Genomic DNA, 1,144,524 nt, shown 5'->3' with positions numbered 1-1,144,524 from the left:
TTTGTTTTTTTTTCTCTCTCTTTTGAGGAATCTAGCATTTCAGCCTCATACTTTGCTCTGTTCATTTTCCATCTTTTCTCTCTAACGTTTTGGACTGTAAATCTGAAGTTCCGTGCAGCCCTCCCTGCTGAAGCTGTGTTCGTCCCAGAGCTCACAGTGATGCAGAGACAGTCTGGGAAGCACACCTATCTGCATATTTTTATGAGAAACAGTCGCCTTTTGTGACTTCTTTATCCTGTATTCTCTCAGCAAAGTGATGCGATATCAATGCACTGATTTTGAACCCAGGGCAGAAAAAAAAGCCTATAGGGACTTTTTTTTATTCACTCCCACACAACTCTGAATAAAACACAGAGCAAAATAATATAGTGAAAAGAAGATAATTTTGCAAGATTCACAGCTTTTAAAATGAAATTTAGAGGTGCAAAATATCAGGTGCCAGGCGCTCTTTTAGTCATCTGTCATTTTTATTAGAAGAAGTAGTTATCATGAAGAAGTAGTATTCATTAACAAAACATGCTTGCATACCAGTGTCATTTAATAATTTAAACACATTATAAAAGCGCAATAACAGTTGTTTTAGGTCAAATCTGTGGAGAGGCAAACCCGTCAGAATTTAAGGCATAACAGAAGAATTAAAGTTTTAACAGTACTTTATGTATTTATTTATTTTTGCAATAAAATGCCTAAATAAATGCAAGATAGATTTGTTAAATGCCGTACTGTGGAACATTTCAGGCAAGAAAAAATATACTTATGGAGACAAGCAGACGGCATAACCTCTCCCAGAAAAAGTTAGACATTATTCAACTTATAATACATAAAAAAAACATATATTTTTTGTATTTTTAATAATGATAAGATGAACAATATGTAAGTTGTATCAGCTGAGCAAACAAAACCTAGTTACAATATGGTGTCAATAGTTTAAATATTGAGTGTGCTGTAACAGTGAGGACTTCCTACAGTCGTAAAGTGTTTCTCTCTCTGGATCTTAATCTAAAGTCTAATGACCCAGGCTGGAGGCTCCACATGGACCCGAGCTACTTACCACTGATGAATGAATATAGCTAACATTGCAGCTCTTATGTAATCACTGTGTCACATAGTAATGGCAAATAGCATCTATTACTGCAATTACGTTGACCCAATCCGAGCAAGTGCGTAGCCTTTTTGTTCCGTATTTGAAGATTTAAATTATTTCTGTTGAGGCCTTAACAAATTAATTACATGTCCATAGAGACGAGTCTACAGTACTGGGTCGGTCACCTTCTCCACTGTGAAGTTCTTCGTTTTATGAATATTAATTGTTGTAGTAGGAGATGTATCACTAGTTTTATGAGGGAGGAGGACTTTGTCTGCAGCAACAGTTACCAGTTTCATTAGTATTGTATAGTATTTGTATTAACAGTATATTTATTGTAGTATATTGCAAAATAATTTTTTCACTTATATCAATAATTGTAGTACTTTGTGAGATAAGAGAGCCTTTTTCATTGAGTACTGACAATAAAATTTGTTAAAACACTGGGCAAGTAAATTATCCTACAAAAACTATGTTAAATAAGTAGCTATAGTAGTATTATGTTCTTTGCACTGAATATATTTTTTTCTTTTACACAAGTAATGATAATGTATTTCTTTATTGGTCTTATTGTTACAAAATGAATACTTTTACTTTGATTGCTGGACTAGACCATCCCCAGTATATCACCAGAGTTTTGCACCTGAGAACAGGACATAGAGGAGAACCAGAGAAGGGACACATTTAAAACACTCCAATCAATCAGTGATTTGACTTTGGGCCAAATCCATGGTGATAATTAGCCAATCAGAGCGTCCAGTGGTGGGGAGAGGGGAGGGGGGGGAGTGTGGCAGGTGCCTGGGGGCCCTCTGGGGACCTGCACTGGCTCTTCCCTTCATTAACTCCTGTCGTCCTCTCCCCTTGTCCGCCTGATCCGAGCCACTCGCCGGGGCTGCTGGGTAATTCAGTGGCAGTCTCCGAGGTGACCCCACGCCGCAGGGCTGAGGGAGGCGAGGATACGCACTCAGGTTTAACCTCTGCAGCTCGCCGCCTGTTCTTCTGTTTTCCCTTTTGATTGCCGGACTTATGCTGTGTCCTGAAGTGGTCCACATCAATGTGCCTCACACATTTCCTGTTTCAACTTTGCTTAGAGATTTAGAGATATAGAAGTTTGGTCTAAATGTAAACTATGTACCTATAGATAGATAGATAGATAGATAGATAGATAGATAGGTAGGTAGGTAGGTAGGTAGGTAGATAGGTAGATAGATAGATAGTCCATCCTCTTGTATTCAGCTATGTTAAGTACATATAGCATGTCGGACAAGCAACTTCCAGAGTGTGTCCGTGGAGCAGGACAGGAACAACAGCCTGTCCCCAAAGGTGAGGTGCTCTCCTGCTTGGTGATGGGACTGTGCAGGGGGTGCTTAGGGTTATCCATGATGGACAGGAGCTTGTTTAGGACTCTCTTCTCAGCTACAGATGTGAGTGAGTCAAGCTTTGCATAAGAAGTATGCTAGACTAAAAGGTCATAATCAGTCTATTAAATGTGGACTATAACACTTTTTTTAGTTGATGGAAGCTTATCTCCATGGGGACGTTATTGGTTTGTCTAAAATATTTCACAGTATGACATGTATATTGCATTTATTCAGTTACATGCGTTGTACAATGTATCAAAAATATGCATTCTTACTGTGAGAAAAGTAGCTTCTCCACAGTTCTGACCTGTAACTTGGCCTGGTGGTGTCACATGCTTTTCTCCATGGATATAGATAACTTAGATATAGACACATGCATTAGTTTCTCAACCATATGGACAGAATTAGATCTAAATTAAAAGTGAACTACCTCAAGAATTGCTATAAACTGACTGTCCAAAGTGTTACCCGCACCACAGTTTGAGAACCACTGCTCCACTTACCACAACCTCCTAATTTGCCTTTATTATGAGGTCAAATGTTTCTATATTTCTGCCTTTATCTCAGTGTCCTCTCTGTCCATCTGTGTCTCCAAGTGCAAAAATCCAATTTCCTCTGATCTCACTGTTTGCAGCGCTTTATGGGCCTTTATTGCCGTTCTTAGCTGATTGCTCATATTTATTTACTACGAATGCCGTTATGAGGCGCTGCTGTGAATGCACTGGGCATATAAATGCAATACTCATCGTGTGTTAGCTCATTAGGATGTGGCGCACAGCTGAAGTTTGTTCTCGCTTTTGTCTTCATAACTGCAATTTGCCCTCGGATTTCCAACTAAGATTAAGACTGTCAGAAAATGGCTTTGTTCCAGGTAAAAACATGTCATGTGCCATGAAATACAAGATGTTTAATATGTCGGGGAAACATTGCAAATCCAGTTTCACAACATCTTCTTTTATTAAAAGATGAGCACAGATCTTTGTCTTACAGAAAGCCCTGCATGCATAATAATGACGGATTGGATATTATGGTTTAGCACACATCCATTAAAGCCCAGTTACAATGAGATTATTGCCTGTGACAAATGAAGAGGTTATATTCCAACTATGAAACAGCTCATAAATTTTGATGGGCGACATATACGACTGGTTAAGGTGCAAGAGGCGTAGAAATGCTACTTCTCTGCTTCTGTCTTTTGTCATTTGCATCGTCTTAAAGCGTCACGCCAGAGTCGTTTTGAATATGATGTTAATTTGAAGGTTTGAAGTTAGAGGACTGAGTGTGACTAACTGTATCTTGAAATGTTCTGTGCCTCCTACAGGCTCACTATACAGACAGGAGAAACACCAGCACATATTATGATATTGTGGAAAAGACTCTTCTGTTGTGGTGTAAATGTTGGTGTAAAATGAGATTGGCATCTCGAGTAATATTACAGTTCAGATCTGTGGAGAGTCTCCCTATTCACACAGGGATTTAATGCATCTTTGAGCTACAGAAAGACCAGTAATGAATAAATGTTAGATGGAAATGTGTAATGTCATACAATGGAACATTCCAGGGAAAGCAATAACATGGAGTCAAGCATGTAGCGGACCGTCCACTAGAAAAGTTGCACAGTAGACTTTTAAATGTGCATTTCCTTGAAATGCTATGTAAAACAATAGGCTACTGCTTATGCATTTGTAATATTTATCACCTCCGATGGTCGTCTTTGGGGAATTTAAATATCTATCAATACAAGCACAGGTTGCTGACTGGAAAATACAGGGAGTCCATGAGCCTCACAAACACACATCTCTGTGACAGGTGCTGCATGCTCCACTGAGCAGCTGTGTCCTGACAGACTATGGCAGGTCTGAGCAAAGCACCCAGTGTCACCTCTAATCTCCCAAATACACACACACACACATGCCCACACACACACACGTGCACACACACACACATGCATGCCCACACACACACACACGTGCACACACACATGTGCGTACGCACCAGGGGCATCCCACAATCATTAGCTAACACACCCTCGTAGCAGCAGGCAATGCACAACAATCATAAGGCAAGTATTTGACTGAAGTATCTGAAGCAATATTATAGCAGTTGTAGTATGTTGTTCTTTTCTTTTAATTATATTGTCTAGCAGTGCTTGAAGCTTTGCAGGACTTTAAATTGCAGCATGTTGTTGTAGTAATAGTAGTAGTGATGTTGTAATATTCTGTGATTTCATCAGTTAATTTATATTTTTCCCAGCTGTTTAAAGGTGCACTATGTAACTTTTTTGGGGCAGGGTCTGTCATCTGCTTGTGTCCATGGAAATGGCAGTGCTTTGCATTAAGTATGGCATTAAACATCTGTCCTAATGGAGAAAAACAAGTGACACCACAATGGCACATTACAGGGTAGATCTATGGAGAGCAGTCTTGTTCACATTAAGAATGCATGTTCATCAAGGTATTTTTGAGCAATAAAAACACAATATAACTAAGAAAATGCAAGAAAGATAAGATTAATGGCACCTGGGCAAAGCAATATCCATGGAGACAAGCAGGTGGCAGACCCACCTACAAAATAATTACAAAGTACACATATTTTTATATATTATATTTTTACTTGAATTCAGATTTTCATTTCTTTGTGCCTGTGGAGAGGGGCCTCACCATGATCTAACTCGTCCTTAAACCCATCTACTCCCACTCCCCCAGGAGCGCCTTTCTTTGTGTAGTCCCACTGCACCTTGTCCCATCTCGCCTACCCCGAGTTAAGATCCCGCAGGCGAGCTTTAATGACTTCCTCTATCCCTCCTCTCCACTGCGTTTGAGGTGTAGCGTGGCCATCTAAAGAAGCATTGATGGGCTAAAGCCTGGAGATTAGAATATCACAAATCCAGATTAGTGCTGCTGTTCTGTGTATGTGTCCTGACAGGGGGTGGTAGTGACAAAAAATGGCCCCCCACCCCCGGGAAACTGAAGACTGGAATTTCAAATAGGATCAGATATGGCGGGAGGCGTCTTTATCAGGGATGTACAGGTAGAGCCACACGCTGTGATGAAATGATTGTTCAAATATTGGTCTGAGAGTAATGGGAGGGAAATGGACTGCAACAGTAAACAAACCACTACACCAAAAACAGTGCAAATAAAAGCAGATGCCCTGTTCATTATCACATATCAACAGGCTGTACATGTATGTGGAAAGATGTAGTCAAGTCACAAATAGAACAGGCTTTACTGTGGCAGATTTAGATGATTTAGATGATTCAGCTTTTCAACTCAAATGTACTGAGCCTGACAATTGTGTATGCAGCGATCTAACTGCGTCGAGTGTATATAAGAACATATCTAAACATAATGGGACACAATATTATCCAATACAAGGGAACTCTAAATAGCTAGAGTTTAATTATTGTATATAACTGATCTTATCTACTCCATAAACAATACATTTGTGCACATGTGTTGGATATGCCACATGTGTAATTGCACAGTGATTTGCATGCTGTCTTTTTTTTTTTGGTTTAGGTTTGGTTTAGTTTTGCACACAAACTGGACAATGCCCTGAAACATGCCTGTGGCACTGGGCTGGAGGTGGGAGATATATCAAAAAGTGGATATACAGTGGTTGTTATGGAGATGTGCAATACTGAGTGAGTCTAAAATAAAGACAGTTGCAAATAGAACTGATAAAGAAAAAAAATAAATTTTTGAGATTTTCAACTAAAGAACAGGTAAAGAATTATATTTCTTAGTTTCTGGTGTTAAGTTTAATGTTTGTTTACTTTTTGTAAGAAAAAAATCTTGGGATTAGCCCAAGATTTTGCCAGCATTACTCGCCTCTATGCAAAAACTAAAATAATGCCAACTTGGGTTTTCTAGCTCAGACGAACAAAGAGGTTTGTTATGTCTTATCATGCATATTCTTCTTTCTTTCACACGATTCATGAACAATTTACTGTAAAGGTTATCAATACTACCTGTAGTGGCCAAACCTTGCCCTGTGCAAGGTCCGCTATGGCTGCAGCATTTGTGGTGTCTCGGACGCGTGTCTTCCATAAAAACAGAGTTCAAATACTGTGTTCTTCAATATTTATTGGACGTACCTTATAGCCGTCCAAAAATACACAGATTCGGTACTCGATAGTTCACGCCGATGACGACGACGGTCAAAAGACTGTATACCTTCACAGTGCAACACCTGTGTGCACATTTTCCTCCCCTTATATAGGGCAGCAAATTACGTAGCAAATTATAAATAGCGCCACACAGTGGCGGGAGGTAGACAGGTGCAATATGGCTCCAACACTACCTTTTGTATCATTCTTTTTTTTTTTTTACTGTTTTGAATCAATTAATTGTAAGCATCTATATACCCATATATTCATATATTCTTTACATAGAATTCATAAATCATAGGGGACAGTTGGTGCCAAGTTTTCATCAATCTGAAAAACAAGCATTAATTCACGTTCTGACCATTACATATTGTTGTTTTGTCCTCAGGCAAGACACTAGCCTTGGTGGGAGTGGCCACTGGAGCAGATTTGCTTCTGTCTGTTTTCCCCTGGGCAATAGTGTCTTAGTGTCTTGCCCAAGGACTCAATGACAGTATGCACTGGTCTAAGATAGGATACAACCACCAACCTTTGAGGACAAATGCTGCTGAAATAATTCCAAAAATGCCTTGCACAATGATACTACATTTGAAAGCAAACCCATCAGCCTCCTGCCACAATATAGTAGAAATGCAGGAAATAGTTCTGTCACGATATTTACTTGAGTCGGTCAATATATGATAGTTGGAAGAATATTTTTGGGGGTCAGTTTTATTTATTTATTTTTTTTGTACTACTGGAGAGTTCATGTTTTTTTTGGCAAGATTTCAGCCATAAAATGTTGAAATAATACCTTTTTTGACTCATTACAGATACAAAATCAGTACTAGTGTTTCATTCTCTTATTTATTTATTGCAGCTCATGATTTTTTTTAACAGTATTGTAGATTTAGGATAGATTTTGTGGTTTAAATCTGCTCTTGGATTATTGTGTCAGTGGCACAAATTAGTTTCAATATTACCGTCACATATATGTTTTCTTCAGCAGTATATCACACTTCAAAATATTTTATCATGACAGCAGGAAACACTGTTGAGTTTTATGAATGGCTCCACACCCCACATTGTAATAACTGTCTTTCATTCTTTTATTGACCTCATCATCTTGTCCCGGTGTAGTTCTTCCATTTAACTCTCACATGTCATGGCCTCCCCTTGAGTAAAAAAATCTCACTTGTTGCATTGGTTTTGTCCCATGTCCAGGAGCAGCTGAGCCCACACATCGTCTCTGTACGACGTGTGTGATACTGGACCTGACCGCCGCTGCCCTGCCTTTGCCACAGGCCTGAGCAGCTCTTTACCCCCATGGATTTTTCATTTGCGGATCTTGCAGAATCAATGTTCTGTTTTTGCCTTCCCAGACAGGAACTATGGATCAGCATTTTCTCCCAGCGCTCCTTATCTTTTCATGTGTGTATGCTTTTAAATCCTTTAACCTTTCTCTGCTATATTTGCCCTTAGCCAACCACATCCCTTCACCGCAGCTTCTCCGTTTCCATTTGTGCTCTTTGAAGATACTCTTTTTCTAATAAGGCATTTACTCAATTCATTCATTCATGCAAAGTTAGCCGCAGTTGTCCCGGCAACTACAGGATGGGTTCACACTTGGTTTGGTCTGATTTGATCTTGTGTTACTCTGGATATATAGACTTGGTTTGGTCCTGTTCCAGTCCAGGTTTAGTTTCGAGTTTAATCACAGTTTAGATTAATGTTGTCACTTTTCGAAAATGTCAAACTTGATTTTGATACTAAAGAATAATAATAGGTGAAAGGTAATAATGGGTAATAGTAAAACACTCTTTATTTACACTGTAGAATGTCTTTTTCATTCACAATAAATCATAGTACTTTCTTTTATTTTACAATTTTACCATGTCATCAAAATCATTCTAAAGCTATTCAGGAAAGGTTCTGTCTTTCCTGAATCTTTCTGTCCTGTAAATGTGACTTTTTTTGTATTAAAACTGCTCAAAGCAGTATCTAGCTTTAGTCACGATTAGAATCTGATTTTCAGTACTGTTGACTCTAGTTTAGACTCAATCCTGAAGTGATGTGTATACAAGTGTATACATTCATACATTAATTTCCTATTGGAGCTATGGATGTTTTTGAATAGCGAACCTGCAGTATCGAATCACTTTCTTAACATACTGTACTATGAAAATGTCACAAATTAGCTTCATGTACGGTTGCATGCTATCTGAAGTAATGTCTAGAATTACAAGAAAACAGTGGCAGGATACAGTTTGCACAAAATTGCCTCGCTCTAAAGTAAATGTATGTTTTGCTTTCTGTACCACAATCTACATAACACAACTTTCATATCTTTCCATGCATGCTATTTGTAGGCAGCACCGAAGCATTATTCATTTTCTAATCAGTGATCCAACAGTGTGTTTGAGCACCCCTGTGTTTATTTATACAGACACATTTCTGTCTCTGGAGCGGAGGTCTGGAAGCAGCGAGGGGAATAGCTGTAGATTCACTTAGAGCCTGAGAAAGTAGGCCAACTCCATTGTTTGAACCATCCTTAAAAGCGCAGCAAGGGGCAGTTCCAGTGGCTGCCTCTCCACCTGTGCTCAGTCAGATGGAGCAGCATTTTTTCTATCAATAACTGTGGCGCTTGGTGACTCTAAGGTGGAGTCAAATCAATGTTAGTGGTTACAACAGTGCAATACATGAACGACATAATGTAACGGCATGCAGTACCAGCTCTTGGATCTTTATCTTTTAATATACTATAGTGTTTTTAAAACTCCTTATTATATATAATGGATTCTTGTGAGCTTTAAGGCATGTTATCTCCTCAAAAACATACTCAAAGTTGTTTTTTGTTTCATTCACTATTGAGTAAGCTCTGTTCTGTCTTTTCCAATTTGGTAGTTTTGAAGTGAACAGTTACCTTTTACCTTTAGTTCACTAGAGATTAGGGCTGAGTATCATTAAGAAGTTGCCAATACGATACATATCTCGATACAGTGCTCTTTCGATTTGTTATGATATATTTCAAACTGATTCAATATAGTTTAATAAAAATAAAGGCTAATTCATGACCGTCATACTAAAAGTCTTTGTTAAACCACTTCTTGTGCAAAGTGAATATGAAACACACCCATTTTAATCATCAAAACAGTGAATATGTCAAATAAACGAGTTTCCTTCCTCTAAACAAGCACCGAAACTGTAGCGCTGTAACAAAATAATTTTGTAAAATGTATCAAAAAATGTAATGTATCATCACATTAAACGATGCGATATATTGATATTTAGATATTTATGTACACCCCTACTAGAGATGGGCAATTCAGGGCTGACATCATCCAAATGATTCTACAGAAGGTGTATGGAGTTTAAAAATAGATCGGAGCACTTCCTGTATTACATGACATCACAAGGTGGAAGAGAGTGTTTTCTGGGAGTGGCCATTGGAGCTGATTGACAAACTTGCTTTTGTCTGTCTACCTCTGGGGAGCTGTTGCAACAATAGTAGTTTAGTGTCTTGGCCAAGGACACAGTGACAGTTGGCACTGGTCTGATCTGAAACTGAGCAAATTTAAAAAAATGTCTTGCACAGTGACAGTACACTCGAGAGCAAGAATCCAATCACTGACCCTCCTCCTTTACAATGCACTAGAAATGCAGGAAACACCATTGAGTATTCATTAATGGCTCCAAGCACAGAGTCATTGTTTTAGAGCATGACACGTCTTGTTACACAAACAAACCATGCGAAAAAGAAAGTGTCCGGGATTGCATTTGTAGTTCAGTTCTGAGGGCATCTTGGCACATAATGTAAATCACTCACTGCTCCAGCTCAGCAGACGTCAGAGACAAATAATGAGGCACAGTTTACAGTTTCAAAGTTGAACGCTGCCCTAAATTGCCCTGCCAATACAAGGTAGTTAGTGCTGCTCATATTGTGGTGCATAAGCAATGGAAATCCTCCCACACAGGCTTAATTACCAGTCTCTAGACAAAGCCGTCTGCAAGGCAAGTAACTATCGAGACCTCTGTATAACAATTAGTTATTAGTGCTGTCTTGTTAAAGGTACACTAACTTCTTTTCTCGTGGAAGGTCTATCACCTGCTTGTTTCTATGGATATATCATTGCTCTGCCTGGAATGTTCCACAGTATGACATTAAACAGCTCTACTTCACATTTATTTAAATATACGTTGTTTTGGTCTGGTCCTTGAAGATAGAAAGGTTTAATACCATACTGTAAAACATTTCAGACAAAGCAATAACATCTCCATGGAGAAAAGCATTTGATGAATCCTCCACCAGAAAAATTAAACAATGCAAATAAAAAGTTCAGTTTTATATTATTAATACATACTGCACCTCCACAGTCGATGCCCAACCAGCAGCACATATCTGTACCATCTCTATCCCTGCATTTTGGGTGAATATGTCATGATGTAATAGCACTGAGCAATCCGGCTACACAGTGACCTTTCAAGCCAGTAGTGAGAAAAATGGTGAGAGATTTGAGAGACTAGACAAGTTTCTTTTTGATAGAGTTGGAGTTTGGACTTGCTGAGGAAGATACTATTGGATGAATTCATTTGACATTCAGTGTACAGGGAATACAGAGGTGTGGCGTCTGGGCAGTGCTTCAGAGCCATAAAAATACAAGGACTTTTACTGTAGGATGAGATAGTCTGTCGCTCCGGCACTCACTTCATTTTTCTGTCTATCTATATATCCACATGACTGATGTTGCAGTGTGTTACTGAAATACAAAGGGCTAGTCCCAAGCCTGATAAATGTAGAAGTTTGTTTTGAGAGGGCACCAATGCACTTGTGCTTATCAGTATGCAAAACACTGCTCGCTTAAGGGAAAATTCTGTTTCCTCAAATATTTCACCCAAAGTTGCACCTAGGCTGTGCTGCTAATCAAATTTTAATTGAGATTTAATCATTTCTAATTGTCAATGAATGCTGAACAAGAGGTCTACAGCCAGTCTTCTGTCAGTAAAAGCACATGGAGCAGAGAGACTGCAGAGAAAGAAATGTGACAATGTTTTTAATAAATTGTTATGAAATGTCTGTATTGTATGTTCAGGAAATTGATGAAAATAAAACAACATAAGATTGAATTGAAAATCACAATTGGTCAACACGTGATACATTTTTATCACACCTAATTCACACAATATCAATTAGATCTAGTGTTCATGGTATCTTTACACCAGTTTTCTAGGGGCTCTGCTTACTCCTCTCTGGTGTCTATGGGGGGAAATTTGGAGTGTTGCTGTATCCACTTTAGTTCTTTCATACATGATACAATAACAGGGGAGCACTTGAATTTTAATGCCACATTTGTGAACATTTGTGGTGAAACAATGACCTGACTCTGAGACAATGTTTTGGTTTTATTTATATTGCGGACACACTTTAGCTGACAAGTTCATATTTTAGTTTTTCCCTGTGGATGGCCCTTTGCACTTCCCTTCACACTCTCTGCCTTCACCAAACGCAGCTTCTGATAATTTGCGCTCCTCCTGTGCCCGCTCCATCACGCTGCTGACGTTGTGTGCTACAGTTAGCTGTAGCGCTACTGTCCAGGCATTACTTCCACCACTCCCTTTCTCTATAGTCAAGGGAAGCGTTAAGGGGCCAGCCACAACAGCCGTGCAAGCTCTAGTTTTAGTTTTGTACCTCTGTCGTATATTAAAACCCACCCACTCCTTGCAAAAGCTGAGGACCCATAAAAAGCACCGCGAGAGAGAGGGGAGAAGGAGGAATCATTACGCGCAATTTATAAGCCATTAAGAACCATATTAAAAAGGCTGCAATCTAATTCAACCCAGCGGTGGGTATGGGGCGTGAGCAAAGTTCATTTAGGGAGTGTGTTCAAGCTTTGTATGAGAAGATGTGATGTTAATAGGGTCCTAAGGGTCACCTCTGTAGCCAAGGGAGGCTGCTTACCTCTGCATTGGCGCCCAAGACTGTAGTAAAGGAGGAGGGCAAAGGGAGGACAAACGGACGGATTGAGACGGTGGGAAAGAAAAAATATGACAAACCCCAAACATTAGAACTGAGTCAGCCCATTACAAATAACTGTGGAGAGCAGACACAGGTGTATACTCAGATCTGAGGTGAGTAATAAGTTTATGGAGCACTATAATTATCTCCTGTTGTGTAAAATGAGCAGAATAATGAATAGCAAGCAAAATCAATCTTATGACTATGCAAAAAATAATAGCTCGGGGCCAGGAACGTACAAGAATGTGTACAGGAATTGATCCGACCACCTTGAGGTCACTGTGTCATTGGCAAGCACGGAACATAAACAATAAATATTCTTTGTTGGTTTATTTCCCCTTTCAACAAGTTCATCAAACAAAATTACTGTTAAACATAATTATGAAAACGTGTAATGAACATCTAATCTACTACATATAAAATGTAAGGTTAAGAAGAACATTTGTCTTCTGCATTTGACCCAAACTTGAGGGGCCCCCAACCAATTGCCCTCAGTTCCATTAATGTCCAAGGCCTCAGAGGAATTAGATTTTCTCTCAATATGACATTAAATGAGAGTAGTTTACTTTTAAATAAGAAACACCATCAAAATAAAATCTGACTGTCATATCTATTTTAACTGTCAAAGCAATCCCCCCTTTCACAAATGGATGAGTCAACGTGACCCTGATTTGAAAATAATCATAGCATAATAACAATAATCATATGTAATGGATGTAAACAAAAATGTAATTGTTCCAGCAAAAAAATAGAATTACTTTCAGCTCTGGTTATCTGTTAGGCGATGTCACTAATAAGACAAGTTTCCAATCTAGCCTAATTCAAGAACAATGGGGAAAAACACACAATAAATATTAAAAAAGTACAAAAAACAAAACAGAGTATTATTGTGAGGACAGCACCCTCAATTTTGCCTAGGGCCCCCAAATTGTTAACTCCGCCACTGGTGCCTGGGGACCCATCTCCAGATCTTTAGCTATTCTTGTCAGTTTATTCTGCCTTTCAACAAGTTCATTAAACAAAATTACTGTTCAAACGTAATTATAAAAATGTGGAATAAACACCTGATCTACCCCATATAAAATGTTGACCCAGCAACCTTGAATGCCACTGGGGCAACCTGTCAAGAGCAGTGGGTGCCATAGAGCAGTGCCCAGGGACCCATCTCCAGATCTATTCTTGGTCAGGACTACCTTCTCTCAGAAATTTTACCTATTTTGCATGTTTGGGGTCTTAGTCATGTTTATTTGACGGTATATATTGTTTAGATTTTTTCTTAATTCAATTCTTTTATAGTCATGAGGCTTTACTTTCAAGGTTGGCATAGCAAATCAGGATCTTCAAGTACCGTTATTTGTTAATTTTGTTGAATCTATACACACACAGTACATTGTTTGGGATAGTTAGCAGTGCGTTGAGGTTGAACCGTTGTTTATAATGTCCATATAGGAACATAAGCATTTCCATATGTATTCTGTATTCTCAGCACACGCCTGCTCCTATGCTCTCATTTCTGTATAAAATATGGCATGTACATATAGGCCTATATTGTCTTTGCAGGGAGAAGGTCACAGGGTCAATAAGTGTGGCGTTTACAGCGTCTGCTCGGAGCCCGGGGCCCTCCCTCCCTGGATCATAACAACACCAACATCAATACTCACCAAATTGAGCTCTCATGCAGAAGACTGAGCAAGTCAATATTCTTAAAAAGGTTACACGTCAAACTATTAAATACTTTATCGACCCAGATGTAATATGTGGTGCTTATATAAAAATCTATGGATATGTTATCCCTGTTCAGTGGAATAGAGAAAAGAAATATCGGCTGTATTTTGACTTCCTATAGTATCGTATGGCAGAGCACGTGTGGGAGAGGGCTTCTAATGCACTTGGCCACACGCCTTGATTTCAGCCAGTTTCCTGTCAAACTCAATGTGAAAATATCCAGGCTATTTACACTAAGGCAATACTACACATATGTACACAGAGAACACACGTATTTGATCAATAACCAAGAGTCATGTTAGCTGGGTAAATATTAGCACCATAGCCATGACTTTTTTATGTGAACTGCTAATACTATAGACAGAGATTTACCAAAGTGTCGGTTACGAAGCACTGAGACGGGGATCACAAGATAATTCCAAGATATTATTGACACATTTATATAATTAATGGTTAAATTTTAAATTTTGCAGTGGGGCCCAAGTCAGCTACATGGTCACTTTAGAAGTCCTGGCAGAAAAGGTTAGAGAATACCCTTGACTGTATTTTTTTTGTATTTCTTTTTTCAATAAAGTAGAAATAAGATGGAATCCACTGTAATCCTTATGCTGTAACTAAACTGGAATAAACAGGGACAGTTGCTTTAAAGTCACAGTATGTAACGTTTTAGCCAAAAAACATCATTTTGGTTATGTTTATTGCACTGGAAAAAGATTGTGCCACAAACCTGGCACTTATTTGGTCTGGAAGAGGGCCTTCTCCTGCTTGTTTCCATTGAAATGTTGTTCCTGCTATAATCTTCCACAGTATGGCATAATACAAATCTAACTCCATGGAGAATGTTCCAAAGTATGATTTTAATGTTCTGTTCAATGGAGTCACGCAGCTGACGTGCCATGTCCAGAAAGCTATATTATATACCTTTAATAATACTAGTATGTTTTTTTTTTTCCATTAAATAACACCATACCTAGTCAATACACCACTTGACTTTATATCTGCTCTGGAGACCAGAGAATGGAAAAATATCTATAGAATTGTATATGTGAAGTGCTTTTTTTTATTGGCGTCTGCTTGACATTCAAAGGCATAAGGCATCTTGAGTAGAATCACAGAGGGCTATACTCCTGCCACATTCTCTATTCTACAAAATGTGAAATTCAAAACAAAAGCAGGTGTCATTGAGGATGGAGATTTAGTTTAGCAGGTGTAAAATGGGAGAGCGGGGAGAGCTGGGGAGAGGAAGATAGATGGATGGAGTGATATTGAGTATCAAGGTGAAAGGCAAAGCATGCGCAAGTACAAAGAATAATGCAAGGCGAGGCGAAAAGTCAAGACTCCGGTGCCACAGAGAGCCCACCACAGTAATGGATGTACCTGAATACGGCATCATAACTCCGCATAAAATATAGCCCCATGATAATGAATGGGAGTCCGGATATACAAAAATGGAAACACAGAAATGGTAACATCAATCAAGCAGAATGAAAAAGGTCTGTTCTATGCCACACGTGAGTCATGAGTGAAAAGAGCAACCGATACACGCAATTTTATCTGGTTTTACATGGAAATATTACAGCACAGGGAGCGTTCCAGATATAAAAAATAGATTTCATTGATAGAAATAGTCATTGAGCATTAGAATGTTGTGGAATGTGGTAGTATTTGTTTTGTCTTGTCCTCTATTGGCATTGAAGGTGTCCTCAGAATCCTAATGATCCATGCACCATTCAGGTCAGAAGCACCAGTTTTGAATCTAAGGGAATTGAGAATGTCAAGCATTAAAGGGCCTATATTACACAAAATGGACTCTTGTGAGCTTTCAGCCGTACTATAATGTTATTGCTTCCTTAAAAACATACTTGGAGTTGTGTTTTGATTCATTCACACGTGTTTGAGTAACCGTGATTTATTAGGTTAAAGCTCAAAATATTCTGTTCCACATCGTGATGTCATGTAGTTTTCAAGTTAACAGATACCTTTTACCTTTAGTTCAGTAATGGTTGACAATTCCAGGGCTGGAATTATCCAAATGATTCTAATGAAGGTGAATGGAGTTTTAACCACAGATGGGCAATTCCAGTATTACCACATGCCATCATAAGGTGGAACAGAGTGTTTTCGAGAGAAGAACTTAACCTAAATATGCACGATGTATGTGTTAAACATGTGTGAATGAAATAAAACAAAACTCCAGACATGATTTTAATGAGGAAACAACATTATAACACATTTCAGAACATAGCGTAATATGGGCCCTTTAAGACTTTCTGCCTGCTGACTTTATGCGGTTAAGTTAGGACGGCAAAGTCAATAGAGCTGTTCACCCACTTGCCAGAAGATTGGTGAATTGATCCCATAGATAGTATTGCATAGTGCTTTAAACACTTGCCTCTAGGGTGTTTTAGGTTTGTGCCTAGGTTGTGTGTTTAGTGGTAGGTGGTGAAACCAGTGGCTGATTCGGCTGCCATGTCACTGTGAGCTTGCCCCAGGGCAGCTGTGTCTTGGTGATATACTGTTCTTATAATAATGGACTCATGGAAAAGCAACTACCAATTTACACCAAATCAGTAACGGAGAATAAACAGCGCCACAGCATACATGTGGGAATTGCTTTTATTATTAACGTGTTGGAAAATCTACAGGAGCAGCACCATACATTAAAGGTCCAATATTACACAAAATTGACCCTTGTGAACTTTAAGCCATGTTAAAAGGTTTTTACTTCCTCAAAAACATACCCAGAGTTGTGCTTTGTTTCATTCACACGTTTGTTTGAATAATTCTGGTTTATTAGTCTATCTACATCCCCAAAGTTTAAAATGCTCTGTTTCACCTTGTGATGTCATGAAGCAGTAGTCTTCATGTTAACAAGTACCTTTTAGCTTTTATTTTAATAGAGATAGGCAATTCCAGAGCTATAATGATAAAAAATCATTCTGGTGAAGCTGGATGGAGTTTAAAAATGCAGCTGAGTATTTCCTGTATCACCACATGACATTACACGGTGGAACAGCGTGTTTCCTGTTTAAGAATTCAGCCTAAATATGCAGGGTTTGTGTGTTAAACATGTGTGAATGAGGCAAAACTCCAGATATGCTTTTGATGAAGAACATTATCATATAGATCAGAAAATAACATAATATGGCCCCTTTAAAAAAAAAAAAAAAAAGTATCTGGGTGCACCAAACACAAATGTTGTATTCTAATTTGTAAATTCTAAATTGAGAAAAGTTCAAGCCCTTGCACTGATCTAGACATTTTCGTAAAGTGCGGCCTTTAAATCCAGTTATAAATGTGCTGTCAATGCACAGACAAAGCAGTTGGGGCCAGCGATCGAAAAGGGCCACAGAAGAGCAGGGCAAAGTGAGAGAAAAGACAGTGACAATGAAGAATGGAGGCAGTTACAGATATCAGCCGACCGATCTGTTATTACACAAACCCGCGGACAAAAGAGCCACAGTTTTTTACACCAAAATAAAGACACTCATCAATTATAATCAGTGGGGTTCCTGGACCTCAGATCTCCTCTGCCAGGGACCACGTATGAGAAGCGTGTTTGTCTCGTCTCTTGTCCATCTATCACGCAGTAGAAGAAGCCTCTCCTCTTGGGGCATCTGGGGTAATCTTGCATGGCCGGAAACGTGGCGATGGCAAGCGGATGTCTATGGTACCCTTTGTTATTTACTGCTCACTTAGCCCTCTTCCGTACCCCGACACACAGCAAATTTATGGGGACAATCGTGGGCCCGCTGCGCTTCACTGGAGCACTCCCTGATGGATGTCCCAGGACTGAGGGGGAATTCTGAGCGGAACAGACACGGGAGCAGGAGACAGAGGATAGAGGTGTCTCATAGTTTTCTTTACTGTAAGTTCAACTGATGAAGCCATTTCAAAACATTAGTTGATACTTGTCATGAACACAAACAGCTCAATAAATGTTTAAATGAGATAAAATAAATCTATAATATAAAGGCTATATGAATGAAATAGTTTTATATAGTTATGAATGTATTTTCCTGTTGGCAATCAAATGATGAAAGAACATGTTGGAAAAAGTGAAGCAAAGTAAAATGATATCAAGCAATATAGATTTACTATAGCTTAGTAGTGACAGTCTGATTCATCAGCTGGTTTCACTCCATGGAAACCATCTGACCTTCCAGCATTAGGATTCATTTGCTTGAGGGTAGGTGGATACTTTTTAAATTTAACCAATTGCTGTTATTTAGTCGTGACATATGTAATGCGCCGCTAACGATGCTAAATGGTATATTAAGCTTTTCCCAAATCCCGTAGGAAGAAGGGCAATAACGTCTTTCCTCTTGATAAAATTCATCAAACATTGTCTTTGTTCCGACTACAAGGAATCGTTGCCAACACAGACTGTATGGCTTTCCGCTGATTGTCTGGTGCCCGGACTCGCACTTCTGGGGTTTTTGCAAACCGTTTAGTGTATTCCGATTCCTAACCTAGTTGCTGGAGAGAAATTAGCAGAGGCACTAGGTGGCACCAGCCTGGCTAAGCAACAGTAGCTTATTTGGTAGAGCATTTGTTTACTCATCTGAAGGTTGGCGGTTTGATTCCAGCTCTCAAAGTTGAATGCTGTGTCCTTGGGCAAGACACTTAACCCACTTTGCACGTACACTGATGAATGTGTGTGAGTGAGTGGGTGAGTGGTTACTTGATGTAAATTGCCTCAAATGCCTTGAAGGTGAAAAAGCGCTGTCTAAAAATATGGCCATTGACCATTTAGTGTTATAAAGATAAAGAACAAATATTAGTTTTGCAGGGCATGATATTGTTATAACTTATATCCAAAAATTAACTCAAGCCTATAATAATGTATAGCCTATAATAATAGTCTAGGATATTTTGTTATTTGAAAGGGCAAGTTATTTTCCCATTTCTTTATCTAATAAAAACAAAACAAAAAATCATTATCAGTGCATTGTTGTCGCACAATTGCATGAATACTTCTCCTGCTTCAGCTTTTAATTATTTAATATAATTTAATTAGCACAGGCTCATTATGCTGCACATGCCTACAGCTATGTTTTATACCAGGACTTTTATGGATGCTGCTACCGGCTCATGCTTCTTGGAAAATGCCAGAGACACACCAAATGTCACGGGAATGTCAGCAACTCCGCAGCACATGTTTGGCACTTTTATTTGTGCGCATTCACCTTTGCGGTGTGTGCTGTTGTTCGCTCCACCTCCTCATCTTCTCTGTGTCTTGTAGGGATGTCAGCAGTCTTCACTTAATCAATATTTGGGATTATACAAGTCACAGTGTAATTGGTAGAAACACAGAAATTGTTTTAATCTGTACTTTGCTTAAGTAGATTTTAAAGTGGATACTTTTTACTTCTATTTTACTACATTTAACAGCAGGTACTTGTACTTTCTACTCCACTACATTTTTGAACAATACTGAAAAGTAGAAGTGTAAGTATTTTTTATTATAATTTGAGCTGAAAAGGCTGAGGTTTTATTTTTAACTAGGGATGCAACAATAACCTAAATATGATATTGTCTCGTCAAAGTTCTCACAATAATATTGTGGACCATCATAATATCGTATTACAAGTCTCTGCTTAAATTAAGAGTTATGGTGCAGTAATAGCTAAAAAAGACAGAGGGAACTACATGATCCTTTGCTCCATTTCAGTGTCGAATACAAGAAGAAATAACAGTTCTAAGCACTTTTAAAGATTTTGGATTAAGTCTTGTCAAGGCATTTTAAGAGGAAAAGTAGCATTATTAACCTCCACAAAATATGGCAATAAATATCTTACGGTAAGATGTATATCGTGAAACTATCGTACAGAGAGATTTGGATATTGTTACATCCCTAATCATGAGCCTCCCCACCATATTGTGAGCTTTCCCACAAAATCGCAATAAATATCGTACCGTGAGGTTAATACTGCAATAATATCGTATCGTGAAACTTGGATGTCCTTACTCCCCTATTTTTAATACATTTATAGTTTGATTGTTTATGTTGAAAAAAAAAAATAAAAATCTGCACAATTCTTTATGAAAATTAATACATTTGAAGCTTTAAAATCTACACAAATACTTTTTATTCTTAATTTTTTGCTTTTATTTAAGTAGAGTTTTTTCATGTGATACATTTACTTAGTATTTCTTTGCTCTGGTATCTGTATTCTGAGTACTTCTTACAGTATTGAAAATATGTCATTTCAATTCCACCTGTCCCCAAATAGTAAACCTGTAAACCTGCTTTTTTAATCTGGCCATTTATGCCACATTTAACTCATTCATTGTTGATTCATTTGTAAAGCTGGTAACATAATATTGGATTGGTGATCTAATAGACAGTGTTAATTGTGAATATGAATTTTACTGTTATTTACTCATGGTGTCAATAATCATGAATAATCGTAAAATTGCAGTGTTTCTTCAGTAAGTATCACTAAAATCTGATATCATGACATCCTTGCAGTCTGTCCTCATTCCGCTGGTGCCATGTGGGGCAGCTGGTGTGAAAGTGTTCGATGATCATAACAATGCATTAGAATAATCACTGGTAGCACGTTCATTTTCATAAAAGAGGCAGAGAAGGATTAATGAGCTTAACCGTACTTATGTTCCATCCATTCTGTGCTGTAAAATCAATAATCCGGTAATAACACTCTTCAGACAGGGCATTGGAGGCACCAGCTTCCTCCCTCTCTCTGAACCAGTTATATGAGCTGAGCTGCTATCTCCTTTGTTCTCTATAAAGTTGCCATTTGGGACGACCACAACCAAACACATATATTTTTAGCTTTTTCTACACAGTCTGGTGTGAAACAACTCCAGGGACCGCTACGGCGCAGAGAAGCAGCCTGAACATGGAGGAGGCTCAGATAGGGAATGCTTACCGGAGCTGGGAATACAACAAGTACAAACAATAAAAAGTACAACATTTTACATAAGGCAATAGATGAAAGGGCAATGATCTCAAGGGTGAGAAATGTTAGAATTTAAAACTATCTCTCTATTAGGGTTGGACTTTCAAATATAGTTAGTAATAAGATTCAATTCAGAGTTCACATTCTAGACTTGTCCAGAAGAATTGATGAAAACTGAGATACAAATTGACAAGCTAAATAAAAAAATGCCATTCATATTTCAAGTTTGTACAGATCTATATAGGACTAACTGTTTTTATGCAGAAAGAGACAGCATATTTGTTGTTTATTGAGGAAATAGTGGTACTTCAAAAATTGCAGCCTTTGCGATTTGCCAATTGTCATCATCATCATCAACATCATTATCATTACATTTATATAGTGCCTTTCAAAATACCCAAAGTGCTTTACAGTTCATTGTTCATTCACTCCACACTTGGTGGTGGTAAGCTACTATTGTAGCCACAGCTGCCCTGGGGCAGACTGTCTGAAAGCGAGGCTGCCAATCTGCGCCATTGGCCCCTCCGACCACCACCATCACTCAGGCACACTACACTTTCATACTAGGAGTGTGGGTGAAGTGCCTTGCCTAATAACACAACAACAGTTTTTGTGACAGGCGCCCCACTGTGGCACCTGATTTTCTCAGTGGTCTCCCATCCAAGGCCCAGCCTCTCTTACATAATTTATTTAATTGTGTCCATTCAAACTGTATTTTTGATTCAATTCGATAACCATTAAGGTAATTTTGCAGCCATTAAACGACTTATGCCAAAACACTTTTCCAACAAGTTCCACAATACATGATTCCATTTCTTTTTTAAATTAGAATTTGAAAATTGTCATATTCTAAGTTAAAAATCAAATCAATTACTGTGTAATTTACATGTGTTCATCAATATAATTGTTTTGTTGCAAAGTTGTTAGTTTGGAATGAACTTTTAGAGTCCTTGTCTTGTCCTCGGTTTGATAGTTAGAAGATTTTGATGGAATTTTTAGGAAGAATGACTGAAATTATTAGTTTTTGGTGTGGGTCCAAAATACACAAGGTGGCTTTGGGAATTCCTTAACAATTTTCGACAGCTCCTTCCCCAGTCCACAGGGAGCCTCCTCAATCAGGGCAAAATGCAATCTAAGTTTGGATTTAATGGAAAATAAACATATCCCTATCCTTTTCGCATCAGCGTTTGATAGAAAATTGCAATGGCGCATACCGCAGAATTGATGTGATAATTTGCATGTAACTAGATCATTCTCGTTTCTGCTCACGCTCGTAGCCCAAATACAACACAAATATTACAACCAGATTCTTATGCACAACATTCCCCCAACTGTGAAGCGATTATTGAATTTTTCCACAAGCTAATGTCCAAACAACTGTGTGATAAAAGGAAATGAGATATTGGAAAATTGAACTGATGGGGTCCAATCTGTGCACAAGATATTTTAATGTTTTTAGATCTGAAATGTCAAAAAAGGCAGACAGGGGTAGCATATTGGGAGATGAAGATAGCTCTGGCAGCAGGGAGGTTACATGGTATTTGTCCTAAAGATTACTATCCCCACACACACACACACACACTCCCTGCGGATAAACACAACCGTGACAGCCTTCTAATAATGTTTCACTTTTATCAGCTGCTACAAATGTGCACTTTGTGTCCATTTGCTTTGCCTGGACCAAGTCACACCAAGACAAACATCAAGTGGTGCAGTAAATTGGAAATTCCCTTTTTGCCGTATCTAAATCCTTGGAATTCTCCAGGTCCCCAAAGTAATTAGAGTCTCAGGCGAGAGGGGCTCACAGGGGTGCTCACAAGTCCCCCCCAACTCAAATAGAGGGAATGCCCCACGAATGGCCATAAGAAAATGATGTGCTCGCCTTTTTCCATCAATTACCCCGGCCTGCAAACTCAAATTTACATCAGGGGCTACTTACTGCAGCAAATATTGTCGTTTGTGCTTGCAGCGTTTGACCAGCTCAACAAAATGTTGTGTATTTTATGTCCATGACTCAAATTCAAACTCAAGCTAAAAAGATTACATTATGGGGGGAATGGGGGGCAAAGCACGCCTTAACCAAGCTGTGCAGTTCTGAGCCAGGACTGGAAATATTCATAGACTTACCCAAGCCTGCTTGTAAGATCAAAGACCTCTTCTAGACCTGAACTAGTTCTTGTACAAGTCTAGACCAGGACTAAATTCTTACTTCTTTTTTTTTTTTTACCATTTTACGGACTAACCTAATATGCACAAGAAAATCCTCCACGTAATTGTCCTGACCGAACCTGGCTTAGATTATGGAGATGGGCCCCTGGGCACTGCACTGTTGTCAGCCTCTGCTGTGTACTGGTTGCCCCAACGTAACTGAAAGATTGGTCAAATGCAGAGGAGAAATTTCCTTATATAGGCACAATAAAGTGTACCTTAATATTAACTTTTATTTGAAAAAATAATTGTAAACCAATTGTTTTAAACCCCTCACTGAAGAAACACTAGTGCAGGTACACATTAGATAAAATCAGAAATGCAAAAGATGATGTCATACCACCAAGATACCTATCCCACAGTTTGATTAGATCTATGTGTTTCTAAGCAACATTGCCAAAGCCGTGATAAGCCTGTATAGGACCCTGCAGGCTGTGGTTATCTTTTGGGCAGGGGGTGGACGTTCTAACAGGAGGGGGCACCTCCTCTCACCTGGCCCCGAGGCGCAGTATCAAACTCCCTGTCAGAGAAAGATTAAGTCAGTCCAAACCAGCGTATCAGGGGTTAATAGCCCTAAAAGTAAGGGTCAGGACTTCCATTATAGACCACTGCCTTATCAAACTTAGAGCAGTCACATGTCAATCACTGGACTTACCTGCGACGCCTTGGTCAAAGTCTTCAATTAGAGTGACACGGGTGTACAAAGGAGGGCGTATCTGTGAAATGCACTTGGTCTGTTTTGACACTCACAGATGTAGTGGTCTACGGGACATGGCAGGGATGGTAAATTGAGAAATGTCTATCAAAGGAATTGTTTGAAAAATAAAAGTAATGTTTGGACCAACAGATGATACAGATTTGTTAGATCATTTGTAGACAATGCTTGGCAATGATTTTTGGTCAGTGGTAAATTAACTCAGACCAAAATGGATCATCAAACCAGCAAAGAATCATTTGAACAATTTGTTACCATTGCAAAATAATTGTGTTTTGTGCCCCAGTGTGCATCGCATTTAAACTGCACCACAAGAACTTTATCTCTTGTAGGGTTTCCATTGTGAGAGGAGGAACAATATTTGTTTAGATTCAGTATTAATTGTATGGAGCAGGTAGAAGAATCACTTCATTAAAATACTCCGAGAACAATGCTATTATCATTAACTGATGTATTAAACCTGAAGAGGCTATTTAGCTTTTTCCAATTTGTCCTATTAGAAGAAAACACCAAGTTTCTGACTAAAGCCTGACAAGACTACAGGGTTTTTCAGTCTTAAGCAATTATTAAACATGAAATGACAAGTGCAGACCGCAGACACGAAGAGAATGAGACTGAGAAGAGACTTTTTAGATTTTAAATCTCCAAGCACAAAGACTGCAGTGGGATATTTCAGCAAAGAGACCGCGCACCACAAAGCTAAAAGCTGTAAGCACACCTCACGTCAGCTGTTTCCTGCCTAGAATAAAACAATGTAGTTTAGAGACTCTAAAGTGTTCAAAAGATGGATATGACAAGACTGCTTAGATTCGCACTGACACCACACACGAGGAACACAGTGGATTAAAAATCTCATACAAAGATCCACAATCAGATCACGTCTCCCTTAAGTCAAGGACAAGAAAATCAGGTCCTAAATCTGGCAAATGATCCTGTAGTGTGTGGCAGGCTTAACATGAGTTTGGTATTCATGAATGGTAGCAAGATTATATTCACTCCTTGGCAGATTTTCCAATGTACTTTTATTCAGTTTGATTTTCATATTTGCAGCTTCACCTGTTTTAGTTTCATACACTCCGGGAGTCTTCTTTTGTCCAATATCTCCATACAAGTGCAACCTCCTCATCTTTCCTATTCAGACTGTTGTTGCGTATATACTCCATTACCTGCTATTGTCACCATCTTTTTAGACTTGCATTATCCCACACAGCCTTTCTCTCTCAAATAGGCTCAATGCAGGTTCAAGTGGACTCTTCAGCTTCCTCCGATCTTTACAGCCACATCTCGTGCTTTCTGCTTTTGTTCCTATTTTCCAATTCTTCCTTCTTGGCCCCATCCCTCTATTCCCATTTTTCCTGTCAATGGACTGATTTCTTTTTATCCAGGAGCACTGCAGATTAACAGATATTGTATCATGGCCAAGACAGGCAAAGCCCCTCTCTGTCCCCGACATCTAATTAATGGTAATCCTTTAATCTGCTGCTTGTAGCGTGGACCCTTTGGTTGCTGTCCCATTTGCAGCAGCAGCAGCAGCAAAGAGAGGCTGATGGAGGGAGAAGAGAGGAGAAAGAACATATAGGTTTTGAACTATCCCACTGCTGTGGACAAAGAAAAGTTCATTACAATGAAATTCAATGTCTTTGTTTCTTTTAACATTACATGCAGGTTTTTAATTGTTTTAATGTTTTAGGGTTTGATTTGATTGACTGCTAAAAAAAAATGTTCAAAAGAAAATAGTCGCTCAAAAGTAAATTCTTGTTATAGGGTAAAGTTTGTGAGCTTTTCATTTCAGGGTCAGTTAATAGTCCAATTAGCTGTTAATTGTTAACCAGATGTTTATTTGTTTGTTTGTTTTTTCTTTTCTTTTTAACACACTAACTTGTTACTGCAAAACATCTAAACCATCATAAACATGCAATTTCTGTGAACCATCTGTCACAAAATACAAAAACATGCTTTTCATTTTCGATTGTCTGCTTGAATAATTTGGATTAAACAAAACAATCAAATCTCAGCATCATCCATGTTCAAATGACATGTGTATTTACATTGTCACCCCGGCACTACACACACAATTTGTAATTAACAGGGGGAGGAAATACAGCCGTCTTAATTAGGTTAATTAATAGATATAAATAATCGCCTTCAGTCTGTCATCATTTGTTAGGCTGTAAAAATGTGGTATTAAAAGCTCATCTTGGTCCTGTCACAAACAATATGGCGTATCGTGCACTGACACCACAGATGGTCCTTGGACGTCTTTAACCAGTTTAGAGTCATTTATTCAGAAGGAAGAAGGCAAGTTCCAAAAAGAGATCATTTCAACAGCCAAGCTTCAAACACAGACTTATGTGCAACCAGACTGCACCCACCAATCTGCTAAAATAAGCTCAAATAAGCTTAAGATCCCTTCTAGATGAGATTTTTACTGTTTTAAACAGACTAAAGATGTCTCAAGTCCGTAGTTCCTTGTTGGTTTATTATGTGTCAGCTTTGATTAATCAATTAGCTTCATAAATGAATGATCATAGGAAGCTTGAACGCCGGCCAAACTCAAGCAAGGTGACTCTTTAGCCTTTCCTCTGAGTCAAAACAAGTCACACTCTTTATCATTAAAGAGACAGGATTACTACAGACATGCTTAAATTATTGAATATATAGTTTCTTTGTGGCAAACACACAATTCAACTCAACATGCAGTGAATAAATGAAGCCAAAGTTTTAATGAATAAACAGTAGTATATTTTATCAATAGTTTTTGTTTTTGACAATGTTTTAACCACTTTTTTTTTCATTAAAGATCCTATATTATGCAAATTATTGTGAGTTTTAACCCATATTAGCATTTTGTGACTTCATCAAAAACATACCTGGAGTTGTGATTTGTTTCATTCAAACATATGTGAGTAAACAGATAGGACATTACAGAGCTGAAATTATTATTATTATAATTATTATAGGTGTATGGAGTTAAAAAAAAACAACTCTGAACCACTTCCTGAATTACCACATGACATCACAATGTGAAGTGTTTTCTATTTGAGAGGAGAACTAAAGTGTAAATATGCAGAATTTGTGTGAATAAAAAAAAAAAAAAAAAAACTTCAGGTATGTCGGTGAGGAAACAACATTATAACAGATCAGAAAATATTGTAATATAGGCCCTTTAATTTACAAATATGCATTCACAAAAATGTTTATGCATGTAGTCTTACAAATACTGCACATGTTTTTTGTAATAAATATTCATAAAACCAATATTTATCAGCATTATTGTTACTTGCTAGAGCGACATTCTCAAAGGCTTTCCTTATTACATTACATTATCACAGACGTCTTCCCGTTAGTACACTCTGGGTGTTGATGCAGACCTTTTTCGACATTGAAAAGCCACAAACTGGTGTGAAATTAGACCCTAGCAACACTGGAGGAGCTTGACCAAGGGCAAACTCATAAAACAGGAGCCATTTCCCTAACAAACGTGCTCACACCTCCAGTTCGGAGAGAGGCGGGGTCAGGTGCTGTGTCGGCATAACCCAGTGCGAGCTGCAGAGACAGCCTGTGATTAATGCCCCAGTCCCGCACTGGGCTGTGGGAGGTGTCTGTGTCTTAATCACTCTCCCTGTGTTTTTCATTAGCTCCTGATGCGCTCTGATGTATGGGCTTACCGCGGGTGTCCCAACCTCGGCTGCCTTCTCCGTCACCCAATATGCTTCCTCTCAGATCGATATCCGAGACCCCACACCATGCATGCCCCCCTCCCTCTCGTCCTCTTCCCCCTTCCTGCGGTGAGAGTCATGTGATTGGCAGGTGGGGCTGTCAGATCAGAGGAGATGTGATGTTTATGGGCACAGCATGGCGTTGAGTTCAGGATTATAGTGAGCCTCTGCAAATAAATACGCATCATCTGGTTGGAATATTGTGTAAAAAATAAAAAATTTGTTGACGGTGAGTGCTTTGAGACGGTCCACTGTTTAATCTGTGGCACAATGTATATGATGATGCTAATATTAAACAAGAAAGAAACAGAAATATTATTGTTATAGTTGCCAATACTAGTACCGAAAGCAAACTTATTTGGATATTAAAGGGATAGTCCAGAATTTTGAACATAGGGCCTCATTTCCTAGTGAGCCATAGTGTTGGAGACATGTGGAGACACTTTTTAAAATATTCCATCCAGTCCTTGTATTTGCAGAGGTCGCTGGTGCTAGGCCATAGTTAGCCTAAAACAGTCTTATCCACTCCACAAAGCATCTGAAGCAAAACAGTTATTACACCAGACTGTTGATGTAAATGTCTGTGTCAATAGAATTAATGTTTGAAATAAAACTAACCTTGCATCGCATGAACCCTCACATGTTGAGGGACTATTTTCTCAGCAGTAGTGGAATTTTACTTTGCCGGTAAGATAGGTGCTAGGTGATATCAGTCCACTGTTGCCAATCTTACGATCAGGAAGTACAACTCACTGCTGCTTCTCAGACATAAATCCGTCAAACACAAGGGTGGTTTTACTTTTAAAATTATTCTATTGACACAAACCTTCACATGGACAGCCTGGCTTTATAATTGTTTTGCTTCGGGTGCTTTGTGGAGTGAATAACGCTGTTTTTAGTGGCAGGATAACTATGACCATTGACATGCTCCAGCCTAGCACCAGTGACCTCTGCAAATGCAAGGACTGGATGGAATATTTAAAAAGTGTCTCCACATGTCTCCAATGCTCTGGCTAAATAGGAAATGAGGCCCTATGTCCAAAATTCTGAACTGTCCCTTAAAACTATTTTGTCACTCCCCTTAAATCTTTCTCTAAATACAGTAATTACATAATATGTCATAGAAAGGACCCATTGTGCGCTATAACGTTTTCTCATCAAAAACATGGAGTTTTTTGTTTCATTCACACATGTTTAACACACAGACCTAGCGTACTTAGGCTAAGCTCTTCTCTCGATCAGAAAACGCTCTGCTCCACCTTGTGATGTCATGTGGTAATACATGAAATGCTCCATTGTGTTTTTAAACTCCATACACCTTCATTAGAATCATTTGCATCATTTTATCCCTGGAATTGCCAATCTCTGCTGAGCTCAAGGTAAAAAGCAGCTGTTACCTTGAAAATTATACTACACGATATCACAAGGTCTAATAGAGCGTTTTGAGCCTTGGAGATGTAGACAGACTAATAAAAAAGGATCACTCAACCATGTGTGAATGGAACAAAACACAACTCTAGGTATGTTTTTGATTAGGTAACATTTTTACATGACTTAAAGCTCATAAGCTTCAATTTTGTGTACTATAGGACTTTTAAATGATTGGACAGCTCAAATCTTACTGTAATACAAATAATACAGAAAATTTCCTCAATCATAAATAGAGCCCGACCGATATGGATTTTGCTGTGGCCGATATGAAAACGATATAATGGGAGTTGGAGCTGCCGATAGCCGATATAATCACCGATATATTTAGTGATGTAAAAATTCACTGTAAATGTTGAATTGTTTAAAAAACTTAGGTTTGGCTCTGGTGGATTTTAAATTGGGTTTATTTAGGCAACATTTATTGTTATTCTGCCTCTTTACATCATATTTACAGACAGTAGGTTGGCTTAATGGCATTTTTGCATCACATTCTAGACACTAGTGATGGGTATTCCAGTTCTTTTTAGAGAACCGGCTCTTTTGGCTCGGCTCACTAAAATCTGCTGGTTCTTTTGGCTCCCAAGCGGCTCTTCAGATTGTTTTGCTGCAAGCAGGTCTAAAGCAGGACTGAATCAGGACTGAACCAGGTCTAAACCAGGACTGAAAAACTGAGACTTATTTATTTTATGCTAAACTACAGCCAAATATGCTAGTTTTTTTTTTTTTTATCCTATGTACATGCAAATTTCTCAAAGTTTCGTTTTCAGCCGCTGCCGCTGTCAAACCACGAGTCTGCACGCGGCGTGAAGAGAAAAAAAGTGAGAAAAAGAGAAAACACGGCTCCCAATAAGGATCAGGTTCCCGTCGTTCGCTTCAAAGAGCCGGCTCTAAGAGTAATTTCGTTCGCGAGACCGACCCATAACTAGTAAAGAAACTAGCGCGGTAATTAATTATATGCGCAAATGTCATAATTCACACGTCTATTCACAGCTCATTTACATATCAATGCAGTAACAAATATACGGCCAATATAGTCACTTTACAATAGGCCAATAGAAAACAGCCTGTATATGTGCGAGAGCTACCGCAGCTAACCCATAACAGATGACCAAAACTAGCTTCAAAGTCGACATATTTCCAACACTCACCGCTCACACAGGCTCCTCCTCACATCACAAGTCTGCACTAATAAATGTCCTTTTAATTCAGACTCAAACCTATTGTCCGTAAAAAGAATATAATCTCAGTGTTTGGATCTGTGTCTGCGAGTGTAAACAATAGCACGTGAGTGACGCGACTCTGTGGTGTGTTCAGGGACAGTACAGACGCACACACAGACAAATTACTCCGCAGATAAATACTGATGTGGAGCCACATATTAGGACATTTATCTGTCTGTAAATTGGATTAAATGAACATAATGTAGAGTCTAAGATTTTTAACGACGTATCACATGCCCACGTGAAATATCGGCCCCTATCAGCAAGCATATCGGCCGATAGCCGATATGCCCCAGGTACCCATATCGGCCGATAATATCGGCCAACCAATATATCGGTCGGGCTCTAATCATAAATATTGAGCTCTAGAAATATTGTTCCATGTATTTTTTTTATTGAACAAAATGTCAATGTAGCAAATATTGTGACAGGCTTATTAGAAAGAGGTTCTCATTTGCTATAAACTCAAAGCCTATCACTGTATTTCCCATTATGTTCCATACAGCTTTGTAATTTATAGGTCTTTATATTATCTCTCAATTACGACTCTCAGATGCCTTCTATAACCAGCTACTCCGCCTCCTGCGATGGACCGTCCTGTGATTGGCAGGTGTCTCTATCAGCTCAGTGGAGATGTCACTCACAGCACAGCCTGACTCCGAATTCATTAACCTACATATGAAGGATAATTCGGGAGCCGGGTGCTGGCCATATGTGCTTTGATTGCTGGAGTCATTCCCACTTTTGGGATTTGGAGCTGAGCGGTGGATACTTTGATAACACATGCAGATGGCCCTTGGTATTTTTTCTTATTGCCAGTTTTACCCCAATTTCATCTGGGGATTGAACTTCAGAAGCAGAGTTGTCATTCTTTATATTGCTAATCCCTGAAAATATGCTCCCACTTATTCTAATGAAGACACACTTCCAATTATATTACATCCTCAACTCCTCTGCTCGTCATGTCATTACATTGTTTCATAATAGAAGTAAAATATAATTGCTAATCTGCTTCCTGTGCATATGCAGTCTGGATAAGAGCTCCTTGGGATGAATCTGGCATACAGTATTTTTATTTCACCTGAGTCGGCTGCTATATCCCTGTACAATATTGTCTTCTCATCTGCTTGATTGTAAACATGACACTTGAGGACAGTAAAAGCCACGTCAGCTAAAAACACACAAGGCCTGTAGAGCTATAATTGTCTAATAGTTATCCTGGAGCCTTTTGCACTTGATGAGTTACAGAAGTGGTTGTCAAATTGTGGTGCGGGTCCCTGTACCAGTTAGTGGACCTCTCTGTGGGAATGGATCTTGTCTATATTCACATTGTCTTACTACCCTTTTCCGCTCTAGGGTCCACCACCTGTGCGACTTCATTGAGCTGCTATTGCTTTATCACCTGGAATGTTTCACAGTATGGCAGTGAACGTATCTATTCATGAGTTTCAAGCTTTAGCTGCTGTCCTCCATGATCATAGCGATTAAGCAAATCTAAATATTATATCTTTTGAATGGGGAAAGGTCATCTATGGTTCCCCACAAAGTCCTTCAAATTAGAAAGGAATTGTTGGCCTCAAACCCATGAATATTGCATTTATTCAGCTTTTACAGACCCTTTAAAAATGTGTAAACAAAAACAGTCTAAATGGAATGGAGGCAGCTGGAGGCAAAAGCGGAGTGGAGCATAATGTGATTTCAATGGGAAAACTGGGATTAACTAAACAAAAAGAAAATATGAAAATGCAAAGGAAATTTGGAAAATGAATCCACTCACACCGATGTGAGTGATGTCTGAGCCCAGTTTAAAAAGATTTACAATTTTGTTTTACGTTATTTGTTCATTTAAAAAGAGATTATGATAAACACTATGCATTTTTAATGCTCAGAAAAGTTGAGCCCACTGCACTTTGCCACTTCATACTGAGATATTTCACATTTCATCATAAATTAAACTTTTTGTGAAGTTCAGATCCAATTTTGAGATTATACAACTGCATTTTTCCATCCTTCTGAACAGACAAGTGAATATACTAACGTTCTGATAAGATTTTAAAGCATCTACTGTATATTGCAAAAAATACTTAAAAACATAAATTTTTACAGTGAGCAGGGTCGTCTCCCAACAATCTGACCTGTAACTGTGCTTAGTGCCACCTGCTTCTCATGGTTATAAATTTAAGTTTAATTCTATACTGTAAAACACGCCACGCAAAGGAATAACATCTCCATGGAGACAAGCATGTTTTTGTTGATCATGAGTGAACTAAATAATTTTCCACTTTAGTACTTTTTGTGCGATTTTATACGATTTGTGAGTTCAGATTTGCCTCTAAAATGTGGATAAATGTAAATAAATGCATTGGCTGGGCACGGTGAGGGTTGTTATCTCCTCTAATAGTGGTGATTGTCACTGATGTGTCTCTGTGTGCTGGCTCCGTACTGTTTACCAACTCATAGTTCACTGTGAGCCTGAGGAGCTGTATGGTAGCTGGTCCAAGCACTCTCACTAAGCAGTTATAGATGTCAGTTATTTGCAGAGTTGCATATACCCTTGAATTACATCTGAGGCAAGATTCAAGTTTATGTATTCATTCATTTATTTAGGTGGTAAAGGTACAAACTGAAGTACAAATTGAAGTACAGTACACATTTACATAACATCTTGTTTGTAGTGCTCTTACTTATTCCCACAGATAGTATAGCCATTAGACAGTAATAGATTCAAACTTTTCTATCTTTGTTACACCCCAATCACTTGTCTAGCTGATGTTACCCGGAGTTACATCTATTCGAACTTTCCTTCCAGACTAACCAAGTTTCTAAATGGTCGATAGCGTGAGCATCATTATTGGTTACACTGCTTTTACTAATTATGTCTATGGTATAGCCTGCTACAAATTTTTTTAGATTTAGATTTATTTGTTTTAAATGACAGTGCATATTAATAATTGAATTGTTCCTTATTCCTTTTTACTACAGTCAGTGCGTATAGTCTTATTGCAATTTTTGAAATCCCTATACTAATTTATTCTCGTAACTTATGCTTATGCTGCTTTGTTCTTTCCAGGCTTGAATAGAAATACTTTTCTTAGTTTCAAATGCAGGTACTGAATATGAATTTTAATTTAGTTTTTGCTTCAGTCCCATATATTGCAATGTTTCAAGTCCTAACGGGAAATCGTGAAATGCTGTATGTTTATTTTTCATTAAATCCAAACTTGTCGAGATTGAAAATACTCCCTGTGGACTGAGGAAGGTGCTGTCTACACAATTTAAAACATGGCTTCCTTGACAACGGGCCCTCCGAAGCATGATAATCGGAGACACGTTTTGGTTATGAGGTCAACCGACAATAATGGCCTGGCAGGTTGGTCAATTAACACTTCTCCCTCTCATGTGTTTGGATCTGTTTATGCTGTATATGTATATAGTGCTCCACGGGGGTGTTAATGTCGTTTTAGCAGGATTTAGATAATGGTCTATAGAGATATGCAAATGGAAGAATTATTAGAAAAAGAGGGATAGTGTGTCTTGCAATTTTGTGTACCCTGATTTATCATTATGAACAAAAAAGGTCCAATTTCAAGGTTATTCTGTAAACTGAGGAAAAATAAAGGGCATTGGGAACATTTTATAGGAAGATTTCCAAGATTCAGTACTCACCAGTGCCTTTGCATAGTCGCAGAACCATGACCAGTGAAACGAAGGACAATGCTTGTAAACTTTTCATCATTCCCATTATTTCCTTTTAACAAGAGGAGATTTGGCTCACATTCAGAATAGCACACACCAGTTAAATACAGTTGAGTGTTGGGGACTGAATGGAGATGTATACCAAAGTCATACAGGACAAAGACGTCAAGGATTCACATAGGAAGTCAGCTATCTGGAAAACAATGAGTACTTTAAAATGTTTTACCTTTTCATTTTAAGGCAGATATATAAAACTTGGTGGAACATTTCTTTTAACTTAGAGCAGCTGTGTGCCAAATTATAGGCTTCTGCTTTGTAGTTACTTGCAAATTATTACTATTTTTGGACTCACTTAATGCAGGTTAGCACTGGCACAAACAGTACACTGGCATGGGACCATTATAATGAATATGTGATGTGGTATTGTTAAAAAGAAACAGAGTACAGAGAAAGACTTTAACCAGAAATGTTGCATGCACTGTAACTGTTAGTCCAGCTGCCCAAATAATAAAAATGTCTAAATGTCAGCTAAGGACAAGGAACATTTTCAATTCTGGACACAATTATAAAGTCCTAATGTGAACTTGCTGAGTTCCAAATGCTGGATTGCTTTAGAAAATTGCCTGATTAAAAGCTATTGCACATCTTGCCTTTTCAGTATTTGTACAGAACAGCTAATACCCCCCTATGTTAAAACATGTTTATTACGAGTTTTTGAAATGCTCTGTATGTTCAGGTTTCTTTTGCTTTATTTGTTCTGATTTCTATTGCAGTTAGAGATTGCTGGTCTCACATTAAGTTACAATTTAGACAAATAATAATAATTGCTTTCTCAAATCAGTGAAGCCTCATATTTGTCCTTTACGGTTGGATAAATTCTATTTTAAAAAGTAAAGTTAATTTGTAGGGATGTAACAATAACTGAAATATCGTGATATCATATCATCAGAGTTTTCACATCCATCACAAAATATTGGAGTACAAGTCTCTTGGCTTAAATTAAGAGTTAAGGTGCAACAATAGCTTGAAAAAAATTCAAAAACAAAAAACAGAGGGAACTACATAGAAAATGATCCTTTGAGACTACAAGAAATAATAACAGTTCTAAGCACTTTTACATCTTAATTCTTTGGATTAAGTCTTGTCAAGGCATTTTAAGAGGAACATATTAACAGTTTTGTTCCTTCAGTTTTTATTCCACAAAATATCACAATAAATATTGTACTGTGAGATGTATATCATGAAAATATCATACCAAGATATTTGGTTATTGTTACATTACTAATCGTGAGCCTCCCCACCAAATCGTGAGCTTTCCCATGATATCGCAATAAATATCGTACCGCGAGGTTCATACTGTGACGATATCGTATCGTGAGACTTGGATGACGTTACACTCCTAATAATTTTCATATTGTAATAATATCACCATTCACCAAAAGCTGAAGTTTTATCCTATCTGCCCTCTTTAGCATAAATGCAGTGGAGATTATCAATAGGCTCTATTCATTGCGTCACAAACCAGGAAGATGTTTTGAAAGATGCAATTACAACTTCCCACGCCCAGTTTTCTCCATCTAAATGTTATGTTCAGCTAATCAACGGTTACAACTATACCTCAGTTTTCATCATTTCGCCACTGACATACAACTCTGAGGGCACTGGGTACATGTGCTTAGAAGAGACGAAGGCGCCAAATTCAAGATGATTCCAAACAGCACCTACATATGCAGTCTTCAAGTTACCGCAGATCACATTTACTTCAATGGGTTTTATCACTGTCAGTTTTAATAGATCCATGTTAGATGAGTCCATTGTCGGTAACTACACTTACAGAAGTTGTAATCGCATCTTTCCAAACGTCTTCCTGGTTTGTGACGCTCCCATACTCTCAGTGTGAACATATTTTTAGACAGATTATGTTCAGTGAAGTCTATTAAGTGTTTGTGCTACCTGGATGGATACATAATAATAATTTTGCATGTCATAATTATTTCACTGCTCAGCTCGTGTTTTGCCTCAGTAGATCTACATTTTTCTTGATACTACAAAGAGATTAAGGCCACTGTCACCTTAATTAAGCCCTAAGAAGTTAGGCTGGTAGGTCAGTCCCCCCAGGTGTAATAATATTTGGTGTTTGTGAGTTTGGAGGTCTCCCTGTGCAGCATTGAGAGACAGAATGAATCCTCTTTACTGATGGTTCAGAGGAGAAAAATCAATACAACATCCCGGGACCTTCCATACCCCCTTTGATAACATGTTTAAACAGATTTTGAAGTACTTTTGTTTCTTTCTTTAATGAAGCCTATGCACTCTTTGTACTACAGGGCTGGATACATTTTACTTACAACAATTTGCATCATAATTATCTCATTTCACTATGTTCACTATGAGCTGATGTGTTGTCCCAGTAGATCTACATATTTCTTGATACTTCAGAGATTAAGGTCACTTTCACCTTAATTAAGCTCTATGAAGGTAGCATTGTTAGTCCCAGTATAATAATATTTTGGTGTTTGTGAGTTTGGAGCTTCCCCTGTGAGGTAGTGAAAGACAGAATGAGCCCTCTTTACTGAAGGCACAGAGGAGACAATCAATACAGCGTCCCGGGACCCCCCAGGCCCCGAGTGTTGACATATTTAGGCAGATTTTAAAATACTGAATACTATTTCTTAATTCAATAAAGCCTATGTACTGTTTGTTCTATTGATAATATAATTTTACTATGAGCTTATTTTTTGTCCCAGTAGATCTACAGATTTCTTGAAATAACAAATGTAGTTTAGCCATTAAGGTCACCATCACATTAATTAAGTTAGCAGTTAGCATGGTGAGTCCCCCCAGTGTAATACTGTTTGGTGTTTGTGAGTTTGGAGGTCCCCCTGTGCACTAGTGACAGACAGAATGAGCCCTCTACTAAAGGTGCAGGGAAGACAATCAATACAGCGTCCTGGGACCACCCAAACCCCCCCTACCCCACCCCTGTCCTGTCCTATAGAGGTGTATCCTGCTTCTGTCTGTGCCGAGGACGAGCCAGGGGACTATGGACACATGCCTGAGGGGCCCCGGCTTTGGCCTCTACTGTCATCTTTATGATACGTGACAAGATAATGAGTCTGTAGCACCCGTGAAAATATCCCCCTTGGGTGCTTTATCCCACTGCATTTCTCCTGCCGAGTATAGCTACTGGATTCTTTCTTAAGATTCACCGTGAACAATGTGACTTTGTCCATTCAAAGGCACCTCTATTTTGATGATGTCCAAAACCAGGAGAAGCTATTTGTGGATCAGCGCTACCTGCATGCGCACACGCACACACAAAGGAAAGAGGAAAAGTGGAAGTAATACCTACAGCATACCGTGACAGTGTAAAAAATACCTCTCTGCAAACAATGTGGCTTCTATTATCTGCAAATAACCAGGATCCCGAAGGTGCTTTCGGATTAAATATAACTGTGAAAATAATGGGCATATTTAAAATTTGATAATGCAACACAATCCTTTTGGGCACCATTTTCTGGACCAGGATGGACGATGGGACCGTTCTAGTCTCACCTCATCCACATTGGTTTTGTGCGCTATGCCAGAGAGTGGAGCCAAAATGTTGATACCCCTCATTAGAAAGGCAGCGTCCAGGAAAGGGTCCAACTACCTTCCACCACATGGACGCTGATGGTGCAGGGCCCACCATGAGATTTGAAGGTCAACAAGAAAACGGCATGTAATGGATAGCTAATCCTAGTGCCTGAAACCTGTCCATTTAGTACACACCCTGTATAATGAGCGAAAGCTGGGCTGCCCAATGTTCACTCTGTGGAAGGACGGAGGATTTAAATGTGTCTGTAGCACTCGCATTGTTAATATCCACATGCACTGATTTTCAGATGTGTACATGGTTTGAGAGCAGCCTTTTTTTTTTTCTTTTTTTTTTTTTTTTTTTGATATGGTAAGTTGAAACTGGGGTGGAGCTAACCAGAATCTTTTGGTGCTTACTTATGGGTTGATGAGAAATAAAAATGCTTAATTATAACGTAATAATTAGCTGTCAGACAGGGGCCTCATTTTGTCAAAAAGTGCCTATATGTGGCACTAAATAACAAAAATGGATGGAGGTGCTTGTTCACCAATGTTATCTGATTGAATGTACAGTTATTTATTCATAAATGATCTACTCTACACAGCTTGGCAACAGTGTGTTTGAAGAAATAAGATTAGAACAATATGGATCTTTTCAAGTGGATTCATCTTTCTCTATTCCCAGGACATTTTTATTCACTAAGCCCTGAAAAGCCAACATTTATCCAGCCCTCAGGACATGCCCTGCAGCTATGAGCCTTCCTCTTTCTACAATGTGGAGTTTGCACAGGTCATATCCGAGCCTCTGTATCCTCTGGCTAAATGTGTTTCCTCACTTACAGTTGTTCCATGGTGCTGGCTTTTCTGTTACGGCTGAATTCTAGCTCTCTGTGTCTGTGCTTTAGTCACTCTAACATGGGCACAGTGGACCCTCTCCCACTGCGGCCTGCTCCTCCTGGGGTTGTGTGAACAGCTCTGAGGTGCAGAGAGGGACCTTCGGATTCATGGACCATAAGGAATACACCGACACAGTGGTACCTCTGCCCGCTGAGAATTCTGACAATTATCAGCTAATATGTTCTCAAGGGATGTGCCGGTGCAGTGGACAGGTCTGCAGGCACAGAAGAGGCATTCACCAAATAATGTCTTCATCACTACCCTGCCTTATTGAGATAAAAAGAGCCTGCCAGGCAAATGTATTACCAAACATCAGATATCCCAAACATTGTTAGACGCACAGTGAGACATTTCATTTCATGTGGCTTAAGAGCTGCTTATCTCATTGTGATTCTGTCCGCGCTCTGGCCCAGCATTGGTCAGGGAGGCCGCTGTTGAAAATGCTGAAGGTAAACGCTCCCTTTTAGAGCCAGCACAAAAACAGCTCTTAGTCATTTTGGAAACTGTTGTAAATTGTAGGACCCTTCAGAGGGCATTGGGAAAGGAAAAGGGCTTCTTGTAATGAGAGCATTAAAGCCACATATGCCGCTCCCTCACACCACGGCACTTAAGACTGGCTTTTATTTCACCCCTTTCCTTCCGCCGCACACTCCAGCCGTCTCTTTTGCTGAATTCCCATTTGCCTATTTTTGGAAAGTCATTGAGAGTCTTTGACAAAGACGGGCTGGAGTGAATGTGAAAGCGTGCCCGTGGCCTTGTCGCCTTGTAGTGGAACAGGCCATCTGACCAACAGCAGTAGGTTGGGCCAAGAGGGGCCATTAGAGGAAACCTATGAGACCTGTGCTGCTACCACTGCCAAGCTGCCACACTCTCCTTCAAGCTCCATGCCACTTGCCCACTCCCCTCTCTCTCTTACCCTGCAGGTGGCTACTCTTCTGCTCCGTGAGGTCCCAATGGAAAACAGTGAAAAAAGGCTCCAGTCAAGTCCAGTGTCCCATGTGGAGGCGTAGGTGGATCTAGGGCTGATGGCAAAATAGGACTCGTGAGCCGTGGTGTCAGAGGAGGTGTAGTCCCGGGAGCGCTCATTTTATATTGTCCAGGTGACCTTGAGCTTGCTGCCATGGAAACATTCCTACCTGGTCTTGGTCAGGTGTCTTGCGATTGCGTGGCCGACATAGCCCCTCACCTTTCTACACGGCGAAAAGGCCCAAAGGCAAAGGGCTGAAAATAATAGCTTGACGATTTTGGGTGCAAGTGGAAGGACAGTTTATAGCGAGAATCTTTTGCGGTGCGCCTGTTCATGCTCCATGGCACCTCTTCAGACAAGTAGCTGCATTTGAAAGCTATTGATGGCCTTGTTCAATCAATGGAACAACAAAGTCCCCCAACCAAAGTCACTCAGAGAGAAGTGCGTGCGAGAAATACAGAGGGGGCTCAGGGTTCACCTGTGTAGTGCTCTTTAAGGGTTCAGTGCATTAAAGCAAGACATAAAAGCTGCAAAACTGTGGTTCTCAAACTGTGGTGCAGCCTCCTGCTGATGCAGAGGAGTCTTACAGATCTAATTTAGTTGAATTTAATTTTTGTTTTGCCTCGACTTATCTGTCTCCATTGAGAGAAGATCTGTTTTTCAAGGTATTTTTTCAGACAAAACAATCATCTGCATCTCCATGGAGACGAGCAGGTGGTGGACAAGTTACAATGCATTTTAAAGGCAATTCCTATTTCGATCAAAAAAACAACAACACTGTGAAACACTGAATAAACAGCACCATTCAAATATTCCTCCACTTTGTAAATTATTCAGTTTTCCTCTGTTGATTGTTATCCAAATTGAATCTGCTCAAAACAATAGTCTTTGTGCAATAAAGGGTTTTATAGGCCATTGCTATTGTCTTAAATAAACACATTTATATTTACATGCAAATGGCCATGAAAATCAGTGAGTGAAAATGCTAACTAGGGGCACTTTAATGTTCCTTTGCCAGCAGCCAACACACAAATGCAAAATCTTAAACTAAACAAGCAAATATTTGTCTTTCCAAACCATTTGATTTGATTGAGTTTTCTATTACAGCTTTAGACAGCCTAGATGAGGGAAGACCATGCACAATGAGCTCCGCCCACATCCCATCTGCCACCCAAAGCACCTACAGCTCAAACAGACGAGGATTTGCTTAAATGTGTTTCATTATGTGCCCATTCATTAGGCAGATAAATGACTCTCTTAGTCAAAACCATGATTTAAGAATGCTTTGCAATTGGCAGGCGTTCAGATTGAAACAGCAGTCAAATGTGGTTGAGCAGTTTGTGGAGGAGTAAGTTTTTCTCACGTCTTTTCTTAAAACACAAGGAATAAGTGCTGTTACAATCAATTAGCAATGCCTCACATTTCTGTTATAAGCAGCTTTCTAAATGGAGACAAAACAGCGTGTGTCATTGTTTAGTGTTTACATAGACCACCACTGCCCCGGCGCTGGCATCTCCTGTTATGAAGTGCCCTCAATTAAAGTGCTTTCCCTGTGCTCTGAGTGCTGCTATTATCACCATGGCTCCCAACAGTATAATTACACCCTCCCTCCCCTCTTCACCCCTACCTCCTCTCTCTCCCCTCCCCCTGTGCCTCTGCCTCACCTACACCTCACCGCACTGGACCTTAGCACTCTCACCTCAGCCAATCGGAGAGCAGCGTGGGTCTTCGTTAGGCTTGGCTTCGTGGTCCTGGCGTCTCTATGGGAGGCATTGATGAAATACCCCAGGGGAGTCCTGGCACAGTGAGACCCCCGCTAAACTCTGAACCGCTGTCAGCTGCACTTTGTCTGAACACGATAAGTTCCTGTTAAAAGGCAGCGCTGTCATGGCACAGCTCGTGCCCCCTGCGAGGCGAAGCGCACACACCTCCCAAAGCACACGTGTGTTTCAGACTGTAGGAAAGGGAGAGCGGTAATGGGGCTTTGTACAGTAACACTGGCCTGTATGTGGTCGGAAAATAGCATTCACTACACAAGAGGAGCATGTGGAAACTCAGAGGGATCCATGACCTAACTAGGCTTTTTAGTCTGTTTTGTAGTGTAAAATAGAAACTATTAAAAGTAGGACTGGTAGTGATGCACCAATGCAGCGTTTTCAGTTCTGATACCGATACTGATATCTGCAGATACCTGATATCTATTGATATCAGCGCTGAGACTGAAAACAACTTCTATTTCCTTCACAAAAGTAAAATAAAACAAAACTGATCCAAAAGTGTTATGAACCTGTTGTTTATCTCTGAAGTAACCACAGAACAACTATGTAACTAGGCAATATCAACCAAAAATTTATATTTATTTATTTTTTGTTTGTTTTTACACTGCATCTTCTAATTTAATGTCTTCAAAAGTACAGTTTAATATTATTGTTTAAACAATGTCAAAATATGTCTACAAACTCACAACATAAAACACTATTATATAATTAAAACAATATTTTTAGCTAAATAGTTGGATTTAGTCACAGCATTGACTCTGAGTGGCAAGGCACTTTGTTATCTTGAGACTAAAACTAATGCCTTATAATGTGTTAAGTAAAACTCAAAAATGAAAAAAAAAAAAAAAAATATATATATATATATATATATATATATATATATATAATATATATATATATATATATATATATATATATATATATATATATATATATATATATATATATATATATATATATATTATTTGCATTGTAAATTTAACAAAGGGAAACTCCAAGAAAGGAAGTTAAAGAAACATTTTTAAAATAATTAAATTTCAGTCAATAATTCTTACCTGAACAGCCTAAATAAACATGAGAAAACAAACACTTTACTACAAAAGTAAGGCTTGAAAAAGTGCAGCGTGTGGTTGGAGTGGGTGGCGGTGAGTGGCATGTCTCTTTATAATGATGTTTATTTGGTTAAATTCCCACACATCATCCTCCCACTACAGTTAAAAATAGTGGCCAAGAGGGTGCAATTTACGTCTACCCAGCCTCAGTGATTTAAAAATATTAAAATGGCAGAGATGTCAAAACGCACAGAGTCAAGTGCACTGAAAAAGGCCACCTTACCTGTATTCATACCAGCAAGTCACTTAAATTATTATTGGCTCAGACATTCAAGTGGAGACTATAACTTTCAAGCTGGCTTAATCAATTGTACGCTGACTACGCTGTGCTTCTTCTGCCATCTTCCAGACAGAAAAAAGCTAAAAAATGTGAATGACTTGGATGATCTACAGCATTCCATAGGCTCTAATGGTGGCTTAATGGGAAAAGGGAGAGCGAATGGGAGTGCCAAGTGACAAGTCTGAGGAAGTATGGAGCCACAAACAAAGCGCACCTGTTCTGCATAGAGAGCACAAATGAAACTTGGCCATCATAAATCATGCACATATAGCAGACAGGTACCTACTCATATTTGGACTCTGGGGGCAGATGCAGGTTGCAGCACTCGCGCAGGGCTGCTGTTGTGCAATAGGCTGCCATCATTCAATAACATGGAGTCATCACATAAAGAGCAAGAAATGGAGTCAAAGACACCAAGGCTAAAAGCTTTAGGTTTTTGGGCCAGTTTACTGCTGTTGAGAGTCTGGTTTTAAATGAGCTGTTCTAGAAACCACGGGTAAGTATGGAAAGATGGTTAAGAAGAAACAAAAGTGGTTTAGTGTTTAGAGTGTTCACTCATAAACCAGATGGTAAAGGGTTTGATCACAGCATTGTTGTTGAGTCCCCTGGAAAGGCACTTTGCCCACCTATGAATGAATGGAGTGAGTGATTGGTGATCATAGAGGTTCTTCACGCTGATTGGCAGCCACACTTTCACCAGTCTATCCCAGAGAAGATGAGGAGTGTATGAAAAGCACGAAATAAAATACAAATACAGCGCATACAGCCTAAGAAAATACCATAGAGGTTTATATCTTATTAATATTATGTAGGGATGTAACAATAAACGAAATATCGTGATATCGTATTGTCAAAAGTCTCACAATAATATTGTGGGCTGTCACAATATATCAAATCACAAGTTTCTTTGCTTAAATGCATGGTTTCATACTAGCAACAGCCGATAAACATAGGGAACTCCATATCCCATGATTCATTTCAGTGCATACAACATAGAGATTTTTTTTTACTTGAATTCTAATTATGATGGAAATAATTCACGCCAAAATCTTGTCATGATATTTTAAAAGCAAAAAAGTGTTCCATCTAGAATTATATTAGCCTCTTCAAAATATTGTAATAAATATCGTACCGTGAGATGCACATTGTGATAATATCATACCATGAGATTTGGATATAATTATATCCCTAGTATTATGATAACTAATGACTGTTGAATGATGATGATGACTGTTTTCAAAGTCTTGACACAAAGGAAAAACCTTGATGCTGATTTTGATACCACCATTTTTTATTCAGGATTTTTATTAGAATATTCTTACAAAATAATAGGCTGGTACTTTTTTAATATCAACCTTAAACTAGTACTGATTTAGATTTTGTTTTCAAATGAGTATCTAGTTTTGATACTAGTTTTAGTATCAATTAGCATCTCGGTATCGTATATATAGTTTTATGTAAGCTAAATGATTTGTAAGAGTTCTGGAGAGGTTTAGTTTTGTTGTGACAGGACATATATTCATAGCTGAACTCACAGCTGAACTTAAAGTAGAAAAGTCACTGAACGATTCTTCTTCTACAAAGGGAGTGAGTCTTCAGACATTGTTGCAGGTTTGTCTGACTACATCCCACACCATGTGATATTAAACCATTCCTCAACAGCGACAGCATCTGCTCTATGAAGGATGAGCCAGCTCCTACTCCTCTTCAAAAAGACCCCAAGAGCACCGTCATGCACAGAGGTGTAAAATTAAAAGACAAATCACTCCTTCCCACTGTTCACCAAACCTATTTTAATCTACTTAGTCTGATGCACTGGAAGACTCTGCTGCAGAAGACTTCATTTTTCTGACTCTTATGCAATGAAGCTGAGCAATGATCAGTGCTAAGGATCCCCAGTGGTAGATATCTCCCACTATTATAAATGTTACGGGCTGACTGCATAATTTGACTTCTCTCAGTTTGTTGGAAGAGAAATATGAGTCATTACAGGATATGGCTTTTGTTCAGGAAGTTTACACCATGTTTTTTTCTTCGCCAACACCTGCGTGGCTCTGAATATGTGGCATTTTGTACTAGACAGACTTTTCAAGCTTCATTTCTGCTGATATAGTTGAAGAGATAAGGTTTCAGAGTGTGATTCTACAGGAGGAAACTGTGCATGGCTTTACAGCAAATTTACTTTTATGTTCTTTCATTTTAATTAGGTCAGCCTGTGTAACATTGTGTTGCGCAATTGAGTTGAACGTACAGAAGGCATTTTTGTATTAAGTTGAAAGTTGATAACTGTCCTTGGTCCAAAATGGACAAACAAAACAGTTTTATCAAGCTGTAATACATTAACACTGGTTATTTTGATATTGTTTTTTGCTTGTACTTCATTCAAAAATGCTTGAACTGGATTGTTGATAGTTAATAGTTTGAAAAGTTTGTTAGTTGAAAAATTATTAACCAAAACCTGGCTACAGATATGTTTTGATAGTGCTCATGAAAAAAATGTAAGGTTAAGGTATACAATATATAATTTGTCTCACTGCATTTGATCCATCCTCCAATACTGAGTACCCTATCAGGAGCAGTGGGTGAATGCAGTGCAACACACAGGGACCCATCTCTAGATCCTTGGCTGGGCTTGGTCAAGACTACCTTTAGTATTTTACCTTTTGTTTTACGTTAATTTAGCATATCAGTATCCGCCACATATGTTAAAGGTCCTATATTACACTAAATTGACATGCTTGAATGTTAGAATGCTGTTACCTCTGCAAAAACATGGACACTGGAGTTGTGTTTTTCTTCATTCACACATGTTTGAGTTAATTAATTCTGCTTTATCAGCCATCTACATCTCCAAAGCTCCAAATGCTCTGTTCCAACTTGTTATGTCATGAAGTGGTATTTAACAATTAACATAGTTCCCATGGTCATGGAAATCCTAGAAAAGTCATGGAAATTGAAAATGTCATTTTCCAGGCCTGGAAAAGTCATAGAATTTTAGTATCTCTTTCACGCAACTACAGCTTTCTGTTAAGTTATCATTAGGCTATTATGATTATTTCTGAACATATGCACCTTTTGTTTAAAAGAGATGACAATAAATGCACTTACAGTATTTTGAATGTTAAAAAAAACTATAATACCAAATCATAAGGTGAATGGAAAGGGTTAACATTCCATATTTATCCCTAAAAGTATGCTAAACTCTACACATGTAGGGTACCGTAAAGTCATGGAAAATTCACTTTGCATCATGAAAATGTCATGGAAAAGTTTTGAAATTTTGTCAGTGACAAAGAGTGGGAACCCTTGGATAAGATAATCCTTTATTGTCTCCCATAGGAGAAATTTGTCTTGGGACAGGGGATCACATGCTTTATCAAAAAAACAGGACAACACAACAACAAAAGCACCGTACATTCACCACAGAACATAAATAAGAGCCCAAATAAGTCACTCTTTACAGGCAAGCCCTTTGCAATCTTGTATTCTATTAGTAATTGCACAGTCCCTAAGCCTATGTGCAGTTTTGATTGCACATTCCCCTGACCTATGTGCCCTGAGTTAATATACCTTTGAACTTTAATTCAGCAGAGATTGGCAATTCCAAGGCAGTATGAAGTTTAAACACACAGTGGAGTGCTATCTGTATTACCACATGACATCAAAGGGTCGAGTGTTTTCTGGTTAAGAGAGGAATTTAAATACTTAAATATACAAGATTTGTGTGTTAAATATGTGTGAATTAAACTAAATATAATCCAGGTATGTTTTTGATGAGAAAACAACATTATAACATAGATCAGAAAATAGCATAATATAGGCTCTTTAAGATAAGAAACCATGGACCAATGTTTTTAAGAGAATACATTTCACCACTCATCAGGTAGCTTCTTCATTTCTGACAGCCAGGGATCTGTCACTGCCTTAAATATCTGTCTGAAGTTTCCAATCAACATAATTCACCAACTTCTCATTTGTATTACTCAATTTAGATCCACTTTAATAACAATGACAGAAAGAGCAGAGCACAGTGCTACTCCAGCTCCTTGGATAGCAGTGAGAATTGGCCCGGACCAGAGCAGCAGTGAGGGGACGTGAGACAGTACATCATTCAGCGCACACAGCTTCATTAAAAGCCCATCCGTCTGCACTGAGTGGCTCTACGGCCAAGTGACAGGCCTCTGATTCACTGCAGCCTCAGCCACAATACAGGCTGTTATCAGGATGAGCCCTACCTTTTAAATATAAGTCTGTCAGCATGGGGAAAAGAGCTTTGTCAGATAGGCCTGTGCAGTTAATCACATTTTAATTGTGTTTTCTGTTATGGCTCCAAAAATAGTGTAAAAATAAGCTAAAGAATGCACTCTTGACTAATGAAAAACATAAGTCACACAATGTTATTTAAATATTAAGTATATTTTCCCTCACAGATGAACTTTTAACTAAACAATAATTTCAAGAATCATATCATGACATTTAACTTATGTGGATATTTGTAGCTGTTCTTATTTGGACCTATATATCAAATGAATTAGATTAAATCAACAGTGGTGGAAGAAGTACTCAGGTTCATTACTTAAGTTAAAGTACAGATACCGGAGCGAAAAAATACTCAAGTAAATGATAAAGTATCATATGAAAAAAATCAGCTTAAGTGAAAGTATTAAAAAGTATTCTGCACATATTTTGAGGTCTTATAAAGTTTGATTTTCAAAAAGATTTCTGCCGAATTGTGTTCAACAGAAACAATTGGCTAGAGTTAGAACAGAATAGAGTTATTGTTTTTTGGGGTTTTTTTTGTTTGTTTTTTTAATATTTGTGTTTGCTCAAACTACAGATGTGATAAAAATAAACCCTCAGTCTTTGCAGCAGGTCTCAGACAATAATAAAAAATAATTTTGCTTTTCAGTCCAGTTCAAAAACGTTGTAGAATAGAAGTACAAATGCTTGCTCTCAAATGTAGTAAAGTAAAAGTAAAAAGAATCAACTTTAAAATGTACTTAAGTAAAGTACAGATACCTAAAATGTATACTTTAGTAGTACTTTTACTTGTTATGTTATGTTCCACCACTTTACTTTCAAATAATCATATCATGACATTTACTTTACATAGCAACTGTTCTGGGCCTATATATCAAATTGATAATACTAAATTAGATGGTTTCTAAATGATGATGAACTGAGAGTAAAAGTAGTTAAAATATAAGTAAAAATATGAAAAAAATTGTTAGGATATGCAGTAACCCTTGACCCCTGGCTGAAATAAAAATTGACTGAATGAAAGAAAGTGAATAAACTGGTAAAACGCCCTTTCAACAATGCGTTAAAGGAAAATACTGTTGTACACAATTTCCTGACCTCTGTCTAACGTGACAAATACATGAGCTTTAAATAACTGTACAGTCAAACAACAACAAGCCAATTAGCTGAGGTGTCACTGAAAATAAAATGTCGTAAGTCATTGTTTCATTCAGTTTGCCGGATGAAACCTTTGTCATATTGCGAGTGTTGTGAGGACAAACCACTAAATGAGTTGTTGGTGAGATAGTGAAATAATTGTTTTTCATTAATATTGAATAGAATGCAGAGGCGCAGGCGACCATGTGTGCAAAATGGGACTGAACACAGTGTGGACGACAGAGAAGAGAAAGATTAGAAAGCCGGCTGTTTATTTGTCTGCTGTTGTTTCTGACTAATGATGATTAGGTACAACTCAATAATTACTAATTCATGGAGACGCCAGAGCAAACAAACTGTAATAACACAGTGCAATGTATCTGCGAATCAACAATTAATGGCACAGCGCACAACCTTCTGCTTATCACTTATTTTAAGTTGCTGGTGAACGCAATACTGCGAATTGTATGGCCTGATGAAAACAGCTTTTATTATAACTACAGGTTAAGAGATGTCTGTGTAGTTTATTTATGCTGGTACTATGTCTGTTTTAGTTTGACAATAAATACACAGTCATAAAAGGTCAACATCTATTTGTTTGTGTGTGTGTGCATGTGGGTGTGTGTGCGTGTTTGCGTGTGTGTGTGTGCGTGCATGTGAGTGTCTGCTTGTGTGTGTGTGTGCTTGTGTGTGTACTTGTGTGTGGTGCATGTGTGCCTGTGGGTTGCATGTGCATGTGCGTGCATGTGGGGGGTGTGCGTGTGTGTGTGCGTGTGTGTGTGTGTGTGTGTGTGTGTGGGTGGGTGCGGGTGTTTGTGAGTGTGCATGTGTGAATTTGAAAGTTTCAAAGTGCGAGTTATGCAGATTAATTTCTACTGGGAGTATGACCACTTTAAGTAATCATAAATTGTATTAAAGGTGCTCTAATTTCTCTTGGAGGGCCTGTCTGCTTGTATCCATGGAAGTGTTATTGCTTTGTTTAGAATGTTCCACAGTGTGGCATTAAAATTATGTGTCTATGGACAAAATATTACAGGTCATAATTTTAGCAAGATGTGAGGCCACTTACAGTTAGTTTTTTTTGTTTGTTTTTTACATCAATACTATACTAATCTATAATTAAATGCAAGATAGCTACATTTAATGCCATGCTGTGAAACATTACAGGCATCAACATTTCCTTAGAGTCAAGAAAAAATATCTAGTGCAGCTTAGTTTGGTTTAGTGAGATGGGATTTGTTCTTGCATAAAACTGAATTCTGAAATTCAAAAACTCATTTTTCTTTGTGGAGATGCATGTATGAGAAAACTACAACAAAAATCATGGATGGCAATGAGCTGTAATTAAAAACACACAATGGTTTTCTTATCACTAACTACAAAAACTACAAACAGCCAGTGCAGCCTGATGAAAAGGAACTTAGTGCTTGTGCCAATATTTATTCCCTTAATTTTCATTTGCACTTGTGTTTTGGGACCAAGTGCTCCATTTTTACTTTTTGGTTATACAGAATCCAGCAGCAGGGACAGATGATAAGTGGGAATGCATTAATCATATACACGTGCTTGCAACGTGCTGCTAGGCTATTGCTTTAGCATGTTTCTTTACACCGACAGATACTAGTGCAACTAAATGAAACAAGGGCACAATCACGCATAGTCAGCAACTGGAAACTCATATACTATCTACCATCTTTTTCTTATTCTCAATTGGTTGGTTTAAGGCCAGAAGTGGGTCAGAGAGACTCGTGGTTGATAATATACTGAATGTTTGTAAGGGTGCACTCACAATAGGCCAACCAAACTGTGGCAAAACTCGCAAAGTTCCCAAAGCACATTACATTTGTTTGTGTAAGTACAAACTTGGAGGTGGAAAAAAGTACAGCACAGTTGTTACTATAAGGACGCAATGGCATAAGAATTAAATCCACTTGAAAAAAATGCTGATGATCAACTCTTATCTAGAATTGTATGGGCAATGACAATGTTTTATATTGCTGGATTTTCAATTACTGCCAGGGAGCACTAGATATTGCAAGGTCAAATGCCCTATTTTAATTAACAAATAAAGAGTGTGTATAATGCAAAAATATTTTTTGACCATGTTTTAATGTTGCTTCCTCATCAAAACGATGCCCAAAGAGGTTTTAAATGTCATCACTACAAGTTTGAGTATTTTTGCAATCTATTTATTTTGGTCTGTAAGATTCTGTGCTCAACATACAAGCCTATGTCACCCATGCTCCCACACAACAATTCTCTATAAATATACAGAAGCATGATACTAAACTGTACATAACAACTGATGTGATGTGCATTAGTTTCATTAGCACAATGCACATTGATCACAGCGAGATAAAGCTCTGAAGGGGGAGTGAAGGGAGGGGAGACTCAGAGGGTCAAAAACAAATGTGAAACATATAAAGCATGTTAATACATGTTTTTTGACGAATATAGAATTTTTAAAACAATGAAAGGTAAAGGTGGTCTAAATATGTACGTGTTAGCAGTAAATGTCCCATAGATAAATTTTTTTAAACAAGCTTTAATAGAATAATTTACCGTTTTGGTGTGCTCTGAACAAACTTCTGCAGGGAAACTAAAGAACACTGGCACAGACATTATTCATCACATGAAATGAAACTTTTCTTATTAAAAAGAAGTGATTTGGTGATGTTTTTTTTTAGCAAATGGTGTGCCGCGCAATCTTTTCAAACAAAAAAGTGTGCCGCAGCTCAAAAAAGGTTGAAAAACACTGGCCTATTGTATCCTGTTTCCCTCACTGTTCTTATTGTGGTCCAATGAGGTTCATTTAGTCTTCCGATATTTTTTGTTATTAGGTTATTTTTTCAGACCAAGAGTTTGTTCTCATACCTGACAGTTTTGACTGCTCACTAGCGGTCTTCCTCAGAGTGGCGCTGTCATCCTGCCTCCACCAGTAGGAAGACAGCGCCAAAACCTGTAACAACCTCTTGGTCTGAAAAAAGAACCTAATAACATAATGTTCTTAATGTGGTTTAATCCAAAAACTGACTGAGGAGCACATATCTGTCACAGGCAGGACTCATAATATTTGAGATATATCATGCTATTTAACTACAGCATCAGCATTGTTGTCTGTTGTCACTGCATTTGACCCATATTTGGGTACCACAAACCTGTCTGAGCAATGGGCGATCGAAGTCCAGCACTTGGGAACCCATCTCCAGGTTGATAGGCGAAACTAAAATAAATCCACCAGCATAATGACAAATATTTGAAAAACACTTTATAATTACTACACCTTAATTATAGCTACTTAATAAAACATGAAGAACAATTTAATTCATAATGAACAAATCATTTATTAATAATACTTCAGGGGTTCAGAGTTAGGGTATTAATTAAGTGCGGTACTTTGCAGTGACATCATGCTGGGGGGGTTCTGCATGTATTGCTGTATAAGTTACCATGGAGACACAAAGCACACACGGACAAACACTTGTCAAAAAAGTGAAAACTCAAGAAAAAAAATTAATTTGAACAACACATTTTCAGGAGCCTGTGATTAATAGGAGTTAATATGAGAATGTTAGCTGTGTGACAGACTTGTTTAACAGCACAAATCACTTCACCTGCTCTCTCCGGTTAGACTGTGTTAAAATAAAGATCAAATTAAAGTCTAACAAAGCTTCAGACAGAGCAGAGCCTACAACTAGCTTCACACCCCGAGGGAATGTTGATCAGCTGCAAAGTATCAATAAGCCTGAATCATTCATAATCAACTATTTGTTCAGTATGAATTAAGTCTTTTTTCATGCTTTATTCAGGCTGTAAATAGAAAAGTGTTATCAAGAAACCTTTATGATGTTAGTGATCCCGTTGTTGTTGAGTAACTAAAGCTATATGTTTTCTTTGGCCATTTTACTTTCTCTATCTGCAGTACATGATGGTGCCCCCTCTGTGATGAAACCAGGACAGTGTATCTGGTCTTGTGTTGTTGTTCCTGACCCCCACCTCTGCGTCGGCCTGAGACTCCACACTGAAGCTGCCTCTAAGCTCTTAATATACGTCCCCAGTGCTCCGAATCCGTCTGCAGGATGACCCCAGCCAACAGCGGGCAGCAAAGACAGGAGTAAAGTCTCTGCTTGGACTGTAAATGACATTTCTTACATCAATCCCCTATAGAGCCTTGTGTATCTCACTCTGCTTCTGAATCCCTGTCTTTATCAAGTCTGTTCTGTAATTATGTCAATTTTTGTGGGATAATATTTATACCTGTAGTTGTAATTAGTATATAATTCTAGTAATAATGACGTAATTATAATTAGGTAAACAAGTCCCAATCGCCCCAATCCAAATGTTTTCTGCACTGTGTCCTCTGACCAGTGTTGGGTAGTAATTGATTACATGTACTGAAAATACATATACTAAATGCTGATTCACTGTATTCCAGTACAGTTAGTCTTTCATTTGGTGGTATTTAGAATACAGTTACTTTTTTTTAAATCAAAGGAATACTTGGCAGTACTTGATCACACAATTTTTACTTTAAATTGCATGGTATTAGTGCAGTGTGCGTGCGTGCAAATGAATGCATAACAAAGAGTGCACAAAAAAATCAAGCTGTTTGAAATTATATGTCATGTTTTTTCACTATAATAGAATGCAACTCAATATAAAAGTATAGCCTAATTTATCAGCTGGTTTCACTTCGTGGAAACCGTTTGACCTCTCAGTTTTTTTTTATTTAACCAATCACTGCTATTTGGTCGTAACGTATGTAATACACTGCTAACGGGGCTAACTGGTATATTAAGCTTTTCCCAAATCCCGTAGGAAGAAGAGCAATAACGTCTTTCCTCCTAATAAAATTCACCAAACATTCTCATTGTTCCGGCTTTAGATCCTCGATCTTGGGAATCGTTACCAACACAGAATGTATGGCTTCATCTACATCCAACTTTGTTTACTGTTGTGCTGTACCACATAAAGGGACCCAGTCATGGCTTTACAACTTTTCACTGATTGGCTGGTGTGTGGTCTACAATTTACAGGGTTCTTGCAAACTACTGTCTAGTGCAGGGGTGGGCAAACTACGGCCCGGGGGCCGTATGCGGCCCTTTAAACCTTTTAATCCAGCCCGCCGAACTGGAATAAATTACAATAATAAATCTTGTTGATGTTTTATTTGTCATGCATTTCCAGCGTTTCCCAGTAGATGGCGCACTATATATACATTGAGTTGCGGCGTATTATGTTGGCCGCAATGCTTTATGGGAAAGTGTTATTCGGACCATGAGTGAAGTAGTTGGTGCTTAAGATATAAGACTGCACTGCTTCCATTTTGAGTTGATAAAAATCAATTAAAGAAACTTAAGGACTCCAAGTTCTGATTATTGGTGTGTGCAACAATTTGGAGACAGGTTTCATTACCCTCACAGGTGTGTATTTGTGGTTGTGGTGTGGGCTTTATTCTTGAGCTGTTATCAGTCGCTTTTGAAACTTGAGAACTCACGATATGTTCACTCATGGTGTTCAGTGGAACAGGTCTCAACAGTTTTGTGTTCTGAATCTTTCAGAAACGTGTAGGGCGCGTCTGAAGTCCTAGATAAATGTGAATAAGAATGTAATGAATCTGAGCTCTTAACACGTTATATCTTGTCTTCTGTCTGGCCCTTCAATCAAACTTTAGGACCCTATGTGGCCCGCGAGCCAGAAAGTTTGCCCACCCCTGGTCTAGTGTATTCCTATTCCTGACCTAGTCGCTGGAGAGAAATGAAATTGAGTGGAGACACTAGGTGGCACCAGCCTGGCTAATAAAAATATTCAAACTATTCCCTGATTGGCCCATGTAACAGAGTAATTTACAAGATACATTTTAATGCAGGTATTCACTAGTTATGTTTGACTGAAATGCTCCTAAAATTGCATTAAAATGTAACTGTTAACTCATTAATTCATACTTTGAGAGGTAGAAATTTTTGGCAGCAGTACTTGTCCTTGTAATTAAGCATGTTATTAGCTAAGTGACTGTACTTTTGCTTGAGTACAAATATCTAGTTCTCTTTGCTGTCATTCTACTTTCTACTTTCTTGTCTTTTTCCCTACACATTCTACAACAACACATCTCTAAAATGTGTTCAAGCTAAAATCACTGTTGACCCATGCTGTCCTTTTTCTTGGGTGCTGTCCGCAGTTCTTTACAATTACACTGAGGCCAGACAAATCGAATGGGCGACTTGTCTCTCCGGCTCTGTGTGGTGCTGACGATCAATGAGCATCACAGTTAATGCCCTGGCCCCTGTTTTCCGACGGCTCCTGGAATGTTTGGACGCATTTGTAGGTGGCAGGTTTTCTCTCCGTCCTGGGATGTCATCAAGTCGATCCTGTCCTGTAGAGAATGATCAGAGAAAATGTCCTTGAAATCAATATGGCTTCTTTTACTGCTCAGGTTCGTGTAGGGATGTACTACAGGTGTTAGGGGATAATGGAATTAAATATGTGGTCCAATCTGTAAGTAAACATTTTTTGTTTTGTTGTTATTTTTGTGGTCCTGCAAAGAAGCCATTGTTCAAGGATAATGAGGTAACCTGCTATCTGAGTTGTGCTACACCTAGGGGGTATTTAAGGTCTTGAGAATTAATAAGATATATGTTATCTGTCATCTGTCATATGCTATGACAGATGATGCAGAAAACAATAACATGCCAAGCTCAGAAAAAAGATCAAATGTGAAAAAAGGATTCAAACCTCCTCAGGACCTTTTTATTTTGAGTCATATGTACTAACAGCAGTGGCACCTCGCTATTTTTCTGCACTAAACTATGACTTTTTGTTGCGAATGTACCCAAGAAGTAATGCCATAATATCAAATTATACTTTTGTGATTATTGTGAAAAGAAGCATTTGACAATTATTAACATCATGATCAACAGTGAAATCTTCGACTCACTATCTCTAACAGATCACCATTCCTCAAGTATGCAATCATAGGTAGCCTAAAAGAAACTTGAAGATTGATTCAAATCAGGACCTTCTTGTTTTGAGACGAGAACACTAACCTCTATGGCACCTCGCCTTCTTTTTGCATTGAGCCTTTGTTGTGAATTTTGTAAAAGTCTGTCTCAAAGAGGTCCCTTTCTCACACCCCTTTTAGTGTAGCGGCTTGTATTCCTGCATACATAGGTGTGCTCTGTGGGACAAAGCAGTACTTCTTTTATTCCATTTTTGTTCTGTACTTCAATGTTGTATTGCCGCTCGTGACCTGTACAAAGCGATCAGAGCCTTTGTCCAAAAAATCAATACGGCTACTTTTCCCCACTGTGCATGATTTGTCCATTAAAGCAAGTTTTACTCAACTCTAATGTTAAAAACACATAGGTCGAATCAATAAATCAAAGCTGGCTCTGGGAGCAAACAGAAGACCCAAGGGCAGTGGATGAATCGGACTCTAGGGCAGGACTTTAGTGGTTTGTGTTGGGGTTATTAGTGAGAACTGTGTAATTATGTAAACACCTTAGTTCCACTGTCCTCTTTTCTACAAATATTAGCAAATCTTATGTTATTAAATGGACTGGAATGGTAGAAACTCCCATAAGGCTTGGCTAGAATACAGTGGCTTGTTTAAATGTCATAAACTCATAAACCAATTGTAGTTCATTGCATTTGCGTATGAGCCTATGCAACCATTTGGTTTAATATATATATATATATATATATATATATATATATATATATATATATATATATATATATATATATATATATATATATATATATATAATATATATAATATATATTTAAACAAACTATAGTGATTTATAGTACAGTAATAAAAGTTTCTTAAAACACTAAAATGCAAAGAAGATATTGATGAAAACTGTATATAGGACCTACTTGTATAGAGTGACTTAAAGGTCCCTGAAGGTGTGTCATTCGTGATCATACATGGTCTCTTATTTATGTTCAAGTGGTAGATGTTTGTTTGGGCTGTTTGTGTTAACATATGTCACCCCCTGTCCCAGAACAAATTTATCCTATGGGAGTCAGTAAAGGATTATCTTATCTTTTAAATAAAATACATTTCCAAAACAAGAAAAACTAATCTAAAACAAATATACAAAATTTGTTCTGCAGTGTGGGTCACCTGCCTAATGCATCTTTACTTTTTTTGTTGTTGTTGACACAATTTTATCACACTGTGCAACTGACAATTTTGGTTTGTCATTCCTATCTGCATTCTTTTTTACCCTTTTTCCACAATAATGTAAAATCACTTTTGTTGCTGGAAATGCAAGCGAACAAGTTTTCAATTTGGTCCCATCTTATTGAATCAGCTCCATTTATCTGGTCTGCTCATGTGTAGGCGAGAAGACAAAAGATGCAACAACTGCCAATGCAGTTTAACATAAAGGATTAAGTTAGTGACCTTTCCAGTGTAACTAGCCTTAATAACAGACTAATAAAGATTCCCCTCTGGAGCGCAAAGAAGCACAATCAATAGCCTGACACATTTAGGTCTTTGGTAAAACACTCAGTGGTTCTGACGTAATACGGCTGTCGGGTTATTTTAAGTGTTCTTTTACTGAGAAAAGTAAAAGTAAAACAAGTTCTGGGAAGAGATGAAGAAATATACAGCATAGCAATGTTCAAAATAAAGTGATACACAGATACTAAGCTCGTCAAAAAATAAATCATAGACAATAATCAATCTATAAATATTTGACCATTACATATCAATACAGAAAAAAAATGTTTTTTGTCATTGTGGTAGTTTAGTTTCAAAATTGAGTTATAGAGAATTGAGAAAAGCATTGTGACTTTAGCCTGTACTGATCAGCAGAAGTGGGGACTTGCAAGTTGTGACTTGGACTCAAGTCAGACTTGAGTCACTATTTTTAGGACTTGAGACTTTGACTTGATAAAATAGACTTAGACTTGGGGCTCAACTTGGACTTTAAGGTCAGTGACTTGGGACTTGACTTGGTCTTGAGGCCCATGACTTGAGAAGACTAGAGAATCAATTTTAAATCTGAATTCTTTCTATTCTGACTGTAATGATTCACTCTAAGATCTTGTCAAGACATTTAAAAGGAAAAAGGAAATATTTGCATTTTTACATCTCTTATATACCCTATAAATACTCATATATTATGTATTTACCCTATAAATACTCATATATTATGATTTTTTGAGTACAATTTAGTTTGAAATGCATATAAATTGACCAAATATAAGCTGTATTTGGTGCTTTTTTAAAAGACTTGAAATGACTTGAAGCTCAAAGCAGACTTGGACTTGACTTGGACTTATGGGCTGGTGACTTGAGACTCAACTTGGGCTTGCCTGTATTTGATTTGGGATTTGACTTGGACTTGAGGTCAAAGACTTGAGACATACTTCAGACTTGTAAAACGATGACTTGGTCCCACCTCTGCTAATCAGTAGTGAATATAAGATATTGATATTGAGATTTTTCCATTTTTAAAAGTAGTATAACCACATGGAGAAATAAAGAAACATATTATTCTGTCTTGAAAAGTATGGTATATTCAAGCATGATTAATATGACAATGATACATAAGGGAAGAGTTCACGGTATAGAACAAGCAAATAAATAATATCATCCTCATCAAGTGTTTTAAGTAGAATTTGCTTTGTGTTATCAAAATCAATGTCAAGTAGCAGACTTTTGTATTGACACAACACTAAATCTTTCATATTTTTACCGCACCATGTTACTGGCTTTTGATTTATTTTGCATTATTTGGACTGCTTATGCCATGTTTTATTATAACATGGTGCCATCCATCAGTAGACAGCTATAAAACTGAAAAATGTGTACGTTTGTATTTTATATTGAATCATATCCTGTCACGGCTACATTTGCAGAGACTGACATTTCCTTTGCCTAATCACTCTGCCTGTCGCTTTTGACGCAATTGGGAGCTTTAACGGTCCTGACATGGAAAACCACACGTCACCAGATGCTTCACTTAATTATTCATCACTACACATGTATCTAGTCAATTCTCCTCACACCGCTATAAAGTACAACATAAATAACATGCCCACCATGCTGTCTCATACCTACAAATATGTGCTGTACGTTGTATTTGAAAACACCAGCAAGGTTCTGTGTTTTCATTTGTTAATTCACGTATTAATTGTATTCGATAGTAGGGTCGTGTGTGGGTGTGTTTATGAGCTGATTTTTATCTCGTGCAGCACTGGATGAAAATGAAATTAAGCTGATTGGATTCCATTGTTATTGTAGTTACAGTGAGATTATAAAAGTGCTGTGTGGTTAATAATTAGCAATTTACTAGACAATAGGCAAATAGTTTTTTCCAATCTTCTTGTCTATGTCAGTTTGGCAACAATTCACTATTTTTGCTCTCTTTGCACCAGCCAAAATCAACCAAAAATTTCAAAACATTTGATATTTGTAACTTTATATAATTAAGTATTTTGTGAGTTTGTAAGTACAATATTAATGGGTTTCAGAAAGATGAAAAGTCAGGGCCATTGCCAGAGCATTTAACAATTCAAAACAGATTATATTATGCTTTAAATAATCAACCATCTTCACAATGGCTAGCCTGATTCATCAGCTGATTTCACTTCGTGGAAACCGTCTGACCTCGCAGCATTAGAATTCGTTCGCTTGACGGTAGCCGGGTACTTCTTATTATTTAACCAAGTGTTGCTATTTGGTTGTGACGTATGTAATGCGCCTCTAATGGGGCTAACTGGTATATTTAAGCTTTTCCCCAATACCTTAGGAAGAAGGGCAATAACGTCTTTCCCCTTGATAAAATTCACCAAACATTCTCTTTGTTCCGGCTTTAAATCCTCAATCTTGGGAATCATTGCCAACACAGAATATATGGCTCTTTGCTAATTGGCTGGTGCCCAGACTCGCACTTCCAGGGTTCTTGCAAACCATATAGTGTATTCCAATTCCTAACCTAGTCACTGGAGAGAAATGAAATTGCGTGGAAGCACTAGGTGGCCCCAGTCTGGCTACAAAATGGCACCCTAGAACAGAAATTCAGTTTTCTGTTAAATTGATATTACTCATAAACTGAACCCAGAACCCAGAACTGAAGAAGCAGCTTGGATGAGCTGCAAAACATATTTGACCAAATAAACTTTGTCCAGTTGACAAATTAAATTTCTCCTTTGCCATGGATTCTACCTGGACAACTGAGGGATTTTTCACATACCCAAAAATACTAATACTTCACCAGATATCTAAAACTTATTTGACACCAGTCTCTTATTTTTGCTACTTATGTTGAATGTATTATTACCATTTATATTTTTGCTCCATTATATTTATTGCAGTGTGGTAGCTACTGTGTCCAAGTAATTTCCCTTGTGGATCAATAAAGTCTAGTTCCCAGATTAAGACATTCAGTTTCTTTTGAAAGGGTACGTAGAGAAACGAATACTAATCAGATCATAGTACTTCATGAGTAAGGCATAGGCAAGTTTTTAGATTTTACCTCTTTTTACCTGTTCACTTGCTGCATAAAGGGTTTTTCATCTGAACAAGCTCCACTTTCACAACAATCAACCTGCCTTTGTCACTTAGAGAACTCAAATCAGGGTCTTTCTTGACAACTCTCCAGATTTGCCTCTACTTTAGCTTTACAATTAATGCTCTGCCATCTGGATTCTTGGAGAAGAATTTTAAAATACAGTAATTAAGATCATCTACACACCAGTTTCCACAATGACAATAGAAATCTTTACAATCTAAAGACATGCAGTAATTACTTGACAATCAGGATCTTCTCGAGTACAGCACAGATGAGAGTTACTGTGTATTTTGCTGGTGCTCTGTCTCTTGTGTGGTCACTATCCCCCCATGCAGCGTTCAGTGTCAGGATCGTAGTCTCACTGGCTACAAGCATCCCGTCCCCGCGGTGGATTTACTGGCATCACCCCCTCCCCTCCCCATGCCGTGCTCTTTAATTACCCTGGCCTATTGATCCTCTATGGGACACACACTCTGGAGCTGGGGCCGGGCCTGTACAAGTTAATGACTGATTATTGTGTGGTGGGCCCCTGGGACGGGACAGGAGCTTGGAGCACACTGCAGCAGCCTCCGCACCTCTCCCTCGACTCAAACACAGCTCGAAATAGCACTTTGTACTCACTGCTCTGCTGAGTCCATTACTTTGAACTGGCGTTTAGTTTGGAGTTTGCAAGAAAGTTTGGTCCATAATGGTATGTAGTTAGGGTTACTATATAAATCAATATAAGAATAAACCTTGTAGTAATTTTCAGGCAATTCAAGAATGAGTCACCTCTTGTCTCTACGTTGCAATACTTTGTCCAAAGTTCTTAGTCTTAGGGTACATTCACATTTGGTTAGGTCCTGTTTTGTACCCAAACTCCTGGTCAAGTCCCAGTTTAGTCCTAGTTTAGCCCATATTCATGTTTTGTATCATGTAAGTATGAATGCAGCCTTATATGCAAAATGTATAGGCTTCTACAGTTCTGCCGTTGATTTCCTGTCCTACCTAAATCTTGCTATTTCCACATGTTTAAATAAGGTACCATATTTGTCTCTCCCCACCTCTTGCTGTTGGTGCTCCTTTGTGTTTTTAAAGTCTTTTCAAATGCACTACACTCATTCTTATAATTTCAGCTCTCAAATGTCCTTCACTACAGAGCTACTAAGTCATTTGTTAGCAGTTTGCATTTTTAGTATAATTAAAATGACTTCACACAGCGCATTAGCAGTTGGAGTCCTCTTGCCCTCTGCTACAGTTTAAAAAAAACGTGATAATGGATAATATAAGACCGGTAACTACCCTACACATTTTACAATAGCGTATGTCTCACGCTGAGACCAAGACCAACGATTTTTAGCTATGATTAAGTTTTTCCTCGCGATCAAGACTCTTGTCACAGACGGACAAAATCGTGCAGTGGATGACATCCTGATCTGTCAGGTGAGACCACACTGCCCCTGGACTCTTGGGGTGTTTTTCAAAGCCTAGGCACCTTGTCTTGGTGTATGGGCGTGGCAAGGCATCTACATTATCCATGTCGTGTTCCAGTGTTCATGTCCTCCACAGGCCTGTGGAGTCCTCTGTTTGGCATTTTAGCTAATGCTATATACATACAGTGTATCCTTCTCTGCCTCTATCAGGCAGATTTACCCATAATGTGTTTGTCTTTTTGAAGAAAAAAAAGAACTACTCTAGTTGACATCTTTGCATTTGAGGGCAGATGCTTGAAACTTGTTGATGAAAATTCTGGGTTTTTTCAACTCTGACACTCTAGACCTGCTCCATGAACGCTTGAAATGTGCCACGGAAACTTTGAACCAGCCTAGACCTGCATTCGGGTGCCTTCATTTGTTTGCACATCATGATAAAAAAATGATATTTTTATGTATTTATTATTTAATTATAATCTACAGAAGGTGAAAGAGAAAGTGCATTTATAGAAGCAACATACTGTTAAAAAACAGTCTAAACTCACAAAGGTAACACACACAGAGCTAATAAAATCATAGTTTCTCCAAATCCAACCTGCAGATCTTAATAACAGGGCCATTAGATGCATTGCACTCTCCAACAAGACTCTGCTCACCCACTACAGGAGCACCTCACCCCTCTGCTCTCACCCCTCTGTCCTTCCATTCTGTCTTCCCCCTCTGTCTTCCCCCTTTGTCCTCCCCCTCTATCGTCACCCCTCTGCCCTCACCCCTCTGGTTGGAGGTACGTGGTGCTCAGGTGCAGGAGGGTCCTTTATGGAAGAAGCCCATTCACGTCAGCTATCACATTTCTTCACAACCTGCTCCGCTGAGTGTACTGTAAAATGAACAAGCACGAGCTCTGTGTTTGTGAAAAAAAAATCTCCCCTGGGGGACAATAAAGTCTAAATGTAACGGTGTTAATAGTAATTGATGTTTTTTTCATAATGTATTGAATTGCACCAGATCAGTTATTTTGTTGTTTGATTCTGTACCTGTGCTGTGAGAGTCTGTTTTGGTGTTGCCTGGCAACGAGCCCTCAGATCTGTGCAACACTCTAAGGTAAGAAGCATTAATTTTGTGATCCTGACAAAAAAGTAATTTTTGCTAATGATTTCTTTGTCAATTTATGGTTTTAATCATGTTCTAATATGTTTTCTTTATATACCAATATTTAATTATGTTAATTGTAATCAAAATCTAATTTGAATCAATCATTTATGAGCTAATTTTAACTGTAATCAACCTTTGAAAACTGTTATTTTGTTTCACCTCTTTTTGGTCTGCTTTCACTTATTTCCCTTTCTTTGTTAGAGTACTGCAGCCTTCAGCTCACAGCACTTACGCCTCATGTACTAAACACCTTTTTTGATCAGTGTTACAGGTACGATAATTTATTGAAATGTAAAATGTAGTACTGTGTTCATTATGTGAACATCATCAGTTACAAATATAGAGTGTTTGTTTACCTCTTAAAGAGCCTGTTGATAAGTGATGAGACAACACTAGTTTGTTTAAAAATGCACTTAGCTCTTTTACTTCAACATCATTTTACTATTTTACTTCAACATGAATACTGCAACATAAAGTTTAGTGCGCATGCATCCAAAAGACAAAAATTTTTCATCATAACATTAGCCAACATAAATAAAGGGACCGTACATGAGAGAAATGACTAAGATGAATGAGAGCTACGCTAAACCTGCATAGTCTGCACTAGTATGACCTGCACATGTATGATCTCTGAAAAGTTTAACATGAACCATCTCCAACACACTAGAAGCACAGAACAGATTCACCATCAGCAGCACATTTCTCTGTCACAGAGAAATGTGCTGCCCTGTACTTCCCCTGAGTTGTGTCCTTTAGTCCAACAGAAGCTGACCGCATCAGGGCTCAAGGAAAGAGTTGCTTACAATTTATGCAAATGAGCTTTGCTTTGTTTTTCAGGAAACCGAGACACTCCATTTGATCATGTACACAGGAGTCATGAGTATCCCGGTTTCTCAGCTCGCATGTAAATGGCATATCCCCAATACTGCCATAACTGGGATATGGCTAATAACCGGGATACTGATGTGCATGTAAACACACTGAATGTATTTCACAGAAATAATGTTAACATGATTTATGACCTGTAATTTAGGAATGAGTTTGGTCACAATATGATTTATAACTGCTCACTGGCATAGTTGAGAAAATGTGAAAAAAAAAAAAGTAATCAGAAGACTTATTCCCTTTTTTCATGTTTTTCTTAGGCATTAAGGGTCTGTTAGGGAAGTAGAGAAAACAAAAATTGTATGTCTTAGTACAGAATTATATTTAGAAATTTAAAACTAAGTAGAAGAAGTAGAATTAGAAGACCCATCTACTGTTGTACTGTACTGTTACATGTGACATTCACTCTTCATCCTCTGCTCCCTTTGACCCTCTCTTTTGCATCCTCTGCTCCATCTGACCTTCTTCTCTACATCCTTTGCTCAGTCTCACTCTCTCCTCTGCTTCATTTCCAGGACTGGACTCAGAATGAAGTATTTTCCGAGAAGTAGACTGCACTTTGTTAGAATCTTGGTTTTTACTGTCTGTTGGATCTTAGTTTTGGTCCCCCTGTTGTTCCTGACACCTCAAGAACTATCTCAGGACCTGAGAGTCCGGGATCTAGACCAGGATCTGGAGCAGGACCGGGTAAGTTCAGACAGGATCTAGACAAATGAATGATTTATTCATTTTGGTTGCAGGTAATAAAACTAATAAGATTTTTATTTTATTATTAAAAACAAAGATTTATCAATGTGAAAGCACTGTTTACTTTTTTTAAATTATTATTAAGCTTTTACTGTCCCAGCTAGAAAAGAAAATAGCTTTCATTAGTCCATTGTGATTTCACGTCATACTTTGGCATATTCAAAAATAAATAAGGCCTAAAGTGCTTGTACAGTGTAGACATGTTTTGACAGATTTTTTGTCAAATCTGAAATATAAATGTGTTAATAAATATTTTAGTGAAATGAGAAGTCTAACCTCTCTCTGATATGATGTAGTGACATCATTTTGGGGGTGTTCCACCTTAATTGCTATGGTAGAATGTTCAGCAGTTACATGGTGACACAATGCACACATTAGCAAAGACTGTCAAAAAGTTTTAAGAAAAAAAAGGTGAGAATGACTCAATAACTCAAATCCTGTTGGCTTATGCTAGTTACCTTGTGACTGCATTTATATATGTGAGAGACTTAACACCACAAATCAGCTGCTGTAGATCCAACTGAGTCTGCTCAGATCATGAAGAAAAAAAAAAAGTTAAAATTTAACAGAGCTTCAAATGGAGCAGAGCCTTCAGTTAGATTCACACCCCCAGGGAATTGACCTTAGCTGCAAAGTATCAATAGTCTATAAACCCGTCGTGTAAAGTGTAAACTGATTGTTTTAATGAATAAAAGATCTCTACTATATGAATATGTTTTAAGGACCCAGAAGAGACACCAGTTAGGATCCAGGATCAGACCAGTGCTGCTGTAATGAACCCTTTGAACCAGAGCAACACCAAGATCTGTGTTTATCCAAACAAACCCACTGATGCGCCTCGTGCCAAACGAGCCAACACACCGTAAGATCCCCTTTAGTTCTGCTTTAGAACTGCTGCTTTAGACCTGCTTTAGACCTGCTGCTTTAGACCTGCTTTAGACCTGCTGCTTTAGACCTGCTGCTTTAGACCTGCTTTAGTTCTGATTTAGTTCTGCTTTACTTAACCAAGAAATAGGCCAGATACTCAATTCCAATTTTGAAGCCATAACTATATATATATATATATATATATATATATATATATATATATATATATATATATATATATATATATATATATATATATATATATATATATATATTATATTTATTTTTTATTTTTTTTTTTTTTTTTTTAAAGCAAAACTTTAAGACAAACATTTTAATACAATATAGACTCAATATAGACCCAACACAAAATATTCATACTTTATGTGGTCTAGTTCTGATGAAGCTCAAGATTATTCTGCTAATAATCTTGACCTTAATGGTACCGAGGAGAGGCCTTCATTATTTTTTATGAACATTCACACTCAATCAAGATTGTATCTTGTTGAATTGAATTGGCGCCACTACTCTAAACACATGAGGCTTTTTGGACTTGGACAGGTCTATGCTCAGTAAAGCTGGAGGTGTTTGAGGTCACTGAAATGAATCTCATTGTAACCTGTTCAAGTCACAGACTCCTCACAGCCTCACACTCTGTCTCTCATTTTGACAGTCATCTGACCATTGGTTTTTAGTTAATATATGTCTCATTTGTCCACAGTAAAGGGGAGTACCCGGTGGACATGTTCTCGCTGGAGCAGAGACGTCAGGGCTGGATTATACTTCACCTTTTTGGGATGATGTACGTGTTTCTTGCATTGGCGATCGTTTGTGATGAGTTCTTTGTTCTGACGTTGGAAATCATCACAGAAAAACTGAGGATAACTGAAGACGCTGCCGGGGCGACCTTTATGGCGGCCGGCGGATCTGCTCCTGAACTTTTCACATCGCTGATTGGAGTGTTCATCTCTCACACCAACGTCGGGATCGGGACAATCGTTGGTTCGGCCGTCTTTAACATCCTGTTTGTCATTGGCATGTGCGCTGTCTTCTCCCGTGGAGTGCTGAGCTTGACCTGGTGGCCACTGTTTCGGGACATGTCCTTTTATGTCCTCTACTTGATTATGTTGATTGTGTTTTTCCTGGACAACTCCATCCAGTGGTGGGAGAGTGTACTGCTTTTGTTGGGATATGCAGCTTATTTGACCTTTATGAAGTTTAACGTTCAAGCTGAAACAGCGGTGAAGGTGTGCTGCAAGAGACGCAAGAACAGAGCTGTAGGGAGCACCAACGAGTCGGACAAGGTCAGAACTGTGCATCATTTTAAAGCAGCTGCCCATAAACATTGAGCTACAGTTTTGCTCCGAGTTCTATAAAATTTGCAGACTGAATTGGCTCAACAACAATGCCCTGGCTTGTTTCTGTCTTTTCCATCCCATTATATCTCTTTGTGGTTTTGCTCAGGTTTGCTAAAAGAGACAAAACTTAGAGCAGGTTATTGTTCTTATGTTTTACCTTTATTTATCCAGGAGAGTGTGGGTCAGTCAGTCAGTCAGATGTGCCCATACTTTTTTCTGGTCAACAGGTGGCCGGATCTCCTGCTTTTGTTTCTGATGTTGAACCCGGGACCATACCTGGGCCAGACCCCGAGATGGACCCACCTGAAACCGAGGTGAGATCTGTGGAGGTTTTGTTCTTATAGATCTTTGGTAAACCTAACTCATAACCACCTTCCAAATAAGGTGAAATTTTTATTTCTCTAAATGAGTCTTGGTAAATGGTAAATGGTCACATTTTTCTATAGCGCTTTTCCACCTTCAAGGTGGAAAAAGCACTTTACAACAAGGAACAACTCACCCATTCACACACACATTCACACACCAGTGTACGCAGACACTGTGGGCAAGGTGGGTTAAATGTCTTGCCCAAGGACACAACGGCAGCATTCATCTGTGGGAGCTGGAATCACACCAGCCAACCTGTGGGTCAGTGGATCTAACCACTCAACCTGTGATGTTTATGTCGATGGTATGGTATAGTTAGAACTAAATGCATTGACTACCAAAGCCCTGTTGTGTTATAGATCTCAGAGAAAGGGGATGATGGAGATGCAGAGAAGGAGAGTCCCCCAGACCCGGCCCAAACAGGCCAAGTACTTGTTCCAGCTGCCCATTCTGCTCCTTCTGTGTGTCACACTGCCCAATGTCAGGAAGCCGGTAAGAGGACCGAAAAAAAAAAAAAAAAAAAAAAAAATTTTAACAAAACAAATTTAACATATTTAGCATTAAAATTATAACAGTGTCTACAAAAATGTATCTAGTTTCCCATAGTTTCATAGAGAAAAAACTTCCTAGTTGAACATGAGCACCCTAACCCTAACCCTATAGATTCATAAATAGACCTGGTTTTGTCAGTACGATCACATTTCTGGTCTTGTTCTGAAGGCCTGGTGGAAGTTCTTTGCTGTGACGTTCATCGGCTCCATCTTGTGGATTGCAACTTTCTCATACTTCATGGTGTGGTGGGCCCATCAGGTGAAACAATGACAAAATGCACATTTTCTCCTACTTAGGCAGCTAAACTAGTTCCAAGTGAATGTCTGCATGTCCACGAGATTTTTATATAATTTATAACAAATTCATTGAGATATCCCACTCACAATTTTGGCCGTACAAGTTTTGATTTACTTTATTTAATGGTTTGCATTCACTGTAGCAATGCTTCGCCAAAAATGTAACTCGACAACACTTTTTTGTGCGATCTAAAGTACCTGGGGAAATGCATGTGTCATGTGGCAATATCGTCTCACGAAATGTTGTCCTATCCCTATTATTTAAATCTAACTCATTCCTAGTTCCCTCCAACCCTTTTGGCAAATCATGTGTAACACAGTGTTCACACAACGCACTTCAAGCATCTGCCCTCAAATTTGAAAGGGTCCAATTAGAGGCTTTTGACGTGATTTTGATGCTGCCATGTGAACTCAGCACAAGAACTCCAAACAGTACATTCCCATGTCCCTGCAGGTGGGGGAGACTGTGGGCATTTCGGATGAGATCATGGGCCTCACCATTCTGGCAGTGGGCACCTCCATTCCGGACCTCATCACCAGCGTTATCGTGGCCCGAAAAGGCCTGGGCGATATGGCCGTGTCTAGCTCTGTGGGCAGCAACATCTTCTACATCACAGTAGGGTACATGTGAGCACTACAAAAATATACATACACAAGTTGGAGCACTACAAACAAACAAACAAAAACTGAACTCTACAGACCTTTTCAGCTGTTGGCGGTGGCAGGTGTTTCTTTATGCTATAAATTAGTGGAAGTCAAATATTGACTTTTAATACTCATTGCCAAATGTAACAACCGTGATTTGTCTGCACTATCTACAAATGTGTCCATGTTTTATTTAGCTGTCCTACTAAAATAACATTTACAATTTCCTCTTTTTTTAGTGACAGCACACCTCACGTTAAAAAGAAATTGCAGTTGTTTAAAGCTAACAAGTTTATAAGCATGGATCCACTACTATAGTTATAACCAATGAGATATAAATAAGGAACTAGAGAGATTGATTGTCACCATAGTTACCTGCTATTAAGAATGTACCGTTGCTGTAGACATGTCATGAGAGCAAAATTCTACTAAAAATTTTTCATTAAAAATGTCCCTTATACTTAATAAGTATAATTGAGCTTTGTTGTATTTGTACTTGCCCATTTTCTACCAAATGAATATGACAAAATCTCTGAAAAATATTTTTCATTTTGGTAATAAATTCATCTTTTATAGTGATAAGTGTGAAGTAAACAGAGTAATTATCAGTGGTTTTGTCCATGTGGTGTGCTGACACCCAAATATGGTGTCATTTTGCATAAAATACAGACCAATGCAGTGAAAGTTACTGTTGAGTTTTAGCCACTAAAACTGTTTCAAATACAAACTATTACTAACAGACTGATATTTAAACAACATCTCTCTCTCTCTTACTCTTTTTCTGCCCGCAGTCTCCCTTTTCCCTGGCTACTCTCCTCCCTGACCCATGGTGGAGAGGCAGTGTTGGTCAGCTCTAATGGTCTGTTCTGTGCCATTGTTATGCTCTTCCTCATGCTGCTCTTCATCATCATGTCCATCGTTGTGTGTCGCTGGAAAATGAACCACACACTGGGCCTCATGATGTTTGTCCTCTACTTCCTCTTCCTCCTGTTCAGCGTTCTACTTGAGAATCACATGATACCGTGTCCCGTGTTCATCTAACATCATGGGATCTGCAATGGAGCACTCATGAGAGCTTTATAGTCATTTTGAATTGGAATGTTTCCCAGGATGGCATTAAATTTGTCTATCTGGCATTTATTCAACTGCAGGTGTTTTATTACCCAAAATCACCTTGCCATTTTTACTATAAATGTGGTCACCTCTCCACAGATCTGACCTTTGAATTCTACCAAATGTACCGCCGCTCCATTTTAGAACTCTTTTTTTCTCACGAACTGCCACTTAGTTGAAAAAAAGCTAAAAAAAACAATGATAAATATTTACCACATACTATCCCACCAAACCAAGAAAAAGAGGTTCTCAAACTAACCCTAACCCTGTCATATGCACTTGTCTCCTCCTCTCAAGAAGGAGGTTGTGGGTTATACTCCTGATCTGTTGATAATCTATAATGATTTTCTTCCATAACAGTTTAACTGTTCTCTCAATAAAAGTTAATGCTTTATTCAGTTTTTGGTTTATGTCCTGTTAGGAACTGTTAGGGTAATAAAACTGTGAATGGAAAATGTTTAAAGGTACATGAAGAAAAATACCTTGAATAGATTTGAGTAGGTTTAACTTTTGGGACAAGAGCACTCCTGTACATGTTCGGTGGGCAGGAGAGCCACCTGCCCTACCTAGCTGCTAAACTTTAGTTTAGCAGGGACTTGAGTCAGTTGTTCAGGTCCCGTTCATGGAGGAGTCCTCCTCACCGAGCGGAGGACTCACTCTGCATCAAGACTCCAAAATATCAGACAGGCTTGATATCACCCACAGCTTTTTGGTGGTTTTCAGTTTGATCTTTGTCCCAGTTTTAGCTAATGGCAGGCAAAATGTTTTAAAATTGCTCACATAATTACATATAATAAAGTTTCTCTTATTGTAGGTTTCTTGTATGGATCAGCATTTAAAATGTATCATTTTAAATTTAGATTGTTAATTGGGTCACAGACACAGGTTATTCATTCATAAGGTGTTAAATGTATTAACCAAAGAACAGTGACCAGATACTATCAAGCTACTGCTTAACCTTTAAGACATGATCAGAGCAGGAATTAATTGGAAGTCAGAATGCATTTTTCATTACATTGTTTCATTCTCCTCCCACACATTATTATAATTTGTGCTCTTTATATTATGAGAATAAGAGCACAAAGTGTCAGGTTATGACAGAAGCTGAACTATAAACAGTGGAGAAACAGTGAGTCCTTCGAGAGTTTAATGTTTTCACAATAATCATCAGCACTGTTCACATCCTGGCACCTCCATCTGTCAGCCTCACAGACAAAACCACACCGATAATTAGACTTTATGCAACCAAACATCTTCGCTCCATATGCCTCTGGTATTAAATATAGGGGCAATTCTCAGCATCTCAAATTGGCTTTAGGGACAGAAGAATATGATGTTCATTTGTTTCAGTTTCCTGTGTCTAGGTGATCTTTTGAGAACTTTTGCCTATTCATAAGATATAATTTTGCTTTGAACTGTTAATTACTATGGTGACGGTGCTAAAGATTTCCATCTCACTGAAAACCATGAATAGATTACAATGACTGAATGCAGGCTATAAGCTCTTGTCTTTTGATTTTCTTTGGGAACCTGTGGGTATATGGGTAACCTAAAGAATTAATAAATGACTTGGTGAATAGAGTTGGCCTTATTTAATGGTAATGATCACTCAGTATATAATATAGGGGGCTAAACCATAGTTATTATGGTAAAATCCTCCAGAATTCTCATTAGTAAAGAATCATGAAATTAATTTGTGGAACATTTTCATTTTTATCTGCACACAAACATCTCCATGGTTCACAAACAGGTGTTTTGTCAGTTTACGGATCAGGTCTGTGTTGAGGCAAACCTGCTTAAAGTAAGGATTTTTTTTTCTACATAAACACAGCACAAAATTAAATAAATAACAGTATTTTAGTCTATTTATTGGTGAACTTGTCCACAACAAGGTTTTAACTGATCAAATATAAAAAGTGAAGATGAAGATTAAAACACAATACTACAATGGATTCAAAACACACAAAATGGTGACATTTTAAACCAAACTAGGACTATCAGAGTAGATCATTACAGCGTGCTCCCTGTGCTCCTTCTCTCATGAGAGGGAGCAGCTCTGTATTTAGCGCCTGGGCTCTAGAGAAGGACCTCTTTGGGGAAATAAGATGATGTCTGTCCACACATGATCTTTACACTGCTGTTCCCTGGCCCTAAACACACATGAAGGGACCGACGCTAAATATTACACAGAAGGATGGGTGGAAGAGTAGATGTCATCTCTTTGCCTGGAATGTTCCCCAGTATGGCATTAAACTTATCTGGCATTTATTCAACTGCAGGTGTTTTATTACTTCAAATCACCTTGCCATTTTTACTATAAATGTGGTCACCTCTCCACAGATCTGACCTGTACTTAACCTGGTAGATTTAGACTTTATGAAACATTCAGAGCAAAGAACCTTCCATCTGACATTTTTTTTATTAGTTAATTTAAGCTGATTTTATGGCCTGCACAATTTGAGCAGAACTAGAGCCACTCTATAGTTAATTGCAATTGCAAATCGTCTCTTAAGGAGTTGAGCTTTTTGTTGAGTGTTCTGCTAAGAAACTGCAAGAACAGCTAGCTGGATGAAAACATTGTGAGCCCTCCCACCGTTTCTGCTGTCAACTGAGGTTGCACTGGAGACAACAGTGCAGTCACACCTAGAATTAGCAGTCCGTAATTTGATGAAGCACAGGTGTTTTTTTCCTCTATCTCAAATTTTAACAATTCTACTTGATATCAGTATCCATAATTTGTCAAATGACCTGACTGACTCAAGAGCCAATCTGCATATCTGGACAAGAAAGGTGATTGAAATTCATTGCTTCTGAATGGTAGTAATTTCAGTCCTGCAATTGTCACAAGCAGCAACGGGCATTTCCCAAACCGACTATTAACCAAAGTGCACATAAATCACTGAGAGAGGACATGCGCCACGCTCATGGCCTTAAAATGGCCGACATGTTTTGCTTCATAAACGTGGTAGGGTTGAATTAGACTGAAGTGAGTGACAGATGACATTGAGGCTGTCAGGAGATGTATTAATTAATATGAGATTTGTTAAATTGCCATGTTATGTGGAATGTTATGCAGAATATACTGTGTCCCAGCTGCAGTTATTAAGGTACAGCATCAAACTTTTAAAAAATGCTATAGTTAATGGTGTATTATGCAACCACTGTATAGGACCCATCCACAATTGTACGTATTTGAGTCGTTTTCATTGCGGATGGTGTGTTTGTCCACACTAGTCCAATGGAAAATAGCTCCAGAGACGGAACGATCTGGTGCTGCCAGCTCCCATGAATTCATCTGAGTATGGATCTGATCTGGCACTGTGTGGATGCCTATGGACCACGTTACTGTGACTTGTGCCTTCTTGATTTGCTGGGTTCATGACATCGGTCATGTGATGCTATTGTGGAAAACAGTTTAAACAAACTATAGACAAACGGGAAACAGCGTAGCAAGAACTACTTACTACTTTCATGCTTGCCGTCTTATAGGCTTGAAATCGGCTGATGCAACTTCAGACATGGTGCTCCATGGTGGTGCGTCCTTGTTTTTACTGCCCAGTCTAGTCATGTGACTAGTGTTTCAGGCGGTTTTGTGTTACTGTGTGGATCAGGAAGGCTTTTATTGCAGACACAGAAATGATGTATCTGGACACAAATTGTTTCCAAAACAGTGATATGGTGATTCGTTTCAGTGTAAGCGTAACCTTTACCATGCTCTCTCTCTGCAGTAATATGGAAACAATAAATATTGATACTATTGATAGTTTGCAGTCACATCACACTGGGGTTGTATTTCTATGGCAGAATGTTCTCAAGAAAACTCAAGAAAAAAGAAAAAGAAAAAATAATAAGTATCTTCTTTCTGGTCAAATTGTGTAAAAAAGAAACAAAACTCAGATTAAAGTCTAATTTGAGTAACAGAGCTTCAAACAGAACAGAGCCTACAGTTAGCATCACATTCCCAGGATATGTTGTTTACATCAGCACCAAACTAAAGTATCAGTTGTCAGTAATGAATGCATTTCCATTAATTACATCTATTTTCTCAGCTGCAAATAGTCACAGCACACAGATATAATTGTTTATCTTCTGCATATATATATACTTCCAATTTCCACTATATTTCACTTCATTGATTTATGGTTTCTGTTCAGTTGTACCAAAATCACAATTCCAGCCTCTTTTAAACATTAAGGCTAATTACGGCTTATTGGGAGATTTTCACATTAATCTCGAATTGCTGCTGGGTCACTACATTCTCTGACGAGGTCCGCTGGCAGATTAACTGAACTACCGCTTATGTTTTATCACTGCGTCGCACACACAGGACAGGGGAATGGTCAGGCCTCCTTAAATCACTGAGTCAATTACCTGCACCATATGGGATAGCAGTGATTTGGATATTAAAGAGGGGCGTAGTAGAGAGCGAAGGGGCTTTATCAAAGGTGTCCCGTGAGCGTATCTTGTGTCCCTTAAGGCAGTACTTATGAACACCTGACTGGCTGCAGCACTGGGGGGAGCGTGCTTCAGTGCGTCTGATAGCTTTTGGCAATGGAAGCGGGATGAGATGTGGAATAGAGAAGGGAGCACCTGGACCAAGAACAACCACCTTTTTATCTCCAGAGACCAACGTAATTAGGTTTTGATTTACATCCAAATGGTATAGTCTTGCAGCACAGTGAAGTCTCTCATATAATGTTCAATTTCAGATGTGCTTTTTTCAATGTAAAAAAAAAAATCTTGGATGACTACCCTGGTGTCATTGGACCGGCTTCATTTGTAGTACATTTATGAGTTCTTTCAACCTTTTATCCTGTTATAAAGGAGTTGGATTCTAGCTATATTTTGGACATGAGCTGGGTACCACCGAAAAGTTCTTCTGAGGTATTGATACTTCGCAGTGGCATCATGCAGGAGATGTTCTGCATATGTATGGCATTATATTTATCTTTTACCATGATTACACAAAGCCAAAAAATGTTTTATAGTTGTTTGAAACCTCAAGAAAAATACAAAATTGATTCAAACAACACATTTTCAGGAGCATGTGATCAGTATGAGCCTTCACAGTCCCGTTTAAGAGTTTGATTTTCAACAAAAAGGTGAAAGTGACTAACTGGAAAACTATTTGAGAGGGACTTTCACAGCAGAAATCAGCTCTCCTGTTGTAGTTCCAGCTAAGTCAACTCATGCTGGTCAAATTAATCTTAAATTAAACTATAATAAAGCCTCAGAGTGCAGTGCCTCCAGTTAGAATCACACCACGAGGGAAAGTTGACAGCATCAGCTGCAAAGTATTAGTTGAATAAAAAGTTAAAGGCGTTTATGTAACTTTTCTGGTGGGGCCTGTGCCACTCTTGTCGCCATGGAGTTGTTTTTGTTTTGCCTGGAATGTTCAACAGTATGGCATTACATTAACCATGTCTATGGAGGCAGTTACAGGTCAGATATCTCAGGGCCTGTTTACACGAGAACGACAAAATATTTTATCAGAAGCGCCTTTTATTTAGACAGTGATGGCATTTTTGGGGCTTTAAAACACAAAAGTCTGAAACCACCCTCCAGAGTGGAAAAATTGAATACGCTCTGCTTTAGCGTTTCCATCTACACTGCCCAAGATGCTAAACTCTGGTCAGATCTGCTCACGCCACGTACGCGTTTACACCACATAAATACAGTACACAGAAACCTGGCATGCACACCCAGTCGAATTCCACACACTTTTGCGTCACCGTGTGCATGCAACTTTCCTCCTGAAAATGTTCATCTAAATGCGGAAAATTAAAATGTCAAGACTCGACGCCACTTTTGCGTCTTCTGTTCAGATTATCATCATATAAACATAGCCTTAATTAAAAGGACCAATAAATCATCTAATGAAGTAAATACAAGATGGATAAGTTTAATATGATACTGTGAAACATTCCAGTCAAAAGAAAAGTTACATAGTGCACTTTTAATGTACTACAGCTTGGGAAATAAATACATTTTAGACCACCCACTCTACAAAAATGCATTAGGCTTTATGTCTCACCAAAGTACAATATATAAAACAATATATGATTTCAAAATTTTGGGTATGCCTCTAATATTGCACCAGTGAATAGGAGACCAATTTTTGTGGTGCCTATAAGAAACAATCTCTCTACCAAAATGTGTCTCCACTATAGGATCGTAGTTGCCGGGATACGCTCAAGACACCTGTGGGAGAAGATAATTATATTGAAAGAATGGGCAATTTGGTCATTTTTACTCCTTTATTGAGTGTGAAGTGAGTTAATTTAGGTTTAATACAACATTTTCCGTAACAAATTGTTTGGCTTTTGCTTATCCAAACTGTTGTTGCCGAAATATGCACAGAAATTATGGCGAAAGACATTGTTATGAGTAAATAAAGTGTTGAGTGTTTTGCCAGCTGTACTCCCTGTTTAGAATCTTTCTTTGTACTTTTACAGACACTTGGAAAATCAAATGACCATAAATTCTGACTTTTTGTTTCACTTATAACACTACTTATTCATTTTTAATAAATGTATTGTACTATTTTCTAAGGGAGTACATATTTAAATAACAGACAGAGTTGGCACATTTCTCTCTTTTATGATAATGGGTGCACCTGCAGGATTAGTCCAGATACAACCTCTAGCTTTAAATAAAATGTTACACAAGAATATCATTTACAGAGGTAGGACAAGAGCTCTACAATTACACTGAAGTTTTATCCTCTGGTGTGGATGATCAAAATCACAGAAGAGACTGCTTTGGATAAAATTAAGTAAAATTGAGAAGAAGTCATGAAGGAGTCAGCTAGACAAATTAATAAATACTAACATCAAGCCCTTAACTAGCAAACAAACAAATGCACAATTTATGAATATTGTTTTTTAAAGTAGAATGTTTTCTTAATATGCCAATAATGAATATGAACTATATGTTTTTATAGACTCAAAATCAAGTGTTTTAGTGCTTAAAATTTATAAATTGTGTTCTTACTGGTTTAGGGGTACTATGAGTTGACTCACCTCTCCACAGATCTGTCATTTAACCCATCATGTGTGCCATCTGCTTGTGTCCATGGTCAAAAATAGGTTTAATGTCAATAGCAAAGCAGTAATATGTGTAGGGACATGCAGGTGACAGACTGTGTACCAAAAAAGTTACATATTGCATCTTTAACAATTGTTTATATTTGAACTGTGACACTGTGACTTTTGCTAAATTAACTTATCTATTGGTTGACTTGTCAGGTTGTTGTTGTAAATGAGCATTGTTTTTTGACCAAGACCGTTTAAAAATTTTTGTTTATTTGAAATAAACTTCATATTAAATATTGGAAATAGAGGACGAAATCCGTTTTTTTGTTTGACACTAAAACGGAATAATGAAATAACAAACAGTTTTCCCATTTTATTGTTTTTTCGTTCTTAATTGAAATTCAAAATAACAAATGGTACATGGATTGGTTTTGAATTGACCTGCCAGTGAAGGTAAGGTCAAATTTTGCTTCTCAAATATTAATCAAGATTCGATAGAGCCAACAGTAGCTAAGTCAGTAGAGTGTTCTTCCACTGATCCAAAGGTTGGAGTTGTGATTCCAGCTCCCAACAGATGAATACTGTCGCTGTGTCCTTGGGCAAGAGACTTAACCCACCTTGCCCCCAGTGTCTGTGTACACTGGTGTATGAATATGTGTAAGGGAGTGTGGTTCCTTGATGTAAAGTGCTTTGAGTGCCTTGAAAAGTAGAAAAGCACATATAAAGGTGACCATTTATACAAGAATTTATTGTCCCATGTATAGAAAGGAATTACATAAGTTCTATTAAATTTATTTTTGAGTTACTTGTGTACATTTCTCTGTCCGCTGTATGTCCCATGGCCACTGGGTCTCTGTGAGGTCCAGACAGGCCGCAGTATAATCCCAGTGATCAAAGGCTCTTAGTGCAATATGAGGCTGTGAAAGGTCAGCTGCAGATGTGCCATTTCAGTTCTGAGCTCCTCTGTCTACAGCCAGTCATTAGACCTCACCAGAGCCCTGTCTCCAAGCACAAAAACATAAGAAATATAGAGCGCACTATTGTGTTTAGAACAATGCCCACTCAGGCTGACCTCTCTATTGTATTACATGCTGTACTACACAGGATTCAAGGAAAGTTATATACCTATTAAGTGTAGGTCAACTGGTGAATGTCTTTTTATTTTGAAGTTTTATAAGATTAATTTTGTTATTTTTATCATTTTGCATAAAGATACATGTGTTTTGTTAAGAAAATTCATTTTGACTTATTTTCACGATAAGCTTTCTTCATACATGCAACTTAAAGTAGTATTCTTCAAAGCATTTTCTTCTAATGTTTTAAAATTATTGAAAAGGAGTATGAAAATTGTCTATTGAATAAATGACTGACACTGAGTAATGAATGTAGCAGTGACACAACCACACCAGTGAGAGAAGAGACACATCTACATATTAAACATGCTCCCTGAACTACAATGTAGTGCAAACTCATTTATTTCATTGAAAAGTTTCCCCCTCATTCCGTGTAAAATTCGGTGATGATGGGCGCAGGGTTGGTGCCCCACTGCCGTCAAGTGTATTCAACAAGTATTGTACCACGTCCCATCAGAGTTTTTCAATTTGTTCAAGTGCAGAGCTGCTGGAAATGTATTTGCTCCCATCTGCAAAAAAAAAAAAAAAAAAGAATCTTATAAATCTCAATGTACTTGCATTTGTGGTATTTTTTGTTCTAAAAGAGTGTGCAGGGGACTGAAGGAAATTATATCACATAAGCAATTAAACTACTTTAGAGAACAAACTTTATTACCACATTAATTATAGTTTCCAATAATGAATGCATTACAATAGGTCATTCTAATTATTACTATAGCTGCCATTAATTTAAACACATCCTACATTTTTGCTAAAAGTTCTTTTGTTGTTATGGCAACAACAGTTTTAGTCGATCTTTCTAAAAAGAGGCAACATTAAAAGTGAAATTGTATGTGGAGATGTCCAAAGCCGGCAGCAATATTCTGAAAGTTCACTCAAGCAAAAAGCTGCATTTGTGGTTTTAGGCTGTCTGACCACTGGCACATAGCAGCATTTATTGTATTGTGGAATTATTTTACTCAGTCCATGTTAGCTGCAATTATCATCACTTCTAGACCGTAATTAAACATTTTCATGTTCAAATCTTGGTTATATGCTTAATTACAATAGACAACTGCATGTATTTTTTATTAAGAATTGGCCAACGCTATACTCTTGTAGTATAAGAAAACTCAGAGGTATAATTGAGATGTTGTAGTTGTAATTGAGAAGTAACATGCAAGCTATCAGTGCCAGTCTGGATAAATATATTGTATGAAGAGTGTGTGGCCAGCACTAGGGATTAGTATTTTATCGGGCAAACTGATAAATATTTTGTAGAAAACTCCCTGCAGGGTTGTAGAACAATGTCAGTCTTGTCATTCTTCGTGACATTGTCTGCGTTAACAAAGAAGATGACGCTTAATAAACACAATATGGACAATGACCCAATACAGCAATCAACTGACAACCTCTTTATTGTAATCCAGTGTCATATTCTGTTCTGAGAATCTGATCTGATGACTGCATTCACCTGACTGCAGTGCTTCTCAAACTGTGGTACAAATGGCAAGATGGCTGCTTCTGTTCTGGTCTTTGGTGCATAATTTAGAGGCAAGTTTAGTCTTGTTTACTTCCTGTTTTAGTTAATCTTTGTTTAGAAATAAATACATCAGTTTACTTCTATTTTCAACCTACCAGTACTTAGACTTCAGTTCAGACCTGGTATGGACCTGGTTTAGATCTTGGTGTCATTCGATCACTCAAATGTGCTTACTATGAACTTAATAACTATTGTAGATTTTGTGACATCCAGGAATCAGCTCAGCTGTTTTAGTATTACTCCTAAATAAATTTAATAATTATAAATTAATAATTATTATTTAATACATTTGAGAATGGCCTTAGTGAGTAATATATGTGAAAGTGAATACTTTTCTCATTCTTCAGGTAAAAAAAATTGAAAACTCTCTTTTGTTAAACATTGCAGGTGTCACTCTCATTGTTTTAACTATTGGGAGCCCTTAGTTATTTTTGATGCCACATCAGCCACCGCATTTCAGTAGAGCTGACATTTTTGGCTAATTTCAGGCATAAACCTTAATTAGAGCAATGATGTATGGGCATATTAGAATCAAAACAAAAACCTCCATGTTTCATTACTATCTCCAATGTGTTCCAGTGTAATTGGCGACAGCTGCAGTTGAATTCCTGTCTCAGTGAAAGAGGTTTTTGAGAAGTGCCTTAAATGAATCGCCTCGCATTAATCAGAACTGCCGTGTTTTGCTTATCCTTAGAATCAGATCTTTTTCAAAACAAAAACTGTTTCCACTTTTTATATCTCAGTCTGTTTGGAACCAAAACATCAACATCAAGTTACATTCATACCGAGCAAAATGAGAGGAAAATGGTGTTTTCTGCAATGTCTGAGACAAAACAAGACATCTCTATTTAGCTATTTCTGAATAAATTGGTAGGTAGCTGTACCAGTAAGATAGAAAATGTTTAAAAATAAAAATCTGAATAGTTGATATTAACCTTAAAGGTACTGTACCTGATGTTTACTGACCTAAAAACAAAATGAGTTCATTTTACACAGTGTAACGGTCCAAAGTTATTCCTTACTTACTGTAGGTGCATTTGAGCACCCTAATTATTCACTGTGATAGTTTGTAAGCACTTCTCACAACTTTCAAAGGTCAGAGTGGGAATGGATACCCGGCACATTAATAACAAAATAGACATACCAAAATATAAAACACACATACAGAAAAACAACAACAAAAGAACATTTTGTTATGTCTATTTTATTATTAATGTGCCGGGTATCCATTCCCTCAAAAATGGCAAATTATAAAATTAAATAAATAAATAAAAAAAGAGTGGAGTTTTGATGTTACTTTAAAGTTAACAGCAACTAATATGCTAACCATGCACTTGCTAATTATCAGACAATGCATTATAATTGCATTCAGACAGTACACACTAGACTAACACCAGACTTGCTTTGACCTCAAGAGCTGCTTATGCTAATATATCTGTCCTGGGGAAAGAGACATTTTGCTCAAATACATGGAAACAATCAAGTACAAGGCTTCTAAGAAATGCATCCTTTATAACACATTGTATTTGCAGTATCACATATTCTAAATAGTCTATTCATTCTTGTTGATTTTACTTGTATTTTTGTTTTTTCATTTAGGAAAAAAAAAATCACCATTGGTGGCTTCGGCTTCATGTTGTATCCCCTACGCTGATTAGCCTTGACAGTCAGAATTTAATTTGTCCTCAGACTAACACGATGTGGGAATAGCCAACAACAACATGCTAATGCGTTGTAATATTTTATGATTATTATTTTTGCTATTGAGTTGAAGCCTGTTTATAGAGGCTCAGGATTTGTTGGATAGTAGAGTGCCAACTGTGATAACTGTCAAATCTAATCTGAGGGACTGTGAGCACAAGCCTCGCATATGCACTTTAACTTTATCACTTTTTGGAAAGTGCTTAACTCCCCAAAGCATGTTATAACCTTTGTCCGTTTAAACCTGATAATCCTCTGGCCACAATTGGATCCTGGTCCACACCAAATTTGTGCGTGGGTCCTTCTTGTCAATGTTATCTTCCATAAAAAAATCCATTAGTCTGCTTGAAAATCACATGCTTCTGAACTATGGAACTCAGTGATTGAATGTGTCAGGTTGACATTTTATCGGCTTACTGCCTTGAATCCAGTGTAAAATATGTGCTAAACAGAAAGTGTTTTTGTAGTCTTGCTAATAGTGTGGTACTCTTGCACAATGCTGTGATTTTTAGATTTAAGTCTGTCTTTAATGAGAATAATCTTGTTTTTGTTTTTTTTTTTTTTTTTAATTACATATTTCTTTTCTAATGCTGTTCTTGAACACTGGAATTTCCCCAGTGGGACAAATAAAGGTCTTCTTATCTTATTTATTTATTTATTTTTTTCTTTTTAGAGGTATTGTATTGTCTCACCTTTCATGTTATGTTCACGTGACTTAAGTCCACCCCGCTCCTCCTGTGTAGCTGCAGACAGTAACATGTGTCCAGATATTCAAAGGTGAGACCGAAGGACGTTTCTCATGGCCATTACAGAGAAGTGCCTGTTGAGTGGTGAATACAAAGGGGGCTGTCAGATGGGTGCAGCAGCGGGACAGCCTCCTCCAAGGTCACAGGCCCCACATTTATCACTGTGTGTGTCAGTGATCCTGCTCTCACATCTGCCCGCTGTCCTGGGACCAATCCTGGGAGCAATCCTGTGATTCAGCTTCACTGGATGTCTCCTGATGCCCCGCCACTCACAGCCATCCCCCACTGATCCATACACACATGCATTCACATTCATATAAGAAGCAATGAGTGCAGAGGTGGGAAGTAAATTTTGGTGACCCTGATCATAATTATTCTTTGTTTAAAATGATAGTTCAGAATTTTGGACATAGGGCCTCATTTCCTAGTTAGCCAGAGTATTGGAGATGTGTGGAGACACTTTTTAAATTATTCTATCCAGTCCTTGTATTTGCAGAGATTGCTGGTGCTAGGCTAGTGCATGTCAATGGTCATAGTTAGCCTGCCACTAAAAACAGTCTTACCCACTCCAAAAAGCACCTGAAGCAGATCTATTATTGCACCAGTCTATCGATGAGAATGTCTGTGTTGATAGAATAATTTTAGAAGTTAAACCAACCTTGCATTTGAAGTATTTATGTCTGAGCAGCAGCAGCAAGTTGTTGGTGCATTGTGGAGTGTTTTTAGTGGCAGGTTAACTATGGCCATTGACATGCACTAGCCTAGCACCAGCAACCTCTGCAAATACAAGGACTGGATGAAATATTTTAAAAAGTGTCTCCACACGTCTCCAAAGCCAAAATATGCTGCTGTAAAAACCAACCAGAGAGATAAAGTAATGCTACAGACATTAAACATATCTATAAGTCATTCAGTGAATTATGGTTGCTTTTGTGGCTTAGAAAATACCTTGAAAAATATCTATTCTAAATGTGAGCGTCATTCCTTATCCACAGATATATTTGGAACTTAGCCTGGTGGCATTCAGAAATAGATTTTAAAGCAGTACTATGCAACAATCCAGACAAAGAAATCTCCATGGTGACAAGCAGTTGGCGAACCCTCCACTAGAAGTTATATACTGCACCATTAAAATCCTGGTAACACTGATAAATTATGATATACACTAATATGTTCATGTGTTCATGTTCAATAACAAATTATGTGGCAATACTGTCATCTCAGATCATCCCGACACTAACAAATATTTTAAAATTAAATGCATATAATTTACATATAAAATACATATAATTTCTTTTTTCTCACAGTTAGTCATTTAGTAATGTATTTGACCAGCTAAAATAAAACATTGTGAACACATAGGTGGAACTTGCAACAGCACACCTCTCTTCTGTAATGCAAGACCCTTTCATTGCTAATTTAATCAATCTGACTTCTATGTTTTTTACTTCTATGTGATTAATTATTAAAATATTAAAAGTAAGATGACATTTTGCTTGAGTAGCTCTGCTTAGATGGATAATGTTGCTTGAAACCCTTCTCATTTCTTGTTAACTGACACCTTAATTCATGCATATTGATTAGAGGGCATTAGTGAAAATCAGTGGAAATGTGCTGAAAGAGGAGATAGAGCAGACTAGGCTGACAATGACGGAAAGACAGTTAAAGACATTTGAATATAAAGTAGCACACTGACTGATTGTCGATGTAAATAAACCAGCAATCAGGATGCATTAGCTGCTATGAAACACCGCTGTGATGGAGCATGCTGGCTAAATTAGCTCCAGCATGCCCAGGTGGATGACTCACTCCCCGCTCTGCCCCTCTGCGCGGCCCCATTGTCCTCTGTAAAAACATTTTGCAGGTGTATTTCTCCAGATCACTTCATTGATTTGGTTCATTTAGTCAAATTACCCTCAAAAAGGCGTGCCCTCTGCTTGAAAGTGAGTGCCGCTACAATGATTAATATTATGATGAGATGTAGTGTGGGTTGGGCAATCGGTATGTCTTCAGCCTACCCAGCAAATGTCCTTCCACCAGAAAAGTTACATTGTGCACCGTTAAAAACACCAAATGTACATAAATTATGAAATATATGTTGTGTTTATGTTGTCTAACCAATAATGTGGCGATAAAGTTATTTATTTATGTTTTTATATTTTTATTTATTTATTTAGACAGAGAAAGATAGATACTTTATTGATCCAGAGGGAAGTTCAAGTTTTGATGCAGCAACATTTACACTGCATGTCGCCTTTGTTTCTCCGTCAAAGGGCTCAGTGCAGTTTAACAGGAGGACTGGACAGGGAGGGTCAGCAGATCTGTATCAGGGCAGTTTGAGGAGAAGAACAAGCTTCAGGACAAAAGTGTCCCTCCTCTGTGTCCTGCAGCAGCGTCCAGGGAAACCAGATGAATGCATCAAGAAAGACTTCATTCTTACTCCACTCTGTTGTTTTGGTTGGTGATGAAATGGTTCATTCCATCAATGTAGATCTTTTGCCACATTTGCTGCCACATATGGTGTAAAAAGCATGTAGCATGTCAATTTTCCATAGCTGCTGTAGTTAATTTCACACAATCTAACAGTCTCTTACTTGTGTCCTTTGAACTGCAAAAAAAAAACTGCTCAGCCAGGCAACCACAAAAGCAGCCATCTACTCCGTTGCTATGTGAACAATTTAGGTTGTCCTAACAGCAATAAGCAACATTAAAAAATGTGTCATCCTACATATATTATTTATTTATTTTTATTTTTTGCATTTTTATAGTTATCTGAGTAATCTTTGACTGGTTAAAAAACTTTATGCTTTTGCACACATGACCTATTTCTGTATTGAAATGCAACACCTTTTCATTGCTAATTCAGTCCGAATATCTAGCATATTATTTATATGTGAATTATTAAAATATAAAACTTAGATAACATTTGCTTGTGTAGCTGTGCTGTATTTATCAAGAGGAGCGATCGCTTCATTGATCTGGTTCATTTAGCTAAATTACCCTGAAAAAGGCATGCCCTCTGCTTGAAAGTGAGTGCTGTTACAATGATTGATATTATGATGAGTTGTAGTTTAGGCGATCAGTATGCCTTCAACCTACCCAACAACAAATGCCCGATTTATTCTTGGCTGGCGCAGTTAGGGAAGCTATAATCCATAATCAGAGTAACAATAGTGCTGTCATGCTTCCAATAAAACTAGAGGTTAGAGCGAGAGTGGTGGTTGCTAAGCACGGGGTAAAAAGCTCAAACTTAAGCTCTTTGATGGATTCTATTGTGGTCAATTCACTTTTTCTTTGCTTGCTGCTACAGCGGTATTTAACTAACAATGGAAGTGGTCAAGACTTGTGAATAGTGCTGTACTTCTAGAAAAACGTCTTTTACTTCCTGTACTACCTGTACTTCTGCTTGATGAAGGCGGAAGTGCTGCTGCCAAAACATGTCAGGTAAATAAGATATTTAGCTTTTTACAAAGTTGTCTTATAAGAAGTAAATATAAACATTCTATAGCAAGAAGGCAAAGTCATCACTCAAATCAAGTCAAGACAAGTCATCGCTATTAATTAATGTATACTTTTTGCTATTGGGTCTTCAGCATTTGCCCCATTTTTCACAACATTGAGGAAAACATTTGACATTGGCAGTTGAAAATGAACTTTTCCCCTGCACCCATATCTGAAAAACAGGACAAGACAGCAATTTCCAAAGTCCTGACCTGATGCTCAAGAAACCATTAGTGAAATTGCACTAATGATCATAAGTGCAGTGCTACATATTCTCACAATATTAATTATATTTACAAAACCAAACCAAGGCACAAACCATTTGGCTCAGCCCATTAAGAGCAGAAGATGTAGATAGTGGTAATGTTCTTCAGCTAATACTGGCCCTAACAGTCTTTCATTGGCCATAGATCAAATGTGTGGATGACAGATGACCCGTCTCCTATTACTCCTACTAAAGCCATTTAAAAGCAAACCAAAAGAGTCTCTTTGAAATAACACATTTTATTGTGAGACAGCAGCAGGTATTTGGAGAATGTAGCTGTTGAAATAAATATCGTTGTATTTGCACAGCCAGAAAGAGATATAGGCGTATGGCCCCATCTGTTCCTTATGTGTTATGACTTCTCAATACCAGCTGCTTCACTGTGCAAATAGTGGGTTTTATATACTTTACTTATACATACTCATACATACATTTGTTTAAAGATACACATTGGTCTCCTTTGAGATCTATCTTTGAAATGTTCATATTAACACATGAATGTTATTTATCTCCAAGTAAAGGGTCAGGCGTGTGGAGAGGCAATACTGCTCACTGTAAGAACACAGCCATCTCTCGCTATAACTCTGTTCATTTTTCGTGACCTTGCTGTTTCATGGATTTTTTTGTGTGTAATTTGCATGCTTTTTTTTGTCTTACAGCATATGAACGTACATTGTGTTCCTCACTTTGTATCCTGATTGGCTAAGGGACTGTAGACCATTGTCAATCAATCAAAGTTACACATGAATACATTTTGCACATTTGAGTAATTAGTTGTTTGAATATACTTGTTTTGCAATAGGATAGTTTCAAAGTTGCTGGCTTTAGAAAACCTGCTTGCTCTCATTATAATATCTCAGTAATCCAATTCAAACTACCTCTGAGCTTTTGTTTTTGCGTACAACAGTCCAGCGCTGTGCTCCAGGTGTGCAGTAATGTGATCAGTGTTTGTGCATGTGTTGGGACAGACAGTGTTTTGCAGCCACACCATTATTCCTGGAAATCGGTGTCCACATTCCCGACATTCAAAGGCACAGCAGCCACCTCTCCGGGTTTCCTGTTGCAATCCGATGTGGCATCTTTAGTTTCCACCGAGAAGCGTTAGGGGTTTGGAGTCGTGATTATGAGCTAACCACCAGCACAGAGAGGAGGTGGGGACCGCAGTAACACAACACCTTCTCAAGTACACAAGGAAAGGGGCTTACTATAGACTACAATGCTCTTCTAGATAGGACAGCATCTTCTCAACCACATAGGGCACAGAGTGTTGACTTGGATATTGAAATTGACAGTTGTTTGATGGCAAAACTCTATGTGCAGGAAAATTAATAACACTGGAGTAAAAAAAAAATATATAGGAGTTATTAGTTTCTTTCATGCCATGCAAAAGCCACAACTCTGACTGTAAACACCCTAATTTACACGACCATGTCAGCCATGGTTTCTTACAATGCAAAATATTGTCTCTCTTGTCAGCTTTTGTATAGGTTTAAGACCTACTTCCTTCGACCATCATGTAACAGTAAGCCTTATACAACAGTTTTGTGCTTAAACCTGAGAATTTACAAATGGCTAGCTAGAGTTGCAGTGTTGAATTGACTTAAAATATGTGCATGTATGAAGGATTTCATCCAACATTAGCCTGATCATCAGTCAGTTTAACTTCATGGAAACCATCTGACCTAGTAGCATTAGGAATCGTTCGCTCGATGGAAGGGGGTGCTTTTTTTATTTAACCAGTCGCTGCTATTTGGTCATGACGTATTTAATGCACTGCTAACGGGACTAACTGATATATTAAGCTTTTCCCAAATACCGTAGGAAGAAGAGCAATGACATCTTTCCCCTTGATAAAATTCACCAAACATTTTCTTTGTTCTGGCTTTAAATCCTCGATCTCGGGAATCGTTGCCAACACAGACTGTATGGCTTCGTCTACATCCATCTCAACCGCTTTGTTGACTGTTGTGCTGTACCACAAAAGGGACCCAGGCAGGCGCTTCAGTTTGACATCATGGCTTCACAGCTCTTCGCTGATTGGCCGGTGCACAGTCTACAACTTCCAGGGTTCTTGCAAACCATCTAGTGTATTTCAATTCCTGACCTAGTCGCTGGAGAGAAATGAAATTGAGTGGAGACACTGGGACGACACTAGGATACTAGGATGCCAGTCTGGCTAATCCAACATTGCCTGGAGGTGTGAAGCTAACTGAAAGCACTACTGTGTTGGAAGCTCTATTACTCAAATTAGACTTTAATCTGATCAGTACAGTGACAGCAGTGATGCGATCGCTGTATCAGATCATTGTGGTGAAGATTTACTGGTCAATCTACGTTCCTACGTCCCTACCCTCACCTATGGTCATGAGCGTTGGGTAATGACCGAAAGGACAAGATCGTGGAAACAAGTGGTCGAACTGAGTTATATAATCTAAGATGTATTTAAACACAATCTGACCAGAAAGATCTGATTAATTTGGAACTATAACAAATGATATGTGCTGTTAAATAAATCTCTCTCAGCAAAAGAAAAATTTTATTCTGTCATCTGGACAAAGGTTTTAGATTGAAGTAATTTCACAGCTCATCCAAGTTGCTTCTTCAGTTCTGGTCAGAAGTTGGTGGACCCTGACTTATATCTGCCTAAAGGGAGGAGCTAAACTACACTTAGCTCCTACACTCTTCTGCTATGCATCCTACCTGGAACACAGACAGTCTGCGTTATATAACACCCCCAGCATGATGTCGCTGCAAAGTATCAATAGCTTCAGGTGTAAATTCAGGTTAGCTCTACTACAGAAGATACTTAAGGCACCCTTCTGTTCTGTTTACAAACACTCTATAGCATCAACTTTGTACTATGACAAACCTCTTTACCGACCAATCACAGCTCGTCACAGACTCTTGGGCTTTTATTATTAATAGAGGAAATCATAGGAGGGTTTTAATTGGAGATGCTCGGGTGGGTGTCTCGGAGGTACGCAGGGTGCTGTCAGGTCCGATCTGCGCACTTCCTCGGCTCGCTGGAAGCCTGCAGGAAGTCGCACTTTCATGTTCACCTCCTGTTGACTGTCAAGGATGTAATTTGAAGTTGTCCCTCTTTTTCTAGCCCTCTCTCTAGCTCCCGTGATTAGCACACCGACTCCCCGAGCAGCCGCGTATACTAATTCAGGAATGGCAAACTGGGAATCACCACTATTAGAGGAGTAAGCGCCGCGATATGCAAATGAAAAGCAGGCAGTCTCACCTCTGTCGATCATGGCAGGGAAATAGAAAAGCCTGCGTGGTCGCTAATAATGTCTCGCCATAGGGAAGGAGAGGAGGGATCCAGGCAGGAATAAGGAGGATATAAATGAAAGGAGTGAGGAATCAAAGGTAGCTGTGATGGGGCTCTGATCAGTGCAGGCTTCGGGAGTTTGTGTTAAATGAGCTAAAGTTAATGATGAGGTGGGCTCTGGCTCCTCAGCTTCAGAGGGACCTTGCTGTTTGATATCACATGTCTGTATGTAGCATTGAGATTCTTCTGGGTATTCATATACATATACATATGTTATATACTAACATTGTACCCTACAGATGTGCTTAAAAGTTATGTTACTTTTCTGAGGGAGCGGACACCACTTGCTTTGCCTGGAATGTTTCACAGTACAACTTATCTTGTGTATTTATTCAATTATTGGTGTTTTTATTGCTCAAGAATACCTAAGAAAACGTGCATTCTGGACTTGTGGGGTCACCTGCTTACCCCAGTGGAGATTAATATGATTAAAGCAATTTTTGCCAGATACTACATAACTGTTGTAGCAACATCATCTGCTCCCTGACTATTTTTTTTTAATATATAATTTGTGCTTATAAAGTATGAAGTTAACATCAATTTAAAATTAAATATTTATTTCAACTCTCTGGTAATTTATTTATTTACTTTAAAGGTTCTGTATCTTTTATGGCTGTTTTGTTTGAACTACACTCTCACATCTTGAAAATCAACATGTACAAAGTGAATGCTGTTGCACGAGTCCAACATGTCAATGATTAATACGATGCTTCTCCACAGGATGTTCCAGAGTCAATACAAATGTGTTGCTCTTTTAAACACAGTTTGAGCTTGTGGAACATTTTCTACAGGAAATCTCATTAAAGAAATGTCCTGCAGGAATCTAACAAGAATCTTTAAAACATTTAGAAAAGCGTATGTGATTAATTTAGCATCAACAACTAACCTGAAAACAGATGAACGAAGAAGTTACTATCTCTGCTCTTGGAAGATGCCATTTTGAATTACAGTAAATCAAAAATACTTTTTACTGTTTTATTTAGTACTGAATGGAAGATAAAAATCCAGCAGTAGCAAACATGGAGAAAGATTAGGCTACCACAAACTATCTGGTCCTAAAAATCAATTTCTTAAATCAAAAAGGCTATACAAATCTAAACTACAGTGTAAGTATACCCAAGAGGCAATAAAATATGTTTTGTTTAGTTTTTTTCCAAAAGTACATTGAGAAACAAATAGACTAGTAATATGTCATACGTCCATATAGGGGACAAGAGACAGTTTTCTCTATTCATTACATTGAATTTGCATGGAAATATCTAAAAGAATAAATCACAAATGTTAAACTTAATAATTTATAGTAACTGCTACTACACTGTATAACTCACTTCATCACAACAATATCTACACTTTAACGATATTTAATTCAGCTGCCCCGTCTGCATTAAATATTAATGTCCTTTAGTATGCTGTGATGTCATTCAAAACCCTGGTCTCTCCACGACTCAGCCTGACACCCCGAGCGCAAAAGACCTTGTGTTTGTCACATATTCGCTCAGTTTGTCTGACAGCTCCCAAACCCTCTTGTGTGTGTGTTATCGACGGATAGAGCATCTGTGTGCATGTTTACCCAACCCCGCCCCTTCCCCCTCACACCCTCGTCACCCTGGGAGACGTCCCAGGCCTCACCTCATTTGCACCCATCAGCTCTGCTCGGGACAGGCCTGACAGGCTCATTTTCCCAACTCTGCATGGAGCACCACCGTGGACATGCCTTTCACCCACCAGTCACAAAAGACCCATACAAGGGTTTTATAATTAGCTATTCCCACTAACGCACATGGGGTGGTGGTGTTTGGTTGGCCAGTTTCATCAAGAGAACCTTAATATGTCAGATCATTGAGAAAATGCGGTGTTGCAACAGCAAAGTACAAGAACCACTGTAGCATATCAAAGGTGCACTGTGTAACTTTTATGGTGGAGAGTCCGCCATCGTCTTGCTTGTCTAGGAAGATATTACTGTTTTTCCTTTGATTATTGCACAATATAGAAATAATCTTAGTAATCACAATGGAGACAAGTTAATGGTCAGATCTGTGATGAAGCAAGCCTGCACATTGAAAGAATTTGCGGTTTTAAGGTATTTTTGAGCCATAAAACACCTGTAATTGACCAAATGCAAGAGAGATATGTTTAATGCTCCAACTGTGGAACATCCCAGGCAAAGAAATAACACCTCCATAGAGACAAGACCTTAGAAGTTTCATAATACATCATTAATGAAAGTAAAACCTATAATAGGCCTTTTTTGAATCCATTATTTTTGACTAAAATATCAATACATAAATACAGTCTGGTCTTAAAACATAGCCTGTATAAACAATGTGCAATGTATGGCACTCATGACAGAGTTTATGCTATAATAATACAAATTAAATTAGTTCAAGTATAATCTAGGACAATATTATTATAATTTTGCAATGCTGTCATCATCCTTTCACATGATAATCTAAATATATTCCAGAGCTATGCTATTTTTTTATTGAACTGGGAGACATCAGAGCAATGATTAAGAATTTGAAGTGAACAGGATGTGTTTGACAGCTTGGAAAAGGAGAGTTTATCTTGTGCCAGTGCTCTGTAGGATGGTTCAGTGGCCCAAAAACTCCCATGAATCTCTGCTGGGGAACTGTTGAAGTTAGTCTGGTATTGGGGTCAGAACAAAACTACACAAAGTTATCAACATCAACATTACTTTTTTGTCTTGTGATATTGTTTATAGTCTTGATTTATTACTACAGGGTGTAACTGTCATCTTTTGGTATATGCACAAGAGATGACAATGTAGATGTGAGGCAAATAAGCAGCTCCTTACACAGTTACAATATAAGAAAGAGGGTTACTAGGATCTGTATTTGACTTACTGTGAAATTTCTAGCTGACTTACTGTCAATTTCTAGTCTAGTGCAGTCCAGTCTGGCTATGCTTCCGTTGTAGGGAGTATTGTACCTCTGATGATCTGACATACTTTTCACTTCTTCATAATTACCATTTCATTTCTCTCCACCACTTCTTTGATAGCCTTTTGATTAAACTTCTTTTATAACTTTCACTCATTATTGCATTTATTGTTTTAATTAACTCTATTCTTATTTTTTTCTTTTTTTTGCCTTGCATTGTGCACTTTCATTATTATCAGCACTTAATTGTGTATTAGAAGTAGCTGCTATAACTACACTTCTCCATTGTGACATCAGTAAAATTCTGTCTTATTCTTATTAAGTCCTAGTTCATGTTTCGTACTGGTCCTGTTAGTAGTTCTAGTTTATTCCTGGTTTTGATCCTTGGGAGCTGTGTTATTATTGGCAATCTCTATAGGCTATACAGTACACTGATGGTAATATGTAGGTAGTGTATGTTAGGGTCGTGGGGGTTTTGTTGAAGTGACACATGCAGGGCGCTGTGGTTGAGAGTTGTTCTGGGTCTCCATCTCACAGCACAGCGGGTGAGAATTGCGCCGGGCCCAGTGGCTGATTGCACTTATGTGAAATAGATGTGTTTTATGTGGCTTGGAGGTGCAAAGACCACAAGTGTCTCTGCCATTATGGACCGCCAGACGTTGATTAGTCCAAAGTTTCACCTTTGACTGTCCCCAAGATCCAGAAGGAGGACAGGTACAGGGTTGGGTATCGGATATGGGGCGGTGTAATGAGGGAGTGAGAATGTGGTTTATCTCCAAAGGACTGTCCTGGTCCAGAGGTGAAAATGAAACAGGGGAAAAGGTCTTTGAGAGGGACACCAGGGTACGGCATCCTCAAAGGGACATAAAGAGTTCACGGCAAAGTCAAAGTTTCTGCAGTGACCACAAATAAACTAGCATGAAGGTGATCCACTGTGTAAGAAGTTCTATTACAAATATATTCATTACATATGCCATTGCCAGAACACAATGTCACCATGTACTGAGTCCGAATGAGAGCCCAAGTTTCACCCTTTCAGTGGCCACCCTCATTATTTCCTTGTCTAGTTATTTAAAGTCTTGAAGTATTATCATTATCATTATTATTTTATTATTAATAACACTGAGACGTTCAGCTGCTTTGCTCCCAACAAACCAAGTCCAAAATTAGGTAAACTTTGTATTTTATTTCACAGCATTTATTTGAGCATTTATGTTATTGTAGGTTGTGTATTGCTTTTGTCCTGTTGCTTTTCTGGCTATTTCTATGAAACCCGAGAAAACAAGAAATTCTTCTTTTTCAACGGATGTCTGAAATTTCCAAATTGACTACTGTAAGGTCACTGGGCTTGACTCTGCAGTCAAACTGTCAAGATCTTTGACTAGAGCTGGAGCTGTAATATGAAGTTGTAATACCCAGTCTGACAACCCAAAAGTGGCTTGGATCACTGGACTAGTTCACTGGAAAGTGTGGGGAGGACTTTCACATACCCAGTAGTACTACAAACATGAGACAGAGAAGGCACATAGTATCCAACTATCCTTTAGGAGTTCAATACAAATATCTGTGCTGGTCTGGTCCGGTGCACTGTTGTTTGTAAAATCAGTAGTATAATTGCATTAGAAAAACACACACATTTATACCCCTGGGGCATGTAAGTAATGATTAAAATGTACAGTCTCATCAGATATACTTTTTAACATCTCCAACCTCTGTCCACCTCTTCAGGACAAACTGCGCTCACACAGCGAACAGAACATCCACGCACTACAGAAGTGCAAATGGAGCGATCAATTAGATTTTAACAAATGACTTTCGCTGTTATTAGCCAGCAGCTGTTAAATCGGTCAACCCTGGCCCTCTCCTCCTCTGAAGGGACAGAGAGGCCGCTCTGTGCTACATCAGAGAAAACTGCTGAGAAAAGTCAGCCATGGCCCGGGGCGGCACTGTGCCAGTGTAGCGTGGCTGTGGACGGAGATGGAGGTGGGTCAGCCAGTCTCTAGGGGGCGCTGTGGAGATGATGCAGGGACTGAGGGCCAGGAGATGGACTCTCTACTCACAGAGGTCCAAACATACCCCAGGCAAAGGCCACCCCAGCCATTTGTTCACTAAGTGCACTATATAAATAAAGAACGACTGTTTTACTGTATGTACAATATACAAACAGAAACAAGAGGCATCCAAAGGCAACTTCTCCAAGGACAGACACACTTTCATCATCATTTATCCTGTTATGCAAAATAGAGCTTTTAGCCATGTTATAATTGTTTTTGCGTCTCATTTACTCACTTGAAGTTGTATTTGTGATGCAGTAATCTTCATTCTCCTATATTCGAGATGTCATTGCTGTGATCTACTCTCATTTTCACCATTACGATACACAACAACTGCTCTGTACTTACTTCGTTACTTATTTATTTTCTTCAATTTTCTTAAGATTCGGCAGAGTCACATAGAACCATTTTGGCACAAATGAAAAATAAAAATCCACTGCCTGCCAGCCCGTGATCTGTAGCTATTTAGAGGAGGGGCCAACACCACGTAGCACTATACAACAAACAAAAGCACGTATATCTTCTTTAAGGAAACTATTCCATAAATCACAACTATAAATCAATCTTAATAAACTATTTGTTCATTATGAATTATGTTTATTTATTCATGCTTATTTAGGGTGTACTTATTATAAAGTGTTACCTTATTAACAAGACAATGACAATCTCGAATCCTTATTAATCCTTATTATTGTGTCCTATATTTTGTCTATTTTGTTGGAGCCTGTAAGTGTATAAATGTATGTATTTTCTGCCAGTTTCAGAATGAAGAAAAATTAGGACCGTTGTAATCATAGTTATTTTAAAAGATTGATATTGTTTTTGAATGGGAAAAAGTACACAAAATGTTGCAGGGGGCTGATACCCACGGTAAAAATCTCTGTTGCCCCCTTCACTTTCTATAATCTGAACACCATCAATAGCCTAAGTGAGTAACGCCAATCTTTATAGAAATAAGCACAACTTGTCCATGTTACTTCTCTAAAAGATGCCATTTTCTAGTGAAGTGCTACTAATGGCTTTGTAGAATGTCTTAAAAGGCCACTTACGGCCAGTAGGCTCATAAACTGCATAGAACACACAGCATCCAGCTCTAACCAGCGCAGCTCCATGTGAGACAATAGAGACAGAGGTAGACAGACACGAGGGACAGGAGGCAGACAGAGGGAGAGAGGCGTGAACACTTTCTGGGATCATGTCTGTGCCGTCTAACTTGCCCGACTGCCACCTCGGCTTCTGCAGGATCTGTTTTTATAATAGCTATCACGATGGAAATTGGTGTGTGGGATGATGCAAGAGGATGTTATTCTCACCTATACCTGAGTCGCACAGAAGCAGTCTTCCAGCAAAACACTCCCTTTTAGAGTTGTACTTTTAAGTTAAATAAGGAAAAAAAAACGACTGTATCTTTTCAACTGCACATCATGGTTCAGTCTTGAGCTGTAATCGTGCAGCACAATGGAGCAGAAAGCCTCTACTTAAAGAAAATACCATATAATAATAGGCTATAGAGGTAGGCCTACTGTGCCATTAAGTTCTGATCAGATGGTTGCCATGTGAACCCTCCGCCAGATGAAGAGGTAAAAATAAATCAGCTTCATAGCGCATATCTTCAATGCAAAATGTGGCTGAACATTTGAATATTGTAGGTGCATTAAAGCAACTGGGTTAGAAGTCACTTAAATAGTCTACTTGAAGAATAAAGTAATTTTATGAAACATGATCTTACTTAAAGAAGACATATTATGCTTTTTTGTTGGTGGTAATGTACGTATCACATATGTACATTATTATTTTACATTTTATTAATTATAAACTGCAATACTGCTCTAAAATGGCTGAATAATAGAAGAAGATACATTGACTTCCTGTTCAAAACTCCATAGTGGCCTTTCACAGCAGCAGATTTTCATTTGAGTGGTTTTGATTTTTTTTAAATAGCTATGTGACATTTTAGATCCCTACATGTATGAGCCAGTTTTTTTTTTTTTTTTGTTTTTTGTTTTTTTAATAATTCTAAGTACAGAGAAGCAGGTAGAGGTTAGCCAGGCTGGCGCCACCTAGTGCTTTCCCTCACTTTCTCTTCTCTCCAGTGACTAGATCAGGAATCGGAATACATTAGACAGTGCGCAAAAACCATGGAAGTGCGAGTTCAGGCACCAGCCAATCAGCGAAGAGCCATACATTCTGTGGTGGCAATGATTCCCGAGATCGAGGATTTAAAACCGGAACAAAGAGAATGTTTGGTGAATTTTATCAAGGGGAAAGACATTATTGCCTTTCTTCCTACAGGATTTGGGAAAAGCTTAATATACCAGTGAGCCCCATTAGTGGCGCATTACATACGTCATGACCAAATAGCAGTGATTGGTTAAAAAAAAAGTACCCGACTACCATTGAGCGAACAAATCCTAACGCAGACAGTTTCTACAAAGTGGTCATACAGTTTCTACAAAGTGAAACCGGCTGATGAATCATGCCAGGTAGAGACAGAGGGTAGGTGGAAACTTTTCTGAGCACTCAAGCCTCCAATGCAAGACAATATTTACCTGGTCCGCCACTTTGACAAAATTTTATAAAAGCAAGTGGGTTTGGAACTGCATCGTGTCTCCCTGATTCGAGAGTGAGTGTGAATGACAGGTGGATTAACTCATTTGAGAGACACATTCTCACTCGGTATAAACAATATGGCATCTTACATTAAGAAAAGGGGGGGGGAAAAACACCATAGAGAACTGAGAATAATGTGGATTTCTGCAGAATAAACAATTAAAGGACAAAACGCTTATTTATCTCAGGTAAAAGATGTTATAAATTTTGTCCTGAAAGTCTGAGATATGTGTGATACAAATTAACAGAGGTAGTTGGACTATCCTAAGTAAGAATGGAGGTTTTTCACACTCTATTGTCTAGATTTGAACAGAATATAGAAGGGACTGGCTCGTTACAGTGTTTACGGCGTTACCCAAATGTGTAATATTCATTCAAAATGCAACTGAGAGTAAACCAATGATGCAGGAATATAGTTATAACATGGTTAAAAGCTCATAAAAGTCAGTCATTATGCTCTCTTCAAGTACATTCATTTTAATTTTCTATTATTAGTGAATGTAATCTTTTAGGCATGTCTCAATAATTATTAGAGGCTGTATAATTAGAATTAAATAGAAGACTGAATAATTATATTTATGACTCATTCACCAACATATTTTCTGAAATATGCTATTTTTAGTTGTATGTTTTCCAACTGTTTTATGGGTAATCTCTCGTGTTACTGTTATTATTAGGTTTTAAGTATAAGTGGAATAAAAGTCATCTTCAATATTATCTTTTATTGCTATATTTTCTGAAAGAATATTTAACCCACACACATTGGAAACACGTTGGATCTTAAGCCAGTTTCTTGGTCTGGAGTAACAACCCATATGACAGAAACAAAAAGCGCCCATGTAGTAAATTAAGAAGTAGTATCAACAACAGTGGTTTCATTGAGTAACATTTATCATTTTTATATTTTCTTGTGAAAAAATAAATGTAATGTAATATTTTTGTGGTTATATTTATTGGCATACATGTGATTTTCCTTCTTCCGCCCGCAGTAATTTGTTCCATATTTCAAACTTGTCACTCTTTAACTTCTCACAGCTCATTTTTTTAATGCAACCTAAAAATTTGGTTGGCTCATCTTGATTTGGCAGTCAACACTGAGATGAGTTTTTCATTGCAAGATTTCAAAACATTCAAATTAATAGCAGACTGGAGCAGATTGTGTCTCGCGCAGTAACAGATAGAGGACAGACGCACAAACAAACAGCTCTCTGACTCACACTGATAAAACACCATGTAATTCAGTTCTACGTGAATCACTATTGCAAATTAATTTTCGCCGCAATTAATCTTGATGCCTCACCTATACGTCGCGTTCCTCTCTTCCGGGAAGCGATAAAATGCAAAATAATTGAATTGATTATTTTTTATATTTTCATAATGACCGCGCAGTAATGGTTTCCACTTTTTAATAGGTTTTTTTCCTCATTATGAATCGCCTGTGCTGTCTATGCCTCCAGGCTCTCTGATATAACAAATAGCCCTTTATTGTGCTTAAGTCCACACTGCTCAAGTATTGCCTCTCGTGGCAAAAGTGGCTTTGTGTCTTTCCCCTACCCCATCCCCCCTAGACTACAGCATTTCTTAATTAAACCTTTATTTATCTACTTGATTGGTATATGAGGAGGACGGGGTTAAGTCGTCTCCTCTCTATCTCATATCAGCCATGTCCCAAAGGGAATAGGGTTTTTATTCAAGCCCGTGAGTGCCACGTTTGCATAGGGGCTTAATAATATAAAGGTGAAACGCCCAGTGTCTTGTGGAGGGATGAGAAATAATGAGGACTGAACAATAGGGAAGTGGGATTAAAATTATATAGGTGAGCGTTAATAGTAATCATACAGTTAACTAAATAAAATAAAAGGTCAGCAGTTGACATGTGTGCTCTACTCATGAAATTAAAGGGCTCATATTATGTTATTTTCTGATCTATGTTATAATGTTGTTCCCTCATCACAAACATACCTGAAGTTTTGTTTCATTCACATGTTTAACACACAAATCTTGCATATTTATTTAGGCTTAGTTCTCTCAAACAGAAGATACTCTGTTCCACCTTGTGATGCCATACATACACCATCACTAGAATCATTTGAATAATTTCAGCCCTGGAATTGCCTCTCTACTGAACTATAGGTAAAAGTAAGTCACTGAAACAAAGCACAAATCTGGCTACTTTTAGCACATACTGTATATTCTGAGTGTAAATAAAGTACACTGATAATGTGGTAAAAAAAAAAAAAAAAACAAGTTTAAGGACTGACTCACTATTTCTTGCAGTCTTTCTTTTTTGCAAGTCTCAAGTAAATCTCAAGTCTTTGACCGATTCAAGTCCTAAGTCAAAGACAGGCAATTCCAAGTTGATTCTCAAGTCACTGACCCTTAAGTCCAAGCCAAGTCCAAGTCATCTGCATTGAGCTTCAAGTCATTTCAAGTCTTTAAATAAAAAAAGTACCAAATATTGCTTAAATTTTTGCTGTTTATATTATTTTTAAACTAAATTGTACTTAAACAGTAATGGTATATGAGTATTTATATAAGACTTGTAGAAATTAATTTTTTTTCCTTTTAAACATCTTGACAAGAGTGTGAATTATTACAGTTAGAATAGAAAGAATTAAGATTGAAAAGAGATTAACAACAGTTAGTTTGCCAAGTAGTCAGTAGTTTGCACTTAAATGGAAGGATCATGTTCTTGTATGTAGTTCCTTCTGTTTTACTGCATTGTACTGTGTATTACTGTAGTACATTTGAGGATACCATCAAACAGTACTTTAGTTACTACCAAAGCACAGCATGTATCAACTGTAAAGAGAAAAGTATTTTCTAAACACATATGTATTTTTAGGAAAAGCATCAAGTCATCTCAAGTCACACATCAAGTCCCAAGTCTTTGTCTATTTTATCAAGTCAAGTCTGAAGTCCTAATAATAGTGACTCAAGTTTGACTTGATTCCGAGTCAACGACTTGCAAGTCCCCACCCCAAGTATGTCTCCACTATTTCTGATGGGCATGAATGACAGGTGAAATTAACCAATCAGGGAAATGCACGGTCCATTTTTATCAACACATGCATAATAAAAAGGCGATAGGAAAAAAAAAATCCTAGATAGTTAGCTGCATCTGTTTTACAAACATTAGCAAATTGTGTGCAGTAGACAAGGGGGACAAAGTGGTCTGTTGTCCTGGCGTTTTAGGGGCCCGTGATTTGACTCTCTTCCTATTAATTTATATTACAGGGGGGCCCATGTGAGGCTTCTTGCCCCGAGCCCCCAAATTTCTGTCAACGGGCCTGTAATAGCAAAAACCAATATATTTTTCCTGACCTGGTTTTAACTTTGTTGTCTGAATTCACCAAAAGTTTGTCTATAAATATGTATCACAGACCTGAGTTCATTGCATTTGTACCGGACACAGCTCTAGGTCATAGCTCACACATGGACTTCACACTAGTCTCCTGAGTGAGATGGACTGAATTTAAAGAGGTAAAAGTGAAGTTAGTTTGGCTGTGGAAACTTTAGCTACAGGCAATGTGACTTTGCATCATGCACACATCAAGCATAACATTATGATCTGACAGTTACCCCCACACCCAACAAACTGCGAGGCACCACTGAAAGCTTTTATCAAAACAAACAAGTTCTGCCTCGATTTGACCTGGTTGCATATTTTTGGATTAAACCTTAAACAAGAAGCACCATGTAACTTTTCTGGAGGATCTGCACCTGCTTTTTCCTCCATGGAGATGTTGCTGCTTTGCCTACAAATATGGCATTTAAATGGTCCATATTACCCTATATTCTGATCTATGTTATAATGTTGTTTCCTCATCATAATCATAACTGGAGTTGTGTTTTGTTGCATTTAGGCTGAGCTCATCTCTCAAACTGAAAACACTTGTCCCACCTTGTGATGTCATGTGGTATTATGGGGAGTGCTCCATTGTGTTTTTAACCTCGATACACCTTTACTAGAATCATTTGGATAATTTCAGACCTGGAATTTCCAATCTGTGCTGAACAAAAGGTAAAATGTATGTTGAAAACTACTGCTTCATGACATCACAAGGTGGAACAGAGAATTTTGAGCTTTGGAGATGCAGACAGACTAATAATAGAGGATTACTCAAACATGCGTCAACACAACACCAGGAATGTTTTTGATGAAGTAAGAACTTCACAAATTAACTTGGCCTTGTGCTGTCACCTGCTTGTTTCCACAGAGATAGATAAAGTTAATGCATTTCCAACAAAGCAATATGCCAGACCCATATTAGAAAAGTTACACAGTGTAACTTTAAGACATTCAGCCTTTATTGAACAGATTTTTCATGTTTTGACCACAGAAACTGCAGTTTTGTGCTTTGGCCCAGTATTCTTATCATAGTGTTTTTACTGAGTTATTTCATATTAAACCATGAGCATATCCTTCAAAGTTTTAACACAGTCGAGTGGGTTGGTGGAGGAATTTTCCAGTCCAATTTTCCCCTGTGCAGCTGTAATTCTCTGATATAATTAGTGGTAAAGATCCATAATAACATTTCCGGATATTGTAGTTGAGGAGAGCCTTGAGTGAGAGAGGGAATCTGATATCTGTGCTTTCTCAGTCATGTTTTCAGACTTCTGGGCAGAACTTGTGGGTTAATTTTTTCCCCTTATATTTATATACTATCGGTCAAATGTTTCGACACGTTCTTCTTCAGTGTTTTTCTTCTTTATACTTATTACGTTCTATATTACTGTATTTTCCAGACTATAAGTCACTCCGGAGTATATGTAAGTAGCACAAGCCAAAAAATGTGTAATGAAGAAGAACAAAACATTTATAAGTTGCACCAGACTATAAGTCACACTTTTAGGGGGATTTTTATTTTTATTTTTTTTTATAAAATCAGAGACCAGGAACCAAAATTTCATCTTGAAAGGAAAGTAACTATGGCAAAAACAACAGAACAGAACAAGTTTACCAAATTCTCCATCTCACTCCAAATCACTAAATCCATTAAATTCTTCATCATTGGTATCACTTCTGAGAAACTCCACAACCTCCTGAGAAAAACAATAAAAGAATGATTCCAGCCTTTCTGAATCCCGACAGGATGGTTTCAGTTGTCTTTATGTTTGTTTAAATTTTACCAGACAATTTGTTTAAATGTACCAGACAGGCTAGTGGCTCTTTCTCTTTGTTCTGCAGCCAACATGCACAGTATAGTGGAGTGACAGTGTGAATCTCGCAGTTGTCAGTGTGAAAATTTTAACATATAAGTCACACTGGAGTATAAGTCGCAGGACCACCCAAACCATGAAAAAAGTGCAACTTATAGTTGGTATATGTATACTGAAGACATCAAATATATGATGCAAGAAAAAGTTAAATAACTGACTAAATATTTATATATACTATATTCAAAACCTCAGAGGAGCCACCCTTTGCTCATAATTCTCGGAATATGCATTTAACTTTATTATAAACTTGCATGAAACAAACCCACACAAGTTTCTTTCTTTTTAGCAAGCTAGTTTCACTGTAACTTGGCACATGAAATGCAATGGTCAGCCAAGGTTCGAACCACTGACCCATCCTGGTAGAGGGGAAAACATTTGTTGCAACATTATTTTCATCACTGCCATTGTTTTCACTCAAGATAAATACTTTTTTTACTGAACCATATTTTGCAGCTTACACCTCAAACTGTTCAACTTCTTGCCCAGTGTACCCTCAACCCCCCTAGAGGCCAGAATGCGCAACTACCTTGCTCCGTGTAAATAAAACAACCATGTAACCTCTACTCATTAAACATTCCTAGACCCCTCCCTCCCTCTCCCCAGACACTTCCCTCTCCCCTCCTGCCCCATGCCGAGAACAGCTTAGGTCATTACAGTCTGCTGTCAAAACCTGTGACCATTTGGCGTCAGAGCAGCCTGGATTAAGCCCTGTGAAAACAAGAACAAGGGAGAGGAGCTGATGTCTGACAGGGCAGAGCAGGGAGCACTGAATACTTTCTTCTTTTCTTTTCCTACATCTTACTCCTGCCACAGTTGACCGAGCGCTGATTCCTGGAGCTAGTTCGCGGCGTGATGCACTAATGTGAAGAGATATGGAGTCACTGGGAAAACAACAGAGAAGCAAAACATTTAAGTTAAAGTCAAGAGCATGCAGTTTTTTGGCAGTGACGTTCCCACCAAAGTGTCTTTTGTATGTTAATCATCTGCCCAAGAAAACCATGCCACAGTAAAATTCTAAATAGTCACGATTTTTACATTGTTGTTTTGTCTTTACCCCCATTTAATGCTTGATGCTAACCCTAACCCTTGTGAATGCTGAGTTCTGATTAAAAAAATTACACTTTTTCCCTCTTCTCTTACTTTTTTCTTTGGTCCTGTGAATCAAAGTGCATCAATAAGGACGGCATTATCCTCTTTGCACAAACAGAAGTATTGGCCTATTGAAAAGGGAAACGAAGCATGCATTCAGTCAGGTTTATTGACGTTTATATCACAGTATGATTACTTTATCCAGTATTAGTATATTTTAGTATATTTTAGCTTATTTAATATAACTTGTGCTTTTAAACAAGTCACTATCAATAGGGTACAGTTTTTCAGTTTGTCACTCACCTTTTTTGTGAACATCAAACATCTACAGAGGGCCATGAACGCTCGCATTGATCACAGGTTCTTGAAAATGTTTAATGTAATTTTTGTAGAGTTTTTCAGACGATCTTAAACTGCATAGTAATAATACTGACCAGGAAGGCGTCTCATGTAAAAATGTTCTAATTTGCAGGCCTCTGGGTGACAACATCTAAACAAAAAACAAACTAGCCTAAAAAAAAAAAGTATTGTGGATTTACAGGGTAGCTTGTAGTATTATTTTCTTGCGGTGCCATATCCTTTGAGCAGTAAACAGTCACTGATCACTGTTAGATCATTTAGTGAGACAATAATGTTTGGTTGTATATTATGTGTGTATTTGTGGACTAAATGCAAGTGAATCTGCTGAATGCCTGTCAGCCCTGCACTAATTGGTGCTCATACTCTTTTCTTAGATTCCAGCCATACTGCCTCTAAAACAATGTTACTGCTGTCTCTTTTTATGAACAGGGTTTTGCCTCTGCTCTGAGGTGTTTTTATGATAGCAGCAGTGTGGAAAGATAAAGCGACCATTGTTTTACTCATATTCACAAATTGTCAGCGCTGACAGCCGAGGTAAATTGCATTGTGAGAGCGGCTCTTGAGAAGTTGAACGTCGGAGGCAGTGTCCTGTCAGAACCGTGTGTAGTTTTCTTTTCCTGACATTATCTGATGGAAAAGAGATGCAGGTTCAGCAGGCGCACAGCCAATATCTGACTTTATCTCTGCCTTTTGCTTCTCTGTTGACACCACTGGGGATTTCAATTTGAGTCCCACATCACCTTGTGTCTTTTTGTCTGGCCGGGTAAAGGAGCAGATTTTGGCACAGTGGTATAATGGTTTGCTCTCTGCTCAGTAAGAAAGACCTGGTTACTGGAGCACCAATTATTGGTGTCTTTCTGCGTTAGCATGTTCTCACTCTGAATAAGTATATATCTTTTTTCTTTTTTTTTTTTTCTGTAAAGGTGTACTGCACAACTTTTCTGTTGGAGGGTCCGCTACCTGCTTACCTTTATAGAAATAGTATTGTTTTGTTCATGGTATATATTAAACCTATCCTTATCACAAGAGAAACAAGCAGGTTATAGCACTACACTACACCACAATTCTGATCTGTGAGGAGTCGTACCTATTCGCTGGAATTATTGTATTTTTGAGTAATAGAAACACCTGTTTAATGCCATACCATGGAACATTTGAGGGAAAGCAATAATATTTTCATGAAGAAAAGTTGTGCAGTGCACCTTTAAACATCTTAAAAGAGCCTTCTTTACTCATTTATATTTCCATTAGTCATGCATGTTACATGAGGATCAAGCAAATCTTAAATTCCCATTTTTATCAAAGTGAATTTTGAGGAGCATCAATATGTTTGCATACAGCAAAAGTACCTAAGGACCTAATTTGATTCAACTTTTATTGATTTTTTACAGGTGTTCCACCTGGACTTTTTAACTTAACAAGTCCAGAAATTGAATTGTGTTGAAGTTTTGCTTTCAGCTTTAAAATGGAAATTGTCAAGGTACAAACAACACACACACAATAGTCTGTGTTTTACTCTGATTGCATTTACTCAGAAACTCAGAAACATGCACAATATCCTACTACTGCAGCTATAATACTCCCTAACAAGTTCCTAGACCCTTACCAGCTTTCCCTAAAGCTGCATAGAAGGATCGGTCATTTCTCAGTAGTAAAGTACCTTAACCTTAATTTCCCATTTCAAAGCCAGATGAACTGAATTCTTACCTTTTACTCATTTATTCATCAGGCCCCAGCATATAGAGGCACAGTGTCTCCATGAAGTCTCCTGTATGAATCAGAAATGAGTGTGAAATCATTTGTGCGTTGGTGTGCAGTCCGAAGCTGTGTTTGCCATCAGCTCATTTGCCAGGCCTCCTCTGTTAATCCTGTTTGTGCATAAACACCTTGTGCGGGTGCCGTGCGTCAGGCTGTCTGCTGTTGGATACTCTGAGGATCAGTGCGTCTGCCCTGCTCCTGCCTGGCTCCGAGCGACCGTCTGACTCATTCATAACTTTATACTAAAGCATTATTAAGGTGCCAGTGCTCATGTTTGAATGCTTTCTATTTGTCAACAAGAACTCAATGTGAGCTAATGCGGTTAACAAAGGCTGTCTTTCATATGACTGACTTTTAGAATACATGATTTCAATGGTTATTCAGGCCAAGTCTAGACCTACTTCCTATTAGCTAAGTGATCATTATTAGACAAACAAAAAACGGTCCAGTTCCCTTAATTTTCCCTTTTCTCCTATAGATCCCGCCTGGATGACTGATGCATTAGGGTACAAGGGGTGTCCAAACTATGGTCAAAATAATCCTAATCCATTGTGATATGTTCTAAGCTTTATTCTATTAAGATAGGGTGGCTCTGTCAGTATTATATAAAATGCACGAGAATGAGTCACTGTATTGACTACTGGCCTGTGATCCTCTTCTTTAAATGTGTGTCAATAGGCGGCCTTCATTGGAAAAAGTTTGGACACCCGTGGATTACACACACAAGAGTCATTGAGGGTAAGGTATACTTTACGGCATACCTTTGCATTTGACCTATCACCTATACTTCAAACTCTCGTGAAACAAGCAGTGGGCGAAAGTTCAAGAGGTTCAGTCTATACTCTCTACAATGAAAGTTTTAGGTTTGTTTGGCCTCTCATTTGTATTTTTGGACATCAACTAGTTTGGACATTGCAGTGTAATCCTTCATTTATCTAGGAGTGATTAAAATGTAGAGAGGGATTCAGAATTAGTCACCTGGACATTGTTTTGCAATCAATATCTCTTGATTGCAAAAACAGTGTCCAAACCAACTACACACTATTTCGACATTCAACTTCTGATGACTCCTGCCACTGGAGCAGTAGCTCTACACTGAGCTCCTGCTTGAGTATTGAGCAAATAACCTTATGACCTCACATGGATAAGATATTTATTTCATGCATCAGCAAAATGTATGGTTGAGCAAAGGTAATGACCGGTAGGTAAGATGAGTGATATTTGGCAATGACTTGGGACTAGATTTTACATATTTTTACCCATTCTTACAAATCAAGATTTTCTCGTAAACAATATAAACATACAAAGGCAACATCCTTCATCAAATCCATGCTCTCTGTAAAATGTGGAAATGTTAAAAGCCCGACTTCCAGTTATCTCCCTCATTCTTGCCAACTTCAACAATTAGTTTTCCAAAAGCGCCCCCTCTAGACCCACTCTGGTAGTGTCACCCTCTGCCCTGCTCCTTGGTCCTGCCCCTGAATGGTAGCCCTGATTATCTCATGGTTTTGCTGGATATTCCTTCATCTCCTCTTTAAAAGGACTGCATTACTTCCAGCTCCGCAAACTTGTCAAAACCAATTTGCTTTCCTATTATTCCCTCAACTGATTTTGCAGTGACCCCTCCTCGAGGCTCTGCCCACCACAAATCCTCGACCCTGGGCTTCATTCAGATTGAACCTCCCAACACGACCTGTGCAACCCCTGTGTCGACCCCCCACCACATGCCCCTCCCCTTTCTCAATAACCTGAACAACCCATCATGTGGACTCTGCCTCTGTCTTCATATCACAGCAATGCAATGGGAATCCAAAGTGTAGCAAGCGAATGGTCAAGTAATTATTTGGATTTTGAGTTATTTTTCATTTGTAAATTACTTTATTATACATTAAGATGATGATCCTGGTTGACATTTGAAGGCCAATTTGGAGCTTCTGAGGCGATCAGGTGATGAGCTCTGTATGCCCCTGATACTCATACTCAAAAAGAATGAGAAGTAGAAATGAAGGGAGGGACATACAAACAAGAAGGCATGCACAACATATGGTCCTTCTCCCAAACTCATAAGATCAGTAGAGTTTGAGTATATTCTTAGATTTATTAAATATAAAACATTCACCATTGCTAAAATCCTCTTGCAAAGGTAGTTCTGATCAAGCCAGCTCAAAACCCCCGAGTTCCTGTATTTGGCACTGCGGAGCTCACTGCTCCTGACAGGCTGCCCCAGCGGCACTGAAAGATGGGTCAAATGCAGAGGATAAATTTCCCACAGGGACAATAAAGTGCAAAATTTCTGACTGTTGTGGCACATAAACCCAAATGGGCTGAAAGGAAAGATAAATTGCTCTAAACTTTAATATTTTGGGGTACACTGCCTCTTTCCCGTTGCAAGATATGTCCAGAGGCTCTGTGGTGGTCTTGCTTTTTTCTTGTTTCTATTTTCATTCCATTAGCATAGTTTAGCTCTAACTGGGATTAAAGAAGGAATTGCTTTTTAATTACATGTGGAGTAAAATAATTAAAAGTTTGTTCACAAGAAAGAAACTTTGAAACAAGTGTGAGTAACCAACAAAACTGTTCAACCAAAGCAAGCTATTCTATCTACAATGAAACACAGCATATATTAAATTAATTATATGAGACTTACTTCAGTGTATTTTCACCATTACTTTGCACGTATAAGGCAAGTTTCTGATCTAAATGAAACCTGTGTAATAGGCCCAGCGAAGCCTCAAACTGCTGTGGTCACAATTTTGGCTAGCACCTCCTCTATAATAATATCCTGTACAGCTCAGCCTCTTCCTCACACACAAGCACACACACACACACACACACACACACGCACGCGCGCGCGCGCACACACATACGCACACTCACATGCACAGACACACATACACACACTCATCCATCGCTCTGCGTCAATTAGCGCCTCGCCAGTGACAACACAGAGGATCTTCATTAGCGGAGAATGCTCAATTATATCAGTTGATATTCCTTTCCAAAACTAATTATCCCAGTTACGGAGCATGGCTGACTGAGCTGCCCCCGGCCCGGCCGCAGAGCCTACTCATGTGAGGGGCTGTGGGCTGCACGCTCTCCTCATACTCTCCAGTTATCCATGCAGACTGCTCTAACAAACACGTATGTTAGAAACCTTAGACATAAACAAAGGTAAAACTTGACAATTTGAGTTTATTGAAAGAAAAACATATGTGTTATTTGCTACTACAACCCATTAACGCCAGAGTACAGGTATTTTAAACAGATCTATTGTAAAAGAAAAAAAAAGTGTGTTTCCATCAACCACTTTTATTACTAAGTGGCTGGTATTGGACCGAGGGGCTGATGGGCAAATAGAATGCTACGTAAAGCCTTTTTAGTGTCTTGAAAGGTGCCATATGCATCCAATACATTATAATTATTCTAGAAATGGTGCTATTTTTCCACCCAGCCCCAATGCCCCTACTACTGTCTCGAAAATTGACAAACTGTTTTATGACTTACTTTATGTTAAAATCAAGTTTGAATAGCTTTAGTATAGTACATTTAAACCATATTTTGCTTGTTTGTATATTACATAAGCATACTTGAAACTTAAGTGTATTACTGCTGCAGGAGAAAGAGGAGGGACTTTAAACAGCCCTGAAACAGGATCTATTGACCCTACCTGATCAGTCCTCCTGTTAAACTGCACTGAGATCTTAGACTTAGACACAAAGGAGACTGAGAAGTGCAGTGTAAATGTTCAATAAAGTAAATCTCTCTTTCTCTTTCTCTCTCTCTCTCTCTCTCTCTCTCTCTCTCTCTCTCTCTCTCTCTCTCTCTCTCTCTCTCTCTCTCTCTCTCTCTCTCTCTTTCACAAGTAGCCTAATTTATATTTGAAATACTTTGATGTAAAAGGATCTTGTAACATTCTTACGTCATACTGTCCCTCTTGGTTTTATTATTATAACAATGAAGAGAAAACATCTAGGAAAATGTATTAATGTCTGAGTAATTCTCCAAAAACCAGATCATGCTTCTTTTGTTCACTCCTTGGGGGATAGTAGAAATAGTCCTCTTGTTCCTTGACTAAAGCTCAAACAAAAATATTGTGCAAATGGAGTCCTCTTCTCCTGAGACATAATCGAGGGGAGGTGAAACTGTAGGGAGCATATGGTGAATGCAAGCTGCTCTACTCTGGCTCAAAGCATGTTTAATGAACATCTACAACACTGAAAACTGCCACATTTGCTCATTAGACACTTTTACAGAAACATATTCTTTGGTAGGACGCTTCTCTTTGAATTAAACTCTGTGTACAGATGTAGAGTCATGTGCAATATTACAGTGTTTGAAAGGGTTTTCCAAAGACTGCAAAGGAGCTGAGTATTCTGTGATCAACACGAGGGACAGGCTACTGGACAAGCAAAGTTGTTTAGGTATTAATACAGTGTGTTTTGACCCCCAAAAAAACCCAAATGCAGAACCCTTACTTGAACATATTGTCTGATGATTAGTTGAATAGGCCGTATTTATTTATAACATGTTTATGAATTGGTCCATTGTTGTTTCTGATTTTCAAAAGTTCAAAAATATACAGACCCCATTGGCAGACTTTTATTTATTTATAGCTGACTTATTTTGATAGCCTGATTCATCAGCCGGTTTCACTTTGTGGAAACTGTCTGACCTCGCAGTGTTAGAATTTGTTTGCTCAATGGTAGGTGAGAACTTTTTTTTAACCATTCGCTGCTATTTGGTCATGACATTTGTAATGAGCCACTAACGGGGCTAACTGGTATATTAAGCTTTTCCAAAATCACGTAGGAAGAAGGGCAATAACATCTTTCCCCTTGATAAAATTCATCAAACATTCTCTTTGTTCCAGCTTTAAATCCTTGATCTCGGGAATTGTTGCCAACTAGAATATATGGCTCTTCACTGATTGGCTGGTGCCTGAACTCGCACTTTCGGGGTTCTTGCACTTGTCTACCTAGTCCTGGAGAGAAGTTAAATTAAGCTGAGGCACTAGGTGGTGCCAGTCTGGCTATATTTTCAACCAAGTTAAAATATTTGAGTCATAGGTGATTGCAATGCAGATTAAAGCTCAGGCCATTTTAACTCTAAACTTTGCTCTTCATGAAACCCAAATTCTTATTTTCTCATTGTCTCCAAGTACAAATATTATTTCATATGCTGGTGGTATATAATAATCACACTACTTTAACCTTGCTTGTGATTGTCTTTATAGAGCAGTGCACATGGTTGAACTTCACAAGTTCTTAAAGGTGCATTGGGTAACTTTTCTGCGGAGGGTCCGTCAAATGCTTTTCTCCATGAAGATGTTATTGCTTTGTCTGGAATGTTTCACAGTGTGGTATTAAACCTTTCTATCTTCATGGAGACCAAACCAGACCAAGTTACAGGTCAGATCTGTGGAGAGGCAACCCACCTTACAGTCAGAATGCCTGTTTTTCTAGGTATCTTTGAGATATAAAACCACCTGCAATTTAATAAATGAAAAGGTAAAGATGTTTAATGTCATACGGTGGAACATTTCAGGCAGAGCATTGACATATCCATAGAAACAAGCACATAACCCTCCACCAGAAAAGTTACACAATGCACCTTTAATGTAAATGTATGCACTTTATGTTTTCTATGAGGAACAAATTTTGTTCTCTACTAAAGGGCTCTTTGTCAATGAATATAGACAGATCGACTATAGGCGGACTGGTCCAATATTTGGTCAGCGAGTGTGGTCAGACAAAGCGTCTACACTGAGCCAATATAAGAGCGAGCCGACAGAACGACTGACTGTCAGGTTCACTTACACTGCTATAAATAACATCGCAATTATATCTGCAGCTCAATGCAAGATTCATGCTGATATCACACTTTACCTTAGCTCCTTTTACTTCTAAAGGCATTTGGAATCCCTCAAGGATCAATAAACTTTGTCTAAATCTAAGTAAAGCCAATGTAAGGATAGTAATTTATGAAACTAAAAATATTTGAAAATTAGAACAGCTAAGTGAGTATAGATCTTTCTATGCTATAATCTAGTTCAGATGTAAATGCATGCAAGAATGCTTATTTTTCAAGGTATGTTTGAGCAATAAAACCACTTATAATTAAATAAGCTACAGAGATGAATATGTTCAATGTCATACTGCTGAACATTCCAGGCAGAGAAATCTCCACGTCATCAGAAAAGTTATGGTGCAGCTTTATCAAAATCTCAGCACCTTTAGGAATGTTTGGACACTTTCTTGCATATGTGTTTTAGCTGTTATTAATTTCTCTACTATTAATAACAGTTTAATTGTTTAAATTGCATCTCACCCATTTAAAGATCAACAAAAGTACTTTGATTTAGAAAAGGCACATATTTGTTGAGTCCCTCCTCACACATTCCACTACAGCAGAGTGCTCTTCCTGTTCTCTGACAGGGCCTCTCTGGCCTCGAGCCGTGGTCCAGCCTCACAGAAGGTGGGCTATTTAGGCACATTTCAAAGTAGCTCAGACAGCCAAACACACTCATTACACATCATTCATCTAAGCCTGCCCCCCTCTCGCCCTCCCATTCCCCCGTCTCTCTCTCTCTTTCTCTCCCTCCCTCTCCCCTACTCCTCTTTCTCTTGTTTCTCTCTCATTATTGCTCTCTCTTTCTCCTCTGCCTCTCTTATATCTCTTGTGCTCCCTCTCTCTCTTCTTCTCTTCCATTCTTTCACCCCTCTCACCTACATTTCTCTCTCACTCACACCTCTCTCCCTCTCACCTCTATCTTTTTCACCTCCCTCTCTCTTTCATTTCCTTTCTCACTTCAGTCTATCTCATCACTCACTCTCTTTCTTTCACCCCTCCATCAATTTCACTCTTTTTCTCCCTTTCCTTTGTCTCTGTCCCATCTCTCACTCTCTTGATCCCTCTCCTCCCCTTCCTCTCTCTCTTCTGTCTCTTTTCCCCTCTCACTCCCCCCTCTCTCTCTATCCTCTTTTCTTTCTCTCTTACCTCTTTCTTTCACCTATCTGTCTATAAAGTCCATTTTGGCACTCTAGCTAAAGCGCTCACATTCAGCTCAGTTCTTGTTATCTTCACCTACGTCATCAGATGTATAATACTCCCTACAATAGAAGGAACTAGACTAGAATGGACAACACTATCATAATGTCTTGAAACTTCTCCTGCTTTAGAACTTCCAGCATCACGCCTGTTCTCTGAAGTCTAAGCTCTAAAAGTTTCAGGATACTACAATTTATTCTATAACTCTATCTCTCTCTCCTCTCTTCCTCCTCCCCCCATACAGCCCTCCTGTCCTGAGTCCGGAGGTAGATCACTTTAATTCTGCTTCATGGCTCTCTTTCAAACTGGACGGAGACCTGTGGACTCCAGAACCAGTGACCGCTGTTTGAACCCAGGTCCACCAGCCAGAACCCGCCACTTGTAAACACAGCCATCATCTCACACGCCCCCATTACCCACAAGCCCCTTTGTTCTGCTCCCACATGAGAATGGCACCAGCGTTTCATGTCAAATACTTTGTGGTGTCTCGCATGTTTTTGATTGTTGTTTTGATCACAATGCAGTACAGAGAAGGCGTGTATGAAATGCTCAAAATGTAAAGTAACTTTGGGTTATTGTAGTTCACATAAAAAACCTCTTAAAACTGCAACAAATAAAAGTGCGTATATGTATAAAGGATAGGCCTAATTATTGCACAATGAGTTTATAAGAGTGTTTCACAACTTTCAGAGACTAGAGCTAAGCTTTGTTGTCACGCCACTGCAAAAAACAAGCATGATAACAGTGTAACAGCTTACTTCCTGGTTCACAGATGATAAAAATGCTCCATAAATACAGTGTTTTCATTTTTAGAGCTGCTTTTGGAATCTATTTGCGCTGTGGCAAAACTGATATTATTTTAGTATATGAAAATATCAAATGCAGCCCCTTTCACTACAAATAAATCAGCATAGTAATGTGACAGAAGATTTGGGGTTTGGGGAGTCATGGTCAAACTTTATAATTAGATTTAGAGAGGTAAAGAATGATAATTGAAAGACAGACCTAGTTCTGTCTTTCGAACACTTGTTTCTTTGTTAGGTATTTTAAGGGGCAATAGTTTCCCTTGAATAGTTTGACCCACCTTCGCACAAACGCTCTCTCTCTCTCAGGAGTGGTACTGGCCTACATGGACAGGTTGGCGAATGTGGTCCACCATTGTTCCTGTGGGTCAGCAGCAGTTCAGATCACTCAACAACAAAAACTATCAGGAAATTTAACTTTTTCTACCTCAGAAAACTGAAAAGATTGTCTGAAAACCCAATGCTGTAATTTCCTATTGACCAGTCTAATCTGTTCTGCTGCAGTCTGTTGTTATTACCAACAGGTCAAGCAATCAATGCAGTGGCAAATGAGAACTGCAAAACATACAAATTAGGATCTCAGGAAGTTCAGCGGACTACACGAGTAATTTGAGGTATAGTCGATCTTTATCTTTATATTTTATAGGACACGGGCTATATTGAAAAATGTCGCCCACACATAAGAACTGAGCAGACAGCATATCTGTGATGTGGGTGTGTACAGTTTTGGGTAAAATATCTAATTGTAATTTCTCTGACAAGCATTGCGGTTGTGATTATGCTTTAATAACAGGATTCTGCTCAGAACTGACAAAAAGACTGAAATATTAACTGTCAAACTAATACAAGAATCACATTTCAAAACATGTTTGCACAGATCTAAACTATGGGGTTTGCAGCTTTATTAAAAATTTTAAAATTTGATCGTTTCTGGTCAATTATTGCAGCATTTGAGATTTGCTAATTGCTTCCATTCAAGCTGCAGTTTTGGTTCGCTTTTGATTAATCCTGCAGCCCTAGTGTGCAAGCTGTTTTATTTGTTTTAGACTTGCAGAATTTCTCAATAAATCTTAGTTTGGCTCTGGGTTACATCTGATTTCTCCCTGTCTTTAAAGTCCTATATTACACAAAATTGACTCTTGTGAGCTTTTAGTCATACTAGAATGTTGTTGCCTCCTCAAAAACGAATCTGGAGTTGTGTTTTGTTTCATTCACACATGTTTGAGTAATCCTTTATGATAAGTCTGTGTATATCTCCAGAACTCAAAATGCTCTGTTCCATCTTGTGATGATGTCTGAAAGTATCCAAGTGATTCTAGCAAAGGTGCATGGAGTTTAAAAACATAGTGGAGCACTTCCTGAGTTACCAAAAGACATCACAAGGTAGAACAATGTGTTTCTGTTTGAGAGAAGAACTCAGCCTAAATATGCAAGGTGCGTGGGTTAAACATGTGTGAATGAAACAAAACACAACTCGACGTATGTTTGTGATGAGGAAACAAAATTATAGCATAGATGAGAAATAGCATAATATGGGCCCTTTAAGTCCTGATTTAGTAAGAAGAGTAAGAGTTGTCCAGTTTTGATCCTTAAACTTTGATTGATTTAAACTTGCTTTAGTCCAGGATTAAACTTGTGTAAGTTTAGATCTTGATTAGTCTTGGGTTAGTCCTGATTTATCTTGTGTATTATTTAATTCTGGTTTAGTCTTGGCGGGTAATAGTTCTGCTGTTGTAAAGAGAAGGTTGAGTCAGTCCTGCTTTAAAATATAAAAGCCAAATATTTTCTAAGGTGGAGGTTGCTATGAAAATTTCAGATCTCTTTGCTCTATGGCCTTATAACTGAATATGTTGGTAATTTAATCTCCTGGATACCACATATTTCTTCAGCCTGTTACTTTGGTGCAGACGCTGTACCTGAAAGGGCAGCCAGCTCGTCCCTGCGATGACTGACACCAGGATTTGTGACGATAATGTCTTCATGTGCCAGAGGATTGGGATTAAACATATTTTGATTTACCCTGAAGTTTCCATGGTGACGACCTTTCAGTTTTAAGTTCTCCGCCGCACACGATGGGCCTAGTGTTATTGTCTGGAGATGCTGTAATTCACCAGAGGATTTAGTCATGATTGTGTGATCAAATCCTTCAGTAAATTATCAACTTTGTTCTATCACATGTCTGAAAATGTCATCTGTACGAAAGGCTCTGGCATTTATATGATGAGTGACTTCATGAGCCACAAAGAATCAGTCTCTAAAATACAGCACTGACGTCAGTTTTGTCACTTTAAGAATATTTTTGTACGAAAATTTAGACTACATATTTTGTATTTGGGTGAAATACAAACTAGATATATAAATCCCATTGTTGAAGTTATAGGGAAGAATTAAAGTGAAGTTAATAGTTTTTGTTAAGATTTTTGCAAAAACATGCACATTTGTTTTCCCAATTTGGCCTTTTTTCATAACTTCAAACTACTGCCATATCTGTTACTGAGCAAAACACCTCTAATGTACAGAAAAATTATTATATGACAAAATAAAAATGTAAGAAAACACTTTTATTTTATAAAAATGTGTTTCTTAAGTGTAAAACGTTGACTTTTGGATAGAATTCTCTTTGGAGCGATGTCATTTCTACTGCCTGTAATTTTCAACACATTTTTCAACTTTTCTTTACAAGTTCCTTTTTGATTTGTGTAAAACTATCATTTATATTTTCAGTAGTTATAATTCCACCAAATTAAGTCAAAATGAGAGAATCATAACAATCTGTAATATGCCCTTTAAAAAAGACATATTGTGCTTTTTCCAAGTATTTAATAATAAACTAACCTACAACATGGATCATTATTTTACATTTTGTTAATTGTAAACTGCAATATTGATCTAAAATGGCTTAGTAACAGAAACTAGCCCATTGATATCCAGTTGGAAAGTACAGAACAGCATTTCACTGTAGCAAGTGGCAGACTTCCATTTTCATGTTTTTATTGTTGAAAATGTCATGACATTTTTGAACCCTACGTGTATGACCTGGAGTCTGAATGTTTTGAATAAACACAAGAAAGTACAGAACAGTGGGTGGAGACAGGGGGAAGGTGAAAACAGATCATGAAAGCCTCAAATGCAGGACAAGATAGGATTACTCAAACATGCACAGAAAAATGAAGTGTGCAAATGTGGTTGGTTTTGTTCTAATATGGAGTTAAGTTTTGTTCATTTTGTTCTTTGTTGCTACTGGTATTTCAGACACAAAATATCACCTGATGTCCAAAGTTTAACAATCTCTAGAACTTTTCATATAATTATCCATATTGACATTTGTACCTTCCGTTCTCTTCAACCACCACTGACCGTAACACTGTTGAACATTTTAAATTGAATCATGAGCCCAAAAGACAAACTCTGAACACCCATGCACCTACACCTCCGCAGCTCCACGACCTCTGCGCCCTCACTTTGCCGACCAAGCGCTCTCCTACGCTCTAATTAAAGTGGAAAAATCTCAGCTTAAATAAAGCTTATGGGTACTGACTTGGGGCCTGTCTTTCAGCTGTTTGTCCGGCCTCGGGACTCACGGTTTGGGGTCAGTGTCTATCCCTCCGCAGGGCAGTCTGTTCACACTCTCACACCTGCCTGTCAAAAGAGCAAGCAGAACAGGAAGAAAGAGACATCAAAACATGCATAAGAGGTCACATAGGGATGGGACCGTAAAGATAAGTGTGGCAGATTGTCATTAAAAAGAAAAAGAGATTGCTTGTCTGTGGTAAATTTTCTATAACTGTGATAAATGCCGACAAAGATAGACACCAGACTGTGCAGAAAAAAACGCTTTGTATCCATGATGTTGTCTTCTAGATCATTGTTGTTTCACTTATGACAAAGTAACATAAACATAAAATTCGTCATTATAAGACATAATATAAGACATAACGAGATTTCATTCAAATGTGCATTTTCTTTTTTGATTTTTGGCATGTATACTTTGAATGACAATAACACTGTAACTATAATTATATGCATTATAAGCTGTCAGAAATACACATACAGAATTATTTTGGCTGTATTATCCCATGTCTAAGGCTACGTTCAGGACTTGACGCTAAGTAAATATTTTACCCTAACCTTTATCATCCTTTTCTTTTGCCTTTCACAGTAAAAAGCTAACATTTCATCTTTGTCACACTTTTTTCCCCCAATACCAATTAAAGGTGCACTATGTAACATTTCTGATAGAAGGTCCACCATCTGCTAGTGCCATGGACATGTTGTTGCCATGCCTGTACTGTTCCAAAGTCTGGTACTAAATGGATCTATCTTGCAGTTATTAAAATACATTGAAAAACATGCACTGTGAGTGGGTTGGGTCTCCTGGTCAAATATGGGCAAAAAAAAATGCGATTCAACCCGAAATGTGAACGTAGAAACAGACATTTTAAATAAAGTACAAACAAACCCCTCTAGGCCATAATAAAATGTACAATTATTATCCCAATTGACTCCAGCCGTTCTCAGTGGCACCCAAGAGGCACACTTCAATACAACTGCAACATTGTTATATGCTGGTTCACTTTGGGTACATGAAAGATGTGGCTAGACTGCCTCACAGTGGTCACCAGTGGTACTGCAGACAGACAAAAGTGAAGATGTAGAGATAAGATTTGCACCTCATTAATTAAGGCTAATCCATTGTGAGATACACTGAGAGTACACTGTGAACTAGATGGTATAGGCCGACATAGAGGTAGGTGCAGCATGGTTTTGGGTTAAATTCTCATGGATTCTGGTGTCTTAGTTTTTGTCTGCCACCAGAAGTCCTTTAATCCGTGATTCAAAGGGATTCAAAGGCAAAGTTGCATATACATAGCTTGAGAGAATAGCCTATGAATTTGATATTAAACATTGAAATTGGGAGTTTAACATGCTTATACAAAGGCTTAAAGGTGCACTATGTAATTTTTCATCCCCAGGGTTAACTCCAATGAGATGCTAAATAAATGGGTTAAGTTACATCAGAGAAAGCTCTGGAAAATGACTACATGTAAATCACTGCAGTTTGAAGGCAGAAGGGAGAGCCAGGAGAAGGTGAGTTTAAAATTGATGTGCCTGCAAAGTTACAAATATCCAACCTCACTTCTCCATTCCTTGGGTCATAGAGTAATAAGCTGCTATATATTCCAGAGACATGAGGAGTTGTATGGGAGCTGTGCTGTAGGTAAGTGGGACAGTTGATGGGGACATGTTTAAAAGGAGCAGGTCCCTGTGCCTCTCGTCCTCTGGCTCTGAGCTGCAGCCACCAGACTGAATTATACATGTGCCTGTCATGTGCTGTTGGAGCAGGGGGTAAACTTCTTTCATTTACATAAAGTAACAAGGATCAAGGAGAAATTGTAATATCTATAGTGAGAAAAGTTTGTAGGCCTTTAATTTTTGACTGATGTACCTTTTAGAGGTCACACAGTATAATAAAGTTAAGTGAAGTAAATAAAAAGTAAATAGCTATCATTTTTTGTCCATTATGTAAGTGATACCCTGTCTGCCCCCTTTGTTTATATGATTTTATTTTATTTATTTATTAATTTTTTTTGGACTGAGTTGCCCAAATGAAATACAATAAAGTAAACAGGTTCACTCTTCATTCTTACTTTGACTTGACTTATAACTTACACATTTCATGCGAAGTATATGGAGACTTTAGAGCTATTGTGGTTCAGTTTGTCCTCTGCATTTAACCACCCTTAAATTATACCTCACAAAAGCACGTGACCTGTTGTTTATGTCAACATATTGGAGGTCAAAATATCTATCTATCTATCTAAGATCTGAACCAAGGTGTAGTATTTGTATGTGATAAAATAAGAAGGATGTGCTGTGTGTTTTTCACTTTCGGCACAGAATCCTCCCCCGGTCCTCACTTTCGCCAGCATAGAATCTCCTCCTCAATTTCCACACCGCGCAGGACAGCTACGTTTCTGATTTCGACCCCCATTCTACTTACCCTGGCTGTTATCAGGAACAGATATGATGGCTTGGAGATCAACAAAGATCTCACGCTACAAAATCTTTATAACCCTCTAACCCCTTGTAACATTTCAGTTCTTGGTTGGTGTAGGACAACATAGAATGAATTAAGTAGTTATAAATATCTGGATATTGGACGTTAGAATTAGGGATCTATTCCACAACCCAGGAGGATGATTTTAGCATTATATCTTTCTAATGATGGCTGATCTAACAAGCTGGCAATTTCGGACAGTTTTATGTTGTTTGCGCTCTTTAAAGTAACCATGATTGTATTATAGTAACTGAATAACACCTTCCGGATCAATCCCAACCTTGACCTCTAGTGTGGCTGTCAAAACATTAAATCACGTGACTGCCACATCACACGCCAATCCTTAATAAAACCTGTTAATTGTTAATCATGGACTCAGAGTTGCTTGGGTCCATAAAGATGTATTTTTTTATGGCTCAAAAAATACTTGTATACTAGCATGCACTCTTGAATGGGCTGATCTTCTTCCTTATATGATCTCTGACTCAGTGTGGTGGTGTTACCTGGTGTATGTTTAATGCCATATTGTGGAACATTTCGAATAACATCTTCAAGCAGGTGGCATACTCTCAGAAAAGCTTTTAAAGTAGAATGGACATGTGTATATGTTTTAATTACTTTTGCCATTATAAAATGATCACAATCTCCACAGTTGAGGACCACCAATTCAAAGTGTAATCTGAGTGCCCAGCTGTACACACTGTCTACTTCTCTATTGGTTTATGTGCCACTAATTACCCTGCACTGCTCCAGTCTATTGACTAAATCACGAGATACTAAAGTAATTTCAATCAATGTGTTTCTATAGACGTGTTACAGTAATTGTCTCGGTTCAAGTTACGCCATTAAAAACTATTGATTATAATAGAGATAGATATAAGCAGGCAATATTAGATGCAAAACATTACAAAAGGCTTTTATTTATGGTTTCATATTCCCTCCTGTTACAGACCGTTCACTGTAATTAAATAGATTACCATATCTAATCACAACAAACCCTTATGTAAGAAAGAGTCAGCTTTCAAAACTCCAGTAAATCATACACAATTCAGAAATATTCATAGTCTTTATGTTTATATAGAGTAGACTGTGGACCTCTACCAAGGCATTGTTAAAGCATTTTATTATTAGCTGTGTAGTGGGCAAATGAACAATAAATTAACTGAGAGGTTAAAACATAACCCTCTTGATGTTTGCACTTACCCGACTGTAACATGATTACCTGATCTGTTTAATCCACCCATAGACAGGCAAAGAACTTAAGGTTTGAAAGACACCTGTGTTTTCCTCTTTCTTATTTTCTCTCTGTCACTCTTGCTTCCTCTCTCTCACAGCATGGCATTTAGTGAGTGACACAAGCAGGGCTAATGAAATATTCTCTCTTTCTCTCTCTCACTCTCTCTTTTTCTCTCATTCTTGCATTCTTTCTCTCTCTCTCCCAGCATGTAGTTTTGTGAGTGACATGAGTCGGGCTAATGAATGATGGAACAACTCAGCAGCTGCGTTAGAGTCAGATTTAGCCCTGGTTACATCTGCTGCTGCACCACACAGACTCTACATAGACTCTACACAGACTCGCTCCTACGGCAGAAAAAGAGCCCCTAACACAAGAACCAAAACTAACCTGAACGTCAGCAGAGATGGAGATGAGCTTTTATCAAGTGAATGTTTGTTCACCCGGGCGAGGCGTGTTTGTTAAAGGCTTCGGTTCATCATCCAAACATGTTGCACCTGAAACTTCCCCCATCTGTGAGTTATGAGAACTCCAAACATATCCATACACAGTACCATCAATTTGACTCACTTTGACTATCAAAGTGAGCAGATTTGTAATCTTGGATTAGTATCTTGCATTTATTCAATTACAAGTGTTAATATTATTCAAAACACCTTGAAAAACATGCATTCCTTCTTACTTCAGGACAAATGATTTGACAATGGGTTAAAGAAAAAATACTTTTCCCACTGGTAAATTTACTGTCTATCTTAAGTATCTTGATGATCATCATCATCATCATGAAACTGGTGAAATATTATGAGACATCAGGATTAAAATTTAAATCATTTCTGAAATCAAGCCTTTTAAAGCAAGGCTTCAAGCTGGTGTAGATATGCACGAATGGTTTAATAATGACCTCACGATTTGTGTGAAATTTAATAAGAAAAAACAGATTGATGGTATTGATATTGTGAAGTGAAACTGTTAATGAGTTTTGCATTTTTATGCCATTAAAAGCAGCAAATATAAGCCCAAATAAAACTGGGAAATGAACATTTCAGACTCTGTAGGGAGCAGTTGTCAAACAGTCTTTCAAACATTCGTAGGCAGATCATTTGGCATTGTGACGATTGATGATCAGACATAGTCCTGAGTCCTACTTGAGGAGGCAGAGGAGCAGCAGAGGTAGCAGCAGCAGGTGCTGTTGGAGTCGAGGAGGTCGTGAGGAGAGGTTGGTCAGGTTGCAATCGTTACTATAGCAGCAGTGAACTTTGACCCCAGGCGCCCGGTAGCCCTGACTGTTGGCCTGACTGCAGAAGGACTTGTATGAGCAGGACTTCATCACTCCACCTGAAAAGCAATAAATAAGAGAACGGGTCACACTGGGCTCCACTATAATGATACAACTACCTTTGTACTTGTATGAAAGTTTCATGTAAGGATGCCTTTGATACTGAATAAAGATATACAGTTACCGTATTGCCAAAAACATATTTATTTGAAAACAGTCGTACCAAATGACATTCCAGAGTAGTTCCAGAGGAAGTCAGTTTAAATTTGCACTCCAAAGGAAGTTCCCACATAATGTTCAAAAGAGAAAATCTATTTTAAACCAAATGACTAATCTCAGTTGATTCTCAGACAGTGGTACTGGTACCATTGGAGGTACAAGAGGCCCTTTGCACTTTTTGTATTTATTTGTTTCATTTAGAGACAAATCAATATATGTTTTTGCCTACTATTTTAGCCACACTTGAGTCCTGTTTTAGACCTGGTTGAGCGTGGTATTAGTGCTGGTTTAGATTTGGTGAAACACAGAAACCATATATTGGTATTTCTTAAATGTGCACTTTCAAGTGGAGGGTCTGCTGAATGCTTGTCTCCATGAAGACATAATTGCTTTGTCTGGGAATTTCCACAATGTGGCATTAAACTTATCTATCTCTATGGCAGCAGATGAAGTCACTAGGCCAACTTATTAAGATGTCAAGATGTTTTTCCAAAGTATTTTAAGTAAAAAAAACACCTGTAATTGAATAAATGCAAGATAGATTAGTTTAATGCCACACTGTGGAACATCTCGGACCCCCCACCATCAGAAAAGTTATGTAGTGCACCTTGGTACTTGAAATGAAACGTTTAGAAACTTCTACAAACATTTACTAGATTATTGTTTGTGTGTCTGAACCTTGAAAGACAAGCAGCCTGCAGTCTTCCACTCTCTTTTGCAGAGTTAGATGTAAACCAGGGACCCAGAAAATCATCAGTTTAGATGAGAGAATCTCTGTACCTCACCAGAGTGTATTATGGTCCTGTTTTGCAGTTACATAAAAGTGGCAGCATTGGTGATATTTTGCAGTAATCTGGAGCAGAGGAGTTGCCTGGGCACCATGGACACATGGTGGCCTAATTAAAGGATATTGACTGAGTAGGAGTTCACAAAGCATTCTCTTAAAAGCACAGCAGGGCCCCCTGTTGGTTGGAAAGTGTCCCTAGACGTCAGCCAGGCACCCATTTAACACAACTATATTTACAAGGTCCTCATATGAACTAAAGTGTAGGCAGTGAGAAGAATAAAGTAGTTAAAGCTACTAGACTGTGGAGGCTGGACTCACTGTCATGGCCAAGCACCACAGCACAAGCGTCGGAGAAACTAGGACAGGGTTTGGAGCCTTGCCGGTTACAGTCCTCATTATTGGAGCCCATGCAGGTATAACACTGGAGAGCTTCACCTGAAACAGAGGGAAGACAGGTCAGCTCTGGTACAATACAAAAGACAAGTCATAAAGCTTACAGCATTTTTAAGGTGACTTTTAGTACACTTATTAAGGTCCGGGGAGCAGTTAGAGGCAGAGGTGGTTGGAGTATGCAAAATATTACTTCAAAATGATATTATTCAAGTAGAAATCCTAAGAAGTGGTCCAAGAAGTTACTCAAGTAAGTCAATACTCAACACCCAAATACTAATTAATAGTAGAAACTATATTGAAATTTTAGCATCATGACAACAGTAGTGCACACTGGACATGTCAGTCAGTTCAAGGGTTAACCAACAGCATACTGGGTAGAGTAGCCAAAATGTTACTTCAAAATAATATTACTCAAGTGGAAATGCTCAGTAGCGGTCCAAGAAATTACTCAAGTAAAAAAATAAGAAAATGTAAGTCATGTCTGAATGAGGATTGCAAGAAACACAAATGTTCAAATTATTTAATATTATGGGCATAAATGGTCACATTTTAATAGAGCACTTTTCCACCTTCAAGGCACTCAAAGTGCTTTACATTCCATTCAAACAGGGTATGCAGACACTAGGGGCAAGGTGGGTTAAGTGTCCAGCAGCAGCAGCATTCATCTGTGGGAGCTGGAATCACACCAGCCAAACTGTGGGTCAATGGATCTTCCCGCTCTACTAATGATGTTTATATCAAGAGCGGGTTTCAAAAAACCATTCATCAGATCAGTGGACAAATGTTCTTACCATCTGAGCTACTGTCGCCCCGCTTTCACCACTTGTGTCAGAAAAATACCAACTGAGCACTGGTTAGGGAGCATATGCTGGTGCAATGGTAAATAACTTTGGATTTAAAATGTTACACAATCTATGAATCTGACGCTCATTACTCTTCCAAATGACAGTGGAGAAGTGACTGCAGACAATCAGTTGTTCACTTTTGACCAGAAAGCCAATGGACAATCTTTTTAAGCCATTTTAGAACAATGTAAAATAATAATAAATTTTTGTTATAATTTAACTAATGATTCTGAAAAGCATAATATGTCTTCTTTAAATTGTCAACCACAATGCAAACCAAGTCAACCTTTCCATATGATCTCACTTAATGATGCTGGCAACAAGCTTTCAAATGACCACGTGCCTACAGTGTGATAATGGCTCCAAAATGGAGAATGACTCACCTATACTTCAAACAAAGGCTAAAACAAGAAAAACATTGGTATAACTTTCCGCCCAGCGCTCCAGTCTGTCTCTCTTAAATGTCTCACTAAAGCTCTCCAGAGGGAACAAGAGCGATTTTTTTTTTTTTTTTTTGGAGAAGTTGCTGACCTTTGAAATACCACTTCCTTTTGAAAACTCTCATCCGTCTCCTAAAATCTAAAGTGGTTCCTCTGAAACATCCTTTAATGCTGTTTCCTAAGAGGATCAAACCAAGCCGGACTTATAGCAATCACTAAAAGCCTTCAAAGCCAGTGCCACACTACAGTATCTCTTGTCTTGGGTTTCAAAATGCCATTTCGGAAATGTGTTCTCAGGTTTTTTAGGTAGTGATGAAAGAAGAGGGATGGTGGATATGAAAGGATAGCCAAATCAAAACATTTACTGAAGAATGCACAGGTACCTTGGTGGTGGGATTAAACAACATTTGGCATGAAGAGTGGAAATCCAAAATGATGAGTCTTTAGTTGTCAGAGATGACAATGACGCTCAACAGTGATTGCCCACCCCGCCGTTCTGGAACTAAATTTTCCATTCATTTTCTGAAAATTTATAAACCGTGAAGTTATTAAAACATTTCACAGAATCTTGCACGGCCTTTTTGGACTTAAAACAACTGGGTAATGGATATTAGTTACCACGTACCTGCTTAGCCTCTGCAATATCTTTGAACTCTTAATATTAGAATTTTTAAAACAGGCTATGGGAAAAATTAATGGAAACTTGACTTGTGGAACCTGCAGGCTGTCACTACTGAACTCCATATTCAAATGATATGTTAACCCACCAGAAATGTGCCTGTAAATGTTTTGGTTAAGGTTCAATTATTGCTATAATGTTACTTTCTACCTTATTTTTAAAGGTTACACAGCAGTTGTTTTATTTCTTTGTTTAATCTTATTGACTATTCTAAACCTGCATCTTCAAAACAACAATTGCAATATTATTAATCTTTTGACATGCCTCTCACCTGTAGTTAGCATTTGAAAGTGGATTGCAAGACTGGAAACAAAACTATTACATTTACATATACAGTATTATATATATAGATATTCAAATTTTGAAACAATCTACTCTTTGGACCATGAATAAAGACAGAAGGAGCTTGCACTCTCTTACACTTGAAATGCTGTAGACTAAGGGGGAAAGACATTTGACTCTATGGTGTCAGAGAATTTAAGTAATTTATCTTTCACACACATCTCAGTTTAACATTGATTCACAAAAGCTATATTTACAGCATTTCCCTTGGCATACCATTATCTAAATTGTGGCATAGTGCTGTGAAACTGGTGTCTACTGGCCTTCATAGTCTCACCACACTCCTCACCACACTCCTCTTTTGTAAGAGTCGAACGTGGCTTGAACACTCAAAGATCATACTATGTTCACTTTTGAAATCATACCATGTTGACTTGATTTTGTATTATTGATGGTAAATAAACTTCTCCTGCTTAAGACATCCAGTTGGTCTCCAGCCTTTTACTTCCACCCGTTCTTGGACAAGCTAAAAACTTCTTCAACATAGGGGCCAATGGTGATTATAAAGCAGCAAACAACATTCTCATCTAGTGTTAAAGGATGATCTTGACAATCAAATATGACAAGCAGAGAAGTCAACAGTGGGGACAAAGGAGTCTATTTTCCAAGGCTCCAGGGTCTTAGGAGCCCAGAATTAGACCTTTTTCCTATTAACTTATATTAGAGGGGGCCCATGTGAGGTTTCTTGCCCTGGGGCCTCAAATTTCTGTTGATGACAAGTCTTCAAGATCAACAAAACTACTGAGCAATTAAACACTATACAAAAGATTTAGTTTACATGCAATATTTCTCCTTTGTTTGTATTGTTTGGTTGTTTAAGTCTGTGAAAAGCCACAGGTAAGCGATTCCCTGCAGCTATAATAGGCCATAGGCAGTGTGAGGATTTTTTGAAAAGTCTATTACCAAATACTAATTCATACTAGATACCATTTTGATTTTTTAGTATCATGACATAAGTGCACACTGGACATGACAGTTACTTCCAGCAGCATACTGGAAATTCATCACTGTGGATAATATAGATAAAGTAAAACTCTTAGGTTATTTTTAACATCTATACCTACATTCAGAGCCTTGCATCTTTGTGTTATGGCTATACTTTTCTGTTGCTTCTTGCACACTGTACTTGCTCTGTTGACAAGGCAAAATAAATGCCCCCACTGGTGCTGCCTGACCCCATTCTATCCCCACTGCAGCAGCCGCTCCACACACGCTCCAGGTATTAGTACTCAGCCCTATTAAAAGATTAGCTGCTGCTGGGATGGCATGCTAACCATAGGCTACAGGATAACAAACATGAAAACAACAGAAAATAACCCAGTAAATGAGCAGCTATTTAGTCATCTCATCTGAAATCCAGTGCACTATCTAAGCAACAACTGTACAAGACCAGAATCAGTTAAAGCTCTCCAAAGATCTCCAAGGCATTTCTTCTTATGTTGTGCACTTTGTAGCTTTTCCAGTGAAGAGTCTACCACCTGCCTGGAATGTTTCACAGTATGGCAAATTAAACATCCGTGAATGTAGCTTTTGGTAGCTACCTTGACGGTAGCTTTGCATAATATTTAGTGTGACCAGACGTCCCTATTTACCCAGGACAGTGTCACTTTTGAGCCGTGTCTCTTGTCCCAGTAGATTTATCCAAAACCATTGATTTGTCCCAATTTTATACAAGAAATGTCCCTTGTGTCCCTATTTTTGACCAATCTGATACCTGCCAACAGTACAGAGAGCCACACATTGTAATTTATTTAAGTAAAATACTGAAAAGGATACTTAAAAATGACCAAAACACAAAGAAAATGTGACTATACTGGCTCACATGTTAGTCATGATTAGTCAGTTTTCCTTAATTGTGCACTTGTTTTACAATTTTATTATTACCAACCACCCCAAACCAGGGCTGTCCCAGTTTTTGATTTTGATAATCTGATCATCCTAGTAATAATGTAATGTGTGTGATAGATAAGTTAAATACTGTGCAAAGGAACTTCCCATGGTATACAATAACATTTCCCTGAAGATAAGTTACGTATTGAATCTTTAGTGATGAAAGATATACTATAGCTCTGGGCAGGAAATTCTAGCTCAGGGGTAAATGCTATTTTATTTGAGTCACAATGTACTTGCTTGTTTAGACGATGCTATAAAGTTAATTTCCATACATCAGTAAAGCACCTTCAGTTTTGATTTGTTGTAGACTGTAAACAATCCACCAAGAGTCCACCAACACAACAAACTTCAGGTGATAACTGAAATAGTTTAGAAAGGTTAACGTCTCCATTAAAACATAAAAGTCAACAATCATAGCCTTACTGTGTGTTGCTAGCAGGATTGTAGACAGCAGCAGTAGTGGACAGTACAGGGCTCCTCTCATATCGCTGGTGGTCATCTGGTCACACAATGAGAGGTCAGCCGTTTGCTCCCAAAGCCTCATGGGACATAATCTTTGAGCCATCAGATGAGCTAATATCCCTCCCAGCAGGATCAGCGCTTCCTCCAGACGCCAGCTCTGTCTGCTTGTGTCTCTGATTAGGTCAACACACACACACAGGACTACAGGGGCGCTCATGAACTTGTAACCTAAAGCAACAGGCAATGAAGGTAAAGATGTGGCTGTGTGGCTCCTGGTGTGGTTTTGTGAGAGTGATAGTGGAAGTTAAAATTGTGATTCAGATAATGTAATATAAAGTTATCGGTCAATTATTATTCATTTTTAAAGTTTGAAAAAGTAGTTATCTGAAATAAGCTTTGAAGTGATCCAATTTGCCTGCAACTTACATTTAGTCCTTTTTTGTGACTTTACCACAACACTGTTTACCACAACATTTATTACTACATGTATAATGTTTAAACTGTTGTGTTGTAGTAAGGGTGAGTTTGTCATTGTATAATTCAAGATTTAGGGGAGCACTATGCATTTGTTTTCAGTGGGACTGTTGGGCCACCTATTTATCTGCACAGAGAGATTATTGTTTTGTATAGATTGTATATTTTACTGCATTTATCCCTTTGCAAGTGTTTTTGTTGCTATAAAACACACTGAAAAACACTATGTGCACTATTTGCTATTTTTTGCCCTTTCAGTTACATTTGAAGTTAAAAATCAGATGACCTCCTTGTCTCTATGGAGACAGATATGGTTAATGTCCAGTGTTGGGAGTAACGCATTATAAAAGTAATGTATTACAGTAATGCGTTGATTTTTGCTGTAACGCAGTAATGTAAGGCATTACAGGGGGAAAAAATTTAATATTTTACTCGGTACAAATGTGAGTAACGCGCGTTACAATGCTTTTTTAACCTGGATTGAAGTGGTGGGTTTTTCTTCATAGAAATTCGCTAAAATCACCATGAAATCAGCAGCAGTGAAATGCCAGAGACGCGGCCGGATAGACCTTCAGTTAACCGCGGGCGAAAGGACCAACCCGCTGTTTAGACCTGGTTTAGACCTGAGTCACTTCTGGTTTAGACCTGGTTTACAGTCGTCCCTCGCTCTAACGCGGTTCACTTTTCGCGGTCTCGCTGTTTCGCTGTTTGTTTGTTTTTTGTTTGTTTGTTTGTTTTTTGTTTTGTTTTGTGCAATTTTGCTTGCCTTTTATTTTTAGTGTATGAACACGTATTGCGTTCCTCCCGCTGCGTCCTGATCGGCTAAGGGACTCCTGTCTACTGTACAGTACAGTACAGAATGTGTTCAGCTGCCAAATTTAAATAAATGTTCAATCTCTAGCAGTGTGCTTCTGAAGTGCTGTATGTCTGCAAGTTTTCTCTCCGACAAAATCCACAACGTCGACGAAACGTTCTGCACTGACAAAGTCTCCTGCGCTCACACCCAAAAGACAGAGGACGATGCAAACCATTGCACAAAAAGTTGGACTTCTGGACACGTTGAAGGAAGGTAGAAGTTACGCGCTGTAGCAGAATCTTGCACCGGGTCTTGTACCCGCAAATAGTTGCTGAAATCAGGACCGTGAGCCCGCGCAGCAGGGTGTCCATAAAGCGCGATCGGGCGACAGCCGCTCTTACCTCCATGAGGTGCGGAGCAGAGCCGCTCCTTTCTCCTGCGGTCACCTTCGAGCCCGTCCTCACAGTGAGTCCTGTTTTAGTCCTAGTTCAGTTCTGGTTTAGTCCTCCTCTTCAGTCCTGGAATCAGTCTGAGGTTAGTCCTGTTATAGTCCTGGTTTAGTCCTGGTTCAGCTCTGGTTTAGTCCTGGTTTAGACCTTGTTTAGTCCTGGTTCAGTCCATATACGGCTCAAAAAGTTCAGCTTTTTCGCAGTTATTTAGGTGAGAGTAACTTAAAGTAATGCAATAGTAATATAATGCCTTACATTTTAAATGCAGTAATATTGTAATGTAACGAATTACTTTGAAATGACAGTAATAAGTAATAAATAACACATTACAGTTTTAAAGTAACTTGCCCAACAGTGTTAATGTCAGACCCTCTACCAAAAAGTTACACACTAGCAAAAACAAACCTTAAGTTGTGTTTTTTTAATAACACGTTTGAGTAATCCTTGTCTACCTCCCAAAAGCTCAAAATGCTCCGCTCTACCTTATGGTGTCATGAGGTTGAGGTTATAGTTTTGAAGTTAACAGTCATCTTTTACTCTTTTTTCAGTAGCAATTGACAATTCCAGGGCTCCAGGTATGTTTTTGATGAGGAAACAACAACAACATTATAACATAGATCAGAAAATATAGCTTTATATCGGCCCTTTAATCAATTAGCGAATAAGTCAGTAGTCACATACTGCAGGATTGTTTAGTGAAGTGTATGAAGCTGAATATAAATGTTTTGTTGTTGTTCTTGTGTAAAAATCATTATCTTCAAATGCCTTCTGTACGAAATATTGAGTAAAACCTGAAATATTAGAGTCGTAAATATAAAAGGTCAGCCCACTGTTGTATTGCCGTCTTTTATTGCACGTTTGAAGCCAATGCTGTACAGTAGCTGTGCAGAGAATCAGTGTGACACGAAGACCAACGCAGTACGAAGACATCCATCCAAATTAAATTACTCCTGGTCACAACTGAATACACTCACAAGTTTATATATATTGTCATATCAAAATAAATCCCCCAAAAATAAAGTTACACAATATCATAGCTATGACAAATATCTACAAGGTTACATGAAGGAAGCAGGTCAAATGACTATCAAAATGCATTTTTTATACTTTCCGGAAGTATTTTTTACAAACATTAATATTACTATCCTTACATGCAGGAAGCTACAGATATATTTTAGTGGTGTATCAACAAGGTAGGGCTCTGTATCTCTTCTATCTTTGTCTTGTAAGAGGAGACAACAACAAGAACGGGTAAAACAGTCTTCTCCGTCAGTGGCTGTCATGGCAACATCATTAGATATAATTTAACTCAGTCATTCACGTCAACAATGTATTCTCAACAACATTCGCTCCCAAGTGATATGGTACATTTCTAAAACTTTAAAACCAGACCCCAAAACAGTACAATATACACTCACATCTATATACAGAGTGGTACAGAGGAAGCCAGTCCAGTGGATTTCTGTACATGTATGAACATAGACCCCAAAATAAAGCTTTAGTCTGTTTTAAAAGTGGGGTATTTTTGATCCAGTTTATTCCAGGGTTCCTCTTTGCAGGGTGTCATGGAGAGGCTAACTCTTCCCCATTTTGGCAATCAGCTCGTCACAAATCTTCGTCAATTCTTCGATCTCTTTGTTCTGTAACACATCGATGAAAATGTTAGGACATACTGTACATAAAATATAATGGGGACAATTTTAATCAGTGACATTTAATCACACACTTTATCTGGCAGAGGAATGGCTGTGGACCTCTCCAAGACCATATCTACATATAATTGACTGATTAAAAATGATTAGATCTCGATTTGATTAAATAATTGCACTGGCCTACATACAGGGGTTTCATTTGGTCTATACATTTAATTTAAGTCGTAGGTAAACAGAGCAGCACTGGATTGCTAGAAATGTAATGTGTTGTTGTATTTTATGTAAACCCAATTAAAACAAACTGGATACTCTCAAACAGTCAGGTAACTGCTAAGTAATTGAGTAATTGAGATACTTGTTACAAAGAAATTCAGTTTCAAACTCTACATCATAACTTGGAGAAAGCACATATTTGGCTCGCCAATCTGTTGTGACAGGTTTACGTCTAATTCCTTGCACTTTTTTATTTTTATCCATATGAAGCTCTGACGGCTTGACAGCTTGGTAGAGGTTTACACAAACTTCAGAAGTTAAACAAACCAAAATTAGATCATAGCCTGAATCCTGGCCTCGGGGAAAGATAAATATCTGGAAAAACAGAGATGGAGATGCAATATATGCACTAACCAAGCATACACTGAATATATTTTATTTCAGAATATTATGAATATACTTATGTTGTGTGGGTGCTTGAATTTCTCACACATTTGATCAGTTATCACCTCTTGTGCATAATAGTTCCTGTAGCTTAGATTGTATCTTTTATTCAATTTAGTATTTTAATTCTCAAACTCAAAGTATGTCTGAACAGTATGTCTGAACTCAAAGTATGTCTGAACAGTTCTTGTACTTTATTGTTGAGCTTAAAAGACTGCATTTCCTCACAGACGGAAAAAAAAAACAGTTCTCTTATCTCTCATGTAAAACTTTTAAATGTCACAGGCTAGTTAAATTAAAATAGGTCTTCTTATCGAGGGCTTCATTCATGCAACTTTGGCAAAGACACAATAAAACAAAGAGACAGTTTAATTTCATTCACATTATATTAAAGGGCCTGTATTACGCTATTTTCTGTTCTGTTATGATGTTGTTTCCTCATCACAAACCTGATGCTGTGTTTTGTTTCATTAACACACAAATCCTGCATATTAAGGCTGAGTTCTTCTCTCAAACTCAAAACAATCTGTTGTCATGTCATGGGAAATAGAGGAGGGGCTCCACTCCATACACCATCACTTGAATCATTTGGATGATTTCAGCCCTGTTAACTTGAGAACTACCTCTTCATGACATCACAGGGTGGAACAGAGCATTTGGAGCTTTGAAGATGTAGACAGACTAATAATAAAGGGTTACTCAAACTGTGTGAATGCAACAAAACACAACTCCAGGTCAGTTTTTGAAGAGGTACCAACATTATAACATGGCTAAAAGTTCACAAGAGTCCATTCGTGTAATATAGGACATTTAATTGTAATTTCCTGACCTTCTGTTCTAGTGTCCTCTCCAGTGAGTCCACCTTCATCTGCTCCTTGCGCAGACTGGCCTGGTATGCCGCTTGCTCCTGTTTGGACTTGGCTCGCACTTGTGCTATCTCTGCATTGGCCCTGGACACAACACAAATGCAAAGTCACCTCTTCATACCCTCCACAACACTTATGTAAACAGGCTTACATTTGCAAAGCTTGTGTACAAGTAGCTTACATTATAAAAACCTTACATTAAATAGCGCCAGTGTGTTAGACTAATCTATAGAAACAGTTAATTACATTGGCCTTCTTCCAAACTTACTTCATTGTGAGAAATGCAGTATTTTGTTGCATGCTTCCTTTGGGGAAAATCTGAATGAACTTGATATAATGAGGGCATGTATTGACTTACTTGTCTAGTTTCTCCTCCGCATGGATCTTTAGGGCCTGATAGCGCTGCTCCTCTTTCCGCACCCTAGATAAATACTCTTGCGCGCATTTCTTCAAAACCTCTTCATTCTATGAGCACAATGACATTCATAGGTTAATTACTGGGCATGGAGCTAATGGAAGAAATATACAATGCCTGTAAATGTTGGGTTATATTTGGCTAATTAATTTCTATGTGTCTCTATGAGTCACCTTGCGGAAACCTTCTAGTACGTCCTTCATTTTCTCATAGCGCCTGAAAAGATCGGCTAAAGATTTTTCCACTGAGTTGAGATCGGCGAGAGCTTGGTCTTTCTCCAAAATGAGCTGCTGTATCGTGTGGTGGGACAGGGACTTCTCTTTTTGGTCATCCTCTAAAAGAAACATAAATGCAGAAGGTTAATTTAGTTAGTGTTGTTATTTATTTTATGGGTACAGTGTTAATGCAGAAGTAAACTGTAATGGACTCTGTAGAGGGAAAAATGACCTCCATTGACAACAAAACAGTTATATCCACTTAAACCAAATGTACCAGATGTGAGGGTTAGTGGAAGACTTACACTGTACAACATTGATGACTTTATCAATGAAGCATGCAAAATAAATCACTAAACAATGGGAAAATTCATCATACTGTTAGAGGCAAACAATTTTATTATAGATTATAGATTATGACCATGAATATTTTGTTGTGTTGGGTGTCGACTTAAAAGATTAGAGGGTCATATTCTGGAAGAGGAACAACTTAATAATTTTAGATGACTTTTTTTTTTGTTTGCTTGTTTTGTTTGTTTGTTTTAAGATTTTGCTGATTTGCAAAGTAAGAATTTTAAGTACAAGACGAAATCCACAATCTAGATGTACAAAATATTGCTTCTTAATAAAAATCTGACCTTTTGACCTACAACGAATGAAGAAATGTCTCTTTTGGATACTCTTTCTGATGCAAACCTTTTTGTTTATCTAGCTTTGGAAGACAGTATGTATGTTTGCCTTGTACTGATGATCAACTTATATGGTTTATTCTCTTTAATATTGGCCTGACATAAAAGACACCTGAAAACCAATAGATGAAGTCCTTTTTACCATGGAAAATATAATTAGTGAACAGTATACTATCAATACAACACATGAGCAGGCAGCGTTCACAGGTGAGATGCAAGTAAGGCTTGTGGCGCTCAGATGGAGGTGACACAGACAGGTGAAGGGCGACTGCTTACTCACCTGGCATGCCTGTGTGACAGTAAAGGGGGGGCAAAGATGGCGGCAGAACACAAAAGAAGGGAGTGTGTTAAAAGTCAAGCTGTGAGGGCAAGACACGTGACCAAAAGCTCAGCTCAACAAGATCCTTTAGTGACGGAGCAGAAATTAGGCAAATTGAATCTTGGGAAATGTCCACAGGAGTTGTAAAAAATAAAAAAGTTATTATAAGCAGCAGCAGGGGTAATGCAGAGCGCATGAGCCTGCAGTGGTTTTTAATGAGTCCCAGAGAATAGGTGCCACGGTGAGCAAAAAGGTGCGGCATCTCTTCTCTCTGAAGGCATCGCAATTCAGGTCAAGTCAGAGCAAAAAGCATCGCAAACAGAAAACCCAGAGACACAGAGCGTGTCGCAGGAGAAATAAACAGTTTTTATAACATCTCGCCCGAGTCAGAGCCGTGATGGATTAAGGCGTATGAGAACATATTCCTCTTTTTGTCGTGTGCAAATTAATTGGTGCCGCAACAAGAAGTGGCAAGTGTTTGGGGGGCAAATGGCTTAAAATAAAATCTATGTTGTGCTCTAAAAAACAAATTTAAGTGACTCACCGATCATCTGTGCAATTGTTTTCTCATACTCAGCAACAATTCGCCTACAATATAGAACAGACAATAAACAAACAGACAATAAACAGACAATGTTTTTTTTTTTTAATAAATGATGAAAAAAACCTAAAACAAATTAGAACCACCTAGTTTTAAATGTTCTTACAGTAGTTACTACATCATGCTTATGTGTATGTTATCGTGTTGTCGTCTAAAAGTTTATCCTTCTGTTCCAGAGGTAACATACTGAAATAAATAAACTTTTACTTTTTGCGATCTGTATCTGTGTTGACCTTGACTGTTTTTTCCAATATTTATAAAAAAATAATATGACATAAATTCACATTTCATTCAAATCTTTTTGGGGTCATTTTTTATTATAACAGATTTAATCTTCACTAATCATGCTGTACAATTGTTTTCCCTATTGTTGGTTTTAGTCCATTCCGTCAGTTCTACGCCAGCAGGGGCCAGTAGGGAGCAGTGTTTCATTCTAATCAGGTTAGCGGCGGTAAGAGGATTGATTAGCCATGCCTCTCCTGTTAGCCTCTTAGCCTCTCCTTATCCTCACTCGAATCAGTCAAATGAACTAAGTCCTGTTTTATCCACACTAACTGGGCTGGGGCCAACTGAACACCCACCCTCTACCTGCAGAGTATGACACTTACTTTAAATTAATTTAATTACTTTAAGGAACAGCCTGTTTCACCTAATGTCTTTATACTGCATTATCCTTAACCCATCTCTTATATACTGTAGATTAATTAGTTTCTTTATATTTTATACTTATTATTATTATTATTATATTACTTCCGTCTTTGTTTGCTTTTCAGTCAAAGTCGAATTTCTGAGCTTTGGAAATACTGCAAAATTGCCTGAAAACCTATATTAAAAAGATTGGATCTTAATATGAAAAGGTTATTGCTTGATTAATATAGATACGCCTCCAAAGTTTGCACATTGCATATTGTTGGTGCAACTAATACTACTACTGCTACTACTACCACAGTAACCACAGTAACCACAGTAACCACAGTAACCACAGTACCACAGTAAAGTAATGACAAAATCTGAACATTACCTCATCTCAACCACTTCCACTCTGCTCTCTTCATATTTCTTTTGCCACTCCAGGACCTCCTTCTCTTTTGTTATAATCTACAAAATGGGAAAATTGTTTGTAGAGAAGCCAGAGAAAAAGAGCATTTTCAGATCCAGGATAAAAATAAAAGACCCCACCTCTTCTCGTGCAATCCCCAGCGAGTGGTCCATGTCACTGGGGAGATGGGGGCTCTCTCCCTCCATGTAGTTACTGGTGTTCCGGGCATACAGGGAATTCTTGGATACTGCACTGTCATTTGGAGCGGTTTCTTTTCGCTGCTCCCCGGAACCAAATGAAAGAACAGAAAGAAATGGAAACATTGCTAGTTATATAGACAGCAATTACAAGCAAGACTTCCCAAGCTCTCCAGGTACCAACATACACCCATCCTGCATGAGATAGCATTAAACAATATGAGATAAATAAGCCATGTGTAAATTAGCCAGGGCAGTGATGCTCCAGAAGACTTGGCCAACTTGGCATATGATTGGATGGTACAGTCACCATAACCACAGTATGAGTTCTGTGATTGGCTGATGCGGCCTCCAGCTGAGCGGTCATGGTAACCTCCTTGTTTCCCAAAAGCTTGAATGAGATTAGGTTCCAAGCAAAGGGGAATACAATGTTTTGATACAGATAAAACTGCATCATATTATGGGTTAGAGCAAGGACTGAGCCATGAAGGAAGTAGAAATTAGTTTTGTGTTAATGTATCTGGCAATGAATAAGTCTTACCTGCTTGACTAGAGATGTAAACCAATTCTGCCCCAAATACAAAATCATATATGAGAATAAGATTCCTAAATTTGCACAATGTAACTTTTCTAGTTGAGGGTTTGTCCAATGACATGGTATTGCTTTCCCTGGAATGTTCCACACTATGGCATTACATTTATCTCTCTTGCATAGTGTGGAAAATTTTAAGCAAAGTATTACCATCTTCATCCACATCTCTAAAATATGGGACCCTCCACCAGAAAAGTTACATAGTGCACCTTTAACATGACTTTATCAAGAGCCTCTTTCCTATACCTGATATTAAAAAGCAATGTAGATTTAATACTATTTTCTCAACTGAAGCAAAGATTTTGTGGTGCCTTGCAGAGCAGGATTACAAAAGGATTTAATGAAATGGGAGACGCTCACTGGAGACAATGTAAAATACAGAGCAAGAAAAGACTTGGGTCTGAATTGAGCAATTATTCTGGTGTAGCAGGAAAGGTTAGGTTAGAATAATGTCACGGACAAGTGAATGTAATTGACTTTCAACACTCCAATTTACAGAGGTTTGAACAAAAACTCTATTTTCTTTCCTTCATTATTTTAAAGGTCCCCAGAGACAATCCCACCAAATTACTTTAAATGTCTTTACTCTAGGCACAATGTACAAGAAAATGGTTTGGGACTTAAAGTTGCACTGTGAAACTTTTCCTGGAGGGTCCACCACTTGCTTGTCTAGACCCCATGGAAATGTTCTTGTTTTGCCTGAAATATTTCACATTATGACATTTAAATTGCCTATCTCCACAGACACAAGCGGATGATCCTCCAGGCCAAGTTACAGGTCAAATGTGTGGAGACATGAGCCCACTCATGGTAAAAATGCATATTTGAATAGATGAAATTCCTGCAATTGAATAAATGAAAGATAATATGGAACATTCCAGGTAAAGCAGGTGGCAGACCCCCCACCAGAAAAGAAATCGACACATTGCACCTTTACACTTACCATTACAGATTAAGACAGTTTGCTACAGTATACATATCTAAACTACTGCTATTACTTAAGTACAGGGGTGACTACAAAAATAATGGACAGTACGAAAGGTAAAGGTTACTACTGACTGATTCTGTTATGTACAATCTACAATAAACAATGCAGTTTGTCAGTTGTCAAAGGCAATTATTTTTGTAATAAATGTTACATTACACTATTTTTAAAATTATTCTATATACACATTTTCAGGCATTAAATATGACAACTTTTCCATTAATATTATTATAAGTGGTCATATTATTATGCCTGATTGAAGTGGATTAAACACTGGGAGTTCAGTAGTTGGGTTAGGTCGGGTCGCAGGGTTAAATTTATCTTACTTTTATAAGAGGCGACCCATTGATATTCCATCGACGAGTGCTGGGTTTCTTGGGGCAGGACTGTGAAATATTTGAGAAATAGATTCAGAAATGAACTACATGTCTGCAAGGAGCTATTGGACCTGAACCAACTTTGGGTGTTCACTCCACTGCAACTCATCATCACCTATGCACCAAGTAACCGATCTGTGTCCAGTGCATTTACTGTAACCACAAAGTATACAAATAAACAACGACAAACTCTAGGTATGTTGTCTTGATAAAGGAACCAATCCCAAAATAAGAACGTTGTTACAGTCTGGTAGTAAAGTAAGGTAACACTTTATAATAATAACTACACCTAATTAGCCTTGATAATGCATTGTAAAATACTTGATTCATAATGAACAAACAGTTTATTACAAATGTTTCAGGCTTATTAACCACTTAATTAATACAAAAACTCCTAACTCCTTTAATTAAATAGTTACTATTTGCTCATTATGGATTAAAGGTCCAAAAAATGATTCTGGTGAGCTTTAAGCCATGTTACCTCAATGTTACCTCATCAAAAACATACATGGAGTCATGTTTTGTTTCATTTACACATGTTTGACAAATCCTTTATTATTAGTCTTTCATAATTATAAGTCTTTCCACATCTCCAAAGCTCAAAATGCTCTGTTCCACATTATGATGTCATGAAGCAGTAGTTTTCAAGATAACAGCTCCTTTTACCTTTAGTTCAGCAGACTGGCAATTCCAGGGCTGAAATGATCCAAATCATCCTAGGGAATGTGTATGGAGTTTAAAAACACAGTGGAGTGTATTACCACGTGACATCACAAGGTGGAAGAGAGTGTTTTCAGTTTGAGAGAAGAATTCACCCTAAATATGCAGGGTTTGTGTGTTAAACATGTTAAACAATGACACAAAACACAACTCCACGTATGTTTTTGATGAGATAACAACTTTATAAAATTTATTTTAAAAGATAATATGGGCCCTTTAAGTATTTCTTCATGCTTTATTAAAACTCATAAGGTTTAGTTATATTAAGTGCAACCAAATAATAAACTATACAAAATAAATCAAGAAATACATGTTTTTAGCAAATGTACAGGGCCTAGCATGATGCTCCCAGATACATTCATGCTCATTTAAGCCTTGGCATGAACAGGCAACATGCATCAAGTACAGTAGCCAATGGACTCGCTCTTCGTGAGAAATTCAGCCTGAAAAAGCTAGTAGGGGTGCGCAGATTAGACACGGTAAGCCAGGTTAGAGACTGAAGTTGAGTTTGTGGATGCAGGGCTGCAGCCACCATGTCCATAAGACCATGGTTTGGGGGTTAAAAGAGGAGGCACATGCACTCACTACCACACCTGCTTTTAGTTCACTCCCTCACTCATTCACTCATTCTCCTAGAGATGTTATAGTAAGGCATGTCCACACAACACACAGCGGGAGCAGGTGCAGGCTGACTCAGCGCAGTACCTGGGGGGATACAGTGGAGAGGGAGGGGCACTGAGAGATGTTTTTGGCTACCTGCAGAGCCTCTATCCTCAGGGCAGCAAGCACCAGCTCCTCCTGGGCCACGCACACAAGGGAGAGGAGGAAGGAGGGGTGAGAGGGGGGAGGGTGCGCGGCCCGAGGATAGATAGAAGAATAAAGGAGAGAGAGATATACAGTAGATACTTCAGACACTTGTAGCTTGCTATCTGTTACACTGTAGTTAAATTCAAGGGAGTAATTTGAAAGAAACACAGTGCTAGCATTGGCACCATTTGCAAAAGACACTCAAAACACTAAAAATAAATACATACATTTACATTATTTGTTTGGGTTTGTTGTTTTGGTATTTTCACACTGAAAGTTGACAAAACCTGTCTGTTTATTATAAAAGTTCATACAAAAAATATCCAGGGCATGGAAAAAGAGTTTTAAGTGTTGAATTTGCCATTTGTCATGACCAGTAGCCAAAAAAAAATGGCCATAAATCACAAGTGAGTTGCGAATTCTAGTTGTTACCTACATTGCCAATTTGCCATTTACATTTCATTTGGGTGTCAATACAGTCATGAAAGGGCACTGTAAAATGCGTAAGGAAGAATGAAGACAAACAGAGGTGAACAATGGTAAAAGGAGAAAAGAAACACACACATCAAAAAGACGCACAAAAGTCCCAACAGAGAAAGGTCCAGAAGTTTTACACTGCGGACATTTTGAGGTCTGAACACACCTGCAGTTTTTGGGCGAATGCTGTGGGGTTGGTCTCTGCCAGGTCAGGCTCCAGGTACTGCAGGGGGTCGCCACACTCGGACAGCTGCTCTAAGAGGGGCATGTCCGGGGCAGGAGCAGGGCCCACAGGCTGCAGGGGGCACCATGGGGAGCAGAGGGCAGGGAGGGGCAGGTCAGCAAAGCAAAGCGAGGACTGACTTCGGGGCTTAGTCATAAACATGATTTTCTGTCTATAGCCTTGGGAACCTATGTCAAACTTGTGTCATAAAGCGGTTGCTATGGGTGAATCATGGGTGCATTAGCCATGATTACTGCAGTGTTGATTTAGTATTATGAATTTAGTCAACTAAACTTCCATTGCATTTTAGTCTTCTAAAACTAGACTAAAACAAAAAAAAATATTTCAGTAAATATTGACAGAAAGTAAAAATCATTTTAGTCAAAAAGGCTAAAAACTAAAACAAAATATGCAATATATTTCTTGTCAAAACAAACAATTACTGTATATAAAAACAAATAAGCAGCTGTTTCACTGCTGTGTCACTATTGCTGAAAATGTATAATAACATATAATAGTATGTGTAAATGGTCAGGTATATTGTTTTAATTTTTAATAGTCACATTTTCCACTTCCACTTATGGCTACTTGTTAGTGAAAGATATCAGAAGATCTTGAAGTTATGAGCCAAATCATTATCAACACAATTTCATCCATGGTTCTCTGACTCCCCCTTGTGACTACATGTATAATGGCATGAAGAAAAATGTTTCAAAAATAAAACACACTTATCTAAATAAAAATGGTCGCACACATATTAATGCCTTCTGAAAGGACAATGTGAGTCTTAATTGGTCAAACTCTCACCTGCTCCTCTCTGTCTGTGCTCTGGTTTCGGGCGAGCTTCTCACTCTCTCTCTTCCGTCCCTTGTCTCCGGCAGAGCCTTCTGGACCAGGTCGTGTGCTGAGGATTGGGGTCTTCATGCCCGCTGTGATCTGCGCCTCCATCTCCTCAAAGCTCCTGCAGAGAATGACGCAAATAACCAACAACACACAATGAGAAAGGAAAGCCATGTCATATAGTGAGTCATGATGAAATATCTAGGAGCATAGTGTGAGCGAGAAGTATTTATAAACATGAGTGACAAGTTTAGCATTGCATGTCAACAACCTAGAACTATGATGCGTACTTTTATCTCATCCTGTTTTAAAATAGAGATAGGAATTGCATCATCATAATGCAGCACATGCCTAGAAAGCATAAACCAATAGTGAAATTTGTTTACTTTCTTGTATTGTTCACATAGTATAAGTTAACTTTGCTGTCTGCTTGTCAGAAACATGTGACATTATCACACTTAGCCTAAATCTATTCATGCCTGCAGCTATTTTTTTTTAAATATTTTTGTCTTTGTTTTGTCAGTTGTTTGGAGGTATCTCTGTGAACCAGAATGCAAAAGAATTCCAATGTGCTTGTGCTTGTATCTTGCAAACTGAATCAAATTGCATTCTATTCTAGCTTTTAAATGGACAAAAGTCCTCAAAATGTCATCTACAATGGAAAGGTAAAAGACTGGAGAAGAGATACTGACTTACCCAGTGCAAGGCGAGTTAGGTTCAGACCCATGGGTGGTGTTGTTTAAGTTGTCAGACACTGAGTCCAACTTGAGGTACAGAGATGGCTTCTTCACCGACAGAGGCTAAAATAGACAAAAGAACATAACAGAATATAGTCATACTAAAAGTCATACCTAAATAAAAAAAATACTTTTGATTGAATCTATGAGTGACACATATATATAACAATAAAGGTGCAAAAGACATGACTACTCACAGGTGAAGAGGTGCCAATCTTCTCCATGTATTCAATCTCATAGTCAGCTCCTGACAGGGTAACATACATGTTTTATTTAAATATAAAAATATAAACAACACAGCTATGTTTGAATTGCCACAAACATGAGACCAGGCTCAAAATGGAGTTGCTTTTCCAGTTTCATCTATGATCCAATAAAACAGACCGCCCACATTTAGAAATGGCCATTGAGGTCAGAGTGCAGTAGGGATATAGGGCAGCAGGCGCATTCTATTGGTGAAACTAAATCAATGGCAGCGCTGTATGATTGGATATACAGCACAGCAGTGTCATGTTTGTAATAGAGTCGGCCAGTTTCAATGGTTTGTGGTTGGCTCTGAAGCCTATGCAGTAATACTTATTGAAAGACTAGAATGCTTCATCCTACTCGCTTCTGACATGGCTTTAGTTTAGTTTAGCTTGGATTTTAGTTAAACATACATGCTCATATGCAGAATAAATTAAATGAAGACAAGCCTGACCTGTGGTCTCTAGGGGCAAATTGCTCTCGTTCACAAAAGCTGTGAGGTCGCTAGGTTGAGGGAAGTCCTGTTGTTCAGAGTTTAAACCAGCCTCCACACTCTGCAGGGCGCTCCACTTGTGCCCGGAGGAGGAGGCCAGCTTCTCCTCGTCTGTGGCGTGGTCGTCCTGGGGGTGGTTTGACACGGGGTCTTCTGGGGAGTCCTGCAGAAAGTGAATAATAGTTAGCAAGAAAAAGTGGGAAAATACAAATGTATGAATTATGAAAAATAGTTAAAAATATAAAACTGTCAAAAATGTAAAATAATAAATAAATAAAACTGTAATCTCAAGATTGGTACCTGAGCAAGTTCTGACAGTGGTGATTTCTTTGGTGACCTCTTGACTCTGAAAGTATTACTGTAGAAAATACAAATAAAGTGAATGTGTTTGTTGTACTAATTGTTTATGATACATACACAACTTTTGTTTGTGTATGTATCATAAAATCATCAATGTAGCAGATAAGGTAGCCATAATTAGTCAATAACATGAACAAAGGTGAATTAACATTAAAATAAATTAAGAAAATATAAGAAATTAGAATTTTTAGTCTCGTTTTGCCCTATTGATTTTACTTTTTGACCCATTTGCTAATCCTAAATGTAGCATAAATAGAAGTATGGATTTTTGTGTAGTATTTAGACCAGCTACCAGAGTGTACAGTTTCTCTATTGTGCAAGGTGAACGTTTGGTGCAACTGGCCACTAGATGTCACTATTACCAATGTGCTTTTCTTTGAGGACTGGTTTGATACTTTGATAGGCAATGACACCCTAAATTGAATGGCAAAACATGTCTGGTTAAAAGATGACAGAAGCTTGTAAAATAAGTATTCATACATTAACAACATCGGTGAGATATGTGAGTTTATAGATGTTAGGCTTATTGACCAAATTGTCCCTGTACTTACAACATACAACATAGAGAGGACACACCATTGGACTTCCTATGACATTGGGAATACATAGACACAGGTGACAGCCAAGACAGACAATGTACATACAATGGGAAAAAACAAACTAGCCCTACAAACTATATCATCTGAAAATCCAAAGATTACATTTTAAAGTGCACATGACAGGTCAGACTGCTCATTTCACTAAAACACAGTTAATATCATTATATTTAAGAATACTGAAATAATTAGGAAATATATTAATCTGTCAAATGCACTTTAATATTTCCACTTACGATTTAATTGGAGTTTTCTTCTTCTTGGCAGGCTTGTTCTGATTTTGGTCTTCCAGTTCTCCAACGTTGTCATTATCATTCTCTACATCATTATCATTTGCAGACAGTTCAAAAGACGCAGAGGCCTTTGGAGGAGAAATGCTGATTTTATTTGACGATTTGAAAGGGTCTATGGAGTCATCAAAGTTATTGGGGTCAAAAGCATGAGAGGGGCGAGATAACTTGGGGGAGTTCCCAATGCCTTTCTTAGAAGTAAACGGGTTGAAATTAGGATCGTCCCACTTGTCTTCAAAGTTATATGAGACTTTGGGCACTGGGATTTCATCATCGTTCCCATTGGTTGGAGCACTGTTGTCAAGCTCCTGCGTCTGTGTGGGAGGAGGCTTTTTCAGTCCTAGCTTGGGTCTCCGAAGAGGCATCTTGGCACCAGGCTTTTTGCCCAGTTTTTTGGGTGGAGGGGTTGCCTGTTGGGCCGCCTCACCACTCTCCTCTGAGTAATCAAACTCCAGCCTTACGCCTTGACGGTTTGGCAAAATCGGCTGCTCCTCTGGGTTAAAAATAGGCTCTTTAGAAGGAGCTGGGTCACTGGGAGGAAGGGGATCTGAAGAAGGGATAGTGGGGCTTTCTGTGCGTATAGGTTCAGTGCTAGAAATATCTTTACGTCCTAGTACAGGAGAATTAGCGATTTTACTACCTCCTGTTTTGAATGGGTTGATATTGTCAATATTGTCTGGGTCCCAACTGTAGGAGGCACTGGGTGGGATGGGTGATTCTTCTTTGGGGTTTGGACTTGTAGAGACTTGGGTCTCCTCTTGACACAGGGGTAAGGCAGAGACCGCTGAATTGTCGTTCGGAGTGGTGTTGGTCTCTTCGGCGAGAGGGGGTGGAGTCACTACACGGTTCTTTCTTGTTCGTCTGAGTGTACCGCCAGGACTTGGGGTCGCGGATCCAGTTTCGCCTTCCTCTTGAGGCTGTAAGGGACTGGATGTTCGAGGTTTTGCTCTTTTTAAAATCTCAGGCGTGCTACTGGATGACGCTGGTTTTGCACTTTCCGGATTTGAGTTCTGTCTTAAAATAGGCTTCTTTTTAAGTGAACCTCCTCTGACTTTTTTAGGTCGATGCAAAGTTCCTGGTGCGCTCCCACTTCCAACAGAGAAAGATTCGGAATGTGGTCGGAACCCTGCTGATCCGAACTGCACGTCGGAATGATCTAGTTCTCCTCCCTGAAGACTGAGGGAGCGGGTCAATGCGGGATTTGAATCTACTGCAAACAGGTCAATGTTATAGGACCCACTGGCTGCAATAGGTCTATCTTCATCAAAAGCAGTGGAGGGGGAGTTGCAGGATCGTTCAAAAGGCAAGTCAGACACAGTGTTATTGATGGAAGAGTCTTGTACTGAAAAACATAACATATAAATGACTTGGTTAGCTTTTTTAAGGAAGCAATTAATAAATACAGCTGCTTAAGGCATGCAAGAAACCAAATCCTAGAAGATCCTAAAAATCCACTCTGATAATTACTGGATCAGTCCACTAGAGGGTGCTCTGAAATCTTTGATACAGTCAGTCAGAACAATGACATTTTACTTGCTTATCATGGGGGCAACCAGTGACCCAGTACTGTGGCATTGAAGTATGGATAAACCTATCAAATATAAAAAAAAAAAAATTGAACCTCTCTTCTTTGTAATTGTTATATTATATTAAGTGTTTTATGTTAATGGTTAGCAGTTAGATATTAGTTGTTATGTTTTAATGCTTCATTGTGAACATAACTTTATATTTTTTGTATACTGTACCAAGTGATTTATAGTCCAATATATTTTAATACCTTGTTCACTGGCCACTGTTTGCTGGTTGGGGATTTCTGGGGTTGCCTTCACTGGAGTGGTCGACTCTGGGGTCTCAAAGGCTCCATCAGAGTCTGAGCTCCTGTAAAAAATGACATAAAAATAAAAATTGATAAGACAATAAAATTCTGATACGCCCTGTGTGGATTGCTCTAGGCTTGTTTTAATAAAGCCACTATGCTATGGACAGCAATAACTGACATCCAGAGGGGGTATTTCAGATGAGCAACTCTGGGTTTAATTGACAATACTGTCCACAAGCCCCAAGGTTATAACTGCACAGATGAGCCCTTAAACCTATAGTAAAACAGCAATAGTAAAGTGGATTACCAAAGTGAACACTCAGCAGTCAAAAAAATAATACCAACATCAATATTTAATAAAGTGACCAGTAAGTACAAAACTAACCAAATGTCTATGTTTTTATTCCATTTAATTAATCACCTGAGAGTGTGACTATCTTCTCAGAAAACAAGATGCACTACAGTTGCAGTTGTAGTAAGTATGAGTCTCTTTTTTGTATTCATTGTTGTATTACAAAATGAAAAAATACAATTCCTGAGGTTCGGACAAGATGCATTTTAAAAGACAATATACTGAGTCCACAAAAACTAGTCAACAAAAAATGTAAACCAAAATCATTGTTTAAGATATGTGCTCTGGAAAATTATTATCGTCAGCTTTGCACTTGGCTCTTGCATATTTGTACTATAAACATTTCATGTCATCACTGTCCAGAGGGACGATAATCTTGTAGCATTTCGATATTGCGAGATCTTGTGGCACTTTGCACCACGCAGAATGAATCACTTGTTATACTAGTTTTAAGCATGACAATAAGAGTAATATATCTATTAAAATAACCTATTTACACTTGCCCCCTCAAGCCCATCATGTGCCACCTGATGGGATGAACACAAAAGGATTCAGCACTTATCCTGGCTTAATAGTATGACCACAGGGGGATTAAATCATTTGTCTTTTTATTTGAATGTATTTTAAGACTAGACACCATCATGGGCAGGTCTTAACACTCCCGAACCTTCATTTCTGTAAATCAATACATCATCCCCGCCACTCCCTCACCTCTGCCAGATCGGCCTGATGGCAGCCTTGACCAGGCTGTCATGGCTTGTACTCCATGAGATCCGGCGGAGTATCCCCAGAGAGGGCTCCGATCCTGGGCTGTCCCCGTCTGGAGTGGTCGCCCCTCCCACCAGCGAATCCCATCCCCATCGGGCCCACTGCAGAGGAGACAGAGCCTGCCACGCACTCACTGCCATGCTGGAACCAGGATGCAGCTCTTCCGCACTACGCTGTGATTGGCCGACGCAAAAGGTAGACGCGCGCTGACTGCCGATGACGATACAATCTCACTGCTGTCTCCAGGTTCCTCTATAAACTATAAACTCTAAATCCTTCAATTCTTTAAGCTCCGTCTTATAATCTGTAAGGCCGTAGGTATCCGTTAATCTTGTTCTCTTCCCAATAAAAATGATTAAAAATAAAATGGCAGAAAGACTGCAGATGTTCAAGCCCATGTATTGGCTGTATTTTGGAGGCTCCTCTCTGCTTCTGTTGCATTCTCCCTTATGGCTTCAGCCTTTTACCTCCCCTCCCTTTCTCCCTCTCTCTCCTTCATCCCTCTCTCTCTCCCTGTCTGATCACACTGCTGTATCCACAAAGAGGAAAACGCAGACGACAGCCCACCAATCACACCAGCTCTCATTAACAAGCACTGGTTGTATTTAGCTAGAATTTATTTATATAAAAAAGATGGAAACAGGAAAACGCAGTCCCACCCTTTTCTCCTTGGGCATAGGCAAAGTGTACAAACTAAAACCCCAAATCTTTACTGATATAGGGGCTTTATAGGGGGTTTATAGGGACTTTATAATCACTGCTCTGAGTAAAAGCATATAACAGCATAATGCAGAGGAGCTGGTAAAGATTCATACCTGCAGAGTCTATTGATCTGAGTCTGAGTCTATGAACACTTTAGCAGCAAGAGATTTTGAGCATTTGATGGTGAGAGTATAAAAGTGGTTGAAATCTCATCTTGTGATCATTATAGCTTCAATGAGAGACCCAAAAAAAAAAGACTAATAATAGGTCCCACTGATATTCATGGTCATTCTTGTATTTATGTCACAATGGGCAGCTGCTATCAGTCTCCTACTATTGCCAGTGTTTGCTTAATTTACCCATGCACCCATGTGGACTTGACAATTTGATGATTGATGATCAGGTATTTGCATAAACTAAATGATTCATTCATCCATATGGTTTTAATTAATCAAGCATAAACATCGATCCAGTTTTGTTTCAGATTTTATGTGAACTGACACGACAATTTCACGCCATTTTTATAATAGCTTAAAAACAAGACTATTTCCACAGTATATAAGATGGCTGTTGTATTTTTTCTTCTCATTTATAGTAAATTGAATTGCACATTTTTTGTCATTTTCAGGTTAGTGCTGGTGTGAGACTGATGACCAAAAGAGAGCCATAATCTCTGGGAGATATACTGAGCCACAACAGAGACCCAGGATCAAACATCCATGTGTATTTTATTTCCTATTATTATTTGGTTCTGTACATTCATTTTTTCATTATGAATCTTTCTTGGTATAATTTTCACACTATTTGTCTGCACACTTAATGCAGGCATATAAAAGACAATTCTGCAACAGTAAAATGTTTTTCTTACCTTCTCACCTCATAAATTGCAAATAAACTCCCCATAGTTTCTCAACAATATAAGCAGATAATGGGTTTGCAAACACTGTGTTGCCATGGAAACATGAGGCTGTTCCCACCATATGTTCAGAAACAAACTGCCACCCACAGCACACGACGTACAGCACGGGAATTTTACTGTAAGGTAAAATAACTATTATATTTACACTCATATAAACACGTATAAATAAATTAATGAGGTTTGTTTTTTTTGTAATAAAATCAATAAAACATACAGTATTCTATGAAAAAAATATTCTATGAGCACAAGAGCAGTTAAAAGGAAACAAAACTAGACCTATAATCAAATGCAGCCATCAGACCAATTAATAAGACTGTTGGCTGGAACATCAAAAAGCCAGTTGTAATAATGTGACTGCAGTCTAAACGCAGAGTCTATTTACAGCCTAGAGGAGCAGATGCAGACAAAACAGAGCAGAGCAGCAGATGACAGTGGTGAGTGGGCGAGTGGTCATGTTCAGGGCACATAGAAACAGCAGAAGGCGCTAATATCAACGTCTCACTGCAGCCTGAGAGACAGAGGCAGAGGCAGTCACGGTCAAACGCTTCACTGACTATAGAAAAGTGTTCAAAAATAGCACTGCATATGTTTACAGAAAGAGGATGGACAACGAAGATGGGCGCTACCAGATTCCAGAGAGTTAAATCGTTTATCTTGCAGAGGCAGATTAGCCACAATGGATTATATGACAAAATCCCACTTTTGTCAATGAAAAGATGTCTTAATATATTCTGAGTTTTTAGCATGAATTTGGCTCTAATGATTGAGCGTGACCTTAGCTGCATCAGTGTGGCTTCAGAAATCAATCATTGCTCAGTGAAGCATTGCAAATATGTTTTTATCATGCGTTCATCATATAATAACTGGGTATAACAATTGGAAAAAACAAGTAAGTAAGAGCAGATTCAGATTTCTTGTCATTCGCTTAGTTGCTACAATGAAGAAAGCATTTTTATCCAATTAATGAAAAAGCACAGCACAAACAAAAAATGTATTGTTTACATCTTGGCTCCTATTAACCGTATGGCCAGCAGAGGGAGCCCTTGTGTTTTGTTTTTCCAAATATGAATGAGTGTAGCTGTCCTCTTTGCCCATTGTATTACTACGAAATACATACTCTGAGAACCATTACAAGCAAAAATAATACAACTAAACCTCATGTATTTTATAGAGTCAAATGTAAGCTATAGGGATCCCATTGTAGCAACACAAAGCCAGTCTGTCTGTAGCCAATGACTTCTTGCCCAGAGGACATAAAGATGATATGGAGAATTAGCTGTACCTGTACTGAGACCTATAAAAAACATGACAAATTCTCACACACAGAACCAGATGTTTTACGCAAGTTATTCCCATCAAAACTGTAAATCGACCCTCCAATACACCTGGTATGTCCATAAACTTGAAACTCCACAGACCAAAACAAAGAAAGGACAATGCATAAAATGGTTAATCCTTTACCTTGTGTGTTCTAATCTGAGGAGCAGATGGTACGTTTTAGGGCAAGAGCCAAGAATGGGGCAGCAGCAGAGTGAAAATGGCAAGGAGGGGGTTAAAAATATGCCCAAAACTAATGATGAGATCAGACAGTCCGGGAAGAGACACTAGACCAAAGCATAACAACCCCCATCAGGGCAGACACCACACAACCTGCCCCTAGAGTATTAGCCACATGGCAACTTCAAATTAAGACAGTATAAGCATAAACAAATTTGTTTTGTGAGCAGCATTTGAATAAATGGGTACAAAAAATAGTATATAACATGATTAATAATTTCATGAAAAGACGGAAGAATCCAGAAGTACATCTAATTAATTCATTCATATTATAGTGAATAATTCTAGAAGAATGCCATTAACACTTCAAAATGATTTAATAGAGCTGATCAATAATGGCAAAAATTATTGATCTCATAATTGAAATCACAATTTACTTCAAACAATTACAATCAAATTTAACCTGTAAAGAAATACACCTATTTTATTAGTAATGTGACACTTTTGTAGAAAGTGGCTTTGTTCCAGGTTTTGAGGAACAGAACAAGCACACATTATAATTTGTACCTGAATAGAGCAATAATTTATCTCGCAGTTATAAATATGATTCATTGCACAACCCTACTTGAATATAAATGTTTCTTTTATCCTAAAAAGCATATTCTTGCATCATAGATATACTGTAGGTATCACATTAAATATATAACCTTAAAGTTAATAGGGAAATTCATTAACAAAAGCCTCATGACCTTATTTAACTATTTAAGTATAAGCAATAAGATTAATTCTACACAAGTACACAAATAGTAACAAGGCTATAAATAGTACCACGCACACTTACTGCTGCTCCACTTGTCCTGTGATTCAACATAAATAAAACAGACCATTTTCTCCTCTCATCGCTCTTCAGGTCCCTCCTCCTCCTCTGCACATCACCCCACCAGCCTATGCACTCATTACCTAAATCTGGTTCTCACTGGAATTACACGGACCACTGTTATGTTTTAGGTACATAGAACTGTACAAAGAAGAAAAACATCCAGTCGTGGCATGAGCATAAACACGTGTTCGGATCTGCACCTCCATATTTACATCACAAAGGGGTAGAACAATGCTCCTCTGTTAGCCGCTGTGTGTCCAATGTGTATGGCTTCACACAAAAAATGCTTCCAAAACATGACAACAAAATTATGTAAGAAAGAGGCTTTGCTTTTTCACTGTTAAGATATCCTGTTTACATACGGTTGCATACATGAACAAAAGGAATTGTAGCATTATTACTAAAATGCAAAAAACATTCAGCAATAATGGTTCACAATAGATCCAAGTTCTTCACCCAAATGTTTTGTAGATAAAAGCAATGCCACGATGACCAAAAAACTGTAAAATATGTGGCTTTATTACTAATGTATGAGTGAATTTAATTACAGGTCCTAAAATTACTCATTACGTGACTGTCCGATGTAATAAATAAACAAAAACATGTGTCAACAAAGCATTAAGACACTCCACAACCTTTCACTTGTTCTTCCCTCAAAATAACAACAAAGCTTCCATTGGCCTTTGTTCATTCTATTTGACTAAGGATATACTGCTGTGTACCATGACACTTGTGTGCAGGTGACTTACATGTGCTCCTGGGACAGACAGCGGGTCTGCCCTTGTTCCATGGATTCGTTGGCTCCCATGGTCCTGTTGGTCAGCCCCCCCGGCCCCCCCTGCCTGCTCCTGATGCCCTACCACACACCACATCCACCTGCTTCACCCAAAAATGTCTATGTTTTTCTTCGTTTTCTTATTTTGGTTGGAAGGTTTACTGCTCTGCACTGCGGAGGATGAGACGCCAAGGAGATGTTGCTTGTATCAGGCATTCAGTCCATTAGATGATTAGGAGCCTTCCAATTTATACCACATCCGTCTGTCCCTCTGTTGGTTCCACGCTGATAGTAATAGTCCTCATGCGTGTTACCAGGTAAACCATTCCAACGATGGAGATATCCTTAAATTTTCAAATAAAAACAAGACAATCATCCGATGCAAATTGGCGTTAAAATCTTGCTTCCGCGCACGAGTGAATTGCTCTCGCTGGTCGTTGATAGAGCCACAGCGTGTTGCTGCTCAGACTCCTCCTCCCCCCTTGTACTCTCTCTCTCCCCCCATACCAGCCCCCTGCCCCTTTAAAAAGACACGCAGCTATTTCTATTACAACAGAGCAGAGCACCCACACAATGGCAGACCCCAAAACCTCTGTTCCAAGCCTCGTCCGTGCTTGCATTAAGATTAACTGTGTTTTAGCTGCATGAAGATGTCTTCCTTTTCAGCCAATGAAAGCTCCCATTTTCAGTACAACCAACCAGAGTGAAGCTTCATGTAAACAATAGGATTTAAGTCAAGGATGCGTGTAGTGTTTTCAACACAGTGACCTTGATAACAAAAGGTAACAAAACAGTTGGTAGTAATAGATATATCTTGACCAAAATGTATAAATTTCAACTTTTATTTTATTTCACTACCTTTTTCACTACCTACTCTTGTTTACCTTTGAAAAAACAAGAGTGGCATTACAAAACCAATGTCTAATATTCTACATACATTCTTATATAGCTACATACATTCTTACATAGGTACGTACTAAAATTGTAGGTAAAATGACTGGACAGATGGCAGACTAGCTGATCTGATTTACTGGCACTCAAGCCAAATTGGATATTGCATTATCATAGATGCTGAGATTTTCCATCATCCGAGGCAAGGAACAGGATCACCTAAAATCCCATTTTCTGACAAAAGGTATAGTAGATATCTGAAATCTGATAGAACACATCTATTGTCCAATTCCTGGGAAAGTGTGAGGAATGAGGACTCACAACAAAAGAAATCCAAGCCTGTGGCACTTCTAACTTCACATCCTGGTTTAGAACAGGTTTCAAGTGTCTTATCTGGGGCTAAACATCAATCTAGAAATACAGTAACATGGGACTACATGTTAGGGCTGCAAGACTAAATTAATAATTTAACAAAAATTAGCCACTGATAGATATAAAAAAAAAATATGAACAACTGATAACAGGTATCACATTACAATTAAATAACAAAGGCTGTAGTTCAGCTTTTTTTTTTTTTTTATTCTCTACAGTACACTATAAATATCCCTGTGTCCATTCTTCCCTGAAGCTTCTACAAATAGCAAACCCAATCACAATTGCAATACTTGTCAGACACACTGTTCAGAACTACTTTATTTGCATGTAGAATAAACATGAACCCTGTTGGACCCATGTAGAAAATGAAGGGGGTAAAAATCAATGTTGTAGAGCCCGAGGGGACAAGTAAAGCACTGCCCACTACCACAGCAATCTGCACAAGCAAAAATATTGATTGTACTAGACCCCATAGCAACAGCTGCTTCAGTATGATACAAGTAGATACAAGAAAATTAGAGTAATATTAATAGATTTTCTTTTTTATTTATTGAATAGAATGATTGTCATGTGTTGTTAAAGTAATTTAATGATCAACAGTGATCAACATTTTCATTCTGCACTCTTCTCTCTTCTCTAAATTAATTTTCTAATGATTATTTTTGTTGTTATTTGCTGTTATTGAGAATGGGGATGAGTGCGGTTGCCCAAGAAAAAAGAGTTGTGGTTAGAAATTACTACTTTGTTACTACATTATTACTTTGCGTATGAATTAATCTGGTCAGGTGAACTTGCATTACATCGATGGCAAAAGTAAACAAAATTGTGCTGATCTGTTGGAGTGTGGACTTGGACTTGAGCTCCACTTTCTCAAATAAAAAATTCAACGCTCTGAAGCAGTAGAAGATGTGTCTGCGGCAGCTATTTCTGAAAGATTCATAGGCACTCAACCTGAATCAGGGTCAGCACAACTCGCACACTCACCACACACAGGGCTACAGGCAGAGGAGAGGAAAAGTGAAAGTAAATATATAAAGTCTATCCTACAGATATATTATGATATTTAAATATAGGTACTTTATAATAGTCTTACACTGCATTAAATTTAAATTGTGATATTGTGATTGACCACCCTTACTGGAATCTAAAAAGTTTATTATAGATGAAAGGGAATGTAGCCTCATCACATCTTTATTTGCCTAATTTGATTTGCTGTAGCTTTGTTCTCTACATATTTATAATAAATCTGCATTAGTCTGACTTGCATCCCTTTTCTAAATGTCTTTTCCCATCAATGCCAGACGAGTTAGTGGTGAAATCAGAGCGCCTCAAAGGGAGATCACTGGATCTGCAGCCTTAGGCGGTCATTGATAATATCTGTATGGCACATGTGTTGTGACCACATGAAAAACCAGGCTTGACACATCTCCAGGCTCTGACATGGTGTTTCACACTGGCACTCTGCTACTGATAGCGATTTAATGAGCTGAGAGATTAAGCTAAATTTCTTCAAAATTTTTTTAATGGGGTTTGTAGGAAAGTTAAGAATTAGGAAGAGGCTGTTGCCAAAAGAAACATCAGAACAGAACAGCATATGAATAAAGCTAATTGGTGTATTGATTTTATATTGTTTTCTTCAATACACATAAAAAATGTTCAAAGGTTAAGTTGAAATAAAATTGAAATAGGTCAATTTTTTAATCTCTTTGGGTTAAAAATATATCTGCATCATATTTAAAATTCAATAGATGCTGCCTTCTGTGTAATCATTTTCTCCTTGTAGTCAGGTAGGTAGACAGTGTTTTGATAAAGCTCCCTCTGCTGGACTAAAGTATCATAACATAGAAAGGGGCTGAGTCACTCTCTTTCCAAATTATGATATCAATCAAATCACATAAAATAAAACAGTCCAGCTGAATGTTTTAAATCAAACAAGTACTGAATCTCTTCCAAATGAAAAAAACAGAGACACAATTTAATGTCAGTGTCAATGCAATCTGGAGGAGTTCTATTACTAAAATCACAAAATGAACCATAAATCTGTTTTAGTCAACCCTAACTCAGCAAGTAAATCCATTGCTTCTTCTAACCACCAGCTAACCACAGCTCTATCACAAACTATAGCACATTTAAACTAATTGAATTTCCATAACCACCAAATTCAGACATGGGCAAATCCTCTTTCCTTTGACTTCATGTGGGGAAGCCCAGGGCAATAATAATATGTCATTTAATTTCATAATATCAAAATTACAGAGGAGGCTGACATGGCACAGGGTAGTAGTGCATTGCAGTGTATGTAACCTCTCTTTGCTCTCTATAAACTAGACAAAAATCAAAAGCAAATATTTCTCAAGTAATTTCACAACATTATGAACATGATTATCTGGCAAACAAACAAACTACCCAACTAATTGTGGGGTAGTATTGCAGTTTACTGTTTTCTAACATTCAGTTGGTTGAATCAACATTTTTTGTTAAGCCTTGTAAGTACGGCATCTGCGGTTGTGATTTTGGGCTACACAAAAAATTAAAAGCATATGAAAAAAACACCAATGTATTACTAACAAAAGTTTGTGGAATAGTCCTTGGTATATTTACCCTACTGCACCAGATGTCAGTTTGAGGCCTTGGTTTGACCTGGTATGGCATTGAGAGGATAAGGACAAGTCATCAAGTAGGCTAAAGGGGCAAGTGTGTTTCTAGGTAAATCTACTGTAAGAACTGTAGTGAGCAAGAGGCTAAAGAGCAAATCATGAAAACACACCACAAAAGATACAGAGAGACAATTAGCATAATGGGTATGATAACAAATACTGAATTCAGGATAGGGTATACTTTAGTTCAAGGGCTAAAAAATACTCAGGTTACTGAATTACAGGGCCCTAAATTGTTCTGGTTGAAGAAAGTTGCATTCCTTTGCCAACGTACCAACCAATGCTTGTTTATTATTATAAACTATAGGAGCATACCTTAAATTATGATGGAGGGGTACAGCCGGTGGATCTGTGTGCTCGGGGATGTGTTCAAGGTCTGAAGGAGGTGGAGGAAATTGGGGCGACGCAGGAGCGGCCTCAGGTGATTGTGTCTTCGGGGGTGTGGGAGGAGGAGTGGGGAAGTCTGACGGAGAGGGAGGAGCAGGTGCAGGAGGGGAGGGAGGTGCAGGGGGGACACCAAAGGAACAAGCACTGGTCTCTGTGTGGGATGACCTGCAAGAAGGACAACACAAAACATCAACTCAACTGTAAGGAAATTAAGGGGTTGGGGTTACACAGCGTACTTCTACAGCAATTTCATGGTCATTCAATTGACCAATCACTGTGGTTGGTGGACATAATTAAAAATATATTTGTAGTACCTGATGTGATGAAATCAATTAATAACATTTTAACCATGTCCTGAACACATTAACCTTTAATCGCACATTAAGCACATTTCTTATCTTTTCATATCAAGTGTTGTCAAATTTTATCTAGACACTGAACACTGTGTTTGCATAATCTAATTTACAGCTCAATAGAGATGCACTTTAGAGGTATGAAACAGATACTGTAAATGATACTCACTTAAACTGGTAAAAAGGAGCTGGTTTGTACTGCTTTGTCTAAACTTAATCTTAAAAGTGACTAAAACAGTAATACCAGCTCCTAAGAGTACAACTATAACTCTATTTGAACTCAGATTTGTAACGTCAAACTTCCTCAGCTCTTTCAGGTAGGTCCATGTCTCTCAGGTTCCCCTCAGTAAGTCATGTGCAGGAGATAAACTACTGTTTGCTGGGCCTGTCTCTGAGATCACTGGACACCTGGTGGAGTGGATTTGGCCTTGATCCAGGTCAGACTTATCTGGAGTGGAGCAGTCTCTAATCTGACAGGCTACGCGACAAACGCCTATGCAGCTGTTCACCACTTGGGGCATTCCTCCTGTTAAATTCTAAAAATAGCTCTATGGAGTTTCTTTCTCTGCATCGTAGGTTTTAACAACAGTCTACCTCTGCTCTCAGTTAACTTTGAACATGTTTCTACAACAAAGACTTCTGTAGGACTGACAGATACGGCAACAAAATTAATCGAGATTATTTCCTCCGTATTTATCAATCATGATTTGGATCTTTTTTATTATCATTATGATACATCCAGAAGTAAAAATAATAAAAAAAATTCATTAATATAACATTAATTTCCTAAAGATTAAAGAGACAAACTTTGAATCAGAGAAGATTTATTCAATTTATTCTATCAAAGTTTTATCTTAGCTGCAAACCACATGCTTTTACAGACAGTGAAGACCCTTCATCTTAAATTCCCCAAAATTATTATTTAAACAATCTGATCACAATTTGGTTAGAATTCAGTTCCTTGCACAGACCTAAACTTTTGTATGTAAAAAAAAAAAGCAACTAACATATTTACTGTTCAGAGAGTTATTAGTTTTTCTTTTTAAGTATTTCTTGATAAATCCATGAGGTGGACACTTATACTCAAGATGCTATATGAAAAATAAAGACCAACAACTGAAATAAAATAAAATAAAATAAGAACAATTATGTTAAATAAAAAATTTCTTTCGCAAATATTTTGTCTCAATTGTACTCTACTCTTTTGTTTTCAAACTTATCACAGAAAGACATATAGCTTCCCTATAACCTCTGAGACCAAACATGACCCATACTAAACATCCTGTCCACTTGGCACTTTGCAAATACCTCATTACTTTAGTGAAACTGAACTCTGTTATCCTCCATTGCTGCCTGCAGTAAAGTAGAACTTAATAGCATTTAATAAGTTTGGGTGCTTTTCTTAAGGGCGTAGCAAGTTTAAAGTTTAAATCCTAGGCACACTCTGGTTCATATCACTCCCTCAAAAACACCTTTAAACCATAAAGAAGTGTATAATTGATACAGCATGTGTGAAGAATTTGTCCACAGTTTGTTCTCTCTATTCCACTACAGCTAACCTATGGCCTACATCAACCATCCTAGACCAGCATCTGTGCACACGTTCGCATATGCAGCCTGGAAATAGAACGAGCCAAGTCACAACAAAGTGTCATAGGGCTTAACATAGAAGCGGACAGATTATCAATATATTGTTAAGATCTTGAATGCTGTTTTGAAGATATGTTAAGTAGGAATATTGAGTATATAGTTTATAATAAAAAATGCTGCAAAAAGAGTTGATTCAAAAAAGAAAAAGAAAATATGCTGTTGTTAACTTCCATATAAGGGTATGAAGTGATATCTCCGCACTTCAGTGGATAATTTCACAGTAATTTCACATTTGTTTACTACATAAACTTTAGTTAATTTATGTTTTATACCCATTCAGAGAGATCAACATTAAATTGTCTGAGTTATTATTATCTGGATGCTCCAAAAATTGTCAATATATCCTACCCGTAGCTTAACACCGTCTCCAAAAATGGCTGTTATAAAAGACACATTGTGGTGAGCCTAAATTTACTGGTTCAACGCAGGCCATGTGAAACTCAGGTTAACAGCTGCTCTCTTCTGTGTTAGGAACATGTGCAAGTTTTCAGAACACCTCTTACATAAATATACTGTTGGCTACAGCACCTGGAGGCTATAGCTTCCTGTAAACACATTGTACAGTAATGACAAAATGCACTATCTTTCATATTTTAAATGAGATCATAACGTCAGTCTTTACACTTCATTTTCCGTGACTGATCGGTAAGTAAACTTAAGTGACGATTTGTATATTGTACTCAAGCCAGTGCGGACACTTGCATAGTAATATATTAAAAACAGCTGTGTATGAGAAGACAGTGCACTACATGTGGAGAGCTAAATGATAAACAGCACTGACTAAATGAAACCAGATGACCTTAAAGTGTTATGGGAATGATTGTAAGTTCACACTGTCCGAAAGCATAAAACCCATTAAATAATATTGTCTACGTAGTGCCAATGCATAAAACATCTAATTCAGGCCTAGTTTATAAATGAATACCAGACGTGGGCTTAGGTACTTGAACAAGCAGAGGTGATTTCCAATGGCAACTTGTCTATTTACAGAAAGAGGCAGTACCTCCCACCTCTGTCTAAAATTATTGAAGTGGAAATATCAAGCAAAATGTGTCATAATAAGATACTTTGCAGCTCATGTCATCAACATTCTCTGGGTTTGCGAACTGGAGGCTCTGCTCTGTCTGAAGATCAGTTTCACAAAATCTGACCAGAAAGAGCTGACTTAGCTAGAACTACAATAGGTGAGATGATTTTGTACTATTAGCTGCTAACAAGTGTCTTACGTATAACATTTTGGTCACAAGCCAGCTATCATTAGCAAACAGTTTTTCAATTAGCCACTCTCAGCTTTTTTGTTGAACATCAAACTCTTAAACGGGACCATTAACCCTCGTATTGACCACAGGATCCCGAAAATGTGTCACCACCATAATTTTTTAACATTCTGCCATAGAGACACATGAACACCCCCAGCATTATGTCACTGCAATCTATCAATAGAAAGCTAAAACTATTACTATATTGTCTCTGATGCCAAGAGAAGTAAATAACAGTTATAACCTGTGCTGTTTTAACTTGTGTTAGAGACAGCTCTTGTCATAATTACTCATCACTCACTGTACAGTAAATCTTTTGCCAACTGACAATGACACTCAGGCAGACACAACATGCTCCAACCTGTAGCATTTTTTGGGATCCATTTTGAAACCTAACTTCTACTTTCCAATCTTGTGTTTTACTTTAAGTACCTCCCCTTTCGCCAGTCTGGTGAGGTCAGCGACAGAGGCAATTAGTTACCTATGACTGTGGGACATCTGTTGTGTCCACCTGGTAGGGCTTGAACCAGAAGTATATAGATGCTAAACAGAACGATAGAAACTTACCTAGCAGTTTTCAGAAAAGCAATCCATTGTCAAACTCAAGAAAGCTTCTTCAAACTCATTTCCTTAGTCTTGTCTTCTGGTCTCTTTAACACCACATGTCCTAAGTGTCCCCCTGAACTGGCTTTTGTTGCTCTGTCTGGCCGGTGGAAATGACTTCAGTGGGGTTGGTTGAGTGCCTGCCCCAAAAATTCCTCCCACTACAAGCTCCACAGCCTCACTTCACAAAGCCGCAACACACTGAGCCTTACTGACAGCTTGGGCCAACCTCCGGGGGTGGGGAAAAAACGCACATGTACAGCAACCACTCACACACACACACAGGCAAATTACAGTGAAGCCAAACTAGCACAGTGCATATTGGTATTTTAGTCTAACTTGAACTGTGTTTTGAGATAGCTACGTCATTGGTCCCCCACAGTAGTGACAGGACAAGTGTTGTGACTGACAGGCAGCAAGTGCTACTGTGGCATGCAGACGGTCCGGAGTATGCAGCACATGTCAGGCCTAAGTGATGAGTGACAAATAAGAGAGATCACAACATTAAAAGATCTAATATTATTCTTATCCATAGATTCTCAAGACAGATCCATGGCAATGGCTTTGATCAGTAAAGTAGAAGACTTAATACTAGGTTAAATCAAAAGTTTTGCTTGATGGTTGTGTGTTGATGCCTAGTTAGAGCTTGGCTATTTTACTCATTTTCATAATTCACAATTTAATTTTGTCTTTTTAAAAACTAATAAAAATGGCTACAAATACATTGCTACGATACAAATACATTCACCATCCACCAAAGTCTGAACTCCAAACCACATGCTTTTATGGACAGAAGACTGGCTGTAGTGTAGACCTCTTGATTAAAAAAGCATAAGCTGATCATTGCCCTTTAGAAATAATTGGATCTCAATCTCAATAAAATATGATTAATTTTACAGACCTATGTCCAGGGAATCAGGATGGTGGATAAATTTGGTACAAAGCCAGTCATCTACTTTGTTTTAATAATGTATTTTGTAAATCATCCTTGAAAAATAAACAAATAAACAATAATGCAACTAGCTGTATAAATGTTGTAAATTATTTACTTCCAAAAGAGGTCTACCTAAACGGTACATGGTTGTTTGAATTATGGAGCAGTTTAACCATGAGGAGTTAACTGCTATTCCATTAGCCAATTCTCATTCATGCATTGGATACTGTAGACACCAACAGTCCACAGACGTGTTTCAAAGCCAAACAAAGCCACCAGACTCCAATATCAAAGGAATAAGGGCTAAAGAGTTCATTTCTATGTTCTCATGTTTTTGGAAATGGGTTCTTGCAACTTATACATTTTAAATAATACTGTATATATATTTTTAGTTCCTTATTTTTGTTTCTTTTTTACCCCTGTGTTAGTTTCATTCTTCAAGGCTCATCTCATCTGTGGCTGTCCCCTGTAATTATCCTGATGATTCCTCCCTTCTGCCTTCTGTTATTTTACTCCACACAACCTACAGCAGCCTCAGAGAGTAAAAAAAAAACATAATATCCAAAATGTTACATTTATGCACCCTACAGATCTTTTTTTTTTAGAATTTACTATAGTTTATCAGTTAATTTCAATGTAAATTTTTCATACATTAGTACAGAATGTTTAAGGTCAAGGAAATTAATATAACACTGTTTATGTTATGTTTATGATGAAAGTGTTGGCAGTCTCATCAATGCACCTACGACTTTAACAACTTTATGAAATTTCACATAATTTTATTACCATTGCACCTATAGAAGTCTCTTTACGGCAGCAACAACTTAAAGCCATAGATATTATTATTGTTCATGCCAAACATTATAATTTTTAAGAGGATTAGAAACAAAACATACAACTCACCCACTGTTCTGCAGCTCAGCGGGACCCTGTGGCTCATTCAGTGGTTGGCTATCCAAATGTTTTTCCAAAGACTCCCCTGGCTTCTGCTCTGTGCGTGTGGTTGGGGCCTGGACTACAGGGTCTGGTCGAGTCTGGTCTTCTTCATTTTTGACATTTGGGACATCAACTTTTGGCAGCTCTTCAGTCGTCACTTGTTCAATAGGCAACTGTGGCTCTCTTGACACTGGCACTTTATGAGTATCCTCTTTCTTGATTGGTCCAACCTCCACTGGGTCGGGAAGGTCAATACTTAGCTTCTTTTTAAGTAATGCAATGTATTCTTTTGGTTTTGATAGATCAGCGATAGCATTACTGGCATCTGATTTCTCTGAAGGTAAAATTTGTGATTCCTCCTGTGTTTGGAGGGTTGGTGTGTCCCCAGTTGGAGTATGGAAGTCTTGCAGAGGAGAATCCAGAGATGGGAGGGGCCTAAAGAGAAGACAATACAGGAGAAGAGAAGAAGAGGGGGTGGTTAGGGATTAGCTGCAAGACTGGAGGACAAATGACAATTGTGCTTGTGTACAGTGAACTTTGAGGCTGTATTGTTTGGCTTTGTGCATTGTGGTAGAGGAGATCAGGGCCGATGGTCACAGCTGATGTCATCCTTTTAGAATAAAGGACTGGTACGTATGAGTGGACCTAACACATTGCAATGCTTGGTAACTATGCAAGCATGTGTTCATCTCATTAAATCCTATAATAGACCGCGGTTTTATGACACACTTTTTAACATTAAACATACAAAAAAGGGAAATTTGTGAAGATACAAATACCCACTGTAGATTACTGAAGCTAAACTTGAAATACACTGGATAAAGATGAACAAAATACAAACCCTCGGGTAAAAGTTAACTAAAGTTGTAATACTAAAATTGTTACAGTAATTTCTTCTTAGTCCTGTAACCTAAAATAGCTATGTGTTGTCACAATACTAACATTTCAAACTCAAATTCGATACAAGTAAATAGACTTGATGCTCAATACCAATACCACGATAATAAAACCACTCTTTATTTAGACAGTTGATGTGACTTTTTTAGTATCAGTACTTGTTCAAATGACTATCTAGTTTCAATTCTAGTTTTAGTATCAATTAGTATCTGATTTTCAATAAGTGATATAACCATCTGTACAACATGAATACTATGAAAAGGAGCTTCTTCAACATATGCAAATCAAAAATAGTAATTCTTATAATGAGTCAACAGTGACCGTGAGTAAAATGAACTTGTTACTGCGGAAAACTAAACACATTTGGAAACTCAAAGCATGTGCCTCTCAGAGTGTGATGTAATTGAACAGCTGATATGTGACAGCATCTTAACAAGCAACTTTGTGTAACCTATTAGAGGAGGGCAAGGGGGGTGTGGTCATATTCTAAGCCTTTATTAAGTCAATGTAAACGCACACATTCATTCAGCCAATGTCTAATGTCCCGCTTTGAGGCATCTCTTTTATACTATTCACTAAGGCACTACCCATACTTCAATCATCTTTTATATTACAACATAAAAAAGTACTAGTCATGCAAAGGAAACTGGTATTTACCTTGTCGTCTCTTGTTCAGACTGTGTAGCCGCCTCTCTTAGAGCCCTGATCCAGCTCATTGTATCCATTTGTAATGCGTCAGATGCTTGTTTATTTTCATTCACTTGGATGCAAGGAGAGGGTTTTTGAGGTGATTTATTTTCAAATTCACTCACCACAACCTCACCACTGTGTTTTGAACATGTTGCGTCATCTTTTGGTTCTTCTGGCATACTTAAAGACATATTGTTATTGACATTTGATGGTATTATGTGACTAGTTATTTGATATGCTGCGTCATTGTCCTGTTCAGTCTTCGATCTTTCACTTATGACTTCTATTGATTCCTTCTGTTTAGAGTCTGTCAGATTTACAACCTCTTTAGCTTCATTGTTAGCGACCTCACTCATCTCTTTCCCATGGTTGCTAGGTGTATCCCCACTCAAAGGCCCCTCTATTATAGCCGCTACTTGGCAACTTTGTATGGCAGCAGTTTTATTGGGCAGCATTGTATCTTCAAATCTACATTCCTCGGTTGTACTATTTTTACTCAAAGACTCATTGGCGCTTTCTGGTTGCGTAACAAAATCAGTGAATATTTTTCCACGAATCTCCTCGGCCTGCTTTGGTTCACTGTCTGTTAGGATGTCACGGCTCTTGGCGTAAACCAGCAATGTATCATGTTCTTGCGATGCAGCCGGGACAGTAGCGCCACTGTTCCCCAAAGGCTCCTGTTGGTTTTGACAAAGAGATGACAAATTATGGTTTCCTTGGCCTTTTCCGCCTAGATCGCATGCAAAGTCGCTGTCTGGTGGTGAACTTGTGTCCATCTTGTCTAGATCTAACCTTTTATTTTCAAATGTCTCCTGTCTTGTGTCCTTTAGATCAGCTTTCATGGGAATTGAATCAAATTCCTCTTTATCAATATATGAATTTGTTGCATTTTGTTCTTGATTGGAAAATTCTTCAGAAGCCTTGTCTATCACTTCTTCCTTGTCTTTGTCAATTTTAGTTTCACCGTTGATTTTTGATAAGCTGTTCATTTCAACATTCTGCTTTTCCTCTTGACCATCTTTGAAAAAGGCAATTTCAAATCCCTCTGAGTTTTGCCCAGATTTAGTCTGCTCCTGTTGCCGAGGCGATAAACATCTGGGAACTGTTGACGCTTCTGATTGGCCTAAATTATCCAAACCTCCATGAATTTCTTCTGCCAAAGGTTCGCTAATGAACTCAGCACTTTGCATGGCCTCCAATGACTCAACATAATGAGACAAAGGCCCACTATTAAAGCCATTGCCACTCCCTTTTGTTCCCTCAATAAGTGAATCTTCTTTACGAGGTAGCTGCTGGTTTCCAATGTTCCCCGGAGGCTCTTTATCTAACTCATTACTCCCATGCAGTGCTGTGTCGACTTTTCCCATTTCCAACTTGCCGCAGTCCATCCCTTCTTTTACATTAACAAGAATAGGTGGATGTTTAATTTCTTCTTCGGGTATAATAAAAGTCATTGTATTTTTTTCTTCCGCCTTAATATTGTCATTAATTTTATCAGATAATTTAGACATAGTCATGTTTTCTTCCTTTATGGGCAATTCAGAAATGGCTGGTTCACTGGAAACTTTGTCCAACGCATTATCAGGTTTATCATTACATATTAAGGCATTCTCAGCATTCTCTATAGTATTGCTATTTGGATCAAAAGATGTATCAGTTTCTCTAGTGCTGTCTTTTGGGTCTATATTGTTTACATTGCCACCACTGTTGTCCAAATCCCGCACTAAAGGCAATATGGTCACTTCCTCTTCTTGGTTAGCATTCATGTCTCCAGAGCATTTAGCATTGTTAGCATTATCTGTGATCTGCTCAGGCGAAGACCCATCAGATTCATTAATTGACTCTAAGTGACTCACAGCTGGACCAATAGGCTGGGATGCATAACTAATGGTGCCTTGTTTACTGGAAGATATTGATGATAGGACAATGACTGCGTCAGAATTAGATAATGAAGTTTGGAGATCATTGCATTTTATAGTTGGCTCAGTCTCATTGCAAAAATTGTCCATGTTTGAAGTTATTTGTTCAGAAACAAGAGATGTTTTTGTTGAAATTTCAATGATATTTGTAGGCCCTGTGTCAGAAAGTACATTTGTGTTGAGATTAGGACCAACGGGCAAATCACAAACAACATTTAAATGTATCGTGTCTTCAGCAATCTCTGAACTTGACAACAATATTTCTTTCTCATTTCCCATTAAACTCTGGTTTTCATGTTGTGTTGTTTCAAATAATTCTTTAGTTTTAAGTGTATCTTTTTCCTTTGATACAGAGTTATTTTCAGCAATTTTTTCAACTACATTTGGTAACACCAGTCGCACTCCTTCACAATTGGCATTTTCCCCAGCTTTTACTGTATTCACAGTTTCTTCACTCTCTTCTTTTTGTTCTAGAAGCAACTCAGTACTGGACACAGGTATTACAATTCACATTCTCAGGGGTAACATTATTTGGTGAAATTATGCCTTTAGCAGCAACTCCTTCAACTTCGTCTACTACTTTTTGAGGTGAGCTCTGATTTTCCTCATTATCCTTAGCAACAGCTTTATCTTCTGGGATTTCTGTTTTAATTGAGTTTAGGAAGCCTTGGAAAACGTAGCTGGCCTCAATAACTGGGTGGTGCAAACTCTCATGCACAGTTATGGGAGGTAGAGAAGCAGATCCCAGTACAGTGTCTCCTGCTGGCATTGTATCCTCTTTAACTGAATCTGCAAAGTGAACTCGATTCTTGTGTACAGTAGTAGGACATGCATTCATATCCACCTCAGGTATTGCACTGGTCACAGAATTACTCTGGCTCTGTGATTCATTACTGCTACTTTCTACTTGGACCTGTTGATTATTATCCAATGGTATTTTTTGTATACAAGTTAAAGGTGGGAAGACTTGATTGTTGTACTCACATCCCAAAACTTCCTCTGAATCCAAATTTTGTCCATGTATATTGCTGCTTTGTCCGGTCAAAACAGGTGAAGTTGTTCCGCCATCCTTCTCGGAACAGGGGAGAGAGAGAGAATCCAAATCGACACAAATGCTTTCAATGATGGTTGCTCTCAGTTCCCTTCGGTGCTGTGACTCGGCAACATCAGTGGGCGGACACTCTCCCCTCTCAGCTGACGGCACCCCACTAGCAGAGCCTTGTGGTCGGACGAATGAACTGTGCTCCACTCTTTGTTTCTCCGCTACTTCCTCTCCTCCTTCTCTCTTCCCCCCTGCTTTCTCTGTCCTGGCAGCAGGAGCAGCGTCGCAGTTATATTGATAACCTGCAACAGTGAGTCGCCCATGGGTGCTATTATCGACATCTGAGCAGAGTGGTTCCTTGTCTCCGTCTCCCTCTTCAGATGGAGAAATCTCGGCATCTGCATTAAAAGCTGGCACCGCTCTCACGCCACTCTCTGCCAAGTTGTGTGGCATTTCCCCACTGTTGATATTCTCATTTGTTTCCTGTCTGGTAGTCCCAACAAATCCCAAATCGTGTCCACCTTCCTTGCCTGCAAAACAGTCTCCTGCGTTTCCAAACGCGCTCTCAGTTTCAATAGCAACACTCACACCACTTTCTCCCTTTCCTAGCACTTCTGGCATCGTGGGTGTTGTCAACGGCAACGCAGTACCCAGTGCTAAAGCTTTTTCAAGGGCACTATCTACGCAACTCGCTCCCACACAACTACTTTGGTTGTTGGAGAGTAGCCTTGCATCAACCTGACCATGTTGTGGTGATTCATTTGTAACTAAATCCGAAGTATTGATAATGGTTTTCAGATCACATGTCAATATAGCATTTCTGTCTTCAGTTTCCTGTATGTTGACGTGATTCGAACCACATGCATTATCTGTAGAGTTGTTTTTATCTGATTGATTGTCCTTCTCTTTATCTTCTTCTATAGATTCAAGTGAACAGTTGGTAAGATGATCTGCTTGGCTATAAGTGGATGGGAAAAGGGGGTTTGAGACTGGAGCGGGGGTATTTCCATTAAGATTCTGCTGCTTGTTCAAATCAGTGTCATTATTGGATTGTTTATCACCAAACTTGCTACCTGTCAGTAACACATTTCCAATTTCATTTTCCAAATTTGATTCACCCTCTCCATTCCTCACAGGCTTTTTCTTCTTTCGTTGCTTCTTCTTATCTTTTTTCTTTCCTTCTTTCTCTTTCTCCTGTTGGTCATTTTGTGAATTAACCTTCACTTTATCCTCTCCATTATGGCCATCCTCATGCACCCTGGCTTCTGCATCATTATCACTTAAATGGCCAAATGTGCACTTTTCATTAGAATCCTTATCTGTCTTTCTGTTCTCACCTTTAAATCCATTAGAACTATCATCTGGACTATAATTTGTAATATCTGCGGACACTCCAATTTCCTCTGCACCCTTCTCAGCACTGCCACTTTCCTCTAGTTTTGCATCTAACTTAATTTCTTTTTCAGGCAGATTATTGTCAGTGTATCTCTCTTTTTGTCTTTTCTGCAGCTCACTTTTAGTATTGGACCTGTCCTCTTCACTTTGTTTAACTTTCTGTACTTTTCCAGTACCCTTGTCCTCATGTGAATCACAATTATCACTTATATTACATGTTTTATTGTCTTCACTTCCAATTTGAGCTGACTTATTGCTCTCAATTACACATTTATTAGCCCTACTGTGTTCTTGATGATCATTTTTAACGTCTGCAGCAGTGATTACTACTACATCTGTGCCACTCTTTACAGTATTACAATCTGGAGGATACTTCTCTGAATTAGGTTGTTGTTGGAAGGTTTTTAGTAATGCTGTTGAGTTTTCTGTATCTAAATATTTTGTTTCTTTAATAGCATCTTTTTTCTTTGACTTCTTTTTTAAACCACTTTTGGCATTTTTACTTTGTGTGTCTGGAATTGCATTATTTGCCTCAGATAATGCAGTTCTATCAAGTAAATTACTAACATCGCTGTCTTTGTTTACAGCCTCATCTGTCTTTGGGATCCCGACTTCATTAAAACTAGACCTATTCTCTTTATGGTCATGTTTATTATCTGCACTCTCCATCACTGCTGCTGTGCAGTTCTCTGTCTTATTATAGCTTAGAGTGCTATTTTCCAGTTCATCTTTATCACACAAAATAACTTGACTAGGGTTCTCTAATAATACATCAGATTTTATTTCCTCATTTGTCTGCACTTGACCTATTGTTTTTCGCTTATTTTTGTCTTTCTTCTTTGCTTTTTTCCCATGTTTGGCTTGTGCCTCACATTGTGCACTGACTTTAACGTCTATATTATTAAGCTTGTCTTCTTGTGCCTGTACTCCACCCTTCACATCAGATAAAGCACCGTTATCATTTGAATGACCTGTTTTGTCTTCCTCTATAACAGCATCATATTTCTCTGTACTTTTTTCTAAACTAGCCATTGCATCTTGATTATTATTTTGACATTTCGCAATTTCCTCTATAATCTTCTCACCTATAACTGCATCATTACTCGCGAAAGCACTATTTTGCTTAGTTACTGAAAATGAATCTTCTTTGAGTTGAGCTATTTCATTCAAAACACCATCCTTTTCTTCAGCTTCTCTTGCTAGCTGTATTGTTGTATCTTCTTTTGGTTCTTTTATTGTCTTGCTGTCTTGTGCAAGCTTTATTGCAGTCTCTTCCCCAGCTGCACTTCCCAGAATGTAGTCTCTGAAGCTAAACACAAGCTTGTCCCGGCTCTCCAACGTCTCACTGTTTCCATGTGTATTCCAGTTACCGTGGGACTTGTTGCTATGTCCTGGCTGGGCGGCCATTGATGACTCATGATCCATCTTTTTAGTTTCTTCTGTCTTTCCCTCTGTTGCAGCTCTCTTTTCCTCTATTGCATTGACTGTTTTGGGCTGGGCTGCACCTAACGAAGCCATTTGCTCTTCACATTCTTGGAAGGCGTCCTGGAGCTCCCTGTCTATCTCAGAGGAGGGTGTGACTGGGAGTATGGGTGGATTTGGGGCATCTGTGAGGAGCTCTGGGTCACTGTGGTCAGGCCTGGGATGAGGGCGACAGAGTTAAGACTTGGCACGGGACAGCTGCTCATTCCACAATGCGACAGACTGCTGCATTTGGCACAAACCCATGCTGATACACAGCACTCCACCAATCACACACACTTGCCACACAACTGCCTCCGGATGCCTCTTCTGAAATAACAATCCTAAGTTTGAAATAATAATAAAATATGGTACTATGTATTTCAGCAATGCACATGCAGTTTTGGTGACAAATGCTTTAAAAATTTAATTTAATTTTAGAGGATGGCTCATTAAAAAATGACTTGGTTATAGTAGATTTGATATTCCCTAACATTTGAAAAGTTCTGTGTAAGCTGCCGGCTTTAAAATAATTATTTTGTATGTCACATTAACCTGTTCTGAAGCTACAGTATATACTGTCATTTTCATTTGTACTATATGTCATTTTCATTCATACTACTAAAACAGTTGTGCTTGCTTATCATGCTGCAGGACAATGCTATCTCTGGGCTTTGTACTATCATTTTAGTACAGAATGTCCATGACACATTTAGTGGCAGAGACATGTAAACAGAACCTCACCATTTTCTTTAAATTGACACTCAATCATTTACACCCTCATTCTATCTCAAAGACTCACTATGAATAACTGAATAATAATAATAATAACTGTCTAAAGCAATCAGATGTAGAAGGTAATTTATAAAAATGCTGTTAAGTTAAGACTGAGCATAGGAACAAGCAACTGTGAGTTTTGTCATTCTCTTATACTTTGCCTGCTTCACATCAACATACATTTGTTAAACTGTAGGGACTGTAATGACTGACTAAACATAGCCAAATCATTTAAACAGTCCTCCAGTCAAGCATAAAACAACTGCCACACCTCAAACCTATTTTAGACACACAGCACTTCACAGTCAAAGCTAAAAGCAATTAATTTCTCTAATGTTTTTCTTCACTTCATGCTCCTCCCTCCCTTTAATCAGCTCTGCGTCAGAGCACACTCCACCACACACAGCATGCCCAGGCACTGTGTACCTCGTATCAACAACCACCATCGGCAGAGTGGCCTCCTTGTGATGATGCAGACCCACCAGCAGGGGGTTCACCTGCTCACATTGCCTCTCGTCTGAACTAGTCTGGTTTCTGAAGGCAAACGTCCAGGACACATTAACACAATATTTACAAATAAGATGACATAAAGTCAGCTATTTCAAACAACAGTTTCACACTGACAACCTAATGCACGTAATGCTTAAAAGTATAAAGGCAATGCATTAACTATAAATTTGTAATGATTCTAATTAAAATCTGAGTCGCCACAATGGGTTAGGCAAACCAGGCAATTTCCTAGGAATGTAAAAGCACAAATTACCAGATTTTTATATTACTTATATATCACTTTTCATGTTGTATATGAGGGGCCCCGGACCACCACTTTCCTAGGGCCCACATGTTATCTAGAGATCGCTGTGTTTAAAAGTACAATCAATGAAACATAAATTACTCTGCATAATAATGATGTATAAAAAAACAAACTGTGCTTGTTTGTGCTTGTTTAGACATTGTAATTAGACCATTTCAACAGAATACTAATTTCCTGCTTATAACAGCAGCAATTATAGAACTAGTCTTTCAACTTTTTTATGTATTTTGGCGTCACTTATACAGTCATATAGTTGCAATGGTGGGTGTGTACAGTGTGTCTGAAGCGGCTCTTTAGGACTTCCTAATGTAGATCTGTTTCAGTCTATAACACCTGTGTGTATGTGTAACCCTCACCCTAAAGATGACTCCCAGATGTTGAGTTCGCTGCTGAAGTCGAGGCTGGGCAGCAGGTCATGAGGAAACTCAAGCTCCTCTCTGTCCTCCAGCAGGTCTCCAGGAGATCCTCTTGTCTCCTCTACTCCACTCAGCACTGGGACATCTGGCAGCACAGACTGGGACAGGGACAGGCTCTGCTGGCTGGAGGACGCCCCTCGAAGCAGGGGCTTGTTGTCTCTCTTGGAAGAATCAGAATGGGCTTCAGTCTGTGGAGCAGGCACAATAGTTTAATGAGGAATGGCAAATTTATAGAATTTTAACTATGATCAGAATCAGTGTACCAGTCAATTACAAAATGTGTAATATGGAAAAATATTTAATTTAAATTTTGGTCTGAATGCTCATCCTGCCCTACAAAACCTGGACCTGAACCACCCATTTTATTCCTGTGGTTTTAAAAAAAAATGACACATAATCTAATCTTCCAGATAAATATTTGACAGTACACACAATATAATCCTTTAAACTAAAAAACATAAAGTCCGCTCTGAGGCCAGGACTCTCAGTGGGACTATCATGGTTAAATAAAGGTCAATAAATAATATGATTTCTTTTATGGCTTAATTATTTATGATTTCTTTCCATATCTCAAAGGCAGCATATGAGCTACACATGTTAGAGCCTAAGCACATGGCAGACCAGTGTGGACTTTGACAAGTGCGAGCATGTCATAAGCAAACAGTGAAACACTAACAGGCTTTGAGGCTTAAAGTAAAACAGAATAAACATAATTCTATAGGCAAGTGTTAAACTGTTCAGCAGTTATTTAGTAACAGGCTAGTCAATGACAGCAGCATGCACTGTCACTCTACCAGCACACATTAAAACATTTTAAGAAACTGCATATCTGTGTTAGCTGAGGTCCAGATAGAAAGATTGATTCACTATAATTAAAACTGTTCTAAAATAATGCAATGTAACCACAGGCAAAATTCATATTCTTCACAGTAAGCCTGAGCAATCCCTTAATCAGCCAGGAGAGTTCATAAGTAATAAAGATTTCTGGGCTGAAGTAATCTTTTCTTTTTTTTTTTTTTTTACAATAGACAAATGCAGTCTGCATGCAAGCACATTTTAGGCTATTTTAGGCACTATCAACTTCATTGCATACCCCTGTCTATGTGTGTGTTTTGACAGTTTTACAGTGGCTGATGAAAGATGCCCTCATTTGAAAATACCATACTAAAGGTCATTGGACACGCTGTAATTGGCCCACCATCATGTGATTGATAGACAGTAGAATGTCCACACTAATGCTATGTGCGGCGAGAAGCTGCTGAGATAAGTTCATTCATTATTTATGCAGCAGACAGTGTGGCAGCACAAAACCTTAACTTCAGTTTAGGTCTAACTTTACTCTGAACAAAAATGATAATAAAAACTGTTGGTCCTGGTATGGTTTGAGTTTGAAAAGTCACACAGTTCACTAATAACTGGTTGTTCAGCTTTGACCTCAATACTAAAGTAACTGAATAGCATTCAAAGTGATTCAAAGAGATGATTCACTTTAGTCACCTGTGCTATGCTCCAGTATGGGCCTTTCGGTGATGTATTGAAAGAAATAGGATCTGTGTCCTGATAAACCCACACCGGTCTTTACAGAAGTGGAATATATAACTTCCAACTTTACTTTACACAACTAGTAGCTCCAGCAGTATTTTAAACTTGATTTACATATGACAAAATAAGTTACAGTATATAACATTATCATCTATCACATAAACCAAATGACCAATATACAAGTTAAACAAGCATTTTATTTACAGGTTGGAAGAGGCAACCCTTAGTTGAATTTTTACATACAATTTTAGTTAAGTTTAATAAAGCAATGGAATTAAGAAAAAATATAGTTTGTTCTACTACACATATTTTTTGCCTTGTTTTGCAGAGAAAAGAAAGTATAAAAGTGTGGCCTTCATAATTTAATCTTAATGGGAAAAACATCTAATAGCCTCATAATCGTAGTGAATTGTTTAATTTATCAGATGAAAAACACCTACACAGGCACAACTTCACATGTATTTGACTCATATGTCTGGGTTTCCTGTTTCCTGCCAATGCTCACCTTGTCATTACAAACAACTAATGTTAAAAATGCCTTGTTACACAATGTCTGAATGCATGTTCCACCTGGTTTGTAGATGTGTCCAGGTTTAAAGGTACCAGGTCCTTGTGTTATGTAATACCAGTTATACCTTTGTGAAGTAGAAAAGCACATCCCACGTCTCAGTCTGTTAGTCATTTACAGAAAATACTCTGATGTTGCTTGGAGACTTATCCATTATAATAAGCACTACAGTCTAATGACAATAAGCATGTAATGTACTTAGACACGTGTAAACACAAGTAACAAACCAGTAATGCATTTACAGAAATACTCAAACACCTAATGCAGCAACACAGTCAGTGCTTGAATAAAAAGTAATAATATAAAGATATGTGAAGAGCATAACATTCAACTACCACTGCTACTATTGCTATCACTACTGTTTCTACCACATAAGTGACACCAGTACATTAATTAACATAAGCGTACAATATGCAGTTTAAGTCAGTGTAATTTTCCACAGCCTAGAAAAAAGGCATTTGTTGTAAAACATACTCCTGTATTGTATGTATGTAGTCAAATTACTCTAGCCACACTACAACTACTACTACCCTAACACTAGCAACTACTGCTGCTATTACAACAAGTAATATTAAAACCAATTAGTGATACAAACTTGCCTATTATTTGCTTACAACTACTCAATAGTAAGCCTGTGTATTTTTACTTTGCCTTGGAAATCATGCTCCTGTGTTTATGTGCTGAAACTGAGAGAATATTCAAATTACTGCTAGTACTACTACTACTACTACAATTACTTTAAAATCCTGTCTCCTCTCTCCATACATTAGTATATCAGCTGCACTTACCCAGTAGAACTCTTGAAGGTGACTCTACAGTGCAGTCCTACACCTCACTGCGGGTCTGTGTGTTTTGAAGAGGGCACACGATGACACCGACCAACATGCTGAAACAACACATGCCGCTGATTCTCCCTCCTCTCTCCAACTGACTCAGCTCACTTCCTTCTCCTTCTTATCTCCAGCTAAAGCCTTCTTCTCCTTCTTCTACTCCTCTGCCAGCCACTCCCCGCTTAAGTTTCCATGAGGTCTTTTTCCTCCTGAAGTGTGCCCAGTAGAGAAACACTACACTAGCACAGGCTGACCCAAACAGAGTGGCTGCAGGGCAGTATCGTGCTCCCTTTCTCCTCCCCCTGTACTCTCAGTCGTCTCTTTCAATGCCCTCCCCGTGCTAACATGTCCCCTCCTCGCCTCCTCTTTCCTTGAGTGCTTCCCTGTTTACATCCTTGTCTCCTCCCCCCTCCAGGCTTTGTCCGGCTGTGCGTTAACTGACAGTGCCTCTGCAGGTGAAAGATGGGAAATAGGCCAAGGGTCTAAAGCTGCACTGACCCCCACAGGGAGGATCAGGTTACGCTCCTTATGGGCTTTTGTTACATCAGGGTCGCACACAAACAACTACCTTCTGCATTACTTATAAAGCCTTTAAGTTTGACTGTACTTTGTTTTACTATTTGACACCATCACTGTCTGCGGCAGTGCACATGAACATGGGCAAGTAAATTACGGCACATGCTTCAAAATAAATTACATTTAAAATCACAAATGTGTTGACGAGAATATTTTTTGTACTGTATTGATAAAAAAACAACAACAAATATAGTATGCAAATAAATATTGCCAAACCAGAATATATAATCTTATGTGTCTTGAAATTATTACAGACAGTGGGGATTCAATGAAAGACATATTTTAGAAGTTACAAAAGTCTGGTAGCGCCTACCTGAACACACATTCACAGATCTCATACACTATTTTAATTTCAAGTTATTGTTTGCACTATTGTTCAAGCATTTTGTTTATTGCTATTGTTTACATTTTCACTAACAACGTGTATTTTATTATATGTGAGATGACCAAACTATGGGAAAAATCAAATCGGCACAAAATAACACTCTTTCAGCCTGTCAGCAAACCATTCATTTAATTTAACCACATAAGAGTTACAAGTGCACAGACAACCGAGGCAATGCCAAAATCCCAGCCATAGTCAAAGCAAACCCAAGCTCACGTTTAGAGACATGACCATGGATGTATAATAAGATCACAAGCCCATAATAGATCTATGGACATAACACAAACACTGTACCTCCTGAGAGTGATTTTCCTGAGGTGGAAACAGAACAACACTTTCTGGAGCGCCCTCTTCTGGCTGGAAAGGAAATGAAAGTCAAAAACCTGCAATGTATTAAATTTAACCCACTATAACTTTGCACTAAAGCAACAATATGAGCTGCAATCTCTAACAAAGCATACCTACATACCCTATGGGCTGTATAGATCATAAGACAATATTTAAGTAAATCCTATTAAGATAATCCAAAATACCTTGAAAAATACAGTCACATGCCAGACCAACTTGAGCGGCTGCGTCAAAAATAATAAAGCTAGCAAGCTAACTAGTTGCTAACAATCTTTGCATCATCTGTGAATGCAAAGTTAGTCAGATCATCATAAAATTATATTTAATGCACATATTTAATCCAGCAAGTTAAAAGCAAGGTAATAAAATGTTAATAGCAACAGCGCATTTAAGTGCGTATTTTGTCTTACATCCAACGCTGTAATTAAAAACTCGTATGTTGTTAGTAAAGCCAGCATGTCATGTGCCATTAGTGGTAGCTAAAACTACTTCAGTAAACCGCATTGTAATTGTTTTATATCTAATACAACCCTGTTATGTCCTTACCAGAGCCTCTGCTGCGCTGTTTTCATTGCCCATGATGACCACGTGACTACACCTGTCCAAAGTCTCACATCAGCAGCTGTCCCTCTGTCTCTGTGTCCCGTGGGTCTGTACCTGAGCATCCATCCATCCAGCCCAAGACAGGTCCGGCTCTGAGTAAGTGAGCAGACTGTACTCAGTGGGATTAAAGTGGTCTGGGGGGAATGGCATTAAAGACCTCTCTACAGGGCCAAAGAAGCCTATAGGACTCCATAGGGTTCGTCTAATAAGCTAAACTCAAACAGAGATGTTTAACAAACTAGTAGGCCTACTAAGTGCTGCAGTACTCAGATCATATTTGACTTTCAAAGTACCACCAGAAATAAACCCAGAAGTCTAAAATAAGACCAAACACTGTGGTTATTCTAAATAATAATTCATCCCAAAGAGAAAAAACACATTGATAGACTTGTATCTAAATAAAAGAAATAAGATACGCAGTATGCAGAAGGCCATGTACCACTAAAGGCACCCTGGGCAGTATACCACATACCACAGCTTGAAAAACAATGATCAAGAGCCTGTGTAGGATGCAAATGTTGACATAGTAGATGCTCCAATTCATATAACATGTAAACAGAAGATGGCATAGCTGGCCTAATTTATAGTGTAAGTGTGTTCAAATGTCCCTTAAATGTTAGGAAGTAGTTACTTAGTGAGGTTGTTGTTGTTGTTGTTGTTGATTACAGTAAAAAGGAATAAAAATGTATTCATATTGCACTAGTTTCATTCAGGCAAAACAAAACTCTTAGACCTTTGTCACCTAAAAAGCTGCAATCTAGAGTATTTTTTTAAAAGAATACCTTAGCTCAAATCATCTTCACATTGTAGACAAGACCTAATTCACTTGCTCTCACTCTTCTGGTCATGCATTGCTCATAGCTCCGCAGGGACTTTCAGTTTAGTCAGAAATCACTGACCTGAATATATCAACTTAGAGTATAAATAGATTTTTTTCTTGTTCATTCTTTTGAGCAATTAACCACAAACACATCCCTAATGACTGCAATGCTTAACATGCATTTCAATATTTATATTTCCTTCCTGATGAGATAAAAGGGGAAATTAGGCCTATCGTCATTTCTTTTATGTGTCTTCCTTTGCTACACTTAGGTCATGCTGTGTCTCATTCTGTCCACTGGCTATTTGTGTGAATGGGGTGTAATTTCATTCCTCCTCAGTCTGGAAGCATGTGCACTTTCACTGGCTGCACTGTTTACATGAGATTTGGCAGCAACAAAGACACTCTAGCCAATCACTGTCTTATCACTTCACTTGGCCTGTCCATCACCTGTTACATAAGCTAATTTTCAAGATTATTCATAGATACATTTAAAGTTTCATAACAAGCTCTTTGTTCTTGATAACACAGACTAATAACATTGTATTTCTGGGTAATATAAGTGCTTGTTTAAGTTTTAATGGAACTATATTATATTGCTCATCAAAAGAGCCATATTTTTACATAGTGAGAAACTATATACAATCATTTATGAGTTTAGGGGTTTTCACTAATGTCAGTATACGAAAACATAATGCATGGTTTGAATTTATGTTGATCAGGCTCAGTCATTTTTATTATAGCATATCATACCCATAACAATTCTTGATTTCAAATGCCAAAATGTAAAAAACTATTACCAATATTAACAATCTACAATGCATGTTTAAATATCTAAACCCAAACATTGTCACTACTCACCACAGATCTTCTCAATCTGTCTGAAACAAATGTTTAATCCAGTGTGTTTTTGTCCAGAAGAAGCCCTGCAGTGTTTTGCTCCCTGTCTTCAGAGTGCCCCTGCCTGTTTCTGAAGCTATTTTGGAAGTGCACAGCGAGTGAGAGGAAAGGACACCAGGCCGAAGGGGTCGCTAGGTGGGCATGGGACAGGAAGAAACATATTTAAGTGGACAGAACAGGAGCTGGGAGAGCCATGGTTTCTTGACGCAGCACTGGGGGGTAACGGTCTGGGAGACTGTCAGCTGAGGGGGAGTCACAGGCAACACTGTAAACAAATGCCAAACTAGATGAGGTGTAAGAACAGTTAAAACCATCAGCTAGAATTGGAAATGTTGACTGTATAAATCCAGTTGGAGCTGTTGGCACTTCAAGTATGTTCAAGGAGTTTCTAGACCCTCAATGTCAGCCAAAACAACAATACTAGTTTCAAAAAGTAGATATCTAGCCTAGGTCTTAAGCTTAGCTCTTCACCCAAAAAGATTTATCAATAATAATAACAGTCTTAATGATTGCTGAATAAAGCATGTGGTATATGGACAGTTCGAAAGCCTTGATAAATGTAGAGGAATGCACCAAAAAGGGAAGCATAAATGCATACAATAAATCAATGAACACTAAGAGGATGTGGCTGAAAGTAAAGAAAACATAGAAACAAAACAGACTGGCACATGCTTAAAAAGAGCTCAATTACCAAGCTAATTATAGCATTTATATTGCCAATTTGGCAACTGGATAAATACAATCTCTGATCCAGTGCAGCCAGTCACCTCATAGAATTTGTGTAACATCATAGACTTTTTATGCACTTTACTATTTACTTTACTAGTTTGTGTAACTCATTTGTGTTGGCTTGGGTCTGACACAAAGATTGATGAATTTCCCATAACCAAACTACAGTCTGTGTACATAGTTATCACTGATTTCCACTGTTCCCTTTCTGATCTGACACAGCATGATTTCTCAGTTTATCCAGGTTTGTAACTAGCACAAAGTGTACCCTCCTTGTAGTTGGATGTGGATACAGAATACACAGTAGCAGCATGACCATACCCTGTTATTCACAATCACCATATAAGCCAAGTTTACTGCACATTTTGTCCATTTTATTCTTGTAGTAATCATTTCTGACTCCTCCTTTGCCATCACAGCTCTTCTCCCACAGAGCCTTGACACCGCCCCTCCTCCAATATGAGAGTGCAGACTGCCTTAACTCAGCATCTCTCAGCATAACACCTTGATTAAAGCATTAAGACCAATAATACCTCTGTTATTTACCTTCCTGTTTGCTATCCCGATGCAGCTGCCCATCTTGTATTCCATGTCCTCCTCTGGGGAAGTGACTCGAGCGCTACACGGCTTGCACAAAACCTTCCTGCAGAACTGCATCCTTGCCGATCGCAGAGCACAGCATCGCCGAGACAGCCAAGATCTATGCAGGAGCAACAGTGAGCGCGTGTGTCCGCCTCTGTCTCCCTTACAGCGCCACTGGCATAGATTTTTAAGCCATTGTTATTTAAAGTCTACACAGCAGCAGCAGCCTAATCAAATGAGCGTGCGATTGTAGCTCAGCTTTTCTCCAGTCTCATGTGCAGTTCAGTCTCCCATCACTGCATGGCTGAGCACACACATGCACCACTTTGGAGGGAAAACCACAGAGAGGGAGAGAGGGAAGCAGAGCAAGCAGCATCAGTAGAGCCTGTTTCTTTAAAAATCTAGAAGCATTTACAGTGCTTCTGTTACATCATGATTAATGACTTGAAAAAGCAAAAAAAATACATTGCAATATTTTCTTGCATGAACTGGATGAAATTCATGTTCAGGAATGTCTGTCCTGTTACTGAAGTGTATCCCACTACATGCAGCCCAAAAGTAGCTGGGAAAGTAAGTTAAATAAATGTGTTAATCTTGGGATCTGTGACCAAGTGTGTCATAGGAAGGGCAGTTGAAAAATTCTGATAATATAGAAATAACCAGAACAGTTATTCAGTCATTGGTTATCTATAAATACTAAACTTCTGATATCACATCACAAGAATTAAGATCTTTCCATTGTTCATTACCATTTGCACTCTAGAAGGGCTGAATAATTAACATTTACAACTCATTAATTACAAATACTTTTGCATTTCATTTTGCTGTTTATTTATTGCAGCTCATGTTTTCTTTATTGCTTATTTATTTTATTGTATTTTAATGTAATAAAAATACAATGTGTGTGGTGTTAGGTGTCAGTGGCTATAAGTAGTTTCAGTATTATCATTTATCAAGTACTAGTATATTTTCTGTAACAATATTTCAGTACAATACAAACAATACTTTTTTATTGTGACAGGCCTATGTGTAAAGATATCAAACCTACACACACAGCAGTGTCTATTTTGCTTTTATTAAAATTTTAAAACCATTAAATAAATCATATGCAGTTTACATACATACCAAATATAAAAGAATGTTTAACCGATATAAAAATGTTGGGGTTTAACAGCTTATAACTGTCCATCACTCAGTCTGCGACGTGTTCAGAGGATGGATCATTGTGTATGTAATGTCGAAGGCTTTTATCAGCTCCTAAAGAAAGCAAAGAGTTGAAAGATCATACGACATTATGTTTGCTTTGCTTATCTAATCATTTGTATCAATCAGTAAAACATTGCATGATGTTTCCAGTAATTCCAATACTTCAAAGTAGAGGTGGGCAATGTATCAAATTATGGACTAAAGCCCGACCGATATATCGGATGGCCGATATTATTGACCGATATGGGCACCTGGAGACATCGGCTATCAACCGATATGCTTGCTGATATGGGCCGATATTTCACGTGGGCATGTTATACCTCGTTATAAAGCTTAGACTCTCTACATTATGTTCATTTAATCCAGTGCTTCTCAATTATTTTCTGTCATGCCCCCCTAGGAAGAATAAAACATCTCGCGCCCCCCCGCGTGACTATAAATAGTATAATTTGTCTATAAAACTGTTATAAGTACACCTCTGCATAACACTGTATCCTTATTAACGTATAAGAGAATAAAAGTACTGAAGTAGCAGTCACAAAGCGGGATGATTGTCGGCAATATTCGGCACGTTTTCGCTGAAAAATCTCAAGCGGCTTATCAGAGTGATTGGGGTGTAATGTATTTAAGTGACGCCTTAATTTATTGGGCTTCATGCTGTCCGCTGCCAACATTTTTAGACACAGTAAGCACACGGGTCTTTCCTCGTCTCCCACCGTAGTCACAGTGAAGCCAAGCGCTACATACACTTCGTCATATTTCCTCGTCTTAGCTTTCGGGAGATTTTCGTTTGTCTCTTTATCTCCGTCTCTCTCCGCCTGTTTTCTCATCTCTGTTAAATATTTTTTCATGGTGTCACTTGAGGATCTGCTACACTTCGTGTCTACACTTCATACTCAAACTCTGTGCTGTGTGCAAAGCGCGCATGCTCAGTGCAAACAAAACTCCTACACCACCGAGCGAATGCTCCCTGCGCACACTCTGCCAATGAGAGCGCCACTGCCCCCCTAATGTAGTGGAAGTGCAATTGCACTTTATTCTAGGACAGTAAAAAAAAATCAAAATAAAAAAGCATGTTCCCCGAGGTCAAACGCGCCCCCCTTGACGGAGCCTCGCGCCCCCCCAGGGGGGCCCGCCCCACTATTTGAGAAGCACTGATTTAATCCAATTTACAGACAGATAAATGTCCTAATATGTGGCTCCACATCAGTATTTATCTGCGGTGTAATTTGTCTGTGTCTGTGTCCGTACTATCCCTGAACACACCCCCATTATTGTTTACACCCGCAGCGGTGCGCAACACTGAGATTATATTCTTTTTACGGACAATCGGTTTGAGTCTGGATTAAAAGGACTTTTATTAGTGCAGACTTGTGATGTGAGGAGGAGCCTGTATGAGCGGTGAGTGTTGGAAATACATCGACTTTGAAGCTAGTTTTCGCTATTTGTTATTAGCGATTAGCTGCTGTAGCTCCCGCACATAAACAGACTGTTTTCTCTTCTATTGGTCTATTGTAAAGTGACTGTATTGGCCGTATATTTGTTACTGGACCAGCATTGATATGTAAATGAGCTGTGAATAGACGTGTGAATTATCCACATTTATGCATATTATTAATTACCGCGGCGCGCACGTTTTTACGGCTAAAGGCTAATAGCGATTGTTTATTTACTAGCTAGGAGTTATGGGTCGGTCGCGATCGAAGTGGCTCTTAGAGCCGGCTCTTTGAAGCGAACAACGGGAGCATGTTTCTTATTGGGAGCCGTGTTTTCTCTTTTTCTCACTTTTTCTCTTCAAGCCGCTTGTAGACCCGTAGTTTGACAGCAGCAGCGGCTGAAAACGAAACTTTCAGAAATCTGCGTGTGCATAGGATAAAAAAGTGCATATTTGGCTGCATAAAATGAATAAACCAAGACTAATCTTGGGCTCGAGTGAGGGAGAGACCGAGTCCCGACACTCAGTCCTGGTTCATTTCCGGTTTAGTCCTGTTTTACACATGGTTTAAACCTGTTTTAGTCCTGGTTCAGTTTTGGTTTAGTTTAGTCCTGCTTGCAACATAACAATCTCAAGAGTCGCTTGGGAGCCGAAAGAGCCAGCTGCTTTAGTGAGCCGAGTCAAAAGAGCCGGTTCTCCAAAAAAAAAAAAAAAAAACTGGAATACCCATCACTAGTAGCTAGAATGTGATGCAAAAATGCCATTAGGCCAATCTACTGTATATAAATATGATGTAAAGAGTCAGAATAACAATAAATGTTGCCTAAATAAACCCAATTTAGAAGCCACTAGAGCAGGGGTGGGGCATACAGCCGTATGCGGCCCTTTAACCTTTTAATCCAGCCCGCCGAACTGGAATAAATTACAATAATAAACATTGTTGATGTTTTATTTGTCGTGCATTTCCAGCGTTTCCCTGTAGATGGCGCACTATACATATATATATATATACATACATACATACATACATTGAGTTGCGGCGTATTATGTTGGCCGCAATGCTTTATGGGAAAGTGTTCTTACAGGAGTTATTCGGACCATGAGTGAAGTAGTTGGTGCTTAAAATATAAGACTGCACTGCTTCCATTTTGGGTTGGTAAAAATCAATCAAGGAAACCTGTGGTCTCTGAGATGTAGTTGTCAATGTGAACAACATATTGAAGTCAGGTTTTTCTGCACTCACAGTTGTGTATCTGTGGTTGAACGGTGTGAGCTCTATTTTTGAACTGTTACCAGCCATATTTGAAAATGGTGAACTCACAATATATTTTCACTCATGGTGTGCAGTGGAACAGGTCTCAACAGTTTTATGTGTTCTGGATCTTTCACAGCAGAGATGGAACGTGTAGCGCGCGTCTGAAGTCCTAGATAAATGTGAATAAGAATGTAATAAATCTGAGCTCTTAACACGTTATGTCCTATCTTCTATCCGGCCCTTCAGTCAAACTTTAGGACCTTATGTGGCCCGCGAGCCAGAAAGTTTCCCCGCCCCTGCACTAGAGCCAAACCTAAGTTTTTTAAACAATTCAAGATTTACAGTGAATTTTTACATCACTAAATATATCGGCTATCGGCAGCTCCAATTCCCAGTATATCGGTTTCATATCGGCCACAACAAAATCCATATCGGTCGGGCTCTATTATGGACAATACTGTGAGGCTTATTTTGCAGATATGCAAATAAAAACTATGACTAAAGTTGCAAAAAAGAGCTGATTAAAAAAATAAAAATGGAATAAGGGTAGACAATAACTTTTGTGAGTCATTTTTAAGCCCCATCACATTTGTCTGTCTTAGTCAAACCTAAGTTATTCAATCTAAAGGCATGTTATATCCCATTTCCAAAATATTATCTGATTATCACAATGCTCCAAGCATATGGTGATATACAGATTTTACCACCAGAGGCCAACAGAGTGCAGTTCCCTTGCGATAATTCAAGCAAAAATGTCCAATGTCCTCTTTTTTTTTTTTCTTTTTTGTTGATGCATGTTCACTATAAAATGTGAATTATAAGATAGATAGAGATAAGAGATAAATTGGAGAGCTTTCGTAGATTATGTACATTGACAATACCAGTTAATAGCCGCTGATGCTGATATCTGGGTGTAGTGATCTCTATAAAAAGTACTTACCTTCCATGTTTTAAGACTAATTGATGTTACACATTGTTTTCGACTTGTTGATGCTCCATCCTCCATTCCGTCTTCTTCTGCAGGAGCTATAATTAAAAAAAAAAAAAAACATTCTCTGTCAAACTAACATTTGTTTTAATTATTGTAAAAAAAAAAATAAAAATACAGTATCAAGTTACCTATACAAGGCAATTTGTCATCATCTAAATACACACGAGCCAAACCATCCTGAGAAACAAATGAGGACATTATACCAGCAAAAGGCCTGATGAAAATTACCTCATGCATAAACAAAATCTTACCCTGATTAAAAAAGATGTGTGGAACATATTTTCTACAGTTCTGGAAAATGAGTTGGGGTCAATGACAAATTCGTAATATGATATTGGAGTTGATGCTGCAAATTAGACATAAGTGATATTAGATTTATTAAATCAATCATAACAATACAGTACATCATCATAAGCACAACTCACGGTCATCTTGGTAATAACTCTTTAGGCATCCCAGGATCCTCTCCACCTCTTTTTCTGTTGCCTCTTGGTGAGATTCTTCCATTTTCTTAAGCTACAAGCACAACATTTAAGACTTAAGAGTTATTTCTATATGTTACACAGTAAAGCATGCCCCAAAAATACAGATGTTACAACCACCACAATACAGGTTATACCGCTGTAATAATACAATATGCATGGACTCCAGTTCAGTGAGAATCTTTAAAAACTAAATTTACCTGAGTTGGCATAATTCTTTTTGCTTCTTTGTTTGGTGCTCTTGTTTGCCTTTCAGTTCGTTGTTTTGGGGGAGGAGGCTCTGCATGAAATGAACCCAACCTAGAAAAAAAATGTTTGCATCCAATTAAAAAGGGGATGAGAGTCATACATTGAATACTAATTATACAGTAGTTACTCAACCACTCACATATAGTGGAAAGTTGGGGCAGTTCTGAAGCAGCACTCTGCTCTACGGGCCACTCTGTCCCACGCATCATCGGGCAGGTATCCCTCGCCTCCGTTCTGCTGATCATCCTCTCTATTCTCTAACCGGTTTAGCCCCATGAAGTTTAACTAACAGATGAAACAGGAAGCCTTAAGCAACATTTGTGCCCATTATTAACTCAACATAAAAAAGCGGTTTCTGTGATAGGCACTCACAAGGCGCTCAGCAAAAGCAGTGGGGTCAAAAGCAGCACCATCTGCGCACAGCTGACTAGCTTTCTCTTTCCCGAGGTCAGTGGCCACAACTAGGAGCTGAGCATCTAGAGCTGCTTCTCTGGCCTGACGTACTATGAGGGGGAGACAATATTGTTTTACATTAAGAAGAAACAGACTGTGCAGATGGTTATACTTGGTTTGGTTTATACATACCATCTTTGAAAAGTTTGTTTGCTTCTTCTAAAACCTCTGTGAGCATGTTGTTGGAAGGATTTAACATATCCTCTCTATTCTCTGAAAGGCAAAGGATCATAATTAGGGCACTTGCGGACAACATCAAAGTATCATCTATGGTGAAGTCTCACTCACGTTGCACGGAGTTGATCAAGTCTCTGTATTTGCTCCGTATTTCTCGTCTGTTGGCTGGGTCGTCATCATCCTGCAGATTTCCAGAGTCCATCCCAGAATTATCATGGTCTCTGTCACGCCTCTGATCTCTCTTGCGGACAGTGGCGGCCTTATGGTGGCTATTGTTGCCATCGTCGTCATCTCCCTTTGACCTTCTCATCTTCAGTCACTAAAAACTTGATTCAAAACGGAAAAAAACAACATTTAGGCTATATTACAACAGGAACGTCCAAAAGGCTATGTGACACTATATAAGAAAGTAAATTTGACTGTATTAATAGCAGCCAGGATTGTGAGTTTAGTATACATTGTTTTGTTTACAATCTCACTGACACATTTCTGGGGTTTTGTGTAAATTTGTTTATGCTAGCAACATAAACTTTAGCAGGAGTAGCAAACCTGGGACTTACCAAACAATCATTAGACTTTGCACAACTTTACACCATTTGTTCAATAATAACCAGCCAGCATGAAGCCATTTCAAAGAAAATAACTAACTTACCACAAGTTGCTACAAGAATGTGGACGTGCCTCCTCGATAGTGACAAAAGGGCGCGTTGGAAACGTCTCGCTCCTCGTCACTCGGTATTTTTTAAACTGCAAGCTATCGTATTCATGTCATACACTGATCATGAACAAAGCATTCAAATTATAATTAATATGCCAATTAAAATTAAATATGCAATTGCTAAGTTTTGGTTTAAGAAACTGAAGTAAAAATCTAAGCGGCGGAGCAACAGCGGAAATACGTCATAGGAATATTCTCAGAGATGTTTCTGCAATGGAGATAATCACTAATCGAAACTACGCCCAGCTATGGTTTAGTATGACAATTTAACTTTAACAATTGTTCTTAAATGCAATAGTTGATCGTTATGGATTAATAAATTGTTGTCGAATTGTAGTATGGGCGTATTTTTCTGTAAACAGGTCATGATTGAGTCCACGACTATTACGGCTAGGGCTCGTTATCTCCTCCCAATAAAATATCTGATCCGCTTTATGACTTGAACGCTAGATGGCGCTGTGGGCAAAGTGAAAGTCATCATTTTAGAGAGACATGTTTCTATGGGAACTGAAAGCGTCCATTGTGAAGGGTGCATGTGCCAGACCTATCATTTACAGCTGCACTTGATGGCTGTTTTTGCTTTGTGTTGGTTGATTTGCAATGCCACAACAACAGCAAGTAGGTGCAGATAATTTGCAGTAACACACACAGTTATCTTAGTAGAATTATAGTTGTTTAATAGCGCCAATCTAACATTACGCGTGCGATTTGGTCACTGGTATCTATTAACAAGTAATATTTTTTGCAGGGTTCCTTGTTGGTGGTTTTTTCAAGCCGTTAAATGGACTGGACACAGAGGCGGGTGGTGATTACGAATAAGACCCAGGTAATCCCTTCCTGACCTCACTATGCTGCGTCAAGACGAACAGCAAAACAAGACTGTAATTTAAATTGATGAGTAATCTAAGCCTGCTTGATTTTTAACAATGGCACAAGTACGATCTACGTCTCCGGTTCTTCATTTGGATTTGAACAACTTTGAATCTGTGGAGGCACAAAGGAGTCGCTTCGTTTTGACAAGTCCACGCTCGTTGGAGTCCTGCGCCCGCCTCGGTATTAAACCTGTTGAACTTTTGATAAAATCTTTGAACCAGTTGAAAACAGAGCGACGAGACGTGCCTTTTGAGGTCGTCAAAGTTATGCACGAGATGTATGAAAAAGAAAGAAAAAAGCTGTTGCGCATGTGCAAGGCGGAGAGGGAGCGATTAATCCAAGGGAGCACAGAAAACAAGAGGCCCAGAGATCAAAAAGCACCAGAATTTGGACCTGGAATCTCAAGGACTTCAACAAGGACTCAAAGCAAAAAAGATGAACCCTATGAACGTCCAGTAACATATGCTGATTTGTGTTTCAAAAGGAAATCTATGAGTAGCAATAAGGAGCCAGATAGAAGCACCCTTTGCAGCATCAGTCTTGGAGATCTCAGACAGTCCCCCGCCTGTGAAAGGAAACTGGAGAGAATTGCCACAGCTATCAATAAAGAAATGAATGTTACAGTGTCTGAGGAGGACCGTAAAATAGCTGCACTGATGTTGGCAAGGCATGAGGAGGAGCAAATCAGACTGGAGCAAAGTTACAATGAGGAACAGGAGAGGAAAGAGGCAAGGCATAAAGAGCAAGCTGAGAAGATGGAGGAGGAGAGAAGGAGACTGAAAAAGCTAAAGATGGGAATGAAGCGCTGGAATGAGGAGCTGGAATTGAGGAGAAGGATTAGGAACAAATTGGAGAAGGAGAAATCAACACAGCTGGAACAAGAGGCGCTTTTACATGAAGATAGATGGAGGCGTTTGAAAGAAGAGGTTGAGGTGCAAAGAAAGGAGAAGCTGATGGCTACTGTGAAGGAAGCAGAGGAACGTAAACGTAATCAGGAGAGGCTATTGAGGGGTAAAGAAGAAGTAGATAGAAAAGTGCTAGAACGGGAAAGGATGGTGTCAGTGGAGAGGGAGCAGAGAGCGAAGATGAACAAGGCGCTACAGGAGATGAAGGAGAGGAGGAGACTGCAAGAGGAAAATAGACAAGAGCTTTTGAGACATGTGTTTACGAAGCAGCGAATAGAGCAGGAAGAAGAAGAGGTGGAGGAGCAGAGAAGAAGAGAGATGGAAAGAAAAATGGAGATCTGTAGTAAGAAACATGCAGAGGTTGTAGATGCACATTTAAGGGAGATTAAAGAAAGAGTCGCACAAGAAGAGGCACAGATTCACAGGGCAAAGCTTAGGGCGTCACTGCAGAAGACAGAACAGTTAATGCACAAAAAAGTATTGTATGAAGTTAGTCAGCGGAGGATGGAGAAAGCAACTCAACACGCCATGGAGTTGAACAAAAGCAGAGCCATCCAGGTAAAGCAGAGGAACAGACTTAGAGAGATGTATCACCAGCAGATGAGAGAGAGGTTGCAGGCCGAGGATGAGGAGGTGAGGAAGCTGAAGGAGAGCTGTGTAGTGATGAAAGAGTGGAAGATAGAGAGGCTGAGGAGGCAGAGAGAGCAGATACAGGAGGAGGCACAAAGACTGGCTCGAGCCTCTTTTCATCTCAGAGACAGAGTGAGACAGCACATTAACAACAACAACTTTGATCAGATGGACAAAGAAGCTCAACTCAACGCTAAGGGCCATGTGAAATTAATTTAGTATTATGTGAAATAAATTTAGTATTAACCACATTTGTTAAGGTGCACTATGTAACTCAAACATGTCCATGGAGACAAGCAGGTTACATACCCAAGTGTGTTGCTGTGTATGTGGTCAACATTTTACACTGTGCAGTCACACTACGAACACTACACACACTACACACTACACACTAACATTTAAATATAATTATTTTTCTGCAAAATTACTGGATGACTTATTTTCCTTGCCTGTCATGTTTTGATTGCTCAAAACATAGATTGTAACAATAGTATTTGTAATATATGTGTTAAGTGAAAACATGGACGCAGGGTTTGCAATTCAAGATGTTGGAAAATTATTATAATAAACTATCATAATAAACTATTATTATAAAACTATTACACTCAATGATTCTTACCTTGTAGTATCTTTCTCATAAATTCATCTTTGTTAATAGTTTGAAATGACATCAGGTGAATACTCGGCCTCAGTTATGGTGCCTTGTGCTCTTTTTGTTTTTTTTGTAACTAGTGATTTGTTGCCTTGTGTTTGAGGAAATAAAGTCTACAGGTTACTTTAATGGTGTGAAAGTGAACAAAATGCTATATACAAACCAGTCCAAACTGGCGCACAGAGATCCTGTTCAATGTTTCCCTCCATGATCCTAAATTCAACAATAACCAATAACATAAACCAATAATTGGATATCAGTGTTTATATGTAACCCATATGCAGTGTGGTTAGGGGCATTGAGTGAATAGAAAAAAAGGATGTGTCAAATGACACGACATCCTTTAGGTCACAAGAGGATAGCATCTAAGGCAATATGCTTGAAATACTGTATGTTTGAACCGTTTGAACTGTTTGAACTGCCCTTCCCAGTTTGTCCTCTCTATGTTCACAATATTACATTAAGCAAAAAGTCTTTGAAATGTCTTTGAAAAAATTTATCTGGACTAGAAGAAATAAAATCTTTTCGTGAACAATGTATATGAAGTATTGCACTACCAAAGTTTGCTATAAGATATATCATTACAACCAGTCTTGATTTGCATAAATAAAAAGTAGTCAGGAAATCTTTTTTTCAAATAACTTTTATTGCTGTATAATTTTATATAATTAAATATTTTTACCAATAAGTTTAAAATTTTAAATAAAACATTTGTCTTCTCTACAGCCTTAAGGCTTCTTGTGCTTCATATATTGCACGGAAAGCTGTAATTTTAAACCATTATTCAAGTATATGGAACAAATCAACCTCGTTCGCCTGCTAATAGGAAGCTGGTAGGTACCTCTGGCCTAGTTTCCTTTGTGTAGTGCAAAACAGGGTGTATCGGGTTATTTGGTGTTTCCCCCATAACTTATCAGGTAGCTTCAGTGTGTCGTCAGCTAGTGACCGCTTGGGGAGCTGTCTTTTGTTACATGCGGTGAGAAATATTTTGGCACCAAATCAAAGCATTTTGTTTCAGTGACACGAGCTGAAACGTTAAACTTTGGATAACAACCTTTTCTTTCGAACACGTGGGTAAAATAACAAAGGGTGGTCCCATTGAAATAAGTCTTTTCGGGGCATTACGTCTTTCTTCTCAGTCGTCATCCAGACCTAAAGCAAGTATAACAGGAAGCCCAAGTCCAAAAATGAGGGTGAGACTTTCGAGGAGTCCCATGTAGTGTTGTTGGTGCAGATGTCCTTCGGGATGGGGTTGGAGAGAGTCTGTTTCGCCCACCCTGCTGCTGATCTCTGGGAGGACATGAACTGTAGCCACATAAAGAAAAGTACCACCTGAGAATAACATCCCAATGCCAGTAGTGCTGTTTTGGTTCACAGAAGAACCGCCAGACTGTGGACATAAGAAAATGAGTCAAATTACCACATGTGAGACAAAATCCTTTGTTTGTTTGTATTTTGCCTCAAGTTCAATGTCTAAAACAGGCATGTCAAGTCCCAAGTCCAATGTTTTGAGTTTCAGGTCCTTTCAAATCTTTATATAAAACTACAAAAAAAAAGCTTATATAGAAGAGGGAGGGACGTTTCTTTTGCTCCAAAAAGTACAGCTTTGTAACAATGACAGAAGAGTGTTTAAAAAGTCCCCAGTCTTAGTCCATTTTATCAAGTCTCACGTCATCAAAATAGTGACTTAAGTCTGATTCGAGTTCAAGTCTCATAGTTGCAACTCCACATCTCTGCAAATTACTGTTATTATATCAACTTGTTCAGTAAATGACAAATACATGTATTTGCGCAAGTGTTCTGACAACAGTGGTGACTGAATAAATGCAAGAAAGCATACTGCAGAAAATTTTATGCAAAAGAATAACATATCCATGAGATGACCAAATGACAATTATGGTTCATTTTCAAGGAATTATTATTCTTTAGGCAGGACCAATAGCATACACTGGTTTTTAATTATATTATTTACTGCATTTACTGACAGTGGCTCAGTTGGTAGAGTTTTTTTCCAGCTCCCACAGACAAATGTTGAAACCCTTAACCCGCTTCGCCCTTAAAGTCTGCGTACTCTGGTGTATGAATGTGTGTGTGAATGCACGAGTGGTTCCTTGATGTAAAGTGCTCTGAGTGCCTTGAAGGTGGAAAAGTGCAACATCATCATCTTACTTCAAAGATAGTACCATGACAGGCCTAGACACTGCTTTACCTGACAAAATATATCAATATAATTTAAACTTACAGCATGCAAAATAAAGTAAGTGGCGATGGCAACAATAGGAGCCGCAGCAGAAAAGGCAAGTAAATGTCCCTGAATGTACTTCTTCTCCAGGCCTGTGTGCATCAGATAAGAGACCAGGCCAAAGGATGCAGGAGCCTAACAAGAAACACATATTAGTATCATGATATTTATTTTAATCTGCAGAAAATATTTTTAGTAAAGGTGACGGAGATGTTATTGTTTTGCCTGTAATGTTCCATAAGACAATAATTTCCATGGAGACAAGCAGGTAATGCCACCGGGTCAAGTTATAGGTAGATCTAAAACACCTGCAATTTAATACATGTGAAATAGATCCAACACTGTACTGGATGCCATAATGTGGAACACTGCATGCAAAACATCTCCATGGAGACAAGCAGAAATTTCACCACAATAATGATAAATGTATAAATTCAAATTACCAACTTCACTGCTATGAAATGTTTTTTGATCTGACAGACATTCACACAGTCAATATGGTAGCTTTTAGTATGCAGTTTAAGTACATTTTATATTTTAAAAAAGCACTGCTTGATTGGCAGTGGTAAATGATCAGGCTCACTGTTCCATGTAATTGTTATCCCGGGTTTTTCGCATGGTTAAAAACAATAGTGGATACGTAAATTGGTACGTCTACATGGCCCCGAGGGAACAGATGGTTGTTATTGCCTATCCCTGGGTGTGAGCCTTAAAATTACCATGGTAGTTTTATTATTTTATAAGAGAATGAAAAGCAAAGCCAAATTAACAATGAGTAATTTGATAAACTAATCTTACCTTGTGTAGAATTACTGCCAAAAATATGATGACTTGTACAGTTACTTTAGCTGTGGCCACTGCTGCACCAAGAGCAAATCCATCCGCTGTAGAAACAACGAAAAACAAACTTAGCAAAAATTCAAATGTACAAGGTGAAACTAAATAAAATGTTTTATATAACCACAATTATTTTCAGAAACATTTAAATAATTCAGCATTTTCTATCCAGATAGATCAAAATTCACACACTAATTCAATACTTTTACGAAGATGTGTGTCATCCCGTTTTCAAATGGGCATAATTGACAGTTGTATCAGCCAATCAGGGACACACATGATCCATCCATATTGGAAAAATAAAATGCTCCTTTGTTTCACATGCATCAGTGAAAAAATTGATTGCATCACTGATATGAATAAATTAAATAAATAAATAAATACATATAAATATACTGTATATGTATAAAAAAAAATAGAGAAATATTTTAGATTTGCCAGGCAAGACCAGTCATGTAGTCATGTTCATCAGGGCAATTAAGCCTAAGGTGGAAACATGTTGGCTTTGGCCATTTAAATAAACGCCTTTAACTATATTTTTCCTCGTGCGATTTTTACTCTTTTTTACTTCTTTGGAGTGCCTGGAGTCCTGTTGTGTTTGAAGATCAATCATGTATTTAACAAAATGATGAGACATACAGACAAATAACAGGGAGTCCAACAGTGATGCACATTAGTGGTTTATAGTAAATGGTCTTTAGAGTTGATGTAATGCAAACACATGTATTTACCTGCAGCGTGTATCGTCAGCCCCAGAGTCGCCGTGAGCCCTGTGCTGTTTGATAAACAGGCTGTTTTGCCTAGAGCCACAGAACAAAACATGTTGGTCTTGGAATTAAAATTTCTGGCTTGATTTGCATTTAATATACTAATCAGAGACTTATTAAAAGCTAAATATCTGGGCATTGACAGATCGGCCATGACCCAGCTTTCATTCACAAATCATGTTTTTTAAACATTTAATTACTTGCATTTTCACCCAAATAAAATAAATGAAAAAAAATTTTTTTTTTTCAGTTTAATTTATTCAGATGAAATAGAATATTATACTGTGCAAAAGACCTGACCTCGTGTGGAAAAATAACTTCCAATCTGATCCACTATGAACATCAAGAGGAAGCCGAAGGTCAGAGCCACACCGATGATGAACTTGGATGAAGAGGCTATTTCTGGGGACGTTGAGTTGTGCTGCGTTTCATTGAGGTCTGAGGATGCTTTAACAGAGGAGGAGTCTGCAAAGAGAAGGGACAGAAAAGGCTTTTGATCACATTCATATAAAAGACATCAGAGAGAACATAAGATACAGCTTTAAAGACAAAATAGGATCACAACAATCAAAGCAGGTGTCTATTGAGGTTCACAGGCATAGCACATTTGATATGGAAATTAGAGAAAAGCCTATTTAAATGTGTAATATACAGTTTCATGCCAAGTAGGTCTACCTTGTTCCATAATATAGTGCGGCTATTCTACTAACTGTGATATATGGCGTTGCTTTAATGGTTGTTGTGCAACTGAATGGTTAGATCTCACGGGAGTTGTTGCCTCATTGGACCAGCAACTTCACAATAACATTCAATTCATGACTTTACTAGTGTATTTAATAAGCGTTACATAATAGTTTGATTGAGAAGATAGTAAAATACTTTCTTAATAATATAATGCATGTGTAATAGGCATCAGAGTATGTTGCACTGTATCAGAGGTGTACTATAATTTTTCAGATGATTGTCTGCATGATGTTATTCGTTTGCCAAGTAGAATTTTTTTATGTTAATTGAATGCCAAACTGTAGAACATAGGCATAACAATATCATTTCCATGGCACATAGAAGACTCTCCACATAATTCACAATTAAATTAACTTGCATATGATTTGATGCAGTAAACAAGCTCAGATCCAAAAAGACATGTTCATACTTTGCTCTTACACACTCACTCCCTTGATTACACATTGAGCTTATTGTGGTTGAGTGAAAATGTGTAAGCTATACTTTACCTTCTCCACTTAGTGCGTCCTCCAGCAGCTCCACTCCCTCAGGGATGGTGATTGCCAGAGCGGTCCCACACAGCAGCCCTGCCCCCAGGATCGAGATAAACTTTAGGCTCCTCTGAGGATCAAAACACATGACACATTCAGCTGATCACAGGAATTCAACCCTAAAGCACCCACAGCACCTCAGGTCACTCCCGGTTTAACCCTGGTGTAATCTGTAGATCTGGATAAAACCAAATTGTTTTGGATCCTTAGTCCTTTTTTTCCAAGTTCACATCAGGACTAAAACTTGGGAACACTCAAACCAGAGGGAACAAACCTTAAAACACACCCTTATTTTAGATGTCATTTTGGCTTCACTTGTTTTTGTAGCAACCAGTGCATACAACTGTACATTATATGACTTATTTTAGCGCGTTTGTATAAATCAGAGTTTGGAGACTTGCAAAACTCCAGACAGCAGCAGCCAGCGCCTATTCAATATAACGGTACTCTGGTTTTGTACGTTGTTGAGTGCCAAAATGTGCTCTTACCTGTGAAAGCGTGAACAACAGTGGGATGAATCCAAGAATAAAACATCCCAAAAACATCGCCACAGAAATCAAAGTTATAGTCAGCCCCCCGTCCATTGCTAAGTGCCTCCTTTTAACCCAGACGACCCAGGCTGCAGCGAGTTACATTGTAGTTGATAGTAGTGGCTGAGTGTTTTGTGAAGTCAGTGGTCCCGTTTGTTTCGTTGGAGAGGAGACATGAAAGTTTTACGCACGTAACACGTCGCACGCTGCTGCAGCTGCTGCGCTCTCCCTCCGTCTCCCCTCCCATGCAGCACCCACTGTCCACACACGGTACTGCACAGCGCATCCATTCAGAAACAATGTGATATGTAAAAGTTAGTCAGCTTAATTTTAAGAAACCTGCGCATTCTTCTTCTTATTTTTTTTTAGCAGGCTATTAGTTATTTTTCTTTTCTCCTAATTCAAGAACAGACTTCAGTCAGTCAGTGTCCAATTTCTTTATGTAGCCTTTATTTTAACCAGTTTAATCTGCTGTTTTGCCACACTCCAATGTAGATTCAGGGTTTTATTTGGCTCAGTCAGTGCCAGTTTTCTTTTATCCTATTAGGCAGGCTTATTCAAGTAGCTAATAAGCCTGCCTAATGATTTTTTAGATAGCTTTTGTCTATAGACCTATACCATGGCTACATCATTTTAGGCCCAATTCTCAGTTGCTCAGTTGTGCTGCGATCTTGCATAACACACCAGACTAGACAAAATAATCAGCCTTGACTGAGAGGTTTAGGTTACTGTGAGTTTCGACTACGCTGGGAGCGGCTGTCTAAAGTTCAGATAGGGCCTGTAGTGTTAAAATAAATAACACACAGAGGTGCCATATGGGGCAGGAAGAGCAGGACAATACAACAGTACAGAACAACTTTTGTCATCCATAGGAGAGGGAATACATGATGAATGGTGGTAGCCTACATGTTGTTCAGGTGCTTTCAACAGTTGGAAAGTGTTTGTAGCATTGGGACTTTGTAACCTTAATAGTAAGTGGTACCCAATCACTCATCAAGAAAAGGACTTAGTAAACATAGGGACATTACAGATTACATAAGATGCTAGGATAGAAGAGTAGAATGTTCTTTTTGTGGTTTAATTTTCTACCCATGGGGGTCAAAATCTGGTCTTCTTACATAATCTCTGACACAAAATCATTCAACAGAAAACAGAAAAAGTAACATTACTTTTGTATCTGTGATAAGAATGACATTTTCATGAACCTTTCAATTTGTTGCAGAATAACAATGCACCAAAAACTAAAATGCCTTGGGACTTGGCACTGGGTATTTTTTGTTTTTTTTGTTTTTAAAGTCCTGATGACAAATCCTGGTCTTCTCCTCAAGCAACAAGAAAAAGAGTTGTAAATGTGGGAAAATAAAACACATTAAATACGGTCTATGGGTGAAACAAAATCATAATTTAAATAATAGGCTGAAACTGATGCTGAATCACCATACAAGAGTGAAGGAATGTAAATGTAAATGCTGTAAAAATCGTTCTGATTGGCCAATGACAGAGCCAGTGACGCCTACAGATGTTTATAGGATTTGGAGAGGAGTATTACACAAATAACTCAATATGGCCAAAAATTTACTTACACACTTATCCTAGGAGGCCGTCGGTAAGAGACTGCTCAATTGAGATAAAAATGAAACTCCCATGAACAAATTAATTGCAGAGTAATAAAGCACTCAATTAGTTAAAGATTAAATACATATTTATTGTGTAAAGAGCTTGGGGAAAGAACAGATCTGTCAAACAGATGGCCCTTTAGAATGCAGACTAGTGTTACTCTTCCTATCAGAATGTAATGTAAAACTAAATTAGACATAAAACACACATACAATACATTCTAACAGTGCACAGCTTAAGACGCAAAGAAAGGCATTTTTACTAAGCATTGCGAATACACTGTAAAAACTGAGAACTTCAGAAATTTGAAGTAAAAGAAAAATACATAATTGAAGTTTCCAAAGGTTATTATGGACAGATCAAACAGACAAAATGAGAAATTGTAACAAACAAAGGTTTTTCAATAGCCACAGATTTAACACTTCAATGTAACCAAAGAGTTAATCTACATTCAGATGTTGTATCCATTTTCTGAGATTAAACAGTTCCCTGGAGCTATGTTATTGTGACATGATGACACATTCAAATATTTCAGGAGGTATAAAACAACCAAGAGGTATAAAAAAGAAATTAAAATCAACTCATCAGGACAGGAAGAGCTGACTCAATGGTGAAAATGAAGGACCATAACACCCAAGATGGAGTACATGGACAAATTATGGACAGTTCACCAATTCACAAAGTCGTTGCTCATCAAAATGTGTCAATCATTTGAGTAGAAGTAGGATTAGTGCACGTTTCCCAGAATAGTTCAAAGCAGCAGTATGATATTAAGTCATTTATCATTTACGGTCAACATCAACTGGTCCACAATGAAAAATAGTAGTGGTACTTTGCCTTAGAAAAGCCATTCTACTATTGGGAATACTCAGTGTTAACTTAGAGGAGGTACAGGCATCCTGAGTTAGTTGAAAATAATCCTACGGGCTAATTTCATAATTTGTTTCAATATTTGATTATAACGGGTTGTATGTTGACAGAATCTTTAACTTAGTTGCACAGATAGATTTTATAACAGTTTTTGTGTGGATACCTTCAACCTAATTTGACAAAGGAAAGCACAATAAAAACAATATAATTATAATTAAAAACATTTAATTGCCCTAAACCCAATCAGTTGATGTAACCACTTTGTTGTGCAACTTTGTCTAAAATTCAGTATGTTTAAAAAGTGCATATCTTTGCTAGATAATCTTAGCTCAGGACAGAGAGCACTGGCTAAATATAGGCAATGATGAATGTTTAGTTTTTTGCTTTTTGCTGATTAAGTGCCTATAAAAACATAAGTCAGAGGGCTGTGTGATAGGCAACACATACTCAGTCCTTAAACTATGAGTGACCCCCTTTTAGTCAAGTGTGCGATTTTTACTTGAAGATGTAAACACACAAACAAATAAAAAAGGGTAAAAAACAGACTTACTCCAGTTTGAAAACAACCACAAGAGAGTTCTCCATGGTGTCCTTGTGAGGAGTGCCCCCTACAGGAGGAGAAGCAGTCCTACAGCAGTCCCAAATTAATGTAGTGTGCCACGGTTTGAAGTATTACTCTTCCACAATTAAGAGTTACACCTAGACAGGTAGCATTTACACATGCCTACAAATAAATAAGTCCTCAAGAGTTATCTTACAGTTCTTTAGCTGTACACGGTCTAGGAGTGTTAGTAGCGAACGTTCATGTTTTAACAAGGCCTTTCTGAAACTGGAAGAACCGTTTTCGGAGTATTTGCCCTGACTAAGCGCTCATCTAGTGTGAAAAACTCCTCTTGATGAAGTTACAATAGCATCTAAGCAGACAGTAGAGGAGACTGGAGTCCTGTTTTGGACCTGAAGGCATGGTGGACTACAGTACCTCAATGAAACCCGAGCTCATGGGACCAGTCAACGTTCAAGTACTAAAGAAATAGATCGCTTCCTCGAACAGTCATGGCAAACATTTCTTCATTTGTGCATTAGTGTCTTTCATATCAGAAAAATGTTGCCTTCTCATGGTATGGGGTGAAACTCCCTGTGAACAAACACGATGAGGGTACAATGAAACCCAATGGAGAACTTGTCCGTTAAGTCCTTAGTATGTGCTTCTGTTAGTGTCCCTCATTGGACGTTGAGATGCTTTGGAGACCCATGGGTTCAAATTAATAAAATCAGTGCATTCCTCAGGTTAAGCTTCTGTCCCCAGCTGTGTCAGTGCCGAACTTCATTGTCAATCAGGCTGTCCTCCCCTGATTGGAAGTCCTCATTCAGGCCATTTTGGTTGATCATCTCCTCGTCCTGCGAGGAGCCCTGGCCATCGTCAGCACTCCCTGAACCACCCTCCTCTGAATTTGGGTCCTGAAGCACCTGTGCGATGTACATCTGCTGCTACAAGTGAACAAGAAAACTGATGTTAGACAACAGAGCAGAGCAATTTACAACTAAAAATTATGCACTTGACTTAGATTTACAATTAATGGTGGGTAAGTAACTTTTTTGGTGGAGGGCAGGCTACCTGCTGAACTCTATGGAGACATTTTTGCTTTTCCAGGAGTGCTCCACTGTATGCCATTAAACATATCTTTTACACATTTATTGCAAGATAGTATTTTTAGTTAAGTTCCTGTGAGCAGGTCTGGCTGGTGTAGCTTGGCTTGGTGGTGTCACCTGCTTGTCTCCATGAAGATAGGCAAGTGTAATGCCATACTATGGAACAAACCAGGCAAAACAATAAAATGTCCGTGTAGACAAAAAGGTGGTGGACCCTCCAACCAAAAAGTTACATAGTGCACCTTATATTAATAGAATATAATGGACTATATAATGAATTTACATATTTAATGAATCAAACGAATCAATATTATTTTTGTTCAACAAAAAGATGTAACCTAAACAATGCTTTGTTAACTGGCAAAACAAAAGCTACATTGTGCTTTGTACTTACTGCTGCCTTGGCAGTTTCTGCATGGTCCATAGAGCGACCATTCTCCATCCCGTCCACGTCCTGGGAGTCAATCTGCAGCAAAAACATATTCATTGAATCATTTAAAATATTTAGGTTATTGAATTAAGATATTATTTAGCTGTTTTAATTTTCACCTTGTAGTTGTGAGCGCTGAGATATTTAAAGTGTCCAAAACAAACGTGGGAGAGGCAGATGATGATTGTGATGATCAAAACTACAAACGTGAACATGGAAGTCCCTGCTGGAAAACCTGTGCGATATTAGAAGATTAGAAGTTGAAACTACATTTCAAAAAAATACTTTGCTATTTGATTTCATTATGCAGATGTAGAATCTCATTTGCAGGCAAGTTCTGGTCCCTGAAATATATTCCTCAGTTTCAAGTCAGTCAACATGACATTACAGTTTAAATTTTTTTTTTTTTAAATATGATGAATGAGCATTTTTAGGAAAATAGTACACGAGTTCATTACCATAATATGATCATATTAACACGTGAATAAAATAATGTCTCTGATATTATGTTATTATGCTGTTTATATGTAAACAGCACTACGAATTAGAGTAATTGAGTAATTTAAAGATATAAGTGACCAGCAGATGGCGCCCACTTTTACCTGATCGAACAGTGGAGAAGAAAAGGAGCCAGAAGAGACAGAGGATGGGAGCAGCCACAACTTGGTTAACAGCCCCAGAGTGGATCTTCTTGTCCAGTTTTGAAGGCAGATAGGCATAGTACATATTGTATCTGTCCGCTAGGTGTTTTAGCAGCATGTACATAAGCCCTGGAACACACAGTGAAAATAATAGCATTAGACTCAGTGATAAGTATCTCAATAAACCAATAGACTCAACATTTAGCCTACTCCACTTACAGTTATCTAATCAGCACACCATCTTAATATGAAACAGTACCCAGTAATAGACTCAGAGGCAGCACTCACCAAAGGGAACAATGATGGGGCAGGTGATGCTATAGGTCATCACTACAGTAAAGACACACATCATCCAAGCATAGGCCGCGCCAAACTGGAACTCATACGCTTGATGCTAGAAAGAGAACAAACAAAAAAGATTTATATTTTAGAATTATGCACTGTGAAGATGAGAAGACAAAGTATTTAATAGTGTTTGCAATAGCAAGTGGTTTTCAAACTTTTCAGCCCAAGAACCAGCAAAGAAAATATTTGGGCTTTTGTGTACCATCAGATCTAAAAATAGGAATACACATTTGCTATACCAGTTCTAAACAAGGACTAACCCAAAGGAGTGGATTAATGCTCCCTCTGTACCACCTGAAGGAGCTCGTGTACCATAGTTTGACTAATATTTCTTTAGCATATAATTTTACTTTAAAAAAATTGGAACTGAAAACAAAAAAAAACACTTCAATTTAATTGTTAAGCAGTCCTTACTTATAAAAAGGTCCTATATAACACTTTAAGCCATGTTATAATGTTGTTACCTCATCAAAAATATACCTGGAGTTGTGCTTTGTTTCATTCACGTGTTTGAGTAATCCTGGTTTATTAGTCTATCTAAATCTCGAAAACTCAAAATGTTCAGTTCCACCTTGTGATGTCATTGCTGAAATTATCCAAATTATCTAGGTGAAGGTGTAAGGAGTTTAAAAACACAGTAGAGCACTTCCTGTATTACTGCATGACATCACAAGGTGGAGATAGAAGAACACAGCTTAAATATACAGGGTTTGTGTGTTAAACATGTGTGAATGACACAAAACACAACTACAGGTCTGTTTTTGATGAGGAAACAACATTATAACAGATTACAAAAGAGTGTAATATGGGCCCTTTAAACAATACATATAATTATAGTTACAATACAAGAAGCAAATACAAATTTGTTAAACCAATGTATTGTCTAGCTTGTTCTATACAGTAGGGCCCACCAAAGTCTGCTCTATTAATGAAACACACATTTTATTCAACGACATGACTGAGCCACTAATTTATGTGTTTTTATACTGAATGGACAGCAACTTTGGAGGGAAATAGACAATAAAAACTGATAAATATAATAAAATATGACAAAAGTAATAGGGAAATTACACCTACCCTCTTGACATTCCTGCGCTCTGCCGCTGATCGAGCCAAACACAAACGGATCATGTACATCAGGAGACCGGGGATTCTCAGCAGGTCCATGGCGTTACCGATGAATGCAGAGGCAATCACATAGTTCACAAAGAAGGCTCCATTATCAGGAAGGAACACACATCTGAAGAAATATGATGAAATTGAAGAAATATGATGAAAATGAAAATTATGGGCACAATACACAAAATGAATACAAAATAATGTGTCTATAATATCCAATAATACTAAATAAATAATGAAACTTACTCAAATCTGACTTTAGCATCTGCCAGAAAACGTTTATCAAAGAGCCAGCGGAAGAAAACGTCCAAGCTGCAAAAAGGGAAAAAGTTTGTAAATGAGAGAACGATAAGAGATAGAAATGAATAGAACAGAGTGACAAACTTGTTTATTAAGTTATATATTGTATTTGTGGTATATAATATCATATATGAGTTCAAAAACATACCTGGATCTTACACATGTTTCACACAATAAGCCTGCATATTTAGACTCAGTTCTTCTCTCAAAGGGCAAACCTCATTCCTTGTGATGTGGTAATACAGAAAGTGTGTGTTTTTAAACTCCATACACATTCATTAGAATAGTTAAATAATTTGGATGATTTCTGCACTGGAACTGTAATTTTTTCCTAAACCTAAAGGTAAAAGGTATCTGTTAACTTGAAAACTACCACTACATGACATCACAAGGTGGGCCAGAACATTTTGAGCTTTGGAGATGTAGACATACTTATAACCAGAATTACTCAAACATGAAACAAAACATCTCTGGGTAAGTCAGATGAAGAAAAGAGGTAGAGAGCTTCAGTACAGGTGCTCTACAAGGGTTCAACTAGTAGTCTTATACAGAAAGTTTCCATTACTGGAAAATGTAAACTTGGGCAAGGTATAAAGCCGAGGCACTCTGACTGAATATATTAAAAGACCTTTATTGCATGAAGGGATGCCAATGCGTTTCGACCAGCAAGATGGTCTTCGTCAGGGCTATATCAACTCTGGATATGTTTTTGAGGTGATAACAGCATTATATAACTAACATGGCTTAAGGCTCACAGAATCCATTTTGTGCAATATAGGACCTAGTAATGTAAATATTTCAAGAAACAACTGAAAAAAGATATAAGAATCTTTCTAATACAAGATAAACAGCATTGTCAATGGAAATTAGTCATGGGTGTTGTTGCCTCTGAACTAGATTATATCAGTTGGTGAGTGTCATACCTGCTGAGTCCAAGAGAGGGCAGTAACAAGACCATGAAGATGAGGAATGTGTAGCACTTGTGCATTGTGGTCCTGTTCTCCCCAGATCTAAAAGTCAAAGGCAACATTTAAAAATAGTTAGACATAAATGTGCTCAAATAACCATTATCAGTCACTGTTTGGTGCAAAGGCCATACCGTGTCCAGTGAGCCTCGAAAAAGGCTGAGTAGTAAACAATAGTAGGAAGCAACGCAGAGAAGGACCACAGAAGGAGGGTGGGGAAGAACTGGGTGATAATTGGATTCTGAAGGATGCAGCACAAACAAAAGAAAAGTTATATCCCAGTGTAACTTTATGTAAACATTAAAAGTGTTTTGTAATGTAAAAAAAATGTATATATTGAAACTTAAAATTATACTATCATTGAGCTTTCACTATAAGTTCTTTGGTCTAATAAACTGAGAGTCTTTGATACGCAATGAGTTGTACACAGGGCTGTAGAACAAAATTATTAGCCGTTATAAAAATGTATTTATTTATAGAAGTACCAAATGTGAGAAGAATCTCCTTAACTTGACTGCGTGACTAAAGTTTGTATATTTGAAGCTTTGCCAGAAATTACACATCAACATTATGCAAATCAAAAATGTGTAATAAATACAAGTTAAATCAATCCATAAGTTGTAATGATGCATTTCCAGTAAAGGACCTAAAAATGATGAATAAATCCTTATCCCTTATAAGGAAACAGAAGCTAATTATTATATCACATGAACAATACACATCCACAATATTTTATGTTGCCAAATATGTATGTGTGATCAATAATTTAAGCTAGTGGCCACTATAAGACTTACATTTAGGTACTCCACTGGTTTGGTGACATTAAACTTGTCCATGGTGGAAATTATAATGGCCGGAGTGGTGAGGAAGAAGAGGAGCAGGAAAAGGACGCAGTTGATGACGAAGCAGCGGCCCCACCAGTAAAACCCTCCTGCAGACAGATGCTCCCTGTGGGACCAAAGCAAAACCATTGTTTAGTTTAGACGCTGAATGCTCTGGACACAGCTGGGCTTTAGGTCAAATGAAATAGTCAAGAGGAAGACTTCAGCAACGACGTTACATTTATACTCCTATAGATTTTTTAAATATGATCTGTGAACTGAATCTTGATTTTAAAACACAAAACACTCTTGATCCAATACTGCTAATATTTCTGATTACAAAACTGTTTAGTCCCTCTAGTCAAGTCTAGAAAGTATAAGCCAGGCCTGCTGCATCAGTGCCAGCTAAAACATCTAATCTTGTCAAGAGATTATTATAGGAGGATTTTATTGTGTACTCAAGAAATCTAATATACTCAAACTTGCTTTTGAATGATATACACATTTGCAAGCATTATATTGGAGAAAATAAATAAAACAAACAAGAAATGTTATATTTACAGTAATTTTTAGTAACAAGTCTATGAGACATTAACATTGTAATAGGTTTAAGTTGTTTTCATAACAAGTACAAACAAACTAAGCCTTGGTCTGAAAAAAATAATCTATTAAAATAAATTATCGGAAGACCTGATTAACCTTGTTTGACTATTGCAATAGACAGTTGTGGCAACAAACCTCAGCAGTAATCAATATGTAGTAGTAAAGGTTGTAGACAAAATCAAAGTGAACTGCAGGTAAAACGCATCGGGAAAGTCTCTCATTTGAGTGACACCATTTCTTGTTTTCTTACCAGTAGACATTTTGAGGGTGTGGAGCATAAGTGACTGTCCAATTGTGAGTGTGAAGCTTGGTGCTCAAGTTTGAACTCTTTGGCTCTCTGCGACAATAACAGCCATGACACTTGCAGGCATTGAAATCCTTTAAGATTCTGCAAAGAAAAATACAAAAGGAAGGTTATGTTTTAACTAGCAGTCAAATGTTTGGACACACCATCTCATTCAATTTATTTTACTACTTTCTACAATTTATATACACACAGATGACATCAGATATTTGAAACAAGATATATATGGAATTGTTTAGTAAAGAAAAAACTGAATTTGAACAAGGGATACATCGTACAAGTCATTAAGCATCATTAAATAGCCTGTACATTAGCTCAATTTTGATACTAAGGAATAGATTCAATCCTCAGTACAAATTCCGATGCCACAAGAATAATAAAAAAAAAACACTTCTACATTTTATAAACATACAGAAGACATTAAATATATAAAACAAGATATATAGAATTATGTAGTAAAAATAAAAAGGTAAATAACTCCACTAAATATTTTTTCCATAATGCAAAGGTGGCTACTTTGATTTTTGATTTGAATATAAATTAGTTTTGTTTTTACTTTTCTTCTTTGCTACACAATAGCAGTAAATTGTGAATAGTATTTTGTAATGTGTTGTGAGTTGAACTTACAGAGCAGTTATGGACTCATTTTGAAAGGTGACAAAAGCCATGCCCAGTGGTTTACTGTTCACTTTCTCTCGCTCCTTTCTGTAATCCTCTTTCAAGTTCGCCTCCAGTTTTGTGTAGTAGCTCACTGCTTCTTCCTGTAGTAATTTGAAAGTATTAGATTAGAATTCGTTATCAGTATCAGACAAAAATAACAAATTGAAAAAGACATCTCAAAAATTAACAACTAGCAGATGTAAAATATGGAATCATGTTTTACCAATTAACATTACTACAGACTGTAATTGTACAAAGAAAAGCCAGTAACCTTTTTAAAAAGAAAAAAATGAATGACTATTAAATTTTGGTTTGTACATCACTGGTCTAAATTATATTATGCTTTGGAAAATACGTAACATATTGTGCACATCACAATGTGGCAAATGCAGAAATTCTATTAAAAACATGGAAGCACAATTTTTCAGCTCCAATCCTGCTTTTTCGTTTGCTATTTTGGTTTGAAACATGTCATTTTTTTTTAAGATGATCATCTTGTACTTTTTGATATGTAGTCATTTACATATGTATAAAACATATCTCAAAACAGAACTAAATAAATCATAAATAAGTAAAAAAAGCAACAGAACAAGGAATACATCATCCAAGTCATCAAGCAATATTTCAGTAATTTCTTTAAACAGTCTACATGTTAGATTTTGATTTACTAAGGAATAGAGTCAATAATCATAGAAGATACCATGATGATAACACTTCAGATAGTAGTCATTTTCAATGTTAAATAATAGCACTTTCTTTTATATTGACATGTGATCGTATATCTGTGTAATCCCTCAATACCTCATCCAGGTATAAAGTATGTGTTCTTATACAGCTTAAGATCATTCTAAAGATGTTTAGGAAAGGTTCATTTCTGTCCTGTGAATGAGTCTTTCATGTGCTCAAATGAGTATGTAGTTTTGTTAACTAATATTAGACTAGTTTCTGAGATACTGTTTTTGTACAGAAATGACCCAGCTTCAAAATAGTCAAAATAGCTAAAGTAAAGGAGTTTATGAAGTAGCAAATTGCAGAAAAACACCCGTACTACAGTAAAATAGTAATCTAATTTTGTGTATAAATGCTGTTACATAATGTTACATAAATCTGACCTGTTCACAGCCCTTGATGATGCAACAGCAGAGGTGTCCACAGGGCTTGGGGTTGATCATGGTATGGACATGCTCCTTACTGTGCAGGTCAATAAAGAACTTCTTATTGCGCTCTGCTTTTTTCCTGTATACAAAACATGAGCCGTGTCAAGCCAAAAGACGACTACTCCATTTGAGCACAAACTCAAGAGGTTAATGAGCAATTTGTACCTTTCAGTGCACAAGTACATGAGCCGGGCCACGTTGTAACAGATGCGTGCTTCTAGTACGACACAGTTTTCATAAGCTTGTCTACGAAAAAATTATAATTAGATATAGGTCACAATATACTGTGCAAAAGTCAGATTTTGTGGACTCAAGGGGTATCATTGGATTTATTTGGTCATGGTGTTAATAATCTGAAAATCATTACATTTTTCCTCACAATAATCATAACACCAAAATTTTATAACATGGCATCTTTCTAGGTAAAATAATATATAATTGATGAATGCTAGAAAATTTCCATTTCTGTGCTATACTAAGGGCAGCTCAGTCCTTGATATCTTGCATCATCAGATGTATAATACTCCCTACAACAGAAGCATAGCCAGACTGCCAGAGAACACGTGTCTTGAGGATTCATGTCTCCTGGTGCTGTGTCGCATACTGATGGTAAATAAACTTCTCCTGTGGTACAACTATAGCGCCATGCCTCTTCTCTTCAACTCCCGGGCTACTACAACTTATTCTAAAACAATGACAATTTGCAGATTTTTTATTTAAGGGGAAAATTTAACAATGGAGAAGAGTCTACTAAAAATAATCAATTAAAAATTACATGAATAAAAAAAGACTCTTGATCTTTCTATTATAATTTAATAACTTGCCCTATTCCTACCATAACAGGGCCTTGTATTTCGAGTCATGTCAAAACAAAATTATTAGACCTCACCAAAAGAGCATCACTAAATATGATTTTAGTTAATACTATTTGTTCAAGTAGGATACTTTTCCTCTCTGGACACATGACCTGCACAACCTCACTCATAGGGCTTGCATTATGGATAATTAAGCATATAGGCCCGCCATTGTCTGCTCGAACATGGGCTGAGACGTCACTTTAACAGGAAGGGGGATGGCTCTCATACATGTTAATGGAGTTAGTGACCGGAGAGCAGACGTTTACATATAACAGTGAAAATCTGAGAAAACTACTATTATGGTTTATATTTTGGTGGATAGAATATATTGTGTTGAATAGATTAGGAAATGTGGAATAAATCAAGACCAAGATTCAGTCATTTCTAATCGTGGATGATATGCTTTTTTAAATGAGAATCTACAACCAATCTTCTGTCAGTAATGCATGTGGTTTAAAACAGAATTTAGACTTTTAATAAAGAAATCTGACCTATATTAAATGGCAATGATCTGTGTCATTTAAAGAAATAAATACTGAAAGAATCTTTAGTTTTGTTTAAGATAAGATAAAATATATTTTGATTCAGTTTATATAATTCATAATTGTAAAACTTACTCAAAATGCTGCTTTATGTCCCACTCTTCTGCATATTTTGATATTCCATTCACAAATAAAGTGCGTTTTACCTGTATACAAACCAGATAAAAATAATTGAATTAAATACATTTCAAAATGGCCAAATGGTGATAAAAGACAGGAAAAAAATTGTACCAAATCATCTTCTTTGTAGTGCATCTTGGAGGTGTGCCGCCTCATGCTGTAAACAGTCAGTAACAGGTAGAGGAAGGCAAAGATAGTGTGTAGCCAAAGTAGTGCATCACTGTGAATAAGAAAAGAGCATAAATATTTGGTAAAGGTCCCTTATATGTGGTGAGAGGTTAAATAGCAACTAAATACACAGAAATAATTAATGGAAGACACTTACTCTGCATCCAAATTTGCAATAGTGGTTCGCCCAAAACTGTAGGCATTATTTTCTGAAAATAAATCAAGCTTATCAGTTAATCCATTACATAGCAGTCACATGTGTATAAATGGAAATCACTATTCAATCATATGGCAGACCCTCCACTAGAAAAGTTACACAGAACACATTTAAATGCATTGGTAGCCTCAGGTCATTCACAATAACATACTGTTGTTTTTCCTTGCTATAGGCCCCTATACTTCCTCATTCAAACTCACCAAGTAAGTTTCCAGAGAAGTTGACTGGCAGAATGATTCCCACCGACAACACTCCAACCACGACCAGCAGCCCGATGATGTGCCGCTGGAAGGACAGGTAGTGCACGGCGTCCTCCCCACACTTGTCCCTGATCTCATCATCCCTGCAGAAAAAATATATACAAGTTAATATAGGTTAAATAACTACTAGTAACTGCAGTACAAAATTTGCAAAAAATATATATACTAAAACTAAAAACTGTTAACTGGTTAAGTTAAATAGTAGTCATTATTTTTACAACATTTTGTTGTATTATTATAATTGTATTTATTTATTTTGGGCCTATAGGCTTCACATGACAGGGTGGTTAGCAGTGTGTAATGGGAAGATTGGGACATTTAGTAAACCAGGAATTGATTTCACAACAATGAGGCCATACAGCAGCATCTAATCCAGTATTCTAGTCATATATTTTGAAATTTCCATAACTACACATTTGCAATATAGCTTGTCTATTGATCAGACCCTTAATTTGGAAAATTATACTTACTTGATTCTGAAAATAGCCGTGAGCCATGAGCAGAAACCCTAAACGCATTGACAAGAATTCATTAAAATAAATATATACTTTAAATAAATATGTATATAATACATTGTCATATTTATTACAAAAACATTCACAATTCTAAAACTATAAAATACTTACTGTGTCTCTCTGGTCAATATCCACTGAGCTAGAGACTGAGGTTAGCCTTTCATATCTTTCATTTGCTTCAGGAGTGACGGTAGAGGCCACGCTGGAAACACAACAAACCTTCAGAGTTACACAAACACCTGGTATCAGCACACACAGGAAGGATGTCTCAGCACACAGGAATCATCATTGGTATGGAAAAGATGACAACAATGCGCACACACATATTCCTACACACGCCCTGAAATCGACTGAGGAGATCCCATGCCATGCAGTTAAGCCTTGAACTATTCATAGTATGCACAAATGTTTATATGAAGTTTTTTTTTTTCAAGCAATGAAAATGTGTTGGCTAGAAATGAAGTCATTAGAAGTTGTTAAGTGTGAAGTGTAGAAATTATATACTAATTACAGGAAATAAAAGTATCATACCCCTCATACCTGTCATAGCATAATTCAGATCAGTTTAGTTAAGAGCAAACAATGTCACAATATAAAGATTAACTGTATGTAAATTATTTGTTTATTTTATTCTGTGTAGTTTGCATTTTAAAACAACAAACAAATGACCATGATCTCAACAGTCAGATTTCATGCAGTTAAAGGAGCCGTAATCTAAACTACATCACCACCAGCTCTACATTGGGTTAGATCAGTTTCAGGAAAGAACTGGAAAAAGGTTAAATGATTGTGGGACATGTTTTCCAGCAGAGCCAAATTTGGTCTTACATGTTAAGAGAGTTGTGACAAAAGATCTAGTCCCAGGTCGAGCCCCAGGTCGAGCCCCAGGTCGAGCCCCAGGTCGAGCCCCAGGTCTAGTCCCAGGTCTAGTCCCAGGTCTAGTCCCAGGTCTAGTCCCAGGTCTAGTCCCAGGTCTAGTCCCAGGTCTAGTCCCAGGTCTAGTCCCAGGTCTAGCAACAATTTTGATGTGGTTTGTGTGCAAGTACGAACACACCTTTGGTAGCAGTCACTCAGGGCAACCATCCATTTGATCTATTCAATTTGGTTACACAACTTGTATGTATAATGATAAGATAAGAGAATCTTTATTTGTCCCATGGTGAAATAAAAGTATTTTACAAGTAAAATATTTCACTTTAGAGGGTGTACAAATTGTGAATGATTATCACTGTCAAACCATACAGATTGAGTCCATTTCACATTATAACATCTCTATAAAACGACTTAGGAAAAATATATAATTTATATTTTTCTAACAAGCATTGAGATTAGATTTGTAATGTATGTTTGAATAATAGGATTCTGTTAAAATTTCACATTTTAAAATGCATCCAGAGGAAGTGACAAAAAGACTGAAACATGAACTGACAAACTAATACAAGAATCACATTTCAGAACATGTTTGTACAGATCTAAACTACAAGGTTTACAGTTACAGGATAAGACATTTTGTGGCTTGTGGAAGAATTTATGGTACTTCAGAAATTGCCGCTAATTGTGTCCATTCAAAACGCAATTTCGATTTTATTGCGATTAATCCTAAAGCCCTGGTGTGCACTTCAAATTTCATTTTTCAGTTTAAATTTCTGCTGACTCACTTGTGATGACTAGTGCAATGGCTCTGCTGGGATACCTGTTGTTTAATACGGACATAAGAGGATGACATCACCATTACTTTAAGACGTCTCTAAAGGAGCAAGGAGAGAGGGCTGTAAACCATCAGCTGACCTCCTCTCCACATTCCTACATTACCCAGGAGTCAGGAGGCCTAGTCTTATCTGTCTAACACATGTACACAGTGTTGTAAGGGCCTATATGCACCATCACTGGTCCCAATAGTTTTACCTCTCCCTGTAAGCATCCTGCCTGCGTAGCCCCTGCAGCACACTCACACAGAAGAAGCTTCATAGAGAGGTCAATACAGAGATTAGCACACATAGATCTGATTAGGAAGGTGAGTGGGACATAGCAGAGGGACAGTGCTATGAAGAAGTATAATGCCTTCTGTGATTACTAACATTTTTTACATTATATATCTTTGTTGTTAGCTTGTATAAGGTAAGCTTGATAAACTAGAGGTGGGAAACAAAAACAATAGCTTTCATTTGGTTAGTGGTAAATCAGATATTTGAGCAATTCTTCAGAAAAGTTGCATAATGTTCAGATCAAATATTTCCCAGATGTGAATAAAATAAATACAAAAGTGAAGAATCAATTGAATTATACCTTTTTCTGACAGATTATAGTTTCTGTTGTTTTTCTTTTGCATATTTTCAAGGCGACTATGTCACTATTTTCCCCACCTACAACCACTTCATGAACTGTCATAAAAACAGATTAATAAAATTAAGAGTGAATTTATTTCCGCCCATGTCAAGAGTAACCACTATCCATCAATGCTATCTCACTTATAGTCCTTAATTAAAAAACAGTGTGTAAGTGGAGGTAGACAGATGAATAATACAATATCTAATAAGGAGGCAAATAATTTTTCACAGCACTGTACAAAGATGACTAGGAAAGAAGAAGTGATTAAATCGGATACAGGAAAGTAGAAACACCTTAAGAATAAGGAAAAAGTTAAAAGAGAAACATGTTGAAACCCACAGCAGCCTGGAGAGAGTGGAATAGAGTTAGGGCTTTGTTAAACTACAAAGAAGGGAAGAAAAGGCGTTGAGATCTTGTTGAAATAAACAAGCAAAAACATACTATTCCCGATCATCCAGGCGACTGTATCGCTGGTCCATTCGTCTGAAGGAGAGAAGCAAAACAAACTCACTCAGCTAAATGAGAGGAAATGAATGTTAATGACTAACTGCTCTTGTGGTTAACAGTTAAGGCATATCTAAGGCATATTTTATCAAAATCTCTACTTCAAATTCTTTACAAAATATGTACGTAATAATACCTCTGACATAAAGAATGTAATGCATGAAATTCACTTTTAACAGTGACATTACAATCAAGCAGGATTATCAGCCCACCAGGCTCTTAGTGTTTTTTATATTATTTGTGATATTTGCCAATTAAATACTAATATGAACCAATTTTTTTCACTCATCTTGTATTTACTGTTACTATACAAACAAAAATTGCATTAAATTATAATTAAATTCATATTTACATTAGAAAAATCAGGCTTGGATAAAAGTTTGGCAGTTTCTGAATCTTGGACATAATTATAAACATACTCTTTAAGTTTTTCCCTTACGCTTGAAATATGCATTTAAAATAAACATAACCTGTCCTGGTTTTCATGACCATGAGATGAACCCTGTATTTTATAACATAGTCATACCACTGAAGACTCACGGTAGACACAATCTAGGCATAAGCAAATCTAATGCCTTAAATGTATAAGTGCCATTTTTTAATTTTTGCTTTTAGTCCCAGCTCACTTGACTTGGATGGTAGAAGTTTAAGGACACATGCAAAGCACATTCACAGTAAAAGTGTCATAAGACCTCTATTTCTAATGTGTTACATAACTATCCCATGCTGTCCCCTCTTTCCTGCATGCTGCTCTTAAACAGCTGCAAAAATAGTGGCTTTGTGGACTATCGCAATGGAGCAGCAGGGGGCAGGGGTGATGGAGGACTCGAGTCAAGTCTCTTCAGGCCTCAGGTTCTCAAACTGTGGAATAGGGATGAATGATTGTACACAGGGTTCTATGGTTCATATCAGAAGTCTTATACAATTGTGGTATACTTTATTATAATGTCTTATATTGATATTGATATTTAACTAAAATGTTGATATTGATATTTAACTAAAATGTTGTTATACCTTTGCAAATTACAAACACCAAAACTTCATTAATGCTAATTCCTAAAGTCTATGTACCCACACCTCTAAGTTCCCAGATTTGCTAGCCTGTAGGGTTATGGTTAAGGGCCAGGGCCTGGGTTAAGGGTTAGGGCCTGGGTTAGAAATTATGGTTAAGGTTAAGTAAGGGTTGGGTTTATGAATTTACTTTAAAAATGATCTTTGTGGGAACATAAGTACACTCCTACTGTATAACATGTTGCTGTAGTAGAGGACAATCAGGTTGCCATGGTCAAGTATTATAAAATTATGACAAAGGTAAAAGTGCATTGGGTCTATTGCGTTAGTTCCTGTCTACCAGACTGTACAGAAACATTGTCAGCAGCTTCATGGTTTCATTTGCAGACGGCAACTGTGAAAAACTGACATCACATGAGGAACGAAGATGTCAAAGAGTGCGTTTGTAAAGATTTCCTTTAACTTGTATATGGTTAAGTGACAATATGTTTTAGACTAAGGAGTGAAATTTAAAAAGGGGGAAAAAGTATCTTAAAGCAACATTATCCAATTTTATGCAGGTGGAACAATAAATCTTTAAATTTGTTATCAATAATCCTTACCAACCTTAACAACCTGTATCAAGAGCAAATAATACAAAGGTAGAAATATGAATGCAACATAAAACTTACAAAAAACCCTTTGATTGTTGTAAACAAGATTGCCCTTGTAAAAGGTCTTTAGACATAATGTCTTTCAGTCAGTATGTTTTATCTATTTTATTGACAGCTATAAAAAAATATATCTTTGTATAATAAAAAAAATAAATAAACATCTAGTAGTGAAGTCGTGACTTTTCTTGAAGCCATTATTTAACAATCAATGAGAACATCTGATATTGGACTGTGCCAGCCAACCAGAAGATATGGATGCCTTCTTTTTTGCTAAGTTTTTTTTTATATCTAAGGCAAAAGGGCAAGTTAAAGGCGTATTCAAGCGCAATTATCTAAATGTGACAACTTGTACATGAGCCTTATTAGGACAGAATAGTTTTATTTACCTGTCGGCGTCTGTAACCAGAGCGAGTCGACCATAATCCCATGCAACTTTCCTCAAGAATGAAAACACAACCAGCAGCCCCTAGAACACACACCACAACAACAGTGAGTTTATTTACAAAACACTGTTCCCATAAGCAAAGGCTGTGTAATCTGCTCAGAGGCTCCAAATAGGGCGTGACATGCTTGAAAACAACAATAGAAAGATAGGTTTAAAAACAGATATAGCCAAGTCATTAGTCTTTGAGAGTAGGGATGTGCAAAAATATTGAAATATCGATATGTTGTATTGTTTAATGTGGCAATATAGTATTGATATTGGCGGCTGCTATATCGATATATTAGAGTGTTTTTTGATATATTTTACTTAATTATTCTGTTACAGCGCTACAGTTTTGTTGCTTGTTTAGAGGAAGAAAACTAGTTTATGCAACACATCTGACATTTTCACTGTTTTGATGAGTAAAATGGGTGTTTTTCATATTAACTTTGCACAAGAAAAGTTTTAACAAAGACTTTTAGTATCACAGCCATGATTTAGCCTTTTTTTTTATACTGTGTCAAATCGTATCGAATCAAAAGCTCACTGTACGAGATGTATCGTATCGTGGCCTATGTATTGATGTATGTATCATGTCGACAACTTCTTCACCAGCCCTATTTGAGAGTAAGGTGGGCACTGATATGCATTTATAACAACAATCTGAACCAGGTGATATACATTTATACACATAAACATTCACATAACTGGTTTCTATAGTAAGTAGAAGAGAAAATTACAACTTAACATCAAATTTAAATAAATGCAATTGGGGCTAGTTTTACTATGTATTTTAATTCTAAAATTCTAAAACATTCTTCATCAACATAATGCACATTTAAGTATGTCTACGATAAATTTGTTCTTCATACCCATAGACTGTGTATATAAATGGACATAGCCAACACATTCGCTGCTGCATTCTAAATAGGAAGTTCGCATGCGGGCTCCTACTGACCCTGGCTCCCATGGACTTACATTGGATTACTGTGGCCCCTCTCTGTAACTCTGTAACTGCTGCTGTGAGCCTCGTCATTTTGGTTTTAAAATGTTCATGTTAACCTGCTCTACATGATCCTTGTGTTTTTTCTGCTATTTTGTCCATTACTAAATTCCTATTCATAACAGAACCTGGCTCCAAATTCGCTCCTATAACCGACAGCATCATGAGATTCATTTGAGTGGAGTTGAATGCTATGGGTGACGTCACGCTCGCTTAGTCCACTTTTTTATACAGTCTATGTTCAGATCCCAAGTAAACAAAATACTTTAACTACAATTGTTTGCAGAGGCAATTGTATAATTCAAATATTTGCAACCTTATTATTTGACACTGAATTGTGGCCACTGAAATTGCAATCACAATTTCCATGCTTAATTTGGTGGAGAAACAGGACTAGAGTGGCCCATCGCAGGTGCTTTCTTAATCTTTATTTTATTTTACCAAAACATTAAGAACAAACTCTTATTCACAATGTTAAACACTCTTAATAGTGAACAAAAAAAACCTTCCCAATTTACTAAATCAACCGTGATGGCATTAGACCTACCAAAAAGCACATGAAGTCCAATGCAAGGACAGTGGGCACTCCTCCAAAGGGCAGCCCCTGGAGCACAGTGCTGCGGATGCGGGCAGAGTAACAGTATTCTTTGGATGTGGTGTTTGGGGCCAGTGTCGGACAGCTCCCCGTGCGCTCGCACCCCTGCACCCCCAACAACGCCATCATGAAGACAAACACTCTGAGCATACCTCACTGCAGCATGCTGGAGATCTGAAAACAAACAAAACACACATCTTAATAAAAACAAAATCATTTATAGATTTTAGTTAGACCGCATGTAACAAGAAATAAGTGCAATAAGTAGTAAGTAAGTAAGTAGTAAAGTCAAACATCAGTGTCGAACAGAGCTAGACAAATAATTACATTTGAATAAAGATTAAGACATGTTTATTCATCAGTGATATGGCTGGAGCTTTTAAAATCAAGCAAGATACATCCAATCATCTGGTAGTAAAAATATATGGTTTGGAGATGAGTTTGGACTTGAAGCTTTGTTTATGTTCATAAAATAAACACATAAAGTCACTATTTCAGTCAAAATGATTAATAACAATATTGTCCAACTCTTAAGTCTAGTATTTTCCATTTTGTCAAATATTATTAACAAAATAATTATTTCATTTTGGATCACTATGAGGCAAAGCACTAAATATTTCCTGTTAAAAAAGGAGTCTATTGTGACTACTTTGTTGGTTGTTATTCTAGTTTGGACAATTTGCCAAACCTTAGACTTAGTCCAACTTTATTGATTCAAAAGGGAAATTATGTGTAAACCACTATCTTTGACCATTTTAAAGGCTTTCACATAAGCCACTGGTTTTGGGTCACTAGTATTTGACACACTGAAAAACATAAACAAATTACCTGACATTGATTAACATGTTTTGACACAAACGCCTGGTCATGAGTCACATGGTTTGGCCCAGATTTATGTCAAACTCAAATCTAGGCTGTTGCCCTATAGTGCACTTTCTGTTCCTGTTGAGTTAAAGTGCAGACACAAACCACTCAGTTCAACTTTTGGAGTTCTTCTAAAAAGAGGTTGGCAAAAACACTGCATAGATAGAAGTTTGTTTGTAAGTGTGACTCCATGTATTCAAGACAGCCACTTAAAGGTGAACAAACTATAGAACTTTTCAGCTTGACTCAGTGAAAGGTTATTGCTTTGCTTGGAATATTCCACTATATTAAAGTCATCTTTCTCAAGTTACAGGTCAAATCTGTGGCGAGGCGAGCCCACTCATAGTAAAAAAATATACATGCAACCCAAATCAGTTTGATGCCATACTGTGAAACAATTAAATTATAATAAAATATAAGACATTTGGTGTGGCAAATCAAAATTATCAGATGAAACTGGGATCAAGATAATTTGTAAAATAATATTTCTGATTACCAGCAAAGTAGTTTCTTCTTTTTGGCAGCTACCTTGCCATACTTTTCTCTATGTATTTCATGCTCACTAATATTACAATTTAGAAAGACTCCAAGGCAGTTCAAAAACACAACTATACATTTACAGTACACTACAGAACATGAGAAATGAGTATTGAGTATAGACCCTGTTCCTAAGTATTGATCGAGTTCTAAGTTTTACTATTGCGACAACACTACTCCCGGTGCTGTATGTGGAGGCAAGCTTGTCTCCTGTCTGGTTGTCCCTGTGGTGGGCGCCTCCTTCAGCCATGGCCTTCGCCCCAGTTCCCCGTCCCGCGCGGAGCTGCTCATCTGCCGAACACTGACTCATTTATCTGGTGCCTGGAATGTGTGACATCACTGTGGAGGGACGCAGCCGCACACGAACAATAAGACGATAGAGTCCGGACCGCTACAGCCTTCAAATAGACCGGTGTGAGCGCGAAAGAGGCACCACATGCACAAATCACTTAAAAATATTGTATCAAATGGGCCTGTCATGGTAACACATTTTGAAGCACAATATATTGCTAGATATATATATTGCAATAAATGATGATATTGAAAAGATTTTATTCTGCACTCTTCTCTTAAATGTAAATTTTATGGTGATTATTTACATTTTCATTTGTTTGTATTGTGATTTTAATGTGCATTTTGAATTACTTTGTGTATGAATTGTGCTATACAAATAAACCTGCCTTGCCTTTCCATTGAATCTACTTTATGCCACTGAAACAAAAACAATAATCCTAATAAAAGATAATCCTTGCAAACCAGTTTTAAATAGTCATTAAAAGGCATGAGCTGCAACAAATAAATACCAGAACGACCAATAATCAGCCATAGAAATCACTTATTCAACCTTTCACAGCTCAAATCTTATTGTATTACAACAAAAATGCCACAAATCTCTCCACTTTTACAACAAAAAGTACATGAGATAAATATTGAACTAAAAATATATATTGTTCCAGCTATTATCTATTGAATGATAAGTTTATAATTAATATCAAGACAGGCTTAGGGTTGAAGAGATTTTGACTGACAAGTTGCCATAGTTATTAGATTTGAAATTATAGTTTTGAAATCATGATTTCCATCTATGCAATACATTGGCCCACTTTGGTTTAGACGCCTTACATAATTATACATAAATTTCATTTTCTTAGAAGGCAGTTGGTGTGATTAGGCCTGACACAATAATGACTATATTGACTTATTGTTCAATATATGATCGCTTTTAGGGCTCAATATTTATCATATTTTTGTTGCTATGTGGAGGTTTCTGCTATTTTTTGTCTAATATGGTACAATTTCAGCTGTAGAGGGATGGAAAAGTGACTTCCAGGACTAACTGCTTGTTCATTCAGTTATTTATTTGTTGTAGTTCATGCTTTTTATCTTTATTGTGATATTTCTCTGTAGCAATACATCATGCTTAATTTTTTTTATCGTGACAGGGATAGGTACGAATACTTCAAAACCGACTGATTTTAAGGAATAGCCAGGAGCTGTATTTACTAGTATTGTCCAACACCTAAAGCATATTTAAGATTTAAGAGTTAAGAGTTATCCTATAGTTGCATCACAAAGCCATTACAAAAAGGTAAATTCCAATGCCTTGACGGGAAGCCAAAGTTTCTGATGTTTACCACCAGTACCCATTACAGCATGACTCAGCAGCACTGTGCCAACAGATGCTTGTTGCCATGTGAGCAGGAGCTGGCCAAAATGTGGAGGAGAAACCAGTTTATATGTGGTAACTTTGAGGTACTAATTAGGCCTGTCACGATAATTAGTATATCGACTTATCGCTCACTACATAAAAGCTGGAACAATATAATTTTGGGCTCTACATTTATCATGTGTACATTGTCTTTCCAATAGTAGGGAGATTTTGGTTATTTTTGTTGCAATACAATAGAAATTTGAGCTTTAGAGAGTTCAATAAATACAGTATAAGTAAGTATGGTAAGAAAATATAAGTATGGCTATTTAATTATTAGTTCATTCTGCTATTAATTTGTTGCAGCTCAGGTTTAATGTTACTGTCTATTTTATAATGGTTTACTGGGATTATCCTGCTTTGAGTCATAAAGTAGTTTCAGTCTTAGCATTTATTGTAATATTTCTCTGTAGCACTGTATTGTGCTTCAAAATTTGTTATCGTAATAATCTTAGTATTAATCACAACATCCTGTAATCTGAAATTATTTTTATTAAGATTTCAGATCTTGTTTTACATGGTCTAGATTTTTTCTGGAAAACACTTTGATCTCAAGCTGTAACCAGTTCTATGTTGATTAATTTCAAAAACAGACTGCACAAAATGTTGAACCTGAGAGCAAACCTAAGATCTAGTAGTGACCAGTAAATGCCATCCTCTATTTGATAAAACTCACATTTGCATTAACATCTGCATATCAACAATATAGTAATTTTGTCCAGTCCATCTCACTCAAACTGCTGACCAATTATAAAAAAGATTGTAATACTGGCACCCAGTTCTTCGTTTTGCTATTTAGCAGCATGGCATATTTCACACGTAATTGTTACACATAAGATTGCAAATCACAGCACACACACCTTACACAAATGGAAAAAGTTATTCATTATGTATTCAAATCCACAGAGACAGCTGAGTAATATGATGCCGACAAGAGTTTTTCCCTTCTTTTAAAAGGTCATAGCTTTTGGCATGAAAACTTCAATATAACATATGATAACAACTGAACCTGCTGTGGGTGATATTTCTCAATTTTGGGGCGCAAATAGCAATCCATGAGAAATGCAGATGTTGCAACTCACAGCAAATTACTGTTTATTTATTTAGCTCTTTTTAGGCATTACAGTTGCTACATGTTCCACCTTACATACACATTCTATAGTTTATTATTGATTTATTAACCATTATATATTTATTAATTTTTTTTATTTTTTTACATGATTTGGTATAGGTTTATATTTGTGTTTCAATCATCAATTGAATTATTCAGTCAGTTAGTCAACATTACACATTTACTCCATGTAAAATTAATATATGAATTGAACATGGGTACTTCATAGATGAGGTCAAAGATACACACAAAAGTAACACAAAAGTAAAACGGTTTATCATGATTTTTGTGGCCGGTTGTCAGGACATGTGACAGTAATTAATTTGCATTCATACTGTGCAGGCTCATAAATCATAATCATAAAACTAAAAGCTAATACAGTACCTCAGATCCTCTTGTATGAATAAGAAAGAGTTCTTACCCTCAAATGCTTCTAATTCAAGAAATGTATTTCTGTGTGACAGTAGTTTCTGTGCACTGCTCATATCACAAATGATAAATTTCCTCAAGATTATCATACAGAGAACGTCATTAAAATACATCTAATGATTACAATTCATTCAGCTCTCATTTCCGTCTGAGGAGGTCATATAAGAGTGTTGTTAAGAAATGTCTAACCCTATTTTAATACAAAAATAAGCAAAAGTTTTATATTCATACTGATTTGCCTAATTTCTCTTATATTAGTACTAGTTTTGTTATTGATAGATACTTTGAAGTGATATCACGTTGGTGGGTGTTCTGCATGTATTTCTATGGTGGAATGTTAGCAGTTACCATGATGACGCAATGAAAAATCAAAATAAAATACAAAATGGATTTAAACAACACATTTTCAGGACCCTGTGATTAATATAAAAGTTCCTGTTCCTGTTTAGGTGTGTGAGTGACTAAAAAACTGTTTACTAATCACACGTTGTGACTGTAATTATGTGTGAGAGACTTATTTTAACAGTACAAATCATCTCATCTGTTATAGTTCCAGCAAAGTCAGTTCTTAATTATCAGATTGTGATCAAATAAAGCTCAGATTAAAGTTTAATAGAGAATCAAACAAAGCAGAGCCTACAGTTAGCATCACAACCCCAGGGAATCTTGATGAGATGAGGTGCAAAGTAAGAACAGACCAATAATAATATTCTGAAGATCCAACTTTGACCATATGTATTATTTCAGTATCTATACTTGCTCAAATTAGTACCTAGTTTTGATAATACATTTATTATCATTATTGTTATTAAATACAGTGTGGAAATTACTGGCCATTAAAGGCAGGAAGTAATACCAAGACTAATGTATTGTTTGTGTGTTGCACTTAATACTGGAAAATGAAGTGTGAAATGAATCCCAGACTAAATTATGGAAAACTAATGATGTAAACAATGTTGATTTTGTTTATTTGTAAAATATTTCATTGCAAAACTCAACTTTAAAACTGAAAATAAAGAGAATACGCACAGTAGCAAAGTGCAATTTGGGCTTCCAGGAGTCATCTATGGCCAGAATACAGTAGTGACATTGACTGATAAGGCAATAGCAAGTATTAGCTAAGGATATATGTATGTATTAGTCTATTAATCATTAACTTGCTGTGAATTCAACAGGTCTCTGGCTTTGATTACGATAGCAGGAGGTGATTATACCTGCTGTTGTGTAATAGACTCCCACACAAAGCGAAAAGAAAAAGAATAAATAAAAAACATGTCCTTTTCTGTACACACATACAGACATAAGGACTTCATGTGCAAAATACTATACAAACATAGAGGTAAAATAAACTGAACTTAAGACTAGGAGTAAACAAGGGAAACAATGAATACAATATAAACTCATTGGTGAGGCTCAACTTCAACTGATTTGGCATCTCAAGAGGAACAAGAATTGACATGTTCCATTAATTAGGCCACTGAATAAAGTTATAAGATTCAATGCGCCACTCATTCTTAGAAATTCAAAAAGCACCAGTCACGTGAAATCAAATTAATAGAAAAAAATCTGAAATTTAAAAAGATACACCCATATTTATAGCCCAAATCCAACTGCAACAAAACTAATACAAAAAAGAAATACTATACTAAAAATCAGGATAAACATGAGATGGTCACTATGTCCACATTTGACCCATTTGACTGTGAGAAACTTGCAGAACATTTTGTTACAGTTCTCAGGTCTTCAAGAAACTGAACAAATTGTGTAAAATTAAATATACTTTACAACTTATTAATAAAGGTACATAATTGGTGTTCAGTTGATTTAGTTTCTTTAGTCTGAATACTTGAGGGCAAACATGCTCAGTACCAAGATAAAATTCTTGTAAACCTAGTAGGATCTGTCCAATTTAAAGGAAATTTTAAGGCAAACCTGTTTTAATTTGTTGTTTGTTGTTTAAAATAGCAAATATCACGAGTTACCCAACATTGCCTCTACATAATATTTGTGTTTTTTTTATTTTGACAAATTATGTATTATATTATTCAATTTCATAATGCGTCATACAAATGGCAGCATCACTGTTGGCTCTGGGTTTTTGGTTTCATTATAAACTTGAATGTCAGGTTATTCAATAAAAACATCAATTTCTTCTTCCTAAAATAGCGTGTGTATAATCAGAAAAAGCAAGGAAACCAAATGTTCCCGGGGCAGTGGGTGAAGGCCATTTAGGACTTAATCTGAGCTTATCGCCTCGATGTGACACATAAATGAATTATGAACATCAAGTCAGACAATACCACATCGTTATTATGCGTCTTTGAGTTATAAATAAGAGACGATAGTTAAAAAACAAAAGATTAAAAAGTTAAAAACAATGAAATTTTCTCTGACGGAGCTCTACAACAATACTTTTGTTGATAGATTGTCATGTGTTTGGGTTCTCATTGTTCTGGGAGCAGTCATGAAGTAAAAAGAAATGCTAAATGTGTCCCGGTACCTTTAGGATTACATAAGGAGATATAAAAAAACATGAAAAATACTAACCTTTGTGTCGTACCAATGGGAGAAACTGTCACAATTTGCTGTTGGAGGCTAGCAGCCAAGCGTTGCGTTATTGTCAGCTAGCCCTGTTAGCCCCTCTGTGTGACGAATAACAAGTGGAAGCTTTAATCCCGACTGGATCCAACCACACCTCGTCTACAGGTCCTGCGAAAAACTAAAGCGAATCAGTGCGACGACGTTTATCCAAAGGTTTCGCGAACTCAAGTGACAAGTGACTCCAGCCTGTACAAGACTATGCCTGTCTGTCAGACTGAAGTGTCGCTAAAGCCAAACCAGTCCGACAGGAGCGCAGCGGCGGAGAGGCCGTAGGGTTTGAGCCTGAACCTGCGCACACAAAGCCCGTATCCCGACTGCGTGACTGGGACAGCCCACATCCAAGCCCACATCCCACTCTGGAGCATTACAGACACATAGACAGCGATGCAGCCTGCTAGGACGAAGACGACAGGCCGACGGATTGTACCAAAACAAAACGTATACAAAATTTAAAAGTATGAAAAGTATCAGAAAACAATCAATAAGATAAATAAAACATATTTGCGTCTGTACGTGTTTTAGCTGAAGATGGCTGTGATTGGCTGGCGGAGCATGTCGCCGAATGATGACGACACAGTATTTGACATTGCTCATGCGGAGCGTTTATAAAGGTAAGATAAAAATCGCTCATAAAATATATACATTTGTTGATTAAGCCTCTGAAGTTTCATTATAGTGAGTTACTACTAGTTTATCTTCATATGCTGTTCTATAATGCTTCATATAAATGTTTATTTGGCTTTATTTGGGGGATTTCTTTGATGCTAGCCTGCTAATGCTAACTAAACAAATTGTAACATGATACAAATAAGATGTTTTAATAAATGTTTTGTCTGTGTGTTCAGGCCATGGCCTTCTTTCATGCATCAAGATCCCTCGTGGGGTTACTGATTGAGACGTCTACAAAGATTCAACAGAGAACATTTCGGTAAGTTCATATCTAAATGTAAAAATGTTGATTACTTGGTTTTAGAGCCAGCTCAGGAAGTACATATAATGGATAACTTTATTGCTCTATTAGGCTTTATCATGCGCTTGACTGACAGGCCGAGGCTCATCTGATGTGTATTTATTGCTTGATCATCACATAGGCATGGAATCATTGACAGTGAGTTTCAGGTGACATTATTCTACAAGGGCAGCTAAAGTTAATGTTGTTAAAATATCAAGTTCTAGGGTCTAGTACACCGTGCACTAAAAAATTATTAGGTTCAACATTTGTTCATTTACCTCTTAGATATTTCAAAGTAAAGCACGATGTAATCATTAGGTAAAACTCTCAAGCCCCCATCTGGGCGCATGACATCATCACATTCACAGATCTTAAAACCACAGATTCATGATGTACCTCATACTTGTCTGTCTTACATAATTTCATTACATTAAGTTATTTTTTTTCCAGAGTATCATCAGCTGCTGCTGCTATTCAGAAAATGACAAGAGTTCGGGTTGTGGATAACAGCTCTTTGGGAAATACTCCTTATCACAAAGCGCCAAGAGTGATTCACGTCTACACAAAGAATGGCATCGGAAAAGTTGGAGATAAAGTTTTACTTGCCATCAAAGGACAGAAAAAGAAGGCTATAATTGTTGGACATAAAATGCCAGGGGATCGCATGACCCCACGATTTGATTCAAACAATGTGGTGTTAATTGAAGACAATGGAAATCCTACTGGAACAAGAATCAGAGTCCCCATTCCTTCACAGCTGCGCAGTATGGAAGGTGACTTCTCTAAAGTATTGGCGATTGCAGGCACATTTGTATGACAGTGATTAAAGCATTTATTAAAACATTATATAGAAGGCTGAATGTTTTATCTTACATTTTCTGTGGGTAGATCATTTACTTGTGTTTTGGGGCATATGTCCTCTTAGAGGCATCTGTGCTTACAATAAATAAAGCCTTTACATATAAACATGTTTCTGTACATATATAGGTCACGTTGATAGTGTCAAACACAATGAACCTTCCAAATGGGGCAAATATTTATTTAAGGCACAACAAACATTCACAACACATACACATAACTGGTACAATTAAAAAGCAGTGTTTTAACTGATGTGAGTCTAAGGCATTGATTGATTGTGTGATCCCTGTTAGTTCCACCTGACTCTAATCAAGTGATGTATTACAGCATTTTTTTGTAGTCTGGCGCAAATCTGCTAAAGCTTAATTATTTAAAAAAATACAATCTAAGTGCAAAATAGAAACTAATGTGTTACAAAAACAACTGTGCAAAACCTTCATATCTATGCTGCCATCTTGAGGTGAAATAATAAAACTACAAATGTAACGCGTGTTAAAATCCTTCCACAGTGAATTATCAAGTCTTAAGGTATTTCACAAGCATCAGTAATAGAAGGAGTCTAAGACGTCACTTTCAGAACCATTGTAGTAACATTCATGTACTTTTTTCCTTTATCTCTTTCACATAAAATAGACAAATGTAATAACATTACAAAGCATATTGTAGCTTTTAGCCATGCTTTTCTTCATGCTGGGACAGTGGCACGGTGCCTGTTTCATATAGTAGATTTGCATAGTTTATGATTTTTCAGATACTACAAGGCAAGCTGAAATAATCTTTTGAAGAAGCGCTTTGGTGTAGCATTTACTAGGCTTGTCACAATAGTTACTATATAATTACCAGTACTTATTGTTCAGTAAATGGTAGATGGTGTTAAAGGTAAAGGTAAACTTTACATTTTGTGTAATTAGTTTTTACTTTTTAAAAATAAGCCTTCTTAAATCTAGTGGTTGTTGCCTTTGCACAGATCTGACCTATAACATGCATACAGTTATGTTTAAGCCATACTATGGAACATTGTAGGCACCCCAATAGTGGTCTTTTCATATATTTCCATTAATCACAGTATTTTCTTTCAATATATCATACACTTTAACGTTTGTTATTGTGACAGGCCTAAGAATTACAGTATGTTGCTACTTAATACTGAGGTGGGATTTGTTTGAAAATCTATATTTCCGTAAGGCTGAGGGTCTTCAGGGCTCCCGGGTTTGACAGTTTGCATGGCACTGTACCTCTTTATACTTCTTTTAAACTGTAGACATTTCTTCTAGCCACACATGGTCATGTACAGCCACTAATAGAGAGAAACAGATGTTAACGGTAGGAACTTATATGTTAGTAATTTAAAAAGAAGCAAAACATACTTCGGTTAGAGTCAGCTCAGCCGTTCCAGATCCTTCTCTGTCGAAAAGCTGGAAAGACCCTGTGAAAAAGTATAAAGTATAAACTGGAATTTCTCATTCAACTATTTAACACAAACATATATACAATAACTCTGTACTTACTAAACATGCACTCAAGTTTGACCAAGCAGCAGATGAAGTTGTCAAAATCAATCATTTCATTCTCTGCATATCGGGCAACTAGGATCTGATTTAGTTTATTATTCAGCTTAAAACCTGAAAAAAAAAAAACAACAAAAAGTTAACATTAATTATTTGATGAATTGTAAGTTTTTATAATTGCAAAGAAGTTCATTTACAGCACCTGCTCCTTCCACAGCCAGGCGCATCTCATATGAACTCATAGCACCAGATTTATCAAGGTCATATTGTCTAAAAATTGTCTATATGTTTAGAGAGACAATTCAAATTAGTACAAACAGATTTTTCTCTTTTTATTTATTCAGATTATAAATTTTTATTCTTACCAGCCATTTACGAATCTTATTCCAGAGGATCTGAAATTCCACCAGCCCCAAACGCGCACTGCCGTCTTTCTGATTGAAGTGGTGTTAAGATGAAAAACTAAATACGTCAATGGTACTTACACAGATCAAAAATATATTCTTATTAGTTTTAACAAGGATACATCCATGAGGTTAACCATGGTTCGACAGGACTCCATACTGAACCCATCTGTCTTCAAGTCTTTGTCTGCAATGATAATAGACCCCATTACTTAAGTGTGACTTGAACCACAGCCAACACATTTTACCAGCAGTGCTGAAGTAATATGTCATTGATAAGAACTATTAAAAGAAATCAACAATAGGCAGAGGAATGTAATGCTATGATGCAAAATCTCCAACTAGTATGTAAGCTTTCCTGGAGACATAATTTGTTTACTAAATCACTTACGTTTACCCATCACTCTGTTGAGAATGGTCCTCAACTCATGAATGGAAATCTCCATATCCTGTACACAGTAGGAAGTTGTTAAAAATAAATTAACATTTAATTTAGTTCTGATACAGAAATCATAGAATAGCCATTTCCAACACATACCTCTCCAGCAAGTTGGGCAAACATTGCTTTGAAGGAATCATCAATGTCATCTTCTGTAATGTCATCCTTAAAAACATTTTTATACTTAAATTAGCACAGCAATCCTATATTGGATCAATTTATAATTACACTAAAAGGGTGCTCACCTCATCCGCCAACTCAGCAACAACCTCATCATCCAATTCCCTGTTGAGCGCAAAAAAAATTACAAAGCTAAAAATGCATAATTAAAAGTTAAGTAGCAGCAGGAAAAAAAAACATACTCTGTTTCTGATTGTTTCTCAGTGAAGACTCGGAGAACAAAATCAGCCTCTTTCCCAGGTTCAAATGTGGAGGGAACCACGAGGTACTCTCCAGGGGGTAACCTCAGCCGGGTGCTTACCTCGCGCAAGTTTATGAATGTCTCAGAACGAGCACAAGATGAGTGGGACAAAAAGAAATTCTTCTTCAAGTGCACGTTCTGACAACCTCTGTACTATAAGTAAGAAATAAAGCGGTTAATTAAGGCAGTGAATAAATACTTGACATTACTTAGTAGCACAGTTTTTAAAAAGGCCGAAACAGATAAAATGCACGATTGGGCTGTGCAGTTAAACCAAAATTAAATTCTAATTACAATTTTTGCTCCAATCAATAAAAAAAAAATTGTTTTACCTCACTCTGCCCCCCAGCGTATAGTGGCTTTAAATTTATGAATTTAAAACATTACTAATACATTATTTTTAAGTATATTCTTTCTGTGTAAACATTTTCAAAGAGATTGTGAAACACCAAGAAGAAGTGTAATTTTGCTTTTTCCCCCACACTCAAGCAGCCCTAATATATAAAGTAAAAATGTAAAATAGTTAATACTTGACATACCTCTTCAGGAATCTGTGGAAAGAGAATAAGTATATAATTAATTAGGTAAAGATTCATACAGTGGCAAAAATAAATGCCAATAGACATTACCTCATAAAGAGCAAATCCGATGGTGTGCATGTCCTGTCCCTGGCGTCTGTATCTGCGGCGATCCTTCTGCATCAGAGCTACCAGGAAACTACAGGCCACTTCATCGTCCTCCGGGTCATCATCTTCCTCCAGGAGCGTGATCTTGTATTGAGGGTTGATCCAAAACGTGTCTGGACAGAACGCAATGGAGTCATTAAGACTCAAGTAGCTGCAAAAACACGTGTTCTTTGGTTTGGCCATGATTTTTATTCTACATTTTGCTCTGGATAAGACATTTTTAATAATGTACTGAATATGTTACTAATATACCTGCATATCAGTGTGCAAATGAGCATTACAATTATATAATTATAATCTATGAACTACTAAAAGAACCTAATTTTCTGCTCAGTCTGAAGCCCAGTGTACTGTATTTGTGAAGATGTTACAGAACTAAATCTACAGGAATACCAAAGTCAGTTTAAGATTTTAACCCATCCCTCAATCCAGCTGGGGCATCTCTTCATGAGCGATGAGAGCACAGTCTCGTGCCCAGGGACCCATCTCCATGATCTTGTTGCTATGTTTGGTCAGGACTACATTTGCTGGAGGATTATACCTATGGTGATGGGGGAAACCTGGAGGAAACCCACCCAGACATGACGAGAATATGCAAACTCCACACAGAAAAGACCAGGCAACTCAGGGATACAACCCAGAACCTTCTTGCTGTGAAGCACGAGTGCTTGCCACTCAGCCATCATTATTTTACCCCATTGTACTTTGCAGCTTTGTTTAGTCTTTCCACCAACACAGAAACAAAATAAGCACTTTCACTAAAATGTTACCATGTTTTGAATGTAAGGTTCACCTCTATAGACTACTCCACCTGAGTCTTGTTGGTACTCACTGGGATGGTTCCTGCAGCCCCCCGCGGTGCTTCCTCTCCTCCATGTCCCGTAAAACTTTATGGTGTTCCAGTGACTCAAGCTGTCCTCGCTCAGAGCATCCGGCGTCAGGTTACAAATCTCCAGACGAGAAAACTGACGGAGGAACTCACTGAAGGCCATCCTGTGAAGGAGCACAATGTGTGAGCTGTTTGCATTTCCTTCAGCACATTGATAGGATTCGGCAATCATCAGTCAGTGGTGATGGTTCAGCTGCTAATCACACACAACTGTCATGCACGTCACACATTTGAGTAAGTTATGTCAAGCTTGCATGTGTTTGGTGGCGTTTAATATACAATATAACAATCAAAACCAAATTCTGACTCTGTGACAATCTGCCAATTCTGAGAGATTGTTGTAACGAGGAAGCTTAAAGACAACATTTCCATGAAAACAAGCCGGAAGAGTCAGGTTTGTCGAGAAGCAAGCATGATCTCAGTAAGGGTGCATGTTTCTTTGCCCAAAATGAAAAAAAAAAAAAAAAAATCAATTTTTGTCTATTTTTTGACTAAAAGTTATGTACTGGGGCTTTAAAAGTCAAATACACTAAAATGACCATTGAGTAGTAGTGTAAGCCTAAAGTGAAGAATGCCATGTGTGATACATGTTATAAATAGACTGAAACATTGGTGTGTGAGTCACAAGCGCACAGCTGCTAATGGCATTCCAATACATAAACACGGCAAAAGCAAGGACCTTACCAAAACTCCCCATCCTCCATTTGACAGTTCAAGTCTTCTCTTTCAGACGCGTCAATTTGATCCCATTCAGAAGAACTACACAAACATACAACCACACATGGTCAAGATAAAATACTCAAACATAGTGATGAATAATAGTATTGAAAGGACTCACTTGTCACTCCAGGCTCCAGTCCACTCCACCTGGCCCCAAGGGTTACGTATCCGGATGAGACGCTCCATTCTGCCTCGGTAATTGACCTAAGATTATATACTATTAGAATACAATATCCAATTTGTAAAATATGTATGTAAAAATATATAAATATAGTAAACTATAGTAGACAGACCTCCTTGAGTCCTGTGACAGAGTAGGCATGGCCCTTCACCAGCTTCTTGAACGTAATAGCCTCCATATCAAAAGCACTGGTGATCTAAACAAAAATGAATATGTAGAAATTAAGAAAGACTGAGATTATGAGAGTGACTCTATACTCTTTTTGAGAATGTACTGAATAAAGCAAGCAATAAAAATAAATTTCTCTTAATTATATTATCAGTTCATTCTAGAGTATGGACCTAAATTTTATAGAGCAAAGATGACACAAAGTCTTATCTTAACAACTTGTCTTAGAACATATGGAGATTTAGATGTGTGTTTGGGGTTCAAACAGAGAATAATGTGAAACTGTTACATAATACTATTAGCATTTTTTTTAAATCACATCCAGATGTTATAAATATGAAGACAGTTCTAGTATTGTTTGTAGTTTGTATTGTAGTATTATTTTTTGCACAAACCAGGTAGTTTGAACACAAGTTTTACTCTTGTTTGAGTATTTTTTTTTATACTTTTGCCTTTGTAATGGTGCTGATGCAAAACTGTGTTATCATATTTTGTACTGATTTGTGATTTGTTTCTTGAGTGCGCGTGTGTGGCATTTACATCAATAGAGCAGCCCAGCAGTGATCCTCGGTCTAGTGCCTTCCTGATGATCCTGTACAAATCTCGCGGAGGTTTTCGGAGTTCGTACATCTCTGAAACTCCTCCAGTGAAATCCTCAAAACCTTCAGTTGTGCTGCCTCCAGACAGGGCCTCATAGGATCCATTTAGCCTTAAAACCACAGAGAAGAGAACAACAGTGTCATACCATCACAGCTGCACCTCAAGCTTTTTAGGAATGCATTGACCATTTCCTGTTGTATCTATGAATAATTTATCATAATGGCGGCTCGTTTTATGACCTACTTAGCATAGGCCTTCTCCAGCAGTGCACTCCAGAATTCGTTGCCCTCAGCAGAGTGGACAAACATGAGTTCTCCATCTTTGACAGGAAGTCGGTCGTCTATCACCACGTCAACCCAATCACCAAACTGCCAGAACTGCAACATACAAAGTCAAGAATCAGCAATCAGCGTCTCTCAAAGTAACTTGTACTATCTTTGTCACAGTTCACACATTCCTGTATATTGTCTTTCAGCTTGTTAGTATAAACTGCCTGACTGATGCAAATAATGCAGAAATACAAAAAAACAAGTAGTATAAACATGACCTTTTGATCATAGCATCAGACTTTTTTTTATAAATTTTACTATGCATTATGACATACAAATATATTTACAAATAACATAATGTGAAATTAGATTCAAACTAGCAGTTCAACACCTACAGACAATTAGATAATCAAGTCATGCTTGTGATAAATATGGCACATGAGATACCTGGAAGTGGAAGATGCCAGCATAGTCATCCTGAAAAGACTGACCGTGTGGAACAACGCGGTGCAGAAGTCTCTCATTCAGAGTGAGAGATCCAATGGCAGCTAAAAGCCAACAGTCACCTGGAAGAGAACAAATCATGTTATAGGCTTTAATAATTATAGGAATTTTTGAAACATGTTCATTAATTTAATTACTTACACTTTAATGCAGGTTGCAAATAAAATACAAGTAAGACATGTAACGAAGTAATCTTCTATTATTTTTGTATATTTTCATATCAATAATATTTATTATTGGGGTAAAAATTAGCAGGTAATTTTGTCTTTCCCTTTTCACCTTTTTACAAATATTATGTATTATTTATCTAGGCGTGAACAAATGTTTTAATATAAAAAAAAAATTAAAAAATACATTTCTTCTAAGGTCTGTGCAGCCACCACTACTTCTAACAATCAATGGTAATAACAGTGTGTCAAAATAACCTGAGAAATCCTGGAAAGTTTCCTCACAATTCACAATTACTAATTTTGTGTGGGGATACAAAAATACTCCAAATTGTATGTAAAGAAAAGTACAGTGTATAGTGTAAGATTAAAATAGGTAAGGCAAGGCAAGTTTATCTGTATAGCACAATTCGTACACAAAGTAATTCAAAGTGCTTTACAGAATAAGAAATACATTAAAATCACAATAAAAACAAATCAAAACATAAATAATCATCATAAAATTAAAAAGAGAGAGGAATGAAAACGTTTCAGTCATATGCACAGCTAAGTAGAACTGTTTTGAGCCTGGACATTGTCAAAGTAGAGGCCTGTCTAACATCTTCAGGGAGACTGAAACAGTAACTTCCTGTGTTTAGTCCTAACTCTGACACCTGTTAATAATTTTGCAGGTGTGTCTGAGCAGAGACAGAATTTAAATGTGATTATTTTCATTTGAACTCACCCAGCGCTCCCTGGCAAATGTCTGTCCTGGTGGCACCTCCCACAATGAACTGAGGATCTGTTGCCAGCTCCTAAAAATACACCAATATTTATCATCTGATTATTACCACAATAAACATAACCACAACCACAATAAACATTTGATGAATCTGATCTTAGAGTGTGTGAGTGCGTTAATTCAATGGTATGACTGATAGATCTGTGTTACTCGTCTGTGTGGCTGTTGGCATGTGCAGTGGTGGGAGGGAGTGGTCGGGGACAGCTGCAGTGTCCTGTCTCAACATGAGTCTTTATGTCTGAACTTGCATGGACAAAATGAGGGAAAGTGATAGGTTTGTTTACATACAAGGTCAACTGGGCAACAACAGATAAACAACTGCTCATATGAATAAACACATTGGAGAATTTGTTAAGTAAAGTAGTAAAGTAAATTAGTTGGAATTACAAGTGGAATTTATTGTATTACATTGTCAATCCAAATTACACAAACTCATTAATATGAAGTCGCAACACTAACAAATATAGAAAATCCAGCAATATATATATATTTTTTTTAAATTTGCAATTGTGTTTTTACAAATATGTAAAATTAAAATGTATTTAGGATTATATAACTTACTGCAATCAGTTTCAATACCACAGAATAAAACCTTTGTCATTGTTATCCATGATTCTTGTTTTCATTGATTTATTATAGTTTATTATAGTTATTATATTTTTAAAAAGTCAGGCATTTCCATTTATCCAGCCTTGAACAAGTACAGTACATTTCTTTGTGACTCTCTGGATCATGGCTGGATTCTAGATTACAACTTTGAAGTTAATATATCAATGTATGTGCACTGAATCCCGTAAGAATTGGCCTGAAGTAATGTTTTCACATATTACATATTTTGGATTGCACATGTATGTTTAATAACTTGACCACATGAGGTCTGCTTGCTTCCTATATTAAAAAAATAAAAACCCATAGCCTCCATCCTCCGTCTCACCGTGGGTCTCATCCACTCCACATCCTTGGTTTTGGCCGAGTACGGGGCCAGCTCCTTAAATCCCAGGGAGGGGGGTTCAGCCGGAAACAGGGGGTCTTCAAACAGGCTCCCAGACTCCAGACACTCCTGCTTTAGCGCCTCGTAGTCCTGGTTAGCGAACTTCACTGCCTGCTCGTGGGACCCCATTCCTTCTGCTCGCAGTCTGTTAGCATATATGCTTGCAGAAATCCCTCCAGTCGTGAACATACTGGTGAAACATATCAATGTAAACCAGAGTGAGTGACTAAGCAACGCCGCTACTGGGTATTAATAGCACAAGGCTAATCAGAGAGTAAGTGTTACAGCACAGCAATTGATTTTAGAGAGGGGATTGTTGTATGTAGTAGTCATAGTAGGGCAGAGCAAGATGGGTGATATGAATGGTCTGTTGTTGTTGCAAGAAAATATTGAAATTAGTTGAGGTAAAACTGCAAATTTATTATCATAGATTTAACAGGTGGGCATATTAAGGCCTTTCTAAAGTTTATTATAAATCTATGCATTATAATTTAGTAACTGTAAGAAAGATAATATAATTCAAAACCATACCAGATGTTTTTACTTTTAGCACCAAATTGTGTAAGTAAGTGGTTCTCAAACTAGTCTTTCAGATTGTAAATATCACACAAGTATTTAGCAAATATGGGATAATAAAATTATTCTGACACAGATATAACAGTCCCTGCCCTGGTTTTACCCCATTTTTGTCCTGAACTTGCTAGGCCTTTGAACAGAAAATGTGATCTTGAGTTTATCTATTCAAGTGATCTGGTTTTGGTAATGACATCAATAAATTTATATGTTAAGTCTTTAGGAATGTCCTGGTTTTGTAAGTTTTTTTTTTTTATGTTAGGAAGCTACATTTTCAAAGGGAGTAGTTTGAGAACCAGTGGCATGTGCAACTTAAACTCAACTAAGCAGCAAAATAAAATATATATTGCGGCAAAGTATTTTTTAATATCTAATCTGCATTGGATTATGCATTGTTACTTGCTGTAGGAACAGAAGTCACCAACGCCCAACAGAGATAAGACAGACACACAGTGGGTGGGGAAAGTAGCTAGGTACAAAGAAAAATGAACCAAGAACAGAATAGCCTTGTGACAACCTAAAACCCCACAAAAAAATAACAAAGGGAGTTAGAAATTGGATACCTTCACAGTATAGGCAGGCTGAGAGGAAAGACAAAACATATACAGTCACACACTAATATTTGAGTATACGCAAGTTGTAGGGTTGACAAAAAAGTCTATATCCAAATACTTTAAGAACTATTAAATCTAGATACTCATTTAATTCACCCATTCAAGAATCGATGCTTCTAAAAAATAACACTGACAAGACAAAATTTGAGCTTTTCTGAACAGTTTTAGTATGATGCTGAGTCTTATCAGAACGTAGCAGACCTTATGATAAGAATAAGATAGAGGAAGTACAATTACTTTGCAAAATTCCATTCCATGACTAAAAAGGAGTGTTATCGTAATGTGTATAGAGATTTTAGAGAATTTCTTAGTATCAAAATTGAGTTGAACTCTTGATACTAAAAAATACATGGGACAAAGTTGTACCTTTAATAAATAGTTTCATATAGAGCTAAAGACCACATGATAATATAAAATAGAATAGTTATTATGTTGTAAAAAATCTTACTATGTTTGTGTTTTCTATATGCTGAGGGAAAAGCATGCTACAGCTGTTCTTCAGGGAGACGGGCCTTAATGGCTTTCTGTGCTACACTATAAGCACTTAGTTTAATTGACCTAGTGATAATGCAAAGAAAATCAGCTTAGAATAGATTTTATCTTTGACAATTGTTAAAAGACGTCACATTTTTTGTTCTGAAAGTTCTGGGAAAACCATGGTGTGGGACGGTTCATTATGTCGCTCCACTCAAAGGGAATGCCAATGAGCCCCTGCACAGTAAACAATGAGAACTCTCAAAGCTCAGGCTCAGTTGGATAGAGCAGCCGTGACAAGCAAAACTATTGGGTTACTTTCACAATGCAGTTCTAAGCAACACTTCATAGATTGTGGTTAAACAATTATGAAGTTTACTACACAGCACAGTGCAAAAAGGGAAAAAAATTGACATGGTAATGCAGTAATGATGCAGAAATTGAGAAGTAGCATGCAATTATAATTGCATACACTCCACATCAAAATTGGTACTAAACTCAGAACTTAATCTGGACCAGGACTAAACAAGAACTGGAAGAGGACCAGACCAAGTCTGGGCTTACATCAGGATTAAACTTGGCTCAATAGTAAATACAGTGCCCATCTCCAGGCTTCAGTCCACATTTCAGTATGAAACAGAATATTTTTTAAACTTTGCTAAATGTGGAAACTGGAAAGAAATAAGATGTTATTCATGGTTTTCTGCTTCCTGTTATATATTACATTTTGATGACTTTTCAGCATTCAAAAGATATGTTATATGTTTTAATGTTAATTGCTATGGCAACAGTCCTAATCATTGAGAAACCCCTGGATAGATTAGGTTTATAACAGCTGGTGGACAATGGAGCAAGTCCACTAATTGTAGGCCTATAGGGCATATCACGTATTCATTTATATACAGTTTTGACTGACATTTTGACAGTTTAAAGTGTGTATGTATTACAGCGCTATTATTTACCCTAGAAACAACCCTCCAGACAGGATTTTGTTTATATGACCACCTGCCCCCCATAGTGAGCGTGAGGCCCCACATGCCTCCACTACAGGAATGTCCCTAGGCTGATACAACCACACAGAGGATGGATTTTGACTAGATACAGACATAGACAATCTTTCCCTCGGGCCAGTGAGCAGAAGAGCAGCTGCTGATCCATGCAAGATCCAGCTGAATTGATGATGTCACCTTTTGGACTTTAACCTAAGACTGCGTTAAACAAGCAAAATGATGGACAGACGCCAATGAATGAAGTGCACACATGAACATGACTACAAGTTGCACATTTGACCTATAAAGAAGCTAAAATGATGTGCGAGGTGATTTGCATAAGAGAGCACCTGTTCAGAGCAGAGAAGTGAAAGGCCTAAACACACATAGTAAAGCCAATAAGAGTTTAAGCTCCAGTTTCGGATTTACGCAAATGTTTTATAAATGAGCCAAAACGGTCAAAAGATATGACATTGCAGGCACCTCTTTCGCTTCTTATTCCAGGAAATTAGCTCGGTGGCCTACCACACTACTACAATAATGCATGGTGCCATTCCGTTATGTTTGAAGCTTTCTTTGTCCAATCTCAGAAGCTGACTAAAAGAATGAAAGATCGGCTTACCACGGCTAGCAGAGAAAGTTTGGATCACCTCCGAGTGGCTAATAAAGTGGTTATAATCGTATAAATCTGTGTAAAATCAGTAGTGGACAGGAGGTGAGTCTAATCTTTCAGCAGTGAATACGGCGCAGAGCACAGGCCCTGCCCATGCGGAGTAGCGGAGAGGAGGGGCTGCACACGCCCACTGCCCCAGGACGCACTGCCACAGAGCACCGCTAGAGGGCGCACAAATGATAATGAACTGTGAAACGAGCAGGCAAGTAAGAAAAAATTGTTATTCATTCGGCCCATTCATGACTAATTCACGACTAATAAGTGAGTCAGTATAGTCACTTTTTCTTTGTCTTTTGGTCATTTTTAAGCATGCTTTCCTGTATTTTATTTAACAAGTGACAATTTATGCCTCTCTTTACTGTTGACAAGTATCAAGTTGGTTAAAAATAGGGACACCAGGGACATTTCTTGTATAAAATTGGGGTCAAGTCCATGGGTTTGGATAAATCCGCTGGGCTCAAAACTAGGACTGTCCTGGGTAAATAGGGACGTCTGTTCACCCTCAAATAATTAGAACGTAAAAAGTTATTAAAAACATAAATAACATTACAGGACACATTATTTTTATGAGACACTAACAAACAACATTTAGCAGCTACGTCTGTCGCGATAACAAATTTTGAACTGCGATATATTGCTGGGCTTATCACGGTAATTAGGCTACGATAGCAACTTATCTTTCAGTATATGATAACTGGAACAGTATATTTTGATATTTAAAATGTATCATGGGTACCTTTTCTTTGCAAAATTGGGAAGATTTTGATTAAATAAGTCACTTCTGTGGCTTATTATTGTTTCATTTGGCGATTTATGTGTTGCAGTTTAGGCCTTTAAATGATTCTGTACATTTACAAATGGCTTTATTGGGATTATAGTGCTTTATTTTAATCGTACTGGTGGCATAAAATAGTTTCAATATTATCATTTATTGCAATATATCTGTATTGCAATGAATTGTGCTTAAAAAATTGTTATTGTGACAGGGTATATATTGCCCTAAATATACATGATAAACGATAAGATTGAAATCAAACCATAAATTTGAATTTTCCATCAAGACATCTTCTAAATGTACAATGAGCTGCGATAAGAATGATTAAAATGCAACAATTAAGGTATGAGTTTGTATCTATAATGAGTTATCGAAGTTCATCATAATAACAGAAAAATAACCAAACATTATTGTTCCATCTGTCATGTATTGAATGATGAGTTGATAGAGGCTAGTTACAGACCTACTGCTGTGTATTAATTCAGTCAGCTCTCCCCCTCCCTCTCATATCACAGTTTGACAGACCAAGGCCATGTTTGTCAAGTCCAAACATAGCACAATAAGGGCATACTGACCATACTGGCCTTTGATAAAACAAACTGCAGTGTAAAGAGGTTGACATGGCTACAGGATACAGGATGTAGTCACCTCATAGAGTAGTTTGTGTGCATAGATGTGTGTTCACATACTCTCCAGACTCCAGACAAAAGTTTAACTAATCTTTGTGAAACATAGTTCAGCTGTTAACAATGCTGCATGTCTGCCATGTTACATTAAGGAAGGCCTTTCACGAGTAATAATAATATTGAAATTAGTTTATGCCACAGACACAATAACCCAAGAGCAGATTTATACCACAAAGACTGTTCCAAATCTATGACATTGTTAAAATATAATGAGCTTTAGTAGCAGAAACACTTTACTACTTAGTCTGCATCTGAAATGAGTCATATAAGTTATTAATGCTACCTTCTACAGCTCAATTGTTGTTCCCATTAAGGTGCACTGCTTGGTTCATGTTCTAATATACAACTTCCAGGTACTGCTGCAAAACATACCCATGTGATTCATATTGTTCTGTATTCAAACCACACATAGGTAATACCGAGGTAGTGTTTAGGTCATTTTTATTTGTCAAATGAATATTACAAAGATGCACACTCATTCATCTCACATTAGGCAACATACGTGGAGCTGTGCATTATAGTGGCCTATAGGCGTGTCCCTATTTGTTTTCAGCTGTGGTCACGGAGATACTATCTAGACAGATTTGCTTAGGGCAACTACTCACCTGTCCAATCAGAGCTCTTCCACCTGTATCACTTCCCTGTTTTTGTCTAGCCCGTACAAATACACTACTGCATTGAAATCTGTATTTAATCTGTATACACTGCCTGGGTGAAGCATGACCTCTCTTGCTGATCGGATAGCCAAGGAGAAGGACAAAGAGGAGGGCACTGGGACAAGCCAGCAAGCAGTGAAATATCTGAACCAAGATTATGAGTTGCTAAAACAAAAATCTCTACAAAAGGGCCGCTTGTTTGAGGATGCCGAGTTTCCAGCGAATGGGAGGTCCTTGGGGTACAATGAGCTGGGACCCTACTCCCCCAAAACCAGAAGTGTGGTGTGGAAGAGGCCAACGGTAAGAAACAAAGAGAGACATAGAATGAAAACTAAACATGATAACATTAAGATATCTTGACATTAGAAACTGTTGTTAGAAACAATAAAAAAAAATAACTAAGCATACCTTTGATCTCTTCTTTCATCTTGTATCTTGTCATGTATTGTGTGTGCATGCAGTGAATCCACAAAATGACAATGCTAAACTTTGGACTTTGGATTTTTTACCGGTGTGAATCTTGTTCCCCCTCCCCCATCAGCTGGCCATTGTTCAGTCTCACCTGTGCTCTCTGGTGTTCTTCTCTCAACTTAAAGCTTCCACAAAGCCATATAGATATCAGCCACTCAAATTACAAATTGTAACTTTAAAATGTGATCTCTTCATTGTATTATATGAACACCAGTACCTCAAAGTTACACTCTTACAATTTTTCTGGGAAGTGAATACACAAGCTTAAATGAATGAATGAATGAATAATACTTGGTGGTTTGGGAATTGTGTTTTTCAGTGAATTACCAAGCCCATTTTATCTCTATTCAAATACATGACAGTACTGTCCTGCTTTTTCTGAGATAATATTTTCTGTTTCTCATTTCCCCGTATTACAAAACAATTTCCCTAAGTTAATATAAATAATACAAATATTAACTGAAGAGTGCCCCAGGGAGTTTAAAAATTGAAAACCAACAAGGAAACATGTTAACAGTGGCTAATAAGTAATGGACAATTCCTAGTTAGTTTAAATTTTGCTGTAATTAATTATAGTAATCACTGGTTGTTCTTTTAGGAGTTGTGCTCTGACCCAAAATTCATTGATGATGGAGCCACAAGGACAGACATTTGTCAAGGAACATTGGGTAAGTTAGAAAAATATGTCTACTGGTACTTTGAATTGGTTAAACTGAGATTGGCATACAGTATACGTATAATATTTATTTAATTTCATACATATAGTAAAACAAAATCAAAGCCTATATTTGCATAAGGCCGTATTACAAAAACCTAGCAGGTTAGATAAAATATAGGTTAAAAAAAATCCAGGTTTTTAATTGAAATAATAACTTACAACTGTTATTATGGATGACAGATAAATTTTTCATTTTCCATCTTTCAAACCACAGAACCATGACATTGTATACGGTATTATAATCATTTAATATTAATAACATGTTATTAACATGTGCTTCTTGGCTAAGCTTGTGGTATTGTGTGCTAATGTTGTACAGGTGACTGTTGGCTGTTGGCAGCCATTGCTTCTCTGACTCTGGACCAGAGAATTTTGGCTCGCGTGGTGCCACCTGGACAGAGTTTTACTGAGGAATATGCTGGGATTTTTCACTTCCAAGTCAGTTTCTATCAGACTTTATATTTTTAACCATATCAAAGACTAAATCAGTTCTGTCATTCTGCTACACTTATACTTTTTTTAAATTTCAGTTTTGGCAATATGGTGAATGGGTGGATGTTGTTATTGACGACCGTTTGCCCACCAAAGACGGGAAGCTGCTCTTTGTCCACTCCGCGGAGGGGTCTGAATTCTGGAGTGCACTGCTGGAGAAGGCCTATGCTAAGTATGATGATCTTTTGTATTTCATCTTACAGTATCCAAATGATTTGGTTGTTTGTTTAAAGAAGGTTACTAGTTTATGACTAGTACTGCAAACACCACTGTTGACAATAATGCAAGAGTATTATATAACACTTTTGCAGAAGTTGCTTTATAATTTTGTGCATTATTCATTCAGTCTTTGTGATGGGGGTCTACTACCTCTGTAACCACTACTTCTGCAATCAGCCATCAATCAATCATGCAAAACATTTCTATACAAAGGCAAGCTAGGTGAAGTGTCTTGCCTAAGGACACAACAACAATCAGGGGAAATTGAACACCAAGCCACTGAGCCATTACTAGCCTAACTTCCAGTTATTTCTTCTAATGCCATTACTACCACCAACGCTCACTTATAACATTGTAATGGAGAAAATATCTTATTTTTAATGCAATAAAGTGTATGCTGTGTGTTTATGCCTTTTCCAGGGTGAATGGCAGCTACGAGGCCCTGTCTGGAGGCAACACCATAGAGGGCTTTGAGGACTTCACTGGAGGAATCGGAGAAATGTATGCATTGAACAAACCTCCGCCACATCTTTTCCAAATCATGCAGAAGGCCCTGAAGCTCGGCTCGCTCATGGGCTGCTCCATAGATGTGAGTTTAAATTTATTTCCATAGTTTGACTTTTGTATTTGTGCATTGGTGGATTATGAAAATCTAGTACTGTTGCCATAACATTAGAAATTAACTATTTAAAACAAAAAATTAAAAATGATATGTTTTGAATACATCATCCAAATATCACATACGAACAGGAAATTGAAACCCATGGGACTGTAAGATTAATCACAATTTGAGTGGTTGAACTTAACTTAATTGTAAAGGCACATAACATAAATTACTAAGATAAATATCTTATTAATTATGTACAGTTTGCAAACCTGTATGTTTACAACTATAGAATTGCACATTTTGTTTTGTTTTATTCAGAATAGTCCAGCCTGTTTGTATTTGCTTTTTCAGATTACCAGTGCATATGAATTAGAGGAGATAACATCTGATAAACTAGTGAAGGGACATGCATATTCTGTCACTGGTGCAGAAGAGGTAACAAAAACACCAGAATCATTTTAAAAGATTTATATTTTCTTAGTTTCCTGTACTTGACATTTAGCATGATTACAGGTAAATTGTAGTGGCAGAAAAGTTCAGCTGGTCCGAGTGAGAAACCCCTGGGGAAAAGTGGAGTGGACTGGGTCCTGGAGTGACGGGTAAAGTCTATGTGTTTATAAGTACAATTAAAATAATTATTGGAAGATGACATCATTATTTACAATGCAAACAAATTCTAATTCAGATCAAGGGAATGGACTTACATCAGTGATGATGAAAAAGCAAAACTGAACCATGTCTCTGAGGATGGGGAATTCTGGTAAAGTAAATTTGTAGTAGAGTGCTTTTGTTCAATAGCTGCCATCTTACAATACTTCTCTGCTTCTCTTCCCACTCATTTTCTACTTATGTATGCGTGTATGTATGTATGCATGTATGCATGTATGTATGTATGTATTATTCTATTATTCTATTGTATTATCATTTTGTTCCAGGATGACCTATTTAGATTTTATCAAGCATTTTACAAAACTGGAGATTTGTAACTTGACTCCAGACCCTTTGGAAAGTGACGGTGAGGGGCGGTGGAAGCACTACCAGTTTGAGGGGATGTGGATAGTGGGGGCGACCGCTGGGGGCTGCCGCAACCACCCAGGTACAGTATGAGCTAACAATAGAACAACAAGGAGGTAAACAGTATCATTGGGCATGGGCACAGATACCAAAAATATAATCCGTCACCCATATTCATTGGTTTCAGAATGATAAAAAATAAGGCGATTATAAATTTAAATAAAATATTTTTTGAATGGGAAAAAGAAGTCGAAATGTTGAAGATAAAAGGAATCTAAATCCCATGCTGAATGGAATAACTGCTTGGACTTGATTTGATGTAATCAGGCAAAATGTTATAAATAAGTATGCAATTTTTACTAATGTGTATAATAACGTATGATACAATAATACCATAATCTTCTCAGTTTTTCATATTTTGAAAGAAATATTTGGTGAAGGTTTTGCATACTTAAAAATGTCAAAGTCTTTATTTGAAGGGACCATGAAAGAAAACACTATATGTTATATCTGATCTAATAATTTAAGACAATTGCATTGCACATGCAGGGCAGCTTGCAATAATATCTTTTAAATGTAGGCTATATGGTGTTCATACATAATGTACTTGCATTGGCCTTTGAAGTTGTTTTTGGTTTCCCATAGCAACGTTCACCTCCAACCCTCAGTTCGTGGTGCGTTTGGATGAGGTAGACGATGACCCTCTGGACGGGCAGGAGAAGGGCTGTACGTTTCTGGTAGGACTGATGCAGAAGGATGTACGAAAACTGCGGGAACTCAAGAAAGACATGGAGCCCATTGGGTTTGCCATTTATGAGGTGCGTACCTATGGAAAAATAAGAAACCACAGCATTTTATTCTAAAGCAACTTTCAGATATGTCTGACAATTCACCTCATTCAGCTCCATGATGAGCTCACAGACATCAAGTAGTGTAGTTATATTTAGCATGGATTCAGATAATCTGCGCTATGCTATATTAAACACCAATTTCTTTGTTTATAAGCAAAGCCATAATTTGATGTATATGTCTGCTCTAATTTTAGTGGGAAATTGTCCACTCCCTGTTTGAATAAAAGTTTTTGATTTGTCTCAAATTTTCCATAGAACAGCATTATGCATCTTGATCACAGATGGAGGCAAAGAGGTGATGCCAGGCCAAGTTACTGGTCAGACCCTGCTCACCTTATAAGAATGCATATATTTCAAAATATTTATAAACACCTATCTGAATAAGTGCACGATAGACAGGTTAAAACTATACAGTAATGTGAAACATTCCTGACAAAGCAATATGGTCGCCATAGAAGCAAGCAGGTAGTAACATTCTCCACCCAAAAATTTAAATGTAATGTAAATAATGCAAGTACACAAACTGCACAGTAATATTGATTTGCCTATGATAAAATATTAGATATTTTTTCATCAGTATTAAGGCTTGTTTATTATCCTGAAATGTTTTGTAATGCTGTTTTATTTGCACCCTGTAGGTCCCAGAGCAGGTGAGTTTCTTTTCATTTGTCACATAATATTTCAGATAGTTAAATCTTCCACTAAAATCTGAGTTTGAATCTTTAGTACAGAGGCTCTGGTAACGTGCATCTGGGTCCGGATGTGCTGCTGCGTCAGAACTCGGTTGCCATGAGCCACACATTCATGAACACTCGTGAGATTTGTGACCGCTTCACGCTGCCCCCGGGAGAATATGCCATCATCCCGTCTACTTTCCGTCCGCACAAGAGGGGCAAGTTTGTGCTGCGAGTGTTCTCAGAGAAGCAGGCCGACACCAGGTATGTTTTTACCTGTGCTACAGTGCCATCTAGTGGGATAACCCCTCAAGTATTCTCTGTACTATGACAAAATGTTTGTTTTCTTTTTCATTTTAGCCCATTGGAAGACAAAGTTGTTGCTGAAATTGATGAGGTGTGAAAGTCTATGTAATAAATAAAAATAATTTGCTTATACCGTAGGTACTGAATACCATCCAAATTTAAAAAGAGTGCCAAATCTCTGAAAACAATTTAACTCTAAAGCTGTGCATAGCCTACATGTTTTGCTCAGGGATATATATACACGTTCATACCTACCTACATACATACACACATACTTTATTCATGTATTTATTTTATTTGTTTATTTTTGTTTTTGTTTTTCAGGACGAGATTTCAGAGAGTGATATTGATCCTCATTTCAAGGAAATCTTCAAGGATATTGCAGGAGATGTAAGTAGAAAAACAAAATTTAAAAGAACAAAATGTAGCCTAACTGTGCCATTATTACAGGACATGGAGGTGTCTGTCTTTGAGCTTATGAAGATTTTGAACAATGTTGTCTCACACCGTATGTAGCCTACAATAACTTAAACCAGCTTATTGTTATTGTAATAGGCTACTGCTAATTAATCCAACATTCACATTTTATTTCAAGGAGCTGACATAAAGACGGATGGTTTCAGTCTTGAGACCTGTCGCACTATTATCAGTCTGCTGGATGTATCCTTATATAAAAAACTGATGCTTAATTATGTGTCAATCAAACAAAAATATACAATTTAGTGTATTAAACTTAGACATTTAACAGAAAGACGAAAGTTCCAAACTGGGGATTCTGGAGTTCCACAAGCTTTGGCTGAAAATCCAAAGATACTTGGTAGGTGTCACAGTTCTACCTTTTGTTCATAAGTTTTTCCCATTTCAGCTCCATTTCCCAGCCTGTTCTGGTTCTTCTTTTGCTTCCTCTTCATTTTTCCTACAGCTGCCACCCATTCTCTAATCGTCCCAGGGTCTATATAAACTCCCTCTGTTCATTCAGTCTCTAGATTGCTGATCAGTCAAAAGAGACACGCAAGTTCTGTATCTGAAACTCTAAATCAGTTGTTTGCAATTTTTGCAATTCTGCATTATTACCTATTTGAAGTACCTTTTTCTGAGTTTATTCCCTGCCTGTTTTTTAATTAGAATCATTTGAATGTGTTCTTTGTGTTGCATTTGAGTCCAAGTTGCCTGCGTGATAGTAGGATAATATTGAGTACTTCTGTGTAAATGATCAATGTACATCTACTAAACCGTTATATTTGTATGTTGGTGATAACAGGAGATCTTCAAAAATCACGATAAAGACAACTCTGGCACCATGAGCTCTCACGAGATGAGAGACGCTGCCACTGAAGCTGGTAACAATCTCTACATAATATTTGTATTCAATATAACTGCAGGACTATTTATATGGGTCTGTTAGGGAACCCATGGTCAAGGATAGGTCCAGCTAGTGCAAGATCAGATAAAAGCAGAACAGACCAGAGATTGTTCAAAACTACTTATTATATTTTAGTAAAAATTGATGGTCAGTTTCTTTAAAAAATTGTTACAGACAAGCACTATTTCAAACTAGCCCATAAAACATATATATATATATATATATATATATATATATATATATATATACAATAGCAAGTATTGAATTAAGTAAATTGCTTAGAAGCCAGCTCAATGAAGAATGCAAATCAATGCCCTGTGATTTACAGTTGTAAGCTCCTACTGTAAGTCCATGCAATGTAAGTGTAAGTCCATGAATGTCCTTGAGCAAATGAGTGCTCAGAGAATGTCTCAGACATGGGGAGATGCTGGAGCCATCATGAGGACAAACCTACATGAGGAGCATTGCTGAGACTGACTGGATGACAGTGATGAGCAGGCATCTTGTGTACTGAGACAGACAGTCTGCAGGGTGTAAGATGCTGGCAGGGGAGGAGCGACATAGATAGTGTACAGAAAAAGAGTACAGAAAGACACAGACCTTGGATGAAGACACTGGTGGTTCATGAATTGTGTCACTGCTAAGCCATTAACGTCACCTTTGTTGTCAAACTGAACCATCCAGTTCTGAACAAAGCAAACATGGGAGGGACCGGGAAATATGACCCCTTTAAATGACTCACAATATAAAAACGCACAAAAACACACAGAAGAAGCATGTTGAATTTAATGTGTTTTTCACAGGTTTCCAGTTGAACAGTGCAGTGCTGCAGGTGATCGTGAGCCGTTACGCAGACGCTCAGTTTGCCATAGACTTTGACAGTTTTGTGGGATGTCTTATAAAACTGGAAATGTTGTTCAGTAAGTGTTGATACATAACCGTCAAAAGTCACCATTTCATTTTTGCACTATTTATTTATTGAACCTCTTGTATATAGTCTTGATATTTATATGTTTAATTAATTTACTTTTTAAAATTCTACTTGTACATTTACATATCTGCATTTTTGTACCTTATTTGACATGTATTTTACTGTTTTTGCATTTTTTTATTGAGTCACACCTTATGTTTTGATGAATGAGCTACTCTGTTCAAGTAGTTTCCCTTGCATCAATAACGTCTAAGTAATGGCTGGCAGTTCAATTCCAGCTCTAGCCAGTGCATGGTGTCGTGTCATTTGGCTAGACACTACACCTGCCTTCCCTTCAGTGTCTATGTATGCTGGTGTACTAATTAGTTTTGATAAACTAAATAAACATAATATAGAATTCAGATATTCAGAGTATCTAACCATAATATGATTTTTTTTTTTTACTTTAGGAGTCTTCAAAGCTTTAGACAACAGCGAGTCTGGAAAGATTGAGCTGGATATACAACAGGTTTGTTCATTAAAAACACTGCACTGGTTACTGCTGTTGTGTCAGTGGGCAAGACTTGTGATGTCACCCACCTCATTTTTATGAATGTGCTAGTGTGTTAATTGTACATTTGGTGCAATCACTATTTTCATGTATTAATTTTGTAGTTGACATGGATGTAACTTTTTAAAATGTCTTTTACAGTGGTTGTGTCTGGCCTTGTTCTAAACCTGTCAATCAAGCTACAAGATCAAGATTTGTATACTAAGAATACACAGACTCATGTTTACAAAATATTAAGTATGATGATGCTGTGCAAAATGCCAAATAAAAACATTGTAAAAGCAATGTTATTCTGTGCACAAATCTTTCCTTGTGAGTTTCCATTGCTGTCTGGTCTGGGTTATTTGAATAGGCTGGCTGCAGGAACAAAACTGGGTGTGGCCTGAGACAGTTGATCCACATACATGTCACTAAACCTGTGTTACCCTATCTCCTGCTGCAGTCAGAATTCTGCACTCAGCCAGAACTATCAGCTCTACCTCCAAGATGTCTGGGATTGTTAAGAAGGTGGTCCGCAATCGCCTGAAGGCGCAAGGGGTCGGGTCAAACAAGAGGGCAGTGAAGTTCTTAAATCAAGACTACGAGGAGCTGAAGAGGAGCTGTCTGGAGAGTGGGAGGCTTTTTGAAGATGAGTTGTTTGACGCTGAACCATCTTCTCTGGGATTTGAGGAACTTGGACCATATTCTGCTAAAACTAGGGGCGTTACCTGGAAGAGACCGACGGTAAGATTACATGTTTATGTGGTAGTTTATGCGGTCAGTTTATGCAAATAAGATCAAGGTTGGATTTCCTCTACAAGCCTTTCTGGTGTTTGTCCTCTTGAAAGTAAAGATTTATGAATTAATCTGCAGTGTGTATTTCGTAATATAAAGTTACATAGTCACAATTTATTAGTTTATTTAGTTTTCAGTGGGACAGTGCACATTAACAAACTTTACAATAATATAAATGTACCCGAATTAGCCAAAATGCTAGTTTTCTTCGGCAGTCAAATGGAAATAGGCTAACTAAAAGTCATTTCGATAAAATACCTTTAAAGTACAACAAAGTTAACATTCAAATTCACAGTTATATATTTACATAATCAAAAAATGTGTATAAACATATATAAACAATAAATTGTAACTCAGTTTTAAGTCCCAGGTTTACAACTTTAAATAATTATGCTTACTTACTTACTTCATATGCTTACTTACTTAATTTCATTGGTTTGTTTCAACACTATTTCAAGTTGTGTGCAAAACGTTTCCGCCCATTTTAAGCATAAAATAGTCAACCTTTGAACTTTATTTTTTTCACAGGAGATCCATCGCAGACCAAAATTCATTGTTGAAGATGCAACCAGGACTGATATTTGCCAAGGAGCTTTGGGTAAGCCTTTCACAGCGTTGATAAAACAGATACAATCTTTTGTAAATGCTTTGTCACTATAGTAGCTTTTTAGGGCTTTTTAAACTATGTCCTACAAAAATAACAGAGAATCCACTTGTCTGTGTACACCCAGTGTGAGTCAGCTGCATACCAGGAGTCCCACGTCTGCACCACCAAAACCAAGTCTTAAGCAACAGAGACATGCTACCAAAACATGCCTCATATATTCCATTCATTTTCTTGTAACATTCTTCAGTGCAAAACAGAAGTAGAAGGCAAATGAAGTTCCAGCAGAGCCTTAAATCTTAACATTTCTGGTGGGCCAGCTGCTTGTCTCCATAGAGATATTATTGCTTTTGCTAAAATGTTCCACTGGGTCATATTACACCTATCAGTCTCTTATTTATTTCATTATTGTGAGTGTTTTTTACATACTATAAGCAGGCTTGCTTCTCGATAGAACTGACCTGTAACTTGGCCTGGTGTCACCACCTGCTTGTGTCCATAAAGAAAGAAAAGCTTCATGTGATGATGTGAAACACTCTAGGCAAAACAAACACATCTCCATGGACACAAGCAGACGGCATACCCTCCACTAGAACGCTTACGCATGGCACTTTTAAGCCACATAAATAATATAGTAGGTTTATTAGTAGCATATATCAGGTTAAGCTTTTGTGGACTGTTCAGGTATTCCTTTCAGATAAATTGTGCCTCTTCCATAGAGTTATATTGGCCCATGTTCTCCAGCTGAGATTTAAGCACAAGCTAATTTATCCTGAATGCAACCTGAGGGAGCCAATGTAAACAAGTGCTCTGATCCATGGGGATATTCTTGTTTAGGTGACTGCTGGCTCCTGGCGGCTATTGCCTCTCTGACTCTGAACAAAGAGGTGCTTCACAGAGTTGTCCCACACAACCAGTGCTTTGATGACGACTATGCTGGCATCTTTCACTTTCAGGTGCAGTCACTCTTCTGAAGCAATGAATTCAATTTAAATCATGATTACAATACAATACAATTACATGGTTTTGTTAATTAACAAAAAAATGTCCAAAGTATATTTGTTCTGAATGAAAAGGAAGCTTGTTCCTGCCCCATAAACCTGGGTAAAGAGGGACTGTGGCTTTTAAACATTAATTATAAATGCTGATATGTATTTTGAAAAGTATGTTTTAAAGTGTCATCCCACTTCTGAAAACTGTCAGAAAATAATGCAAAAAATCTGGTCTATTTACAACTTAGTTTTCTGTTGACTAGATAATAATGTGTGTGTATTTCCAGTTCTGGCAGTTCGGTCAGTGGGTGGAAGTGGTGGTGGATGATCGTTTACCCACAAAGGATGGTGAGCTGCTGTTTGTTCACTCTGAAGAGGGCTCTGAGTTTTGGAGCGCGCTACTGGAGAAGGCCTACGCCAAGTAAGAATTACAAATCAGTCAATCAGTCAATAATAACAACCAATCTCATATGAACAACTGTATCTAACTAACTGACCAAGCATTATCAGAGCCAGAAGAAAATTAAATTGTGGATGTCTTTATGGCTTTTATGAATGTATTTCCCTTAAAATCATAAACCAAAATCTGCAGATCTGCACCATCAGCCCTTCTAACTCACTAACCCAATCACTCACGCACACACCACATGGATACTAGGCAATGTGAGTTAAGTCTCTTTCCTTAGGACAGAACAGTTTGCACTAAAGCCACTGCTACCTCACTAAAAACCTCGTATTCCCAGCAGTCCACCATCCCAGTATTAACCAAGCTTAATTTCTGAGATCAGATGTGATTGTGCATTCTCAAGATATGGCATCTAAATTTAAAATGGGGCAGGTTTTAAAGATTCCTTCACTATTTCAATTAAACATGAGACACATGACTAGCAGTGGGAATGCATTTTTTAACTTCTTTAAAATCCAAAAAACAATTTATTTAAAAAAAAAAAACTAACAAAAAAACTTTTATTAACTAAAAACTAAGAAGAGAATGGTGCAATGTTATATCTGAAACGGCACAATTTGACTTGGTAAATATGTCCATATAACCCTTATGCTGTCTAATTTTCAGGTTGAATGGATGCTACGAGGCCCTCTCTGGAGGCAGCACAACTGAAGGTTTTGAGGACTTCACTGGAGGCATCGCTGAAAATCATGACCTCAACCGGCCCCATCCTCACCTGTTCAAAATAATCCAGAAGGCGCTGGAGAGAGGCTCTCTTCTCGGCTGCTCCATTGATGTGAGTTGTGTGAGATGGGAGTACATTTTCTTTCCTATTATCACATTGTTTTTAATAATAATTTTTTTATATCTTATTTGTCCAGATTACAAGCATGAATGACCAAGAAGCCGTAACATCTCGCAAACTGGTGAAAGGCCATGCATATTCAGTGACAGGAGCAGATGAGGTGAGATAAAGTCTTACAGAAAAAAATATTTCTTAACATATGACACCAAGTGTACATAAAATGTAACCATTTTATCCATGGAGATGTTACTGCTTTCTCTGTAATATTCCACAATATGACATTATCTTATCAATATATACTTATCTAGCTTGGATCTTTTAAGCATTTTAGTTTTCAACACAATTTGCTCATGTTTTTATTTAATTTCATTTATAAAATAAATTAAAAAAAAACTTCAACAGTGTCATAAAATTAAACATACAAGAAATTTATTAAAAAGGAACAGAAAGAATTGTAATCGTCTGTCCCCTTTTCCAGACAATAGTTTAAGAGTGATAGTTACTTTAAAACATTTGAATACATTTCATTTAAATCACAAACATGAATTCATTTTTATTTTGTTGCAGGTGGAGTACAGAGGTGACACTGTGCAGCTTATCCGCGTTAGAAACCCGTGGGGACAAGTCGAGTGGAACGGAGCATGGAGTGACTCGTAAGTGGTGACAACAAAGACTTAAACTGAGATTAATTCAAAGATAACAGTTATAGGGATACATATGAGTCAGTCGGTGCCAAATAATGATTAGAGGCAGTCCCAAAGACATTAAACACTTAAAGTACAACTCGAACCGGCCGGTCAAAGGGCAAACCCTCAGAGTCTACATCACAAATTTTTAATATCTTCAGAATTAAGCATGACTTTTAAAATAGTAAGCTTCCTTGTATTGTATTTGTTTGTATGCCAAGCCCATATAGATGCAATCTTATGTAACATCAGGCTAAACTGGTATGTTCTTTGTATGACTGTGTGTTCTTGTCATACCAGTGCACCACACCCACCGTAAATATTGTATTAAAATTACCAAGTGGAGATTTTAAATTATGGGCATCTCCCTGCTCCTGTTAACTGTCAATTTTTTCAATCTATTTATACATTTTTCTCACTTTGATCATAATTTAACATTGCAACATTTATAATTTATACTTTGCAGATCTTATGAGTGGAGAAGTGTGAGTGATGATGACAGAGAGAGACTGACTAATCGGAAAGAAGATGGAGAATTCTGGTGACACTCAAACTTAAAAATTAACATTGACAAAAATTGAATTAATTAATAAAAATATTTTTTTCTTGTAGGATGTCATTTTCTGACTTTTTGCGCCAGTACTCCCGTGTGGAGATCTGTAACCTCACTCCGGATGCCTTGACCAATGACGAGTACAAGAAGTGGGCGGAGTCTAACTTTGAAGAGACCTGGAGGAGAGGCGTGTCTGCGGGCGGGTGCAGGAACTACCCAGGTGCCAAACTCTTTCAGTTATTTTACAATGCATTTGAATTAGTCATTGAGGTCACTATTCATATGTGCCTTTTCTGCTCATAATCCTTTGATCGTCTCACATACTGTATTGTTGCTGTAAGGTTTTTAGTAGAATAATGTAACTGCACTTTGCTGTGCAATGTGTACCTTAATATTTTGTCTTTTTTTTTTCTTTCCCCCATTTACAAAATGTTCTTATCGAAACATGCACAGGTGTGTACGGTCATAAAGAAATCAGATGTAACTGTTTACATGCATACATTACATACTATTTACATTTCAATAATCTGATAACTCAGATATCAGAAAAATCTGATAATAATCACATTTTTGGTGTGCATGTAAACAGAAATATTATTATTCTTCACAGACACTTTCTGGATGAACCCTCAGTTTGTCATAAAGGTGGACGACGTGGACGATGACCCTACCGATGGTGATGTGTGCACTTTCATCGTGGGCCTGATGCAGAAAAACAAGCGGAAAATGAGGAAAATGGGAGAAGACCTGGAGACCATCGGATTTGCTATCTACGAAGTATAATGAGCTGCATTGAAAATAAAGTTATTGGTTTTATATCAACTTACCTTTTTCTCCTTTGTGTTTATAGCTTCCAAAAGAGGTAATAGAGGTCTACTACCGACAGCTCATGTGAATAGTTAGGAAGGAGAGCTCAAAAACTACAACTGCCAAGACAATGCTGAGTCTACAACGAATACCACAAATATCTGCTGATGCAAATGCTATGAGTTTCACAAGTGCTCAACTACTACAGATAAAAGCATATTTGTTTTGCCTATGTTTTTCAATTACTTTCTGCTAATCCACAAATATTAAGTCTACTTACTTGCACTTATATTGACACTTAAGAATTTCTTTGCTTTAAAACTTTCCTAAATTTTTTACAATGTCTCGTATGTCTTGCTATTCTCTCCTTAAGCTTCTGTGTGATGAGAAAATAGGACAGTTGCCTTAACAATCACAAATTCTGCACTATATATTACATGTTTGGTCTGGTCAAAAGTCTGCAAAATGGCATACATAATGAGTTATATACTGTAACTGACACTATTATTATATTATATTACTATTTGATTCTGTTTGGTTTCTAATGGTATTATGTGTGATGATTTTCAGTTTTCAGGTCAAACACAAGTTCATTTGAAGAAGCAGTTTTTCTTGTATAATGCTTCGGCGGCTCGCTCTGAGACCTTCATAAACCTGAGAGAGCTGTCCAACCGGATCACCTTGCCCCCGGGCGAGTACCTCATTGTGCCCTCGACCTTTGAACCCAACAAGAACGGAGACTTTTATCTACGTGTGTTCTCTGAGAAGCCAGCAGATTTTCAGTATGTTCACAAACCACTGAAAATTATGCCTTTACAGGTCACACTGTAACTTTTCTGGTAGAGGGTACACCACCTGCTTGCCTCTTTTATCTTCAAGTATGGAGATGTACTAGTTTAATGCAGTACTGTGGAACATTCCAGGCAGACTGTAACATCACCATTGAGATGAGCAGGTGGCAGACCATCCACAAGAAAATACCTTTAAAATTGTGTGCATTATAATATACACAATGACCCATAATGTTGGAATACTGTTGTTATAGATTTTTTCTTTTTATTTCCAATTGGTTATGACTTTTAATTTGTTAGATTAGTTAACCAGGAAACCAATTCATGCTTGTGACAGTTAGCTCACTCTCAGATGTAAAAAATTTTATACAACAACAAAATATTTCAACTTTACGGGCAAGATGTATCAGTCATTTACATATCATGTTAATGCTCATGTTAATCACATGAATTATGTTTTTGCTTTCAGAGAGATTGATGATCCCGTGGATTGTAACATTGAGCCAGTAAATCATTTCACTTTTGAACTCTTATTTGAAAGTAAATTTTAAGTTTGTGCAATAACTATATTTTGGTCTGCAGATTGACATTGATGAAGATGATATCTCAAGTCAATTCAAGGGTCTGTTTCAAAGACTCGCTGGACAGGTAAGCAACTCCATGAAAGGACACTTTGTTGTTAGATTAGATATTTACTGTCAGGATACTCAAACTTTTGCCAACAAGGAAAACTGCATATTCAAGATTTTTTAGACAATAGAATGTAATTTTCAACTTTAAAAAATTAATAATAAAAATTTTATCTTCTGGTACTATCAGTAAAAAACTGACCAAGTAGTTTTAGAACCTAGGACCTTCTGGTACTATCAGTACCAGAAGGTCCTAGGTTCTAAAACTACTTGGTCAGTTTTTTTGTTTTTTTTTCTGGGTGTTGATAATTTTGACAATCCTAAATTAAAGCTACCCTCCATAGATAGACTAGCCAACCCACCTCTGTTGCAATTTCGCATATTGAAAATGATGGTATCTACATCTACTTGCTGTCTGATAGTGTGCCAGTTTTGGCTTGACATAAAAAGACCAGACAGCCCAGGTGAGCCAGGCCAGGTGAGCAGAAAGTTGAGCAGGGTTCACAGTTGCCATCTGCTGGTTAAAAAAAATAAATAATAGATGATAGCTTTAAACGAGTCAATTTTTACATAGCCTACTTCTCATGCATCAACATACTTGAACAGATTTAGTACACCACTCACAATTACGCCTATTTTTTGTTTTTCAGGATTTTGAAATCAGTGTTTACGAGCTGCAGAAGATCCTTAACACTGTCATCTCTAAAAAGAAGCAACGTAAGAACTCTAAAAGTCTATTTTATATGTAATATTCATAATGCCACACTTGTTTGTTTTTTTAATTTAATTGACATTTGTTTATATCCAGAGAATAGGATCATATTTGAAGGCTTCTGTCTGTCAACTTGTCACAACATGGTCAACCTGTTGGACGTATCCTTTTTTCACCTTATTCAGGAAGTTGCTTCATTATTCGAGTTGTATTATTTTGTATGGAGCTGCCAATCTTTACAGCAAATGAGTTCAATACAGACTTTAAAGCCATTTTAAAGCCTTCTGTGGAATCTGTGCAGTGTTTTCTTGTTGGTGCACATGAAAAATTAACATTGTATGCAAATAAACCGTCTTTATGTCATATTTAAGCTGCAAAACTTTTCACAAATTCTCCACTGATATGAATGGGATCCCTGTTTAATCAGAAGTGCCACCACAAAAAAAAGCTCAGTTTAGTAGTGTTTAGAGACAAAAGTGGGCAAGGCGGACAAAGGTGGATACATTTTTCTGCTTAATTGTATGTATCTCTATTAATTTAAATAATTATGTGAGGAATCCTTGACTTTTCAAAGAAAGATGGGAGCGGTAAATTGGGAATGGTCGAATTCAAGATCTTGTGGACAAAAATAGAGAAGTACCTGGTGAGTTCATTTCAAAATATTAACACATTAAATCACTGGATTACCTGGATTTGACATGTTTCACAGTATTTTTAACTGTTTTCACGACATTTTTGATTTTATGTTTAGCCAAAAATATTTGTGAATGGAAGAAAACTTTAATCACTGGAAGATAATTTATTTTCTCATAAAATTTTTACTAGGAACATAGGAACATAATTTACTGTACACTGACACAGCAACACCTCATCTACAGTTAACTGACAAATAATTTAGGTTGAAATATACTAAGCATTAATTCTAAATATAAATGTAGCCTACCATGCAACTTTTCAGAGGGGGGGTCTGCTGCCTGCTTCTATATGGAGATGTTATTACTCTGCCTGGAATGTTCCACAGTATGGCATTTAATTTAGCATTTATAAAATTACAAGTATTTTTATTGCTCCAAAATACCTTTAAAAACTTGCATTCTCGGTGTGAGTGGGGGCATCAACTCCATGGAGATACATTAATTTGCCATACTGCTGAACATAACAAGCAAAGAAATAACATCTCTATGAAGACAAAAAAATGGCAGACATTCTAACAGAAAAGTTATAGCGCATCTTTTATTTAATTTTATACTATCAAGAACAATTATTCAGCAGAGCACATATTATGTACATATGAATGACCTCTTTCTTCAGGCTTTGTACAAGGAGCACGACACAGACGACAGTGGATGCATGAGCAGTAGTGAGATGAGGTTGGCCGTGGAGCAAGCAGGTTAGATCCTAAGTTTGTTTGTTTATTTTACTTCAACACATTGGCAAGTAGAGACGTATAACAAGGATTTTTGAAATCAGATCGAGATCTAATTATTTAAACTCATCAGTCATATGCTTGGAAGATTTGGAGGAGTCAGGTTGGCTAATTCTTGTTTTAAATAGAATTCTTTTATGTTGATGAACCTCTATATTAAATGTCATAATATATTTAGAACAAGATAAATATTATATATAATATTGAACTGAAATACAGAATCAATCAACATGAGCAATTTCTGATACATTTCTGACAAACCCATTTTTTTTACATCTGCTTGAATACAAATGAAAAAAGGAAAAAAAAAGCTAAAATAATAATGTCAAACAATACCATTATTCAATCAGTAATAAAAGTAATCCTCAAATGTATGCCACCATTTAGGCCTCCATGGAGATGTTATTGCTTTTGCTGGGATGTTCCACAATATGGCATTACATTATATTTCTTGCATTAGAATAATATGCCTTCTTGTTGTGAGTGGAGTCACCTCAATGACATGTCGAATTCTTGAACATCTCTGGCAAACCAATAACACATGAGACGACCAGGTGTCAGAACCTCCACCAAAAAAGTGACATAGAACATCTTTAACCAGGACTAAACCAGGCCCAAATAAAAACAAGACTATAGTACAAATACTTGAATGGCATAAGAGTATGATTATAATAAATTCTTTGCAGGTTTCCGTCTGAACAATCCTTTGCACCAGGTCATTGTGGCCCGCTACAGTGAACCCAGCCTCACCATCGACTTTGATAACTTCGTCAGCTGTCTTATTCGCTTGGAGTCTCTTTTCAGTAAGATTTCACATTAATTTAACTACATACTGTAAACAAACAGACCCATGTTTCTACAGTTTGATTCACCGTGGAATACAGGATCCACTATTCCAGTATCAAATGCATGTATATTTTTAAGCAAATATCCAAAAGGAAAGATCACAAACATTAAATCTGATCCACTATGTCATTCTACACCCATCCAACAACGCCAAAACTCTGCATTTTGGGAGCTTTATTTGTCCCCTCTTATATGTGCAATAGACTTACTAGTACAAAATGTTATGTTATCTGAAACCCAGCAATATAAACCCAAATTTTCTTCATTGCCACAGAAACCTTCAAGACTCTGGACAAAGACGACTCTGGAACAATCGAATTAAATATGAGAGACGTAAGTCATCCACTCATTTATTTATATTGAGAGTGTAAGATCAAGTGACATTTTGGTCAATATAGAATTAGACAGTCTCAGTAGCATGATTTCTTCGATATCTCGTTTTTGATCATTCAAGAGATACAATATTTTAACTTGCTAATTGCTATGGCAATGACCATAATTTTTCATCACTTTAAAACCCAGGGATATGAGATAAATATTGCACTGTACTATAAAAAATGTATATATATATTATTATTGAATATATTAGTTACAGATAAATTAGACATAGCAAAACAAAGTGTAATCTCTTCTCAAAATGCTTTTAACAAATAACTTGATAGTTTTTTGTTTGTAACATATTTTACAGTTAAACAGCAGTATATTATTACTTTAAATCTTTTATAATGGTAAATGTGTGTGAAAGTTACATTTTAAAATTCTAATTTGTATGGAAAGTCAGTTTAACATATAAAACTTTTCACCTTTAATAACTATGGTCTTTGTATTTGACAGTGGTTGACCCTGACCATCCTTTAGAGGATCCACACCTCAATGTGCCATTTTTACTTCAGATACAAGAAATGGTTTTCCTCAGTTGTTGGCGTGCTTTAACTTAAATGAATGAATGATTCTACGTTGTTGTTGAGAATCCATCCAGGACCAAATGATTCTAGACATAGATTGTAGATTATATATTATAGATTGTTTAACAAAATATTATAGTTAAGGATATTTTGCATTGTTGATGGTGTCTTGTCATGGTGCTGATTCATTAAAATGAAAAGGAAGCTATGGAACTTCTTTGTGGTTTATTTATTTAAATGGATTTATTTTGCATAAATAAATATTTTGCACATTTTGTTCAGTTTTATAGCCCCTAGTCCAAAAAGTAACTCTAAATGTAGAAAAAGTTACACATTGCAACTTTTAATAATTATTTGTGTTGCTCCCTATAAATGTTCTTCCCTATAAATGTTCTTTTCTATAAGCCAATGCAACATAATAAGACAAACTTTGGTGTGTCACAAAAGTTTAATTTAATGTCATATCATATTACAGACTGTATCAAGTGGTGGTTAATGTAGTTTTAAAATAATACAGCCTGTAGTTAACAGGGATGCACCAATATGATATTGGTATCTGATATCTGTGCCTATATAGAATATTTTGACGGTTCGGATATCGGTTCTGAGATATCTGTACGAACTGGTATAGATGATTTACCATTTTTAAGCAGTTCTGTAATTACTTTATATGATAAATAAATTACAAAACATTTCGATAATTGTTTCCCATACACATAATAATAATTTCAGTCTCTGCCCTGGTATCGGCTAATATTGGGTATCAGCAGGTACTTAAAGCCATAGTATCGACATTGATATCTGAACATAAAAAGCTGTATTGATGCAATTAATCTGCATAGCCTAAATAGTCCATGAGCCTAATTGGTAGCATCCAGTTTAGTTCCTTCTTTTAACCACCAGAGTGTGCGATTTCACCCTGTGCTGTCAAAACCTGATGTGATGTGGCCAAACCGTGCAGTTTTCAGCAGTTCAGCCTCCACTTCCTGCCCAGTGTCTCATGGCTTGTTTCCTCTTGCTCCTATAAAAGGTTTGCCTGCTTCTATAGCTCCCATATGTCACACAGGGCCAATCTATGATGGACCACCCACACAGGCCTACTTTCTGCTCAACTAAACTTTATTTATCTTAATTGTCATAGCAGCAATTCAGTGCTATACAATCAAGTCAGCATAAAAATGAAGACATTTGGATGTATAACAAAGTTTTCAGTGTTAAGTTAAAGGAACATGCTATGGTCATGTGTTGAAGTGCTGTGTTGGCATTCAAACCCCAGTGAGCCTAGTTAGTCCGGATATAGGGAGGAGCTTTGACTGCCTGAAGCCACACTCTAAACAAGCTGTGTCAAGACTGCAGAGCTCCTGCTTACGTCACAGTGAGAGACACATGTGTTGAGGATAATACCCATATAAAGCAGTTTGATTACCTGTCATGGCAGCATCACCTTGTATAGTAAATTCATTAAACCCACAATAATATAACGTGGAATGGTTCAATTAGGTTTACTTATGTTTTAATAAACAATATTACACTACTTTGCTGCTATAGTTATAGCAAAACAATTTACTAATACAGAAGCTGAAGATGTATTTTCATTTCATGGATGTGCCATATATTCATGGTTCTCAGGGTGAGGAAAAATGAGGACTGTTGCCATAGCAGTTAACAAGTCAAAACAACACAAGTCTTTTGAATGGTCACATGGAGCACATATAAACAGGAAGCTATAAAACCCATGAATATCTTTATTGGTGTCATGTTGTTGTTTGAGTTATTATCATTATTACTCAACTCAGTAGTGGGGAGTAACTTGTAGTCACAGCTTCTCTGAGACAGATTAACATAAATGTGATTGTCACTTCGTATTGAAACAGCCCCTCCAAACAACATCCATCACAGACAGAAATTCATACAGTCAAAGTGGATGAAGATGAGGAAAGAAAATATATACATCTTCTGGAAAAATATTTTTGAATGAAATGTTGAATAGGTCTACATTTTTACTGTGCTCTCTCTATATATATATATATATTTGTTGTTTTTTTTAAGCATATTCAAAGATAAAAAAACATGCTTCTGGCCATATATGAATAATGTATTGTTTCCCTTTTCCTTGTTTTAATTCTAAAGGGGATGTTACGTAATGATGGACATGCTAAGACACGGTAAGGTACTAGATGTGTTGGTGTATACAGGCATGGACTTAAGAGCTGAAACAATGTAAAAATTCAATTCGTTAATCAATATAGTCTGTTGTGTTTCTGACAACTGTAGCTTATATGATTGAAACTGACAGAAAAACATAGACAGAGTATGCAAATGAGCAGGGCCCCACCAGCAACAGGGGAACCCCAGTGGTGAACTCATTGCTATGAGCTATAAAAAAAATGATCACTTTAAAGCGGCAATAAGTAGGGCATCGTCACATTTTTATTTTACTCTAGTTTAAACAGTGTTGTGTAGTTTCGTGAATGTTTGTGAAATAGATTGTTACATGGATGAGAATGAGAAAAGTCATAAGCATTCTAGCAATCTTACAGCCCTCAAGAAGCTAGAAATACATGGGTCTGTATATCCACTACACATAAATCACTAGCAGCCAAAACACATGTAACATTTTATTTGCATTTAGAAGGAAGGATAGATTAAATTGTCTATAGAGATCCCTATATGGACTTGCACCCTTGATCAAATATTAAGGTAATATGGGTGGGCTATGTTTTGTAGTTTTGGAACTTTTAGCACTGGAAACACCCTGGAAGAAAAGTCAGGGCAAGGCCATTAACCAGAAATCAGTGTATTTGAAGTGTAGGCTGCTGTATTATATCCATATAGGTATAGTTCCGGGTAAGATCATTTCCCGTTTTTGGCACGAGTGATACCAAGCTTATTTCTCTTGTTTCCCTTAATTACAACAGATAGAAGAGTTTAATAACCATTTCATACCTGTGTTCATGGGTCTACACCTATTGCCATATAAGGAACATGTGAGGAGTATCGACAGGGACAGGTTTAGTGTCCATATATGGATGGAATTTTCTGTTCCCGCCCATGTCTGCAGCTCACCTGAAAGCTACGCAAAATAGACAATATTGTCATTCTCTGTCTGGTTTTGATGAGATGCGACGTGCAAATGCCACTCTTAGCGTATGTGTGAATGAACATCTGGATTTGGATCATGGCATTCAAATCAGCGTGAGAGTTTACATGCAAATGCTGAGGTTGGAGCTGAAACTGTCGCACCTCACCTGGCTGGGACGATGGAGGAGGAGGCAGGCGGTGAGAGCTGGGAGAGCGTTGACTGGGTGTGGAGGTGTGCGCTTTTGTGGACCCTCCCTCCTCACTGAGTCAACCTGCAGCACTTCCCTATAACTACTTCCACTGCGTCTCAGGTCTTGACACCGGTCGGTCTCCTCAGCGCTCACTCTTCTTACACAACTCTCCAAAGATGGTAAGTGGCTTGTTTTGTGGCTCCAAAAGTACTCACGTTGTCTTTACGCACACCTGTTTGATCAGACTTCGCGTTATATCCTCATGTTTAGTGGAGAAAATTGATGGCGCCAATGGAAAAAGGTGCTTGGGTGACGGGCAGTGCGCGCCGAGTTTCACGTTTCTGTCAGCTATTCATTTTGCGCCAGGTGATCGCATTTAGGGACGTGGTATTAGCGCAGGCTCGTTGCTGGTTTGAGGTGTGGTTTGTATCCAAAATGGAGGGAGCTTTGTTCGCCTTCTTACAGCAAACTTGATAGAATCCCTCGGGGCGGTCTTTCTTGTACGAACTTGTTCTACAATGACTGGAATGTGATAGCCAAGACCTTGGGATTCACAAACTTGGGCTTAAGTGTTTAAATGGTTGGAAGCTAGGTGTGATCATTTAGATTAGGAAAAAAAAAAAAAGACCAGAACAAAAATTCTGTCACTTCTGTCATTATAGTTTTGATATACTTTCTGTTTCAAGCATGTTTACAGCTTTTTACCAGCACCTATGAAAACTCATGAATGCCATTGATTTTATTTTGGTTATTTGGTTATTTTTATCATATGGACTTGTTGTTGTTTGACTCTGACAACATTTGAGTACTTCTGCTGCACTAGTGGGAAACATTTTAATTAATTTCCCTTTTATGTGATTTGCCTACAATAACATCTGTACTTTGGAGATAACAAGGCCAAGATATCCTTCTGAGAAAGATTAGTTATTTCTTCATGTACATTTTAATGATCTTTTCTTTTTCTGTTGTTTCCTTATCTTGTAGTGGAAAAGTCCTTAGAAATGGAATTTGTAGTCTAGTCTATTTAATTTGATTTAGAAATTTTGAATAATTAAAAAGCCTGTATTTGAAATGATATTTAACCAATATTGAAGATATACGCTCTGATATTTTGTGTTTTAGATGAATAAGGACTTCTAGTGCGTGAGAAGCTCAAATTAGGATTGTCAAATTGTTGGTGGGTGGATGCCTGCTACTAGGTCTGTGTAGGTTACTAGAAGTGTGTTATTGGGCAAGATACTTCACTCTACGGCCTGTGAGAATGTGTTAAGAGTTATTGGTGAGCTTCAAAGAGGTTCATTTTGGTCTTCTAATATTATTTCCAAATAAAGGTTGTTTTTAACCAGTGTGTTTCTTCCCTCTGAAGAATGATGCAGAAGGCCAAAACAAAACAACCTTTGGGGAAAAGTTATTGGTGGGGTTAGTGGGGCAGTTGATGTAGAATTGTTGCCAAATCTCTGGGAATCTGCCCCAGGGCACTTTCGGTACAGAAGTGGCCCGTCATCTCCGGGCTGTGACAAAAATAGAAATGGTTCCACCCAACATAAAGTAGTTCCAACAGAAAATTTCTGAAGCTAAATATTGTACTTCAAATATGTTCTTGTGACTGACTTGTTAGCTTAAATGATGCTGAGTTGCCCTTTTATGATTTGAACAGGCATCTGGAGTTAAAGTGGCAGATGGTGTAAAGGATGTCCTCACCACAATGAAATTAAACAGGAATGCAGATGATGCAAGTGATCGCATCAGAGTGGTCGAGCTCGGCCTGAATGATGCGAAGACTGAGATCGAAGTCAAACAAGTCGTCATGGAGAAGGATTTTCAGAGACTGGGCAATGTGTTTAAGTACATTCAGAGTCTAATGGGAGAGAAGGAGTGCAAATACATCATATATGACTGCCATTATGAAACCCCTCAGACCAAAAAGGAAGATCTGATCTTTATTATGTGGTAAGTTTTTGTCATTTTAATGTCAACATTACTATGCTACTGGACCTATGTTTTTATGTAACTTGTATGTGTGAATGTTTTCAGGATTTGCGACTGTGCCTCCCCCAAACACAGAATGGTATACTCAAGCTCCAAGAGTGCTCTAAAAACGATTTTAGGTGAGTTGTTTGTTTGGGTTTGAGAAACCTCTTATTTCCTAAAAAATAAGAATAATGTAACCATGTAATGTTGTCTTCTGCAGACGTCAAGTACCAGTTTGAGATGCATGGGAGAGACGAGATTACCTGCTCATCATTTTGCAGTAAAATAAAGGACAAGATAGTGAGGTTGGAGGGCGAGGATGTAGATGCATTGTAAAAGAACAGATGTTGAGGAGCAGATCTTCCAGGACATTTAAGGGTTTTTGAAGAGGAGACTTGTCTCAAGATTAAAAAAAAAATATATGTCAAATGTTGTAATTTTACATGATGTTAATTATTTCTACATGTATTATGAGCATACATGGGACGCCATTTGTCTTTACTTGGGAGTTGTATTCATTCTTTCTGTAGTGCAACTAAAACTTCTCAATATTGCTGGACTTTTATGTGTCATCTGGAAGACCAGATACAGCTTTCAATAAAAAACTATAAAATACATTTACTCATGTTGTGCAGTTATGTCACTTTTCAAAACCAATGCTGAACTTTTAAATACCAAAAAACAAACTGACTTTAAAAAAAAAAAGTCGGAGAAATGATCAGAAGTTTCAGTAAAAAATTTTTTTAAGATGTTTAAATATCCAACTTTCCTGCTCAAATCTTCTAGACTTTGACAAACTATTGATCCGTAAGGGGAATTACTTTAAGACGGGAGCTCACACATCACAATATATATAATAACAAAGTGTTTATAAATTCAAAATAAATGGCAAGAGACTGATGTTAAATGAGTCATAATTATACATATGTACAAATAAAAACAAAATAAATATAGTAATACAAAATATAAATCTGCTATACACAAGAGATGGGTATGGAGTACCACACATCCACACACTAATTTCATTTTTCTCATGTTTGTTTTGTTAAATATCAGATTTTGTTTTGTCCTTTCAGTTATAAAGTAGATGGCACGTTCCAACAGATACTCTTTAAGTTACTCTTAAGTATTTTCCCCAAATACGTTTTTTTAAACTTTTACTTGTGTAATTACTTGGACCACTACTTTGTACCTCCACTTGAGTAATATTATTTTGAAGTAACGTTATTCTTACTTGAGTAAAATGTTTGGCTACTCTACCCACCTCAGCCAGGTTTTTGATTTATTGTGTTCATTTATCGGTGATGAGAATTCAACAGTCACAACTCCGCCCCTTTGGTGTCCAGGTTTGTTGATGTGTTTTTTTTTTGTTTTCGTTTTTGTTTTTTATCCAATGTGATATGTTTTAGAAAGTAATTTAAATGTATTCTTAGTTTTATTGCATGTTTAAATTTTATGCTCATAGTCTGTATACTGTATACGTATAAATGTATATCTACATTTTCTATAGCGATCACTCCAATTCCTTCGTATGCAATGCATTGTTTTTAAGAATATGGCACTAAAGGACACTGGCATTTTACAATAAAGAGCAAACATTCATTACAAGTACAAATACAAAATAGACTCTACTATCCAACAGTTCACATAGATCAGAAAATATACCTTGGGTTGTGTTTTGTTACCTTCATAGGTTAAACAAAACCCTGCATACTTGGGACGTGTAGTTCTCTCAATCAGAAAGCGTGAATGATGTCATGTGGTAATACAGGAAATGCTCCACTGTGTTTTTAAACTGCATATATGCACCTTCACTGTAATCATTTGGATAATTTCAGCCCTGCAAATGCCAATCTCTAAGGTAAAAGATAGCTGTTAACATGAAAACTGCTGCTCCATGATATCACAAGGTTGAACATGAGCATGAGGATTCTGAGCTTTATAGATTTAGACTAATAACAAAGAGTTACTTAAATAAAACAGAAAATAGGACATTTAACATTTAGTGGGTGTTGTAATTGTTTTTATCAGATAGATGATTGGACTATATGCCTAGTTTTGGGATGCCAGACATTACAGTAAAAACAATGGTTAAGTTTAAGAGACTGTATTAAAGTTTTAAAATCGTTATTAGTGCATGACCTACAAGTACCTTTTAAAGAGAAAGGGGAAAAAGACACACAACACAAATGAAGCTACACTTTATTTTATTAATTCATATAAATGTCAACATTTCTTTAGTGGCCAGGTACAAGCCACAAATATGACACTTACAGAGCCATAAAAAGTTCCCAGTAATTAACATAAAAAAGACATAGAAATTAATTGCACAGGTTGATGTACGTTTAACGCACACTCATTTTCCCTTTTAACACTGAACTATAGGAGAGAAGTTTATAATAAAAAAGCTGGGAATAGATAACTTCTGGCTATTCTGACATGGCCAGAAATGGAATGCAATTCTCAGTTTAGATAAAGTATTTTCATCTCCACTTTCATTCTGAAATGTTTCATTATTGTCGCCACATACATGATTCCTACAACAAACACATTTAACAGAAGCACAGGAAAAGCTTTGGAATGCATAAACTATTAATAATAAGGCATATTTGGCAATTTTGTGTAGTGTCTTTGATGGCCCTCTTCTCAGACCGATGTTCCTTCTTTGAGCTCAACGTCGTCTCCCTTTAAAAATAAGTGAAGAATTAGTGCATTAATCTAACAAAGCAGTGACTCTCAAACTGTCCTACCAGGCTTTACTAATAACACATTACCGATTCAATTACAATTATAGGACAGGTTGTGAAAACTTTCTCAATGACACAATTAAAATATACTTTTGTTTGGACTCAGTTGTAATTCCATAGACCCATGTGTTTTGATTCCATTTTATTCTGATATGAATTATTATTTCTTATTTTATTGCTTGAAAAAACCTAAGGATGCAGACAGACTTCTTGGTAACACCACTTCAAATGCACTAGGACTAAATCAGAGCTGAACCAGGAAAAATGTGAAAGTGCCCTAAAAGTACTACACCAGGGTTTGAGAATATTTGATTTTAGCTGAATGTGTATTGTCTCACATTGGTATCCACATGTCCCTGTAGAGTCTTCACAGTTTCTCTCTCTTTGCTGAGCTGCTCCTGAGTGGCCTTAAGAAGCTGTTGAAGTTTGGTGGCTGCTTGTCCCAGATCTTTAGACAGCTTTTTCTCCTTTTCCAAGCGCTCCTGTCACCAAACATGCCATAATGTTACAAACTCTACAGGCTTTAGGAGTGCTGCAATACAAATAAATGGGGAAGTTACCATGGTAGAAAACAATGTTTATATAAGTGGTTTCTGCACATACTCTGTGATGTTATACAATTATGATAAATATTGTGTTGCTCAATCAATTTAGAAACCTACTAAACCAGTATTTTAGTTATTCTTTTAACAAACCGGCACTTAAAAACAACCTAACCAATTTTAGGTAGTCCTCGAATCATGAGGGGGCACACAAAGGGAGGTAACGAGGCACACTTCAAAACTGCAGGTAAACTGAATGTGGCACAAATAGAATACAAAACACTGCAGTGACAAGGGATTTGTGAACACCTTAATCAAAAAGACTAGTAATCACTTAACAGTTAATCCAACCTTGAGTTCATTAACATTGTCCTCTTGAGCGGTTTCAGTGGAGTCCTTCAGAACTTCGAGCTCAGCCTGGAGATCTGCAATTGTTTTCTGTGCCTGGAAGGAAATGAATGCAAAGCTGGTTATTGCAGAAATTTACATTATCATGCACGGTTTTCGAGTGCACATTTTGAACAGCATTAATATTTGAGAGAAGACTGAAATAAGAAGTGATAAACTAATGCAAGAAGAAGATATTTGTTTGTTTTTTTAGAGGACATTATGTCATCTAAATAATCGCAGGAATTTGATCTCAAACTGCCTGTCATTTCAATTTTTATTTGATTATGATTGTGCAGCACTCAAATGCATCGTTAGTGCATGCAGAACTAACTGCCCTTATTGTACTACTAGTTGTACTATTAGTTGTTAGTTTTGACATCTGCTTTGCCCAGTGTTAGGAAGTAACTAAATACATGCACTGAAAATATGTTTCCCAGTACAGTTACTTTGTCATTTAGTGGTATTCAGAATACTTACTTTTCAATACATCAATACATGACAGTACTTCATCAAGTAATTTTATTTTGTCATGGTAAGAAAAAAAGAAAGTGCACTCTTCTCTAATTTGGGGAAAAAAAAAACAGCTGTTTGTAATTATAGGTTGTGTGTTTTTCTCTAATATAATGCATTTCAGTGCAGAAGAATTCAGAATATAGTACTCTGATTGGCCCATATAATGTAATAAAAATACATTTTAATTAAGGTATTCAGTATTCTGTAACTAAATACACATGCAAGTATTCTTCCTACCACTGTCTTTCACATTAACATACCTGCTCAAACTCCTCTGATAGTTGCTGTCTTTGGGCTGACTCCTCCTGCAGCTTGTCACTGGTCTGGCTCAAGTCCTGCCGCACCTGTTGAGTAGTAAACAAAAGGCCATCAGGGCAGACCAATCTTTACTATGGAGTCTCAGTGCAAACACTGAAAGCTGCAGAACGTCACACAGGAGTCATCAAACCAGTATGCCAGGTTTAGCTCCTAAGATTGTGTTAAAAGGAAAAGGTAAATGAGAAGTGTACATGCCAGGAAATGTGAACAAGTATATAGAGCAGTGGTTAGAGGAGCTACTGTGAGAGCCAACAGTAATAAGCACATAAAGTCATAGCAATATGTCGCAAGAATACTGGACAGACATATATATATAAAAAAAAGCTTTATAGTAGACTGTATACTAGTACTTATACTAAAGTGTTAACATTTGTTGACTACCCAAATTATATTTTACTATCATCTTGGTATTGGAATCGGTATTGAGCATTCTTGGAATAAAGTGAACTAGTCTTATAGAAGTATTAGGTTTGGAGTATAACAAGTACGATTTATTTGATTGAAAAGTGTGCTCCAGATGCTTTACTGTTCAGCGAGTCACAGCATGTTTCCCTCATGTGAGTACATGCACCTACTTTATGCATTTAATTAAGAGCTGAAAAAGTTACATCTAATGTACAATATGACAATATGCAACATGGTACATGATCTGAAAAAGTAAGAGTGGAGCTTAAATATATTTTGAAGATACTTTTATTTCCTAGTTGTCATCTTATGAAAAGATTATAAGTTTCCTTATTTACTTTATGATAAGACAAACATTTTCATAGTGTATCATCAATATATGTTACAGCCTATGTTAGTTTCCAATATTCTTATATGTTAGTTAGTGATAACTGTATTTAAAACATGTGTTATAAATAAACCTTGACCTAGTTGTCATCTAGGTGTCACCTAATTTGTACAAACATTATTACATTGTAAAATATAGTGTGTAATGGTTCATAATTTAGTTAATGATAAGCCAAAATGTGTGTAAAATCCTTCAGTCATCCAGGTAGAATCCATGGCAAAGGAGAAATTAAATTTGTCAACTGGACAAAGGTTTATTTTGGTCGAACACGTTTCACAGCTCTAGCAAGCTTCTATATATTTGAATGCTACTGTTGTGTTACAGATGTCTGTCCAGTATTCTTGAACATTGTATGGGTGCCTGTGATCGCTGCACCCTGACCTGACAGTGTTGAACCTCAGAGGGGCCATTTTGCTCCTGTTGGCCTGAGACTGTAGCCTCGCCCAGCTGCTGTCGCATCTGAAAGAGGAAGTCAATGCCTATTACACAACTTTGATTCTTGAATCTTACCTGGCAGGTTGTATGGGTAAGAGGGATTTCCACACATTCCAGGACATGTCATCTCACTTTAAAGGCTGTGACAAAGCAAAGTGCACAATGGAGAAACTAATGAGAAACGTCACCTGCATCAGCTCCTCCTTGTGAACCTGGACCTCCTTTTGGGCGTCTTCTAACTGGCTCTGACACTCCGACAGCTGCAGTTTCACCTAAAAAATGAATAACCATTAAATGTTTTGTTTTATTAGAGATATATGTGTAATGAAGTTTATACCAGAACATTTAAATATGGGTATAGACCAACCAAGTAATTGTTGCATTGCTGAAGAAGCTTAAAAAAGTAATTCAGTTTATTTTATTTTCCAGCTTCCTTCAAGCAGTGGTTTTATTGCCACATGTGGAATGCTACTAATTTGCTGTAATTGTTAAATGGATCTAATTATCTGTTCTTGTCATGTCATGTCATCTTCTTCATGTGACTAAAATTATACAGAGATACAGAGACTAAAATTGATAAAAAGTATAAAAATAATTTCTAACCATTTAAGTACATATTAGACCACTTGGTTCACTAAAAATAGACATGGGCTGTGGTTGTCACTACAGTATAGATCAGTGTTTCCCAAACTTTTTTTCTGGGGACCCAAATTTAAAAAGTCACAAACCTTTGCGACCCAAGTCAATAGAAATTATTCGTAAATCACAAAATAAAGGTGGATTTGATAATTAATGATTAATGAGGATATTTTACTGTTGACTGAGTGATTGTGTCTCCCTGAACAATTAGTATTACTAAAGTTTTAAACAATGAAAAACTGTAATTGAACAAGTAATAAAAGGATCCATAAGTTGCCTATTTGTACATTAAATGTAGCCAATTTCTTTTTCTTTTCAGCATTCAATTGAACCAGCAATACTGGAACAAAATAGTCAATAAAATTATTACAAAAAGATTAGAAATTATACAAAACAAGTCTTAACATTACAACATTCCTAATGATAGGTGGGCCTGTCTGCGTTTTTGTAGTTCGTTCCAGTCTGAGGTGCAGGAGGAGAGCACAGTAGCAGATCAGATGCAGCATTCAGTCACATCTGTGCTCACAAAAATGAAGACAGAGTCTGTATATTGCAGACCTACATACAGATCGTGTCAAGGCAACCGAAAAAAAATCTCTTGTGACCCAGTCTTTGGGAAACAATGATACAGGCACTTCCCTAAATAATTGTTACCTAGCAACCATGCTGTAAACAAGGTCCAAAGCTTGCCTTCACACAATAATTATTATTTGACAAATAGAAATACAATACAACTTAAAATTTTGTGAAATTAATGTTTTAAGTAGAACTAAACACTAAATTAACTTTTTTCACCCATAAACTGTTTATATGGTGTTTTAAGGGCATTATTTTTCCCCTACAATTTTTGCTTTTTGGTCAAAAATGCCTAAACCCAAGTGTGTTTTGGATTACAAACACCTGCCTATAGGGGTGGAGTTTAAAGTGTGGAGACCTGTTAGACCAATCACACTGTTCCTCCTATGTCCAGAGCCCTCCCCTCCTCCCCCTTTACTCTCTTCTTTAGTCCTCCAGGGGCAAACTGTAAACTGGAATCCCAACATCTTTATCACGAATATGTTTTAGAAAAAAATGTGCATTTTTACACTTGATGGATATAAAACTATGATTTACATTTACAGCATGTAATGAGTGGAAAAAAAACTGCGATAATGAAAAATAAGTACCTGTTCCAGCTCCTCAGAAGACTCCTGGTTGTCGCCTTGTCTCTCCAGCTGTGCTTCCAGTAGTGCAATCTGCTCCTTCATCTAAACAGGGGTTTGAACAGTTAGCTTCAGGCTATTCATTCTTTACAAATACTTATAATCCTGCATTATATTTGTACCTGTGAAATACTTTGGTTTTCTGCCTCAAGAATCTGGACCTTCTCTAATGCCTAAAAAATAAGCAAAATGCCATGTTACAACAACAAAAAATTATAATAGAGTTTTTAACTGGTTTCCTTTTTAAATTCAACTTTATGTGAGACAGGAATAGAATAATGTATAATTGTAAAGACAACGCTTGATTAATTGTACAGAGCCAGTACGCCCTCAAACCAATTGGTCACTGGTTCAAATAATTCATGATATTTTGTGGCTAGTTGCAACAGAAAGGACATCTAACTATTTTTGTTTTGATATAGCCTCTCAATCTTCCATGATTTTAGGTATTAGTTTGTATTTTAATATGGTTTTACATAGAAATTTAAGTTCACAGAAATACCAACCACTTTCAGCTGTTCCTCTGAATCTGCCATTTTGGATTTCCACACTGTCTCTTCCTCCTCTACACTTTTCTGTAGATGTTTCAGCATTCCTTCCTAAGAAAGACAAAACATGAAAACTATAAAATTGCCCTTCATTTAAATTGGATCATGTATTGTATTTTTTTAAAATAATGATAATGTTAAAGTGACGTACTGTTTCAGCCAAGACTGTTCTATACTGTTCACATTCAGTTTGTAGCGAAGAGTGGCTCTCCTCTGCCTCCTTCAGTTTTTCCAGTAACTCCTAAAATGAAATAATAATTGTTAGTATACCTTGAGTGAAAAAAAATGCAGAAAATGCAATAAATGGCATGACTGAAAATATAATCTTTTTTTGTTTTCAATAAAAAAATGGTAATGAGACAAATACACCACCATAGTTTAAAGACCAATTGGCACCTCGATGGAGAGCTGCACATCATGCTAGCGAGCCACAGATTTCTTTCCAATTGTACCAAAATGACTATGCGACCCTGATGAATCCACTCTGTATTACCGATTTCAAAATAAAATTGGTGAACAAAGTAAGTACAGAGGAGTGGATGTATACCGGTATAAGCAATTCAACATCTTGAAAATAAGCGATTAAAGATTTCTCAAACAAGCATGAATCATTACAAATACAACTTTAGATGAGTAAATGGTGAAGGGAAACAACTATAACATGGTTAAAAGCTGTGAAAAGCTGATTTTGCGAGCTTGATTTTTACTTTAAGCAAGAGAGGTACAGCCCGGGAATTACAATTTTCCAGCCTTTACAAGGCATCACAATTATAAAACGTTGTCAACACAACACAATATATGTTTTGGTTAACTTATCCCAATTACTACAATGAAGAGAACTGCAGCTTTAACTTTACCCCTACTCAGAAAATGATTACACTTACTGGCACTTCTGTATTTAACTGTGGCTCTTGGCTTGGCTGGCTGAGGACTTCCTGGGCTTTTTGTGTGAAGACCTGAAGCCAGTTGTCCTGTTGAATCATAATTACAATAAAGGCCACAGTAATATTACGTGATTAATTTGAAAATAGCAACAATTCATCCCATTCATGTTTTTGTTACCTGCTCTGGCTCTAGAGGTATTTGTGGGAAGAGCGTCTGTAGTGTTTCTTTGGTTTCAGTTTGAAATGCTGTAAACTGAGACGTTGTGCTCTGTAAAAATATAATACAATGTAAGTAAAGCAATAGTGGAGTAACCATTAGGCAATATCTAAATGAACCATTTTTACTTCGTCGGATGAGGATCTTTCTTCAACTTCTTTAAGTTTCTCTTGTAGTGTTGTAATGATGGATTCTTTCTCAGCCAGACTAAAACAAAATTTCGAAAAATTATTTGAAAAAAATCTATTTACATTAACATCATTGATGGTCCAGGATCTACATGTTTGATTTTTTGTGTAAATTCAGATAAACACTAAAGTATAATTTTAGATTTGATTTATTTATTTAGCAATTCACTGTTTCAGATTAACAACATGTTTTCCTTATTCACACCAGATTTTTTAAGACCAGTGCGGTAGAATTTGAAGAAATCTACAATTATTTACCTGCTCTGTAGTGTTTCCAGCTCAGCTGAGGTATCTGGTTGCTAAAAGACAAGATAATCTTGTTATTATTACTTTTTTATTGTAATCAGTACAAAAGTTTATACAGCTGTACTTACTTGAGTATTCTGTAGTTGTTCTTTGAGTGTTGTAACTTCATCCTGTAGAGATGCAACCAATGTGGTATCCTCACTGAAAAGGGCAGAATAAATATATATATTTAAAACAAAGAAAGTACATACCTTTTCAGAAGCCATGCACATTATTAAATTGCAATACATACCTTTTAGTTTTCTGTAGTTCAGCAATAGTGTTTTCCTGGTCAAAAAATAAATAAAATGCATCATTAGAAATCTCAGAAGTAATATTTGAGTGCAATTTAGGTCTATACTTACAGCTGTTTCCTGCTTTGACTTTAAGCTCTGTAGCTCTTCTTGAAGCTCATTCAACTGAGTGTCTTTTTCTTGAAGACTATGCAAAGAAAAATGTTGGAAAAATGTTAGAATGATTTTGTGTAAAAATATCACAGACCATAGAGAAACTGAAATGGTTACCTTTGCTTCAACTGCTCCAGATCTTCAGAAATGACCTAAAGAATGAGAATATTGTTAAAATAGTTAACTAATCACATATAAAATAATTAAATTAAGTGCATTATCAATATAGGAAAGTTATAAAATATTTCAGGTAATGTTTTAGTTTCCAAAATAAAACCCGGTTACCTGAACACTCTGCTCCTCCCCCTTGTTCTGAGCCGCCTCCAGCAGCGAGGTGATGCTGGACACCTGCTGCTCCAACTGCTCCTTCTCAGACTGAGCCTCTTTGAGCTGAGCACTCAGAGCCTCCACCTGACCAGAGCGATCTCTGTTATCAGCCTCCAGCTCACCAATACGGGCTTGTAATTCTGCAGAGACAATTTCAATTATTTATAAAATTTTGCAAATCATATAAACATGTACCCACAGGTTATAGAAAAGTATGCTAATGTATTTCTGTAGTCCCTGTGAAGTTACATTCATAACCTTGACACTGGGGGATTGGGGAAAGGCCCTCACAAATCCTTCAAATCAGGAAGAAATAATTTTCCAGAAACCATGAACAAGTTTGTAGTGTTTGAAATACTTGTTTTTAGTATAGAAAAACACATACTTCTTCAACACAAAAACCTGGTCTAAAAAGTATTTAGCCATTTGTATTTCAATATTGGATTTAATACTTCACAAGAAGAAATAGGCGTCTTTCTTAATTTACTGAATGTCTTCACTCTCCCATTATCTACAGAAGAACTGACCTGATACTGCACTGTTGTCCTGCTGAGCCTGCTCCAGTGTGGTCTGCAGGCTGCTGTTTTTGCTCTGTGTGTTCCTCAGTTCCTCAGACACCTCCTCCAGCCGCTTCTGTAAGGCCAGCTCACTCTCTGCATGAGACGCCTGAGGAGATAAATCATTCAGTGTGGTCAAACACCAGGGGGCAGCACTGATTTTTAGGTTTACGGATATGCATCAAAAATCTGATCATTATCTGATCTTCTGAAGACAACGTTATTGAAATGTCATGTAAACTGTTACAACTGATGCGTGTAACCAGATCTTTTAATATAATAAAAAAAATATGTCAAAGATGGAAAGAAAACACATTGTACTTTGTCATTCAAATACAACAGTTACTCAGAAAAATTGACACCAGGCATTTTTGGTCATCAGATTACTTTGGGGCATGTAGACACACAACAAAATTCATATCTAATTATTGGGTTATCTAATTAGTGTAGTCATCTGATTTTTTTTTCTGACCATGTAAATGTAAACAGAGATCATAGCATTCAGTATGTGACAGACAGAGGGCAGTGTCAGCTTACTGTATTTATTTGCATGGCATTTTAACAATGGCGAAGATATAAATGAGTGCAACTACTAGTTACATTCAGGCTGGATGGAGGGATTTAATTTGTCGTTTTACACCCTGAGATGAGTTTGAGTCTGGGCCGTGACAGAGACAAAATTAGTTTTGTCACTGTTTAAGTAGCAGTGTTGTAATGATGTGTTGATAAAATTATGTGATTGGGAACTTTAGCTGGTCAGTGCTTCAGTTTATTTAGTAATCTGATATTTAATCAAAAAACATTTATTTTGTCTTCTTTTGCACATTCAGTTCTTGGGTTCTACAGTACAGTAAATACATCTCCTACTGTATTATCCAGGAAGTCCTCTGATATTTGGTCAGCAATAAGTTTTTAAAGAGTTTTGTCCTTTATGAGTGTGGCCCTGCGGTGAGGGTTGGGCTTGGGGGTAGAGAAGGGGAGAGGAGTTGGAGCTTGCCCACATTCCTGCTGCTCCAGCTGGGACGCATTTCCCCTCAGCCCCCTTATTGAACAGCCACATTCCAGACACTGGGCTCTGTCATTACAAGACAATTAAGCTCACTATAAAATCAGAAGACCAGTAAAGGTGAGAAACAACCAGAAATCTAGGTCATGGGGCAACCACACTGACCAGAGATGTGAGATCACTGGATCCATTTGTATTACTGTAATCTATTATTATTATTACCATTTACATTTTTTACTTTATATTTTATACTTTGTTATTATAATATATTGTGGTGTGTGAGCTACTGTGTCTATATAATTATCCCTGCGGATCAATAAAGTTTGTCTAAATCCAAGTCTAATCTGAAGTACATAGTTGGTTAAGAGTAACATGATTTAGTGGTTTAATTTCATCATACATTTCACTACTAGATTAACATCATTTTGAAGCCACACTATCCTTAGTTGAGCAACCTCTAGCCTCTGAACTAACAGTACGTCTAATTTGCACTAAATGTCACACCATCATAGTTGCACTTTTCATTTTTATCAACTGTATTTTAAGTTTTGTATGTTAATGCTTTTTTTGTACATGTTCATTGTTGCAAGGTCGACCTTGAGTGCCAAGAAAAGCACCAAATAAATAAAATGTAGTAATAACGATGCTTTAAAAAACTTGCTATCTGACATTTTCTCAAATTTACTGACATACATAAAACTTGAATTGTATCTTAATTTGGATGATTATGTCTAGTTTTAATAATATTTGGAGGCAACAATAAATATTACACAATATATACTGAGCTTTGGGCACTCTATCCTCCTCTGTCATTAAGGTGTTGAACGAACCTGTATCACTGACAGTTGCTTCTCAGCTGCAGAGACCTTGGCTTCAAGGCTCTTCCTGATGTGTTCATCGGCCTGCAGACTCTCTGCCTTCTCTCCCAACTCTTTGGTAAGTTTGGCACATTCCTGACGCAGTTTGGCCAGCTCCGCATTTTGCCTAAGGATAAGATCAGACATAGACTTTTAGAAACAAGCATTTAAAGAGCAAAAACTACGTCTACAAATCATATGACAAGGACCTTGATGTGGGAATAGACTACACAAGATATCCTTGCATTTCAAGATAACAACTATGTGCATTTTTCAAACTACTAATTTGCCTTGATTCATTTTTTTGGTTTGCATCAAATTGTATTTAAATTATAAACTATCAAACCAAAAAGAAATATAGTCACAATTGTCAGAAGATAATTTTTTCATCTTCATATCTACGTGGACAAGAGATAGAAGCAAAATGGTAAGTCTGGTCAGGTGGTTTACAGTCAAAGATTATAAAACCTACTTGCTCTCAGCCTGACTTGTGGCCTGGTTGAGGGCATCACGGAGAATAGTGTTTTCTTGCTGCAGTCGGGCCAGTTGGGCGTTGGGACCTTTTTCGAGTTGATCCTGCAAACTCAGAATCTAAAAAATGCAAATATCATCATGAGCTATTTATCCATTTATATCAACATTAACACATAACACATTTTATTTTTTGCATATAATGTAGTTGCATTGTCAAAATACTAAAATGTGTATGTTTGATATTAAGGACAATACTCACTACAGATTTCTATACCATAATGACAATACAATCAAACATGCTTTTTTTTTTTTTTACACAAACTGATTTTTTTTTTAACATTACAGTGTGGTCTTACTCTATAGTTCTGATATAAACTACAACAAAACTATTCAGCCCTATTAATGTGCTTTTATGGATCAAACGAGTATCAAGTTTATGTATTTTAGTATCCACTAGTGTCTGGGTAGTATAGATGGTTTGACAACTCAAATACAGTGACACTGATATAAAGATATTTTATGCAAATTTGAGGTGAAAACTAACTTTGGCATTGAGCCTCTGGGTTTGGGCGAGGTGGTCCTGGTAGCTGGCCTGCATGCGAGCCTGCAGAGCGATCATCTCTTGTTCTCGTTTACTGAGTTGAGAGCTCAGTCGCGTCTCCACAGCGGCCACTTTGGACTTCTCCGATGACAGTTCCTGGTGAAGACAGCATAAACGGCCAAATACTTACTGTCACATCATATAATCATTACATGATCATTACCCTGTTATTTGCTCCTGTTGAAATGATTATAGAGTATAGAGTGTATAATGTGTATTCTATTTTAGATATGTCTTAATGATTATAGAAATGAAAGAAAAAACAGGTTTGAATGGTAGAAGTTGCATTTAACAGTATTGAAATGTGATGTCCTTTAGTGCCACCTAGAGGGTAAATGGTAAAACGTATACTTAGAGAATCTATCAACACAAGGATAATTACTTGCTTAGAGTAGCTTGGTTGCACAATAAGAAAATATTAAAAATAAACAACAGTAGAAAAAAATATATAAAATTGGTAAAAGGAAAAAAATATACAACATTTTCTTTTTAAATGTAAATTAATATAAAATGTAATAAATAAAAAAATAATAAGAATAAATTATAGTAGTTAGTGCAATGTAGTGATTTTGTTTTAGCCTCCTTTAAAAATAAATCTTACAGTAGATTTAAGTCTAACCTTGGTGAGTTCCCGAAGTCGGTTTTTTGCTGCAGAGGCATCTTCTTGTTCAGCAGCCAGCTGTTTCTCCCTCTCCTCCAACTGCTTTTTCAGCATTGCCACTGGGTCTCCTTTTTGAGTGGCCTGCAATGCACACACACAAAAACAAATGATCAAATTAAATAAATAGAAATAACATAAACATTTGCATTTAATGTATTGGAATGTATTTATGCCAGTATTTCTCCTGACCGTATGCCATGTGTCCTGGATGATGCCTGCCTTCTCAGACAGGATCTCAATAAGCCGATGGGCCTCTCCCTCACTGAAAACCATGCTGCTGATTGTGGACACTAGACTCTTGTAGGGCAGGTACAGGGGAGCATCAGTTGAATCCACAGCTGCTGCTATACACAAAAAAGAACAAACCACTTTGTTACCATGTCAGGAGGACAATTAACAGCCTTATATAGCATGTGCTGTGAAAATAATAAAAACACAAAATTCTGACAGATTATAAAATAACAAATCCTACTTAAGTTTGTTCTCCTACTTTTGGACCAAGCATTTCTTACAGATGTGCATGTCTTTTTCTAGCATACACTATTTGAATAACTTAAGAACCACTATTTTATGCACAATCCATTTTCCCAGTTTAACATGCTCCCTGATTATCAACAAATATTAGAACTACGGTGAGTATAAGACAATACAGGGGCGCAGCGCTGTGGCACCAGGCAGAGACAGGCCTTGCCCACAGGACCACCACACCACCCTTCCTCTTTATTGTGGGGGCACTAAGAGCTTTTGTCACTGAACACAACAGGGCAGCTCTGTTTGTACAAGCTGCTCTGCTCCCTGCACTCTCAGACATGTGCCAGACATTGCCCACTCTGCCACTTCACACATACACTCAGAGGGGAGAGGGGTCTCAGTTAATGTGTGAAAATATGTGGGTACCATTATTCAGTCTTTTAGAGAGTAGGTTTGGCGGTCAACTGATCTGTTGATTTATTCATTTAGTATTGGAATTCAATCATTTGTGTGCAATAAAAATCTGATTTGTGCAAGATTCTACCATTTCTTACTGTAAACTATAAAAGTTACACCTAGTATGGCTACATACAATTTCTACTATGCCAGAATTCTTATTTCTGTAATAACATTAAATAGGCTGGGCAATGTGACAACTGTTCGCAATAAAAATGTGATTACATGCACACCCTATTATGACTACAACTTGGTGAAAATAGTATTGCTCTTATTACTTTTACTTACCGGGCTCAGACTTCTTCTTGGAGGCCTTCTTTTTTGGTTCCTGTTGTTTGGCATTGGGAGCTGCAGCTTGCTGAGAGCCCACTGGCGGTACAGCCATGACGGGAACGTCTTTAGTGACCGCCTCTAGGACTGGGGCAAGTTTACTCTGGGCTGGGGCAGTTTTAGCAGGGGGTGGGGCAGTTTTGGCCTGAGCAGGAGTAGATTTGGTGGTTGCAGTGGCAGGTTTGGTGGCCTGAGGTGGTGTAGCTTTAACTGGGGCAGGAGCAGAAGACTTGACAATGGCAGCCTGGGCAGGTTTAGCTACCTCGGGGGCAGGTGTGGCCTTGATGGGGGCAGATTTGGATGGAGCAGGAGCGGAAACTGGGGCAGGGCCGGAGGTGGGTTTGACAGGGGCAGAGGGTTGAGATGCAGGTTCGACTTTAGCCACCTTCTTCTTCTTCTTGTCTTTGGGAGAGGGTACAGGTGATGGTTCGTCCAGGGCAGGTGTGGCAGGTGCCACATCGACAGGTGCAGGTTGGGGCTGAACTGGTTTAAGAACAACAGCAGGCTCCGGCTCTTCGACAGCAGCAGCAGCAGACTAAGGATGGGATATAACTTTTAGTGTGATAAAAAGGTTAGATTAAAATAGCGGTATATTTTGTCTAATCCTCATAACAGAAAAAGCTACTTATGCGTGATGTTGATGTTTTCACTTATAACAAATAAATTTTTATAATAGTTATTCAAACATGGAACTAAACTTATATTAAAAATAATTATTCTAAATATCCACATTTATAACCAATGAACAAATCAATTTTAATACGCATCTATTTAGATTCTGATTCTGTTAACAAAATTTTAATAACATCTCATGCCTACCGCAGACTCAGAATCAGCCTCAGACTCCTCCTGACTCTTTTCCGGCTCGGGGATTTTTCCATTGGGTTTCTCTTCCTTCTTTTTCCCGCGGCTCTTCTTCTCTGAGGTTTTGTCCTTTTTCTTTTTCTCGGAGCGAGTGGACTGGATTTTGCCCAGCTCTCTGCGCTGTTTGGCCAGGGCTTCTTCATACGAGGTCTCCTTCATTGAGAAAGTGGACACAAGAGCGATCCCCACAGCAGAGATCACCATGAATCCACCAAACACCATGATGCCGAGGGTCTGAGGGTCGTAGATATCCATGGTTGTCCTATAAAATCACAATGCATATAAGTGGTTAATAATTTCAAAAATATATTCATGTTTATCAGCTCTGTGTTATACAGGACATTTTGAGGACTTTTCCCCATTCAAAACGTTTAATCTTGTTTTAAATTGTAAACCACTATAGCAACAGTGATAAGATAAGATAAGATTTATGCTCCTCTAATTGTAGAATATGCATTTGGTTACTTAGCCATTACTCAGCTATGGAAAACAAATCAGAACTGTGATTATCACAATTGATCATTTGAAGATAATCTGTACAGTCAAAAGTAACCGGGTAGAATATTTATATGAATAAGTACTTATTATTATCATTTATAAATGTGTTGTGATATTGTGTTTTAAAGCCACTGTAGATTTTGAGTGCCTATAATTTAATTAATATTTATTTTCCCTATTGTAACTTTTGAGTAATTAATTTAAATACGAATAGCAATCACATTTAATTGCACATCCCTAGTGACATAATTAAATGTGTTTTCTCAATTGGTGACCTGAGTAAAAGAAAGCCTCCGTTATTAAATAAACATGAACTGTAACTGCACAAAGTCGCTTGTAATCAAATGCTCTCATCGCTTTTACATGTGAAAACCTCAGGGTGTCACTGTTACCCCTAAACCCTCTATTTTCTCTATAGGCAGCTACGCAATCTTATCAGCAAACTGTGAGCAAATACCAGATGGTCAAAGCCTGTGTATCATATAGAATTGTACCTTATGTAAAAGATATGTTCTGTTCACATTAACCTCTGCCCTCTCTGACTATGGAAAGTGTGTTAAAGTTATGGGCAACTGGGACGTCTCAAATGAAAGCATGTACCAATTCAATAAAACAAGTCAAAATTAAAAAAAATTTACATCATTTTACCTATTGAGGCTGTCCTAATTATGCTGACACTTGTTAGTATAAAGTTAGTTTCTTAAAACTATAGCAAGACAGGCATTTAGCAGGAAAGGTTAGGTTTGATTGAAATGCCACATGTAATTTTAAGATAATTTTACCTATTGACAAACTATGTTGAAATTTGTTTATGTTAGTGTCCTGAACAGTAAGTACTATCCGCAAAATAATATTGTGGCTTGAGGGCTTTTATAGACTTATATCACACCCGAGAATGTTTAGCCGCCCTCTGGGATAGGAAAATTGGCAGAGGCCAGAGGGGAAGTTAAATACCCCTCTTTCATTCATCCTGCAGATTTTTTTTTTTTTACTATAGAGAAGACATCATGTACTGAATTAACACAACAGCATGCACAAACTTCAAGGCTAAAAGGCTGTAACAAAAAGAGTTGTAGTTTACGAAAGACAAATAAGATGGAAAATGCTGAGCTAATCCACGGCTGGGTCCAGAGTCCCTGCTCACTTCAGTTCAGGGAACAGTTTGCACTTTAAAGTCACATGGCAGCATTTCAACATTAAATACCACTTTAAGCTATAGAATCACAATATTTGCAGATACAGTTAACTTATATAACTTTTTGACAAATATATGTAAATATTATATGAAAAGATACCATATATTGGATGTTAGACTAGGAAAATGAATATATATTTGAACCAAAGTTATTGAACTGAACATCAAAGAAGTGGCTGCAGAGAGTGAGGGCACATCTGGACTTCAGAAAGACGCTGTGGTATTTCATGCAAATCTATGATCTACTGATCCCGTTATAGTTCACACAAAGGCTAAAAATGCCTTTCTTTTGTGCTTAATGTCGTTTTAAATTGTCTTAATGAATAAGATTATTTTTATAATTTCCAGAAAGGTTTTAGTTTGAGTCAACATTATGAATCAATGAACTTTGCTAGCATCCTGGATGATTTAGTGTGTCCACGTCTGACGTTACATAATATATTCCACGTCGTAATAAGGAAATGAACAATACCACAAATACATGGTATTTAGTGAAATTATTTCAGATTTCTCTCTTAAAAAGTAGTTAGCTTTAAAGTTAGCATCACTGGCTATGCTATCATCCCTTGCCTCTATAATAAAATTCCACTATTTCTCCACTCACCTCGTAGATGTGGCTAAGTCGGCTTCTTCACAAATAAGAAGGAGATGCAATGTCTCCCTTTGCAAGCCACCGATCTGCCCGGATATCTGGCTAACTTGCCTTTTTCAGAGGTCCCCTGCACTCCGCTGGAGAATCCGTGGTCCACTGTGAAGTCGTGGCACTTCGAGCTGGCTAGACGTGTTGGCCCCGTGCCCCAGATAGCGACCATTAATCCAAGAGGCCTCCGATTGGCTGAGAGGCGCTCGGACCGGAAATAAGCATGCTGGGAGTTGTAGTTTTTAAGATAAGGCATGCGTGGTCAAAGGATTTTCGCTCAAACAAAGATAACTTGTCTGAGAGGAAAAGAAAAGGTACACGTTGTTGCATATAAGATAATTTAATAATTAAATGTAAGGTTTTACATTAGGTATATTTTAAAGAGATTCATTTGATCAAAGTTCATTCCTTAAAAGATTTTTCTAAAGATTCCTATTAATGACCATTTAAGAATTTTTGCTAAACTTTTATAGCCTGCCCATTAGTCAATTTTGTCGGCAGCCCTGTGTTTTGTTAAGTACACAACAATTTGTAGCCTAGTTTGTCTTTACATTGTCAAGTATGTTTACATAGACACAAGACAGGGCAGCAAATGAGATGATGATGGATTACTTCAGTTACAAATAGATCTATGGCACATTTGCCATCCTAATATTTACCAGTTGTTTTAAAATGAGTATCACAGATTGACTTAAGATTTTAAGTATACAATTGTAGCAGTGTGGACTGGAACCTATCCAACAGCTATGTGCTAATGATGGGGTATTCCAATTAGCAGCTGATAGCCGAACTGTTTTAGGCTACAATTCAAAAATACCATGAATCAATCATTCAATAAATGTAACTTTATTTATCCCTTCATCGGTGTGATGTCCACTTGGAGTCTGTCAATTACTCAACCAGAACCAGAACCTGAAGGGCCTTTTTAGTTTGGGCAGTTACAATGATGAATGGGATAACTCTACAAAGGTCTCAGTGCGGCCCTATCTAACAGACTTTCCAATATTGCACCATACTTTTGGCATTGCTCCGCACCAACATACAGTATTTACTTTCAACCTGAATTATTTTTCTATATAGCGCTTCTATGCGTTAGAAAGCCCATTAAGACATCTAAACATGTAGCAGTCATTTGTCTTTACAGTATTCCCTTTGTGTGATGGGGCTCACCTCATTGTCACATATGTCAGTCAATTAAAACCTGATCTGACATGTGTTTGTTCCATGGGACTATCCGGGCAGGGCAGGGCACGCTAACCTAGAAAAAGTTGAGTTACAGCGTGCAGTTCACAAAACCTCCTGGTCATCTGAGCCCTCCTGTGTTGTGACAGTTAAAGGGCTATTGTCAGCTCGAAGTGAGACTGTATCCTGCACTTTACCAAGGGGGTTTACAGGGCATTCTCTAAATTTAGATTTCACACATTTTTAATCCAATGAAAATAAATGAGACTCTTACCGTTTTTCTAATTTGAGCTTTTGTGAGTTTAAACTGGCAAATATAATGATGTGAGCTGAATTTGCAAGATGAATATTGAATTTGGCTACCCAACATCTTTTTGTTGCAAACTTTAATGATTTTTTATTTCATTTGTAGTTTGTAATTAAATATTTGAAGAAGCTCCTTGAGAGAAATAATAGCTATAATGAATTTTAGCAAGATTTGCCTTAATAAGATAAGATATAAAATTTGAAGATTAAGGTTATTAATTACATTTATACTCTAATCATTTGTAATAAATAAACATAAAAATAACGATTCCTCTATCACAGTCTAAGCAGAATGGGAAACACTGTGCTTGTTAACATGTCAGCAATTCTCAAGGCTGGTGTAAAGTGGGCCCATGGTTTCTGAAGTACAGCAAGGTGAAATTTGAAGAGTTTTACAAGAGTCCATTGAATCAGTAGGCAAATTCCTAGGCTCAGCAGCGCAGTACAAGAGGCTGCCATGTTCTTCACAGCTCACCTCCTCTAACTTCCACCTATGTGGCAAAGGAGATTTTTGTTTTGTTCAGATATGGGGTTGCAGATAATTCTAGGGGTATGCAGTTAATCAGATTTTAATCGAGACTGAGATTCAGTCATCTGTTATGGTCAATAAGTTTGGGTCTTTTTAACTGAGGTCCATAACCAGTTTTCTGTCAGTAAAAGTGTGTTTTAGAGCAAAGTTCAGAGGAGGGGGGAGGAAATTTGTGTAATTTTCTGTCTGTCTTGATTGTGTTAAAAATATATACTGTATATACAAATATTTTCTTCTTATTATTATTTTAATGAGCCATAGAAAAAGTGAATTGAACATTATGTCAACAAAGAACAAAATTGTGTATAATTTTATTTTTTTTTTCATATCACCAAGTCCTAATTTAAAGTTAATTAAGTGCAAAAAGAAAGAAAAGTGCATTTTGGAGGAAGCACATAAATATATCCAATATTGGTGAATTTATGAAAGAACGCAAAATGGCATTCAGTGAGTTGGAAGTACTGTAGTGGTAACAGTCAGTCTTCTGCTAATTTTTCCTGAATCCGTGTATAAAAGTGCATTCTGGCTGTGATTCCCTAGAGTATCCTGGCATTTCCTCTGAGCCTACCTAATGTATTAGAATGCCTCGTTTCATGATCCGTGGTGGCCAATGGATTTAACACAACCACACAACCACACACACAGAGCTGCCTACGAGCTACCTGCTGTTATGCTGCCCTCTAGTGACCTCATCACCATTTAGTTAGTATGTCTCTGTTGAAATGAAAAGAAAACAATAAAATAGTAGTCGTAAAAATGATCACAAAATAAACAGCACATTGAATATTTTACTTATGGATGATAAATTTCATACCTTTACTTGAGTATTTATTTCACACTCATCTTGTTTTTATATTTCATGCAAAAGTTTACAGAAATTGTACAACTGATACAATAGGTCTTGGGAAAGTAGGATTTATTTATTCTCATTACAAATCTATAAAATACTTGTGTTCTCCAATAAAGACTATGGGAAGGTTTGCACATGAACTGGAATTCATAAGAAAAACATTCACTTCTTTAAAAAACTATAATGCATTTTGACTCCACATATTCGCATTGCAATATATTTTTCACCTTCTAGTGCATCAGTTTAAATTTAAACTTGAGTAATCTACTTTACATTATGTGATACAAGCAGACTGCAATTTGAAAAAAAAGAGAAGAAGAAAAACAAGACAGTTCTCGTAACATGTACTGCAGAGGTGAGAAAATAAAACAAGTAGAAGCCTATGAAGAAATTATAGACCAAAATACAGTTTCAATAAGAGATTTTAAAAAGTCTCTTCATAATTAATGAGACGGTGTAATCCATCAGTCGTCCAGGAGTGGTTCAATGTGGTTCTACACTTCTTAATCAATGCTTGTGGTTAGGGGGTTATATGTGGTTATATGCTGCTTAGGTATTTAATTTGTGGTTAGGTATTAATCTGTCAAAAGGCACTGATGTTATCATTTTATTGGCAAATATGAATTGAACTAGGCATATTATGTGGAAATGTGTTTAAAAAGTTGAATGTAAATCACGTAAACAATCTTACTTTCATGCATTTTTGATGGAAGTTAAACTATGGTTGGCAGTATAATATTATTAATCAAATTCAATGAATCAAATGTGACAATACAATCAAATGTGACAATATAAAACAAGGGAAAATTGTCAGAAATACATTGCCAGTCATAATTCGTAAAGAAATTGTACAACCAAAACTATTGGATAAAGCGTGGAGCATAGGAGAGTGTAAACATACAGGTATTCTGCTTACGTACAAGACACTGGCTCGGTCTTGGGCAGGTTCATAAAGTGACATAAGGCCCATGGGTCAAAAAAGGAGGGGTTTTATGTCCATAAAAAGCTCTACATGTGTCCACTGAACAGGAGGTGAAGGCAGAGTTATGTGGGTACATCACTTACTGTTGATGAGGTCGATACAGCCTTGCAATAGAGTGGCATTGTTCTGCACAGATGAGAAATCACAGTTAGACATAGGGCAATTAACTTCAGCTTAGACTAAATGTATTGACCCACAAGGGAAATTATTTGGACACAGTAGGTCACACATCACAATATATTTTAATAACAAAGAGCAAAAATATAAATGGTAACAATAAATTCAAAATAAGTAGCAAAAATAGTAAGAGACAGGTGTCAAATAAGGCATAATTATATAAATGTATATATACAAGTATATATAAAAAAGGAATATAGTAATAGAAATGTATCTCAGCTATATACAAGAGGTTGTAATGAGAAACAGTGTAAAGATTAAATAAGGATTGACAGGACATAGGGTTATCTATGACATAAGGGTGAGTTGTTGTACAGTTGTATGGCGTATGAGTATGACTATGGACCTGTATCTCTCACTGTTTGAGCGGAGCTCTGAACTGAATTATGATTGCAATGTAATGATTTCAAATTAACAATGATCAGCTTGGGGCTTTTGAATCAACAGTTCTACAGAGCAGGGAAGAATTCAGTTAGAATAAGAATTCAGTATTTTAAGAAGAAATTGTACTGTCTCTAATAATAAAAGTTATTGTATGTGTCAAAAAGAAACTAATAAATCAATATGAGTAAAATAAATATTTGTAATACTTTTTTTTGCCAAATTACCTCGCCCTAGTTGGATATATCCCTTTTCCCAGGCAGACAATGTGTTTACCTTGACATATTTTGGCTGCAGGTTGCTAGCCTTCCTCAGACTTTTGACATTGTAACTGAATGCGGCAAGAAGCAATCAGCCGAAACACGTCAAGGCAACTACAGCTCCCTAACACAATATCTGCCTAATAGAAAAAGTGATATGTCTACTTAATATGACTGAAGACAAGATGGACAAGTTGGAGAGTTTTTCAGCAAATGCATACATCAACATGTCTACCATGACTAGTTAGATGCAAAGGATAGTCTACATAAAACAAATCAAGTTGTTTATTGAAATTAGAATATTGAGTATATAATCTAATGTAAAAAACAAAAGAAAAAGCTGAAAAAGATAATCTAATGTTAAGTATTAAGTGATATTTTAAGCATTCTCTGTTTACTATTCTCTTAGAGTCTTTTAATATTAGGCAACAAGGACGCAGGCACATTTCTGATTGATGGATTTCAAAAATATAATCTGGTTATTATAACTGGGAGGACCTTAAAAAAGAATTATGCTATGTATTTTGGGTAAAATCATGCACCCATATTCAACGTGGTTTGGAAGAAAAGAAACGGTCTGGTTTCAATTCAGTCTAGGCATGAATTGTGTTTTTTTTTTTTTTTTTTTTTTCATTTGGTCCAGTAGTAGTCTAGTTGTTTAGGACAGGTCAGGCTTAAAATATGCAATCCTTATAGCTTTCTTCTCTTCTGTAACTACTTGTTGTTACTATGTTGAGTGATTGACCCAAAATCTAATTTAACCATCAGTGATAATGTAGGTAAATTTTAATAAGCTAAAAGATGGACTTGGGAACGTGTTTGAGTTTTAAAATTGTAATAAAATGTGAAAAGCTAAAGCAGCATGTCTTTCACTACTGAATAAACTTATACTAGCTGTTCACCAGCAACCTATTTATACATTGTCTTGCTGTCAGGCAGATAAGAGACAGTTTTACACTCACCTTGGCATGTTTTATCTCAAGTTCAGCCATCTCTATGAGGTTTTTCCGAAAGGCCACCACACGCCTGCCCTTGAAATTTGTGAGTTCTAGAGAAAACAAATACATTTTAAAAACTGTGATGTTCATTAATTTGTTCTAATATTACATAAAAAGGCATTAACCTCTTTTTCCAGACTCTGAAAGCTTGTCAAACTTCTGCAGACACTGCTGCTGGTGCTCCTCAGCCTGGGGAATGTCCTTGCCTTTCAGCCTGGCTTTGTCCAAAGCCTTGTTAGAGTTTTCATAATCAGCCAAAGCCCTGGCTCGTCTATACAACAGATCCTGTTAACAAGGTTCAGAGTTACAGCAGTTCAAGAGATTTAATTAAAAGTTAAAACGAAATATTTAGTTAAGACTGTAACCATTGTTTTTGTTATATTTAAATTGTCCATTTAAAAATAAAGCTACTCCCTGTGCTATGAAGCACGACCACTGGATTTCATGGGCGACTGAGGTAGACATTGATTAATTAATGTTACAATCTCACAGACCCACAAGGGCTGAAGTTTTCACCCTTGCATAAAAGGTTTTCACCCTTTTCTGCAATCACTAGCACACATTTGTAAATGTCTTTATGCTCAGGATGCTTATATTCATGTTTCATTCTTTTCATCCTCACCTTGGCTGCTTGAATATCTCTCATGTAATATCTAAGCAGCTCTGTCAGTTTCAGTTCCTGGTCTGAGGCAACTCGTCCCTCCACTTTCTACAAAATACAAAGAACTCAAATTCAGCACATAAACCAAAGCTAGATGTAATTCCTACAGAGATAGATATATTATATAAAGATTGGACTTACTCGTAGTTTTTCAAACAGGTCAGACAATTTCTCTAAGTGCCTGAATAACACATAAAAACAGTAATTTAGTGTTTATGTACAATACTCTATAATTCCACCATACACAAACAATCAAACTTACTTTTTATTTGCTGTACTGTCATCCGCGGAAATGCTGTTTAGAGTTGCAGAGATGCGAATGTAGTCATCAGCAATATCTGTTGAAACAAATAAAATAATTAAAAACACATTATTTGAGACATACTAGTCTTGATAATTATAAGATATAAGCACTACTTTGGTGTGATCGGGTCATTTTTTCAGCTTTGGCAGTGGAGTCTTTAATCTTGCTATAGTAGTCGAGCAGGAATGTCTTCTCCTGCTCAAAAAAGTCATCAACTTCCTGAAAGAAACATACATGCACAAGTTACCAATAGTTACTGAAGAACGCAATACAGCAATAAAAGCTATGATAACAAACCTTTATTCCTGAGATTAGGACCTCATCTGCCGATTTCACCATGTTTTTGAAGAATCCTCCAAACATTTCCTTTGCATTCTTTCTCCTCACACTAAGCTATAGACAAAAGAGGAAATAAAAAATTACACCTATTAGTATAATAAAATGAAACAAAGAGGCTGTTCACACATAAATATCAAGTCTTAAAGTCATGCAATGGATTGATATTAGCAAACACACATAACTATTGACCTAGGCCACAAATGCTGATCACAGCAGGACAGAGGGCATGTGTCACAACTCTCCAGTAAACTCCATTTCCTCTGTTTTCCAGATCACAACCAGGGAAGTGAAGTCAGCATTAATGTGGGACTTACATCCTGGTCGTACTCTAAGAAAATCTGGAAGTTTCTGTCCTTGCTTAAAACTGGATGCGAGGAGAGTCTCTGTAGGAAGACTTCATGCACTTGCACAGTTTTCTTGAACACAGCCAAGTATTCCCTGAAAGAGAAATAAAACAATATTGAGGAACTAGTTGTACGTAAAATTATATGTCTGCATATAACTGTTGTACTTACGCTTCCAGTTCCTGTTTCATTTTAGTGTACTCCTCTTTTGTCATAGTCGCCTCACCTTCTCCAAGTTTATGCATCTTTTCACGAGGGCCCTCAAAGTCAGGTTTAGGTGGTGCAGGTGGAATCTTTTAGAAAGATGGGTGCACATTTTAAAAGAGCATGTGGCTTGTATGTTTACATTTATACAGTATTTAGATCGAATCAACTTACAATGAGACCAGCATATTCCTCTGTCTCAACCAAAGTGTCATGTAGCCAGATAAAGTCTTCATGCTGCCTGGGAACTGAGAACTCTGGCTTCTGGAAAGTGCTCAGTGTCGTCTAAAAGAAAAATATATTTTACATTTTGGATACCAAGTAAAGAAACTACAGTTGTTTTACATAAAATAGATATCTTACCTTTGTATGGACAGTAAACTTGACTTTGTCCCTTTCACATAGCGCATCAGGAATGTCAATGAGAAGTGAAGTATCATTGTTCAAGTCCACTGAAACTGAGCGGATCTAAGAGAGAAAAACAACATCATCAGAAAATCTAACTGTAAATGTATTGCATTAAAAATAAAACTGATAATAACAATTTAAGATGAACACCTCCCTAGTAATTTTCAGTCTTAAGTTAATAAGATAGTTGTTACACCACAGTGACTGCTATTACAAGTTAGCTTACTGTCCTCCAGCCTTTAATATAGGACACTAGACAAATGGCATATCATTTTAAGTCAGCTGACCCAAACAATTTGAGAAGCAATGTCCAGGCGTGAATGTCTAGCAACAGTAAAAGCAACAGCGTGACTCATTATAGCTTTATACGGTGCCCACCAATCTACAAGTTACTTTGAATTATTAAGGCCTAACTTTCAGTCTCATAAATTTATCTCACGTTCAATTATAGTATTTTATTTCTCACATTCCGCTATGGGTTTTGGTCGCGTGATTATCTATAGGCGATAGTAAGTTAGCTAAACAGCAACAGTGTTGGCTAACCGGGGGCTACAAGTATTGATTTTGGTGCAGTTTGCATGGTAAAAAACAAACAAAACTTACTTTTTCCTTATTGCTTTCGTCTAAAGTGGATGTCATGCTGGTGCTACACAAAATCGGGTGTGTAACAAAAGCAAGGGAACAGCAAAAATTGGCAAACAAAATCCAGGAAGCTCTCTGCTGTTGGAGAGATGCCTGACGAGGAGCTGTCAACTATTTTTTCTACACTCATTTTGGTGACGATCACGGAAGATAAAGTCCCGCCCCAGGCCTAACGTGATTGGACAGTGATAAGTCCAGAAGTCCAGCAATTCGTCTGAACCCAGATCAATCATATTCCATCTTGAACTACTTATTTCAAGATTAAACGCTTTGGTATATTAAACAAAATTACTAAGAAATGTACTAAATATATTGTTATAGTTAAAAAACTGTTCATGGCATTGAATGAAATGTAAACACACGTAACGAACATATATATATACAGAGTTATATATTTTGTCTGTACGGAAACATTTAAATGACGGACAATATTATCTGGGAATTGTAGTTTTTAATATCGTAAATCCCATTATCACATTTCCGCAAAGGACTACAAGTCCCACTGAACAATAACGTGTGCAACAAAACGAGCGCGTCGTTTGGAAACTGTTGTGCTTTTAAACGTTTTTCTTTAGGACATGTCCAGGCAAGTGCTGAAAACGAAACTACCTCAAAATAAGTTAATATAGCTCACACTGAGCTGTTATTTCACACGATTACGGTTTAACACACGGATAGTAGACTCTTTGTTGTTGTTTTGTTTTCCGGGTTGTTTTGTAAAGTTGACGAGAATGTTCGCTGTCAGAAATGCCACTGTTCTGGGCATTATTGCACAAATGCCTTGTTATTGTGCCTCCCACATCGTAGTGACGCACTTGTCTTTTTATCACGGGTTACCAGCTCCAAAGAGACACAGCCCGTACAGCACAGTGGATACAGGGCGCTACTCTTCTCTAGTAAAGTCTGCCATGTCCAGAGTCAGCGCACAGACCCCTCTTACCATCCAAGAGGAGGATGACCACATTTATGGACCTGTTATTAAGACTCCCCCGCCTACCACACCCACGAGAGGAGAGGTGAGGACCCCCAAAGTGCTCCATCCTTTTTTAGATCCCCAAGAGATGACAACAGAGGAGGCGGCAGAGACAGGACCACCAGCTCAGATCCACCTGAACAGGGGACAGGGCAGGAGTGCTGTCCCAAGTGTAACTCGCATCCTTCAGCAGACTATGTCCACAGAGCAGATATTTTACCTGGAGAGATGGAAGAGGAAGATGGTACAAGAGCTGGGAGAGGAGGGCTTCAAGGAGTACAGCCAGAGTAAGTATCTTGAGGCCATACCCATAGGATCTCTCAGATTGGCTATTTATTTGCTTTACTATAATTACTGTAGATTATAGATAATAATTACAGCAAAATACAATCATAAAAATGAAATGTAACAATGTTACAAAGACCGTTTAGAACTAGTTAAATCAAACATTTGGATTTTAAAATGTATACATAATAGTATCTTTTCAGCCTGCTTCAAATCTTGATTCAAGTCTGGACTGGTAAGCACATTATTATCAGTAGAAAACATGTGACTAATCAACAGGACATTTTTTTAAATAATCAAATCTAGTATTAAAATGCTGCATCATTAGTCTAATTTAGTCTGGTCATGCTAAAATGTTTCATAATACTGTAATGACTCATGTATTTTGATGTCACAATATCATAATCAGAAACTTTGGTTTGTTTTTTTTCCCCAGATATTTTTAGACAGGGAAAGACATTTCATTCAGCTTTGGAGGAGGCTTTAACATCTGGTGTGAAGTGGACTAACCGGGACCCCTCTGAGATGTCCCAGTACCCCCCAGAGGTCCGCGGGTACATGCAGAGTGTGTCACATGTCCTGGAAGATGTCCGCGAAGTGCGTGCCATAGAGAGCACCGTTCAACACAACGCACTGAACTATCTCGGCATTGTGGACTGTGTTGCTCGCTACAGGTAATTTACATTCAGTAAATTAAGCAAATTTAAATAAACAAATGAGGATAAACAAAGAAAGGTTTACTTTAGCTTTAATGTACACTTAAATGAAAATTTATTTTAGTGTATTACATTATTTTGTTGCAACTAACTATTTGCAGCAAGTTATTATAATTTCAAATAAAAATTAGGCAATAATGCAGTTACTAGTAAATGCATTATTATTTCATTCATGCCTGATCCTCTCTTGCATAATTTTAGTTATGTCTACAGTTAACTACTTTTATCCTACAGGGGCGTCTTATGCGTAATTGATTGGAAGACTTCAGAAAAACCTAAACCATTTCTTAGCAACACATATGACAACCCAATCCAAGTAGCAGCCTACGCAGGAGCTCTGAACACTGATGCCAACTACAAATATCAGGTGCTTTATTTATCCAGATTTATTTTCATGTTTCCATGTAGATATTATTGCTCTGCATGGAATATTACAATATGGCATTAAGCTATTGTATTTATTATTTATTTATTCAATTAGTTTTGATTGCTTTAAGATTGCTTAAGCTTCTTACCTATGCTTCATACTTGGCCTGTTTGTCTTCATGGAGATAGTTAATGCCATACTATAGTTTTTTCTGTGCAAAGCAGTAACTTCAAGGTGGAGACAAGCAGGTGATGACAAGAAAAGTTACATAGTGCACCTTTAACAGCAAATGTGCCGCATTTATTCATTACAATAGGACACTACTAAATATCTCTTTTATTATACAGGTTGAGAATGGACTTATAGTTGTTGCCTATAAAGATGGCTCACCTGCCCACGCCCATCAGCTGAACTCTGACCTGATGTTAGACTTCTGGAAAACCTGGCTGCTCCGTCTCGAGGATTTTTTTGAAAAGAGGTACAAAAAGTGTTTTAAGAAATTTTTTTTGTAAATATGTTCTAGTTGTATGATTGTTGATTTTTATTAAATTACATTATTACAAATTAATTTCATGTTACACTTCTCAACACTGCACTAATGTTAATTATCACTAACATCTTGACTTCTTATTTCAGGTCTGCCCAAACTTCAAATAACTTTCCAGAAAAGCTATGATGACGAGCTTGATTTGATCTTCTTGAGAATGCTACCAAGTGCTACCATTATGTAGCACTTGGTGTGAAGTCAAACCAACATTCTCTGTATGTAGGGTCGTCTTCAGTAAATCCTAACCCTTTGAAAAGCTGACAGGAGACTGTGTTGTCCTCTTCAATGAAGCAGTACACCGGGTATCCCTCAGTAAAGAATCTTCTGGCCAGTGCACTGATCACCATTTTGGCATAGCCTTTTCCTCTATGTTCAGGAACGGTGTACAACATCCCCATAGAGCCGCATGCATATGTTAAAACCCAGGACACAGGCCTTCCTTCTGCATCCAAAATGCAACAGGATGGGAAGTTAAACACCATGTTTTTAATCATCCCCCAAGCGTCTTTTCTTCCAAACTTCCACGTCTTAATGACAATTTCAATGTGGGATTCATTCAAAGAACCTATAGAGATTCCAGCACTTGAGAAAAAGGAGAGTGTTTTTAGTTGAATTATGAAAGTAATAAATGAGAAAAGGTAACAGTAAGTTTTACCAGTTGATATCAGGAAGACTGGACACATCTTCTAGGATTAATCTCTGACACACAGCCAGATGTCTGCATACAGTGTGTTTTTCTAATGCCACTGTTGCAAATATTGCCCTGTTGACAAGATGAGTACCTATCAATTAGAAAAACAATAATCTGATTATTCAGTTTACCTGTTACCCAAATTAAGACATAACCTTTAACATTTAATATTGAATCCTGAAATGAATAAGAAAATAAAAATGTATTTCTAATAAAAACTTTTTTTTTTTTTTTTTGATGAATAGTAAAATACGAAAAATTATCTTACCAATTTACACTTGTTGTTCACATATTGCTGAATTTATCACTTTAATATGTTAACTAATATGTTAACTAATAGCCAGACTTGTTACTTACCAACACAGAAGGCCTTTGACCAATCAAACACTTTAGAATTCCGTATTATTTCTTCCAATGTTGCTTCATTGTTTGCAAAAACGTCTATGTCTTTAAACAAGTCCTCTTCCTGGATACAAATAAAAAATAAGTTCAATAAGTCGTGACCATAACCTTACATTGTCTCTGTAATAGCCTACAAGTGCAAACCTTTTCACAAATTGGTTTACAAACAACAACACTAAAGTCAGGCCATTGGTCCACAAAAAACTTTACTGGATCAGACTGACTGGTCCTGAGCTTCTGCTGCAAATATCCGTACACCTTTATTTAAAAAAAAAAAAAAAGTGGTGTTTTAATGTGAAATATAAAGAACAGAACTGTCTTTTTTTGTAAAGACACATACCTTTATAGAGTGGGGTAAATATTGTTTCAGTTTAACTTTTGCACTCTCAAGTTGCTCTGTTGTCAGTTCCATTGTAATCTACGATTTCATGTGAATAAATACATATAAAAAATGACTGACTAAAATGAAATCATGCCACGCAAAGACTTGAAACTAGTGTGTGGAGCTGACCGCTGGCGCTTCTCTATATGTGTAAAGGTTGGCGCCTCCCACACGCACTCAGCACAGCCCATGGATCTATGACCACACGACTGTCCATGATCCATGTGCACAGTGCCAGCCTCATGCGCCTGCGCCTGCCCTGTGGTCACCAGGCAGAGAAGCTCGTCTGCGGTATTGTATCGCAGTTTCGACACGTAACTGTAACCATTTAACATGGAATTTTATTGGAAATAACTATTTGTAGAGGCTATTATAAGACAATAAGTTAGATTAGTAATGTAGGCCTATATAACAGGCTATATGAAACAACATATTTTTTATGGTTGCATTCTTTATTATTAGTATTATGCTAAAACGTTTTTCTTTTTGTGTATGCTCTCTGATAAAAATAAAGTTTAAATGGTGAAACTTCTTTCCTAATTTGAAGTTGATTTCTTATGCAGTTATTAAAGGGATTTACTAAAAAAAAAAAAAAAAAGTTGAACATTAGCAAAATACAGCTTCATACACATCACGTCTTAGATTAACGGTATAGCATATTTTACACCTGATTTTCATGATTTTCTGATAAAGGTGAAATTGAATAGCATTTGTATTAAAACTTTTACTGTTGTAAATGTTACACATTGTTTTGGATTTTGGACATCAATATGAATAAAACAATGACTGATCATTTACACTATAAACACATTTTTAAGCTTTATTTGCATTTATCTCATTTAACCTTTATTAAACGAAGTAATTCTCATTTGCAAACATTTTAATTGAGCTATTCAGTGTGACTCACTCTTTAGAGCACATATTAAATCTTATGTCTGGCAGCAGATAATACAGTGATGTGTTTCAGCTATAGTAGCCTGCACATGTAACAGATATTGCAAGTTAAAGGCAGATCAACTATATAATGTGTGAAACCTGCAAGGCTATATACAATTTTACATTATTTTATTAAATTTATTCCTGCCTTTGCCTGTCAGGAGTTAACCTCAAGCCATACCGCTCTGTAAGAGGGGTCTTCAATGAAGCCCAGGCTCTTGAACAGTTTATATGAGACAGTATTGTCCTCCTCTATGAAGCTGAAGAGAGGATAGCCTTCAGAGTAGAGTCTCTTTGCTAACGCACTCACTAATACTTTAGCATAACCTTTCCCTCTATGTTCAGGGACAGTGTACAGTATCCCCACAGCACAGTAGTCATAGACTAGTATCCACGACACTGGCTGGCCCTGTTCATCCTTAATGCAAAATGAAGGGAAGTTGGAAATCAGTTTGTTAATTTTTCTGTAGCCTTGCTCATTTCCGCCAAACTTCCAAGTGTTGTTCACCAAATCAATATTAGAAACGTCAAGCGATGTGGTCCTTGATTCAAGCTCTCTGTGAAAGAAAAAAAAAAAAAAACATTAGGATAATTAATATTGTTGTACTATTTCAACACACTATCTCTATCTTTAGTTATTAAGACAAAATACAAAATTATAGATTCATTATGTAATATTTCAGCCTAAGAATAGACACTAGACTAATTTTCTTATGTGCTCATAAAAAGGCAAACCCTGATTACAGTAAGGGTCCATGTTTTTAAGGGTTTTTGTTTTTTGAGCAGTAAAAACACTAGCCAAGACTCTTGGCTAAAATGTTGGCGAAAATGTGACATTGTAGAGCTTTAATGGTGATTGTGACAGTGATATCAGTAACTATAATGATAAAGGAGAGCTGTCCTACCCATCAACAGTTGGTGAGTTCAAATGGCTAATGTCAGGCAAATACAACATCTTAACTGTTATATAGGTCTTCAGGTTTACACCTTTCATGGCAGAAACTTCCTTGATAATGGGTACATTGGAAGCATCCAGGCCTAAGAAAGGAAGAACAGCATAGGCTGACTTTAGTGATATCATCAATTTAAAACAAGTCATGCTTCAGTCACATAAATTGTTATTCCTGTTAGATGCTATTTTGATCATTTTGGATTATTATTATAATATTTTGTTTCTAAGTAGCGTGAGAGTGATTTCATCAACATGAAACCTAGGATTTAATATACCTAGGTAAAATCTCATTGGCTTTAATACTGGGTAAACTTGTTGTACCACTTTGGTTATATCAGTTGGATGAGGTAAGTTTTTAAGTTGACATTAGAAGACTTTTTCAATCATCTTTCCATCTGTGAGAACATATAACATATAACAATTTATCATATAGTACGGTGGTGTATTGCTCTCACTCCCCAAAAAATATTTTGGCTTAGTATCACGTAATTACGTGAAAAGTTTCACGTTATAACGTGATATTTTTCACGTTATAACGTGAAATTATCACGTTATTTCATGATATGAAATTATCACGTTATTTCATGATGTGGTATTTTCACGTTATAACGTGAAATTATCACGTTATAACGTGATATGAAATGATCACGTTATTACATGATATGAAATTATCACGTTATTTCATGATATGAAATTATCACGTTATTTCGTGATGTGGTATTTTCACATTATAACGTGAAATTATCACGTTAATACGTGATATGAAATTATCACGTTATTTCGTGATATAAGGACCCTGATAGCATTAGGATCCGCAGCAGATTCGCTTTCGGTCCCCCAAATACTTCCCACAGTCAGTCCGCTTTGCGGATCGGCTGTACTATCAATGAGCGGATCCACGGCTAAACAGGTTCAGATTCGCTTTGCGGACGCGTCATTGACTCATCAGCTGTTAGCTGGACCTGAGTGGAAAGGAGGAGCACTCACCTGTTGTCCGCGGATTTAACTGTAAGTAATAGTTTAAAAGTTAAAAGTTAATTGTATTAGTCATCATTAATGTACACAACGTTAACGTTACATTGTGATGTCTGTACGTCTGTGATTGTGTGTTTTATCAGTTTTGATGAGTGCAGTAGCAGTAAAGTTAGCGACAGTAGCAGCTCGTGATGAGCGAGGTTGGGTGTCGAGACAACTCCATCTCTTGAGGTAAATCTCAATCTAAATACTATTTTTATATATCGCTACTTATATTCATATATGTTTTTACGATCACGGAATTATAACTCTGCTCTGTGATCATTAGTTGTTGCTAACGGGCTCGGTTCTGGCTGGACACCCTCTTGAAGCTTCCCCTCGGCTGTGGAGCCACTGTGACACCGGTGTCTGAACTGGTTGTGTTTTTAACCACAGATTATTATTATTTGTGCAGTGCGTTGACTCTTAAGACTAAAGTGCAATCATGTCGGTGCGTTAATACAATAATGTAAGGCATAACTTTTAACAACAGATAACATTAGCTAACCAACCAAAACTTATATTCTTTTCCCCAGATGACCGCTCTTCTGCTGAGTGTCCCCAAAAGGAGCCCCTGTACATTGATCAGAAGTAAAAGTTAAGTTTTAAGAATAAGATATTTGGCTACTCTCATCTGTCCATGCTTTTACTCATATGGCTTATATTTGTATTTTTGCTTTTTTTACACTTTGCTTAATATGAACTATTTTAGTAAAGACTGCAAATTGTAATTTTCATTTTTAGAACAATGCATTGGTTAACTCAAAGGGCATACAGTCCTATACCGTTAATAATAATTACTCATGTTCTAAGATTTGTAATAAATGAATAAAATAAACATCGTTTACATTGTAAAAAAATCTGCTGCTTCTTTTGTTAAATAATGAGATTTAATGTTAGGATATCACTGATCCAACTTTGAGTTGTTGAGGTTCATGTTTTTAAATGTAAGCATCTACATCCTAGTTGTGATACTTGCTGTAAAAGGCCCCTCACCCAAACCTCCCCGTATTCCACCTCCTCGGCCCTCACCTGGTCCCTCACCTGGTCACTTACCCAAACTCTCCCCTGCTCGCCCTCCCCCGCCTTTCCCCAGAGCTGTTATCACCAAGAGCTAGGACGCACAGGGCCTCTGCTGTCCCAGGACATACAGTCATGATAAAGGTAATATCAGGCTGGGGCCCTGCGATGGAGCTATAGCTCCAGTTACAACACGTAGACAGATTAAAAGAGGGACAGTTAGACTGTCTAATCAGAGAAATTTAGTTCATGTTCCCTGTAAGAAGATAACATCCAGTCCTACTGAAACTAATCAGAAACTTGCTGTGCTCAATGTCAGATCTTTATGTAACAAATCATTTCTAATTCATGATTAGGCTAGGGCCTATTGCTTCTCAGCGGAGCGAATGGGAAGGGACTTTCCGAATCTTTTCCACGGTCGCCCCCGGCACAGCAGTATCCCAGTAACCCACGCCAAGGCCTGGCTCATATTTACTACTGCTAAAATGAATGGAAGTCAATGGAAGGCATGGGTGACCTCGACGAATGGCGAATGACAAGCGCCTCAGTGCCCGTCACTCACCAATGACACGGTGACGTGGGAAGTCAGAGCTTTCAAAAAACGTATAATATGTTCTAATGTTTTCGGATATATTGTTTTGCTAATTATTATTATTATTTTATTTTATTATTCTTCTGCTCTTTGAGCTCTAATTTGACCCCCTAAACACGTTCAAAAACTCACCAAACTTTGCCCAAAATTCAGAAGTGGCGAAAAATTCGATAAATATAGGTTTCGTACATGGCATAAAAAAAATGGCGACACAGCGCCACCTCGAAAAGTCAAAATACATTGCGCCTATGGGAGACGTCCCGACCTCAACTTTGTCGAGAGCCACGAAATTCGGTACACCCATTCGTCATGTCAAGACAAACAAAAAATGTTTTAAGGCCACGCCCCCCTGACAAACCAGAAGGCGGCCATCTTGGATTGAAGTTTGAGTCCGCATTTCGCTGACGTTGCGTTTGAACGAACTCCTCTGAAGGCGCTTCACCCACAGGGCTGAAAATCACCGTACATCATCTAGACAAGTGGAACATCTAAAGTTAGCTGATTTTTTTGATAACTGTCACGGTTTACGTGCGGCGAAGCCGCAAAATTTGTCAAAATTTTGTAATTTCAAGTGACATTATTTGCTCCTGTTCGCACAGACTTAGTCCGATCGTGCTGAAATTTGAATCACTAATGTGTCATCTCAGTCTGAATATAATACACTATAAAACATATGAAAAGTGAACACTATAGCGCCCCCTACCATAGACATGAAATGTCAACATTGTCGGATCTGCACCAAATTTGGCAATTAAATTCTATATATGATTACGAGTAAAAAAGTATATTATGGCCATGATAAAATTTTCACTGTTGCCAGCAGGGGCTCAAAGACTCAAAATTTTGGCTCTATGGGAGACGTCCCGGTCAACTTTGTCGTAGAGCCATGAAATTCGGTACACACATTCATCATGTGAAGACAAACAAAAAATGTTATTATGGCCACGCCCCTGACAAACCAGAAGGCGGCCATCTTGGATTAAAATTTCAGTCCGCGTTTTCGCTGACGTTGCATTTGAACGAACTCCTCTGAAGGCGCTTCACCCACAGGGCTGAAAATCACCGTACATCATCTAGAGAAGTGGAACATCTAAAGTTAGCTGATTTTTTTGATAACTGTCATGGTTTACGCGCGGCGAAGCCACAAATTTCGATCAAAATTTTGCCTAATGTCAAGGTGACATTATTTGCTCCTGTTCGCACAGACTTAGTCCGATTGTGCTGAAATTTGAATCACTAATGTGTGATCTCAGTCTGAATATAATACACTATAAAACATATGAAAAAACACTATAGCGCCCCCTACCGTAGACATGAAACGTCAACATTGTCGGATTTGTACCAAATTTGGGAATTCAATTCTATTAATGACTAGAAGAAAAACATATATTACTGACATGGGAATTTTTCAAGGTTGGCCAGCAGGGGGCGCAAAGAACATCTAAAGGCGTACTATATCATGTTGCTGTTTGCAGGTACAGAGTTTGTGGACACGGCGTTTAGGGTATGGTGTTGGCGGGGCGCGCCATTTGTGGGCGCAGTGTTTGCGGGTGCGGTGGGCGAGGGCCGTTCGACGCCGCTTGCAATTTTATTTTTCTTTTAATCTTGACTTTATGTTTTAACTGAAACATGGCTTGACAAAACACAGTCATGCAGTGCTAGTGGAATCAACCCCTCCAACTCAAATTTGAATCTGAAACACGAGCAAATAAAAAGGGTGGAGGAGTGTGTGCATTTTTAGAGATCATTTGGTTACACACAGGTTGTCATTTGGGGTGTTTTCATCATTTGAGTATGTTTCCTTCAAATGGAGCTAAAACAATCACCGTCCATACTCTACATAGTCATATACAAACCTCCTCAGCACTGTCAAAGTTTTATTGATGATTTTACTGAGATGCTTTCAGTGTTTGCACAGACTGATGGTTTAGTCATTACAGTGATTTTAATGTACATGTGGATAATGTGTGTGACAAAAATGCCAAAGAGCTTAGTGTGTCCTTGAAACTTTTGGTCTGACTCAGCATGTCAGTGAGCCCACTCACAACAGAGGGCACACTCTGGACCTGCTCATTACAAAGGGTGTAAATATTTCAAATGTCAATGTGGTTGATGTTGCTCTGTCTGATCATTTCTGTGTCTTCTTTGACCTGTCTGTTATTCCCAAACCACCGGCTGCTCCTACAGTTGTTCGAAGGAGACACATAAATGATAACACAGGTGCACTGTTCATGGAAATGATACATTTTGAAATTGCCTCATGTTCTAATGTTGATGATGTGTTGAACTCTGTGACTTTGAGTGTTTTGAATGTTCTGGATGCCATCGCTCCGATAAAGGTTAAAGTGGTTAAAGATAGGCAAAAAGCTCCGTGGAGGAATGATGACTCAGTCAGGGCACAGAAAAGGGAGTGCCGGAAGGCTGAGCGGAAATGGCGCAAGTCAAACCTCCAGGTTCATTATGAGATTTACAGAGGAACAATGCATATGTACAACTACACTTTGAGTAAAACAAGAGAAGTATTTTTCGGACATTATTGGTAATTGCAGTAACAACTCTCGTGTCCTGTTTGCAACAGTGAACAGATTAACAAACCCTCCAGCTCCACTGCCACAAGAACTAATTTCCACATCTAAATGTAATGAGTTTGCAGTTTTCTTTAATGACAAAGTTCAGGGCATCAAAAATGCCATCAATTCCACAACACAAATAACAAGCATGCAGCCACAGAGACACTTAGAGCTGAATCACTTTGCACCTGTAACTGACAAAACTGTTTTAGAGATCGTTACCAGTCTGAGTTCATCTACTTGCTGCCTGGACATGTTACCCACTAGATTTCTAAAGTCCGTCCTCAACAGTTTACTTTCACCACTCACTCACATAGTTAACATGTCACTTCAATCTGGAACATTCCCAAATGCGTTGAAAACTGCGGTCATTAAGCCTCTCCTAAAGAAGAGCAGTCTTGATGCCACAGTACTGAACAATTTCCGAACCCATCTCAAATCTGCCGTTTTTTGGCAAAGTCCTTGAAAAAGCTGTTTACCAACAGCTTACGAACTTTCTCCAAATGAACAACTCCTTTGATGTTTTCCAGTCAGGTTTTAGAGCCCACCACAGCACTGAGACTGCTCTTATCAAGGTGACAAATGACATCCGCCTGAACACTGATGCAGGCAAAGTCTCAGTCTTGATCCTGTTAGATCTGAGTGCTGCTTTTGACACTGTCGATCATGGGATCCTCTTACAGAGACTAGAGGACTGGGTGGGCATCTCTGGTACTGTACTAAACTGGTTCAAGTCCTATCTAGAAGACAGGAAGTATTTTGTTGAAATTGGAAACTGTGTCTCAGATGACATGGCCCTGACCTGTGGGGTGCCTCAGGGGTCAATCCTGGGCCCCCTGTTGTTCAATCTCTACATGCTGCCATTAGGCCAGTTAATAAGCAGCAATAACGTGTCGTACCACAATTATGCAGATGACACTCAGATCTACGTCTCTCTGGCAGCAGGAGACTATGGACCAGTGGAGTCACTTGGTCACTGCATCCAACAGATCAGTGTGTGGATGCAAAACAACTTTCTCCAGCTAAACTCTGACAAGACTGAAGTCATAGTGTTTGGTCCACAGAAACAAAGGGACAGTGTCAGCAGTCACCTCCAGTCTCTCTCTCTAAAACCTTCAAATCAGGCAAGAAATCTAGGGGTAATAATGGACTCAGACTTGAACTTTAACAGTCACATAAAATCAATAACATCTGCAGCCTTTTACCATCTAAAAAACATAGCAAAAATCAAAGGTTTACTGTCTAAATCAGACTTGGAGAAACTTATCCATGCATTTGTCTCCAGTAGGTTAGACTACTGTAATGGTCTGCTCACTGGTCTCTCCAAACGAGCTGTGAGACAGCTGCAGAACATCCAGAACGCTGCAGCTCGGGTCCTTACTCGAACTAGGAAGTACGAGCACATAAGTCCTGTGCTCAGGTCTCTGCACTGGCTTCCTGTGCCTCAGAGAATAGACTTTAAAGCAGCTCTGCTTGTGTACAAGTCTCTCCATGGCCGAGCACCAAAGTACATCTGTGACATGTTAGTGTCATATGAACCATCTCGCACTCTGAGGACCTCAGGGACCGGCCTCCTGCTGGTGCCCAGAGTCAGAACTAAACAAGGGGAGTCAGCGTTTCAGGTTCATGCAGCTAAAACCTGGAACAGTCTTCCTGAACATGTGAGACAGACTCTTCTGTGACGCTGTTTAAATCCAGACTCAAAACATTTCTGTTTAACTGTGCATATAACTGAAAGGTTTTCATTCCGCACTCTTCTCTCTTTTTTAATTTTAATCTTCATGATTATTTATGTTTTGATTTGTTTTTATTATGATTTTAATGTATTTCTTATTCTGTAAAGCACTTTGAATTACTTTGTGTACGAATTGTGCTATACAAATAAACTTGCCTTGCCTTGCCTTGCCTTTTATGTACAGTTTCAATGCAAATGTTGCTGTGCGTATTTAGGTCAGTAGGAAGTGGATCAGAATTAAATCTGAAGCACATTTAGGCTCCTAACGACATAATAAACAGATCAGCGGCAGAACCGCAGCAGATCCGGGCCAGATAACCCGGTTCTGAACGCGGATCCAAAACGGGTCCTGGGCGGGTCCGCGAGATACGCAGCGGATCAGCCGCGCCTCCGCCGCGGATCCGGAAAAATAAGACAGTCACGCTTCCCTTCGGTCAACTCCAACGTGAGCATGGCCCAGGCTGAAAGTGTGGATTCTCCACTCGAGATTTCTTTGGGCTCGTGGTGTACCAGAACACACCAGAACACTATCTCCTTCCCATGGAGCAAGATCTTGTAAGAGTATTTTACTGTTTGTCCTCAAGATAGCAGAATGTTCAGTAAGCAACTGCTGAACGAGTGCTGTGGGCAAAGAGCTGCTAAAATTGCTATTCTGTTATAGCTCCATAGTTAATGACAAAAGCATTCGTTTGACACATGTCGGTGTTTCAAGTTCTTCATGAATAAAGACCATAAAACACCACGGCCGTCCTCATCCCAAGTTATCATCATAAACTCATAAAACAGCACATGTAGCCTATAACTTTGTACACAACTCGCTGCACATCAGCCCAGAAGCTCTGATTTCGGGTAACAGCAGCAGCCAACAGCAGTAAAGACATCGCTGAGCGGTTCCGTGCCGTCCTCTGCGCGCTGGTTCCGTGCGGGGAAAGCGAGAATGCGCAGTGAACTATAGGTCCGTGCGGGTTGCTCCGGTGTAGCGTTGCGGCTGGTTCTGAGGTGGAGTAAAGCATCCGGACAGAAGCGCGAATCCGGTCTGGTTCGTTACTGTTCTGAGCCTCCTCCGTGCACTTGGTTCTTCTCGAGAAAAGCGCTTCTCAGGCCGAGGCACCTAACCACTCCCCGCTCCAGATCATCTGAGCCCGGCCTGAACCGGAGGAGCACAGGGACCTCTGAGCGCTGTCCCCCTGCCCAGGCCGGGCTCAGATGAGTTGAAGCGGGGCTTAGCTTAGCTAACTACACCACATTTTCTGAATAACCTTCTCTTACACTGTCTATGTCTGAGTGCATACAGTCAACAATGTTTTATAGTCATTATTCATACATAACTGGAAACACCGAAATGTGTCAAATGAATGCTTTTGTCTTTAACTAATTCTTAGGAGCTATAACAGAATTGCAAACAGACTAGGCTACTTTTAGCAGCTCTACCCACAGCGAACAGCTCGCTACAGCTCTAATATTCAGCAGTTGCTTACAGAGCATTCTGCTACCGTACGCTAACACAACTTGGGGACGAAACAGTAAAATACACTTACACGATCTTGCTTCATGCGAAGGAGACAACACGAGCCCGAAGTAATCTCAAGAGTGGAGAATCCACATTTTCAGCGTGGGCCATGCTCAGGCTGGAGTTGACTGGACCCAGGGAAGCGTGGTTTGGCTGTGGCTGATCTTATGATGAAATCACGCAAAACCATAATTGACGTTTTCACGTAATAACGTGAATATATCATGAAATAACGTGATAAATGCTTATCACGAAATAACGTGATAATTTCATATCATGTAATAACGTGATCATTTCATATCACGTTATAACGTGATAATTTCACGTTATAACGTGAAAATACCACATCATGAAATAATGTGATAATTTCATATCATGAAATAACGTGATAATTTCACGTTATAACGTGAAAAATATCACGTTATAACGTGAAACTTTTCACGTAATTACGTGATACTGAGCCGAAATATTTTTTGGGGAGTGATAGCAATACACCACCGTAATACACCACCGTAATATAGAATTAACATTCTAGCAAACATTTTACCTGCAAATAAGAAGTTAAGACTCCAGTCAACAGTGTTCTCCTGTATCAGCGTAGTCCTCAAGATCTGCACATCCATGCTGAAGACTGTCACTTTTAACTTGTAATCCATGACATGCTTATTCTGTAAAGTTTAACTTATCAAATGATGGTGGTGGTTTTATTATGATCTGCTGTCTGTGAACTCACCGTGAGGTCAGGTCTGCAAATGATTACTTTAAAATCTGGCCAGGCATCGACAACTACCTCCAGTGGTGTTGGTTTGCCCCTGTTAATGCTGTATAGGTATCCATACACCTATGAAAGACAGTAAGTTTTTGCTTATTTTGACAATGAATTTGAGTATTTTTTAAAAGATAATGATGAATTCACAACTTTGTATTTATGGAAATTAGAATTAAAATGAATTAATTTTGACTGTTTTAAATGTTTAATGATTAATTGAATTGTGGTTATTTTAAGGGGACACTGTTATTGAAAAAATGTTGTTGTTAGAGGTGGTTTAATATAAACAGTTTCTTTAATGTTTTCTATCCAGTGCTTGTTTTAAATAAAAAAGAAAAAATGTCTGCAATAATAAAACGTTCTCCCATGGCAGTTTAATTGATTGTGCCTAAAACCATTTAACCATTTTCCCAACAAGTACTAAACACAAACAGTAGTATGGAGTGTTTTTGTTTTTTAACATGTGGTGAAGGAACATCATTTTTTGAAAATGTCTCCAAACTGCAGTAAACAGAAGAATCATACTGCAGTTTTCAGTTTATGGTCCGATGGGTTAATTCATTTTGTAATAAAATGTCTAATCGTTGTTATGCTAATGATTGGCAAGTTAAAAAGGCATTTCATAACTTCAGTCTCTCGCGCTCTTGACTACAGCCAGAGGATCCTGATTCCTGATGACTGTTTTGCACAAAATGCAAATCTTGATTACTTTACCTTATAACTCTTTGGGAGATGTTTCTTGAGGACTTGCTCAGCCACTTGGAGTTCAGACCTTTTGAGAGTCTTCATGACTGACATTTGATCTAAATGTAGGAGTGGTCAGAGTTTTATACAACCTGCTGTCGTCAGCAGTTAAGTTTAACCTATTAATGCCCAGAGATGAAATTATGAGATTTATGTGCCATTTGTAATACTTTAGTATTACCAAAAAGCATCAATTAGCCTACTGTTTATTTATTTATTTACTATGCCAATGTTAATATACTGTAAGTGTTGATGATAGAGTAAAAAAACTTTATATTTTTATACTAGTCTGTAAGATAGTGTACACACATGTATATTTAATGACATTTTAACATTAAAGTATTAGGTTTTATTTTCAGCAATACACATTTTATAATCCTTTAAAATACAGTGCAGTTATCCTGCAAGATGACAGATGGCATGTTAAACAGTATATTTTCAGAGATAGTGTAGCTGTATAGATAGATGTGGACATTTCAAATCACTACTACTTTACTCTTCTCTCCTGCAAAATGTCAGTCAAATAAAATCAGATCTGGGATGTACAGACTCAACTAAATGCTAGGCCTTCAACATTAATATCACATATTGACAAATTTGTGTGTGTGTGCTTTTTTTTTAAATCAGACTTTATTTCAATACCAGCAAGCAGACACAATTCTCCTTATTAAAAATTAAGTGATTTTAATTAATAAAAACATTATGCTTTCCGGTTAATAAAAATTTTGCCTGTATAATCATGTAATACAATACAGATTTGAGACTGGGTTGTTACATAAAAAAATGTATATTATTGCTCATTGTTAATTTGCTCTACCATGATTTAGCAATTTTACTGGCAGGTAATGCTGTATTTCTAAGGGCAGGTTTCATCAAGCACCCGAATGTCCCTCAGCCAGGGCCGGCTCCAGACTGTGAAAGTGCAGAGGTAGGGCTACAAGAGAAAAGAAGATGAGAATAAAAAAAAAACATACAACCAACACATAGAATAATGTATTAGTGAGCATTTATCATTAATATAAATACCTCTCCTGTGGTGGCACACACTTCATTGGCTCTGTTCTTCCTGCAGTTGGTCCTGGCCAGTTTGACAGTAATAACATACTTCAAACCAGACACCAGCTTTAACAAAAGAGCAAAGTAAATGTTAAGAAGTAATAGTAGTATATAGTACTTTGTTTTTCTGAAAATACTTTTTAATGGTATTTGAATCTTGTTTAGTTTCCCTTGTAATAATCATGTGCTATTGTATCATTGGTGTCATTAGTCTGTTGGCCTGACTAACCAACTTCTCCCAAATGAATCAGCTGAGAGGACTGAACAAGTAAACTGTGTTCGAGGCGCATTTGTAGGATTTAACAATGGCGTCCCAGATTAAGCCTGCCTCATAGCTACGCAGTTAGTAAAACTAGTCTACTGGTTCCGTTTTAATTATTAATGCTAATTTCTGGGCGTATTTTTACAGGGACTTGTTCCATTTCCTCTTTCAATTCAATCAAGGAGTACGGTTTTGAAAAATACTACTCTTCTGAAAGGGTTAAAACAGCATTAAATCTCAGAAGGTCACTGAATAGGAATTAAGAACATCATAGCACACGTGAAAGCTGCTGACCTGAGACTGAGCCTTGACCACTTCGACCACATCGTTTCTGAACACGTCGTTTTTGGCGATGTTGTGCTTGTTCACTGCCACCTCCAGGGCATTTCTCATTCCAGCGTCTTCAAAATCCACATCTCTAAATCCTCCGGTCATAACAGACCACGCACCGGCTATAAGCAGGGCAAAAAACACGACCAATACTGACTTCATTGTGTCTTTTCTGCAGCTGCTGTCCTCAAACCACAGACCTGAACAGACACAAAACGAAGCGGACCTAGATGTGCTACAAAAACAATCTGTGCGGGGTGACGTCACAGCGCGCACAGACGTAAGTTACGTAACTTTAATTTCCGTTTCTTCCAATCGAAATAAATCTCTTTTTTTTTCAGTCCATTCACCACTTATCCTGTAAAAAAGACATTTCAATAACCTATACAAAGACATAATACATAGGTAGATGTCCTCCCCCAAATCAGTCGCTGATTCCTCTTTCTTTTAGTTTCCTTTATTAGGTTTAGATTACGGTCATTTATTTTATTTTGTGTTTCCGTTCTGTTTTTCCCCACTATGTTATGAATGATCGAGAATGTCTGCTTTATTTGTTTATATTGCATATATGTATCATTAAAAAAAAAAAAAAAAGTACAGTAACAATTAACAAGAGCGCAACTGAGAGACGCGAATTCGATCCTTCAAGGAAACTCAAACATATTGCACCCTTTGCCATAGTGAAGTAGAAATCCCTCCCCCTCTCTTTTATTATTGTAAATACTCAGAGGAACTCTGGACTAATCTAGAAACACTTATTCTGCAAAAAAAAAAAAAAAAAAAAAAAAAAAAACATCCATCAGAATTCATTTAGACAGCTTGAGCATAAACCACTTCCACCATAAACAATATAAAATTTTATATTTAGTAAACCTGTGCATTGTGTTGGGAAATTTTTATATCCAGAAATCCAAATTCTCCAATCCATACCCCTATTTGTTCTTCAAACACTAAACAGTATTCATTAGACTTGGACATAGACAAACTTTATTGATCCACAAGGGAAATTATTTGGACACAGTACCTCTCACATCACAATATAATAATAACAAAGAATAAAAAATATAAATAGTAATAATAAATTCTGAATAAGTTGCAAAAAGATAGCAAGAGACAGGTGCCAAATAAGGCATAATTATATAAATGTATATGTACAAGTCAAAAATAAAAATATAAGTAATAAAAGAAAATCACAGCATTATACAAAAAGTCACAGGAAGACAGTGCAGCAATGATGTGATTAAGGACATAGGGTTATCCATTAAATAAGGGTGAGTTTTTGTACAGTTGTTGGGAATATTGTCTGTTACAGTCTCTCACAATACATCTACTGAAACACTCAATATTATAGAAGAATTAGGATTTTATTTTTAACCACTTCCTCAGTTTCTTGTATTGATACCTCAATAGTGTGTGTGTATACAGTCCAGTATTGCACTTCTACCACGCTAGTGTTGGAATGTTCTAAAAGTACTTTCATTAGTACTTGTGACAGTGACAATTAATCCTTGAAGCTTTAAAAAAACAAAACAAAAAAAAAACAAAATTCAAACCTTTCCCATCTGTCCTGTCCTCTTCTTTTTTCCCCACTTTCTTCTATTTCTTATATAACAATAACTGTATGATTGACATGTACTCACTCTGTACACCTAGGTTGCACTATGGTTTTGTACTACTGTCAGCTGTAAAAGTTTTATAAAAAATAAATAAATAAATAAAATCTATCTGCAAAGCCAAGATAATAACCCATCTTAGCCATGAGCAAAAATAAAATAGAATACATTGTTAGCCTCTACATCTTATTGACAGCAAGGTATGAGCCCATTCAAATTAGGCTACTTGAAATAATAAGATATATTGAAAATGAAGCAAAAACATGCTACATTACAGTTCAGATCTGTGGAGAGTCATCCCTATTGATTGAAGAAATGCATGTATCTTTGAGCAGAAACACCTGTCATGAATAAATGCTGGATTGATATATTTAATATTATGGAGAAAAGCAGGTGGCAGACCCTCCACCAGGGAAGTTACAGTTTGCCTTTAAGTTAAAACAAGAAAATTACTTGTTAAAATGTAATAATTACAGGCTATAATGTCTTCATTTTCACATTTTAACAATATCAGTCTTAATGTGCTTAAGTAAGTTTTACGTTTTAATGTGATACATTTCTTGTTTGAACATATTTATCTCATATCCAACATACTGAAATTATGAAAAGGCCTGAAAATGTGTAATCCATGTTCAATAATACATTTCTGTAATTCTTAAAACATTTTTTGCACATAAACTCTTGTCACAAGGAGGAAAGTTGTGCTGCAACATTGATGCATTAACACTTACACAGCTTTGAATCATCTGTATTGTAATATCTGATTCAGGGCAATAGCAGGAATTATTAGTAATGTCAGTAAAATGTGATAAGAGATAATAATAGGCTTGGTCTAAGATAATTTAAGCACAGACACCGGACTTCAAATACATTTATTGTGGCTTTGCTGTAGAATAATACTTTTATCCACATGTCGGTCTTAATGCAAATAATTGTGTTACTGCATTAAACACTTTTGCCATTTCCTGCACAAGTAAAAACTTTCAAAACTAACAAAAGGAGTTTAATTCTCGCACTTTTCAGTTACAATATTAGAATTCAACCATGGTTGGCTCCACACCTGAAATTCGCACTTGCAGATCTGCAAAAGTAACAAGCACAATTAATACAACAAAAATATACAAAGTTATGGATACACTAAAAGGCAGTTCATTGTTTCAGTGTATTGTTGTGTATTTGTAAAAATAGGAAGTGTGGTTATTTCACAATTTACTTAGTAATATGAGTTGGCTCTTTTTCTATCACTGCTGCAATTTCCACAAATACCTTGGCATTTTCAGGAGGGATGGTGCACGGCTCATTCACAGAATCTGTTGTGCAGTTTGTTGTTGCCATGAGTACAGTGAAATAATATAATGATCCAGAAACCACCTGTTGGGGAAAAAAATACATGAAACCATAAAACCCATGTAATTTTATCATATGAAATGTATGTATAGAATTGTGGGCTACAATTGAGAAATATAGACCCGCCTGTCATGCAGATCTCCAAAGGCCTAATAGGCTAATAATTAAATACAACATTTCAGCCAGTTTGAGGTCAAATTGGGAAAGGCTATGTACCAATGTATGTATCAATATTGGATCATTGTGAAATAAAGCCAATATTTATTTAGACTTTTTCCTGCATCAACCAGCTCTAAGAATCGCCTGTTATGTCTAAATTAAGTTTATACTTGAAAAATGATTGACTATAGATCCATAATGGTGAATGTTTTAAATTAAGTAGATACGACCTGACTCCGGGCGTTTAACACCTCTGACACCACCTCCAAATGTGTGTGGTTGTTGTTGGAGTTGTGATGACGAACAGCGTGAGCCAAAGCATTTAAAGCGCCTTCATTTTCATTCAGATTCTCGATATCAGATATTCCTCCAGGCATAACCGCACTTGCACATGCTATAAAAAGCACACTGCAACAAATAGCCACGAAAGTTTTCTCCATGTTGAACTCCTGTCGTCTACCTTTTAGCTTGTTTGATCATGACTGCTCGCGACGTCAGTTTTTATAGTGGGAGTTGCGTACCTTACAACCAATCCACGCTCTTTGTTGGTTGTTTCTTCCCGTGGCGCTCTCCTCCTCCTCGGCCACTCGTTCCAGTCCAAGGGGCGAGTCCACACCACTGTAATAACTTCCTCATACAAGGAAAATAGGTAAAACCTGTTATTAGTCATTTCATATACGTCTTTCTGCCATGCTAGTGTAAGAAGACGGCGTTTGTCCCTGCGTTTGGATCTTTATTAATAATTAATTTGTACGCCACTGAAGCAACAACACGATGCAGCGACTACTCGATTTGAAGTAAGTGCTGCATTCACTGTATTGAAGCTAAAAACTGTAAAATAAAGTTTAATCTATTGCTTACGGTGCATGTACCATTACCTTACCTTGACCCAACCCAAACTCTTCAGGAACACTTTCTTCGATTTGGATGTGAACCAACAGAGACTAATCGGCTCAGCACTGGCGGCAGGAGGGATAAGCCTTCTTGCTTACTATTTTGTGTTTAAGAAAAAAGAGAGAAAAACTATTCCTCTTGGTGAAGGATGGTGGGGAGAAGGGGTGAAACGACTTTCAGAAGATACAAAAGTCCATAGCTTCAAAGTGGAGACGTCAGATCAAGAAATCCAGGTAAATGATCAACCAATGTATGCCAAAGTTAATGGTGCACAAAGACAACTAATTGTGCCACTTGTTTATTATAGGATTTGTACGAGCGTATTGATAGGACACGATTCTCAGATCCATTGGAGGACAGCGCCTTCCACTATGGCTTCAACACAAACTATCTGAAGAAAGTAGTTTCCTATTGGAGACATCAGTTTGACTGGAAGAAACAAGTGGATATGCTCAACAAGTATCCACACTACAAAACCAAAATTGAAGGTAGTATTTAAACAACTATAGGTTTATAACACTTTCTTTCGCAATAAGACTAAAATAGGTTTAGGCATGCTGATACCAATTTTTGAGGAATCCAGAGTAGCCAGTGACTGAGAGGCTCAGTTAAGACCAATGTAGAGATTTATGGTGAAAAGTGAGAGAAAAGACAGTTACACAGTGTCATTTATCTACTTTCACTTGAAACTACTTTTCCCACACCCCCACTAGTGGAATTGTTTTTTTTTCCTCACAGAAACTGGACACAACTCTAATCCAAGTCTTTGTTTGTAGGTCTGGATGTGCACTTTATCCATGTGCAGCCAAAGAACAAGGCTCATCAGAAAGTTTTGCCCCTGATGCTTGTTCATGGGTGGCCAGGATGCTTCTACGAGTTCTACAAAATTATTCCACTTCTCACGGAAGACCAGGGAGATGTTGTATTTGAGTTGATAATCCCGTCTATTCCCGGATATGGTTACTCTGAAGCACCACACAAAAAAGGTTTGTGCTTAGAAATATTTGTTTCATTTTAACGTTTTGTCCTTCCTGCAAAAAAAAATACAATCACTGGTTTATTTTGCTAAAAAAAAAAAAGAAATGCAAGTGTAAATTAGGATGACAAAAAACTATGGTTCACCAGAAAATATGAACAGTTAAAACAATCTTGTGACTTTAGTCCCAATTGTGTGTATGAGACTTGGAACTAACACAGCTAGTTTCTACACAGGGTTTAACAGTCTTGCAGCTGCCCGTATTTTCCTGACCTTGATGGAGCGCCTTGGCTTTTCCCAGTTCTATCTGCAGGGAGGAGACTGGGGCTCCCTTATCACCACCAACATGGCACAGATGAAGCCCGAGTAAGTCAAGAGAAGAAGCACAAAGTTACAAGTAGTCTTACTTTCTGTTGGAGTTTGCAAAACTGATTACTGTTGCATTTTTAGCTAAAGAGTGAAACAATAACGTCATTGTGCACCATTTATCTAAAAAGCTGACACTTGAAGTTTCTGGAATGTGCAACTAGGTTACACAGGTTATACACATGTTCTGTGTCCTATGTGTAATATCTTATTTTTGTTTTTAGGTGTGTAAAAGGACTCCATTTGAACATGTTTATAACACGGTTACAAAAAGGTTTCAAGGGGCTCCTTACCCTGGTCATTGGCCCATATCTGCCCTTCCTGGTCGGACTCACCAAAGAAGATGTCAAACGGCTGTTCCCATTCTTTGAGAAAAATGTGTGGACGATTTTGAGAGAAACAGGCTACATGCACATCCAAGGAACCAAACCAGACACTGCAGGTGGGAGAATGTACTACACTACACTACTACACTAATCTTTGATACCTGTTCAATTTTGTGTAATGTTTATTCTTATACTGACACCCAGGCTGTGGAGTGAACAACTCCCCTGTCGGCTTGGCTGCGTATATACTGGAAAAGTTCTCTACTTGGACTGACGACAGCTACAGAGACCATGAGGACGGTGGTTTAGAGAGGTACTAATCTAAGAAGTAAAATCTAATAACATATATTAGATTAGAAACACTCCCAGAGGTTCAGAAATACAGGCATATGGAAGAGGAAGGACATTTTTTGGTCTTACAGGAAATACACCCTGGATGAACTATTGACAGTGATCATGATCTACTGGACTACTAGCTCCATAGTCTCCTCTATGCGTTTCTACAAAGAGAATTTGACCATGAACCCTGATGAGAGAATTGACGGCTTGTGAGTTTTAGTCAATAATTGTCCTATTTTTTTACAATATGAAATGTGTGTGAAAATTCTTTTTTGTGTTTTTTGTTTTAGAACAAATGTATTTGTCCCAGCTGGACTGGCAGCATTCCCCAAAGAGCTGATGCACTGCCCCGAGTCATGGGCAAAAACCAAGTACAAAAAGATTTATTCCTACACATTTATGCCTCGAGGTGGTCACTTTGCTGCTTTTGAAGAGCCCCAACTATTGGCTGATGACATTTTCAGTTTTATCAAAAAAGTGGAGCAGTAGTAAGCATGCTAACATGACTGATGGGATTTGTAATGATTATTCAACTTCATATTATTTTTAGAGTTTCAGATAGACATTCATAGAAGAAATCACCACTTTATTGCTCACAAAATATGAATTTGTTAATGCATTATTTCAGTTAAATATTTATATAACAATTAGCACTCACCAGCACAAGCTTCCTTATTTGACAGCATTTCATACAGGTTCTATATTGTGTTATTTTGTTTAAATAAAAACTCCTTTGAATTACAATCTGTACTTGAGGTTTGTTGTTTTGTGTTACATTTTCAACCACAAAAAAATTAAGGTACAATTTCTTAAGCCTTGCCATTACTGAAGCCCTTGATAGTCATTGGTGCCTGAAACCAGATATAATCATCCCAGTCCAATTCATCCCTTTGTAGATCCTTGGAGGAGCACAGGTCAGTGGCCAGAGCCATGACTTTGCTCTTGACCCGAGTTGGGACTTTAAACTGTAGTTTGGGGCGAAACCAGCCCACCCCACAGTCTCTGTGAGCTAGCACAAACACAGTGGTGGGCATTAAACGAACCGGCTTGGTGTCAGACAAAAGATCAGCCACAAAGAGGTTACGGAAGAGCTGCCTTAAACAAGACGAAACACGCAAGCTTTTGTCTCCAGATGCCAGGATCAAACCCTCCATGTTGATCTCGTACATCTCTTTTGGAAGGACTAAGGTGCCACCCATCAGCAGCAGCACCCGAGGGACTCTGCTCAGAGAAAACAGCACCTCCAACTGCTGCAGCACCTCCTCCAGCTCCTGCAGGGTCTGCTGGCATTTCCTCCAGTCTATGTCTGCCCCCTGTACTGGTCTCTTCCTCACTGTGTCTTTGTCCTGGAGAAATATAATACAATAAAAATATAAAACTGAGAAAACAAGATATATTGCTATTCTGCAGCCTTGTGGTTGGTTTTATGGTCCTATATCCTAGAACACAGGTGTCAAACATACGGCCCGGGGGCCAGATCCGGCCCTCCAAGACCTTTAATCTGTCCCTCAGCCGATTTTCTACTAAAATATTTTAATTCTATTTTTTATTAAAATCTTGTTCATTTTCTGTGGTGTTTATCACAGCAGCATCTCCAGTGTCTCTGTACGTGGCCCCTCCCACCAGAGCAGCACAAATGAAGACTTATCTCTTACCAAACGCTCTTAAAGGACGATAGTTTTGACTGTTGACCATGACACCCTCATCAGAAAAATGTCCAAAATGAGAAAAGTGGAGCCGAGTGCAGGATTTTCCAAGAAAAAATTACTTATTCCTATTTCTACAAGTTAATGTTAAACAAGTTAATGTTAAAACATTGTGTTGAAATTGTATTTTTCTTAAAGTTTCAGGTTGTTCATAATATTATAATATTTTGTAAAAGAAAGAGTTCATCAATTAAAAAAGATTTCTGTCATAGATTTGTGTTTCTCTGCACAAATATTTGAATTTATTGTTATTTTTGGGGTTTATATGACATGAGTTTTCTGATCCGGCCCCTTTGGGATCAAAGTCGGTTGGATACGGCCCCCGGATCAAAATGAGTTTGACACCCCTGTTCTAGAACCTCAACAAAAATATTTACAGGCACATTTTATCACATTCATAGTGAATTGTGAAAATATTGACTGAATATAATTGTTATTGAGCAAAAATCTCTCTCTCTCTCTCTCTATATATATATATATGCCATTAATTTCTGTCACCCACCCCTATGTGTGACCTGTTAAATGTCTGTTGTCCTTATTTGAGAGTTTACCTGCATTGTCGCCTGCTGTTTCTTTTGTGAGTATACGAGTTGGTCATAGGTCATTGGAAGCTGCTGCCTTTGGTAGAGCACACACTTGAGTATCTCACTAACAAATCGGCAGCACCCGTCCTGAGTGACTGTTCCAGGAAATACCACACTGACCCGACCCTCCTCCTGTGCTCTCTTTAGGATCTCTGCACTGCTCTCCTGTTCTGTAGAGCCTAAGCTGGAGTCTTCATTATTCTGATCCAGTTTGTGCTGTTTGTCCTTGTTGTTATCTGTAATAATAAAGAACACAGTAGTTTTTATAGTTAAAAAGTGCTACTGATCAAGAGTCAAGTGTAAAAACTCAAAATTGTTCAGTTTGGAGCTAGGGATTTAGAAAAAATATGGCATGATACTAAAATAACAAGTTAAGAGAACAAATGGCTTTGGTTTTATTATATTATTGTAGGATGACCAGATTTTCAAAATAGAAACAAAAACTGAGACAAGCCTGATTTGTGGTGGTTGGTAATAATAAAATTGTGAATCGAGTGTGTAATTAAGGAAAATTGTTATGCACTCAACCTATTCACGACTAAGATGTGTCAGTATAGTCTCATTTTCTTTATGTTTTGGTCATTTTTAAGTATCTTTTCTATATTTTTTCTAAACAAATGACAATGTATGCCTCTCTTTACTGTTGGCAGGTATCAAAATAGGAACACCAGGGACATTTCTTAAATAAAACTGGGACAAATCAATGGTTTTGAATAAATCTGTTGGGATAGGAGGACACAGGGCTCAAAACTAGGACTGTCCCGGGGAAACAGGGACAATTGGTCACCCTATATTTATGAAGAGTTGGTTACTCACCCATAAAGATGCTTTCTTGTGGCTGGGAGTAGTTTTCTTTGTTTTCTGCGCAATGAACGTCCAGTTCTGTAGCGTTAGCAGGACAACTGGGGCGTGTTTCAGACAATTCCTCTGTAGATTCATTATCGTTTTTAAGTTTAGTACAAGATTTCGTGGACTTTTCCGATATCTCCCCGTTGATTTCCGCGGAGAGTTTGTCTGAGCCCGTCTCATCATTGGAAACAGTTTGTACATCGGTGACTTTTAGAGATAAAGACGGACTTTTATTGGTGTCGCTTTCGGACATAAAGGATTGTCGCTTTTGTGTCCCTTTACCTTCGTTATCATCGTCGGGTGAAACGTCTTTATTTCCATGTTTTATTTGTAGTTTTAAAATACTCGTATTTTCTTCCATAGTTTTGAATGTCGGCGCCGGAAGTTTCTCGCGCTGCATCATGGGAAGCAGCAATGACGACACGATGCGTTCATGGGCCAAAAATAAAAGTCGACATTGAGAAATATTTTGAATGATTTTAATTTAGAGGTTTGAAATTCACTCTTCTGTTTTTATGTATTTATATTATTATTATTTTGAACTGTATACTTTTATTAGGTGCCGTATCTGAAAATCTGCAAAAAATAAAAATAAAAATAAATAAAAACATTGAGAAACGGGGGGGAAAACACCTATTTCTGAAACTGTGCTAATGTGTCAAAATTAAAGTTGAGCATTTATAAGCATTTCGCATTATTTTATTGACTTTTTGTTTTTTGATGTTGCGTTCACGTAGCCTAAGAGATGGGGCAATTCTTTACAGGTGTGATGATTGGGTGGGTTTGTTTGGAGGAATCAGGGTCAGTGCAGGTGGTAGCGCGGCAGAAGAAAGTGTATAAAAGATATAAAAGTTGTTTCTGGTTGTTTCTTTCTTTTTTTTCTTTTTGTAAAATATGACTTCAGTGCGTGTGGCAGTGCGAGTCCGCCCCCTGGATGAAAGGTATGAGTTGATCTTTTTCTGAAATCCTTCAAATAAATGAATTAAATCGCGAGGTATTAAATAAATATTTTGTATAAACAGAGAAAAGAATGTGTCTTCAAAGGTTGTTGTTGAATTGAAAGCAAACAATATAACAATTTACAAGGTAAGGCCTAAAACTACATTTGTATATTGACATGTGAATACATAGCCTAGCCAACAGCATATATAGTAATAAAATATTTTCCTTGAAGCCAATATGCCTCTCTAATCGTGGAGAAAAACCGAAAGCATTTTCTTTTGACTTCTCCTTTGATTCCACTGACCCAAACAGCTCATCATTTGCATCACAAGAAAAGGTAGTAAAGAGGACACTATCTTGCTAGTTTATAAATGTAATGATCAGATGATTCCTACAATACTGTTTATCTGCGTTGCTGATTATAGATTTATAAGAATTTGGGGACTGGTGTCATCAAAGCAGCATTTGAGGGCTTCAACACTTGTATATTTGCCTATGGACAAACTGGGTCCGGAAAGTCTTATACCATGATGGGCCAAAAGGTAAGCCTTCAGGATTTTCACACACACAAAAAAAAGTTCAGTAAATCAAAATATTCTCTATACTACATACCAAGGAGATGGTAAACTTTTTCATAGATCTGCTTGCCATGTAATATAATGCTAAAATACTTACTTAGTCTTTGAGCAAATGAGGACTAACCCCCCTGAATGAAATGAGACCACAAGTGTTACCTGTAGGCTAGAAACCCATAATATAATCTGTGCATTAAACTGTGCAGCTCATCAGATATCCCGCTTCACAATCTTATGTTGACTCAAACTAAAAGTGATGAGGACAGCAGCTAGTAGCTTTTCTTTCCCCCTCATTCAGCAGGGGAAATCTCATCCCACCAATAATGTTTCTTGTTTTCTGCCCGGAGATTTATACAAGGTTAACGGCAGAGCTGTTGTCAACAACCCCCATAATTATAAAGGAGTTCTAGTACTTACTATCTATTAGTTTGTAATTAAGACAAGGGGGCACAATGCTGCGCAAAGTGGAATTGCTTTTATGCTTGGCTGACTCCATATCTGATGAGCTGCGTTAATGTTGTTCAGCAGCTTTGTGTTGCGCAATGGTCACATGTCCCCAAATTAGACTGCAATGTACCTAATAAGAATAAATGGGGTATGTATCAAAAAGTACACCATGCACCTGGAGAGCATTTTATAATGGGTTAAATTATATGTCTTCAGGGAGACAAAGGTTTGATTCCACGGATTTGTGAAGGCCTGTTCCAGCAAATTGCAGAGAAAAGCAAGAGTGCAGTGTCATTTCATACTGAGGTCAGGTAAGATAGACTTCAGGTAAGGCTTAATCCTCTCCACTTGTTGTTGAGATTTATTGAGCTGAAGTATTTGTTATAAGTTGTCTATGGTCATAATACATGAAAATACTGTGGCATTTCAACATAATTAATTGCACAGAACTGAGAAAAAATGCATGGTTCCTTATACATGCTTGTTACTTGTACATTTTCAAGTATATTATTATTATTATTATTATTACTAATATATTTTGTTCTACATAGTGAATGAATTTATTTCAAACATGCAATCTATAAAACACAACTCCTGCCACAAATAATGACATCACCAGAGCAGTCACAAATCAAAAGTAAAAGATATTATACAAAGGCTTACATTTTCAAAAAGGAGTGGGAAGAACTATAGTATAGTGACTCAAAAAACGCATATTGTGCACTATTCTCCATGGACTTACTTGTACTCACATGGATCAGATACTTTAGCATAGTTATACGCCATACAAATCCATTATCTATGTTTGTGGTTACAGTCAGGACATATGCCTCGGAGTTGACCCTTTTGTATAGCTCTTCGTTGTGCCAAATAATCTCTGGCAGCTGGATACAGTTGGTGCCTTTCCCATTACTGTCATGCTTTCATAAATCTTAATTTGCTCCCTGCCTTGCATTGTTTTCGATTCAGAGTACTGTTTTTGTCTTTTCACGCTCTCACCACGGTATTGATCGACATTTTCTGCCAAAAGCTGCTTTGCATATGTTTGTTTTATTCATTGCCAAGGCACACAGAACAACGCAACCACAATAATTTAGCTCTAAAAACAGTGTCATCTCTTTTCATAGAGAATTGGATGTAACTCAAGTTTGTTCCCCAGTCTAGTGCATTGTCATTCTCATGAACTGTCAACTGGTTCACTAGTTAATGCCTGGATTTTTAGTATCTTTTCATAATATAGATGGAATCTCATTTGCATTTTTCTCTCTGGGCTCAAGCTTTTTGGAGATCTACAACGAACGTGTGCAGGATCTTCTCCAAAAGAGTTTAGTACCCACAGATAAGGCCTGTCTGAAAGTTAGAGAGCACCCAAAGGAAGGACCCTATGTGCAGAGTAAGAAAACCTATTAAACTGTTTTTTGCTATTAGGCATGAATCAGTGAATCATCCGTTTCTTAAATCAGCCGTCGTCTGCATCCTGTTCTCACATTAATTTCATTTCCTCTTTCACTGCAAAATGGTACTTGCATCCTAATGGGCATCTTTAGCATGCATGTATCCATTGTCCCTCCTTTCAGACTTAATGATATTAATCAAATCTTTACATCCCCATCGGCAAAACTGTGTGACTCGTTTTTTAATACTACTTTTGTTTTTTTAAGATTTGACCAGATATTTGGTGCAAAGTTACAGTGATGTAGAAGAACTGATATTATTGGGAAATTCAAACCGGACAACGGCCTACACAGATATGAATGATTCCAGCAGTCGTTCTCATGCCATTTTCACCGTTAGATTTACCCGGGTAAGTGCAATGTCATTGATGAGGCACTACTCATACTTTGGGTGGGCTTTGTAAATAAACAAAGATGCTTTTTTTTCTTTTCTTCTCCCAGTAGCAATAGCATTTTTTTAAGCAATTAAGCATTCCTGTAAATGTCTTGATTAAGGGTCAAGTGTTCTACAAAGGTTCATATACTTTAAAATTACTTTTCACAAATATATTTATGTTTGGAAGATGACACACAAATTGTATTTTTTAATTAGCTGTTTTTGTGCATTATCTAATGTTTTGTCCTTCCAATTCCCTTAACTTTTACATATTACTTATATACTATGTATACTTGAGTACTAGTTTACTAAATATTCTTAATTGGATAATTTATTTTACTATACCTTTGTACTTCAACTGGAGTTATATATTTTGTAATTGTACTCTTACTTGTTAAATCTAATCCATTTGTCATAAATCATAGTTCTAAAGAACAATAACTAACAATTAAACAGTTGTCAGCACCATGTATTCTGCTGCAGGCCTGGTTTGAGGACACTCTGCCCTGTGAGACGATGAGTAAGATCCACCTGGTCGATCTGGCAGGAAGTGAGAGAGCTGATGCCGCTCGTGCCACAGGGGCTCGCTTAAAAGAAGGAGCCAACATCAACAAATCCCTCGTCACTCTGGGCTGTGTGATCTCAACCCTTGGTAAACAAAGGATGCACTGAAGCCACATTAATTATTGAGTTAGTAAATGCAACACTTCGCAAGACTGCCTGTTGTATTCGTGTCAAAATGATGTTAATAATTCAGAATATTGTAGTTGTTAGAGTAGAGTTTTTGTAGTTTGCACACATTTTGTTCAAATATGAAGTGACAGTGGCGTGACCAGCAAAGTGGTGTGTCTTAATGGCCATTGCAAATGTAAATTAATAAAGACAACTTATTTGAGTTATTTTAAAGTAAAATGGGAGACAAATAGTGATCTTATGGAGTGTATGAATAAATGAGCTAATATAAGAACACCTAATACAAGGGTACAAGTGTGAGACTGGAGGACGTAGAGAGGATTTTTATTATTATTCAAGCATTTGTTTTAAACAACTGTTGACATGTACATAAGGACAAAATATGAAGTGCTGTATTTTATGACTATGAAATATGAGTGATAAGAGGACAGAGACAAGACTCATTCCTATAATTTGTGGAGATCTAGTTATTTTATATTTATATCAAAGAGCTGTTGTTGACATGAATAGTTTGAAAGATACTGAAATCAATCACAAGGGCCTAATATAATGACCTAATATGAGGCACTGTATTACTAAGACTATGAAATATGAGAACAAGGATGTAGAGGAGACTCATTTTACGATCCTCCCCATTTTGGTTTTGTACTTTTCTCTTTTAACATCAAGGTCCTCAAAACTAATTATATTTTGCTTGTTTTCAAAGTCCTGTTTCAAAATATAGTGACAACAAAGAGGAAGAAGCAGATCTTCATTCCCTACAGAGACTCTCTGCTAACATGGCTTCTTAAAGACAGCCTGGGCGGGAACTCCAAGACAACTATGATAGCAAGTATGCTTAAAACTGCTGACACATGCATTACCCAAAGTGTATTAAGACTTTATAATCTTATCTCTTCTCACAGTTGTTTTTAATGGGAAAGACAAAGTTAATCACTTAATCCTCCTATTTCCATACTACTTGACCTGTCTACTCCACATTTCTTTGACCTTTTTAGCCATTTCCCCTGCTGAAGTGAACTACGCAGAGACCTTGAGCACACTGCACTATGCCAACCGCGCTAAAAACATCGTCAATTCGCCAAAAGTGAATGAAGATAACAGCGTAAAGGTGATCCGAGGGCTTCAGGCAGAGATAGAAAGACTCAGGAAGCTACTTGAAGAAGCCAATCAGGTGCAGTGCGCTATAATTCTCGTTAAACTAGAGCCTAGAACATGAAATCTACCAAGCATTCAAATGTGTTTATCTCATAGATTCCCAAAGGAAAGCAGACTTCCTGTGTTGAAGTTGAAGAAAAGTTGCATAAAAATGAGGCAAAGGTGAGTCATCTGTTGCTAATGGACAAACTAAAAGAGATTTTTTTTGTTTTTGTTAAAACAATACTTTCCCATCTCATCTTCCCCTTAGGTGGCAGCTTTGACTAGAGAGTGGGCCAGCAAGTGGAATGAATCACAGAGTATTTTGAAGGTATTATTTTGCAGCTTTTGTTTGAAAATAAATCTTTAGCAGTTATCATTTTGTTTTGACGTCTACCATTGTTTAAGAAACTTTGGCACAAACATTTTAAAAATAGTACATATTCTATTTTTTTGATGAATGCCGTGCAGCCTGTTATTTTGGTAAATACAGAAATTACTGTCTTATCATTGACCACATGATAGCATTATGATGATGGTTAGTTTGTCAGAAAATAAATTGACTTTTCCCCACAATATTTCAGCAATATTTTGATGTTTCAGTTGATATTAGAGCATCAAACTATTGTTCAAGAATTTTCCAGTAAGATAGTCACCATGTTATAGTGTCCACCATTGTCAGTTGAAGGTTCTTTCTGGCCAGGACACGCTTTCGTAACCACTTAATTTTAATAGACAAGATAACTTACTTGTGGCTCAATTTGGAACAACCCCTTTTCTGAAGCAATTCCTGTTCATTGTAGTATGTAAATTTTGCCACATGGTGTCACTGCAGGCCTTTCATACTATACAGTCTAGTCCACAGTTAGTCACACTGGCATAGAATTTACAGAGTAGTTTTATTTTAGTGATGTTTTAAGACGTAGTTGTGGTAAATGGTGTTGAAATGTGCTACTGTGTTTGGGCTAGCAGAAAACTGAACAGACATGGCTCCTTTAACCCAATATGTTTTTCCTAATGCCGGGTTAGGCTAGCAGCAGCCGTGTAAAACCTCGATTGGCCAAAATAAATCTCACGGTTGCCAACTCGGAGCACACTGAATGCGTTTCCACTGTTGAATTTGTGCCCAACTTCCCAAATAACAGCAAATGTCATCTGTTAGAGAGTCATCTTTTCCTGCCAAGTCTCAAGCATTATGCATTGGATTGCAAGATGAGCCAGACCAGAAAATTATTAGGTAGTATCTTTTTGCAGTACATCATATGTCAATAAATCTAGCCACAATTTAGCTGTTAATTCTTCAAGTAGACATAATTATGAAGGATCTTTTATTGATTTGATAATTTAATTTTCATCAGATGTGCTCGCGGACTTGTAACATTAACATGACACATAGATGTTAGCTTTGGTTATGCATGTGGGGTAATTAACATTCAATTTTGCAAGTTATAAATGGCATTTCGTGGCTTGCCAGCATTTATTCCTCACACCGTATTGGACTCATTAGCAGATGTCAGAGCTCCTAATTAGAAGGTTGTGATTATTGACATATGGCACTTTAATTTCTCACTGTCCGGCATACTAATTGAAATTGCGGTGTTGTAAATTTGTTGCCGAGCATTGATGGCTTTATATTTTGAATCCAGTGTCAGTCCTGTCTCTCCCTTTCATTTCTCACTTAGGGTGGTGTGCATCAGAGTGGATACACCTGTTATTAGGCAGATCTGATGTGACAGCCAGACACTAGACCACTGCGATGTCCAGCAGGCGCTCGCATACATGGTGTTTGATGGATCACGTTATGCATTTGACATTTATCTTCACTATTTTTGAAAGTGCTATTTCTATGAGACACTTTACTGGTTTTAGTGAATCTGAGCATCCAAACTATGGTAAGGTTAGCCTACTACTTGTGACCATGCTGCAGCTTGTCTCCATGGGGGTGACATTGCTCTGTTTAAAATTTATACAGTAAGGCTTTAAAGAAATCTATCTTAAATGTATTAAATTACTGGTGTTTGTTTATTTTTTTATTTGTTTATATCATTCATAAAGTATAAAAAGACATCAACATACTTGAAATGAATGAAAAGGAGCAGAAAGTAGTCATCTTATGTTATCTGCTCCCTTTTCAAGACAATGCATCAACAATTTAAAACATTTCAAATCAGTACATTTCAGTTCAGGGCAGGCACAATTATTAATCAATTACAAAAATAAATCTTCACTATTATACATAACAACTTTAATTTTATTTTTCATACATACACATTGCATTGGATTTTACGTGTTTTTTAAATGCCGTCATTGTACTTGATTCTTTTATATCTTTGCCACGACTATTCCATAATTTAACTCCATTCACAGTAATGCTTCACTCCATAACCTTGGTTCTGAATCTGGGTTTTTTAAACATGTAGGTTCCTTTTTAAATTGTTGTGGCTTGTTCGCACCTCAAACACTTATATTTACAGGTAATGCAAAAACACACTACAAAAAGTTAGAATGATATGATTGTGTCCATGGACGTACGTGCGCATAATGCCATACTGTGGAAGATTCCATTCAAAGCATTAACCTCTCCATGGCAACAAGTATATGGCAGATCCTCATATAAAAGTTAAACAGTGCACCTGATGCATTCTGGTTAGTTTTGGTTGTGTTTTAGATTACTTGTAGTCCTAGTTTAGTGGTTCAGAATGTGAAATGAGTCATTGTAAATTTAGTTTTGCTGTGGTTTTATACTTACAGATTTTTGCTATTCTTTCCAGCTTCCTTAATTGATATCAAGTGTGTGCGATGTCACATAAGGGTCAGATTCATGTAAAATATTTAAATCTTTGCATCCATTTGAGGTCTCTTTGAAAGCCTAATATTTTATAATGTGCCTAAAATGCATTGAGCTAAACCTTCCTCTCTTTACTTAAAATGCTGGTCATACACCCATAAACATCATCATGTAATTGTAATTCTAATGAAATGCGTTGTGGCATGAATAAGTTAAAACCATACTCCCAATGTAAATATGATAATACCACATAGTAAATTAATATTCAAGAGGCTTATTTCAGTATTTAATTGCAATGCTATGGATGCAAGATTGATGATTTTTCTTATTTTTGTGTGGTGGCTATAAAGATACAAGTTGACCAGCCATAATAAGTAAAATAATGATTTCAGTATTCCAAGCAGATTTTGGATGCTAAGTTATTCATTGTCAGCTTCCCAGATTGGTTACGGGGCATGTGGGGGAGAGAATGTAATTAATATGAGATGGATTCCAGTGCGCCCCCTAACCAGACAGCGCTGGCCGATTGAGAACAAAAAGGTAGGAAGATGAAATGTTTTTGTATCCGCAGCACAGCCCATCCAGGAGGTGCCTTCTTTAATGATAAAATGAACAAACCTGTGCGACTTTGATCCTTAATTCTTGTATTTTTCCCAAAACGCTACAATCAGCAAAAAGACAAAAGCTTGCCAAAGACTCTAAGCCTTGCTCTGTTGAAAGTAATTTTCTTCACACTGTTAGAAGTTATGCATCATGGATCGGCACTTCACAACTTTTACTAATTCTCATGTCTTTGTTCCATTTTATTCTGCTGTAAATATCAAGGCTAAGTTATAGTTGTAAGTGGCATCTGAGCAGAAAAGGGCATGCTTTTAATGATTACTAGTCATTAATTCTGATAATAAACATGCAAACCCCTGTTACTACAAAATATTGGGGATAGCAGAAGATATATGACTGTTCGTTGGACCAACCAACTATTTGAGAAGTTGCATGTGGATATAGTTGGATGCCTTAAAGGTGCAGAATTTAACTTTTCTGGTGGTGTTTACACCATCCTGTCTGTTCTTGCTTTGCGTAGAATGTTTTCATATTGGATAATTTTAAGGCCAGACTGTGGAACATTTAGTGCAAAGTAAGGTGGTGGACTCTTTACCAGAAGTGTATGTGAAAAATGCCCAATGTCCATAATATATATTTTTGCTTGTAGTCCCCAATTTGGTACAATGTAATCCCCAAATTTGGTACAAATCTGATAATGTCGACATTTCATGTCTATGGTAGGGGGCGCTATAAAATACGATTTCCTAACAAGTCAAATAAGAAGAAACCGGCAAAGAACAGTAGACACGAAATGTCATCATTATTGGATTTGTACCAGATTTGGGAATTACATTTTATGCATGATTACAAACAGAAAATATATTATGGACATTGGGCGTTTTTCACCATTGGCCAGCAGAGGTGCAAAGATCCCCCACCCCCAATTTTTTATTTATTTATTTTTTTGTTTAAATCTTACAAACACTTAGTTCGATCATGCTGAAATTTGAATCACTAATTTTGAATCACTTTAATTCACTTTTCTTTTTTTTTTTTTAATTTCCAGTCAAAATAACTCAAGATTAATGTATTGAATAGAATTTAGCAATGATTTAAAAATACAAATGCTTAAAGTCAGGTGTCCAACTTGTTATTCTGTTCACAAATTACCATTTAAATTCCCATTTAAACGTAGATGATTGCTTTTAATGGACGCTTAAATGCTGCAAAATACCAGATGCTTGTTGAGGGCACAGTTAATTGCTGCGTGCTTCAAATTTAAAAGCTGACTTTCTGTCCTAAAATGTTCAGACGTTGGAGGTTGCTGTTCGGGACAAGTTTGTCTTCGGTTTGTGCAGAAATAGCAGGATCTCATCTGTTCCTGATGTCTAAGGAAAGTGACATAGTGCATTAATCTGCCAAGTGCCTGTCTGGCTCTAATGAAGTCTGTGAAGGATCCCTTTTAATTAAGTGCAACGCTGGGGTCGATGGCTCTCCCTCCTCATTAGAAAATAAGGATTTCTTCCATTTCACATCTGCCAATGAGTGAGCGACTCAGGCCGTAGTCGTATGCTTAAATCTATACAAAAGGGAGAAGGGAGGAGGGTCAAAAACTGCCTCCTAGTTTATGCACAGAGCAGTGTCTGAATACCTAATGTGAGAGATTTTCTGCTCTGTCTCTTTGGGAGGTGCTTATGATAATCCGAGCATTAGGCCAGCAGCTTAGCAGAAAAGTACCATGGATAGGGCCACTCAAATTTAGGCTACGTCTGGGTCATGGGGCACAGCTTTTGCCCTGTTGGAGCAATGGCTGATGTCTTCATTGGTGGTCTTGATAATGAGAAGTTAGTGAGTTGTTTAGTTAAGAGTGTTCAGAATATTAACTGCAATATGTTGATTTTTTTTTTTTTTTTTTTTTTCTTGGTACCTTTTTGCAAATAGAGATCACATCCCATGGACACAAGGGTCACCCCGCTCACAGGAAGAATGAAAGTATTTTTTAGAAAAACACCTGTAGTAAATTAAGATAGAAGTGTAATGTTATACTGTGGAATATTTCACGTGAAGCAATAACGCTATGGCCATCACCAATTTTTGGTTCCAACCCTTATCCTATAGTATTTGTGATGGTTATTGATTAGAATCTACTTTTTACCCAAACCACATCAATAAGTTAAGCCCACAGCTTTTCCATATTTCCCAACTGTCCTATGACTAGTGTTGGTGCAGGAGACTTGTAAAATACTGACATTTTCCAGGTCAGGGTGTAAACTTTGTTGGAGAAGACAAGTTTATGAATGAGCCAACAATCTGATTATTAACTGTTTAGAAAATGTTGTATTGTTTTGACTATAGCTGCATATGAATTTGTAAAATTAATGAAGGATAATAATTGGACTAAACTTGATTAAAGTGTTAAAACAAACTTTGCTTGACCTTTGAAAACAAACGCCTTTGAAATCCATTGTAAAAGACAAACCTCTCATTTTGTGTAAACCTGAATGTTTATGAGCCATTCTAATATCCTTATACAGTGTTGATAGTCTTGTATCAATAAAGCCAGTGGAGCGTGGTAACGGAGCACCTGTGTGGGCGCGGGCTTGGTTTCACTCTCTGCTTTCGATGTACAGTTTGCCCCATAATCTGAATGATTTATGGGCCCTGTTTGCCGTTAGCCACTCTGCTGTTTCCTGGCGACACATGGTTGGATCGCTGCTATTCTCTCTGGCCTTCGGGCGAGGAAGAGCAAGTCATAAAGAATTCAGTTTTCTGCTGGTTGCTATTAAATGTCCATCAGCATTTTTGTTTTATATTGTGTGCCATTTTATCTATGGTATATATTAGTCATCTGATGTACTTGGTTGTTTCACAGGAGGAGACTGTGGTTCTGAGGAAGAGGAGGAGTGGTGTGGTCTTGGACTGTCAGTTACCGCACCTGATCGGCATCGATGATCTGCTGGGCTCTGGCATCATCCTCTACTATCTAAAAGTATGTACAACTGTAATTGTTTAACCTCCTGTGTTATTTTATGCACTTAGAATCATCTTAATCAATCTTTGTCATCACAACAAAACTTAAAAGTGGTATCTCGTTAGTGCTTTGCAAATAACAGAGTTTTTAAATTAACTTATTAGACCACATGATCCAACCATGTTTTATGTCTCAAAACTGTCTGTATTAGTTCCCATTTAAGTATTAAGTTGTAATTAATATTATTATTAATTCATACGTAATAATTTGTAATGATAATATATACAAATATACAATTTTTTTGCATAGACCAAGTGATGTTTCAGACCTGTATGATGAAGGGCTGACATGTTTTTGTAGTCCTGCTATAAAAGCTTTTGGATGTGTACATCTTTTCTTTGAACTAACCATCTTTTCTCTTCTGTTGATGGTTAATTTCTTTGTTCTTCTTTGGAAAACGTCTGAGATGGAGCAGTTGATGTTTTTATGTTGTGACCCCAACAGCACAAGAATGTCGGTTTTGAACATACTCTGTTAAGAGGTCCATTGACCTAAACAACTTGGTCAAACTCCATATAGTCTCCATATAATCTATAATCTATTAAAGTTGTATATTTTTGTTGGAACTCCCACATTACCTCTTGGGGGCAAAACCTCAACACATGCTTTTGCTAATGGCATCATGCAGAAATAAATTGTTTCTGTACATTGTATAACAACCAATTAATCTAGAAAATGCAGCACTTACTTGTGACCTTTGTCCAGGGTTCATGAACTCTTTTTTTTTTTTTTTTTTTTTTTTTTTTTTTAACAGAAGGGTCAAACCACAATTGGGAGCAATGAAGCATTATGTGGTCAGGATATTGGTAAGTTGGGGCGGCTTTAACAAATTGTGCAGGTTTAGCTTTTATTTCCCCAGGCTATTGTAAAACCTCTTTGTGCTTATTGTACAGTGCTGCAAGGGCCGGGGATTCTCGGAGAACACTGTGAGCTGCTAAACCAAGATGGCGCTGTTACGTTCTCTCCTCACGATGGTGCATTATGTTTGGTCAATGGATCGGTTGTTACTGCTCCCTGCCAGCTGACTCAGGGTAAGTACTTTGTGGAGGTACAATAACAAAACTACTTTGTGACTGCACTCAAGTCATTAAATAGCTTATGTTAATTTTGTTTTTGTATTGAAACTATCAAAGTGTACCGTTTGGGTAAATCCACCTTTTTGATCCAGGCAAGCACAAGTTTCTATATATATATATATATATATATATATATATATATATATATATATTTTTTTTTTTTAAGAATTATCATATACATTTAATAATCATTGTACAACTGCTAAACTACACAATTCTTAAGTGTGTTCTGGTCTGGGTTATACATTATTACCATTGCCAGAGAAGACAACTGCCTTGGCAGAGGTCCAAACAGTGTTTTTTTTATGTCCTAGGTTGCTTTGTTTTAGATTCTTTGTTACCGCCTTAACCCTCTTTCTTAGACTTTTGAAACGCACTGTTATTCTGGAAATGAAATGCCTACTCCTCTATAAGTTCTATAATAGAGTCCTTTTCCTAAGCTCACAATCGTTTAGCCGCTGGTGGTACGCCGTGGCACTTTTCCCTTTTGAAGAAATAGCATGAGATCACTGCATTACATCTACAAATGAAGTCCACTTTATTCCCCTGGTTTCCCCGCAGCAGCTGGAGTGGACTATGCACACTCCACAGGGCAGATGCCATTTCTCTTACTAAACATTTTGAAGGGCACCAGGGTCCGAACAAAGCCTCAGACAAAGCCCCGGGCCCTCCATTTTAATTGGCAGATGGAGTTGATATGACGACAGGTTTGAAGTGGGCCAGAGCTTTAACCTTTTAAAGGACATGGGCGAGCCGAGCTAAAACTCCCCTGAGTCTGGAGTCTGCCTGTCACCATCCAAAACTGCTTTCATCTATTTCAAGTTTAGCTTTTTTTGTGCAGCTTATTGAGATAATTCTTTTTAATAATATATTGCTGAGTTTTAGATGAGATCACGCCATTTCATCCAAGGGTTTCAAATTGATGGAAAAATTAGGACTGTTGCCATAGAGATTAACAATTTAAAGCAAAATATATCTTTTTGAATGAGAAAAAGTCCTGTTGCACATAACTGGAAGCTGAAACCCATGAATGTCATTAATATTTCATGAAAAATTGGGAGAGCTAAAATTGAGTTTTAGAGTCTAGTCACTAGTTGAAATGATCAAATTGAGCATTTTCCTTTTCAATATGAGAAAACCATGTAATCAATAGAGTAAACTCTTGCCCTCCCATTTGGGTTTATGAAATCATCACAATTTACCTCATAAAAACTACACAGTATTTAGTGACTGAATGTTATATAGTACTTACAGTATACATCTTTGTGCCTTATTCTCCACCATAACAAATTACAACTAAAATAATAGAAAATAGAGTGATACGATGCTAGTGACAAACCATTGATTAAAAAAAAAATGCACCATTTACTAAGCTGCTAAAACAAAAAATCTTAATTTAAATTTTCCATTTGTATGTGTATATGTATATATATATTTTTTTAACTTACTTGTCGTCTTTTATCTTTCAACATATAAAAACAGATTTGCTCCAGGCTGCAGCACGGTGCACAACCACACTATAGTTTCTTTTACCATTTCAATTTATCCAATATCTCCGTCAGAAATTGCTGCATCTGAGGCTATTTTCTTGAACAAATGATAGTAATTTCCAGTTCTACAGCTGCTTGGATCCATCACACGCTGCCCTCTCAGCTCCTTTGTCACTCGTCAGAAGTCATTAGTAGTAGCTAGATTAGTATTTGGTGCACAGAGGAGACGAGGACCAGACCGGGAGAGTTGGGAGTAAAAAAAAAAAAATCTAGATGGATACAGCAGTACGAGACATGATCCGATATATAACATCTAATATAACTTCAATATGAGAGGTTCACAAGTTTGCCCTAAATCCTCCCAGTCTAGGTCACTGCCAATCGCTCTGGGAATTGTGTTCTTTGTACCGTTTCACAGAATAAAACCAACCTTTTCTGCAATTTGTCAAGTTTGGTGCAAGGCAATCCCAACTGTCTGTCTGTATGTATGACAGCCGCTTGTATTGTTAAAATGGGCAAAACTGTTATGTGTGACATCTTAATGCTATTACTATTTGGTCCCAAAGTTTGAGGTACATTTTTACTATTCATAATACTTACTCATTACTCATATTCACTTAGATAGTAGATGTTATAAAGTAAAACAATACAGAATCAAATATAAGTCTATCAAGTATAAAATGACTGCAGTACTACTGATACTACTACTGTTGTTGTTGTTATTATACCTATGCTCAAACTTCTGTCAGTAATAGTTGTAGTTTTGTTTTTAATCACTATAACAATGGTTCATACTATTTTAAGGTTTAAAAACATTGGCTTTACTAACAAAACAGCAATTAAGGTGAAGCCCCTCTACCAGAAAAGTTACCTAGTGCACTTTGAAGTAGATTCATATAATTATGGGATAAGGATACGGAGGTTGAGATTCATTTTTAATATTTATGTTCTATATGTAAGAATTTACCATCTCAATATGTCTTCTCTCTAGGAACCATTATACAAATTGGGAAAGACGCCATGTTTCGGTTTAACCACCCGACCGAGGCTGCCATCCTCAGAGCGAAACGGCAGGTAAGGCCACTATAACAATACAGTGTTAAATGAATACAACGTCTGTTTCTTGTTTAGTAATAGTCGACATCCTACTCTTTGTTTCCATAACGACAGCTCCTCATTCGCTCACACTTCACTGCACATTAGTCTGATCCACACAGGCCCAGCTCTGGTTTTAAACACAAACACCTGCTAACCTGCCATGTCGGCCTCTGCCAGTTTTCTGTTTAGTGTGAATCTTTCTCTGTTATAATTGGTTGATTCAGTCAGTCGCGTACTTTGTGCAAAATTCAATGGTATATTGTTTCCCGTAAAATGAATTCCAGGTGCACTGCAGTAGCTGCAGTTTTTGTCCATTTGTTAAACCTTCTCTTGGCATAGTATTTTCACACTGGGTTTCAGTTGGGACTCGAGACTTTGTTGATGTTTCAGAATAATTTTTAAAAGTTTGGTGGTTATAAAAATGTGGTTATAGGTGCACTATGTACCTTTTTGGAGGGAAGTCTGCCACGTGGCTGTCTCCATGGAGGTTTTATTTTATCTTTGCCTGGAATGTTCCACAATAATACTTTTGACACATTGGTTTTGAATCCATTCACTGAATTGTTATTGCTCAAAAAATCTGAAAAATATGAATTCTCATCCTCCATAAAGCGCTCCATATATCTGATACCATAGTCCCTTACCGACCTTATTTAAGTGCCATAAGATGCTAAAAGACAAACTTGCAAAACATCAATAAGGTATGCTGTGTACTACAACAACATGAAGCTCAAAATCTCTTTAACTTTGGTAGTGGACTTGGGTAAGTTTAATGTGGTACAGTGGGACATTCCAGGCAAAACTATAGTTTTTCCATGGAAACTAGTGGCGGACCCTCCACCTAAGAAGTTATAGTGTACCTTAAATCGTTATTTCATACACAAAATTCTAATTTGTGGTGCACCTCAGAGAAGTATTCTGAACCCTTAAAATATATGTTACTATGATGGATAATATTGCTGTAGAATTAATAACATTATTTGCATGACAAATGTATGTATGTTTAGTCCAGGTGGTTGCGGTAACATGGCACCTGTGTCTGTGTACAAAGCTCAGGTTGAACAAATATTGTACCACGGATGTCTGCATGTGCTCAAGATGAATATTGAGTGTTTAAGTTTATATAAAGTAATGACATTTAGACTTAAACTTTTGTGCACGATTTATTCATTTGTAACTCGACTATAGATTGTAATTGCTTACATCGCATTGACAGTGTAATTTTATAAAACTACTATAATTATCTAAATTATCCTCATTCTAAAAGTTTAAAATGGGCTATTATTGATCACTAAAATGACAGAACAAGAATAGGCCAAGCTCTTGAACATAAAAAGTACATAATCATTGAATTGCTTGGTATCAGATCACATGACAACATTCTATAGGCCAATAATATTTAATGCAGATGTACAGATGGGGGGCAGCTAAAATTAATATACTTAAAATGCAGGTTTTTGTTGTGATGTAGTGAGTTCCTGGGTCTTGTCACTAACAGAAATGATCAAGTTACACAATTGTAAGTTTATTTTTGGTAAATTTTATAGCAATTTCCGAAAGATCTGGCCATATAACATCATCCCTTTCTAGAATTTGAATACCACTAACCCTCATGTAGTGAACATTTCTTTAAAGTCTGTATATTTGATGTGCGTATTTCTCCATTTCTAACCCTTGGCCCTGTCTCCTTGTGTTACAGAGCGGACTGCTGTCGGCCGTCAGCCTGTCTCTCACGGACACGTCCAAGTCTGCAGAGAGCCTGTCCAAGGTGATGCTGCAGAGACCAGGGTAAGACTTGGAATGGATTTCTCTCTCTGCCTTTTGCCCCAGGTTTTTACTGGTCAAGGACTGGTCTCTAGTAACTGTGGAGAAATTTATGGCAGACTACTCTCTGCTTGAAAAAATATCATTTTCACCCCTCATGTTTATCAGTTAAAACTTGTAATATTTTTTCAGTTATCAAAAGTATTGTACCCACTTTTTACTGGCCTAAAACGTAAACAACAGAAATGGTTCATTTTAAACTGTTTGCAGTTATTCCTGTTTTTATGCATTCCGAACATCAAATCGCGATGAGTTTAGAAGCGCTTTTCTTCTTGATTAAAAAGCCTCAAGCTTATTAGTGACTATTAGAAATGAGTGAGTCTTGAATAAAATTTTGTTGTTGCACAGCTTTACTCTACTTTTCCCAATTTGTTTTTAAAAGTAATTTTAAAGATATCCTACAGAACACATCCAGTAGATTGTACACTATTTTATTTTATATAATTCTGAAATAGTGGGAAACTTGCGATAAGCAAGCTAACTTGTTTTCGATAATATGAGTCAATCACCTGCTCAAAAGCCTTACAGATCCATCTTATTTAGTTATAATAGATGCTATCAAAACCATTTTCAATTTAACTTCAGAAACTGCCTTTTGGATTTCATAAAACGTTGAGTGAGGAAATCGGTGAACCAAACCTGATACAAATTGCAGAATTTAGACTATAAAGCACTTAATCAAATCTTTTCAGTACAGTCATCTCAAACTTGAGAATCAATTGTTGGGTGCAATTGTGACATGATTGTTGTAGTTGTTTAAATAATTGCTATTTGGAGTCATTCAAAATGTCTTAAATTTGATAGTATCTGTTTGTCTACTCTTAAGAAGTTATTCCAGTTTGCTGCAATTGTCTGTGAAGTCTGCAGAGCTCAATGTTAATGTGACATTTTATCTCCTGTGCCAGATTTTAAGAGCAGCTATCGATTTGTCAGTTTCTCCTCTCATTGGACAAGTCCCAAAATTCAATCTGCGCTGTTGTTATTTACCACAGCCTCAAGTGGTGACCAATTTCAGACCCAGAGCCTTTTAGATCTGATAATGTTGTTTTACAGCATCTGTTTGGTGTACAATTTTCTCTCTGCTGCTGTGTTCATTGTGTTCAGGGGATTTGAGACCTCTTTCCCTGATGCCCCGACATGGCATAGTGTGGATACAAAAGTAAATTTATCTGCACAATGTATAGGCTCAGTGCAAGGATGTTATCTCTAACTACACTACACTATCTTTATCCTGTTTGCTAAGGCTGCTATTTGGAGCGGCAACAGACTTGATTTGTTTTTGGGTTTTTTTGTACATGTATTGATCTTTTCTTCTTAATACTAACAACTAAATATCACTCATAGTAAATCAATGTTCTGTTTTGATATTTGATCATTATATTCTGTACAAAATGTATGGGGAAAGCTAATACTATCATATACCTGTTTTGTTAGTGAGTGTTAACCACTGAATTTTGTTCACTGTGCACAATTCTGCCCCTTAAACCCAAACTCTGATGTATTTGAGCCACTTTTCCCAAAACAGCTCCTGGACCCCCTCGGCCCCCCTGCAGCGCTGACAGTCCCCTCAGCATGGACCCTCTCTGGGCCCTCTGACCACAGCAGCCTGTTATGAGCGCTCTCTTCAGGGAGCTCCTCACTAACTCAGCCCTCAGCTCAGTGCAGCCACTGAACCTGCAGGAGCTCTGGGTGTTTTCATACACTTACCCACTGGCAGAGCTAGAGCCAAAACAAATCATGAATTATTCAAGCAAATCTCAATGTCACCACAACCTCACGCGTTTTAGAAAGTACTCAGGGCAATTAAGTAATGTATTTTTTATGAATCTCACACTGACCTTTGAACCTTCATGAACAAACAAGTTTTAGATTTAGTTTTGTTTGCAGCTCACAACCCTAAGTCATGACTTTTAAAAGGGCCATAATTGGCGACAGTAATTGCAAACTTAAATTTAGATTCAGCCCATTGAGTTTTGTTTTTATTTTGCCATGTTTTCCTGCTGACATGTCCAGGGCGATGGAGTTTATGTGCAGCCTCAGCCCGCAGGGGGCGCAGTGGCAGCAGGACGATCCAGAAGTGAGCAAAAGCAGCAAGGATATTAAAGGATTTGAGAGTGGAAGCAGCAGGGACCCTCTTTATCCGAAAGCAGAGGCATCACAGGGGGCGCAGACTGAAGAGCCGGGCACTGGGTGAGTTTGAGAGAGTCCAGCGCTCCTCGGGATTTTATAATGAATTTGTTGTGTACTTACCGTTTGCACAGCAAGAGCTCCATAAACCAAAATGTACAAATCTCCAGATATTTTCTAAATCATGCACAGGTGGATAGAGTAACCCAAAAAACTCAAAAGTTAAAAAATATTCACACTTTTCAAATATTAATGCTCCAGTGTGAAACTTTTTTTTTTTTTTTTTTTTTAAAGCATGTTTTTCATTATGGATGTGTTTATTTCATTGACCATATAAACAAACAAAATGTATACAGACAAAATTCCTTACTGTGAGCAGGCTTGCTTATTTGGCCTAGAAGAGGTTATGAACCTTACACCAGAAAATGTACTAAGTGCACCTTTAGTGGTTTAGTGCACGAAACCAGATTTACATTTAATTGGTAAACAATATACAAATTAAGTGCGTTTAAATGATAAAAAACCTGCAAACATCACAACATAAAGTTTCAAACTAATACTACGGAAACAACAAGAAGCTTTAATCACCACAATATGGTGTTAAGTAACATTTTATTTGCCAAACAACAATTCATTACTCTCTGGTCAGCATCTTTTACACGGTGAATCCCATATCAGGTTATTCTTTCAGACAGGTGAACAGACACAAATACTGTACAGAACATCCTTTTTTCATCCTAAAAATCCTTTAATCGCTGCCTGGACCGGCGCAGTGTCCCTCCCTTGTTGATGCTGTGAAAGGCTGACTGCCCCCGGTCCGTCTCTCAACCTGCTGCAGCACAAAGCCTCGTCTAAGCTGCTGTTTACAGTCAGAAATCGTACAACGCTTTCTGTTCCCTCGTCAAGAGTGCTCAGTATTGTATGCAAATCCTCAAATCAACATTCACAGATTCTATTTAATTTCACAGCTAGCTGAGTGACTCTAATCTCATCCAACCGTTTGGGCTTCTCAAATCTAATGGTGGTTTTTGCTAAAGTTTGGGCAGCAGTTAAGTCTTTTGAAGATTGCTTGTAATAAAATATGCTTTGGTAAATCTTTGTGAAAATTCCGAGTGAAGCAAGTAGTACCTGTTGGCTGTTATAGTAGGTAATTTTGACAACCAATTGTAACGTTACGCACGCTTCCTGTCATAACCTTAGAGGAAGCTTTGTGACATGTCACTTAAAATGTATTATCTTTTTGAGGGGCAAAAGTCACCTTGTTTGTTGCAACCAAACAAAACATCCATAGAGATGCCAAAACGATAAAAACATAAAAACAAAGGTTCTGTAGAACAACCACATTAACTGCTGTATCAACGCAGGCAAATACTTTTATCACTCTGTACAGTGTTGTAATAGTTTTGAATCAACCTTAACTCAGGTAGTTGGCATCTTTTTATAATTTTAACTTTGAATTCAGTGATTTTCAGTGATGTTCAGCATTAACTTTATTGCTTTGGTAGCAATTGGATTTTTCTTGTTGTTATACCAAATCAGTAAATAGCTGCACTTTGTTTGATGTGTTTGCAGATCTGTGAATGTGTCTTTGGATTCAAGCTGCTCAATAGAGAGACCTGTTACTAGTGTACGTATGCACATTCTTTACAAACACTGTAGCTGGAGAAATGGCAAGTTAGTTATTATTCAAAGATGTCACCGTGAACAGCAGGCCCAGTCCCTCATGTCTTTACAGAAAATGGCAAATGTCAATACATTTCCCTATTCCAGCCAAGGCCAATACAGACTTTTATGAGCCATGAAATGCTCTTTCCCCAGGCTTATTATGTTTGTTTATTATGCACATACTTAAACCCAGTTATACTCTCCTGCAGGGGTTTCACTTAGGATGATGGACACATTGCTATGAGACAATTCTACAGTGTTTAAAAATATGGCTTTTGCATAATTTTAGCCATGTTTTAGTCATGGTTTAGTCTAATTTTAGTCTAATTTTGATGCACACTTTGGACCTTGAACTTTGTCCATATTCTTTGTTATAATAAATGATAAAGTAAAGGATATATAGTTATAATCTGTGACACCTGAGGGTCATTATGTTATATGTTATACGTTATACATTTTAAATCTCTCACTTAATAAAAGAAACAAGTTCACTGACCTCCATGTTGCTGTGATACTGGCCCTGTGAAAAAAGTACTTTACACATAGGCTTACTTTTGTGCTTCAGTTGGAATGACTTTTGCTTCTAAATTTCATACAATCATTGTGACCTGAGGCATAATCCTGACACCCCTATTGACACATTGTTTATTTAGATCCAATTTCAACACATAAATGTATACAAAAAACAAAGCTGTTATATTTACAGAACTTTTCTTTTTTCTCTCTCACAAAATGCTAACTAGGCCACACCTGTAAAAAGTGCTGTCCCTCATTCAGTGGATGGAGAGGCACATCAGGGCGATGTACGCACCCGGGACCGCCCTGAGCAGGAGTGGGACCGGTGTCATAAATCAGGGCCAGAGCTCACGTCGGAGGGTCTGTGGAGGGGAGCTTGCTGCGGGGGAGAGGTGCGGTCAGGGGATGCCAGCCTGCAGCAGACGAGTGTCCCAGGCCGAGGTGATGGATGTGGCACCGGGCCAGTAGGGAGCGCTAACGAGATCCAAGAAGTCACGGCTCACTGCATCGAGGGGAGACGAGACTCAGGTGGGAACTCATTATCCGGCGTATCCCACCTGCCGAACGCTGAAGGAGGCAAGTCCGCGCCCGTCCTGCAACAAGCCAGCACGCTCAGTTCTCATTCTGAATTCGACAAAACACCTCTCAGCAGTCAGGCTGTTAGCTGTCCTACCAATGAAGTCACCACACGGGAGCAGTCTTTCTATAGAGAGATGGATGGAGATGAGGGGCAAGAGGGGGTCCTAGAAGTGAGCGCAAAACCTTACCCAGGAATAGGTTTGGGATCCTTGGTCAACACCATGTCCTGGATTGTACAAGGTGCAAGTCGCCGTATTTTGAATTCCTCCATTGTGTTACAGCATGTACTAGAGCAAAGGCTGTATCCTGCCAGTGTAGGTTGGTCCAGTCATGTAGTCTCCATGATAAAGAATAGCAAAGTAATTTCAGTGGTTAAAGATGGCTACATTACATCTCTATTCAGTGATATTCAGATATTTTCATTGGTAAAAGATCTGCCCCTTGTTCAACACATTCAGTTTGAGATGACGCAGCACCTTCAGGCGATGAGCCCAATAAAAATTCAAGAATGCACCAAGAATTGTGCTAATCTGATTTTTACTGTCCCAGAAAAGCACAGTGCGGATACAAGCGATGACTGTAAAAACACTTTGAGTAGTAATTTGCCACAGGATCATGACCAAGCTGATGAAGTGAAGTTAAAAGCGATTATGCAACCCAGCTGTAAGCTAGACAAGGACCAAACACAGGATATTCCAACAGTATTGTGGCGTAAAGGTGCCAGTATCTTCTTTCAATCATTAATCACTTTCCCTGACTCACTCACAAAGTTACAATTGTCTCACTCAGACCTGGGAGCTGCGCTACAGTCCATCATTCCTTGTTCACTGTTCACACCACAAAAGATTGTTGCTCTTTTCTGGTTGGAAGCATCTAAAAGAAGTGAATCAAAGGCAGTCCCAGCTCTGCTGATATTGATGGAGGCTGGCGTGTACACGGTCACTGATCACTGTGGAGCTCTAGAGGTGTTTTATCAGCTGCCTTTGGCTCAGCTTAAAAAGGTGCACGTCGGCTTTGCAGGCCACAGTCTGAACCTCCTGGGCCCCACAGAGGACCATGTCCTGGGACTGTACACCTACAGCCAGTCCCTCACCAGAGAGCTGTGTGGAGCAGTGCTCCAGCTCCTTTGTCCATCAGACACGAGCGTGTTTGAGCATCCTCTGCTGCGCGGGGACCTCATGGATATGTCCTTAAAGTGGCAGGCTCTTGTACCTGACCTGCTGCTGGACACAGGTTTGAGGGTGCTCTGTCGTTTTCAAAGGAGCCTGGCTGATCTGATGTACCTGCTTCACTCCAACACCAGCCCAGAGCAAAGGATTCTGGGAGAGGTGCGTCTGCACCTCTACTTCTGTGTGGGGATATGTTTTCCTTCCAAACGGAGTCTGGTAGGACAGCTCTTTGTCACAGACACACACGTTGGGCTTGTCCAAGAGGACATTGTCTTCCCTCCTGTCCACTCGGTCTCCCCTGAGCCGTCCCGACTGCACTTTCACAGTCTAACTGTGCGCCGCCTTGGTGATGTGCGCGGGGTAGTGGTGCGTGAGGAGGACTCGCGCGGAGCTGTCACTGTGGATGTAATCTTAGCAAATGTGAAGGCCAGAGGTCACCCTGAGCGTGGGACAGGCTGTGCACATCCATCGTCACACGCACAAGTGTGGAAATTAACTTTGAGCTGCTCCGCCGAGGCTGCCCGCCTGATTAATCACTTGTCAAACGTTTGATCAAGGGCTGAACAGCAGTAATGAAGAGCCCACTGTGAAAACTCTGAGCGCAAAGCATGGCAAAAGTGCACTTGAACCAGGCCACGACAGAAATGCGAATTGTTCTGAACTTTCTGCATCTATTATGCATCCATTAGAAAAGTTTATTCACTTAAATGTTTAAATATTTAGTAAAAAATGTGTTTTCAGGAGAGTGAGGTTTAAATAATTTGAAATGTTTAATGCGGTGTTGTATTTTAAGAGTTTTACAAAAAAATCTATTTTTATCCCTGTAATTAAATAAAAACTTGACCTGTAATGTGTGTTGTCATATCCTGCTAGAATATATACAATATTTAGAATTTTTAGCTACTAATTACACAAGTGTCGTTAAGTTATTTTGTATTGGAGTACTTAAGACTACTAAAGTAAAATATACCTGCAAGTCAAGTAAAAATCAGTAAAATGGGTAAGAATATCAAAATCGATATGAATAAAACAATGTTAACAAAACTTCAGCAAATTCTGTCTGTCTTGTTGTATGAAGCTGCAAGTTCAAGTTCACTAGCTGAGCTCATACTTTGCAGTTGAGGCCTGTCTGTTCCAGTCACTGTTTTGAGAAGAGGGCTTTACTTTTGAGTGTTGATGTAATCTGATTCACTTCTCCAAAGTGAGAGGCGAAGGCTGTCTGCTGCTCTTGAGTGACCCGACTCCACATAGAAAATTACAGGGGCAATGGAGTGCAATCAGCCCTCTTGTTTGCCCCGGCTGAGGCATGGAGATTTGGTCTGGAATGAAGAAACACCTCAGAGCTCACAGAGTAGAGCTTAAAGCCAAGACGAACTCTCAAAGGTGTGATGGGGCTGATTTTTCTCCTCTAAACTCAAAATATTGAATAGGAGTTCAATAATGTTATTTTAGTTAGTAGACAACACAATAAGCAGACTTTTATTGACAACTCTCAGTGCAGTGAATATGGATTTGATTTATACGCTTTAATTTCATCAAAAGAATTATAAAAAGGGCGATTATATGATATGCTATGTACAGTGTTGGGGAGTAACGGATTACATGTACCGGAGTTACGTAATCAGAGTACAAATTGAGTAACTGTATTCAGTTAGTGTTACTGTTCCCTTCCCCCCCCCCCGGTAATTACACTCATTGCCGGACACTAAACCAGGTCTAAAACTAGGTCTAAAACAGGATTTAACAGGACTAAACCATGCTGCATGGACTGTGTCTCCTCCTCTTCTATCAATAATATTTTTAATATTGTTAAGGTAAGACTGGCCTTTTTTATTGTCTTTTAGCAGACAAAACTTCTTATGTGAAGATTTCCTAGTCTTTGTTTCTTTACAGCAAATCAAGTAATCCAAAGTATTCAGATTACATTACTCTATGTAATTTAATGGATCAAGTTACAAACTACATTTTTGGGTATGTAATCTGTAATCTGTAGGGGAATATGTTTTAAAAGTAACCTTCCCAACACTGGCTATGTATGTATGCATGTATACTTGGCCCTGTACCATCACCTGCTTATTTCTGTGGAGATGAGTTTAATTCTATATTGTTGAACATTTCAGTCTGCTACCCTTAAATCCGACCATTTCACCACAAACTATTATACAAGAATGTGTCTGTATGAAAAAATGGTCATGAGTGTTCAGTGTGTGAGATAGACATAGCCTCTTATTGACTACAGCTGCCTTAATAGCGAGGTGCTCTTTCAGACACACATCCTCACATCCTCCTCAGGCAGTCTCCCCATCTCTAATCTTTATGATTTCCCAGTGGGTTTCCCAGGCCTAATGCTCACCGACACTGACGGCACATAACAGGATAATTTGTTTACCTCCTCCTTTCCAGGCATTCGAACGTGACTTGCTCTGTCCTCCAGCTGCTTATCTGTTGATGGGCTAAACCTTTTATATGTTGTTTCTCTGACACATGTGACCAATGGATATTAGAGGCTACATGAATGCAAGTAAGTTTAGTCTTAATCAAATCAGGTTTGTGCAAAAATATTCATAAAAAGTATCACAAAATTCTACTCATCGCCAGTATTCTAAGGTCAGCAACAAGGTTTTTAGCATAATAGCTTTTTGTGATGCAGAGGTAAATCTTTCACAGACAGAAGCTTCCCAATTTAACCTGGGATTAATACATGCAGAGCCCTTGAAAAGAGGCCAGCGGACCAGCAGACCACATAAATAATGTTGAGTTTGGCCTATATGTGAACCAACTCAAGTGAGTTGAGTCTTTTGTAAAACAAGAGAATGAACAAAAAGGAGACTAAATGCTCCAAAAGATGCGATCTGGGAATTACTAACCTGGATCCAACGAAAGTGTTACAAATTCTATTAACAGATATACCGATGTAGCATTTACACTTTTTTTTAAAATATTGCTAATGTTAAATTTTTACACAGTTGACTTTTGACAAAAATTAACTTAATCTGAAAATAGATGCGCATCACTCCATATCTACAGCTTGTTTGTTTGTCCATGGGAGTGGATCCCCAGTTTTGCCTTTTTTTTTTTTTTTTTTTTTCCTATAGAATCCATTTGCTTGTTTCCTGTCAGTGTTGATTAATCTGTTCATCACTGATCAGTGAGTATCACAGTATGATTTTCTATCTTTCTGTTGGTTAAATCAAGTTTGTGAAGTCCTGTGAAGTTGCTGTTGTGAGATAGAAAATAAATTATAATTTTAAACTAAACTAAATAAATAAACTAAATTTAAATCAGGCACGGACTGAGAATAACCAATGGGTGTAAGCATGGGACAGGAGTTAGAACAGTGACAGCTTTCAGTTATTTGTGCACACAATGAGAAGTATGTGAAAAAAAAAATCTTTAGAAACGGCATTTATTCCCCCCCTTACTATTTTGTTCAGGGATGGCAGATGGCTATTTAAACTTGGACTAGGCATGGGGACACAAGTAGATCTGGACTTTGTGATTGAAAATTGTCTGTCTCTAAGTAAAGAAGTCAACAAGTCCAAATGCATGATTTTCAATGGTGCTTTTAAGTCTCACCAACCCAGCACCTGCATAATCTCAGTCATACATTATGTTTTGCTGAAGAGAGTACCTACAGAGAACCCAAGGACATAATACGACATGCAGTCTCCACTCGTAGAGGCCGTGTCTGAGTAAAACAAGTATATAAAAATTTTAAGGTTTTGACGATGGGATAAAAAGGTTTGGTGTGCAAAGGATTTAGTACAGTGACAGCCAACATCAAAATTTATTCTGGTAGTGTTTGGCACAGTTATTGAACATGTCAAATTTTAACCAACTGTAAAATAATCCAACTCTTTCAAGCAATACAAAGAAGCAGCTTGGAGCAACTTGGAGCAGCAGTGAGAGCACCTCATCTTGCCAAAGTGGTTGTTGACACATCACTGGTTTAAGTATTACCTTTTTAGTCAGACCCAGTGTGAAAGTGCTTTTGAGTGCTGACATATTTGTTCTATTGTGTGATTTTTATTCAGGATTATGGTGTTAAACTAAACCTAGTAAATGGTACTCGTTTTAGGGCATGCAGTGGCTCTGTGGTTCAAGCGGTCACCCACCAATTTGGTTGTACCTTCTCTGAATGTGGAGTGTGTGACGGGTGGGCAGGTGACGCAGGTTGGCTTGCTTTCGTCAGTTTAATCATAGATAATCATCTGAGGCTACTGCCATCACCAAGCCTAGGTATTGACTGAATGGTACAATGTAGTGCTTCTATATTGAAAAAAACAAAACATGTTCATTAAACTTATTGGAATACTTTTTCATTTTTATACTCTCTGAGAAGTGAGTACACTTCCTGTACTTATGAATCCAGAAACTGCATTTTATATCGAGGGCATTTCAGTTTTCACTGAGTCCAGGTCTTTGTAACTGTCTACCTCAGTGCCTCCCACTGTTTTTCTCATTTGTTTCAGTCCAAAACATGGCGTCTTAATTACCACCATCACTTCCTAATGAAGCTCATGTTTTTTGGCTCGGACACTTTTCTGTGGCCTGGAGGAATGTGCAGGGGACAGTATCTCGGAGGAGGACTGGCCCTGAATGTCACCAGTGTCTCGTTTATGACCGTCTGTCCCCTGAAGAGACACAGACGCAGAAGGACAACTCTGTCTCACACTGTCGTCCTTAAATTGGTCTCCGCTCCTCCTGTTTCCCCACGCCCGCTGCACTGTCTCTGCACCTCACATGAGCTTAATTAGCATTTGCAGAAACTGAGACATTTACCACCACGGACTGTGACAGAAAGAGAAGAGTTTTGGGGCTATAACCCTGAGGGCCTGAGAGGCAGCGCAGCACCATCTGTTGATATGACTGTACTCGATACATAAGAGACCCAAGTTTGTCTGCCAATGCTGTCCACTGACGATAGTGCGGTGTGTGTGCATGCTCAAGTCTGGAGAGATTATCCACAAACTTATGCAAAGAGAAAAATATATTTCACAGCTCAGGTTTTTGGATGTAGCTAACATTTTATCTGTTATTTTGCTGATAGCCTTCACACCTCTTAAAAAGTCTGTTATGAAATAGTTGACGAAGCCTGGAGTGAATCCAACCTGAATTATATAAAACTACACATGTATTGTTATAGTTTATTTATTGCCAGATTTTTCCCACAGCTCAATTATGAGGTCAGATTTATTTAGCTGCAGAAAAACAGAATAGGCAATTGTTTTTGTCTCTTTGTCTGTGTTTGTTTTTTTCTTTCTTCTTCTTTTTTTTTGGTGTCTTTTCTGAGTCTATTCCCCACACATTTGCTATCTTATTTTTGGTAAGTCTTTCTGTAAACCCACATTGGAGGTGGAGATAAGATGAAATGGGGTGATGGGCTGGGACCAGAGCAACAGAGAAGGCTGCATCTTGGATGAAATTATACAAAAGGTTCACAGAGTTATAAAAGGTTAATGCAAAAAACAAACATTTCTTTTTGTTCAAAGATTTCTTGGCTTGATGGTTAATGCATTTGGAGTACTCAAGTTCCATTTAAGATACAACAAACGTCTCTGAATGACAATTTAAAGTGTGTCTGTTTACCCACACCTCAACAAAAATGAGTCTAAACCCCAAACTAAATCTGGACTTGACCAGGACTTAACATTTGTACCAGGACAAAACTGGGCTCATACCGGGTATCACACATCATCTTTTACCTTAATAAATTCCCAGTCTTGGTGTAGAACTATTATTTCCTATATATTTCGAGTGAAGCTTTGAAAAATATTATTACAATTCTTAATTATACATTGAACAATATTAAGTTGCTGTACCCATTGACAGCCTTTGCATCACAGAGAGCTAATGTTAACCAAACAACAAGGGTATAAGTGGCTCTATTGTTAATTAAAATGTATTATTATCCGACACTGCCCTAGTTCAGGAGGATTTATTCAGCCTCTTTGAGCCTTGTAGTAGCTTATTTAGACAAATAAAAAGCCTTATAATTACTGCAGAGACAAATAAAGCACTTCATTAGACGTCCAAGCAAACAGAGGTAATACATCACTACGGCTGTACTGGAGTTTGTCATGTAGTTTGAATAAATGCTCCGGTCTGGACTGTTGGCTCACACTTCAGCGTGGTCTGCATTGCTTAACAGGTGCATTTGCCGGATATTGTTTTTCCAGTTAGTCACAATAGTAAATAAGGAATGCATAAAGCAATTGATTAGAGTTCGTTGTTTTCATCTGGTCTTATTCCATCACTGATCCGGTTAATGTGACCCACTTCACTTTGTAAATTAATTTACATTTTATTACATCAATGGTATAAGCTATCTGTGGTTTTCAGAAGTGAGGACTGTAGCAATAGTAACAATTTAAAACTAATTATTTTATTACTAAAAAGTCCTGAAAATGTCACACATAATGTCATGCTGAAAACAAATTAATTTAAATCAAATCTTCAAATGTTTTAACTTTAAAAACAGCACTTTACACATCCCTCCTGCCATTCCACTGATTGGATACGCCACCTGTCAATCATCTGACAACTTAAATAAACTTTTAATGTCAGTCAACACCAGATTTCTTTGTATAATGAGTCCGTCTGGCCACGCAAACCTTCCATCAGAAGTTGCTTTCAAAAGTTGCAGTGCTATCAAAGCCAAGAGTCAGATGTGCACATATTTATCTATGACATCCAAGTTTCAAGCTTGGGTTTTTCATCAGTGTTGAGATCACAATGGCAGAAGGATTGGTCCACACTGCTGATGTTAGCATTGTTAGCTACGGTAGTCCTCCACAACTCCTATTTCTAGAGTTCCTGCAGTTCCACAGTTGTGCCATTAATCAGCCTCTGTGTGGAAACTGTTACTGCAGCTTTGCTCTGTTATAAATTACAGGAGAAATAAAGAATTAGTAGCAAACTAGTTTACAGTCGGATTGCATCTGTTTATGGTTTGTTGGGATCATAATTACTGTGCCACAAGTTGTTACGCTCTTTATTTTGTCCCTGTTTTAGTTCCCCAAGAGAAAAATCAATGATTATAATGAGTTAATTAAAGTGAATTGAATTTCCCCTGTATTTCAAAGGACTTTTTTCATCTTTTTTCCTACAGGTGGGACCGTTTTGCATGGAAAGTTCTGCAGTATGGCATTAAATTTTATATTGTGCATTTATTCAATTACAGGTATGTTTATTGCAGAAAGAATACCTCAAAAAACATGCATTCCTATCAGAAAAAGACTCACATATTCACACACATCTGACCTGCACTTAGCCTGGTGGTGTCACCCGCTTGTCTCCTTGGGCTAAGTTGCCTAGAATGAGTTAGAGTAGTAAATGGTCACATTTTTATATAGCGCTTTTCCACCTTCAAGGCACTCAAAGCGCTTAGAGTGAACAATGAAATCATCATGGAGACAGAAATGTTACATAGTGTTCCTTCAAAGGTCCTATATTACTCAAAATTGACTCTTGTGAGCTTTTATCCATATTAGAATATTGTTACTTCATTAAAAATTCATTCACATGTTTGAGTAATTCTTTATTTTTAGTCTGTCTGCATCCTCAAAGCACAAAATGCTCCTTTCTACCATCGTCATTTAGTGGTAGTTTTCACGTTAACAGCTGTATTTTACCTTTAGTTCAGTAGAGATTGGCAATTCCAGGGATGAAATTATCCAAACAATTCTAGAGTAGGTGTATGAAGTTTCAAAATACAATAGAGCACTTCCTGTATTACCATATGACATCATAAGGTAGAACAGAGTGTTTTCAGTTTGAGAGAAAAAGTCACCTAAAAATCCAGAGTAAATATGCATTTTAAACGTAAATGTGAATGAAACAAAACCCAAATCATTATAATAAAAAAACAAGGTAATACGGGCCATTTAAAGAAATAGGACATTCTGATGGTGTTCTGAATATATGATGCAAACAATATGCTAAATAATTGCTACACTGCTGAATACAAGTGAGCTGCATATAGGCACAGCACAGAATTGGGGACACTGGCTTTTGTCTTGCATTATAGAGTAAAATGTCGTAATTTGCTTATCAGATATAAACTTGAGAATTTTTTTTGTACACTTTAGAGATGTCTGACATTAATGGGTCCTACTGATTCTGTATGTTGTTTTTTTTTTTTAAATATATAATCAGGGGGCAGTGCTATGGTGTTGACCGAATAGAGACAAACAGCATGACCAATACATGTTGTCTTCAAGCTACTGTATATCCATGTGAATATCATTTTAGGGGATTGATTTTTTAACATTTTACTGCATTGTTAGAATATTTTGGCTGATCTGTAGGCTATATTTTTCATAAGCATAAGTCCAGACACCTGACTCCTATAGTTCCCCTCTCTTGACAGCTTTTGAACAACTTCACAAACTTCTTAATCTCATAATACCTCTTGTTGAAGTTGCATGCTCCACTTTCCCTCTCATCTCACCTGTCCTGCTTACACCCAAAGAATAGCCTGTTCCCTTATTAGCGCCTCCATCTTTCGCCCTCTTCAGGACCCCGAGGCCTTTCTCTGTAATTGATGCTGTTGTTGCTTCACTATTTTGATATGTCCTGGCTTTCTGGAGGGAACAGGGTGCATCTTGGCCCTCTCAGCAGGAGGCAAATGACTTTCTCCGAATCTCTCTAACACCCCTGAGTGCTACGCTACTGCTGCTGTAGAGGCAAAACAATTTGTCCAACATGAATGGGCTCCCACGAGACTGACTTTAAGTGTTAAATGACCCAGCTGAACCCAATACTAATCCGCGCCTGGGTACCTAGCACTTACACCCTCTGTGCTGCCATTTGAAGGCTGTTTATGCAAATTCAAGGTGATCTGATTTTTCTTACGCCTTACTTTGCCATCTCTCACTGGAGCCCCGGGGGACCCCAAACCCACGCCTGCTCACAAAATGCCTTTCGGTGGATATAAATATAATGCAACTTTGGCGTTTCACCCGTAATTAAACGTCTTGTGGCATGGTTTACATTTCAAATAGAAATGTCAAACTGTTTACTGCAAGCTGCGGGATGTGGACTAAACCATCAAATACAATGAACACCTTATTTTGAATTTATACAGCACAATATGCAAAGTGTATTGGTTCTGAGAAATTAAACTTGAGACCCGAGGCTATAAGAAAACAAAGAAAAACACGTAGAATGAAATCGAGCTTGAACTATGACTGCGTTTTTGCTTAATACCTGTAGGGGGCAGCAGTAAGTCACACTCAATCCTATGACAGCTCTTTCTTGCTTCTCTTCTCATAAACTAAAATGTGGTGTGCCCTCCAGACATCTGCTTGGTTGTAAAGGGAATGAATAAATAAAAAAACATAGCCCTATGAATGACGCTTCAAGAATTTATGTTGCATGCAAAACATATTCTGTTTTGATATTATAATCCTTATTGGTACATTTATTGTTTGGTGTCAGCATTTACGTTGTAAGTGCATCTGTTTTTCCCTGTTATGTCTTTGTAAAATCAAAATGGAAAAATAGGACTCCTCAGAGAATACGTGGACAGAGGGTGGAGAGGAGGAGTTCTGAAGGGAAAGCGTGACAAGCAGACAGTGTACAATGGTAGGATCATTAATTAACACTGGTGTGAAGTGAATCGATTCAGGCTCTGAGCACGACACGCACTAACACCCCAGTCTAACAGCCTCCAGGGGGGGGTAGCAGGGGGGTCCACGCACCCCTCTGTCAGCTCACCTCTGTTTTAATCACTTGTAATTGTTTCCAGTGGCACGCTGCATGCAGTAAATATTCACCCCCTGGTTCTCCTCATCAGCCTCTTTTGTGGTTTCACAGCTGTCCCAGAAACTTCAAATCTCACTTTAGATAAAAGCAAATTAAACTTTTCATCACATTTTCACTGAATCTAGACGAAGCCTGATTTTGACACATATTATTGTCTATGCCAAAAAAAAAACAAAATATATTTTATTGCATATAGTACTTAGTAGCTGTACATACTATCAAACACTCTAAGATATTAGGAGATGTTATTGCTTTGCCTAAAATATAAAATTCTACATCTTTCATTTTCTAGTGCAAATTATAGGTGTTTTTATTGCACCATAAGATGGATTCTCTCTATTTATTCACAAACTCACAAGAATCCATCTTGAAATATTCCCGCTGTAAGGTTCAAATTCACCCAGTAGCAAGTGGACCAATCACAGAGCAGCTTTGAGGTTTGTGTCAAAGCCAAAGGCGAAAGCGCTCAAGTGAGTCAAAACACACACACGACTGACATACTTCAGCCTATTTTAGTAGATATACAATGAAAAACATGTAGAGGGAAGCACTTTTTGCATTTGTGGACAAGGAAGATGTCAGACATTTTCTCTCAACTGGATGTAACAAAAGTTTTCTTTTTTGGCTTGTTCCACTGTTCTGACACTTTGACCAATCAGATTCAAATATTAGTCATGATGTTCCACATTTTCCTGATCACTTTCAGCGTGAGAGCTGTTCCAGATTTATACATGTATGCAACTCACACATATTAATTTGGTGAGAACCTGATTAGTTTTTATTGACAAAAAAAAAAAAAAAAAAAAGTAAAATGACCGGGGTTGCTACTCATAGATCTGACCTGTAACTTGGCCTCATGGCATCACCTGTTTGTTGGCATGGACTAGGATACTTGTAATATGGTTTAATGTTAATAATGATGTTTAATACTGTGGAAAACTCCAGGTGAAGCAATAATATCTCCACGGAGACAAGAGGGCGGCATACCCTCCACTGGAAAAGCTACATAGTGCACCTTTAAGTGTAATAATGCTTTTATGGTCAAATATAGAATGCTGTTCAGAGGGGACCCAGATTTCTAATAGAAAGACATGCATGAAACACAACAATAGTAAATAAATAGGTTAGCTACATTAATAAATAGATGATAAACACAGGAGCAGCAGTTCATCCCATAATATTAATTTCAACAAATTCAATATCCACATACAACAGAGTTGTTTTAAACCTGTTGTTCATACCCTTTATTTATTATGCTTTTGTGCATTCTCTGAGCCCATGTTATCCACCCGTGCTCATGTCAAAGCAGTGACAGCTGGCTCGCTCACAGAAAGAGGCTATAGTTACTGAAGTGTGACCCCCTCCCGTTAACTCTAGCCCTTCTACTTAGCCTGGGCTCCTCTCTCCGCACACCCGCGCCGCATATGGGTCTGGTCAGCCATGCAAACCTGCCCGGGCCAATTAGAAGGCACCACCAGCTGGGCCTCCCCTTCAATCCCTCCTCCGCGTCACGGTCCAGAGTTCCACAATCAAAGCCCCTCAGCCTCACAGCCGTAATCATGCCAGGCTAATGGGCACGCTCCCTGGCGCGTGGACCAAGGCAGCCATTTGTGACGTGGGCTCTCAATGTCGTCCATGCAGCTAAACAGGCATTCGAAGACAGGCGTCTGGCACAAAGTTAGCTCAGACCACAAGCTTTGTTTTGAAAGAGGATTTAGCTGATGATTCAGTTTTCTGTTTAGGTTGGGTGCATAGATATGTTTATTTGATGTAACCTTAAAGGTGCAGTGTGTACCTTTCTGGTGGAGGGTACCTCACCAGCTCCTCAGCAGCTCATCCCACTAAAGATATTATTGCTGCGCCCTGGCTCTTCTGATCTGTGACCTGTAACTTGGCATTGCCTGCTTACCTCCAAAGGGAAAGATCCATTAAATGTCATTCTATATATAATATAACTACAGCTCCATGGAGACATGAAAGTTATGGAACCCCCTCCAGAAAAGTTACACAGTGCGCTTTTGATGTTTTCACTCTGCATTGAGAACAACAGTAGCCAGACATGTTCTCTTGTCAAACTGTTGGCAGATTCCAGCATTATACACTGTCATGGTGTCCATGGGCATGGCACGTCATCATTCACCTTGATTGTGAGAGTCATCATAGACAAGATTGGATGCCATGTTTTTTTGTCAGAGTTTACAGTCAAAGAGAAAATATAAACATGATGCGGTTTTCCTTTCATTGCTTCCATAAAAGCCAAACATTTGAGTTTGTAATGCCTAAATGAAACACTGTCTGCACAAATCCTTAATTTTTCCCATTTCTATTAGTATATTGTTTTTTAATTAGCACGTGGGTTGCAACACTGTGAAATTATTATTTTGTGATGTGATTTTGTGGGAATACTAATTGTTGCGTTTAATTTCCACAAACTGATTAGGTTTCTGGGTGGGCTGCTTCCCAGGAGAATATAACATTTAGTCAGTCAAATCTAATGTTTCAATTTGAATGTGTGACATATTTACCCTCATAAGAACAGCAGCCCCCGAGACGTGAAAAACACCATGTTGTGAATTTGATTAATTGCTCTGCTACCACCAGTGCTGCAGTCACTTAGCGTTTATGTTAAATGCCACGCTTGCCATTGTAAATAATTAAGAGAAGTTTTTAGTCAGAACCGACAGCTTACTCACAACATGCATTTGTATAAAGTTCATTTGCATTTTAAGTGTCGCACACATTCACAGCCAAAGTAACCTGAATAAATTATTGGGTCTATATAATGTTCCTAAATGTGTATCACTCATTGCATTGTATTGTACATTATATATCATTATATATTTTGAGTTGCATCACATTTAAAATAAGTCAACACAATTATGTAACTTATGAAAACAATTATAACACAGATTATATAATATCCATGTGATTCTGAAATCTGAAAAATTAGGATTGCTGCCATAATGATTAATCCTTTAAAATAAAACTGTGCACTTTTTGAATGGGAAAAAGTCATATTACATACAGGAAACTGAAAAAAATTTGTTAGAATTATTGTGTAAAGAATAGATGAATGTGAACCAGTGTTTTGGTTCAGATTCACTCCCAATTTATAACTTTTATCATCCATATAAGAGATTTGTTCTGGTTATGTCCTCTGTATATTTAGTTTATCTGTCCCACACTGAGAAGAGTTATCTATATTCAAACTCGAAAACATTATGGTGAGAGATAAAAATAATATCCACACCAATATTTCATCGCATTTTTCAGATCTGTCATTTTTTATTCTACTTTGTGAACAGTTCCCCAAACGGTCCACTTCTCCTCAGCTGTTTTTTCGTCTGTCTCCCCTCTTTCCCCTCTCGGAGCTCATTTATCCCAGATGTAGCCCCAGATTGCACTGGGACTGACCGGGTGTCATTCTGAGCGCTGACAGGGCCCTATTTTGTGGCCTGGCAGTGACGGCCGAATGTCAGATCCTAAGACAAGGTGCTCCCACCCGTCCCGTGAGAATAGGAGACTTTTACCAGAGCCTTTGTCCTGTCCTTTCTGTGGATGGCTTCTGACATGGCTTCGATTTTGGGTTTTCACTTTGATTTTAGCAGCTCTCCTCCACAGAAATAGATATAAAAAGTTAACTCAAAAGAAAAAAAATATTTATACAAAAGCTCTCTTTGACAAATACATAAAATAATCAAACTTAAACTATATTGCCTTCAAAATTGTAATGTGTGTAAGAGCCTTGTGCATAAATTATCCATCTACAATGTCATATTTTACCTGGTATTATTATTGTTTCCCATATTGATAACCACTCTTTTTTACTTATATTTTTTCATTTTTATGTCTGACTTTTTTTTTAATATATATATAATTTATACTTTTGATACTTCTTTGGGCATTTATTATTCTCATAAGACTGATTTGTAGCTTAAACATATCTAAATCATATCCATATCTTAACTCAACACAAACCTGGGGTCATTTGAAGTGTACATATAGTTATAATATAGTTAACTTTTTCATTTATTTATTTAACAGGACAAAGCACAGTCACACAACGTCTGTGTGGAAAAGATTCTAGTATGAGATTTTACCTTAAGAGACAAATTTCCATCTTCATGACATTGCATTACAGTAAGAGCTCCAGTGGTGAGAGATGGTCACCCTTTCAGTTATCTGAGTGTCCAGTGCTGTGCTGGGGAGCCTCTGAATTGCCCAGTGAATGGATTGGTCATATATATTAGAGATATGGAGTATTGAGCGTGAGCACTGAGGAGAGGCTCGGTGGCTGCTGGTGAAGAGGCCCCGAACTCAGATTAAACCAGGCTACATATAACAGATGGACTGGTGGATAAAACATTGTGCAATAGAAGTGCAATAAAAACGCAGTGAGTACAGCAGAGGATTTGCATTCTTGAAACTGTGGCAGGTGTAAGTATTTGAGAATACTTTCATTTCAAATGTACTAGCAGAATGCGTAATTTCAGTTTCTTTTCAGCTTGTCCTTCAGGGTCAAAATCAGCTGCTACTCATTGTTTCATCCGTACAAAGCATATCATTTACTATTAATGTAAGAAATGAGGAGTTAGTTAGGTAGGGCATCCATGTTAAAGTGAGATTAAACACATAAACTCTGCCCATAGCCATATTTCATATAGAGCTGTACCTGGATGACTAAAGAAAAAGTGAGGTGGAAAGGAGGAGAGAGGTTTAGAGAAATAAAGAACAGTGAGATTGGTTCAACAGGTATCGACACTTCAAACTCTGCCCATGCCCTGCTAGTAGTTTTATATATTTTTGACCACAAAGCTGCACCTGGTTTGCACTAAAATGACCAAAAAGATGACTTGGGATAGTAGATAAAACACTCTTAAACCACCATATGCACAACAAGTTGGATTTAGTGCTCAGTTCAGCTTTAAAGTCTGTCAGTTAATCAGCAGTCCTTGCACAGACGCAGTGTTTCAGGTTTTTCTGTGGCAACCCCAAAAGGGCAAAAGATGATTCAATTCATTCTCATGTGTGCAGACCACGTTATCTCAGAATGACTGGACAGTGTAATTATTTTGTGGTCAGAAAATATCAATAGAATCAACAGCGCATTCATCATAATGGCGACCTTGTGTCTTCCTGTCTCTGAGACTGACTTAATCAATTGTAGAGTTGTCAGCCATGACAGAGGCGTTTAGCCCCGAGACAAAAGACGCCGTGACACCACGGAGAGGCCCTCATCCTGTCTGCACGTGTGTCAAAGAGCTCCACACAACTCCTCACATAAAACTTTCTTAGAGGAGTTTAATTTCAGCTCCCTTGGTTTTTCCCTATCACCACCGCAGAGCAATAAATGAGCCAATTAACAGTGCATTTTGAAAAAGTCTCCGTACGTTGCAGTTTGAGGTGTTTGTGAGCTGCTTTTTGCACTGTGGATTCGAGACACTGTGGCGCTCTGTGACAGAAAACAGTGGAAAGTGGTGTTTGGTGTAATTTTAATCATCTGCCACATGTGGTTTCGGCTGTTAGCACCTTATCAAAGTACGGGGAGTTTGACAATGGAGCTAAATGACACAGACCTATATTCAGCAATTGTGTTTAGATATATGTCCTAACAAAATATTAAATTAACATCTTATTGTTTTTAGCTATGGGTTTATATAGTTTATAAAGTTAAAATGCAAGCTAGTCCAATAAGTTTCATTTGGTCTTCCAATAATTTATGTTATTAGGTTCTTTTTTCAGACCAAGAGTTTGTTTTCATACCTGACAGTTTTGACTGCTCACTAGTGGTCTTCCTCAGAATGGCCACGTGATGTTGCAGTGGTGTATCTGGTCAGTTGATTTATACAGGTTTTGGCGTGGTCTTCCTACCGGCGGGGGCAGGACAACAGCGCCATCTGCAGTCCAACTTCCCTAGGACAGTATCCCAGGTGTGTGAGAGTAAAAAAGCCCCCTCATCCTGGTTTATAATCCTGTAGGCATGTTTCTGTATTTGGATTGCCTCTTTAATCCTGCCCCCACCGGTGGGAAGACAGCGCCAAAATCTGTATAAATCAGCCGACCGGACACGTAAACATCATGTGACCGCTCTGAGGAAGACCACAGGGAGCAGTCAGGTATGAAAACAAACTCTTGGTCTGAAAAAAGAACCTAATAACATAAAATGCTAGCAGTCAAAGATTTGCTTTTGCTTGGTAGATAGGTTCTGCACATGGTAATAATTTCATATTAAAGCCCCAAAGCCTGGACGATGGCCTGCCCCTGTTTCTTTCTATTTCTGCTTTTCATTTGACTAAACTATTCGACAGTATTGAAACTCATCTATCTCCAAATGAGATCGGTTTTTAACCTTTCTAATTATGCAAGTGAAGTGCCACCTCCAGAAAGTTACATGGTGTTGTATTGTTAGCCAAAACACTAACTCACACTAAATTCACACCAAACACAAAATTGTCCTAAGTGGCTTAATTTAGATACTGTTGAAGATAGATGTTTGTTATGTAAATGCTTATAGTTAGCTACTCTGTACTCTTCTGTAATTTAACCACCTAAGGTTATGGCAGTTTTTGAACACACAAAATCTGTCGCCAATTATCGAAAGGCTTTACAAAAATGCTACAACATAGTTTCAGCTTTAGACTTGTAAGGTGAGCAGTCTGTCTGATGTTCCTGCTGAACTTAGATATTCACATGTCCCTGCAAGGCCACCGTAGGGTCCTGAAACACACCCCGTACACCACAAAAACTTTATATTAAAATTCTTTCCCAAACTATTGAAATGACTGGAGGATAATGAGCGTACATAGCTTCACACATTTTGAGTAGCTATTTTAAACACAGCTTCCTATGGGCACTTTAACAACACTGCGTACGAATACCCTTAAAATATTGCACTAATAATGACCAAAACACAAGGCAGAGTTAGAACGAGAAGAGTAAGCTGGGGACACGAACGCTGCCGACCTCATGTTTGACGTTTCTGGAGTGTCTCTTCTTTTCTCTTGGTCTCGCAAAGGCAGAGATGACTCATATCCATCTTCCCCTCTCTCCGCTGAAGAATTGCTGGTGAAATGGCACATTTAAATTGCATGCTGAGTTGAAGTGATTTCCTGCCTACCTTGACGCCTATTTTGCTATGGAAATTTTATGATGCATTATTACAAGCAGCAGGGGTTTTGGGTGGAAAATAATAACGAATCCAGGGGGTCGAAGCCATGAACCTTTATCAGTGAATTAATACAAGTAGGATCTGTGTGTTCTTAAGGGCTGCACTCCTTTCCACAGTTTCTCATAGTTAACTGCAGCTTGTCTTAAGGTGCAAAATGTAACCATAAAAGTGCGGTGAACAGAGGGTGCCGGGTTTTAAATCGTAACAAGCTTATTCGTATGATCACAACAGGCTTGTATTTGAATAAAGGGCCCACCAACCTAGAGCCATCATTATGTGAATCAGTGCGCCTCACCTGTGAAATAAAAAGTCTAGTTTAGCTCTATTAGTGTCTCTCTCCTTTTTATCTCCTGCCGTTAAAATGCCCATCTAATGAACTCATCAGAAGTTAACCTTTTGTGCATTTTTACAGCAAATGGGAGAAGGCAAATTGGACACAGTAGCAGGATCGGCCCATTCACTTACATTGCATTCAGGCATCATTGAGCTGGTCTTTCCCAAACGTAAGTCAGTCTTTTTGGGAAGTTGGACAATTGGCATTACAGTGATCAGTCTGTTTTATTCATTAGATTAGATTTGTTATGTCAGCTAAATCACTAAAATGAATAATTGTCCGTGAATCAATTTAAAGCCACATTACCTGATTTTCAACCCACGAAACAGGAAATCTAACTTATTCCTGTAGCTCTCACAAACTCTTTGGCATATCGTTAATATTAATTAATTTTACGGCATTTTACTTTTACAATCTACTTTACAGAGCGAAAAACGAAATTCACTCAATTATAGAATACAGTTGGGTACCCCAGGTTTAAGATGGCTGCTAAATACATTTACAAAGATCTGCATTTCTGATGTTTGTTTTTGCAAGAATAATATTAGCTACTTTTTCACTGAGCTGTTTTGCGAGGGATTGCCACAAGTGATTATAACTTTATCACAACCAGGTATAGGCCTAGTGGATAGAGTGAGCTATAGGGCTATGGCAAATTAGCCAGGTTTAGGTCAGGAATCAGAATACACTAGACAGTTTGCAAGAACCCCGGGAGTTGTAGACTGTGCACCGCCCAATCAGCGAAGAGCTTGAAGCCATGACTGGGTCCCTTTTTGTGATACAGCACAACAGTAAACAAAGCGGTCGAGATGGATGTAGATGAAGCCATACATTCTGTATTGGCTATGATTCCCGAGATAGAGGATTTAAATCCGTAACAAAGAGAATGTTTGGTGAATTTTATCAAGGGGAAAGACGTTATTGCTCTTCTTCCTACGGGATTTGGGAAAAGCTTAATATACCAGTTAGCCCCTTTAGCGGCACATTACATAACCATTGCGATTGGTTAAATAAAAAAGTACCTGCCTACTGTCGAGCGAACGAATCATAATGCTGCGAGGTCAGACGGTTTCCACAAACTCAAACCAGCTGATGAATCAGGCTAATCACATAGCACATAGGTCTACAAACAAAGTAATCATCATCAATAATCTCCAATAATCATTAAATGTAGTAGTCTTCTGGTCGGCTCAATCCACAATATTGATAATTTAATGCTGCCTTCTCTAATTAACTAACTAACTAACTAACTTACTAACTAACTAACTAATTCACTCAATAATGATTTTTTGAAGAGTCCATGAATGCACCATTAAACGCACGATTCACCTGATTGTGGATGCAAAAGCAGGTCCTCTTACTACAGCCTGTTGCTACGGTAACCGTCTCCAAATGGCTGTGACAGACAAATCAGGCTTATCTTCTTTCTGTGACAATGTGATGTGAAAAGTGTAGCAAATTAATACCCCACGCCTCTCACGCAGTTATACAAAATAGCAGTTTCAACTCTAAGGTATGAGCATAGCTTTTCAGTTTATTTGTCAGTTTAAGTTTGTGCTAACTTTACTGGCAATGGCTATTAGCATGCGGCCAGGAAGTTGTCTGGAGAGGTTTAGCTAATCACACAAGCAGACGTGGATGCCAAGACTCATTTGAATGGCTCTTAAGACAGTCATTTTGCTGATTAGTGCAGCGAGTTGTCTCTGTGCTACAAAACACATAATAACCACACAGGGAACACATGCGGTCAAAACACTGCCAATGCAAACCGTGTATGGACTGCATATGAGCGCTGAGGCATGTTGTGGAAGATGAATGTCTCTGCCCATCAGTGTCTTCAGAGCAGAGCGCCTCTTTGACTTTAAGAGTTCTATTGATTTAATCATCATTTCAGCTTCATATTAAAGGTGCTCTATATATAACATTTCTAGTGAAGGATCCTCCATGCACGTGCTTGTGACCGTGGATAACCAACTATTACTTTGCTGAGAATGTTCCACAGCAAACATATTCATTATTTATTCAAGTTACAGGTCAGACCTACAAGGAGCCGAGTCTGTTCACAGTAAGAATGCATGTTTTCAAGGATTTTTAAAGTAAAAAAAACAACACAGAATTTAATAAATCAAAAAAAAAAAAAAAAAAAAAACTTTAATAATACTGTTGACCATTTCAGACTAAGCAGTAACATTTCCATGAAGATATACAAAAATAAACATTTTCAAGTCATTGAAAATAAACATTAAAAGTTTATAAAAGTTTATAAAAGTTTAAAATATACCACTTCACAATAGATTGAGTTGTATAGCCATTATTCAAAACAATCATAAAAATGTGCATATTTAATTTACCTATAGGCCACAGATTTGTATTATTTAAATACACGGACATTTTCACACCATGCTCGGCTAATTCATCCACTGAAAGCCAAGCACCGAGCATCCAGGTGACATTCTGCTTTAATGAGCTTATCAAAGTTGCTGCAAAAATAAGTCAATTGCATTTATTAACGTCCATTTTCATTACCCCACATTTCAGCGCCCCCTGCTTTTCATTTACTCCCATTAGACGTTTTTGCCCGATGAATAACAACAGAATTTTAAATGATTTGCTAACAAGGCCAGTCGCGTGCATTACTTTACTTAATTAAAGCTTAAATTTCTAGTTTTAATTTATTGCAGGCAAATATAGTCACAAACATACAGGCGGTTTTAGGTAGGTGGTGTAAAAGCTTTGACCTATGGGATAATGGGGACAGTTCAGACTTAATGACGCCAAATTAACTGCAGCTCATGAGCAGCCATTGTAGATAGGCTACCTGTTAAAAAATACACATCATCTATTAGCTTTAGCTGTTTGCATTTGCGGTGTCTAGCAGTGTAACCCTATAAAAGCTATCGATTTGTCCACATGGGTTATTTTATAAGGTAGTAAATGTGTTTTCTTTCACCACTTTAATAATGCGTTTACATGTGCTGGACTCTGTTCTTGAACCCTCCTGCACTCCTAGGTACATTTTTATACATCTCCACTTTTCTTTCTGCATAACTTTGGCTATATTGCACCAAATAGCACCAAAATTGACCTTTTTGTGTATTTTGTGATGTGTTTTTAATTTCGGCCTTTTCTTTCAAGACCACATTAATTGAAAAGTCTATAATCAAAATTGTCACACCCGTGGTCCTTTGGTACATTTTTGTCTCATTGACTTCCATTCAAAATGCCTTTTTTACCAGCATAACTTTGCCATTATATTTTTACTTTTTGAGGTATTTTTTATTCTTTGGTGTTGAAATCCCTTTACATATATATATATATATATATAAAAAAAAAAAAAATGTGTTTCTCACCTTCCACGGTGGTAGGTCTCTCTCACCCTCATTGAGCTCGGGTCCTCTACCAGAGGCCTGGGAGCTATATATATATATATATATATATATATATATATATATATATATATATATATATATATATATATATATATATATTCTTTTTACTGTGTATCTTCCATTACAAGGTTATATCATTTGAAAGACATTTGTACATATGAGTCCAGATTGCAGCCCAGAGACGTAGATATTTGAGATTAAAATGATATGGGTGTGTTCTATAGGAGCCCCCCGCCTCTGAATAATCCCAACACAAACAAATTAAAATTCCTTGAAAGACATAGAAATTATTTTTTTCATGCACATAAACAATGTCAAAAATGGCATTTAAGGGGTTACAATTTCAAAATATTATTTATATTTTAGGATGTATGATTAGGGCAGAAGTAAATGAAGATACTGATATAAAAAAGTACATTTTTGTCACGAAGGACCACAGGTGTGATTATATTAAAGGGGTGCGTGAGAGTTAAGTTTCACATTGGTAACTATAAAAACAGCCTAATATTCTTCTATCTATTTATATTTGCGTAAAGCTTTACCAAAGACAGCTCTGCCCTGATAAAAACCCTTTAGTGGAAGCATTTTTTAATTTTTAATTTTTTAATTTAATTTCATTCAAAGGGTATAAAAAGACATCGAGAGTGTCACAACATCAGACATACAAGAAATGAATGAAAAGGAGCAGAAAGAAGAGAAACTTTTATGTTTTATGTTATCTGCCCCCCCTTTCCCTTTCAAGACAATACATCAACACCGATGGTTACTAAACATTCCAAATTAGTTCAGGCACAATTACTGATCAATTGCAAACTTACTTAACTATACAAATTATACTGCTATACTAACTAAACTATAGACATCTTTAGAGATTTTGTTTTGTGGCAAACATAAATTGAGTATTATTTTTATCACAGCCATGGTTAAAGTGCACTAAATACAAAACTTTTCTGAAATTGTGTGCAGGTTTTGTAATTGCATTTGGCAGTCCTTTTTGTGTGATTTGAGAGCAAATTAGGTACATTTGCAGCTTTCTGGTCAAAAACAGTCAAGTACGTTGGAGTCTCTCCAATTTCAAGTGCTATGAGACATCCCACTGTACTGCCAGAACTGAAGCTGGGTGTTTCTGATTACAAACACCAGGATGTACGAGGTTTTCAGTTTTTATACAATCACACTGGTCCTTATACGACCCCAGCCCTCGTCTACCCTCACTCTCTCATTTAGTTTACCATTTGTGGAAGGAGAGGGTATTGATACTTTGCAGTGACATCGTGCTGGGGGTGTTTTGCATGTATGTGTAGCCAAAAAAGAAGTGAGAATGTCTGAAAACTAAAAATACAAAATGGATTTAAGCAACACGTTTCAGGAGCTTGTGATCAATACAAGCTTTTGGTCTTGTTTGATTTCAACAAAAAGGTGAGAGTGACAAGCTGAGAAACTGTTGGTGAATGGTAGCAGCTGTAGCTTGTGTAATGCTATTTGTAGTTCCAACTATATCAGTTCCTTATGGTCAGATTGTGTTGAAACAAAACTCAGATTAACTAAATGTTGATGAGATCAGTTGCAAAGTCTCAATAGGGGTTTAAACATTAATATAACTCAATCTTAAAGTGAATGAGAGAGACTTAAATGAATGCCTTTAATGGTTCGAGGTTCTCTGTCACTTATTGGACTGAGACTCAGAACGGACATTTCTTCGCACCAAAATCCTCTTCATTAATTCAGCCTGACTGTAATACCTGGCCAGCTCCAACCGAGACAAACTGTTAAACTGCAGGAAAAAGATCATAGATTCATGAATTAGTATATAAAATTACACTTACTTTTTATGTTTTACATCTGTTGCCTTCATAAAACTTGTAATAAAGCGGGATTTTAAAAGAAATTGTTAATCTCATAGTCATAGTTAACCACATGAACCTCAAATTTGTGTTCTACTAAATAGAACAGTAACTGAGTGCTTTTCTGCATCCGACAAACCAGGATTGTACACTCAAAGAAATAAAATTGTCAAATTGTTTTGATCTAAAGCAAAGCAAGATGATCTATTTCAAATATTTAACATCAACTATTATTTGAAAAAAGGGTACATAATATATTTAAAAAGTGTTCATCAAAAAGATAGCTTAGATTAATTAGATTAATAAAATGACTTTGGACTTACTCTGTCTTCCAGCACAGCATTGATCACAGTTGGGTTGTCGATTTTGATCTCCCTCTGGACGCTTTTCCACTGCTGGTCTTTGAACAGAGAGAGGGCTGTGGGGGCCTCCATCACAGAAGAGCTGCTCTCAACTTCCATCTGTGCCGACTGGGAAGGAGTGGTCTGAAATGACAATCAAAGTCATTCATCTTTTACCACCAAATGCAACAAGAAAAAGTAATTATAGGGTGTGTTAGTTTCTTTGTAGTGAGCTCCTCCCTTCAGTCAGGTACAAGGCTGTGATTTGAACCTTGTCACAACTCAAGGAGCTACTTGGATGAGAAGCAACATAATTCGTAATAATACATTTTCTTGTTGTGATACTTATGCTATAAAATCATGCCTTTCATCCACCTTCCATTAAATAAGTCTGTAAATGAATGTTTGAAGATGGCAGATTTGTGCATCAATTGATTTCTGTGTATCCTGAAAATAGTTGGGCCGTACTAACCTAATGTACTCTATTTTATACAACTGTCCACATGTCAATCGTTCAAAAAGTGTATTTATACTTTTGTTATTCCTGCCTCCTAGATTTTTGCCTGAGTGTGGACTGAGTGAGATCCACTGGGGGCACTGTCCTGATGGTGAGACGTTTTCAGTTTTTTAACCATTCTGACCTCATCCTCGTGAGGCATACAGTTCTTCTGCAGAAGGAAGACCACAGATTCATGCATAAATATTGTGCATATAAATAGACAAACAGATGCATGGCCTACTTTTAACTATTTTGGTCCGAGTTTAACAATATGTTTAATATACTACTAATACTTTTATAAAAAAATATACGCTGGAAACTCTAATATGCTGTAATATTCTACACTGGAGTGAAAGTGGGGCAGGTTGTAAAGAGTGTTGAGTCTTTGGTTGTATCTCTGGGCAAGGCACTTCACCCACTTTGCCTGAATGAGTGTGTAAGTGGATATGTTTGTGTACCAACTGGACATATTAAGAAATCAAACTGAACAAACGGAGCTACAATGGTTGTCGGATAAGGAATGACTGCCCCACTGAAACTGGAGAGTGCTGCTGAGGTACATTTTTAGTCAACCAATGTAATAATTTTAATAATCTACTACTACTTTGATTACTCTTTACCTGCTTGTGGCCTGGCTGTCTGTTTGTCTCCTGCTCTTCAACACAGGAGGCCCTATCCAGACCAAGTCCTCGCCTTAGTTTTGGTTCCAGTCTGACTCTATCCTCCAGAGACATACATTTCCACTGCAGGAAGAGGACATCAGATTCATGCAAAAATCAAATAATAATTCAAAGATATATAGGCCCTGTAAGTCAAATAATATGTTATCTCTATTTCATATATTTTTTTTGTTGATAGGCTCTCAACAGGACTTAAATTTGTATCTAGAAGAAAAATGAACCAATGGAAATTTAATGAAACCAAATATTAAAACTTGGTAAGCTGTCATTTTCAGTTGAGTCCCTGACTCTTCCACATATATTTACATGGTGTCTGCAGGTATCCATGTCCTAAACCCAGTTGCTTGGACCTACCAACTCCTCCAACAAAGCTATTTTCCAGTTTCTACTTCTTGCTGTTCCTCCTGAGAAATACAGCTCCCCTGCAGAAAGAAAACATAGATTTATACATGAATCCTCAACATTCAACAATAAGAAACAGGGCCTTTTTTCTAATTAAGTAAACAAAATGATCTCTATTTCAGTTTTTAACAGAATCCTTTTAACTGCATGTGCCATTGTTGCATGCAAAGGATTTATATTTGGGTCTGAAGCTATTAAAGTGCAAAAGTGAAATGAAAACATGAACAAATTGAAAATGAATGGGACCAAATATTTAAAAAATTAAAGTTATATTTTTAAAATTCCTTCTCTCTCCTAAATAGATGTCTACAGGCATCTAGTATAATAATAATAATTGCAACTAATATAGTCAACATTTCCTGGGGGTGTGATGCTGAAAGCACAGCTCTGTTAAGAGCTCTGTTACTCATGTTAGACTCAGGCCCCGTCCACACAAGTACGTATTAGAGTTGTTTTCATTGCTTATGCAGTGTTCGTCCACACTAATCTGTTTGAAAATGGCTCCAGAGACGGAATGATCTGGTGCCGCCAGTTTCCACAAATTCATCTGAGTATGGATCTGCTCTGGCACTGTGTGGACGCCTGAAAACTCTGGTATGCTGATGTAGGTCTATGCTCCGTGACGTAATTCACTGCCAAAACGCTAATAGACCAGAATATATGTCCATTCATATATAGGTGACCTGCAGACGTATAATCTCTGAAAAGTTTAACATGAACCATCTCCAAGATGATAGAAACACAGAACAGACTCAACATTAGCAGAACACCTCTCTGTCACAGAAAGAACACTCATATTCCACTGAGTCGTGTCCTTTAGTCCAGCAGAAGCTGAACCACATCAGCGCACAATAATGAGCTGTTTTTTGAATGCTTAGTTTATGCTAATTAGCCATGCGATTTTAAGTTTTGTTTCTGTAAAACGTAAACAAATATGCTCAAAGATGTGTGGATAGGGAAGGCTTGCGGACACAGAAACGACGTGTCTGGACGCAGATCGTTTCCGATACACTGATACGGTGATTTGTTTCAGTGTAAACGTAACCTCAAACTGACCAGAGAGAAGTGACATCCTGTAGCTAGAAGAGAACAGGGGAGCTGATTTGTGCTGTTAAACAAATTCATCTCAACTAACAATACAGACACAACAACTATAGCATAAGCCAACCGTTTTTTAGTTTGTCACTCTCACCGTTTTTGCTGAAAACCAAACACCTAAACAGGACCATAAATTCGTATTGATCACAGGCTCCTGTTGTATTTTTTCTTGAGTTTTCCCAGTATCTTTACTCTGACTTGCTAATGTGTGCATTGTGTCACCATGGTAACATTCCACCATAGAGAGAGACATGTAGAACACCCCCAGCGTGATGTTACTCCAAAGTATCTACACACAAACTGGGAATTTACAGAAACCTAGAAAATATTACTTAAATCTATACTAGTTCTGTCCTAAACCCAGTTGCTTGGACCTACCGTTTCCTCAACAACATCTCTAGAGAGCTGCATGGGTCTTTGATGATGTCTAGTATTCTGAGGCTGCAGGTTGTGGGGCTGCTTGACCACTGGCTGAGAAGATGCAATAGTTTCATTCTGTGGAGTGGCAGAAGCTGGAGGTTCCACTGTAGATACTGTAAGGCTCCTCAGGTGCTCTTCATTTAAAGCATAGTCATTGAACTCCAGCACACCGTCCCCACTGCCCACTGAAAACCCTTGGCTTTCAGAGGTGGTGACTGAGTCACTGTTATCCTCCTCAAAATAAGCATCCATTTCAAAGTCAGAATAAATTTGCACTCCTCCTCCAGGGCCCTGTTGGAAAAAAAGTAAGAATGAAAGTCACCTATTACTCTAACTACTATTCAGGCTAATTTCAACTATGAAGTCTTGGAAATCACTTACCAGTGTAAAAAATACTACTACTTTAACTAGTGAATTCTCCATTCAAAATGCTATGATTTACCTTAATATAACCAATTCTCTCTTACTGTAACAGAGGTGGCACTTGTTTCTATTTTGAATAATTTGTTGTTTTGTTTTAAATTATCTGTGTTATTTTCAACTCTCTAGTTTCCTGGACAACACAGCTCATTACTTTTGGTATCTGGCAATTGGTAACCGGGACATTTTTCATTTCTGACTTGAAAAAAGTTCCCTGAAAAGCCACTCATACTGTCTGGTAATTACAATTTGTGGACTGAAATGATCATAGCACTCCCTCTTTAGATACAACTGACACCTGATATTCAGCGATATTCTGTAATTTTATAGGTTCCAGACATTCATTCATTGTTTGTCTGTGTTGTGAGATGTGTGTTTAAAAAACTCCTATGTGCATAGAGCAGTGTGAGCCGTGAGCGTGAGTGAATGACTGCGTGCGTGTCCCTGGTGCACTCGCTTTTGAATGAGCCCGTGGAGCATACAGGTGTCAGGTATCTGGTGAAGTACATGAGAGTACGGCGGCTGGGGGGAGTTAGGGACCTAGTGGACCTGCGTGAAGTTGACCCCATCAAACTCAAACCTACACAAATCTATGTCAACTGTTTGTGCTCCGTTTGTGCTGCAAAAAGTTTTGTTTGTGCTATTGTGGTTTTTAACAGTTACCAGATTTATTTTCGGCTGATGGCCTCATCCAGCCTTTCAAAATGTTGAATAGCCTCAAAACAGGCAGGAAATTATACGAAACATTTAAATTTCGTTTGTGCTGTTTTGTGCTGTGACAATTTCAAAAACTAGTATATTTCTAAAATTATTAATTATTATTTTGGCAGAAATTATATGACGTCTTTTACGCTCAGCTGACGGCAGCAGCTCTGCAAACTAGTGAAGAAAAACAATCTCAGGCTGTGAAGAAGTATGTATAGTATATACGATACTAACACAAAATAACTTTTTGTAGTGCAAAACAGCACAAATGGAGCACAAATGATAGACAGTTTTTATGTAGGTGTGTGTAAGATGGGCTTCTTATTTATGTGCATCACGGGAAATAAAGCCATCAAACTCTTTAGAAACAAACGAGTGGTTATTGGGCTCAACAACTCTGAGGTTCAGAATAGGAAGTTAAACCCCAGGGGACGAGCGGCTGCTGCAACCCTCTGGCCCTGGAGAAGGCTGTGTCCTCTGACCACGGTCCTGCATTTTTTATCTAGCCTTCAGGTTAGAATTAGCCATATTGTTGAAATATACAAGTTATTTCAGCTGGAATGCTCTGAACTTGTAATGTTCAACTGGAAAATATTTGACCTCGCAGCATTTGCTTCTGTCCCCAGTTGGTGTAACACAAGCAATGGCACTGTTAAGTTAACCTTAGCAGTGTGGGTGTTTTTTTTATACAATTTGTTTCAGTTTTTTTTTTTTTTTTTTTTACTTAGGACTCGTATCTGTGAAGTAGGCTGTGATGCTGTGTGTTGTATCATGTGGTGATGTGTCCAAAGATGATTTTCACCTTATCTAATGTTAATTTGAGTATTATTTAGATTTATCTTATTTAATCCAATCAAATGACTTTTTACGTGTAGGCTAAATGGTGTAATAATATTAAAAACAGTGTTTAAAGGTTTTCAGTTAATGTCATGACTGATTTAAAGAAGACATGTTATGCTTTTTTCAGGTATAACAAACTATAATATATGTAGATCATGATTTTAGATTTTGTTGTACAGCTGCACAGTGATCACATTTACAGCATCTTTTAGTAAGTCATTTTAGATTAATATTGTGATTTAAAATGTGCAAATGATCACATAATAGAGCAGTCACAAGCACAATAAGTCTTCTTTCATTTTAAACACAACTCCCTGTAAATAGTGACCAAAACCCCTTCATTAACACCATGCAACTAATGAAATTACTAGAATACAAATAGCTTCTGGCAAAAAAGAGAGTAATCTTATCAACTCAAGCACAACCAGGGACTGGTTGCTGTTTTTTTCAATCAAACGTATTGACCAAGCAGGTAATGTCTTCATGGTTTTCTGCTTGACCTCTACTGCCCTCAGTGCTTATGGGCCGGAGCAGGTTAACCTCCATGTCACTATCTGGCAACATCTGAATCTCACAGATCACAGCCTGGAGTCCACTGATGTCAGTGTTTTGGGACGATCACTTAGTTTTCAGGTAATTGATGACCTATTTGATCAATCAGTGACTCTCCTTTTATGTCTCACTGCAGAAGACTGATGGCACTTCAGCTTCAAGCAATGGGACATGTGCATGTCAGATGTCAGAAATACACATGCACATATCTGGTAAAAATTCCATGTGGAATTTAATAAAACACACACACACACACACACGCACCACAGAGACTATTGTTTTAAAGAATGTAATAATGTAAGTAATAATGTAATAATAATAATATTTACATTAGTAATAGTTTTCAATAATATATACATTAGTAATAATAATAATATTTACATTAGTAACAGTTTTCAATAATATTTACATTAGATCAAGGGTTGTGTGATATACAGGCATTTTCTAGTGGCAGGAGTTCCTCTTCAGTTCTAGCTTTGTTCATTGTATTCACATATTTACTTTGTCTGTATTAGCCCTCATTTAGAACTACTTTTGTCAAGTTGTAGTCCTATTTTAGACTTGTTTCAGCTCAAAGTGGACATGACTTGGTCCTGTTATAGACCTGGTGTAGATTTTTACTTGGTAAGTCCACAGGATTTGTGGTCTTGAGAAAAGATTGAGCACCACTGTTTTAGTGTGACGCCTGCAGAAATATAGTTCTATACTAATTATAAAAATGTGTCAAAATAAAGAAGAAATTAATTATGATAATTCATGAATATTATATAAAGTTGTAACATGTATCTTGGATAATCTTGGATTTGCACATCAACCTGTTGAACCTGTGTCCTTGAGGAGCTTCTTTAAAAGTTTAAATTTAACAGAACTATTCTAAATCTGAAGAAGGACTAGTGTGTTATAGGGTCACAGTTTTCGCATAGTTTCATGTTACTATATTATATTTGTTTTTTGACTCACTGAAGAACACACTAAATGCATTTACCACGTTAATTCATTTAATTTGCTGTCAAAACATTGCTTAAACCTTCCTCTAAAATGTGTCTACTAAATTTCACAAAAAGAAAAACATTTTTGAGAAATTGCAGGTAAATTGTGTGTAATAGTGTGTGTTAGTCTCTTGAAAACATAACTTGTGCTAAATCAACTTCAAGTCAAGTCATGAACAATAAAGTAAAAAACATTTCCACCTTCTGTACTCAGAAACATAAAGATGTGGACGAGTTTTTGAAGGTGTTTTGAAGTAACTGTGTGTGTGGTAGAGAGGCTTGAGAAACAAAGCTGGCAGTTCACTGGCTTGTGAAAAATGAGCCGAGTTTGGGAACCTCTTTAACTTAGAACTTTGGATTGGCCCGTGTCCAGTCTATACACCTTAATACAAAGCTATTTATTTGCTTTTATTAATTATTTACTGGCTGTGATACATTCAGAGACCTAAGCAATTTAATGATATGACAACACCTTATTTTTCATATAGCATCTTGATGAGACACTTTTGAACAAAATATAATAGATTTTTGTAGCAGGCAATCCCCATGACACCACTTTGGGTCCATTATTCTTTTATGTCAAATCAAAAGCAACAGGCCAATAAGTTGAAGAAGCCAATTTGTCTGATTTGTAGCAAGAGTCAATAGAGCCTGCGCTGACAAAGACACAGTAGTAATTATGGCAATGATCTCGCAGTTCTTTCAATGAATATATTTTTGCAACAATAGCTCAAATTTGCTTGCACCTGATTAGGCGTATTAAGACTTTGGGTAATCAAACAAACAACAGACGGATAGAGAAAGAATTAGTTTTAGAGTTAATCCTTTGTCTTGTAATCTGCTGTCACAAGAGGCCAGCAGGTATTTATTTGTTTTTAAAATTAATTCAGCTTTATTTTACTTATTTTATTTTATTCACCAACAAACAGGATTTGCATGTGATTTGAGTTTTAATCAACACTTTGTTCTTCAAAGCTTGCATGGGAACACTGAATAAGTCAATTTCCTTTCAACACTGCAGCTTTGAAGACATGGCATCCATAAAGAACAACATCAATTTTCCTACTAATTAGACTATTTATCTGGGCCTAGTTCAATAGTATGTGGAACCTCTTCGTCTCATGTTTGGTGTATGTGTTTTCTTTAGTGAAACTTATCCAGCTTATCCAGAGTTGGGATTTAAAGAGTTAGAGATAGAAATTACAGTAGAACACCCTTCAATTTTTGTAGTTATTTATTGCAATTCAAGTCGTGCAAGTCCAATGAAGAGCTTGAAATGGTATAAAGGTAAGAACTGAACAGCCAGAGGTTAAAAAAAAACAAAACAAAAAAAAACAAAACATAAAAGATAACAAAACACAAGTCCAAGCTTTGCCAAAACTACCTCAGGAAAAAAGATCAAGATGGTGAGCTTTAAAACATGGAGTGTCCAGCACAGTCTCCAGACTTAAACCCCATCGAGCTGGTTTTGAATGAATTGGACAGAAGAGTGAAAACCAAGCAACATACAAGTGCTACACATTTATGGGAATTTTATTTGAAAACTACAGCCATTACAACAAATAGGAACCAAACAACATACAAGGCACAAGACGGACATTTACGATTATGAAGATTACATACAAATAGAGACAAAGGTGACAGGGGCTGGTGAATGTGTGCACCTTATGTGTGTGTGTGTTTGCGTGTGTGTGTGTGTGCGTGTGTGTCGTGTGCGTGTGTGTGTGTGTGTGGGTGGGTGCGTGTGTGTGTGTTTATGGGAACTTCTGCAACAGATATGGGAAGAACTTTCTGAAGAATATTTGATTTGTATTGTAAAAAGAATGTCACATATCTGCCAAAGGTGGCTAATTTCTTGAATGAAAAGTTTAGAATATGTTTTAGTTAACTCTAAACGTGTACTAAAACACACATTAAAAAGTGTGGTGTTGTAAAACCTTTGATCGTTAGAGTACTTCCAACCAATTTGTCTTAAAGTTGTAACTTTTCTGGTGGAGGGCCCATCAAATGCTTTTCTCCATGGTTCTCCATGTTAATGTTTTGTCTGGAATGTTTCAGAGTATGACATTAAACATTTCTATCTTCATGGAGACCAAACCAGACCAAGATACAGGTCAGATCTGTGGAAAGGCAACCCCGCTCACAGTCAGATTGCCTGTTGTTGTTGTTGTTGTTGGTTTTTTTTTGTTTTTGTTTTTTGTGTATTTTGAGTTGTAATTGAATAAATGTAAGGTAGAGCTGTTTATTGTCATACTGTGGAACATTCCAGGCACAGCAATGGCCTATACATAGAAACAAGCAGGTGACGGACCCTCCACCAGAAAAGTTACACAATGCACCTTTAACAGCGTCATAGGTTTGTGCAGGTTTGGAGGTGAAGGATGGAAAAAGAAGATGGAGAGAGAGAAAGGGAGCACCGAGGTAGAAATAGAGACAGAGAAAGGTAAAAGATAGATAGAGGGAAAAATAAGAGAGAGCGGGAAAGAGAGATAGAGAGAGGGGAAAACTTTAGAGAGACTTCGATAAAGACTGAACTGAAAACACACTTTATGTAGTGAGAGATGGGGGCGGTGGTAGAAAAAGAGAGAGACAGCGAGATAGAGAACACAAAACTATGACAGACATAAAGAAAGACAAAACTAGATAGATAGAGGGGGAAAAGTCAAATAGTGAGAGACAGGGAGAGAGAAAAAGAAAGAAAGAAAGAAAGAAAAAGAAGGTGTATTGACAGCGGAAAAAACATGTTGTGCGAGACAGAAAGAGAGGGATGATGGGGGAAGGAGGGAGGGAGAGGAAGTGTGGTGACTTGTGTTGAAATAAGAAGAAGTCTGCAGAGCTTTCATCTGGAAAATGGAATAAACGGAGCGCATCATATGAGCCCAGAGAGGCCTGATAAAAGGTAACAGACAGGAACATGCTCACGCACACAGGTCAATCAAAACTGCTCATGGAAAGTGTTTATGTTAAAGCCGACATCAAGATATGACAGAGATGTTAGACTGGATAATACAACGAAAACGTGAAGAAAACAGGTGTGCATCGCTTGGGTGGTAGATTAAGCAGTAAGCAAGTTGACAATCGAACCAGCTATTGTTGTGCCTTTGAGCAGCACACCCAGAACTCAAATTGCCTCCAACAGTCACAGTATGTTGACAGTTGCACTTGTAGGGAATCTGGTTTAAAATTTTGAGTTCGATGATCGAGCCTGTAAGGTTAAGTTAACTAATTACAGAAGGAAAATGTGACATTTTTTGTGCTTATATGTCTTAAGTTTGAGCGTGTGTTGATGCTGTTAAGGTTTTGGTTTTTTAATTTATTTTAAAACGTTACCTTGGGTGGCAGTAGCTGTGTGGGTATAGATCGGCGGTTCATGTCTCCCTTCCTGCGTAAACATCGTTGGTAGAGTGGTAGACTGACCCACAGGTTGGCAGTGCGAGTACAGCTCCCGCAGATGAATGTTGTCGTCGTGTCCTTCGGCAAGACACTTAACCCACTACCCCTTGAGTGTTTGCGTACACTGTGGGGTATGAGTGTGTGTGTGAAAGGGTGAGTGGTTCCTTGATGTAAAGTGCTTTGAGTGTCTTGAAAATGTGACCATTTACCATTAGATTTTTTTTGGTATGTCTGTAAAATTAAAAAGAATACAAATGGAAATGTGTCCTCTGTATATCTTTCAATACTGCTTTGATTAAACTTGTCAGGAGTAGTTGAGCACACAGAAACTCATCTCCAAATCATGAGCGATGTTAGGTCAGGACTAAAGATCGGTTGGCTGATATATCGAGCCAATCTTTTGACTCAGTAGCAAATTGGCTACTGGCCTTAAATCTCTAGCATAGCCTCCTGAGACCTGGCCTATTCATTTGTGTCCTCTATAGTGGACATTGAATTAACCATTTTATCATTTAAGTGTTTTGAGATAGACTCTTAATGGGAGGGACAAGGTTCCTCTGCCTGTTTATGTCAAGAATAAAAAAACAAAACAAAAAACTGAACAGGGTTAGTTTGTGGCTGCACTATGATAAAAAAAAAAAAAAGAAGAACATTAAAATTATAAGAAAATAAAAAAAGAAATTAAAAGGGAGTATAAAATTTTTTTTGAGGCGACTGTAGAAGCTCGTCAGAGATGTTGGTCATCAAAAAAGTTGTTTTTGTTTAGGTTGTTAACTTCACATGGATTTAACACCTGCGTCCATTGCAAAGGACATGTTAAAAAATGATAAATCAAAATAAAATTAACAAAATCTAAACGCTAAGCTGTTCATTTACCACTAAATAGATAGAAAATCACAAAAAATATATATTGCAATATACTTTTTTCTTCAGGTCCCAGGAGGATATGCTGATATTTTGTTTTGGTCAATTTGCTGCTTAAAAAATACACACAAAGCTTTATGATAACACTTTAATTGGAATAGCTGCACAAAATGTGACTACACCGTTTTCGCAAATGTTTATAGTAAAAAAGGCCTGTGGGTGAGTTTGTAGTCCTATTTAAATGACATAATTTGGGAAAAAAATAATCGAAATCTGCCCTACATATATGTCAAAAATATCAACAAAGATAATCAGCCAGGGGTTGCTCTGTATTAAAAAAAATTGGTATCAGCATCGGCCATGAAAAAAAAAAACCTAAAACATATTGGTTTGATCTAGTCAGAAAATAGCTGAATATATGCTGTACGTATGTTTGAGGTTGCTGGGAAACATTACTAATACTTTGCCATTGCCCCATCCTTCATTTATTATGTTTTATCATATGACTAAATAAAGAATATTCAACATGAAGTGAGACTGCACATAAAAACTTGAGACACCAGACAAAGATGGATAGAAAACCAGTGTTGCGTAGTAGGACATGAGCAAAACAACATGTAAGAATGTGTAAGAAAGCCCACATTAAGTGTAAAGCAGGTTGGCAGGCTGCGACGGAGGGCTGGCTGCTTTGTGCGAGAGTGAAACATTTTGTATGCCAAAGAGCTGGTGTAATAGCAGCGAGCCGTCTCTCCCCTGACAGTGCTGGGGACCCTCGGCTGCACATGCAACATTTAAATGAAGCTATTAAAATTTAAAGTGTCTCTATTCCAATGACAGACTCTCCGCCATGCGCCCAGCGAGCCAGAGGTAAATGGGACATAAACATGGCGCCTCTGAAGTTAAATTTGTTTTTTAGTCAGATGAAGCTCAGCATATTGGACACCTGTTGGTTCGTTTCAATCAATTTAAAGTCGGGCACTGGCGGCTGAATTTTAAATTTTAAAATGTATAAGGTGTCATTGTGGTTTCACTTGGGGCAAAGCTGCAGTGTTCAGGTACCTAATCTTATTCTTATTTCACCTTTGTATCTATCACCTTTGTGTGTGTATTGTGATCTTGTTTCTTCTTTCTTCATTCTGCACTTGGCCCTGAATTCTCCTTTCTCTGAACCAATATCAGCTCTCATGAGGAACCACTGACCAATTGAGAAGTACTGAGCCACAGAGCACCTTTGAAGTATTTAATGTAGTATTATTGTATATAATCCCAGGATTTCAAAATGGAAATGAACCAACATAAGATATTTTTGGTCTGTATTGTTAAGAGAGCTATAATGTGAAATGGAGAGAGAAGCCAGTTGAGACATTCAGCAAAAGGTACAACACAAGACACATGCATTTTAGTTTTTGTAAACCTGTTCATTTTTGAAAACCTTGAATGTGAACACACTGATCACTCCAATCCCTATAGGCTCTGTTCACGTTTACACCACAAACCAGGAAGATGTTTGGAAAGACACAGTTACAACTTCAGGAGTAGTTACCGACAATGGGCTCGCCTAACATGGATCTATTAAAATCGACTGTGATAAACCCATCAGCGATAAAACTTGAATTTGGTGCCCTTATCTCTTCTAAACGGATGTACCCAGTGCACTCAGAGTTCTGCATCAGTGACAAAATTATGAAAACTGAAGTATGGTTGTAATTGTTGATTAACCGAAACACTCCAGAATGCTACAGTGACATTTAGATGAACAAAACTGGGCCTGGGATGTTGTACTCGCATCTTCCCAAATGCCTTCCTTGTTTGGGACGTAAGCGTGAATAAAGCCTATTCAGAAACATGTACCTACACACTGGAAAAATGTTCATAAGTAGATGTACCAGACTTAGGGCAAGAATATTATTTCTATTTATATTAAGTCCAGATTGTTCTGACTTGAACTTCTTGAAAGAAATATAATATGCAACAGATTGGAAATGATCTAACTACATCTGAAAACCTAATGAATGCATTTTGTACTTTTATTGTGCCCAAATATATTTTCAGCCAAATGCAGACTCATTATTATCATTATTGGTACATCTAAGAACAATACGATTTCTAAGCAGTGCTGCTCAGAACAGAATAGATTTTCAGAAGTCGAGTTTTTGGCAGTTGCTTCTGTTACCTCTTTCTCTTTTTGTGTTTGTCTTTTGTGTTTAATCAATGCAGTGTTAATGCCAGAATGTGCTCACAGCGCTGCATACTAATCATTACTTACCTTTTTGATAATTCTCTCACATTTTATTCTATTCTTGTTTGCATTTGTTTGGGCAAGATTATTCCTGCTCTGCTTTTTGTGTGATAAATGAAAAGCAGCTTATGCATATTCAAACTTCACATCAGTACACACAAGGATGACACGGGGGACTTGTATTTCACCTTAAATCTTTATTAGGCGTTTCTCTTATAGTTTAGCAAAGCAAACATCAAACTATGAAGGCATCTTTTCATAGAACTGTCATTTATCCGATCTTTACTATGGCACCACTCAAAATAATATAGGAATCATACCAACGTTGAAAAGAAAAGGATTCAAATTCAGGAAAAAGAAACCATTAACAGTAGGTATTAGCCATTATGAGTAAAATTACAAATCATCAGCATGTATCTAAGATTTCATACTTGGACCAACGCCCTTGATAAGAAATAAGGCAGATTCCTTTTGTAGAGACAATCTGTTTGAAGAAAAAAGCAAAAAGCAAAGAAATTCATGTATATGTTGAAGTGAAAGCAAGTTTCTGGCATGCACTGGCCCAATGATGGATGAAGGAAGAGGTTTAGTTGCAATGATGGTGGGAACTATTCAGGTTTGAGAATGGAGTACAATAGTTAAAGTTAAAATAGTTGAATCAGAGCCATATTGTAGGATTAGGGTCAGGAGTTAAATCACGGTAAAATGTATTTGAAGTTGAGAAAACCCAATTATCACCTCAATCAAATACTACTTTATTTAATTTTTTTTCCCCCGATTAGCTAGTTTGTTTTTAATTATTTTGACCTAAGTATTGGCTTCCAATACTGAATAAAAAAATATTTAATATATTTATGTGTTAAAGATGCACGTTTTTTTAAGAGAGAGTGGTACTTTTTTAAAACTCATCTTGTGAAGCTGGTGAATACAGCAGAGGTGGGGCCAAGTTGTCGTTTTACAAGCCCCAAGTAAGTCTCAAGTCTTTGCCCTCAAGTCCGAGTCAAGTCCCAAGTCAAATCCAGGCAAGTCCAAGTCGAGTCTCGAGTCACTAACATCTAAATCCAAGTCAAGTCAAGTCATCTGCTTTGAGCTTCAAGTACCAAATATAGTTTAGATTTTTGCAATTTCTATGAATCTTAAACTAAATTATACTTAAAAATTCATGGTATATTTATATATAAATATTTATAGAGTATATAAGATTTTTCCTTTTTAAATGACAAGATCTTAGAGTGAATCATTACGTTCAGAATAGAAAGAATTCAGATGTAAAAGTGCTTCTCACTTCTTCTCAAGTCGCAGGCATCAAATCCAAGTCAAGTCCCAAGTCACTGACCTTCAAGTACGAGTCGAGTCCCAAGTCTTAGTCCATTTCATCAAGTCAGTCTCAAGTCCTAAAATTAGTGACAAGTCTGACTCAAGTCAAAGTCACGACTTGCAAGCCCCCACCTCTGCTGTGATATAGTAATCTTACTTAAAACCATATGCTTCCAAAACAATTCAACATTGTAAGTATTTTTAGAACATTTTTAGATCTACTTTTAGTATTATTTGCAAATTTCAGGATCACTTAAATGCATCAAAGTGCAGTAGACCAGCTGGATTAGTATTCTGACTGTTGATTATAATTTATTGTTTAGTTATTTAAAGATGCATTATGTAACTTTTCTGGCTGAGGATCCAAAACTTATCTAAAATGTTTCACAGTATGGTATTTAACTTTTCTATCTAGACAGAGTGAAGCAAGTGACACCACCAGGCTAATTTACAGCTCAGATCTGCAGAAGGGTGAGCTCTTTCAAGGTAAAACACATGTAACTGAAAATATGCTGATATCTGATATAAGATATATCAGTTTAATGCCATTCTGTGAAACATTTCTCGCAAAGCAATAACATCTTCATAGCGACAAGTAACTGGTGCACCCTCCACCAGAATAGCTATAAAGTTAATTCACAGCACGTTCAGGTAGTGACTATAACAGGTGGCATTATTTTTTTTATATTGTCAAAGTTATAAAAACAAAATCTGATGTTGATGTATTGAATTGAAGATGTGAAATCAAAAGGACCTGTTTCTCTCTCTCTCTCAGACACACAGCATATGTTAATGGTGAACGGCTAACACACAGTGAGGTATGGCTCATCGTCTGGTTGATATGTTCAAGTCCTATAGGTTCAGTATGTACATTAATACATAGATACATATACATACATTGTTTTGGGGTGAGTCTAATGTTTGAATAAAGAGAAAAGGCAAATCAAAGTGGGATGTGAGCATGGTGGGTAACTGGTTTTGCTCTAGTCGGTGCCAGAGCTGCCCTGTACACGGGCTCTGGGGGTGCACACAGTTTGCTGGCTGTCAGATGAGGTTGATTGTCTGCCCCTCAGCTGGTCAATCTTTCTTCTCATGGTCAGTGTCTAAAAAGAAGAAAAAACACACAACATATAAAAAATGGGTACCTTCAGACACGAGAAATAATGTGGCCCTTAATAAAGTTGAAACAAGGTGAGAGAAGAATTTAATCCATTAGAATATATCTACACTTTTTACTCGAGGCATTGCAGTTCAATAACCTTAACTCAAATGTGATCCAGAGTTAAATAAAACTGTAATAGCTTTGCACTTTGACCCATCTCTTGGAAGTATTTGTTAATGGAGATATAACACTTCGAGGTATGAGTTGTTATTTCAGGAACTGTCAGTGCAACTTCTAAGAATTTGACAGTCACTGAACCATGTTGTAGAGAGGGCTGTTTGGCTGTTTATCACACTCTGAGTGTCATTATGAAAAATGGAGGAGAATCGACTCAGCTTTATTGAAAGATGGCATCTCCTCTGAATCGTTAATATCTGCATGCCCCAAGAAAGTTTGTAACAACTTTATAATAAGTATATCTTAATTAGTCTGTGTGAAGTGATGAACAAAGACCATATATATACTGAGAGAAGAATGATCCAGGTTTACTAACGATTTAAGGGGTTAGGGTGAGGAGTCAGAGTATTAATTAAGGTCACAGTATATAATTTTTAAGTATAAATAAATAAATAAATAAAAAGATAAAGGCATTTTTTGTTTCTTAAAAAAGGCCTGTTTTAAGACATACTTCCACAGTGCGGCTAAACCATAGACAGGATTAGATAATAGATTGTATATGAATGGACATAGCTAACCATTCCAAATAGGAAGTGAGCACGGGTACGCTTTCGGCTCCATCAACTCTGGCTCCAATTCACTTTCTATTGAAAAACGCCTTTCTTTCCATAACTGCTGCTGTCAGGCCATCATTTTGGTCTTCATGTTCATATTAACCTGCTCTACACCATCTTGGTATTTTTTATTCGCTATTTTATCCGTAAATCACGATAAGAACATTAATAACAGATAAATCAAGTGCCTTCTTTCCCCGAAATTGCGCCTACTAGCATTAACAACAGGTTTGACTGACAGCATTGCGAAGTGCCCACTCCCTGTGAAACCCGCGGTGTGAGCGGGAAGGGGCGTTGCCTTCAACAGCCTCGATCCAGATGGGCGACTTGGAAGTTATGATACTCATGGTCAGAATTCCAAATATGGAACACGGCTCCGAATTAGCCCCGTAACTGTTAGTTTTGATGAGCTTCATTTGACTGGAGCCGGACACTATGGGGAACATCACACTCACTTAGTCCAGTTCTTTATACAGTCTATGCATAAAACACGTCTATCTCCAAAGATATTGTTCTAAAGTGTAGTTTATGGTTTATTTCCATAGAATCATGCAAGTGACATGACACCTCCAAAAAGTTACATACTGTACCTTTACATAACTAATCCAGAATCTGAGTTCAGAAAAAACAATGTGTTCATTATGTGTTTGCTCATGTTTTATCAAGGCTATTAAAACTGTAATAATGACAAAGTTTTAGTCCAGTTATTTTAACAAAGAAGATTTATTTATTTTTCTCCTTCAAAACTACAAACATGGGAAAACAACTTGTAATAATAAAATGAGATAAACACATATTAAAATTGTGTCTTTTTTGATTTGTCTGAGTGGGCAAAGAGAGGCCTGTATTTTTCGCTGATAAAGTGACAAAGAGTTGTGTTAAAAGCTCGTGTGCCTGCGTACAGGGGTGCCCAGTGTGGTTGGTTTTATTCTGCTCTCACAGAACACAGCGTACACACTCCTCCACAGCGTCCCTTTCTGTTGCCTCTTTGTCTGCCATTGTCACAGCTCCCTGCCTTCACCACAAGCCCTTTGTCTCTGCCAACTTATTCATATGCTGCTGGCCTGTCCTATTTATTCAACCCAGGCAATCTGTTCAAAACTTAATGAATTTTTGCTACCTGGGAAATAGCGGATACCCAAATGTGAAAGTCTTTTCTTTAGCTGGCCAGACAGATGTGGGAAGTGTCTCGCTACAAATGAACTCAAATAACAGTATTGTCAATTCAAAATACAGGATTATTCAAGTAGAAAGTAAGTAAGTAAGTAAATAAGTACAATTCTCAATGTTTATGGAAAAGTAAAAACTGAAATCTAAAATCTGATTTACGCTTTAGTACAAATAAGTTAATGTGTCTTTTTCTTACATGAATATTCTAATTGTCTTATTCGAGCCAATTCATAAGTAACTAAACTTACCTACAAACATATCCACAATAGATTATTTAATGCTGCAATTTACACAATTTACCTTTCAGTGTAAATTTTTGCATATTTTGTGTTTTTGTTATTCCTATAAAAACATAATGTGCATCTTATCCATCTGTATGACAAAACTAAATGAAGACTGAGAAATCCAGTCTACTCCAGTTGCCTTCTCTCAAATTACATCCCGTCTTATTACCCCAAATCTCGCTGGAGACCCAGAATAACAACAGCGTGCTATCCTTCGCAAATATGATTTATTGGCATGATTACTTCCCCTACAGTCCGTGTTAAAATAATATGCATTGCCCGCTTGATTTATTAAACGTCTGATGTGGAGAGTTTGCGGGCAATTTATCAAACTCAATCTCCAAAGACGCACACACTGACACATTCATACCAAAAAATCAGGGTCAGAGCTGAGGGGTCCCGGGACGTGACGAGTGGGTTTACAAATGCGTTTGGCCCTGAAGGAGCACAGACTGAGAGAGCCCCAGCTGAGAAAGGCAATAAGACAGGAGTGGATGGTTTTCAGGACAGGGGCGGTAAGGAGGGGGTAAAGGGTGCGTGAGAGAGGGGTGAGGAAGTGAGAGGAGGAGGTGATGGAGGAGGAGAGGAAGTGGGTAACGAAGAGGAAAATAAGGAGTGGAGGGTATTGGGTGAGGAGGGGGTAAGGAGGGAGATAGGAGGAGGTGAGGAGTATAGGTAGGGATGGAGTGAGAAACAGGAAAAGAGGAGGCAATGGGGTAAGAAATGGGTAAAGGGAGAGTGAAGAGGAGGTGAGGAGAAGGTAAGGAGTGAGGAAGGCGATGAGGAAAGGGTGAGAAGGGAGTAAGGAGAGGTGAGAAGGGGGATAAGGAGAGGGTAAAAAGTGAGAAGGTGTTCGGAAGGGGATAAGGAGCGGGTGAGGAGGAAAGGGTAAGGCGCGAAAAGGGGGCAAGGGTAAGGAGGGAGTAAGGGGGGGTGAAGAGTGGGTGAGGAGGCATAAAAATGTCTCTGGGCTCGATAGCACTCAAAGTCTCACCAAGGATCGAAGTGCATTTTAATTCAGCAGCTGCAGTCGCTAATAAGAGCTGGGTTTATAAATAAAGATGGGAGTGATAAGCACTTCCTCTGTGTCCTTACCTTTGGACTGCGAGTTGTCAGTAGCATTCAAATCCGGTTGAGTCTTAACTTCCTCCTTCATATCTGAAAAAGAAAAAGAAGAGGGAAGTTAATGGTTATGTTAAACTTTTTAATCATTAAAAGTGCACTATATAACTTTTTTAGTGGGGGCTGCCACTTGCTTGACTCCATGGGGATTTAGCCTGGTGCCACCTAGTGCCTACGCTCAATTTCATTTCTCTCAAGCGACTAGGTCAAGAAATGGAATACACTAGACAGTTTTCAAGAAGCCCGGAAGTTACAGATCAGTGAAGAGCTGTGAAGCCATAATGTCAAACTAAAGCGCCTGTCGGGGTCCCTATTGTGGTACAGCACAACAGTAAACAAAGGGGTCAAGATGGATGTAGACGAAGCCATACAGTCTGTGTTGGCAACGATTCCTCAGATCGAGGATTTAAAGCCAGAACAAAGAGAATGTTTGGTGAATTTTATCAAGGGGAAAGACGTTATTGTCCTTCTTCCTACAGGATTTGGCGCATTACATATGTAATGACCAAATAGCAGTAATTGGTTAAATAAAAAGTAAAGCTGTGCGGTCAGACGGATTCTACAAAGTGAAACAGGCTGATGAATCAGACTAGGATGTTCCACCATATTGCACTAAACTTATCAAAAGTGAATTTAATCAATGTACAGGTCATTCTGTTGCACCTTGAAAAACATGCTTTCTTATGACTCTCTAAACAGAGCTGATCTATAACTTAGCTTTCCACCCAAACTACTCCACTCCATAATAAAGTTTAATGCCATATTGTGTAACTTTCCAGACAATGCTATAACATCTTTATGGACTCAAGCTGGTGCCTAAGTTACAGTGCAATATTCTTTCTAGTAACATATTTCCCCCATGTAACACCCTGCAGTGTATTTCTTTCTTTGTATTTATTTGGAAGAAGAGATAAAGGCTCATAATGCTATGTCTGAGGGATACATTTGACAGACAATTTACTTCCTCTTTCATGCTCAGATAAAGAATAGAGATTTCAGAAGTCCCAATCAAGGTAAAAATGTTTTGTTCACTCTTTACTGACGAGACAAGTGCCAAAATCATCCAAACAGTCTGTACTTTATTCTCCACTGGATATGAGCCTCTCTGAGTCTGATGATAGCTTTTATTTCTTTTGCATCTCCTCAGGCATCTACATTACACCTCTATCCCTCTCTGTACTACGGACATCGAGATCCTAAGTGTATAATCAAAGTACTAATGTTTGCTGTGATGTTTTATGGGTAGTAGAGCAGGTACGCGTGTACGAAACTCAAAGACATGTATAGAATATAGGGCTGTGTGAAGTAAAACATCAACAGTGGGAACAGGGTTTCACTGAGAAAGCAACACTCACCTACGTTGCTGGTGCCGGATTCATTGATGTTAGAATCATCTGGAAGAAAGAAAGAAAAAGGAGAGAAAGAGCTGTTACTTGTTGTTGTGGTCGAATGCAAATATGTCACGTATCGGTAAACAGCTATACAGAGAATAACAATGTACCGGAGGCCACACGGAGCAGCTGTACATGCATTTCAGTACAGCTTATGAGATATGATGTTATGTATTACTATTTCTACCCTGGTCTGTGAGTGGTTTACAAGTGAGCGTCTGAATACGTTACAAGGCTCTTATGCACTTGAGGATTTCCAATGACAATGCAATCTGTGCAATATATTAGAAACACAGCTTGCTTCAAGATGGTAATAAATTGTTTTCATGTCAATTCTTGCAAGATGAATAGACAGCAACTACTGGCTTAAAGGTGTGATAGCTGTCTTAAAATGTGAAAAACAAAACAAGTTCATTTTAATCTACTGGCAGCAGTCAAAACTTATTCTTCACATTATTTATTTGCATTGAGCTTTATTATGTCTGTGGGGATTATTACATCTGTGGGGCTTACAAGGTGTTTTTATATTAAACTTGTACTGAGCCAAAACAAATTGAACCTTTAAGATGAAAAAAAAAAAAAGTCTCATGTTTTGCACTACATGACAAAACTAATTCTTCAAAGTATTTGTAACAGACTGTAATTTCATGGTACCTAGAGTTGGAGTCATTATTTAAGAATTCGGGTTACTCAGGTTACAAGTTCATAATAATTGTGAAACTTTTTTGAAGAAAAAAATAATAAATTGGTCATCGTGTAAAACTAGGAAGGCTGAAGAACAACAAATAAAATGTTGTTTTTGTACGACTGCATTGCATGCGCTAAGATAAGTCCCAGTGCCTTACACACACATTAGCTTGTCAACATGAACGGTACTTAACAGCCCCCCAATCCCTCGAAATCTGTTGCCATCCAAAAGAGTTACTTCAAAAGAACCAAACAAACGCGAGCGGGGAGCAAGATGGATGCAGAATTAATTAGCGTACCATCCCTGTAAGGCAGCCCCCTCTCCACCTCTGTACCAACAAGATTCCCCTCACTCCCCGAGCAGACCCCGCTGCCTCCGCCCATCGCACCAACCATCATCCAAAACAAAGCATGGGGTAAAAATAACAGCCCTCTCCAGGCACTCTGACGATGATGTAAACAAATACAACTGTTTAGGCAAGACAGAGGAGCCACTGGTGACCCAAAACGGCTTCTCTGTGTGGCATACAACAGCATGTCTGGGGTAGTTAGTCTGAATAAAGAGTTTACAATGTAACCGAGGTTTACAAATTACAGCATAGAGTACACAACGGATTTATTAATGAAAATTTATTGCATTTTAAAAAAAGCAGGTATACATTTGTCAATAGTTCACCTATTGTTTTTTCATTGGACCACCTTTATAAGGAAACATGTAGACAATGTAGAAAAAGATGCAGTTTTGGACACTAGCTTTGTCATGTAAGTCAGTAAGTTGGTCAGTAAGTTGGCTGTAGTGCAGTAAAGTGTATTTTTTATCAACTTTTATCGATTATTCACTTAACATAGGCCTATTTCAACACTCAATTAAAAATACATATATACTTATGAAATTTGCCCAAGAGCAATGTAGGGAGTTCAAAGCAATAGAATTAAAAGCTGGGACCATTTAAACGCAAATCTCACAGTGAAAACTCAAAACATGCAGTTATGAACACAAAATGAACCTAGAACACGATAATAGCATCAATCTTTAATGTGCTGTGCCTTATTGTGAAGTAATGAAACAACAACAGACTGAGACAGAATAAATTGACAGTAAACATGCACACATATTCACAGCCAGCAGAGGCACCGGCTTTAGAGTAATGCCATAAATTATGCAGCCCCATGAAATGATACAAGCGCGCATTAACACTTATCCACATAATCATGTTACGGATATTACAGCAAAATGTGAGATGCCTGGAAGGAGCCAACTCTACAAGATGTCTATTACATGTGAGATAGAAACATGATATCAGATGTTCTTAGTATTTGGTTTTGCTCCTTTTGTGTTCGCACATCAGATGTACCTCCCCGAGTGTGGCATGTGCCTGTTGGTTTATCTTTTACACCAGATGTCCTCCCTCACATAAATAATACACTGGCTTTAACAACAAAGTTAGAATATTCAAGAGCAATCACCAGTAAATAAACAGAAATTCTGTATCCTATAGTAAGTAATACAACATGGTTATCAAATTAGATTGTTAAATTGTTAAATCTGTGTATCATTTGTTAATTTGTTTTTCAAAATAAAACCAAAAAGTTTCTGTGACTTAAACTGCAATGCCGTACTTTTTCACCGCAAATGGACTGAACCAGGACTAAAACAGGACTACAACAGGACTAAACCAGGGCTAAACGTTGGGATGGGCCCAGAGGTGTGCCCGCATAGACTGTCGGGTGATCAGGACTGAGACCAGGACTCAGACTGTGACCAGACCGTGATCAGACCGAAACTGAGACCAGGACCAGACTGGGACTAGATCGAGACTGACACTGGGACTCACACCAGTTTAGTCCTTGTTCAGTCCTTGTTTTGTCCTGGTTTAGTCCTGGTTTAGTCTTGGTTTGGTCCTGATTTAGTCCTGGTTCAGTCTGTATGCGGCGCAAAAGTCCGGCATCGTAGTTTAACTCATCTAAACGGGAAACAGTTGTTATCCTTTTTTTTTCATTGTTCATTTAAACCCAAAATCGAAAACTGAAATAACAAAACATTGGTTTTGGAGACAAATAATGAAGAGAATAATTGTTTTTTCATTTTCTTATTTTTGATTTTATTTTGAAAAACAAATGAACGAATGACACACAGATTTTGTTAAATATGTTGATACTACAACCAATTTCCTCAGTGTTTTAAAGTTTTAGACATTTATGACTCCAAATAATAGAGTTAAAGGTCCTATATTACACAAAATTGACTCTTCTGAGCTTTAAGCCATGTTGTAATGTTGTTACCTCATCAAAAACATACCTGGAGTTGTGTTTTGTTTCATTCACACATGTTTAAATAACCCTGGTTTATTAGTCTGTCTACATCTCGAAAGCTCAAAATGCTCTATTCCACTTTGTCATGCCATGTGGTAGTTTGCATATTAAGAGCTAACTTTACCTTTAGTTCAGTAAAAATAGACAATTCCAGGCCTAAAATCGTCCAAATGATTCTAGAGAGGGTGTATGGAGCCCTTTAAACTAAAATATGAGTTGTAATTGAGTGTGGTGCTGGCCTATAAAGCCTGTAGGAAACACTTGTTCTTGGTCTAATTTGGCTCAAGGGTACTGCAGTATTGGGCTGATCACTTAGGAGCGGATGTGAAAACTTGAGGGGCAATAAACACATAAACAAGAGCAGAGGAAAGAGAGGGCTCGGCCAAGGTTCTTCTGAAGGAGACGAAGGTCCACTGGGGCCCGATAAGGAGAACACACTGGACTGAACCCACTCCTCAGCACAAACAGACGCTACATCAGGACTTCTATAAGACTATAAGACTAAGACCTACAGAGGGGCTTCAGTGTCCCCCAGCCCGCATTAAGACACAACACACCAGCACAGAGCAGCACTCTGCCATTCTGCTGAGAGATGGTTTGCTAATCATCTTCTTTAAAGCTATATGCAACTTTTCTGCTGGAGTGTCTGCCACCTGCTTGTCTCCATGGAGATCTTATTACTTTCCCTGAAATTTCCCACAGTGTGAGATTAAACTTCACCATGACAAGACAAGCAAGTGATGCCAGAAGTTTCAGATCAGATCTGTAGAGAGAGGAGTTGCTCACAGTAAGAATGCATGTTTTCAAGCTATTTTTGAGCAATACAACACCCCCTAATTGAAAAACTGCAGGATAGGTACGTTTAATGCCATAGTGTGGAACATTCCAGGTAGCGGAACAACATCTCCATGGAGACACGCAGGCAGTTGTCGGACCCCCAAACAGAAAAGTTAGTATACCTTTAAAGTGTGCAATGATTGATATTCATTTGGCAGAAGATGGCAGAACAGGCATTATTAAAAAAAAAAAAAAGAGAAACAAATAAAAAAAATAAAAATAAAAAAATCTAACTTTGAAGGCCAAAACAATGGCACGATTGTGTTCATGGACATATTTTTGCAATAGTTTTCTTGTTTTATTTTTTAATAGAAGTGTTTTCATTGTTATAATACAATTAGGTTGATGAGGCCACTGCAGGGTTGATTATTGTTTTCTGTCTTAATAGTGTTTTAAAAAAAAATGTCCCTGTTTTATTTTGCACCAGTTTTTTTTTCACAAAAACAACAAACAACTGAACCATCATTTAATGTGAATTTAGTGTGGGTTTTGGATCTAAACTAGTTACGTTGATACTTATTCCTGGCTGGGACTAAAGCTGCATTTCTGTATTTTTGTAGGAGATAGTGTGTCCTCCCTGTGGCACAGATCAGCTGAGAATCTAAGAGAAAGTCGATAGGTGAGTACATTTTGTGGCCCTGTAAATAAAAATATAATCTGTGTCAATAAGGTAAGCCGACCTCAATATATCCTTCACAAAACCACCACAAGTGAATTTGATCCTTTACTTTAAGTGGATATTTGAAGTATGAGAGAAAACTGCTTTTGTAAAGAGCTGGAGAAAATGAAATAGTATTAATAGTGTTAAAGGTGGTACAGGAGAGCACTTTAAGGAGCTGCAAACAAAGGGAGAGTTTTTCTTAGTATAATAGTTTTTTTTTTTTTTTTCTTTTTCAATGTCAACTGTTTCTAAAATGAGTCAGATGAGAGTAGTTTCCATTGAGCCGAATCCTTCAGTTTGTCTTAATTATATGTTGTGCACATAGCATGCTCTGATCTGGTATGCGGCCCCATGCACCTGAGAATTACAAGCATTATTTTGCATCACTAATCACCAAGTAGCAGAAAATTGCTGTCAGCGATAAGGAAGCAGAACTGGAAACAAACAGCCGAGCACACAGGGGACGCAATGAGGATTACGCAACACAGCCAAGAAAATACCACAATCATTAGATAAATATAAATGATCATTTATTTCAGTAACTAATAAAAAGACCTGTGGATATCTTAGCATGGACTATACCCCATGATATTAAATTCCAGGCTATTTGATTGCATTTTCTCTGATTAGCATGTCCTTTATTTCAGGGGTGTCAGATTGGTGGGTGAAGGCCTGCAAAAGTCTGTAAAATTTATTTATTCATCGTGCTAGCCCACTGAGCCAAAGTCAGTGTTTCAGTACGCTTTATAAAAAGATGTACTTTCCAAAGTGCTGCATGTAATAGCAATACAAAGCACTCATTTAACGATTGGTTTAAAGGTCAGCAGAATTAGCCAGGCTGGCGCCACCTAGTGCCTCTACTCAACTTAATTTCTCTCCAGCAACTAGGTCAGGAATCAGAATACACTAGACGGTTTTCAAGAACCCCGGAAGTGCGAGTCCAGGCACCAGCCAATCAGCGAAGAGTCATACATTCTGTGTCGGCAACGATTCCCAAGGATTTAAAGCAAACAAACAAACAAACAAAGAGAACAGAGAGAATGTCAAGAGTAAAAGACGTTCTTCCTACGGGAATTAGGAAAAGCTTAAAATAGCAATTAGCCCCGTTAGCGGCGCATGACCAAATAGCGATTAGTTACATAAAAAAGTACCCGCCTACCGTCAAGCAAATGAATCCTAATGCTGTGAGTTCAGGCGGTTTCCACAAAGTGAAACCGGCTGATGAATCAGGTTACGGCAGAATTACTATCCAAACAAATGGAACTGATAAAATCAATATAATCAAATAAATAAACAGTAAAATAAAACAATAAAATCAAAACAAAACAAAACAAAACATAAAAGAGAGGCTCAAACAACATACAAGATGCCAAAAACCAGACAATGAAAATGTTGAATGTGCAGAATGTAAATGGTGGTTCCTCTTTAGCCTGTTCACATATTCTAAAAGTTTTAATATTATTCCTATATTTTCTCTGTATGGAATGTCTCAAACATCTAATATAAACAACTGGTAAGCTTATTGACATTTTCCCCAATGATCCTTCTTGATTTTCCAGAAAACATCCTCTACATAAAACATGACTTACTTGAATCCCTCAGCTGTTACCCAGATGCAGTTATATTTGGCCTGCTTTTACGAATCTATAAAACTAGGGCATCAATTTTGTGTTTAGATCGCATCTGTTTTACTACCTGCGCTGTGGAAATAGGCAACATTAACAAGAGTGTAAATATCTCTGCTGAATCCCCAAATATGAAAAATGCAAACCCAGCATTATGTATGAGATCAATGCATTAGCTTTGGCTGGTAGAAGCTTCAAATCCATCTAATTAGCAATAAAAAGGCTAAATAATAAGCTAAACCACAACTTAAAGAAACATTAGGTTGCTTTAGGCGTTTAATGGTAGGAATTATGCATAAATATACAGTGAAGGGAATGCATGTGTGTGTTATCAAACCCACTCACCCCACAGACAAGGAGATAGGAGGGAGCGGGACATAAGTCACCTTCTAATGCAGACAAGCAGAAAATTACATCCTCCACTTTCGATTCCTATAAGACCAGGCATAGTTAGCCTTTTGTTGGTCATTATCAAAAAGTATTGCAGTATTCACATTCAAAATATTTTGCATTATATATGGATAATAATCAAAAACAGTTACCATTTAAGGCACTTATTCACTCTTAACTGGCCAGCCACAACCACGCGCTTTGACAAAAATTTGCGGAGGCGAGTGTGTCTGGAACCAAATCCTATCTCCCAGATTCTAGAGGGCGTGATTGAGAGGTGGATTAACCAATCAGAGAAGCATGGTCTGGTTTGGTAAAAACAAATATGTAGTTTCAGGAGTAAAACAAGGACTCAAACTAACTATACAAGGGACTGGTTGGTCAGGCAATGTTATGTGTTATGTAGCTCCTCTAGTCACAGCTGCCCTGGCATACAACTACAGAAAAGTGGCTGCCAATCTAACCATCATCCATCACTCCCCAGAATTGGAACATATGTATTATAAAATTGGTAATACTAATTGTCAGGTCATCACGGATAAATGCTGACTCCTAACTGAGATTTAAATATTCATACCAGATGCCCTTCCTGATTTATTACCACAGACTATAACAGTATACAGGCTTGTGAACCCTTATGGAAACTTGTTAAAACTATTATTTTAAACATATTATCAAGAGTGGCTGCCAACTAACCCCTCCAACTCCCATCAACCCCATCCACCACTCCCTCACACACTATGGCTATGTTCAGACTGCAGCCTGAAGTGACACAAATAAAAATTTTTCACCCCATGCGACCTGTATCGAATCTTTTAATGACAGTCTGAACGACACAGATTTGATTTTTTCAAATACGACCCAGACCACTTAGATATGTGCTCCTAAAATTGATACATATCAAATCTTTTGACACGCAACTTCAGTCTGAATGGCCAGGTCGCATTCATCCGACCTACATGTTATCAACAAGCAACACACGTCACTATTCTGCACTGAAGTAAGCGGAAACTGGAAGAAAGCCACAACCATGCCGGACAACAATGCAAGAGAATTTTCAGGCTCTGAAGGCTCGGAGTCTAGTCAATGGAGGGAAAGTGAGGTTAACTGCCACTGCCCCGCAAAATGCCATGGCCAAAACCTTGTCCTTCTCCTTCTCAATCTCCTCCTCAAAACAAATAAGCTGCGCATGTTCTGGCTCTGGTACGACAGCACCTTTAAAATCGCCAGGTGCTCAATGCTAGAGTTCACGTTTAGGCGACTTAAGTAAACTCTGAGCATGCTCGCTGCCTGTGATGTTGTCATGTCCTCCAATGCATATGCGGGACACTTTTGGGGCATTTAAAGTTCACACTGGAGATCACATACAGGTCGCATTTAATTGGAAATGTGAACAACCTTGCAAAAATATTGGATTATAAAACTGATAAATACAAATATAAATACAACTTTTCAGCTCATCATAATTACAGGCTGACTGAGAATTGATATTTGTACCAGATGCCCTTCCTGATGCAACTGTCTCCATTAACCCTGACCTGGAAACGCTATACAAGCTTGTGTACTCTCATGAAAACTTAACAAGGTTTAGACCATTATCTGTAAACAGTGTCAAGAGCCAGATCGGTCAATGCCAAAATCCCTGTGAGACTGTGGTTCTTGTGACTGATTCAGAGAGATGTAGCCTGATATTTTTTACAAGCTTTTACTTTAAACCCATTTGTCACAACCTGTTCTGTTTTCACCCGTCTCCCTGCAACCATCCCTCATACTTTGTCCGAGGAAGGCTGCCCCCGCGGGTCGTCTGTGGCGCTGCATGGGAACCAGCGCTGCCTAATGTTCCAGAGCGGAGTCGTGGGTAGAGCAGTGTCCCCCTCCGCCCCAGGACACCTCACAGTCTTTTTGTTCAAACTCCTTTCGCCCCGTCTCGAGTAAAAATCAATAGACATGTACAAGTGTGTGTTCCCCCAGGGAGGATTTGGGCAGTTCGTTTGATCCTCGGTCCGTGGCAGGGAGGAGGCCCGGCTTTGATCCAGGTCTGAGTAACACAGGTGTCCAGCTGCTACCAGTCGTCTATTGTAACCGAACTGAATGGCCATCATGGTACTGCTGGTCTAGGAGAATATTGAGATTAAAGGTCTTATATTAGGCAAAAAACATACTCGGTGTTGTGTTTTGTTTCATTTTCACAATTTTAAATAATCCTGTATTATTAGTCTATCTACATCTCTAAAGCTCAAAATACTCTGTTCCACCTTGTGATCTTGTGTAATGTTAGTTTTTTATGTTAACAGCTACCTTTTACCTTTAGTTCAGCAGAGAAAAATGATCCAAATGATTCTAGTGAAGGTGTATGGAGTTTAAAAACACAGTGGAGCACTTCTGTATTGCCACATGACATCAAAAGTTGGAGTGTTTTCTGTTCAAGAGAAGAACTGTGCTTAAATATGCTGGATTTTGTGTGTTAAAGATGTGTGAATGAAACAAAATACCACTCCAGGTAGGTTTGTGATGATGAAATAACATTATAACATTATAACATTATAACATTTTAAAATTGCATAATATGCATAGTATGGTTTTAGCTTTCAAATTTGTTTATGTGCTTGATTTTGCAAAAGAACTGCGCCTGGAAGTTGTGAATAAATGTTAATAAAAAGAGCCATGCCAAGCTGCACTAAACTTCTAATACAAAACCTTCTGAATATAAATGAAAAACTGTACTCCAACATGACATAAATTGTGAAATAAAGCGTTTACTGTAGCTGGTAGTTTGCCTAACTACTTGTTTTTTTGTATCTAACTGTTGCAGCATTTCATACTTTTGCCCAGCCTTGGAGATACAAACGAAACACAACTAGATTCTTATTCAAGGTGCAGTCTGTAGTTTCCCTGAGCAAGACACTAAGCCCCGCTGCCTACTCCAATCAAAGTAATGTTGCAACTGGTGTAAAAATCTGCCAACGCGCAACTGGTTATATGTAAAATAGCCCCTGACAAAAGAAAAAGCAAATAACATTCTGTTGGAAAGAAGTAGTCACAAATGACAGAAGAAGCAAAATACTGGAGTGAGGATTTCAAATTGTGAGCACATATCTGTTTTGATTTCTAGAGATTTCACAAAACACAAACACAAGGTTGTGAGAATTGAGTGCGTGGTAAAAAATACTGATGTGTTTCATTGTGTTATTGGATGAGGGCAGATTTCTTTTTAAAATGCAGACTGGGTGGCCTGGGAGCGACCTGGGCACGCTCTGCTTTGGGGCCATGTATATTAAACGAGTATCAAAGAGCTCCCAGCTAACCTCTGCATGCTCTAATAGCTTTGGGCCCAAACTGCCCAATCCAAAGATAATTAAAGACATCTCCCCACTCGAGCAAAACAAGAGCAGGGGGTGCACCTCAACAAGTGTCTGACTAAAGGACCTAATGATGTAGTAAATGCAGAAAAGCAGACGATTTTCATATGGTAATGTTAGGTTTGTAAAGCAGGGGCTCGCGGAAATCGGGTTAGCTTCAATACTAAACAAGAAGAAAGGGTTTTTTTGATAGTCTGTTCTATAAGGATGGAGTGCCGTCTGCCAATCGGAGCCAATTAAAGAGCATTGAGCTGTGACCTGCGGGTAAGGGAGCTGAAAACAAGCCTGCTTAGTAAACATTGTCTCAGCCTCTCAATGTTGCTATGCTGCTATCCCTCTCAAAAGCTAACCGTCTTCATTGATATTCTGCCTTTATTCGCCAGGGTTGTGGACACTTGGTAGCATTGTGCACCCTCGGTAAGTTTGGTTAACCTTGCGTTCGGTGTAGTGGGGGTCAGGGTCTTTTTAACACTTTGAAAAGAGCTCATTACACACAAGCCTGAGCCGTGCCTGGTGAGATGAGAAAGTGAATGTACTTGGGAGCAAAAAAGAAGGGGAGCAGGATGCCATCTGCTGAGGGCTGCAGACCTCCATGATTAGAGATGGCGACACCACACTGGAGACAAATGCAACATATGCTACAAAAACTCAAGGAGACGGGGCTGGTGGGAATAGGAACGGTCTGTAACTGGAAGGCTACTGATATGATTTTTGCTCTGTCCAGTTCATTCTGAAGTCCTACACAAAGACATATACATTTTTTATGATTGATCAAACTTCTAAGATCACCAAATTCCCTAATATATCAATACAGTTTGTCATTTTTCTAATGATTATTGTGGCATTACCTACTTGTAGAGAAAAAAATGGGTGATATACCATCCACCAGAAAAGTACAAAGTAAATCAGGGGCGTCAAACTCAAATTCATAGATGGCCAAAATTAAAAACTGGGAGTCGTGGGCCAAACTAAATATTTATTGAAAAATTTCAGCAATATCTCCATGTTTTCTCTTCTTTTGCAATGTAATGTTAAACCTTTTCTTATTAAAATAAATATTTAATAATAGTTTTGCTTAAACATTGAATCCAGAACAAGCATAATATAAAATAATAACAACATTTTAAATAAATAATGTCTCTATAGTCTATCTGTAGCCGGTGGGCCAGCTCTAATACATATTTGATATGATCTCACGAGCCAAATATATTAAATATCATGGGCCAAATTTGGCCCCTGGGCCTGAGTTTGACATGTCTGAAGTAAATTAAAAGTAAAGAAAAGTAAGACATAAGTAGTAAGTAAGTAAGTAAAAAGTATGACAGAAAAGTAAACAAAGTAAATTCACTCAACTAGCCTTTGAGAATGATTTATTGTCAGTGTCAGCGTCGACCGACCTACACCTCCGAAATTTTGTAACTACACATCGAACCGATGGAGACAGCAAGGGAATGCGAGGCAGACAATAAGGGCTGTGATTGGTCCGCTCTACCACCTCTACATACATTTCCAGTACTCTGCTTTCCCACTTCACTTTGTTTGCATGAATGCAATCCTAGCCTCCTAGCATTGTGGTGGTGAATTACTTTGTGGCGCAAAGACCTCAACGCAGATCCATAAATCAAAAACGATGGCAACAAGGCGACAGTGACAGTGTGCGTTGAGTCGATGCAGAGCTAGAATTCGGCCTTGAGAATGAATGTACTGATAATTTGCGGTGACGTCACACTGGGGGTGTCCTACAGGTATGTGTATTGGCGGAATGCTCATGGAGACATAATTCACACATTAGCAAATGCAGTCAAATACATGTTAATATCAAGAAATAAATGGATTTAAACAACACTTTTTCAATATAAGAATTCATGGTCCTGTTTAGGTGTTTGCTTTTCTAAATCAGTTCTTTCTGGTCAGAGAGCTCAGAAAAATAAAATAGAGCCCTAACAAAGTCCCAGAGAGAGTAGTGCTTACAGTTAGCATCACACCCCCAGGGAATGTTGGTGATATCTGCTGCAAAGTATCAAGAAAATACCGTATTTAAGTCAGTGGCTACTTTTTTATTCTGTTGCATGTCTCTTCCTAGTTTAATATCTAAAACGCTCATATACACGGTTCCATCCATGAACCGATTTGAACATTTATAACCTTATATTTATTCACTTGAAACTCAGCTTGAGCAGTCTCTCCTCCCTCTTTACCGTTCATTTGTGGCCAGTGCAGACAATCACAGTGGTCTGTCAGGAGATAAAATAAGAAGCAGCGAGAGACAGTGAGATGAAAGGCCTAAGTGAATAACTGATTAAGTGAAGAAGGGAGACAACACAAAAATAGAGATGGAGGAGAGGGTCTGGAGAGGCGGCCTCCCCCTGTGTGACCCACATACCTGCTAAACCTGCTGTCAGCCCTGCTCTCTCATCACCAAGAATTACTTTACATAATCTTTAGAGTCTACCGCTGCTTTGGGTCTGCTGAGAGGGGGGCTTCACACTCCTGTAAGTATCTTTTGTGTGTGTTTTTTTTAAAGCAAGCGACAGGCAACTAGTGTATAAGGGACAGGGACATTTTACACTACGCTTTTTGCTCTACGCTATGTGAAAATAGGGCACCAATTCAACCTTTTTGGCTTTCCAAGTGCCATTAGTCAGTTAACTTGGATGTAAACTAGGACACAAGAAGAGTAGACAAAATCAAAGCAATGACAACAATTACAAAACATATTACTACAAAGATTACTCAAGCTACTTAAGTCTAGGTTATGGTTTTAAGTCATAATCAATGTTGAACACATAATAGTTTTTGATTTGCTTTAGGGTATTTCAAATTTAGGGTAATTGCAACCTTCATGTGTACATTTTTCCAGATTTTATTGCTTTGAATTAGAGGTCTGCATGGGACAGAATTTTCCATCCCGCTCCCACCCGCGCCCGCAAAGAATTCTAATTTTCATTCCTGCTCCCACCCGCATCTGAAATATTTTGTCCCGCTCCTGCCCGCAAATCCCGCAAGATGGGGGTTCGCTTTTTTAAGCTCAATCAAACACGGAGAAGCAGAAAGAAATTGTCTAAAATGTGTGGAAGATTAGACCGCATCCGCAAATTTAGGTTGATTAAAATGTTTTTATTAATGCCAAATAAAATATCCAGCACAAATGATGTATGACAGGCATACATTAATCATTTCTATATTTGATTTTACACTCATATTTAGTTTGCAGAACTGCAGTTTATTATCCCACCTGCCCGCTCCCGCATTGTGCAGTCCTGCTCCTGCTCACACCCACAATGAGCTTTCAAAATGTGTCCTGCGCCGCACTGTTTTGCGCCGGGTCCTGCGGGAGTGCAGGGCTCTACTTTGTGTGGAATAGACGGCTCTAAATGTGGGCCTATCTATTGCTTTCAGGATACTTTTTCTGTATATTTTTTTGTAATTAAAATTGCTCTTAATGGTCAAGAGATACGTTTACTCTCACTGGAACATCATCATCGAGACAAAAAGTTAGAGTGCATCTTTAAATAATAAATCTAAGTGTCAAAGTCTGTGTAGTTTTGGTAACACTTATCTCATTTAGACGTCTTACAACGCAGAAAGAAATATATAATCAAATAATTTAATGTCTATGCACAATGTGAATAGACTAACAGTTCTCAGACTGAATAATCTAACAAGGGTATTCAACTAAATATGTTTCTACAACCACTACCTACGCATCTTTTGTTGTTCCTCCACTAGCTAACATAGTGAACTAAAGAGCCCATTGATTTGCCATTTTGGGGAACCAAACAGGACATGCAGCGAGAGGGTGAGAGCGCTGATCAAAAGATGAGCTTCAAAGGAGGTTGCGGAGCGAGTGTCCCGTGTAGCCTATTAGACAGGACCCCTTCCTGTGATGCAGACTCCGGGGTCAAAGGTCACAGTCTCATGCACACTATCGAACTGGGGTCTGTTCTGAGCTGGCTAACGACCAGTGTTTCTGGTCAATTACGGTTTAGAAAAACAACAACAACAAAGCCAGCTCCCCTGAGTGTGCCCTGATCTTGAAGGACTTGGTAGTACCAGCAGGGGGCAGCTTTCAATTTCTTTTCAATCTTTTTATTCGTGGAGCTGTGATGGAATATTTTGAGGTTTACGATAAGTGGGAGTATAGTAGAAATGTTTTACAAAAGCTGTATTGACCCAGATAAAGTAAGGGCCATGGGTAGTCTGCATAACAGCACAGCGGGCAGTTATTGTTACATCCACAGCTCCAGGACTTTGAGAATCAGTAAAAAGTGGTAAAACAGCCATGGAAATTGTCTTCCCCCTCAGAGCTCTCCCTGAGGACCACTCAGAGCTACAGTGTACAGTCTTCTGCCAAAAGTTTAATTGTGTGCCGACAACTCCAAACCCTGGGAGAGACCACAGTGCCCTCCGAAGCGAGATTTACATCAGCAGTGCCCCGTTGTTCACCAAAGATCAAGACAAAAGCGCCGCACAGCAGCCAATTAAACAAATCCTCAAATCTGTTTCGCTTTTCACAAGAAGTGCAGATGCAAATACAAAATTCAAGCAGGAATAAACCAATGTATTCATGGTTAAATTATTCAAACACTCCACTAGTCGCTGATGGATTACTTAGACATTAGTTCTTTGTGCGACATAAAAGAATGGCCACAGGGTCACGCAGACGGTGTGCACCTTCACAGCTAAATCTGGGGGATTTAAAAGAGCCATTTGTTTTGCCTTGTTGTTACACGCGCGTAGCACCGCTGGGAGAGCAAAACACATAGAAATCAATAACTTCTCCCCAAATAACACTTGCAAACACAGGGATAAACCAACTCTGGTGACAGTTGTTAAATGGTATTTGTAGAAGTTCTGTTTTTATGCAGTTTTTACATGAAAGATTACACTGTGTAGAGGTGGGCACCCCGTGTTTGCCATTTTTGACTACACCATATGGCTCTGTCTGGTCTCACGTACACCAGAGGATTTGCAGTAAGTAAAGTGAAAAATAAAGTGTTTTGATTGTCATTGTACATACAAGAAAGCAAGTAAGACTGTACAAGAAAATGATGTAGACAAGATGACAGGGTTCCTACTCTTTTTTACTGACAACATTTTAAAACTTTTCCATGATTTTTTCCTGACCTAAAGTGCATTTTCCATCCTTTATGGCACCCTACATGTGTAGAATTGATCATACTTGTAGGACTAAATATGAAATTTAACCCTTTCCACTCACCTTATGGTTTGGGATTATAGTTTTTTATCATTCAAAATACTGTCAGTACATTTACTGTCATCTCTTTTAAACAAAAGGCACAGACGTTTCGGAAATAATCATAATAGCTTAATGATAACTTAACAGAATGCTGTTGTTGTGTGAAGGAGATACTAAAATTCCATGACTTTTCCAAAACTTTCATTAAATTAAAAAAATGTCATAACTTTTCCAGGATTTCCATGACCATGGGAACCCAGAGATGGGTGTAGTCCTGAGGAGGTGTGACTATGTGCACTGGGCAGTACCTGATCATTACTGTTTTAAAAACAACTAGTTCACAGTTTGTGTCTTATTGTGCTGTTTCTACCATATTTGTCTTATGAATTGTCATTAACAGTTTGTCTACTGTGTGACGTTGTCTTATATTGTCTCTGTCTCTATGACCTTCCTTACAGATGAAAAGTAGCCTTAGGGCCAATTCTGGCATATTTATATAAGTATAAGTATATGTTATATGTCATAAACATGTAAGTATATGTTTATGAATATTCATTGTTCCTTTTAAATAAATAAAACTTAAAAAAAAAAATAAAAGAGTTCATTTTAAATGCTTGTGGTCCACCCCCTTCGTCACTTTCCGCATGCTTTCGGGGCATCCTAACTATTCACCATGGTGAGTTTATAAGTGCTTTCCTCAACTTTTAGAGGCTAGAGCTGAGTTTTGTTTAGTCACATTGTTAACAACAAGGAGCCCGTTTCCTGGTTCACAGAGGGTAAACACACTTTATAATTAAATGTAGACAGCTCACAGCTCTCATTAACTGTTTTTATAGCATACTGTATCTGTACTGGGGCTAAACAGATATTGCATGAAAGAAATTGGTACAGTCCCTTTAGCCATCATGTTTTTGGAAGAGCATCTAAAGATTCCACAGTAAAACAGGTCTGATCTGAGATCCAAACCAGAATCTTCTTGCAGTGACTTAAAGATGCACTATGTAACTTGCTGGGTAGGGACCGTCACCTGCATGTTTCTATGGATGTCATTGCTCTGCCTGGAATGTTCCACAGTATGACATTAAACAAATATTCCTTGCATTTATTCAATTACAAGTGATTTTATAGCTCAGAAATACCTACAAAAACAGGCATTCTGACTGTGAACACTGCAGGGTTGCCCTCCCACAGATCTTACCTGTAACATGGTCTACTTTGGTCTCTATGAAGGTAGAAAGGTTTAATGTCATACAGTGAAACATATCAGACAAATAATTACATCTCCATGAAGAAAAGCATTTGATGAACCCTCCACCAGAAAAGTTACACAATGCACCTTTAAGCACTGTGCCACTTTATTAAATAAAACAAACGCTACTATCAATATTCAGTATCTCTGATCTAACCAACCGAAGTTGACAGTGGAGAAAAACAGGAAGTCACAGAAACCAGAAAAATCAAAACTAAACCTTGTGGAAAATTAGGAATGATTCGTTAGGTCTCTGAGGACGTCTTTTGTATTTTAAAAACAAAGATCTGAGGAGAGGAAAGAGGAGATAAAATCAGAGGATAGGAGCGGAGGAAGCCTGTGGGGCTGATGTAACACTTGTATGAGCTGCACTGGGACGTCCTCTGTTAGAACACCCGCTGCTCTGTCTCGATCACTTTGTGTCCACACTGCAAAAATAGATAATCTACACATAGTCCAATGAGGTTCATTTGGTCTTCACATAATTTATGTTATTAGGTTCTTTTTTCAGACCAAGAGTTTGTTTTCATACCTGATAGTTTCGACTGCTCACTAGCGGTCTTCCTCAGAGTGGTCACATGATGTTGCAGTGGTGTATCTGGTCAGCTGATTTAAACAGGTTTTGGCGCCGTCTTCCTAACGGTGGAGGCAGGATGACAGCGCCATCTGCAGATCAACTTCCTCAGGACAGTATCCCAGGTGTGTAGATGTAAAAAAGCCCCCTCGTCCCAGTTTATAGCCCAGTAGGCACATTTCTGTATTTCGATTGCCTCTTTAATCCAGCGACGGTGTTTGTTTTCTTCTGTCCCAATGATGTTTGCGCCATCCCAGTCCATAATGTGGTTCTCTCATTTACAGTGGTCAGAGATGGCCGATTTGAGTTGTTCCTGTTCTGCTTGCCTGTGTTTTGTAGCTTGGGTTTCGCCTTCGCTGTTTCCTTCTCATATTCTGTTCTATGTTCCTTGAAAAACGTGCATTACCGAGTGGGGTCGCCTCTCCACAGTTATGTTAAAGAAGTGAAAAATTGCTGACCTCTGAGCCTCATTCGTCTCTGGTCATCGATACGATCCATCAGCTGTGTGTTCAAATGCAAACACATGAGAAGTGTTTGCACCAGAAGAAATATGACTACTGCTCTGAATGCTTCCACGATCATCATCATAGCAAAAGGAAAACATTGGTCGCACTTTAGGCGCATCGCCTGCCTAAAACTCTGTTTATCTGACTTTACACGTAAACATGAAACTGTTTCTGTTTGCTTTCACAGTTAAAAAATACAATGATAGATAGATGGATATTGTTATTGCAGACTCATGGTCCAATACAACTTTAACTCATGTAGATTTTGTGTTTTTGCAGTGCTCCTGCCAGAACTAGCTTTGTACACCTTTACACCCATAGACTTCTATATACAACATAAGCCTTGTCTGCCCTATCTGACATCCTGAGGTACCGTTCCCATTTCAGTCGTTGCTTTCTCATTGTAGAGCTGCCTGTGTTTTAGTGCTAGTCGTATAGAGAGGAAAGCATTGTATTTTATGGATGCTTCAGACACATAAGAAAGTGTCACTCATTGTTCCAGGTAAGACATTATAGTTGTCTCACACCAGTATTATTTCATATAGTTTGAAATCTTTCTAGAATGAGGAGGCTCTGAGACTTTATATCTTACCTTGCCTGATGATACTATAGCTATCAACTGCAGAGGCACCCCTGCATGAAGGAAAAACTATTTCTGCTCACAAGTTAGATTTATTTATTCATCGCTTTGGGCAAAATCAGTCTTATTTTAATTTATGGCTGTAGCATGAGCTCAGTGAAGCGCTTGCCCACTCAAACACACACACACACAGAAAGATGTTTTAAATGCAATAACAATATAGGCACAATTTACATTTTAAAGTGCGTTATGAATATTCATATATAAGGCATGTTGGATTCAATTTGTAGAGCGAATACACCAAAACCCACTGAATATCACCTTCTCATTGCTGAAGCAGACACATCTAATACATATGATTTATACAGTGGAGCAGAGGCGGGTCTCAAATACAGAAGCCTGCTCCTCTCTGCTGCACATAGATATTGCAATAGGCTATATAAAATCCCCCCAAAGTAATATGTCTTTGGATGGTGTGGCTCTTGGAATGTTGTAATCTCACATTTTGAAAGATTAAAGCTCTTTCATACAAACATAGTGCATCGAACAGCAGACATGAATGTTTTGGCGTTGTTATACAGAGCAGATCTGCAGCTTAGAAAGCAGTTGGTGTGATTTGAATGTAACTAGTTTGAGAATCTGTTATCGCCATGTATTAATATTTCATAAGTCTGGGTATATATGACAACATATGTTTCATGAGCCAGGTCTGTGGGTAGAATACATGCATGTGTAAATGAGAAATTGAGCAAAAAGTAAATAAAAGGAAATGAATTCATTGTATAAAAATGTACTGGTGGAATGATTATACCTTTATTTACCATATAAACTACCTTGAGAATGTCTGATTTAGTCTGATCTCGCACAGTCGACTGAATGAATAATGCACAAAACTGTAAAGCGACTTTGATGATCTGGAAAAGCATTGTAGGAGATGAATGCATTATTATTATTTGTTGGGGAATAGATGAACACATATTCATGTCAGTGACATGTTGTATTGGGTTCTTTGAAATAAATCAAACATTAGATGCAGAAAAGGCCACGCAAGTGACTCTCAGATGGATACAGCACTGGTGGTACACAGTGATTTTTTTCTTTATTTATTATTAATATTCACACTTTAGTGCTTCAGTAAAGTTGAGGCTGAATTTGTTTACACACTGATTTACACCCAAAGATCTGATATGGCTCAGTTTGGTCTAGTCCTGGTGTTATTAGGAAAAACAAATATTTTATTTGGCACTTGGTATTGGTCTCAGTGTGATTTAGAATATTACAAAATTTTTAAAAATTATTTCTAAAGATTGGTTAGGGACCCAAATGCTGCTCCCCAAATTATTATCAGCTTTTTTAAAATGCTATTTATATGTTAAAAAGTGTCATTAGTTTCAGTTTTGTTTTTGACTCTCTGCATCTTGCTGTTCTGGGTGGCGAGGTGCCGTGTGGTGTGCTGAGAGCTTCCTGGTTACGTGGGCTTGTGGGCTGAGACAGGAGGCATGGTCTTGTATTTCTAATTAAAAGGAGGCACTGCAGATACTGCAACATTATAACATGATGTAAAGTTAAAGCTATTTTGCATAATACCCCCCTCTTTCAAACTGACTACTGTCTTTTCTTGACATTATGTTCCCTCTAATACGTTTTTACCATGTTATTGTGATAAACTAAAGCATCATGTATCATGTTGGGGATATTTCAGATGGACTCATCACTTTTCCTATGATGTGTTTGTGTGTGTGTTATGAAAACATTTGCATCACAACATACATATATTTTTAAAGTTATGTTCCCTGTAATACTTTTTTTTTTTTTTTACCAAGTTAGCGCGATGAATTAAAGCAGTTAAAAACATTTGTCTTTGGGGTGGTATTATGGAGTGTGACTGTGCTAAGGTCGTGATGTTTAGCCGGAACACACTCTTCAAATGTGCAACAGTGAGCTACGCGCTAACAACGCCAAGCTACGTGCTAACAATGCGGTGTCAACAGAGGAGACAAGTGCATCGCAAAGTGTTAATGCAGCGGTATTTGAGAAGACTGCTGAGACAGACCTACAACACATCTGCTAACATTATTAACGTGTACGACGACACCACCTCTCCTCCGGGGCCTGATCCCATGACTACTTACTGCGATGGTGTGGAGAAACGAGAGCACAGTTATACTTTGAGTTGAGATAACTGCTAAGAAGATATGTTATGAAAGAGCATGATCAGGACGTTATGCAACGCAAACTAATTATAAGGAAGTTCGGTAACAGTTTATAATAACTTAAGTAAGTGCAAATACAAAGAATAAGTGGCAATGTGGTTGTGCTTGATCGAGGTGAAAAGAAAACATATTATATACATATTCTACAACTCAGCAGCTCCAAATCTGAAATCATTTTAATCAACCCCTCCAATCTACCTCCCATATCAGCAATAATCTCGGGCCTCTCGCTCCCAACATCACCCCTCCTGCCAGAAACGTTGGCATCATTTTTGACTCTCACCTCAACTTCCACCTTCCTATCAAAAAAGTCACCCAATCCTGTTTTCTCCACTTCCACACAATTAGCAAAATCAAAATTATCCTCTCCTGCCCTGATCTTGAAAAAGTCAAAGGTGATCTGATGTTTTTAGTCCTGGCGCCTCGGCTTTGGAATGACCTGCCTGAGGAGATAAGGCATCGTCATCATCTTTTAAATAACTTCTTAAGACTCATTTGTATCAGTTTCCTTTAACAGTTTTTTTTTAAACTTGATTTTATTCCTCATTTATTTGTATTCTATTTCTTTTTATTTATTTATTATAATTAGGGATGTAAATCTCTCAGTACGATATTATCACGATATGCATCTCACGGTACAATATTTATTGCAATATTGATTTGAGATTAATATATTTCTAGATAGGACACTTTTTTGTGTTTAAAATACCTTGACAAGATTTTGGTGTGAATTATTTCCCAAGAATCTCTTCATGTTGTCTGCACTGAAATGAATCATGGGATATGCAGTTCCTTGTGTTTATAAGCTGTTACTACTATAAAACTATGCATTTAAGCAAAGGAAAGTGTAATTCAATATATTGTGACAGCCCATGATATTATTGTGAGACTTTTGACAATATATCACGATATTTCGGTTATTGTTACATCCCTAATTAGAATTTATATGATTGTTTGCATCATTGCCTGTTTTTGTATGCTTTTTTGTGTTTTGTATTGTAAACCTTGTTTTTAAAAGTGATTTATAAATAAAGATGTATTATTATTATTCTTATTGTTATTATTATTATTATTAGATTATTTTATGATTATTATATAGCTTGCAGTCAATTCTAGAGAAGTTGTTTATGCTGGTCGTTACAAATTATGTAAAATTGACTTTTATGAGGTTTTATGAGGCATGTTATAATGTTCCCTCATCATTCATGTTTTCACCTAAACCTTACCTCCTCCCACGTCCTTGCACTTCTCTGTATCTCAAACGTGTATGGTTAAAAATGTCACATAACCATTTTCCAACAATAAAAACACATATTTGTTATAATGAAATTCCACTATAAAGAAACTGAGCCTATTAGTTCTACGTTTGAACAGGAAGTCAATGAGCCTTTCACTAGTATAATGGATGCCCGTTCCTAGCACAAAATATGTGTTTATTATTGGCAGGAACTCAAAATGACTATACACAAATGCAAGGTTAACTGTGCTTTCAAACATTACTTCGATGGACCAAGTGATGGTCTAAATCACACACGTTGAGAAAGCAGGTGTAGCAGGTGAGCATCACATTCAGCTGTTCTGTTTCTCATTCCTCCCATTGTAATGAGCCTGTTTATTATTACTCCTCACAGTGACGCAGTTAACCTCCCTGTCCGTGCCCCAGCAGCTTGATTACAGTTATTACTTTTAATAAAGGCTATTGGCTTGGGATTCATTGAGTTTTGTGAATAACTGGTCACGGACGGGAAAGTTGAGATTCAATATCCGAGCTGGTCCGTCCACAATCCTGCACACAAAATCCAATCTGCAGACGATCTGAAGTGACACCAGTGTTTACAGCTGACAAAGGCGGAGCATGGTAACCCAGAGGTAGTGACAGACAGGGCAGGCCAAAGCAGGACACAATCAACAGGCTGGACTGAAGCTTTCCTGATGGAGAGGCTGCTGAGCTTTGGATGGCGTATTCCAATGGCTTTTCAGAGGAGGATAGAGCAGTCTATCTCGCAGGCATCTATCTGGAATACCCAGTCTCCGCCTAAATTAATTGAATGTCACTCAGAGAAAGTGAAATAGAGGTGAGGGAGTGACTTAGACCCTTTGTGTTGCTGCGACGATGGAGAGGCGCCGCGTAGATCTACCCTTGACTCCTCCACACACAGAGAGAGTTTAATCACTGCCACTGAATAAATGTGGAGAAATAAAGCCTCATGTCCCATGTGGTCAGCGGGAACGTAAATAGGCGCAGGTCCTGGACAGAGGGCTGCGGTGAATAATAGCAGGATTCATTATCAGGTTCATTTGAGTGAAGGGGCTGCTTCAGAATGAGAGCAGGACTTCATAGAAAATGCATTGTGTAAGGTTGTTGAGATTCAATTTATTAGCGTAACAAACTTGCTGAATGTGCTTTTTTTAATAAGCAATTGGAGTTTATTTTCATTGTATAAATTCTAATGCTAAGTTTTAACAGTTGTTGATGTTTGGCAGTTTCTTGTGCCTTTTCTCAGGTACTTTTGAGAAATAGTATGGCAGTAAAGAAAATTTAAATCTACCAGTTGTAACAGGATGTATTAGCAATAAATTAAAATAGTTTAAAAATGTATGAAAGTAGTATGTATTATAGATGATACTGATGATTTCCTTGCTTTTGAATGTGTACTTGAGAAATAACACTGTTGACTATCCTTCAAACATGCTTTGAGTTCTTTATCTTAATCAATTTACATATATCTCTTGTTATGGTAATTGTTTCAAAATATGTAAATCAATTTGCTCATGCATTTAGCACAGTTGTATTTTAGTGTATGTAGTAGGTGCAAAATATATAGAGTGCAGTAGATATAGCTGATCCTTGTAGTTTCACACTCTGCATGAACAAACCTGATAACAATGCCTACCGGGAAGGTGTAGGTGCTGGTTGTCAGTTAACTTAAATAACACTGGTTGCCTTAAATAGAATTGCGTGTTATGTGCATACATGACTAAAAACCTTATCTGGTCTATCCAAAATGGTCACATTTTTATATAGCACTTTTCCACCTTCAAGAAATTCAAAGCACTTTACATCAATGAACCACTTACGCGTTCACACACACACATCCATACACCAGTGTACGCAGGCACTAGAGACAAGGGGGTGTCTTGTGTTAAGCGTTTTGCCCAAAGACACAATGACAGTCGTACCTCCAACCTGTGGATCAGTGGATCTGACTGCTGATCACTGGACAAACACTCTACCAACTGAAATACTGTCGAGAAATCTGAAGACCTCAATAAACTAACTCTGCAATTCAATTTTAACCAATCATAACAGACAAAGAAACACAATTTCGTCAGTCTCATCAAACTAATTACACACTCTGCAGGAAACTATTAAGCAAGTTCCAAATTACTGAAAAAGACACATTTGGAAGAAAAAAGATTTAAGCACAATTTATCATCGCAAAATAGTTTTTTGTTTTTTTTTGTTAAATGCTCTTGCCATTCACCTTTTAAACACACTCTATACATAAAAAAAAAAAAAAATCTGTAGTAAAATTACACTTATGAGACCGTTGTCATAGCAATGAACAATTCACACTAATGTATCTTCTGAATAAACACAAGTAATCAAAAAGCCATTCAAATAAGAAGCTTTGTTGCAAAAAACAGAAAGTGGTTCCAATGAGTTCAAGGCACAATAGAAGTAGTCATTTAGTGCTAGTCCATTACTGCATTACTGTGTTTTGCTCAGATTCCCATAACTACACCCTTCACACTAATACTCGATACATGCAGCCACATCACAGATCTTACCTTCCACCTCTACAGTTAATGTCTGTGTATTCATCTCCACATCTCCCTCAGCCTCCTGCTCTGGTTTTGCTTCAGTCTCCTCTTCCTTGGCTGAAAAATATTCAAATGGTTTACAATTGATACATACTTGGACAATATATTACACTTTTATAGAGAGAGGACGGCTGACATGCCAAGTAGTCACGCTTGTTTAAGATTGTAGGCTGCGTGCTTTGAATTGCAATTCTCAGTAGATATTACATGGCTGATATGTTACACTGTTCACATCACAGACTTCTATCTTCCGTCACTTAATGCGTGCACTTGCATAGATCTATTTGATGTCGAGAAACAGATACAAAGAAAGTGGAAATAAGCTATTCTAAAAGATATTCTAGCAAACCTACGATTGTGATATAGAAAGTTTAATTTATTACAGCATTCAAAATGTGTCATTCGCATATGCGCAAGAAAATTGCTTATGTCAACATGATGATCCATTTCTTTCTTTGTGTAATATGTTTTATATCTTTATAGCAATAAGCTTAGTTATTTGAGCTAGAGGTAGACTTTACGGTGAAATTGTTACGTTTTGATTGACTGCTTCTCTTGTTAATGCAGCTAACAATATAAACACTTTCTCCACCCTCTCCTCCTTTCTGTCAGCTTCTGTCATGCTCTGAATAAATTAATTTAATCAGTCATATTGAAGCGTGAACTCTTAGAAGTAGATGGCTTTAGTTACTTCTTAAAGGTAATCTAAATATACTAACTACATGATTAGTGATGACATTAAAAATGTATGTTGGCTAAAAGATCAGAAAATTAAGATTTTTTATTTATTTATTTTTTTTGGCATCTCGCCAGCCACTCTTAATTTGAGCTACAGCAGCTGGTCAGATGTTATTCTTGTGAGCCAAAAATTGTTTCTTTATTTTTTACCACATAGTACTAGTTCTGATCAAGACCAATATAATAATGTTTAAAAAAATTCTATTGATATGATTTCTTCAGTATTAATACTTACAGGTGTAATGATATCCAAGTCTCACGATACGATATTGTCACAGTATAAACCTCACGGTACGATATTTACTGAGATATCGTGGGAAAGCTCACGATGTGGTGGGGAGGTTCACGATTAGGGATGTAACAATATCCAAATCTATCTGTACGATATTTTCCCAATATGCATCTCACGGTACGATATTTATTGCGATATTTTGTGGGGGCTAACAAAATTTAATATACTACTTTTTCCTTAGATCTGTTATTTCTTCATGTAATCTAGTTCCCTCTGTCTTTTTTTTAGCTATTGCTGCATCATAACTCTTAATTTAAGCAAAGAGACTTTAATTCAATATATTGTGATGGTCCACGATATTATTGTGAGAACTTTGACGATTATTGTTACATCCCTATTAACACTTCAAATAAATACCTAGTTTTATTACTAGATTTAGTTTTGATTACCCTGCTGCAAATTGTGTGACAATCCTCACACATTTTGCATATTTCTAACATGCCAGAACAAATGGTTTGCTGTCAGATATATTTCTCACTCATACCAGGCGCAAAATAATTCAGAAAATACCTCTAGTGTGCTGAATCCATGTTCATAATGCTACCTCTGATCAGTGTCTATGATGGTGTCAAAATAAATACCTTTTTCTTGGCTTTTAGCAGCATCTGTGTCTTCATCTTTGTTATTTCCAGCGCTTGCATCTTTGCCTTTGCCTTGCTTCACATCTTGTTCCTGGTTTTCCTCTGGGTTTGGTTCATCAGCGCCCATTTCTTCATCTGTCGGCAAAAGACGTTGAAATCAGGACACGACGAAAGATTCAAAGAGGCACTGGGAGTCAAAGTTATCACATCAAATTCTCCAAAACATAGTTGAAGTCCAATAGTTCATTACAGCGCAGACAGGAAACTCGGGGGAACATTTCTATGCTAACAGGTTGCTCTATTCGCAGTTTGAGAGACAGGCAGTCGGCAAGAAAAGAGGAACTAAAATGTCAGAAACGCCACCTTTTATAAACATTTGAAGATTCACAGTCAATTTGTAATGCATGGATTTATAGCAATGGCTTCTGGCAAGGTGGAGGATTTAAGCACATTACTTAAAACATAATGAATCTACTTGAGCTGAAAGTTGTTCACTATTTCCATATATTTTGTGTATATTCGGTCAAAGTCTGTTTTTATCTACATTGCTAATACTATTCACTAGTATTATTCACAGTTTTATATTGCACCATCCCACTAAAGCAAGTACCCAGTTTGTGAATTCTGTTCACCGACAATGACACTAAAACTTCTGATTCTGAAAAGGTAGCATGCTTTTCACACACTCGATATTGAAAGTTTTGGAACAATGAGAAAAAACATAAATTTCTCTTTCCTGGATCAACCCTTGTGTAAGATAAAAACTGAAATGCAAAATTCTTAAATTGAACGACTCTTGAAGTGCACCTGAAACACACTATTAGATCGAAAATATGTGAATTATTATTATTATTTAAGTTTTTCTTTTTACAGTTCAGTCTCAACTTTTTCTAGATTCACTTTTTAAAAAAAACTTGGAGGAAATAGTGTGTCTAATCTTCACACTGACAAGATTTCACACTGCGTAACTGAGCAACATATTGATCTATAGCAGCGAAACATAAAATGAATTTGCTGTCAATTTGGCCTGCAGGTGTTTTCAAATAGATACATATCCACTTTCACTGGCTGCTATGGCATTTTGTTTATGTCCTATGAGAGACAAATTGCATTTCTAAGCTTTGGCCTAGATCCCAGTTTTGCATTTTATACAAGTTTAGTAGAAAATAACCACCCGAAAGTTCATGCTCTGAGCGTTTCTGGCAAATGGTTGTCAATGGGGCGAGATTTGAATAAACATAAGAGAGAGGCACGGTGCTGCTCACTGGCAATATGCAAATGTGGGAATCTTAATTATATAGCAGCGGTGCGGAGGATACTTGAAAGAGAAAAATGGTGCTAGCTTAAAGTTAATGGCTGGGCCCTTTGTAACACGCACACACAGTCCATTCACTTCAAACTGACAGCACATCGGAGAGTTAAGGTCTTTAGCAGCAGCAGTCTGCACGGACGCATTCACAGATGTGGAAGTTAGTTATCGTCGTGCAGGGGAGAGGACAGGGACTATTAAGTACATCTATTTGTAAAAGCAAAGGAAAGTATCTACGACAACCCCTGTACTTGTACTACTACAACGTCAATTACTTCTACAAATTAGTATAACTGTACCACAACTACTTTTACCACTATTTTTATACTATTCATCCAATAAAAATAAAAAATAATTAAAAACAAATTGTGATAGAACTAATTCTATTTATCCAAAATATTTTTGCAGGGTTGAAGTGATGAATATAGTTAGATTACTGCTGCTGATGCTAGAGGCTTCTCCTAACCCCAAGGTCTCACCTTGTGTACTACTACTACTACTACTACTACCACTATGACAATCATGACTACAATTACAACAAAAATTGCAAATACTACAAGTACAGCTACAACTACTACAACTACTAGAACTACCGCTACAACAACAACTACTACTACTACTACTACTATTACTATTACTACATCTTCTACTACAACAACAACAACTACTACTACTTATACTACTACTACTGCTACCTCTACTATAACTACAACCATTACTGCTACAACTACTTCTACTACAACTACTACTACTACTACTGCTACTACTACTACTACTACTACTACTACTATTACTACTACTATTACTACTACTGCTACAATTACTTCTACTTTTACTACAACTACAACTACTACAACTAATGCTACAACTGCTACTAATATTACTACTACTTTCACTACTAGTACCTTAATACAACAACAACTACAATTACTACTACTACTCCTATTCCTACTACTACTACTACTACAACTGCAACTACTACAACTACAACTGCAACTACTACTACTACAACTACAACTACTATCTCAACTATAACTACTACTACTACCTCAACTATAACTCCTCCTCCTCTTCTTCCTCTTCCTCCTCCTCCTCCTCCTCCTCCTACTACTACTACTACTTCTACTACTACTATTACTAATATTACTACTTCTACTACTTCTATTACTTTTACTACTGATGAATCCACCATCTACTGTTGCTTTTATTGACTGAATTCCTTTATAGAAATGCCACAGAACCCAGTCAGTCATATGTCTTCATAACTGGAGGCGGACCTGTGACGACTAGACAGTGTCGTGTCTTCTCATGCATGGACCATTACCCATAATCCTCCTCTGTATTCTCTTATGCACGGCTGCACCGCTGTCTGTCTACTGTACCTTGGGTTTGGCTCATCATATCCACGTCCGCATTGGCCTCAGCATCTGCAAACAAACAGCCATATAGGGCATTGAAAACGAGCAGAGTTCAGCACTAGCGATGCATTTTAATATCACCTCAAAAACCCTTTCATTTTCTGTCTTTGGGCTTGCTGTGTTTTTGGTGCACAGTATGAGAGCAATGGAACCGCAAAGACATGCATAAATTAAGTGACAGAAAAGAAGAGGAAAAAGAATGTCACTTCTAAAGCCATACATAATTGAGGGATTTCTTTGTTCCGTGCGTCTGTGATAAGAGAAGTTTTTGTGGTTGGGGTACAGAGGGGGAGACAGAGAAAGCTGGTGGACTGGAGCGAATGGAAATTTCAATTTTTCATGACAAATGACATGAGAAAGCAGGACTCGAGCCGCGGGGCTAAAGCTCGTGTGCTAATGGCCCGTAGAGGGACAGTACCATTGGTGTCCTCCTCTTCATCACCAGCTTCATCAGCACCTGTAAAAGACACACAAATATCATCAGTGAAGGGAAACATGTAGGCCAAAATTTGACTTTGACAAAAACATTCAAAAAGAAGATATAAAAGTAAATGAGCACTAAATGATTTGTAAATGATGCCCCAGTATTAGGGGGTTTCAGGTAGATCAGCATATTTACAAAGCTTTTTTAACTACACTCTTTAAAAAAGTTCCTGGGTTGATGGTGTCATGTACAGTGGCTTCAATAGATAATAATAATACAAAGAAAATTAAGAATAATAATGTATTAGGCTTATATTTTGCTTTTCCAGATCAAAGTCATGTTACACTCTACACTTGGTGGTGGTAAGCTACTTTTTTAAACACAGCTGCCCTGGAGCAGACTGGCAGAAGAGAGGCTGCTATTTTGCACCATCTTTTAGAACCACCTCAACACTCACGCACACACCACTTTCATTCTAGGTAATGTGGGTGTCTCGCCTAAGAGCGGCAACAGTTTTTGCCACTGACTGTGGCACCTGGTATTCCCAGTGGTATCCCATCCAAGTACAAACCAGGCCCAGCCCTGCTTAGTTTCTGAGAACTGATGAGATCTGGCTTTGACAAGTTTGGAAGTTTGGCCATACAAGAGGTTTGGTTAGGATGTAATTTTAGGATATTTTAGAATAAATCTACTGCAAAAGTTCTTCACACATTACTCCAGTTTTGTAACATGGTGTTCTTGTAGAATTTGTTAGTTTGTTAGTTAGTTTATTTATTTATTTATTGAGACAGGGACAGTGCACAATCTACATTAACCGTAACAGGAGAGACACACTGTACTAGGTTGTAGCACCAGTGCTAATTTCCACCTGTAGTCCATGGATGGATTAATTGATTGTCTTTAATTGACCTCAGCTATCAGCTTTTCTATTCAATGTTTGATTTTAGGAATAAAAAATATTTATTCACAGCAAGTTTTTTTAAGTTGGGGATCTTATAATGTTGACATATGGGATTGTTACTGCCTTTTCCATATTATAATGTAATACATAAAAAACAAAAAACAAACAAACAAAAAAATAAACAGTGGACTTTTCTCTGTGCTTAATCAATTACATTATTTGGCAACAGTGTTAGATTTCAAAATCCTTAAACATTAGGCCAGTGACAATTTTCAGTCACCATTTACATCACCACCATTCGGAGCCTTATCCTGTTATACTGTTGGCTTCATTGGCCGTCTTCTCTAAGCCAAATACATAAACCCTTTAAGAAGCTTAGACATGACACATACGGCATAAATGTACACCAAAGTCCCTAAATCAACCAGGACTTTGCATTTTAAGAGCCTGTCCTTCAAACACAACTTACACATTCAATTTACTTGTACAGACTCATGTTTAAATTACACCGTCGAAACTAGTGTCATGCATACGTCATATCTAACACTGCATACACACACACACAGACACACACTCACACAAACAGTGACATTTAGGACAAATTGAGTAAATGAAAGCCATGACACCAATAAGAGAACATGCTCGACAATGGCTATTGTGCTGCCGCTATAATTGCTTTTTTAACAAGCTGCCGAGAGAAGCCATTTTTTCATATCTATGCAATTTTGCCCCAGCACTCAGAACAATAAAAATGCCAGCCTCTATTAACTGGGAAAAAGGCCAGTTGTACCAGTGCGGAGTGCTAGTCTCAAGTAGCTGTGTCCATCAAACAGACTACTGGTGACATGCAGTGGAGGGCCATTCTTACTATTAATCATGACTGACATTTGGAGAGAGCTGAACTGAATACAGTATTGACAGAAAATGCATTTATAGGACAAATCTCGCTGTCCTAAGTCCACCCTTTAACCTTTCCTCTGCTCTGTAAAATTATGCACATCGTGTCTCTGTCTAAAGTGATCCTAAACAACAATATATCAGATATGACCACAGGCTGAATGCAATTTCCTCCCTGTTATTTGATCACTTGGTTTTGCACTATTGAATGCGGGTAGTATTCAATTTGCGGTAAAGCTTGCACAGGGAGCACAGTGGACGTCAGTGGACATAATTTTATGAAGGGGGAGAAAAAAAGGCTTGGATTCAGTTAGAAAGAAGAACTGTAAAGGTGGAATCATACATATACAGACCAGCAGGTGGCAGCATGGTCACAGCGTCAATGCTAACTTTTCACTACTTCTATCTTCAATATAAATCTGACACATTTCAGTCTAAAGTCCAACCCCTAGACCCTCATTCTCTGTGCACTCTTAAAAGAAACAGTAGATATCAGTAAAATAAATGACTAATTACAAATAAGGTATTGGTATTGTTAACATTTAATATGTCAAATCGTAGAAAGCAAATGTATGAATGCAAACATTCTGACTTTATCCATAACAATTTTTTTTTTAAATAATAAATGCAGTAAATAATCTGTCTTTTTTGTCAATTAATTTTTTTCCCCTCTCATCACTGAACGCAAACACTCTTCTATTTTATTTAAGCTGAATTTAAACTGACATAGTTTTACAGTGTCTGGATATCTTTCCACCCACATCAATGAAAAGTCGGTGTTAAGTGCTTGTCTGGCCCAGTTTGGAGTCGTCCTCTTCCTCTCTCACATAAGACCACCATCTCCTACACATGTACTACATGTTTTATTTATGTCCACAACAAATTGAGGGTTACTGTATCACAAGGGCATAAAGTATTCAGGAGCTGATATTCAGCCTTTTCCTTGTGTCCTAGTTGCGTGACCAGACTCCCACTGCAGAGGACGTTATGTTAGATGTTAATGAATCTTTAATACATGTTTATAGGGCAGATTCATTATTGTGTACTCTTGCTACAGCTATAAAGTACACAGGTATTTGTTTTTCTATTATCAACAAATATAACGTCACTGTTCACTAATCATTTAACTTCTTATATCAGTAAGTTTATGCTTGAATGGTCTACACAATAACAATAAATAATAAGGAACTTGTGGTTAATATTGAGGTGTCCAATTTGTTTGCTTGTACACTATTGTCCCATTCATTGCAATTTATTTATTAAGCAAAAAAATATCAACCTGTAATTTATAAAAACATTTACACAAAAAACATCTCAGATTTAAATGAACAGCCAGAACAACACAGTAGCCATGTTGGCAAAAACACATAGCCTGCAGTGAGCTAAAAGATTAATGAGACCTGTGTAGTGCAAAAAGAGGTTTCAGGAATGACCAAGACCTTTCGCATGTCAGATGTGTGTGTACCACTGGCAAATGGTGAGTGATGCATGATGGGAGTCCGTGTTAAAAGCTGACATATTGGGTAGATAGCCCCGCATCTGTCCTCATGCGTTATTATTAATCTGATGTCGTCTATCACCAACCATGTCCTGCTTGGCTTGGGTCAGTCCCAGAAGCTCATGCCAAGACAAAAACTCCCTTCAACCCAAATATTGATTCTTGGCTTCTAATGTGTAGTTTTTTACAGTGCACCGTGACAACTCCTAATCTTTAAAATACCAGTCTGATAGTTCATAATGGACTGGACAAGGTAGGCTGCCAGTTCAGGTGTGCTCTAGTCCACACTGCCAGATTTCTTCTCTTTTTCCCTAGTACGCACTCTTTAAAAGACAGGAGATTTTTTACAGTGTGTAGCTGGGAGCACAGTACTCGGCACCGCGCTTGTGTTTCATGTGGATTACATCACGCTACACATGTCACCCTGGGTACTTAATCTGACTTTGTGCAAATACAAAATAGGATTAGATGTATTTGAGGAAGAGTTTTGTAGAAATATTTTTAAGGGTTCGTTTCTTTGATTTGGTCTCTGCTAAATACAGCTTACGAGTTAACATTATCAGAATATGTTGCCATCATGGATCAATGGGAACATAAATTCAATGCATAATTCAGGTTATTGCTTTTCCTTTTTGACAGGTTACCAATTTCACCGGTGGCCACATTCAGCAGTGCTTCAGCAAAATCAATGTCTAATAATATGATTGAGTACTTGGCTACTGCTACAAAAACAGACAATATAGTTGGTACATGGGGCTCACGCAGGCATTACTTTGTGTATTTTGCCATAGGATAAGCCATTACATAACATTTAGCTTTATGTAATTTGGTTCTAACATAAAAATAAAGCCCCAAGATACCACAATATTTCAAAGTCCTATCTAATCAAAGCACAACAGTTGTATGATTGTTTTTATTAGTAATTAAATAAAGATGAAAAAGGCAAGCTGCACTCTGAAAATCTGTTCTACAATTAAAGCCACACCACATGCACCACACGTACTGTAGCGGTCACACAAAAATAGACTAAAATAAAGGCGTGTTTATTTATTTAATCATTTCATTTGGGCATTTCAGATGTTTTTATTGCACTGAAAAACTTGCGTCCTGGCTGTGAGCAGGAGCCACTTTTGTCTTGAGGAACGCCTGCTTGTTTCCATGAAAATGTTGTTCTTTTGGAGATTATTTCACAGTATGGCATAACAAGTATTGATCGCCATGAAGAATGCTCTGAAATATGATTTTAACTTTTCTAATTCTAACTGACACTTTAACAGAATGAACAAAACACAAAATTCAAGTTAATTTCCATATATTAAATCTAAATATTGTACACATCTTGACTTGCTTGTTTTTCCACAAAATAACTAAATGTTTCTGTGTTAATGGTTATATATTACACTAAACTGATGTCATGTTATAATGTTTGTAAAATCCCTCAGTCATCCAGGTATCACCCATGGCAAAGTTCAGAACTGACGAAGCAGCTTGGATGAGCTGCGAAACGTATTTGACCAAAATAAACTTTTGTACAGTTGACCAATTGAATTTCTCCTTCGCCATGTTATAATGTTGTTGCCTCCCTAAAAACATGTCTGAGTAATCCTCCATTATTAGTCTGTCTACATCTCCAAAGCTCATAATGCTCTGTTCTACCTTGTGAGGTCATGTAGTGGTAGCTACCTTTTACATTTTGCTCAGTTAAATTGGCAATTCCAGGGCTGAAATTATCCAAATGATTCTAGTGAAGGTGTATGGAGTTTTATCCAAATCCAAATCCACTTTATTTATGTTGCACATTTTACAAACAATGCAGTTTCCAAAGTGCTGCACAGAGATCATAAAATGAAAACAAAAAGGTAAATTGCTAAAATTTCATCATACCAATCTTAAAACAATAAAACCACTAAAAGCTAAATAAAAGCAAAAAACATAAAAATCATAATGTAGCAGTAAATAAAATAAAAGTCACAGAGGACCACACAAACCACGTGGTGCTAAAGCCAGAAAACAAAAAAATTGGTTTTAAGACAAGACTTAAAACACTTCACTGTGGGGGCTGTTCAGAAGTGGGGGCACAGCTACAGAGAAGGCCCTGTCCACCCTGGTTTTAAGTCTCGTCTTAAAACCAGTGTGTTACGTAGAAACAGAGGGAGGACCCAAAATAACAAATCCATAAATCCAAAAAATCCAAAACTCAAAACTAAACTGCCATGACACGAGACAAGATGAAACTCTGACAGAGACAATGGACCAACAAAGGGCAGAGGAGAACACAGAGTATAAATGCACACAGACACAGGTGAAACACATTAGGGCGGGGCAAACAATCAAGACAGGAAGTAAAACTCAAAACTACAAGCAGACATGACAAATGTCAAAATAAAACACCAAAATGAGCAAATATAACCACTACAAAAATGAACCATGACAGCACGAGCTGTAGCTGGCCCTCGGACCTCAAAGTGTGCGTGGTAGTGTAAATTTGGATGAGGTGAGAGACGTATTGTGGGGCCAGTCCATTCAAAGCTTTAAAAACAAACAATAAAATCTTAAAATCAACTCTAAAACGAACTGGAAATTTGCAAATTTGGGGGTAACGTGCCAATTTAAAAACAGTGGAACATTTCTTGTATTATCACATGCCATCACAATGTAGATCCGAGTATTTTCTTGTTTGAGAGAAGAAGTCAGCCTAAATATGCAGGATTTGTGTGAATGAAACAAAACAAAAGGTAAAATTAAAACACAGATCAGAAAACAGAGCAATACAGGCCCTTTAAAGCCACATTTCTTCTTCTTCTCACAATTCAGAGACAGAAGACACAGATCTATAATTAGGTGTGTGCTGTCCACTGTACTTATCAACCACAAAACAACCCAGTGAAAGCTTTTAAAGACTCCTCCTCCTTCAACCACGGAGTTAAAAGGGTGAGTGAGTGAGGCCGGGGGGAGTGGGAGAGTGGCTGCCTGCCCCCTCCGAGAAGCAGAGACAGTGATGGATCGCACTGAGCTGTATTGACACATACACAGCGCTGATACAAAGTCCTTTAATGGTTTTAGCCCAAGTAGGTGACCTGATTCAGAAAGACATGAAGGTTTTGTGAGGAAAATGGTGAAAGCTATACTAATATATACATTTTATCACCTTTCTAATCACAATTCAGTCTTTTATAAACATTTTATTTTTATGCATTCCTTTATTTTACCATTTTATCACTTTTACTACTCATTGTTCACATCGTCAAAGCAACTAGTTTGTGAATTTTGTTAACTGACAATGGCAATAAATTACAAAGCTTCCTGACTCCGAATTACTGGCTGGTTGGCTTTGTGAGAAACATTTTAAAAATAGAAACCTGTTAAATTACCTGCGCAAATGTTATGAAAGAGGTAATAACCCAAAATGTCAGCAACTGCATCATAAAATAATTGTCAGAGTTTCACCAGTAACACTGTTCCTTTTACCATACGAAATACAAGAAACTGCTACTGTCACAACCGTTACTTCATTACTATTTTAACACAATCGAAGTCTTGTATTTACAAATGTTTAACCTTGTAATTAATAAATCTGATTCTCTTGGTCTAAAAATATCATTGTGTGTTTCAAAGGTAATGGTCCAATCTGTCACAACTACATTTTGAAATCAGTGCATCAAAAACAGACCCGGAGTTGTGTTCTGTTTCATTCACACATGTTTAACACACAAACCCTGCATATTTAGACTGAGTTCTTCTCTCTTCTCTCTGTTCCACCTTGTGATATCATGTAGTGATACAGGAAGTGCTCCACTGTGTTTTTAAACTCCATACATGTTCACTTTCACAATCATTTGGACGATCTTAGCCCTGGAATTGCACATCTCTACTGAACGAAAAGGTAAAAGGTAGCTGGTTGATGACATTGCAAGGTGGAACAGAGCATTTTGACTAATAATAAGTTACTCAAACATGTGAGAATGAGACAAAACCCAACTTCAGATATGTCTTAACGAGGTAACAACAATCTAAAATGGCTTAAAGCTAGCATAATATAAGACCTTATAAACAAACTCCAATAACTGCAACAAATACTAAACACCTCTTTAAAGGGACCGTCCAGAATTTTGGACATAGGAGCTTTTTCTAGTTAGCCACAGTGTTAGAGATGTATGGAAACACTTTAAAAAAAATATTCCATCCAGTCCTTGTATTTGTAGAGGTCGCTGGTGCTAGGCTAGTGCATGTCAAAGGCCATAGTTAGCCTGCCACTAAAAACAGTCTTACCCATTTCACAAAGCACCAGAAGCAACTCTGTTATTACACCACATTATTGATGTGAATATCTTTGTTGATAGAATAATGTTTAAAATAAAACTAACCTTGCATTGCATGAATTGTTGCATGTTGAGGGACTATTTTCTCAACAGCAGCAGAATTTTACTTTGCCGGTAAGGTAGGTGGTAGGTGATATCACTCCGCTGCTGCCAAACTTTCTATCAGGAAGTAAAATCACTGCTGCTGCTCAGACATAAATCCTTCAAATGCAAGGTTGGTTTCACTTCTAAAATTATTCACATTGACAGTCTGGTGTAATAATAGATTTGCTTCGAATGTTTTGTGGAGTGGGTAAGACTGTTTTAAGTGGCAGGATAACTATGGCCATTGACATGTGCTAGCCTAGCACCAGCGACCGCTTTAAAATATTCCATCCAGTCCTTCTATTTGCAAAGTGTCTCCACATGTCTCCAACACTGTGGCTAACTAGGAAATGAGGTCCTTGGTCCAAACTTCCAGACTGTCCCTTTAACTGTATTTTTGTACTACTAGGCAACTGCTTCTGCCACAACTACTCTTCAAACATCTGTTACCCCAGTCATACTCCTCTATTTACAAATATTTAACCATGTAATTATGAAATCAAATTCTCCTGGTCCAAAAATATCATTGTGGTGTAACTGTGGCTTGTATTTCCCGTGCGCTCTGATATCTGACATCTGAGTGATTAATCCGTTCTCCATCGCAGACCTAACCTTTACAATACAACTACTGCTACAAAATCATTTCATTGCCTTCCTGAGAGAGAGGTTGTCTCAAGGACTGACTGTTCCCAGGCTGCAGAGCTGTGCCAAGGCCTTTTGTGAATGGATTAGTTACTATTAAGCTGGCGGGCCTGATAAATTAGGATTTATAAAGATTATTACAAAATACTTATGCCCTGCTAATGCTGCTGATTGAATTTGTGAATCTTATTGAATTACTGCAAAGGATTACTGGAAGGTACTGTACATCCAAACGGCAGGGGAGAACTTCTTGTGGTTAGTTTTAGAGCCACTAATAAACTATAATTTAGTCCTTTACAAAGCTTTTCTGTGTATTTTTCTTATTTTGTGGTTTAAGGTACTATAATATTATCCACAAAGACACATATTGCATAGCAGGATTGTAACTATAATGTCAAAAGTCTCATGATAATATTGTGGACTGTCACAATATATCAAGTCACAAGCTCCTTTGCTTAAATACATGGTTTATAGTAGCAATATCTTATAAACATCGGGAACTACATATCCCATGATTCATTTCAGTGCATACAACATGAAAAGATATGTTTATACTTGAATTCTTGGGATTATGACATAAATAATTCACACCAGAACATTGTCAAGGTATTTTAAAAGCAAAAAGGTGTCCCATCTACAATTATACTAGCCTCTTCAAAATATCACAATAAATATCGTACTGTGAGGTGCATATCGTGAAATATCGTACTGTGAGATTTGGATAGCGTTACATCCCTATTGCATAGTCATATTAGTTACAGCAGTGTTAAAAGAAGGACTTAATTTTGTTACTTAAGTAAAAGTACAGGCACTGGAGCAACAGAAAGTAAAAGTATTACATTAAATTGATGAAATGATGATTAAAAAATAAATAAAAAAAAGTTCCACCACTGCATTATAGGAAGCCTATCTTTACTTCTGTCAATATTCCTATACTACTATCACTATCAGAGGTGGCGCTACCATTAGGCAAAAGAAGTCGGCTGCTTAGGGCCCCCAAACCTGGAGGAGCCCCAAACATTTGCCCTCAGTGCCACTAATAGCCAAGGCTTCAGAGCAATTTGATTTTCTCTCAATATAACCTTAAATGAGAGGAGTTTACTTTTAAACAATAATCATAAAAAAATATAAATATAATCATATGTAATAGATGTAAACAAAAATGTTATTGTACTAGCAAAAAATAATAATAAGACAAGTTTCCAATCCACCATAATTCAAATAAATATGATGTGCACCTATTAAAAAAAAACTGCATTATAGTGAGGGCCCCGAACTCAAGTTTGCTAGGGCCCCCAAATTGCTAACTTCGCCACTGATCACTATATATACTTTTTATTTCTACTATTTTGATTAATTCCATTCATTATATTGCACTAACCCCTACTGATAAGACGACTTATTGTGTTGAGTAAATAAAAGTAAGTGAAGTAATTGAACAAGATTTGAACAAGTCTAAACATTCACTTGCTTCTCAAATTCCCCTCTTCAGTTTAAAATGCTTTATTAGACCCCGTGTCCAGATCTTAGAGCCTCTTTTTAAGGATGACTTCTATTGTACCATTCTATTGACTGCACCATTGGTTTCTCTCAAATGCTAGGGACACAAATCAGGTAGTGCAATTTTTAACCTGATTGTATTGACATCCTTTAAGTGACTGTGCTATCAAAGTCAAACTACACAATCTGAGTCAGAAACCCTGCTGAAAACAACCACGACTACTATCTTTAAAAATGCCCTACAACCTTAAGGCTGGGAGACAAATGGATAGTGTGCCATTTTAATTGCCTACCAACAGCCTCCAGTGTAGAATCTAATTATCTCCGGTCCATCGTATCACACAGGCCTATAATTGTTTCAATATTACACATCCAAAGGGGCTGAAACGGCAGAATGGCCAGATAATGGCTTCTTAAACAAGTTTACCTCCAAGAAAACATTCTTTAAAAAACATGGGTTCATCTTGTATTCATTTCCCCATAGAACTGCTGAGATTAGGTGACCCGCTGTTGAGCTGTTAAGAAAAATCTATACTCGAGTAAAAGAATACATGTCTCCGGGTAATAAAGTCAAATATGTAATAAAACAACACAGAAGAAAAATGGTTCAAATTGTATGTTAAAACTTACTACTACTACTACTACTACTACTACTACTACTACTAAACAATTATTATTAACACTCCTGTAGCAATATACAAGTTGTTGGGAATATGTAAAAAGGGGATTTTAATCAAATTCTTCTAGATAAATAAGAATATAAGTAAATAATAAATGCAGGAGACAGTGTAGTGCAGCGCAATCTTAAAATCTAAAGTCTCGTGTTGCAGATAAGACCGCACTAATCGAGACCAAGACCAGTCTGAGACCACACCTAGACAAGACCAAGACCTCTGAGGGCCGAGACTGAGGCAAGACCAAGACTTTCAAAGATAGAGACCGAGACAAGACCAGGACCACAGCCCATCAAGACCAAATCTTTGCCATTTTCAACACTTATTTTGGCACATACTGTATATATCAATGTTTTTATAAATCATTCTCCATTTTATCTGATTAATTTTCATTATGGCCTAAAATAAGCCAAGCAAACTGTAATGCACTGAAACACTCTGCATCCTTTTTTAAACCCTCACCCACTGGCACTTTACAGAAAACTGTAGGATTTTTACAGCAGTTTTTTTTCACGTTTTTAACTGGAGTTGCATTCTCTTACTGGTTTTATTAGGCAAACTTCAGCCACATGTTGCGATAAGAAGTTTATTGTCGACAGCAGCAACCGTAATGAAATATGATCACATTCGACGAGGGTCACACCTTGAGTCTGAGACAAGACTGAGTCCAAATGCCATCAAGACCAAGACAACACTGAGTCCAAGATGAGACCAAGACCGTAAAAAAATGGTCTTGAGGCCAGTCTTGAGACCAAGACCAGTCTCGGGTACTACGACACTACTAATGTCTAATATCTTAATGGGAAAAAAAGTGGTTAATTTAATGGTCACTTGTTCACTTTTTATGAATTATCGCTAAAATATTGTCAGGATTTGTAATAAGGATAAAAAATAAGATATTATTTTTTGTCAGTATTACCCTCCCCTAACAGCTGAATATAAAACTCAATATATGACTCAAGTGGAAGTGCAACTGCCCAACAAAGCTACTACATTACTACTACCACCACTACTGTGCATAGTACTGTTATACTGTTGCTTTATGCTCCTGCACCTCCTTCCTGTACTGTAGTGGTCACATATTCAGTCTCACCCGGGAAGGACCTGACCACCAGTCAAATGTGGCTTGGCATTTTCAAAACAACTTGTTAGGTGAATGATATTCGAATAGAAAACCACGTACCCCTGTTGGCTTCCTCCTCCTCCTCCTTAGGTGTGGATGTGGGTGATGGTGGGATGGTGTCTGTAAACAGTAAACAAAAAACATTCATTAGTATCTCAATGTTATATTATGCTCTGATCGATCTTACAATGTGGTTTCCTCATCAAAAACATACCTGGAGTTTAATTTCAATCCAATCCAATTCACTTTATTTATATAGCACATTTCATGAACAAAACTGTTTCCAAAGCGCTGCATAATACAAAAGTTTTAAGTTTTATTCACACATTAACCCTGCATATTTAGGCTGAGTTCTTCTCTCAAACTGAAAAACCTTGTGATATCTTATGTTTTAAATTCTAAACACCTTCACTAGAATAATTTGGATCGTTTCCAGCTCAATTTCTACTGAACTAAAAGTAAAAGGAGCTGAAAACTACCACTACATGACCTCACAGGGTAGAACAGAGCATTTTGGGCTTTGGAGCTGTTGATAGACTAAATAGGATAGAATAAAGCAATAAAACAAGACGGAAAAGCTTAAAAATATAAAATATTAAGAGGGAGAAAAAGGAAAGGTGGGAAAGCCAAAGAGGTACTTCTGAGAAAGTAGCACTAAAACAAGAATGCCTGTTTTTAACAATTCCCAAATAGTTTATCCCGCTTTAAACAAAATACATATCCATAAAACAATGTTCAAATCAAGATTCAATATAACTTAAGGGTGAGCATGGTTCGTTTTCTAAGATCAGCTAAAAACAATTGCCGAACCTTAAATTAGGATTACTCAAACGTGTGTGAAAGAAACAAACCACAAGTCCAGGTATGTTTTTGAGGAAGTAACATTATAACTGGTCTTAAAGCTCACAGTCAATTTTGTGTAATATAGGACCTTTAAAAAATGACATTTTTGATTCACCACAATCCTCATTCCCGGTGCAGCACTCTCAAGTTATCCAAGCATGTCAAGGCTACCAAAAACTCTTTTTCTCTAAACTACAAGATAAAAATGTTGTAAATTCATGTCCACACAGAAGTCTCTTACAGTTTTGTTTTATGCCTGTCTGACAAAACCAGTGCAGTGAGGTACAGGGGAGAATGTGAGCCTTAGACACCGTCCTGGGACAATAGGCTCATTTCATGTGTGAGCAGCTTCATTGGGTTGAATGGACGTTTGAATGGGCTCCAGACTGATTCAGACGCGAGCTGATGGAACACAATCAAAGCCTGCTCCATGGGAAGGGACACTATTAAACCAAACCAGTCCAGAATGGATCTGGACCATGACTTGACAAAGGCCTGTTAAAGTCTGGTGTTGTGTGGATCTCAAGTTGTGATATGGGCCTAATTCTTTCACAGTTTTGCTATTGCTTTTAGATTTGTGGCACATATTTATTCATGATTTAAGATAAATAGTGATATAGACCAAGATTATATTTAGTTTAGGTCAACCATGGTGCAATGCTTAGGATCATTTAACAATATTCTGTAGTTGAGTTTTGTTTCAGTAATATATATTTAGGCTTTGCCAGTATTCAGAAATATTCGGTTGCACTGTATGAGTGTAGTAGAGGTCCACAGACGTCACCAGTAGTATCATTAAGAAGTTGCTGATACGATATGTACCTCGATACATAGGCCACGATACAATACATATCTCGACAGTGTACTTTCTATTCAGTATGATATATTTCAAATCGATTCGATATGGTTCAATAAAAAAAAATAAAGGCTAAAACATGGCTGTGATACTAAAAGTCTTTGTTAAGCCACTTCTTGTGCAAAGTTAATATGAAATACAAACATTTTAATCATCAAAATAGTGAAATGTCAAATATGTTGCATAAACGAGTTTCGATATTTCGATATTTTTGCACACCCCTACTCACCAGACTTTCATTTTGATCATATGTACACAATTTGCCAAATTACAGTGCAGCTAACCCTCTTCAACCTCTTCAAAACAAAAGATAAGAGCACTTAAGAGCACTTTAACCTAATTTAAACTGCTCTAATTCACCGGCAAATCTAGGAACAGTGGCATTTTTTCTGTTTTCTGTAAAGGCATGTATGGTACTGGTTAGATTATAGACTCTTGGTAAAAATATAGTGACTCCAGCTGAGCTCTGATGTTGGCTTTTGAAAAGTGACACTAAACATAAGTACAGACATCTTGGTAAAACTTAGTGAAGCTTGTGGTGTTTTAGGTCCTCTGTCGCCTCTACAACTGTCCTCTGCTGTATAGAGACTGTGACTCTGCTCTGGGAAGTCCAGGGCCGGAGCTAACAGACCGGAGAAATAATACTACTACTTAATACTAATTAGGTCTGTTTAAATGTTGCATTAATCAATAATATATACAGTGACAGGTCATTAAAAAGTAATAATACGCATGCAGGGGTCTTCCAAAGGAGGTATTCAAGCCAGAACCGCCACTATCTTGGTTTTTAGTTTGAACATTCTTCATTTAAGTCTGTCTCTTTGGGTTTAATAATAGATAGTAGTTAGAAAGCCAAACATTCCCCTTGCTGTGAGAAGCAGCACTCTTCCTGACAAGAACAGAACACGCTCGGAGACGTTGACTGAGGCCTTTACGACTCTGCCATTACGCGCACATTGTTTCACTCGGCAGGATCAGATTTTACAGTGCACTTATAAAGCAGCCACTCTTTTATGTGGGCCCAAAATTGAATCTCATTGAAAACACAGATGCGTGTAATTGGCAAATCATGGGGTGACTTTGAGACGAAAAAACATTTTGATAGAGCCCGTGTCCTACATCAGTACAGTAATCAGAGCACTTTCTTCACTAGACGCAGAGTAAAACTAACATTGATTGTGGTTTATTTGGTTGCACATGTACAATGGACTCTTTGAGAAAATGAGAATGAGACACAGGCCAAATCCACTCAGTAAACACAATCATGAGGATGGGGCCATAAGCGCTTTTCACTTCACATTTACCCACACAATTTAAACAGCGGTCATCTGCCAAATAACACTGCTATAGACTGTTGTGCAAAACTAAATAAACAATAGCAGTTCATGGTGGTTCATTTCTTTTAGGCCTTTATTTCTAAGATTGGCATACAATTTCATCTGCCTCCTATGGTGCAGTGATCCTCCGCCAGATTACAACTTCATCATTTTTGGCAAGCTGATAATGATAAAAATGCATTAGTTTTGTAAAGCGCAATTCTAGACAGTCACTAGACAATTGAAGATGCGCTGCTTGCTAGGGATGTGTAAAAACATTGAAATACTGATATATCATGGTACTAAATTTGGTGATACAGTACCATTATAATGGGTTGCTGTATCGCTGTTTTCTCAAGATAATTTTTTTTATCTCTTTAATGCCTGACATACACCGTGATATTTTTGATCGTTGCACTCAGTCCCAGCTCAAACTGTACGACCAAAGTTCACAGCTCGTGGAAGTACTTCAACAGAGCGAAACCCACACGAGAAGCGATTAGATTTCAAAGAAGTTTGTTATTCTTGCGACCTACAATTGCCGATTAGGAGCTGTTCGTGAGGTATTAATCGGTCCTCGTTACTCCATGTCTACTACACGAAGCATGATATATGATTAAGCCAAAAGTCGATCCTAAAACCAGTCAAAAATTGGCTCAAAAAGGGCCAAAAATCGCACAATGGACGCCTGTCTTAAGCAATTTATTTGTGACAATTTTGTTGCTTATTTAATGGAAGAACTGCGGTTTATTTTGATGACTAAAACAGATGTATTTCATATTAACTGTGCACAGGTAGTGGCTTACATTTGCAAAAAACTTACAATAAAACATATATACATTACTATGCAGTATTATACTAATTCTGACACAAATCGAAAACATTCAGTTTGACCTATTTAAGTATGGGTGCTTCACCGGGAGCAGTCGCCCAAAATTTCAGGTTTCTAGAGCGACAGGCACATCAACAGTATCAAAACCCAGACACTAATTAACTACCAAAACTATTACAGATTGTCATTTGAACAAGCATCGGCCTATAAGATCAGAATTATGAAATGTTAAGTTGAAAAATATAATCTATGGTCAGACTATCTTTTATTATCACTATGGTGCCAAAATCTGTATTGAGTAACACACCTTTTCCTTAGGGTCAAAATAGATACTGAAATTGTATTAAAAAAAAGACTGAAATAGCAGTATTGTGACAACACTAATGGAGAGCATTGAACGATGACTTCAATTTGTTTCCATTATCATTCTAGCGTCATCCCCTAAGAACAATTTAGTCAAAAAAGTTTTAAAACGTTTTAATAATAATTTCATTTTAAACAACATTTTCAGAATGTTTACACCCAAAGTTTTAAATGATTTATAAAGACAGAATCTAGATACCACACTTTCTGAATACCACTAAAATGACTTCATTTTCCCACAATGCACCAGTCTGGCTCCTGAATACATGTCGGACAATAGCAGCTCCCCAAATGGCTGCGGGTACCATTGCTTATGCAGGACATGAGTGCACCGCTGATGTCAATAGTGGATGTTGATAAGCAGTATCAGGCAGTCTCAGGCCATGTGCCAAGATGGAGCAGTGATAAAGGCATTATGTGCTGACAGTTGTGTTTGTGCTGCTGTATAGGACATGCTGCATGGCTCATTCTTTAAAGACGCTTGCAGTTATTGTGGCCCGAAAGCAATACAACAGAATAGAGCAGGGAATAAGCACATGGATTTTAAAGGTCCCATGAAATGACAAAAATCTGTTTAGAAAATTGCCCTTAACAAAGACAAATCTGGAGTGTTTTGTTTCATTCACAAACATAATCTTGGATAGGCTATCTCTCTAGAGCTCAACACTGAACACAGTCCAGTAGCTGATGTCATGATCTACGTGTTACAATGTGTGACAAATTGCTCAAATAAAATAAAAAAGAAATGAGGTGATAATTTCCTTCTCTAGTGCAGAGCTTCAAGTCAATACACCTTTTTAGACTTTCAGATCATTTAGCACTCAAAATCCTTTCACTACAAAAGATGTAATAAAATAAGTTGTTGTTTTTAAAGTCATCATTCTCTCTTTGGGCAACAATGTCACAGGAACTAGATTTAAATGGTGTCATTAGTTGTTTGTTATTCATAATTTTAAGCTATGAAACATGACATCTAAACCCTACAAAACATGTATCTTAAAATGCCTGGACAAGCATAATGTAAAGCAATTAAATGTCTGATTCACAAACATAACTGCTGTAGCTAATAATGCATGGCTCTTGAAATGTAATACACCTGACATTAAGTATTTTAAGTGTGGCGTGTCTCGGATTCAGTCTGTCATCTGAATAAATAAACACTCAGTTTGATCGGCCTGCAGTCAAAGGCACTAAATCCCTGTGTGTACTCTCGATTGGCCTCTGTGTGTTTGAGAGAGTGTCTGTGTGTGTGAGCTCTGATGCAGGTGTAAAGGGGAAAAGGAGCCTTGAAATCCTCTGTCACTCACCGTCCTTCTGCTGCTCCTCTGGAGCCTCCATGTCGTTGTCTGTAAAGGAAGAAAAACAAGGCAAATTAAGTGGAAATAATTACAGTGTGTCTTTTGTGTGTGCTCTGTTCAAAAGTGTACGTCTGAATGAAATTGGAATCAAAGCAACCCAACCTGTGTAGTCATATACAGAGGCTGTTTTTCCTATAAGAGCATGAATAAAGACTTTTTCCATTAACTTGCTGATTAATGAATGAATACTGGTGGCTAATTCTGAAGCAGTTTTGGTCACATGGTCAAATGGCATTTTTATATGCTCACATGTTGGTCATTTTTTATAGAGTGTTTTTCCACATTCAGCACACTCAAGGCACTCAAAGGACTTTACATCAAGGAACCACTCACCCATTCACGCACACATTAATACACACATTCATACAGCAGTGCACACAGAGACTGGGGGCAAGGTGGGTAAAGTGTCTTGCCCAAAGTCACAACCACAGCACTCATCTGTGGGAGCTGGAATCACACCGCCTAGCTGTGGGTCAGTGGATCTGACTGTTCTACCAATGATGCTTATGTTGAGAGCGGGATTTGAAGCGCCAACCTTCAGATCAGAGGACGAACACTCCAACTAAGCTACTGTTGCCCATTTTTGAAGTGGGCTTGCCTCTTCACAGATCTTACTTGAAACTTAGCCTCACCATCTCAGTGGAGATAAATAGGTTTGGGACACATTGTACTGTGTACTGTGTACCGTGGAACATTCCAGAGAAATAATATCTCCACAGAGTCAAGCAGGTGTCGGACCCTCCACCAAAAAATTATATATACAGTAGTATAATTTCTGTTATGGTCAGTTACATTTAAAAATCATTTTACCACATTTTCTGAAAACATAGAACATACACACATTAATAAATCTATCTATATTAATTGGGCAGAGTAAAGAAAGTGATGTTGAAAAGATAGTAAGTGATAAAACCAAGGCAAAAGTGAAGCTGACTATATAAAGCACGCACTGATAGAGATAACTTAAAAAAAAACAAAAACAAAAAAAACCTACTCATCCTTCACCCAAATTCTACCGCCTTCACACCAAAAGCCATACCCGCCCAAACCACTTTCACAGCCTCCCTCACTTCCCCACAGACGTCCTTGGATAGTTATTACATTAAATTATAGCATGTGTATGTAAGAGGGAGAGAGAGGAGGGCATCTGAGCCCATTCAAGAAACATTCCTTTTCAATTAAAGCTTCTCTGGTCGACTCTGTGTAAAACCCCTATTTCCCCCAAATGACTGGGACTGAAGGCTGGGTGGACCACAGTGGCTCAGACAGAGAGAAAAAACCCTTTGATTTGTCCTTCTTTTCTCTGGGAGCCTATTGTGAACGACAGAGAGGCTGGACTGTGCCGTTTCAGGGTGAGAAGAGTCGTACTGTGGGAGATGAGATGGCTTGGACTCATGATGAGGCAGAGATAGTGGCAATGACCAAAATAATAGGATCATGAAAAAGGTGCAAGTATGATATATACAACATAAACTCACGATTAAAGGAAACATAAATGCTCAGATTATGATTTTTTTATTCTAATACATAATTTCTTGTGTCAAAGGGGAGCTTACGATTTGATACATATTTCAAATTGATTCAATACAGTGCAAAGTTAATATGAAACACAACCATTTTACTCATCAAAACAGTGAAAATGTCAAATGTGCTGTGTAAACGAGTTTCCTTCCACTAAACAAGCAACAAAACTGTAGCTCTGCAGTAAATAATTTAGTAAAACACACCAAAAAATACTCTTGGTGATATATCGACGCAGCAGCCCACGATATCGATACTGTATTGTCACATTAAACAATATCGATGGAGGAACTAAATAAAACCTAAATATGAAGGGCTTGTGTTAAACGTGTGGATGAAATAAAACAAAACTCTAGATACATTTGTGATGAGGAAACAAAATTAAAACAGTTCAGAAAATAGCGTATGGACCCTTTAATCCGATTTTGGTTTGCTCCTGGTTTGGTCATGGTTCAGTCCAAATTTTGTTTATTCTCAGGTTAGGTCAGATTTTAATGTTTGGTTAAAGTGCCTGTGTGAAAAACAGCCCTGTCATATACACAGTAGACGCCGTCGTTTCTCAATTATTACTGCGTATCACCTTTATTAGTCTTTATTTAACCAATTATATCTGTTAATATCTGTTATTTTTTATGCCTCAAATGAGCAATAAATGCCATGTAGACTCATTAACACATTCTTACTTTGAAGTAAACAAACAAACAACTGAACCAGTGAAAAGTGCACGAAGTAACTTGGCAATAACGTCTCTATGGAAACAAGCAGATACCCCTCTAGAAAAGTTACAGTGAAATAAAAAGTGTTCCTATAGTTTTAGCACCCGTGTAACTCCTCAGATCTCCAGAGTGCATATAGCCTTGAGTCATGACGGTATATTTATGTTTCTCCATATACAGCGCAGCACGAGCGCGGTATGCGAGCCTACTGTAAGCATTGCATTGTGGTTAGTGAGCACAGTTAGCAGGCGTTAGCGTTGATGAAAGGCTGTTGTCATGGGCTGTGTGGAAGTGGAAGCGTCAGAGCTCCCAGAGGATTCAGCGACAGGCTTTTCTTTTGTACAACACTGAATGAAAGGGTACAGTGCATTAATCTAACCCTGCTGCAGCCAGACAAAGGACACAGAGGAACAATGGAGCACAAGTGGAAACATGGACAGCCACATGTTATGGCATTATTAATGCTGCACATCTGCACTGCTGGACCACGACTGTCAAAAAACACACAAACAAACAAGTTAATAGAGAAACTTAATAGTCATTTGATATACAACACAAAATTAGACCTTTTCTCAATAGTTTTCAAATGGTCCTGGTCTATAAGACAACAGAATACCATTGTTTTCTATGGATGTAACAATATCCAAATCTCAAGCTACAATATTATCATGATATACATTTCGATATTTTGAAGAGGCTAATATAATTGTAAATGAGACACTTTTTTGCTTTTAAAATGCCTTGACAAGATTTTGGTGTGAATTATTTCCATCATAATCCCAAGAATTCAAGTAAAAAACATATTTCATCATGTTGTTTGCACTGAAATGAATCATGGGATATGTAGTTCCCTACATTTATAAGTTGCTGCAACTATAAAACCATGCATTTAAACAAAGGAACTTGTGATTCGATATACTGTGCCAGCCCATATTATTGTGAGATTTTTGACGATACAATATCACAGTATTTTGGTTATTGTTACATACCTATTGTTTTCAAGACGATGAAATGTTGACTCTAACATGTTATTTTTTGTCATGGAAATATTTTATATATACTGCTACTTTATAAATATAGATTTGTAATACCTGGAGTGTTTTCAGTTTGAGAAAGAAACAAATATGCAGGGTTTGTGTGTTTGTGAGAATTAATGAATGAAGAATTAATGTATAATGTCTGAAAAATGAAAAAGAAAGCTCATGTTAAATTAGAAGAGAGAAGAGGGGAATGGGATTAAATACATTTTCTTCTTCCCACTCCATTTTAGGCTTTTTTTGTGTGATTATTTCTATGATGTTTTCACTAATGTTACATGTTCCATTGTATAAGAAGGTAAATCTCTTACTTGCCCAAAATAAATAAATAAATACACAAATAAATAAATAAATAACAAATAACAATGAAACAAGGCACTCCAGGTATGTTTGTGAGAAGGAAACATTATAACAAACTAGAATATCAGAAAATAGTGTAACGTGGGCCCTTTAAATACATAAAAAATATATATTTATACGTAATCATTTTAGCACTCAATAGCTAATTCTAAAATTGTAAATATTTTATTTGGATCAACATAAAAAAGTGGGCTTCATGTAAAAGTGTGACATAGTATGATATATGTTGACTTCCGTAATGATAATATTCACAACAATACTGGAATAAAGTCTAACCATTTTTTGAATATGACTCTTTAATAGATGAGATAGACTGAGCCGGTTCCTCACAGCTAAAGTCATTGCTTGTGGTTTGTATAGGATTCTCAAATATAGCGAAGCATGTCAGCGCAGCAGCCACATCCCGCTGTATCCCATGTCTTGAATTTACACCCCATGTTCTCACGATGTCACACATGAAAGTGAACCCTTGTACGATCCAAAGCCCAAAGAGAGACCGCTGATCACATGACTAACTCACCATGTCCTACTCGTATCCACCCCCCAGGGATTGCCCCACCAACATCGCACGCTTCCTGTAGCCTTTTATATCCACATGAAGAAATTACATGTGTGATAGTGGAGCGTGTGTACAGCGCATTAGAGAGGTCTGGGACTCCTCTGATATGGACAGAAGAGGAGGATGGTGTGAAGTTTATAAAGAGCTGTGTAAATGATGTCTGCTGAAAGAGAATTTACTGTCCAACCAGAGTCCAGATTTAGCTCCACTCAAGTGATAAAAATATAAAAAGCTGTTTAAGAAAGAATAATGGAAAGCAACTGAAAAATAACCTACATGAATTGATGTAAAAGAACGCTCTGGTTTCAAGTTCAAAAAGCCAAATACAGGTTTTATACTCTAACTACGCTACATTCATAAGTCACTTGCTTCTAGGAGTCATCAATGTGCGTGGTAAATTCGTAAGATTTCTTAAATACTGCAGAGATTGCTCTTCTTGATACAACCATTGTATACATCAATGAAAAGCAAGTACCCTCTACAAAGCAGAAGCCATGACCTTATTTTATCAAATTTAAAAGAAGTTTGATTTTAGTTTGATGACGATAAATAGCCATAACCTTCCTTGTAATGATAAAACCCAGTACCTCGTTTCTAAATACTGCTTTTATATTGACTTCTATTGACTATTTGACTCTACCCTTACACACTGAAGGTCAGCTTGTGCCAGTTTGTATGACAGAGTGTGAAGTATATTCGGCTTTTCACAAACAAAGTTGCTTGGAAAAGGGTGAACAGTTGGTGCGAGTGTGTCTGGCTCTGCAGATCTGTGGACTCAGTTAATATTGTGAGGACTGAGATGGAGCCCGCAGCCTGTGGGCAGCCACCCGGATCATATTAGCCCAGGACTTGTACCCAGAATCAATTCCAACATGCTTTCACTCTCCCCCAACCACAGCTGCCTCACTGCTTCCTGCTCGCAAATAATACGTGCCAAGGCAAGCATGTGGTCAATCAAAATCTATGATCCAATCTGAATACCTAATACGAGCATGTCATATGATTAATTGCATTGATTAAGCTCTTGGAGTATTAATAGGGTTTACCCACACATTCGTTTTTCCTTTTCAAACGCAGCCTGGAGAAACACTGAACCTAATCAGTTACTGGGCAAGGTGACTAAAGTGAAAGTTAAGATTAGCTACATTTGATATCCATTGAAAAATCCATAACAAACATATAAGTATTTTTGAGATTTCTACCTGTTCTTTTTGCCTTTGAGTAAACAGAGCTTCACTTTCTGTAGAGAAGATTTTGAGACAAACAACAATCATATCAACTGCCATGTTGGCCTAGATAAGGTCTGAGTCAGCGCAGATGATTGACAGCTAGCTTGAAATTCAATGTATTATTTTCATTTATAGCTTTCTTTAAAGAGTTTAGAAGTTGTGAGTTGTCTGAGCTGTATATTATGATACAGATAAAACTTGACGACCATTCCACATTCATTCACTATAAGGGCATGTCTATAGTCACAGACAGACCTATTTTTCAAACTTGTTCATGACTTAGGTAATAAAAAGAGAAGCTGGCGAGACCCTACATTACACAGATTAGTATTAGTAATAGAAATAAACCCATATGCTCTTCACTGATGGTAAAAAGCTCTTACCATCTTATAAGGATGAGCAAGAATTTTAAAATTTGCAGTCATTTCTAATCGTGAAAGATCATTTTGAGCTTTTAATCGAGAGGTCCACAGCTCTCTGGCTTGGAGGAGAGTTCAGAGAGAGACTGAAAAATAAACTTGACTTTATTTTGGGGGTTAATAGCAATAATTAAAATGATATTGTTTATGTTCAAGAAATTAAAAGTCTTACACAAAATGAACTCTTGAGAGCTTTAAGCCATGTTCCCATCAAAAACATTTATCTTTGTGCTGCATTTCATACACACAAGTTTAAGTACACTGCATTATTAGCCTGTCTACATCTCCAAAGCTCAAAATGCTCTGTTCCACCTTGTGATGTCATGAAGCAGTAGTTTTCAGCTGCGTTTTACCTTTGCTTCAGTACAGATTGGAAATTCCAGGGGTGAAATTATCCAGATGATTCTAATGAAGGTGTATGGAGTTTAAAAACACAGTGGAACAAAATCTGAATATAGAAGAAATAAGCAAATATGTAGGATTTGTGTGTTAAACATGGGAGAATGAAACAAAACATAACTCTAGGTATGTTTTTGATGAGGAAAAACATTATAACACAGATCAAAAAATAGCGTAATAAATCAATGAAAACCTTGATCACTCAAAATTAGATGTAAAAAAAAAAATAGATGCACTTATTTATCATATTATCTAACTGTATACACTGCATTTCTGTGACCACACATTTTAATAATGCAATTTTTTTTTCATAAATTATGTATAAAGCTCACTGGTTAAGATACTGCATACACAATTTGTTTAGTAATATTTTTCCTCTTATAGCCATCTTTGACTTGTGGCTGCATAAACTCCTTCTATGGCCCACATTAGTTTTTCATAACACCGTTCTTTTAACATCTATGTATCCTCACAGAACACCGCCTGCATTATATTGCATTGCTTTATGTTTGTTAATGCAAATGTACAATAATGAAACCCACTGGTCCTCTTAGTACATTCTGGGTCTGTAACAGCACCTCAGTGATACATGTAGTTTATGGCAGCACGCATAATAAATAGGTCATTATATCACTACTTATGAGCACAGTTGGTGAAAGGGGAGGTGGATGGTACTACAGATATCGCTTTGTAGTGTTTTTCCATCAAGATGTTTCTCCATTGGTGGTTGCTCTCTTTTATTCTAGTGTGCTACAACTGACTAGAACAGCTATAGAGGTATACTTAAACTAGTACTTCAGGAACTAGTTGTTCCAACAAATGTGGAATACTGCAATTGTCCAATATCAAGCATATAATAATAATAATGACAAAAAAAAAAAAAAAATATATATATATATATATATATATATATATATATATATATATATATATATATGTTTTATATTGTATACATATTAGGGTGCATCATTTTCCCCACTATCAGAAATTCAACTTGTACCCAATTTTAAAATGTGACAACACCAAATAAAAGAAAATCTGTGGAATATTAGTTCAACTGAATAATATCTACTGGATCCACCAGGCTTCTTAAGTTCCATCCTAACGGTGTCCATAGGCTCTGGCTGAAAAATCAGTTTTTCTCAAACAACTTTACAAATAATGCATTTAGAGCTATGGTGTCAATGAAAGCTGAATATAAATGTTGCTATTGCGCATCGTTTGGTATCAACTGTATATCTCTATCTTCATAATTTTCTAAGATATGACAATTGTGTCAAGATTTTGAGTGTTTTTTAATTATCCAATATCCACAAAGGCCAAAGATGAAATGAGAGACATAGATGAAAATGATATCTCAGAAACTAATAACAATAGACATAAAACGGATACACAATGTCCATATTTCTATTGAACTTCCATTGATACTATAGGGCTAAATTAATTATTTTTGATGTTATTACAGAAAAACTGATTTTTCAGGTCAGATTTAAGGCTTCCGCAGGCAGTAAAGTCCAGAGGATTGGTGGACCCAGTAGACATCAATAGAATTTCATAAAATTTCTCATGGAAGTTTACTTTGGCAAGTGTAAAAAATTTATACTAGGCACAGACTGATTTTCAAAAAAATTTCAAAAAGTTGGGCAAATGATGCACCCTAATATGTATATAGTTTCATAGTTTAGAAAGAAAGAAAGATTCTTGTCAATCACTCCTAGACATATTTTGTACACATTTAATATTGTTGGGATCTTACATTATAAATTCTAGTGTAGAAATGTAAAATTAAAAAATGAAGCATTCTGGCCCATTTTTCTGTATTAACTGAAATTTATTAGTTTTCTGTTGTGAAGTAAACATTTTAAGTTGGTGAGAATTTATCCCTGAACTCACTGTCAGCTAAACGGTATGATTTTTGTTGCCATTTTATTCCTTTTTAATCTTTTGTACCTTTTTACATCTTGAGTTCTTTCTTTTGAACACTTTTGCACAATACTATATATAGTATGTGTGCATAGTGACGAAACAGGTTATTTTTCAGCTTGCTCTTGGTGCAAAAAGAGGCAGCCGTATTCTCTCATAGTGACAGCTTGTGGGAATGCACATTGTAATAAAGCAATTTCCTGTATGCAAATATGCTGTTTACACATCCCTGCTCCAGTCATTGTCACTTGACAGATTGCCCGAATACGAGGAAAGCAGCTTTACAATGAAAAATGAGAATAGTAAGACTTCAATAAAAAAAATCTATTGTGGCCCTGCTTGGGTCTAGACATGCTTAAAACTGATGTCACAAGGAAGATGTGGAGTCTCGCTAGCACACAAATAAGAATTATACAAAGATCAGGGCTACTATTCACAACAGCCGATAACTGCTCGCTGATGGAGGAGGCGCGTGTGGCCCCTCCTCGATATAATGAGAACGAATGATAGGAAGTGAAGAGATGAGGTATTGGCCAAATGATGAAAAAAAAAGAAAAAGCATTTGTAAGCGAGCAGAAGCAGAGAAAATGGAAAAGGGACAATGTGACAGAGGTATTGAAAGGATGCAGCGGGATACACAGGAGTGAACGGTGCTCCATGTTCTAATGTGGTGATGCCTGCAGATACCCTCCTGAAAGAACTAGAGCACACCTACAGAGCTAATTCACATGCTGATGAACCAGGGATGTTCTGTGCAGGGTAAATGGATGGCTTTTCACAGGAAAGAGACTGTGCATTTCCTGCATAGTGCAATCATACCAATCAGCAGTTTGGGCCAGAAAAGCTCACTGCAGTTCAAAAAAGATATGCTTCAGGCTACAGGGCATAATCACAATTTTAGTCATTTTATCACCCGAGAGACTAGATGCAGGTCCATAAAAAATACAGGAGGAATTTTAGAGATGTAGTGTATAACTTTTCTGATGGGGAGTATGGTACATTCTTGTCTCCATAGGGATGGAAAAAGAAAAATCTGAGAGAATGCACAGACCTCCAGAGGGATGTTATTACTTTGCCTGGAATGTTCCACAGTATGGCATTAAACTTGTCCATCTTCATTGAGACATGCAAGGTACAGCAGACGAACTAACAGGTCATATCAGAATAGAACATTAAAGATAGATTATTTGGTTTCTAGCTGTACTGTGAAATAATGCAAGCCAGGCTGGCGCCACCTAGTGCCTCCGCTCAATTTAATTTTTCTCCAGTGACTAGGTCATGAATCAGAATACACTAGATGGTTTGCAAGAATCCTGGAAGTTGTAGACCACACACCGGCCAATCAGTGGAGAGCTGAACCAACCTGAGTTGCGATAGCAGACTACATACTTTATCCTCCTTTGGACTTCCTTTGTCAAATACAAACTTCACATTTTTATTGCACCTTTAATGAGCAAGTTCACTTTACAGAAACGACAATGATCATTGACAGACATGTTCACTCTTTGTTGTTGTGCCGGCAATTACTTGGATATCACTGAGCGTTGCGGCGCATTACATACGTCACAACCAAATAGCAGCGAATGGTTCAATAAAAAAAGTACCAGTCGAGGGAAGAAATCCTAATGCTGCGAGGTCAGATGGTTTCCATGAAGTAAAACCGTCTGATGAATCAGGCTAAAACAACGCAATATCACCAACAATAACACCATGGAGACAAGGTCAGTCTTTCTTTTTCATTTTACACAAGCCACAGATGTGTAACAGTAACACTTTATCATTAGCATTATTAACAAACACCTTGTTGCATTAAAATATACTCAGTGAGCATGTTTTTTTCTGCTATCTGTCTCAAAGCAGTGGTATTTTCCTAGAAGCATAAGAAATTTTATGAGATAACTTCTTGTGCTTTTCACAAGGCCATAACATTAATAGCTGACATGTTTTAAAAATGTATGACCTCAATCTTAACTTGAAAATCACGTTATACAAAATTACCCTAAATTAAGTTCGACCAGACCTTCCCAGAATCCACGCTAAAGTACTATAACAGTAAAAGCTCTGAGGACAGGGGGGTCAGCTGTGGTAAAACTCGGCTCCTCTTCAAAGCGACCCTGAAAGTGAATGTTACACTTATCCCGCCACTCTGTCCATAATGGGATTAATATTGGCGACCTCCCACATGTGCACACAAAGCGGCGATGAGGCTGGCCGTGACCCCGGGGTCAAAGGTCACATGACTGAGATGAGGAAAAGCTATTTGCCTGGCATCGCCGTGTCTGCGTTGTTAGTCTGCTAGAACGACCTTGCATTTAATCAAAAGAATGAGCTCATTAACAATTCATGAATAACACTGGTTAATGGCCCACTACTCAAGTCATGGAAAAAGTTCACATTATAAAATAGCTCTCTCATTGAATGTTATTTATTCACCTTTTTGTATTATTTAATGTCAGCTTTGAGTTTTGCTTCTAATTTCCTCTCCTATTTTTCCAGTGGTTTCGTGAAAAGTACTAGAGAGAAATGTTAGAATTGTCTATTTGCCTATTGTTAGTATTTCCCACTTTCCACATTAATTTCCACATTACTAAAATATAATGAAATGTACAAAAGATTGGACTCCGATGCAAAATAAACCATATCTCATTTGAATATGTGGTCTTAAAATTCAGAATCTCATCAGGAATACTTACTTCCACCACTATTTCTCTAGGAGTTGTGCCCCAAAAACTTTGGACTTTTCTAAATCCTAGAACAGTGTCAGTGTACTTCCCAAATGTTCCACTATGGAAAATACCATAGATGTTACTATCATTCTTAGTTGTTAGATTTATATCATAAACTAAAGTAATTCTAAATGAGAATGGAATTGAATAAAAATGTAATATCTGGATTTGTTTATGCTTTGTTTTGTAATAATATTCAGATTATATTTAAACAGTGCATAAGGAACATGCGAAAATGTATTAGTTGAGGTTCTAACAAGTCTAACACAAATAAACTCTGAACACAATGAAACACAAAAATGCAGATATATCAGTTTAAAGCCTTAATGAGCAGATTACAGTAGATCAGGGGTCTTCAAACTAAGACTCCGTCTTGCCACGCCCCTTTGGCTCCCAACACTTGAACTGGCCTTATAAAGCAATCCTGAAAAGTTGTCATGGCCTACTTTTTTTAAGTACTTTTTGGCAAATAATAACACATCTGCATCTTGTATTTTGCTGATTTTTTCATTTAAAAATGATATTTTTATTAAGTATTTATATTTATATTTAAATAATTATATGACATATTTACATTTGTTCCTGAATTGTTACCTGAAAAGTTTGAGATCTAAAAGTGACCATCAACGCATGTGCAGTGCCGAGTTTTCAAAGAACAGTGGATGACTAATTATTTTTTTGTTCAGTGTAAGTATCCGTGTAGTTTGTCTGATATGTAAAGAAAGTGTGGTGGTTTTCAAAGAATATAATCTGCGTCGTCATGGTCATACAATTCTGTTGTAAGTTCCGACCTGACCCCGGCCCCCCATCACAGTTGGGAGCGATAAAGTGACCCCTGTCTCTTTTTGAGGTAGTTTTGTATACAATATACTCAGTAATCTAGTATTGCTCATGTTGTAAACAATATTAGTGATATTATCTCATCTGCTTGCTCTTCTATGAGTGTCCATTTCCCTCTGAACTCACTAAAATTTGTGCAAAACTTTTTTATCTAAACCAAGGACAATACAAGTCTGAAGAAATAATTGGCAAACTTTATGATCTGCAAGATTGACAAGCCCATATATCTGTTGTTTGGGTGCGTCGCAGTTTCTATCAAAGCAGTGGACTATACACTCCGCATTTATCCAGCAGCAGACAGCACTTGTAAATGCTCCGAGTGATAACTGGAGAACAACAACCCTGAATTCTCATCTCAGGGCGCTAATATGATGAGACAGGCTCTGGGTGCACGGGGGCAGCCAATATAATTACGCTCCCTCTCTCTCTCCGCAGAATGTAATCTTTCAGGGTAGAGCCAGATGACTAGGACGGAGCAGCACGGGGAACAAAACACTCTCCATCTGGGAGCGCTGCAGATGAGGGCCTAAGAGCCACATATTCCATTGGGGAGGCCGGGCGGGGAGACGGGAAAAATGGGAGGTAATGCTAGTCTGTCGAAAGCCAAGGCGCCTCTTTCAGCATCCCCAGCTATTCAACGCAATCCTCCGTGGAGCCCCCATCACAGCCCGGACCCCGAAAAAAAAAGATGATGGCACGGAATAGGGCAGGGAATTGAATGTGCCTGAGAAAGAGAGAGACAGCGAGGCAAAGTGGGAGTAGAAAGATAATGGATGTTTGTTTATTTCGCATACTGAATCGGAGCGGAGAATGAGCGGTTGCTATGCATGCCTGGAGTTTTGTTGTTCACAGTTAAGGAGCCATTATTACAGTCAATCAAATCGCACATCAGAATATTATCAATTATGTTAAATATCAGCTTGCTGCTTCACTGACAAGTCCTAATCCTATTAAAAGCATCTGTAGAGATTCACTGTGGAATAAATGCTAATCTCCCAAATGGCCGTCGGATGTATTCACATTCTTAACATTTCTAGGTGCCACCCAACCCTGACAGCTTTTTATTCAGGTGCTTTAGGGGCAGGCTATCTCCAGCTGCAGATGTGCATATATGAGCTCCTGTGTCCTATACAGGTTAAAACAGGTTACAATAAATATAGAGCAACAAAAAGAGCTGTACAGAATAGACCATTCATCTCTAAAGCTTCATTTAGCTTCAGTATTTCTCATTAGTAAAGTATTCGGAAAGGACTTCTTGGGCTTTTCATCATGTTTTAATGATGGATTTGAGTGTGTCACCTGCTTGTCTTCATGAAGATATTATTGCAGTAGTAAAAATGTTCCATGTATCACGTTAAACTTGAAGAACTAAATACAAAATCAATTTCCTATGGTGTTTTAATAGCTTACTTTGGTGTTGAAAAATAGCACCACTTTCTTAAGACTATTTCTGCTTATTTATACTCACAGAGAAGATGTTAATGTTTGCTTCATGTGGATAGGTGCAGTAATTACAGAGATATTAACCATAAACCAGGTCAACAAATCTCCAATCTGACAGTTAAAGGTCTGATATTATGCAAAATTATGGAATATTGTGAGTTTTTACAAGTTAGAATGACCAGATCTTTGTCATTTTTTGCCAACATGAAACTTGGCACGGCACACCCACACCATCAGGATGACACTCTCCAAATGTGAGATCAGTTGAATGAGTACTTCAAGAGTTATGCGTGGGACAGACAAACAAACAAAAAACAAAGAAACACAGACAGACTTTCCTTGCATTAATAGATGTCAACAACCTCTTACAACAATGAGGAGACAGTGTGTGTTCACTTATACTAATAAAAAAATAAAACACATTTAATTCAGGTGACAAATTCATTCTTTATAATGTAAAATTTCATTATGGCCATTATGGAGCTTTTCTGGACTCTCAAAGACGCTTTACAAATCATTATTCACTCCATACCCAGTGATGGTAAGCTACTATTGTAGCCACAGCTGCTGTGAGGCAGACTGACGGAAGCAAGGCTGACAATCTGCACCATTGGCCCCTCTAACCACCACCATCGCTCACACACACCACTTTCATACTAAGCAATGTGAGTGATGTGCCTTGCCTAAGGACACGCCTAAGGACACTGATGCCCCCTGTGGCATTTGATTTTCCTGTGGTCTCCCATCCAAGTACTAACCAGGCCCAGTCTTGCTTAGCTTCTGAGATCTGATCAGGCTTTGACAAGCTGGTATGGCCACATAATACACATACAACGTGTATCTTTACTGTGAGTGCAGCTTGCTCCACAACACAACAGAGTCACCTGGTGTCAGTTCCTGGAATGTTCCAGAGTATGGCTTACCTATCTCCAAGGAGACAAGCAGGTGGCTTGGCAGTCCCCAGAAATGTTACACAGTGGGGCTTATAGCTGAGGACAGTGCTAATTATAAGCATGTGTTTGAATAGCACAGCATGTAACTGCATGAGGCAACAAGCTCATTTGCATCTGTGGACCAATTTTCTGGTTCATAGTAAAGAATAAGGACGCAGCAGGCTGTGGCACAGTGCGATAAGTATTCACCCACCAACCACAGGGTTCATGGTGCAAACTCAGTACTATTCAATACTGTTGTGACATTGTGACTCTGGTAAAGACAGTCCAAGCTCATAGTCTTGTCATAATTGTTTGGGTGACATTAGATGAAAAGAAGAACTGTTTATTTTGCATCAGAGACAACTTAAAGCATAAACACATCATATGAATACTACAGACTTACCTTGAAAAACAACCGCCATTTTCTTCTTGTAGATGTTGAAGTCTGTCTCCAGAAAGACGCAGAATATGACTCGTGTGATCTGTGGAGGAGACACACAGATGGTAAAGCAATTAGCGCAACATCCTGGCTCTTAAAGGTCTGCATTGTGAAGGGCATGGGAGAATAAAAGGCCAAGACAAGTAAACATCTGATGACAAGAGCGTACACGAGCGGGAAATAATCAAAGTCACTCACAAATCTAATTAGTCAACCACCCATTCACGACCACCCGCCATCCAGCCTGCTCTTATCATGTTACTGCGCATTACATCAGCATTAGGGAGACACAGGGAGCTCAGCAGAGAGACTTGTAACTGTTCTAAGACAAATACACACGAAAGATACTACTAATATTAGTGTAGTATAGTGTTTAAGAATACTATGACGATACAGTGCAAGATTATGACATAAATGGTAAATGCAACATCATAGAAAAGTGTTTATTTATTTATTTACTTGCTATTTGTTGGACATATTCAGTATCATTTTGGAACATGCTTTTACAGTTCTGCCACAGTTTTAACTTTTTGTTTCGTCCAGTAATGTCTTTTCAAATCCAATGTTTAAACATATTTTATCATACCTGAATAATTTGTAATAATTGAAAAAGTTTACTACAAAAAAAAAAACACCTTGAAATTCTCTCTCCAATCCAATTTCGTTTAACTTTTTTTTTAAACTTCAATTTGTTTTTTTTAAAGTCTGTAATGTCTTTATAATACAAGGTTCAAACTGTTTTTATTATGGATTTTGTGTTGTTTAAAAAAGCACACTCAAATTTCCTCTCCTCAATTGTTTTGAAAGTAAAACACTAACAGCATGAATGTATGCTTAATGTTTTCTGATTCGAGAACAGATGGTGATGATTTTTACCAACTTCTATTCAGTTTTCAAAACCCACACAGCAACTGTAGCATCAACAAATGATTATTTTACTACTGTGTGTTTCATAGCATGACTAAATGACTAACGTGACAAAGATTTTGGAATAAAGTGGCGCGCTCTCACATACATGCATAACAAAAATCTCATCTCATTAACTGCTTTCTGGAACCAATTACTGAAAGGCCATGTTAAAGATCCACTATGTAACTTTTCTAGTGGAGGGTCTGCCACCTACTTGTCGCCATGGAGATCATATGAATTTGTCTGGAATGTCCTGTTATGGCATCAAATATATCAATCTTGCTTTTACTCAATAACATGGGCTTTGATTTATCTAGAAACTTCCATTCTTATTGTTAGTGGGCTCACTTCTACACCGATCTGACACCATTAATTCTGTACCACTGAAAATTAAAAATTTAGTGACTTCAGTGACAACTGAAACCATCTTCTTGGGATCTAGAAAGGCTGGAATCTGTCTGGAATGTGTCTGTCTGACAACAGGTACGAAGAAGAGGAAGTGATGCTCCATTTACCTTTGGAGGTCATGGAGTTGTTCAGAAGTGACACAGAGGATGAAGAATTCAATGGATTTAGTGAACTGGAGAGAGATGGAGAGTTTGGTAAATTTGTTATGTTGTTGTTTATGCTATAGTTAACTGAATAACTGTTCATATGTTACATTAACAGCCTGTTGTTCTCTATTCTATTGCTTCTCTTCATGAAGATGATACCTCAAATGTTCCACAGTATGGCATTACACATTTACATTTTCCGGACTATAAGTTGCTCTGTAGTATGTCGCACCCGCCAAACAGTGCGACTTATATATGTGCTTTTCTTACGCATCTTTTGGCTGTTGCGACTTATACTCCTGAGCGACTTGTAGTCTGGTAGTCTGAAATATGGTAAGTGTAATGACATACTGTGGAACATTCGAGGTAACATCTTCATGGAGAGAAGCATGGGGCAAAATAGAAAATGATAAAGACTTATTTTAAAATGAATTGTACTTTGTATTCCAAATACAAGGATTACTCAAAAAATCCACTAATTAAGTAAAACATATCACAAGTCTTTTTGATGATCAGATTCCTTTTGTACCCGACACACACACAAATCAGATCTCATTATTGGGTTATCAATTTATTAAGGTTATCAGATTTTGAAATGTATGCATGTGTGATAATGTGCCTAAAAGAAGACCAGGAAAGACAAACTCAGACCCACAAAAACAGACCCACTCTCCCCTCTTGTGCTCTGTACAGCTGTGAACATGCAGCCAGCCCCATGTGTATTATTCACACTCACCGAACAGATAATCGCTTCACTGAATAATGGCAATTTCACACAACATCATAATGGCATCTCTCCGCCCTCATTATGTGTAGGATAGTGAAGTTATGGACCCTTTTCTGACCTCACCAAACACAGGAACCTTATTCAAAGAGCCCTCTCCTGCTGCTCTCGCACACATTTATCTATTAATACTTTATGATGTGTTCTTTGCGGTAAATGCTAGCACTGAATATCCAGATTGTGACATATTATTTGGCCTGATGTCTTGATCTTTCGAATAAAACGTGGACCCACTTTCGCAGTAAAAATAAAACCTTTGAGTATCCGTTTGAAGTGGCGCGTTTACTGACAAACAGATAAAGCCAAGATTGTGCAAATACCGCTGGGCAGTGAAGGCCACGGATGCCGCAGCTCCCCAGGAATCCCCATTACTCTTTTATGGCTGTGTTCTCAACCCCACTCTTGGCTGTGAAGCATGGTGAACCAGAAATTATGCTTTGAATAAAACCCACTGTATGGATCAGCATGCGGTCTCATATACAGTATATAACAGTAATATTTGACTGTAGTGGTATTACGTAAAAAAAATGTCACTCTATTTCAATATTGAGGAAAATACACAATACTCAGTAGCTACAAGTAAAAGAAAACAGGCAGATTTTTTGAGACTATTGTCCACATGATTATCTAGTTTTAGTGTAAATTAGTATTTGAGAATAGATTTTTTTTTTTTGACAACATAGTTCTATTTCAAATGTTACTAAAATTTCAAACTTTATTTCAATATTGAGAAAATGCACAACTCAATACCCACCACTAAAAGAAAACAGACATATTTTTTAGAGAAATTTTCAAATAATTATCTAGTTTTGGTAGTATTTTGTATTTGAGAACTGATTTTTGACAACATGGGGAAAAAAAGAAAGAAAGAAAGAAAAAGATTACTACACACAGAGGATGAACTAAACCAAACAGGAAAAGGTATAGCAGTGGTGTAACCCATCTCCAGCTCTATCTTTCAGTCTCTGTCAATCTCTTCCCTTCATTCATATTCTGCAGCGCGGCTCAGCTCTGCTTTTATTTGGCAGATCAGAAAGCCCTGGTATGGCCTCTGACAGTCGTGAGCTACAGCGCCAAGCCAAACAAAACCTGAAATACCAAAGGCGAGTATTGACATTCTCTCTGTATACAAAGAGTTGAATAAAACACCACCACAACACAACCACGGTGACGCTTTGTTTAGTAAAGAAAAAAATGACAGAATAATACTCGTAAAATAGTCATTGCTTCCTCCGTGCTGATACACATGTATAGTGCAGGCTAACTTCAGCAAAAGATATGATGTTTTTTTTTTTTTTTGGTTTCTTTTTTTTTACACAAAAGAAGATGGTTACAGGTGCATTTTGAAACTTTTCTTGCGGAAAATATGCTACCAGCTTACCTCCACTGAGATTGTTGTTTCCTGTCTACAGTAAAACCACTCACTTTGAGACTCTTAAGTGTTCAAAATATCAGAGCACTGCACTTCTAGTTTAGATACAAGCTGTGTTATTATTATTTCTGAAATGTGGTGCAATACTTCAGATACATGATTTTTAAAGCATAACAGATTGGCAATAAAGTCCACAGGAAGTAGAGTCACTATCGCTAATCCACAGCTTCACTTCAATCCGTGCGCTGAGTAGACATAAACAGACACACAAGGAAGTACTTTTGCCTTTTTACTTTCAAAGAATGCCTCAAACTGGATTGGGTTTTGTGGACTTGATGTCATTATTTCCGGAAAACAATTTCTATGGATAATGTGGATGAGATGCTGCACTTTAAATTTACATCTTTAAGAGAGGTGAGTAATGAAGTCTTCTCATTAGTTTCGCTATGTATTTTTCGCCTCTGTGTCCGTTAAAGGCCACAAACACAAACAATATCCTACATGTGTCATTAGTAGGCCTATGAAAATAGTGTGATTTTAATTGTGTCGGGTTTGGTCGGGTTCGGACACAGATATCTTAATGCCTATCGAGTTCGGGTCAGATTCGATCACTGCACTTGGACGCGAGCTGAGCATGGACAGAAAAATGTGTCCCGATCCACACTCTAATGGAGATGTTATTGTTTTGTATGGAATGTTACACACTGTGGCATTAAACTTACCACACTCCAAAATTACAGGCCAAATTACAGGTCGGATCTGTGGAAAGGCGAAGAATGCCTGTTTTTCAATACTTTCTTTTTTAGCAGTAAAACTCTTGCAACTGAAAATTTTTAATGTATTAAATAGTATGGGTTTGAAACAATCTCTACTCCTGCTAGTGCATTCTGTTGTTATGTCCTTAGGCAAGACACTTTACTAGTGTTGTGTGGTGTGTAAAGTGTTTAGAGTGCCCTTTGGAGATGCAACCGCACTACATAAATCTGACCTTATAAGCCTGTTACATGATTATACTGTGCCTTATTTAGTGAAAGTGAAGTGAAAATGAGCCTCTAACTTTAATTGTATTCTTCACTACGTATTATACCACATACAAAAGGACCACACTGTTCACATTGGCCACAAAATAATGAATCTGTACTTTCATTCAAATGTAGGTCACTTCCCCAAAAACACCAGCTCGGGGCTCTTATTTCAGCCGTGTATGGACATGCCCTCAATAATAAGTGTGAATAAGATTTTAAATGAAAACTAACATCTAACTGGTATCCTGTTTGAAGAAAGGCAGGACTGCAAAGGTGTGTGGGTGCACATGTGCGGCTGCTACTGTACGTGTTGAGAGCGCACCCCGCAGTCATCAAGGTTGAAAAAGTTAATGGAAGACTAATTAGAAAGCTGGGATCACTGCATGCTGGACTGTCTGGTCATTACTCATCGCTGATTGGGGGCCCTCTGCCAAAGGGTGAGTGCAATATGGTTAGGTCCCCCGTCTCATCTGGAAAAACTGGTCATCGTATCAAAAACAGCTTCCGCAAAAGTTCAGTCAAGGCATTGTGAGTCATTTCCTTTAAAAAACAATAATAGTAACAAGCAAATGAAAATGTGTTGCCAATTTAATTTTGTTTTTCATTACTGAGTTTATAAATGCTTGCGTAACAAAGATAAAGGTCCATGGTTAGGAAAAGGAATCTGTTGTTTTTCTAGTGACATTTAAAGTTTCAATTTATTTCCTGGTGTTTTTATATATAATTCTAGCATTTTTCATATCTGCCTTAAATGCACAGTGCACAGGACCATTTCATTCCCTTTGGTGTACTAATATATTTAAATGCAAAAGTTGTGTTTAGTCATATTCATTTACTTCTCTTTGGACATAATACTTTTACTCCTTCTTTAATAGTATTTAGTTTGAAATAACAGTACTCTTACTTGAGTAAAAGTTGGTTACTCTTCCTATTGAGAGTAGGTCTACAAGTGACAAAAGCTGTATGTTTATGCCATTTTGTTTGGATAGTCTCCTGAGCTTTGTTCACCTCACGCTAATGAATTCAGAGCTAATTGAATTTGGGCAATATGACAGGATGAAACTAATGAAAACAAAATGGCCACTGTTCAACCTGTGCCCTTGTAACTCATTTGCACTCAACACACAGGAACATGATGCGGGCAGATTTTAACCAGATGTGTATTCACTTACTGCACACAATACTGACTTTTAATTTGTATGTGTTTGAGGCTCACCCCCGCCCACCCCTCTCCTTTAGGACTACTAAACAGATGATGTCATGGCCACCCATGCCCATAATTACATTGGGGGGCAGCATCAGTGGAGTCAGATGCACCACTCTAACACGCACCCTTCGTTTCTCGCCGCTTCATCTTGATTCTGTGACAAACAATAACAGGGACAGGTTGCCCTAGCATGTCTACCCCAGCTGGAGCAAAGGCACATGGGAGATGTGTGTCTGTAGTCACTGCGGTGACGCCTGATGTTGAATGTTTCATGTATGTTTCCAGATGGACAGCAGCGACAGGAGACTGATATACAATATTAACACTGTCTGCAAAATTCATTCATTTCCTTTATTTGCTTTTGCTCAAGGTCGGAGCCGGCAGAAGCTATGGCCCACACCGTCACTGACGAGGAATAATGAAATGAATATATCACGCAGCTGTACATATATTGCATTTTGTTTTGTTTATGGACAGACATGACATACGGTGCATATGAGCAGCAACCTCATACACTGATAGAACATGTCATTGTTCCAGACAGATTGAATAAATCCAACAAATTATTTCTGAGCCAGAAATATCTGCCCATAAAACACAGGCTTCTCGCTGCATCATCAAAGCCATAATCAGTGAGCATCCGTCTTCTTTGTTGTGTGCGGCGCTGCTGCTTGGACAGAGGCTGCACTTTGAAGCAGGTGGAGCGGCTCCAGGTCTTATTACAGATGTAATTACACCCACCTGCGCCCCTGTCACCGCTGCATTCAAAGACTCAGTGAAAAAAACGGAGCACGCGCCAGACACAGGAGCACTGATGGTAAATAGTCACATACACAGATACATGGGCCTATATTAATAAGCAGCATCTCTTCAGTGGCTATGGCAGTGCTCGTCTTTAGCAGGGACAGGTCATGGTGCAGGCTGACAGCAGCAGTCAGGAGGTGAACTGGAGTTGCGTCTCCATTTGACTTTGATTGACCCTGTCTGCCAGAGCGGCACAGCTCCACCTGCAGCAGCGGGGGAATTATCATTTCAAAGAAGTGCCCAGAAAAGGTTATCCCTTTGAACAAAACGCCTCCGTCCATACATCAAAAGAGGATTCTGACACAGGGCTTTAGAACCACACTCTTACTCTGAGGAAAGTGCTGAGCTCGCCGCACCGCAGACGCACTCTGTAGTAGGTGCTCACTAGATCATGATTAGGACGATGGGCTAGTCAATGGAGTGTGTAGAATATTTCCATGCAGACTGCAGATTTGGATAAATGCTTGTGTACACAATTAGAGCTGAGTGCTCAGCGCTGTGTGACTAAAGAGCAGTGATTGAAGACGGTCAACAGACGGCCTATTTCATCTCCTCAACATCATCAGGGACTCAGAGTCTACATCTGGATCAAAGCAAAATATTTAACTGACAGGAAAATGCAGTCTTGCTAGATTTGGAAAAATCCATAAGATAATGCATCAGCAATTTGTATGTTAATTCAACAAATGCTCAGCCTGCCTCCACATTTGACACATTAAAGCTGAACAAATAGTTCCAGTGTATTATCCGGCTTCAGCGCACAGGGCTGTCGACAGCAGAACAGAGCGCTGCAGGCACACAGCATTTGAGTTCACATTTTCAGAAAGTGTTCTCACACTGAAAGAGACAGCATTTGACTTTGTGAGGCTCTGAGCGCGCTCCGGCTAGTGCTGCCAGCAGCAGACACTCTGCTATCTGATTTAAAGCCCTGGCCAGCAGAAAAATATACAGCACATTTTATTTCCCATTATATTCAGATTTTGTCCTACTGAAAGTGTTTATAGATTTTACATTCAACTGCACTGTTTGCCAAACCAGGCACAATGGCTGAATGTATAATCGTTTAGCTGTTTAACTGTGATGAGGTCTTCCCCTACAGACTGAAGGGAAATGTCAATAACTCCCCACAGGGACCCTAAACAGTAACTGACAATGCAGTGAGTGAATGTATGACTCGGACTCACATATGACAGTAATGAGGCAGCCCCCTCAGCCCACCGGTCATTTTAGAGTGTTCTTCAGGAGTCCTTATGGGACATGTCCTGACCACGGTGCCATCAGGTATTTGGGATTCACATTAAAAGAACATTTGTCATGTGACATGAGGTGCATTATAGACTCTCCTGACAAATTTGTCAATTAATATAAATGGCCAAATAATTAGAATGATGGACTACATGCTGTGGTGTGCAGGGAGCAGAGGGAGTGTGAAAGATTGGGTCATTTTCGAATCATAAAGAGGAGAGGAGGTGCAGCTGTGGACCAGGTCAGAGGCGAGCCATGAAGGGCACACTAATATGAGCCTGTGCCTATGATCCATGGCTGCATTCTAATGAAGAGACCCTGCACCAGCAGCCTGCAGCATCTCTGCTCATGACGCTACGCTAGCTCTGCCAAAGATCTGTGCAGGACAAATCTGTGCTAGTCATCTCAACGAAAGGAACTAGGAAATACTCACCTACATACAAAATGATCAGTGTCTGAGACCTTTACGTGTTTGTAAACTCTTCAGTCATTTATGATGTTTTTGAATGAATAATAAACCATCCAGGATCAATTATAACAGCATATCTGTGGCTCACAGACTCACAGGGCCTTTCACTCAGTCTAAATGGTTCACTTTAACTAGGCACAAGACAAAGGACCATGTTAAGGTTAAGGGCCCTTGTTTAAAGTGGGGTCATGACATTAAATGCCTCTGTCTCTTCAGCAAAGGCTAATGATACAAAGTTTGAACCAGAAACCTTTTTAGGAATAATGAATGTAAACCAATTATTAAAGGTCTAATGAAAGGGTGTCACTGGGGAATTTAATCAAACTCATTCAATCTTGGATAGTTTTACTTGGATAATAAAGTAAAACAGCACATGTAGTTTACTTCAACACAAAATTAAGTCACATATAAATTACATGTATGTACTGGTGCCAATCACATTAACAAATTCTGTCTCATCTAGTGCTAATAATGCACTTCTGCAACTACCCAACTATTGAAAAATGAATATCAAGTGTATGTGTAGTAAATATACCGAACCCACACACACATTTTGTCGGTATGACTTGCAGAGATACAGTGTCTCAGAATATTCGCTTCTTGCTTGAATCCTGTTGAATTAGAATAGATTTCTTCTCACTGTGAGTTCATCCCTCCTGTTGAGCCTCTTAAATCTACAACTAGCCTCCGACTCCTCTGCAGCTCTGCCAATCCCCTTATTGATGCCCGATAGGTTTGGTCTCGTGTCAGGTGGAAGGATGGGCGACTTGCTTAGATACATCTGGCTTTGTGTCTTCTGCTGTGCATCTCGGGGATCTATAAGGCCGATCCAGCATGCCTGTCAAATCCACTAATATTTTCATTTTTCCTATTCTTTTAGTCAATAACTGCTCAGTGGGAGGGAGCTAAGGCTGACTTAGCCATGTTGAGAGGAGGGTATAAAGGAAGAATAGATTTTGCTTTAAGCTATAACACAATTGCCCAAGCTTATTTTACTGTAATTATTATAAGAGTTCGTGTTTCTAGTCAGATAAACGTTTTTCACAAACTACAAGAATAAGACATTGTGGGAAACAGCAGGGAACAATGTTGTTTTGTGTAAATAATGGAATCTATTGATGTGCACGAAGACAACATACTAGTACATTTCTCATAGTCTATTGGCTAAATCGCCCTGTGCCTAGGTGGCTCTGGTTCTTTTGAGTACATGTTCTATCTCAACTTTACTTTGCAAGTATATCTCAACTTTATTTCACAATAACTGTATTTAAATTTTTTTGCGTCTAAGAACTGAATCAACACAAAGCTGGAATTTTGCTCATACTCTGATTAAATTATTTGGGGAAAAAAGATAAGAAAAATAGAGCTACATTAATGCTTCATGTATGATAGAATTAATAAAACATTTATCAAAAACAATGATAACCAAGTCTACTGCAATTTCACAAATTTAACACGCTTTTGTGGATGAATAGGAACAGAAATAAGCACATGTTGAGAGACAGTTTCTCTTCTGTATGCAGAGTATCACACTGGAGTCTAAGAAAGAGTGTTTAGCATGTCCTGTTCCCCATTCTACTGTCTGTTTGCTTAGTCTGGGCCCGGGCCGGTTCTGGGGGGGTTTCCTGGGAGGAAGAATGTGGTCCAGTGAAGTCCTTGAGTATTACACAAAGCTGCCAGACAAATGGGAATCCAATCACAGCAGTTTGTGTCAAAGAAGTCTGAACAGTCTCCAAACCTGAGCGTGAAAAGGCCCCTGACAGCAGCATGGAGCGCACTGATCTGTCTCACCACCGATGACATCTTACACAGGACACAAGTCTGACAAAGAGGACGAGTGTTGAGATGCATGAAAGGGGAAAAAAAAAAAAGAACATTGTATCTCATATATGGAGTAAAATATGGCCTTACAGTTAGATTGTTTGATTTGATTTGGTTTATAAAAATGTTACTGTTTTGTTGATATTATATCATGTTTAAATTGTAGCATTAAATTGTCACCTGTCATGTCAGTCCTTAAAGCTGTACTATGTAATCTTTCTGGATCACCGGCTTGACACCATGGAGAAACTGCTTGCCTGGAATGTCCCACAGAAGGCCTGTTTACATGAGAACGCTTGCGGGTAAAAACGACAAAATATTTTATAAAAGTGCCTTTGCTTTAGACGGTGATGGCGTTTTTGGGGTTTAAAAACACAAAAATCTGAAACCTCCAGAGTGGAAAAGTTGAATATAATCCGCCGTAGCATTTCCATCTACACTGCCCAAGAAAACTCTGGTCAGATCTGCCTGCGTTGCGTATGCATTTATGTCACATACATATACAGTACACAGAAACAAACATGCTGGATCATTTCCATGCGTTGGACCTTCAAGCTGCACTGGCAGCTCTAATAAACTTACGGGAGGCATCCCAACAAATGTAAAGAATATGCAGAGATACTATTAGTGAACAGAGAATGATCTGCAATTATCTCTGGCAAATTCTGGATGCACCAGATGCGTGGCGTGAAAACTTCCTCATGTCCAAAGATGCCTTTATTACTTTAAGTACATGCATACCCAATCAAATTCCACACACTTTTGCGTCACCATATGCATGCAGATATCCTCCTGAAAACATTTGTCTAAACGTGGAATAAAAAGTGAAGACGCGACTCCACTTTTGCGTCTTCTTTTCAGACCGTCATCATATAAACGTAGCCAGAGTAGCTTTAAGCATATGTTTATATTCACTCATTTCTAGGTGTTTTTAACTGCTGAAAAATACCTTGAAAAACATGCACTCTTACTGTGAGTGGGCTCGTCTCTTCACAGATCTGACTCATATCATCACTTGGAGGTGTCACCTGCTTATCTCCATAGAGACAGGCAAGTTAATCCATCCACAAGAGTCAAGCAGGTTTTGGACTCGCCAACAGAAAACTAGTAATAATATATGTCTAGTAAAAATGCAAGACTTTTTTGCTCTGTATTACCTTTTTCCCATATGGAATGTATTTCAGATTATATTTTTACATATATATAGGTGCTTGATGGTTCTTTAGCATTGAATGTTCTTATAAACAAGATCTTGTGTTCTTTGTAACCGGGCCATTACTTACATGCAAAAGAGTGCGTGGGCAGCCCTATCCCTCGCTACCAGAAATGCTAATGGATTTTTCCCAGGTTTTAGCCATGTGCGGTGTATTTCCTGTGCAGCAAAATGCCATAAGGTCACAGAGAATGCTCATTAGAAAGCACTCCTGTTCACAAACACCTTCTTGAAGCTAAAGCTATTACCCCTTTGTTACTTTCAGAACACACAGATGCCAGAGTCACATTCAGATGGAGCTAGTTGTGCTTTGTGTGTTCATACAGCGTGTGAGGTAGCCCCGAAATGCTCAAAGAAAGATTCATTATAGTGGGGTTTTCTTTCATATCCAAAAGGCGACGCGTTTACTTGTGTAGTGTTCATTATTTCATCTGGGAAATAGTCACCATTTGTGCCACAGACATCACAGCTCATTATGCTACAACACCAGTCTGTGATACTTTGGCTTTTAGAAGTACTTTTACATCCTATAGCATACACAGGTACATGACATGATTCAGTTATTAGGAGTATTTGTGCTGAAGTCAAATCCATTCAAGTTTATAAGTTATGAACCATATAAACATGTGAATGTTTTTTATAAATATATTGAATATGTATATGACATCCAAACAGCAAAAATGATTCTTAACAGCACAGCTTATTGCTTACTTTTCAGACCTTTGTCCAAAAAAGTGGCTAAATTAATAGACCCTAGCTGGAGTGAATAATTTATATTTGACAACATATAAAGTTTATCACAATCAAAAGGTAGAAAATGTTGAATGCCTCTTCCCACTCTTCTATCATAGAGTATTGTTCATCTATCAAAAGAAAGCTTAAAGGGCAAAAAGCAATAAATACAACAAAATCAGCTATGAAAACTACACCTACATCCTATATAATTCAAAATGAGTAGTGATGTTAAGATTAGACAATAGATAACTGTATATATATATTTAAAAATAATAAATAAAAAAGCAACACTTAATAATTTGGGAGGTGAAAAAAAAGTCACATCAAATTATAAGTGGGAGCATTAATTATCATTTTTCTCTCAATAATTTTAACACTAAAATTTTATATTATGACAGCCCTACTAAAGTCAGAAAAGTGAAAGCAGGTATCAGTAGCATCTCATCTTCCACTGACGGCACAGGTTTGGTGACATTAGTGCACGGTGCAACTCAAGAGAAGTGTAATAGCAGGAAATAAAGAGCAGAAGCAGAGGCGCTGAGAGCTCCACCATATGGCCGAGTGGGCGACATCAAACGCGAAACCCAAGCCTTAAAGCTGAGGTGCAGCTCCACATAACTTACAAAGTGTGTAAAGATGGGATCTGGACTGTGTCAGACACATCACGCAAATTTACAACCTCTCCTTCACCAGCAGTCTGAGAGCTGTTTATGCGGAGTGACAGATCAGCAGAAGGGAAAATGATTCGTGGACGGCCCGAGGATTTGGATTACCATCAAAAAGACAAAACATAAGACAAGGCGAGATCCATAAAGGCAATATGTCTCTGGAAACTTTAAACAAGCTCATAACTTTAAAACATTTCTACTAAAAAGAGACAGAAGGAAAGCCGGTGATATATCCGCTGTGACGGACCGATACAAGTAATAGCAGTTCTCTCAAAAAATGTCTTTGAAAGTCTCAGAAAAGAGCAAATTATCTGGTTTGAGTTTCCTGTATGCAGTAACAGGCAGCAGTAAAACTAATGGGACGTGGCTACAGTGGGGTGACTTGGAGACTGTTCAGACGTTAGAAACTATACACTGTATTGTCTTGAGTACAGACAAGACAGTTTGAACTGACTATACGCGAATGGTAATAAGAATAATTTATGTGAATATGTCTAATGTCTAATATCTAATGAATTGTTTTGCACTGACTTTTGTTCAAAAACAGTGGCGTTGTATCCTCAGGCCAACCCACAACGTCGCCTGGAGTAACCCACAAGAAACAATACAATATGGAGATTGCCAGTGGCATGCCTGACTAAAGGTACCATGAATTAATTTGAAGTAAGAACTGTTTCTGATTAAGCTCAAGAAGTTTTATTTACTCAGAGCAGATAAAATATCACTTAGGTTGCAAGTCAAATTAAAATAAAAAGTAAAGGTACACTACAGCCGAAACAACTGGGTAATGTTGAAACGTAAGGGACTAGTAACGCTGGATGCATTATAAGATGTATTTGAATGGGATTTCATATCATATCTGCACACATTAGTTGGAGAAGATATAGTATTCACAGCTTCTACTGAGGCTAATGCACCATCACAAATGATTTGGGTATTTAACACTAGTCCTAATTATTTATAGTAACAACACTAACTACATGGCTAATTAAAACCCTAATTATAGTTTTACTTAAATCTTGGCTGTGCACTAATGCTAATGTTGGCAAAATACATTGTCAGTATGATCTTAATTTGTTAAGGCCTTCAATTAGATGTATTTAAATATACAACACAAAGGCTTAATGGTGCACAGTGTAACTTTTCTGATGAGGTGTCAGCCACGGGTGGAGTGGCAGTCTGTGCATTCTGGAAAAGTCCAGCACTGGCGTACCAACAGCAGGGGGCGGTAATTATCATCGTGGGCCAATTCCAGGGTCATTTTTTGGTCCCAGTCTGTCCCTGGCCACCTACACGTGTCCATGGAAATGCCTTGACTTGAACATTCCATATTATGACATTAAATGTATCTATTTCCATGGACATCAGGTGACGCCACCAGATCAAGTTATAGGTCAGATCTGAGGAGAGGTGACCCCACTTACTGTAAGAATGCAGATTTTTAAGGTTTTTCTATCAGTAAAAACATGTAATTTATAAAATGCAAGATGTAGAAAATTGTTATTCTAAGCAATAAAATCTCTGTGGATACAAATATGTGCTTGGTACACCATCAGAAATGCTACGTATAGTGTGCATTTAAATAGAATTTACAGAAGAAAACAATAGTCACTTTTCACTTGACCACAAACTTCCCAGGGCATTAAATAAATGTAGACATCTAACAGTGCAACATTAGTGAGTGCTGACACTGAGCCCCTGGTCTTATCTCAGGAGGTCTGCTTATCTTTTTAAGTACATAACACATTCAAATGTTAATCCAGACACAGATTTCAGATTATGCAAATCTTTAGGATGTCACTTACCCAACATGACTCTTAAAATGTATTTCTTTTGAAACTATTTTAGTGGTGATTACAGACCCTTGTCAGCCACGCACAGGTGTCTCATGGAGGTGCCTCATTTTCAATCGGCTTAGGCGTGTCTCTGCTTTATCCAAATATAATGTGATTAGCCTGTGAGAGACGCAATGTCAAACCAGGAACATGATCCGAATCAGGATTAGGGCTTGGAGTGATGCATACCATTTTCCAATTAACACAGATAGCAACTGTTTAGCATTTTGAGAACGAAAATACTGTACCACTCAATTTGAAGAAGGTATTTTAGAACAAGCAATGAATAATCATTTTGTATTTCATTTAAAGAAAATTGATGTTTACAAAGCCATGATGTAAATTTTGTTCGAGTGGCCAAGTAGAGTGAATTTCTACCAGATCCTTTTCAGATGGAAAATGAGAATGGTTTTAATATTGCTTTTACAGTAATATGTATTTCAGTTTTAACATTATTTAAACAAGCTTTTCTGCAGGTGGACTGGTTACCTGCTTGTCTCCGTGGAGAGAATTTGGCTCTATTTTTCTATATGAATGAAATTCATATGAAATTAAACTTTCTCTGTGGATATAAGCATGTGATGCCACCAGGCCAGGTTACAGTAAGAATGCTTATTTTTTATTATTTTTTTCTTGCAATAAAAACTGTTCTAATTTAATAAATGCAAAATAGATAATGCCATACTGTCTAATATTACAGGATATCTCCATGAAGACAAGTGGGAGATGTACAAACCACCATAAACGTTACATATTGTGCACCTTTGACAACCCATTAAGAGAATGTGCTAATGCAATCAAGCAAAATGTTACAATGACATACATTACCAGTCAAAAGTTTGGACACATCATCTCATTCAGTGTTTTTTTTCTCTATATGTTTACACTTTCTGCATTTGGTACATACAGAAGACATCCAATATATGCAGTAAGATGTATGGAATTAAAAGAAAAGAAAAAGTGAAAAAAAATGTATTGGTGCTATTTAAACCAGTCAAATGTTTGGACATAATTCCATATATCTTACTTCATATATTTGATGTTTGCTGCATGCACATCAAATGTAGAAGAAGTATTCAAAAATTAGTGAATGAGAGTGTGAGTCCAAACTTTTAAGTGGTAGTCTAAGCATACATACAAACCTCTCTTAAAAAAACAAGTGAACACTTACTCTTCAAAATTGGCACTGATAAAATAGACCTCCCCAATGTGTATGGAGCTGCATGTAAGGCAGGGGAATTGACAACGCTATCTGTGCTACAAAGCTCATTGTAGCTGGTCATTTTAGTTTAGAAATCCATCTGCTTAGTGCACATTCACATGGGATGAGGCTAACACAACGCCTGTAAGAATAAAGACCAAAGATTTAAAAGTCAATCTCCGAACACATTCAATTAAGTCCAAAAGTTTCTCCCATCTCCAGTCCGAGCTCGAGAGTGGAGAAGTTTGAGTCCCTCCGGTAACTCTGATTGGATCTGTGTAGTTGAAACCATTATATAGCTGCCTGTGCCTTATGCTCCAACCCACGGGCTGCACTTGTGTGTTACTAAAAACAGGCTGCACAATGCCTTTTAAATAAACCAATTCTCACAACAACAAAACAACTCAAGAGATCCCCCTGAGAAACAATGAAATGGCTAAAGTGGATCTAATTAGCGTTCATAGCAGAGGAAAGCATGCCTAGTCTTAGTCTTGGATACAGACCAAGCTATTCCAATCGGTTGGCAGATCAAATACAAACAGTCCCGCCATGCTGAAATTTCTCCTGACATGTTGACTTAAGTGGGATATCTGTGGGCTAATATGTGATCCAAGCTGCGAAAATGGAAATGGGCTGCATTTTTAATAGCGCTCTGAAACAATGTGGTGGGCTTTCACAAACAAACAGCAGCTGCCGACAGAGGGGCTCAGCTTGTAGCCCGGGGATATTTCAGACATTTCAAAAAGAGAAATTGAGGCAACCGATGGTCAAAGCTGAAGTTTGTGAATGACCAGACATACTTCCTGAAACAAAGTTAACGTAGAAAGAAAAAGGAATTATTTAAGACTTTGGAGCTGGGAGCAGTAGACCTTACATAAAGTTATACTGTAATTTCTCTTCCAGTGGTTATTGTGGTGAATCATCTGTTCTCATATAAACACATCCTCTGCATCCTCTTCTCTCACAACAACTATTTCATGTATTTACAGGGCATCTTACTTGTTCTTACTTATGTCAACATCCTTCTACAAATATATGTTTCCTCAGAACATGTTCAAAATATCTAAATCAAGCCTAAATGACTTAAAATATAGACCCAAAAACTTACTCACAGTTTCAGTTCTAACATAATTCAGGTAGTTTCTTTAGAATGCACTGAAAAGGGAAAAATAAGTCATCTGAGTTCACACTAGCTGTGGATTTGTTCAATGCAACTGTGAACAATAGGAGGAGTGGGTGTGAAAAAGTGTCTGTGTTTGAGCTGCACAAAACAAAAACAAAAAAAACACACACACACGAAAAAAGCAGCATCGTCACAGGAATCATCCATCCATTTTTACTAAGCAGTAAAGCAGTATACTAAGCAGGGACTCCCAGACTTCCCTTACCCCAGACACTTCCTCCAACACATCCATAGATCATGTCCCTCCAGTGTGGGACATGATCATCTCTCCAAGGAGGTGTCCATGAGTGTCCTCCTGTCCACATGGAGAAACAGCGGTTCTACTTTTTCCAGCATTTTACATGGAATTCCTTTAGCCTATATTCTTCTGGGTTTCCTTCTTAAGCCTCCCCAAAGTCAGCTCTGCCAGCGCATGACTTCACGCTAATGTGACTATGCTGTACGACAGGGCGCTGAGGTCTACTGTAATTAATAATGCTAATAGGACATCACTATATATGTGTGCACTTAAAAGACAAACAAGGATAAGTACAAGCGAGTCATACAGAGTGGCTATATGACAAATGAGTGGACTTACTAAGTGACTAATGCCGGGGGATAAGTCAGTATTTCCCCCCTGTTGTTAATACTTTAATAAACAAGGACATCCGCTAGTTTCAAAGTAATACATCCAGTCTGCTACTAATTAATGTGTGTGATAAATACGGCCCGTTAAGGAAGTGTCCAGGGACTAATTACATCAGAGGAACAAGAGTCACTAAGCATGCAGAAGATTTCACATGGGAGCCCAAAGGAGAAAAAAGCCCAGCACCCACTCAGTCATGCGCAGGAGACCCCGCTGGTCCAGACTTAAGGAGATCCTCCCCGCCCCATTAGGATGGATGAGGAGGCTAATGTACAGCCCATAGATCTGCAGCTAATACAAGGATGAAGCTATGGAGATTTGCTCGGCACCAGGGAGCGGGCCTCAGGGAGCCATGTCTAACCAGGTCCAGGTGGAGAAGTTGGCTGAGAAATGGTCTAAGTGAAGTGTCTATTATTCAGAAAGGCTGTCAAATCCAATCAAGATCATGTTTTACCAGTGGCCTGATGGTCAAGTTGGATTTTAAAGAGTACAGAAATTTCTAGAGTAGAGGAATTACAACTTAAAGACGCTGTAGACAATTATTATTACCTTAAAAACATGAAAAATAGAACTAGTTCATTTTATATGGCTTCCAACAGTCTAAGCTAGTTCACTTTCCTAACGCAGGATCCTAATTATTCATCAAAATAAGTTTATAAGCACTTCCACAACTTTCATAGACCAAAGGAGTGACAATTAGCATGCTAACAGCTCACTTTCTGGTTTTAGGACAATAAAAATATCTATAAAAAGATGCAGACAGCGCATAGTAGTCTCATTTTGATCCAAAGAACTGCTTTTACAATCAAATCCTGCTCAAATACATGGACAAAAATTGTGTATAGTCACTTTAATTGTGTACTTGACATTGAAACTACACATTGTCTAGAGTAATATGATCAGTACATATGCATAAAGAACAGGTACACTATAGATAAAGTAAATAAATAATATGCTATGACCACATATAACTCCAGCCCACTTTCCAGTACTCTTGCTTGTAAAGATGCCAGTGGGCTCTATATGTATTTTCAATATACTGCACATTGTATGTGCTCAAGGCAAAAGCTAATTTCCGGAGATATTGCAGAGCTCATGATAAAACCCAGGAGTCACCATAGGACATACATAGAACAGAATACATTAGATAATAAAGATGTGATGTTGTAATACACCTTCATAAAACAGCGTTAAACAGAAGCCTTTAAGTACTTTAGAAATCCATCTCTCTTGAAGGTTCTATGGAAAAGTAAAGCCCATTTTGACCCTCTGACCCCAGCTAGCGAAGCTCCTATATTACCATTCTGCATGCCTCCACCGTGACCTTTTCAGATCCCTCTTTAAAGGTTGCGTGTTCCAGTATCTGTGGGCTGTGCTGGTTTCGCAGGAGTAGCGCACCTCTCTCTCCCAACACATAGTGACCTACAAAGCTATTGTATTAAAAGAACCATATTTATCACCACTCTCCACACCACTCCGACTCGGGAACCCAGTCTCTCCAACCGGAAAAGCTTTTTAGGTGTCATCCGCGGGAGAATTCAGCGATCTATAACTTTGAAATGGTAGAGTGGTATTCAAAAGCATGTAAAAGTTTAATCAGCGTCTCGTATGTCTGGGGAGGGTGAGCTGAAACACGGGGCTGCGCTGGTAAAGGGCAGGACCACCTAATCACGGCAGTCTGCCATTGTTCAGCAGGGTTCAAAGACTCAGCAGTTCAAACAATGTAGAACGGATTCATTCAAAATAAATGAATCCGTTTAAATCAGGATCAAAAGTGATAACACACAACAGGAAGTGGGATTAATATTTTAAACGCTTCGGATTTGGTTTACGCTATATTACTGAAGATATATTAAGCATAAGGCATAATTATATATGTATTGTTCTTGTAAGGAGGATTTATTCTGCACATTTAGATTGGCTAAATACAATTAACACTAACAATATTTTATTCAACCTATACTTAACCAGCAGTGTCCCTCTGGGGTTACTTATGTCTTTACAGGTGTTTTTCAGCCCCATAGAGGACATATTAAACACATATTAATAGTAAAGAGAACTCAAAGGAAACCTGCATGTACATAGGTCATTCTAGCAGGTCTTCACTTAGTCTGCATGCAGTAAAAAGTAGTAAAACTCATATGTTGGTGAATTATATTGTACAGTATCACATATCCAGTGATTTGACGGTCTTCAGAGAGCATATTAAATACAATTGTGTGTAAGATTTTGTCATTAATGTATACATTCATTAAAGGTGCACTGTGTAACTTGTCTGCTAAAGCCTTGTTTCCCAAAGACTGGGTTGCAAGAGATTATTTTTGGGTTGCCTTGTCATGATCTGCATGTAGGTTGAAATGTTAAGACATGTTTTGTATAATTTCTAATCATTTTGTAATTATTTTTTGACTATTTTGTTCCAACATTACTGGTTCAATTGAATGTTGAAAAGAAAAAGAAATGGGCTACATTTAATGTCCAAATAGCTGCTTTTATTGCTGGCTCAATTACTGTTTTTACTAATTGTTCAGAAAGACACGATCACTCAGTCAACAATAAAATATCCTCATTAATGTTCAAATAATCAAATCCACCTTTTTATTTTGCGATTTACAAATAATGTCTATTGATTTGGGTTGCGAAGGTTTGTGACTCTTAAAATATGGGTCCCCAGAAAAAAAAGTTTGGTAAACACTGTCCTAGAGGGTTCATCACCCGCTTGTCTCCAGATGTGAGAAGAATGTTCCACAGGATGGCCATAAACTTCTCCATGGAAACTTGCAAGCCAAATTACAGGTTAGAGTGTTTGAAAGATATTTTTGAGCAATAAATAGCACCTTCAGTCGACTAAAAGTAGAACAAATTAGTTAATATTATACTGTGAACAATTTAAACCAAAGCATTAACAAACATAACAAACAGATTGTAGAACCCCTCCAGAAATGTCACACATTGCAGCTTTAAAGTTTGACCTCAACACTCTGAATATTACTTAAAGAGCAATCAATAAAGTAACAACTATAGCAAGCAACTTTATCATCAGCATACTGCCTTCTATCCAAAAAAACAGAAAAACATACTTGTAGAATTTTGACATGGGGTTTTTCATTTACAATATTTTAATTTAAAATAGTATTCAATCTTTTTTTACAACATCTTATTTCACTCAATCCCAAACTCTGCTGACAGAAAATCCTTACATCACGCTGTAGAAGATTGCTGCAGAGTTCTGAGTGAAAGACCAAACTTCTTCAGACCAGAGTTTCACTTTTTAGCTTTGCACATTACACTGAAGCTGTCAAGACTTTGGATGACGAGAGCTTTCACAGTTTTAAACCAAAGACTGCAAATCACGGCTCACACAGATTGTATTTATCTTTTCTTGTGTGTTTAGTGATCGATTTCAAGTAACTCACAGCACGCTCTGAGCAAAGACTACATATTTGGCAGCCAATTTGTCTTCATAATATCCCTTATAGCAAGCCTTTACTAAAAGACTTGGCCGTATCAGATTGAGTTGAACTTTTATCTAAATAAGAAAATCATTTGCAAAAAATATAATGCATACAAAAACACTAAGTCACAATAACTAATAACACAAAGGTCTAATTTGAAAATAATAATAATAAAATAGTGCTAATAGTGCAAAATATTTACAAAGGGATATCTTAAGACAGTGAAAATGATTTTACATCTTTCCCATATCAGATTATCAGAGAAGTTGTAGTTGCAATCTTACACTGAAGTGTTTAAAATCTCTACAAGACTTATAAAAACCTGTTTTTGTCAAATACAGCCTACAAGAATATGACAATAAATGGGACATTACACTTCAAAGGTGAACTATGCAACTTTTAGACTATCTGGTAACCTGTTTATTTCTATGAATATGTCATTGCTCTGCCTGGAATCTTCCACAGTATGGCATTAAACAGCTTTACCTTACATTTGTTAAATTACAGGTGGTTTTATAGCTCAAAAATACCTAGAAAATCTGGTATTCTGACTGTAAGTGGAATGCCTCTCCACAGCTCTGACATGTAATTTGGTCTGGTTTTGTCTTCAGGAAGATAGCAGGTTTAAAGGGACTGTCCCGAATTTTGGACATAGGACCTAATTTCTAGCAAAGCAAATCTGTTATTATGCCAGACTATCGATGGATGAATGAATGAATTGTCACATGTTGAGGGACTATTTTCTCAGCAGCAGCGAAATTTTACTTTGCTGGTAAGATCGGTGCTATGTGATATCAGTCCACCGCTGCCAAGCTTTCTTTCAGGAAGTACAACTTGCTGCTGCTGCTCAGACATAAATCTTTAAAATGCAAGGTTGGTTTTACTTCTAAAATAATTCCATCAATACAGACATTCACATCGACAGTCTGGTGTAAAAACAGTTTTGTTTCGGGTGCTTTGTGGAGTGAATAAGACTGTTTTTAGTGGCAGGCTAACTATGGCCATTGACATGCACTAGCCTAGCACCAGCGACCTCTGCAAATACAAGGACTGGATGAAATATTTTAAAAAGTGTCCCCAACACTCTCCAACACTCTGACTCACTAGGAAATGAGGTCCTATATCCAAAATTCCAGACTGTCCCTTTAATAACATACTGCGAATCATTCCAGACAAAGCAATAACATGTCCATGGAGAAAAGCATTTGATGTACTCTCCACCAGAAAGGTTACACAATGCAACTTTAATAAAATGTTGTCATTGTTATATGTGGATTTCCATTTTAGTAGTGCGTTATCAAATCTAAGGGCTACTGGGGACATTTTTGAGAACTTCTTCTGTAGTTTAGACCTGTGTTTATACAGTATGTCCATGAACTTTGTCACCACTACAACACACTGTACAACATCCTTCATTTGTTTGCCACAATCTTGACATCTCTCTGCAAGTCCAACCTAACACATAACAGCGGCACCGAAATACGGACCCGAGAGATACCTGTGTGGGGTTATACGGGTTACACGGTGAAACCCCAGCAGATGGCAGGATGAGGATCTTAAATAAAGTCCTCACTTCCTGGTTTGTGCCGAGCGGGGGTCATCGGGGGTCAACGTACAGCTTCGCCGGCCGGCCCAAGCTGCGCTCACAGGAAGACGTGGGGTCATAGTCTTTATCGCCGACACGTATTGGAAAAGCAGCAGAGGGAGAGATCAGAGCGTGCACAGGGGAGAGGTGTATCTGCTGCCTTCACTTACACTGATAAGAGCTGACAGCCTGTCCTCCTGCCACTGCTGCGCGCCACTGATGGAGCTTTAATGGTGTATATGAGGATGACACCACTTTGTTTTCACGGTATGTTTGAATTCACTTTGTATTCATTAAAATTTTAAGAGAAAAAAGAGTGAATCAAATGTGTCAAAATTATTTCAATGTTCTTTTTTTACTGTGTGATAATTGGTGTAAAGGTTTATCAATACAATAACTAGCTGAAAGGTTTTTTCCACCACCAGCTTATGTCTAAAATAATCCATTATGTGAAATTTAATTACAGATGTTGGTATGGTTTAGAAAATACAAGAATTCTTACTGTGAATGTGGTTGCCTCTCCACAGATCTGACCTTGGATCTTGGCTTGGTTTAGGCAAAGCGATTCAAAGCAATTACATCTTCACAGAGGTAACCAAATTGCCAACTGCACCAGAAAAATTACACAGTGCACCTTGAATCAGATTTAATATCCAGCTACACCATTATAAACTGAATGGAATTAATAAGGATTTGTACCTCAACAAGCTTTTACCTATTGCCTGGGATCTAATTTACGAAGATATGAGGCTAGTCACTGGTGAATCTCCCCGTTTTCAGATGGGTGTAATTGACTGCGCTCTGTTCATCCGAGGCAAGACACATTTGACTTTATGACCAAAGAGGTCCTTCATTTCATATACATCACTGAAAATGATGAAACTGATTGCCTGACGATCTCGTTCGGTTGGACTTGAAGCGCAGAGGGTGTGGAGACTAAACTGATATCAATCTGTATAAAAACTACAGCGAGATATCATTTTGGATTTACCTAGCAGACTGAATCTTAAACAGCCTGATTCATCAGCCAGTTTCACTTCGTGGAAACCGTCTGACCTCACAGTATTAAGATTCGTTCGCTCAACGGTAGGCATGTACTTTTTTATTTAACCAACGGCTGCTATTTGGTCGTGACGTATGTAATGCGCCGGAACACTCAGTGGTGTTGAAGTTATTGCCGGCACAACAGTAAACAAAGCAAAGAGTGAACATGTCTGTCAGTGTTACGACCCAGCTCGTTTGGGGGTGAGTGAAGTAACAAAAATAACCAAGATGGAAAAATTGAATAAATTAAATAATGTTTAATTAACAGGAATGTAAAGGTAAATTAACAAAACGCTAAAATATACAGAAAATAACCTAAACTAAGAGACAAAACAACAGACGAGTTTTGTGCCACAAAAGGGGTCACGCAGGCTTACACAATAACGAGTGGTAAAACTAAGGGACACACACGAAACCAAAGCACAAGTTCCCCAAATTAAACCACATAAGCCCACAAACAGAATCGAGTGACCAAATCAAAAGAGGCACAAAACAGAACTAAACTAAACTACACACACGAGCACAAAATGTCAGACTGGTCACCAAGGCCAGCAGCCCCGAACAGGTGCTGGTAATCTCCTTAAGAAGGGGGCGGAGGCTGCAGGTGAGGTGGGCGTAGACATGCCCCACCAATCACGGACCAGGGCTCCCACAGCAGGAATTATTATAATATTATTAAATTAGAACTAAAGGCCTGGGGCTGTAACAGTCAGCAATCATTGTTGTTTCTGCGAGGTGAACTTGCGAATTAAAGGTGCAATAAAAATGTAAAGTTTGTGTTTGATAAAGGAAGTCCAAAGGAGGATAGCGTATGCAGTCTGCTATCGCAACTCGGGTTGGTTCAGCTCTCCACTGATACACCATCTAATGTATTCTGATTCCTCACTGGAGAGAAATAAAGGTGGCACCAGCCTGGCTAAATCTTAAATACAGGACTAAAGGTAAAGATAAGGTGGAGGAAGATGAGCACAGAAGCCATAATTTATCAACAGAGAACCAAAGGATTACTTCTTCACTATTTTGATCCTTGATGGAGCATTCACTGAACTAGACTAGTACCAAGGTTGTACAGGCACACTGCATCTTTACCAACAGAGCTTTTTGTGCAGTACAGGTTGAAATAGTAGCTTCTTTGTTAAGAGAAATTGTTGCCATCAGGAAGAGATTTAAATCCCATTGATCTTCAAAATTACACTGGCAGTACTCAACCCAAAATCTGAAAAAGTCAAATTTATCATTCATTGAAACGCAAATGACTGTACAAAGACGACATAAAAGTAGTATTTGCATAATCAAAAAGCAATGGATAAAAGTAACTATGCCATGTCACAATTGCTCGGCGGGGGGTTTGGTGTGGTTAACAGAGCAAAAAGAAACCTGGTGTAATTAACATAAGAATGAATTTATGCTGAAGCAGTAGAAATGGTGCTACCTTGAAGCCAGATTTACATTTACGCTTATTAAAATTCATCTTTATTCTCAATAGTAGGGCTATAATTGGCACGTTTTAGTAATCTGCAGTGACTGAATGAATACAAATGAACAAGGGGACCATAGGATTTACTGCTTTTCCAATCAGTGCCACATCTATCTTTCGCTGCACCAATTAAATTTGACATTCGGTAAGAGTCTGCTTTGAGTCAGCCCGTGCCGTGTTTATGAATGTGGATTCTTTTTGCGCTGTCAATTAAGTCGCGAGTAAATGGCCATGATGTGCTTTTCACCATCTTAAGTGTAGTTAAACTCACGGTAATTAGCAGGTTTAAATGAGAGGCTCATATTAAGCATATAGAGCCAAGGATGTCCCAATGGCCCCAGCCTTCCAGCGTATTCACCCGATTGTGTGTTTTTAGAAATTACATATCGTTTCTCACAGTTAACACCTGAAATTGGTTTAGCCTTGGCGCTCAGTGGGTCATGTGGAGCCTGTATTTTAAAGGAAAAAGCATACATCTGGAGAACATTTTGACAGACCTCGAGAATAGCCCAAATTGTGCAAAAATAAGAGTATTAGAACCATTCTATTTTAAAGGTCTGATGTTACGCAAAATTTACTCTTGAGAGCGTTAAGCCATGGTATAATGTTGTACCCCCTTGAAAAAATACTTGGAGTTGTGTTTAGTTTCATTCACACATGTTTGAGTAATTTGCTATTATCAGTCTGTCTACGTCTCCAAAGCTCAAAATGCTCTGTTCCAACTTGTGATGTCATGTAGTGGCAGTTTTACCGTGGTTCTTATATTTACTCAATTTTTTGTCACCGTTAAAATGTGCAGTTCTTTTAGGAAGTAGGAAGTGGACAAGTTACAAAACAGTTTAACAATTTATTACAATAAATTTACTCTTGTGAGCTTTTCGCCGTGCTACAATGTTGTTGCCTCATCAACAACATACCTGGAGTTGTGTTTTGTTTCATTCACACATGCTTGAGTAATTTGTTATCAGTCTGTCTATATCTCCCAACGCTCAAAATGCACTGTTCCATCTTGTGATGTCACGAAGCGGTAGTTTTGAAGTTACCTTTCCGCTTTAGTTCAGTAGAGATGGTCAATTCCAGGGCTGTCCAAGTGTCCAAATGATTCTAGTGAAGATATATGGAGTTTAAAACACAATAGAGCACTTTCTGTATTACCACATGACATCACAAGGTGGATTTTGTGTTTTTTGTTTGAGAAAAGAACTGGATCTGTGTGTTAAACATGCATGAATGAAACAAAACACAACTCCAGGTGTGTTTTTGATGAGGAAAGATTATAACATTGATCACAAAATAGCGTAAAAAAGGCCCTTTACCTCAACATTATGAGTTCTACTGATGTAAAACTAGTTGCAAAAGAACAGTTAGTTTGAAATGCTATTAAGCATTTGCAAATGAGGACCGTTATCAAGATTAAAATAGATAATTGAGGAAAACTGTGAATACAGAGTGCATCCTTGTATTAAAATATTCAGGTATTTGAACACGCTTCTTTGTTTGAGACTGTGCATTCTTATTAAAAGCATTACATTAGTTGTGAATGGTGCATTTAGCCACATAATTGCTTGATACAAGTTATTGTGTGTTCACATTTACGCTGCTAGATTGATTCTCAGCTAACGTTGTATAAACAAGATTACAGATACAAAGAAAAATGGATCCTTGAAAAATTTTGTTTTTTTTGAGGGACACCATCATTGGCTGAGGCCAACTTTAGACAGACAAAAATAAAAAATAAAAATTCATTCCATTACTGGTTATTATAATACTAGTTAATTGTGAAAAGCGTCAATATTATGTTATTTTCTGATCTATGTTATAATGTTTCCTCATCACAAACTCTGCATTACAGCTTCAAGGTAATCAGGAGGGTACGGCATGCAACTTTCCTGGAAATCATTGGATGAATCGACAAAGCCTGGACTTCAGTGACAACTAAAACCATCCTGTTGGGATTCAGAAAGGCTGGAATAATTCTAACTGGAACTGATGTTGAGTCTGACGACAGCTACGCAGAAGAGGAAGTGGTGCCCTGTTTACCTCCGGAGGTCACGGAGTTGCTCAAAAGTGACACCAAGGATGAAGAATTCAATGGATTTAGTGATATGGAGAGTTTGTTAAATATATTTAGGTTCTTCTCTCAAACAGAAAACCTTGTGACGTCATGTGATGGGTACAACAATGCTCCACTGTGTTTTTAAACTTCATACACCTTTACTAGAATCATTTGGATAATTTCAGCCCTGGAATTGCAAATCTCTGCTAAATCAAAGGTAAAACGTAGTTGTTTACTTGAAAACTATTGCTTCATGACATTACAAGGTAGAATAGAACATTTAGAGCATTAAAGTTGTAAACAGACTAATAATCAAGGATTACTTGCATCTGTGAATGAAACAAAATACAACTCCAGGTATGTTTTGGATGAGGTAACAACATTCTAACACGCGTTAATGCGCACAAGAGTAAATGTTTGCGTAATATAGGACCTTTAAGACTAAAATAAGCAAAATCCATTATTTTTTTTCCGTCCTACCTTTCCTTTGCGACAAGAAGAGCCCACTATATTAATATAAACACACATATTTGTGAGCAGCAGGTGTGATGAAACACAATTGAAGCTGGCAGATTAGACACAGTTGGGAAGACGTGATTTTCATTAAACATTATATTCCACTAAAGTGAATTTGGTTTAAACGCCCCCACACACATCTGTAAGTCATCTCAAAGTCAATGCTAACTAAACTTTAGACAATGTCATTACAACAGCCTGGGTTAATAAACTGGCCTGTACTCATATCCATCAGGAGACATTAAACTCCCATAGGCTTTGGTAAGGAAATCACTCGCTTCCAGATATTTGTTCAAAAGCCTAAAACAGCGGGTCAGCTTCCAGTGCTAGAATTAAGGTTTAACGGGCATGTATGTGACGAATAAACTCTCAGCACTCAATTATAATCCTTTAAAAGCTAATAAAAACTCTAGTCTGAGGTCCTGCTGTGAGGTGAGAGGTCTGGGGGTTGATGCAGCGGGCTTGCTCTGATTGGCTGAGAGCTGATGAGGGAGTTGTCCTATCGTACAGCTGCGGCCCCGACAACAGCCGCGGGCTTAAAGGGTCAAAGGTCAAAGCTGGGGTCACATCAATCATATCCAAGCGGTGAACACTACACGAGTTAATATGGGAGGTAATTTTTCTGGGCTTTTGGGCCAGTTTGTAAGCCTCGTGGGTGAAATAAAAGGTCTTTGCTGTTTCTTCAAAGTGTGAAGTAATTATAACGGATCGTAAAGACATAGTTTTCAAGTAGTCAACAGTTCTGAATATTGTAAAGCAATGCACCATCACCTGTAAACATTGCAAGAATATTAGTAGGATGGCTGTTTTCAGCAGATGGTAATTATGTTAAGAAGTGGTTGATATGTCAAAAAATATATGACAGTATTCACAAACATGCTTTTTATTGTTTTTATTTTCATTATTAGATGCACAATATATTAAACTAACTGTATTTTTGTCATTCTAATTTAACAACATTACCATATTTTTCAGTCACACTTTTTTCATGGTTTGGTCCTGCAATTTATACTCCAGTGCGACTTATATATTAAGATTTTCACACCAACAGACGCAAGAGGGCGCTCTGGGCTTGTGTGTCAGTATCTGTAGCACTGTCACTGGGCTCTACTGCACATGTCTCCTGCATGTGTCCTGCTGCAAGTAGCAAAATATGCAGCTGAAAACAGTAATCGAGCAGCAGAAACAAAGTTTGGAGTGAGTGAGAAACTCGTGAGGGACTGGCGGAAGGCGGGAATGGAGAACACAGCTTTACAGGAACCGATAGGGTGAGCCATGCAACTTTCCTGAAAAATCACTGGATGGATGGACAAAGCCTGGACTTCAGTGACAACCGAAACCACCCTGTCGGGATTCAGAAAGGCCAGAACTAGAACTGGAATTAATGCTGATGCTGAGCCTGACGACCGCTACACAGACGAGGAAACGGTGCTCCATTTACCTCCGGAGGTCATGGAGTTGCTCTAAAGTGACACAGAAGGATGAGATTGGAATTCAGTGGATTTAGTGATTTGGAGTGAGATAGAGAGGTAAACTTGTCCTGTTCTGTTGTTTATGGTATAGTTATCTGAATAACTGTTCATATGTAACGTTAACATACCAGACACCTATTCATCCTGTTGTTCTCTGTTCTATTGTTATCACTATAACTTGCCTGTCAAGATGAAATGTCGGTTCCTGGTCTCTGACTTTATAAAATCAATTTCCCCAAAAGGTGCGACTTATAGTCCAAAAAATATGGTATATGGTAATTAAGTCTACACTTAATAATAGTTGTTAGAAATTGGGTGCAGAAAATAGGTAAATACTTGGTTTTATTAAATACAGTAAAGACAGAGAAGAGAGAGAATCTTATTTTCTTGTCCTTTGCTTTAATAAAAAAGATATTAGGTTTGCTGTAGAATAACATCATAATATGTAACATCATTGGTATAATTAGGGTCTCGTTCTGAAGTTGTTGTTGATTCATCTTTAATTATTTCAGCTTGGTCAGACTCTGCTTTCTCTTGAAACTGCAGATTGCATGTCCTATAGTTCAAAACTGACCTCTAAGCATAAAAAAAATTAACTTGAGTTTCAAAAATGTCAGTTTTACATGTAATCCTTTAATGTCCCTGGGCATCAAATTAGTCCGATTTTTAACCCAGACGGGAAAGTGCTCAATCCAGAGTAAAAAGTCCAAAGTAAAAATCTTATTCAGAATTTGAGTTTGGGACAGCTCCTCCATGTCATCACTTTCATGCGGTGTCCATCAGGGAGCTTATTAAGACACCAGTGTTTCCAGCCAAGAAAAAACAGCTCATAGTGAAGATTTCTGAGTCGGTAAAACCTGCGTGATGTATGGCTTGTCCTGGACTTTGATACCTGGCCTTAAGAGCACCCCGAGGTTACTGGGTTAATGCTATCCATGACTTCACGCAATTTAATCTACCGCCATGTAAAAATGATGAACTGGCTACTTCACTTCTTTAATCCTGCTAAAATTCACATGAGGCGCAGTAAGTCAATTTTCTTTCAATAATTTAAATAGGAGGGCAAAAATAGATGGTGAGCAGACTTGAAAGTCTTGGGGGCATATTGGGAACAAAACTATAAAACAGCGTCTTAACCATGAATAATGTTGAAAGGTAAACAGAAATGAGACGTCTTATCGCTATTCTCCAGTGAGCGTCGCGGACAACCACAATGAGTCAAAGGTTCAAGATGCATTTTTAAAGTGTGCTCTGGGTTATTATTATCACTTAGGTCTATAAAGCTATCTCCACTGTCTGAGCTTTATCTGGGCAGCCTGGATATACATTGGTGCTTTGATGATAAAATATTTATTCTGGTGCTATAGCAATGGATAATAGGTTTTGCCCTTGAGCTAGTGGGCTATCAGAGAAGTGCATAAAGACACACAATAGAAATAAACTGACAATAACAATGGACCAAGTCAAATGGAGCTTTGGATCACCGCTTTTCCAGTATTATAGACCTGAAGAAGTGGCTCTTAAGTGGAGTGCGAGGTGACCCTTACCAGAGATTACAGGGTAGGAGAGTGTATTTTTATGAAAAGAGTTATACCACCTGTACTATTCAGCCACATAATGGTACTTTTGGTCACACTTTATTTTAAAATACTTGTATGTAACAGCATGTAATGACAAGGCAGTAAGCACTCAAGCATGTTGTGAGAGTGTAAGGTTAAGGTTAAATTACACTTGAGGAAATCTGTTCTCTGTATTTGATAGCAGTGTACATAATAATAACGTAATAAAGGTAGTGTAAAATGAAATGTTACCGCATTAAACTAACTGTGAAAAGTAAAAACATACCTTCAACAAGACTAAGTACATTTTTGTTGAAACATTTGCATATTCAAGTTTAGGATGACCAGACGTCCTGAAATCTAAGCTGTTGTTCCAAATCCAGCCCTAAATGTCATGAAAATTACACTCAAACAGAATACTGAGTAGTTATTTCCCGATAAACATTATGTGTAGAGAACCCCCAACGACTTCTAGACGCTCCGTTTGCAAGGCGTACATTCACCTCCAGGGAAGGTGCAGGCAGACAGTACGCAGCATTTGGAGCCGAGTGGAGAGCAGAGGGGACACAGCGAATTGAAGTATCAGCGATGTGCAGTCAGGAGAGGCAGGTGAGGCACTGCCACAACCAAGCTTTCCTTTACATCATGTAGTTTAGCTCACGATGTTAATACGTTTGTCTTTAGTGCGGATGCTCCAGATTCAACATCCCAATTTGTCCTTTACATTTTTATTTTGTTCTTTTTTCCATTGTGTGCACAAACAAAAAAAATATATTAAAACTCAATGTTAACTCAAAGCAACGCAAGAACACATCAACATTTCTGAGCCTACACTTTATTACTAGTAGAATTACTAGTACTTTAGTGGATTTTTTGTGTGGCTCGGAAAATCAAAATCATTGGTTTATTGTTAGATGGACACTGCCACTGTAATTTGCTTTTGAGTGTAGAATAAGATAAATGTTCTCTCTGATTGCTACATTTGAGTTCTCATTATATTCCTTACCCTTTCTTCCCATTCCAGCTTTGGTTAGTCAAAAGTCAAGGCTAACTTCACATAGTGACATGGGATCAGACAAAATGGCCACCTCTCTTCACCGCTCCTTCAGCTTGCGCGCTCAGACTCTTACTGTAAGCCCTGGATAACAGCCCAGGTCCTCGGTCCAGGGCCGCGAGCGCCTCTTTAGAAGTGGATCTTGAGTAATGTAAACATTTGCAGATGGCAGCTCATGTGGTTTCAGTTCATATGTGGCTACAGTATGCATTTCTATTAAAAGAACCACGTGTAAAAGTCATAGCCTCTCCTCCACATCTGAAAACCATTTGTGCTCTTCTAGTGAACCTAGTGAAAGCCATCACACACACTACCCCAACAAGGCAAAGTAGTAATAAATATGTTATTGTAAATCTTCAATACAGCATTTGATTGGATCATATCAAGCAATGTATGCCACTTAAACATTTGCTACACAGATGCAATAAAAAACCTCTCTCTATTGAGGCGTTGTATCCTGAGTATCACTAGCTTGAAGTGGCAATTTAAAACTAACAAATACAGACAGCCCTAAGTCCACAGGGACACAGAATGGTTACTGTAAAGTGTGGTAGACTCAATATCACTTGGTTGATAGATACTCTCAAATGTGGTACGAGACACGCAGTTCTCCTGTGGTTTACCTCGTAGTGTTAGAAATACTTGGCCTGACGACATCGCTGCTTATTGTGTCAGATGTGATGTTGATAAATGTCAAATAAACTGTAAAGAAAATAATGGGGGACGTCACTCAGACTTTGCAGCAGCCGTCACAAAATGCTTAAGGCAGAAATGCGTATAGCCAATAATAGTAAATGGGAAGTACAAGTATTCAAATGATTCTTCTTGTAAAATGTATATGGAGTAGTAGTGATTACAGACTGTATAAAAAAGTAGACTAAAAGGAGTGGGACGTCACCCCGTTAGGCTCCAGTCAAATGAAGCTCATGAAGCCAACAGTTATTGGAGCGAAATCGAAGCCAGGTCCATACTAGGAATAGGAATTTATTTATGTACAAATTGGCAAAATAAAAACGCCAGGATTGTGTAGAGCGGGTTAATACGAACATTTTAAGACCAAAATGATGAGGCTCACTGCAGCAGTTACAGGGAGAGGTGAGGATTTTTCAATGTAAAGTCAATTGAAAACACTGACTTTACAGCTCCATTGAGTCAACTGAGCTGGAAGTGCCCCCATACTCACTTCTTATTTGGAACGCGGCAGCTGCAGGTGAGCTATGTCCGTTTATATATACAGTCTATGGTACTGATATAATAATACAAAAACAGAATAATTGAAATATACAAAAATAATATAATAAAGGCCCAACAAAAACACCATTTCAATTCGGCTACTTTTTTCATCAACACATTTAAACCAACACTATACTCAGAAAGAAACCCTAAATCTAAGTACTGTATTATTAAGTCGCACCAACCAAAAAATGCGTAATGAAGAAGAAAAAAAAAACATATATAAGCCACACCGGAATATAAGTCAGACTTTTTGGGGGAAATTTATTTTATAAGATCAGAGACCAGGAACCAACATTTCATCTTGAAAGGCAAGTTATAGTAATAACAATAGAATAAAGAACAACAGGCTGTTAATGTAACATATGAACAGTTATTCAGATAACTACAGAATAAACAACAGAACAGAACAGGTTCACTAAATCCATTGAATTCTTCATCCTCTGTGTCACTTCTGAACAACTCCGGGACTTCTGGAGGTAAAAGTAGCACCACTTCTTCTTCTGTGTAGCTGTCGTCAGACTCAGCATCAGTGCCAGAAGAATTATTCCACCCTTTCTGAATCCTGACAGGATGGTTTTGGTTGTCACTGAAGTCCATGCTTTGTCGATCCATCCAGTAACTTCCAGGAAAGTTGCATGGTGCACCTTTCTGGTTGTCAAGTTTCTCACTCAAGACTTTCTTTGTGCTGCTCGATTACTGTTTTTGGCTGCATATTTCGCTACTTGCTTGTAATCTGCAAATTATAATTTTAATTTTGGGGAAGTTTGTGTACAGTCTTCTCAGTTGTCTTAATAGATTTTTATTATTATTTTTTAATTCTATATTTTCAGTGGTACAGAAGTAATGGTGCAATCGACTGACATGATCCCAGACAGGATAGCTGCTCTTTCTGCAGGAGACACGCGCAGTAGAATGAAGTGAGAGCGATACAGAAGTAATAGTAGTAGCAGATACTGGCACACAAGCCTAGAGCGCCCTCTCGCGGCTTGCAGTGCGAAAATTTTAATATCTTAGTCACACTGGAGTGTAAGTCGCAGGACCACCCAAACCATGAAAAAAATTGTGCATTTTAAAAAGTTCTTGAAGAGGAGGTATTGTGCGAAATAGATATTTTTTTTTTGCATTCTACCATGTTATAACTTTGTTCACTCATCAAAAATATGCCTTCCATGCATGCTTCACTATTTTTGTGATCTCTTCTGGGCCATGTTTGAACTCTCCTTATGGTATGTTTCTATGAAATGCTCAGCCTGCAAGCCTAGAAGTTGAACCTCACTTTTTCTCATACATTTTTATTCCAAAATTACTCATGTGTCTCATTTAATTGTAACTAATTATGACTCACCTTTGCCAACAATAGGACAAGGCAGATTTTCTCTCACTGTTGTTATTCAATTGCCACAAACATGAATAATACAAATGAAAATATCTTTTCGCTTCGTCAGAGCGGCTAGTTTACATTATTGCACAGACACATAAAGAGCTCCATCCACTGAGCCCGCTCCCATGCAGCCTGTCCAGCCCTCTTTATGTGCTGTTGAAATGACATTAACCTTTTTACACAGGATTTTCAAGGGTTTTGAATGAGGCCAAGTATTGCATCACTAATTGACTGCTTAGTCGAGGAAATGTGGTGTAAAATGACAAGATTATTAGATACAGAGAGGGGATGTAATGGGCTGCTAAAGTCACGATCTGAGAAATAACTCCTAATGTGTACTTACTAAGGTAAAATGTATTTTGAAAGCAAATTTCCGAAAGACTAAAGAAATTAGCTTACTTCTTATAAAACTGTTCCTAAACATACAGATTCTTTGCTTAATAGACTTGTGTAAATACAAATTTTTACCATATTTATTGCATAACTATTGACTACTGCAGAAAGATGCTGCTTTAATCTTTTATCAAATGCAAATATCTCAAGTACACTACAACTATACTACACCTCTCCACATGTTTTGAGTGTTACTATGGCAACAATTTGACAAATATTCTTCAACAGTTACAATATCCAGAATAAAATATATGCTTGAAATATTTTATGCCATAATATACCGTTAATTTCCGGACTATAAGGTAATAAAACAATGCCGCTAATATATTGATGGATTCTTTGTTTGGCACATTGTCCATTCATATATTCGGTCTATGGTTTGGCAACACATCAGATATGCGCAGCGTGAGTGCAGAAAGCGTTGCTGTCTATGTTACACTAGCTAGCGATATTGTCACGCCCTCCAATAGTTTATCGCCGTGTGATAAAATAAGTTATGATGCTAAATTAACATTATTGAGAGGGATACGTCTTACCCGTATGTGTAAATGATGAGAAGAAATGTCTGAAACGTCAATAGCTGGACATCCACTCATACCTGCGTGATAGAATTAGCCCCGCCCCCGGGAGAGCCTGAAATCTGCTGAAATGATCCAAGACACTGACATGAAGACAAGACAGGACAGCGGCTCTTGCAGGAGTCATGCGCTGTAGAGAGCGGGGAGAGACAGAGATGATGCGCCAAGGAAATTTTGAACAGTTATTCTGCGCTTCATACACAAACCCTCTTCATGGAAAACACACGAAAAAATGCAGATGATGCAGCTTTTAAGTTAACGGCAATTGATGTGGCTGTGGAAGGAGGAAACAGGGCTATTGCGTGTGAGCTTGGCATCAGTGAGGCAATGGTGAGACGTTCGCGATAACAGCGTGATGAAATGACGACAAAAGCTTTGAGGCAATAAAAGCAGATGAGCCTTGAAAATGTTCTTGAAGGCGTGGACACCTGCGGCTTATATTCAGGTGCAGCCTATATATGTACAATTTTAAAATTTTGTTAAAATTTTGTTGATGTGGCTAAAATTCAGGTGCGCTCAACAGTCCGGAAATTATGGTAGTACAGTATATAAAGTACGAGGTCTATAGGAGTGCAACGATATCCAAATCTCACGGTTTGATATTTATTGTGATATTTTGAAGAGGCTAATATAATTGTAGATGGGACACTTTTTTGCTTTTAAAATACCTTGATAAGATTTTGGTGTGAATTATTGCTGCCATAATCCCGTGAATTAAAAAAACAAACAAAACATATTTCTCCATGTTGTCTGCACTGAAATGAATCATGGGATATGTAGTTCCCTATATTTATAAGCTGTTGCTACTATAAAACCATGCATTTAAGCAAAGCAACTTGTGATTCAATACATTGTGACAGCCCACGATATTATTGTGAGACTTTTGACAATATGATATCACGATATTTTGGTTATTGTTACATCCCTACAGGTCTATGAAGACAAGCAGGTGACCGGCCCCAACCAAAATACCATTTCTGCCAATTGTTTTAGATTTTATTTGAATTTTGATAAGTGACTTTATATAACTTGTTCTTATATAATTACTTTCACTACTGCAAACCTTCTACCACGAGTGCATTGTGGAATAATAAAAACATCTGTGACATTTTGCAGACAGACACAGGGCTAAATCCATACTGCAGGTTATACTGCCTGTACCATAAACATGCTAAATTCAATCTGGCTTGATACTATTTTAATAAAACAAAGGAAATAAAGGGAAAGGTTTGGGGCTTAAATAACTTTGTTTTTCTTCCATAGAGTCCCCCATATCACATTTCTGTACTCCCTCCTTATCCTAATATCCCTCACTCCCTGCAGGAACACTTGTATGGGTTCATTCCTGTAACAGCTACCATATGTTCGGTCACCACTGCCGTATATTGTACATCAGATAAAACCCTCTACCAAAAAATAGCCGGGCAAGTGTCTCCTCCTTCAATTCCTGCAATTATTATCAAATAAAAGATCAATGTGAAGTGGACAAGCCGAGCGCCGGGCCTGACATAACAGACTCTAGCGACTCTAAATCAATTACGATGAAGTTTTGATAAGGATTTTTGGGGCGGAGAGAGGTAAGAGGATAAAAAGTGTTGCCAGATAGAAATACACTTTCATCTACAGACACAAAGGATTCTGAGAAATAGGAATCCTCATAAGAAATTCATTGTTTTTGTCTCGACTGCTCATTCTTCCACACTGTGCAATTTAATTCACTTTTACATCAATCATAATTGCAGTGAAATTTAGCGGGCGCGTTTAAGACCTTTTCGATAATTTAGGCTTTCTTCTCTCCGCTTTTCCCTCTTCATGCAATATTACTGAAGCTAATGTTACACAATAAAATGACAAGGACTGATTACGATGAGCGCTGGCTTTATTGTTTTACATGGTACGCTGCACAGACACAGAGCCCAGTGAGGATGTTCTATAATTCTGAAATGGGCCATGAAATACACAGGGCTATGGCTGGTACAGAGAGGGGGCTAATCAGGGTGCCAAATGAAGGACTTGCTGGACTCTAGCAGTAATGAAGGAATGACTAACCATAACTGTAATTGAGTATAATTTAAGACTTAAAAACTCAAATCTTTACCGTCAGAGCCAGAATTCCCTATTAATAACACTGTACTTTACACCATGAAATATCCAAAATGTAAATTCACAAATGTTGAATCTGAACATTTCTATCAGTGTCTAGTATGTCAACAAAAATCTGCATTTCAGCAATATTAATTTTAGTTGTCCCCATCTGTATTACATAACATTGGTCTGTAGAATGCTGTGATGTCATCTGAAACCCACCAATAGAATTCTGTGACCCTGTATCCATAACAACCGTGGTGTATCATACAAAATTCTGTTGGAATACAGCGGTTGTTCGTTACGAGCCAAACCAACACAACAAGTCGTGTGTATCTAGCCGCCAATATGACTCCCCACAGGCAAAATCCTGCTTCGTCCGGCACTCTCAATTGTAGGAAAACCATCGTCAAGAGGAAGCATATCAGGACTCCTCTAATGAAGAAGTGCAAGAAAAAGTTTGAGCTTCTGCAGTCACTGAAGCCTCGTCTCCCTGTGGCTCCTAGGCCTAAACGCGCCTGTCCTGTGGTGGTGAAGCCTGAGGTGGAGCCCAGTGCAGAGCGTTTGGCTCAGGTCTGCCAGAAAATAAGATCAAAAGTACGGCCTCCACCTCGGAAGGCGATCCTGTTACATGATGCCAAGATGACTGCAGCACAAACGTTGAGGCAACCAGCCCGGGGCCTTTGTGGTTCATCTTCAGTGATGAAGGTTCTGGAGAAGCGCAAGTCCCCACACGTTAGGAGCATCAGTGCAGTTCCTCCCTCAGTGCGGACTTGTAAACGTCCGCATCCCACTGAGGAGTGTGTGTCCGAACAGCAGTGCACAGCCACAAGCACTGCTGCCAGGAGAGAGCCGTGTAAACGGCGCCGTCCTTCTAAGGATGAGGACGAGGAAGGGCCTGCAAAAAGACCACCTCTACCATCCAGAGTCTGGTGCCCGTCTATTCTAGCAGTGAGGACACGTAATTAAGTTTAATGCAGTCGCTGTATCGGACTATGGTCATGAGCTCTGGGTAATGACCAAAAGGACATGATCAAGTTGTTGAAATTTGTTTCGACCTGGGAGGCTATGTATATTGTAAATAAATGTAAAAAAAAATAAAAAAATCATTCACATGTTTGAGTGTTTATTATTAGTTTGACTACACCCAAAGCTCAAAATGCTCTGTTCCACCTTGTGATGTCATGGAGTGGTAGTTTTCAAGTCATCTTTTTACCTTTAGTTAAAATATAGCCCATTCCTGGGCAGAAATTATCTAAACGATGGAGCACTTCCTGTATTACAAGTATTTTCTGTGTGAGCAGAACTCAGCCTAAATATACCTTTTTGTGTATTAAACATGTGAAAGAAACAAAACACAACTCTTGTTTTTTATGAGGAAATATTAAATCAGAAAATAGCATAATATAGGTCCTCTAAACCTCTCGTGCAAACCACAAAACATATGACCATAACACATTTTACATGGAGAAGGTGTTGACTTTTGACTCAATTGACTTACCTGGTAAAATATTGAATAAATAAAAAATTAATTTTAGTCTGGCCTCTGAAGCAAGTCATTACTGCACAAGGTACATTTCATTACAACATATCTATTACTTTTTTAGTATTTTTTATTTTATTTTGAGTATTTCCTATATTTTGGACTCCAGGTTGCAGTACATTTATTTAAGAAGAGTTTTCCGGTCCTCTTTCCACCTCTATTAGTCATCTTGCCAAATGAATGCTTTTCCCATTATGTGCCCCCCCGCTGAGAGGCTACCTGGTGTGAACACAGAGAGGCACGGAGCTGCAGCAGTGGCCAGTGGCTCCTGCTGGGCGTCCCACTCGCAGCTGATAATTGGTATCGCGTTGTGCCAAAAAGGGACCCAAACACGCAACCCTGGCATATGGCGCTTCTGATGAGCAAAACAGCATGGCGACAAGAAGCTGGGGTGTATATAGAAGAACTCAAGAGCGCCTCCAAATAGCCCTAATATAAATATGCCAACGTGTCGTGTCTTGAGTGACGTGAAGCACAACGGAGACGTGAAAGATCTAAAGCGTATCACAGCAGGTTTGTTCATTTTGTCGCTACATTGCTTTCGATCAGTGTTTGCTAACAATGCAGGTGTCACGAAATCAAAAGACAGTTGAGCAGCCAAGCAAACAGGAGAGGAAATGTCACAGTAATAACAAAATCGTATATTGTGATATGAGTTGTGAAAGTAAAAGCTTCTTATATGTCAGACTAGTGTGACACACAGTAATGTGTTTTCACATTATGTTTTATTTTAGTATGTATTGGTAGTAAGTTATTACTTAAATTGCTCCAAATTAGCAATTTGAGTAATAACATGATTTAACCTGTAATTACAACCTCACGCCAGTAGGTGGCTAGTTGAGATGGTTTTGTGAGGTCAGAGGTCTTCCTCTCCAATATGGCAGAAGCATATAAGCGAGGGAAAGAGAAACTTCACGGTTGCCTGTCTTATTCTTTCCTTCCTTCCTGTGTTTTACAGGTCAGTATCGAAGTAAAAACCACATTATATTGGTCATAAACAATAAGTAACAAACACAGCTAGTTGTGAGAGTATAAATCAGTTGCTAAATACTGTGTTTTTTGTCAAGTTTAAGCAAAGTAAAAAGACGGGTCAAGGCAAATCTACGTTCACCATTTTGAGCTTATTGCACATTTATTTTAAGCTCCTGTTTTCCTAACTGAAAATGTTATGAAGTGCTCCGACATTGTTTAAATTGTGAAAGTGTAAAGCTTAAGTTTATAGGTTCAGAAGTAAAAGTTAAAAAGGGTCTCAAGCCAAAACTAAAAGCCAGTCAGTAGTAACGGTTACTACCATGCAATTCATGAGGAGCCGTTAAGGTGGCGGTTATATATTAAAAACAGTATGTTAAAAGCAGTCCAGCTCCGGGTATAGAAATTAATAAATGTATTTTGGTTAAAATGTAAGAATTAAATTGAAAATGTGTAAACAGTGTTAATGTAAACAGAAATGGCAAATGGAAATGTTTACTGTACATGATCTTAAAACATGATTTTGATGTTTTCTCTATAAGATTTTATTACATGATTGTAAATTGTAAACTAAACAGTGGTAAAAGCTGAATATTGAAATGAAGATACATGATTGTGCAAATGAATATGGCAGAAGCGAGGCAAATCGAAACTTCACGGTTGCCTGTCTCATTCTTTTCCTGTGTTTTACAGGAAACATTTAATCTGCCCAACAGGCCCAGAACCTGGGTCTGTTATAGATTCTTGGTGGCCCATACGGGAATTGGTTCCACATCAATGGGGCTGATCCTCATCCAGCAACTCTAATGAAGAGCTGACGGACGGAAGCAGGTGTCAAGCAGAGAAGCTGCTATCCACTGAGAGAAAAAATCTTGCCGAACGTGACCTACTGCAGAGCTCCAGAGAATCATCATGGCTGACACTGAGAGGAAGGGCCTGGTGTGGAACATCAGGAAAAGCCTGCTCACACTGCTGCCTGATCAACTTTTCCAAATAGGTCCCAATGTGGGTGCTGGACCAGGCAAGGATCCAGAGTTGTCAAGTGGAGATGCAGAAGGATGCTTTGAGCACATCAGCTCATTCATGTACAGGAAAACTTTATTAGAAGCCGAGGACAGGGGGATGGGAGAGCTGTTGGCTTTAAAGGACATAGTAGATGACCTCCTGCATCCACCCAATGGTGGAATAGCTGCTGTTGAGACCACTGGGGGGACACCACAACAGGTTCTTGCCCCACCTCCTTCGTTTGAGAGCCATGAGCCAGACACTTTGCAACTAAGCACGGATAATAGTACTACTAATGTTGGCTTGTCACATGATGATGTCCATAAAATTATTTCCGACTATGAGAAGGTTAGCAAAACTCTGCAGGGTTTAGTGTCAAGCCCCACAATCCAACCTGCTCAAAAAGTCTCCAATAGGTCTCCAAGAACAGTTGATAGTTAAGGTCAGTTAAATACAATCAATCACTGAACCTGCCCAGGGACGACAGGTGGAAATTAGCACTGATGCTACAACCTGATGTACAATGCACCTCTCCTGTTAAGGTTAATGCAAAAATTGTGCGCTATCCCTGTCTCAAATAAATAAACAAATACATAAACCCCATGCCAGCCCCGTTGTATCCCTCTGAGATTTACCCTTCCTGCCAAAGCGTGAGTTTAAAGTGCAGGGGGGCCAGATCGGGGATCACACATCTGATATTAGCTATAACAGTGTCTGTAGGCAGATAGAAGAAGGCATAAAGGAACACTTCACTGAGTCAGAGATTGTGAGGGGCGTGCTAACAATTATTAAACCTGGAGATTTCAAGGACATGTTAGTTAACAAAGATGACATGACAGTTGCCAAGCTGAAGGGGCTCTTGCAGTCACAGATAAAGAAAGAGACTGTAGACCAGAAACCTAAAACTGATACTGTCAAAGAACTTGCAGACAAGATAGACACTCTCACAAAAAATAGTGGATTCACTAGCAGAGCCGGTGCAAAAGGGGTGTTCTCGTAGTGTATCTAAACCACCTTCAACCAGGACTGAGGGACTGTATGCCTGTGCCAAGTGTGTCCAAGCCAGTTCCCGTGGCGAAGAAGGCCACAGAGCCATTGGCTGCCTGAAAAATCTAAGGCCACAGGGAAACTAGAGCCGGTTGCTGCGGAGGGACAAGCGGTAACTGGGACAACACCAGAGTCCCACCTTCACACAGAGACTGCAAAAACAAAAGTGAACCAGGCGAAAGTGAAGAAATGGACATTTAAGAACAACTCGAACCAAACTTCTCAGTATGTAGCAATGAACCAATAGTGAAACTAATAGGGAAGAAAGCAAGAACTAAGTGTCTCCTTAACGGTTTGACTGTTAGTGCTCTTGTAGATACTGGGGCTCAGGTTAGCTTGATGGACAAACAAGTACATTCCAGATGTTATTGTCCGCCCTCTGTCAGAGCTTATGGAGTTTATGCAGTATGAGCAAGTGCCGAAAATCTATGCTGTTAATGGGGAATGTTTACCTTTTGATGGGTGGGTTATTTTAACAGTGAACTTACCAGGTAATGAAGACCCAAAGCTCTCACTAAATGTACCTTTCTTAGTCACAGCTATTAGAAACGCCACTCATAGGCTGTAATGTAGTGGAAGTACTGATGCAAGGCAGCCCAGAGCACGCCGCGTCTAACCTCGCAAAGTTACTTGGGGTAGCATTATCTATTCCAGTTGATGATGCAGAAGGCATGGTACAATTCATTCAGACTTGTAGACAGAATACTGCTCAGGGACGATTAAGATTAGGGCACAAAGACACTGTAATTCCTGCAGGCAGTACTACTTGGGTAAAGTGTAAAGTCCCACCACAGCTAGATCTAAATGAGTCTTTAGTTCTATTTGAGCCAGAAGAGGGCTGCGCCCAGTTACAACAATTAGAGCTAGGTGAATGCCTTCTTGAGATCCAGGCCGGTAAAGTACCTTATGTAACAGTACTGCTAGAAAACCACACGAAGCATGACATTGTCTTAGCCAGAAAGTCCGCTATAGGCAGTATCTAGCCGATAAAGAAAGTGATTGAGACAGACTCTTTAGTTGATTTTGACAAAGAGACAAATACAGCCACTGTTGCCCAAGCTGAGACAAAACCTCTACAACATTTATGGCAACCACCAGTAGATTTGAGCCATCTTGAGAAAGCGCAACAAGAGACTGTAGCCAAAATGTTGTATGAGGAGTCAGCAGCTTTTGCTAGGGATGCCGATGATATCGGCTGCATTCCCAGTTTACACTATGCCTCAAAGATGACATCCCTGTACAAAAAGCCTAATCCTCTGTGCCGAAGCCTTTGTTTTCTGAGGTGAAAGAGTACATACAGGACCTCCTCGCCAAGGGGTGGATTGTTAAATCAAAATCTCCATATGCAGCCCCTGTCGTTTGCGTCTGCAAAAAGGACGGCGCATTGCGCCTGTGCATAGACTATCGCCTGCTGAACCAGAAAACCATTCCTGATAAACACCCTCTTCCACGAATCCAAGATCTGACTGACACCTTAGGGGACACTCATGGTTCAGTATTCTTGATCAGGGCAAGGCATATCACCAGGGATTTATGGCAGAGGGCTCACGTTATCTCACAGCCTTTGTCACTCCCTGTGGACTCTACAAGTGGGTGGGAATACCTTTTGGACTCTCGAACGCACCTGCCGCCTTTCAGGGATGTATGGAGGAGATGTTATGTTCACTCAGAGACAATTGCTGTATTCCATACTTGGACGACATTCTGTGCTATGCACCACCATTTGAAGAGCATATTGAGGGTGTTAGACAAGTTTTGAAAGCACTCCAAAGACACGGTGTTAAATTGAGGCCTGAACAATGTGAACTGTTTCATAAAGAAGTGAGATATGTAGGTCACCTTGTGTCAGCTGAAGATGTGAGAATTGACCCAAAAGACTTAGAGGCTGTTCAGTCACTAAAAACAAAGACACCTCAGACAGTTGGTAATGTAAGGCGCTTACTATGCTTTCTGAGCTATTACCGTAGCTACATTCAGGACTTTTCTCGCATTTCAAAGCCTTTCTATGAACTGTTAAAAGTAAAACCAGGCATCAGTCCCGCCAGCAAAAGGCAAAAGGTCCCCAGCTGTCATCTAGGACCCCTGTAGAGTGGACTAATGAGTACCAGCAAGTACTAGAACAGTTAATAAACATGCTTACAAGCCCTCCAGTTTTAGCCTACCCTGACTTTAACTCACCCTTTTGCCTTCACACAGATGCCTCGGAGCAGGGTTTAGGTGTTGTTTTGTACCAACACCAGAATGGGAAGTTAAGAGTCATTGGGTACGGGTCCAGGACACTGTAGCCAGCTGAAAGGAATTATCGTCTTCACAGTGGAAAAATTTGAGTTTCTTGCACTCAAATGGGCAGTGTGTGAGCATTTCAGAGACTATCTATATTATGCCCCTTACTTTACCATATACACTGACAATAACCCATTAACTTATGTTAAAAGCACAGCCAAGCTCAGTGCTGTGGGGCACCGCTGGGTTGGGGAACTGTCAGATTTTCGCTTTGAAATCAAATACAGGCCTGGAAAAACAAATATGGATGCCGACACACTGTCCCGCTTACCCCTCAATATTGACAAGTCTGTAAATGAGTGCACTGAAGAACTGTCACCTGATGTGATTCAGGCCACATGGAGTGGCGCTAGAGCAGCTCAAGAGGGAGATGATGCTTGGGTAGCTGCCCTGGCCCTCGCTACAAATGTTAACTCTGAACTAGGGCCTGACCGATATGGATTTTGTTGTGGCCGATATGAAACCGATAAAATGGTAGTTGGAGCTGTGGATAGCTGATATAATCTCTGATATATTTAGTGATGTAAAAATTCACTGTAAATCTTGAATTATTTAAAAAACTTAGGTTTGGCTCTAGTGGATTTTAAATTGGGTTTATTTAGGCAACATTTATTGTTATTCTGCCTCTTTACGTCATATTTACAGATAGTAGGTCGCCCTAATGGCATTTTTGCATCACATTCTAGCAGCTAGTGATGGGTATTCCAGTTCTTTTTAGAGAACCAGTTCTTTTGGCTCGGCTCACTAAAAGCTGCTGGCTCTTTTGGCTCCCAAGCGGCTCTTCAGATTGTTTTGTTGCAAGCAGGAATAAACCAGGACTAAAGCAAGTCTAAACCACGTCTAAAGCACGTCTAAAGCAAGTCTAAACCATGTCTAAACCACGTCTTAAGCACGTCTAAAGCAGGACTGAACCAGGACTGAAAAAGGACTAAACCAGGATTAAAACAGATCTAAACCATGTGTAAAACAGGACTAAACCAAAACTGAACCAGGATCGAGTATCAGGAATCGGTTTCTCTTTCTCTCCCTCTCTCGACCCCAAGATTAGTCCTGTTTTTTTATCCTATGCACACGCACATTTCTGAAAGTTTCGTTTTCAGCCGCTGCTGCTGTCAAACTACCAAGAGTCTGCACGCGACGTGAAGAGAAAAAAAGTGAGAAAAAGAGAAAACATGGCTCCCAATAAGGAGCAAGCTCCCGTTCGCTTCAAAGAGCCGGATCTAAGAGCCGTTTTGTTCGCGACTAGCTAGTAAAGAAACTACTGCTATTAGCGTTTAGCCGTCAATGCTGCGCGCTGCGGTAATTAATTATATGCATAAATGTCATAATTCACACGTCTATTCACAGCTCATTTACATATCAATGCTGGTCTAGTAACAAATATATGGCCAATATAGTCACTTTACAATAGGCCAATAGAAAACAGCCTGTTTATGTGTGAGAGCTACAGCAGCTATCACTAACCAAAACTAGCTTCAAAACAGACACATTTCCAGCACTCACCGCTCACACAGGCTCCTCCTCACATCACAAGTCTGCACTAATAAATGTCCTTTTAATCCAGACTCAAACCAATTGTCCGTAAAAAGAATATAACCTCAGTGTTTGGATCTGTGTCTGCGAGTGTATGCGAACACACGTGAGTGACGTGTCTCTGGGGGTGTGTTCAGGGACAGTATGGACACACACACAGACAAATGACTTCACAGATAAATACTGATGCGGAGCCACATATTAGGACAATTATCTGTCTGTAAATTGGATTAAATGAACATATTGTAGAGAGTCAAAGATTTATAACGAGTATCACATGCCCACGTGAAATATCGGCCGCTACCAGCAAGCATATCGGCCGATAGCCGATATGTCTCCAGGTGCCCACATCGGCCGATATTATCGGCCAACTGATATATCAGTCGGGCTCTACTCTGAACCAGTCATTTGTCCCATCCATAAGCCAAGAAGAACTTGCTAAAGCACAAAGAGAGGACAGAACTGTTGGTGAAATCATAAGATTGAAAGAGAAAGTGCAAGTCTTAAGAAATGACATCAAAAACTCTGTCAGTAAAACAACAAGAAAGATGCTACAAGAGTGGAATAAACTATATTTTGAAAATGGACTTATGTACAGACAAAGTGGTGACAGACAACTAGTTCTCCCAGCCAAATACAAAGAGACTGTGTTAAAACATCTACATGACAACATGGGACATATCGGCACAGAGAGAGTTTTAGCTTTGGCAAGAGAAAGATTCTATTGGCCGTACATGAAAAATGACATTGAGGACTATGTTAAAAAAAAAAAAAGTCCATGTATCATCAATAAGAAGCCGACAGACCCAGTGCGTGATCCTATGGGCACCATCACTTCAAACTCACCGCTGGACCTGGTCTGTATCGATTATCTTCATCTGGAGCCCAGCAGAGGGGGGATATGAATATATCCTTGTTGCCGTAGACCACTTCACCAGGTACGCCCAGGCGTATCCAACCAAAAACAAATTGGGGAAGACTGCAGCCGAGCAGATCTTCGGAGAGTTCATCCCATGCTTCGGATACCTGGCACGACTACATCATGACCAAGATCGCGAGTTTGAAAATGAGCTTTTCAAAACGCTGAGGGAGAAGTCTGGAACTGGACACTTGAGAACGTCACCATATCACCCTCAAGGTAATCCTGCTGAGAGGTTTAATAGGACACTTTTACAGATGTTAAGGACATTAGGTGAAAAAAGAGAAAAAACACTGGAAAGACCATTTGTTACATGTAGTACATGCTTACAATTGTACGCGACACGAATCCACAGGGTTTTCCCCCTACTTTTTGCTGTTTGGACACCACCCACGTCTCCCGGTAGACATCTTATTTGGGTTAGTTGGGGAGAAGCAGACAGTGTCACACAAGAGCTATGCAGATAAGTGGGCAAAAAGGATGACAGAAGCGTACAAAATAGCCAGTGAGAAAAGTAGACTTTCAAGTGCCAGAGGCAAATCCTACTATGACAAAAAGCTTAAGGGTATCGTTTTACAGCCAGGAGATGGGGTCCTCGTTAGAAACTTCAGTGAACGAGGGGGTCCGGGGAAGTTGCGTTCTTTTTGGGAGAAGACCATTTATCTTGTTAAAGAACAACTGGGTGACAATCCAGGTTTTGCAGTTTACCTTGAGAACAGTGATGGGAGTAAGACTAGGGTCCTCCATCGTAACCTTTTGTTACTTGTTAATGACCTCCCAGTATAAGCTCCACCTACCAGACCCGAGCCCATACCCAAATGACAGATAAGACAGAAAAAGACTCTAGTAGTCTAGTAACAAAACATGCAGAAAAGTGACACCACTGATTCAGACTCTGATGACAGTGTAGGAGGGTACTGGTTAAAATTACCCCTCAGACAGACTGGTCAAGTAGAGAGGTTACTGACTTTATCCAACCTGACTTATCACAGACAAGTCAAGTCCCTGAGACCGCCAGTAACCACGTCCTATCACCTATTACAGACAATGAAAGGGCTAGTATATCAAACGGATCCAAACAGACTGAAAGAGACAATGCGCCTGTGCCACAGATGCCACCTGTTCCTGTGGTATAGGTCTCACTGACCTATTCTGAAGCAGAAAGTGAAGGGGGTGATGATCTCATGCCAGAACTGCAGCAGACATTTGTTGTTGAACCACAGACTGAAGTAAGGACATCAAGTAGAGAAAGGAGACCTAGCCAGATGTTTACTTATTAGTCACTTGGTGAACCTTCAGTAGAGCCACGTGCCATGGTTTCCATACTCACACAATACATGCCATTTTAGCCATGGGCACCCACACCTTACATTCCATTTGGTGCTGGTTTTCCTCCTTACATGCCATGTCCGTTCAACCCATACACATATTCTGCACCGATGCAATGTTGAGTATTTGATTTTTGGGTTTGACTTTGTGAACTTTGATATTTTGAATGTCAGGAGCCATTTTAATTTTGTTACAATAGTCTACGTTATGTTAAAGGTCCTATATAACACAAAGTGATTCTTGTGAGCTGCAAGTCATGTTATGAGGGTTTGTCATCAAATACATACCTGGAGTTGTGTTCATTCACATATGTCTGAGTAGTTCTTTATTATTAGTCTGTCTAAATCTCCAAAGCTCAAAATGCTGTTTCTGTTTGAAAGAATAACTCTACAAAAAAAAAAAAAAAAAAAAAAAAAAAAAAAAAAAGTGAATAAAACACAACTTCAGGTATGTTTGTGATGAGGAAACAATAAAATAGCATAATATGGGCGCTTTAAACGGCCCATCTCTTGCAAAATAACTCTTCGCATTGTATTTTATGCACATATACAAGCGCAATTTGGGTTTTGGGTTTTGCGAAGCACCTTCTGCTACGTCAAATGCGATATAGGTGTAGCTGGCTGCGTCATCGTTGTAGCAGGCTTTAGTTCATTGTCATGTGGGAGGGTGGCAGAAATATGCTGCAATTTGTTAAAAACAAAACAAAACGCAGAATCAATCTAAAAACCACTTCAGCTCATATACAAGACCCACACATCACTCTGAAGACTATATCAAGTAATAAAGTATTGTGAATGTACCACACGCGTATATTAAATACTGAAATTATATATTTATTTGAATATTACACAATGAGTTAATGCTTAACCACTGAAATCTGATATATATGTTTAAAGATACTGCTGTGAGGGTTGTGTATTTTTAAGGAAATTCCTTACAGAGCAGCTGAAGTGGGGTCATCTTGGCTGGCACCAAGCCTAAATAGACTTGGCTGTAATTAAACCTGGCTGTCATCCCCTTATAGTAAATGATAACGGAGATGCTTCAGGGAGGATCCAAGGCATGTACCTGCTCAACATATCATTTGCATATTCATACTGATGTTTTATATTTCTGGGTTGAGGGAAATACAGGCAGTCAGATCGCCTTATTTAAGTCCTGTGTAGCTGTAGGCCATCAGGGGCAACGATTTGACCCAGAGCGATGTATTCGAATGTACTGAATAGGGAATAAATTTTTGTGATTTCAATCGATCGATTCCAGCCATTATTTCCTCCGATATACCACGCTAACAACTCTTAGAAGGTAGAAAGCTCTGAAAAGTTGATTATGCATGAGATGGGCCCTTTAAAGCCCATGGGCCCTTTGTGTAAAGACACAAAGAAGTTATATTATACTATGATTTATTATTAAGCTATGAGGTATGTCTATGTTTACACGTCTGGATCCAATATCCTATACACGTTAATGTGTCTTCTGTACAGTAAAAGTCTAGTAACATTAACCTGCTTGTACCAAAAACAGTGTCTATGTCAACAAAAACCTGCATTTTAGCAATATTAATTTTAGTTGTCCCCATCTGTATTACATAACATTGGTCTGTAGAATGCTGTGATGTCATCTGAAACCCACCAATAGAATTCTGTGACCCTGTATCCATAACAACCGTGGTGTATCATACAAAATTCTGTTGGAATACAGCGGTTGTTCGTTACGAGCCAAACCAACACAACAAGTCGTGTGTATCTAGCCGCCAATATGACTCCCCACAGGCAAAATCCTGCTTCGTCCGGCACTCTCAATTGTAGGAAAACCATCGTCAAGAGGAAGCATATCAGGACTCCTCTAATGAAGAAGTGCAAGAAAAAGTTTGAGCTTCTGCAGTCACTGAAGCCTCGTCTCCCTGTGGCTCCTAGGCCTAAACGCGCCTGTCCTGTGGTGGTGAAGCCTGAGGTGGAGCCCAGTGCAGAGCGTTTGGCTCAGGTCTGCCAGAAAATAAGATCAAAAGTACGGCCTCCACCTCGGAAGGCGATCCTGTTACATGATGCCAAGATGACTGCAGCACAAACGTTGAGGCAACCAGCCCGGGGCCTTTGTGGTTCATCTTCAGTGATGAAGGTTCTGGAGAAGCGCAAGACCCCACACGTTAGGAGCATCAGTGCAGTTCCTCCCTCAGGGCGGACTTGTAAACGTCCGCATCCCACTGAGGAGTGTGTGTCCGAACAGCAGTGCACAGCCACAAGCACTGCTGCCAGGAGAGAGCCGTGTAAACGGCGCCGTCCTTCTAAGGATGAGGACGAGGAAGGGCCTGCAAAAAGACCACCTCTACCATCCAGAGTCTGGTGCCCGTCTATTCTAGCAGTGAGGACACGTAATTAAGTTTAATGCAGTCGCTGTATCGGACTATGGTCATGAGCTCTGGGTAATGACCAAAAGGACATGATCAAGTTGTTGAAATTTGTTTCGACCCGGGAGGCTATGTATATTGTAAATAAATGTAAAAAAAAAAAAAAATCATTCACATGTTTGAGTGTTTATTATTAGTTTGACTACACCCAAAGCTCAAAATGCTCTGTTCCACCTTGTGATGTCATGGAGTGGTAGTTTTTCAAGTCATCTTTTTACCTTTAGTTAAAATATAGCCCATTCCTGGGCAGAAATTATCTAAACGATGGAGCACTTCCTGTATTACAACATGACCTCACAGTGTAGCAGAGTGTTTTCTGTGTGAGCAGAACTCAGCCTAAATATACCTCTTTGTGTATTAAACATGTGAAAGAAACAAAACACAACTCTTGTCTCTCTTGTCAAGATTGTCTCTCTCGTGTCTTCTGTACAGTAAAAGTCTAGTAACATTAACCTGCTTGTACTAAAAACAGTGTCTATGTCAACAAAAACCTGCATTTTAGCAATATTAATTTTAGTTGTCCCCATCTGTATTACATAACATTGGTCTGTAGAATGCTGTGATGTCATCTGAAACCCACCAATAGAATTCTGTGACCCTGTATCCATAACAACCGTGGTGTATCATACAAAATTCTGTTGGAATACAGCGGTTGTTCGTTACGAGCCAAACCAACACAACAAGTCGTGTGTATCTAGCCGCCAATATGACTCCCCACAGGCAAAATCCTGCTTCGTCCGGCACTCTCAATTGTAGGAAAACCATCGTCAAGAGGAAGCATATCAGGACTCCTCTAATGAAGAAGTGCAAGAAAAAGTTTGAGCTTCTGCAGTCACTGAAGCCTCGTCTCCCTGTGGCTCCTAGGCCTAAACGCGCCTGTCCTGTGGTGGTGAAGCCTGAGGTGGAGCCCAGTGCAGAGCGTTTGGCTCAGGTCTGCCAGAAAATAAGATCAAAAGTACGGCCTCCACCTCGGAAGGCGATCCTGTTACATGATGCCAAGATGACTGCAGCACAAACGTTGAGGCAACCAGCCCGGGGCCTTTGTGGTTCATCTTCAGTGATGAAGGTTCTGGAGAAGCGCAAGTCCCCACACGTTAGGAGCATCAGTGCAGTTCCTCCCTCAGTGCGGACTTGTAAACGTCCGCATCCCACTGAGGAGTGTGTGTCCGAACAGCAGTGCACAGCCACAAGCACTGCTGCCAGGAGAGAGCCGTGTAAACGGCGCCGTCCTTCTAAGGATGAGGACGAGGAAGGGCCTGCAAAAAGACCACCTCTACCATCCAGAGTCTGGTGCCCGTCTATTCTAGCAGTGAGGACACGTAATTAAGTTTAATGCAGTCGCTGTATCGGACTATGGTCATGAGCTCTGGGTAATGACCAAAAGGACAAGATCAAGTTGTTGAAATTTGTTTCGACCTGGGAGGCTATGTATATTGTAAATAAATGTAAAAAAAAAAAAAATCATTCACATGTTTGAGTGTTTATTATTAGTTTGACTACACCCAAAGCTCAAAATGCTCTGTTCCACCTTGTGATGTCATGGAGTGGTAGTTTTCAAGTCATCTTTTTACCTTTAGTTAAAATATAGCCCATTCCTGGGCAGAAATTATCTAAACGATGGAGCACTTCCTGTATTACAACATGACCTCACAGTGTAGCAGAGTGTTTTCTGTGTGAGCAGAACTCAGCCTAAATATACGGTGGTGTATTGCTATCACTCCCCAAAAAATATTTTGGCTCAGTATCACGTAATTACGTGAAAAGTTTCACGTTTTAACGTGATATTTTTCACGTTATAACGTGAAATTATCACGTTATAACGTGATATGAAATTATCACGTTATTTCATGATATGAAATTATCACGTTATTTCGTGATGTGGTATTTTCACATTATAACGTGAAATTATCACGTTAATACGTGATATGAAATTATCACGTTATTTCGTGATATAAGGACCCTGATAGCATTAGGATCCGAAGCAGATTCGCTTTCGGTCCCCCAAATACTTCCCACAGTCAGTCCGCTTTGCGGATCGGCTGTACTATCAATGAGCGGATCCACGGCTAAACCGGTTCAGATTCGCTTTGCGGACGCGTCATTGACTCATCAGCTGTTAGCTGGACCTGAGTGGAAAGGAGGAGCACTCACCTGTTGTCCGCGGATTTAACTGTAAGTAATAGTTTAAAAGTTAAAAGTTAATTGTATTAGTCATCATTAATGTACACAATGTTAACGTTACATTGTGATGTCTGTACGTCTGTGATTGTGTGTTTTATCAGTTTTGATGAGTGCAGTAGCAGTAAAGTTAGCGACAGTAGCAGCTAACGTGATGAGCGAGGTTGGGTGTCGAGACAACTCCATCTCTTGAGGTAAATCTCAATCTAAATACTATTTTTATATATCGCTACTTATATTCATATATGTTTTTACGATCACGGAATTATAACTCTGCTCTGTGATCATTAGTTGTTGCTAACGGGCTCGGTTCTGGCTGGACACCCTCTTGAAGCTTCCCCTCGGCTGTGGAGCCACTGTGACACCGGTGTCTGAACTGGTTGTGTTTTTAACCACAGATTATTATTATTTGTGCAGTGCGTTGACTCTTAAGACTAAAGTGCAATCATGTCGGTGCGTTAATACAATAATGTAAGGCATAACTTTTAAACAACAGATAACATTAGCTAACCAACCAAAACTTATATTCTTTTCCCCAGATGACCGCTCTTCTGCTGAGTGTCCCCAAAAGGAGCCCCTGTACATTGATCAGAAGTAAAAGTTAAGTTTTAAGAAATAAGATATTTGGCTACTCTCATCTGTCCATGCTTTTACTCATATGGCTTATATTTGTATTTTTGCTTTTTTTTTTTTTTTAACTTTGCTTAATATGAACTATTTTAGTAAAGACTGCAAATTGTAATTTTCATTTTTAGAACAATGTATTGGTTAACTCAAAGGGCATACAGTCCTATACCGTTAATAATAATTACTCATGTTCTAAGATTTGTAATAAATGAATAAAATAAACATCGTTTACATTGTAAAAAATCTGCTGCTTCTTTTGTTAAATAATGAGATTTAATGTTAGGATATCACTGATCCAACTTTGAGTTGTTGAGGTTCATGTTTTTAAATGTAAGCATCTACATCCTAGTTGTGATACTTGCTGTAAAAGGTGTTTTATGTACAGTTTCAATGCAAATGTTGCTGTGCGTATTTAGGTCAGTAGGAAGTGGATCAGAATTAAATCTGAAGCACATTTAGGCTCCTAACGACATAATAAACAGATCAGCGGCAGAACCGCAGCAGATCCGGGCCAGATAACCCGGTTCTGAACGCGGATCCAAAACGGGTCCTGGGCGGGTCCGCGAGATACGCAGCGGATCAGCCGCGCCTCCGCCGCGGATCCGGAAAAATAAGACAGTCACGCTTCCCTTCGGTCAACTCCAACGTGAGCATGGCCCAGGCTGAAAGTGTGGATTCTCCACTCTCGAGATTTCTTTGGGCTCGTGGTGTACCAGAACACACCAGAACACTATCTCCTTCCCATGGAGCAAGATCTTGTAAGAGTATTTTACTGTTTCGTCCTCAAGATAGCAGAATGTTCAGTAAGCAACTGCTGAACGAGTGCTGTAGCGAGTCGTTCGCTGTGGGCAAAGAGCTGCTAAAATTGCTATTCTGTTATAGCTCCATAGTTAATGACAAAAGCATTCGTTTGACACATGTCGGTGTTTCAAGTTCTTCATGAATAAAGACCATAAAACACCACGGCCGTCCTCATCCCAAGTTATCATCATAAACTCATAAAACAGCACATGTAGCCTATAACTTTGTACACAACTCGCTGCACATCAGCCCAGAAGCTCTGAGTTCGGGTAACAGCAGCAGCCAACAGCAGTAAAGACATCGCTGAGCGGTTCCGTGCCGTCCTCTGCGCGCTGGTTCCGTGCGGGGAAAGCGAGAATGCGCAGTGAACTATAGGTCCGTGCGGGTTGCTCCGGTGTAGCGTTGCGGCTGGTTCTGAGATGGAGTAAAGCATCCGGACAGAAGCGCGAATCCGGTCTGGTTCGTTACTGTTCTGAGCCTCCTCCGTGCACTTGGTTCTTCTCGAGAAAAGCGCTTCTCAGGCCGAGGCACCTAACCACTCCCCGCTCCAGATCATCTGAGCCCGGCCTGAACCGGAGGAGCACAGGGACCTGAGCGCTGTTCCCCTGCCCAGGCCGGGCTCAGATGAGTTGAAGCGGGGCTTAGCTTAGCTAACTACACCACATTTTCTGAATAACCTTCTCTTACACTGTCTATGTCTGAGTGCATACAGTCAACAATGTTTTATAGTCATTATTCATACATAACTGGAAACACCGAAATGTGTCAAATGAATGCTTTTGTCTTTAACTAATTCTTAGGAGCTATAACAGAATTGCAAACAGACTAGGCTACTTTTAGCAGCTCTACCCACAGCGAACAACTCGCTACAGCTCTAATATTCAGCAGTTGCTTACAGAGCATTCTGCTACCGTACGCTAACACAACTTGGGGACGAAACAGTAAAATACACTTACACGATCTTGCTTCATGCGAAGGAGACAACACGAGCCCGAAGTAATCTCAAGAGTGGAGAATCTACATTTTCAGCGTGGGCCATGCTCAGGCTGGAGTTGACTGGACCCAGGGAAGCGTGGTTTGGCTGTGGCTGATCTTATGATGAAATCATGCAAAACCATAATTGACGTTTTCACGTAATAACGTGAATATATCATGAAATAACGTGATAAATGCTTATCACGAAATAACGTGATAATTTCATATCATGTAATAACGTGATAATTTCACGTTATAACGTGAAAATACCACATCATGAAATAACGTGATAATTTCATATCATGAAATAACGTGATAATTTCACGTTATAACGTGAAAAATATCACGTTATAACGTGAAACTTTTCACGTAATTACGTGATACTGAGCCGAAATATTTTTTGGGGAGTGATAGCAATACACCACCGTATAAATATACCTCTTTGTGTATTAAACATGTGAAAGAAACAAAACACAACTCTTGTCTCTCTTGTCAAGATTGTCTCTCTCGTGTCTTCTGTACAGTAAAAGTCTAGTAACATTAACCTGCTTGTACCAAAAACAGTGTCTATGTCAACAAAAACTTGCATTTTAGCAATATTAATTTTAGTTGTCCCCATCTGTATTACATAACATTGGTCTGTAGAATGCTGTGATGTCATCTGAAACCCACCAATAGAATTCTGTGAGCCCCGTATCCATAACAACCATGGTGTATCATACAAAATTCTGTTGAAATACAGCGGTTGTTCGTTACGAGCCAAACCAACACAACAAGTCGTGTGTATCTAGCCGCCAATATGACTCCCCACAGGCAAAATCCTGCTTCGTCCGGCACTCTCAATTGTAGGAAAACCATCGTCAAGAGGAAGCATATCAGGACTCCTCTAATGAAGAAGTGCAAGAAAAAAAGTTTGAGCTTCTGCAGTCACTGAAGCCTCGTCTCCCTGTGGCTCCTAGGCCTAAACGCGCCTGTCCTGTGGTGGTGAAGCCTGAGGTGGAGCCCAGTGCAGAGCGTTTGGCTCAGGTCTGCCAGAAAATAAGATCAAAAGTACGGCCTCCACCTCGGAAGGCGATCCTGTTACATGATGCCAAGATGACTGCAGCACAAACGTTGAGGCAACCAGCCCGGGGCCTTTGTGGTTCATCTTCAGTGATGAAGGTTCTGGAGAAGCGCAAGTCCCCACACGTTAGGAGCATCAGTGCAGTTCCTCCCTCAGTGCAGACTTGTAAACGTCCGCATCCCACTGAGGAGTGTGTGTCCGAACAGCAGTGCACAGCCACAAGCACTGCTGCCAGGAGAGAGCCGTGTAAACGGCGCCGTCCTTCTAAGGATGAGGACGAGGAAGGGCCTGCAAAAAGACCACCTCTACCATCCAGAGTCTGGTGCCCGTCTATTCTAGCAGTGAGGACACGTAATTAAGTTTAATGCAGTCGCTGTATCGGACTATGGTCATGAGCTCTGGGTAATGACCAAAAGGACAAGATCAAGTTGTTGAAATTTGTTTCGACCTGGGAGGCTATGTATATTGTAAATAAATGTTAAAAAAAAAAAAATCATTCACATGTTTGAGTGTTTATTATTAGTTTGACTACACCCAAAGCTCAAAATGCTCTGTTCCACCTTGTGATGTCATGGAGTGGTAGTTTTCAAGTCATCTTTTTACCTTTAGTTAAAATATAGCCCATTCCTGGGCAGAAATTATCTAAACGATGGAGCACTTCCTGTATTACAACATGACATCACAGTGTAGTAGAGTGTTTTCTGTGTGAGCAGAACTCAGCCTAAATATACCTCTTTGTGTATTAAACATGTGAAAGAAACAAAACACAACTCTTGTCTCTCTTGTCAAGATTGTCTCTCTCGTGTCTTCTGTACAGTAAAAGTCTAGTAACATTAACCTGCTTGTATCAAAAACATAATGACAGAAATGCGTTTAAGCTATGTAAATTTTATGGAGAGGAATCTGCTCCAAGCGTTTGTTACTTCTTTGCCTAGCATGTTCCAGAAAGGTATTAAACTTGTTTAACTGCTGTAAAATATGTTGAACTACCTGCATTCTTACTGTGAGAAGGCTTACCTCTTCTGACTTGTAACTGTTGCTTGGGGCTGTTGCCTGTTTGTTTCTAGAAATAGATTAGTTTAATGCCATATTTTGGAACATTCCAAGTAAAGCAGAAACATCTCTATGAAGCTGAACAAAGGGAAGACCCTCCATCAGAAACCTTACAATGTGCTCCTTTAACTTAACATGTGTGATTGGAATCCATATCCCTTGATTGCACAACCAAGCCTAGCCCTGACTGAGGCTACTTTTATACAATGGTCTGAACAGAAGACACAAAAGTGTCACCGCGTCTTCACTTTTTATTCCACGCTTAGATGAGCATTTTCGGGAGGAAATCTGTGTGCGTACGGTGGCGCAGAAGTGTGTGGAATTCGATTGGGTATGCATGCCAGTCAGCTAGGTGGTGACGCTAGGTGGTGATGTATGTGACATAAACGCATACGCGATGTGAGCAGATCTGACCAGAGTTTTGTGTCTTGGGCAGTGTAGATGGAAATGCTACAGCAGAGCGTACTATTCACCTTTTCCACTCTGGAGGGTGGTTTCAGATTTCTGTGCTTTTAAGCCCCACAAAACACCGTCACCATCTAAACGAAAGGCACTTCCGATAAAATATTTTGTTGTCTTTACCCGCAAGCGTTCTCGTGTAAACAGGCCCCAAGTGTAGCTCAAGATTTAGGTCCATGAGTGCTGCACTGCAGTCACCCACTTTTCCTGACGGGTGCCCCAGTGGCATTGCAAGATGGGTTAAATGCAGGGGACAAACTTCCCTTTCGAGACAATAAAGTGTATGTTATCTTACAAATAATTTTCCTTGTGGTTCAATTAAGTTTGTCCAAGTCTATCTTATGTAATTGAATACAGAAAATGACATATCTCACTACCTATTTCTTATACACAATAATGTAATAATAACAAAGCATATTTGGTATGGCCTTTAAATGGGCAATGTACCAACAGTGAAAGAGATATGATCCTGGGTTTTGTTCCTCAGGATGGGTCAGAGGAAACAGAGTACTGCAGCTGAATCAATGTGACAGGGTTAATGACTGTTTCTCTGCTCTAAAGTGCGACAGGAGCAGCAGGGCCTCAGGGAGAACAGGTGACACCCTCTCTCTGTCATATCCACACTGTCACACTCCACTACCTTACCTCACTGTGGTAACACCGACTGCCTCACCTCACCGCAGTAACACTGACTGCCTCACCTCACTGTGGTAACACCAAGTTCCTCAGCGCTGCTCAGACTGCTGCACCCTGGCTCCTTCACCTGGGGGCCTCAAAGGAACACAACAACACTTATTCTCTCATTCATAGTAAGCCCGCCTGATGATGTGTGTGAAAAAAATAATAAATCATGGCCTTAAAGTACTGTTTCATTCCCACAATATGTAATTTGTTCCCATGTACACACCACTATGGGGTCAGCTCATTGGTCTGAAAGCCAAATAGTCCAACCATACACAGTAGAGATCCATGGATGACTTGTAATATGCTGAGGATGAACTGTTCGTGAATTCGGAGTGTGGACGGAAACCACACCGGGGCGGGAGCCACAAACACCAGAAGAAGAAATTCTATGCCGTGTCATTAGTGGATTATAAATTATAAATATATAAACACCGCAACCGCAGAGGTGATCACCAGGACTACACCAGGACTGGGCCAGGACTAAACCAGGACTGAACTAGAACTGAACCTACACCATGTCATTAGCGGATTATAAATATATAATAAGTACACACAGCAACTGCAAGAGTCAATCGCCAGGACTGGACCAGGTCTAAACAGGGACTGAACCAGATCTAAACCAGGACAAAACTAGGTCTACACCAGGACTTAACCAGGACTGGGATACTCAAAAAGCCCAAACATAACTGGAATACTGATGTGCATGTAAAGACGCTCAATGTGCTGTGTTCAGACAAAGGAAAATACTTGACTTGAAGTGCCATTTTCTGGGCTTTTCCCCAGAACAATGGCAGAGACAGTGACTTTAGTGTATTTATTACATAAAACCACCAGTGGAGGTGATTGGCTTGGCAGCTGTACTCCTGGTTAAGTCCTGGTTCAGTCCTGGTCCAGTCCTGGCGATCAGCTCAGCGGTTGCAGCGTGTATATATTTATAATTTATAATCTGCTAATGACACAGTGTAGATTTTCTTGTTCTGGTGTTTGTGGCTCCCGTCCTGGTGTGACTTCACCTCCACTCTGAATTTACAAACGGGTTATCCATGTTACAAGTCATCCATGCATCTTTACTGTGTGGTCAGACTAATGGGCTGTTGAACTATTCGGCTTTCAGACCAATGGGCTGACCCCTTAGTGATGTATACAAATTGGCTGAAATGTGGGAACCATTTAGCTAAAACGTGGGAACGAATTACATATTGTGGGAATAAACTAGTAATTGGAGGCCACGATTTAGTATCTTTTTTCACGCACATCATCAGGCGGGCTTCCTACATTTATACTCTTATACTGTACTCGATTTTTTCCATATATTTGAGCTAAATTTGTCTTGCCCTAATACGGATTTATAGTATAAGCAGTTCTTGAGGACACGTTAAGTCAGGGGTGTCAAACTCAAATTCACATAGGGCCAAAATTAAAAACTGGGACTAAATCGTGGGCCAAACTAAACATTTAGTGAAACATTTGAACAACATCTGCATGTTCTCTCTTCTTTCAAGATATATAATGTTAAACCTTTTCTTATTGAAATAAATGTTTAATAATAGTTTTGCTTAAACTTTGAATCCAGAACAAGCATCATATAAAATAACAATAAAATTATAATAAATAGTCTCTGTAGCTTATCTGTAGTCAGCGGACCAGCTCTAATACGTATTTGATATGATCTTGTGGGCCAAATATAATTATATTGCGGGCCAAATTTGGCCCCCCAGGCCTGAGTTTGACATGTCTGCTTTAAGCCCACTGTGTGCTGTCTGCATGTCATTCAAAAGCTTGTCACGGTTCAGGGTACACGGTTAGCAAGCTAGTTGTTGTTGTTAGTTTTACCCTGTCTGCAAAACTCCGCTCTGGTCTCTGGTTCCACAATGGTAATATGAAACAGTATGGTAACAAGAATTGATTTGCAACTTTTCCATTGGATGTTCAACTACTACAAAATGATCCTGCCTTCTCCATAGGTGTTCTCCATGTTCAATTTTTATAAAGTATTTCCTACTTATTTGAATATTATGTTTAAACAAGCAAGCTAACCATTTAAGCAGAACAGAGATCCATATAAAGATCTACATAACAGCTGGAACAAAGTATAATAAAGTATAGTATTAAATAGTAAGATCAGTATGTGCATTACTTCTGTGTGTGATTATTCTCCAAAAGATGCCGCAAAAAAACATCTGTTCCAGAATATTCCAGTGTAACGGAGCACTTTTCTCTCCGCTGCAAGGCTACAGGAAGTACATGTCTGGGCAGGTGAAAATATAGCACTGACTAAACCTGAGAAATAGGAGTGAAAGTGGACTTTTTCATTATGTGCTGTCTGTAACACGTGAAGAAAAAAACATATTGACTGAATTATTGTGGAGGGCATGCACTGTGCTCCCTTCTCCTCAGTGTGTGGATGATCTGTTGATTTACTTTGGTTTGTACGGGTCACAGGGGCCTTGTCACTTTAGCCCTGACTGTACAGGAACATAACAGCTCCAAGGACAAGGAGTGGTCTTTTCTGATCTGAACCGAATCTAAACAAATCATCTCAGACCTGCCGCAGATTTACAGCCTCTGGATAGAGCAGCAGACACATATATCATAGAGCTTCTGCCTCTTTAGTGGTCCAGAATTTTAGCATCAGAGTTTGAGAGATGGGCACGACCGTTCATCAGAAGAGCCAACTGAATTTGGGAATTGGAGAGATATTTTGCTTTTTTCTGGTGTCTGGTTATTTAGAATTTATAACATACACACATATTTATTTTACAATTTATTCATTTAAATCACAGTATTGATCAAAGACAAATTTACAGGTCCACTGATTTACGGTTCAAAACTACCTGCCAGCTTCTTCAAATGTAATCACAACAAAGCTGCGCTGATGGCTCACTGGGTTCAGTATGACAATTAAGACTGTAAGACTGTTGTCATAGTGATTAACAATTAAAAACAAAATCTTAGATCTTGTAAGTGGTGAAAAGTTTTCAAAATGTCTCATATAATAAAAAGCTGAAACCCATTAATAAACAGCTACTGTTAACACGAGCAACTAGTGTTTTTTTTGTGTACAAAGGTGTGTATGGGGTAAGCCCATGTATCTATTAAAATAACTGGATAGGGTATTGCTAACTTGTAGCTGCCTCCAGTTGATGTAGTGGTCACTCATTGGTACTTCACCAGAAAAAAAAAACATGGGCCGAGACAGGATTTTTCTCATAGAGCGCAATGTAATCACAAACTGCTAGTGTTCAGCTGACAGGGCACCTACAACTTTCAAAAATGTCAGATTTTTACCTATTTTTAGATCATAAACCTTTTCTCAGCTCAAAATCCTTCAGTTGTCTTAAAAAACACTTTATAATGTTTTCCTCCGGCTTCGCTTCGCTCTACTGTAGCTCCTCTCGCTCTGATTGGCCAAACGATCGCGTAATACACAAGACCGTGCTCCATGAAGGATTTTTAACTAACGTTTAATATATAAAAATACATAAACATCATCACTAAATAACATTTTTAAAGTTGTAGGTGCCCTGTCAGCCGAACATGAACAGTTTGTGATTACATTGCGCTCTATGAGAAAAATCCTGTCTTAGCAGGGGATTTTTTCCACTGAAGTACCAGTGAGTGGCCACTATGTCAACTGGAGGCAGCCACTACAAGCAGCAATACACTATCCAGTTATTTAAATAGATCCATGGTCTGGGGGTAGATGGTACCTCAAAAGCAGACCACTGAGGAATACTCAAACATGAGAACGTCACAAACAACTTCCAACTACAAGTGAGTTAATGATGAGATGAAACCATTATCACAGGGTAAAAAGCTCTTCAAAATCGTAATATATCTCCTTTAATACAGTGCACCTGCCATTTGATTCACTCCAAGTCAAAATGACCTGAGAGGCAGTACACGCGAGCACTCACATGACAAATTATGAGGCAGCCTTTCCTCCAGATGTGACCAAGCTGTCCCACTTTCTGTAACATACTCCACAGAGCCCAGCACGCCCCAGGATCTCCTCTCTCTCCTCTCCTCTGTCCTCCTTTCTCTCCTCTCTCCTGTATCTTCAGAGGGGAAGGGCAGAGCAGCGGAGTGGACAGAGTAGAGGGACAGTGGGCACCAGTCCCCAGCTGTGCCTGTTGCTTTAGGGGGTGTCTTCGGTGCCATCTTGCCCCGGGCTCCGCAGCACGGAGCAGTGGTTGGGTCCCTTGATCTCTCTGGTGAGACCCTCATCTGTAACTGTGTAAGTGTGCTGGGCAAAGAGGAGACTGATGCCTGACAGCGAACGGGGAAACAGGCCAGAACAGGCTCATAATAGACAGAGAAAGTAGGCAAATTCAAACATGGCGGTTATTCACTTTTCACCTTTCACTCTACAACAGTACATTATTTTATAAAGCCCATATTACGGTATTTTCTGATCTATGTTATTATTACTATTAAAACATTACACTGACTGAAAATATTATATTCAGTCAGTGAATGCAAATAACTAAGACAAAACCAGTGAAGCTAATCCTTCCTTTACACCAAACTGAACTGAACTGAGTAAAGTTGTGAAAAAATGTTGGTTACACTTATAAAAACTACACTTTAATTGGCCTTAATAAAGCATGGACAAAGAATCATTATTAGTTTATTAAGAATGATTCAGTCTCAACTCATACTTGCAGTGGTAGTTTTTAAGAATTGCATTCCAACACTGAATGTAATCAATTTTATACTAATTACCTCTATTATACGTGGTTATAAAACGATAATTAATAAAAAAATTTAAAAAACTAAAACTGAGCATTAATTTACAAAACGCACCTCACGTCCTGACTCACCACACATGAGGAACATAAATGACTTGGCATTAAATGTTACTTAAACGGATTCATTCAATTCAGAGGAAGTTTTAAAACATTTGAAGATTGAATCATTCTTCTCCTTTCCTCATTCCATTAAAAATACTTGTATGAGAAGTCTGTCACTGTTATCAAGGTAATAACAGTATAAAGCTTAAATCTGAAAGAGTCTCTCCACCTCGAGGACTGATGGAGGGAACGCTCATAAGGCCCAACCCTTAGAATAATGGTGCACTGCACGCATATAAGAACTACAACAATGGTGGAATTTAATGATTCCAGTGGAGTCATACTGTGTTAAAGAGCAGAATTAATTAAAGACTGCTCTTAGTTAAATGAAGTACTGAAATGCCATGACAGTGCATTTGGCTCAGTGCATTAATGTAAAAAAAAGCTGACATTGCATGATAAATTATGCTCAAATTATAGATTAAACAAGACTTCAGAGAGCTTCAGATTTTAAGCACTAACACGGCCAGACAATACAAGGCCATTACCATTTAAATCTTGGAGCAGTTAATTATGATAAAAATATTAATGCATAAATAAAATACAAACTTCATCCAATGTGTATTTTAGTATGAATCTTTCTTACAAGACAAGACAAGATATATTGCTGTCAAAATTGATTGTGTCATCAAAGTTATACCACTTTCCTCCAGCATAACTTTTTCACATGTGTTGTTGTAAATAAAGCTGTAGATGCTCCTATACTCTGCTCTGCCCTGGCACAGCCCACAGCTCTGGGCTTTAGCTGATGTTATTCTGGTGCGTGCCTGGGACAGAGGAAGAGTAACAGTTTAAGGACGAGAGCCAGGCTGCAGGCAGGACCCTGTCATGGCCGCCGCCCCCCTCTTTATCTCCCTCTCACCTGGCTCCTGGACACTCTAATCCATCGCGCTCCGTGTGGTGGCCCTCTGAAGTGACATTCGATTAGTGGCCCATTTAGGAACAACTGGAGCTTTAAGGCCTCTCTTTTACCCAGCGTGTCAAGGCCAGAGTAAGATGTAGTCCCACAAAGTTTTAGTCCAGTGGAAAGGCAGCTAACCAGAATGTTCTAGCCAGGTTTACAAACTTAATCAATACACAATCTTACAACTTTGGGATGGGGTAAACTTCTCTTTTAGTGCTGATTTATAGTTCCCAATTCTTCTAAAATAACATTTAAAATGAAACAGATGGTTCTATTCATTTAAAGTGGCAACACACACACATATCCAGTGCTGGAAAGTAACAAAGTACAAGTAATAAAGTACTGTACTTAAGTACAATTTATAGGTATCTGTACTTTACTTACGTACAGTGGCACGGTCACTGAGTGGCACTCACCCTTTGGGCCTTTCTGTGTTTGCATGTTCTCCCACTGTCTGTGTGGGTTAACTATAAAAGTAGTCCTGACCAAGCCTAAGATCCCACATTGTGACTAAAGCTTTTGAGTTCAAGGTCAATGAACAAAAATAAATACACAAACTGATTTGTATTGACACTGTTGACCAAATCATAATATCAGTCATTTTAATCAGTATCTCTACATTTAACACTTTGACATATTAACAAAAACCTGTGTGAAATGCCTTTACTTATTACACTAAAAGTACATTTTTAAATGGGTGCATTAATACTTTAAGTTAAGTTGATTTTTCCATGTGATATTTAAAGTACTTGAGTAACTTTATGCCTCTGTATCTGTAATTTTAGTTAAGTAACAAAACTGAGTACTCATCCACCACTGTATAATCCATTTAAAATTATCTTAAAATCCTTTTATGGCCCTAAGCTAATTGCCCCACTTTGGAAGCTCCTACTTTAATTATTGACACTGTTACATGTGAAATAGCCAGACCTAAAGGGAAAAATATGATAGTGGAACCATGGGACTACAGAGCACAGTTTCAAACAACTGAAAAATAAAGCTATGAAAAATGTATTTTAGGGTTTGTTCAAAGATAACAACATCTTTTATATTCATTCTTTGTAGAAGGATCCTCGGTCCCATTCTACAAAAGTGGTATGGTAAGTTTTCAGCGCCACATGGGGTGTGAAGAGCCCTATATGTGGGAAGAAAAATAAAAATGGCTGTTTTTTTACAAACACTACAGCTCTTGTTCCATGTCTTGAAGCAACAAAACACAATACTATGGAGTTACACGCATGGTTTAGATTAGTAAATATGAGAGAAGATTTTCCTCTTGGTGATGCATAAAAGCAATACTGAAGATATGGCTGTCCTTGGTTTAATAGACTTTACACAGACAGACAATTCACTCTTATACCTTCAAGCAGCTTGGGCTGTAACAAATAAATGAAAATAAAAGAAATAAGCTCTAAGAAACCTAAATAAAATATGAGTAAAAAAGAGAAATTCACAGAAGTTAAACCCGCAACTTCAGAAAGAAATTAATACACTAAAAAACTAAAAATCATGGTTTTCAAATTGAGAACTTAAAATCGGAATTTTGGTGTGTGAACTGTGAAAGGTTAACTTTGAGTCATTTTCTGTACCAGCTGACATTAGCAATACTCTTTTGGAGAACACAGGGCACTAAACTGACCTGGATGGAACACTGGCTGAGGAAATTAGCATTGTAGTAATGGGTAAAAGGTGCACATGAGGTCTTGCTGTGCTTTATTATTTTAAAGAGTGGTCAATTTAATGGGTCAAAAAACACCCAATTTAAATGATCCAAAAAGCACCAATCTACAACATGTTCTTTTGGTTGGATTCAGCTAAATATGTTCCTTTATTTTCCAAGAATCAGTAGTAAATGAGTCCTTAACAGATGTTGTTTTGTCCTCCATTGGGGGGTATGCACTAAAGGCCACTGCAGAACAAGCTGATACAACACTATTTCCTCTAAAAGTAAAATGGATTTTCTTCAAAGAGGGGTTAATGCTCAGGCTGGCTGCCTTCTTGACTTTTAACAATGCAATTACTGTTGGGGAAAAGCACTAACAAATCACTTTCAATTGCACTAATTGATTTCAAGTCATTGTAATTATAACTATCCATTGTGAGTCGCATCAGGGAGGGCAAGCTCCATCTCCGTGCAGTGTTAATTCAGTCAGCTAGCAAGTCTATTTTTGCGTATACACAGGGACCAATCCAAAAACCTTTCCCACCTACTCCTTATTGGTTTAGTTTCTCACCAAATTTGCACAGATCTAATTTGACATATGCTCGCGTAATGGCCAGGCGTCAGAACAGGTGGGGTGGAAAAGATGGTGTGAATGGCCAGATACGCGGCGCGAAGCAGGAAGTGCCGTCTGTCAGAGTCTTGTGGAGGGAGGCCTGGGAGGGAACAGGGGCTTGTGGGTCGCAGTGTGAAGCAGGTAGGATTAGTTCATCACACTCCTTTATCACAGACAGCTGGAGTTTGCCCGCTCAGCCTTTCTGTCACCGAGGAGTAAAAATCTAAGTGGCTAATGCCATACTATACTGAAAGGATTCAACTTTATAACTGGAAAAGAAAAAAGACGATTTTAGCGGATTAACAAAGTGTACCTGATTTAAGAATTCATTCATCATATCAAAAAGTGATTATTTTATATAAATTGGATTAATGAACATCGTAATGTCATTTTATTGCAAACCGGAATAGATTTTTCCTTCGGTGAATAAATGTGGACATGGACATGGACTTTTTTGAACATTCTGACAGGACTGAAACTGAATGACAGTTAATGTTTGGATGGTTGATTGCCCATTGTTACCCAGAGTGTGGAGACAGCGGTGGGGTGGGAGATTCTTTTGTGTGTCTATTGTTATGTTAAATTACAAAAAAAATAAATAAAAATATATATATATATTATTTATTTTATTTATTCTTTCTTTCAGACACAAATATTATTTGGTCCATGGTTAAAAAAGAAATGACAGGAGGCAAATATGGAAGGAGCACGGAGTAGAGCCACTGCTCCTCCACGTCGAGAGGAGCCAGCTGAGGTGGCTCGGGCATCTGTTCCAGATGCCTCCTGGGCGACTCCCTGGGAAAGTGTTCCAGTCATGTTCCATGTCAAAGGAGATCCCAGGGAATGACATGATGGAGGGACTATGTTTCTCAGCTTGCCTGGGAACACCTTGGGGTCCCCCTGGAGGAGCTGGAGGAAGTGTCCAGGGTGAAAGAAGTCTGGGAGTCCCTGCTTAGACTGCTCCCCTCGCAACCCGGCCCCGGATAAGCAAAAGAAAATGGATGGATGGAGACAAATACACACAAGAGCCAAATGTAGCCAGTGCTTTCTTAGAGGAGAGGTGTAATGACCTGAGCTCATTTGAGGGTTGATCAGAGTCATGATGATGGATTTTCAGACACCTCCAGGTGCTGCATAAATGTGAATATTAAATCCAATTGTCCGGATTACAAAAGAGTAATTAAAGACATATGCTCTAGTAATGACTTCCTTGAGGATCTATAAGGTTTGTGGATTACTACAATAGTCAGTGATGATGCTGTGTTCTCCCTCTAGAAAATAAACTCGTTCAAATCTCACATCATGCTATTGTTTTATTACTTAGACACTCCACATGGTCTTCTGTGGCTGGTTACCAAATTACCATAGAAATGGTTCACTCCTCCGCATTCTGACAAAAGGAAACGCCTCAATAATAACATAACTTATAATAATGTCTATATGCTGTATTATTGAGTGAAATGGAAAGTACATGTGCCAAAGGACTTCCCTAAAGAAATATGTAAAAATAATAATAATAAAGTAACGGAACAATTGCCACTTACAGTTTGTAATATTAGATCATGGGCCCCAAGCACACTCCATTCAGACAAAGCAGTAAAATCTGAGCCGAGGGTGGAAGTATTAAGTATTCTTTATGCAGAGGAGGACCTCGAAGCAGCGGGGGAATTGATCTTTTCCTTCCTTGGGCAACACACGCCAGCTCTAATTGTCTAGCAGCCAGTAGAAGAACAAGAACATGAAGAAGAGGGCCTTTGCAGAGAGAAGGAGGGAGAGAGAGAGGGTGGAGGAGAGAGGGAAAGGGAGTGAGGGGGCAAGGGAGAGAGGAGGTGTCCAAGGAGGCATCGGTAGGCCCAGGTCCTGGTGGAGTGACAGGAGCTAACACACTGATGCCCTGGACACTGAATAATGTAAATGAAAGCAGACCTCACACCAGCCTCATAACAAGACTCAGGCGGCCACTCGCAGCATCGTCTGTAACAGTGACAAATCCCAGCATGATGCAAATTAAAACAGTGAGGAGATGATTCGCGCCACAGTGGCCCACCTCCAGTGAATTATGAACCAATAAATTAAACTTAACAGAAAGGCCTGCAAGCTCCTTTTCTGATAGATGCGTGCTGAGACACCTTTTAATTGGATTGTTGGGCCAACAGCAAACATTAGTGTATGCAATCCATCATGCAAAACTGAAACCTGGTGTCAGCAGCCACTCCACTGACAGTTTGTGTTTACTGTAGAAGCTTCATTTAACAGTATTTTCATGTATTCATCTTATGATATGCCTGTGGCCATCAATTTATGGTTGATCAAAAATGTATAGATTTTTTATTTACTGAAATTTTAATGAGAAATTATGCACAGGAATACTAGATCTAGTATTCCTGTGCCTAAATGGCTTATACGTTTATTAAAAAAACGGTACATTGCTCTTAAACAAATTAATAAACAAGCAAAAACGACAACTTTAAAAGACAATATTGTGTGTGTTCAGGATGTGTGGAGCTTGTGTTTTATATGGAATTTGTAGTTTGATTCCCAGAGCATTCACTCCTGAACTAGAATATTTCCTTGTAATGCTCAGGATTAGGCACTCATGCCATCTTGTTACATGAGTCACAACGTCTTGACAAAGTCCCTCACTGTCCCATGCCTTTCCAGTAGTTTTTCTTTCCCTACATTTCAGTCTTCTCTGTGCCTTAAGAAAGCCTGTTATTGGAGCCTTGCACTCTGCCTCTTTCTCGTTATTAATGCTGAGTGTGTGGATCCCTGCAGCAGGTCCACAGCTACGTCTCAGTCTTGGTCACTTCAGAGGCCTTCAGCCCCAGGCCTCATTCATCACATCTGCTTGTGTCTGCGAGCCAAGGATCACAGCAGCTTTCTCTTTCTGCACACTTCGCATTTCAGGACGCCCCAGAGGGAGGAAGAGGAGGAGGAAGAGGCCGTGATGGACGCACTGGTCAGGGCATGTGCTGCTGCTCTTGTAACATTGTCATCCTCCCAGCTTTAGGACCAGCTCTTCTGACAGCTCACTCTGACATACACACGCTTAGGGCTGGTCAATTTCGGAAAGATTTCTAATTCAATTTTTTCTGACAAGCATTGCCATTAGGTTTAAGGGTTATATTTTAATAGTAGGATTCAGTTAAAAGTTTACCCTGTTACACTGATATTGACAAAAAATACTGAAATAAGCGAAAGTAATTCAGAACATGTTTGTACAGAGCTACAATACAAAATTAGCTGTTTTTATGCAGAATAAGAAAAGATTTTATTATTTGTGAAGGAAATTCTGTTACTTTTAGCAGCATTTGAGATTTAGTAATTGAATCTATTAAAATTCTGTTGATTTGATAGCCATTATCCCTGTAAGATGCAAATACAGTATGTGGAGACAAATTTGAGCATCTTTTTTGACCTTCTACATGTACAATTATTTCTTTCAATTTTTTTAAACATTTTAGTTTTTAGGCTGATGACAGCAAAAGGGACATTGTACAGGTTGACAGCAGATTTGTAAAGTTGTTCACATGTTCCACTGTGAGCTGGAGACATTAGTCACAGTGAGGGACAGAAGGACAGTGGACAAACTGCTCTCCAGCACCGACACTTCTGCTCATCCACTGCACCAGGCTATAGAGGGACAGAGGAGCTTATTCTCCAACAGGCTCCTACAGCTCCACTCAAACAGTGAGAGATTCAGGACTACATATATACCATGCTCTATACAACTGTACAACAACTCACCCTGACAACCCTATGTCCTGTCAATCATTATTTCATCTTTGCACTCTTTCTCCTTACAACCTCTTGTATAGAGCTGACATATGTTTACAATCTTTATTTTTATTTGTTCTTGCACATATACAATACTTCTGACACCAGTCTCTTGCTATTTTTGCGACTTATTTTAAATTTACAATTTATACTTTTGTTATCAGTGATGCAGTTGCTGTATGGGATCGTTGTGGTGAAGAGGGAGCTGAGCTGAAAGACAAACCTCTCGATTTACCAGTCAATCTATGTTCCTACCCTTACCTACGGTCATGAGCTTTGGGTAATGACCAAAAGAACGAGATTGAGGATACAAGTGGCCGAAATGAGTTTCCTTCGCAAGGTGGGCTGGCTCTCCCTTAAAGATACTTGTAGTAGAGCCGCTGCTCCTCCACGTCAAGCGGAGCAGCTGAGGTGGCTTGGGCATCTGTTCCAGATACCTCCTGGGCGCCTCCCTTGGGAGGTTTTCCAGGCATGTCCCACTAGGAGGAGGCCCCAGGGAAGACTCAGGACACGCTGGAGGAACTACGTCTCTCAGGTGACTTAGGAATGCCTTGGAGTCCCCCCGGAGGAGCTGGAGGAAGTGTTCGGGGTGAAGGAAGTTTGGGAATTCCTGCTTAAAGTGCTGCCCCCACGACCTGGCCCCGGATAAGCGAAAGAAAATGAATGGATGGATAGATGGATGTCTCCACTTTGTCCAAATAATGTGCCTTGTGGCTCAATACAGTTTGTTTAAATCTAAGTCTCAAATTTAAGCATTAATTTGCAGGTTTTGTCGCATATAACCCCAAATATATCATAGTAATAAAACATCTTGCAGTCCTGTACACTCATACACACACCGATGACCGCACAGTGCCCATCTGGCCGGAGTCAGCCGTCGAGGAGTGCCACGGGGCTAGTCACACTCTCTACTCCAAGACTGATATATGTGTACGAGCAGCATTGTTCTTGCCAAGGAAAAAGATTAGTTTGGCTGTCGCTGTCAAATAAATACTCTGAGTGTAATACCATCTGGTGAAAAGGAAAACTTGCAGGCATATATTCCTCAGCTGTGACAGATATGTCCAAGAATACCCCCATTAGACGTGGGGATGTGACGCCCGCTTGTCCTCACGATGTAGTTGTAGGTGAGAGGTAAACATAACAAGATGATAGATAGTGCTGGACAGGGAGCTGGGTTATCCCCTGGGGCGGAGAGGAGAGCCAGTACAGCGCACTGACTCACCTACGGCCATTTCACAGCCTGGTCTGTGGCTGACCCAGTATGATAATGATGTGCGACTTCACGCGCGGTGGGCTCTCATACGTTTACATATAGACCATAGGCTCATTAAATCCTCACACTGGATTTCTCACCTCTGTCCACATTCACATAGGAAGCTCAACTACAGCCCCTGATAAGGCTCTCATGTGGTCCGTGTGTTACCCACTATCTCAATAACTCTGTAAATATGACTGAATGTGTTCTTCACTCACTGAAGAATCTAAGGCTATATACTTTAAAGGCACACTATGTACCTTTTGGAGGGGATGCCATCGGCTTGTCTCCACTGAGATGTTATTGCCTTGATTTGTGGAGAGGTGAGCCTTTACGTGTTTTTCATGTTTCCTAAAAATAAACGTAACTGAAGAAATTCAAAACAGATTTTAGTTTAATGCTATACTGTGGAAAATTTCAGATAAAGCATTAACATGTCCAGAGAAGTCACATAGTTCAGCTTTAAAAGGCATTTCCAAACACACGGTCTGTTGCTTTTCTTGCTTGCTGTGCACAGGCACAGGCAGCAGTCATCCAGAAACAAATCAAATGTTCCAGTTTTTTTTTTTTTTTTTTTTTTAGAATAGAGACATTTGAGTAACAACTTAAAAGGTTAGATTTGTACCATTGTTTTTAAGCACCACTTTCAGAGGCCGAAGAGTTTGAGCATCACCTGGTCACCCTAACAACTAGCCTGCTAAGAGGGCTATGTCTGGGTCTCCAGTTGATGAAAATGCTTTATAAATAGTTGAAAACAATCTGAAAATGCGACTAAGAGTTGCAAATTGAAAACTGTTACTAGGCAATAAAACAGTACAGTACCTTTATAATGTATTAAAATGAATGCAACAGTACGCCTCTGTCACCCTGCATATTAACATAACACCATGCCTGTTATGTTTAAAGCACTTCCACTTGTCAATGTGTCTGTCAATTATTGTGACAATGACATATTTGACCCCTGAAATCAGCATAGCAATGACAAACTGTAACCACGGTAATAACATCGTCTGAAAAAGGAAACTAATTATCCCTCTAATGCATTCGATGTGATCAGTCGGGCTCTGGAAATCATCTCCTGTTGAATTCCACACTGATAATTACAATAACATTAACCTTTGCCATGTCTATTCGAGCCCTCCGTCGCAATCCACTGCAGGTCGCCACCCTTTTTGGACCATTTTTGCCACACTAGTTTTGCGAGGGCAGAAGAACACTGGCTAACAAGCGCATAGTATTTAAGATGAATAAATGCATGGAGTCGTATTGCAGCCGGCTGGTACATACCCCTTGTTACTGTTGTCAAATGAGCATCTTCAGTCTGCAGCTTTCGTAATTAGAATACCTCCATGGCACGGAGAAATGACTCAATAATCCATTCATGTCTCCCACTTAATGACTGTCTGTTTGGCGGCCATGTTGTGCTATTTGGATGCCTCTAATGATGTGTGAGCAGACACTCGCTGAAATACACACAACTGCTTTTGGCCCAGGCACACACTCCATCGCAAATGAGCCGCTACAACACAAATCCCAAAATTAATACGCCTATGACAGACAGTAAACACTCGATAAGGCAAATACAAGCAGATAGCAACAGAAGACACACACTGAAGATGTACTGGGACTATTTTATTTCGACATGTTTCCACTAGTCTGAAAGGAGACATCGTTTTCAGAGATTCTTTCAGAGATTTTGTGTCTGTACCAGTGGAATCTTAAAAGTTATTTAGTTGAAGTAACAGAGTTTGTCTGATTGTCAGTTAAGGGACATGCATGTTTATAAAGAATCAAAATCTTAAACCTTGTAATTATCATTTTTACCTATAAAAAAATAAATAAAACTAGTTGTAAATATACTACCAGTAAAAAGTTTTAGAACACCCTAATTTTTTCAGTTATTTTTGGCAATTCAAGTCATGCGAGTCCAATGAATAGCTTGAAATGGTACAAAGGTAAAAAAAAAAAAAGGATAAAAGATACAAAACCCAAATCCAAGCTCTGCCAAAACTACCTCAGGAAAAAAGAACAAGATGGTAAGCTTGAAAGCATGGAGTTTCCAGCACAGTCTCCAGACTTAAACCACATCGAGCTGGTTTGGGATGAACTGGACAGAAGAGTGAAAACCAAGCAACATACAAGTGCCACACGTTTATGGAAACTTCTACAAAAGACTTTGTAGAACTTTCTGAAGAATATTTGATTTCTTTTGTAAAACGAAGCCATGAGTGTGTTCAGTTGTGATATCTGCCAAAATTGGACACTTTCATGAATCAAAAGTTTAGAATATGTTTTGGTCAACAGTAAACAATAGGGGTGTAAAGATATCCACGTCTCACAGTACAATATTGTCTTGGTATAAACCTCACGGTACAATATTTATTGCGATATCGTGGGAAAGCTCACAATATGGTGGGGAGGCTCATGATTAGGGCTATAACAATATCCAAATCTTTGTCCGATGTTTTCACGATATACATCTCACGGTACAATATTTATTGTGATATTTTATGGAAGCTAACAAATAATATGCTACTTTTTCCTCTTAAAATGGCTTGACAAGACTTAATCCAAAGAACTAAGACTTAAAAGTGTTAGAACAAATATTTCTTGATGTAGTCTGCACTGAAATGGAGCAAAGGATCGTGGTCTATGTAGTTCCCTTTATCTTTGTTTAGCTACTGCTGCACCATAACTCTTAATTTAAGCAAAGAGACTTGTAATTCAATATATTGCGATGGTCCCCGATATTATTGTGAGAACTTTGACGATACGACATCGCGATATTTCGGTTATTGTTACATCCTTAATAAACAGTAAAAAACTGGAAAAAGTGTGACGTTCTAAAACTTTTAACCGGTACTGTACATATCTTGCTTTTGCTACATATTATGTTAATCTTTTCTATATATTTTTAATTGTAATTAATTTTTCTTAGACATGTCCATTCTTGCAATGGCAATACAGTATATATATAAAACCACATTACAAATGATTCTTGTTAACAGTTTTCCAACAACTTCAGGAGACACAGAAATATATGAATTCTTATATTAACGTTTTGCAAAAATCATTAATGTCCAATTATCATGAGGCAATGTTCCTTATCCCATTAACTGATCTTATTGGAAAATAAACAAATCTGGCTGCTGAAACTGACAACAGAAGAAGCTAAAATACAATCTCTTTGACAAAGCACCTTATTAACCATTTATAACACCCAAAGTCTTTTAACAGATATCTGACATGAAAAAGAGTTTTAGACACAAGAGAGACACTTTAGTCTAGCTTTTAAAAGTTGTATTTGAAAATGGAAAGGAGTTGTATACTATTATGTAAAAGTCAGATCGCAATATTTCAACAAACCACTCCTATCGACGTGTGGGTCTGTCCCATGTAACTCGCTGATGCATAAAGTCAAGATGTGGCCGTCACTGGACCGAGCAAAACTGAAATGGCATCTGCTGTCATGTGAGAAATACAGGCCTAACCAGAGCCGCAGTTAAACCAGCAGAAAAATACAGCATGTGTCTCATTATCCATCAGGCAGGTAGAAACTGACAGGTGTGAAGCGACAGGGAGAGGATGCACCTGTCAGAATTATCAATCACATCAGCGCTGGACACAGTTGCTTGGCTCGCCACGTGGAGTTATTACTTGCCAATCATACGCGGTTAGCTTATGTGCAATGTTCATTCTTCAGTGCACCGAGCGATCTGCCATTGCTAAACGGAAAGCTCTCCAGTCTTTCATGTGTTCAGGTTTACAGCTATAGCCTCTTCTCGGCAGACAGTAATGAAGTCTGTATTTCGTTTACATGAGCTGTCAGTCATGGAGGAAAAAAGATCAAGTCTATACAAATATGTGGAGTAGTTTGATGCGAGCACTAACAGAAGTTTATCAAAAGAAATCAATGCTAAATGCAGTGGAAATGTACAGCAATACAGTGGATTTTCTCAAAAACTCATCTCTTAACACCCTTGATCTGAAAAGGGGGCAACATGGATATTCACATATTAGAGTACACATGTATTAGTAGTGACAGAATCAACAGTAGAAGTGATAGAAGTAGCATTTAGCAGAAGTTGTGATGGAATCATATTGTGGCTGACTTTGGAGTATTTCTTCCTCCTTATTGCTGGGTTTCAGATGACATCACAACATCCTATAGGCCAATTATATTCAATACAGATGGGGGGGGGGGGGGGGGGGCAGCAAAATATTTCATGGTAAAGTACAACGTAATTAGTAGGGCAAACTGGCTTCTGCCCCCATCCTCGAATATGATGTTAGCACATTTTAGAATCTGAAAAGTACCAATAGCATTTGATGGACACTACGGCTTCATGTGTTTTAAAGGTTCCAACAGTAACCTTATCTGATTTTAAGAGAAGTCCTTATTACAATATTTAAAAATTATTTAGTGGTTAAGTGTCCAGTAAAAGAGGAAGAGTGTGGCTATTTATTTGTGTTTCCCTTGAGAATCACTGAGCTTCCTCTAACTTTATCACCTTTATCTGATGCCACTGAAGCTTATTCTGTGCTCCCCACTTGTTTAATTGTGCTGTCGAAAGTTGTTAGAACAACAAAGAAGACATTTGGAGAAGGAGGACTCAGTCGAGTGGGTAAGACTGGCTCTGCAATCCAATGCACTTCTCATTACCGCAAAGTATGGTCAAGCACTGACAGAATGTCACTGACTGAGTTGAATAATACATATACATGTTTATCAGTGTGACAGATAATTACCATACACAGGGCATGATGAGCTCATCTCATTAATGTATGAGACCACAGCATACTCATTAGAGAAGTGCAAAGATGTGCTCTTGCTTTGTCTAATTATAGACTTCTGCACCTCTGAACCGCACATTACGATTACCTAAAATGACAACTACATGGCAATACATCAAAAAGTGGGAACACTTCATCATGCCAAAAGTGTGTTTCTTAATTTTTCACATATTTTATTTTATTTTTTACAATATATCTAAAAATGTTTGGACCTCCTCATTATGATGGTGATGAGCGGGTATGCTGGTTCAGATCTGAAACGTGTACTTTTCCAGTGTATTGGACATGCAGTGAGGCAGCCATTACACCAAACACTATAATCATTAATGTGTTATGCTTAATACAGTATTCCACTCATCATGTACGTTTCTACATGTAGCAGCAGTATTGTAAGTGCACATTATATGTATTTAACCCAAGCCTCATAAGTAATTTGTGACACCTCCAGCTGAAAGCCACGTGAGCCATGATGATTGTGGCCTCCTGTGCAGAAAGCCACTTAACATAACTAATATTTATAATGAGAGAAGAGTGGAGTAGCAAAAACAGTCGTCTAACATACTGCTTGAATTGATGCTACTTAAGATGGTAATGGGCAAGAAAAATACAGCATTTGCATAAAATTGTAATCACATTAACATTTTCAATTTACATTAAAAGTTAATCAGTGCCATGATTGTTTGATCTCTTGACAATACGCTAAATGGCTGTCTGTTTATGCATCTGTCGCAATGTACGGTTATGCTAATGTTTGGAGCTAATATTTTTAAATGTTCTGCACTCACACGAGGAGAAGACATGCATTTTAACAGTACGCCCTCTGACTTTGCACCATTTGCATGTAGATGGCTTTAATTATGAATAAAAGTCAAGTCACAGGATTAGATGTGATTGTGGAGAATCGATTGGGGAGCAGAGATAATGAGAGAAAGCACTGCACTGTTTGTTATTATAGTGTTAAATGACCATGTCAGTCTCTGTATGTTGAATGGACAAACACACTGCCTATACAATGATGCAGCAAAACATTATGACCTGGTGTGTTTTGATACTTTAAAGATGGACATTGTTTTCTGGTGAAGGGTCCAACACCTTCTAGTCCATTTAACATCAGTCCAGCTCAATGGAGAAGGTAACGCCACGAAAGCCAAGTTATAGGTCAGATCTGTGGAGGGGCTCACAGTAAGAATGCATGCTTCTTAAAGTATTGATGGGCAAAAACACCCAGAATAAAAAAAATATATATAGTGCAAATACACATTTAAAGGGCCCATATTTCATTAACATGTTTAATGCACAAATCCTGCATATTTCGACAGAGTTCTTCAGAAGACACTTTGTTCTTTAAGGTTATGTGTGTACAATGCCTCAGTCGTCCAGGTAGAATCCATGGCAAAAGAAGAAATTCAATATGTCAACTTGACAAAAGTTTATTTGGTTGAATATGGTGAGGTACAGATCTTAGTCAGAGAAAAGAATTGGTTTGAGAGAGGAGTTAAAGAAGCTGTTTTTGTTAAGAAACAGAATCCTTCCTTAAACAGAAAAATGGAGGACTCAGACATCATCTATCTCCTATTTACAACTCCATCCTCAAACCTAAATCAAACCAAACAAAGAAAACAATAGTGGTAGCCAGGTCAGGCTCAGAGGTGTGAAAACACCATAGACTGTAAAAAAGAAGTGGACTAAGCGAATGTGACGTCACCCATAGCATTCAGTGCTGCTCAAATCAGGCTCACAATGCTAATGGTTAGGATTGCTATAAATAGGATTTGTTTGACGGACAAAGTAGCAAAAAAAATCAGTATCATGTAGAGCACATTAATATGAAAATTTTCAGACCCAAATGACGAGGCTCACTGCGGCAGTTACAGAGAGGGGTGACAAGATCCAAATGTAAGTCAATAGAAGCCAGATTCAGAAGGAGCCAGAAGAGCCTCCTGACGAACTTCCTATTTGGCACACGGTGGCAAGCACAATAGCTATGTCCACTCATATACGTGTAACGTCTATGAAAGCACCCATTATGTTCCCTGAATGATAATCCTAATATGGGCCTAGCTAACTAACAGAAACTTTAAACAAATAGGTGTGTTAGTTTCAGAGTAGTTTCGGTGTAGTTAGCTCCTCCCTACAGACAGATATAGGGTAGTGTTCACCAGCGTCTGACCAGAACTGAAGAAGCAGCTTGGATGAGCTGCAAAATGTGTTCGACCAAATAAACTTTTGTCCAGTTGACATACTGAATTTCTCCTTTTGCCTTGTAATGTTGTATGGTAACACAGAAGATGCTCCACTGTATGGAATTTTCAGTCAACAAATGTTAAAAAGTAACATTTACTTGAAAACTACCGCTACATAACATCACAAGGTAGTCCAGAACATAGACATCTTAATAATGGATTACTCAAACATATGTGAAAGAAACAAAACACAACTCCAGATATGTTTTTACGGTGGTAACAGCATTATAACATGGCTTTAAAGAATCAATTTGGCATAATGTAGGACTTTTAAGGAACATAACAAACTAAGCAATAACATCTTATTATTATTATTATCAACAAAGCACTTTCACATCTTTCTGACTCAGATTCTTTAGTCCGTATTCAATCTTTTGTATTTGGTAAAAAGATATATGTTATAAAATCTCCCGTACTAAGGCTCTAACGACCAGTAACTGCTTTTGTTTACTGATGCTAATTTGCAATTATACAGCAAGTAATTCATTATTAAAGGGTCAGAATATTCCCTTTCGGTCTAATTTAATTCATGATCATGCCTATTCAGGGCTCATATTTTATACAATAGGCCACCATGGACCTAGCATATACAGTACAATTCTAATACGCTGATCCTGGTCATGTGGGTGCAACATTAGCCCCAGAGCTCACTGCAGTATCTTTTCATGTATGCCCTGGCGCTATTTTTTACAAACAGCCTCTTAATTATGCAGTGCTAGCAGCAAAAAAGCACTGGACCTGGCTCAAGCTGACAACACAGTGTGCGCCAAACAAAACCTTTTGAAGTTTGCCATTGGAGTTGGAGGAAGGGAGGTCGCTGAATGCCCACTGCACTGCAATTTGTATCTAAATTCACAGCTAGGTGGACTGCCCTAACAAGAAGTGAATATATAAAAGAAAGCAGTGTTTTTAAGCTTGTTACTGCACTGTTTCTCCAGTCAGTACCAGAGGCCACTGAAGGGAAGTACAAAGCTCCAGCAGTGGTATACAAGCAGGCGAAAGGAAAATGAGCCCTGAAATGAGCATATAGTTTGATATCTTCACTAAACCAGACAAGCTGCTTTTGAACACTGCTACATTAGACTCACACAACATCATGATACTGGCGCACAGGAGGAATATTTTGTATTTACATCAAAGTCTTCCAGTTTGTAGGTGCTATTTTGAGGACTTTTCACCATTCAATAGGTAAAATATTTCTTAATTGCTAAGGTTTCAGCGTCATTTCTTCATTGTAGCAGTGATAATAAATTAAAAGTTTACATAAATACTGTGTTGGTGTCCTTCGCACTCTTTCTACAGTTTAAGGTCTGACTGCTGCGATTGGCTATGTTGTTAAATTTTAGTGTCGGACTATTTGAGGTTTTGGAACTGCGACAAATCACACTGACATGAAGTGCCACAACAAATAACAAGTACTCAGGCCATGGCTCTAAGAACTTGGGGAGAGGTATATTAGGCTTAAAGGTCCTATATTATACAAAATGGACTCTTGTGAGCTTTAAGTCAGGTTAGAATGTTGTAACCTCATCAAAAACATGCCTGGAGTTATGTTTTGTTTCATTCACACATGTTTGAGTAATCATGTATTATTAATTTGTCTACATCTCCAAAGCTCACTTTTACCTTTTGTTCAGTAGAGATAAGCAACCTGAATCCATGTATCATCCATTCATTAGTTTTTCAAAATAAAACCAGCAACCATTTCCCCTTTCCATGACTTAAATGGTGATGCCGGACTTTTGCGCCGCATACAGACTGAACTGAACCAGGACTAAAACAGGACTAAACCAGGTCTAAACAAGAACCGAACCAGTTCTAAACAGGGCTAAACTGGGACTAAACTGGTCTCAGTTCTGGTCTGGTCCCGGTTTGGTCCCGGTCTCAATCCTACTCTCAGTCCCGGTCTGGTTCCAGTCTAAATCCGGTCTGGTCTCGGTCTCATTCCTGATATTGTCCCGGTCTGGTCCCAGTCTCAGTCCCGGTCTCAGTCCCCGTCTTAGCCCTGGTCTGGTCCCAGTCCCAGACTCAGTCCCAGTCTCAGTCCCAGTCTCAGTCCCAGTCTCAGTCCCGGTCCCGGCCTCAGTCCTAAACCAGGACTAAACCAGGATCTGAGACCAGTTTTGTCCTGATTTAGTCCTGGTTCAGTCCAGCATCGCAGTTTAAGTCACGTAAACGTGCCGACATCTGTTTTTCCATTATTCATTTAAACACAAAAATGAAAATGAAAAAACATGAAAAAAAAAACAAGAACAAAAAAACAGAAACCTCCCCGAATCATTATCCGTTTTTTCATTTCGGTTTTGGAGACAAATAATGAAGAAAATTGTTGTTTGTTCGTATTCTTATTTTTGGATTTATTTTGAAAAACTAATGCATGAATGATACACGGATTATGGGCAATTCCAGGGCTGAAATTTTCCAAATGATTCTAGTGAAGGTGTATTGAGTTTAAAAACACAGTGGAGCATTTCCTGTATTAGACCGTGCCATCACAAGGCGGAGCAGAGTGTTTTCTGGTTGAAGGAACAGTCTAAAAATGCAGGATTTGTGTGTTACATGTGTGAATGAAACAAAACGTACACCTTATAGACCAGAAAATAGTGTAATAAGGCTCTTAAATATCGACTAAAAGCAGCATTAAAGCATGACTACTGGGTATGAAGAAGATGATAGTTCTTCGGCTGTGTTTTGTTGGTGTATTGTTTGGTCCTGTTGCCGTGCTGTGAGCTCCTGACCTACAGCGGAGTAAGTCCATGTCAGTACGTGTAGTGAGTGTTCCTTTGGCCTCCTGCTGTAGATGTCTGACCCTCCTCAGCCACTGGGCGGTGTCAGGCTCATTTTTCTCTGTCCAGAAGTGGGCCGCAGCATCGTCTGTGGGACCTGATTGTGCTGTGATTGTTTCCAGCCCACTTGGGGGGCGGGTGCTGTGTGGCCTGTCCTACTGGACTGAATCAGGACATAATGGGTTCATTAAAAGCGGCCAAGACCACTGGTATTGGGGGGAATGATTAGGGAGATAAGCGGGGGATATGAGCCTAATGGAACAAGAGGTGCCGCGCTAAGATTAAAAACCTTTTCCACATCACTGCCATTTTCCCTCCAATTCAGCAAATCGCTTAATTGAAATTCTTTTAATTTTCTTTTTAATTTTCTCCTCAAAATCCCTCCTGGAATTGCAAAACTATGATGAATGGCAGAGCGAGGGAGCGCTGTGAGAGGAGTTTTATTACACTTAACTCAGCACTGCATGTGTCAGCTCATAGGGTCTTCCTCCTTTGTTATCTATGGGTATCAGAATTATGAACAATTAGGACCGTTGCCATAACAATTAACTAGATAAAACAAATTCCTCTACCTTTTGAAGAGTGAAAAGTCCTCGACATTTTGCTTAGAACAGAAAGCTGTAACCCACAAATAGGAAGATTATGAAAGACTAAACATAACAGATCAAATTTGACTGACTATCTCCCCATCAACACTAGTAGGTATTTGAGTTTTTTTCGTTGTGGATGCAGTGTTTGTCCACACTAATCCGATGGAAAATGGCTCCAGAGACGAAACAATTTGATCCGGCACTGTGTGGACGCCTGGAAACGTTGATATGCTTACGTAGGAGCTCTAGTTGCCGCCCTTATTGGACCACGTCACTGTGACTTGTGCCTTCCTGATTCGCTGGGTTCATCGGTCATGTGACACTATTGCGAAAAACAGATTAAACAAACCATAGACAAACATCTTAAAAGTGTTATGTCCATTAACAACTAAACCTCGTCATCGGTCCACGAAAAGACGGTTTTCATGTTTACCATCTTCCTCGGCTCAAAATCGGCTGCTGCAACTTCAGACACGGTGCTACACTTTCTTGTTTTTACCGCCCACGTGACATTGTGACGCCAGCTTAGTCATGTGACTAGCGTTTCAGGTCGTTTCGCGTTACTGAGTGGACAGGAAAGGCTTTGATTGCGGACACAGAAATGACGTGTTTGGACGCAAATCGTTTCCGATATGGTGATACAATGATAAAGTGATTTGTTTCAAAGTAAACGTAACCTATGAATGATACTTCAGTTTTGACCTTCAGTGCACAATGAGGATAACGTGAAGAGCCACACTTAAATAGAAGATATTGTTATTAAATTAGGAATATGCTGCCATACTGAAAAAAAAAAAAAAAATCAAATAGAACACAAAGGAACAAAAAGCATGAAAAAACCTCTTGGACACGTCAAAAGTCTGCCTGCCAGACTGGTGATGGCAGAAACACTGAAATGGGAGGTGGGTTTCTGACTGTCAAAGCCCTTTGTTGTGTGAACCCTGTCAACAGTGGAGCATCTCTGTGGTTTGCATCAGGGCAAGAGAGAAAGGGGGAGAGAGGGAGGAAACGAGAGAAAGATAGAGAGCGAAAAACAGAGAGGGATAGAGGGAAAAGAAGGGGGGAATAATAGAGAGAGAAGAAAAAAATCGGTGAGGGAGATTATAAAAACTAGAGCGAGAGAAGATAACAGAGAGACAAAATGAGAGAAGGAGAGGGCGAGGGAGGGATTAGACGAGAAAAAATGAGATGGGAGACATTACCAAGTCAGAGAGAGACAATAGAGAGAGGATGAGAGAAAGAGAGAGAGAATGGGGAAAGAGATAACTCACTCTAGAGAGAGGGAGAGAGAGAGAGAGAAGGAAGAGGGAGAAAGCGATATTATTGCAGAGAGATGGGAGAGATACATGGGCAAGAGACATTACCGAGTCTACACCGTCAGGAAAAAATGCAGACCTCTCACATGTTAATACATCCCACTCAGTCTGACAACACCAGCTCTTCATACACACAGAAAAACACTCTTATCCTGTTACCTTTATTTACTATTACGCAAAGAGAGATCAATGAATACCTTGCAGTGCTATAAACATACACAAGTCCAACACATACAAACAGGTACAGACATGTCAGCTCTGAAAGCAGCTCTTTAAAAGCTCTATTAAGAAAGCGTCTGCACTCAAAGCCAGACCTCGCGCTCCCATTGAAGCGTCTGTCAAAGGCTCTTTACCAGTCTGGTTTCGGAGGGGCTATGATAGCACAGGGGATGAGCCGGGTCGCATCAGGTCACAGAGAGAAAACTCAAACTGCACAAACCTTCAAAGTGACGCCAATCTGCTTGTCACCAAAGGATGAAAAGAGACTTGGTTAATGCCGTCCTGTTTGCCTTAGCTGTAATTATTGGGTCATTATTTTGGATAGTGGAGTTTTAAGTAGGGTTTGTGTAAATGGCGAGTGTGAAGCTGGGGGTGCATGAATAAGTGAGTGCACAGAGGAATTGTCAGACTGGACACTGGAAAGAAGAAGTGAACAGAGCAGAGGAGGTCAGAGAGCAAAGCATGTTTCTGGATTTTCTGTTGTGAGGATACTATAGATACATGACCTCAGGCTGGGACTCACTCAGGGACGGTCTGAGGCACGCGCCAGAAGGAGGAGTAAATTGGTGGACCGCAATAAGGCTCACAATTTTTTTTAAATTTTGTGTTTTGTTTCATTCACACACGTTTGAGTAACCCTAAACACGGAGAGTCAGTGTTTCAGTTTCCCTCAAGATGTGAGACAGGCCTCTATTTTGATGCTGTTTAAAATCGAGGCTCAAATTAATTTAGCTATGCACATGACTGAAAGGTTTTCATTTTTCATTCCGCACTCTTCTCTCTAATTGAATGTCTCTCTCTCTCTTTTTAATTTTATGATGATTATTTATGTTTTGATTTGTTTTTATTCTGATTTTAATGTATTTCTTATTCTGTAAAGCACTTTGAATTACTTTGTGTACAAATTGTGCTATCCAAATAAACTTGCCTTGCCTTTATTATTAAGCTGTCCACATCCCGCAAAGCTCAAAATGATCCGTTCCAGCTTGTGATTTACTAGTTTTCAAGTTAACAGTTATCTTTTACCTTTAGTTTAGTAGAGAGAGACAATTCCAGGTCTGAAATTATTCAAATGATTCTACTGAACGTGTATGCAGCTTAAAACACAGTGGAGCACTTCCTGTATTACAATATGACATCTCAAGGTAGAACAGTGTTTTCAGTTCGAGAGAAAAATTCATCTTAAATATGCAGGATTCGTGTGCCCTGGGTGACTAAAGCAAAACTCTAGGTATGTTCCTGATAAGTAAACAGCATCATAACATACTGTAGATCAGAAAATAGAACAGTATAGGTCAGTGTTTTCTGGGGACCCATATTTTAAAAGTCACAAACCTTCGCAATCCAAGTTAAAAGCCATTATTTGTAAATCACAAAATAAAGGTGGATTCGATCATTATTGAACATTAACGGGGATATTTTATTGTTGACTGAGTGATTTTGTCTCTCTGAACAATTAGTATTACTCAAGTTTTAAACAATGAAAAACATCATTGAACCGGCAAATAAAGGACTCCATAAGTCGCCTTTTTGGACATTAAATGTAGCCCATTTCTTTTTCTTTTCAGCATTTAATCTAACCAGCCATATTGGAACAAAATAGTCAATAAACTAATTACAAAAAAATTCTAGAAAGCATGTCTTAACATTTCAACATTTCTAATGAGATAGGTGGGCCTGTCTGTGTTTTTGTAACATGTTCCAGTAGGAGGAGAGCACAACACGCAGATCAGGCGACCCAAAAAATCCCTCTTGCGACCCATCTGAGAGTCGTGACCCAGTCTTTGGGAAACAATGGTATAGGCCCTTTAAATACTAAACTGTTTCACTAGACAAAAAGTGCTTAATACTTATAATTGTTCTTTCTATGCTCAAGGTTATAATAAACTATGATTATTTTATGTGTTATTTTGTTGTTATGCATAAATTACTGAGCAGATGTTTATGGAGGTTTAACTAAAACAATTTGAGGTTCAAATATGGGTTAGACTTGACAGGTAAACACTGATTTGTAGAAAATGGATGACATTCAAAACTATGTCCATATGGCTATACATTCAAACCTTTCTGACTCAAATAAGCACCTAGGCTCAAACACTGGCGTGATTGTGCTTTCTCTGTTGCTGGCCCCAAACTCTGGAACAAAACACCCCCCAATATGTTCACCTTCACAGACTTTGGCCTGTTTAAATCCAGACTCAAAACTCATCCATACAGACCAACTTTCAACACTCAGTAATGCAGTGACACTTTGCACAGTTTGTTTAATTTCATTGGTTAATGTTTTATATTGAGTTTAATAAAGCACTTTGGTCGTCCTTTAAGGTGTGAAAAAACTGTACTATTGTGTAATTATGATAATAAACATTTCCAGAGGTATCTGTTTTGCTACTCATTTTGAGACAAGCATCAAGACACGCGTGAGACAAGAGTGAGTCACAGACGGATGTACCGGAGAGAATTTGGTCATTTAAAAAAAAAAAAAAAAAAAAAAAAACATTGTTCAAACTGGGATAATAAATAAAACGGAAATAATGTAAGTTATTTTCCTTTATATGTGACCTGGTACCAAATGACCCACGGACTGGCACCGGTCCCTGGCCTAGGGGTTGGGGAGCGCTGTTGTAAAGGGCTCTAATAAATAAAGATTGATTAATTTAGTAATTTAATGCTTTGTCCATTTCAGGAGCATTTGTCAATTATCATGAAGTTACAGTCTATTGTAAAAACAGTGCAGAGTAACTTGTTTTAAATGAACAAATTCCAGCTATTTAGTCAGATAAACAGTGTATTTACGACCGCTAATAATTCTGCTATGCCCAAAATGGTTTATCGTCACAGCTGTTTAGCACAGAGACCAAAAATCAAAATAACTACAAATTAGACTTGCCTGATTTGGAACAATCCAATGATTAAATTACACAGAACCCTTCAACTTTCTATCTGGGTCTTCACATGACTTTAATGACTAAAATTCATAATCTGGTTAAGTATAGGATCAAGGCGCAGGCTTTTACACAAAGAAATTCTGATGGGGGTGTATGTAAATGAACAGTCAGACTTCAAGACCACATGCCCAGTGCAATTATCAGAACACAGTCTTCAAAGCAGCGCAGTTTCTCATATTTAAACAGCTCTTTATTGTCTTTAACTCTGCTGCACGAAATTAATCTCATTTGCATTTTCCTTTCTGTGACATTTCCAGAAATAGAGAGATTCTTGGACCAAATCAGGCCATTGTGCCCTGCTCTACATTAATTACTTCCCAAAACAAGGCAGTGAGAAGCAGGCTTTAAGCTTGTATGAAGTGTTTTGGTGAGTAATGACAAGAATATAACAGAAAAATCCTAATCGCTAAAACAATCAATGAATAGAGGTTCTCATTTTAGCGCAAATTTCAGCTTCCTAACCTCATTCTTGGAGAAAATCTTATGTACTCAGTGCTTGGTTTGCCCTCTTCAGATGAGAGTGGCATTACCGCGCATCAAAGACAGAGACAGCAGCCAGTTTCTGCCCAAATACGCAGGCTCTGTATCCTTCAAGATTAGATTTGAGGTCCATCAAAGCTTTTATGAAAAACTATCAGTGGTCTTCATATTACAGCATCACAATACAGTTTAGCCCATAATGCCAGACACACGTAATCCAAGTGGGAAGGACTTTTTCATTTCTGTATTCTGAGGAGAGAGTTAGCGCTGATCAAACACAACATCACATGGATTTGTTTCCTTTAAAATAACATTGTAATGCACAGATTTGAAGATTGTAGGTCCATTTACTTTTATCTGGAATACTATTTTAAGACTACTGTGAAGAGTTTAAGAACCAGCAAACTGCAAAACATAACTGATGTTTACAAAAAATATATATAGAAGATTTATAAGAATGCCTTCAATATTCCACAGGTCGTAAACATATCGATCTGGCATTTGCCGGTGTACTGGAGCTTGTCTCTCCACAGCAGAGGTGGGGACTTGCAAGTCGTAACTTGTGCTTGAGTCACTATTTTAAGGACTCGAGAATTGACTTGATAAAATAGACTAAGACTTGGGACTCGACTTGGACTTGAAGGTCAGTGACTTGGGACTTGACTCGGACTTGAGGCCTGTAACTTGAAAAGACTTGATGCTTTTCATAAAATATATATATTTTTTAGAAAATATTTTTCTCTTTATAGTTCATACATGTGTGATTAATTTTATAGGAACAAACTGGAAAATGTCCCTCCCACTTCTCTGTTACTTTTTGTAACGGAAAACAGACATGGTGTCCTCAAAAGTCTTACAGTAATATGCAGTACAATACAGTAATATATAGTACAATACGATAAAACAGAGGGAACCACATAGAAATGACATGTGACTAAATAACTGTTATTTAGCTGTTTTAAATCTGAATTCTTCCTATTCTGAGAGTAATTATTCACACTAAGATCTTGTCAAGATGTTTAAAAAGGAAAAAATATAATTTCTACAACTCTTATATAAATACTCATGTATAAATATTCCATGACTTTTTAAGTACAACTTAGTTTAAAATTCATATAAATTACAAAAACCTAAAAGATACTTTGGTTTAAAGACTTGAAATGACTTGAAACTGAAAGCAGACTGGACTTATAGGCCAGTGACTCGAGACTCGCCTTGGACTTGTCTGTCTTTAACTTTGACTCAGACTTAAGGTCAGAGACTTGAGACTTACTTGAGACTTGCTAAACAACGACTTGGTCCCACCTCTGCTCCACAGATCTGACCTGTAACCCTGCTTTGTGGTGTCACTTGCTGGTCTCGTTTCCACGGAAATAAGAAGGTAGCAGACATTCCCCTCAAAAAGGTTACACAGTGCACTTTTAAATTCTGCTCTGATGGAGACTTGATGTCACAATAACATTTTCTCACTCATTCCTTACTTTTCAGCAACATCAAAAAAGAATAATTCTGAATACTTACATTTTCTTAATAAAGAATAAAAATGTACAGTGTTGAAACATTTTGTCCTAAAACTGATGAAAACCTTATACAGTCAACTCCAGACCACCTTTATCTGTTGAAAGAAGTCATAAAAGGTGCAGGTGAGTCAAACTTCAGAGCTGCTCTGCTTTAGTGGGCCTGGATGAGCAGGGACTGGCTCCGGTGCGGAGTTCAGCACATAAATAGTCATTGGTTGCTGGAGGCTAAGAGAACACAGCAGTGGACTGGGGACTAGTGACTTTAACAGCCCTCTCTGAATAAAACACTGGAAATACAGCACAGGCACAGACAGGAACATTTAGACACATCATCTGCACTGTTTAATAAGTCGTGAGTGGGAGGGAACCTTTATCAGTTTCTTATGACTAAAATACTGCAGTGACTGGAGAATGAAGAGTGCAGTGTGCCATGGATTTATGTACTGTTTTTGAATTTTTCTTTTACAAAGATAAAGATAGAAAAGTATAGCATTTAAATAGAAATGAAGAGGTATTTCTACACAAAAGCCATACATTTTTGATGCATGTATATTTACAGATCATTATGTAGTAGCTTTAGTTTGTTTGAATGCATTATTACTAAATAAATCAGTGTCTTAAGTGATTAGAGAGCTTATCCAACAACTGCAATATGGGTAATTTAAAATGCTGTTTTGCTTTGAGAACTGTTGTGTCCTTGGGCAAAACACTTAGTCCTTCTCACCTGTATAAATGTGTGAGATTGCAAATGATTTGCAACCTTGCTTCTGTTAGTCTACACCAAGGACAGACGTAGCTTACCATCAAAACAAAATATAATACTATGCTATACTAACATAATAATAATATAGCCCATGTAAAGGTATTATTATTAAAACTTTTATCTTGAATTATTGCAAGTTCTTTACTTAAAGGTCCTGTATTAGAGGAAATTGTCTTTTGTTTCATTCACACATCACACCCTTTATTATTAGTCTGTCTACATTTCCAAAGCTCAAATTGCTCAGTTCCACCTTGTGAAGCGGCGGTTTTCATGTTAACAGCTTCCTTTTACATTTAGTTCTGAAATGATCCAAATGATTCTAGTGAAGCTGTGTGGAGTTCTAAAAAAGTGGAGCATTTCCGGTATTATCACATGAGATCACAAGATGGAACAACGTTTAACTCTTAACTCTTAACTTTAAAGATGCAGGGTTTGTGTGTTAAAAATGTGCGAATGAAACTAAACACAACTCCAGGTATGTTTATGATGAGAAAACAATATTATGACATAGGTCAGATAACAGCTGAATATGGGCTCTTGAAGTCTTATCACCCACCACCTCTGCACACTGACTTGCTTTATGCTTGCAGTCTTGCATGGGAGAGCCCCCAACCAGCTCAAACCAGTGAAACAAACAGCAGTATAGGAGGAGCACAGGGACAATATCAGAGATTGTCCTGAGCGAGTGTAATGGGAAAGGACTTGTTCTGTCAGGGGCCCTCATGGTGATCGAAGACGGCGCGCTCCCCTCTGACAGTGTGATATAGGCCTGGCACCAGCGTGATGAATGTATCAGCCATAAGTCAGACAGCCCTGCACACGTGACGCTGTTTAGACCACAATATAGAGACGGCGCTGTGTAATAGGACAGGACCTGTGTCTGAAATAGGTTTATGGAAAACAGGGATAGTCCTAAGGAATGCATGTGTAAGTGAATGTGTTGCTTTAAATTGAGCCTATAGAGAATGAATGGTTTGTGACCTGGGGCATTTCACTTACATGTATTGGGCAATTTCTGTTTCCGGCGAAGCAATTTCAAATGTCTCCTTTCTATTAAGCAATACATGTTTCACGCCTAAGGCCCAAAGTTGATGGGAGAGGCTACATTCACCAGTAAAACTACATTAACTAAAAGAAAAGAAAATGACTGAAAAGGAAATTCCCAGACAATTCAAAACCAAATATGCCGCAGAAATAGCACAATATTGCAGCTGTTGCAAATTGGTTTACAAACAGCATCAAGGCAGACATTCACTTTTTTTGTTTTGTTTTGTTTTTGTTTTTTTGGAAATTAAAGGTGCACTATGTAACTTTTTGGTTGGGGGTCTGTCACCTTCTTGTTTCTATGAATATATTACACAGCATGACATATAATAGCTATACCTTGCATTTATTAAATTATAGGTAGTTTTATAGTTAAAAAATACCTGGAAAAGCAGACATTCTGACTTGCCTCTCCACATTTCTAACCTGTAACTTGGTCTGGTTTGGTCTCCATGAAGATAGAAAGGTTTAATGTTTTACCATAACATAAAACATTCCAGACAAAGCACCCCTTTCTCGACACACAGCACGTACATAAGACTACACAAAAAACACTGGGCACATAAACATCTAGTCTAGTCCAGTCCTGACAAAATGTTAAAAAACAATGTCCAGTCGAAGTCCAGTCATGTCCATTTGATCACATTTTAATATTATTTGTGGAATGAGGTGGACATTTGGTTAAGGTGACTTTGCCATGTTCCTCAGTGGAGATCTACCCATAACTAAAAGTTGAAGGAAAAGGTGAAGAAAACACAAAGCGAGGGGTGAAAGCTGAGAGGACGGGGCTGACCTTTCTCAGGGCAGGTGAAGACTCTCCTCAGACCACCTGGCTCTGTGCCACACTCAGGCAATTAAAGGCTCCCCTCTATGATTAGCTCAGATAGGGCCCGAGCACTGCCTCACTACAACCGCTCTGAAGTCGGCACTGATAAGGCTCAGGCTGGAGTATTGTTCACACACACCATCGGAAATGTGAAGTGAACACAGCTCCTTGATCTCTTTGGGGGAATTTGCATAGACATTTACCGTAAATCTCTCTCTCTTTTTTTTTTTTTTCTATCTTTTTTCTCAAACAGATGTACGGAGATTGCAACCTCCTCTCTCCCACTGTGTACTTGGAGTGGTTTCAGATTTTAAAAAGGTGAAATTGAATAGTATAAAAATGATCTTAGTACATTTTAGGTCCTGGACATTTTGGATTTTGGACATCATGGTAATGATTCACTATATACAACTATAGTTTACATACACATCTACTATACCACTATAAACATTACCTGTCCAAGTTAGGAGGTATTCAGTGTGAAGAAAAGCTTAAATTGGGAATAACTGGTTCAACTGGGCCATTTAAGTGAAACATTGCACAAACACAGAGGTTTGCTAATGCTTATCAAAAAATATTAGCCTTGTCATCATCACTACTATTTAAAAAGCTCCATAAAATTGCATAAAATATACAATAGAACTGCGTAAAGGCGGTTGAACCATTTTTCTGTTAGTTAGAAACAAAAACAAGACATACAGCCTTGGATAACCTCTACACCAACTTCAGATCCCCATCAGCAGCACAGACTGACGTGTCCCAGTTCTAACTTGATTCTCTCCTCACCGGGCTCCTGTTCATCCATCACTCTGCTCTGCCACACAGCAGACCCGAGCACTGGTCTTATCTGTGGACCTCAGTGAGTTACAGCATGTACCACTCCTCCTGCTGCAGCCTGTGCACCTCTGCCCTCCACGGCACACGCCCCTGTCAATCACCGCTCACAGCATCATTTATCTCACCGCGCAGTACACACAAACAACAACAACAATGGAAAAGAGAGGGGAGAAAGGTAAATATAAAATAAACTAAATAGTGTAACAAAAGATGAGAATTATGATGGTGATTTGAGTCCCAAACCTGGATAAATAGGAAAGGTTTTATCATTACAGGCAGCATCACCTCTTCACAGACGCTCACTCTGAGACTTTAGAACCAAGCCATGCTCAAGCTCGATTGGTGTGGGTTCTGTGGTGTGCACTCACAACTGCACAACCGAACTGAGCCAAAGCCAGATGACAACATCACATGGGGCTGTTTGTTTACATGCTGCGAGTAGTGCTATCACTTTAGCGGAGAAAGAAGTCCAGCGGCATGAAATATCTACTAAATAGTGAGGCAGATATGTATCCTCTTATGAGACGAGAGTGCGTGTACACAAGCAATTGGGCAGTGATTTGGTCCACCACCTTCAACTGGGCTAAAGTCCAAACTGGGCCTGGGTACGTTTGCTCACACTGGACAAACGTACTGAGCTTTAGGAGCTATCTGTACTTGGGCATTGTTCGAATGGGCTAGTGTGAGTGCACCCTAACTTGGTCTAGTGATGTCACATGCTTGCTTCCTTGGAGATAGATAAATTTAATCCCATACTGTGGAACATTAGGGCAAGAACATCTCCACGAAGAGGTGCCAATTCATCCACCAGATATGTTATAAAGCGCCACATTTAGAGACAGAAAAAAAATAAAATACAGTAAGCTTGTATTGACGTCTGACTAGGTCTTACACTGCAATGGCTCGACTGGACCTCGTGAGAATTTCAGTCAAACTTCTTGTGATGCTAGCGCTAATAGCAACATTCTTACAATAGATTTGCTGCACTGAAGAAGAAAGCGAGCGGCAACAAAAGGGTGTACAAGATCATTTGCCCCACTTCTCGCCAAGATCACAACGAATAATGACATGCAGCGTTTCATATTTTCCATTGGGCGGCTCAATACAAAGCGGCCTAAAAGGAGAGCGACGTGGGGGAATAGTGCTTCTGAACACAGCATGACTCAAGCGCAGCCGCAACCTTTAGCTCCACTTTGAAGAGCATTTACATCCTTTTATAGTTCAGCCGATCAATTGGACATAAGGGGGAAGTATGACCGTCTTCTCCAGCCTCACCTCTCCGGGTAGCAGTAGGTAAGGCATGAACTCATTTGAACATGCTATCTCAAGCAGAAATGGATAGAGGCTACGTGTGGAATTTTGATGTGGAAAAGGATGTCCCAACGGCTTCAAATTTATACGGTAAACCTCCGGAATTGATGAGGACGTAACATATGTAAACATCAAACTCTCTCACCTCCAAACCATGGTAAGGCTTCCTTTTGGATACAACCTTGAGCAAAAGACTGGCCTGATCAAGTAATTTATGCTCAGAAAGAAAACATTGACTTTCAAATGCTCCAGCGCGCGGAGCCAGGCTTTGAGGCTGATTTGATCCCCCTTTGAGATGGTGAGAGATACGGGCCATTCCCCCTAATCACATGCCAGAGACCATGCAATCACACGGCAACAAGCAACGTAATCGCACCAGAGGTCTCCTCCCATCCAGCCTGGAGCAAGAGCCACGACCAGGACATGAAGGTAGAGCAAGTGAGCTACTACAGTTATAGAAGACAGTGATTGTGAATTTATTTTACATTTGTTGAGCGTAAATCGCAATAGTGATCTAAACTTAACAGAAACACGGCGGTCAACTTCTGGGCCAAGAAGTGAGAGCACAGAAGTGAGTTTAACCTGCCCTCTAACCCTACAGGATTCTTTATTCTCGTCATCACAATACAGGTAGACCGTTCAACTGGTTCCCCCTTTTACAGCCACATTTCACAGTAACAACTTTTCTATATTGGGTAATTTTATTTCTAGCAAATGACATTTCGCCATTGTTGAAACCTGCATGTAGTTTGTAAAAATTACAAGGTACACGGGTAGGGGCCTAGCCTGATTCATCAGTCAGTTTCACTTCGTAGAAACTGTCTGACCACGCAGCATTAGGATTTGTTCGCTCGACGGTAGGCGGGTACTTTTTTTTTAAGTCGTTGCTATTTGGTTGTGATGTATGTAATGTGCCACTAACGGGGCTAACTGGTATATTAAGCTTTTCCCAAAACCCATAGGAAGAAGGGCAATAATGTATTTTCCCTTGATAAAATTCACCAAACATTCTCTTTGTTCTTGCTTTAAATCCTCAATCTCACACAGAATATATGGCTCTTCGCTGATTGGCAAGTGCCCAAACTCGCCGTATATTCCGATTCCTGACCTAGTCACTTGAGAGAAATGAAATTGAGTGGAGGCATAAGCTTTCTCCATAGGCCACATACTTTTTTATTTTATTTTTAGACTGCAGTGCTTGCTTGAAAGTCATTAACTGAGTCTACAACAAGTCAAGACAAAACTGCAAACAGAAATAGTGTAAGTCATAGTGCTACTGAATGTCTAAGGCTCCTGGATTTTCTGAGTAGGTTTTGTGACTAAGTACAGTGAAGAGTTAAAACTGGAGCAGCTTTGGCCTAAAATGATACTTAAACCCACACTTAGCTTTGGACACACAGGTGGGCAGCGTAGTGTAAAAATGTGTTCACAAGGCAAATGAAAGAGCTAAGTTTGATGAGTCTCCTCTAAAGGCCCAGCTCGACCTACTCCACTTTATCACGGTGAGCCAGCCTACACCGCTATCTGCACTGCACTAAATCAATTAGCATGTCATTAAGATAGCTTGTTCCAGCTCAGTAAGCATGGGGGAGGGGCTAAAATATAATCAGAGGACGCCATGCCATTCCAATGCCAATGTGGTACAGTACAATGGACTCACATAAACCTTAATATAAGTCATGTAAGGGTACCTGACAAAGCTGTTTTACATTCATTTTCTTCAACTTTATTTGAATACTCATTTGAATAGGTAACCGGCCTTCAGTTAGATCACAAATGAGAATGTGAAAATTAATAAGGTTACTATTATTTTCATCTTTATGTTAAACTTCACTCAGTATCAATTGATTCATCTTTATTACAAAGATGAGAACAATGCAACAGCAATCAAGGGAAATTTGCTGTCTTTGAATCTGAAACTGATGCAACCTTCACGGTCCAACAGAAATGTGTGTGAAGTTTAAGAACAAAGATTAAGTTTCACTCCAGGCACAGAACTTTTTAAAAATATTGTGTCATGTTTGCTTTGTAATAGAAGTCTGAAACAAGATGTATCTATTTTACATGTATAAATATGTAGTCAAGAATGTACTACATATATTATGCAAAACTGACGATTTGAGGCTTTGAGCCATGTCATAATGTTGTTACCACCTCAAAACATACCTGGAGTTGTGTTTTGTTTCATTCACACATGTCTGAGTAACCATTTATTAGGGGTGTAACAGTACATGTATTCATGCCAAACCATTTTGGTATGAGATGTTCGGTTTGGTGCAAGGCTGTGCACGACTGAATTTGCTCAATTTGTGTGTGTTTACATTCTGGCATGTGCAGCTACACGGAAGGGTGGGGTGGCAGTGTTTTCTGCTTTATATTTAGAGCGGCCGCCTTGACAACAATTGCCCCCTGCCTTGACTACGTCCTTCTGAACCACGTCCCTTTGACCACGCTGCAGTCCTCACTCTCGCTCACTCTCGCTCACTCTCGCTCACTCTCGCTCACTCTCGCTCACTCTCGCTCACTCTCGCTCACTCTCACTCACTCTCGCTCACTCTCGCTCACTCTCGCTCACTCACGCTCACTCCTTTATCCTTTAAAACTTTATCCTGGAACTGTTAGTGCTGCGCTTCACTTTTTGAAAAGTTTTATTTACTGTTTACAATGAACTTACTGACAAATCCAGGGCTGTAATTATCCAAATGATTCTAGTGAAGGTAGATGGAGTTTAGAAACACAGTGGAGCACTTCCTGTATTACCACATGACGTCACAAGGTGGAGACAGAGTGTTTTCTGTTTGCGAGAAGAATTCAGCTTAAATAAATAAGTTTGTGAGAATGAAACAAAACACAGCTCCAGGTCTGTTTTTGATGAGGAAACAACATTATAACATAGATCAGGAAATAGTGAAATATGGGCCTTTTCAACATAATAACTTTTTTGGGCTTGGGACTTTGATAGAAAGAGCGTGAGCACCGCTTTTGTTTACCCTTATAGCTGCTCAAATAAACCTATAATAAATGTAGCCTTTATTTTTTCCTCGTTAGCAGTCATGACTGTTTTGATAGAACCAAACCTTACATGTCCCTGATTTGCTAATTCACCTGTCAATCATTTAAATCTGAACTTGAGGAAATAAAACCAGTGTCCGGACTACACGTCTTACATGTCTTTGTAAAGTACTGGAGAACTGTGTATTCTCAGCTGGCATTGCTACATGTGTACTGTTTAACTGTTCTATCAGATTCCAACATAAAGCAGACTTTCTCTTTCCATCAAAGTCCTGTACCCACACTCCTCAGAACATTTCGTTTATTTCCAGTCCGCTCTCCTTTGGTCTTTGTTAGGCTTAATCTTCATTAGCGCAGCAGTGGAAACATATCTCCAAAGGAAACAATACTTCGCAGAGTGCTGTAGCTTTTACAACAAACTTTGGTTCATGTTTTAAGCCACAAATGTCTGAGATTACACTCAAACCATTTTACATTTAGAGAATAAATTATTTTTTTTCCAAATTGGATTCAGATCTTCCCAAATCTACTCAAGTGTTGAAAGTAGTGGTTTTGAACTAAATCACAAAGGTCGCAGGAATCAAAGAGCAGCCATCACATTACCCAGAGAAAGCCAGATAATAAAATGTTCAGATCATAAAAAGCCATAAAATCCTCATTCGGCTGCCTTGGGCCAAATGGCGGCCACTAATGTATTAGGCTACACTGCATGTATTAGCGGTGAAGCCAGGAAAGTAATGCGGCTGCAGAGAAAGCTAATAGAGCATTCATACGCACTTGTCAATGTGTTGCCACTGCCAAATGTGCAGGGTTTATCCAACTAAACCATTTCATTTGAATCACAGGACATTATCGGATATAGCTGTGTTCAAAGTATGCAATATGCGATAATAGAGTTAAATATTGGTATAATGATATGACCCAGCAACCAGGTCTACACTCTAGAAAGGCCAATTTAACCAAACTAGAAGTGTGGAGTTAACAAAAAATAGGGACGCAGCGATCCAGCTTTTTCAGTTCCTATACCAATTTCCATATTATAGTTCTAAATATCTGCAGATACTTGATAAGACCTGATACCAGAGCAGGTGCCATGTCAGAGGGAGCACAATGGCTACAACATTCAACTACATCTAAATATATCAAAGTCAGTTGGTATGTTTTTCTCATAAAAACTGGCATGGATACGGACCCAGATGTATTTGTGCGTGGAACAAAACTGAAACTGGTACATGAAGTGAAGCATCTGGGAGTCACATTGGACCCACAACTATCATTCAAACAACATGTCAAAAGAACAGTGAATAAAATCAAATATAATTTATCAAATTTTCGTCATATACCGTAAGAAATAATCTAACGACAAACTGGGCAATTATGTATTTAAATTCAATGACTTTGCTGCACCTAAATTATTGCATGACTAGCTGGATTCTGACAAGCAAAACTACTCTTAAATTAGCTGAAACTATCTATAAAAAAGCACTTAGTAGGTATTAGACAAAAAGCCCACTAATTGTCACTATTACAGAATACTTGGCAAATACAAATTTCTAAATTGGGACAACACAATCAAATATGCAGATTTCATTTTGGTGTACAAAGTTTTTAATAATGTTGCTCCACCTGCTCTGAAGGAGTTTATGAAAAGAAATTCAAATCGCACAACAAGAGTAAGCCCTAGAGGTGACTGCTATGTGCCGTTTAGGAAAAGTGCTTTTGGACAGCTCTCTTTTGCTTATCGAGCAGGTCAAATGTGGAATACAGTATCTGCTCATATACGAGAACTTTCAACACTGGCAGCATTTTCTAAAGCTTTAAAACAGTGGTTGTTCAATGGCCAAATATGTCACCACGTTTAACCAAATTATTATTATTTTTTTTATATTGAGGGGTTGTTGGTTTAACTCTAACTCTTGACTTCAAATGAACTCTTTGAAATGAATTTTATGTATAGTGGGAGTGTTATATATAGTGACTGTGCTGGTTTTATGTACTTTTTCTGTACTGTAAATGATTTCACATCAACCTGCCGGGAGACTGAATATGGAAATTAGCCACGCTGGCTATAATCTTTACATATTTACATTTAATGCTCTCCCTTTACAAATAAAGAAATAAGAAAAAAAAATTCCTTCATTAAACATTTGGATCAGTTTAGTCTTATAAGGCTTATAAGGCTAAACTGATCCAAACGTGATCTGTAGCTGTTATTTATCGCTTAAGTAACTGATTTGGGTAACACTTTATAATAACTAAACTATTTAAAGACTAAATAAAGCATGAAGAGAAACCCAATTCATACTTAGCAGTGACATTATGCTGGGGGTGTTCTACATTTCTCTCTATGGTGGTTGTTTAGGAATTACTGGAATTACTATGGTGAAACAATACACGCAATAACAAACCCTGTCGAAAAGTTTTAAGATCAAGAAAAAACACCAAATGGATTTAACACATTTTCAGGAGCCTGTGATCAATACAAGTGTTCATGGTCCTGTTTAGGAGTTTGATTTTCAATAAAAAGGTGAGAGTAACAAACTGAAAAACCGTTGGCTTATACTAGCAAGATTGTAAGTGTAATTTTACGTGTGAGAGTCTGGTTTAACAGCACAAACCAGCTCACCTGTTGTAGTTCCAGCCAAGTCAGTTCTTTATAGCCAGATTACGTTAAAAATGAAGCACATATTAAAGTGTAATAAAGCCTCAGACAGAGCAGTGCCTACAGTTAGTATAACACCCCCAGGAAATGTTGATGTTGCAAAGTATGAATTGATAATGAGCAAATTATAGTGTATTAAAATGAATACACTCTAGGTTTAGGAGTTATATAGGCTATTAATTAATCAAGTAGTTACTGACCCTGAATCATTCACATATGGAACAACCTGAGTGCTGATTAAAAAAAAAAAAAAGTCTAACTTTGTAGAAGCCTTTAAAGAAAGAGTATAAAACATTATGTTTTGAAAGATATAGCTCTGGAATGAATTATGCATAAAATTTTGTTAGTTTTAATTTATATTTTGTCTCTTACATATACAGTAAGCCACAGGTGAAATTGTAAATACAAACTTGCTTCATACGTTGCTTTTCTTTTTTGGAATTCTGTCATTGTGTCATAGGGTTTGGTGTTATAAATACATTTACTTCATCCTAAACCATTTTGGTGAAGATCCATGAGGTTGTAGTCTATGTTTTGTTTTGTTTTGTTTTGTAGTGCTGCAAACTGACCTAATTCTAGTAGTAGTAGTCATAAACTAGTTAATTATGAGTTTTTCATAATGCTTCAGTAAGACTAATAAAGATGCAGATATTAAGTTGAAACCTCAATAGGACCATGAACACTCATATCGATCACAGGCTCCTGAAAATGTGTTGTGTAAATCCAGTTTGTGTTCTTTCTTTTTTGATGGTGTTTTCTGATGTGTGCACTGTGTCACCATGGTAACTCCTAGAGTGTTACCAGAAATGTAAACAACAAATGAAGTATAACTTTCTGACTGAGACAAAACTATACCTTTATGCTGCATTCTATTGCGTTGGGACTCGGGGAAAAAACGACCTTCACCTCGAGAAAGTGCAACAGAATGGCCAAGCAAATCGGGGTTGTGAAACACAAACTCAGGCTAGATCGGTGCAGAGTCGGATGGATTTACGTCACGGCAAAAATGGCAGTGTACACAGTAAACAGGGAGAATTGTCTTTTTGTCATCTTGATATGATAAATTGTGTATATGTAGAGAAAGTGTCTTCTAAAAACTTTGTAGTGACATTTAGACTTTCTTTCACATCATTTGACAGTACACAACAGTATTTTTCTGAACATGTACAAGTTTTTTTTTTTTTTTTACGGTCTTGGTCTTGTCTCGGTCTCAAACTCATTTTGACTTGGTCTTGTCTCGGTCTTGAAGCCGCTTGGACTCGGTCTTATCTCGGAATCGAGGTCTGAAACTCAACGAGTGCGATTATATTTCATTACGGCCACTGGTGTCGGCAATTAGGAAAACAGGTTTAAAAATCCTACCCACTTTCTTCACAGTTTTCTGTAAAGTGCCAGTGGAAGTTCTCTTAAAGAAGCTGTGGGTGAGGGTCCAAAAAAGGGGTGCAGAGTGTTTCAGTGCAGTGCAGTTTGCTTGTCTTATTTTAAGCCTAAATGAACATTAATCAGATAGAATGAAGACAGATTAATAACACATTTATATATGTGTGCTGAAATAACTGTAAAATAAAAATAAATGTTGAAAATGACAAAGATGGTCTCGATTTGGTCTCGATGGGCTGTGGTCTTGGTCTTGTCTTGGTCTTAAACTTTAAAAGTCTTGGTCTTGTCCTGTCTTGACCCTCTGAAGAAAATGGGACCCTGTGGTCTCTGACTGGTCTTGATCTGGATTAGTGTGGTCTTGACTATAACAAGTTTTAATAGTCAAACTGCAGTAGGCCTGACAGCTGACACCCACTGACAGTTAACTTTAGCTATTTATGAGAAGGAGCTAGCGATAACATTAACTACTTCAGGCAGTTCTTTGTTTTTAGAAGACACTTTCTCTTCACATACACAACTTAACATATCAAAATGACGAAAAGACAAATCTCATTGCTGCATTCTGAGTAGCGGAGTAGTTTATGTATGCTGATATGGCTTGGTTGTGGTATTCATGAGCTAACAAAATAAACATTAAACTTTCTTGGGCATCCATATTTTCCCCAACTGTTGCAATGGAAAGCATTTACAACAGATGTCAGGAGAACTGACGCGGATTTATCGACTACCAACATTCAATACAATGCAACATTAGTTCTTAGACTAATTTGTCCATTTAGTTGCCTGTGTTACAGATGATACAAAAGCCAATACACTATATAACACTGTGCAGTCTCAGTATGTGACCAATCAGAGCTATTGTTACTTATGCTCTTAGGACTCTCTCAGCTCCAGTGATACTCAGAGGGTCTAGACAGGGACTTCAAAGGACCACTGCTGCTTTGAACAGTGTCCAGTGTTCGGCATCAGCCTCCTCTTCCTCACTCTCCTCCTCCTCCTCAGGGCAGGAACCGTACAAATGTGACCCTCTACAGTCCCTCACTACGTAACATTGTTATTTTACTGAATTCTAGGCCATCAAAAACTATGTATAGCTTCAAAGACACTGTCTGAGAGTGTCCTCACTTAATGCTACTGTTCTGAGATATTTTGTCTCTGCATGTTGCAATCGCAGAGCTGTTTCATGAAAAGCCACTGATTTCTTCTTCCACAATTTATGGGTGTGTTTTTTTCCTCATTCGTTTCAAGTTATAGGTTAAGCATTCTAAGTTTAAAGGTGCACTATGTAACTTTTTTGGTGGAGGGTCTGCTACCTGCTTGTAGTAGTAGTAGTATATTTTCTTCAGTCATGTACTCATGGTGATGTTATTGTTGTGCCTAGAATGTAGAATGAAGTACGATGTATCTCAAAGGAAACAAACAGTTGAAACCACCAGGCCAAGTGTTACATTGCAAAAAGCAACATCTAGACAACTTAAAATGACTTAAATTAAAAATATTTTACTTTATTTGAGTATATTCAACTCGACAAGTAAAATTATCTACCAATAAGTGTGTGTTTTTCTTAATTCAAGCAAGAGTTTATTGATTTACTTAAGTATGTATAGCAAGATGTATATTTGTATTTTAAGTACAAAAAGTCTTGTTCCATTGATTACTTGTCAAGTGAAATTTACTCACATCAAGATTCTTAATTTAGGTAATTTTAACATGGTTAGATTTTATTTATTTTTTTGCTGCGGTTAGGTCAGATGTGTGGAGCTCTTTTTTTTTTTTTGGTCTAGTTTTAGTTTAGTGTTTATTTGACAGAGACATAAAGCTCATAATAAACAGATATAGCTAGTTTCCATCTGTAGTCCCTTTTTTGGTTGATAAAAACAGAGACAGGTTTACAGCCATACTGTGAAACAGGCAAACATCTGTGTATTTTTTGAGTTCACTCCATGACTACGTTAGAGTAATTATCAGATCATTTAAATGAGATGATGTTTCTATCCTCCTGCCTATTTGTTACTCTGCAGAATTGTGCCGATAAAGCAGTATTTTTGAAGGTGCACATATGCTAGATAACGGCGCACCAATTCTCCCTCGTGTGTGTCATATTGATTAGCTTTATCAACGGCTGATGTGCTGTGGAACATCAGGCTGTTCACTTCACAGACAGTTCATGAGGATTTGGGAACATGATGTTAAAAAGCACAAATCCACAGAAGCGCAGAGATGGTTATCTGTCAATAGACTTTGGTAGAAACATTTGATTCTGTTTGAAAGACCAAACACACTTGAATGAAACAGATGTTGTCTAGATGAGGGGTGGGACTTGTACACATGAGACTCTGATGCTTCACAAGGCAATTCATCATCCCATTAACCGCTGTGTATACTGTAGCTGATAAATAAGCCCTTATTTAGTGACTGGGTGTAAAAGTGATATGAAGTAGGTCAAAGCACAAAATATTCTTTTGAAGGTTAAAGTACTGCCGATAACAGCGGTCATCCATCTTACTCACTCACTGACAATAAGACTTCAATGTGTCATAAACCAAAGCCAGACAGCCCTTAATATACAGAGTATGTCCACATGAAGCATATTGTAGTATTTATTTCTCATAGTTTTCTCTGACCTGCACCTGCGCAGTACAGCACCACACCCGCCCATTAACCCGAGATTATATCAAAGGTAAATTAAGCCTGGACCCGTTAGCATTCCACCCGTTACCCGCCCGAGCCCGTGATAAATTGGGGTCAGGCCATTAGTCTGACAACCCAACAGTCAGGGACCAAACCAGAACTAAACCAGGACTTAACCTACTCCGTGTCATTAGCGGATTATAAATATATACAAACCGCAACTGCAGAGTAGATCGCTAGGACTACACCAGGACTGAACCAGGACTACATCAGGATTGAACCAGGACTGAACCAAGACTTAACCAGGTCAAAGACCAGGACTAAACGAGTGTCATTTGCATAAATATATATACGCCGCAACCACAGAGCTGATCACCCAGACTACACCAGGACTGAACCAGGACTAAACCAGGACTAAACCAGGTTTAAACCACGACTAAACCAAGAGTGCAGCCGGCGAACCCATCACCTCCACTGATGGGTTTCATTGTAATAAATACACTAAAGTCTCTCTCAATCTGGTCTGCCATAAATCCAGGAAAAGACTGTGAAATGGCACTTGTTTCCAGGACAATGGACGTCCTGAACGAGCGTTAAGTATTTTTCTCCCATTCGTCGCTCATTTGATTCACCTGACCCGCCCATGTGTAATCACTACCTGTATACCTGCCCGTAAAATTCCAGAACATTAAAACCCGCCTGTTGGGTACCTGCGGGTACCCGGTGCAGGAATCTGGTACAAGGTATAGTTGATTCAGACATTCAGAAAGGATGCAAACACCTGTTTTGGGAGCACTGATGGCCCAGTGCAGTGCTTAAGACTAAAGCTGGTGAAAGGTGAAGTCTTTACACATTTACACTTTCGTCCTGTAGCATTGCAGTGCAGTCTTATTACAAACTCCCAATCTGTCTCCTGTATTGAGAGTGTGTTACTAATGCTGCTCCACTGCTGGCCCTCCAAACGCTTCATTAGAAAGCTTGGCCATCCATAGCACATTGGAGAGAGCCAAATAAAGTGTCAGAGCACATTATTCAAGTGTAGATTAAACCAATGTAGGCCTGAATTAAACCAAATTACATCGAAAAATGGAGGCAAACCAGCACCAGAGAGAGAGAGCGTACACAGGATGAAAGGCTCGGTACCATATGGGCACATGGGTATGGCACAGACACACTGCTGGATGGTGACGTTTGGAGCGGAAAAGTACATTTGCAACAAGCAGCTCTGGGCCAAACCTTTTGACAACCATCATTTAAAATGTTACCTTTATTCAGTTGTCTAGAAGATGCAATCAGCAGCACAACCCATGAACAAGACAGGAAAAAAGACATTGTGCACTGAGGCTACGTTAATGAGGACACATTAATGATTGAATTCCCAGGTCTGTATTGAAATGAACCATTTAGTTGTTCATCATCTATACTGTTGTGTATAAATGTACTTACATCATAGTCACTATTAATTGTATGCTCACATATCACCATGAGATGCTCAGAAGAAGACAAACAACACAGATGCGCCAGGTGAGGAAGGGGGAAAAGGTTTCACATCTGCCCTCTACTGGTAAAGAAATACCACATAAACTGACAGATGGTAGCTTTAACAACTAGAATGTTTATAAGGAATACTTTTTTATACTTTTTTCTTTTCATATCTGGACGCAATCTTCTGTGCAGGTCTGAAGATATTACATACTTCCGGGCTATATTGTTTACACATATTTCTTTCAGTGGTTTGGAGGAGATAGAGAAGCAGAGGTGACTTGTTCTTTCATCTATTGTCCATTGGTGCAGTGTGTGTAGATTAAAGGCTGCACTCTGCCTGACCACAGCCTGTGTACTGCCCACATGGGAGTGGAGGTGCTTTTAGGAATGCATTTCATACTGGCACCAGGGGCCTTTGTAGAGCAGTGAGAGCCCGGGCCACAGCGGGATAGCTTTACAGATAAACTCACCGCTAATCAATTACACGTCATCTTTTCTTCTCCTGCTGCTGCAATTTAAGTTGTCAGAGTAGTTTGTACCGAGCGGCACTCCAGAACAGTTTTGGAGTCTTGTTATGGATCCATAAATGAGAGTTGGAAAATACTACTGGACAGGTGTTTGTTAAGTTCATGAAGGTGTATCGAAACACAATCAGAAAATAATATCTGCAAAAAGAATCGTTAAAAGAAGATGAGATCGTTGGCCAAAATAGCTATAATCTAAAAAAAAAAAAAACAGGTTAGCCTCTGTAATTTGTTTCAATATGAATCAATCAATCCACAGTGTAGAGGTAGTAGTGTATACCTTATGCTGAGTCTATGCCTCCATGCCTTCTAACCTCCAATTTATACCAAATTCAATTCTTAAAACTAAAGTTGAGTGGATTTTTGGCACTATTTGGCTCTATTTTTTTAAAGTTGTACTATAATATTGAATTAGTCTTATATAGCGCTTTCCCAGAAGCTCAAAGTCACTTTACATTTTCTTGCATTATTCATTCACTCCACTCTCAATGGTGGTAATGTAGCCACAGCTGCCCTAAGACTGAAACAAAGCTGCCAATCTGCGCAATCAGCCCCTTTAACTACCACCACAACACTCACGTACATACCACTTTCATACTAGGCAATGTGGGTGAAGTACACAACAACAGTTTTTGCCAATGCCGCCCGACTGTGGCACCTGGAATTCCCAGCAGTCTCCAGTCCAAGTACTAAACAGGCCCAGACATGCTTATATTTTCTGAGATCTGACGAGATCAGGCTTTGACAAGGAGGTTTGGCCATAAAATGTTATGTTTGTGCCTTTCCAAGTTAAGTTTGTGATCCAAAAAAACTCAAGTTGACAAGGGATTGTGCGTGTGGAGGCTTTTAGAGATGAGGCGGGAAGTAATTTGTGCTCAGACAAGAGATGAACAAGTTTGTGTTTTTTTTTTGGTACATGCAGAATTCCCAGTCAAGTTTTATGACTGAAACCCAAGATATTTTCAGGGCATAAACTGTCATCTCTGAAGAGGCCATATTTTGCTGTGCACACTCATCACTGGCCTGGCCCCTGCAGGTCTATGGAGAGTCGTGGCCTGATGAGCTGTGGCCTGTCCTCAGCCTTAGATCACTGTCCAGTCCATTGTGTCGACATGCAGCCACAAACGCCCAGTATCTCCCCTAAAGCAGGCCCTTATCATGGCCCAGAACCAGAGCGCTCTCAGTGGACACCCCAGTACACTGTCCACAGAGCTGCACAGAGCTGGAGATGGATGCACCGCTATCTACTGCTATTGTTCCACATACAAGCTTTATCTGAAAATCTGCAGGGCTGGAAAGTAAAACTACAAATACTACTACAAATGTCAAAAAATTCTGGGTGATTCTGTGTAGATGTTTAGTGTTCTTGTACTTGCAATTTAGTATAATTCTAGCATGTAATTGTAATTAGTTACATTTTAAATCACAGAAGTTGTACTGCTCAAGGCCAAATGTCCAAATACACATCTGTCTCACACCATCTGCTTTTTCTACACCTACAAAGACACAAAATTGGCCAAAGATCAGAAAATATGCAGATTGCAGTTTCAAACACCTAAATTCACTTTTAACTGTTTGACTGATCGAGTTTTGTAAAAAAAAAAAAAAAAAGAAAAAAAAAAGTGTGATCTAAAACGCTTTTAAACTTGCATTAAAAAGTAACTAGCACTTTTTTCATGTGTACTTTTTACGTTCAGTAATACTTGTAACTGATTACATTAGTAAGTACACAATTTCAATACTCTTTCCCCCACTGGTAACCTATAATAATGTTGAAGTGCTGGCTGTTTTCGTCTGTCATTTGAGACAAGATGGAGAGTGTAAATAAACAGAAGTGTGTACCATAACAGCGCAGGTCTTGTGGTAATGTGGGCTCTGGCTGTGATAAGAGACGCACAGGACAAACAACTGTATTCTCTGAGCTGATATTTTGATTAGACGAAAGAGGGAGGCATCGATCATGTGGACTTGTAGAAGCAAATCCTGACAATGGCCCCATACACACTTTTCATTCATCATCATTGTACAAACTGCATCGTTAAACATTTTCAGACACACATGCATCAATCTTCATCAACCTTTATAACATTATTGTAAACAAACTATAGTTAGGCAATATTACAATGGAAAACAAAGGTGGTTGTCAGTCCTTTTTACACCCAGTACAACTAAAGAAAATATTTTGCATTCTGAGCATGAACTGTAAACAAAGACCAACCAAGACTAAGGCCTGAACGAGGACATTTCCACTGGTAGTTGTAGATGATCCCTAACACAAAGACCAGAAATGACTCTCAAATGTCACAATATAAAATAATAAAAATCAATAATTGAGTAGAAACGATTTTACATCATTCACATTTATTGGCACCGTGACCAAACAACTGTAAAATTCTCAATTCCTTTTCATTCACACTGTCTAATACTCCTTTGACTATGCAACCAGCTTTGTGAAATCAAACTTTCAGAATGGTCAAGGCAATTTAACAAGCCAGATGAAATAGCACTTGACACTTCTTAGACTTATTGATTAAAAAATCTTGACATCTTCACCACAAACTCTTACAGCTAACATTAAAATATAATCAAACCAATAACTTTACTTTAGAGCAGTCCTTCTCAAATAGTGGGGCGATGCCAGGGGAGCATGCTTTTTTTTTTTTCATACTAGGATAAAGTATAATTGCAAATCCACTACAGTAGTTGGCAGTGATGCTCTCATTGTTAGGGTGTGCACAGGGGGTATTAGTGCTATAGTGTTGTATCTAAAGCGTATGTAGCGCTCGGCTTCACTGCGACTACGGTGGGAAACGAGGAAAGACTGGTGTGTTTACTATACATAAAAATGTTGTCAGTGGACAGCATAAAGCCAAATGAATTGCGCAGTTGCTTAAAGACACTGCACCCCAATCACGCTGATAAGCTGCTTGAGTTTTACCAGATATTGCCAACAATCATCCCGCTTTGTGAATGCTACTTCAGTAAACCAACGAGCACTGTTAACATCATATAAGGTGGTGTACCAAACACCAGAGGAGCCGATACTGCCGAACTATAAGACAGACATCATCTTTAAAGACGAGGAGGACACAGGAGCGCACCGCCTCATGACGCAGGTGAGCGCAGCACGTTGTACGGACGGTTGCTTTGGAGACACGACTAAAATGTTTGCTCTCGTATGTAGGTTACTGAAGGCGAGGGAGCGGTTTGTCCACCTTTGATAGTGGTTCTGTCGAGTGGGGTGCGAAATGTTTTCTTCTTCCTAGTGGGGGCCTGACAGAAAATAATTGAGAAGCACTGTTTTAGAGACAGTTTTTAGTACTGTTTTTAGTATTGTTGGTTCCTATATGGAGGCAAATACAGTATGTACTACCTTGAAGACTGCTGGATCTTTGTAAAGACATTATAAAAATAAGATGTTCTGTTATTTTACATGGTAGTAGAAGTAGTAGTAGTAGTAGTAGTAGTAGTAGTAGTTGTAGTGGTGGTGGTGGTGGTGATTTCACTTGTCCCTCAGTGATCTTGTTAAAAGCTTTCCTTGCACTTGCTTTTACACGTCGAGAGTCCACAGCACACGAGTAGCTTTCTCAAATAGTACTCAGGAAAACTCTCTGTAGACATTTGCTACGGCTTCATGAATAGTAACACTTTCCACTTGATCTCCCCACAGCTTAGATAACCATCAGTCAACAATGCATCCTCCACACGGTGAGGAGCAATCCGGGATGGCAACGCAACTCCGACCACAAAAGTCAGCTTGGAACATTAGCTTGTTATTTACAGTCTGCAATAAGCTCCATAAAACCTGCCTTATGCCGCGGTGTTGATGGATTCCCAGAGTGCATGTTACAGCAATCATCGGGACACGAACAAGAGCCCCAAACAGAGGACATCAACGGAGAAGTAATCTTGCACCGCGCTATCATTTGGCAAGGTCCGTTCGCAACATCCATAACACCACCGTGCAGGGAGGAGGAGGAGAAGACAGCAGTGGCACCTAGAGTCTTATAAAACACCTAGGTCTGCAGTGAGAAACTAAAAACACATGGGACGCTGTAAACAAATATGACCTCCAAAAGATCCAATCATAGTTTTTCACTTTCACGGGGCTCTGAAACGGATTACGATAAACAGGGAGGGTAAGGTCAACAATGCAGTACTGTGCTGAAGTTTAAGAGATATTTGTGAGAATAAAGAAAGAAAGGTGTAGTGTTATCAAAAGAAAGAGTGTAAGTATGAAAGATGGAGCAAATAAAAACAAAAATACTATAAAAGCCTTGAGCTACTACCTGGACTCGTAAATGCAGTACCACTTAGTAAGCCTGAAGGGCCCATATTCTGTTGGTTTTGGATCAATGTTATAATGGTGTTTCCTCATCAAAAAACATACCTGGAGTTTTGTTTTGTTTCATTCACACATGTTTAACACACAAACCCTGCATATTTAAAAGTGTTTCTCTCAAACAGAAAATGCTGTTCTACCTTGTGATGTCATGTGGTAATACAGGAAGTGCTCCACTTTGTTTTTAAAGTACATACACCTTCATTAGAATAACTTGGATAATTTCAGGCCTAAAATTGGCAACCTCTGAACAAAAGGAAAAAGGTAGATGTTACCTTGAAACTACCTTTACATTACTAGTGTATCACAAGATGGAACAAAGCATTTTAAGCTTTTGAGATGTAGACAGACTAATAATAAAGGATTACTCGAACATGTCTGTAATAGCCTGGATAGCAACCTTAGCAGTGGAGGAGGAACAGTCGAGTTTAGCCAATTTTAGTGCAGACCCAAAATGCATTTATTTCTATTTCCAAATTGAAAAAAATATTTACAAAAGTTAAAAACAGGCATGGCAAAACCTGCGCTCACACACAGCACCTTCCTCTAGACAAAGGTGAGGCTGGCTCCTTTTATGGGCCACCTCCTCTAATTGGGTGAGTCCATCTCACATGGCAGGTAAGTTTAGATTATTTCCATTCAATATTTAAAAGGTTAATCATATCAAAACAGTGCTCTAAATATTAAATTACATCAAAGTACAAAAATATATCTCTTAATTAAAGTCACAGTGTTTTATTATTCATTTTAAAATACTAAGTAGATAAGTTAAAATATCTGTGCTCCCCTCCTCAAAATGATTGCCTGCCCCGGAACCTTCTTAAGGTGTTTCCGCTGCCCGGGGGACTCTTTTAGCCGGAACACCTGGCAGACAACACAAGAAGTTTATTGTTTATTGATTTCAGCCACAATTACTTCAATTAAATTTACTTTTTTCATTTACTTATTTAATTTTCTTTACAGGTCACTTCAATCAATTATCAATAAACATTTTAAAACTTTGCTTGTTTGTTTCTGTCCTTATCTCACCTGTTAGCTTGCACCAGCCTGTGTGATGGACTAGCTACATTACAATGTCTGAATGAAACAAAACACAACTCCAGGTATGTTTTTGATGAGGCAACTACATTCTAACATGTCTTAAAGCTCACAAGAGTCAATTTTGCATAACCTTTAAGTATACTGTCTGGAAAGTAGAACTGGAACAATAGGGTTTGAATCAAATCCTTGTCACTATGTTGTTTTTGTGACATCAACGTGCATCAAACTCTCTGAAGATAGTTGCAGATGACTCTTACAGACAGTATAAAGTGATTTTGTTTAATTAATTGTTATAAAAACTGCTAGAAATTTCTGTCAGGAGTCATAGGAACCCCTCTAAAGAATTCAAACCAGAATATTAACCAGTTTATGAAGACAGAAGTTAGTTAGACGTGAGTTAGAAGTTAGTTAGAAGTGAGTTATTAGTTTGTTTATTATTAAAGTTGATAGGATCATTTCTATCACATTACCACCATGCTGCCAAGAATAAATGCTCTGTCCATCTTCAGTGATAATTAAAAGCAATGTCATTTACAAGACATAACAAGACGCTGTGATTATTAATGCAAAGAAGTTATTTTTTATGCATACACTACTAAACTGAATGAATAATACTAACAACCTACAGTATAAGCATGTTTTCTGTAATTGTCCTGGAATCTAACATGGCCATTCACCAAAACGCCACACATTTATTAAATACACATAATGGTATTCAGTTCATATTCCTGCCTCTTTAGATACGATGCTGGTAATACTGGCAACTTCGTGGTCCTTGAAAGCAGCGTGCAGCTCAATCTTCTGTCCAATTGGCTTTCAAATTAAAAAAACGTTCACTTCCACTTGAGTTTCCAGTGCAGGGGAATTGAAACATTTTCTGTCTTTGTAGTGGACAATTGAAATGATGACTATTCTGCCACTGGCCTAATATCTGCAACTGAATATAATTGTCAGTTTGTTTTTGTTTTTTTTCCGCATTCACTTTTTTGTAGAGCCTAAAAAATCCAGTCCAAATGAGAGGCTTTAAAAAGGATTTGGCATTAGTCTCTTTTGCTGTTCTGCAATTAGTAGGTGTATTCCTGTGCTTTAAAGAATACTCATCCAACAAGTATGAATAATGCTTGGTGCTTGTATTATGGCTTTGCAAAGGAAAACATATTTTTGAAAATGGCAAGACATAATTGTTTTATATAGGAAGAAACTGGATGCGATTCATAAACATAGTAATATAGTGAAGACAATTCACAAAGTACACTCATGTCACAGCCTAGTTCAATTGCAAAGCAGACATCTCAGTTTCGATTCCCATTTTTCTTTTTGTTACCATCTTCTACAGATATTATCAATGACAATAAGGTACAGTGGATTTGATCAAGGAGAAGTGGAGTAATATTTAGTCTGCAGTGAAATATATTTGGATTTTGGAACCTTTTCTGTACAAAGAGTAAACTCCTATTTTCTGATGACTTTTTAAAATGGAACTTAACTGTTTTGTCCTGTTCCACTTCACTTTGTATTAAAAAAACATCGCTCCTCTCTCTCTTAAAATGTCCATATTAACCCACTCTATAACGATTCCAGTGTTTTTATTTCGCTGTTTTGTCACGTCTCACTCCTTAAATCTACTTAATATTACTGGCCTATAGAATGTTGTAATGTTATCTGAAATGCAGCAATACAGTTTGGTTTCTTCAGTATTTAGTTTATTTTGTACAACAAAGATGTGATATTTTGGTTATTAAATAGTGTGAAAATGATTTGAAATTGATTTTGTGATAGAGGATGGAAGGAAGGATGTTGCGATGCATGTTCACGTTCGGGTGAGTCTAATAGCTCCCATGGACCAATTAAACAGTCTACAGCCTATTTAAGCCCCGATTAGTCACAGCAGGGCTTTTTAATTTGACATGCATGCTCGACACTGGCAGAGGGGCTGATCAAGCGGAGCAGGTGAATCTCATGTCTGTTCTGGCCCATAGGCACCATGGCATCAATGAATACCTGCTTCTTATAGACATGTCCTGCCTCAGCGAGTCTTACACAAAGCACAACCTCTGACAAAAGCATAAACTTAAAGGTGAACTATGTAACTTTTCTGGTAGAGGGTCCAGTAGCCTGCTTGTTCCAGGCTACTGAACATTCCTCAGTATAGTATTGAACTTTCCTATACTACATTTAATGAAGTGAAGGTGTATCTTTGCAAACACTTCGACTGCTTGTCTCCGTGGATATGTTTTATGCCACAATAGAACATTCCAGGCAAAGCAATAACTAAAAATTAATGGAGATAAGAAGTCTATCAGAAAAAAAACACTGCACATTCATGTCTAAATCTGGACTTACTGGATACTACTATATATCTGAATCAATAAAACAGTAAGGATGTAACGATATCCAAATCTCTCGGTACGATATTATCACAATATGCATCTCACGGTACAATATTTATTGCAACATTTTGGAGAGGCTAATGTAATTGTAGATAGGACATGTTTCTGCTTTTTGAAAATATCTTGACGATATTTTGGTGTAAATTATTTCCGTCATAATCCCGAGATTTCAAGTAAAAAACATATTTCTTCTTGTTTGCACTGAAATCAATCATGGGATATGTAGTTCCCTATGTTTATAAGCTTTTGCTACTGTAAAATCATGCATTTAAGCAAAGGAACTTGTGACAGCCCACGATATTATTGTGAGACTTTTGACAATATGTTATCACAATATTTCGTTTTTTGTTAAATCCCTATAAAACACAAAATAAACCATAACTTTACCAGGGCCAAACCAGGACTAAACAAGTAACAACTAATCAAATAACTGACCAAAAGCAAGCACACACCAAGAATTAAATCAAAATTACTGTGTAAGCACACTAGACCTAGAAAACCAAACCTGACTAAACCTGAATAGTCCAGTGGCAATATTAGAACTAGCACTACTATTACAATAAGATCAAAACTAAAACAGCAGCATTATCAGCAGTACCAGCACTGGCATCTGAACCACAGTTTGAGAAACACAGCCTTACCTTATCAGGATTCTGTTCGATCCAGTTCTTCACTGTGTTCAGGGCGATGTCGGCAGCAGGCTCATTGGGAAAACCTGAAACACACACAAAAAACAGTGTCAATAACAGGAGTATCCAACATGCACCAAGGAAGAGGCTTGGGGAAGATAAAGCGCACAGACAAACCCATATCTGCACAGGTAAGAGCCTTATCTACTAAATCAAAGGAAAGCAGCTGTCTCCCGGAGCAGCTGTCGGATAAATGCTGGAGATTTGTGGTAGCAGATGCACAGAGATGGAAAACATTTGAGTAAATACAAAGTGCACATAGAACAACCACATCTGCAGCACAGGCCCACTCAGCACCACCTGCAGAGGTGCTGCCGAAGTTCACAAGTCACACTCCTTACAAGTGAGATAATGCACCTCCACTGGAAACATGTGAAAGACAACTATTGCTTTTTTACTAAAGTTTGTCATTACTGTATAAATAAATATGCAAAAAGTCATGTACTGCTTTATTAGATGTATCGTTGGTGGTAAATGTCCACATATTTATATAGCGCTTTTTCACCTTAAAGGTTCACTTCGTGGAAACCATCTGACCTTGCAGTGTTGCGATTCATTTACTCGACGGGAGGCGGGTACTTTTTATTTAACTAATTGCTGCTATTTAGTCATGACATATGTAATGCACCAGAACACTCAGTGCTGTCCAAGTACAGTCCCTGACAAAAGTCTTGTCGCTTATCCATTTTGTAGAAACAAAAGCTTATACCTTGACTTTAAATTAATCGATTGGTTTTAGAAATGTCTCATATGAAAGCTAAAACCCTCCCAAATTATGCTCAATAAACTAAAATAAATTTGCTTCACTGAAGAAAGATTGATCATTTAATGAACACAGAAAGGTCAGATTTTGGCAAGACAAAAGTTTTGTTGCCTACAGAAAATTGAACAAATAATTTACTTCAAATACAAAAATATGTTGCATAACATCAGTGAATTAAGTAGTGGTGCTGTGAGATCCACATTTAATATCTTGTATGACTTCCATGAGCTTGAAGGACGCATCCATGCGGTTCGACAATGATTCATACAATTTGTTGATGAAGTCATCAGAAATAGCAAAGAAAGCAGTCTTACATGCCTCCCAGAGTTCATCAAGATTCTTTGGTTTTGCCTTCCATGCTTCCTCTTTCATTCTACCCCAGACATGCTCAATGATGTTCATGTCTGGTGACTGGGCTGGCCAGTCCTGGAGCACCTTGATCTTCTTCGCCTTGAGAAACTTTGATGTAGAGATAGAAGTATGCGATGGAGCACCATCCTGCTGCAAAATGTGACCCCTTTTATGGTTGGGAATATAAGAGGAGCTAATACTTCTTGATATTTTAGGCTATTGATATTGCCTTCCACCCTGCAAATGTCTCGCACACCCCCATACTGGATGGAACCCCAGACCATGATTTTTCCGCCACCAAACTTAACTGTTTTCTGGGTGAATCTTGGATCCATGCGGGCTCCAGTAGGTCTCCTGCAATATTTGTGGTGGCTGTGATGTAATTCAACCGAGGATTCATCTGAGAAATCCACCTTCTGCCACTTTTCCAGTGTCCATCCTTTTAGCAGGCTGTGGGCCTTGGCAAATGCCACACGGTTTTTTAATTGCCTTTTGTTTAGTGCTGGTTTCTGTGCACTGATTCGACCATGGAGGCCATTTCGAGACAGAATTCTACAAACTGTTCTGGTTGACACAGGGACTTGAGGTGACCGGGCCTGGTGGAGCTCTGCTGCAGTGGAAAAGGGGCTGACCTTGGATTTTTGAATCAACAAACGGTCCTCCTGAGCAGTTGTCTTGCAGGGTCTGCCGGACCTGGGCTTGTCAAAAACATCTCCAGTCATTTCAGATCTTTTTCTTCTTCTTTGTACTTGACGCTGAGACACATTGAAGGTGTCAGCCACCTCAGCAGTGGATCTGGTCTTCAGCCTCTTGATAATTAACGCTTTGGTCTCAGGGTGGACCTTAGGCATGTTGTCAGAGGTCAAGTTGCAGTTGATGTGAAGGTCTGGTGTGCTGGGGTTCTTTTTATACACACCCACTAATTGACAGATCAGTAACTGATCACAGGTGAGGCTGTAATCTAGGATTGGGTGCATCATATGACAAGGCGACAAGACTTTTGTCTTGCCAAAATCTGACCTTTCTGTGTTCATTAAATGATCAATCTTTCTTCAGTGAAGCAAATTTATTTTAGCTTATTGAGCATAATTTGGGAGGGTTTTAGCTTTCATATGAGACATTTCTAAAACCAATCGATTAATTTAAAGTCAGGTTATAAGCTTTTGTTTCTACAAAATGAATAAGCGACAAGACTTTTGTCAGGGACTGTAATTGCAGGCAAACAAAGCAGAGAGTGAACATGTCTGTCAACAATCACTGTTGTTTCTGCAAGGTAAACTTGCAAATTAAAAGTGCAATTAAAAAAGCTAAAATAAAATAAAAAAAAAAATGAAAAAAAAGTTTGTATTTGACAAAGGAAGTCCAAAGTGTATGTAGTCTGCTTTTGCAACTCCGGTTGGTTCAGCTCTTCCCTGATTGACCCGTGTGTGGTCTACAACTTCCGAGGTTCTTGTAAACCGTCTAGTGTATTCCGATTCCTGACCTAGTCACTGGAGAGAAATGAAATTGAGTGGAGGCACTAGGTGGCACCAGCCTGACTAACTCAAAGCACGTTACATCAAGGAACCAATCACCTTTTCACACACACATTCATATACTAGTGTACGCACACACTGGGGGTCAGGTGGGTTAAGTATCTTGCCCAAGGAGACAACAACAGCTTTCATCTGTAGAAGCTGGAATCGCACCACCAACCTGAGATTTGTATTTGTATTTACCTTCCAGGTGCACAGTAAAGTCATGCTTGGAGTAAGACTGTCATGGTTCATGTTTGTAGTGGTTGTAGTTGGTGTTTTAGTTTGACATTTGTTTAGTCTGCGTGTAGTTTTGAGTTTTACTTCTGTCTTGATTGTTTGCCCCGCTCTAATGTGTCTCACCTGTGTCTCATTAATGTGTGTGCTTATATACCCTGTGTTCTCCTTTGCCCTCGGTTGGTTCATTGCTGTTATTATGACTCTCATGTTGGTTTTGGATTTTGTGTTTGGCCATTAAACAATTTTGGAAATGCAGTTTTGCATTTTGGGTCCTACTTCTGCTCTAGACGTGACAAAGACAGGGAGAAAGAAGTTAGTTCAGTATATAAGAAAGCATATTTTATTTTAAAAGTATCTAAAATTGTGTTTGTTTTTTTTTGTCAAAAATTACCATTTACAGTTTATTTTTTACTTCCTTTTGAATAGAGATTGATGCCACAGTCTTTTCAAACTGATTAAAATCAATGTGGAAAAATACTGAATACAGTTTCATAAGTAGTATAATTTCAGCGCTCGCAGGTGCTCTGTCAGTCACCATGTTTGACAGATGTAAATTTTAGTGAATCCATTTGGAACAGTACTTTCTGTTTTCAGAGCCAAAACTGTCCTGCTGAAAATGCTAAAATACTGTACACAGAATACGCATTATATATTTGTACTTTGTTTCTTTGCAACCTATTCTCAGATGTGTACTGTACTTTGGAGATGTTTCAGATCTTAAGTATACTATAGCGCTGTAACCTCACAGAGAAAGCAGCTCTTTGTATGAGTTTGGCATTCATCACAACAGTATAGTGCAAACTCAGAGGCTCTTACACTGAGTTAACACGACATATTGATCTCCAGAGCACTGATTGCACTTGTTTTAATTTTTAATAAGGGCGGCATAAGGAGAACTCTGCTGATCCCAAGATCATTTGCTGCCACTGTAGAGAACTTCCTAGGCCTGACACTTAGACTGAGCTATTGACTTAAAAAGCCCCTGGGCCGGCCTAGCTTTAGTACCAGTATATGTGCCATTACCAAAAGAGCTGACAATCTGCTCGCTGTCAGAGTCTAGTGTTTCAGTTGTCTTCCTTTCAGAGTAATTATTGTTGAGTGTGGTCTTTCAGGCCTTCACTAGATTGTAGTATTTCACTTACTTACAAATCTGTGAGAGGACTTCAAAATGCTTTTCGTCTCATCCCCTCCGTAGAGTTCAGACTAGGTGAGGTGTACACACGTCTCTTTTACCCCACAGACAGAGGACATGAAAGTTAACCTTCTTTTGTATCATAACCCATGACCCCATACAGCACTAGAGGTTGTGGTAAGCACTGTCATTTTCTCAACGACAGAGTTCACCACCTCAATTTCAACTCCCATCAGCTCATACAAGGGCCACGCCACAGATGTAGTTTCTTGGTCAAAGCAAACATTTTTTTCTTTCTTTTGCTTGGGTCACTGCTCAAACGCTATGAGACCTATCAAACAGGCTTACAAGTACCTCTTACCACCCCTTGCACCTGTATTGGATGTAAAGATAGAGATTGAAAGGCTGGAAAAACTATTCAAATTTAACCTGCTCATGTCAGATTTATTGGTGTGGTAATCTGAATTGAGTTCTACACATCAGTCTGGGATGGGTCTCAGCGAAAGTTATTTGGACCTACCAGGATGTTGAAACGAATATGGTCGTCCCTCACTATAACACAGTTCACCTTTTGCAGCCTTGCTGTTTTGCGGATTTATTTATTTTTTTTAGTACAGTACAGAATGCACTCAGCTTGCCAAATTTACATAAATGTTTGATTGCTGCAGTGTGATTCTGAAGTGCTCTATGTTTGCAAGTTTTCTCCCCGACAAATCCCACAATGCTGATGAAATGTTCTGCACCGACAGAACAGGCTCCTGCGGTCGCACCCAAAAGGCAGAGGAAGATGCCAACCATAGCACAAAAAGTTGGACTTCTGGACATGATGAAGGAAGGTAGAGGTTATGCGGCTGTAGCGCATTACAGAATAAAGTAATCTTTGGTTTGTTACATAAAGAAGGAGGAAAATAACATAAGGACAACAGCAGCAATAAGTTTTAAGAAGGATGCAAAAAGGGTTGTAACTGTCCTGTGTGAGAAAAATGTATAAAGTGTGTGATCAGGAGTTTTACAGCCTTAAAACATATCTAATAATTGTAAAAAATAAAGCTGACTACTTTGCGGATTTCGCCTATTGGTGGGTTATTTTTCAAATATAACCCACGCGATAAACAAGGGACTACTGTACTCCAAACTGATTGGTCAAAGCATCACAAAAGCTGAAAAAACATAACTGTTGTTAAACCCAGTTGAAACAAAAATGCAAATATCTTTCTGCATGTTTTTTTCCAAAAACAAAAGTAATTTTTTTTCACCAAAGCAGGCTGAAGTACATCTGTTGGTATCACCATATTTGTTTTGTTTTGAGAGCTTTGCCTTTGGCTTCATTCTGCCCAAACCACAGTGCAGCTCTGTGATTGGTCCCATCTCTGGCCACTAGAGGCCGGGCCCGATCACAACAGCAGGAGCCTGCCAACATGGATTCTTGTGAGTTTAAGTTTGTTTGTGCAAAGCAGTGGTCAAAGCAATGAGTCCATTCAGAGTTTGTATGTCTTCTTTAAAAATCTGCAATATAAATAGTCATAAAAATAAATACAAATGAAAAATTGTGTCCAAACTTTTGACTGGTAGCGTAAACGCTCTAAATGAAGAGCTTTCTCTATAAAGACGTGTGTGCTTTCATCCCCGAGCTACCTGCCGTCTCGCAGAGTATTTGATGTCTCTGTCTCTCCCGTGTTGAACTTCTCCTCTTGCCTGGTTCTGACAGCAGAGGCACAGGAAGTCAGAAGTGGCTGGAGCACTGCTGAGCCCTCCCTGAGCTGATCGCACAGTCGTGGGTGAAGAATAGTGTATGTGATGTGAATACCAAGCTGCACTATGACAGTCAGGTCTACAACTATACTCCATGCTGTCGAGAAGTTTGGGAGTGTGTCAAAGAAAGTGGTTCTCAAATGGTGGTGCAGGGAATGGACAAAGTATACACGGTTCTTCCTGTGGGTGGTGATTTGGTGAAGTTATTGCACAGACTTTGATTCTGCTTCAGTCAGGGTCAGGTGCAGTTCTTGTTTAGTCCTGGATTAGTCCCGATTTTGAATTGGTTTGATTTTAGAGCATCACTGAGTCCTAGATTATTGTAATGGGTATCCTTTAGTTCTGGTTTTACCAAGTTATATTTTTGTTGTTTATTTTTGAGAATTAAACATTTTTCATTAAATTTGTTTAATTTTGGAGTAAACACAGTTTTGATTTGCTTGTTTTGACATGTTTAGCAAAGGTTTAGTCTTGAATAATCTCCAAGTAAGACCTGAATTTAAAGTAGATCTGGTTTTCATGCTTTTCTAGTTATGACTTGGTTTGCTGGGATAGCAACTGTGGAAAATATTTATCATAAGGTAGAGATTAAAATGCTGGAAAAACTATCCAATTTTAACCTGCTCATGTCAGATCTATTGGTGTGGTACTCTGAATTGAGTTCTACACATTGTTTAATTTTGGAGTAAACACAGTTTTGATTTGCTTGTTTTGACATGTTTAGCAAAGGTTTAGTCCTGAATAATCTCCAAATAAGACCTGACTTATTTTTTTCATATTTTTCTAGTTATTACTTGGTTTGTTAGGATAGCAACTGTGGAAAATATTTATCATAATCATCTTAAATATAATGTCATCTTGGCAAAATGAGTAGTCTAAACGGTGAAATGCACTTTAACTTGATCCAGTCACAGTTATCGTTAAATTTACAAAGTTCAGTTCCAGATATGTTCCCATTTTGCGATGTTAACTTTCTTTTATTTCTACAATTTCATTTTACCAGTGAAAAATTATCTTTCTAAACCACTGGTCAGAGAGATACAGCAGAGGCACTCGCTCACAGCTCCTTGCCCTTCTTAAGCCTCCCCTGGAGCCCACTTGACGTATTCTAGGATGCCCGAGCAGCCCAGCGCCCGGTCAGTCTGCTCACACATGTCGAATGCATTTAACCTTTGCTATTGTTATCACTTAAGACTTTGTTACTTTTTTTTTTTAACTGCCACACATTTGCAGGTGTACCGACACTCCTACTTGTGCTTTAGCTAACGCTGTCCAACAGATGTGCTGCTGACGGAAAAGCTGAGAAAAAGACGATCTACAGAGACTGGGCCAGCTGTTCTAGAGGAGCAGACACGTGGGAGAGGTGTCACACAGGTAGGCACAAGCAAATGGTGATGAGAAGTAAGTATTTTTGAGCACCAAGCTGGAATTCATATGAGACAGGACAAACTCGAAGCTGGAAACGAAATGCAAGATAAAATGATTCACTTAAAAATGGAAAGTAGCAGGTAATTAAAAGTGGACTCTGTAACTTGTTGTTTGGGAGTCCATAACCATACCTATGGATATGTCATTCCTCTGCCTGAAACATTCCACTGTATGACATTAAACAGTTCTACCTTACATTTATTAAATTACAAGTGGTTTTATGGCTCAAAAATATCAAGAAAAACAAGCATACAGCTTCAGAATGTCAAACATTCCAGACAAGGCAATAACATCTTCATCTGACGAACCCTCCACCAGCGAAGTCACACAATGCACCTTTAACATTTGTCAAAGGTTTTCTGGGTGTCACCACAACAGCAGCATTCTAAAATTTTGTAGATTGTCCATTTCAGACCTAATTCTCTCCATTTTTCTGTGCTTCGAACTGGCTTGTGATTCTTTGTAGCTGGAGAGCTTCACATTGCAAAGTACAGAGAAGTGGGGGTTGGTAAGTAGATAGAAATTTTCAGAGCAGTGAAGGTCTAAACACAGAACAATATGACCTGTTATGACAGATCAAACATTCAAGAATTAATTGATAAACAAATTTGAAAAAACTGCTGATGAGGGGACTTTTAAAGGGACAATATTATGACATGTTCTGATTTAACAGGGGTGTCAAATTCAAATTCACAAATGGCCAAAATTAAAAACTGGGACTAAGTTGTGGGCCAAACTAAATATTTATTGAAAAATTTTAACAACAGCTGCATGTTTTCTCTTCTTTCGAGACATGTAATGTTAAAATAAATGTTTAATAATAGTTTTGCTTAAACATTGAATCCAGAACAAGCATAATATAAAATAATAACAACATTTTAAATAAATAATGTCTCTATAGCCTATCTGTAGCCGGCGGGCCAGCTCTAATACATATCTAATATGATCTCGTGGGCCAAATATAATTATATCAAAGGCCAAATTTGGCCCCCGGGCCTGAGTTTGACTTGTTTTTGTTATAATGTTTTTTCCTTGTGTTTAATTTGCACAAGTTTAACACACAAATCCTTCATATTTAAGCTGAACTCTTCTCTGACACAGAAAACACAGAATCCACCTTGTGATGTCATGTGGAAATACAGGAAGTGCTCCACAGTGTTTTTAAAGTCCACACACCTTCACTCAAATCATGTGTATAATGTCAGCTCTGGAACTGCCAATCTGTGCTGAATTAAGGTAGTTGCTCACTTGAAAACTACCACAAGATGACATCACAAGGTGGAACAGAGCATTTTGAGCTTTGGAGATAGACTAATAATAAAGGGTCACTAACTCTGGGTATGTTTTTGATGAGTTAACAAAGATTCACAGTCAACACAGTCAATTTCACATAATATAGGACCGGTAAAACACAATGAAAAACTTGTAAAAGTAGATTTGACATAATACATCACCTTTAATGTTAATTTGTAAATATAAAGTCCTGGAACAAAGTTGAGACTGCGGGGAATTACAATGATGGATGTAAACAAATGGACACAGAGTTCAACTCTACTGAACATCTGAAGCCCAAGGTCAACTTCCTGTGTCTCTCATCATCCGTCTCTTTGACAATATCCACAGTCTCACCTTTCCTCACCTCCACTCTGCCTCCTCTGTTTCTCACTCCAGCCTGGCCATACATTTCTGCGCTGTGGTACACTGATAAAACACCTTGAGTCATCACTTTTGTAACCTTGCCTGGTCATACACTACGACAATTGATGATGCCAACAGAGTGAGCTCTTTAGACTTGGAGTGCTGCTGCTAACACATCTTCTCCCTTCTTCCTCTTCCTCTCTTGAATCTATATTTGCTGCAAAGACTTAAAATGCACTGGTCAGGTTAGACATTTCACAAAAACATAGTTAAAGTTGCATTGTGAGTGCGTGCATTTTCTGGTGGAGGGTCAAACGTTTTTCTCCATGAAAAAGTTATTGCTTTGTCCTGAATGTTTCACAATAGGGTATGAAAAATTTCTATCTTCATTGAGACCAAATAAGACCAAGTTACAGGTCAGATCTGTAGAGAGGTGACCCTCACAGTCAGAATGCCTGTTTTTCTCTGTATTTTTGAGCTATAAAACCACATGTAATAGAATAAATGTAAGGTAGAGCTGTCGTGTAGACGTGTCTGGGCTGAAGGAAGTCTCTGGGAGTCCCTGCTTAGACTGCTGCCCCGGCGACCCGGCCCTGGATAAGCGGAAGAAAATGGATGAATGGTAGAGCTGTTTAATGTCACACTGTGGAACATTCCTGGCACAGCAATGACATATCCATAGAAACAAGTGGATGACAGACCCTCCACCAGAAAGTTATACAATGCACCTGTGACATAATAATTTTTTAATATTTTACTGAACATCTTGCCTAGTTTTTGTTTTGTTTTTTTTGCAAAGTTTATAATTTTACTTCCATAGACACAGACACGTAGAGGTACTTCCATAACCGTTACCTAAAAACTATAAAGTTCACAAGGCACAAAATGTGTCTAAATTGTTATAATCGCCCTAATGCAAATCATTTTTTTTTCAGACTATAAGACGCACTTAAAGTCCTTTTAATTTTCTAAAAAACTGATAGTGTCCGGTGCTCCTTATGTATTAAATCTGGTTGTGCTTACTGACCTCAAACCGATTTTATGTGGTACACAGAGCTCAAAAATCTGCCAAAATGTTTGTGTATGACTTTGGTAAGCTACGAAGCCGCACCGCTTGATGGATTGTTGGAACATAACAGCTATAGTAGTCAGGAGCCTCATGGAATAAGTCTGACAGGAGCTGACTGCATCAGCGCACAACTAACTGAACTATTTTTTCAGCACTTATAGTTTATGCAAATGAGCCATGTGGTTTTAAGTTTCAAATGTGCACAAAGCTGCATTAAACACATTATTACCCAATGTACATTTGAGTCCTCCACGTAGGAAATTAAAACTTAAATTATCCAGCCACATTCACATTCATAATACACATTCACCAAAACAGGGAGGCAACGCTGGGCGAATTACGCCACAATCTGCCTTTGTCTGTTTGTTTCGCTTAATGCACCTTATAATCCGGTGCGCCTTATAGTCCGAAAAATAAATTACACTTTTATTTTGTTAAATGAATGTTTAAACTGTCAGAGAATTGGATTCCTTGCATTTTAGATGGAAATTTCCGCGTTGATTACACAGGTAGAGGTATTCCGTTGTAGAACTCAGCTCTAGACTGCAAAAAAGCTTGCCCAAAATTTAAGACATAAACACTTAGATCTTGGAGAAAATAACTTAAAAGTAGTGAAATTATCTGTCCATGCAGCAAGATCATTTTACTTGACAAGTTATCTTAAAATACCTCTCGACTAGTCTCAGAACTAGTAAGTAGATAATAAATCTGAAAACAAGATGAATAACCTGATATAGGTTTTAAAATAGCAAGGTCAGAGAAATTCGCAGTTTACTTCATGGATTTTCTTCTCAGTTGTCACTTGGCTGATGTAAAACTCTGAAAAACACTGACCACACGCACTGTCCCACCCAAAACAGAGAAACATGAAAACCATATGTAGTTTAATCTATCAAGGCGAGGGTGACAGCTGGCATCAGGAGGTCTATGGGTGATGGTGGGCCCTGGGGTGGGACGGGTGCTGCTTGCTTGGCTCCCCTCTCCTCTCCTCTGTGGGTGCTCTCTGGGAATACGGGCGACGGGTGTAGATTTGTCTTAGTGAGGCGCACTGATGGGATGTGTGCTCGCGGTGCTGTTGATGAGGACTCAGGTGTGCGCTGTTATTTCTGCTGAAGGCCCCTGTACTTTATCACCAAGCCGAGCGCAGCAGCATCCACCCACCCGACGGGAGAGGAGGGAGAGGACGGAGGGAGAGAGAGATAGAGGAGGGGAAGAAGAGAGAGAGGAGAGAGAGACAGGGAAAGACAAAGAGAGAGATAATGAGGAAAGGAGAGAAACGGCGAGAAAGAATTAAAGAGAGAGACGGATTGATAATGGAAAGAAGAACTGGCAGATAGGATGAGAAAAGGAGAAGCGAGCGAGGATGAGAAAAGAAGAAGAGTGAAACAATGAAGGGGTAAAGGAAGAGCGTTAGAGACAGAGAGAGAGAAAGACAAAGAGAGACACAATGAGGAATGGAGAGAAACGGCGAGATAGAATTAAAGAGAGAGAGATTGCTGAGCGGAAGAAGATCGGAGATGGAGAGACAATGAGAAAAAGAGATGAGAGAAACAATGAAGGGGTAAAGAAAGGGATTTAGAGAGAGAGAGAGAAGGGGGAGAAGAGAAAGTGGAGAAAGACAAAGACCGAGAGATAATGAGGAAAGGAGAGAAACAGAAAGGATGAAAGAGAGATGGCTTGATAAAGGAAAGAAGATAGGCAACGAAGAGAGACAATGAGAAAAGGAGAAGAGAGAAACAATGAAGGGGTAAAGAGAGTAAAAAGACAGAGAGAGAGAAGGGGGGGAAGAGAGAGAGGAGAGAGACAGAGAATGACAAAGAGAAAGATAATGAGGAAAGGAGAGAAACAGAGAAAGAATAAAAGAGAGAAACAGACTGATAATGGAAAGAAGATAGGAAGACAGAGAGATGATGAGAAAAGGAGAAGAGAGAAACAATGAAGGGGTAAAGAAAAAGAGTCAGAGAGAGAGAGAGAGAAGGGGGAGAAGAGAGAGAGGAGAGAGATAGAGAAAGACCAAGACAGAGATAATGAGAAAAAGAGAGAAACAGTGAAATGATGAAAGAGAGAACGGACTGATAATGGAAAGAAGATAGGAAGACGGAGAGAGAGGATGAGAAAAGGAGAATAGAGAAATAATAAAGGAGTAAAGAAAGATTCAGAGAGAGAGAGAGAGAGAGAGGAGAAACAGAGAAAGACAAAGAGAGAGATAATGAGGAAAGGAGAGAAAAAGATAGAAATAATTAAAGAGAGACGGAGTGCTGAGCGGAAGAAGATTGGACATAGAGAGACAATGAGAAAAGGACAAGAGAGAAACACTAAAGCTGTAAAGAGAGAGAGAGAGAAAGAAAGAAGGGGGAGAAGAGAGAGAGGAGAGAGAGACAGGGAAAGACTGAAAGAGAAAGACAGATTGATAATGGAAAGAAGATAGGAAGACAGAGAGAGAGGATGAGAAAAGACAGATTTAGAAAAGGGTTGGGATAGTAGGTGGTGATAGAAAGACAAAGGGAGAGAACCAAAGAGAGCTAGAAGGAGAAGAGAGAGACAGGGCAAGCGAAAGAAAAAGAGAGAGAGAAAGAATGAAGGAGAGAGAAAGATACAGATAGAGAGAAAGAAAGGGATGTAACAATGAAAAAACAAGAGAGAAACACAGAGAGCCAGAAGGATAAAGAGGCAGAATGAGGTAGAGAAAGACAGAGAGGAGACATAGAAAGAGAAAACAGGAAAGATAAAGGGACAGAATGAGGGAGAGAAAGAGTGAGAGGTGGAAACAAGGATTAGAGTGTCAGGGGACTTGCAGCACACTTCTGGTTCTCCGGATGTTTGCCAGTGGTTATGTGGTCAGTGTACCAAAAAGTTCACCCAGTCTCCGAGTTTGTTGCTGCTATTTCTGAACATGGACTGTCAGGATCCAGGTATGACAGAAAATACCTCTGTAAAACACTTTCTACACTTAGTAACTTCACTTTCTTATGTCTCTTGTAGTTGAAGAGCCACAGTTGCAGTTATTAGGTAAATAGTTACTAGTCCTTTGAGATTCATTTGGTCTTCCGATATTTTATGTTATTAGGTTCTTTTTTCAGACCTAGAGTTTTGTTTCATACCTGACAGTTTCGACGGCTCACTAGCGCTCTTCCTCAGAGTGGTCACGTGATGTTGCTGTGACGTGTCCAGTCAGCTGATTTAAACACGTTTTGGTGCCGTCTTCCTACCAGTGGAGGCAGGACGACAGCGCCCTCTGCAGTCTGACTTCCTCAGGACAGTAACCCAGGTGTGTGAGAGTAAAAAAGCCCCCTCGTCCCAGTTTACAGTCCTGTGGGCACATTTCCGTGTTTCGATTGCTTCTTTAATCCAGCGGCGATGTTTGTTTTCCTCTGTCCCAACGATGTTTGCTCCATCCTAGTCCATAATGAGGTTCTCTCTTTTACAATGGTCAGAAATGACCGATTTGAGTTGTTCCTGTTCTGCTTTGTGTTTTGTTGCTCGTGTGCACGCCTTCGCTGGTTCCTTCTCACATTTTGTTCTAGGAAACGTGCCCACAGGACTGTAAACCGGGACGAGGGGGACTTTTTTACTCTCACACACCTGGGATACTGTCCTGAGGAAGTCGGACTGCAGAGGGCGCTGTCGTCCTGCCTCCACCAGTAGGAAGACAGCACCAAAACGTGTTTAAATCAGCTGACTGGACACGTCACAGCAACATCACGTGACCACTCTGAGGAAGAGCGCTAGTGAGCAGTCGAAAGTGTCATGTATGAAACTAAACTCTAGATCTGAAAAAAGAACCTAATAACATAAATAGTTACTAGCTCATATTCCAGCTGTAATTGAAGATGTGATGTCTTGCAGGGATTTCAAAGCGTGGGCTGGTCAATAAAAACTAAAGGTGAGAGAAAATATCCCGCCCTCATATGTCTCATTCATTACACAATTTTAAATCCAAATTAAATGTACATTAAAGTTATTTGAGAAAGTCTGTTTAATTTCCCCAAATTACGAAAGGTACATTTTTCATCACTGCCCGTGTCAGAGGAGGGAGTTACGCCAAAGGGAAGATTTCTCTTGAAACAGAATTCACATTTTTTATTCCTATGATCTCGGGCATGTAGGACCGTTGTTAATAAGAAGAAAAAGTGAGCCCTGTCTAATCTCTGATGCAACCAGCAGACACCAGCGCAGGCCTCTCTTAAGCTAATGCAAAACACCTTTAAGAACACTTGTGCTCGACCCCGGGTGACTTTAAGGGTTTTAGACTGAACTACAGGGAACAGGCTGTTTGGAGTTCATACGCACAATGATGATGTAAAAGTGTGCAAATGTTTTATTGATGTGAAAAACATTACGGTAAGACTCATTTAATAAGTTTAAGTAAGCAAGTGAATGTTCTTTTTATACATGAAAACTTTGTTATAATTGATGCAACAGCTAGCTGTGAGATTAATTATGTTAAAAATACATCTTTTGGTTTCAGTTAAAGCAACGGTATGACACTCTGTAGGCGGCATAATTCCATGTATTGTCATTTCCAGACTATTGAGTGTACCTGAATATAAGACGCATTAACTAAATTTTAACTAAAATTTTAAAATTGTACATATATAGGACGCATGTGAATATAAGCCGCAGGTGTCCACGTCTTTAAGAACATTTTCAAGTTCGGGCTGTCTGCTTTTATTGCCTCTGAAAGCTTTTGTCGTCTTTATGCATTGAGTCAGTTCGTCACACTGCCGTCACCAACGTCTCACCATCGACTCACTGATGCCGAACTCATGTGCAGCAGCTCCATTTCCTTCTTCAACGGCCACATCATTTGCCTTTAACTTAAAATGCATCATCTGCATTTCTTTGTGTGTTTTCCATGAGGAGGGTGTGTGAATGAAGCGTAAAATAAAATGTTCAAAATGCAATCAAACGGGCATCTTACTCGGCGCATCACCCCCATCTCTCCCCGTGCTCTACTCCGCATGTCTCCTGCAAAAAGAGCAGCTGTCCTGTCTGTATCATGTCACTGTCTTGGAGGATTTCAGCAGATTCAGGTCCTCCTGGGGGCGGGGTTAGGTGTTTCGATCAGGTATGAGTGGATGTCCGGCTACTGAAGTTTGAGATGTTTCTTCTCGTTATTTACGAACTCACCTGCATTAAATGCATACGGGTAAGACGTATCACACTCACGAATGTTAATTTAGCATCATAACTTATTTTATCACATGGCAATAAACTGTTTGAGTGCGCGGATAACAACGCTAGGTTACACTGCAGCTTCATGTTAACCCTAGATCCACGTGTTAACCACACATACAGCTGCACTTTCTGCACTCAGTCTGCTCTGTTACCCAACCATAGACCGTATATATGAATGGACAATGTGCCAAGCAAAGAATCTGCCTATATATTCACCATATGGTTCTATAAGTAGCAGCTTATAGTCCAGAAATTATGGTAAATAGAAAGTTAAAGCCATACCTCAGAACATTCTCCACAGAGATGGAGGTACAAGGTTATAGCCAAAGGAAAAACATTCCCATGGAAACAGGCAGGAGGAGGCACTGCTTACATCAAGGATGCAAGTTTTTCAGATCAATACAACAACCAAAATGGGAAAAAGAATAAATAAAGAAATAAATGCTTTTTTATTACACATTTTTGTCTTTCTGTTGACTGAAGCAACTTGTAATGTAATTGTTTCCAAACAGTTGCAAAGAACCACCCAGATAAGTACAGCTTATATATACAAAAAAACAAAAAACATAACAAAATACAGAATAAAATTTCCCTTTTGCAAGCACATATCCAGAACTGAAAGTAAACTTCTACAACAAAATGTGCAGGTCAGGTGTTTTTTCCGGAGAATAACAGCATCACCTGGCAGCACAAGGCAAAGTCAACAACATGTCTGTGCCATGATACATTCCCATTCTTTGTTTGCAAATGTCTGGGCAGGCTGCAGGCGCATACTGCCCACCTCACCACTTCTGTTTTCCCCGAGTCTGCTCCCACTGTGGGCATCTCCCTGTTATTTTTAGCTTTATATTTTAATGTGCTTATTTTCTTGGGACATGTCCATATATTTATTGTTGTGAGTTGAATTTTAAACGTGTAAATATATGCAGTTAAATCGTAATGTCTGGCCTATGTTGGGCAGAGGTAGAATTGTTATTGTTAGTAGTTGGTCAGGTTCCTGTCTCAATACCCAGAGCTGTCTGCCACACCGGAGCCTCCTCTTGCCTGTGGCTATGTATGTGGTATTTGAACATTCACAGCGTGTGTTGAAGTCACCAACTGTAAACATATGGGATGTGAACAAGAAGCAAAGCAGCAGCAAAATGTCAAAATGTATTCTTATTCTTCAGGTCTTCTCCACATACAGTAATACTGAGGTAAGTTACTGCAGATTTGCATTCATGGCTCAGAAAATGTTTTGATTGCACATTATTGGCTGATCTTAAAGGATGCACTGCTTAGGGGTGCACAGATACCAATACTGTAAGGTTGTGCAATTCATCGAATTTTGATAGCAATTTCGATTTGTGTGTCAAACGATCTCCAAACTCATATAATCGAGTTGAAATAGTTTACGTGGTGGCGAAAGAGAGGACCGGACGCGGGAATTCACGTGATTCCCCTTAAAGTACCTGGAGCCCTATGTGCTGTGGGTAATGTGGAGCTACAGTACTGATTATCTCCATAAACTCACGGAGAAGTGTATCTCAGCAAGACTCACATCTGCTTCATTATTTAATAGATATTTCTGCCGCTGGTCTTACTTTCTCTGCTAAAGCGTTAGGTCTGTTGCCACATGTAAACAAACAGCTCCGTGTGATGACGTGATGACGCTGTGGCTCGGTTCAGTTGTGCAGGTGTGAGTGCGGAACAAAGAATCCACAACAATCAGCATGATTCTAAAGTCCTGGTGTGAGTGCGCCCTAAAGCTTAAGCTTATTTTGGGATATTTTTTTTATATGAATACGTATATTTATTTGATTTTTTTAAATATAGAGATTGTAGAAAGATTGGATATATAGTTTACTTTGGATACATTTATGTTTTCTATGCCTTATTTCATGTTCCAAGTATATTTTATTCATTTAATGTTTGTACATCACAAAACTGCTCTAGGTACATAGTTGCCTAAAAAAATTATCGTTTGAATAACCGTGATTTCAATATTGACCAAAATAATCGTTATAATAATTTCTTCCATAATCAAGCAGCCCTAAATACTGGTGTTAAGAATCTCTGCCGATACTGAAAAATTAGTTGGACTGAATATCAGTTCATTGATATCGGTAAAGCCGATATTTAGGTTGGACCTTTATTTGGATGAAATATTATTTACAGGCTGATTTTGGCCTAGAATATTTCATAATGGGCTCATAACATTTATTCATACAAAGCTGTTGAGTACTTATATGAAGGATAAATGACTAAATACATCCGAACAGCCCCCGCAATGTTGCTTTTTAAGTCTCGTCTTAAGACCTAATTTTACTCTCAGGCTTTTAACACCACATGTGTTGTATGGTCCTCTGTGCCTTTTATTTATTTAATGGATTTATTTTAGTTATTCGTTGTTTTATGATTTTTAGCTTTATGCATTTTAATACTTTTTTATTTATTGTTTTTATTTATGATTTGTGCAGCACTTGGAAAGTGTCATGTTTATAAAATGTGCTATAGAAATAAAGTGGATTGGATTAAAATAGTATAGTTGCACAACACAATTGGAGCGTAATTTTCCGTCACTACACAGATATCAGTTAATATTGGGTATTAGCAGATACTTTAAGTCACATAAATAGAAAATAAATGTAAATGTAAATATAAATAAATACAGTAAAGGTCTAAATAAATACATATTAATGATAGCAAAAAAAACCAAACAAACAAACTGTGTGATTACTGCCTAAATGCAATTGTGGTTTGTAAAAGGGGAGTGCAATTAGACCAGTAAACAGGGGAGAGTGAAGGAGGCCTGGACAGAAGGAGAAACCCATTAGGAGTTCCACAGCTGAGGGTTACTCAGTGGAGGGCACCAGTGTTGTGTGTCGATCTGGAAAAAGGGGGAGGGGGGGAGGAAGGGAAGGAGGACGGGTGAGGCTTCGTCACCCCGTAGAGCCCAGAGGAGGGGTGATCTGACCTGGGGTGGAGGACACAGCAGCACCCCGAGGACTCCAGACTGTGTGGGTGTCAAACAGCCCCGAGACACTGGACACGCCAGGGCTGTGACCATGACCGAGTTTACAGGCCACAAAAGGAGACAGAGGCAGGGCGAGGTGGAAGGATGGAGTGGGGAGTAAGAAATAGAGGAAGAGGAGTGGGCTGGGGGGGTGGGAAATGTGTGTGAGAAAGAGAGAGAGTAAAAAAGGCAGGAAGAAAGGGGGAGAAATCAGATTCTGTGGCTTGTAACACTGGTTTCTCTGGAACCAGTCCACTAAGGTGATGGCATGACTTTGTCCTAAATGCTAAAATTACCAGGCATTTGAACTGCTCTACTACATGCCAATGGTACTGAGATATAAATACTACGGGTGTAACGATATCCAAGTCTCACAATATGATATCGTCACAGTATGAACCTCAAAGTACAATATTTATTGAGATATTGTGGGGAGGCTCTCGATTAAGGATGTAACAATATCCAAATCTCTCGGTGCGATATTTTCCCGATATACAGTATTTACTGCAATATTTTTTGAAGGCTAACAAAACTGTTAATATGCTACTTTTTCCTCTTAAAATGCTTTGACAAGACTAAACTTAAAAGTGCTTAGAACTGTTATTTCTTCTTATAGTCTACACTGAAATGGAGCAAAGGATTATGGTCTATGTAGTTCCCACTGTCTATTTTTTTAGCTATTGCTGCATCATAACTCTTAATTTAAGCAAAGAGACTTGTAATTCGATATATTGTGATGGTCCACGGTATTATTGTGAGAACTTTGATGATACAATGTCACAATATTTCAGTTATTGTTGCATCCCTAATAAATAAATGAGTATAGCAGAGACTTGACCACAGCTAATACAGCAGACTGATGCACCATATGTTTAATTCTGCTATCCTTTTATTAATTTAGAGGTTTTATTTCTAATTTGTCACCAATTCACTGCCCAGCCGATAAAAGTATGCACTGGCCCATTCTCCTTGGAATAGGATGAAAACAAGTATTTTAGTCAATAGCACAGCGAAATAGAAATTCACAGGAGAAAAGAAGGTTCTGAGGCCTCATTTCAATATTATAAAAGAGCTTTGTCATACAGGAAAGACAGAGAGATGTTTTTTTTTTTTTTTTTTGGACCAATCACAATCACACAAAAAGGCATGGTCTGATTATGAACTTAATTCAGTTCAAGGATTATTCACAGTTTAGATTGAGGCAAATGTAGATGAAAAACCTACATGAAAAGATACATTATGAAGAGATGAATCCAGCTGCATACATCACAAAACAACACAAAAATGAGCCAAATAAAGGCGTTAATACAAATATTTGACAAAAAGGAACCATTACGCTCCTGGACAAACAAACACAAAAGAAAATCTATAACCCTCATATTTCAAATCAAATAAACCATTCTACGAAGCACTCATCAGTTCATAAAAATCTTTGATTACATTATTTTACAAGTAGTGATGCAAGTTTCAACAACTGCTTAGTAAACTGTTAAGTAATCTGCTGATCAATTTAACATATTAATCGACTGTAAACCAATTATGTCACATCTACATTGTTTTGTTCTCAAATATTCACCAGTTAATAATTTGGCAATATACCGTATTCTTCAGATTATAAGTCACTCCAGAGTTTAAGTTGCACCAACCAAAAAATGCGCAATGAAAAAGGAAAAAAACATATAAGTTGCACCAGACTATAAGTCGCACTTTTTGGGGGACCAGGAACATTCCATTAAATGCAAATTATAGTAATAACAGCAGAATAGAGAACAAGCTGAATACACGTCTGGTATGTTAATGTAACATATTAAGAGTTATTCAGATAACTATAGCATAAACAACATTACATAACAAGTTTACCAGTCTCTCGCTTTCACTCTAAATCACTAAATTGATTTCATTGAATTTTTCATCTTCTGTGTCACTTCTGAGCAACTCCCATAGAACTATAATAAATTATTAAAGATCCATTGCAATTCCGTGAACTCCAGAAGTAAACCGCTTCCTCTTCTGTGTAGCTGTCGTCAGACTCAGCATCTGTTCCAGTTAGAATTATCCCAGCCTTTCTGAATCCCGACAGGATGGTTTCGATTGTCACTGAAGTTCAGGCTTTGTCGATCCATCCACTGACTTCCAGGAAATTTGCATGGTGCACCCTCCTGGTTCCCGTGAAGCTGTTCTCCATCCCTGCTTTCCACCAGTCCCTCACAAGTTTCTCGGTCAGTCCAAACTTTGTTTCTGCTGCTCAATTATCATTTTTGACTGCATATTTCCCTACTTGCAGCAGGACAGCGGCTCTGCAGGAGACATGCACAGTAAAGGGGAAAGTGACGGTGGTACAGAAGTAATAGGAGAAGCAGACACTGGCACACAAGCCTAGAGTGCCCTCTCACGGCTGTCATTGTGTGAAAATTTTAATATTTAAGTTGCACTGGAGTGTATGTCACAGGACCATCCAAACCATGAAAAAAGTGCAACTTATAGTCCAAAAAATACGGTACTTTGACTTGCTTTTTGAGGGTAATAGAAAATATATGTTATCATTTCTTCATAACCAGTCGAAGTCAACATCATTCACTGGCAATACCAAGTCTCTGTATTATTCTGCCTGTTTTTCCACATCACATAGTGTCAGACATGTCTTCATTTACTGCTACAAGTGCCCTACCTCCTCTAAGCTCCTTCTGCTTCCTACTGATACACAACACTGCTCCGGAGTCCCAAAAAATATCCGGTCCAGCCAGACTAAGCTCTCCCCGGAAAACCCAGGATTTTTAAAAAAGCAAAGGGTAAGTTGGCGAGCTAACAGCATGCCGTAACTGCACCGTGATAGACTGTCGTGGACATATAATCCTCAGTAGGGATGAGGAGTCGGCGTATGATGCCAGATGGTTAAAAAAAGAAAAAGGAAAAAAAGTCCTAGCAGCGTGAAAGCTTTGATCTGGACAGGTGCAGGTGAACAGCAGCATGGACAAACCAGTGGAGCTATGGGGATTATGGACATATCTCCCAGTAAGAGCCAAAACTACTGCGTCAACACTGTCCCATCCATAACAGAGACAGAGCAGGCACAGGGTCAGTACTAAACAGCAAGGTAGGTCATCTGACACGGTCAAGACTGAGCTGCATTTACTTCTTACTGTTACCACATCGTTTATTTGATTCTGTAATCATTTTTCTGATGGAGGGTCCAGTACTTCTTTACCCCTGCGAAGATGGTATCAATGTGGTATTAAATATATATCTTAAAGGTGCACTGTGTAACTTTTCTGGCAGGCGGTCCACCACAAGACTGTTTCCATGGAGATATTATTGCTTTGCCAGAAAGATTTCATACTATGGCATTAAACTCTAAACTATTCAATTCAGTGCTCAAAAATACATGCACATTCCCACAGTCAGTGAGCGCGCCTCTCCCCAGATCTGACCTGTAACTTGGTCTGGAGACAGTGCAAGCTTGACTCCATAGAAATAGACAAGATTAATGCTATACTTTGGAACATTCTAGACATAGCAATGACATTTCCATGAAGAGAAGCAGTAACGTAGTTTACCTAAGCAATTATTTTATCATAGGATTATGTTCATCTCAAAAAAATAAAATAAAATAAAATAAATAAATAAAAAAATTCCGTTCTTGCTGTGAGAGCACTCACCTTTCCATAGATTCAATGTGTAATTTGGTCTTGATGTATCACCCGCTTATCTTAAATTTTAGACATTTTTGGAACATGGGAACCAGCTAAAGCAGTATCACCCATGGAGACATGAGGCTGGCAGATCAAACTCCACCAACTTACTCAGAGTTTATTTATTATTGCTTAATTAATTAATGTATTTATTTTATTTAACCACATGACACTGTTGTTCTACCAATGTACAATATTTGAAAGCAACAATATTTGCTTTGCGTCTTCACTTTTTATTCTGCGTTTAGACGAGTGTTTTCGGGAGGAAATCTGCGTGCATACAGTGTGTGGAATTCGATTGGGTATGAATGCCAAGAGGCTAGGTGGTGACGTTAGGTGGTGATGTATGTGATGTAAACGAGTACGCGACGTGAGCAGATCTGACCAGAGTTTTGTGTCTTGGGCAGTGTAGACGGAAATGCTACGGCGGAGTGTATTCCTCTTTTCCACTCTGGAGGGTGGTTTCAGATTTTTGAGTTTTTAAGCTCCCAAAACAACGTTACTGTCTAAACGAAAGGCACTTCTGATAAAATATTTTGTTGTTTTTAACAGCAAGCACTCTTGTGTAAACAGGCCCTAAAACTCTGTGACTTATTGACTTCTGTTATGTATTCATTTTACTGTGAGGACATATGAAGTATTTAAATGTAGACACAACTCTTATTCCAGGCACATCACAGCCACTAACATCTTTTGCATTTTGTTTCTGTTCTGTTCTATTTTCCATAATATTGGGATAAACTTTTTTGACTTCTTGATCTTAAAATTAACATATTGAAAAAAATGAATTCCAGTGGGCCACCATGTAGTCAATAGCTTTACAAGGCTACATTTTTGGGCTTCATATTCATCTTTTGTGCACTGAGTAAGAGTTGAGTGCAGTGGTCCAGATGCTCTGATGGGCTGATACAGGCGTGTGTGTGCAGTAGCTGTCAGGTAAACAGCACACTTAATGTTCATGTCCTTGTTTTGAGTTCTGCGCTTGGAACCGCTGTGGTTTTAAATCGATCTTACATGATGCGTCCTAAACTGTACCGATCATTACAAGGCTACAGGAGGAGCCCTTTAAATCCTGCTATATCAACTGCAAGACTTAAAATGTTTGCTCTAACTGCTGGACAGGGCTGCTCAATATATCACAAAAGTATTGTTGTTATTGTATTAGCTGATTCAATAATCCAAATTGCAACAAAATAGCAGGTAAGGCTGAGGTCATTCATCTCACAGACATTTCTTTACTCGCAGAACTTAAAATGAAAATAGAAGTTATATTCTATCAAAAATCTTTTCGATTTAGTCCTAAATCAACCTGCTTTTGGCTCTGTAGCTCTGACTATAGGATTAGAATGTAGCTATAAAAAGTTTTATACTGAAATTTAATACAAACCAATACAAATGCAATTATTGTTATTCAGAAATAGAAAAATGCTTTCACTTTACATAGTCGGCTGCAAATCTCCCAGCCTCTCCAACTACGACCAACCAATGGCACATCCCATTCATGTAAAGTGGGTGTCTTGCCCTAGTCTGCCCTAGTTGGTTTCACTTCAGGGAAGCCATCTGACCTCGCAGCATTAGAATTTGTTTGCTCGGCGGGTAGGTGGGTACTTTTTTAAAATTTAACCAATCAATGCTATTTGGTCATGACGTATGTAATGCACCGCTAACGGGGCTAACTTGTATATTAAGCTTTCCCCAAATCACGCAGGAAGAAGGGCAATAAAGACTTTTCCCTTGATAAAATTCACCAAACATTCTCTCTGTTCCAGCTTTAAATCCTCGATCTCGGGAATCGTTGCCAACACACAGAATGTATGGCTCTTCTCTGATTGGCTGGTGCCCGGACTCGCACTTCCGGGGTTCTTGCAAACTGTCTAGTGTATTCCGATTCCTGACCTAGTCGCTGGAGAGAAATGAAATTGAGCGGAGGCACTAGGTGGCATCAGCCTGACTAGTCTTGCCCAGGGACATAACAATTACTACTTGAGCCAGTCTCACCAAAATGCCCTTAAAGTAAAACAAGACTTTATGAAATTAATTTTCTTATGCTGCTAGAAAGTCATGTCAGTAACAACTACAGTAGATTGTAGTAGATCTTGACCCATTTTCTTGAGCAGTTCTCAGTTGTGGGATCGGTCTATTAAACTTTTGAAATTTTACAGAAATATTAGCATCCAATTCCACTACTTAAACCTCCTATGTCATCAGATACTTTCGCTCTTAACTGTACCTTGGGTCTGGGAGTCCACTTTTCAGAACGTGCCCTCTCTAAGTAGTTGGACTATTGGCTCGGATCCTGACAGACTTCCAGAGTTGTCTCCTCTTTGTTGGGAATAATCCATTTAAACCTGGGTCGCTCGGCTGTGATTGATGTGCGAACAACAGCAACACTTAATAACCCCCCATCAAGCTGGGCGACCCCGTGCACTGCAGTGGGCACCAGTTTGTTTATGGGGGGTACTTCCGATAGCACTATCCGGGCCCCGATTCTGCTGTGGCTAATGGGCCGAACTGAGGGATTGGACTGTCACGGCGCGCTGATGCCTCATTTTTCTTTGGGAGCGTCTGAGGTAGCCCCCCGCACGCCCCGGACAGCCCCGCCTCCATTTGGGCCATCATCTGTCAGGGCGGATGGACTTTCTTCCAAATATGGAGGCGTGGGAGAGTGTCAATTAGCATTAGCTTCCCTGACAAATCTGTTTTTCTCAGCACAGAGGCGGAGGATAACTTGTTCCTGATTCCTCTCTGTCACGCTGCTGCAGGTAGGGGATTTGTTTTGTGCTACAGTTTAAGCAGGAAATGGGTCAAGCACACGGGGTATTAATAGAGGTATGACACTGGGATAACAATAAACAACACAGCTAAAGACAGTTGTACAAAAGACTTGCATCACATTATAAAATACTTCTCCCAAGATTGTGATGACTTATGTTGTTAGTTACAGTCTGTCCTGGAATTTAATTAAGTAAAAGTGGTAAAGTACTGCACTTTTAGGTATATAGTGGGTTCTTTTTACTTTTATACTTTTCTTTTATTTCTCTCTTCACTACATCTGAAGGCAAGTATCTGTACTTTCTACTCCACTATGTTTTTGAACTTGACTGAAAAGTAAAAGTATTTTTTTATGATTGTTTGAGACCTACCTAAGGTTGAGGGTTTATTTTTTAATATGTTCATAGTTTGGGCAAACAAAAATATATAACAAATAAATATAGCTAGAATAAAAAGATCGATTCAATTCTTTCTGCTGCACAAAATTCAGCACAATTCAGCATCAAAATCAATACATCTCAAAATCTGTGCTAAATTACTCTTTAAGTACATTGTTAACTTGGTACTTTAATACTTTTATATATATATATATATATATATATATATATATATATATATATATATATATATATTTTTTCAAGTGATACATGTACATGAGTATTTTTTCTGCACTTTGACTTAAGTAACAAAACTGAGTACTTCTTCCACCACTGGTTATAGTCTATGTATTTTGTCAATATAGTTTTTACTGTTTAGTTAATTATTATTTGCAGGCTTTGAAGTGTTAGAAAAACTTTTAAAAAGCTCTACTGCATGCGAGTGGGGTGGCCTCTCCACAGATCTGACCTCAGATCAATAGCATTGCAAGAATAGATGAGGAAAGTGACATAGTGTGCCTTAAATCATTTTTGTGTGTTTTATTTTGACACTGTTAATACACTGGTATTAGTTTAGATTTCTCAGGAAGTTAATAAACATTTTCAGTTTTCTGTTGTAATGGTAAATCATGACATCATTACTATAAGTTTAACTCTTACTTTAAGTTATGTAAATTGGGTTTCATCAAATTGTATACTTTTTTTAATGTAAAAAAACAACAACAAAAAAAAAAAACAGTAGGCCTTGCCCTGGCTGTAACACACAGCCTTGTCTCCTCTGTATTCTCCTTTGTTTTATGCAGTGAAGGGCCAAAAGTGAGAGATCAGGACGATGTGCCTCTCACACTAAAAAGCCTTTGTTTACATTGCGGAGATGGCGGCTGACCTTAAAGGTTATCTCAAATGTACAGAAAACATCAAAATGGCTGACAGGAGAGCAGGCGTGACTCCAGGGGCGTGCACGTCGGGAATACCATCACTGTTACTGTACTTCCTTTGAACAGCGCTCCTCTGTGCCCTCTGCTGACTGGAGATCTCCCACCCTAATCAGCTCTATTGTTCTGCGCACAGGCAGTTGTGAGGAGCGCTAAGCTGTTTATTTATTGAAGACTTGTTTAATTCCCCCTCTGCTCCATCCACTCGCAGCTTTGATGCTGCTGGAGAGCCATGACAAGCTCCCACTGGCGAAAACAGCAATAAGTGGTGGCCCAGTCAGCACTGTACATAATGCAGTGACCTCCTCTGTCCCTCTGGCTGCCTGTGTCTGCCACTGAAATAATGCCATCAGCAAATTTGAGAGAATAGTATGGCAAATTATCTTAATTTTTGTCTCTTTCATTTTGTCTTTTCAAATATGTTATTTTTAATATTTTAAAGGCCCTATATTATGCAAAATTGACATTTAGCCAAGTTAAAATGCCGTTACCTCCTCAAAAATATACCTGGAGTTGGTTTTGTTTCATTCACACATGTTTCATTAATCCTGTAATAAAGTAATTTGTTTTGTTGAGATTGTCACAAGAAGTCTACAATATCATCTGATGCACCAAGACTAGAAGAAGTTACAATTCAACTTTGAGGCAAAAATAGCCAAGATAAGTATTAATGACTATAATACTGTGAAACATTCCAGGGAAGGTAATAATATGTGCAGGATGAAAAGGTGACGAAAAGTTACATGGTGCAGCTTTAAAGTGCAAAACTTCTAGACCAGTGTAAAAATGCCTTTTTATTATTAAAAAGTATAATTTGGCTTCTTACCAAGATAATACAAAGAGCTTTAGTGATTACTTTGAGCTGATTGCGGTTCTTACGTTTGACTAAAGCCTTGGCAGATGTTCTTAAACCTAAATATTTATACTATAATAAAAGCAAGCAATAATTATGTGTTTGAGTAAAGAAGTTTCTTATTTAAAAAAAAAAAAACTCACTATGTTTAAGATGCACAGGATTTGAATACAGAGAGAAAGATGGAGAGAGGATAAGGAGGAGGAGGAGGAGGGGTGGAGTTAGCTGAAAAAATCTCAGACACGTACAAAATGTTTGAGTTTTTGAAGAGAAGCAGAAAGTGCCTGACTTCCACATAATCAGAAATACACTGCACAGGAAACACAAATAAGGTTTATTCTAAGTCTGTAAGCTTGTCTGGTCTGGAGCTTTTCAAATGCAACTGCATGCATCTGGAAAGCAGCAAACGCCACAGAGTTTCAGAGTTATACCTTCAAATCCATATTTCAAAGTACAATGAGGCCTATTCCATTTCCAATAGAAACAGATGGCAAAAAACTATAGGTACAGACAGACAGTTGTGAGGTAAAAGGATCATGTTTGTACTGGCCACTGTTGGGCAAGTTACTTTAAAAGTGTAATGTGTTACTTTACTTATTACTGTCATTTCAAAGTAATTTGTCACATTACAATATTACTGCATTCACACGACTATTACATGACTATTGAGCGAAGATGGCGAACTTTTGTACCGTATATGGACTGAACCAGGACTAAACCAGGACTAAACCAACCAGAACTGAACCAGGACTAAACCAGGACTAAATCAGAACTGAACCAGGACTAAACCAGGTCTAAACCAGGACTAAAACCAGGAAAAACCAGGACTAAACAGAACTAAACCAGGACTAAACCAGAACTAAACCAGAACTAAACCAGGACTAAACCAGGAACTAACCAGGTCTAAACCAGGACTAAACCAGGAACTAAACAGACTAAACAGGACTAAAGGACTAAACCAGACTAAACCAGGTCTAAACCAGGACTAAACCAGGACTAAACCAGGACTAAACCAGAACTAAACCAGGACTAAACCAGGACTAAACCAGGTCTAAACCAGGACTAAACCAGGTCTAAACCAGGACTAAACCAGGAACTAAACCAGAAACTAAACCAGAACTAAACCAGGTCTAAACCAGGAACTAAACCAGGACTAAACCAGGACTAAACCAGGTCTAAACAAACCAGGACTAAACCAGGTCTAAACAGGACTAAACCAGAACTAAACCAGAACTAAACTAAACCAGGACTAAACCAGGTAAACTAAACCAGGACTAAACCAGGACTAAACCAGAACTAAACCAGGACTAAACCAGGTCTAAACCAGGTCTAAACCAGGTCTAAACCAGGACTAAACCAGGACTAAACCAGAACTAAACCAGAACTAAACCAGGACTAAACCAGGTCTAAACCAGGTCTAAACCAGGACTAAACCAGGTCTAAACCAGGACTAAACCAGGTCTAAACCAGAACTAAACCAGACTAAACCAGGACTAAACCAGGACTAAACCAGACTAAACCAGAACTAAACCAGACTAAACCAGGACTAAACCAGAACTAAACCAGAACTAAACCAGGACTAAACCAGGACTAAACCAGGTCTAAACCAGGTCTAAACCAGGTAAAACCAGACTAAACCAGGACTAAACCAGGTCTAAACCAGGTCTAAACCAGGACTAAACCAGGACTAAACCAGGACTAAACCAGAACTAAACCAGGACTAAACCAGGACTAAACCAGGACTAAACTAAACAGGACTAAACCAGGACTAACCAGGTCTAAACCAGACTAAACTAGGACTAAACTAAACCAGGTCTAAACCAGAACCAGAACTAAACCAGACTAAACCAGGACTAAACCAGGACTAAAACAGATCTAAACTAACCAGACTAAACAGGACTAAACAAGGACTAAAACAGATCTAAACCAGATCTAAACCAGGACTAATCTTGGACTTGGACTTGGAATCAATCACCGCCCGAGAGAACCCCAAGCCTGTGGAGCAGGGTGTCCGCAAACCGCAACTGGGGGTGGAGCGTGGAGTTCTGCGCTGGTCCTTTTCACCTGAGCGCAACTCCAGGCCCGTCTCGACAATTGAAATCGTAACAATGGCGTTTCACCGCTGCTGATATGACGGTTATTTTAGTGAATTTGTACGAAGAAAAATGAAAAACCCACCACTTCAATTCAGGTTAAAATGCATTGTAACATGCGGTACTGACATTTGTACCAAGTAAAATATTACCTTTTTTTCCCTGTCATGCCTTACATTACTGTGTTACATAAAAAAAACTATGCATTACAGTAATTTGTTACTTTTATAATGAGTTACTCCCAACATTGGTATTGGGTTAACTGTAAAAATAACATAGGATACATACAATAAATGTTGACGTACACAATGCAATTAAAAGTTGAAAAGTGACTCACCATAGATGCCGGTGGATATACAGGGGAAGGCCTACAAAAGAACAAAAAATACATTAGGGCATAGTAATATATGAAAAACAACACAGCAATTTTACTCAGAATTTGCAATGGATGTCACCCTTTCCTTTTCAGTTTCCATTTAGTCATCTTCAAATAAAAAAGTGTCCTATTTTTGAAATGATTATTATTCACTCAGAACCTTAAAAACATGCCCTTAGAAACACAGCATCTCGACTGCAGAATTACAGAGTTTGTTTTTAACTTCATTAGACAAAGCATCCTAAGAGTCTAAAACAAATACTATACATAGATGTCCATATTTTGCAATAAAAGTGTTGCGAGCAAAGTTTCGCGCACTGTTTACATTCTTTACTTCAATTACTGCTGCTTCTGGTAGCTCCCGGGAGGTGTGAATTTACACTAGTGTTTACTCAAGTCCCTGCCATGATAATGCAGGTCCAGACTGTGTAAAGTGCAGTGTGAACCTTTTAGCTGCGAACACACATTCATTCATAACTATAGTGTTAGAGTCTTTCTCTGTTGTTGACACTGGCCATATTGCTGCAATTAGAAAGCTCTGTTTAACATGTCTTTGGACAAAATATAGCTGGGTCCATATGTCATAGATTTCTGTATTTTGTTGCCGGGGGAAACAGTCAATTACTCCCGAGAGGACTGAAGAGCAGTGCCCTCTGTAATACGCACAAGATGAATAAACAAATGAGAGGATTGATTCTGTTTTTAGCCAAGGGGCAAACTAAAAATATAAAACGCACTACGCCTTATTTTATGGTGAGGAGTGATTTGCGTTTGGCTGATGAAAATCCAGGAAAATGCAGTCTTGTAATGAAACAAAAGCAGTGGTCATGCATACTAAAATGTTAAAGTGGGAAACCAAACAACCTTGTGATAATTTCTGAACCATTGTTGTGTAAAAGTGTGATTTTGTCCTGAATAGCGCGAAAAAATTGTCTTTACCAAATTTCTGTCAAGCATTATTCAGCAGCCAAAAGGAGCACTGCTGGCTTATTGGACTGTGCGAGTAGATTTTACAATCTCTAATGTTTACAGATGATTCACACTAAAATATTATTCCACCTATTTTACAAGGAATAAAAATGAAGCAGATCCTGTTTCTGTAAAACCTTAGAAACATTTAAATAAAGGTAGCCTGAGCGTTTCCAATATGCTAACTGCTTTTGATAAATCGCTCTCAATTCCCCAAAGTACACAATGACTAACACAAGCAAATAAAACTAAACATTGAAAATATATCCAAGAGCTTAAGAGCAAATGCGTGTATATTTATGTCTGTCTATTCCAAAAAGATTATAAAAAGTAACCACCTTGTAATAGTCCTGGCTTTGTAGCACTTTACAGCAGACGTATTATTCAAGCATGGCTTTATGGCTCAAAATAGTTTCATTATTCTTCACTTCTGTGAGCAAACATATTATGATGTATAGGCCTGGCTGTGAGCTCGCCTATTTCACATTCATCTTTTTAAGTATATTAATAAACAGTAAAGTGAAACAGATTTTTTCCAAAGGTCCCATTTGTCCGGGAAAGCAGCTGAATACGGGCTTTGGTTTGGTGCATTCATCAAAAGGCGTGGCCGCATTAATGCAATCACAAATGAGAAAAGGAAGCGCACGCACAAACAAATGAATGTGGAGCTACCAAATACTACAAATATTATTCACACTCAATAGTCATACATCAGAGTCTCACAGCTCAACAGTTTGTTCTACCACGGCGACCCTGTCGAGATTCACAAACATGCTATGGCTTTATTAATACACTCACACACACAAACACTATTAGTCCACCTGAAAGAGGCAAATAATATCGCAAACAAGAAGTAATGAGGATCACATATTTGTTTATCCAAAAGTGAATAATAAATTAGAAATCATTTTCATTCAGTGGGAGTGGTTAAAGCAGATTTATATTTGCTGAATTTAGAATCGGTGTAATCCATGAATTAAGTTCTTCTTCTGAACTAGTACAACTGTTTTGCCCTTTTAGACCTGGTTTAGATCTAGTGGTACTTGAAAGGCCAAATATTTTCTTATCTGAAAAGTTTGACAACTTCTCTTCCATTAATGTCTACAACTACAATACTCTATGTAAACATGTATGTAGTGAGAGATTGTGGATTAATGTGGCCTAACTTCTTCCATGTCCTCACCTGAACTCATGTCTATATCTCTCTTAACAGAGCAATAAAAAGTGCCATAACATATCAGGTCAAAGAAGCAGAGTTTTCTGGTGGCAGTGCTCATCACCACGGAGCCTCTATAACATTATCAGTATAACAGGTTGATGTGTATAAAGATGTACTTCCTGCAGCCTGAGCCTGAGCGCTGCTTTGAGATGCAGAGCTGTGTCCTTGCTCTCAGCGCGCACTCGGTTTGTGTTCTTATTTACCCGTTTCCCGGTCGCGCCTGTCAGCCTGAATCTTTCTTCTGTGGCTGATTTAAATCTTTTACCGGAGCTCTGACCTTTGCCGATGAATGTCTCTGACACAAACCACACATGATGAAGCGCAGAGACGCACGGCCATTTTGAGTCTGGGCCAGGCCCTCTCTCTGTGAGGGCACAGGGGCAGACTGGGAGGAGGGAGGAAGTTAGGTGATTTTCAATAAAGGATCAGACAGGAAATGAAGCTACAGCAAGAATCAAAGATGTTTTCTATTATCAAATGGTGAACAAATGTGGTTAATAGACTCTGTATTAAAGGGCTGATTTGACAAAAACTGTATTTCTACATTATTTGAAAAAAAAAAAAAAAACATTGTGTATTTTGAATTTAAATAATAGCCATGGCTTATAATTAATAATCCACTGTTAAAGAGTCTATTTTTATATAGATATAGATTTTAAGTAATAATGAAATGCATAAAGTGAAATGGCACTCTAAAAATTCTGGTTGTATAATAGGGTAATATTTTAAGATAACATTAAAAAAAATAATAATAAAAAATAAGATGGTTTATAAAGCAAACCAGTAGATACAAAAACTGTACACGTTTCCTGTTGAAGCACCTGCCAGAGCCACAAACTTTGGGTCTGAACGTTTTTCCTGTTTCCCTGATTCCAGAGGTTGTGACTGACAGGTGAATTAACCAATCAGAGTGACACAGGCTGAATCAACAATTGAAACTATTAACTATTATTTATCTCATGTAAAAGTTATATATTTGTTCTGAATTATACAAAACATGTCAAAAGGACACCCCCTTTTGACGTGTTTTGACATGTTCTTTTGCATTTGACATACACATGTTACAAATGCAACACAAATACATGTGCTGTGGTTGGACTGCCCACGTTAGGACGGAGTTTTTTTTAACTCTATGATCCGATTTCAAGCCCTTCTGGATTCAAACAGAATGCAGAAGAGGCTGATTGGGTGAGTTTGCCAATACCGCTCTGAGTTAATGGCCTCCTCAGCTCTGGGTCAAACATCACCAGTCTCCTCCAAAACTATACTCCAGCCACAACTTTACCACATCTCAAAGTTTGTCAATGACCAGTGCACTGTAAAATCAGGCATAATCACTTTTACTATAGTACGTCTCTGCTTGATCTAATTTGATGTATTGATTTGTGGTGTATTAAATTATGTGGGCACTTAACAGGACATTTTAAAAGATGACAAGAAGAGAGTCTGTGATAAGTCACAGATGCAAATGTCATTAAGATGTTTAAACAGACAGTTATTGCCAAAAGTGAAGATGGGCAATAAAATGGAATCGCAAGAGCGCCTTGGCAGAGGATGACTCATTTAAATAAATAAGATCCACGTACTCAGCAATGCATTTAAAATCAGGCAATGCTACATTTGGCCAGCAAGGCTCTAAAATGTGTGACTCCAGATATATTTCCAAAGCATTGCCTAATCAAATTGACCAGAACCTGGACTAACATAAAAACAAGTGGAAAATTGCCGTTTGAGAACTTGCCATGATAAATGTCGTTTCTGCCTCAAAAACATACTTAGAGTTGTGTTGTACTTTGTTCACATATATTTGAGTAATCCTTTCTTATTAGTATATCTACATCTCCAAAGCTCAAAATGTTCTGCTGGGAACCAGCTGGAAAGTCCCCCAGGCTGGAAAGTCCTCCTGAATTGTACGCTTTATGAAACTATGTTAGTTAATCTATATCTATATCTATCTATCTATCTATCTATCTATCTATCTATCTATATATATATATATATTAAAAATAGATATATTTAAAAAATTGTCTGCAACTGACGTGCACCTCTGAAATTTTCGAACTACACGTCGAAACTACATAGACAACAAGGGGAAGTGACACAGACAATAAGTGCTGTGACTGGTCTGCTCTACATCCGCTCCACAAACATTTCCAATACTCCACATTCCTGCTTCATTTTGAATACATGAACACCAGTTTTAAATCCGAGCCTCCTAACACTGTGATGGTGAATTACTTCACAGGCTGTTGACATGTGGGCTCTGGCTTGCTGTCTCCTTCGCTGGTTTGTCCGTAGCACAGATTTCATTGCCTTTTCTGAGTTCGACTTCCTGAACAAGATCGGGCATTTCTTTGGGGTTCCATCAGAGAAGCTGCTCAATGAGGCGTTGTACACAGCAAAGTACTTTGTTCAGGAAAACTCCAAGGCGACCAGCTGGAAGGTCCCCCTGGGTGGAAAGTCCCCCTGAATTGTACTGTTTATCAAACTAAGTTAATCTTTATACATAAAAAAAAAAAAAAAAGTTTTCATTCTACATATATTGTACACAATATATCTCAACACATCTGTTCATACATACAAAAAAAAAAAAAAAGCAAAATGAACAAAGCAAATTCCTCCTCAGGAATAGTCCCACAAATGTGTTTATGTATAGTCTGTCAGTTTCATTAATCACTCAATCACCTCTGGTGAGTAGGAGTGAGTGCAGCAACTATTTCAGGATTTTATCTTAACTATGTATTTCACTGAAATATGTAAGACCTTCATAAAAGTGATTCTGAATGATTTTTGAGCAAATTCTGCTTTCTAAGTTTCTTGTGTTGTGCTGCTTACAAATTATGTTCATGGCAGCAGGTAAGGAAATAATTAATATTATAGGACAGGAGGAACAAGAAAAAATGATTTAAAATACAATTTCATAGTAAACGTCTCCGAGCAAATGAGGATTATATTGATATTACACACTGAAAAAATGTGTGCCGCTGCGGGAAGATCGGTAAAATGACATAAACAAGGCCCGACATCAGTTAACACCTTTTACCTTTTGTTTACTGGCAGTTCCAGGGCTGAAATTATCCAAATGACTCTAGTGAAGATGTATGTAGTTTAAAAACACAGTGGATCATTTCCTGCATTACCACATGACATCACAAGAAGGAAAACAGTGTTTTCTGTTTGAAAGAAAACCTCAGCCTAAATATGCAGGATTTGTGTGTTAAACATGTGTGAATGAAAAAAACAAACAAAACAAAACAAAACAAAAACGAAAAAACAACTCCAGGTATGTTTTTGATAAGGAAACACTGATCAGAAAACAATAGTAATATGGGCCCAGGGAATCAGACCTATACCAGGGCTTTTCTGAAACTAAAGCAAAACACACTAAAACATGACCTAAACCAAATTTTAAAATGTATATGAATATTTATATGAAGTAAAAAAGTATTGTCAAGATCAGTAGGAGCCTATGTATGTATACATCCAACAGCTTGACAACTCCAGGAAAGTCAAAGAATAGGAACACCCCATAGCATTTATTCACATGCAAACTAGATGGGACCTGTCAGTTTCCATAAATCTCCTCATTGTAAAACAGAGCTGTGCGTTTTGAGGAGACAAACGATTTTCAGTTTTCTGTTTTTTATGACAGCGCACACACCAAAAATACACACGTGCAGGCTTTAGAGAGAGGCACTATAAGCTGAGCCTATTTTTACTTTGAACATCAAGGCAGCCCACCGAACTAGAAGCTCTTTTGACAGTTGTTAGCACACCTCCACTCGCACATATGCTAAGTTTGCATGAGGCCCTGTGTTAATGAGGACATCCAGCGGTATATCCACAGTCATGACCTATGATTCCCGGTTTAGGTTATTATTTCTGTCTCCCAGCGCTCATTAGGAGTGAGTCAGCATGTCCACACAGCGCTGGCATGGACACTGTACCTGACGTGTGGGCTTGTTGCTGATTTTCTTTGCTTTGGGAGGGTCCTGAAATTGGTCACAAGGGAAATTATTGTGTTGCTGGAGCTCCTCCCCGATCTATCACATCATTTTAAAAGTAGAGCAGCTTTCCTGTGCATCTCTGCATTAGTTCTGCCGCTCTCACGATTACACAGTATATAACACAAGCTGGCACTGGTGATTACGGCTGGCAACACTCTGCTAGCACTACATTAACCAAGGTGTTAATTGTGATCAAAACATATGGAATTTCATTTTACATTTCTCTCTGAAAGTCTCACAGCTTATTAAAACAATGATTTACTCACTTTAAAGTGTGACTGGAGACAGAGCTCATGAAACAAGTCTGCTGAGAGCCGTGCGCCTGCAGCGTGTCTCATTTGTTAAACAGCAGGAAGTGACACAGTGAAGATGGCTCCACCTGTGGCGGACCAGGCCTGGCCCACTGCAGCTGGCCTGCTCAGAGCTGCAGGGGACCATGAAGTGTCCCTCAGTGCAGAGGACTATAGAGTACCCCTCAGCCCCTCAGTGCAGAAGTCCTTAAAGTACCCCACAGCCCCTCAGTAAACGGCTACAGCCCCATGGTCACGGCTGGCTGAGTCAATATCCCTGTAGCTCCCAGCCCCTGGCCTGTTTGGGGAGTTAGACTTTTATAAATCACAGCGTTGAGAGGAGACCTTGTGCAAATGAAACAACACGACAGTTATTCTTCACAGAGTTGAGGCGTGTGGGCTCTGAGCGCAGCCTCTCTCTGTGAATCCTCTTTGTTGACTGCTGTAATTCTATAAGCATGTAGGTCATGGTGTTTTCTGAACACATGAGCTGCTCCTGCTGTCGGGGAAAGTGCCATGAGCCTATTCAAATATTACACATTAACACCTTTTGATTTTGCATAATACCACACTCCATATTCTAATGCGCCCGCTGATTGTTTGAGTGTCATTATGGCAAATGGAGGATGAAAAAATGCAGCCAACGAGAAACCTGAAACCTAATGGTCCAAGCTAATGGCCCAGGCCCCATATACTTTATATGTGCTGTGATCAAGAGCCAGTATTTTTACACTATAGCCATGTGTCCATTAGAGCTGAGCGTGCTTTTACAGCAGCAGTCACTCTATGGTCAAGGCAAGGACAAAACATGATTATTTAAGAAAAGCAGATTGCCACAGTACACAAATCCTGTTATAAAATTAAGAGCAATGCCAAAAGTACAGTAAAGAATAGCCTCCACAGTACTGAGGTGGTGAAGTACTGAATGAGACATGTGGGCATTTTAAAATGTGAAATGTCAAAGCCGCATTTACTCACGTGAAGGAAATGTAATATTTAACAGTTCAAAACATAAAGAGGCTCTGTCTGTGTGCTTGTGGTGTATGGGCAGAAACATGTCCACACTGCAGATACTGGACACAGGAGCTCTGCTGCACAAAACCACTGAGCCCTGACCGACTCCACAGCTGATCAAGCACAACTCACTCTCAGACCTCCAGCCACCGTCATCTGCCACCTCAACATGTTCTACAACCCATCTTTCAAACTAACATAAAAGGGCAAAATATGCTATCTGCTATGTAAAATAAATAAAATAAAAACAAATCTCACAGATTTCCAATAGGCTATACTGTCAATTGCTGAGTTTCAGATGATATTATAACATTATATAGGCCAATAATAACACAGATCGGTGTCAGCTAAAATTAATATTGCAATTTTTTTGTTGTTGTTGTTGAAATATACCTGCTTCTAGGGTCTAGTAACAAAAATAACTAACCACGTTGTGTATTTATGTATATTTCATGGAAAATACTTTGTATATTTTAGAACAAACTGTTTTTCTGGGGACCCATATTTAAAAAGTCACAAACCTTTGCAACACAAGTCAATAGACAATTATTCAAAAAATCACAAAGTAAAGGTGGATTCGACCATTACTGAACATTAATGAGGATATTTTATTGACTGAGTGATTGTGTCTCTCTGAACAATTAGTAATACTCAAGTTTTAAACAATGAAAAACAGTAATTGAACCAGTAATAAAAGGATCCATAAGTCCCCTATTTGGACCTTAAATGTAGCCCATTTCTTTTTCTTTTCATTCAATTGAACCAGCAATACTGGAACAAAAGATGTCAATAAAATAATTACAAAAAAATTTGATTAGAAATCATACAAAACATGTCTTAACATTTCAACATTTCTAACGAGGTAGGTGGGCCTGTTTGGGTTTTTGTAGTTTGTTCTGGTCTGGGGTATAGAAGAAGAGCACAACACGAATATCAGGCGCAGCATTCAGTCTGTTTCTGTGCTTTGTCTTCATTTTGGTGAGTACAGAAAATCCCAATTCACACATGTATGTAGTAGTGAAAGGAATAAGCATAGAAATACTGGCCCTACTGAGGACAGGATGCTCTGATGAAATGCTTATCCAGAATGACGATAAGGTCACAGATTCATGTAAACAACTTTATATTGCAGACCTAGGTGCAGATCGTGACAAGGCGACCCCAAAAAAATCTCTTACGACCCACCTGACAGTCACGACCCAGTCTTTGGAAATGTTCTAGAATCTGAAAACCACCAATATGACAGCAAACAGCGATCTGAAAAAAAAAAATCTATTCTAAAATCTAAATATATTGATTACATGAGATAAAATGATAATAAAAGACAAACCTTCTTTCCTATATTAATTCATCTCGATATTCTCTATGCATTTGTAACCCAAAGCTCATGAAATTCAGTTAGAATAAAAAATCTCCATTTATAATTCAGCATGGATTAAGCGGTCTACAGTGCCATTGATTTCCCTATGGTGTTAAAGAGAAGACCTGATAAAAGTTTCATGATATCCTAATACGCTGAACTACAGGGACATGAGCCTGTTCAAATGTATGCATGAAGCTATAGGGTGGCAAACAGCTGCCCTGGGTGACCCTCGGGTGCCTGGCAGGATTCAAACGAGAGTGCGAGAAACCTGCCTTCATAAGTGTTTTATTAGAGCAGCGCTGCAGGTGGACCACTTGATATTTCTGTTTTTAAAATGTATTGTATTGATTGCGGTGTAAGATGAAGGCTTTCACACATCCTGACCTGACATCCCACCGAGAGGATGAAACAGCTGACTAAAGAGACGGCTGGTCAAAGACAAACAGTTTTCTTCAAGTATGGATTTGAAAATAGTACAAGGTATTTTTGCTTGAAAGGTTTGTGGCAAGAAAGCATATTAGGACTTAGATATACTTTTTATCTCTTTCATTACAACATTAAAATAAAGAATGCAAACATATGTAATGAACTGAATCAGTAAAACCAGAGTAATAAGTTGTCGTTTTGTATCAGAAGTAAGTGTTTTGTGCGGTGCTTATATGCAATAATATCTTTGAGTTTGTAGTCTGGTACAAAGCATCTCTTCTGTCTTTCTTGGATAAATGCTCCTGTAAACGGCGTCTGCAAAATAAACTAAAATTGTTAAAAAAGAAGAAAAAAAACAAACTATAGACTATTTTATTTTTAAAGGTGAACTGTGTATTTTTTCCAAGTGAAGAATCTGTCACTAGTACGCCTGTCATGATAATTACAATGTCGACGTATCGTTCAATATATGAAAGCTGGAACTATATATTTTGGAGCTCTTTATTTATCAGGAGGACAATTTCTTTGCAATAGCGGTGAGATTTTTGCCTTTTTTATGTAATATGATACGATCTGAGCTGTAAAGAGTTGAATAAGGCTATGTTCAGACTGCAGCCTGAAGTAACCCAAATCTGATTTTTTGGCCCCTATGTGACCTGTATCTGATCTTTTAATGACAGTCTGAACGACACAGATCAGATTTTTTCAAATGCGACCCAGCCCACTTGGATATGTGCTCCTAAAACCGATACATATCCGATCTTTTCACCTACACGTCAGGCTCAGAGTCTAGTCAATGGTCAATAGTCAATATTTGGGTGGATCACTGTATTTAGCAAAATTAGAGGGGTCTTATCGGAACTGGACGCTTTTTGAAATGATTGCCAAAGAAATGGCCAAGCGCGGCTACAGGCGGTCCTGGCTCAAATGTCAACGAAAAATAAAGAATCTGCAGGCCAAATACAAGAAGGCTAAAGTCTCAAACAAACGAAGCGGCCGTGGACGTGTAACCTGTCCATTTTATGAAGAACTGGACCGTATTTTGGGAGACAAGCCCATCGTTTATTCAACTTCGTAAACACTGAGCACACTGGCTGCATGTGACGTCATCGTGTCCTCCAATGTGCATGCGGGACACTTTTGAGGTGTTTAAAGTTCACACTGGAGATCACATACAAGTCGCATTTAAATGTAAATGTGAACGACCTCGCAAAAAATCGGATTTCACAAAAAAAATCTGAATTGAGCATTAAGCCCTGCAGTCTGAACATAGCCTAAGTAACTTCTATGTCTCATTATTGGTTTAGTTTGCTGTTTATGTGTGGCATAAAGTAGCTAGTACATCTCTGTAGCAATATATCATACTCCAAAATGTGTTATTGTGACAGGCTTAGTCACTTGTGAGATAAGTTATAGGTCATCTGTGGAGAGGCAAGATTGTTCACAGTAAGATGACCTGTTATCATGGTCATTTTCTGCAATAAAAACCTCTAATTGTAGGAATGGAAGATGTAGCGAACCCTGCATCCGCTTTACTACAGTTAAACATTTCTGTTTAACTGTGCATATAACTGAAAGGTTTTCATTCCGCACTCTTCTCTCCAATTTATGTCTCTCTTTTTTCATTTTAATCTTCATGATTATTTATGTTTTGATTTGTTTTTATTATGATTTTAATGTATTTCTTATTCTGTAAAGCATTTTGAATTACTTTGTGTAGGAATTGTGCTATACAAATAAACTTCTATCTAACTACTATCTTAAAAAGGATACATATCACAGTCAGGCTCTCTTTCCTTTGTTGAATGTTACAAAATGCAGACGGTATGTGCAAAACGCATTAGGACACATTTGCGGGGGGCTAAATGCAGGTGGACATGAAAACGTGATCAAAGCAGCAAAAGGGAGGATTCTGCCTAAAAGCATCAAAGTGCTTTTATGAATAATCTTAGAGAAAAAGTTGAAAAATAATGACATAAATGAGACAGGCCGTGCAATATCTCCCTGTAAAACTTCAAACTAACTGAGGCATATGCAGATCCTCAAATACCCATCGCCCATGTCAAAAAGAAGATTAGCAGCATAAGGAGTGAGGAGGTTGGAATATTCAGTAATCCCAAACACATCCACAGATTTGTAACATAAGAATAGATAAAACCAAGTGGATATTTCAAATAAATGGTACAATTTGGACATGCTAGATCCCCCATGGAGAAGTGGCACAAATTTAGGAACACTAGTGAATATTTATAATTTGATCTATGCAGTCCAAAAAGTGAAGGGTGCAAATGAAGCCCACTGGAGTTTCATGAATCTTGATAAAAATATTTCTAATTGCACAATGCCCATTAAACTACATAACTGCTACAGCAATGGGGCTGGTTGTATTGATGCTTTACAGTGACATCACGCTGGGGGTGCTCTACATGTATCTTTATTGGTGGAAGTTACCATGGTGACAAAATGCACACATTTACAAACACTGCCAAACGTTTTAAGATTGAATTTAAACAAATCATTTTCAGGAGCTTGTGTTCAATAGATCTTTTTCACAGCGGCCGGGAGTGCCACGATGTAGGGTCACTTCTGGTTAATGCTTTTCTATATATCTGTCTCACGTATTAACTACCAGCTTCATAAATCTGTCTACCCCATCACCAAATCTTCATCCAACAAGGTCGACAAAGGACATATTCTGTCCATGAAGAATTTATCCAACTATCAAGGTAAGAAAGATGAAAGCTTAAAGGCTAACATCTAGGGATGTAACAATAACCGAAATATAGTGATATCGTGTTGTCAAAAGTCTCACAATAACATCGTGGGCTGTCACAATATATCGAATCACAAGTTCCTTTGCTTAAATGCATCATTTTACAGTAGCAACAGCTTATAAACATAGGGAACTACATATCCCATGATTCATTTCAGTGAAAACAACAAGAAGAAATATGTTTTTTACTTGAATTCTTGGGATTATGATGGAAATAATTCACAATAAATTCTTGTCCATTCCACAATTATATTAACTTCTTCAAAATACTGCAATAAATATCGTACCGTGAGATGCATATCATGATAATATTGTACCGAGAGATTTGGATAACGTTATGGTCATGAATAAAACATAAGTAAGTTGTTCACTCAGACTGATTCTACAATTAAAATTAAAAATCAATTTCATGATGCAGATATGAGTATAGACCACAGGTGTCAAACATAAGGCCCGGGGGCTGGATCCGGCCCTCCAAGACCTTTAATGTGGCCCTCTGCTGATTTTCTACTAAAATATTTTAATTATATTTTCTTTTAAAATATTGTATTTTCTGCAGTGCTTATCATAGCAGCGTCTCCAGCGTCTCTGAGCGTGGCCCCTCCCACCAGAGCAGCACAAATGAAGACTTGTCTCTTTCCAAACGCTCTTAAAGGACGATCGTTTTAACTGTTGACCGTGACACCCTCATCAGAAAAATGTCAAAAATGAGAAAAGTGGAGCCGAGTGCAGGATTTCCCCCCCCAAAAATTGACTTATTCCTATTTACATACAATTTAATGTTAAAACACTATGTTGAAATTACATTTTTCTTAAAGTTTCAGATTGTTCATAATATTATAATATTTTGTAAAAGAAAGAGTTCATCAATTAAAAAAGATTTCTGTAATAGATTTGTGTTTCTCTGCACAAATATTTGAACTTATTGTTAATTTTTGGGGTTTATATGTCATGAGTTTTCTGATCCGGCCCCTTTGGGATCAAAGTAGGTTGGATACGGCCCCCGGACCAAAATGAGTTTGACACCCCTGGTATAGACAGACAGATTTGTGCAGTTTAGCATTCAAACTGCACAAATCTCTCTGTCTATGCCAATATCTACATCATGAAATCAATTTTTAATTTTAATTCTAGAGTCAATCTGAGTTAACAAGTTACTTATTAATGAATTACTTGTTACTTATGTTTTAGTCATGACCACACTAATGCTAGTCATTGTTTGCCTTTAAGTTTTCATCTTTCTTACCTTGATAGTTGTGGATAAATTCTTCATGGACTGAAAATGTCCTTTGTCGACCTTGTTGGATGAAGATTTGGTGATGGGTAGGCAGATTTATGAAGCTGGTGGTTATTAAGCAAGCCCTACATCGCAGCACTTCTGGCCATTGTGAAAAGGTCTATACGAGCATTCATGGTCCTGTTTGTTTGATTTTCAACAAAAAAGTGCAAGTGACTAACTGAAAAATTGTCTATGACTGTAATTTTTGTGTGTGAGACTTGTTTATGTGCAAAAATCAGCTCACCTGTTCCAACCAAGTTCTGTTCAAACTGTGTTAAAATAAAACTCAGATTAAGTCTAACTTGATTAACACAGCTTCTAACACAGTAGTGCTTTCAACTAGCACAACCCCAGGGAATCAGCAGCAAACTATCAATAGGAAGGGCATCTGGAGTAAAACTTCACAAAGCGACATGGTTCGAGTTAGAAGATGAGCAGACAAACATAAAAGAAAAATAATAATGCTAATAAAAATGTGCGTGTCACCCAGAGTTGAAAAGTCGTCCGCACTGTAGCATTTATTTTGTTGAATATGTCAAACAAACAGCATTACTATTGACATTTACACCAAGATGCACCAAACCTACAACAATGTGTTTCATCTGACAGGAGAAAAAAAGGAGTTGGCAGATATGAAAGTCTGCTGATAGGACCTGTCCAATACTGGGCTGCTAATTAAACAGACTTTTTTGCCTTCAAGATTTCAAAAGTGTTATATGAAAAGTACTTCAAAGTTACATCTCGCTCTGTGTGTGGAGGTGACAGACTAGCTTATATACAGATATGCAGAAAATGAGCAAGAGGAAGCCTGGTATAAAGATAAAGTCATATCAGATTTTGACTAGAAAATGACAAAATAGTGTACATCAGATTGTTGGCTTAGGGGTGTTGGACGTCATTAGGGATCAACTAAGCTTAAAGAACAATGTACTACAACGAGAAATCCAGCTGTCATGTGTAGAGATCTTAAGGTACAGAACGGGATGTAACAACCGAAACATCATGATATCGGATCGTCAAAAGTCTCAACAATATCGTGGGCTGTCACAATATATCGAATTACAATTTTCTTTGCTTAAATGCATGGTTTTATAGTAGCAATAGCTTATCAACATAGGGAACTACATATCCCATGATTCATTTCAGTGCAAACAACATGAAGAAATATGTTTTTTACTGGAATTCTTGGGAATATGATAGAAATAATTCGCACCAAAATGGTATTTTAAAAGCAAAAAAGTGTCCTATCTACAATTATCTTAACCTCTCCAAAATATTGCAATAAATATCGTACTGTGAGATGCATATCGTGATAATATCGTATCGAGAGATTTGGATATCGTTACATCCCTATACAATACTAAGAAAAAATACCAATAAAAGTATAATAACTTTTAGGTGAGTGTCAGGCATATTACACAGTACAGCATTAAACATATCAACCACAAGACAAACTTACAGGTCGGATCTGTGGAGAGGCAACCCCTGCACAATGTAAAAACTGAGTTTTTTTTCAAGATTATTTGGCCAATAAATCTCCAGTAATACAAGTTTAATGTCATGGAGACAAATAGATGGCAGAAAATTTGTATAATGCATTTTAAACTACAATTATATTCAAGATATTCATTATTTCATTCCAGTGAACCAATTAATGCAATAAAAAAAATAAAAAATAAAACCATGAAATACTGTTGTAGGTTTACTATGACTAAAAACTGTTGTGTGTGTGAGAATGATTTCACGGAGTTGCGTGTACTGTACTGGTGAGCTACTCCTCTTTTGGGACATGCGTCATTGTGAAAGGGTGAGTTCGGAGTCAGTGCAGCAGAAAAGGCATTAACATGTGGTCAGTGGGGTGCAGGCTGAATAAATATGGCTTCTGTAGTAGATTATTCTTAGCTGCAGCCCGTTGGTCATTGAAGCATATTTCTCAGCAGTGTCAGGACTTTGGATATGAAACGGTCCAATCCCAGAAGAGATAGACTCTCGGCCTCCAGGCAATTGGCAGCCTTTGAAGGTTGACTGACTGCACAGTGACAAAGTCATTATTCGCCAGCACAACAAGCATATAAAAGAGCGTTACACTCAGAGGATCCCACTGCACACGCCTCACTGTTTCTGCTGCTTTATGGAGAGAGCACTTTCATATAGAACATGTAATAACTCCAAACTATATATTTGAGGAGAGGGTGAAGAGGAAACAGTACTGCATAAATCTGGATTAAATTTAAATATATGTAACTTTTCTTGCGGGAGGTGTGTCACTCTGGAGATGTTAACTCACATTTTATCTTTTGTGCATAACTGCATGTCCCAAAGTAAAGTACACCAAATACAAACTAGTAGAGCCCGACCGATATGGATTTTGCTGTGGCCGATATGAAACCAATATAATGGAAGTTGGAGCTGCCGATAGCCGATATAATCACCGATATATTTAGTGATGTAAAAATTCACTGTAAATGTTGAATTGTTTAAAAAACTTAGGTTTGGCTCTGGTGGATTTTAAATTGGGTTTATTTAGGCAACATTTATTGTTATTCTGCCTCTTTACATCATATTTACAGACAGTAGGTTGACTTAATGGCATTTTTGCATCACATTCTAGACACTAGTGATGGGTATTCCAGTTCTTTTTAGAGAACCGGCTCTTTTGGCTCGGCTCACTAAAAGCTGCTGGTTCTTTTGGCTCCCAAGTGGCTCTTTAGATTGTTTTGTTGCAAGCAGGACTAAAGCACGTCTTAAAGCAGGACTGAATCAGGACTGAACCAGGTCTAAATCAGGACTGAAAAAGGACTAAACCGGGACTTATTTATTTTATGCTAAACTACAGTCAAATATGCTTGTTTTTTTGTTTTTTAATCCTACGTACACGCAAATTTCTCAAAGTTTCGTTTTTAGCCGCTGCCGCTGTCAAACCACGAATCTGCACGCGGCGTGAAGAGAAAAAAAGTGAAAGAAAGAGAAAACACGGCTCCCAATAAGGATCAGGCTCCCGTCGTTCCCTTCAAAGAGCCGGTTCTAAGAGTCATTTCGTTCGCGACGGACCCATAACTAGTAAAGAAACTAGCGCTATTAGCCTTTAGCCGTAAATACGTGCGCGCCGCGATAATTAATTATATGCGCAAATGTCATAATTCACACGTCTATTCACAGCTCATTTACATATCAGTGCAGGTCCAGTAGCAAATATACGGCCAATATAGTCACTTTAGAACAGACCAATAGAAAACAGTCTGTTTATGTGCGGGAGCTACAGCAGCTTAACCCATAACAAATGACCAAAACTAGCTTCAGAGTCGACATATTTCCAACACTCACCGCTCACACAGGCTCCTCCTCACATCACAAATCTGCACTAATAAATGTCCTTTTAATCCAGACTCAAACCGATTGTCCGTAAAAAGAATATAATCTCAGTGTTTGGATCTGTGTCTGCAGGTGTAAACAAACACACGTGAGTGACGCGACTCTGTGGTGTGTTCAGGGACAGTACGGACACACACAGACAAATGACTCCGTAGATAAATACTGATGTGGAGCCACATATTAGGACATTTATCTGTCTGTAAATTGGATTAAATGGACAGAATGTAGAGAGTCTAAGCTTTATAACGAGGTATAACATGCCCACGTGAAATATCGGCCCCTATCAGCAAGCTAAAGTTGCTCATATCAGCCGATAATATCGGCCAACCGATATATCGGTCGGGCTCTACAAACTAGCAAAGGCACAACCTCATTAACTACAAATCGAAGTGTGCTCTGCACTTGGGCGTCGCTGACCCTTGGAAGCATGCTAAATACATAATTATTATTGAATCAATGCAGCACTTTCTCCAATTAAACCAGTGTCTTTCCCTTGTGTATTTTGTAGGGGGCAAGTGAAATAGTATTGCTGTAGTCTGACTTCTATTCTCTTCAGTGGCCTGGCACTTAATAATTGTTTCATAAACTGTAAAAAGCTTCACCCGATTTTTTACCATGTATTAAAGTAAAATATATTTTGCCCCAGTACAGATCTGTTGTAAAAGCAGCTGTTAGGGTAAAAATATAATTTTTGTTATCATCTGCGAACCAGGGAGTAATGCTGGTGAGTTATTAAAACCCCCAGTTATAGCATTGTCATGGCAAAACTCCACTCTGGCATCTGTAAGTCGTGAAAAGTGTTTATAAACCCCTCACAGTGAAAAACAGAATGCTGGGACTGAAAGTGAAACAGAGGACCACTACAAACATAGTTTAAAAAGAACTACTGTTTTTTTTTTCATGTTTTAAGATCGTAACAATCAGCTACAGTGCCTCACCTAACAGACCTCACCTTTCATTGGTAAAGGCAGAAGCCTGAGGTGGAGGCTCTGTCACACAATAGACCTCATCTGAACACATGTGGTGACACTAGCCAATGCAAGCTAATGTGATTCTAAAGTGAGCAGAGCAGAGGCAAAAGACCATCTATGGACTATCCTTATATTCAGTGGGTCAAACACTCAAAGCATTTTTTTGGGTATAAATGTATTACATCGAGATTGTTTATGAAAGCTTGTGTTATGACAGGATATTTATCTATGTGATTCACTGTTTCCATCTGAGTCTCCATGACTAATCTATTCAAATTGCTTTTAAAAGGTAATTAAAGTGCTGTGTGCATACAACATGAACAAATCATGACAGCTCACGCTTGGATTAGTTGGACTAACTAATTTGTAGGAATGTAGTCAACAAAAGAAATTCATGGCCAACTAAATGCTCCGTGCATCGATTAATTAGCTAAAGGAAAAACAAGAAAAACAAACACTTCAGGACCTTGCCCAAAAACAACTATAAACACAGAGAAGTACAAAGCACAAATTATTTTCATAAGTGAAAATGCAGATTCAACTGTCACTCCCCAACCTCCAGCCAGCTCACTCCATGCATTTTGCTGTGTGCTGCCCTTAATACACATTCATAATATAATCTGATTCATCTGATTCATCTTTGCCTGTGTGTCTTTTGGTTCTTGTTCAAACATAATGAGATTTAGCAAATATCCAAATAAACTTGAAACTTGAAGGGTGAAAGATTGATGATATTATGAATGTTGTTTTGAAGATTAGAACATTGGGTTGTTCACAAAATTATCTGAAAATGTTCCAAAAAGAGCTGGTAAAAATAAATAAATTTGACCAGTTAAATGGTATTGTGAACTCCTTCAAACAAATATCTCATTTGAGTTAATGTAAACATATTAAAAACCAGCAGCTACCTTTTTAAATCCCTGTTTGGGCCTCTGCTGCGCGCTTTTACTTTAAACCTGCGCACTACACAGAGCCATTAATCTGAGCTGGCCCAGAGGTAAGAGCGAAGCAGCACTAATTAACAGGAGCGGGATGAGGGGTCAAGGCATGTGTCGTATTACCGTGAGAAAACACTATTTTTCAATTTACCCAATAATGTCCGCGGATGGAAAAAATAGAAGTTAGCATCGCCCTGGGCACAATTATAAACACACAAATCGGACAGACTACGAAGCGCTTTGGGAAAAGTAAATGATGTTATAGGCCTACTGGTTTTTTTGCATATATGGGCATCTAATAGGGTGACCACAAAGCAAGGGCGTTGATCTGAGGCGCGTTAAAAGGACTTTGCTCCAAGGACGTGGTAAGCCGTGAGGGGTGAGTTGTGCTCGTGCGGAGAGCTGGGGGCTTCTGTGATGATGGTGTGGCAGCGGTGGACTCTGGAGAGGTGGGATTAGGGACATGAAGACTGACAGCTTCTCTTTGTGTTCATTTGATCCTCATTTACTGCATAATGGCACACAGCACATACACCACTAGATCCTTCAAGGTGTTCTCAGAGGTTTAAACTCATCAAGCTTTGGGAAATAAGAGGGGACTGTATTATATTTCAAATGGTCTGGTCGTTTTGCATAATTCAAATGGGTTGGCGAATTGTCTTATATTGCTTTAATGGAGCTCAACAGTGACAAGCCACTCCCCAGTTCTGCATGTAAATTTCTCATTCATTTTTTCCAATAAACATTTCGAAACAAATTAATATTAAGTGCATAAAAGCTTGTTAAGGGATAATTAGTTTTGTGGTAACTAGTGACTGTTTTAAATGTGCTTTTTGGGCTTAAAACAGTCACATTATGAATATTAGTTAGCCGGCAGCTTGTTAGCCTCCGCAATGTGTTTGAGCTTTTAATATTTGAATTTTTCTAAAAGTCTATGGGAAAAATTTATGGAAATTTGACTTCCGGAACCAGAGCGAGCTGTCACTGTGGAGCTCCATAGTGGCATGGATGGGAGCATGCCTATGTTCCCTCAGTCCTATGTTCCCTCATTTCCTTTGTCATCAGTTTATTCCCATTTCTCTTAATCTGGTTGTCAGTTACACCCAATTTATTATCCAGCAGCAGTTGATGTCGTGGTGCAATAGCCCGATTCATCAGCCGGTTTTACTTTGTAGAAACCGTCCGACCTCACACATTAGAATTGTTCGCTCAATGATAAGCGAGTGCTTTTTTCATTTAACCAATCGCTGCTATTTGATCATGACATTTGTAATGGGGCTAACTGGTATATTAAGATTTTCCCAAATCAAAAAGGGCAATAACATCTTTCTCCTTGATGAAATTCAACAAACATTCTCTTTATTCCGGCTTTAAATCCTCGATCTTGGGAATCATTGCCAACAAAGAATGTATGGCTCTTCGCTGATTGGCTGGTGCCCAGACTTGCACTTCCGGGTTCTACCATCTAGTGTGTTCTGATTCCTGACGTAGTCACTGTAGAGACATGAAACTGAGCGGAAGCACTAGGTGGTGCCGGCCTGGCTAATGATGCAGAGGATCCTAGAATGAAATGACTCTGAATCATCTTTTTAAATGTGGTATAAAAATGAAAATTAATTCACTTAGATTTTAATTTTGAGAAAAATCTTAGAAATAAGGGAACACAGAGCTGTGGGAACACAGAGCTGACCCCACATGGACAGGTGGCAGTACTGTTGTTTTTCATCCATTTAGTTTTCTCTGTTGTTTATGTTAAATATTGTTAATCCACACTGACAATTCGTCCACTATTTCCTCATATGAGTCAAGTTTAAGAAATTGTTTCAAAAATGTTCTGATTTTAGTTTTGCTGCAAACACACTTCTATTAGGATGTACATAAGCAATTGTTTACTGAGTGGAAGAGATAGACAAAAATTCTAACTCACTTGAATTCATTACATCTCACACTGGCATCAATCCACAATTAACAGCGTGATTTGAAACCAACTGGGCAAAAATAAATAAATAAATAAATCACACTTTTGACTTGATAAAATTGCTTTATAATTATGTTGTAAAGTTTGCAAAAGATATAAATATAAATGTATAAGTGGGATGTGCCATTTGTAAATTTGTACTGATGTTCCTTCAATAATTAATGCACGGTGGGAGATTCAAAGAGAGATTCACTTCCCCAATATGCATTTTATAACAGGAGAGAAAAAAACTATGGAGAGAAAATGAGACTATATGTAATGCAGCTGCAGTGGGAATAAACATTATACATTTACCTAAATCACCTTATTAAGTCAAACCACCATACCTGCAGTTCTGTTGTGTTTTCTGTCTCACATGCTTAAGTAACCCTTTATCATTAGTCTGTCTTCATCTCTAAAGCTCTAAATGCTCTGTTCCACCTTGTGATGTCATGTAGTGAAAGTTTTAAAGTTAATACCAATCTTTTACCTTTAGTTCAGTACAGATTGGCAATTCCAGAGCTGAAATCCAAATTACTCTAGTGAAGGTGTGTGGAGTTTAAAAACACAGTGGAGCATTTCCTGTATTACCACATGACATCACAAGGGGGAACAGAGAGTTTTCAGTCTGAGAGAAGAGCTCAGCCTAGATATTCAGGGTTTGTGTGTTAAACGTGTGCATGAACACGACTCCAGATATGTTTGTGTGGAGGAAACGGCATTATGACATAGATCAGAGAATAATATGGGCCTATTAAGTCTTACTACCTTGGACCTGTAGAAGAGCAAAGCAGAAAAACAGATTTCTTACCACCATGATCCCATTGATAGCTGTGTAATGCTTTGCTATAGAGAAAACTGCTCTTGTGCATGGTTCAAACAGTGGTCCATTAGTCATGCAGCCGGCTCATTTCCACATGTGTTTTTACAGTCTCCCGGGCAAAGGCTGCAGCACCCACTCACGTTTACAACACTAACACTACATCTCATCAGATTCACACCTACGGCTAAACAAGGCCCCATGTCTCGTATCTGCACAAAAAAGGCAGCTCTGTAAGGTGAATTATACTGTGAGCATTACACAAGCCACTATGTCACTCTTTTATGTTATTTAAAGGTCCCATATTATGCAAAATCGACTCTTGTGAGCGTTAAGCCATGTTAGATTGTTACTACCTCCTCAAAAATACACCTGGAGTTGTGATTTGTTTCATTCACACATGTTTAATTAACCTTTTACTATTAGTCTGTCTTTATCTCAAAAGCTCAAATGTCATGATAAATGGTAATGGTCACATTTTTATATTGCATTAAGACACTCAAAGGAACCACTCAACCATTCACACACATTCATACACCAATGCACACAGACACTAGGGGGAAGGTAGGCAAGGTAGGTTAGGACACAACGGCAGCATTCATCTGTGGGAGCTGGACTCACACCAGCCAAACTGTGGGTTAGTGGATCTGACTGCTCAACCAATGATGTTTATGTCGAACCTTTGGATCAATGGACAAACGCTGTACCAACTGAGCTACTGCTGCTCCATGAAGCTGCAGTTTTCAAGTTAACAGCTTCATTTTACCTTTAGTTTAGTAGAGACTGGCAATTCCTGGGCTGAAATTATGATAAATGATTCTAGTGAAGATGTATGGAGAACACAGTGGAGCACTTCCTGTATTTCAAAGAAGAACTTAAATATGCAGGGTCTGTGTGTTAAAAGTGTGAATGAAACAAAACTCTACTCCAGGTATGTTTGTGATGAGGAAACAACATTATAATATTGCCCTACAAAGGCAAAAGACCAAAACTCTCCAGTGTGTAAAATTACTTCAAAGTTTCTGTTTTGTCCAGACAAAAGTATAATAAGTAGGACTCCTAAAATCTAACAACTAGCTGAAGAAATATTTGTATGCGACCCTTATTTGGCAGTTCCTATTCTCTGCCTTTATGTCATGAGCCAAAAATAAGGAGTCGTGCAAAGGCAAAAGACAGAAACTGACATGATCATTATTTGCTTGATTTTCACCAGACTTCCATCCATTATAAGAACTCCTCACCAAGGTCGCGTCATCATGGTGTTTGTATGAAATGATGTAGAAGAGCTCTGGATTTCGTGTTTAGTGCTGATCAGGATCGTGCGGCAAAGTTTACACAGTCGAAAAGCTTGACACACAAGTTACTTTGCAGTATAGTGTGTACAATATGAATAAATTCACAAAATACTTTCACATTAAAGATAATTTAAGTATAACTGAATACAAACGTTTATTTATTTAATGTGTTAAGACCCTATGCCAAGGCCGCAACAAAAAGAAGGAGTCGAGGTTGGATTTAAAAATAAAAATATATTTTTTAACTAAATCACAAACAAAACATACAATGTTACAGCCTTTTTCTTCACATGACTCCTTATTTTTGGAACATGATACAAAAGCAGAGTACAGGAACTGCCAAATAAGGGTCAAAGGTCAATTTTGAGCTCAATATTTGTCACAATATTTATTCACAGATTTTTGACCAAACATGATGTTACCGCATTCTGCCTTTGTAGGGCAGAACATAGATAAAAAAAACAAAAAAAACAAAAAAGAGAATAATATTGGTCCTTTAAAGACACAACTACACACTTTACATCGATAATAGCAAACAAGTTGTAAGTTGCAAACTGACAACAAAAAGTATTGACTAAACATTCAAGAACTCAAGAACTCAAGAATTAGCACTGAAGAAAGCAGGGTACCACAATAACACCAACTGTTTCATTATTTATCATTGACAAACTAGTACCAGAAAAGAGAAATAAACATAATTGACATTTACAAGAGTTAAGGAATAAACTTACTGGTGTTTACTAGTGACGTGTCTACTGTGCTGCAGTAGCAACAGCAGTTCATGTTTAACTGCGGGATGCTTGTTTTTGCACAAGAAATCTCTCGAAAAACGCAGAATAAACTTGTTTCTCAGCACCAGCCAGTACATAACAAAACTAGTAAAACAACAGCCTTCCTGGATCGTGGAGGAGATCACGTGGAGACATGAATTTAACAGCTCACAACATGACAATTTGGAAATGTTCAACTACTTCAACCTTGCTCGGCTGCCCTGCGTTCCTCACCCGTCCTGCTTGTGAATCTGGAGGACGCTGGCTTCTGATGGTGTGTGGATGTAAACACTACACCAAGGTAATAATAATGTCAACCCCAGGACGGCTCACTCTGATCCTCTATAACCTCTGGACTCACACAAGTATCCCTGCAGCCTTACTTACATGCCCTCCTCTTGTCCACCTCTGGGCCGAGCTTATCAAAAGTGCCCGTCACGTCGCAAACTTCCTCTATTGGTGGCAGCTACAAGGATATGAGGGATCAGCAGATGTGAAAGTGCTTTCCTCCATCTTTAAGCAGTCCTGTCACTTCTCCTCCTGCACTCCCAGGGATGCAGTATGAAGTATGAGGTTGTAAAAGCAGTGTTTTGAAACATTGGGCGTTAGTGGATTTATTGAGTGTAAAACTCGCGCCTCTCCTCACCATCCACCTTTAAATCCCCACAGAGATTTATTCCACCAAGTGTCCAGCCTAATAAGACGCTCACAGACAGTCTGGGGACAAAGTTGGTTCAGCACACAAGGAGAGCAGAACAAATAACAATGGAAAGGGTCTACAAATCTATCTTTCTTTGGAATTGCCTCAAGTGATTTAGCATTCATACTGATAACTATAGTTTTAGCTTCAAGGGCCAATTTCGTGCTATTTTCTGGTTTTTATAATGATGTTTCCTCATCAAAAACATACCTGGAGTTGTGTTTTGTTTCATTCACACATAATTAACACGCAAAACTTGCATATTTAGGCTGAGTTTTTCTCTCAGACTGAAAACACTCCGTTCTAACCTTGTGATGCCCTGTGGTAACAGTGCTCCGTACACCTTCACTAGCATCCTTTGGATAATTTCAGATCTGGAATTGCCGATCTCAACTGAACTAAAGGTAAACGTTGTTGCTCTTAACTTTGAAACTACCACTTCATGACATCACAAGGTGGAACAGCGCGTTTTGAGCTTTGGAGATGTAGACAAACTAATAATAAAGTATTACTCAAACAAGTGTGAGTGGAACAAACCAACTTCAGATATGTTTTTGAGGAGGTAATGGCATTATAACATGACATAAAGCTCACAAGAGTCAATTTTGTGTACTATGGGACCTTTAATACTAGGGGTGTCCAAAAATATTGATATATCAATATATCATATTGTGATGATACAGTATTGATATTGTGTGCTGCTGTATTGATATATCACCAAGAGTATTTTTTGGTACATTTTACTAAATTAATTTGTTACAGCGCTACAGTTTTGTTGCTTGTTTGAAGGAAGGAAACTCGTTTATGTAGCACATCTGACATTTTCACTGTTTTGATGATTAAAATGTTTGTGTTTCATATGAACTTTGCACAAGAAGTGGTTTAACAAAGACTTTTAGTATCACAGCCATGTCTTTAGACTTTGTTTTTTATTGAACCATATCAAATCAATTTGAAATATCATACTGAATCGAAAGTTCACTGCAACGAGATATGTATCATCTCGTGGTCCATGTATCGAGGTATCGTATCGGCAACTTCTTAATGATTTCCACCCCTATTTAATACAGACAAGAGTTTTCATGCAAGTTAAGGTGTCCATACTAAAAGTCTTACATTTATATAGCAGTTTTCAAAGCACTTCTGTTGTTCTGTTGTGCTGTTCATTCACCCCAAGTTTCCACTACCAGGTGCGCCCTTGTGGGAGCTGGTATTTTCAGTGGTCTCACATCCAAGTACTAACCAGATATGGCTTTGCATATACAGTAGTTTCTGAGATTTTTAAATACAGAGTCCATTGAGTTATCAGGGTTTTACACCTGATGCCCTTCCTGATGTGACACTCTTTTTTGTTGCATGCTTTGGACATGTGCCTTGTCTTTTCTCATCTTACATCACTATACAAATAACAGTATTCACCTCACACCTCACATATATAACAGTAGACACACATGGTTATTTAGGGTTACATGGGGTTGCTGTTATCATCAAGATGCTAAATAACCCTGTTTCCATTGGGACCTGACAGGGGAGCTGAGCTGATCCAGAGAGAGAGGGGAGGGTGGGGGTGTGGGGGGGTCACCTTCACGAGGGGACAGCCGTGTCACCCAAGGGCCACAAATAACGCCACTGCCACTGGAGCCTATAGCACAGAGACATCTCCAGTCATCCAAGCAGAACAACAACTCTGCAGCCCTCTCCATAAAAAACAAACAAGACTCCTGGATGTGAGTGGTGGGCAGAAATATTCCTGTCACTGGGGAATAAGTATATGGACACTGAAACGTTATTTTCACACAAACGGAACAGTACAGAAGTGAAGAATCAATATAACAGTGGATCAATGCAGATAAGAGTAGTGTATTTACCAGACTGTAAATAAAAAGCACAGAAAATGGCAGTATGTTCATAAAAAGTTGATAAAACAGCTGAAAGAATAGACAATCTACACACATTAACATTCACAAACAGCATATAGCATTACATTAAAATAAAATAGGACGACACATGAATTCAGAGTTTAGTGTATCGTGTCAAATTATTTTGTAACGAAACTTGGGGGAGCAGGTCATTTAATAATGCTGAAACTATTATAAAATATGCAACATACTGAAACACATTTTTTCTTATTGTGCTGTTTAAAATCGAACATAATTGAACTTAAGTCATATTATAATACTGTTACTTAATCAAAAACATACATGGAGTTGTGTTTTGTTTCATTCACACATGCTTGAGTAATTGTTTATTATTTGTTGGTTTATATCTCCAAAGCTCAGAATGTTCAGTTCCACCCAATAATGTCATCAAGTGGTAATTTTCAAGTGAACAACTATGTATAGATATAGTCCGTAATATATGTCAGTGAAAGATTAACAAAACACAACATCACAAGGTTTCAGGTGTATAATAAGTTAATAACATTATAAATCTGATTAGAAAATAGCATAGTATGGATCCTTTAAAGTATTTCAAGCCTAAATGACAATCTACCATAAAAACAAGAAGACATTTGTCTTAATTCTGTCTTGGGTCGTTGGCTGGTCTACTTTTACATTTACATTAACATTTCATAGATTCCGGGTTGGATATCACATTGAGTCACTTGGTGTTTTGGTGCACAGCTGGCGTCCTAAATGAGGAGGGACATAGAGGGACTTAAAGACCAGCTCTGCGTCCCTAACCTGAGATTTGGGACAATGCAGTGAAGGTCATGGCTCGCTCACAGAGACAGAGGAGACAGCGGCAGACTGATTGGGAGCACAGGGAGCAGCTGGTGGAGTCCAAATCCAAAAGTGACTGTGAGAATCTCCAGGTGGCCGCTGTGAATTATGACACTGTCCAATGGATCCTCTCTGCCTCCACGCAGACTAAGTGCTGCTTTGAAGTGCCTTGTCATTCACGCCTGGGGACCCATATCTGATGTCCGGATAATTTCTGAGCAGCGCATGCACCATTTGGTCAGAAACTAGAATGTTGCTGTAGTTTGATTTCTACACGGCCAACTTTTTCTTTTGTTAAAAATGGCCGGGGGATACAATGGCTAATTACACTCTTCTAAATGAGGAGTTCACCATGAATATTGATAAAGCATTAATTAGTTACTAAAAGTGGAAAATCATTTTCTTTGTGCCAAATACTTCACATGTTTTTTGGGGGTAAAAGTGTTCAGAGCCACTGGGTTTGTGGCAATGTCACATGTATGGTGGTCCTCCCTTCTTTACAATGTGAATGTTGAATGTGAATTTTATCCAAAATGGTTCATTTATATTGATGAACTATTGATACATTGCAGCTGATGTCACGTGAAGCTAACTGAAAGCACTAGTCTGTTAGAAGCTCTGTTACTCATGTTATACTTTAATCTGAGCTTTATTTTACAAGGTTCCCACACTTTTCCATGACTTTTTCATGACCTAAAGTGAATTTTCCATGACTTTATGACACCTACATGTGTAGAATTGAGCATACTATTAGGGGTAAATATGAAATATTAACCCCTTCCACTCACTTTATGGTTTGGTATTATAGTTTTTTAATATTCAAAATACTGTCAGTGCATTTATTGTCGTCTCTTTTAAACAAAAGGCACATACGTTCTTAAATAATCATAATAACCTAATGATAACGTAACAGAACGCTGTAGTTGCGTGAAAGAGATCCTAAAATGCTATGGCTTTTCCAAAACTTTCACTGAATTTAAAATTGTGGGAATACTTATTTTAACACAATCTGACAACAAAGAGATGATCTGGTTGGAACTACAACAGGTGAGTTGGTTTGTGCTGTTAAACCAGCCAACACTTTTTCACTTAGTCACTCTCACCGTTTTGGTTGAAAATCCAACACCGAAACAGGGCCATGAACACTCGTACTGATCACAGGCTCCTGAAAACGTGCCCTTTAAATCCATTTTGTACTTGTTCTTGAGTTTTGAGACTAAACTTTTTTGTCTGTGTTTGCTAATGTGTGCATCGTGCCACCATGGAAACTGCTGAACATTCCACCAGAGAGTATGCATTATAAAACACCCCCAGCGCGATGTCCCTGCAAAGTACCTATAGGACCTATTGTTACAGACTGAATATTAAAACTGCAATTTGTTTATGGACTATACTTTCTAGGATGAAGGGTATAACATTTAAGTTTTCACAGCGTTGATAGCAAGCTGTGTTATAACTTTTCCAAAGAGATGAGGTGAGAAGTGGGGTTGGAAATTGGTTGTACTATTTTATATTGCGTAAGTTGGCAGACAGCCCAGATAATTAGGTATGTTCTGAACACGATGTCCCTTTTAATAAATAGGACATTTCAATAACTCCCACAAAGGATAATTACAGTATTAGAGTGAATGATTCTATATGGTGGTTTAGGTGCATTTTCTTTGAATCCTGTATAAATGACATCATACGGCAAGATCATTACATCTAATAGCTTGTTCTCATGATTATGGACGAGCAGAGGGTTGACGCTGGACCGGGCTCAGGTGGGGTGCCAATCATCTCTCACATTAGGTGTCCAAAATCACGATGACCCTGATTAAGCCAAAGAGATTGAGTGCAGCATCCCAATTCACTTATGACTTCTGCTTAGTAAAAAATCAAAAGTGCATAGTGATAGTACATGGTAGTAGTGGTGGTATGAGCAGTATTATGTTACTTTTTTCGATTTAAATAGTATATGTTTGATTGACATATATTTTAAGCAGATTGCCTTAACACTTTATATAGATGTAAATTAAAAAAAAGTAATAATAATGTTTTGTGTGTGTTTTTGCCTTTAAGTACATGGTAAATTAAGCTGAGATCATTAATTTGACTATAGCAAAAAAATAAATAAATAAATAGAAATTGGGGTATGTTGCAAATTTGCGACAACTAGAAACAAGTGCTTGCCAAAGGTTCCTAGGAAGGTTCTGCATATGCACTAACCAGCATCAGGGGAATGTCAGCTTATATCTTCAATCTTATATCCAAAGAGTTTGATGCATATTTGTGACAGTCGCTGTTAAGGAGTTAAAATTAAAATAAGAACTTAAAATAATATATATTTATTTGGATCGACATAAAATATTTAAATAGAAAAAAGTGACTTTTTATATATAAACAGGGTAAACTCTTTATTTTTTTTTAGAATATAGTTGAACATAGTATAGACAGAAGCAGTAATGGTAGTAGTAAAAGGACCATAATTTCTGGACTATAGAGTGCACCTGAATATAAGCCGCATCAACTAAATTTTAACAAAATTGTACATATATAGGCCACACCTGAATATTAGCCGCAGGTGTCCACATCTTCAAGAAAGTTTTCATGTTCAGGCTGTCTGCTTTTATCACCTCTGAAAGCTTTTGTCGTCTTTTAGCCTTGAATAAGTTGCTGCCATCGCCAAAATTTCACTATCGACTCACTGATGCTGAGCTCATGTGCAGCAGCTCCGTTTCCTTCTTCAACAGCCACATCAATCGCCATTAATTTAAAAGCTGCATCATCTGGATTTCTTCGTGTGTTTTCTATGAGGAGGGTGTGTGTATGAAGCGCAAAACAACTGTTCAAAACACAGTCAAACGAGCATCTTCCTTGCCGCATCACCCTCATCTCACTCTGTGCTCTACTGAGCATGTCTCCTGCAAGAGCTGCTGTCCTGTCCTCATGTCTCTGTCTTGTAGGATTTCTCTCAGGGGGCGGGGCTAGTTCTATCAATCAGGAATGAGTGGATGCCCGGCTACTAAAGTTTGAGACGTTTCTTCTCGTCATTTAAGCATACGAGTAAGACGTATCCCCCTCACTAATGTTAATTTAGCATCACAACTTATTTTAGAGTGCGCCGACAATATCGCTAGTGAGTGTAGCAACTTCATGTTAACCACACACAGCTGAGCTTTCTGCACTCAGGCTGCACTATCTGCTATCTGTATATTAGCCACATCATTTTATTAGACAAAGTGTGAGAAAAAGTGGCTTATAGACCAGAAATTATGGCAATAACACTGGTATTCATAGTAGTAGGAGCAGTAATCAAAGTTTCAGTATCGACTTCCACATTAAATGGTAACTAGTCACGGTAAACGGTCACATTTTTGTAGAGTGCTTTTCCACATTCAAGGCACTCAGGCGCTGCCCATTCACGCACACATTCACAAACCAATGTATGCAGACACTGAGGACAGGGTCGTTAGGTGTCTTGCCATCAGACACAGTAACAGCATTCATCCAGGGCAGCTGGAATTGCGCTACCAATCTGTGTGTCAGTGAATCTGAACAGTCTACCAATGATGTTTATGTTGAGAGCAGGATTCAGACCTTCGGATCACCAACTGAGCTACTGTCGCCACTCAGCAAACTCAATACTAAGTGTTTAAGAGTACCACTTTGAGTTAATAAGTAAGTGTTTGTTTGACATGGAAATTCGAAGCCATTTCAAGTCTACTTAAAAAGTTACCTGTTAAGAATTCAAAACTACTATCTTCCATCTCAAGTATCAGCGACTTTTGGCATTTTGAGCACATTACATGAGTGAAGAGGGCCCAGACCTTGAAGATACAGTCAGCTCCACATTTTATACCGTGCATATTGTCATTACTAAAGGTTTATGGATGTGACATTAGATATTAGGCTGACGGAGATTTGGAGGTTATCTGGCATTTCAAGATGTGTGCGAAAAGTCAAGGCGTGAAAAAGGATTCACCCTGCTGTTCGTCTCCAGGCACATCATTCACAGCACTCCACAGCGCTGACTAAATCTTTGCCTTGTCTGGATCCATGCATGGGAAATGAAAAAGGTGGCTATTGCTAACCTTAATGCCAGACTTCGATTTATATCCTTTTCTATGGTTATCGCAGTCACGCCACCGTTCATGAAAGCTATGTGACATTTTGTATATTAAGGGCAGCCTGTACAATGAGAAAATGTTGAATGCGTTGAATTACCTCGGAATGATGACTTCTCAGCGGCCACTTCAGAGAGATTTAATGCTAATAGTTATGTCTTTTATAGTTTAATTAACTCAGACATGAAGGTTGAGAGTCAAGGACTATAGATGTGCTAATGACTAAAACTTGACAGATAAATGCTTACTATATCTTAAACTAATTACCAATAAGGATAAATTTTACTGCACTGAATTAAATATAATGTTAATAATGTGTGAAATGTAAAATAAATAAAGCAAACTGTAACAGATACCTTACCAATATCAAATCAGCGGTAGATCTCGAGTTCAGCCTCTTGGCATGTGTGAATACTGCTGACATCTTAGTGCGGAGTAGGGATGGGCATTCGATTAAATTTAGAATTTACGATCGATTATCAATTAATCATTAATATTTTTTATATCCAAATTTATCATCATTATTATTACTATCTGCATTACTAATCTGCATAAATAAATTCAACTTTACAACAACCACTCTAGAGCCACATCAGCCTGTTTGAGATTATAATGTGTTTAATGCAGCTTTGCGCAACTCTCACATAAACTAAGCAAAGAAAAGAAACAGCTCATGTGCGCTGATGCAGTTCAACTTCTGTCAAATTGAAGGACACGACTCAGTGGAATACAGGTTAGTGTGACCATATTTGCGTTTGTCAAAACCAGGACACCGTACGGGGGGTGGGAGGTGGGGACTCGTCATCGGCATTGCGCTACTCTCACCTGGCAAAGCTTTTTCATGTTTTCGGTGTCCTGATGAGCTTTTTCCCACTGGACATTGAAACATATGTGCTGCTTTGTACACTGTGCACATGACCTCCCACTTGTCCCGACCGGAACGGAAAGCATGGATTTTCTTGTACAAGTCATCGTTAAATACGCATTTGCGCTTCGGCACGTTGCAGGCTGACCGACTGTTTGTGTCTCGCTCCTTCTGAGTGCAGAGAGCTACATGTATGGACCCCCGTTTAGTCACGCTACGCACAGCAACCTACATTCGGTTTGTCGATTAAAATGAACGTAATCGATGAAATTCTTAATGATCAATTATTGATTAATCGACTAATCATGCCCATCCCTAGTGCGAAGGTTCCATGGTCTAAGGCAAAGTTTTTCACAGTATCAGCAAGCGAAGATGCCGGACTTTTGCCCCGCATACGGTTGTGCGAATGAGCGGAATAAGAAGAAAAAAGAGCAACGCATTCTTCGGGGCCGGACCCAAGAATGGGTCTTGAGGCCTCTCCTCGCAGCCAGGGTTGGGTTGCTCCCCATGTTTCCCCCATCTTTGCCCCGCTGTACCCCACTGCTGCCCCCACTCATACCGGGCGACGCCATCCTGATCACCACTGTCCGAGTAAAACACTGGGTCCGAACCGGGCAGAATGGAGCAGAACCATGCAGAACCGAGCACCGAGCAGAGAGAGCCCAGAGCGATGCGGGCACTGTTCATAGATATAAACCTCTTCTCTATCCCTTTATTTGCGGCTCGGTTGTAAATACATATCTGACATTTGTAACAAACCAAGAAAATAAAACTTGCCGATTTAAGGTAGGCTACTTTAATTCTGTATATCGCCTTGTCCCTGATTGATGTTCAAAAGCAGCGTTACCCTGTACCAAGATGGCGGCTTTGTTGACACATTCATTCCAATAGACATCAGTAGTCAATGCGAGATCTACCGTTCTATATCTACGACCAATATGAGCAAAACATTAGATTTTAATAAATAAATAATAAATAAATAAATACACAGATGTTCTGTTTCTTTTCAGGTGATGGTCTCTAAATAACTGTGGAAGAACTTGGTGGCAGATGGCAGATTTTTTTTAATTTATATTATTTTTTCAATTGAGAGATTAACACAATGAAAAAAAAAAAAAACTCCCACACCCCACCACCCCTCGCTCCACATTTAGCACGTATAAAAAACTACACAAACCCCTGGGTAAACAAATGTCATCTGTCAGTCTAGTCCAGTCCTGTAAATTTGTACTTCAGGTTTGTATTTTAATCCATTTATTCAAAATCGCGAAGAAAAATTGTTGCATGAAGAGTGTTTGGCAGTGCCTTATCAAGATCATATATCAATCATGTGCCTGTGTTGTACATCACCCGGGCCCTTTTCTGTCTGATCTGAAGCATCTGTGTTGATATAAAAGTAGATAGATGAGTTGGAGAAAGAGGAGGGCAGAATGCTCCTGAGCGGCAGGGCGTCACGTTTCATCAAAACATATCAGACTGCATTTCCCATCAAACATTTGGGATTTGTAGTCCATGAAGGTGGGTGAAGGCGAAAGAAAGCAACTGCAGCTGCCTTGAGCTCAGGATATATTGTCGCATTTGTAATGATTTGTTATTTGATCAAACAGTGAGCTAGTTTCAGAGTTAGTTTGTGTGAAATTATAAACTGTATAAAGAAGTTTATATCATGCACTTACTGCACATTTAGTCAGATCTACACTTACTCCATGAATATTTTCAGGTAAGCAATTAAAGGGCCTGTATTGCGCTATTTTCTGATCTCTGTTATAATGTTGTTTCATCATTAAAACAGACGTGAAGTTGTGTTTTGTTTTATTCACACATATTAAAACACAAACCCTGCATATTTAGGCTGAGTTCTTCTCTCAAACAGAAAACATTCCGCTTTGTGATGTCATGTGGTAATACAGAAACTCCTTACGCCTTCACCAAAATAATTTTAATAATTTCAGCACTGGACTTACCAATCTCTATTCAACTAAAAGTAAAAGGTAGCTATTGACTTCAAAACTACTGCTTCATGACAGGACAAGGTGGAACAGAGCATTTGGAGATTTGGAGATGTTTCATGTGTGAATGAAACAAAACACAACTTCAGATTTGTTTGTGATGAGAAGGCAACATTATAACATGACTTAACGCTCACAAGAAACCATTTTGTTTAATATAGGACCTTAAAATACAGTTATATTTTGGTAGTTTGTAGACTACAGGGCATCACAATCCTTGACAAGTTTTCAGAGACATGTGATTCAGCAAGAAAGATCAAAGGTGGTCTCCTCATTCTGTGGTGCAGTGTCCACGTAGGAGTCCACAGTCACAACATTTCATTGATTATATATACTAGTATATTGTATAGAGGCAAAAAGCTGCATATAATATTATAATGTATTGCGAATTTGACACTACCTTGAACTTTAAGTGCTTACATTTTCATACAAACTACTAACATTATAAAATTTGAAAAACCAACCAGACTATTTAAATGTGTTGATTCTTCCCTGGGCAAAGACATTACTGCAATAGTTTATGTAGGTGTATAAAGGGCATTCATATTCAGCACAAGATGTTATGAAAGAACTGAGCAGTCTCCTGAATTGCTGAATAGGCCTGGTTCAAGCCTGGCTCAATCAGGGCTGGGTGGGCAGTGTGTCAGCCCTTGTTAACTATGACCTTGGAAGATAATAATGCTCTAAACTGCGGTATGTGTGAGGTAATGGCACGCTGATTAAAGCATTATATAAGCAGGTTTACACATAACGACGCACACAAATTCACCTTGAAATGCTCGCTGACTAGCTTAATAGTCTTGAAGATTTTTTGCATTCAAATTGACGCAGTTATTGACATAAATATGCATGACCCGGCCACCTGAACAGCACAATGAACTACCTGCACATCACTGTCAAAAAGGTAATGGCTCCGAACAACGCAATTTTACGTTCGATCTATCTTTGAAGCCGGTTTTGGAGAGCATGTAGCCCTCCCTGATGTAGACATAGAGTTGCATGCTCAAGAAGAAAGCAGTACAAACATTCCCAGGGCTCTGAATACCTGTCAGCTCCTGCCTTATGTATTCTCTTTGATACGCTACACACGGGAACGGATGCATTAACAAAACACAAGAGAGAACTGGGGAGCTCAGAGCGTGCAAGTTTACAGGGATCTGTGGTAAAAATCCACAGAGCAGAGTAGCTGTGCACCCAAAATATACTGCTCAGCAGAGAAGGCCATCAGTGGATTCATGATTAGAATGACATTACTAATAGCCAAAAATGCGTTTAGGCGCTAAAATTGTCCCCTATCCAATATAGGACCAAATCATTAGAGGAAAACTGGAGATTTAACATAATAACAACAAACAACTATCCATCCATTTTCTTCTGCTTATTCAGGGCCAGGTCGATGGGGCAGCAGTCTAAGTAGAGATTCCCATACTTCCTTCACCCTATACACTTCCTCCAGCTCCTCATGCGAGACCCCAAGGTGTTCCCAGGCCAGCCAAGAGACACAGTCCCACCAGCATGTCCTGGGTCTTCCCCGGGGCCTCCTTCCGGCGGGACAAGCCCGGAACAACTCCTGAGGGAGGCGCCCAGAAGGCATCCGGAACAGATGCCTGAGTCACCTCAACTGGCTCCTTTCGAACATGGAGGAGCAGCAGTTCTGCTCTGAGCTCCTCTCGTGTGACCGAGCTCCTCACACTATCTCTAAGGGAACGCCCAGCCACCGTGCAGAGGAAAATCATTTCGGCCGCTTGTACCGCAATCTCATCCTTTCGGTCATTACCCAGAGCTCATGACCATAGATTGACGGTAAATCGAGAGCTTTGCCTTTCGACTCAGCTCCCGCTTCACTACAATGGTCCGATACAACAACCACATCAATGCCGACGCTGCACCGACCCACCTGTCAATCTCCATCCTCCCCTCACTCGTGAGCAACACCCCGAGATACTTGAACTCCTCCACTTGAGGAGTTGTTTAATAATAAACAATGAAAGAAACCCCATAAACACAGAAAAAACAGATAAAAGTCTAAACTGGAACTTGTTTGGGGGTAAAATGACTCTACCAGGACTAAACCAGGTCTACACCAGATCTAAACCAGGACTTTCTTTGAATTGGTCACAACTAGTATTAAAATGGTCTGCCAAGTCATAGTTATTTGATGAATACCTGCAAAATATTGAACAAAAATTAAAGTAGCATATAGGATCAGTTTATATAAAAAAAAGAAATGATATGTTTAGTATACATAAATACATAATCTATTTTTCCATCCAATATTTTATGTAATTTCAAAGTATTTTACATAAACACTGAATCTGAATAGATGGTAAAAGATGACATAGTATTGAAAGCCTACATTTCATTTTGAGAATAGCACATATACAGGAAAAACTAATAGAAATTGGCCAAGAATTTAGTTTATCTTAACACCTTTTCTTTGCTGCTTGAAAACCTTGAGTGAAAGAGGATGTGTATACATCTGACCACAAAGGAAGACCTTGTACTGACCACACATGTGTAAGGGCAGGCCACATGATTGTAGTATAACTGGGTGGGAGCCTGCTGAAATAGAGCCTCACAACAGACCAGGGAATTCTAGTTTCATGGACATTGCCATTGCAAGGTCAAGACTAGATTGGACACCTGTCTTCAGAAAAAAGAGGGAAAGAAATGATTCCTCAGCAGTTTGAAATATTAGTCACAATACTATTCATGTTACCTCTGGCTTTATCAGGCTGTTTCCTGCTTCATATCCATCATTATTTTTTCATATAATACAATGGCCGTGTTTTGCTTTCAAACTGATTAAGTGCACAATGAGCAACATACAAATTCACTGCTCTCATAACTATTCGTGCAACAATAATTAAAATATTCATCTGGATGGAGCAAATTGAAAATGTTGCCATGCGTAACACTGTCACATGATCTGTGGACTAGTGGAACATGCAAGATAGCTGCTTGTTCGATGAGAAACAATGGTGCAATTAAGGCTTTAATTATAGTATGTTTTGAAATGCAGTGTTCCCCAGCATTAAATAGCTTTAGCGGCAACAAAGAAATAGGTATTAACAATATAAGTACTTAAAGAGCATAGACCTGTACTAAATCAATCTCATTATGAGACACTGTTGAAGGGAGGTGGGCAAACTTCTACTGAATGCTTTTGGAAGAGATAGCAGACATTTTTCACCATTTTAGGACACATAAAGACTACAATATATTCCATTTTAAGTTCAGATAGGGAACATTTACCTTTATTACTACAAAATAAGACCATTGCTATTTCAAAGGTGTTAAGAGACACCAAGGACAACCTCTACTTAATCTGTTCCAAATAATAAATCCCCTTTATCTTACTGCAAAAAGGAATTTAAAGCCAGGTGTAGGTACACACTTTAATATATGAAATATTTCAAAAGGAGTATTAAATATTTGGGATGCACCGATACCGATACTGGTATCAGATAGCGGATATCAGTGCCAGTACTGAAAATTTGTTGAATCAGGTATCTGTTCCATGATATCTGTTCAGTTGATATCCTGGCCGGGCCCTTATTTGGATGTAGTAAGACAATTTACAGCCACATTTTGGCCTGGGATGTCTCATATTGTTTGAACTTTCATTCTTACAAAATTGTTTACTAGTTATTTGAAGGATAAATAACAGTTACAGAACACTATTGGATCTCATGTGTCATAAATTAACTGTTTTAAGGAAATTGATGTCATTTTACATCCCTACACTGTTCTCAGTTAATAACAGATATCGGCAGACACTTAAACTCAAAGTATCAATACTGGTATCAGAACTGAAAAAGATGGATTGATGCATCCTATATATATATATATAATATGTATATAACTGTGAATTCAACATGTCTTACTAATAAGCTAAGCAACAAAGAAACAACAGCTAGATTAACACAACTTTCCTGGGGGTAATAACATAACTGCGAACAAATGTATGCATTCGGCATTTGAAGATTAGAGTCTAGTTTCAGAACAAGTGCCAAGTGGTGAGACATATTTTGAATCCTCCTTTTTAGAGCATCATCTTTGATCAGAGAAGAAACATTAGGGGGTTGTCCTGGAACCTTTTGATGGTTAAAGAGTTTTAAGTTTTAAGTGAAACTCTGAACAGATGGTAGTGGATGGGAGAGAGATTGTTTCCGCGCCAACAGCCCCGTGCACTGGTTTGGTTCAGACAGCTTCAAAGCAGACGCGCTGCCTGTGTCCATGTCTTGTCTCCTTCCTGAGATCAGCTCTTGTCGAGTGATGTGACTGAGATGTGCCTGCCTCGGGGCTCCTGGCTTCACCATGACTATGAACAGAGCCATTGTCCAAATCTCTGTACTTTAAACAAAAACATCTAATCATCACTAAAGCTGCACAGGCTGACTTTACCAGTGCCAACAGAATCTGGTACCTATAATGTCCTTTAGTCCAGCATCCACTAACGAAAACAGAGAGCAGCTTTCACTCGACCCGTTCTCATCATTTCAAAACTCAAATCATGTTCACGATATAAAAGTCTCTTGTTTAAAGTGAGCAGCTGTTGTTTTTAGCTGTATTAGGGATGAACACTGATACTGGTATTGGATATCGAGGGTAATACTGGAAAATTTGCTGTATCGGATAACAGCTCCCAAATATCGGTACAGCCAATATTCTGATTGGACAAATAAATCAATGTAATAAGACTATTTACTTGTTGTAGTCGCTCAGAAAGTCTCATAATGTCTGAACTTTTATTCCCACAGAGCAGTTCTGTAGTTACTTATGAGATAAGAAACAGCCACATCACACATTTGGATCAGTTTTATCTTATTTTATTTCATTGTTTTCAGGAATAAATGCTGTTTTCAGTCTCTTCAGTATCAGTAGATACTGGGTATCAGCAGACACTTACAGCCATAGTACTGGAATTGGTATCAAAATCCAGAACTAAACCTGGACTACTCGAGTACTAAACAAGGAAAAGGGCCAAACCAAGACTACATCAGGACTAAACTGGGCTCAACACAAAACCAGTGTGAAATGGTGTATGATCATAGATTGAAATTTCTCCTAGTTTATGCATTACACTAATATGAAAACACTGGCAAAGATAAGGTGTCCGAAAGTACTCCTTCGGCTTAAATTAGTGTGCCAGTAATTCTGTCTTGCCTAGAGACATGACAAGTGCTCATAGGCGTATTTGTACTTTGACAGTCCTTTGGTAAACGTCTTGCACATTACATTATTTATTATAATGACCGGTATATTAATAATTGTTGTTATTGTTGTTATTAGTACAATATATTGCTGAAGTAAATATAGATAATAAATAATATTGAAACTAATTTATGCCACTGACGCAATAATCCAAGAACTGGTTTGAACCACAAAAAATATTCTAAATCAACAATATTGTTAAAAACAGCAGAATGAAACATTTTAGTACTTAGCTTGCATCTGTAATGAGTAAGAGAAGTTCATAAAGCAACTTTTTATGGCTCAAAGCTTATCATATAGAGAAAGAAAGGACCACAAAATTCTTGCTAGTACAAAGAAAATGTACACATAATAAATACTGACCCCAAAATATATTATTCCAGCTTTCATATATTGAACAATAAGCATATATAGTAATTATAATGACAGTCCTATTAATACTTCTCCCAAATAAAGTAAACACAATTCTTTAGTTTCAAATAATACTTTCCACTATTCTTTTGTTACATACTCCTTCAACCATATTATGTTCTAACCCCCGTGGTGAATCCAAGCATGACTGCCTTTGTTGTTTTTATGCATATCTAACTTTCTTCAGGTGAGCTTAATGAATTCACGCTTATAGTGTTTTTTTGTCTTGCGGTGTGCGGCAGGAACAACATCTGTTTAATCAACAACTTCCTGTGACAGTCCCTCAGTCGGGTGCAAGCTGCTGCTGCTATTCTCAGACGGAGCTCAGAGGGAAGAGCGCCTCATCCAAATTCAGAAATCTTCCATCTCCGAGCATCTCACAGCCAGATACAGGAAGACAAACCAACAAACACACTGCAAAACCTCTGCTGTGTTTACGTTTGTGCTTCAGTGTTTGAGGATAAGGTCCAGTTAGCTCTTTTAGCATGTTAGCTTTCAATACTCAGTCAAGACAATGAGCAGTATACCTCACTATAATTGGATTGAACATCATTTTAGTAGTACCATATTTTTCAGACTATAAGTCGCACTTTTTTTCATAGTTTCCTGAGGCTTATACTCCGGTGCGACTTAGATATTAAAATTTTCACACTGACAGCCGCAAGAGGGCGCTCTAGGCTTGTGTGTCAGTATCTGCTACTACTGTTACTTCTGCACCACTGTCACTTGGAGCTCTACTGTGCATGTCTCCTGTAGAAAGAGCCGCTGTCCTGCTGCAAGTAGTGAAATATGCAGCCGGACACTGTAATCGAGCAGCAGAAAGAAAGTTTGGAGTGCGCGAGAGACTTGTGAGGGACTGACAGAAAATGGGGATGGAGAACACAGCTTCACTGTAACTGGGAGGGTGCGCCATGAAACTTTCTTGGAAGTCATTGGATGGATGGAAAAAGCCTGGACTTTAGTGACAACCAAAACTATCCTGTTGGGATTCAGAAAGGCTGGAATAATTCTAACTGGAATTGATACTTAGTCTGATGACAGCTACACAGAAGAGGAACCATTTACCTCTGGAGGCCGCGGAGTTACTCAAAAGTGACGCCGAGGATGAAGAATTCAGTGGATTTAGTGATTTGGAGTGAAATGGAGAGTTTGGTAAACTGCGATAGTTATCTGAAGAACTGTTCATATGTTACGTTAATAGCCTGTTATTCTCTGTTCTATTATTATTCTATTGTAAGTTACTGTTTTTTTTCTTCTTCATTTCGCATTTTTTGGCTGGTGTGATTTATACTACTTGTAGTCTGAAAAATATGGTAGTATTCTCACTACACAGTTTGCTAGTTTTACTCTCCTTAGGTATACATTAATGGTTTCAAATACAATTCAACTTCAACTATTTTAATAATACAGAAGCCATTATCAAGTCATCCAGAACAAATTGCAAATATGATTCATAAGTTGAATCTATGACACAAATTACTGCATTTGCAATTGACCATGAATAAAAAGCTTGTTACATAACATAATTAAAAACAGCATGTAGCTTAGAAAATGCTACGAGTTGCCATAACAACAGTGAATTGAAGTGACTGAAAGGTGAACGGTTGTCCATTTCTGGGTTAACCTCGATCGATGTCCACTTAACATCCCCCTCCTAATTTGCCTAAGTAGCACACGTGGGTTCAATTGAATGGCAAGTACAGTTTTAATATTAATTCCTGTACAGTTTCAAAAATAATATCAGTGTTTATGTAATACTGGCCATTTTTATTTGTTGGATACTCTTTCAGCATTCAGTGAACATCCATTTTATGTGGTCCTTCTACCATTTTACATCACATAACACGAGGCTGGAGAAGCGCTCATAGCAGAAAAGGTTTGGGCGATAGGCTTCTCCTGCTTGTAATCAAGACACTAGCATCCAGCTCCACTCCACACGCACACTCCAGAGATTACCTCTTCAATCCCCATCAAGCGTGATTACCCCTCTCGAGGTGTGTGTGGAAATGTCAGATTTTACATATCATAATATTTCACCTCTCATAAACTTCCACTATCTTCCCCGGAGGAGTCAGGAGAAGTGTCCGGGGAGCGAGATTTAAAGCCGCTGTCAAATCTTTAAGAGCAGAAGCCCCGCCCCCCTGCACCTCGCCTGGATCAAGGTGCTGGGGTAATTGAGGTTTCATTGGTCATTAGCTTAAGCTAGGTAGCACTAGCACGAGCACAGTGAGAGTAATTGAAGCTAATTGGCCCAGTGTTGCTGATGATTTGGATCAGACAAACAGAGATGACCAATTTAAATGGCGACGTGACCTTTTGGGAAGCTTCAGTCTAATTAACCTTTTTCTGGTGGGTGCATGCAGGTACTGTATATGGAATTAGGCCATGGGTAAAAGTCGCCAGGGATAATCACGAGAGCGGGGAGCTAAAGAGAAATCCTCAGCAAAAATGCTACGGCAATCTAAGAAATATCATAATTTGTATTGTGTAATGACAACGATAAACAAAGAGGTAAAAAAGCCAAAGAGGTAGTCGATAAAAGAGAAAATGGGTCACAAAACCTGGATATTTTATGAAGCTGGTGAGAAAATGTTACGCTGACATGACACAATACAAGACAGACCCAAACCAGAATATACTGATTCATATTTTACAAATGAACTACAGACCTTCTCAATGTCTTGCACCATATTTTAGAATAAAGAGAACAATAGCAATGGCTTTTTTAAATGGAGACTCAAAACTAGGGCTCCATACTCTTATAGAGAGACTTTATCCCACCCACGCCTCCTACTGGTCCCTGTATGTAAGGCTGTGAGTGACTTACAGTAGGATTCGACCAATCACAATGAAGTGTGATCTTTTGAAGAAGCAAATGGTTCAAAATTATTATGTGTCACGACATCAAACATACAAGAAATGAATGAAAAGGAGCAGAAAGAAGAGTAATCTCATGTTTTCCTCCTTTTTCCTTTTCCAGAAAATACACCAACACCAATATTTACTTTAAACCATTTCAAATCTTTTCATTTCAGTTCAGTCACAGTCATCACACCAATTGCAAACAGAAATCTTCACTATTATGCACAGTAACATAGTTTCCTTTTTCATACATACACACTGGATTTTATGTGTTAAATAAAATAAATGTCATCATTGTACTTGATTCTTTTTATATCTTTCTCTCAAGTCTCAATAGTCTCAAGACTTCCATAAATTAACTCCTTTCACAGCGATGCTTCGCTCCATAACCTTAGTTCTGAATCTGTTTTTTTTAAACATGTTCGTTCCTTTTAAGTTGTAGTGGCTTGTTCTTGTCTCATACCGTCTTTGAATATTTACAGGTAATACATTGCTCTTTGCTTTGTACATTACTTTGAGGATACTTAAGTCAACAATGTCAAGTATTTTCTACATGAAAATCTTTTCATTGCTCTTTTACTGATGTCTGGAGGCTGGAGTTTGTTTGTCTGAGACTAATCCCTCAAATGTAATTGTTATCCCATTATTGTCATTTTTGAAATAGATAAGACTTAAACCAGTGATCTAACTAGCAGCCACCAAATCTCTTAATCAAAACCTAGCACCTCTTTGTTGAGATACGATTAATTCATATTCAAAGGATATTTAACCTTTTCAAAAGCTGCACCATTTTGTGAGCAGATCAGTCACTGTTCTTCAATACTCTGCCCCAATTAGTGGCACACATATTCTGATCAGACAGCAAGTTTAAGTATCAAAACTCTATTCTTCCTCCAGCCATTATATAATTGAATTCAGAGTTGGCCCCACTAAAGGACAATAATTTACGAGAGACCGAGCTCTGTGAGAAAGGGGGAGTTTAGGCACGTTGTGTTCAGTACATAAATGAGAATTAATTAATCACTGGGGGAGTGGGCCAGTACCAAAATGGAGTAGGCTGGAGAACAAAGTCATTAAGTGCTATATTGTAGTATTTGGAAACATAAATAATGACAAAGAGCCTTCAGGGTGCTCCAGTACAGCAATAAAAACATATTTCCCAATATTACCACTGACCTACAATAATAGAGGCACAATAGTAAAAGTTATTTACAGCATTAAAAATTAAGGGGAGAGAAAATGCCTTTGAGATTTGATTAGCTTGTAAAGTGCAAAGTAGCAAAGATTTCAAAGGTGACCACGTAGACCAGTTTTTAATAGCAAGACATTCTACCTCTCATCCAAGGTGAAAGTGACACGTCTTCAACTTAAAGGTGCACTGTATAACTTGTCTAATGGAGGGTCTGTTACCTGAGTTTCTCCATGGAGACGTGCTTTGAATGTTCCACAATATGGCTATAAATTTCTGAATCCCCAAGGAGGCTCAAGTTAGTCTGATTCATCAGCCGGTTTCACTTCGTGGAAACCGTCTGACCTCACAGCATTAGGATTCACTGCTATTTGGTTGTGATGTATTTAATGTGTCAAATCCTATAGGAAGAAGGGCAATAACGTCTTTCCCCTTGATAAAATTCACCAAACATTCTCTTTGTTCTGACTTTAAATCCTCGATCTAGTTAATCGTTGCCAACACAGAATCTATGGCTTCGTCTACATCCATCTCGACTACTTTGTTTACTGCTGTGCTGTAACACAAAAGGGACCCAGACGGGCGCTTGAGTTTGACATCATGGCTTCACAGCTCTTCGCTGAGTGGATGGTGCACGGTCTACAACTGCCAGGGTTCTTGCAAACCGTCTAGTGTCTTCCGATTCCTGACCTAGTCGCTGGAGAGAAATGAAATTGAGCGGAGGCACTAGGTGGCGCCAACCTATCTAGGCTCAAGCCAAATTGCAACTTAGATACTGAGAGGGGACCCCACTCACAGTAAGAATGGATGTTTTTGAAGATATTTTTGAGCAATAAATAAAACCTGAATAAACTACATTGTACAGTGGACAATTTAGACCAAAGCATTAACATGGAGCCAAAACAACTTCTGTCTGCATCATCACAGCACAATTTCAACAAAAATAAATAAACAGATTGACAGGCAGATCACTCACTGGGTTCATTTACATGGGCAGGAAAAATCAGATAACTACAATAATCAGATAACCTAATAACTGCGCAAGTCTGAGTCTGGGTGTGTGATTACATGCACAAAGGAAATAAGATCATCAAACATGTCAGTTAATCAAAGAATTTTTTGATGAACTGTGTAATTTGGAAGACAAGGACTGTTAATTTTGTGATAACTTTTCAGTTTACTGACAAGGTGGCAAAGGTGAAGAACAGGACATAGAGAAGCTGCGGTGGCTGATGATTTTGCTTCTGGCTGAAATACGCAAAGACCTACACAGTATATGCATGTTAACTGTCTGGCAACAACAACAAAGCTATAGAAACCAAAACAAGACATTCATAATTCTGTTTCTTTTTTTACAGTGTAGTTTTCAGTCCAAGTGCACTGCATGGACACACTGTGGTCCCACTGCTAATATTTGCTCCACTGTGCCATACCTGTTGTGCTAACCAGATTACCTAGTCGGAGCCTTCACCTCGCCTCTTGTGAATATGCATGTGTCACTGGCAGATATCATTGCAGGAAAAACGTTTGGGTGCAACACGAGCAAAATAAAAGCTCCTAGCCGCCTCGGAATGAACCCGCTGAGAAGGGTGGCTAATCCTATCATTCTACACCATTCATCTCCAATCCACTTGGCTTTTGGCAGTTTTTTCTCAACGGGCAATTTGTGGCTTCCCTGTTGGATCTCCTCAAAGCCAGTGTGTTAGGACGACAAAACGCTCACAGTGCAGCCCGGGAGTCTTAGACCGGGTACTAAACGCAGTGTCCGACCCTGTCCTGGCCTGTACTGACAGCTGACAGCCCCCAGCACACACACACAAACATTCATACACGCACACACACAAACCAGCCGGTGACAGATGTATGCAGAGACTGTGGCCTGGTGACTTCTGTTAAAAGGAAAAGAGGCAGTTGACCCCAGGATCATTAGTCAACAATTACAGCACTGTCTGCACATTACAATAACAACAGGCTGAAAGATCTGGTTTTAAAGTGTCAGCAAAACACCCACAAAGAAGCAAGCCAGCAAGAGGCTACACGAACAACCTTTTACTCATTTTAAACATGAGTAAATTCAACTTTTCTGTTTTATTTATTGTATAGAGAATAATGCAATCATTAAATAATATCTGATATCTTTACCCACTAAAGAAACAAGAATAGGAAGGATCTACATGAGGAATCCTTTACTCCTACACAAAGAAATACATACAGAATTTATTTATTGTGTAATTAATACTACAATAATATAACATTATAACAAAAAAAAAATTAGTTTGTCTTTAATTTATATACCAAAAAAAGGCTACATGGTATTATCAAAATAGTTAACTTATTAGTAGTTGTATACTGAATGTGTATACTACAAATACTACTGCCACTATAATTTGAACAACTTTTAACTTCTTTTTTTTTTTCTATAACAATGGTTTTATTTAGTTTTTTGTACATTACCAAAAGGTAATCACAAGCTATATACTAGTTGTGAACATGAAACAAACAAACAAACAAACCAAAACAAGTACAGATCAACCTCAGACTTAGGAAATTAAGTTCTAGCCATCCATCCACACATTGTTTTTCAATATAAATATAAATATATACTCATATAAAATATATATATACTTACAGTACATTAAAATAATAATAATTAAAAAAAAGGTTCACAGAGTAATCTTATCTTCAGCACCATCCGCCAAATTAAGGTTCCCAACAAAAATTTTAAGAGGACTCCACACATCGTCAAACTAAATATTACAATTGTTCTTTTTGCTTTGTAAACAACACATATTAATCATCATTTGTTAACTTTTAGTAAACTTGTGTTTTTTGGGGATATAAACATAGCACAATTTGTTGGAAAATTCTTTGAAATAATCATCTCTACTGCTCTGCTGAAATAATCATCTCTGTTGCTACATGCAGTAGAAGAGAGTTCAGAGCACTTACTACAAATATCCCATATATTACGGTTATAAAGGTTATAAAGGTTATAAAGGTTCAGTTTGTCTGGTGTTACATATGTTCTCTTAATCCACTTATACTGCAGAAGTTTAAATCGGGTATTAATTAACTGTTTTGTGTGTTTTGAGATCCTCATTCCATGCCCTGTGTCATGGTTCATGTTTTGTAGTGGTTGTAGTTTGTGTTTTATTTTGACATTTGTCCTGTCACCTTGTATTTTTGAGTTTTACTTCCTGTCTTGATTGTTTGCCCCGCCCTAATGTGTTTCACCTGTGTCTATGTGTGTGCATTTATACCCTGTGTTCTCCTCTGCCCTTTGTTGGTCCATTGTCTCTGTCCGAGTGTCTCTGTGTCTCTTGTCATGGTAATTTAGTCTTGAGTTTTGGATTTTTTGATTTGTCATTAAATATTTTTGAAGCAGTCCTGCGTTTTGGGTCCTCCCTCTGTTTCCTCGTGACACCCTGAGTTTAGAGTTGGAGTTTTCACTTGAATTAAACAGTAAAAGGTCATATAGCACTGATATGGCGCTCTTACTACGACTCCAATATTTAGAGACAATTCTTTCTAAAGACTTTTTTTTTTGGTCTAGTTAACTCATTACAACTTTTAACTTCTTGATATTATTTTTTAACCTGCATCACTTTGTCACCTCCAAACGCCTGTCACTATAATTTAACTATTTACATTTATGAAGAAAACATCCATATCCTTCTATCGCACAGGTCATGGTGTACATCACTGTTTACACTTGAATATACAGTAAAAGACACTAAGGTTGCATATGGCTTGTGTGTATGTGTGTATGTGTGTGTGTGCGTGCGTGCGTGTGTGTGGCAGATGCAGCAGTGGGCTCCAGCAGTGGTTCATGACACACACACACACATACACACACAGGGTGGGGGGAGTGTATTAAGCGTGTGCTCTGCTCAGCTCTGTGGATGCTCCAGTCTGTAGACAGGAGCCACCCGGGTCTCTGTACCTGGCACATTAGCACACACAGGTGAATGCTTCGCCTTTCACACTTGGAATCACAAGACTGAGAAACAAGAGAAATACTAACAACTTTTTCAGTGCATGAGAACTATTTTCAAGTAAAAGTAAGTATAAGAAAAAATATATATATATATATATACCAAATATTAGCACAGATTTCAACATTGTCATCTGTTTACTTTGTGTTAGACTGAATTCTGCTCAGTTAGTCATTATAACACTCATTTATTTTAATACACTATACCTGATTATAACCATCTTCAAAATGTGAAAAACACAACTACTCTATTTTTTACAATTTGCAGTGGTCGATTAGAGTGGACCTAGTGGACATTTTTAGCATCCAATTATTCATCATGATGAGTTTAATAGGCTGTTTCACAAGTTTCAGAGGTCAGACTTTTGGTTTGTCATCATGGTAATGCTTAGCCAAGCTGGTGACACCTAGTGTCGCTCAATTTAATTTCTCTCCAGCAACTAGGTCAGGAATCAGAATACACTAGATAGTTTGCAAAAAAGCCCGGAAGTACGAGTTCGGGCACCAGTCAATCAGCGAAGAGCCATACATTCTGTGTTGGCAACGTTTCCCGAGATCAAGGATTTAAAGCCAGAACAAAGAGAATGTTCAGTGAATTTCATCAAGGGCAAAGTCATTATTGCCCTTCTTTCTATGGGATTTGGGAAAAGCTTAATATACCAGTTAGCCCCGTTAGCGGCGCATTACATATGTCACGACCAAATAGCAGCGATTGGTTAAATGAAAAAAGTACCCGTCTACTGACGAGCGAACGAATCCTAATGCTGCAAGCTCAGACGTTTTCTACGAAGTGAAACCGGCTGATGAAACAAGCTAGGTAATGCTAGCATGCAAATGGCACACTTCCTGATTCTCGAAAGATTAGAAATTAGATAGCACACAGCTGTGTCATTTCTACATAAAGAGCTGCTTGTACAACATCACCATACTCAGGTAAAACAAATTTTGCTTAACTACACACACACACACACAAAATCAAGTACAGCCACTTGAAAATATTGTGGCAAATTGCTCAAATAAACCACAGCACTTGAATCCTAACATGTCTTAAATTGTTAGGTTTTTGCTTGTAGCATTGCTCTACAGATATTCCTTCAACAAAAATGAAATATTTCCTTCTCCTCGCTGCAGTGGATAGTAGAAAGTGACAATGATCTCTAATACGTTCTGCTCAGCCACGTTTGCATCAGCTTAGATATTGATCGAGAAGCCGCTGTTATTATCACGATTCATGTCAGAATTCAAACATGTGAGGATCCATATTGGAGCCCTGGTGCACAGAGTAACCGGCTGTGAGCAGAGGAGGGGGCTGTTTGACAATGTGACACATACAACCACTGCACACGCCTCCTACACACTCCTCCTCCTGCCCCTGTGTGTGATATGGAGACGGAGCATGTGAGATTGGAGATTGAAACATTAAAAACTACTATTTCAACTCCAAAAATTTTAAAAGTCAAGTACGATGTTGTAAATTAAGTTGATTTCTCACATTTTCACGGCCTAAAATGTACATGTAAATAATTCAGTCAATACACGTAAATAATTCAGTCAATAATAAGTCAACAGCAGTGTGATTGCCCAATTTGAGTCAGAACTCAGACGCACTACAGGAACGAATACCAACACTGACTACAAAACTAATCTAATATGCTGCGACTTTCTTTTCCTCTTTAAATATGTATATTTTAAATTAAATATGAGCCCAATGTTTGTGAAAACGCAATATTTAACTGCTAATAAACCTGAGCAAACAAATCAGAGCACAGAAACATCAAGGCTGGATTTATTGTTTAGTGATTATGGTATGTCTTTAATTTCTTTGTAAAGTATCTTTAACTTGAAAGCAAACTGACAGATAAGAAATGTATAATTAAAACATGTAGAAAAAAACCATACAAATGTATTTCTCCTCTGGAAGGATTTTTTTTTTCTTTCATTTTAAAATGTAACAAAACAAAATGCAAAAATACAGGTAACATTTTAGCCAGTTCTAGTGAGTGCCATAATGTAGTGGTCCCCAACCTTTTTTAAATTTAGTTTTAGACCTGGTTTAGAACTGGTTTTAGTCCTGGTTTAGTCCTAGTTTTAGACCTGGTGTAGACTTGGTTTAGAACTGGTTTTAATCCTTGTTTCGTCCTGGTTTTAGTTCTGGTTTAAAGGAATGGGAAGCATGGGTGGAGGCGAAGTCCACACGCCGTTTGAGCGCGGGGTTGTGCTTTTGTGGCCTGGTACCAAACGACCCATGGCCCAGTACTGGTCCACGGTCCGGGGCTTGAGGAAATCTGCTATAATGAATACACAGTAAAGCGAATTTGGTAAATGACTCAAATTGGAGAATGGACTAAGTCATCAAAGTTAAAATACAACACAACGGCACAATTATAAGGTGCCAGTCTTTGCACTGTGGTATCAGGCAGGGGTCAGTTAGTGTCCAGGGAGCTGTGACACAGGCCTGCTCTTTCAGCCACAGCAGACACACACAGAGGAGAAACTCAGTGAAGCAGAGAGGACCTGGGGCACAGAAAATGTGGATTCAACAAAGACACATTCAAAAAGCTTCAGGAAAAGTCTCATGCGAATACAGGCCAAAATATCCCTCACAAATGGTGCAGGCAAATGATTTGGAAAAGGCTTCTCAAAAGGCCATCCAGCTATCTGAAATACATCCAGGACAGACAGGAGTTTTTCCACAACACAGCTGGAGCTGGTTTAGTGGCATCATCTTTATCAGAAAATACGGACTCCAAACACAACCTAGTCAGAGAAACTCAACGTGCACATCTGCTCAAACAGTTTAGCCAGCTGGGGTTTGGGGGTTACCAAGATACAACTCCATGAAGAAAACATAGCACTTGTCATTAACTTTAGTCTAAAAACCAAAATAGCCATTGTAAAACCAAAAAAAAAAAAAAAAAGAAGAAGAAGAATAGTAATTTTCTGTTGAAAATGCACGGTGTAACTTTTTTCGGAATAATAAATAATAAAAATATGTTTTAGCAAAAAAAAAAAAAAAAAAAAGCAGCAAAGAACAATACAAAAATAATAAATGACAATGATGCAAACAATCCAATAAATTATACAAGAAATAAATAGAATAAAAATAAATAAGAAATAAAACCAAGCTAAAACCAGTTAAAATGAAGGCCAACCGACAAAAAACGAGTCTTAAGAAGTGATTTAAAAGATGAAGCTTTTCTGGTAGAGTGCCCTCCACCTGTTTGATTGCAAGGAGATATTAAAGTTTTTTCCCAGGAACAGTCTACATGATGGGATTTAATTTAACTATCTCCATGGAGACAAGCAGGCCACATTCCTAGGTCAGGTCTGTGGACAAATGAACCTGCTCACAGTCATAATGCATGTTTTTGCAGTAGTTTGCAAGATAATTTGGTTCATGTCATCCTGCAGAACATCTCAGGTAAAGCAATAACATCACCATGGAGATAAGCAGATAGCAGAACACCAGAAAAGTTACACAGTGCACCTTTGACATCAATCTAAAATTCAAAATAGCCATTCTAAAAACCATAATTTTCTTGTAAAGCAGCTGATATGTAATTAAATCCAAAGAACAGAGAAAAAAACTGTCTTAATTTTCACGATTTGAGTAGCTATTAAGATTTCTCTGGCATTTCCATGTAGTCACTCTTCAACCCCCCAAGTTTATTTTGTGTTTGACTCCTGTGTATTCCCAGTAATCCTCATTATAAAGATTTCTAAACGTGCCCACCTCCACCCCCTCCTTCCACCCTCAGAGCAGACCCACTTGGCCAAATACCTGTCTTTAGTGAGATCCTGTTTCTGTGTTATACTGTAAGGCTCATGGAAAAACCTATTCACACAAGTGGGATTGAGCTTAGTGCTGATCTGCTAACCAGGAACTTGGACATGTTTTGTTCTGCTGCAAGAGGCTGCAATAAGACCCCATTTTAACAAAGACTGGAGGCTCGAGAACCCTTGGAATCACTTGTGAACTAAGTCTTCCATGTAAAAGCTGAATAAAGCCTACTCACTGAGGTACTGGTCCCTCACTCTGGTACTTCTGAAGGAATTTAGGCTGCAAGTGCTAATCGAGTTCTTTTTTAGTGCATGTTCTGTTTTCATTATTAGTTTAGCCTAGACAGGGCCAATTCTACACTTTCCATGGGTCCAGCAAATTTGCAGAAAGTTTAAAAAACCCATACACTGTGACTGGTTGAAAGAAACAAAACAAAAATGCACAAATATTGGATGCACTTTAGTCAGTGTAAGTTATAACTAGGCCAGTGTTTCCCAATTTATAGCACCAGTGGTACTTGGACTTCTAGTACCGTATTTTTCAGACTATAAGTCGCACTTTTTTCATGGTTTGGGTGGTCCGGCAACTTATACTCCAGTGTGACTTGTATATAAAAATGTTCACACTGACAGCGGCGAGAGGGCGCTTGTGTGTCAGTATCTGCTCCTCCTATTACTCCTGTACCACTTTTACTTGGTGCTCTACTGCACATGTCTCCTGAAGAAAGAGTCAGCGTCCTGTCTGGTCAGTTGATTGTACCACTGAAAATTAAAAATTTAAACAAACGTATAAAGACAACTGAGAAAACTTAACACAAAAGCCCCCAAAAAGAAAATCATATTTTGCAGATTACAAGGTGTAAATACTGAAATATGCAGCTAAAAACGGTAATTGGGCAGCAGAAAAAGAGTTTGGAGTGAGCGTGAAACTTGTGACACCAGGAGGGTGTGCCATGCAACATCCTGGAAGTTACTGGATGGATCGACAAAGCATGGACTTCAGTGACAACCGAAACAATCCTGTCGGGATTCAGAAAGGATGGAATAATTCTAACTGGAACTGATGCTGAGTCTGATGACAGCTACACAGAAGAGGAAGCAGCGCTCTGTTTAGCTGCTCAGAAGTGACACCGATAATGAAGAATTCATGGATTTAATGATTTGGAATGAAATGGAGAGTTTGGTAAACTTGTTATGTTCTGTTGTTTATGCTATAGTTATATGAATAACTACTCATATGTTATGTTAACAGCCTGTTGTTCTCTGTTCTATTGCTGTTACTATAACTTGCCTTTCAAGATGAAATGTCAGTTCCTGGTCTCTGATTTTATAAAATAAATTTTCTCCAAAAAGTGTGACTTGTATGTTTTTTTCTTCTTTATTACACATTTTTGGTTGGTGTGACTTATACTCTGAAGCAATTTATAGTCTGAAAAATACAGTACATTTAGTATTTTTAGAATGGGCCCATCCAAGGTTTTTGACAAGAGTTACTCCAGACTTCAGACATGCACATTTTTGGGCTGTTAAGTTGTTATGGCAACGTGCATATTTTCTAATGTGGTAGATTTCGAAATGACTGCTAAATAGGTTTTAGGTTTTCCTGGCTCCAAAGAGAGATTACCTTGACTTAAATAAGTAAAATTCAGCTGATCGCACAAGGCCAGTCAATCTCAGAATGACTGTGTTTATGTGGAAAGCCTCCTCAACACGGAGCAGCTGTACAAATATATTAGACAGGGTCTGGCACGCTCCAAGGAAAACAAAACTCACAGTCTTGTAAATATATGGGCTTTTGGACAAATAAATTAGGCCAGAGATAAACAAGATGGAATGTGGTAGAAGCGTATTGTTATGTTTTTGAATGAAAGCCGAGGAGATCCTTGGATTAGACCCAAGGGCAAGCTGCCGTTGGTCAGACAGGCTCATAACATGTGCTGGAATCTACTTTAAAGATGTAGGCAAAACTTGGGTAAACTTGAAATAAAAGATGGTGATAAAATACTTCAAATATGTTTATGTTAGTGTACAGCTACTATCTGTGAACAAATGTAAAATCTAAATCAAATCACCACACAGTCACGTAAGTAAGGATGTTCAAAGAAAGAAAAAACAAAAAACAACAAAACAGTGCATACCAGGGAGGACATGCAGACCCAAGCTATTTCTGCTCTTTATTTAGTAGTACATATTTATATGTATATATAACACTGTATTAATATTATAATAATAACATATTTATTATAATATGCTGTGAGCTACTGTGTCCAAATAACTTTCTTTGTGGATCAATAAAGTGTGTCTAAGTCTAAATCCACATCTAGGTTCTGAGAAAAGTTCATTCTGATGGAGGTGCATATTCTGCTTGTCACCTTGAAGATGTTATTGTTTTGCCTGGAATGTTCCACAGTAGTTTTTCAAGGTATTTTTATCAATAAAAACCCTTTAAATAAATCCAACATATATCCTTTTAGTGCCGTTCTTGAATTTCGTTTCATAACACATGCTGTTTTTCACAAAATGTAACTGAGTGATTATTGTGATGTGTATCTCTATTTTCCCCTCAGCCAACTTCCTGGGGATATTTTTAGGACTCATAATAATGGAATAAACTCAAATTTGCTCCTTGTTTTTGTCACTTGCGCCCTTCCGCATCAAAAGCATGCAAATAGCCTGTTACAAACATCAGCAAATGACATGCTATCAGAGTCCATAACACAACAACTGTTATTAGCGGACTTTAAGATTAGCCTAGCAACACTGATGCTGTTACGACCCCAAACCACTTCTCACTGCAGACGCAACTTCACAATCTATTTAATTGCTACCCAGAGGTGTCTGCGGCTCTCACAATAAGTCATCAACAGTGCCGAGATATGCCACAATCATCTTTAATGAAACTGGCTCTTGTCTGTGTCTGCTCCATGTTGGGAAGCACTTGCATTGATTGGTCTCTGATGAGTCTGGAGGGCAGCGGGATGGTGTTGAAAATGTGATTTGTGGCGATCTGGTGTGGTGCTGATTTGTTTACCCTCCGTGGGCCTGTGAAATCCATATATCATGCCGACTACAGACCACAACATGCAGTAAAGAGCTGGCGATGTGGGTCATGAGGAAGAGAGGAGGAGCGGATGCTGCCGGCTGCCAACTGTGGAGGTTTAACTATTGTTTTGGATGCCCATGTTAGTTAGGCATGGTTAGAACAAAGCGGCATGTCTCTAAAGAAGCATTAGGTAACATTTTATTGTACTGTCATGTAGGGATGTAACAATAACTGAAATATTGTGATATCGTATTGTCAAAAGTCTAAGAGTTATGGTGCAGCAATAGCTATAAAAAAGCAGAGAACTACATAGACCATGATTCTTTGCTCCATTTCAGTGTAGACTACAAGAAGAAATAACAGTTCTAAGCACTTTTAAGTCTTAATTCTTTGGATTAAATCTTGTCAAGGCATTTTAAGAGGAAAAAGTAGCATACTAACAATTTTGTTAGCCTCCACAAAATGTCGTAATAAATATCATACTGTGAGATGTAAATCGTGAAAATACTGTACAGAGAGATTTGGATATTGTTACATCACTAATCGTGAGCCTCCCCACAATATTGTGAGCTTTCCGACAATATTGCAATAAATATTGTACCATGAGATTCATACCATGACATATTGTGAGACTTGAATATCGCTACATCCCTACTTTCGTGGTACCCATCTTATTAACAGTCCGGAATTTTGGACATAGGGCCTCATTTCCTAGTGAGCCAGAGTGTTGGAGACGTGTGGGGACACTTTTTTAAATATTCCATCCAGTCCTTGTATTTGTAGAGGTCACAGCTGCTAGGCTAGTGCATGTCAATGGCCATAGTTAGCCTGCCACTAAAAACACTCCACAAAGCACCCGAAGCAAATCTATTATTATGGTTTATTTAAAAAAAAGTTTATCCACACTTCTCCAACATTCGAGCTCACTAGGAAATGAGGTCCCATGTCCAAAATTCCAGACTGTCCCTTTAAAGGTTGTATAGAAGATTTTTTTAAGGGAAGAGAAATACAGCGACAGTCCTTGTGCGCATTCAGAATTACTGTTGAAGTTTCCTGTCTAGAAGTAATTCAGCGACCGACGCGTCAGTTTTTAGACCCTTCGTCTGCTTTGGTCGCGCCATCGCTGGACGAGATCTCCAAGAATCACCTCAGTTTGGCTTTGCTACTTTTCCACTTCTCTTCTTCTTTCAGCGACCTCAAAAACGGACTTTCTTTTGCGGCGAACTGGTCATGGAAATGCGAGGAAGCGACAGTTCGAAAATGCCTCTAAGAACCGCTGCGTAAACCACGTAATCCCCGCGCTCCGACAAGTCAGTTATACTAGGGAGTTTGATTGACAACCTAACAGCGAATAGAAAATGAGGGAGCCTCGTTTTCTATTGGCTGATGTTTATCTGGCCTCAACAAGTCCACAGTTGATAGATTTTCATTCTTTTTTTTTTTGGTCATCATAATTACAAAGCTGCTGCGTCTCTGTAATGGTATTTTAATCTTTCACTGACAGTTTGAAACTAAAAAAAATCCTCCATACAACCTTTAAGTACGATGCATCTAATTGTGTGACTCCTGCTGACCCACTGCACCAGACTCATTCTCCAACAGGCTCCTATAGCTCCGCTCAAACTGTGAGAGATGCAGGACTTACATTCATACCACACTCTACACAACTGTACAACAACTCACCCTGATAACCCTATGTCCTGTCAATCATTATTTCATCTTTGCACTTTTTTCCCTCACAGCCTCTTGTATATAGCTGAAATATATTTATATCAGTATATTTCTCTATTTTATCTTTACTTGTGCTTACAGAAATGGTTACATGGGAATTCTCATACTAGATGGACTATACATCAATTAGGCATTACATGAATTTCATTGTTATTGTGTCTTGTCCACTGGCCAAGACATTAGAGACATAAGAAACAAACTACAATGCACCATATTTTGACACCACACTATTCCTCCAACATATTATCCCAAGTCCAATTTAACTAGCTGGGATCCCATTTATTTTTGACAGATACCAAAAAACACAGCTGTCTTTATGCCACCATATTTCGTCTATTATGAAAAGAATCGCAGACAAGTTTTAACTGGTCAAACTTTTTCAACAGAGCTGGACTTGAAATAGTATTTTTTGTTCTTCTTGCTTTGCATCAGCTGGTGGCAATCCAAATGCTTAATATGCCAGGGCACAGATTTGGGAATTGTGCTGGGGTAAGACAAGCTAAGATAAAATGTCTTCAACTGTTTTTTTCTTTCTTTTTGATTACAGACCACCTGAATAGTTGTACTTTCGTCTTAAATACAAAGGCTTGCACTTAATTTATTCATCTCCCATAGTGTTCACGAAAACCCCTCATTTACCAAACATGAAACAGTGCACTTCTGTTGTGTGGCTCAAATAAAGGGAAGATTAAGTCTTTTCAAAACTGTATGTGAAACAAAAGATCCTAAATCCTTTTGTGCTTGTACCTTTTCCAATTTTTTTCAGACACTTCTCCCTGAATGCTTACTCTTACTGTCAGATGAAAACAAAGGCACAAAATGTAGCTCTTAAGCAGCACAGAGGAGACATTCTTCTTCTCTTTAAGAGTAGTTACATGAATGAGAAGGGAAGAAAATTGTGAGAATAAAAGTGAGTTTCTTTCATCCTTTTATGAGTTATTACATTTCGGATTACAGTCAAAATATATGATTCACTATTACAGGCGTTTGACAAATATGTGTTAACCATGTTTCACCGACGTCTTCTCAAGCACCTCCAATTAACAAATATGAAACTAAAACCAGGATTCATTATATTTTGTAATATAGTGCCTTGTGTTGTTCAAATACACTTACTGATCATATTTTAAGATATTTTTGTGTCTTTTGCCAGAACACTTAAAGGTGCATTATGTAACTTTTCTGATGGAAAATCCAGCCCGTTTGTCTCCATGGGGATCTTCTTGCTTTGCCTGGAATATTTCACAGTATGTCATTAAACCTGTATCTTAAATCTTGTATTTTTTAATTGCATGTGCATTTATAGCTCAAAACTACCTCTAAACTAACATGCGTTCTTATAGTAAGTGGGCTTGGACTGGTTGTGTCACTGGTTTTCTCCATCGAAATAGGTTAATGCCATACTGTGGAACATTTAAACACATTATCATCTATGCAGAAAGAACAAAAATGTGGCTGTTTGCTGCAGGTGTTCCAATCAATAGGAGCAAATAGAGGGTGCTCTTGGAAAAAAGGATCAAAACTCAAGACACAACAGATTCCAGGCACTCCAAAACAGTAGAAAAAGTTAAAACATCGCACGAGGAAAAATATAATTAAAAGGCCTTTATTTGAATGGCCAAAGCCAACATGTTTCGACCTTAACTGGTCTTCATCAGGGCTTAAGCCTTTTAATTATATTTTTCCTCGTGCGATGTGTTAACTTTTTCTACTGTTTTGGAGTGCCTGGAATCTGTTGTGTCTTGACATTATCATCTATGTTAAGCAGGTGGCCAACCCTTAGCACCCTTGTCGAGCAGATTAGTTGCACAGTGCACCTTTTATCAAGTGTATTTCTTTTGACTGCATTATTATGTAGGAGCAGTAGTAGTGCAGTAGCAGTAGAAACAGAGTGTACTCACCACAGTACTGAGTCCGTGCTCCTTCAGCAGCCTGAGGGAGTTCTGGTAGCAGGCGGTGAGGTCGCTGGTCTCACTGGGGCCCACATGACCTCTGGCCACTGGGCCTACGGTGTGGATCACATCTGAAAAGGGACAGCACAAAAGAGCTCAGTCTGACACAGTCCACTTCTGCAAGGTTACACAGGCAGCACGCTGGGGCCAGGGGAAGGACAGGTCTTTCTACAGTACAGTGTGAAGTCACTGTCAAGTCAAATTATACTTCTCAGAGTAGCTTTCCAGCAACATACTTTACTCCTATATGACTATATCTTAAAGTGTAACAGTACTCTTACTTGAGTAAAGGTTTTAGTTACTCCATTATGTAATGTTTATGCATATAGTTATCAACTGTATACTATTTCTACTGTGAAGCTCATTGGCATTAGCCTGAAACCGTCTGACCTCACAGCATTAGAAATTGTTCATTCAACGGTAGGCGGGTACTTTTTTATTTAAACAATCACTTCTATTTGACCGTGACGTATGTAATGCGGCGCTAACGGGCTAACTGGTATATCAAGCTTTTCCCAAATCCTGTAGGAAGAAGGGCAATAATGTCTTTCCCCTTGATAAAATTCACCAAACATTCTCTTTGTTCCAGCTTTAAATCTTCGATCTCAGAATTCGTTGCCAACACAGATTGTATGGCTCTTCGCTGATTGGCTGTTGCCCGGATTCACACTTCTGGGGTTCTTGCAAACTGTCTAGTGTATTCTGATTCCTGACGTAGTCACTGGAGAGAAATTAAATTGAGCAGAGGCATTAGGTGGTGCCAGCCTGGCTACATTGGCACACTCCTTGTTTTTAAATGTCTGTCCAAATAAAAACGGATTGACAACCAGAAGGTCCGTGGTTCGATCCACACAACGTACACTCTCATTTCTCCTCTTCCTCCAAGGTTACACTATGGGGTGAGGTAGGACAAGTGTTTTAGCATGTTACAACATAGAGCACAAAGTCATTGTCAAAGCCACAGAACGATAACGCCTGTATTCACAATGAGACAATGGGAAAGCATGAGTATTCCACTGTCTGAAATGAATGCATTTATTCAGTAAATGAAACGGCAGCTTAGATAGAAAATCAATTACAAGATTCTTTTATGCCATCTACTCAAATATTCATATCTCTCCTCGTCCTGTCTTTGCCCACGCATAGTAATGTCTGCGCCTGTCACTCAGCGCGCTCCTGTCGGCAGGCGCAGGCTCGGGAATGCACAGTCTTAATTGAATTATAGCAGCGATGACAGCAAAATAAGAGAATGTGGGCAGTGACTTGACAGAAACATAATCGGGTGTATTCTGCCAGAATAACCTTGGCCTTTCCTCATTGTTGGACAGCACAGGTCAGCACCATAATACAGCAGGGACATGTGCAACCTCCAGCTTTCACAAAGATAACAGCAGCCAAAAGTTTGTCTGCGCAACTTTGAGGTTCAGGTGGTACTAAGGTCCACTACTAAGCCTCTGGTTGGCAAACTGTGAGTGCTTTGTATAGTATAAAAAGAGGTAGATAAGAGTTTGGATGATTTTTAAAACATACACTGAGAAAAAATTGAAGTGAATAAAAAAAGCGAGTTCCTTTCATTCTTTTATGAGTTTCAGATTGCAGTCAAAATATAAGGTTTGCTAATAGTAGTTTGATAGATATGTGTTTACCATGTTATACCACTCAGTGTCTTCTCCAGAACTCTATCTGCCTCGACAGCAGTAACCTAGTTGGCTCTTCCAATTAATAAATATCAAACTAAAACCAGTATTAATTATATTTTATAACAGACTTTAAGGTATAGGTGTCACTAAGGCCCACTATTAGGCCGGAGTTTGGCAAACTGCAAAAGTGTTTGTGTAGTATAAAATGAGGTAGAAAGAGTTTGGAAAATCTTTAAAATATACAGTGAGAAAAGGGTGAAGTAACAAAGGACATATCATTGAGTTTCTGAGCTTCAGTGAGTAATTTCCCTTTTAAATAATTTCCCTTGTGGATTAATAAAGTTTTAATAAGTCTAAGTCTAAGTTGACATTATGTGATTACTGGGCCTGTAGTTAATATTTGGTTTTTAAATGTATTTAAAGCACTACCATGTAACATTTAAGCAAAAAAACAAAACAAAAACAAAACATAAAAACATAAAAATAACAGTGAGTTGTTTCAGAAACGAAAAAGCACGTCTTTGCAGTAGGCGGGCTTGCATCTCCAGACATTGGACTTTTTATTGGCCTGAAGGATGCTCTCTACTTTCTCTACTCTCCATTGGCTATAAAATTATTACAGTATTGCATAAAACTTATCCGTCTCCATGATGTTTCAAAGTTTGTATTCTGTTGCTTTAAATACAGCCCATCATCTGATAAGGTTTACCTTGCACAGTTAGTCAAAAACAAAACAATACATCTGTTCAATTATGTATGTTTTAAAACTGTGACTGTAGCTGAAAAGTTGAAAAAGCTATGCTATCTTCAAGGCCATATTTGTTTATTCTGATATTTGCTGTGTTGCTTCGACTGTATGCATTTATTTTTTGCAAGAACTCCAGACATTATTGATATATGTTTTTTTTTTTTTCTGTTAACTCAAAGCAAAGTGTTTCAAAGCAACTTTTCCATCCATTAGTCACTATTGGCAAACGCAGTTCACTCCTCATTAAATATAGATCAAGAATGTCTCATACATTTGGTATATTTAAAGCATCAAACTCCCACTTGCGTGCATTCCTACTCAACGGGATGAATCTGGAAAAATATCACATCTGATTGTGAGGCAGAGGAAAAATATCCCACTGTGTTTAAAATGCCCATATTGCACTATTTTCTGATCTATGTTAAAATATAGTTTCCTCATCACAAACATATCTGGAGTTGCGTTTTGTTTCATTCACACATGTTTAACACACAAACCCTGCATATTTAGGCTGAGTTCAAACCATAGACGGTCACCCACGGTGTTCAGTGACACTCAAATGAAGTTCACAATGCTAACGGTTACAGAGCGAGACTCTGTTGCGAAAAGGATTTTTTTGACAGTCAAAAAAGCAGGAAAAAAAACAAAAACAAAAAAAACACGATCATGTAGAGCGGGTTAATGCAAACATTTTAAGATCAAAATGATGAGGCTCAAAACAGCAGTTACAGAGAGAGTGGCCACAATATTCCAGTGTAAATCAATGGGAGCCAGGGTCAGAAGGAGCCGGAAGCACTGCATGCGAACTTCCTATTTGGAACATGGAAGCTAGGGCATTGGCTATGTCCATTTATATATCCAGTATATGGTCTCTGTTCTGTTGTCATGCTGTAATACGGGAAGTATTCTACTGTGTTTGTAAACTTCACTACATTTGGATGATTTCAGCCCTGGAATTTAGGAATTTCATAAAAGGAGCTGTTAACTTGAAAACTACCGCTTCATGACATCGCAAGGTGGAACAGAGCATTTTGAGCTATGGAGATGTAGACAGACGAATTATAAAGGATTGGTCAACATGTATGAATGATGATGTATGAAAAATCCCTCAGTCGTCCAGATAAAATCCTTGGTTCGGCCAAACAAAATTTTTGTCCAGTCGACAAACAGATCTCTCTCCTTTGTCATGTATGAATGAAACAAAACACAGCTCCAGGTCTGTTTTTGATGAGATTACAACATTCTAACTAGGCTTTAAGCTCAAAAGAGACAATTTAAGCATATGTGGAGCATATCTGGAGTTGTGTTTTGTTTCATTCACACATTTAAAACACAAACCCTGCAATTTTAGGCTGAGTTCTTCTCACAAACTGAAAACACCTACACTAGAATCATTTGGATGATTTCAGCCGTGGAAATGCCGAACTAAACTTAAAGCAAAAGGTAGCTGTTGAATGAAAACTCCCAATACATGACATCAGAAGGTGGAACAGAGCATTTTGAGGTTTAGTGATGTAGACAACCTAATAATGCAGGGTTACTCAATAGGTGTGAATGAAACAAAAGAACTCTGGGTATGTTTTTGAGGAGGTACTTGCATTCAAATATGACATAAAGCTCGAGAACATTTCGCATAATGTAAGACCTTTCAAATGTATTCTCTCTAGTGTTTTCTTACATCTAGCCACAGCATTTAGTTTAATACGAACCACTTAGCAACGCTTTTGAGCAGAATAAATGTAAGCCATATTATTCACCATAAATCATTCATGGGTTATATTTAGATGTCTCTTAATAGGTCAGCATGATAAAATAGTGTGAATCTAGTGAAGAGGTAGGACTACGAGAGGTTGGACTGTAACAAGTACGTCTCTAGCAATGTCTCTTACTTGAAGCAGTCGAGAATTGTAGTGCACAATGTGGTTATAATGGGACACGTGGTTCCGTTGTTTTTACTGCATAATGCATGAGCACTTCTTTCACTACAAGAACGGCAACATGCCAATTAGGAAAGTGGGCAAGCGCCAAACCCAGACTGCTATACTGGAGAATTCATGAAAGTTTAAACAGGCCTTATCTCACTAGTCTCTGCTCGCGAGATTCTTCAGCACGTTCACATCAAATAAATATTTATACAGCTGTGGTTCTGTAAAGGTGAAAGACATTTTTTACTGTGGAACTGAGGGGGGATAAATTACAACAAGAACTGTTAGCAGCCACGGCGTTTCGAAGCACGCTGACAGCCTCTGTGGGATCAACAAAAGTTAAACACAAATAACCTTCTATCCTTGCTTTAGTACAACTGGGAGTGCATATTTGTGCAAATTATAGAGCAAATAAAATACAATTATGCTGAACACCTTAGAAAACAATGCATATTCATTTTTGCCACTCAAGGACTATTCATTTAAAGGTGTACTGTGTAACTTTTTGGTTGCGGGTCTGTCACCTGCATGTTTCTATGTATACTTTTTTGCACAATATCACATTAAACAGCTCTACCATACATGTATTCAGTAACAAGTGGTTTTATGCCTCAAAAATACCCAGAAAAACAGGCATTCTGACCTGATCTGACCTGTATCTTTGTCTTGTTTTGGTCTCCATGAAGATAGAAAGGTTTAATACCATACTGTGAAACTTTCCAGACAAAACAATAACATCTCCACGAAGAAAAGCATTTGATTGACCCTCCACCAGAAAAGTTACACAATGAACCTTTAAAGCCATGCATTTATATGAATTGTATTAATCATGAAAGATGAAGGTAGACTTTATTGTGCTGACGTCTGCACACTACATATTATAACTTATGAGGAGCACAGCTAGATTGTATTGCAAACCCAAAAATCAATACAGCTTTTTCTAGGATGCTAGTCAAGAGTATCTATAGAGTATCTGCAGGATTACATACACGCCTGTTTAGATTTACCACAATAAGAGGGAAATTCAGTAGTTTCAGCTTAAGACTTGCTGGTAAATACAAATGCACAATGTAACTTTGCTTGTGGAGGGTCAGCCACCTGTTTGTCGCCATGGAGCTGTTATTGTTTTACTTGGAATGTGACACAGTATGAAATTATATGTTTCTGTCTCCATAGAGACAAACACAAGATGCAACCAAGCCAAGTTACAGGTCATATCTGTGGGAAGGCAAGCCCACTTACAGGAAGAATGAATGTTTTAGCAATAAAAAACACCTGCAACTGAATAAATGCTATCACTAAGATAAATACCATACTACTGTGGAACATTCCAGGAAAAGCAATAACATCAAGCAGAAAGGTTCATAAAGTACCTTTAACGTCTCAAACTAATGTGCAGATTGTGTTGTTTGCATTAGAAAATAATTCTGGACTGTTTAAGATTGAATCTCTGAATCAGACTGGAGAAGTGCACTCGACAATCCAGGCAGCCTTTTGTCCTGATTGCTCTTGATGAGTAAACATTTAAGTGCATCCTGTTTTAAATCTGCTCAATTATCCTCCACAATAACACACTCAGTCTGGAACATTTTAGACTATTTCTATGTCCATACGCTCACAAACACAGAAATGCCAACAGGTACATTTGTGTGAAAAATACAAACATGAAGAATGCATATTGTTCTCTGGCTGTGAGTTAGTTGGGTAAGTCAATAAGGAGAAGTACAAGAATAACATTGCACCATATGGCCTCCAAGGAAACTATGGTACCTATTTCTTTACTGCGTTTATAATTTAATAACAGACATGAAGAATCTGATCTATTTCGCTTGTTGCTTGTTGCTTGTTGTGATGTTTGATTACATTTAATCTGGAATAAGCATAATCATATATTTGTTTGCCACAAACTATACCTCTGATCTCAAAAAATTTGAAAAATCAGTTATTGCGATTAACTAATGTTTATCTGGTCCAACCTTTTAACCTCAATTAAGTTAGAATCACCAATGATCAGATCTGACAGAAATAGCCCCTAACTGTGTGCAGTGTTCTCTAAAAATATAACAATATATGAACATTCACTAATTTTGTGTTCCTACTACATATTTCAAAAACAAAACTCATTTTTAAAGTTCATGACAGGAACAACCACAGCATATAGACATAGAGGTGAGGACTCGAGTCAGACTTGAGTCACTATTTTTCAGACTTGATATTTAACTTGATAAAGTGGACTAAGACTTGGGACTTGACTTGGACTTGAAGGTCAATTACTTGGGACTTGAGGCCTGTGACTTAAGAAGACTTGAGAAGCACTTTTAAATCTGAATTATTTCTATTCTGACTGTAATGATTCACTCTAAGATCTTGTCAAAACATTTAAAAAGGAAAGAATTGCATTTCTACTACTCTTATAAACTCTATAAATACTCATATATAAATATACTATGACTTTATAAGTACAATTTATCTTAAGATTCATATAAGTTGCAAAAATCTAAGCTATATTTGGTACTTTGGTTTAAAGACTTGAAATGACTTGAAGCTCAAAGCAGATGACTTGGACTTGACTTGCACTTATGGGCCAGTGACTCAAGACATGACTTGGACTTGCCTGTATTTGACTTGACTCGGACCTTGAGGTCAAAGACTTACTTGAGACTTGCAAAATGATGACTTGGTCCACCTCTGGAGTAGACTAAGACCAAGAACACTGTAACTGTTACATGATAAAGCATTTTCTTCTTCGTATTCAATGAGGGACGTCTATATTTATATTGCACAACACCACATCTCGTAAGATGATTTGAAAAGAAAAACAATAATGAAACTCTGCAGTGATTACTATGGCGTCTTGACATTGTGGCCGCTGTGATGTGTATTTAAACAGCCATTTTCTCCTAATGCGGTAACAACATAAATCAGCCAATAACCTCCTGATGTGATTTAGATTACTAGTAATCTTGTCTCGACTCCCTTTGAATACTGCCAAGTCGTCAGTATTGTCCTGATGTCGTCTAATCAAGACAGATATAAATGACAATACAAAGCCATGTAAACAAAAGAAAAGACTGACTTATTTCATATGATTATTATTTCATTTATATAACGTGTTTGTCACTTAATAGCTGAACAGAGCATCATAATCAGGTCTGCTTTGCTGCGCTGCTTCCCTTTCTGCTTGAGTTGCTTTTAATTAGTTGTGAAAATTATTAAGTAAGTCTTAATGGAATTTGATTACAAAAGTCACACACACACACTTACCCTTCACAATCAAAACTTACAATAATCTATAAAGTCGTTACATTACTGACCCTTGTGGCTCAAAGTGGCTTTAGGATGATCCACAGAGATAATGTATAATCAAATAAAAATGGGGGGTTGGGGTTCTTTGGGCTCGTCTCATAGACATAGACACTGTTAGCATTTTACTTTCCAATTGTGTATCTGAGTTTTTTGCTGAGTCATGTTAAAATGAACAAATATTTAAAGATTAGGCATTGGGCAGTGAGTAGCAGGCAGATGTGAGTGACAACATGTTAAAAAGTACACAAATAAAACACATACTTCACCAGAGGACAGTTCTGCGTTTAAAAAAGTTTGTGTGTAAATGCTAACGCTATTGCACCACAAGCTTTAGTATTCTATACATAAAAACAATTGTGTTGTCTTTACTTTAATTAATTAGAATTTTAATAGGTTGTTTATTTTATATTACAATTTTAGATTCTGTTAGATCTGAGACACAATGAGCTAGCTAGCGTGCTGCTGTGGACAGAATCTATTAACATGGTTCCCACTCTTTTTCACTGACAAAATTTACAAACGTTTCCATGACTTTTTCATGACCTAAAGTGAATTTTCAATGACTTTATGGCAAACTACATGTGTAGAATTGAGCATACTTTTAGGGCTAAATATGAAATGTTAACCCTTTCCACTCACCTTATAGTTATGGTATTTTAGCTTTTTTTAACTTTCAAAATATTGTCAATTCATTTATTGTCATCTCCTTCCTACAAAAGGGAGCCTGAGTCATCAACTGGACTCACTTTGTGGAAACTATCTGACCTCAAAGCATTAGAATTTGTTCATTTGACAGTAGGCGGGTAAATTTTTTATTTAACCAATCGCTGCTATTTGGTCATGACGTATGTAACGTGCCGTTAACGGGGCTAACTGGTATAGTAAGTGAAGTAGGGCAATAACGTTTTTCCCCTTGATAAAATTCATAAAACATTCTCTTTGTTACGGCTTTAAATCCTCGATCTTGGGAATCGTTGCCAACATAGAATGTATGGCTTCATCTACATCCATCTCGACTGCTTTATTTACTGTTGTGCTGTACCACAAAAAGGGACCCAGTCATGGCTTCACAGCTCTTTACTGATTGGCCGGTGTGCGGTCTACAACTTCTGGGGTTCTCGTATTCCGATTCCTGACCTAGTCGCTGGAGAGAAATGAAATTGAGAGGAGGCACTAGGTGGCGCCAGCCTTGCTAAACAAAAGGCGCATAAGTTCGCAAATAATTATAATATCCTAATGATAACTTAAAAGAACATTGTAGTTACGGGAAAGAGATACTAAAATTCCATGACTTTTCCAAAATTTTCATTGAATTTACAAATTCCATGACTTTTCCAGGATTTATATGACCATGGGAACCCTGTATTAACCCTGTATTATTCACAAATCATCAAACATACTAAGTCCACACAAGACAACACATATTTGTTGCACAACACTGATTTTCTGCAGTGTATTAGTGTTAGCATCGTTCTGTAATAAGGGTCCTACTGTGAGGTAGCATTTATTATGTAGCAGCATAAATACTGCATGAGGCACTGATGCATTCAGAAAAATAACACTAGCTAACCAAATGAAAATTAGTAGACTTCATGTGACCAAGGCATACATTTTGTTAATTAAATATGAAAATGTTCCACAGTATGGCATTAAGCATGTCTGTCATCATGTAGATAAGCTGCTGCCTCGACCAGGAGCCCCGTTCAGAATAAGGATGTATGTTTTTCAAAGTAGTTTTAGCAAGAAAATCACAAGAAATAAAATGAATTGAATAAATGCTAAATAGAAATATTTAATGCCACACTAGAAAAATGGAAAAGTTAGATAATGCACCTAAGATTTCAAAGGGAGCATTATAAGTCTCCATGATAAGATACATGTGAACAGCCTATTTAAATATTCCTGTGCACATCGCAGGGGCACCAAACACCAACGGGACATAGGCACACTTCAAAGACGCCACTTTCTCCGCTGCTAAAAAATCTTTTGAAATCTCTCAACTTCATTTAGAGGAGAGTGCTGTGCTATTTCAGTGAGGGACTAGCACTTCACAGCCTAATCAATCTTTCATTTTCACTTTCGCCGCGCCGACTTTTAAGACCGCCTCAGTCCCACATAATCATTCAGAGCTGCACGAAATACTCTGACGCATTTATTGTAGTGAGGGTCCTGCTGAATGTACAGGACAGCCCTATAGCGGTGTATGAAAACAGTTTGCAGTAAAGGTACACAGACATGATGCTTTAACGACGCAAACTCATTCACTACAGACAATAATCAAAGAGAATTCGTTCTGCTCATAATTACTGCTCCAAACCAACAAAGCACATAATGACTTACATCCCATTAAGAATTTGTGGCTAAGATTAAATTTAAATGTAGTCTCCAGTTTTATGGGTCAGGCCTGATATTGCAGAGGTGTTTGACGGTGGACCAGCCTTGTCAGAGCAGGGCCAGTAAATGTAAGTGGCCCCGTAAAATGCAAAGGAAATCTCATGCATCATCACTTCACTTTTAATTGCAGTACAGGCTGATATTGAACCGCATATAGCACTGCTGCACATACTAGAGGACAGTGTTCAATACTGGCTTTACTCTAATCTATCAATGTTTGCATTTATCTATACAGATTTTGTTTATGCATTTATTGGGAATGCACCAAATACAAGTAAGAAACTGGAGGATAAGATGTGTTGGATAAGAAAAACTAAAACTGCTTATGTCTGCTGCCCAGCCAGCCAAGACAACACAGACACTTTTACACTACTTTACAAAAACATATTGTTCTGTCTCCACTGTTTTCAATGGACATGACTGAGAGGTAGAAAGATGCAGAGTACTTTGTGTTAAAACTAGAGATATACTGGGTCGATATTTGCACTTTTTAGTGTATCTGCTGTCGGCTTTAAATCTGCAGCAGAGGGCGATGTTTTGTTTGGTGCCTAAATGTACATGAAAAATATCTGCATAAAGTTTTATTTGAACACTTTAGTCTAAAGAGGGCACTGCAAAAATGTGACTACACGGCTCTCTGCACAGTTAGTAGTAAAGCAAGGTTGTGGATGAGTTCGTACTGAATTCTAATTAGCTAATTTGGGGAAAATTACCTAAATCAGCTCTACATATCGGCTCAGAAATATCGTCAGAGGTCACTGGCCATCGGATTCTTTGGATTCTAAACAATCGGTTTTGGGGTCGACCATGAAAAAACACATATCACTTGATTTCTTGTAAACAAACATGACTGCTTATAGTAAAAAAAAATGGAAAAATAAACCGAAAATAATGCAAAACACTGTGGAAAATGCACAGATTTTTTACATAATCATTGAGCGAAGGAGCTATGATCGGACTGTCATAAACTTGTATGGTTCTAGATCTTCCTGCACTCATTGGTTTGATTCCCTCTCATCTGCTTTGTTTTTCTCTGGTTGCTTTTATTTGGTTTCCTCCAAAAAAACATTACGGTCCATCGTTGCAGTGGATGATCTTCACTATTTCATTGTTCAACCTTTAGTGACAAATAAATCAGTTTAACCTATGCATTTCCTGAGACTAGCAGAGGTACTTTTCAAACCTTTGTTGTTGACTTACAAAGGCCTTACAGTGATGAATCTGAAGAGCCTGAGGAAAGGAGATCAATAAAGTAACACAACTTGTCTTTCTGCCATTAACATTGGATTTTTGTTTGTGCTCCTGCCAAAATATAGAAAATGGGAAAGCAAAGCAAACGCACAAAGCCTTATAACAAATCTCTGTGGTCTCAATTGTTCACTATAGCTGTAAGCTTGTATTGTGTGCCAACTCTGGAAATGAAATGACAAGTTAGAAAGCTCATTTCATACAAACATAGTTAATATAATTATACTTAACTTTTGACTAATCCATATGCATAGTTGGTTCTACTTTTGAAGTTTATAATTTAACTTCCTGAGGACCTGTGCAGTAGATGACATATGTGGAGGCAATATCATAAGTGTTACCTAGGAACCAAAACATAAATTTACACAATACTTATGATTAAACTAAAAAAATCACAGGCTTATTTTATCACATTTTGGATGGAATTTTTTATGTTGATGAAATAGGTACTCAGTGCTACTTTTCTTTTTGCTTTTTTTCCCCTTAACTGCCATTTGACTGATGTAAAACGATAATAAATATTGGCCACAAGTACTATCCCACCACACCAAGTTATAATTACAGGAACGTGAAAATCTGTCACACGCACTTTAACACACACAACTGTCAGCTATTCCAAATAAAAGATCAAACCTTCCATCCAATTAATGACAAAGTTCGAGGTGGTAACATGACAGCGCATAAGTGTCAGTCATTGTGCAGCAGAGGGGGCACATCTATCTCATGTCATTCATAGACCTGTCACTGTGGCGCGTTCAATGGCCCGTGGAAAAAAGGGGGGAAAAAATCAAAGAGATGACATCTTGCTTCAAAGAGCTTGCTAGCATTTCCATTCCTTCATCTGGAGGTGCAACTCAGTGTCAGGGCGCAAGGGCAGAAAACCTTTTGGCAGGTCAGGAACCACCTGGGCTGCACAAAGGAGCCACGCACATGCTGAATATTTATAGAGCCATGCTGGAATAAAGTGGCATCCAAAGTGAGTAAGAAATACCTTTTTTACTGAAGATTTGTGTGAAGGTTAATGAAATAAAAGCATAAAAAATACTTAAAATGTCAGTGTGAGTTTTGTTGATTTTGTAAAATGAAACTGCAAATTGGTGAGTATGCAAATTTACTAGCATTAAGTAGAAGAGAGATTTCTTTTGTGGAAAAAAGTTGTAAATGGGGTGTTTGTGAAATCCCTCTGTCGTCCAGGTAGGATTCTGAACTGAAGTTCTAAACTTAAAAAGCAGGTCTCACAAAGCTCACATGGAGACAAGTATTCTACATATTTTCATAGTAAAAACTGACCTCTGGTTCAAAATGGCAGAAATAATAATAATAATCTTACATTACAAGTGCAGAGCAGAAGGTGGAGATAAGGGGTATGTGAAAATGTGTATTTTCTGAGCACTTACACTTTGAAAGCAAAACAATGTTTACTAAAACATGCATGAGTTACTTAATCATTAAATAATATTAAAATACATGAGGTAAAACTAGTTGAAAAACAAAACAAAAAAACAAATACCGTATTTTTTGAACTATAAGGCGCACTTAAAATCCTTTCATTTTCACAACAATCGACAGTGCACCTTATAATTCGATGCACCTTATGTATTAATTCTGGTTGTACTTATTGACCTCGAATTGATTTTATGTGATACACGGCACTCAAAAATCTGTCAAAATGTTTTAGCACGACTTTGGTAAGCTACGAAGCTGCACCCCTTGATGGATTGTTGGAGCATTACGGTTACCGGAGTCAGGAGCCTTGCAGAGTCCGACAGAAGATGAAAGCATCAGCGCACAAGGAGCCAGCTGTTTTTTTTTAAGCACATATAGTTTATGCAAATGAGCCAGGTGGTTTTAAGTTTCGTTTCTGTAAAACATAAACAAATGTGCGCAAAGTTGCTTTAAACACATTATTACTCAGTATATATTTGAGTCCTCCTCTTAGGAAAAAAAAAAACAACAAAAAAAAACAAATTAAATGATCCACCCACATTCACATTCATAATACACATTCACCAAAAGAGGGAGGCAACACCGAGTGAATTACGCCACAATCTGCCAATGGATCGTGGATGCCTGGGCTAAGGGATCAGTCTCAACAGTCGTCCGTTTGTTTTGCTTAATGCTCTTAATAATCCGGTGCGCCTTATAGTCTGAAAAATACAATATATCACCTTTAAAAAGAAGTTGGATTTGGTAGATGCATAACGTAGTGACACATGTACAGCTTTATTGGAGGTGAAGCATTTTAACATATGCAGTTGCTCAGCCTGGATACTGCTACAGAGCCTATTAGCATCCCTGGCCGAGCGCACGGTCCACTCTGCACACAGGTCCTGTCCGAGCGCCGCATCCAGGAGAAGTGACCGCTGCTCTGCCGGTGAGTTTTGGCCTGATTGCTCGGCTGGCTCCTCACAGCATGCACGCAGCTGTTCCCACGATGGTCACCCCGAATCACTAAATGAAGTGTGTACACCCACTCAGACAGGGAACCAGCGTCGCCATGGAGACGGAGAGTACGGAGCGGTCCCAGTAGAAGAGGTGCCCGTGTGATATGAGAGAGAGGGAGCGAAAATAGAGGAGAGAAAGACGAGAGAGCAGAGGGGGCTTTCTTTAGACCTGATGCAGCTGTTATATGAATATTTCTCCTTCTTTAAAAATGGATTAGGGCTGTGGCAGTGATTATGCATACGGCGGGGCTTTCAAAGAGCTTTTCCTATTGTGAGTGTCATTGAGAGTCTGTCACACTTAAACAGGCTATGGGGAGAAGGAGGATGATGACAGACCATACCATATACATGCAATATCAGAGTGCCCAGGAATTATTAATAACAGGCCAGGGATAGCTGTAATTCCACTTGGATTGTTTCAAGTTTAGAGTTTTTCTTTTCTATAGGTCATTCACTTTGAAGCAAGAAGTTTGGATATTTGAATATTAATTTCTAAACCAGATGCCCATCCAGATTAGATACATGTATGTGTGGTAACAGCTGGATTAAACATAAATTTACATATTTTTTACATGTTTTTTCCAAATCAGATGGTCTGTTTGATCCATTGCCACAGACAAAAATATGCAACAAATAAACTTCACAAATTTACAATTATAATTTACAGTTAAAATTCAATTCAGCAAATCCAAGAAAAGGCAAATAGTTTAAGACCCCTTGCTCCTGGATATTACTGTATTTTTCAGACTATAAGGCGCACCGAATTATAAGGTACAATATCAACAATGCTGAATCCTCTCGTCGGTTTTCATACATAAAGTGCACCGGATTATAAGGCACATTAAGTGAAACAAAAGGACGACACTTGAGAATGATCCCTTAGCCCAGCCCCTGGTGTAACTCGCCTGGTGTTGCCTCCCTGTCTTGTTGAATGTGTATTATGAATGTGAACGTGGGAGGATAATTTAAGACAAGGCGACGGCGGCGGTGTGCGTTGAGTCGACATAGAACTATACTTCGCCCTTTTCTCCGCGAGGCTCCTGACTACGGTAGCTGTAAAACTCCGACAGTTCATCAAGCGGTGCAGCTTCGTAGCTTACTAAAGTTGTATTAAAATATTTTGACAGATTTTTGAGCACCGATCGATTCGAGGTCAGTAAGCACAACCAGAATTAATACATAAGGCGCACTGGATTATAAGGCGCTCTGTCGATTTTTGGGAAAATTAAAGGATTTTAAGTGCGCCGTATAGTTTGAAAAATACGGTATTAGCATATTATTTCTGCACTTCTTGACAAGTTTAGAATATTTTGTTTTTACTGTTCTCACACAGAAAAGCTACTACTGCTACTGCATACTTCAGTATTGAGTATTGACTTGTGACTCTGCTTCATTAAATGCGTATGGTATTAACTTGTGAAGTATTTTTTTGTTCTTGAAAGCAGAAAACTCTTATGTAACTGACAAGCCTCTTTCATTTAGCAGCTCTTACTGTGCCAGTCAAAAGAAGATAAAATAAGACTTTTCAATCTTGCAGAACAGATGCTTCCCACACACCCACAATCACACGAGACACATACAACCACCAAATGTCAGCGCTCTGTTCAAAAGCCCTCCCTCGGCCACAGACACAGGTGAGATAGTCCTATGTACCTACATTGAAGGTTATGTTTGTTTATTTGCTGTTTTTAGTTAAGAACATATGACAGGTTATTTCTCTAAAACAGGGGTTACCAAACTTTTTTCTCTGGGGGCCACATTATCGCTCCTGGCTGTGACGGGGGCTGGGGTCGATAAGGCCGATGAAGGAGTACGTGCCGTCGAGCAGCCAGTCCGCCTTTCATCCGCCGAATCCGGTCTTCTCTCTTTTGCCATCGCAAGCTCGCATACTTTTTGTGGAGGGTTTCGTAGTGACAACGCAGATTATATTCTTTGAAAACCTCCACACTTTCTTAACAAATCAGACAAACTGCACGGTCCTTCCACTGAACAAAAAAATAATCGGTCGTCCAATGTTCTTTGAAAATTCGGCACTTTCTGTCAGCTTTTTGTACTTTAACACTCACCATTTTGCTGTCCTTAACTGCACTACAGAACTCTGCAAAAATATGAAGGTGACAAAAATTTGTTGGCAAATGTAAATACGTCATATAATTATTTAAATATAAATACTTCATATAAATACCATTTTAATTGAAAAAAAAAATGCAGATGTGTTATTATTTGCCAAAAAGAAATAAAAAAAAGAATAGGCCATGACAATTGTCTCAGGGCCAGTCCAAGTAGTGGGGAGCAGAGGGGCTGTGGGGCTGGTCAAAGGGGCGTGGAGGTCCGGAGACGGGCCACAGGCCTTAGTTTTATGACCCCTGTACTCTTTTTTGTGTTTAAGGTTTATAATTTTATTTCCTGGATGGTGGAAAATTATGATTTACAGGTAATTCCACCCCGAGCAACCACAATAACAAGGTCAAAAAGTCTAAATTGCAAAACAGTTTTAATTAGATAAATACAAATAAATGACAACACCTTTATATTGTTAAATGAAGGTTTAAACTGTCAGAAAAATGCCTTCCTTGTGTGTAAATTACCCCTGCATTTTGGATGGAGTTTTGATGACAAAGGTTGAGGTATTCTGTTTTAGAACTCATCTCTACTTTCTGCATTTTTACACTTTTCTTTCCAAGTTTCTTCTTCCCAAACTGGCCACTTAGCTGATGTAAAATTATGACAAATATTTACTATATCATGTACTATCCCTGTCAAAAAACTGTCATTTTCTAAAACTTTAAACACCACATTGAGAAACATGCACATAAACCTAACATCGCACCATAAATCAGACGTGACACACATGAACAAACACTGGACACACTGCACATTACAAAAAACCATACTGACACTGAAACATACAAACCAACTGTGAAATATACGAGCTCAAGGACACAAGCAGGCCCAGTGATGATTGTTTTGCTGTACATTGCTGCTGAACTCCGCTGGGACTCTGAGCCCACAGTATAGAGACAGCGTAGCACCACCAGCTGTTTGTACTGCTCTGGGCTTTGGCTAACGTTTTCCCTGTAAGCTTCACTGAGCTGCCATATGACAACAGTCTCCATGGTGTAAGTCACAAGTACTGCCCTCTCTTTTAATAAAACGTCAAAATAAGATGTTATAGAGATGCCCAACAAGTCCCACATGCTCGCTGTATAAAATAATGGTTGGAGTAGTGTACAGTATACACGTGGGGCAGGGGTGAATTGGGAGTTGGAAGAAAGCATCAACAGAACCTCAAAGCCAAGAGTTTCCATTCCAGGCAAAGCAGGAACATCTCCACGGAGAAAGGAAAGTGGAGGACTCTTCGCCAGACAAAGTTACGTAAAGCCTTTAAAGTATGAAGTGAAAAGCAGAAATAAATATAGTACAAACATGAAATAAACTTGTAGTGATATTTTTTTACTCTGAAAAATTCACACTATAACGTAAAGCCAGTACCAGGGATAGAACCGTCAACCTCTTAGTCAATGGGTAAACATCTTAACCTGCTTAAGGCAAAACTGAATCCCTGGATTTATTCCTAAAAACAAGCCCCACTAAGTATGCCACATCACTGAAGCCATTACAATTACAGATTTATCCCTCTTACCGACTAACAAACAATATCCATGATTAGTTCGGGTATTATCACATCAGCACAGTAATATTTCACAGAATTTGAGTTACATTTTTAGAGTTCCAGCCAGTTGCCAGGCGGAAATCAATATGTGAAAGCCTGAGCATTCACTATTTTTTGCTGAAATAAAATGTATATTCTAAAATAGAAGGTACAACTTGTACTTTTACAGATGTAAATATAAACAGTGTGATCAAATATAATGTTCAAATATAATGTGTGGTCTGCTTTTGGTCTCATGCCACAGAAGTTCTTACAGTATTACCGTAATTAAAGATAATTTACCAGTATGATTTGATCGGCACAACATTTATGTAAAGTGCTAAACATGAACTATTCACCAATAAGGTGCTAAAATATGTCAATAAACTGTATTTCTTGCCCCAAAATACCTTGAAAAACATGCAGTCTTAATGTGAGTGGCATCACCTCTCCACAGACCATGGAGATAGATAAGTTTAATAAGATATAGCGTATACTGATTATTCCAGGTAAAGCAATAATTTCTCCATGGAGACAAACAGGTGCAAGCGAGCATGTTACACAGTGTGCCTTTAAGTGAAAAGCTAATCGCATATTTATCATTAATTCTAATTATTTCCAGGTATGATTACATATTTATTTTGCATTATTATGACTTCAGTGTTAGTGTTGTAGATACACTCACATTATCCAGAGCCACACTGAAATCATTTCTGCTACTATCAAAGGATCAAGAAAAAAACATGGACAAACACATAGCCTCTTTAGTGAATATTTCAGTTTTGCAGCAGAGCTCTTCCCTCCTAAACTGCCTCCCTGGTCTGTGTGCGTCCTCAGAGCTCAGGTCTGTGTGTCTGTGTCTTCTCAGCAGGCAGGGCATGGCGGTGTGGTAATGCAGCACAGAGCAGCACAGAGCAGCATGCTCCCACACCAGTGTACGTAAGAGGAAAGAATCCTGCCGCGCTACATCCTCTCGCCTCATGTTGCCCCGTAAAAAAACACTTGGTTTTTCCTGTAAAACACGGCCCCTCCAAACCATTTCAGAGAAAAGATTTTTTTTTTTTTTTAAGAAAAATGTGTTCTGACTAAGGACTCAAAACTGGTGCCCTCACTTTTCCATTTCCCCAAAAAACTATATTTATAAATCTAACAATTATAACATATGCACTGTTTTTATATCAAATCACACAAACTAAAAAACAAACTTGTGAATATTTAATGTATCGTATAAACTACAGGAAAGACACTCGCAAAAGCATTGCCCCTATCTCGCAATACTACACTGTATGTGTAATTATTAGGCAAGTTGTATTGATGAGGATTCATTTTATAATTGAACAACTACAGTGCTCTGGGTCAATCCAAAATGCTAATAAACCTCAAACCTGAATATTTCAGGTAGTAAAAGTGAAGTTTTGGCTTTCTTAGGAGAAAATCTATTTGTGCACAATTATTGGGAAACTATTTAAGGTGGTTTGGTTTCATTCTTCATTACCTTGGCCATGTCTCTGAGCACTGAACACCTTGTACTTCTGGGCACTCCAGGTAGGTTGCAGTTCTGAAATATGACAGCGCTGGAGGATAATAGGTTCCTGGTAGCTTCATGTTTTATTCTTCTCAAATCTCTTACTCTTAATTTGCATCTTTTTGTTTTTTTCAACACGTTTCTTGCAACACTGTTCACTATTTGCAACAAAATGTTTGGTGGTTCTGTGATCACACCCAGATATCTTTGCAGTTTCAAGTGTGCTGCATCCCTGTGAAAGACTTTTACAATTTTGGGCTTTTCAGGGTCTCAGTCTCTTTTCTGACCCATTTTGCCAGAGGAAAAGAAGCTGCCTAATTGTTATGCACACGTTGAAAATCATGAAACAAACTACCCACTTGACTAATAATTGTGCACACAGTCAGTATGTGGGTATTTTGACCATATCATGATTTTTATGCATATTCTCTAACACAAAGCTCTATAAACCTGAAAACTACGGAAGCCAAGAGGGGTCACAACAAATGCAAATGCTGCAACAAATACAAATGTGACAACACAAAAAAAAGCCACAACGGAAATGACCGCGAGACTCTATTTTAATGCAAAGGCCGCAACGAATACAAACACCACAACACAAATACAAATGCCGCAACACATTAAAAAGCCACAACACATCAAAAAGCCACAATGGAAGTGACTGCGGGATTTTCCGACGGACCAATCAAGTGGCAAGTGAAGAACTATAACGTGAAAAGTAAAGGAACGGAGAAGTTGGAAACGTAAGTAAAACTAATTTATTGTTTTATCATTATTCGTTTCACGTTGTAGTTCTTCTTCTTCACTTGCCGCTTGATCGGTCCGTCGGAAAATAGAGTCCCACGGTCACTTCCGTTGTGGCTTTTTAATGTGTTGTGGTTTTTTAATGTGTTGCGGCATTTGCGTTTGTGTTGTGGCGTTTGTATTTGTTGCGCCGTTTGCATTAAAATAGAGTCCTGCGGTCATTTCCGTTGTGGCTTTTTTTAGTGTGTTGCGGCGTTTGCGTTTGTTGTGACCCCCCTCTGCTTCCGTAGAAAACAAACAAATACTGAACTACAATATTTTGTTTCCTACTTGATCCTGTAATGAAATATTGTAATGTATCTAGTCTGGCAGAAAGGGCATCTGACTTAAACATCTTCCATGCGATTGGTTGCTGTGAAAAAAAAAAAAAAAAAAAGTGGAGCTGCCGATTCAACAAAACAAGCCAACAACTTATGCCTGGAGTTAGCACTTTGGCCCTATCTTGCAATGCAGGACATGCCCTCTTCAGGAACACTTCAGGGGTAAAGCTTTTAAAAGGATTACAAGGCTGCCGGTGTCATGTAAATCTGAATGTAGAGACATGTGTCAGCCATCCAATCACACGCAGTCACGAAGTGCAGTATTTATCGCTCACTTTCGACCCAAGACCCTGCGTATACTGCGCCTTAAAAGCCTGCCGGTTAATGCTGAAAATGTATACTTTAATCTGGCAGTGATGTTACCTGACTTCAACCGCATCATCATCGGTTTGATTGGACCCCAAACAGCCCGGGCAGTCCATCATCATTCTACCGAGCGGCGGAGAAACCTTGAGCTTTGGTTTCATGAATCTTTTAGACGCCAGGAAGGTTTTAGCCCACACACAAGCACACACACACACACACACATAAAAACACACACATTCACACATTGTTGGAGGCACAGCTGCAGGCGAAAGTGATGTGGCCTTCGTAGATTCTATTAGCCGTCATTTCAATTAAGACATATGCTGTGGAGGAGGATGAGAGTTTGACGGGGGGAGAAGACTCAGAGGTTGGAGAGATTAAGTGTGCTCTCCATCCAGAAACATGTGCGGCAGACTCTAAATTATCCTAATGACGGTAATTACGCGAGCTCGTTCAGCCCCTGTTTGGGTAACTAAGGGTTAGCAAATGGGGAGAGGAGCATTGTGTGACTGTAGATTCACAGCAATTAGCCACTTGGAAAGAGCAGTGAGTTTGACGGAGATATTCAGAAAGTAAACAACATATAAAATCACAAAGTAAATTTGCAAAACCAAAAAAACTATAAAGTATAACCCATAATCTCATATAGAGGCAGAAATCTTATTAGAATGGATTTCATTGATTAGGAAGGAAAACTCTTATGCGACGCATTTGACATTTTCACTGTTTTGATGATTAAAATGGGTGTGTTTTATATGAACTTTAACCACAAGAAGTGGTTTAACAAAGACTTTTTGTATCACAGCCATCATTTAGCCTTTATTTTTTATTGAACTGTATCGAATCGATTTGAAATATATCGCATCGAATCAAAAGCGCACTGTATTGAGAGATATGTACGGAGTAAGAAAGCTTTCAGAAATATTTGAGTGCATTGGATAAAAATCTGTGTATATTTGGGAAATCTGTGCAAATTTGGCTGTAGTTGAGCATAAAATAAATATTCATAAACTCTTGAATGAGTCCAGTCGTACATAAAATGTATTCTGTATATTTTGTCCATCAGAATAGGAAGTTACAACATCAAGAAATACAATCATGAAATGAAAATTTTCAGTATGAACACGAATTCAGACACGCTACTTTACTGTCAAAAATACGTCATCACTTCACAGGCATTATTTACTGAGCAGAAGAAACATCGATCGAGATGCTGGATTTTGCACCACACACGCCACGAACTGAACCAGGACTGAACCAGGACTAAACCAGAACTGAATGTACTGCGTAACGTAAAGCATAATTGTAAATTTTCATTTTGTGATAGTAATTCTTGTTTCAGTTCATATTCTAATGGATAAAATACACATAACACATTTTATGTACAACTGGACTCATTCGAGAGTTTACGAATATTTATTTTATGCTGAACTACAGACAAATATGCACAGATTTCCTAAATATGCATGGATTTCTATCCTATGCACACAAATATTTGTGAAAGTTTTCTTACTCCATAGATACATATCATATAGTGGCCTATGCATCATATCGGCAACTTCTTAATGATACTCAGCCCTGCTGACACTACTTACTACTGAAACTACTTCACTGATACACAAAACAATATTGCAAGATAATCCCAGTAAACCATCATTGAGAAAGTCTGAGCTGCAGCACATAAACAGAATGAACCAATAATGAGCCACAGAGGATAGTTATTCAACTCTCTACAGCTCAAATCTTGTATTGTGTATCTGTATAACAGCAAAAACACTGCCCACTTTACAAAGAAAATGCACACACGATAAATATACAGCCCCAAAATATGCTATTTCAACTTTATATATTGAACGATAAGTCAAAATAATAACAGTAATCATAAAAAAAACAGCTTTACATTGTATTATTTTAGTTACTGCAGTAGACTGACAAGCACGAGGCTGCCAATCTACGGCCTCAACTCCTCTGACCACCGCTAATCTTACGCACACAACATTCGTAGAAAGATGAGATCGGTGAAGAATTATGCTCAAGGACACTACAACTGAAGGTACTATTCAGAGCTGGGAATCAAACTGATGATCTTATGGGCTGATGCATGCTGTTACCACAATAGAAAATTTCACTACTGTAGTATGGAAAGAAAAAGACAGATTTAGCAAAGGGTCCCATTGAAAAGTTGAAATAGGTCACTAGTTGGTTTGCATATAACTTTAGTCATGATTTTGTATTATGTCTTTTGCTTTTGTGGTGCTATAAACATTGATAAAAGGATTGTAAAAAAAAAAATCTATATGAAAGCTGGTATTCTTGGAATGCATGTACACAATAGAAGGAAGGTAGGACACTAGGGGACAGGATACCGAGGACACAACAACATCTCTACATGCTGTTTTAGAAAATAAACAGTGTTACACAAAGGACAAAACAAAACAAGATATTTTTAGTATTCGTCAAGAGAGGCACTGTGCAAAAATAAACTTAAAGGTCGTATATTACACTAAACTGATTTGTGATTTTTAAGCCATGTTATAATGTTGTTACCTCTTCGAAAGGCCTGGAGTTGTGTTTTATTTCACACATGACAACAGAGCAGAGTGTTTTTTTGTTTTAACTCAGCCTAAATATGCAGCGTTTGTGATTTAAACAAAAGTTTGATTATGTTTTTAATGAGGAAATAACATTATAACACAGATCAGAAATTGTGTAATACAGGCCCTAAAGTGAAAATCAGCGCCTTCTCTACTGCCAACAAGCTTCTTATTTTCTTTATTTTGCAAATTTGTACATCTTTTTATCTTTAGCCAAGTACATTTGCCTTATTGACTGACAATTGTATAACATAACGGTCCTCGAGCAATTTTGTGTGTTCAGCACTGTAATATTTTCTTGGCTCTTATTTGTTTTTCAGAATAATATGAGATGCTTTATATTACAGCCAAAAGCAGTTACAGATTTGCTGTTAATAAGATTGTTGCTTTTGACCCTGTGACATCAAATAAATAATGAATCCTGAAGTCTTGTAGAGTGGCCCTGAGCTGTGTGGACATTTCAGTCTTTTGCTCATTTTGATTCCTATTTTGTGAGTTCAAAGCGAAACGATAGTGCCACAAGGCCTTTGAAAATCCCATTACAAGATGTAGAAAAAAAAATCAGTCCATTGCTAACATGCTGACAATCACAAGACACAAGCAGCAGGAGGCAAAAACTGTTTTGGACTGCTCCCTAAGGATGGACAAACAAGTGGAATGTTGTACTGAAATATTTTGAGAAATCCTCAAAAAATAAAGTTCATGACTTCACACGAAACAGAAATACTACCTGTTATTTTGAATAATAAATTGGTTGTGATGACTTGTTTTGTAAGAAGACGCTAAAAAATAAACACTACTACTAAATAAAACTACATAATGTTGCCTTGAACTAGGGATGGGCATTCGATAAAAGTTTCTTAATCGATCGTCGGGAGAATTAACGATCGATTATCGATTAATCATTAAAGTTTTTTATATTCAAATTTATCATCATTATTATTACTATCTGCACTACTAATCTGCATAAATAATTTCAACTTTACGACATATAAACCGTAACCACTTTAGAGCCACATCAGCCCGTTTGACATTATAATGTGTTTAATGCAGTTTTGTGCAACTCTCACAGAAACTAAACTTAAAACTGCATGGCTAATTTGCATAAACTAAGCAAAGGAAAAAAACAGCTCTTGTGCACTGATGCAGTTCAACTTCTGTTGGATTGAACGACATGACTCAGTGGAATACAGGTTAGTGTGACCAGATTTGCGTTTGTCAAAACCAGGACACCGTACGGGGGGTGGGAGGTGGGGACTCGTCATCGACATTGCGCGACTCTCACCTGGCAAAGCTTTTTCATGTTTTCGGTGTCCTGATGAGCTTTTTCCCACTGGACACCGAAACATATGTGCTGCTTTGTACACTGTGCACATGGACTCACACTTGTCCCGACCGGAATGGAAAGCGTGGAATTTCTTGTACAAGTCATCGTTAAATACGCATTTGCGCTTCAGCACGTTGCAGGCTGACCGACTGTTTGTGTCTCGCTCCTTCTCCTGCAGAGAGCTACATGTACGAACCCCTGTTTAGTCACTCTACGCACAGCAACCAACATTCGGTTTGTCGATTAAAATGAACGTAATCAATGAAATTCTTAATGATCAATTATCGATTAATCGACTAATCATGCCCATCCCTACCTTGAACTATACAAGAGCACGTTCAAATAGTGTGAATAGGAAATCTATTTGGAACACTTTTTGTTTTAAAAATCAGTCTGATAGAATATTACATTTTAAGAAACGCAGAGGAAATCAGGGTTACTTGTTTGAATGGATGTCAATAGAAGTCAGAAAAGCAGTATTTGAGTTCACGGTACTAGGGCACCGAGTCAAGTCTAGGTTAACGGGGAGATGAGACGACGAGGCTAACCAAAGCCAGTCAGTCTTCTACAACAGCAGCACTAGGAAAAAGCCTAAGATGATTTTGTAGATTTATTTTGACAGCTTGTTCTTTGTTTGACGGAATACAACTTATAGCAATCCATCAAGCTATTCACATGATTTGACTGCATGTTTGAACAAATGCTTTTTTCACTCTAGGCTGGTTCCGTTTTAAAGTCCGATTTGTGTGAAATGTCTGAAAATAAAGCATGTGGTGAAGTGTTAACTGAAACCAGGTGCCATTCACATGTTACTGTGCAACACTCATCTGTCCCTAAAACAAAATAATAACCACTACAAATATAATAATAAATGTGGTTCTGAATATGTAAATAAATTAGCTACATTTGACATCACAACAGCCCGAATCTCACTTGAGGGCAGGTCATATTTCTATAGTAGAATTGTTAATAAACTTTAATGATCAAAAAGCAGATATTTAGTCCTTGCTTATTGTTAATATCTACTACTGTATATTAAACTGGCAAATCCAGTGTCCTTTCTGTTGGCACAAAGAAACAAAGATCAAATTACTATTTCAATTACAATAGCAAAAAAACAATAGGGAAGAAACAAAGTGAAAATTTGTGGCTGAAACTGAAACCGAATAAAAATCAAGCACTTGGCTGAACACTGAAACCAAAACCGTATATCAAATGCAGTTATGTTTCTCACATTTTTTTAAATATTGCATATATAGCCGAAGAATACATTTGTGGACATGTTTTTCAAAGAAAGTAAATGTTTATTTAATTTTTTTTTAAATATTCCAGTAGCCTTTCCAGTAAAAAGTCCAAAAACACTTTAAACACATTAAAGTGGAAACAACAAATGAATTATTGTCCTTTTGGCACAAGCTTAGCCACAGTAGATAGGCTAATAATGTAAACAGAAGGCTCAAGTAAATGTCAATACATGTGTGCTTGTAAATATTTCCACACAGCCGACAATTTAAAGAAGGTGCCAGATCACCGCATCATTTACATTTACATACATTTTTTTATTGTCCCATTGTGTCACATGCCACTATAAGGCCTTACTTTTAACTCACTCCACCGAAAAATGAATGTGACTTTTTTTTTTTTTTTTGCAATATTCAGCTGAATATATTCACTTGCAGAATATTCGGTGCATCCCTAGATAGACATGTGCCTTTTTTTTCTACTGTAAATCATGTGGAGTTATATTGGAAACTGCACTCCCTCTGAAATTACAGCTTTGAATCCAAGAATGTTGTGAAAATGCCTATTTTTATCCCTATATATTTTATTTGAAAATTGATTCTCTAATCTCCACAAGAATGCCTTAGGTGTCCAGCTCTCCCTTTCCTTATAGACTTGCGGATAGTATAAACTACTTTTTAGATATATCTACAGGGGTCTATGATCTGGGCAGGTGGTCTCACTGAAGAAGCTCTGGCAGGGATCGTCTAACCACTGGAGTCTATCCCAGAACACTACACTACAGTGGCGCTCACAAAAGACAGATTATCTCCCATGGCTTCCAAACTGCAAGCATCAGTGAGCGGCAGGCGTGACAACACGTGTGAAGAGACCACATCAAAATAAATAGGGGTCATTGCTCAGTCTGTCCTCTGCCTCCTCCACAGAGTCCCCAGGCCCCATGTGGACGAGGTAGAAGTGTGACCAAAGTCCTCAAGGGAAAGAGGGGGGCTTGACAAAACGAATGTAGCGCTAGCGTACACCTGCCGCCTAATGCTTCAAAGGACAGGACACACAAACAGAGCTGTATGGAGGCTTGTGTAATGAGAAAAAGCTACAAGAAGCACGCTCTTGTGGGAATATAGTATGAGTCTTTTGTAGCACATGGCACGCCGCAGATCAAAAACACGCCGGAGTTCCCACACGATCCGGACACGTGAGGCTGGTGCAAATGCCTGGGATTGATGGGATGGTGAAATCTCATTAGGAGCTGGGTCGCTGCTGGAAACTGGCCCAGGAGCTTTTCCCTTCTTCTTTTTCACTCGGGCACACTTGGACTTCTCTGTCACTTCTTGCCAATCCGCGCTCTATTTGTCTCTCAGCAGTGTTGTAAATGAAATGTGTTGAACTGCATGAATTTAGCAAAGCTTTATATGGCGGAAACACAAGGTCATGGTAGCACCTGCTTTACTGCACTTGGTCTGTCGCCTGTATTTATCACATGTGGAGGTTGGTTCACCAGGCTACGGCACACCGCGCACACGCTCACTTTGTTACCCCCGACAGAAATGTCTCACCAGGGACAAGCCTTTAGTAGAGCACAAATAAAGTCCTGCTTTTTAGTGGCATGGGAAATGCTCTGGTGCATTTACAGGGTCTGATTCTTAGTGCGGTGCTAAACTCAAGAGTTTGACCTTGTCTCTTCTTTGTGTGGGTTTTTCTAAAATGCTGAAGTGTGTGTTTTAAACAATGGATAATTAATGCTCTTTCCTCTGTGGAGAGGTTCAGATATATGGTGGTAACATAGAGCCATGCAGCTGCATTAGATCACCACACCAGAGATGTGTGAAGTTGCCACAGACAAAGTATGAGTAGTAGTAACTGACATTAGACAAAACTGCAGTGTGCTTTATACTCTCCAGTGTATATGAATCAAATTAACCATAAACACAGAGCTCCATTTAATTGTAATTACATTCACCTTAGACTATCATTTTGCACTAATTACATCTTTACAAAACATGAGTGAAAGTGAAATGGATGTAGTGTGATGAGTTTGCTTGTAACCTATTAGTTCAGTTAAGTTTATATATTAAAAAGAAAATGGTGTTTAATTGAGAAGACCAAAGCTGAAAGCACAGCACATCTCTCTGATAAGAGTCATAGATAACACTGTCTCTGGATCTCGCAGCAGATCGCATTAACAGCACTTACAGCGGTGCACTTTGGGTTATATCTGGATGACACAGACAGGTTTAAATATATTCAGGAAACACAGTCAACACTGGGGCAGAGAGGTGATCAGTGACAGGAAGATGAATGGGGTAAGGGGGCTGAACAATTAGACTACTCTGTTATATTTACTTAAGATTTTATGTTTATATTTGATTACCACACTTTTTACAAACAGTTTTCATAATAATTATGGATTCATTTAAGCATTCAACAATTGCAATATTTATTTTAAGAACTTTATGGCTAGTGGAAAGATGAGAATAGGGAAATATATTTGTGCCTTACCATTTTATGATACCAATTTATATTTGTATTTTGTTTTGTCCGCCTGGTTACATAAAGAAAGCAAGTACTTTTTTTTTTATTTTTAATTCCTTATTAATATTCATGCCTACTTTAACAATACTTATACATGTGTGCAATATCTATCTCCTCACCTCTGTACGAGCCCCCACCTCTACTCTTGCAGCCCACACAACAGTCTCTTGTTCACAGTCCAATAAGAGCCACATGCTGCTGGCACATTAATCTTACTTTGGTGAAAAAAACCTGGCTTAATGACATAATTGTAAGGTTAGACTGACAGAGCAGAAGAGCTGTGATGGGTGGTCCTGTCCCATGCAGAGTTAGCCTATTTGAGCTGTATATATGGCCTAGGCTGGGTATTTTAGCTGACGCATACAGTGTAAAAGAAATTGCCACCAGGCCTTAGAGCAAGATGGAAGATGTGGCCAGGGCAGGGGGGTAGTTTGCATGAGAATCCAAGCAATCAGACGTGAGTTTCAGCACCGCATAGAGAAAATCATTTGGGCCCACAACTGCAGCTCGTATAAGCAGGTTCGCCTTCAGACAGATTCAGCAGATGCCTACAACACTCTGACCTTTAAAATATGCCTCCAGTGTCCAATTTTAGCGTTAGATCTAAAATAAGAACAAAGGTAGATGGACAAAAATACGTTAGACTGTGTCATGTTGTGGTAAGCAGTGATGCAAAAGTTTTTTAAACACAAAAAACTCCCATTAATGCAGCTTTAACCTCCAGTAATTTTTGGCGTCAGTGGCACATCAGGTCAGTGAAAGAGCACACAAAAATAACTGTTAATAAAAATATGATGTACTTAATTTAATATATTGAAGGTGCATGATGTACCTTTTCTGGCGGATGGTCTGTCTATTCATCTCCATGAAGATGCAAGTATTAAATTACTGTAGTTTATGTCCATGGAAACAAGCAGGTGACACTGAAAGTAAGTTTGATATGTGGAGAAGCAGCCCCGCTCACGGTAAGAAAACATTTGTTTTTATAGAGATATTTTTCACCTGTAATTTCATAAATGTAAGAGAGATTTTAAAGAGACAGTTCTGAATTTTGGACATAGGACCTCATTTCCTAGTGAGCCAGAGTGTTGGAGACGTGTGGAGACACTTTCTTAAATATTCCATCCAGTCCTTGTATTTGCAGAGGTCACTGATGCTAGGCTAGCGCATGTCAATGGCCATAGTTAACCTGCCTCTAAAAACAGTCTTACCCACGCCACAAAACATCTGAAGCAAATTTATTATTACGCCAGACTGTCGATGTAAATGTCTGTGTTGACAGAATAATGTTTGAAATAAAACTAATCTTGCATCGCATGAATTGTCGCATGTTGAGGGACTGTTTTCTCATATATCAGTCCGCCACTGCCAATTTTTCTATCAGGAAGTACAACTCACTGCTGCTCAGACATAAATCCTTCAGATGCAAGGTTGGTTTTACTTCTAAAATAATTCTGTCGACACAGACATTTACATCGACAGTCTGGTGTAATAATAGATTTGCTTTGGGTGTTTTGTGGAGTAGGTAAGACTGTTTTTAGTGACAGGCAAACTATGGCCATTGACATGCACTAGCCTAGCACCAGCAACCTCTACAAATACAAGGACTGGATGGAATATTTAAAAAAGTGTCTCCACACGTCTCCAACACTCACTAGGAAATGAGGCCCTAAGTCCAAAATACAGAACTGTCCCTTTAATGCCATACTGCAGAATATTCCAGATCAGAAGGTAGTGGTAAAAAAAAAGTTAAAGCCTAGGTGTGAATTTCCTGGGTAACAAGGCCAAAACCACAACCTTTTACGTGGACTAGGTGGTACAACATTTTCACCAAACAGGACAGTTCTCGGCACATTTATCAATAGGAAATACTACTATATGAAAAGCTATACCTGCTTTCCTAAAAAGTGAACAAAACATAAAAAAAAACAGCCTGTATCCTGTATTGGAGATTGGCAGATGCTTCAATCAGGTGCATCAGACAGAGTGCGAGTGAGGCTGGAAAAGGCTTAAGGGAATCTCTTTTAGTGAAAAGGCTAAGAAATAAAAGCTACCTCTTAAATCCACCTAAAAGCCAAAGCGAAAAAGTGTGTGGGGATGTCAGCCATTGCTCGTCTGCCAAATAACCCGACGACGCTTCTGGATCTGAAACCAAATGATGAAGAGCAGGTGCAAAACAGTAGCTCAGACAGCAGTGAAAATAGTTCGCTACACCTGAACGGAGGAGCAGGCAGAGGCTAATGGACAGTCTGCTTCTGCCTGTACGCTCCAGGACCAATGATAAAACCTGATTAGTTTTACACTCCAAAGGCCCCCAGCTGACAATTATATAATTCGGTCTACTGAGGTGAGGATGATGCAAGAAGCAAGATACGTTTAAAACTTCATTAAATGCTAAGAGTTACTGGCAGCACAAGTGAGGAATATTTGAAGCGTGTCCCAGTGCTCGGGCTGTTGAAGCATCTGTCTCACCACGAGGCATTTCACACTCCACTTTTCTTTTATTGCACCGCGTATGGAAAAGAACAATTTACTCTGTTTCTGCGATTGGCTATGGCCCAAAGTGAGTATTATAAAGGGGGTACAGCGTAGTAGTGTTAGGACTTATAGTAGCGAATAGAGAATAGTCTATTTTAAAGGAATCTGCGCGGCTGTTAAAAGATCATACACAACATGCTTCACCAAAGAGTGGGATTGCTGGCCTGAAGGCACTTTGAAACCGGCACGCTTAAGACACCGCGTGAGAATATAAAGAACAAAACGTAAACAAGGCTAACGCGGGCGGATACCATTGTTGTACGTTTTAATAAAGAGACAGCTGCAACCACAGAGACAGTTTCACAGCCCCTTTCAAGCATTTCTGCTACAAAGTAATACACAAATCATTGTTAGTAAAGCGCATAGTGTGTGAAATAAAACATGTCACCGAGCGCTACCTGCTTAGCATTAAAGTGTACATCTATCCAGAGCTGATTAGCATGTTGTCATGGAAACAGCACAACCAAAAGGATGTGAGCTGTCAATATACGATTCACAACAGATTTCATATACCTTTGTGTAAGCCGGTGTTCAACAATGTATGATCATTAAATTTGAATTATACGTGGCACTATACAGAACGGTACATCTCCTATAACCATCATTATTAATTATGAATGTCACTGTATAGCAGGCGTATAAAGACTATTTCCTTTATCTTTGGGTAACTAATGACTGCACAGGAGAAAGTGCGACCAAGTTGAGATGCTGTTTACAAAGTGCGGTTCCTTAGAGACACTTGATCAAAACCCACATCTCCAGCATTGGCATAGTGCATATACTGTGGTACGTGTGGGTGTATGGGGGTGTGCACGAGAGTTTATCTGGACCAGGAACAGACTGGAGGCAGGGGCCCTCTCTCATGTTGAGATTTGGATAGGATTTCGTGCAAATGCAGCAAAAAGCACATGACAGCATGCTTAATTATTTTTGGCGATTGCGAGCCGTGCCTCTAGTGGTGCCCAGCGGTGCTCGCGTCTCCAGGGGGCAGAGGCAGGCAGCCATATGGGGGGATGGGCGTGTTTTGGCCTTGTTAGCATAAACCTAACTACAGTTGAGGGAAATCGCCACTCAGCCATGTTTGGAGAATATAATAACACCTCCAGATTGGGCACATCCTCTGGCCCCTGCTGCAGATCGCATAAATAAACACATACCATTTTCACCTTGCGGTATCTGCAGCGGAGAAGAAAATGGAAAGCTAACCTCAGTGGACACCCAAATGAAATATGAGAGTGTGAAATGGGGGTAAATGCGCGCCCTGGTGTTTTCTTTAAGCATCTGGTAAGGTGGGCTGTGACATTGCTGAGCTAGGCTAGTGGAAGGGCACCAAGACTCCCCGATGACCTGCAAGAGGAAGCTTCTCTCACTGCTCCACACGAGACTGGAAACAATGCATTTCCTCAAACTTTCAACAACTCTCCAATGTACCTCGTGACAGAGTGTTTGTTTTCCTCACCTGCTCTACCGTTAGTCCCCGATGACAAAAAATAGCACAAAGGTTACAAAATGAGGACTTCTTGCCTCGTACTAAGTAGTCCATTTCCCTTGCCTTCGACAGCTCGCCCCCCGCAGGGCCTTAGAGGGGAGCGGGTTGGCTGGTGATGGTATAGGCCCCACACCGCTGACCTGGGACATAAATCGTCTAACAGGTGGCCAACATGGAGAGAACAGTCCACCGTCCTGCTGCTGGTGAGCGGAGCCGGGCTGTTTTATGTGCTTTAATTACACAGACCCCTGGAACCCTTTACGCTCTGCCCTTCACTCTACACCAAGGATGAAAACACAATATGCAAAAAAAAGAAACCAAATAGTGGATTTTAATTCCGACTCATTTGCTGACTGATCATGAAAGAAGTATATATGGATTACATTTTAGGTAGATCATACGTGCAGGTTTAAGTCGCTTTTGTGAAAAATTAGACCACTGTGTGCTGTCTGCATGTAATTATGTAAGCATTTATTGTCTGAGAATGAGGAATTGTGCTGTTAGCTTGATAGATGTTTTTAGCTTTACCACAACGGCAGCATTCTGCTCTGGTATCTCAAAGTTATGATAGTTGTGGATTTTTTCCCCAACATTTTTAAAACTATATCACCTACAGCCAAGGGTGGGACCAAGTTGATGTTTTGCAGTTTTTGACCTCAAGTCTGAGTCAAGTCTCAAGTCAAAGACAGGAAAGTCGAGTCTTGAGTCACTGGCCCATAAGTCCAAGCCATGTCCAAGTCGTCTGCTTTGAGCTTTAAGTCATTTCATGTCTTTAAACCAAAGCTTAGATTTTATATTTATATTTATGTGAATTTTAAACTAAATTGTACTTTAAAGGTCATGGTATATTCATGCTATTTATATAAGAGTTGTAGAAATTAAATTTTTTCCCTTTTTAATGCCTTGTCAAAATATTAGTGTGAATCATTATGGTCAGAATAGAAAGAATTCAGATTTTCAGTGCTAAATAACAGTTATTTTGTCACGTATCTGAAATGGAAGGATCATGTTCTGTGTACTTCCCTCTGTTATACTGTACTATATATTACTGTAGTACATTTGAGGATAGTACTTCAGTTATATCCAAAGTAACAAACAGAGAAGTGGTTGGGACATGTTCCAGTTTGTTCCTGTAAAATGAACTGTAAAGAGAAAAAGTATTTTCTAAAAAAAATATTTTTAGGAGAATCATCAAGTCTTCTCAAGGCACAAATCTCAAGTCTGAATCAAGTCCCAAGTCACTGACCTTCAAGTCCAATTTGAGTCCCAAGTCTTTGTCCATTTTATCGAGTCAAGTCTCAAGTAAAAAGAGTGACTCAAGTCTGACTCGAGTCCAAATCATGACTTGAAAGTCCCCACCTCTGCCTACAGCACCATTAAATTTGGACTGTCTGTTCTGAATTATATCTAAAATGATAGATAATTACATGATTTCAATGCAGTCTTCACAACCATCTTGTTGTATGTTTTATGTTTTTTGGTGACTGCTGCCATTAGTATAGTTTACTTATGTTTCTTCATTTATGTTCAGTACAGTAATTGCTATGTATCTTAGAAATGTTTTGGAAAATAAAAACTTGGGAGAAAAATTTGACCACAATCCCTGAAAATCTTCATTACAAGTGAAATGAATATGAGCGAAGAAAAGACGAGACTGAAGAAAAGGTGAGTTGTGACACCTCTTGCCACGTGTTTCTATTCATCGAAACCATTTGTAAATGATAGCACCTGTTTTTGCCCTCTGACTCCACGGGGATTTGGGCCGTGTGTAGTTTTGTCAGTCTCTGTATCCAAGCAACTGCACGCGTTACAGTGAGCGACCAGCGCTGGCGGCGGTTGCTAGGGAACTGCTGGAGAGTGTTGCACTTGTGAACAGCGCTTGGCTAGATCAGCTCCTAATAGTTCAGGTCTGATGGAGCTCTGCCTAGAAGGAGATGAAGGCTGTACCATATGTCACGGGCGAAAAGTCTCCAAGGTCCCACGCATCAGCACCCATAACAACCAGATGAAAACGGTGGCGGGTTTCCCTCAATAGAAAAGCATTAGCATAGAAGGAGAGACTGAATAATTGCAAGGTGTGGGACAGAGAAGAGGCTAGTTCAATTGGGATGAAGGGATGTATGCCTGCCAGCCAAATCCATTAGCCAGGCCCCTCTCAGCTCGGGCAGTAGCAGCTGATGGGACGGCTCTGTTATCGGACACTAAAGGACACCGGGGCTAGCCATCACCGCTCCTGCCCTCTACGCCGCGGGGAGAACGGACAGAAAGACAGAGAGGGAAAGGGAAGAAAGCAAAATGACAAAAAGAGAAAGAAAGAGAGGGAGAAAGAGGAGAGGTTCAATAACTGAGGAGGTGTGCCCTGTTACAGCTTTATAATTGGCCTGCAAGGGCGGTCAGACGAGAGGCTACTTATCGCGGCGAGAGCTTCCATGAGAATACTTGTCCATCTCTATAGCGCAGGCCTATTTAAAAGAACATTAGGACAAATGAAGCGTGGAAAAAGAGGACACTGTCGCACTATTTAAGCGGGGATGAAAAGGGAGAAGTGTTAGGCAATTGTATCCCATGCAAAAAGAGGTTCCAATGGGAGGCTAATTACCCAGGGGGATATAGCTAAGAGCACTCACAAGATGGGATCTGTATGGAAGCATGATGTCACTGGGAAATCCAAGTGTCCGGATGGAATTCACACAGAGACTTACAGGTACAGACAAATAGGTGTGGTGAATAGTTCAGTGAATGTGAAAGTGAACTTGGTCGCTTGCACCCCAGCAGGAAGATCAATGGACAGTATAGGACTAGATATTGGCCATGTGGTGTAGGAATGTACGCTATGCAAAACTCTTGATACAATATTTCGGCGATATGCATCTCATGGTACGATATTTATTGCAGTATTTTGTGTAGTGCAGTCAGGCGATTAAAAAAATTGAGAGATTAATTAATTATGATCTGTAATTAATTAATCTAATTAATCTCTTTTTAATCTCACCTATAAATTGCTGAGAAAAGCCTTCAACTTGAGGTATTTTCATTTAAATTCATTATTACATTATTGTGGCAGATCAAAAGACTGATATAGAACATAAAAGTGATTTTATAAAGTTATTTATTGTTTAACAAACCTTAACAGATGCAGTCACTTACATTCCACAGCATCATCATTATTATGACTATTACTAATGTGCATAAATAAACTCAATTTTACAACATATAAACCATGAACATTCTAGAGCCACATCAGCCTGTTTGAAATTATAATGTGTTTAATGCAGATTTGGGCAAGTCTCAAAGAAAGGAAACTTAAAAACCACATGGATAATTTGTATAAACTAAGCGAGAGAAAAAAAAACAAAAAATGCTTTTATGCGCTGATGCAGTTCAGCTTCTGTGGGACTAAAGGACACGATTCAGTGGAATATGAGTGTTCTCTCTGTGACAGAGGATGTTGATGGTGAAGGTGAGTCTGTTCTCTGTTTGTCGCGATGTTTTCAAAGATCATACATGTGCAGGTTTATCGCAGGTGCGGCGAGAACGGGAATGAAAATTACAATTCTTTGCGGGAGAGATGTGTTGTTGTCCCAACAACACATAAAAACAGAATTTATAATAAGGCAACTCGCATACAGAAATAGTAAAGTTAAAGAGATTAAACGCGATAAAAAACATAACGCTCTAAATATGACTAATTAATTAATCACAATTAACACAATAATTTGACACCCCTAATTTTGAGGAGGCTAACAGAATTGTGAATATGTTCCTTTTTTCCTTTTAAATGCTTTGAGTCCGTTCTGTCATAACCTAAACAATTACAACTTCAAACAGCGTAATAACAGATATTTGTTCATGTAGTCTGCACAGAAACAGCAAAGGATCATGGTCTATGTAGTTCCATATTGTGATGGTACATAATATTAATGTGATTTTAAGGTGTAAGGTTATTGTTACATCCCTAGTAATGTGAAGGGTTGACTGAAGAGGCAGGGTAAAGGTGACGGAGTCTGTAGTTTTAACAGAAATATCCATGCGTTTCAGAGTGATGAAAAATTAGGACAGATGCCATGGAAATTCACAATTCAATACATTGTTATATATTTTCAGTGATGAAAAGTTGTCAAATGGGACCTATAGAAGAGAAAGCTGAAACCCATGAATAAGGCAAGGACAACAAACAGATGACAGGGCACTGGGTCAAGTAAAAGATGTGGCGGTGACTAAAAAATAATTTCATACATTTATTCAGTTGGTAAATGGTTACATTTTTATATAGCATTTTTCCATCTTCAAGGCTCTCAAAGTGCTTTACAACGAGGAATCCCTCACCCATTCACACACACATTCATATGCCAGTGTACGCAGATACTAGAGGCGAGGTGGGTTTAATGTCTTGCCCAAGGACACAACAAAGGCATAGTCCAATAAGGTTCATTTGGTCTTCTGATAATTTATGTTATTAGGTTCTTTTTTCAGACCAAGCGTTTGTTTTCATATCTGACACTTTCGACTGCACACTAGCGGTCTTCCTCAGAGTGGTCAAGTAATGTGGCTGTGACGTGTCCGGTCAGCTGATTTATACAGGTTTTGGCGCTGGCGCTGTCATACTGCCTCCATCGGTAGTTCGACTTCCTTAGGACAGTACCCCAGGTGTGTGAGAGTAAAAAAGCCGCCTCGTCCCAGTTTATAGTAGGAAGACAATGCCAAAACCTGTATAAATCTCTCTCTTTGTCTGAAAAAAAGAACCTAATAACATACAACGACAGCACTGATCTATGGAAGCTGGAATCACACTGCCAACCTGTGAGTCAGTGAATCTGACCGCTCAGCTGATGATGTTTTATGTCAAGATCAGGATTTGAACCGTGAATCTTTCAGATCAGTGGACAAACGCTCTTACTAACTGAACTACTGAATTATGAAGTTTGAATATATTGTTTGTCATTAGAAAAATGTAATAAAAATAAATAACAAAGACTTAAAACTTCTGATGTCCAGCCTCTATCAAGACATTTCCAAACTCAGTGAACACATTTCATCTGACGATTGTTATGGACATAATCATAAAATGTAGATATTATTGACCACCTCAAAGTCATGTCCCGGTAGAACTTCCGCTCTAACTTTATTAAACTGATTTATACACTGAAAAGAAAAATCATTCTTCAAAGATGCACCATAACTGAAAACCTGCTGCTTTGGGTCATAACAGAGTCTGTTCAGTGAAGTGCTCTGAGCTCTTTACATGGACAATCTCTGTGCACATTGTTCTCATTGATACATTGCCAGTGGGAATTCTGTGGCTCAGTCGGCTGAGAGGGCCAAAAGAAGGTGAAACCACCGGAAAGGAGCTGTGTTTTTAAGATACTAACAACTTGTACACAACACAAAACAGCAGGGCTTTGATGCAATGGAGAAGAACATAAAAATAATGGTCTTCACAATGGGGATTGACAGGATTTCAATAAATATCGATTTCAGTCTTTGTCTGCTGTTTTTTTTTTTTTTTTTTTTTCCATGCAGTCTATTTTCAGAAAACTCTAAAAATATTCAGAATAGTATAAGTATCAGAATAAAAAGGTACTGGGAAAATAGGGACTCTCGCGATTTGAAAAAAGGTACCTTACAAATGTTTTCCAAAATGGGTGGACAATAGTTGGGTAATTACTGGTGGAAAAAGTAGTGCTTGGCCAAATGATTTTCAGAAATTTTGGCACATGTAATTGTGTGATTTGTAATGCTGGACGTTTTACATGATTTCAAGCCAAGAACAAGATTCAATGGTTTTGGTGTGCTAGACTCTCCAAGTTCATTCTGCCATCTGAATTGGGAAAAAAGCTGCTAATGTACATTTTGTTACAGTAAAAGGCGCTGTAGTAATAATAATAATAATAATAATAATAATAATGCATTTTATTTAACAGTGCCTGTCAATATTGTCAGGGTCAATTTACAACAAAAAAACAACAACAATAAAATCACAAAAATACAAAGTAAAGGGACAGTCCGCAATTTTGGACATAGGACCTAATTTCCTATTGAGCCAGAGTGTTGGAGACGTGTGGAGACACTTTTTTAAATATTCCATCCGGTCCTTGTATTTGCAGAGGTCGCTGGTGCTAGGCTAGTGTATGTCAATGGCCATAGTTAGCCTACCACTAAAAACACTTACCCTCTCCACAAAGCACCTGAAGCAAAACAATTATAACGCCAAACTGTCAATGTAAATGTCTGTGTTGACAAAATAATGTTTGAAATAAAACTAAGACTGGGTAAGACGGTTTTAGTGGCAGGCTAACTATGGCCATTGACATGTGCTAGCCTAGCACCAGTGACCTCTGCAAATACAAGGACTGGATGAAATATTTAAAGAACAATTGGTAGATGGGTCTAAGTGGTTCAGGTTTACAGTAAAAGGTGCTGATTTTTTGTGTCTTAAAAAAAGTGAAAAACTAAATTAGTTCATTTGAAGTGATTTGCAGTGGTTCACAGTTATTCCTCCATTATCTCTCAACAGACCAGCATGGAGTATTGCCTTTCAAATCCAAATCCACTTTATTTATATAACATGTTTTACAAACAAAGTAGTTTCCAAAGTGCTGCACCGAGATCATCACCTGATTCATCAGTCGGTTTCACTTTGTAGAAACTGTCTGACCTTGCAGTGTTAGAATTCTTCGCTCGACGGTAGGCGGGTACTTGGTTTCATTTAACCATTCGCTGCTATTTGGTCATGACATATGTAATGCGCCACTAACGGGGCTAACTGGTATATTAAGCTTTTCCAAAATCAAATAGGAAGAAGGGCAATAATGTCTTTCCCCTTGATAAAATTCACCAAACATTGTCTGTATTTCACTGACTGGCTGGTGCCCGGACTCCATTGAGCGGAGGCACTCGGTGGCACCAGCCTGGCTAACGAGATCATAAAATGAAGACAAAATGTACAATTTCTAAAAATGTGATCATATCCAATGCTAAAACAATAAAAATTCCAGTACAAATCAAATCAAATAGAAGTAAAATCTTGACAATAAAGCTAACGACAAATATAACAACTAGCATGCCAACACACACTTCATGATTATCAGACAATAAAATGCTTTCTAATTAGGCACAGACAACATAGTGGACTCTTTGACCTCAAGAGCTGTTTATACAAAATTTAAACAAGACAAATACTATGGGAAACAAATTACATTAGAACTACACAGGCACAGAAAAACTACAAATGATCTAAACCAAAACTAAAGCACACTAAATAATGCAGATTAAGCCAGCCCACATGTTAAGAGCCCCTCCATGTTTGGTTACATGCATGCAGCTCTATGTGTGTCTACGAAAATTCATCCTTATTATAATGACTGAACTGGCGTGAGGCTCAGGGCAAGCTGTTGAGGTGTGCGAGTGTAATACTGGCCATTCATCTGTAAAAGGGATCGCAATGAGAATAGCCTCATAATCTCACGTGCCATTTGGTGCATGGCCTGACCTAATGCATCACACTGCGAGCACATAAATACTTAACATCCATCGCCCCAGCAGGAGAGGAGTCAGAGAGGCCAGGCACACGGTCCAGCCCACTCCACCACAGGCTAATATATGCACATGGAGATTTGCATACAATCTACCAACATTTGTGGCTCAAGGCGGCAATAAAGCTAGTGTATTTTATTTTCACAATTTAGCAGTTTGCTCTATTGACATGAAACAAATTCCATAACACAGGGTTCAAACTTTCTGTATATCTACTTAACACTCTTAATTTAACAGATTCTAAACAAAGTACATCAAATGGGCCTTTTGGAAGTATTTTGTAAATCATAATGATCAAAAATTCCTCCTTATTTTTTAAAATGTCAAATCTAAATTATACAAACGACTCTTTTAAATATACTAATACTATAAAAGAAATGTCCAGTGTGTCTTTGTTAATACATACATCATCAAGTAGGATTATATTAATGATTAAAGGGATTAATAAATATCTTAAGAACTAACATTACACAAAATGATCCACTATGGAAAGGTAGATGAAGTGTCTTGCCCAAAAACACAAGGACAACAATAACAACTGCCAATAACCATCAAATCTAATATCCACTAAATAACGTTGATAATTCACAAAATGGTCACTATAATATAAAACTATAACTTAAGTATTAAAGATAATTTGTTCAGATCAAATTTTGAATTTTAAATACCGTTGAATTTGAAAAAACATGTGTATTCTGAATTTTAGTTGCTGAAATTTTAAGTATACATTTTCGAAATGTTTAAAATTCTGTATAAAAAAAAATCACCTTTTAAATATTCACCACCAATATTTTCATGCCCTCAAATTAAACAGACAAAATTTAGAGTGTAAAATTCACAGTGAAAAAGAAAATCACAAGAAAGATCCAAGATGCCAAGGCCTAAGCAATCAATCCAACGTGATCAGATCTAACTTAGTGACAAGCAGGAAATGCTGCAGCGAACTGATCTGATTAGTTAGAATTCATCAAAATCAAAATCTTGCCTCTTTTATTTCTTAAGTATAAACCCGCCAGATGAGACAGTTGAGAACGGCCAAAAGGAAACAACCTCTGTCCTCCTCACTCACATGATCGTTTCCTTAGGCCTTGATCTTTGTTGTGAAACTTTCTACTGTGAATAGGCTCTATTCATGTTTATGTCACAAACCAGAAAGACATTTGGAAAGATGCGATTTCAATTTCCCAGTGCCAGTTTTCTTTATCTAAATGTCATTGAAGCATTCCGTTATGTTCACCTAAACAACAATTACAGCCATACCTCAATTTTCATCAATTCCCCTGAGTGCACTGGGTACATGCGATTAGAAGAGATGAGGCACCAAATTCAAGATGATTCCAAACAGCACATATGTATGCAGTAAGGATGGCCGTTCGATTAAATTTTCTTAATCAATCATCGGGAGTATTAACGATCGATTATCGATTAATCATTAACATTTTTTATATTAAAATTTATCATCATTATTATTACTATCTGCATTACTAATCTGCATAAATGAATTCAACTTTACGACATATAAACCGTAACCACTCTAGAGCCACATCAGCCTGTTTGACATTATAATGTGTTTAATGCAGCTTTGCACAACTCTCACAGAAACTAAACTTAAACTGCATGTCTAATTTGCATAAATTAAGTGAAGGAACAAAAACAGCTCTTGTGCACTGATGTGGTCAACTTTTGTCGGATTGAAGGACATGACTCAGCGTTAGTGTGACCATATTTGCGTTTGTCAAAATCAGGACACCGTACGGGGGGTGGGAGGTGGGGACTCGTCATCGACATTGCACTGCTGGTGTCCTGGTGAGCTTTTTCCCACTGGCCACCGAAACATATGTGCTGCTTTTTACACTGTGCACATGGACACTTGTCCCGACCGGAACGGAAAGTCATCGTTAAATACACATTTGCGCTTCGGCACGTTGCAGGCTGACCGACTGTTTGTGTCTGCTCGCTCCTTCTGAGTGCAGAGAGACACATGTTCGGACCCCTGTTTGGTCACGCTACGCACAGCAACCTACATTCGGTTTGCAGATTAAAATGAACAATCGATGAAATTCTTAATGATCAATTATTGATTAATCAACTAATCATGCCCATCCCTAGTATGCAGTCTTAATTTTACTGCTGATTTACTTCAATGGGTTTTATCACAGTCAGTTTTAATAGAGCCATGTTAGGCGAGTCTATTGTCGGTAGTTACACCGGAAGTTGTAATCGCATCTTTCCAAAATTTTTCCTGGTTTGTGACATAAGAGTGGAAAGAGCCTATTTTACACTCTGAATTTTGACTATTGAATTTGAGGGCTTGAAAATATCTGTACTGAATGTTTAAAAGGTCACATTTTTATTTTAAATTTGAATACACATTGAAAAGGTATACTTAAAATTGAAATGCTGAAATTCAGCGGTATTTAAAATTCAAAATATGATGGAACAAATTCTCTTCCATATTTAAGCGTCACACCTTACCCATATTCTGTGTCCGTATTGAGATGGTATTTGGCCTGGTTAAACAGCAGATATTCACATGCTAGTGACACTGCATCCCAATGAGCTCGTTACGGCTGCTGCTACAGGAAGTACCTCCCCATACCGCCCTTAAACCTCATTTGCATAGTTCCATTTTAGAAACCCGGACAGCCCCGGCAGGTTTTCATGTGGCCTAATGCAATGCCTGACATCTCCTAAGCCTGTAATTATTTCTCTGACCTGCCCAGCAATCAGTTTTCCTCCAGTTAATTGTGAATATAAACACATTTCTGAGGTGGTGCGGGTTACGGTGAGTGTTTGGCATGCTTATCAGTGGTCTCATAGCGCTCTGTCTTGAAATTACAAATGAGGAAATTCTTACGATTATTCAGCAACACTTTCACGGCTGCTTTATGAAGTGCTAAATTACAGTTTCTCCTGCCAGCGTGTTTGAAAGACTGATGACTGGAACATTTAGACAGGATACAGTGGATGTGGGCTTTTCTTCTTTGGTCTACACGTCTGAAAGAAATGTAGCCATTATGATTAAAAAACTATTGGTCAGATGGGTTGACTCAAACAGGTATTCAGATATTAGTCAAATAAAATAACAATAATAAAAGACTAAGAATTGTTAAAATGTTAAAAGTAAATATCTGAACTTACACAAATAAAGTTGTTAAAAGTTGTTTTTTGGTGATCACTTAAGTAGAAGTAAAATTTATTTTGGGGTTAAACTAGTACATTAGTGCAGTGGTTCTCAACTTTCCATAACTCGAGAAGGCAAAAATTAATATAGTAATAAACTGTCAGTTATTATTTAATTACAGTGTATTTTTAATTTTAGTTTGATAATTTTTAAATGTAATTCTAAATTTGTAAATAATGGTAACCTTGTAACATTCAGATAAAACGTTTTTAATATTTTTGTCGCTTAAAATATGTGTCAAAGCCGCCAATGAGCGACACCCAGCACAGATCTGGCAGCCAAAACTTACCTGCCCCAGCAGCATGATTTATTGAGCTTTTCCACCCCTGGTAGGTAAATGATGGATAAATCCAAGAAAAGAAAAGTTTCTCAAGAAAACAGAATGTTTAATGCTACTCGTGGTAAAATGATGACGGATTTTTGGTTTACTATGGGTGGTAATTTAAGTTTGGGTTTTTAATTTCCTGCAAGGAGGTCTCAAATAGACATTGAGTAATAATGTGTTTAGTACAGCTTTGTGCACATTTGTCAACATTTTACAGAAACAAAACTTACAGTTGTAAAACTACATGGCTCATTTGCATAAACTCTATGTGCTGAAAAATACAGCTCGCTCCTTGTGCCGCTGATACAGTCAGCTTCTGTCGGACTAAAGGACACGACTCATTGGAATATGAGGATGTTCTGCTGATGCCGAGTCTGTTCTGTGCATATATCATGTTGGAAATGGTTCATGTTAAACTTTTCAGAGATTATACGTCTGCAGGTCATACGCATAGACTGTATATATGAATGGACATGTGTTCTCTGTAGCATTTCATTGATTTCGTAAATGCACCACATAGTCTTTTATACTCATACAGCAAAAGGGTTTTGGTGTTCTGGGTGTTTTCTTTTCTCACTTAGACGTTCCAAATGGCTCTTTGAGTATTTAAAGTTGCCAATCCCTGGTCTAGAATGTTCCACAGTATAGATTAAACCTAGATAAAGAAGTTGTAGCACTACATTACATTACAATTCAGATCAGTGGAGAGTCGCCCCTATTTTCAAAAAAGAGAATGATTTCATTTTTGGTGGACCCTCTACCAGAAAAGTTGCACAGTGCACCTTTAAAGATGTAAAATCTACTAAAGAATATTACTAATTAGTATTTAAATTGACCTACTATGCAATTTCACCTTCTTTTAAATCTGAATCCTTTTTAAATACTGTCTTGTAAATGTTTGTGGTCCCCAAGTGTTCCATGTACACCTGGATGGCAGTAGATTAAACTTAATAATCAATGTAAAACTCAAATAAACGTATCACAGAGCTGTAAACTCATTACATTCCACATCTGTGTACATAACACTTTACAGGCAGGACCATTTGAGCCACTGTAGCAGCACGCTGAATATTTCAGAAGGCGCGGGAATGAGTAAATGTCCTTTATTATTGCATGTAGCTTTATGTTGTGTTCAGATGTGCACACAGCAGTCGTATTATTGTGGCTCTTTTGTGTCCTGTCTCTATGTGCTCAATGTTTAGTGTTGTCTCTGCGAGTGAATATTTAATGAAGCAGTGGCAGGCTCCTCACTGCTGTTCATCTGGGCTCAGAGTCAGCGGAAAAACTCCCTCTCTCTGCTCCAGCCATCTGTTTGAACCACCAGCCACTGCTCAGAGCTCTGTGTGTATGCGTGTGTGTGTGTGAATGTACATGCATGTGTGTGTATGTGTGTGTGTATATGTGTGTCCACCATTAATGTTCAAATTCTGTTCCTGGCCTGGAGAGGTTAAACTAGGCTGGGTACTGTTCTCTGTGGTCATGTTAATGCTTTGATCACAATGCTCAACAGTATGGTATAGAACAGGGCTGAGCGATATGGAGCAAAAAATATATTTCGATATATTTTGCTATATCTTGATATAACTAATGCAAAAACAAATATGCCAAATTCGCAAAAAAAAAAAAAAAAAGTGAGAAGTGTGTTTAACTCTTCATAAAAAAAGTGCTTCTGCGAAAAAAAAAAAAAAAGAAAATCCCCCAAAATAATAATTTAACTGTAAAATAAAGGGAGGAAATAATACATATTTCCTTCTTTTCACTCAAAAATAAAACAACTCAACTCAACCTCATCTTTGCATTAACTCTGTTAACCAAACAATAACCATAACAATGAGCTCCTTTAGCAGAGGAAGCTCGGGAGGTTCCTTATTTTAATAGATTCATATTCCTCACCAGCGTCAGGAGCTATGAGGTATCTCGCAATCCACTGCAGATTAAACCCAACGTTTCCAAATACTATTGCACTACACTGTAGCAGATTATTCATTAAAATCTTCTCCATAAATAAACTTTACGTAAACCATAACCACTATAGAGCCACATCAGGCTGTTTGAGATTATAATGCGTTTAATGCAGCTTTACGCACATTTGTTTACGTTTTACAGAATTGAAACTTAAAACCACATGGCTCATTTGCATAAACTGTAAGCGCTGAAAAAAACAGCTGGCTCCTTGAGCAGAAGCATGCACAGAGAAGGCAAACAAGCGAATATAAGCATTGATATATATACGATATGTCAGAATCTATTTCCTGTTTAAAAATATATATATCACCCATCCCTAGTATAGAACTCATCTATGTTCATGGAGACAAGCTGGAGATGCAACTAGCACAAGTCACCGGTCAGATCTGTGGAGAGGCGAGCCGACTCACACAAATTAATGCATGTTTTTTCGAGGTACTTTTAAGCATTAAAACTACTTATAAACATTTCTGATTACAGCCATATATTTTACTACTAACCTAACCTTAACTTAAACCATAATTTTACCCTATTTTGACCCACATCTGAACTTTAAATCATGCTGTGGATCTAATAAAGGAATATTGTCTTTTTTCTCCCCATAAGAAAGGCATCTCTGAATGATCTGAGTACATTCAATTTTTAGTCCCCACATTGTTATAAAATATCCACCCCCAAATTGGATTCAAACAGCAACAACATGAACAAAATAACGCAAAGAATGAGTACTATATAAACAACTATATAAAAACTATGTACAAATTTAATACATGATAGGAAGCGTCTCCATCTCCAAGGAGAAGGGAATCATCATATTGCAAGTTTAACAGAAACTGGATATACATAATGCTGGGAGGAATGTAAAAAAAAAAAAAAAAAAAAAAAGTGCTAATCAATGCAAAAGAGGATTTATTTATTTTTTCATATCAAACTTTTTTACCTAAACTGTTTTTGACACAACACAGGCACCAATGACACCAGTCCCATAAAAGTCAGTTAAAGAAGATGTTCTGTATGCAAACGCTAATCCCCCAATTAAATTAAAGCATTCGTGCACACAGGCTCTTACACCATGCACTTTGTTTACTCTGCACTGTCCACACTTCATGCGGCGACTTCGGGTGGATTTATGGCAGAAACACAACAGTTCCCATGTGTCTGTGCTGCATTACTAGACATTAAAGCTGGCGGTGTGTTTGTTTAGCGTGGCAAGGCATTATAAAGCTGTCAGACAAAAACCCTCTCAATCCTCTTTGTGCTGTTTGTCTGGCTGATGTTTACAGTGGCTGGTGTCTGTGTCGAGAGCTCTGCCATAACGCCTGTCAGCAGCAGATGGAGAGGACTACAGAAATGTCCGTCTCCTGGAGCCCCTGGGTGCTGCTCCTCTAATGGGGAAGAATAAGGTTGTTTAATTGTAGTTTATTTCGGTGCCTGATTGCTTTTATTGAGCTCCATTATTCTTGTTAATGAGCCTGTAATGTGAATGCTGATAACGTGAAAGCAAGTCTGTTCTTCTCTATGGGAGAGCCAGCCTTTTCTGCCCGTACGCCGAATCCTACGTCAGCCTCTCAGCCAAGCATCTGTTCGCTGCTCCCCGTGGCTGCCATTGACCCCGCAAACTCTCAGGACAGAAACCTAATCTCACTGGAAAGCTACAGTAGGTCGCACATCTGCTAAACATAAAACTGGCACAATATAATAATCTTCCAGCAGGTACGTCTTGGAGAGATGGTGACTCCTGATCTGAGAAAGGTGCCCAGGTGGTGCACAGCGGGGGGCACTGATAGCAGGAGATGTTGATGAAAGGGTCAAATGGTGAGAATCAATGTTATATGGGACTGTATATATAGAGAGAGATAGAGAGAGAGTAGTGAACTGAATAACAACAACAGCAAGAAGGCATGGCCACTACTTCTTTAACATTAACCACATCTGAACCCATATCTGCACTTTAAATCATGTTGTTTTTCTATGTTTTTTTCTATGATTTACATCACGGGGACCTGGGTAAATGGTCACATTTTTATATAGCACTTTTCCACCTTCAAGGCACTCAAAGCACTTTATGTCAAGGCACCACTCAACCATTCACACACACATACAGTACATTCATACACCAGTGTACGCAGACACAAGGGGCAATGTGGGTTAAGTGTCTTGCCCATGGACACAATGATTGCATTCATCCGTTTTAGTCCCAACATATAAGTCGCACTTTTTTCCTGTGACTTATACTCCGGTGAGACTTATATATTAAAATTTTCACACTCACAGCAGCGAGAGGGCGCTCTAGGCTTGTGTGCCAGTATCTACTATTACTTCTGTACCACTGTCACTTTGCTCTCTACTGCGCCTGTCTCCTGCAGAAAGAGCCACTGTCCTGTCTGGCCTCATGTCAGTCGATGGCACCATTACTTCTGTACCACTGAAACATAAAGACAACCAAATCCATCCTGTTGGGATTCAGAAAAGGCTGGAATAATTCTAACTGGAACTGATGCTGAGTCTGTTAACAGCTACGCAGAAGAGGAAGTGGTGCTCCGTTTACCTCTGGAGGTCGCGGAGTTGCTCAGAAGTGACACCGAGGATGAAGAATTAAATGGATTTAGTGATTTGGAGTGAGATGCAGAGTTTGGTAAACTTGTTCTGTTGTTTATGCTATAGTTATCTGAAGAACTGTTCATATGTTACGTTAACAGCCTGTTGTTCTCTATTCTACTCTACTATTACTATAAGTTGCCTGTCAAGATGAAATGTTGATTCCTGGTATCTGATTTTATGAAATTGTTTCCCCCAAAAATTGTGCTTTATTGTCCAGTGTGACTTATATATGTTTTTTCTTCTTCATTTTGCATTTTTTGGCTGGTGCGACTTATAGTCCAAAAAATACGGTATTTGGTATTCATAAAAAGTGGAAGAGATTACTGTTTGTATTCAATTCTGCCTGCATGAGTTAATATAGGAGATATTCTGCAGCTGTATACAGGCTTATTTCCAAATATATTTTATAATTCTATTCACACAAAATTCACAAAACAACTGGACTTACTACATTTTTGTAGCCGACGTTTCACTAGTGACCAAGTAGTTTCTTCTGGGCTTTGTGTTAGTGACTGTAAGTTTAGTAAGTCCAGTTGTTTTGATTAAATTTCATGATAATATGTTATTCTTGAACATCTCAAGAAAAGCTTGAATTAATTCTATTGTGACATTCTATTGTGAAACTAGAACTGGACGCTTGTCTCTGATCTGTGTCAAATGTGACAGTATAAGCACCCGGTCCAACATTTGACTCATGGAAAAGTTTATGTTTATTTTTGAGTCTGTAAAATTATTTTCTTGAGCCAGCAACATTCTGACAGTTGTTCAGTGAGGGCCATGTTGTGAAATCGGGTTAGTTTGGAGACAAGTGTGCTGAAATGTCATTGGCGTTTAGTACCAGGAGGAGGCATTAGAATTACACAAAGGGAGCATTATGAGTGAATAATGCAGCGGGCGAGCAGTTTGGACACGCAGCAAAGCGAATGTCAAAACTCATCGCGACACACATTCTTCAGCTCGTGTAGCGGCGAATCACACTTAAACACGGATACAAGGAACCCCATCTCCTGCTCATTCCTTCATTATAGAGCCAGGGAACAGCCAACGGCCAACAGGAGACGGAGGCACCAGGGCTAGGCTCTCACAGCATTATGGGTATGTACTTGGGATGTTATTGCTCGCCGGTACAGACTTATGGGTCCAAACCTGGGGAATGGACTTGGACTTGAGAAGAAAATAAAACTTTTACTTTTCATGTCATTTTTGGGTCAAGGTGAATTAGATTACACCATAACTCTTTAATGCAAAATAAACCTCTTTCACTGTACGAGAATGCAATTCATTTTCCTGACCAGCCAGTCTCCTCTACATTCTGTTAGAATCCAGGAGGGACTCTGGGCAACAGACCATGAAAAAACTTTGTCCAAACTTGAGATGGTCCAACCACAGCGGCTAAATTGTAGCATGTGTCTCTCAAATGTGGAATACAATCTTGAAAATTCTCGTAACATTCAGAACAAAACACACAACTTCTTTTTACCTGAGAAAGTAAAAGCTGTCTCAGTCCTCTTTGCCGTTTTGTCACTTTTTTTACACGTAAGCAGCCATGTTTGTTTTTGACACAAATGGACCATGCGGCTCTCTGATTGGTTAAACCAGATCCACTCGTCTTTGTAAAGTTTTGTCAAAGCGTGCGGTTCTGGCTGGTCAGGTAAGCAACGGAATAGAGCAAACAAAAACTGGAATTTTAATTTAAAAAAATACAAAACGTTTTAAAGGCAATTATTAGTGTTTCCCATAGAAAGTTAAATAGTGCATTTTATTTTTTATTAAAATCCACATAGAAAGTAGATTAGGAATTTTTTTAATACAGAAATTATTAAAATTTAATTATAAATATATCATTTACCCTTCAGGTTGTATAGTAAAGGTACTCTGACAAATTATGCAAATTAAATTACAACTACTTAAGTGACATCCAAGAATTTAAAAAGTGAATTTGGGTTGGAACAGTACTCAGTCACAGAGTTCCCCAAACACAAGTCTGAACATGTACGTATATTGAAAGCAGCCATGGAGCCTTGGAATCCCCTCTCTCAGCACAGGTCAGAGGAAGACCAACCCAAACATGATGCACAGCTAAAAGCAGCGACGCGCACAAGATGGGCTGTCATTTTGTCATATCCTAAACAAACAGATCCTGAAACAAAGTGAACACAGTTCCGAAGACTTTGAAGGTTTCAATCACTTACGAGAGTTTCAACAAGAAAGAGACGCAGATGAAACGCGCCACTTCAAAAGACCACACTGGACTTTTGTGTTTACATTTGTTTTTCCAACTTCCTGGACGCACTTTGTTTCATAAAAGCCTTTGAGCAGACGCCTAACTGGAAATCACACAAACCATACCTGCTGACAACACAAAACTAATTAAATACAACTATCAACAACATAATTCACAAAAGTATATGTTGGGGTTTTGTTTTGTTTTTTTTGGAGAAAGAAACACACACACACATTGGAGACCATTCCTAAACAGAACCATTTATTTTACTATTTACCTTAACTTAACCTATTTCAACCCATGTCTGAACTTTAAATCATGTTGTTGATCTAATAAAGGTATTATTAGATTACCTGATTTTTTGTGCCCATAAAGAATGCCCTCATAATCTGAGCACATATACAGTTTTTGGTCCCTAAATATCTGTCAACAACATGAAAAATAATGTAAGGAATGCATAAACTATTGATACTTTGTGGTGATATGATGCTGGAGGTGTTTTACATGCATGAGTATGGGCCGAATGTTCACCAGTTATCATGGAGACACAATGAAAACTCAAGAAACAATACAAAGTGGATTTAAACAACACATTTTCACGAGCCTCTGATCAGTACGACTGTTTAAGGTCCGTTTGAGTTTCAGCAAAAAAAGGTGAGAGTGACTAAATGAGAGACTGTTTGCTAATGCTTGCAAGCTTTATTTGAAAGGGACTTGTTTAAGAGCAAAAATCAGCTCACTTGTTGGGATTCTAACTAAGTCGGTTCTTTCTGGTCAGATTGTGTTCAAATTAAAATCAGATTAAAGTCTAACAAAGCCTCAGACAGAGCATGCTTCTAGTTAGCATCACACTCTCAGGGAATGTTGATGATATGAGCTGCAAAGTATTTATATAAAAATATGCAAGGGTAATGTAATAATTTCTATAGATTTCCCAGGTGATAAAATGAGCTGTTTAGTTTGTGTCATGCTGATTTTCTTAGTAAAGTGCCTTCGATTGGCTATAGTTTTTCATCAGTAATAACACTTGGAACGATATTGGCTTGCCGTAAATTTCAGTGTTATAATTGTTATAAGAATAGTAACTCATAAGAAATGGTTGCTCTCCCTGGCAGAGATGGGACACCGCACTATTAAATCACTGGGCAGTTGCTTAGGAAACCTGTCGACAAAAGTGTCTTCATAATATAATTACAGTGCTGATGCCAATATCAGGACAGTTATTTTGAGAACACATTTCCTTCAAAGCGACCTAGAGTTCTTGTGCGAACTTGCCATTGAACAAGTTTCAGACTGTCAGATTCAGCAGACATAAATCCGCAAAATTATAATAATTAAAGTGTCCTTGAAAACGATCAAAAATAATACAGCAGGGATGTATCCAAGGCAAAGAAGGATAAATGAAAGGCAAATTAACACACGAAGAATTAGCACACTTTTGCAAATCCAATCATGTCCTCATAAATTATCAATGAATACTCTATGTGACTATTTCAGACTATTTTTTGCGTTCTCATACTAGAATTTGTTAATGTCATGATTTTTGAATGAGGATAGGGGCTGAAATAACTGTAAATGAGATTCACAGTTTTTTGGAATAACCAAACTGAAAATCCTAAAAAGTTCAACCCAATTTTTACTTATTGTAGCTTGGATGATTTGACCTCCAGATAAATTTTAAAGGGACAGTTTGGAATTTTGGACATAAGGCCTCATTTCCTAGAGAGCCAGAGTGTTGGAGACGTGTGGAGACACTTTTTTAAATATTCCATCCAGTCCTTGTATTTGCAGAGGTCACTGGTGTTAGGCTAGCACATATCAATGGCCATAGTTTAGTCTTACCCACTCCACAAAACACCTGAAACAAATCTATTATTACACCAGAATATCGGTGTAAATGTCTGTGTGTAAAACTAATTTTGCATCACATGAATTGTCGCATGTTGAGGGACTACTTTCTCATATATCAGTCCGCCGCTGCCAAGCTTTCTATCAGGAAGTACAACTCGCTGCAGCTGCTCAGACATAAATCCTTCAAATACAGGGTTGGTTTTACTTCTAAAATTATTCTATCAACACAGACATTTACATCAACAGTCTGGCGTAATAATTGTTTTGCTTCGGGTGCTTTGTGGACTGTTTGTAGTGGCAGGCTAACTATGGCCATTGACATGCACTAGCCTAGCACCAGCGACCTCTGCAAATACAAGGACTGGATGGAATATTTGAAAAAGTGTCTCCACACGTCTCCAACACTCTGGCTCACTAGGAAATGAGGCCCTATGTCCAAAATTCTGAACTGTTCCTTTAAGATATGGACAGTTAAAGGTCCTCTGTGTAACTTCTTGGGTGGAGGGTCTACTACTTACTTGTCTCCATGGAGATGTTATTTCTTTGCATGGGATGTTCCACAGTAGGACATTAAATACATCTGCCTTGCATTTATTCAATTTCAGGTGTTTTATAGCTCAAAAATGCCTCGAAAGACATTCATTCTTACTAGGCGCAGGCTTGCTTCTCCGTAGATCTGACCATAAACTTACCTCCATTGTGATAACCAAGTTCATTTCCATACTGTGAAATAATCAAGTCAAAGCAGTAACATCTCCAGGGAGACTAGCAGGTGGCAGACCCATTTTCTGAAACAAATACAACTTAACTTAATTCGTAAAACTTCATAACCACAGGAAGCAGGGGATTCACTGTATGCCGGCGATACAAAGCCAAGACAATAAATGAGGAGACTTTTATCATTTCTATTGGTTGCAAGTCCTTGGAAACTTTAACAAAATAAGAATTAGTCAAGTTTTGCAAATCCAATCACGTCCATGCCAGTCTTTTTTGTCGTTTTCCCATAAGCCATTACACCAGCTGTGATGAAGAGAAACCCTTACAAACCCTCACAGCTTGCAAAACGGACCCACTTTTCTTTGTCCAGGCTTTGGTGACTTCAGAGGAAATGTAATGGCTGATCCTATCTCATATCTCCTCCGTGTTAGAAATAATGGGGTCCTCTCCTCTTTAAGACCAGATGTTAGCGCATTTCCACTTAATACATTTTAGCGACACATTAGACGAGACACAAAATCAGTTTCTGGACTTTGAAAAAACGTGGGTTCTTTCTTGTTCTGAGCTCACTGATGGCACATTATCTGGTGTTTTTTCTGTGAACGAGAGTGAACTACAGTGACTCTGGTAATGGTGACACGCGGCGTACTCGTGTTGACAGAACAGAGGGTAGTGGAGTCGCATGGGAGCCAAAGGGAATCGGCCAAGAAACCAGACAAAAAGCTAGGACCTAACAGAGAGAGGCAAGAGGAAAAAAGACTTGTGTTTTTGTTTTTCGTGCAGTGCTGTCTTTCAACTGTACATATTTAATATCTCAGCTCCCTCCTCCATCACTCCTTTCTTCTTTTTGCATTTTTCTTTGTCCAATGTTCTCAGTGGCATTCCCGCATTTCCAGAAGGGACTTGCGAAAATTTTTCATCACATTTCTGCCTCCTAACACGGCTTGTTCGATTTTCCAAGGGTATAAAAGCAAGACTAGCACTTACAATGGCCTATGTGGCATTTCATTTTACATATAAGAACTGTCCTAATCAGCAGCCGTCATCATTTGTATTGTGCACAAGCTAAAATGAATTCTTTAAGAGGGACAATGTAAAACGGGCCAGTCTTTCTCCGCGCTATTGGGTTTTTCATTCTGTAACTTCACGTCAAAAGCATAGCGCCATAAAATAGGACAAATGGGATCCGATGAATAGATGAATGGCCACTTCATACACTCTCAATCTAAATCAATCACTGATGAGTTCATTTGTGGAGGGGAGAGGATAGCGCTCCATCACGAAGGCCAAGACCAGTTCATTTCTTTGACAGGCTTAAGCAGACAGCTGGCTCGGCGCCTCTGTGTGAATGGAGTTTTAGCAGCACTAGTGTGACTGAGCTGTGCATGTCACTTCAGGGACAGACACTAGAGCTGAGAAGCTGACGGAGGGATGGATGCAAAGTTTTGGGCCAAGGAAGCAAGTTTATGTTCTTGTTTATGGCAGTGGTCTCAAGTACCACTAAGCTTTGTATCAATCTCGCATAGGCTTACGTTTGTTTAAAATACAGGATCAGCTTCTTACAGCTTCTACTGAGCCCTGCACTGTTGGGACCCAGCGCTATGATAAACTGCAGTCCTGCAAACTAAATATGAGTGTAAAGTAAAATATACAAATGATGAATGTATGCCTATACTTTGCTGGGTATTTGCATTAATAAAAACATTTTAAGCAGCCTAAACTTGTGGACATGGTCTAATCTTGTGCACATTTTAGACAATTCTGTTCCGCTTCTCCGTGTTCGATAGAGCTTAAGGAAGCGAACATACCAATCTTGCGGGATTTGCGGGCGGGACAAAATATCGCAGATGCGGGCGAGAGCGGGAATGACAATTACAATTCTTTACGGGCAAGAGCGGGAGGTGGACTGAAAATTCTGTCCCGCACTGAACCTCTAACACGCAGCTTGAATAAATACTTGCTTGTCCTGGAGAAGCACCTGATTCTTAAAGGAGCCATTGATGCACTCACCCTTCTTGCCTTAAAGGTGCATTGTGTAACTTTTCTGGTGGAGGGTCCGTCAAATGCTTTTCTTTATGGAAATGTTATTGCTTTGTCTGGAATGTTTGACAGTATGATATTAAATCTTTCTATCTTCATGGAGACCAAGCCAGACTAAGTTACAGGTCAGATCTGTGGCGAGGCGATCCCGCTCACAGTCAGAATGCCTGTTTCTAGGTATTTTTGAGCTATAAAACCACCTGTAATTGAATAAATGTAAGGCAGATCAGTTTAATGTGTGGAACATTCTAAACAGAGCAATGACATATCCATAGAAATGAGAAGGTGACGGACCTCCAGCACAAAAGTTCCACAGTGCACCTTTAAATAAGTCTGTTATTTGTAATAATTTTATTCAAATACTTCAAATTATCATTTTAATCTGCTAATCATTCAAGTACTCCCTGCTAAATGCTTTTGTACCTTCATAATTCAAAACAAACACAGCGAGTTAGACAAATTGCTTAATTTGTAATTCCAGTTCCTATTTAGACACAGAATGCATTTATGATCACATCAAGCTAATATCAAATTTACGACAAAGAAAGGATAAAACAAGTTAAAAGCTCATCTGCACTGGTCCCATTTTGTAAGAAAAGTACATTAGTGCAAATACTTCTTAGAGTAGTTTCTAGAGACTGTGTAATTCCTCATGCAGGAGTGGTCCAATGTAGAGGAGGTTTCAGTGGTGGGCATCTGGACGCTGGAAGACGGGTTGAAGATAATGAAAAATTTGCATTGTTGCCATATCCATTAACAATTCAAAACAAACTAATATATCTTGTGAATACAGAAAAGTCCTCAAATTGGCACAGGAAGCCAAAATCCAGGAGAAAAATTCAAAACAAGTAAAAGAGCAACATTTTTTAAAGTCCCCTTAAAACATTCATAACATTCATAACATTGACAGGCGCTGCGGCCCCACTTGCCTTGCCTGTATACATCCCATCACTCCTAATTGGGTGTAAGGTGTGGTTGGGTTTGTGGAGTGTGGAGAGTGGAGGAGGCCCACTGCTCCAACATGCCTGGGCTGTCTGCGCAGTCCTTGGACAGTGATTTATGGGTCAATGGTGGATGTGTTAATGGACTGGGCCTATGGAGCATAACCAAGAGTACCTTATACAGCCCAAAGATGGATCTGCAGCAACACATACCTGCCCCAACACAGCACTGCGGTTTAACTGAGCACAGGGAAAGTTTACAAGTCACTGGCTGACAAATTCCTAACACTGAATTTATGAATGGGAACTAAACTAACTTGATTGAATCTAAGGCAAAAACTGCAAATTACGAAAAATGTTGAAATATACAATAGTAAGTCTTCAAGGTGCAAATTAGGGACACTACTGGGGACAAAATGGAAATATCTCAGAGCTGCAAGATTTTGGAAGTAAAAATCGACTGGGACATTTTTCTGACAAGTATTAAATTTGCTTTCTATGTTTCGCACATAGTTAACAGTTTGAGAAGCATTGACATTTAAGAGAAGACTGAAATATGACTCGATAAACTATTACAAGAATCTAAAGCAAGATTTTTCAATAAAGGAATAAAAATTATTTTGTTCTTTGCAGAGGACTTTCTATTATCTAAATAATTGAATTTTTTGCTATTTGATAGATGTGCCAAATCAAATTGCAATTTCTATTCAATTGTGATATATTGCACAGCCCTAAAATGTGGTATCAAATTATTATAGAAGCAGGAGTACAAAATTGTATTAGATTTTCCAATTCAGGCTCTGATTGATGCCAAGTATATTTTTGGATTCCACAATCAAACCAGACTAACCCAAACTGGAGCATTAGCATTCAATTGAAATGTAACAAGGGCTAAGCTACACTCACCCGGCTCTTGCAATCCCTAAACAATTTATAACATCTAAAAGCCATCAAATAAATGATCAGTGAATTAATCTGAAGTTCATGCTCCAGTTTATTCAAATGTCGGTGACTCTGAATAAACTGTCACAACATTAGATTACAGAATTTAGCATCTTTTTGCCAATGAATTTGCTATGGCTCTCACTCCGACCTTTCCAATGACAAAAGTCTTTTAGAATATGGTTGCTAGGGACATTTCATTGCATAACATGTACTGAGCCCGGGGTAAAGGACAGAACGTAGACCACTGCTGATGCTCTAAGCCCGTCAGCACATTATTACCGCGCTGTGGGTGATCGAACGGAAAGCCAGGTGAGAAAGGTTAAGAGCCGCATGGAGGGGTGCAGCTTTGTTCCTCTAAACAAACAAGTCGGATCAGACAAATGACGAAAGAACATTTGGTGTTTTCAGTGTTGCCAGATGGAGCTGAAAATAGATTGGACAATAACAGGAGGTATTGATGGCTTTTCTACTTGTTTAAATTGACAGGAGGGACTAGAGGCACCAACAGTTAAATGGTAAAAATGTCAATAAGAACCATGATTGTTACAAATGTGTTAAAGGAGACATAAACATCAACTTTTATGTGCTTTTAAGCATGTTATAATGCAGGGGTCACCAAACTTTTTCCTCTCAGGGACACATTATCGCTCCTGACTGTGATGGGGGCCGGGGTCAGGTCGGCCGTATAACAGAATTGTATGACCCTGAAGACGCAGATTATATTCTTTAAAAACCACCACACTTTATTTACATATCAGACAAACTGCACAGTCCTTACACAGCACAAAAAAAAATAATTGGTTGCCCACTGTTCTTTGAAAACTCAGCACTGTCTGTCTTTTGTACTTTAACATTTGCCCTTTTGCTGTCCTTAACTGCACTACAGAACTCTGCATGAGTGACGAAATTTTGGTGACAAATGTAAATATGTCATAGAATTATTTAAATATTAATAGAAATACTTCATATAAATATAACTTCTTAATTGAAAACATCAACAAAATACGATGCAGATGTTTTATTATTTGCCAAAAACTAATTTAAAAAATAGGCCATGACAACTTTTGAGGATTAGCTCATAGGGCCAGTTCAAGTGGTGGGGGACAGAGGGGCTGGGGGGCCGGTCAAAGGGGCGTGGAGGGCCGGAGTTGGCCCGCAGGCCTAGTTTGATGGCCCCTGTTATAATGGTTTCCCCCTCATCTACAGCTGGTTCAAAGTTGCATTTTGATTGATTTTGCAATGTACTGAATATGAAGCTTGAGTGCTCAGAAATTCCTCTTTGCATCTGTTACAGCCGTGAAAGTCCGGAGCCGGTGATGCAGTTTAGGTTATTTATTTAACATGAATCTACAAGATCGGGAAAAGGGAAGTGACCGGGAAAAAACAACAAACAAACTACAGGACAGCAGGGACAATAGCTAACTGTAAAAAGACAAAAATCCAAAATTACAAAAACGGACAGGCTCGATAAACTTTAATAATTTAAAAACACCTAGCTGTACATATGATTAGACAAAAATGATGATTAAGTTATAGTTTATTACTAAGTAGCAGAAAAGGCATAATACATTTTTTAAATATTATGTCTTTTAAAGTCTTCAGTAGGCAAGGCAAGTTTATTTGTATAGCACAATTCGTAAACAAAGTAATTCCAAGTGCTTTACAGAATAAGAAATACATTAAAATCATAATAAAAATAAATCAAAACATAAATAATCATGAAAATTTAAATTTAAAAAAGAGAGACATAAATTGGAGAGAAGAGTGCGGAATGAAAACCTTTCAGTTATATGCACAGTTAAACAGAAATGTTTTGAGTCTGGATTTAAACAGCGTCACAGAAGAGTCTGTCTCACATGTTCAGGAAGACTGTTCCAGGTTTTAGCTGCATGAACCTGAAACGCTGACTCCCCTTGTTTAGTCCTGACTCTGGGCACCAGCAGGAGGCCGGTCCCTGAGGTCCTCAGAGTGCGAGATGGTTCATATGACACTAACATGTCACAGATGGACTTTGGTGCTCGGCCATGGAGAGACTTGTACACAAGCAGAGCTGCTTTAAAGTCTATTCTCTGAGGCACAGGAAGCCAGTGCAGAGACCTGAGCACAGGACTTATGTGCTCGTACTTCCTAGTTCGAGTCAGGACCCGAGCTGCAGCGTTCTGGATGTTCTGCAGCGTCTCACAGCTCGTTTGGAGAGACCAGTGAGCAGACCATTACAGTAGTCTAACCTACTGGAGACAAATGCATGGATAAGTTTCTCCAAGTCTGCTTTAGACAGTAAACCTTTGATTTTTGCTATGTTTTTTAGATGGTAAAAGGCTGCAGATGTTATTGATTTGATGTGGCTGTTAAAGTTCAAGTCTGAGTCCATTATTACCCCTAGATTTCTTGCCTGATTTGAAGGTTTTAGAGAGAGAGACTGGAGGTGACTGCTGACACTGTCCCTTTGTTTCTGTGGACCAAACACTATGACTTCAGTCTTGTCAGAGTTTAGCTGGAGAAAGTTGTTTTGCATCCACACACAGATCAGTAGTGGGAAATGGGATAAAACACCACCAAACTTGGCTTAACAGACAGATGTGTAAAACTAACTAAACCAACAGACAAAAACACAGTCACAAGGACTTCACACTTTTGGAATAGTCTAAAATTGGTGACCAATATTACGCAAAATTGACTCTTGGGATCTTTAAGTCATGTTAGAATGTTGTCACTACTTCAAAAACATACCTAGAGTTGTGTTTTGTTTCATTCATACAAGTTTGAGTAAGCTTGGTTTATTAGTTTGTCTACATTTCCCAATCTCAAAACGCTCTGTTCCACCAAGTTAACCGTCTACCTTTTGCTTGTAGTTTAGTAGAGATTGGCTATTCCAGGGCTGAAATCATGCAAACAATTCTAGTGATGTGTATAGAGTGTAAAACACAGTGGAGCTCTTCCTGTATTACAACATGGCATCACAAGGTGGAACAGAGTGTTTTGAGAGAAGAACTTGACCTAAATATGCAAGGTTTGTGTGAATGAAACAAAACACAATTCCAGGTATGTTTTTACTAAGGAACATAGATAAGAAAAGCACACCACAGTATAAGGTCTACAATATTAAAGCTTGCGCAATTAGCAAGCTTTGTGTATTTGCTCACACTTTCATATGTGCACAACAATCTCAGAAAGAACTCCTAATTACTAATAATTTTTCCTTCACACATACAGCAGACATTAGTCCTCGCATAATTCCAAAGGGAGCCTGAAACCTTTTTGTCGTCAGTTTAACAAGCAAATAACACGCCTCTGTGCCGCACAAATGAGAATAGATTGTGGAAGCAGATATTTTAATTCATCACACCCCCACCTTGCCGTAATGTGCCTCTGCAATGCTCCATCTTGGCTGAATACTCTCTCAAACTGTGCAATATGTGGATAATTGCCATGTTTTATCAAGGCGAGGAGCAGATTTGAAGAAAGCCGAGTGCCAGACTGCAGCGAGTGAGGAGCGAGGTTTGTGTGTCTCTAAACAGAAAGCCTTTGGTTAATCTGAGCCCTGCAAACACCGTTAAAACATCAGGGTCTATAAAACACTTTTATGAAGAGGGAAATGTACAGGTTTTGCACTCGCTATCAAAACGTATGCTGTTCTCACTAAATTACTGCATAACAACATCAGCATAGCAAGCAAGTAGGCCAGTCCTTTTTTCCTCTCACAGATATGCATCACATTCAAAAACATTTAATTTCTCTCAACTTTGATTAACGCCGTTTTTGTGCTTTGCCTGTTGATTTGATCGATGTCCACAGATTCTCACTCCTCTGTGTTATTGCTTCTTCATTTACAGTTTTAACAAGCTGACATATTTATTTTGGTATGAGTTTTTGTGATTGGTTCATCCGTTTGTCAGCCGTGCCCATTGGAACAAGGGGTCAGAAAATCCTTTTAGATACAAATTACAGAGTACAAAACATACACTAAACCCAAATACACCATGTATTCTGACATTGCATCATAGTCACCATCTGTTCCACCAGATTTTAATATAGTTCTATGCTCTTGGCACAGTAATTTCTATATCAATTTATCGTTCAGTATCTGAAAGCTGGATCAATACTTTTTGGGGCTCAAAATTTAGGGTGTGTATATTTTCTCAGTACTAGTGGGGACTTATTTTTTGGTTATTTTTTGGTTATACGATAAGATTTAAGCTATAAAACTGTTTCTTTCTGTTTATTTATTGTAGCTCATGTTTTTTTTTCCCACAATATTGTGAATTTTTGTGGTTTAAACCTGCTCTTGGGTTATTGTATCAGTAGTATTGTTTACCATCTATATTTACTTCAGCTATATATCACAGTTCAAAATTTGTTATCGTAACAAGCCTATTCACTTTGTCCTACTTCATCTTTTAGTCGCCATAATGTTTTGCTGAATCTCTGTAAAATAAGACAAGCTACTGAAAAAGTATGTAGTGAATAATGTTTCCCAGACTTAAAACTGGACTACTTTTCTGTACTGTGTTGCCTTCGGTGTGAGCCAGACAAAGTTTGAATTCACCACAGCGACCGTGCACTGGACTTTTCCTGTGTAATAACTGCACAGGAGTTGCCAAGTAACGCTAAGGGTCATTGTTTACACTTTGCTGAAGCTGTGAGGCTACGCCAACAGCAGCCAATATCCATTTGCAAAAGAGCCGAGTGTCCTTGCCTCTCGCACTCTTCCTCCTTCCTTTCCCATACAATAGCTTTCTAATCAGTTTGGGAAAAAAAAAAAAAGAGAAAAGCGTCCCCAATTTCATGTGGCTATATATATAAATAAATAAAGCGGGGGAAATCACTTATACTGTATTTTGGAGCTAACATTCATCACTGTCAGCAGGAATATACAGTTCATATGCCCCTAACACGTCCCATTTCCTCACCAGCAGCCATCGCGCCTTCATAGGACAGCCTCCTCCCTCATTTAGAGCAAAGCCTGTCACTTTTGTGCTATTTACTCATGTAAATGTCCCTCAGATGAAGTCGTGGGCCGGCGTACCCTTGTGGTGACAGAAAAACATGCAAACACAGCCGTTTAGAGCCACGGCCGCGTCCAAACTGCGGCATTTAAATAGTGCTTCACTAAAAGTACCTGAAGGTCACTGCGACCTCCAGACAGTAGTTTAAAAGATACCTGGGCGGAAGACCGAGCAGCTCCAAGGCTCAAGGCTCAGGCCAAACACCAGTGAAGAGAGGAGTGAGGAGGCTCCTAGAGAAAAGCCAATATAAACCAAAAAGTAATATAATTTTCTGGTGCATTTTAATAAAGAAAAAGAAATGCAATCCACCAGAAATATGCTAAAATTTGCATGGTTGAAGTTGGTTTTCTTTTTTTACGGTTAGTATTCATTCATTCATTCATTCTTCTAATTTAGCAAATTTTCAAAACAACAATTTTGACATGAAGTATTGTCCTCTTCATTGCTCACCCAACTTCCTCTGTTCAGAATGTTCAGACCACAGATTTCATATAATACATGTAATAATCATATTAGTGCAGAATGTGAATGTGCAGGTCAAAAATATTGGGCAACAGTACACAGCGTTTTAATCCTGTCAGACACAACATTATGACCACCTGCATATTACTGGTACATACATATTCCCAGTCAAACATGAAGAACCAGTGGTAAATTCTGCAACACTTAAAGCTTCTTGACCTCCAGACAGTGTAGTTTTAAGAGATACTCCTGTTGAAACGTGATCCTGGCTGGAGACGTAGTAAAAATACCAGAGAAGTGGAATTACTGTGTGCCTTTTTACTGGCTACATAAACACTCTAAAATTTCAGTCCCACTAATTGAATAAAGCTAAAGGAAATGTGCTTGTGTTGGTAAATGGTTTTAGTAGAAATGGTTCTGTAAACAGAAGCTATGGAGACATAACTTTGACCAAAGATGGTTCACATGCACAAACAGACCGTATCCAATTAGCAGAGAGCACAAACACTGGGCTGTTGATCCCAACTGCCACATTTAAATCTCCACAGAGAGGAGACTTTTCTCTTGTTTACAATAGAATTCCCTAAAAGCATCATGTCTGTTGCACTTATATTAGGTTAAAAGTAGTATATTGTATGTATGTAAGGTTTTTTCTTACTTCTTCAAATATTGATTTAAAGAGCTCATATTAAGCTATTTACTGATCTATGTTTTAATGTTTTTCCTCATCAAAAACATGCCTGGAGTTGTGTTTTGTTTCATTCACATGTATAAAGTCCTTAGGCTGAGTTTTCTCTCAAACTGAAAACACTGTTCCACCTTGTGATGTCATGTGGTAATACAGAAAATGCTCCACTGTGTTTTTAAACTCCACAGAGGATCACTAGAATCATTTTGACAATTCCAGCTCTGCAATTGCCCATCTCTACTGAATTAAAGGTAAAGAGTGTGATATTTAAAGGTGGAAGAGAGCATTTTATGTCTGGGAATGATAATAAAGGATGGTCAAACATGTGTGAATGAAACAAAACACTCCAGGTATGTAATGTTCTAAAATGGCTTAAAGCTCAATTTTGCACAATATGGAGCCTTTAACTGATTAACATGAGGACAGTGGAGGGCCCGTGAGATGATTTGACTTTTATTATGACAGTGTATTTAATCTGGTATGCCCTGAAGAAGGCCCCACTCGGCCGAAACGCATAATCAAGTCACATTTTTAGAATAAAGGACCTTTAATGTAGTAGAAATGCCTTGATTTTTTGTTTTTATTTAATGTATTTAATCTATTTTGACAGTATACATTAGTGAAAGTAATAAATAACATAATAAACTAAAATAATACACAATAGTTTGGTAAATTCCTCTCTGTGATATGATACGTGACAGCTAAGTGGGTATTGAGTGCTTGTGTCTGTAATAGAGACATAGAAAAGGAGCTGAAACCTGTAAAAATAATTCTGCTGCTGAGATCAAGGTAGCAGTCCTCCTCTCTCCACTCGTCTCACTTTAGCCCGCCGCGGTCTGCCCACTGCCCACTTACTAATAATCGGCTCAGGGAAATTAGCTTATCTGCATTTAGCATTCAGGAAAACAGAAGGGTCTGGTAAACAGAGGAATGACAGAACATGTGGTAGGACATGTTTGTGTGGGCGTGTGTGGTGGAGAGGGCCAGAGGGACATTCTGTCAGTACTGCACTGCTAAAGTCACACAGTCAAAGCTACTTCAACAATAACACGAGACGTCAGAAAGCAATGGTGGAAATGCAAAATATCTAGTCTTATTGAGTGGTGGAAGAAGTACTCAATTTTGTTAATGTAAAAGTAAAGGTCACAACACACTACAGGAGAACTTGCCCGATTTAGGCTGTGATTTGCTTCTCTGCGAGTTTTGGGAGGTGTGACCCAACTTTGTGTCTTCGTGTGTGATTTTGAAGCTGCTGCACTTGTCGTGTTTGTGGTGTCAGTGTGACTCTGGGCTGCTCTGTCAGATTGTATATGGTAAAAGACAATAAAACAAAGCATCAGGGGCAGATTTACAGACACAAAGGAGCAAGATTCAAAATCAGTATAGTGAAAAAAATTACTACTCACCTCTTGTAAAGATAAACTCCAGTATTTTTATTCATATTATCCATAGAAGGTGCTCTGAGTTAATAATGACACCCAGTCCATAAAACAGTGTCGTTAATCCAGTTTGAGTCGTTCTTTAAAAGTAAAAAGGCAAGAGTAGCCCCTCAGGTGTGTCTGTTTACATCCACACATCACCCGGATCGAGGTAAACCTGCAGATTAGCGAGAGTGACTCTGTCCTGGGTACTTTATTGCTGATCTTTTATGCTTAAAAGTCATGCATCTAAAGTACTGCACCGCATTTCACAAATAATAACACAGTTTTGTCTTGCATCTAAACTAAAAGTGCAGTGCTCTGATCTTTTGAACATTTAAGAGTCTTAAAGAGAGTGGTTTTACGCTAGACAGGAAAGAGCTGGCATGAGATGCACTCAAAAATTTTAGAGCCTGTGGTATGCAGCCATGTCCTGCTGCAGTCTTTGCGATTAGAGATGAGATTTTAAATAAGATTTAAAAATCACGGAAGACCAAAAAATCCATGTGGTAGTACAAAAGTACACATGAAAAAAAATCTGTAAAAGTATTTAAGAGCCCATTTAAAATGTTTTGAGTGAATGTGAATCATTTCACGCATATTTTGAGGTCTTATAAATTTTAATGATTTTGAGAAAGATTTGTTCTGAATTTGGTTCAGCAGAAAAAAATTTTGAATTTTTTTTTCAAGCTGTTTTTATTATTTTGTTATTGTTTAATTTTTCAGCAGGTCTCAAACTATAATAAAGTTAAAAAATGTAGTGGAGAAGAAAGGACAGATACCTGCTCAAATTTAGTGAAGCAAAGTAAAAAGTATCCACTTTAAAATGTATCTAAGTAAAGTACAGATACCTAAAATGTACACTTAAGTACAGTACTTTTCAACATTTGCTCCCTTTACGGTCCACCACTGGTCTTACTGGATTCGTGAGGTCTACTGGACTGGAGTAAGGACAAGTGGCATTTGTTTATGTATCTTTTTATTCATCTTTCTACTGTACTGATGTCAGTCAAGAGTGTAATCTACATTTGGTTTTAATATTTATTTAACTGAATGAAAGTAGAATAGAGATTGATATTATAAAGAATACTTTCGATGGTTTGTAGTACTTCACAGTTTACAAACAAGTGCTGCGATCTCTTATCACGAAAGTTGTTGGTTAAGTTATTTGGAAGACCAACACACTGAGTGGAGTTTGCATTTGTTCCCCATTTACTTTTTAAGTGATTTCAGCTTTTATTAAAATGTCTGTCTGTCAATGAGAGCTTTTGACAACGACTTTTCTGTTGTCACCACTGAAGGTCTTTACTGCTGGGCTAAACTCCTGACAGAAATATAAAGTTATTAATGTCAGAACTGCTACTAAGCAAACGCACAGATAAAACTATGACAACAATGACACGACATAACAATATTAAAAGATTTAGCCAACTGTTTATGCGTGGGTTTCAGAGTGATAAAACATGAAGAGGGTGAAGAATGGTGAAGAAGGAGCTGAGCCGAAAGGCAAAGCTCTCGATTTACCGGTAAATCTGTATTTCTGCCCTCACCTGTGGTCATGAGCTTTGGGTAATGACCGAAAGGACAAAATCGCAGATACAAGCAGCCTAAATGAGTTTCCTCTGCAGGGTGGCTGGGCGCTCCCTTATAGATAGGGTGAGGAGCTCAGTCACACGGGAGGAGCTCGAAGTAGAGCCACTGCTCCTCCACGTCGAGAGGAGCAGCTGAGGTGGCTTGGGCATCTGCTTCCCAGGCTCCTCTCTCGGGAGGTTTTCCAGGCATGTCCCGCCAGAAGGAGGTCCCGGGGAAGACCCAGGACACCCTGGAGGGATTATGTTTCTTGGCTGGCCTGGGAATGGCTTGAGGTCCGCCCAGAGGAGCTGGAGGAAGTGTCCAGGGTGAGGGAAGTCTGGGAGTCCCTGCTTAGCCTGCTGCCCCCGTGACCTGACCCCGGATAAGTGGAAGAAAATGGATAGATGGGTAGAAAAAAAGAAAAATGTAGCACTGTTGCCATAAGGATTAACAAATTAAACGGTCCAACCCATGAATCGCTGGGTTTCAGACACTGTGTAACTCATGGGTATATGGAACAACCTTGTACATATATTTTTTGCTGACCGTGCTGTTGTTTATACAGCCTAATGCATCTCTCTGTCAGTCAAAGCGATGCTGCTGGGACCTGGGCTACCGTCATGGTTCTTCTCATAAAAGCGTTATTATCACCTATATGTAGCACTTTACAAAATGTTCTCTTGACTGACAGGTAGAGAGGAGCCATACGCATATACGCACTGCAAGTCATGACACAGAACTTACTAAATAAATACAAATAATATATAAATGCAGCTTACGTGTGGGAGTGAGGTGCCAGGTCTCATCTGAGCTTCTAGTCTTCATCTATTAACCTTTATCAAGCCCAGAGCCAAAACCTTGCATGGCTCTATATTGTATTTTGCAGATGAAAATGACGGCTACATCACATCCTTGAAGCAACATTTGACAGAGGAGCTGCCGGTGGTGCTCTATAGAAAAAGCATGTGCAGTTAGCAGACAAGAGCAACCTCCGCGGGCCAAATGCGCCGTCACAGAGAGAGGCTAACTCAAGCTGTCACAAGTAATAAGACACTAAGGACAACAAACAGTTTGAGCCTGTCCTTGTCTGTGTGAAAAACGCTGCAGTAAAACCGGTCATACAAGTCCATGGTCAAGGGAGAGGTGGACATCTAACTGTTAACTTAAGACATCTCACAGTCCGTGCTTCAAACAGTGTTGATGATGAATAAAGTAAATGGGTTGCCAGGTTTCAAACGTAAAGCTGCTCTATGTGACTTTTCGATTCAGGGATCCGTCTCCTGCTTGTTTCTATGGATATGTCATTGCTCTGCCTTGAATGTTCCACACTATGACATTAAACAGCTCTATCACACATTCATTACATTACAGGTGGTTTTATAGCTCAAAAATACCTTGAAAAAACATACATGTACATATACAATATTATTACTGCTAAATATAGAATTCATAATAGGATTTATTTTAAAAAGCAATTTCATTTGATTGGTACATAATTATTATTTGTATTACATGATTATATTATATTATACTGTTTTCTGGTGTTGTAGCAAAGATTTTGTTTTTTTAAGAAGCACATCCGGTCCGGTGAATAGCAGGGGGAGCTCCTGTTCGGTCTCGGGTCATTAAAACCACTGACTTGAGACTTGAATGGCCGCTTTTTTATTTACTCAAGTTTTATCCTCCTTTTTTGGGTAATTATGTGCTTTTAGTGTACCAAGTTTGGATCAAAGTTATATTATAATAAATATTTGTCATTAAATCCACTGACTTGAGACCTGAACGACCGCTCTTTTATTTACTCAAGTTTTTCCCCCTTTTTCAGGGGCTGGGGTTGGAACAATTGCTCTGCCTGGAATGTTCCACAGTATGACATTGGCTCTACTTTACATTTATTCAATTACAAGTGGCTTTAGAGCTCAAAAATACCTTGAAAAACAGGCATTCTGTCTGTCAGCAGGGTCGCCTTTCCACAGATCTGACCTGTACCTTGGTCTAGTGTACTATACTGTGAAACATTCAAGACAAAGCAATAATATTTCCACGGAGAAAAGCATCTGACGGACCCTCCATCAAAGAAGTTACACAATTCACCTTTAAATTGTTATGGACTTTTTTTTTTTATTTATTCAAATCGTAACACATTTTGTATGAAAACTAGCTCTTTTCTCTTTTTCACCTATGGAAACTCTTAAAAAACATCAAATGCAACAGGAAATTGAACATGGCATAAGTATACAAAAAATCAACTTTACATCTTCTTTTAATTTGTAGAGACAGATGAGAATTTAAATGAAGATTTGTTTTTCCTTTCCCTTTTACTGAACAAGATTAGTACCAATCACACATTTTAGTTTATATTATATTACATATCTTTTTGATTTTTGAATTGCAAACCACCGACCTTACTCCTAAGTGCTGATATATAAATCCTATGAAAATATTCAGTAAAACTACTATAAAATTGTGTGCACAGAAAATCATACAAGATGAATAAAGAGTAAAAAAAAAAATGTATAGACTGCAACTGTGAGGTCAAGTTCCTACAAAACAAAGGCTCTGGGGTAAGGTAAAGCTCGTCATGCTGTTTTATGTATCTGGTCTGAAAATGCCATTAAAGCCACGAGGCTGACAGCAGCACTGTTTAAGAGGGCCCATTTCTTCACCTGGGGCCAATATCCCCGTGTACAAAAGCCTCTAGCACAGAGAGTCCATCACCAGCCTGACATATGGAGCTCCATGAGACTGCAGTAACTCTGGCTCTGCGGGTTATTTCCAGCCTCACAGTAATCAAAGAGGGGACAGCGCGTTCCCCTTACAAATACAAAGCACCATTCTTCTTTCTGTCAAGTACGAGATGGGTTCATGTTAGAAAACCGCTGCTATGACTGCTATTACAGCTCAGTATGTCCAGAACTAGCTGGAACTAGAGCAGTTGGTAAAGAAGGAGCATGGACTTGTAAATATATTTTGAGAGAAAGAGAATTTTCTGTTTGCCCAGTGGAGGTTTTAAGAAGCTAAATTCAAAAGATGTCAAAAGATGATACATGTATTCAACCAGTGGTGACGCAGCAGTCTATCTGTTATGTGGAGTCCAGAATACACATTTCTCCCGTACTTTACGAATATGTGAATCTCCCAGAGTTCAGAGAGGCGTAATTGATTATATCAGCCAAACAGGGACAAAACAAATATGGCTGGGTTTGGCTGTATCCCTTTGCATAAAAGATACAAAGAGAAATCATCCAATAAAATAAGCCTTACTGATACAAACTGAAAGCAATACACTGTCACTCAAGTTAGACTTTAATCTGATCTTTATTTTAACACAGTCTGACCAGAAGAGTTGGTTTGGTTGGAACTCCGACAGGTGACATGGTTTATTGTCACTGTCAATAGTTCCACTGCTTTTATTTACTCTGTATATTGTTTTGGCTAATACAGCTCTAAGGACATTTTGCCAATTCTGACATTAATTCCCGAGCTCTATCTGTTTTGCAATGAATAGTCGAGACAACACTTTGAGACAGACAGTATTCTAATGTTCATTTACAAATAAAAAACTGACACAAATGAGCATTTTTAACTTAAAAACATTTTTTTTTTTTAATCAGGCGACACTTTAGCCTGCCTTCACCTTGAGTTAGAAGCCGAGATAACACTTCAAGTTTACACAATCCTCCTTAGCAGATAAAAGGGTGTCTTCAGAAAATGATGACTATTTTCTGCCACTTTTGTATCACATTGACTGAACAGAAGGCCAATCATGAACAGTAATACAGGCAAATCGTACAGCTTTTCAAAACAGTAAGGTCACTGTTCAATCAGGACGTGTTACCACCAAGATAATGCACTGAAAATAACCTCATGTCACCACAGTGTATGTTCAATATGAAGTGATGGTATAATAATAAATTCTTTTCTTTTGTGGCTGTATGGTTGAATTCATTGGCTACATAAAATGACTCCATAACTGCAATAATAAGTGAAAGAATGAACATTGGTGTCTTTTCACTATAACGTCGTCTTTATCCAGATCTCCTTCACTGCTGCTTCAGATATGGATCATACAGAGTAACAAAAGAAGTAAAAGAGAATAGTAGGTTTGAGTGCCATTGTCTGTATTTTCAATGTCCTCTCAGAGTGCTCCCTAAACTGGTCTAAATGATTTACTAAGAATGTTTGACTCAAGAGTTATACTTCAGAAAATCTAATAAAGAAGACAGGAAAATGGAATTTTATGTGGAAAATGTATACATATTTAACCACACAGCCTGTAGCATGTGTAAAAGGAGTAAAAAGGAGTAAAAGGAGTTCTGAGAAACACTAATGTACAAAGTAAGTGTGCAAACAAAATGTGTGCTTTTACAGTTTCTTAGAAGTATTACAAAGTATTTTCCCTCTAACACATCTATCTCTCTCTTGTAGCCTGAGGATTTAGGTCAGTTAAAAAGTGGTTGGGTCGTGAGTTCCACAGGGCCGAAGTTTAAAGTTGGATGCTCTGTCTGCAGGTGAATCTCGCAGGTAAATAGTACTCCCAACAGAGTGGAGCGGATTGTCCGCCTCACTTCAGTCTACCCACAGCTGCTATGGCTACAGCTGTCCTGTGGAGTGAATGAATAGTGACAGGCGTCTTTACAAAGCAAGGTTTTACTGAAATATACAAATAAATTAGGCCTAGAAAGTGTGAGTGTATCTTTTTGTGGTAATGGTTGTGAGAAGAAGAACATATTTCATTTGAAAACAGTGGAGCAGGCAAAGCATTTCTTACTCATGAAAGACTAGCTAAAGTGTTACACACTTATGCACAAAAGCTATCAACACTGGTCTGTGCAGTTATTTGAAATGAAACATTTAATTCTCTCAAGCAAGTAATGGCAGTAGCTCTTCTAAATGGACCCTGTATTTGGAAATTGCCTCGCATCCAAAGCACTGCAAAAGCTGTTTGAAAACATGGCACCAGTAAAAACTATTACTGCAATTTACAGTCACCGCCAGTACTGGCCTATTACTGCAGGAGAGCTTTAGAATGACAACCAATAGTAGACTCGACTGCAATCCAAAATCACCACTTAAACCATATCAAACCAGAGTTTGTGGTTAAAAGTAAAAAAAAAAAAAAAAAAAAAAGTAACCTGAGGGTCTGGCAGCAGAGCAAAAACCAAATCAAAAGCAAATATTTAGTCACGTGTCCAACTCAGGGTCTAATCTAAAGTATCTCTTTCATATCATGGCTGTGAAAGTGTCTGAGTTTAAAACAGTGAATCAAAGCTTTCAGATGTGGAGAGGGTCATCTACAGAAGATACACTGTGTCTAATGTATGCAGTCATGCACAGCTGGGCACCATTTTGGCTAAAAAATTCAAAGTCTTCAGGGCATGACAGATAAGTAGCAGGAGTAAAGAATAAGAGTGGTCTTTTTGGGTCTTTGCTCAGAGAGTGCATGATTACTGACAATGAGGCTCTCTGGGACATCAGGAGAAATTATGCATATTTTTAAAAAGACAATGGATGGAGAAGGAAATACGAATGCTGCTTTAACATGAAGAAAAGCTGAACCACTTCATCAAAAGTTGATAGGCTGCCACAAGTCCATTGGACTGCTCCCCCCTGTCATGATCTGTGTTGCTTTTGGATTTGAAGTAGCTTTTTTTGGCCAAAAATGGAAGATCTCCAGCTGTAGAGGAGGGAATAAACAGATGTGGGTTTGACTAAGATATTCTGATCACATCCGCTAAGTAAGTTAGAGTTAAAGTCTGTATTTCCATATCATGGGTTAGACAGTAAAGACCTTCAGTCAACCAGACAAACAGAACTACAAGAACAGCTGAAAAGGCCAAACAACTATTTTTTGGCACACAAAGAAAATTGAAAAAGAAATCCCACAGAAAAGACAGAAAATCTCAGACGTGTCCTGCCAATTGGTAATTCAACTATAAAAGGGGGGTGAGAAAAGCTCTAGGTATCTAACTCAGACTGCACTCATAAGACTGCAGCTGCATGGGAGTTCATGCAAAAACAACTGTTTATTGAGGAAGGAAGTACTAGGAAACAATGTGTATGTACAATGTGCAATAAATACCAAAAAATATAAAATCATCAGCTAACTTCTCCTTATATAAATCCTGAAAAACAAACAAACAATAAAAACAATTTTGGTCGACTAAGATACTATTGACCGATTAATCGACTAAATGACTTCAGGCATAGAAAAGACTTAAGGATGTCATGAATGATGGTGTGGACTATGACTAAATGTTGAAATAATTTTTTCATTGCTTACAAGCTTTTGAAACATAAGAAAATTATTATAAAATCCATTTCGAAGTGAAAGACTTTAGGATTGCATTTTCATTTAGCCAGTATCAGTAAACATTTAAAAACATTGATGTGGACTTTGAGTTTAATTATGTTTTCATCACTTTCTTGTGTCAGCTGTAACAACTGCAGCTTATTACTCTTTAAAACCTACAAAAATACATTCCTATAGAAAAGTCTTGAGGATATCATTCTCACATGGCCAGCTTGTGTGAAAGTAGATCATTCTTTTTAATACCCTACTAAAACACTTGGCGGGGAATACGAATACACCTTTTTCTTTTTCATTGCTTTCTCGTGTCAACAGTTAGTAGTCATAAAGGGGCACAAAGCCTGCGGAGCCCCCTGGTGCAGTCAGATGGAGTACAAAGCAATCATATGTGCTGATTAAAGCTGTAATGGATTCTGCTGTGTGGGGCCGGCCTCTGCATCATTAATGAGCAGCAGTAGAATATCCTGTTTACAGGGAGAGGGGAGGCAGTGTTAGCACTCCCCCAACGGCACTTCCACCCCCGCACTGAGGGGGCAGCGGGGCCCAGCCACCGTCCACCTGCGCACTTTGGAGAGCAACAAAACGAGCACGAGCACAGCCAAGTCCTCACATATGCACAGGCTAAAGGACAAGTTATCCTCATCGTGTCTCTTACGGCATTATTTTAACATTTATTACCGTACGCATCAAGAACATGCACATTAACATGGCGTCACGCAACAGCACACGCACTTTGTCACTAAAATGCAAATTGAAAGTGTACATATAACAAAATGGAAATAGATTAAAATAGAAATGTGCCCAAATTAAGTTAAATAAAATTTATTGATCATTTTATTTCCCTTTATTTCCTGGCCAACTTTATTTTAGAACAGTGGGTACTAGATTTGTAGCCTCATTCGTCCGTTCGACAGTAGGGGGGTACTTCTTTCATTTAACCAATTGCTGCTATTTCGTCGTGACGTATGTAATGCGCCTCTAACGGGACTAACTGGTAAATTAAGCTTTTCCCAAATCCCGTAGGAAGAAGGGAAATATCATCTTTCCCCTTGATAAAATTAACCAAACACTCTTCATTCCGGCTTGAAATCCTTGATCTCGGGAATCGTTGTCAACACTGAAAATATGCCCCTTTGCTTCTGGCTGGTGCCTGCACTTGCACTTCCGGGGTTTTTGCGAAAAGTCTAGTGTATTCCGATTCCTTACCTAATCACTGGAGAGAAATGAAATTGAGTGGGGGCACTAGATAGCGCCAGCCTGGCTAGTAAAATGTACCCAATTAAAATTAATAAAATATATTGATCATTTTATTTGACTTTATTTCCCGGCCAACTTTATTTTAGAACAGTGTGTACTAGATGTGTACTTCTGAAAACAAATCACCTACAAGGGAACAATGACAAACTCATTACATGTCAAAATGATCAACTTTAACCTTATTAACCTCAACCCAAATACGTGGCAGGGTTATTATACCATAAATATTTTCATAGTTTGCTAATAAAACTATTTCATAAATTGGCTTGCTCTGTAACCCCGTGTCATAGGCCTAAAAGCTCCGGGCCAAAGCGTTCCCTGTATCCTGCAGTATGAATATGCATACATGTCTGCTTGCATTTTAAACAGTCGGGAGGTCACTGATAAGGTTGACTATCTTAGCTGAGGTCTTACATGATCTGGCCTGTAGCTCCCTCCCTCTCTGTCTCTCTGCTCTGGCATTGGCCCAGGAACGCGAGGCCAAGTGGAGGTTCTCTGAGGGGGGACACCACCCGCCCGGCCGGCCTGGTGTAGGGGACAAGCGCTCCCCTTGCTCTCCTCGCTCTCCCCATCTGTTGGCTTTGGCCCGCTGTTCTGGAGTGCAGTGGCATCCAGCCGGGCTCTTGCAAATACACTTGTCTCGCGGCCAGACCACTTTACACAGGACTTTTCCATAAGTACTGTCAGAAGCGGTTTAATGTGGGAATGGGAGAGCGCCGGACAGCCCAACTCTGTGCTAAAGGTCATTCCGCCGTATATGGACGACAAAGAATATCTATTTATGAATTACTGTCCCTAGAGATTTTGATTCTTACAAACTGGAAAAAATGCATTAGTCTCTTGTTTCTGCACATAAGATGCATTTATGTACTGTACTGGGAATCACAGGGTCCCTCATGATTCGATTCGATTCAATACATGGCTCACGATACGATATTATCACAATATGGAGATACATACTCTAATCGATATATTGCACATGATACTCTGTGATATATTGCCCTTTTTTTTTAAGAATCAACATTTTAGCAACAATATTTCTATGTTACAATCACTACCTGCGTAAAGTTAATATCAAATACATCTATTTTAATAATCAAAACTGTCAATTTGTGAAGAGTATTGCATAAATAAGTTACTTTCCACTAAATAAGCAACGAAATTGTAGTGTTGTCCCAAAAAACATGACTAAAGATACAAAGTAATTTGTTACATTTAATATTACTGTATTTAAAATGTAAGACATTACACGGCTATTGCATTACTTTTAAGCTACTCTCACCAAAATAATTGTCACTGACTGTCAAATAACAATAAGCAAGTGAAGATGCCAAACTTCTGCACAGTATACGGATCGAACTTGGATTAAACCAGGACTAAACCAGAACTGAACTAAACCAGAACCAAACCAGGACGAATCTTGGACTAGGACTTGTAACATAAGACCACCCCTTAGAGAACCCTTAGCCCGTGGAGCAGGGTGTCCGCAACGCGCCATCGGGCAATGGCGGCTATTAGTCCCATGGAGCTCTGTGCTGGTCCTTTCACCTGTGGTCACCCGATCGTCTATGAGGGTGCACCCCCGGGCCCGTCCCGACACTTGGAACCGTAACAATAGCATTTCACCACTGCTGATACCGCTTAGATTTTAACAAATTTGTATGAAGAAAAAACAAAAAAAAACACCACTTCAATCCAGGTTAAAAATTCATTGTAATGCACGTTACTGACATTTGTACTGAGTGAAATATCAACATTTTTTCTGTAATGCAGTGCATTACTGCGTTACAGCAAAAAGCAATGTATTACAGTAATTTGTTACTTTAATGACACTGTTACTTTAATTCCTCCCAACACTCATAACAATACTGTATCACCACGTTTAATCCTTCATCAGTTAGTTATCAGCTCATATCTGGGCTCAAACTTCACACATAAGTTATCAGTTCAACATTCATTTCACTTAATAAGAAATACCTCAACAAAGGTAACAAAATATAAAAATTACAGATTTGACCCATTCAAAACCAAGCCAATGAAGTCACGTAAGCCAGCACTAAGCCAGGACTTAGTTTTGTTTAATAAATTGGGTAAAAATAATGAAATTTGACCTTTTAAGCACACACAAACTAGAGACAACAGAATCTGTCATTCTCTATTTCACAATGAATGAAGAAATCCCGGTAGCAATCAATTTAAGAGTTTGAATGTCAGCAAGCGTTTAATACACAGCGACTTCCTCATTATTGGATAGTGTAATTGGATTATCTCCTCTGAACACAAAACGGACTAATTATTCATCGGGATTCACTCTAGTGCGCAGTCTGTTTATTCTGCACTTCCCCTAAGCCCTACCTCCCGAGCCACAACACTGCCACGTCAACAAAGACAAGCAGACGCACACAATGAAATCATGAGACAAATCACTCCACTCATCTGCATATAAAGCAAGCCCAAGAGCGTCCCACACTGTGACAATACAATTACAAAATTTCACTGGCGCAGAAAGGAGGACAAATCAAGCGCTCCCTATATTCAGGCAGCCTTATTCCTCACAATTGCACCACACCAAAGGGCCTGGCCTTTAATTTATCTGTATCTTGAAGCTGAGGTAATTTTGGAGCGCGGAGCAGGGAATCATACAGACACGCGATCGATAAAACCAGCCACAAGGAGGCATCAAAAATGATTGCTTCAACCTGCTAAAGACAGCTGGAGGATATGAAGCGCGCTGCGAAAATGTTCATTTGGAATAAAAAGGTAAAAGAGTGTAATACAGAGAGGGGATGACTTACCTGTAAAACGAAGCAGAGGTGGATTGGACCCAACGGAGAGCATGGAAAAGAGAAGAGAAGGGAAAACACTGATTAGAGAAAACAAAATATGCTGGTTTTATTAGACAGATATAATCACTCCCTTTGTAAACAAGCAAAACATGTCAGTTTTTGTTCTGAAAAATCATAATCAAAAAATTGTGAAACTAGATAACAACTGGAATACAGTATTAAAGGTGCAGTACGTAACTTGTCTAATAAGGTTCATTTGGTCTTTTTCAGACCAAGGGTTTGTTTTCATACCTGACAGTTTCGACTGTTCACTAGCAGTTTTCCTCAGAGTGGTCACGTGATGTTACTGTGACGTATCTGGTCAGATGATTTATACAGGGAGTAAAAAAGCCCCCGTTGCTGGATTAAAGAGGCAATTGAAATATGGAAATGTGCCCACGGGACTATAAACCAGGACAAGGGAGCTTTTTTACTCTCACACACCTGGGACACTGTCCTGAGGAAGTCAGACTGCAGATGGCGCTGTCGTCCTGCCTCCACTGGAAGGAGACAGCGTCAAAACCTGTATAAATCAGCTGAGGAGAGGCAATACTGCTTATAGTAGTGGTGGACAAATTATTTAAAGCCATAATGTGGAATATTCTAGGCAACATCACTAAGACATGAGGAGACAGACTAGAAAAATGACATTGCCTTATGACGCAATTTTCTAATAAAGATTATGCAGTATAAATATCTCCACGTTATCTCCAAGCCAGGTGGATCAAGAGTTTAAATAGTATGTCAATCATCAACAGTTATTTTTACATCTTTATATATGCCATTTCTAAAAGTAAATGTTTTATAGAGAAATATTAGACTCCAGTATATAGCGTCAACAACATTGACACTGCTCTCCACCTATGAGCGGTGGATGTGTGTTTTCTCCTTGCAGGAAGTGACCCTCACAAGTGCACTAAATGATGATCCACATTCCAGCCACAGTTCAGCTCAGACCCTTCAGGGCACAAATTGGCAGCAGATGCCAGAGGGAGGAAAGACAAATCCCAAAATGAGGCTGTATGATTGAACGGCGTGTAGCCCACAGACACCGCTGTGATAAGGGCTCATTCAACACAGATGGTCCAATAATGGCTGGTTTTACCTTAAACTTTTAATAGTTTCCTGTCACATGAAACCAGCCTTGACTTTACACAGGGGTCAGTCGCTCTGTTCAAAATGTTGGCGTATTTCACAGATTAATAGGAACATAAATAAAACATAGAAATGGTCAAATGAAATATGATGGTAGATGTTATATTGGTAGTACGGTCACCATTCTCTATGTGAACAAAAATGGACACAATGCATATATTTAAATGATTAAAAAGACTTTTTTTTTTTTTTAACTACTACAAAGTGGCACCAGTAAAGAGAACAGTACACAGTAGCTCACATATCGCAATATATTATGAAAACAAAGAGCAAAAACTTAAGCAGCAAAAATAACAAGAGATTGGTGTCAAATAAGCAGTGTTGGATGAAGTACTTTATTTTGTTAAATAAAATAAAAATATAGATACAAGTGCAAGATACTCAAGTAAAAGTATCACATAAAAAAAAAAATAAAAAGATGAAAGATGGAATGTAGCAATTTTGACTGATTCAACTGACTTCTTCTTTATTTTTTATTTTTTCTATCCTTTTTTTTTTTTGTGTTTATGTGGATTGTGTTGCTCAAAGTTGGGATGGATACTCAGCAGGTCTCAAACCATAAATAAAAGTCAGATCAGTCCAGGTCTTAAATGTAGTGGAGTAGAAAAGTGCAGATACCTGCTTTTAAATGTAATGTCACATAAAACCAGCATTGACTTTAAACAGGGGTCAGGGGTCAAAATGTCAAAATGATTAATAGGAACATAAATAAAACATGGAAATAGTCAAATGACATATAATGATAGATGTTATTTTGATGGTATGGTCACTGATTGATTACTGACCATTCTCTATGTGAACAAAAATGGACAGAGCATATATGTAAATGATTAAAACGTTTACTGCAAAAATGGCACCAGTAAAGAGAACACACATCATTTTGAAAGCCAAACTGTAATGACTGACACTTGTATCCACTATTCAGGCTTGTCAAACCACTCAAAGCACTATACTGTAGTCATTATTCATTCTCTCCACACTCGGCAAGTGGCAGGTGGATGAAGTGTCTCGCCTAAGGACACAACAATAGAACTCAGCCCGGGCGGGAATCAATCCACAGACCTTCAGGTATAACAGGATTTAGAGTGAAAACACAGCAACTAGTTAATTACTAGAACAGCCCATTATTACTAAAATAACACTGTGGTAAAGGTAATAGTTTAAAAAATGTGCATAGATTTTAGGTAAGATAAATAAGTCAGTTGAGACATGCAACACAAAGCTGCTGCATCCTATGGGAGCGTACACAGTTTTTTTGTAGTTCTTCTATTACTACAGAGGATTAAGTAAAATCTCTTAGCAAATGGCAAGAGAATATTCAGAATTCTATGCCAGTATTGATTTGTGGCTTGGAAAGATAACCAAACCACTTCTACTCTACAAGTGGACTGCAAGCCTGAAGTAAACAAGTGTATTTTTATTCTCGTGCTCCTCTGGGCAGGACACGGGAGGAACAGGAGCGCCCATACTAAGAAGACAGGTGTGCTCTCCCCCTCAGCTCTGGCCAAGGGCAACTTTTGTTTTGCAGGGATGTAGTGGTCACGCTTTGGAATGGATTATGCCGACGTGATCCAAAGACTAGAGCGGGGCTTTGGGCATCTCCTCTCCAGAGTGCGCTGTAGAGCCTGAGGAGAGGTAGATACTGTGGCGTGTGATAAAGAATGGCACACACATTGTAAGTGGATTAAGCCCTCTGGCCACGCATGCTCAGCCCTCTGGAGGTCAGCGGCACCAGTGTCTTCTTCTACTGCGGGGAGAGAAACAAACGTACGTGCCACTGTCACGGAGGTTTCACAGCAGCCAAACCTGGAAGACGCTCAGGTTTTTCAGACTGTCGGGTGGAGAAATGGGTTGTTCACGTGACCTCATAACTCTCCTGAATTCTTATAGTGTAGAGTGGTTATGACTTTTGTGTTTTGGAATTTGTTGTGAACATTTATCATTGATTTACAAAAGCAAAGACGAAATACAGGAAGTAGTGGTGAGTTTTAAAATGAAATTCCTCTACCTCTACCTACCCTTTTTCTTACCATTTCAAAATGTATTTAAGAATTCAAAATAAAATCATAACTATTCTGTAATTTAGAGTTTTGACCCTTATTAACATTATGGTTGCTTGGTAACAGTCACAGAATTACCAGTAGGTCTATGTAAGTCTTATTTGCTGCCCATGTCCAATAAATAAGTAAAATTATGAACTAATTATGAAGGTGCATTGCGTAATTTTTCTGGTGGAGGTTCCGCCACATTAGCCTGATTAATCAGCTGGTTTCACTTCATAGAAACCCTCTGACTAACATTAGGATTCACTCGCACGACTGTAGGTGGGCACTTTTTTTATTTAACTAATCGCTGCTATTTGGTCGTGAAGTATGTAATGCACCAAATCCCGTAGAAAGTAGGGCAATAACGTCTTTAACCTTGATAAAATTCACCAAACATTCTTTTTGTTCCAGCTTTAAATCCTCGATCTCGTGAATCGTTGCCAACACAGAATCTATGGCTTCGTCTACATCCATCTCGACCGCTTTGTTTACTGTTGTGCTGTACCACAAAAGGGACCCAGACAGGCGCTTGAGTTTGACGTCATGACTTCACAGCTCTTCGCTGATTGGCCAGTGCACCATCTACAACTTCGGGGATTCTTGCAAACTGTCTAGTGTATTTGAATCCCTGGAGTTGCTGGAGAGAAATGAAATTGAGCGGAGTCACTAGGTGGCATCAGCCTGGCTACAGTCAAATGCTTTTCTCCATGTAAATGTTAGTGCTTTGTCTGGAATGTTTGACACTAGGTTATTAAACTTTCCAATCTTCATGGAGACCAAACCAGCTAGACCAAGTTACAGGTCACATCAGTAGAGAGAGGTCCTCCGCTCACAGTCAGAATGCATTTTTTTCTAGGTATTTTTGAGCTATAAAGCCATTTGTAGCTGAATAAATGTAAGGTAGCGCTGTTAAATGTCATACTGTGGAACACAGTGACATTTAGAAACAAGCAAGAAATGGCACCTCCACCAAAAAAAGTTACACAATGCACCTTTAAACTATAAAAAAAACAAGGTTAGATGTTCTTTGTCAGAGGTCTGTGGTGGATCTGTTTAATTGTGAAATGAGCAAATGAGTTTATGGTTTATATCTGGGCCTATCCACATGAAACAAAACAATGGCACAAAGTTCAACGCCTTGTCTGTCAGCATAAATCAACAAAATAAATTATATATTGACAATAGCTGTAGAGAGTGTTGTGATTATTGTTGTCAGTTGAAAGGATATAAAGCCATAAGATTAATGTGGCGGATTAGTAATGCCAAACCCAAACAAATAATGATATGTTTCTTTTTGTGGATTTTCATTAACTTTCGGAAAGCTTGAAGTGCTCTCTTATCAGCAATCACATTATCAAATAGAATTAATAACAGACTTAGACAAACTTTATGGACCCACAGGGGATTTGGACACAGTAGCTCACACATCACTAGATATTATTAAAACAAAGAGCAATAATATAAATGGTAATAATAAATTCAAAATAAGTAGCAAAAACAACAAGGGACTGGTGTCAAATGAACAGTGGTGGATGAAGTACTCAATTTTGTTACTTAAAGGCAAGTTACTCAAGTAAAGGTAAAAGTATCACATGAAAAACTGACTCAAGTAAAAGTATTAATGTACCTTTTAAAAAATGTACTTTACAAAGACTTTCAGAACAATTAAATGATGAAATGTAGTGATTTTGAGTGATTCAGCAGATTTTTTTCTATCCGTTTTTGTGTTTTGTGGATTGTGTCGCTCAAAGTTGGGATGGAATCTCAAATTAAATGTACTAGAAATAAAAAAAAAGTGTCTGCCAATTCAGCAGGTTTCAAACAAAAAAATAAAGAAAAGTCAGATCAGTCTGGGTCTAAAATATAGTGGCGTAGAAAAGTACAGATACCTGCTCTTAAATGTACTGAAGTAAAAGTAAAAAGCATCCACTGTAAAATGACTTAAGTGAAGTAGAGATACCTAAAATCTTTACTAAAGTATTGTACTTTTGTGCTTCTTTACCTTCCACTAGGGATGGGCATGATTAGTCAATTAATCGATAATTGATCATTAAGAATTTCATCAATTACGTTCATTTTAATCGACAAACCGAATGTAGGTTGCTGTGTGTAGCGTGACCAAACAGGGGTCCGTACATGTGTCTCTCTGCACTCAGAAGGAGCGAGCAAACACAAACAGTCGGTCAGTCTGCAAGCGCGTTGCAGACGTATTTAACGTGCATATTTAACAATGACTTGTACAAGATATTCCACGCTTTCCATTGCGATCGGGACAAGTGGGAGGCCACGTACACAGTGTACAAAGCAGCACATATGTTTCGGTGTCCAGTGGGAAAAAGCTGGTGAGAGTAGCTCAATGTCAATGACGAGGCCCCACCTCCCACCCCCCGTACGGTGTTCAGGTTTTGACGAACGCAAATATGGTCACACTATTGTGTATTCCACTGAATCGTGTCCTTTAATCCAACAGAAGCTGACCGCATCAGCGACACAAGAGCTGTTTTTTTCCTTCGCTTATCTTATGCAAATTAGCTATGTGGTTTTAAGTTTCGTTTCTGTGAGAGTTGCGCAAATCTGCATTAAACACATTATAATGTCAAACGGGCTGATGTGGCTCTAGAGTGGTTACGGTTTATATGTCGTAAAGTTGAATTTATTTATGCAGATTAGTAGTGCAGATAGTAATAATAATGATGATAATTTTAATATAAAAACGTTAATGATTAATCGATAATTGATCTTGATTCCGACGATCGATTAAGAACATTTCATCGAATGTCCATCCTTACCTTCCACTACTGCAAATAAGGTATAATAATATTAAATTCTAACTGCACAGGGGTTGCAAAAGGACATCTACTAATCAAGTACTTCTCATCAAGTAAAAAGTTAAACTATTCATATGCTCTTTAATATTTGACAACATCTGAATCTAAAAACAAACCCAAATGTCCAATTAGCACCACCCTCATCAAGCTATTAACAGTTGCAGTAATTTGGATAGTGCTGTAAAAAGAGAAAAACATGTTTGATTCCAAATTACTGTCACATCCACTGTTGTTAATTGTTTGTTTGTGGCGCCTCATTTAAGTGCACTGCTCCACTGCCATTGGCATGTAGTCAGCTGTCAACTTAACTGCATATATGCTTCACAGGGACTTCTTTTACAAGGCTAAAATGGCTACTGTTGTTCACACGTCTCGTTAGGGCTGTCTGTAATTGCCTGACAGCCCCATATAGAAGCCAAGCCTAATTGGAAATAAGGCACAACATAGACCATGCATTCAGATTAGATAATAGTATTCTATCTATAATACTGGAAGTGTTAATTGAATAGATTAAGTATTAGCAACGCATTTACTTAAATATAATAGCATAGGACGATTGTTATGATCCTGAGAGTCACTGTAAAAATGATAGGGTTTGATTGGACAAAATGTAGTCTTTATAATAGCCAGGCAGACTGCAGGCCCTGTTCAGTCCTGTGAGGGATGCTTGAAAGGCCTGAGGTAATTAACAGTGGCGGAGGTGTTATAGGACTGTGTGACATCTATGCAGGATAATGCCTTCCTCTCCTCTGTCTTGGGTTAATTAGCACAATGAAAGCAATCCTATAGCCCCCATCCGTCCTCTCTCCACTATCAAAGTCCACAGAGGTAATATGGCGGCGCGGGGAAGCTGAGCTGACTCAAATGAGAACCATCAACTAACTGTAATCTGCTACAGCGCAGAAAATACATGCAGTACTGTAAGAGTTAATATTAAAGCACCTCATTTTGTACATGTATTTAAACTAAATTCGTCTTGCTCCAGAGCTCTTAAGGTCAAAATAACTCAGCAGGGCACTGTCTGAATCTAATTAAAGTGGTTAATGTCTGAGAATCAGGAAGTACGCATTTAAAACGCTAGTTATTTTAGCTTTACACTGATTGCAAAACACCTTTATGGTCCCAGAAATTTTTGTGAAAAGTGTTTAAAAAGTCATTACGCCGAATAATTAGGATGCTAGAAATGCAGTAAGAAATAACTGCAAATGGTTTAAAATGAAACTAGTTCTGTTCGCCATGTTTTAAAGTAGTAGTAGTAAAAGCAGGTATAGCATCTTTAAAGGAATGATTGTGAAAATATAATATAAAAGTATGTGGTGATTCAAACCTGTCCTTGTGTTTGTTCAGGCTAAATGTAATGAAGTAACAAAATTCATACTGACAAACTGTAGTAAATACTGTTGTTGTTTTTTTTGTCCCATAGGTTTGATGATATGGGGATGAGGACTTAACCATAGACTGTCCTGATTTTGTTCTAATATTTAGTCAAATAACTAGGGATGTAACGATATCCAAATCTCTCGATACGATATCATCACGATATGCATCTCACAGTACAATATTTATTCCGATATTTTGAAGAGGCTGATATAATTGTAGATAGGACACTTTTTTGCTCGTAAAATACCCCGACAAGAATTTGTTGTGAATTATTACTGTCATAATCCCAAGAATTCAAGTAAAAAACACATTTCTTCATGTTGTTTGCACTGAAATGAATCATGGGATATGTAGTTCCCCATGTTTATAAGCTGTTGCTACTATAAAACCATGCATTTAAGCAAAGGAACTTATGATTCGATATATTGTGACAGCCCACGATATTACTGTGAGACTTTTGACGATGCAATATCACGATTTTGGATTACGGTTATTGTTACATCCCTGCAAATATCTTATATGAGCCGCTTTTGAGTCTATATTATTTTTAAGTAACAGTATATGCTGTATGTAATGCTTTGTCTTTCCATTACATGAACTCATACATTTGATTTCAATTATCTTTCATGTCCAAACTCAATATTATAGTTTCCACACATAATTTGCACCCTTACCTCAATATTTTATTAGAGAACACATTTTTGCTACTTCACCCTGTCTGCATATTGTTCCTTGAAAGACTAGAATACTAAACAACTATGATAAGAAAAGTCTGCATTTTCCAGTTGGCAGTACAGTAGATATTCCTTGTAGGCAGATGCTTTGATAGAGTCCTCTGTGCACCTCTTGCTGTTAGCTGGTTGCTGTTAGCGACACAGGTTTGAGTGAAGCTGCGGAGATCACAGTGATCCGGGACAGTAGCAGAGGTGTGCCTGGATCTGCTCTTGTGTTGTTCTACCTCCACAGTGGCACAGGGCTGTATACTCTGATTTATGAGCGCACACAAAGCACGAACAGAGACAAAACGTGTGTCACTAATGTAGATCAGAATGTCTAATAATAGCTTTGTTTCTATATATATATAATCTCAGTGTCAGTTAATGAATACTGGATACTATTGTTATATTCAATTGTATGTAGTCAAGATAAATACTATATCGACTTATCGTTCAGTATATGGTAGATAGAACAATATTTTTTGGGGATCAGTATTTATCATGGGTACTTCTTCTTTGCAACAGTGGGTTATTTTTGATTATTATACATTTTTGGAATATGATTTGAGCTGTAGAAGGTTGAATTAATAATTAATAGATACAAACTCATTACTTAAGTGTTGCGTTCAGAGGTGGGACCAAGTCGTCCTTTTGAGAGTCTCAAGTCTTTGACCTCAAGTTGAGTCTTGAGTCACTGGCCCATAAGTCCAAGTCAAGTCCAAGTCGTCTGCTTTAAGCTTCAAGTAATTTCAAGTCTTTAAAGTACCAAAAAGAGCTTAGATTTTTGCAATTTATATGACTTTAAAGATAAATTGAACTTATAAAATCATAGTATATTTATATATGAGTATTTATAGAGTATATAAGAGTTGTAGAAATGCACATTTTTCTTTTTCGAACATCTTGACAAGATCATTACAGTCAGAATAGAACAAATTCAGACTTAAAAGTGCTTCTCAAGTCTTCTCAAGTCACAGGCCTCAAGTCCAAGCCAAGTCCCAAGTCAATGACCTTCAAGTCCAAGTCGAGTCCCAAGTCTTAGTCCATTTTATCAAGTCAAGTCTCAGGTCCTAAATATAGTGACTCGAGTCCAAGTCACAAAGTCCCCAACTCTGCATTCTACTACGGAGTTATTTCAGCTCATGTTTTTTTAAACATTGTACATTTGGAATAGTTTTTTGGGTATAATTCTGCTTCATGGTTTGGTTTCATTATTATCTTTTATTGTCTATATTTACTTCAGCAGTATACTCAAAATCTGTTATCGTGACAGGGCTATATGTGTACAACACTTTGGCAACTTTACTAACCCACAAATGACAAGGATATTTAGACACTCATCAATACCAAAACTTCCATCAAAAGTAGACCAAGTTTCAGTGAAAAACTAAGGATATTTTTGTAACTTTCTCAAATACTTTTAGATTTATCTTGAATCAGAAGTAGAGACTTTGAGAAAATAAAATAAACTACTACTTAATAAAAGACTACATGGGTGAGAAAAACAGAGATGGCAAGGGAGACAGGAGTTCAATAGACTCATTTTGCCTAGTGATCAGTAAATCTGTTTTTGTTTTTCGTAGTGGAATCAAAATGTTAAAAAGAAAGAGAAAGAAATCAAGTTTTCCCAAAGTATTGAAATGTTAGTACTGTGCCAACATCAATGTGCACTACGTCAATCTGGTTTTAAATGCGTTCAGTTTTGTTCACTCACCGTAGAGGTTGTAAAATTTCCCAAAGAAAAACACTAGGACTCACAAATATTTTCAAATATTGTTTTTACTCGCTAAGTTGCTAAATTATTCACAAGTGCACATTTTCCTTTCCGTCTTTTGTCCTCTCCCTCACTCAATCCTGCTCAGCCGTATCTGCACCACCATGTGTGACCTTGATGACCAGACAGACCAAAAATGGACAACATCACATCTGAAATATATGATAAAGCTATCCACTGAGATAACTTTAAATGAAATGCTAATTATGCAGCTGATATGAATGTTTTTACGCACAAAGATGTAGTTGAAAGAGATTGGTGTGTTGATGAAAAACCCGCACTGACCACAAAGAGAACCAGAGAAAAAGGCTGCTCTGGAAAAACAAGGGGAAATCTCTCCTTATCTTGGGCCCAACCTCTGGGTTTTAGGCTTTGAATCTCACATCAAAGAATCGTGCGGCTCAGAGTTGAGTGGGAGGCAGCTTCACTTGTGTGTCTGTGCAGCGCTGAACACCTGCATACGGAATGTGTAATAAGGCAATATGTAATAATATATCACTTGTAATATACGAATACCATAGGCAGGACTGCTGATGTGAAGCTTTGTCTCAGCTCAAGCATGTAGCGTGTTCAGTGCATTCAACTGATCAATAATGTTTAGAATTCAAAAGGAATCTGTGATATATCAGAATTGTTTCATATTGTTTGTTTGTCTTTTTTTTTAAATCTCTTTTGATCTATCCATTTATTTATCGCTCTCTCTGTATATACCGTATTTTTCAGGCTATAAGTCACACTTTTTTTCATGGTTTGGGTGGTACTCCAGTGCAACTTCTGTGTCAGTATCTGCTACTACTATTACTTCTGTACCACTGTCACTTTGCTCCACTGAGCATGTCTCCTGCAGAAAGAGCTGTCAGTCGATCGCACCATTACTTGTGTACCAATGAATTTTTTTTATTTAAACAAACTTATAACAACAACTGAGGAGACTGAGCACAAATGCCTTCAAAAAGTAAATCATAATTTGCAGATTACAAGCAGCAAGTAGCAAAATATGCAGCCGGAAATGGTAATCGAGCAGCAGAAAGAAAGTTTGGAGTGAGCGAGAAACTTGTGACAACCGGGAGCGTGTGCCATGCAACTTTTCTGGAAGTCATTGGATGAATCGACAAAGCATGGACTTCAGTGACAACCGAAACCATCCTGTCGGGATTCAGAAAGGCCGGAATAATTCTAACTGGAACTGATGTTGAGCATGACGACAGCTACAAAGAAAAGGAAGTGGTGCTCCATTTACCTCTGGAGGTCATGTAGTTGCTCAGAAGTGACACTGAGGATGAAGAACTCAATGGATTTAGTGATTTGGAGTGAGATGGAGAGTTTGGTAAACTTGTTCTGTTCAATTGTTTATGCTATAGTTATCTGAATAAATGTTCACATGCTACATTAACAGCCTGTTGTTCTCTGTTCTATAGTTTTTACTATTTGCTTTTCAACATGAAATGTCATTTCCTGGTCTCTGATATAAAATAACTTACCCCCCCCTAAAAATGTGATTTATATGTTTTTTCGTCTTCATTGCGCATTTTTTTGGCTGGTGTGATTTATACTCCGGAGCGACTTATAGGCTGAAAAATACGGTATACTTATATTATTACCGAGCAAAAGTGGCTCAGTGGTCAGAGCAGTGGTCTCCCAATATGAATGTTGAAGGTCCAGTTCCTGCTCAGACCAAGTTCTGTCTTTGTGTCCTTAGGCAAGACACTTCACACACCCACCCAGCCTAGTGTGAATGCAGTGTGTGTGTGAGTGATTGGTGGCAGTCAATGGAGCAGACTGACAGCCTCGCTTCTGTCAGTGGCTGCAGTAGTAGCTGGCCACCACTAAATGGAGTGAATGAATCGTGCTCTGTAAAACACTTGTGTCTTGAAAGGCACTGTAGAAATTCAGTGCATTATTATTATCCATCTATACAATTAATATCACTCTTTGTTTGTAGTGGCATGGCAGTTGTATGAAATTAGAGGTGGTTTACAAAATACACTTCTGTTGGTGGGTGTGCATTTGTTATAAACCCTTCTGGGAAATGTCATGTTTTTTCTTTCACTGTATTTTTACTATGTTCTGTCAATACAAGATATTGGCATTCCAGTCAAGTAAGTGTAATCTGAGTGCTGCTGTGTTTGCACCTTGAACCTTGTGTCATAATTGTTCTTGTATTGCTGTACGGAGGTCAGTGGTGGCATTTCATGTCTCTGATTACACATGGAACAGAATCCATGGTATCTGACACACACATTGACCGGTGTCGGATGGATTAACTGTGATTGGCCAAATAAGGTTTCTAGCTTACAAAAGTAAAAACAAAGACTGAACTACTTTCTCAAGCAAATCTGTTCTGACAGCCGGCACTTTTACAGACTCACATGAGTTTGGGTGTTTCATGTCACTGTCAAACCACAATGTTAGCTTTATTGATTTTCACGTCTGATCTCATCACAGGAGCGGAGACACGGAGGCAGACCCAGGCTTTAAACAAGCACAAGACACACTACTGTACTGCTCAAGACACTAAACAGACCAACATTCACACATACAGTTCACAGTAAATTGTCAGGTACAAAATGTCAGAACACTCAGCACTGACACCAATTCACACATGTACCAGTCCCAGAACATTCCCGGGTCTGCACTGTTCACACTTAACCTGGCATTTGGCTCTCATACCAAGGAAAACCTTGCTTGTACTCAAGGAAACCAAGCTGTAAGTGTCAATTTTCTGCCTTTATTTACACATAAGCCTTCTCTGCATATTCTCAGTAATGTACCTGGGAAGCTGCCTGTTGAGAAATGCAGAAAAATCAGTCCTGGCTTCCTCCACACGTGACCATGTTCTGACACAATGCAGATAAACTTGAGGATGAGGCGGCATGTGTGAATGGGGCATAACATAGCAATGTGTTGCTGCATCATTTACATTGAATGAGACTGGAATGCAACCACCACTGTATCCAGGAAACCAAGCAGTGGTACTCTCAGTTTTATTCACACATAAGACTTCTTTGCATATTCCAAGTTCTGGCTTCGTTCACTCAGTGACCCTGTTGAAGCAAAATGCCAAGTAAATTCCTGGGTCAGGCTGAACGTGTGAATGAGGCTTAAATACAGCCTTAAGCCCTGGGATGTGAGCTTGGTAAAAGTCATGTTCTGGTGAAGCCGTCAGCATGTGAATGGCATATGAGTGTGCTCTGAGCACAGAGAGAAGAGCACTATGGGAGATGGGGCACACTGACCCTCTGCAGGAGAGCCAGTGTGCTCGGGGCAGCAGGCTGCGGGTCAGTACCATCACCACTCTTATTTTCTCCAAAGAAACATCCAAAGAGCCTGTATGTGCCTGGAGAAGCTCTGATCAAACATACCTCTATAATACAGATACAGGCTGCCACAGATACTGACCTCCACAACCTGTTTTTCTCTGGGCCTCTATGATTAAAGCCAAAACAAGGCAGATGCTGAACAATGCATCCTTACAGAGTTGCACCAAATATAGAACTGTTCTCAACTTCTGCGTGAAAATGTATTACAGCTGACAGCGCAGAGATAACAAACGCCTATAGTCATTACAAATGCACTGTGAACAGCAGGTTTAACAGTCATAAACAAAACATGCTTTTGTTGTCTTATGTTGTAGGTATTTGGGGTAACATCTTTAAAACATTTTCATTATTAGCATAATTTCACACCAGTGAGAAAATTGTAGAATCTCGAAACACTGATATAAATACATCTAAAATAGACTTTTGTATCAAACTATAGACCTCAGTTAGTTTAAACTGGATTCTGGGGGAAAAAATTGCAGTAATCAAAATCTTTTCATCCCTGAAATTCCACTTCCTAGAAAAAACTCAGCAGCAAACCTCAGCCTGCCACACAGCATTTTGCAGCAATAATTTTAATTTTCACAAAACTATTGAGAGAACCACAGATAAGGAAAACAAAAGACTTTTTACTGTTCTATCTTGGCTCGTTTTTCATATGGCTGTGCGCTCCTTCCCACTTTCACAGCAACTCTATCACCAAATATGATTAATATGTCCCGCCCCAACCCAGGCCTAGGCACTGGCTGATAATTGAGTTCTAATCTTTATACTGCGGTGATATCATTAACGAACTCACCTCCTGCTCCATAAAAGAGACCCAAGCCAATTGACAGTTTTGTGTTCGCAGCATTGGAGCAAAAGCCACATTAAAATGAGACCCGGGGAGAAGGCAGGTTTTCGTATTACCGTTGTTTAGATCAATAAAGGCTATTAGGTCCGAGTCTCCATGGCCCTGCTGACAGAATATAGGCTAGTAAAGGCTAAAGAGGCAAAAATGCACAGATAGTTTAACCCAAGTATCCCAGTCGACTATAGAGTGTACAGAGACTTAATGTCAATACTACAGCGGTCATACTGTTTTACTGTGTGTAAATCTATATGAAAAATGTGGGAAAAAAACTAAAAAAAAACTTCTATCCACTAAAAGCTGAAAGACGAAGCATTGGAAACTTTGGTAATGCAAGTCTTAATTGGAACAACATTGGTGATATTTAATTCCCTGCCACATTTGTTCCTTCTACTTTACTGTATTTTACACCATACAGCACATCAGACAACTGTCCAATTTTGAGATGGTCCAATCACAGTCTCAGTCTTGCCCATTGGAATTCTGGGAGACAGAATGAGGCCTCAAGTCAAATGTTTTTCTCCATGGAGATGTTTTGACTGAAATGTTTCACAGTATGATATTAAACCTTTCTATTTTCATGGAGACCAAACCAGACCAAGTTACAAGTCAGATCTGTGGAGCAGCGACCCCGCCCACAGCCAGAAATCCAGACAGAGCAAAGGCTTATTCATACAAACAAGCAGGTGACAGAACCCCAACCTGCACAGGTCCATTGTTAAACCAACACCCACCCATGCCTGTGATAAATCATACACAAATTAAAAGTATTGTAATTGAAGCATCCGTCAAAATATGAATTGAAAAGTTTCGACTTCAATAATTACAATCCCGAAATGAAATGAAACAGTTACGCTTTCTTCAATACGAATAGGAATTCACAGACGCGTCTCCACTGTCAAAAAAAATCTTTACTGAGCAGAAGAAACATTGATTGAGATACCGGACTTTTGTGCCACACACACCATGAACTGAACCAGGACTAAACCAGGACTAAACCAGGACTGATTCCAGGACTGAACCAGGAGGATTAAATATGGACTAAACCAGGACAAAACCAGAACTGAACCAGGACTCACTGTCGGGACAGGCTCGGAGGTGTGCCTGTGTAAACTGTTGGGTGAGGCGCAGGCGAAAGGACCGGCGCAGAACAGTGCAGCCGTCGCCTGATCACGCTTTGCAGACACTCTGCTTTGTGAGGTTCTCTCTCTCTTAAGTCCAAGATTAGTCCTGGTTTAGTCCTGATTTAGTCCTGACCCGCATACACGCCTGTAAAATTCCAGAATGTTAAAACCTGCCCGTTTCAGCAACTCCCCGCAGGTATCCGACCCGGTGCAGAACTCTGCCCCCAACCAAAAAGTGACAGAGTGCACCTTTAGGTCTTTGGGTTTGTCACTTAATGAAGTAAAATATTCAGAGCTGCACCATGCACATCTACATTCAGAAATCAAATCATGGCACTACTGGCTTAGATACTGTCATAAAAATTTGGATGTAGCTGTACAATAGGCCTATACACAGTTGGAAGATGGTTAGTGTCTTTCTTTCTTTTCTTACCATTATTCTACTCATTCTTGGATCTTCTATCCCTCAGCATAGTCTTTTTGGAGTTTTCAACCAAACAGGAATTAGAAGTCAAAATGTACACACGTAGAGCCTATTCAGTTGATTACATGCATAGATTTTGATTCAGGGTTTAGGAAATTGTCAGTACAACTAAAATCTGTGTGTAATGGCTTCGTAAATCACTTGACTCTCTTTTTGATCACAATTAAAATCATATTTGCACCAAGTCAACAGCTGGATTTGCATGCTCTACTTACTCCAGTAACAGTGTTTGTGAAGGTGTTAACTAAAGCTGTGCGATCAGAAGTCTTTTACAATCAGCCCCTGTTTCTCCTCCTCTCAGTCTTTCTCTCTTTCTCTCTCCCTCGCTCTCTTTCACTCCTGCCTCTCACACTCACACAGGGCACATGTTTGGCACTGGTTGGAGATTGAAAACATCTTAATGCTGACAGCTAATGCCAACAGCAGTGACAGGCTGAAAAACAAGACAGTGGCTCTCCCAAAATCCTCTCTGACATCATCCAAGACACGTTCTCTGGCTCTTTTATCGCTTTTTACACACAAAACTAATGTTTCTAAGAGGTCTGATTGACAGCTGGATAATTCACATAAGCCGTTTTACTGCTTTTTAATAATTGCACTGAATGATATAATATAGTGTCTGTGCTCTTACTCTGTCGTCAGTTTTAACCTAAAACTTGATATAGTCAAATGTGACATGAAGTGAGTGTGGAAAAGGTGGATATACTCTATACACAACAGATTTGTTTCATGTCTGTGTCCATGGATATTAGTGGTTCTCAAACTGTGCTATACAAATTTCAAAATAACAATTTAGAGATAATTTGATAAACATTTCTGTCAGCCTTTAGATTAATCCTTCTTTATAACTACTAGACCTTTAGTCCTAGTTTAGATCTAGAATAGTCCTCTTTTAGAGTTGAGAAACACACTATCTATATACTCACTATAACACATAACACATTACATTAGGGTTGTAACAGTTCACAAAAATCACGTACGTACCTCGATTTTGAGGTCACAGTTCGGTTCATTTTCAGTACAGTATGGAAACAACATGCAAAAAACATTTGCTTGTTGTTTATTTGTGTGTTTATGAAAGCAACAGAGACTCTGAGCCGACAAAAGGCAAAAGTGAGGACCACGGCGCGACAACAGTAGCTTTGAGAGGATTCTCGTGGTTCGGAGGAATGTAGTCAAGGCAGGGGGCAATTGTTGTCAAAGTGGCCGCTCTAACTATAAAGCGCTGCGGGAAACACTGCCACCCCAGTCACGGACGAGTTTCCTCATGAATATTAAAGAGCCAAGCCTTCTGTGAAGCTGCAAATGTAGAGGCGGAATGTAAACACACACAAATTGCCGGATTCACTCATGCACAGCCCTGCACTGAACCGAACATCCTGTACCAAAATGGTTTGGCATGGATACATGTATTGTTACACCCCTACATTACATACATTACAGACATTTAACAAAAACAAAAACAAAATGTAAAATAAAAGCTAATTTTATTGCATTTAGACACAAGAAGAAATTTGGAAATGTGAACAAATGTAGTAGAAAAGCAGAAGTATCTAAAACTACACATAAGATTATTTTAAAACAGTATGCCGTAACTGGAGAAGAAGAAGAAGAATTTATGATAGACCTATAAAAATACTATTTATTTAAAAACTGAAATGTATTTAGACTAGCCACTCGTTGTTTTGTCTAGGCTAAACTCACAAAGCCAGATGTTACTTGTTAAGTTCCCTTTTAACCAGAACAGGAACTTTCAATGAAGTGCTCACCTCAGTTTAATGAAGCCCTGATGTGGAGAGGAGAGTGTCTGGCCACATAATCAAGTCATTAATGATCATTTATACAAGGTCTAACATTTGAGCTCTTTGTTTATTTGTGAGCACTCAGACAACATCCTACGGGGCTGTTATGAGGTGGAGAGCTTCCTGTGTGGACAGGAGGGTCAGGAGCAGCCCGTAATCAGCGCGCCCTTATGTATATGAAAGTCCAGCCCGAGTCCAGACACAGATCAGAGCTAATGTCAACTTAAAGAACGACACAAGGAAGGGAGAATATGCAAAAGAATTAATGAGAACATGAGACAGACAGGGGGCGCTCTCATGGCGGTAATTTAGCAGTGTGAGTTTACAGAGAGAAGACTAACCCAAATGTACAAATACAAGGTTATATCAAAATATAACTCAAAAAGAAGAAAGCATTACAAATTAGAATTAAAATTATTGATATAGACACTATAAATAAAATATGTTTCAACACTAGCTGTGCAAAATATATTGACAAATTAATATTTGCATCTGTTGTTTATTCAACTTTATTGAGTATCTAATATAAAACTCAGAAATTGCTTATTAAAAAAAGATGGATTGTAATAATATTGTCTGAATATTGTCATTGGGATAAAATTATATTCAGATATTCAGTTTTTGGCAATATTGCTCACCCGCAAAACATACAAAGGCAGAACACTAGATGCCAGAATCATCGTAAGCACTACACACTATTATGGCACTACAATCTGGGATTACTTCAAAGGCTCCACATTACACTATCTTCTCAGCAATGTAATAATGTTGTTTCCTCATCAAAGTCATACCTGGAGTTGTGTTTTGTTTCATTCACACATGTTTACATTCAATCTTAGGAGTTCTTTTCTCAAACAGAAAACACGAGGATGTAACGATATCCAAATCTCTCAGTATGATATTAGCACGATATCCAGCTCATGGTATGATATTTATTTGCAACATTTTGGAGAGTCTGCTATAATTGTAGGTGGGACACTTTTTTGCTTTCAAAATACCTTGACAAGATTTTGGTGTGAATTATTTCCATTGCAATCCCAAGAATCCAATTAACATATATCTTCATGTTGTTTGCACTGAAATGAATCATGGGATATGTAGTTCCCTATGTTTATAAGATTATGCTATTCAATATATTGTGACTGCCCGCAACATTACTGTGAGACTTTTGACAAAACGATATCACGATATTTCGGATATTGTAACATCCCTAGTAAAATGTGCAAAACTTTAACACTGTACAGAGTTCCCATGGTCATGGAAATCCTGTAAAAGTCACGGAAATTGAAAATGTAATTTTCCAGGCACGGAAAAGTCATGGAACTTTGTAAATTCAATGAAAATTTTGGAAAAGTCATGGGATTTTAGTATCTCTTTCATGCAACTACAACATTCTGTTAAGTTATCATTAGGCTATTATGATTATTTCTGAACATATGCGCCTTTTGTTTAAAAGAAAGGGCAATAAATGCACTGACAGTATTTTGAATGTTAAAATCTATAATACCAAACCATAAGGTGAGTGGAAAGGGTTTCATTTCATTTCATATTTAGCTCTAAAAGTATGCAAAATTCACATGTAGGGTGCCATAAAGTCATGGAAAATTCACTTTAGGTCATGAAAAAGTCAAGAAAAATGTTTTTAAAAAATTTTGTCAGTGAAAAATTTTACACTATCTCTTTATGTAAAATCAAAAAACATGATTTTAAGCACTGATCACATGCTCGCTAAACTCCTGTCATAAACACTGGTCCCCAAATCTCCAAAATGGCCGCCCCTACTTGAAAATAATTGACTCAAGTGTGCATATGGTGTGATTAACAGGTAATGACAGGGTAAGAGCAAGACATAACCACCCTCCATTGTGAAAGCCCCATTCTCATTAGACCTGTTCTGTTTCTCAGTCAGGAGGCAGTCTCTGTGTCAGCGCGCAGTAAATCTTCAGAGACCAACCCATCCCTTATGCCATCTCCACATGCTAATTACAACCAGTCACAAACACAACCTGCTGTTTACCGATGCCCAAGGTCAACACTGAGGTTATCTCGGGCTTTCTATTGCAGATCCTTCTCTCAAGGCTACTTCCATTCACTGCTTTAAAAGGTCAAACACTAACTACGCCATAATAACCCCGCGCCATTTAAGTGTCTGTGTTTTAATGACCTACGTATGCTACCTCCAGCGCTGAATCTTCCAAAATGATAAACTCCCATAAAAAGCATTCTTAAGGGGTTAATTTTACAGCGCGCAGGTTGACCACAGCTGTCGGGGCGCCATTTTGTGATTCATGACCCTGGCGGAGGTTCGGTGGAAGCACTAATTGCTGCTCATCACCTGCACAATAGGAACAATGGATGGCTGAGGCAGAAACGCAGGCTTTTGGTGCAGGTAATGACTTATTATGAGCCAAGTTGATTTGTGCCCGTTTAATTCAATGGAGAGAGGGCTGTACAGTAAAAGACATGTTATGGTCCAGAGAGCACGTGGAGCACTTGTGTTGAAAACAGTTCAAAGGGAATGGAAAATGATTAAGATTGACACACTATTTTCTGATATACTGTATGCTATAATGTTTTTTCCTTATCAAAAACATACCTAGAGTTGTGTTTTGTTTCATTCACACATGTTTAACACACAAACTTACGCAGAGTTCATCTCTCAAACGGAAAACACTATCCACCTTGTGATGTCTTGTCTGTGACAAATATGAGATAAACTGTTTGGATTGAGACACTACTGGTCAAAAGTTTTAGAACACCCTCATTTTTCCAGTTATTTATTGAAATTCAAGTTGTGCAAGTCCAATGAAGAGCTTGAAATGGTACAAAGGTAGGAACTGAACAGCCAGAGGTAAAAAAAAAAAAAAAAAAAAAGATAAAAGAAAACAAAACACAAGTCCAAGCTCTGCCAAAACTACCTCAGGAAAAAAGAACAAGATGGTGAGCTTTAAAACATGGAGTGTCCAGCACAGTCTCCAGACTTAAGCCCCAACGAGCTGGTTTTGGGATGAACTGGACAGAAGAGTGAAAGTCAAGTAACTTACAAGTGCCACACATTTATGGGAACTTCTGCAACAGACTTGGGAAGAACTTTCTGAAGAATATTTGATTTCTTTTGTAAAAAGAACGAGCGCACGAGTGTGTTCAGCTGTTATATCTGCCAGAGGTGGACACTTTGATTAATCAAAAGTTTAGAATACGGTCTGATCTATAAATTCATTCCATGATTTATTTTTCAACAAAAAATGCGAATTTATTCTATGCTTTCATTTCAGAGTGCAATGACACAATAAACGGTAACAAAATGGAAAAAGTGTGGTGCTCTAAAACTTTTGATTAGTAGTATATAAGTAGTGGCTGCATTCCTCCAGGGCCAGTTAGTGCATATGCAGGACCTTCCTAGGAACCTTTGGCAAGCACTTGTTTCTAGTTGTCACAAATTTGCAACATACCCAATTTTTTTTTGCTATAGTCAAAATAATAATCTTAATAATCTAATTAACAATTTAATTTACCATCTACTTAAAAAGCACACACAAAACATTTTTATATACATCTATATAAATTCAGGCATTAAGAAATTAATCTGCATAGGTTTTTTTGCATAGATTTGGATCTGTTAAACCCTTGGATTGCCAATCTCCACAAACAATGGGTAAAAGGTAGTTGTTAAATGAAAGTTTCATGACATCACAAGGTAGAACAGAGCATTTTGAGCTTTGGAGATGTAGGGTTGCTCAAGCATGTGTGAATAAAACAAAACACAACTCCATGTATGTTTTTGAGGAGGTAACAACATTATAACATGACTTAAAGCTCACAAGAGTCACTGAGATTGCCACAGAAAAAAGACTGCCATTGCCACAAGGGGTCAGTAAAGGAACAAAGTAGAGGATTCACTCTGAAGGGACAAGGACATTTATCTACCCAGATTATAGGGTTTGGTTAAGTACACCCTTTTTCACTTCTAGGCCTGTCACAACAAATACAACATTGACTTCAACACTTGATAGATGGAACAATACGAGAAAACGTTTTTGTTTACATCCGGCTTTTCCGCACATACGTAGTGGCTGGTAGGCAAAAAATCGGTGGGGTCGCTCGATTGTGTCGACAGTTGTGTTGCATATGTCTGTCATGAGATAACTCGTCTTATTTTGAAATTGGTTTTGCTTTTAATTGTTTTGATATGACTTCCTCATCTTACTCTAAATCACTGAATGTTGAGGATCAAAAATGTTACTTTGAAAAGTTAAAACTCGCCCATAACTGTTGACGATGTTGATGTTGTACTGTTGTATGACGATTTCTGATGTTGTACACCGATAACTTTTGACAATGCTGATACTGACTGTTGATGTTAACTTGTTGATACGGACGCTTTTTGCCTACCAAAATGGCTGCCACCCTGGACGTAACATCATCATATTTTCTTGTGTAGTTTTTGGAGGTCAATATTTATCACATGTACTTTTTCCTTGCACTAGTTTGGTTATTCTTCTGTTCTACAATGAGATCTGAGATGTAGAATATTGAATTATGAGCTTCTATGATTCATTATAGATACTAACATTCTGCTGTTTATTTATTACAGTTCGTGCGCCAACCCTTTGTTGTAATGACTGCCACACTGAGTCAAAATCTTGATGAAGTGTGGCCTTTTTATGAGCTCCCAGAACTAAATATTAGGATGCTATTCACCAAATAAGAACCCTTAATCATTATAATGCTCTTAAATCTGTATCCCTTCTTGGTGACAGCAAAACTTGAGTTCTTTCCAGTTCACAGTGGAAATGAAACAAAATAACACTAAAAGCTAGATATGAGTCAACATTATGTGACAAGCCTAATTTTTCCCATCAAATGCCATTAAACATAAATGCCGCCAAGTGATTTAAAATGCAACAAGCAAGAACAGCGAGAGAGTGGGAAGTGGAGAGCGATTCCTGTTGTCTCATGGTAACGCGGTGGATGAATTTAAGCCATCAAAAACTGAAGGATTGTCAGCTCAGATGGGTAAAAGCCAGGCTCTCGCGAAATCTCAACACCAAGATCCTGTCAAGCTGCCCAAAAGAATGAGACTGACAGCACTGTGAGACAAAGGAAGACATAATATATAAATAAATCAATGCAAATGAAAAACCAGTGAAAGAGAATTATGTTTGGGAAAATAAGGACTGTCTTGAACATATCGAGCCTACACAAAGCCAAAAAAGGTAATGCGTAATTGGTGCGAGGGATGTAGAATTACCCTGGGGAACAGTTTTTTATATATGAACAGCCTCTGCAGCCTCATATAGCTGCTGTAGCATAGATAAACATGGAGATTATGGACAGCATGGGCTTACTGTACCTTATATGAAAAAGCATGTAAGACGCTTTCTATTGCCAACATAAATAAGCATTCTTTTATTGGGATTGAAAAGGACTGAATGGCCAAATTAGAGATGAACCATTTATTTCCAGTTCCAAGATATGGATAATTTGACTTTAAAGGTGCACTGTGTAACTTTCCTGGTAGAGGGTCCAGCACTTGCTTGTCTCCAAGAACATTTTATTGCTTTTTTTTGCTGAGATGTTCCACAGTATGGCATTAAACTTATCCATCTCCATGAAACCAAGTTACAAGACAAATCTGTGGAGTGGCGACCGTGTTCATAGTAAGAATGCACTTGAAATTTGGTAAATACATTCATAAGTAAGTATAGTAACATACTGTGGAACATTCCAGGCAAGGCAATAATATCTCCATACCAACAACCAGGCGGCGGACCCTTCTCCAGAAAAGTTACGTAATGCACCTTTAAGAATCAAATGTTAGAATAGACAATGTAGAGCAGGGGTCTCCAACCTGTAGCCTGGGAGCTACCAGTAGATCTCCACCCCCTTCCACGTAGCTCGCCAAGGGATTTCTGAATTCTGTATATTGAGCTAAATAAGTGAAATTGTAAATGTATCATTTGACACCTAACTGACTGTGCACTAAAAATAGATATTAGTTTATAGTTTATGTTCCCCATCGAAGGCTTGCAGTGACTCTTATGTATACTCAATTTCTTTGCAACTGCTAAAACTAGTACAGAAGCTCTCTGGCATTTTTGTTTTGTAAAAGTAGCTCACTGGAGGAAAAAGGTTGGAGACCCCTGGTGTAGAGACTGGGAAAAAAAACAAACAAACTACAGAACAGTTTTGTACAAATAAGCATTCAGTTATTATGAGATGTTAAGTGGGGTAACATTTGCCGGTCTTGGTAGCAATTAATAGCATTTTTTTTTTTTTTTTTTGATATTGGGTCAAGGGAATATTGGGTCACGTTTATATGCATTTTAATTTTGATTTAGAATTTTTTGCCACAGAGGGTCATAAGCCAAGGTACTCTAGGTACTGGGAGGATACATAAGAAAATTGTTTATACACGGTAAATATTAATGGAAACAAAACAAAACAAAACAAAAAAAATTGTCATAAACTAGCATTATAAGTTATTTACACAGATTAAGCTGAGGAATCGAAACAAATTTTCTGACACTAACTATAAACTCATAGTGCTGGGTCTGAAACTGTATTTGCCTTAATAAGTGGGGTTGTGGGAGTCCGCCATGTTGACCTGTATACAGTACACTAGGCTGGCGTCAGAGACAAGTGGGTTGACACTTCAGGGCCTCCGTACAGAGATGTACAGAGATGCGTGAGTGTGCTGGGGGTAGCCTGGTACAGTGGCTCTCATCATTAGGGCCTGTGCTTGCTCCCCTCTGGTTCAGAGCTCCTGACTGCACTCCTCGGTGACAAAATGAAATCCAAGGGACAGCCCGCCTTTAGCTCCAGGCAACAGAAAACAGGGTCAGAGCAAGAGGCACGCCACCGCACTACAGTCTACCTGACAAGCCCATGTTTTCATGGAGACCTACAACTGTGCACATAGTATTATAAGGCCTGTACAAAATATTTTTCTCTACAGTCAAACTTGGTTACACTTAATAATAATTACTCCTTATTAGGGCTAGGTGTCATTCAGAAGTTTATGATACGATACATACCTTGATACATGGGCCACGATACGATACATCCCTCAATACAGTGAGCTTATGATTTGATACGATTCAATATGATATATTTCAATTTGATTCGACATGGTTCGATAAAAAAATAAAGGCTAAATCGTGGCTGTGATACTAAACGTCTTTGTTAAACCACTTCTTGTGCAAAGTTCTTATGAAACACAAACATTTTAATCCTCAGAACTGTGAAAATGTGAAATGTTTTGCATAAACGAGCTTCCTTCTACTAAACAAACAACAAAACTGTAGCACTGTAACAAAATAATTTAGTAAAAGATACTCTTGGGGATCGATACAGAAGCCCATAATACTGTATCATCACATTAAACGATACAATATATCGATATTTCAATATTTTTGCACACTCCTACTCCTTATTTAGCTCTAATACAGCACAAACACTTGAAAAGACTTGATTTGTAATGGACTAAAAGTGTATAAATCTAAATGATAAGTTTAAATCCAGGATCAAAACACTTCAAGACTATTCTTTCTTCTTTTAAATGTAAATTTGATGAAGTTTATTTATGTTGTGAAGTGTTTGTATTGTGATTTTTATGTTTTTCTTATTCTGTAAAGCATTTTGAATTACTGCGTATGAATTATGCTGTATAAATAAACCTGCCTTGCCTTGTCATCAGTACTTTTTTTTCCCCTCAAGCCCCAGAAATCTAAAATACATAATTAAAAAAGTAAAGGCACTACCACTACTCAATAAGATCTCAAGACTACCATCTACTACTACAAAAGCTACTATGTAATAACTATTAAAACATTTAGGTAACATTTATAGAAAACAAAAGAACACAACTGCCCAAAACTAAATTCATAACATTTTCTATGCCACTGTTACTAATTTCCTAAGTCATGCACATCGTAATATTACATAATCAAACTGAGACAATCGTTGAGTTTCCTCAACCTGCATGTGATGAGCACAAGCCTGAAATAAACCAAAGTGTGACTGGATGTAAATGGAGCAGTCTCAGTCAACACATCACACACACGCACTTGAAATGTGTCTCTATCAGCAGCTGGAGCGACCACAGTGACAGACACAGAAGGCCACGATTCAGTCAGAAGGAGAGCTCGGATCAGGGCTCATCGGCTCCATGTTGTTCTGCTTCTGAATTAGAAAATTACGAAATAACTGTGCAGTAGGGTGCAGATAAGAAGAATGTTGGGTCTTTCTTCTCGTAATTGCACAGCTTGTGTCCGCTCCCCCTCCCTCTTCCTCGTCGTAGGATTATCGCTGAATGCACGGCTTGTGGATCTTGTACTTTGTAACGACCACAGGCGGACTGCATCGGCTCTTTCATTGTGGACACAGTACTTCCTTTTCTCTCCATGCCACAACCATGTGCTGGTCCAGCTGAGAGCTTAAGCCAGGAACCCCACAGACCAATGAAGTCCTCTGCACAGGGGGTACTTCAGAATATTTACTCTTAATCATGCCTCTATGGGATAGGCCCTGCCGTAATTAGGCTTAAGCAACAGTAAGTACATGGACACTAAAAATAGTTCCTGGAAGTGAATTAATGATAAAGCACTAAAGTACTCCTAACCATAATAACCACATTAATCTATTTTCACATTGTTTTTTTACATTCACAAAATTAAACAAATTAAAATATAGGCTCATACTTTTTTTTTTTTTTTTTTAGTTAAAGGTACAGTGTGTAACTTTCTAAAGGTGGTATGTCACCATGGAAATACAAAGTTAAAACCATTCTCCATAGAGAGAGATACAGTTTATGCCATACTGTGGAATATTAAAGACAAAGAACACCAGAAGTCCCTCCTCCAGACCAAGAAGAGACTTTGACTAAAAGGTTACATACTGAGGCTTTGAAAGAAAACTTGAAATAGAATTATATGTTCTCCTTATTTGGTTGTTGGTGTTTGCTGTCAGACAAAAACCCAGGAGAAAAGAAAAAATGCAGTGTGTTGTTTGAGTTTGTGCACATTAGAAAATTATTCCTTTTTCCAGTGGGAGCAGTGTTAAATCCTACAATGAGCAGGATGGATAGGGATTGAGTCTTAGCCGATGGTTACCTCTAAGTCCGAACGGAATCTGGCATGGGGGACTTATTCAAATGACTCGTGGAAACCCATCTTTGTACAGCTGGTGCATGACATGGCTCTGATTTGATTTAGCTCAGCCATGTCCAAATATGCTCCATGCTGTCATTCTGGAAAAGACCTCTAGCCACACATTCAAGGTCCACTGTGTTTTCATTAAAATGTGTCCGGGGCCTCGTGGCTGAATTTCCTTATGGAATTCAATGGTCAATAAAATCAAATGAATGACTTTAAACCTGCACCCTGTGCTCATTACAGAGGCACGGAGATGGATTGGACATATCCAATATGCTGAGTGAATCCACAAAAAGAACACATTGATTGGAGGCCAAGACAAAGCTCTACAGGAAAATATTAATTTGGTAAATAGCATTGTGTTTGATCAAGGGAGAGAAAATACTGTTTATGAGAGGCTTGTTTTGTCTGGGCTGTACAGATGGACGTGAAAATACATAAAAGAAAAGTACTTTCATGCCTGTGTTTTATGGCAAGTGTGACGGGAATCTCCTGTACAAACATTTTTACATTTATTCATTTAAATGACAACTTACTCAGTGTGATATGTAAGTATGCAAGTAACTAAACATTATTAATATAAATCTATACACAGCAGACTCTTTAAATACTTAATAATGTGCACTACTGCAATACCCTCATTGATACAATATTTTCAAAGTTATCAACTTTTAACCCTAACTTTTAACATATATTTTTTGCGATACAGCAGGACTGGTTGATGTAAAGACAGGCTGGACAGACTGAAAAACACACTGTATTGGACCAGATGGCACTGGCAGTCTGGCAGTAAATTATTTCTAAAAATAAAAGTAATCCATATAGTCAATCCATTCATCAGAATCTAAAAGCCAGCGACAAAGAGCTAAAAGCTTCATTCACAAAAAGTGGCAGTATTTTATATGCGGCATGTACATGGGACACATAAAAGTAATCTGAGTTAAAACCAACTGTTGGCACCATTACCTCCCAGTGAGATAAACCCAGGCTTTTCCATTAGGACTAGATCCATAAATCGACGGCATTAGATCATACTGCCAGTGCGTCTGACAGCATTCAATCAGACCCACCATTCAGCCCTTCCCCATAAGAGCGTTTCTGTGCCCCTCGGGTCCAGAACCATCACATGACAACAATGTTACCTCTGACACATTCCCTACTGACAAAATGGATGTTTCTTTTGAGCCAGTCCATCATTCACACATATGTTTAGGTAATGGCTTCTTTGTAATTCGGCCTAATGCACAGTGCTGTGGTCGGCGGTGTCCCACAGGGTTAGCTCCGGGAGGTCGATCACTTCCTGTTCCTGCTCGGCTCACACAAAACTCACAGGGAATGTACAAATTAGCACATGAAAAGAATATACATCTTCAGCACAGAAGGCAAACAAAGGATTTTCCTTGGTTTTCATTGTTTTGCGTGAATATAAGAGAAAGTTAATGGTGCACTGACAGCTTCCACCTGCTCACGTGTGTCAGTCTGTTCTGGGTCTTATTGAAGATTCTGTAGTGTAGTTAAAAAAATTTATAATTTTTAGGATTTCATTGAGGTCGCACAACAAATATAGTAGATTAAAGTGTAGAGGGATGAGGAAATTTTATTTTAAATCACTGGTACTTAGGGGTTTAAAGTTATCATTTCCATTGTCCAAGTATAAACACATTGTCAAACCTGTTTTCCTCATTAATGGGTCATGATTGTGTGTTTGATTTATTTATTTAATTTTTGTTTTTAATAAAAACAAGTGTGGCTAAAATTTATATCTTCACTGAATATGGATCTTTGATTTACCTGTGACTGATAAATTGTGTTGTGCAAGCATTGTTCGTGAATATGTGAATGTGTGTGTGTGTGTGTGTGTGTGTGTGAGTGTGTGAACTGGTGTGCTTTTCTTTTCTTTCTTTTTTTTTTTGTTTATATGTTGACTTATGTTAATGTGGTCAATTGTTCATGTAAACATTTTTGTCTGAAAATTAATACAAATATAAAAAAAAAAAAAAAAGTGTAGCTTTTAATATTGATGCTCATGAACAGAGAAGATACAAACTTTAAGTAGGTGGATTGAATGATAGACAATTTAAAAAAACAGTGATTAAAATTCAATGTATTGCAAAAGAGTATTGGATTTGTTTGTTGTGCCTTTTTACACAACTAGGACAGTATATAGTAACTGGACTGGGCAATGCAAATCAAATATCTTACAAGGGCAGAGCAATAAATGGTTTTGCTTAAAGTTCAAACTGCCAATCCACAGCTTTAATTATGAATATACATGTTTAATCATGGATCTTTCCGTTGATATATATCCCATAATAATTCAGACTTTGAGCCTAGAGTTTAATAAGGAGTTATCTTGACCATCAGAGACATATCGGTCATGGAGTATGGGATCAGATGAGGTGATTGATAGAAAGCAGGAGACAGTGATAAGCCCGTGGGACGCAGCAGCTGAAGAGCATGTCCTGTGTCATCAGTTACAGCAGATTAGGAGGACTCATCCCAATGTAGCAACAAACAACAATCTGGGGCTCTCCACCCCACTGCTCCTCGAGCCTGTACAGAGAACCCATCTGTTCCACTGTATTCACCCTCACCATACATCAAACCGCCCAATGCTCCACCGGTCACAGCAGTCACAGTAACAGAAAAGGCGGTCAGCTGAAACATCACTGGTCAGCAAATATAGTAAACAGTAATCAGTGTTTTACAAAAGCACACTTCATTTAAGTATTGAAGTGTGTCTGATCAATGTCATTCAAATCAATCCCATAATTCAGTTGACAAAACAGAAAATCAATGTCCAATCATTTGGTCGGATCATGTTTGGAAAGGAAATGTGTGTCTAAGAAAGCACATTTAAACAGTAGCTGGATGCTGGATTTGGTCTCTTATTTATAGATGAGGCATATTTTGAAAACTTAGTCTGGTAATTAAAATTCACAGAATCTCATAAAAATGTATGCTGTGTTTTACATTCATTTACATTATGTTGTGATTTAGCCAAATTTCAGTGGCTGATTGGAGTTTCTTCATTGTACTGTTGTTGTACAAATGCATTTTGTTAGCAGGAACATAATGATTTTCTGATTACTCAAAGATATTGACAAAACAAAAAAGAAATAGCGTCCTATCTAATACTTTAACATTCCTCTAGCTTCTAAGCAGCTTAATGAAATCAAACTGTCCACATTATAAGGTAGGCTTAGGAATATAAACATCCACATGATAAGAACATATAAGTTTACTTTATTTTGGTTCTCACTATTATATAATAATCTTGACATTCATGAGAATTAAATCAGTGTTAGATACTTGAGAGAGCTAAGAGCAGAGGTAATGTCCTGATTTGAACTTTCCCCCTGAGTTGAGCCGCACACAAAACACCATGTCCCAGATTCACAGCAGAACGTCTCTCTGTCTGAAATATGGAGATTGCATATGGCATTGCTCCATAATGAATATGTTTCCAGCCATGTTTATCTTGTAGTCAGAGTGGTATCATCATTCCCAAGTCAAAAACAGTTCTCCAGAAATATTTTTTTAGACATTCAGTTGAAATGTGGACGGTTACATGTTGAGGATGCATACAACTGAACACTTTTTCTTTTTTTTTTTGTGATTCTACAAAAATGTTGACTTGTTGTCAGTATTTTCCTTTTTCTTCTTGAGTGACATGGTTAGATGGGATTGATAGCAAGAAAATGTCACAAATGCCAAACATTTTGACAGTGTTGATACTGTATTTGTTTGGGGAGTATAAAACTGATAATGATTGGCCAAAACAGTATAACGTCTAAACATTTGTGTTTGTGCCTCTGAGGTCACCTCAAGAACGTTTAGCGGCTGATGAAATAGGGCTGTAATGTTTGTTTTGTTGATCGCAAAATAATATTTCACTTTGCAAAGGTGAGGTCACACCAATAACTAAACACTGAAAATAAATGACAATTTTAGACCTCAAAACACTTACAACCATGAACTTAGCTTTGAAATGGATTTGATGCGTTGTCTTTCCTCAGTAACAGTTCAAATGTTTTTTGAAAGGATAAGGCTAGCAGGATGTGCGTGTTTTGTCTCACAGCCCCATGGGTTGAATGCCATTATGAAGACTATTTAGCTTGTGCTGCCTCATATCTCCACACTGAAAGGATGGCTAATTCGCTAAAGCCGTGCAAATGATAGATTACTTTAGAGCTATTCATACATTAAAATGGCAACTTTTAATTGCACTGGAACATTTCTAAGAGCAATTTTTAGCTTTTACCTGCACAATCATTTATATTTCATGAGCGGGTAATTGACTCCCTGTATTATTGGTTTCTTCCGGCATACTAATCCTTGGGAGAGAGGTGCGTGGATGCATAGGGCAGGGCACGCATGAATCACCACAGTCTCATATTGATCGGAGCTCCCTCATTGAAAAACAACTTAATGAACATTGGCCAGGGCGTGACACAATGCATCAGCTTGTTCCTGCAGATAAGTGTTCTCTGGGATTGACAAGGGGAAAAATAGGAAAACCGTGCACACCACAGACCAGTGCAGCCCAGATCCATAGATTTATTGATCCTATCTGCAGATAAGAGATGTGGGAATAATGATGCAGTGAACGCCTCAGCTGGGATGGTCCACTATAAGCAGAGTGAGCGTGTGAGGGACAGGCTCGAGACAGCGGTGGAGCAGGCCATTTGAGCACTCCTCTTCCTGATGGGGCTGAAGCGTTAGTATTGATAGATGCGGAGACCCACTGGGACTCTCTCCTAAAGGCTGATTGCATCTTAACCAGAGGGAGCACTTCTGTGATGCAAATATGTTGAGTGTTGCAAAGATAGTTTTTGTTGATGCGGTAATCTCAGAAATATATTTAAAGAAGATTTTTTTTTTCTCTCTTAGGCATTTAATGTTAAACTATAACATACATAATCATTATTTCACATTTTGTTAATTGAAAACTGCAATGTTTGTCGAAAATTACTTAGTAATTAAAACAGAGCTCAAATTTCATGCTCAAAACTACAGAGTTCTACCTCTTCACAAAGCAGTATGTAGCCTCTTTGTGACAAACCGCAGATTTTCATGTATGTGCTTTTATTGTTAAAAATGTGACCTGGAGTCTGAATATTTTGAATAACACTAAATAAGTATAGGACTGTGGACAGGGATACATTTTAGATATTCAGTTCAAATGTGGATGATTACATGCTGAGGATGCATACAACTGAACACATTGTTTTTTTAATTCTGTAAAAATATTGACTTGTCTTCGATATTTTCTTTTTTCTTCTTTATTGACATGGTTAGATACAATAATATGTGAAATATGTTTAAAGAAGATAAAGAAGTTGGTTAGGAAGTAGGAGAAAAACCAAAAATTTTGAAGGAAATATTGTTATATGATCATAAAACTTGATTTTACATAAAATTAACTTTATCAGTTAATAGTAGAATTGTAAATACCTTATTAAAAGTGTCAAAGAGCCACACTCAACACATCAAATATAGAAAATAAAGTTTTTCATTGAGTTTGTAGCTAAATGAAAACAAAGTTAATAAATCACATTAATTGGAGTACCATCGCCTTATTACACTATATTTAATATCTTACGATGAAGATATTGTTTTTGCTGATATTGCAATAACAATACATTTGCCATATTGTGCAGCCGAAGCAAACACTCATTAAAACATGAAAGGATACACTAACCAAAATTGATGACCTTTGCAACCACACAAAGGCAACCTCCCCAAGGAAAGCCTAAAAATAATAGGAAGAAGAAACTAAGCATCTTTACCTAACTATTCCAGAGAGCGGCTCTCCCAGGCAGCCTCCAGCCCTAAAGGCCAGGAGAGTTATCCTGTGTTCCTCCAAAGTACACTTTGTCCCAGTTTCTGCACCAGATGGGCACACTTTTAACTACTGCGCCTTCTTCCTGATCATTATCATGGACACAGCAGAAATGAGCCGCCAAAAAGGTTTGCTGCAACGCTTTCCTCCTTTTATCTTTGAAATTAAATAAGAAATGAACCTAAATGCAGCCCACTTTCATCGCAAAGTCAGGTCGATATTTGGTTAATGCTTAATATCAAATCTCACTTTTATCTCTTGGTGAAAAACCCAAATGAGACTACACACAAGCAATTATTCACTGCAATGATTTCTCAAAACTCAAATTCACCAATTTACCACCGCATGCAAGCCACTGTGAGGGCATTCATTTGACTAAAATAATACACAATTTGCCTAAACGTATTAGTCACCTTAAATGTCATCACGTCAAGAGTTGTGAAGTTGTTGGCATTTCCGATGGATAACTGCAAATGATGCTGGCTGCAGATTTTTATTCTATTTGTACCTAAATGACTATGAGACGTGTATCACAGATTAAGAAAATAAAATTGAAGAATGAAGTAAGTAAAGAGCAGTGGGCGTATACTGATGGCAGTGAAAATGGGAGCTCATCAGCAAAATGGTGTCTTGAAAATAAGAGACTGAAATGAATCACTCCAAATACACTTAAATAGTGAGGGGAAACAACTAGAACATGGTTACAAAGACAATTCATGGTCTGAAAGGACAATTTGCATATTAGGTCTGCCTTAAATTAACTATTACATTTTCTAGAGTTGCCTTGATTTCATGATTAAATTATTAAATAGTAAGTTCCTGTGTATGGCTTCACATATAAAATTAACAAATAAACCAAATTCCTTATACATATTCCATGTGATGTCATGTTAACATGCATCAACAGAGAGAACTATCATTACTTAAAAATGCCGGTTATGGGTCAAGGTGAGAAAACGTGCGTTGGGACTATATCATGTGAAACATTATTTACGGGCAGGCCTTGACATGGCTGTAATGAGATCCTTTCCGATCGCACACATCTTACCGTCGGCGTGGGCCAATATTCATCATGATAAGAGAACTGACTTGTCAGAGACTTCAAATTGATCCTCCACGTTGCCCATAATCCCACCGAAGGTCATATTCGCTCGGTGGTCGGTCATCTTCATTCAAAACTGAGCCTAGACACGCTACAATCCACAAATAAGACGTGGTGTGTGCTTTTGCAAAAGAATCTATAACTCATTTGCAGCGACGTGCCCTTTGTCTTGGAGGATTCAAAGGCCAAGCGGGATCCAGCCCACAGAACACAAAAAGATCATCAATGCAGATCAATACTCCATGACCCCTGTGGGTAACTGGGGTTGTCATATTTAAATAGCAGCTCACTGTACACGGCAATCACACCAGACCAGAACACACACATGACCATAGTTTAGAGTGTGTTTAGGTCAAATCAAAGTGAAAGACTGCATTATATATTTATATCGCTCAACCATTTTATCCTTTTGTCTACAGCCTCTGCAATAGATCAGTAACTTGAAAATAAATGTGATATATAAGAAATTGTTCTGAGTTAAAGCTACCATCCACAATAACACTGTTACCATGTGGCATTCTCACATATCACCACGAGATGCTGTCTACAATGCTGCCAGATACAAAGTGAATACAAAGTGAACTGCAGCCAGAGTCGATGGAGCTGGGAACGTGCCAGTGCTCACTTCCTATTTGGAATTAGACGGCTAGAGGGTTAACTATGTGCATTTATATATAGTAAATACAGTGTATGGTGTGAACAAAGGCCAGGTGAGGGGAGACGGGAACAGGTTTCACATCTGCCATCAACTTGTAAACAAATATGAAATCAACTTACAAACGTGAACTTCAAAACATTTTTTTTTCGGTTTCTAATATGTTATTCAGTTCTATCATTGCATAGTATTTTTGTTTTCTATGTAGTAAAAAAAAAAAAAAGTATTAAAACTAAAATGTTATTACACAAACCCAGTGCTACTTCTTCATTATTTGCTTCCTTTCTGGAATTACAAAAGCTAATCATCTCTTGTTTCGAAAAGCAGTCATTATACTTTAGTCAAGGTATTGAGAACATTCCTTACAGACAAATGGAAATACATTTATTTTCAATTTAGACATAATTATGAAAGCTCATTAAAAATACTATTAAGCTAAACCACTTCTAAATATGCAATAAAAATCCACAAGTACTTTTCATTGGATCATTCTCACGCTGCAGCTGCTTGGGCACTCCTGAATCTGAATTGAATAAAAAATAATACAGGATTACTATATAGGTCCAATCAATATTATGAATGGGCGCATTCAAAAGTAATGTATTGTAAAGTTACTTTTACTATACCCACTTCTAAAGCTAATTTAGTGCAGTAGAGTGCACAAGAGAGCAATATCCAAAAGTAAACAGCAGCATCTTTTTGGCTAAACTACTTTTGCGCAGGGTGGATCAAAGACACACACTCCCAAAGTCTTATCAGCACAAAAAGACTCAAGGAGAAGACGAGAGCTGGAAGGGGATTGCAACTTTCTGAAGAAAATGTTTTTGAAAATACTGTAAAATAAATTCAAAATTATTTTCAATACAAGCATGTGTTCTTTGGAGATACCACCACACAAAGAGAGCAAGTACAGTATTACATTGGCTTTTCAAAGCTTATTTGCTAGGGTAAAAATGTGTTTACTTACTGACATAAAACCCACAATAAGAACATTTGTGAATGTTAAACAAAGGCAAGTGACATTTGCTCACAGCAAATTTTGACAAGCAATACAGCAGGTACCACTAATGGTTTTGTATTTGACCGAGATGTTCAGTCAACATCAGACCAACCAATAACTTATGCCTGTATTTTGAGCTCTATACAGGGCAGATTTGAAAAGCTCCCAAATTATTTCTTCCAACATATCACAACTATAAACTAAAGTTGAGTGAATGAATGAAGCATTGGAAAGCACTTAGGCTACGTTCAGACTGCAGGGCTTAATGCTCAATTCCGATTTTTTTGTGAAATCTAATTTGATTTCCAATTAAATGCGACTTGTATGTGACTCCAGTGTGAACAGTAAATAGCCCGAAAGTGTCCCGCATGCGCAATGGAGGACACGATGACGTCAACCTCAGCGAGCGTGCTCTGTGTTTACAGAAGTTGTCCAAACATGGACGTGAGCATTGAGCATCTGGAGATTTTAAAGCCAGAACATGAACAACTCACTTGTTTTGAAAGGAGATTGAGAAGGAGAAGGACAAGGTTTTTGGTCGTGGCGTTTTGTAGGACAGAGGCAGCGACGTCCGTTGAAAGGAACGTGTGGATGCAGAGACGTAGCCAAGAGTGGTGAGAGGTGATGTGCTTCGCTTCAGTGACACGGAGTTCATTAACAATTTTCGCCTACTTCAGCGCAGAATAGTGACGTTTGTGGCTTGTTGATAATGTGTAGGTCTGATGAAGGCACTTTGGCCGTTCACACTAAAGTCGCATGTCAAAAGATCAGATATGTATCGGTTTCAGGAGCACATATCCAAGTGGCCTGAGTCGCATTTGAAAAAATCTGATCTGTGTCATTAAAAGATCAGATAAAGGTCACATAGGGGCCAAAAAATTGGATTTGGGTCACTTCGGGCTGCAGTCTGAACGTAGCCTTAGAGTATCTTGAAAGGTGCTATACAAATAATTAATATAGATTCTGCCTTTACATTGAGGCGTCTGTGCCAGAAGGTATGTCTTACTTTATACCATTTCTTTTTTTCTCACACGTATTTCTAAATGTGAAGTTTGTTTAAATATTAGAATTGAAAACGAAAACAGCATGTAGCTACAAATGAGATGCCCAACAGTGTACAAATGATAAATTGGTTTAGGCGCGGGCACAATACAAATTAGCAGCAGAAATAAATGTATGCTGTGAGAAAAATGCTGTGTACTCTTGTGTTGTTAAGCTGCTGCTGGCACACTGAGACTTCATCTGGATAGTGTCGCTCCCGGGATCCAAGTCCTGTTTTAATTGACTGTCAATCAAAGCCTGTGGCCAGCAGTTACACCCGGATTTTGTAGATTCCTTTATAATATTCCTGACAACAAATCAATAAACACGAGCTTGAGCAGTGGGAGAGATTTCCTGTCATTAACAAGTGCTGTCGATCTGTCTGTTGTTGAAATATGCTTTGTTCATGATTGGTCCACTACCTGTCACACCGGCACTGAGACTCTGAGGACAAAACCACTGAAGTAAGAAGATGTAGTTAAATTCTCTCCCACGTAGCAGTATGGGCCAACAGTTTAGTGAGGTGTAAATAAACAAAGGTCATCTTCAGAAAAGCCCTGAAAACTCACTACAAAATTGCCTTCAAATAACTGCATCGTCTACTACCACTTCTTCTTCTTGTCTTATTTGTGTTTTTGACTGACTTTAACTGTGAAGCATCTTTGAGTGTCACGGAAACACTATACATAAACAATAAAGGCAAATTCTTCCAACTAAACTAATCCTGACAAAACATGGGTTATTAGTGACTGGTGATATCAAGTCAGATATTGAACATTTATCCAAAACTTGGCACCAGTTTTATTTCTACACAGCCCCAGTCTGTGTGCACAAGTTAAACAGTCTAGTGAGATACGAATCAGAAAAGAAGACCAGTTAGGCTAAAAGTACGACTGAACGTTTACACAATCACAAATTACTCTATGTCCCAGATAAATACATTTTCTTATTATTTTACAAAAATGAAACATTAATTTGTGAAATTTACTATAGCAAACTGAAAACTGCAAGACAAATATAAAAAATAAAATAAAACATCCTTATCAGACCATTCCTAGTCCTGACCAAACCTGGATCTGGAGAGTAGAGTTTTCATGAAACAACACAAATATGTATTGTGTTTATTGCAGGAAAAACTCTATTCAGCTTTTGTGCAGCTGTGGCTACTGCACTCTGTATGATTTTTGCCTGGTACAGGCTTTAAAACCAAAACGTTTTCAAAGAAAAATCTCACCCTAGGAGAGTAGTAAAAAATACAATGCTATTTTGCTCTGTTTTAGCATTCAGATAAACCTGAAGCTCCAAAAGTTACACAGCTACAAATGTGCATTTAACTTGTCAAAGTTTACATGTCAGCCTAACTTCTTCAAGAAATTAAGGTCTTTAAACTTTTTTTTTTTTTTACAGCACACTGTTGAGTGCGAGGAGCGAACAGATAATTTAGATATTAGCATAACTCCTGATAGGCTAGCTGTGATAGATAAGAGTCCTTCAGATCATCAAATAAATAGCTCGAGGCTCACTTCCTCTAATGACAAGCTGTTACCAATGTTAACTATGGTGCGTTCCTTTCTATGTAGCGCTGCTATGTGCAAAGCTGCGGCGCAGAGCATGTCCACAGGCGCCCTGTGTCAGTCGTATGACCTACTTTATTCTGTAGAAGGTCTCACAGCTCCCCCACAAAACCCCTCCACAACAAAGGAACCATTTTGTCTTCATTAAATCCAGAAAATGTCATTGTACATATGCAGTTTGTCTCCAAATGATATTAGGTTTGTTTACAATGTGTTTACAGTCATAATTCCAAATCAGCTAGACAAATAAGCAAACGAGGGACGAGGAAACGAGCTAGGCCCTAATGAGTTTTGCCTTGTGTTTGTGTACCTGCAAGTGTAATTGGACCAGGCTGCTGCTTACAAACATGCTGAGTGCTATCAGTGCTTCTTAAATTGTGCTATTGCAAAAACAAGTAGTACTTCTTTGGCAGTACTACTGATAGAATTATGGTTTGGCCATAAATGTAGCCATAGTCTGTCCACGACTTCGCATAATCAAATTTCAAGTGATTTGCAGTCCTGGATCTGGTTTTGACCTGGTTTAACCTCAGCTTGAACTGGTTTACTTCAGTCTGGTTGAGAAGTGATATAGGCATAGCACATAATTCTTTTTATATAGTTATTTAACAGATTGTTTTATAATGATTTATGGGGGGCTGTAAAATTAAAGGTCAATATTATTCAAATTAGACTCTTGTATTTACATGATGTTGCCTCCTCAAAAACACACCTGAAGTTGTTTCATTCACACATTTGTGAGTAATCCTTTGTTATTAGTCTGCCTGCATCTCCAAACCAGAAAATGCTCTGTTCCAACTTGCGATTTCATGTAGTGGTAGTTTTTAGGTTAACAGCTCCATTTGACCTTTTGTTCAGTAGAGATTGGCAACTCCGGGTCTGAAATCTTCTCAATGATTCTAATGCAAGTGTACGGAGTTTAAAACCACAGTGGAGCACTTCCTGTATTACCACATGACATCGCAAGGTGGTTTCCAGTTTGGGAAAGAACACAAACTAAATATGCAGCGTTTGTGTGTCTAAAGGTGCGAATGAAACAAAATACAACTCCAGGTTCCAAGTTTTTGAGGAGGAAACATTATAACATAGATCAGAAAATAGAAATAGATTAACACGGACCCTTTAACAGACTTTTTTTTTTGGTTCCGGCTTTTAAAAAAGATGCATTGTGTGTTTTAGGTAATAAGTATTTAACAATTACATATGTATATCATAATTTTCTCTTAGTAAAAGGGTTAAATAATAGAAAAATACATAAACAATGTATTTTTCATTTTCATTTGTTAATTTTTAAAATAATTATTAGTAAGTAGGGGCTGAAGGCAGAGAGAGGGAGTAGGTAAAATAATAAGCCTCTATACAGGATTATTCAAACATACAGAGTCAATCGAACAACTTTGAGCAAGTTAAAGATGAGGAAAACTCTTTTAATAGCTGAAAGCTCATAAAAGTTCATTTTACACAACATGATATGGGCTATTTTGGTAATGTACTCAATTTAAGTTTAGTTTAGTTTAGTTTAGTTTAATTTGCTACTTCAAAAGCACTTTTTTGGACGTATATAACCGTCCTATGAGATGTACCCCACTGTGGTTCTCATCCGCATTATCATTCAACTCTTGCAGCTGGGCCTGTTTGATCATTAATACTTTTCAAATTAAATACTGTTACTATCTGTGATCAATGATGGACTTTTAATTACTGCTAATGAGTGGCCATCTGCCTGAAGGCTCAAGGCTCCGGAAGTGGCAGAGAGATGCCCTTGGTACACTGCTCCCAAAATGTTGAGCTGCTCCACCAAATGTCAGACTTAATGAGGAAGTACTATTAAACGAGACCACACAGGCCAGAGAGATGCTTTGGGAAATTGTGTTTTTATAACTTGGAACAACGCACAGACCCCACAGTCACCTGGAGGAATTGGCCTAAATATGAATGTAGTAGTAACAGTAATAAGCTCCCCAATTAAACAAATATAATTGTATCTGATTCCTTCATACAATGGCATGATCAGAACTACAGTATGAATGTCTTGACAACTCATAATCACGATGAGAGTATAGTAACTGTTGGACCAATAGACATGTACTTGCAGAATTTACACTGGGTGCCAATATGGGATCTCTTTCATTTGCACAAGTGTGTCTAATATAAGGGGGCATCAGTGAGCTGTATAGCTTTCTGCAGCGTACGCCCAGATACTAAATTATTAAGAAGAATCAGAAGTACATTTGGTTGTCTCTGTGCAAGTGTTTCTAATTTTGTTCACTTCCTTTCCTAAAGTTGGCAAAGTCCCAGCTTTTATAGCCTTCACTGGGAGGTTACATCACACCTTAAACAGGTCTGGAACCAAAGACTGTATAAAAAAGACAGTAGTGTTCCCCATAACGTTCAGCTCCACTTAAATGAAGCTCGCAATGCTAGAGTTACAGAGGTGAATTTGGAGATCTATATTATGAATATGATTTTTTTTTGACGGATAAAAGTGGTTAATACGAACATTTTAAAATCAAAATGACGAGGCTCACAGCAGCAGTTACAGAGAGAGGGGCCACACTATTCCAATGTAAGTCAATGGGAGCCAGGGTCAGTAGGAGCCAGAAGAGCCTGCATGCAAACTTCTTATTTAGAACGTGGCAGCTAGTACATTAGCAATGTCCATTTATATTATGACAGTCTATGACCAACTGACCAACTACTAAAAACTATATCTCGAGCTGGAGACTGATAGACATTTTGCGTAGGAGCACATATACCAGTGTTTACCACATGGATGATTTATTCAGGCTATCCTTGTTGCCAAGCTTTCTATAACAAAATCTATTTTTCTTGTGGGATCTGCCTCCTCACTGCCTCTGCACTCTGACCTCTCTTGGGCTTGCTGTCATTTTTGCATTGCGTTAGCATTTTCCAGACTTGAAACTTAAAGCATTTCTTCAGCAGTGACTGAACTCTGAGTTGTTTTATTACTGTATTGCATGTAACTTTAATGATAAACACTGACACAAAAAGTCCCTGAGAAGACACAGGGGAATAAGTATTTTCCATCATGGAGTCATCCCAGTGATCCCAGTGTTGCAGACGATGGCTGTGAGGATGATTGCTGTGCATTCAGACATGTTAATGTGCACCATCCTGCAGCTCAAGCGGCTAACACCACTGTATATTCAAACACTGAATGTTTGCATCTCTTTACAGAGGTGGGAAACTTCTCAAGCAAGTTTGTGGCATAATTACTTGTCTAAACAGAACCATATGCCCAATCTGTAGCAGAGACCGCTTCACAGCAGCGTAACAATGTTTACTTCTCCCGTTTTGCTCTTTTAACGCCCCGTTCTCGAGACACACAGTCATTCCTTTTGCATTTTCCCTTTTTGTTTTGGTGGACTTTGAAGTGGAAGACAGTAGCAGGAGCAGTGGTATATATATATATGATGGTGAGGGGGCACAGAGGCACGAGCAGTGGTGATAGTGAGGGGGGCACAGCGGCAGGGGATGAGCCAGAGGGTAGGTTGTCGGCCGAAACACTTCTTGACGACTGCAGCAGAGATTGGGCTCATGGGGTAGTGAGAGGAGATGGTTGGCTCTTTGAAAGTCTCCACTGTGTCTGGAGATGTGGTCCTTATAGTGCGGCGGTGGAGCTTGTTATCCAGAGTAAAATATAAAAAACACTGCAGTCAGATGGGGCTATGTGCCTCTGTTTGAACCCACACACTTCTGCATGAATGACTTTCACAACCGCTTACAGACAAAACGGGGAATATTATCTATATAATTCTGCAAAATGTATGCTATGATTTGAATAATTGATCATATTAACTAACCATTACTTTAAAAATTCAGTCATCATTAATCATTAGAGGCTACGATCAACGTAATCTCACGTAATTGCTTGTAATTACAGATAAACTGTTAACTGTGAAGTGTTTTTCTTTTCTCCTAAGTAAATAAGATATGATGTTTTGCACTTTTCATTTCAAATTATGTAATTTCAAACCAAAAAGGCAGAAAATGAGAGTTAAACACGGCACCAGCACTTTAAAACATGCAACATGATGTGGCTTAAAATAAGTTAGAGCACACAGCTGCAGCAATTTAGAAAGTGGATCAGATTCACACATTTCCAAAAGTTTTCACATTTTAAAGGTTGATTTCTCACTTTAATTTAGTTTGAGTATTGAGCTTAAAGTCCATCTCTAACACTTGGAGGACAGGTAGAATTGTTGCCCCATTAGCTGGCAACAAACTAATGTGGCTACTCTTCCTGAGGTATTAACCATGTCTGGTCCTACTTAAGTTCAGTTCTTTCATTGTCATTACACCTGAAAGTCAGTGATTTTTAAAGAATACTTTAAAAATGTATTTAGTTATAGAATACTGAATACCTGTATTAAAATGCATTTTGTAACATTTTCTGATACGTGGTTTAATCAGAGTATTGTATTCTGAATAGTTACTATAGGATTAAAACAACTTTATGTTTGTTTGACAGTTTGTTTTGCATTTCCTGTCACTACTTAGAGAAAACATATTCACACATCAGAAGAGCACTGTTTGTAACTGTACACTGAATAACACTGGAATACATTTACCATATTTTTCAGATTATAAATTGCACTTTTTTTCATGGTTTGGGTAATCCTGCGACTAATACTCTGGTGCGACTTATAAATTAAAATTTTCACACTGACAGCTGCGAGACGCTCTAGGCTTCTGTGCCAGTATTTGCTACTCCAATTACTCCTGTACCACTGTCACTTTGCACTTCACTGCGCATGTCTCCTGCAGAAAGAGTCTCTGTCCTGTCTGAAATAATGTCAGTCGATCGCACCATTACTTCTGTACCACTGAAAATTTTAAATTTGAGTGATTCGACTACAACCGAAACCATCATGTCAGGATTCAGAAAGGCCGGAATAATTGGATGAACTGAAACTTGATGCTGAGTCTGACGACAGCTACACAGAAGAGGAAGCGGCGCTCTGTTTACCTCCGGTGGTTGCGGAGCTGCTCAGAAGTGACACCGAGGATGAAGAATTCAATGGATTTAGTGATTTGGAGTGAGGTTGAGAGCTTGGCAAACTTGTTACGTTATGCTGTTTATGCTGCAGTTATCTCAATAACTGTTCATATGTTACATTGGACAACAGTCTGTTGTTCTACTTCTATTACTATAACTTGCCTTTCAAGATGTAATGTCAGTTCCTGGTCTCTGATTTTATAAAACAAATTTCTCTCAAAAAGTGCAACTTATAGTCCGGTGCGACTTATGTTTTTTTCTTCATTATGCATTTTTTAGCTGGTGCGACTTATGATCCGAAAAATACGGTACTAAAAAAAATATTATCCTGAATATGAATAATACGTATTCTCAGTACATGTATTCAGTTGCTTCCCAACACTGCTGAAAGTGTTAACTCTATTGTCCATACTCCTAGGATTTAACCCACAACCTCTTTTATGGTAGGTACAACTGCCATACTACCATTCATTCTATGTAATTATGAATTTTAGCAAAATGTAATAAAATGCATCCATCTAGTTGTATCTTCTTCCCAATGGAGACTGCACATCCCCCAGGAGAGCAGAGCAGTGGGCACAATGTCCCTTTGGTGAAAATGAACAGTAATGATAATGATGAGCATATTAAACCAGTGACACCTCCCTGCTCTGTAAACCTCTGTCAAAATCATTGTTCATATTTAACAAGGACACTCTCCGGTGTGGTTAAGACTGATGGCTTTGAGATCACGCTGACCCTGCACAAATAATTATCATTGTTTTTTATTTGTTTCTCATGCTAAATTGTTTTTCCGTCCGTCAAAAACAAATGACTGCAGTGTTGTGAGAAATCTAGGACACATGGAGGAAATCTGCAGCCTGTATCCTCTGAGCGCACAAGCTCCATGCATAGACAACATAGACATTGAATTATGGCTTCGGAGACAAATGGCCGTACCTGGAGGTCCAATTGAAGTGACAGAGAAAATCACACGTTGTTGGAGGTGATATTTTTAGAGGCAAGACTTCACTGCTACGAGAAACACACAGGGGTTTCTGAGTGATTGCCCATCTAAATAATGCAAAGTGAGATCGCAGGCATCCAAGAGAGAGTTATAGTCAAGAAAGAAGGTTTTTAATTTCCACTATCTCCGAGTCTGGATGAGTAAAGTAGGTAGAGCTGAAGTTGAGTCATAGCTTGTGAAGTGGGTGTTGAAGTTAAAAAAGTAGCATATAAATGAAAAATGGTGTCATTGTGAATGTAACAGTCCTACACAAGTTATACAGAAGTGAGAAAACAATAAAAAAAAACACAATTAAACAGTAAAATCCACCAAGAATCAATGTTAAAAACTCCAGTTCAAATCCAGACAATGTCCAAAAGCAGCCTGAGGTCTAGAGTCTATATCTCAAGAATAAAAACAACTTTATTAGGTCAAGTGGATTATTTTTTTTTTTATTCTTGAAAACATTATTATTGCACTTGGATAAATTATAATTAACAGAACTCTATAACTCCAGAGTTTGAGTAACAGCGGATTTCCAATTCTTGAGCTAGGTTTGGTCATGTCTACCTCGCTGTTTTAAGGTAATGGCAGAAACTAAAGTACCTGGAGGAAACTCATTCCGACATGGAGAAAACTTTCTTGCTGTGAGGCAAAAGTGCAAGAGTCTCAGCCACTGTGCCAGCCTGCATCACTGCATAATAAGTAGAAGAAGGCAGATAGTTTTAACAAAACAAAACCTTAGCCAATTGAAACTGAACAAAAGTCCAGGTTTGTCTGTTTTTTCAGATAAAAGTCCAAACCAAGAGAGGCACCAAAATGAACTGAATGACAGAGATAGCCAAGAGAAGAAAAAAAAAAAGCTCAGCTCAAAGGCATTTTATTTTTCATGATCTGTTTTTTTTTTTTTTTTTACAAAGAGCCTCCAAGAATACTAAACTTGTTCTCATCTGAACTAATTGAATAACTCAAATAGATTATAGTGGGGGACAAAAGCTAAAAAAAAAAAAAAAGGAACACGGGTAAAAGTTAAGGCTTTGAAAACGAGGATCAAGAAGCTTTATCAGCTCCAAAGGTAAACAGGAGATCGGTAACACTGCCAGCAAAATTAACAGCCAACTCTGTGATTCTAAATCCTCATTTGCGGGAATAATGAGTAGCTCCTAACGGCTGAGCGGAGAAAAGAAAAGAAAAGTTGTGTGGTGTGATTAAAGCGAGGGCTTACGCTGCTCCGCGTGTTTCCAAATAACTTTGAGGGACTGGAGATTACACAGATGCTGCAGCCGTGGGTTTGATGCTACTCATTATCAAAGAAATCCGCTTAGAACACATGCAGGTATGGGGCAGCTTTGGTGCGCACAGCCAATCAAAGACATGATAGCATCAAGCCCGTTAGATGTGTGGGGATTATTTATGATCGACATTCTCTGAGACGCCCATTAGACTATTTCATTATAGTGTCTTTTAGCCAAGAATTTATACTGGTAAGCTCACAGTGAGGTAGAGTTGAGACATTCTTACTAGCGGGTTTTGTTTTCTAAATCCCTGCAATACTCATCAGGCATGTTGTTCTGAAATTGAATATAAGGACTCTGGTAGAAGTCTACAAAATATGAAATGTTACACAGTGTGGCATTCAACTCATATATCTTTTATTTTTACATTTATTAAGTTATAGGTGGTTTAATAGCTTAAAAAAGAAAAAAAAAACAAAAACTGAGAGGCACATGTTTGTTATTGTGAGCAGACGCACTTCTCCATGGATCTGACTTGTAACTTTGCTGGGTGGTGTCACCTCATCTTCATTAAAAAAAAAAAAAAAAAGAAAAGTTTAATACTACATCAAGGAACATACCAGACAAAGCAGTACCATCTCCATGGAGAGAAGAAGGTAACTAACTCGACCACTAGGGCTGGGTATCATTAAGAAGTTGCCAATACGATACATCTCGATACAGTGCACTTTCGATTCAGTACGATATATTTCAAATCGATTTGATACGGTTCAATAAAAAATAAAGGCTAAATCATGGCTGCGATACTAAAAGTCTTTGTTGAACCACATCTTGTTAAAATGAATATGAAACATACCAATTTTAATCATCCAAACAGTGAAAATGTCAAATAAGTTGCATAAACGAGCTTCCTTCCTCTAAATAAGCAACAAAACTGCAGCACTGTAACAAAATAATTTAGTAAAATATACCAAAACATACTCTTGGTGATATATCAGTACTGTTCATAACATTAAACAATACCATATATTGATATTTCAATATTTTTGCACACCCCTAACTACCACCACAATAGTTACATCATGCACAAAGGATACAGTTAAAAGCACACTGCAGCACAGAACTGAAACTCAAATACGCTATGGACAGCTCTTATGTTCTGTCATCATTTTAAATCTTAGTGAAAAGAGGAAATCTTAGTGTCTATGAAGAAGAGTGAGCAGTCGAAACTGTCAGATATAAAAACAAACTCTTGGTCTGAAAAAAGAATCTAATAACATAAATTATCAGAAGACCAAATGAACCTCATTGGACTCTTAGTGAAAGGGTTTGGGCAGTCATTGATAATCTTAAGTAGCTCTGTAATGTACAGACAAAAGATAGATGTGTATGACTTTGGTTGGGGCCCTATTGAGAGACATTCCTCTCTAAAATATGCCGAGAGCCTGGCAGTCCTTAATAAATCTTTAATGTTTCTGCTTAAGTTGTCATGGAACGAGAAAATGAATTCTCTTATTCTCCGGACGCTCCAGCAGTGACACGGACTGCCCCTTCTCCGCAGGAATCCAAGGTGCCCCAGTTGGATTTTCACCAGCCATTTTGTTCTCCTTCTCCTAAAAGACAGTCAGTCCTGAGCCAGTATGGGAGTGGGAAAAATATCCATTATTTATGAACTAATGATGTAGAGTAATGAAACTTCACCGGGTTTAAAATATGCAAAATTTAAACAAAGCAGCGACACAGGAAGCCCTCTATTAGCATTAGCATAATTTTCACAGGTCAAGTATTATCAAAACACAGGAGTATAAACTTGCATAGCAACACAATCACAGCCCTGATTGGCTGCCTCGAAGAAAAGTCAGTTTTGAATAAAAGGTGTAATCCAGCCAATGTTGTGGTTCCAGGTGGGACATCTCACAGGAGACTTGAGGTGGGCAGAGCAGTGGTAGGTTACTACTATGGTCGTCAAAAAATCTAAATAACCAACTAATTACTCAACAAGAGAACTGTTACAGTACTTACAATACTACAAAATCATTGAGTAACTCTTTGGACTTAAACCATCTGATTTATAATTCTGAGTTAATGTTTTTAGTATTTTAGGATTACTACTACTTCTATAGTATTTATGTTGCCCTTTGTGTTGTTTTTCTATTTTAGCAATTCTATTTTACCACATTAGATGCACATATAGTCGTCAGTCATCAGTCGACATATAGTTGACAATCAGATTTAATTGTTAATTGTTAAATAATTTTAGTAATTTTATTTTATTTTGACTTGTACATATACATTTATATAATTATGCCTTATTTGACACTTGTCTCTTGCTTTCTTTTAGCTACTTATTTAGAATTTATTATTATTGTTTATATTCTTTTATATTATATGTATTATACTGTGACGTGTGAGCTGCTGTGACCAAATAATTTCCTTCGTGAATCAATAAAGTTCGTCTAAGTTGAAGTATTTTATGTGGTGGTTAGCCAAAGATGATGAATTTATACTGTGTGGATTTTGATATCTCTATAACATTTTGAAAACTTGAGGAAAGGTCCAAGAAACGCAAATGATCAAATTATACATTATAGTATTGTCAACATTAAGCTTTTTCAATTACAGACTCAATATGGTAAACATTTACTCACTCAAAAATAAAAATAATAATAAAATGGAAGCAAAAATACTTCTCTGGAAAGTACAAGTTCATCAAAAAGTAATTCTAGTAAACCGATTAGTACTTCTGATATCGAAACATATCCAGTTTGACCAGAATATGGAGTGGGTTTCTACTAAATATGCCATAAACAATACCGTGAAATATGACTGGCTGCTACTTAACAGTACAGCGCGCTCAAGTACTCATTATATCCACCCCCACAAGGACGACAACGTGAATCAAGCCAATCTAAAAACAAACCATCACCACCACACTAACTGTCAACACACATCACACTTCAAAACAATACACATGATTAGGTAAATGCTAGGATTTTACGGAAGTGCTCACATGTTTACAGAGCTGGATATGAAAAGAGTCTATTAAGAGACTATTAGCACTGTAAAATAATCAAGTTATTTTATCGAGTTGAGATAAAGACGAGGCTTGAAATTTGGAAAAATACACAAAAAATGACATAATGATCACGAAACATTACGTCATTTCTTCTTGATGAAATCCACTTGATCATCTCTAGATACTCGGCTGTTCCCTGTAATAACACAGAAGTGCTTTTATCAACTGTTAAAAACTGAACACATTATACTGAAACAAACCAAGTAACCTAGACCCGGTAACTCAAAACACGACCCAGACACAAGTTGGTTAATGAGATTTTCAGCACTTTTTTTTGTGTGTGTGAGGCATTAATTAAGAGTGATAGTAGATTTGCGCATGTTTTGTCCCATGTTCGGTCCTATTAGCAGCTGCATATGACCTGCTAACCCCGCGAAGAAAACACTTAAGATCCAAGGACACAAAGAACACTGGAGTCAAAGCGGAAAGTCTCAGCTTCCAGGAGCCACATAATGAACAACACAACAAAGACATGGCCATGAACACGTTAACACGCTAACAACAGCAACACATGAAGGATCTCGTAATTAAAATTCAATGAGAGCTGAACCAGAGCTGTCAAAAGGTTCGGATGGCTTCCTGCTGTGTGCACTGTTACGATAGGGTTTTCAGACGAGGGCCAGGGTTTGTGCGCTGATATGTTTGAAAAGCTTTGAAATAAATGTAATCAGGTTTAAGGAATAATTCTAGCCAAGCTTTTGGATAGGAAGTCACAAGTTCAAGTCAGGCTTGGAAATGGAATTTGTTTTAATATTTCACTGTGTTCAAATGAAATGTTGTAAAAATCAGTTTATATTATCTATATCAGGGGTCTCCAACCTGCAGCTCGGGCTCTACCAGGACCTCTCCACCTCCTTCCAAGTAGCTCACCAAGGGAGTTTGGAATTACATGTATTGTGCTGAATAACAAAGCACTGATTTTACATGTCTATTATCATCATGTATGTATCATCTTGGAGCCTTTAATACTAACTAATAAATGGGCAATGGTGTATGTTTTATAGGCATCTAACTGTACCGAAAGGCTCACACTCTTTCTTATGATTGTCTCAATTTCTTGCAGCCGTTAAAATGAGTAGCTCGCTAGCATTTTTGTTTTATGAAGGTAGCTCACCGGAGGAAAAACCTTGGAGACCACTGATGTATATTATGAACTGAAAATGAAACTTTTCCAAGACATTTCTTGGGTTTGGTGGCTATCGTATGAAACTGGAGTCACATATGATGCTGCAAGTGGATCAGGATACATCTCATGGCGGCTGAAGACAGTCCAAAGGCGGAAAAGGCAAGTGTCTCCTCAGCCACCAGACAGCCCTGTTGACTTACCTCAAGGAGGCCCAACACATCAGAGGACTGTTCAGGTCGAACAACAGCTGGACGGTGATGCAAGCCAAGAGTCTTCAGATAATGATTTGTACATAATTTAATCTTTTACTTTGTTTTAAAGAAAATAAAGGCTTTACATGCACTAAATGTGTTTTTTACAGTGTACCTTAAGTTACACTTCACAGTGTGTAGTTACAACTCTCCAAGATGTTAAATTAACTCAAATTAAGTGTAAAAATAAAACACCTCTGTGTGTTGTTTAGCTAAATCAGGATAACCCTACAAATTGTTAACCCTTTACTCTCAAAATGTTAATTTAACTCTTGATTTTGGGGTTAAACTGTAACTTTGGTCCAGTGTTACTTAATTAACATTTCCAAAAGTGTTAAATCAACTCTAGAACAGATTGGACTCATATAGACTCTGAGAAAATGTTAAAATTAATTCTGTGAGAGTCAATTTTAACACTCCACTTTTTTGCTGTGTAGTTGACAATCAGATTTAATTTTCTGATGATTTTTGCACAATTAATTATTATAGTGGCTATTTTTTAACTATATTTTTCAAAATTGTGTGTCAAACTTTTTAAAAAACCTGATGTTCTAGTAAGTAAGCAATATGAGCGAATTGCTCAAGAATTCTATGACAACACACATTACAAAATAGTACATTATCTAATGTATATGAGAAAGTACAATTGCTGTGATGATATCTGTGTTATATTGTATACTGAGTTGCTTGTTGTGGCAGAAGATATCAAAATGATTGTCCCCCATTATCACAGAGGGGAGACAGAGAAAAACTATAAAAAGCTTTAAAGTAGAGTCAGATCTTTCAAGACTTTGTTCACAGTTTCTACTAAACAAAAGCCAATGCACATGCCCATATTTATTAAACATGTGCTATGTGTTGTGTGTGGGCGTACCTCGGCGTAACATGTGACCTATAAGGCTGACATGTGAGAGCGTTGTAACCACGATCACACTTTCTCCTATATTTACCTGTGTGGGGCTGTGTAAGAACTCACATCATCTAAATAAAACAGAAAACTAGTGTTGAGGACGTAATTGAGGTGCCATGTCTGCTTAGCGTCACTGTCAGAAGCCAAGCAGGTGCCCCGTGTACCTGAGGGAGGGCTATTTCTCTCCTTTATGAAAATTAATCATTGGTCGACCACAGTAAATGACATGCCACATTTGTTTATGGGCTAAGGGTGAACTGATAGTGAAGAAAACAGGTAAGAGAAAGAGGAGGAGGATGAGGAGGAGGAGGAAGAGGAAAAAGAGGAGGAGGAGTGGCAAGGCTGATGACCCATGCCAGTCCCCAAGTGCATTTGCATTCATTAGCTCAATCAAGCAGCTTCCTACCTCCCTCCATCATAAATGATAGATGACTGAAAAGCTCGATAGTCAGTGAATCTCATTGAGCAGATATATTTTTCCGCTATAAATTATTCATACAAAGAATAACAACATCTGATTGGTTCTTAAGGGCTGGCTGTGATAAAGATTATGCAAATGTTGACAACCCATAATTGTGCATAATTGTATTGCATTTATAGGAGAAGTCCTCAACAGTCATTAGTCCTCTTTACAGTGGATTTTAGCACAAGAGAGGTAAGTACAAGGTTAAATCTGGGAGTTTAAAAAAAAAACTTCCTGCTCCATACAAGGTACTGCAGAAGAGTCAATGGCTAGTACACAGAATACTCATCGATTTTCCTTGTTATCTTCAATTTACTCTCTTCTATCTAACCCTACTCTCTGACTCCTCTTCTCACAAACAAACATATTCTCATTTAGACATTTCTGTGTACCTGTAGGTAAACAAAATAAATAGAAGCATTATGTTGGACCTGGTTTAAATGGTAATGGTCACATTTTTATATGGCGCTTTTCCACCTTCAAGGAACTCAGCGCTCTTTACATCAAGGAACCACTCACCCACAGAGGCGGCGCTACCATAAGACAAAAGTATGAGGCTGCCTAGGGCCCCCAAACCTGGAGGCGCCCTCAATCAATTGCCCTCAGTGCCACTAATGGCCGAAGCCTCAGAGCAATTTGATTTTCTCTCAATATGACATTAAATGAGAGTAGTTTACTTTTACTTTTAAAAAATGTAATTGTACTAGCAAAAAAATAAAGCTACTTTCGAGTTCTGGTTATCTAGTAGGCTACTGAACTAAGACAAGTTTCCAATTCACTATATTTTAAATAAATAGAGATGTGTGTGTCTCAAGAACAATGGGGAAACACAGACAACATATATATAAAAAAAAAAAAGAAAAAAAAAAAAAGGTGCATTGTAGTGAGGGCCCCAAACTCAACCTCGCCTCGGGCCCCCAAATTGCTAACTCCGGCACTGCTCACCCATTCACACCCACATTCATTTATACAACGCTGCACGCAGACTCTGGAGGTGAGGTGGGTTAAGTGTTTTGCCCAAGGATACAAGGACAGCGTTCATCTGTGTGAAGTAGAATAACTCCGTCAACCTGTGGGTCAGTGGATTTAATCGCTCAACCAACGATGTTCATGTCCAGAGTGGGATTTAAACCCTCGCATCAGTGGACAAACACTCCAACTGAGCTACTGCCTTCGATTAAAAAACAACACTAGTTTTTGTCCACCTGTAGACTACTCCAGTACCAGATTTTCAAATGCACATATTTGCTCTCTAATTTTCTCTGGTTTAGTCCTCACTAAAACCTTAGTCTGTATTTATTTTCAAATTTGCATTGGTTTAGTCTGAGGTCAGCTCTGGTATATTCCTCGTTTAGTCTAAAAAAGTTAGGATTTTACAAATAGTTTTCTTACCATTATGAACTAATTGGTTTAGTCCTGGATCAGCCCATGTTTAGTCTTCAATTTACAACGCTTATTTGATTCCATTTAAGCCTCTAGATACTGTGAAAGACAAATATTTCCTAAGGCTGCACTCTGGTAAAAGTTTTGACACAGCACAAAAGAAAGCAGCTTGGGTCTGTGGGTTTTCATTTGATCAATAAACACAACCACACAGCAATATAAGGCCTCGCTGTGGTGACCAGGCCCTGGCTGCATGTCAGCTGTCACACCATTACAATGGCTGTGTTTGGAGGCAGCATATGTCAGAGCTCAATGTTCTTCAGAACAGGCTGTCAGACACTCACTTATTACAATACTGTTCATTATAACAGCTGGAGAGAGGCATGAGTCCAGCTCCAGCAACACAATGTTCTGGCACAAGGATTGCACATTGCTACAAACAATTTAGTGCAAACTTGCGCTGTGTTTGAAAACTTTTTACTGTGAATACTCGAAAGAAACTTTTGACTACCTGCAGCTATAGCATTTAACTCACATATATTATATTACAATTTATTTCACATAGGTCACAAGTTTGTTGCTTTATTATTACTTTTCAAGGTAATCATTAAAAAGTGATTGTTTTGGAAATCTTTGTAATTTAAAAAGGAACCATATCTATATTTCGATGGTGCAATGGCATGTAGGCATGGCGTATTGAAATGTGTGAAGAAATATATACATATTTTATTCTCATTTATTCTCAAAGACCCTTGCACATCATTTCATCAGATCAAATTAGAACTGTGCTTTTCCTACCCGTGTTGTTCTAATTTAAATCACAATAAATCTCCCAAAGCCCACCAGACCATCAGCACTTCTCTGCCTGCGTTACAGCTCTGATCAATAGTCTTAATATAGAACTAAATAATGACACAGTCGTCAGTGTGAAACTCAAACAGGGGAAAAGCCCAGGGGCCAAAACACTGCAGCGATCAATCCTACGCTTCCCAATCATCATCTGTTAATCTAGAGCACACCAGCGCTTACACAACCTTTATATTTGATACGCAACAAGGTCATCACAAAACACTACTTCAACTATGGATTTAAAGTGAAGTGATGATTTAATGATCAAATTAATGATCATTATTCCAAGAGCTTCATGGATTTCAGCTCCTGGCTGTATGCAACATTTTGAGGACTTTTTCTCATTCAAACTATTCAAACTAAATATTTAGTTTTAAATTGTTAATCACTATGGCATTGGTCCTTGTTCTTCATACTTTTGTAATCCATGGATGGATATGCTCAAGTCTCAAGGTTGTTGTAAATGGGTTAATAAAGTGCATTTAGACCAGTAAAGTGTCGCATATCAAAACACAGACACAGCTGAGGGTCTATTGAGGGCCATAGTTGGCTGGTTAATAATTCTGTGCATTTATAACAGGTTAGAATGAGCCACCATACTTTTATTCATACTTACATCCTTAAAAGGACATCGTTGATATACTTTATCAAGGCATATTTCTGAAAACAGCATCTCACATCATAGCAGTCCCCACCTGTAGTTTATTCAATCTCTTTCTACAGACTGGAGTTTTCCCACAAGATTGGAAATCTGCTGCGGTCATCCCTTTATTTAAAGGAGGTGACAACTGTGATTTGAACTGCTATAGACCCATTTCTATTCTGCCCTGTCTCAAAAATATTTGAAAGACTTGTAAACAGGCAATTTATAGATCACCTGGAGTCTCACAATATCTATAACCCTATGCAGTCTGGTTTAGGGCTAGTCACAGTTGTTTAACTGCTACATTGAAAGTTCTTCATGATATTATCTGTGCTACTGACAACAAGGAGTGTGTGGCTATTTTTGATGACCTGGCCAAAGCTTTTGACTCTGTGGATCAAAATATTCTACTGCACAGGTCAATAACCCACTGGTTATTGTTCATTTACAAATGTTTATTTGGTAAAACCCCATCCTACCTCGGCTCACTACTGCATATCCACAGCTCCAACTGCACCCTGGTTGTTCCTAAAACTCACACAGCTGTGATCGTCATTTCAGACTCTGCAGCAAGTGACTGGAACCACCTTCAACAAACTTTAAAACATAGTTTGTTTTTACCTCTGGTGACTGTTAAAAACTCAGTCCAGAGTATTTTACAGGATCATTGGGCATGATTTAACACTTTTGTATCTTTAATCTGCTAATGTTTCACTCTCATGTTTCTATTCACTGCTTCATGTTATGAATGATGTGTGAGTGTATTCTGCTGTGCTGTTTCATATTGCCTCTTGGCCAGGTCGTCATTGCAAATGAGAAGGTATTCTCAATTGACTTATCTGGTAAAATTTATGTATTTATATTTATTGAATAAATAAAATATTTTTTAAAAACTTTTAGTAAACTTACTTAAAGTAATATGGGCCAATTCACCTGGAAGCCTGAGGGCCAAGGAAAATTGGTCTAAAAGCCACATTTGGCCCCGGGCCTTAGTTTGGATATGCTTTATTTAGACAGATAAAGCAAAAAATATAGAGTCACAGACAATAAAAGGGAGAGCAGAGTTTTACCCTTTTCCTTGGCACTGCATGTTCCTTTTTTTTTTTCTTCTTCTTCTTCTTTTTTTATATCATCAACAATAAACGTAAATAAAAAAAGTTTTCAAATACAGCATTTACATATGTGGGGACCATTTAGTTAAACAGTCCCCAAGTCTTCATGGGATTTGTGTTATAATTATATGCAAATGAGGCGTAAGTAAACAGAAGCTTCAAACAGCAAAATTGAACAGTCAGAAAAAAGTCAAAGCTTCACACAATGAAACATTTTACTGATCGAAAATGCTAATACAGTCCTGTTTGAAGCAGACTATTTTGCATTACAAACAATTCACAAATTCCCAGCTTACAAGAAAAAAAATACAGTCTAGGATAGGAATGCAGTGGTTCTTACAGTAAACAGTGGCTCTAGATTATGTATGTACCCTGCTAATGTCAAATGTACACAATATGCTGCTATGCCATTTCTGAGCATAAAACATTAAATCCCAGTGGACTGTGAGTGGCTTCACCGGTCCCAAAACATCCATATTCACCAAGCTATTGTACTTTGTTGCTGCCTTTGTTGAGCAAATGTTAGTTCCCAACTTCGAAGCACACCACATACACGGAATGATGGCAGTTTTCTCCCATCAAAGTGAAAAAGGCGCATGTGGGAACAAAATGGACCCACGGCCAAGCTCTACCTCCAGTCCAAAGAGGACATAAAGACTGCACATTTTCCTGGTGTATGCATTATGGTTATGATAATGTAGTGTTGTAGTAGTAACAGTAAAGTAATTAAATTAAACTGTCTTTGGCGATTAGTAAGGAACTAAAAACACTTTTGAGTTATTCCACCAGTTGTTTACTAGTTGTTGTCCTCAGAATTGTCCTCTCTGTAAAGGAGATGGAGTCAGTTTCTCACATAAACCAAAGCTGTAAAAGGATCCGTGTGGCAGGGTGCACCTTCTCTTCCAATCACAGATGAAGACATAACAAGTTTGATGAGGAGCACAGAGATCAAGTCCGACCACCTGCTGCAGCTGAGCCAGCGCCAGGCACATTTAAAGAGATGTAACTACTACTGCTGAGGAACATGGAAGCAGAGTATACATTTTAAAACAACTGCTTAAAATGTCAAGCTTAAAAGCGCCAATCTAGGGAAAAGATGTTTCGATGATTTTTTTCTTTTCAATATCTATAAAATCATAATATGTAGATAGAATTAAAAGAGACCAAGAGGCATTTTCAACATGACTGCTCATTTATGTAGTAAAGCTACTACTAAACTGGATCATTTTATTACATTTTCAAAGTATAGAACACATACATGTTCTGTTCTTATTTTGTTATATAACAATAAAAAAACAACACTGTACACATTTACCATGCACTTTTGTCCAAATAAGAGCCAATAGAAAGGTTCAGCACACAGACACAACCAGTAGTGGAAGAAATACTCAATTTTAGCAACATTTATATGATGACGGTCTGAACAGAAGATGCAAAAGTGGCATCGGGTCCTCACTTTTTATTCCCCGTTTGGACGAAAGTTTTCGGTAGGAAACCTGCGTGCATACGGTGACGCAACAGTGTGTGGAATTCAATTGGGTATGCATGCCAGGCAGCTCGGTGGTGAAGTTAGGTGGTGATGTATGCGACGTAAACACATACACAACATGAGCAGATCTGACCAGAGTTTTGCGTCTTGGGCAGTGTAGACGGAAAAGCTACAGTGGAGTGTATTCTACTTTTCCACTCTGGAGGGTGGTTTCAGATTTTTGCGTTTTTAAGCAACAAAAACGCCGTCAGTGTCTAAACGAAAGGCACTTCTGATAAAATATTTTGTCGTTTTTCCCGCAAGTGTTCTCATGTAAACATGCCCTTAGTTACTCAAGTAAAAGTACAGATACTGGATCAAAAAAAATCCACATCAAATCATCTTAAGTAAAAATATAAACGTATGTACTTTAAGAGTAAAAAGTAAAAGTAAGATACTCTCAAATGTAGTTAAGTAAAAGTAAAAAAATATCCACTTAAAATGTACTTAAGAACCGTGCTTAAAATTTATAGTTAATTACAGTAAATTACTACTTTTATTTGTAATGTTCGACCACTGGACACAGCAGAATAGTTTATAAGTAGGTAGTAGTAGCAAAACACTTAGATATTTAGATATTTAAGACGTAGCTCAGGATGGACTTAATGTGGCCCTAAAAAGAAATCTGATATAGTGCCCCCTTCACTGTGACAGGAGCTGACAGACCAGAGCGACTCAGAGGCACTTTCCAAACCTCTCAACAGCTCTCATGGCTGGAGATGGCGAGTGGAGCCACACTTGTTTAGATGTTAAATGTTTTTGGGGGGCTCTCTCTAAAGTGCTGTGGCTCCTAAGGACTTTCTCATGCATTGATAATCCAGTGGCCCTTCAATGATTCAGACACGCAGCCGAAAGCTCTTTGAATCTGTTTAACATTTCACAAACTGGAGGAGGATTTGGAACAGAGAGACCCAGGCACAAGCGCTCTATCTTAACCTCTCCGGCCCACCCTCCTCAAATGAACAGACGGTCCTGAACTATTGAAATTACAGAGAAGGGTGGAAGTCACGAACTAGAATCTACAACTGCACACACACACTAGCTTTGACAAATATAAAAGTTACATAATATTTTCCGCATCAAATCAAAAGCTAATTTAATAAGTCATAGATTTCTGACGTCTGAATGCACCAAATTTGGTTCATCGTTTGATCACATGCCAGACGCCGCAAGTTTACAGTACATGATTGATTTTCAAAATAATTTTCGTTGACATTTCACAGCTCCTATTTTCAGGTTTTATTTTTGTCACGAGCACATTCAAAATAAAAGTTTCAAGCTGATTAAAGCAGTCTTAATAAATTAACAACATGCAAGATTTTCTGTTACAAGTTGTGTAGACAAGACCAAACTAGGACAAAGCTTTTCCCAGGACTGTAAAGTTGGACACAGACACCAATCAGGCTAATCATTATCACAATGACTTTGACTTCCTATTTGTTTTCAGGTCACCTGCCTTATATACAAAACACAAGTACATGGCTCAATTGTTGATATACTGCACATGATACTCTGTGATATATTGCCATTTTTTAAACATTTTAACAACACTATCTCTTTGTTAAGTTAATATTAAAGGGGCAGTTCAGAATTTTGGACATAGGGCCTCATTTCCTAGTTCGCCAGAGTGTTGGAGACGTGTGGAGACACTTTTTAAAATATTCCATCCAGTCCTTGTATTTGCAGAGGTCACTGGTGCTAGGCTAGCACATGTCAATGGTCATAGTTAGCCTGCCACTAAAAACTTACTCACTCCACAAAGCACCTGACGCAAAACAATTATAACGCCAAACTGTCGATGTGAATGTCTGTGTCAATAGAATAATTTTAGAAGTAAAACCAACTTTGCATTTGAAAGATTTATGTCTGAGCAGCAGCAGCAAGTTGTACTTCCTGATAGAAAAGTTTGGCAGCAGCGGACTGATATATGAGAAAATAGTCCCTCAACATGCGACGGTTCATGAGATGCAAGGTTAGTTTTATTTCAAACATTATTCTATCAACACAGACATTTACATTGACAGGTGTAATAATAGATTTGCTTTGGGTGTTTTGTGGAGTGGGTAAGACTGTTTTAAGTAGCATGCTAACTATGGCCATTGACATGCACTAGCCTAGCACAAGTGACCTCTGGAAATACAAGGACTGTAAGGAATATTTAAAAAAAAAAAAAAAAAAGTGTCTGCACGCGTCTCCAACACTCTGTCTCACTAGAAAATGAGGTCCTATGTCCAAAATTCCAAACTGTCCCTTTAAATACATCTATTTTAATGTGTCAAGTGTATTGCATAAACACATTTAAACTAAACACGCAACACAATAGTAGTGCGGTCACGAAAAAAATGCTAAAAGATACAAAAAAAAAAAAAAAAAAAAACCAACTCCTGGCTATATATACACAACAGTCCATGATAACGATACAAATTTAGTATCACGCTATATTGATATTTTTGCATACCCCTACTGCCTTATTTGCTGCACTGTTTTCAAACACTACGCAAAGTGGTTCAGCCCTCCAGTTTCCAGTTAAGTACTCAGACCTCAGTATCTCGTTATTCTGGCACTGGTTGAAGGATGGGTCAAATGCAAAGGACGATTTCCCTAAATTCCATATAGAAAATGAAATATTTAATCGAGGCTACCCATTTTTAGTTCATCACTCTTCCATAATCTGAGCATTTTTGTTGGATACTGACCACTGTAGTAAAAACAAAGATTATTGGACAAGAAATGCAGTTTTAGTCTCACTGAATTGTTAGACTTGTTCGTTTTTCTCTTTCTATAACTTCATAATGAAAGCAAATCTAAACAATAATACAAGTTTAACAATCCATGAGTTTCGCAGTGATAAAAAGTTTGCACCATCGCCGTGGTAATTGACAAACCAAGACAAAACAATCCATCTTTCAAACTGTGAAAAGGACTCACAATGACATCTTTATATACAAGGGAAGTTGAAACCCTTACGCCCCCTCACTTTCGTAGACTCACTGGAAAATTTTGCCTAAAGTTTAGAATTTCAATCAGAATAAATTTCATTGTAGGCTATTTGGGATTAGGCTGTTAAAATAATGGATGCCGACGGAAGATTCATCACAAACTTGTTTACCATAGTGGGAGCGCTCTGTTCATTAGTCTGGTGATGCGGCGCTGGAGAGGAGGACCGCACAGACCCGCCAGGAGACCAGATCCATCTCGTCACCGCGGGCGACATTCGGAGATTTACGAGTCAGCAGCCACGCGCCACATTGTGCATCCCCCATAAGACAATAACTGCTTCATTATCAGTTTAAATGCCTCCTTTTGTTTAAGCAGCAAGGCAAACTGTGGTAACCCTGCCAACGCCGCAGTCAAACGGGTTATGACTCATAGGAGCGGAGAATGTATACGAACGCCAAACACAAACTGGCAAATTAAGATGTAGGATGTCAAGCCAGTTTTATGTTTACAATTTATGATGTTTTAGAGACTTGAGTGGCATTTATTAAAGATATTTAGACCACGTTTTAATAAATAGAAAAAAAGCCACTTGAGTTTGAACAAGGTTGTAAGTGTACACCATTAACATAATTAGAAATAAATACATAATAAATATAAAAATTTTACACATACCAAGAATTTCTTTCATATGTTCCTTTTGACTGCCAGAATCTGCCATAATGCTGAGTTAAAGGTAGGCCGGTCACAATAATTACTATACTGATTTATCGTTTAATATATATACTAGAACAATATACTTTAGAGCTCAATATTTATCATGTTAATATTTTTGTTGCAATAGTGAGGAGGTTTCCACTCGTTTTTATATAATATGGTAAGATCTGAGGTGTAGACAAAAATAGTGGGTGTAGTAGGTGAGGAAAAAAAACTTCCAGGTTCGTTATAGGGGTGTAACGATATCCAAGTCACATGATACGATATTGTCACGTTATGAATGTCACAGAACAATATTTATTACGATATCATGGGAAAGCTGAAGATGTGGTGGGGAAGCTCAGGATTAGGGATCTAACAATATCCAAATCTCACAGTAAGATATTTATTTTGATATTTTGTGGAGTCTAATATGCTACTTTTTCCTCTTAAAATGCCTTGACAAGATTTAATCCAAAGAACTAAGACTTAAAAGTGCTTAGAACTGTTACTGTTGTTGAAGTCTGCACTGAAATGGAGCAAAGGATCATGGTCTATGTAGTTCCCTCTGCCTTTCTTTTATCAATTTCTGCACCATAACTGTTAATTTAAGCAAAGAGACTTGTAATTTGATATATTGTGATGGTCCACGATATTTTTGTGAGAATTTTGGTTATTGTTACATCCCTAGCTTGTTATGTTTGTTATAATTTGTTTTCATGCTTTTTAATGATACTTTTTTTATGTTTACTAGGAATATCGTGCTTTATTTTTTATTGTGTCAGTAGCATTAAAGTATTATTACATTATTATAGTACCCATATATTGTACTTTAACATTTGTTATCGTGACAGGTGTAGTTAAGGAAACATGCAACATGGCAACATCATGGCTTGATCTAATGGTAACTGCTGCTTGTCACTACTATGAGGATCAAAGTGTGCGTGATAAAATACTGTTATTTTATCATAGCTGACACTAATTTTAATACATTAAATAAAACATTGACAATGTTCTATCTGGTCATGGGTGTTGCCTCCGTGACAATGAATGATGGTCCAAATAAATTACCATTTCTCCACAGGGATCAATAACAAGAAGCAGCTGCATATAAACAGAAATAAAATAGGCATTATTCAAGATCATTTGGGACCATGACATATAAATGTACTTTTTTGATATGATGTAAACTACAGCACATATTCAAATTGGTCAGACTATGGCAGAAACCTTCAAACCTTTAGAATCTGTGCACAAAGCTGCATGTATAATGAATGGAGAGTGTGGTGCAGTGGTAGCCGTGGTTGTTCCTTTTTTAAGGCGAGAGAGAAAGCGCTCTTCTCTTGTCATGAGGCCAGCTGCATTGATGATCATTTTCCACAGCTCATTTCCCCACTTAGTCATTTTAACAGCACAAAGGAGCAGCAGAAGGTGCAGATTATCAAAGAGGAGAGGAGAGAGGCAGGGACAGCCACGCACCCACAACACACACACATATGTTGGCTTCCCGTGCTTTTTGAGTACATTACATTGACTCGCATTCATGTCCTCTTTTACTTCTCCAACACATAACATTTATAGCACCATGTTACCGTTTACTGTTTTGAAAATGAAAAACACGTGGTTTCACTTTCACTATTGATGCTGTGAGACTCCCTTTCCTCGGCTCTCTGCTCTACGTCACTCTCCCTTCAGAGCACTATCACAACACAATCAGTGCCCATTCTGCTAATTTACTTACCACACGTATGATCAGATTTGTCAAGTTGTTGTGTAAATTCTTTTTATCATGCTTTTGTATATTTATGGAGAATTGTCGTGTGGGAGCATGGGTGAGCATTGAATAGAAACTTACAGCTAAGTAGGGTTCGAAAAGGGCCCAGGAGAGATCACTAAATTACTGAAACATGTATGGATCTAAAACCTCTTCAGACATATTCTTGATGAGGAAAAAAAACAATCAAACAAAGTAGAAAGCTCTTTTAACCTTAAACCATTCACTACGCACTATGTTTATGGGTCCATCACCTGCTTTTTTCTACGTATGTCACTGCTCTGCCTGGAATGTTCCACAGTATGGCATTAAACAGCTCTACCTTACATTTATTTAATCACAGGTGTTTTTTGGGCTCAAAAATACGTAGAAAAACAGGCATTCTGAGTGTGAGCGGGGTTGCTTCTTCACAAATCTGACCTGTAACTTGGTCTGGTTTGGTCTCTGTGAAGATAGAAAGGTTTAATACCACACAAAGCAATAACATCTCCATGGAGAACAGCATTTGACAGACCCTATACCAGCAAGGTTACAAAATGCACCTTTAACCTTGACCTAAATCCTTACCTTAGCATATGTATTTAACCCATAACTGATAACTGAATCTTGTTGATCTAATAATAAACGATGTACATTCTGAGGACTTAATTTTTGACCCCATAAGAAATCAGGTCCCCATAACGTGAACGTGTAGCTTGTAGTGACCAGAATGTGCTAAATCCATATCCGCATATACAGACAGTGAGCTAAGCCTCCCTGTTTGTCTAGCAGAACGGGGCATTTTCCTTAGCCTAAATGCAGTTTAGCTAAAGCGTGTGTGAGCCATGAATAATTCAGGCTGGAGGTGAGTGGATGGGGATAGTATGCAGAGGGAGATTAGCCACCGGTGGCCTCTGACAGATGGAGCCCCCCCACACCAATACTGCACACAGCCAACAGCGTATCATGTGTCACCTCATTACACACTTCACAGGCTTTCTCAACTTCTAGTGTTACCTGGTCTGATTGGGCTAACCAGGACCACTCCAAAACATGTCAAAGCAGTCTGCCGCAGCACAAACATAGACGGGGTGTTGGTTTTTGATAAGAAATGAGAATTATAGGTCCCGAAAGATTCACTAGATTCCGAGCAAGAGTTGGAAATACAACCTTTTTTCCTCTTTCCATATCCTGTACAAAATCTTTCAACAAAAGTTTGACATAGGAGTGGGCGACATGCCAAAAAATGATATCACATTTTTCTAGTGCCAAGTTAAGAATTTATATTTTATTATGGGTCATGTATATTCAGTTGATTTAGACTGTCTTTAGACTGAAGTAGCCACATCTACCTCAATCTTCTAAGAGTTCACACTTCACTGTGATTGGTTAAATCCACCTGTCACTCATCCAGAGCATGACAGAGGCTGACCAATAGGAAGAGTAGGTGGCAGAAGTGTCTGTGTTTGAGCATAAAGGTGTATTAAGACTCTGGAGTACCGAATCACAATGGGATCAGATCACAAATTCATTTTAGAATCAAATCACGCAGCTTTAGTTTGCAGTGTTTTTAACTTGGATGCCATTCCAGTCTATAACATATCAATCAATACATCTACTGGCTAGAAGATCAACAATCCCATGCTATATAGTTTTATTTCATTTTGGATAATGTTCAGCAGCATCAGATATGCTTGCTTTAACAGTTACAGTTATTTTCAGTGTGTGTCAAAACAGCTAAGAATCTTCTCTGAGCGGGATCGGTACTTGCCAAATGATATATACTTTGTCAGAGCCTCCCACACACACATAGACCTTGATTGAAGCTTCAGGCACATTTCACTATGGCCTGCTAACCCAGAAAGAAAATGTAAAGGGCATTTGAAATTATAGGCAGAGATTCCCATGGATTTTTACAGTAGAGTTTAGTGTCTAGTTTGTTTATCCCAAGGCTGAGAGCGGTGATTTTAAGGTATATAAGCAGATGCTGCAGCTGGGCTAAAAGCTGTAAACATTCATATTTATCAGTGTTAGTCAGAAAGTACAAAGTAGGACAATGAGAAAATCCAGGCTGAAAAGACAGTATGGATTTTGCCCTGGCCCTACACAATATAGTAGATCATATATTATAGGGTTGCAGTGCTTAAAGGTCCCATATTACACCGTTTTCTGATCTACGTTATAATCATCACAAACATACCCAGAGTTGTGTTTTATTTCATTTACACATGCTTAACAAATCCTGCATATTTAGGCTGAGTTTTCTCTCAAAAAGAAAACACATATTTCTTATTTATTTATTTTTAAAGGGACAGCACATATTCATGAACATTTAAAAGGTAAACATGTAAAGATTATAGCCAGTGTGGCTGATTTCCATCTTCAGTCCCTCGGCAGGTTGATGTGAAATCACTCATCTCTCAAATCACTCTGTTCCATCTTGTGATGTCATGTGGTAATACAGGAAAAGCTCCACTGTGTTTTTAAACTCCATACACCTTCACTCGAATCATTTAGATAATTTCAGCCAATCTCTACTGAACTAAAGGTAAAAGAAGCTGCATGAAAACTACCACTTCATGACATCCCAAGGTAGAACAGAGCATTTTGAGCTTTGGAGATATAGACAGACTAGTAATAAAGGATTATTCAAATGTGTGAATGAAAGAAAACACAAATCCAGGTATGTTTTTGAGGAGGTAACGACAATCTAACATGGCTTAAAGCTCACATGAGTCAATTTTATGTAATACAGGGCTTTTAATATATGAAAACATTAAAGCAATATAGAATGTGAAAAGGAGGAAGAATAAATGTTAGTAGTTACTTCTTCTAACACTATGTTTTTTACAGCGACTCATCAATTTTGACTAATTATGATATAATCTAAAATTCTTTCATATATCATCGTCAAAATCTGGACAATACTGACTCACACTTATCACATGCACTTGGCACAATAACAAAATGTTTTAGATGTTTAAAACAAAAATTAAACTGAATTCAAATTACAGTCAACACGACTTTAGTTTTAAAGTTTTTATAACCTTTTGTGGAATAAGAAATTTCCCTTTTTGAGAGGAAAAAAGTACATCTGTTCAACTGGGATATAGATTACATAGATAAGATTAACATTGTATAAAATTATCTTTTGAAAAGTTGCCAACTAAAAAAACCCACCCTGCAATCACTCACCTTTCTAAGCAGCAAATTTCCACCTTCGTGAATAGACAAATTTGGAGAGTAAATTGCTGCATTTTCAGAAAATTTCAAAGACAACTTGTCGTCACTTTTGATTCCTGTCTCCTTTTGAAGCCGTCTTCCATAAAGCACTAACAGGCCAATTACCTGTCACTTTAACTTCCCTTTAATTGTTTTGGAAATGGTGACTGATCACTGACAGGCTGAAAAGATGAGGTGTGCTTGGAGTGAGAATAACACATCTCCCAGTGAGACGGCCCGGGCTTCAGCTAAAAAGAAAAAGACATACACTTTTTCTACTTCCATCTTCTCACTACAGAAATGAGACACCAATGCATTCAGGCTGAGGAGAAGAATGAGCACGCTGCATCTGGTAAAGTGGCCATTTTTCTGGTTGGAGTTGATAAAAGATCACACATACAAGTCGTGATTCAGTTTTAAGGGTTTGATAGCCAAGGCCTATTCACAACCAGCTGCAGTACAGTCAATCCAATAAAGAAATATGACAAGAAAATGGATTCATAAATTCTATACACACTGTCATTTGCAATATTAAAAGTGAAATGTGTAACTTTTCCGATGGAGCGTCTGTCACCTGCTTGTTTCTATGGACATGTCATTGCTCTGCCTGGAATGTTCCACAGTATGACATTAAACAGCTCTACCTTACATTTATTAAATTAAAGGTGGTTTTATAGCTCAAAAATACCTAGAACAGGGATCTACAACGTGTAGCTCGGGAACTAAAGGTAGCTCTCCACCTCCTTCCAAGTAGCTCGCCAAGGGATTGTGGAAAATAGGTTAAATTAGATTCATTATATGCCTGTTACCATTGTACATGTATCATTTTGATGCCTAACTTTGTAGACTAAATGGACAATGGTTTATGTTTTATAGGCATCTAACTGTACTCATCTCAGTTAGAGTTCCCCACAGAAAATCAGTTACTCAAGGTGGTGACCAGAGGGGAGATACCGTGCTGGCGAAAGTGAGGACCTGAATGAGACGACCGTAGTTTTGCGAGGATTCACGTGGTTTGGAGAGACATACTCACAGCGGGGGCAATTGTTGTCCAGGCGGCCACCCTAACTATAAAGCGCTGCAGGAAACACTGTCATCTAAGACTTGCCGTGGTTTATATATGCTCAATTTCTTCTTACTGCTAAAACTAGTAGCTCTCTGGCATTTTCATTTTGCAAAAGTAGCTCACTGGAGGAAAAAAGCTGGAGACCCCTGACCTAGAAACAGCCTTTCTAACTGAGATTTGATCTGTAACTCGGTCGGGTTTGGTCTCCATGAAAATAGAAAGGTTTAATACCATACTGTGAAACATTCCAGACAAAACAATAACATTTTCATGGAGAAAAGCATTTCACAGACTCTCCACCAGAAAAGTTACATACTACACCTGTAAGTAGAGCAGATTAAATTGAGCAACTAGTAGTTACCACAGTAGTAGCAGAGAACTGATGATGAAAAGTTTGAAAATGTCACAGTGCTATAAGCGAATAAACAATATATGTATTCATTTCAATCAATTGCTCAATATACGCAAGTGGATTCGAGACATCATTTAGTGCAGAAGAGATTATTTTGCCCTATTGAGAGTCTGGAGGAGGGGTAGCTGAAATACTTGCATGGATCACTCATAATGAATAACATGAGACAAAAACAATGTTATTATTCTGTACAAGAAAACAAATCAAATGGCACTCAGACCTAAAGCAGCATGTTAGGCAAACACACAAATGATGTACTTGGTTGTAAACACTGAGACGGAGAGAGAGTCCCTTTGCATTGGAAATCAGACACTCAAGTGAGCTAATCAGGCCGGAAGCAGCACTCACAGCTCCAGGTCTGTTCCACTATTTGAACTGTTCAGATAAAAACAAACCAAATCACTTCAGCATCTCTCCTATAGTAGCCCCAAGTGGGAATACTAGATTGCAAAAATGAATGTATTGATGTGTATGGGGCCTGGTTTAAATAATGAAGGGGCAGAAGACCTTGAATGAACTCGGAAACTCATTAAAGCTTCCTGCTATCGTAATATGCCATTAATCAAAAGCATTATACTCGTCTAATAGAAATTTTTATCACGACACTTATCTGAGGAGAGAGTGTGGGAGATATTTGCAGAGGTGGGGAGTAATGCAATAGAATTGCATTCATTTATGATGGTAACTTGTGCAATGGTCCTCAACCTGCAGCTCGGAATCCCCATATTGGAGATTTGGAACACAAAGGTTTAAAGGTCTTGATCAAATGTAGTGGTAAATATAGACTTCCATTTGTTAAGCAAGATGTAATCCACCGAAAATCGTGATCTCAGACTACACGATTTGGGAGTGTTAAACCCACGTTTTTTTGCAGTGCTACTAAAGCCCAATTTTAAGGGCGAAGTTTAATTCTGCATCGACTCGCCGCCATCCCCTTGTCGTCGTCGTTTTTGATTTATGGGTCTGGGTCGAGATCTATAGGCCACAAAGTATTTCACCGCCACAATGCTAGGAGGCTAAGATTTACACCTGCCATTCGTGTAAAGTTTAACATGAACCATCTCCAACGCGATAGAAGCACAGACTCACCATCATCAGCACATCCTCTGTCACAGAGAGAACACATATATTCCAGGGAGTCATGTCCTTTAGTCTGACAGAAGCTGACCGCATCAGTGGCACAAGGAGCAAGCTGATTTTTTTTCAGCGCTTACAATTTATACAAATGAGTCATGTGGTTTTAAGATTCACTTTTGTAAAATGTAAACAAATGTGCGCAAACGGTCCAGAGTCAAATCATCAGTGCAGGACTCTGGTATGATGCAAGTTTCTGTGATGTTTGTTAATGTTCATGTGCATTAAAACTTGATTTGAAAAAAAGAAAAAAAAAATATATAATCATGGATGAAATCAAAACTGCAATATCTGCCAGAAAAATAACAATTCTATTTTTTCTTAAAATCAATCAGCCCTATATCATGATAAAATCATACATCATAATGGGAGTGGGGGCTATATCATTTTCTGAGTAGCCTATATAGTCATGTTGGGGGACTTGCAGATAAAATTGTTATTATGAGTGTGCAAAACTGAATCACAACTTGAACTGACCTCATTTAATATAACAGGCTATATAAGGCTACTTTTTATTTTAGCCTACTTATTATTTTATGTCCACTCTGCCAATGAGATTAAAAGTTCCTGACTGAAGAGTAATGGGAAAAGAAGGAAAAGAGCACAACTGCGTGTACTTTTACTATTGATTACAACTTTATATGGTACACAAGGCTTTATCTGTAGGAAACTTAATAGATAGACAGATAAATACTTTATTAATGCCAAAGGAAATTCAATAGGTTACAGACACTCTTTGAATGATGGCTTATTTAATTGTTGTGTTATTTGAAAATAAGCTGACTTTACCTTAATATTCACAGTGAGTTCAGTTTATTCCATGTATACAACTTTCTGTGAGTGACAAGTAGAAAAAAAGTCTCTCCATCTCGGGGCATGTGCTGTATAGGTCGTGACTGTAAACTGTGGCTGACCCCAGCAGCCTGACAGTGGGAGAGCAGGGCTACAATATGGCCGCTGTGTCTACCTGTCTCTTTGTTTCTGCCGTGTTGAGCTCAGAGCTGACCACGGAGGGCCTGACAGACAAAGGCCCTGCAGGGGGGAGGGGCGGAGAGGTGGAGGGTAGGAGGGGTGGAAGGGAGGAGGGGAGGAGGCGAGGAGGCGAGGAGGTGAGTGATGTGCACTCCATCCATCACAACAGCCCATGATGGTGGTGGGCTAAGGAGTCGGGGGAGAGAGAGAGGGGGAGAGAGGAGGGCGAAGAGAAAAAGTTGGAGGGAGAGAAGAGAGACAGAAAGAGAGAGAGAGAAAGAGAGTAAGAGAAAGAGAAAGGAGAGAGAGAAAGGGAGAAAGGAGAGACATTCAGGAGAGAAAATTTTAGCACAAGAGAATGAAGATAGATGAGGTGAGAAAGAGGAAGAGGATGGAGAGAAGAGAGCGAGAGAAAGGAAAAGAGCTGATGAGAGAGAGAAAGGGTCAGGTGGTGAGAGAGGAGAGGGAGAGAGAGGACAAGATGAGGAAAAGAATGAAGAGAGAGAGGGAGAGAGAAAGGTGGAGAGAGAGACAGAGGGGACAAGAGAAAGAAGAGAACAAAGAGAGAATGGGGTGAGAGAAAGATGGAGCGACAGACAGAGGGAAAGAAAGAGAGAGGGAGAGATAAAGATGAAGAGAGTGGGAGAGAGAAAGATGGAGAGAGAGCGGGAAAAAGAAAGACTGAGAGACAGACAGGGTGAAAAAAAGGAAGAGGACGAAGAGAGAAAAGGAGTGAGAGACAGACGGAGCGAGAGACAGAAAGGACAAGAAAGAAGAGCGTGAAGAGAAAGAGGGAGCGAAAGATGGAGAGAGAGATACAGAGGGACAAGAGAAAGAAAAAGACAAAGAGAGAAAGAGAGAGAGAGAGAGAGACAGAGAGGACAAGAGAAAGAAGAGGGAGAGGAGAAAAAGAGGGAAAGAAAGATGAAGGGAGATAGAGAGGGGACAAGAGAAAGAAAAGGACGAAGAAAGAGAGAGAGATAGAAAGATGTAGAGAAAGCGGGAGAGAAAAGATGGAGAGAGAGAGTGGGAGAGATAAAAATGGAGAGTGGGAGAGAGAAAGGTGAAGAGAGAAATACAGAAGGGGAAAGAGAAAGAAAATGATGAAGAAAGACAGGGAGGGAGAGAGAAAGATGGAGAGAGAGACAGATAGGACTACAAAAAGAAGAGGATGAAGAGAGAAACAGAGAGAGGGAAAGATGTTGTGATAGACAGAAGGGAAAAAAGAAGAGGGTGAAGAGAGAGAGAGTGAGAAAGATGAAGAGAGAGATACTGAGGGGACAAGATAAAGAAAAGGACAAACAGAGAGAGGGAGAGAGAAAGATGGAGAGAGAGACAGAGAGGATGACAGAAAGAAGACGATGAAGAGAGAAAGGGAGAGAGAGAAAGATTATGTGAGAGACAGAGAGGAAAAAAGAAGAGGGTGGAGAGAGCGAGAGGGAGAGAAAGATGAAGAGAGAGACACTGAGGGGACAAGATAAAGAAAAGGACAAATAAAGAAAGAGCGGGAGAGAGAAAGACGCAGAGAGAGGGGGAGGTTGAGAGAAAGAAGAGAACGAAGAGAGAAAGGGAGGTAGAGAAAGATGTGAGAGACAGAGAGGAAAGAAAAGACGAGGGTGAAGAGAGCGAGAGGGAGAGAAAGATGAAGAGAGAGATACAGAAGGAAAAAAAGAAGGGAATGAAGAGAGAAAGAGAAAGACAGAGAGAGGCAGAGGGCAAGAGGGAGGTGGTCAGTGAGGAGTCAGCAGTCTTTGACTCGTCCAGATCCATCATCCGGACAAGAGTTGCACAGAATCCGTCTACGTGGGGTGACAGCAGCCAGAATGGGCTCTTCCACTCGGGTAAAAACTATGTGCTGACCGGGTGAAAACGGGTGAAAGGACTCAGCAGTGATGATATTTTCTGAAGGATTGGGGCCGATCAGCTCAATCAGAAAATTGTTTCGGGGCTGGACACTGGAGTGAAATACAGTCAGGCTCTTGGGACGAGTGAGTTACAGGTTTGATTTGGTTGAGCAGTCCAACAATAAAACGATCACTACTGAAGAAATTGTGAAATGTCTCAAGAAAGTTATCTGTTATTTATCAGTTTTTGTCTAGATGTCTCCAGTTTTTGTTGCACCACAAACACCAAGAATTGTTATTTATAATATTTACATGGCTCAGCTTTGTGCTTCATGACACATTTTGGAAACTTAAAACAAAATCTGAAATTAAAAAGTTACCTTAAAAATGTGTAATAATCCAAAGTGTTTGATTGTCCTTGCCTCTTGACATGTACTCTTACTTTTTCAAAAATATACCTACAAACAAAACAACAACTTGAACCCTGCTGCTACATTATGTTCATTCATATTGCACATTACACATTAAAACCTTGAAAAAAAAAACAAATACATTTAAAAAATTAAGTAAAAGTAGTCAATATATATCTGTACTTTCTATTCATAAACATAGCTGGAATACAAAACTGTTTAATTTACACTGTGTAGCTTCAGTCAAACAATTACATACAAAAAGCCCCACACCTATTCAGTCCAAGTGCCATGATAAAAGCGAAAATGCCACGGGAGGCTCTGAGAAAAGAGATATTGATCCAGAAGACAGAGAGCGGAGCAGGAGAGCGAGGAGAGGCAGGAGAGGCAGGTGGGAGGGAGGACGTGTGTGAAACAAAGTTCAGATGCACTGTCGGATTCACAGTGTGCTGCAGCCTCCTGGAGATGTGAAGAATTAAGAGTCATAGCAAAGAGGCAGCAGGGGCCCAAACGCAGGGCTTGTTGTATAATGCATCACCGCTGGAAAGATACATTTGAGCTCTATGCAGGTGATACCAGCTAAAATTATATTGCAATGCAGTGGTTCTCGTGAAGTACTGGCAAAACTGCTGGTGCGTGGGTTGTGATAGTTTTGCAGTTCGGGTAAATCTAAAGTCTGTTGTTTCGGGTTGTTTAGAGCTTGTTGGAGGTTTACTTACTAAATCTCCCCCATGAAACCGACTGATAGGTTACTTGACTAACAGATTCATTATATAATATTGTTTACTTTTCGTATGATGCACATTGCAAAAACATCTTCATAAGAAAGGGTAAAATAAGGTTAAAAAGTTATGTATATGTTTTATGAATTCTTTCCAAAAACACACAGTCTGGGAAGGTCTAAAATATTTGTGTCTAAGATGATTCTTTACCGGCTAACAGCGATGTAGAAGTTTGTAGCAGATTTCAATTTGCTTGTTGGTGATGAGATATTTGTGAGGTAATGTCCAGACATTTTGCCACGGAATATTGTCAATATAGTCTGGCTGCTAAGAGTGCATGAGTAGGGCTCCGTTTGGGAGGTGCACTTGTGGCAATAGTCACTCTTTTTCTGTCGGCGTTTCACTGTAAGGCTAGTTTAATTGAAGATGAAGCCAGAAGTTCCTTTTGAAAAGTTTTTCAAAGTTTGGTGCTTCACTCACACCTGCTCAAGCCGCCATCTTCGGGCACCGGCACAGTCCTGCTGTTTCCCCAGTTTAGGCTCCTGGCTCCACATGACATCACTCTGTTGCAGCCAATGAAGCAGCGGCAGGAGTACCCCTGTCCTCATATCACTGAACACATCTCAGAACGTCTAATAAACAAAATGTGAACTTAAACGTGTTAAATTAATATTATTGTGTTTGGAAAAATATCGGAATAAATATATATTTTATTTATTAAAATAAAAAGGCAAATATTGGTATGGACTATTTTGTCTCCCCCAAATGCTGGTTGTCTCTACCATCCCTCTGCAAACCTATGCCCTTGTGTTAAAAGTAGGCGAGCAGGCCTGCTTCTCCACAGATCTGACCTGTGACTTGGCCTGGTGGCAAGTTTACTGTGGCGCACTCCATGCAAAGCAATAACATCACACAGCAAACAGGCAGCAGATCCTCCACCTGATAAGATACAAGTAGGTTTTAACTTACTTTAGTCTTTATTTAGATCTGGTACTGTACTTGTTTAGTCATGAATTAGTCCTGGTTGTGTCTTGAGTTTATCCTGTTTTAGACAATGAAAACTGATAAGCTGAAAACCAAAAACTAAGTGTGAAAAGTTTGAGGACAGCTCCGAAGATGCTAAACAAAGCAATCTCACCCCATGCTAATCCTCTGCAGACCGGGCGACCTCTTTCAGTCACGTTATAATTACTTGTCAACAGCGATGGCTTTCATCAGTTATTTTCAGAGTAATGTGTGTTAATATGGATTCCCCTGGTGTAGTCCTGACCCTGCAGCACTTCTGCTGTCTGCTCTCTGTATTCTATTCTATGCACTGCCTTGTCAATGTAACATGCAGAGAAAGATAAACAAGACAAAACAATGCCAAAATAAATATTTAAAAAAAAGAAAAAAAGACAGAACATATTTATAGTGCTTTCTGGACACTCAAATATGTGCAGTATCAATTGCTCAGACCTTTAATCTATCAGTGGACTAGTCAACTAACTTTTATTACAGTCACTATTTATTTTATTGGGATTAAGTATGGAAGAGTTTATTCTGCTGTTGCATGTGAAAATCTAGTTTACTATACAGTATTTTTCTGTACAAATTGTTATTTTGCATGAAATCCTGCGATCTTATGTATGTCATTTGTGTCAGATCCGGTGCTTTGATCACAAAAATGCAAGACAATTAATTTCAACAAATTCTACTTCAAACTACATCTCAATATCACAGAATAGCCACACACATCCAGATAATCTCAACTAATCCACACCAACAACCAACAAGAAGGAGTCACCAGGAGTTTGTCTACTCCAAATACACTGGCCTGTTAGTGTAACATGAAGAGAATGCTAAACACGACAACACAGTGGGGTCAGGTGACAGGAAGTAGCTGCGCATTAGAACAGGACATGGTTAAACTGCAGCCTGACCTCCCCCTGACACCACTCCCCAGATAAGGCCCTGTTCTCTGGGCACAGGCCGGACACAGCGGGCTGCAGCTTTAATGGATGGGAGTTTCACTGGAGCAGCAGCGCAAAGGAAATGTATTTGTGCTCTCCCCATCCCGTCCACAGCATCACTGACATGCCGTTCAGCTCGGATGGACTAGAAAGACCTGTACACAGAACAGACTTTTGTTTTAGTGGCCAAGTTCTTTAAGGTTTTAATAACATGTTTTATATGTTTTCACAATGGTTTTAGGTCTGAAATGTTCTTTCTTGTATTGAAAATCTGCACACATAACCTATAATACTTTAAACCAGTCTCCAATCCAACCTGCTTTAAACAATGCATCCGGTAATTTCCATACACTCTGGATTATAAAGCGCACTGTCATTGAATAGTCTATTTTCGAACTTTTTTCACAAACCGCACCGGACTATAAGGCGCATTAAACGAAACACAACGGTTAGATGGTTCAGTCGGACTTTGTTTGTCATGTTCACAGTGACTCTGGGCTTTGTTCACTTGTGGCGTGTAGGGAGGGTGCTGTCTGGGACCGCTGGATTGTCGGCGTGTTCGCAGTGACTCAGTTGTTCAGTCGTGGCTAGAAGTGGCACATTGCACTCGCTTTTCCACTTCGTTCCTCCGTTCCATTCCTCGTCTGTGTGGAGTGATGAGTGTGGCTGCGGGTGTTTTTCGCTGCGATCGCTGTCTGCTCCGTGTGTGTTTGCGTGCGCTGCGGGTGGTGTGGCTTTGTAGTTTACTGAAGTCGTGCTGGGACACCTGAGTGGATTCGGCGCTCTGGATTGTGGGGGGCGCAGTCGTTTTTTGATGGGGTTGGAGGCTCATGAGTGTGTCCTATAGTGTGGAAAAAACAGTAAATAAACCCTGAATAACTAAGTAGTTTGTGAACCACGACGAGAATAACTTAATTATAACTCTATAACAGCAGCAGGAACACAAAAAAATGTCATTAAAGGTGGCTACAATGATATAGATAGAAAATATTTTGCATTGATTGACCTTACAACTGTTTTTTTAACTATGCAAGTTAAAAAGTTTCCTGTGCTTACCGCATTTTGGTCACGTGTTCATCTCAAATGGGGTCTACAAGTTCCATTCACCTTCATTTAAACCCAATGGACAGAGACAGCAGATGGACAGAATGAGCCGTGGGAGACCTGACATTAGGCAGAACTAAAGCTGTGTCCACTCCGTCCACCGGGAGGGCTAGCAGGCACCGCTAATAGCTTACAACATATTAGCATGATGGATGGACATGGTCTAACTGTCCACTGCAACTCCAGGGCAATGTTAGAAGTGCAATTTAGGAAAAGGTCTGTCCTACAACACAATGAAAAAGACATTAAATCATCAAAAGGACATGCCAACAAAGATTTAGGATAAAATGTGTACAACGAAAAATTATATTCATTTAAAAAAAGTAACTGAAAAGGTTTCCTCCATCCAAGTATTTCCACAGTGTTTAACCCTTCCAGACTGATGGTATGATACGATACCTGGGAATATGTTTTGCATAATTTTCCAATGATAAAAGATAGAAACTTACTTTTTTCTTCTTTGAAAATCTGGGCCTTATGGCTTTTTGAGCATATTTCCAGCATTATTCTATGTCACACGCACGCTGCGAGATGACGTAGTGTCCAATAGGAACTTTGTTTTCCGCCAAACACATGCACTCCATCTATTTTGACTCGCCCAAACTTTGCCAAAGAATGTGGTGAGTCAAGATGGTTGACCACTCTGAGTGTGTTCGTAACAACTGAAAAAGCTGCTCTAAGTGCAGTTATTTCTGAAATAAATGGCATATTATGCATCTTGGTCTGCATAATTGCACATCCCTTGCTATTTTTATTTGAAAGGCTTATTTCAGTCAAAATGTAGAAATACAAATGCAGGAAGTGATGTGGCTCTGTGCCCTGGACCTGACACGACCTGTTTCCATGAGTGGGACCAGTAAAGTAAAGTAAAGGCGATTGCACTTTTATGTTTTTGTTTTGAGCATAATAATAAGTAATAAGGATATTTTTAGTTTACTTCCAGATTTGTTATTTTGCACTTTTGTAGCTAAGGCCCTAAATTAAGCATTTTAAGTCCAAAAAGTTGTTATACATGTTTGCTGTGTGTTTTGTATGAAAGAGTGTATATTTTATTTTCCTTTTTTTGTTTGTTTGTCTGTTTGTTTTGTTTTTTGTATTGCTGGTCCTATAGCTTTTATTACAGCTATATGACACAACTACAGCAGGCAGATTGTGAAATACCAGGTTGTACTGAAAAAAAATGTATAACACTTTATTAGGGGGTAAAATTGGGACTTTTAATAGCAAAATTATGAAAAAAATCCAAGGTGAGGACAAATGTACTAAAATTGCCCTTAGGTTTGGAAGGGTTAAAGAAGGGTTTAAAAGAACACACAATTTGTCTTAACAAAATACATGTTCAATGTGTAAAGTCATTTTGAAACTGAAAATCAGCAAATCTAAACAAATAACTGAAATCAACCTAAACGTATAAAAAGTGTACTGAAAACTAACTTGTGTACCAGATCTTAAAGCACAACTTACTTGATGTTGTGGCTGATTTTTTTGGTCTTAAAAATGTGGGAAACCGAACTAGTTCATTTTTAAAAGTTGCCAGCGTTCCTCCTAGCCTCTTAATTATCCACTACAATGAATTTAAAAGCACTTTACACAACTTTTACAGGCCAGAGTGTTGTCACAGTAACATATGGGAAATATCAGGTGCAGCCACTTTAAATATCTTGTAATAATTGAAATAACAAGGCCCTTTGGTGATGTGGGCTCACAGCGGCAGGCTCAGACAGGTGCTCCTAAAGACGATCCATTGTTACGAAAGAGCAGACCACAGAGAGCATGGCCGTGATTGCATCAGTGTGACATGACAAGAGGAGATAAAGAGCCCTGTAGTGTAACATTCATTAGAGAAGAGAGGAGGGAGCCACAGGAAGGAAGAGGAAACCATCAGGACAGAAGGCCTTTGTGATGGGTTGACAAGATGTTCTGGAGAATTGATAGTAATGAAGAATAAAGCATTATCCAGGTCTTAATATAAATGCAAGGATCAAAATTAGGTCAATTCAAACTCCTCTGAAAGCGCTTTTTTTTTTTTTTTTAATGCTGTTGTATCACATTAACTTCATCTTAGTTTGATATAAATACTGCAGCGCTGGTTATCTATTTGAAAAAGTGATTTAAAGCGAATTGAACATTTTATTAGTTGTTTGGTAATGGTGTCAATTAATATTTTTTAGATTGTGATGTTGTAATTAGGGCTGCTCGATTATGGAAAAAAAAATACATTATCACTATTATTTTGGTCAATATTGAAATCATCATTATTCAAACAATTCATTTTTAGTTACACAATGCATTTATTCAGCATTTCTCTCTCAAAACTTTCAAACTGAAAACAAATACAGGCTACAAATATGTACCTTAGAACAGTTTTGCGATGTATAAAACATAAAACAAATAAAATATACTTTGAACATGAAATAAGGCATAGGAAACATAAATGTATCCAAATAAACCTTATATCCAGCTGTTCTACAATCTCAATATTTAAAAAAATAAAATAAATATACTTTTTTATTTATATAAAAAAATAATAATAATAAAATAATTTAAAAATCTCAAAATAAGCTTTGTTAATCACTTCAACTTGATTATATGAGGGATTGCTTGACACATAAACCAAAATCGTGTTGTAATCATAAATTTGATATCAGGACCTCCCTACATGGTCTTTAATATTTCAGTGTATAAATAAGACAAGTAGAAAGATGCTACTTGTGTTCAAAAACAAATACACGTTGTACACAGCACGTTTTGACAAAATGAATCACCAAAAACTCACCCAAGGCATCTGTATCTAAGACAGGGAAACACAGCAGGAAGCAGGTTCACAAATCCAAGGAGAATAATGCAAAAATACAGTGAGACACAGACAGACTGACAGTGCTGAAAAAGACTCGAAGAGATGGAGCACTTCGGGAAGTTAAGAGAGATTGTCTGATAAAGGCTTCAGCAAGTTGTTTTTTTTTTCTTTTCTTTGTGTGTGTGTGTGTGTGTGTGTAAAATAAATCCAGAAAATGTACTGTAATTCCCAGACTCTTGAGCACACCTGAATATAAGCCGCATGAACTAAATTTTAACAACATTTTTAAATTGTACATATATAGGTCACACCTGAATATTAGCTGCAGGTGTCCACGTCTTCAAGAAAGTTTTCAAGTCCGGGGAGTCTGCTTTTATTGCCTCTGAAAGCTTTTGTCGTCTTTTTTGCATCGAGTCAGTTCATCAAGCTACTGTCGCCAAAATCTCACCATCAACTCACTGATGCTGAGCTCGCGTGCAGCAGCTCTGTTTCCTTCTTCAACAGCCACATCAATCGCCGTTAACTTAAAAGCTGCAACATTTCTTCGTTTGCATTTCTTCGTGAGTTTTCCACGAGGAGGGTCAAGGGTGTGTGCATGAAGCGCGAAATAACAGTTCAAAACACAATCAAACGAGCATCTTATGTTATTAGGTTCTTTTTTCAGACCAAGAGTTTCGACTGTTCACTGATTTATACAGGTTTTGGCGCCGTCTTCCTACCGATGGAGACGTCACATCATGTGCAACATCACGTGACCACTCTGAGGAAGACCCCTAGTGAGCAGTCGAAACTGTCAGGTATGAAAACAAACTCATGGTCTGAAAAAATAACCTAATAACCTAAAATATCAGAAGACCAAATAAACCTCACTGGAGTAAACACATCACCCTCGTCTCTCTCCGTACTCTCCGTGCAGAAAGAGCCGCTGTCCTGTCTGTATCATGTCAGTGTTATGCTCCAGATACATGTGTCAGTGTCTCGTAGGATTTCAGCAGATTTCAGGCTCTCCAGGGGGCGGGGATAGGTGTATCGATCAGGTATGAGTGGATGTCGGTAGATGTTTCTTCTTGCCATTTACGCATCCACCTGCTTTTATTGCCTACGAGTAAGACTAATGTTAATTTAGCATCATAACTTCTTTTATCAACTGTTTGAGTGCACTGACAATATCGCTCCGGCTTCATGCCAACCCTAGATCCATGTGTGAACCGCACAAACAGCTTCACTTTCTGCACGCATTACCAAACCATAGACTGTATATATGAATGGACATTGCGCCAAACAAAGAATCCGTCCATATATTCGCTGCATCGTTGAATAAGATGCAGGGTTCAAATTGTGAGAAAAAAGTAGCGGCTTAAAGTCCGGAAATTACGGCGCTTACATCACATCACATTTATTTTATTTTTTTATTTTTTAGATGTCCAAAATTAAAATATAGAGAATATATTTATAAAAAATGCATTTAAAAAGAGCTGCAAAATGAGCTGGTAAAACTGAAAAAGAACAGAAACTTGCAATGTAACTTGTCGGGTTTTTTTTTTTTTTTCCCCTTACCCATTCACTTGTAATGAGGTGCTTGAGTGCATGGTAATTAAACACACTCAGCTTAAACAAAACTAAACACAACTCCAGGTACGTTCTGAAGAGACTGCAACATTATACAATTACAGCTCAATTATGTATAGCCCCTTTATAATGTTGATTCGTACTCCAAGCTTCATTATATCGTAGCTTTGGTATTTGGGTGAATAAGACTCCATTGATTTGGCCCTGCAGCAGGATACGTAGCCTTGTTCTCTTTTGTCTATACGCACGAGAGGAATAGAGAAGAACCCCAGGCTAAAACTACAAATAAACCAGTTGGCTCACGCTAATTGAGCAGTAATGGTGACGTGCCATTTGTTTCCCTTGAAAACACATCATTCGCTGATAAACACTTTTCTAATCACAGCTGCAGGCTCGCTTTCCCTGTTTAGCGCCAAGGTGACCCAAACACAACAGCAAATAATGTAACATGAAATATAGAGACCCTCGCCACAAGCTCCCGCATCACGCTTTCACATTACGAGGAAATAATGATTGCTTTTTTGGAAATGCATCTAGCGCAACTACTATTAAAACAGCGTGAGCAGATCAATAGTTTTCTCATTATGCGTTTATGTCACAGCTAATAGGGATCGGTTTGGGAAAGGAAAGATGACGCGTCTTTGCTAACTGTTTTCCATTGTGTGCTGATGAGGGGGGTGAAGCTCGTAAAACTTGTCTTGACAACTTAATTGATCACAGCAGGAGGTATAATAGATGCCTTACACAAACAGGGAGGTATATCAAGGGGCTAGTGCATTATGGCTTGATTTAATTACAAAGCATAATCAAATTAGACCTGCAGAAATAACCCGCCTTATTAGAATACCCCCTCCGTCCCAGGGTCAGGCAACTTTACTGATGAAGTGCTCAAGGAACTTATGGATGTGTTAAAAGGGGCTAACGGTGCCACCCGCTTCACCATGTGGACTGTTCCTCTCTCACGTACAGTATATACAGTACAGTTTGGGTCACATATGCTTTATACTGTGCAGCCACCTGCTTTTCTCCATGGAAATATTACTGTTTTTCCTGTTTTTGAACTATAAAAAACCTGTAACTGAACAAATGCAAGGCAGACATGTGTGGAAGATCCCACGCAAACAAATAAAATCTCCATGGCAGAGTCCTGCACCAGGTCGGGTACCCACAAATAGTTGCTGAAACGGGCGGGTTTTAACTTTCTGGAATTTTACGGGTGGGTGTGTGGGTAGTGATTACACACGGGTGAGTCAGGTGAATCAAAAAAACAAGGAATGGGAGAAAGATACTTGATGAGCGTCCAGGACGTTCATTGCCCTGAAAACAAGTGCCATTTCCCGGTCTTTTCCTGGAATGATCGGAGACAAGACTGAGAGAGACTTGTGTATTTATTACATAAAACCCATTAGCGGACGTGATCGGCTCGACGGCGGCGCTCCTGGTTTAGTCCTGGTTTAGTCCTTTAGTCCTGTTTTAGTCCTGGTTTAGATCTGGTTTAGATCTGGTTTAGTCCTGGTTTAGTATTTTCGTCCTTTAATCCTGGTTGAGTCCTGGTTTAATCCTGGTTGAGTACTTTAGTCCTGTTTTAGTCCTGGTTTAGACCTGGTCCAGTCCTGGTGTAGTCCTGGCGATTGGCTCTGTGGTTGCGGTGTGTACCTATATATTTATAATCCACTAATGACACAGTGTAGGTTCAGTCCTGGTTTAGTCCTGGTTTAGTCCTGGTTTAGTCCTGATTTAGTTCTGATTTAGTCCTGGTTTAGTCCTGGTCCAGTCCTGGCGATCGACTCTGCGGTTGCGGTGTGTACCTACATAATCCGATATTGACACAGTGCAGGTTCAGTCCTGGTTTAGTTCTTTAATCCTGGTTTAGTCCTGGTTAAATCCTGGTTTAGTCCTGGTTTAGTCCTGGTCCAGTCCTGGTGTAGTCCTGGCGATCGGCTCTGTGGTTGCAGTGTGTACCTATATATTTATAATCCGCTAATAACACGGTGTAGCTTCACTCCTGGTTTAGTCCTGGTTTAGTCCTGGTTTAGTCCTGGACTATTGGACTGTTGGACTAATGGACTGACCCCGATTTATCATGGGCACGCAGCGGGTAACAGGTGGAATGTTAACGGGTCTGGACGGGTGCAGGGAGTGTTCTCCATGGAGACAACCAAGTAGCAACACCTATCAGCTATTGACCAAAGTAATACCTATACTGGTTTATGGAGGATTCTGTGAGTCAAATGAGGCTGTATATCAGAAAGTGCAATTAGTGTGACGAACTCAAAGTTGTTTCTTTAGCTGTATGTTCCTTTCCTCAAACTAACTTAGGATAGTCAGAATTCTAATGACTAATTTACTTTTGTAATCATAGTAGTAATTTGATTGCTTTTAAAATGAGTAATCATATTAGTTTTGCAAAGTCATAAAACTAGACACTAGACTATTCTATACACAAAAAGTAAAGAACTCATTTTCAAGCTACAACAGCACGCAAACCACTTCCTGGGTCCATTTACGCAGCCTGCCCCAGCCTTCACCTGTCCACCTGCTGTGCTCCCCTATTTGAATAACCAGATTTGGGGCGAGATTATTGGCTGAAATCCTGTCTAAACAAGCAAGAGGTCCAGGAGCCAGTCAGTGCACTGCATTAGACGTCTCCATTATAGAAGCGATTGGGGCCTCACGATCCCCGGCTGCTCTGAGCACTTTGGCTTTAGTTCGCAGCCAAATGAGAAATGTCGTTAAGTGGGTTTCTCTCCCTCTGCACACAAACACACGCACAAACACACACAAGCGCACACATACACACACTTTTGACGTTCATAGACTTTACTGTCCCTAACAGGATGCACTTCGACAGGCAGTAATGAAAGTGTCTCATTGGAAAGTCCAATCAAAAGCTCATCAATCACGCGGCTTGCATCTAAAAAAGCTTCGCGCATCCAACATTTGGTATAAAGGGAGGTAGAAGCTGGCACAGAAAATGTAATCATGTGCTATCAAAGGCTAACAGGCTGACAGGCTAAAGAGAGATATCCACTAAACAAGTGAAGCTTATCATTATGGCATTGTATTGGACGTGTTAAAAAAAGAGGTGAGAATGAGAAGAGAGACGGCTGCGGGCGACAACGGGGGGAGAAGTAAACAGCTACGCTAGGACACATTAAAATGCTCTCATTAAACATGGTTAAAGACAAGGCCACGGCACAAATGAGAAGAATACTCTGCAGGTAAAAGAAGCACAAGGACAAAACAAACATGTGAAATAATAGATTTGAGTGCATTTTAGAAAATTGTCTATCACAAAACTAGTCAAGTATTTGGTTATTTATGAGGTTTAATTGGCGGTGTACTGCACTTTTTTATTGAATTTTACATCTTCACTATGTTTAATACGCTTATTTATGACAGTAAACTCAGAAATCAAAGTAGTTTTGAAGGCACACTATGTTACTTCTCTGCTTGTCTCAGTGAAGACAATTCAGATGCTTGACAGGTGAAGTCAGCAGGCAAGTTACAGGTCATATCTGTGGAAAGACAAGCCTGTAACTGAACAAATGCAAGATTAATTTAATGTCAGGCAAAGTTATAACATCTTCATGAAGAATACCAGGTAGGGCTTTGCCAAAAATTGAAAGATCAAAAGACTGATAGATTGCGATTTCTACTTTGGTCGATCTCGATGATAAGGCATGCGCATTTTAATCAACAAGTCAACAACCAATCATGCGGCGGTAAGAATGTGCAGTGCGGACGGATTTATGCTCTTTTGTGAAGGAAAAAGCAGTCTGAGCCACAGCGTGTCCCTTTGTCTCCTCACAGGTTCACAGTTCTGACTTAAATCTGCCCAATTTGAGTTCTCATCTGTATAATCCAAGTTATGGAAATTAAAGGACTATTTTCTCACTGTTTATGAGTGAAACTTAAGACCTCATTTAGCGCACAGACATGGCACGTGTTTCAGGTAGCAGTAATGTGCTTATGCATTAGGTTTAATATATTGTAAAAGCTCATTCCAACTTTGAAATTAGAATTTCTCCAGAATTATTGGTCCTATCAACATGAAATAAAAACTGTAGTGAACCTGACACTCTGCCCTTTATGACTGAAGTCCACATGTCTATGTTTTAATATGACAATCAAGATTGATCAATATGGAGGGGAAAAAAATCATGATTATTTTTTTTTTATAAATATATCGTCCAGCCCTAGTATGAGGATTTCTACAACTACACACCAGAAAATGTACACAGTGCACTTGGAACATCCCTTAATTTGGAGGTAAATGGTCTGTCTATTGATCCACCATACTTCCATAAATAAAATAAATAAATAAATATATATTAGTCCTGGAAGTAAGCACTATTTCAGATCCACACCAATAAAAAAAAAAAAAAAGTCAAGTTAAAAAAAGCACAATATAAAAAGAAACCTGCACAATATAAAAAAAGAAAGTACATTTTTGTCTTCTCTACCTAATCCAAGTGTTTACGATATCACTTTTTGCTAACCATATTGGAAAAAAACCTGGCTGCGACACTAGCTCATAACTTCACGTGCAAAGCCTGCTTTTGTTGATTTCACACCAACGAGGGTGTAAAAAAAATAGGAGGCAACTGTAACTAAGTCACCATTCGCCAAAACCAACAATATTATACTGGCGGCAATACAAAGAGCAACAGACATCAGAAGTGAAAAATGAACACGAAGATGAAAGAAGAACTACTTTTGACTAATCACAGATGGTCCGACTGAGAATATAGTCTGCATTATTACAGCAATAATTCATGCAATGTCAACTTCAAGACACATTTTTCATTTGTGGTATGCTTTTGTTTTGACTTTGGCTATAATATATGTGTGGGCTGATTTATATAACAGATTTTAGATATCGTTAAATGAGGCAGGATATAGCTTGAACTCTGTACGTGTAGAGTGTAACAATTGCTGTATTTAGTTTATTAAAGTGTCACTGATGTATTCATAGTTCAGCGGTTGTAGATCATTAATAAAGTGCTCTCCACCTACTCAAAAAAAAAAAAAAAAAAAAAAAAAGAAAAATGTGAAAACATACTGTATATAGATATGAACCAACAAATAACAAAATGTAGTCCATTAATGAAGCAAACAAGTGCAATAACAGCTTTTAAATGTCAAGGGCTTGGTAGACATCTGTCAAATATAATATAAAGGCATTTATAATATATAGGCGTATTTTTCGGATTATAAGGTGATTTAATGTGTATTATGTATTAATCCTGGTTGTGCTTACTGACCTCGAACCGATTTTATGTGGTACTCAAAAATCTGTCAAAATGTTTTAGCTCGACTTTGGTAAGCTACGAAGTCGCACCGTTTCTTGGATTGTCGGTTCATTGCGGCTACCGGAGTCAGGAGTAAAAGCCAGATTTACAGTCCTTCAGTTTAGTTTATGCAAATTAGCCATGTGGTTTAAAGTTTTGTCTCTGTAGAATGTAAACAAATGTGCACAAAGCTGAATTAAACACATTATTACTCAATGTATATTTGAGTCGTCCTCCTAGGAAATAAAAAACAAACTTAAATTATCCACCTATATTCACATTCATAATACACATTCACCAAGACAGGGAGGCAACGCCGAGAGACTTGCACCACGATCTGCCAATGGATCGTGGATGTCTGGGCTAAGGGATCAGTCTCGAGTATCGTCCGTTTTCGCCTGTTTCGGCTGTCCTGTTTTCGCCTTTTCTTTTATAATTCAACATTATTGATATTGCGCCTTATAATCTGGTGCGCTTTTGTAATCCAAAAAATAAGGTATGTTTTCAACTTTCATTGTCACATATGAGAATTTTGCCTTTTGCATTTGACCCATTCTTCAGTGTCATTGTGGCAAATAGTTAGAAGAAGTGGTCGATCAGGATTCTGCCTCCAGATATTGAGCTACTGAGTCAAGAGGACCTAGCTGGAGGATTACCCACAGACAACTGAACATGAAACAGCTTACCACGCCAACTAAACGCTCATTACATGTGTGAAATCTATATCAAACGCTATTTCCAACCACATTGTTCTCCCCATTCCGTTGGTGAATAATTGTACGTGACATGTAGCAGGCTGCTCATGTATTAAGTATAGCCCCTCTGAAATAGCCTGTTATGGTCTGGGGCTGCAGAAATAGCTGCTCTGTGAAGCATCTCTTATACCTGAAATAGAGATCACTCACCTTGACCAGTTCTCTCCCACTAAGTGATGTTTTTATATTTATGGCATTGTGCATATCCTTGTCCCCCTCACGCTGCAGGCCCTCTGATAAGGCAGCTTAGCCAAACATCACCTGCTGCACGCCTCCCCCTCCTCCCGTCTATTCTAAGTAGCACAGCGCAGTGTTTAGAAGAGAAAACACTCCCTCAGTAATACCAGGGGATGCTGAAATTGCTCTTATTAATCAGAGCCGTGATAATGAGCGGTGAATAATAACTATGTGCGGAGGCCTACCAGATACGATCATAGGAAAAAAGATAAAGAAAAAAAAAAGGCAGACTCCTCCAGAGATGGGTTTATTTGAGATTTAGAGATTTTACTGTTTCCGAGGTGCGTCCCCAGAGGTGCACTGTGGGTATTTCTGCCACTGACCTTATCCCTCATCACAAAACTGCCATCTGCTGTAGCCACTGGAATGGAAAGACTCTTTTTAGTTTAGAGCATGGGTCTCTGAAAAGATAAGGTGAAATTTGTATAGTGAGAATACAACTACCACATGTTAAACAGAAAATGGTTAACATGCCCGTATACTTGATAATTACAGAATGTACAGTACGTGGAATATACAGTATGTAGTAATTTATTAGTACAATATTGCCAGTTAGAATCTAGCTCCTTCCCAATTTACTACACTTCGCTGCCATTGAGCAAGACCCCTCAATCACTGAATAAGATGTAGTGATGTCATTGGTCTGAGCGAGATATAACTGGATCACCGTTATATCGTCACTGGATATAATTATTGTGAAATTAAAGTTGCACCAAAGTAAGTTTTCTGTAGTATGACGTGCTTTGCTTGGTTTGAAAACAGTACGGCATTAAACTAATCTGTAGTTAACTTTGCTTTGTGCTATCCAATCCAATCCATTTTATTTATATGGCACATTTTATAGTTACAGTTTCCAAAGTGCTGCACAGACAAATTAATACAATAAAAGACAGTAAATTATAATTAAAAACAATAAATATATTTTTTTTTTAAATGCATAAAGAAAAAAATTATTACAAAAATGAATAAAATCAATAAATAAAAGATACAGAGGACCACACAACTCATGAGGTGTTAAAAGCCAGAGAGTATTTATTTGTTTTATTTGTTATTAATAATAGTAGTAGTAGTATATTTATTATAATTCTATTATTGTTATATTGTATGACGCTACTCGTATTTCTTGAGTGATTTGTTTTTATTAGTTAGCTTTATAAATGATGTTTTATCCACATAAACCTTAGTGTGTGTACATGTGTTGTTTGAATGACATATTTATATCTGTTTACACAAAAATAAAAACATGAAACAGAAAAGCCAAAGAGTAAAAGTGGGTTTTAAGACGAGACTTAAAACACTCCACTTTTCGGCTGTTTGGACGTGGGGGGGGTGGAGCGTTCAAGAGTTTAGGGCCAATCACAGTGAAGGCCCTGTCCCCCCTGGTTTTGAGTCTCGTTTAGGCACCACGAGCGGATACTGGCCCTCGGATGAATAAAATTGTAAAATCAATTCTAAATCGAATTGGAAGCCAGTGCAAAGACGCAAGGATTGGTGTGATATGTTTTCGTTTTTTTGGTTCATGTTAAAAGTCGTGCTGGACTAATTGCAGATGAGAAAGTGCGTTTTGAGAGACGCCCGTGTAAAATGCAGTAGTTCAGGTGTGATGAAATAAAAGCGTGCATGACCTGTTCAAAAAGATTAAAAGATAAATGAGATGTGACTTTGGATAAAAGCCGTAAATGATAAAAACTAGATTTTAAGACGTCGTTTATCTGCTTATCAAATGTATCATTTATCAGCTGCTTGTAGATAAGTTTGATACCATACTGTGGAACGTAAGTCCATCTCCATGGAGACAAGAAGGTGAAAGACATTTCACCAGAAAAAAATTACATATTAAATTGCAGAAATCGCACAAAGCAGAAACTGATCACTGAGTGTACTTGTATCCTACTGCTATGATCGTTTTAAAAAATGTTTCCTTTTGGGGCATATTTCAAAAGCAAGTGTCATGCTTTGAACGGGGATTTCTGATGAGTTGTACAGTCCCAGCGAGCAGCGGATGTTCCCATGAAGAAGTCAAAGTCCAAACACTGTGCTTCCCAAAGGAGTATTAGGAGGAGGTATTTTGTACAATCATAAACAATAAACTTTTTTGCCTTCTTCATTACAATTATTAGTTTGTACGAAAACGAAAACAAAAAATCCTTACATTTTTCATTCTTATTACTGTTTATTTTGTACGAACGATAAACTTTGTGCCTACTTTAACATTATTATTAGTTAGTACGACCATAAATGAAAATATATTTCTGCGTGTATGTATGTGTGTTATGCACGTGTGTATATATGTTTATATTGATATATGTAATGGATATCATTGATGCGTGTATGTATGTATGTATGTATGTATGTATGTATGTATGTACATGTGTGTACATATATATGCATGTATTTATGTTTGTATATGTGTATGTATATATGTGCGTATATTTCTGCAATATTTCTGCAAATACATTAAATAAAAATTAAAAAAAAGGGTGAACCATGTGATTATGTATAACAATTGAGTTTTTTAAAGTTCATCCTACTCCATTTGAGCACCAGATCCCAAATATGTTACTGTCCATATCCCTGTTTGTGTTATTGTTTTTTGTTTTATTTTGTTGTACCTTGTTCAAACAAATAAAATGAATCAAAGAATGAATGAGTAACATAAAAAAGCCTGTAGTGATGCAGCTCAACCTTGTGCTCAAACGCCTTTGAAAAGTATTGAAATGCTCCGGAAGTATTGTCGATCATTTAAATGCACATTCTGTCATGGTCAAGTAGTAATAGTCACTCTTTACACATCGATATCTTACATCAGTGCTTAAGGGAGTAAGTCAAATATAAATGATTCACGAGATCTGATGACGACTGAGATAAGCAGTCCTCCTTAAGTCTTATAACACAATTTATTCCTTCCTTCACCTTGTCAGACAATGATGATCAGATAAGACAGTGAGAATTAACAGCGGCAACGCACTGGGGATAGTGAGGCGTAAGGATCAAGTAGTAAAGACATCACAAGCTTTACATCTCCTACCTCAAAGACAATACTGTTTATTTTGTGCAACTCCTCGTAGCTAAGAGTCAGCGAATGAACCAAAGCAGCACATTTGGTATTTCTTATAGGCATTTGAGTCAAGATGTCAAAAGAAAACTTGCTGTTAAGTCACCTTCAAAGAAACGCCCCGGTGCCAAGGAATTACAAAGCTAAAATAGTTTCTCAGAGGAGGAAGCCGCGGTTCTATTATTCTTTAAAATGCAGTGCAATAGCTTTTTATGAGTGTGGAAAAGCAGGTCAGGGGAGAGAGCGCTGTGGCCCTGAGCGCATTGTGTCTTATCCCTCTCCATTTCCAACCACCTTGTCCCTGAATAATGGGCAGAGCTCGTCGCTGCCCCCGGAGGCTAATGGCTTCTCATGGTGGAGAAATCAACACAGAAATACCTCCACGGGTAATCCTGCCTCTTTAACCGGCAACATGCCACGTGTCCAATCCCACTGCGTTCAAAAGACCGAAATGAAGGATTTGGCCCCTGTGGGATATCCGCCTTAATATTCACAAGAGAAATGAAATCTTCCCACACCGGAAATATTCTAAGATGAAGACTATGGCTTTTTGGTGAAGCCATTTTGTGTGTGAGAAATTGCCAGACCCACACAGTTATCATGGAGAATACAGAAAATGTAAGCGTATATTTTTGGCATATCTAAAGGCCAAGCATAGTTCAGACAAGCCATTATGCAAAGCAGAATCTACAATGCCACACAGTATTTTTATATCCTAATTTTCTAGTTGTAATAGATGGCAGTGGAAGATATTGAGGTGAGAAAAGTGCAGTATCAAGATGGAACAGGGTGCATTGGACGCATGAATAAATGAACATATAAATTGCTTAAAATAGAGTTGTGTAACCACGCTGGCCTGCCTTTGTATTGTTCAGCTGAAACTGCTAGTACATATGCATAAGGAACATGAAAAGTGTATAAACGGGAGTGTAACCCTGGCTTCAAACACTTTTCACATCATGAATTATAAAAGTGCCTCTGGTGAAACTCCTCAGACAAACTCATGAGTCGTCACAGCTCCTTCATGAGAAAATGTTCCTTAAAAAAGAACATTAGAAATGCTTTTAAACACATAAGTGGGATGTAATTTTACAGATTGGCTAAAAGGTCAATAACGTCTAATTACTGCCTGATAAATATCACGAGCAATCAGCACAGAGATTGGAGGAGATGTTCAAACAGCTCTCAGGGGATGAAGACATATAGATCTATTTACAGCATCCAAGAGGTGCGTTCATACTCGACATCAACACATTTTTTTGTCATTTTATAAACTTATAAACGGCAGTATGTGTGTCTGAAACTGGAAAAGTGCAGTAACACATATTATTATTTACTTATTTATTGATAATTATTAGGGATGTGACAATAACCAAAATATTGTGATATCGTATCGTCAAAGTTCTCACAATAATATCGTGGACCATCACAATATATCGAATTACAGGACTTTTTGCTTAAATGAAGAGTTATGGTGCAGCAATAGCAAAAAAAAAAAAAAAAAAAAAGACAGAGGGAACTACACAGACCATGATCCTTTGCTCCATTTCAGTGTAGACTACAAGAAGATATCATAATTCATTTTAAGAGGAAAAAGTAGCATATTAACAGTTTTGTTAACCTCCACAAAATAATAAATAGCAAATAAATATCGTATTGTGAGATGTATATTGTGAAAATATCGTACCGAGAGATATGAATATTGTTACATCTCTAATTGTGAGCCTCCCCACCATATCGTGACCTTTCCCACGATATCGCAATAAATATTGTATCGTGAGGTTCATACCGTGACAATATCGTGAGACTTGGATATCGTTACACCCCTAATAATTATATACAAACATTATTGGCTTTTGTTTATTTATTTTATCATGGTATTTGTAATTGGAATGTACAGGACTGATTTTGTAACAGCAGGGACCATATATTTCCGAAATTTTATACGAAAATGACTATTACCGAATGTAATAGATTTAGTTACATGATACTATGTTGGACTAAAACCAGACACACAAAAGCATCATAGTAAGGCTAAAAATAAATTAAAATGAATTGGTTAAGGAAAAAGGTTTCAAAGGTAGTCATTTGGACAGTTTCTGAAATCAAGGCTCCCATCCAGAAGCTATTTTCACTTTGATGGTTCTGGTCTGAGACACTCAAAATATAAAATGTACCTGTAGAATTCGGTTTGCTGCAGTGAACATTTGCTGTCAATTGTTATGATTGAGAAATACAAATATATTCAAAAGCAGTTCGTAGATCAAATGTATTGGATTGGCATATGTGATGAATGAAACACATGATGAAGAATGTTACATGGGGTCATATGTGAGTGTGAATAAAGTATAAAAAGCAAAGAGACCCTGCATATGGACGCCTCCAGCAGTGCTTTGGAGTGGGCAGTATGTCACAGATCACAGAATGCCTTTAATTCCACTTAAAGCCATTTGAACATGTAATCCATCTGAGCTACATCTGCCAATCCAGATTACACAGACCTGTTTATACATGAAAGAAATCAATGGGATGAAACGCTTCTCCCAGTTCCTTGAGATAGTTCCAAAATAAACCCTGTACGACAGCAAAGAAGGGTCAAACAGGTAATTTTGCTCCAGGTTTATTTTTATGCATCTCCACGGGGCTGATTTCGTGAGTAGCGAGAATTCAAAGTGATCGTGACTTGGCGAATTCATTATTGAGTCTGACTGTTGCTTCATTAGCGAGGAGTTTGAATCATAGAGATGGAGAGATGAGAGAGAAATAATGACGATGTGCAATTTTAGCTTCTCCTCAGAAATTCATAATTTATAGATTAGACATTATATACAGTTTACATCTATATAAAATTCTGGCAATGTACACATCCTTTGTGAAGTACAGTAATTAATTTGAATAAATAAATAAATACATAAAAGTAAAATCTTAACTTAATTGCTGTAGTGCAACATAGTATCATTAAAAGAAAAACAATAAAATATTCTTTGTGTCAAGGTATATAAATAACCCTCATCAGAAAAGACACACTTTGAAACTTTCTGTGTGTGTTTGCGTGTGTGTGTGTGTGTGTGTGTGTGCGAGGTCTAACTGCAGATGGGAAAGTGTGTTTTGAGAGATGTCCGTGTAAAGTGCGGTGCAGTAGTCCAGGCGTGACGAAATAAAAGCGTGCATGACCTGTTCAAAAAGATTAAAAGATAAATAAGGTTTGACTTTGCATAAAAGCCATAAATGATAAAAACTCGATTTTAAGACGTCGTTTATCTGCTTATCAAATATATCATTGTCATTTATGATTGGGGGGGGGGACCCACATAATCAGTGTCTTGTGAAAAGCTGTTTAAAGGTGCACTAGGTAACTGTAATAGTGGAGGATTTGCCACATTCTTGTCTCCATGGAGATGTTATTGCTTGCCTGGAATGTTCCACACTTTGGCTTCTGTATCCAATTACAGGTGTTTTAATTGCTGAAAAATCTTGAAAAAACATACATTCTCATTCAAACCTTAGCTGTGACTTGTCAAGTTGTGGAACATATAGGCAAAATAATAGCACCTCTAATAGAGACAATAATGTGGCAAATCCTCCACTGTAAAAGTTACATAATGCACCTTTAAACAGCTTTTCACAAGACACGATCAAATACTGAGATGGTTATGTGGGTTTGCACAGTATTGCATTTTTCTGATTGAGGCAGTTGATGACGCAATACAAATAATACTAAATGAGCAGTGGCTACTTCATTGCAGTTATAATTTAACTTTTGTATCTTTCTGGAGGCATAAACAAAAACACCAGAATGAGGTTAGCGATGGTTGCTGTAGCCCCTTACAAAAGCACTATTGGAACAATAATAGGCTAATAGCATGGTGAATGTGCTTGAAATTGAAACGTCTAATTTTGCAATCTGCCGTTCAGTGGTGTGTGGGTGGTCATTTCTCTGGGGCCAAATAATCCAACTACGGTAAGCCTGTGGGGTCAATTTCACACTCATGCCTGCTCTAATGTCTACAAACACATACAAATTCACACAGAGCCTAAGCCCACACGCTCACTGTCTTGAAGCGAAACAGGTGGATTTAATGCCCGCCATCTCATCTTTCACAGAGACCGCACAACGAGAAGACTGGGAAAAGATATTGCTTTCATATAATTCCTTTGATAATACAATAAAACCGAGCGGAAATGGAATCAAAGTTCCTGAGAAGTGCTTCTAACAGCAATAATGTTGATCCCCATCCACCTGGTTTACTAAGGAGGCTAATGTCCCAGCTAAACGTCTGAAAATCCTGCCAAGCATTTTAGATCACAAAATGACCACAGCAGGTTGTTTACTGCTGCTTTAATGGACTTCACCTGCTTTATTGCACTATATAGCCTATACAAATCTATACAGATGTAGCAATGGCGATATACAAGGATTTGATGAAGAGAAGACCTGGCAAGCTATCAAATAACAAATTAGTCTCGATTTTCAGGAGGCAGAGCCAATTAAACTACCTCTGGATGAAATTGGGTAGACATGCGGCCCTTCAAATAAGATGAAAAACAATGAAGACTGTATAAGAAATATGTAATAACAATAGAGTAGAAATCGTGCCAAGATGAATATAAAATCTTGCTGGAAATAGATTTGAACGGGAGGATTTCCAAACAACTTTACAAAAATAAATCATAAATAAAAGAACATAATAATTCAACTACAATTCAGTTAGCCTTAAAGGTGCACTGCGCAATTTTTCTGGTGGAGGGTCCATCACCTGCTTGTCTCCATGGAGATTTTATTGCTTTTCCTGGAATACTCCATGGCATGATATTAAACACATCTATCTTGCATTTTTTCATTAGGGGCGTTTCTATAGCTGAAAAATACAACAATACTGTCAGTGAATAGGGTAGCCGCTCCACAGATCTGACCTGCAATGTACCATACTGTTGTTTCCTTAGAGATAAGTTTAATCTCCACCATGGAACATTCTAGACAAAGCAATAACATTTCTATCACAAGCAGGTTATGGATAGCCAGGCTGGTGCCACCTAGTGTCTCTGCTCATTTTCATTTCTCTCCAGTGACTAGGTCAGGAAATAGAATACAGTGGATGGTTTAGTTGTAGACCGTACACTGTTCCAATCAGTGAAGGTACAGCACAACAGTAAACAAAGTGGTCGAGTTGGATGTAGATGAAGCCATACATTCTGTGTTGGCAATGATTTCCGAAATCGAGGATTAATAGCCGGAACAAAGAGAATGTTTGGTGAATTTTATCAAGGGGAAAGACGTTATTGCCCTTCTTCCTACGGGATTTGGCGTCACGACCAAATCGCGGTGATTGGTTAAATTAAAAAAGTACCCGCCTACCGTCGAGTGAACAAATCCTAAAGATGGTCAGAGATCAGATGGTTTCCACGAAGTGAAACTGGATGATGAATCAGGCTAGGTGATAGACCCTCCACCAGAAGTTTTGCAATGCATATTTAATAAAGCAAGAACAACAACTTAAGTCATAGTGAACAAGAGCCAAGTTTATGATTGAGGAACAACTTAATTAATACCCTAAATCCTAACCTTCACCACTAAATTAAGTAGTTACTAAGCCTGAATCATTCTTAATAAACTATTAGCCTAATTAAGGTGTAAAGTGGTAATAAACTTTTATGAATGTAGTGAACCTGCCACACATCACCGTAAACAACCAAGCCCCCATATTTCTCTCGTGCTAGCATTTGTAACCTCATGCAAATATTCTCTGTGGGCACATATAGTGCAAACTAATGATGGTACTTCTGCCTTGTTATGAGCAAAGGTACAATGTGTGTGAATGAGGCAGTTATGAAACCCCGGTGGATTTCATATCACTGGATACATTGAAATGACATCGCGCAGCGCAGACCAGACATCATCCCACATCAAAGTGTCTCACAGCCGAGGGACCATCTGCTTCCCCATGTACTCTCACTGCATATGCAAGCCTCCAATATGCTGCCGTTAAATATTTCAACTTTCAACCAAGAAATAATGGATAGGTTCTTCAGTTGAACACGAAAATATCAAAACAAAATGAAATAGATTTTGAGAGGTAGAAATGTTTTTTCTCGTCAAAACATGCATGATGGTTAGTTTATGTATTAGTATAACAGCGTGGCACAAAAGAGCAGGTTTACATAAAATTTGCATGATCATTTCTTGTAATCCACCAAATGTAGTTGCGTTTGGTGGACAAGCGATTGCGTGAAGATAATCAAATCTGGCTTTAATAGTAAAATACCCCATCTACAAATTAGGCCAGAACATAGTTAAGTTAATGGGACAAATTTTTATTTCAAATGCCAAGAAGTTATGTATAGAATATAATTAAACCAGAACCTACAGTAGGGGTTCTTAACCTTTTTGATCTCAGGTCATGACTTTTGTAGAAAGTAACCCAGGGCTCAGGCTTATATTAAATGAATAATTTAGTATTATCCAGAATTTTGTGCTTATAAACAATTTCATTTCACACTGTTTTTGCTGTTTGGGGTTCTTAGGGAAACATAAACACTATAAGTTGTTTTTCGTCTAACTCAGGCCTAACTTGTGTTGCTATCTCTAAGGACACAGTTTGCTCCTTTAATAACTACAGTACATCACTTGGCTGAAACTTTGCTGAGTTTAAAAGCCTGATTCTGAGCCTGCGGTTCAGCTAAAAATGCTAATGCGACCATTACTTTGTGAAGTCTGACAGAAACAATGTTCTCTGGATTATGAATTAAACAATGTCTTCCTCTTCTCTTGTAGCTGGAGTTGAGATGACCTCTGGAGCGTTAAAACAGAGCCACGGGGTCAAATGTTCATTTCCAGTTCAATTTCTCTGCCTCTTTCACAAAGATGGGTGAAATGTCGAGTAAAAAGTCTTGTGTCTCAATCTGAATGAAACAACGCTCCTTAATGTGGCCCTGCAAAAATGGGTCTGGATGGTTTTAATTGAAGGTACGCTCAAAGTAATTTCCCTTTTTAATTTGAAGACTTTTAATTCTTCATGCAAATATAACTCATTTGACTGTTCATCTCTGGGCTCACTGTGGGTAATATAATGCACACAGGATTCTGGAAACACATCTGATTGTGATTCTGTTCAGAGTACTTGTTTCAAATACTTCCAGGGGCACTAACATTTAAGCGAGTACTGAAGTATGACCTGCTAAACTAGTACAAGAATCCTGTGCATTTCACTTGTTTGTAGAGGTCTAAAAACAAGAGTTGTTGTGTTTTCCAATAAAAAGACATGCTGTTTTGTTGACATTTGTTGTTTACTTCAGTCTCTGTGATTAGAATCAACTTAAATGGCAATATCAATGCGACTGCAATGTGTTGTGACGCCCTGGAGCACTTCCTATAAGCCCATAGTATCGTCTCTGAGTATAGCTAATAGCAGGAAAAGAGCTTACTGTGTTTAAAATCACAGATGGAGACAATGACAATGACAATTTGCTCCACAAGCCTCTCCAACCAACCACTCTCTCACACACACACACTACAAAGAAAAAAACAAAACAAACCTAAGACCTAAGCATATCCAGTCTATTTTACAACTCAATCTGCAAAACAAAAATCCCAAATCAAAATTAACCATATTTTTATTCTGGTGTGTCTCTACATTTGTGAAATAAATAGGCGCATTACTGGACTGACACCAGATTGGCGGAGAGGGTAACAGGGGAAGAAACAAGGGCTTCAAACTCGCAGCATGAAATCCTGCACTGATCGCTATGTTATTGGATCAAAATGAATTTTAAAGTAGTCCAGGCTTTGCCAAAATCCCACAACTGCTTACATTTAAATCTGTTTTTCCTCCAAAACAATATTATGACCCGTCTTCTTCTGGTGCGGTACTTTGCATTATTACTCTCATTATTCACTGCACGCCTAATGGGAGCTGATAAAACAACATGAAAAATCAAGTCAGTAACTTTCTTATAAAGTCTTTAACCGAATGTTTTCTGTCTCACTGCATAGTTATTATGAACAAACTAAAGACAAACTTGGTTAACAAAACTAAATACATGTTTCCCAAAATTATACTTTTTTTCCCCTAGCACTATACCTATATACATCTATCCATTTTATTCCACTTTATCCGGGGCTGAGTCGCGGAGGCAGTAGTCTGAGCAGGGAGGCACAGACTTCCCTGTTCACACACACACTTCCTCCAGCTCTTCCAGGGTCCAGCGTGTCCGGAGCCTCCTCCCAGTGGGACGTGTCCAGAACACCTCGCCAGGAAAGTATACAGGAGGCGCCCAGCGGCTCAACTTTAACAATTCAACTAACATCCAGGAATATGTAAAATCTGTGAGTGGACCAAGAAACAAGAGGAGTTAGGATTCAGGAGATCTGAATGCTAACACCACAATGACTTTTACTCTGAGGCAATCTGTATCACGAATCAAAAGCCCTTTATTACAACATTGACTGTAAAGCTATGGCCAAACTGTATATTGGAATTTCTGTCAAATTGACAAATGTACTATGGAAGACATAATCCATGATTGGTGCAAATCTACAGGACAGGACATTGACAGGACTGAATGAGAATTCTGCATATACTAGTAAAATGTACTGTGCACTAATAATGTGTGCATAATGTAAATTGTCCAAATAAACTAAATAAAACAATAAGCACAATCTGATTAGTTTCCACCTTTTTGCAAAGGTCAATTCTGTCTAAACTCAAAATATTACTTTTATTTAGCAATAAAATTTAAAATACAGCAACTACTTTTTGCTGGAAACATTATCAAAAGCAATGTATAACAATGAAGCATCACTTTTTAAGGTCTCCTAAGGCAAAACACAAGTTGATAAAGTTGTTTAACCATGCATGCATCTTCTAAATGAAAGCTTTTTGGCCTTGAGTCGACACAAACATCTATAACTAGATAGAAGTTGTATCGTCTCAGCTCCTCTGCGCCTTCACCGCATTAAGCATTCCTGGTCCATCCTCTGAGGCTCCCGGGCCGAGTGGGCGTGCAGGGGTGACAGGATCCCAGCAAAAACCACGAAATAATTGGAAGGTCAGATTTGATAATGGCCACTCCAGTGAAAAGCCGGCTCTTAATTGGTGGAGGATCCGTTTGGTGAGTTTTTTAAAAGATATAAAAAACTATGAAGACACCCATTAGCGTTACGCAGGCTGACACTGCCCTGTACGCTAAGACAGAGATTGCTTCCACTATTGTTTGAATCATGACACGAACAGATTTGAGTTGAACCTGGATTTCACTTTAATGAGCCAATAACTAAATCATTAAAGTTTTGAATGTTGGATGGAAATATTTTAAGATATTTGGCGCAGATTGGAAATAGCAGCTGTCAGAGCAATCAGAACATGGAACAATTTGAAGTTTGTTCACTAAGGTTTGCTAGTTTTCTTCTACTTCAACTAATGCTCCATTACAAAGCTTCAAATACAAAACAAATTCATTGCTAACAACATTATAATTGATTTCAAATAATAGCAGAAAAGTGGCAGAGTAGCTATCATTTGTGACTCACAGCATAAAGATTTTGGATTTGATTCTTGGGCTTGGTCAAGTTTTCCGGAGGTACTCCAGACCAATCCTGAATTAGTACTCATGATTTCTTATAACCCTTATTTAACCAGGTAAGCTATTTAGAATTCATTCTGTTTGGCAATCGTGACCTGACCAAGAAGCAGGTCAATCACTGGAGATGGACGCCTGGGTACAGCACTGCAGCCTTCTCATGCTCCAGACATGTTGCCCCATTGTCACTGAAAGATGAGTTAAGCTCATTATTGTATCATTTCTTACCGTTTTACTGAGATGGGGTAAGCCTGTCACAAACATACATTTTGAAGTATGATACAGTATATCATGTAAGATATAACATTACTAATTGAAACAAATTTTGCCACCGACATCTATACAGCATCAGTAAAAGACATTAACTGCAACAAATAAATAGCAGAATTAACAAATAATCAACCACAGATAGTTATTTATTCAACTCACTACAGTGCAAATCTTACATTATTACATAAAACAGCAGAAACATACCCACATATTCCACTTTTTTGGGGATACAGTCGTCCCTCGCTATATCACGGTTTTTGCATGTTTTTTTGTTTGTTTTGTTTTTTGTTTTTAAACAAAGTATAAACATGCATTACATTCCTCCCCCTGCGTCCTGGCTAAGGGACTGTAGACCATTGTTACTCAATCTCTTGGTGCAGTGTCTCCTGTACAGTACAGAATGTGTTCAGCTAAATTTACATGAATATTCGATCACTAGCACTGTGATTCTGAAGTGCTGCATGTTTGCAAGTTTTCTCCCTGACAAAATCCACAATGTCAATGAACCGTTCTGCACCAACAAAGGCTCCTGTGGTCGCACCCAAAAGGCAGAGGAAGATGCTAACCATCACACAAAAACTTGGACGTCTGGACACGCTGAAGGAAGGTAGAAGTTACGTGACTGTAGGGCACCATTACGGAATAAATTCATCTTTTCTTTGTTACATAAAAAATGAGGAAAATAACATAAGGATGACAGAAGCAATAAGTTTTAATGCAAAATGCAAAAAGCATTGTGTGAGGGCCTATACATACATAAAAAAAAAAATGTATATATATATATATATATATATATATATATATATATATATATATATATATATATTATATATATATATATATATATATAATAAAGCTGACTATTTACTGACTACTACCTATTATTATCTTTAGAACTATAGTAATTATCGTGACATGCCTCGATAGGGATTGTAAATTTACTGCATTCCTCAAAACGTGTGATGTAAGATACTCCATTTTCTCTTGATTTTCAGAGTCTTGCTAACTCTGATAACTTTGTCTAAACTCATGAGACTAACATAAAGGGGATCCTCGGCGCAGTGGTAAATCCCCCCAAAGCCCTGTGATCACCTGGGAGAAGGGGGTGAGGGAGGGGGGTGTCTGTGGGAGTGGGAGAGTGTCACCCAGTGGGACGGCTGCTTTCATCAGCACAGCCCCGCTCTGACCCTGCCTCCTGGGACACACACAAGCCTAATGAGGGTTGGCTCCATGTCTCCTGGTGCTACACACTGCTCCCATTGTGCAGCACTGTCTCAGGTCACCACACCCACTGGGAGGACAAGAAGCCATCTTCATAATGCATACAGGCTAATGGGGCAAGACACGAGAATTTAACGGGTAGATGCCAGACAAGGTTGCTAGATACACTAACAACGCCTTGTCAAGGTCCAGTCTTGTCTGATGTCTGAAGCTAAGCAGAAATGAGCCTGCGTAACACTTGGATGGGAAACCGCTGGGAATACGAGGTACCACAGTCTCTGTGCAGACTCTAGTGCAGTGGCTCCTAAACTTTTCACACCAGGTACCACTAAAGAAAAGATCTGGCTTTCCGAGTACCACCAGATCTAAATCAAGTAAATATTATAGGACTAATACAGGCATAATCTAGGGCTAAACCAGGACTAGAAGTGGACTACATCAGTACCGCTGTAGTTCTAAACAAGAAATGATCCCAAGAAGGACAACAAAGTGAAGAAATTTAACTGTAAATGAAACAAACACACAAACTGAAGGGCAAGTCCAAGTACCAACTGAAGGGGCTCAGTACCACCTGTGGTACACATACCAAAGTTTAAGGCCCTGTTTATATGTACACAGGTATTTTTAAAAACTGAAACACTTCCCTTTGTTTGTAGCCAGCTTTTACACACAAACGGCAAATTTGCCTCTGAAAACAAATCTTTCTAAAAACTCTGGAAAGAGTGGAGATTCTGGAAAACTGTAAAGTGAAATAAGATGAGACTTAGACAGCTGAGGCACCAAAAGTGCGACCAATATTTACCTTTTGCTATGATGATGATCATGGAAGTGTTCAGAGCAGCAGTCGCATTTCTTTTGGTGCAAACACATTTCATGTGTTTGCATTTGCACAAACAGCTGATGGATCATATCGATGACCAGAGACGAATGAGGGCTAGGAGGTCACCAATTTTGCCTCATATTTGTGAACAGGCAACCCCACTCAGTAATGCATGTTTTTCAAGGTATTTTTTGAGTAATACTTACAACTCTAAAGAAATAAGTGGTACAGGTTTGAATCTAATCCAGGTGCCGCCCAGAGGCTTGGTGTAGTTATGACGGCGCTCGATGGTGTATTTATGCAGGCTGATGTAAACGAAAACTTTTTTGAAAACCATGCTGTGTGCATAATGTTATTTTGGAAAATGGAGGAAGGGAAATATTTGTTTCTCAACATACCCAGCTATGTGCAAACGTAGCCTAAGAAACATTACTCTAGTACAGTGTTGTGTTGCAAGACACTACCCTCCTAGTATGAATGTGGTTACAAAAACTGGTGGCATATGTCATATTAAGAAGGGGTTTGACTATTGGATAAGGTGGGACTTTTCTGTTTTCTTGTTTCTTCTGTACATTCCTGTTTCAACATCAGCGTAAAACATACTCCACAACTAATCCACAAATTAATCTGAACTTCACTCTACAGGACAACATTTAAAGACAGGATCCGTGGTCAGTTGAAATGTTGTCCCATCTTGATCACTGGGTGTACTCATCACCTTTAAGAACCAGGCAAACATTACAGCAAAGGCGTATAAAATCAATAGCCAAGTAAAAATGAATAAAAAGTTTCTACACAGCCACAAAACAGTCTTCTATGATGAAAAATAAAAAATCCTGCACAACCACATAGTGACAATGAGTAAGTGTGTGAAGGCAGCGGGGGGCTACTTGGCTCTTGAATTGCTTTTTGCGAAACCTGGAAAGAAGCAACCTCAGTGCGATGCCAGGGTCAGACAAGGCTAATTAGTCTGCAGCGGCCCCTCAAATTCCTGCCCTGGGATATTAATGAAGTCATCCATAGGAAAGCATTGGATACCAGCACCTCCACAACCACCACCCCACCTCTCTCCAATGTCCCCCCTGCTGATGTGCCACTGTGCCTGGGGAAGGGCAGCAGTATGCCAGCCCGGTCCCCCCTGATACCCCCCTGGTGCCCCCCCTGAGAGGCTGACAGGCTGGATGGATGGCCGGGGCAGTGGGTGGATGGGGGCAGCAGCTGTGCATGTGTCACAGTGCCAGGAGAGGGTGACAGTGGCCCTGCGCGGTGTCCTACATTAACACAAAAATAATGTTTGTACAGGGCAGGGAGAAGCGTGTGATGTGAAGAATGGATGTCCGCGCCGCCATATTTCATCTATTTCGGCTGCACTGTCACAGGGTAAAGCGTGGAGAGCTTATTAAGAGTCTGATACATGTTGGGATGCATGTGGGATGTTTACTGTCACAGTCTCATGGGTTACGGTAACAATATTCGACAATATGTCTTCCTCTAATCCACAAACAATGCACGACAGGAATGCATAATAACCAAAAGAATAGTCACCAGTTTTTTCTTAACTACACAATTCCATATATCTTGCTTGATATATTTGATGTCCACTCGTACAAATGTAGAAAATAGAAAATATATTTAAAAAAAAACATTGAATGAGAGGTTGAGTCCAAACATTTCACTACTACTACTACTACTACTACTACTACTACTACTACTACTACTACTAGTAGTAGAGCATTCGCCCACTGATCTGAAGGTCGGCGGTTCGAATCCAGCTCTCGACACAAACATCACAGGTTGAGCGGTCAGATCCACTGACCCGCAGGTTGGCTGGTGTGATTCCAGCTCCCACAGATGAATGCTGCCGTTGTGTCCTTGGGCAAGACACTTAACCCACCTTGCCCACAGTGTCTGCGTACACTGGTGTGTGAATGTGTGTGTGAATGGGTGAGTGGTTCCTTGTTGTAAAGTGCTTTGAGTGCCTTGAAGGTGGAAAAGCACTATAGAAAAATGTGACCATTTACCATGTAATAGTAGCAGTAGTAGTTGTAGTAGTAGTAATAGTAGTAATTGAAGTGGTAGTAGTAGTAGTAGGGTAAATTTGTCTGATACTTCAATTCCGCTGGGACAATCTGTCAAGAGCAGTGAGGACCCATCTCCAGATCTTGATCTAGACTTGGTCAGGACCTTTAGTTTGTTGTTGTTTTTATGACATAAATGAAGTCACATGTAAAATCAATGAGAAAATAACTTTTGATAATTTCATGATAGAAAACCAGTGTTAGTGTATATGTTACGTAACCACAGCCTTAATAATCAGACTAAACTTTTTTTCTGTAGGTCTGTTGTTCTTCTTGTGGTTTAACAGCTAATTTTCTATTTAAAAACACGTCTTTTTGAATCATCAGACAAATAGGAAAAGCTCGCAGATGAGAAACGCTCAGACATGTTTAATCAAGATTTTTCACCTCTCACCTTGAAAACATCCACTCCAGGAACGAGTGGGCAAAAGGTACAAAGCAATGCGAAAATTACATTCTATTTTTAAATCCAGAGTTGCTATTTTAAATGGGTTGTTGTATGCGCTAAAATGAAGGGAGTTTTTTGCAGTTTGAAAACATTTGCAAAACAAATTGTTTTCTAGCCTCTTCTGGCTTAGAAAAGAGGAATGATAAAAGATTATACTGTCAACTGTACAATCTTTTCTGAGATATGAGAAGGAATATGCAGTTTGTTTCATTCATTTTGAATTTTCACTGTGTTCAGATCAGTAGCAATATGTTATGGTAAAAGAAATTGTAGAAGCAGTAGTAAGTACTCGTCGTGAATTGCAATAGTAGTAATATTAGTAATAGTTGTAGTAGTAGTAGAAGTAGTAGTAGTCATATTTGTAGTAAACTTGATCATTCTAACTGCTTTAGATGTATTTGTTTATCACTACCCGAGTCGAGTACTTCTACTTCGCAATTCTTAGTAATTTCTATCAGTTTATGCACTTCTGATGTTTTGTACACAGTTTGCTGTTTGTGAGCAGAGATTTTGATGATGACAAACATTTTGACAAAACTATTTCCCAAAGTGCTCACTTGACAGTTTAACTCCAATATATCAAATGAAACTATAAAACATTATACAGGAGAATTATATTATTGGCATTGATGTGATGTTTTGTTTTATAGTTTTATTGCCACTCGCCCCTGCCGTCTGCCCTGTCTGTGCCAAATGTCCCGGAGCCGTGGAGGTTTACGGCCTCAGACAGTGGGATGTGCTGCTTCATCAGGCTGTTAAAGTGACGGCTCTGTGTCAGCCACTTTAACACAGGACAGGAAGTAAAAAGTTACAAGTACCTCAAGTATGTTAGGTCAAGTTAAAGGGCTTAAATTATGCTATTTTCTGATCTGTCTGATCTGAAACATAACTGGGATTGTGCTTTGTTTCATTCTCACATGTTTAACACACAAACCCTGCAGATTTAGGCTGAGGCCTTCTCTCTGAAAGAAGAAAACATTGTTCCACCTTGTGATGTCATTTGTAATGCAGGATTTGTAATGTTCCACTGTGTTTTTAAACTCCATACACTTTCACTAGGATCATTTGGATAATTTCAGGCCTAGAATTTTCTATCTCTACTGAACATAAGGCAAAGGGAACTGTTAACATGAAAGCTACCGTCATGACATCACAAGGTGGAACAGAGCATTTGGAACTTTGGAGATGTAGACAAACTAATAATAAAGGGCTACTAATGTGTGGATTAAACAAAATCTAACTTCAAAGATGTTTTGAGAAGGTAAAGGCATAGCCTAAATGGCTTAAAGCTCATAAGAATAAATTTTGTGTAATATACTGGCACCTTTATTTTTGGCCATGTTTACTATCACTTTACTTTTGTCCATTAGAGAAGAGTTTTATGCAACCACTCTTGCTATGCCTACTCTAAATCAGCTCTTTGCTCAGCTCTCTATTTTATGTCTTGGATGGGTGATAAATCGCTACTATACATAAATGTTTATTTGTATATAAAATAATTGCTTAATAGCAGATATTAAAATATATGTGGTCTGGCACATAGCTCAAGACACTTACCTCATTTGATTCCTGAGTATGTTCAGTTATAAGAGCCTAAGCACCAATAGCAAGAATGGTAAAAGAAATTACCTTTGAATTATAAGATTTGAGAGAGCATTTGTTGAAGGCGATTATTTTATACTTGGATATGGTCATAAATAATCATAATAATGCATTAGTCTTATATAACTTTTCGGCAGTCGCTTTATCATTTTGTGCGATCTTCATTCATCCCATACTCTGCGGTAAGCCAATATTGTGACCACAGCTGCTATGGGGACAGACTGAGGACAATTTGAGCTTAAATGGGCAAGGTGTCTTGCCAAAGGATACAACAACACTGAGGAAACAAGAGAAGAACAGAACTTTGCCAACAGGAGAGAGTTGAGAACGCTGACACTAGTATATGTTTAGTGAACAATTCTCTAATGGGCATTGAACATTATTTTCTGGTCTAAGACTTAATGAGCATTGTCTGTAAACGGAGCATTTGTCTCTTAGATTCACCGATACATGCAATACCCCACCTTCCACTGATGTACGGGCTTTAAATGCAATGTCTTTAAGATGTTCAGCTATAGAAAATGCCCGGAAGAGAAGAAAAGGAAGCTATAGTCTGTGTGGGAGTGCAGTGTTTGAGATCAAAGCTAAATCAAGTGGACTGGAAACTGACACGTTGCCAATAGCACCAATAGCACGTGGGAGATATACTGTAAGAAATCTATATCAAGGAAAATTGATTCAAACCACTTTTGGCTTGAAATAAGAACATTCATTTTGTTTATACATGGATCTTGATATAAAATGAGATTCTGTATGACCCTTCCTATTTTTCAGCCATTGCCTTTCAGTCATTGAGACGTTACTCCATTTTCAAACAAAACTTTTATTTGCAAATTAAAAAGATATTGCAAGTTTTCCAGTATAGCACTTTTGTCATTTTGAACCCCAACTACATTTTGAACCTTGAATATGCAGTCAACATGAATATAACAAATAATTAAGATTAAAAATGATTCAGACTTAGCAATTACTAATTTAAAGGTCCAATATTACTCAAACTTCTAATCCTCTTTTATTAGTCTGTCTAAAGCTCAAAACTATGTTCCACCTCGTGATGTCATGTAGTGGTAGTTTTGAAGTTAACAGCTAATTTTACCTTCTGTAGAGATTAGCAATTCCAGGGTTAAAATCAGCAAAATCATATTCTAGTGAAGGTGTATGGAGTTTAAAAACATAGTGGAGCACTTCCTGTATTACCACATGACATCACAAGGTGGTAACAAGTGTTTTCTGTTTGAGAGAAGAACTCAGAATGTGCAGGTATGTTACTAAGCCCTCTCAATTGTCCAATATGAATGAAGTCCTTCTTCATATTACGGTGAATTAGGATGTAGTTATTTTAAAATGATGCAGATACAATTTGAATAGACCCCAACAACAGTCAACGTGTGAAATTTGATCCACAGCTAAACCTGTAACAAGGTATTTTACTCTTATCTTCATACTGGTGCATAATAAAACCCGTACAGTTGGAAATTGAATTTTTGCTTTACTCAACGTCCTTGGATGAGGTTCATTGGGTTAATATTCCCCGTGTGTTCTTGTCCCCTTAAGGCACTAGCATCATTTAGCTTTAGCGGGCCGAGGTCTTGAGAGATGCACTTAGCACAGTGAATTGTCTGTCTTATTACGGCGCTGACAGCTTATTCTGCACACATCTCGGAGGGTGCGCAGGGACCAGATGGAGCTGAAGGCCAGTGCAGCGGTGTCGGCCGGAGCAGCCCTGCCTCTGGAGGTGAGCTGTTTTCAGGGGTCACTGTATGAATACTCGATGAGACCACAAGCAGCACACACCCCAACAAGATGGACACTTTAAATATATGCATGTACAATGATAAAGAATAAGGACATTTCAATCAGATTTGAATCTGTTAAGCAATGGTCAAAAGCAGTTCAAATGAGATCACAGGAAAAATATAGACAAGACGATGAGGTTTCTCAGAGTCTGTTCTCCCAGGCTAATCAATAAAAGGGGAAAGGTACAATTTCATTGCTGAGTGTAAATCTTTGCTTTTTCTAAATAAAGTAAATTCCCCTTCAAACATAGCACTGTGGGGATGGGAAAATCTTCAGATTTCTTTGCGTTATATTAAACAACAAAGTTTAGATTGTCAATAATATGTGACTTGGGCAAAGCTACTGTAAACACTTAACAACTGATGAAAAAAGCCAATTATTAAAAGAACAGTCACTAAATTGAACTATTGCTATATAATTAAAACAGATAATTTAATGAAAGTCTAGTTAATTTTTACCTATATTACTCCCCCAAAATTCCCCATCAGGTTTTCTTGTAGGTCAGAATAGACTGTTCACTATTCAGAATTTACTATATTTTCAATTAAGCAAAAATAATCATTTCATTTCACGTCATTTTAGCCTCATAACCTTTACAGTGAACATTAGCATAGCTGATCCCTCCTTATTGCCCTCGCCCTCCCTCCACTGCACAACTGCCAACTGTTGTGTGCTCAAGTCAGACACCTGATGAGGGAGTTAACCCTTGGGTGGCGCAGACTTCCTCCTAAGTAGTGCTGTGCTGCTGCTTCATGAGTAATTGAACACTATTGATTTTTGGGGTCTGGGGGTGACAATAATGAGGTCAGATATCAGGCTAGTGCAAACAACAGCTGTGAGGGACCCTTCACTGTCATTACACACACAAGCACAAGCACAAGCACACACAAGCACACACACACGCACACAGACTCCATAAGGCTTTCATTTCACCTCTACTCCAGCACAGCAGCCTCGGATCTGTCTCTGGCACCGAGGCCTGGTATCTGCTTCTCTGTCGATACACACAGCCCCATGCTCCAGTGAGGGCAGGAGGCACTATTGACATTCAGCTCAAACCTACAGCTCAGAGGAGTGCAGTCCAGGGTGTCACTCATGAATTATGCATGCAGCGACGCCAGGGTGCTGAGCAACACCAGTGCCATCATAATTGAAACAATTGAAAAGACAATACCAGATGGGTCAATAATTAGACAGCGGGGGGAGGAAACTTGATCCGGACGGCCCCCTGCCTGCCCTGCCAACCCCAGCACTGCATTCAGACAGAAGACCTTTACAGAGCAGAGAGTCTCCCGATCACACTCAAGCCACGTGAGGTGTGAAACCACAATCCACTGTACACCTTTGATTTTGTCTTTACAACCATGCATTTGCTTAATATGTTGGAAATATACCAACAAAAAGATGCTGGAAGGAAATCGATTTGTCCTCCCACAAATTTTTAGAGGTGTCCTAACTTCTCTGTAGACCCTCCACCACCTAGCCTGATTAATCAGCCGGTTTCACTTTGTGGAAACCATCTGACCTCGCAGCATTAGGATTCGTTCACTCAACGGTAGGAGGGTACTTTTTTTTATTTAACCAAGCGCTGCTATTTGGTCAAGATGTATGTAATGTGTCAAATCCCGGTCAATAACGTCTTTCCCTTTAATAAACTTCACCAAACATTCTCTTTGTTCCGGCTTTCAATCCTTGATCCTTGGGAATTGTTGACAACACAGAATGTACGGCTTCGTCTACATCCATTTCGACCACTTTGTTGACTGTTGTGCTGAACCACAAAAGGGACCCAGACAGGCATTTGAGTTTGACGTCATGGCTTCACAGCTCTTAGCTGATTGGCTGGTGCATGGTCTACAACTTCCAGGGTTCTTTCAAACTGTCTAGTATATGCCGATTCCTGACCTAGTCAATGGAGAGAAATTAAACTAAAAAGTGGAGGCACTAGGTGGCACCTGCCTGGCTAACCACCACCAGCTCTGTCACATATAATTAATAAATGTCTTATAGGGATTCAACGATACAGTTTTCCCAGGATTCAATACTTACGCCAATACACAGGTCAGTTTCGATACGTTTTAAGAACTACTACGCTTTAAGATATGCTTGACTTAAAGACTTAAACACTATGATATTATTGAAACATCACAAAACGTTAACAAGTAAATGACAAATGAGGGATATCGTTGCATCTCTAGTGTCGGTTGTTTTGAAGTTGCAAGTATATGACATTCCTTTATATAATAATATGTGAGGTATTCATTTTGTAAACTATCAAGAATCAATTTATCCAAGCTGCAACTGCAGGATAATGCAGGATTAATCAAACAACAATACAACAATTAAAATACAACTTCGAGTCGAACGAACAATGATGAAACACTGCTATAACATGGATAACGGCGCATAAAAGTCAGATTCATATTATATATCCCTTTGAATGTGTGTAAAACTTTGGCACAGTCTTGCATGGTCTGCAGCAGAGCCGTTTGTAACAGTTGTGAACTTGCTGAAAGTGCTTACTGTTAAATCTACAGCTATTGGAACAGCAGGCAGAAACATTTGCTGTGTATTGTTTGTCAAAGCGCGTCGCCTTGGATTATGTTTCTGTCGTTATTCATTGGTGTCTTCCCTGGTTGTGTGCAGAAAAAGTGAAGAAAAACAAAAGCAGGTGACTGATACTTTGCTGTTGGCAGGCTTTTCCATAAATCCAGAGTGAGAGCTCCCAGCAGATCCATTACACTCACTGGTCTCCTGGCCCCAGCCGTGACTCAAGGTGATCACCATAAAACACAGCACACAGAGTCATCGCTCAAACCACCCTGCCTTTAAAACAAGCCCACAACAGAGGAGATGTGACGCCAACAACAATGCATCTGCACACACCAGAGAGCTATGGAATATAAATTGAGACAAGTTTGGGGATCTTGTGTTTTGTTGTCTTCTTATTAATATCATTGTATACAACAGCTACAGTGCAAACTGCAGTTTTAATATAGTTATAAGACAAAATATGCCACTACATTGTTCACTATGTAACATTTCTTGTAGAGGTTCCACCACATGGTTGTCTGCATGGATATGTTGTTGCCATAACTGGAATGGTCCACAGTATGGTTTTAAATGTGTCTGTTTCCATGGTGAACAGAACGGGATGTCACCAGCCCAAGTTACAGATTAGATCAGTGAAAAAGTGAAAATTTAGCAGAGGGGAACCCTCAGGGCCTTCAAGGTATTCAGTGAAGGCCTAAGAAAAAATATTGAAAGAATTTGTGTACTACTAATATTTTTTTTCAGTGAGTAATAAGCACAACACTTCCAATAACTTCTAGATCAGTGTTATAAACTTGGACTGATATTTCTTGGGAAACAAAGGGTTAATATAATGGAATGGAAATGGACCAATCACTGTTTTTTTTTTGTTTTTTTTTTCCAATAGTATCTGGGTAAATCAGTGATTCCTCCTGCAGGCACTGAGCTAAAGAAACACCTGCAGGGCTGGAACGGCGACCCGAGCAATTCTTATCAATGTGGGGATGAGTTTGAGTTTGACAGTCTTAACCAGTCATATTTCATTGAGTTATGGGCGGGATCATATCACGACATCATTCGGGCCTTCGCAAATACCCCTGTGAGAGCATATATAAGCAAGACCACAGCGTCAAAAAATGCGCTGGACACCTCTATTTGGACGCCTTTGTATTTGAATTTAGACGCCCCCAACGCACGTCGTGGTCTCCATGACAAAATGGGAGAAAAATAATTGACACGCGTCCAGGGCGTTCACTGCGGTTGATAAGTGCCTTGTTTTCCCGGCTGCGAGCTCTGAGCTCCAGTACTCAGGTCTTTCTCTTTTTTCTCCTTCTTCTGGATATCATGATCCTTGGACCAACTGCTGGCTGCTCATGAGGATAGCCAGCAATTGGTCCTAGTGAAGGCCCAGGGTCCAGGTCCATGGTTCACCACTAGTAAATATAGTAAAATAAATATAGTAAAATATAATAGTAAAGCCTGTGCTTGAATAAAGGCAAGACAGATAATATCTCCAAGGAAACAAGCAGGCGGTGTATATTCCAATATGAAAAGTTACACAGTACATGGAAAGTAATGAACTGGCCAAAAACTGAAATATTAGGTCCCAAATTAGACGGGGAGAATTTGCATTTCATCAGTCCCATCTTTACTGCAATAGTATTAAGTTTACCAGTATTTTTGTGTGACATTTATCGACCGTTTTACTAAAAGATAATTCACTTTTCACATCACTTTTGCAAGACCAGTAAAACAAACAGTGAAACGATAGCCTGAATAAAACAGCTTTGGCCGGTGTGGAGTGCAATAAAAGTTATTCACAAACTTATGGCCAGGATTACTGCAGACATTTGCAGTTAGGTAAATACACCTTCTCCAGATATGGTGATTTAATGTTAGAAAAATCCTATATGTCTGAGCCTTACAAAAGACATAAAGCTGCCTGAATATAAAACGTACATTTTATTACGAGGTGGCAGTCAAAGTGAGAGGATAAGTGAGGTTTGAAATTCAAACAGCCTTGAGCTATAAAGTCAACTCAAAGGTTGCTATAGGCAAACACATTTCTTGGCAAGATATTGATCGAGAAAGCACTTAAAACTAGTTGATGCAAAAATTTGAAAACTTAAAACTGTTATTATGTTATCAAAAGAGGTGCTTACATTTTTTTATAGTTTAATGTCCTCATTTCTTCAAGTTGGTCACTTAGAGCACACACGCGCAGGGAGCTGTGTATGTGTGTGTATACGGGTCCTTATCCCATTTAAATTTAATAGGCTGCCATATGCACTTTTATGGGAGGGTTAATGGTTTTTAAGAAGCACTTTACAAGTTCTAAAATGGGAAGTCCAGTTCTACACAAGAGGCACACGAGGAATTTTTTAATCAAGACAAAAAGCTCAGTGCTATCAATAATAATAAGTGACGCATGCATTTAGGTGTTAAATATAAAGCTATATGGCATTTAAATCTAAATATTAATGATTCATGCTATTTTATTTAGGTAAAATAAATACATCAATAGATGCATAGGCAACAAAAGAAGTAATCTAGTAGTTTCCTTAGCAATTAGCAATCCAAAATATTATATTTTTTGAATAGGTGAAAGTTCTCAAATATCACCTGAAACTGAACTGAAGGTGAAACCCAATTTCACTACTGGTGTTTTTATTGCTAAACAAACACCTTGAAAAAGAATGCACAGATCTGAACTGTAACTCGCATGATGGTTAATGCCATACTGTGGAATATTCCAGGAAAAAGAACTAACATCTCCATGGAGACAGGAATGTAAAAGAATTAAAAAAACAAACAAAAAAAAAAAAAAAATTGTGCCTTTAAATCCATGTCAGCAACTCTAAAACAGAGGTCTCCAACCCCCAGGGCCGTGAACCGGTACCAGGTTGTGGGTCGTTTGGTATCGGGCCACGAAAGCGCTAACCCCCCTTCCCGTACGCACATGCACCGCGTGGACCGCACCTCCTCCCGTACGCCGCACAAGCCGTGTCTCTAAACCAGAACTAAAACCAGGACTAAACCAGAACTAAACCAGGTCTAAACCAGGTCTAAACCAAGGAACTAAAACAGGACTAAACCAGAACTAAAAACAGGAAACTAAACCAGAAAAACTAAAACCACGACTAAATCAGAACTAAAACCAGGTAAACCAGGTCTAAACCAGGACTAAACTAAACTAAACCATAAACCGGAAAACCAGAAAAAAGAACTAAAACCAGAAAAAACCAGAAAACCAGGACTAAAAATAAACCAGAACTAAACCAGGAAAAACCAGGACTAAACCAGAGGACTAAACTAAACCAGGTCTAAACCGGTCTAAACTAAAAACCAGGAAAAAACCAGGACTAAACCAAAACCAGAACTAAAACCAGGACTAAACCAGAACAGGAAAACTAAAACCAGTAAACCAGAAAAACCAGAACTAAACCAGGTAAACCAGAACAATAAACCAGGTTAAACCAGGATAAACAGGCCCAAAACCAGGACTAAAACCAGAACTAAAACCCAGGACTAAACCAGTAAACCAGGACTAAACCAGAAAAACCAGGATTTAAAACCAGGACTAAACCAGAACTAAAACCAGGCTTAAAACCAGAACCTAAAAAAAATTGTCCAAAAACTTGTGGCATAAACCAATGGGGACCAACTGCTACGACACTGGTCTCACTTAAGACGTACAAAACCACATTAACCTTAAGGTAACTTTTAACATAAATACAGACGTCTTTGTTTTCACTGTTGCCGATAACATCATTTCACAGCCTCTATAGCATCAACAGATCGTATAATGTATGCAAGCAGGAACAATAGCTGTCAGAATTTACCATCCTAAAATCCTAATGAGCAGTAGTAACCATAGCAATTTAGTAAAAAAGAACATCAAAGAGCAGGGAGCAAGTAGGCAGGCTGTATTCATGCATAATTAGCAGTGGAAATGGCACTACAGGAGTCTGCTGGTGCCTGTGCTTAATTAGTTCTTATCCTTGGTCTTGGATGAGAGGTAAACAAAGGCGCTGGATGAAAACTTTTGCAGACAACAGCCCTGTCGACGGGAAAAGCCAGAGGGACTATGAAGACTGCACACAGCTCCCAGAGGAGGAAGAGCAAGAGTTTGACCTTGGGCGAAGTCACAAGGCCCAAAACTTGAACAGCATGAAAAGGTTGTACAAATCAGCATGGACAAGATTAAGAGTGATAATGATGGGCTCAACCTGAAACTGGACTTCCTTTCGGGCTATAGTGTAGAATTGCCATTGTAGTTTCCAATATTCATGTGAATTTTTGGCTTAAACTATTAGCATGCAACTCTTGAAACTAACTGTAGGCACTGCTTTGTCCGAGGCTTTGCTGATCAAATTTGACTTTAAGCTTTGTTTTAACACAATCTGACCAGAAAGAGCGGGTTTATAGTTGAAACTACACCCAGTGAGGTGATTTATGCTGTTAAACAAGTCTCTTACACATAAAAACTACAGTCACTCTCACCTTTTTGTTGAAAATCAAATTCCTAAACGCTGGCATTGATCACAGGCTCCTAAAAATGTGCTGTTTAAATAAATTTTATATTTTTTCTTGAGTTTTCAGACTAATTTTTTGACACTATTTGTTAATGTGTGCAATGTGTCACCATAGTAAGGCCTGATCATTCCACCATAGAGATACAGGCAGAATACCCCCACCATGATGTCACTGCAAAGTATCAACATCAGATGCAGCCAATAAACTTATCTTCTAAATGTTTGTGTTATATTTATAATATTCTTCATTACGAATGAATACATTTTTTTTAACTATCATTTATTTCTCCCATTTAGACTTAGACAAACTTTATTAAGCCACAAGGGAAATTATTTTGGACACAGTAGCTCACTCATCACAGTGTAATATAATTCTAAATAAGTAGCAAAAAAGGCAGGAAGAGACAGATGCCAAATAAGACATAATCTATATGTACAAGCCAAAATAAAATAGAAAAATAAGTAATACAATATAAAATTAGCTATATACAAGAGGTCATAGGAAAACAGTGCACCAATGATATGACGATTGACAGGACATAGTGCTAGTCGTTATATGAGTGTGAGTTGTTGTACAGTTGTAGGGAGTTTCATTTCCCTCCAGCGACTAGGCCAGGAATCAGAATACACTAGACTGTTTGTGAGTCCGGGTACCAGCCAATCAGCAAAGAGCCATACATTCTGTGTTGGCACCGATTCCCGAGATTGAGAACTTACAGCCGGAACAAAGAGAACGTGAGAAGAGAAGGTGAATTTTATCAAGGGGAAAGACGTTATTGCCCTTATCCCTACAGGACTGGGAAAAGCTTAATATACCAGTTAGCCTCGATAGCGGTGCATTACACACGTCATGACCAAATAGCAGCGATTGGTTAAATTAAAAAAATTACCCGCCTACCATTGAGCGAACAGATTCTATTGCTTCGAGGTCAGACGATTTCCACAAAGTGAAACCGGCTGATGAGTCAGGCTAGAGAGTCAGGCTAGTTTTGTATCTCTCACTGTTTGAGCGGAGCTGTAGGAGCCTGGTGGAGAATGAACTCGTTTGACCCTCAGTAGTCTGGTGCAGTGGGTGAGCAGGAGTGTTATTTTGTTTCCTACATAAAGAATTGCATATTTTATAAATCAGTTGTTTAAGCCAATTGTCCAGCTGTAAATATGTGTATAGTTAGGACCAACAAATAAAATGTAACTGCCAGATCAGATTAACTAGATTTGATAAGAATGGGGGGAAAAAAAAAAAAAAATGCAGTAGAGTAGTAGCAGTTTAGTTGCTGCAGTAGTCTGTGTGTGTTTCTGAGCGGAGGACCTCCACACAGTGTGACGAGTGTTTTAGAGTCATCATTAGCCCTGTTCATGTGTGGGACAGAGGGGAGCTGTCTGAGATGGGGGCTGGACTGCATTAGCACCGCTGCCATGTTCCACTTCAAACCTGACCTTCCCTGGGTCTCACTTCATCTGCCACCCACGGGCCCCTCACCACCTCACCCGTACCCCTACTCCCCCCACCCCCCCCCCCCCCCTCCTCCTGGAGTGTCATATCACAGCCCCATGTCATTTCCATGCCTTTATCTCAGCCCCACACGCTCTAAAAGCACACCGCACATACTGGAGCTTCAAAGTGCCTGTAGTTTCTATTTTCGGTCTTTTCATATCAAACCACCTCACTTCTCCCTCTTTCTTTCTGCAAGTGTTTATCCGATCACTCACAATGCCAGCCTCCCGCCCCCCGACCCCTGGTTTGCTGGTGATGAATGACCATTGGCTGTCTCACTGACAGCTCGGCAGCTGATGCCACATAATTACAGTATCACCGTTTAGGCAAAATTACCAAATTACCGCGGTTCTCAAGAGGCCGAGAAGACTGACAGGCCGCCCGACAAAGGAAATACAAATATCTGAGAAAAGACTTGAAGGACTTCGCACACAGACTGAGAAATAGTGGTACTGGAGCACAGTGCAGGGAACAGAAAGAAAGCACATGGACATGGTTGATGAGTCTGGAGACACTTTTCAGCTCATAAATAATGCTAAAAACATCTGGCCTCGCCTTGATATTCAATCCTCCGCTTCATACTCAATTTATTCATTCATTAATTCCTCTTGAAATGTTCAAGTGGCGTCAACATTTTAATATTTCATCGAATCAGCAAGGTCTGACCTTTATCTGAGCAGAAAAAATAAGGCCTTTGTCTCACACATTTCGCTGACACTGTTTGATTCTCGACACAGATCTTCATAAAACTGTAGCATTGAGTTATGTTCTCTGCTCAGACGAAGAGAGTGCGTTGGAGTGGTCGGGGAGAGTGCGCTCTGGCCTCTCTGGTAAATGGAGCCTGCGTGAAGTGACAGACTGACATTTATGACGTGGGCGCGAACAGTGAGCAGTGGGGAAGATGTTGACTTTGCCTGCTTGAGCGGCTGAGGGCTGATGGCCACCAGGGTTGAGTTATGCCCCACTAATGTATCCACGACAACAAAGCCTTTCATTCACAACCTTGACTCCAAATGTAAAAACACCTCCAAAGCCGTGTTGGATCCATTATATACTGTACGGTATGTTCAGCTGTGGTTCATTTTCACCATTACTTTTGGGGACGTATCGGTAACACTCTTAACAATGCATCGCAGTTGCATAAAAATCTCATAAAAATGTGTTATTGTCACATTAGAGCTTTGAAAGGATTACAGGGATTCTATGGGCTGGGAAATACAATCAACTCCAGGGATTATGGGACACGCCAAAAGCCCATACAATAACACCGAGTCCACTAATAACCAACTTATTTTTTTCAATTCATTTAGCATAATATGGCGCCATAACCAAGTGAGAATTAACATTTCACAAAACTGCACAGACATGCGAGTTAACAGTGAAGTCTGCATCTTTCAATAACATTTGTTGTAAATATTCTCAGGCAAAGCTAGTATTGATTACTGTTGTATTACATAACATACAAGATGTTTGGTCCCTTGAAAAGTCAATCTTGTCTTTTCAATAAAATATCAGAGGATTGTTCAACTTTTGATGAAAAGTTGTTTTCTTCTTTTCATCAGGTAAAAATGTGCATAAATACAAACTGTAGGGCTGCGAGTTCAGTCCTGTATTATTAGTCTGTCTAATGTCTAATGTCAAAATGCTCTGTTCCACCTTGTGATGTCATTAACAGCTACCTTTTACCTTTTGTTTAGTAGAAATTGGCACTTCCATCTAAAATTATCCAAATGATTCTAATGAAGGTGTCAAACTCAGATTCATAGAGGGCCAAAATTAAAAACTGGGACTAAATCGTGGGCCAAACTAAATAATTATTGAAAATTTTCAACAACATCTATATGTTTTCTCTTCTTCCGAGACATGTAATGTTAAACCCTTTCTTCTTAAAATAAATGTTTAATAATAGTTTTGCTTAAACATTGAATCCAGAACAAGCATAATACAAAATAATAACTACATTTTAAATAAATCATGTCTCTGTCCGTCTATCTGTGCGAGCTTTGTGTGTTAAACATGTGCGAATGAAGCGAAACAACATTATAACATAGATCAGAAAATAGTCTAATATGGGCCTTTAAAATATGAACTTTAAACAGAATCCTATTTTTAAAACCACAAATCAAATCGCAACTGCAACATCAGAAAATTAGATATATTTCTCAAACCGTGCGATCCTAACTAAATGCATTCAATTCTATGTCAACAGATGCACATTAATATTCAAATGAGCACAAAAGCATCAATACAATAAGCCTGAACTGCCAAACCAGCTGTATAAACTGAGCAGGGACCTCGCCGATAAACAGGCCTCGCAGAGTGATAATGTAGCGGAGGTAATTTAATCAGAATGAGCCATACGTCACTTAGTAATAGTGGGTGCTTTGCCTTGATTTATCTGTGTTTGTGAAGAGGAGAGAGACAGAACAGACGGCTTGGTGCAGTACAAAAAATAGGCCATGGGAAAGATTTTTCACGCTGGTATTTATCACAGGCTGATGATTAGTATTATTAGCACAGGTGCAGTTACAGTAAACACTAGAGACTCCCATTTTAAACTCAAACTGAGCAGTAGATAAAGAAGGGGGTGAAGGCGGAGCTGGGGTGACTGTCCCTGAGGTGTTCTGTCTCGCTATGGGCCTAGATACATCTATTGGAGCAGAACTAAATGTGTGCACTACAAAAAAAAAAAAAAAAGAAAGAAAGAAAAAAGACTATGGATAGAAAATTACTGCAGCCACAATCGTTTTTCACTCGCTAACATTAAAAGCAAAGCAAAATGCGTTCCATTAAGGACACATCATGAATTCAAAACTGGTATTTAGTGTGAATTTGATAAGGACGAGAAGGGGGTTTGAGGACATTAGCAATAACTCATCATAAATGCAATGAACATGATCTGCAAAAGTGTATTTCAGCTTTCAGGTTTTAAAGAAAACACTTCTCCCATAATATATGAAATGTTAAACTGCCCATATTACGCTATTTTCTGATCTATGTTATAATGTTTTTCCTCATTAAAAACCTACCTAGGGTTGTGTTTAGGTTGAGTTATTTGCAGTAATACAAAAAGGGCACCAAATTCCATACACCTTCATACACAACGCCAGGTATTTTAGCATTAAAACATGACTTAAAGCTCACAAGAGTCAATTTTGCGTAATATAGAAAATTTAAAGACAGTGTTTAAACTGTTCTTTGTACTTTTCTGGTTTATTAGATGGGAACAGATACAACAGTATAGACAAAATATTATAGTGCTCCAATTATTTGATTTGGTTCTCAAGTACACATCGGTAAGTGTAATTGTGACCCATATAATATAAATATAGTATAAAATGAGTAATATACACTACCGGTCAAAGGTTTTAGAACACCCTAATTTTTCCAGTTATTTATTGCAATTCAAAGTCGTGCAAGTCCAATGAAGAGCTTGAAATTGTACAAAGGTAAGAACTGAACAGCCAGAGGTAAAAAAAAAAAAAAAGATAAAAGATAACAAAACACAAGTCCAAGCTCTGCCAGAACTTCTTCAGAAAAAAATAACACGATGTTAAGCTTGAAAACATGGAGTGTCCAGCACAGTCTCCAGACTTAAACCCCATCGAGCTGCTTTTAGGATGAACTGGACAGAAGAGTGAAAGCCGAGCAACCTACAAGTGCCACACATTTATGGAAACGTCTGCAACTGACTTGGGAAGAACTTTCTGAAGAATATTTTATTAAAAAGAATGCTACGAGTGTGTTCAGCTGTTATATCTGCCAAAGGTGAATCAAAAGTTTACGTTTTGGTCAACAGTAAACAGTAAAAAAATTTGAAAAAGTGTAATGTTCTAAAACTTTTGACCTGTAGTGTATGTGTACGCATATGTGGAAAGAAACTCAAATGATTATATCAAACGTCATGCTATAAACAGATGTTAACATGCACTTTGAGATAGTGTAACTTCCAGTATTTGTTGTAGGGAAAAGTTTTTTTTATACATGGACAATGAAAAAGATGGAACTTTTTCTTCTTTAATGCATTAGTCCAAACGCCTAAAGCCAAGAATGAGATAATGCCACAGACAGAACCAGTTATAATCTATAGTAGGAGTCTGTTTTTGTTACTGCCTTAATGCACAGATAACATATGGATTTATAGCTACTGTATGTGCCAGCAGGAAAGCAAATAAACATAAAAACCGACTCAACATTCAGAGGCAAGAATACGCTTCCTGATGCCATATTTATACTGTTGTATGGATTTTTAGATTAGCTCTAGGGCAAAGATAGAATTGTATAAAATGTGAAATGAAAATTAGAATTGTGCTTATAAAAATGTGCTTGAAAATCTTAAATTAAGCACACATTGTTAAAAAGGAACCTTGGATGTTAGTCCCTTATTCTAGGATTCATTATTTAAGCCACAGAGCTAAGGCAGTAAGGAGAGGAGCTAAACAATAAACAGTAAAGAGGTTTTGAACTGTCAATCTTAAGTAGCCCTGGGGAGGCAAACGAAACTGGGTAAAAGATTTCGAATAAAATCCAAGAAAGAAAACACTCAACATTTCTCCGCAAGCTCCTCTGGGACATTAGGTTTCTTAAACAGACTCAGGTTTGAACTCTGAATACCACCAAGGGCTAAAATATGTGTGTGCAGATTAACCCAAAAGTCTCGGGTAAATGCTATTAGTCTGGACTTGAATTACAACCATGAGAAAAGTGTATTGTGAAGATCAGGGGTCAGGTTATGTCAAGGAAAAATAACATGTTCAGTCGGTATAATGTAGAAGTCAAGTTCTTTTAACACCCCCATGCAACTTTTCATTTTTAGTGAAGCATGTTTTTGATATTTAGATATTTTTGTTGTCTAAAAAATGCTTCCTCACTGTGAGAAGACTTGCATCTCCATAGAAATGACTTAAATGGCCTGGGCCCCGGCTAGTCTCCATAGAAACGTTGTTCATTTGTCATAATATTCCACAGTATGGTATAAAACCTAAAAAATCTGTCTTTATGGAGAATGTTCCGAAGTACAGCTTTCACTTTACAATTTCCACTGAATCAGGAGGTGGCCTGCCTCCTCCAGAAGTTACATGGTCTCACTTTAAATAGTTGATGCCCGTATTTACAAGTAACAACTTACTAGTACCTATCACTACTCCTAATAGCACTACTAGTACTACTACTTACAAACTAGCGCCATCGAACTACTACTACAACTACTGCTACAGCTACTACTACTACTACTACTACTACTACTACTACTACAACTACTGCTACAGCTACTACTACTACTGCTACAACTACTACTACAACTACTGCTACAGCTACTACTACCAGCTACTGCTACAGCTACTACTACAACTACTGCTACAGCTACTGCTACAACTACTGCTGCTACAACTACTGCTACTACAACTACTGCTACTACTACTACTGCTACTAACTACTACTACAACTACTGCTACAGCTACTACTACAACTACTGCTACAACTACTACTACAACTACTGCTACAGCTACTACTACAACTACTGCTACAACTACTGCTACAACTACTGCTACAGCTACTGCTACAACTACTGCTACTACTACTACTGCTACTACTACTACTACTACAACTACTGCTACAGCTACTACGACTACTATAACTTACTATAGCTACTGCTACTACAACTACCACTACAGTTACTAGTTATTACTACTACATTTACTACTGCTGCTACTACTACTGCTGCTACTACTACTGCTACTACTACTACTTGCTACTACTGCTGCTACTACTACTAACTACTACTTGCTACTACTACTGCTTGCTACTAACTACTACTACTACTACTACTACTACTACTACTGCTACTACTACTACTACTTACTACTGCTGCTACTACTACTGCTACTACTACTACTGCTACTACTACTACTGCTTACTGCTACTACTACTACTACTACTACTGCTGCTACTACTTACTACTGCTACTACTACTTGCTACTACTATTGCTACTACTGCTACAACAACTATTACTACTACTGCTACTACTGCTTCTGTTACTACTACTACTACTACTACTACTACTACTACTACTACTACTACTACTACTACTACTACTGCTACTACTACTACTACTACTACTACTACTACTACTACTGCTGCTGCTGCTAGTGCTTTTACTGCTACTACCACTATAGCCACGAGTTATTACTACTAAATTTACGACTACTGCTGCTGCTGCTACTACTACTACTACCTCCAATATATACCTATAAATAACTTTTACACACGACTATCTACCACTGTTGCTACTATTACTACTACAACAAAAGCCTTTTTTACACTTTTCACCAACACTTATTGCTAGTAATGATGCTTTGTAATGGTTGTTAAAAGTTTAATTTTACCTGCATCCTGGATATCTAAAAAGGGAAATTGGTCAAATTGGTCGTGAAAAAGAAGTAGTTTCCAGCTTTGGTTGTAAAATTAGACCTCACATTTTCAGCCAATTATTAATCTGCCGAGAGATGAGTAACTTGTCTGGAGCGAGGGCAAACACACCATTTCCTTGTCAGATTGGAGCAGCTCAGAGCTCGGGAGTCTTTCCGCTATGCTAGGTGGGTAATTACTGTCATTGATTAATAATCCAAGAGCCAGCCCATAATAATCTGTGCCACATGTGCCGGAGCTCTTAAAGGAAACACTCATTTGGCACTAGGATCCAGAGCCTAAACTGCTTAGTGACAAGTAATGGAGAGTCATTTTCTTGTCTGGAGAGGGGAGAGTTCCACTAGTCCTTTTCCATTGCCTCAGCTGCACGTGAGATGTACAAACCAGAGCAAAGACAAAAGGTGGGATTCAAGACATTTTACTCCTCTGAATTTAACTTTGTGGTTGGGGGTCTGTCACCTGTTTTTTTCTATGGATATGTCATTGCTGTGCCTGGAATGTATGTCCATAGTATGACATTAAACTGCTCTGGTTTACATTTATTCAATTACAGATGGTTTTATAGCTCAAAAATGCCTAGAAAAACAAACATCTCCACAGATCTGACCTGTAACTTGGTCTGGTTTAGTTTCCATGCTAGACAGGTTTATTACCATACTACACTTCAGACAACATTCCAGACAAAGCAATAACATCTCCCTAGAGAAAACCATTTGACTAGCCTGATTCATCAGCCGGTTTCACTTCGTGGAAACCTTCTGACCTCACAGTGTTAGGATTCGTTCGCTTGACGGTAAGCTGATACTTTTTTAAATTTAACCAATCGCTGCTGTTTGGTCGTGATGTATGTAATGCGCTGCTAATGGGGCTAACTCTTATATTAAGCTTTTCCCAAATCCTGTAGGAAGAAGGGGAATAATGTCTTTTTTTTTGTTGTTCTGGCTTTAAATCCTGCGATCTCTGGAATTGTTGACCAACACAGAATGTATGGCTTCGTTTACAGTTGCTGGAGAGACATTAAATTGAGCTGAGGCACTAGGTGGCATCAGCCTGGCCAGCATTTGATGGGCTCTCCACCAGAAAAGTTACACAATGTGCCTTTAACTTAAGATATTTATGTAAAATTGTAAAATAAAATGCCATTAATTGGTCATTAAAATTTTGGGATATGGATTAAAATAGTTTTAGTTAAAACTTTCCACATTGTATTCATTGATTTCTGGTTCCTGCTTATAGTCAGTCATTTTGAGAACTTATCACTTTTCACAAAATCTAATATATATGTTATTATTATATATATTTTTTTTTCATCTAAAATTACTAATCGCTATGGCAGCAGTACAAATTTTTTATCCATGTGAAAAGCATAGATATGGGATTTGGGATGGATTTTCTTTATAAATGCTCTAAAAAAACAAAAACTAAATACTGGCAGACATATGTGCTTTAGATTAAAATATATGAAAAAATTAACTTAATTGAGAGACCTTTTCATAGGTAAATCCAGTTCTCCACAGTACTGTAAGGCATCCAACACTAAATTCAGAAACGGATAACAAAATTGTAAGAATTCTCCAGGATCCCCATTAGCCTCAAACTATAAAAAGTTAATTTAAAAAGTGTTGGCCGCATCCATATTATTCAGGATCTAAATTAACTTGTTTTCAATTATATGGAACAGAATGGCTTCCAGACAAGAGTCCCTAAAGATGAACCCTCTCTGAAAGCTAGTTTGTGTGTTTATTGAGAAAATTGTGAAAAAGCAGCATAATCTTCAGGCAAAATTGGAAAGCAACTGTCCACTTTAGGAATACGAGGCGTTGCCAAGATGTAAATGGTAAATACTCCATCTGTCGGTGCAGTTCTTGCTTCTAAATTGAAAGGAAAATCTGTAATTTGCAACAAACACAGTAGCAATAAAAATGTGAATTTATTACCAATATTTTAAGTAAAACTGTAATGAGAATGTGACAAGGGAGGCACAAGGAAAGGTTAAACCATAATGCATCATCGACATTCAAATATCCTTAATAAATGAATGTAAAACCATGTGCGGGTTACCACCTCTGTCTTCTATCATGCTGTTGTGTGAATAATGGTAGGCATGTCTGAATTAACCATTTAATTACACAAGTATTAAAATTAATTTGGTGTCAATTCTAATCATTTTATGCATCTTGCTTGGTCCCTGGCAGACACTCATTTACATAGAATTAAATTTCAATTATACTCTCAGACAGTGTGATGCGCTGTGCAGTTCAAACTTGTGGAGTGCATATACGTACACAGTTAGAGCAAAAAATAGGTAGTGATATAATTACCAAGACTGCAAACTTGCTCATTTCTAAGTTCAAACAAGCTTGTCAAAGAATTTCTTTTGGATTCATATGTTTTTATCGCTGCCATCACTGAATATTTTATGTAATCCACAGAGTGTTGTCAGGATACTGAAATTTCAAACTGGATTTCAATATTAAGTAATAGACTCGATAGTGAATACCAATTCTGATAGCACTTTGATAATAAAAAAAACACTCTTTCTTTAGACAACAGAATGTAATTTTCAGCATTAAATAATCGGGTTTTCTTATAATAGTCTATGTGCTCTTGTACTTGTTCTGATACAGCTCAAGATCACTCTAAAGCTATTCAGGAAAGATTCATTTCTCTCTTGTGAAAGTGACTTTAGTATCACTTAGTATCTGATTTTAGAGGCTTTTACAACCTTATGATCCTTTACCATTCAAAACATTTTATTTAGCTTTGAATTATTTATTTAAATGAATTGTTAATACATGCAACTTGCAATCAAACCCATGTCCATTTTTAGATGTCAAACAGACAGTTCATGGGCTGGTATACAACAAAAGCAACCAAACACATTTCACAGACTGTGGATTGACCACAAAGTAATGCCACAATATAGCTATTTCCAGAGAGGGCAATCTCTGTGACAGCAATCAGCACAGGTGGATATTGGCTCAGATCATGTGAACTAAACGGACTGGAGCTACACAATCTATAGTGAGGTAGAAGCTGTGGACCTCAACATAATTACCACAACAGCAGCACCCGGCGGAGACCAGATTGCTCCCAGGTGACATTGGGGGTTATTAAATTGTCACGGCGCCCCCTTCTTTGGCACAGAGTACGCGCACTTGAACGGGCTGCCCACACTGACTCACAAGTTTATCTGCTCCATTTGTTTGACATCTTTACGACACAGCGTATTAACACCAACCTAATTTCACCGGGACCCCAACGTCTCCCTCCCTTCTCAAAGAAATCCTTCAGGGTTAGGTTAGGGCCGCTGGGACTGCCTGTCTCCACCAAATTATTACTGCGAGTGACTTTCTCAAGCCCCTTGTGTATTCAACTTCACAAGAAAAATCAAGACAAAGTTCAAGGGAGACTAATAGTGAAGTAAATTAGGCTGATGATGTGCTAAAAGTTGCTCAGTTTTGAGCTACCGTGAGACATACGCTTGTACATTTACTAAGCAGCACCTTGAAGAAGAAAGAGACCGTCCTTGTTGATGCAGTTTACGATTTTAGAATGATTATGCAATGTTAATCAGGGCTGACATACTAATCAAATTAAGCCTTAATAGCATCTTAATGTTTTTGTCACGCTCTCATCCAGACATACAGTACTTATTATGCCATAAATAATAAGTAATTAATCACAAATGACATTCCCAATGTTAAAAAAAAAAAAAAAAAAAAAAAAAAGATTAAAGATTAAAGAAGAGGTATTATGCAAATTTGAGTTTTCTACATTTCTATGTTATAAAGTTATTTTCTCATCAAAAATGCCTGAAGAGATTTTAGATTCATGCAGGCTGGACTCTACCAATGTAGTGATCTCGCCCTATTTGAACGCTGGTTAGATGTACGATCCTATCCAAAGCTCAAGTTTATGTCCCCCGTACTCCCACACAGCAGTTTTTCATAAATCTACAAAAGCGTGATATAAAACAATACACTACAACTTCACAAACCTGATGTGATGTGCAGGAGTTTGATTAGAGAAAGAGCAAAGGGAAGGAGAGGCTCACAGCATCAAAAACAAAAGTGAAACTTATGTTGTTTTCTGTGAATATAGCATTTTCAGAATGATAAAATAACATAATAATAAAAGGTAACATGGTCTAAATATGTTATATGCTGGCAGTTATACGCCACAGAAGTGTAATGCCTCCTCGTTAATCTTTCATGTTATACTAAAGAATTTCTATCATGTCTTCTACATAAAGCAATACACATTAATATTTATGATAAAAAATAATTGTTTCATTGCCATGTGGAAAGTGAAGTAGAAATAAACATCCTAGGGCTATGTTGACACTGCGGGCCCAAACAGGCATCTTTCGTGCATTTCCCGCTAATCAATTTGAGTTTGTAGCAGAACTAAATCAATGTAGATTAAAATTATAGTTTCCAAACCAAATAAATCAACAGATACCATCTTTACGTGCAATGCAGACATTGTTTTTTGAAAGTAGTATATCAATAGAAGGGTATTTTTAGGATGAATTTAAGACAAACCAGATGCTTCACCTCATATGGGCTTCCAAGCAGATGTGTAATGAAAAAGATGAAAAAAACGATGTATAGAAAAGAGGACAGTAGAAATGCAGCAATGGATTAGACACAGGCCGTGCACAGTGACGTGGAGAGGCTAAAATATGTTACATTTTGGTTACGCAATAATGGGCTTAGATATATATGTAAAGCCTGGGGGTTTTAGCCAATATGCACCAGGGCTGTCACTAAATAATGTAGAATCACGTGGTAGCACAGGATGTGGGAGAATAGCCTATGTCAAGCTTCACTTTAACATCCTGATGACGTCCAGATGAAGAATAGAGTACAGATCTGTGTTGCCAGCCATTTGTTTTAGAAAGTATTGTTTATGTTTGATGGTTTGTAGAGTTTTATACATTAGATGTTTGGTGGAGAGCCTGTCAAAAGCTATTCTCTGTGGAGATGTTATTGCTTTGTCTGGAATGTTTTCACAACATTTTTCTTTTTCTTTGGAGCTATAAAACCACCTGTAATTGAAAATATGTAAAGTAGAGCTGTTTAATGTAGCACTGTGGAATATTCCAGGCACAGCAATAACATATCCATAGGAACTAGCCTGATTCATCAGCTGGTTTCACTTCATGGAAACTGTCTGACCTTGCAGCATTAGAATATATTTGCTCGACGGTAGGCAGGTACTTTTTAAAATTTAACCGATGGCTGCTATTTGGTTGTGATGTATACTGCTAATGGGGCTAAGTGGTATAGCTTTCCCCAAATCCCGTGGGAAGAAGGGCAATAACGTCTTCCCCTTGATACATTCTCTTTATGTTCCGGCTTTAAATCCTTGATCTTGGGAATCGTTACCAACACAGAGGGGTGTCTAATGTAGGGGTGTCAAACTCATTATGGTCCGGGGTCCGTATCCAACCTACTTTGATCCCAAAGGGGCCAGATCTGAAAACTCATGGCATATATATGTGGTGGGGTTCTTCCAAAAAACTCAGGCTTAGGCAGGAAATGCTTTTCGGTGATTTATTGTGCTCTCCAACAGTGCAAAAGGTGCCAAACGTGAGTGGAAAAATATTTACAGTGGTGGTGTGAAAAACAAAAATGACAAAAGTTTTTTGGTGGACTTCCCCTTTAAGTCCGGCAAAGTTTCTCTCTCTCTCACTCTCTCGGTTCCTCTGGCTCACTCCACACAAGTTACCTCCACTGCAACCTGGTCGCAACTCCTCACAGAGCTGGAGAGCGCACCTTTATATTCCCGGTTTGCCTCTCCCACATTACATAATTCCCCCCAATAAGCATGATTTTCGCCGTTTCTACAATCAAACGGCCTATGTTCTATAGCACGATGGTTATATACCCGTAATAGCTTGCGCCCAGAATGAAACAGGTCTTAAATACAACGTCTGAGAGACAGACAATACATTTAATTGCCCATGCAAATTAGTTGTTGCCCACCTGATTCCCGGAACCCACGCAACGACCGGATTTAAACTCCCGGCGCGGATGTGTCCGGGTTTGCCAGTACACACCACGGAAGGAGGGCGAAGGCGGCGGCGCGAGGGTAAGTGAATGTCTGGATTGGCGTGCTTTAGATGAATTGAATAAGCGCTTCCAAGTGTGCACCCTTAGTCGCGGAAAGACACGCAGGAGATGTTGGGAGAATTTTATTGTAAAACAGTGATTTTGGTAGGAACTGGTACGGCGAGCGGTGCACAATAACTACGGAAACGGGCGCGCGCATCTTCACGTGCTCTCCCCCAGGACGGCGTTCTTAGGGATGAGCCTGCTCCGTCACAATATACCCCAGAAATAGCAATAAGTTCAAATATTTGTGTAGAGAAACAGAAATCTATTACAGAAATCTTTTTTAATTTCTTTTACAAAATATTATAATATTATGAACAACCTGAAACTTTAAGAATAAATGCAATTTCAACATTAATTTTAACATTAACTTGTTTGCAAATAGGAATAAGTAAATTTTTCTTGGAAAATCCCGCTCTCGGCGTCCACTTTTCTCATTTTTGACATTTTGCTGATGAGGGTGTCACGGTCAAAACGATCGTCCTTTAAGAGCGTTTGGAAAGAGGCAAGTCTTCATTTGTGCTGCTCTGGTGGGAGGGGCCATGCACAGAGGCGCTGGAGACGCTGCTGTGATAAACACAGCAGAAAATTACCAATATTTTAATAGAAAATATAATTAAAATATTTAGTAGAAAATCAGCCGAGGGCCAGATTAAAGGTCTTGGAGGGCCGGATCCAGCCCCCGGGCCGTATGTTTGACACCCCTGGTCTAGTGTATTCCGACTCCTGACCTAGTCGCTTGAGAGAAATGAAACTGCGCGGAGGCACAAGGTGGCACCAGCCTGGTTAAGATGACGGACCCTCCACCAAAAAAAAGTTACACAATGCACCTCACATGTCCTATTTAATCCTGGATAAAGCTAAATGGTTCTAGTCTTGGTTTAATTCTGGAAAGCCACATTTATTCTTAGGTAGAAGTATTAATAAACTCTGCTAAGTTAATGTGAAAAGTGTGAGTGTAAGTACTCAAGGTATGTTCAAGGTCAAACAAACTATTCAAAGAAGAAGATCTGGTGCTGAATGCAGTGCCAGCAGACCAGACCAGCTGGTCACGGGTGCGCTATATCATGAAACAAATGACTCTTGTAATAACAAAGATTTATGTTGGATTGTGTGTTTTGCTGCTGTAATGTTTCACACTAAATCATAATGTTCGTTAAGTGTGAGCTAATGCAAGCGCCCAATGGAGAATGGCTTTATTACGCCACTGCAAGTAGGGGTAGGTGATATTGATAAAAAATTTACAACATGGACATTTTTGGGATATTCACAGAAACAATTTTTGTAATCCATCAGAAAATTGTGTGTATGTAAATGTCTTGGTTGAGGTTAAAGGCACAACTCATTTTACACAGTTTAAACTATCTGCAGTGGCCCTGTGTGATTCCTCACTTAACCTTACGCATCCAGGGCATCCTAATTATTCACTGCAACGAGTTTATAAACACTTTCCACAACATTCAGAGACCAGAGCAGAGTTTTGCTGTGCCTGTAAAACTAACAATAACTACCATGTGAATGCGAACTTCCTGATTATTGGGCAATAAAATGGTGTCCAATTAAATACAGACAACATGGACATGGACTTAGTTTGACCTCAAGAGCTGCTTCTACAAAATATCTGTACAGGGGCAAGACACATTTTGCTTAAATACACGGGAAAAAAATCAGGCAATGCCCTATAACCTCACAAACAAATATTTATACTTATGTATCATAAGATTACTACAAGTATTTTGTTTTACATTATTTGATATTCTAATTGAAGTATTATCTAGTAGACCAGTGTTTCCCAAACTTTTTTTCTGGAAATCCATATTTTAAAAGTCACTAAACTTTGCCATACAAGTCAATAGACATTATTCGTAAATCACAAAATAAAGGTGGATTTGACCATTACTGAACATTAATGAGGATGTTTTATTGTTGAATGACTGACTGTGTCTATTACTCAAGTTTTAAATAATAAAAACTGTAATTGAACCAGCAATAAAAGGATCCATAAGTCGCCTATTTGTACATAGTATATTACAGACCTAAATACAGATCGTGACAAGGTGACCCCAAAAAAATCTCTTGTGACCCACCTGAGAGTTGCGACCAAGTCTTTGGGAAACAATGTAGTAGACAATATATAGGCCACTTCTACCCCAAAGCTTAAAGTCGCATTGTGCAACTTTTGGTGGAGGGTCCGTTAAATACTTTTCTCTTCTGTTACTCTTTTGTCTGGAATATTTCACAGTATGGTATTAAACCTCTCTATCTTCATGGAGACCAAACCAGACCAAGTTACAAGTCAGATCTGTGGAGAGCATCCCCGCTCACTTTCAGAATTCCTGTTTTTCTCTGTATTTTTGAGATATAAAACCACCTGTTATTGAACAAATGTAGAGCTGTTTAATGTCCATACTATGGAACATTCCAGGCAGAGCAGTGACAGCTCCATGGAAACAAGCAGGTGACAAAGCCCCAACCAAAAAAAGTTACCTTTAAGTGCACCTTTAAGAGAGCATCGCCGTACAAATAGTCACAAACACACTGCGAAATAATAATGAAGACAATCAGATTTACTCACATCTCGCCGGGAGGTCGTATCCGCAGGTGATCTTGGCCTTGCCGGTTTCACAGCCGTTTAGTGAGTGGCACTCGTCAAACAGACAGGACCCCGCTGCTTTGTGTATGCACCCGTCAACTGCAAACAGACACACGACAGGCAAAGGTATGAGACCTGGCTGGATCCTGTATACTACCTCTCCCCACGCTGGGCTAATTAGCTCTTTGCCTGCTTTATCACGTCAAAACAAGCACTCATTTAGCGAAACAAAACCAAGAACAGGAACTATGTGGATAATATTCAGATTTCTCCAGACTTTGTCCAAGCTGAAATGATCTGGCTTGAATATCGCGTGTCTCTGTAGGGGGAGTGTGACAGCGCGGGCTTGTGTCTGTTGCTGGTAAATATTGACGAGCTTAGGAATGAAATTAGCTGGGCCAGGATCTAATAACGCCTCCACGCAGCAAAATGAGACTGTTCTTCCTGTAATCCCTCTCCTCTGTCAACAGTCGGGCGACTACTATACGAGCTCACATCATTAACTGTAATATAAAAATAAACCATGTTTGTTAGAGACAGTGTAAGAAATGTGCACTTTGTAATCAACTACAAACTTACACATCATAATATATTGTAATAACAAAGAGCAAAAATATAAATGGTAGGGACGTTACAATAACCAAAATATTGTGATATCGTATCGTCAAAGTTCTCACAATAATATCGTGGACCATCACAATATGTCAAATTACAAGTCTCTTTTCTTAAATTAAAAGTTATGGTGCAGCAATAGCTATAAAAAGACAGAGAACTACATAGACCATGATCCTTTGCTCCTTTTCAGTGCAGACTACAAGAAGAAATAACAGTTCTAAGCACTTTTAAGTCTTGGTTCTTTGGATTAAGTCTTGTCAAGGCATTTTAAGAGGAACACATAGTATATTAACAGTTTTGTTAGCCTCAGCAAAATATCGCAATAAATATCGCACCATATCATGAGTTTTCCCACAATATCACAATAAATATCGTACCACGATGTTCATACCGTGACAATATTGTATCGTGAGACTTGGATATTGTTACATCCCTAATAAATAGTAATAATACATTCAAAATAGGTAGGAAAAATAACAAAAATGATGTCAAATAAGGCAAAATTATAAAAATGTATATGTATAAGTAAAAATAAATAACCATGTATTTTAGGTCTCATTGATGGACATTGTCTCACTTTACAATTATGCTACTTGCGTGATTGGAAACTTCTAGGAACCATTTTGAATAACAATAAAAATAAGCTTTTCAAGTCACTGGAGATCACCTGTCAATCAGTCTATATTCATTCAGTGTTATACATAATTTTCTATATAAATATTCCAACAAAAGATCCACAAATGCACAAAATGATATTGTTTGTTTCACTGTGGTTCGATTGTTTTGTTTTTTCCCATTCAGAGACCATCCTCCCCATCTTTCTGTCACTCTCTCTTTCTCTCTCTGGTCCTCGTCTTTCTCCCTCTACCCCTCTCTCCATGCTTCCTCCTTAAGGTTTTAATTTGAGCGGGTTTAAGCTGCGATACACTTGATTGATGGCACGTCTTACACGAGAGGGCAGAGAGATAGAAATCCACATTATCCGTCTCTGAAAGCCTGACATCCCTTCAAGAGTCTCTTATCAATCACAGCGAGACATCATAAAATCCTCCTTCAACTTGTCCTGCCCGGTCCTCGGCAGCCATTAGCCCAAACAACAGACAGAACAAGAAACTCTGACGGATGCATTGCTTTTGTTGGGTTGTTTTGTGAGGGATCAACTGGTGGGGTTAACAAGACATGTCAGAGGGGAACAGACTCAAAGTGGCACTCTCTATGGACAGCATGCATTTCCTACTTAAAAAAAATAAAAACAGAAAACTGGGACATCTCAAATTTCTGACGTGACTCCCAAACAAAAGAGCATTAATCAATTTCTAGAGCACAGCGGTCTTTCAATGTGGAAGCTGGGTATTTTTCATAACATTTGTGGAATTTATTTGGTTCTGAAACAAACAAACAAACAAAAAAGCAACACATCTGAAGTGGAACTAAACTCCGAATATATTTGCAACTAAACCTAGACTTGATCAGGACTAAACTAGGACTAGAATAGAATAAGCCAAGTGTACTACAAGACTAAAGTGGACTTTCCAAGATGAAACCAGTAAAACACCAAAAAATGTAAAACTGTACTGTATTTACAACAACATAGAAATATAGCACTTGAGAATCCCAATTGCATGGCATATTTTCCATATAAAACAGCAAGAATGATCATAAAGAAAAAAGAAAAAAAACACCTCGGGTTCTTGAAAGCTTTTTGCTGAGAAGATAACTTATAAAAATCATGTCCAAACATTTACAAACCTGTAACTTTTCACGCACAACCCCAGTATAAATATTGCAAGACTTGTGATCGCCGTACAACATGTTGCGACACATAAACAATGGTTCTTTTGAAACCGGGGCGCCTCTTTTTATGAGTTTCTTCTGTATCTCGCTCAGATAAGTCAAAGACAACAGCTGGGCGGACCATTTTCTCCTCCTATCCATCATCTTTAATGGACTGAGGGACAGGCTCTTGACAGAGACGGATCCTGATGGCTTTTCCACGCGGTAACATGAGAGTGACAGTGAGACGAGGCCACTGAAACCTACTTAGTACCAAGACAGCTGTGTAGTAGTAGTATTAGTACAAGTATAAACCTGCATAGTCCATACACTATACATCGAAATGAATTGTACAATGAGCCTGGTTTGTGATGATCAGAGTCACTTATTTGCATGATAATTGGCTCTGAACGGCGAGCAAACACAAAACTGTCAAATGCGTTAAGAGCTTTGGGGATTGTACAAATCATTGTGTGCACATAATGTAACACCTTTTGTATAATGTTTAGGCACAGCTAACAGTTTAAATGATTTGTGTAGCGCTGAGGCTAATGGAGCAATGTATACTTTGGAGATTTAGAACAAGCCTCCATCAGTGGTACAGAGAAAACATGAATGATTGTGAGGGATGTTGTGCTGGCTTTTAAAGGAGCTTTGTGTAACTTTTCTGGTGGAGGGTCTGTCAAATGTGTATGGTATAAAACCTTACTATCTTCACAGAGACCAAACCAGACCAAGTCACAGGTCAGATTTGGGGGATATACCATATTTTCCGGACTATTAGGCACACTTAAAATCCTTTAATTTTCTCAAATTCAACAGTAAGTTTTATAATCTGGTCCGCCTTATGTATTAATTCTGGTTATGCTTACTGATCTCGACCTGATTTTATGTGGTACATGCCGCTCAAAACTCTGTCAAAATGTTTTAGTACGACTTTGGTAATCTACAAAGCTGCACCACTTGATAGATTCACGGAGCATTACGGCTAACGTAGTCAGGAGCCTCGCTTTTTTTTTTTTTTTTTTTTTTCCAGTTTTCTCAGTGTTTATATAAGGTGCAAAAATATGTGCAAAGCTGCATTAAACACATTATTACTCAATGAATATTTGAGTGTTCCTCGTAGGAAATAAAAAACAGACTTAAATTATCCACCCACATTCACCAAGACAGAGAGGCAACGCCGGGCGAATTGCATCATTATCTGCCAATGGATCGTGGAAGCCTGGGCTAAGGGATCAGTCTCAAGTGTCGTCCGTTTGCTTTGCTTAATGCGCCTTATAATCTGGTGCACCTTATAGTCCAAAAAATATGGTATTATTGAGCTATAAGATCACCTATAGTTGAATAAATGTAAGGTAGAGCTGTTTAATGTCATACTGTGGAACATTCCAGGCAGAGCAATGACATATCCATAAAAACAAGCAGGTAATGGACCCTCCATTAGAAAAGTTTCTCAGTAAAACTTTAAATAAGTATTCCTACTAGTCAATGAAAAACACATTGGACACAAAATAAGAAAACACAAAGCAGTGGGAAATTTCTCAACAAAGTTCAATACCAAAACATAAAAACTAGTATGACAAACTCACACTAACCTCTTGACTAAACGGAGATGTTTTGCCTGAAATGATCCACAGTATGGCATTAAACTTAAATCCTGCATTTGTTCCATTAAAGGTGGCAAAGCAATAACATTTTCATGGACACAAGCGGGTGTCTTTGCAAAACTTAGGGTTTGGGTTAGTTTACAAAATGTATTAAAAACTCTTACCAAAAACATAGAGTTTATCTGTAAATAAAAGTTTTGCGCTGCTGAATAAAACATCGTTCCTCAAAGGTGTGAAGCAGTGCAGCCTGGAGGCACAGTTCACACAAGGGTTACACTGAAGACTGATTATGCAAAGAGGCCTCACATCTGTAACAAAAGTGTTTCGACTCTCAGATAAAGGCTAGATAATATGTGATCATGTGTTTACCTTCAGCTTACATAGTGTTTTTATTAGTTAAGTCAGTTAAAAATGTATGAAAAGGTTGAATTTATTTTCCTTCACTTGGAATGACCTGCATTTTTAACAGCCAAGTCTGTAAATCAGAAAATACATATCTCTATAAGTCATGATATAACTATATACTTGGAATATACTTTGATAAAATAAGAGTAAAATACAGCAGCTATAGTTCAACAGAGCTTGCTTAACACAGCAGGTAAAAGTGGATGTAAAGTAAACTGTGATCTAGTTTTTCAGTCTGTGTTAGCAGAGTTTAACAATGCCTTTTCCAGTTTTCATGGCTCCCAGAGGACTCCCCCTCCCCAGACACCTCCCTCTCATCACCGAGCTGATCTTAAACCACACAAGTACCTTGGGATCTCAGTGAGGAGAGACATATGGGCCTCTGCTTTTCATCTCCCTCTCTCCAGAATCTGAGACTGTGGATAATAGTTTTCAGTTTCCATTTTGTGAGCGTCAAAGCTCCTTTTCTGCTGCTTTTGGCTTTTCCTGGGATGTTGTTGTAGAGAACGAATATGCCCATTTATTAATTGATAACAGAAAGTGGATTAGATAAGTATATTACCAGAGAGCCTTTATGAAAAACTGGAAGAGATTTCTGTAAAAGTTAAAAGTGGGACATGAAGCGTACATAGATTTTAAAATATGAAATACAAAACTACAAAAGGACTGATAGAAGTACTGAAAACTGAAAAATATGCAGTCACCAATGGCCACATTAAGATTTCTAAATCCAGCATTGACACTACACATATCAAAATGTCTCTATCCTTTAAAGACAAATGAAAAAGAAGCCTTCTGCCTTCATAACTTTTATTAAATATAACAGAATTTAGCTTTAGTTACCGTGCTTAATAAAACTACTGAAACACTTGCCAATTTCTCCACCCGTGCACTGAAATCATACACAATTAGTACTTCATGTCAGTTACTGCAATATGAGTTTCATAAGTAATCTATGCATTGTACATTGCCAAAAAAAAAACTTATGAAATTGAAGTATTTTTTATAAAGGGTTTTAAATGCAAGCAAGAAGCTTAGTGCAGAAATGTTCTCTAATGAATTTATATAAAAAACTGACACAAAAAATCGGTAAGTCCCTAAATTGAATAGACTGAAGCCGCTAAAAGGAGGGCACTGAGGCCTATTCAAAATAGTGGTGCTAAATTTCTCATTCATTTATGCCTCATTTGTGGCTGCTTTACATTTGAATTGCTCTATGCATGGATGTAATTACGCTACATTCACATGCTAAATAAACATAATGACGATGCACCTGTACTGCTGCTAGTCAATCTAAAATCTAGCCCCCCTCTCTCACATCTCTGTGTCACACCTAGAGGCCTTAAATAGAAGATTTATCTGTTTGTTCAGAGTGGTGCACAATCAGCAGATTACATCATTAGATTTCAGCTCCTGCAAATATGAAGTTATAGAGAGGGTTTAATTTAGGCTTCATGGAAACCATATCTAGCCTGATTCATCAGTTTCACTTCGTAGAAACCATCTGTCCTCGCAGCATTAAAATTCATTCGCTCAACAGTAGGCGGTTATTTTTTAATTTAACCAGTCGCTGCTATTTGGTCATGACATATGTAATGCGCCACTAACGGGGCTAACTGGTATATTAAGCTTTTCCCAAATCCCATAGGACAAAGGGCAATAACGTCTTTCCCCTTGATAAAATTCATCAAACATTCTCTTTGTTCCGGCTTTAAATCCTCGATCTCGGGAATCGTTGCCAACAGAGAATGTATGACTCTTCACTGATTGGCTGGTGCCCGAACTCGCACTTCTGGGGTTCTTGCAAACCGTCCAGTGTATTCTGATTCCTGACCTAGTCGCTGTAGAGAAATTAAATTGAGCAGAGGCACTAGGTGGCGCCAGCCTGACTACAAGTCCATAAATGTGTCTTCTTCAAGCCATCTCTTTGTATAGCTGGTTATTTCTGGTCAAGGCAGGCTACAACATTTTCAATCAATCAATCAAAACTATCTATCTCCATGGAGACAAGTAGCTGGCTCCAAGTTACAGGCTGTGGAGGGGAGGGCCAGCTCATATATAGTAAGAATGTAGGTGTTTTTTTTGTTTTGTTTAGTTTTTATAGAGTTACTTATCAGTGGTACAGAGAAGACATGACTGATTGTGAGGGATGTTGTGCTGGCTTTTAAAGTAGCATTGTCTTATTTTTCTGGTGGAGGGTCTGTCAAATTTTGGAATGTTTTACAGTATGGTATAAAACCTTACTATCTCCATGGAGACCAGATGTATTTTTGAGCTATAAAACCACCTATAATTGAATAAATGAAAGGTAGAGCTGTTTAATGTCATACTGTGGAACATTCAAGGCAGAGCAATGACATATCCATAAAAACAAGCATGTGATGGACCCTCCACCAGAAAAGTTACACAATAAAACTTTACATAAGTAGGAAAAAAAGTCAAGGAAAAAACACAATGCTCACAAAATTAGAAAACAAAAAGCAGTGGGAAATTTCTCAACAAAAATCAATACAAAAAGATAAAAACTAGCACGACAAATTCACACTACCCACTTGACTCAATGGAGGTGCTTTGCCTGGAATGTTCCACAGTATGGCATTAAACTTAAATTCTATCTTTAGTGTGAATTTGCTTACATCTCCACAGATCTGACCTGTAATCTAGTGGTGTCATATATGGAGATAGATTAGTTTAGCACCATACTGTGGAACATTCCAGGCATTTCAATAACAGGTGTTTTTTGGTTTGTTTGTTTGTTTGTTTGTTTGTTTTTTAGAGTTTTAGAGAGGATTACTATGAAAAACTGTTAAGACTGTCACAAAAAAGTGAATAGTAAGACTACTCAAGTAAATGTTCTTAATCTAATCAACAGGTGATCTTAAACATTAAACCAAGAATTACACTGTTCACCTATTATGAATAAGGTCTACTCTGTCAGTAAATACAACTTTAAGTATAACCCATACCATAAACGTACTCCCTCAAAATCATAACCACCCCTCACGGCCATTTTGAAGTATCCATAGCAACACATTTCACTCTCTCTCCCCCTCATGCCACTTTTAAAGCAGAGCCCCCTCCACCGTCCCACCTCTGTGATTTACCACACTATTTTCTCCTGCACTCATTTCACTGGAGGAGATAATGACATGGATTAGCAGCTAATCAAGTGCCAATCAGAAGTCTGGCTGAGCTAAATGTCAGGTGGAATATGTAGAGCCATTGCAGTGCATCCCTTGTGATTCGGGATTATGTGTCCTAATCACTGCAATTTTGGATGCAACAGGAGCCAACCAGGGCCACTGTGTACTGTAACCAGGCTGAGGAAGAAGAATAATCTCCATTTACTTCTAATAGCCAGGTAAACATGGGGATCAGTTGTGATATAATGGCAGAGAGATAGTCACAGATGTTAGTCCCCAAAGTGACATAAAGCAGCTGAGGCGTACACGGTGCACTCCCCAGATACTGTGGTGTAAGCACAACATCACAACAAGCACAGGTTCCATAACAATGTGTCTCTTTAGAACTGTGGTGTTTTATAGCTGCAGGTGACAAACACTGATGTTAATGGGGTGGAGAAATGGGAGATACTCGTTTTACCACATATACAATGCAGATGTATGCTGTAGTAGTATTGTATTGTAATTCAGAGAGCAGAGCAACACAGAAGCAAACTAAAAACGCCAAGACAGAAGACTAATCCTTGAGCTGTACTTCTAATCACGATATTGGTTCAAGATTTAAAGACGGGCTTCTCTACAGCTCTAGTAGATTCCCAAAGAGGCATTGGGAGAATGGGTCCTTGTTTACTGATTAAATTGTAATGGTTCCCAATCATTTTCTGTAAGCAACCCATCTTTCCTAGTCAATATGCTCTGGACCAAGATCTTCTCCTTTCTGACAAGCTACTGTTTTGGAAGGAAAGCTTCAATAAAATATTGTCTAGAATCAATGTATTTGTCTAGTCTGATTCATCAGCCGGTTTCACTTCTTGGAAACTGTCTGACCTCGCAGCATTATGATTCGTTCACTCGACAGTAGGTGGGTACTTTTTAAAATTTAACCATTCACTGCTATTTGGTTGTGACTATGTAATGCGCCAGAATGCTCAGTGGTGTCCAAGTAATTACCGGTTTCACAGCTCTTTGCTAATTGGTCGGTGCACGGTCTACAACTTCTGGGGTTCTTGCAAACTGTCTAGTGTATTCCAATTCCTGACCTAGTTGCGGGAGAGAAATTAAATTGAGTGGTACTAGGTAGTATTTGTCATCCCTTATAATTCAAGCAACCTCTCAAGAATCTCTTTTAAGGAACCCATTAGCACCTTCTAAGAAGTTTTGGGGACTACTAGGTTTCGAATCACGTTATTCAAGTATCATTACCTCGGCAATAAATCTCTAAAAATAATATCAAACATGCACCTTGAGAAAAAAGTAAACTGATTAAATAATGGTCCTCCCACACTTGTAGCCTCTCTCTGCTGCCTGTACAGTCTCCACAGCTCTGTTTTCCTCCTGTGACAGTGTGTTTGACCCAACAGCTGTGGACCTCGGAGCCGGCCTTTACTGTGCTCACTGCTCAGGACCAGTGTTACTGCTGAGTGTGACACATTTAAGACGTTGTTTTAACGCCACTGTCTCACTGTCTCCAAGCGGAGTCATCCTGTCCCAAACTAAAGTACACTGTCTGCATTCTTCACATGGCTCCGGTGTTAGTATTGCAGTCAGGTCACCGAAGGAGACTAGAGGTGAACTCTTACATTTGCTTATTCCATTGTTATTTTTGAGATACAGTTGGGTCATCACAATCACATACAAAGATCAATACCGTATTTATATTTTATTATTAATAATATACTTATTATAGAAATAGGATTAATGTTTGAAGGAGGTATCGTGTTATTTGAGCCCAGTCCGTGACAGTTGGTTCATTCTGTGTCTGTTTCTTTGTGATAGCTTTTCCCTGCAGACAAATATACATTCAAAGGTATCCATCTATCGCTTTCATTGTAGGAGTTGTATGTACCAGAGACATAATTTTGAGAATGCTACAAATGCTACAAGGTCTTAAAGATAATTCATAATATTGAAATATTTTCAGTCCAATATTTATGAACAGTTGAAACACAGCTGGGGTTTTGAATTCCAAAACACACTTTAATGTGGTGTTATAAAATCTCATGATGCATTTTTCCAGTAGAATTCTGTCCAAACATGAGATTCTGAACTTAATATAAATTATTTTTAATATATCTAATGGAATGACTAGATTAGTAATATTTGAAATGGTTTCAATATTATGCCCATTGAAAGGTTTATATGCTTTAATAAAAAGTTCATTCAAAGGCTTATAGTGCTCAATGTTGCTTTGCGTAATTTCCTTAAAAAATTAACATTTTTTAGTTTATTTTTGAAATCTGGATCCAAACTTACATCAGTACAGTCCATGACCCATAAGTGACATTTCTTTAGAATAACATTTTTGAAAGTTCACTATAACCTTTGCACAGAACCGCATTTAAAGTGTCAACAAAAGTGACATGGTTGACATTAGCAGCCAGTCCACAGAAAAGTTACAATAAGGGACATTCCTCGTGGCTCCGGTCTCTCTGAACTGTCTATACATACACATCACAGCTGCTCGTCAAATGGTCTTCACTGACGGACTCACCATTTGTGTGTCTTTTGAACCTTCAGGCTCCCAACTTTCATTTAGAGAGTGAGGCATTAATCCAAGATAAACACAAACCTCATCCGGCCTCAATATCACACTCATTTTTCACCTCTGACCCTTCCTCTGGCCCGTTATTATAAACAAACTGTCTGTCAATGTGGCTATTATCCGTGTGTCTCCTAGGTTAGATTACCTTTGGCACAGCGCTCTACTCTTACTGCCAGAGGACATCGGAGCGAGAATGGAGGAGATTGTCAGACAGTATCATAAGGGCTCTTCCAACAATCTGAAGAACATTGTGTGCTGAAGCAACGCAAGACAAGTTTTCATTTGGTCCTCGAGAACTCCAATGAGTGGATTGAAGTTTTTCAGTGAAGGTATTTTTCTGGTATTTTGTTCAAAATCTGATTGCCTCCGTGGAGATTGCTTTGCCTGGAATGTTCCACATGTCATTGAACTTGTCTATAACATTTATTCAATTACAGGTGTTTTTATTGCTAACATGCCTAGAGCAGGACTGCCTCTCCACAGGTCTGACCTTTAACCTGGCCAAGAGCATTACATGGTTGTCTCTGGAACATTCCAGGGGAAGTAATAGCATTTCCAAACCGGTGGTGAAGCTTCTACCAGAAAAGTTGCTAAATGGTCTCATTTTCATATACCGTATTTTTCGGACTATATGGCGCACCGGATTATGAAGTGCAGTATCAGTAATGTTGAATTCTCTTTTCTATTTTCATACATAAAGTGCACCGGATTATAAGGTGCATTGAGCGAAAAAAATGGACGACACTTGAGGCTGATCGCTTAGCCCAGGCATTCACAAGCCATTGGTAGATCGTGGCATAATTCGCCCGGTGTTGCCTCCCTGTCTTGGTGAATGTTTATTATGAATGTGAATGTGGGTGGATAATATATATATATATATATATATATATATATATATATATATATATATATATATATATATATATTTATTTCCTCATAGGAGGACTCAAATGTACATTGAGTAATAAGGTGTTTAATGCAGCTTTGCGCACATTTGTTTATGTTTTACAGAAAGGAAACTTAAAACCACATGACTCATTTGCACAGAGTATACGTGCTGAAAAAACGGCTCGCTCCTTATGCGCTGATGTGGCCAGCTTCTGTCGGACTAAAGAACTCAGTGGAATACATGTTTTTTTTTTGCAACAAGGTGATGGCAGCAGTGTGCATTGAGTCGATGCAGAAGTATACTTTGCCCTTTACACCGTGAAGCTCCTGACTACGGTAGGCATAATGCTCTGACAATCCATCAAGCGGTGCAGCGTCATAGCTTACCAAAGTCATACTAAAACATTTTGACAGATTTTTTGAGCGCCATGTACCACATAAAATCGGTTCCAGGTCAGTAAGCACAACCAGAATTAATACCTATGGCGCTCCGGATTATAAAGCACAATGTCAATTTTTGAGAAAATTAAAGGATTTTAAGTGTGCCTTACAGTCCGAAAAATACGGTCATACTTTTCCACCTTCAAGGCTCTCAAAGCGCTTTATATCAAGGAACCACTCACCCACTCTCACACACATTCATACATCAGGGTACACAGACATTAGGAGCGAAGTGGGTTAAATGTCTTGCCTAAGGACACACAACACAACACAACGACAGTATTCATCTGTGGGAGCTGGAATCGCACCACCTACCAGTGATGTTTATGACGAGAGCAGGATTCAAACCACCAACCTCCGGGTAAGAGGACAAACACACACCAGCTGAGCTACAGTCGCGCTAGTTGCATAGTGCAGCCTTACAATACAAACAGACGCATTATGTAGATCTGGGTTCACTGAACTTAATGACCTTTTATCTTGCACGTGTTAAAACTATGTCCATATGTCATTTTCATATGTGTACAGAGTGAAGAATCATACACAAAAAACTTTGCAGTAAAAAGAGGCACCTGGAAAAACGCAGTCTACGCCAAATTCTTAAGCAAACAGGAGGCAGATCATTGCTGCTATAACTCCAAAACAAAGAGGCATCTTGAAATAGCTCTTGCCTTATTTCACCCAAACCACACCCTGGTTCTGGATAAAAAGCAATAAAAAACAAATTCAACATATTATCCAAGTGCACACTAATATGGCTTTAATGCTAAGAGACGAATCATCATAAATCAAGGCTGTGCAACTGCAATTTCCGTTCTTTAAAATGAATAAATAATATCTTGCCGTAATATATTTGACACCCATAAAACAGTATATTTTATCGGCTCATTTCACACAGGATATCAAAGTGGTGGAAACATATTGAAACATAATTAACATGAACGCCATAACACACAGCTAATTCATCTTCGAGAGGTTGAGACTTCAAAAGGTGTTTCATGGCAGGGGTTAGACCCGGCATATATTTGTGCCGTGGAGGTACTCAACATGTAACACAGGCGCTTAGGGAGGGACATCTTCTCAAAGAGGCAGCCGGGTTCTCAGCGGGGGAGGATGGCTGATCAGGGCTGTTAGGAACCATCAAATCCACAAAAATAAGGTTTCTTTCAGTTAAGGAACAGTTGCTAACCACTGTGGAGCCCTTTCTGAGATCGAAACTCACATCGGATTAATTATATATACATTATTTAGTGCTGCATGTTGCTTTTATCAGGCGCATGTTGCTCTTGTTTTTCAATTATGGTAATGCAGGCGAACTTGAACCAGATCTGCGGCCATTTTAATTTAAAACAGACCAGAGGAATCTTGTATGTTCAAATGGAATAGGATTTGAACATTAGAGAAACTAATTGGGTCCAAAGACTACAGGAGTGTTTTTGGCGATTTTGATATTTTAGCAATACGATAGCTGTAATTTGGACAGCGGTTGAACGTTATGAAGTAAAGGTAATAAAGTATTGAACTTAAGTATACATTTTACCAATCTGTACTTTACTTAAGTCGATATTCACATGGATAGTTTTTATTTTTACTTCATAACATTTAAGAGCTGGTATCTGTACTTTCTGCTCCACTACATTTTTGAACTGGACTGAAAAGTAAAAGTATGGTTTATTATTGTTTGAGACCTGCTAAAAAGGTAAAAATAAACAAATAAAAACACCTAGGAAAAGAACAATCAACTCAGCTGTATCTGCTGAACAAAATCAGCACAAAATTCAAATTGAAACCCCGTAACACCTCAAAATACGCACAAAATCCTCTTACTTTTTACTCTGTAAGTACATTTTTAAATGAGTACTTTAATACTTTTACTTAAGTAGACTTTTTCATGTGATACTTTTACTTGAGTATATTTTTGCTCCAGTATCAGAACTTTTACAAATGTTATACTTCTTCCACCATTGAATTTGAATTTGATAGGTTTAAACTTAACATGTATGCAACTTATTTTCTTTTTACAACTATAAAATAACTTATATTATAATTTTCTCATGACTTTCTTATTTTCCTTTCATCTTTTACCCAAATACTTTTCACCAGATTCCCTCCCAGATGCAACTTTCTTTTTATCGTGGCTCAATTGTGAATGAAACCCGATCATATACAATTTTAAACGGGCTCGCTTTGACAGAGCCCTCACAACAGACTATTGTTTCCAAACGACTGGCGCTCAGGTATTTTCATTCTCCCATAATTAAACACCAGCGCCTGTAGAAATTGCCCTCTTTGCGGCACTAGGCTAATAAGGGACACGCTAATGTTGAGAAAACACGGTTTGAAAACACAACCCCCAGTGCGGATCCTGGCCAATTTCATCATAAATTACTTCCACTGCACAAAGAGTTCACCGCGGAGACGCCCAAGAGAGGCTGCCTCTGCTACTGCCTGATGGTAAAGGATGGTTTTCTAAGAACAACCTGGAGAGAGGTGAGAGTTGAAACACAAGCACTTTGTTCCATGCAACAGGAAGACAGGGAGAGACAAATGCACGCAATTAATAGGCAATCTGAATAGTTTTAAAACAAGTGAGGAGAAAAAGGCAGGGGGTTTTGAGACTTTAGAACACGGTGAAAATGGAAAAATATCTAATAGGAGTTTGACAAGAATTGTGATTTGAATTATGATTTATGTCTTACAGTTCAATTTTCAGCGCACACTTTAAACTTGTCCAGGAGTTTTAAAGGTACTGACTCTCTTTAAACGTGAAAAACGGAACTAATTTTACATTAACAGCTATAATTATTCAAAGCAATACGTTTGTAAGCGCTGCTCTCAACTTTCAGAGGCCAATATTGTAATACTAACACCAACTAGCAATGTGAGCAATGCAACAGTCCTACTTCCTGGATCGTGAACAATAAATGTGTTTTATAATCAGATGCAGATCACACATATTTTCTCATTTTGACTCTAAGAGCTGCTTTTACAATATCTGTAACATGGCAAGAAAAACGTTTTACTTCATTAGTTGAAAAAAATCAGGTACAGTCCATTTAATTAGGTCTGGGTATCATTAAAAAGTCGTCGATACGATACATACCACGATGCATAGGCCACAATACAATACATATCTCGATACAGTGCACTTTCGATTCGATATGATATATGTCAAATCAAATAAAAAATAAAAGCTAAATCGTGGCTGTGATACTAAAAGTCGTTGTTAAACCACTTCTTGTGCAAAGTTCTTATGAAACACAAACATTTTAATCATCAAAACAGTGAAAATGTCAAATGTGACGCATTTCCTCTAAACAAGCAACAAAACTGTAGCGCTGTCACAAAATAATTTAGTAAAATATACCAAAAAAATACACGCAATATATATACGCATATACGCAATATATCGATACAGCAGTGCACGATATCAATACTGTATCATCACATTAACCTTGTACGATGTATCAATATTTCGATATTTTTGCACACCCCTACCTTTAAAACTGTATTGGAGCAAAAACGGGTAAATAAAAACAAAATCTTATAAATTTTAAAACTACATGGGTAACAGGTAACAATTTTCTCCACAAACATTGCTACACTGCAATATTTAGTTTTTGAAGAGGACCGACTATATACTTTCCTATTGTGATATTGTGATTATGATGTGATTACACTGAATTTGAGGTAGAACAGTCAAAATAAATATATATGAAAGATGGAGTAATAGTTTTTGGGGGTCATTATTTACCGTTTTTACTTTTTCTTCGAGTGAGAAAATGTTGGTTAGTTTTATGTACCGTATTTTCCGCACTATTAGGCGTTCTGGATTACAAGCCGCACTGTTACTGAATGGTCTATTTTCAAACTTTTTTCACAAATAAACTGCACTGGACTTTAAACGAAACACAACAGTTAGATGTCAGTTGTTGGTCAGTGGGACTTTGTTTGGCGTGTTCACGATGACTCTGGGCTTTGTTCAGTTGTGGCGTGTAGGGAGGGTGCTGTCTGGGACCGCTGGATTGTCGGCGTGTTCGCAGTGACTCAGTTGTTCAGTTGTGGCTAGAAGTGGCACATTGCACTCGCTTTTTCGGTTCGTTCCTCCGTTCCATTCCTCGTCTGCGTGGAGTGATGAGTGTGGCTGAGGGTGTTTTTCGCCGTGCGGTCGCTGTCTGTTCTGTGTGTGTTTGCGTGTGCTGCAGGTGGTGAGGCTTTGTAGTTTACTGAAGTCGTTCTGGGACACCCGAATGGATTCGCAGTCTTTTTTTGATGGTGTTAGAAGCTTATGAGCGTGCCCTATGGTGCGGAAAATACCGTACTATGATAAAAATGTTTTGTTTTTCTTTCTTTCAGTATTGTGCACTTACAATATTATCATTTATCATCTATATTTACTTAAAAATTGTTACCATGATAGGCCTAATTCCAAGCCCTACTTCTGCATGTGGTGTATGTACTTGTCCGATGTGCGTAATTGTGAAAATGAAGCGAGATGGAGCCACTGAAGGTAAAGCCAGTGCGTTGGGATTAAAATGCATGAACAGCTGTTACGATTATGCATGCTTATGTGCGTTTGCCAGAGGAAAGCGCCTCTTCAGCATGGCCTTCAGCCCTTCATAATACATTAACATTTGTAAAGCCACTCTGAACACATGCCAACACCAAAGAAAACTATACAATTATAAGGTCGTCATACTGTACACACATGCTCTGTATGTTACACCAGCCAGAAAAATATGTTCAAGATTACTAGTACTTACCATTACCACATTATCGCTACCTATTCTTTCAGTTTTAATTTGATATATTGTAATTTAACATGCTGCTTGCCGTGCCATTCAATGCATGCAATTTTTAGCAAAATATTCTCACAGCGACCCAGGATATGCCAATACCCAACAATGGTATCAAAAAGTATCAAAACAAGACACACATTTTAACAAGAAAATATGATCTTTCTTGAATAGTTTTTATAAAGGTCTTGATCTAAAAGCTAATATAAGATCATACGGTAATGTTAGAAAACTACTGAGCTGAAAATGGCATTGTAGTTTTTATTATCACTGTGGTGTGAATATATACTAGGGACGGAGCGATAACTGAAATATTGTGATATTGTATCATCAGAGTTCTCACAATAATATCGGGGACCATCACAATATATCGAATTACTCTCTCTTTGCTTAAATTAAGAGTTATGGTGCAGCAATAGCTAAAAAAACAGAGGGAACTACATAGACCATGATCCTTTGCTCCATTTCAGTGTAAACTACATGAAGAAAGAACAGTTCTAAACACTTTTAAGTCCTTGGATTAAGTCTTGTCAAAAAAGTAGCATATTAACAGTTTAATTTGCCTCCACAAAATATCGCAATAAATATTGTGCCCTGAGAACATCGTGTATATCGTGAAAATATAGCGAATATATCGTAAGAGATTTGGATATTATTACATCCCTAATAGTGAGCTTTCCCACGATATCGCAATAAATATCATACCTTGAGTTTCATACCGTTACAATATCGTATCGTGAGGCTTGGATAGTGTTACACCCCTAGTATATAATGTAATGGTTTTCTTCATAAATCAAATTTACCTCAAAATTTGGTTTGAAATTGTAGTTTTCACCTCAGTTTATCATTATAAATATGATAAACAACAGTGCCAAAAAGTTTCTGTATACAATTTGTACCTTGATGCCCTTTTTAAAACTACTATCATGAAAATCTGGAAAGAACATGTATAAAGACGAGATGCAGAGGTTAAATTAGTGTGATCTTTCATTATATAACCAAGCGTGAAGCCTGTCTGCCAGAGCATATTGCGTTTCTCAAAATCAATACAATGGCGAGTTGTTTTTATTTTCCTACCTAAATTACCACTACAGCTTCAGATCATTATCTCTTTCTATTATCTAGGTGCGGTAAACAAAAAGATTAAAAGCAAGGTGAAATTGCCACGACTACTTTTTTGCCTTTAGAAATCAGCTGAAGGTAGGCAGTACAATTAGTCAAATTTTAAGCACTGAGATTTGGTAATTTAAAAAAAAAAATTTTTTTAATTGTTCATGATTTACTTGTTGTTTTAACTGAGAGGTCCCCAGCTAGTCGTCTGTCAGTAAAAGCATGTGTTTTGGAGCAGGGTTGGGACTTTAGGGAAATATTTTGATAATTTTTGTGTTGCTGAATGTCTGTATTGTTCATATTCAGGAATTGGAAACCATTTTTAGTTACTAATAAGGCAAAATTAAATCAACAATTGTGATTATTTTCTGTCATACCCCCCAGCCCTAGTTAATACGTGGATAGTCCGTATGTGAGTTTTATCGACTTTGCACAAATCCCGTTTGCTTTGGCAGCAAAAACATAATCACGAACGGTCTCTACAGCGTGGTGTACAATTCACGCAATCAAGGGCACGGTTGACAAAATTTCCCATGATGCCTTGCCTCAATAAAATCATTAGTCTAGTGTAACTCAAAGCAAACAGTGGTCCGCATACCAAAAAGGCGCCGCGCTCAGCCTCAGTCTGTGCGGAAATCCTCGGCAGTGATTTATCTGATGGCCAGTGACAACTTTCTTGCCGGACCCCGAAGTGCGCGATCTATTAATTGAGCCGTGTCAGAGCAGAGGAGATTAAGCGTGTGCAGTTGCCCAACCGAGATCTTCCCCCTGGCCCAGCTGTGAGGCACAAATCAAAGGGCTCCAGCACCACCTCCATCCTCTGCATTCACTCAGAGACCACCTCTAATGGGAGTTCACACGGTTCTTTGGTAAACATAAGAAATAAAGGAAGATCATGACAGAAGACTAATTTGACATATTTGATACATTGCACAGCTCAATGTCAACCCTGACCTATATATTGTACAGTACTGTAAGAAAGTGAGAGGGTCTATAAAAGGGTATGAGCAGGGACAAGGTGTATTGATGTATAGGATGAGGAAAAACAGGAAGAAAAATACTGTATGTGTGCGTGTGAAAAGTTTTGGTTAAACACGTAGCGCCTTCTATGAGCTTCTAGTTTAAGGGTAAATGCTACTCCAATTAAATCACAGTATTTTTACATTTACATGTATATAAACAATGTTACATAAAACAATTAAAACTCCTTTGTTTTTTTAATCAGAGTGAGGCTTGTATCTTGGATCATATTTGGGTCATATGTACCGTATTTTCCGGGCTATTAGGTGCTCTGGATTATGAGATGGACTGTCATTAAATGGTCTATTTTCAAACTTTTTTCCACAAATAAACCACACCAAACTTTAAACGAAACACAACAGTTCGATGGGTCAGTTGGACTTTGTTTGTCGCGTTCACGGTGACTCTGGGCTTTGTTCAGTTGTGGCGTGTAGGGAGGGTGCTGTCTGGGACCGCTGGATTGTCGCCGTGTTCGCAGTGACTCAGTTGTTCAGTTGTGGCTCAGATGTGGCACATCGGACTCGCTTTTTCGGTTCGTTCCTCCGTTCCGTTCCTCGTCCGTGTGGAGTGATGAGTGTGGCTGTGGGTGTGTTTCGCTGTGCGGTCGCTGTCTGCTCCGTGTGTGTTTGCATGCGCTGCGGGTGGTGCAGCTTTGTAGTTTACTGAAGTCAAGATGGGACACCCGAGTGGATTTGTGCATAAGGCGCTGTGGATTGTGGGGGGCGCAGTCCTTTTCTGATGGGGTTGGAGGCTTAAGAGCGCACCTAATAGCCCGTAAAATACAGGTATATATATTACAATGCTTAAAAATATAAATGGCACATTTTAGAAAACTATATAAAAGAATGAGAACTTCTCACATCAATTACTTGAGACGGGTGTGTTGGAGGAGAGGGAGCAGCTCAAGAACATAGAGAAAAATCATCATCATCTTACTTGCAAAATGTGAGATTTATTAGGACAAATCTTGCAACATTTCAGCACTAGGCCTTTATCAGGTGTTTTCCTGATGAAGGCCTAGTGCTGAAACCTACATTTTTCTCTACATTTTAAAACTATTATACTAACTATATTTTATGTATTTTTTATTAAAGGGTCCATATTAAGCAATTTTCTGATCTGTTATAATGTTGCTCGCTCATCAAAAACAAACCTCAAGTTTCGTTTTGTTTCATTCACATGTTTAACACACAAACACTCTGTTCCACCTTGTGATGTCATGAGGTAATACAGGATGGGCTCCATACACCTTTCTTCATCATTCATATAATTTCAGATGTGGAATTGTTCATGTCTACTGAACAAAAGATAGCTGTTAACTTGGAAATTATCGCTTCAAGTTGGAACAGAGTATTTTGAACTTTGGAGATGCCTAAAAATAGAGCCTAAAAATGGAGGATTATACAAACGGGTGTGAATGAAACAAAACACACTTGCGTTAAAGCTCACAAGAATCAATTTTGCTGACCTTTAAACAATGAGTAACTTATAGTGTAATCAAACTAAATTATCTTGAAGCTGCAAAGGCTACATTGGTGTGATCTCTCATTTTATAACAACAATAGTTATGCACAATATCATGTAGCGTACTGTATCACTATTTGGGTCAAGTCCTACATCAGAGCAGAGTTAAAACATATTTCCACTTGACTTGAGTGTCTTTTTTCACTCCCCGTTTTTCCATAATGTTGTAGTTCCTCTCCTCCCATGCTCTTTACATGAATGTCCTCCTTAAACCGGTTTTATCTCCCTCCCCTCTCCCTTTAAAAGCCCTGATGCCTTCCCACTGCCAGTCCTCCAGAAGACCCCGTGTGGTCCAAACTAGTGCCCTGGTTCCGCGACATGAAGCAGCAGAGACGAGGATTAACCAAAACGATCCTTTTATAATTATACCGCCATGTTTCCAGCCCTCTCCTGCGCTGGTCCTTTTAATTAAACTGATAATTTGTCTCTGGGGAACACCCGCTTTAGCATACTCGCCGGCTATTTCAAAAGTGGGAATTATGAATTATGTGACAGGAGATTTTGTAATTGGAAAAATATAGGTGAAAGTAAGAATATTTGTGGCAGTGTTGTGATTATTGTTTGGTGTGTGTGTGTCTTTTGTTGTAGGTTAGTCGCAGCTCCAAACAATGAATCTCCACTGAGGTTTGACAGTCAACTGTGGTGCAAAGGATTAATAATACAATTCACTTTTATACACATTATACCAATGTAGAGACTGAAAACAACATTTATTTCCTTCCTACAAAAATAAAATAAGACAAAACTGATCCAAATGTGTTATGAGGCTGATATTTAACTACAGAACAGCGTTGTATAAGTAAAAATTCAAACATTATGAGACAAATACAAACAAAAAATAGTCTAATTATATCAATGTACATGCTGAACCAAAAATTGTGAGACGATATTTGATACGGCACATTTTTCATTATGAGTGCCGATATCCGATGTCAGTATCAGTGCACCCCTACTAATAAATGGATTTTCCGGAGTTGGAAAAAATACTCCAATCTAACTGCCAAAAATCCATGGGTAATCAACGTAAGGGGTGTAACGTTATCCAAGCCTCACGATACGATAAAATGCCTTGACAAGATTTAATCCAAAGAACTAAGACTTAGAAGTGCTTAAAACTGCTATTTCTTCATGTAGTTTACACTGAAATGGAGCAAAGGATCATGGTCTATGTAGTTCCCTCTGTCTTTTTTTTTAGCTATTGCTGCACCATAACTCTCAATTTAAGCAAAGAGACTTGTGATTTGATATATAGTGATGCTCCACAATATTGAGAACTTTGATGATACGATATCATATCATATTTCGGTTATTGTTACATCCCTAATAATTAACTGATTTATAATATTGTATCTTATATTTTTATCCGATTTTCAGACAGCAAAATGGAGATTGTTTATGGATGCATGCTTTAGAACTCAATTTTGTGGACAAAAGTGAAATGGGGTGGACTGCCAATGCTCAATCAATACATGCATCGCGAATTTCGAACTTCCGGTAATTGTGACGGATTTTCCGAAAAAGTGAGCATCAAACCACCACGTTTGTTTTCCCAGTGGGATGCATCTATTGACAAAGCCAGTCTTTTAAAGTCTTTTGAACCATATCGCTTTTGTTTCTGGTTCTGATATTGTCATATTTTAGTTATGGAGTTTTGCATTTATGGAGTTCACAAACTTCCGATGCCCATTTTTCGAGCCGTTTAGCGCTGTTGGGACGTCCAACAACCACACGATGTCCGAATCCCATAACTAAAATATGACTATCAGAACCAGAAACAAAAGCGATATGGTTCAAAAGACTTTAAAAGACTGGCTTTCTCAATAGACGCATCCCACTGGGAAATCAAACATGGCAGTTTGATGCTCACTTTTTCAGAAAAACCTTCCCAGTATGCGCTTGCGCGATGACCGAAAATCAGAAATTTGTGATGTATGTATTCTCCCTCAACATTTGTCTCTTTCTTGGGATTGCAATTGCAGAAAAAAAACAAAACAAAACATGTATTTTACTTTTTTTAAATCAAGTTGGACATACCACCATTGATAAAGAAATTTAGATAAAACACTTACAAATGCACTTTAAACCAGAAATTGTAGAGGAGTTTCTGTGGCATTTTGAAACATGGGTCCCTGTGAGTAAAACTGGGAGCCTGTGACAGTCTGAAAGGCCACGTTCACTCTGGCCTTTTTCCTTGAGCTTTCCCCTCCTACGTGTTGTTCTGATCTGACCTGTGGACTTTCCCTAAATTTACTTCAGGTTTGTTGAAGATGTCTTGGAAGTTTACATAGATTTTTCATTTATTTCTTTCAAATATTGGGTATTTTAGCTCAGTTGGTGTTTTTCTGAGTCTTGAATGTGATGAAGTCTTACTTTCAGATCCCCCATACTTTGTAGTGACATCTCGCTGGGGGTGTTCTACCTGCATCTCTATGGTGGAATATTTAGGAGTTACCATGGTGACACAAAGCACATATTAGCATAGTCAAGGAAGTTTTAAGATTGCCTGAAAACTCAAGAAGAAAAACACAAAATGGGTTTAAACAGCAGATTTTCAAAGCGTTCATGGTTGTGTTTAGGTGTTTGATGTTCAACAACAAAGGTGAGTGTGAGTAAATGAAAAGTGTTGGTGAATGCTAGTTGGCTTGTGATTGTAATTTTATGTATGAGAGTCTAATAAATCCCCAGACAAAGCAGAGCCTATACGGTCACACCCCAAGGGAATGTTGATGACTAGGGGTGTAATGATGATGGGTGGGGAGACTCACAATGTAACAATATTCAAATAAGCATCTCACGGTACAATATTTATTGCGATATTTTGTTGAGGCTATCAAAACTGTGTATATACTTTTTTTTTCTCTTAAAGTGCCTTGAAAAGACTTAATCCAAAGAACTATTATCTATTATCTATTATAGTCTACACTGAAATAGAGCAAAGGATCATGGTCTATGTAGTTCCTATGTAGTCTATTTTTTAGCTATTGCTGCCCCACAACTCTTAATTTAAGCAAAGACACTTGTTATTCAATATATTGTGATGGTCCACCTTATTATTGTGAGAACTTTGACGATACGATATCACGATATTTCAGTTATTGTTACAGTTAAAGTTGTGCCTATGTCCTGTTTTTTGTCTTGCCATCAACCTGCCAGTGAGACTGAATGAAAATGATCCTGCATGGCTAAGTCTGGCACATTTACATGCTGTACTAACACATGCTGATTAATGTGCACTGTCCCATATTTAATAAATAAACATAAACATAAAGTAAGTAGCAATTCTTTACATTGTGCTTTACCGTGAGATAGCCAGATGGTAAATTTATGACTGTTTAACCTGATGATTTCTGTTAGGGATTAAACCCATCAACTAACTTATTGTAAATCTGCATTTTAACAATATTAATTTTATTATTGTTTATAGAATGTAATGTTTTCATGTGAAACCCAACAATACTGTAAGAGGCTGTAAGATTTACTCACTGGGTACATGAAGTTGGAGGTGTGTCTATATTGTCTGTACCAACCCGTGTATCATTCGTTCTATTTTCCTCATTAAAAAAAACAACAGTTTTCTTCATTATTTGTCTCCAAAACCAAAATGAAAAAATGAATAACTTTTTTTAATTTTTATTTTGTGTTTAAATGAATAATGGAAAAAAAACGGCAGTTTCCGTGACTTAAACTGTGATGCCGGATTTTGCACCACATACGGACTGAACCAGGACTAAAACAGGACTAAAACAGGTCCGGGACCAGACCGAGACTTAGACCGGGAAAAACAAATCGTTATGCTTTTTTCATTTTGGTTTTGGAGACAAATAATGAAGAAAATAGTTGTTTATTTGTTTTCTTATTTTTAGCTTTATTATGAAAAACAAATGAACAAATGATACATACATTTATACCAAATTAAATTGTTATGTTATGCGAAGTTAAAATCCTGAATAAACTGTTTATTTTAAAAAGTTCAAAAGCACATGAATTTGCAATGTAATTTTCAACACAAAACTATAAAGATGACACATGGACATTTGTTTAATTCCACAGTACATTCACTCATATTAGGATCACAACCAAGACATTTACAAGCAAGTACTACATTTTGGATGGATAACCAAACTATATGATTATCAAGCTCATCCCAAAAAATAGAGATTTGTCATTTTTATCAATTCACCCACTGTTTCTAATTGTAACTTTTCCTCTCTCTTAACAACAGCATGCTGCAGATTGGTATTTTAGACTATGATGGAAGCCAATGACCTTTCAATGATGATATGTGGACTTACAAGACTCTACACTGTCAAATAAATCAAACTTTCTTATCAATTTCCAGTGAAATCTTCCAGGTCAGCATGTATGTCATCCACGAAGAGCTGCAGCTGTGATGGATGTCCAGTGAATACTGGTCTTCCCTCTTTGTTTTCCAGCACATCTGTAATGCCTTCCTCACAGCCTCTTAAGATGGTTACCGTCCATTTTTCACAACAGCAAATATTAAATCCATTTATGTCATAATTGCTGATGATGTTAAAGAGGAGATTAAGAAATTATTCAAATCACATTAGGTGGTGTATTAGCTGGTGCTACCTCCTACTAAAATAAAAAGAAATGAGAATGCTTTTAACTGCTGCCTTGCACCAGAGTGAGTGGGTATAATTAATGCCTATAGAAACACACAGTAATGAGTTGAAAGAAGGTGTCAGTATGGAGAGGCTGTGTGGGCAGCAGAACTATGGACACAATGATTCAATAGTGACCTAAATAAATGGTCAGTGAAGACAGAGGGAATGCTTTGCATTGATTCCAATGTGCAATTCCCTACAGAACAAATAAGATAACATAAATTAAAGAATATTTATCTTGATTTGAGCCAAAAGGAAAGTCATGTTCCATTTAAACCCGTCCCTTCAGCACTCTGTCAGGACTGAAGAAGCTACTTGGATGAGTCACACTCACAATACTTTTGTCCATTCCACAGACTTCAACTTTATTTTCCTATTTCACTTGAAATTACATCTTTAAGATATACTTAAAATATTACTCTGGTAAGTAAATAGTAAAATCTATTCAGATGTTATGTTGTTAAAAAAAAGGAAAAAAAAAAGATGTAATTCTTAAAGCATTATTTAAAGGTACAGTATTCAAAGTGTCTCATGATTCCACCAAGCAAAGGGACAGGTCAGATCTGTGGAGAGATAATCCTATCCTCACTAATATTCAATGTATTTTATGCAGTAAACATGTAATTGAAAAAATCCAAGACTGAGCAATAACATATCCATAGAAACAGGAGAGAGCTAGTGTACCTTTAATAATTTTTTTTTTTTTTTCAGAAACAGCGCATGTCAACTTAATCATATTATTGGCACAATCTATATTTACAAGCACGTACAACTGCTCCTGCTTTTACTACTACTATTAATACTCCCTCAATGTCCCATAAAGCTAAGTTACCCTTAGCGCTCAAGGCGAGTATTTGAAGTCCTGGAGCGTCTGTTTCTCCCTCCTGTTGTGCTGTACAGATGGGATCATTTCACACCCTCGCACCAGCACAGAGCCTTATATAGGACACCATTAGATGGAAGAAAGAGAAGGCAACACCACAACACATAGTAGTACACAGAGAATCCTATTCCATCTGTTTAATGCTTCATTATGTTGACTGCATTGGTCATGACAGATGATCTAATGATTCTAGGGATTCCCATATGTAGACTGGGACAACCTGCACTGACCAATGCACTTTCTGACATATGTGCATTGAAAGCTTGGGTCAAGGTTCAGGGTGGAATATTAACCTGTGGCTAGTGTTTTAATGTGATGTGGTATAGAAACGTATGGCAGGGCTGGGCAAAAGCGGTAAAAGAAGTGCTCAGTTGTGTTGATTAAAAATTGAGGTAATGGAACAAAAAAAAAACAAAAAAACAAAAAAAAAAAACAGTAAAAGTATTAAAGTACTTGTTTAAAAAGGTATTTAAAGTGTAAAAGGTAAAAGGATTTCGCTCAGATTTTGAGGTCTTATAAGGCTTCAATTTTGATAAAGCTTTGTGCTGATTTTTTTCAACAGACATAATTAAATTAGTTTTTTCCTAGATGTTTTTATTTGTATATTTTTGTTTGCTCAGACTACAAATGTGTTCAAACTAAATCCTCAGGCTTTTCAGCAGGTCTCAAACTAATAAAAATACTTCTGCTTTTCAGTCCAGTTCAACACTGTAGAAAGTACATATACCTGCTCTCAGATGTAGAGAAGTAAAAGTAAAAAGTATCCACTACATAAGTACAGATACCTAAAATGTTTACTCAAGTACATATTTTACTGCTTTTGCTTTATTTTCTGCCACTGCTGAGCAATACAAAACGCAACTATGATCTGATGTGACATCCATCCATCCATCCATTTTCGTCCGCTTATCCGGGGCCGGGTCGCGGGGGGGAGCAGCCTAAGCAGGGACTCCCAGACTTCCTTCACCCCAGACATGTCCTCCAGCTCCTCCGGGGGGACCCCGAGGCGTTCTCAGGCCAGCCGAGAGACATAGACCCTCCAGCGGGGCCTCCTCCCGGCGGGACATGCTTCGGAACACCTCCCGAGGGAGGCGCCCAGGAGGCATCCGGAACAGATGCCCGAGCCACCTCAACTGGCTCCTCTCGACGTGGAGGAGCAGCGGCTCTACTCCGAGCTCCTCCCGTGTGACTGAGCTCCTCACCCTATCTCTAAGGGAGCGCCCAGCCACCCTGCGGAGGAAACTCATTTCGAGCGCTTGTATCCGCGATCTCGTCCTTTCGGTCACTACCCAGAGCTCATGACCATAGGTGAGAGTAGGAACGAAGACTGACCGGTAACTCGAGAGCTTCGCCTTTCGACTCAGCTCCCTCTTCACCACAACGGCCCGATACAGCGACCGCATCACTGCCGAAGCTGCACCGATCCGCCTGTCAATCTCACGTTCCGTCCTTCCCTCACTCGTGAACAAGACCTCGAGATACTTGAACTCCTCCACTTGAGGCAAAGACTCCCCACCCACCCGGAGAGGGAAAGCCACCTTTTTCCGGTCGAGAACCAGACTTAGACTCAGACTTAGAAGAGCTGATCTTCATCCCAGCCGCTTCACACTTGGCTGCAAACCGCCCCAGTGCACATTGCAGGTCCTGGCTCGATGAAGCCAACAGAACAACATCGTCCGCAAACAGCAGAGATGAAATCCTGTGGTCCCCAAACCGGACCCCCTCCGGCCCCTGACTGCGCCTAGAAATTCTGTCCATAAATACAATGAACAGAACCGGTGACAAAGGGCAGCCCTGGCGGAGTCCAACATGCACCGGGAACAGGTCTGACTTACTGCCGGCAATGCGAACACAGCTCCTGCTCCGGTCATACAGGGACCGGACAGCCCTTAGCAAAGGGCCCCGGACCCCATACTCCCAGAGCACCCCCCACAGGACACCACGAGGGACACGGTCGAATGCCTTCTCCAGATCCACAAAACACATGTGGACTGGTTGGGCAAACTCCCATGAACCCTCGAGCACCCTATGGAGAGTGTAGAGCTGGTCCAGTGTTCCACGGCCAAGACGAAAACCACACTGCTCCTCCTGAATCCGAGGTTCGACTATCGGCCGGATTCTCCTCTCCAGTACCCTGGCATAGACCTTACCGGGAAGGCTGAGGAGTGTGATCCCCCTATAGTTGGAACACACCCTCCGGTCCCCCTTCTTATACAGAGGGACCACCACCCCGGTTTGCCAGTCCAGAGGTACTGTCCCCGACCGCCACGCGATGTTGAAGAGGCGTGTCAGCCAAGACAGCCCCACAACAGCCAGAGACTTCAGGTACTCAGGACGGATCTCATCCAACCCCGGAGCCTTGCCACCACTGATGTGACACTATTATTATTATTATTATTATTATTATTATTATTATTATTATTATTATTATTATTATTATCTTCCATGCTCAAACAAAGACAATTTAGCCTAATTATAGTTACCTTTTAAAGACAATAAATCTACATGACTCATACACACTGAAATTGTAATCCGGGCATTCCTCCAACTCCTAACCTATGGACTTTAAGCCATATTTGAATAAAAAGGCAGAAGCAGACGTTTAATCAATTCTTATAAAAGTAAGATTAGTAGTTATTGCAAAATGAGTGAGTTAGAGGATTATTTGTAGCTCTGAGTTTAAACACTGCTATCCAAACCATAATGTTAATCCATCTGCTACTTACGTTGTACAGAGACACTAACACCTTTTCTGGGCGATCAATCTGAGCATATACATCAAACTGTGGAACTTAGACACCGGACAAGAAAAGAGCACAAAGTCTACCACAGCGTCCTGGCACCGCCTCGATAAACACCAAAAGAGCGGAGAAATGCCAGCCCCCGTCGCCCCTCTGCCCTGGAGACGCTGGGCAGAGTACACCTACACATCTACACTTCAAAATACATTCAGATGACATTTTACTTTTAATATATTTGCAGGTTTAAGTTGGTGAAAAACAAAACAAATGCAAAACAAAAACCTGGAGGCAGTCTCAAAGTTTGTGGAGAAATTCTGACAAACACTTTTCCTTGTATTATAAAAAAACATTTCTGCTCAGTGCGACCTGACAAAGAACTTTTACGGCCAAAAGCACCTTTAGAGGGATCTCAAATCTATGTGATCTTTCTTCCAGGATTGCTGTCATTACAGAAAAACAGAGATGTGGGTGCTTTGACTCAGGGTAAAACAAGGCTATACATCCACAAATACATTCTTGAAATACATGGCCTAAGATTTATACTTTCCATTTGTCTCATAGTTTAAACGCACATATTTACCCAAAAGGGGGGGTGTGTGCAAAATAACACATGTAGTAGCCTACATCCAACTACTTAATTAAGACAGAAATGTGATGCACTCAACATCTTTTACAATGTTGCAGTTCTATAAAACTACAGTGTAAAAAGGTCATATAAGGTTTCAAAACTTATAGCTATAGAAACAGCAGATATTGAAGGCATGCTTTGGTGGTCTTAGCCTGCCCACTGCACACAGCAGACAACAGATATATTGTTGAGGATTACAGTGGTGCTCTGCCTCCACTCCTCCTCAAATGGCCTCTATCTCAGAGCGCCCAGTGCATGAACTTTCAGCTTGATGCCCCCCAGCTCAGGATCCATTCCACAAACTACTTTTGCCAAAATATGCCTAAAACCTGACAAAATATCCAATAAATAATTTTATGTAACTTCAGTTCCTCCGGAAATGCACTGTTGCTGTGAAGTGGAAACGGTGTATCATTTTGCTGCTGTAAGGGCTGCTTATTAACAGAAGAGTGAATGTATTTTACTAAGCACATCACAGCACTTTGTCCTGAGAGACGCAGTACTGGAGGGCAGGGCAGACAGGAGCTGACAGGGACCAGAGGCAGGACATTTACTGACATGGCATGACTGATTGATTTAATTTGAGGTGGCCTCAGAAGTCGAACTGGTGGCCAGGTGTACAACAGCTCCATATTAATAGGAGCGCGAGCAGCACTTGGGCCAGTGGCCAGGCATTATGCTGGGTTTAAGACAGCGACAGCCGGGAAAGCTCGCCAGGTCCTCTCCAAGTCTCTGCAATCTGCAATGCAAATCAATCAGCAGTGTGTGGTCGTGCAGCGCTGTGCAGAACAGGCTGCTGGAGCAGGCTCTGCTGAAATGATCTGTTTGTGCGCTCAGAGCCATCCCTCTCTGTCAGGTGCCATGACCACCTCATCGCCATTGCTCCAATTAGAGAAGGATCCCCAGAGCAGGCAGTGTGATGGAAGACACAGCACTGATACACCGCTCATCTCAATCAGCCAAAGTGGACATGTTGGAAGCCTTAGTTCCTCTTTCTCTGCTCTGTATGGTGGAAAGCAGACTAGACAATAAAGAACATTGTTTAGTAAAGCAAGTTACATTTTGCATATGTCATTATTTACTTCTTGCTTAATACAAGTTAAGGAGGTGGGCTGAAGGTGAGTCACTCGATGGAACATTTGCATAAATGGTTCAGTACTGGCTCCAGTGAGACTCTGTGGATGTGCTCATTTTTATGGCTCATATCACTCCTGCCAAAGTAAATGGAGGAATAGTGCTATGCAGGTGATCACATCTGATGGGGATTCTTCTGTCATTTCACTAAATTGTACATTTCTCCTGACCCTGTTGCTATGGTAGCGGAGCTGTGGAGGAAAAGCTGGGCAGCTGAGAGTAAATCTTTTCATTGATCACTTGGTTTCGCTTTCATCATATCTTCTGGTTAAGATGAAATGCCTTATTGGAGTGGTGCGCTCACACATTGAAGATTAAATGGTTTGATAAAAATGCTGTCAAAAAAGAAAAAAAAAAAAAGAATTGTGTTGATTTTTTTAATGCTCAGACAAAAAAAAAAAAAAAAACAAAGAAAATGATTTAGTAACCTATTTATTAAATAAATGTAACACTGGCATGTATTTGTGACAGGACTGGAGGGCAGGCGTAATGAATGGCTGCTCTGAAGTCATTTAGAAGAGATAAAAACTAGTTTAGTTTAATTAGATTTTCCAACAGGAGGGGGTGTTGTCCCAGTTCTGAAACAGAATAGGCATTGTGAACAAGCTTTTATAGCTGTGCTGAAGAAGCTATACACTAAAATACATGATAGCACTGAATTTTAATCAGTGTGAGAAGAGTGTCCAGCTGCATCCACACAACTGGACACCGCATCATTTCTACACTTTCACAGTCTGTTGTGCTCATGTTAACAATATTTTTTTTTAATCAATTATGTAATAAGAAACAGCTTAAATTTTTTTGGTTAGAATCAATTGTCACCACATTTTGCATATATTTTAGGTATCAAAAAAAAAAAAAATCCCTCTATCCTACAAGTATAACAGTCATATTTATAGCCCATTTTAAAAAGAAAACGCAACGATCATCAAAAGACAAGTATTTTCTCCTCCTGTTTAAAATGAGCTCAAACAAATTCACTAAATTTATACATTTCTAACTACAACCTCATAGCACCAAACACTATTATATGGGCCTGTCTCCTGACTACTCCTGACCACAGTCACTACATGTGATTGTCTGTTGACCTCTGGATCAGCACTGGGTTAATTTGAGCTGTTTAAGGGATACATATGACCTGTAGTCTGAATATGTCTCAGTCCACGCTTGACTGAAGAGTAAAATAGAGTGGTGCCTGAAAATCAAGGAGCTGATTAAACATCACCCTTAAGCGATGCCAGACCGACCCCACCTCACCTGCTGCTGTAGCTTGTATCAAATAGAATGGAGATGTAATAGCATGGCTCAAGACTCCTCATATTTTGATCTACGGACGCCCACCTGATTTTGAGCACATGTTGTTCAAGTGTCCATTTTACAAGCTCACTGACAGGACAGACAAGAGCGTGGATAGAGACGGAACACAAGCACGCCATTGTACGCGCTTCAGAGGACACTACATGCCAATCAATGGGAACAATTAATGCCCCCATGAACAGCAGGTCCTGATTCAGCGACTGATGGTCTAATTGGATAGACCTAAAGAGGTGGATGGATGACCCCCCGTGTGACCCCCCTAAATGAAGCCGCGCCTGAAGACGACCTTACGAATGACCCCGGGTTCAAGGGTCAATCAGGACAACTCGGCTTAACCTCACAACAGCGCAGAGACTTTAGTATCAACTCAATTCATGTGTCAGAAGAGTGCCAAGCATATGGGGCGCATTCCTCGAATAAGGTTCAAAATGATGGCATAATTAGCCGTGACAAGTGGATTTCAGTTCACTCAGTCTAAAGAATCTGGTAGCCTTCAGGAAAAATGTTGATAACAATTAAGTCTTCTGTTGCTTTGTAAGAGGGATACATAATAACATCAAGTGTAGATCTGATACAAACTACAACTCATGTCAATCAAGCGTTATTTCAGACTCCAGGGGGTCCATATGGAACATTTAAAGCAGATCTAAGATGAACAACACAACAATAATAACATTCTGTCATCTAAAGAAGTAGTTCCTATGCAAGTCCAATCGTTTTATGCTTATTTAGATGAGAGTAAACATATACTAGAGCGCACCCTAAAAACATCACAATATATTATGATAACAAAGAGCAAATAAGTCTAAAATTGCAATTTGAGAGAACACAATTTTGGAAGTGTCAAAGCTGCGTTTTTTTGTAGTGCTTTTAAAGGGTGGAGTATAGTTCTGTGTCGACGCAACACACACTGCCACTGCCGCCTTGTCGCCGTCGTTTTTGATTTATGGGTCTGCGTCGCGGCCTATGCACCTCAAAGTAATTCACCACCACAACGCTAGAGGGCTAGGATTTAAACATGAAGTTCATGTAAAGTTTAACATGAACCATCTCCAACGCGATAGAAGCACAGAACAGACTCACCATCATCAGCACATCCTCTGTCACAGAAAGAACACTCATATTCCACTGAGTCGTGTCTTTAGTCCGACAGAAGCTGAACCGCATCATGGCACAAGGAGAGAACTGTTTTTGTTTGTTTTGTTTTTTTCAGCACTTCGTTTATGCAAATTAGCCATGTGTTTTTTAGTTCTGTTTCTGTAAAACGTCAACAAATGTGCGCAAACGATCCAGCGTCAAATCATCGGTGCAGGACTCTGGTATGATGTAAGTTTCTGTGATGTTTGCAAATGTTCATGCCCAGTTAAACTTGATCTGAAAAAAATTGTGGATGAAATCAAAATTGCAATATCTGCCAGAAAAATCTTAATTAAATTTTTTCTTAAAATTGTTCAGCCCTAGTAAATGGTAATAATAAACTCAAAATAAGTAGCAAAATAACAAGAGACTGGTGTCAAATAAGGTGTAATTATATAAATATATGTACAAGTAAAAATTTAAAGTAGAGATATAGTAATACAAATATATCTCAACTATATGCAAGAGGCTGTAAGGAGAAACAGTACAGAGATGAAATAATGATGGGCATGACATAGGGTTATCTATGACAGAAGGGTGAGTTGTTGTACATCTGTATAGAGTGTGGTATGAATGAAGTCTTGTATCTGTCACTGTTTGAGCAAAGCTGTAGGAGCCCGTTGGAGAATGAGCTCCTCTGTCTCTCTATAGTCTGGTGCCGGCGGTGAGCAGGAGTGTCTATGCTGGAGAGCAGTTTGTCCAGTGTCCTCCTGTCCCTCACTGTGACAAACGTCTCCAGCTCACAGCCGATCACGTTACCAGCTTTACGAATCCAAAAAAAAAAAAAAAGGTTGTTATTCTAATTTTGCCAAAAGGAAGAGCACGACTGGATGTCATTTACATTCTAAAGCTGCGTGTATATGGAGTACCACACATGGAGAAGCAATCTACTGCACTGGGCAAGAAGTATTGATGTGCATTTAGAGGCGTAATCATTTACTTAGGACCAGTAGAGACACAAATGCCTATTCTGTGGACTAGCTTGTATTGTATGCTTGTATTTGAAAGTGAAAGTAAAAACTATGTAGATTGTGGTGATGTTTTTGTTTGTTTTTAAGAGAGAAGAGCTAAGATCTTGCTATTCTACTTCTATGTGAATGGCTGCTGTTAAATGCAAGAAAAAGTCTCTTAAGGCTTCTTTTGACCTAAGCTTTTTTATTATTATTTAAGTATTCAGGAGGACAGAAAAGGAGAGAGTAATTACGCGCACAAAGTCAGACTGGTCTTAAAAGTCCTGGTTGACTTGGCAGGTGCTAATGGGATGTTTGAAAGCTTTGGGGTTTGTGGAGTGGAAGCCGCCATCTCAGACAGTCCCAGACACTCAGTCATCCAGAGGAGTTCACCCTGACGCATAGTGACAGGAGCAACACAGTGACAGGAGCAGCATAGTGACAGGAGCTGCACCCGCCCGCCTCTGTTCAACATTGCACCACAAACTGAAGAGTAAGAGGCAGTCAACCAGAGAGGAGCACATTTAATGTTACAGCATCAACTTTGACAGACAGGGGAGTTTATTAGAGTGTTGTTTTTGTGAATGAGAAAATAAATGAGTTTGAGTGAGATGTGGGTTTGAAAATGTAACAACTCCGCAAGATGAAATCAGAAACTTGTAGATACTTTGACAAAAGTACTTAATGTATGTGTACATTCTATTAAATGTATCTTTGCATGAAACGTTTTTGTTAAAGAGCCCATTGCTATTTTCTGATCTAATATAATGTTCTTTCCTCTTTCAAATATATTCTGAAGTCGTATTTTATTTCATTCACACATGTTAATCACACATGGTCTTGTCTCAAACAGAAACAGGATAGCTGTTAGTGTGAAAACCACTTCATGAAACCACAAGGTAGAACAGAGCATTTTGAGCTTTGGAGATGTAGACAGACTAATAATAAAGGATTACTCCAACATGTGTGAATGAAACAAAACTTCAGGTGTGTTTTTGAGGAGGTAACAACATTATAACAGGATTTATAGCTCACAAGAATCCATGTTGTGTAATATAAGGCCTTTAAAGTCTAATCTAACAGATTAGAGACCGAACATAAAAACAGTCGTTAGTAGAATTAAAAGAATAATTAAAGTAGCCTGAAAGTTGTAAAGAGCCAGGTAGACTCTGAATGTCTAACACAGGAGACGTTTATTTACCATAATGGGACCCGGACGTGAGCACTCAACACATTATGATAGTATTCAAGTCAGACCATGCTTCAATTGTAGGGAGTGTTATACCTCTAATGACATATCTTGTAGATCAGCAATGATTTGTAAACAAGTACTGAGCTGGAGGTGTCCTTGGCCACAGTAATGCAAGTAGTACTAATGGCATAGTACCTGCAGTAATAATTATAATCTACACAAGTTTTATATAGGGCTGTAGTTGTATGTTTTTTTAATAATATTTATAAGGTCATCTGTAAACAGTATACATCAAAGGTATAATACTCCCTACAACAGAAGCAAAGTCTGGACCATAGACTGTATATAGTCACTGAGTTCCAAATAGGAAGTTTGCATGTGAGCACTTCTGGCTTCTTCTGAGCCTGTGTCACGGCCCCTGTTGTGCCGTGTTTGTCTTAATTGTTGTTCTATTTTGAGGTGACCCTGATGCACTAGGGCCCAGCACATCCAGATACATATAAAACAGACCCGCCCCCTACACCCATGGTGGCTCCTCTGGCTCGACCCCACCTAGCCACGCCATCAGCCAATTGTCACAACACACTTTAGCACTATTTGCACATATTTATTGTAACTTATTAATAAATGCTCTAACAGAGAGCTTAAAACGTCACTGTTGTCGTGTCCTCCCTCCTTTGTTGCAGTCTTTCAAACCGGGGCCATAACCCTGGCTCCTATTGACTTATACTGGAATATTGTCGTCCCGTCTCTGTAACTGCTGCTGTGAGCCTCGTCATTTTGGTCTTAAAATGTTCATATTAACCCACTCTACATGATTGTGGTGTTTTTATTTTGCTGTTTTATTTCAAACTGAACGCCATGGGTGACGTTACACTTGCCTAGTCCACTTCTTTGTACAGTCTATGCTGGACCGGACTAGACTGTTCGTAGTGTTTTGAGGGTTCACGACTCCAGATGATGTGGTGAATAAAGAGTAAAACTGACTATAGGCATGGCAGGGGAATTTGCTGGCACCGTGCATTTCTGGTACAGCTAGAATTATTCTCTAAGCTATTTTTTCCTGTGGCCATTAGGCATGCCATGTGTTCCTCCAGCTGAAGAAACCTGAGTGCCTAGATGAGCGAATAAATTGCCTGTATCACAATATGCAAGGAGCAGAGCAGCCGGCTGAATGGCCATGTTAATTATTTATGGAGGGAAATGTTGCTTTCACTAACAGGTCAGGCCTCGAACGCTGCCGAAGACACTTAACATATGCTACTGCAAAACCATTAGCACCTCTTCTCTCCGCTGCTCAATTAAAAACAAAAACAACAAAATAACATTTATTATAGCAACATTTCAGCCAAAACAAAGCCTTAGTTTGTCAGGGAAGACAATTCAGACTGTTGGGGTTACACATGTGCCACCGTTTCACTAAAAAGCACCAACCAGATGTTGCTAATTCACTACAAAATATTAAGTCATTATGGGACTAAAAGCACTGCTAAAACATCATTGCGTTTTGTTCAGATTGGGCCTATTATTAAAACCACTGACAGGTCAAGTGAATGTGAGATTACTCTTCTGTTAGGAGGATAAAACAGTCAAAGATGGAGTGGATTTGTTTTTTTTTTTTAAGATGAAATGGGGAAAGCTCATCTCTCTTGTGGTTCTTGTACTGTGCTCGTACAGTCAACTTTGTAAACAAGATTGTGCTCTTAATGACCTGCCTAGTGTCATAAAAGTTACATTTTAGAAGTGAAAATAGAAGTAATTATTCACACAAAAATAAATCCAAGAGACAAGATTCTTCAGTATACACAGTACATTTTTGTTGCCTATATGGATTATGCAAAACAGATGTAACCAATATGACAACAAACATGGCTGGGGTAGTCATAATGTTTTGTCTATTTTGTCTAGTATGCTCCTCTAGTATTGTCCTCAGCTCTCCCTAAACAGATGGATTACAAAACATTAAAAAAGGAAATAATTGGTATGTATTATTAATGTAAAAATGTGTTGTGTTAGGGTGAAAAGTTTGGGTAAGTAAAAAAAAGCAATAGGCCAAAGTTGTGTTTTGGATTGTGTATTATACGAGGCACAATGTCTCTTGCATCAAATCACTCCAGGCGCCCTTTCTCCTGCTTCAACTATCGGAGACTATCTTTGGCTGAATTGTTAGTTTTGTGAAGGATTTAGAGAGACATGGTGCAATGGGTTTGGTATTGCTTCCTGCAAATTGCCAGGTTGAATAACAGAGTTTTTTGTTGGTTTCTTTTGTACTTTGATGTATCCCACTGTGTGTTCTTCCAAAACTTGAGCGAATAAATTGCCTACTCCAGCCACAGAAGAGGAAAAAATCATTTATTTTATAGATTTCCTGCTTTACCATCAAAGGTTACCCTTTTAACCTTAGCCTCTTGCTTCCTTATTGGCTTAGCTATTGATTGCCCTCCATCCACTCTTAAGCCTCCAAGGTGACCCATAACTAATAAACACTGCTACAAAAGTGGGCCAAATACACAAACGCAAACAATATCATACACATTTGTCCAGTAGCATGTGTTATGTAAGGGTTACGACAGCAATGAAGTATAATTTTCTATTTGCATCGGTGCCTTACTTTAGAAATTATTGTTGCAAGATTTCCATTATTTTCATCCAAAAGGGAAGCCATTCAACCATTTATCTAAATTATTCAATTATTTGGTAAATCAATAGTCATTATTTGAGGGAAAAAGGAAAAAAAAAAAAAAAACTGATGTAATTACAGACTATTCTAGTTTTATTTTAAGACTTTCTGAGATTGGATGAATAATAAATATGAAGTGTATTGATCCTAAAATAAGAATTATTCATGGCCAGCATCTCTCATACAACACAATGTCAACAATACACGTGAAAACTGTTGTCACGGTACTCGATTTCGCTAATAAAGAATAGACTTAGATATCGATTTTTAAAAGCTCTTTTTTTTAGACAATATTAGACAGTTATAGATCTTCTTTGTTTATTATGCCATGTGGGATTATTATAATAAAATCAAGATGAAACTATTCAGGAAAGGCCACATTTTATCCAGTTATGTGACTTATTTAGTATACCTGCTCAAATAAGGATATAGTTTTGATTCTAGTTTTAGTATTGATTAGTTTCAGATTTTTTATTGTTTTAGGGTTGTCAGAAGTATCAGGTGTCATCTTCTTGCGCTCCATAGCACAGCTTATATGAGCTATACTATATTTTTGCAAGAAGAGGACAAAGAGCACCAAATTCAAATAAAAAAATGGGGCATAATTCTCTTTATTCATTATCTGCCACTCTTCCTGGAACTCCACTCCTCCATTAGAGCAATAGTAACTACTCCACAGCCCCCAAATCTCACTGAACAATATATTTAGATTAGAGCCGTTGTGAGTGGATAAGGAGTGCATGCGGCATTGTACTGCGCTTCCCTCTGCACCAGGAGAGGGTCAGAACGAGGAGTGCGATAAAGAGTGAACATCTGTCTCATAAGTGTTTCTCTATTATCCTCCTATTGTGAAAGATCGGCACCTGAGCAAACAAAAAGCCCCCATTATGCGATATGCAGTGAAGCCTGCCCTGCACCTTGCTGCGCCAGTCACAGAAAGGAAACCAACAAAAGGGGCTGATATTGCATAGGCTCTCTGCATATTTCAGTCTGGAGCGCTCCTTAGACAAAACCAACAATGGCCATTAGTTATTAGGCACCTCTGGCCCTCAGCTCCGCCAAAAGTAGCTCTTAAGGGCGAGGCGAGAAATACGTGGTGCGGCGTTTGTGTTATGTTGTGTGCGCTGCAAAAATCCCTCTTTTAAAATGAACACTTGACCTGCTTACACACATTGGAGTGTCCTTTCCACGGTAATGGTATTTTGCATAATGCCATTACTTTGCTGAAAGCATGAAATCGCGCTGCTTTGGGTTGATGTGAAAGTGCGTATGTAAAAGCAGGACCGCATGGGGGGATAGGGCTGCTGGATGGCGTGTAATATTTTGGTCGTGTTGAAGCTACAGTTTTTATCGCAGCGGAATAGTTTTGAATTTTAATCAAGCAGCCGTGAACATTTGTGGGGTGCAAAAACGGCTATCTTCAAGTGCACCCAGATCATGTCCAATTTCAATTTGTATGCCTAAAATTATTATCGTTTCTGTGCTACTTCAGGAAATGGGGTAACGGACTAACCCACAAGTCTTCATCAGATAAAAAAATACTGGCCGTCATCACACTACAAATGGTTGCCCGACCAAAGGAATGCTCACGAAATTGATTATTGCGCCAACGGAATGTGCGAGTGCATGTAACGCATTTAAAAATAAAAACTTTTAACAAAACTTCTGTCACATTTCATTTTGAACTATGAGCAACATTCTGCATAAAAAAAACATCATAATAATCACCCCAGTTACATCCAGTATCATAATGAACAAAAAGTACATATGTAAGGATAAACTACACATGTCATTATAATATACTTAATATAATCGGATTTTATAAATAATGGACAGCGGACGTGACAAGATGAGATATTTCTCTGTAAACAAGGGATATAGCTTGTCAGTTTACTCTTTTATTATTATTAAATAAATAAAAATGTATGACAATGTGTGTATTATTTGAATGTACGGTATGTTTAGACTGAGAAAACTGTGCACGTAAATTGGCCCTGCATTTTGGATGGATTTTGTGTACGATGATGACAGAGTAATTTAAAAGTGTTTTTTCTAGATTTTCTTTGCAAATTGCCACTTGACAGATAAATCTATGATAAATATTCTTCACAGGAACTAACCATAGACTGTATAAAGAATGGTTCAGCTCAACTCAAATGAAGCTCCCGATGCTAGCAGTTACGGGGGGAATTTGAAGCCATACACAATATTAGGAATATAATTTATTTTAGCAGACAAAATAGTGAAATAAAAGTAAAAATGAACATTTTAAGATCAAAATGACAAGGCTCACTGCAGCTGTTACAGAGAGAGGGGCCAGAACATTCCAATGCCTTCTTTAGGAGCCAAAGTCAGTAGTAGAGTTTAATCCTGGGACCTGGGATTCCTGGGAAGTCTGATCAAAACCATTTCTCAATTCCCAGGAAAGGTTATGACAGGAAACCAGAAAAATCGCCTAATTAAATAAATCAATGGTGCATGTTTATTTGTTGTTTCACAGTAACAATGATGGAGGCGACGGTACCGTTAGCCATGTGGTTTTAGGTTTCTTTTCTGTAAAACGTAAACAAAGTGCTCCTGTACAACTGTCACTTGGCGCTATGGCCCATGGCTCTACTGCGCATGCCTCCTGCAGAGCCACTGTCTTGTCTGCTATCATGTCAGTCTATCACACCATTACTTCTGAACCACTGAAAATGTAAAACAGTAATGAGCAGCAGAAAAAAAGTTTGGAGTGAGCGAGCAACTTGTGAGGGACTAATGAAAGGTGGGGATGGAGAACACAGCTTCTCGGGAACCGGGAGGATGCGCCATGCAACTTTCCTGGAAGCCACTGCATGGATCAACAAAGCCTGGACTTCAGTGACAATCGAAACCATCCCGTCAGGATTCAGAAAGGTCGGAATAATTCTAACTGGAACTGATCCTGAGTCTGACGACAGCTACACAGAAGAGGAAACGGTGCTCCGTTCACCTCCGGAGGTCAGAGAGTTGCTCAGAAGTGATACTGAGGATGAAGAATTCAGGTAAACTTGATCTCTTCTGATGTTTATGCTATAGTTATCTGAATAACTGTTCATATGCGACGTTAACAGCCTGTTGTTCTCTATTCTATAACTTGCCTTTCAAGATGAAATGTTGGTTCCTGGTTTCTGATTTTATAAAGTACATTTCCCCCAAAAAGTGCGACTTATATTCCGGTGCAACTTATATATGTTTTTTTCTTCTTCGTTGCACATTTTTTGGCTGGTGCGACTTATAGTCAGAAAAATACAGTACATAAGGCCTAATTGGGCTCCAAAAAATGAACAAAAACAACCGCAGTTATTTCCCAGGGTTCCCGGGAAATGAGTCATCTTGTCCCGGGATTTGATTCATGTCAATTTCAGGAAAAATATTGATATTAAACCCTATTTAGTAGGAGCTGGAAGTGTCCCCTTGCGAATTTCTATTTGGAAAGTGGCGGCTGGTGCATTAGCTATGTCCATTTATATAGACAGTCTAAGGAAGTAAGTGACCCACTAAACCAAGTAATAATTAGAAATGACACGTAAGCTCTCATACACACTTTAAGAAGGTGGCCTCCACACAAATAGATTATGTGAAAAGAAAAATGATCATGTACAGGAAGACTAGAATATGGCTCTCATAATTCTGATCCCTCTCAACCTTGGTCATTGTCACTGAAAAAAAAACTTACAGAAATCTTTTATATTACAGCAACATTAACACTCTCCTACAATATTTTTTCTATAGCTGGCAATGACCCGCGCCTATTGAGAAATCTCGAAAAAGGCTATGCACTCGATCCAGTCTGTCAATATGAGGACGTATTTCTAAAGTGTTCAATCTTTTGCCTAAGCACACCACAGGGAGCGCACTAAGAGACCCTGACCTTACCTCCCCGTAGCACTGCTTGCCCTCCACCCAAGATCTTTCGGGCCAGCTGCAGCATTGATCTTCCAGGCTCGGATTTCAAGAGCTGAAAAACTATCTCCCTGTTGGCAAACGGATGGCACAGTGTCCTGGCTAGAGGGTCAGTGGTTCAATGGGAAGAAGGACCTGTAGGGGGTGTGGACTGGTGACAGAGGACGCAGATGCCTGGACTCTGCTCCGGTTCCTATCTGAGATCTTGATGGAGATATTTCCAGGAGTGAAGGCCCGCAGAGTGACCAGGAGCAGGGGTCAGCCGAGTCAAATTTGTACACAGAACGGTGAGACTTTCAACAGCCAATGCGTCATATCGGATTTCAGTGGGGTGATGAGTAGCCAGAACCAACAGTGGATCTGCTGGAGTCTAATGTTTTAACTCAAAAGTGGAAATGCAAGAAGTAAACTCTCCGTATTTTAAAATTGTCATGGAGGGCAGGTCAGAATAATAACAAAATGAATTTGCTATTAACTGTTAACATCCATGTGCTAATATCTGATATGATTTAAATCTCAGGGGTAACTGGGCCGATCTTTAACAAAAATAAGTATTTGTTGTCTGTTTGTCTGAAAAAAAAAAAAAAGTAGAATTCTGCAAATGGCCCGTGATAACCATGTGCAGATTTTGGCACCATGCATGTAGTTCAAGATTGTGATTCCAACTATTATGCATGCAGGGATAGTTAATTATTAACCAGACATGTTTACCTTTTCAAATAAAGGCGCAAACAAAAGTTACAGCGTTGCACTTAACTAGTTGTCCCGAAAGATCATCTCCTTGTTTGCATAGAGTCTACACTTAGTTCAATGGAATAACCTGAGGGACCTACAAACAAACACAGTGAATTATCTGTACATAGGATCCTGATGGAGCTATTTCTTCCCTGAGGGCGAGTGATATGGTCCAGGCTGTGACCAGAAGGACAGGTCACCCCGCCACATGGCCTTTCACACATACACACACATTTGTACACAGAGTCAGACTTCCAACAGCCAATACGTCGTATCGGATTTCAATGGGATCATGAGGAGCAGGACAAACAATAGATTCCCAGGAGCTAGAGCTGATATTATTAGAAAACTTAGCGAAAAATAATCATCTAACATCGTACTGAAAACCAAAGCGATGTTACATCTTGAAGGTTGGCATTTAATTAAGGCTTTTCACCACAGCAAACTCTCTTTTGCCATGTACATATTGTGTTGAAAAATGTTACAACAACTAGATAGATAAAACCAGTTTAAAGGTGCGATATGTAACTTTTCTGGTATCTGGGTTGCCACCTGCTTGTCACCATGTTATATTAAAATAGCCTCTATTCACGCTTACGTCACAAACCAGGAAATATGCGATTACAACTTCCAGCGGGCTAAGTTTGCGGCATGGATGGTTCGCAGTAGTAAGTGACAAAATCTAGGAAAAATAAGAAATGGCTCAGTTTTCGTTGTAGCATTCTGTTATGTTCAGCAAATCAACAATTACAACCATACCTCAGTTTTCATCATTTCCCCACTGACACAAAACTCCGAGCACACTGGGTACATGCGATTAGAAGAGACGAGGGTGCCAAATTCAAGATGATTCCAAACAGCACATACGTATGCAGTCTTCATTTTACTGCTGATAACATTTACTTCAGTGGGTTTTATCGCAGTCGGTTGGCGAGCCCAGTGTCGGAAACTACACCGGAAGTTGTCATTGCATGTTTCCAAATGTCTTCCTGGTTTGTGACGTAAGCGTGAATAGAGCCTATTTAATATCTTCTAATCATCTTATATCTAATAGCAGGTATTTTTCGTAAGATAAACTACATTGAAATACAGGCTTTCTGGATTGGGCTGGCCTCTCCGCAGATTTAACATGTAACTTGGCCTGGTGGAACCACTCGCTGGACTCCATGGAGATAAGTGTAATGCTATACTTTGGAACATTCCTGGCAGACAAGCATATTCATGGAGACAAGCAGACGGCAAACCCTCCATCAGAAAAGTTACATAGTGCAACTTCAAATAATACTAACAGACAGTAATGTTAAAGTAAAGAGATTTTTTTTATTTTTTTTTTAAGCTTAACAAGGATGTGTACAATCATAAGCAGTTATTATGCAAGGACATCAAAGTACCTCTTGATAATCCCACCATCTCTGTACTGATATTTTCCATTTGCTTTTTAGGCGCCATCATAATGACTGGCCTTTCTTAAACTAAGCTGTCGTTCCCTTGTTACGTAACACTGAGCGGTCTGGCCACAGTTTTTCAAACACAAAGTTAAATTTCTGAAACAAACGTCCTTGGTCTTTATCCCTTTTCCCTCCCTTTTTATCTTATATAAGTATTCCGGTGCCTTCTGAAGCCCTCATACTCCCTCTATAAATAGGCCTGCTTTATTTTTCATAGCAGCACATTAAAAAGTGAATTTAGAGATGAGAGGTGCAGTTGGACTGAAACATTGGGTTAAGCTTTTCCACCGCCATAACCACAGACTCTAAAATGGAGGGCCGAGACCAGTGCGTAATATTTATTTCATTGTTTTGCCAAAATTATTTATGAGACAGTTCACAAAGAATTCAGAGTTCTAAAAGTCTTCAAAAACTGCTCGCAACACGGCTGATACAGACATAAGCAAAAGATGTGAAGTTAAATGACAAGTGCAATTCTACTATTTTAGCTTAATTAACAGTGCAACAATTTAACACAAACTGTGCTTTAATCAGTTTGCAGGCGGTTATTTTTACTCATTAAACGGAAAGTCAGCTGGAATTCTTACATGATTTGGCAGTATTTTTTGTTTTTTTAGGCGACATGGCAGGGCTTTGCAAGATTCAGTCATTTCTAATCATGAACAATCATCTTTTTTTTTTGAGGTCCAAAGCCAATCACTAAAACCATGTGGCTTGTAGCAGAGGTCAGACCTTGGAGGAAGATATTTGCCATTTTTTGTTTTTTTTGACACTGGTTAAAGATCTGTGTTGATGTTAAAGAAATGACTATTGATACTTTGCAGTGAAACACTTATGCTGGCTAACTCGCAACTGTAATTTTATTTTATGTGTGAGAGACTTGTTTAACAGCACAAATCAGCTCACCTGTCTCAGTGTTGTAAGATTTCTGGTCAGACTGTGTTAAATTGTGATAAAGATCAGATTCAAGTCTAACAAAGTCTCAGATGGATTAGTGCGGGCAGTTAGCATCACAGCCCCAGGGAATGTATCAATTGCTTTATGTTATTAGTTTTTAATTAGACAAAATTACATTGAATTAAAAATCGTCAGTTTCCCCTGGAGGTGGCCTGAAAAGAGTCTTAAAGAGAGTCCAGGTGAGTTAAAGTTGTTCTCAGACATGTCTCTTTATTGGCCCAAGCAGGTACAGGTCTTTGATTCCAGTTGATTACAAGATTCAGCCACACAGCATCTCTCCACGTCTCACTCCCCGTAGTACAGCAGAGCATGTAGCTTTATGCTCCACCATCTCGTCAAAATATTGACTGACTGTATAACTGGTTTTCACAGTTATACACAGTAATGTTGACCCAGACAGTGTTATCATAGATTGGCATGTGTTAAAGAGTTCAGACCCTCCCCTTTTCTGTCTCGTATACATCAAAAAGTCCATAAAACCTCATTGACACTTCAAAGTTCAGATACTGACCTCTCTTTATGATACATGTAAAGGGACATTGAACTACTTCTATATTGCATGATAAATTAACATGAATGAAACATTAAAAACACAGAGAATGATTCCCACAGCATCTATCAATACAAGGGGAAAATTTGTTTAGTCATTCACACTTACATCACAAAACCAGAAGACATGCGGATGACGACTTTCTTTGGGCTCTGTTGGCGATAGCAACTCTGACAAAATGGCCTGAGAAAATGACCCGGTTTCCTTCATCTAGATGTCATTGTATTCTTTCTTTTTTCCTTTTATAAATTGCCTATTCATTTGTGAATTATAATTTGTCATTGTAGCGTTCCTTTATGTTCAGCAGATCAACAGTTCCAACCAGCTGCCTGTAAGTGACACTGAAGCTGCGATTAGAGTCATGTCCTCCTTGGAAAGCTTTGGCAGGTTGTAGGGATGGGCATGAGTAGTCAACAAATCAATAATTGAGCATTAGAATTTCGTCAATCACGTTCATTTTTTGTTCATTAATTTTTGCACATCTATGATCTTTGAAAACATGAACCATCTCCAACGCAATATACACAGAACAGACTCAAAATCAGCATCAGCAACATCACTCTGTCACAGAGAGAACACTCATATTCCACTGAGTCGTATCCTTTAGTCCGACAGAAGCTGAACCGCACCAGTGCACAAGGAAATAGCTGTTTTTATGAGAGCTTATAGTTTATGCAAATTAGCCATGCAGTTTTAAGTTTTGTTTCTGTAAAACGTAAACAAATGTGGCAAAGCTGCATTAAACACATTATAATCTCAAACGGGCTGATTTGGCTCTGTAGTGGTTAAGATTTATATGTTGTAAAGTTGAGTTTATTTATGCAAATTAGCAATAGTAATAATAATTATGATAATTTTAATATAAAACATTAATCTATTGTTAATTCTCCCAATGATCAAATAAGAAAATTCAGTTTGTGACGACTGAATCCATGGTTTTATCACATGCCCAGTGTCGGTATCTCCACCAGAAGTCTTCATCCGCATGTTCCCAACGTCTTTTGGTGAAAAGAGCCTATAACACACACTACTAATATTTTATGGAGGTTCTCTGTGCTATCTTTAGTATTCTCCTCACACTACCCCATAGACCGCTGGAATGTACTGGTCAAAACAACTATCCCATATTCAATTATTGAGTCTATTGTTATAATTCACTGTGATATAATCAATGATCATGGCCATTACAAAGCAGCCGATGAGGTCAGCTTTGCAACACAATATAAAGAAAACAATGAAATGATATCTGGAGAGGACGCTCTGATTTCACTCCATTCTTTGACACAAACCCAATATATTCAGACCTGTTCATTCCCTAATGCTTTTCACCGCCGCTCTCTTTCTTTCATTCAATCTTACTTTTTCATTTTATATTCTCCCCCTAGAGGACAGAGTTAGTGTCGGAGTCCGTCTTATCTCTCTCCTCAACCCCTGGGCCAGAGAAATTCCCGTCCATTTGTTGAATACAAGTGTGATGGTTTGCGTTGGCGGCTCATCTGTGGCTGCTCTTCTTCACCTGGCACTCGTGTGATTAGATTTCATATCCCGCCAGCAGCAGATAAACTCTATCTCCATCGGCCAGGCCCCGCCACATCAGTCCGCACCGCCGCTGATGGCCTACGGGGGGAGCAGTGTTAGACGGCCCCCCAATGCCACGCTGCTTATGCATAACAATAAGGACGCTCATGTTGTACGCCTGCTTGTCATTTCAGATAAAAACTAAATATATTTGACTACACTGGAAGACAATGTGAGCCTGTTTAGCCTATAGGGAGGCAATCAAGAGGAAATGTGCAATAAATAACATTAGGAACATGGGCACTTGTGGTATTCTCTGTGGATTTTGCACCCATTTTTGAAAACATTGATAAAGTTTTCGTGATGCGGCCGCTCCATCTGTGACCAGCACAAATGGTACAGAAAAACTACAACATAATTGGAATCATATTATAACATATTTTACTAAGTGATTTCATTAACTAACATAACATAATAATTTGCATTTAGTCAAAATTTAATGTTTTCAATTTTTTCAATTTTTTATTTTTTTTTTCTTCTTGGATTCACTTCCCAGTCACCTTTAAATCTACTTACAGGTTCAGTGTCTTTCAACAATTGTTTTTCATAATAACAGTGGGAATCAAACGGTCAACCTTTGAGCCAGCGGTCAAACGCCATACCGAATGAGCTGCTGCCGACCCAATCAAACAAATCAAACATAATCCGTTTGAAATTAGCATAAGCAGTCCTTTGTTTTCTAGCGTAATTAAAACCATTAATTTATTACCTTTTTATTTCACTGTTCCTAAGCTGTGCTAATCAGTTCTTTCACTTTGAAGGCTCGGTTGGTCAGCTTTTATTCAGGTAATTATGAAAAGCATGACATTTCTTTGAAAGCAAAATTAATTGTGCTTGAAACTTTTTACAATTCCTGGCAATATTTCTTTGGACTTTTAAAACTAGGTTCAATGGTATGAGATGTCCACCTTCCTTTACTCTCAGGTAAAATGCCAAAGGAATCACCATATTTTAAAACTAAAGGTTATTATGAGCATTCATTAAAATAGGTAAATGGTTGTTGTAGTAGGTATAGTAGTTGCATAGTAATTCTGCTTGGCTGTAGCAATTAAATAATGATAATACTCAGCGTTGTAGTAGCAGTTGTAGTAGTAGTATTGGTGCTTTTCTTTATTTCCTATTGATTACATTGTATTTTGACGTCCCTCCATGGTCTCTCCATGGCCGAGCACCAAAGTACATCTGTGACATGTTAGTGCCATATGAATCATCCCGCACTCTGAGGAGCTCAGGGACCGGCCTCCTGCTTGTGCCCAGATTCAGAACTAAACACGGGGAGTCAGCGTTTCAGATTTATGCAGCTAAAACCTGGAACAGTCTTCCTGAAGATGTGAGACAGGCCTCTACTTTGACGTTGTTTAAATCCAGGCTCAAAACATTTCTGTTTAGATGTTCATATGACTGAAAGGTTTTCATTCCCCCACTCTTCTCTCTAATTTATGTATTTAATGTATCTCTTTTTTTTATTTTATTTTATGATGATTATTATGTTTAGATTTTTTTATTGTGATTTTAATGTATTTCTTATTCTGTAAAGCACTTTGAATGACTTTGTGTACAAATTGTGCTATACAAATAAACTTGCCTTGCCCATGAAATATCCATAAGGTAAATTCACAAATGTTGAACCTGATCACTTTTATTAGTGACTAGATACAAGAACACACTGTATCACAACTGAAATCTGCACATAAACAGTATCCCCTATTGGCATTAAGTATTACTGGGCCATAAAATGTAAGTGATGTCATCTGAAATCCATTTCCAATTGAATTAATATTAACATTTGACATTACTTTATTCAATCCAATACTTTTAACTACCTTGTTTTACACCATTCATATACTGTACGAAAACACACCCGGGTTCCACCATGATGAGATGCCAGTGAATATTTACAGTATGTCCACCATGAAACCAGGAAGAGAAACACGGCATGACAGAGGCAGCCTGTTTATTTATTGTTCTCTGCTTCTTAATGGCTCGTGACCGGCTCTGGGTTTATTAAACTGGGCTTTGAGCTCACACGCAGCAGCACTAAAACTTCCTGATGGCTGAGAGGGGATCAATTCAAGTCACTGCAGCCAGGAATTACTGCAAACTAATAGTACGATCACAGGTAGGCCTCGTCTGCACCACGGGTTAAATGGTCCATTTCATATACTTTAATCAACTTCAGTATTAGCTGCATGAGAAATAGGCAGGTGTGAGAAATTTCATGAATATCAAATAAGGAGTTAGCAGAAAAAAACTAGATTGGCTGTGAAGAAGACGGCGTTGAAATAAAGACATTTAAAATCTAAAAGGTGCACTAATTTGTAACTTTTCTAATGGAGGACCTGCCACCTGCTTGTCTCCATGGATATGTAAGCTCTTTGTTTGCCTGGAATGTTACGCAGTGTGGCATTTAACTTATCGATCATCATGGAGAAACAGCACAAATGCATGTTTTAAAGGTATTTTAGCAATGCAAAACCTGTACTGAATAAATGCAAGATAAGTTTTATGCCACGCTATGGAAAATTCAACACAAAACAAGCAGAAAGCAGAACATTTAATCACCCTATATTACAGAAAAAGGATTCATGCAAGCTTTAAGCCATGTTATAATGTGGCTACCTCATCAAAAACATACCTGGAGTCATGTTTTGTTTCATTTACACGTTTGAGTATTCCAGGTTTATTAATCTGTCTGCATTTCCGAAGCTCAAAATGCTTAGTTCCACCTTGTGATGCCACGTAGAGTTAGTTTTAACAGCTGCTTTTTACCTTTAGTTCAGTAGTGATTGGCAATTCCAGGGCTGAAATCATCCAGAATAATTCAGTGAAGGTGTATGGAGTTTAAGAACACAGTGGAGCACTTCCTGTATTATCACACGACATCACAATGTGGAGCAGAGTATTTTCTGTCAGCCTATACATGTAGGGCATGTCTGTTAAACATGTGGAAATGAAACAAAACCCAACTCCAGGTATGTTTTTGGGAGGAAACAACATTATAACAGATCAGAAAGTAGCGTAATAAGAGCGTTTTAACCTGTTTATCCCAGAAAAGATAGTCAGGCTGGCGTCACCGAGTGCCTCTACTCAGTTTCATTTCTCTCCAGCGACTAGGTCAGGAATCAGAATGCATTAGACGGTTTGCAAAAACTCCGTAAATGTGAATCTGGGCACCAGCCAGTCAGCAAAGAGCCATACATTCTGTGTTGGCAACGATTCCCGAGATCAAGAATTTAAAGCCGAAAGAAAAAGAATGTTTGGTGAATTTTATCAAGGGGAAAGACGTTATTGCCCTTTTTCCTACGGGATTTGGGAAAAGCTTAATAAATGAGTTACGAGTTACATAAGTCACGACCAAATAGCAGTGACTGGTTAAATGAAAAAAAAAAGTACCTGCCTATCATCGAACGAACGCTGCGAGGACAAACGGTTTCTACAAAGTAAAACCAGCTGATGAGTCAGCCTCAACAAAAGGTACTTTACTTAATTACTTTTGTTGTTTTGTTAGATTATTTCCAGTTCATTTTTCCAGTACTACAATATTATTCAGTATTATTTGGGCAATACTGTATATTTATTACTAACAATTCTCTTTTCTGGGTGCTTTAAGAGGCACTTTGAATGATGGCCGATTTTATTGACAGAATCAAATCATGTTTCCTGCTACATTAAAACAATTGAATCAGTATAGATTTTGTGCCTGTCACTTAGATCGATAGCATTTCTTCAAACCAGAAAACATTATTTGAATTGACCACTTCATCTTCATATCACCTCTGTTTACACACAGAACCATTCCCAGCTTTACTTGTTGACACGACGATCTCTTTACAACAACAACCTCCCCCAAAAATACCCACCAACATTTCGGTAAATTGCGTTTCGCGGCTTGAAGGCTACAGAGAAAGGCTGTGTTTGCAGAGGAGGGCAGATTATAGGGCTCATCAGTGGTCAGTGGTGTTTGGGAGCCCACCAGTGACCCCGAGGGGCAAGACGCCAAGCCGCTTTCACACTGCAGTAAACAGGGAACCAGCATGAGCCTACAGCAGCCTATTGTCACCAAAGAAAAGTCAGCAAATTGCCATGTCAGGATCTTTAGCCCCCTTGCCAATATAATACACAGCCTTTGTCAGTCCCCTAACCTGCTCATATAAAGGGAATATAGACAAAATAACACAGCTATATGATTTGACAGAGGAGTTGGTGTGTGGGTGGTTTCTGTACGGTCCTATAGCAGCTGCAGTGAAGATTTATGGGGAATGAATATTTCAAACTCAAGCCAGTCTTGCATGCGGCATCTGTACCTTTTGAATAACAGCGCTACAACAGATGGCGACTATAGGAGTTCTCGCAGGATGTTTGCACATATCTTGTTAGGCAAATGGAAACCGCAGATTTTGAGACATGTTCTGTTTTAATACCAAATCATTTAACTAATTTGTTGTGCTAATTTACTTGTTTAAGAATTTTTAAAAAGGCAAAGCAAAGCAGCTCCATTAGCAAATACATGTTGTGCGCACGATTATAGTAACACCACTTGACTCACTAAAAAAGGCAATTGAATCGAATAAGATATCTGTATAATTTAATCGCATAAGCTCAGCCCACCCGACTGCCTTGCCTACACATTCCCACATCATAATGGACTCTGCAGATTTGATCATCTGTTCTGTTCCTTGCAGAAGTAGCCAGAGGAGGTCAGTGATTTAAAATGGCTCCCACTGACATATACGTATCATTACCGTGGATTTCCTCGTCCGCTCGGTAGCCAACCATGCAAAGGTAATTAGGCATTTGTGTCTCCATGTCTCTGAGTGACACTAAGATTAACAGGCTTTGGGCGCACACTTGACTGGAGGTGAGAAATCTGCCATTATTCACATGATGAACAGGGATCCGTAGAGTGCAACCAAAGGGAAGACTGTTTAAATTTACAACTTTTATTTTTAATCAACTTATCAACCATCGCTTGTCAATGTTTGAATGGAAAATTTGGATTCTTCTGCAGGTTTTGTTCTTCTTTAAAGGTCATTACACAAAATTGACTCTAGTGAACTTTAAGCCATGTGAGAGCGTTGTTACTTTTTCAGTTGTTTACGTTGTTTTTGCGTTATTGCAAGAGTGAATCAGGCCCGTCAGTGAAATGGCCAGGTAAATGGAGAATAGATCAATCCTGGATGGGTGGTTAAATTCCCTGCTGTTTGTGTGCCTTGTGAGGTGAACCCTCTCGGTGCTTCTGCTTTGATCCTTCACGGAGCATCACCGGGTCTGCGCCAACATCTGCTCATTAAATCATGCATTTTATTTTACTGCAGCCTCTTACGTTTCTGATGGATGTTTGCGCTTTTATTGCCGCTGTTTAGAGCGCTGCCATGTTGATCAGAAATGGGTTAGTTCTTTTGATGGTGTCCTAAAAACAAAACGAGAAACGGTGTACAAAGTCAAATTATTCTGGACTATTTTCTTTGCAGGTGTAAAATGGAGTGGGTGTTGGAGAAGATTAGCATGTGAAGTTTGATTGATTACCTGAGATGCCTTATTATGAGCTTCAATTACATACATACATAATTTATACAAACATGACTTGCTATGTTCACTGTATATAGGGCTGCAGGATTTTGGATTGAAAAAAATAAATCGCTGTTAGATTTTGATTCATGTTCACGTTTTAATTTCTAAATACTTGCAGAATTTGTTTATGGATCATTAAAACCACACATATTTTGATATCGATTTCTGTGGTTGGCATTTTTTTTCCTCTGAAGTCCCCCCTCCTCCCCCTGCTTGTTCTGATAATTGGGTGTTTTCTCGCTTACTCAATTTCCAAACATGTATGGGATTTTACCATTTAATTTGCACAAATAATGAGTTTGGTTACCTGACCCTCTGACCAGACAAGGCTCTGGAGACCACCTGCAGTCTCAGGTGCTCCCCAGGTTGGAAAGGACTGAATTAGATGATCATTAACTAGGCAACCCACTATAGCCATGATTCTAAACGCAAACATGTCAAACTCATGACCGGGGGCCAAATTTGGTCCGTGATATAATTATATTTGGCCCTCGAGATCATATCAAATATTAGACTAGAGAGACATTATTTATTTAAAATTGTGTTATTATTTTATGTTATGCTTGTTCTAGATTCACTGTTAAAGGAAAACTATTATTAAACATTTATTTTAATAAGAAAAGGTTTAAAATTACATATCTCGAAAGAAGAGAAAACATGCAGAAGTTGTTGAAGTTTTTCAATAAATGACTTAGTCCCAGTTTTTTTGTTTTTTTTGGGGGGGGCCTGTTCATCAGCCGTTTTCACTTTGTTTCACTTCATAAAAACCATCTGACCTTGCAGTGTTTCGTTCACTAGATGGTAGGTGGGTACTTTTTATCAGCTGCTACTTGGTACGTACGTGTAATGTGCCGCTAACGGGGCTAACTGGTATATTAAGCTTTTCCCAAATCCCATAGGAAGAAGGGGAATAACGTCTTTCCCCTTGATAAAATTCACCAAACATTCTCTTTATTCCGGCTTTAAATCCTCGATCTTGCGAATCGTTGCCAACACTGAATATATGACTCTTCGCTGATTGGCTGGTGCCCGAACTTGCACTTCCGGGGTTTTTGTGAACCATCTAGTGTATTTTGATTCCTGACCTAGTTGGTGGAGAGAAATAAAACTGAGCAAAAGCACTAGGTGGCGCCAGCCTTGCTACTGTTCTAATGCATCTCAAGCTATGATGAAACCAGATCTAAACCAGAACTAGACCCAGACTACAAAGAGCACATCCAGATGTCACCACTAAACTAACCCAATAAAAGAGTCAAAACCATTCAGAACGTGTTTGAACTGATTTTGTTGTAATGGTTTCATATACGGGAAACACAAGAGCTGAAACTGCTTATTGGAGCCCTTTGATACGATTGTGTATTATTATCTGTTTCTGTATGGGCTAGTCTACCAGTGATAATGTTTATAACCAGCCGCACTTGCTCCAACAGTGCATTTGGAGTTTGGAGTTGGATGCCAAATGACTAATCAGCACTTAAAAGAGACACACATAAAGAGGTACACGCTGATGTCATCTGCTGATCCCAAAAAACATCTGCCTCTTATCTCGCAGTCTATGAGGAAATCAAAGTTACTCCATGGCACAGTGTGTGGGCAGGTTGGCTCCAGTAAAAAGCACTGAAAACACTGCATGGAAATTTGCCTTTAAATCTAGTTTTGAGTTTATGTTGGGTATAGCAAAAAAAGTTGAAACACGCTGAACCTTTAAACAGTTTGCTGTGGTCCAAAGTTATTCCACACTTACTTTCATACATTCGGAGCATCCTAATTAGAATTAATAAGCACGTTTCAAAATTACCAGAGACCAGAAGAGCACTTCCTGATTACTGGACAATAAAATGCTTCCTAATTAGATTCAGACTGACTTATTAGCTCTTTATACAATATATCTGTACTGTAAATACATGGGGAAAAAGTATTTAAGTTAACATTTGTCAATATGGGATTGAAATAATTAATCTAAACTTGTTCTAATTTTGTTTGGGTTCTACATATGTAATATCAGCAGTACATAGTGTAAATACCTCCTCTATAGACAGTTAGCATATCCGCACATAAGAGCGATTTGCTGAAGAGAGAGTAACAATTTGTCTCAGAGGTAGAAGCAAAAACATTCTCAGGAGCAAAACAACTATTCCTCCGGCTTTTCCTCACGCTTCACAAGTTTACTACAACATGCCACAAATCTTCACTGGTTCTAAACACAGTCACAACAATAGTTTAGTAAAGGCTTTCAAGTGGCCCATTTTCAAGTCATAACCATTGTTCGTGCATGCATTCATACATGTTCGACAATATTTGTGTAACGCTGCCTAGCAAAAATAGACTAAAAATTCAATCCCTGCTCCGTTTTTCTCCATTGCTGGAAAAGCTTTCAGTTAGTTGCCCACAAGACTTTGAGTACATTTCTTTTGCTCATTACATAACACACAACTTCTTTGGGTAAATATGAATGTTGGGCATAATGTTACATAAAACACTCACACACAATAAGCAGAAATAGACCAATATTTGGACTTTTTAGTGTATCAACCTTCAATTTCCAGCGTAAAAAAATACATAAAGCTTTATACTGACATTATGAATATGAGGAAATATCTGCGCAAAATGTGATTAAATGGCTTTCTTATAGGTTTGTGGTAAAAAATGAGGGCGGTGGGTGTGTTTATATTAAATTCAAATTATATTATTTGGGGAAAAATAATAAAAATGCCCTACACATTGGCTCACAAATATACAACTTGTATCATGGCCCCTGACAGACTCATTTCAGAGGTTAAATAAACAATAATATGAAGACAAAAAGTCATTGTTTAACTCCTTTTATGTAATTTACTCAACATACCCAGTGTAATAAAAACAACAGCTACATTACAATGCTTTCACTCAGGTAGTTTAGACACCTGGAAGTAGTTTGAAGCTGAAGGGGGTTGTAGAAGTAAACAAACAGTCTTCATCAGTGTTTGACCAATTAAAACCAGTCAACACTAAAGCAAGACCCGCACTGCAGCTGTGTGGACTTTAGTTATACCCATGAACCTCCTCATTCACACTGGAAGCATTTAGGGCCCAGGCTCCCACCAATGACCAGAGAGGTGTCAGCGTGGTGCTAAGAGGGCCACGTTTGGGGGGTCTCATGAGAAATTTCACTGGTGGTCTCAAAGGTCTAATCTCCGGGAGCAGGCTCTAGTGGGCTGACCAATGGTAAACACTTGATCCCATGGGTGCTAATTTGACACCACAGGCCTTGGTTACAGAACGTCCTTTCTGCATGTTTGATCAATTTGTTCCGTTTTATTGATCACAGGAGAAACAGGACTGGGTACCACAGGTTAAAACACTGGTATTTTAATATTTAATGCTGGAATGAGATGCTGAAATATTTTGGTTTCAAGTTTGGTCCTGCAGCAGCACTTAAGTTACTAGTCAATCCCAGCCCAAATTAATGTTTACAATGTTCACCATATCATTATTCTTTGATTTGAGGGGCTGTATGTTGTATTTAAGCAGTGGAGAGTTGAATAATGAGGCATTAGATGACAATACGGTTTGCTTAGAAAAGGTTTACTGAGATCAAAATACTTTAGGGTTATTGTCCGTGGTACAAAGCAGTTTAAATATTATTGTTTATGGTACATTTGATGTTAAAGTAATGGCTGCATATGAAGAAAATGAAAGAGTAGCCAGCCCAGGATGTGCTTGTCAAGCATTTGTCAAAAGCATTGGTGACACAGGACTGTCAGGACTAAACCAAAACCACTGCACTCAGCTTAATTAGAGCTTTCTGAAAATAATGTCTTGATACACCCCCTATAATGCCCATTATTACTGCTAAGTACGCTGCTCCATCAATTATGGCATGTGCTAATGCGGGCCTCACAGTGAGAGCCAGGATGTTCAGTGGGCACAAATAGCTTTGTAGCTCGCTCCCACTCAGATATTAATCTTCCCAACAGACACCTGCAAATGGCCAAACAATGCATGGATCTGTGTAACTAGTAAACAGCGGCTAACGTAATATATTCTCCAAAGCAGATCAGGTGTTGGAGTTTTCAAAATTGCTTGGTCAAAGTCAGCAAAACACAATCTGATAAGACTATTTTTCAGTTTTCTAGCACCTTGAAGCTTTCTGGAAGGAGTCTGGTTATACCCGCTTGTCTTCGTGCAAATGTTTGTGAAAATTCATACGAGCGAGATTTCTTCCCCACATATCTGATCTGACGAAATTGTTATGTTATCTTAAACCAAGGGCAAAGCTAGGACAACGTCAAGTGTAAAATATCAGTTCTATGTAGTTCGGAATGAAGACAGAAAGAAACCGACTCCAGTGGAAGCCAATAGCAATGGAACCTCTACCACAGTTTGAGAAACGCTTACATATATTCAGTATGATGACTCCTTTCTGTATAGATATTTTCTAAAAGTTCAACACAATTGAAATCCTTTATATATAAACTCTTTAGTAATCGTCCATCACTGTACATTACACCAGTAAAGGGCCTTTTCAGCCCTCCTCCTACACAGTCACACTGCCACCACTTTATGCACTGCTCATTTCACTAGCCTGTTTTCTCCTATCTCATCTTCCTCACCTTTACCTCCCTCTATTCTCCTCTATTGTCCTCTCCCTCTGGTCATTTGTCTTTACATGAAACTTGTCACACTGCGCAGAGATGGCAGTGAGCAGAGATGACAGCAGTAAAGGCATTTTTGATCACAACTGTACACAGAACTAAGTCTCTATAATCCTCTATAGTCCCCACTAAATCGGAGGAACCACCCAGTACGTTTTACTTGTGTTCAGCGACACTGGTTTAAAGTGTGTTTAAGAGAAAAGCTGGAGTTTTTCCCATTTTCCTAGTCCTAGTTTTAACAGTAAACCACGCTTTCTAAAACTGTGATGCCCAAAATTGAAACAGAACGTAAAATTATTCACAGTTATTACTAGGTCTGTCATGATTTTGCGTCTGATATATTGCTGAGGTAAATAGAGCCGATAAATAATAATACTGAAACTCAATAACCCAAGAGCAGATTTAAACCACAAAAACAATTCTAAATATACAAGCAGTAGAAAATCTTTCATATATAAGCTTTCATATATTGAACAGTAAGTCGATATAGCAATTATCGTGACAGGCCTAGTTATTTGACTGGCTTACTCACTGATTAAGAATTGTATTTTGGAGCTACTGCACACAGAGATATATACTCTTGTGGACTTATACTGCTTATCCAAGTCTGTGGATTCATAAAAAAAAAATTTAACTGGAAAGTGCAAGCCTCATGCAGGAACTAAACAAGTCCCCAAAGTTTGGCACCATTCCTTAAAGACACAGTCCGGAATTTTGGACATAGGGCGTCATTTCCTAGTGAGCCAGAGTATTGTAAACGTGTGGAGACACTTTTTAAAATATTCCATCCAGTCCTTGTATTTGTATTTGTCGATGTAAATGTCTGTGTTGATAGAATAATGTTTGAAATAAAACTAACCTTACATCGCATGAATCGTCACATGTTGAGGGACTATTTTTTCTGCAGCAGCGGTACTTTGCTGGTAAGATAGGTGCTAGGTGATTTCAGTCCGCCGCTGCCAAGCTTTCTATCAGGAAGTACAAGTCGCTGCTGCTGCTCAGACATAAATCCTTCAAATGCAAGGTTGGTTTTACTTCTAAAATTATTCTATTGACACAGACATTCACATCAACAGTCTGGAGTACCGTATTTTCCGAGTTATTAGACGCGCTCTTAAGCCTCTAACCCCATCAAAAACGACCACGCGCCCCGCAATCCAGAGCGCCCCATACATGAATCCACTCAGGTGTCCCAGCACGACTTCAGTAAACTACAAAGCCGCACCACCCGCAGCGCACGGAAACATGCACGGAGCAGACAGCGACCGCGCAGCGAAAAACACCCTCAGCCACACTCATCACTCCACGCCGACGAGGAATGGAACGAAGGAACGAACCGAAAAAGCGAGTCCAATGTGCCAATCTGAGACACAACTGAACAACTGAGTCACCGCGAACACGCCAACAATCCAGCGGTCCCAGATAGCACTATCCCTACACGCCACAACTGAACAGAGCCCAGAGTCACCGTGAACATGACAAACAAAGTCCGACTGACCCATCGAACTGCTGTGTTTCGTTTAAAGTACGGTGCGGTTTATTTATGAAAAAAGTTCGAAAACAGACCATTTAATGACAGCGCATCTTATAATCCAGAGCACCTAATAGCCCGGAAAATATGGTAGTAATTGATTTGCTTCTGGTGTTTTGTGAAGTGGGTAAGACTGTTTTTAGTGGCAGACTAACTATGGCCATTGACAGCACCATCGACCTCTGCAAATACAAGGAATGGATGGAATATTTTTAAAAAGTGCCTCCACACGTCTCCAACACTCTGGCTCACTAGAAAATGAGGTCCTACGTCCAAAATTCCAGACTGTCCCTTTAATACTCTGAATAAACATGCATCAAATGGAAACTGAAAGTAAACTAAAGTAGCAAAAGCTGTAGAAGGTCCCTACAGTGCGAGCCCCTGTATGACTGATAATCAAGTGTGTGGGGAAGAGGATTAGGTGGAGCGCTGGACATCTCTCCCCGAGGAACCAAACAGTGAGTGTTGCGCCTCCTCCCAGCTGCTCTCCACACTGTCACTCTGCCACCGCTGCTCCGGCCCCGAGGAGCCGACGGTGAGGGGACCACCGGCTCCTGGGGGACACTTGATTCATCCCCACACGCTGCTCTGTTTATTCTCAACTGCCAGGCTGAGAGAACTTGACAATCCTCACCAGGGGAGACACAGAAAGAGACCGAGAGAGAAGAGAAAGAGAGAACAGAGGAGGAGAGCGGGAGAGAGGGGGAGAGAGGGAGTGAAGGAGAGAGACGGGGAGAGATAGAAAGCAGCAGGGGGAGAGAAAGAAAGAGAAGAGACAGAGAGAGGGAGAGAAAGAGGAGAAGCATAAAGGGAAAGGAGAGAGGGGAAGAAAGGAGAGAGGGAGAGAGAGAAGAAGAGAGGGATAGAGGGAGTGAAGGAGAGATAGAAAGAGAAGAGACAGAGGGAGAGAAGGAGTGAAAGACAGAAGGATAGAGGGAAAGAAGAGAGGGGAAGAAAGCGAGAGGAAGAGAAATAGAAAAGCAGAGAAATGAGAAAGAGAGGAGAGAGGGATAGAGGGAGACAGAGAGAGGGAGTGAAGGAGAGAGGGAGTGAAAGAAAGAAAGAAAGAAAGAAAGAGAAGGATAGAGGAAGAGGAGAGTGGGGAAGAAGGAGGGAGGGAGAGAAGGAGAGGTGTAGACATGGATAGAGGGGAGAGGAAGAAAAAGGGAGAGAGAGAAAGCGGGAAGAGGAGAGAAGGAGAAAGGGATAGAGGGAGTAAAGGAGAGAGGGAGAGAGAGAGAGAGAGAAAGAAGAGACGGAGAGGGGGATAAAGACAGAAGAGGAGAAGGAGGAGAGGGAGAGAAAGAGAGAGGGAGAAAAGGTGAGAGAGATGAGAGAGAGATAGAAAGAGGGGGGAGAGAAGGTGAGAGGAAGAAAAAGAGAAGAGAAGGAGAAAGGCGATAGAGAGGATAGAGGGAGTGAAGGAGAGTGACAGAAAGAGAGAAGGATAGAGAATGAGGAGAGAGGGAGAGAAGGGTAGCGAGAGAGATAGAGGGAGAGAAGGTGAGAGTGAGAAAAGGAGTGGGGGAGAGAGCGATAGACACCCCAGCTCAGCCCTGTGGTATGACAAAAAGATGACAGCTCACCTCTCTGGAAATCCTCTGCCCTCCCTGGGATGAAACTTCACTTGTCAGACATAACTAGACAGTCCCAGGAGAGATGCACACAGTGTGACAGTTTGGTACCAGTTGGTAAAAGGTCAGTGTGGCAGTGTCCAAAAATGTTGTAATCATCCATGAGAGGGCAGCTACTACGGCCATGTTCATTCTGTACATTCAGGGGTTCAATGATGTTGTCAGAAGAGCAATCTGCAAAGTAAACTGTTGTTGCTTCATGGGTAAAAAAAAGAAAATATTCAAGAGTTAAAATCACTTCATGTCAGAATAATGATTTGGGATTTTTTATATTTTGTGTGTGTGACAAAAACAAGAAAACAAAAACAAACAGATAAACAAGAACAAAAAAACAACAACAAAAAAACTCCTACAACCCACCACTCACTCTCCACACTCAGACAATAAATAAATAAATAAATAAATAAATAAATAAATAATAATAATAATAATAATAATAATAATAATAATAATAATAATAATAATAATAATAATAATAATAATAATAATAATAATAATAATAATAATAATAATAATAGTAGTAGTAGTAGTAGTAGTAGTAGTAGTAGTAGTAGTAGTAGTAGTAATGGTATAAAAACATTAATGATCAGATCACAGTATTATTGAGTATTATTCAACACAAATACTACTGTCTTCAGTCTTATAATAGTTAAAAGTTTTAGAAATGGATTAAGATTTAGCCACTTTTTTTTTTTTTTTTTTTTTTTTTTTGAGTCATTTTGTCAAGTTTGGGATACTTTTTTTTTTTTGTTAATTCATTTCAGTGGATAGCTCTAATACTATTGGTCATTGTTATGTTAATTTTGCTTATTAATTTTTATTTTTTTTATTTTTTTTATCTTGCTCTGAAAAATATACTTTTCTTGTGGATTTTGATTAAGACAAAACACTCAAACCACACAGAGAATCCAAAAATCTTGACCAAATAAATATACCGAGTCAGGATTAATCAATTCAGGTCATTTTAGGTCATAAACTCTGCAGTGTGTATCGTAATAGTAACTTGCAAGTTAGTGTTTTTGCAAGGTGTGATTAAATTTGGCTAGATAACTCAAATAAATTCTGAAAATAGTGTGAAAAAGGGTTATCTAACAAGACCTGAAAGTGGGTCCTTGGTCCAATTGTGCAGTTCAGGTGTGTACACTCCATTGTGGGTTGGTTTTCTAGTACCTTGACTCACCCCATTAACCCAAAATATGCACAAAAGACTCATCCGACTGCAGCTCGCTCCTTCTTACTAAGACAAATTTCACTTCATTCACCCATTTTTTTCCTGACAGGCTACAAAAATCCTTACAAATACAATAAAGTGTACCATATAAATATACAGTAGATCTGGTAATGCCATATGCACACTCCAGACGTGAGAACAGCGCATTCCAAACGGACCTCAGCTGGAAAAAAAACTGGAGTCAGCTCTATTCAACATATGGGCTCACGGTACATTTACATCCTAAAATAGCTTTGTAATCCTGTAGCTGTGGCGATTGAACAAAAGGTGGTCCTGGAGCCACACCTTTTTGGCACCGACAATCAGCACAATGTTTCTCAGAGGTGCTCCAGATGTGTGTGGCCTCATTACGGAAATTAGATCTGGAGTCTTAAGGAAAACAGTCCAGTGGCACCAGCTCAGCACTAGGCCGGTCCAGACACTATACAGCAGGGAGAATTAAACAAAGAATCAACAGTATTAACTAACAAACTGCTACAACGAGGGGAAGTCGCCCATTTGCGCTGATTTTCTTAATGAGCCAGTATAACTTTGGCATGCCAGGCTCAATGCTTTGTTGGAAACTGTTGAGTGTGAAAAAATGAACTGGAGCTTTTGCAAATAAAACAGTAATTTGAACTTTATATATTTATTTATTTTAATATTATTTTAAATCTGCACTATGTAATTTTTTTTTGATGGAGTGCTTGCTTTGCTTGGGATGGTCTAACGCAGGGTTTTCAAACTCGGTGAATGTGAGCATCCCCTTAGAAAAGGTAAAGACCTGGTTTAGACCTGGTTTAGGCCTGGTTTTAGTCCCGATTTTAGCCCTGGTTTCGACCTGGTTTCTAATTGGGTTTAGTCCTGATTTCATTCCTGATTTTAGTCCCAATTTTAGTCAAAATTTAAGTCCTAATTTAGACCTGGTTTAGACCTGGTTTAGACCTAGATTTAGACCTAGATTTAGACCTGACTTAGACCTGGTTTAGACCTGGTATAGATCTGGTTTAGACCTGGCTTTAGTCCTGATTTTAGTCCTAGTTTTAGTCCCGATTTTAGTCCTGGTTTAGACCTAGTTCAGATCTGGTTTTAGTCCTGTTTTTAGTCCTGGTTTAGACCTAGATTAGATCTGGTTTTAGTCCTGCTTTTAGTCCTAATTTAGACCTAGGTTAGAGCTGGTTTTAGTCCTGATTTTAGTCCTGGTTTAGTCCTGGTTTAGTCCTGGTTTAGACCTAGTTTAGACCTGGTTTAGACCTGGTTTAGGCCTAGTTTAGACCTAGATTTAGACCTGGTTTAGGCCTGGTTTAGAATTGGTTTTAGTCCTGATTTTAGTCCTGGATTAGACATAGTTTAAACCTAGATTTTGTCCAAGTTTAGACCTTGTTTAGACCTTGTTTAGACCTGGTTTAGACCTAGCTTTAGTCCCGATTTTAGTCCTGATTTTAGACCTGGTTTTAGTTCTGGTTTAGACCTGGTTTTAGTCCCGGTTTAGTCCTGGTTTAGTTCTGGTTTTATTTATGGTTTAGAGGCGTGGCCAGAGCTGCCCACGGGAGGAGGCGCACCCCATGCAACGTACGTGAGAAGACGCGCTCCACATGGTGTAAACGAGGCAAAAAAAGTGACGCTCCAAACTATGAGTAGGTTGTCAGATTGGCAACATAATTACAGCTAATACACGCACGCACAAACACCGATATCAATCCTGCTGCAGATGTGTACAGATGTGTACCGTCTTTTTTTCTTCACATGTGTGTCGCTCCTCCCCAGTGGGCCTCACCTATTGAAAACTGCTGGTCTCAAGAATGTCGTGAAATGTGTCTATACCAGTGGAGACAAGTCGGTGACGCCATCATCAAATTACAGGTCACATTTATGGAGTGGTGCAAGAATGCAGGATTTTCATTGTATTTCTGAGCAATAAAAACACTTGCACTGACTTAAATGCAAGACAAATAAATTCCGTGTTAGAATGTGGAACATTCTGGGAAAAGCAATATTTAAGTGAAATTCTTTGTTTGATGAAAACTCAACATATTTGAAGAATACTGCACAGTAATTCCACACCAGAAAAGACATTGTAAAAATACATTGTACCCAACCCTTTGTGTTTCCAGCTTAGCAATTTACATTTTAAAGGTTTGTTTGGTTTCTGGCTACTTTTTGACCCACCATGTTATTTGCCCCTGTCTCCCAAATACATATTTTGCCTGAATTTTCCTTTGACAAATTGTGCTATTTTCCTGGCTGTTTTGCAAATAACAGGGTTGCTTGTGATTGGTATATTGGCATGTCAGCTATCCTAAGATCACTGTGTGCATGTGGCTGAGCTCCTCAAGAGTCTGTGGTGCAGGCAGGTTGGGTGCCGCCCTGGGACGGGGCGGTGCCGTGTCCCATCTGTCAGGTCTTATCAGTTCACTTTAGAGCGCCGGGAGCAAACTGACCAAAACTGACCACTGAGTCAACTGACAAGTCCACTCACCTTCTCGCTGATCTTAAGTGGTGTCAACAATCCAACGATGAAAACAAGACAATTTATTTACATACACGGTCAGATAGGGCATGATAATACGGTTTCAAGACAAATAACGTAACTTTGTAATATTTCTGACAACATTTTTATTATTCTTACTCTTAATATTGTATTTTTGACAACTATTAAAGAGATGGAAGTGAGATTAAATTATCATCCAGTGTCATTATGGCTCCAGAACTCGTGTGAACTCAGTGACAATGTTTGAAACCAGTGACAAAGAACAAAATAAAGAAAGTACTCTTACTGCTAAAAAATGTTGTTTTGGCCAGTCCCAGGTCATGAATATAACTTTGACATACTGTAAATGTGACAGATAAAGATGAAAGCTCAAACCAGCTCAAACAAAGCCAGTCCTGGACACAAATGTTCTCTGACAGTGTGGTGGCTGGTGACGACCAAAATCTTGACATCTGACCCCAAAATCACTGGTGCACACTGGGGCTGGATCTGGGGTACAGGGGGCCTCCCATGTGGAAAAAATACTGTGCCTCCAGCTATAACATTCCCCCTATATGACCATAAACAAAGACGTGGTCTATGTTGCCATGAAAGAGATAAGAAACATCCACTATGGTTTGACTTATTTTACTATATTGGATTATTATCATGACCAAATTCCACAGTTTCCAATTGCCCTATGTTGTCAGTATTTCTATTTGCTAAATCATTTTAGTCTCAATTCATCCCTTTTCATTGTATTTATAAAACCATGACCTTGCTTGGTAAGAGGAACTAAACTGAATTATCACAACAGCAACATTTCAAAGTCAGGTTCAATCCCAAAGAATAATCAGTACTGATTTAGATGTCACAAGTTTCCATTTTAAAATTATAAATTACAAAAAAAAAGATAACAAAAACTAACAAAAAATAAATTCTACAACCCAACCCACTCTCCCTCTCCACACTCATCAGACACAAAAAATATATGAAATAATAATATGAAATATGAAAAAATTTGGGCCTAAAAACGTAAACGATCAGATCACAGAGTATTATTCAACACAAATACTACTTGCTTCAGTCTTGTCAAACTTTAGAAACAGTTTAAGATTTTGCCACTCCAAAAACACTCTAAAACAGACAGACCAAGCCCTACACGAAAATGTAGAGGTGAAATATAAAAGAAAACAAGCAGCTGCAATGTTTAGTCGCACAGGCCTGAGGGAAGGAGAAGAGCCACGTGTTCTGTCACATCGAGGAGCCCCACTCTTGTCCTGCACCTTCACTAAAAACAATAGCAAGAATAACAAGAACATGTCTTATACGCGGAAAATGTGCAGACCAAAACTAAATGCGCCTCTAAGCTGTAACATTTCCAGTGATAAGACTCCAGCTCTGTGCTCGGTTCAATAATAGGAGAGGAGGAGGACCTGGAATGACCTTCAGCGCCGGAGAGACTCAAAATGCTCAGCTCAGCCCAAAACAACTGCAGCACAAAAGATGGGCTCACTTCTACACACTTTTAATTTCTTATTCGTTGTCTTTCTTTGTTTTGTTTTTTTTTCCATTTAATTTTTTTCAGAATTGGAAATAAGTGTACTCAAAACAAATTAGTTTACTAAATTAGATCACACGTGCGTCTCAAAAAACGCCAGGGAAGTTTAATTAGGCAACTTTGTGAATTAATTAAGCATTTTCTCTGTTTTGGATTAACTGTGATGTTTTACAGTAAAATAAAAAAATCGCTGTGAATTTTTGAGTTTGAAAAATTAAACTACTGCACAACTAGAAAAGCTTGAAACATGCTTTTGTGAAAATGTTATTAATTAAACAACTCTAAATAATCTCTTGTTTTATATCATTTTCTCAGCTAAAATAACTTTTTAAAACACTCTTATTCATTTTTGTTCTAGTCCGAGTCAGGGCATTTGTAAAAAAATAATGAGGAAAATCACTTTACAGTAGGATTACAAGGAGAGCCCAGTAAGAAGGTGAAAATACTTTGATAATAAAGTTTTCTGTTTTCTCAATTACATATTATGAATTACATTCGTCTTATTTTTGAAAACACATGCATCTAACTATTATCGTAAGTTTTCATGTCTGGTATTATGACAGGTTAGACTACTCATTTTACTAGAACATGGTTAAAGATTTTTTGCAAAAACATTTCAACATGTTTTCCCAATTTGGCAATTTTTTGAAGTTTAAATTTTTACTTGGAAATTTGACATCGCAGCAGGAAATCCCATAAGTGTTACCTAGAAATATAAGAAAACACCTTCATTTTGTTGAAATCAAAATGACCAAAACCTTTGCTAAGTGTAAAAATGTTGATAACTTTTGTATAGTGTGTGTGGTGTGTGTTTAGAACTCTACTGCTTGTAATTTTCAACAAGTTTTTCAACGTTTCTTGATTTCACGACTATAATTTATATTTACAATAGTTCTAATCGCATAAAGACAAAATGAGAGAATCATAAATCTCACATACGCACTTTAAGTCGGGTGATTCCTGTCAGAGCCGCGGTGTCAGAGATCAAGTGGTGCCATCAGCGTTAATGACGGAAGTCCACAGGGCTCCGGCGTGTGACTGATGTATGCTCACAGACACATGAATGATTCACACAGACCAGAGGGAGACGCTGAGAGTACTACTATTACTACTATTACTACTACTGCTGCTGTACTCACTCAAATTCATCCCCACATAATTATTACTTTCACTATTATCAAGTATCAAATTCCATGTTGCCCTTAGAAAACACTTCTACAACTATCATTTAAAAACAACATTTCCACAAGATGAGACAAGACACGAGATTGGATCTATGAAATAATAAATAAATAAATACATTTTAAGATCATTTTCAGCATGTGGTCACAATTTTGTGGCGATGTTGTGGCACGAGGTCTTCTCTCACCCCTAGACATTAAATACTGCGTTTAATACAAAATGATCCCATATGAGCACAAAGCAGGAGTTATGGATTGGTTTCAGATTTTAAAAGGTGATATTGAAGAAAGACTATGTTCTTTGTGTGTGTGTGTTCTATGTAAGAAAGTGTAATGGTAATAATTTACTATATACTACCAAAGGATATGAGATAAAACTTATTAGACAAGTTAGACAAAATACGGAGCCACCATTAATAAAATACAAACACATTTAACCAATTTATTTTTATTACCGTAAAAGACTATTTCGGTGCCTCTGTTTTATATATTTTGTGTCAATTCTCATATTGTTCATCGACTGACCACATCCTCTCTCCTTCCTTTACTAATCAAATGAAAATCCTAAATATGGAACTTACTGTAAGCTCAAATGAATGAGCTCATCATCTCAAATCAATTAGTCCATCCATCACTGTTCGTTTGGTGTAAGTATACTCTGCCCAGGAGAGAGAAGGGAAGGGAGTGTCCATGCGACGTCCATTTTCATCCATGTTAATATTGACAACATGGATAATCAATGCATATTTAGATCATATTTTATGTAATTATAATTAAGTTACATAATCGTTAAAAATAACTTGTGTCTTCCTTACAACACAATATTTGTATCTTGTAGCGGGTCTGATGTGGAGAAGGACAAACTTCCCAATCCCTTCACTGTTACAAACAAGGACTTCTGCTGCACTTTATAAGAATGAGGTGTAACTACTGCTCACTAAATACAGGAGGTGTGGAAGTCCCAGGAGATGTATACAGGCTAAGGAAACATCACTACAAATTCATATTTAGTGATTATTTTAGTTACTCCTTTGGGAAATACCTCTGTTGTAAAGTTATCCTACAGCTGGTAGTACCATCTGTGTGGGGAGGACATCAGTCAAACTCATAATCCTGGACTTATGAAAAATAAAGGATTTAAAATGAGACAGGTACACCCTGAGTGAGAGCGGTGTCACCCAACAGCGTCCATAGGCTGACCTCCCCTCCCCCTCTGGCCCTCCCCCTCTGGCCCTCCCTGGTGCCCCTCACAGCAGCACGCCCCGGTCGCTCCAATCTGCTCAATAAACAAGGCCGGTGAACACAGACGGTGGATAATGGTTCACCTGGAGGTGACAGCAAAAGAAAACAGAGCTCTTTGCATAACCAATGGAGGGAGAGATAAGCTCGCCCAAGCACTTACGAATCAAGATAAAGGATTATCCAAACATGTCCCAAACTGGAGACATTTTCTTCTGCTCTAGTGGGGGAGAGCGCAGTACTGCATTAGTGCACTAGACTGTGATCATTAGTTACAGCATTGCACATAAATATTATTGTTCTTACACAGGACGTGATTTGTATTTTATATAGTGGAGCTAAGGCGCTTCTCCAGATTGTGCCACGACAAAATGTGTTGAGCATTCGACCAGAACTTGGAATGGTCAGAAAAAATGTTGCCCTTCCTAATTACAACAATAATTATGCTATTATTTAGTAGAAAGCATGTGCCCAGCACACATGACAATACTGAGTTACACTCGGGGCTCACATCCATACAACATTAGTAAGAAATGTCCAAAGCTGTGCAACCAGACAGGGTTTGCAGCATGTGGCTACAAGAACCTGAGTCAGGATGTACAACACAACTTTACATGTGCTGCTGTTTGAAGAGAGGCCCAACCTGAGAGCGATTTGTTAGGGAGGTCTAGTTAAAGCTAGCGCTAAATGGGCCTAGCTCTGGTCCGAATGCTAATGAGCCGATCCCCTCCTGAATGAGACATCAAAGGCAGAGGCCCTCTCTCTCCTTCTCCCTCTCTCCGCCCGGGTGCTGGCCTGCTGCTATATTACACAGAGTGGGATCCTGTATTAGAGTGTGGGGGAGAGAGACAACATGATGTTTACATTAGGTCTATTCTTGTGGGACTGCAGCATCCAGCCATGCTGTGACACACATCACACCAGCAACCTGCTACTACTCATAATTAGCCTCTATTCACAGAGGCCTCATTTGGCAAAGCTATTATCCCACATCATTGTTATTTCTTCTATGTATGCGGAAGTCCCAGAGAGACTAGCATGTCTAGCATAGATAACTGGGCTATTTTGGTTAACCCATTTGTGTACACAATACTGAAGACATACAACTAAAGAACGATTCCCACAAGTGATTTCTAAGGAATTAATAGAGTCTGGGAGTCTTTGTCTTTTTAAATTAATGCTAGCTCTGTGCTCTTTTCTCTGAACTGGGGGCTTTTAGACTTTCACTTTAATTGTTCACGCTCCAGAAGTGGGTTACCTTAAAAAGTCCTAGTCTGTCTATTGTCTATTCAGCAAAGATCATACCATTTATCCAGATATGGGACCATCTGAATACATGGCAAAACCTCTTCATATTGCATTATACTACATGTTACAAATAAAAATACTTCTTAAGCATCTTGAGTTAGCTCCCTAAATGACTTGAACAAAGGCCGATGCAGCAGTCCTGCCCACAGCACAGAACCTCACAGGGCTCAGGTGTGGAGGCCCGTGTGATGGATGAGGGGGCTGTGGAGCTGCCCCTCAGTCCAGCCCTGAAAAGACATTTGGGAGATAAGCAGAGGCCTGAGTGAGCGCCCCTCTCCTCCAACATCAATCCTCACTGCCACCGCGGAAGGAGGTCCTCACACGCCAAACCACACACCGAGCAGCAGAGTTACCGCTTTGGAAAGAAAACATCCTTGAGTGATAAAGACATTGTGAGATAAGGTCATGTTCAGGCCTGTTCAGATTTAGAAATAAAACGTACAGAGATTTATTTTGGGATGAATACTGCAGTTCATCTTTGATCTTGGTAATCTCCTCCTATGCAATATCGGAACTAGATTTGCCAATAAGGTACACCACGTATTTTGTATCTCGTATTATAGGTAGGAAAATGCTAAAAAGAATTAAAAGGCCTATATTATGCTACTTTATGATCATAATGTTGTTTCCAAAATCAAAAACATACCTAGAGTTGTGTTTTGTTTCAAGAAAGAAAGAAGAAATGATGAAGCATTGCTCACATGAATGTCATTATTTCTCCACTGCATTACATTAGGGATTACATTAACTATTTTAATAAAATTTTGGCATGTGTGGTCCTTTTTAGTGAAATGACCTTGTACGCCATTTAACAGTGAAGGGTGGCTTTGAGCTAATAACGAAAAAAGTCTTCAATTATAATTTCTCAGGAGATAATTGGCACAGCTGCAGGTCCCAAACAAAGATTTTCTTCTAAGCCAGTGGTTTTGAAACTTTCCACTTTTTACTCCCGGTACCACCTAAAAAAACATTTAGCATTCTGAATACTACCAGATCTAATCCTGGACTAAATCAGGTATATATTAAGGCTAAAGCAGGTCTACAATGAGGCTTAACAATGGATAAATTACAGTAGCCCTAAATAATACTTTCATTTTAAATATTTGTCTCTAAATAAAATAAGAGCCCTGTGCACAATTATACTGAATTATCATTCAATACATGATAGATGGAAAATATACTGTACATTTTACGGGTCTATATTTATCGTGTGTACATTTTCTTTGCACCATTTGGAAATTAATAGTTATTTTTGGCTATACGGTAAGATTTGAGCCATAGAAGGTTGAATTAATCAATACTGTGACTCATTACAGATGCAAACTAAGTACTAAAGGGTTTCATTCTGCTGTTCATTTATTGCAGCTCATGTGTTTAAGAAAAAAAACAAAAACAACTATCAGTACTACAAACTTGTTAAGTGTGCTCTTGGGTTATTGTGTCAGTGACATAATACAATTCTAAACAATGACATTAAGTGACACAAAATCTGGCGCTTAGATGTTGACAAGCTATAAACTCGACTCAATTTTGCTGCCGTTGAGCTGAAGTAGAGCAATCCAACCCAGACATCTATTATTAGTTCAAGAAGAACCTGGGTCTACATCAGCAAAGTGGAGAACTGGTGGTTTGCCACAAAATAACAATAATGGAAACATAATAGCACAGAAAATTGGTTCATGCATTTCTCCCGACGACGCAAATCAATACAGAGTTGACTTCAGCCGATTGGAAGGTGGTTAGGAATCCGCCGTAGCACAGCCTGGTTATGAAGACGCATGTTAGCGACCTCTGACCTCAATCAGCGGAGTGCTTGTGGTGGTGCGGGGCTAAGGGCCTCTCCTGTTCTCTGATAAGGAGAGGGCTACGATGAAACGCTGTGGGAAAGTCTGTCCATGTCTTTTGTGTCCAGGCACATGAGAGCTACTCCAGGCAATGTGATTAGACGAGTTATTCAGTCCTGGTGTTTATTGAAATTGGTTACCAAAGTGTGTGAGATGTTTTTGAGCCTAACTTTAACTAGCCTAAAGCATGCTTTACTCCAGAGTTTAAGTCCCAAAAGCCAAAAAATGCGTAATGAAGACAAAAACATATATAATTCGCACTGGACTATAAAGTGCACTTTTTGGGGGAAATTTATTTTATAAAACCAGAGACTAGGAACCGACATTTCATCTTGAAAGGCAAGTTATAGTAATAACAAAAGAATAGGTGAACAACAGGCAATTAACATAACATATGAACAGTCACTCAGATAACTATAGCATAATCAAGTTTACCAAACTCTCCATCTCACACCAAATCACTAAATCCATTGAATTCTTCATCCTCAGTGTCACTTCTGAGCAACTAAACAACCTCTGGAGGTAAACATCTGCGTAGCTGTCATCAGACTCAGCATCAGTTCCAGTTAGAATTATTCCGGCCTTTCTAAATCCCGACAGGATGGTTTCGGTTGTCACTGAAATCCGTTCTTTGTCGATCCATCCAGTGACTTCCAGTAAAGTTGCATGGCACATCCGCCCAGTTACCATGAAGCTGTGTTCTTCATCCCCGCCTTCTGCCAGTCCTTCACAAGTTTCTCACTCACTCCAAACTTTCTTTCTGCTGCTCGATTACTGTTTTTGGCTGGATATTTCGCTACTTGCAGCAGGACACATGTAGGAGACATGCGCAATATAGCCAAGAGACAGTGGCGCAAGAGTAATAGGAGTAGCAGATACTGACACACAAGCCAAAAGCCTCTCGCGGCTGTCAGTGTGAAAATTTTAATATATAAGTTGCACCGGAGTATAAGTTGCAGGACCACCCAAACCATGAAAAAAAGTGTGACTTATGGTCCAAAAAATATGATACACCATTTTCTGATCCATGTTATGATGTTGTTTCCTTATCACACACAGACCTGGAGTTGTGTTTTGTTTCATTCACACATGGTTAAAACACAAACCTGCATATTTAAGCTGCATTCTTCTCTCAAACAGAAAACACTCTGTTCCACCTTGTGATGCCATGTAGTAATACTGTGTTTTTAACCTCCCTGCACTTCCACTAAAATTGCCAATTTTTACAGAACAAAAGGTGAAATGTGATGAAAAGGTAGTTTTCCAGTTAACAGCTGCAAGGTGGAACAGAGCATGTTGAGTTTTGAGATGCAGACACACCAGTAATAAAGTGTTACTTAAACATGTGTGAATGAAACAAAACACAACTCTGGGTATGTTTTTGAGGAGGTAACAAAATTCTAACATGGCGAAAAGCTCACAAGAGTCAACTTTATGTAATATAGGACTTTAACAATGCATTTATTTTTTGCCATTTGGGGTTCTTCTGTTAGAGTCCAGGATCCCACAGCCTTTTTCCTGAGTCCCTTCTCAGCCCTCCACACCACGGCTTTCTTGTACTACTTTACTTGCCACGTTAAAAGCTGCCATTAATAAAAAGGTGCCAAAAGTCCCAAAAAACTGTCAAAGCCAAGTAATAGAAAATAGGGCCAATAAGGTACAAGTGGAAAATGCCAATACGTACGTGAAGAAACAACTTTTATGAGAAGAAAAGTTATGTTAATAGAAACAAGCTGATATTAGGTCTGCCACAACACTTACTATATAGAGTTACTGTTCAATATATGACAGATGGAACAATATTTTTTTATGTCAGTATTTATCATCTGTACATACAGGGAAATGTATGGTTATTTTTGGGCTGTATGATAAGATTTGAGTGGTAGAAGGCTGAATTAATAACTATGACTTTATGATTAGTTTGATGAGATGCAAACTAAGTACTAACTTAATTCTGCTGATTAATTATTGAATTTTTTTTACATTTACAATATTTTTTTGTGGTATAAATGTTGTCTTGCACTGTAAAACCCAACAAATTTGGACTACTCAAACAAATTGATGATGAACTAATGACACTGAAAATTTTGAGAACAAAAACTGCTGCTTTTGAGTTAACAAACTTAGAGTATGTATTACTTACAGACAGACAAAGTTATGTACTATAAGGTTAATTTTGTAGGGTAACAAACTGTCTATATTTAAGTAGTCCATACCCTAAAAGTTTAAGTAGTTTGTAATTAATATTTTTCATATTTTTCAACATAACTAGTACACAAAACTTAAAACTTTTTGGTGCCTTCAATACAAAATGTTTAACTGTAACCAGTACTGACTCAGTTTTTTAATAAATGTACATGCATTATTATTATTACATAAACAGACTGAAGCATGCACATTTTTGAACTATGTTAAATTTTTATTGCCCAACTGCATAAACTTCAGTAAAGAGCTAGTACAATGTAGGATGTCAATAGAAATTTAACTGAAACACTGTTTTACAGGAAAAAAAAATCAGTGCCCTTGATTACCCATTTAAATAGGCATTAATGGATGAATATGTAGCAAAAATTTGTTTCAACATTATTGATTATTATCTATAATTTCAGCAATATATCATGTTTCAAAATGTGTTATCATGACAGACCTAGTTGATATTTCACATGACCACACTAATCCACTGTTTATTCACGACAAATTACTCAAACTGAATGATTTGATTCTGTACCAAACTGCACAAGTAATGCACAAAGCTAAAAATAAGCACTTACCAAAAAATATCCAACTACTTTTTTGTGAAAGGGAAGGAAACTATAACTTGAGAGCTTTTTGAATTTTAAAATGCCTCATGCTCGAACGACAAGAAAAACTGTTTGTGTCTCTTGTTTGTGGTGTAAAAATATGGAACAACTTGAAAATAGAATTAAAACTTTGTTCAAATATACATGTATTCAAAAGGGCAGTTAAAAATGTATTATTTCAAAATACTGTGCTGAAGAAATTAGTGCTTAGTGTATATGTGTGCATGTATATGTATGTGTATGTATATGTATATATATGTGTGTGTGTGTGTGTGTGTATGTGTGTATATATATATATATATATATATATATATATATATATATATATATATATATATATATATATATTATATATATATATATATATAGTATATATATATATATATATATATATATATATATATATATAGGTATATATATATATATATATATATATGTATATATATATATATATATATATTATATATAGTATATATATGTGTATATGATGTGTACTATATCTGTGTACATAATATACATATATTTGTTGTTGTTGTTAGATGTGTAATGCAATGCGGGTACTGTGCAATTATTGCTTATATTGTACAGGAAATGAGAAGTCTCTATGTGTTCTTTGTTAATTTGGGATGGTAGGAAAAAAAAAGTAAATTACTTCCTCTCACTCCTTTTTCAGACACAAGGAAAATTCGGCGTAACTTTTATTTTCTCTGTTATTATAGAATAGAAATATTTACTTTTTGTGTTATATCTATGTATTTATGTTTTTTATTTATGTTCTTTGTATTGCTGTCCGAATAAACATTCATATATTAATTCATTCATTCACAACTTCTGCTATTACTAATCTACTAACTCTTGCATGTATCTATAGCTGGACTATCGTGCAATAAGGATCACACCACATTGCCAGAAGTAAAGTCATGTCAAATGTTCAAACCAGATCTAATGCGAAAAATCCAAAGCATAGCAGCTCCTTTAACATTCTTTAACTAGGGGTAAAATACATTTCTTCCCATATCTGAGCCTTGCAAAAATGATTATTTCAATCACGTCACAGTAAAAGTCCAATTTGAGCTGGGGACAATAGTGAGTCTGGGCAGCTCCCGACCCTTTACTTCCTCTGTAGCTTTGATGATAATATTCTTGGGCAGAGAGCTCAAATAATGACCAGTTTCTCTGCTCAGTGCACTAATGTTTTGGCCACTAAGACACTTGCGGCAAATATACACTTAGCCTGTCATAAAGCAGCGGACAAGTCTGCCATATGCAATTTCACAAGTGTGAGTTTAACTGTTTTAATGTCAAGAGTGAACAATGAGAGGCTTTAGTGGATAAAAAAGCATGTACTCACCTCCCCCTCCTCCCAGAAGACTGGAGTTTGCTGAAAAAGGAGAAGAAAAAAAATCTGTCAATACACATCATTTAATAAAGTCAGCAATAACATCATTTTCCACAATGCAAGTATTGACAAAATGATCTATGTCCCACAGAATTGTTTTTGATATTTCGCAAAATGCAGTCACAATCATTGCGTTTTGACAGAGCTTTACTTCTGAATAACTACCATCTGATATCTGGCTGCTCATTTTTTACATTTTCTATCTGTGAATGACAAAATTGATCATCGAAGCGAGTGGCTGCCAGTAACGTTTTTTCCCCACCAACTTGGCAACGCCGTGTGCGATTCACTCAGCAGCTAATTTCAATATTCACTTCTTGGCTGATTTCTTCCTTGGCAACACGACAGAGGTTATGCTCAATAAAACATGTGGTTCATTAAACGCAATTAACAGTGGCCCGCAGTGTGATGCATTTGTATCTGCTCCTCACATAAAGAGCCTGCTTCTGCTCAGTGACGAGGCGCTTTTTAATTCAGATTTTTACAACTTGAGCACAGTGAAAAGGGGCGCAGGCTTGTGCTAACAGATGTGCATTACCATTTCTCATTGGTTTGAAGCATTCTCTACAGTTGCAGTTATTCTCAATCAAGAACCGTGTCAGTGAAGCATAAGTCTATACAAATGCACCTTGACAAATGATAAATTGTTTTATTTTGATTCCAAACCTAAAATAAGCAGTCAGATTAGAAGCGCTAAGACACGCTCATCTGTTCCAAGCTTTTTTGTTGCATTAGTGGATAACTATATGCAAATTACGCAACAATGCCCAAAAAATGTATGCCTTTTTGTATTTAACACTGAAGAATAGAGACATGGAGAAAGATTCAAAGGCCTGTCACGATAATTACCATATCAACATCATTCAGTATATGCAAGCGGAACAATACATTCTCTGGGTCAATATTTATTATGTGCACATTTTGTTTGCAAAAATGGGGAGATTTTGGGTGTTTTGTTGCAATATGATAAGATTTGAGCTTCACTCTGTTATTTGCACTGTTGGGCAAGTTACTTCAAAACTGTAATATGTTATTTATTACTGGTTATTGTCATTTCAAAGCAATTAATTACATTACAATATTACTGTATTTAAAATTTAAAGCATTACATAACTATTGCAGCACTTTTAAGTTACTCTCACCAAAATAATTGTCAAATAACAATCAGTGAGCGAAGATGCTGAACTTTTGCGCCGTATATGGGCTGAACCGAGGACTGAACCAGGAGGATCAAACCAGGACTAAACCAGGACTAAACCGGGTCTAAACCAGGACTAAACCAGGACTGAACCAGAGTTGAACCAGGACTAAACCAGGTCTAAACCAGGACTCAACCGAGGACTGAACCAGGACTGAACCAGCACTAAACCGGGTCTAATCTAGGATTAAACCAGGACTAAACCAGAGCTGAACCAGGTCTAAACCAGGGCTAAACCAGAACTGAACCAGAACTGAACCAGAGCTAAACCAGGACTAAACCAGAACTAATCCAGAGCTGAACCAGGACTGAACGAGTTATTGTGTCAGTGGCATAAAGTAGTCCCAATTAGTCATCATTTATTGCAGTATTTCTCTTAAACAATATACTGTATCATGCTTCAATTTGTTGACAGGCCCATTTCTTTACAATAATAGTTGAATTCATGATTATCATTAGTTACACAGGATAAATTAAATGCAAGTGCAGCTAGAAAATATCCTGAACCTTCAAATGAGCTTTAATTCTATCAAACTACTCTCTGATTTGGGGTAGACTTCCAAATTTAAGTCTTGTTCACTTTTGACCAATTTAGACCAATTTAGTTTTCGCTGGTAGACACCAACATGTATGTTTCAAGTACTCAAACTCAGCTGCAATTTGAGCTTCCAATATTCCACACAGAGACACAGTGAGACATGCCTTTTAATACTGTGCAGCCCTTATTACATGTAATTGCAAGATCCCAATATAACAACCATCTGCCTGCACCACACTTCAAAAAATGGAGTAATAAATGCAACATAATTTTAATGGTCTTATGTCCCCACTATCATTAGCAGCTCGCGCCATTAAAATCGTATTATTTCTTGAAACATTTGGTGGATAATAACAGCTATGCGGTTGAGAAAAAGCATTATGGTTATGGCGAAACGGCTTTATGGTTAATATTTTTGAATGGGGGACTCTCACATCCAGTACCTTCCAGTGTCACCAATATCGCTCTGCCCATTGTCCCCATCTGGAGCAGTGCACATTTGAGTGGCCGACGGGACAAAGAAAGCTCTCTCTCGGCAGAATTTGTTTAATCAAAAGCCCTTTGTTATGCATGTGAGCAAAGTCTATGGGCAGAACATACAGGCAGGAAAAACAAGCCATGTAAAAGGGGTGTACTGACAATCTACTGTCATGTTTACAATAGCACCTCTCTAGGTTGTTCTGTGATGAGAAAGACACTCGCGCTCCCGACGCCTTTGTTTAGCTCTGGAATCTGTCAACTATCAACAGCGCGCACAGGGCTGGGTGAGGGGATAGGAGCACTTCTGATAAAAGGGGCACACATCTACACAAAGCCAATATATTATGCAGGTTATGAGCATAATATACTGCATTACATGTATGGCACAGGCTAGAGATACAGGCTTATACTTTATTAGAGTTGCAAAGACAGGAAGAGCCCAAGGAACATACAGGGAATTCATGGTTTGTAATGAAAGTTTTCAGTCATGTAAAATTGTATAAAATAAACTGAGGACTGAACCAGGACTAAACCGGGTCTAAACTAGGATTAAACCAGAACTGAACCAGGACTAAACCAGGTCTAAACTAGGATTAAACTAGGACTAAACCAGGACTGAACCAGGACTAAATCGAGTCTGAACCAGGACTAAACCAGGAATGAACCAGAACTGAACCAGGATGAAACCAGGACTAAACCAGGTCTTAACCAGGACTGAACCAGGACTAAACCAGAACTAAACCAGAGCTGAACCAGGACTGAACCAGGACTAAACTAGGACTAAACCAAAGCTGAACCAGGATGAAACCAGGTCTAAACCAGGACTGAACTGAGGACTGAACCAGGAAGACTGAAACAGGACTAAACCAGGTCTAAACCAGAGCTGACCCAGAGCTGAACCAGGCCTAAACTAGGACTAAACCAGAGCTGAACCAGGACTAAACCAGTTATTGTGTCAGTGGCATAAAGTAGTAAAATTGTATATAAAAATGTGTATATAAAAAATTTCTTTTAGGCTTAAAACTGTATTTTTTTGGTTATTATAATTTTTTTTTTGTAATTTTCAAAGCACAACTGCAGTGTATTTCATTACTGGTAATGAATATGCTAATTGTGCAGCCAGTTTTATGACAGCACAGCGCACTTCAGTAGTTATGTGATATTTCAGAAGTCATATTTTCATTTTCATCTTTTCATATCAGTCTTGAGTGAGTGCATAAAAGTGTTTCTCAAAAATCTGTACTGTACAAAAAAGTAACAGTTTGAAAACCAGTTCAAAACAAACTACTGTGCTTCTAGTTCCTCGCAGTCTATCATCTTAGTCCTGTCTCCTGGAGAGAAATCCTATTAAAACACTGGGGCTTAATTACCTGACATTATGGAAATGCATACCTGAGGGGGGCGCTTCATTTACCCCACACTAATCAGACACAGGAGATGTACTTGGTAATCAGACTAACACAAGTCTCGGGATGAGTGACTGGGACGAGTGGGCTGAGCTGGTAGGCCTGGTGAACATCACGTTGAGATTTCGGGGGTTAAGACACTTTGTAATCACATGTAACTGGGTGGGATCTTGGCAATAGCAGCAATGGCCCACTGGGAGATGAAGACAGCGCCACGGGAGTTTCAAGTTTTTCGTTTGCATGATGAATTTTAAAATAAGCAGGGATCAACACGGTGCTTTGTGCATTTTCATTTTCACTCATGATCAGAACGTCATTAAAATGTTTTGGCAGTTTATTTTATAGCCCACTGCGCTGCCTGTGCATACAAATACCAAACCAACAGTGTCAGTGCACTTAGCCCACAGCCACACATCACACAAGACATTACGATCCCTAAATGGATGATGACAACTTGGAGGCGCTTCTTGAAAACAGCTGGTAACACTCCCTTTCCAGCAAATGTAGTTCAGGCCTGGTGATTAACCCAGTTTGTAGTCAGGCCAACAAGAACGGCAGGAGCACACACACTGCTACTCAAGTCCAGTTTATACACAATATTTTCCCTATTAAGAGGTATATTGATCAAAATAATGGTCTCTAAAGATTAAATAAGTGAATTATGAGGGCAGGACCACTGAAAGATATGACTGTAATTCACAACAACAAGTTAAAAGTGCACTAAACAACTTTGCATCACCTGTTTGTTTTACTAGAATGCTTCAGAATGTCCACAGTATAGCATTAAGCACATCTATCTCCGTGGAAACAAGCAGCTGATGCCCCTAGGCCAATCAGTAGTCATGTTTTTGAAGGTATTTTTGAGCAGCGTAAGGTGACATATCCTCCAGTCAGTGTTGGGAAGGTGACTTTTAAAATGTATTCCCCTACAGATTACAGATTACATACCCCAAAATGTAGTTTGTAACGTAATCCATTAAATTACTTAACGTGAGTAATGTAATCTGAACACTTTGGATTACTTGATATTGTCATGCTTTTTGAAACTACGTGAATGTAGCGACCAAATCCTGAAAATTCTTGTTTGTTTTCTTCAAATTGTTTGTTGAGCCCAAGTCTTTATGAACAGGTAACTGTTTACTGTAGAGGAGCAAAGACGAGTAAATCTTAATATAAGAAATTGTATCTGCTAAAAGACAATAAAAAGACCAGTCTTTCCTTAACCATATTAAAAATGTTATTGATAGAGAAATTATTTCTATATGAGATCACTGCTGCTTTAAATTATGTCCATCCTACTGTTAGTGTCATATTGCTTAGACCTGGTTTAGTCCTGGTTTAGTCCTGGTTTAGTCCTGGTTTAGTCCTGGTTTAGTCCTGGTTTTAGTCCTGGTTTTAGTCCTGGTTTAGTCCTGGTTAAGTCCTGGTTTTAGTCCAGGTTTTAGTCTTGGTTTAGTCCTGGTTTTAGTCCTGGTTTAGTCCTGGTTTTAGTCTTGGTTTAGTCCTGGTGTAGTCCTGATTTAGTCCTGGTTTAGTCCTGGTTAAGTGCTGGTTTAGTCCTGATTTTAGTCTTGGTTTAGTCCTGGTTTAGTCCTGATTTAGTGCTGATTCTGTCCTGGTTTAGTCCAAAATGTGAAAACAGGACAATACCGCCATGTAATCCATTTATTTCAACAAAGTAACTGTAATCCAATTACCACTCACTGAAACAGTAACTGTAACTGAATACAGTTACTCATATTTGTACTCTGATTATGTAACTCTGGTACATGTAATCTGTTACTCCCCAACACTGCCTCCAGTAGTAGAACCTCAACCTTACCTTTAGGCTAGACCAGCATACAATACTGCGTATACATGTACATTATTATCCCAGTTATGATCGAGTTTTTTTTGAGTATCCCGGTTTCGTCATGGTGCATCCTGGTTTCAGTATCCCAAATAAGGCTTTATCCTGGTTATGAGAAACCGGGATACTGTAGCTGGGATATTCCAATAACATAAAGTTGAGTGTGCATGCGTCCCAAAGACAAACACATCTTTTCATCACAACGGTAGCCAACATAATAAAGTGACCAACATAAATAAAGTGACCATAACTGAGCAAAATGTTAAATAAAGAGCTGTGCTAAACCTGCGTATGATCTCTGAAAAGTTTAACATCTCCAACTCGATACACACAGAACAGACTCACCATCAGCAGCACATCCCTCTGTCACAAAGAGAACACTCATATTCCACTGGGTCATGTACTTTAGTTTGACAGAAGCTGATCACTTCAGCGCACACAGAAAGAGTTGGAGTTTTTTCAGCATCTTATAGTTTATGCAAATGAGCCATGTGGTTTTAAGTTTCGTTTCTGTAAAAGTAAACAAATGTGCGCAAAGCTGAATTATATTGTCAAAGAGGCTGATGTGGCTCTATAGTGGTTCTGGTTTATATGTTGTAAAATGTAGTTTATTTCTATAGAGGATTTTAATTAATAATCTGCTGCAGTGTAAAACTTGTACAACAGTGTGTGGAAACATTCAATTTGACCTGTGCAGTGGACTGTCGGGTACCTCATAGCTCCTTACTGCTGGTTAGGGACCGCTCAAGCTTCCTATGTTAAAGGAGCTCATGGTTGTTTGTATTTTTCCTGGTTTATTAAACATATAATTTTTGCCCTTGCACATTTGTAAGATTATGTCAAGAAACCAGGATAGTACATTTGATCATGTGCACAGGGATATGAGTATCCTGGTTTCTCAGTGGGCGTGTATATGCAGTATCCCGGATACTGCAATAACCGGGATACTGATGTGTATGTATACGCACTCATTGTCGAATATCTTATGGAGTGTATACTTTTGTTTATCCTCAGACAGTTTTAAGTATATGCGTCACAAAATACATTTACAGGCAGTTTTAGCAACATCAACCCAATCATGCATATTTAATATCGTGAGTATTAATTATAAACCCTGTAGCTCTCTTCTCTGCTCTGAGCCAGTCTGCAGTTTTGTGGGGGATCTACACATTTGCTCCTTTAGGGATGCAGTTGGAGCGCTAACAATTAGCAATATCAGAGGCCATTAGTTCTGTCTTCTCCAGCAGCTGAGCGCCCAGATGCACGGCGGCCTTTTAAAATCCATGTTTAATAGGTTTTGGACTTTACAGCAGCAAGTCTCATCCTCGTTTTAGTGCCGAGAACCTCCCAAAGGCCCTGCATGATCAATGTTTGTTCAAGGGCATCGCCGACCTCCTCTGCTCCACTAAAACAGCCCTGACATGACAACATTAGCTTAAATACCTCAGCGGTCCAGAGGCGTGAATATTTTACAACACTCAAATGTTTCTGTAGCACCCAAGGTACACCTACAAGGTTTGCTGGCCAATTTAATATAAAAAACGAAGTAAGGCCAAGAGAGAAGGTAGTACTAGGCTCGGAAAATGAGAACAGATAAAACAAAAAAGGTACAGCAGTCAAACTTATCTGTCCACTTATTTTAGGTTTACCACCATTATTTTATTTTTTTATTGCTCTATTCGGTTTGTCCCTAAGGTTTTTAAAGTAGATTTATTATAAACAAATTACTTTTAACAATGCTACAATTGTTTTCTCTTCTCATTTACCCACTTGAAGTTACATTTACTGTACTGTGAAGAGAAAGACAGGACTTTTCGATCAGAAGTTAGCAGGTTTTTTTTTTTTATAAAGTTGTTTTAGATCTGATTGTCCAAAATTTAAACTCATGTGTCATAGATTATAACCACACAGCAAGCCTAATATGTCTTATTTAAGATTAGGCTATGCTGTCGAAGTCATTTTGGGCACGAATCAAACAATTTTGCTTAAAGATGCCACTAAGAAACAAGCAGGTGATTAGACCCCCAACCCAAAAAATTACTGTCATTACTCTGCTTGAAATGTTCCATAGAATGACATAAAAAAGCTCTATCTTACATTTATTAAGTTACAGGTAGCTTTATATCTCAAAAATACTTAGAAACAGGCATTCTGACTGTGAGCGAGGTCGCCTTTCCACAGATCTGACCTGTAACTACTGTCTTTTCCGGACTATTAGACACGCTCTTAAGCCTCTAACCCAATCAAAAAACGACCACGTGCCCCGCAATCCAGAGTACCCCATACACAAATCCACTCGGGTTTCCCAGCACGACTTCAGTAAACTACAAAGCCGCACCACCCGCTGCGCACGCAAACACACACGGAGCAGACAGCGACCGCAGCGAAAAACACCAGCAGCCACACTCATCACTTCACGCGGACGAGGAACGGAACGGAGGAACGGACCGAAAAAGCGAGTCCAATGTGCCACTCTGAGCCACAACTGAACAACTGAGTCACTGCGAACACGCCAACAATCCAGCGGTCCCAGACAGCACCCTCCCTACGTGCCACAATTGAACAAAACAAAGTCCGAGTGACCAATCGAACTGTTGTGTTTCGTTTAAAGTCCAGTGCGGTTTATTTGTGAAAAAAGTTCAAAAATAGACCATTTAATGACAGTGCACCTTATAATCCAGAGCACCTAATAGCCCGTAAAGTACGGTAGATAGAAAGGCGTAATACCATACCCATTCCAAAAAAATCCAGACAAAGCAATAGCATCTCCATGGCGAAAAGTATCTGACTCGCCCTCGATCAGAAAAGTTCCTCAGTGCACCTTTAAGTATATGCTAACTGCTTTTCTGGTCTCTGAGCCTTGGACGGAATAAATGCTGACCAGTAAGTCTGCCAACTCTGAGACACTGACAGTCAATCAGATTTAATAGAACAAGTGCATTTAAGATTATTTTCAAAGCAAAAATGGACCTCCACAGTTCCAGTAACACTAGACCATAATAACGCGGTTGCCCTAAATACCTGAGTGGTGTTTAAGCATGCATTGTGGAGAGTACCCCGATGTTTTCTCAGCTCTCAAGGTTCTTCAGTTTGTAATGGCCCATTTACTAAGAAAAGAAGTATAAGGCCTAATGTTCCAGCTATAAGGTTCTTGGCCACAGATAGTCCTTCCACCATTGAGCACAACATGGATCATAAATCTGTGTGGAGGGCTCCCCTGACTGCCCCGAGATGGCAGGTCATTAGGAGCTGCCGGTGCACGCAGTGTTAGGCCTCCCCATCAAACACATGCCTGCACTGTCACTACGGCAACGCCCACTTCCTGCCCGACCTCTGAACTCTGAACCCCTACATCAGGCTTGTGTTTTCTTCAGCCAATGGCATCGCAGCAGAGGCACCGGTGTGTATTTTCACAGAGGAGACGTATCGATAACGGAGCTGGAGACCGTGACAGCTCCAGTTTATGGTTCGTGTCAAAGGCTAGAAAAGGCATAAATAGTTAAAACGGGAATGCTAGCTTCCACTCTCATAGATTTGAAAAGGATTTATGTAAAACTGGTCAAAGTAAACAGCCAGGACCAGGGTCACATGTTTAGTGTAAGAGCAAATCCTATAGGATTACTGGTTCTTAAAACTGTTGAACTTCATGGCTACCACTTTTTTCTCCTCCACTGTAGTTAGATGGTCTTCAGGACTTCAACCTAAGTTCTGACTTTGTCTAGGTTTAGTTTTAACATGCCATTTTTTCTTGTCCAAGCTGCTTTAGTTCATATTTGGTTTAATATGATAAGTCCTAATTACATTCTTAGGTGTGTTTTCTCTGTATCAGTGCAACTACAATATTAAGTCTATAGTTATCAAAGTTGGGCAAGTTACTTCAAAACTGTTATGTGTTATTTATTACTTGTTACTGTCATTTCAAAGTAATTTGTTACATTACAATATTACTAATATTAATATTAAAAGTTATTCTTACCGAAATGACAATCAGCGAGAGAAGATGCCAGATTTTTGCGCCGTACATGGACTAAACCAGGTCTAAACCAGGACTAATCCAGGATTAATCCAGGACTAAACCAGGTCTAAACCAGGACTAAAACCAGGACTAATCCAGGACTAATCCATGACTAAACCAGGACTAAACCAGGTCTAAACCAGGACTAAACCAGGTCTAAACCAGGTCTAAACCAGGACTAAACCAGGACTAAACCAGGACTAAACCAGGACTAAACTAGGACTTCCCTTTAACGCCTTACATTACTGCGTTACAGCAAAAAGCAATGCATTACAGTAATTTGTTACTTTTATAACGCACCCCAACACTGATAACAATCAATAATCACTTCTAAAAATAGCTCAATATTGATACTGGATAAAAGGTCCGATACTGTACCTGATTTGCAATTCTATTAAAATATGAATGTTCTTTTCAATATACAATAATAGATGTTTAGTTTATGATATACTGTGGTTTTATCCTCGTTCTGATATTCTAAACCTTCACAAAAAGATGGCATTTTTTTATAGCTGAAATGGGTGTTTTAGTACTAGTCCAACTTTGACCAAACTAAAGCATTATATTTGTCATAACCATTACCATTATCATACCATTTTTTGGCTTACTCTGTTAAATATAGTGTCTAGAGTAAATCATACATTATCTGAGGTGGCACTTGGTGTACAACCTTTGAAAACTGCATACCTAAGTCATCATATTATTATTATGGGAAGAGGCTGGGCATGACCACAAAACCGCAAAGCAGTAAAAATATCTAGTTTGGACGTTATGTGGTACTCTGAGTGAACCTCTTAAACACTTCAAATACACACTAGCTTTATCCTCCCTGGCCCCTCGCAAACTCCCCAATAAGCCCAGAGGTTAATAGTAAACTCGGCTGTGGCTGGGGGATAGAAGGGGCACTACGGAAACCAATACAAAAATAATAATAATAAAGTTTGAGGGCTCTGGATAGCTACTCTCTTGCAAATAGAGATAGCGGTGGGTAACATTATATAATTTGATCTATACGTCAATAAAGGTAAAAGTTTCAGGTTTAAAAGTATGAATAAAATATCACGATAAACTCAGTATAGATCTAAACCAGAGAATGCCCAGTCTTGTTTGATCTTATAAGCTAAGCAGCGTTGGGCCTGGTTAGTATTTGGATTTGACACTGCTAAGAATACCAGGTGTCATAATGGGGCAGTAGCGCTCTAGTGCAGAGGTCTTCAGCGTTTTCAAGCCAGGGACCCCCAAACTGATAGAGAGCTGGAGCAGGGACCCCTTACAGTGTTGGGAAGGTGATTTTTAAAATGTATTCCCCTACAGGTTACAGATTACATAGCCCAGAATGTAGTTTGTAATGGAATCCATTAAATTAGAAAGTGAGTAACGTAATCTGAATACTTTGGATTACTTGATTTGCTGTAGAGAAGCAAAGACGAGGAAATCTTCACATAAGAAATTTTATCTGCTAAAAGAAAATAAAAAGTCCAGACTTTACTTAACCAAATTAAAAATATTATTGATTGATTATTGATAGAAGAGGAGGAGACACGGTCCACACAGCACAGTTTATTCCTGTTAAATCCTGTTTTAGTCCTGTTTTAGTCCTGTTTCAGTCCTGTTTCAGTCCTGTTTCAGTCCTGTTTCAGTCCTGGTTTAGTCCTGGTTTAGTCCTGGTTTAGATCTAGTTTAGATCTAGTTTAGATCTAATTTAGACCTGGTTTTAGTCCTGTTTTAGTCCTGGTTTAGATCTAGTTTAGATCTAATTTAGATCTGGTTTTAGTCCTGTTTTAGTCCTAGTTTAGTCCTGGTTTAGTTCTATTTTAGTCCTGTTTTAGTCCTGTTTCAGTCCTGGTTTAGTCCTGGTTTAGACCTGGTTTAGTCCTGGTTTTAGACCTGGTTTAGTCCTGGTTTTAGACCTGGCTTAGTCCTGGTTTTAGACCTGGCTTAGTCCTGTTTTAGTCCTGGTTTAGTCCTGGTTTAGACCTGGTTTTAGTCCTGGTTTTAGTCCTGGTTTAAACCTGGTTTAGAGCAGGATTAGATCTAGTTTAGACCTGGTTTAGTCCTGGTTTTAGACCTGGTTTAGACCTGGTTTAGTTTCCAGCAATGAGTGGAATTACCAATAAAAAAAATAAATAAATAAAAAAGTGTGGGGAGGTATAGCCCAAAATGTGAAAACAGGAAAACAGGAAAATACCACTGTGTAATCTATTTATTTCAACAAAGTAACTGTAATCTAATTACACTAACCAACTAACTAACTAACTAACTATTACTGTACTACACTACACTAACTATTACTGTAACTGAATACAGTTACCCATAATTTGTACTTTGATTATGTAACTCCGGTACATGTAATCAGTTACTCCCCAACACTGACCCCTTACTATATGTATGGCATTCAATTGTGTTTTATATTAAATTGGGCCTAGTGTCGTGTATAAACATCTACTCTGTTATTGTACATTCAATACTAGGGGGGGTGTTCCATCAAAGTCGCTTAACAAGTCCAGGCAAACTCTGACCAAAGTTAACTCAGACCTGAAGTTTAAGCTCCACTTTACGTGCGCTCGCTGTGACTCTGAGAAGGCCAGATCAATGGAGTAACGACATCACGGAAAATGGGCTCAAGGTGTGACTTTTTTTAATGATCGGATTAAACGAGAGAGTAGCCACAATGCGCACGGTCAAGAGTTTGAGTTGGGCCACGAAAAAACACGACAACCTCCTCCTCTCCTGTTTGCTCCGTGGGTAGAGAAGAGGCTGGCTGGTTAAAACGCCTGGGGAATGAAGCTGCCTGACCCTTCCCGATGCGCGGTGGTACATGTGGAGCTTAAGTTCTGCAATGCGTAAAAAGTAAAGCTGTAACGGAACTCTTCACATGTAGCCTAGAAGAAATGAAAAAGAGACAAGGGGATGATGAGCGAGAGACAGACGAGATGAAGGAGCACACAGCGAGAACACACTGAAAACCAATTCATCCTCATCCTTCAAAAATCAAGAAATTAAAAAAAAAAAAAAGTATAATCAACCAAAGATTTTGCGATCCCACTGGAGCACCTCCATAACCCCCCTAGGAGTTGTGACCCCCCTGTTGAAGACCTCCGCTCTAGTGCATACTGCTGTTGTATCCTTGGGCAGAACACTTCACCCACATTGCTCACAGTGTCCATGTATACTAGTGTTTGAGAATGCGGGACAATGCATGGCAATTAATCCCTCTCTTAAATCTTGTGTGTTTACAAATTATTCCTTAATATGAACTATCCTGACCACATTAACCAATAATAATAATTTTGTCAAATATTGTTACAAACTTTCTCTAAAATCTTCTATTATTCACGCTGTACTATCTGCTGCTTTAAATACTTGAAAATAAAAGGCTCCGGGAAGGTCATCTTACGTAAAACTCAATATCCACATCCTTGGACTGTAAGAGGCTCATGATTTCTAAGTGGCACACCAGAAAGAAAAAAAAAATTGGAACACTTTCACGAAATACATTCATATTGACGTTTTGCAGTATCACGAGAAACAAATGAAGTACAAGAAAAAGCGTCTCTTCTTCACTCTGTACTTGGATGGTCATTAAGTTTTCTTTAGTGTTGCGATGTCTTACATATCAGCTGGACGCTCGTGTTCAGACAGCCAGTGAAGTGAGTGACATGGGCAAATGCTTTTGACTTGAATAATGCGCTTTCCTCACATACAGACACTTTTCCAGTCCGCCAGCCCCCCTAACAAGCACCGCTACACTGGCTTTGGAGATGTTCAAATTCATATGCCCTGCTACACATGTACATTTATATGCACAAGGCAGCAATGTGTTCAGCCTAGGATTTTACATCATTTTCTCATATCCATAAAACAACTGTAAAGTGTATTTTTGGGGGAATAGAGGAGCGATATTTCTTACTTGTACCGGCGCAGTTGAAATGCATGCTGCCTTGTCTGATAATAGTAGTTGTCATTGTTGTTCTTTATAGCTGGAGATGTGGATGTCCCAGTGGAGTATGGCTGAAGCAGAGGATAGACTACAGAAGGTGACAGAGTCCTTAAGGAACAAGCGTTTTCTCAGCATGTATTCATTGCAACAAAAAGCCTTGAGCCTGCTGAATTTAATTAACATAATATCTGTCAGTTCAGTATGCCCGGCCTATGCTCTGTGTATTAACCATATGACAGTGACAGAGAGCCACTTCATCAGCCCAAATGGACACATCAAAATGAAAAAGCAGAGTATCCATTAACATATTACAGAGTTGTTTCTCAAACTGTTGTACATTTGTGGTACTCGGGGTCCTCTACAATTGTAGTATATGCTTAAAGGCCACATATGATGCTATTTTCTGATCTGTTATGTTTTCTTCTCATCAAAAACAGACCCGAGGTTGTGTTTTAGTTCATTCACACTTATTAAATCCTGCATATCTAGGCTGAGATATTTTGAAGACACTGTTCCACCTTGTGAAGTCATGTGGTAATACAGGAAGTGCGCCACTTGTTTTTAAACTCCATACACAGCGCAAGAATCATTTACCGTAAATTTCTGGACTATAAGCCACTACTTTTTTCTCACACTTTGAACCCTGCAGCTAATAAAATGATGCAGCTAATATACTTGACGGATTATTTGTTTGGCACATTGTCCATTTAAATATACGGTCTATGGTAAAACGCAGAAAACTCCGCTGTCTGTGCGGGTAACACATGGATTTAGGGTTCACATGAATTTGCTCCACTAGCTAGCAATATTGTCAGCGTGCTCAAACAGTTTACGCCGTGTGATAAAATAAGTTACGATGCTAAATTAACATTAGTGGGGGGGAAACGTCTTCCCCGTATGTGTAAATGATGAGAAGTAATGTCTCAAACTTCAGTAGTCCGAACATCCACTCATACTTGATTGATAGAAATAGCCTAGTCCCCGAGAGAGTCTGAAATCTGCTGAAATCCTACAAGACACTGACATGATGCAGGCGGGATAGCGGCTCTTGCAGGAGACATGCTCAGTAGAGGGCGGAGAGAGACGGGGGTGATGCGCCAAGGAAGATGCTTGTTTGTGTTTTGAACAGTTATTTTGCGCTTCATGAACACATCCTCCTCATTGAAAACACACGAAGAAATGCAGATGATGCAGCTTTTAAGTTGATGTGGCTGTCGAAGAAGGAAACAGAGCTGCTGCACATGAGCTCAGCATCAATGACTCAATGGTGAGATTTTGGTGATGACAGCGTGATGAACTGACTCAATGCAAAAAGACAACAAAAGCTTTCAGAGGCGATAAAAGCACACGGCCTGAACTTGATAACATTCTTAAAGATGCGGCTTATATTCAGATGCGGCCTATATACATATATGTATACAGTTTAGAAATTTTGTTAAAATGTTGTTGATGCGGCTTATATTCAGGTGCGCTCAATAGTCCGGAAAATATGGTAGAAATTTTCAGACCTGGAATTGCCATTCTCTGCTGAACTAATGATAAAACTTGAAAACCATCACTACGCGACAAAACAAAATAGAACAGAGTATTTTGAACTTTGGAGATGTAGACAGACTAATAATGCAGGGTTACTCAAACATGTGTGAATGAAATAAAACACATCTCCAGGTATGTTTTGAGGACATTCTAACATGGCTTAAAGCTCATAGGAGTCAGAACAACTAATGGCAATATTTTTGTTTTGAATTATTTTTGTTAACACTCTTTTAGAACTAGTTTAACCATGGTTTCAGTCTTAATTTAGACCTAATACAATCTTAATCTATTTTTAAGTGGCACATGGTGTAAAAGGTTTCAGAAGCACTGACACATTAAATATTATTGTAGAGGTAGTTTGAATTAGTTTGACAGCCTAATATGAAAGAGTAAATTTAACCTGCATATCTGAATAGCAATGTTTCACTTTTTGCTCTGCTTAAAAGCTTTGTTTTTGTTTTGAACAGCAAATATGGTGCAATATGAGGACCCTGTCGTAGTAATTGTATTGTTAATCCACAAACAAATGCCTCCCAAACATCACAATGACTGAAAAAACAATGACTGAATTATTAATAATGTTTTGTAATGAACAACAATGTCATCACATGTTTTGACTACGCAGTTAAGGCTCTTACAAGGCTAAATTATTCCCATTGATACATCACAAAGCACTCCCATGCAAAGCCCTAGACTTGAAAGTTAGAGCTGAATTATTTGTCCAGAAAGCCCTTTCCTTGTTCAGCCTCGTTCAGTAAAATGGATTGTCTGTATATAACAAAGTACGCCCCTTATGCTCAGATATTGATTATCTAAATTTTCATTACATTGCTTCAGGCTGCTCTGGGGCATTTTAGTTCATAATAATAAAAGACCAGCTGGTTCAAACACACATTATAGCTCAAACCAGGCATAAGCACCCCAAATCAGAGAGCTATATAAAACACAGGTACAAAAATGGTAATGGTGCAATGAAGAGCTGGAGAGATTTGTCAGGCAAAAGTTCTGTGCCAGGACTGAGGGTGAGACTGAGGTGGCTGATGGTTCTGCAGCTGCTGAATTACATAACTGTGACTATAGCGTGGTGAGATGGCTGATCTGACAGTTTAAAATGTACAGATCTGTGGAGAAATGTTGAAATTATTTTACAACTTTAAAGGCAACATACTCATTTGCTCATTTTGCCTTAAGGTAACAGTTGCTTAGAAGTTCCATGTGACAGAACAGAGCTTAATCTTGCATTATGATTCACACCACTCATTACAGTATCAGGGAGAAGTGGAGAGTGCTTCTTCAGCATTTCCCATGTTCTTTATACTTATGGAACAGTCTGATAGTAAATTATGGTTCTTGTTCGGGTGCGATGGTGGTAGCGGCGGCGCTGTGATGTCAGCATGTATCACAGTGACAGAACAGGCCTCTGTGGCTGTGATGAATCCCTCTTCCTGCGCAGACTTGTCACCTTCATAACAAAGCAACAATAGCAGATGCCAAAGCCAGCCCACACGTCTACTGTTATAATTACCTGACCTTCAAATCCACATTAATGAGCGCACTGGATGATCCTATTCTCTTTCATCATTTGGCTTCCCGAGCCCTCCTTTTATCTAACAAGGTCACCTTTCACAACACAGAAATATACAGCCCCCTCATAAATATACATCTACCTGCGCCTGCCTCTGTGCAGCCCCCAACTCAAGAAAGCGCCAAGAAATGACAAGAAAATTAAGCTGTAGGTGGGCTCTGCAAAATGGCCATTTTGGGTTTGTGAGAGGAAGCACTTCATGTTAGTCGATACGGTGTCTTTTATGTGACTCAATTGTCCTAGCTAATAATAATGATGACTTACTTAGGGCTTTCCCAGGCGCTTTACAATTATGTGCATTATTTGTTCAGTCTCCATATTAGAGAATGTAAGCCACAGCTATCCTGGGGCTGCAACTCTGCCTCTTTGGCTTCCTCAGACATTCATACAACTTCTGGTTGTAGGACAAATGCCACTGACCTAGACTGTACAAACTACTTTAAAATGTCTGAGCGGTAACTAAAGGCATAGGAGAGAGTCAGTGAGGCTGAGGTAAAATAAATAGTCATTCTCTTTTTAATAGTATAGAGTTACACTTTTGAGCTCACCTTTGACTAATGCTAGTGTTAGACCCTGACACATAACGTTGATCAAACAGAAAGGAAATGCCCTGTTCTCACCCACTTGTTGATTGTATTGAATTGCACAATTCGCTACAGTTTCAGATCAAAAGAGTGGCCGCCTTTTTTATTCAACACGCACAGAATACGCATTGAGAGCATTCACACCTCTGATTAACATAAGAAAAGACGAATCAAAACACATCAACATTTATCTTCAACAGTGGGTACAGTCATTAGAATTGTATAAACAGGTTTTGCTGAGCTTTAAAATTATACTAAAAAAAAATAAAACATACCCAACATCATACATACGTAGGAAGTAAAGGCAAAACATATTCTGTAATAATGGATTCAATATCTAAGCGTTTGAACATATGAAATTAAATAGTGGATTTATGTTTGTCAATATGTCATGCTCTAAGTATAGTATAGAGAATATTTACAACCATAAAGTAACTGTAAACTTTATTAATTTATTATAAATACTAAAAAACCTTTTTTTTATTCAACCTCAGCAAAAAATAAAATGACAATATTTCTCCTGCATGCCTAACTCTTAATTGCAGAGGTGTTGTCTCGGTCAGTGTGAAATAGTGGATTTTAGCCCTAATTTAAAGTGGGACAGCCGGCTTCTGCATTTCTTTATTTATGTACAGCTTGTTACCAGCAGATTCGAACTGTCGGAGCTCCTTCTCAGCCCCCTCTGCTCAATCCCCAACAGACTGCAATAACTAGAATTTGTAGACACCGAGCCGAGACAGCAATAAATTGGACGTCCTAAGCCACTGAACTGCGCTTTCTAAATCAAATTCATTTTAGCATAGCACAGATTTCTTTTGCCAAAATATAAAACTCCCAGATTCAAGCCTGCAAGTCTCACTGCACACAACCGAAGACGAGGGCGAGCGGCTTAAGTGGATAACATTGCATTAAAGGAAGAGAGCACCATCCTTGTAACGCTAAATGTATTTTAACTTCTCTTACTTCCTTACTACAATGCACTTAACCGGCACTTAAGAAGGCCCGTTCCCACCAGCGTAGATTTGATCACAGGGCTGCCAAGAGTGGAGACGATGTGTGAAGTGACTCCTGGAGACCATCTACCTGCAGCCTGCTTTAAATCAGATCAGAATCAGGAGCAAAGCAGAGAAGAGGGGATGGACAACATTACATGCTATCGTCTTATCCGGTTCAACACAGACTTCTGTTATGGTTAAGGTGTTTGTTGGTAATCCATTATATTTATATGTGATGATTTTGGTCCCATTAAAACTCAAACAAACAGACAAAACCCAATCTACACATTATTAAACCTTATTTTTCATGCCATTTTCACTTTTCTGATACTCTGTCGTTTCGATATCCCCATTCAAATAACAAAATAATAAGACTTGGCCTCTTTGCATTCCCTTGTAAATATGTTCTTTTGAAAAATTATCACATATTAGCTCAAAATCAACAAGGCAATACCCCTTTATCATGTTTATGCCAGTACGGGCTGAGGTTGGGCTGCTGCAGGTGAGTAGGCTAAAATTTGAAACTGATTGCTGTAAAATGTTTGTGGACAGAAGGTGAAATGGAAAGCATTAGTCCAGTTCACTCATCTGCATAAAAGCTTTTACTCTCCATAAACCATGGTTAAAAGATTACTGGTATTATGGGTGGATACATATTTTGCATGTTAAATCCATTTTTATGACCAGGTATTATCATCCTGCTTTTAATCCATCAATTATCATTTTAGAATTACTGGATGACCATAATGACATCAAAATACGCTGGCTTTTAAACTCTATTGTTTTTGTTCATAATATACCGGGCTGACAACGGCACTGAAATTACAGTGTTATTTTCCTGTTAGAGACCACCTTGTCATCAATCACTACTCCACTACATCCACTGAAAAGCAACCAAAATATCATCATCAAATGCAAAGTAACACAACACATCTAAACACTATTATTTAATTTACAGGAACACATTTAAAAATGTATGGGTAAATTAGTAATGGTAAATTTGAAAGACCGATCTTAAATATTTTTTTAGATACAGAAATCAAAGTGGCTCCTTGGAAAACTGCTCAAAACAGGTCAGGTTGACAAAATATTTTTTAATGACAATATTAAGGAGTTGGGAGCCAAAATTTGGGACTTTTCCCATTGGAAAGTGCCAAGAATTTTTTCAGTCAAATCTTGAGATGGTCGAGCGGGGGCATTCGGAGATTTGGCGTGGAATGACTCATGGGAGATAAAAAATAAAATTGTGTGATGTTTTGCTTCAAGTTATCATATTGTGATTTAGTGATTCAATTTGTAATGCAGCTCCATGCTCATAGACACTGATCCCCACTGCAAATCCCACTGATTGCTCCAGTTGGTTAGCCCCTGTCATTCTCTGATTGGTTAAATTCACCTATCACTAAGTCCGGGTGAAGTGTGAAATCTCAAAAGAAGCAATTAGCTTTATTTACCTTTATGTAAGTGTATCTTGTCTGGCTGTTTAGTTCTAACTCATAGACTGTATATATAAATGAACATAGCTGACCGACTAGCCGCCTTCCAAATAGAAAGTAAGCATGGGGAAGCTTCCAGCTCCACCAGCTCTGGCTCCAGTTGACATTACATTGAAAAATTGTCACCCCTCTTTGTAACTGCTGCTGTGAGCCTCATCATTTTGGTCACTCTGCATGACCCTGGTGTTTTTAATAATAAATAAATTCCTATTCTATATGGAATTCTGCACCAAATTCGTCCGTATAACTGCTGCCTTGTGAGCTTCGTTTGACTGGAGCTGAATACTATGGGTGACTTCACACTCCCTTCACTTTTTTTAATACAGTTTTATAAAGATGATGTTCAAACTATACAACACAATGACAGTGTATGCTATCAATATTTTTACAGTTTTCAACCAAATCCAAACTTTTCTTTCGTTTCAGGTTACCCACTATTGACTTGAACAATCATACTGTATTTGCTTCACATCCTGTCTGGATTTTAAGCCCTCAAAGATATTTAAACATCATCGCCCGGCTAAACGGAAGCACTCATCGAGGGATACTAGCAGTTTAATAGCCCCATTACGCATCCATTTACACATCTGCATAAAATTATCAGCCTGGCCTGCCACAAATGTTTTAATACGCATTTGTATTAGAGAGGATTGCATCTTATCGGCCAGTGTATCGGTGATTGTTTTCTGAGTGACACACAGGAGATTTGGGCACATAATAATAAACCACATTAAACTCAATAATTGACAGACAAGTTGGAGGCTGCAGAAGTTGAAGTGCTACCTTGGGAGCACTAACGCAGTAGAATAGATTGACAATGGTTGTGTCTCTCTAAATGATATTGCCGTCCTCCTGCTGAACTTTGCCGTAATGCTTAATTGCTACAGTTAATTGGCGTGCCTCCAAGCTCTTTATTTTATTGCTGAACCCCAATACACAGTAGCCTTCGTGATCTTAATGGGAGGTTATGTACTAAAGCCAAGATTTACACAAGGCTTTCGCGCATTGATGATGATGAAAAAGAGTAGTACAATAGTAAATGAACTGGCATTTGGACAACTTCCTGCTGGCGGCTGAATATCCCACAGTGTAGTGCTGTCAGGAGAGTTGGGGACAAGATGGCAGTTCGGAAAATTAGAAAACTTTGTCAATAAAATGGCCCCACTATTCAAATAACATTGCGGGCTACACCCAATTTGTCTGGTAAATCCAAACCGAAATCCTCTGCAAAGGATTTACAATGTGGTTACAACTGCTTCCTTTGTGTCTTATTTCTCTTTTAGTTTTGACATGCTTTTCTCTGATTGGCTAATCTGCCTGTCAATCATGCCCATCTCAACTCATGATGATATGACCAGGTTCTTTTCTACAAGTATTACTACATTTCTGTATACATTATATATATTACTTGTGCATATATATTTATATAATTATGCCTTATTTGACTCAAATCCTTTGATACTTTTACTGCTTACTTTGAATTTATTACCATTCATATTTTTGCTCTTTGCTACTATAATATATTGTGATGTGTGAGCTATAGTAACATGTAACAATAACCGAAAAAATTTGATAAGTTCTCACAATAATATTGTCAACCATCACAATATATTGAATTACAAGTCTCTTTGCTTAAATTAAGAGTTATGTGCAGCAATAGCAAAAAAAAAGAAAAGAAAGAAGGAACTACATAGACCAAGATCCTTTGCGTCATTTCAGTGCAGACTACATGAAGAAATAACAGTTCTAAGCACTTTTAAGTCTTAGTTCTTTGTATTAAATCTTGTCGAGGCATTTTAAGAAGAAAAAGTAGCATATTAACAGTTTTGTTAGCCTCCAGAAAATATCACAATAAATATCGCACCGTGAGATATATATTGTAAAAATATCGTACCGAGAGATTTGGATATTATTACATCGCTAATCCTGAGCCTCCCTACCATATCGTGAGCTTCCCACATTATCGCAAAAAATATTGTATTGTGAGGTTCATACCGTGACGATATCGTATCGTGAGACTTGGATATCGTTACACCCCTAGTGAGCTACTGTGTCCAAATAGTTTCCCTTGTGGATCAATACAGTTTGTCTAAGTTGTAAAAATCACTTGATGTAATGTGCTGGTAAAAAGACTTAGATGAATTAGGAATTCTTGTCTTTTTTGATCCAACTAACAAGCCATTGTATTGTATTCTGACAATTACAGTTTCAGGCAGCTGTAGACTGCGGTGTATGGGTCACTTGCTTTGGGATGCTAAACATTGCTTAACCCATATATTATTTTACCAGTTTAATAAGCAGAATGAAAGGAAAACACAGGGCATCTATCTGTTTGCTGTTGCCAAAGGTGCAAACAATTACGTGTTCTCTTTTACTCTCGCCATCTGCTAAAACCCGTTTATATTCTACACACTCCCATCAACAAAACACTGTAATTTCAAATCAGCAGTATGCATCACAAAACACTATATATATTCAAAGCTTAATCTGAATGCAGACTTTTAAAGAAACATTGTGTAGGTTGGTGCAAGAACCCAAAAACACTTCACTACAGACGAGCGTAGTTGTTTTGCATTAGACTGTCAGCTTTAGTGTTCCTGTGTCACTCTCCACAATGGGAGGTGGGGCCAGAAACACAGAGCTGCTTGACTGTGGTACTTCCAAAACACCAATCAGATTCTAAATCACACCAGAGCACTAGTTACAATGTGAGGGGCCTGTCACTTCTGCACAGCCAATTTATGTGCCTTTTACATGAGCAGGAAGAAAGATGAGGGCTCTGAGGCATTCACTCTGAGGATAACTGAGACTGAGGGTAGAGCTAAGTGCTAGGGAAAAACAAAACAAAGGAAACGACCAAAACAACACAAATCTGAAACTGGATCGAAATGTGTGAAATGAGTGCTAATTTATGAACTTGCAATACATAACTTCAAGAAGCACATTGTTACTATACATAGAATAGCAATTAGTAAACCGCAAAAGCATTTTTTAAAATCATAAATCCCTCCATAAACAGCAAAACAACCTGTCGTATTAACTGTTAACCATATACATGTTCTGAAGTGTGATTCTTGTATCAGTTTGTCACTTCATATTTCAGTCGTTTTGTCAATTTGTCAATTCTGGCCACATTTGATGTATGAACTTTGAATAGAATCCTCTCAAGTAAGTCTCAAGTCTTTGACCTCACGTCCGAATCAAGTCCCAAATCAAATACAGACAAGTCCATGTCGAGTCTCGAGTCACTGGCCCATAAATCCAAGTCAAGTCCAAGTCATCTGCTTTGAGCTTCAAATCATTTCAAGTCTTTAAACCAAAACTTTGATTTTTGCAGTTTATATGAATTTTAAACTAAACTGTACTTTAAAACTCATAGTATATGTATATATTAATATTTAAAGAGTATGTAAGAGTTGTACAAATGTTAATTTTTCCTTTTTAAATGTCTTGACAGGATCATGTGTGTGAATCATTATGGCCAGAATAGAAAGAATTCAGATTTAGAAGTGCTTCTCAAGTCTTCTCAAGTCACAGGCCTCAAGCCCGAGTCAAGTCCCGAGTCTTAATCCATTTTATCAAGTCAAGTCTCAAGTCCTAAAAATAGTGACTCAAGTCTGACTCGAGTCTAAGTCACGACTTGCAACTCCTCATCTCTGGTTAAAACATAAATTACAAATCTAATCTCAATGCTTGTCAGAAAAATCATAACAATACAGTAGTACATCATGAAGGGTTAGTTGAGGTATGCATGTTTTAGGGGTACAGGAAAATCACCTGTAAGAATACTATTCCGACACAGGGAGAACATGCAAAAGCTACTACAAAAGGACTTCAAACCCAAGACTATGGAAGCGAGAGTGTTAATCAGTACTGCCCTGTATCACATTAGTACATTAGTGGTCTCCTTACAAGGCAAAAACTGCACCAAAACTTAAATATGTGGTAGTTCAGGATTTAAATATTGCATTTTTGTTTTGCCTCTAAAAGCTTAAAAGAGAATCCCATGGCAATCAAGGATCCTTACCAGCATATTGCTTTTCCTTGACTGTTTACTTCCTTGCCTAAAATCTTCGTAGTGAGAATCCACGTTTATTAAACTACTTTTATTAGTATTTCAACATTTCGCACCTGCACTATACAGTATTTTGAAGCTTTACTTGAGGATCAAAAGGTAAACCTGCACAAACAGCTGAAGAATACAGAAGGCAGACGAGGCTCCAGCTTCCACCTCCTCCACAGTCAAAGTCAGACCTTTTCTGTCAGGCCTATTCAGCAATAACTATACTTACACTGTGCTTGTGTCCCGGAGAAAAGGACTCGGCGCTAACCTTGCATTCCAAGGACACATCATTTGAAATGCATTGGGCACCACTGCAGTGATATGTCCTTTTTCCAGAATTAACCTCAGCTAGTCTTTCCTGTCACCCACAAATCAGGGCTATGAGCTGAGACAAGACCACGGTACTGACAAGAAACGCGTCCTTTTCTAATGTTTCGAGATGGGGCAATTGGCAGGTGTGTGATTGAAAAATACTAATTAAGAAGCTTTTTTTTTTTTAGATTTCTTTTGAGGCATTGCAGGCACTGTGACCTCTATTAGTGACTGGGAGATCCATCTGTATTCAAGGTAACCTCAGTGGTGATACATGCAGCCACAGAGCGAGACGCCTGTCCAGAGAGGGGAGAAAACTGAGGCCTCAGATGGCTAAAAGCACCCATGATTAAAATGCAATTCAGTTAGGAGCAGGAGATGGATGAATGACCTAAATGGAATTGGCAACGGCACAGGTAGAGTCACTCTGGCTAAACTGGTGCAAATCAAGGCAAGACATGCATGTTTGAAAACAGGTTTGTATTTTGGGTCTTTTATTTACTTTCTTTACTTTCAATTTTTTACTCGTCTAGGTATAATAAGCGAACAAATCTCTCTTATTACGGTCCTGTCCTCATAATAGACTGTATAAAGAAGTGGACAAAGGGAGTGTAACGTCACCCATAGTGTTCGACTCTAGTTAAAAGAAGCTCACAATTTGGAGCCAGGTTCATATTAGGAATACAAATTTATTTACATACAAAATATCGAAATAAAAACACCAGGATCATATACAGTGAGATAATATGAATATCTTAAGACCAAAAAGACAAGGTTCAGTGCAGCGGTTATAAAGACAGGGGTAACAATTTTCCAGTGTGAGGTCAATTGGAGCCAGAGTCGATGGACGTGCCTCCATGAACACTTCCTATTTGGAATGAGGCGGATATGTCCAGAGTCTATGGTCCACATGAAAGAAAAAGCGGTGCCATTATTCAATACCAACTATGTGAATATTGTCATTTGAAAAGATTGTGAACAAAAAGAACAAATAATATGCCAAGTTTGTGGAGTCAGTCATTGTCAAATAATGATATGGTTCAGTAGGTGTGGATCATTTGGATATTTCTTCCATAAGTATATCTCTCTAAAGTTATAAAGAATCTGCCCTCAATCTGAAATTATGGCATTGTCAAATTGTAGAATGTGAACACAATGATTTCGTTTTTACGCATGTTATTTATGAAAGGAATGCAGATAGAACAACTCATCTCTCCGCAGTATAGGTGATCAAAGACACATTGTACAACTGTATCCCAAATGCATGGGGCCAAACGGATTAGCCTACAAACTGGGAGCACAGCGTGTTAACTGCCCCCAGGAGAAACTGGCGCATCTTTAAGCATTGTAGCCATCACTCCTAGATTCTGCATCAGATTAGTCTTTGAGCCTCTCCGTGCACACGCTGACAGAATGTGACAGTGTCGGGATTAAGAAGCTCTTCAAAGACTTTGTGATCATTAACGGGGCTGCTAATTATTACTGAGGAGGCACCCGCTCACACAGACTTCAGCATTCACACAGATCCAGTGCACCTCCAGAGCCACAAAGCTTTTAATTGGCTTAACTGCCCTTCTTTGTTTAAATGGACACAAAGAAACAGCTATGCGGGCTATGAGTGAACCTAGGTATTTACATTCCAACTAAATTTTACATCTAAGGCTATGTTTATATGATGACGGTCTGGACAGAAGAGGCAAAAGTGGTATCGCGTCTTCACTTTTTATTCCATGTTTAGACGAGCATTTTCGGGAGGAAATCTGCGTACATATGGTGAAGCAAAAGTGGAATTCGATTGGGTATGCATGCCAGGCGGCTAGGTGGTGACAGTAGGTGATGACGTATGAGACGTAAACGCGTACAATGACGTGAGCAGATCTGACCAGAATTTTGTGTCTTGAGCAGAAACACTACGGCAGAGTGTATTCAACTTTTCCACTCTGGAGGGTGGTTTCAGATTTTTAAGTTTTTAAGCCTCAAAAACGCCATCACTGTTTAAATGAAAGGTACTTCCCATAAAATATTTAGTCGTTTTTACCCACATGCGTTCTCATGTAAACAGGCCATAAGCATGTCATATTCTACATGATGTTGGAGAGTCTTCGCTTAAGTGGTAACAAAAAAGGTAAAATGGGATCAAATGACAATGCTGATGATCAAATCAGATCAAATGTGTGTAGGTGTGCATGACATTGGTGTTATGTATGATTCTCGATAATCCTTTAGTTTACTTATTTGAATTGATATATTTTAGATTTTATCTTGCTTTACATAACACATTTGCCCTGGTTTACTTAGTTTTGTTCCATTTTAAACTTGGCAAGGGAAAAAGCGTGGCTAACACAGTTCTTGCATTTGGTCTATCAAAGAGACTGAACTATCATGGTGCAATATCAGCAAGAGAAGCAAATAAGTGGGCAGAGTTTGATGAGAATCACTTGGACCTGTGAGTGTCCCAGACTATTGTCGTTTGTCTGTCAGCATCTTGGTGAGAGAGGGACGGGGCTATAGGTCAAATAAAAACATATTTTTTGCTCACGATTCAGAATGAGGTACAGCATCTTTGAATGAAATTTCATATTTTTTATATTCCCGCCAGTACAAAATAAAGACATAATAAACACATACACAAACATTTTGTATCATAAAGCCCAGATAATGGTGTAAAGAGGATGTGTTGGCTTATCTGATAAATACAGCAATCATTGGAGCCACTCTAGGAAGTGTCTGCTCAGTTTTATTGTGGGAGTGGACGGATCTTGGCCAGCGCTGCCATGTGCATAAGAGGATGTGGTATAATCTTTGCTGCCATCTTTAATGAGATCTGATGCAGGATGCTGCGCAAGCCATGAACACAGGCCATGAGCCTGTAGAGTGGCACATGGAAACACAATACGGGCAGAGTGATCAAGTGGTGCGTGCAAAGAAAAGACTATCCAAATGATCTGATGTGGTCAACCGTGGCAATCCTTTAAACACACGAGGAACATTTAGCTCAAGTAGAAATGAGTTACAGTGGAAACCCAAGACCCATGCAAGAATGGTGGATTAACCTCTGCAAGAACTAAGGGTTACATGATATGGATTTAACTGCACTGTTTCTTGGTCTATATTTTATTTACTGTAAAACTGTCTTGCCTCTAAAATGTAGTACTATCATTCAAGACATACTGGCAAAAAGTACCAGAATGTATACTATTTGACTATTTTACCAATGTGGCTGTAACAAACAGGCTGGTTTGTTACCCAGAACCACACTTAGCACCTTCACCCTTCACTGGAGCACTTTAAAACACTGCACTTTCCTTGCACACAGCACTTTTAACATATTTGCACATCACAAAATAAATTGCACACAATTGGTTTTAAAAAATATTTATTGTCTTTCCTTTAACCATTTTTTATTCCTGAGGCACAGCACTTTAATTGGAAGTTGCTTGTCCCTGGAGGAAAAGGGAGACAATAACAAATTACATTTTAAATTGACTTTGTGCAATAAATATGGTGCAATATCTGTTTAGAATGTTTTAAGTGTTGATGTGTATAGTGTATTTTATTGTATTGTTATTATTTATTAATGAATGGTGTGAATCTGCTTTTACTTACCTCCCCTTTTTATCTTCTGTCCAGGTGTGAAAAGATTCCCCCGGAAACGAGCTCCCTCTTTTATGGTTCCGAGCTGGACCACGTGTAACATTTTGTACAGGGGTTTTAGGTTAGGTGTTTTATTGGTTTATGGGTTTTAACATTTAATTGGTGTAATGGTTTTAGGGTTTTATGTATATAGTTGGTGGTTTTAATAGTTATCTGGGTTTTGGGTTGTTTTATGGAGGTTTAGGTTTTGATTTTACGCTAATGATAATTTTAACCATCCCTGTTTTAGCATAGTGGTTTTATCCAATCAGTAGGACCGGCATAAAAGGCGCCTTCAAAGATCAGTCTGTGTTCTGCTGCTGGAGAGGAAACTGCTGCCTGCCTCCATTTTGCACCCTGCACTTTTTGCACTTGCACTTTTGTAATCATTGAAAAAACAAAAGTAAACCGTGGACCACAACTACCTGTCTGTGTCTGGATTTGTTTTTTACCTTGCTCACTGAACCCCAAGCCACTCACGGTCAACCTACGTTACAGTGGCCTTTGTAAGAAAATTGCTTGAATTTAAAGTCTAAGTTTAAATCAGACATGTTAAACTAACTACAGATGAACTGCTTGAAGGTGCATGAAGTCACATTTCTGGTAGAGGGTCCACCGGTTGCTAGTATCCATAGAGATTATTGCTTTGCCTGCAATGTTCCAAAGTATGGCAATAAACTTATCAGTCTCCATAGATACAAGCAGTAGATGCCACCAGGCCATTTTACAGGTAAGATCTGTGAAGCAGTGACCCCACTTACGGTTAGAATGCATGTTTTTAAAAGGTAGTTTTGAGCTATAAAAACTCCAATCATTGAATAAAGACATTTTATACAAGTTTAGTACCATATTCTGGAACATTACATTCAAATCAATATAATTTTCATGGTGGTGGACCCTCCAAAGTGAAAAGTTATGCAGTGCACCCTTAAGAAAAAAAAAAGTGTAATAAAAAAAAATAACCAATAAGTAGAATATATTAGCCTGATTCATCAGCCGGTTTCTACGAAGTGAAACCGTCTGACCTCGCAGCATTAGGATTCATTCGCTTGACGTTATGTGGGTACTTTTTTTAATTTAACCAATCGCTCCTATTTGGTGATGGCATATATAATGCACAGCTAACGGGACTAACTGGTATATTAAGCTTTTCCCAAACCCTGTAGGAAGAAGGGCATCTTTCCCCTTGATAAAATTCTACATTCAACATTCTCTTTGTTCGGGCTTTAAATCCTCAATTTCGGGAATTGTTGCCAACACACAATGTATGGCTCTTCACTGATTGGCTGGTGCGTGAACTCGCACTTTCGAGGTTTTTGCAAACCTAGTGTGTTCTGATTCCTGACCTAGCTGCTGGAGAGAAATGAAATTGAGCGGAGGCACTAGGTGGCACCAGCCTGGCTAAGAATATATAACTAGCCCTATACTTTCTGACAAATTAAATTTCAAATGCATTGCAGCTATAATCAAGACAGCACACAGTTTTAATTGTGGTAATAATTATGGTATATTTATGGGTATAGCAATAACAATTCATTTGTAAAATACATTGAGCAGCCTCTTACTCTATTAAATATGCAACTAACTCAGTCTTCCCCAAGTAGTTTTATAAAGTTGGGCCCTTGTGAAAAGATTTGTGCCTGTTTCAAGTACAAAAACAAGTTGAAAAGTCTCTGAAGACCAAACCTGACCTCTGTCCACCAAACATTTGAGACTTTTTAAGAGTTCTCCTCATGCTACGTCCTGTTCGGTGAGCAATAACACACCATCAATGCCTCTCTCTTCCTCTTTCAAGTCACACAGACAGGGCCCATTCATTCAATTTGGCCTAATCAAATCTGAACTGAGTTAACAGCCGTGTGTCAATCTTCTCCAGGGCAGCGTGCTCCAGTTGCAGATACACATTCGGGGCCCGTGTCTCCTGGGTATATTTAACTCATACATAAAAACAGAGATTGTCTCAGCAGATATACGACATGTCAGTGGCGGCCAGACAGCAGGTATTGGTTACAGGCTCTCATGTCTAGACTGGCGACAAGGCATCTTGATACATTTTCTGTTTTCTTTGGTAGGAAATTGCAGGAATCTTGAAACAAGCACCAAGACGTAGGTTTGTCAAGATAATTACTATATTGACTTATGGTTCAATAAATGACTGATGGAGCATATTATTTTGGGCTCAATGTTGTTCCCATTTATTTGCACTACTGGGGAACTTAATTTTCGAGTTGTAGAGCAATGTTTTTCAAATTGTGGTATGTCTATCAAGAGTGGTATGCGAACACTTTCTCGTGGTACGTGAGGTCCTCCACAGTTCTATTCTTTGCTTAATTCAAAACAGACAGAGACAGTTTTATCCACTTTTTGTCCCTTTCTTTGTTAAAAACTACTGTAGCAATGATGTAATCAAACTGTTGACTTTGTTTAGTCAACCAGTATTATTATAGCCGTTGTTGATATCTGTTGGTACTTAGAAAACCAAATGTTTTCTTAGGTGGTACTTGGTATAATAATTTTAAGGACCACTGCTGTAGAGTGTTGCTTGAATAATTATATCACATTTTTACTATTGCTATGGTGCATAAAAAAAAACTGTTTTTGAGATCATCATGCTGCAAGGTTTTAAAAAATAAGAGGCATAAAGAGGACTTCAGTATCATCATTAATATAATATAGTGTAATTCACCACTCATACAGACAGATTTCATATCAACAAAAGCATCAAATGTGTCAACTGGGCAACGTTTTTAGAGTTTGGAGAGTTATTAGGAAAGATGATGTGCATTCATTTCTGATCCAAAATTGCATTTTACACGTGTATTCAAAGAGCTAAAACATATGTTAACAGTGTTGTCCCATAGCTGGTGATTCCGGGCCAGTGGTGCCGTTGGGGGGCAGTCTAACAGGCAGTCAGGTTAAGAATATGTCAACCCAAAGGACGTTTATAATGGGAGGAGGAGGTCTGTCCCGGGAGCACACTGGCCCGCTGTGTCTCCTGCTTGACTAATGTAATCCATGATTGCGCTCATCCCAATTAAAAGCTGGAATGGCCTCAGAACAGCTGTAAAGGGAGGTCTCGGAGGAGGCCATAACCACTGGTAATGTCAGAAGTCTCGTTTAAAAGAGCAGCATCTGTTTCAAATCCACTAAGTCTTCATGCCTTTGAGCCCGCTGATGGACCATATCACTCTGTCCATCTGCACGCACTGTTCAAGTAGGGAAAATAATCGGTTTAAAATTAAGTAAATTAGAAATAATCCTGTCGTGTGGCGATAAAAACAGAGATAACTGAGAAGATTGTGTTCAAGTTTTGCCATTGCATTTGTAACCTTGTGTCTTTAGGCAAAATACTACACACATAGTCAAACAAAGTAACAGTGACACATTTGTTCAGGTACATCATAGGTGAAGTGAACCAACTTGCTAGAGGACACAATGCAATTTCAACAGTGGGAATAGACCCAACAAACTTTAACAATGCACTATGTAACTTTTCTAGTAGAGGTTCTGCCATATGCTTGTCTTTATCTTTTTGTATGGAATGTGTCAAAGTATAACGCTAAAAAATTTTTTAACAAAGATATTTGTATTACTAAAAACACAATTAAATAAATGCAAGTAGTATTTAAAGCCATATTGTGCAGCATTCCAGGTAAAGCAGTAACATTATAGAAACATGCAGGTATGTCTGTGCACCCCAGAAAAGTTACATAGTGCATATTTAATGTAGTGAATGAATAACTCAACTGACTGTGCTGAAATTCATCCTGGAATATGAAGTGCCAGAAAATTGGCATAGAAACTAGAAACCATTATTCCATTCCATTATTGTTATTGTTATGAAGGGTATCAAGCTTAAAACGTATGCCAACTTAATATGTAAATGAGACTAATAAACACCAGTGACTGCAGAAATAAAAGGCCAAAGGGGAAAAATGAATGAATATGATTTATGATGAATTTTACTCAATGAAGCAAAACCTGAGCACGGCTTTTAACTCTCTTTTTAGCTGTGCCAGAACTAGTCTTATCTAAAAATCCATTCTGCATCATTTCCCAATTAGAAAGAGCCAGATCCATTGTCTGCTTCATGCCACAGGAAATGGTGCGATCAGAGAAGATCCCGTAAAACACAGAAATGATGTTTATGAAGATGGCGGAAGGATGTTCACTCTGTTCAATGTGATCAGATAGTGCCAGTTCAATGGCCCTCAACAGGAAGTCTGCCCATATGGTCATCAGGCTCAATGAACCGATCATTTGCTACTCTCTGGATCTAAACTTGTTTGTGTGTATTGAGCACTTTCCAAGATTAAGTTTAATTTGTTTTGTTTTTCTACCAAACAAAACAGGCCAGTCTCGTGACATTTTTGGTTTCCATTGTACAGGAATAGACTACAATAAATGGGTATAAAATTGTGAAGCGGCTAATTGGAGGTGCACCTGGTAATCCCAAATGTGTTCTTTATTTTGTGTGAAAATTGGGATGTTTTAGGTGTGAGCATTACGTACGGGGTTTTTGCTCAGAGAAAATGGCTTTCTATTCAATGTGACAGCATTTACTCTGAAGAGGAGCTCCAAAACGCAAGCCGCTAAAATGCATTTCCTATTAGCAAGCTTCTTTTGTGCAAATACCTTTAGTTTAAAAATGCACTTATTACATTTTTGTCACTTTGGTACAAACAGTGAACAATCTACTCAAGTCAATGTGATCCAATTCGTGCAATGATATACTTTTTGATAGTATCGTAAAACTGTGATGGAAACTAGGTATACAGAGTAGCTAGAACCTGATGTGGAACATTTCTGATTTTCATGAGCTTAATGTCTCTGCACATTGTCCCTAAACTAACCAAATGACTTTTATAAAGACACCAGCATAAATTGTGGTCAAATCAAAAATAGTTTTGTTGATCCTGTAAAGCAATTTTTATTTTTTTTTGCTAGGCATATCACTTAACACTAGGGCTCGGTATCTTTAAGAAGTTGCCGATACGATACAAACCTCGATACATAGGCCACGATACAATACTCTCTACAGTATACAGTGAGCTTACAATTTAATTCTATATATTTCAAATCGATTTGATAAGATTCAATAAAAATAATGGCTAAATAATGGCTGTTATACTAAAAGTCTTTGTTAGACTACTTCTTGTGAAAAGTGAATATGAAACACGTTTTAATCATCAAAACTGTGAAAATGTCAAATATGTCAAATGTGTCACATAAATGAGTTTCCTTCCTCTAAACAACTACAACAACTCTAGCTGTAACAAAATAATTTAGTAAAATATGCCAAAAAAATACTCTTGGCGATAAATCGATACAACAGTCCCTGATATCAATACTGTATCATCACTTGATCATCACACAATATATCAGTACACGATATATCAGTATTTCAATATTTCCGCACACCCTTCCTTAACACTAGCCACAGTTTGAGTTACCAGCTGGCTTCCTATATGAGCCACAGGTAAGAGCCAGTGTACCTTCAGCTGCACCTGTCCCATAAATGAGCACCATTACATCTTAACTGTGCTCAATATCCTTTCTATATCGATAAATGCAGCCTGCCCTTTCCACACTATGTAAACTAACCACTACAATATCCCCCATTATTCCTTCCTTGAGTACACGCCACAGGCTTGACACCACATTACCATTCCCATTATAATGTCATTTTGTATACGACTTCCCAGCCCAGAACAGATTTGCTGGTGCCTGCCCAGTGCATTGGCTTTAAGTAGAGGGATAAACACTCACTGACTCTGCAAAAAACAATGGCAGAAAGCAGCTGGCCAGGATGCACAGCTCAGCACCTTTCGGGGGCTTAAATTAGACAGGGAAGTATTGGTAATCAAGTTTATCATGTACAAAATCTGCAATTACTGGGTGTTTGTGGGTGATTCATTGCCTTAATGGGAGTACGACACACATACGGCAGTAAAAGCTGTTCCCTGGCTCAATATGTGTATGTAAACAACTACCTTTACTAAAGCTGGGACAAAGCTCCAAGTGGTGCAGCTCCAGCAACCGATCACTGACATGGGGCAAAACAAAAAGTGGTAGCTATGGTTAGTGTTTTTTTTTTACAGTAGCAAACCGAATATTAAAATGAAAAGCTTTTTTAGTTTTGTTTTGATTGCCCATTTACCATTTCCAGATGTCAGGTTTGTCTCTGAACAACTAGCACATGGATTTATCAATGACAGGAAAGTGTTTTGCTTGTAGACACAACAGCAATATTCAAACTGATCCAAATTGAAACCCTTTAAGCATTTGGATGTGTTCATAACCATTTACAAATTATAATCCATTGTTTTAATATTAGGTATAAAACTGCGTGTGGCCTAAGAGCACAACAGTGACTAATCCGTCTCGTTGATTGATAAATATTAAAACAAAAAATGTAAAACCTCTTTAAACTTACCAAAGACATGCCCTGTGTGTTGGTTAATGAATTAAAAGCGAGCGTGGATTGCATTTTCAGAGTAAAAAAATCTTCTTAAGTGAAACAGCAGATTAAACTGTCCAGTCACGACCACAACTCCACATAATTCACTCCATGCATTTTCCATTCTCATTTGGTCCGTATAATCCATATAATCCTAATAAAATAGTTTGTTGATTTAAGAATTTGGCCGACTAAATCACCATCGACTAAAAGTAAAAAGACCACTGCACACTCTTACCATATAATTCACTCCCACGATGCTTCACTAGAAATAAATATAGATACACGAAGAAAGTACACAGACCTCACCCAGAAAAGAGGGGGCGCTAACCACTCTGCCACCACATCATTTGTCTTTTAAATCCTCCAAAATCTCCACGGTGTCTCCCACTCCTGAAAAATGCTCCAATGTTAAGACGTCGCTAATGAATGGTTACACAAGCCATCAGCTGCCATGTTTAGCTTAGTGTGTGGAACATTATCTCCAGCAGCCCTTGTCATCCCTCAACTCCTACTTGGCAGAACGAGCTCAATTATATCTTTGGAGATTAATCGTCTTCTGAAATCATAAAGAAAAGTGTGACAGCGTCAGCCGAGATGGGAGACGTTTTCTTGTCTCTTGAATGTACACGGCGGGTGAACAAAGTATAGTTTTAGACATGAAAGTGGGGCTGTGCATTTGGAACAAGAAGCTGCAAGAACAAGAAGATGGAAGTCTGGCTTCAGGATTTGAATCATATTGTGTGGATTGTATTGCGAGATTGGCCTGCACCATATTGGGAAAAATCAGCAAAAAAACTCACTTTCAAAACCAAAAGTAGGCATAGGTACAAAGGGATGTAAGGTAGCTGTCAAAACTTTGGAGTAATGGTAGTGATTGTAGCCGTATTTTATGCACACTGTCCACTGAGGAATGCGGTGTGAAATGTCTATGAATAATATATTGCAATGGGAGATCCAATTTATGGCAGAGAATTTCTAGTTAATAGGAAATGAAATTGTAAAACAGTTTGTGCAACATGAGAATAGCTTTAACATCATTTTTTGAGCTTGTTTTTAAACTAACTAATACGGATGTAACAATAACGCCAATTGCTTTTTTGGAGCAACTAAAAAAATCAGAGGTAACTACACGAACCATAATCATTTGCTGAGGAAATTACAATCTCCATAAACAATTGTGATTAGTCCTGTCATGTTAATTACTAAATTGCCTTTTCGTTCACTATATCAAACCTGGAACAATGTTTTTTGGGGTCAGTATTTATTGTGTGTACATTTTCTTTGCACTGCTGGGAAATGTTTGGTTATTTTTTGTGAATATGGGTGAATTAATAACTTCTGAGTCATTACAGATGCCCTCAAGGGTTTCTGTTTATTTCTTTTTGACAATAGTGGATATTTAGAACAGGTTTTCTGGTTTAAATGTGCCCTTGGGTTATCAGGGTTATCCCTTAGGTGTCAATGGCTTAAATTAGTTTCAATATTATTGTTTATTACACTCCAAAAATTGTTATTGTGAGGCCTAACAATGAATACTATTATAATATTCAGTTATTGTTACATCCCTACTAACTAATGCTTAATTGTAGTTTGAAATGTTCCACTAAATTGACAAGTGGCTGCCCATTTCATTATCTGACAGTCAAACACCCGAGCAAGGCCCCTCCCACTGCATCATGTCCTTGTTCCTCAATGATTAGATTACATAAACATCGCTTCAGGCCGGATCGAAAACGTGACTTCAGCGGACATTTGTTTCACCTCTAATAGGCCACAATTACTTTTCTGCCTTACAGTATAACAGCTATAGCACTGACACAGCGCAAATACATAGAAAAGTATATTCAATGAAGCAAATTCATTATTAGTAGAACATGTATTCTGAATGTGCTCTTTATAATCATGGTCAATGTGAGGGAGTTTTTTTTGCTTGTTAAACAAATTGGCTCACATAAAATAATGAGCTAACTTTGAGAGCGCCTTGTTTGGTTTCATTTTAGGAGGTCTTTTATGCAGCTGCAGTGGGACCCAGCCGCCCTAATCACCCCTAAATGGAAGTAATGTTTTTTCAATAAAAATGAAACCAGGGTAATTATTACATATAAAGCATAAACAATTTGATACCATTAGTACTCCAACAAAATTATATTCTCATCTTAACACTGAGTAGGCTGTATATTAAACTTACTCTGATGCAAATATGCAACACTGCAGAGAATAAATGAGAGATTAAATGTCCAATACACCATCCAAGCTTCCACTTACGTATAATTGATCTATTTTTTAGCCCTTATAAACTCTGACAAAGAGTACATATTCTTGGAATCTTAAAAACATCAATCAAAAGCAAGGTTATCCAGCAGTAATTCAGTTGGTTGAGTGTTTTTCCACTAATCTGAAGGTTGGCGGTTCGAATCCTGCTCCTGACATAAACAGATCCATTGACTCACAGGTTGGTGTTGGAATTCTAGCTCCAAGAGATGAATTCTGTTGTTGTGCCCTTGGGCAAAACACTTAACCCACCTTGCCCCTAGTGTACACTGGTGAATGGGTAAGTGGTTTATTTATTAATGTAAATTGTTTAGATTTTATGTTAAATGCCAGATTTGTTGCTCCCTTTAAATCAGATATGACAAACTCAGGCCAGTGGGCCAAATTTGGCTGGTGATAGTTAATTTTGGCCTGCAAGATCATATCAAATATGTATTAGAGTTGGCCCGCCGAATACAGATAGACTATAGAAACATTATTTATTTAAAATTGTGTTATTATTTTATATTCTGCTTGTTCTGGATTCAATGTTTAAGCAAAACAATTATTAAACATTTATTTTAATAAGAAAAGGTTTAACATTACATATCTCCAAAGAAGAGAAAACATGCAGATGTTGTTGAAAAATTTTAATAAATATTTAGTTTGGCCCACGACTTAGTCCCAGTTTTTAATTTCGGCCCTCTGTGAATATGAGTTTAACACCCCTGCTTTAAATTGATGCCAATGGAATGTAAAAGCACAAGCAATAAATATATTAAAAAACAGCTTGAGTACCTTTGAAAAATGGAGGAAAAGTGCTGTATAAAAATGTGACCATTTACTAACTGTAACATTTTTTACCAAGCAACAATGTATGTAATTGTAGTCAACACTGTGAGACACATGCTTGAACTGTCTCATCATCACATTTTATGGTTCTTTGCTCAAGAGGATTAGAAACTCCTTAAGATGCCAGTATTAAGAGTTTTACAGTCCAGTAGCCCTAAGGTTTAGTCCCAGTTGGAAATTCTGTCCATTTTTCTTAAATGAGCAACTGGGACTTCCTCACCGGGGGCTGAAGGCCTAGCAGGACGTTAATGGTGCTATGCAAGCCCAAGTATCCACATGAGACAGTTTAATGGTTTAAGTGGGAAAGGATTAAAAGTTTGCAGGCTGAGGCAAAAAGGGAGTTAGCACTGTCCCCTCTGCTTTGGTCCTAGCATCTTTGTCCAGCTTGACAATAGGCTTAGCCGCTGTGGGAGCTCCCCGTTATGATCGCAACCCATTATGAAATACCATCACACTTAAGACAAGCAATTTACTGATGGCTATCAATTTCGCATGTTGGGGCAGCACCTAGAGTAGCCATTTCATTTTTAACGTGTGATTGAAGCGGGGTTTGAAGCAGGTCTAAAGCCGCACAAATGGAAACGCATACAGTGAGATGAAGGGAGTCGAAGGAATACATGGGAGCTGGAGGTGATTACGTGCGTTGAATGAATGAAGCGTTATTGCATTCCTATGTCTGTGACCGCTCTAAATGAAATAGTGGGCTTAAACGCTCTTTCTGCGACTGAACCCTCATGCAAATCCAGGGTCTGACCTACGACCCCAAGACAATTGTGGGGCAGAGCTAGCTGAGCAGTCCCAGAGATTCTCCCCCAGACTCCAATTAGAGGGGCTTCATGTTACTGCACACAACAGAGCTAAATCAGGCTAAAGCATCTTAAGCGGCTCTGCATGTGCCTCAGATCCTGCTGGAGCCGTGGCAAATACAGTCTGAAAAGAGCATTAGGTACAGTGCAGGGGAAAGGTCTTAAGACAGGTTTTAAAAGAAGCCTATGGACAACGAAAGGAATGTACAGCAACAGATAAGAGGACTAAATATAGAAGTAACATGAATACAAATCTGTCGAGGCATTGTTCTTAATGTTGGTTCTGTTTTCCTGACCAACACATGACCATCACCTCCTATATATTTAATGATAATCACAACATTTTAAAAACATTTATTGATTGAACTTTTTTAATTAAACTTTCCGCCTACACGCTGGCTACTATAGAATCTCAACACACACTAATGTACTCGTCAGTAAGTAAGCAAATGAATGATACAAAGTGAATCAAAAATATAAATGTTCGACGTTCGATGTTAAGTTCATAGGAGATGGTTGTCTGAGTAACAAAAATGTTATTAGATAGTGACTATTTCAATTCTTACTTTGAAAAGAAAACTGTCTGCTGCAATATAGAAAAACCTTGGCAGAGGTTTATTTATAGTAATAAATGTAATAACTGACTTGTGGCGTCAAAATACATAAAGGTTTAACACAAGGCAATGTCCTGCTTATTATATTACTATTGTATCCTCTATACAGCAGCACAATGCAAAGCAAAAGTTTAGCCTGCAGTGTCCATGAATAAACGTGCTTCCTGTTATCTTTGCTGACCACTGTTCCATAAGAGGTGTAAATGTCGCCCGGCGCTGCATTCTAATAAAATGGAGGATGCAGTGGTTCTGATAAAACACGGGCTGCCTTCACACATAATCCTGAGGCAGAGGGAGCATGCTGTATAGTGCATGCACAAGCAGTAAAGCTGTACCACTCCAGTGATAAAGGGCTGCAGCGCCGTACCTGCACACACACAAATAAACACCGCTGCAGACAGCACTGCCAGTACAGTGGGACTATAGGCGCTATAAGAGTCCAATTTACTCAGAACTCAAATGGAGAACATACATTTTTATGGACAGTAATGTAAAACCATTTGCCATAATTTTGGTAATTTTTGTGAAACAGTGCATGAAAAAATATGGTGATTGGGAATATTGAAAGGAATAGCTTTTTGTTGTTCCAAACATAGACTGCATGTTGCAAAATCCCGATTAAGAAAATTGGCAGAATATACTGACATCCATTTTGGCACGTCTTTTCTGGGTAGAGAAATTCTGTGGTTGTAGCCAGGAATTTAACCCACAACACTGTTGCAGTTAAAGCACTCTAAACCACTGTTTCCCAAAGACTGGGTCGTGATCCTCAGGTGGGTCGCAAGAGATTTTTTTGGGGGGTCGCCTGATCTGCGTGTTGCTCTCCTCCTGCACCCCGGACTGGAACACGCTACAAAAACACAGACAGGTCCACCTATCTCATTAGAAATGTTGAAATAAGACATGTTTTGGATCATTTCTAATCTTTTAGTAATTATTTTATTGACTATTTTGTTCCAATATTGCTGGTTCAATTGAATGTTGATAAGAAAAAGCCCAAATAGGCGACTTATGGATCCGTTTTACTGCTGGTTCAATAACTGTTTGTCATTGTTTATAACTTGAGTAATACTAATTATTCAGAGAGACACGATCACTCAGTCAATAAAATATCCTCAATAATGGTCAAATCCAGCTTTATTTTGTGATTTACAAATAATGTCTATTGAATTGGGTCGTGAAGGTTTGTGACTTTTTAAAATATAGGTCCCCAGAAAAAAAGCTTGGGAAACACTGCTCTAAACCACTACATCATCAGGAAACACTCTGTTACTTCTACACAGAGATGAAAATGCATTCATGTACTTTAATATAAATTGTGTTTCTCCATCTAACTGGCCATTTCTGAGTTTTTCCATTATTATATGTCTGTATTGAAAATAAGCAGGTGCACATTTTGACTTTCAAATAATACGTTACCGATACATTCCTAACATGCCACATTCGAGACACTACCATCAGAGCTCGCAAGGTCCACTTATGTTGAATCCAACACAGAAGAGCTGCTTATTCCTTTGGCTGCATCTCGCTGAAGGAGCCAGAGGAGAGGCAGCAGTTTAAATGAAAACACTCTATCTGAAAGGTCACAGGTCCTCGGCAGACACACGGCGCTGCTTCGTGTGATATAAGATGAGAGCCACTGCAAATGAGGACTGACTAAAGAAGAAACACAGATGGTACGCACATAGATAGATATACATAAAGATTTGACTTTAAACCTCACCAAAGCACTTATCACCTCTTGGTCTGACCTCGCATCAGCTTGCCAATCCATCTGAGTGCTCAGGTTTGTTGTCTTTTTTCCCTATCTCATCACACATGCATTGAAATCCAATCGCTTGCATGCATTCAGCGGGTTTGGAGGAAATTACCTGAGGAGATTAGAGTCGGAGCAGCTGCAGTGAGGGACCATCGGAGGATCATTCCAGCTTTTCCCTGTGCTGTTTGTTTTCCCAGCACTTTAGCTAAATTAGTAATTACAGTCAATCTCGTCTGTGGCCGCTGCTAAGCCAAAGACACACCTGCACCAGTGTCGTGGATAAACAGATAGTTTAGTGGTGCACAAACTCCCATGAGCTAATGAGAAAAACTGTCTCACGCAATTTTCTGGTGAAACTAGAGGTAATAGCGAAAACAACTGAATTACAGATATCGGGAAAATGGAATACTGCAAACCCATTTAAAGCTATGGTTAGTAGAACTTCAGTTCGTTGTTGGAAAAATAAGAAATTTAGAAACTCAAAACTCAAATTTCTGCTGTTAGTAGAGCTGTGCAATCAAATTTTAACAGAGACTGAGTCATCTTTAATCATCAATGATCTGCTTTGATTTTTTAAAATTTGTTAAATCATGGAGCCAAGTGGAGACTTCAGAGGATGAATGGGTGAGAATGAGAGAGGTCTGTCTTGTTTATGTTGAGGAAATTAATGTTGAGAAGCATTTTAAACTTTAATTTCAATATAGTACCCATCGCTGGATAATACATTAAGAAAATGTTTTTAAATAACCTTCAAATATTGCACTCATTTTAGATTGCATATATTGTCACTAATCCTACATAGTTACTGACAGGATTTTCACAACATGCAATGACTGCAGCGCCTCATCTCCGGTCTATAGTATTAGTAAATTGAGAACATTTTCTGAAGTAAGCATGAAAGCAAATTGATTAAAAATATAAACATATATACACAGCATTTTATCTCTATCGCAGCTTAATTACACCCAACTTTGTTTTATTTATGTTGAGCTGCGTACATTAAAATAACCTTACAATCTAGGCTGGTGATCTCAGTTTGGTGAGGTCTTGTTGGTTGCACCCAGACTGTGTTACAATATGTTTGCAGCAGCACACTGGCAACAAGTGCACAGACAAGCCAGTGGGGTCCAGAATTCATTTTGTAAACCATAAGGCCCTGCTCAAATGTCCAAGGAAGTTTTGGCACTGAGAGGCAAGTAAACAGCTTGACAGACTCACAATAACAGGACAACATATAAGCTTTGTATAGTTCTTTCCCCCCCAAACACACATATTTCTGAGAGTGTGAGACTGTGAAATTGCGGCTTTAGTCTGAGGGCATATTGTGGCTGGCTATTGACATTTAGATTTCCCATTCCAAATAATTGTCTTACAAAGGAGCCCCCAATTTCAGTTCAATTTTAGACGTGTCTTGCTCCGATAATTTGGTTAACTCCGTTTTTTGACTCTTCTTTGGGCATCGACAAATTGCATGGATTGGTCCTGGTTTAGCCCTCGGTTTGGGATTAATTCATAGCTGTACATTTTGTTTAAGTCACATTATATTTAGTTCTGGCTTTGACAAGTTAATTCAAACGCTTTAGCAGATAATAATGTAAGTTCGCAAAAAATAGCACTAAAAACAGCACTGACAGCTCTGTGGTCAGACTAGACTTTTGAGGTCACTTGTCATCGCAGTGTGTGGGATCTTGGACTGGTCGCCATGGATACCGGACCACTGCGAACAAAACCAGAGACTGATGCTATGCTAGCTGGGGCTAAAGATGTTGAGCCAGGGTCAGCGAGGGTCAGGCGACGTGGGCTGGAGGAGCAGCAGAGGAAAGGTGCGAGGTGTTTCAGTCCAGACTTCTACAAAATACATCAAAATCAAACAACTTAGTCACCACACTGACTTCTCTCTATCTGAGCCACTGTAAAAGTATAAAAACTGAAGTCTGTGCGCAGAAGAACGATCTCGGAAAAGGAGCCTATGCAAAACATATTTTTAAAACTGATGTTTGATGGTTGTAAATTTCAAACACAACATACTAAAAAAAGACTCAATTCAAACCAGACAAAAAATGTGTAGAAACGAGAAAAGAGAAGAGGTTAAAGGACTTCAGGCATGTCCAAACTGTCCACATTTTTTCTTGGCCCAAATTACCTTACATCATTTAAAAATTTACTTCTTACTGCAAGCATTTGGAAAATCTACCTTGATAAAGCAAATATTGAATTTATAGAATTTTGTGTGTGGTTTTAAGGATCTTAGCATGAACCATCAGTGTTTATTCATGCTATTGGTGTTAAACATGCACATATATCAATTATTCACTGTACTGAGCACCAGTCTACAGCCCTCGATTGGCCCTCTGCTTCATCTGTGTTTAAATATGTGGCCCCTGATGAAAAAAGTCTGGACACCCCTGATCCATATTATGCTACATTTTTGATGAGGAAACAAGATTATAACATGGATCATAACATAGCGTAATATGGGCCCTTTAAACATGACCTAAATTGGGGATTTGTGTCTATTTCAATTTCTTTCAATAGAGTTTGATTAGAGATTTTTTTAAATTATTATTTTATATGAATACTTTGGTTAGATAGATGGTCATAATATTGATTCATTTTTATCATATTAATTGAGTTCATGGCTAATTAATAGTCAGTCTTAAATACATTCATATCACTGAGTATATTGGCTTTGTTAATAGTATGAATAAATGTAACATCTACTGTATTTTACGGACTATCGATCGTACCTAAATATAAGCCGCATCAACTAAATTTTAACTGTAATTTAAAATTGTACATATATAGGCCGCACATGAATATAAGCCGGAGGTGTCCAAGTCTTCAAGAATGTTTTCAAGTTCGGGCCGTCTGCTTTTATCGCCTCTGAAAAACTGTTTTTGCATTGAGTAGGTTTGTCACGCTGCTGTCACCATCGTCTCGCCATTGACTCATTGATGCCGAGCTCACGTGGAGCAGCTCTATTTTCTTCTTCGACAGCCACATCAATTGAAGTTAACTTACAAGCTGCATCATCTGCATTTCTTCATGTATTGTCCATGAGGAGGGTGTGTGTATGAAGCGCAAAATAACTGTTTAAAACACAATCAAATGAGCATCTTCCTCAGCGCATCACCCCGTCTCTCCCCGAGCTCTACTGCACATGTCTCCTGCAAGAGCCTCTGTCGTGTCTATTTCGTGTCAGTGTCTTGTTGGATTTCAGCAGATTTCAGGCTCTCCCAAGGCTAGGCTTTTTGATTAGGTATAAGTGGATGTCCGGCTACTGAAGTTTGAGATGTTTCTTTTTGTCATTTACGCATACGGGTAAGATGTACCTCACTAATGTTAATTTAGCATCATAACTTATTTTATCACACGGCGATAAGCTATTTGAGTGCACTGAGAATATCAGTAGCTAGTGGAGCAACTTCATGTTAACCCTAGATCCATGTGTGAACCGCACAGACAGCGGCGTTTTCTGCACTCAGGCTGCGAGCATCCACTATGTTGCCAAATGAATGGACAATGTGCCAAACAAATAATATGTCCATATAATAGCGGCATCGTTTTATTAGCCACAGGGTTCAAAGTGTGAGAAAAAGTAGAGGCTTATAGTCTGGAAATTATGGTATTATGCCTAATAGAAAGAAAGGTTTGTGGTAAATCAGTCAAACTTATAATAATCAGTAAGTCTATGAGAAAGGGTGGTGGTGAAAATCCCACCAGTGGCTCTGAACATTTCTGTCATAACTTTATGAGGAGCTTGGCAGGGGTCCACCAGCCATAGCCCCAATTATAACCCAGAAGATCACAGCATTGTTGGGCGACAGTCATAAAGGGTCCCTCTCTATTACCTCACGTCCGACTGCGATGGGACAGACAGATCTAGTGGCACAGAAGAACAGAGCTTCACTGCACCACTTGCGCAATAATAAAAGGTCTCCCGCTGAAATGGCAGACACCAGGCAGAGTCCCACACTGCAGACAGGAGAACCCAACTTGCCCCAACTTTAATTATTTAGCCAGGGAAGTTGGACTGGACAAGTAAAAATATGTCAGAGAGAAAAGTTCAAAAGTTGCTAGCTATAGAACTTGAACACATAAAACTGCATATTTCACCTGACATTGTAGTAGGTTGGATACTTCTTCATAAATAGTGGTCTGACAATATCCAGTTTTTTGACAAAGCCTCCTCCCCACTACTACATAGGGTTTTAAACTGATCCTATAGACCACAGGTGTCAAACATAAGGTCCAGGGGCCAGATCCGGCCCTCCAAGACCTTTAATGTGGCCCTTGGGTGATTTTCTACTAAAATATTAAAATTATATTTTCTATTAAAATATTGGTAATTTTCTGTGGTGTTTATCACAGCAGCATCTCCAGCGCCTCTGTACGTGGCCCCTCCCACCAGAGCAGCACAAATCAAGACTTGTCTCTTTCCAAACGCTCTTAAAGAACGATCGTTTTGACCGTGACACCCTCATCAGCAAAATGTCAGAAATGAGAAAACTGAATGCTGAGTGCAGGATTTTCCAAGAAAAATTAACTTATTCCTGTTTGCATACAAGTTAATGTTAAAACTTTCTGTTGAAATTGAATTTTTCTTAAAGTTTCAGGTTGTTCATAATATTATAATATTATAATAAGAAAGAGTTCATCAATTAAAAAAGATTTCTGTAATAGATTTGCGTTTCTCGGCACAAATATTTGAACTTATTTTTATTTTTGGGGTATATATGACATGAGTTTTCTGATCCGGCCCCTTTGGGATCAAAGTAAGTTGGATACAGCCCCCGGACCAAAATGAGTTTGACACTCCTGCTATAGACTTTCAACACTGTTTCTTATTATTCGTATTATTCTTATCTTTAATATCTATTATAGCTTCATCAAACTGACAGGATTGTCATAATACTAAAATGTCAAACTGTTCAATACTAAAGAAATATTTCAAAATGTTACTTATAATATTACCATAGCTCTGTAAAGCATTATAATTGAACCTTACTGGAATAGTTTTTTTATGTGATTTTCAATGTACAGTACTTTTTCTATAGCAATACTTCTACCTAGTTTTGATACTAGTTTGAGTATTGACTAGTACACCTTTGACAACTCCAGAGGTTAGAGGATTATCATTTCAACATCAAAATTATTAATAACTAATTAATAACTGGGTTTACAATTTTGGCAATATGACGTAACCAGAATCAAAACTGCTCAGCAAAAGAAGCACAACGAATATCCTACTAAGACACCTCAATCGGCCACAAATTGAACCCTATCTTAGGTTCTATCACAAACACAGCTTCCAATATTATCATAGTGTTTCCATATCAGCTTGTCCTATAAATCTGTATGCAAAAACAAGATGCAGAGGAACAGAGGACCAAGCACCTATCTCTGGGGAGCAGTGGATAATTCCCCGTTGAGCTTGCTGGCCCCCACCCACGCTCCAACGCCTTTGAGTGAGATATGAGCCAGGAGATTTATTAGCAGCACAATGAACTCTAATTAAGGGAGGTGGCAGAACACATGCAGGTGTGGGTTGCACCTGGCAGTTTCTTCAAATGGAGTTTTGTGAAGATGCTCACACTCTCCCCATTTCCTGTAACATAACTACAGGCCCCCACCACCAAACACAGCTCCTGCGCTGTTGAGATGTGAGTATGATGGGTTCAGAAACTTTTGTGTGTAGGGATTAAAGTCTGTGACAAATACTTTCTATTGGATTTTTTTTTTTTTTTCTGTTATGTTTTGTTGTGTGCGTGCATTATTTATTCATGAAAGGTGTTGGCCAATAATTCATTTTTCCCTCTTCATTTCTAGTTTAGTAGATTATTCTAATCAGTACGGGTGTAAGGATATCCAAGTCTACCGATACGATATCATCATGGTATGAACCTTACAGTACAATATTTATTGCGATATGGTGGGATCTATGTAAGATATTGCGATATTTTGTGGAGGCTAATATGCTACTTTTTCCTCTTAAAATGCCTTGACAAGACTTAATCCAAAGACCTAAGACTTAAAAGTGACTGTTATTTCTTCATGTAGTCTACACTGAAATGGAGCAAAGGATCATGGTCTATGTAGTTCTGTTTTTTTTTTTTTTTTTTAGCTATTGCTTCACCAGAACTCTTAATTTAAGCAAAGAGACTTGTAATTCGATATATTGTCATGGCCCACGATATTATTGTGAAACCTTTTATGATACGATATCATGATATTTCGGTTATTGTTACATCTCTACTAATCTCAACTAGCCAGGTTGGTAACACCTAGTGCTTCCCCTCAATTTCATTTCTCTCCAGCGACTAGGTCAGGAATCAAAATATACTATATACCGCAAAAACCCCAGAAGTGCGAGTTCAAGCACCAGCCAATCAGCGAAGAGCCATACATTCTGTGCTGGCGACGATTCCCGTGATCGAGGTGTTAAAGTGGGAATAAAGAGACTGTTCGGTGAATTTTATCAAGGGGAAAGACGTTATTGCCCTTCTTCCTATGGGATTTGGGAAAAGCTTAATATACGAGTTAGCCCTGTTAGCGGCACATTACATACATCACAACCAAATAGCAGCAACTGATTAAATGAAAAAGTACCTGCCTACCGTCGAGCGAACAAATTCTAATGCTACGAGGTCAGACAGTTTCCACAAAGTGAAACCGGCTGATGACTCAGATTAAATCACAACCTATACTTCCCTAAATATAACTATTTTTGTTACTGTAATGTAATACTGTACTGTAATCAGCGTTGGTCAGATTACATTGCAAAAGTAAATCTAAAAGTAAAAGTAATCTGATAACTAAGTTACTGCCCAACAATGACTCAAATACAATAAAGCTTCCATACAATCATTACTTTTGCCCTGCGTAACCTACAGCACCTAAAGGAGACAAATACGGCGAGAAATCTGACAAGACAACAAGCCGTATACACCTTTATATGATGTAGTGTAGAGTGACAGCAGGTAATTCACATTTGAGCAACTGCCTCATTATCTGATACCATATACAGGTACAATGAAAAGACAACAGTGGAAGATGTCAACACTTCGTTAAGAGACTCAATAAACTGACTTTCAAACCATAACTTCAAGTATATTGAATCCAGGATTCCAAGTCTAAACTGAGTTACAGACTAAGCAGTGGTACTCTGTCATTTGTAGCACAGAGTGAAAACAGGCATCAAATCAGTAAAGACAACAAGCTAACCATGCCATACATAAACAAATAACAAAACACAGCAATAGGATAGGTATCTGAGTGACAGTACGGGTGTCAAAATGCATTTACGTGGTGTGGGCTTTTAAATTTAGTTTGTTGATAAGAGATGACGATGGTATAAAAATAGAATCTGATGCACACTGAGGCACACTTTAAGGCTTGAATCCAGCCGCTTTGTCCACGAGTCCCTTTTCCCCCCCTCACCTGTTGCTAAGCGGCTCCCATGTGTTCTGGTCAGTGAATGTGTGCGGCGCAGACAGTGACTTAGTGAGAGCATGTGTTTTATCAGTTGCTGGCACTTGTTTGAACGGAGCCGTGATGAAAGCTTAGACAAACACTGCGGAATGTCAACCCAGAACTAAAGTAAACAGAGCCCACTGTGAGAGGCCACGCCCCCTCCGTGCCCCCTGACCGGCTCCTCACAATGCTGCTATTGGTCCCTCAGGAGAGACGGCTGGGGGCAACGGGGATATCGGAGAAGTTGGAGTCATGGAGAGATATTGAATAGAATATATAAATAGAGCACAATTTTAAGTGCTTATCTGAGGTACATTGTCACTCCAGAGTAAAATGATAACTGTTGCTAATACTACTTTACCTCTACAACATCATCACATTGCCATCATCATCATCACACTTAACACCTCTGCTCCAATTAATCATAATATCCACAATATTTATCACACTTTACCTGAAAACAGCCATTACTTTCAAAATAAGTCATAAAATACTGAAAAGTGCAATTTTTACTATTAATAAAAAACATCATTCACTAACTACAACTGAACAGTACAGACAAAGTATCTCCTCTCAAAAGCTCCTCTTCAAACCAGTGAGTATTTTACAAATAGCTAAGAATTTGGATATAACCAGAAACCGCAGAAAATAATTGCACAAAATGGCATATCAAACCAAGTTGCACTTTACACTTTGCGCTGAACCATCTGATGCAACCCCTGTGCCTTCTCTGTTGCAGTTGCATGCCTGTGTTTTGCCCGCCTAATGTAGTGTGAAGGCAGCACAAGGGCAAATGCTAAAGCGGGCTGGGCAAACATGGCTCTATTCAGGTCAGCGCTGGAGCTTGGCGTTTTCTCCTCTTTGTCCGGTTTTGTGTGGGAAGCCAGTAGAGCGGCCCTGAATCCCTATTGAGTCAATGCGCTGAGACATTTTCCCTTTTACTAATGCTAAAGTAGGCATGAGGGCTAATCCTGAAGGGTTAAATGGAGGCTCCGCTGGGGTCTGCTGATCCTGAGAGAGCCGGGGGTGGCTTCTGCTCCAGTGTTTGGGAGAAAAACGGCCAAGACTTTGACTAACTGTAGGCAATCAGCTTAAGCGGTAATCTGTAGCCTGACATTTCTGAAGGAAAAACATTTAGAACATTTATTTTTAGTGTTGACACAAAATATTGATTATGTCAACAAAGATACTGAAAAGAGAATTTCATCTGGATAACATGTTTACATGTTAAGATGAACATGATTAGACTGGTAGAGGTCAACACTAGTGTGTCTCCATGGAAATGTGATTACTTTGTCTGGAATGTTTCACAGTATGGCATTAACTTTATGCTATTCTGAATTTACTCAGTTACAGGTGGTTTAACAATTATAATACCTCGAATACCTTGCATTCTTGCTGTGAGTGGCCCGCATCTCCATAGATCTTAACTGTAACTTGACAAGCTGACAAGTGCTCGTATCCATGGAGATATATATTTTATGTCATACTGTGGAACATTCCAGGCAAAATAATAACGTCTCAAATACAAAGTAGTATAAAAGTTGCATAGTGTACCTTTGAGTCAAATTGTAACAGGACAGAAAAGTACAATTTCTTAATTAACTACACACTTAAGTTTTATGCATGTCATAAAAACAAGTTTTTACTATACAGTACAATACTACTTCAGAGAATTTGAATGTATTGAGTTGTGTAAACTCTCCCTCCATCCATCATTGAAATTCCAAAACTAAACATAAAACTGTAACAAAAGCCTGAGTGCAACTGCGCCCAGAAGCTTCTTAAATGGAAATGGAAGACTAACACATTCAGTAATAGACATTTCCAAATAGGAAACGCTGGCATTTTGCACATTAAACGTGACCTTTAGCGAGACACCAGCCCGCTCTGTGAGCTTATTGCTACAGTGTGGAGCAGGAGAAGGAGCAGACAGCCACAATTGAATCAACACAGAGATGTCCACATGCAGCCTGAGCAGAGATGGCCCGTTTCCAGCTCAAGTCACACCTATTTTCACACCGTCTCCGAGGCGACGCGAGCGGCCACACTCCTCACCACTGTCCCTGTGTCTGACTCACAACCACGTTTCACAGGTCTCCTATGGCTTTGTGATGTGTGCCGCTAATAATAACACGTCTTCTGTTTGCCTAGAACACATCTAGCAACTCGTAGTGATGCGCTGATTGATTCCTTTGCTCTTAACTGTCAATCTTTGATGAGTAAAAGTGAAGTGCTCCTCCACACCCGTGAAATGTCACAGCCTTGGCCCTAGAGCTGAGTGTTTAAGATGTATTAATTAAAAGTTGTGCTTTGAAAAGTTTATTGGACAAAATAACAAAAGGTGTAGGGTTGGGCAATATAACAAAAATATTAATCAGATTTATTTCTTCATATTGATTGATCACAATTTTCAACTCTAATTTATTTTGTCTCATAAAAAACAAAATGGCTTTTAATAATAATTTGGAAAACATAAACAAGACAAACTTTTAATCAAAAAATAGTCAAATTTCTTTCCACAAAGTCTGAACTCTGCTCCAAATGTGGAGCAGATGGTACACAGAAGTTTAATTTCAAATCCTGATTTAGTTTCGCTAGTTCTGCAGATTTTGCTTTAAAGTTTGCAGAGATATATGGCTCTTTAGACAAAAATGAGCATACTCTAAAATCAAGGATATTTTGGGAAATGAGTTGAAGATTAACTTGGGAGAAAAATACATTTTTTATTGTATTTTATTAATTATCATTTAACGCTGTTTGAGCACGGCCTATGTTTGAACCTTATTACAAGGCTTTTTTGTAATTTAATCATTTTTACAATATTTTTATGTGATCCTAAACCTGTGAAGCACTCTGGTCAACCATGGCTGTGTTAAAAATGTGTTATGTAAGTAATGTGAATGCATAACAATAAATTAAAAATTAGGAAAGTGCAATAATGTTGTGTGTATCTTAAGCTCAACATGTTTAGCCAAAATACACAACTTGAGTGTGGTGCACCTTACAGCACCGCGTTAATAGGTGGGCGGAGCTGTACAGGCACTTCTTTGAGGCAACTTTTCAACTTCCCCTCATCTCAATTCAAGCCCCTCTTCCCTATCATTACAGTGCGCACGCTCCTTTGAACTTGTCTCCGGGCTGCAGAGAAAAGTGACATGTGATATCCAAGAGGCTCAGGAGAAGTACTGGAGCTCTGGTGTCAGACAGAGCTGCTGACACCTCACTGTTGTTGGGATGGGGAGAGGTGTTACCAAAAAACACCTCCACGTAGAGATTAAAGCCAATTAGATGAGTGCAGCTCCTTGAGTTTTCACAGGAAGACACTTAACCGCAGTGATGACAACTTCCTTGTACCTTTCTTACACATGGGATAAAACACTGTAGTTACAAAGCAGATTCACTCACAACAATTAGAGCCCTGGTTAAAAGCTCTGCTAAAACATGTCAACAGCTTTATATTGAAAAAGCAGACGATGTAACCTTTGTGAACAACATACACAAATATCTGGTTGTTATTGTGTTGCAAATATGGTGTATTGAGGAATCATTAAAAGAGACATTTTTAGATACAGCTTATGAGAGTAAACAAAGTCACGTAGAAGATAGAGAAAGCGACATCGGAGCTGGTGTTTGGCACAGATAAATGAACGCTTTGATCACGGCGATGGCACTTGTGTGTGATGAGACCTCCTTTATTTTAGCGCTTTAGCCTAGTATGTCTGCTTCCTGTATTTGTTCCAATCATGTGGGCCATTAGAGATCTCGCCATTTTGTGCAATCTATCTTATCTTATCTGGCCCGCATAGACTGTTTTTGTTGTAGAAGATAACATTAGGAACAACTTCCTCTGGACCCTGACTGACCTTTGTATGAGACGCTCAACCTTAATCTTAGTGCTAGATTTGCGAAAGGATGATGATGAAAAATTAGAGGACCGTTACCATAGCAACGAACTATTTAAAGGACCCATATTAACAGATTTTATTTATCTATATATGTTATAATGTCGTTTCCTCATCACAAACATACCTGGAGTTGTGTTTTGTTTCATTTACACATGTTTAACTCACAAATCCTGCCTATTACAACAAATTGTGATATCATGTCGTAATACAGGAAGTGCTCCACTGTGTTTTTAAACTCCGTACACCTTCACTAGAATCACTGGGATAATTTAAGACCTGGAAATACCCATCTTTTCTGAACTAAGAGCTGTTCAGAAAAGCTGTTCACAAGGTATAACAGAGCATTTTGAGCTTTGGAGATGTAAACAGACTAATAAAAAGGTTACTTAAAGGTGTGAAAGAAACAAAACACAACTCCAGGTAAGCTTTTGAGGAGGTAAAAGCATAATAACGTGGCTTAAAGCTCACATGAGTCCATTTCGTGTAATATAGGACCTTTAAATCCATTTATAATATCTTTGATTGTGAAAAAGTCCAAAAATTTTGCAGATAACAGGTAGCCAAAACCCATGAGTACAAAAAAAGGATGTGGTACCAAACTGAACAATTACAAACAGAGTGCATGTTTACGGGCCGACCATTGTAGAGATAAATGCCACTATTAATCGGAAAGGGAAAAGATGCTAACTTGGCTAATTACTGATTTAGTGCTGAAATAGTAAAGCAGTAACAAAGCAACACGGAGGGTCTTTCATTAGCAACATTAGCGATGTTTGTTGGATTGTGAAAACACTGTATGCTAATTCCAGCTTTTATCTCCTTTATTGTGCTGATTAGTGCAGCGTGGGGGAGAGTGCTCTATCTAATCTGATCACACAGTATTGTGTTGTGGGGTCATTAACCTATAGGAGGTCCTGGAGGTTGACAAGTCAGCTCATACCCCCCTCTACCTTTTTTCCCCCTGCCTCTGTAGAAAACACAACAGTAACCACAAAAACATCCAGTCGAGACAAAGAACAAGGGGAAAACAGCCGATGGAGCTATTTGCGTGGCTCGTCATTCTTCTGAAAGCACATGGAGTGAATGACTAGTGACTGACCAAGACCTCTCTCTACAGCAGCAGGAAGTAAAGTCTTTAGATTCTGTTGTTATTGGCGCTTTTCTTAGAGATGAGTCCACAACATCTGGGATCCGCATCAGAAAGGACGACCGGTTCAGCACATGGCCTCGCTGATCATGTCGCTACAGTCAGCATTCATATGTATTAAACTGTCTCCCTTTAGTGAAACCTTGTCTTGACAGTAATATTCAGCGCAATAAATCCATCGGTAATGAAATTCAACACATATTTACCCAGTCATTTTACTTATTCAATGAAGCCCTCTTTCTATCCCTGTCACACACATTACATTCTTAGAAAATCAAAACCAGCGAATGCTCGGGAAGATCCAACAGCAGCCTCTCATCCACAAATCCTAGTTAAACTGTTGTGATAGTGAAAAGCTGCCTGTCAGGGATGGCACAGCGGAGATGAAAAGCCCACAGCTAAGATTGCCTCTGATTGCCAGTAGAGGATGAATATGCAAATAAAGGCCAAGGTAAATGAAAAACAAAGCCCAGGTTTTGGCAGCAGCCTTTTACATGTTACCCTTAATTTGGCATTGGTTAAAGAACATGGAAAGTCTATCATTAATGAATTCCAGTCAGAGCACGGGAAGAAGACATGAATGAAAATCAGTCTACATTTTTCCCCTGTGAGCCCCTGAGCAGTTTTGGGGCCTATTGTATTTCACACACACACTGAAAACCTCAGCGAACATGCACTAAGCTTAAGTGACATGTTACTGGGAAATTGAGAGATAAAAAACTATGTGTAACACCTAAAGTACAAAGCACTGACTTGACACAGACGGCATGTTTTGGATCAGTCAGAAAGTAGGCCACTGCCGTCAGCCAAACGACAGGACCATCTATTGACTGCAATAAAAGCAAGAAAATCAATGTGGTCAAACGCTGGCGAGACAAAATCCTGGGCTTTGTCCATAACCTCAAACTGCAGCACAAGACCAAGTGCAGCCTCTCGGCCAAACAGCACTTGAACTGCATTCGGAGAAGTGTCCACTTTTATTTAGCCATGCAAACAGACACAATCAGTGGAAAGCAACCTGCCTGTTGTGTAAACACTGTGAAATTGACCAAAAAGAGCAAAGTGCAGGGAAGCGGAGAGCGCCAGTGCCTTTGAACAAAAGACACGGAGCGCAACAGATTTTGGCTAGTCCTGAGATAACAGTAACCCAACACCGAGCTCCTCCAGAGGGCTCTTTGTACGTCTAAGAGCGGCTCAATCTGCAGCGCTGACAGATGTGTCTGGGGCCCATTTAGAAAAGGAAGCCACACTGAGGTCAGGCCCAAGCCTAGACCGTGTCACCCTGAAGGAAGAGCTGAATCAGGACAGCAGAATGACCTTTTGTCACCTCACGGCCCCTGGCCCTAAACACCTGGGCCACAGAGATAAGATCATGTGTTCCACTACACTCACACACAGTCAAACAGTAAAAGAATACAGCAGAAAGTTTGTACTCAAAAGTCACTGTGCCTAAAATGAGCAGCATCCAGCCAAACACTAGATTGTTCTAAAATCCCATTGTGGTTTGAACAAATGCAAGTGCCTCTCCACCTGGAAAGCAAACAAATATGAAAACTCCACTGGAGGTCTGAGTATTCTGGCAACTGCTTGAGCCTGGAGAGTGTGTTCAGCTCGCTCTCCACTGAAGATGCTAACAGTGGTTTAACCTGGTGCTACAGCATGGAGGCTGGAGCTGGCACAGTGTCCACATTCAAACAGCACAGGAGAGTCACAATGGTGTAGTGCCCACTCTCCTAATGAGGCCACAACAATTGGCTTAAGCTCTCATATAGAGGACAACAGACAAGAGATTTAGTCAATGGGCATTTAAAAAAACTGCACTATAGAGAGGGTAATTTTCTCTCCAAAATAGCCCTGCTAACATTTTATATATTGTTGTTGAATCTTATTTAAAATGAGTTATTTACCTTTTGTAATGGCAAATGATGAGCAAGCTTTGCCCAATTAAGATGACATGTCTAATTTGGATAAATTTGGGATAATAATTATAAACTGCAGTTGCCATTTCATCAAACCAGAAATAAATCAGCTAAACTTACACTTAAATAAACATGAAACAACCCTACGGGCTGCCACGACATGATGTGATAATAAGCTTTGGATAATTATAACCAAATATGTATTGGATTTAATGAGTAACACCTAAAGAGAGAGGATAAATTAGCATATTAAGCTGGGAGAAGAGAGGCAGGTTCAATTGCGTTGCGTCAGGTAGCTGCAGGGGCAGTTGTGATGACGAAGGGCAAGAGAGCGTTGGCCGGGCAGTTCTGTACACGGGCCTTTGACTCAGGGCAGATCAGCACACAGAGGGAGTGAACCTACTACACTGATTCATTATAACATGATACCAAACAGGGCAGGGGCAGAAGTCAATGCGAAATGTCAGGATGATTCACATGTCCATCCAGCACATAAAGTGGTTAATGCCCATAATGAAGACAGAAGAGTGGCCATACATCACTATTAGCAATTAGAAGATAGAGCAGAAATTCCATGGTAGCCATTCAGTTTTACAGGATGTCAGTCAACCTATAAACTTGTAACACTGAACAGTGCAATCTGATATGATGCAATACATACAGTATGTTTACATTACATTATTCTATAGATTATATATAGTTAAGTCCAGGTTTAATCAAAACCTAGATACACACAAAACTAATCAAATCTATTGCCAACAGGGGAAAAAGTAACTGACATGGGACAAGTTTACATAGAGTATATTAAAGAGTTCAGACATTTGGGAAGGGGGTGAGTGCCTGAATGATGTCAAGGATTTTTATATCAAAGAGAAGGAGATCTGAGCAAAAAAAGGACCCAATCCCAATAGTGTATAAAAAATGCATGCAAGTTACTATTTAAGTGCATTTTCATTTTGTTTAACCATTTTTACTATCACTATTTTTAGTAGCATATATATTGCAATGAGATTAGGCGCTTCCACTACTATAAAGCAAATGAAAATGGATTTAATCTAAAAGTAAAAGCTATTAGAAATATCATAGTATGTCATGATATTTGATCATAACAATTGTAACAAATAGTTGTGACATTGCATTGTGTTTATCACTAATAAATATTGTACTATGTATTTTATATCTACGAGATGTAACGAAATCAGTGTTATTCATTTTTCAATGAATAGTCGATGCTTTACTCATTCTTCACCCTCGTGCTTATATAATGGATCAATAGTCCTGACGACGTAATGGTATAAGCCCACATCACTCCATTTCTCACATTCGTTTGTAGGGGGTAAAAGTGCTGTTAGAACCACCTTCTTCAGTCGTGCTGCACGTAAACTCCCCCTTCCCCAGTCTCTAGTGAAGAGCAGGACTCTTCAACCAGAGCTGACCTGCTGCTGTGAAATACTCACATTTTACCATGCTGTGGACACACTCCCCCTAGTGGCTCCGGCGCACACTGCAGCTCTGTCGCTATGAGCGCGTCTCCCAATCGCAGCGGGGCAGGAGGAGGGAGAGAGAGGCTGAGCGAATAAGACCCGCCCCTGGAATACGTCACCAGCGCCCAGTTGAAGCAAAGCTAGAGGCGAGCACAAGCCCACATTTGTATTGAGTTCTATCTGGCAGCGCATCTATGTCCTTGTACACCGTGTATGTTTGAGGGGGACCCCAGTAAACAGAGCACTGCAGCAGCAACAAATAACTTCAAATAGCTCCAGTGCGTTGACAAAGCTCACTTTTGGATGTGAATTCAAGTCTCCGCTGCGTGGATTGGATTATATTTTATGCCACTTAAAAAGGATACCTGTTACTTTTTTACGCTTTTTGGTTGATTATTATAGAGGTAAGTGTGTTTGTTAGAACTGCCAATTTGGAAATACGCGCTTCTCGTCTTTTTTGGATCTATCGTTCAGAGCAAAGGAATTTATCAGAATCGACTGGTGTGTATGTGTTGTATGTAGGCTAATTAGTTGCCCTCTTTTTCCCTTTTAATTCCTGGTCCAGACAGATAATATTGGGAGGCTGTCAGGACGTATGGACCACCTTCTGACACACTGTGAGGCGTTTTAGGACTTTATTCTAAGAGCCAAGTCTGTGCTCTTTTCCTTTGCGCACGGAGCCGTTCCCCATAGATCTGCAGGCAAGAGCCAGTCTCACGATTATTTGAGCATATCCTCAGTTTGTGTCGGCCGTGTGCCTCGATGTTATACGCATGTCCAACACTAAAAAGATAACGCTCCCTGGTAACAAACTATATGTTCCTAAATCCGCACCCAGAGCGTCAAATTCAGCTTTTCACATTAAAACGCGCGCACATAACATTTACACATTCGCTCCCTGTTGGCAAAATAAAGCCAGCAAATGCGTAAACTTGATAGGATTAGGGGACAGAGGGTCTCCGGTCTGTGCGTAACAGACTCCCCAGCGTGTGCATCTGAACATCGCAGCGCACATCCCGCAGAGCTGGACATGGAGGGGCAGCTGCACAGTCAGGCTCTGCGGCATCAGCTCGCTCAAGTTCCCACCGCTTTAATATTTTACCAAAAAGTCTATACATTGAAGTCCCCCCCAAATGATCCTGGCACAGAGCGATAGCCTGTCCCACTGGGCCACTGTTACTTACAAATACAGGCATTTCCCATAAATGCGTAAAGTATATTTGGTTTTTCTATGCGCGCCAACTCCTTCATTAGTGGTAGCATAGCGGATTAATGCACAATTGTACAACGGCGTACAGAGCAGCTCACGCAAGAAATGAACGCAAGAGCAGTGCAGAAAGATGAAACCCTGTGTGCATAAGATAGACCATTCCCACTTTAATGTCAGTACGCGCTGATAAATCGAGTTAGCCTGGAGGAGAAAAGTCTACGCATTAATCCCATTAAAGCATCGCTATAAAGCAATAAAGTAAATGCTACTTTGCTTGTTTATCTTATTGGCAAGGGCAGGGCACGGGCCGTTTTAATCCCATTTAACATAACCTTATGTCTCACTGTGACTAGAAGGTCGGCAGGCTTTACACGTTAAAGCATATTGGCCACAGACGCATCCAGTGAAAAGCCTGATTTAAATAGTGATTCAAAGTAGTGATGGCCTTTATTGTTAGGGCTTGTTAGACATGGCAGACATGAAAACACATCCAATTGTCCTCCATGATAGCTGCCTCAGGGCACAGTCGTCAATCTGGAGCTTTCACTGTGAATTTCACACCAACACCTTTTGTAGTCATTTTAAAGTTGTTTTAGCAATGTATTCTAGTTTGTATAAGGTAACAGTAATAGCCTAACATACTAAAAACATACCCACTATGTATCACATTTTACTATACCTAACAGCTCAAAAGCATAGCCTCCAGTATCCATTTTCAGTAGTTGTAAAGGTGTGAATCCAGAGCATAAGCAGTGCCAATCAAAGCAACATGACTCAGGAAAATCGTGCCAAAAGGACTGCTTAACAAATCCCCCCTCAGATGAGATCCAGGCTTTTGCACGTAACAAATCAGAATCCAGTGTTTTGGAGCTGCTTGTCACACGCAGGCACACAGCATTTCATCTTGCAGTGCCTACCACCCCCATGTGGGCAAAAACCATTGCAGCTGCTCGGGAGCTCTCCTTTCAGTGCCGCGTATACAAAGGAGCACCCCAGTCTGTCCCAGGCCTCAGCCCGACCCTCTCCCTAATGGGCCCGCTAAAACTATCATCTGTTCAGTCCACGGATGGACAGCACCAGGAGGGCACATACCAAATCTGAGAAGCTATGGGTTAGATTTGGCCCGTTTTGAGTGGTCTTGTTTCCCTGTGGATCCAAATGAATGTCCTTTTGTGTCTTGGCATCACAGCAGGCCACTGTCTGCTGCTTTGACATACAACTCACTAACACTGTATGTTAATTAGCAGATGAGAAAGTCCAGCTAAAGACAAAAACAAATGAGAAACAGTGACACAGAATTATGAAGGATTAAACTAGCACTTTTCATACCCAAACTGAATGCACTTTACAGTTATATGTATTTAATCGTGTTATTTCAGATTCCATTTGCCTTAATGTTCCCTTGCAAAAACATTAAGACAAACCTGGGAAAATGTCACCTAAATGTCAGAGCTAAAATACTAAATTGTGTCTAATGAATAATCATTTTAAAGCTACATTACGAATTAGGGTGAATAATCAACAGGAGATACAAACAACATTGATTTCCCAGTGGGGATCTGCGGTGGTTCAAAAATTAATTTCAAGCCTTATGAATAATTCACAACTCAGTCATTACTACTTCTGTGCCTCTTTCCCCTTAAATGCAACTCTTACAATGTGAAGTCTACATGTTACAGAGCTAAAATCATTATATCTACATGTTTTGACAGACAAACAGATGTTCAGGTTAATCCTTAGCCATTTCTGCCCAGTATTTCCAGAATGCAAAATAGTCCAGGCTCTGTTATGGAAGGCTAGTGTTCATTTATGCATGTTCTGCTCACAATACCTTCCATTGTCCAGCTTTGTCAGTGAAAGGTAACTAGCTGTACACACACACCATTTAGCGAGATGCTCGATTTAACTTGGCTAGTAAAAAGTAAATGAAGCAGAAGGAACTCGGGCTGCTGGGAAACATCCAGCCAGGCAGAGCAGCACATTGGCAAGACTCAGAATACTGCCAATAACTGGAATCTGTTCATTCCAATGGGCTACAATTACAATTGTTATTTGAAATGTCCAGTGAAAAAAAATATTGGCTACTTTAGCTTCTTAGCATCTGCACCACGGTGGTTGGCTACGTTTGCTTGGCTTGCTGTACACAATGGGGAAGGGGCCATACTTGTGTAATCTGATGATCGTGGAAAGGAAACAAAGCAGCCATGCATTCAAAAACTTACTGTGGCACCTATCATGTTTTTGGGCTTTTTCTTACAAAAACTCGTACTTCTTCCTAACTTTCCCTTCTGAAATACTAAAAATGAAATATTTAAAGCACTCAGAAATATCTAGAGGTAGAAGAACTTTATCGAATGAGGTGAAAAGGGCTATTTAAAATTTGAAGTAGCTAGTCTAAGTGCTGCATTAAAAGTTCATTCAGCAGGCAGAGCATATCCCTCCATCTTTGCTGCCATTTTACGCCAGTCTATTTTTCAAACCGTGAGCTCCTCTCCTCAGAGGTCACAGCTGGTGCCTTTTGCTCGTCTCTAATCTACTCCTAATATAATACAGGACTAAAGGCGGTGTTTAGTTTGAAGGAAAAGAATGGGTGTGTTAGTATTAGCTGGCATCTCAGCAGTTGTAATTGAGTTACAAGGCTCTCAATTTCCTAATCTTCTCCTTGTCGTGTGTTACAACTACAATATGGGAGCACCTTGTTTCTAATTTACCTCTGCATGTTATATACCACGTACAGCCTCACAGTAGTTTCTATAGTCGGTAACATGTAAGCCACTGAGCTATTGTGTTGAAGGAAGCACAATATTTTCTCATGGCTGAGGAAATTCTATTTCTGACCCAAACTCCTTTCAAAGAATGGGTGGGGGGGGGGTTAAAGGTTAGGGTGGGGCGTAAAGAGGGTTTTGCGGGAGAAAACTGAGAAAAATGAGAAATTCAGCTTCAAAGAAAATACATAAATGTGACTATAGGTATGGTGTTAACTTTTAATTGCAAAAATATATTGAATAAATTGAACCAGGAACTGCCTCCACCCTTGTCTATTGTGTTTGCTTTTAAATGCATAGTTATATCGTCTGAATCACTAAGAAATAAATGTGTTGTTTGGAGTAACAGTGTAAAAGGTCAATCTGAACAATAATCATTTAGACGAAAGGTTAGGTTTCCCACAGAGACATTATCTGAGCAAAAATAACATTTAGCCTGCAAGCAAACATGGGCCATTTGAACTTGTTATGTTACAGTGATTTTGATCCACCTGAACATGTTTTAAATATACTTCTAATCTGTTTATGCAGGTATAAAAAAAAGTCCAAGATGAGCCCCACTGCAAATCTATGAGGAGAGTCGGGGTTGTGAGCGATAAGCACGCTGCCTCGTAGAGAAGGAGAGCCGTACTTATCTGCTCGAGTGGGGAACGGGACCACAGCTCTGGATTAATGTGTATACATCCAGGAAGAAGGGAGGATTCTGGGATACCTGGAGTACACAAGCGATCACGCCTGGATTGAGACTTGGGGATTGGCATGGCTCAGTGCAGCTTTGTGTTACCTCATCATGCCTACCGGGCCTGATTACAAAGAGGAGTTTGTACAAGCCTGGTCCACGCACGGATCCGTTTCCAACATCTCTGAAAATCTCATTCGCAGTTATGGCTTGTAAAACTTTTTTGTAAAACCGTTTTGGATTTTTTAATATACCTGTGGGTGCATGCTTTGTGGCAGCAAGCGGATGCTTTTTCTTTGGGGCTTATCTGCCATGGTAAAGCCACTGAAAGAATGAGCCTCTGACAACAAGAAAGAGGTCATCGTCCAAACAGGGATCAGCTCAGCAAACACTGAGCAGGTCAGGATATCACTGAAGCGCCTGACTAACTTCTCCAACGCAAAGGGCAAGGCCAAATCAAGGAGCCTTTGACAAGAAAGGAATTACAACTCTGTGTAAAGCAGGTATGATAAATGCTAGCTTTCTATTGTGCTCACTCATGTGCAGAGGGAGAGGTTATGACAGGAATGCACAACTTTATGACTATGGTTTTAGGAAAGCACCCACTAAAACACAGAAGTAAACACACACACACACACACACTCCTCTTCTTTATAACTAGAAATTATAGGTTGAGTTTGAGATAACATTTTCAATTAAAACTTACATTGTTCTAAAATGGCTAGAGTGAGTCACTGTGTAGTGCACTGTGAATGGTGAGAGACAGGTAATGATCTAACAGGACTGTGTCGGTTCCACTGCTGCCGTTCTGAAACAATGCCTGACTTTATCCAGAGACTTGTGGTCTGTAGCGATGAAAGGAAGCCTTGAGATTGAGAATCATGTAAAACCAGAGAAGGTTATTGCATCTCACAAATCAAGGCTGTAGATCAGTTTAGCACAAAGATATATCAGAACACTACCACCTCACACAACTGCTTTTGTTTGAGTGTTAATGTTTAAACTTCAGTGCAGGCAAACATTCTGCCAGTTCTGAAGTCATCTGTCATACAATCTAATTTATTGATCAAATATATTTTCTTTAATTGTGTTTAATAGACAGACATTTGATTTTCTTGGCAGTTATTTAATCTATAGCAAGTGCTACAGGCAGTATTTCAAATATGCAGCAATTATGAGAACAGGATTTTGGCTCCACTTTAAAGGCGTGTGCATTAAATGTACCCTTGTGTCTTCTCCCCAGGGGCTCCTGAGTGATTGGCCTGTCAAGAAGCACAGGTTCAAGATGGTGCGTCAGTGTGAGGCTTTTGTGTTGTTCCTCATCAGGGTGGGGCTGCTGCTAGGCCTAGCTAACCCCCTGGTAACCTCTGCCTCGTGTCCCTCTGTGTGCCGCTGTGACGGGACCTTCATCTACTGTAATGACCGCGGCCTGACGTCCATCCCCTCTGGCCTACCCCAGGACGCAACAGTGCTTTTTCTGCAAAACAACCGAATTAAGAGTTCAGGCATTCCCACCGATCTGCGCAGGCTGTCCAACGTGGAAAAGATCTATCTTTACTGCAACAATCTGGACGAATTCCCCACTAACCTACCTCTGGGGGTCAAGGAGCTCCACCTACAGGAGAACAACATTCGCATGATTACCCATGCCTCCTTAGCCCAGATCCCCTACATTGAGGAACTGCACTTGGATGATAACTCCGTATCAGCCGTCAGTATTGAGGAGGGGGCCTTTAGGGACAGCAATCACCTCCGTCTGTTGTTCCTCTCCAGAAACCACCTGAGCACCATCCCCTCTGGTCTTCCCATGAGTATCGAGGAGCTGCGCTTTGACGACAACCGTATCTCCTCCATTTCAGAGCAGCTGCAGGACCTCATCAACCTGAAGAGACTGGTACTGGACGGAAACCTTCTCAACAACCGTGGGATTCAGGAGTTTGCTTTTGTCAACCTGATCAACCTGACAGAGCTCTCCATAGTAAGAAACTCTCTCACAGCGCCTCCTGCCAACTTACCGGGCACCAGTCTGGAGAAGCTGCAGCTACAGGATAATCACATCAAAAGTGTCCCTCCTGGAGCCTTTGCCTTCCTCCGGCAGCTGTATCGCCTGGATCTGTCTGGAAACAACCTGAGCAGCCTCCCACAGGGAGTTTTTGAAGATCTGGACAATCTGACCCAGCTCCTGCTTAGAAACAACCCCTGGCAGTGCACCTGCAAAATGAAGTGGGTGCGTGATTGGCTCCGATCCCTGCCATCCAAGGTGAATGTACGAGGCCTCATGTGCAATGGACCAGATAAAGTAAAGGGCATGGCCATCAAAGACCTTACCACAGACATGTTTGAATGCTCAGATTCAGAATTACTGTCAACATTTGAAACAAGTACTGTCTCAAATACTGTGAGGCCGTCACAGCCTCACAGACCCGCTTTTGTGACGAGGCGGCCCGAAAGAAAAGACTTTGGAAGGAACTATCACAGTACGACGACCACAGGCAGAAAGATTATCACCATCAGTGTTAAGTCCAGCACTGCTGATACCATTCACATATTATGGAAGCTGTCGCAGCCTGTGACTGCACTCCGGCTCAGCTGGCTCAAGCAGGGACACAGCCCGTCTTTTGGCTCCATCACAGAGACCATTGTGCAGGGTGAGAGGACCGAATACCTGCTCACTGGGCTGGAGCCAGAGTCTTCCTATAGGATATGCATGGTTCCCATGGAGACCAGTAACAGTTACCTGTCAGACGAGACCCCTGTTTGCATAGAGACAGAGACCGGATATCACAAGTCCTACAACCCCACGACCACTTTAAACAGGGAGCAGGAGAAGGAGCCTTACAAAAATTCCAGTCTGCCTTTGGCTGCTATTATTGGGGGAGCCGTAGCTCTTTTGGCAATAATTATGTTGGCTTTGGTGTGCTGGTATGTCCACAGGAACGGTTCACTTTTCTCAAGAAACTGCACTTACAACAAAGGCCGCAGGAGAAAGGACGACTACGCAGAGGCCGGTACCAAGAAGGACAATTCCATTCTAGAAATACGAGAGACTTCTTTTCAGATGATTCCTATTAGCCACTTACCGGTGTCTAAGGAGGAGTTTATGATACACACAATATTCCCACCAAACGGCCTGAGTTTATACAAAAGCCCACACAGTGAGAACAGTATTAACAGAAGCTACAGAGACAGTGGAATACCAGATTCAGATCATTCCCATTCATGATATTTAAACATGGACACTGCTCATGCGTGGAGAGACTTTTACACAACACTGGATATATAAAACTAGAAATGTACATTTGCCATATAATTTATATTTAAGGACAATTTATGACGAATGAGAAGGCTCCTGTTTCAGGCCAACAGTGGGTGTTGTAACTAACTGCAATTCTATATTTTAGGAATTTGTAGTCATTTGTACTGTACTTACTTTGTTTAAGGATAAACCAACTTAAAGAAAACTCTGTGTTCTACTGAGATATGACTTGTCAACTGTGAAAGTGGGTTTTCATTGCTGTGGTGAACAATCAGACTCTAGAAAACCTTGTAGTATAAGCACAGGTCATTCTTTTAAGTTTTTGGCTGTCTAAAAACAAAAAAGCAAAAAATTAGCTAAACTAAGGCACAGCTGATTGAATTCATTTAGGCATGCTGCCCTCTTAGAGCGATCAGCCATAGCTGTCTCTATGTACTTCTGGGCTTGATTCACCTGGGATGTAGTACAAACACTAAAGATGAGGTGCCATGCTTTATTTCTCTGCTTTCTTCAAAGTGTGGATTATCTGTTGGCAAAGAAATGCAGCTGAGTGACCCCAGAGGGCCCCTGTGTTTCTGTAGGACTGCAGGCCACAGCACAGGACACATTTAAGCACACAACCTTAACCAGAAGACTGTCACAGACCCTCCACACAATTTATACAAGCCAACAATGGCTCACTGACAATGGCGGCATTCTTTAGTACCATGTACCATACGTCATTGTAGTCAGTGGCCAAAAGAACAGACACACTGGCGTATTTTAGACTTACCACAGTGTCAGCAACTTCTTGGTATGAGTATTATTTTGTATTGTTTTCCAATTGAACACATTATGTTGCCACAATTTGAAGTTAACTGTTATTTACAATTGAAAACCAAAGTGCATTGTATGCCCTTTGGCCAGTCTTGTATGTGCCTTGATCCAATGCTTATTGTATTTAGCTTTTTAATAAAACAGTGACTTTTTTCATACACACTTGAATATGAAAATATTGGTCATCTTACAAAATAAAAAAGTGTATACAACTTTTGACTTGATTTGGATTTACATATATAGAGATATTACAGATCACACACTGCTAACAATGCTAATAAATCAAAAAACAGGTAGTTTATTTGAAACAGTAATAGATTGATAGTTTGATATTTAATTTATGTCTATGTTCTTGTTATATTGGCTACATCTTTACCAGCAGCTGGACATTGTTTGTGAAAGTTAGTTTGGTGCTCAGTGCGGCCCTAGTGCAACATCTGCTCAAGGCTGCAGTTGTTCTTTCATGTCGTGAAACCACATGTGACTTATCCAATCGGCCGAGAGAGAGGGAAACACAGCAGAGGAGAATTAAGGCTTTGGTGAGATTGGACTCTAGGGTTTGATAAACCTACCATGGAGCAGGGCAGCAGAAAACTAATGACGGCCGGCCATATGGAAGGTGGCACAAGCTCACCCTGCTGGGGATGCCTGTCCCGATAGAGGACACACTCTGTGCCAGCTCCAGGCATGCTAATGACACAGGAGCAGCTCACCCATGCATGGGACCAGAAAATGTGGGCAAAAAGTGAAAGAGGCCAGTGCACTTTTCATCAAATGCAAAGACTTGTACTCTAAAAAACATGATATTGCTATTTTTACAACTATTGACTAAACTCTAAAGTGCTTTTGCTTTGTGTCACTGAAACATTTCATTTAGACCCCATTCACACACCACAGCCTCCTCAGCAGCCAAAGCTTTAATTACAGTAAGAGGAGATGCTAAAAGCTCTACACTTTAAGTATACACTAACCTTGCCCGAGAGACTAAAAATACTGCATGTTCTTTTTTTGAAGTTAGTAAAAAAGGTCAAGCAATAGTAACCATTTCCTTTGAATTTTCTTCTACTACTCTCAGTTGACTAACTTGAAACAAATGAATGTATCATATAGAACTAAAAAAACATAAATTGAAACAGCAATGTGTTCAAGACCAGAAACACAAAAAGACTTGAGCATTAAGCATAATTTATTTTGATGGGTTCGTGGTATGTGAAAAACGTTTCTGTCTTCAGTGAGAATAAAAAGGCCATTCTCCTCTCTGATAAATTACCCTGTAGCTAAATGATTAAAGGCGACTGCTATTGTTTCAACTTTACTAAATCATTCAAGAGCTTTTGTCTTTGGTCCAAATCCAGGTATGAGGCAAAATTGATGAACCTACTTCTGCTGACCTGCTGAATGACCCCAATAGTGCCTTGTGACCCTTAACCTCGTAGCCCCCATTTAAACTGCCCCTTGCTTGCACCCATGTTTTCACTTTGACCAGACAAACCTTACCTCTGCACAAGATGGCACATGCGTTTGTCTTTAAACCGACAAACAAAGACTAATTATATTCCCCATTATGTAACCTGTAGATTAGACTAATGGGCCAGATGCAGTGTCTGTCCCGGGTTGCTGTTAGGTCCATTGTAACTCCCTGGTCACATTTGCATTCCTATAGACACTAATATCAAACCACCCCTGGATGACCCCGGCCCTGGCAGCAGTTTGTCCTGCTTGTTTTCTGTCAGCACCATTAGTGGGATCAGAAAAGGAGCGCGACTGTATGAGTGATTTGGGGTCGAGGGGTCAGGTCAGAATGGGTGCTAGGTTCTCAAAAGGTGAAAAATGATGCATATTTGAATCAGCAATGCAAACTACTCCACTGGGGTTTGATACGAACACTAGCTATTAGTTTTGTTTTAATGGTGTCATGCCTTAACTAGACAAATATTTGCAAAATTTTTGTTACTAATGATGAGAAAATGTGCAAATGTGACTTTACTGAGATTATTTTGAGAGTAGGCAAAATTATACATTCAAATCCATTATTCTAACGTTATTTATTCCCTTTTACATCTTCATAAATAAATGGACTATATAGGCATTGTCATACATTAAGTGTTTTTTTTTTTTTTTTTGTTAAAATTTTGTACATGAAGAGAAAAATGTTGAAATGTTTATAAGAATTTACATCGTAGTGACTTTGTAGGGATTATCCGAAGTTTATGTCAACAACGTTCAAACTTTAATCGTATCCATTTTAATATCTTCATAAATACGCAGACTACACAACTGCCTAAAGACAAACATCCAAAATAACTTCTGCAAACTTCGCTTTGAATAACAGCGATGACCTTTCAAAGCTGTACAACGCAAATTTAAATGTTCCCAATCCCATCTCACATTACTTGTTAGTCACGAGGCACGGTCTTAAAAAGCAGCCTTATTGATTGCTTTGTTTAACTACACAACGCACAATAAATGTCGGACTTTTGTTCCAAATTGTGCTTCATCAGTGCTGTGGTATAGCAGTAAAAGGCTGTATTGAAAATGAGCGGGTGGCTGGTGGTGCCTCTTGTACAGCACACAGCTTGCACATCAAACAACATCATGATTTACTGGGCTATAAATGCCAAAACTGCTCTGTGGTCACAAGTTAAGCAGGAAGTGCAAGCCTCCCACTAAGATAGGACTTCTGCCAATGTGTTTTGTGTCAACTGGGAGACACATGGAACAGTTATTACATTTTCAATTGGCCCCAAAATTATAAATGTCCCAGCTGAATCCAGTTAAAGTATATTTTGACTTGGATAATGCATCAGTTTTGTTAATGACCTGACAAAGTGGCAAATGACATTGTGCAATCATGTAGAATTTGAGGATATTATGGAAAAGGAAGTGAAACAGAAATGAATATCAAAATAGATTTTGACACGGACAAAAAAGGCTTGATGCTCAGTATTAATTTTAGTACCACGCAATGTTTGGATAATAATTTAAAACAAGATGATATAGTTTCCTTTATATTACTATTTTGTATCATACACATTCTGATATGAATGAATATGAAGTATAAAGTATTTTAGAAAGGTCAAACGTATTGCCTTATTTATTTACATTTTTCCAGTATTCATAGAAAATTTAGTTTCAGTATACTAATACAATACTTATTTGACACTGATTATGATCTGTTTATCTATACATATATATAAAATTACATGACCGCTCACCTTTCTATGATTCTCTCTACAAATTTAGATCTGGACTCTGGTCTTTTTAGTTTAAACACAGAGCAAAAGAGAATCAACAGAGATGAATCATTTGTTTAACCTCTTGTGTTTTGTATTCTGTTTAGGGCTGGAGTAAACAATTTTATAACCCTTTTTTGTCCAAACATGTGAATGCCAAACCGTGTGAGTGTCATCATGCTACAACTCCCCTTTGTCTTCACATGTCCAGTGCTGTATGTTTATTAGTGCATGTAAACAAATACAAATTGTTCACGCCTCAAATGAGACACAGTAAGACAAAGGAGCTGACTGATAAGCCTTAACAAAATGCCCTGAAGCCATCTCTCCTCTGCCCAACAGTCATCCCAAGACTGTCATGTGTCTCTGTCGCCCCGGTCACAAGCGCAGTGTGTTTTGGGCTGTGGAGGGGAGTATGTCAATGTGAGGGATGTCTTTCTGCAGGGAGGGGGGAGAATGGGGAAAGGAGGAGTGAGATTGGAGGGAGATGGGGGGAGGAGGGGGTTGTTCTTGCTCCTCAATCTCCGTCCAGGCCTACCCCCCGTCCTCCTGTCCAGGACCCTCTCTCCATCTCGTCACATTACTCGCTGACCTGAAACACTGGGGCCAAAGAAATTCAACCAGCTACTCAGTCTTCTTAATGAATCCAATTTTTTGCCTGAGAGCACAGAGAGCGTGCACGTACATCCATCGCAACGCAAAATTATCGGACATTAATACGAATTAACACGAGCCGCGCTAACATCAGAAATGTACCGCACCGCAATGACAATGCATTTCAATGACGACCTATTCCACACCTCTCGATGTGGTCAATAAGCTCTTTAAGCTTCAGTCAAAACAAAAGCAGAAGGGCTGTTTGGTGTCAGTGCAACAATGAATTATACACAATATGTCATGAAAATATCCATATAATTGACTCAGCACTGACAGCCATTAATTCCAGTGCTCCATTAAGTGGTTCAAATGATATTGTAAGAGGCCATACATCTCCTCTTGCCCTTTTATGGGATCAGCACCAGAACTTAATCGACCCTCTGCCCTATCTGTCCATAAAGTCTGATGCAAAGCAATAGTGTTAGAAGTGGTCCAAACTTGTGTAGTATACTCCCAGTAGCATTGAGCACTGCAGTGAAGACCAAAGCTCCTCTTCGATCCGTTTTCTTTTCTCATTTATGTTAAGCCAGCTTTAAATGTCAGTACAGTTTTTGCATGCCAATGTGGGTCTGTCTGCAGCTCATTATTTTCAGATGTTGACAGCCTAATCGCATGCAAGTTTAGCCCACTTTGCTAACCTAATGCTCGCTACGGCCAAGTAATACTGAACAGAGCCAAAGTCTGTTACCGCAGTATTGGTGCGTAGCTGCCTGATTTATTTTTGCCTTGACCTGGCATAATCCCATAATTTATTATGACAGGAAATGTTATGAACAGGAATAATCCATGACAACAATAAAAATAAGTCAATTGAACTCTGAGATGTGTTTAAAGTGTAGGTGATTTAATGTGGAGGAGTAGGCAGGCCAGATCTGATAGTAGCCTTTGACAGACTGACCTTGGGGCTAGCTCAGCCCAGAGTCTAGTCCATCAAGCTCCTCACTCACTCCGACAGCAGCCTCTGTGGCCTTAGTCAGGCCCTGCCCCTGCTCACGGGAAGCAGTGTTTTGGGATTTGTCCAAGTTGTGCAGAATTCAGTGGTGTCAGCACCTTTTAGGACTGTAAATACAACATGTCACCATTCATCACAGCAGCAGGAGGAGAGAGCAGACATTTCAAGGCCTAATTATTTTGCCTACTTCCAGCATCTTGACACGGGATCACTGCGGCACAGTAAAAGGGGGGAGCATCCCTGACCCAGCACAGAGCTAGAAGCTAGCACCGCCAAAATGATTATTAACATTTCATGTGGCCTGGCACAGTTTGAGACGCAGTCAGACAACTCTTTGAGAGAGAATTGGAAAAAATACAGCAATGGAGGGTTCAAACACGAGAGCGCAGTTAGCGGCCTATCTCTCGCTTTCAGGAATGTGCAAAAGTGACAGCAGTGTCATCCTGAAGTGACAGAGCTCTGCAGAGGGTTCAGAGACTCCCTCCCACGGCACTATCAGAACACAAACAGTCAAACTCAGGCAAAGTTGGGAGAGGAAAGTTAGGGGAGTAGACTCCGATGGGCAGGCCTTGCTGCTGGAGTAATTAAAATCTGCTGTCACGATGGTGCGCTGTGACACGCAGCCACACGATTACGCCGATCGCTGTGTGAGAGAATCTGCTCCCAACTCATTTCCTCTGTGCTGAGAGGGGGCAAAACTGAGCCGTCTGCTGCGCAAAATAACAAGAACAAGAGAATCATTTTTCATTTGGATGAATTTAGGGAACAAGAAAGAGTAAGGGACAGAAGGGGTTAGCAGAAATATGAGGAGGAGTTCTTTTATTTTCAGATAAAACATTTCAAACACGGGAGGAAGCCTGTGGTGGTGTGTGAGTGTTGGGAGGGTCAGAGGATATAAGCCACTGTAATCCTGAGGCTGCCACTGTTTAAAATCTGCTACAGTCGCTGTGAGTCTCCAAAGACAGTACTCCACACGCAGCTTAAAACAACATCTGCCAACTATCAAACTTCCAACTTCTTTCTTAGAATACTCTGCTATCCTGGTTTGACCGGTGCTTGGGTTAGTCTGCACACAAGCCAGGAGAGGGTAGCAACACTTGTGACAGCCGACGCAATGTACTCCGTTTCTGGGTCAGTTTTTAGGTCAATTCAATACAAAATCTTGAGACTGACTGACAATAACATTTCTTTAAATCCCAGCTTTGCTACCACAAACTAGGCTAGAAATATAAATACATTCAAGGACCTCTGTGTGTTAAATGAACAAATAAAATACGCTTGACTTGCCTTGACAGCGGATGGTAACAAGATTTACTGAATGTTCTTCAGATTTTGTGTCTTACAAAATTGTCCTCTTTCTCTTTAGCAGTGTTTCTTTCACAAGCCTTTATGGGAATAGACAAAAATACACTGGCCTGTTTCCAGCTATATGATAGCTCACTAAAGGAATATACTCTTTAAAAGGTGCACAATGCAATTTTATGGTGAGGGGTGAATACCTGCTTGTTTCCATGGTAATACTGTTATGGCTGAAAAGCTCCACAGTATCATACTGATCATGCATGCGTTCTTTTTTTTTCTTTGTCTAGAAAAAATTGTATTAAAAACATGCAAAAATGTTTAAACTGTGAGTACGTAGATTTGAACAAGAAAAAAACGAAAATGAAAGTTATTTATTTAAGTGTCACATGCGGACGGTTTTATAATTATTATAAATGGACTCCAGATGATATTGTAGTGACCTAGTGTTTGTTGTTTCAAGCAGAGTATTCAATTAGAAGATGTAATCAGTGATTTATTGAAAGTTAGCTTTTTTGTGATGGTTTTGGCTATGGAGAGACAAGCTTGGGTGTTTGATGATGTGCATGCATTCAATAACAAGTACCACCATAAAACCACCTTGAAAAACATGCATACATACTGTGACTGGGCTCGCCTCTCCATATATCTGCAGCTTGACCTGTTGTTGTGTTCATGGAGATAAATCATTTTAAAGCAATACTGTGGAACACTCCAGGCAAAGCGTTATCATCTCCATGGAGACAAGACAAGAAAAACAAACATAAAAACCCTGGTCCAGCCAAGTCACAGTTTACAAAATCAAAACATCAAAATAACTTTCATCTTCTCAGTATATTTTGGAATCTATATATGCCAATATATAAAGCTCCCAACAGTTCAAAGTGTGGAAACAGTGAGACATGCTGTAACTAGTTGAGAGTGTTAAAGGTTGCACCCCAGCCACAGATGTCATTAACAAGCCTTCTTAAAAGGTGAGACGAAGCTGAAAACAGGATACAGTGGATGAGGAAGTCAGCAATGGGGCTTATTATTTCACACTTCAGCCTTTCTGTTGAAAGATCTGACAACATGACGATACTGCGGCAATTGCATACATACAATATCTCTCAAAGTACAAAAGCAATCACACTTGCTAAATGAAAATCAGGGATGTGGGCACAGATTGGGAGGCAGAGATGGAAATTTAATAAAACCAAAAGCGCAAAATGGCTCGTAATTATTCACCCCTATTAATCTGCAGACAATTCATTTAAACAAAAACTTTGGCAGAAGAGGGAAATTTCGACTTTTGGAAAAACACTGCTGGGAAAGCTGGCAGGCCCATTCTTCATTTTCTAATTATGCGAGATTATTATTAGCCAGAACCACAGCTGATGAAGGAGACATTGATGGAGGTGCTGTGCTAATGAAATCAGATGTCAGAAAGGCATGCTGCGTAACCATCCTCCTCCTTTCAAAGAGCAGCCAAAAGTGTGAAAACAGGCGGCCAAGATACTGCAGATATGTTACTGTAATATAAAGTAGTACTATATCCATCCATACTGCACAATAATATCTACTAATGTAACAAAGTTTTTCATCTAACAAAGCCGTATGGTACAATGATTGTCCTCCAGTTGTCAATACCCAATTTGTGATTTCTCGATTTAGTCTTGGCCAACAATAAAAAACACATCACACACACACACAAAAAAAAATCCAACTTGCCAGTATAAAATTACCAAATTTAGTTGTTGAAGGGTTGAGTCCATCCTATTAATCTGTGTTTTAAATGGTTACCTTTTCAGTCATTGTATACCAGTTTGGGGTTATAGTTCTGTTTTAATGTTTTAATTGTTCATGATTAATTTTGAGAATGAATTTTGTAGTTTTGTCTGTAAATGAAACAAACTGAATTAATGTGTATGTGGACAAGCAAATATCAACACGATCATCCATTATCTCAAGATTTCTTATCACAGGTTTTTGATGTTATCGCCGTAGCCTAAAAACATAAAACAGTGACACCATTTGTATTTTGTATCCTGATTTTGAGGCTGATATAGGTGTACATCTGGTCTTGACATATTAGCGCGTAGCCAAATGTTCCCGCTTGGTGATAATGTGACAAGGCTGATGTCTTTTGTGTAGCGTCACCACAGTCGTCAATGGCACCACGAGTCCAGGTCATTAATCATCCGTCCCCCTGTATGCCTGACAGAGCCTAGTCCACACAGAGGGGGTTTAGCCCTCGAACACGGACTCCTGCCCCATCCGGCCCCTATAGATTACAATGAAAACTTCCCACACATGCATAGTTACTAGGTCACCAATCAAATTATGTTGATAGCTGCAGATTCGGCCCAGAACAACAGAATTCATTTAGTATCCCGTCGGCACCATTGTCCTAGTGCCAGCTCATCTCTGGGGGTGCAGGATAAATCAGTAACCGCCCTTTTTTTCACCGCAATTTATTTGACTCAGTTCAAATGAATGGCATGCCCTGCGAGAGAGGCATGAATTATAAAAACAACAATGCAAGGGGACAGTTTGGAAGATCTGACCAACATAGATGTCCAGGAAGATCTATGAAAATGCAAATTGCCCAAAACTACTATGGCCATCTGGCTCACACGGACAAATTCACTTACCATAAATAACGTCCCACATTATAAATATAGCTAATTTATAAGTGGTGAGGCATAAAAGGAGGATGCCTAAGTGAAATGTGTCCATCCATCAACATCACAGCGGAGATCATTTGGACCAAAATCCCGAAGGCAGTTTCAACATAACAATCTGGCTCTATATCTCAAACAGGACATCCGATTGTGCAATACCAACATGTCATTCAAGCATTTCCCTTAACCCCAGTGGGATGTACTGGCTTAGCGGCAGCATTTTAATTAATCCCCAGATGACAGACAGGTTATGTGTCTGTGGGCAGGGGCGCGGGGTTGATGGGACAGGGGGAAAATGACAGAGAGGTTAAAAGCAGAGCCACCCCAAAGGCAGGATAGGGGCGAGAGGCAGGTGCACTTGGGACAGGTGCAGTCTCTGGGGTCCCTGCCAACTCCCTGGCCTTCTGCTGCCCCAAAAACACACATAATCGTTGGAAAGGACAGGAGCGTGTGGCCTCGGATGACACTGGACAATATGAGAGTTCAACACGCACCATATTACCTATAACCTTTGACTGATTTATATGTTTGTATGCTTCGTTTGCGGGCCCGAACTGCTCCCGCTGGTGATTGTCCTAAATTGCCGGCTCATTTCCCAGACTCCTGTCCCTAGGTGTGGTTAATTTGAGCAGTTTTAATGCAAATTTGACAGAGCGGAGAAGATGTATTATTGCCATTGGTCGGTTTGCTTTGGGAAATTCGTCATTCCTACAACCATTTAAGCTAACATTATACATTCCAGTGTGATTTGAATACAAAGGTGGTCAACATCTAAAGAAATCCTTGAGAAATGCAAATACCTTGGAGAATGATTAATTGAAAGCTTTATTGTGGCAGCTATTGTTTCATGCCCTAAAGTATGCCAAAATGGGTGAGTGCACAAGTCCCACTGAACCTCCGTGAGGCTAAGCAGCTCTGTACTTAATCATGTCCAGACTCAGACTTAACACTGAAGGTGAACAGTCTGACCAAGTTACACTGAGAAAAATACATTCGGGAGTCGAAATAAAATCAATTAGGCTCTATATCGCGCCATTTTCAAACCTATGTTATAATGTTGTTTCCTCAGCACAAACAGGTCTGGAGTTGTGCTTTTTTTCATGTTTTGTTGACATGTTTAACACAAAAACCCTGCATATTCAAGCTGAGATATTCTTTTAAACAGCCTCTTACCTTGTGATGTCATGTGGTAATACAGGAAGTGCTCCACTGTGTTTTTAAACTCAACACTAGAATCATTTGGATTATTTTAGACTTGGAATCACTCATCTCTACTGAACAAAAGGTAAAAGTTAACTTGAAAATTACAGCTTCATGACATCACAAAGTGGTACAGAGCACTCTGAGCTTTGGAAACGGACAGCCTAATAATAAAGGGCTACTCAAACATGAGTGAATGAAAGAAAACACAACTCCAGGTATGTTTTTGTTGAGATAACTGCATTATTAATGCTCACATGAGTCACTTTTGAGTAATATAGGAAAAATAAAGAAAATATGTTTCTGTGGCAAAGAGCTCAATCTTGTGAACAGCTATAATACAATCTGGGAGATGGAAACTAAGCTATCTGTTAATTCTACAATCTTAAAAATAGAATTATGTCTACTAAGACTAATATCCACAGTCTGCTATTGTCATTACCCTAATACAGAACAGTTCAGAGTCAAATGAACTGTGTAAAATGCCTCCAGGCCAACAATGTGTCTCCTCTCTGACCAACATAAAAGCACACAGGGCCATCTGCCACAACTAGTCATTATTTCATTCAAAAATCCTGCTTTGTAAGGAGGGAATCTCTCATTTTTGTCATGACAAGATGGCAAAGACCACAAGGCTATAATAACAAAAGCAGACTTACTTTAAGTTTAAAATTAAAATTGTAGCAAAGTTTCAAATTGGTCCACTGTCATAAAATTAAATGCTTTGTGGTCCATTTTATGAAGCATTTGTTGGAAACGGCAATAAACACAAATGCAAAGTCATTCGATGTTCAGCTTTGTTTTGATCCTTACTAATCTATATATTCTTTTAAATTTTGCAAGGGCTTATAATAGTGACTGGTCAATGTTTTATTTATGTAAATCACACTCTATTGATTTTATTGCCCATAGAGACGAGACCTTAGTTATTTGTAATCTTGTGATACAACTGTATAATTCAAAATGCTATTCAAACTCTTAAAATTAAAAATCAATCCTGCTATATTCCACAACAATCGTAACCACATTCACCATCAATCAATCAATTTGCAATTTTCTTCTTTCTATTTTTAGCTAAAACAAGGGAGCAGGGAGAATTTCCACAAGAATAACAGTGAGGTACAAAAGTTACAAATGGAACTGCACTGAACTGAATCCAACCATCAGCATTTGACTGTGCGAGCAACAAAATGTCAGGTAGGTTCTGTGGAGTCATTAATAGTGATGAGCGGTAGGGTAGATGAGTTTTATCACAATATAAAAGAGAAAAATAGTGATAATGATAATTGATGATATTCCCATATGCTGCTTAAAATGTGTAATTACTTGTTTGGAGGTATTTATAGCCAAGTTCTGTTTATTTCTTTATCTCTTTCTTTTGTAGAACCTTCACAGCAGTGTTTAAGTCGCTCTGAGCTTTTGCTGTAGCAATTAGCCGCAATCTCTGCCTGGCTCCCTTCACAACTGAGGGGAAAACCAGTTGCAGTCCACGCGCAATTACGATCACAATATCATCAAACTACCCCATCCTCCCCATATATATGTCAGTTTATCACTAGCAATATAATACGCCTCAGCCCTAATGAACGGATCTCCAGTGATACTTTTCAGGGACCCAAACTTAACTAATGACTAATGTGGTTGGTCTACAATATATTTCGTCATTTTATTTAATTTACCATAGTGAAGTGATATTTCTTTCTCCAGAAACACTAAAGCAATCATTCTTAACCAAACTAAAGGTTAAATGCTAATGTAATGAGCAGTGCAAGAATTAGATTACCCTTTCAGGAAATGGCCAGTCTCAACCACAGTTTCAAAATGCTGACAAGTATAGTGGTACTAATGGCATGGCAGGCCATAATAGTCTAATTGTAAATATACATTACAGTTGGGGCTAGTGGTGAAACTCACTCATTCGACATAGTACCGAAGTGACAAACTGCCAAGTGCTTAGTAGTCAATACTGTAGTAACGTCAAAGTCAGGCATACTGTAAATGTAGCCCTAAGGTCAAAATAAGACCTCTGTGTGTTGTCTGGATCCAATTATAAAGCAATTTTATCTACCATGCACCAGGAAGTAACACCGGTGCGCTCTACAGTGCCTTTAAGTACTTGCTCAAATGGATATTTAGTTTCAACGCTAGCTTTGGATTCTGGGACAACCCTTACTAGTGCTCCTTTACTTTGAGGGCATGTTCGCTCACTATAGTTTCCAAATACTGGCGTCTTGCCCCATGCCACACTTGCACACACTCTGACTTTTGAGCTTAGAGACTTCTGAGGTTTCACTTGCATCTTGGCCCACCTTCTCATCAACCCCTTTTCGACCCAAAATAGAGTCCATAATTCATCCCAGCCAATCCAGCAAGAATGTAAATAAAGAACAAAAAGTGGCTTGTTCTTCTCATATTGAAGGGGCCTCTTTGAGAATTGCTTAAAACTGATCCTGGTTCAACCTCGGACATTTCTCTCCACTTTCCAAAGCAGCAGCAGCAGATACAGGGCAGAGAGCCACAGTCCAAATCACTGAACAGGCCTTATCTTGCATTGGCAGACAGCGGGTCTCCCATAGTCTGTCTGGGCTGGAGCTACGGTGGCCTGGCAGTTCCCGCTCATCTGCATAGCCATCTCTTTAGCCTCAATTCAATTTAAAATAATTGACTTTTTTTAATCTTTCGTTTCGTCCTTCTACCATGTAATGTACCTTGTGGAGCTGCCGGCCGAGGCAAATGTCAATTAAAAAGACATCCAATAATAAACGCAGTGACCAAGTAATGTTAATTAATAGGAGGGGTTTATGGTGCATGGTACAGGTCCCCAGCATAGCTCTGAGCGCTTAAGCATTCAACTGTGCAGCGTCACAGTCATTTTGGACACAGAGTAATGAAGTTTGTCGTGGCAGTGAATCTGACTGTGAAATGGACTCATCAGGTAAATTATCCAGGAGAGAAAACACTTCAGTAAAGTCTCAAGCAAACTAGCACTGTGATTTTAGGTACAAAAGAAAATGGAACTAAATAGCATCATTTTGAAGACAGATAATTTGGATCCATAACGTTTAGCAATTAACTGCATAGCTTGTTGCGATATTATGAAAAACAGTAATTAAAACCAACACTAAATCATGGCTAATTTAGATCTTCATGAGGAAAATCCTAAATAAAAGCACTTTTTATAATGTTAACAAAATAATAATAGTGTATTTCTGTCTAATTGAGAACCTCGGTGTTATTATGATGTATTTAGCTTGCTACAATATCAGTTATAGCGTAAAAATTAGAGGTGGTCATCTGGACATTATCTGAAGCTTTTTGCATAGACGCATGAAGGATTACACTGACTCATTTACCAATACTGTGATGACAGGAAGTTTGTGATATATTACATCCTTAATTGCGTTGGTACTTAGCTGACGTGTTAAATAAGAAAACAGATCAATCATGGATGTGAATAAGTACAAAGTGGTTGGCAGATGCTACGGTGAGTTTAAATGAAAACCCATGAGACAAAGGTGAGAGGATCAGGACCCAGGACCAGATAAGAACCTCCTGGTAACAGTCTTTAACCCTCAAAAGCAGAGCGCTGTCTGCTTTCTTCTCTCGTTCATTCACATACTTCATTACCAGGCTCCTTTCATACACTAATTCCCGTTTCAAATTCACTCTTTGTTAATTAGAGGTAGGTTTAAATTCACAAAGAGCTCCCATTGTGTTTACTTTTCCAAATTATTGCCCCCATGTAAATGAATTAGCGGCAAGCACACTGTCCGCGGTAGACACTTCTAAAGAGAATCGGCCAGTAATTGAGTGTGGATCCAAACACATTTGTGCTTTTCAAACCAGGCTGCCTCGGGTTTGTCTTCTGTTGGTGTTCCTAATTAACTCTGGTTTCTGCAGGGATTTAAAATAGGCCACTGACGAGACGCGCAACAGGGAGCAAGAACAGCTACACGGCCAGTCGTAGAAAATCCTGCATTGTTTTGAAGACCTACAATCCAACAGGTTGTTTTCAGGTTAAGAGAAATTTGGTTATTTCTTGGGTGGTGGTTGGTTTAGAAAGTTGGTTTGTTCCACAAGACAAATAAAATGTCTAATACTAATGTTTCAACAACTCAACAAAAATATTAATCTGCATACCAACTTAGTAAAATACAGACCAACTTTGCCAACCAATAGCTAGACATTTTGTAAGAAAAAAATGCAAAAAGAAAATGAATTAATGTTGCTTTGGTGCTTCCTCAAGTGGACAATTACAGAGAAAGGTGTCGTGAATGAGTGGCTGCACTCTCAACAGCAAGGTTCTGGTTTCGATTCCCTAGATGGGAAATTTCTCTCCGGGCATCAAACTAAAATGTGCACCACAGGTAAAACCTCAGGTAGTCCTGTCCAACTGGCATCCATTGCTGACTTGCCCCAGTGACATGAAGGATGGGTCAAATGCAGATGAAGTGTAACCTTGATTGACTTTGTTTGAATTGATATTGCAAGCTAAGTCATTCCAAAACTTAAGATTAAAGTGCATACAAGTCAGCTATAAGATACACCCACTCATTAGAAGAATATAATTAATCAGAAGGGAATTCATCATTATTTGGGTGGGGCCAGACAGTACTCCTCTTTCCTGCACTCTCTCTGTAGCACCGCCTGCTCCATCAAATTAACATATGGTAATGCAATCACACTACTTCACTCTGCCCCATACACTCCCAGAGCTGACTTCTCAGTTCTGCTGACTTTAAGGACACATTTTAAGGAGTTTGTCTGGATAATATATAGCAGCTTCTTTTTTGCAATGTCTGTAGTTTATACAAACTAACATTTACTTTAAAAATATAGTGTCCTAAGGGTCTCAAATACAGGGTCCCATTCAAACTTGTTTTGTCCCTATGCACAATTATTGTACATTATTAAAAACAAAATAACCTGAAGTCAATACAAAGATAGTCTATACTGATTTTGATAATAATGACTTATTTCAGTACTTCAAATTCCATTCATTTCTGAGAAGCCTAGCACAGAGCTGAAAAGAACTGAACAACTAAAATTTTCTCCAAATTGGCAGATTGTCAGATAGGGTCATATCACAGTTTGATATTATACCTGGATATCTCCTAGCCTTATAAAGTATAAAATATGAAACTCTACATGAAAGTGCTACACAGAGCTGCTTCTGAAATCACATCAAAAAGAAGTGAGAAGATCAGCTGTCCCTGTCAAACTCGGAGGAGGAAATTACCATATTAAACACTTTGCTCCATTCAACGGTCTAATGAGTCAGTCTCATTGTCACTCCACAGACCGGGAATATGGGCCAGTCCTAGCGGCGCTTAATTGGTGATTTTTGACTTAGCCGTCGTCAGAGAAAGCCAGAGCTGACACACACGAGGAGGGCGAGGAGGGGCAGCAGAGGGTGACTGTGGGGACATGGGGTACTTTTTCTTTTATGTAGAGAAAAATGCTAATCAATGCATTAAAGGGACTGTAGCCATTTCCTACATCCAATAAAGTAAAAAGTGTCCTAATTGCAGCTCTTAGGGTCAAAATGAGATCACTGTGCACTGTCTATATCTAATTATAAAGAATTTGAATCATCCACAAACCACAATGCAATGCTAGTGTGCCGTTAGCATGCTAGTTGTTTGCATTACTGTGTTTGCAACACTCTGCTCTGGCCTCTGAAAGTTTGGAAAAAACAGAATATATAAAGACGTGGGTTAAGGGAGTGTGATGTCAGCCACAGCGTTTGGCTCCAGTCAGATGAAGTTCACAACACTAGCATTTATAAGAGCAAATTTGGAGTCAAGTCTATACTAGAAATAGGAATTTATTTACATATGGAATAGGAAAATAAAAACACCATGTCACCATCTTAACTTACTGGGGTTAATGAGGAAATGTCCATGTATGAAGACACTGAAAACATGAGCGAAATGACTATTATACACCGCTTCATCTTCTTAAGCAGACAAGGTTGAAATACAGAGACATTTGATACTTTAATCATGCATTTAGAGAAACTGCTTTAAACCATTAAGGACTAAAGCTAAACCAGCCGACAGACGAGAGCACTTTAAGACAGTTGTTTGCATATTAGGCTTTTTTATAGAGAGCCTCCTATAAGCAAGTTAATGTTATTAGAGAAAATGAAGAAGGATTTTGTCCGCGTGTGTAAAAGCAACACAGGGAGCGAAATTAAAGCGCTAGAGTACAGTAAGATGAGCCGCGTGCAGCCAGACAAACATTTCCCAATTACCTTCCATACAGGGTTTTCATTAAGTGCTCCATATAAGAGTCCGACTGTCTGCTCTTTGTCTCCACACCCGTCTGGAGCTAATCAAATTCACAGGCCGTCTCAGAAGCCATCCCAGCCTCCCATTATCATTCATCTGGATGGCCATCTCATCGGCACCGTGGTTAACGAACAATGTTAGGGCTAGGAATTCAATTTTCTACAGTTAGCGACGGAACTGGTGATCAATTGTAGCATCGTAGCGACAAAGCATTGTCAAAGCCGGGTCCTCCGTTGTTTCATTATCGCCACATTCACATGAGCTCCTGACTGGCATTAATAAAGCTTCGGTACAGCTGCGCATCACAGCCAGACGACACAAATGCGCGCGCCGCTTTGATACGTCCTCTGCTGTACAAGAGATAAGGCATCAAACAAAACAACAGTTAGCGGATAGATGTAGCATATGGTGATGAATAAAGAGGGACTATTTCAGACACACTGCCAGCATCAAAACATAATCTGATCGATGATACCAGTACCAGTCTGTACAATGTAAATAGCATTGTCAATTCTTGTATTTTCTTCCAAATGTTTGTTGTCAGCCTTTAATGGATAAGGTAATAACTATAATTTATGTTATATAGAGGCAGCATGTAAAAAAAAAAAAAGTACATAATTTGAACAGGCAGCGTAATGTTTCAAATGAGATGTTATTTTTGCACTTAATTTCACTTGTGACATGGTTGTTTGGGAGAATTAAATTAATACACATTCATTTTTCTCACCTCTATTACACTGTTAAGAGCAATGTGCCCAAACGATCAGAATGCCCGTTGAATGACTGCATGAATAAAGCGTAAGGGACAGGTTATGGATTGGGACGGGGCACGGGTCATTGGATCGGAGAAAAACAAGTTCAAACGCTGGATCAGGGAGGCCATTGAAATCAGGAAACGAGGCACGGACAGCATCAACAGTGATGACTGAGCATTCCTTCTTTCACACACCTGGGACGCCCTCCTTCAGAGACCACAGGGTGACAGGGGTCAGTCTGAGCGACCAGTCAGGTCTATCACATTGACCACGCCCGCAGGAAATAACAACAGCAGCTGAAACATGTCAACAAGATAAATGCATCTCCTGTATTGTAAATTCTCCTACTGTATTGTCTTTAAAAAGAAATTAAGAAGTGAATTAGCCAGGCTTGCGTCACCTAGTGCCTCCGCTCAATTTTATTTCTCTCCAACCACTAGGTCAGGAATCAGAATACACTAGACCCCAGAAGTTGTAAACCGCGCACCAGCCAGTCAACAAAGAGCTGTGTGGTACAGCACAACAGTAAACAAAGCGGTCGAGATGGATGTAGACGGATGTGTTGGCTACGATTCCCAAGATCGAGGATTTAAAGCCGGAACAAAGAGAATGTTTTGTGAATTTTATCAAGAGGAAAGACGTTATTGCCCTTCTTCCTACTGGATTTGGGAAAAGCTTAGTATACCAGTTAGCTCCGTTAACGGCACATTACATACATCATGACCAGCGATTGGTTAATAATAAAAAAAAAAAAAAGTACCTGCCTACCGTCGAGCGAACGAATCCTAATGGTGCGAGGTCAGGTTTCACTTCGTGGAAACTGGCTGGTGAATCAGGCTAGAAGTTAATAAACGAGGGCTGAGAATATTATCTTGTCAATCATCAAAAAAAAATAAAAATCATTGCTTAAAGGCTAAACTCGGTATGGCATCTAAGCTCAATTCAATGTCTGCTGAAAAGAGCTAAAAAACACAGTAATGCGATGCAACAACAGAATTTGTTTTCCCACTGAGCACTGACTAATGTAATCCCATTTATTACAGATTTAAAAGCAGTTATACATAATTCATGAGTGTTTTACATAGTTTAATAGTTTTTTGTAGATTTGTTCCTTGGTGGAAAAAGTATGAAATAGTGTGGCATTTAAAACTTGCCAGCCTCTGAGTTGCACGTCTGACAACATCTCTAAGTGGCTCTGTGCAGTGGGAATAAAATGGATGTTGTGTGTTAGGGGAGCGCAGCATAAGTTACACTGTGTGACTGCGCTGGGCTCTATTGAGACAGAGTGCCTGCCAAAGGAGCATAAGACTAATACTATGCTGCCGTTTCTGCTTATATTGTTACCTGCCCCTAAGGATACCCACGCTGCTTTGGAATTACACCTGAACATGTACTATTGCCACATTTGCCACAATAAGCAGCCAGGAAACACACCAGGCAACAAGTGGAGCAGTTATTGGTTTAACAAAAAAGAAAAAAATACAGAATGCAACTGACTTGATACTGCACCACCAAATATGCAATTCAACGAGGCACGCAATTGCAGCATTTGTGAATAAATAATACATTTTTCAGCAGTACTTATGCAAAATATATAGGTAAGCCAGACAAGTTTTAGAGATCCCACGACTGAGGCTTCCGGAAAGATACGTTTTCTATAATATATCTGTAATATATGCATCAAAATTACCATACTGCACCCCCACCGGCCTGCGAGATCAACCGATTTGTCAGCAGCCAAAACTGGTTCTTTTGATGAAACAATTGGCTTTTATTTACGTTTTTACAAGCACAGCTGATGTGTAAAAGACCTTTAATCAAGTGTGTCCCGTGTCTTTGCCATGGCGGGTGAGTCATGGAATAAATATCTCTTCAAACTCTTCAAATTCTACACAAATAACAAGTGATTTTTTTCAACAATATAAAAGTCATATTCCCAAACTTAAAATAACATTATAGAGTATATTAAACGTTACAGTATCCAAACTTATTAATGCAGAGATGCCAATTAACCCACTGAACGCTTCATACACCCACAAATTAACATGACAATCTTTCCCTTTTCTTCAACCAAGGGCACATCCAGAACAAGACCCAATCTGACAGTGGACCCGCTATGCTGTCCAATGACCCCCCCACAGCCCCTCTCAAGCTCTGCCCCCCCCCGCTCCAGGACAGTCCCGCAGCAGAGGGGGAGGGGCCATATGAAAGCGCTTATTTGTTGCCCTTTGTGTGTTCCTGCTCCGTCTGAGCGCGTGCTGGAGTTGCTCGGCAGTTCACAGGCATTTTTCCAGTTGTTGGCAGCCGTATCTTAGTAACAGCACAAGGCGAGCAACAGTGCAGAGTCTTACTGTAGTTATGCATGATGGCACATTGGAAAACTGGCTCAGGCACTTCATTTCACAGGAAAACCTAGGGGTAAGAGTTCACAAAATGAGAACATTGAGAAAAGAAGATGTGATGATTTTCACACTCTTACTTCAATCAACAGCAAGTACTCATAAATTTGCATTGAACAACTAAGAACTACAGTGAATAACAATAAATCTTTATTGTGGTTTACTCTTTTATGAATGCATTAATTTTTCACTAAATTTACATTTTAATTTAGGGGTGGGCAATATGGTGACGAAATTTGAATCATGAGCTGATTTCTGGGATGATTTGCTTTTTTTTTTTTGTAAAAATCGCTATTTCAAGGTTCTGAATTGTCAAACAAGGCACTTTTTCCTTCCTTATCTTTTCTATTGTTCAGTCAATGATAGGTGGCTTAAACCAGATTATATTACTTGCTTAAGATACTGCATATACATGAATTATGATAAAATTATAATTGTGATCTGGCTGCTAGAAAATTTGACACTCTTTTTGGTAACTGCACAATTCTTACAAAATCAGAAGTATTATTTAATATCCACACATCTTTATTATTGCTTGGTAAATACAATAATGTTGAAATACAATAACTAAAATTTACAATCACACATAAAATGTACTGTTGTGCCGCATCTTTTGGTATTCAAGACTTGAGATCCGACTAAAACAATGAGGGTGTCACTTTATTTTTGCGACATGGTTTGCATATACAGCGCTGGTGGGAGAACTTTACAGCACCTGGTATCCCTTTGCGTCAGAGCACCCTTCATTGTAAAACTTCAGCAAGTGTCTGAACATTTCCACCCATTTCCCCAGGCTTTTGTTCGGTCAAAGTTTGCTGCTGAAGATATAAAAAGGTTTGGGTAAATTAGAAAAGCAGATGTGGTTGTAAACAAGATGCATCCTGTCAGTGGTGATGTAGTTTAAAAGGTTGAACAATCGCAGTGGGGAGAGAATAGCAGGTCCAGATGCCCGATAAGGGATCAAACAGTTCACAGGTCCAAGTCTGGTCCGCATCCAAGAGCACTCAATGGTGTTTTATTAGGTCACAGGCCGGGTTTAGTGATAACATTTTTTAATTCAAGTCTAATTTAATTTTAGCATTTTATTGCCAATAAAAGACGTGCCAATGCCATTCAAGTCATAAATCAAGATTGTGCAGTATGCCTTCCCAGTGTAAACAAAATTAATGTAATGCTGTGAAAAGGAAATTAGAGTACCATTATTTGGGCTGCTTGTGCTTACATTATTTATCCATTCATGGAAATTAAAACAGTTTTTTTTTCTTGTACTGTGTAATAACAATATCACTAAAAGATTAATTCACACTGAATGACTTTAGTGAATAATAAGAAGAGTTCAATAGCAAAAACAGATATCTCTCTTTTTTAACCATCTTCTAGAGACATTAGCAATGACAATATTGTATAGTGGATTTTATCAAGAAGGGATTGAATTATATTTTAATAGCAGTAAATTAGATTCTCTTTTGAGAATATTACTACACTAAGAGTAAACTACAAGCCTGTGATGACTTTTTCAAAAGGCATTTATCTGTTTTTGCAAATGAACTCTTCATAGTGGAGATTTAGGCGTCAGCATCATGTATCTGTATTGTCTGTATCAATGTTGATACACAAGGAGACACCCCCACCCCACCACCCCCCATTATTGAGGGCAAGTTGACTCTTCAAGTGACCAATAATCACTAAGAGAATAGCCTTTACAAATGGTGCTTTTGATTTTGGAACATCATGTGAATGTGAGGCGAAGATGACCCAAGTGTCATTAGGACATCAGAGGATAAGAAACAGCCAACCACGGGACAGTGGCGTCCCTTCCCCTACTTTGTTGGCCATAGACTAAGACCCCCTTCTAAGACACTGTGAACTGAGCCTGATTAACCCAGTGGGCCTAATCCTCAGAGGCCGACACTGCTGCGTCGCTTCCCCCAAAAGAGACTCACTTCAGTGGGCAGAGCAGCCAGACACTGCGCCCCTTAAACTGTGAAAACTCCAGCACAATGAGCACAGAGGAGAAAGAGAGACCCCCAAAAGCCCCTCTCTTCCGTAGGCCTGGTGCACTGCCCATGGTCACACTTGGGAAAGCAAAGGAGCGAAGCCTCATCCCAGGAATCCTGCTCAATATCCTGGGATTAGACCAGGCCCCTCCGCGAGCCCCTTCCCTGCCTCCTGCTACGGCCGATTCAGACTCCACTCGTCTGGACCGCTCCTTTGTCCACAACCAACCACACAAGAGAAACAATCAAATATACTAAACTTTAATCTCTTATTGGCTCATATCGTGGTCTCCCCTGCCTGCACGGAAATCCTATAGAGTTAAATCCTCGGACTTTGTTAAACACAAGACCCCAATATCCAGGTATAGAACCGCACTTACTCAAGGAACCAATGCCAAATGCAGTGAAATTATTTAATCAATGTAAATGCAGCAGCCCAAACCCATTTTGCTGCTTTGCAAAGATCAGCAAAACGACCTAAAAGTTTTGCATTTGCTTTACACAGTGGTTTAGTCGATAAACATAATGAAAACAAGCCTTGGTTCACAGTCGGGTCAGTTATATTTTTAAATTAGCATAAAATATTCACACAAAAAGTGCACCCATTAAAGAAATAGATGTCAGAGTAATGCAGGGACTCGCTCTTATACGGTTGGAGCTATAAAAGGCTTGGGACAAATAGGATCATTCAACTTACTGGAGAGTGCAGAAAGTATCTTTGGATATTTTTTGGGTCATGTACGGGTCGCACAAAATTTTAGTGGGAATAAAATCGATTGAAATTAAACTTGCAATTTAGGTTTTACGAGCAGAAAAGCACATTTTAAAACACATCCATGAGTATTAATACATTTAAATTGTAATACAAATACAAGAATCCCATACATTTCATACACTAAAGGTTATGTTGTTGTTTTTGTTCCATACAATAAGAATAAGATGATAACACAAATCTAAATAATTGGATGTTTTCTATTTGGTAAGAGCACAATTCACTGAGTACCCTTATGCTGGACATACTGTACACTGTGCAATATGTTCGATTGTTTCAGTCCGCACCAGCTCAAACTGTGTGACTAAATTGCAGGGTTTAAAAGTTCACAGCTCACGATTCATGTTCTCACACTATACGAACTACTTCAACAGAGTGAAACCTTCACAAGAGGCGACTGGATTTCAAACAGTTTGATATTCTTGTGAGCTATGATTGTTGATCAAGAGCTGGTCATCAGGTATTAATCGGTTCTCGTTACCCCTTGAATACTACATGAAGAACGACACATAATGAAAACTCTGCCCAATCCCAAAAACAGTCGCACGAGTGAAAAATCAGCTCAAAAAGGCCCAAAAATCGCAGAGTACACCCGGCTTTAGCCCATGGCAAAGAATTCTCCAAAACATGGCTGTATCAAATTCTATCCACGATTAATTCTTCATTAACATCAATAAACATAAATAAATAAGCAATGGGTTAGTTAAAAGCACTTTTCAAACTTCACCCAAACTTTTTCTTGGTAATGGTCGTCTGGAAATCATGGGATGTGGGTGCAGCTGTAAAAATAGCCGCAGTGCCACCCATGCAGCCGGCAGCATTGTGCAGGCTCTGTGTGCCTTAAGACTGATCCTTCTCTGCAGTATCCTGTCACTGCCCCTTCCTCCCCACCCTCCTCCTCCATGAATACAGATGTACACTGTCTGTGAGGTCTGACAACAACAAGCCACATGCATGTGCTTATGGTTAGGCCGGCACATCCCACTGGCTTCCTATGTCACAATGTCCGTTTGTATGTGCGAGGCAGTGAAAGGAACTCAGGGAAACTAGGCCACTAAACAACACTGGAGCTCTCAGTACTTACAATGTAAATGTAGGCAGGAAAAACAATTGAGGTGCAATACGTAACTTTTCTGATGGGGGTCTGCTTGTTTTTAAGGCTTTGACCTGAATATTCCACTGTATGGCATTAAAGGGACAGTCCAGTTTTTAAAATATTGCATCCAGTCCTTGTATTTGCAGAGGTTGCTGGTGCTAGGCTAGTGCATGTCAATGGCCATAGTTATCTTGCCACTGAAAACAGTCTTACCCACTCCACAAAGCACCCGAAACAAATCTATTATTATGACAGACTGTCGATGCAAATGTCTGTATTAATAGAATAATGTTTGAAATAAAACCAACCTTACATCGCATAAATCATCGCATGTTGAGGGACTATTTTCTCAGCAGCAGAATTTTACTTTGCCGGTAAGATAGGTGTTTGGCGCCGCTGCCAAGCTTTCTATCAGGAAGTACAACTCACTGCTGCTGCTCAGATATAAATCCTTCAAATGCAAGGTTGGTTTTACTTCTAAAATTATTCTATCAACACACACATTTACATCGATAGACTGGCGTAATAACAGATTTGTTTTGGGTGTTTTGTGGAATGGGTAAGACTGTTTTTAGTGGCAGGCTAACTATGGCCATTGACATGCACTAGCCTAGCACCAGCGACCTCTGCAAATACAAGGACATGGATGGAATATTTTAAAAAGTGTCTCCACACGTCTCCAACACTCTGGCTCACTAGGAAATGAGGTCCTATGTCCAAAATTCCAGACTGCCCCTATTATGCTATTTCCAGATTTATGTTATAACACTTTTTCCTCATCACAAACATTTCTGGGGTTTTGTTTTGTTTCATTCGCACATGTTTAACAAACAAACCCTGTATATTTAGGAGTTGTTCTCTCAAACAGAAAACATTCTGTTCGACTATGTGCTGTCATGTGATAATACAGTTGCTCCACTGTGTTTTAAACTCCATACACCTTCACTAAAATCTGTGTTGGATTTAGTCAAGTACACATGTGTTTAATGGACAACAATCTTCTTAGTGGGTTTGCATTTCCATAGATCTGACCTGTAACTTGGCTGAGATACACACATTTAATGCTATGGAACATTTAAGGCAATGCAATAATATATCAATGTAGACAAGTACAGACCAGAACCTCTACCAGAAATGTTACGACATTCTAGATTCAATTTAGCAATTTTGATAAGAAAACGTTAACCAACCAAAACTCCCAGTGGAGCACCTGAAACATTAACACTGTGGTCCATTAACATATTAGCCATCATGCTGAACCAAAATAAAGTTCTATTCAATTCATTGGAGGTGTTCATTAACAACATTTTGCCAGTGTCTCGCTGTAAATTTTCTTTTAAAATTAGTTTTTCTTACACTCCAAGTCTCCTCTTAATTTGCACTCACAGGTCCCAATCTCTCAGGTCTTAATGTAACTATACTTTGACATCTTTGCAGAGGAATCTTTTAACATTTTGAGCCAACATTATTTAATATTCTATTACCTAAAATGTGGCAAAGGTGAATTCTATGTTATGTGAAAACTTGGAGACAAAATAGCTCCCATGCTTTTGAATATAGGCAGGAAGAGAGTACAAAACAATGGCGGTAAAAACTGATTAAATAAGCTTCCATGTTTTGAATTTAACTATGGGAATTCCAGATTAGGTTTAGTGACTTGATTAGGAAATGTGTCATACATTTAACCCATTCTTCAAGCCAGAATTGTGGCACGAAGCGTTGGGTTGAACAATCTGTGAAAAAAAAATCTTTGCGCAATTTGTGATTCTATTTGCAATTTATGATTTAATAATAGGATTCTGTTCAAAGATCACATTTGGCGTCCAGAAGAATTGACAAAAAGACTGATATTTGAACTGACAAACCAATAAAAGGATTAGATTTCAGTGAGACGGAAAGTTTGTGGAGGAAGTCTTCATTTCTTTGTGTGTAGTTAGTAAGGGAAATTAGTCACGAAACATTATTTCTTTTCACGTTTTGAAGCAAACTATGGGAATTCCTGATTCAGTTTAAGTTCTTCCCACTATTTTTATACACACTTAATACCTCCAACCCCAGTGTTTTTCTAACATGGATTTAACAAGGCACCTGCAAAAACTTTCACTGCTTCCTGTTTTGCTGTTTGCGCCACAGTCTCCTTCCTCTTATGGTAACACACCATTAGATTGGAATCGCATCCAAAAACATAATAATTCAAGCTCCCACACAAAATATTACAGCAGGCGAAAGCAAGGACAGCTTAGTGGAATAAAGGAAGGCGAGACTAACACAAGAGTGGATTTTTGTAGAGTGTATGCAAATCTGGCCGTTGGGAATACGCTGCGTCCCGTTCTGATGATGCAGTTAGAGGCAGTGGAGGAGCAAATTGAGTTTAGCCAGATAGAGAGGCTGAGTTAACATGTGGCCTGGAGGAAAAGCAGAAGTCACCTGGGTCCCATGGGTGCCGTGCCACGTCCCGGAGAGGGAGACCGAGGCGTATACCCTCCAGGAGACACTGAAAGGATAGGGAAATAATGACATTCAAATTGAGAGTCCAATGCCGGTATGGACGGATATGAGATTTAAAGTGCAGAGACTTGAGAGGTCAAAGTACGCACCTCCAAAAGTTAACAGTTCCATTTTCCCACCACTTTTTTGTCTAATGAGAGCACAAAACGCTGGCTGCTTTTTCTTTCCCGGACGGACAGGCTTCCTCCGAGGCCTTTAGCGGCTCAGCCTTAGTTTAATAGGCGCTGAAGGCGGGCTGTCAGCTGACCCGGATCTCTGGGCAGCGGCGGAGACGAGGCTGAGTGGGTGAAAATGCACAAGAAAGACGTCGAGACAGAGGGAAGAGGCTGAGATCTGCACTTGACTGTTGAGTGTCTTAAAGCTCCCTGTGGGCATATGCGGCTGTAACTGAGGACTAGACCAAGAGCTGGACAGAGCCATACACTCACTCTCCAGGCCTGATTTATGACCATCGCCTCTCGACATCGGCACAACAGTAAAGTGTGGCTGCTGTGCCGATGATGTATGTTTGAAAACAACTGGAGACAGTAGCCGTAACCACTAAAGCTGCACAATATTGGAAAAATACCAAATATGGTTTTAGATTACAGTATATATATTTTTAAGCTTGTTTTGTGAATGTTTGTGTACCTGCCAAGAGACAACAGATGGAAATGAGCAGCTTTGCTATAATCTGGCATAATTACACTGTAACTGATACATATGTTCATTAATATGCACTGTCTCTATTGAATAAAAATAAATACATGCAGCTCTAATTTGATCAAGTTTTCCAGTGCACATTTTACAGTGTATAACCAGTTTTGACTACCCCAAATTTAAGACTTTTTAAAGACCATCTTAAGACCACTTAAATAAAAATTAAGACCGACATCACACCCATTATGTGGGCAAAAAACACCAAATCCAATGACCAAGACCATGTAGTATATTTAGAATCTAAGAGCCACTGTGGATAAACCTACACTTCCCCATGATCCATCCAACGTCTTCCTCCACTGTACTGATTGTTTACTCTTTGCTGCCAGTGCTAGAAACCAAAGTACTGTTTGTGCATACTCCAAATTAAACATTCATTCATGTTACTTTTTTTTTTTAACATTGCACTGCAGCCCGGGTGAGTATATAAAAAATCAGCTAATGAAATTTAAGACCTTTGTGAAAAAAATAAGACTTGGACAACATAATTTAAGAGTTTTAAAGGCCTTAATTTAGGAACATGAAATTTAAGACCTTTTTAAGACTTTTAAGACCCCACGGCTACCCTGTTTTACACATTGTTTTTGTATGAATATTTGATTACCTACTCCAATATTAACTGCTACTTCAAGAACGGCACTTCGACAAACTACTGAATTGGAGATTTTAGACCCCCACAGAGAAAACTGTTCTGTATCCAAGACTTTATATTGCCTGAATAACTGCAGCCTTAGTGATTTTCAAAATGTAAAAATTCAAATTGCAATTTTGATTCGACTGCATTACAATAACTAAAAAGAGTCAGCTTATTCAAACCACTTTCTCTAACTAAATTTGCAGACATTTAGGAAACAAGAAGTATTGTCCTGTTGATTAGATTTTTGGTGATGAGAAATTAGAGATCTTACTGTTTACTTTTAGATTATGGCACAGCTGTGTGTTCAAAGCTCTGCAGCTCAAAGAAAAAAACGCTAAGAAAAAAAATCCTATAGAAGTATAAAAGGTAAAACTTCAAAAATCTTTAGTACTCTGCTCGTTGTTTTTACCGAGCCCAACCATGCATGCCACATATTGATGAGATAGTCCTCTCCTAGCTCCTTGTACACTTCTTTGGCTTTGCTGTTGCCACCTTTACCTGTACTAGACCCAGACAGTGGCAGAAAAGGGGAGCGTGCATGCGTCTACTTTCTGTTTGGTGTGAAGGCAAAAATCAAAACAGCTCCTGCCTGTTTCAGCGGAGGAATGGGTCCCACCGACGTGAAAATCAAAGAATCTTCTGGCGGAAAGCGTGTGATTTATTCATGGCCTTTAGCTGCACCCTCTCAGCCGCTGCATCATGGGAAACAGAGCATCGCCGTCACATGCACAGGTGCTTTTATGGTCCTCCTACATTACTCTTGATTTGCATCTCTCCACCGGAGCGCTACAGTGTGACCGGAGTGCAGTGTTGTTATTCACTACCAGTCAATGGTTTTAATGAACGGACAAAAGAACACATGACTGCATCGTGGAGTCATTTGGTTTTCTGTAGTGCTGAAAATCTTTTACTGGGAGGAGAAACAAATGACTGTGGTAATTACAAGCAGGGGAAAATTAGTCTACCTTAATTGTCTAGTGCCATATGACCAAAAATAACATTAGAATGAATGCATGTTTAATTTGTAATTTTCTCTTCCAATTAAATTAGAACGCAAAATGAATTTCTCAAAAATGTTTGTTGAAAACAGGGGAGAATAATAATATACTTTTCAGGAATACTTGAGTTGCCAATGAAAATGAAGAGCAGACATTCCAGCTGTTGTATATTTGTTGAATGCTCGACCAACCACAGCACAGCAGCTTAGTGAAATTAAGCATGAGCTTTAGTTTATTCATCATTTCCACATCTTTACTGGTCAAAATATATGAAAAGAAAGCAATACTGATACAATACAGTGTATATGACTCTCATGTGAAAATTATTTGGTTAATCTTAAAATTTTTATATAGGGCTTTTCCACCTTCAAGGTACTCAAAGCACTTTACACACACACACACACACACACACACATACATACACGAGGTAGGTTAAGTTTCTTGCCCAGTGACACAGCAACAGTATTCATCTGTGGCAGCTGGAATCGCACCGCCAACCTGTGGCTCAGTGGGTTTAACTGCTCTACCAATGATGTTTATGTCAAGAGCAGGATTCAAACTGCCAACTTTCGGATCAGAGGACAAACACGCTACCAAACATATGTCGCTGTCGTACTGTGGTTAAATCAATAACTGTGATTATTTAGGTCACAAAAAAGAAAAGAAGCCAAATATAAATTCTATACGAACATAATACAAATTTTAACTTTAAAGGTGCACTAGGTCAGGAATCAGAATACACTAGACGATTTGCAAGAACACCGGAAGTGTGACTCTGGGCACCAGCCAATCAGTGAAGAGCCATATATTCTGTGTTGGCGACGATTCTCGAGATCGAGGATTTAAAGCCAGAACAAAGAGCATATTTGGTGAATTTTATCAAGGGGAAAGACATTATTGCCCTTCTTCCTACAGGATTTAGGAAAAGCTTAATATACCAGTTAGCCCCGTTAGTGGCGCATTACATACATCACGACCAAATAGCAGTGATTGGTTAAATAAAAAAAGTAGCCGCCTACTGAACGAATCCTAATGCTGCGAGGTCAGATGGTTTCCACGGAGTGAAACCGGCTGATGAATCAGGCTAGTATTGTGTAACTTTTCTGGTGGACCATGGACATGTTAGTGCTTTGTCTTGAATGTTCCACAGTATGGTATTAAACTTATCTATCTTCATGGGGACCAAACCAGACCAAGTTACAAGTAAAATCTGTAGAGAGACAACCCAACTCACAGTCAGAATGCCTGTTTTACTAGGTATTTTTGGGCTATAAAACCACCTGTAATCGAATAAATGTAAGGTAGAGCTGTTTAATGTCATTCTGTGAAACCTTCCAGGCAGAGCAATGACATATCCATGGAAATACTCCACCAGAAAAGTTACACAACGCACCTTTAAATGCCAGTTCACCTACTTTCTTTTCCTGTATCTGTGCATGTGCTAATATCTATGGGAGGGTGGTATTCAAAGCTTGTCTGCAGCCCATTTATCCATGTTTACTTGCGAGACACACAGGGGAGTAGGTGTTTTTGAGAGGCGAGAGTGGGTGTGGAGGCATCAAAAAGGCCAAATGAAGCACTTCCAGGAGCACTGAGAGATTAGACGGCAGACTTTAGCTTCAAGATATCACTATTGATTTCCCTTTCTTTCTCCCATTTCTCACTCCCAGGAAAAATAACTTCATTACACTTCTAACTGACTCATCGCAACACAGCAAAGAGGAAGCCATCCGTTCACTAGGGCAGCCCATCAAGTAAGGCCCACATTTCACATTATGGGCCTAAAAATCATATATTCAAGATAATTGACGTGAATAGCAGGCTAAATGGCAGTACTCTAGCTTATAGTTAATGTCACCTTTTGGGAATGATTATATTTTCATGTAGTAATTACAGCTGGTTCTTTCATTGATCTTGAATCGCCATTTAAAAGGAGTTATGTTTCTTCAAAGGGCAAGATAAATGGCTTAAATCATCATTGTTATGAAATTGAATAACTGGCAAGGATAAAGTAGTTTGAAGCCATTAAGACATCGGGAACAAACCTAAAAGGCAATACAATACATATTTTAAGATAAATTAATTTTGACATTAACAACTAATTTAATCTTATAAAGTGATTGATCCTTCTTAATATTTTATTTAGACTTTATTATAGACTTTTATGTCACTTAAGCCCATCATGACCAAAAAAAATCCTCTTAAAAAGTATCTATGACAGGTTAGATTACTCATTCGTAAAACAGTCAAGATCATTATATTTAAGACTTTGGCAAAAACATTCACATTCATTTTCCAAATTTGGCCATTTTTTAGGTTTAAAATTTTATTTCTGGGTTGGAAATTGTTACCTGGTTGGAAATTCAAGTTACCAAAAACTCCTCTACAGAAATTATTATCCAAAATACAAACATAAGAAAACACCTTTATTTTGTTTCTTACGTGTAACCTGTGCCAAACATTAGGATAGAATTCTCATTACTTCCTGTAATTTTCAATGTTCTTGGCAAATTGCTTCTTGATTTGTATAAAACTATCATTTATATTTACTATTGTTATAATCCCATCAAATGAAGTCAAAATGAGATAATCATATAAATCTGTCATACGCACTCTAAACTTTTCCATTTAAGTTTGGCTGATGTTGAACTACTTTGAGAAGGGATAGCTTATCTCCTAGAAACTCACTTACCCCGTTATATAAACTTTATGTAATAGACACAATAGGACATTTTTGCCTTGAGGAATCAGATGTGACAGCTGAGTAAAAAATGTAGAAAGTTAGATAACCTTGTTTCTCTGACCAGAAATTAGCTTAGCATTCAGTAGTGGCAAGTATTTTGTGAAAGTAATAAAATACTAAACAAATAAATAGTGAATATATAAAACTTCCACTCCTAAGAATATAAAAGTGATGGCTTAAGGGAGGGACTGAACGTTCATTCAATTCAAGAACGAATTTATATTTGGCATTTGAACACAATCACATGCACAAACACATGATATGAGCTGGGGCAAAGGAGAAATCCAATTTGTCAACTGGACAAACGTTTATTTTCGACTTAAATCTATTTTTGTCCAGTTGACAAACAGCATTTCTCCTTTGCCATGGATTCTACCTTGATGACTGAGGGATTTTACACATGATATGAGCTGAGGTTTGACTCCAGTATAGTTCAGTACTGGGTTTAGTCCAAGTTCAGTGCCAGTTTTTGTGTAGTGTGTGACTACATCCCAAGTGCCTCAAACAGCACCAGAAGCATCCAGAGAAAAAAAAAGTTTTAAAAGTTACGCTACAGTATGTTGAAAATCCTAGAATAACACAATGAATATATAATTTGATAACTTTGGAAGCAGTATTCCATTAGGCAGGTGGTCATGCTTCATTGCTGCATATTATTGATGTTTTCAAATGACTAGAAAGACAATGATTCAATGGGATTTCGGATATAAAATGTATTAGAGTGCTGCTGACAGTTTTGTGGTGTGTGGATGGGCTGTCTTATTTTTCAGCGCTGAGTGAGACCCTGATGGATTCTGGCGGCTGCTATCAGAACCGAAGCGTAGCGTGAAGGCGGAGTGCGTGGTGCTGCATACCTGCTGATTGAAGCTGATGCCAGGGCCGGGGCTGGGCGCGGGTAATGGGATCACACTGCCCGGCCCTCACACTGCCCGCACAATTTTCCTCCAGGGACCGTCAACAAAAGGCCTCCTACGATTACACTGCTCCGAGCCATGAAACAAGGAGCTTTTCTCTCTCATTAACACCCCCTGCTAGACCAGCGCACACCTTCACAGGATGTGGCTCCAAATTCCTGCTAGTGCAATTTATGATTTCACAGGTACAGTAATGCAGTGACTAATATAATGCATCTTTAATGAGCAGGCAGAAGTAAGAAATCAGTTTGGGAACCAAGATCTTAGAAAAACAATTTCTACTTGTTTAGTCATACAGTATGTGTCAATGTGCCCTTAGGCAAGGCACTTCACCCATTTTGCCTTGTATGAATGCTGTGTGAGAGTGAGAGATTGTTGATGGTCAGGAGGGACCAATGGCCCAGCCTCGCGTCAGTCAGTCTACCCCAGGGCAGCTGTAACTATAATTACCACAATTGAGTGTTGAGTGGATAAATAACACAAAATTGTAAAATGACTTTGGGCGTTTGGAAAATTACTCTGTAGGACTAATGCATAATTCTATAGAGTACACCTCATGTATTCTTAACATGAGGACTAAGAATTTTTCTGGGCGCCCTTCTAGTTTCAAATAACCACATTACTATGACTTGAGTTGGTGCGAGTGAATTATCTTGCACATGAACGCAACAACAGTATCTATCTTGAGTGGTTATGAAATCAGACCTCTCATGAGATAAGGTGAATCTCAGCGCTGTCACCACAAGATCTTAATATAGCGTAATGCGAAAAAACACTGTTGAATTGATCCTTTTACAAGTTGTTGTAAAAGAAAGTAGTATTTTTATTGGTTTGGATATTTGTTTAAGCGCAGGAAAGAGAGAGATTCCATGTTTATTTAAGTGTTTGTCAGACTACCGTCGCACAAAGATAAATGCAGTTAAATAGTCAGTTAAATTATCACACTACTCAGTTTTAGTCCCTCAAACGTCTAGTAATACTCCATAAAAATCAGTTGTGCATGCATGAGGATCTGCTGGCGTTGTTCTGTATTATTGGCTCGACTAATTCTTTCTCGTGAGTGATAAAATAACTTCAGACAAGCCAATCTGACAGCAGTGTGTGTGTAGGTTGTATAGGACGCTTGGGATGGCCCAAACCAGATCTCTGTAATGTATCACATCTATAATACAATCTCATCTAATCACTTCTCTTTGAGCAACAGCTGCTCCACCAAACACAATTCAGCTCCCAGTTTTGAATTCCATTAGAGAATCCATGGAAACAAACTGAGCAAATCAAATAATACCAGAATTTAGGATCGAACAAACTTAACAGACTTCCAACACAATATTAATTTAAGGGCTTATATACAGAGGCGGGTGGTACTCAAGTTACAAGTATTTACTTTTTTGTTTACACTCCTTAGTTAATATATATTACAGTACTTTCATATTTTTTTTTTTATTAATTACATTAAGATTGATTATAATTCAGATGTTACGTTATAGTCTAATGAGGTTCATTTGGTCTTCCGATAATTTATGTGATTAGGTTCTTTTTTCAGACCAAGAGCAGTCGAAACTGTCAGGTATGAAAACAAACTCTTGGTCTGAAAAAAGAACCTAATAACACAGATGCTATGTTGTTACTCATACAATTGCTCTCCTTTCAGTAGTACGTTCCCAATACCTTTTACTCTTATTGAGTAATTTCTTGGACCACTATTTATTATATTATTTCCTAGCACAATTTTTGGCTACTACCTGCCCTCCACCTTAGATATCCAGAAAGAACAGAGGGTGAACTTTGAACTATTACTATATATCTTAAGACCCACTTTTACTCTCTTTTAACACAGTGTGAGTTGTGTGGTCCTCTATGTTTTTATTTATTTAATTTATTTGACTTTATTCATTGTTTTATCATTTTAGCTTTATGCATTTTAACACTTTTTATTTAATGTTTTTAATTATAATTTACTGTCTTTTATTGTATTAATTTGTCTGTGCAGCACTTTGGAAACTGTCATGTTTATAAAATGTGCTATATAAATAAAGTGGACTGGATTGGATATTACTTAACTTAACGGTTATTGGATTATTGAATGGTAGTGCAGTTTTCCTCCAAAAAGTTACTATATAACATCTTCCAAGCTGTAAATTGTGTAATGAAAACTATATAGAAATGCATTTGTTAGCCAAGCAACCATTATTTGGTAAGGAATTCAAAGTGGTAATTTTAAGGCCAACACACCAACCTTGACCCACATCTGCTAATAAATATGGCTCTGTAGGGGTTTAGATACCAAAAATGTGCCCATGTAAACAAATTGAACCAGTAACCATGCAGTTTACTAGGTTTATTTGGCTTAATTTATTGTTCAGGAAAATAACACGCTGCCTAGCTAACGCACAAGTGATGTAGACACTCTAAATGTACTTCTGAACGGAGAAGAAAATTAACATGTCGCAAAATGAATGCAAATATATGCAGATTCCTTCTATCAGGCTGTACGCCGCTTTTTCCTCAAACCTTTGGTCTTCTAAAACTGCAGGCAGACAAACAGCAAGCTACTTAAAATTCATGAAACATTTATTTAATTCTCCAGGCTGGGACCTTTTCTTGACAAGCATTTCCTTCTCAGTCTTATGCTCTGGTAGTTTGGCATTCATCACGAGAGCTTTGGACATGATATGTGGCCCCTGACAGATACCCTCATGCATCATCCACATTGTTCCTCTGGGTCAAGGGGACCAAGCAGCACCAACCAACCAGGCCTAAGACACTGACAACAGCAATAAAAGTGGGAGGAGAGCGCGACTGTATGTTCCCCCAAAGACAATAGCTCAATGGACACACACCATATGGAATAATGAAACGGTTATCACATGAATACAGGCAGCAGGTAATTGAGTTAACGGCATCCACAAGTGTCAAAGTAGCATTGTAGTTGTAATTCTGAATGTGCTGATGTTTCATGACATGGCGCTGGAGTTCTAATGCAGGAGAAGTTTGTTTAACAACAGTACAGAACCCTCAAAAGTGTATAATAAGATAGAATTGCCCATTGTAGTTTGTAGGGAGTATTATACCTCTGATAACATAGACCAAGATAGCAAGGACTGAGCAGCCAGTTGTAACAACCAAAGGAAAACAAAAAACAAAAAACACATTTGAGGGCAAGAAAGAATAACACTTAGGAAACTAAATCGCAGCCTGCCACTCCACAATCCTGAGAGTGGAGCCAGTAATCATTGTTATTGACAAACTAAAGGTTCAAATGGGCTTCATAATGGCCACTCTGCAACTCCTTTGATTCTTCAAGTCATTTCTTCTCTCCCTTTTTTCAGTTGCGGCGTGACTCCGACTCACTCCATCGCCTTCACAGCCCATCTCATTCCCATCCCCTGATTCAGCCGAGGCCAGCTGTCCATCGTGGAGCTGTGCCGTGTGAATGACAGAGGCTGCAGTGAGGAGCAGTGGAGCGCTCGGCCAGGTTCTTTTCTTTAAACTCAGGCGTGTGTTAAAGTCCTCCACGCCCTCCGAGGCCCTCTCCTCCCCTGGAGCATAGACTCCTTAGTTCAGATTCTCACTACAGTTGCTCACTCGTCCGTGTTTTTTTTTTCTTCTTCTCTCTATTCAATGTAGCCACAAAGTTTCCCAGAATTCTCAGCAAGTCTTAAACGCGCTATTTATTCTGCTTTAAAACGCAATCTGTCATCTGTCATTTACTTTATAGATACACGCGCCTGCCCGAACATATGGCTGTAGGTACAAGGAGGCTAAAAGGCACGATTATCACGAAAGAGTAAAGCACTTGCGGGCACAAAACTCAGAAGTTGACCCTATGTCTTTAGCTCTCTGCCCCACACAAATGCCACTTAGGGTACCTGAAGAATAAAAAGGGTATTTAACCCCCAGAGTTGAGAAGCTCCCTACCATCTGTTTTAAAGAGCTTAACCTCACACGCTCCTTCACTGTCTGCTGTATTTGGTGACAAGGCAAAAACCAAACAAAAGCATTCATCCGAAGAACAATGGAGCGATGCCTACACTCCTATCTTGTCTTTACTCTTCCGCATGGACCATATGTCTCCAGATTCTTGTTTTACTTTGTGCTAAATGGGGCTGGACTGGCCATCTGGAACAGTGGGTCTCCCTGGTGGGACCAGTGCAACTTCTCGTCAATTAAACAAAAATAAAATCTCGTCTCCAAACTTCCATTAAGACTAACCACCTGGAGTACAGATGTGTGTGGGCCACACTCACCTTAGCTCTGGTCCCTTTTAGGCAGCAGCAGAAATAACCCAGCAAGTTGTGAAAGCAGTAATTAACATTTATCAAGCGGCAAGTCACATTTGGGTTAAAATAAACTCCACCATTAAAGCAAAATATGCGGTGTAAAATTGTGCACATGCATGACATTGTGTCCATTTAGAATGATTTTACTATGCTTAAAAACAAAGCTGTAACAACCCAGATTAACTGTCTTTCAAGGATTACTGAAATATAAAAATGTCTGATGAAGAACAAGTGATGGTAAAATGGTTCCATCTTTGTGATAGCAGGCTATTAGATCACTATCAAATAAAAAAGAACAAGAAAAAAAATCATATTGTTTTTGCGGTTTACATTTTCTAGAATGTAATTTCACCATATGGGGAGCATAAAAAGAGCAGATTTTCCCATAATTGCTCTAGTATTCTCACGAGAAAAATCTAAAAGGAAATTAACAATGTTGAACATAAGTTTCCAGTGACTAAAACCTACTATATCGCAACCAAAAATTAGCATTTTAACAATATTTATTTTTGATACAGGACGGTGTGATAACATCAAAAATCTACCAATTATTGGATGTTTTTTTTTTTTTTACAGTTATCAAAATGACTACACAACACAACTGAATCCTACATTTATCACCATTTTACTAGTTGACTAATTGAAAATCAGACTCAACTGCTAACATCATTATAACATGTTATGCTCATCACAATAGTCTTTTTCATAAAGACAAATCATACAGTGGCATACACATACACAGTGGCTTTATGATCCACGGGTATCTGCACAATAGACTGAAAACTGGCCGTGTAATAAACAGCTTGCCACAAACATTGTAAAAACCAGAATGCGTACATAAATATTCCATTCAAACTAACCCTGAAATCTATGCCTACAACCATTGCATTCTAATTCGAGCGCCCATTCACGCAATAGAAAAGCCCTCATCTACATTTAATGCAGCATTTAGTACAATGACGGTGCGTTTAGAGGCCGCTAACAGGTGTCATAGGGATTGTGTGCCATCAAAGGCAAATGTCATGGTGGAGTGGGGATTACACTGTATTACTTTCAGAATAATACTTCAGGGCCACAGGCAACGTTGAGAATAAGTGTAATCTGCTGTGGCCAATGTCCATCTGGACTGACAGCAGCTTATTCCCATAAACTCCCCTTATTCTCCGGCTGCCTGGGACTAAAACTTAACCACGTCACAGTCCAGCAGAGACCTGAAATTTGCCCATCCACAGATCCATGCAAATGAAGCCACCTCGAGCCCTGACCAAAGCCCATAGAAGTGTTCAGGATCGGCCGTGCGAGGAGACAGCTGAGGCTACACAGCTCACAAATGGGCTGCCTGCTATTTCTCCTCCATTTCAAAACTGTTTATGGCTTCACGGACATAATAGCCATGTGTTTGATGTCCTGTGTGCCACTTTCCTCTCAGCGGCAGATAAAAGAAAACACATCTCATCAGCCTGTTTTTCCCCCGACTTCACTGTTACATTCAATATTGTGACATAGAAGTATTTTTAGCTGCATCTTGGCTTAGTTTGACGTGCGCTGCTCTTTCTAAACACAATGCAGACATGATTTCAGTAGAAAAGATTAGTTTTTCACAAATGTACAGGAAACATATTTTATTTATTAAGTGTGGCAAAAATAAACTCATTTCTTTGTCATTTGTCATTATCTTAAAAAACTGAATTTCTTCTTATTAAAAGGATCAAATGCAAGTCCCAATTAGTGGCTTGTCATGGATACTCTCTTCTGCAAAACAAATCAGACAAGACAAGAGGTCACCAATCATGGCTTTTCCAGCGTAGCAACTTTAGATAACACAATTAAAAGTTGGCTTCATTTAAGAGGTAGAAACAGCTAATTACTGCTCTACTGCATCAATGCACAAAACGCTACTTAATGCTACAAGTTGGCACAAATATTCTGCTTTCATAGTGAATGCAATACTGCCAATAAATATACATATATATCCAGGTTTTGAACTGGCCCAAAGTTTGACTGCAGTTTTTGGCTAGTCTGGTCCAAATCACAATAATTACAACATATTGTTCAATATGTGAAACAATGGAACAATAAATATGTTGGGCTCTGTGTTTATTATCTGTACATTTTCTTGGCAATAATGATGAGTTTTTTGTTTAGTTGTAATACAATTTAAGCAGTAGAGGGATGAATAAGTGATTTCTAGCCAATTGTCAGTTCATCCTGGTTTACGGGGATTATCCTGTTTTATAGTTATTATGTCAGAGGCATAAAGTAGTCGTAATATAATCGTAGAAATGTATCGTAATCCATTCGTTCATTAGTTAAAACCAAAAATAAGAAAATGAAAAAACTACTATTTTCTTCATTATTTGTCTCCAAAACCAAAATGAAAAAACAGATAATGATTTGTTTTTTCAGTTTTCAATTTTGTGTTTAAATGAAAAATGGAAGAAATGGATAACAGACTGAACCAGGACTAAAACAGGACAAAAACAGGACTAAAACAGGACTAACACAGGACTAAAACAGGACTGAATCAGGACTGAATCAGGACTGAAACAGGACTGAAACAGGACTGAATCAGGTTCGGGACTAGATTGGAACCAGACTGGGAGTGAGAAAGGGATCAAACCAAGACTAAAAACAGTTCGGACCTTGTTTAGTACGTTATCCGTTTTTTCCATTATTCATTTAAACACAAAATCGAAAACTGAAAAAACAAATCATTATCTGTTTTTTTTTTTTTTCATTTTGGTTTTGGAGACAAATAATGAAGAAAATAGTTGGTTTTTCATTTTCTTATTTATTTATTATTGTTATTTTATACACAGATTTATCGTGCATCAAAATTTGTTATCATGACAGACCTAAATGCTTTTTTTTTTTTCAACAAACCTTCTAAACTCTATGCAAGCCTGAACAAAGGGCAATATATTTCAGTGATTTAGTTATACAAGGTGAACATGTTAAGGATTGAGTCTGTTCATTTGCCCGCGCTCACCATTACTGGGCCTGTCCCAAAGCAAATGGGTCACATAATGACACTTATCAGTTTAGGCCAAATGCACAGATTAACGTGATCTAATCATGTCATTTATCTCGCAGCTAAAAGGGAATGTTATATTGACCTGAGTGTCGCACTGATAAATGGGAACCTTAATTGGCATCTTCAGAAGCTGGGATATTGACTGGGGTAAAATGGCTCATTGATTACTTGATTATAGCACTCGGCAGTGATTATCTGATAAGCAGAGTGAATATTGAGGACATGCGGCTTTGGATGAGGGACTTCAAAACAGAACTTAATAAATTTTGTTTGTAAAAGTGCGTCTTTTGAAATACTGAAATAGCAGATTCTTGCTTTGTTTGAGCGCCCAAGTCCAGCTGAATCTGCAGAGAAGTCTTTGATACAAGTTGACAGCCACAATACAAGTTGTAATAGCCATAAAGTATTGAGGGATCAAATTAATTCACCCCTCATGAAAACTTTATGAATGCACTCTCGGGAGCAGAATATAAATGTGCATGTTCTACAAGATGCACTGCAGAAAAAAGATAGAGACGTCACAACTCAATACAAAAAAAGTAAAAGACCACCTACTTCAATGCGAGCTAACCCACACGTTAACAAAGAATATTAAACCCGCATGGATGAACTAATTAGCAAATAATGTTGCATTGTCCATATTCTATCTGTCCAAAAAATGCTAATTATGCGAATCACAATGATACTTCAACCATGACCCTATGTCCAAAAATATTCACGCTAATTAGATCCTCATACATTTAAACATGGATCATGTAAGTGTATGCATGTCACGTTCAAACTACAACCTATTTTCTAAAACGTAGTAGCCTGGTTTCTTCTATGCAGTCCTTTAACCTAATTATTTTGGGTGTTTCTGATTAACCCATTTCACTTCATGTGGTTCTGAGTGTGCAGTGCCGAGGGGTCAAATGTTAGCATAAAAAACTAAACCACAACAAATCAAAATACATTTGCATGATTGCAGTGGTCTTGGCTCATTAAGTGAATCTTGTAAAACGATATTTTATTCCCCACTGATTTTTCATTTCGAAGCATCCATAGTGGAAAGTACTAAGTCTTAAAATGATCAATCTGTCACCCCTGTGCAGACTGTGAATATACAGAGTCTTTTTCTTTGTTGTTTAGTTAAGTCTTAGAAAGGCCTATAGTTCAGGACTGAATGAATGGCATTTTGTTGGATGAGAATCATAAGGAAGCAACTGCCAAGGACAAGAGATGCTAATCAACCAGAGACAGTATTTGGATGAGAACCATGAGAAAAAGTCTGCCTGTGGACTATTTCAGACAGTTGTTTCTGCATCATGGTGTAACAAGGACACTCAAAAAGATGTTACTTGCTATGACAACGGCCCCAAAGAAAAAAAAAACATTTAAAATAAGTAAAGTAATAGTTTTTATTGGAAAACCTTTCCTGAATGACTGGAGTGAAGCGTTATGGAAATTAACCTTGAATCTCCCTTATCTGTCCATCTCCGTCTGCGTCTTGTCTTACCCACCTCACTGACACCAGACCGACCCCCGCTCTCCAGAGACGACCCCGAAACGTCCCATCAGCCCCTGGGCTTTCTCCCCACACACCTCCTATCCCACATGGGGAGGGCCACGGGAGCAGCACCTAGATGATATCACTCATATTAAGTTTCACAGAAGTCATCGCTCACACAGTACGGGCCGAGGGGGACGAAGGCGGCCCGTTGGCTGATAGCAATCTCTTTGTCTTATAGAAATGACCTGCATTGCTAGGTCAACATCCTGCGGGACACGGAGAGGGAGGACATTTTTCATGGTGCAGAGGTGTTGAGACGTTGAGAGCTGGTGTGGACAGGACTATTGAGTTACGGCCATGGGCAGGACTGGCTGTATAGATGCATGTTTACTTGTTCGCCCCAGGCATTTGTAAGGCAATAAGATGGCCAGCAGCTCCTGTCTGGGTCCCAATAGACTAGAGCTTCAAGTGCATAACAGTAGAGCAATTGGAGTAAACCCAAAATAACTTCACGATCTATAACATCTATAATCTTAAAGTCCATTATTTAACTTTTCTGGTGGAGGGTCTGCTGCCTGCTTAGTCCATGGAGATGGAATTACTTGGCCTGGAATGTTCCACAGTATCTTTTATATCCATTTATTCATTTAAAGGTTTTGGTAGAAATTACTAACTGCTCTGTGACCCATCTGCTTGCATCACCATCTTGATTTCATGAGAGATAAATATGTTTAATGCCGCGAGACCCTTCAGCAGAAAATCTACACAGTGCACCTTTAACTGTACTAATCCAGAGTCGATACAAACTCAACATTTGGAAAAAATCTGTTCACGTTAATAGGAAAAAGTTGTTTTACGAGTCATCTGTGTTTATTGTTTATGAGGAGCTTAGTCAGCAGCCAGATGTAGTCGTTTAGTCAGACTTCAGCATGTCACTGTCACTATAAGGCCGCGCAATTTATCACAAACATTATTTTATTGCAAAATCAGCAGCATCTCCATATGGCAATATAGTGTTCACGCCTTTCGTGTTTTTCTCATACATTTGAATTGACACATTTTTAAAACAGTATTATTGCAACACCAAACATATTCATCACAAACTGGACATTTTCTTTGACCATGTTGTCAAACGCTCCGCTTCATGTTTCTTGTATGTTAGATTTATTAATGAAAGTTTTCAGACCAAGTTATACAACAAATACCTAAACCACTTGAAAGCAAAAGATAAAAGTTCACTTTTTAGTAACTTACTATAATAAAAACATCACTAGACCACTAGTTTCTTGTAATTTTGTTGGCTGAAGTTTTCTCATTCAATCCTGAGGCTCAGTGGTCTGACTCTAGAGTCACAAAAAGAATGCGCAGGGATGTGTAAAATTGACACGCCGTGCACAGTTTACACAAGCTGCTGGATATTTAAACATTACACCAGATTATTTTCTGCTTTATAAACAAGAGCAGCTCCCACACAAAATGTTTCTCATTGGACGGGATAGTCAGGTGGGAAGTGACAGATGATCTACAAATGTGAAAAGCGCTAAACAAAAGTCCACTGGGGACTTGAGCTGTTCAACATGCACGTAGTATTTACTTGATCTTTTCAGTAGTATGAAGCATATTTAATTGCAGTGGGTATTGGAAAGCAGACGCTGAGTCGTGGCGCTCTCAGATCACTCTGACATGTGGGCTAATGAAATAAAAGCTTGGACGTGGGATTGAGCTTTTGATGCCATCTCCTTTTGGGCGGTAAAAGAAAGTTGTTGAAATGCACAGTGATAAATGATGATAAAGCCCTGTCTCGTTTCACTGAGAGCCCATTACGGTGCCATCCACCGAGTTACTTCCATTCTCCCACAGTTAGCGAGCTTCTGCTCATCTATAAAACATGCAGCTTATGTTGAGAGGCTGCTGTAAACGGACAGTTTGCTCATTTAGTAATGTCTGGGGAGACGAGCACTGAGGAGTTCATTTCCCTCCTCTGGCCTGAGCTGTGGCCCTGGCAAGCAGGACAGACAGAAACAGTTAGAAGTCAGGAGTATAAGAAATGAATCTAGCTCCCCGTGGATTCAATAAAGCAGCAACAAATACTTTTATTTGCACTGACACGATAGCACAACTCAATGTCATGCTATCATGAAAGATGGCATGCATCTGTTATATACTTCAAATATATACTTTTTACTTTCAGATTTTCCACTCTCAGTTGCTTGCCTCCTGCTGCGCAGTCATGGCCTGTCATGAAAACTGACTATTGCTGTTATTATGAGCTAGATGCACACCAGATGTAACCTTCTCCATTGATCTGGGTAGTAAGAAAAAAATATTTTTACTGATAGTATTACAGCAATTCCTCCTCATCATTCCATGCACAAGTGTAAGGAAGGTATGGTCTAATTCAAGCAGAGGAAAGATTTTCAATTAATCTCTTTTTTCTAGACATTGAGATTAGAGTTGTAAGTTTTAGTTTTAAAAATCAAAACTCAATATTGTTATTATTTTTAAAATGTTCTGTGATCCAGAATATAATATGGTGATTCCAATGGCTGGTTATAACAAACAATGCATCAGCACATTTAAAATCTTTTATAGAATTTATTCATTCTCACACGCAACAAAAGTACTTCAGTCTGCAACCCCAATCACATATCACACAAGTAAGTTCATGAGAAATTAGAAGATGCCTAACAGCCCTTTGCTCAAACCCATCATCATTAGTAACCTCGTTTGTGTTGTTGGCTAATTGTAAATGAAATCCACCTTCAGTGAGATGCAGGTTGCCCGCTCCACGTACTGCGCCCAAGGGACACATAGCCACAGACCCAGAAAACTTTGCTAATTGAAAAAGTGCTCAGCGTCAAATACACAGCGATCTATCTTCCCTTTGTGCAATAACAACGCAATCAAAGGGTAAGTGCAGGAAGAATATGTTTACCGCTAATGGTGTGAGAGTGTATTTGCCTAATGAAGGCCAGGGCTGACCCAAAGCTGTCCCATGTTAATACTGTGAAATGCACCGTTTGGTCCCATGGGAGTTCTTATGATAAAATCTCACTTCTGATTACTGATAACTCAAGAGTGCTGTTGTATATGCAAATCAGTTACAAGTGAGAAAAACATGATTTAATCAAGTAAAGAATGCAAATGAAAAAACAGAGATAGTAAATTCTCACATGTAGATTAAGTCAAATAACTAACTTCATGAGATAAAATAAAAAAAAGTATATGTTTTACCAATCACCTTGAAACACCAATGCATTTCAAATTAAACAGTCAAGATGTTGTGCTATGATCAGCAAGATTCTACCACTTCAGATGAGTTTTTCTGCACTGCTCATTCAACTAGCGGCTGTGACAACATAACTCCAGGTCAAATGAAAATGAACAGGGTAATGTTGGAGGGAGTTTTAGCAGACGCAGCACAAACAGAGGACTGTCTGACCTCCGTCCGCACAAAACCAGGAAGAAATGAAGAATATTTGCTCTGATCGGACTGCACCAGGACCTGCTGTAGTTGGTACATAAGATAATTGTCTCACGATGAAAGAGTAATTGAGCAGATTCTGGCATTAACCACATCAGGGGTGTTGTCGATACTGTCAGAGCTGTCTGCACTTTGGGGAAAATTCAATATCCACGAGAGCCACAGAAGAAGAGACATCCCAATTAGTCATCCACATGTCCGGGTATAACACATCTATACTCTGACGACTGTGTGGGATTATACAACAGCAAACTCACATGAATCACATTTTATTTAGCTACAGATTGTCTAATCTCCACAGAAGGAAAAGCCCGACCCATAAAAACAAAGTGTTAAAATGTAAATATGTTGACATGGCACACAGACTGTTGTGATTGAAACACCAGCTGGTGTTTAGAGGAAAAGCCTAAACCTAGTTTAGCATAATGACGCGCACAGAGGGAGCACATGCACCCTCCTGCCCCTCCTCTTTTCCTGCTTTTAACCAAACTCACACCCACCTGGACCAAGGCAAAAATACCACATCCCTGACACTATTGATGCGCTTAGATAATCTGTACAATTTGGATAAACATACACACTCTGTGTCTAAAATTCATATTTTGTATTACCAAAAATGTACTTCAGACAATCAGTCTAATTAAAGTTCCTGTGTAGACTTGATATCCAGTCCACTTCTCTGTACACCTTGATGTCTATATGTCTAGTCTGCCTCTATTCTATTTTTAGCCAAAGAGTAGTTAATTTTTTTCATTATAATCATTAATTTTGATCTAGGGATGTAATAATAAAGAAAATATTGCGATATAGTATACTGTAGAGTCAAAAGTCTCACAATAATATCAAACTACGAGCTTGTTTGCTTAAAAGTTTTATTTTGTAGAAACAACAGCTAAAAACTGAAGGAACTACATACAGTAGATCATGATGCTTTTGCTCAGTTTCAGTGTAGACAACATGTAATTAAGAACTTTTGTATCTGGATCTTTCTTCTTTGGTGAAAACGATTTCGGTCATATTTCAGACTTGCCAAGACATTTTTAAAATCCAAAAGTATTCATCTACAATTCTGTTAGCCTCTCGTGAGATGTTAGTCCCTCTACCGTGAGATGAATATTGTGATAATATTGTACCAAGAGATTTGGATATCATTACACCCCTATTATTTTATCATATTCTTATAGTTGATTGTTAGAATGGTAGGTCCTAGATATAATGTAAAATAAATCCATTGGGTTCACTGTTCACACAAGCTGAGAAAATGTGTGTACTGAAAGTGGGTAGTCATTATGTCATTTTTACCAAACTTTTTTTAAGCCATGAGGAGTTTCTGCAAGTTTTTCATCCATCATGGCAACGGCACCCACACGTTGATAAAAGCCCGTCTGCTTACTGCACCGTGAGGCTGGTGGTCCCCTGGGGTCCTGCTCGGCCCAGGATGGCTCGGTGCTGCTGATTATCTGGGGAACATGGGGGAATTAAATGTGCTGAGAGAACACAACAGCCTCATCCTGGCTCCCTTGCTGTCATGCATTCATCCTCTGCTTCGTCGTCCTCCCTCTCACCTGGCTGCTGAACAAAGTAGACCTATAAATATACAGTGTCTCTGCACCTTGTCGTCACGTTTGTCAAAAGTGCCACAAGCTTTGACAAAAAATACCCAGATGACAAACACTAGACAGTCTCCTTCGTTCAACGTTTTTCCCATTCTCTATTTTTCCTCAGCAAATTACATTCTTATAAAATCAATCAACACCTGCCCAGAGCCAGGATTGAGGGAGATGACGAGCTACCTGGCTGCTTATCAAAAGGAGGCAACACTGAAGCCGCTTAAGAGCTATTTACAACCGCCAGAGATTCAACCATTGCAGGTACAATTAGCTTTACAATTCACTGAAGCAGCAACCTAGATAAGAAGATTCAAAATGTCTGACAAGCATTTTCAGAGATAACAAAAACTAAAATATCAACCTGTATTTTGATAGTTAATAATAATAATGGGTCTGCAAGATTTATTAAAAAGGTCTCAATAAGGAAACCGCTAACACTGCAATTAATGAACGAACAGTTCCACCTTAATATCCAGTCTTATGTTGTTTAGACATTAACAGACATGCTCTGAAATGCATGAAATTTTAATATTAGTTTAGCACTAGCACAGCCACGCTTCTCCTCTAAACAGAAAGCTACTTTTAAAGCACCATATACCATACTGATTTTGATCCCACAGTGGACAAAGATACCAGTCTTATTAAAGGGACAGTCCAGAATTTTAAACATAGGATCTCATTTCCTAGTGAGCCAGAGTGTTGGAGATGTGTTGAGAGACTTTTTTAAAATATTCCATCCAGTCCTTGTATTTGCAGAGGTCGCTGGTGCTAGGCTCGTGCATGTCAATGGCCATAGTTATCCTGCCACTAAAAACAGTCTTACACACTTCACAGTGCAACTGAGGCAAAACAATTATAACACCAGACTGTCAATGTGAACGTCTGTGTCGATAGAATAATTTTAGAAGTTGCATTTGAAAGATTTATGTCTGAGCAGCAGCAGTGAGTTGTACTTCCTGATAGAAAGCTTGGCAGCGGCGGACTAATATCACCTAGCACCTATCTTACCGGCAAAGTAAAATTCTGCTACTGAGAAAATAGTTCCTCAACATGCAACGATGCATGAGATGTAAGGTTAGTTTATTTCAAACATTATTCTATCAACACAGACATTCACATCGACAGTCTGGTGTAATAATAGATTTGCTTCAGGTGTTTTGTGGAGTAGGTAAGACTGTTTTTAGTGGCAGGGTAACTATGGCCATTGACATGCACTAGCCTAGCTCCAGTGACCTCTGCAAATACAAGGACTGGAAGGAATATTTTAAAAAGTGTCTCCACATGTCTCCAACACTCTGGCTCACTAGGAAATGAGGTTCTATGTCCAAATTTCTGAATTGTCCCTTTAAGAAAAACTCCTTCTAATCAGTCATTTTCAGCACAGACAAATAAAAGTTTCTTTAATTTTACCATGAAGTCACAAAAAAGGTCAAGTTCATAGTGTCCATTCATAGTAGTGGTACCTATTGTCTATTTGATAAAGTTGTTTTAATATTTATTAGTCTCTGGACATCATTTTTTGACAACCCTGCCATGCCTATGTATAGCTATTATGTTAAATTTTATATATGACAATTAAACAAAGCAACAGGAACGTAAACCTGAATCTTGAACACCACTAAGACTTGTCCCATGTGTCTGAAATCCTCGCCTTATGTGAAACTTTAATCTGCTTTGTTTGTGCACGTAGGGGGGCAGAGATTCTATTAAAAAGATTAAACCCTTTCCATAGCCAAGACAAGCATCAAAGTCCCAACAAATTACGGCCCCATACGCGAGTGGGCTCCTGTAAAGTCACTTATTTGTCCATTTCATCATGCTAATGCAAAAACCATCAGCCAATTAGAGTGCCACAGCTGAACAGGGTCGGACAATAGCACTTTGAGACCGTGCTACCTTCACTGTGAGGTTTTCCACTTTTGAATATCACAGCGAATCAACACTTCTCCATAACTACTTAATACAATCACCTATGAACTATACTGCATTAACCACCACTTCACTTGTAATGGCAGTACAAGTCTGTTCCATCTCTTTTCTCTTGAATGCATTTCCCTTCTCTTGCTTTGGGATAAAATGAAAATCCAATTGTGCGTCTTGGTCAAGTTAAGTCTGCTAAAGAGATTTAATACAGTATGACAAGTCGAGCGTCCAACTATAGATTTTTCACAGAATGGTTTGTGTAGCTCTAAAAATAACAGTCTTCAAATAAAATGTACTAAGGAGAGATGAATTCAAAGGAAATACCTTTTGCATGCTGTATGAAAGATATAGACGTACAGTAAAATATATTTAATAAGTTGCAAATTCCATTTAGTTAGCAAATGTTTAAGTACTGTGTTTATTGAAAGCACACAGGAAAATTATGACAAAGAAGATTATTTTGTGAGAGATTGCCAACACATTTAACACCAACCAACCTATATTTGCTGTATTGTGTACCCTCACCAGCATCGAGGCTTCTGTAACATTAATTGAACAAAATGAGGCACAGTGCTGCATTTGAATTGGCACTTAGCAGAAGGAAAGCTCAAAATCAGTGCCCAATCTCTTAATCCCAGAGAAGCCACACAATCATTTGTGTCAACACAGGGGAATCCATCTAACCGGGGCCAAAGAGGGCTTCATTTACATACACCAGGAAAACTGCATGTCCCAAAATACCACCGGAGAAGCCATATAGAGGGCTGGTCAAACATTACTGGTTTATAGCCATATAAATGAAGTTGAGTCACTTCTATGGGAAATCAATCAAAGAGACAAAAGGAGAGGGTTGTAGTCATTAGGGCTGCAGAATTAACCACAATCAAGCAGAAATTGCAAGTAAAATGGTTGCAATAGGAAAATGGTCAGTTATTTGTGTAACTGTCTTCATACACAACATAATAAGACCAAGTGAATTAGAGAACCACTTCAACTAGCATGTGATGAAAATAAAATATATTGTATGTATTATTTAAATACTTTTGCATTCAATATTTTGATAATAATATATTGCCCTTGTTTTAGACACATTTTTAAGCAGTGGCTCTTGGTTGTAGTTTTGAGCAATATTTTGTATTTTGTGCTGTGCGTGTGTGTGTTTATGAGTTTAAATATAGGTCTATTAGTTGAAGTGTAGGTGTCAGAAAAAAATGAATGAAATTATGTAAAATGTCCCCAGACAGTGCAGAATTATCACTTTACCCTTATTTGGATGTGTGAAAATGAACATGGACAAAAAAAAAATTATGTGATAATCATCTGTTTTTACAACTTTTTTTTGGTATAAACTATTTACTTGATATTCAAATTCCGTGTATCTTCAAAACAACACTCCTATGCCCAAAGTTTAAAGCGTAACATTTTGATATTTTGTTGAAAACTTCCTTTGGTGTCTGAGAACTTAGATGTCCCCATTTGAAACAGGGCAGGCTATCTTAAATATAAGTCACAGAACTAAAATAGCAGAAATAGTTCACGGTGAGCTTTTCATGCAACTTGTATTTAAAAATGTGTGGAAAATGTCAGATGAAAACATGTTTGTGAACGCGAGCCCAGTTCCTCCGCTTTGAGGAAAGTTGGTACGTGCTCATACATATTGAATGAAGGAAGTGCCGGGGGTTAGACCAAGTGGATTCTCGTTTAAATCTACTCCACAACATCAGCGCTATCATTTCCAGCGCTCCAATCTCTCTCCTAAAAGGACATTTATTGTTTCACAAACACAGAATATCTGGAGAGGACGAGACTCATGTTCCAATCTGCGAAACACATTGATATTCGAGGTAGAGTCGACAGTAATGCCGCATTGGGTCATTTTATTTCTGCTAAAGCACTACATTTTCTGGAGAGCTAGAATTTATTTTAACAACTGCAATGCTTCACAAGAAATGGGACTGTGAAGCTGGGGCATAAAATTATGAAATAAAGTGGCTGCTGAAAGAAAATTACCTCGCTCCAAGAATAAGGCTGAGCTGCCAAAGTGTTTTATACTCCTTTACTTGTAACATTATGTAGCTTATTACTTTAACCATTACTATTACCTTGCTATTATACACCCAGAGTCATTATAGGGAGAGCTTGGCACCAGAGGGCTATAACCAAGTGGCTCATCAGGATTTCTGCCTAGGCACACACTTTGTGAATCAGGACTGTGGGCACATTTGATCCAAAGGTTTACACAAGTTTCAACAGCGTATATTAAAACACTATAAGCAAAACTCATGCGGGGAAGTGTAGCCTTTACCCCTTATGTAAATGTGAGGCTCAAGGCTGTAGCAATAAAAGTGTCAAATAAGTAATAAAGTTTAATAGTGCTAGGATTAGAGGAGCTCATTAGGAGATTAAAGACCAGAATAAACAATAAAACAAGATTGATTTAAATGCAGTTGTCTAGTATTGTTTGTGCAAAAGTTTATATTTCAGATCGTTACAAAATGGCATAGGAAATAAAGTTAGGCAAGGGCAGGGAGAGGAGCAGGACCATTTTGTAAATGCTGTCATTATAGTATTGATATAATAATATCTTCTGCAAACTATAAAACATTATTATCGGGAATGTCTTGTCCAGTATAAGAGTTGCAATATGCAAAAGTAAACCTGTAGTTTGGGCATCTACAAAACAAAATGTCCTGAATTTAGTTTAGCAGTACATTTTAGTCTTTTTGCAATCCACGCTTTGAGAAATGTTTCAAAATGTGGACTGTAAATCTCAAATGTAACTGCAACATCTCTCAGAAAACTTGCAATGTCATATTCTTCATAAATTGTTCAGCCAGTTTACATAATTTTCAACAGTGCAGATTATCTGAGATAAAACTGAAGCAGGCAGGAAATCAGGCAATGCCAGAGAGATGGAGAGGGAGAGAGAGGAGCAGATGATGCACAATGAACTCCGATTCAAATTGGGGGGTTGTCAGAAATCAGTGAAACGTTTACACACGACCAAGCGGCGCAAATGCAGCAGAGAAACAGTCAGCAGTGAGGGGTTGATTTTCCAAACCTTCTTTTCAGTCTGGCAGTCTGAAACGCTCACCCCGTATCACCCTACAATCTGACACGTAACAAGCCAGGCTCTTTCTATTGTAGATCCAGAAGACTAGAATCTCCAGCTATAGAAAAGAAACCATACATGTCTTTATAAATATATGTATTTATCTTTTAAACAGACAGATTTAACTTGTATGATTAAATAGACAACATTTTGACAAGGATTTAATTAATACGTCGTTTAATTTTCAAATATGGCATTCACTTATATTATTTAGAGCATTTGATAAATTAAATGCTAGTGTGGAATTTCGTGTTCTCACCTTTAAAGCTTTTATAGACAAAATTCTAACAGGAATGGTAAAAATTATATATTTAGTCCAAATTAAATGCACAACCTGCTCAGTCATACCCCCTCAAACTTTTCCAAACTGATGCTGAGATTTCTATGGAGCCACAGTGCCCCCTACAGACAAAGTCTAATACACCAGGTCTATCAACAAATTAATACTGCTGTTAGATTCAATAGTAAAGGTACTTGTTTAGACTTTATCAACAGAAAACCAAGGCAGAGTTTGTATCTTTCTATATCAACTGCACTTAAAGACTTGACAGACTGTGAATTGAGATGCATTAGTTGCTGAAAGAACTGTTTTCCTCCTTGCACTTTGAAATGATTGGCTGAGTGTTGGATATAGAAATGCAGAGGTTGAATGGAGGTGAGAGAAGGGAGGAAGACAATCAGGGATGCAAACAGAGGCTTAACAGCAGTGACTTATGTCCCCCTCGGAGACATGTGAGGACATGCTCTGAATGAAGAGGCAGCCCCAGCAGCTTAGCAGTCTAAACACAGCTTTGTCATACGCTAAATGTCTATGTTTGAATATATTTAGGGGAAAGAGGGGGTGTGGACATTTGGGAGGAGCTTAGTTGTGCAAATATCTCATCAGAGGCGGCTATTAGTACTCAATTACATTAGATTTATTCACATGTACTTGAGTAATTCGAGAAGTTTCCAGACACCGTGCACCATACTCATAGACTGTAAAATTGTATGAGTCAAGCAACAGTCTTACACTAAATGTGTTGCTTACTCTTCCCACAGTGAGTAAGCCTACAAGAGACAAAAGCATTATGTTGACATTATTAAATGATTTGAACATTAAGTGTGTTTCTTGCACCGATATTACAGATAAGATGAGAATGCCAGATTTTGAGAATTCTTTTGACTGTAATCATGTTAACTTCAAATTATAAATGATAACTAAAGTCAGATGTTCAGACTTACTCTTACCCAAATACTCTTACTATTGTAAGAATATTTTACTTACTATTTGCAATTTTCGGCCTTTCTATCCACCTCTTATCTTATCTGTATGCCATTCACCACAGGCTCCCATTTATAATTAGACAGATACCAGAAAATATCAAATCCAGCAGTGTTTTCTATCGTCTGTTGTTTATTCTTTACTTTATTTTAGGGGTCAGCAGCTTTAAGCATGAAGCTGGGTACTCCTTGGACAAAAGCCTAATATGTTATGTAATATAAATGTACCAGGAAAAGGAACAAAGCTGAGTTGTCTTTTCATTGTGACACCAAGTGGGACATTTAAGCAAACCATTTATTATTGCTAGAAACAAAAACAAATAGGTGAATTTGAATTTAGAACAAATACTTTTCCTGTTATGAACACTATTTTGAGGATTTCTGGCCATTCAAAAGATAAAATGTGTTTTCTGTGTAGCACTTGAAAGCCATGAGAGAAGAATATTGGATGAACAAAGTATTGTGGCAACTAGAAACAGACAAGCCAACATTGTTTACAAAGCTAACAGGAGTAAAAGCAGAGGCAAAGTCAGAGGTGGGGCTGGTTTGTCAGGTTACATTTACAGGCTGGCAGAGCATGGGGGGAGACCCTGGTCCTCCCTGTGCACCGCGCGCTGCTGACACGATTAACTGGACCTTTTAGCGCAATGCAGCCCACTCACCACTAGAGTCATTTCACTGTTCAGCAGAGCAGCACCACACGCAGCCCTGGGCATTGATTTCCATCCACACTGTGACAGGGCAACAATCACAAGTTTGCCCAAGAAGTTACCACACCCCCGGCGCGGTTTATGATGTACTGAGACGACATCTGGGTATCCAAGCAACAGACACCGAGAGAGAAATGACAAATTTACTACTGCCCTTACACACTAGACAAACATGTACTGTGTGTTCTTTTTCCTATCGAGGCCATTAAAGAGCCCACATTATGCTGTTTTCTGATCTATAATGTTGTTTCCTCATCAAAAAATACCTGGGCCAACATTGGATAGTAAATCTTCTTATACATCAATTTATAGATCAAAATGGGAAATCAGCTGAACAGATATCTTGAAAGTTGATATCCGGTCCACCAAAATGTTCAATATCTGGGTTGATACAAATATTGTATCAGTGCGTTCCTAATGCACAAACATTCGGATAATTTCAGGCCTGGAATTGTGGATCTCTAAACAAAAGGTACAAGGAGCTAAAACTTGAATATTACAGCTTCATGAGATTACAAAGTGGAACAGAGCAATTTCACCTTCGGAGATGTAGACAGACTAATTAAAGAGAGTTACTCAAACATGCATGAATGAAACAAAACACAACTCCAAGTATTTTTTGGATGAGGTAACAACATTATAACATGGCTTAAATCTCACAAGTCACTTCTGCGTAATATAGAACCATTAAGATAAACAGCATACTATAATACATCAAGAACATAAACCCCATAATTACACATTTACTTTCCTAGGATTCAAACTAAACCACTAAACCAAGCCGATAATATATCCAGATCTAATCTAGTTCTTAACCAGGACTACACCAGAATATACAGGTGTATGTAGTAAGAAAATCCAGCAGTAGTAATGATGACACCAGGTCTAAACAAAGACTAAAATAACAATACACTTCCATACATTTCTAAAGATTTCCACATTGATTTTACATATTTCCATATCCTAACAGACTGTGAACCACCAATAACATCCCATAAACAAATTCAAAAGTACATGGTCCTGGTACTGGTCTTAACCAAAGATAAACAAAGCACAACGGTACAATTGCAGCCACAGTGGCCCTGGGGGTACCCAACAAGAGACATGATTTTACTAATGACCACAACAAACACCAGTTAACTCACATCCCTTTCATATTTAACTGAGCGTCTAGGCCAAGGACAAAACTCTGCAATTAATTTTTTTTTTTCCAATTATATGCTTAGATCTTTTAATTGAGAGGTATTTTTACTCCATAAAAGCATGTGTTTTGAAGCAGAATTCAGGGTTTGGAGGAAGAGATTTCCTCTATTTTCTGTTAAATGATACTACTTTAAGTCTGTCTTGTTTTTGGTGCAGGAAATTAATTCTGAAAGCCATTTGTTTCTAATGAGTCAAAATAAAACTGAATAAATATTGTCCAGCCATATTAAAAGAACATGCTGACCTGAGATACTGCCACGGTGGCCTCAAATATATATGCCAAATCAAACAAGCAATAATAATACAAGTCCATTAGAATACGTCCAAAGACAGTCAACTTTATCTGAGCTTTCTTTTAACACAATCTGACCAGAAAGAGCTGAGTTAGGTCGAACTACCACAGGAGAATTTATTTGTTCTGTTAAACAAGTCCCTCACACATAAAATTACAGTCACATGCTAGCATTTTCCAACAGTTTTTCCGTTAGTCACTCTCACCTTTTTTGCTGAAAATTAAACACCTAAATGGGGCCATGAACGCTATTGATCAAAGGCTCCTGAAAATTAGCTGTTTAAATCCATTTTGTACTGTTTCTTGTGTTTTCAGACTATCTTAAAACTTTTTTTTTGGCAGTGTTTGCTAATGTGTGCATTGTGTCACCATGGTAACTGCTGAACCACCAATAGAGATACATGTAGCACATCCCCTAGCGTGACGTCAGGGAGCAGTAGAAACAAAAAAGGTTTATAAATACATGAATTATATAGTGTGACTCACCTTCACTGAACTCTATGTAATTAAGATAGAGGAAATTGCAGTAATGAAGATTGCATACAAGCATTAGAGCGGTGTGGCAAAGCTGCGAGTGTCTCCTCCACTCAGAGACACTATTTGTGAACTGCAGAGACAGGCAGACCCAGTCCCTCTCCTGGGGCTCAGGGTTTTGTGCAGCACATTCTGAACCTGACAGAAAATCTAATGAAGAGCTACCTGACAAGATCCCAACATTCGCCTCATCCAAATGTCAAGGGTTTTAGAAGAAACACAGGAGGCAGGAGTTATTGTTAAACTGACGCATTGTTAGACTGAAGTGTTTTGGGTGGATCACATTACATCCTGACAATTTAGATTAACAATTGCAGTAAAGTGAAGGGAAACTAAGATAAGAGATCTTTTATTTTTGTCCCACTGAGGGGAAATTCCAATGTTGCAACTCACAGTTCAAGCACAGCAGGAGAATGAATAATGCAATGTAAAATTAAGATAACCACGATAAATAACTATTACAAACAGTCGTAAATCAAACACAACACTGTGCAAGTAGAGTAAAAATGTAAGAAATCATATGGAAAGTATAAGAAACACATAGCAGAGAACGTCACTTATACTGTATTGTAAACATTATGATACAGTATTGCTCATGTTTAATATAGGTGAACTAGCAGTGTTCATTGTACACTTGGATACAAAAAGGTACAAACCTGGTCTACATGTGAAATATTTTTGAAGTAAATACAGATGATAAACAATAATACTAAAATCGACGTACTTAAAGGTTGTATGGAGGATTTTTTTTTTTGTTTCAAATTGTCAATGATAGCATTATAGAGGTGCAGTAGCCTTGTAATTATGATGACCAAAAAAAAGAGAATAAAAATTCATCAACTCTGGACGTGGTGGGGCTAAACATTTGCCAATACGACACTGCCTCGTTATCTGTTAGCTGATAGGCTGTCAATCAATCTCCCTACGTTTCTAGCGTAACTGACTTGCCTGCGCACGCCGGTACGTGGTTTACGTACGTCTGTCACACAGTCCACAGACGCAAGCCGCACAGACGCTGTTTACCCCACCAACGCAACAGTTCTTAGCGGCTTTTTTTGACCTATATCTTCCTCGCAGTTAGCACAAAGTTTGTTGCAATGGCAGACAAGAATCCAGGAGCAGTTAGCCGCAAAAGAAAGTCCGTTTTTGAGGTCGCTGAAAGAAGAAGACAAGGGGAAAAGCAGCGAAGCCAAACTAAGGTGATTCTTGAAGATTCATTCCAGCGATGGCGCGACTGAAGCAGACGCAGGGTCTAAAGACTGACGCACTGGTCGCCAAATTACTCCTGGACAGGTAACTTCTGCTTATTATGAAAACGTACTTTATTTCCAAGAGCTAGAAAAACGTTTTTTCAGGACACGAAAGCAATATCCTATGTCTGAAAACGTAATTTTCAAGGCAAAGAAAGAGTCCGCTTGCTGCTGCGTGTTGTAGCTTGTTCATTCGCACTGAATCTCCGCGCAACCTTCTCTGCTCCCCTTTCCTGCTCCTGTCCCCGCTGCCCGTTCCGCTCTTCCCCCTGCTCCTCACTTCTCCGGGCACGGAATCTCCGTGCACCGCTCCCCTCTCCTCTCTCCTCTCCTCTCTCCCTGCTCCGCTCTTCTCCCTGCTCCTCACTTCTCCGCCTTGCCTAACCAACACTGTAGTTAGTTGTTTACAAGTCATGTGCAGCGCACCGGCTGTAAACAAACCTGTTTCTGGCGTAAAGAGGAGGCGGGAGAAGGCGTTTCTACGTAGGAGCTGTAGGGGAGGGGGGTGGTTTCACGCATGCGCAACATTTGAAAAAGGACAAACAGTCGCTGGATTTCTCGTTCCTTGGAAAATCCTCTATACAACCTTTAATGAACAACCAGTGGCGGAGTTAACATTTGGGGGGCCCAGGGCGAACTTGAGTTTGGGGCCCTCACTATAATACACTGTTTTGTTTTTTGTTTGGGGTTTTTACATTTTTTTTTATATTTATTGTCTCTTTTTCCCCATTGTTCTTGAGACATGCACATCTCTGTTTGAATTATGGTGGATTGGAAACTTGTGTTAGATAACCAGAGCTGAAGGAAGTTTTTTTTTTTTTGCTAGTACAATTATATGATTCTGATTATGTTCAAATCAGGGTCACGCTAACTCTTCGATTTTAATGTGAAAGGGGGGATTGCTTTGACAGTTAAAATAGATTTAATAGTCAGATATTATTTTGATGTTGTTTTATTGTTTAAAATCAAACTACACCCATTTAATGTCATATTGAGAGAAAAATCTAATTGCTTTGAGGCCTTGACCAGTACTGGCACTGAGGGCAATCGGTTGGGGGCCCCTCCAGGTTCGGGGGGCCCCCAACCGCATCTGTGTACAACATTGAAAAAAAAAAAATGAACTGCAAAAAAAAAAAAAAAAAAAAAGCAGAATACAACAGTTAAGCAATTAGTTTGTAATTATAATGAGTCACAGAAGTTCAACATTCTACGCTGAACTTTCATCATAGTGCATAAAAAAACAAAAATTGTCCCACTAGTATAAAAGAAAAAGGCCCCACGATAAATACTGACCCCCAAAAATCATTTCCCTGTCATGTACTCGATGATAAGTTGATATAGTAATTATAGTGACAGGCCTACGTGTATTACAATTTTGTAGAGATTGTTAGATTGTTGTTTATAACCAACAAAGTGAACCCATTTGTAAAAGCCAAAATCATGAAGTAGGGACTCTCCATTAAAGCTTATGACTAAAACATGATATTCTCTGTTCATCACACCTATTTATATGCAGTGTTATTCTACTGTGCCGCTGTCGTAGAGGTTTAAAAATAACCTCGATTTCTCAATACCATTCAAATATCAGAGGCACTTTTATGACTTCTAAGCAAACATAACATTCTAACAAAATTCATGAATGCCCTTGTGTCTGGACTTTGCTAGCCAATTCTTTATCAACATGGGTTATAAAACACAAAATAAAATATTTGGAATAGCTTTACAAACGTTTACAGCATCATTTTGCGAAACACAGCTGTCTTCGTAAGAAAGAGCTTTGACAATAAAAGGTAATATGTTTCTCCTGAAGACTAGAAATGCAGCCAGAGTCTTGGAGATGCGTGAATGATCATGATGGTAAAACATGCTTTGCAGAATACAATACACTGGCCTCCTTACTCTGACAGCACATCTACATGCACATAAAGTATATTCGGTTCATGGTTTCTGCTCTCAGAGGGTCAGCTCTCATTAAACCAGTGATGTGCCCGATTTATACAACAGAATACCAATAGGGCTGCTCACTCATCTACACCGATTCAGTCTTTATAGCCCCGTAACCCTTATCTCTCAGCACACAGTAAATTTAAATGTGTAAAAATGAGCTAATATAAGAAGATGGGAAAGGTTTACTGCAGGTAATGTATAAGGAGTCAAGCCTTGTGAATAATTAACACAGAAGAAACATGCTCTCCCCTCGCTCCTGACAGAAATGCCATAGTCCATACATAAAGCTGTACCATTACCACTGTTACGTCAGTATCACTCTTTTGCAATAAATGCCCATTTTAAACAGGTAACATTACATAATCCCTTTAATAAGAAAAAAAAAACAAAACACTTTTGGCCAACAAGTCAGAGAAGTCCAGCTGTTTGCATTTACCATGTTCAGTGAAAGAAATGGGTTTCTTTCAGATATCACAAATATATACAGAGATCAAACTTTCCGTCTGGTTAATGACAAAGAAATGAACACTGTGCGATTATCTCACTTTTGTCTCCTGGTTTAAAGAACATCAAAGCCTGAGTTACAGGGAGGTTCAGTGTGGAATTAAACAGACTTTATAAATAGTTGGTTTCATTGTGTGGGTCGTCTGCTGCCCTCACAGACCCAAAGCACATTGATGTAATTTGGTCCATTCGCAGCAAAGCCCCTTCTCTTAAATCATGTCTCTGAGCTCCTCCATTTCTCCACACACTGCCACCCAGGTGGCTCTAGCTGTCCTGTGCAGCCAAACAGAATTAAGACCGAATTTAAAACTCAATGAGCCTAATAATTAAACTTTAATGGACAGCATAAAGTACCCAGCACCTTTTAAATGCTGTTGTCACTACCAAGCTACCAGCTGTGGACTCTTTTACACAGGACAGATACATCACTATTAACCCCATTTACTTTTCAAAAAGAGTGAAAGTTCATGGAGCATTAAGAAGAGCCTGTATCACACTAAAACAGCACCTCACACACATAACATGCACAGTATCTGAAATGCAGAGGTTAATCTATGATAGACCAGACTCCACAGTGCACAACCTCTCAGAGGAAATCACCAAATGAAAATAAGGCACAGCTCTGTTTGTGTTCCAAGAGCAGAGTTGATTAAAGAAACAAAGACGTCCATATCCAGCTTTGTGAACATGGGAGCAGACCATATACATATAATATTGTGTAGACTAATTAAAAGTTCAAACAAATACTTCTGTAGCTGACTTGCAAACACTGCCTTCTTTGGCTTGAATAATTTTGTAATGAATTATGACAACTTTTAAATAAGTAATTACCAGATTTGAAATTTTAAAGTAACCAGATCAAAAACATGTGGAAACACCCCTCTTAGACAGATGCACTTCACAGATCAAAAACTATAGAAAAATTATCCACATAAGCAGCAAAAGCAACAGGTAAAGCAGTCACTCAGCATTTCTCAGAGTGTGTGGGCTGTGAGTCGACTGCAAAACATTACATAACTCTACAGCACATAATTGAACAGAATATCTTGTGACATGCAGCTACGCAGCACTTTCTGTAAAACAACCTAATAGCAAATACAAAGGTAAAGTGCAAAATGTTTCAAGCAATCCAACAAGAGTATCATTCATTTCCAGATGAATGTAAAGAACGTGTATTTTATAAACATTACCAGCAGAGGGCAACAAATAGCAACTTTTGATTGTTCTTACCAGCATTGACTATGGCATCCACCTCCAGGAGCGTGATGTCTCCTTTGTAGAGGGATACTTTATCAGACAGCCCTCCTCCGCTGGTCACCTGAGTGTCCTCCTCTTCATTGTCATTAACTGAAATGCAATACCACAGAAGTATAGTTATTACTCACACTACAGGCCCACATTAAGCTTCTATAGAAAGAAGACAAGCCAAAATAATTTATCTGGTGTTTCTTAAATATTTTTCTGCTACAGAGTGCTGAGGTTTACCAAAACGATTACACTGGACACTAAATAAATAGCATCATGTAGTACCTGCATATTTCAACAATCTAACTGCAGAAATAAAATAATGATCAGAATTTTCATGTGCATGTAAACAAAGCCAGTGTTAGATCCATTCCAGCTTAGACAGGAGGAAGGATTCATTAATGGCATTAATAGGTTTTCCTTATTTTCCATATTCTAAATCTGTTTGATGCTGTAATAAAAGGCTGTTGGTCATACTGCTGTTTTCCTCTCTCCAGGTTGGGATCTTGTCCAGGGAGATGTAGTCCTGGCGACGGTACTCCTTGCGCCTTTCCTCTCGATCTAGACGGAGCAGCCTCTCTGTGGAAGACAAAGAAAAGAAATGTTTATGAATAATAATAATAATAATCTATTGGTCCAATGTAGACAGATACTCAAGGATGCTTTACAGTTTGATACATTATTAATTCTCTCCCACTGGGGCCTGATGATATGACAAAAAACCTTATTATTATCATATTTATTTATCATTGTTTTTTATTTTATTTTATTTTGTCAAATTAAAAACAAATTACATTAAATATTATTTTCCTGTAATTTATACAATAAATCAATAAATCAATAAATAACTGAACTGAACTCTCCATCAAACTATGCTTTTACTGGCACAGGATTGGGTGTGGATTTCTCAATATAAATAACAAGATGATAATTGATGTGATGAAGTAATGGATGGATCTTGATTAAAATTTGATTAATTGCACAGTCCATTGGTCATGGTAAAATACTTTTGTAGCCACATCTGCCCTGGGGTAGACTGACATGTTGCTGCTAATCTGCACCAACCATCTCTCTGACCACCAATGACACTCACACGACACAAGGTGAGTGAAAAGCACAATAACAATCCTGGTCTGAGCTGAGATTAAGCCACTCAATCACAAGAGCTAAAGCTGAGATATGTGAGTAATTGAAGTACAAATATACAATGGTATGACAGAAGAAAGAAGGCCCTTTAGTCTGATAACAAAAGACATCAGATGGGCTCTCTGGCTTCCTACAACTGCTTTTATTCCACAGTAATGAATTAAAGGGAATGAAACATTGCTGTGCTTTCTGGACTAAGAAACAAAGAAGTTCCTGTTACTAAAGTTACAGGCTTGATGAAGCTACACTGTAGTCATTATTCATTCACTCCACACTTGGTGGTGGTAAAGTAGGATTGCAGCTGTATCTGCCCTGGGATAGACTGATGGAAGGGGAGGCTGCCAACCAGCACCAATCACTCATACACACACTCATATACACACACACACACACCACATTCATACTGGATGCGGAGTGTCTCCCCTAAGGACACAACGGCAGAACTTGGTCCAAGCAGGAATCAAACTTCCAAACTTCCAGTTGGAGGATGAGTGCTTTAACCTCTGAGCCACAGTTGTGTTTATAGTATATAAATATAAGTATAGTATATAACACTGTAGTGTAATAGATGCATTTGACCTTAGTGACCCAGCAGCCCACTGGGTTGTTCTATGGCTCTTTTTGATTACGACTTTATGTTGCTTAAGCAAATACATCTCATGGATGTTTGGCACAGCTGCCAGTCACTTACAATTTTCCATGTTCGATTCTGAACTCTATAGTGCAAGAATTCAAATGGAAATGTATAGTGGAAATAAAGGATATATACTTTAATAAATACAGATTAGGCAGGACAATTCCTGTGATGTGATGCTGTACAGATGTAGGAAAACAAAATGTACTCTTTGAAATAAAATAAATAAATAAATAAATCGAATGCTGCACCTTTAATGCAATATTTAAGCAGATGGTATTTCCCTTTACTCCACCTTCTGTTCCTAACATTGTTCTTTTGTTTTTACAAATTACTATTCAGAGCATCTCCCAGGCTTTGCTCAAGGCCTATAACTACAAAAAGTAAGTCGAGTGCAATACAATGATAAGTCTCAGGATCATCAACATTTGGGCTTGCCTTGATCTTCTCTTACAGCAGTTTGAGCTTGACTGCTTGAAGGCTATATGCTCTGAATATTAAATCAGATTTACTTTGATGTTCGGATCATGCTGCTACCTGCTCAGCCTAGAAATGGGGGCTAAAATTAATTACTACCTTTACTATAGCAGTGATAATCATTATTACCCATACATATTCATCTGTCTAATTTGAGCCACCATAATCACTGATTTATATGGAAAGTAAGCATCCTGTGCAACTGCTCCTCCATCCACTACAGCTCCCTCTGACATTACAACCGTGGAGTGCCTTGCCCAAGGGCACCATGATTCCATTAACTTTAGCAGTGATTAAATTCCCAACATAACTGGACAAAGTTCTCAACCCTTCTGACTGAGCAACTCCCTTAGTGGGGCCACTTTTTTTAGTTTCATTTTGTGAAAAGTGAAAGTAGTTGCATTGCGCATGCTCAGTAAGTAACACGTATCCCTAATTTGCACCTGCCAAGACCTCAACTGGGCAGGTGTAAGCACAGACAGCAACAGATAATAATAAGCACCACTCAATGTTCTGTTTTGATTTGCTCATTCTACATTTGATCAGGTTTAGCCTCCAGTAGTGCCTCATGTATGGTAGGTTCCCAAAGCACGTGGTGGCTCGAGTTTCAATTTACAATCGCACCTGCTATTTGTAAAACCTAAGACAACACTAAATCTGTGGACAGAAATTGCCCTTAATGAAACAGTATACAGCAACAGCAACAGTAACAAGAAATGCAGTTAGAAAGATGTTTACAAGCTGTGTTTACCTGGTAGGCTAAATCAAAGAGCTATGTCCCATCACACAGGTGGAAGGAAGGATTAGTTTGGTTGTCTAAGCCCGTAGACTGCTTGAATAATTAGGGATCAGGGATGGAGTAGGAGCGTTTTAAATGTAAGCTAATAATCTTGCAAAAAAGAAACGTGGGGATGCCGAATGTTTTGCAGATGATCCAACATGCACTGGGGTAACAAAACACCGCGCAACATCCCAATAACATCTGTACAGCTGCCGTGAAGGATGCACAATCAGTTCCCAGCCATAGACAGGAGACGGGGACGCGCTGTCAATCTCCTGCTATGGACGAAAATCATGCTGTCTGCCATAGAGATGAGGATAGCTTGATACTACCCAAAAGAAGCCTTACCTTTCTCATTCTTCCAGTCCTTTTTCTTTTTGCTCATACTTCCGGAATGATTAGACTTTGAATGGTTGTTTTTTGAGTGTGACAACCCCAGGCTCACAGTAAATAGTGATCCGGAGGGAAAGTGAAAAGCAAAGTGAAACAGCCTCTTCACGGTTGTCTCACCTGTGAAGCTGTCAAATTTCTATGGACCTCAGTGGGCTCAACCTACCGTGATTGCAGCGTAAATTATGTGTACGGATTCCAGGCGTGTGATAGGTTATAAGGAACAAGGAAGTGGGTGTGTGATTGGTGAAAGGTTTCTGTCAATCCTGGGTGGGTCCACAGTCTGGTCTGGGGGGTAGGTTGTGCGCATTAGTTCATCCTCTTGGCGTGAGGAGGCAGAGCAAGCGCGCGGGGAAATGCCAAGTTGAGCCTGATGGTCTGTCAACAAGATATCCTTATCTTTTCATATGGTTAGTTGAAATAATAATAGTAATAATTAGGAAATTCCACTACATAAAACAACATATTCTGAACTGAGTTTTAAATGTTATAGGATTTGCAGCAGCAACAGTGTACTGAAGACATTTATTATCAATTAAGGGCTATTACCTTATTCAATACATGTAACAAATAAAATAAAATATAAATAAACACATTTATTACTTTCATAAAATGTGGCCTAAACAGTGTTATAAAGTTAAACACCCAGAAATTAATGATAAGGAGCAGAAAAAATTGCATCTTATATTATCTGCAATCGTTAAATAAATAAAATAAAATAAATAATAAAATATTATAAATAAATAAATACATGTACTCATTTATGTGTTAGAAGCTCACAAAATATACTGTAAATCATAACAACCTTCTATTGTTCTCTGGCTTATGCTGTATTCTGAGGGATAGAGGAGATCAGTACTAAGTCAGGCTGTCATATGGGCCAGGCTGGTTCCAGAGACCACCGTCTGTCATCTGTTGTGCTGCACTGCTCCGGTCCAGACCCATCTGCTCGAACTAACCCACAAGGGATAGGCAATTTTATCCAAACTGGACTTTGATCCATTTCAGTTTGAATTCCATCCAAATGTTAAAATATTTGCAGAGTTTTGAGGAGTTAAGGGGCTTCTCCCTCAGATACTGGACAAGTGTTTCAATGCTTTAGGCCTATGTTTGTACTTCCTCAGACATGCAAAATAGGCTACTGTTTGGGGGGATTTTAATACTTAAATTGAATGTTTGACTAACGTGCTAAAACAAACCTCTTTGGTCTTAGTAACTTCACATTTTATCAGTTACCAGTTTTTATCAGTTATATTTTATACCACACCCTTTTGAAAGATTAGCACAAGCTGCATGCAAAGTGAAACGAACTGACAATTCACTTTTATGAAAGTTGAACTTTGCTGCACATTTCCAAAGTTGCCACTAGATGTCAGTGTTGCATAATAATCTTGGCAATGGCCGAGTATTAAAAAAAAAGAAAAGAAGAACTTTCTCATTTCAATGTATTGTTATATGTATTGTTATAATATGTTTGTATTTCTCATTTGAATTTTTTGGGGGTTTTCCCAGTTGTTGTTTTTTTTTTTTTTTTTTCGTACTTTATATGCAGTCCAATATTTTAGAGTCTTCATGAATGCCAATTGTATTACACTTTTTTTTTTTTTTTTTTTTTGCATTTATGTAAACAAGAGCAGAGCTTGTTAGTACTTTCTTGTCCCTGTAAGCATTTGTCCTATTCAGTGCTCTGTACTGACTATGACTTTGTCCAGATACCAGTAAGTTCTGTTTGTTTTATTTTTGTAAAGAAAAGGTTATTTCACAGAACATCAGATTTGCTCTAGGGGGACTTCCCTTCTACTCCAAATTGTAGTCTTACTCTGGTAAGAGTTTATATTTGATCAATGACTAATAGATGGAACTTGTGAGCTTTTATGCAACTTTATGTAAGCTATCATTTTATTGGGAGTGTTGTTATGTCATGTATTGTGAATTATTTTTTTATCTATGATAAACACAGAAGGTCAAACTTGGCTATCTTGTTCTAATAGTTCTTTGGGCGAATACAGAGGAGGATCTATTTGTGTGCTGTGTAGGCTATAGTCATGGTTACAGCACCAAGTTCAAGCCAAAGTCTGAACCCAACGGGCTGCACCTACAAGTCATGAGTCAGAAATGTTGTTGTCTTAATTTGTATGTTTTTGTATTCCACTTCAAAATCATAGCAACATAATAACAGCTTGCACTTATCTGCAGCAAAATGCAGAAATTGATCCAAAGGCCTCAGGGCAAATAAACTAGCTACAACAAGATATTCTTTTTTATAATTTCCCTTTAACTTAATTTTGATGATCTTACATATCATATGTCAGTATGATTTATATAGTATGGTCACACATTATTTGTATCATGCATTTGGTGGTTTCATAGATAAACAAAATATTAGTCAAGGGGAAAATCAACACATTTTAAGCATCCTTTTGCACATCCTTGAGGCGATCAGCTGACAGCATTCATTGTAACCCACCTTGTTTACGTAACATAGCTCTTGCCAATAAATATTCAAAGGATTAAAGGAAACATTTCTTAGTGCTGCATGCAACAGTTAATTTAATGATTTGCTTAGTCAAAGTTGTTTTGTCTGATTGCATAGAGTGTATACATTCAGCTATGCATGTATGCTTCATCAGTGAGTTTCCAATACTGTCAGTGCTGCAGGTCTTTGATCCCACTCTGCCCACCCTGAATACAAAAACAGAGTGTGACCTGGTGGTTTCTGTGGGCTTGTGGTAACCTTTTAAATCAACCCTCCTCTGCCCATATCATTTTGTGTCTTCTATATTTGGCTCATCTGTCTGACAGATGTGAACTCGCTGTTTTGATTAACCAACAGAGCTGAACACTGTAAAAGGACAGGCGTTTGCTCAAAGCCTCTTATATTAGCTCTTCTATGCCAGTTGTAACACTAAGGGTCATTAGTTTTAAGAAAAGCATTTTAGCCCCACAGCTATTGACTGTATATGTAGATACCTGCAACACAGATTCTCAACACAGTCCAACAGGGTTATATGCTAAATCACTTTACACTGAAGCTGTTAATACTGGGGGGAGGCATCTGTATTGTATGGTCACATTGGGTTTGACTATTCTTTTTCTTTGAAAAAACAAACAACAACAAATTGTGATTTTTGGTAAAATGTGTTTCTACAGCTGTTTATTTAAGCATCTCTTTCGTGCCATGCGTCCTCACAAAGAACTTGTCAAATGATACAACATCAAAAATGTAGCACCTGTCATCACTGAATAAACACAAAGTACAACTATGAAATAATATTTTTGTAAGAACATGAACCTCACTGTGTCCCGTCCCGTCCCCCGCCTTTTTTTTTGACTGTATATTAAATACATTTCAGCATATAGTCTTACAGATTGTAGCCATATTTCATCAGGAATTATAAACAATAATTTTAAGTTTACATTCTTAGAGTATTAGGATTTTTTTTTACTTTTTATCTTTGGAGCCATACATACTTGTAGCCTGTAGCTTTCTTTCCTAGCAAATACATTCAGGTATAAACACAAGAAGTACGTGCTTTATTTTATAATACTTGAAAGTTTATAAATATTGCGTTTTGCATTATGCACAAAATGGATTTGCATTTCGTGCAAACAACTGCACTGTTTACTCCCGCCTGTACCACGTGGACCCCCTCTTCGCGCACTTCCTTAGCAACGTATATCTGAACCAGGAAGTAGTTCCCTGAGCTACAGCGAAGTGTTCTGCAGCAAAACCATGGATGTATAAAAATGACACTGAAGTTCATCTGTTTCAGACTTAGAGCTTCTAACGATGAGGATGAGCCGTAGACACGAACCGGAATGAAGCTGCCGGTGTCTTTCAGTTGTTGAGGGTCGGTCGATGTAAGTTGTGGTTGTTTTTTTGCTCTGCTTGCGAGCTTTTGGCTAACAAGCTAGCCATCTGACTGCTAGCTTGGCATGTAATAACTTTAATTTACATTTCACAATGAATAATAGTCGCTTCCAATTCTCCTAAACATTTAATCTTTCTGTCTGTTTCTGTCTGCACAGATTTTTTTGTAAAATTTGTATTGATCGTAATTAATTGTAGTTCATTATGACTAGTCTAAATTAAACCTGTTAACTATGTGATTGTTATTGTTTATAAGACAGTGAATGTAGATTCAAGAATCCATACATGCAGTACTACTAAACCCGCACGAACAGACATTTTATAAAAGGGTATTAACAAAACATTATGTGATTACTTACAGGAATGGTATAGTCTAGCAGAGCTAGTTTCATTATTAATATTGATGACTTTTGAATAATAAATTATGCATATTAATAATTCATTTGTCATTTTTACAGGGCAATACGTCTTCCCTGGCACTCTAGGATGGGCCATGATAGGCTTTTCAAGTAATGTGGGGGTTATGGCAAGTCTAACAAACTCTGAAGAACAGCAGTCACCCTTTGTTTTGTCCAATTCATGGCCCCAAACCCAGGACTCAAACAAGAAGTGGAAAGGTTTAGGTGGATTTGTTTTGGTTCATGCAGGTAATTGAGACTGGCTTACTATAAATATAAGCACTGCACAAATCATTTGGAGTATACTTGACATATAAAGCATTTTGATAAGAAGCCTTTTGCTTTTAGGAGCAGGATATCATTCAGAATCTAAAGCCAAGGAATACAAGCATGTGTGCAAAAGAGCCTGTCAGAAGGTGAGCCTACATACTACTTAAATATATTACTTAAACATACTAAATATTACAACTTAAGCCACTGAAGTTATATTTTTGTGATCATATATTGTTTAAAAATATGTCATTTTCCTTTATTTCAGGCTGTTGACCAGCTCAAATCTGGTGCCCTGGCCGTGGAAGCTGTTGCAGCAGCCTTGGTTGAGGTTGTTTTTAACTTATATTTGTACCAATTATTTAAGTCAGCTGATAAAATATAATGATACACACAGCATCTGTTGCATGGATTTATTTAATAACTTTGGGTAACACCCTGTCAGTTAGTTTATTGCATCCTTTTACTGTTTTATGTTCAGTTGAATGATGTCAGTTTAAATCTCCTTAGGGTAAGGATTGGTTCTGGTGAATGTTAAAGCATAAAAACAGACTGTCAAAAAGCCTTATTAAACACTAACATAGAATTTAATCTTCAGTGTTTTTTTATACAGTTTAAACTGCAGCAGAATCTTAGTCAAGACAAAATACTGATTTTATTTTCTGCAGGATTCCCCCTTTACAAATGCTGGCATGGGCTCTAACCTGAATTTATCAGGGGAAATTGAATGCGATGCTAGTATCATGGATGGGAAGTCTCTGCATTATGGTGCTGTCGGTGCGATTAGTGGTGAGTATTCACATTCAGACAACATGAATGTAGACGTGCATGTTGTGGTGATATAGCCCTTGTTCAGCTCACATTACATTACCACATACATAATCTATCCTTTTACATATCTCAAGTTTGAATATTTATTTTAGTATGAGTTGGACCTAATAAAGTAATTGTATCACTAAAATCTAAATCGTTACTGTTTCCTCAGGTATCAAAAACCCCATCTTAGTTGCCAATCGCTTATTAACCGAGGCACAGAAAGGGAAGCTCTCCGCTGGCAGAATCCCTCCCTGGTAATTATGACTGTTTAAATCCTTATGGTAACATAGAACAGGGGTTTCAATCGGCTGTGTTAGTTTTTTAGTGGGACAGGGAGCTCAAGACTGGGCTGTTTGCCACGGAATACCTCCTTGTCCTTCAGAGAAAATGACCACCAGTGAGTAGAGACACACACACACTGCACAACTTTTATTAGGCACACTCAGTCTCTAATAAACCTCAGAGATTTAACAAAGATATAAACGTAAATTGTGGTGTGAGTTTAAATGTACGAGTTTCACATGGGTGTCGGTCTGAATGTCTGGGGCAAGATCATTCAGTGAGATTTTTCCCTAATTACACCATATGGATTTTAATATATGTTAATATTTTGATTACTATTGTAGTTTGGTCAGGTAATGAGATCAGGTGACACAAATTATATTTATTAAAAATGTCCACTTGACTTCACTTTTTACTGTTTGCATTGCTGTATTCCTAACCAAAGGTACTGTCTGAAATATTTGTGCTTTGTTATTTACTTATCTTAATTTATAAGCTCTGTATTGGCGGTACCATTAAAAACACTGGTTGTGAAGCTAAAATGTCTTATGTTACATGCAGAGTTCAGTTTGTCTGCCTATAAGAGGAACAAGCGGAAGATGGAGCTGGCAGAGAAAATGGACATGGGGCATAATCAGGCCAAGAGGAGACGACAATCAAGCGGAAACGTGAGTGGTGATGTTTTAAAATGATGCAGATTACAGTGTCCTGGTTAAAAGGGCCTCTGACAGCCTGCAACTAAGACATCAAGATATGTTCTGCCAGTTATGATCTCACATTCTTCAAGGGTCATTAAGGGAAAATGCTATTGCAGGTTGCTTAGATAGTTTCCAAGAAATGATTCAAGCGTTGACAAGAGTTGGTGTTAGGTTTCAGTGCCCTTAACAGCACATATGTGAAGGCCGCAACGCTAAGTTAGAAGCAGCTGAAAGCAAGCGCAATTTGTTCTCAGCTCACTAGAGCCAGAAAGCTACTACTTAGCTGAGTAAGATAACATTGATTTTATGAATGCAGTGCAAGTGTAGAAATGTACTTGTACTGGTTGTCAGAAAACTGTGCTTGCGCAATATTGGATTTTAGAGTCAAATTACCATTGTTTTTATATTGTATATTTGGTTTATATTGTTTAATATTAGCAGATGATTTAATTTGTACATATGTTTATATTCCTTTACATTATTACATTTACATTCCTCTTACATTTTGACAGTATTATGCAACATGAGTGTATCTCAGTCCCACCTCCTTCATTTCATTGCAAAGTTTACTCTACTGAAACCATTCTTGTCTTCAGAACACAACTCCTTAAGACGGCCGGTTTAACTAAAGCTTAAGTGTAGCAAGTCTGTTTCCAATCTCAATACAAATAGACCTTGTTCTGCCTCTGTCTTGTGCCAAGCCATAAAATGTGTTCATTCTTGTGAAGTAATATAGACACCTGTCTCCTGGTTTAGTATTGTTATGGACACTTTTAGAGACCTTTAAGTTTAAGCTTTTGTCTTTAATGTAGATATAGTCTCCACAATTAGGACGTTGATAAGAAATGACAAGAGGTTATTGGCGTGGTTTGAAAAGGCTGGCTCTGTTTCTTCTTGGCTTCAAATGCTGGAGACAAAACTGATTTGGGGAGAAAGGAACAAATGAAAGAGACTGTTGCTGTTTTTGCTCTGCCTTATTAGTCCAGTTTTAGTGATGCTCTCTGTGCGGCTCTCATCATGTATCACTATGACATGCAGCATATTTAGCCTGAAGAAGTCTTTTCTTTGGCAGCCTGAGTCATGACACGAAACCGGTGGCTTCCAAAATAAACTGTAATCAGGGAAAGAGACCAAATTATTAAAAATGATATATGATATGATATAATTATAATAGTGTAATGCAATTTTTGTTTTGTTTGATATATGATTTTGTATTGCATATTTGCCAGGTTAATATTACAGATCAAATCAGCAAATGTAAAGGCATTGGTGATAAATGTTTTTCTTTCTGACTACAGGCTATCCTATATTTGTTTTGTTTGTCTAATTTGTCTACTTAATTTGATTTTGAAAGTTATTAAAATAATTACTGTGACAGGAAAATGGATCCGGGTGCCTTGACACAGTGGGAGCTGTAGTTGTGGATCTTGAAGGTAATGTTGCAGCAGCAGTGTCCAGTGGAGGCCTCGCCATGAAACATCCAGGCAGAGTTGGACAGGTACAGTTTTCAATTATTTTATTTTTCCAGCTTTTGCCTCATACACCCAGCACATATACTTATCATGCTACTTCTTACATTAGTTTACCACCACAAAAATGTGTTCTTTTGTGATTTAATTATTATGTGTAATTTAAAATGCAGCACCAATATTTGATATACTGATAAAGAAAAAGATTATTCAAATACTTTTAATCTTTCACTCCTCAGGCAGCTCATTATGGATGTGGATGCTGGGCTGAAAATGCCAACGACATGATTTCCTATTCTACAGCAGTGAGCACTTCAGGTAAATAATAACGTTTTTTAAATCACCTTTTTGTTGTATTTTTCTCAATCAACCCAAAACTGACAAGACGTACAATATCTGCCATGTAAATATGATTAAATCCATCTTGTCCTTGTTCTCTTTGCATGTAAATGATTTGAATATTAAACAAGGCTGTGTTATGTTTAGTTTATTGCTCATTATAAATTAGGACTATAAATAAGGCCTCTTCTTCCACAGTGTCCAGTGTTTACTCCTGGCTTTAGCTCTAGTGATGACAAGTTTCAGAGACAGATATTTAATGTGTATTGTTTTGCGTCAGTGTGCGGCGCTTCAAAAGACCAGATAATACTTTCCGATGACCTCCATACACTCCTGTCGACTGATTCTCTTCTGTCATTTCCCCGTCTGATTGAGTCATCATACTCTGCTCTTTGGGGCTCAGCTGCACGCCAGGTGCCGTGCGGTGCGTCTTGGATTAGCAACATAGTTTGACACTTGATACGGATACGGGAGGGTGAATCCAAGGAAGAATAGTATTGTGCTTTGGGTTGAGTGTGATAGTAGTTGTAGAGATGTGTCTATGAAATTTGAAGAAAGGTACTGAATGCCTTTTTATTTATTTGTATTTATTTATTGAATAGGGACAATTCATATTAATGAACAGTTCTAACGTTACAAAAAGACATCATATTGAACAGTAAAAGTCCAGAGTTAAATGCTCACAGACTTTGTTTTCCCTTATCCACAGTTTATGGTGCAGTCTGAGAGTGGACAGTGATGGACTTTTTCTTATAGTCAGTGGAAGAATATTCCAGCATTAGTCCTTTTGACACAGTCCAAATAGACTGTTTATCAGTCTGCATCAGTCCCCTCGGGCTATGGCCCTGCTGCCCAGCCCACTTTTGTAGATTGTTACATCCAGTTTTGGAGGCTGTGTCATTTTGAGAATACAGTAAAGCTTAATGTGCCAGATTTACTTCAACTACTATTTAAGTTGCATCTTTGCACTTTAGATTCTAAGGCTAAACATCCATGGTTTCCAGCTGTCTTAGTTATGATTACTAAATAATTTATGCAACATACACCTTTTTCTTTACATAGACTTTCCTACTGTACAATGCGTGATACAGTGAATATGGCCATGTTTTTTTGTCTCCACTCTGAAGTCCATATAGTGGGCGTCAGTTCAAACTACCATCTTAAACACAGCCAGTTGCAGTTTGGTCTCTTGTGGGTGTGATCAAAAGCTCTGCACAAAATGGGAAGTGCAATAGGCCAGAGTACCCACCTACTCACTCCAACCAGTACTCATTTACTACTATTAAAGACTACTGTATTTTTACTGCATTGTGTGGCTTGGCTTATATTAAAACATATACACAAACTTTGAGCAAAGACCATTCACTATTCAGAGAAGTGAAGTTGACATAACGCCTCAACTTTAGTCACCCCCTTTGACAATGAGACAGTATCACCCAAGGCACTGTCTGCTTAGCCTCTTAACTCACGCAGACACAGACTTTAACAAAGCCTGCTTATTTTTAGAGACAGTCTTTTCTAAAACTTAAACACTTAAAAGAGAATGATTTAAGACAGATCTGTATGGCATTGAAAGACTATATTATATTTGGCTCCACTTGAGGATGTGAAGACATGTGCGTGGAACATCGCTTCTGGGCAATATTTAAACTCTTTTTGAAGTGGATGTGTCGTCTAATGCATTACAGTGCAGATGGGCTGATTCAGTCTGACATTGTGGGTCATAATGTGTATCAGGGGCATTTTGAAGCCAGCGTTTATGTGATCACCAGTAATCAGTGTAACATAGGACCTGATGGCTTTATAGTGAGTAGCTATTAGATGTAAACAAATATCAGAATATGCTCTGATGACATTTACTGCTGCCATTATACTATAGCCTTATCTATTTGGATCTTAAAGGTCCTAAATTAGGCAAAATTGACTCTTGCCATGTTAGAATGTTGTTACCTCAAAAAACATACCTGGAGTTGTGTTTTGTTTTATTCACACATCTTTTAGTAACTCTTTTGGTCAGTAGAGGTTAGGCTGAAATTACCCAAATGATTCTAGTGACTGTGTGTGGAGTTAAAAAAGTGGACACTGGAGAGTGTTTTCAATCTGAGAGAAGAATTCAGCATAAATGTATAGGGTTTGTAAGTTTAGCATGTGTGAATGAAACAACACATCTCCAGGTATGTCCTTGCCAGCATTAACATTACACTATAGATCAGCCAATAGTGCAATAAGCCCTTTAAATGTGTTGAATCAGATTTTTACTTTCTTAAAACCATAAAAATCAGAACTAGTTCCTGTTAACTTGTTTGGAGTGGCCCAACGTATTCCTTACCTTACCTTATGAATTCAGAGCATGCTAAATACTCACTTTGATGAGTTTATAAGCACATTTGACAACTTTCAGGGGTCAGAGAGTTGTTTTACTGTTACAGTAAAGCTAATAACAACTTGCATGCTAATTGCACACTTCCTGATACTTGCACAGTGCAGACTGGGACAAATATATGGTAATACTTAATAGTATAGAGCTTTTGTCAACGAATCGATTGGCATTACATGTGTTTAGTTGACCAAGAGTTTCTTTACTGCCCTACAAATTAGTGCGAGGTTTAAAAGATGCTCAATAAAGATCAAATGTGCGCCCTCTGTCTGTCATCTAACAACCTACTGTCAACTATATTGTCATCTCACAACCTTTTCTATTAGGAAAGTATAAAAAAAAATGCTCACAGATCATAGTGTACTTTTTGGTACTAACATATTGAATTGTTATCACCTATGACCAAATAATCCGTGTATCATTTGTTCATTCATTTTTCAAAATAAAACCAAAAATAAGAAAACTATTTTCTTCCAAAATCAAAATGAAAAAACAGATAACAATTTGTTTTTTCAGTTTTTGATTTTGTGTTTGAATGAATACTGGAAACAACAGATAACAGACATTTCCCGTTTCTGTGATTTAAATTGCGATGCCGAACCTTTGCGCCACATACGGACTGAACCAGAACTGAACCAAGACTGAAAAAGGACTAAAACCAGGTCTAAATCAGGTCTAAACCAGAACTGAACCAGGACTAAACCAGGTCTCAGTCTCTGTCCTGCTCTGGTCCCGGTCTCAGTCCTGGTCTCACTCCCAATCTGGTTCCAGTCTGGTCCCAGTCTCAGTCCTGATCCCCTAACAGTCTATGCGGGCACACCTCTGGGACACTCTTCCTCTCTCAGTCCTCTTTCAGTCCTGGTTTAGTCCTAGTTCAGTCCGTATGTGGCGCAAAAGTCCGGCATCACAGTTTAAGTCACGGAAACGGGAAACCGTTATTTTCCGTTATCCGTTTTTTTTTTTTTCATTTATTCATTTAAACACAAAATCGAAAACTGAAAAAAACAAATCGTTATCTGTTTTTCTTCATTTTGATTTTGGAGACAAATAATGAAGAAAATTGTTGTTTTTTCATTTTCTTATTTTTGGTTTTATTTTGAGAAACAAATGATACACAGATTCCAAGTGTTCGTGATTTGTCCTTTTTTCCATCAAGAATACAGCGTTATATTAAAGTTATATTAAAAATCAATATAACTTCATGTAATGGCAATCAGTGATATAAATGGGCAATGTTTAGTGAATTTAATTTAACTGAATATCCCAAAACTTAATGAAACCTACAACATTTTCAGTTTAATATTTCTGAGTTCAAAGTCTATGTCAATATTATTTGTCATGCCTTCGCCCCGGGAGATGTGGCGTGGATGTTTAGCCTGCACATTTTTTCAGCCTATAATGTCTTCCTATATTGTGGCTGTGCCTTTGATGTACCCCTCACAACGGGACCAAGCGCATAATGTGTGTTCCAGTGCAACACCTGTTTTTAATTTCCCAACATGAAAGGCATTCCCATCAGACGCTACAGAACAACAATCATTTTTATTCTGACACACGGAGCACTGTACGCTGCTCACCCTCTTGTGTCAGCCTCTTTTCCGCCTCAGCCCTTTAACTACAGCCACCCTTTCATTGGGATGTTTATTAGTAATGTACAGCTCATGTGGGGCGTTTGTTTCATGCACCCTGACAGCTCCCATCCGGTTTACACTTTGCTGTGGTGAGTGACGAAGCAGCCAACAAATGTCAGAGCCGTTCCTCCCAAACTGTCAGTGAAACCATGGGTAATTGCAATTTTTCTGACCAATATTGTTGTGATAATGATGACACTTGCATTTTTTTCTTTTTTTACATCTTAAGATTCAAGTACACATTTTAACATGTAAATGAGGAATAACATTTGAGACTAGATTGAAGTAGGACATTGAAACTGCTAAACTAATACAAAAATGACATGCTTTTCTGAAAGTTCTTAGAGCTCTTAACAGCATTAGCAGTTTTTATGATATGACGAAAGTATGTTTTGTCATTGCATAAGACTTATATTTTTCAGATAAATACAGGTGTGAGACTTTGTAGTTGTGGCCTAGCCTGATTCATCAGCTTTACTTCGATTCACTTTCTACAAACCGTCTGACCTCGCAGTGTTAGAATTTGTTCGCTCGACGGTAAGCGGGTACTTTTTATCATTTAACCAATCGCTGCTATTTGGTTGTGACGTATGTAATGCACCGCTAACGGGGCTAACTAGTATATTAAGCTTTTCCCAAATCCCGTTGGAAGAAGGGCAATAACGTCTTTCCCCTTATGAAATTCACCATACATTCTCTTTATTCTGGCTTTAAATCCTCGATCCCAGGAATCATTGACAACCCTGAATATATGGCTCTTCGCTGACTGGCTGGTGCCCGAACTCGCATTTTCGGGTTTTTTTTCGAACCGTCTATTGTATTTTGATTCCTGATCTAGTTGCTGGAGATAAATTGAGCGGAGGCACTAGGTGGCACCAGCATGGCTAGTTGAGGCCTTTCCTATTGTAATTTTGATTCAATGGCAGTAATTTGTCCAGCTCTATATTCCAACCTGATTATGCAGAGTAATGATGAATAAGTAAAAGTGATTCAGCTATTTTGGTGAAGTTTCCCACCTACTCCTATTGGTGAGCTTCTGTAAGCCTCTGCGTGAGTGACAGGTGGATTTAACCAATCCAAGTGAAGTCCAGTCTCTCCGAAGCAGCAGTTAGTTTGGCAATATGAATACAACAATACCATGGGCATGAATTGCGAGCAAATTGAAATCATGATCTAGGCTATAAACATTCTAGTATGAAATGTTTGGCCTATCCAAACATTTACCCACCCCTACCATGACTTCATCTAGTTTACTCTTGTGAGTGGCAGAGCAGCCAACAAATGTTAAAGCCTTCACCCCCACTGTCAGCTATCACACACACCGTCACACTAAACCTCTCTTTACATGCACTTTTATTGAATTACTGCCCGCTTTGCCGCTGGTGTGACCGAGCGGCAATGACTACCAATTCCCCAAGTGCTTTATGGTAAACAAACTACAAAAGCCTAAGTACCTGGCCAAAAGCTCTGCTCTCGTTTAACAAGAACGTGAAATTACTGCAGGCATCTGGTCTCCACGGTAACTGACTTGCATTTGAGTTTTGTTGTAGTTACCTGACATTTTATGGGCCCCTCATTCGTGTTTACAGAAACAACACGGCCATTTTCTGGTGTCTTTATAGGCTTACAGAGAAGCCGGGCCAGATGTGTTTGTGATCACTCCTGGAATTGTCAGCTCTCCTTTGTGCACAACACCCCATGCCGCCTTCTACACATTTTATATCAACATTCTTTATGCAAACAGGCAGGGTTTGCTCATGCACACTGAATGGGTTAGAAAAGTAAGGTTCTCAAGCTGGGAAGCCACTGTTTAAACACAATGTTTCTCAGTTTGTTTGTCATTTCTAGCCTTGAATTATATCTCATATTCCTGTCAGTGGTGTTGTTTTATCATTGCATTGTATTACTTTACCAATCTGGAATGGTTACCTTTATTTCATATTGATATTTAGATGACAAAGTACAATTATTAATATACAATCATGTAATTGTGGTGATTGAGTGACTGTCTTTGGACTAAATTTTGATGATGTATATAAGTAATATTATATTAAAATGCTTTGTTCAATTACCAAGTAACTACTGTTTTAGTCATTTTGTTAATGTTATGAAGTTTCTTATTTGAAACTTCCTTTGCTTCAAGGAGTAAAGGTTGAAGTATTGAGTGATTTCTGTTTCAAATCCCCACACCAGCTGGAAATCTGAGTGCAGAAAACAAGAACACGCTTTGTGCTGGAACAATTACCCTTGAGCAAGGCGATTGTGCAGAGCTTTGTCTTCAGAACTAAAGTTAAGGCATTCAGGAATAAAAGTGTGTTACACATCTACTGCAAACGCACAGCTTTTGAAAGATTTTCCATGATCTGATTTATAATAAGATAATGACTGTAGCAAGCATCAAAGGATTTCCAATAATCATATGTGCCCACAATGACCTCTGGAATCTTTACTGTGTGATTAATGCCATATTATTGTAATATTTGTGAAACATATTTTCTATTCAAGTGAAATCTGGAGGCTCTTGGAATGCTCAGACTTTGCCAAACACGAATCTGGATCCATACCAAAAATGATTTGTTTTCCTCATTTATGAACTTAACATCTTAAAATTGATTTGAAATTCGGCATGTTTTTTATGTTATCTGTAGAAAATCCTTTTATTAGTTGACTTTAAGAATACCTTTGATTTAGGTAACATTGTGCACTATCCATTTGTTAAAAAGATACCAACTGGCCCATAGAGTTTATGCCAAAAAAAATTGCAAATACTTCATGGTGAGTTGCTTGTACATTTGACGTGCAAATTAGGCATGCAGCACAAATGTCTATTATTGTCTTGTATGTCTAGAATTCCCTTTTGTCTGTGTCCTTTGCCAGGCTGTGGGGAGCATCTGATTCGCACCATGCTGGCCCGGGAATGCTCCTCTGCCATGCAGTCCGAAGATGCCCACCAAGCGCTGCTGGAAGCTATGCAAAACAAATTCATCAGTGAGTCACTCATTTGCACCGGAGTCTTTTCCATGTACACAAAACTTAGTCAGCCAAGAATGTGTTTGTGAGTGTGCTGTGTGATACATGGGGAAATTACACCAGCAGACATTTGGAGCATGGGAAGGGAAGGAATTAAAGTAACAAGTGGAAAGTAAAGTCATACATGAAATCTGTTGGTTTATTTGGTCATGAAATGTTCCAGACACTATAGTAAACACTGTTTTGTTATTTTGACATGTTTTGTTGCACATAGACAAAAGTGTTTTTATCTCTGATTATTCAAATGATCTTAAAATAATCCAGTGAGTCGTATAATTAACATCAAATATATACATTTCAGATTATTTGACCTATTATGCAAAATGTACTTTTTAGAGTGTTTAACCATGTCGTAATTGTTTCCCCTTCTCATTTACCCTCTCAAAGTAGTGATTTGGGCATGTTTGAGTAATCTTTATACTGTATTCAAGATGTCATAGCCCCAATCTACCACCCTTTTCACAACCAGCGGCATACGCCCACTGCTCTGTACTTACATCATTCTTCAATTTTATTTTTTTACCCTGTGATACACGTGGGATTCAGCAGCGTCACATAGACATTTTGCGTGATTTGCTGCTATCCATCGGAATAGCTCTTTGTTGTGATGACATTTATGGGGATGTGAGCTCCTGTTGGGTACCACAGTTTTCTAATGTTTTTTTTATTAAGCAATTTTAGATCAATATTGGGATTTAAAAGGTACAAATTATTACATAATGGTCCAGGGGTGTCATAGATTCTAACGATATAGCAGATACATGCACAATATGTCTTCTCTAAGAAAACTTTCCAGCCATAATCCTGTGGTCTTTTCTGACAATGTTAGTCTTTCTAAAGAAAAATACACACATAAATTTTGGGTCATGTTGTGTATATTGTACTTTATCATTTCTACAACAATAATATTTTCCTTTAAGTTTACCAGATACAGTAGCTTTGAGTGACTGCAAAGAAAAGCAATTCTCTTATACTGGCCCCAAAACTCAATTTCAATGCTAAAATTACTAAAAGACAAACTTTCAATTTTCAGGACTTTTTTTTACAGCAATTAACTGTCCCAGACACTGCAGCTGAGACTCAAAATATAGAAGATTTTTACATTTTCCTTGTGGTCACTTTGAGAGACACTTTTAACTGTGAATGACCACTGCACTCATAGCAGAGCAACATGTGGTGTACGGGGCCTCTCTCCGGCCTCCTTTAGAAGTCTGCACCAGTTTTTTACATGGCCATATGTAACAGCGAGACGTTTGGATATGCTGGATAAAGTCAATTTGAACTTAATTCTTCTGATGTCTCCTTTCAAGACACACATTAAACAAAGTTAAACAAAGCACATAAATCCTGCAGCAGTGAGTGTCTGCGAGTCTGTGATCTACACTGGTCTTATATGGAATAGCATAGAGGGCCCGACCACTGCCTCCTCATGTGTGGTAATACAAATGTACTGACAGAAATATTAAGGTGCCTTCTATCTAAATATTTAAAAGGCAGTGTCTTTTGGTCATGTGGATAATTTGTAAATTGCTCAATCTCTCCAAGATGAAGGTGTGTTCTTTAGATGTACAAATTCTGTCTAAAATATGTTTAAAATGTCCCATTGTTTTCTTAAGACTACTTTTATAAAGTGAAGGAATTATTCTGATGTAGAAATAAGATTACTGTCAATTATGGGGACTGTATAAATAATACCAAACAAGCAATACAGCACTTAAAATACAACAGGGTCCTGGTTTTCCTCAATTCAGTGCTTTGTCTCTGTCAAAACGCCATCGTCTTTTTAAGCCAGACCTTGTTATGTTTTACTGGCCACAGCCATCACCGACAGTGCCACTCTAAGTATATTTGTGTATATGACACCTCATTCAAATTCACCACTCTAGGGTTTACTGAAAGTGCATTTCATTAAAAAGATTTAACTCACTGAAATAGAGACACCAGTTCATAAAATTGTCATTCAAATGATCTTTGTTGAGCACTTTGCACATAAAAATATATCTGTGTTATGTCTGTGCTTGTATATTTTTATGCCTGTTTAGATGGGCATTTCTGAATAGGGAATCCACTATGTTTTGTGTGTGCAGGCTCACCCTTCCTGGCCAGTGAGGACCGGGTGTTGGGTGGGGTGATCGTCCTGCGGTGCTGCAGATGTGTGGAAGCGCAGCCATCTCAAAACATTCAGGGTTTACTGGGTACGACAGCAAATAGTACATGTTTCTACAGTCCTACATGTTTTATGGAAAAGGGTTTACAGTGGGGCAGAACTAGAGTCATTTATTTCTTCAGCTGTACGTGAAATTTGGGGAAATGTGAAGCGTTTATGTAAAACTACTTAGAAAAATAGTTTTAGGCGATATTTTCAGTTTCATGCGCTATACATGATTCTAAATGATTCTATTTAGAGTCCAGTATAAATAAAAGTATAATTCTGCCATTGACATAGTTGAAGCATAAATATACCTTACTGCTTTGCATTGCATTGGTGGATAATGTCATATGGCACTCTGGGGCACCATATAGATTAGAAATGTTTAATTGCAATAGATAAAATTGTCAAAACTAGTCACATTTATTCCTTTAAGTCTGAACATAGCTCTAAATAACATGCTTTTGCTGACAGGGGACTGACTGTAGACCTCTTAATTCAATTGTATTTTTGACTATTGAATTCAATTTTAAATTTTGTCAACATATATTTTCATTGGCAAAATTTTATCATATCAGCCCTACACACTTAATATTCATCAGTAGATATTTGGTGTTAGGGGGGCAGTATTTTGTGGTTTGCCTGGCGGGTGGTCTACTTTTAACCTACACAATCAGGGTCTGGTTTCGCACCCTTCATCTCAGATTTAGGCCGAGACCTCCCACTTTGGACTGAACCCCTAATCTCTGGACACTGCCTGCTGATTGTAACCAGGGATCCAGTTTCTCTACCTGTAGCTCTGAAGAATGCTCTAAAGCTGCCATCCAGGAATTTGACCTGTCTTACATTTTGGTCCAACCACATCCTCTCGTGCCTGCTTCGCTGATGACAATATTATGCACTTTCATTCATCTTCTTTCGCTTCTTTTGGTTATGGGTCGCTGGTAATAGAGCCCATCCTAGCTCGTATGTTTGTGAGAGACTATAGACCATGACAGTGACTGCTAGTTGTGTAAACTGACACATAATAAGTCTAACCAGCCTTCATACACATTCAGCAAAACAGTTTAGACTCACCAATCCATCTTAAAATTAGCATATGATATTATTTAATGTCAGTGGGTCCCAGAATGATATAAAATTAGGACAGCTGTCATAGCAATTTAAAACAAAATATTGTATAATGAAAAGTCCTCAAAATGCTGCCTACATACCAGAAACTGAAACCTCTGAATTCCTAACTTTGTTTTGTTTTTACAGTGGAGTTCCTTTGGAGTCACACCACAGAAAGCATGTGTGTTGGATACATGTCAGCCCAAGACAGCAAAGCAAAGGTATGTACTAAAAACATAATGCAACTCCAAATATACTGGTGTAAAATTTGAAAATATTATTTAACTGATATAAAAGACAGTGACTGAGGTAGAAGATACCTTTTAGGAGCTGTTTATAGTCCGTGACATACAGGAAGTGGACGCCTACACATTCATAGTTGAAATACAAGCGTGTAATTTCTTCCTTCTATAACTGTGCAGTGACTTCACGTTTGTGTCTGTTTCTCCAGCCAGTACAAGCTCACTGACAATATGTTCAGCTGTTACCATGGAGACACAATACACACATTAACAAACACTGACAAAAAAGTTTTATGATGCCTGAAAAAATCAAGGAAATATACAAAACGAATTTAAACTACACATTTTCAGGATCCCATTTAGATGTTTGACTGTAATTTTATTTGAGAAGGTCTTGTTTAACAGCTTTTGTAGTTCTAACTAATAACTACTATTTCTGACAGAGTAGTGCCTCCAGTTAGCATCACACCCCCAGGGAATGTTGACGAAGAATCAATATCCACTGCTGCAGAATTGTGATGTAGTTAGTAGCAACCAATAGCTAATGACCAGGGTTGTCATTTATGAAACCTTACATGAACTTCTGACTAAAATTATAAGTACGAACTAATTTTTTTTCAAACTTGCTCTTTCTCTTCTCTCTGAGCCGTCATCTCTTTGTCTCAAAAATTTTCCTGGATCGCAAAGTTAATATAGAAAGCACGTAGAAAAGCTATCTATACCATTTTCTATTTTAGATTCAATAAATGGGTAGCCTACAAGTTCCCAGTGTTGACACCGTGAGCCACAAATACTTGACGATCATAATTAAGAAGACTGGCAGGTGTTCATTATTTCACATCAAATTTACAGTGGGTTTTCTGAAGTGTGTAGCTGCCCTTTTCATATTACAGTACATTATGTCCTTCGCCTGTGAGTTGCATAAAGAGAGTCCACTGTTGTCCGAGCTGCTTCAGATTTCAAAGCTTTAGTCTGTCCCGCCTCTCTGCTCACCTGTCTCTCTCTCCTCTTTCTCTCACCCACTCACTCTCTTCTTCTCTCTCCATCCATGGCCCTGTTCCTTTGCTCTGCCTGGCCCTTCCCTATGCTTGGTTTTGGTAACGTTCACTAGGAGTCATTCACAGTGGGGATATCAATATCAATCTGCATATTTGTCAGATGTGCTATGTAGAGGAATGTGCCAAGTGCTCTTCTCTTTTTTCACACTTGTGCCAAAAGCAAAAGATGAACGCACAGGTCGGATGAGTATTCACACTCGGCCCTAGTTAAAGTTTGATTTCCCTTTATTCTGTAGCTAGTGTCTTCAACATGAAATTACAAAAGTGGCTGCATCCAATATATTATGTGATTAGATTTTGCTCATGGCACTCTCGGGATATCAACACTTATTATTAAATGAGGTCTTAGGAATGTCTCTCTCTGGATATATTTCATTTTCAACGTCTTGGTTTAAAGGTGCACTATATAACTTCTCTGGTGTTGGGGATCTGTCGCATGCTTGTCTCCAATGAGATGTAATCATGAGATGTAATAGTTTTGCTTTGGAATGTTCCACAGAATGGCATTAAAGTGATCTATCTTGCAATTATACAATTCCAGATTGTAAAAAATGTGCTTTCTTACTGTGAATAGGAACACTCCACAGATCTGACCTGTAACTTGCTTTGATGGTGCCACCCACTTGCTTCCATGGAGATATATAATGCCATACTGTGTAATATTTCAAGTCAAGTCAAGCAGCTGACATACCCTGAAAAATTCCTTAGTGCAGCTTTAAGGTTAATATATTTGCAACAATTTTTTTTTTTTTACTTCATACCCTCCCGGGAGTAGTAATTAATATAGCAATTTTGTGGACTTAGACCCTAATTTTTTTTTTTATATTGTCCATGCAAATTGACTCAAACATAAAATACTATCTGGTCATTGCTTTCCATCTGTGGTGTTAATGACCTATTTGAAGCTACAGTTAATTAAATTACAGTATATGGCATCTTGGCTCCATGACTTCCATTACAGCGAATGAAAACTGTTGAAGCGCGTTAAGTCATAGCTGCTGGCCGTTAGTGGGATATCTTGGGTAGCGGCCCTTGATCTCGGGGGACACAGTATCCACTTCCTCCTGGTGACACAGTGATATTGGAGACTGGAGCTTAGGGCACAGCTGCTCGGCCAACCCTTACACCACTGAAACTCCAGTGCCCGGGCAGCGCTCCTGCAGCCCTCACGGCAGCCTCGCTCATCTGACATACAAGTTTCATTTAGTTCTGCGATGCCACAAAACAAAGCCTGTGTTTTTCCCCCAGTCTGGTTCAGTTACAGACACTTGTGGCCCTTTTTAGACTTTAAACTTGGCTTTAGCTTCTATTGACTTTGTTTGTTGTGTCTTTGTTTAGAAGCTGCTGAACCACAGACAGATGGTCATGGCATTAAACTACCTGCATCTGCTCTATGTATCAAACAGCTAAAGTACAATGTTTCAAACTGACATCTCTGTGTTTACCAGTTTAGCCATTTTGTCCTTTTCTAACATAAAGTAAGGTATATCCTTAATTTATCCTTCGCATTTTGCTTCAGTCCCACAGGGGTGAACTATCAGGAGCAGTGCAGCTTTAGTAAACCCCGACTAACCATCTCCAGATCTCGAGCTACTATTTTCCTTCTTTTGCTTGAGAATTTTTGGTTGAATGGGGGAAACTGTAGCCAGGCTGGCGCCACATAGTGCCTTCACTCAATTTAATTTCCCTCCAGCGACTAGGTCAGAAATCGGAATACACTAGATGGTTCGCAAAACACCCGGAAGTGCGAGTTCGGGCAAGATAGAGGATTTAAATCCGGAACAAAGAGAATATTTGGTGAATTTTATCAAGGAGAAAGTCATTATTGCCCTTCTTCCTACGGGATTGGGGAAAAGCTTATTTTACCAGTTAGCCCTCTCACAAACCAAATAGTAGCAATTGGTTAAATAAAAAGTACCTGCCTACCGTCGAGCAAACAAATTCTAACACTGCGAGGTCAGAGGGTTTCCATGAAGTGAAACCAGCTGATGGATCAGGCTAGGGAAATTGGACCGCACAGACCACCCCCATGTTGCCCTCGAACTGAACCTGGGACCATGAAGCAAAAGTGCCACCCACTCAACCACCGCACCATCATGAAATCCTTCAATTATGAGTCTGATTTCCGAAGAAAAATATTAATTATTTAGGGTTTTTCACTTGCACTGGCACAACTTTGCCTCTTTGTTGTGCTATATTTCCCTACACCCTACTTCTAAAGCAACATTAATCAATCATACTTTACTAGTTTAGGTTGACGTGTTAATATTATATTTTTAGTTCAATAAAAGTCTATTTGAGTCTCACTTCGCCCAACTGGTGTCTGACTTTTGGGATACACCTGCCGAGAGTATCATCTTCTTAAGGCTCTTCATTTTAAATCTGCCCACATTAAAGTATACAGCTGCTACTCCACACACATTCCTCCCATTCTTGTAGCTTCTCAGCGGGCGTTGCTAACTGTCTAGTCGCAGTGAATCCTGGCCTTTTGTGATAAGAACATGAAAGCGCTCATACATAGAGGTATTCAGGGCACAGGCCAAGCTCTGTTTTAACTGTAGCTAATTCACATCCACTTTATTTTATGCTTTGTATCTTTGACAGTTTAACAAATTCAGTTAACATGGCGCTGGGTCCAAACTGTGTTGCAACCCAGAGGCAGACACGGCGCTGGCAACTTCTCACCCCTTATCCTCTTCAATCAGCATTAGTTTCTTGGAAAGTTGAATCATGTATCCTAATCCTTCTGACATGACGCTGTGAAATGGCCGTAAACAATGAGAGAGCATCTGGTTTCAGTCAAACGTCTCACCTGTATTTGCTCTGGATCTGCCGTCACGACATCCAGCCTCGATTGAGACAGTTCAACTATTGTTTTATTGTTTAGATAATTGGACAGACGAAGGACAAAAGGCAGGGTCCACGGTCCATGATTATTGTGAGAATAAACACAGTGGCACAGTGGCACAGTGGCGGAGTGGTTGGCTCTCTTATCTTAATGCAAAAAGGCTGAAGAGACAACAGTGAAATCCTTATATTCTGACATTCACATTGCCATATAGAACACCATTGCTCTAGTGCACGCATGTCCAAACTACAGCCCGTGGGCCAAATGCGGCCCTCAGAAAATTTTTTCTTGGCCCTCAGGCTTCCAGGTGAATTGGCCCAAATTACCTTACATCAATTAATAATTAACTTTTTACTTAAAGTTTTTTGAAAATCTACCTTGATAAAGATTATTTCTAATATTTAGTGTGTGGTTTTAAGGATCTTAGAATGAATAAAAACTGATGGATTATTCTAATGTGTTAAACATGCACATGCTTCAATGATTCACTGTATTCAGCACCAGTCTGCGGCCCTCGATCGACCCTCTGTTTCATCTGTGTTTAGATATGTGGCCCTTTATGAAAAAAGTTTGGTCACCCCTGCTCTAGTGTGCATGTTGTGAATTTAGATTCAATTGAAAAGGCATATTTTTTTCCTTCTGAAATTGTCACTATTATTTTTCTAGTCAATATCATTCTGTTTTGACCTGGTTAATCACAATTATTGGTTAATCATAATTTAGACTTCTCAGTAGCAACACCCTGGTAGAGCTTCTTCTCCTCCTGGACATCATTACCACTATAAAGAAAAAGAAAAAACATATGGCATGCAACTCAGGCCTTGTGGTCATTGTCTGCTTTGTGTATTATCCAAAAATGTCTTTTATTATGGTAGGTTTTGCTTTTTATTACGCATCTTTCATGGGGAATAAATAGCATATGATTGTCTTTGTTGCATCGAGGAGAAGAATGCAAAAGCCACAATAGAAAACAGTGGGGTAGTCATACTGCTATATTTATCATAAGGCTCTTTTCTATGGTGTTAATGTGGGATTTTTTTGCTCCTTGTTTCACTCAAGAATTTTGTTTTTCTCTATCCGATGATTGTTTTTCACATTTGTGCTCAGACTTACATGTAAATCTGACATGTGGTTGCATTGAGTAAGAAAGCTGGCACACGCTAGGGTTTGGAAAATACATAAACGCCCCAGCCACGTTTTCCTATTACTTTCCACAATACATAATTAATTCAGTGGTTTAATTTAGTTTGAAGCGTTTTAATTCATTTGTAAAAGACAATTAAATAATTACTTTTAGCAGGGAGCAAGGGCAAGTCATTTAATCCATCTGTCACCCACTGCGTTATGCACTTGCTACAAAGAAAGCAAGAAAGCATACTTTTATACATATTGGTGGGTTTCAGATAGAAAGTGGTGATGCCATAGTCCCAGATGGGGGTCAAGAGTGTTTTCCTTATTAATTACAATGTTCTTTAACATGAAATATCCAAAAGGTAAATACACAAAGATCACTTCTATAATTGACTAGACCCCAGAACTCATTACCGTATTTTCCAGACTATAAGTTGCTCCAGAGTATAAGTCGCACCAGCCAAAAAATGCTCAATGAAGAAGAAAAAAACACATATAAGACAGACTTTTTGGTGTAATGTATTTTATAAAATCAGAGACCAGGAACCAACATTTCATCTTGAAAGGCAAATTGTAGTAATAACAATAGAATAGAGAACAACAGGCTAAATAGGCGTTAATATGTTATCGTAACATATTAACAGTTATTCAGATCACTATAGCATAAACAACAGAACATTAGTTTACCAAACTCACAATCTCACTCCAAATCACCAAATCCATTGAATTCTTCCTGGGTGTCACTTCTGTGTGACCTCCGGAGATAAACCATAGATCCATGAGGTAAATGGAGCTCCACTTCCTCTTCTGCGTCGCTGTTGTCAGACTCAGCATCAGTTCCAGTTAGAATTATTCCAGCCTTACTGAATCCTGACAGGATGGTTTCGGTTGTCATTGAAGTTCAGGCTTTGTCGATTCATCCATTGACTTCCAGGAAAGTTGCATGGCGCACCCGCCCAGTTGCCGTGAAGCTGTGTTCTCTCCATCCATTCTTTCCACCAGTCCCTCACAAGTTTCTTGCTCACTCCAAACTTTCTTTCTGCTGCTCAGTCACCATTTTCAGCTGCATTTTTCACTATCTGCAGCAGAACAATGACTTTTTCTGCAGGATTCATGCGCAGTAGAATGCGAAGTGACAGTGGTACAGGAGTCGCAGATACTGACACACAAAACTGAGCGCGTTCTTGCAGCTGTCAATCAGTCAGAAAATTTTAATATATAAGTCGACCCAAATCATGAAAAAAGCGCAACTTATAGTCTGATAAATACGGTATATTAAAACAGGAATCTGCATTTTAACAATTCATTTTAGCTGCCTAAGTACTGTATTGAATATTATTGGCCTAGAAAATGCAATGTGATGTCATCTAAAAGCCTTGCCTGACAGTTCCTTGTAAATTACATATACAGGAAATGTCGCCTAATCAAAACCGCTGTATTGCTGGGTTTCAGTTGCATTGTCAGACGACTCAAACCCAGCAATACAGCCAAACTGTAGAACTGCAAGATTAAGCCAAAAATTGTGATTACGAATTACGATTATTTGGCTCATAACTGAAATCATGATTATTTCAAATGATTACTTGTATACAGGAAAAAAACAAACACATTATACTTGTGTTTTTTGAAAATAAAATGGTTTGTTTATATTACAATTACACTTATATGATCCAGTCCGCTTACACCACTTACTGGAAAACCCAACGTAGTTATCATGTGTTTTGTATGATGGGTTGAATAGAAGTAGGCTCCGATATACTTGTCAGATTGGATTTTCCTCTGTGTCAAAGTCATGCAACATTATGGTCAAAGTTTACGTGTTTAAGCTGGTAAGCATTTAGAGTGACCACTGCAGTACTGTTTCTCTCTGACATGTCGACATCAAAAGCCGGAGATTTAGCATGTCACCATTAGCTAATTATGACTTTGGGACAGACCTTCACTTGAACAGTTTAAAGCCGCCCTGTCCCACAAGATGAAGGGGCAAAGATGAACTCAGATGGGGGTACCAGAGGCATAATAGCCCCTTGAGAGTGCTACCATGTGTGAGTGCCCCGTCTGGATGCTGTCTCATTCAATGACAGATGCCCTAGAGCTGCCAGGGTCAAAGTCCAGGCTCCAAAACTTCCACAAGAAATGATGTCTGTGAGGCTGGACCAGTGATGTCAGCTACACTGTAAAAGTTGAGCCTCAATTTAGAGCTAAGAGTTGTTTTGACTAGATAAGATTTAGAGATGTTAAGATTATTTTGTTAATCAGTTATCAAAATAGTTTAGGTCACAATTAAACAGCTATGTACAAAAAATTTAATCACTTCAATCCAATCTACACTAAAAAGTAAATAAGTAAAAAAAAAAAAAAAAAAAAGTAATTGCTTTCCAAATAATTTCACTTGATCCAAATAATTTCCCTTGTGGATCAATAAAGTTTGTCTAAGTCTAATGTTACCATGTTATAGGCTCAGTATATAACTTTTTTATCAAACTAAAAAATGTTTAATAAAAATGTTTTGTTTTTTTTCCCCCATTTTGGTTGTTTACAAAACTGACTCCTTTTTGGCCTGTAATATTTGTCCTGCCTGATTCCACAAAATTGTTATTTGGCGTAAAAAACATCGGTTTCTGTGGAATCGTGCTGGTGACATGCCTCCTCCAGAAAGTTACATTAAGAGTTGTTCAGTAAATTCCACAAATTTCAACGCCTAGATATGAGTTTTTTGCAGTGTAAATCCAGTGATGTGGTCAGTAGCCGGGTACAAGCAGGAGCAGTGTTGGTTTCATGGATGAGAGGATGACAAGTGTTATTGGCACAGAGAGAGCAGGTCACCTTTGATCCTTCAGCTCCAGCCTTGTGCCCTCACAGCTGTGTTTGCTCCTCTCAGACACTGCACGGCCTGTCCACTTTCTCTGCCTCATCTGTCTCCTTCTGCAGCTCTGACACGGGACCCCCCCAAACCTGGCTCCAAAATACACACTGAATGTAGTTGGCTGTGAAATATTGAAAGAGAATACTTACAGCTTTTTGTATTTTTGGTGTTGATGCAAGAAATGGTTCAGTAGGACAGTTGTCATGGGGAATAATTATTCTTATAACTTTTTAAAATTGATACAGTAACAACATTTGTGTTTCTTGCTTCGTTCCTTCTGATATGATTTATTTTTCCTAATTTTGTTGTCAGTATTTATGTTTTGTCTTCTTTCATACGTTAACTTGAAATCAGGCTGTGCAGTTATTTGAATTTTGATCACGATTTCCATTTGTGCGTCAAACGATCTCCAAACTCATATAACAGAGTTGAAACGAAAGCTTAACAAAGGGATATTTTTTATATAAATTATTACTATATAGTATTTCAGTGTGTGTATATATATATATATATATATTTTTTTTTATATATATAGAGATTGTAGAACATCTGGATATATAGTTTATTTTGAATACATTTCTGTTTTTCTATGCCTTATTTCATATTCAAAGTACATTTTATTCATTTTATGTTTTATACATTGCAACTCCTCTAAGGTACTTATTTGTAGCCTATATTTATTTTCAGTTTGAAAGTTTTGCGTAGATTATCAATAATAAATGTTTTTTTGAGAGAGAGAAATGCTGAATAAATGCGGCGTGTAACTAAAAAAATAATTGTTTGAATAATCATGATTTCAATATTGACCAAAATAATCGTGATAATGATTTTTTTCCATAATCGAGCAGCTCTAACTTTAAATGAATAAAATACTCATACTTTGCCAATTTATGGCCCCTCCACCCACCTCTGGATGTAGGTAGCTAAAGGAGTTTTATCAGTAAGTCTAGAGATCAGGCTAGCTATTTATTTTGTCTGAGAAAATCTGATTGATCCTTTAAACTAACTAATGCCACATTGATTTCTCTGCCATCATTTTACTCTGTCACTTTAGATATTGACTTCTTTAATAGGACTTAACCACATTTAAACCAATGTTGTAAATGTCAAACTTTTTCACTGAACGTGCTATTGTCCTTTATCTTTGCAGACGCACATATCCCGCTTGCCTCCTGGGACTGTCCCCGGTCAGTCTCTCGCCATCGAAGGGGGCGTCTGTCGGCTCATGAACTCCTCAGACTGACCCACGGCTGCCCTGCTCCACACCTTGGTCTAAATCCCGATCCACACCCTGGTCTACTGGGCTCCCACAGCAATACTCTTATTCACTTACTCCCCCCTAAACCCCACTCCCTCCCCCCTGTAACGTTCCACTACCACCACTTTAGTGAAGCCACACGTAATGAGCTTTAGCTATTGCAACAGGTGCCCGGAAAGAAGGGATGTTTGCTTACTTACTTACTTACTTAACTTTGTAGTGCACTTAAAGAACTTCCTTGTGTTCCAGCATGTTACTCTATGCCATTTCCCTTCCTCTCCCAAAAGCTTTTCTTGGGACACCTGGATGAGACTTGATGCTCCATATTTTACACGTACTTAAACCCCGTTAGTGGCATTTTGGTTTTGTACATAAGCTATTATTATTTAGGAAAGCAGGGTAATCTGTGAAGTCCATTTATAAGAGTGATTTGGTTTTGAAATGACTTATTTAACTGGTTTGCTACACCATGCTGAATGCTTACTAGTCCAATGTGAAGGGAAATTATGCATACTTGCCATATTACTTTCTCACTTTACATATATTATATTGTTTCTCAGATTGTAACAGAATCGTGATTGTTCAGTTTATCATAGGTCATAGACTTTGCCTTGTTTTTATTGTAAATTTCTTTCGCATGCATATATCTAAAATAAGCCAGATTTACAGTAAGCTATGCATATATGGAGTGATTCGTAGAGCTCAGGTAGCAGCTGCCAATCTTTGACTGTTAATATCACCTGAATTTGTTATCAATTTTGTATAGTCACACTTTAAAAAGTTTTTACAAAATTTTATGTTTCGAAAGCCCATGTAATGGTGCTGGTAAATTGTACTTGAACGGTGTGATGGTGAAATTGATAATAGTGGTAGGACTAAGCTACTCTAGAGCTTGTACTTGAAATTACAGCTAATATAACTATAAGCTATTGTAACTGCACAGCTCTTAACAGTGCTCACAAGGTCAATAAACCTGTCTTGTTACAGTTTTGGTCAAAATTGTAATCTTTGTTTAATCCAGTATTTCTTCTTTGATTCCTAGTAATGTAAAACCACTGTATGTTTTACTATTTCCAGACCATTTCGTGAAAACCCAAACAGACTGCGTATATATAGACTGCTCTGTAACTGCCAACATCATAGTGCCTGGAAATTACATGTTGAATGCAAGAGAAAGAAAGCTGAGAAACCTTTCAGGCTGGAAGTACAGCGTATGACTACCTTTACCTACTGCATTTAAACCATGTCAAATAATAAAAATAAAATGGTCTGCTAGTGTGTGTGTACAATGAGCCATCAGGTATAAGCACTGATACAGGACAGATCAATAAAAATGTCTCCATGGAAAGAAGCGTGTAGTAGAGCCCTGATATTTTCAACAGTATGACATTAGACTTACCTATTTTGCATTGTATTGCTTATATACACATTGAAAAACATGCATTCTTTCTATGATTGGTGTCACCTCTCCACAGGTCTGACCTATAACTTGGCCTGGTGGCACTACTTGTTCATTTCAGGCAAAACAATAGTATCACCCCAGTCAAGCAGGAAATAATGGTCCTCCAGTATATTACACAAAAATTGAGCTTGGAGCCATGTTAGAATGTAGCCAGGCTGGTGCCACCTAGTGTCTCCGCTCAATTTCATTTCTCTCCAGAAACTAAGTCAGGAATCAGAATACACTAGACCAAGAGTGTTCAAACTTTTTTCATAAAGGGCCACATATCTAAACACAGATGAAGCAGAGGGCCAATTGAGGGTTGTAGACTGGTGCTGAATACAGTGAATCATTGAAATATGTGCATGTTTAACAAATTAGAATGATCCATCAGTTTTTATTCATTATAAGATCCTTAAAACCTCACACTAAATATTAAATATTAAATATTATCTTTATCAAGGTAGATTTTCAAAAAGCTTGCAATAAAAAGTTAATTTTTAATTGATGTAAGGTAATTTGGGCCAATTCACCTGGAAGCCTGAGGGCCAAGAAAAATTTGTCTGAGGGTCGCATTTGGCCCACGGGCCGTAGTTTGGACATGCCTGCACTAGACGGTTTGCAAAAACCCTGGAAAAGCTTAATATACCAGTTAGCCCTGTTAGCAGTGCATTACATACATCATGACCAAATAGCAGCGTTTGGTTAAATAAAAAAAGTACCCCGCCTACCGTCAAGTGAACGAATTCCAACGCTGTGAGGTCAGACGGTTTCTACGAAGTGAAACCTGCTGATGAATCAGGCTTGATATAATGCTGTTACCTCATCAAAAGCATACATGGTGCTGTGTTTTGTTCCACATTATCACTCTGTTTACATCTCTAAAGCTCAAAATGCTCTGTTCCACCTTGTGATGTCATGTAGTAGCTCAGCCATTAAGAGTGTTTGTCCACTGGTTCGAATACTGCTCTCAACATAAAAAAAAAAAAAAAAACACATCATCGGCTGAGTCACTGACCCACAGGTTGGTGGTGTGATTCCAGCTGTTGTTGTGTCCTTGGGCAAGACACTCAACCCACCTTGTCCCCAGTGTCTGTGAATGGGTGAGTGATTCCTTGTTGTAAAGCTCTTCGCGTGCCTCAAAGGTGGAACAGCTCTATATAAAAATGTGACTGTTTACCATTGAGTTAATTCTTTTCCTTTTGTTTAGTAGAGCAGTTCCAGGGAGGCTGAAATCATCCAAATGATTCTAGTGAAGGTGTATGGAGATTAAAAAGATTAAAAAAACAAACAAATGACCTCACATGGTGGAACAAAGTGTTTTCTTTTTAAGAGAAGAACTCTGCCTACATATATTTTTTTTGTGTGTTAAACGTGTGAATGAAACAAAACACAACTCGAGGTATGTTTATGATGAGGAAACAACATTATAACACAGATGAAAAATAGCAGAATATATTCCGTTTAACAGCAGGCTAGGAGATAGACCGTGTATATCACTACTGTCTCCGTCCAGTCTGTTTGTCTTTCAGGTGTAAAATGTCCCGTCTCTCCTGACATCACTCAGGCCCAATGCGGTTGACAGCTGTGACGGTCCGGCCGGCAGAGGGGCTTGTGTAATGAGACAGGGGGCTGCGCTTGTGTTTGTTTTGGCTGCTCGTGACCCTGGCTTGATCTTGAGGCTCCATCTTAACGGGATACGCCTGTTACCTCCTCGCCCCGCACCCACCCCACCCCACTCCACACCATTAGCTTGATTATAACCTATTACAGCTCGCCCCCTTCTTTTCATCAATCTGTGTTGCCGGGAGACCCTTCAGCTCTGTTTTAAAGACCTTTTCCAACATCCAACCTTTCTTTTTTTTCTCTTTCTAGCTCTTCTACCTCTCTTTCTCCCTCTCATCTTCTCTTATTGTTTTTACTCCCTCTTTCTTTCACTCACCTACTATGTATCTCCCTCTCTACCTTGCTTTCTCTCATCTTTTTTTTGTTTTCTACTCTCAATTTCTTCCCATTTTCTACCGCCTCTCAATCTCTTCTACTCTTTTTGTACAATCTTCTCTATCTCTCCTCCTCTCACACTCACTCAACCACCCTCTTCTCTCTCTCCTCTCTCCTCTCTCCTCTCCCTTCGCTTTGAAAACAGATCCCAGGTCTTTAAAAAGTGGATGGGACTCCTGAACCATTCAAGGTGTATCCAATGCCCCGCGCTCAGCAAGCCTCTTAAATGCAAAACAGACGGCGCAGCAAATAAAGATCAAAGGCAGTGCTAGCCTCTCCTGCCCGACCCGCTGTCCACACATGCCAACCGTCCCCCTCTTGCCCCCTTTTCTCCCCCTTCTCCTCTCTTTCTCTCTCTCTCTCTCTCCTGTCATAGTCCTCAACTCAGGGCCACCAAACCCCCCATGACACTGTTACAGCTCTCAATGTCAGCGTTTATGAGCCAGGCACACAGGGTTAAAACTGGAGCGTGTTTGTGGATCTCATTGTCACATAAAGGCAGCAGTGACCCTGGGGATAAGCTACAGGCTAAAACTTCTGTTGGCCAGACTTGAAGCCATTTTGTATTTAGCTCGTAGTTATTCTTTACTAAGTTGTCATATTGTCTTGGAGTGATTTATGGCAATGCCGTGCTTTGATTTGAGATAAAAGAGAGTCCTAAGCATTCAGATTTGGGAATGGTATGTCTAAATTTGACATACATCAGCTTTTAATGTGCAGATAAAACTCTACAGACTCAGCCACCTGCCGCTGTGTAATGCCAAGTGCTTGTGCGGTGGTTCATTGGTTTGATAATGCTTTACAGTCGTTTTTGCTGTTCTCCTCCATTTATCCAGGCTTGAAACTGTCACAAAGACTACACTTGCGAGTTAAATAGGGAAATAAAATCTGAATTTATATTTTGTTTAGACTGAGAAGTTATTGCTTTCTTTTTTCACTATGTAACTTCTCTGGAATGCCACTTCACTGCCACCTTTTTGTCTCCATGGAAACTTTATGTGGAATGTCCCAGAGTATGACACTGAACCAAATTGATCTATCTTTCTATCTTCAATCTTCAATCTATCAATCTATCTTGCATTTATCTGATTACATGCCTTTTTACTGCTGAAAAATCCATTGAAAAGTGTGCGTTCTTACTGAGAGAGGGACACTTTAAACAGATCTGACCTGTAACTTGGCCCTGTTGCATGACCTGCCATCTCCATGGAGACATTTAAAGCCATACTTGGAACATTCCATGCCATGCAATAAAATTTCCATTGCAGACGATCAAATGGCAGGCTCTCCACCAGACAAGTTACATGTTTTTTTTATATTTAATTTTGTATTTGTGTATTTATGACAGTAATAACAACAAAAATTTGCCCAAAAAGGAGTGGAAAGAAGAAAACTTTTTTAATCCCACCCCCACTCTTCTAATCTAACGCAATGAGCTTTCTTTCAGACATTTTACATGAAACTATATGAACTAATTACAAGTGCGGACACAGAGTCATTGTTATATGTTGGTAACTTAACTGTACTGCAATGATACAATGGTAACAGCAGATACAAGTAATGGACGGCACATACCACTAATGGTAAGGAAACAACAAGCATAAACAATGCTACATAAGGCAGTCTCATCTCAAAATTAAGACCCACTCTCTATATACTGTGACCATATGTTTATATAACAACTTGAATTTATGGATATTTTGGCATTGCGTGGGATGTGTATTCAGACTGTTCCAGAGTTTTACACCACTTTTATGGATAGTTCGAACATTGAGCAATTTGAAATTTCCATCTCCTCTTAAATTATGAGTTCTCTCTCTCATTTTGAACAAACTTTGTAAATTACTTGGTTGTAATTGTTGAATGCTCCAAATAAAATGACCAGTGTATAATATTTTACAGTGTCAGGAATCTTTAGGTGCTTGGATTGAATAAAAAAGTTATGGGTGTGTTCAGAAAATTCCAACTTTATGGATAATTTGCAAAGCTCATTTCTGTAACATAATCAGTGGATTAACTGTACATTGGTAAGTGTTCCCTAAGGCAGTCATAAAGTAAATATTGCAACATTCAACTTGACGTACAGACGTAAGATTAAATGTGTGTTAGAGCCACATATGAATAATCAGATGTTGAATTCCCTGTTTCACACACTCCTCAAATGTACTTAGTTCCAGTGCGTCCCAGTGCAGAGGTTAACTAAGGCCCTCTCAGATGCTCCACAGCTACTTGACCTGTTTGTTCAGCTGTACGCCCGACCGCATGTTGATGCCCCTCGCTCTTTTCTCACATGCCTCTTTTTAAAGCCTGCATTCTTATTGTGAGTGGGCTTGCCTCTCCACAGATCTGACCTGTAACTAGGCCTGTTGGATTCTTCAGGCCTCTGAGATAGATATGTTTAATGGCATGCTGTAGAAGAGTTGTGATGGTCCCCTCACCAGAAAAGTTACATAGTGCAGCTTTAAATTGCATACAATAAAACTACTCCAAGGTACATTTTGTTTTAGTCACTCATCTGTCTAAGTACCACACCTATTCTGCAATATCACATTTTGGGTTAAGGTCAACTATTCCAGATTAAAAGCGTAAAGAGCAAGGCTTTTAATTAGGTTTGCCAGAGCAGTTAGGGCCCTGTGGTATTGTGGTGCAGACACTTCCTGGATTGTGCAACACCACCCATAATGTTACACATGGCAGCAGCGGCAGCGGCAGCGGTACGAACTGAGAAGAAAGTGAAGAAAGTGGAGTTAAAAATTGCTTTCCCACAAACGCCGCCGCTTCACAACTAAACTGACGCCTGATTGTTGTCACACACCATTTAAAACTGCAAGTGTTTACCATTGGGAACGTTTCGTAAGGTCCAGCAGAGGTGAAGTGCTTGTACAATTTGTTTTCATGTTACAGAGCTGGCAGATGTAGAAGATGTAGGTCAACTCTATAATGCTGTATAGATTATGAACATAATCACATATATAAATCATTCAGTGAAAATGTGCTTGTTTTCTTTTTCTTTTTTTTTTTCATCTATGATCAGACATCAGTACAAAAGAAAACAAAACAGTGCACAGAATCGGCCTGTATAATGTGTTGAGATGATTATTACATTTTTGAAGGTGCACTGTAACTTTTCTGCTGGAAGTTCTGCCAAGTCTGCTGTTATTTCATTGTCTCAAATGTTCCACACTATGGCATTTAAACTTGTTCCACTTGAATTTACAAAGTTAAAAGTGGTTATAATAATATGTAAAACATCCCAGTATTAGTATTATTAGTCAAGTTAATTACCCCACTATAAAAGCAGTATAAACAGTAAAACCTTGTAATTCTTTTGTGTGACTAAATCTGTCAAAGTGGTGCTTAAAGTACATAGTAAGAGTAAGATATTATTTCCTTCTTATAACTAAAATAGAGGCAAAATACCAACAATCATATCTTGGCGATGTTTAATGAGCCCTTTGAGATCCTTGATGATACACCACTAATTTAAAGCTGTGGACGCTTTGAAATACACCACTCCTGGAAATAGTAACACAAAAGGCCTTATCATGGTTAACGCTAACTTCAATTATACTGTCTTACGCTCTGCTGCTTTTCTATTTACTTCATGACACTTTCTAAAACAGGTTTTGAATAAACTGTACTTCTAAATATTGTTTTCTACATATTTTCATACTTATGGTACAGCTACTTTTACTCGTTAGAACATACATTTGCACCAGTATCCTTCTCCGACCGCCACCAATAAGTTGCCTTTCGGATTTGTTGACCTGATTTTAGTTAAAATCTCTATATTACTGGGTCTATCAATGTGAAACAAATGTGAAAGTTTTTTTTTTTTCATAATAGTGTGGAGGTGGTGTCATTTTTCAACCTCCAAAGAAGAGATTGTCAGCTAAAATCACTTCAAACCATAAGATGTGACACGTTTGTGGAGCCAGTCTCAAATAAATTCTACCAAAGTTCAACATTTATGGATCATAAATTTGGTTACATATTTCAAAAACAGTGTGTCTCCCATACAGTTTTATAGCTCCCTGTCCTCCATCTTAAATTAAAGTCAAATTGCAGACTGCGAACGCAACGTAATAGATACCTGCAAATCATATAAGTGGTTCATCCAGGGTGACAAACTGACAGTACAACCACCAACCTTCCAGTTATAGGGCAACCGCTTTACATCCACTGAGCCACTGTTGCCTCTAATCCTTATTTTCTGTCCAATACCTATAGTCTTTTGGTTTGGCACTGGACCTTAGAAGAGGGAGTGTAAGAGTTATAGCTCTCAGTGGAGACACGTGGGGCCTGTCTGCAGAGGAGCTATCGGAGCAGGGGGAGGAAGGTCTAATGTTTTTAAATGAAGACGAACACCTCCCTTTGATCTGCCTTTGGCCTCTTCTCTCAGATAAAAAACAACACCACTTACAGTAATCTCAGCCTCCAGACAACCTTCTACTCAAGGCAGGACTTAAAAGAGGAATAAGTGAACGTTTTTGTGTGTGTTAAAGTTCGTGTTTTTGTTCAATCCGGTGGTAAATGGATAAATAAATAAATATGGATGTAACAATAACTGAAATATCGTGATATCGTATCGTCAAAGTTCTCACAATAATATCGTGGACCATCACAATATATCGAATTACAAGTCTCTTTGCTTAAATTAAGAGTTATGGTGCAGCAATAGCTAAAAAAAAAAAAAAAACTAAAAAAAAACTGTGGGAACTACATAGACCATGATCCTTTGCTCCATTTCAGTGCAGACTACAAGAAGAAATAACAGTTCTAAACACTTCTAAGTCTTAATTCTTTGGATTAAGTCTTGTCAAGGCATTTTAAGAGGAAAAAGTAGCATATTCACAGTTTTGTTAGCCTCCACATAATATCACAATAAATATCGTACTGTGAGATGCATGTCATGAAAATATCGTACCGAGAGATTTGGATATTGTTAAATCCATAATTGTGAGCCTATATTGTAAGCTTTCCCATGATATCGCAATAAATATCATACTGTGAGGTTCATACTGTGATAATATCGTATCTTGAGACTTGGATATCATTACACTCCTAATAAATAAGGAACAACTTTGCCACTCTTCTGTATCTGTACATAGATCATACCTAGAGGTGCGTAGAAGTAATCAGTGTATCAAGGACACTTCAAGAATATTTTATCGAGTCACTTTTTAATTATGAAATATTACCCTCTATACCAGACATGTCAAACTCAGGCCTGGGAACCAAATTTGGCCCACGTTATAATTATATTTGGCCCACAAGATCATATCAACTATGTATTAGAGCTGGCCTGCTGGCTACATATAAGATATAGAGAGATTATTTATTACAAAGTTTGTTATTGTTTTATATGATGCTTGTTCTGGATTCAATGTTTAAGCAGAACTATTATTAAACATTTATTTGAATAAGAAAAGGTTTAACATTACATATCATGAAAGAAGAGAGAACAGGCAGATGTTGTTGAAATTTTGTTCTAGTTTTTAATTTTGGCCCTCTGTGAATTTGAGTTTGACACCCCTGCTCTATACTTTGCAGGCATTACACCTTTACTCCTACGTGAGTACAGGATAACAGTACACTTGAGTAAAAGATTTGGTTACTCTTTCCACTATGAAGTCTATAACTACAAGCCTTTGTGTGACAATATTTCTTGTTATTATATAATTTCTTGGCTGCCAATCTGCTCCAATGGCTTTAAAAATTATAGCCTGTAGCCTTCGCATTGTTTGTTAAAGATCATCAGACTAGACCGTGTAATCGCATCCCTCAAAGCTCTCTTCTTTATAAATATGTGACTTGGTGTGCGTAATTGCAGCCGCTAATAAAAGGGATAGCCGTGATGCATGTTGAGGAATCTTGAGTTTAACAGTGAAGCGCCTGAAGTGTATGGGACATGCTCGGGCCTGCCGTCCCACGTAAACCCGGACATCTTTTACCATAGACAAGACAGGAATGAGTCTTGTATGAATGGCGTTCTGTGTGTGACAATGACTGCAGCACTCAGCATAGAGCCAGTGGTCAGAGAGAGAGGGAGAGAGAGAAAGGGAGAGAGTGACAGAGAGGGAGAGAGGGTGCTGGTGCGGACTACAGCGGGCGAGTATGTGAAATTACCCAGGAATGTGAGGAGACATGCCAAAGACAGAAGAATTTGAGTCGCATTCACAAGCAACCTTAGCCTCCTCTGTGCTGAAGGAATACCCCAATCCCATCAAAAGGCCGGGCATGAAAGCTGCGCGGCGATGGTACTAATGGAAGTCTTGTGCGCTGGCTTAAGGCTGCTGCTGGAGGTTATAACCCCAAAGATAAGGTGTTTTTTCTGCCCCTCAAATCAATGTCCTCTGACAGCGGCCGCCAGATCTCAGGCTTTGTTCACTGTGGTGTCAGAAGTGGACCAAGTTATGATCAAGTGACAGGGCCAAACTGCATGAGAAGAGTACAATTATTAGAGCTGTTATCATGGGGGGAAAATAGACATTCAAGTACAAGTACAAAAGAATTAATATTTGAGAGTTCAGTTTAAAAACAGATTTTTTTTCTTTTCATTTTGATACCATCATCTAGACCAGGGGTGGGCAAACTACGGCCCGGGGACCGTATGCGGCCCTTTAATCTTTTTAATCCGGCCAGCCGAACTTGAAGAATAATAATAATAATAATTTTCAGTGTTTTAAAAGTCATTTCAGTAAATAGTAAATACCGTGGGACTTGAAAGACAGATATTTTGTTGTAATGCTTTGTAATGATTTTTATTTATGGGATATTTCAATAACATGAGATATGTTTTCTACATATCCCATGTTATTTTTTTCATTTTATGAGGTGGATTACCAAAAAAACTCCATCCATCTGCTCCTGGTCCAGCCCTTCCAACAAATTTTAGAATCCATGTGTCAAAAAGTTTGCCCACCCCTGATCTAGACATATTATTAATAACTATGAGTGTAATGATATCCAAGTCTAACAATATGATATCGTCAAGGTATGAACCTCATGATACAATATTTATTGCAATACTGTGGGAAAGCTCACGATATGATTGGGAGGCTCATGGTTAGAGATATTACAATTTCCATTTATTGCGATATTTTTGGAGGCTACAAAAACTGTTAAAATGCTACTTTTTCTTCTTAAAATGTCTTTGACAAAGTTCTTGACAAGACTTAATCCAAAGAACTAAAACTTAAACGTGCTTAGAAGTGTTATTTCTTTATGTAGTCTACGCTGTAATGAAGCAAAGGATCATGGTCTATGTAGTTCCCTCTGTCTTTTTAAATTTTTTTTTAGCTATTCTTGCACCATAACTCTTAATTTAAGCAAAGAGACTTGTAATTCGAAATATTGTGATGGTCCACTATATTATTGAGACAACTTTGACGATACGATATTATGATATTTCGGTTATTGTTACATCCCTAGTAATAACAGTATATTTGAGGTGATTTGCTTAAAGGTGCACTATGTAATGTTTTGGTTAGGGGTCCGTCACCTGCTTGTTTCTATGGATATGTCATTGCTCTACCTGGAATGTTCCACAGTATGACTTTGAACAGCTCTACCATACATTTATTCAATTACCGGTGGTTTTATAGAACAAAAACACCTCAAAAAACATTCTGACTGTGAGCGGATTTGCCTCTCCACAGACCTGACCTGTAACTTTGTCTAGTTTGGTCTCAATGAAGATAGAAAGGTTTAATGTCATACTGTGATACATTCTAGACAAAGCAATAACTCTAGTCTCCATGGAGAAAAGCATCTGATGGAACTTCTACCAGAAAAGTTACACAATTTACGTTTGAGAAGGGACTGGATATTTTTATTGCACTAAAATAAATGTGTTTTTTAATGAATTATAAGACTTCAAATTTTTTTTTTACTTGACAGTTGTGCATCTTTGCAAACTCTTCAATTGTAATGTTATTAGGGCTTTCTTCAATTCATTCTTTGATGTTTTTTTTAGTCACCTATTTTATTAGGATTAGAGATAATATACTCAACAGCGGAAAGTAAAGAGTTAGCTGGAGTTTTAGCGTGACTTTACAGTTTAGTTTGCCTTTTAGAAGCACTTCTCTGTATTCATAGCTGTTTTTGCACAAGATCCTTATAATTTTGAGATTTTTATCTAGTACCACGTCCTCTGTTGATTCATCTGCCCTGTTGTGTGGCTTAGTGGTAAATCTGCAGCCCATATGTAGTTCTGAGCATTGATCACTCTGCTGTGTTGTCCCGTTGAACACATGGGCTAAAAATGTGTAAACAAAAAGAAATAGCAGAATTAAAACTACAACATTCATTAGTAGTTATAATTACTTCCCAGTCATATACAATATAATCTACATGTTTACGATTACGACTGAACCACTGCCAAACTGTAAACCAATTGCTTTTTAACAATTTATTTATAGATTTGTATCTTAAATTCTTTCCGTACAACTGTAGTATTCACACATTCTCTTTGCTCTGTTTAGCTTTGGCGCTAACTTGAGGAGAACCAAAAGAAATCAAGTTAGCATCAGCCACAAGTAACTTCAAAACAACAGTCATCAACACAGGAGTCATACACAGCTATGACATAAAAATAAATACTTTACAAAAATAATGCAATGCTTTTTACAAAGAGGAGTGATGATCGGACTTGAAAAATTATTGGTAACAAAATCTATATAAACATACTCAAAGTTTGTATATCAACAGTCAAAATGAGAATATTTTTGTACCCTGTCCTGTGTCCTCGACCCAAAAATGTATTTCACAAAGATTGTTATAACACTCACATTCAGCTAGTAACAGTGGTTCTCGAACTATGGTGCGCATGCCCTTGGTGTCTGCAGGCTTCATCTGTTCATTTTCAGAAGTCTTTTCCTGGTTTTTGCCAGTACCATGTTTTGTCCTTATTTAGTAATGCATTTTTCTGGTGATCCCTGTTTTATCCCTGGGTTTAAACTCAGGTCAGTCCTGATTTAGGGTCATTTTAGGCAGTTAAAGCGGAACTCAGCAACTTCCTTCACTTTGGAGGTCACTTAGTAGAGCATTCAGCCCCTGATACAAGGGTTGGAGGTTTGATCCCTGCACCCACCAGTGCATACAGCTGCTGTGTCCTTAGGTAAGACACTTGAGTGAATGGGTGAGCTTTGAATTCTTAATAGAGGTAGAAAAGCGCATATCAATATATTTTTTTCTAAAACATTTGCTAGGTTCTTTTACTAGGATGTGTTTATTTCTTGAAAGATTCATGATAGGTAAAAAAGTTACAGAGTTCTGCTTTAAATGGTCCCTGTAAAGCTCTGATGGTACATGGTGTAAAAGGTTTGGGAATCACAATAACAAACATGGGCAGTATACATTCCTAGAACAACAAGTTTCCCTTTTTTCAAAGTCCCTTTATCACAATAGCTGCAAATAGTACACAATATGTCATTCATATCTCCATTTTATACATTTAAAATATTGTCCAAAATGTTCATGTAAAAAGTTATTCAAATCTAGCCTCTAAACTTGTGCTGTCCCATGTTTAAAGTCTAAAATTCCCTGGCTTCTTCAAACTGTTTGTAGTAGTCCTCATCTTGTGGATTTTCTGGACACTTCTGCCCGTTGTTTGGTGGTCTTGCCTGGTTATATCGACTCCAGTCCCCCTTACAAATGATCCACGGCAGGATGTCCACCTTATAGTGCAGGTCTGCTGAGAACTCAATACTGATGAGGTTAGGAGTCCCCGCCCCTTTACCGCGAGTGATTAGCTTCATATTATCGTCATAGCAGCAGTGTTGAGCGGCCAACGTGGTGGACTCTAGCGTCAACATGGACCTAATGCAGTAGCGGGCGGTGGGTTTGTAGATTTCGAGTTTTTCCTTGGGCCCGCTAGCGTCTTTCCACCTAAAGTCTTTCCTGGTGGGGGGGTCGTGGACATCGGCCGTGCTGTAGGCCACCTCTGTGGGGTAGGAGCAGGGGCAGCTGGGCAGGTCGTTGGCCACTTTGGTCATGTATTTCTTCAAAAAGTCGCTCTTGCAGTTCATCCAGCGCTCACAGCTGTCAGTGTCTGAAAGAAAGAACAATTACTTCTCTGTGTATTTAAAAAGCAAAGTTTGAAGTTTGCATTTCATAGTTACAAGTCTAATTAGTTGTGGATAGTTAGGGTATAGTTACGAAAAAATGTCTAAATATTTTTAATCTTCTTATTTCTGTTATAGAGGGACAATATTCTAATATGCAACATTCACGGCCGGTGCATGTGAATGAAAAAACATGAATTATGGATGTCTGAGAAAGGAAGAGGAGAGGAGCAGAGGAAAGGACAAGGACTGAAAGAGCGAAAGTAGTGAGGGAGAGTGGGGCACCTTTTACCAAATGCTTTTAGGACCAAAGACAATTTCAGTGTCTGCAGGTAGTCCGCTAAAGCAGGTTAAGACATAAAAGCGATCAGGCAACACTTACGTTCCCAATAGAACATAAAACTGAAGATTACATAAATGTAACCTTGTATTTTTGAGAAAATGTGTAGGACTGATTGAAAATGATTCGGGTCCTTGCGTGTGAGCTTGCATTAGGGTGATCTGGATTCTTTGGGCCTAATCCACATACCGCAAATATCAATAGACATAGCTAACATATCAGCCACTGCGTTCCAAATAGGAAGTGAACATGGGAGCGCGTTCGGCTCCATCGACTCTGTTTCCAATTGACTTAACGTTGAAAAATCATCTCTCTGTAATTGTTGCTGTGAGCCTCGTCATTCTGGTCTTAAATTGTTTGTGTTAACCCTCTTTACATGATCCTGGTGTTTTTATTTCACAGTATTGTCCATAAATAAATTACTAATCCTAATACGAAACTCGCCTCCACATTCGCCCCTATAACCGCTGGCATCGTGAGCTTCACTTGACTTGAGCCGAACGCTATGAGTGACGTCACACGATGGACTGATCCAATCTCCCATACACGTCTTTGGACAGTGGGAGGAGAGGAAAGTAGTACAAGCACTGGCATACATCAGGTTTATGGGTATAGAAAAGGTCAAAACACTTTGCTATGCCTTACTAATTAAGCAATTAACATGCTTGCATCATGACGCTAATGGCAACGGTCTTTAACGTCTGTCAAACCTAATGTTGCTTGTTAGGATTTTTAACTCGCGAACAAAGTTCAGAGTGTACAAAGTGAAAATGTGAACTTTGAGACATTACTTTTTGCTGTCACTGGTTTGACTGAGCACAGTGGAGCTGGATGTGTTCGCTTGTGCCAGATGGAGCCATTTCTCTTGTACATTTCCATCTCTGTAGAGTAATGGAGAGCAGGCCAGGCAGGAGGAATGCTAAATGTGTTCAGAAAGCACCAAGGCCAGATGGATGGAGTGCCTTTGACAGAGCAGGCACATGTGAATGAGGAATCATGTGGAGAGACAGACAGACACTTACCAACTCCAAAGAGCTCTGTGGCATTGAAATCATCTGTCCCTGCCAGCAGACTCACTTCAGTAGCGGCTGTCTTGAAAGCGTCCTCAATACCTTTGGACACATGAGGGCACATACAAAGATGGTGAGAAGGATGAAAGAATCTTGCATCGACACACAAAGAGACGATAGATTTTCCCCAGACTGATCGGACATCTTGAATCTACTACTAACTACTGGTCTGGTCTAGATTTGACTTTGATCTAAACTACAGTAGCCAACCACCTGCCTCGTGTTAGATAAAAATAAAGAGTATGAAAGGAGCAGTCCATTATCACGTACGTAGATACCTGTAAGACTGCACATTGCATACTGTGTATCATTTGTCTTTTGAACACATTCATGAACCCTGGATGACCATCAATACAGGCGTATTAACTGGTTTAACAAGGATTAACCATCAACCTTGTGGTTGAGGGACAATATTATACCTTCTGACCTTACAAAGGCATCTGTATGTTTATTGGTAATGACTGATCTTAAACATTTGAACCTGCATTTGCCCTTCTTCAGGCTACAAACCATTACATACAGTAATACTGACAGGCTTGTACTGAATAATTGATATGGGACAGATAAATAAAGTGAGACTAAGGTAGGATGACCAGATTTTCAAAATCAAAAACTGGGACACTCTCGGTTAGAGTGGTTGGTAATAATAAAATTGTGAAACGAGTGCGTAATTAAGGAAAACTGTTCTGTACTCAGCCTAATCATGACATGTGAGTCAGTACAGTCACATTTTCTTCGTGTTGTGGTCATTTTTATGTAGCTTTTCTGTATATTTTTACATTAACAAATGTCAATATACGGCTCTTTACTGTTGGCAGGTATAACATTGGTCAAAAATAGGGACATCAGGGATGTTTCTTGTATAAACCTGGGACAAATCAATGGTTTTGGATAAATCTGCTGGGACAGGGGACACAGGATTCAAAACTGGAACTGTCATGGGTAAATAGGGACTTAGGAACCTTTCAGTAAAATGAGGTCCAGCATTTGCAATGTTTTCTTGTAACTATTCTTGTAAATATTTTTTCAGTTAATACAAGAATTCTGAATTCCTTTCCCTATAAATCGTTTGACGTTACATTGTAGATGAGTTTCAGAAATAACAGGACTGTTGTCATAGAGCAGGGGTCTCCTTTACAAAACAAAAATGCCAGAGAGCCACTCCTTTTAGTGGCCACAAGAAACTGAGAGCATTATAAGAAAGAGGGCAAGCCTTTGAGTACAGTTAGATACCCATAAAACATAAGCCATTGCCCATTTATTAGTGCACAAAGTTGTGTTTCAATATGATACATTATTATTCATTGTTATTCATCACAGTATAACTCTGAATTCCCTTGGTGAGCTACTTGGAAGGGGGTAGAGAGCTACTGATAGATCCCGAGTGACAGGTTGGAGACCCCTGTCATAGAGTGTATAGTGTTGAAACCCATGAACAGAATCTGAAATCAAACAGCGATAATCCCTCACCGGGACAGTTGGGCATGTCACAGGTCCTGGACTCGGTTGCCGTGCAGGCGTATCCACACGACCGTGTCCTCTTCTGGTTCCCGTTGCCACAGGTGACGCTGCAGCTGGACCAGCCGCTCCAGTCGCCCTCTCCGTCCATGTAGTCTGAGCACAGGGAGACAGAGATGCTTGTTTGTTTGGGTTTTGACATTTGCCTTGATGCTGAGGTAAGGTTGGTAATTATGATTGTAACATTTATTATGCTGCATTTACCTTTTCCATTTAATGCTTTTATGAGGAAACATTAACATAACCCAGACGACTTGAATTCATAATTATATAGGCTTAACACGTAATTAGGTATTTTTACTAGTTTAGGATTAACTTAATGGGAAATTTCAGTAAAACAGTTACACAATTGAGGTTACTGAGGTTAAACATGTCATAACTGCTAAAATCAAGATTAAAATTTGGAATCTATTAGGGTGACCAGATGTCCCTATTTCCCCGAAACAGTCCCAGTTTTGAGCCCTGTATCCCCTGTCCCATCAGATTCATTCAAATCCAGTGATTTGTTCCAGTTTTATATAAAAAATGCCCCAGATGTCCCTATTTTTGACCAATTTGATTTAAACTAGGACTAAACTAAGATTAAGTCAGGACTACATCAAGTCTAAACCATGACTAAAACAGGACCATCACATTTATTTTTGACTACTCTGATTCCCGCCAACAGTAAAGAGAAACATAAATTGTCATTTGTTTAGCCAAAATGCAGAAAACCGTGTTTGCGAATGACCATAAAGCAAAAAAAAAAAAAATGCAGTGGCAGAAGTCCCGCAGATTATGACTGACACGAGAATGCACAATCTTACATGCTCTTTTTACAGTTTATTTATACCAACCATCCCAACTCGGGTGTGTCCCAGTTTATAATTTTGAAAATCTGGTCACCCTAATGTAGTTTTAACCCATGCAAGACTTTTTTTTTTTTTTTTTTTTACTTGAAGGTGATAATGGAAAAAAAAACAAAAAAACACTCTGCTTGGCACACTGGAATTGGACCCTGCTTCATCCATGGTTCAGTGTTTGGAAATCCTCTTTAGCTCCAATTATTACTAAGCAGATCACTATAATGGGCATACATGGAAACAGTTAGCTTAGACTTGAACCACATCACGGCGCTGATACTATCCTTACCGCACACTAACACACGTCGCTAACACACGTCCCTAACACATCTTGAAAGCAGCTCTCCATCAATGAGCTGAATTAATGTGGGCATGTTGGGATGGAAGTGTTTCTGGCCTCGCTCCAAACTGTTCCTATACGCACCTCCTCACCATCTGCCCCTCATTATGGGTATTTTGTATGAATGCAGCCCTGATAGGCATATAGTTCCTGTTCCTGTCTCCAAATAAGGCTGGAGAAGAGTTGGAGGTAGTTTGATGGCTGCTCTGACAGAACTGACAAAGGCTTTCCTCTCCATCTGCACGGCGCAGTGATCAGTTATTACTGTAATTACTGTGCAATAGTTTCAGTTATTTATACTTTGATCTAACTTTAAAAAAAAAAAATAAATAAAAAACAGTTGTCAAACTTAGATGATGTTTGGAAAAAGATGTCAATCCTGTGAGTAAGCCATTCATTTAATTAAGTTAAAATGTTTCTAATCAATTCAGTGGGCCTATTCCTGATCTATGTTCCTCATCAAAAACATACCTTGAGTTGTGTTTTGTTTCATTCACACATGTTTAACGCACAAGCCCTGCAGATTAATCGCTTTGTGTTGCGTTTTTTTGTATGAAAAGCGCTCTATAAATAAAGTTTGATTGATTGATTTATTGAAGGCTGTGTTCTTTTCTCAAACTGAAAACACTCTGTTCCACTTTGTGACGTCATGTGCTCCACTGAATTGCCAATCTCTACTGAACAAAAGGTAAAAATTAGCTATTAACTTGAAAACTACCAATACATTACATCATTAGTTGGAATGGAGCATTTTGAGCTTTGGAGATGTAGACATTCTAATAACAAAGGATTAACTCAAACATGTGTGAATGGGACAGTGGATGGAAATTATCCTTTGGCTATAATCCGCTGTGTTTACATTCATGTTGTATCATGTCTGTCCATTAAAAAGTCTGTCCCAATTAAAATAAATAAAGAAAACACAAGTCCAGGTTTGTTTTTGAGGAGGAAGCAACATCGTAACTCGGCTTAATGCTCACAAAAGTCATTTTTGTGTAATATAGCCCCTTTAAACAAATGACATATTATCTACCTAACCATACACATAGTTGTGCCTATAACTGCCAGAAGCTGAATAAGTTTGCAACCAAATATTTCCTTTTGAGTTATTATTTGAATTTCGACCCTTTACTTCTGCTTGTTAGTACAGCACATCTACTTGCTTACATTCTTGGCTGCTCTAACCATGTGTCTGGCAATAGATTTCCTTAATGATAGACGACCCACACTGCTTGTCCTCAATTACAACCATTTAGTTCAAAACCATGACCCTAATGGTGATAAAATAGCCCCTCGTCCATTGGAGTGGTATGAAATGAAGTATGAAAGAGCTGACCGCAGTGATAAGCCAGAAACATTAAACATGGGGCTATGGTTTGCATTAAAAATATTATAAAATGGCTTCTCAAACCACTGCATACAAGTGGATAAAGTGTCATTTTCCACAGCGCGTGCATTCCTGTTGAACCATGTTGGTTTGGGCATGCTCCGACACGGATACTGTACGTCTGGTGTGAGGGAATTCTTGCGTAGCTGATTTATCTTTTGGGTAACTGTTGTGAGCGGTGGGGCAGATGAACGCAGCTTGTAGCCCCTGTTCCCGCTGGTTTAACTTTGATGTCGTGATGCGTTTTAACTGTGTCACGTAGCCGCTCGGTGCCACATTGGAATCCGGCTCATAAAAGAGTGTTAAAGGCTTCAATCAGGGCTCTGCTGGGACCACGGCAGTTATGATGGTGACAGCTTAAATCAGCAAATCACAAAATTACAGATTCCCCATCGAACTATGGACATCTGTAGACCAGTGTAAAAAGGACCATTATCCAAGTTATTGTGGAAAAACTGTTCTCATCTTCTTTTCCAAAATATTAACTTGTTTACTTTAAAGTGCCCATATTACACTATTTTCTAATCTGTTATAATGTTTCTTCATCAAAAACAAACCTGGAGTTGTGTTTTGTTTCATTCACACATGTTCAACACACAAACCCTGCAGAGTTCTTCATTCAAACAGAAAACACACCTTCTGAGGTCATGTGGTAATGCAGGAAATGCTCCTCTGTGTTTTTAAACTCCATACACCTTTACGAGAATCATTTGGATGATTCTACCCCTGGAAGTTAGCCTGATTCATCAGCCGGTTTCACTTCGTGGAAATTGACTGACCTCGCAGCATTAGAATTCGTTTCCTAGATGGTAGGCGGGTACTTTTTTAAAATTTAACCAGTCTCTGCTCTTTGGTCGTGAAGTATGTAATGCACTGCTAACGGGGCTAACTGATATATTAAGCTTTTCCCAATCCCATAGGAAGAACAGCAATAACGTCTTTCCCCTTGATAAAATTCACCAAACATTCTCTTTGTTCTGACTTTAAATCCTGATCTGTATGGCTTCATCTACATCCATCTCGACCACTTTGTTTACTGTTGTGCTGTACCACAAAAGGGATCCAGACAGACTCTTGAGTTTGACATCATGACTTCACAACTCTTCGCTGATTGGACTTCTGGGGTTCTTGCAAACTGCCTAGTGTATTCTGATTCCTAGTCGCTGGAGAGAAATGAAATTGAGTGGAGACACTAGGTGCTGCCAGCCTGGCTACCTGGAATTGCCAAACTCTACAAAACTACTTTAAAAGTCAGAGGTCACTGTTAACTTGAAAACTGTCACTACATGACATCACAAGGTAGAACAGAACATTTTGAGCTTTGGAAACATACACAGACTAATAACGCAGGATTATTCAAACATGTGTGAATGTAACAAAACAACTCCAGATATGTTTTGATGAGGTAATAGCATCATAACATAACTAAAAGAGTACATTTTGTGTAATGTAGGACCTTTAACTTAACTCATTCCCACTGGAGTTTTTCCTTTCCTGTGAACAGTGGTTAATCTGCTTGTCTGTAATTGACTGATGACTGTTTCATTGTTTAATTTTCTAACTTTCTGTTGGTTAAATCAACAATTTTGCAAAGCCCTGCGAGGCATCTGCTGTTGTGATTTCTGGCTCCACAAAAATAAATTGATTTTCTAATTATTTTTATATACTTGTTTGTGAGATTTGCTGTTTTGTGGTGTCGTAGCTTTGTGATTGGTATGCAGATAGTTGGACTTATCCTTGATCTAAACGAGACCGATCCCACCAGTTGGTCAAAACCAGTTTCTTCTCTGTTAAAGCATTTTAGTATTGAGCTTAGATTTGCCTCTATGTATTGTTTTGTCAAAATGAATAGATCCATTATGTAGTGCTAATGAATGAATGCCACGTTTTCCACAAAAACAAGTGGAAAGATTTGTTAGGGCAGTTTACATGCTGTGCCACCGCAGAAAATATTTGGCTTTCTAAATAGCAGCAGTCTTTAAGGTCTTTGTATGACTAAACTACAACGAAACCAGATCTAACAAAATTAATATACCGTGACTAATCCAGAACCAGAGCAAACCCTTAACTACCCCATGACTAAAGATTTAACTAGCCTACATCAGTGCAGTTTGGGAAGCCCTTATTATTACCATCATTGCATTCATTTCCTCTCACCATATTCGCTCTGAGTTTTGCCTCCTCCAGTGCCCCCTCTCCTGTCCCAGTCGGGAGGTGGTCTGAGGAAGTTGCTGTCTTCGTTTTTAGCTCTGTGCTCCTCTGTCTGGTGGGTGCCCGAGGAAGGGGACGAGTGGGGCCACCAGTTCCTCCAGTTTGGTGAAGCCCAGTTTGGTTTGGTCTCTTTATGGAGGCCTTTCTCCTGTTCGTGTCCTTCCAATCCGTCCACAACTTCTATTGTTACCTGCACGGCAACAAAAAACAACACAGCCTCATTAATGACGACAATATGAAAAGCAAACATAAGGTTATAGGTGCAGCGTGTAACCTTTCTGGTGCTCATGGCAAAATTATTATTGGTTTGAATTTGCTTTCAACAGTATGATATGGAGCTTCTCTAACTACACAGCAAAAACTGGAGGGTTAAAATTTCAGGGTAAAATATGTCAGAGTTGTCTTTAACACCAAAAGTGTTATTTTAACAATTTGAAAGTTAAATGGGGGTTTGAGTTGGAGTTATTTGTCAGAGTTGATGTGGTTGAGGTTAATTTAACTTCCTCTAGTGTTAATTCAACATCTCTTAGTGTTAATTCAACTTCTGTTAGTGTTAATTTGGCTCCTTCCATTCACCACTTCAAACTCTTGTGAGAGAAGACCAGTTTGAACCAGTTTTGTACATGATTTCATCTTAAATTAACTAAAATAAAGTCAAAATAAAATAAAACACCTCTGTGTGTTGTTTAGCGAAATCAGAATAACTCTACAAATTGTTATCTGTTTACTCTCAAAATGTTAATATAACTCTGGATTTCGGGATTAAACAGGAACTTTGGTCCAGTGTTACTTAATTAACATTTCCAAAAATGTTAAATTAACAGAGAACCGATTGGACTCATATAAACTCTGAGAAAATGTTAAAGTTGATTCTGTGAGAGTCAATTTTAACTCTCCACTTTTTGCTGTGTACCATTTATTCCTTATAATATGCATTAATCGCCACTCCACGGATCCGATCTCTAACTTAGCCTGACATTATTGAGTTTGAGGGCATACTGTGGAAAATTACAAACAATACAATGACAAAAGTTGGTAGACTTCCACCAGAAAAGTTACATAATGCAAACTTACCTGGTGTTGTGTTTTGTTTCATTCACACATATTTGAGTAATCCTTTATTATTAGTCTGTCAACATCTCCAAAGCTCAAAATTGTTTTCAGTTTCAAAGAAGAACTCAACCTAAAATGCAGGGTTTGTGTGTTAAACATGTGTGAATTAAAAAAACACAACTCCAGGCATGTTTTTGATGAGAAAATAACATTATAACAGATCAGAAAATAGTGTAATGTGGGCCCTTAAGATTAATTTCATTGATCCCCAGAGAGAAATTTATTCTCTGCTGTGTTAAGTTGTGAATTTATTTTTCATGCAGTTCATTCAAGTTGTGCAAGATTATTGATTACCTCATTTCCCAGATTTTCAACAAATTACACATTCAAAACAAATACTTTCTGCGACGTCATGTCATTTGAGAATGCTAGGATCCAAATTTTGATATCTGACGCAACGCTTCCAATCAGGTGATGCAAACCCCAGCTGCGGTGTCACTATCTGATCCCCCGAACTCGCCTCTCTCCCTCACTCATTCTGCCGTTCGCTCCAACACATGTGCCTCCCAGATGAGAGGGACCACCGCCGCCCCTGCACCCTGCCCCTCAGCCACCCTCTCTCCACCTAAACACAGAGTTCAAAGGGCTACTCGCCTCCTCCAGACCATGAAAGCCAGATGAATCCTGGGATCAAAGACGCCCGCCCCCACCCCACCCCGCCCTGTCCCTCCGCCGCCTCGCACCCCTGCTCGATTGGTTACCCGGCTCTCTTCCCACATCTTGAGGCCTTGAGATGGCTAATAGACTTTGTTCGTGCTGGGATTTAGTGGCGATGCCTTCAGATATGGTAAGGAGACCCCCTTCGCCGGATTAGACAACAGAATGATTTAAACACATCTGTGCAGCGCAGGCAGCATTAACATAAGCACAAGTGTTAGTCAGTGCCTTTCAACTGTCATTATGATGGACGCCGGGACCCCTCTGTATAATATGAGACAGAGGAAGACGAGGGGTGCTAGGGAGTAACAGTGTGCACCAACCATCCTCTTCCTGTTTCCTGTTTTTACCTTTCTTTGCTTGAGCACTTACGTCGTACAGAGTTGAGCTGAGAGTTGTCAAAAAAAAAAAAAAAAAAAAACATACCCAGATACTAATCAATAATAAAACTATCATCAAAACTGCATACTCATTTGAAAAACATCGTAGATTCCTGCCAATGAAACTACTCTACATCGCATCAGATTTGAGAAGTTGTTTTGTATCATATTTTTGTATATTTATGGAGAATTGTTGTGACGTAGGCTTGTAGGCCAAGCATTGCACAGAATCTTATATCTAACTGTAAGGAGGCTTCGAATTAGCCTGACTCATCAGCTGGTTTCACTTCGTGGAAACCGCCTGACCTCGCAACATTAGGATTTGTTTGCTCGACGTTAGGTAGGTACTATTTTATTTTTAACCAGTCGCTGCTGTTTGGTTGTGATATATGTAATGTGCTGCTAATGGGGCAAGAAGGGCAATAACGTCTTTCCCCTTGATAAAATTCACCAAACATTCTCTTTGCTCCGGCTTTAAATCCTCGATCTCGGGAATCGTTGCCAACACAGAATATATGGCTTTGTCTACATCCATCTCGACCGCTTTGTTTACTGTTGTGCTGTTCCACAAAAGGCACCCAGACAGGCGCTTGAGTTTGATATCATAGCTTCACAGCTCTTCGCTGATTGGCCGGGGTGCGGACTACAACTTCCCGGGTTCGTGCAAAGCGTCTAGTGTAGGTGGCGACCGCCTGGCTAGGTTCGAATAGTGCTGGGAGAGATTGCTAAAATACTCAAACATGAATGGATGACATATAAAACCACTTCAGGCATGTTTTTGATGAGGGAACACCATTATAACATGGTAGGGAAAAAAATAAATGTGGAATGGTATTGAAGTATATTCTGAACTAGTACAATACCTCATGTTAACACTATTTCTGCCTAATAATCTAATATATAGTATCAAAATCAAGTTGGAAAATTATGTGGCTTCTCTATCAGGACCTATGACCAATCATATCCATTCATTTCTAAAAGCAGCATACACACTGGGTTGATATTGTTTAGGTTAAAATAATCTTACTTTTGTGTATCTCTACTCCTCTACCACATCTGTTATTAGAGGTCTATGCCCTGACAGAAGTCTTACCTGTATGTTTGGATTCTGCCCGTTGATGTCGGCCTTGGAGAGGTCAGGGAAGTTGTGCAGGTCCAAGAGGAATGCTCCGGGAGTGTCTCTGTGCAGGCTGCTCCCGGTGCCTTGTGCCCATGGCAGAGAGGCAGGACGAGGGGCCAGCCTGTGTCCTGGACCAGATCTCCGCCGCTCCGACTCCAGCTGACCAGAAGAGCTCCTTTTTGTATTGATATTGTTCTGTTAGGAAACCAAAGTAAGACATTATGAGGCAGGTGGAAAGATGTTATAATGTAATGTAATAATAAATAAAGTCCAGTTAGTATTTGCCAGTTAACTTTTAATTTAAAAGGCAGAACATGAACAACAATAGGCTCTATTCACGCTTACGTCACAAACCAGCAAGACGTTTGGAAAGATGCGATTACAACTTCCCAGGCCCAGTTTTCTTCATCTACATGTCACTGTAGTGTTTCATTACGTTCTGCTAATCAACAATTACAACCACACCTCCGTTTTCATAATTTCCCCACTGACACACGACTCCGAGCGCACTGGGTACATGCGATTAGAAGAGATGAAGGCGCCAAATTCAAGATGATTCCAAACAGCACATACATATGCAGTCTTCATTTTATCGCTGATGACATTTACTTCCTTGAGTTTTATCACAGTCGGTCGATGTTAGGTGAGCCCACTGTCAGTAACTACACCAGAAGTTGTAATCGCATCTTTCTAAACTTCCTGGTTTTGTGACATAAGCGTGAATAGAACCTATTGTGTTTTAAATTAAACAAATGAAATCTAACATGGTCACATTTTTATACAGTATTTTCCCACTTTCATGGCTCTCAGAGTGCTTTACATCAAGAAACCACTGACCCACTCATATACCAATGTACGTAGACAATGGAGAAGAGATGGGTTAAGTGTCTTGCCAAAGGACACAACAACAGCAGCATTCATATGTGGGAGCTGTGGGTTAGTGGATCAGCACAATATGTCTTACTGTATGTCGAGGGTGGAATTTGAATCGCTGACCTTCAGATCAGCGGACAAACGCTCCAACACACCAACTGAGCTACTGTCACCCCCCTTCTGGGACGTCTTGGTGTCTTGATTTGCCCAAGGACACGACAGCTACACGCAACATGGGGGAGAATTGAACCACTTTGTTACATCCCGTGCAACTAACAAGTCTATGTACAGTAAGCCAGTAATGCGGACATCCGTTGTATATGAAGCGTAGCACCCACAGGTCTGTATCTGACCTTGTGGGCTTAACCTCAAACACAGATAGAAAAGTGGGACAAACTTCATACTTGGGGCGTCTGTCTGCACGGACCAGAATACAACTGAGTATAGCCTGTACTTATGCCAATGTCACAGCTAGACAGTGTATTTTCCATTTTTAACTGACAGTGTACTGCTCTTGCTCTATATAGCTCGTATGGGGCAGCCTGGTGAAAAATAAACACGGGAGACCAATGCTTTTCTAGCACTTGTGCAGAAACCAAAGCATAACATTACAAAATAATTACTCCTGCTTTTCTTGTAGTTGGGAACACATTTGGTCTGCTGACGGGGGGTTGAGGTATAAATGTCCCAAATGGAGAGCTATACGACGTATGTCTCATGTCAAATGTATGCATAGAAGAACAATTACGTCTCAAATGAACAGACAGGGAAATAGTCAGCAATCTTGTGTTCTGGGGTGGCAGCAGAGAGATCAAACGTAGTCATCCATCAGAGCTCTGTTTGGGTTTCCATGTCTGGTTTGTGCTCCTCGTGTTTGTGTGGGGAGCAGAGGCTCAGAGGATGGCAGCAGGACAGGAGGCTGTGGTGGCTGCGGTGCCACTATAGCCCTCAGTGGAGCGCTTTTGAGGAACATTTGGAATAAGAACTGTATACTTATTGCAACTACTTTTTTGTACTTTATTATTTTGAGATAACAATTCAACTATTTATTATCATTTCAACATGCCTATATGTACAATTGTAAAACTTTAGACTACAATTTAGTTTTGTAAATTAATTTTGGGAATCAGCGACACTGTTTTTGTTTTGTTTTTTTTAATCTATTACTTAGACCTTAATCACAACTGTTCTCCTCATATTGCTCAATCATGATCTGCAAACTGATTAGTTTTGTCTTATCAACAACAAATAAACGTGACATTCAATATTAGTTCCTTGAGCATAAACAAGACAGACTTTTACTCAATGCAATTTAACACAAAAAGTATAATTTCTTTTTCCTGTACAAGTATGAACTCCACTCCACATTTACTACCAGAGGATTGGTTCATTAGAATGACCCAAGCTCATCATTGACAATTAGAGAAATAACAGAATCTTGATCTATGTCAATCTGTGTGTCAGTCATCCATTGGTTTTTCAAAATAAAACAAAAAATAAGAAAACAAAAAAACAACTATTTTCTTCATTATTTGTCTCCAAAACCAAAATGGATAACAGTTAGTTTTTTCAGTTTTAAATTTTGTGTTTAAATGAATAATTTACTGTTTCCGTGACTTAAACTGCGATACCGGACTTTTGCGGCCCATAAGGACTGAACCAGGACTGAAACACGACTAAAACAGGACCACACCAGGACTAAACAGGAACTGAACCAGGACTAAACTAAATCTAAGTCTAAATCAGGACTGAATCTCAGTCCTGATCTGGTCCCTGTCTCAGTCCTGGTCTCAGTCCTGGTCAGGTCCCAGTCTCAGTCCTGGTCTGGTCCCGGTCTCAGTCCCGGTCTCAGTCCTAGTCCTGGTCTGGTCCCGGTCTCAGACCTTGTTTGGTCCTGGTCTGGTCCTGGTCTCAGTCCTGATCACCCGACAGCCTACGTGGGTGCACCTCCGGGCCCATCCCGACACTCAGTCTTGGTTTAGTCCTGGTGTAGTCCTGTTTTTGTTCTGGTTCAGATCTGGTTTAGTCCTGGTTCAGTCTGGCAACACAGTTTAAGTCACGGAAATGGGAAATTATTCATTTAAACACAAAATTGAAAACTAATCATAAAAAAATAATCGTTATCTGTTTCTTCATTTTGGTTTTGGAGAAAAAATTGTTTTAGTTTTTTTTTCATGTTCTAACGAATGATACACAGCTTTATGTCCACTCTGGGACAGTGTTAATTTGCTCAGTGCACTACAAACCTTGATAGAGGAGAATGTACAATATAAAACTACAGTTCAAATAGAGATTAGATGGGCAACAAACCAGAGGGACCACTAACTCCTCCTGTTTTGATTTTTAGTACACTACTGGAATCAGACAACCCCACTGTGATCATTTAATCCGGGCCTAAGAATTCAAAACATCTTCACAACGCATGTCTTAATGGTAGCTACTGCTATAATTGCACTCATTATACAATTGCCTGTAATTTGGAGGGTAAGATAGTTCTTGTGTGTGTTGCCTCCAGCCATCAAATGAAAAGAGGGAGTACTTAGTGTTTATTATAATCTTTATAGGAAATCATCAAAGTTGGGCTTCAATTTTGAAAGTTCATTTGACAATTAAAATGAGGTTAACCTAATATGGGTATGGAGATAGGAGGATTATGAAGAGCAGACCAAAGCTTATTCCATGCATTAGTTATTGACCCATTATGAGAACATCACAGGGTTCTCTCTGGGTTTATCCTGAGTACTTGGGCTTCAAGATGGCTGCCTGATAACCCTGCCTTTCAAGTTCACAGCTTTAGAAGTCACTGTAAAGCCACTTCGCCAAGGGACGCTCAAAAACACAAAAACTCCCCAAAGAGTTAATCACAGTATTCAGCGCACACCTATGGCAAATATAATGGAAATCTACTTTTATCTCTTTGTCTTGAGGACCACACAAGCAGCTTTGATACTATTCAGTTTTATAATGCTGATTGAACATAGAGCCAGAAAACACTTAACAAGTCCACACTTCACGGCCGCTGAAAAGAAATCCTTTTTTCGTTGCAAAATGTGTTCTGAATGCAAGCCATCTTATGCAAACACTTGTAACCACAGACACAAAAATACAGTCGTTCCCAAAGCACATGACAATTAAAGACATACTATGCACAGGTCTGTCAAAATATGTATTATTGTTTTAGCTGGAATCTTCCAAAATATGGCATTAAACTTATGTATCTTGCATGTGTTTAGGTGTTCAAAAATCCACTGAAAACATGCATTTCTACTGTATATGGGCTCACCTCTCCACAGATCTGACCTGTATATTGTCACCTGGTTGTCTCCTCAGTGATGGAGAGGTTTAATACCATTCTGTGTGACATTCATGGCAAAAAAATAACTATAATCATATCTCCATGGAGACAAACAGGTGACGGACCCTCCACCAGAAAAGTTTCACCTTAAACCAGCCAAACATGAATCTCAGTAAGTCTGATCGCTCTCTTACAACATGAACTGGAAGCTGGGTAATGTTATTTTGACAGAAAAGTGGTTTATTTTCAAGATGAATTTGAAAAAGTGAATGTAATAAAATGCAATACAGTTTGTTTATGTCTAGCCTAACCATATGTTGATGTTCTCTTGACAGGCGTGCAGTTATATTCAGAAGCTTTCATTTTCCAATTTCCGACCCAGAGAAATTCTCTAAACATTTCTATGATACACTTTGCTCTAGGACATGTCCATTATGGGTTTTTTCAGGTCAACTATGCACACAAAATGTGAAGGATTAATTTAAGACTCATAAAGGATACCACAATACCAAGGGTAAGTCAGATCCAATCACCAATCCAACTTGTGCAATAATGAAGCAGCAAAACCATCAACCCCCTCAGCCCCTCTTCTTCACCACTACCAGTCTAGAAGATCTTGCCAAAGTTCAGTAAACTATTCATCGCAGAGTGAATATTCTTTCACATCTGTTTAAGTTTCTCTCAGTTGAAAAATGCATTGCACTACACTAATGATTTACCCCACAATGGTGACCGCAGAAACCTCAGATGAACACATTGACTGTCATGTTATTTCTACCTCTCTATGGATCCTTTTGAGAGAAGCCTGTGCTCCTGCTGTGTGGGGACTGACAGTTTTAAAAAGCAGAATCAGCAGTGTTCCTCTTTGAAGGCGGCCTGATTTACAGTCCCTCTGTGTCACGTGAGTGCCCTCATCGGGGAGCGAGCTTTAATTTGGAGATCAAAAGTGACACATCATTGCTCAGTTGATGTGGGGCCTCCCAGGATGTCACCCCCATCGCACTGAGGCTGAATGAGCAGAGCACTGTGTGCCCCCTCCCCTCCCTGTCCAGCCTGTGTCCTGTGTCTTCTCGCTCCCTTGTTTCACTTTGTGCGCGCTGCTTAAAGGGGCATGACTCCAGACTGAATTGGGACCCACTCAGGGGTCCTTCCCCCGGGGAGGCTGCAGGAAATGAAGGCAGTGCACATTGTGCCAGATGCTTTTCAGTGCTACACTTGTGAAGGTGCGAACCAAAACTATCTGTCCTGCTCAGACGCCTCATCCTGTGTCCTCCCCACATGTTTATTTACATGACAAACTCTGCACATTGAAGGGCCAGTCAACCCCAACACTGTAACCTAACGGGGAACAATGTCAGAAATAATGGGCATGATATCACTATCCAAAGACCTTTACACTTTGTTTTTCAAAATGCACATGTTTTATTGCAGACAGAAGGAAAAAAAATCAATTTCAGTGCAACTAGAGATGCACTGATCAAACCTTTTCACTTCTAATACTGATTTCAATACTTTGGCTTTAATCTTCTTATACTTGATATGAAGCAGATATCACATTTCATATTTCTTTCCTTACAATGCAAATAACACCACAAAATGTGGAATGTAACTATATATGTTCAACTTATTGCGGAGAACTTTTGTATACATACAAGTTCAATCATTATGAGACGGCCTGTGCCAGCATCAGCCAGTAAATATTCCTTTTCTTCTTTATTGGTGCAAACACACATTTTTGTTTTCATTGTGAACTATTATTATATGGAACTCTACCTAATATAGCAACATCTAATAGCACCTCTACAGCCAACTAACTCTAAACTTTTAGATCTTAATCTTAAAGTGAATAAAGATTACACAACACATCCTTATCAGGGTAATAAATGTAGTGGTAATACAGTAGCCTGCCATTAGATATCATCACATCCCTGGGGTCATGTTTGTACTTGTGAATTTTACAAAATAGGACACTGGACAGGTGTGCCTCTGTGGGTCAGTGACGATAATGTGCTCTGAATCTTGTCCTGCTACAGGTGCATAGAGCTGCTTCATCCTGTCATTTGTGCCACACTCAATAGCATTTTAAATATGACACTTTGAGCCAACAATTCTCCAACAATACACCCCCTGGGCCGTGACAAGCCCCGGTGAAAGATGACATCACCGTCTTCTGTAGCAAACCAGTCAAGCATATCCGCACATAGTCAGAGCATTCAGGAGCAAGAAGCTATTCAGGCCCTGTCTCTACATGGGGCAATGCATCAGCAGCCAGTATCCCAGTGTAATGTTCAATAGCGTGTGTGTGTGTGTGTGTGTGTGTGTGTGTGTGTCTGTGTCGGGGTGTGTGTGGGTGTGTGTGTGTATGTGTGTGTGTATTATTTTACATTGTTTGGTCAAGAGGGACTCCCTTCTTATTGTGCATGTCCTGTTCAGTGTTGGCAGAGGGACAAATATTTGATAAATTCCTGAAATATTTCCTCAGCTTTGCATGGTCCACTATCTATCTGAACACAGGCCCGCTGTTATAGTGATACACTTTCAGGAGGGCATGGCTGCATGTCTGGGGTAAGCCACTAAATGTTTTTAATGTTCAAAATAACATAAGTAGGGAAGACGGCAAGTGCTACAACCATATTTGAATCTCTAAAGCGATATTCACATTTGGAAAATCATTTATTGAGATTGATTGGGAATGTCAGTAATGATTACTCAGCCATCCTGTTGTGTTATATAGAAATAAAGTTTCAGTGAGTTGTCCTCTGGGCAAGTTTTATCAGATAAAGAACAATTACATTGTCACATAAGGTTATAGGTTTATCTTTTTTATTTCTTTATTTACTAAAACCCAAATAACTGGTATAATGACATTGAATTTATTGTACAATATCTGGTAGAATAAACTACATGAGTATGACTCTTGCTTGCTATATTTACCCAAACTCAAGTCAGAAAAAGGTTGGCATGGTGACTTTGACTTAACATTACTCCACTTTGCCCTGTGGTATTCCTGTGCCTTACATATCCAGTCTTCAGCTGAAATTCTTTTCATTCATTCTTGTCAGGGTCTAATAAGGCCCAGTGTAAGGTTGTAATTCCAGGGAGCATGAAAAAACATTTATCACTAAGGCATGAAAAAAGAGCCACTAAAGTGTTTCTACAGCAGCTAAATATACATCTAAACCAGAAAAGGAACACCCTTTAAAAGACTGCTGATCCCAGAGCCATGATTCTAGCCCTCTGGATTTGAAGCTCTAGTGGGAGCCCCCTCTGTGAATGTTCAAATAGACAGTTAACTGTTAGGACTCTGTCACGTGGGCCCATTCATTTATAGCATTATGTCACTTTGAGTAACCCATTGTCTAATGCTCATGGGGACTTTTGGGGCCTGTATAAAAGAAAAAAGGAACAGCAATATTGCCCTATGGGACTAAAATGTGAGACTGCATAATGACAGTTGAAATTATCCCAAACTAAGGCCAAAGGCTGAGTCAGGAGTAAAAATGCAAATACAGATCATAGACTTTAATTGAAAGCTGACTCTCTCCTGCAGCCTCTGCTCTGAGTGATGCTCGCGGAGGCTCGGCTCGGGGGGCTCGGCTCTGACCCTCGTCTCATCGACTGAACGCTTGGCTGACAGTGATGAGCACATGATGACAGAGAAGCGCCTGCAGCGCACATTTAATCCTAACAATAGGGAGGTGTGTCTGGGCTCGGGCTGATCTCTGACCTGCCTCCCTGCTCCATCCTCTGCTGACGGACGGGCGAACTGACAGACACTCTGTCTCCAGGGATGAGCAGTCAATAAGCACCATGGTGCACGCATGACAACGCACAGCTCAAGGAAAAGAGCCTTTGTTTTACCCCAAAGACTTTTTTAAGCAAACTATGCCTCACAGAAGTACTTTGACACTCACCTCTGTCAGAGCTGCGTCCTGGTCCAGGCTCGTGACGTTCGCCTGTGGCAGCGGGCTGCTCCTTAGGACCGTGATGTGCAGCGTGAGCAGAAGAAGTCCCAAGAGGAGCAACAGTTCTGCCGCCAGACGCACCATCCTTTTGACGCGGCCGCTCTTCGGAGCCTGCTCTGTGACCTGCGAGACTCCCACTCCTCCTCCTCCCGGTGCAGAGACTCCAATCTCCGGATCCGCCGGGGACGAGGAGCCGCAACACCACTTGGGAGCCACCTCGGGATCAGGAATGCAAATATCGAAGGGAAAATGATCGAAGATTGTTTTTCTAAATCTGGCTCGGGCTAGATCCAGGTTCCTCTTTGAATAGTGTAAACAAGCACTCTTCCTATCATTAAATCGTTATTAAAGTTTCATTTATGCTGGATGAAAGCTGAATAAACAGATATGGTACTGCTGGTCTGACGCACAGCGCTTCACTTCACGCTATAGTCGCGCGTAAAACTTGGAGCCGTGCTTCTCCTTGGAGTCCCCGCCACATTCTCACTCTGAAGTCTTCCTCAAGTCCACTTTACGACGGTTTCTCTCCTCATTCTGCGCCACGCACCTCAGACTGGTGTCAAAAGTTAAACTTCCCTTGGAGAGACTCCTCACAGTAGACTGTTTCATGCGCAAATCTTGTCCATTGTTGTTTTTCGAATGTCCATTGAAAACATGTCTAAGACGGTGTCTAGTCTTCTCGTTGGTGAAATCAAGTCAAACCAAATCCCAAGTAGAACCCACTGAGACACACGCTGTTCCTGTTGTGCGCTTTAGAGGTGGTTTTATACCACACGCCCCTGCGCGCGCTCCCTCCCCCTCGTTAACTCTTTCGCCCTCAAAGCGTCCCACTCACGCCAAATCCGGAGACACCAAAGTTTTAGCCCCGAGTGCTCGCGGTCGAGTGACGCTTAAAGTGACGCTCCAAGTCAAACGCTCAATTACGCACAGGATTCTTGAGAAAATATTTTGAATTCTATAGAAGAAATGCCATTATACTGAACCTCTTTTGCAGTCCTTAAGTAACCTTGGTGGTCCCCGGAGGCGCAATGGCACAGGCGCGTCCAGAGCGGAGGTAGAAGTCCCTCAGTGTTCCTGTATACACAACAGCACCGGCTCACGTTTCAGTGTTTGTGTGCGATTTAAAGGCGCTGTAACACTTCACTTAAGCAAGACAAACGGTGACTGTAACGTGATTAAGCCTTTTATTGTGCGCTTCAAAAGGCTCATTGTGTCAAGTCAAGAAGAGAGTCACTTTAACACATCCACGCCACTCCAAAGTTTACACAGAAACACACTTTGCACAGGTTAGGCCTCGTGATTGTGGGCTTGTACTACGGGACCCATATAATGCTGATAAAACGGGTTATAACACATATCCTTCCCCTGAATAAACAACAAAAATAATGCTTTGAGACACATTATCCCATCAAGAAACTAAGGCAAGAAATAATACAAATAGATTTTTCTATAAATTAACTTTAATAATGTGATGGTGGGAGTCAAGTGGAGTGATATCCACATTATGGCAGCCACATCCCAAAGAGTTTGACCCAGTACAGCTGTAAATATAGAAGTTATTTATCACAAGGAGTATTTTAATAACTTAGCTCTGATTATAGAAAATGATTCATATGACAATGTCACTTATTTTTTGTGAATGCTGTACTAATAATACGGCCTCTCTTGTGCTACAGTCCCCGTCTTTAGTCCACACTGTGCAGAGCTGTCATAACCATGCAAATCTGTCCTTTGTCTGCTTCACTTCAAAAATCCCTTTGCACAGAATCAAACAATCTTTTCTGTAAATGGAAAACAGAGAGCCGCGAGAATGGCTTGCCTGCTTTGGATACAGTGGTGCACATCAAAGGTCTTAGCAGAGAGGATCCCCTTCAGAATAGCTGCTACATGCCATTCCAATAAGTGCGGCGCATTTGGATCTGTAGTTCAAAAGAGGCTGGTGCGGCCAGGTCTCCGGGGCCTCTCCACCGGTAGTCTGGCTGCACAGATGTTTCGAATGCCAGCCCTTTGCAGCATTTGCCACTTGTGCTGAGGCAGAGGGCAGCTGGAAGTGAACCAGGCAGCTCTGGTTCGAGACATGTGCTCCCCACCTTGTCGTCCAGTCAGCCTTTATTACACACACACTTAGGAGCATATTGATGTGTTTAGGAAGGACTGCAGTTACCTTTACTATAAGGGAGGTTTGAAGGTTTTCAGAGGCAGGTACTAGCATACTCTTTGAATACATTTTTATGAGTCTACTCCTATTATATTGTCAAGGATGTTTTCAGAGATATATATGTACACAGTGAAATTTATTTCTTCATTGAAAAGGATAGTTTTGTCTGAATGTAATAAATTAATTTTTTTTTTATAGTTGGGTGAAGACATAAATAATACTTTTTTGATGGGTTTATCAAAGCTTGAAGAAAGAGTACAAACAAATTGTTAAAAATGGTCCAGGAGCTCAATAGAAAGAACATATTTTTGAGATCTTGATAAACAATAATGCCTTGGTGGAGACTTGCTGCCTCCTGTACTTCTTGTTGCTATGTACTTTTTCTTTCATTTCCCCCTTGACAACAATGTAAAAAATCCTCTCTGTATCTTAAGTCCAATGGAGCTCAAAGATGACCCAAATGAATCCCAGACTCTCTCAGGACGTCAGCGTACCTCACACCAGATCCGAGGCCACCTTCTCGCGCCTCGTCCAAATCTTTCTGGAACACGACACGGGATGACATCACAGAGCGGTGTGGATTAGAGTCCTGTATTGTTGCTGGAGATAGGAGCCAGATGTGAGTATTTATTTACAGATCAAAGATGTGATCCCTTATACAGTGTACAGCTGATACGGGTCCCCTTTCTTCATATTCTGGCCTCTAGTTCATATTGTACAGGCACAATCCACAAGTTGGAATGTTTAACATGTTTCTCATAACAGAATGGAAAACTGTTCTATGGGCACATGAAATCAAATTTGAAGATAAAAGATAAAAAAAGAATTTGTCTACCACAAAAACGTAGTATGTCTTAACAGTACAATCTACAGTCTATTTCTTAATTTAACCAGAAGAATACTAGACAACCTAAGCAGGACTAAACCATCATGACATACCATATGCCTAAAGCCCAACTCAGTAATATCCCATATAGTGTAAATGAAAAAAAAAAAAGTGTGTTTTTACAGCTCAGAAATACATGGAAAAATTGCCTTTCCACAGACCTGACAAATAATGCCACCTGCTTGATGTTTTCCCAAGGTACATTAGAGTAATAAACACACCTCTTAATAAGTCTATTGTCAAAAATAATGTTTATAGACATGGATGAATAGAACCTCCTTTTTATTCGTATTGTTCAGACTTTGTAGAAAACTGTCAAATTTGGTCAGCTCCAAAATGATTCCTTAAAATGATTCCTTACATTTTTCTCTCTTTTATGTCATACTGTAGTGTTATATATCACCATGCAGTTAACACAAATGAAAACACACAAACATGGCAACGCGTGGAGAGCTAACAAGTGCAGACTGGGTCCTATCTGTAAAACACATTTATCATCTATGTTTTATCCATCCTGTGTTAATCAAATCATTACCCCATACCACTAGAATTTGGAGTTGAGCGCTAATTGCTAGGTTAGGTCTCTGTTGGCTCAGGTGCCTGCATACCCAGAATGCTTATCTTCACAGCTCTGTGTCTGTCTGTAAGGAAGACAAATAAGTCCTTAAAAGATCAACAATTAAGACTAACCCACAAAACATGCCACAACCCATTTTCCAATCTTTTGTTCACATTAAATAGTTTGTGAGTGAAGTAATAGCAGCAGGATACAGTTTGTAATTATATATGGTGATAAATGGGGCGGTCAATGCAGGAGGACAAATTACAATAATCAAGTACTAAATTAATTCTTGCATAAAAATATTAACACAAATATTTACATTTTTAACATTTTGTCACATTTTAATCAGTCTTTGCATTCATTATTTTGCAATTTGCTAACACCAGTATTAACTCTAACAATATGTGTAATGTATAGATTCTTACTTTATGTTATCATAAAATGTTATTTGTAACAATATTGAAAACTGTTTTGGTTTTATACAAATAATTTATAGTGAGTGAGTTATTACAATTGTTCAATTGTTATTATAAACTGGTTTTATAAAAAAAAGTGAAAATCTGATTTTAAAACTGTGCGTATATTTGAAATTTGCAACTGTACAAATATATATAAAAATAAACTCCATAAAATGTGCCCATTCTCTGCTGTGCGTGTCGAGGTAAAATTTTCAGTTGTCTTGTAGTGTCTCACAGATACAGCTGCCACAGACAGGGCGAACGCGGCTGTTTGCGCACACTTTGGTTTGACGCAGTGGTGTGAAGGTCAAAGGTCGCGCCTCAGCCGTCGATCTCGAAGTCTGTCTCGTCGTAGGGGTCGTGCTGCGGGGCATGTCTCCGCCGTGAGAACTTCAGACAGAGCAGGTCCCCGACTTCATTCAGATGGTGCAGCACCTGGACGCAGGCAAAGACACATTAGTACAGGCTATAATGTGTTTTGAAATACAGCTGTGGTAAAAGGTGATAGCTTCTTTTACCCTGACATTAAAAATAATATCAATACTTACACCTATATACTAAATAATAGTGAAAAATAGAAAGCTAAATAAATAATATGACCTCCTTTTTGATAGTATGTTTGTTATAATTAATGCTGTACTGTGTAACCTTTCTGGAGATGTTATTGCTTTTGCTTAGAATGTTCATATGACATGAAACGTATCACTCTTGCATTTATTTATTAATAGGTGTTTTTATTGCTCAAAAACACTTTCAGAATCATGAATTTTACAGTGATTGGGCTTGCCTAGCCAGAGATCTGACCTATAACTTGTCCAGTTGGTATCACCTGCTTTTTTTCCATGGAGCTACATTTAATTCTATACTGGTGACGCTATAACACCTCCACTGAGACAATAAACATGAAATCAAACAAGCCTATGGCTGAAACTGAACAGTAGGGCTACGTGCATCCCTAGTAGGAGGTTTTGTAATTGCAGGATTTCCTTTTAAATAAACTTCCAGCTCTGTTTAACTATCCCATATGAGCCCATACCTGGTCCAGCATGTCTCGGGTGTGGGCCGCAGACAGACAAAAGCGAGCGCGGGCCTCAGTGATGGGAGTGGCAGGGAACCCGACCACCACCACCCCGATCCTCCTCTCCAACATCTCTCGAGCGAAAGCACTGAAACAATACAGAAATAACATCTCCTATAACAGGTTTATACTCAGGGGAGCAGTGGAAATAAGGTGTTTGATGAAGTAAGGAAATGCCAGGGATAATAAGTTTTAGAACACCACACTTTTTCCAGTTTTTCACAGTTTACTGTTGACTAAAGCTTTTTCTAAACTTTTGATTCATCACTGTAGTCATCTTTGGCAGATATAACACGCTGGTGGCATTCATTTTACAATAGAAATCAAATATTCTTCAGAAAGTTCTTTCAAAGTCTGTTGCAGAAGTTTCCATAAATGTGTGGCACTTGTAGGTTGCTTGGATTTCACTCTTCTGTCCCGTTCATCACAAACCATCTTGATGGGGTTTAAGTCTGGAGACTGTGCTGGACACTCCATGCTTTCCAGCTTACCATCTTGTTCTTTTTCCTGAGGTAGTTTTGGCAGAGCTTGAATTGTGTATTGTATCTTTTTGTTTTTTTTTTAACCTCTGGCTGTTCAGTTCTTACCTTTGTACCATTTCAAGCTCTTCAGTGGACTTGCATGACTTGAACTGCAATAAATAACTGGAAAAATTAGGGTGTTCTAAAACTTTTGACCGGTAGTGTATACAAAGCTTGTATGCATCTGACTTCCTTGCCCTCCTAGTACAAGAAGTAGACTACAAGAACACATATTTACAGTTTGCTTGGTTTTCCTTCTTTTAAAAATTAATTCATTAATTCTTATTTTGTAAATACCTATCACAAACATTCAAATAAAATAATTTTAAAAATGAGATTTGTTGTAAAATCATATGCCACAGTCATAGAATGTGTAAAATGGACTAAGAAAGTGTGAGGTCACCCATAGCTTTCAGCCCCAGTCAAATGAAGCTCACGAGGTTGGAAATTATAAGGGCGAATTTGGAGCCAAGTTCCATATCAGGAAGTTTATTTACAGACAAAATAACAAAAATAAATACACCAGGGCCATGTAGAGCAGGTTAATACAAACATTTTAAGACCAAAGTAACAAATCTCATTGCAGCAGTTATAGAGAGAGGGGTGACAAATTTTGAATGCAAAGTCAGTTGGAGCCAGAGTCAGTGGAGCCAGAAGCATTCCCATGCTCACTTCCTATTTGGAACACAGTAGCTACCAGGTTAGCTATGAATATTTATATATACAGCCGATGGCTACAGTAGTTGTAATACTGCTAAATGCATTTACGAATTTTACAAGAAGTATGTTTTCTGCTATGAGTTATAAGGTCACCACCAAAATCTCTAAAATATGTAAATGACCCTTTCACGATAATTGGCTTAAATATCTTGTAATCATCCTCATTACATTACAAAAATACATACTTTTTGAGGGGGGCGACCGCAATGACGTTCCCACTGACCTACACAACTCCCAGCCAAACCATGCAACAGTCTTCATTTTGGACAAATATTTTTATCTAAACCCTCAAATTGCATTTAATAGTGATTTAGTGAGTGGGAGCCATGCGCAGCGGAAGTAGTAGCCATAATGTAGTTTTGCGGTGCAGATTATTTGGCCAGCAACATTCAGATTTATAGCATTGTTTTTACCTCCTCTTTATCACTAACAACTGTAAATTCTGAATCTTTTATTACACTTCTGATAGCTCCAATTACTGGTTTGCTTTGACATTTTCCAGACACTAAAGACGACATGTTTGTAAAATGTATTTGATTATACCTGAGCGTCTTAAACAGGCCAGTGTTTACATGAGCTGAGCCTAAGTAGTTACAGACACCACACTAACCAATTCATGGAAAGTTTGGAGTGAGAAAATGGCAGCCATCCATATCGCTTTAATAACACTCGCTCCACTGGGCCGAAATCGCTTGTGACAAACAGGGAAGGTGTTGTAATCGTTGCAATGTGTTTTAAAAGTTCTTGTAGTGGTCATAGATGGGTGGTACATGTTTCTTTTACTATTATGGATAACTGTTCTTGTGAGTAGAGTAATTTTATTTTTTGAGTAATTGTAAATGTTTTGAGAGTCTTTCTGGATATAATACATAAAGTGATATATGTGGACATTTTATATTTAATATTTCATAAACCTTTTATTGTTTTAGTTCACAGATTATCAGAAAGACATGCCTGTGAATTTTATGGCTAATGTCAATTTGAAATATGCCCTCAATATTAAAAGTGTATTGCGAAATGTTTTTATATTAGTAGGAACACATGCTATAGGTACAGTATACTTGCACTATCTTTGTGTCAAAAGCTTTGTCAGATATAGAGTTGTTTTTGTGTTTCTGAGCTCTGTTTTACACATGAATCCAGTGTTTATTTCAATCAATTACTCTGTACCTCCATATCTGTTTACAAAGCATTTATATTCTACATGAATAATAAAACCTTTATTTACTCTAACTTTGCTCTGCTCACTTCTGAGTTTGAATCAAAAAGTATTTCATGTAGTACCTGTAGTAAAGAGGCTGTTACGGTTAGTACTTACACCACTTTGCCGGGCATGTAGAGCAGGATGGGGACCACAGGTGAGTCATCGTTTCCATAGATGATGAAGCCCATCTCCTTGAGTCTGGCTCTGAAATACCTGGTGTTTTCTGCCAGTTGGCGCACGCGTCTCATCCCTGCAATTCAACCAGGACATATATGGGCGGAGGGAGGACAAGGGAAAAATAAAAATAAATATTCTGGAATTATGCAGAATTTGAATATAAAGTATACTGTCTAAAAAATGCAGCAAAAAATAAAATGAACAGAAAAGCCAAGTGTAAACAGTGATATTTCTGTTAATTTTATAGTCCATTCATGTTTTGTGCAAGACTTGAATCTCAAACAAGGCATTTACAGGCACATTTTAGCCCTGGTGCATTGTTAAACTTCATCCGAAAACTGTTACTGCGCCAATGGAAAAAAATATTGAGATTTTCATTTTTCACCCTTAGATCCACTATTTCTGGTAAAACGGGGTATTTACACTGTTCCCATCTGTCACTATAAGCAAATGACCAGTGGATTTTTGGAAAGCTGTCTTATTGCACTACCCCCATCTGGACCATCCTTTCACCATAAACTTACTCATGATTACAACTCAGCTGTAGCGGCAGATGGCTCATCTTTTCTTTGCTCTTGTAATGGCATGCATTCAAATGATGCTAAACAATTTGCAGACAGGATAAAATATATGTCAAAAACAAGGCACAGGCCGATTATTAAAGATTAAAGGCGCTATGTAGCTTATGTTTTGTTTGTGAGAGGGTCCATTACCTGCTTGTCTTCATGAAGATGTTATTGCTTTGCTTGGAATGGTGCACAAAACAGCTTAAAACTGCTCTTCTGCCTTTGTTGATCAAAATTAAATTAAAAAACTTCTTATAAAGAGCGGAATCACCACTCCACAGATCTGACTTGTAACTGTAATAGTCTAGTGGAGTCAACTGCTTGTCTCCATGTAGCTAGATAAGTTTAATTTGATACTGTGGAAAATTATTGGCAAAGTATTAACATTTCCATCAAGACAACCTCAAGATAAGTTATATAGGGCTCCTTAAACTTTCGTAGAAGAATATATTAGAACTCAAATCTGCAAAACCCAGCTTCCTAACTGTGTTTCTCAGCTGCATTTGGCATGGCCCAGACTTGGAACACTGCTCTGTTTCCCATTCATTACCTGCGAACAGATTGGCAGAGTTTTCAAAGGGGTGTAAGAGAGCACTTTAAATCCCCTTATCTCAGCACAAGGGGATAAAAAAAACCATAACATTTTCAAGCATCTGCCAAAAAGCGCAGGGCCCATTTTGTAAACGGTTCCTTTCTGCGGTGATAGAGGGCGTGCGGGTCAAAAAGCTGTTGCCAGACGCTGGAATTGTATGCGTAGGTGAGAATGCGTGGATGCTCCTGTCTATCAGAGCGTTTTTCTCTTTAGCCACCAGTTCACCTTTGAGTGTGAAATTCAACATGGGAGCAACTAGGGAAAGACCGCAGAAAAGCAAAACAATCTGTGTAGGCCTGTCACGATAACAACATTTGGAGAGTGATATATTACTGAAGGAAATATAGTTGATAAATGATAATATTATAATGAATAAATCATGTCACTGAAACAATTACCCTAAAGAAGGATAGTCTCCCCAAAAACTACACACTACAGTACATGAAGAATGAACAGAATGAACAAGAGTGGTTTGTATCAATAATGAGTAATAAAAGCCACTTATTTGATGGTTATACTAGTAGTAAAGGTACTCATGATAAATATTGAACCCCCAAAATGATTGTTTCATCCATCATTTATTGTACATCAATATAGTAATTATTGTAACAGGTCTAAATCTACATGTTCTGCTGGTGTTATCATAGGCATGGGAAGTTATGTTTTGAAAGACTTCAGTATTTGCGGTGTTCCCCCTCTTGATAAGACAGGTCAAGACTGATTTCTCCATAACAGCGATTTAACGAGGCTACGTCAGACTCTAAGCATGTGCGGTGCAGAGCCAGATGAGAAAGTTACTCATCTCGTCTTTAAACGGTAATTTCCATCAACCATAACATATCGGCGTGTACATGCTGTAGTCATTACCCACTTATCCACAGTAGATATGTTCACTACTTTCTCAGGAAATCACACACATTTTGACAATGACAAACTATCTTCTCATATAATGTAAATATTAGCCAATGCTATTATGTCTAGTATTGCTTGGTGGAAATTCCTTTTCCTCTATTACGTCTTTAAGCATGATTTGTGCACCCAAATATTGCCTCTACGCTACAATACATCATTTAAATTACACCGCGTTACCTCAAAAGTCCCTGTGAGGTGTTTTAAAAAGCACTTAGTGAGTTTTCACTTTGACAAACATAACTTCAAATCATTAGAATGTGTAGTCTCAATGTCACCTCTTACGTCTTACAGAAAAATGGAAAAGGAATGGTGCCTGAGTTTTGGAGTGCCAGTCTCCCCATTCCACAGGCGCATACTCATCACATATTAATTCTTTTGGTTACTTTGCAGTGACTTGTGGACGTTATTCAGACTGGAGGCTGACAAATAGAGTAACACTGCACAGCCCATTTTAACTACATTGTCTCATAACATGTTTCATTCAGTTGCACACATATCAGATCAAATTGGGGCTAAACTGGGACTAAACAAGTGTGACCGCAGCCATACAGGTATCCATGGGTTTCAAAATGATGTGACCGTTGCTATAGCCATTGGCAATTAAAAAACAAATATCAATTATCACAATGAGCCTGTCCCAAACCCCGATAAATATAGATTGCACGGATGTAATGGGGGAACACCAAATTCCAAAGTGGAAGACCAAACTAAAAACCAAGTACATCTCCCTAAAACATACATAATGAATTAAAATACGGCCAACTCTCTTTCAACAAGTGCATGAAAATGTTTGGTAGGTCCTGGTGTTGAGTCGTCCTTTTGTCCGATGTCATTAGAGCAGAGACTTCTCAGAGGTAGAGCCTTCCTCACCAGCCACACATGAGACCGATTTCCTCCATGTTTGGGTCCCGTGTCCCCTCCTCTCTCTCTCTCTCTCTCTGTCTGTAATTGTTCCCACATTTTCAGTCCTACAGCTGTTTGTCTTCCCCCGCAGGTTTAGTACTTACCTCTATGTTAACACTGGAGCCGTCTGACCGATCTGGTTTGCTATTGTTTCCATAAAAGTTATAGCAAGGCGTAAAACATTTCATAAGCTGGGATAATATTTGCAGTGCAGAGGACATAAGGTTTGATGGCCGTGTAGTGAGTGAGGCGGGGGATTGGAGGTGACTTTTACAGGAAATGTTGAAGGGATACTAACCTTCATTGCCCCCGTCTTTTCCCATAATGCACTTCATGGCCCGGATAACCTGCTCAGTGACAGGAGGGGACATGGCGGTGGCATAGACAGCACTGTGGGAATGTCTGCGCAGGTAGTCCACAAGCTCCTATGAAAAACATGACAATATGATGATTTTCAATTGTTCCATTTAAATTCATATAGTACAATATTACATCATATTTTGATTATATATTTACCTTTTTATTGAATATAACTACTTTCTTAATTGCACCCCAGTTTATTATTTAGATTATCTGGTGTATTGGTTGGTTTGGTTGCAGTTGGAGGCAAATCCAAATTTTCTTACTGCATTTTGTCTTTGTACAAGATCTTGACCCATTCATAATCAATATAGTTTTTCACCATTTCAAATTTATATTTACTTTATTTTTTATATTTTAATGTATTAACTATCAACCCCTACTATACCTACATACTTTGGTTGGTTTTAGATTTTTTAGATATGTCAGGATAATCATATCAGGCAGCTGTTATTAGTTAGAAATAATGCACTTACACATCTATCAATTTCATTTCTAAGTGTGACATGTAATTTTCTGATTGACCACTAGAGAGAGCTCATGCACAACCCTCACCTGAGAGTTAATTAAATGCCCTGATATCTCTGGCTCTGTGACTGCATCTGGTTAAAGCTTTGGCCCATCTCCTGCTCTTCACTGCAGAGAGACCAGCCTTTTAATATGAAAGGGAAGTGATGCTGAAATGAGCCAGAATCTGGACTGTCACGCTCATTATTGCTAAATGTCGGCAGTGGATTAAAACGACAGTAGTGGTTATCTGTAGTGGCCAGTTATTTATCACACTGTGGAGACTGAAATCTGAACACGTGGTGGGGATGGGGACATGCCGCTCTTATGCGGACAAAAAACAGGTCCTCATGAAGTCATCAACAACATGATTAAAAGATACATCATGTAACATTTTTGGTAGATGATCCACCACCTACTGGGCTTGAAGGAATGTCCCAGACTAAGTTACAGGTCATATCTGTGGAGAAATGAGCAAGAATGCATGTATTCAGAAGAAATTTTTGTAGCAATCGTCATACTTTAATAATTACAAGGTAGATATGTTTAATGCCATACTGTGAAACATTACAGGTAAAGCAGTGACATAAACGCAAGAAGCTGGCGGACCCGTCATCAGAAAAGTTACTTAGTGCACCTTTAATGTTCAGATATAGGTTAAGGTTAAGATTTGGCAAGTAGTGACTATGGTTGAGGTTAGGATCAGTCTCCAAGGAATGAATATGCGTCAACGCGATCTTTCCAAGAAGGATAAAAACCCAACAAAAGTGCGTGTGTTTGCGTTTGTGCGTGTGTGCGTGTGTGTGTGTGGTTGTGATGTGCTCCTCAGTGGATATGCGGTGGCCTGGCGGGTGTGAGGTGATGACACGTACCCTGGCCACGACTTCCACTCTGTACCATCTGTCCCTGCTGAGCGGTAACTGCGGCTGAAGGGATTTCGAGGCAAATTCTCAAACATAGGACAAGAACCCAGAAACAACCTGACATCTGTTTTCATTTAGGGTGAAGGATCTACTCCGCTTTAGGGCGCCGCAGGAGTTTTGGTGCGACCAAGATAAACCGGTTAAGGGAATATGTCCGAAATGCGTCTAATGTCTTGAGGTTGGGGTAGTTGGGGTGCACTGACAGCTCAGTGTTTCCTTTGCTTTATAGCGCTGGCCGCAGTCGGATGTAGCAGAACATGTCCAGTGTGCCACAGAGCCGGGAGCGCAGCCAAAAACACACACTCACACGCTCCTCTTCCCCAGCAGATGTATTTAATAAGCTCATTTAAATGTCCTCCTTCCTTCTTGAATTGGGCGAGTGTGCACAGCTTCATACAGACTTGCAGTGAATTAGAAGGAGCTTGAAGTGTATTTATTGGGCTATTTATTTTTGGTACTCCCATAAAACAGCTATAACATGACTGTTTTCCAGAACACATCTGCACAGCCTTTTGTCGGTCAACCCGATACCACTTAGTGTCGGATTTGAGGGATTTCACCACAACAACAAATACGTCAATTCTAAGGGTTCTCTCTCTCTTACGCTGCCTGCTTCTTGCTCAAGTTTACTACAGCCAGCTGTCACATCAGGCCCAGCGTTGGTACTTCAAACATTATCATGCTTGTTAAAGGGCATCCTGTTAAATCTGAAGCGCAGTTCCGACTCCTGCCACAAGAAGGGGCTGGACCATTGCCAACTTTACCTTCTTATTACGGCAAAGTGGGGCTGAGCAACATAAGGCCACGGCAGGAAGGGCTCCTCATTGAATACTTAACTCAAACAACATGGCCGTTTCCTCTGATGCTTTTTAATCAAGTGCAACAAAACTGGTGTGGTTATGTACTAAAGTGTACTTTTTAATGGAGTAAAGAGAAATTACAAAGACGCCGAGTCACAACCTGGGAAACATTTGTTGGACACATGACAAATAGGGTGTGACAGAGTGGCACTAGTTAAGACGCAAACAACTGTAGCTGCTCTGGAGCCAAATGTGTTACAGGTTTACTCTAAATGACAAACAACCACTTAAGGTTATTCTCAATAAACACTGAATCCTCAGGTGGTCAAGATCAGTGTTTAGCCATAACAATATACCGTAATTTGATTTATATAGCATATTCAGAACAGATGCATTATATAGTGTCTTTGAACAATCAAGACAATTCTACACTGCATTGTAAATTCACTCTCCACACTTTGTAGTGGTGACCATAGCCACAGCTGCCCTGCAGTTGACTGACAGTATATAAGAAAAGTTTTTGCTTGCAGTGCAAAAACAAAGCTTGCAGGTAAGTAACAAACATGCGCCAAAATGTTAAAATTCTACAAAATATGATGAATCTCAGTTTTCAATCCTACAGTGACCTGGATCAGTTTTAGTGAATAAACTCTCATGCTCATAGTTGAGTACTGAATTGGCAGATGGCAGTATATGTAAAGCAGGGCTAATCCATTGGATCTGGCTTTGCTGTTTGATGCAAAAGAAAAACTTGCATGACTCAGCTTTCACATCCTAATTTCCACAACTTATGTAAAAAGAAAAAGAAAAGAACTGTCAAATCTTCTGTAAATTACTTTGACAGAAGGCTCTGATACAAATGCTGCTGATTACTAAAAAGAAGCATGAAGTAACTACTGTGTGCCACTGCAACCAGTCGTAAAATGAAATATATTAAGATGTAATCAGTTTAACAAAGCCAGACCAGATACATATCCTCAGATATGGGCAAAGGGCAAAAACAATTCATGACTTGTCAGTGGCTTTTGTTGCTACAGAAATAAGGCCAGTTAGTATAAAAGCGTAGAGAAATGTTTTCTGTTTTGTCCAGGAACATAAATATTTGAGCACAGGCTACAATGTGAACTGCTAAATTAATACAGGAATTGTTTGAATTTTGTTTTGCAAATTCAGTGCTGGGTATGGTTAAAAGGTACCATTGTGGTGCTACTGGTAAAAAGTTAAAAGGTAAAGGTCGATAAAAAGCTGGTGCATTTTGCCTGGTGGGTTCTGGTAGAGCTATGTTGTAATGTGCTATGTAATTTCGTCACACATACCCACAGCACAGCAGCATTTAATTAAAATTATGAAGTTCTATTTTGTCATTCTATATAATTATTAATACAGCACCAGGTACCAGTACTAAAAAACAAGTATCACTCAGTACTGGGCTCCCCAAAAATGTAAAGACACCCAGCCCTATGTAAATTAAGTTACAATTGGCAGTGAACTTAAAATGTGTAGCTTTGATTAAAAAACTATTAATCTGGCTGCCCGACCTTTCATGTTTCTGTTTAACCTTTAGTTGAGCCGTTCTTTAATCTATCCCTAAGCACTTCTGTATTACTGCTGCCAGAGACTGCAGCGCTGGTCATTTTAAATGGACTTTTTATGGAAGCATTACAGGAGAGAGTGTGGGACCTTTTTTCCTGCGATGTATCCTCCGGCCGCTCCAAAGCTCTTAGTGAAAGTGCCCATCATGATGTCCACGTCTGCAGTGTTTACATTGAAGAGTTCGGTGACACCTCTACCCGTCGGCCCCACTGCTCCGATACTGTGTGCCTCGTCCAGATACAAGTACGCTCTGTACTTCTTCTTTAGGGCGATGATCTCCGGGAGGCGCACCACTGAGCCCTCCATGCTGCAGACCAGACACAGAAAAAAAACATTACTGACAGAAGAAGAACACCTTTAAACATGTACAAACACAGGACAAGCAGAACATAATTTTATACCCAGAATGCATGAGGGTATGTTTTTGCTCCCGCCAGTGTTAATTTTGACATTAATTCATAATGTAACATAATCAGTAATGACAAAAATCTAACTACCAATAGAAAACAGTACACAAAATAAGAGACAGAGTAGTGGGGACTAGATGCAAGCTTCTAATAAAATATTTTAATGTGAAAAGGAACACATTTTGCAGGTGGTAGAAAGTCCATGAAGCAATGCCATATAATAATCAAAGTGTTTTGAGTGCCTTTAAGGTGGAAAAGTGCTGTATAAAAACATCACCATTTACCATTTAATAATCACAATTGGAATGATTTTTTTTTTTTATGTACCACTTTTAATACACTAAATGTTACATACAGACAAGTGGTATGACATTTTGTTGACTAAAACTTGACTAAAACAAACAAAACAAACCAAAAAAACAATAGAATTAAAAACTCGAACTAAATTGTGTTATCTAAGTGAACAGAGACTCCCTCAGCCCCATCCTTCCCTCCCTCCAAATGTGTCCCTTTTAAGGCTACAAACAGACACATGAGCCAGTAGCACAGGCTGGGGAGTTGAGCGATCCCAGACCCACCATGTCCCAGGACGTCTGCAGCCCAAACGACACAAGGCAGAGTTTCACTGGGACCTGTGTGGACATCAAAGCAGACCCAGGATAGAACCGAAGCATGCTTACTCTTTATCCAGCCTTTTGATGTTTGTAGGGCCAGAGAGGGAGCTTTGGTTCTTCCAGGGCTCTACGGTGGCCACATGTCTCTAATGCCTGCCATTATTGCCTGATAAAGCCACTTTAATGGTGTGCAATTAAGCTGTCTCTCAGATGACCAGAGCTGGTGTGGAACTAATCATTACATTAATGCTCCCTGATGGCTGTCTGCAGGCTTTTATTCGTTTGATGCAGGGAAATAAAACAGTTTGGTCAAGTCTACAGCTGAATGAGTCTGCATAAGGAACACTGACCTTATGACGTGTACTATTGAAGTGTTAAGTTGAAATTAGTGGTGGACAGTACTGATAAAAATTAATATTTGATACTTTTTTGGAGTACCCTGATATTTAGACAATATTATGCCAATCCATCAGAAATGTAATAAAACATGTTAGTTGAGGTTACAGTATGAGAAACGTTCATCTTATCTTGCAGCTTTTTTATTTTAACTGACATACTCAATGAAGAAATAGTTTATTAAGAATGATTTAAGCCTACTAAGTACGTAATTATGGGGTTAAGTTTAAGAGTTTGGCAATGAAATAGTTACTAAGCCTGAATCCTTCTTAATAAACAATTTCTTATTCATAAATTCTTTGTTCATGTTTTCTTATTGCTTATCATGTGTAATTAATATAATGTAAGTGTGACTAAATTGCATATCTTCAAAACAACATTCACAATATTATTACGTATACTATTATACTTACATATTATTATCTGCTCACCTTTATGCAGGAATATAAAACAGTTTGCAAAGCACTACAGCTCTGTATAAGTAGCTCTGACCTCATGACTTCTAAACTGTGGATAGCTGAAATGGAAGTGGCCATGATGAGCACTCTGAGCAGGGGGTGTATCCTAGTCAATCTCTGTGGCTCCATTTGGCCTTGATTTGGAGCTAATGAGCAGATGGAGCAGGTCACTGTGACTCCAGAGTTCTCGCTAACGTGACACACACATGATACCTTTCCCTTCAATGCTCTCATCATACAGAACCTGACTATTAGCCACATGCGCTATTATCAAACGGCAAACAGGGACGCACTGAAACGGAGCCCATTAAAAAACACTGTTAAACGCGGGCTGCAGGTTTGCTCAGGTTACAAATGATGATGTTTCCCTGGGCAGTGGACACATAAAGTCACTAGAGCTGTAGTAGAGTAGTAGAGAAGTAGTGGTCCAAAAAAATACTCAAAGAAAAGTTTAAAAAAAGGGAAATGAAGACATAACCTTAAATGAAGCACAAAATTTGGTATTCAAAGTTGTGGGGAAAAAAAAAAAAAAAAGATATATACGTATGTTTAAATATAAACTGTTCAGTACAAAGCTTTTGTCACTTGCAGACTGTCAAGGTAATATTACACTGTCAAATATATTACTCATGTAGGAAGCAAGAGTTTATGTAACTGAGTAACTGTAACTGAGTACTCCCCACCTCTGGCAGTGTGTTAGGCTCACCTGGTAATAGCTACAGTGGTGTAGTATAATGAACACTGACCTGTAGATGCCTTCCACCATGATAAGGATCTTCTTCCAGGGTCTGTGGGTCCGAGGTTGCCCTGAGGAAATTGCCTCTCTAAGCATCTTCTCCAAACTGTGCATGTCTGAAACACACAAGGCAGCACAGTATAAAAACATGAATTAACAAAGAATAGGGCCTGTATTTGTTGTAAGTGTAATGATTATCTGGACTATACAAACTCTAAAGACATTAAATCAAAAGAGGAATAAACAACTTCTGATTTGGTATATATTTTATATATGTATGTATTTGAAATAAAAGCATATGCATCAATCAGTTGTACACTTTATTTATTTCAGCCTTTGCTTGCTTGCTTTTAAAAGTCTCAATATACAATAGAAATAATCCTTTGACTAGTCAACTAATCAAATAGTCACTGATTGTCTTAATAGTACTATTGCTAAAATAATTGTTAATTGTAGCCCTAAACAAGGGGAAAGCATACTAAACTAAATAATCCTTTATCGGGATTGAGGTAGTATGTCTACATTAGGATAACAGCACTGCAAACAGTAATTATTTGGGCAAGTCATGTCTCAGAGTACAACCTTATCAGCCTGATACACCTTTCACAAACTTAGGATAGGAAATTTCAGCGCTGCCAATGGACACACATTATGTCAAGGGACTATTAGATAAAGTCAATATTCATGTGAAATGTTGGGATAACGCTATTTTGAATTGAGTTGTAATAAAAACAGGCAACGTTTCATTACAATATATCACCCACCAGCAGATGGCAGTGTTGATTAGCTTCATACAGGACAAGGAATTACTCAAGGTCTGACTGCAATCAAAGCATTAAGCTGTCAACACAGGAAATCTCCCACAGATGACTGATAGAAAACACCACAACAGAGACAACAGGTCTAACAACAGGCAACAGATAAAAGCAGATAATTAATCTCTTCTGAGGATGAATTATCTATTGCAGAAGGAAATTACTGAAAGTTGACTATGTTTATGACTGTGATTTAATGTTTACTTCAGTTACTTGAGTTGGTAGTAAATATGACAAAAATGTCTATTAATCGAATGTGGAACTTCCTTTTTGATTTTGGGGACAGAAAACAAAAGACAGGACAAACACGTACCCTTCTCTATGGTACAAGACATATTTGTAGTGACGCTATGGTCCACATAAAAAGAATATGTCTCTTCATGAAACAAGAGCTTGTACTTGTGTTTAATCCACCCATGTTTCATTGATGCTACATCCACTAATGTATCCCTCTTAGTCAATATTTGCTCTCCGTGCTGGCTGTACAGTGCTGTGTGTGGGGTTGGGAGAGGGAGGGGTCAGTGCAGGTGCCTCAGGGCTCTCTCTCTCTCAGGCCTGTGGGAGCTGCTTGGAGGACCCTTAACCGAATGAGCTTGTACCTGTCAGGAGACATTTGCTGCCAGAGGACTGCCTCATTTGTCCTGCTCCCAAAAGAGCACAGGCTCCTTCCAAAGCAGGCACTTTGAATGCTAACCAGTAACTAAAGCTTAGCCATCTCCCTTTGTTATCTGCGGACAGTATCAGTGCTGTAACAGTGCTGTAACATAGCAGTGAAGCCCGGTTTTGCTGCTGTGCGGCAGATGGAGACAACAAAGTCGTGACTGTAAAGTGAACCCACTTCATTAAAGTTTCTAGATTTGCTGGTCTAAACAGAGAATGTTAACTAGATCTTTCCTAAGGCGAATCCTGCTCCACACACAAACAGCAGAGGCTCTGCACAAGTGATGACTGACATCCAAGTTTGAAACAGGAAAAGACTTTTGTTCAATTCACAGTGGTTTAAAAGACATTGGCTCAGCAGATGTATTATTATTATAAAAGGCAAAACAAAAGTATGTTAGACATTAGATAAAAGCAGACTCACTGTTGTGTTTGAACACCCGTATGGTTGCTCCAGACAGTCTGGCACCTAATATGAGGGATGTGTGGTTCAGCTCATCGCTCAGGATCAGACAGCCCTGAAATCACAAACACGTCACTTTACACGCTCTCAGTCAAATGTGTGCATTCTGTTACGTATATGGTATACATTAAAAAGTATGGCAGAGCCTGTGCAATGTAATACCATCACATTAGAGGAAATATAATTTGTCCAATTACTGAAATGTATACGGGCCTTCTCTCTGTAGTAATGCCTCTCAGTTTTGCTCCACTGTATGTCACATAGAGTTAGTAAATAAATGGTCCAAAGTCTACTTATTATGTCTAGTAAGTATTGCACTTATATTATATGTGGGAACATTCTGTATGCAAATGTATTCAATAATTCCAGAGAAATTTCACTTACATTACCATATTTTTCAGTGAAGCTCTAAGCGTTTGACTGTCTTTGTGAGCATGAGCTGACCCTGTCTCAGTGACAAATCCCTGTCTCCCGCTCCAGCAGCAGCAGCTGTCACTCTCATTTGCCTTTGACTGTAGCGGTGGTGCCTGGACACCACACATCCCTGTAGGCTGGACTGGCAGGGTGCTTGACCCTGGTTTCTGGAGGTTTGCTTTGGGGTCTGCTACCGCCTGTGGGGTCTGCACCCCTCCATCTGCATAACACACCCTAGTGTCACCCCTGAACAGCGGACCACCCTCACTCTCATGTCCAGTCTAATCAGAGACATTCATGCTGCGTGTTGCCCTTAGTAACCAGCGGTGGTCTGTGAGTCAGAGTGGAGTGTCGACAGGCCAAAGTATGGATAATCATACCCTCGAGAGCAGCTCCTCTTGTCTATGGCCCTGTACAGTACACGCCTGGAGCCCTGCTCATTTACTCTAAAGTGTCATTATGACTTTAAATTAATTAATGGGGGCGGGGCCATAGTTGTTCACAGTTGGATATTAGTTGACTTGTTTTTATTGGTTTAGGGTAAACACAGGGATTGAAAAAGCAGCACTAATTATAAATTAGCAATGCTGCAAAACAGTGTCTATCTGAAGAAGACAGTTTACACTTCTGATATGTGTGCTGTTTGTTGTGTTGATGCATGTACCTTCTCTACAAGTGCAGGGATGTTCATTGAGTTTGTGGCAAACCCCATTCCAAAGGTCATGGAGGACTCCACTCCAAGGAAATTGGCCACCAGTTGTTCCAGCTCCTGGTGCAGACTCAGGTTTGCTGCAACACAGTAATCAGAAAAGACATTTTATCGAGAAAAAAAACAAAAAAAACCCAAAAAACTCTATTCCTCTGGGTTTATGAGCAGTCCACAGGCTTTCTGTCTCTTTGTCTGTGCTACCAAATCACACTGTGCCAGCCACTTTACACACAGGACAGGTCAACAACACCATACACTTCAGCTTACCACTATTATGTTACTGAATGTGGAGAAGGTGTTTTCAAAATGCATTGTTGTTATTTATTTATCTTCTATTATTACTATTATAATATTGTAGTGTAATGATGTACCAAACCAAGTAAAAAAAAACAACAAATAAATAAATTAAAAAATAATAAATAAATACATAAATAAATAAATTAATTAATTAAATTCATGACCTGAAAATAAAATTACAATTGCTACAAGCCAAATTGCATAGGGTGAGACAGCCAAGTATGATCCACTCCTCCTGCAAACAAAGATCTTATGCCCTTTAACATAATCAGTGACCGCAGAGAGGAGATGTGGAGGTTCAAACAGGCCAAATCTTTCAGAACTCAGCAGAAAATGAGCCCTGAGTGATGCCTGTGAAACTACAGAGCTGTGAGACTGCTGTGTCTTTCAGTGCTTTATAGCCGACCAAGTTCAATCGATGCATACATTTCCTCCACTACACACAGTCCTGGTGCCACCAACAGCTTTTTTAATCAGACGCATTGGCATTTCTCTTTATGGAACATTTCACTAGATGTGGTGCTGTAGGCTAATGATAACCTGACCTCAGTATTGATGTACCGACCTTAAGCTACAGTCCCAGTCCTGCTGTGATGAAAAAGGTACAAATATATATGCATATACTAGGTAGGGATGGACTGTACATCAGTATCAATGATATCAGTGAGTTTTCCAACATATCGGTATTGCCCCAATATTGAATTTATATATAAGATACGTGAGGAACAATTCATTGTCCCTGTAAGGAAATTTGACCTCCGCAGTTGACCCCTTCTTGAATACATTAACTGGAGGATTATACCTACTGTATGGTGAATGCCATTATTGCCATCCAAAATAACTTTCACATGGACAATCTAACTGACTTCTTTTGCATCATAACATAAAAAGCACTTTTGGCTTTAGTGAAAAATAAATAACATCAATCACATGTTTGCTCACAGCATTCGAATTGGAATGTGGCATCTATAATAATCATAATCAATGAATCACTTAGTAGTAATAGTAATCACTCTCATTATACTCTCACCCTTTATTACACAGTAGCGATAATAACTGCTACTGTACACCACATCTGCACAGGTTGATTGGGGGAACCTTAACTGAATATTTAACAAGATGTTAATTACTGCTTTGCCTAACCTAGAGTGAGGTTTTAGTGAGGAAGTCACCTGTGTAACTACAGTACTGCCCAGTCACAATTGTGTCCTCATAAAACACTTTTTGTGCTGTGGCTTCATTCAGTAAAACATTTCAAATGATTACCGGTAGTTAAAACTAAGCACGTTACAATAATGATCGTGTTCGTGTTTGCATTTGTCCGACTGACTTTGTAGTGACATCAAGCTGGGGGTGTTCTACATGTATCTCTATGGTGGAATGTTCAGCAGTTATCATGGAAACACAATACGCACATTAGCAAACGCTGTCAAAAAGGTTTAAGACTCAAAAAACAACAACAACAAAATCAATTTGAACATCACAATTTCAGGAGCCTGGGATCAATACAAGCATTCATGTTCCTGTTTAGGTTTGATTTTCAACAAAAAAGGTGAGAGTGACGAACAGAAATACTGTTGGCTACTGCTAGATATTGTGATTGTAATTTTGTGCAAAAGATTATTTAACAGCACAAATCATCTCACCTGTTCCTACAGTTTCAGCTCTTTTGTATTAAAATAAAGCCCAGATTAAAGTGTAATAGAGCTTCTGACAGAGCAGCGCCTCAGTTAGCATCACACCCACAGGGAATGTTAATGACATCAGTTTCAAGTGATCAATATAACCATCCCCATGCTCAAAGTCACTTTACAATTCCCATAGTCGTTAATAATTAATGGGTAAATACTGTAACATATTATCTTTGATTAATTGTAGGAAACAATGGTTAATTATTTATTATATACTGTTTATGTGGCACAAAGTCTGTCTATTTACAGGGAGTGTTTTCTGTGCCCTTTGCCTCAATGCTCATGACTCAACGCAGTTCAGAAACACGCCATAAAGCAACATAAAATCAGATAAGTCAACTTGGTTTCCATTGTATTTATCTGAATTGAATTTCCTTGAATTGAATTGGCTTGTATGCTGGTAGGGATAGACTATATGACAGTATTGAATGTAACTCTAACTGTGATATAATTCAAAGATACTTACTTGCCTCTAAACACTGAGGTAAGTAAGTAACACTCTAAACTAATACCGCATTTATTCCTTCAAGTCCATTGTTTTGGGGCATATTTAAAAAAAGGACTCTACATATACTGTGGACATAGGCAGTGATGATCACAACAGTGTCACTATCTCACCAGAGTCTTTGCGCTGTACTAAATGATGCCTAATAAGACCTCATGGGATCAGAGCTTGTTATTCCTTCAACCATTCAGTGAGCCAGCTAAAACTTGGACCACAAAGGCAGATACAACTATCCAGAAAGAAAAATAAACATATGAATAAATCAGATAGATGAATAATAAATGGTATGGAGAACACTGACAAACATCGCCATGTAACTAATGATCACAAGTCCAGCGCTTTCGGCTTTGTTTTCAACAGTTCAGATCATGCAACAATGTGCGGCCGCTGCTTTGAGCCATTTTGTCAGCTCGCCTTCAATGAGTTTGCCCTGTGCCCATCCACAGCGCAGCACGCCACTGTCACAAGAGCCATCAAAGAAAATTGGAGAGCTCTTCTGGACTGAAAAAGCATGACTTAGAAAGCAACTGCTGCCAAGTAACAGTATTGGTGTGGAGGAATAAACAGTAGCAATGATACTGGAATATGTCGGATGCTGGTTTTTAAATGATTAAGACACGCAATGAAGTAGGAGTGTCAAAAAGTCAATACCCAGATTAGGGGTGAACAATTTGGAAAAAATATCCAATTGCGATATTTCTGACAAGCATTGCGATTTCCGATTTATAGGGTTCTGATCTAAGTTCACATTTTAAAGGTTTCCAGAAAAATGGACAAAAAACTGAAATATGAATTGAGTAAACTTACTTGTGGTACTCGAAAATTGCAGCCTTTACTAATCTCGTCCATTTAAATTACAATTTTGATTTCATTACGATGAATTGTGCAGCCCTAACCCAGATACTAATCAATACTAAAATTAGTATAAAGAATATATACTCAATTCAACACCAATAAACATGAGGACAAAGACCTTTCCTGAATATGGCCTTTATCAGAAAAATTATAAGACCACATGGTAAGAAACGGCAGTATTATATGCATTGTTTTATTTATTGTATTTCTATCATGGTGGTGGTATCTAAATCTAGATCTTTGTTTGAGATTGAAACACAATTTTAAAATATAAAAAAAAACAGGATTGAATATTTAAAAACTGACCTATAAAGACAAAATGATTTGGTGTTCTCGGAAAAACGTGAGCAGATTCTTAAAAATAACTGGGACTAATACTGGACAAGATTAGACCAGTAATTCTGACTCAGTTCACAATATGCGGTTGTGATGTGAGCTTGAGAGAGAGTTTGATAGACTAAAAAGAACAAATGAAACAAAACTAAATGCCAGATTGCAGATATGTTTTTGAGGAGGGTCCTATATTTCATGTATTAGCCCGCAAAAAAGGCAGTTTAGGCTAATAGGTAATTAGATAGCCTTAACTCTGGTCCACTGGAAATTCATAATCATCTTCAGAAGTCACATTTCCATAACTAATGCCAAATAACCATTGGTCTCAAACTTCACTAGCTAGTCGGTTAATCTTTAAACAAAAAGTTTGAGCTTAAATAATTCTATTCTTTGTGATATCCTTGCAATCTCAGGGTGTGATTTTATTTATTCTCCTGTAGCAATAGCACAGTAAGAGACGCTTAAAACCATCAGAGGCAGTGAGTTCAGAGGGTAAGAGTCCATTCAAATTTAATCTGAAGAGCGCTCTGATCCTCGCTGTTTTAACATTTCCATTGCGTGTATTCTTCTTGCATCTTGTTTAATGTCCATGTATTTCATGATCGTACATTTCTCTTCCCTCATGCTGACCACTATGTAATGATATCAGCTTCTACCCAAATGGTACATAATTTAACAAAGGTTGAATTATTCATCATGCACTGCAGCAACAGACAGATAATTAAACATTTGAGGAGCGTAATATCTAAAACAGATAAATGGGAGATGGAGCTTTATATCCAGTTTGATGTTCAAGCTATTATTCTTTTAAATTAAATCAGAGACTGTTCGGCAATTTGAGCTGTTTAAAGTACAGCAACTAAAGATGGCCGTCAACCTGACACTTTTGACTAAGGGAGTCAAGTTTATTGATAATTGTCATTATTCAGGTCACAGTATCATAGGAATTGACACATTACAATTGTGACAATTATAAATTAACCACATCTTGGTTTAGCTGAACTTGTTTTTTGCATTTTCCCTCTTTACCTCTTGTATTTCTATTCACTGGTGGATTTCTACTTCATTATTTTGTGTTTTTTAGACCAGTTTAATGTTATGAGAATACATTGTTATTGATTAGTCCTGCCTTAATTAAAATTTGATTAAGATCCTATTTCACTTTTAAAACAGTCTCACTACTTCTTTTGTCCTTACTTTAAACTTTTCACATTGAGTTTGGATGAACCTTTACAACGGTTTATGAGTCAGTGCGGTAGATTATTTCCACTGAACCCTGACCATAAAACCATACCTATTTCCTGTCTTGTACTGCACACTCCAACACCATACTGCTGAGTCCTCTCTGCTACCGTCTTCAGGAAATCCACATTGTTCTCTGCAAAACCGAGGTAGTTGTATGAGCCCACATTGATCACATTGGGTATGGTCTTCCCTGTAAACCTGTGCAGATATAAACAGGCAAAAGTCAATTAGAATATTCGCAGACTGGAGGAGTAAATTACACAAAATGAAAAGTAATCAACATTCAATTAAGTGTAATTGCTTGTTATAAATCTGGTACTTCATTTGTGGAGTTCATTCTGAGGAAATGTGACAGTGTCTGATTTCATGCATCCTTTAGCTGCTATTTTTATTACCACGAGCAAGTGTAAAATAATATGTTTACGACAAGATTTATTCACGTTTGAGAGAAGCGTTCAAAATGTACATGTGATTTTAGAGATTGAAATATGCTGAGACGGAATGTTCTGTACACCAGATGTCTTTTCAGGATAAGGAAATATGTTCAGGTAGGTCACCCATGTTCGTAACAGAATTTTTTAAAAGATCATTTTGAAAGTAGTAGTTACTTCCTTTAAAAAAAATCCGACCTATTTTTGCTCACAGCTTGGGTAAAAACGTCAAAAACCCATCTTCATCCTTTAGTGATTCACCTCACTTCACCACATATAACCTGAGTGTCCTATTTCTCACCTTACCTGGTGCATTAAACAGTCTTCAATCCCTAGACATTTCACTCTCACTTTGATTTAGATCTTTATTTACGTCACTTATGTGGTAATAATTCTGTTATACCTGAAAGTCCAGTTGTAGTCGTCAGACACTCTCTCCATGAGGTCAAATACAGGTCCTGGAAGGGTGCATATTGGACGGTTCCAGTTGTCTCGTACTCTCATGTACAGATTACGAGTGTAGAAATTTTCAAAGTCTTGATATAAAGGTACAAAATCCTGTAAAACCAGAAAGTAAATCACAGTTCAACAATAAATTCAACAAAAAATAAATACAAAAGGTCTGCATTAATCACAGTCACATCAAGATTCGAAATTAAATGGTTGTAATTAGCAGATTGCAAAAGTAGTAATTATTTGAGCAACATGATATCCTCATAATGTATTGTTCTAAAAATACAAACCCTGTGTAGTAGTTTACACCTCTACAAAAATATTTTAAAATGCACGTGATTCTTGTGTTCGTTTAGTAAGTCATCTTTCAGTCTTCTCTCAAGGGTTAATGTTCCTGCATATGTTTAAAATATACACTGTGGATATTAAATATAACAATAAATCTATTGCACAGCAAATTCAATTTAAAAATGTATTTTTTTTAAATACAGAATCACCCAGTCCAAATTCACAATACCCAATGTTTTGAAGAGGATACTTGTCTGTTTGCATGTGCACAACAAACCCAACTGGTAAGTCTACACATGTGAAATTACTATCAACTGTTAACAGAATTACTTTTGCTGCTGTATTCTCTAAGCAACTATGAACTTGTCTTTAGAGCAATTTAGCATTTAATATCTGTTAATGGCAGTGTAAAGTTTTCTGTGTTTCAGCTTTATCTGCAGTACAAAAAATGTATGTCTACATCCACTGAGATTTAATTAGAATATTGAGCACATCTCACAAATACTCTGGGGCGTCCTGTCTCACCCATGGCAACTCAAAAGTGAGAAGGAGTAAGAAGGAGAGAGGCAGAGACGGAGAATAAAAGCAAAAAACTGAGAATAACTACCAGGAAAAAACAAAATGTGTTGACACCCAGGGGCATGCATCCGCTTCTGTTTAAAATGTCAAAAGTGCAAGTGCCTACAATGAGCCTGAGTGAGTCCATTTTGTACTTACCTTCTGCTCGGGTCTCTCCTGGGCAACGTGGCACTTCTCTAAACCCACAGCCCTGAGGAAGTCTCTGAAGTAGCCGAAAAGGGTAACCAAGCCGAAGCCCAGGTAAGTCATGACAGCCACGTACAGGGGCGCCTGCTCAAACGCCTCATGCCTGGGCTGCCTGGAGGCGATGCCATTCTCTGGGACATTTTTCTGTACAAAAGTAGCACAGTCTGTAGTTCTATATTGTACAGGGGGGAAACAATGACATTTCAATAAAATAAAATAAAAAGATTTAATATGAAGAGATGGAAGAAATTATATATATCTAACTAATTAGCTGAAGATGTTAAAATATTAGTACGTAATGTTTACCTTTTTCTGTTTTCTTTTGGGGATCACTGCAGTTAGTCCAGTCTGTCAAACTACAGTATACTGTGTACTAAACAAACAGAAAGCCTACCTTACAACATGCTTTAAATCTTTATATCAGGCCCTATAAGAGTTTCTGTATAGAACAGCCGTATTGTTTTTAGTGTTAGTTTCTATTTACAGTTGGGTTTATTAAGCAACAGAAGTATGTTTTGTTAGTTGTTCTGCAAGTTAAGCCCTCTGTGTCCACTATCTGTTGTGAAACAGTATTTACTCTGTACTAGAATATGATACAAGCTGATTCAATTTCACTACGTCACTGGTGCTTTGGGGCTGTGGTTGGAATGAGCAAGGAGAAAAGCTAATAATTAATACATTTAATATTTAAACAGGGCAATCCTTTTCCCAAAATAAAGTCACATTTTGCTGGATTATCAAGGGCACCTTTTAATGAATTGTTCATTGTTTAATTTGAAAGTTCACCTGCAATTAACTTTTCTGATGGGAGGCCTGCTATGTGCTTGTCTTCACAGAGACAAGGTAATTGACTGACCTGAAATGGCAACACTAGGCCAAGTTACAGGTCAGATCTGCGGTGAGGAGACTGTAATTTTTGACATTAAAACACCTGTAGGCTGATTAAACTAATGCGAGAAAGATTTAATGTCAGACCTTAGAACTTTCCAGCCTAAGCAACAACATATCCATGAAGACAAACTCATATCAGACTCTTGAAAGGCTACAAAGTGCACATTTAAGGCTAGTCACTTATGATTAACCTACTTTTATACTTTTATAATGCTTTTTTCTGATCAAGGCACTGCTAGTTCCCATTGACCTAAAACAGGATTTACAAATTTAGTATCAACTATCCTATTTCACTTCTGCCTTTGCATAATCCTGCCTTAGCTGAGATGCTTGCTGTGTGTGGTTTCTATGGGAACCCTTGAACCTACCGCCACAGACACCTTCTTTACAATTAATTTTATTGTCTAATCCTTAAAACAATACACATTAGTTCAGCTTTGTCCAGCTATCTTGAATATTTAACCAGGCCTGTTTATCACGTTTTATTATCCAAACACATCTAACCTAGATCTTGATTACATCCAACAGGAAACTATGCACAGTAGTTGCAAATTTACAACAGCCTAAAACTGCAAAACTTAAACTACTATTTCAGTAGAAAGCCACACAATTATTAACGTTAATTTAGCATTTTACTCTAAGGTTAAATGAAACAAGCTAGCTATAACGCTAACGCAAATTCTGTCCATGTTTACATTTGCTTTATTACTATTTTATTACAATCCGAAGCTTGTTGTCACGTGATAAGTGCAATTGGTGACAACGACAAGTTTCAAGTTTGCACTATATTACATTTTTCATACCAAAAAGTTTCAAATTTGTGTAAACTTATGGAAATACCGGTAGCTAATGTCGCACGAGAGACACAACATTGGTGCGCGCGTCCTCCAGTCACACCCAGGTGTTCAGAGACGTACCTGGATCTTCTTGTGGTATCCATTCACTTTAACATCTTCGCTTTTGGGGCTTTTGTGCTTTGAATGCTGCTTGAGAATCCCGTTGGCAGCAGTCACGGCCATACTCCAGATACTCCAGAGGGTGCGTCTGTGTGCCCCGTGTGTTTGACAGCACGCTGCTAAATCGCTGTTCTTGACTCACGTTACATGTAGTCTGTGGTTATAGGTGACTTCCTCCTTCTGGGCTCAGTGCGCGGAGCCTCTGAAAAAGTGGAACTGTCGCCGTTTGAGACTCACCCGCATCAGCCGCTTCCCCAGACACAATCCACTATGTCACTGTTTGTTTAAAGGTGCACTGCGTAACTTTTCTGGGGGAGTGTCCGTCACCTGTTTGTTCCCATGTGATCTAAATGTTAATACAAAATCTGTCTCCATGGAGAAAAGCAGTTCATTAACCCCACTAGGCTACAGTCTATAGTTACAGCCTGCTCAGTTCAGAATACTACATTTTCAACCTATTTTTCAGCAACCAAACAACACAGACACAACTACTGCTACTACTTTATAGTTTTTTCTTTTTCTTTTTTTCTGCAAATTGTCTAATTAATTAATTAGTTTCATTTAATCAGTGGCTATGCTGATAGGTAAGCAGCCTATAATTAAAGGGCTAGAGTCTAGACTTTTTATTTAGGCCTGATGCCATCACCTTACCAAAATTATAGGTCTATTTGTGCCAGTTTAGTTAGGCTATTGATGAGCTTATGTTTCTTTTTCAGATAGCACACTAAAAGCTGACAAGAGCAATGCCAATTATTTTAACTGCAAATAATAAGGCTGAATCCAATTATTATATATACGTAAAAGGTGAGTGTATTCAGACAAAAGTCTACGCTGTAATGATACTGTTTACATCCCCTGCAGCTACAGTTGCATTGTGTGCATACACAGTAAAGCTAAGCCGGTTTTAAAGCACCAAAGGAGGCTATGTGCCACTCCTTGACTCTGCTGGTTAGTTTCTTGTAGATGATTTACTTGTTGTAGCTGTAATTAAACAGACCACTTGCCGCACTAATCAAAATAAAGGCACCCTTGTAAACTTAGTTTATGCAGACAGACAGTGGACAATGCAGTCTTCCCTGTTGCATTGTTGAAATGCTCCCCACAAGGAGAAAGACAAAGATTTTCTTTCTCTGTAAAAGGTCAACACCTACTCAGTGTGTTGTGGTGCAGTCTCCGGAAGTGCAGAGAGTGTCATTTAGTGGAGTCAAGAGGTAAAAGGGAACAAATAAACGTAAATTTGATAGCCCAGAATTATGTAAAAGCTACAACCTGTTGCTCTTTCTACAATGTTGTGCATGTATCTTTGTTGGCAGCCTCATGTTGCTTCTGTATTATTTTAATATGACAGGCTGCTGCCATAAAAATTGACCATTTAAAGCAAAATATTGTTTATTATAGTCTATATTATATCTTTTGAATGGAAAATACTCTTCAGAATGTTGCATAATATAAGAGGAAAGTGGAAACCTAGAATAAACAGATTTCATATATCTATATATATCTATATATCTATATATATATATATATAGATATATATATATATATATATATATATAGATATATCTATATCTATATATATCTATATATATCTCTATATATATCTCTATCTATCTATCTATCTATCTATATATATATATATATATATATATATATATATATATATTAGTGCTTCTTGTAAACCCATTGTTATTACTTTGAGACAATGACTCAAGTCAAGACTGGATTCAACCCTTCAC

At 38.4% G+C, this 1,144,524-nt stretch overlaps 28 protein-coding genes across 42 annotated transcripts; 11 read left to right on the top strand and 17 right to left on the bottom strand.

Moving 5' to 3' along the window:
* The first annotated feature begins 2,340 nt into the window (after positions 1 to 2,340).
* On the top strand, positions 2,341 to 69,044 carry LOC110156848 (sodium/potassium/calcium exchanger 1-like). Its single transcript, XM_020921078.2, has 9 exons — positions 2,341 to 2,407; positions 63,771 to 63,859; positions 64,642 to 64,781; positions 65,508 to 66,090; positions 66,316 to 66,458; positions 66,870 to 67,002; positions 67,231 to 67,320; positions 67,813 to 67,979; positions 68,795 to 69,044. The coding sequence occupies exons 1-9, from the start codon at positions 2,341 to 2,343 to the stop codon at positions 69,042 to 69,044; spliced, it is 1,662 nt and encodes a 553-aa protein (XP_020776737.2).
* A 51,588-nt stretch (positions 69,045 to 120,632) lies between these two features.
* ly6pge (lymphocyte antigen 6 family member pge) lies at positions 120,633 to 126,864 on the bottom strand. Its single transcript, XM_055162964.1, has 3 exons — positions 126,789 to 126,864; positions 122,092 to 122,208; positions 120,633 to 120,826 (listed from the first exon to the last, which is right to left on the bottom strand). Exons 1-3 carry the CDS (start codon positions 126,862 to 126,864, stop codon positions 120,633 to 120,635), a joined length of 387 nt encoding a protein of 128 aa, XP_055018939.1.
* Positions 126,865 to 129,376: 2,512 nt separating this feature from the next.
* On the bottom strand, positions 129,377 to 174,995 carry tacc2 (transforming, acidic coiled-coil containing protein 2). 7 transcript variants are annotated; one of them, XM_055162384.1, is made up of 22 exons: positions 174,903 to 174,995; positions 174,303 to 174,365; positions 170,048 to 170,295; positions 160,664 to 161,131; positions 154,890 to 155,126; positions 144,717 to 144,817; positions 142,886 to 144,281; positions 141,994 to 142,051; positions 141,655 to 141,856; positions 141,152 to 141,201; positions 140,914 to 141,017; positions 140,185 to 140,338; positions 139,321 to 139,449; positions 138,576 to 138,668; positions 137,100 to 137,159; positions 135,140 to 135,277; positions 134,982 to 135,058; positions 133,904 to 133,947; positions 132,310 to 132,470; positions 132,080 to 132,186; positions 131,685 to 131,805; positions 129,377 to 130,186 (listed from the first exon to the last, which is right to left on the bottom strand). In XM_055162384.1, the coding sequence occupies exons 1-22, from the start codon at positions 174,933 to 174,935 to the stop codon at positions 130,121 to 130,123; spliced, it is 4,110 nt and encodes a 1,369-aa protein (XP_055018359.1). In that variant the 5' UTR covers positions 174,936 to 174,995; the 3' UTR covers positions 129,377 to 130,120. The 7 variants fall into 7 exon arrangements, with proteins under 7 accessions (XP_055018359.1, XP_055018354.1, XP_055018360.1 ...); XM_055162379.1 differs by lacking the exons at positions 170,048 to 170,295; positions 174,303 to 174,365; positions 174,903 to 174,995 and adding an exon at positions 162,251 to 162,936; XM_055162385.1 differs by lacking the exons at positions 170,048 to 170,295; positions 174,303 to 174,365; positions 174,903 to 174,995 and adding an exon at positions 160,178 to 160,293 and having other exon boundaries at positions 160,664 to 160,770.
* A 4,050-nt stretch (positions 174,996 to 179,045) lies between these two features.
* nsmce4a (NSE4 homolog A, SMC5-SMC6 complex component) lies at positions 179,046 to 185,146 on the bottom strand. 2 transcript variants are annotated; one of them, XM_020921487.2, is made up of 11 exons: positions 184,891 to 185,146; positions 184,350 to 184,564; positions 184,194 to 184,274; positions 183,981 to 184,111; positions 183,748 to 183,893; positions 183,560 to 183,659; positions 183,303 to 183,393; positions 183,129 to 183,223; positions 183,006 to 183,054; positions 182,827 to 182,912; positions 179,046 to 179,247 (listed from the first exon to the last, which is right to left on the bottom strand). In XM_020921487.2, exons 2-11 carry the CDS (start codon positions 184,546 to 184,548, stop codon positions 179,179 to 179,181), a joined length of 1,047 nt encoding a protein of 348 aa, XP_020777146.2. In that variant the 5' UTR covers positions 184,549 to 184,564; positions 184,891 to 185,146; the 3' UTR covers positions 179,046 to 179,178. The 2 variants fall into 2 exon arrangements, with proteins under 2 accessions (XP_020777146.2, XP_055018361.1); XM_055162386.1 differs by lacking the exon at positions 179,046 to 179,247 and having other exon boundaries at positions 179,256 to 182,912.
* A 736-nt stretch (positions 185,147 to 185,882) lies between these two features.
* Positions 185,883 to 187,583, top strand: LOC110156845 (coiled-coil domain-containing protein 177). The gene has a single exon (XM_055162963.1). It carries the CDS (start codon positions 185,883 to 185,885, stop codon positions 187,581 to 187,583), a length of 1,701 nt encoding a protein of 566 aa, XP_055018938.1.
* Positions 187,584 to 188,704: 1,121 nt separating this feature from the next.
* Positions 188,705 to 193,827, bottom strand: LOC110157220 (zinc transporter ZIP9). The gene is made up of 7 exons (XM_020921498.2): positions 193,625 to 193,827; positions 193,095 to 193,206; positions 192,163 to 192,327; positions 191,827 to 191,895; positions 191,057 to 191,142; positions 190,259 to 190,393; positions 188,705 to 189,406 (listed from the first exon to the last, which is right to left on the bottom strand). The coding sequence occupies exons 1-7, from the start codon at positions 193,718 to 193,720 to the stop codon at positions 189,152 to 189,154; spliced, it is 918 nt and encodes a 305-aa protein (XP_020777157.1). The 5' UTR covers positions 193,721 to 193,827; the 3' UTR covers positions 188,705 to 189,151.
* Positions 193,828 to 195,350: 1,523 nt separating this feature from the next.
* Positions 195,351 to 221,952, bottom strand: LOC110156816 (CSC1-like protein 2). The gene is made up of 24 exons (XM_055163015.1): positions 221,542 to 221,952; positions 214,298 to 214,519; positions 212,710 to 212,789; positions 210,597 to 210,638; positions 207,939 to 208,029; positions 207,783 to 207,820; positions 207,253 to 207,395; positions 206,993 to 207,044; positions 206,779 to 206,887; positions 206,623 to 206,693; positions 205,314 to 205,394; positions 205,104 to 205,227; positions 203,959 to 204,092; positions 203,278 to 203,415; positions 202,398 to 202,551; positions 201,738 to 201,844; positions 201,562 to 201,648; positions 200,585 to 200,650; positions 200,297 to 200,459; positions 199,163 to 199,268; positions 198,836 to 199,003; positions 198,353 to 198,468; positions 198,198 to 198,269; positions 195,351 to 197,641 (listed from the first exon to the last, which is right to left on the bottom strand). The coding sequence occupies exons 2-24, from the start codon at positions 214,493 to 214,495 to the stop codon at positions 197,465 to 197,467; spliced, it is 2,517 nt and encodes an 838-aa protein (XP_055018990.1). The 5' UTR covers positions 214,496 to 214,519; positions 221,542 to 221,952; the 3' UTR covers positions 195,351 to 197,464.
* Positions 221,953 to 222,073: 121 nt separating this feature from the next.
* On the top strand, positions 222,074 to 223,407 carry mrpl14 (mitochondrial ribosomal protein L14). Of its 2 annotated transcripts, none has more exons than XM_020921491.2 (3): positions 222,074 to 222,206; positions 222,441 to 222,523; positions 222,998 to 223,407. In XM_020921491.2, the coding sequence occupies exons 2-3, from the start codon at positions 222,444 to 222,446 to the stop codon at positions 223,362 to 223,364; spliced, it is 447 nt and encodes a 148-aa protein (XP_020777150.2). In that variant the 5' UTR covers positions 222,074 to 222,206; positions 222,441 to 222,443; the 3' UTR covers positions 223,365 to 223,407. The 2 variants fall into 2 exon arrangements, with proteins under 2 accessions (XP_020777150.2, XP_055018991.1); XM_055163016.1 differs by lacking the exon at positions 222,074 to 222,206 and adding an exon at positions 222,217 to 222,270.
* A 158-nt stretch (positions 223,408 to 223,565) lies between these two features.
* On the bottom strand, positions 223,566 to 235,544 carry LOC110157214 (calpain-1 catalytic subunit-like). The gene is made up of 22 exons (XM_020921490.2): positions 235,406 to 235,544; positions 232,077 to 232,323; positions 231,086 to 231,155; positions 230,138 to 230,256; positions 229,665 to 229,798; positions 229,362 to 229,530; positions 228,766 to 228,849; positions 228,591 to 228,676; positions 228,437 to 228,511; positions 227,696 to 227,856; positions 226,807 to 226,976; positions 226,717 to 226,728; positions 226,119 to 226,330; positions 226,002 to 226,041; positions 225,856 to 225,921; positions 225,709 to 225,766; positions 225,440 to 225,504; positions 225,279 to 225,347; positions 225,116 to 225,194; positions 224,914 to 225,027; positions 224,773 to 224,831; positions 223,566 to 224,702 (listed from the first exon to the last, which is right to left on the bottom strand). The coding sequence occupies exons 2-22, from the start codon at positions 232,320 to 232,322 to the stop codon at positions 224,676 to 224,678; spliced, it is 2,115 nt and encodes a 704-aa protein (XP_020777149.1). The 5' UTR covers position 232,323; positions 235,406 to 235,544; the 3' UTR covers positions 223,566 to 224,675.
* Positions 235,545 to 237,483: 1,939 nt separating this feature from the next.
* On the top strand, positions 237,484 to 246,032 carry capn8 (calpain 8). The gene is made up of 21 exons (XM_020921209.2): positions 237,484 to 237,873; positions 238,643 to 238,712; positions 239,082 to 239,200; positions 239,293 to 239,426; positions 239,894 to 240,062; positions 240,432 to 240,515; positions 240,594 to 240,679; positions 240,766 to 240,840; positions 241,016 to 241,176; positions 241,740 to 241,912; positions 242,584 to 242,595; positions 242,672 to 242,883; positions 242,980 to 243,016; positions 243,250 to 243,315; positions 243,376 to 243,433; positions 243,521 to 243,585; positions 243,674 to 243,742; positions 244,187 to 244,265; positions 245,092 to 245,208; positions 245,669 to 245,727; positions 245,911 to 246,032. The coding sequence occupies exons 1-21, from the start codon at positions 237,637 to 237,639 to the stop codon at positions 245,932 to 245,934; spliced, it is 2,106 nt and encodes a 701-aa protein (XP_020776868.2). The 5' UTR covers positions 237,484 to 237,636; the 3' UTR covers positions 245,935 to 246,032.
* A 133-nt stretch (positions 246,033 to 246,165) lies between these two features.
* LOC110156974 (calpain-2 catalytic subunit-like) lies at positions 246,166 to 256,957 on the top strand. The gene is made up of 21 exons (XM_020921207.2): positions 246,166 to 246,492; positions 247,072 to 247,141; positions 247,985 to 248,103; positions 248,427 to 248,560; positions 249,212 to 249,380; positions 249,466 to 249,549; positions 249,957 to 250,042; positions 250,542 to 250,616; positions 250,688 to 250,848; positions 251,239 to 251,405; positions 251,479 to 251,490; positions 252,006 to 252,217; positions 252,696 to 252,732; positions 252,809 to 252,874; positions 253,506 to 253,572; positions 253,664 to 253,728; positions 254,142 to 254,210; positions 254,879 to 254,957; positions 255,680 to 255,796; positions 256,114 to 256,172; positions 256,674 to 256,957. Exons 1-21 carry the CDS (start codon positions 246,256 to 246,258, stop codon positions 256,695 to 256,697), a joined length of 2,109 nt encoding a protein of 702 aa, XP_020776866.1. The 5' UTR covers positions 246,166 to 246,255; the 3' UTR covers positions 256,698 to 256,957.
* Positions 256,958 to 260,038: 3,081 nt separating this feature from the next.
* Positions 260,039 to 262,604, top strand: cfl1l (cofilin 1 (non-muscle), like). The gene is made up of 4 exons (XM_020921362.2): positions 260,039 to 260,195; positions 261,674 to 261,966; positions 262,051 to 262,124; positions 262,208 to 262,604. The coding sequence occupies exons 1-4, from the start codon at positions 260,193 to 260,195 to the stop codon at positions 262,321 to 262,323; spliced, it is 486 nt and encodes a 161-aa protein (XP_020777021.1). The 5' UTR covers positions 260,039 to 260,192; the 3' UTR covers positions 262,324 to 262,604.
* A 1,573-nt stretch (positions 262,605 to 264,177) lies between these two features.
* Positions 264,178 to 281,242, bottom strand: rrbp1a (ribosome binding protein 1a). 5 transcript variants are annotated; one of them, XM_055162422.1, is made up of 28 exons: positions 281,096 to 281,242; positions 278,655 to 278,961; positions 277,794 to 278,370; positions 276,768 to 276,922; positions 276,537 to 276,659; positions 275,861 to 276,013; positions 275,315 to 275,433; positions 274,816 to 274,969; positions 272,950 to 273,088; positions 272,381 to 272,562; positions 272,213 to 272,247; positions 272,054 to 272,129; positions 271,942 to 271,976; positions 271,778 to 271,850; positions 271,662 to 271,702; positions 271,344 to 271,422; positions 271,177 to 271,266; positions 270,999 to 271,085; positions 270,266 to 270,355; positions 270,073 to 270,165; positions 269,689 to 269,739; positions 269,531 to 269,611; positions 267,914 to 267,997; positions 267,672 to 267,749; positions 266,440 to 266,523; positions 265,628 to 265,720; positions 265,073 to 265,216; positions 264,178 to 264,672 (listed from the first exon to the last, which is right to left on the bottom strand). In XM_055162422.1, the coding sequence occupies exons 2-28, from the start codon at positions 278,952 to 278,954 to the stop codon at positions 264,634 to 264,636; spliced, it is 3,255 nt and encodes a 1,084-aa protein (XP_055018397.1). In that variant the 5' UTR covers positions 278,955 to 278,961; positions 281,096 to 281,242; the 3' UTR covers positions 264,178 to 264,633. The 5 variants fall into 5 exon arrangements, with proteins under 5 accessions (XP_055018397.1, XP_055018396.1, XP_055018398.1 ...); XM_055162421.1 differs by having other exon boundaries at positions 280,997 to 281,210; XM_055162423.1 differs by having other exon boundaries at positions 276,768 to 276,919; positions 280,997 to 281,210.
* Positions 281,243 to 283,948: 2,706 nt separating this feature from the next.
* On the bottom strand, positions 283,949 to 289,722 carry snx5 (sorting nexin 5). Its single transcript, XM_020921179.2, has 13 exons — positions 289,561 to 289,722; positions 288,913 to 289,017; positions 288,724 to 288,834; positions 288,517 to 288,638; positions 288,316 to 288,439; positions 287,960 to 288,055; positions 287,776 to 287,881; positions 287,621 to 287,696; positions 287,500 to 287,539; positions 287,320 to 287,406; positions 286,823 to 286,982; positions 286,662 to 286,747; positions 283,949 to 285,007 (listed from the first exon to the last, which is right to left on the bottom strand). The coding sequence occupies exons 1-13, from the start codon at positions 289,594 to 289,596 to the stop codon at positions 284,957 to 284,959; spliced, it is 1,200 nt and encodes a 399-aa protein (XP_020776838.2). The 5' UTR covers positions 289,597 to 289,722; the 3' UTR covers positions 283,949 to 284,956.
* A 424-nt stretch (positions 289,723 to 290,146) lies between these two features.
* On the top strand, positions 290,147 to 294,494 carry mgme1 (mitochondrial genome maintenance exonuclease 1). The gene is made up of 5 exons (XM_020921211.2): positions 290,147 to 290,859; positions 291,294 to 291,531; positions 291,808 to 291,940; positions 292,288 to 292,418; positions 292,577 to 294,494. Exons 1-5 carry the CDS (start codon positions 290,331 to 290,333, stop codon positions 292,614 to 292,616), a joined length of 1,071 nt encoding a protein of 356 aa, XP_020776870.1. The 5' UTR covers positions 290,147 to 290,330; the 3' UTR covers positions 292,617 to 294,494.
* On the bottom strand, positions 292,664 to 293,992 carry si:dkey-76k16.6 (uncharacterized protein LOC566817 homolog). The gene is made up of 5 exons (XM_055162428.1): positions 293,921 to 293,992; positions 293,725 to 293,838; positions 293,536 to 293,644; positions 293,143 to 293,269; positions 292,664 to 293,069 (listed from the first exon to the last, which is right to left on the bottom strand). The coding sequence occupies exons 1-5, from the start codon at positions 293,990 to 293,992 to the stop codon at positions 292,664 to 292,666; spliced, it is 828 nt and encodes a 275-aa protein (XP_055018403.1).
* Positions 294,495 to 294,605: 111 nt separating the features above from the next.
* Positions 294,606 to 306,269, bottom strand: si:dkey-76k16.5 (uncharacterized protein LOC566887 homolog). The gene is made up of 5 exons (XM_020921071.2): positions 305,775 to 306,269; positions 305,025 to 305,132; positions 304,839 to 304,959; positions 295,804 to 295,936; positions 294,606 to 295,455 (listed from the first exon to the last, which is right to left on the bottom strand). The coding sequence occupies exons 1-5, from the start codon at positions 305,856 to 305,858 to the stop codon at positions 295,056 to 295,058; spliced, it is 846 nt and encodes a 281-aa protein (XP_020776730.2). The 5' UTR covers positions 305,859 to 306,269; the 3' UTR covers positions 294,606 to 295,055.
* Positions 306,270 to 306,462: 193 nt separating this feature from the next.
* On the bottom strand, positions 306,463 to 307,614 carry cst3 (cystatin C (amyloid angiopathy and cerebral hemorrhage)). Its single transcript, XM_020921002.2, has 3 exons — positions 307,417 to 307,614; positions 306,831 to 306,926; positions 306,463 to 306,738 (listed from the first exon to the last, which is right to left on the bottom strand). Exons 1-3 carry the CDS (start codon positions 307,612 to 307,614, stop codon positions 306,661 to 306,663), a joined length of 372 nt encoding a protein of 123 aa, XP_020776661.1. The 3' UTR covers positions 306,463 to 306,660.
* Positions 307,608 to 314,216, top strand: ephx5 (epoxide hydrolase 5). Of its 2 annotated transcripts, XM_055162426.1 has the most exons (10): positions 307,608 to 307,732; positions 311,269 to 311,368; positions 311,479 to 311,698; positions 311,773 to 311,953; positions 312,242 to 312,451; positions 312,678 to 312,807; positions 313,032 to 313,249; positions 313,338 to 313,446; positions 313,556 to 313,681; positions 313,763 to 314,216. In XM_055162426.1, the coding sequence occupies exons 2-10, from the start codon at positions 311,346 to 311,348 to the stop codon at positions 313,959 to 313,961; spliced, it is 1,416 nt and encodes a 471-aa protein (XP_055018401.1). In that variant the 5' UTR covers positions 307,608 to 307,732; positions 311,269 to 311,345; the 3' UTR covers positions 313,962 to 314,216. The 2 variants fall into 2 exon arrangements, with proteins under 2 accessions (XP_055018401.1, XP_020776658.1); XM_020920999.2 differs by lacking the exon at positions 307,608 to 307,732 and having other exon boundaries at positions 311,133 to 311,368.
* On the bottom strand, positions 309,923 to 311,062 carry LOC110156780 (cystatin-like). The gene is made up of 3 exons (XM_020921001.2): positions 310,802 to 311,062; positions 310,332 to 310,436; positions 309,923 to 310,146 (listed from the first exon to the last, which is right to left on the bottom strand). The coding sequence occupies exons 1-3, from the start codon at positions 311,009 to 311,011 to the stop codon at positions 310,069 to 310,071; spliced, it is 393 nt and encodes a 130-aa protein (XP_020776660.1). The 5' UTR covers positions 311,012 to 311,062; the 3' UTR covers positions 309,923 to 310,068.
* Positions 314,042 to 317,014, bottom strand: mad2l1bp (MAD2L1 binding protein). Its single transcript, XM_020921070.2, has 3 exons — positions 316,579 to 317,014; positions 315,730 to 315,998; positions 314,042 to 314,818 (listed from the first exon to the last, which is right to left on the bottom strand). The coding sequence occupies exons 1-3, from the start codon at positions 317,012 to 317,014 to the stop codon at positions 314,282 to 314,284; spliced, it is 1,242 nt and encodes a 413-aa protein (XP_020776729.2). The 3' UTR covers positions 314,042 to 314,281.
* A 390-nt stretch (positions 317,015 to 317,404) lies between these two features.
* kif16bb (kinesin family member 16Bb) lies at positions 317,405 to 341,133 on the top strand. The gene is made up of 20 exons (XM_055162420.1): positions 317,405 to 317,552; positions 317,634 to 317,697; positions 317,786 to 317,890; positions 317,979 to 318,095; positions 318,792 to 318,886; positions 319,853 to 319,968; positions 320,237 to 320,379; positions 320,889 to 321,057; positions 321,805 to 321,930; positions 322,097 to 322,272; positions 322,353 to 322,418; positions 322,507 to 322,566; positions 328,439 to 328,555; positions 329,352 to 329,403; positions 329,491 to 329,628; positions 332,155 to 332,237; positions 333,961 to 334,049; positions 336,099 to 336,275; positions 337,785 to 337,839; positions 338,621 to 341,133. Exons 1-20 carry the CDS (start codon positions 317,506 to 317,508, stop codon positions 340,691 to 340,693), a joined length of 4,068 nt encoding a protein of 1,355 aa, XP_055018395.1. The 5' UTR covers positions 317,405 to 317,505; the 3' UTR covers positions 340,694 to 341,133.
* Positions 341,134 to 362,448: 21,315 nt separating this feature from the next.
* Positions 362,449 to 366,336, bottom strand: LOC129411614 (uncharacterized). The gene is made up of 4 exons (XM_055162962.1): positions 366,043 to 366,336; positions 364,105 to 364,227; positions 362,968 to 363,129; positions 362,449 to 362,574 (listed from the first exon to the last, which is right to left on the bottom strand). Exons 1-4 carry the CDS (start codon positions 366,334 to 366,336, stop codon positions 362,464 to 362,466), a joined length of 690 nt encoding a protein of 229 aa, XP_055018937.1. The 3' UTR covers positions 362,449 to 362,463.
* Positions 366,337 to 376,263: 9,927 nt separating this feature from the next.
* macrod2 (mono-ADP ribosylhydrolase 2) lies at positions 376,264 to 1,053,191 on the bottom strand. 2 transcript variants are annotated; one of them, XM_020921400.2, is made up of 18 exons: positions 1,052,979 to 1,053,191; positions 1,050,070 to 1,050,171; positions 1,049,578 to 1,049,694; positions 924,816 to 924,845; positions 850,072 to 850,188; positions 644,263 to 644,384; positions 586,230 to 586,260; positions 557,066 to 557,139; positions 443,761 to 443,839; positions 429,200 to 429,238; positions 423,743 to 423,802; positions 412,039 to 412,077; positions 411,585 to 411,629; positions 408,894 to 409,028; positions 407,250 to 407,339; positions 383,228 to 383,266; positions 381,846 to 381,908; positions 376,264 to 378,506 (listed from the first exon to the last, which is right to left on the bottom strand). In XM_020921400.2, the coding sequence occupies exons 1-18, from the start codon at positions 1,053,013 to 1,053,015 to the stop codon at positions 378,481 to 378,483; spliced, it is 1,245 nt and encodes a 414-aa protein (XP_020777059.1). In that variant the 5' UTR covers positions 1,053,016 to 1,053,191; the 3' UTR covers positions 376,264 to 378,480. The 2 variants fall into 2 exon arrangements, with proteins under 2 accessions (XP_020777059.1, XP_055018402.1); XM_055162427.1 differs by having other exon boundaries at positions 429,200 to 429,235.
* Positions 986,254 to 989,299, top strand: flrt3 (fibronectin leucine rich transmembrane 3). The gene is made up of 2 exons (XM_020921399.2): positions 986,254 to 986,325; positions 987,066 to 989,299. Exon 2 carries the CDS (start codon positions 987,108 to 987,110, stop codon positions 989,043 to 989,045), a length of 1,938 nt encoding a protein of 645 aa, XP_020777058.1. The 5' UTR covers positions 986,254 to 986,325; positions 987,066 to 987,107; the 3' UTR covers positions 989,046 to 989,299.
* Positions 1,053,192 to 1,056,716: 3,525 nt separating the features above from the next.
* On the top strand, positions 1,056,717 to 1,081,865 carry tasp1 (taspase, threonine aspartase, 1). Its single transcript, XM_055162886.1, has 14 exons — positions 1,056,717 to 1,056,881; positions 1,057,350 to 1,057,538; positions 1,057,638 to 1,057,705; positions 1,057,828 to 1,057,893; positions 1,058,228 to 1,058,348; positions 1,058,545 to 1,058,629; positions 1,058,693 to 1,058,772; positions 1,059,219 to 1,059,325; positions 1,060,734 to 1,060,853; positions 1,061,064 to 1,061,142; positions 1,068,049 to 1,068,159; positions 1,070,289 to 1,070,396; positions 1,071,611 to 1,071,684; positions 1,080,759 to 1,081,865. Exons 2-14 carry the CDS (start codon positions 1,057,385 to 1,057,387, stop codon positions 1,080,849 to 1,080,851), a joined length of 1,266 nt encoding a protein of 421 aa, XP_055018861.1. The 5' UTR covers positions 1,056,717 to 1,056,881; positions 1,057,350 to 1,057,384; the 3' UTR covers positions 1,080,852 to 1,081,865.
* A 10,914-nt stretch (positions 1,081,866 to 1,092,779) lies between these two features.
* Positions 1,092,780 to 1,114,203, bottom strand: ism1 (isthmin 1). Its single transcript, XM_020921390.2, has 6 exons — positions 1,113,436 to 1,114,203; positions 1,105,327 to 1,105,548; positions 1,102,030 to 1,102,273; positions 1,097,256 to 1,097,399; positions 1,095,738 to 1,095,827; positions 1,092,780 to 1,094,362 (listed from the first exon to the last, which is right to left on the bottom strand). Exons 1-6 carry the CDS (start codon positions 1,113,568 to 1,113,570, stop codon positions 1,093,845 to 1,093,847), a joined length of 1,353 nt encoding a protein of 450 aa, XP_020777049.1. The 5' UTR covers positions 1,113,571 to 1,114,203; the 3' UTR covers positions 1,092,780 to 1,093,844.
* A 2,440-nt stretch (positions 1,114,204 to 1,116,643) lies between these two features.
* On the bottom strand, positions 1,116,644 to 1,143,042 carry sptlc3 (serine palmitoyltransferase, long chain base subunit 3). The gene is made up of 12 exons (XM_020921409.2): positions 1,142,750 to 1,143,042; positions 1,140,894 to 1,141,085; positions 1,139,839 to 1,139,993; positions 1,139,054 to 1,139,202; positions 1,134,034 to 1,134,158; positions 1,132,917 to 1,133,010; positions 1,131,028 to 1,131,133; positions 1,128,494 to 1,128,713; positions 1,124,522 to 1,124,648; positions 1,121,188 to 1,121,323; positions 1,118,587 to 1,118,716; positions 1,116,644 to 1,117,985 (listed from the first exon to the last, which is right to left on the bottom strand). The coding sequence occupies exons 1-12, from the start codon at positions 1,142,849 to 1,142,851 to the stop codon at positions 1,117,872 to 1,117,874; spliced, it is 1,650 nt and encodes a 549-aa protein (XP_020777068.1). The 5' UTR covers positions 1,142,852 to 1,143,042; the 3' UTR covers positions 1,116,644 to 1,117,871.
* Between the last annotated feature and the right edge of the window lie 1,482 nt (positions 1,143,043 to 1,144,524).

Source organism: Boleophthalmus pectinirostris, unplaced genomic scaffold, assembly GCF_026225935.1.
Source record: "Boleophthalmus pectinirostris isolate CB_2022bp ecotype Guang Dong unplaced genomic scaffold, ASM2622593v1 HiC_scaffold_5, whole genome shotgun sequence".
NCBI lineage: Eukaryota > Metazoa > Chordata > Actinopteri > Gobiiformes > Gobiidae > Boleophthalmus > Boleophthalmus pectinirostris.
This window is presented reverse-complemented; position numbering and strand designations above follow the sequence as displayed.

What these genes read in the sequence shown, in the direction of transcription:
- flrt3 (XM_020921399.2), top strand. Translation starts at nt 987,108, where the DNA reads ATGGTGCGTCAGTGTGAGGCTTTTGTGTTGTTCCTCATCAGGGTGGGG.
- ism1 (XM_020921390.2), bottom strand. Translation starts at nt 1,113,570, where the DNA reads ATGGTGCGTCTGGCGGCAGAACTGTTGCTCCTCTTGGGACTTCTTCTG. An exon ending in CAAAACTCAGAGCGAATATG is followed by an intron (nt 1,097,400 to 1,102,029) that starts GTGAGAGGAAAT and finishes CCCTGTGCTCAG; the next exon opens with ACTACATGGACGGAGAGGGC. An exon ending in TGACATGCCCAACTGTCCCG is followed by an intron (nt 1,095,828 to 1,097,255) that starts GTGAGGGATTAT and finishes ATGTGTCCAAAG; the next exon opens with GTATTGAGGACGCTTTCAAG.
- macrod2 (XM_020921400.2), bottom strand. Translation starts at nt 1,053,015, where the DNA reads ATGAGCAAAAAGAAAAAGGACTGGAAGAATGAGAAAG. An exon ending in TGCTAAAAGCCAAGAAAAAG is followed by an intron (nt 407,340 to 408,893) that starts GTATTTATTTTG and finishes AATATTTTTCAG; the next exon opens with CCAAGGAAGAGGAGACTGAA. An exon ending in TGACAACTCGCAGTCCAAAG is followed by an intron (nt 378,507 to 381,845) that starts GTAAGGACACAG and finishes TCTTCTTTTTAG; the next exon opens with ACACTGACCATGAGAAGAAA.
- mad2l1bp (XM_020921070.2), bottom strand. Translation starts at nt 317,014, where the DNA reads ATGATGCAGCGCGAGAAACTTCCGGCGCCGACATTCAAAACTATGGAA. An exon ending in ACAAGAAAGCATCTTTATGG is followed by an intron (nt 315,999 to 316,578) that starts GTGAGTAACCAA and finishes TTATTATTACAG; the next exon opens with ATAACAACAAGGACAAACAG. An exon ending in AACAGCAGGCGACAATGCAG is followed by an intron (nt 314,819 to 315,729) that starts GTAAACTCTCAA and finishes ATATTTCTCCAG; the next exon opens with GACAAAGACACAGTGAGGAA.
- mrpl14 (XM_020921491.2), top strand. Translation starts at nt 222,444, where the DNA reads ATGGCCTTCTTTCATGCATCAAGATCCCTCGTGGGGTTACTGATTGAG. An exon ending in ATTCAACAGAGAACATTTCG is followed by an intron (nt 222,524 to 222,997) that starts GTAAGTTCATAT and finishes TTTTTTTTCCAG; the next exon opens with AGTATCATCAGCTGCTGCTG.
- sptlc3 (XM_020921409.2), bottom strand. Translation starts at nt 1,142,851, where the DNA reads ATGGCCGTGACTGCTGCCAACGGGATTCTCAAGCAGCATTCAAAGCAC. An exon ending in AGGAGAGACCCGAGCAGAAG is followed by an intron (nt 1,139,994 to 1,140,893) that starts GTAAGTACAAAA and finishes CTGGTTTTACAG; the next exon opens with GATTTTGTACCTTTATATCA. An exon ending in TACATGCCCGGCAAAGTGGT is followed by an intron (nt 1,118,717 to 1,121,187) that starts GTAAGTACTAAC and finishes GTATTGTTTCAG; the next exon opens with TGCTTTCGCTCGAGAGATGT.
- si:dkey-76k16.5 (XM_020921071.2), bottom strand. Translation starts at nt 305,858, where the DNA reads ATGTCAGTCATGAAGACTCTCAAAAGGTCTGAACTCCAAGTGGCTGAG. An exon ending in ATCTCCCAAAGAGTTATAAG is followed by an intron (nt 305,133 to 305,774) that starts GTAAAGTAATCA and finishes TGTCTTTCATAG; the next exon opens with GTGTATGGATACCTATACAG. An exon ending in AACTCACCAACTGTTGATGG is followed by an intron (nt 295,456 to 295,803) that starts GTAGGACAGCTC and finishes TTTCTTTCACAG; the next exon opens with AGAGCTTGAATCAAGGACCA.
- cfl1l (XM_020921362.2), top strand. An exon ending in GATCTGATCTTTATTATGTG is followed by an intron (nt 261,967 to 262,050) that starts GTAAGTTTTTGT and finishes GAATGTTTTCAG; the next exon opens with GATTTGCGACTGTGCCTCCC. An exon ending in TGCTCTAAAAACGATTTTAG is followed by an intron (nt 262,125 to 262,207) that starts GTGAGTTGTTTG and finishes TGTCTTCTGCAG; the next exon opens with ACGTCAAGTACCAGTTTGAG.
- LOC110157220 (XM_020921498.2), bottom strand. Translation starts at nt 193,720, where the DNA reads ATGGACGGGGGGCTGACTATAACTTTGATTTCTGTGGCGATGTTTTTG. An exon ending in GCTGACGATACACGCTGCAG is followed by an intron (nt 191,143 to 191,826) that starts GTAAATACATGT and finishes TTGTTTCTACAG; the next exon opens with CGGATGGATTTGCTCTTGGT. An exon ending in CTTACTTTATTTTGCATGCT is followed by an intron (nt 189,407 to 190,258) that starts GTAAGTTTAAAT and finishes TTATGTCCACAG; the next exon opens with TCTGGCGGTTCTTCTGTGAA.
- LOC110156816 (XM_055163015.1), bottom strand. Translation starts at nt 214,495, where the DNA reads ATGCTCAGAGTGTTTGTCTTCATGATGGCGTTGTTGGGGGTGCAGGGG. An exon ending in TCATCAAGGGCTGTGAACAG is followed by an intron (nt 204,093 to 205,103) that starts GTCAGATTTATG and finishes AAATTACTACAG; the next exon opens with GAAGAAGCAGTGAGCTACTA. An exon ending in CACCCTCAAAATGTCTACTG is followed by an intron (nt 202,552 to 203,277) that starts GTAAGAAAACAA and finishes TTGGTCCCACAG; the next exon opens with GGAGCATCTGTCTGCAGGAG.
- mgme1 (XM_020921211.2), top strand. Translation starts at nt 290,331, where the DNA reads ATGTTCGCTGTCAGAAATGCCACTGTTCTGGGCATTATTGCACAAATG. An exon ending in ATGCCAACTACAAATATCAG is followed by an intron (nt 291,941 to 292,287) that starts GTGCTTTATTTA and finishes TTTATTATACAG; the next exon opens with GTTGAGAATGGACTTATAGT. An exon ending in GAGGATTTTTTTGAAAAGAG is followed by an intron (nt 292,419 to 292,576) that starts GTACAAAAAGTG and finishes TTCTTATTTCAG; the next exon opens with GTCTGCCCAAACTTCAAATA.
- LOC110156974 (XM_020921207.2), top strand. Translation starts at nt 246,256, where the DNA reads ATGTCTGGGATTGTTAAGAAGGTGGTCCGCAATCGCCTGAAGGCGCAA. An exon ending in GTTGGCCGTGGAGCAAGCAG is followed by an intron (nt 254,958 to 255,679) that starts GTTAGATCCTAA and finishes AATTCTTTGCAG; the next exon opens with GTTTCCGTCTGAACAATCCT. An exon ending in TCGAATTAAATATGAGAGAC is followed by an intron (nt 256,173 to 256,673) that starts GTAAGTCATCCA and finishes TGTATTTGACAG; the next exon opens with TGGTTGACCCTGACCATCCT.
- kif16bb (XM_055162420.1), top strand. Translation starts at nt 317,506, where the DNA reads ATGACTTCAGTGCGTGTGGCAGTGCGAGTCCGCCCCCTGGATGAAAG. An exon ending in TCATTTCATACTGAGGTCAG is followed by an intron (nt 318,887 to 319,852) that starts GTAAGATAGACT and finishes TCTGGGCTCAAG; the next exon opens with CTTTTTGGAGATCTACAACG. An exon ending in TCCCTGCCAGCTGACTCAGG is followed by an intron (nt 329,629 to 332,154) that starts GTAAGTACTTTG and finishes TCTTCTCTCTAG; the next exon opens with GAACCATTATACAAATTGGG.
- nsmce4a (XM_055162386.1), bottom strand. Translation starts at nt 184,548, where the DNA reads ATGAGAAGGTCAAAGGGAGATGACGACGATGGCAACAATAGCCACCAT. An exon ending in AAAGAATTATGCCAACTCAG is followed by an intron (nt 183,394 to 183,559) that starts GTAAATTTAGTT and finishes TTGTGCTTGTAG; the next exon opens with CTTAAGAAAATGGAAGAATC. An exon ending in TGACAAATTGCCTTGTATAG is followed by an intron (nt 182,913 to 183,005) that starts GTAACTTGATAC and finishes TTTTAATTATAG; the next exon opens with CTCCTGCAGAAGAAGACGGA.
- LOC110156845 (XM_055162963.1), top strand. Translation starts at nt 185,883, where the DNA reads ATGGCACAAGTACGATCTACGTCTCCGGTTCTTCATTTGGATTTGAAC.
- LOC129411614 (XM_055162962.1), bottom strand. Translation starts at nt 366,336, where the DNA reads ATGGATGCTTATTTTGAGGAGGATAACAGTGACTCAGTCACCACCTCT. An exon ending in GAGATGTTGTTGAGGAAACG is followed by an intron (nt 364,228 to 366,042) that starts GTAGGTCCAAGC and finishes CTCTTCCTGCAG; the next exon opens with TGGAAATGTATGTCTCTGGA. An exon ending in GACAGCCAGGCCACAAGCAG is followed by an intron (nt 363,130 to 364,104) that starts GTAAAGAGTAAT and finishes TTGTCATTTCAG; the next exon opens with ACCACTCCTTCCCAGTCGGC.
- rrbp1a (XM_055162422.1), bottom strand. Translation starts at nt 278,954, where the DNA reads ATGGATATCTACGACCCTCAGACCCTCGGCATCATGGTGTTTGGTGGA. An exon ending in CTGGAAACACTACAGAGCAG is followed by an intron (nt 271,423 to 271,661) that starts GTAAATAATTGT and finishes ATTTTGTTTTAG; the next exon opens with TCTGGCTGAGAAAGAATCCA. An exon ending in ACAATGTTAATGAACTCAAG is followed by an intron (nt 265,217 to 265,627) that starts GTTGGATTAACT and finishes GTTTGGTGACAG; the next exon opens with GAGCGCTTGGAAAAGGAGAA.
- tasp1 (XM_055162886.1), top strand. Translation starts at nt 1,057,385, where the DNA reads ATGATAGGCTTTTCAAGTAATGTGGGGGTTATGGCAAGTCTAACAAAC. An exon ending in ATTTGTTTTGGTTCATGCAG is followed by an intron (nt 1,057,539 to 1,057,637) that starts GTAATTGAGACT and finishes TTTTGCTTTTAG; the next exon opens with GAGCAGGATATCATTCAGAA. An exon ending in TGCTGTCGGTGCGATTAGTG is followed by an intron (nt 1,058,349 to 1,058,544) that starts GTGAGTATTCAC and finishes CTGTTTCCTCAG; the next exon opens with GTATCAAAAACCCCATCTTA.
- LOC110156848 (XM_020921078.2), top strand. Translation starts at nt 2,341, where the DNA reads ATGTCGGACAAGCAACTTCCAGAGTGTGTCCGTGGAGCAGGACAGGAA. An exon ending in ACAACAGCCTGTCCCCAAAG is followed by an intron (nt 2,408 to 63,770) that starts GTGAGGTGCTCT and finishes GTTGGATCTTAG; the next exon opens with TTTTGGTCCCCCTGTTGTTC. An exon ending in GCACCAACGAGTCGGACAAG is followed by an intron (nt 66,091 to 66,315) that starts GTCAGAACTGTG and finishes TTATTTATCCAG; the next exon opens with GAGAGTGTGGGTCAGTCAGT.
- snx5 (XM_020921179.2), bottom strand. Translation starts at nt 289,596, where the DNA reads ATGACATCCACTTTAGACGAAAGCAATAAGGAAAAA. An exon ending in ACCTGTTTGAAAAACTACGA is followed by an intron (nt 287,407 to 287,499) that starts GTAAGTCCAATC and finishes TGTATTTTGTAG; the next exon opens with AAAGTGGAGGGACGAGTTGC. An exon ending in TTCAGAGTCTGGAAAAAGAG is followed by an intron (nt 286,748 to 286,822) that starts GTTAATGCCTTT and finishes TGTTTTCTCTAG; the next exon opens with AACTCACAAATTTCAAGGGC.
- cst3 (XM_020921002.2), bottom strand. Translation starts at nt 307,614, where the DNA reads ATGAAGTCAGTATTGGTCGTGTTTTTTGCCCTGCTTATAGCCGGTGCG. An exon ending in TGGTCAAGGCTCAGTCTCAG is followed by an intron (nt 306,927 to 307,416) that starts GTCAGCAGCTTT and finishes CTTTTGTTAAAG; the next exon opens with CTGGTGTCTGGTTTGAAGTA. An exon ending in TGTGTGCCACCACAGGAGAG is followed by an intron (nt 306,739 to 306,830) that starts GTATTTATATTA and finishes TTTCTCTTGTAG; the next exon opens with CCCTACCTCTGCACTTTCAC.
- ephx5 (XM_055162426.1), top strand. Translation starts at nt 311,346, where the DNA reads ATGCAGCGACTACTCGATTTGAA. An exon ending in GAGGACGGTGGTTTAGAGAG is followed by an intron (nt 313,447 to 313,555) that starts GTACTAATCTAA and finishes TTGGTCTTACAG; the next exon opens with GAAATACACCCTGGATGAAC. An exon ending in GATGAGAGAATTGACGGCTT is followed by an intron (nt 313,682 to 313,762) that starts GTGAGTTTTAGT and finishes TTTTTGTTTTAG; the next exon opens with AACAAATGTATTTGTCCCAG.
- LOC110156780 (XM_020921001.2), bottom strand. Translation starts at nt 311,011, where the DNA reads ATGGAGAAAACTTTCGTGGCTATTTGTTGCAGTGTGCTTTTTATAGCA. An exon ending in TGTTAAACGCCCGGAGTCAG is followed by an intron (nt 310,437 to 310,801) that starts GTCGTATCTACT and finishes TTTCCCCAACAG; the next exon opens with GTGGTTTCTGGATCATTATA. An exon ending in TCCCTCCTGAAAATGCCAAG is followed by an intron (nt 310,147 to 310,331) that starts GTATTTGTGGAA and finishes TTACTTTTGCAG; the next exon opens with ATCTGCAAGTGCGAATTTCA.
- capn8 (XM_020921209.2), top strand. Translation starts at nt 237,637, where the DNA reads ATGACCTCTCTTGCTGATCGGATAGCCAAGGAGAAGGACAAAGAGGAG. An exon ending in CTGTCACTGGTGCAGAAGAG is followed by an intron (nt 240,516 to 240,593) that starts GTAACAAAAACA and finishes GCATGATTACAG; the next exon opens with GTAAATTGTAGTGGCAGAAA. An exon ending in TTGAGCTGGATATACAACAG is followed by an intron (nt 245,728 to 245,910) that starts GTTTGTTCATTA and finishes TGTCTTTTACAG; the next exon opens with TGGTTGTGTCTGGCCTTGTT.
- LOC110157214 (XM_020921490.2), bottom strand. Translation starts at nt 232,322, where the DNA reads ATGTTCACGACTGGAGGGATTTCTGCAAGCATATATGCTAACAGACTG. An exon ending in GGGCTGCAGGAACCATCCCA is followed by an intron (nt 226,977 to 227,695) that starts GTGAGTACCAAC and finishes CGTTCTGTCCAG; the next exon opens with ACACGTTTTGGATCAACCCT. An exon ending in CCTGGCTGTGGAAGGAGCAG is followed by an intron (nt 225,028 to 225,115) that starts GTGCTGTAAATG and finishes TTTTTTTTTCAG; the next exon opens with GTTTTAAGCTGAATAATAAA.
- si:dkey-76k16.6 (XM_055162428.1), bottom strand. Translation starts at nt 293,992, where the DNA reads ATGGAACTGACAACAGAGCAACTTGAGAGTGCAAAAGTTAAACTGAAA. An exon ending in GTAAACCAATTTGTGAAAAG is followed by an intron (nt 293,645 to 293,724) that starts GTTTGCACTTGT and finishes ATTTGTATCCAG; the next exon opens with GAAGAGGACTTGTTTAAAGA. An exon ending in AGTCTTCCTGATATCAACTG is followed by an intron (nt 293,070 to 293,142) that starts GTAAAACTTACT and finishes CTTTTTCTCAAG; the next exon opens with TGCTGGAATCTCTATAGGTT.
- ly6pge (XM_055162964.1), bottom strand. Translation starts at nt 126,864, where the DNA reads ATGACCACCAGCGATATGAGAGGAGCCCTGTACTGTCCACTACTGCTG. An exon ending in AATCCTGCTAGCAACACACA is followed by an intron (nt 122,209 to 126,788) that starts GTAAGGCTATGA and finishes CCTCTGTTTCAG; the next exon opens with GTGAAGCTCTCCAGTGTTAT. An exon ending in TGTGGTGCTTGGCCATGACA is followed by an intron (nt 120,827 to 122,091) that starts GTGAGTCCAGCC and finishes ATTGCTTTTCAG; the next exon opens with GTGGAGTGATGAAGTCCTGC.
- tacc2 (XM_055162379.1), bottom strand. Translation starts at nt 162,738, where the DNA reads ATGCTGCCCAATAAAACTGCTGCCATACAAAGTTGCCAAGTAGCGGCT. An exon ending in AACAGTGGCCAGTGAACAAG is followed by an intron (nt 144,282 to 144,716) that starts GTATTAAAATAT and finishes TATGTTTTTCAG; the next exon opens with TACAAGACTCTTCCATCAAT. An exon ending in GTGGAAGTGGTTGAGATGAG is followed by an intron (nt 133,948 to 134,981) that starts GTAATGTTCAGA and finishes TCTATATTGTAG; the next exon opens with GCGAATTGTTGCTGAGTATG.